This window comes from Pipistrellus kuhlii, unplaced genomic scaffold (assembly GCF_014108245.1).
Source record: "Pipistrellus kuhlii isolate mPipKuh1 unplaced genomic scaffold, mPipKuh1.p scaffold_m20_p_2, whole genome shotgun sequence".
Classification (NCBI taxonomy): Eukaryota; Metazoa; Chordata; class Mammalia; order Chiroptera; family Vespertilionidae; genus Pipistrellus; species Pipistrellus kuhlii.
Genome location: NW_023425515.1, coordinates 40,004,989 through 41,073,302, shown reverse-complemented (window position 1 = coordinate 41,073,302; position 1,068,314 = coordinate 40,004,989). Strand labels below are relative to the sequence as shown.

Below are 1,068,314 nucleotides of genomic sequence, written 5' to 3'. Positions count from 1 at the left end.
AGGTTGTTATTTTACTTCTTAAAAAAAAAAAAAAAATCTGACACCTCTCAAAAAAATCAAGTGCTCAGTTCCAGGCACAATGAGGTCATGAAGATATTTCACAGGAAATAAGGTTAAACTGATAAATTGGGTCAGGCCACCTAGAAAAGGTCCCAGTGAATAAATGGTTTGTTTACATGCCTCCACAATGTCTAGAATATAATCAGTTTATGCTTTCATTTCACAGTACTTAATTGAGCAACTACCTTGGCTATTCTCAGTTCTCAGAGTAGACAAGAAGAGAAAAATGAATTAGACACTGCTGCTGGCATCAGGAGTTCAGGAAGATGAAATTTGTAGAAAATTATGAATGCCAATTCTGGTTGGAGTGGTTAAGTTCATTGAGCATCACCCTTGTACCGGAAGGTCACCAGTTTGATTTCCAGTCAAGGCACCTACTTAGGTTGCAGGATCCATCACCAGTTGGGGCACATATGGAGGCAACCAATCAATGTATCACTTTCTCATCGATGTTTCTTTCTCCCTCTTCTTCCCTCTCTAACATCAATTTAAAAAAAAAAGGGGGGGGGAGCATGATGAGCACTAAAGATAGGATCAGAAAATGGTTGTGGGAATTTAGAGAATGAAGTAATCCAGAGAGGCCTTACAGTGAAAGAAAGAGGCAGCCTTAGATCTGGCCTGTTAAGAAGACCAGGCCATTTGACAAATGAAGATGTAAAATTACATATAAATGTTAACTGGGAAATGCACTGAGCCACTATTCCCTGTTATACCTCCTCCTTAATACAGACCCAAGCACGAAAAGGGAGTTTCACATAACTGGTATCTAGGTCACTCCACTTATGCACCACAAAACTACAGTGCAATTAGAAGTAATTGCGAGACAAATACTGTTCCCACTCAGCTCCAAGTGCCTTTATGATGGCTCAGGATGGGGGGGGGGGGGGAAAGGTGGGGGAGAGCTGAGAGATGCTGGATCCAAGCCTAGACTCTTAAGAGTGGGACCGATGGATGCATTGCTCTTTGAAGTGTGTTATTTTAAAGGGCAAGAGGCTCTGTGAAAAGACATCACATGTTCACGTAGCAGCTATCTCATTATCGCTGTATCTCCAGTGGCCGCTGAATGCTTCTTCCCACTCATGCTGTGCTCCTGTCATGCTGTACCCAGCAATAACTGGAGCAAAGAACAATGCATCCCAGAGAGGACCAGTGGTAGAATGAATGTCACACAAAAAACCTGGCCCTAGGACTTCGTATGCCACTCACTGGGATCTACAGCTAGTCTTTTCCAAACCTCAATTGCTTCTTCTGTGCAACGGGAATTATAATACAGAGTCCACCTACCTTCCTGGGCTACTGAGGGAGCAAATAAGATACTGGATGTGCTATGAGCTTTGTAAATGTTTTTTTTTTTTTGTTTGTTTGTTTTAATTTATTGATTTTTTACAGAGAGAAAGAGAGAGGGATAGAGAGTTAGAAACATCAGTGAGAGAGAATCATTGTTCAGCTGCCTCTTGCACATCCCCTACTGGGGATGTGCCCGCAACTAAGGTACATGCCCTTGACCGGAATCAAACCCGGGACCCTTCAGTCCGCAGGCCGATGCTCTATCCACTGAGCCAAACCGGTTTCGGCAGTAAATGTTAAGTATTAGCATGAATGTGCAACACTGTTCTGATGAGACCAATGCTAACACATGGGACTCACCTTCTGTTTATTATTTCCAATCATTTTGTAGCCTATGTATACATCTCCTGGTGAGTGATGTGCTCAACAGGTAAGGAACAAAAAATTGTGGAAAATTATTACATAGGAATCTCAAGATTATTTCTCTTGTCTTGTATCTTCTCTCTTTTCTTGTGACAGCCTTTGCAATATATTTCACTTTCTCTTCTATTTCAATCCTGCTGTCGCTAAGAGAGAATGGGGGTGGTACTTATTTGGATTAGAAAACTCTGTTTGAGACCTAGTTCTATCCTGACATTTTTCAGATAGGCACTGAGTAACACCCCAATGATCACAGAGCTGGCCCTCTCTCTGTCCTGAGCAGAACTGTATTCTTATCCATATGCCTAGGGCAGCAGATGGGGATGAGAAAGTGCCAGTAGGCACAGATCCTCACCAAGTCTGAACCAAAAGCATTTTCAACCCAGGTTGTCCCCCTAGAGCAGTGATTCTCAACGTTTTTAATGCTGAGACACTTTAATACAGTTCTTCATGTTGTGGTGACCCCCAACCATAAAATTATTTTCGTTGCTACTTCATAACTGAAACTTTGCTACTGTTAATGAATTGTAATATAAATATCTATATTTTCCGATGGTCTTAGGAGAACAGCTGCTCTATAGGTAGTGACCTACAGGTTGAGAACCACTAGCAGGGTCACCTACGACCATAGGAAAACACAGATATTTACATTATAATTCATTAACATTAGCAAAGTTACAGTTATGAAGTAGCAACAAAAATAATTTTATGGTTGGGGTCACCACAACATGAGGAACTGTATTAAAGGGTTATGGCATTAGAAAGGTTGAGAACCACTGCCCTAGAGGATCATGCAAAGAACTGGTAAGTAGACAATGCCTAATTAAGGGTAAATGGACACTGTCTATAACATCCCGACTCACCAGCTATTCCCCCTCCTCTGGAGTCTTTAAGTAAGAGGAACACAGTGATGATGAATAAATACTGACCACTGTTTGGAAGCAAATAGGAACCTATAGGCAATTATACTTATTGTGATTTGTTTTCTCCCTGATACATATCTGTCTACTCTCCTTAAATGTAGGTGCCATGTTTTAAACATTTTTTTTTTTTTAGGATCTAGCACAAAACAATGCTAATAGAGGTGCTCAAGAAATGTTGGATGGGTGGATGAATGAACACACACACAAATATATATGAACTATGCTGTCTCCCTTCACAGCTCCTCAGGCCTGGCCACTGGAGAGATGACAAGCAGGAGAAGAAGCAATTAGTTTCTCTGTGATTTTGACAGGGGACTAAATTCAGCCCAGAGCATCTTTCTTTTCTCTCTCTATTTACTCTGGACAATCTGTCCCTTATCAGATGAGCTCAAGGATGGTTGGAAATATGCGTATTTTATTTGAAAATATCTTCTTCGTGCAGTTTTGTTTTGCTGTAGAGACATTTGTCTGCTTTGCTGTATGTTGTATATCAGATTGGACTCCGACAAACTGCTTTGGCTTTCTAAACTGTTTTGTTTTCTCCATTCAATTATAATTTATCTCATTTCCATTCCTGCATTTTACTCTTATTCCCAAGTTCCAATTTAATCCACAATGACAGAGAACAATTTCATTGTCACTTAGCTTCACTGAGGGCTAGCAAAGGCATGGCAGTTAGAAGGCCTGATATTTAATCCTCATCTGACACTAAGAAACTGTGTGATGGTCTGCTGATCACCTTTTCCTACCCTGGTCTGCTTCTCCTTTGCAAAATAGAGTCTGCTTTTTACTACCACCAAATCTAAGTGCAATATCTTCAAACTGTTTGGGCACCAAGCTTCAATAACACATGCACCATTTTTCACATTCAGTGATTCTGAGAAGAATTTTCATCATTTCTGCCTTTGGTTAGAAGCAATGGTCTGGTATCCATTGGCCAAGGGAAGCCCCGCCTCACTCTCCATACCAGATTCCCTAATGCACCCCCACCAGGCTGGCTTTATGGGTGTGCAATGTGTGCAGTGACACAGGACCCTAGATACTGAAAGGCTCCGTGCTTTGTTTGGCTTTGTTGTTACTGTCTTGATAGTCTTAATAATTATTATTAAGCAACAAATGAAGGGCTGGCCCTTGGCAGAGCCTTGTCATGCAACACCCTTCCTTATAAAACCAAAGAAAGGGCAAGGTGAGAGAATACGAAATTTGACACAGCCCCACCCCTATCAGCCTCCCCCATCTTGGATCGATTAGAGGCCTGACTCACATCTAGGGTGTGGCTCATTCCTGCTAAGAACTGGGCGTGTCCTTGCTCTTAAGCTGAGGAGAAAATGTGGGTTGCCCTGGAGTGGATGTGGAAACCATGCAGTCACCACCCCACATCACAGAGCTGGACAGGTTCTTCAAGCAGACCTCAAGCAGATCACAGTGCATCTTCCTTAGTCAAGCCACTTCTCCAGATAGAGAATGGCCTAATCCAAGTTCCCAGTGAGCCAGTTTCCCATGCTCCTGTTGGCATGAATTCTCTTTCCCTTTTTATATATTTGGGATCCACAAAGGAAGGACCTACAAGTAGCATAGTCCCACATCCAGTGCCATAACCAGTGCCAAGACAAGCTTTTGAAACATTAAAACCTCAAGCAAATATGAAGAGTATTGGTTAGGATGAAAGGTATTACCCATCTGGTAGGTTTGGGGACTTACTTCTAAGCCCTCATTCACTAACTCTCAGGGTGTAGTTGGACAAGTAGACATCTGGGGAAGCTTTCCTCTTTGGCCTTTGGTTTCCTCGTTAACCAAGTGAAGTAGTTTGGATGTCCTTTCCAGAGCTGGCATTTTGTGCTTCTAGTACCAAACTGTTATTGTCTTCAGTCAGCGTCATGACTAAAACACTGATTTTTAGGGTAAAATTATATTTTAGAACCTAAGCTGTCATGACAAAATAATGAATGAAAGAAAATAATTCAACTAATTCTTAGTTCTAAATAGGAGGTGACCAAAGAGGAAGCTACTATGGAATTTTTCTCATGACAGGTAGATAAGATTATAACTCTGAGGAGCCAGAAACACAGCAGGGTGGGTATGTCCTAGGTATCCAAGAAGGGGCACTAGAACAATGCGTTTCTAAGGACTCAATTTAGCCTGAACCCCACCCTCAAGCACAGTCATTTGAAGTCATTTTGCTTTGTTGGGATGAGTGAAGCAGGGGATACTGGACTGAAGGGGAAGGTCATATTACTGAGGGTCTAAAAAAACTAAGCCATGAAGTTTATACTTCATTTTCAGCTTTATTTTATGCTGAGGACTGTGCTTGGTGATTCAGTTTTGACATCCCATGAATTCCTGTGTGCTGTAATCAGATTGCAGACAGACAGCCTCAGAATGTTGCCCAGAACACATGGAAAGGAGTAAGAGCATTATTTTTTTTTTTGTCTGTCTTGCTTCTTAACCCAGCCACACTTCTGCCTTTGCTATTGCAACATAAGGAATTTTGCATATCACTAGCACTCTGGGACCCTCTGAACCAAAGCCCTTCCTATAGTTTGGGCTTTGTGACTCCAGTTTTAGCCTGAGCTTTATGCCAGGGCATCCTTTGGTGCAGTGTCCAGAAAAGACAGCCTAAAGATAGTATTTGATGTGTGGGCACTTGCTGAGCCACCAGCCAGAGAACCTCTTGTTTAAAATTCATATTCTCAGGCCCCATTGTTTTTTTGTTTTTGTTTTTTAAATATAATTTTATTAAATTCAGAGAGAAAGAGAGAGGGGGAGAGAGAAAGCAACATCAATGATGGGAAAGAAATCATTAATCGGCTACCTCCTGCATGCCCCACCCTGGGGATGGAGCCCAAAACCTGGCACCAGGCCCCATTCTTTACTTACTAGGTTACAATCTCTGGGTGAAGTTCAGGAATTTCCAAGAAGTCCTTCCAGATGACTTTTATAAACATAAAAGTTTGAAAACTGGGGTGTCAAACTTTCTCAATCTACTGTCAATATGGAAGAGGCTGTATAAAACCCAGGGGCAGGAGCTTGTTGGATGAGTCAGCTAGGCCACAGGGAAGTAGTGGTAAAACCTGTATGTCTGGAACACTGAATGGCAGACTGAGTGGAGTGTGTGATAAAGTTAGAAGACATAATTTGCACATATATGACCCTTTTATTGCTACCTTGCTTCTGATTGTAGGATATGAGAGTTCCTAGGTTAACTCTGAGTTTTAATAGTTTCCGTCCCAAAAGCCAAGAACTGTATCCCTGTATTCCCACTGATTTACATATGCATAAGCAAGATACTCACTTAACAACAATGGTGGAGAGGGGGGAAATATGCACAGGGGCAAGGGCACACAAAAGAGAAAGCATTAAGGTTTTTATGAAGAGAGGGGGTTGGCAAAGACCATCCTCACTCCCAGGGAGATCCCATGTCATGTGAAAGACAAGCCCCACTCCCTAGAGCAGGAGTGGGAAACATTCGGCCTGAGGGCCACAAATAAGGACCTCAAATTCATTTCCTCTGGCCCTGCCAATGTATTAGGGGTGAATTAATTAAACGTTCAACCAAATATAGCAGGCTGATTTTTAAGTTGATAATTTTATATGGCCTGCAAATTATGTTATAAATATACAAATAGCCCTTGGCAGAGAAAAGGTTCCCCATCCCTGCCCTAGAGTTTTTGTAAAGCACATTTGGGACCCCAGGTGATATGGGAACTGCACAGGGAACCTGCCACACAACATGCCATATCCGTTTTCAGAGGGTGTCAACACCTTCCTTCCGACACCTGCTGTTGCGAAATATCACAACCTGATTTTTTCTCCAGCCTCCTGTCTTGAAGATGATGATTAAACATGCATGGAATGCTGTGATGCCAACATACTTTGTGAAATTTCAGATACCTTTTTTTTTTTTTTAAAGAGCTTTTTCTTTTCTTTCTGATTATCCCAATTTTAAAGAGAGGTAAAAAAGTGACAAATGCCAGTGACTCAAAAAGTAGAAACTGAACAAAAAGCTAGCATCCTGTTTACACAATTGTGCCTAAAGCCCAAAGTGGCCCACATGTTTAGAAGAGAAAAGCACAGAATTTAGAAAACGTTCTAAATGCTGTTATTTACATAGCAAAATAACTTTTCATTTTATAGCAATGTCCATTTGAATAGCAGTCTCTAACTCTGGTGAAATGCAAGTAAGTATATGTAGGTAGATAGGGTTTACTTATTTATTATGCTAGAAGAAATTCACTTTATTTGAAAAAAAAGTATTTTTAGAAATACTTAGAATCACAGACTATTAACTAAGAATTAATAGTCTCTTCTTACCCAGTTGTTTTCAGAATGAGCTTTAGGGAGCCCTGCGGCTCCCACAGAGATGCCTGAGGGGTTACCATGTGAGACAGGCTGAGTCCAAGAGAATATAGTGAACAGGCAGTTACCCCAATTCAACCAGAACAACTCTCCTGCTACCTGGGGACATATTAGAGGTTCCCATAATATTTCATTTGTAAGAAGTTGGTAAGGGGATGTCCCACTAGAACACACAGAAGTCTGTTTCCTTAATTTTACATTGTAGAGGGAAAAACAAACAAACAAACAAAACCACAAGACACAGGGAAGAGTAACTCTCCCAAAGTCATGTAATGCGTTTTATCTTGAATCCAGTATTTAGTTTTTCATTGACCTTGGTGCCTCATGGAACTCTCATAATTATATTAAAGAGTCTTGTTTATCTCCTAGAAATGTTATGGCTTGAGCCTAGAACTGGTAAATCATGAAAATAACCAGGACAACTGTCTATGAAATAATCATAAACTGAGGGTAAAATGCCAACCTTTGTGCTTCATGAACATGTCTGACATTCTCAAAGGTCTCCAGATTCACTGAAAAATGTCATTGTTGATCACAGCTTTGTCTTGAATCATTATACAGTTAAGTTGTGCTAACACATTCTAAAATTGTATTTAAAATACCAACTAAAGCAAGGTGTCATCAATCTGAATCAATGTTTCAGTGAGAAGTAGTCATTTGGAGGAAAAAGGATCCATAAGAAGGCTATGCTTGATAAATTTGTGTTTTTATACTTATTTTTTCCAAGTTATCTATGAAATCCTTACTTTGTGCCAGGAGGTGTTGTAAAGTGCCATACAAATATCAATTATTTAATACCCAAACAACCATGTGGGGAAGGTACTATATATTATTACCATTTTATAGGTAGGAAAACAGCACAAGGAGACTAAATAACTTGATGACTATCACAAAGCTATTTTGTGTAATAAATTTCAAAGACACTATCCTATTGATAGATCATATTCAACATAAAGGGTGTAGAATCACTATCAGGATTATTTCACCAAATTCCTCTAAAATTGCTGCAAGACCTCCAGGAAGGAAAACCAGTTAGAAACTGTGCCATTAATTTTATTATTAACAATCTGGTAACATTATGTAATGTTATCTAGTATTAGAGGCCAGGTGCACAAAATCCATGCACAGGTAGGGATTCTAGGCCTGTCCAGCGATCAGGACCAATCTGGACATTCCTTCCCCTGGCTGCTGGCTGCTGGCCAGGGCCAGGGCCTTTCTTTGTTCCGCACTGTCCCCTGGTAGTTAATGCATGTCATAGTGAGCAGTTGAACTCCTGGTCAGTCAAACTCCAGAGGGGACAATTTGCACATTAGCCTTTTATTATATTGGAATAGAGGCCGGGTACACAAAATTTGTGCACGGGGGATAGGAGGATGGCAGGGGTCCCTCAGCCTGGCCTGCACCCTCTCACAAGCCAGGACCCCTTGCTCCTAAATGTCCATATGCTCACTTCTAACCGCCTACTTGCTCACTCCTTATCGCCTGTCTGCTCACTACTAACTGCCAGCCTATTCACTCCTTACCACTTGGCTCACCACTCCTTAGCAGTGCCATGGAGTCAGTAGAGGCTCCTGCCACCACCGCTGTGCTTGCCAGCCATGAGCCCGACTTCTGGCTGAGTGGTGCTTCCACTGAGGGAGCACACTGACCACCAAGGGGCAGTTCCTGCACTGAGCATCTGCCCCCTGTTGGTCAGTGTGTGTCATTATGACCACTTGTTCTGTTGTTCCATCATAATGGTCACTTAGGCATATATACAGTCCTGGATCACAAAATATGTACATGGGTAGGATTAGAAGGCCTGGCTGGCAATCAGGGTCAATCTGTGGGGAGACCGGCAGGGCAATTGGGTGGCCTCCACTAGCAACCACCTTGTTTGGCCTGGGGCCTGAGGGCTGAGGGCAGCTTCTGCATTGAGTGTCTGCCCTCTGGTGTTCAGTGTGGTCATAGTGACTGGTCATTCCACTGATCATTCCACCATTTGTTTGATTTGCATATTAAGTTTTTATTATATAAGATTATTGCTTTGTACTCTGCCAACACTGTATTAACACTTTACATACATGACAATTCTATTAGAGAGAGACTGTCATTAGACACATTTTGTAGATGAGAGAGGAGATTCTGAGAAGTAACAGAATATGTTGAAAATCATGGTAATCTAAAGGGTGGAGTGTACCTCAGTTCTTTGGAGTGTTGTCCCATGCACCAAAAGTTTGCAGGTTCAATTTTTCTTAGAGCACATACCCAGGTTTCAAGTTTGATCCCTGTCAGAGCTCATACAGGAGGCAACTGACTGAGGTTTCTCTCTCACATAAATCTCTCTCTCTCTCTCCCTCTCCCTTTTTCCTTCAACTTCCTCTAAAATCAATAAAAACACATCCTTGGGTGAGGATTTTTTAAAAAGAATCTTGTGCAAAGGCTGGAGTTGGCAGTCAAAAAAACAAAAACAACAACAAAAAAAACACCCATGCATATTATTTAATTGACAGAAGTCTTTAATCACTCTTACAAATTTGTTTGTTTTGCCACAATGTTTTACCATTTTTAACAAGATGCTAAAAACTAATAATTGAGAGATTTCAATGAAAAATATAGAGTTTGTTTTTTTTCCTTCTTTACATGAAGCATGCACTTTTCAAGGTGCCAGAGTTCCCACCTCTCCCCATCATTTCACACTCAGCCACATCATGGGTTTATGTTACTAGGCTGGCTCCTTAAAGTACTTGAGATGTTGAGCAGGATATATTCCATTAGTATCTTGCAACAGCAAGTGATCCTGGCAGTAGGCTGAGAGTTTTTCAACTCTGAGAAATTCGTGGATACCTTTTACATGAAAAAATAGTTTAATGAACCTCTGAAATAGGTAAAAAATCTCTGAGATTTTGCAGAGACCTACTCAAGAATCATTAAGTTAAAATTTAATTGTTGTAACATATGAATATTTTTAACTACAATTTATCATTGCTTATACAAAAAATGTGATTTCAACTGGTAATTTTTATTGACATTGAAATAAAAACAAAATTAAAAACTTAAATAACATGATGCTTTCAAGGTTCATCCAGTTGTAGCATGTATCAGTACATCAATTCTTTTTATGGCCAAATAATATTCCATTATATGGCTCCATTACATGTTGTTTATTCATTCATCTGTGGTTGCCATGGGCTAGGGAAGGGAAGAGTGGAGAGTGACTGCTTACCAGTTACAGGGGTTTTTTTTTTGGAGGTGATGAAAAGGTTCTGGAACTATAGAGTGGTGATGATTGCTCAACATGTGAATGTATTATACTTAGTAGTTAAAATGGTATTTTTATGTTACATGTATTTACCACAATAAAAAAATACTTAATAGCACACAAACCTTCTAAGAAACTAGACTTCAGAGAAACAGTAATCAAAGGAAACTCATTTAGACTGTTAGACAGCTTTACAATACTCTGATCCCTTTACAAATGGAAACCAGCATCCCTGATATAAGCTTTGGAATCTTGCTATGATGTTTCCTTTAAAATAATCTCCCCCAAATTTCCTACATTTATCTAATGCTCAGAGAAGCCTACAATAGTATGTTTTCAAATTATTTTTGAGACTTTCCTACTTTTGTGTTCTTATATTTCTCTCGACTTAGAACTTGGAATGCTGCCCTCCTCTCCCATATCAGCCACCAAAGACCCAGCCCATGCCATCATCTGTTCATTGAAGAGCCAGATGTAAACATCAGTTAACTTGTAGTATATTCCTTGTCATATTACTAACCCTCATGCTCAAAAAAAGTTCACAAAGTTTCTTTATAGCAAATCAAACTGAGTATAAAATCATCCCATCATTAAAAACTCTGAACAATAATGCCTCACCCATATTCTTCATTATTCCCTTCACAGTTAAAGTAAATATCTACATTCCCTGACCTGTCTCATACTCTTCTACATCCATGACTTTTCTCAGGATGTTTCCTCTGCCTGGAGTCCCTCCCTTTCACATCCACCTTGAAAGTCTTCACATCCCGAGACTCTATTCCAAACTTACCTTCCCTATGGAGCTTCTTCCAATTGTTACCATCCTTCCACTGTTCAAGTGATACCTGTCTTGGTTTTGTCTCTTTACATCCTTTAGCCTCTTTTATAGTACATACAGTATTTGTCTGATAATATCAATCTTTCTAGACTGTGCCATTCCCTGACTAATCTGTTAAGTCTTTGAGAACAAGAATTGTCACATTAATCACTGCACATCTTATTGTTCCTGGCATTTAACTGGCACTCAATTAATATTTACCCATGGCAAAAAAATGGTATAAAATAAGTCTATAAAAGGTGACAAAATAGACAAAGCAGCTAGGTACAATCATTTCATTTAGACCTGGTGCCAGGCTTTTGGGTCTAGAGCATGGAATATTGTGTATATTCATGGCATCTGGAAAAAAAGAAGTATTTGGTGAGGGCAGTAGGCAGATGTGGATAAGAAAAACAACAGGAAGAATGTACTATTTATTAAGCTTTGGGGCAGGGCAAACATTCTGTTAGGCACTTAATATATTTGTGTCATTTGGCTCTCACAATATCCCTCCACTTAATGGCCAAAGCAATTGAGAAGAAACAAGAATGAATAACTTTGGCAAAGTTGCACAGGTAGACTGATTCTAAAGGCTATGCACACGGCTTCTATAACAAGAAAAGTGAGATATATTGGCAAACATATTGCTATGAGAGAATTGAGGGAGGTCAAAGCCATTTTCTCGATCCCTACCCCATGATGATTTACACTAAATCACTTCAGCAGTTATGTGTAAATAAAGGCCCAATGCATGAAATCCATGCAAGAGTAAGCCTTCCGTCCCCCTGAGGCTGGCACCGGCTTCCCTCTGGAACTTGGGACCTGGGCTTCCCTTATAGCCCCAGCTTTGTCAGAAGGTCTTTTGGAAGGACATCTGGTCTAGTTAGCATATTAAGATTTTATTATTATAGATGTTAAGCAATAATGATAAGAACTAAGCCCTGGTTGGATAGTTCAGAGGGCACATATAAGGATCAATTAAGTCAGGCGTCCTCAAACTTTTTAAAGTGGGGGCCAGATCACGGTCCCTCAGAGAGCTGGAGGGCCGGACTATATGAACTAATTCCTACTGTAACACCTCGGCTGCGCTCACTGCCCAAAAAATCTGGAGGGCCGGATCAGACTCCTCTGCGGGCCGCATGTGGCCCGCGGGCCGTAGTTTGAAGACCCCTGAATTAAGTGAATGCATAAATAAGTGGAAAAATAAAAATCTCTCTCTCTCTCTCTCTCTCTCTCTCTCTCTCTCTCTCTCTCTCTCTCTCTCTCTCTCTCTCCATCTCTCTCTCTTTCCCTCCCTACTACTCTCTTAACTAAATAACATTTTAAATTATATCTTTCTCTTTCAAAATAAATAAATAAAATAAATAAATAAATAAATAAATATTAGCTTTCTACATATACCAGTTATTATTAATTACTTTACACACATTGCCCCAAATTCTACCAATCATCTCATGAGGTGAGCATTACAAATCTCATGACAGGGAATGAAAATGAAGTTGAGTGATTGTCCAAGTTTATACCACAGTGCAAAGCCAAAATCCAACCTAAATATCTGTTGAGGTGCCCTTTCAATTATACCACACTGGCTCTTCTCCACAGATCCTAGCCATGAGTGGTATATTTAAATGAGTCTCAAAAATGCCTCACCTTGAAAGAAAGAACTGCCTTTGAAGAGCATGATAAGAATTTTCCATTTGGTTATCTAAAATTTCATTCCCCAGAGAATGTACTTGGTAACAGTTCTGGCAGGTGAAGAGTGCGTGGCAGCACCAGCATCCCAACATTTCTCCTGAGTATTACCTTTCACTAGAGTTCTATTATGACTTCTGTTGCCATCACTCAGCTATATATTTGTCTCCCAGGGCTGAGGAGTAAGGGAGAATAAGAGAGAAGTGCTTTGTTTCTTTTTTTCTCCATTTAAAGTTAACATAATGGTACTTTTTGTTTTCCTTAGCACAACTGAGACAGGCAGGCATATTCAAGATGAAATTTACCAAACACTGAGAAAAAAATCTAAAAGAAAATAACATGACCCCAAGAATTTTATTTAGAGAAGGGAATTCCTGAGCACCAAATTCTATCACATTTCTGCAGTCAGATGTTATCTTAAACAATTTACAATTACCTTGCAGGGGGTCATCTTGACTCCAATGTGGGATCATCTTTCCACCACAAAAAAGATATCACCCAGTCAGATCACCAGAGTCATCTTGCAGACTGCCTGGGTTCCTTCCTCTCAATTACACTTTACTTTCAGAAAATTCAACTCATAGGTCATTTGCCAAGAGTTGCTAACTAACATTCATAAGTCCCAGTGAGCTCTGCAGCCCATCTCAGCTCAGGTTCACAACTCTGCCCATTCAGTTGACCCCCCACAACCATCCATCCTTCATCCACCAAAAGGTATTCCTTTGGAGTTTGAACTTTAGTATTTTTTTTTTAAATATATTTTATTGATTTTGTACAGAGAGGAAGGGATAGAGATAGAGAGTTAGAAACATCGATGAGAGAGAGTCATCGATCAGTTGCCTCTTGCACACCCCCTACTGGGGATATGCCCGCAACCAAGGTACATGCCCTTGACTGGAATCGAACCCGGGTCCCTTCAGTCCCCAAGCCGACACTCTATCCATTGAGCTAAACCGGTCCCGGCAGGAGTTTGAACTTTAGTATTAATTATGACACTAAACGTAGAGAGGCAATCCCTGAGAAGGCCACATTCTATATTCTTCTAGGAGGACAGGAAACCTTTGCAGCTCATGAAAACAACAGTAAAACACTCTTTCAAATATCACCTGCCCTTAAGAGAACATGTGGGTATGAGTAGGCAGGACCAGAGTAAAATAGATGTCCTGTTTATCAATGCTCATCCCACACTGCACTCTGAAGATCAGGAACAACAGAACAACATACAAGAGAATTCAACCACACCAGCCACTGAATCATATCACTCTTGTTTGGGACTCACAGCTGACATCAGGTTGTTGGTGATAATGGCGAGAACACATACATCACAACATCAACATTACAAACACTGCTGCCTCACATTAGAGCAGTGTTCTCCAATTTATGAATGCTCCCCACCTCTCATTGCCATTGGGTCTCCAGTCAGTTTTGTTTTTTTTTAATATATTTTATTGATTTTACACAGAGAGGAAGAGAGAGGGATAGAGAGTTAGAAACATCGATGAGAGAGAAACATCGACTAGCTGCCTCTTGCACACCCTTATTGGGGATGTGCCCGCAACCAAGGTACGTGCCCTTGACCGGAATCGAACCCAGGATCTTTTTTTTTCAGTCTGCAGGACGTCGCTCTTTCCACTGAGCCAAACCGGTTTCGGTATCCAGTCAGTTTTAAGAAATAACCAGAACAGGAGCTATCACTCTGCCCTTCCCTCTTCCCAAACTACTCTTTAAGAATTTTCTATTACTTTCCCTCAGCTTACCTCTCTCCATTATCTTTACAAACCATGCTTTTATATCTTCCTGCACTTTTGTCTGTCCTGTTTTCTCTATCTGAAACACTACCTTCATCTCTTCCTTCACCTAGTAGAATATGCCAACTTCCTGAGACCCATTCTTTGGGAAACTTTTTGTAATTCCCAGAATTGAGTCTGCCCTTGCTCATCTCATTATAAAAAAAAATAATAATAAATAAATAAATAAATAAATAAATAAATAAATAAATAAATCTAGAAAGAAACTATCTTTTTTCAAGTGCATTTCTCAGATTAACTATCATTTTAAGTATTTCTTTTTTACAGAATATACTATGATTTAGCATTGAAATAAAAATTTGTGAGTACAGCATGACACAAACCCGGGGCAGCAGGGTGTGAATGAAATGTGAGAGGAGCACATTTTTGTCATTATAGGAATAACTGCCAGCTACTTAGAAGAAAATTCTGGAGGCAATAAACATTACTCTCTTAACAGCTTTCATAATGATTCTTTTAAAGAAGAAAATTGCCTTTGTCTAGGGCAAAAAGAAAAAAAATACCTTGATAAGCTCTTGGGATAGAAAATGTGCTTTTGAGGACAGCTTCAGAGAAGTGGGCAAACATCTCTGGTGAAAATGAGAGTAATTTTGTTTCATTCCTTAGAAGAGGGAGTGTGAAAAGAAGACAACTAAGCTGTGAAGGGAAATGAAAAAGACATCCAACCAGATGAAGACAAGCAGAATTAAATGCGGTGATATCAGTGAAACTAGATGTTGGTGGGAAAGCCAAAAATATGTTTTAAAAAGTGATGCCTGCTTTTCCCATTTAAAGGTCTTAAAAGATCTCAGAACCTCAATGTCTCCAACTGAACAAAGAGAGTGATAATGAAACTTAGTTCACAGGTCTGTTTGGAGGACTGGGTGATAAAAATGGGTGTAAAACCAGTTTGAAAACCATAGTGATGGTTAGTATTTATGTCCCATCTGAGATGGTGAGAAGGGTGCTCCAAAGTGGATGGTAGATGACCATGATGTTGATATTCAATGTATTTTTTTTTTATTATATTAAGTTTGGCCAGAGTCTTTGTTTTATAAATGTGACCCCTAAGAACCAGGAGTGATGTAACATTTATAGTCTTCCAGTAAATAGATAATATTATTTTAATCAATTTGCTTATTTATTCAACCCTTTATTAGTCTATATGCCATGCATTGCACAATACAAGGTACCAGTAACTCAGTCTTTGGTGCTATGAGACAGATCAGGTTTCCTACAGTCAGAAAGGAGAGAGAATGGAAACTTATAAGAACTCCTTTCACATAGACTCAGCAGGTTTCCACTTGTTTACCTGACCCAGGGAAGAAGATGGAGCATAGTCACAAAGCAGATTTATATGGTGCTTTATTTGTGTCTGTGTGTTTCCTTTTTTCACGGAAACTTCCTCCCAAAGGATAAAGAATGCCAATCAGACTCCCTAATAGACTAATCAGTTCCTTCTTTTCTTTTTCTGTTCTTCTTAGTATTTGCCAAAAGCGTCATTAGGCAAACCAGAACAGAAGGTGTCCGGAACCTGGACTGTGTGTCCGCCTCGCAGAGCTCTGAGCCAGAAGGAGGGTGCCCCTCACTGAGTGCCTGGCATTTGATGTTCACTCTGGAAAGGAAGCATGGCCATCTGCCTTGGACTCTAGCAAATGGAGTCTGCCCTCACCACTCCATCCTGTGGATGTGTGAATCATGAACCAATTGAAATAGAAACAAGCCGTCTGATGCAGCTTGAGCTATGACAGCTCTAGGGTCAGAATACTGCCCAGTGGAATGACAGGGAAGAAAAGATGAGAGAGATAGCACAGTGCCTACTCCTCAGAACCCAGAGCAGAAGGTGGGTGCTGACACCCTGGCTGGCTCAACACTCATTCCAGCTTCTTCAGTGAAAACCAGAGAAGCAGGCTCAAAGGAGCTCATGGCAAACATTGTTTCAAGCACCCTCAATTTACAGATGTGGAAACTGAGGCTCAAAACAAGAAAGTGACAGCAGGTGAGTAGCAAAGCCAGAGGCAGAATCAGGCATTCCATGTCCCTGTCTTACAGCTCTTTTCACTACACTAGTGATTCTTCCCTGGCTGAGGACAGGAGAGAAGTGCAGTGCCTTATGTGATGCTCAGCCATGCTCAGAGTAAGAAATTCATTCCCATAGCTCAGAATAAGGAATCCATTCTACAGCCAAAGAACCCCATCAGCAGACCATCAACAGGCCTCCAGATAATACAGTTTATGTCAAAACAACTTTTATTTCCTGAGTGTTTTCTCAGCTGTGCCTTAAAATAAAATCGATGTGTCTAATCTCATCCAGCTCAGTGCTGCCTGCTGCCGTCACAGAACAGTGAGGAAGTGCTGATAGAAAAGGCTTCAGAGAGTGTGAAACTCTGCTGGGGAAACAGGGGGAGGCGATGGCAGTGAAGAAAGCATGACCAGCTGGGCTGGGTGAATCTCCTGTGAACGTCATCCTGGCTCAGCTCCAAGGCATAGTAAGAGCGGAAAGGACATAGCCTGGTAGATGAGGACTCTGTGTCACCCGGAGCAGGTCCTCCCTGTTATCATGAAGCACACGCCTTTCTTCCAGTGGCTCCATCACACACTCTTCAAGTTGTCTCTGATGCTCTTTTTTCACACTTTGTATCCATTGATCAGAAAACACCAGTGGCCCTAACTCCCTAACAGAGCCTGTATTTGTTAATATTGCTGTAACAAATTACCACAGAAATGGTGGCTTAAAGCAACACATATTATTTGTCATATAGTTAGGGAGGTCATATGTCTATAGGCCACATTCCTTCTGGCCTGTATGTGTGCCTCGAGGAACAGTTCCAGCTTTTAGAAGCCAGCTACATTCCTAGACTCATGGTCCTTTCTTCTGTCATCAAGGCCTAGCTAGCATCTTCTCTTTCTTTGTCTTCCATTGGCACATCTTTGCCCCCTTTTTAAAGTCTACTGCCTTCCTCTTATAAGGACTAGAATAACCTCCCATCTCAACATCTTTGGTTCACATCCACACAGTCCAACTTGCCATAAGGTTCCAGAGATTGAACATGAACATTTGTTTGGGGGTCATTATTCAGTCTATCTCACAGTCAAAACATGACTATTTTTCCAGGACCTCCATAGCTATTGCTCTAATCTCAGCATCCACATACCTGTTCTACTGCAATAATCTCCTAGCCAGTATGCTCTGCAGTCCCTCTACCAACACCTCCCTCCCACAACATATGTGGTCTCTTCTAATATAACAGTCAGAGTGATTTATTAGAAATGTAAGGTATATCGCCAAAACCAGTTTGGCTCAGAGGATAGAGTGTCGGTCTGTGGACTGAAAGGTCCCAGGTTCAATTCTGGACAAGTGCATGTACATTGGTAGCAGGCACATCCCTGGTAGGAGGTGTGCAGGAGGCAGCTGGTTGATGATTCTCTCTCATCGATGTTTCTAGCTATCTATCCCTCTCCCTTCCTCTCTGTGAATAATCAATAAAATATATATTTTTAAAAGATTCTCAAGAAAGAAAGAAAGAAAAAAAGAAAGAAAGAAAGAAATAGAGAAAGAGAAAGAAAGAGAGAGAGAGAGAAAGAAAGAAAGAAAGAGAGAGAGAAAGAAGAAAGAAAGAAATGTAAAGTATATCATATCAATCCTCTGCTTAAAATGTCTTATGACCTCCAAGCCCTCATGATCTGGCCTCAGTTCCATCTGGCTCTTACCTCTTTTTGCTGCTCAGCCCCTTTCTCACTTGGTCCCTAAACACAATTTCCACCAAGTGAGTCTTGAATATGCTGAGTGCACTCATGCTTCACAGTTTTTGGACTTGCTAGTTCCTCTGCCTGAGACATTCTTTCCCAGATGCTCACATGCCCATTCTCCTATTTCTTTTAGGACTTTGATCAAATCTCAAATGTCTTAGAAAGACCAATTTGACTGCCCTAATTAAATTGAAACATATCTACAATACAATCACTTTACTACTCTCCTTTCCTAATTATTTTGATTTCTGATATGTATCTCCATTTGATATCCTACATGTTTTTCCATATTTGTTCTATTTCTCTCCTCTAGCGTAATCTAAGAATACCTGATACCTCTTTCATACAATAGCAGTGCAAAAATAGAAAGTAACAATCTTATTCCTTCTCAGGGTTTCTCCTCAGCAAATGAAACTTTCTCAGTGGAGTAGACATGATAGTCCCACCATCACACTTCCCTCTGTTAAGGAAACTGCCATGCACAGTCTTCATCAGGATCTGAGGTTTCCTCCAGCTTAACAGTAGCTATGTTTATAGGATAGACCAGTGGTTTCCAACGTTTTTTTTGGCCATGCCCCACCTAAGCATCCCTAAAATCCTGCTGTCCACCCTGTGACATATAATTCTTATTATACAAAAAGTGAACTCCTATTCATGTGAAGGAAGCCTAAAAAGCCATTAACTTGGTCTAAACAAGCTTCCAAAAAATCATGATATCCATGAAAGAGAAAAGTAAAAGAATGAAAAAAAAAAACCAGTTTAAGTACTGAGGAAGAAATCACTAAGAAATTGTTAAATAATAATAATAATAATAATAATATGAAGTGATAAAAAATAGCAAATAAAGTTTAAAAACATAATAGAGAACTGAAATGCATAAATATGCCACAATATATATTTATTTATATATTGTATATGAGGACACTAGAACCATAAGAAATGCAAAAAGTTCACTGTTAATAACTCATTCTCAAATCATCCTTCCCTGTTTAAAATCAGATTGCTCCCTTGTGGGGCATGTGCCCCACTTTGGGAATAATTGGGCTAAACCTTGCTTCTGGTCAAAGTTTACTGGACCGGGAAGTACCATGATGGAAGAGTTACCAAAATATAGGCTGATCAGAAACTATGGCATGACTTGAAGGAAAAATCTACCCAATCTGAGACTATGGTAATTAACCACAATAATCAGGATTTGTCTCTCAGATTTTATAATATGGAGTAAATGGTGCAGTGTAGCAGCATGATGAGAAAAATATCGTCTCCAGGAACAGAAACTGACAAGAGTAGCTGAGCTGCACTGAAGGTGAAGCACAGGCAGCTGTGCTCCTGCATTCTGGCTTCATAGGTTCCTAGAGCAGATCCAGGTAGATATATTGGATTTAGACTACCTTTCCATTCCAGGAGCTGTGAGGCCTGGTGGGTAAGGGTGTTTTGTTTTGTTTTGTGTGTGTGTGTGTGTGTGTGTGTGTGTATTTTATATTGAAAATCAATTGAAAAAGTAGTTATTAGCCAGCTCCTAAGCATAAATTATTTTTTTTCCTTCAAAAGTTTACAATTTAACAAAGAGAGATAATGACATGTCCAATATATGACATTTTGGAAACCAGTAGTTCCAAGTAAATGGGGTAAGAGAGCCTGAAACATCCATACAAATTGTGCAAAGACACTCTTGCCTCACTGTTCTTCCTCACAGTCAGTAGGCTAAGTTACATTTCCATTTTCTGTAATAAAACACACAATGGCCCAACCCATTCATTCTAACATGTGATAGTCACTCAGTTAAAGTTTATTGAACTTGGCACCATGAACATAAAAGGACACTGACTGGTGTGCCCTCAGGAAAAGAGCAATTAACCTAAGTAATGCAGACTAGAGAGTCCAAGAGTCATTGATGTTGAAGTAGCTGTTCAGCCAAGTGGTAAACACTGTGTATATAATCAAGTACTGGGGAAAGTCTTTGAATGAAAGTTAACTGTCTTTTGTGAAGGCCTCCAAGAGAAGGTGGGGGCCGAGTTGAAAGATATGCAGATGTTAGCTGCCCGATAGAAAGAAGGAAGCAGTTCTGGACACAAGCTTGAAGCAGAGAAGTGACTATAGGAAAGTGAGAGTTAACTGACCCTCTCATGCAGAGAGTGGGCAAGGCATGTGGAAAGACAAGAAGCATGAAAGGAAATAGAAATGCCATGGGTGGGTGGAATCTGAAAGTGTAAATCTAAAAAGGCAGGAAGATAATCCTGTTGGTGGAATAAACAGTTTTTGCCTCCAAGGGACCAGTTACTCCTGAACAGTTTGTCACCCCAAGGCTACAATCTTCATGGAACAGAAAGACCAGCATATCTTGATAATGTAGCCACTCATCAGAAGGCTCTTAAATACTTTCCCATAGTGCAGTTTTTGAAAGAAAGCAATAATTTTTATGTTATTAGTAAGAGTGAAAGTGTTCTTTCTTGTAACTCCATCATTGATCATCTGTGGATTGAGAATGGTGTACATGCTGAATGTGAGTTAACATACTGGGACACTGTGTATTAGAGACAGACAAGTGATGCTTCATAAACACTGCAGATATAAATGGTCTCTATCTACCTCTCTACACTACCGTGTTTCCCCGAAAATAAGACATCCTCTGAAAATAAGATCTAGTGCCTGGAAAGATAAGACATCCCCTGAAAATAAGACCTAGCGCAACTTTGGGAGAAAAAATTAATATAAGACACTGTCTTATTTTTGGGGAAACAGGTTAGTATTTGCTTTCAGCAATATAAATATGGGGCCCAGGGCCCAGGGGATATAGCTTGTGTGTTTAAGAAAGTTAATTTATCCATAAAATGAGGGTCACCAGAACTGTAAGGCACTCTAGCAAAAGGGATAAAAAAAGATACTAATTTGAATAGGCTGTATGATTCTAACTATATGACATTTTGGAAAAGGCAAAACTATGGAGACAATAAAAAGCTCAGTGGTTGCCAGGAAGAAGGGTATGGGAGAGGGTATGAATAGATAAAGTACAGAAGATTATTTAGGGTAGTGAAAATACTATGTATGATATAATGATAGATTCGTACCGTTATACATTTGTCCAAATACATAGACATGAGTTTGGACAAATGTAAAACAATACTAAAGGTGAACTTAACACCAAGTATGGACTTTGCATGACATTGTGTCAATACAGGTTCATTACTTGCAACAAATGTACCACTCTGGTGAAGGGATGCTGATTATGGGGGAAGCTATGCATGGGGGGTGGCAGGGAACATATGAGAAATGTTTGTACCTACCTCTTCATTTTGCTGTGAATCTAAAAATATTCTTAAAGTCTTAAAAAATAAAATAGAACATCATAAAAATGCTTCAAAATAAATAAATTAATTAAAAAATATGAAAAGACCTAGTACCTAATTTATGAACACCCATGTCATAGAAGGGACAGGCTGTGGTTGACTCTAAAACTAAGCAGGGATGGTCAAGTTAGGTAAGGAGTCCTTCACAGTGGTAGGTTCTACTGAGCCATCAATATTGCCCCAAAGCATCCCTAGGTACCAAGGATGGGAGAAGTGGGATGGGAAACAATTCTTCAAGCACAGGACCTCTAGTACTGCTTCAATCAGAATAGTATGGTTTCACCTACTTCATGTAATGGGTTTCTTTGCATAAGAGATTTCAAATAAGGAAAGGGTTCAGAATGCTGGAAAGCTTATGTGCAGCCACTTGTTGTCCGTATTCCTTTACCATCAAAATCTGACCCCATCTTTTTCTTGCCCATCTTGAATAGTGTTGTAGCCTTGGTCAGACATTTATAGCCCTTCACAGCCTGGCCTTCACCTCCTTCCAGCTTTTGTCTATAGCTTCTTCCCCACGTTTCTAATTTACCAACAAGACGAACAACTTATAACCTATTCTTGCCCTTGCTATTCCTTATACTCCTGCTCCGGACTGCTTGGTTAACTACAAGGGATACTTCAACTTTAAAAATCAAATTGCCATTTCTTTTACCAGTGAGTGTGTTTATTTGGAAATAAGAGAGGATTATATTTCAAGATGAGCAAGGAGTATGAAGAACAAAGGAGAGGGACTTATTTTTATTGGGTTTTAGGGGAAAATAAGGGAAGGATGTTTTGGAAAAAAGTTCATTGGAGAAGCACAGAGTTTAAGGCTGTGGCCATTTTTCATTGGCTTCAAATGGTGGTCAGTGTGTTGTTACTGGGGCAGGGAGAGGTCTAACTCCTTTTTCTTAAAAGCAGAAAATAGAATTCCCATGTGATTAATGCCCTCCCCTGTTAAAATAATTTTTATCTTCCTTCTTCCTGCTGATTATGCAGACTGCAACTAGTGGCCCTTGTGGGAGATGGTCCCACTGTAGGGCTTCCCATTCCATTTAAAATGAGGTTTCCTTTACTTATTTTCATGCGAGCTGCAAGGCCCCCAGAGAGAGGTTCTTCACTTTGGTAACACTTGGCAACATTTTCTTAAAATGATGGTTTTTGTTTTGTTTTGTTTTGTTTTGTTTTGTTTTAGTTTTAATTACTTGCTAACATGTCCATTTCTTCCATTAGACTGGGATCGCCTTAAGGGCAGAAGCCATGTTTTGTTCATTGCTACTTTGTTAACCTGGCAGAAAGCCTGGACCTTTCTAAGTGTCTAGTGAACTTCTTCATTCAAACTTCAGTGACCAGTAGTAACCAGCAGATGGCAGTATGTGGACATTTTTCTCTTACCAATCAGAAGGCAAGGGAAGTGTTTATAGCAAGTTGACTTTCAGGTCTGTCCTTGCAGACAGACAAACAAATCTATGTAGACACCAGGACATTGGACTGGGTAGTAGAATTCCACCACTGAAAGAGAACACCAGGAAGCCATTCCATTCCCTAGGTAATGCTCATTTTCTGGAAACATTCCTCATGGAAGCTGAGAAAGGATCATACTGTTCTATGTTCTAGGACAGAGGGACTCAGAGTTGCATTTGATCATCAGGCACAAGGTGACCATCTTTTCAGCACTTATGAAAAATGGACACCAACACCCACTGATTGCTGCCATCTGTTGAGGTTCCTTAACCTCCTGTCCGCCTCCATCTGTCAGAGCTAGGAAGCAAGAAAAGTCAGCCAATTATGCCTTTTAAGAAGAGCATATTTCCTGGGTTCCTTTCTTCTTTCCCTCTTGTGAGCTCTGGACTGGTTATGCCAGTAGACCTACAGGTGCACCAAGCATAGAGCCCCTCTCGGCTTTACCTGGGACCCTGTGCTCAGCTCTGGAGCTCCATAGGAGCAAATGGCTCCCAAATGGAAAACATCCCTGGTCCAAATGAAAAACAGAGAAACCTCTCCCAAAGGACCTCCTAGATAAAAAAAAAAAAAAAAAAAAAAAAAAAAAAAAAAAAAAGGGCCTGACCTATTTACTTCTTTCTATTTCTGTGTGTCTCTCTCCTCCCTGCAGTTTGGCAGGTAAGAGCCATCCCCCTTGCTACGTGGTATTCTCCTGTACTGCCTTCTCTGCCATCCACCATGCATTAGCTACTCTGAACTTGTCCTGTTCCCATAAAATTCTCCTTTCACTGCTAGAGAAGAACCTATAATGGGATAAGAGGGAAGAAGATGATGGAGAGTTCAACTTCTTTTAATCATACAGGGCTCTCAGTTCTAAGGGGAATCTACCCTGGAGATGACACTCACTGACTAACTGCCCATCTTGGGCAAAATGTCTCACTTAGTGGATAGCAGAGTGGTTTAGACATAGGCTCTGAAGACAGCACAACTTGGTCAAATCCTGGTTCTGTCACATCCTATCTATATGACCTTGGGTGAGTTACTTAGCCTTTCAAAATCTTAGCTTCCTTGTCCATAATACAGGGAATATATCTCTATTAATAAAAGCCTAGGCGGTCCTAACATGATGTCCTCTCTTCACCACAAGATGGACACCCTCATGTCATCACAAGATGGTTGCCACAAGATGGCTGGCAGAGGAGAGCAGTTTTAGGTGATCAGGTTGGCAGGGGAGGGCAGTTGGGGGCAATCAGACCAGCAGGGGAGGGAAGTTGGGAGGGACCAGGCCTGCAAGGAAGTGCAGTTGGGGGAGATCAGGCCTGCAGGGGAGGGCAGTTAGGGATGACCAAGCCTGCAGGGGAAGGCAGTTAGGGGAGACCAGTCCTACAGGGGAGGGTAGTTGAAGGTGACCAGGCATGCAGGGAAGGGCAGTTGTATGCAACCAGGCCAGCAATGGAGGGCAGTTGGGGGCAACCAGGCTGGCAGAGGAGAGCAGTGGAGGGAGGGGGCATCAGGCTGACAAGGGAAGTTGGAGACAAGATCAGGCTGGCAGGAGAGGGCAGTTGGGGACAATTGGGCCAGCATGGGAGGGCAGTTGGGGGCAACCAAGTAGCAGGGGAAAGCAGTGGGGGCCATCAGGCTGGCAGGGGAGGGAAGTTGGGGCAAGATCAGACCAGCAAGAGAGGGCAGTTGGGGGTGATCGGGCCAGCACGGGAGTGATTAGGGGGCAATCAGGTTGGTAGGCAGAAGCAGTTAAGGGCAATCAGGCAGGCAGTCAGAAGAGCAGTTAGGAGCCAGCAGTCCTGGATTGTGAGAAGGTGCAGGCTGGGCTGAGGGACTCCCTTCCCCCTTGTGCATGAATTTTGTGCACCAGGCCTCTCTCTAGTATATATATTGCTTGCTGTGGGAAAACTCCTTACCAGTCCCCCAGGTCTCTGACTGAAAGTGACAGCTATGAGAAATCTTTCTCAGTTCCTCAAAGGAGACTTAGGGGCTCCTTCTTACTGACTGTGATCTCATTGAAAGTGGGAACCACATACTTTTACTTTGGCTCTGACAATTGACTCAGTGCCCAAAACAAAACTGTCATTCAGTAATGGTGATGTGCTAATGAAGCCTTCTTCCATACACTCCTCGGCCACCAGAGGTGCCCAGGTGTCAGTCAGAAAACCAGCTGAGTGAACAGCAGGGACTTCATCCCTCAGGTCACACAGTTCAGTTATAAGACAGCTCAACTGCTGCAGAAGTTTTCTAATGTCCTCCAAAATATCTTTCTTTTTATCCCCCACCAATTTGGGCTGGCTTTCTCTTTAGAACAATGTAGAATAAATATATCTATATTCTCTTTAACATAGCAGTCCTTTGTATATACAAATGCATCAGGCAGTATAATACAAATACAAGATCTTCCTTTGTGTTGCTTCTTTTCAAACAAAAACATCTCATTAAGCCATCATTAACACATATTGTAAGTGCCTGACATGTGTTATAAACTTCGTAGAAGCTTCAAGTGTCATAAATTTAGTCCTGATACCTCCAGCATCACTCAGATACACATACCTTAAGTTTTGATTTGTCTTATTGTGTTCATTTTACTTCTGTGTTCTGGAAGCTCTAGATCATTTTAGATATAAATCCTTCATTATTGTTATTAATATTGTATTGATTTATTGGAAACCTATGCCAAGCATGGTACTAGCTCTTTTGTAAAAATTCTCATAGCAAACTAAAAGCAAAAGCAACCATACTGCTTCCTTTCAAAGGTGCTGAGACCCATGCTATCCTGCAGGCAGGCAGCAGAGACAAGAAGAAAGAGCAGGCCAGTGTTCCTGCAGGGCTGATTCACTACACAAGACCATCTCTTTGGGCCAGTCTGTGGTGTTTGCTCTTCATTTAATTTGTCATTATCCACAAATTTGGATGTTACTTCTTCTAGATAACCTTTCAAGTCATGAATAAAAAAAAATATTGACCAGAAAAAAAATATATTCACCAGAAAAAAAAGGCTTTGATCCTCTCCAGAGATCTCTTTTAGTGTACATGGATTTGTTGGCAGACCTTAAGAGGCATTTTTGTTACCCAACTGGGATGTGATTCTGATCACATATCACCATCTTGTGACAATCACATCACAGGAGGCCTTGTTAAGTTCATTGACGAACTTCCTCATCCTGTTGATGATTTACCAAATTAATGACAAGATAAGAAAAGACCAGTTTGTAGTAAACTTGCATTAACTTCTAGTGATCGGTACCTTTTCTTCCAAAGGCCCACAGATCAATTGTGTAATGATCCATTCCAAAATTTTAGCAGGAACCAAGATAAAACTCAGTATTTCCTGGCCTCTGAGTTTAGTACTGTGATAAGGTGCAAAGTCAATGTATATCCCTTTATTGAAAGGAGAAAACTTTAAGAAACTACCAAAATATGATCTGTTTCTATGGCTATTTGGAGATATCCCCACTCAGACCCCCAGTTACATTATAGTGCTCAGTCTGACAGAAGGACCTCCACTTCTTTGTTTTGGAGTGCGAAACACATCAGTGTTGTATGCACCTTTTCCTGTTCATTGTGTACATGTTACCTGGCAGAGTGTTTGGATAAATATCCCTAACCCCAAGTTTAAAGGTTAAAATCACTTTAGAATTGTATAAGCAAATGAGTACACATTAGATACGTGCATCTCAGAAGTCTACTTGCAGTTATCAGCTCCCACATTACAGACCTGTTAAATCCAAGAGGACATGGGTGATGCATGATTATCTATCATTGTATTCCCAGTGCCAGAAGCATATTAAGTGCTCAGGAAATATTTGTCATAGCGAAGAAGATATTTATGAAAATATGTATACATTTAAGGGAGGGAACTCAAAGTTTTAAATTCATATTAAGCCATGTATGATTGATATGACAAACCTTTGAAAAAGCAGGTCCAATCAGAAGACTGCAGGAAGAGTCCCAGAAGATTCCTAAATACGGCTAGAAAAACGAGAGAGAGGAAAAGGGGAAGAGAAATATTGAAGGGTCAAGGAGCTGAGCTGAAGGCAGTGTAACAGCCATGATGTTTGAGACAGAAGTCCAAGTTCAAGCCGCCAGCATTAGTTATTTGCCATTGAATAACTCTCATGCCTTAATGGAGCCATTTCCTAAGTGACATGACAGAGACAAGAAGTCATATCTCACAGAAGTGCTGTGAAGTAAAGAATGTGAGAACACGTTATCAAGTCAGTATCACCTTCACCCAGATCCGGGTCAGGGTCAACTTGAATAGAAGACCAGAATAGAAGAACAGTGCATGACAAGACTATATTTAGGATGTAGTAAGAGACTGTCTCCTAACTGTGGACTTTCCAGCAAAGTTAAAATATTTCTGACTTAGGAAAAACATTGACCTCTACTAGGTCGAGAAGAAAGTGTTTATGCAATATGGGTGCAGCTGAGAGACATACAAGTATTTATTAAGCTCCAGTTCCTCTAGTGAGCTAAAACTTGGCACATCCTAAACAGAATTCAGCATCTTTTGTAGAGAGCCAATCATTCCTGTTTTTGGTATTGACAGAGCAGTATCTCAAGCCACTCAGACCTGAAATCTGTGTTTTCATTGTCAACCCTTCTATCACTTCCAAGGCAGGGGAAGGAAGGGACTTCATGCACATACCTGTCACCCAGAGAAATCTTTAAAAGCTCAGAGTCCACTATTTTCATCTGTCAAATGGAGATAATACTTCGTTTCAGCATTTAGGAGATTCAATTCACTGATATAAAAGCTTTTTGAAAACTGTAAAACATTATGAAAAAATGGTTTTAATAACTGCAATATTATAGGACAAAACATAAGGACCACCTTTGTCTAGCCTGTAGAAAGAAAATTGTGAGAAAAAAATATTATATTTATAATACCAAAGATATTGGTTCAAAGAATTGCGACTACCATGTGTAAAATTGTTCTCTAGCAAATTGCTTGGATCTATGGAGTCTGATGCTGAAAGAATTAAGAAAATCATTACCACATTAAAGGTGCGAAAATTTTAAGAAATATATTAATGAGGTTGTGGGAAGTGAGCTGACAGTAAAGTCAGTTTGGAAGTGTTTGGGTTCCTTAATTAAATGGAGCTAATGAGTTTCTCCAATGAGCCTGAGTGCTGGGCTAAATAGTCTAACAAGCCTGGGATTTCTGTGATCTCAATATGGGATGGCCAACTGGCAGCTGCAAGGATCTGCGTCATGGTATGATTCATCCTTTACACCTTTAAGCAAAGCCTTTCTGTCGGAATGCAGAAGGGGATCACAAGCTCATGCAGGGTTGCAGTGAGAGCTTCCTGGGATCTTCAGAAGCTGCCGGTCTCCCATGTAAATAGACCATAGGAGGTACAGAGAATTGCGAAGAGAAAGTCACTACAGATCACAAGTCAGGGCTGGGAACAAAATGGCAAAGAGAAATGGGATTTAATTTAACCAACAATAATTGAAAATGGAGGTAGGAGTGGGATACAGAGACACAAAATTATGACCTTGCCCTCCTCTCAAAGCTTACGAACATGTTGAGGTAATAGATAAAATGTTTAAAAATTAAAAGACCATTTAAAGCTTCCACAGAAGTGGTGTATCCAGATATTATCAATCCCTTGACATAGTTTGCGAATCCATTTATGACATGGCCTAGGCCCCCTCTTCATTTCTGGCCATACCTTGAACTTCTCATCCACATACACAAGGAGCACAGGTAGAACTTCTCTCAGACCCCGTGTGTCCTGTTGGGCATCCACCCCTCTGACTATGCTATCCCTTCGTCCTGTAGTGTCCTTTTTTCCCTCTGGATGTGGCCAATCTCCCATTGTGATTTGTGAAGCACTTACTTCCTGGCCCCTTTCCCTCTTGTCACTCTGTTTGTTTTGCTTTTTGTTTTTTTTGTTTTTGGTTCTTCAAACTCTCTAAGCTTATTACCTCTTAGGGATCTTTGCACACTCACTTCTTTTCTCCATCTCACTCATTCTTATTTCTACTCATCTCTCAGGTCTCCACTTACTTACAACTTAGAGAAGCATACCTTGATAACTCCATCCACATTTAATCAGGGCCTTATCTAATTTCTTAATAAAATTCTGTTTTTTTTCTCTTCATGACTCTAACCATGGTTTTTAAGCAAGTAATAAACAAATAATAAATTCTGTGTATACTAGTCTAATATCCATGCCCACAAATACTCTAGAATTTAACTTTGATAAATTTCAAGGGTTGTCTCTTTTGTTCTTCACTTAAGATTCCAGCACATACTGGTGCTAAGTAAATATTTATTGAACAATTTTTTTCTTCAACGTGCTCAGACAATTTTGTGTAATATTTAAATATAAGTAAGACAATTACTTGTTTGCATATTTATTGTCTCTGGATTTTGAGCTACTCAAGACAGGGGGAGGTAGTTCCCAGGGCCTCCCACATTTGGAAGTACTGTAGATCTCACCACCCTGGATTTAATTGGCTATAATCTATCTGCCGGTATCTTTGTGGCAGGAACAGATTGTTTACTACTCCACCCTAAGTACAGGGCACTGCATCTGGCACACAAATAGATTTTAAGAGAATAAATGAATGAAATTTATTTTCCCATTTTTTCCTGATCCTCCAAAGTACTCTTTAAGTGCTGAAAGAATATTATGTCCCAGGACTCTGGTGTCCCATACATCTTCTCTGGCCACATTTTCTGCTTGCAGCACATCCAATAAAATCTGTGCAACTTCAGATTTACAAAGGGCATTACCTTATTTGGGGAAAATATATTTATTTTTTCTCTCTATGAAAATCATGCAGAGATTTATAGGCATAAAGGTCCTCCCTCCATTGAATTTGAAGTACTACATGATTTATTGAAAACTGTTATTTGTACCTTTCTCAAGGAGGATTGATGTATGTAATCCAGCATATTGTCTCTCTTCAGGAAGGATCGACTGGTAGCATGCTTCTCTGAATATTGTGCACCACGCAGCATGGGCATGCCCAAGCCACCCTGACATGGGATTCAAGGCTAGTAAAGGGACTCACTGCTATATAAACTGTGAAAGTTGAAGGAACAAGAGGTCCTGAGTGAGAATAGAGAGTGCTGACAGGGTGCACATAGCCTCTCCAAATATCTAAAGAGCCACCATCTAATTATACTTTCTCTGTGAGTCCCAGAAGAAAGGTTCAGGGTGGGATGAAATTTGTATTTAAGATTAGGAAAAACTGCTTAGCAGAGTTGTACAGGAGTGAATGGACTGTGCTAGAAGGAACTGACATCCTAGACACCAAAGGGCACAGAACCAGAGCAAGAGACAATGATGGATGATGTTGTGGGAATATTTAAGCATATGATAGGGGAATAGGAATGGTGTGGAAGAGATACTGAGTAATAATGATTGAGTCAGATTTTGTGTTTAGGCATTTAATCCCCCACAACACCCTAAATTGTGAGGGTACTTTTATTACCCTCCATTTCATTGATGAAGAAATGGAGGCAAACTAAGCTTCAGAATGTGCCCAAGGTTGCCAAGCCAAGATAGCATCAGGATTCAAGCCCAAGTTCATTTGATTCCAGGACCTGTGCTTTTAGCTGCAAAGACTACTAAAGTCCCATGCAAATCTAATATTCTGGCACTCTTTAAATATTGAGATATCAAGAAAAAGAAAACAATAAATCTATCTGAAATGTACCAAAGGAACTAGGTCCTTTGCTCTATCCTTTTCCTTTGTCCTCCAGTGTAATTTCTATGCTTTTAAGTGCAGAGCATCTAACAGGGTTTCAAGTTTATTGTGTGTCTCTGTGTATAGGTGAGCATAGATCTGACAGGGCTAGTTAATTTCAAGTAACCAAGTATGACTTTGGACAGCTCTTGTCAAGATCCAATAGAAGAGCCAATTCCAAAAATATGTTTCTTTAGTGGTTTTTTAGGGTTCTCCGCTCTGCACCGATTGACAATGTGGTAACAAGAGACATTCTGGAGACTGGATTTAATGCAACCATATGCTAGACAGAATGAGAACCCATATTGCAGCAGACCAGCCGGTACATTTCCATGTTAACAGAAGCTTGATTGCAAATTACATTTAGTCTCAACAGCTCAGTTCACTGCACACAGATGCCATGGGGAACTGTAAAGTTAGTGAGATGTGGGGGAGTACGACTAACATTTTTTTTTAATTCCTTCAACTGATAGAATGCCAAGGAGCATCAGCGCTGATGCTGAAAAGAAAATGCTGCTATATTTGTTTTGCCAGGAATGAAAAATAATCATGGCTGAGAGTTGTTAGTCAAATTATGAATATGAGCTCTGCTGGTAATTGTCTGATAATACAAACAGTGATATTAGGGCTGTCAGATGTTGCATGAGCTATTTGACAGCTAACATGTACATGCTCTCTGAACGAGGAGTTGGTTCACTGATTCCAAAAGTCAGGCAGACAGAAGGGAGGGTGTTTGAGGAGAATTTCTCCCAGGATCCTGGCCTCATGTCTAGGGTCTCATCTAGGTCAGCTTACCAGAGAGTGGTCAGCAGCTCTTCTATGCAGAAAAAGATCCCTAGAATTGTACAAAGAACCAATATGGGTTTGAGTTGCAAGTCTTTCTCTTACTTGCTATGCAACCCTGAGTTAGTCATATAATCTCTCTTAGCATAGGTTTCTACACTTCTAAAATAGGATAATAATTCTCAACCAGGTCCTCCTCCCAAAATCATTGTGATCACAGCTAAGAGCAGTACCACTGAGGACTCTACAAATATTGAAATTATCTACTTGATAGGGTTTTAAGAGCCCAGTTGAAATGTCCATTTACTCATGGATAGAGCAGACGTTTTCTGAACAGATAGAAGTATCTTTCATCTTCTTTTCCCTTTCTTCTCAAGAGTCTGGCAAGAGGCACCTCTCACCTAAAGCCCCCCATGATTCTTTTTCCCCCTCAGGTAGCTAGAAGGCTTTCATCCCAGCAGGTACACATAAATCTCTTATTCTTTCCATCCTCCTGTTCTCCAGACTCCAAACTAGAGTAGAGAATGTTCTGCTCAACAATACATGGTAACCCTTTACCCTCTATATCCCAGCATGCTTTGCAGTTAAATGTGGCTATGTGGCTAGATTCTGGCTAAATAAATGTTAGTAGGAGTGCAGTACACAATCCCTGGCCTTCCTTTAATCTATGTGTACATGATACATCCTCATTCTCTTTCTCCATCTACCAGCTGAGTACAAAGACTCAAGGACCCGTGGAAAGACAGAATGTAAGGAATGTGGGTCCCTGAATGACTATCTGAATCATTAACCCCTGCCAACCTTCATTGGGCTACGAAGTGAGTGAGAAATTGAAGTTTACTCTCTTAAGCCACTGAGGTTAATAGGTTGGTTGTAAAAGTAACTAGCCTTCCTTAAGAAACAATCACCTATTTTATCTCACTACCCAAAGTATGTTGTTACCAGAAACATGATCAGTATCTTATCAAATACTCCCTGAGACATCATGCATTTTCATTCCTCCTAGCCTTGGCATACATAGTAATTTTTCTCCCTGCCTCCCCACCTTTTTCAACTCCAACCACACTTTCCTACAGAGCAAACTCCTACCTCCAGGGTCCAACTCTGAAGCCTCCACCCATTATTTTCTCCTTTGGGCTTTCACAAAACATGTGCATGCCTCTTAATTTGATAATAATGGAATTATTGTTTACATACGTCTCACTCCTCTTGAGGCAAGATCACTGTATTATTTAACCCTTAATGAAAGTCTAAGAAAGTACTTTTCTCTTCTTTTGCCTCTCTTTTTGTCCACTGTTTGTGGGATTATGTGCCCTGGGCTATGAAGTGTGAGAAATATTTTCCAGCTTAAAGATGAAGGGAGACAAAAGCACATATAAATACCCATTGAAGTTTAGAAGATTTCTTATTATTGCTCAGGGAGATGGGGTAATCACATCTTTTTTTCTGCACATCTACCAACCAAGGCCTGCACTTGATACATACAGAGATGTATACAGAGAAGGGGAGGAAATGCAGGCATAATATGTTGTTAGGGTGGCAGATACCCCATGAAGGGAGGCATCTTTCCTCTCCCTGCTCACCCCATTCCTCCTGCCATCTCACTACAACCCCTACTGAGCATCCTTCAACAGGCAAGAGGCAAAGCTGTGGCCCATGCATTTCCGAGTCCAACTCAACCAGTCAATCAGGACTGCTGCTTGAAAGATACAAATGTAGAGTTAATTCTGTTCTCAGCAGGACTGTCATGCTCACATCACACATTACTTTGTATAATAATGTAAGGGCATCCTGCTGGGTCTAGCTTTTAGGAAACACAGTTTTCTAGCGGCAGCTGCTGTATTGTTGTTCTTGTTTTGACTTGGGATCTGTTACCCTCCCCCCAGGTCTAGGGTTTTCAGAAGCTGGTTTATTTGTTTACTTTTTCACTTTGACACTTTGAGCTTCTCTATTTGCCACTCTGGCATCCTCATTGATATTAACTATTCTTTTCAGTTAACTCCTAGAGAATATTTGTTCTGCAGTGAGCAGAACAGTGGCAAAAATAGAGACTTGGATTGTGAATGGAAAGACCACATGAGTCCTAGCTCTACCATCCCTCTGGGACAAATCATCTCACCTTAGTCTCTTTGTCTTAAAATAGGAAGAAATATATAAACTCCATCCCTCTAGACTATAAGCTCCACCAGTGCAGGGATCATATCCATTTTGTTCAATATTATATCCCTATACCTAACCTGTTGCCTGGTATGTTGTAGACCTTCAATAAAAATAGTTGACTGACTTATTGAAAGATTGTTGACTGACTAATTATTGTGGAAACCAAATAAGGTAATAGATATATAAACACTTTGTAAATCCTATAATATTATTATTGAACAGATGGGAAATATATGTCTCAAAACTGAAGAGTTACTTAGCTAAGTAAAGGTATTGGAAGATACTTTGGCAAATATGTTTCAAATATGCATATATCATTGGAATAGCTCAGGGTTGCAAAGCAAATGGGAAATAGGATAGAGAGGTAAATGCTGCCCTATCAGAGACAAGGACAGGAGAAGGCAGTGGTATTAGAGAGGCCTGGAATATTCCTAGGCAGAAGAGTTACATGTCAGAGAGGAATCTTTTGCTCACTTGTTATAACAAAACAGCTTTTATTGTCTGGCCAAGGTCATTGGAATCCAGAGTTGGATGTGAATTTTCCCAGGGAGTCATTATTTCCTCATGTGTTTTATATTTATTTATAATTCCATCAAGTCTGAAAAATTACTTAAGGCAGAACTTGTCAAAATAGACCATCCCAGCTGAAATTGTGGGTTGAATCTTTCATCTCACAGATGGTAGAATTAAAGAAATGATGTGTCTAAGGTAACGATGTATGTTAAAGGTGATATTCAGTCTTAGCCACATACCTAACAGAGCTTTATGAATCATAAATAATTTGAATCACTAAGAATACCCACCTATAGCAAGAAAGAAATATAAAACAGATGCACAGAGAGAGTAATGGCAAAAGTAGAACTACTTGAATTTCTTGTAGCTCTCCATCTCATGGTTCTAGTTCAGTTCAAGATCTAGCTATTTGCCCTTGGATTCTGATACCCCACATCCTCAAAATAAATTTATCTAAATTTAGCTAGCAGAGTTGGTTTCGCTTTATGGTAACCAAGAGTTATAAGCAATCCTATTATAAATTAGAAGCTCCTTGAGGGTTCATATGCTTCCACAGCACCCAGTTCAATTCTCTTCATAAAATGGGTACTCAGAAAATGTCAGATGTTGTTGATACTGAAGCTTCAGGAATCTTCCCTAATATTTGGTGTCCACAAGTGACTTTTCTTTTCCTGATATCCCTTCCCATAAGGATCTTGTACAGTAATTGCTAATATACTTGTCCTCTCTCTCTCTCTCTCTCTCTCTCTCTCTCTCTCTCTCTCTCTCTCTCTCTCTCTCTAAACTAATGCTTCTAGTATAACCCCCAGTGGTTCCCTTCTAGATCTAGGTAGTGGGGGAGGTGAAGAGGCTGGAGACCACTGTACTAAAACTGAAGTTTGTTTAGTGCATCATAACCATCAAGCATCAACCATAAATTACTCTATTAGTGTGAAAGAGAACAGAATCACCATTCTAGGATTGTAAGAGAAAGAAGAATTAGAATACAGTTCCTCTTTTAGAATGTGTTGGGAGATAGACACAAACACACACAAGTAGAATATAATTTAAATGTTATAATAGTGACAAGTACTCAGTTCTCTAAGAGCTTGGAGATTATGCTGTGAATTAGGATCAAAGAAAACTTCAGAGGGTAAGAGACATTTGAATTGGGTTGTGAAACAAGTGTGGGATTTCCCCAGATGGCAAGAGTCAGGAAGAAGAGTATTCTAAGCAGAGGAAATAACAAGTGCAGGGACAAAGAGGGGCGGACAGATGTGACAAATGATTAGGGACTATAATTCATCTGGAATGGCTAGACTAATATTTCCCAGAAAATGATCTTGGGGAAAAATGTTCATGGTCAAAAAGTGTGGGGAAATGCATCTTATATTTTCATTTAGAAATTTAAATGCATATATGCCTATCAAAGGCACTGAGGAATCAGCAGGCTACCTGGATAGTCCAGGGAAGTATGATAAAGGGCCTAAAGGGGAAAGTGAACATAGTACACAAAGGGTTGCATGTGAGAAAGTCAGAGGCAGCTTAATCAGGACTTATCAAATGCAGAAGAATGGGTTTTTAAAAGATCAGGTTTCAGCTTGTTGGACTGAATTGATGGCAACGCAATGTGAAAAAAAGAGAGAAGTATTTGGGAAAGATAACACAAGTTTTACTTTTGGGTACTGAATGTGAGATGACTATGGGGCAATTATGTGAAGATGTCAACAGATGACTGACAATCTAGGTTCAGGTTCCAGAAGTGATGTTGCAGTTCAAGTAGGTGGCAAACAACTATTATAAATGCATAACAATGATAAAACACTAGATAAATATTAGATAAGCTCCAACATCCTATTTGGAGCTTATGTAGTATACATAACTATCTCCATAATGCACATTAAGAAGTGTAGATGGTCCAGCCTATACCTGCTGACCAGTCGAAGTACTAACCTCCTGCAGCTAGCTGGTCCTGAAAGTAATGGCTGCAAATGGGAGCTTGACATCTGCCCATCCCAATGAAAGGAGGTTTTTAAAGAAATTTCTTTCACAAGTAAAACTCCAGTGATCCTGATATATGGTTCCCTTTCTTTGTCCTGGCCACATTGAGGAGAATAAAATAAAAATAGAATACTTAAGAACAATCATGGAAACTGAGCATGTTCCCTAAATGTACTTCACTGATCCTTCCTAGGTGTTGGTGCAGCCTGGGAGAGTTGTGCAGCCCAAGAGAGCACTTGGGTTGGGAGTCAGGTGGCTGAAGATCTAGTCCTGACTATGTCAGTAAATCACTGTATATCTTGATCTAGTCCTGACTATATCATTAAGTCACTGCAGATTCTTGTGAAGATTACTTTCCTCCTATGTGTTTCTATGCCTCTATTTATATATCTGTAAAATAGCCTATTTAATAAAGAAGTAATATGTAAATTGACCATCACTCCAACACACAAGATGGCTGCCCCCATATGGACACAAAATGGCCTGCAGGGGAGGGCAATTGGGAGGGACCAGGTCTTCAAGGGAGTGCAGTTGGGGGAGATCAGGAGGGGAGGGCAGTTGGGGTGACCAGACCTGCAGGGGAGGACAGTTAGAAGCAACCAGGACTGCAGGAGAGGGCAGTTGGTAGTGAGCAGGGTGGTAGGGGAATGGTAAGGGGTGATGAAGATGTCAGGCAGAAGCAGTTAAGGGTAATCAGGCAGCCAGGCAGGCAAGCTATTTGGGAGCCAGTAGTCCTGGATTGTGGATTGGGTCTAAACGGGCAGTCAGACATCCCTTGAGGGATCCTAGATTGGAGAGGGTGCAGGCTGGGCTGAGGAACACCCGCTCCCTGCCTGGGCCTCTAGTGTTTAAATAATGATGCCTGCACTGATTGTTCCTAGGGCTGTCAGGAGGATTCTATGAGATGAGCTTGTTTTATGAGAGCACCGAATCCTAACCACTAGACCACCAGGAAGATGAGCTTGTTTTATGAAAGATAATATTAATAATGGAAACTTCTTGTTCTAAATATACATCTTAAACTGTTGGAACCGCATGGGACCCTGGATAGTGAAAAATGTAACATGCTTATTTTGCAGATAGGAAACCAAGGCCCAGAGAGAGAAAGTAATTTCCCCAAGGTCAAACAGGCAGCAGAGAGGAACCAACATATAGACAGTGCTCTTCATTCCAAGCAGCACTTCATTCTAAAGACCACAAGCTAGGAGTAAGGCTGGAAAGAAATCATAGACTGGAAAGAAAATGTGGTTGAGTAGCCTACCTATTGAATTCAGAACCCCAAGTAGCAAATACAGCCTGAAGTGCAAATAAGCCAACTAAAACTATTTGCCCCAAATTTCTCTATAAAGTGGGCAATCTGCTTTTATTTGTGTCCAGCTGAGTTTGCAACAGCTGAATCTTTCTGACTCCTTAGCTCAATAACTTTAACAGACACAGGACCATTTTGTGATGGTGGGTGTGTTTTTATTGATATCCTCTTTGACTCAATTAGAAGTCCAGACATAATAACCACTCTTTTCTGTAGATCTTTTTCTCTCGAACTCCAAAAGGAACGTTCTAGGCGGGGGATAGTGGGTTATTTTTATTCACAACATTTCTAACACATAATGTGTGTGGGAGGGTTTCCCCCACCAAAGAAGTCTCTAACACTCTAACACTAACTCTGAGTCGTGTAGACTCTCCATAGGTTTAGAGCTGGTTTTCACAATACCATCCCTATTCAGAGGCCAGACCTGCCACCTTTACTTCTGACCAAATGGTTATAACTTTAGGAGGTTCCCACAACTCTCTCCTCAGGTTTATTAATTTTCTAAAACGACTCAGGAAAATACTTTACTTACTATTACTGGTTTATTTTGAAGAATACAAGGCTTAAACAGCCAGATGGAAGAGATTCAGAGGGCAACATACAAAGGAAGGAGCATGGAGTTTCCATGCCCTCTAAACACACTTCCTCTTTGTACCTCAATGTGTTCATCAGCCCAGAAGCTCACTAAATCCCAATGCTTAATGGTTATTATGGAAATTTCACTCCTTTGACATGGTTTATTAAATCATTAGCCATTGGCAATTGGTTTAAGTTCCATTCACTTTCTTCTCCCCCTCTCCAGAAGTTAGGAGATGGAGCTGAAAGTTCCAGCCATCTAATCATACCTTGACTTTTTGGTGACTTGCCCTCATCCTGAAGGTATCGAGGGGCACCCAGTTATCTCATTAGAAAAAAAAAGACATTCCTATTACCCAGGGAATTCCAAGGGATTTAAGAGCTCTGTTGGAAGATCAAAAGACACTCTTCTCACCTATCACTTAGAAAAGTGTACTCCGTGCCAACAGCCAGGGGTTATGATTAAATATTTATTTCTTAACAATAGTCTCCTAATTGATATTTCTGGATCTTGCTTCTCCCTCATCTTCTCTCCCCACAGCTGGCATTATCTTCCCATAGAGTAACTGTTTCTTCCCTTCCCATCTTCACTGAACAAATACTATAATCTTCATATTTGCATTCAAATCCCTTCCATGTTTTGTCCCAATCTCTCTTCTAAGCTTTATTTCTTCTACTTCCTTACTTGTTTACTACTTTGGTGTGTAGTAAACCTGGACTCAGTCCACCTCTGTTTTCTAAGCACCTTAGAGAGAAAAGAAAAGAGGGGGGGGGAAGAGAGAGAGAGAGAGAGAGAGAGAGAGAGAGAGAGAGAGAGAGAGAGAGAGAGAGAGAATTTGCTGCTCCACTTATTTACACATTCATTGTTGATTCTTATGTGTACCCTGACTGGGGACCAAACTCTCAGCCTGGGTATATCAGGATAATACTCTAACCAATTAAGCTATCTGGTGAGGGCCATTTTTTTTTTCTTTCATAATATTGTGATGTGCGTACTTGTCTTACTTCTTCATTAAATGGTTTTTAAGTCATTTCATCACTCTATCCCCCACAGTACTCAACCCAGTGCTCAGAAACCAGGTCTCAACCAGAAAAACAATTTACATTACTTGAGAAAAGATAAATGCAAATAATACACCAGAACTGAAGACCACTATAACAAACAAACAAACAAACAAACAAAACCAGCATTGGTTAAAGATAAAAACATTTCTAAGCAGCTTCAAATCAGAGTTGAATAGCTGACCTCCAGACAACACTTGGAAACATTTTACCAATTCCCCAACTTGTCTTTTCAGTTGCTTTGAAGTCTGTAAAATGGCCAATATCTACAATCAGAGCAACATTTCCTTTGCAGACAGGAAGACTGCTACTAAGTAGAGATGCAAGCTTGTTTTTGCGGTCTGGACTGCAATGGTGACTCATCCAGTAAAGCCAGAGACTGTCTATTTTGATCTTTCTATGTTCAGACTCTATTTACGGTTGTAATTTTCTTTCTCTCTCTCCGTTGCTGCCTCTAGTGACTTATCGGAATAGTGAGACACATTTGACAAACAGAACCTGTATAAGGAAAGGGAGAGAGTGTATGATTGTGCATGCTTTCAGCTAAAGCCCAGAAATGAATGCTTGTGTTTACAGCTCTGATAATAGGGTTCCAGTAATGACTTGGCCTTTTTCTCCTTGATCGAATATTCCCCTGGGCCTGCCAGTCTGGGCTCCTGTTATTTAATGAGGACTTTGGAGCACAACCTCAAGATGTCTGCAAAAATGACCTTTTCGTTGGGCTTTTTCCAAATGCAAAGAAACGTAGAGCCCAAGTTAGACAAGGTGCTTCTGGAACTCAGCTTTGGAATTTACTCCCTCCTCTAGGAGCTCAGAAGCCTGGAATCACATACTGTCAGAGCTGGTGAGAATCAAAGAGGTGATCTGGCTACACGTTTTCATTCTGCAGCTGGAGAAACCCAGAGCCAGAGGAGAAAGCAAGTCGCCATAAATCATACAGCAGGCACATCACAACAAATACATGCTTAGAACCTAGGTTTCTAAGTTGTAGTCCATATTCTGGATGGTTTTAGACAAAATTTAACAGTAATAATTGACTAAAAGGCTGCTTAAATAAAGAAAAAGCTTCTCTTAGTGGCCTGCATCAGACCATGGCTCATTACCTGTTTAATCTACTAAAAAACAAACAAAATATCTTTTAAAAACCTATCAGGAAAATGAAAATCAAAACCACACTGAGATTCTACCTCACACTCATTAGGATGACAACTATAATAAAACAAACAAGGTGAAAAACTAGCAGCACAAACAAAGGAATTAGCCTCTGATTATAAGCTCAGTATCTCACTGTTCACTTTAAAAGCCAATGTAGGATAAGAGTCAGTGGTAAAAGGTTTTAGTTTGGACAACCTGAAGTCCCAGGTCTGCCTCATCCACTGTATATCTGCATTTTAGCTTCACCTGCAAAATGGGGGATAAGTTTACAACTGTGAGCATTCTCCTAAAGTTTAAATGATAAAATATGGTCAGAAAGTTCTTGATAATATAAAGCTCTGATCTACTTGTGAGAATTATTATGTTGTTAGACTCTTATCTACGGGGTCTCCTTTTCTCAAAGATAACAATTTCATATTCTCATGTTAATAAAGGCCCTGTAATTCTAAGAGATTTTAAAGATTTTTTTTTTTTTTGGTGCCTTGACTGGTGTGGCTCAATGGATAGAGCGAGTGTCGGCCTGCGGACTGAAGGGTCCCAGTTTCGATTCTGGTCCAGGGCATGTACCTTGCTTGCAGACACATCCCCAGTAAGGGGTATGCAGGAGGCAGCTGATTGATGGTTCTATCTCATTGATGTTTCTTATTCTCTATCCCTCTCCTTTCTGCTCTATAAAAAATCAATAAAATATTTTTAAAAAATTAAAAAAGGGTTTTTTTTTTGTTATAAATTTTTCACATGATCATTATAGACTACTTGGAAATCCAGAAACATATTTTTAAAAATAACCATTAATCTAATTTCCCAAGTATAATCACACACACACACACACACACACACACACACACATATCTAAGATCTGATAATAATTTTGCCTTTTTTGAGAGCCTTTTTACCAGGTCATTAAATATTTTATATATGCATGTGTGTGTTAATGTGTATCATTATATATCTATACACTACTCCAACATCAGAATTCACATAATTATTAAATGACATAATAATTTCTTAACATTTAGGGGGTTATTAGTGATTTCCTTAATATAAGTTTAAAGATCACATGCAGCTCAAGTTGGAATTTCTCTGAATCTTCCTATAAATAGAGTGATCACATATTTTCTGGTTCAAAATGGCATATTTTTTAGAGTAGAAATTCATACTTTTGATTATTAGGTTGTGACAAAAAGCATAAATCTTAACTGTCCTGGGCAAAATGGGACATATGACCATGCTACTTACACTAATAAAAATACTTCAGGAATATTGCTGACCAGAGTCTAAATAGCATAAGGTGAAATCACACTAGAATCAGAGCACTTGGATCCAAGATGAAGAGTCAGCATTGTTAGCAAAAATGGATTAATTGAAATGAACCTCATTTTGCTCATCTCTAAAATGCAGCCTATAGCCTCTTCTCAAATTTTCCTGCATTTGAGTAAGAATGTAAATGAAATCTCTAATGTTAGGAAAATAGTTTTTAGTGGTATTACTATAATGGAGCTAAATTCTCTTCACAGCAGCCTTCCTCATGGAGGTGTCCTACACAATCCACATGCTACCTGAATTTGCAAATGATTCCTCCATAGGATAGACCCTAGGAAACCACTGACTCACACAAGGAAAATCTACATTTGCCCCTCTTTGATCTCTTTACACTCCACACAAAGAAACAATTGGTATTCTCCTTAAAGCTGTCTTTTAGCTTTACTGACTATGGTACTACTTAAAATAATAGACTACAGTTTAAAAATATTTTAAATTTATATATATATATATTTATATTTATATTGATTTAAGAGAGGAAGGGAGAAGGAGAGAGAGATAGTAACATCAATCATCAGAGAGAATTATTGATCGGCTGCCTCCTGCATGCCCACTCTGGGGAGTAAGCCTGCAACCTGGGCAAGTACTCTGACTGGGAATTGAACCATAACCTCCTAATTCATAGGTAGATGCTCAACCACTGAGCCATGCTGGTGGAGCTGAAAATCTTTTGACCATGCCAGACCTTTATCCTCTCATAATATTTGGTCACTGAGATTATATCCATATAGTCTATTTCAGTCACCTGTTAAGAAAGAAAGCAACAAGAATAGAAGTTTAACTTTTCCAGGTACTATGTGTAAGTTGATTCCCAATTTCCTCATGAGAAGCAATTCTTGAATTCTCTGATGCCTCATAATCTCTTCCAGGCAGGAAAGAAATAATGAATCCTGAATGTAGTCAAATTGTTATCTTCTAATTGAGTTCTTCTCTGTATGAATTAGGAGAAAGAGGCTATAATGCTTATAGCCTTGTGGAAGGAGACATCAGGATCTCATATATACATGATCATAAGGTGAGGGATATTCTACACTATAGAGAACTGACCTTGCAGTAAGAACTTGAAAACTGCATTATGATTCATTTGTACTTGCCATAATCATCAATGTAATCATTTATCATTTCAATAGTTAGTTGAGAAGTTTCATTATCTCTTTTATACAGAGGAACTAAAGCATCAATCTTTGATTTATCAATCTCCTTGGAATTTTTTTTTTTTGCATTTTTTCACAATGCCCCACATCATGCTTTGTATTGAAATATGTGTTTGATCAGTACTTGGGAAATGAACAAACTATCCCCACCCCTTTCCTCTGCATAAACATACATTCACGGTATCTCAAACTCTTAACTTTTTTTCACTTATGTTTAGGAAAAAGGATGATAAACTTTGAATTACAAATGGTTTTCAAATGGGAATGAAGCTACAATTCTTTACTACAGAAGAATTCCAATTAATAAATGTGGAAGAAAAGAGAAAATATAAAATAAGTAGAACACCACATGGCAGTAAGCAAGATTCACCAATAGATGCCAAAATGAGTAGGTGAAATTTTAAGTAGAAACTGAATATTTGTATAGTCTCAGAATATCTTCTCTCACAATATTAGTAATCACAAAGGGCAAAGTAGTACATTTACAGTGGAGAAGCCTAGCAGATGCCATCTTTACTAAGTGATCAAGATTAATTTCACCAATAGTGAGTATCAACATAATCTGATATGCTCTGAGAAGAACCCATTGTCTCTTTGGTAGCCTTCCCAATGACTTCAATATAATTTTTAAAAAATCAGACAAACTTAGACTAAAGAAAATTCTACAAAATAACTCATCAGTATTCTTCAAAAGTGTTAGGATCATGAAAGACAAGGAAAAACTGTGAGGAACTGTTCCAGATGGTGAAATTTTAGGAGACTAAGAAGACATGACAACTGACAGTAATGTGGGAATAAGAATTGAATCCTGAGAGAGAAAAGGACACCAGTGGGAAAATTGGAGAAATCTTTCTTAATAAAGTCTGTACTTTAATGGCTAGTTCTATGACAAGGTTAACATCTGAGGTTTGATATTGTTCTATATTTACACTGGTATAAGATGCTAATGTTAGAGGGAGATGGATGAAGAGTTTATAGGAATGCTCTGCATGATTTTTGTAATTTTTTGTAAGCCTAAAATTAACTCAAAATAAGAAGTTTGAAAAAATAACTGAGCTTCAGTGCTTAACACTTACCTATGGCATGTCTATAAGTAAGTCACCCAACCTCTCTGAACATCAACTTTTATCATCTTTATAGTTAGAGGAACAGTACTTAATATTTTGTTAATGTGGGGTCAAAATAAGATGTGAAACCTTAGGCACTTTTAAAACTATAATCTCTTTCTTTAAACAATCATCTTTATTACTACTTAACTTCCTGCTCCACACCCACATAGGATAATCGGATAAAATACAGGATGCTCAGTTAAATTTGAATTTCTGATAAACAGTAAATTTTAGGATAAGTATATCCCATATAACATTTGTGACATACTTATATTAAAACTCATATTTTTGTTTATCTGAAATTCAAATTTGACTAAGCATTCTGTATTTTTATTAATTAATTCTGGCAATCCTACCTCCTCCTAACTTCCAATACTCTGTTCCTTTATTTGACGCTCCTTTCTTCCCATTTCAGTCTCTCTCTCTATAAGTTGATGCTCTCAGCTCTGAGAACCCTCTGTCACCAGGATTCTATCTAAACACAATGGCTGTCCATGCTTCAGAAAAGACACATAAGGTTAGTCAAGAACAGCACTCCTACTCTGCGAAAGTGTATTCATGGGGAATGTGTACTCAGAAAAATTTCCTCTTTCTGACTTTCAATTGTGGAAAACTTATTTTTTAATTGTTAGGTCATTTTTATTACCCACTTCTAATAACAGCTCAGTAATGTAAGTCTAACGCAGATTTTTAAGACACAAGGAAAATTCAGAACCATCAACAGCCCATAAGATAGACCAAAGAGAATGAAAGAGAAAAATAGTATTTGAGTACACCACTTCCACATACATCAGCTAGCTATACAGGGAAAGTATGCCTGTTTTCACTTTCCTGAGAAAATGAGGCTTAGGGTAAATGAAGAACTTACACTCTCTCTACCTCATAAAGAAATGATCATCTCCTTACTATAGTCACTCATTGCATCTACTGGTTTTTTCTTTTCCATGCATCTGGTCATCAAGGTTGTAATCAAAGGCCAATCTTTTGGTTTCCACACCTGATTCTCCAAAACAGGTATAGTTTGTTTTCTCTGACTCTCCACATTACTTTGAAAAGAACTATGATCTTTACCCATGGATAAAGCCATGTGTCCACATTTTATCTCAGTTTTCAGCTTTGAGGGCAAAGATAGTATCATATTTATGTCAAGATTTCCTACAGCACCTCCAAAGCAAAGGTGACACTTTCTACATTGGGAGTGGAGAGGCCCAAATCTTGGTTTTAATTAATCACTAACTTGGCACCTTGATAACAGTACATATTTTAACATTAATAAATAGCTTATGTTTATTTACATACATAATTGCTTCAATTATTTCTAAGAGTCTCCCAATTCTAACATTCTGCCCTCCAAGACCCACTATCTGAGGGAGAAGGCATCTGTATAATGGTCTTGAGCTACTGATACCTTCCTGGCTTCTGAAAGCAATTTACCATGAATATCACACTTTCTCTTTTGGTTGACATATCCTTGTTTCCTTCTCCCCATGTGGGAGGTGTATCAGAAATATTAAAAGCAAAGACTTTCTGTAGAGGATGTCTCAGACTCCAAGGACTCCACTGAGCCAGAATTATCAGGATTTCTATGAATCAACAGCTTATAATCTTGGGGAATTTTACCCCCCAGGTAACATTCAGGAAGAATGTTTTCTGCTTCAAAGGGAAGATGCAGTTTTATTCTAACCAAGAGCAGTCACAAGTAGTGATGTGGCTTTACAGGATATTCCTGCTAGATTTAGGAAAAGTTAACACACTTCATCTTTCTGGGCCCCCAGTTACCAATTGTTTCCCAGTGGAAACTATGTGATTAATAGCTGCTTTTCTTTCCTCACAGGTTGGTAGAAAGCAAATAAGATATATCCAGCAGCCACTTATCAAGTGCATACCACATGTATCATTTAATCCTTCTAACAGCCCTATAATTTTGATATTATAATTCACCTTTGAACAATGCAGAAACCTATGCTCAGCAAGTTTAAGCAACTTGTATAAGGTCACAGAGCTAGAAAATAATCAGAATGGGATTCAGACACATATTGCTGCCCCCAAACCCATGTTTCTAACTGCATAGTTTCAACTTCTCATGTGAAAATATTTTAAAGTCAGAAAGTATCCTGCACATAAAGAAATTACTCCTTGCCTGGGCAGTGTGGCTCAGTGGTTGTCAACCTATTAACCAGGAAGTCTTGGTTTGATTCCTGGTCAAGTTCGATTCCTATCGTGAGCTTGATTCGTAGTAGGGAATATGCAGGAAGCAGCCATTCAATGATTCTCTCTCATCACTGATGCTTCTTTCTTCCCCTCTTCCTTTCTCTCTGAAATCAATAATAAATAAATAAATAAATAAATTGCCCCTTAATCCTCAAAACATATCAGAAGGTGATACAGCAAGTATTTTTATTCCCACCATATAAATAAACATACATCAGACCTATTATTGCCCAGATAGTAAATGGCAAAACTAAAATTCAAGTACATTTTCTGCTTCCATGACCAGATCCCCTCAACTTAAAAAAGAAGCATAACCTTCCAGCTCTGTCTGTGCATAGAATGTTTGTTTATTTTTAACACTAGAAGAAGGTCATGGCACCTTACAAGAGTATAACTCTACCCTCCATGTATCTTCTGAGTTAAATTGACTTATTTTATCTGGAACAAGTAGTTTTCTTCGTGTCAGCAGCTCATAGTCCAAAATGGACTTTTCTCTGTCTCATACATCATCCCCCAAATGAAAATTGCCAGGAAAGTCCTGCTCCTAGAATTTTTATTGTCTATAATGATGCTGTGAACTAAGGAAAAGCATCAAGCTCTGTTCCAAGCATCAGCAGTGCTCATCCTGCTGGCGGTGACAAATCCACCCTGCACTTTGTCAGGACAGTTAATGTGACATGAGATGAAAAAGATGAAATGCCATCAGAGTGATGCTCTTGCAGGAACACTTTGCTGATCATTAAAGACATTTTCAAAATAAAACAATATAAACAGAACAACAGAAACTCGATTTTTTTTTTTAAAGCAGGCAATGGAATCTCTCCCTGAGAGAAGTAAGTCAGCCATGAAGAATTCTTTCAAGGAGGACAGTCTTCTCTGAGATCTGAGGTTGTCAAACTGGCAGAATCCCAGTGTGGGGCTGGAATGTGTTGCTTCATTCATGGCTTGTGATTAAGAAGCCATATGAATAGGGGGACGGAAGAAGGACTGCGTGGGAGAGAAAATATTGACATGAAAGCTGTGGCTTTTTATATCTTTGCCAGTCTCCCACCTCTGTGGGCCTCAAAAAGCAGGCTGAGGTAGGGTGGGAGTGGGGGCAGGAATTAATCAACTATAAACAAACAATCCTGGAAAAAGATCATATGGTCTGACAGGCCCAGGACTCAAGGAGTAATAAGCACCTTCATTTATGTGGCACTTTATAGTTCACAGAACAATATCAATGAGACCATTTCTTTTGATCCTCAAAACAGTAAGGGGAGATCAGCCAGGATTAGTATCCTTGAGCAAACTGAAGCCAAGGAAGGAAAGAAACTTGTCCAAGATTGCATAGTATATAGTAGAACAAGAATTCAAACTGCTGCTTCTGACTAGAATACAGTTTCCCTTCATTATGCCACATTAATATGATAAAATGTTGAAACAATAGCATCTATTGTTTAAATATAAGCAGACTTCTTTTTTTCCTAACTGTATACGTTTATTAATGGATATACCCAACTGATTCAAATGTAAGACATTTCTACCAACCCAGAAAGTTCCTCTATATTCCTTCATAGCCAATCCACTCCCACCACATAACTGACTTTTTTTAAACCATACATTAGTTTTTCATGTTATAGAATTTAATTTAAAGGAAATCATGAAATATGTACTCCTTTGTGAACAGATCAGCATAATTTCTGTGATATTTGTTAGTTAAGAATACTTCTTCGGCCCAAACCGGTTTGGCTCAATGGATAGAGCATCGTCCTGTGGACTCAAGGGTCCCAGGTTCAATTCCGGTCAAAGGCATGTACTTTGGTTGCGGGCACATCCCCAGTGGAGGGGAGGGGGGATGCAGGAGGCAGCTGATTGATGTTCCTCTCTCATCGATGTTTCTAACTTTCTATCACTTTCCCTTCCTCTCTGTAAAAAATCAATAAAATATATTTTTTTAAAAAGACTTCTTTGTGTGGTTGTATATAAATTAACTAAGTGAAAAAAATCTACCTTTACCATCCAAGATTGGAAAACACAAATTTAAGCACACTAGTGTGGGCAGGTACCTAAAATGTCACTTACTAAACCTAGTTAAAGCGAATCCTTTAGAATCTCATTGTATAATCTATCATTGTTTAGATAAAAAAAAATTTAACTTTCAGGTTAACAAACTAAATATTATGACTTATTTCACATGCATATTTGATACAAAGATAGGTGTGGTCTCTGTCCTCACTTACCCCTTCAACAAATATTAACTTGCTCTGTGCCATTTGCTCACCTTCCCAAATTGAATGTGAAAATACTTCAATTCAGTAGGTTGGTCTCATGAAGAAAGAAATAAGGATGGCTGTTTTCAGCACTACCATGAAATGCAAATGTTTAAGATAAATATTTTCCTTATATGTAAAATGGGGAGAGCACTGCCTCTTGCTACTAGGATTATTTATTGGAACATTAAAGGAGTTCATAAAGATCATTATATGGTTCATTTGTATTTTTTATTAAAACCCTTTGTTTAAAAAACAAACAAAAACAAAACAAAACAAAACAAAAAAAACCTCATACAGAACTAGAGGCCCAGTGCATGAAGAGGGGGTGTCCCTTAGCTGGCCTGCCCCCTCTCACAGTCCAGGAGCCCTCAGGAGAGGGATAAACCACGTGAGCAGGGAATGCAACATCCCCATCACACCTCTGCTGCTGCCACTGCTGGCAACGCAAGCCTCGGGTGGCCCTGGGTGGCTGGGAAGTCACCATCCAAGGCTTGCCTGTACCTCAGGCCAACCCTAGGCAACTGGGTAGCTGACATCTGAGGCTTGCTTGTGCCAGCCCTGGGTGGCTGGGAGACTGAGGAGACTGGGGGATTCTGGAGGCAGGCATGCAGAGTGGTCAGACCCGCTTGAGGGCAGGCCTGGCCATGCCACGCATACCTGCTACCCTGGCAGGGTTGAGGGTACTGAGTGCCAGCATCTTGTGGCTGTGGTGCTGCCATCTTTGTGAATGTATGTCAGTCAATTAGCATATTCCCTCTTTATTAGATAGGATATGCATATATAAAACAAGAAAATAAAGAAGTCTCCACTTGAGAGGAGAAGGTAATAGGGTTGCACAAGGGTAATCCTAGTCTCCAGTCTTCCTCAGTTAGAGAGCCACTACTCTATTCACTTACCAGAAAGAGCTCTCACCCCACCCCCTCTGAGCACATGCCTCTTTCCTAAGCTGCCATGATTTATTGACATAGCAGCTTCCTTGTGAAGGGGTTTAGAACAGGCCTCCCCAAAACGTGTCACTTTGGCATGTGGATCATTTTTATCTAAAGGCTATGGAAACCCACAGGCTCAAGAGATACTTTTACTTCTCCCATAAAGAATCCCAACTGGGGCCTTGCTCATATTAAAAGTTATCACCAGAAATAACTTTTTATGACCTATATATAGGGCAGGGCAAACTAATAATTACAAAACATCTGCTTGTGGTATCGCCCTTGTGGTTGCTTTCCTCCCCTCTGAAGTCCCAAGGCATCTTACCTCACTCCTTGGTTCAGGATGCCATATACACCGCATTTTATCTTTTTCTCTATGAGTCTCTCATGAATGTGGGTTTCCCATATGTTATTAAATTTGTTTTCTTGCTAATCTGTCTCACCAATATTTAATTATTAGCTTGGTATGTATAGCTCAGTTGTGTTGACACATGCACCAGGAGGTCCCTGGTCCAATTCCTGGTCAGGGCACATGCCGGAGTTGCGGGCTTAATCCCAGGAGATGTTGTACAGGAGGCAGCTAATAAATGATTGTCTCTCATCATTGAAGTTCCTATCTCTCTCTCCCTCTTCCTACTCCTCTCTCTGAAATTAATAAAAACATATTTTAAAAATAAAGATTTAACTATTAGACCAACCAAAATAACCTAAAATGGTAGGAGAAAATTTCTTCTTTGTCACACCTAACAGACCCCCATACTGAACTAAGCTCTCCTTGAGGACAAGCACCAGGTTTTATTTTGTGTCTCTACTCCAGAGCCTTCCCAACACTGTTTCCAACACATAGAAACTCATTAATTAATGTGTTCTGAATAAATGCATAAATTAGTGGATGAGCATATGAACAATAAAGATCTTTAAGAATGTAATAGTCTTAAAAAATCTGATCATAACAATTAAGATAATACTTGGTTGCACCACTCGAATGCATTTCAAAAACAAATCATATGGTAACATCTCTATGTTGTAAATGGAGGAGAGTCCAGCCTTATGGGCCTGCCAAAGCCAGAAAGTCAGGGTCTGAGTGAGAAGGACCCAGGAGTATAGTTCCAAGGCACATTTCCAGTCCTAAAGAAAGCTGGTGCTGTCAAGTTATCAGCCAAATCCTTCTGATTATCAGAAGTCAAGAAATCATGCAGCAAACCATTTCTCTACTGACTTGGGCCAAGGAGAGGCTTGAAGAGTGCCAGGAAGTACAATGAATGTTTTACCTTACAAATGCTGTGGAGTCAACATGTTCCTTTTAGTATTAATTGCTTCGTTCAAAAGAAGCCATTTAGCGTCTGAGCCTGGTCTTTTTCCTTGATGAGCAATTTCAGGCTGCCTACCAAAGCTTTTGTTTGTTGGGAGAAGAGAGGAAGAAAATGCATTTTGTTAAGGCATTTTAATTTTCATATTTAATGAAACAGATTGGGCAGCAGGTTTCTTTGATTTTATTTTTCTGTTCCCTGAATACCTTCTTGCATATTACATATTCTGCCGGAGCTTCCTGTAAGAACTTTTCTACATTTCACAAGTTATGGCTGTCAAATGTTACCCACTGAATCAAATATATCTCTTGCACCAATATTTGATTATTATTATTGTAACAGACCAATCATAAATCTCGAAGCTGGAGAGAAAGGGAACATGTTCTGATGTTTCCCCATATTCTCTTAAGCACATAAAATTATATAACTCTCTGAAGCCTTCTTTTTATTGCTACATCTGAAATGTTTTGCATTCTTTATAGGAGAAATTCTTTAAAGCAGTTACTTCTCCTAGTAAAAGAGAATTACAATCAATTTAGAATTTTATTTGTTTTAATTAATTAACAAAAGTGTAAAGATAAACAGCACTAGATTGGAGGCAGAAGGCAAGCTTGCTCATTTCAATTATTGTTTATTATATCTTGTTTACTCTCTCTTTTGTTCCTGATAGAGGATAGTAGATTCTTGTCTGTTTTGTTCATATTTTTTTTAAAAAATGAGGACAGTGCTTAGCTCACAACAGACTCAATCGATATTTGTGGAATAAATGAATAAGATAATTCAAGGATTTGACTTTTTTTTTCCCCCTGGGCCTCAATTTCCTTGTTTATTAAAAAACCAAAAGGGTTGCTAGTGTCTGTGTTTCCTCCCTCACATAGTTCTTGTAAGTTCAGATGAGATTAATGATGGCTTTGTAAAATTGTTGAGTTATGCACATAATTAAAGGAGTAGCATCACTAGAAATAGCAGCAGGTCTGCACCTAATCAGCTGTGTGACCTTGGCCACAACATTTCTATTCTCTATTATTTTGATTCCTTACCTAAAAATGCAAAGGATTGGACTTGGAGATTCCTTTCCAACTCAAACCAAAATCTTTAAACTAGTCAACAAAAACTGATTTAGTGCCCATTGTGGGCTAAAGGCTCTTCTAGGAAAAAGCACACCAAGGAATAATCAGAGACTTTAAAGAAAAAAAAACAAAAAACAGTAACTTTTCTGAAATACTCTTTCTGGTTATTTTTTTAAGTGTATTAACTGGATATCATTAGGGAAAAGCATGGGAAGATGTGAAAACCAGATTTCACAAGAAAAATCATTTGGGGATATAAAAAAATTGAGTTAGCTGCTGGTATGTATTTTGTGGAGATCATTCTGACCTTCCAAACTGCTTGTGCAACAAACTTGGACTTGACATTCAGTGTTGGCTTTTACAATCAACCTAATGAGAAATATCTCTATAAAGAGTGAGTGCATGCTGCACAAAAGGGTTCAGAAAAATGCAGATCTGACTGGGGAGGGGAAGCCAAGAAAAGAAGCCGCATAAATATGCTATTGTAATATAAACAAGCTACTTCCTTTGAGTGTGTGGACAACTCAAGGCAATTCCAAACACAAAAAAGAATAAGCATCTTCAGAATTCTCAGAGGAATTTATTGACTAAAGGAGTGAGAAAATTTCCTCCAGAATTCAGCTGATCCAATCAAGGAACCAACCCATCAACAAATACAGGGTGGAGCAAAAGTAGGTTTTGCATTCTTTACAGGAGAAATTCTTTAAAGCAGTTACTTCTCCTAGTAAAACAGAATTGGCAAATCAATCTAAATTTTTATTTGTTCATATATAAAATAAAACAATAATTACTAAATACTAATATAGGAATAAACTTTGTGTTTTGCATACTCACACCTATATACCTACTTTTTCTCATCCTGTATATTAGGAAATGGTATATAGATACTAGATATTACAGGGAATTAAACTTATATGACAATAAGATTTATCCTCAAGTATATTTATAAAATTACCCATGATACAAGGTTAAATCTTTATCACATTACATGTCCAACATTAATTTCATACTTTTAATCCTGAAGCCTATTTTTCTCCATTGGCTTCTCTAAATTTCATCTTAATTCACCAGTTTATGTACACAAACCAAAGAACACAAAAGCTTTTCTTAATTTCTGCTTTTTCACTTTCTATGACAAATAAGTTATAAAGACCTACTCTCATAAACAACTCCAACACAATAAAAAGGTGGCATGAAAAGGCCTTCAGGAGGAGGAGTGCATTTGTGATAATAAATCAGGCTATACCTCAATAACAAATAACCCCTGAACCATCAGCAGCTTAACATAACAAACATTTGCTTTTTGTTCATATTATAGTCTGATTGTAAGTTGGCTTTACTCAGTAGTTCTGCTAAATCATAATTCAATGATTCAAGTTGCTTCTGCTTTTTAACTACAAAAAATATATTGTCTTCCAGATCCAGTATAATATTATCTTCTAGATTCATCATAAAAAGAGAAATGGAAACAGAATATATGAGATATTTTTAAAGGCCAACCTTAAAAGCGGTTTATATCTCTTCTGCACACATCCCATTGGCCAAAACTCAGTCACAAGAAACTCAGTTCTAACCTAACCTGAAAGAGGAGAGATATACTCTTCTCGTGCATCCAGGAAGAGAAAATTGTATGGTGAACTTAGAGCATTATCTATGACACTAGAACAGATACCTAAATTAGATTATCTACCATATTTAAAGACACTTTTTGGCCCTAAGATCCATAAACTCTCAGAGTTCTCCGCTTAACTGACAAAAATAATTTATAATTAAAATTTTCCTATAATTCATGTGGTTTCATCCTCTAAGAACACTAAAATGCATAGATCTGTCTCTTAATTGTCACCTAACTTATTCTGAGAGAAAATACTTTTGCTCATAAAATACTATAAATCTAATAATTTGCCTTTAGCATTTGTACAAGTAGTCTCCTTTCCCATTACAGAATAAAATGCTTTACTATTTTCTAAGTTTTTCCATTCTCTCCATAGTCTCTTGAAACTACAGAGATCTCAACAAGACCTGGGTTGAGTGACAGGCACAACCATTCCTCCCTTCACACAGCCAAATCTTAATCTGCTTTACCTAATGAATTCTACTAACTCCATCCTCGCTGAAAAGTTCACAGGCCCTAAGTGGGTGGCTGCTGATCTTGGTGTACTCTGTTACTTTTGCTGAGTGGTTTCAGACCCAGCACTGGTAATGAGTTTGAATCTGTATTAACTTGGAAAATACTGTTTGCCTTTACTGGATGATTCCCTGAGAACCTGCCTCATGAAACTCATGTACCACTTAAGTATTTTTAGTAGTTGATATTAACAGGCAGCTAGCAGGTGGTGACAGTCACAAGGTACCACTTGTAGAAGCTGGCCTTGGTTTGTAGCTAGCCCTTCCCAGGAGTATGTAGGCCCCGCACAGACAGATATCAATCATGGATGATTTTGTATCTTAACAGTTAGTGTATGTTTGGTGATAAACAGTGTCTGACATTGACCTAGATCAGAGTTCCTCTAAAAAGTCCTCAGAACCAACACACCCAGTGGCTGGCCTCAGACCATAACGGAGTACCACCTAATTAGCTTCTCAAGTACACACCAAAACAGAGGTTTCAGCAAGAACCAGACCCTGCTGAGGCAAATTTAGTTTCCTGGGGTCAGCCCACACATAGCAGCTTGTATAACAAAGTCATGGTCAATTCTCACAGCTAGCCAACCTGAGGGTCAACCACCCCCATAGACATGCCAACAGCAATTAAGGCTCATCTACAATGGGAGAGCACATAGAATCAACACGAGTGATATTCTGGGAGCACTCAGCTAAGGGGATCAGGGAAGCTGCACCACTGGTCCCAACAGGACACCTGCTATATAAGGCCACACTACTAAGACTGAGACACATAGCAGATCTATCTAACATAGAGAAATAAACATAGAGAGGCACCCAAAATGGGGAGATCAAAAAACATGCTCCAAATGAAAGAATATGAGAAATCTCCTGGGGGGAAAAACAAACAAACAAACAAACAAACAAACCTAAATGAAATGGAGGAAAGCAGCATACCAGAGTTCAAAACAATGGTTATAAGAATTATCAAGGAATTTAGTGAAAACTTCAACAAAGAGATAGATAGCAAGCATAAAAAAATGACATAGAAACCATATAAAAGAATCAGTCAGATATGAAATACACAATAACTAAAATAAAGAATATACTAGAAGCAACCCAAATGCCCATCAATAAATGAGTTAATAAAAATGTAGTGGTGTATATATATAGTGAAATATTACTAGGCCATAAAAAATAATGAAATTTTATTATTTGCAATAGTATGGGTAGAGTTAGAGGGATTATATTAAGTAAAATAAGTCAGTCAAGGACAAATATCAATGATTTCACTTATATGTGGGATCTAAACAAACAACAACAAAATAAACAAATAAAACAGTAACAAACTCTTAGAGGTAGAGAACAAGCTGATGGTTGCCATATGGAAGGGGGTTTGGGGACATGAGTGAAAAAAGTGAAGGGATAAAGAAGTACAAATTGCAAAATAGTCATGGGAGTGTAAAATATAGCAAAGGAAATATAGTCAATACTTTAATAACTATATATGGTGCCAGGTGGATACTTCAAATGATGGGAAGGGGCCTAAAAATCACTATGCAAATTATATGTTGTCTAACTACTATGCTGTATACTAATATACTGTATACTGTATACAGAAACTAATATAAAATAATATTGGATGTCAACTGTAAGTAAAAAATTAATAAAAATCTAAAATAATAAAATTGGACAAAGGCATTATAGTTATTATTATTATATACTCATATTCCATAATCATAATATCTGTAATGTTTTGGACCTTTTTCATAGCACTGAATAAATGTGACTGTTTCATAGCATTTTTTGTCTATGGCTCTAACTAAACAGTGAACTCTTGAAGACATGGATTGGTCTGTCTCAATATATTTATCAATACTTAGTTCACTGCAGTATGTATAGTAGCACTCCTGGATATGTATTGTAGATATTGTACCATATAAATGTATTTTAATTAGGTGTAGATACAACATACAGCATATTTATAATTGAACATACAACAGAATTTTATATCTTCAAATCTGCCTTTTTTTTTGTTCATATTGGTTCAAATTTTATCTTTAGATATGCTCTGGTCTATTTCCCATTTCATATTCTTGTTTAGGAATATTAATAACAAATAGTCTACTGAGCATAAAATCAATATACCACTTTGGGCAAATCCTTACTCTCTATGTCTTCTTTTCCTCTTTTGGAAATAGAGCATAACAAATCTTGTCTTAGCTAAGTCATAAGGTAGTATGTAATACAAATTGGATATTGTTTAATATCACACTTATATTGTGTGAAAGACTTTGAACTATTTCATGATCTTCATTGCATGCCACCTAAAGCCAGACTAGCTATTCACCTTGGGGGAAAAGACCAGCAGACTCTTGGGTTAATATAACTTCATTCAAAAGGTAGTTTTCCCCAAATGATTAACCTGTTCCAAACCAAACATGCTATTTTTTTTCTAAATTAGTCATATAAATATATATGACTAATTTATATCACACACACACACACACACACACACACATATATATATATATATATATATATATATATATATATATATATATAATGAGTTTAAACATCAAAGTAAAGATTTCAATAAAAAATGCAATATTAAAATGTTTGAGAGTTGAATAATAACTTAATCCCATTATTAAATTCTCAAAGAGAAGTTGAGTTCAAAATGTAATGCTATTTTCCATTGTCAGTTCTATGACAAGAAACAAAATCTTTCTTATTTATTTTTATCTTTCATTTCAACCAGGAGGTTACTTGGCTAAGAACTCTGACAGCTTGGGTTCCTGAATCACCCCACCATGAGCTCTCAACTAATAGAATAAGGATAATTCCTTAAACATTTTACTGATTAAACTAATCCAATCAAGTGGTTTTTTATTTTTTTATTTTTAATGTCCTACTACAGTGTTTCCCCGAAAATAAGACATCCTCCAAAAATAAGACCTAGCGCATGGAAAGATAAGACATCCCCTGAAAATAAGACCTAGCGCAACTTTGAGAGAAAAAATTAATATAAGACACTGTCTTATTTTGGGGGAAACAGGGTAGTTAAAAATATCAGGAAATTAGTAGATACAAATGTTATCACAATGATTATTCCACACTTTTAAAATATAAAAATAAAAATATAATATAAAAACACAAGCATGACTGAACAACCATTGATTTTTATAAAGATGTGGCCAGCTCAGTAACTATCATCTTGTATTTGCTTATTCCTCTTTTTACTCTTTATCCTCTTTTCCATGTCTCTCTGCCTGAAATTATATCTCCCAATCAAATATTTGTATTAAACTTTACCTTAAGTAAAGGAAACAAGACTGTTTGAACTGGAGAAAGAGATTTTCTTAAAGGAAAGTTTGAGATCTTTGGGGACAGATTAACTGATATGAAAAAAAGAAAAAGATACAGCCAAGTCTAACTCTTTCTGAAAGGAATATTTTAGTGGTTTAAAAATTATTTTTATTTTAAATTATGTTAAATTATGTATAGCATAAAATTTACCATTTTTAAGTGCACAGCTCAGTAGTGTTAAGTACATTCATGTTGTTGTGCAACCAATCTTCAGAACCCTTTTCATCTTGTAAAACTGAAAATCTAAACTCATTAAATGACTCTCCATTACTTGCCTCCCCCCCAGCCTCTGGCAGCTACCATGTATTTTCTGTCCTCTATGAATTTGACTATACTAGAGAGCTTATATAAATGGAGTTATACAGTATTTTTCTTTTTAAAGATATTTTTATTGATTTCAGAGAGGAAGGGAGAGAAAGAGAGAGACAGAAACATTAGTGATAGCGGGAATCATTGATTGGCTACCTCCTGCATGCCCCCTACTGGGGATCAAGTCTACAACCTGAACATGTGTCCTTGGTGGGAATCAAACCCAGAACCCTTCAGTACACAGCCTGACACTCTATCCACTGAGGCAAACCAGCTAGAGCCATTTGTCTCTTTGTAACTGGCTTATTACATAACTAGAGACCCAGAGCACAAATTTGTGTAGGGGCAGGGTCCCTTGGCCTAATCGCCAATCAGAGCTAATTGGGACCATCTTACCCAGTCCTGATTAGGGCTGATCCAGGCTGGCTGACCACTGCGAGGAGGGGAGAGGGGGGACTGCAGGAGGTTGGCCAGCCACAAGAGGTTGGCTGTGGGAACAACTTCTATGTTGAGCATCTGCCATCTGGTGGTTAGTGTGCATCATAGTAACTGGTCAACTGTTTGATAGGCTGGTTATAATGGTCGCTTAGGCATATATATATATATATATATATATATATATATATCCTATATAATAAAGAGGTAATATGCAAATTTACTATCACTCCAACATACAAGATGGCCACTCCCATGTGGTCAAAGATGGCCACCCCATGTGGAACAAGATGGCCACCACGGGATGGCCAGCAGGTAAGGGCAGTTGGGAGGGAACAGGCCTGTTAGGGAGGGCAATTGAGGGAGACCCAGGCCTGCAGGGGAGGGCAGTTAGGGGTGACCAGAATGGCAGGGGAGGGCAGTTGGGTGCAATCGGGACAGCAGGGAAGCAGTTATATGTCAATCAGGCTGGCAGAGGAGTGGCAAGGCCAGGGGGTGATCAGATTGGCAGGCAGAAGCAGGGGCAATCAGGCAGGCAGGCAGGCAAGCAGTTGGGAGCCAGCAGTCCCAGATTGGAGATGGTGCAGGCTGGGTTGAGGGATACCCACCCCCTGGTGGAGCCTAAACCAGCAGTCAGACATCCCTCTCACAATTCGGGACTGCTGGCTCCCAAATGCATACTTGACTGCCTGCCTGATTGCCCCTAAACACTTCTGCTTTCCAGCCTGATCACTCCCTAACTATTCCCCTGCCAGCCTGATGGATACCTCACTACTCCCCTACTGGCCTGATTGCCCTCCCACTGCCCTCCCCTGCTGGCCCAATAGCCCCCAACTGCCTTCCCCTGCAGGCCTGGTCACCCCTATCTCCCATCCCCTGCTGGCCATCTTGTTACCACATGAAGGCAGCCATCTTTGACCACATGGGGACAGCCATATTGTGAGAGGGCATGACAGTCAATTTGCCTATACCTCTATTATATAGGATATCCCCAAGGTCCATGTATGTTTTGTCATGTGCCAGCTGAATGATAATCATTGAATGTATATTCCACATGTTGTTTATTCACTTACCTGTCTATGGACACTTAAGCTGCTTCCACCGTTTGGCTGTTGTGAATAATGGTTTTATGAACATGAGTATAAAATATCTATTTGAGACCTTACTTTTAATTCTTTGGGTATATACCCAGGAGTAAAATTGCTGGATCATGTGTTAATTCTATTTTTAGTTTTTTGAGGAACTTTCATATCAATTTTTGTACTGGTGGCCCTCATTTAAGTTCCCACCACTGTGCACAAGCATCCCAATTTCTTCATATTCTTGCCTAAACTTGTTATTTTATGTTTTATTCCTGGTTGTTTTTATTATAGTATTCATTCTAATGAGTGAGAGACAGAATCTCTGTGTGATTTTGATTTGCATTTTTATGACAGGGATTTTTAAAGGAGAGTATTTTGTTGTTAGAAGTATAAATAGGTAATGAGCCCAAGGAAGTCTCAGAAAGAGATAGTGGATGATAAGAACTTGAACTCTGTTGTTCTCTCTGTGACCTTAGAACTGATCATTCAAAGAACAGAATTTAGGCAAGTTTATGCCTGAATATAATTTAGAAACTATGTCTCATCCACTATAACTTTGTGGAACTTAGTTTTCATTTCTGTCATTTTTTAAAGCCATCCTGGCAGACTACATACAGCAGGGAACCAATGCTCAACCACTAACACATCAGAGGCTTGTATAATGAAGCACAACCACATTGGACATGTGTATGCCTTCTTTGATCCAAGGCGAGCTGTTGAGATCCATCCTAATACAAACCCAGCTTTATGGATAAAACATAACTCACTGCCAAGCACCTAGATCAAATACCTACACCTTTTGTCCATCTTGTATAAGATTCAATTTATTGTAAAAGTTGGCTTCCAAATATCAATACTTGTGACTAATTCTCAAGGTTCCCAGCCCACATATCAATGTGTGAAGTTTGCAGTTCAGGCAATAAATAGCACTTCTCTCTTCTCCAAAGATCTGGTCCATTTGTTTTCCCCTTCAGAATCACCAAAGCTTGCCTTAGAGCTGGCACCATAGGAATTGCGTTCGCTAGTCATCTCTCAAAGTACAGGACACTAAAATTATCTTGACAGAAGTGCCCTCGTATTATAAGAGGTTTTGGCACTTTAACTGCCAGGTAAGTGAACATTTTAAACAGACAAATATCTGAATTTTCTTATTGTAAAAAACTAGGAACAAAAGGGAACTTCTACAAGCTGATGAAGCGTACCCACAAAAGAGCTAAGCTAACATCATACTTAATGGTAAAACACTGAATGTTTTCCTCTAAGATTGAGAGCAAAATGTCAATGTTCGTTCTCATAATTTCATTCAACATTGTACTGAAAGCACAATTCAAGGCAACAGTGAAAGAAAAAATAAGTCAAACAAGATGGAAATGAAGAAATAAAAGAGTTTATTAACAGGTAACATAATTATCTAAGGAAACAATCTAAAAAATGAGCCAATATATGAGTTTAGCAAGAGAACAAGATATATGTTCAATCATATTTCTGTATACTAGCAATGAATAGAGATTTAAATATTTAAAGTACTATCTATAATCACAGTGAAAATTATGAAATATTTATGTATATAAAATTTTCAAATTAACTGTAAGACCTTTATAATGAAAACTACACAATACTAATTAAAAAATCAAAGGAGGCTTAAATAAATAGAGATATATATTATGTTCGTGCATCAGATGACTCAACATTGTTAAAATGTCAATTTTTCCTAAACTGACCTGCAAATTTATTGCAATTCCAGTCAAAATCCCATTAGGACTTTTTTTGAATTGACAAGCTCATTCTAAAATTTACAGAGAAAGGTTATAAAACAAAAACAAGCAAAAAAAAAAGCTGAAATATTAAAAGAGAAAAAAAAAACCTGGAGGATTTATACTTCCTAATTTCTAGGCTTACTGTAAAGCTAAGAGTTTGGCATTAGAGAAAGTATATATATACAGAACAATGGAACATAATAGAAAATCCTAAAACAGTTATATATGTGTTCAACTGAATTTCAATAAAGGTAAAAAAGTTCATTCACCAGAGAAAGGGAAATCTTTTTAACAATTATTATTGGAAAGTTATATATCTACTGCAAAAACAACAGAAAAGAATCTGCATTCCTTGTATCCCAAGCAAAACTTAACTCTAAATGGATCATAGACATAACTGTAAAAATTATAAAACTTAAAAAAAAGGGGGGATTGTAACTATGGAACAGGAAGAGTTCTGAGATATTACATAAAAGCAAAAGACATAAAAGACAATTTGATCTATTGGGCTTTATCAAATGTAAGAACTTTTGGTCTTTAAGCCACCCAGTAAGAAAATAATTTAAGGCACAGACTAGGAAAAGGTGTTTTCAAGTAATATATTTGATTATGAACTTGTAGCCAGAATATATAAAGAATTCTCAAAATTCAACAACTGAATGAAAAATTAAAAGTGAGAAAAGTATTTAAACAGATAATTTATCAAAAATACAAAATGGCAAGTAAGCCATGTAAATTAAAACCATGATGTAATATTATTGCATACCTATTAGAATAACAAATAAAATAAAAAGTGACTATTTAAAGCAAAGCAAATAGAACTCAAATAGTGCTGATAAATGAGTATATCATTACAACCACTTTAGAAATGGATTTAGCAGTATCTTATAAAGTTAAACATAATGCAGCAATCCTACTACTAAGTGTTTACCCAAGTAAAATGAAAACCTATGTTCACACAGAAATTTGTATGTTACTTTTATATGAGCTTTATTTCCAATCACCCCACTGGAACAACCATGGTACATACCTACAGTCAAATATTACTCAGTAATAAAAAGGAACAAATTTCTGAACTACTGATGCAACAATTTGGATGAACATAAATGCATTATTCTAAGTGAAAGAAGCTAGACTCAAAAGGCTTCAGTAGCTTATGATTCCATTTATGTGGTACTCTTGCAAAGTCAAAACTAAAGAAATATAAAACAGATCAATAGTTGCCAGGGAAGAGGAATTAAGCACAAGAAGCACTGGGGAATTTGTAGGAGAGAGTTGTTCTATATTGTTACAGGCAAAATGTTTGTCCAGATTCACAGAACTGTGTATTAAAAGAATGTGTTTTATTATATGTAAATGTTTCCTTAGTAATTTTGTAAGTGAGGAAAATAGTTCTTGGCTGTATAGCAATTATGCCCCTTATATCACACACTTAGATGTACTGTAAACATTTATTTTCTATAATGCAGTTTAATATTTCTATCCTAAATTTCTATTCTGCTGGATTGGTGGACGAACATCCCGAGTTCTTTCTAAGACTCATCCCCTATCCCTGTTCCTCCAAAGCTATGCTGTAGGTAGGACTCCATATGCAGCAGCAAGGTGGGAACATATTTGCAATGATTCATAGTCATAGCTCCACACAAGTTGCTGTCCATTCTCCCATGTTGCATGGCCCAAGATATCTGGTAACTCCCATGGTTTCCTTGTCACTCTTGGGGAAAGGGAATTTTCCTACAAGGCTGCTACATATCAATTTCACATTGTATTCCATGCATGAGGCATCCATTTCCTCTGTGTGATCTAGTTACTGCTACATCAGCATTGCAGGAAAGCAGGGATTAGGATGCTTCTCTCTGGATTACAGAGCTCTCTGAGTCACATTCACTCTCTTTCTCTCTAACTCTCTCTCTCTCCTGCCCCCAATCCTCACCTTCACTCACACACAGTTCCCAGAGGAATACAATACTCTTTTCTGCTTGCTTCTGGCCAAACACACTTTCTCTATACCTTTAAATATCAACCTTTTACCTCCTCCACAAAAATTCTCAAAATTCCCCTGAGGGCTCAGGCTTTTCCATGACAAATGTCAGAGAGACAAGTAGGCTATTTCTGAACTCAGCCCTTCACTGCCTCCCCTGAGGTAATCAAATACAGAGCTCTGTTGAGAAAATGGAGCTGGTATATTGAATTAAGAATATGCAGATTATGATTTGCCACCCACTTGGGTGGGGTCTGCAGGTAGTTTCCTCAGCATTCTGGCTCCCACTTTGGGAAAGGGAAAGCTATAGGGTCATTTCTATTAAAGTTACAGTTTCAATACACAAACGAAGTAGAGTCACAAGATTTATTACTTATTGATCCCAGAAGCAAGATAGGAGGGAGGGGGTACTATGGAGGGCCATCCTCCATCCCCTGTTACAAGTAAGCAGGAAAGAGAGAGCAGGAAAATGATTGACTTACAACGTGATTGGGGTGAAGGTCACTAACTTTCTAGGGGCTTAACTCTAAATTGAGGCAAAGATAAATGGAATAGAGTAAAAACTGTCAAAGGGGATCGGAGTTGGGGAATTGGTTGAAAGAAGGTGAAGGGATTAAGCAAAAAACATGTGTATGTATGTATATATCTATATATCTATACACACATACATGCACACACACACACACACACACACACACACACACACACACACATATATATATATATATATATATATATATATATATATATATATATATATATATATAATAAAAGCATAATATGCTAATAGATTTGACATCCTTTCAGACAAAGCCAGGGCTGTGAGGGAAGCCCAGGTCCCAGGTGCCAGAGGGAAACCAGTGCTGTCATTCGGGGGGGAATGAAGGCCTACTCTTGCACAAATTTCACACATCAGGCCTCTAGTATATATACACATAGACATAGACAACAGTGTGGTAATTGCCAGTGGGAAAGGGGGTGGAGGTTAGGTGGAAGAGGGCAAAGAGGGAAATGGAGACAGACAGAAAGAGACTTTGCTTGGGGCAATGAGTGTACAATGCAGTATACAGATGATATTTTATTCAGTTGTACACTTGAAACTTCTATGATTTTGCAAACCAGTGTCATTTCAATAATAAATAAATAAGTAAATAAATAAATAAACAAATAGTAAAAGTCATCTAAATGTCAAGACTCTAGGTGTGGATAGGTTTATCATCCTGTAAAATGACATATAAACATAGTTGTTTTTCTCATCATAAGAATTAACTACACTATGGGGGTGCATCGAGAGGGAGGGCAGATGGAAACACTGGGAGAAATAAATAAAAACATAATGATATCTTAAAATGTTAGTCCACCTCTCTGGGACTCAAACTTTTAAAGGTACTATTTTTAAGGCAGTATAGATATATATATATATATATATATATATATATATATATATATATATAATAAGAAGAACAATGAAAATACCTGAGCAAACTATGACATTCTCAAGGTACCATAAATGTTGGGTTTATAGTATTTGCTTGTTAACATAATGGTATGGAATTATGTTATTCTACAGAATGCAGAAACAGAAGGACTTTTGAATATAAGGAATAATGTTGTGAATCAACCAGTGAAAAAGAAAGTGCATAAAATTATACTAAGAAGAGTAGTGAGTCTATCAGCATTTCGGACAGCTATTCTAAAACAAAAAGAAAGAGATTCTAAGAAATAAAATTTATAAAAACTGTGCTGCCAAATGTTAAGTAAAAAGTCATCAGTAAAAAAGAATAATTGATTTACATATTACATATTCTCCTTTTTTTTAATCCTCCCCACTGACAATCATATACTTTCGAGGTGGACATCTGGAAACCTAAGCCTACTTAAAACATTCTCTTTCTAGCAAGCAGCTGGCCAGTAATCTTCATATTCTGAAAGCTGCTGTCAACTTGCCCCTTTCTCCAGACTCAAATTAAGTCAGCCTGCCTTGCTAGCAGACAATCTAAACAATTGCACACTAGCTCCGATTGCTGAGAATACTCTCCAGAGATTCAGTTTTCAGGGAAACTACTGTTTAGACTTAAATGAAGCCCCATATTTCACAAGCCAGCATCCTGCTGGTGACTTAGAGAATCACATTTAGATGAATGGGCAACAACCAGGTTTACCTCTGGGTGAATACAATGGAAGTGAGATGGTGACATCCCATCACATGAAGTATTCACGCAGGGGATAGATGACTTTGGAGAGCATATCGCAGAGGAGATTGATTCCAGGGTAGTTGCTATAAATGGCCTATAAAATCTCCTGCTACCATAAAAACTTACGATTCTATGAAATTTCCCCTTTTTCAAGGAAGTTAGAAGAGCATACTACATTATGAAAAAGTTGTCTTCCTCAATTAATCAAATTAGCTTATTCCTTAGAAAAATTAAAATAAAATTTTTCATATTCAGAAATTATATAGCTTGAGTTGTAAATCAGAGATGGTCAACATATTAGAGAATATTTTTAAATTATATTGTCTATTTAGTAAAATCTTTGTAGTAAAATGCTCAATTTTTTCTTTAAAGTATGTTGTGTTATATGACCATACTGGTATTTTTGTGACTTTCTGAATGTGGGAAAATGAACAATGACCTTACTAATTTGAAGTACCAAGGGCAGTATGAGTAAGCAGAGGAAAGAAAAGACTAATGCATGGAATTTCTATAAAAAAGGAAGTTGATTTGCTTCCAAGTCTACATGTTATTGCAAAGGTAGTGACTAAATAAAATTAACAGAAATAAAGCAATATTTATAATAGACATATTAGAAAGCAAAAGGAGGCCAAAAATATAGTGTAGAAGATGATTTGACTTTGGGTGGTGGGCATACATTGCAATATACAGATCATGTATCATAGAAATGTACACTTGAAACCTATATGATCCTATTAACCAATGTCACCCCAATAAATCTGATTAAATGATAAAGTACACTTGAGGAAATTTGTAATTTTTTAAAATATATTTTAATTGATTTCAAAAAGAGGAAGGGAGAGGGAGAGATAAATAAAACATCAATGATGAGAGAGAGTCATCTATTGGCTGCCTCCTGCATACCCCTACTGGAGATTGAGCTTGCAACCCAGGCATGCAATCTCACCAGGAATCAAACCTGTGACCTCTTGATGCATGGATCAATGCCCAACCACTGAGCAACACCAGTTGGGCTGAAAAATTCTTAGATGTCTGTTGTAGGGATCAAAGTTTAGAGACATAAAAGGTATATCATACAAAGTTCATTGAGGACCACACTGAGATTGAATCATAAATTTATAGTGGCACCAATACATGTGGTGGCATAATTTTCCCCAATTGACTCAGTGGTCTAAGTGCAGGAGTGGAGAAAATAGAGACTGAAGTTTATTCAGAATGTGGAATGACCTGGGAGGGACTTATGATGCTAACAGAATGGCCATCTAGACTGAACAGGAAAACAGAGGACTGTTAGGTAAGGGAAGGAAGACAGACAACACAAGCTATCTCAAAAACATAAGACAACACATGAAGGTAATGAAAGATGAGATAATAGAGGGTTATGATCAGAAAATGAAATGCTGAAATTTGTGAAAGTCAAGGGATTGGATAGTGGTGCTTTGGATATTGATCACACAGAATTTAGGGATTTAGGAAAGGAGAGAGAACTGCAAGTCATGTGCCTAAGGGTTCAGCAAATGTGTAGAGTAGGGGTGTTGAACTCAATCAGAGAAGGGGCCAAAATCTAAAATCCAGCCTAAATCGCGGGCCGAATGGTTTACTGAACAGTCATAAACTGTCATTGTGATGGAAACGCAGCAGAGTGCAGTGATGACAGCTCGGTGCGGGCCACATTGCAAGGCCTGGCGGGACGGATTTGGCCCGCGGGCCTTGTGTTTGACACATGTGGTGTAGAGAGACTAAGAGGGTAATGGTTGGTAAGGGTCTTGTGGGAGCAGAATGTGGAGGATTAAATGGTGTAGTCAGATAGCATGCTTCTTTAAGAGAAACAAGAAATTGGAGGGATAATAATGAGTTGCAAGCAACATTGTATAGATATGGAAAAAATAACATTCCTCTAACTTCAGGGTAAGACAAGAAAAAGATGTTGATATAGATATTCCTCAAAATTTAAAAATAGGTCTGGCTGATGTGGCTCAGTGGTTAAGAATGAACCAGGAGGTCATGGTTTGATTTCTGGTCAGGGCATATGGCTGGTTGCAGGTTTGAACCCTCAAGGTGGTGTGCAAAAGGCAGCTGATCAATGATTCTTTCTCATCACTGACATTTCTAATTCTCTCTCTCCCTCTCCCTTCCTCTCTGAAATCAATGAAAATATATTTTTAAAAATATTTAAAATTAGAGGTCCTATATGCTCCAACAATTTTACTTCTGAAATATAACTAAGGAAATTAAAACATAATTCAAAAATATTTTTGAACCCCATGTTCAGAACAGCATTATTTACCATAGCCAAGACATTAAAACAACTTAAGTGTCTATTAGTGACTGAATAGATAAAAATGTTATGGTATATACAATGAAATGTTATTTAGTCCTCAAAAACAAGGAAATCCTACCATTCATGAAAACATAAATGGGCCTTGAAAGCTTTATGCTAAGTGAAACAAGTCAGAGAAAGACATACTGTATAATCTTACTTATCTCTGGAATATAATAATAATAATAATAATAATAATAATAATAACTACCAAACCCAGACAAAAAACAAAAAAAAGATCAGATTTTTGGTTATTAGAGATGCATGGGTTGGAGGAAGGATAATTGGAAGAAGATGGTCAAAAGGTACAAACTTCCAGTTATAAGATAAATAAGTATAAGGAATATAATATACAATAGAGCAACTATAGCTAACACTGCTATATGACATATAGGAAAGCTAAGTGAGTAGATTCCAAGATATCTTCATAAGGAGGATATTTTTATTCTTTTCTTTTTACTTTATCTATATGGTTGATGGATCTTAACTAAACCTGTTGTGGCAATCATTTCATAATATAAGTAAATCAAACCATCATGCTACACACCCTAAACTTATACAGTGCTGTATTTTGAATACTTCTTAATAAAACTTTAAAAAAGAAAGAAAAGTAAATAAATAAAAATAGTTTAGATGCTTAAAAAAAAAAAAAAAAAGCTAAAAGATATTCTGGAAATCCATGTAAAGGAACCTTTGGAAAAGTGATATCCCCTGGAGAAACCAGGTTTCAGTTAGGGCAGAAGAAAGGGAAAGAACTCTAAAAAGACTGAAAATGGGAGAAACTTTGTGGTCATGGACAAGAAAGCTCAAAGGGGGTACCACAAAGGGTTGGAAGGAGTGGCACTCAGAAGAGAAAAGGGGAAAATTCAAAGCGGGACAGGGATGTGCTTAGAGGAGCAGTAATGACCCAAAGGCATGGTTGCCAAGAAAAGAAGAGTTGAGAGGGGAAGCCTGGCAGAGTTCACTTCCTTCAAATGTCCAAAAGAAACTTTGTAATAAAGTTGTTTTGATGCTAGAAATCCATGGCATTTGCTCAGAATTCCAAATAGTATGTTGGTCAAAATACGGTACCACCAAAATCATCTTTTTTTTCTGGGTATATAGGGCCGAATTTTCTTTTACCAAAAACATGGCTCTTGGTGAAATTACAGTGAACCCACTGACAAATAAGAGGGCACAGAGCTCTCTTGGTGGCACCAACTGCTGCTTGAACTTGTCAGGCAAGCTGTCCCAGCTCACACACTCGGCCAATGACAGAGCTATATTCAGAGTCTTATCTGATGGAATCCAGGTCTATGCTGTCTGTACCACTTGGCTCTATCTAAGCAGACTATCAGTAACTCTTCTGGCTATTTCTCAGGGTCATTATAGGGAAATAAAATTTGAGTTAATATTTGCAAAAGCAAGAAACTTTTCTCGTGGAGATACACCATACAAATATTAGTACCATACCAAGCAATTTATTGCATGACAGCTAGAGATATCTACTAGAAATAAAATATGAAGTCAATAGTGGGGTGCAGAGGTGGAGCCAAGACCCTGGAGGAGAGATTTGGCAAGGGTTCTTGGAGGAGGTGAAATTGGAGCTGGCCTTCCAATTATCATTCATCTTCCCCCATAACACCCCTCCTCTTGATGCTCAGACATATCCTTCCCACTGCTCTTTCAGCTAAGCCTGGGTAATTCGGCCTTCAGTAGAGAATAGAGGGGAAACCGGCAAGGCCTCATGAAGCTAAGTTAAGCCGGGTGTGGGATAAGGGAACATAGCCTATTTACCTCACAGGCCATCATCTCCCCTTGGCAAAAACACTCCTCACTGCTCAAGCTCAGCTCTTGGGGCCTGACCTCTTTTTTAAGCCTGTGGTCAGCCTGCTTATCAGGCCTGACCTCCACCAGCTGGATCTTGTTTTTCACTTGGCTTCTTTCTTCTCAGCTGTTTCCATTTTAGGCCTCTGTTCCTGACTCTTGAAAGCAAAAGCAGCCAAGCCCCTTCTATCTGCCCAGACCAAGGCAAAGGGGTTGTTTTAGACTACCATGGATCTACGTGGGACAAAAGATAGGTGTCCATCTTTGGTCTTCTAGGAGAGGCTTCATTTGGGTACAGCTGAGCCTCCTCTAGGAGTTTGGGGATCAGAAGAACATGACTATATAACCCAACTTATAAGAATAAGGTGAAGTGATATTTCAGCAGAAAGGAAAGAGCAAAGACCTTATTTTCCCAGCGAGTGGCTGAAGGGGCAAAATGTAGCAGAACCCTGAGCATCCATTAGCTACATTTTTTTTTTTTGAACTGCTGAACTACTGAGGGAACATCAAGTCAAGTCACAAATATTATAGAGCTTTTATCCAACTATGAGGCCCAGCATGTACCAGGCCAGATACATAACCATCCTGCCATGTAAACAACAAAAACACAAAAACCTTTCCTCACATTTCTGTGCTACAGATTTTGGTGTTTGCCTCCACCTCCAGGAGCAAGTGGCTTCCTGAAAGACTAAAGGGAATAAAATAAAGCAAGACTGATTCTCCTTATTGTCCACTCTCCTGCCACTGCCTTGCCTCCTCCCTGCCCCTTTCCATTCTCAACCCCTCCTCTTCCCCGGGGGGCCATTGTGGAGCCAAAATCCACTTTGTCAGTATGCAACAGCAGCCCTGCCTTCTCTTGCTCCACACCCCATTTGACCCTGGAGAGTCTCCAGAGCATATTTCATCTGGCATAAGCACTAGATGTCACCGTGACCCAAAACTTCCTGCATTCTCAGGCCTGGTAGCGCCTGCCAAAGCCAGCCATGGCAGGGGAAGGAACGCCGCTTGGGGGGAGCTGACCAAGTGTGGCGTCCGCCGCCCTGTCTGCCAGGAGACAGCAGCACTGGTTTTCCACTGCTGGCCATTCATCGGACTTGGCCTGCTTTGCTCCTTCTCTGGGACCAAGTCAACAAGCTGAGAGCAGAGGAGCTGAGGTTCTGGCACACACAGGAAGCCCTTTCTCTTTGCATGCACACCATGCCACTCTGCTCAGGGGTCCCAGGGACTGATTTCTCACCTGGGTACTGCAGTGGGTCAGGGTTCAAGAGGGCTCTCAAGGATTGCTGCTCCTTTTATTTTTTTCCTAAATAGGGGGGTAAAAACTAATCATTATAGAGGTCATAACTTCATGTTGAATTTGCTCAGTCAAAGACAATGAGAGTGAACCTCTGATGCCAGAAAATGATTTTAGTATCAGCTTACAGGGTTCCTTCCATGCAAGAATCATAAAGTTTTAGGGTTAGAAAAGATCGTAAACCACCCAAGTCAGTGGTTCTTCCTTCAGTGTGGTAAGGAGACATTTGAGTAACTGACAAAAACAACCCACTCCCTGACCTAAAAACAAAATTTAAACCCAGGGGCACACAAGATTTTGCTCAAAATTTTGTAAGTGCAGGGACTCCTGGAGCCCATCTGTGGATATTCTTGTCTGCTTCCAGTGTCATTCCTTCCCCATCAGCCCTCTCATTTTGAAGAAGGGAAGAGACCCAGAGAGGATGTTGACCTTTGCAGAGATCAAGGCTAGATGTGGTTCCGCTGAAGCCACATCTCCTGATTCAGAGCCTTTCTAACAGAATGCATCATCCACTCTCATCCCAGGAGCCCCTCTCCTCTTTGTCTTATTTCTTTTCTCTCTCTCTCTCTCTCTCTCTCTCTCTCTCTCTCTCTCTCTCTCTCTCTCTCTCTCTTCTCTCTCTCTCTGTCTCTCTTTCATTTTTCCCTTACTTATTTCTCTCCCTAGTTCTCTCTTTAATTCTCATATTCTTTTGTTTTGAAAGAATGCTTGTCCTCACCCCGCTCTTGTTTCTTCTCTCTTTATTCTCTGTGCCTCAGGCACCCAATCAATCTGTCAGCTTTCTGATACTTTCCATAGGTACCTGGCTTTTTTTAAATTAAAAGTTAATTTTAAAAAAAATGATATTGCAGTAAGTAGTGAAATCAAGAAAAATATCTTGGTCTCTCTCACCTAATCTTCAGTATAGAAATAGTAAAACATAACTTTCTATCCTTATTGAAGATGAATACATAAAGTTAAAGAAGTACAGAAACCAACCCTGTAGATCAGTGATTCTCAAAGTATCCAAGGACCCCTGGGGATCTCTAAGACCCTTTGAGAGGGTCCACAAGATAAAGATTGTTTTTGCCATAATGCTAAGATGTTATTTGCCCTTTTCACTACATTAACATTTAGACTGATGGTGCTAAAACTACTGTGGGTAATAAAATTCTGGGTCACTCCTGACATATCAAGCCATTGAAACCAAATTGGACTGACAGTCATTGTAATCTTTATTGCCATGAACAAAGTTTTAATAAAAATTAACTTCAGTTAAGAATACCCTTTAAAAAGCTGGTAATACTTTTTTTTTTTTTTTTTTTTTTTTTTACTTTATTAAGTTTAAACACTGAGTACACATTTTTTCTATTCCATGAAAATGTGCATAAAGTGTTTTGGCTATATACTTAAATATAATTGTTGTCTCAAAGAAAAGTAGTTATGCAACTGAGTTGTAAGCTAAACTAGCTACTTTTTTTAGTTTTACTGGAAGAAGTGCTTACACTACTGTTACTTTAATATGTGTGTTTGGCAGATGCCTTCTTAATGATGAACAAAGTGAGGCTGTCAATTCATGGGCACAGTTGATACCTTTTGCCTGTCATAAATTCAAGCTTTCGATAAAAAATTAGAATGTTGGAAAATGTCCACCATCATAAGCTTAACAGCTTCTCAATACATAACTCTTTCCTGATTGGATTCATGTTGATATTGACAGATGTGATTATTTGAATTTAAAATGAAATGTGATAGCATTTGAAATATTCGTATAAGTCAATGGACCAATATGTTCCAAATGGCCAATGCATGGTGTAACAAAACCATACATGGGAAAAATATCCACTTAAAGTGCAAGATACACTCATGAATTTTAATATAACTGAGTACAAAATGTTTATTAATATGGTTTCGAATTTCACAATGCAACTAAACTTTAATAAACTATCACGTATTGAGTTTTAATGTAGTAGCAAAGAAAAATGTCTACAATTACCGTATTTTTCGGACCATAAGACGCACTTTTTTTCCCCCAGAAGGGGGGGGGGGAGTCCCTGCGTCTTATGGTCCAAATATAGCCTACACATATACTTTTAAAAAAAAGTTTTTTTACTTGCCCGGCTCTGTGTGGTCTCTGTGTGCTTGCCCAGCTCTAAAATGGTTCTAAATGCTGCTGTTTACAGGGTTGATTATATGTGTTTATGACTGTGATGTTGGGTTTTAATGCACATAAAATATTTTAGGACACTATTTGTTTCAGAATCTTTTTTTCTTCATTTCCCTTCTCTAAAAACTGGTGCGTCTTATGGTCCGGAGCGTCTTATGGTCCGAAAAATACGGTATCTGAAAACACTATTGAAATATTTCACCATTTTCCATCTATATATCTGTATAAGGCAGAATTTTCTTTGTCTACTTTAACTAAACAACATATTACAGATTGAATAAAATAGAAGACAAATGCTAGGTACAATGGGAGCTCCAGGTCTTGCAGACCTCCAGGGCACTTAGTAGGAAGAAAGTCTTGCAGGTCAATAGTGGCACATTTGAAGGAATACCACTAAAGAGAAGAAATGAAGTGTTCTACTTCAGTTAAAGGGCAGAGGGGTTAGAAAAGTCTTTGCAGAGGAGATAACAATTGAGAAGTTTGAATAAAATCTGAGAATTCAGGAAATAAAACCAAAAAGGAAGCAGAAAAGATGGATAGGGATTGGTTGTCTGCCAAGAAAGGAAGAAACACAGGGATGGAGAGCAGAGGGTGTATTGAGTGGAAAGCAAGCATTTCATTAGGCATCACTGAGATATGATATGAAAAGCTTCATGGAAAAAGCTTCTTATACCATTGATACTCAATAAATGCTTGCCAGATGAATCTATGTGTGAAAACAATAATAAATCATGGTTGGGCTTAGCTGTATCTTATCACCACCTTTACACAGTATATGTGAGACAATTTTGTGGATAAAGCTGATAGTGGCTTCACATCAAGTACCAATAAGAGGCAGAGTGGGGCCCTGCCCACACACCCCTCTATTGGCTTCAAGGTCTCCTTCACCAGACAATTCCTTTTAAAGTCATGCTTCTGCCCCAACTTGGGAAGAACGTTGAATAAAAAAGGATATGACAGACACCAGCCTTGAGATTCACCATTGAAAGCATTTCTTCTGAACACACACTCCCTAAGATCAAAGGAGATACAGAAATGAAAACAATGCAGTCTTTTTTGTCACAATCTCTGACAAGATGTTCAGAGGAAAGAGACCCACCTGACCATGACTGAGAGAGTATAGTGCTGACCTAAGTACAGAGCACAAAGAGGATCTCCATCAAAAGGACTACAAGGCTTTCAAGAGGGGGATGGAGAAGATGGAAGTGATTCAAGAGATTTTTAAACATGAAGACTGATTAGATATAGAACACTCATTTGTGAATTCAGAGACTTCTCAAGGGCTGTAAATATATCTTCTTTGTCTCTGGATCCCCAACACCCAGCACAGTGCCTGTCACATTAAAGACATTACATAAATATCTGATGAGCTACTCTGAATGCAAGGATGAGGAGGAAATATGCTGCTAAGATCCATTTTTTTCCCCACCTTTATTGAGATACTAGAGGCTTGGTGCACGAAATTCATGCATGGGTGAGAGGTGTCCCTCAGCCCAGCCTTCACCCTCTCCAATCTCAGACATCCCTCTCACAATCCAGGACTGCTGGCTCTCAACTGCTTGCCTGCCTGCCTTCCTTATTGCCCCTAATCACTCCTGCCTGCTAGCCTGATCATCCCCTAACCCACATGTGTCAAACACAAGGCCCGCGGGCCAAATCCGCCCCGCCAGGCCTTGCAATGTGGCCCACACAGCGCTGTCATCACTGCACTCCGCTGCGTTTCCATCACAATGACAGTTTATGACTGTTCAGTAAACCATTCGGCCCGCGATTTAGGCTGGATTTTAGATTTTGGCCCCTTCTCTGATTGAATTCGACACCTCTACGGTCTAACCACTTCCCTGCTGGCCTGATTGATCCCTAACTGCTCCCCTGCCAGCCTGTTTGCCCCTAACTGCCCTCCTTTCCAAGCCTGCTCCCTCCCAACTGTCCTACCCTGCTGGCTATTTTGTGGTGGCCATCTTGTGTCCACATGGGGGCAGCCATCTTTGACCACCTGGGGGCAGTCATCTTGTGTGTTGGAGTGATGGTCTATTTGCATATTGCTCTTTTATTAGATAGCATAGAAGCCTGGTGCCTGGTTTGCCCAAGGGTGTCCAAGATCAGGGTGGAGGTTCCCTTGGGGCATGGGGCAGCCTGGGTGAGTGGCCTGTGGTGGTTTGCAGACTGGCCATACCCCAGGTGACCTAAGTGGAGGAGGTCCTGGTATCTGGGATTTATTTATCTTCTATAATTGAAACTTTGTAGCCTTGAGTGGAGGCCTGGGCCACCCAGGGTGTGCAGAAAGCTTGGCTTCCTCTATTGCCAGGGAAACCCAAGCCTCCTGCTTGCTCTCTGGTCACAACCATCTTGTTTGGGGTTAATTTGCATACTCACTCCTGATTGGCTGGTGGGTGTGGCTTGTGGATGTAGCAGAGTGATGGTTAATTTGCCTATTACTCTTTTATTGGATAGGATAATATAAGTTTAAGGTGCACAATGTAACGTTCACAATGGTGCATGCTGCAGAATGATTAGCACAATAAGACCACTTGACTCCATTCCCTCACATAATTACCTTTTTTTGTATGTGGTGACAACATTTAAGATCCATTCTCATAAAACGTCCATATATGTGCACTGGAGGGACCCCATCAGTGCACTGGGCCTCTAGTATGCATATAAGATCTTTGGGTAATCTCTTGCTGCCCTCCCCCTACCCCCCTTCCCTCTGAGATTCATCAGTCTGTTCCATGTTTCCATGCCTGTGGTTTTCACTTCTGGGTTGAGTGTCTGCCCCCTGGTGGTCAGTGAATATCATAGTTACTGGACAGTCGGATGGTCACTTAGGCTTTTATATATATAGATTAGAGTATTATTAACTATACACTCCATGCAGTACTAATTTTCTCATAGCTCAAATTTGTACCCTTTAACCAACATCTCTCTACTTCCCTACCTCTGAGAAACCACAATCATATTCTCTATTACTTTGAGTTAGACTTTTTAGAAGTCACATACAATGAAGAATATAGATAATTTTTCTTTCTCTGTATTACTTTATTGAGCACAATGCCCTCAATGTCCATCCATGCTGTTGCAAATGGCAGGATTTTTTTTTAAATATTGTTATTGATTTTTTAGAGAGAGAGAGAACATTGATGTGGGAAGGAAACATTGATTGGCTGCATCCTGTATTCTCTCTTCCAAGGATCAAGCTTTCAACTTGGGTATGTTGCCTGACCAGGAATTGAACTGTTTTCCACAGTGGCTGCTCCAATTTGCACATCCATTAACATTGCACAAGGGTTCCCTTTTCTCCATAGGCTTATTGATACTAGTTTCTTATCCTAAACTCTCAGTGAAGAGCTATCCTCTGGTAGCCACTGCACTCCCACAGGGAGGATGCTGCTCAGCCAGAAGCCAGGATCATAGCTGGCCAGTGCATTGATGGTGGCTGGAGCCTCTCCTGCCTTAGCAGCAGCACTAAGGATTTCCAACTGATATCCTGTGGGGAGCATGCCTAAGCCATCAGTTGGATGTCCCTAGAGGGCTCCCAGACTGCAAGAGGGTGCAGGCTGGGCTGAGGGACTTCTCCCCCAACCCCTAAGTGCATGAATTTTGTGCACCGGGTCTCTAGTCTTTTGATAGTAGCCATGGTAACAGGTGGGAGGTGACATCTCATTGTGGTTTTGTTTTGCATTTCCCTCATGGTTAGTGATGTTGAACATCTTTTCATGTACCTGATTGCCATTTTCAAGACCCACTGTTGAATAAGCCACACATTATATATGCTGTGGTCTATAACTCCCCACTCTCCCTTTTCCCACCGTTAGAAATCTTAACAGTCACTGGCACCCAAAGCTGCCACCTGCAGATAGCCTCCTCTGGACTGCTAATCAAAAGGTAAAAGGTGTTCTGCTTCATGGCAGACAGTGCCTATAGCTACCCAAAACAAATGAGACAGTAGCCACTGCAGATTAAATCTATGTTTCACCTTCATGCAGCCTCTCTCATTTCTCTCTCTTAACAATAAGGGACATAAAAATCACATCAGTATCCCAGTCGTGAGCCAGAATCTCTGAAAGAAAGACTATAATCAATACACATGACAAAGACTGATATGATGTCCTGGATCTAAGGGAACATTTGCAAAACTAATGCCAATCATTTCCCAAGGTTGGGGCACTACACTTCTCCAGGATGGATAGGCCCACTCCTGCCTCAACCAGAGCAAAGTGCAAGGTTTCAGTGATGGATGACAACAAGGAGATTATCAACCCTATAACAGGGTGTTATGTAGTCTCTTACCACCCCTATCAGTACTGAATGCAGAGATACATTCCCACCCATCATTTCTAAAAATGCCCACATTTAAAGCACTTCCCCTTTTTGGAATTGGCTGGCAAGGCAAGTGACACCATGAGAAAATTAATTATGCCTGGATAAACATTGGTATCATAACTTACAGAGCTATGTTTATCAGAATAAATGACACAAGCTTAAGATACAAGAGGGAGACTCTGAGGAGGAAGAGGAATTTTTGCTGAATAAATAGCAAGTCAAACTCCAAACTTTACTTGAAACAGTCCAGTAAACTCAAGACTTCCTAAGCACCATTTAAAGCACATGTGTCAAACACAAGGCCCGCGGGCCAAATCCGTCCTGCCAGGCCTTACAATGTGGCCTGCACCGCGCTGCCATCACTGCACTCCGCTGCGTTTCCATCACAATGACAGTTTATGACTGTTCAGTAAACCATTCGGCCCGCGATTTAGGCTGGATTTTAGATTTTGGCCCCTTCTCTGATTGAGTTCGACACCCCTAATTTAAAGGGTAATACCAGGGCACTTTGAATATGTCATTTTGTTTTTAGGCAAAGCTTTACAACTGGGGGATTTAGAAAGGTTGTAGAGTGAGGAGGAAAAGGAAAGGGCAGTTATAGAGTGTTTAAGAAATTATAAGGAAGGAGAAATTAGCCCTAACTGGTTTGGCTTAGGAGATAAAGCATCAGCCTGTGGATTAAAAGGTCCCAGGTTTGATTCCAGTCAAGGGCATGTACTTTGGTTGTGGGCACATCCCAGTAGGAGGTGTGGAGAAGGCAGCTGATAGATGTTTCTCTCTCATCAAGGTTTCTAACTCTCTATCCCTCTCCCTTCCTCTCTGTAAAAAAAAAAAAAAAAAAAAAAAAAAAAAAAAAAAAAAAAAAAAAATCAATAAAATATATTTAAAAAGAAAAAAGAAAATGGTAATTATAATGGGAAACATCTATTCATCTTGTGAGATACAGGTGGAGGTTGCCTATCCTGGATTTTCACTTACTCAAATGGTGTGAGGTTCCCGTCCACTTATCTCATATGATAACATATATATAGCCCTGTTGCAGCACATGAAATGTTCATTCTATTTCCCAATCTGCCTCCCTACAGAGCTCTGATGGCTCCTAAATCCGGGAACTTGATGGAATTATTTTTCTGTCCCAGAATTAGAACCTAGGACAAAGTACTGTAGATGATATAAGCTCAGTTTTTTTCAGAAGCTATAATTTGTGTGAGACTCAAGTGACAAACTGCAACATGAACAATTGATTAGGGGATAAAAAAGATGTCATATTTACACAATGGAATACAATGCAAATGTAGAAAAGAAGGATCTCTTATTCTTTGAGACAGCATGGAGGGACCTGGAAAGTATTATGCTAAGCAAAATAAGACAATCAGAGAAATAATACATGTCACATAATCTCACTTATATTTGGAATATAATGAACAAAATAAACTGTTAAACAAAATAGATCTAGAGACCTGGAAGTGTGGAACAGACTGACAAATCTTAGAGGGAATGGACTAGGGAGAGCAGGGAAAGATTTACAAAAGAACTTACATGCATATAGGCATGACCCACAAACTCAGACAATAAATAGTCCCAGTAGTCCTGGAGGTGGGGCGAGGGGGAGGTTGGAATGGGGTATATGCAATACTTTCAACAATCAATATATATAAAAGCCTAAGTGACCATTATGACCAGTTGACCGAACAACTGGTCAAAAGGTTGCTATGATGAGCACTGACCACCAGGGGGCAGACACTCATTGCAGCAGCTTCCCCCTGGTGATCAGTATGCTCCCACAGCCAACCTTCCGAGGTCCCTCCCCCCAGCCAACTGGCTGCAATTGCAGGCCTGGCCAAGGACCCCACTCTGCACGAATTCATGCACTGGGCCTCTAATAAAGAAGATAAAAGGCAAGGTAGACCTGAACAAAGCTAATGTCCCAAGGGCTGTTCTGACCTTGTCCTTTCTGTTAAGCTGCTTTCTTTACAAAGAATAATACAGTCTGATTTTAATTAAAGATAATTAGAGTGGCTCCTGGAAGCACACTAAATATAAAACTCTAAAAAATAACAGATAAGTATAGAAAATTGGGAATGTTGTTTTTGCTTTTCAAAACCTTTAAAAAGAGGGGAAATTATGTGAATAGTATCAGCTTCAAATGTCCAAGATACCAACCTATGGAAAAGTAGTTGTTTGTCCCCCCAAAATTGATGGCTTTATCTATTTTTCCATTGTCCATCCACTTTCTGAAAATTATGAAAAAAACCTTTGAGATGAAGATTACATTAAGTTGCATATTCAAATCAGTCAGGGTTCAAGATTTAAATAGCTTCCTCTTTGGTGTCTAAGTAAATATTGCCAATAAAATTCTTGTAAACAAAACAGAAAACAATCCTTATAAGCCCACAAAATAATAGACCATTTTGTTCAGCTCATAGAAACAATACGTAAAACACAGAACAAAATATCTCTTCAATAAACTTGTGAAAGTCTGCCTTTTTGTGAGCCAAAATTAATATTCTGCCTGTTCTCCTCAGTGATGTCTGTAAGGTCTCAACAGCCAGGTTTCTCTCTCCTCTCTGAATGTTGAAGGCTACTCAATTAATCTTCTTGTTTGCAGAAATTTGAAAGCATTAAAGAAGGGGCAAAACTAACACCAAAAAAATGCAGCTAAATTTTCCACTGTTGTGAAAGTTTAACCTTCACTCATATTCTCCATCCCTTTTTTCCTGTTTCTTCTTTATGCACACTCCCACCCTCCCAACTTCTCTTTTTTATTTACTATTTGTTCTCTTCCTTTCTTCCTCTCTTATTATTCTTACTTGCTCCCTTCTCATTACACAGGGTTTTGCTTTAGGGTTTTATCTAATTTTCCTGGAATATTTGGGCTATTTCATCCAGATAAATGTCTGTATCTTCTGCATCCTTCCATATACTCAAAGAAGTGAAGAAAGAAAAGAAGATATGATTGAAAGAAATTGTGATCCTCAACCTAAGTTAGATGTCACTAAAAACACAGAGAAAAAGAATTTATGTGGTTTAGATTTTCAAAGTTTGACACATTTTATCCATTAAATGAGTTAATAAGCACCATACTTAGAAAAGTGCCATTCATGCCCTAAGCACTCAAAATGTTATTTCATGCAATAGCCAGTTTTTCTTAGTGGCTGGCATCAACCCACAGATTGAAGGGTTGCAGGTTTGATTCCAGTCAAGGGCATGTACCTCGGTTGTAGGCTTGTTCCTAGATAGTCCCCAGTCAGGGCATGTTTCAGGGCAATCATTAGATGTGTCTTTCTCACATCTATGTTTCTCTCTGTGTGTCTCTCCCCCTCCCTTCCACTCTCTAAAATTCAATGAAAAAAAAAGTTATTTCTATCATCAAGATAATTATTAGCTATGTTAGTCAACTTTCCTACTCCCTTCCTTATCCTCCCCACCTTGACCCACTAGTGTTAAAGGGTTGGTAGCAGTGGTTTTCCCCAGAGACTAAAAGCAGTGAAGATCAACTCCGAAGTCAGGGGGACTAGATGTAGAACCTCCACAGCAGCTATTCAAGTACTGTGCACTCTGAGTGTCATGCCTACTCCTCTCCCACAGTCACAACAGCAGTTAAGCAACAGGTAACTGACAACCAAAAATTTCAAAATATGGGAGAGTGGGGGGAGGAAAAAATGGAAAGGGACAAAAAAGAAAAAAATATTTGAGAAAACCAATCCCGAAAGAGACAAGACACAAGAAATATAAATATTAGCAATCAAGAAGCAGAGTGAATGGAAGCTACAGCGGCAGACATTTAAGATTACTGATTAGTATCTTCATAAGGTTGAAAAAGGCCATCATCTCCATGGAGAAGTGGCAGCCAGAGCTTTGCTTTTCAAAGTGAGGTCCATGCCACCAGAAATGCAAAATTGCAGGCCTCACTTCAGAATCTTGTATTTTTATAAGATCTATAGGTCATTTGTGTGCCCACAATGTGAGTGGAACACTGTGCTATAGGACTTGGCACTTGAAATTTGAATATTAAAAAGAGAATTGGTCTATAGAAAAGCAGTAATAGAGTTGTAATAAGTTGTAATACAATTTAAAATTCATCAAAAGCCCTGGTTGAGATGGTCACTTTTGGTACTGTATCTGAGCTCTCACTGGCAAAACTGGACTTTAGGAGAAAATGAAGGAAAACATAACTTTATTAGAATCCTATATGTATTATATAAACTACCACTGAAATAAGAGAGCAAATAAGTACTTAGGAAAAGTTACTAGTCTCATGTCTGAGTTGGGATAGAATGGGGGATGGGGGGTAGAGGTATCTGAAAGAATTGCATGAAGCACAAAGGTAACAAATCAAAGAATAAATAATATATAAGATGCAAGAAATAGTGGTGATTAAATCAAGTAGAAAACCTAGAGTAGGTTTAAATAACTCTTGATGCATAATATTAAAATATTTATGACCTAATATTTATAATTAAAATCCCATCTAATCTCCAAGTGTCAGGTAACAGATGGGAGGGAAAGAAGGGGAGAGAGAAAAACTACTCATGTTCTTGTGTCATCTAGGAGAGAATAAAGGTATTGAATAACTCTAGATAATAATAGCAAACTATGTATAAATGTATACATTGGTATGTCATAAAAATTGCATGCTACATGATTCCATTTATGTGTAACTCTAGAAAAATAAATCTAATCTACATTGACAGAAAGCATATCAATGGCAACCTGGAGCTAGAGAGGGGTAGGGAGTGCAAAGAGGGAGATAATACTTTATACGAAGTGCCCAGGCATTTTGGGGGTGATAAACATGTTTTATATCTCAATTGTGGTGATGATTAAATGAGTATATAAATTTTAAATGTATATTTTATTTATGAATGGACATGGCTTGTTATTAGAATACCTAATCGATAATAGAATAATAGTGGGCACCACTTTCTGAGCACCTATTCTATGCCCAGTGCATTGTACATTGTTCTTTAATGACCCGGACTGGAGGTGTTACTGTCTTCATTATAACTTGTTCAAAGTCTCATCATCAGTGAATGATAAAAGTAGATTTTGAAACTGGATCTGCCAAACATCACAAGTAACAACATTATTATATTTGCATGTCTAGATTTATCCATCGAAACTTGACACAGACACTTGGAAAATATTTATTTAATTAACTGACAATAGAATCATAAATTTAGGAGATGAATAATGTTAGACCCAGATGGATGTTTCAGATTAAAACATTTCATAGACTTCAAAATATAGGTCATAGGGAATATGACTTGTCTGAGGCAACACAGTAAGTCTACAGCAAAGCTGATCTGAAAATCTAAGTCTCCTGCCTTCCATTCCAGCTGCTCCTGAAGAGCCTTGGACTACCAGTCACCAAGCCCAGGAACTAGTAGACCAGCTAGAGTGGCCATGAAACATATACCCTGGTCTTCTCCCTCCTTCTCTGGGTTCTGCTAGGTTTGCTGCTTACAAATCGCCAAACAGAAGCTTCCATGCTATTGCTACCACGGTTGTCAGAACCTGGTGTCCAAGGCAGATATGTTCAATTTTCCAGGCCTTTGTCTCCATGGTTGTGCTGGCATCTAAGCAGCCCCAGTTAGAAGTGCCACCTCCCCAGCTCAGTGCCACCCTTAGTCACTGGCCTCCAGTGGCTCTGCTTATGCCAAGAATCTCACAAAATATTTTTTAAACAGATCTGTCAGCCTCCGCCTGTCCCCCACCCCACCGCAACCCACACTAATTATAGGCACTAAAACCCAGTCAATGGAAAAATATAAGAAATGAGCCATCTTCTGTCTGTTTCTCTTCTTTCTTTGTCCTAGGCTCTGTGCCCACCCAAACTTCATCACTCTTCCCCCATGTATGCATATGACTGAACATAAATGCAGGTAAACATCTGCTCCATGTGTGTGTGCATGCGTGCGTGTGCATGTGTATGTGTGTGTGTGTGTGTGTGTGTGTGTGTGTGTGTGTGTAAATACAGCAGGGATATTGTAAGCAGTCAAAAATTCTGCTGTGCTTAGAATAATTTGCTGCCATTTTTAAGTGTCGGTCACATTTAATGGCTGCTACAACTGCATTTATAAAAGTTCTAACCACTGGAATTCATCTCTCTTAGTTCAAAAATAGTCAAGGTAAATTGTCACGCTTGAAACAAAATCAGTCCAACCTAATCGCTGAGTGGCAGGGTGCCTGAGAGTACCTGTCTCTGTGCTCAAGTATAAAATGTCACGGTCTGAACTGGGCTTGGAGTCAGTTGTAGGAACTTCATTAACAGAGGTGTGTGAAGATAAAGTCCAGAAGACTGCATATAGCCTTGAGGAGTTAAGCAACATAATTCAGGAGTGGATAACAGTCTGGACTTCTGTCAAGAAGCTTAATATGCTTCTAGGTTTTGGTCTCCCTGTATGAAGAACATTAAAGAAAAAAAAAAACTGTACCTGCTTCATGCTCCATACGTTTATGTTATCTTGGTTAATTGTCCCCAAATCCATGTAAGGCCCAGATTAATTAATGATCTGTCCAAAATCATGCAGCCAGGGATGGCAAAGTCAGGCAAGGACCTTTAGTCTTCTCATTGTATACATTATGCCTCTCCTGTGCACATACTTTCTTGGTCCACCGATTGATCCAACCATTTTTCCATATATGAGAAGACACGCTCTCTCATATTTCCACCTTGTGTATCCTCCTCTTGTCATTCATCATTGACATGCTCCTCTCCAGAGAGATAGATACATGGTCTGCTATTGCCACAGAGTTGAGGCCAGGTGTTTAGCCTATTATCAGATGGCGCCCAACTTTTTGTAAATGAGTTTAACACCCTCCTAAATCTCTTTTGAATTCAAAATAATGATGAGTTGAACCTAGATGACTTCCAGGCAAATTCCAAACTCCACAACAGATAAATAATAATAATAAAAAAAAGTTCTACACTATGAAATTACAGACAAGAGAACCTAAAACATGTTAATACCATTCATATTCTAGGACAGGGCATAAATTGTGACAAACTGTTTTCATGAGGAAAGAAGTAATAGAAGCTAGTTATATTGAGTAAGTGTATATGTGTATTAATTTATTTTTAATGGAAAGAAATAACATCATTCTGTTTTAAGAAAACTTTAAAATAGAGAGTAATCTTTGTTACTATATGATAGGGTGAACCTAGGGAGAGGTTTTCTTATTCTGCATTTTCATTAATGTTTCCATATCATTAAACAATTTAGATTATATTTATTTCTTCTATTCTTTCATTAAAATGCAAATTTTGGATTGCCCATTATGCAAGTGGACTCTGCCAACGGAGCCATATTTCCTGACCCTGTAAGGCATTGACTCCCCAACACCCCTGACTTGTCTTTTCTCTTTTCTTTTTATATTTCTACCTGCCTTTCCAACTTTTGTACTCTGTTCTCTTCACAGACTCCTCTTCCTCCTTTTTTCTCTTACCTCTTCAGTGGCATTTGCCAAGGCTAGGTCTTTGCCCTCACAATCCTTGTCTTGTGGGTTCTTCTTCCTCATCCATTCTCATGGCTGGGTGATTACCTCTAAAACTACCTCCCCATCTCTGTTCTTTCAACCATGTTTCAGATATATGACTTTATTGTTCTCCCAGATTTGTCTTTTCATATCTTGCCTTTATCTCAAAGACAACTCATTTAAAGAGGAACTAAATGTCTCTTACCAGCACATCTCAATAATAATTATTATTCCAGTTATCCAGGCTGAAAAGTTGGCATCATTTTTAATTTGTTGTTCATCTTCCCCTCCTATAATTTTAAAATTTTGCTGAATACTTAATCTGTTTATTCTTCTCTATACCTGCTGCTGTGACATTGGCAAGATTTCCTGGTACACAAGTGAATTATTGCAATGGCTTCCTTTGTTGCTTCCCTGTCCCTACTTTCTTCTCACTCCAATCCACCCTGCATGCTCCTGCCAAAAAGTCTTCCTTCAACATCATTTTTATCAAATATCTTTATTGATTCTCTTTTTGCTTAACAATTCGGAAGCTCTTTTTGCTTAACAATTTCAAAGCACATAATATTTTAACCCTATTTGACTAGTTTAATCCCGGGACTACTCAACATGTACTTCCTGATCTACCCAGACTGGCTTCCCTACACTGCCATGAATATGCTTGATCCCTCTTTGTTTTTGCTCATATGGGTCTTGTTTTTGCCCCTTCAAGTTTTAAATTCAACTTATCTTTCAAGACCTGGCCCATGGTCATCTTTCTTTAGGAATGTCTGCTTGCAAATTGCAAGTTTGCTTTCAGTTCCCTCCCCTCTCTTCCTTTGCTCTCTATATATCACTATAATGGAATAAGGCTCCCAGGCCTTCTAGATTTTAGGTAGATTTGACTCACATGGCGTATTGAAAATTATTCAAGGGAAAGAAGAAAAGCCAGCATATTTTTTTAAAATGCTTTCTGTGGAATCTCTAACAATGGCTATGTCTCCCCTATAACTCCAGCTCCATGAATATTTCCAACTTTTGAGCTCTGGAAACAGTACCCCTTTCTTTCTTTTTTAAAATATATTTTATTGATTTTTTACAGAGAGGAAGGAAGAGGGATAGTTAGAAACATTGATGAGAGGGAAACATCAATCAACTGCCTCCTGCACAACCGCCACTGGGGATGTGCCTGCAACCAAGACCTGAATCGAACCTGGGACCTATCAGTCTGCAGGCCGACGCTCTATCCACTGAGCCAAACCAGTTTTGGCAGTACCCCCTTTTTTGGTCTTTCCAGTCTAGGGGTGGTTTTCATTTAATGGATTGCCCTAAACTCTCTCTCTCTCTCTCTCTCTCTCTCTCTCTCTCTCTCTCTCTCTCTCTCTCTCTCTCTCTCTCTCTCTCTCTCTTTTGTCAGCTCTTTATCACATGCATGACCAATTTCTCACATTAAAATTATCTATTTAGGTATCTAGCATTGTTGCTGTTTCCCTGTCTAGATTTAAAGAGGGTTGAAGTAGATGACTTTAGATATCCTTTCTAGCTCTGCCAGGCTTTGTTCATTACCACATAATGTAACCCTTTATTGCATACAGTCTAGAATCAAGCAATATTTTTTCTCATTTATCATTCATTCAACAGATATCAATTTTGCTATACAATGTACATTCAACCACATCAGGTCTTGAAGTCTGGAAAAAGGCAGAAGACGGTGTCAGATACAAAGAATTTATAATCTTGATAGTAGGAAAAGTTATCCACAAACAACTCAGCATCAGGATAAGATAGTACTTGGTTAAGGGTAAGTGAATGCCACAGAAAATGCCACTATTCTGTATTTAAACTTTTTGGTTTAGAGATTAGGTCCTAAATATGTTCTTAAAGCACTGAGTTCATGTACTACAGGTCCACAAATATTTGGATTATTTTTACAAAAACCAGAAAGTGTATGTGATAATACTGGGGCATAAAGAGTAAAGAATGTTACTTAACAATTCTGATGCTCTCTACCTGGTTATCAAAGCACAGCATATTATGATCTAACCCTATTTGACTAGTTTAATCCCAGGACTATTCAACATGCACTTCCTAATCTACCCAGTCTGGCCTCCCTACACTGTCATGAATATGTCCTGAAGCTCACTACATCGAATTTGAGCCACTGTACTTTTGGTTAACTTCAGGTACAAAGCCAACAGTGCCATTTCTCAGTTCTTCAACTAAAAGTCCAACATCTAGTAAGAGATACTTTGCTTTTCTATGCAGATTGATAACTATATAACCCAATATTGAGTGCTTGAAAAGTGTGAGGTATGAAAGTTTCCTAGCAATGGATAAGCATGACTAGATTCAAAGCCTGGAAAATAGCAGTTTCTCTATAGTCACTTTTTAATTGAGGTATAATTAACACACACACAAAGATGCACAAATCTTAAATGTTCCATTCAATAAGTTTTTATAATTTTATGCACCTGTATCATTCTCCCAAACAAAAATATTGAATGTTTTCATCGCCCAGGGAAGTTTTTGTATTCCTTGTTAGTAAATGCTTTTCAAGAAGGAAATGAGTTTTTGACTTCTATCACCAGAGATTAGTTTTGTTGGTTCTTAAAATTTGAATAACTCAAATTATATAGCATGTATTTTTATATTTAGATTTTTTAGTTAATATAATATTTTAATGTTTATTTATGTTGCTGTATATAACAATAGTTTATATTTTATTGCTAAGTGGTATTCTATTGAGGTAATTACCACATATATTTATTATCCTGTGGTAGACATTTGCACTTTTCCCAGACTATAGTTTTTATTAATGACTGCTGGAAACATTGTTGTTTAAGTCTTCTGTGCACTTATGTTCTCAGATGTCTTGAGCAAATACTTAGAAGTGGAACTGCTCAGTCATGAGTTGCACGCAGGTTTAATTTTATAAGAAATTGCACACACATCTTCATAGCCATATATCATTTATGCTTTCATCAGCAATGTCAATTGCTCCACATTATCACTGACATTTAGTGTCAGTCTTCTTGCTTTCTGCCATTTATAGTGTATTTATTGCATTTATTGTGGTTTTACTTTTCAATAAACACCATCTCATGTCCTTACTAGCTATATATATATATATATATATATATATATATATATATATATATATATAAATTTTGTGAAGTGTTTGCCTATTTGTCTGCATAGACTAATTTAACTTATTTTCAAATCTGATTCAATGTCATAATATTTGACTATTAATTTTATTAATTTTATAATTCATGTAGTCAACAATCATTTTCAGAATAATTAGTGGTAGATTTGCCAGGAGACCCATTAGTGTCTTCTTGAAAACTATTGGGCATATTTTGCTTAGTTTCATGACTTTATCACTCCCAGGAATAACGTCTGCACTTAAAAAAGGGAAAGGAGAGTCCATTTAGCCCAGGGCTTAATAGCAAATTTCTATATGGAATCATTAAACCACTTAGTAACCAGCTGTTCGTGGTTGTGAACCCATTCTGTTTTTATTTTTTTATTTTTTTATTTTTAATATATTTTATTGTTTTGTTTTGTTTTTTACAGAGAGGAAGAGAGAGGGCTAAAGAGTTAGAAACATCGATGAGAGAATCATCGATCAGCTGCCTCTTGCACACACCCCTACTGGGGATGTGCCCGCAACCAAGGTACATGCCCTTGACTGGAATGGAACCTGGGACCTTTCAGTCCACAGACTGACGTGCTATCCACTGAGCCAAACCGGTTTTGGCTGAACCCATTCTGCTTTACTATGAAGTGGGGTTTTTGTTGTTGTTGCTGTTATTGTTTATGGTAAAGAACAATCTCCATAACAAAATAATACTTAATAATACTTAAATACATAATAATATCTTAAAATATAAATGATATTCAATCAGCAACCTATAGTTTGTTGAGAATGAGTCATACAAAATATGCACTGAAAGACTATTACAGCTGAGCAGGAACCTAAAGTTCATTTCAACTAAGTCACTTAATGTTCTGGAAGAGAAAACTGAGGCCCAGAGACTTAACTAATTTTTCAGTTAAGAAAAGAACCCAGGTAAGTTTAATTGCATCCCTTCCACCAAGTCATGATGCCCTAAGAGAGGAAAAATGCTCTCATTCATTTACAGTCTAAATTAGAAAAGAAAGTCCAAAATCAATAGAAGTTTAGAAAAATACTAAATGGAAAAGTAAAAGCTAACAGAAAGGTTACTTGGAGTCACTGAAAAAATATGGAATTTGAAGCCAGGAAAACTGAATTTGAGTCCCAGCACTTTCACTCATTAACCATGTGGCTTTAGACAAGTCATTTCAACTGACTGTTTTAATATACTCAACTGAAAATTGTGGTTGAAGATAATAATTACGTTGTTATATTCAGAAACAGAGTATAAGTGTAAACAGGGAAGGGGGTTTGAGAGAGAGCATTTGTTGTCCTCCAGAACTAGCAGCTAGAAGTGACAGTTATAGGGAGATAGTTTAAAATGCCTCCAAAATTACAAAACTACTGACTAGGTGGAAGAAAGAGAATCCCTCTGACTCAAAATCAGCCCAAATTATAAAATCATAGAACTTAGAAAGACAAATGATAAAATCATCAGAATACTAATTTATGTCTTTTGAAATTAATTTTAAGAGACAGTATGACAAAGACTTTCAAATAAGAATGTTAGCATAGTCATAGATAAATGACAAAATAACATAATTAAAATGATCCAAAGATATGAAAAAAGCATAAATAATGCAAGAATAAGTAGATATGACAATAGGATCAATAAATGAACATGGTTGAAGATAGAACAGCACATATAGAAATAAGAAAGAACAAATAAGAGACATGGAAAATAAATTGAAACATTTCAATGTAATTAATAGGAGTTACAGAAGAGGAGAATGAAGCCGAAACCAGTTTGGCTCAGTGGTAGAGCATCGGTCTGTGGACTGAAAGGTCCCAGGTTCGATTCCAGTCATGGGCATGTACATTGGTTGTGGGCACATCTCCGATAGGGGTGTGCAAGAGGCAGCTGGTTGATGTTTCTCTATCATCGACGTTTCTAGCTCTCTATCTCTCTCCCTTTCTCTCTGTAAAAAATCAATAAAATATTAAAAAAAAAAAAGAGGAGAATGGAAGAAAATCAAGTAAAAGACCAGAGAAGTTTCCTGACTTAAAAAAATAAGTCCTTAGAATGAAAACAAAAACACCTCAAATACCAACATGAATTAATAAAGACAAATCTATATCATAGAACATCTTAATGAATCTATAGAACTTCTAGAACTAAGAGAAAGGCCAAATTCTACAAATAACAATGATACTAATGGTAGGGTTTCTCATCAATGTGAATAGATTTCAAAACTAACAGGGTAATATATTAAAAGAGCTAATGAAAACTAACTGTTAATTCACAATTTTAATCCCTGTTATTTATTATTCAAAAATGAGGATAAACTTTATGAAGTAAAATAAAATCTAAATAAAATGTGTTAAGTATAAAAAGGAAAATACAAAAGAGAATAATGGTAGCATATATCCTATCTTTAGTGTACATAACAACATACATATTAATTTTGTGTACATTTTGCATGAAACTGAAGGAAAAATAACATACTGTTGTACTTAGTTTTACTAAAAGAAACATTGAACGGATAAACCAGAAATTAATGAAATAGCTTACCTGCATGGGGTATTAAAGATTAGGGGAGAATATGATACTTCTATGAGGATATTATTATGTAATATTTTAAGATATATGATCATGATAATTATATTAAACTAGAGGCCCAGTGCACAGATTCATGCACAGGTGGGGTCTAGCTGGCCCAGCCCCAATCAGGGCAGATTGGGGCTGGGCCTGTTCAAGGAAGAAATGGGGGGAGGTTGGCAGCTGGCAAGCTGGGGAAGAGGCCACAGGTGATTTGATGGCTGGCCCCACCCCCAATTGGGTTGGGAGAGCTGATTGGGGTGGGGCTGGCCATGGGGAGGGGCTGTGAGCAGATCAGGATAGTGGGGTCCCATTGGGGGTATTTTTCTGGGAGGAGCAGCCACAGGAGATTGGCAGGCCAGCCCCATCCCCTATTGAGGTTGGGTGGCCATAGGAAGCAGGGCTGGGCAGGAGGAGGGGCTGTGGGCCAATCAAGGTGGTGAGAACCTATTGGGGGCATGGCTGGCTGGAGGGAGGGGCTGCAGGAGGTTGGCTGTGCAGCCCCACCCCCTATTGGGGTGGGGGAGTGTAATCAGCAGCAGGCCAGCTAGGGGAAGGGCTTTCGACTTATTGTACTAAGGCAGGCTGATCAGGGGCAATGCTGGTTGGAGGGGGGCAGGTAAAGGAGGGGACGTTTGACCAGCAGGTCCAGCTCTTGATCAGGATAGGGGATTTTGATCAGGAGCAGGCTGGCAGCCTCACCCCCTGATCAGGTCTGTTCCCTGGCCACAGTGGGCATCAGAGAGACTTGTTGATAGGTCATTATGGCCATTACAGTAGCTGCTTATATATTTAAAACAACCATTAACCATTAACAATGGGAAAAAGAACAGTAAAATTAAATATAAATAGACACAAATGAGCATAAGTGTATATCCTATATAATAAAGAGCTAATATGCAAATGGTCATCACACCCTCTAGCCATTACACCATAATGACTCAGACACTCAATACTGGGGAAAGAGGAGTGGGGACCAGCTAGGCACAAATGAGCCCACAAGAAAGGAATGGAGACCAGCCAGGCTGCGGCCCAGGAGAGGGACAAAGTGCCCACCCAGTGGTCCCGGGTGCCAGTGGCTGCACCTGCACCTGCAGCCTGGGAAAGGGACAAGCTTCCTGCCCTGCAGTCCCAGTAACCAGCAGCTGGGGTTGTGGCCTGGGAGTAGGACAAGTTGCCCCCACTCCACAGTCCCAGGCATATGTGGCTGTGGCCTGGGTGAAGCCGCCTGCCCATGATCTCCTATGGCTGCAGCCAGCCTGGGTGAAGCCAGCCCGAGTCCTGGATAACTGCAACCAGCTGGAGGAGGGACTCCTGGGTCCCAGGCAAGGCAGAGGCAGTTAGGAATGATCAGGCCAGCAGGGGAGCAGTTAGGGGCAATCAGGCAGACAAGCAGAAGTGGTTAGGGGCAATCAGGCAGGCAAAGGGGTTAGGGACAATCAAGTGGGTAGGCATTCAAGCCAGCAGTTCCTGATTGTGAGAGGCAGCCAGAAATCCCCTGAGGGGTCCAGGATTGGAGAAGGTGCAGGCAAGACTGAGGAATCTGCCCCGCCCCCCCTCTCCCCCCCATGCACGAATTCCATGCACTGGGCCTCCAGTCAAATAAATAACATAACCCCACTAAATGGGGGGAGAAAAGGAACTATTGTATTAAAGTAAATTTTAATACTGTTCTTTGTCTATGTAACTTTCATCTAAAGACCAAAAGAAAAAAAAAAAGAAAAAAGAACCATAGAAAATCTTTAATTATGTTGAAATTGTTTGTTTGCAGAGTGTTATGAGTATAACAATATTAAAATAATTTTTGTGGGTTACAGGATTGAACTAAAGAATAAACATGTTAATACTGTTGGGAGCTAGCATTGTTACTTGAGAGAAGGAAATACAAATGTGGAATGGGGGAAGAGGTGGACAAAGAGCTCTGTGGGGTGGAGAGGAATTGAAACAACCAGTTTTAATTCATGTTTTCATGTGGATATCAATTTCCTAAATCTATGCATTTCCTAAATCTACTTTAGCTTCATTCTTCATTTATTATATAGGATATACACTGAGTAGCCTAACCAGATTATTATGTGTTAAGATAATGAAATTAAAAGATCTTAAAATAATGACACTCCCAGAGAAATGAACATACCTAGTACTCAGGTCTTGGTTTTTAAATGCCATTACCATTAAAGAAGCGAGTGCTCCTTGGGAAAATGGTTAATTCAAGAACTGGCTAGGAAGGTTCTTAAGATAAGTATGAAACATCTTGTGCCAGAAAGTTAAAAAGTCTCTTAAAAATATGGAATCATATACCCATACACACAGAATCTTGTTTGAAAAGGAACTTTAGAATCTAGGGTAATTTCAATGTCTAACTTAATAAGGACCATGGTGGATTATAACCAGTTAAATACAATAAAAATCCATTTGTCTGTATTAATAATAAATAGATAGAAAATCTGTAGAGGGAGGAAAGAGAAGAAATGTTTCTTTATGGATGAAGATTAACTAATAAATATAAACAGGGATGATGAAATTACAAAATAATGTTTAACAACCATTATACTAAAAATAAATTTAGGCAAAACAAACAAACAAAACAAAGCAAGCAAACAAACAAAAAAAGCCCAATGGATATTAGAAAGTAGTTTTTAGGAAAAAAACAAGATATTTACAAAGTCTAGAGGTATATAACTACAAATTACTTACTATAAATTTTAAAAGAAAAAAACTGAACACTTTAACCAAATGATCAAAATTAACATTACCAATGAAGAGCAAACACAGAGCATGTGCCTCTATATGCAGGCCCCAAGGAAGACACGTTATTTATGGAGTAAACAATCAAAAAATAAAATCTGCATTTTATCCCGAGGAAACATCAGACAAATTTACATTGAGTGGCAATCTTTCACATAGCAGGTCTGTATTTTTCTAAATTATCAGTGAAATAAAAAGCCAAAAACAGCTTAATATCTGTTTCTGATTAAAGGAAAATAAAGAGACAAGGCTTTTGAACGGGGGGAAGGGGGGAATAGCAGTGATTACATTATAGGGCAATTGGTAATTTTGGAATATAATCTGCTGATAAAAGTATTGTATCAATATTACATTTCCTCAAGACATTGATGAAAGAATGAGAATCCTCGAGTGGCAAGCCCATTTGTTATGCCTCTTCCTCCATATATTTCAGAATCCAAGTTAAATTACAACATTAAATATGTGTTTTTCCCTCTTTATCACTATCTTGTCCTCCTGGTGACTGTGCCCAGTATGGCCCACATTTCATATTCCCTAATCACTACCCTTCAGCTAATTGAGGCGTAGCTTCATTCTTCATTCATATTTAAGGGAGGAGAGAAATGATACTAGGCTCTAAAAATGCTCTGCAACCTGCCTGAACCCAGCTCCAGGGAGACCCCTTCATGGACATGCAAGTCCTAATTGTATGTATGGAAATCAAAGCTGTATTGAATTGAGCACACAACCTAATTAGCAGATTTTGAACTTTAGAAACCTTCATTATGTTATAATCCCACATCATCTTCCGATGCTCAAAGAAAATAGCTCTCTCTTCATTAATTTATCGCAATAACTTCATCAACTCTCCTTTTGAATAAGCTGAGGCTAATGATATGCCCAAAGGTGTGATGCAGAGGATGACTCTTAATAGTTTTTCTTCTAGGGAGATTACTCTGCACACACACATATATGCCACTGTGAATGACTCTTTTTGTACCTATGTGATTGCCTCTTTCAGTAGTGTGGGTGCTTGTGTGAGTGTGTGTGTGTGTGTGTGTGTGTGTGTGTGTGTATAAATGCACACTGGTGTTTGTAGGTGTAGGTTCATGGCTCTATGGAGGTAAATGGACATCCCTCTATTGATAATGCCTCTGCATTGCTATGCTTCTATGTGTGCAAGTATATAACCTACACACTGTTGAATATAAGGTAGATGAACAATATACACTGAGTGGCCAGATTATTATGATCTCTGAATACATAATAATCTGGCCACTCAGTATATATATTAGAGGCCTGGTGCATGAATTTGTGCATGGATGGGGTCTGGCCAGCCTGGCCAGTGGGAGGGGACATGGGCAATTGGCCAGCCTGCCTGCTGGTTGAACACCTGGTCAAGGGAACAATTTGCATATTAGCCTTTTATTATATAAGATATGCAATGAGTGGCCAGATTATTATGCGTTCAGAGATCATAGTAATCTGGCTACTCAGTGTATATATTAAGGACCTCTTAATTACAAGTGACATGAAAATTATCTGTAAGTTGTTAAGCAAAAATTAAATTTATTAATTCATTTAATTGAATTGTCCAGAGTTAGATTTAAATTCTTATTTGAAAAAATTCTCAACATTACTAGCTATAAGGGAAATGCAAATTAAAAACACAAGATACCACATCACACCCATTAGAATGGCTATTATCAATAACACAAGAAATAATGAGAGTTGGAGAGAAGGTGTAGAAAAAAGGACCCTTATGCACTGTTGGTGGAATGTATTATAAATTGATATAGCTATTATGAAAAATGGTATGAGGTTCCTCAAAAATTTAAGAATATTGCTACCAGCAATCCTTTTTCTGATTATTGACCTGAAAATTTGAAAACACTTATTCATAAAAACATGTTGATTGTAGCATTATATACAATAGCAAGACATGGAAAACCTTAACTGTCCTTTGACATATTTATATTAATAAAAGGATAATATGCAAATTGGTTGGGATGCCCTCACACTAACAACAGAACAGTAGGCTGTGTGGGGCTGGCAGGTGGGTTACTAAAGAATGACCAAATGACTGAGCAGCAGGCTGCATGGGGTAACCAGGCTGGTGGGGGGGGGGGGCAGTAAGGGGAAACCAGGCTGGCAGAGGGGGGCAGTTGGGGGCTACCAGGCCAGTGGAAGGAGAAAGTTAGGGGCAACCCGGCTGGCTGTGGGGGGGTGGGGAGAGGAGGGCAGTTAGGGGTGATCAGGCCAGCAGGCAGGTGAACAGTTAGGAGCCATTGGTCCCAGATTGTGAAAGGGATGTCTGACTTTTGGTTTAGGCCTGATCCCCAGAATTGAGACTAAACCAGCAGTTATACATCCCCTCAAGGGGTCCCGAATTGGTGAGGGTGCAGGCTGGGCTGAGCGGACACCCCTCCATGCACTAATTTTGTGCACCAGGCCTCTAGTACTATATAATAAAAGGCTAATATGCAAATAGATTGAACAGCAGAACAACTGAACAATTGAACAGCCAGTTGCTATGACTTGCGCTGACCACTGGAGGATGTACATGGAACACGGTGAGTGTCAGCTATGGCAGGATTGTAGAGCAGATGACTGGGGGTGCCAGACCAAGGCAGGGTGTTAGTCGCTATCATCAGGGCGAGCCTCTGTTGGTTAGTGAAAATTCTTTGCTCCTGAGTGCCACAGTCCTGCCTGGCATTTGTACCTGCTACTGGTGCTGCTCTTACCCACTGCCAGTGTCTGGCACTGGTCCCAATCAAGTAGTTGCGAGTGGTGGCTACCGATCTGGGTCGCCTCTGAGGGCTTCTCTACCTCTTCCTGCTAAGGGGCAATCAGGACTGGCAGCAACCTCTCATACCTGCTGCCAGCAATGGCCCCACTCGCATATGCAGTCAGTGCTGGAGACACTGCTCACACCTGCTGCTGGTGCTGGCCCTAATCACTCCACACCATCAGGGCCTTGGAGTGGCTGCTGCAGGAACCAGGCTGCAGGCAGACAGGTGACCAGAGGCGGTGGTGGGAGGGGCCAGGTGGGGTCATGAAGGATGGGCTGAGACCCACCCCTGTGCCCACAGCAGCCTTGTGGCCCACAGTTCCTTTCAAGATGCACCAATTTGTGCCCTGGATCTCTAGTATACAATAAAAATAAAGAAGATGTGGTATGTATACACCATGGAATACTACTCACCCATAACAAAAGATAAAATACTGCCATTTGCTGACCTGGATGAATCTTGAGAGCATTAGGCTAAGTGAAAAATTTCATACAGAAAATTATAAGAACTGCATTATGTCACTCATATATAAGATATAAAATAAAAAGCAGAAAACAAACAAATTCATAGGTACAGATAATAGAATGGAGTTTACCAGAGATATTAAGTATGGGAGTGAAGAGAGTAAAGGGAGTCAAATATATGGTGACAGGAGACTAGACTTCAGGTGGTGAGCACACAGTAGAATATACAGATGTCATAAAATTGTACATCTGAAATTTGTATAATGTTATTAACCAATGTTATCTCCCAAGAATTTCATTTATAAAAAAAGTTGAACTAAAAAGAAAATTTCCATTTGGGAAAGGGAAGTGGGAAGAGGGGAATCACACCTGATAGTAACTGCTCTTCAGCACATATCAACCCTGCTGAGCAGGAATGCCCAGGATGCAATGTCCTGGGATACCTGCTTTGGTCAGCAGATCTGGGTGCCTCCACTGAAGTCTCTCAAAGGCACTCTCCTTTTTTGAGTTTGAGTCTCTTTGCTTCCAAGCAATTCCAGAAGCAAATAATAAATCCAGAAATCTTATCAAGTAACCATATGAGTTTGAACCCAGACGCTAGTCTGAGAATTTGTTTCCTAGCAACAGGCTTCTGTTCACCCACTTCACACTCAGCTTTGTGGTCTGAAGCAAAGGCCAATTTGAAACAATGGCCACCCAGAGAATCAAACCTCCAAGCCCTAATTCAATCTCCTGCTATGTTTCTCGGGTCACTGCCTTTATTCTCATTTAACTGAAGACAGGGGAAATCTGCCTTTTTAGCACTGTAAGAGCGGAATAACTGGGTATTCAAATATCTTAAATTTCAGGCTAAAGCAAGAAAAAATTTTCTTAGCAAAACTATATTGTCATTCTCCTTTTCTCTCTCTCTTTAAACTACATGTTTTTATAATTTAAATTTTTTTTAGATGATTGTTGAATCACATTCAATTCTAAGAATAATACTGAGCTATCACTGAGGCACTTTTCCCATTTATCTCAGTGGTAACATTTTGCAAAATTATAGTATAATATCACAATCAGGATATTGACATGGTATAATCGATCAGTCTTATTCAGATTCTCCCAGTTTTACTTGTGATTATTTGTGGTGTGTGTGTGTGTGTGTGTGTGAAGGCTCTTGCTAGTGCAATTCCAGAAGCTGTGCCTCTAGCTGAGATCCTCTAGTCTCTTCCTTTTCTAAAGGAAAAATAAGATGAAATGTGAGATGAGACACTTAGTATATAGTGGAGTTAATCCATGTGAAGTATTTAGAACTATGCCTAACACATAAAAAGTGTTTGGTAAACCTTAATTATTCTTATTGCCATAGTTGAGAGTTCTTTATGTGCTGGACACCTGGGACTATCTTATACAATCCCACAACAATCATATGAATTAGATAATATCGGTATTCACATTTTAGGTATTAAGAAACTGAGACTCCAAAAGATTAAATAACCTGACCAAGATCACAAAGCTAGTAAGTAATAAAGCCAAAACTGGTATCTGTATGCCCTGGGACACCCTCATGACCCTTGGAATTTCAGTGTGACTCAGAGGAACAAAACTAGATACTGTCACAGAAGGAGCATTGTCTAAATGAGACTTCCTCAGTCTGGGCTTGCTCCAACTTGCTTGTGAACTGATCTCTGAGCATATGGACCTTTCTCAATGCCTCTGAGTGTGCCTTCTAGTTAACATATTTTGAGGTCCATTTCACCAATTCAGCCTCAGCAGCAAAAGCATAAATCATCCCTAGCCTCAGGGATAAAGGCTGAGTGTGTGTTTTAAATACAGCTGTTGTAAGTTAGCCACATCCTGGGTAAATCACCTTTACAGACAACCTACTGCTTTCCCAAGAAAGCATCAGCTTAAAGAAGCTAGCATTAAGGATTGTTTTCTTAAAACAGTTTTTTGATGCATGCCTCTTTGTTGGGGCTCCTTACCTGTGGACATTGTATTAATCCTACCAGTGCTGTGACTCTTCCAAATCCATGCATCTAATGGGATGCTTTATGGCCCCTCAAGGGAATACATACACATTTATAAATATACAAAATAAAAGATAATTCAGTTAGGTTGGGTGTTTGGTGCCATGTAGTAATAACCATCTAAAATTTTTCACTTTCTACCTCATTATTACACATCCATCAAGGACTACATTGTGGAGGTTTTCTGTCCCAGGATTACAGTCCTTCGTCACACAGAAGGGATTTATTTTTAAGTGGTCAGAGAAGGCCTCAACAGGAGCAAAACACCAGGTGGTAGAAAGATCCCAAGGTACTAGGTTCAAACCTAGACCCCAGAAAATATTTAAATCAATGTCATCTCTGGGCCATTATTCTTCTTGTAAGGGCTACATAGGTGGGGTGATCTTAGATAATCTCTAAGGCTCCTTTCTGGCCAAAAGTCCACGGGTACAGAACTCACTATCCAGGTAATGAGTAGCCCAAACTAAATTGGTTTCAATTAACTCACAATGCAAAGGAATACTTTGAAGGTTGAGAAGAAATTCCTGACATATATATATATATATTCTTTTGTTAATATACATATAGCAATATGAACTGTGCCTCAGAAATAAGAATAACCCCCCCCCCTTACCTTCTATCAGCGGATCATTTTGTGTGTGTGTGTGTTATTTCATTTTTTTCAATGAAAGATTTGCTCATAGTCATTAAGATGTTTTCCCTTGAATAACAAAGAAGAGTGTTTGAAGAAGTCTCAGAAGATGATGAGATTGTAGTAAAAAGGCCACAAAATGTGTTTATATATATATATATATATATATATATATATATATATATATATATATATATGAATCATGGGACCCTCTTGCACGTGCCATTGTATTATCATGTCTGATGACTTTCCCTCTTTTTATTACCTTCAGTCTAGACAAAATAAAACTGCTGGAGGTTTACAAAATGATTTCCAATCCAAAAATCTTTTTCATGTTCTAGCCCAGAGGGGATGTTTTTCACTTTAATAAATTAGACCTGGAGAGATATGGTACCAGTGCAAAAACAAGTAAGCACCTCATGGCTGGTGCATACATCATATGCTGGCAACACAAACAGTAATAAGCCCAGGGCCTCAAATACCACTGTGGATGGAACAGTTTTTGATTCACTCACTGATTCCCAAGAAATATTTTCTTACGTAGCCCGTACTATGTTCCCAGCAACTACCCAATCTTAATGGGCCTTAGAGAGCTTAGAGAAAGGATGATAGATGTGATGTCAAACTGCTAATTTAGCAATGCTTCAAGGAGGAAGCAAGAGTGATTAATTCTTACACATCAGAAATTATCCCCCTGGGGAGAAAGAAAATTCATGATGCCAGTGGAAGAGAAAAGAATGAGTGGGGGTTAAACATATCAATGCTTGGGATTACACATCTTTGATATTCACATGGCACTGACGCTTTCCAAAGATTCTGCCATCACTTTGATTAGTAGCCCAAGACTACTAATATATATAATGGTTACTACTTGCTTTAGTGTAACCCTGAAGGAGTACATATGAACAAGAATAAAAATTAAATATCCCACTTTGGTCTGGCACTATGTATTCAAGCTGTTTATCTGTTAACACTGGTAGAGTGTTTCAACCATTCCAATTAGCATTCTGTGATCCCCTACCATGTTCAAAACACACACACTAGGTTGTGTCATGGCAATCCAATATGATTCATGACCACAAGTTGCTTATAAACCATCAGGGGACTTAGCATATCCTATATAAAAAGGAAGGAATATGCTAATTGACTGCCTTGCCCTCAAAGATGGTGGCACCCACAGCTAATAAGGAAGGAATATGTTAATTGACTGTCATGCCCTCAAAAATGGTGGTGGTGCCCACAGTCACTAGATGATGGTGCCCAGTCCCCTCAGCCCCTTTGGGTAGCGGCATGTGGCAAGGCCAGGCCTGTCCCCAGATGAGCCCCACCACTCTGCGTGCCTGCCTTCAGAATCCCCCCAGTCTCCTTAGCCTCCAAGCCCCCCAGGACTGGCCCAAGGTACAGGCAAGCCTCAAATGGTGGCTGCCCACCACCCAGGGCTGGCCTGAGGCACAGATAACTAGAGCCAGCCAAGGGTTGCACTACTGGCAGTGGCAGCAGCAGAGATGTGATGGGGCGTCACCTTCCCCTGATTGCTGGGTTGCCTCCTGCCCCTGAGGGCTCTGGGACTGTGAGAGGGGACAGGCCACGCTGAGGGACCCCCCCTCCAGTACATAAATTTTTATGCACCAGGCCTCTAGTACATATAAATACTTATGATTCAAAGAAAAATGACATAATCACAGAGGGCTCAAATGAGAGAACAATTACTATAGGAAAGAGGCTTGAAGCTGTATTTATTCATATGCTCAACATTTACTGAAGCCTATTTATTGGGCCCAACTTTTTACTGAGGAATTGCACCCAATAAGGATAAAAGAGAAAACATAGCAAGAATCCGTCTGATGGCCAAAACCAGTTTGGCTTGGATAGAACGTTGGTCTGCAGACTGATGTGTCCCAGGTTCAATTCCCATCAAGGGTATATACATTGGCTTCAGGCACATCCCTGGTGGGGGGTGTGCAGGAGGCAGCTGGTCGATGTTTCTCTCTCATCCACTTTCCTGCTCCCTTGTAGTTGTTCTGGGAATACTTCATTAAAACTGGCTTACACATGAATTCTTGCCTCAGGTTTGCTTTAAGGACCCCAACCCATGTAGGAAGCATAAGTCTTTATAAAGAAGAAGATGGAATGCAAGATGACATTTAAACTAAGGCAATCGACTGTGGCAGTGATGCCTGTAGACTGGGAGTAAGGAGTTGTTATTCTGGAGCTATATGGTAATCTTGGAAAAGTATCTCCTATTTCTGGCTTAAGTGTCCATACACAAAACTTTTAACTTAGTTCAAAGGAACTATATAACTATTTTCCAAATATAAATTCATTTTTATTTATTTTTCAGAGAGAGAGAGAGAAAAAAAAATTGATCATTTGCCCTCTATCACTACACATCCTGACCAGGGATGGAACCCACAACCTAGGTATGTGCCCTGACCATGAGTCAAACCTGCAAACTTTTGGTGTATGGGAGGTTGCTCCAAACAACTGAGCTACCCTACCAGAGTAAGTGTGATTTCATTTTAAATGACAGTTTTAGTAGATCTTAATATATATATTAAGTAAATACACACACACACACACACACACACACACTCACACTTCTTGGTAAATCTCTTTACTTTTCTATTAATTTTTATAGCATCTTTCTCCATCTAATTGGCTTTAAGAGAAAGAACCATAACAGTATTTTCAGAAAAATAAATAAATAAACCTGCTTAAATTCCAAGATCTTCCTCTACCTCAAACAAGGGTCTTATTGGTTCTAATATTTTTCCTCTTTCCTTCTGGGTTCAATAAAGATTCATGCTTTTTCTTGATGATAGTCTAAGGTGGTAATGAGAGAGGCCATTGAAATACTTGGCTAATAGTTATAAAACAAAAAATTACCTTCTCTGTGTTGCTTCCACTACAGGAAACATATAATGGAAACTATCTTTAATCTTAAAACTTTTTGGAAAGGAAACTGATAAATCTTATGGAGAAGCCTTAACAACCCTGTTGTGATGTTTCTGTTAACGCAGTCTTTCAATTTTTCCTGGTTGGTCAGATGAGTCATTCCCTTTTCACTCTATTTCTCTGCTGGGTTTTTGACATAAAGAATTCCCTGCAAAACTATCCCCTACAACTCAAGCCAGGAAAATTTTCCTAGATTCTTCCCAGGGAAATAGCTAGCTCTGCCTCACATACTCAATCATTTTATGTGTAACAGCCCTAAACAGCAGACCTGACTGTGAGACTTACTGAATGATGCTGTTCTCTGAGTCTACACAGACTGTGCATAACTCAATACCTAAGAAGGACAGAGGTCTACCCACAGTCTCTGTCTACCAACCAGTGGACCTGAAATAAAATGTTGTTCTTATTGACATAGAAATTCAGTTGCACAAGATGAAGCATGGAACCTCAACCAAGACTCAACTGGGCTTTTGCCTTGATTTTCTCATTCCTGGTCCCCACACCCTGCCTCTTTGCAAGGATCTGGAAGTCTGCTGAGCTCTTGCCAGTTTCATTTCTAGGAGCTGTCCCCCTAGCTGCCCCTGCACTCTAGATCCTGCCCCTCCCTCTGATTTTGGGCAGCACCCAGCTGCTCTGGATTTTCCCTTATTATTCTCCACCCTCTTTTTTAGCCTTTCCTTTCTGGCTTTAGGCCCTGCCTGAGATTGGTGTAAATATTATACCCTTGAATGTAAACCACAAAAAGTTTCCTCAGCCTCCAGCCCATTCAGTCCCAGGCTTCTTCCCTCCATTTCAGTCCAAGAATAAAATGTTGTTCTTATTGACATAGAAATTCAGTTGTGATCCAAGAATACCTGGAAATCCAATGTTGTTTCAGTTGTACTACAGACAATTTTTTTTATTGTGTAGATATACAATCTAGTATGAATGATAATGATAATGATTAAAAAGGCAACAATTCAATTGATACTATGTGCTAGCTTCTATTACATGCACTATACAGATATATTCCCATTTTTCTGATTAAGAACTGAGGTTTAAAGAGGTCAATTATCCTGTTTCAATATCACTAGTAACAATTGGCAGAGTCAAAATTGAATCCAAACATCTAACTGCAATATCTGTCCTCTGTCTCACTTAGACCATCCTATAGAATAAAAGCCTAATATTGTTAAGTGTTCAGTCTGGTGTCTGATCAACCAATCAAAGCACAATATGTTAATGATATGCTAAAACCGCTCAACCGCTTGCTATCATGTGCACTGACAATCAGGGCTCAGACTCTCTGACTGGTAGGTTAGCTTGCTGCTGGGGTCTGGCCAATCAGGACTGAGCAAGTCAGGCCGGATACCCCCTGGAGCCCTCCTGCAGTTCCTCCCCAGCTGGCCAACTTCCATGTCCCTCCCCAGCCCTGACTTTGCACTGGTGGGATCCCTTGGCCTGGCCCTCTCACAACACAGGACCCTCTCACAGTACAGGACCCCTCAGGGGATGTTGGAGAGCCAGTTTTAGCCTGATCCCACAGGTTAGGCTGAGGGACTCCACTGGTGAATTCATGCACCAGTGCTCTAGTAAAATATATAAATCCTGATCTTATTATTTAGAATAATTTTTTGAGGCTTATAGTTCTTCTTTTACCCTACTAATGGATAACAAATTATATATACAAGTTATTCACCATGCAGATAAAATAAAAAATTGGACCAAGATATAGATAAATCTATTGTAATTCTTGCAGTAGAGTGCTATGCAGATGGAAATTAGATTGTGTTAATCCTGATAATAAAATAGTATTTGTTTGGAAAGTTCTTAAGTGTTCTTATAACTGAAATACTCATGTTTGACACACAGGGTGGTTAGTGTACTGCTTTAAAAACATATAAGAACATTGATTGAAAATAGACCTTAGCCAATACAGGACATAGTTAAATAATTCTCTAAAGGCTCATTTTTGTTTACGTTAGATAAATTAGATCTTCCAGGGTAGAAGAATAAGAGGTGTTTTTTTTTGTTTGTTTGTTTTTGTGTGTGTGTGTGTGTGTGTGTGTGTGTGTGGTTTTTTTTGGTCATTTCCCAGGAATGTTAATGAGTACTCTGATCACCTGAAAGAGTTCATTTTTTTTTTTTCCACCCAGGATGAGCATTACACTTTCAAAGAGCAAATCACATTTTGACATAAAATATAATATCATGGCCCTTTCACAGTGTACATTTATTATAAATTGATTCAAATCTAATCCTTTGTTCTGATCATATCATTCTCCTTCTCAAACACATCAGTGGTTCTTTATATTCTACTGAATTCCAAAGAGTTTGTCACTCTAGTTTCTTGCCAGAGGACCACCAACTAACATTTCCAAACCTTTTCTCCACTTCATGTATCCTAGACCATGGCTCTTTTCTACACACTACAGTTCTTTCCTGTCTTTGAAAGGTATTCTTAACCTGGGTATTCTATCACTATTCTTTACCATCCTTACATATGAAAACCATACCTGTCCTTCAAGGCTCAACTCAATTCCTTCTTTCTCATAATGTCCCACCTAATCTCTTCAGCTATGAAGTCCCTATGATAGTTGACTTATCCTCTCTCTTAGTGCACAGGTCACAGGCTATTTTGTATTATTAATTTATGTAGGTCTCCTCTCTTTCCTTATTGTTAATTCAGACAATAACAATATTGTCTGAAGTCATCAAGACTCATTTTCTTATCAAACATTTCCTAATATCTGCTTCATGCTTAAAATTGATAGGAGACATAAATACTAGTAAAAGAATAATATTGGACTATTAGATGGAAAAACAAAACATGAAAAAAAAATTATCTCTTATACAAGTACCCACATATCACAAAGGGCCAAATACTATAGATGGAACTTGCCATTCGTGGACCTCATGATTTTGAGAACACCGGCTTTCTCCTCCAGTAATAAAAGTCACTTCTCTTAATGACATCCCTGTGGAAACTTTTGGCTCCATTCAGTAGCCATCTTTGGATCACAACCCAACTAATAGTTTTAAAGGGTGATTCAACCACTAGCCCCAAGCTGAAATGCCAATGTCACTGTGCCCTTCTCCAATTCAAAAGGGTGGGCATCACAGAATTCCAGTGCCATTCCAGTCTGAAATTGAGGTGGTGAATGGCATGTTCTCAATATACACAAGCCAGTCCCTGGAGGCAGTTGTCACCCAAAAAAATTTCAACACGCTAAGCAAAGGATTGACTTTGGTGATGGTCTGCTTCTTAGTAAGTCAACAAATTGTTCTTTCACATGGGGTGAAAATATGAAAAATAAAGACAACACTTAATGTCACAGAAGGTCAAGTTCCATAAAGGGCCTGTGTGGTATGTAGTGCAACTTGTCATTTTGGCAGATGGAAATATTGAGGCTCAGAAAAAAAAATTACTCTCACCAGCTCACAAATAAAGCCAATAAAAAGTGTAGGGGTGGAGATTAAATAGACTGATACCCTTAATTCCCAGTCTCACAGTGTTTGTAGTACTCTCATTTTTGCCTTCTTTTATTTATACCCTCTTCATAATTTTCCTTAAAAAAAAAGAATGTGTTTTTCATAACAACTCAGGCACCACTAGGCCTTCTGTTCATCAGTGTTGTATGCTACAGATTTACTTTATGTCTTGGTTTGGATTTAATCTGTATATACTTTCCTCTGTTTTCTGAATAGGACCCATTCACGTGTGAATTTAGAAGCCAGGTGAATGTAGAAGGGCCTTATAGTTAGTAGATGCCATGGTATTCTCCTTGGCTTTACAAAATATTTTAAAGAATAACCAATTGATAAACAGTATGGTCAGTGTCACTAGTCATAACTGCTACCCAGAAGCAGGTCTACTCTGGCTTGCTTATGTAGGTCATAGGGCTAAGACCAGGTTCTAGTGCCTGTCCTGTTAATGAGCCACCATTCAACTCGTGCAAGTAACTCTCATCAGTCTAGAATCAGTTTTTTCTTCCGTAAAATGTTTCCCTAGAAGATTATATAATGTGAGATGATGTTTTATCTAAATCATTTTCTATTTTATTGTCTTCAAACTTGTCTTCAAACAAGACTCCATTTATTTTCATCAGGATCAAGTCAGCTGGTGTGTCCTGAGCATTTGAGATACAGTGTAAAGCTGTCAGAAAACCTGGACCTGAGGGCCAATTCTAGCTCTGCTAGCCTAGTGATTGGCATAATTTCTTCAGTACTCTACTTGCTCACCTGCAGAAATAAGATAACATCTTCATCCTTGCTCTTCAGTCAAAGCCCATTTGTCCCGACCCTCGGGACAACAACGGGGGCACGCAGGAACCACCTAAGAGAATGAAACAAACAAGGAACGAGAAAGAATGAAGGCAAGACAAGGTTCTGATCAAGCCTCAGTTTTATTCTCTGAAATGGCTGTATTTATACAGCAGAGACAAAGGGGGGCAGGGCCGCCCATGCAGAGGGGTCCCTGGCAGTGTCCATGGGGGAGGATCAGGAAGGGGAAGTTGCAGGAAGACAGGAGATGCTAAGCCCCAGGTTAATCTTATCTTCTGGCCAAGCCCTCAGGGCACCTCATAACTTCTGCTAGAAGGAACTAAATTCTATTTCCTTAAGACTGAGTTGCTTGCCTCAACTCTGCTAGCTCCCAACACCCATTTAAAAAAAAAAATCTACTAGACGAGAGTTGATGGGAAAATATTGAGATATAACAGCAATCTACAAATTATAAAACACATTATAGATGGAAAATATTACCAATACTTCTTACTCACCACTGACTTAAAACTCCTTACGTGTCTAGCAGACTTGGATGACACAAAGGGAAATAAAGCACATGCTAAAGCAGTAGAAAAATTAATGCAACTTAAAAGCAGAAAATCAGGAAAGAATTTCATTCTTGATTTTTAAAATATACAAAAGTTGCCCTCATGAGGAAAAACTTATCTTTCTTTGACTTTCTGAATACTTATTTTATGATTTAAGATTTTTTTCCAATTTCTAAAATAAAATATTTCTGTTATAATATTTCAATATTTAGGACCTCTCAATATCTAGCAAGTAACTCAATTCGCTTCAATATTTGTTTTGAAGTACCCCCTGGTTCAGAAACAGGCCTTCAAGTTAGTATTAACTGCCCAGAAGGAACTCAAATTTGGGGGCAAGAAAGTTGATTTTCCAAATTATTAGGCTTGAGACTTATCTCTGGTTTTAATTTGACTTTAAGCATCCTAAAGATATACCTACCTGCAGCAAAATTGTCAAAATGTCTCAGTGTGTGAATCTGAGGACTCTGTGCAGGACAAGTTCTAAATCAGTTGGTCCTTCTCCCTTTGATAGCAAATTGGAATAAGCACAGGCAGTTCAAGAGAAATTACACACTCTTCTGCCACTAAAGGGCCCCTCTCCTGGTAATAGTCTCTAAGGAATAGTTGCCAAAGCCCAGGCAGAGCTGCCAGAAACAGCATCTGAGCTGGAAAGGAGAGATGATATTGAGAACCACCAGTGTTTTTCTCTTGTATTTCACCAATTTCATAGGGACATATGCCCAAATCCTGGGAAAAGAAAACCTGCCATTAAGACCTGAATCAGGTGTTTTCACCCATTGTCTCTTTAAGACACACCACTGTGGGACCAATGTAATAGATGATGGAGAAATAACTTTTGCCAAATTCATAGACATCCATAGCTGTAGCACCAGTGGTACCAATTGTAGCAGGTGGGTATGGCAGTGCTCTCAGTGGTGGACTGAATGGCACTGTTTCCATTGGCAGGTGCCAAGAGCCTTGGGCACAACAGGAAGCAAAGCAGTGGCCATGGCCTGAGGTGGGATTAAGAGAGCAAGAGAAGACAGAACACTTGGTATAACTCTCTTGGCACCATCCACTGGGCACACCAGCATCAGGGACAGTGATGAAACTACTAGGGAAACAGACACTTCAACAATCATGATCAAGGAGGCTTGTTTGTGTATCAATAGTTGTGCCTCTGGAAAAACCTGAAAATAATTGAAGGATGGTTATGCAGAACTAGAGGTCCAATAGTTTACTTTTACTTTTTTTTAATTTCTTAGGAAAGAGAAAAGTCTATTTAATTTTCATTAAAATTAATTTATGTTCATTAAAAGCTATTTCATTCATCCAATGAGGACATCTTGGAAAAAAACACTATTTATAAGAAACATGACCTCTCACTTTTGAGCTTCATGGAGGGAGGTGAGATCCAAGAATTATTAATATATAACCTGACCCCAGAGTAGCAGGAGGCAGCTTTCCAGTCATAGCCTCTCTCTGGAAGAGATTTCACAGCTCCCTTAAGGATGTGATGATGTGTTTTAAAGCAATGTATCTATGGCCTGGTTTCAATAGATTCTTGAACTTAGCTTATAAGGAACGGATGCTTTTGTAGAGAAAATTCCATAGTAGGCTAAAGTTACACTAGTCAACTTTTGGAAACTACTTCAGCTCTAATTTTTTGTGATTCTTTAAAACCTCAAGAAAACTTGGAATGCGAGAGATATCTGAGAAAATATTTCTGAGATGATACCTGGACCAGGATAAGTTTTACCTATTTTGCTGGATTTCTAGAAATAATAGGAAAACAACTAAACATTCTCTATTAATAACGTGGTGTTCAAAACTAGAATTATGCTAAAATTGCTAAAACTTTGTGACTCTTGATACATATTATTCACTTATAGAATTGCTTTTCTTTCACTGTGTGAAGGGAAAGAGCAAAAGTTTCAATTTATAACTCTTTGATTACTTATGATGTTGGGCATCTAGTCATGAGCATGTAGGTAATTTTAGTTTCCCCTTTTGATAATTGTCTATTCATATTCTTTTCCAAATTATCTCTTTTTCTTGTGGATTTGCTTAATTATTTTAGATATTGTCAGTTTTAAATGTTGTAACTATTTTTTTCTGGTCTGTCTACCAAATATTACCTTAATCTACACTGACCTTCATTAAATAGAAAATTTTAATTTTTATGTGTTCAGATTCAACCATTTTTTTTCATATAATTTGAAATTTGGGATACAGTTCAAGAAGTCATTTCCCACTCCAAAGTCACCCAAGTGTTTTTCCAATATTTTATTACTGGCTTATAGTTTATCTGCACATTTAAGTGTTTAATGCAGTAGAAATTTAATCAATTTTCTATATTTGTATTTATCCCTACTTATTAAGCTACATTTGACAGTTCTATATGCTTAAAAAATCCATCGATGTCAATATATTTTATACTAGAGGCCCAGTGCACAAAATTCATGCACCAGGGGCAGGTCAGTGTCCTTCAGCCTAGCCTGCACCCTCTCCAATCTGGGATTCCCCATGGGATCGGGCCTAAATGGGCAGTCGGACATCCCTTTCACAATCCAGGATTGCTGGCTCCCAACTGCTTGCCTGCCTGCCTTCCTGATTGCCCCTAACCACTTCTGCCTGCCAGCCTGATCACCTCCTAACCACTCCCCTGCTAACCTGATTGATGCCTAACTGCTCCCCTGCCAGCCTGTTTGCCCCTAACTGCCCTCTCCTACAGGCCTGGTCACCCTAACTGCCCTCACCTGCAGGCTTGGTCCACCTCAACTGCTCTCCCCTGCAGGTCTAGGTTCTCCCCAACTGCCTTTCCCTGCAGGCCCAATCACCCCAAACTTCCCTCCTCTGCCATCCAGGTTACCCCTAACTGCCCTTCCCTGCAGGCTTGATCGCCCACAACTTCCCTCCTTTGCAGGCCTAATCCCTACCAACTGCCCTCCCCTGTTGGACATGTTGTGGTAGCCATCTTGTGACCACACCCACACAGCAGAAGCCACCGTATGTTGGAGTGATGGTCAATTTGCATATTACTCTTTCATAGATAGGATAAATACATCATATAATTTATAATCTAAAATGGTAGAGATTTGAGAGTGACAGGAGACATTATTTGAAATTTTGGTAAGCAAACAGTTATAAAGTAAAACTTTCTCATTTAAATTTGAATAGTCACCTCAGATTTATATTATACTCCATATGGGGTTATTTAATCTGTCCCATTGCACTATTTGTCTGTTCATGTTAGAGGCCTCATTGTTTTCTTTTGTGGTTATATCATAATACAGGGTAGTGTAAATATTCCCTTTTGCACTTCTTTTCCAAAATTGGCAGTTTTGGGCCTAATATTTCGGGTTTCTTTGAAGAAGTTTTGATTGAAATTCCATGCATTGTTTATTTAATTTGGTAATATTTGACATTTTTTAGGTGCTAAATGGTCCCATCCATGAACTCAGTTTATCTCTACATCTACATACATAAAAGTCTAAGCAATCGAATGACCAAACGACCAGTTGATCAGTTGCTATGACATGCACTGTCTACCAGGAGGCAGATGCTCAATGCAGGAATTGTTCCCCTGGTGGTCAGTACACTCCCACAGTCAACTTCCTGTGGCCAGCCAACCTCCTGTGGTCTCTCCCCCAGACTGGCCAGCCCCAGTTGGCCTTTATTGCTTGTCAGGCTGAGGGACCTCACCCATGAACAAATTCATGCATTGGGCCTCTAATTTATTCATATTTCCTTGTATGGCTTTTATATATATATATATATATATATTTGTTTTTTCCAAAATCATATCTTATTAAGTTAATATGTCTATATATTAGTTTTATATTGTGAATGATAAATATGTTTATCTTGTTACTTATGAGAATAATACTGTTGTCTGGTATAAGATCATATTTCATCCTAAACAAAGGTTTTGTACCAAATAGAGTAGAAGATATGTTAGTTTTCTTAAGTAATTATGCTGTCTGAAACTCATTTCCCTTCTAATATTTGTAATTCCTCACATATTTTGTTTTATTATATTGTTATATTTTCTAGCACTAGGTTAACCAGTAGTAATAATGACATTCTTATATAAAGTATATTAAAGTTTCTCCTTTAAATAAATATTTGCAGGGAATTTTCCCTATGTAGCCTTTTACCCATTAATGAGGTTCTCCTCTATGCCTGTTTTTGTGAAAATTATACTATTATAATAATTGGAATTAAATTTTATAATTATTTTTATCCCTATTGAATTAGGCATGTGATTTGTTTCCTTAGTAAATGAATGTACTATGTTACATTGGTAGATTTTCTAATGTGGAAAACTTCTTGTATTACTGAAATGAACCATATAAGATCATGATTCATTGTTCTTTCAAAAATGTTTTACTTTGTGTTCTAGTGGTTATTTTAGAATTTCATATCTAAGCTTATAAATAAAAAAGTCCAATACTTTCATTTATAGATAAACTTTTTATATGGTCTAGCATCAGTGTCATACTAACCTCAGAAAATGATTTGTATATTTCAGTCTTTTTTATTTGTCATTGTCTATGTAACTAAGAAGATTATTTGTTTTGTAAAAGTTTCCCTATGTTTTTGTAAAAATCACTTACAGACCATTTGGACCTGGGATTTTGGCACAGTGTAAGAGGAAGGTTTGGGCTTAGGACTTTCTTCATCATAAAATTGAGATAATGTTATGCTGTTGGTGTTCTTCCAGCTTTGTCAGTGAAAAGCTTCTTTAATCTTTATTCTTAGAATTATATTTAAAACAAAATATTTCCTCTATATGCTGTTCAAATATTTCATGCCTCTGTTTCTTTTTATCTGTTTGAATTAACCATTTTGCAGGATTCTCAGATTCCTGATATTAATTTATCTTTATTCTGCCATGGTTATGTCCATTGTCACTTTGTACATTTTGAACATATACTGATATATTGGAAGCAAATACATTTGTAATTGCTATGCATTCTTGATCTGTTGTTCATGTTACCGCTATATTATCTTTATCTTGGTTTCCTAATGTTTTATTGTCATTCCTAATTTGTTCAACTTTGAAATGCTATTCTGACTTAATATCAGATCATAGCTATCTGGTATATTTCTTATGCTTTATTTTTAATTATCCTGTATACTATTGTTTAAATGTAGCTTATACACATAGGTAAGATATGGCTGACTTTTGTTTATAATATAGCCTGAAAGTGTCTGTCTTAAGTTGGTGATTATAATCCAATTGTATATGGTTTAATGACTACTTTGTTAAAAGTTGCTTCTACTAAATTATTTTGTGTGTTTTATTTATAAAAATCTTATCGATTTTCCCCCCTCCAAATATATCTTCTTATTGGATAGATTCAATTTTCTTCTGGTTGCTTGGAAATTACGCAATCTATTTTTATATCCTGGTGTTATTCTTAAATTAGCAAGATACATGCCTATATTTGCCTATATTTAACATACCAGCTAATCAATACATATACTTTTTTTTCTCAACTAGACAAGTGCTCATGTATCTTTTGCCTCCCCCTACAATTTCCAAAGCTTTGTTGGTATTGTTGATGATTGACAGCATAAATGATTCTATACATTTTTTCTTTTAGTAAGAGGGAAAATAACTTTCCTAAGTTACTAGCTTAGTCTTCTCCAATATCTATTCTCTCTCTTTTCAGTAGAGATGGAGCCCCTGGGTTTTAGGTTGGCACACAAATAAAGACTCCACTTTCCAGTCTCTTTTGCAGCACAGCCACATGATAAAATTCTAGCCAAATATGTGGACAATAATGTGTGCAATTTCTGAAACATTTATTCAAGAGTAGGGAGATGACCTTTCTTCTCCTCTTCCTTCATCCAGCTGCTTGAAACATATTGTAGTTGCCAGACATTTTTGACCATCAATGAAAGCAGCACTCTTAAAAGGGAAGATTAACAAGATATAAACAGCCAAGATTCTTGGCAACTTCTTAGATCAAAGCCTTTCCACCAGGCCTGGATCACTTGTTATAACTCATCCCTTATATATTAGTTTTCTATTGCTCCTATAACTAATTACTACAATCACTTAAATAAATATGTTATACAGTTTTAGAGGCCAGAAGTCCTAAAACTTTGGGCCTATATCCCTTCTGGTTACTATAGGAAATAATTTTTTTCCTTGCCTTTTCCAGTATCTAGAAGTTACCTGAATTCCTTGCATTATGGGCCCTTCAACACATCACTCTATTTTCTTCTTCCATTATTACACCTTTTTTTCTTACTCTGACCACCCCCCCCCCCCGCCTTCTCCTTCTTGTAAAAGAAATTGTTATTACATTGGGCTCACCCAGATAATTCAGAGTAATCTCTTTATCTTAAAAAATCTAAATCACACCTGCAAAGTCCCTTTTGCCATATAAGGCACCATATTCATCAATTCTAGATATTAGGATCTGTGGAGAGGCCATTATTCTACAACACCTTCTTTCACTAACTGTTCTTTGGGTCAGCTTTATATATAGCCAAACCTAAATTATCACATTCCTTTTTTTCAAAAAAAACCCCCAAAAAACAAACTCTTAGTTTCTTCTTATTGCTTATTTTATTATTTATTCTCATTACTTCTTTTCTTATTGAGCCACTTCTTCTAAAAGTGCTTGCAAAAAGGCCTTTGTTTGGAAAACTGTTTTCAATGTCATACACAATCTCTGTCTCCCCACTTCAAGAGTTGCCTTGAATTCCCTCTCTTGGTTCCAACCACCTTTCCACAGAGCCAATCATTAATTATATTATTAAAGAACCCTGTCTTGTACAGATATATATATATATATATATATATATATATATATATATGCCTAAACAAATGAACAACCGAATGACTGGTCAACCAGTCATTATGACATGCACTGACCACCAGGGGACAGATGTTCAATGCACAGGATTGAGCTTCTTCCTGTCTGAATCAGGCCTGCAGGGATTGGGCTGAAACTGGCTATCCAACATCCCCCCAGGGGTCCCAGATTGCTAGAGGGTGCAGGCCAGGTGGAGAGGGACCTCACCAGTGCATGAATCCATGCACTGGGCCTTTAGTATATGGGCCTAAAACACAGTATCCCCTTAGTGAAAGTATGCTGAATGAACCACTGAATTTGTCTTTATATGTTAGCCACAATAAGAAAGGGAGAAGCCAAAAATTTTAGAGATATGGCAAAAAAAATACTAGAGAAAATATCCATCTGCCACTCAACCTTGCATATCTTGATTTCTAGAATTATCCACATCAACGTAAAATAGGCTTTATATTGTATATATACATATACATATATATGTGTGTATATATATATATGGTATTAATCATCCATATATCAGATATATCTATACCATATATCCTGTAAGGTAGGTAAACATTGTCTTGTCCACTTTTCACCTTTACAATTTTTCAGGTCCCTTTTCATTGTTTACTGAATATTTTTTCCAATTAATGGTAATGTGTTGGCTGACCTTAATGACAAGATAATAGTAGCCAATTCATAGGATTACTGAGTGTATTCAATGAGTTACTAACATAAAATACTAAATTAGTTTTTGGCAAATAGCTCTATACATGCTAGTTATTAATCAAAACATATGGTATTTGCAAAACCTTTAATCAATATGAAATAAATGACTTAAATTTTCTTTTCCATAAACTTTATTGTGAAGTTTGTAGGAACAACAGCAAAATGAAATCTATCTCATCCTAAGAGAGATGGTCACAAGTGGTTATCTGCCATTAATACTTCTTCCTGCTTCTAGGAGTCCCATTAAACTTCCTTGGGTAAACTAGGGTAGGGTGGATTGGGGGGACAGGACTAGAGTAATAAGTCTAGCTGCTCTCTATATTTCTTCTTTCCCTTCAGAGAGATTGCTTGCATTTAATTTTTAGTATGTTTATTTTGGAATAATGTTTAGAAGAATGGGCAACTGAATTTGGATTTAACTCAAAATCACATTATCCAATCCAGGCTTATTAGGTAAAATGGCAAGCTGAATCCAATATATTTTGATTCCTAAGTCCAATGACTATTCAAAACTTATATTAGAAAGAGATATTCTTGACACTTCAAAGATAGTATTGCCAGATAAAATCCACAATGACCCTGTTAAATTTTATTTTAACCGTGTGTTTGTTTTGTTTTTATCTTTTGCTAAATCTAATAACTTTACTCAAAAACTCCACTTATCATCCCTCCCAATTTCCTCATTTTATGATGGGAAACTGTGAAATTGACAATGAAATGAATTCTCCTACATTTAGCGAATGGAACCAAAGTGTTAAACTCAGATCTTATTATATCTTTTCTTAAGTCAAACACAAAGAATGTTAGAGTAGTCTGGTAAAATAATAATAATAATAATAATAATAATAATAATAACAATAATAAATAAATAAATAAGAAAAAAATCTCTGGTTTCTATTCTCCCTGACCCAGTTACATAAAAAAATATAGTTCTTAAATTTGGAATCCAGCTTCCAAATCATTTCTGAAGCTCTATGTGACATTCATTACATTTTTTTTTGTTCTGAACATCACTAACCCATTTATTAAGATTGTGTGTGCTTGGTCTGGAAAAGCTTATTGAATTGATTTTGTCTGTTGGACAACAAGTGACAGCAAAGAGGCAGGCAGGCATTAATTATGTTAAAGCACTATTCATCTTTATTGATATTAGTTCACATGGAATGTTTTGTAACTGACATTTTATACTGTTTATTGAATGCTCTTTTTGTCAGAGGTAGTAACATCATAAAACATTGCACCTCTAAATGGACATCATTTAGACATTCCTATATTCAGCTGTGAAAATCACATCTCACACACATACTAGTAAATTGATTCCTTATTCATTGCCATTAAATGAATTTAAATTTCAAAAAAAGGTATTAATTTTTCTCTCTCCCTTAGCATAGGATAGTGGACATTTTCATATTAACAATTTCATGTTAAAGTAAGGCTCAATTCTCATTGAACCTCTTCCAAAATGGTTCAATTTACCTAAAATAAATTCTCATATCCAACCCACTAGCTGACTTTGTTTTTGTTGTTTTTCATTGAAAACACTTGTTCAATTTCATCTTCATAGGTAATAGACCATGATTAGGGATAGGGAGAAAGTTAAATTTATTTCACTTGCCCCTCTATTTCAAGGAACTTGGTATTCATTAAAATGTTTATCATAATCTTTTCTCTAGGCAAGTTATTTATGCAGGCGTCTGCCTTGTCTGCATGATTGGAAGCTCCCTGAAAGTAGAGGCTATGTTGAACCCCAGCACATAACACATACAGTAATGATAAATTACTACCTTCTTTAGCATTTCATTGAGACAAATGATCATACTACCATTTATGAAGCCTACCACACTTCAGGCAATGTGCTCATTTCTTATTCCCAATATATTACAACAGTACTGAGTAGTAAGAAATATTGTTAACATACCTCAAGTACAGGTAAAAACATGACATTTACAGGGAGGGGTAATTAAAGACATCTAGAAAATGGTAGAGGAGGAGTTTACATCTAAATACCCTTGAATAGGAAGTTTCTTGTTTTCCTAGCCATTAGCTATAATGAGTGAAGACCTCAGATGTGACAAACCATGATCATGATCCTCTTTATCTTCAGTTTAGTAACAAGGAACAAATAAACAACACATGCTGTTCCAAGCACAGCAGAACGTGACCCTGTGGCACTGGAGAACTGATCATTACATCACACCATTAATCATCTTCCAAGCTTGATTATCTGAGCTTTCATTGTTTTCCCCATAGTGAGCTATATGAGGAATACCTAAGGATCTACCCCAAGTGCCATTGTTATGTGGCAAATAGGGCATTGGAATAGGGGTCAGGGAGCTGGAAGCCTAGTCCTGACACATGAATTTCTGGAGTTGGGCCTCACTTTTCCCATATGTAAAGTCATGAATTTGAACTATATGATCAAACTTGCCTTCTAACTGTATCTTCCTATAATCTACTAGAATATGAATTTCTGAGAAACCCCAGCACCCAGCACACAGTAAGTTGTCAATAATAAATATTTGATGAAATAATGAATAAATAAATGAACAACAATAAAAAATGGTTCCTACCTCAAATCTCAGTAATCTTAAATAAGGTGTCCCTTCACTTTAAGGCATGAGAAAGGAAACAAGCTCATTGTTCATAATACTGGCACTTTAAGCCTTCCATCACACTTCCATCTGGCCCTAACTTTTCACTTTCCCAATTTGGAACAACTTTCCCATTCATTGGAGTCACTTCCTTCCTTATGTTTACAAAAACAGTTGATTTTGGGGATTTTACATACATGTAAAGTATCATCCACCAGCAGCATGAAACATTGCATTAGATGTAAAATATGTGAATCTATACATCTTTGAAAACCTAGTCAAGAATGTTAACAGACTATATTTTTAATGACAATAATGTCACCTCTGTGGGCAGATTGGCTTGCACCTTGCATGTGTTAATATTCCAAGGCAGAGTTTATAGTGTTTTAGTTCATTAAGTCTGGTTGTTCAAGTGAATAAAGAAAAATTAGATTTTTTAGTATATTTCTGATTTCTTATTTACATACCTTACTTAGTCCAAATGTAAACTCTTAGAACAGCTGCATCCCTTCATGTAAGTGATTTATGGTTGCTTATAGGCATTCTGAATCTTGATGGGGTATATTTTAAGTTTCTTTTGGCAGAGTCAGGGGACACAGAGTGGAGTAGCTAAGTGGAAATCTAATTTTAAAAAAATAGGCCTGAGATATAAATGTAGTGGGAACCACGGAAGTCATTAAGTGGAAAAATATTTTAAGATTGGTCAAAAAAAATCAGAAAGTGTTGATTTGGGATTTTTGTGTAGTGCTTTCCCATCTTGACTACATTAAGCAAACAGTTACACAGCACTGTATTTCAGTTAGTTTTCTAAGCACATATATGTGTGTGTGTATGTATGTGTGTGTGTGTGTATGTGTGTGTAGACTCATCTGAAACTCTAACACCTTCATCAATCCCATATTACTCACAAATACACAAAAGTCCAAAGAGAAGTAAAATTATTTGACTAAAAACATTAAGTTATAAAAGGGCATAAATCAGGTTTGAAATATGTAACCTGGCTCTGGAGCCAATGTTCTTAACAATACCATACCAAGCTGCCTCTGGAGTATCCGTCTTTGATCCCAGTGGCCTTCTAACTGGCCTCCTTATCTCCTATCTTATATCCCCACATTTCAACTCATCCTTCATCAGTATGATCCCTCTATAGTAAAGCTTTTACCATATCATCCCCACCTCAAAACTCTTCAGTGGCTCACAGCTACCCTTCCAAATCTAATGATCCACCCTCAACCTGCTCTTGCCATACTCCACAACTTTGACCCAGTCTCCTTTATGAACTATTTTCAAATTTCTCCCACCACAATCCTACGTTCCAGCTAAACTTGAACCCTGCTTGCTATTCTCAAAACAAGGTTTTGACTTTTCTCTTTTCCACAGGACATGGAAAATTCTGCCCAAAACCAAGGCTAATCTTAACCTCATCTGCCTTCCAACATGAAAAAATCTCATGCTCTCTCTATCTCCCGAAAATTTATATGTTGAAACCCTAGCCCTCAATGCGACTATATTTGGCTATAGGGTCTTTAAGGGGATAATTAAAGTTAAATGAGATCATAAGAGTGGCTTAATATAACTGGTATCCCTATGAGAGAAGAAAGGTACCAGGAAGCACAGAGGAAAATACATGTGAGGATAACGATGTGAAAATTAATAACAAAAATCTTATTTACAATGGAATCAGGAGGCTAGAGGAGAGAACTCTCACACAGGTGTCACACTACTGACCCCAATAGGAATAGATGAAACTTGCACCTCCAACAGGAAGTAATGCTACATTACTATGACAGGAGAAAAGATTTCTACTAGCTCAGAAACTGCTCAGCTAATGACACTTCTATAATTTAATCAATAAAAAGTCACTATACTTCAAACTTTGTTTCCTTCAACAGACTCTTCATTTACACCAGTTCCTCCTAAACCCATAAAAAAGTTTTCTTTTTTGTTTTTGTTTTTTGTTTTTTTTGCCTTGCCTGTGTTTTGCCATTAGATTAATGTCTCAAATTGCAATTCTCTGTTGTTCACAAATAAACCCATTTTGCTGAAGAAATAACTACTTGGTTATTTGTTTAAAGTCAATAGTTAGAAAGCAGCCATTTAGCCAGGAAGAGAGGTCTCACTAGAAACCAACCCTGCTGGCACCTTGATCTTGGACTTCCAGCTTCCTCAACTTAGAAAAACAAATCTCTGTTGTTTAAACCACGTACTCTATGGTATTTTATTATGGCAACCCAAAGGAACTAATATGCTTTCCCTTATTCCTTAGGATAGGGATTCCCAATCTTGTATTTAATAACTGTTTCTAAAGTTATTAAATAACCTTACAAATTTTGATAATGTACTAGTAAGGGATTAAAAAATTGAAAGAAAAAAATCCTCTAAAAATAAATCACTTTTAGCCTGGCTGGTCTTGCTCAGTGGTTTGGCACAGACCTGTGAAACAGAAGGTTATGGCTTGATTCTCTGTCAGGGCACATGTCTGGGTTGTGGGCTTAATATCCAGTAGGGGCATAGAGGAGGAAGCTGATCAACGATTCTCTCATATCATTGATGTTTCTCTCTCTCCCTCTCCTCCTCTCCTTTCTTCTCTGAAGTCAATATATATATACACACACATGGGTCTAATAATAATTAATGTCGTTTTTTAACATTCGTTTAAAATCTTGCTTGGCGTTGACTTGTATTGACATAACCTTCAAACACGTGGTATCTACAGAACGTGTGAAGTGCAATTAACAAGTTTTGCTTGAAAAAGTTTGAGTTTGGTTTGGTTTTTGTTGCAAAACTAGGGCTAAGAAGATGGCGGATGAAGAGCATATTCGGCACTGCATGCTTTACGAGTTCCAATTAGGAAGAAAAGCAAGTGAGGCTGCAAAAAACATCTGTAGTGCTCTTGGTCAAGATGCAGTTAGCGCCAGAAAATGCCAGCGCTGGTTTGAGAAATTTCGCGAGGGAAATTTTTCGTTAGATGACAAGAGTGGCCGAGGCCGTGTGTCCAATTTTGATCAAGAAGCTCTTCAAGCTCTTTTGGTGCAAAATCCTCAAATTACCCAACAAGAGCTTGCGACAACTTTAAATTGTTCACAAAAAACAATTTCCAATCAATTGCGTGCACTTGGCAAAGTCCAAAAGTTTGGAAAATGGGTTCCTCATGAGTTGACCAACAACCATAATCAAAGAGTCACAATTTGCAGTTCGCTCCTCTCTCGTCAAAACCGTTTGCCGTTTTTAGAGCAAATTGTTACCGGAGATGAAAAATGGGTGCTGTATGTTAATTTGAAAAGGCGGTCTCAATGGTTGGACAAAAATGAGGCTCCGCAGCCCACGCCAAAACCTGACTTGCATGCGAAAAAAGTGATGTTGTGTGTTTGGTGGAATTTTAAAGGAATTCTTCATTATGAACTTTTACCATCTAACCAAACCATTACAAGTGCAGTGTATAGTGCCCAATTGGAAAGGTTAGCCCAAGCTTTAAGAGAAAAAGAACCCGCGCTGATTAATAGGAAGGGCGTAATTCTTCACCAGGATAACGCACGACCACATACTGCAAGAATCACTGCTGAAAAACTGCGCCAGTTGGAATGGGAAGTTCTCCCTCAACCTGCATATTCTCCTGATAGTGCCCCTTCCGATTACCATTTGTTTCGTTCTTTGCAAAACTTTCTTCTTGGAAAAAAATTTAATAATGAAGAATGCCTCAAAAATGCATTGACCGAATTTTTTGCATCAAAATCACAAGAATTTTACAACAGAGGGATTAAAATGCTTCCTGAGCGTTGGGCACAAGTAGTAGAAAACAACGGCAACTATATTGTTGATTAAATTTTGTTGTATTGTTTAAATAAATTCGATTTAAAAAAGTATTAGAAAATGACATTAATTACTAGACCTAATATATATATATATATATATATATATATATATATATATATATATATTATATTATATTATATATATTATATATTATATATATTATATATTATATATATATATATATATTAAAATCACTTTTAATGACAAAACACTCACTTCTGAGGAAGAACAATGTCTCAATGTTTTAAAATTTATCCATAGCTATTGAACTTTTCTGGGTCATTGAACAGCTCTGTGTTATATTTTTATTGTTGACATGTTGATTGATCTGATAGTGCTTTCTTAAATATTTGAAAGGCAGTGATCTTGAATATTCTAGAGAATATTTTAGAAAGCAAGCACAGGCTTGATTATGTTATATCTCTTTCCTGTCAGTAAGTTACTCATTGTTCTCCCCTTATTTCAGGAGAGATGTGAATCATCAGAGTGTGTGCACTCAGTTGTATCACAATTTAGTTAACATAATCTTCACATTTCATCAGCACCCCTGAGAAGACACAACAGCAAGGCAATTGAGAATTATTGGATTTGGGTATTGACTATAAAATTTATTTCTGTTGGCAAGGATTTTGCATTAATAAATGAATAGAAATAGGGAATAGGAAATGTTAAGAGGAAAGATTACAGAATGACTTTAGTTTCATTTCGGGTTTTATTTTGTGTGTGTGTGTGTGTGTGTGTGTGTGTGTGTGTGTTTTATTTTCCCTGCATCTATGATTTATTTTTTTCTGATTATCAGGTATTCCTTTTAGAATTAGGAGAGAAAAATAAAGAAAGTCTCACTAAATAAAAATCCCCTAGCTATCTAGTCTCATGGTTCTCTCCTTATGTCAGTAGAGCTGCCTCCTCCAATTAACAGTATTCTTGCCTTTTTCTTTGGTCTAGCATCCACCCTCTTTTTTTAATCCTCACTGGAAGACTGCTAAGAGAGGAGGTTAGAGAGGAATAGAGAGGGAAAAAATCATTGATGAGTTGCCTTCCCTATATGCTCCAACTGAGAACTGAACCCACAACACAGGTGCATAGGATGACACTCAACCAACTGATCCATTCAACCTCTTGATCATTAATTACAGTCACTAAGCCAATGTATATTCCTTGGGTCAATCAAATAAATTAACCAAATTAATGGGAGGTAATGAGTTAATAGAAGTAAGGGCTTCATAACTGCAATTAATATATTTTAATATTGATCATGCTTTCAGAAAATACCCCTAAAACTTGAATTATCTAACCCTGGCACTAGTCAGTGGGTCATAAAAGTGTGGGTGGAGCTAGACCAGCTCTCCAACCACTAACTAGAATACTACCACTGATTCAGAAACCCTACTCTGTGCTGGAGTGGATAATTCACCTGCTGGTGTCAAATGGACATCCATAGTACCATGCCCAATTGCCAAGACCTGGTTTGTTCTCACAGCTCTCAACCACCTTTCCGAACTCACTCGCTCTCAATTTGGAAGAGTACAGAGACTTTAGGAAAAAAAAGAATATAAATATTGAGATGCCCATACCTTACTCAGCTGAGAGTGAATACAGAGTAATGTTTAAGAACCAGTTCAAACGCACGGGTTTTATTTCATTTTATTTTACTTAGCCTAAGTTAAATTCCAAATGGACTTGCTCCATGACCATTTCCTTTTCCATACCCATTTGACACTTTCCAGAATCCATAAACTCTGCAATCCATTGTGCCTGGAGCAAGAACAATCTCTGAAAGCAAAGGGCAAATCCAAAATAAGAATGTCATTACTTTAGGGCCTCCCAGGCATTCTCCCAGCCTCAAGAAGAGAGTAAAACTTTCTGTTTTAGAAGGAAGAAAGCATAGAATACCGATTAATTTCTCATTGAGACATTCCACTATTTATTTAAAATAGTGCCAGAGCTTGGGTTGGAACTACATTTTAGAAACCCAGGCCAAGGTTATTTCCACTATATTAATGATTCTCAATCTTGACTACACATTGCAATCACCTATAAAGCTTCAATAATTACCAATGTCTAATCACACCCCAAGAGATTCTGATTTGATTGGTCTGGAGCATGGCCTGAGCATTGAGAGTTTTTAAAGGTCTCCAGGTGATTCTAACATGCAGCTGAGCTTGCAAACAACTGACCACAATATGCTGACTCTCCTGGGGCAAAAGAGTCAATCACTTGGGTCCCAGGGACAGTGAACAAAGAAGTAGATGGCACCACATTGTTCAACCCTCCCTCCCCTCTCTCCCTACTCACACAATACAAATATAATTAGCATAATGAGTTATTTACTTAACCAATTGCTGTTGTCTTCTTTTAGAGAAGGATTCCTTAAACATTTTTAAAGGGCCAGTCTATATGTATGCATTAATGTAGAAACAAGTTAACTGTGCCATTGTAACAAGAAAGAAGCCACAGAAAATACGCAAATAAAGGACATGGCTGTACTCCAATGAAACTTTATTTATAAAAACAGTTACTATGGCCCTGGCTGTTTTGGCTCAGTGGATAGAGCGCCATCCTGTGGACTGAAGGGTCCCAGGTTCAAATTCAGTCAAGGGCATGTATCTTGGTTGTGGGCACATCCTGAGTGTGAGCTGTGCAGGAGGCAATTGATTGATGTTTCTCTCTCATTGATGTTTCTAACCCTCTATCCCTCTCCCTTCCACTCTGTAAAAAATCAGTAATATATATTAGGTACTCTGGCCCACAGGCTTTAGTTTGTTGATCCAATGTATATTTGCTAAAGCATATAAAACAATTGCTACAGTTTTTGAATTGGGATTGCAATGATTCTGAAATTTTTAGAATTCCATTACAGTTATTGAAATATATTTTCCTGCCAGAAGGAAAGACTTGCTGTAGACTATTTCACCTCTGCCTATTCCTGCTCTTGAATAGAGCCACTTTTTTCAGACCAGAGGCCATAGCAAATCCTAAAGAGCCATTATCCACATATATTTACTACCTCCCTGATATCCCTCCAACACCTCCAGCTCCTTCTCTGTACCTGTATTGCATCACTTGTCATTTTTCACACTATTATTTGATACGTTCTATTTTCCATTCTAGATCATACGCAACTGGAAGATACTTCCTATAAGTAATACTACTACCAATTATTATGGCTATTATTTGCATATGTATGGTACTTTACAACTTTCAGTTTCTGCCATATCTACTAGTCACTTTGATTAGAAAACTAGAGCAAAAATGATTATCACCAACATATTAAGATGAGAAAAATGTCTCAAGAGGCAGAGTTTAAAATTCATTCTAGATCCTGCGATTGCAAGAAAGTGTATTTAGGGAGAGCAGGGAAACTGTATGGATTCAGAGAAAGAGCTGTATTCAAATTCACTTGGGATTGGCCATGAAGAAGACAGAAGCTAACATACTTGCATACATTATGGATGCCAAAGCCAGTGAGTACTATATCCAACAGGCTGTGAAGAAGCTCTATGGCATTGGCATGGCCAAAGTCACCCCTCCATGATCAGGCCTGATGGAGAGAAAAAGCATATGCTTGAGTGGTTCCTGACTGTGATGCTTTGAATATTTGCAACAAAATTTGGGTCACTGACTCTAACTAGCTAATATAAATATTTTAACATATAACAAAAGTAATTTAATTGGCAGCTTTGTAATCTTGAACAAATCATTCAACCTCTTAAAATTTTTGTTTCTTCAACTGTAAAAATATGAACACCAGTTAATACATACCTTTCAGGATTATTTTGCGAATTATAGACAATATGATTAACGATACCTTAATAAATGCTCAATAATGGCAGCTACCATTAATAGTATAATTATATTACGGTTGTTGCTGATTATGTAGGGTTCTTTCCATTTTGGGTATGCTTCCATTCACTATTACATTCTTTATTGTATTTGGTACAGTGCCTTTAATTTAATAGCTATTAAATTAATGCTAGATGAACTTATTAATTAGTTAGTTTACTAATGACTTTACTAGGTATACCTTTAGGTATAGGCCTATATTTAAAAGTTTCTTCCAGCATAAGCCTTTTAAAAGTAATGAAAATACCCTCAAAGACAGAGGAAGCTTAGATAACTCCCTTTTAAAAAGACAATGCATAAAGGGAATTTCCTTCCCATTTTGAAGTGAATCTCTCCTTAGCTAAGTGTACATGCCCAGTAACACTTTTGTTAACTACTTAAAATAAGGGAACATCATTCCCAACTGACTTTCTATTCCTTATGGAATCATTAATGCTTAAAAGTCAACAAAAGCAAACTGTCAGCAGGATTTTCTGGATTAGTAAATGCTTAAATTTGGAATGATAAATTTCTTTAGATTTAGAATTTTTCTTGGAAGACACTTCAAAACAGCCCCAGAGAGCTCTGGAGAGGGTCAAAAGTTCAGCCTTAGAACTTGATGTAGAGATACCTCATTCCAGCTTCCCAGTCACCTCTCATTTACACCACTAGAAAATCAATGAATCAATATTTAAGACATACTAGCACCCACTATTATGTATCAGATACTTTTCCTAAACACTGAGTTGATGAAGAAATGTAGTCTATGTGTTCAAGCAGTTTATGATCTGCTGAGTAAGAACAGATGTACAATTCTGAAACAGACTCTAAGGTATGCTATGGGGTATTGGCTTCAAATTCTAGAAGGAAAGAGGGAGAGAGGGAGGAAGGGAAGGAGGGAGGGAAGGAGAAAAGGAAGGAGGGAGGAGGGATGGAGGGAGGAAAGAAGGGAGGAGGAGAAAGAGAGTATTATGGTCAATATAAGTGAAGAGAGGTTATTCTAAGGGCAAATTTCAAGCTTTAGACTTGCAGTGGTGTATATATTAGTACTGAATACTGACATTTGGGCAAGTCATTCATAGAGATAATGGTTAGAAAAAGATGAAATAGCTTTACCAACTGGCTCAAAGGGAGATCTGAAAAGCAAGTTCATGAAGAGTTCTGCTCCATGTAGTCATTGAGGGTCCACTCTAACTTGTTACTCTTCATCTTCTAAGTCCTTGGGATTCTTACCATTCAGCTAGAGGATGAATTCTATGAGAGATAGAATCACTCGAGGAAGATTTCTTATGGGCCAAGTTTAGAAGAGGACATATCACTCTGTTCTTATTTCATTGGTCATAACTCAATCATGTGGTCACTCTGGACCACAATGATGATGAGAAAAATGTATTTGAGCGCCCAGGAAGAGGAGAATAAATCAATATTAAAAAGCACTAGGAGCTTCCACCACAAGGCACCATGCTGGCCATCACACTTCTGGTTCACTCTTTTTTTTCAACACATTGATTATACTTAGTTCCTCCTCAAAAGATACAACATGAAGTTCCATCTAGCCACTGAACCAACTCAAAGTCCAGGATGTCTGAATTCATCATTTCTGTCTAATCTGGATATATCTCCTTGTGATCAAGTGACCTTTGAGTCCCATGAAACCTATAATGGTGAAATAAGAAAGTATTACCCAAACAGATATATTCATTCAGGAAAAAAAAAAGAATGACAACATAGAAGTGATTAATCCATATGCATTTTAAAATCCCTCTGGGAAAGCATTTTGAAGGCCTCCTAACTTTGAGGTGTGAAAAATTAGTTGATTACATGTTGATGCTTTTCTTAGGAGGAGTTTTTCTATGCCTTTTTCATCCACTATCTTCTGGCAACATCTAAAGTTTGTGCTTTTTATTTAGCAGTCCAAATTTCACAGCCAATTTCCTGCTGAACTAATATGAGGAATAAAGAAAAGAACAGCATATCTAATCCTGCAACACAGCTTTTTTTAACATTACAATGCAAACTTTGGTAGGTTTATGATCTATTTGCTTCTTGTCAATTTCTCATACAAATATGCATAAAGTCTTTCCCAGATAGAGGAGAGCATGAATATGATTAATGAGCATTACTAGTTTATGCTATAACTATCTATTGTGTAAATATGAGGAGAAATAAGAATATGTATATTTACTTGCTTCTCATTTTAAAAATAAACAGTAAAATGATAAACACAGTGGGCAAGGTAAACCAGCATGAATGGGAGCCATATTTTTAGTTTATCTGTGAACAATGTTTGGATTATTAAACAACATAACTAACTATATTATTATCATTATCAAATATCTATAATAACAAAAGTGTAACATGCTAATTAGACCAGACATCCTTTTGGACATCCTTCCAGACAGCCATCCAAGTAAAGTCAGGGATGTGATGAAAGCCCAGGTCCCAGATGCTGAAGGGAAGCCCAGGTCCCAGGTGCCAGCGGAAAGTCAGTGCAGGCAGGGGAAGGAAGGCCTACTTTTGCACAAATTTCATGCATTGGGCCTCTAGTGTATGTTTAATGATATTACCACTTCCAAAAAATAGAAACTTTTAAAATTAACATAAAGAAAATGTAGTGCTCTGTCTTCCTTCAGCTCTTCAGCAGCATTAGTTCTCTCTGTGGACTTCACTAATAATGTTTATTTTATTTATTTATTTATTTATTTATTTATGTGTTTGTTTATTTATTTAATAAATATTTATTGTTCAGATTATTTCAATTGTTCCTCTTTTCCCCCCTTATAGCTCCCCTCTACCCGGTTCCCATACCACCCTCTGCCCTTACCTCCCAACATTGTCCTTATCCATAGGTGTACGATTTTTGTCCAGTCTCTTCCTGCACCCTCTGCACCCTTTTTCCCCCAAGAATTGTCAGTCTACTCCTTTTCTATGCCCCTGATTCTATTATATTCACCAGTTAATTCTGTACATCAGATTTTTATTCACTTGATTTTTAGATTCACTTGTTGATAGATACGTAATTGTTATTCATAATTTTTATCTTTACTTTTTTCTTCTTCCTCTTCCTCTTCCTAAAGAATACCTTTCAGTATTTCATATAATATTGGTTTGGTGGTGATGAACTTTAGCTTTTTCTTATCTGTGAAGCTCTTTATCTGCTCTTTAATTCTGAATGATAGCTTTGTTGGGTAGAGTTATCTTGGTTATAGGTTCTTGCTATTCATCACTTTGAATATTTCTTGCCATTCCTGTTTGGCCTGCATAGTGTCTGTTGAGAAATCAGCTGACAATCATATGGGTGCTTCCTTATAGGTAACAAAATGTTTTTCTCTTGCTGCTTTTATCATTCTCTGTTTCTCTTTTGCTCTTGGCATTTTAATTATGAGGTGGTATGGTCCTCTTTGGATTCCTTTTGTTTGGGGTTCTGTGTGCTTCCTAGACTTGTCAGTCTATTTCTTTCACCAGTTAGGGGAAGTTTTCAGTCATTATTTCTTCAAATATGTTTTCAGTATCTTGACCTCTCTTTCTTCTTCTGGAACCCCCATAATTCAGATGTTGGTACGCTTGAGGTTGTCCCAGAAGCTCCTTACACTATCTTCAAATTTTTGGATTTTTTTTTTTTTCTTTTTGCTTTTCTGGGGAGGAGTGTATTTTGCTTCTTTGTATTTCAAATCTTTGACTTGATTCTTGCAGTCCTCTAGTCTGCCGTTAGGTCCATGTATAATATTTTTTATTTCAGTCAGTGTATGTTTAATTTCTAGTTGAACGTTTTTAATATCCTAGAGCACATGTGTCAAACACAAGGCCCGCGGGCCAAATCCGTCCCGCCAGGCCTTGCAATGTGGCCCGCACCGCGCTGTCATCACTGCACTCCGCTGCGTTTCCATCACAATGACAGTTTATGACTGTTCAGTAAACCATTCGGCCCGCGATTTAGGCTGGATTTTAGATTTTGGCCCCTTCTCTGATTGAGTTCGACACCCCTATCCTAGAGGGTCTCACTAAATATATCAGCCTTTTCTAGACAATTCTTGAAAAGCCTTATAACCATGGTTTTGAATTCTATATCCAGTCATTTGTTTTCCTCCATTTCTTTCATTTGTGATCTGCCACTTTGTCTCTACATTTTTGCTGCTTCCTTGAGTTGGTAGAGTAGCTTTGTGTGCTAAGTTTCCTATAGGGCCCAGTGGCTTAGCCTCACCAATTACCTGAGGTGGACACTCTTGATGCACCCGTTTGTGGACTGTGTGCACAGCCTTGTTGTAGTTAAGTCTTGATTTTTGTTGGTATTACTGGGAGGAATTGACCTTCAGGCCAATTAGCTATGAGGATCAGCTGTGTCTATGCTGGGAGAACTGCTTTGCTGGAGACACCCTTATGAGACAAGACTTGCAAAATTGCAAAAGCCTCTGTGCTCAGCTTCAATGGGGTGGAGTCTCAGGGCAGAGCAGATTCCCCTCAGCCCTGCCCTATGAGGCCCCTGGTTCTCAGTGTCCCTTGGGAATCGCTGCAAGAACCTCTAAAAGTGTTTTGCCTGCTATCAGACAGTCCAGTTTCTCCCTGAATGAGTCTGGGTTCTCAGAGTCTTGTCGGGAACTAGAATTCAGTACAGTTGGGAGCTTCTGTCTCCATCCCACTTGAGAAAGTCAGCCATGCATTGAGCAGTTAGTCCTCTCTGCGTGTGTGTGCCTCCAGACCTCTGCTTTCTGCAGCTCCCCTGAGTTTCAGTGTACTTTTCTCTTTTCCTGACAGTCCAGATTGCCCCTGAATGAGTCTGAGTTCCCAGATTCTCATCTAAAACTGGAGTTCAGCACAGTCAGGAGCTTCAGTCTCCCTCCCGCTTGAGAAATTCAGCCACGCATTCAGCCACCAGTCCTCTCCGTGCACGTACCTGCATACCTCAGTCTTTTGAAACTGAGTCTCAATATGTTTTTCTTTTTCCTTCTACTTGTAGAATTTCCATTCAGCCAGTTTTCCTGTGGTTCTGGATGGTGTCAGTTTTGTCTTTTAGTTGTAGTTTTGAAATTGTTGTGTGAGGTAGCATTTTAGGTGTTTACTTATGCCGCCATCTTGGTTTCTCAATATGTTTATTTTCACCAAATTTTTCTTGGACAAAGTTGTGAGCAGATCAAAACAAGAGAAAAAGCCACACAATAAGATTTACTTTGCAATCCTTGGCCTAAAAAAATATAATTTTTTCTTACTTCCCTAAGGAGAGATGATAAGAACTAGGAAGATAGTCATGTTTGTTACAAGCCATTGAATTGGTTCCAGCTCCTGGAGATTCTATGAATGAGTGATGTCCATAAAGTCCTGTCTTCAATTGCCCTGTTCAGATACTGTAAATTCAAACCAATGTTTTGTTTTTGTTTTTTCTTAATGGAGTCCATCTATTTCATATTTAGTCTTCCTCTTCTCCTGCTGTCTTCTACTTTTCCCATAATTATTGTCTTTTTCAAAGATCCCTACTTTTGCATAATGTACACTAGTAAGGATAGCATCAGTTTTGTCATTTTTGCTTCTATCAATTTTTCAGGCCTAATTTTCTCTAGGGCCTACTTTTTGTTCATGTGGTAATACAGAGTATCTGTAGGATTTTCTCTAACAGGACAATCCAAATGAATTAATTTTTTCCCATCATCCTTCTTCACTGTCTACTGTTCACAGTAGACATAGTAATTGGGAATAGAGAGTGTGGATGATTTTAGCCTTGGTATTAAATGTCACATTGTTCTTCTTGGTGATCTCTAATTTTTCAAGTGCTACCCTTCTGAGTTTCAGCATTCTCTTGATGTCTTGGCTGCAATATCATTTTGAATTGATGACTGAACTAAGGTAAGCAAAATCTTTAACAATTTTTGCCGAAAAACAATTACTGTTTCACTAATAGAGAGATATGGACAGGAAGCCAAGAAGGTTGTCAACAACATTAATTGTTCTAACCATTCACCTTGTAGTTGAGACATTGTTACCTGAAGCAGCCTTACATAAGTTACATAAATTACCTCTGTTTGTCTTATGTAAATTTCTGTTATTTCCTGCCTAAGTGCTATGGGTGTTTTCCCTATAGCCACAATAAAAGGGATAGCAGGGCCAGAGCAGTGACTAGTTCTCCCACTAGAGTTGGACTACTCCATATCGCCAAATTAAATTTATTCTAGTCTCTTTTCATTTGTGTGCAGCCCTTCTCCAGAGCCTGAACCCTGAACCAGAACCCATAACCACGTGGGATATGAAAGGGGATCCCACAGATTTCAATGTCTTCATTGTCTATGTAAAATCTATGTATCTTTTCTGTAATCATGGTTTTATAGGTACCCCTAAAAGAAGATTAGAGCAAGGACAACTCTTGGAATAAATAAATAAAAATATTGAACCAGGAATTCTCAGGCTTACAAAAAGGGAAAAAGGATCTTTAAAAAGAGTCACATTTGGATAAGTATAAGTAATAAGCACGAATTTCCCAGAACAGCCTGAAAGATAGGATTGAGAAGGAGCTAGAGATGATTAAAGTGAGAGGGGGAGAAGGGGAAGAGAGAGAGAGAGATAGATAGAGAGAGAGAGAGAGAGAGAGAGAGAGAGAGAGAGAGAGAGAGAGAGAGAGAGAGAGAGAGAGACGCAACAAACCCTCTAAAGATTAAAGTAAATCTCTAGTTCATACTCGGCTACCAAAAATTAAGCAGGAGACAAATTGATTTTAAAAGTCAGACAGTATATAAAGCACAGATCTATAGCTTCATTTTATATTGACCAGCCATAATAGACCTCAGTAAATCTTGAAAGACACTATTCAAAATAAGGAAGAATGGTACCTCCTCTAGGTCTGTATGATACTTAAGAGTAGACCTAACATTCAAATATGGGATGGACTGCTCTGCTATTTTGAGGAAGGAATAGTGTAGAGGAATGGAGGGTATACTGGTTTAAGGAGCTGTCTGAGTCCTTGGGCCAGATGGTCTCTAAGTCCATTCCAACTCTTAAGTTCTGAGACTCAATGCCTTGTGGGTGCCTATGACACTCATTCTCATCCTCTTCTTCTCTGTACCACTGTTTGAACAATATGCATGGGACATGTGTGGAGTAAATATAAGTGGCACACAAACATAAGCATTGTCTCTGAAACCACAGGCTAAGGTTAAAACGGCATGTGGAAAAATGTCTTTGTTTTGACTTTAAAACATCTAATGTAATAAGTTGCAGGGTGAAAATTATAGAACTTCATTTGGAAGATTAAAAAGCCATTAAAATATGTCAATAATAGTTAAAATTTGTTGAATTCTAGCATATATATGCTAGGTGAGGTTAAGTGTTTTGTTGCATGTATTGAGTCATTTAGACCTCTTGGAGGAGGCGTTTTGAGCCGTTACTTAAAAAGCAAACAAGACATCAACATGTCAATATAGAGGGCAGGTAGAATGTAATCATTGAGTTTGAGTCTTGGGTGAAGACTGTTGATTCAGAGCAAGGTCTGAATAATGTCCTCAAATCCTCTAATTACTAGAGAATTCTAGTTTAATACTTATCAGATGAAGGCTGTTGTCTTAGACACAAATGCTGTAGATTCCAAAACCTCCTTAAGATAATCATTTATCAACATACACCTTCAAGGACAATAATCAAATATGTTTTAAGTTACAGAGTTTGGAGAAATATTTAGAATACTTGATATTGAGTATTCTGTCCTATATCTGGAGCTGTTAAATCTTCAGGAATACACTTAAATATTTTTTATGGAGGTTGAGCATGAAAATAAATAGACTGAATCATTTAAATTAGCAAGATTCTTCACAGTTCAAGAGCTCAGATCTAAGAATCACAAATACTCCAATTCACAAAGTCCTAAGAAAGTTTGAAATCTAAGACCAAAGGAGAATGATCAATACAGTAGCTAGAAGCAAGGGGATCCTGATTTCAAAGTCCAAGTTTCACTACAAGTGTTGATAACGCTTGGATACAATATCTGATTCTCACAATCAGCAAGGCTCTTAGGATGGACTTGGAAAGACATAGCCTTCCTTCCCTTCAAAGAAGGTCTTCTTGCCCAGTTTCTGTAATTCCTGTTATAGGTACCTGCTAGCTGTCAACCCTTCAGGAATCGCCTTGCCCAAAGTGACTTCCTTCCTAGTGTGGCATACATCTAAGAACTGGTGGAGGTTGGGCTATAAAGGCCTGGCCATTGCAAAGTGCAAAAACTCTAATCAACCAATTTAGATCAGATCTCTTTCTGGTGGTAGTTGAAGAAGCCAGCAGGCAACTTGTTCACCTATAACAGGACCATTTTTCTCTGTCCTCATTCATGTATTTGATCCTTCCTTCCCACAGTCATGGTCCCCAAAACACTAATATCTCTATCAGCATTTGCTTTGCAGAGAATTCAACCTCTCACAGATTGTTAGTCACTGAGCTAGAGGTTACTATCTTTAATAAAACAAAGAGGTAATGGAGTGACCTTGAAAAATTAGTTTACCTCTTTTGGCTTCAGTTCTCCACTTATAAAATGAGGGTACTGCATTAAAGATATCTTTTATAATATATGCAATCTACCCAGTGGCAGGCAGAACAGGAAAGCCCTACCTACACATTGTAAATCCAGAAACTAAAAAGTTCATTCTGATTAAAATATTACATTTGCAATTCATCTCTCTGGTGCCTACAGTGTTTTTGCTTCATGATTTAGACTTCAGATCTGCCAATAGCTGAAATACAAGGAAGTACACATGAACTTTAAACATGTATCAGTTATTTTCACAAGAATGGGTTCTGGAAAAAGCAGGTAACAAGAAGTAAGTACAAAACAGATCACTGGCACCTACAGACAAGAAAATGGTTTAAAATGTGGAAAACAAATTTCCCTGAAACAAGTATATTCATCAAAGGACCTAAGCACATAAGGCAGGTTACTGCATGTTTAATTCTCTATCTAAACCCATCTTTTTCTTCATAACCAGAACACAGTAGTCTGATGAGCATTATGCAGCAAGTACTAGAATTCAGATGATCTACTTTTGAATCAAAGCTACATTAGCTATTTATGCCACTCAAGACAACTTGGGCTTTCTGAAGTACATTTATCTTATGTAAAATGAATATATTAGCAATTACTCTGCCTTCCTTTTAAGGGCACTGGAAAGATAAAGGAATGTGTAGATTTAAAAACAACTTGATAAATAAAATAGCAATACATACAACTAATATATTTTTTGTCATTTATATATTTCCAATCTTCACAGTCAGAAAGGGTTCCTGATCATTGAGCTCATCTTATCTGCAACAATTTTCAATAAAATAAAAGTCTAATTTCCTTAAAAGAGAGAGAAGACTCTGGGAAGATAGTGCAACAGGAAGCACCAGGAATCTTTTCTCCCAGCTTAGATAATTATTGCATTGGCAGAATCTGTTTGATGTAACTATTTTGGAACTCTGAAATCTGAAAACTTGAAACTTAGAAAATAAAGTCAGTTAATTTAGGTCAATTTCAATTCTTAGCACAATAGCAGCCGCTCACCCCTTACCTTCAGCCTTCTAGTAGGCAGGTATGACCATGTTCCTAGAGAAGCTTTTACATAACTTAATTGAGGGTGGGCAAAATGGACTCTGTCCTTCAAAGATCTGGAATCTATGCTCTGATCACTTATTACTTATTCTGTCATAGTTTTGTAGGGATAGAGGTGGATAACCATAACTAAAGCATCCCTTCGCATTGTTGCATGCCCCTCAATGCTAGTTGAAGTTATTCTCAGAGGATTTAAAGGGCCAGTGTCTTTTTTCCATTACCTTTATTTTTCTTTTTTTTGCCTTTTGTGGGGGGACTGTGGGCCAACATTAAAGAGTAGGACAGTCAAAAACAACTGAATATATTAGAGAAAATTTTTCAAATGACTATATATGTCCAAGAAAAGACACAGAATCATAAAAACTGAGAATACCTTAAATGTATACCTCATGCTGATCCTTGCAATAGAAACAACTTAAAACAATAAAAAACCAAAACAACAATATAATAAATAAAAATAATAGCAAAATAAAGCAAACCCAGGAGGGAGAATATAATATGATTTTCGTAGTTACCACATTATTAGATTTGAATGTCTAGTTTACAAAAATATTATAAGAAACAGTTAAGTATATCATATGAAGAAGAAGAAGAAGAAGAAGAAGAAGAAGAAGAAGAAGAAGAAGAAGAAGAAGAAGAAGAAGAAGAAAGAAGAAGAAAGAAGGAGGAGGAGAAGAGGATTTCAACAGCCTACCCTGTCTACCTCTCGCCCAAGCCCAGCACGATAGCACTGGTACCATGCAGAGGGAAATGGCAGAAGAATAGACAAACGTGTTCTGAGCCTTGTCCCAGAGCAGAAAGAAAGAACAGCTGAGGGTCGCACGGAGGGTGTTTGTTGGCAAGTTAAGGGATAGCTAAACTCCAGGAGAAGGTGAGGGACTGCTGGACAGGGTTCCATTGACCAGGCAGCCCTCACTGCTCTTGGTCCTCTCCCAGAGCTACAGGCTCAGACATGGAGACCACACCAACTTGAAGGAAAAAGTGGATCTTATTGGAAGCCTGAAAATCTACAATACAACTGCGCAAGCCCCAGAACACTGGTCTCCAATTGGTGCAAATATGTAGATTCAGAGGAGCTCTACACTCCACCACTGAAAGGTCAGATTTTGCCTGGGATTAGGTGAGGTCTCTGATCCTGGTGGGGAGAGAGAAATGTGTGCTTTGTGGGAGCTGGAGGACCAAGGAAGTCAGTGCCTAGAAAAATCCATGGCTGTTGGGGATGACATGATCCATGAATGTGGAAGAGGGTCCTCAGAGCTGCTAACAGAAGGGATTGCTAAAAAGCAACCCATTTTGATCTGATGCGAAAGGACAGTGTAAAAATATCAAAAGTGTGCCAGCTTCTTCGACCAAAGGTGGAAAAGGGGACTGCGCAGACTTGCGTGCAGACCCGTTTTTCACTTACTTGGGCTTTTTTTCTCTTCAAATCCTTGCTTCAGATCACTAAGCCCAATACATAAGATCACCCAGTTGGAGACACCCTGGGAGACGGCAGGGGAGAGTTGTTTTTCTGGAACCTGGGGACCAGAGCAGGGAGTGACCATTGGAGAGCCAGCTCTGAGGCAGCCCAAAGCCACAAACCAGTATTGAGTGCCACAGGGAAAGAAGGATTTAAACACAGGCTAGAGAAGCCAAATAGATCCAGAAGTCAATCCAGAAACACTGCCAACCTGATCAATGCCTAACTGCTTCCATGCCAGCCTGATTGCCCTTCACTGCCCTCCCCTGAAGGCCTGGTCACCCCCAACTGGCCTCTCCTGCAGGCCTGATTGGCCCCAACTGCCTTCTCCTGTCAGCCTACTTTGACAGCCATCTTTTGTCCACATGAGGGTGGCCATCTTTGACCACATGGGGCAGCTATATTGTGTGTTAGAGTGATGGTCAATTTACATATTACATATCGATATTTATTACATGGGATATGTTTTTATTGATTTCAGAGAATAAGGGGGAGAAAAATATAGATAGAAACATCAATGATGAGAGAGAATCATTGATCAGCTACCTCCTGCATGCCTCACACTGGGGATGGAGCCTGCAACAGGGAATGTGCCCTGACCAGCAATCCAACCTTCATGGGTCAGCATTCAACCATTAACCACACTGGCTGGGCAATATTGAAGTTTTTTTTAACTTCAGAAGAGAAGAAAAAATATTTCAAACACAGACTTTAAAGTTTCTATCCTTGTGCACTTCCCGGAACAGACTAATAACAAGAGTAATATAACAGACATTCTGGGTTCAAGTGTAATTCATACCAGTCAGAACAACTGTCCAGTGTAGCTTTTTCTACATTATCCCTGCCAAGTTGTTACTTGGCTTCTGCTTCAATATATCCACTAACAGGGAGCTCACTCTTCTTCCAGATAGTCCATTCTACTCCTGGATAGCCAAATCATTCCTTATAATAAGGTTAAGGTCAGCCCACTTTAACTTTATTCCTTCTTTCCCACTCTCTAAAGTCCTACAGGACATATTCAATCCTTCTTCATGAGAAAGCAGCAAGTTATTTGAACACTGTTATCAAGCCCCCCATTCACAAATCTCCCCATTACAAATTCTTCCCCAGGCCCTCTAACCATTTCTAAATAATATGTTTTCATATTTCCAGTGACATTTGGACACTTCCCTTTGGATGAACTTCCTCTGGTCAATGTCCCTTTTAAAATGTGACACCAGAACAGAACATATGATTGCCAGATGGAGTGGGAAAAATACTAAAACCAAATTTCTGAATTTTACATTACAGAAAGAAGTATCTTGTAAAATATTTCTCTTTGAGGTCCTTTTGGAGATATTATGACAAAAGATAAAATAATTATTTTTATAAAAACTTATGACAAACTATGCCTTCAATCTCCCAGACCTTTATCAAACACATTGGCTGCCTCTGATAATAAAAAAAAAAAAAGTGCCAAAGTCTAGGCATGAAATAAGAAAGAATGAGGTCTTGGTGAGCCATCCTCTCTTTCAGGAATCAAAGAAGTATTATAAACTAAGACTCTTAACAATCCTGAATATCAAATAACTCCAGGATGAGATCTTTTTCCAATACCCTGCCCTAACGACAAGGAGAGCATATTCCATTTTGCCGGATTCAAACAGCCAGGCTCAATCTCTGATCTGCAGTATTCTTTTACTTCATATCTGTCTACTCATTACTCTTCTTTATACTCATTTAGAATACACTAATGGAAGTAGCCTGCCACGTGGCTTTCCTTTTTGCCACTTTTTTCTCAGGAAATGTGATTAAAGAACTTGGAGTGCGCTGTTTTATGCACAAATATTCAGACAGTCTCTTAGCAATAAATGGCTGTCGCTTCTATTATCTGTCTGACTTTGAGTTCTATTATCTGTTGTGAATTGGTACAGAGCTCTATGAAACAGTTTTTAGGCAGCCTCATTACTCCCTTCTACACCTTCTGCTCCATCTGAGAGTGCTGTTGCTGTGATTGCTGGATAATGTTTGCCATTAGACAAGGCACATAAAAGAATCAAGCTATGACTAATTCACTGGATGGCTGTGTGCCCTGTGTCATGCTCATTAACACCTCTCAACTCCGCTATTAAAGAGAATCACAGAGCAGACCTCAGCAGGCTCACATTTATACTATGGGATGCTTTATTTTCCGCTCTGAGCCACATTCGGATCACCAACTTGTCCTGACCAACCTTACCTTCTATCCGAGGCCCAGTCCACTCTGTCAGACCTAACTAGGTTTTTTAGATTTTCCGGATTTGGGGTTTATATCTTCTGAAGAATTATTTGTTTGGCTTTCAGTAAAAAAGTCATCCAAAATGCTCCTAGTGAAAGTCCAGAGAGAAAACAGAAATAACACCTTAAAATATTAAAGTATACCCAGACCTTTTGTAACCATTATTTCACCTAAGATTTATAACAACCCTGTGTGGTAGGCTGAATACATAGTACTTTAGCATTAGTTTGAACACTAGATTTCCAACTCAGAAGAGATATACAAAAGACAAATAGGTTTTCTAAAATGCTTGGCAAAAGCAGAGAAAGGGAAAGAGGGAGAGAAGAAGAGAGGGAGAGGGGGAGAGAATATTTTTCCTTGATGCTGATTCACAGTGTTCTGATAGAAGACATGGTGGCATCAGAATAACCATTATTACTCATTAACTCTAACTAAATAGTCATAAATTCATATGAGCACCATTACTATTGTTCATAATTATCTAGTTATTTTTTATGTCTGAGCACATGGGATATAGTACTAATCCAACTCTCTCTCTCTCTCTCTCTCCATATATATATATATATATAATATATATATAATATACCATTCAAGGAGTTTTGTAAGGATTGAAACAAAAAGTAATCAGATGGTGCAAGGTCAGGACTATATGGTGGATGTGGCAAAACATCCCAACCAAGCTCCATTAATTTTTGCCGAGTGACCAAAGATGTGTGTGGCCTTGCATTGTCATGATGGAATACAACACCTTTTCGATTTGTCAATTCGGGCCGCTTTTCTTCAACTGCATTGTTTAATTTCGTTAGTTGTTCAATGTAGACATCAGAATTGATCGTTCGGTTGGGTGGTAAGAGTTCAAAGTAGACAATTCCTTTGTAATCCCACCAAACTGATAACAAAACCTTCTTTTGATGAATATCAGCTTTTGATGTTGTTTGAGTTGGTTCACCTGGCCTGCTCCACGATCTTTTCCACTTGATATTGTTGTAAACAACCCATTTTTCATCGCCAGTTATCAGTCGTTTTAAAAATGGATCATTTTCATTACGTTTCTTTAGCAAATTGCAGCTGCTAATGCGTTGTGTTAACTGTGATTCTTTCAGTTCGTGAGGAACCCATGTATCGAGTTTTTGAACATAGCCAAGTTGTTTTAAGTGATTTTCAATGCATGTATGTGATACATGAAGCTTCTCTGCAATCTCACGTGTTGTACTGTGACAGTCTGAATTGATTATTGCTTTGATTAGGGAGTCATCAACTTCAACTGGACAACCAGAGCGTTTTTCATCTTTGAGTGAAAAATCACCAAAACAAAATTTGGCAAACCAATTTTGACACTGCCGTTCTTTTAAGGCTTCGTCACCATAAACAGCACATAACTTTTTATGAGCTTGCAATGCGTTTTTCCCTTGTGGAAATAAAAAAGCAAAATATGACGAAAATGTTCCTTTTGATTTTCCATTTTTTAACGAACGCCAAACGAAAACTACAAAACAGATCAAAAAACTTTTTTCACTGATTAACAGCTGAATAGCCAACTACCAAATAACAAAATGTGTTTTACATTTGTACTACGTCTGCAAACCTAAAAATTCAACTGAAGCCATATGTGTGTGAAACCCACAATTACTTAGCTGCCGACCCAATATATATATATATATTTTTTTTTTTTTTAACAGAGAGGAAGAGATAGGAACAGAGAGTTGGAAACATGGATGAGAAAGAATCATCCATCAGCTGCCTCTTGCACACCCCCTATTTAGAATGTGCCTGCAACCAAGGTACATGCCCTTAACCGGAATCAAACCTGGGACCTTTCAGTCTTCAGGCCTACACTCTGTCCACTGAGCCAAACCGATTTTGGCAACTAATCCAACTCTTGAAGTTAGTAATGGCCATATGATTTTATTTGATCATGTAATGTGAATGGAAGTGCCATGTCGATTCCACGTGGAAGCATTTAATTGCAGATGCATGTATCTATAGCTTGGTTTTTCTCTTGCCACGGGAGTTGTAGAAACATGTATCTGTATGGATATACCTTAAGATCTAAGTGGTCTAAGATGCTAAATTGCTACATGGAGTTCAGTTGCCACGGATAAGTGCCTGGACTTTGAGTAGAATTTCAGTGAATATTAAATACAATTTTGTAAAGCTAAATTACTAACATTTTATAGTTGTTTGTTACCATAGCATAACCCAGTTTATACCAACTGAGATAGTCTTTATATGTTCTAGATGTATCATAAAATGAAGATTTTATTGGAAATGAAATACAGATACAGAATGGTTGAATGAGAAGAGTAACTGAACTTAGAGTCAAAAGTTCAAATCCAATCTGAGACATGAACTATGCCAGGTACCATGTGATGGTTTCCAAGGCTTTTCACTGCCCAATGGCAATAATCTGGTGATGACAAGTGAGGTTTTAAATCTATTTCATGCTCTGTACACCACCAAGTTATGCATCCTGGTTGAGAGCTGTGCCCAGCAACAGGGTAACTTTCTGTAATTCACACAAGATTCCTTTATGTGAGAGCTAATTCCCTGAACTCGAATTTCACTTACTTTTTTGGATGACCTATAAAACATTACTTTTCTAAAGCTTCCATTTTTATCTTTAAAATAGAAATATTTTTTTTTTTACCACTTTGCTTGTTTGGAGATTTAAATTGAATAAGGTTTATAAAAGTGCATATGCAATACCTACAACATAGATAAATTGTACTTAAACTCTTAAACCTAAAACATCAACTTTGATCATTGAAAGACTACATCAGTGATTGTACAGGTAATATTTGTGAGGAGAAAAAATGGCCACTTTTCAAAATAACTGGGTTGGGAAGTTTTACAAATATGAATCATATTGATAATATTGCATTTGTTTTAATGTTATGATAATATATGTTTTGAAGTAACAGAAATCTGGTATGAATTAGTTGAGAGAGAGAGAGAGAGAGAGAGAGAAGAAGAAGAGAAAGAGAGAAGATATTGCTTCACATAAACAAAACAATATTTGAGTAAGCAAACCATGAGAAAAGGAGCAATGAAGAAAGTTTTTGGAATAATTAGAATTAGGAATTTAAACCACACCCCTCTCTTTTTCCATGACTTTTTATTTTTTGTTCTTCTCTCTATGTATCATTCCCCTTTTATCTAACAACAATCTTTTTCCACATAATAGGAAGCATAGTTGCCAAGAGTTCTTAAATTTTCCACCAAAAGACAAAGAATAACTCTATTTCTCAATTACATTTCAAGAAATACTAAAAATAATTTTGATTAACTAATCTGGTCAGTGATCTACCTTTAGAACAATAAACTGTTTACAGGGAACAAAGCACTCTGATTGGTTCAACTTGAATAATATGCCAATAAACTCTGGCCAAAGATGGAATCAGGGTCGTGGGAAATCATGGTAGGTAAAACTATAACCAATAGGTTGGAATGGGTGAACAGTTTCCAAAAAGAAATGAATAACAATAATATATGTATCTTTATTAGATAGTTAACTAGGGTGAATAAATTAAAAAAGTGATAACAAAAACAAATTCATCAATCTTTTGGAAAAGGAAGATAAATTATCTCTATTATGGGTCCAATGGCAGGATTTAGCAATGTATTTCTAACTATTTGAGTAATTTTCCAGAAAGCCAAATGGCCTGGGCTAGATGGATGTTTTCCTATTCACTATTTCTTCTCTTAAGCACAGTTTACTCACCAGGGAGACTTATATAAACCAGAACCATTCAATTACATTTCCCAGAGTCCCCTTTGTTATAGGGATCTAGGTTATAGAGTTTGCCAATAAGAAAAACTCATGAGATTTTGAAAGACAGAAGTGATTTGAGAGGTCAAAGTAGCCACATGGGTGGCCAAGAACCAAACCACATAGTTAACCAAAGAAATTAATTGGGAACTTTCCTGAAGACTAAAGAATTAGAATTATTCCTGGTGAAATTTTTATAACTACTCACCTTAGGGTTTTAGGCTGTCCTTCAGAGATTGTGATTGAACCCTTCCTGGTCTTTCCTTCCCCAGGTTTAGTAGATTCTAAGTTCTCTACTAAAATGTTATGCTATGTTCTACATATTTTATTGATATATAAAAATATTATTTTTGCATTACTTAGAATTACTCTATTCTGCTATACTAACAAAGACTGGTACAAATAGAGATCTAGTTAGATACAAGTAAAGAAAATCTAAGCTGGTTGACTAGAAAGTACTTATAAAAAATTTGGTAAAAAAAATAACAAGAGAAGAAGAAAATAAGGAGATTTATTGTCCAATAAAATAATAGAACAAATATTAATGTCCAACATAAGAGGATACATTTTTCTATAAAATGTTTTGAGTTTATTTATTTTTCTTGTGCTATGAGAATCTAAGTGATACAGTTGGTAACTATAAGATTAAATAATATTTAATGACAATTTCCTAATTTTGACAATTGTACCATGATTATTAAATTATTTTTTATAGGACATATACACCGAAGTTGTTAGGTTTGAGACTTATTCTCAATGGTTCAAATAAATTAGAGGAGAAGAAAGGAAGAAAGAAAGAAAAAAGAAAGAAAGGAAGGAAGGAAGGAAGGAAGGAAGGAAGGAAGGAAGGAAGGAAGGAAGGAAACTTGGAAGTTCGCCTTTAATCCAATAGAAATTGGGAGCTTACCCCATTTTGTGCCAATGGAGGCCAAGTTTCTACTCCTACATGGCAGTAATAGGACCCTTCCCTCCCCTTGGCACAGTAAAGTCAGAAAAAGCTAGTTAATAGAGATTTGAATAAGATTTTGTTTCTTATAACATAGTACCCAATATATTCAGGTTTCAATTAAAAGAGCACTTGTGCTACGTACCTACAAGATCTCAAACTGGATGAAAGGAAATATCAATAGATGCTAACACTGAGATAACAGTGATGTTGGAATTATCTGACAAGTAATATAAAGCAGCCATCATAAAATGTTTTAATAAACAATTAAGAACATAGTTGAGGCAATTTAAATTTAAATTTCAAAAAAAGAAATGGAAGTTCTTAGCAAAAAAATAAAAAGTATTAAAAAATAAATTGAGATTTTATAACTTAAAAATGCAATACCAATAATAATAATACACCTCAATGGATGTTTTTAACATTGAAATGTGGGGCGGGGGGAGGGAGGGAAAGGAGAACATTTAAAGTACTTTAAGAACAATAGAAATTATCCAATCTAAACAATAGAAAAATATATATCTATATTGGGGGGCAAGGGGAACGAGCAAATTCTGACGGGCCTGTGGGAACATAACAAAATATCTAAAGTTTGTATTATTGTGTATTATAGAGGATAAAAAAGGGGGCTGGGGCTGAAAAAAGTCCTTGAGTAAATAATGACTGAAAACTTCCCAAATTTCACAAACACAAACAAAAAAACAACACATAAACCTACAGATTCAAGAAAATGAGAAAATCTCAAAGTGGAAACACCCAAAGAAATTTACACCAAAACATATTGTAGTCACAGTGCTGAAGACTGAAGACAAAGAAAACATATATTGAAAGAAGCAAAAGAGAAATAAAATGATACCTATATGAAAAACTCCATTCAAATTACAATGAATTTCTCATCAGAAATAAGAGGCTAGAACAAAGTGGCACAACATTTTTAAATACTTAAATAAATGTCAACACAAAATTCAATGTCCACTGAAAATATTCTTCAGGAGTCAGAGGGAAATCAAGCTATTCTCAGAAACAGGAAAACTAAAAGAATTTGTCATCAGAAAACCCAATAACTTGCTAAAAAAGTTCTCTAAACATTAAAAAGATATGACTTTTGAATATCAGAAACAAAAAAGTACATGGTAAGCAAAAATATGGATACATAAAAATAGACGTTTCTTCTCCTTTGAATTTTCGAAATTATTTTTGACAATTAAAACAAAAATTATAAAACTGATGTAAATCTAAATGTATGCAGAATAATATTATTGAATGTCATTTTTTAATTGAGGAAAGTTTAAGAAATAGAAAGGGAAGCAAGATTTGTATACTTAAGTAAACTGGTAAAATACCAGAAAATAGTGAAAAGTGATGTATATCTAACATAAAACCTAAAGTAACCACTAAAACAGCTATACAAAGAGATAATGTTCAAAAGCCTGTAGAAAGTAAAAATGGAATTCTAATAAATATTAATGTGGCCCAAAAGATGGCAGGAAAAAGAAACCAGAAACAAAAAACAATAGAATAAACAGGAAACAAGAATAAAATGATAAACTTGATAGTCAGATATCAATAATTATAGTACATATAAATTATTTAAATGCATGAATTAGAAGACAGAGATTGACAGAAGAATAAAGTGGTAGAAATCACTCTCCCTTATGTTAAGGCTTAGTATATACCAATAGTAATCATATAGTTTGGTATTGGAGGAGGAAAATATACAGATTAATTGAATAGGATAGAAAATTTAGAAATCAATTTACAAAAATATATCTGACTGCTTTAGTAAAGGATCAAAAACAATTCAATTGAAGAAAGACACCCTTTTCGACAAATGGTGCTGGAGTAACTGAATATCCATAAGCATAAACAAACAAACAAACTTCAACCTAATCCTCATATTTTAAACAAAAAATAACTGCACTGTTTCATTGACTTAAATGTGAAATGCAAAACTTTAAAACTTTTATTAAAACAATAGGAAAATGTATTTGGCATCTTGGGTTAGGCAAGAAATCTAATTGACACTAAAAGCATGACCCAAGAAAGGATAAAAAATAATAAAGTGAAATCCATCAAAATTACAAACCTGTGCTGCAGGAAAAAAACAAACAAACAAACAAACAAAAAACACCTCTATTAAGGGGATGATAGAACAAGCTACAGATTGGAAGAGAATATTTTCAAACCATATAAACAGTAAAGGAATATGTAGTGAATATATAGAAGTTAATATATATAGAAACTCTCACAGCTCAACTGTAAAAATAAGCAAGCAAAACAAATACATAAAAATGCCACTTGTCAGTTGCCATTAGACATATGCATATATATAGACCTAAGCGAGTGTCCAACCATTTGATTGTTTGACCAGTAGCTATGATGCAAACTGACTATTAAGGGACAGACACTCAATGCACAGGCATGGAAACATGGAATAGAGTAATGAATCTCAGAGGGAAGGGGGGAGAGGAGGGGACAAAGAGAATAACCAAAGGTCTTATATGCATACTAGAGACATGGTGCACAGATTTGTGCACCAGTGGGGCTCCTTGGCTTGGTCTGCAGGGATCAGGCTGAAAACAGCAGTCCAACATCCCCCAAGGGATCCCAGATTGTGAGAGGGCTCAGGCCAGGCTGAGGGATCCCACAGGTGCACAAATGTGTGAACTAAACCTATATAATAAAATTGGACTATGAAAATTGTCCCCTCAACTAAAAGTTGTCTGGGAGTTCAACCAGGGGGTGGGGCCAACCAGGTAAAGGGAGGGAGGCCCCAGCAGTGTCAGGCAGCCAGGGGAAAGAACTGGAAGGCTGGGATGGTGGTGGTGGCAGAAGGCAACTGGGGGAAGGGAGGGAGGCCCCAGCTGGCAGCTGCTAGAAACCCTACCAGTTAATACTATATGCTGTGTCACTACACACCTATCAGAATAGCTAAAATAAAAATAGCTACAATACTAAGGGCTGATGAGGCTACAGAGAAACTGAATCACTCACACAAGGTTGGTGGAACTGTGCAATGCTCTAGCCATTCAGGAAACCATTTTGGTTATTTCTTTAAAAACTAAACATGCACTTTTCATAAGAACCAGCAATTGTACTTCTGGGCATTTATTATAAAGAAAAGAAGACCGTATTCATTTGAAAACGTATAGACAAATGATTATGACACTGTATTAGCTTGTCAGTATTGTCAAAAAAAAAAAAAAAAAGGCACCACAAACTGGGTGGTTTAAACAACAAAACTTTATTGTCTCACTAGGGGCCCAGTGCATGAAATTCATACACAGGGATAGGGGGGGTCCTCTCAGCCCAACCTGCACCTCTCCAATCCAGGACCCCTCTGGGAATGTCCTACTGCTGGTTTAGACTTGATCCCCAGGGCCTAAACCAACAGTTGGATATCCCTCTCACAATCCTGGACCACTGGCCCCTAATTGCTCACTTGCCTGCCTGCTTGGTTGCCCCTAATGGGTCTCCTCTGCTGGCCTGATCACCCCTTACTGCCTCTGTGTGCCAGCCTGATTGGTCCTAACTTCCCCCACTGCTGACCTGGTTGCGCCTAACTGATCCCCACTGCCAACCGGTTTGCTTCCAACTGCCGCTTCCCTGCCAGCCTGGTCATTCCTAACTGCATCCCTTCCACTAGCCGGGTCACCCCTAACTGTCTCTCCTGCCAACCTGGTCCCTACCAACTGCCTCTCTCTGCCAACCTAGTCTACCTTAATTCCCCCCTCCTGCTGGGCTGGTCACCCCTCACGCTCTCCCCGCTGCCTGGTTGCCCCACACAGCCTGCTGTTCAGTTGTTTGGTCGTCCCTCACTAACCCACCTGCCAGCCTGGTAGTAAGCAGCCATCTTGTGAGGGTGTGAGGGTTAATTTGCATATTACCTCTTTATTATATAGGATAGGTTTAGAGCCTTTTAGTCTAAGATCAAAGTATCAGCAGAGTTGTTTGCTTCTGAAGGCAGTGAGAGAGACTCAGTTCTATGCTTCTTGCCTAACTTTCTGGTGGTTTGCTGGCAATTTTTGGTGTTCCTTGACTTGTTGAAGCATCATCCTAATCTCTGACTTCATTTTCACATGGTATTCTCCCTATATGCATATCTGTCCCCACATTTACACTGTGTCTAAGCACATCAGTCATATTGGATCAGGGGCCATCCTAATGATCTCATGTTAACTTGATTACCTCTGTAAAGACTCACTCTACTATCTTATAAAAGATAAAAGCTTAATATGCTAAGTGTCCAGTCATCTGATCATCTATTCAACCAATCAAAGAGTAATATGCTAATGATATGCTAAGGTTGCTCAACTGCTCGCTATGACATGTACTGACCACCAGGGGGCAGACACTCAGACCCATAGGTTAGCTTGCTGCTGGAGTCCAGCTGATTGGGACTGAGCGAGATGGGCCGGACTTGCCCTGGAGCCCTCCCAAAGTCCCTCCCCAGATAGCCAACCTCCCACATCACTCCCCATCCCTCATTGTGCACCAGTGGGGTCCCTCAGCCTGACCTGCACCCTCTCTCAATCCAGGACTCCTCAAGGGATGTTGAAGAGCCAATTTTATTCCGATCTCACAGGCCAGGCCGAGGGACCCCACTGGTGAACGAATTCATGCACCGGGCCTCTAGTATAACATATTTTGTATGTCGCAAGTGAAGAGTTCAACATATGACCTAGCTGTGTATGGTTCAGTGGTTGAGCATCCACCCATGAAGCAAGAGGTCACTAGTTTGATTTTCAGTCAGGGCACAGCCCTGGGTTGCGGGCTTGATCCTCAGTAAAAGGCATCCAGGAGGCAGCCAATTGATGTTTCTCTCTCATCATTGATGTTTCTATCTCTTTCTCCCTCTTCCTACCTCTCTCTATAAAAATCAATAAAAAATATATTTAAAAAAAAGAGTTCAACAGATGAATTCTGGTGGGAGTGGCATAATTCAATTCAGAGAATATTGAACACAATAGAATTCAGAATATCCATAACCATATGACTATTGAATTGGATTGTTGAATTAAATTGTGTTTGCCTTTAATTGTAATATCCGATAATAGGAAACAACCTGTGTATTTTAATAGGTAAATATTTAATCAAATATTTATTCAGCAATAAATAAAAACCCTACTGATATGCAAAAGAAGCTGGATGAATCCCTGAGAAATTATGCTAGCATTAAGGAGGGATGGGCCATGAGAGAAGAGGTATAGCTAAAAGGCAAACAAGAGGGATCCTCATGATGATGGAATGTTCTGTATCTTGACTATTAAAGTCAACATCCCTTATTGTGATATTGCACTATCATTTTGGAAGCTGTTACCAAAAATAGAAACTATGTAAAGGATACACAGGATCTCTCTGCATTATTCTTACAACTGCATGCCACTTTAAAATTATCTCAAGCTTTAAGAAGAAATACAATGTTTTAAAAGCACATACTAGTTTTCCCAAATTATAATAATCATGTATGACAAAAAAAAAAAAAAAAAAAAAAAAAAACATTTTAAAACTACTCATAATCTAACATTGGGTTGGATTGTTATTTCCAAAAAGATAATGATGTTATAGTACATATGAAACCAGATAACATCTGGCATCACCTTACACCTTAAAGTATAGATAAGATTGAATCAAACACATCCTTATTCTCATCTCCCTTTCAGTTTTCTATTTAAAAAATAGGAAGACATAAGGTAATGTATAAGAAATATAGTCAATAATATTGTAATAAATATGTATGATGTCAGATAGGTACTAGGTTTATTGGGATTGCTTCATCCTATATAATAAAAGCCTAATATGGAAATTGACCAAATAGCAAAACAACTGGTCGCTATGACGCACACTGACCACCAAGGGGCAGACACTCAAACACAGGAGCTTCCCCCAGTCAGCAAACCCCAGGTCAGCCAAGGTGGGTGGGTGCCAGAAGGGGGCCCCCCAATCACCCCACAGGAGGAGGTGATTGGAGGTAGCAGGGTGTGGGGCCAGCCACTGAGTGAGTGGCGGCAGGCCAGCCAAGGCAGGTGGCAGCAGGGGACCCACAAATAGGCCCTGATTGCTGGCCAGGCCTAGGGGACCTACCCATGCACAGCTTTCATGTACTGGGCCTCTAGTAAGTTATATAAATGTCAAATCACTATACTGTGCATCCAAAACTAATATAATATTGTATGTCAACTATAATAGAAAAATGTAAAAATATATATACATATATTTTAAAAAATTGAAACAATCTCCCCAAATTTCTGTTCTTGCCTGGAGGTAAGAGTAGGAAGAGATTACAGGTACCTATATTTCTAAAATCCTGCTTTGGTTGAATTAGTTCCACTTGAGGATCATCTGCCAAGTCTACTCATGATATATCCAATGTCCTTTCTTAGCCCCTTCTCTTAAACTCTATTCTCTTGAGATAAGTGTATTCTTAGTGTATCTTGCAGATTATCAAGGGAAGGTGGTCTCAGAGAAAACTACATCATACTAACAAAAATATATTTAAAGTGAACAGAGGACTCCTTTGTTCTAGGAAGCCTTTGATTCACTAGATAACCACTGTCCACTTTTATCTGAAGGTATTTAGCCTTGTGCTATCTTCTAAGATCACATCTTTTTCCTCTTATCCCCTTTCCCTTCCCTCTATACTGCTAAATTCCTATTTGATTTATTCAAGAAGTTTAGCATTCTCTTGTGTTAACTTGGCTCCTGGCAGCCCATGACCTCTGAGTACCACTTTCCTACTAAGCAGTTTGTCACAAATTTTTCTAAATCAAGATATCCTTTTTCTTAGAGATTTGTTAAACAAGTCAATTTATTTTACTTTTTACCACATACATGCTAAATAATATGATCCCAATAGATATAGACTGGCCCTGTATTGAGGAACATACCTAGAGAGAGGTAATCAATTAGTCTTGATAAGTTTCTCTGAATCATTTCTAATATTGGTTTATTCAAAACTGATTACACTTAGAGAAATGAAGGCATCTCAATAATCCTTGCATTAAAGATAATAAATTTCATGAACAGCAGTGTGATAATTGCAGGAGAAGGAGGGTGGAGGGAGAAGAGAGTATAGGGGAGATAAACAGTGATGAAAAAAATAAAATAAAGAACCATAGATAGAATAGAACATTAAAAAATAATAACACTAATAAGAATCCCTGATACTTTCTTCCATCTTTCTCATTAAACAAACTCCAATGTTGCCTGACCAATCAATAATAATCTAAACCCCAAATGACTAATTAAGATGGCTATTATGAATTGTGTCCTCCCAGAACTCATATAATAAAGTGTTAAGCCCTATTATCTCAAAATGTGAGAATACTTGGAGATATGATATTTAAAAAGTTAATCAAGTTAAAATGAGGTCATTAGGGTAAGCCTTAATCCATTATGGCCAGTGTCCTTATAAGATGCAGACAGGCATAGAGTAATGACCTAGTGAAGACATAGGTAGCAGACAGTCATCTACTAATGAATATGAGAGGCCTCAGAGAAAAACAACCCTGCTAACACCTTGATCTTGGACTTCTAGCCTCCAGAATCATAAGAAATTTCTGCTGTTGAAGTAATCTAGTCTGTGGTCTTTTGTAATGGCAGCCTTGGGAAACTAGCATAATGGGTCTAAGTCAACCAAGAAATGCTTTTACTTAGTATTTGGCACAATTATTTTTTTTAAATTATATATAATGGGAACCCTTTTTGATCTTTCAAAAATGTCTCTTATATTGTGCTTTAGATATTATGCTATGAAGAGGTAATGCATGAAACTGTAACAGTCATCTTGAAAGCATGAAAGAAAGAAAAATTCAGGGACATTGATCTTGACCTTTGACGTTGTTCAGTTGTTGATCCAACTTGAGAACTGCAAATCTCTGGACATTTTGTTTTGTAAGTTTTATCAATAAATCTGAATTGTTTTATTTTTTTTTAAGACAAATACTTGCTCATTTACAGCCAAAAGCATTAAAACTTACACTTACAAGCATTGTGTTAAATCTTTTTATATGAAGTCAGTTTGATTCTTTGTCTGAAATCTGGAAGACTCACTCTCAGAGGTAATATTGATATAGCAATCACAAGAATGAATTGCATCACATCAGGAAGTGAAGGGAAATGGATAAAGGAATGCTAGGAAAATACAATTAAAATATACCTAACATCACTTGAAATGTCTCCCTCTTATTCAAAGAACATTTACTGAGCATGACTGCTTTTACTGTGCTCTGTGCCATTTCCAATGAGAGATACTGGCTTGTTTATATTTCTTCCTGACTACCATTCAAAATTGTTTATTGTGGCCCTAGTCGGTTTGACTCAGTCTTTGGGTTCAATTCAGGTCAAGGGTTCATACCTCAGTTGCAGGATCTTACCTCAGGGCATTTGCAGGAGGCAACGAATAAAGGTGTCTCTCTCACTCTGCCTTTCCCCCTCCCCTCCATTTTCTCCAAAAATCAATTGGAAAAATTATCCTCAGGTGAGGATTAACAGCAATAAAAAATTGTTTATTGTGAGTATGGAGATTAAATGTTTTCCTAAGACCCATTTGGCCAACAGAATCAAATCAGTGAGGTATAACCTGGCCTGTTGCCTTTGGATCCAATAAAAAAAAAACAAAACAGCAAGATACTGTCCTTTCCACTCTCTGCCCCATGCCATGATAGAGAATCCACCTACAATATAATAGGAACGCCATTGGTCATACAGACAATACCCAAATAAACATCAAATGGCATAGACAGTTGTTAACCACAAGGGTTTGTGCAGCTGCAAGTCTCTGTTCCAGAAAGCAGCATGCTGGCACAGGGTGTAGTCCAGAGGGCAGTACAGTTTGTAAAGCCTGCTGGCGCCACTGAGACATGATCAACTGCCACTCTCCCTTAAACCTTGCTGCTCCAGAGGTGGGAGAGCAGCTAGCACAATTGGTGGCAAGTTCGGTCATCTTTCTGAACCGAGCAATTCATAACTGGAGTGAGGAGGGAAAGGTGTTTTTTTTAAGCCTAGGGGTTTTTGTTTTTGTGTGTATGTGTATGATGACAGCCAAGGACTCATTATTTTCCTGCCAGGTGCCAATAACTGAAGAGACACTTTTGAGGGCGCCAAAGCTACCATCTCAGTATTGTTGTTGCCCCACTGCAGGGTGGGTAGGGGCTGGCAGTGAGACAGGCTGTGTTTTAATTGGCCTCCTCCTGAAAGAGAAGGAGCCAAACATTTGCGGGATGCTTACTAGAGCCAGTTTCAGAGTAATAAAAGTGCATCTTTGATACATAGAGAGTTTATGTTCTTCATAAAAATGCTAATTGCGATCTTTGCAGAAAGGAGTGGCAAGAATGCTTTTCCCTTAAGCTTTTTAATATGAATACGGTTGTACTATGTGAATGACCTTGTAGTTATTAAAGAGGGGCAAAGCTTAAGTCCTCTCTGCAGCCTTTCAAAACCCACTTTAAGGTTCTACCACTACAGATCTGAGAGCATTCAAGCTCTTTTCATGGAAAATTGGAAAGCAAGCTATTTATTTTTTTTATATAAAAAAATCTCTTAATACAAATACACAGGGGGAGCTTGGAATAATTTTTTCCTTCAGTGAGTATGTTTTTCCAAGGTCAATTTGGAGGTTCTTCCTATTTGGCTGAGAAAAACTGGAGCCCTGGTAAGGCATTTACAGCCCTCGCTGTTGCGAGGAAACCTTCCCCACCTGCAGATGCTACAAGAAGTTGCTGCTGTTTTCCTAGGGTCCCACTGTTTGCTTCTCTCCATACAGAGAGGGAAGACAGGGTGATGAGTGAGATTTTTATTTGTCCTGTGGAATGACTCATTCAGCAAGAGTTTCTGACCCAGAATTCTTGTCTTGCTTTGCTCTATTCATTCCCCTTATACCAAATGCCCAACCCCTTTTATTTGTTGGTTCTTGGCAGGTTTTCATTCAACATCTCCTATTGTCTGCTTCCTCGAATCTCAAATAATAATAATAACAATAATAATAAGAAGAAGAATAATAATAATACTATTTTTAAAGTTAAATTTCCCTCATACTGCACTCAATTGACTCTGGGAACTAATTTAAAGGGCAGGAGTTTTGAAACATGATCAACAAAAGCTTAAAAATAATCAGTTCTGGGTTACATTAAATAGCATCCTTCCAGACTGAGCCAAGCCTTAAGAGAGAAAACAGCTTCTTCAACCTCTCCCACCATGAAGGAGACTCTGTTTCAAATACTTTTTATTGAATATTTCTCAAAATGACGCCTTTCTTTCCAATAGGGAGAGTGTGCAGTCTTTCTCAGAACCCAGTTCCATCTTTGGTCCAACTGCAGGCAGGTGTTACTTAGTAGCCATGGCTGCTGTGGTGCTTACAATGTCTCCACAGCAGATGCTGTGTATTCTCAGAAAGGCACAGCACTTTTAAAAAGAAGTGGGGTGAGAGAGGTGCTAAAATCATAGTGGACCAACTGAAAAAAACATCATACCATCTAACCAACTTTCATTGCAGCCCTACAAATCCAGAAAAACAAATATTGATGTTTGTGTTCATAAATTCTGATTTCAAATATCTCTATCATTTCTTCTAATTTATTATAACACATAGAAGATATCATTCTTTAAACCTTTTCTTTCTACATCTGCAAATTAGACAAAGAGAAAGAAGAGAGAGAAGTAATATTATTTCATGAAGATGCTGCTGCCCAGCTTTATAATGCATTGCTCTTTTATTCTAGGTCACAAAATAGTCATATGGAAACTCTCTTCTTTGCATGTTTTAAATCTGGCACAACCCAATCCAATAATGACCAAGAATCCCAGTCTAATAGTAGCTTCTGTGGACTTTAGATTACAGGAGACAGGCTCTACCCCAGGCTACAGTGACCAAGATTGACCAAGCCAAAGATCATGTGTTAGTGAAATCAAAGGTTTAAACTCAAGGAAGACTTGCTACAAACACCAAGTTTAATTCAAGGCTAGTGTCACAGCATTAAGAGTCCACAACCAGATTAATCAGCATTAAATGCTATGATGTTCTCCTAAAAGTTTAAAGAGTGGACCTAATGAGTGGGATGAGGTGATAAGGGAGAAGCTGGTGGGCACGTTATACTTCCAAAGGCGTGGATAGGTCTTCCTAGAAGTATTAATGATAGTATCTTTTTAATTAACCAAGTGTAGGATGGCTGGGTGTAGTGAGCTAAGGAGAGGGTACCACAAGAAGAAGGAAACACAGTAATAAGAATATGCTGACAATAAAATGCAAGGTGTGCAGAAGAAGCACAAGAAAATATGAATGGTGAATGCCTTGAAATGAATAGGTAATAGCAAAGAGCATTGATGACATTTGAGAAGGCAAGTAGCACAGTCAGATAAATGAATATGGCAATGATCTTCATAGATCATTGAGGACTGAGAGATTTGAGACTTCCTCTATTTTTCTCCTAAAGTCATACTAAACATGTCATTTAATAATTAGGCTTTTAATATGTACCTTCTCTTACAAGAGAAGGCACAGATAATATTTTGTCTTATTCACTTCTGTATCCCAGAATCAGCTAGATGTCTGACATAAAAAATATCCAATCACCTGGCCAGCATAACTCAGTGATTGAGCATTGACCTATGAACCAAGAGGTCACAGTTCAGTTTCCAGTCAGTGTACATGCCTGGGTCATGGGCTCAATTCCCAGTGTGAGGTGTGAAGGAAGCCTCAGATCAATAATTCTCTCTCATCATTGATGTTTCTATCTCTCTCCCTCTTCCTTCCTCTCTGAAATCAATAAAAACATTTTTAATTTCTTTATTGATTACAGTATCACATAATTGTACTCATCCCCTCTATTCCCATCCCAAAACCCTGCCCACATATTCCCCCACAATAAAATGATTTTTTAAAGTGTGCTGAATGAATGATCCTATGAATAAATGAATATATAAAGGGTAAGGAAACCTGAAGTATTATCCACTAAGATAGAAACAGAGATAGACCCATGCAAGACTTTATGAGATGTTAAAATCAACAGCCCTTGGTAACATTATATTTGAGTCAAGAAAAAGGGAAGAGACAAAGGTGACATATTTAGGAAGCAAGTGTCTGAGAGAATGAAGGGTGGGGGTGGAAGGCCACATTCACTGGGGCCAGAGTGGAACCAAATCCAAATGGAGATGAGGTTGGCTTTGGTCCTGCTGAGTTAGGGTAGTGATAGCTATCTTGCTGAAATGTCTAGAAAAGCAGAAAATACAGCACTGGAGCTCAGAACAAAAGTCAAAGCTAAAGAGAGGTTTGATCTTACCTGTTGAGAGGCATCATTAAAGCTGTGGGCAAGAATGAACTTGTCCAGGAGTGAGGGCAGAGAAGAGAAAGGAAATAAAGGATGGTGACAAGATGAGCTCATGTGTAAAGTTTGGGAGTCAGGTCTTGATTTCTTGATCCAGGTGTCTGATCTCTTACCAACCATGGCGACCCAGAAAACACTACAGATACCTGTCCTGCCTAGGGAAATGATATACATGTTGCATTGCAGCCATTAACTACAATCACCAGTTCTTGCCTCAATCATTAACATCTTCAGAGCAGCTCAGAGATTGCCACTGGAGGCTTTACATTACTAACTTATTTTTCCCTCTGATGCTATTTAGTTTCTGATGATGTTATTAAAATAAAAGGATTTTTTTTTTTTTTAATGAGCTGGGAGGGAATCCACTTAACCAAATTATTCCTAAAAGAAATAAAACACATCAAGACTTTTTGCTTTGTGCCAGTGCAGGAATATAGGATCCTGCATTGCAAGAACCTTCTTATGTAAATATTTACAAGGTGAGTAAAAAAGGAAAGTGGTTTGGGAAAGACCAGATGGAATACTACAAGAACAAACTTGAATACTGTCAAAATGGACTCCACCAAACTACAGGCATCCTCTCAGAAATACTGTTGCCTGGGGTGAGGAATTAAGAACAGAGTTAAAGAAAAAAGCAGCTTCTGGCTGCATGTCCCTAGACCCCCATTTCAGCTCATCTCTGAAAATGGAGATTTTGTTTTTCTTAAAATATTCAAAAACTAATTATAATAACCCCCTTAGTAATATTTATGAATTGACTCATTGTCTATCATTCCTTTATAATCACTTGTACCCTTTCCTCAAGGCCTTCAAAAAAATGCTATTTGGGATTTTAGGAGTCTGTAAGCAGGAGCAGAGCCTATTCCTGGGTCGCTGGCCCCTTTGCATTCACTTCTGAGGTTGCAGGATATGTTCATGCTGCTACTCATGGATCTATGATGCTTTTTTGGTTTCCATTTTTCCATCTGCCTCAGGTAGCTTGATTACAAGGAAAGAATCATTAGAAGATATCAATTATATGATGTTTTTGTAACTGCTCTCCTGCCCTTCCCTCATCTCTCTCTGGGCTCCTCTATGCAATCCCCTTCCAGCTCATAGCACATTTAAAGCAAACTTGGCTCACAACACATTTTGAAAATAAACCACAAAATAACATGATTGCAAAAATGTTAGCTGCAGAGTAATAAATAAGGAAATAAATAAGTGCATAACCACAGAGGCTTGTCTGGCTCCTCGACCCTCTGACCATGGGGCCCTCTGATGTCTATCCATACTAGTAGATGGCAAGGAAAATGGGAAGACACCTCATCCTTGCTAAAGGTTCTCACAGGTGAAAGTTACACAGAAATAGATTTTTTAAAAGTCTCATTGTAAGATAGACAATTTGATGTCTGAGTTATCCAACAATAAAAACACTTCCACAAGGCGAGAGAGGTGGGCTACCTGCCCAGGTGCCATTTCAGAGTACATAATAAGGGTCAGGCTCTGTGCTTAGATGCTTTCTTGTGATACCTCTTTAGACCTTAGAATTGAAAATGACTAGTCCCAATATGCAGATGAGGAAACTGACACCCATCAAGGAGCAAGTATTGCTTAGACTAAAAGATTTCAAAGATGCCATGAAATCTTCTTAATGACTGAAGTGCCATGGAGAGGTGGGTAGGGGATGTAGATAACACCTGTGTGATTTTTTCCCCCCCAATTACTCTCAAGCCTGGCTCCTGAGATGTCTCCATTTTCAAAGATTTGAGGATTAAAACACCAAAGTCTAAGCTCCAGGTTTGCCAAGTTGCTTACTAATTGCTACTTTGAAATCCTGATAGCCCAGAACTCCTCTTTATCAGAAAACCTCTGTGGCCAACAGATTCTGCCACTTACTTTGCAATCAAACATGAAAAGGGAGGCTGAAAGATGGGCCTAGATCTGAATAATAGAGTCCAAAAAGTTTAATTCAGGGCCCAGAATCCAGTATTCAACAATATTTTGTGCCCAGGACAGAGTTCAGATATTAAGAATAGAAACAAGATACACAAATGGTTAATAGTTGTAGAAACAGCAGCATGTTGGGCACTCAAGCCAGGGTCCCTGAATCACACAATCTTTGAGGCCCCTAGTCATAGGAATAGTACCCCTCCCCACTGTTTTGCTGTGCACATGAGCTGCAGAGCCAGTGAACACAACCTTTTTCAGGGAGGAGCAAAAAGACCAAAACAAAACAAAAACAAAAAACAATAAAAACACAGCCTCAAGTCAAAGTTAACATGAAAATGAGGAAGACAAATGAGCACGCAGATGACAACTAGGAGTAGGGCAGTTAAAAGTTTAGTGGATGGACTGAGAATGAAACCACTGGTCAGTTTATCATTCTCACATTCATTAATGTCTTTACAGCTCCATAAATAGGAGTTATCATTTCCATTTTTCCAAGTAAATTCAAAGGAAAGTGCTGTTTCAAAAATCTCCAGCTCTTTGGTGGGAAGCCCATCCCAGTGCCCATGTCTCTGGACTCTTCCTCAGGAACCCCCCTCCCCACTCTCAACCTGACCTATTACTGCCATACTGGAAATGCAATGGAAGAGGGACCCACAGCAGCTGGGTGGGAACTGCTGAAAGATACAGTCAGGGAAGAAAAAACAAACAAACAAACAAACAAACAAAACCAGCCTTAGGAATGAGGCACAAAGATGATAAGAAGGAGACTGGAAAAGGGGTGTAGAACATAAAGTGACCCACAGTGGTTTTGGATTTATTAAAACTCAAACCAAATTGTACCTCCTTTAAGATGAAGCATTCCAAATGCTGAAGGTTTATCGTTTAAATATAATTTTTGTAACTCAATCAGGATGGAACTCTTTCTAAAATCAATTATGCATTTATCTATATTCTAAAAGCATAAGCAATATAATCTAGCCTTGGAGGGGGGAGCAATAGGCTGCCACTGACTTCACTGAACTCTAATGTAGGATAACATTCTAGAGGACACTCCAAATTTAAAGAACTGCTTGACTTCCACGCTCAAACAGCTGTGATTTTTTTCTTTTTTTTACTCTCAGGGACCTGTCTTGTTTTTCTGTCTTCTCTCTTTTTGCTAAGCCATTAGCTTGTACTTCCCTCCATTTTCAGTAGCCTGCCTTTTTCACTTCCCTCCATTTTCAGTAGCCCCTTTCCACTTCTGATTTGCTGGTTTTGGTCTCATATTTGTAGGTAACCAAATTAATTAGCAGTCTGTATAAACTAAAATTGACCATCAAACTATGTAATATTGGGCATTAAGTTTGAACCCTTCTTGTGGCTGTACCCACAGACATTACTTATATTCTAGGTTGACTTGTGTTTTTCAGTGAGTGGCCTTCAAGACCTAACTCAAGTAAAACCTCCTTCCGAAAACAGCCCATGAATCCCCCAGCACAAATTACTTCTGTTCTGAACTCCAAAACTACCAGATGTGCCTTGGCAGGGTAGATTGGGAATAGGCACCACTGCCTTCCTGGTGTTTGTTGTCAGTGGGGTGTTTCCTGTATTATAATAAAAGATTAAAGGCAGATTTGCATTTTATTTGTTTCAGTATCTTCCCCCAACAAGGTCTTTGTCCATAATTAAGACTTAAAGGTTGTCTAGAGGCGATTTTTATCTTTGTAGAAGAGGCAAATGGGGGGAGGAGATAGGAGAAAATGTTGAGTGGGGAAAGAAGAAAGAGAAGGTAGTAGGGAAGGGGAGGAGGAGAGTTGGTATAATTTTAGTCTCTTAGCGCCCAGCATTTCCTGAGTCTCTTGTTAGTTTCTGTCCAGTGACTGCCGACAAATAAAGCCAACTGCCACCAGAGCTGACTGAGGAACACAGGCACCCAAATGAGCCCCCAATCATGTGCACCAGAAAGTACACCAAAGGTCAGGAGGCCCTGCTGCCTGGAAGCTTGAGGGAGGAGGAAGCAGCCCAGCTGGCAGGAGACAATACACTGCTGTGGCTGTGGGCTCTGCCCTTTCCTGCCTCTCAGCAGCCTGGCTCCATAGCTGAGCTTGTCCTGGATTGAACTCCTCAGAGGCCCTCCTTCTCTCAGACAGGTATTCAAATGAGTAAATGTTTTATTTTAAGAAATTTTGTTCAAAAAAAAACTGGTCTCAGAACTTTCTCTGTTCCTCTTGCTCTCACACTCACCAATGCCAGTAAAAGAAAAATAGGCAAGTTTGAAATCAACAAAATCATAGCAATTACACATTGGTTAGACTCCCAATATAGGCCCTGTGAATAACCCTGCTTTGGAACGTTTCACTCCCTGTCTTCCTTCAGATTTGTGGTTGAGTGAATTAATACTATACCTCATGCAACACGGATTCTGATTTATCATAGCATTGTCACAAGATATGCAGCCTGGTACAGCCACATAGAGTGCCCTTTTAAGATCTTGTAGCTTTGGTTGAAAAGCCTGCCACACTGACAGTGCATCTCTGTCATGTTGGTCTTTACAGCACCTTTCTCAACAGCACTTCACTTTTCTTTTAGAAAGCCACCCTTCCTACCCTCCATCTGCGTGGTTTATGAAGAACTTACCTTACTCTTCTAGGTTCACTTGTAGAGCAAATCCAGGCTTGGACAATTAGTGTATCTCACCTGGCTGAGTTAGAGATAGGCACATGCCCATGTCAGTTTATTGAGTCAATTGTAGAATTTCTGCCAAAATTACATGAAAATAGAGAAAAGCAAAAGACTAGCTATGGAGAAGGGGAAAAAAGGGGGGAAAAAGCACTTTTGGGAGAAACCAAAACACTTATACTGCTGCCTCACAAAACAGTTTCAAAACTGCAACTGGAAGACAGAGTGGACATCATTCAGAACCATTGGAAAGCTGGCTGAGTGAAAATTCTACAACTAGAAGGAAAGACAAAAAGATACTGAGACTCAGAGGAGCTGTGGAAGTATGGAGAACCGTGCACGCGGAAAGGGCAGATGGCTAAATAAGCGGCTTACTCGCAGCATGTGGAGAGGGTGGGCAGCAAATGCACAGCTAGCTTTCTCATTCAGGAGGGAAACAAAACCTCCCAACTTCACTGAAATCCAGCTCCAGTTGACACCTTGGGTACCAGACTCATTCGGGGACAAACTGAACTGTCAGGCAGGAGGTGAAACTCAAGAACAGCCTTCTCTCAGAGGTACGTGCAACCATTGCCATGGGAAACTGAGACACGGGGATCTTTTAGGGTGGGGCTGACGAAAACCCAAGGCTGTCTGCTCTACCCTGTGACTCTGCTCCATCCAAGCTGAGCACAGAAGCTTTCCCAGTGGAGACACTGCTGATCCTTACAGGCAATTGGCCTGGAGGTCAACAACCCCCAGTGATACCAACAACACTCAAGACTTAACTACAGCTGTAACTGGTTTGGCTCAGTGGATAGAGCATCAGCCTGTGGACTGAAAGGTCCCAGGTTCGATTCTGGTCAAGGGCATGTACCTTGGTTGCAGGCACATCCCCAGTAGGGGGTTACAGGAGGCAGCTAACCAATGTTTCTCTCTCGTCAATGTTTCTAACTTTCTATTCCTCTCCCCTTCTCTCTGTAAAAAAATCAAGAAAATATATTTGAAAAAAAAAAAAAGACAAATACAACAAGACTGCACACATGGCCCAGAAAGGGGTGCACAAAGAGTGCCCACCTCAGGTAACTGGGGAGGCTGAGACACTGGGTCCTACTAGGCACCTAGCACACAAAGCCACTCTATCAACTCAGGGAAGTAGCAGCTAAAGTGCAGAGACAAAGAGGCAGGCCACAATTGTAGGAAATAGAGAAAAGCAAAAGACAGGCTATAGAGTTCAAAACCCCAGTTATAAGGTTTTTCAAGAATTTCTTAGAAAAGGCTAATAAATTTAACAAGACCCTTGAGGACATGAAAAAGGATCAACTAGAAATTAAGCATACACTGTCTGAAATAAAAAATATTATACAGAGATCTATAAGCAGACTAGAGGATCACAATAATCAAGTCAAAGATTTGAAATACAAAGAAGCAAAATACACTCCTCCAGAAAAGCAAAAAGAAAAAAAAATCCAAAAATTTGAAGATAGTGTAAGGAGCCTCTGGGACAACCTCAAGTGTACCAATATCAGAATTATGGGGGTGCCAGAAGAAGAGAGCAAGATACTGAAAACGTATTTGAAGAAATAATGACTGGGGAAAAAATAGACTTACAAGTCCAGGAAGCACACAGAACCCCAAACAAAAGGAATACAAAGAGGACAAACCAAGACACATCATAATAAAAATGCCAAGAGCAAAAGACAAAAAGAGAATATTAAAAGCAGCAAGAGAAAAACAGTTAATTACCTACAAGGGAGCACCCATACATTGTCAGCTGATTTCTCAATGGGAATGGTAAGAAATATTCAAAGTGATTAATAGCAAGATACTATAACCAAGATTACTCTACCCAGAAAAGATATTATTCAGAATTGAAGGTCAGATAAAGAGCTTCACAGATAAGAAAAATCTAAAGGAGTTCATCACCACCAAACCAGAATTATATGAAATGCTGAAAGGTATTTTTTAAGATGAGGAAGAAGAAGAAAAAGATAAAAATAATAATTATGAACAACAAATACGTATCTATCAACAAGTGACTCTAAAAACCAAGGACATAAAAAATCTGATGAACAGTATTAACTGGTGAATATAATAGATTTCACAGGCATAGAGAGGGAGCAGACTGACAATTCTCAGGGGAAAAGGGGAGTTGGGGGTTGGGGAAAAGGAGAGACTGAACAAAAATCGTATACTTATGGATGAAGACGGGGTGGGGGGTAAGGGTAGAGGGTGGGGTAGAAACCTGGTGGATGGGAGCTATGTGGGAGGAAAAGAGGAACAATTGTAATAATCTGAACAATAAAGATTTATTAAATTAAAATAATAAAATATTCCCTGCTAGTATTAGTGGAGAGAAATGGTGCACCTACACATAAAGGAAATGAATGCAACATGATTATAGTTATCAGTCATTAGCGAACATTGTAGTTCATTATTAATAATTATGTTTAACAGGATATTGTAAAAATTAAATTAAAAAATATGATTAAAATGTTTCTTACATACCATTAAAAAACTTTTTAAAATTTAAACACATTATTTTTTTTTTAAAGCACTTTTTGTTAACCTTTTTAAACTGATATAAACATACAGCTGCTAAAAAAAACACCAAGAAAAAGAAATCCTGATAGAAAAGCTAACACAAAGGTATGGGAATTGGGGGTGTGTGAGTGGGGATTGGTAAGGTATGTACACATATAATACCTTATTAAAAAAATGAGGGGGGAAAAAGCTAACACAGAGAAAAGCACAGCTGATAGAAAAGAAATATATTTCTGATTTTCTTACTTGATACTTATAATTATTCAGCTATGCACCCCAAATGAGACTTTTTGAAACCTACTTTGAATTGAGGTTCTGTTAGTTTCAACCAAAACAATCTGGTTAATACAAGTGCAGAATAATGTAATATAAAATTCCTACCTTATAATGCTTAGTAGTTTATAAGTACCATCATATGTGTTATCTCATGTGAATACCATAAAATTTTCAAACATTGGCCATTATCATGCTCCCTATGTAAGACATGAGAAAATAGTGGCTCATTTGTGGAGGCATTAGAGTGAGGCAAAAATCTTGGTCTCCTGCTCTAAATCCAGTGGTACCTATCCTTGTTGCAAGGAGTTTACAGTTGAGTACAGGAGACAAGCTGAGGCCATGTGTAAAGCAAAACAACACAAAACCAGTCAGTCCATGCAAGAGTGAAATACACCTAATGAGGCAGCATTTGCTTGTCAGTTACCCTGATGGTCCTTAGAGCTGATGACTTGTGTGTTGAGAGGAGACAGAGTGCTAAGGCTTGGCTGCCATTAAGAGAATGTATGCAGGAAAACAGATTGTACTGTTTGTTGTTAAATTTCCCTAGAGAATTTTAAGGCATCTTGGGATATCAGAAACAGAAAGGCCTTTAAAAATCTTCTAGTCCAGCCTAAACCAGTTTGGCTCAGTGAATAGAGTGTCGGTCTGCAGACTGAAAGGTCCCAGGTTCGATTCCGGTCAAGGGCATGTACATTGGTTGCGGGCACATCCCCAGTAGGGGGTGTGCAGGAGGCAGCTGATTGATGTCCCTCTCTCATTGATGTTTCTAGCTCTCTATCACTCTCCCTTCTTCTCTGTAAAAAATTAATAAAATATATATTTTTTAAAAATCTTCTAGTCCAATGCCATCTTCTAACAGAGAGAGAAAAATTGTGAGAAAGAAAATTCTTATTTGCCATTCATTGACTTTTAAGTTTCAGGCTCTACTTCAAGCATGTCAAACTCTCAGCTCATGGGCTCATGCAGCCCACAATGAGTATTTTTACGGCCCAGCCAATATAAAGGTATATAAGAAATGTTTTAATTAAAAATGTGTAATCTAACTTTTACAATATCCTGTTATACATTATTATTATTAATAATGAACTACAATGTTTGCTAATGACTTATTACTTATAACCGTGTTGCATTTATTTCCCTTACATGCCTTATAAACAGGCACACATTTCTCTTCTCTCCACTAATACCAGCAGTGGAATATTTCAGCAGCCGATCGCCACTTCATTAGTATTGAACTAACTTGTTTGGTGTGTACAACAGGAAATATTTTGCTTTCAGAGAATTAAAAAAATAGATTTATTTGCATTACACTTATAATTTGTGCAGTTATTCAGTGTCTGGTAAGTTAATGTTCAAGGAAAATATTAATTTTTATTAAAAATTTATATTATTTTATGTTAACAATTACTCATTTTTTTCAGCCCTTTATATTCAGCATGTCTCTATCAAAATAAACCTATGTTTCTATGAAAATTGAAGCATTTTTGTGTGTGTGTTTTTTGTGGCTCATGTAAACTTAAACCTTGTTTTTTGGCCCATGTTAGCCTTTGAGTTTGACATGCTTGCTCTACTTTATCTCCATTATTGCCAATATTACCATAAACTGCAAGATAAAATATTATTTAGACATTATAGAGTTAGAATACAAAACTTCAAGGTCCCTCCCCCCCCACACACACCTTTGGTTTCTTTGTACAAATTGTGCTCTTATCTCAAATGTCCCTCCTTTTCTTATCCAAGTGTGAAGTACCTACTTCTAAGATATCCCAGAACATTCCTTTCATAGAGATATTTCTATCCTTCCCCATTACTGTATTTTTCCTCCATTCAAGCCACAATCAGTCCTATAATAGCAAAAATAAGTTCATTAGATTTAGAGGTCTTTGTTCCCACATTCTAGCTCCCCTCAATCAGACTGTGGGCTTCTTGAGATTAGATGCTATGCTTCATTTGTCTTTGTATACCCAGTGCTCATTATAAGTGCTTATACCAAGGCTGATGAGAGGAGATAAAGAAGAGAAAATAGAGGACACAGGCTTAGATATTAGGGAAATGTCTAAAGTTATGAGGCTGTGAAAGAACTGCAGAAGGCCAGAATGGAGGTGTAGAAGAACCAGAGTGATATTGGGTCTCAAGAAACACAGAAGAAAAGATTTCCAAAAGGATGCAATGCTGAAGAGAGATAGAAGAGAATGGGATTGGAGAAAAGGTCAGGCCCTGGGTAACCATGCTGGTTTTGCAACCTGCTGGTAATTCCTTGGAGAAAATTATTGGGCATTTCAAATTTATCGAGAGAGAAATGCTTTATTCTGCCAGCAATCTGGAGGATCTATGAGGTTGAGCAATGGTGTAATTACCCTTTTATGTCTGGCTTGCCTAAATGACCTAGGTTGAAAGACCTTCAGGGCATAAGGTTTCATCTTCTGAGCAAGGATGGATTGTATCATCTTTTTTCTTGTAGAAGAAAAAAACCAGCACAGTGATGCCAAAGGAAATTAGGATTTAAAACCAAAATACAAGCAGAACTAATAATGAGTTTTGCTGTGTTTAATTAAACTCATAGGTAAGAGATTCTTAATGGGTTACTATAAGAAATCTAGTAGTCTAGGAACTACTCTCCTAATTTGGGTTGTTATGGTCAGGGAGACAAACCAGGCTCTTGCCCAGCATGGTCTCCAAGGCCACTACCAGAGACACAGTCCTGGGGCAAATGAGCCTTGGGTCAATTCCCAGGAGGAGGAAAGAACAAGGAGCCAGAAAAGATGTAATTTTAGTGCTTCTACTTACATATGTGTGCCAGGTAGGCAAGACATTTGCCCTCTCTGAACCTCCATGAACCTAACTGTAAAGTGGATAGTACACTAACAACTTCCACACTGGGTTGATGAAGGAATCCAATAAGATATTGACCTTGAAAATTACTTATAAACTTTAAAGTGCTGTATCAATACTACAAATTTATAGCAGTAGAAATAAAAGATAGAAATAGCTCTAAGGTTTGAAAACATATCCCACATAACTCAATTATTTTCTATTTTTTCCCTAAAATTTAAGTATCTGCTGATAGGAACTTTCTTTGGTATTCTTTTATTAACCCATTCATTGTTTAGCATATAACTGTTATATGATAAACATTGATTTAGGCGCTGAAGATATAAAGAAGAGAACAACAGCAAATGTATGTATGTGTGTGTGTGTGTGTATATATATATATATATATATATATATATATAGAGAGAGAGAGAGAGAGAGAGAGAGAGAGAGAGAGAGAGAGAGAGAGAGAGAGGGAGAGAGAGAGAGAGAGACACTGAACATCAGAACAACCAAACAACCAAACAACAGCTGATCACTATGACTTGCGATGAGCATCAGGGGACGAGTGCAGAACATGGCAGGTGGCGGGATAATGGAGTAGGTGAGCAGGGGCGCCAGACCAAGGCCAGTGGTTGATTGCTGTCATCAGGGCAAGCCTCTGGTGATTACTGAAAATTCTTTGCTCTAGTGCACCGTGGTCCCACAGGGTGCTAGCACCTGCTGCCGACACTGGCCACACTCACACCCACTGCCAGTGCTGGAGCCGTTGTTCACATCTGCTGCCAGCACCATCAACAGATGAGAGTGGCAGCTTCCAGTCCTGAACGCCCCTCAGGGCTTTTCCACCTCCCCCTGCTCCTGAGGAGCGATCAGGGCAGCAATGGCAGTTTGCACCTGCTGCCAGAGCCACAGCTTGCAATGGCCCTGCTCGCTCGCACCTACTGCTGACACTGGCCCCAAACACTCCATGCTGTATTTCTTGAGCATTTTCTGTGTTCCAGGTTTTATAGTAAGCACTTGATATGTACAGTAGCAATCCCCGCTCCCTTATCAATGGGAAGTATTCCAAGACTCCCAATGGATGCTGGAGCTGTGGATAATACTGAACCCTAGATATACTGTTTTGTCCTATGCATACAATTTTTCACTGAAAGGAAGCACTTTATGGCTTTTCTTTGGCTTATTCAAATTTTCATTATCATTACTCTTGTGTTTTGGGGTCATTGTCAAGTAAAACAAGAATTATCTGAACACAAGCACTGTGATAACTCTAATCACTAAGAGGGCTATGAAATGTCTAACATGTGGGTAATATGTAGCATTGGAGCCCTGTATAAGGGAGATTCATGTCCCTAATGGGATGAAGCAAGATTTCATCACACTCTTCAGAATAACACAAATTTAAAACTTAGGAAATATTTATTTCTAAAATTTTCCAATTTATATTTTTGAACAGCAATTGATCCCAGATAACTGAAACTGCAAAAAACAAAACCATAGATAAATGGGGACAACTACCATATTTTTCGGACCATAAGACGCACCGGACCATAAGATGCACCAGTTTTTAGAGAAGGGAAATGAAGAAAAAAAGATTCTGAAACAAATAGTGTCCTAAAATATTTTATGTGCATTAAAACCCAACATCACAGTCATAAACACATGTAATCAACCCTGTAAAGTAAACAGCAGCATTTAGAACCATTTTAGAGTCGGGCAAGCACAAAGAGACCACACAGAGCCGGGCAAGTAAAAAAACTTTTTTTTTAAAGTATATGTGTAAGCTATATTTGTACCATAAGACGCAGGGACTTTTCCCCCCCACTTCTGGGGGTAAAAAAGTGCGTCTTATGGTTCGAAAAATACGGTATATTGATTTGTTTTATCTTTTTAATGTCACTATGAAGTATGCATATTTATTTACTTCATGGTACAGAAGAGAAAACTAAGACTTAAAGAAGTTCAGTAATTTGCCTTAAGTCACACCACTAATGGCAAAGCCAGGGTTAAAATTAGGACTGGCCCAGATTGCCTATCCTTAAATGCTGCACATTTACCATTGTGCCTGACAGTCACAATGTGGGGGAACCTTACTCTCACAGAACTTACAGACTCACCAAAGATGCAGACAGGTCAACAGGAAACTACAGTAACTGCAGCCATGGGGAAGAACGTTGGAAGAACAACCCATCTCAGAGAATGGTAATATGTGAGTCCGTTCACCAGTGCCTGGGAGCCAGGTCTGATGCACAAGTTAGTACCTAGCTTTAACCATATGCTTTGAGTACTGAATATTTTTTCTCTGAAATACTTATAACCTTTTAGATCTACTCATTATACTACCCCTCACATTTTTGTAGATTTTATGACCTGTTTACAAGGTATTTTAAATTTATGATCTCATTTGATCCTTCCAACAGTAATGTGAGATGGGAGGGCATGGGACAATTATCCCATTTTCCATATGAGGAAACTGAGGTCCTGAGAGAGAAGGCTCCTGAGCTCAAGCCATTCAATTAGAGAGTGGCTGACCCAGGGACTTTAAAACAGATTACCAGTCTCAGGTCTAGGCCTCACTGACATCCAACTTCAAGAAAATATCATCCAGCATTTTGGTCTAGAAGCTTTGATTAACTGAATTTCTTGTCTGGCCAAACCTGCAAATCTTTAATAATAAAAGCATGATATGCTAATTAGGCCAGATGTCTTTCCAGACAACCTTCAGGATGAAGCCAGAGCTGCGAGAGAAGCCCAGGTCCTGGGTGCCAGAGGGAAGCTGATCTTGACAGCCAGTGGAAGGAAAGCCTACTCTTGCACAAATTTCATGCATTGGGCCTCTAGTGTGTTATAAGAGATCTCAGAGTAGGGTGTTGAAGTCATACTTTCCACAAACACATAATTTTTTTAAGTAAAGCTACATTGTGATAATCGACTATCTTTTGTCACTTCTAAACACTTTCAGGTTCTGAGTTCAGAGAATTTTTTACCCTTGGGATTACTTAGCTATTGACTTTGATCATCCCTCATCCTGTCTAATGTTATCATCTAATGTAATCATTTTGGTCATTTAAAACATTGCTGATACAGTACAGGTTACATAGGAAGGCATGGCACATGCAAAGCATATTGATATCAGAAATGAATGATACTTACGTCTCAGAGCAAGGCAAGCCCACCACACAGAGTCTTCCATTTGGCCAGAACTGAAGAATATCATTAGGGTAGAAAATTGATTTAAAAAACATCATGAAAAAAGAAAAAAGAATCTTCAGAAACTCTGGACACATTTCCTAACTGCTGAGTATAGTCCATATAGTTTTAAATACCAGAATGAATTTTTTAAAATAATTTCTATGGTTGTTATGCTTTTAATGGAGGTACAAAAATACATCAATACAAAAGATTGTTTTCCGTATTTATTATCATAGTGATCAGTGCAAATTTAGGAATACACATTGTGTTAAACCTCAAACACTACGAAGTTTCCTGCAACCTAAATAATGGAAAGGCTGCTTAAGTTTTACCCACCACCTTTATTAAAATTTTAAATGGTGTCTGGGGTAGGGGAACTAAAAGTAATAGGAGACTTTTTTTCAGCTGTGGCTCAAGAATGCCAATGAAGCTGTACGGCAAATGACATTGTCAGACTATAAAATTTTCCCCAGAGGCTTTTCTAGTTGACAACATCACAAACTTTAAAAGTATTTCCAATATTATATACCAATGTGTATCGAGTGGCTTAAGAGTTTTAAGGCCTGGAAAGCAGCTATATCTGAGAATTTAAAAACATTATAAATTCCATTTTTCTCCTACAGAGAAACTTTATAAAGTGTAGACGTGACTTTAAGGATATTGAGAAAAATCTGTTTTCATAAAGCTTCAATAAACACCCCAAGGCACAAATGTTCAAAACGGTCCGTTCACTAAAATGTCACTGCATTATAATTTTAGAGGTAAAGCTACACTGTGCTTGTAGTAAAAGGACATTAAATGTATCCCTAGTTAAAAGCACCAGGTGCCAAGCTCAACAAAATAAGTTTTATTTCTCTCTCTCTCTCTCTCACTCTCTCTCTCTCTCTCTCTCTCTCTCTCTCTCTCTCTCTCTCCTTCTTTCCTTCACCAAAAAGCACTCAGACATGCAGCCAGGAGAAACTCCACAATACAGTTATGCTTATGGTAATTGACACTTGGTATGGGACATAAATTGTTACTATTGACTCATGTGTGTCTCAGTGATTGTGAAGAATAAGAAGGTTATGAATGACTGGGTTCTATAAGGAGGTTTGGAAACTATCAATTTAATTTAAGGCTTATTCCCTTCTAAATTTTATCCAGTGTGGTTCATATAACCAAGCATCTTTGAGTTTGATCTTGGTTGCCCCTGAATATATCATACAGTTTCTGGGAATAACCAAACTAAACTATAGATTTCTTTTTTTGGAGGTCTACGCTGAAATATATTGTGATCTTATTTATCAAGATTAATATTTGGATATGTGATCTCAAAAGTATGCATATTTTTATTAGTGACAACAGAGAAGAAACCTGATGTTAACTTATTAAAAAATGGCATATGATGATCACCAGGAGGAGGCGGTATGGAAGGGAAGGACCAGCCAGTCTGTAATTTGAATGCTTATCTTGAGGACTAAAGGGTATCAGGACAAGCCACTGGACCTCCTAACTGTGTAAAGGAGAGCTTCTGAAACCCTGACCCTAATCCCCAAAATTATCCTTTGAAAAACATAGGAAATTTAACACTTTAAGATCATTCCTTTCCATCTAACTCCTGAGTGGTCTATGTTCCTCCCTGTTCCTAAGTCAATGCACATGCTATTCCATCTCCTTGGAATGCTCCTCTCAGACTTTTTCCTGCCTGGAAAACTCTAATATTCTGATACCTGGTAAGCTCACATGTTATCTTCTCTGAGAAATCTTCTCTGACTAACAGTACAGTTAGTTTCTTTTTCTGTGCTCCCTCATCACTGGGCACATGCTACATTGCAATATTTTACAGGTTTCTCTCCTTCACTACATTAGAATAGAAATCATATATTATATGTTCTCAGTGTCTCACAAAATGACTGCTACATAGCAGGCACTTAAATGTTTGATGAAAAGAAAAAAAAAGGAAGAGCAAGATGAAGGGAGGAAGGAAGGAAGAGAGAGATGGGGGAAGAAAGAAAAGAAGGGAGGAAGAAAGGGTAGAAGGAGGGAAGGGAAGAAGGGAGGAAAGGGGATGTAGGAGTAAGGGAAAGAAAAAAGAATGCAGGAAGAAATGGAAGAAGGAATGAAAAGAGCTTCGGTTTCCCAACTAATACTACTGTGAAATAGGGATAATCTCATGCCCTCTACACAGAAATGGAGAATCTATATTTGTTTCACAGTCTCTCAATTAAGATGCTCATTTGAATCTAATAAGACATTCATTGACTTTTGGTTTTCTATTGATTCTGAAGAGGCTCCTGAGAAGATTTAATAAGTGTAGAAAAGATAAATAAGTGTATAGGTAATAAACTAGATTACATAAGCAAAACATTACTTAATTACATTCCTATTAATATACTGACTCTGTAATGAATTTCTGAGGTATTTAATTATCAATTTGACAAGATAATCTAGAGGTAGTTAATGATTATACCAGTAAATTGTGTGTTTTTTTAAATCACTGACAATTATTAAGTTTCATAACAGACATCAAATTAACTTGCTAAACTGTCTGGTTAAGTAGACAGCAGTTAATTATGAGGTACTTACACATGCCTCAAATTTTAATATGCAAGTCGTTTTAATTGTGCAATGTCAAAAGTGTTGTGTAAGTGAACAGTTTACCCACAGGGAACACGCACAGTCCCTGTAATGTGGCCACTGGACAAGCAGGAGCGTGAACTATAACATGTAGCCTGGCTTGTTTCACTTTTTATTGTGGAACAGAAAAGATAGAACTCCCCAAAAGAGACAAATAATTGTCATATGTAGTCTGGACTGTGGGGCTATTTGAGTACTCTCTCAGAGGGAAGTATGAAAAAGCAGCCAGATTACAAAGATTTAGGATGATGATGGTAATAATGCCTGCCACCTATGAGCATCACCTATGGCTCAGACGCAGTGCAGGTACTCCATACAAGATTTTTATTTTCATGTTCAAAACATAGAATATCCCATCAATATGCAAGTTTTCCTTGTAATGTTTAGTAGGAAAGAAAGAATAAGAAAAAATACCCACCAGGTCACTGTGACTGTAGCCTAAAATGGCAGCCCAAGACTGCTGGCCACATGGTCTGGATCAGGACAGATGTGGTAGTCACAGTGTTGAAGACACAAACCCAGTCAAAGACCATTTGCTTTTCAAGGACCTACTAGTAGTATATGTGTTTTTCATTTTTTCTTTTATTATATTATTTTCAAACTTTTATTGAACTTATTGGGGCAACATTGATTCATAAAATTATATAGGTTTCAGGTGCACAATTCTATAACACAGCATCTGTATACTGTATTATATGTTCACCACCCCAGATCAAGTCTCTTTCCATTACAATTTCTCCCCCTTTTGCCCTCTTCTATCTCCCCCTGGCCCTTTCCCTCTGATTATCACTATACTGTTGCCCATGTCTATGAGATGTTGTCCCTTTGCTTAATCTCTTCACCTTTTCACCTACCCCCCCCCACCAGCCCTCCTCCACTCTGTTTTGCAACTCTCCCTCAACTATCCAAACTCTGTGGTTCCCAAACACCCGTATCAAAACTCAAGTTTCTTGGGTCCAGCTCCTCTCTGTTAGCTCTCATGCTGCTTTGTGCAGTGAGCACTGGCACAAATTAAACATTGAAGAGGATATTTCTTGAGTTTCATTGAATTAAATGGAATAAGATTGAATGGGATATCAGGGCATAGAATAGCATGGGATGGGTGTGATGGGTGAGATTCTATTGGATTCCATCCCATCAGATTGGACTATATTGAAATGAAGCTTAGATGGAAGGAAAACAGACTCCAGAACCTTATGTTACTTTACTCTTAGACCAAGGCACTTTAAATGATGATGAAGTAGCATGAGAGCCATGCAAAGTCCTATGTTCAAATCTCAGCACGGTCACTTAGAGATTATATGATGTAAGTAAATTCCTTAACCTCCTGTGCCTCCCTAAGTAAAGCTAAATATCGGTAGAAACTACTTTAGAGGACATTCAATTAATTAATTTGTGTAAAGTCCTTGGAATAATGCATGGAACATACAACTCATTATTTTTTTTAATTACCACTTTGAATTGCATTCTATTTTATGTAGAACTTTCACATATGGTAATTCAACACATGCACAGGAAGGCTTATTCCTATTAACCCCCATCTGGACAATAAGAAAACTGGAACTCCTAATAGCAAGTGTAGATCAAGAAGTCAAACAGGACGTAAGTGGTCAGAGAACATGAGCTCAGTTCTGCCTCATTTAAAAATATTTTCAGTTCAGGTGGTACCATCTTCTTAATGTAACCCTACAGTTTCTACAATATATGTAGTCCTAACAACAGTGTATGCTATTGGTCACCTGATAGGCAAAAATTATGAGATGTCATTGTAATGTTGGAATAGCCTTTATATTGACCAGATTAAAGCAAAGAAAATTATTCCAGCCTGGATTAAAGTGACCTGTCTGTGTTTGGTGTGATACAAATAGCCCCAGTGAGAAAGTCAGGAAATCTGAATTCTGGCCCTAGCTCAACCACTGACTTTTGTGATATTAACAGCTAACATTTGTTGAGAGCTCAATAATCTGTGCCGTGCCCTGAATTTATATCATTTAAACCACACAACAAGCCCTGGACATTGATGCTTTTATAAATTCATTTTGCAGAAGAAGCTGCTGAGGTATAGGGTTCATAGTAACTTGTTCCGGTCAAGCCACTGGTAAGTGCCATAATAATTGTTATTTGTAGAATGAGGAGATCAGACCCAAACAACCACAAAGGCACTTTTCAATCCATTTCACCTATAACTGAGTAAGCTCTTGCCTAATCTTCACTTCTCTTGGGGGTAATTCTGTGGTTCTGGGAAACTTTACATAAAACCTCATACATCTCAAGGCCTCCCAGGGGTACCGTTTAGAAAATTGGTGAGTCGTTGCATAATGTGAGATTTTCTAATCATTGAGAGAATAAGACATGAGAAATTGGCAAAAGATGAAAACATCACACCTTCCCAACCCACTAATTTCATATATACATTTATTACTTTTCTAATCATGAGGTTCATTTCATTTTGCATTTTTCTTCACTTAATATACTATCATAAATATTTTTCCAATAAGTATTGCTGATATTGTTCATAATTTGCCTTTCATGGTTACATAATCAACCAGCCATAACTACCAAATGATATTGGGTGAAAACATCAAATGAACTGATTACTCTGTTACTAAATACTAAAGTAGTTTTTCTATCTTTACCATTACATATAATACTGCAAGAACATTTTTCCCAGTTCATTTTTTATCAGTCATATTGTTTCTATAACATGAACTTCCAAGAAAAAGCTAAAGCAAAGAATGTTTCCATGTTTGTGGCTTATATACTCTGAGAAGGGAAAGTATAATATTAATAAACCACATATGACTCTGCAGAGTTAAAATCTTAAAACATTGAGCAGTGAACCTGGATCCAGATTTTGAATGAATGGGACTAGTTTGCTAAGGTGAAGAAACATTAATTTAACAGAGATTATGGATGCTGAATTCTTGGCACCTGAATCCAATGCAAAGCTTACTTACCATCAAAGAGAAAAGAGTCTATGAGAAGCTCTTGAAAAAAAAACAAAACAGACTTACAACAATAAAAATAGATATTACAGGAATTTTTAAAAGCTCAAACCCTCAAGAAATTAGCACTCAGGAGACACAAATAAGCAGTTTTCTTGGACCTCACTGTGATATTTTAATCTTCTTCATAAGGAATCACCAATGTCAGCTAATCAGAAAAGTTGGTTCAGGTTGGGTATCATATGAATGCATATTATTAACTTACCATTCATTTCCCAGTCGGCAGGCCAAGTCTTTTTTTTAAGCACACATTTTTCAATTCCAGAGTTTCTTCTTGTTTTTCTTGACAAAACCACTCCCATAATGTCTCCCCCATTATTTACAGTTTTGGTTGTTTTTGTTTTATCTGTCTGTTTTTGTTTTGATTATCTTAATGGAGGAAACTTTAAAAAATTGCAGAATTCTTCTGGATTTTTTTTTTTTTTTTGCCACTTGTATGGATACCTCACCCACAAACTAATTTTAGAACAACTTATCACTTTGAGCCTTTCTAAAGCAATTAACTTAGTTTTCATTGGAACAACTGTCTTTATTTCCACACTTATACTTCAACTATTTGCATAATATTTAAATTATATAATCATATCAGTAATACAAGTGACATAAATATGTTTTGGGGGGAAACCAATTAACCCATGGTAAACATACAGCTTGATTAGTGAGAGAAGATGAGCAACAAGACACTTGAGACCAGCCTACCACCCATGAGTTTTTAGTATGCTAAGACTATCTGTCAAAATGGAGGGCTTCTGTCAGCTAAACAGAAGTTGCAGATACTGAATACTTTTCAACACAAAATAGGAGAGAAGAACTGGGCTCCTGTCCTCTGAGTGCAGAAGCAATGCATATCCACAGTCTCTATGTCAACAAGGGGCTAACACATTAAGTTTGACTCAGGAATGAGAGCTATATCAGAGCTCATGTCCTTTACTTTCTTGGAAATCTCATTCCACTGTTTATTTTAAATCAATGATTTTACAAATTTTGATGTGGTCCTAGATTCTTCGGATGAAATTGAAAGATGTTTTTCTCCAAGACAATGTGCAGATGCATTAACAATTGCATGCCTCTTCAGCAAGCTCATCAATCTTGTGGAGCCTGATCTTTCAGGGTTCCATTGATACCAGATCCAGGATCCCTATTCTAAAAAGGAGTGCTGTTGTAATGAAAACAGTTCCATCATTTCTTATGAATTCTGAGCCAAGATACAATGTGTGCTTGAAAGTCTTATACATTTGAGCTACACAATCCCTTAGAGATCATACCATTTCCCCCCATTTTATTTATTTTTTAAATTTTTATTTTATTGTTTAAAGTATTACAAATAGTAGTACATATGTCTTTTTCCCCCATGCCCTTATCCGCTCCCACCCCCTACCCCTGCCCAGTGTCTTGCATTCATTGGCTAGGCTTATAGGCATGCATATAAGTCATTCAATTGATCTCTTACCCCCCCTCCAACTCCTCCTCAGCCTTCCCACTGCAGTTTGACAGTCTGTTAGATGCCTCTTTGCCTCTGTATCTATTTTTGTTAATCAGTTTATAATAAGAGACCAGTAGTTTGTCTGAGGTCTTCTATCCATGACATAGTGCTCAAAAACAAACAAATTATGTTTTTATGCTCTATTAGCTTAAAAAATAACTTCTTTTTAATGGATAGTGAAAAGTATCACAGCTATATTTGAAGGCCAAATATCTGAACAGGCTCCAACTTCCAGATACACTAGATGTGAGAGACTCAGGAAGATGTAGGGATTGGATCTTGAACCTAGAGCACCAGCTAAAGGTCTTGGGTTCTACTTCAAGCCTTACCTCATAGTCACTGATTTAGGGGCATTACTTCTATTCATTTGGTCTAAGGTCTCTTGTTTGTGAAATTAGATAATTTGACTAGGAAATTCATAAGGTTCATTTCCATTTCCAGAAACAAAGTCTGATTGTCTTCATTTTCTTCACTTTTTTCCCTTAAGCGCAATCCTGAGATGGTGACCACTAGGGGTCAGACTTGCAAGAAGAAACCAAAGTCTTGATCTTTTTATTTTAACTAGAAGGAAACGAGATCTTCTAGCCTAGAAAGTGGTACCATGTATAAACAACTTAAACATGTGAAACTATTATATTTTTAAAGGTTTCTAAGAAATATAGCTCTCATAAGATTCTCTTCTAAGAAAGCCCTCCTTACATTTAACATAGACCTCTCAAATAAAATTTTAACCTATCTCTTATTGTGGTATCTCAGTGAACACTGGTAATCAGTGGCTATATCCTCTGAGTGAGATAGGCCTTCTTCTGAGAAAGCATCAGTTCATATCTCAGTGTTCATATCTGTAAAATGGGGGTCAAGAATTAGATTTACTTTTTCAATAACTAGCATTTTAGTACCTGACACTGTCCACAGGAAATGCAGACATGGGCCAGCCTTCAAGGGGCTCTAATGATCTCTAAAACCTCTGGTGTCAGCTCTAAAATTCAATTATTTAGTGAGATTACATGCCATTTTCTTAAGTAGGGTCTCATTTTTTTCAGTTTTCAAAATAAGAGAAACACAGTAAACATCCCTTAAAACCTCTCATATATCTATGGCTGCAGAAATCCATGGCTCTGTGTTTTTTAGCTATTCTAACTCTATTAGTTTTCTTTCAGAATTCTTTCAACCATCTTAATTATATTTTATACTTTTCCCCCTTAAATCTTGCCCATATTTTAAACCTCTAATGGATCTTTCCTCTAAGTATTACTCTCATCCAGAGATTGCCATCACCACTCATTATTTATGCTTTTTTTTTTTTTTTAATTCAGTAATGCAGACCATACTTGGACAGAGGGGAAGCCAAGAGACATGCTTGTTGGCTCAAGCAGCACAAGACCCTAGCCCTCTTATTGTCTAACAAGGAGCTTAGTTTAATTGTTATTTTGTTTTATTTTAAAAAATATTTTTATGTTTTCAATATTTTAACAGTTCTATATATGTATATAATTTTAAACAATATATTAGTGTATAATCAAGAATAAAATTCCTCATTTCCTCCTCTTGCCCTGATTGCATGTTTTAAAGGTAAAGAGTATACATATTGTGGTGGTTATCCTATCAGATTTTTTTCTCCTTATACACACACACACACACACACACACACACACACATACACAGACACACACACAAGCTTTTTTGTTTTTACCAATTCAGTATTTTCTAGGTGGTTGTGTACCAATCTCTAAAGATAGCTTTCTAGTGGGAATGAGCAAATTCTCAGTAATATAGTTACAAGAATAAGTATTGAAAACATTATGTGATTAAAAGAAGACTCACTAGTACAAGACAACTGCATACTATATTATTCCATTTATATGAAGTTCTTGAACAGGCCAAACTAATCTATGGTGAAAATAAATATAAGCACTGATTTCCTCTAATTGACTGGGAAGAGAATGGAGAGAACTTTACAGGATGATAATACACATTATTTATCCTAATAAGGGTTTGGGATACATAGATATATATTTGTCAAAACTTGGTAAGTATATAATTAATACTGTATTTCATTGCATATAAATGTATATTAAAATAAAAAACAGTAAACAACTATTGAACTCTAATGATATTCACGCTGAAGAATTTAAGAGGAAATATACTGATATCTACAAATTACCTTGAAATACATAAAAAACATGGATTGCTAGAAAATGGATAAATAAGTGATAATACAAGTTCAGTAGATGTTAATGGTAGAATCTCAAAAGTGGGTAAATGAGTGTTATAAAATTATCTTTGAAATTTTCACAATAAAATAGAAAAAAAGAGTGCTTTGAAAATGTTTAAACACAACACATAGAATAGATTATTATTGAAAATAACAATAAGTCCTTGCATTTTTGGGCCCTTAAGAAACAGTATGAGGTCAAGAGTCCTAATGCTCTCCCCTATATCTTTGCAACTTAGTAGCTACATCATTTGGATAGATTCTAGAAGAAGACTCTAAAGAAAGAATAATAGATGGGAACACAAGTCAGTAAGCAGATGATGTTTTGTTGAGTTATACACTTTATACCTGTATGTTTTTGTGAAGCAATGTAAACCCAATAAACTCAATAAAGTAAATAAATTAATTAAAATATTCTACATATAAGTGAGATCACATAGTAAAAAAAGAATAATAATAGCTACAATTTATTGGACACTCTTGCATACTATTAACATCAAATATATTATGGCACTAAATCCTTTCTCTTTGAAAAATAATATCAGAATCCCTATATTTAGGAAAAGCAAGCATAAGAAGGTTCAGGGTTAAGCAACTAATTCAAAAATCATGGCCAGTGAGTAGATGTGCCAAGATTAAAACTAGGTCTTATATAACCGAAGCCCATGTTCTGCTCACTAGAAAACATAGTCACTCACATTGTGCTTTTCCTGGCCTTTGCCTACTAGTAAGAGCCCGGGACCTTGCATCAAGGAATGCAGGAGATGAGAGAAGAGGAGTCCCCAAAGTTATTTTGGAGCAACCAGTAGAGCAGGTGCCTTACTCATCTTCACCACCATGGTGGGGGCTGGGGTGAGCACCAGAAACCCTTGGCATCTCTCAGTGTAGGCTTCAACATGAAGTGGCAAACAGCAGGCTTTATGACGGGGGTAAAGACAGTAAACTCTAAGCCAGCAGTTAAAATCAAATGTGTCCTGATGTGTTGGATCAAAACATGGGAACCTCATGGGCTCCACCCTGTCCCCCTCCCATCCTAACAGCTGCAAATGTTTATTTCTCTAACATCTGGCCAGTCCATGTGTAAACAGAACGAAGGGTCAACATGCGGAAAGGATCTGAATGCCCCATTTCTCAGCCTCTTAAGGATTTAGTGAAATGGGACAGAGCCTGGATTAAGAAACTCTTCTTAATTTTATTTGAGACTTCGGGGACATTTTCCAAAGATAATTTTTTACCTTTGAGTTCTTTTTCCTGTCATCATAGAAAGATAGTGCTGGGGAGTGGTGAGAGCTCTAGATGGAGAATAGATAACCCAGATTCCAATTATGCTCCTCTAATAACTGCCCATGAACTTTTGGAAAATTTTTTTCTTTCTCACTTTATCATTTGGGTTATATGAGGGTATAGTTCTCTCTAAAGTTTCATCCATTTTAATCTTCAAAATTTTGGCATAATTTAGTGGTACTATATTATTTCTCTGTTTATTCAATAAATATAATAAATTAAGTTTTACCTTGTTTTTCATCCTAAAGAACCTGTTATGACTAACCTCAGTGTTAAAAATAGGATTCAATCTATCAATTACTGCTACTCTTTAAAAAGCTAATTATTTAACCAGGGTCTGTTTTCTTCACAATATAAGCAAATTTAGCATTTGCTGAGCCTAATTTTTACTGTGAAATATATGACTTTGAATTCAAACATATTTAAATTTTTAAGAGATTTTCATATCTTTAAAATGAAATCAAAGTAAAAGTCTTATTTAAGATAAACATGTTATTACCCTTGGTAAATGAAATGCAAATAAAATAATGCATTATGAATTTAAAAATATACCTTGAATGCTAAGGGGAAAAAATTTGACATATTTAGTAGGCACTGGATAGCTATTTGAAAGTTTTTAACCTAAGAAATAATCAATCTGAGATGAAAAATTGAGTTATTTAAAGAAATTGCTCTCCATAACCCAGCCATTAGGCCTCAAGAAGATGATAAAATTCATAATTTTGTTCCCATTTCACCCTGTTCCCCTATTTAAATCCTTTGTGTTTTCATCTCAAGGTGATCTAAATTGAGTTAACAGAGTGAATTATTTCCCAAAATATTAATCAGCAAAATGAAACAAAGAAATAAATTGAAATGAAGGGAATGATAAATGGAGAGGAAACAGAACCTCATAAAATGGGTCCATTTTATTTTGTGCTTGTTGTTAAGTAGGGGTAGCTTAGCATTTTCCTGCATGGGAACTCATTTCTCAAGGAAACACAATATCTCTTTCCATCCTTTCAGAGTTCCCCTTGGCTCCACTTCCAAGATATTTGAGACTGCCGGGTCATGCTCCAACCCAGCAGAGGGCGTGCTTGGAGCAGAATTGGAGATTGTGGTGGGAACCTGGGAAGACACTCAACCTTCTGCACTGGATGGCTGGCTTGGTGTTTGTTATCTGAGCCTTCTGTGCTGACCTAAAAGACAGATCATTGATCCTTCTTGTCTTGCTCTATAGAATTCCACTCATAGTCCAGTTAAACTCTGATGAAGACTCTGTTTTCCAGCTCTAACTTTCTTCCCACTTTCAATAAATAAATAAAAATGATTAATTGATTTATAGGATACGGGTTTCAGAAATGTGACATCTAAGCAATTGCACAAAGAAAGATACTGAAAACTGAGAAATCAGAAAAGGTTAATCATATTAGGGGTGTGTGTGTGTGTGTGTGTGTGTGTGTGTGTCAGAAATAGTCAAATCAGCTTGAGCAAGATCTCTTGTCTACCTCTCCCAACCTCACCATTTACAAGGAAATTCATACATATTTTAAAAAGGGGTGGCAGATATTATGGACAGAACCCAAATAACAACATGAAATGAACTAGGAATTGGTTGCAGAAGGTTTTGCACACAAGAGGTTTTGCACCCAAGAACGATGTAATCAAAACTTAGCAACTGGATCACCTAGAAAAAGATTTACCCATTGCAACTCACACAGTGAGCTGTAGCCAATAACAAAAATGAGCACCAAGAAACAGTGCAGGTATGGCCTCTAGCCTTGACTCTGAGACTTGGCTTTGTATCTTGGGCCAATTCCCATGGGCAAGTCTCTTTAAGCCTCGGTTTCCTTTTCTATCAAGTGAGGAAGTTGATCTACACAATCGTGAGGGAGAGCACATTAGATTCTGAGCTGGTTTATGGCCTCCAAAGTGCATTGGTGGAATTTGATCGGCTAACTCTTGTAGACTCTGACTTTTAGGCAAATAGAACACAAGCACTAAAAGAAACTTCAGAGTTCAGCAGCTCTCCCTTATCATTTAGTAAATGCTGAGACACCAATCTGAGGCCACATGGCAACTGGTAGAATAACCTTGGATTATAGTATTCTTACAGGCTAATCATAACTTCCACTAAATAACCTCCTCAATTGGCAAGTCCATAACTCTATCAGGACTATTTAAATTTTCTCCTTCCGATTATAATTGGGTCCTTGTGCTGCTTAGAGATAATCACAACCCTTCAAATCTTTTCAGACAACACAACTCAAGCATAGGAACACAAAGTCAATGGTTTGAGTGAAAGCCACTTTTAACCATGGTGTTCTACAATTTGGATCTTTTACTTCAATTAAAATTAGGAGAACTTCAGTCAGTTCACTATTCATAAGTGGACTTATTTCTCCACTTCATACACTAATTTGGCCCAACTTAACCCTTATTTGCTTATTTACTTAGTTATGTAAACCTACTTGAAAAAACTATTTGAGGAAGCTTACAATAAAATACATAGGTATCTTTAAATCCAACTATAAAACAGGAGCATACATAATTGCATTAATTATCCCTGAAACTAAGGGAACTATTGCAACCACCAGAATCACTATATATATATATATATATATATATATATATATATATATATATATAATTTTTAATGATATTTTCTTTTGGCTATATGAGTTCATTAAGGGATTTCCTATGTGATTTTTTACATGAGAGCCATTAAATAACTTACCAGATAATATCTTGATAGCAACTTCATAATAAAGAACCTATTATATGTCAATCTTATAGCAGACCTTGGTAAATGTTTCTATGGCAGAGTTCTGAAGCCCCAAGCCACATGGTTCTGGCTGGTAGAAGGCTTCCTGGAAACCTAATATAGGATAGTGTGAGTTCTGAAGCATCTTGAGGAACAGCTGGTTAGCATGAACCTCATTGCAGTCTCCTCAAATATCACTGTCTCAGCTGGGCTAAGAAGTAGAGAGGAGATAAGTCTAGACACAGGTGGCTGAGCAGGCCCTAATTGGCAGATATATTGTTTGGGGATCTTAAGAAAGATCTTTGGGCTCTGGATACTCAGGGAGTCCTTCAGACACGTCTGAGATCCTGAGTGTAGTCAAGCATCCTCCCTGAAAGACAAGGCTGCATGTCTAACAGAGCAGTTACCTCATTCCTACTTCTTCCCCTTACACACACACACACACACACACACACACACACACACACTCAGCTGTTTCCTCATTCTCTTTACTATGCAATCAGAGCATGTTAAAGCTATTCAAGACCATTTACCCACTTATTTTAAGATGGAAACTGAGACTCAGATAAAAGGGCGCCACCGTTTACTTAAGGCCAAACTGAAATGTGACGGACACCAGCTCCAGAGTCTGCCTCTCCCTCTCATAGATGTGTCTCACTGAAACACACGGCAGATCCTGTGTGCCCATGCTCAGTCATCTCCATTTATGTCCTATAACCCTCATGAGAGAATAAAATGCCCCAGCCCATCATGGAAGCCCTCCATAGATTGACCCGGTTTGCTCTCTATTTCTGTCTCCCTATTCCCTTCCTGATGACTTATAAGACTCTTGCTCCCTCTTAGACAGACCAGACTCCTCCCACCTGTCTTGAGACTGATTCTCCTGTCCATTTCCAGTTTCTGAAAGGCTGTTCTCAGGGAGTTGAAGTGTCCCAGCAACTAAAGCAACAACATAAAATGGCCTCAGATACCATCCTTGTGTGCCTCTATGGAGAAACAAAAACACACAGTACATTTTTACTTTTAATGATATTATTTTGTGTAATTAGCAAGGCCTCTTAAAGCTTCAGCCCCCTCCTGTGTGGTAGGGATGGCAAATACACCTATTTTATAGGGGAGATGAAGAAAGTGAGACCCAATGCCGAGAAAGGGCATATGATTCATCCTCCAGAAAGCAAAGCAGTGAGTCAGAAGGAGAAAGAAGACCCAGGCTTCCTGACGCTATGCTCCGTTCACAAGGCCAGGCATCCTGCCTGCTGTTATTTCCAAATGCTTGATTATCTTTAAAAATAAGTCAACAAACACTCACCCCAATTGGCTTACTTTTCATTACTATGATGCAAAAGGGCAAGGGACTTGTCTTTCCTAACCTCTGAGCTGTACCTAGAATATTAACATAGTTTATAACAAACTAGCTCTCAGCTTTCCAAGTTGTGACCTCCTTTGAGGCAACTGTACAAAGGAAGGTAATTCTGAAGAGTTAGACTGTCAAAGAAATTAGGCAGAGCCAAAACCCCAGCTGAAGTTGGATATGAGGGCTTCATCCCACAGACCAGGTGACCTTCTCTGGTGTCTGATACTATTTCCAACAGCCAGCTGCTGTTCTGCTGGGTAGGGGTTGGAAGGATGGAAAGAGCTGAGGTCAGCAACTTCTTGCTGGGTCAGAGCATTTTGCAATCCTGGAAAGGCCTGACAAAAAGAAAGTGATCTTGAGTCCTTCTGCTGTTCTTCCCCAGGGAAGTGGAAGAGGAACAAAGGGTGGCATGCCTTCAGGCTGGTGAAAAGGGGAGGGACCAAAGCCCCAGGGAACTGGGGAAGGAACAGCTCTGCTGTGTTCTTCAAAGCAGGTCATCAGATTTGCCAAGTCTCTACTAATTGTGCTAGGTCCTTAAATAGAGACCCTTAGTAAGGTGACCATTGAAGTTATCATTTAAACCAGAATAGTTCAGGGTGAAAGAGGGAGCTATTAATGGTGACAACCAAGACAACAGAGATAAACTGGGCAGGCAAGCCAGACTATACAGTTGCCTTAGCTTTCAGGGTTGAGACCATTAGCAAAGGGTCCCCCTATCCACAGAGAACCCACTACTCCATAGGATATAACAAATATAAAGTTGCCATAAACCAAGGCTGGCTGGTCATTGTGAAACATTATAAAAACAGTCCCAAGGAAGAGTTGGAGGTGAAAGAGATGTCATCTAGAAAGGAGAGTTGGCATTTGAGCTGAGTTTTGAGGATTTTCAATGATTTCAATATGTGGCAATGAGATATTTTTAAATCCAGGTGACTTTATTTAGAGCCTCAGTCCAGGCCCAGTGTCAGGAGAGCATGGGGCTTCTGGGAGGTGGGGGAGGGGAGGGGGGAGGCATGGTTTGATGAGGAGGCAGAACAAGTTTGATGTGGCTTCAGTGGAACATGTAGTGAGACCAGGCAGGGATGAGGCAGGAGGGGTGCTGATGCCCCAGTTGGACTTGGTTCTGATTCTGAACACTGCCAGGAATGAACTGTCCTTTCACATGTGGGGTTTCACAGATCAGCTCTCCCTGTCTTGGACTTTAGTTGAGACTCCCCAGATGTCTAGACTCACGTTGCATAGGTTGCTGCTGGTCTCACCAGGCTGACTCGCTTCCCTCCCACAAGTAAATGAGTCTCATTATTTGAGGAACTAAGTACAGGACCTCTTCTAGTTTTAGTACCAAGCACTTTCTCTATCCAGCCACTGGAGGCGGGGGAAGTGTCTGTTTATCAATCCAGCAGAGCTAGACTGCTTAAGGAAGGTGAATATTAGGGGTTATCCCCTTGTGAATATTCAAACCTCAAAAGCTTACTGGTAAGACAACCACTTGTATTCTTATTTTCCAGGAGTACATACAGGTCCAAAGAAAGTTTGGACCTGGGAGCTTTTGGAGGGGTGAAGGTCCAGGTAGGGAGAATATTTCTGACACTGAGCAGAGCTTTGTTGTTTGTAAGAGAATTTGACCTGTGGGCCTCACCCTTTATTGTTACAGTAGGTCGAGAAGGTGTTATTATTGAGGACGTACAAGGGAATTAAAGAGCAGACAAATGGGTGACTTATCCAAGGTCACACACAGCAAGTGACAGAGCTCAAGTCTCCTAGAGCCAGGACATGTCCTGATGTACCAACCACATAGCCTGGTTCCAGAAAGAAGGAAACCAGAGAGAGAAAGAGGGGGAGAAGGAGGAAGAGGTGCCAGAGCCGCGAGGAGGGCAGGAAGAAAGGGGAGAATTGGAGGAGAGGGATGGCAAAACCTTTTACTGCAGTGTGGGGTCTAGGATGGGCATAGAACCTTCTCCTTTAATGTTTTCTTCCCCAGTCCCTGTTTTTCTCCAGTACCCAGAAAATGGGCCCTAGGCTGTGCAGGATGGAAGGGCTGCCTGGTCATGACCTTCCAGAGGTGCTGGAGTGGCCCTGGGTGGGGGAAGGAGGGGAGGATTGCTGGGCTTTCAAAAGCCTCTTGTACTTTGGGACACAGCACAGGGGTGGAGGGCCCAGGCCAGGAGAAGGGGCCAGGCCTGCCTTTGGTGCCTAGAAATCAAAGCCTTGGGCTTTTTCTTCCCTTCACACTGAGGCACTTTTATTGACGAGATGAAGGGAGGCAGAGCCGGCCTATAGTCCTCGCTTTGCTTTTGGAGGTTAATGACCCAGTTAGCAGCTCTTGGCTGCATTTCCGACATTTTGCAGACATCAAGCCCCGAGTCTCTGCCAAGTACATTCTGTTCCCTGGAGCTCATCCAATGCATCTCAGATTACTATGTAATGCGACAAAGAGGGAGAGGTGGCTGGGAGGGGCCGCGGGGAGAGGGCGGGGCGAGAGGGCAGGCCAGGAGAGGGCTGTCGGGATGCTGGAGCTGTGGGGCGGGATCAGGAATCTGCCACTCTAAATATAGCTACTCCCTGAAACGTTTCCACCAAGGTGCTTATTTACACTTCTGCAGTGGTTCCAAAGTGAGGGTGCAGAGGGTCCCGGTGTCCAGGTATTATTACTTGCAGGAATCCTAAGGTTGAGAGTCAAGCCCCTGACCCAGGGCGGTGTCCCAGTGACTCCGGGCAAGGAGGGTGGGGCAGGGGAATGACAAGGGGGAGGAGTTGGGGAACTAGGCCCCGCCCAAGGCCCTTTCCTTGCAGAGCCAGCGGCTGCTGCAGCCTACAAGCTAATTATAGCTGTGAATGGAAAGCCGGAAAGCCGCAGCTTTTGAATGATTGTGTTGCTCTCGCTGCCTTTGGAGGCTGAGGAGCAGGTGCTGCCCTGCTAGAAGCAAAGTGATTCATTTAAAAGCCCTCTGTCAGGCACGTACACTCACCGACATAACAGGAATCCTCTAGCTCACGCCTACCACTGCCAGTTGGATTCTATAACTGGTTTAAGATGCATGGGCCTGGCCAGGACAGAGACTGGGGGTGGTTTGGGGGAAGGGGGATGTCCTATCTTTTTCACACCATCCTTAGAAAACTCCCTCTGAATGAGAACTCCTTTGCAAAATGTTGAGAAGTAAGCATCATCTTGCTTTACAAATGGAGAAACTGAGGCTGGGAGAAAAGCTGAGATGTGCTTGGCTTCACATACTGAAGCTGAGAGAGCCTGGTCTCCTGGCAGCCTCTCTGTTTGCCTTGCCACTTTGGAGCCTGAAGCAAGTTTCACTTCAGTGACATTTATTTGCGGCATGGATCCTTTGCATGGAAGCAAAGGCCCTCCTCTCCTGGTTCAACTCCTCCCCCATCCTACCCTGTACCCGTTCCCCAATCCCACACAGAAAACTTGCTAATGCCCAGCTGATTCTCATTGGTAGGTTCACCAGCTCCAGGCCTGGAAAATGGGTAATGTGAAAACTGTGCCATTTTCCTGTAAGTTATGTGTGAGTCAATCTAGTGTGCCTTGTGAGCTTAATCCTGTTGTGAGGGGGCGGGACCTAGATGTCTCTTCTTCCTCAGCATCTCACACGCACCAAGCATTCATAGTTAGCCAAGTGCTCTCATGAATATCATGACTAACCCAGGCCATACAAGCACAGTGAAAAGTCCTATACCCATTTTAACAATTTCCTGTGGAAATGGGGTACCAGAGGGGGAAGTGACTTGCTCACAGTCATCTGATGGTGAGTGGCCAAGTTGAGAGCCAAATCCAGAACTCCCACCCCATTCTGGTCTGTGTCTTGTACTCGTGTACTCGACCTGCAAAGAGGGGAGAGGGTGGTGGTGGGGGTGTAAGAATCCACCTAGTCCTGGAGAGGGGTTGCTCTAAGTGACCATGGACTCCTCTCTCCATAGGCCTTGGGCCACTGCTCTCACCCTCCCCCCCACACACATACCCCAATCCTAGTCCACTAGTCCACAGTGTGAAACTGCAAATGAACAACCACTGTCTTCTCCAAGGACAGAGTCGCCAGTCATGGCTCCTGAGTGCAAATAACTTGGCCAGATGATCAACTCCTGTCTTCTCCAAATTCCCTCACCTTTGGTGACCACTCAGGACTTAACTTTCCCATCCCCTCAAGATCTCTGCCAGGGCAGAAGGGTAAAGAAGCAGCATCAAGTACCTTGTTGGGGGAAAAAAAAAAAAAAAAAAAAAAAAAGGGAGAAGAGGGAATAGATGTGGAGGATGATTTAATTGTGTGTTGTTTATTTTTTTTTTATTTCTATTGTGTGTGTGTGTGTGTTTATTTGCCTCTTGGAAGCAAGAAATGTATCTTAGTGTTTCTAAGTCCTCACCCTACCCAACATATAGAGAGTCCAGAATAGCAGAAACACAAAAATGTTAAAGAACCATAAAACATTTACATGGCTGAGGAAGTGGGTTTATGCCTAGGCTGGCCATTATCACATCTCTCTGAAGACACAGATAAATGGTTCAAAACATGGGCTTTGCAAGTATAAGGCCAGGCTTTGCCCTAATCAGTTATACAATATTGGCAAGTTGCTTAATCTCACTAGATTTCAGTTTTCCCATCTGTAAAATGGGCATAAATATTCCCTATAGTAGCAGCACTGAGCAATGCTGGCAGTCTGAGTCAGGAAAGGAGGGAAATGCTCATGTGTGAATGTGTGTCTCTATAGTCACGACCTAGTTTGGAAGCCAAATTCAGCTATGGGACTTGCATAAGTTGTTTAACCCCTATATGCCATAATTTCCTCATGTATTAGATAAGGATAACATGCATGACTAATTTATAGAGTTGTGTGAATTAAATGAGCTAGATATAAAGGGTTAGATATGATGCCTGGAACAGAGTAAGTACAAATGACCATTGTTTTTAATTGGAAGTGGATGAAAATGTAGCTATAATAACAAATTCTTAGCATAATACCTAGCAGAGAGTCACAACTCAATAAATAACTGTTACTACTTCTTCATCTGTAAAGTGGGATTATAATAGTTTCTTTCATACAGGGTTGTTATTAGGATTGATTTAGACGATGTATGTGAGTACTCTCTGAAAAAATATATAGGACTATTCACATGTTTTGTTATTAACTTTAACATTGGGAATTTGATTCAACTAATGTGTTAATTGTGCATGGTTCTATTTGAAATACAATGACACATAATACCCATGCTTTCAAGGTGAGGATAAGTAGATAAGGCCTGGGATGGATGTACAAATAACTATATAACACCAGGCAGAGGGTGAAGAGCACTCGGAAGAGCACAGTAAATCAAATGCCATGAGACATCAGGAGAGAGCAAACAGATTCCCTGAGGTAGGAAAAGGAGTTCAGGAATGGCTGCAGCCAGGATAAAGGAACTTGAACAGAGCCTGAATAAAGGAGCAAGATTTGGACATGTGGAGATTGAAGTGAGAGAAAGGCATTCCTGGGAAAGGGAGGTAAGCTAGGATGCCAGGTAGCAGCATCCTAGGGAGGCAGGGCAAGCCCAGGTGGGCCCTGTGATCCTCACTGATGACTTAGAGGTCAAATGAGCTCGGGATAATGTTGAGATGAAGATTCAGGGTTGAACTGAAGAATCTCATATAGCAGAAGTGGAGACAGAGTGAAGAAATGTTTCTCCAGGGCCAGAGCTGAAATGGCAGAGACTGGGGTGGTTTCATAATTCCTTCACAGCACCTCTCAGATTTCATAATTGTGTATTTACTTTTGTGTTTCATTCTTTACATTGACATGTATGACCATGACAGATGGGAATGAGAGTCTTTTCTTCCTTATTTATCCCTTGGGCCTGCCACAGTGATGGGAACATAGAGTAGGAACTTGATAAAAAATTTGCTAAGCCGATTAGTGATTCCTTCATCCCAAGGCCAAAAGGACTAGCAAAGTGGTCAAAATTGGTCAAAGAAATCTCCAAGATTTTTCCTATCTTTGATTTCAGAAAATAGGTGGATTCAAGGTGGTGGAAAATAGTTTAAATTTTACTAAACAGGAGTGCAGAACTTATTTTTATGATTCCTCAAATATATCTATTTTTAGAAAAATACAATCAGAAAGAATAAAGAACTGGAAGGGGAAAAGAAGAAACTTGGAGCAGAAATAAAATTCCTTTCTAAATCTCCATCTCTTATTTAGTTACTTTAATTAGCCATCTTTTATTTTTAGTCCACTTTTTCTAATGAAGAAGGAGAAGGGGAAAGAAGAAGAGAAGGAAGAGGAGGAGGAGGAAGAGAAAGAGGAGGAAGAGGAGGAAGAGCAGGAAGAAGGCAACTTGGTGCTATTTCTTAATCAGAGACACATACTGTCAGGGCTAGAACAAACATAATCTAGAAGTTATCTATCAACCCCTTGATGCTATAAATGAGAAAAACAAAGAAAAAGAGAAGGGAAATGAATTACCCAAAGGTTGCCCTGCTCATTTATGGTGGAGAACAGTACCCAAGATTTCTAGTTTCAAATTTTCAAACTCCATGACACCTTCTTTAATGGAGTAACATTTATATGATAACATATCACATTCATATTTCCTTGAACAGAGGGTAGCTTTAAGGGAAGCAGACCTGGGTTTAAGTCTCAGGCCAGTTCTACACTAAGCTGTGTAACTTTAAGCAGGAAGCTGGATCTTTTACAGTAACAATAGCCATCATTGCTGAGCAACTATTTGGTGCCATGGAGTTGAGACTGTTTGAGAACATTTGTAATCAGTGTTTCAGTGGAAACACAAGCTCATCTTATCACACAAATAGATTTCTGGACACTAAATTCTACATTTTTTTCTGAGTCCTTATTGTGATCAGTACTACGCCAAATCCTGGGAACACAAAGTCGAGATCTCTATGAGAGACGTGGGGTACCTAACTCAGCACTGTAGATCTGGTACCTATCGTAATATATCTGCTTCTGGTACCGACATACTAGGCACACTAAATACTTGTTGGACCAATGAATGATTGAGTAAAATAAGTAAAATATGTTTTACCCAAACAGAACCCCTTGTCTGATGGATGACACAAAATGCAGTTCTTCCTAATTCAGAGCAGGTGTCCATGCATGTGATCACCGAGGTGCCAAGAGCTCTGTGAGCACTGAGGAGACAGAGCAGTAATTTCTGACCTTAGAAATTGGCAAGGTTCTTTCCTCCCCACCACAAGGCCTTCACATACATATTTCTCATTACTCCTCTCTATTTATCTTGGGAGCAGTCACTTCTAGAGGAGCCTTTCCTAACTCTGTACACAGAAGTTAATACCCCTCTTCCCTGAGTCATTCCACCTCATGGCATCTGTTCTTTTTCTTCCAAGCACAAAGCATACTTATTATTACTATTTATTTATGTATTCATTGGTGTAAAAGTCTATTCCTGCAATAGACTAAAAGCAACGGTGTGTGTCTTATTCATGGCCATCTCCCAATATCTAGCACAGCCTGAGTCCCAGGGGTGCAGATAAATACTTTAAAAATATTCCTGAAATACATTAATAACTTTTTATAAAGGAAATAGAATTTGTGTAGAATCTTGAAAAAGATTCTGACAGATAGAGAGAGGGGAGAGAGAGAGAGAGAGAGAGAGAGAGAGAGAGAGAGAGAGAGAGAGAGAGAGAGAGAGAAAGATGAGAATCCAGGAGGCTGGGGCAACATAGCCAGAAGCAAGGAAGAAGAAAAGTGCAGACAGGAGTGGTTGAAGTGGTTGCTAGGAGCAGACAAGTCTTCCCCACAAACAATATGCCAAGGAATAGTAGTGGGAACCATCAGTAGCTTTTTGAGGAAGAAAAACAAAATGAGCAAAGCTGGAACTTAGAGAAGTGGCTCAAGAAGCTCTATGAAGAACTGATTGGTGGAAAGAGAAACTGGAGAGAAAGCGATAATTAGGAGGCTTCTAAAGTGATCCATGGAAAAAAAGTGTTGGGGCTCTGACCAAGGCAGTTCTAGTAGAAATAAAAAAAAAAAAAAGCAGAGACATGGCTACACATTGATTGAAGAATTATATGTGAGGCAAAGGGAGGAGAAAAACTCAGCAAATTTCTCAAGTTTCTATCTGGGAATGTGGGTGAAGGGACTAAAGCTGTGAACAGAGATTGCAAATACAGCAGAAGGAGGAGTTTGAGGATGAGGAGATTTGATAGGAACATCTGGTGTTTGAGGTGTTGAAGGGCCAAGAACAGGGAGATCAGTATTAAGGTATCATCACCACCTGCTCAGGGTAAGTGGGTTGGTGAGCATTAAAGGAGTACTCCCTGTGACACTTATCCTTCATTTTCCCTGCAGAGGAGCTCAGTCTGAGCCTCAGACAATAGCCCCAGAAGAGCAGCTTCCAGAACCCTCCAAGACACAAGAGCACCATTTCTGCCCCCTTTGCTGGATATTATGTAGCAGAGGCACACCTGCTTGTCATTACATTGTTGACACCAATGCAGGCATTGCTTTTGGATATGGGAATATTGCCTTTCTCCCTTAAAGACCTACTTGACTATCTCTCCTTCAGCTGTGCACTTCAGACAAGTATATGCAGCCTTCCCACTTCTCTCCCATCGTACACTCCTCCAAGTAGCCACAGCTAAAATCCCCAAGCCATGAAGAAACTATGTCTTCATCAAGGAAATGATGAATTCAGGAGGGGCGGGGAGGAGGAATTCCCACACAGAGCTGGAAAAAAAATTTTTTTCAATAGTAGAAACATAAGCTTTGACTGACAGAAAGATTATGCTCCCAAGAGTTTCCAAACTTAAATAATAAAGAAATGCAGTCAAGTGCCAGACTGGTGTGAAAAAAATTTCCCCAGGTGAGGGGTACCACATGGTTAGCTGGTCATGACAATAGACAGCATTATTTATCACCAGTCATGCAAGGTCAGGCCTGGGGAGGGGTGAAGATATGATTTGCTCTCAAGGATTTTTTCCTTGAAAGAGAAAAAGACAAAGGCAGGATGAGAACTCAACCAGCTGCTTCCTTTAGGAAACCTGCTGAGGCAGAACAGCCCCTCACAGATCTGCCAAGAATGGAGCTTTTAAATTGCTACTGACAAGGACACAGGGTCAGAAGTTCTTAGAATTGCTTCCTACTTGAGTCAAAGAAGCACTGGGGGAGGAGGGAAGACTGCTGTAGGAGTGAGTGACTTTGAACACTGGCTTGCTTTGAACCCTGGCTTACACTTTGACCTTTTGAGAACTGACTGAGTCTGGAGGAAAAGGGGGCTACTGCCTATGGACTGACAAACAACATGAGTCATTTGTCCTTTTTGTTGTTGTTAATCCTCACCTGAAGATATTCTTTTTCCATTGATTTTTTAACAGAGCATGGAAGGGAGGGGGCGAGAGAAATATCAATGTGTGAGAGACACATCAATTGGTTGCCTCCTGCATACACCTGGGGAGCTAGCCTGCAACCAAAGTATGAGGTATGTGCCCTTGACCAGAATCAAAACTGGGTCCATGGGCCGATGCTCTAACTGCTGAGCAAACTGGCTAAGGCAAGACATTTGTCCTTTATATGCCCCCAAAATATTTAGAGTGGACCTTTCCATGAGAGCAAGAATATCACTGGATCGCAGCACCCTCCTCCGCCTCTTTAAAGGATGTCCATCATTTTTGTCTCAATTTCAAAACTCTCTCACCTTTGATGTTGATATTATTTTCTTTTCCATGGGAGGCAGCAAACTTGATGGGAAGCAGCCCGAGTTCAAAACCCCCTCTGCCACTTTCAGGCCTCTTGCTTTCCCTGGGCCTCAGCTTCATGGAGTATCACAGCACGGAGCGACCCTTGCCTGAGTTTTCTCAGGTTATTATGAAGAAAAGATATGTGTATGGGGAAGGGCTTTGTCTTCTAAGCTGTCGACACATCGGAAGTTGTAATCAGGCACTGACTAAACCTGTCAGGTGGATTTTCTTCCCCCTTAATTGCTGCTCCATTTTCCCTGAGGGTCACCTGCCTCCTCAGGCTACTTTCTCTTTGGTTCTCTCCACAGTGAAACTGACATGTCTGGAGCACAAGGGTACTCAGCTCCTCTAGTCTGTGAGAGCTGTTTGCAATGTTTACATTAGAGAGAAGTACACAGGAAAAGAATGCCAACGTATCCCATTAATATTCCGTAACAATGCGTAGCCAACCTGATCAGAGAAAACTGGATCAACCAACCCTGTCTAGAACATTCTCAGAATGAGGGAGTTCATTCTGATGGATGGGAACTTGGGGCCAGTTTGTCCTGGATTCCAGACTCATTGGGCCACTTCCTGGCTGAGTCACGTAACTTTTCACAGTGTCTTTATTGATATTGATATAATGCAGCTAATTATAACAGTCTATGAAAAGAGCTACCAATATTAAATTAAATGAGGTAATAACTACGAAAGTGTCTGTCACATAGTAAGTATCCAAACATACGGTTTTCTTCCTCATAGGCATAGGGAAAATAAGATATAATAACAGCAATAGTAGTAGCTAATGTTTATATTACATTTATGATGAAGAAGGCAGTGTTCCAGTTGGTATGGCTGAGTGTCACCCCAGAAATCAAGAAGTCACCTATTTGATTCTTCGTCAGACACATGCCCTAGTTGCAGACTTGTTCCCCAGAAGGGGGCGTGTAGAAGGAAGCCAATCAATTATGTTTCTCTTTCTCATTGATGTTTCTCTCTCTCTACCTCTCCCTTAGCCTCTCTTTCTAAAAACCCACACAATAAAAACATGTTTTTAAAGGCATTGTCTAGGAGCTTCACTTATATTGACTCAGTTATTCTTCTCGATAACTATTTTCAGCATCAGGTCACAGGTGGGTCAGCTGATGCTCAGTGAGATTAACTACTGACCAAAGGTCACATAGGTCACAGGGGCAGAGTCAGCATTTAAAATGGGCAGCTGGACACTGATAGCATGGCACTTGCCATCTGTGCTACAGTGCTTTCTGTGACTATGCATATCAACCTAAACGATTTTATCTTCAGCTTAATTCTAAGATTTGATACTTAGGGTTTTTTCCCCCTCTTATTAATATGGATTGGCTTTCTAGAAAATACATATTTCAATTCGTTTTTTAATATTGCAAATGTGCTTTCTTGTCATTTAAAATGATTCAGCTTCTGACAGCTGGTTAATTGAATGTTATTTTTTCCCCTGCATGAACTACCTTGGCAAAGTTCACACACACCATATAGTTATTTATGGTTTGAAGAAGAACATCATATGTGTAATCTGAAGAGTGCTTATGAAAGTTAGAATTCACAGTGATTGATTTGATTTCACTGATTAGGTAATTGGGGAAAAGAACACGTAATTGGGTATTTACAGAAGAAGGTCAGGAGCAGTTTCTGGGAGGCGCCAGTCAGGTCCATTCCAGAAACCTTAGCTCAGCCTTTGCCTCCCCTAAAACCACCCCACTGATGAGCAGGAAGGAAATCACTATATCTCATTTACTTACAGCTGATTCACCTTTGTCAGGAAAGCTGCACTCTGATATGATCTACTCTAATACCTCCAAAGGTGCTTTTGCCTCCAGACAAAAACCAAACCTCCGGCTGGCTTCAAGGGTACTCCACCCAGCCGAGACTGGTTTGGCTCAGTGGATAGAGCATCGGCCTTCGGACTGAAAGGTCCCGGGTTCAATTCCAGTCAGGGGCATGTACCTTGGTTGTGGGCACATCCCCAATGGGGTGTATGCAGGGGGCAGCTGATCGATGCCTCTCTCTCATCAATGTTTCTAACTCTCTATCCCTCTATCTTCTTCATTGTAAAAAAATCAATAATATATATATATATATATATATATATATATATATATATATATATATATATTTTTTTTTTTTTTTAAAGGGTACTCCACTCTTGCCAGGCTCCAGACCACTTCTCCAGCACTCCTCTTCCACCACACTTCAGACCCTACTCTTCCCCAATCACTGTTTGAGCCCTTCCTCCCCAGGATCTTTGCACAGGCAGGTCCTCCCCCTTTTATTCTGCCAATACTCTTTGTTTTCAAGATGATTTCAACCACACTTTCCCCACATGTATGCCCCGGATACCCCCAATTCAGAATTAATCTTTTCTTATTTGAGTTTCCCGCTGAATATAATTATATTTCTACTTAACATGAATCTCTTAACCCTTGTATTAAATTGTATATGTATGTCTGCTCCTACCACCAGATAAGCCCTTAATGTGTTTTAATATCCATGGTTCTCTGACAGCATTTCAGAGGCTTACTCTCAATGTTTTTGTCCAAGTCCCCTGCTTTCAAAAAATAATGATGTCCTAACTCTTTAAAACTGCCCCTCCCTGTGACCTACACCCTGCATACACATACATATGCAAAACAAATGCCTTATTCTTTAAAATCTTCTTGCAAAGTGAAATCAGTAATATAACTGTACTCAAAGGAGAGGTTGTTCTAAGTGAGCTAAATCCTCATAGTATGTAATAAAGAGTTAATATGCAAATTGACCATAACTGCAACACATAAGATGGCCGCCTCCATGTGGACACAAGATGGCTTACAAGGGAGGGCAGTTGTGGGCGATCTGGCCATCAGGGAAGGGCAGTTGGGGGCAACAAGGCCTGAGAGAAGGACAGTTGGGGGGGGGGGTGGAACCCAGGCCTGCAGGGGAGGTCAGTTAGGGGCAACCAGGCCGGCAAGGGGAGAAGTTAGGGGTGAATGGGCCAGCAGGGGAGGGCAGTTGGGGGTGACCACGCCTGTAGGGGAAGACAGTTAGGGATCACCAGGCCAGCAGGGGAGGACAGTTGGGGTGACCAGACCTGCAGGGGAGGGAAGTTAATGGTGACCAGGCTGGCATGGGAGTGGTTAGGGGCAACCATGCAGGCAGGTAGATGAGCAGTTGGGAGCCAGCAGTCCTGGATTATGAAAGGGATGTCCTAGATTGGAGAGGGTATACGGTGGGCTGAGAGATAGCCTCTCTCCCTGTGCACAAATTTTATGCACTGGGCCTCTAGTCTATTCTAATAAGACATTAAATCCTAGTACAAGCTCCCTTGTTGCTTAGTTTGACACATACACAAGGTACCCAATGCATATTTATTGTTGAATATGGAGGATAAAACAGAAAAAAAAATAATGTTAATAAGCATATTATTTAGAATTGTGGCAGTAATCCCAATGAAAACTAGACTAAGGGTGATTAGAAGCCATTGCTATGAGTAAAATGACTTGTGTTGAGAAAAACGTGAATCAGGACCCTGTTGCCTTTATTATATACCTTCTATATTTAAATTTTGGGAGAGGTCAGCCTAATCCAAACTGATGCCTTTTTTGGCCTTTTAACATGCAAACTGCCTGCCACCCCCATCTGAAGACTGAAAACCCCCCACTGGGGAGCACAGAGGCCTCAGGTCTGCACCTGTTTGAACCATGTGGCTTTGCTACTTTAATAAATAGTCAAACATTACGTATAGTTTACAAATCAGGCATTTTAGATTATTTGTGACTTGTGTCTTTAAGTTGCATAAACAAAGGCCTCTAGCAAAAATCCTGTCTTTCATTATCCTTCATCCAGCCCAGAACAATGAAGCCAAATGGAAGAAATAAACAAATGCCAGCAGGGGACCACAAAGCCCTTTCTCTGTGTGCCACAGTTCCTTTCAGCTTGGTTTGCTCAACCATCTCTCCATCTATGCTCTCATGAACCTGTATCCCAGCAACCCTCCATCTCCTGCTGTCCATGTTGAGTCTCAGAGCAGCACAGCTGCGGTGGAGGGCAGGGGAAGAGTCCCACCTGCTGGTCTAACAGAAATTCTGATTAGCCCAACTCTGGAACTGAGTGAGGATGGCATCCCATACTGGAAATGACACAACTGAAGCCAAAGATCAAAATAAATGGTTAAGCCTGAAATGGAAGAACAGAGACAAAGGAAAATGTGTGCTCTGGGCAGGCATCTACTGCCAAATGGCTCTGGGTCCCTGAACAAGTCATTTCTCTGAACCATGGGAGATGAGGATACCATCCTGCCTCATTGGGTGGCTGTGAAGGTTAGAGGAGTTTTAAAAATCTGGGTTTTAAAAATCTACAGGGCCATTTTGAAAGATTTTTGTTATACATCAGGCTGGAAGATAGAGGAGAAATTGTTTTTCTCCCTGGTATGGAACTTTGAGTCACAAAGCAACTAACTCAGCAGCTTTGGGACAGATATCAGGAGGAATTCTGGGGCAGCAGTTTTGAGGCAGACATAGGGAGGAATTCTGGCCTGTTGCCTCCTGTCCCAGTTGTTACAGCCCAGCACATTGCTCTAGAGTAGAGTGTATCATATATTAATAGATGCAATCTTTAAAGCAAGCTCAGAGGGGCCCACGTGCTGCTCTCCAGTCCCTCAGGCAGGACCCGGGGGAGTCCTGCTGACTGTCTGAAGCCTGTGCTTTCTCCCCCAGGCTTAACCTTTCAGAACCAGATGCAGAAAATAGGCATTGAGGGCCTTTGTTTCTGGGAAAGATTCCGACATTTAGCTGAATTCCAACAACCCTGTGAGGCAAATGTTATCATCACCCCATTTTCCAAGATGAGGACTGAAGTTGAGAAAGTTCAGGTGAGTTCCTCAAGCCTACAGAGATCCCAGAGCCAGATCTCTGCCTGCGTGCCTGGCCTCTGTGGTGATAAGATGTGCGGCTAGGACACAAGCCTATCTGGTGGTGGAACCCAAGCCTCAGGCTATATTAGGCCAAAGGTAGGTAGACAACACCATCATCCCTCCTCCCTTCCCTGTGAATCATGTCCTCTTTAATGAGGTTCTAGAAGAGGCTTCCAGGAGGGGTGTCTCAAACCCTTTAACAACAGTGATGCCAGCCAGGAGGGAGACTGACAGGCTATGCCTTCTCAGGTCTATTCCTGGCTTCTCTGCTCCAGGGGCCCCTTGCAGGGGACTGTTACACCCACAACAAGTCCATAGGGGTCCTCCTATGGCAGGGGACCCTTTGCAGGTGGCACACCTATCTCAATCTTATACAGGCTGAGTAAGCATTTCCAGCAAGCCAAGGCCACATCTGAAAGCATCCTGATTCCCTAGAGGTATCTGGGGACCACTATTTCAGGTTCCAGAGGGGTTGGCTCTCGGTCTCTGGTCCAGGCAGGACTCAGGAGAGATGATTGTCATCCTGGAGGTGGGGTAATCATTATCTTCCCTAAGGCCAGATCTCGGGAGGCTCTGCAATCTCGGTCTCAGAGTGTATTCCATCTAGCTCAGCCCTTGATGATATAGGCTCCCTTTCATTCCTTGAGGATATCAGCTCTACTGCATCCTTAAGGCAAAAATTCCACTGATTCTTTGGATCTGGAAATAGTTCTGGAGCCATGGCTGGATGAACACAGTCCTCCACTGGTGCTGGCTTGGGAGCTCCCAGAGGCCTACCAAGAAGTTCTTATATCCCCCATAAGCTTTGGTTATACTGTTATGGTTATACTCAGGGCAGCATAGTTGCCTCCAGTTTCCATTCTGGACTACTAGAAAGAACATGGGACTCAGGAGGAGTCCCAGCTGAGAGTCTCATCCTGCCTCTGACCATGACCCAGGGCTTCCTGGTCTGGGTTTGGGGAGTCAATCTCTGTTGTTGTAGGAGCCTTATGCACATAGGCAGGCCTGATTTTGGTCCTGGGTTGCAGAAAAGCATAAGACCTGGGCCCATTGCCTGCTTAGGACTACTATAGGGAAAGATGGGCAGATGCTACTGCTTAGGATCCTCTGACCTCCACCTCCTCAGGGAAGAAGCAGGTTGGCTTCTCCAGTGCCTGGCAGTAGGCTGGTAGGGATGTAATCCTATTATCTGCATTCTGAAAGGGTAGTTGAATGAAGCTGGGGCAGATAGGGGTCTTGGCTGGGCCTCTATATAAATCCAGGAAAGGGATCTCTAGGGCTGGAAATGTGCAGGATCTCCCCCTCAGCAAAGTGAAGGCTGCAGGGTTGGGCATAGTCCCAAAAATTTAAGTTACCACAGAACCTGAGGGATCTTGGTGGTTCAGAATGTATGTACCTTCTAGCTCCCTGTGGAAGGGGAAGGATTTGGTATTGTCTGGAACATGACAGGGCTTGGTTGGAGGGCTGCAGGAGCCTCTTTCTTCCCTGAAGCCTCTGGAAATAATCCCCCAGGTCTCTTGCTCTGGGCTCTCTTGGCACAGATGGGTTCCTTCTGGCACAAACCTAGGAGCTCACAGGTGGAAGGACTAGGTGTGAGAATGTGGTTTAGAATGGATGTCCTGGCTGACTGAGAGGGCATGAACATTCAAGTTCAGTCAATCTCTTCCTCCTCCACATCCCAACCCTAAAGGCTATGAAAACTTAGATTTGTGGACACAAGCAACTCATCAGGAGAATATAAGCCTAGTCAAAGGGAGAAGACTGCCAGGCCCTATGCTAGGTTGGAAAGATCTTAGGAGACTCCTGAGTGACAAGCAGAGCATGGGAGCATGGTTGGGGATGAGCTGTGATCAGAGATTCAGGTAGTTTTGGGGGTTGGGGTACCTAGAACAAGTATACATTCCCATCTCAGGGCTAGGCCAAGTCCTGTTAGGATGGGGAGCAGAAAAAGAAAGGATGTTAGCAAGAAGATGGGATTCCATTCCAAGAGCTTCTAAAGGCAGAGCCTCAGGCAGAGAAGAAACAGGTTTGAATCCAGGATCTAAGAGTCTGCAGAGGAATGTCAACACCAGGACCTAGGGGGACCAGGACCCAAGGGGACAAGCCACCAGGCTGACCTGGTCCCATTTCCCAGAGCTACTGTCTTAGGACTTTTTAATTTCTAACTTATTTTTTTTCTTACCAGCGATATCTGGGGTCTGCCTGAGACTTTGCCAGGCCTGTGTGGAATCTGGTACCGGTTATTGGAAGGAGCCTAGAAAGCGATGAGGAACACTATAGAGCCCAACTCCATTGCTAAATCCCTGTTTGACTTAAAACTAATTCCATCACCTCATTGGGTTATGGGATCCAAGGTGAGAAATGAGGGTGCAGGATTACTGCAGGAACTTTCTAAGGAGATGAGAACTGATTGAGGGAAGCTCAGGAAGGGAGACAGTAATCTGCTACTCCAATTGCCTAGAGCAGTTCCATTCTTAAATTTAACATGATGGGGTTCCATATAAGATTTAGGTGAAGGCACAGCAAATAAAGGAGTGAAAATGACAGGGGGGAATAAAGATTAGAAAAGGAAAGAAGACAAGTCAGAGTGCAGGGGTACAATGATCTCCAAGCTGCCTCAGTCCTGTTGTTCTCCAACTCACCTGGTGCTCCCTGCCCACATTTTCAAGAACCACTTCCATTCCTGTCTGCATTCTTCTGATGGAAGAATTCATACATACACCCAGAAAAAAGCCCCTCATTAGATATCACTGCTCAACTCTGAAGAGTGCTATCTCATAAACAGAAGTGGTGGGGGTGGGGGTGTTGATCTGGGCTGGGAGGGAGGAGACCTGAGGCTGAGCTGTTAATCAGGATCTAAGGTTTAGACTCCCTACTGTGTTGCTTCAGATACCCTTCTTCAAGCCAGAAGCCTGCACATTTACACCCAGGCTGCCCCTGGAAGCTGGGCCCACTCTCAGCAGTTGTTTTGATTTTTCAGGAAAAACTATTCAATGCCAAACTTTCTCTTCTCAAGGACAACACAGGCAGGGATTTCTGATGTGCTTGATAGATGAATGCTCTGGGAGGTCTTTGTCATTTCTGGCCATTGAGATCCACAGATAGCATAAGCACCTGACTCGGTATGTAAGGTTCATACTTGCTCTTTCTTTTTTTTTCTAAATACCTCCCACTCTTACCAAATATCTGGACTCTCTGATATTTTGTAAATTGTTTTACACTACCATTTCCCATTCTCACTGTGATGTTGTACACCTCTCAATATCCAGCTCCAGGAATTCCATAGGGGTTTGGAGATGTGGCAAACCCAGACTGAACTGAGGATTTCCTTCATGTGCACACACACCATGCCCTGAGAGCTCTCTGCTGCTCTCCTGCATAAGTGGATCATTACTTGAAACTATCTGAGAGTGCAGGATAGTGGACTGAACACCAGTCTGGGGGTCAAGAGAGGAATTCCCTGGAGCCAACACCAAGTAACCTTTCCTTTGTGTGAGCAAGTGATTCACATCCTCTTTCCAGGCCTGTTTTCTCCTCTGTGAAATAAGGGGGATCTTTCACTCACTCAACCTACATTTATCATGTGCCTGCTCTCTGGTGAAGAGGTTTTCTTAGACCAAGATCACAGCTCAAGTAATGGCGTGCAGGAAAGCCATATCAGAAAAAATTATCTGGAGATCACTAGGGTCTCAGTTGTCTATGCCAGTTTTGTCTCTGTGAAGGAAATGGATTAGAGACATTTTCATCCCTCTGAAAGCTAAAAGTGCAGTTAAGGAGAGCCCTGTGTTAAAGGACAGTCAACAAATGCTCTGATAGCAATTACCTACTTACGAGGTCACAAAAGACATGTCCCTAGAGTATGTCTCAGAAGAGGTGGGCCCTAAGTTGAATTTTAAAGGCTGAGCCCAAGACAAAGAAGGGAAAGAAGACAGAGGGAAGACTATGGAAAGGATAGAGTTTGGTGGGTTAGAGAATTTCAAGTAATTCTTGACGATGAATCATTGTGGAGAAAAGGGAAGCGTAAGAATTATTAGGTAAATCACATTCCCAGGAGCCTGTATATGTCAGGCTATGGGATTTAATTTTTGTTTTGTTTTGTTTTGTTTTGTTTTGTTATTAGCACCCCCACCCCCCACTCAAGTTCAATAGGAAAGCACTGAAATTCAGAGAAATAAACTAATTACATTTGTGTTTTAGCAATCTCACTCAGCTGGATGGGTGGAGAGGAAAAGAAATTAATGTAAGGAAGATCATTCAAGAAGCAAAGCCAGTCCTGCCAGCATGGCTCAGTGGTTGAGTGTTGACCTATGAACCAGGAGGTCACGGTTTGATTCCTGGCCAGAGCCCATGCTGGGATGCAGGTTACAGGCTCAATTCCCAGTAGGGGGCATGCAAGAAGCAGGCAATCAATGATTCTCTCTCATCATTGATGTTTCTATCTCTCTCTCTCCCAACCCCTTATTCTTTGAAATCAATAAAAACATGTATATATTTTTTAAAGTAGCAAAGCCAGGGGTGATGGTGATGGTGACCCAAGCAGGATCAGGTGCCATGGGAATGAAGAAGAGGGAAGTGAAGTCAAAGTATTATAAGGGCCCCAGCTAGATGAGCATTTTCATTTCTGACTTTCTAGGACTCTATAGCTAAAGAAATCACCCTGCATGCATTTCACCTCCCATTTTACCCACCCTCCTCCCACTTCCCACACACTCCAAAGTCTGGCTGGCCCCTCCCACTCAAGGCTGGGATAATAGGTGTGGCAGCAGGCCCAGGCATTCCCACCATCCTCACCAGCATGTTCTGCTGCCTGAGCAGTTGGCCGCCACCACGAGTGTTAATTGGAGAGACATCTGAAGTGACCAGACTGGTTAAGCTGCCTCCATGATAGACACACTCCATCTGCTCTAACAAGTCTCATCTCACTGCACTAGGCCATCCTAATTTGCTGTGCCCCAAGACTTGTTAGAAGTAAGACTCAAAGAAGTTAAGATTCACAGGCTTTTGAATTGAATACTACCTCAGAGAATATTGAGTCCTCGCTCTTTGGTTGGATGAGGAGGAAAATAAGGCCTATTTTTGCCCAGGGTTACACTCCAATCACATAGCCAGGTCTCCTGATCTCTCCCCTGCCCTCTATAGGTGGGTAAAGTATGAAGCAGGGAACGGAACTTCCAAAATCATCAGCTGAGAACACAGTTCCCTGCAGAGATTTGCTCAAACCATCCACTAACCTGTAAGTAACTTAGCAATTTTAGGATGGAATTTTGTGCAATCAGTTCCTTAGAAATTTTTAATTTAACTGATTTTGTTTTTTGTTTGTTTGTTTGTTTGTTTGTTTTTTAGCTGTAGGAGACTTTAGAAATCTAGCCCATTGGTTTTCTCTCTAGTATTTGCTCATTTGTTTTTGTTTTAATATCTAAGCTTTTCTCAGATGATGAAATGGAGTCTCAGAAAGGGGAGATCTTCGGCAAGATGACATAGTAAATAAGTGACAAGTATGATTAGAACCATGCTTGGAACCCCAAGCACATATTTCACATCTATTATTTTATTTGATCTTCACAACAACCCTCACTGCCACCCACACCCTGTACCCTTGGTTAAGGACAGAGAGGAGGGTTCCACAATTAATACAAATCTGTCTTATTTCAAGGCCTAGATTCTTCCAGAACAGATTCTTTACATATTACCTGGATGTTGTATGGCATTTTCTAATTCCCATTTACGTATATAGTCCCATGTTCACTGTAAAGAATGTTGTGCCTATTTTGCAGAAGATGAATGAGAGATGAATTGCCTCAGTAGTAGGAGGGCCAAGACCCAGCTGTTTCAGTGTTTCAACACCCATCCAGGGACCCCCAGTTCCCTTGTAGTTCCCACTTGTCTGGAAAGTAGCCATACTAGTCAGTTGCCTTTGTGGACTGAATGCCAGTGGTAAATAATAGAGAGCCCCTGTTGCTAAGCTGCAGGATTACAAATAACACTGCAACTTCCTGAATTGTAATTCATCAACAAGGGAGATGAAAATCATTAAAGAGACTAATCTGGGACTTGTAATTAACTCAGAGCAAAAGCTTGCTGAGAAACCAGCAGCAATCGGAGGACCCAGTGAAGAATAGAGGGAAAGCTCCCTTCTGAAAGTCAAACACCTTGCAGCCTCATTTGGTGAGGCTGCCCCACATGATGAGAAGCTGTATACTTCTGGACCAGACATACCAAAAGGACAAAGGGGAATCTCTGTCCTTGGTCCAAAGGTGTTGATGTCAGCAAGGTCTGAAGTGCAGGTAAGATTGGATGCCAGGGACCAACCAAGAAAATGATCCTGGAAGACCTTTGTAGTCTGTGGGCCCAGAGCACATCCTCCATCTGAGTGCGAGAGAGAGGGCAGGCCTGTGAGAGGCTCAGAATTGGGTCAAACCCTATCCAACCAGCACTTTCATAATAGGTAAAATTTGGCTAGAGTGATCCTGAGAGGGAGAGAAAATCAGGAGAAAATGCAGCGATAACAGGTATATGGCTTTTTATGAAACGGGGTTTTCAAATGCATTATAATTCATCATATTTTTGATCATATAATGATTGAGTCACTTGGTAAAGACAGCTGCCTGATTCTTGGAAGCAGCTAACAATTCTCCCATGATAATAATAATGATAAAAACAAGAAAAATAACTGCACTAATTATTAGTATAAATATACTAAATATCTACTGTTACTTTAAAGACAGCTAATAGACATAAACAGGTTTTAGTCTGCTATTTTTCTTCACTGTTCATATCCCATTTGCTTTTCACAAAACCCGTAGGAGGCAGGAATAGCAAGCACACCAATTTTACAGAAGAGGAAACCAAGGCCCAAGATTTGGAGTGGGGCTGTCCAAATTACAGGGTAAACTAGAGGCAGAGCAGCCAGGATTTTTTGGTGGAAGAGTTGGGGAGGAAAGTTTATAATTTGCACCTGCAAAATCCCGTGAAGCAGGTCCTGGTTTCTCTTGGGAAGAGATGCATGTTGTTCATCCTTCTGGGCAAGGTGACATTGAAAGGCTGTGGTATTGAATGGAGAGTTAAGACTCCCAAGGATCCCGCTAAGATGTGGAATGTGACAAGAGGGATATGCTAAAAGGAGAGATTCTGATCCTGGGGCCCAGAAGAGTGGACAACATTCACTGATGCCTGGGCCTCACTTATGATACAGAAGCCATAGAACTGATGGAACGAATTAATAAGCAGTAGCATGTACACACATCTCTAGCATTGCTCTTTTTAAAAAAATCTTTATTTTAGAGAGGTAACCAGAGGGAGAGAGAGATAGAAACAACAATGATGAGAACCATTGATTGCATGCCTCCCTAGATCAACTCCCTACCCCTGGCATGTGTCTTGAACCAGAATCAAACTCAAACCTCCTGGTTCATAGGTTGACACACAACCACTGAGCCATATTGTCCAGGCTAGCATTGCTCTTAAAGGTCACATGAATATCTCGCCCTGTCCATCTCGTCCCTGTGCCAATGTGAGCTCTCCTCCTCTTCCAGGACTTTATCTTTCTCTTCTCTGAGTAATTGCTGCTAATTTCTTTACTGGCATGTAGTCCAATACATGCTGAATTCATGAACACATAAAATAATAAACAAATATATGAAGAGCCAGTGATTTTGTGATGGGGATACATTGAGTGCAATTTCTACCTGAAATAACTGGCTCCTTCCTACTAAGAACTTGGCCTGTGGCTCCTTCCCCTATTAGACCACTAGCATTTATTCCCCTGGAAAGTTCAGCAAGAACAAAAACAATGTGGAGTCTGAATGACAAAGGCTTAAATAGCAGCACAAGTCCCAAGGCCACACTGAGAGGGGCTTCATACTAAATACCACACATATTCACCACCATATTAGGCCTGGCAACATTACCAAACCCAAGAAACCAACCACCTAAAATGATTCCCAGGTACCAGTTCCAGCCCACCTAAGCTTATATGTATAGCAATTTTAATCTAGTTCTAGGACTTTGCCCAAAAGACCATTTGATTTAAAACCAAAAGAGGACATTTGATTTAAATTAAAAGACATGCTATCCACTGACCTGTGCAAAGCCCTGTGTTATGTACCCAGGTGATAAGCCAATCTGATTAATTCTTACTTTCAAGGAGTTTATGATGGTATGAAAAAAAAGATAGTAGCAGGCAAAAATCATTAAATTCTAAATAGAGTTTACAAGTTACTCTTTTAGCTTTAACAAAGCTAGTGGCTTAAAATGAAACAAACTTATTATCATACAGCCCCCAGAGGACAGAAGTTTAAAATGGATTTACAGAATTCCTTCTCAAAGTCTAGAGGAGAATCTCTTTTCTTACCTTTTCCAGACTTTGGAAGTCATCTTGGCACCCAGTCTTTCTCTTCAAAGACAGCTGTATCTTCTCTCCTCTCCAACCTCCAGCCTCCCTTTCATAAGGACCCTGTGATTACACTGGGCCCACCTGGATAACCTGGAAAATGTTCTCATTTCAAGATCCTTAAATGGATTGCATCTGCAAAGTTTCTTTTGCCATGTAAGATAACATGGTCACAAGTTCTGGGGATTACAGCATGAGCATTGTTGGGGCTACTATTTTGTTGACTACATGAAAGATCAATTAGATGCTTCAGGTGCACAAAGAAAGCCATGGTGAATTTCAAGAGGATTAGGATGGATGTTTCAAGGAAGCAGCATTTGGGTTGATTTAGGAGAATAGGTAGGATTTTATAGGACAAGCAGACAGAGAAAAAGGTGACAAATAATCTGGTGAGAGTGGAATATAAGATATATGTGGGAGGGACACTAAGAATATTGTCTAGGCCAAATTGAGTTATACTGTGGATGCCACCTGAAACCATGTGTATTCCTTATACAAAGAGACTTCAAACATTTTTGAGAGATGTTTTGTCCTGAAAGATCATTCTAGCAATAGCATGAGGGATGTACAAGAGAGGCAGGAGGCTAAAGGCAAGGCTACCAATTTGAGGTTGTTGCAGTAACCAAACCAATGGATGATTAACATAACCATTAGTCACAGGGCTGGAAAAGGGGAAGATTCAGAGACACTGAACAAGTATATTTGTCAGAATTTGGTAATGAATTATATATAGAAGGTGAGAAACCTGGAAGGGAAAGAACAAAAAATGCAGTAACTTAAATTGATATCTTTGTAACCATTGTTAGTTAGGTGAACCATTAGCAAAAATGTATATGGGAAAAGAGGAAGGTGTGGGGAAGGAAGATGATAAGTTCAGTTTAGGATAGGCTATTGAATCTAAAGTGCCTGTGAGCTTCCAGGTGGAGGTGCCAGCAGGTAGGCAGATCTTCAGAAGGGGACCTTAACTGAGAGATCATCTGGCTGCCACCCATTTGTCATAGTTCACATACGTTTTTAAAATGAGTCACTGGAAATTGTCATCACATGGCAGTAATTTCAGTTCTTAAAATTGCAGAAAGCATGACAAGGAGACCCACCACTAGCCTCAGGCTAGTGATTTCCAGACATGACATTTCAACGTGACACAATGAAGGAGTTCATGGGTGCTGTCTTTAGAGAGAAACAAGAGTAGTGCCCCTGTGTTCCTATGATCAAAGGCAGCCTATGTGGGGGTCAGGCCTGTGAGCAAAGAAGAGAAGTATGGGTAAGAAGACAGAGCTTTCTAAGAAGTAGGCTTACTCCCCTCCATATACATGTACATATGCTAACCAAACTCTCCCTCCACTTCTCTGCTTCTATAACTTATTACCACTTCTGATAGTTAGATTGCTCTTTTTTCCTTTCCATCAAGGCTCAACTCAAATGCCACCTCCTCTGGGAAGCTTTTTGTGCTTCATATTAAAGGAATTACTGCTCTCCTCCTATCATTGATTGTATTTCTTTTATGATTCCCTGCTTACATTATCTATTTCTTTGTATTATAATCTGTGTATTTAAGACTTTTCCTCACCTACTTTCTTGAAAGTGCAGATTCTGCCTGATCTATTTCTGTGAGTATGCTAGCACCTTACATAATGCCTTGCACTCTGTCAGTGCTCCATGAATGCAGGATGAATGGATAAAAATGGTCATTTGTGCACTTATGCTATTCCCTCTTCTCTCTCCTACTCTTTAATCAATAGACCTTGTGTTACCCTCTTGTGGGCAATGGCCAGTTCTTTCTAGACTTCCAAACATTCCCTTTCATTTGACTGGAACTCTGTCAATAATTGTTGGCCTCAGTTGTCTGATGACATGTGACTTATAGCAGAGAGACTTAGAAATAATGAGGCCTGGGATATGATTGTATTGAATCATTATACCATGAAAGCTGAAGGATGATTTAACCTTGGCCTATGCTTGAGGGAAGTAAAAACATTGGACCTGGAATAGAAGAGGATCTAGGCCAGAAGCATGTAGATTTTGGTTAAATAGGCAGACATACGGACTCAAGATTCAGAAGCAAAACCAGCAGGAGTCAGTGAGTATAGCAAAGGAAATCTCAAGTCCTGGGTGCTTGGCTAGGATTGATTTCTGATTAGCTCTGTGACCTTGAGCAAAATTTCTATGACTTACTTCTTCACATCATTCAAATTTCTACCTGTGTCATTTTTCTCGTAGAGGCCTCACTGACAATTCAAGCTATAAAAGCAAACTCCTCCACTGCTACACACACAAACACATTACTTTATTTTTGATTTGTTATAACACCAATAGAGTACATGAAATTATTCATATAATTTGTCCCCTGGTGTTCAGTGTGGGTCATAGCTACCAGTCAGATCTTAGCATATTAGCTATATATATATGCGCACATATCCTACCTAATAAAAGAGAAATATGCAAATTGATGGCACCTTCACTATGCCCACAAGCCTCGTCTACCAGCCAATCAGAGTGAGTATGCAAATTATCCAAACCAAGATGGTGGTTAATTTGCATATCTAGGCCAGACTGAAGATTGAAGAGGAAAGAAGCCAAGCACTTCAGGGGGAAGCAAGTGGGGCAGGAGAGAAGGGAGAAAACAGGTGGGGCACCGACCGCAGTAGGAAGCCTATTGCAGGAATCTTCCTGCAAGGGGCAGCTTCTCCTACTAGGATATAAGCAGGTTGAAGGTTGGAATTCTGCCTGTCTGGTTTATATTAGTAGCCATATTTAGTGTCTATATTATAGGAACTTAATATCTGTTGAGCGTTTGGCTATCAAATAAAGGTTTGAGAGTAAAAATAGATAATTTCTAATAAAGTTCTGTTTCTCCTAACTATTATCTTATTTTACAAGTAAAAAACTCAAACTCAGAAAGGTATTGTGACTTGCCCAGGGTAATGGAGCTTAGCTGTGGCAGAAATTTTAGGTCACTTGATCCCTACTTTCCCATGAGAGAACTCACTACATCTTAATTAACCTGTAAAATAAATTTCTATACTGTATGAAAACCAGTTGTTTGTAAGACAAATTCTGTGGTCTGCAGTTGCTGACTCTCCCATGTTGACCATACACAGGTGGGCTCACTGAGCAAATTAATTCTTCTATTTGCCAATGCAATATCAGTTTAATTATGCCAAAACACTGGGTTGTGAGTCCCAGGGAGCAAGAGACTGCGGCTATGAAAGGTAGAATGGTACCTAGATACTAGTAATCACCTACTTTTACCTTTTGACAAAGAAATGGAGAAACTGAGGCCAAAGACAGAAAGTGACTTCCCATTTCTCTTACATTTGGATCTTTAACTCATTGTACCTTGACTACTCAGTGTCTCATGAAGACACAGAGGCAATAAAAACTGTATTTTCTGCTTTAGCAAAGGGTGAGCCTGGTCTGCATTTTCCCCAACCTGGTGGGGAAAGTCTGAATTGAAGAGGCAACAAGAAACAAGAGCTATTTCTCTCAAAAAGTTGAGGAGTACAAATCCAGAAACCCCCTCCTCCCCCCGCAACAGTCTCAGATTTAGACAACCTCCAGGAACACAAGGTACAGGGTTTGATTTTCCCTAAACTCACTGAAAAAGACGAGCTCTAGTCCACCATTTTCCCCTCAGTAAAGTGTAAGAATTAAAAGTGATTTCATTTGTGATAGACAAATGCACAGTCAAACAATATTGTGTTGTCTTTATTTCTAAAGAAATGGATCACTTTATCAATAAACAAGGCAAAAAGGATATTTTCTTATTTTTGGTGTTAAACAGTATTTTCTCAGTGCTTTAAGTACTGTATTGACAATCAGCATTTTCTAGTTTATCAAGTTTTCATAATAATTATATAACTTCACCTTGCTCTAAAATCTCTGTGAAGGAGGCAAACCAGGTATTCATTCATTCACCAGGACATTACCAGGTAATTATGAAAACTTTACTCTGTGCCAGAAACTGTGCTAGATGCAGAGAACACGTGTGCAAAATGTGACAGAAGGGGAAACTGAGGTGATTTTGACAAAGAATACAAAACTATTCAGTGGGGGAACTGGAACTCACACCCAGCTCTTCCATGTAATTTGGGGTTCTTTTCTTGTCTACACAACCTCACTGCCCATTTCTGCACAAAGAAATCCAAAGTGATGTTCATCCCTTTCTTGTCACTCTCTCTATCTTCTTCTCTTCTCCTGATTTACATATCACTAAATGATGAAATTATACAGTACATAATTCCACAGCAACTCTACTGCTTTAAAAAAAATGGGAATGGAGTAATTAGGCAGAAAGTATTCTCAATTAGGCAGTGGATTCTGTTTCTAAAGCAGTAAATGGGGAAGAGATATTTTTTAACTGTCTCTTGAATATATTGCCACAAAATGATTGCCGCCTCAGAGAGCAGCAGAATGGTTCTGAACTGGGATTTTCTGAAATGGCTTCCAAACAGTATTTTGTATCCGTTTCCTGCCTAGTTGTAGGTTTTCAGATTTCAGAGGTAACCTGATGCTTTAGGACCTCTGGCACCAAGATAGGTAGTCAAGGCTACTACTTAATTCTCAGTGTCTTCTCTTGTTTTCTTTGTTTGTTTTAAGGTGGGAAATGTGAAAAGGAACATCCAGAGGTCTTGCCAGGATGCTTAAAACTGGACAACATTAGAAAATGATGGAAAGTACTGGGTTTTCCAGGGCTGATTCTGAATTCCTGACAAGTCACGTTCAGGTAGGGTTGGCCGGGTGGGGGGAAGGATCTGTAGAATTCCACTTCACTGGCCTTTAGAGAGCAAATGAACATGGGTAATTCCAGCTACATACAATAATAGTGAGGATGGTGGGAGGTAATGTGAGGGGCTACCAACAGTATAAGCAAGCTACATGGAAAGTTTATTCCCTTCCCTAGGAAGAAATGTTAACTATGTTCAAATCAAGGAAGGGTTGCCATTGGGAGAATGGGGAAAATTGTTGAATTGACTTATTTCCTGTGGCATCAGAAGATGTAACTGGAATCAGTGGGTAGAAATCAAGCCAATTAGAGCTCAACATAAAAAAACAACTTTTTACAGAGTTGTTCAACCATAAAGCTCATAAGAGGATGATTTTCTCATTACTAGAGATAATCAAGAAATGGCTCAACAATTATTTAGAAGAGGATTACAGTTGCTGGTAAAAGTTGAACAATTTGACCTCTTAGGTCTTTTTCAAAGCTGAATCTCATCATTCCAACTGTGGTCAATTTTATTTTGTAGCAGGAGTCAAAGACCAACACCTAGTTCATTTGCTAAGGGTTCGTCTCTGCCCCAAGGAGAATGAGCCCAGATATACTAACTTTTACAATCTTGGCCTTCCTTCTTTAGCTTTACTACGATGCAGTGGGTTAACACAAAGAACACCTCATTCTGTCCCTGGGCCAAAATTTCCAGGAGATGGTTAAAAGAAACCATAAGTCAAATTTAGAACAAAGGGAAAGGAGTGGACCTTGTGGCCTCCTGTGTCTTTTCATGCAAAATAAAACCTGAAGGGCCCCATACAACTATCCAAGTAGAATACTGGCTTTACTGATATTTTAGTTACTTGGTTGTTTCTTGGAAGACAAGTCATTCCTCAGGTGTGGACACCAATTTGGAGGCCAGTACTCATTGTTACAAACACCACTCTTCTGGGTTAGATTGTGTTTTTGCCACAGCGCCCAGTAAAATCTCCCAAGTGTCTTTAATGGATAACCTTCACAAAGCTAAATAGATTGGGTGCCAGACTTTGAGTGAAATAGAAAATGTAACCAACCCTCTGAAGCTGACACATCTTAATATTTGCATGAAAAGCAGAACTTTTCCTTTGAGTTTCTTGGCAAGGTTCAGTCAGACTTAAGCACATGATAGGAGAACCACTGACAAGAACAATCCTTCACATGGGCTGTTATTCCAAAACTATGTTAATTAAAAATGTATGAATACCCCCACTTTATGGTTAGTTACAGGTCTTCCCAGGAAGGGATTATAAAATCCACCTATGTAAGAACCAAGAAAATCTATGGCAGGGGTGGGGAATGTCCAGATCTCGGGTCACATAAGGCCCACAAAGTCATTTGGTCTTGCCCTGCCAAGGCATAAGGGGAGAGTCAATTGTTAGACCAAATATAGCAGGATAATTTTTAAGTTGATAATTTCATATGGCCCATGAATAATGTTATAAATACCCAAATGGCCCTTGGCAGAAAAATGCTTCCCCACCCCTGATCTATGGTTTTAGTTCAAGTGGTTTAGAAAAATTAGCAATGTGACTTTTATGGTGAAGTCTTACGTAAAGCCCACCCTATGTAAAAAGAGGTAGATGTAGAGTGACTCCAGTGCCCGTAGTTAGGAGGCCAGATATTTGTAGTGAAGGAAGCTGAGTTAGGAAGTGACTCATTTGAAATCATACAATGACAGAATCAAAACTGTGACTTTTGCCTCCTTTGCTGGGGATGCATGAAGGAACTGGTAAAAATGAAAACAAAGAGGGAAAGCCCAGTCCTTAGACTCTGTGGAAGCACCTGGCTCTCCAAGTGTGTGAGAACGTATAACAGACTTCAAAATCATGGGCCCAGCATTTAAACATCTGCGTAGGAAGGACTGCAGAATGGAGCCTCAATCACCAGATTTTAAATGTTAACTTGTCTATAATGAGGAGAAGATCTTGACAACCAGGGAAGAGCACCTCCCACAGGAAAGGAAGCAGCAACACCCCTAATACCGGGCAATCAACACATGTTCTTTAAGCACCTTCTCTAACAGCAGTAATGATACCTTATGTTTGCATTGATCTGTAGTTTTCAAAGGACTTTCACAGTCACTGTTTGGTTTGATCTTCACAGCAATCCTGTAAATTAGTGGGGGCTGGTGTCATTATCCTTCTTTTACAAGAGAAGAAACTGAAGCTTGGAGAGGCTAAGTGATGGGACTGGCAAAGTTAACAAACAGCAGCTCTTAAGTGATAGCTCAGCTCTTAAACTCCCTGTGTAGTTCTCTTTCTACACCACAGTTTCCTGCTGTTTTGGGTAGTATTCTGGAAACTGAAGGGAAGATATTAAAATTTGTTCTAAACATGAGCAGGGAATATTTCTGATGTGCTGGGAAGGTTTACACCTTCCTTCATTCCTTCAAACCAAAGGCTGATATTTTTTAAAGAGTATTCATACCCCCAAACACATGGCTATCATGAAAGTCATTTCTCCCCTCTTTTTCCCAAATTCTGTTAAGGGGAGAATAGTGGAAAGATGTCTGGCAAGAGCACTTGACAGCAGGGATTCTGTGAGGCTCATCAATTTTTAGAGTTAATGAGCTTCAGTCACATTCTTCCAAAAGGGAATAGAAGAAGACATATCTGATCTTCCTAAGAGATCAACCAAAAGAGACATGATTCTTGGTCTGATTGGAGGATATACACTATGCATTCCAGAAACAATTAGGGAACACATAGATGAAAATATATATGCAAAAATATCTGTGAAAAAAATATATATGAAAATTTCACATGCCGACAAAGCAAATAATTCTCAAGTGGAAGTAATAGTTTTGAACAAAATAACTCATTCACAGTATTTATGTGTCAGTATTACAAATTTTTGTAATGTTATATATCGTTTATGACTAAGTATTAAATTCTAGGTACTATACGGAAGGTTTTGAAGGTTTTAATAATAATAACAAATCCCATACTTTCCTTATACCACACTAGTCAGGCATGTCAGGGAGAGAAATGGCTGGAATGCAGATGTCAGAGGAGCACAAGTCAACTCCAGAAAGATCTGAAATAACGAGGGAAATGCCAAAACAGGAAATTGGATGCAATATTGAAAGCAGATGGATAAGTAGGACCACACATTAGGCAAGATCATCAAATGATGTGCATTTGAGAGGAAATCATCAAACCAAGCCAGGAGGAAAGAGAGTGTACACAAGCATCAAAGATCTGCAGTACAGGTAGACACATGGAGGAAGTTGAACCAACAGAGCCAATGAAGCAGAAGGGGCAGCTCAGACCTCTGCTGGGCCCGACAACCCTGTAAGGCACTTTGCTGGCTAGGATTTGATGTGTGATTCCAATTTGACAATGGTCCAATTTGGAGGGCAGCTCTGAGTAGTTTGATCAAGGTCATACCAAAAAAAATTTAGGGCAATGCAAAGGGCCCCGAAATCTACAGATTGTCCCTGTTGTCTGAGGACTCCCAACTCTGCAGAAGATAAGGCACAGAGAGCTCATTCTGATCTAGGATGTGGGGAAGAAGTCTAAACCAACCATTTGGTGTGTTGTAGCATTCCCAGCTCTGGTTTAACACAAGCTATGTGTTTCCACTCACAAACTGGCACTGAGAGCTCATTTACATTTAAATAAGAGGCTTGTTAATGGCAGCAGGAGGACGCTGTCAATGCCAAGCCTGGCTCAGGATTCCTGCCAAGAAGTTTCTAAGAGCATCGCTCTAGGAAACTCCCCCAGAAGAGAAGCAAGCATTCCTTCTCATTAAGACAATTCCACCACAGTGACATTTGCCTCTGAGTGGCAAGCCTTTGGCTGGGCTGGAAGCAAGTTGTGAAGTCTTAGAAAGTTATCTGTTGCCAACACAGTTGTTTAGTTTGATTTGGCTCCACACACTCAGAGACCATCTGGCACATGTGGGGTGACCTGGTCAGGAGGACAGCAAGCTCATTCCTGACCTCTGGGCCCTTCAGTCATTTGGGGAGGACTGGGTGTTACTAAGAAGCACAATTAGAAGACCATCTTACAATATAAAGAAAGGAAGGGCTTATTCTATTGCCAGACAACTCTTAATATTAGAAGGTTCTTTCTGGCATTAACAGGAAATATATTTGTTGATTGCAAGGATGGTGTACTCAAATGCCTACAGATACTAAGCAGGGAACTTAGAGGAATGGGGCAGGCAGTTTATAAACTTCCTAAAGCTGTTGGGATTCTGGTAAACTAGAATTATACCTGTTTAGTTTAATAAGGAATGCACTAAGCTAGAACTTATCTTGGGTTTTATAAACATGGAACTAGTCCCATGTAGCTTCAAGACTAATGGGAAAGTTAAACAATTAGGCAAGAATTACAACACAGTTAATAGGTATGATCACAGGAAATAAAAAGTGCTGTTAGAGCTCCTGTGGATGATAGGCATACATAGCTCATAACTTAAAGGTCACAAAGAGGTTGATGTTTAAATTCAAACAAAAGGTAGAGAAGTTATCCAGGCAAATGTGGGTGGGAGACAGGGAAAAAGAGGTGCAAAGACCCTGGGACAAGAGAGAGAGAAAAAAAAAGTACACTTGAGAAGTTGAAACTTTAAAATTAAAAATAGGAAAAGTTTGGAAAGGTGAGTAGAGACTAGATTGTGAAGGACTTTCCAAATCACTGAAACAGTTTGGATTTTAACTTAAGAGCAAGAGGAATTAATGGATCAGGTTTGATGCTGACTATGTCTTATAAAAGTTAAATCCCTCCAGTTCTGATAAAGGAAGCAGCATGGTAGATAAAGAAGAGCTTGGGGCTTGGAGTCAGAAAGCTGTGGGTTCTAATTTTAGCTTTGCTACTCTCTTAACATGGACACATCTCATTTATCTCTTATGTAAAATGGGAAGAACATAAAACAGTATTGCTGAAATAATGGAGAAATGGTAACTATCATATTCTGTTGGTAGTATGATAAAATTGCAAATTATCATTCAAACCTTGTCAGGGCTGTTTGACAATATGAAGCCTTAAGAATGTGCATTCTCTTGAACCCAGCAATTCCATTTCTAGTATTTAGCCTAATGAAAAAAATAAATATTGTTTGCAAATGTTTAACTACAATGGTATTCTCTGTAGCATTGTTTGTAAGAGAGAAAAAAAAACCACAATTAAACATCTAATTTAAGTCTCTGCTGACTGGATATTTCTTAAGTCGTTCATCTTACTCAGGTCATTCTGACCTGTAATATTTAAACAAGGCTGTCTCAGGTTCTCATCTCACGTGCAGGCAAAACCCTGTAGCCCCAATCCCAATAACTCTGGTGGTTCTTGTTTGTCCTAAATGCCTCTACCTTCCAAATTGGCTTAATTGTCCATCTCAACTCTGTATTTGCACCTACATCTGCAGTCCCTTTTTTACAATGGACTACTCTACATAACACAATCCATTACTCCCCCAGTGATGTGGTCACAAAGTGAGTATGGTCAAATTTTACTAAGGATTTGAGAGTCAAGGGTTGATATTCAATGGACAACTACTTTTCCCAACCCCCATCCCCATTCTAGGCCTCCTCCCACCTACTGTCCTCTTTGTGTTCCAGGATCCCTCATTCTTGGCCTCTTTGCCAACTACCTCTAAGCCATTTCTCTTCCTTATAGTTTTCAAATTCATCTGGCTATCTACTCCTCAATTCTATGCTATCCTAACCAGAGACTCAGGAATACAATCTTCTTGGTATCTTACCATGAACAGAACAGAAGAGTATTAACTTAAGATTTCTCTCCTTGCCAAAACCGGTTTGGCTCAGCGGTAGAGCATTGGTCTGTGGACTGAAAGGTCCCGGATTCAATTCCGGTCAAAGGCATGTACATTGGTTGCGGGCACATTCCCGGTGGGGAGTGTGCAAGAGGCAGCTGGTCGATGTTTCTCTCTCATTGACATTTCTAGTGCTCTATCCCTCTCCCTTCCTCTCTGTAAAAAAATCAATAAAATATATATTTAAAAAAAAGATTTTTTTCCTTTTCTTGCTCCCACAATTATCTCTTAAGTGGAAGTTTGCAGCATGAGCATTTATTTGCCCATGTATATGCATCATTCCAATCTCTTTCCATTTTAGAAACCTAAAGAGCCACATAATTTTGTTTTAATATTATTTCTACACTTGGAAATAATCTCTGTGTCACAAAAATGGGGATGGAATAAACCATGGTATAGCCACACAGTGGAGCACAATTGAGAGGTTAACTTGATGTAGAATAGCTATCAACATGGAAAAATGCTCAGGATCTATGGAGGACATAGTAAAAAATGAAAATACACACCATTATATATACTGACAACTCTATTTTAAAATATGATTTTACTTGTATGTATTCAGGAATAAAGACTGGAAAATGTCTTCACTGGTTGTCTCTAGAGCAGTGGTTCTCACTGGAGTGATTTTGACCCTAGGGGGCATTTAACAGTGTCTGGTCACACTTTTTGTTGCTCCAAATGTGGGGAGAATGTGCTAATGGTATCTGGTAAGTAGAGGCCAGGGATGATATTAAACATCCTACAATGTGTAGGACAGTCCTCACACAAAGGTTTCTCCAGCTCAAAATGTCATAATGCTGAGGTTGGGAAATTCTTCTCTACATGATGGTCTTTGGATAGTAAAACTTTTCTTTTGCTTGTTCATATTTTCCACTTTTTTTTACAATGAGCATGCAGTTCATGTGTAGTTATTTTAAAAACACATTAAGTGAAGATTTATAAAATTGTTCTAAAGTAAATGCCTATATATTTGCTCTAAGATAACTCAGGTGAAAACAGCACAGTGCCTGAGATTTCCTTACCACCAACCTGCCTTCCTCGCCTTTCTCTAACCCCACTCATTTAAATTGGGATGAGGAGCAGGAGGCCTAATACCCCAGAAAAAGTAGATAACTCTCTCCTTATATGGCTGTGCTTCTAATCATCTCTACATGAACACAACCAAGCTCTTGGCCAGTATCATCTCATAGTCGTTCCAGTGAACTTGCTGTTTAACTTTGTCATGAATGTGGTCTCCTAAGGCATCTCGATAGAAGCAGAAGTGGAGCAGGGTCTGGCTAGAAGAGACAGGATGTATTATGCACACCCTGAGCTCCAGGCTGCTGATCTTACATTCATGGAGTCATTTCTTGAGGATGCTATTGCCTTGGAGAACCTTTGGCAGGGAATGTTCCTGTGGTAATCAAAGAGTATTCTCTTGGAAGTTTAATCACTTGAAGAAGTGGTTTATTGCCCCCACAGACTCCTGTGCTGTGAACATCAGACCTAATTAGTAACTGAAATAGTGATGATTTAGCACAGCCTCCGCATTTGATGGCTGTGGTTTCTGGGTTACCAATCACAGTTGAAAAGGAAAAGGCAAACATTTCTGCTATGTAATGAATCCTTCTTCCCAATTCCCAGGGACCTGAAAGGCCTTGCGGGGGCTGGCTTTTCCTTTGACCCTAAAACTGGTGGAAATTCAAAGGTTATAGAAATGACTCACACCCTGAGAAATGTAAATTGTGTAGTTGTAAGAGGCTTTGGTCAATATATGTAGAGGCACTATGCCTTGTCGTGAATGCATCTAGCTTTCTGCAATGAAAGAGACAGAATCTCAGGGAAGAGGAGATTTATTGTTTCTCTGGGGATAGCAGGGTTTCTGTGAATGTAGCGTGGGATAGTAACACCTCTGCCACCTGATTGGTTAGATGAGAGGAGAAGCTGAGGCTGCTGTTTAGAACCAAGCATAAAGATGGAAACTATTTGGGACCACAACTGGGAAGAGTTGTGTGAAGCAAGGGCTGACATTTACCCAGGTTTTGGAAAGAGAAAAACAAATAAACAAACAAACAACAAAAAACACTAAGAGATATTGGGACTGAAAGGCCTGAATTAGACAACTTTAGCTCTCCATCATCTATTACTGATGTGGGAGAAGGGGCTCTTTGATTTTCCAAAAGAACATTTGATGGGAGTCCTTTCTTTGTGTCCTCTCGTTGAAGACATTCCCAGAGCTTTGGTTCTGCTCGTTTCTCCATTTGCTTTCTGAGAGAAGTCATTACCAATCTGTCTCTAGAGATCTTGTCCACATGGAACAGGCTCTGAGTCTCTTTCCATCTCTGCAAACACCACTTGTTTCCCAGACAGCAGAACTAAAAGGCATAGTCTGCAGGGAGGCAGAAGAAATGGCTGGCAACCCAAAGGTGTGAGGACTTGTTTTGGAGAAAACAGAGTTCCTTAAGAAAGAGAGTGTTTACTGTAGCCTGAATGGCTTGGAGGAAATGTCATGGTGACTTAACAAATCTGAGGATGGGCAGGGAAATTGCTGTCTCTTCACTAGACAAGAGGCCCTTCCTGACACCAACTAGGATATTCTTTGTTAGTTTCATGAATGAGCCAGGACAACAGAAATAAAAGAACAAAATCCAAGAACAAAAAGCCTTGATAAACTTAAGGGAAGTCTTGTCCCTGTTTCATTTTTGTTTCCTCTCTCAAGTACAATAGTTATGATGTTCAGGAAGTCATTCTGTCCAGACAGCGAAGTGTAACAACAGCTTGGAACTTTTCCATTCTACTAAGTTAAAAAAAAAAAAAAAAGTCCCAGAGGAAGTAATATATATTAGTCAGTACTTAGTCACACTTGAAAACAATGGGATAGTTTAGGTTGGCTTGACATCACACATCTGCATCTAGTTATGACCAAGATGAAGCCCTTTCAGTTGGCAAATTTTGTCTTGTGTTTGAAGGGAGTTGAGGCCTCTTTCACCCCTGTATTACAGTAAAGAATACAAAATACAAAACGGCTCTTCACAGCTCCTTGAAGGGAAAAGGTATTGCATACAAACTTAGAAAGAGTTGAGAAGGGGAAAAAGTGGAGTGGAAAATATCTCTGCGGGTAAAAATGAACAAGTCTATACTGGTCAGTCTTCCTTTGCTGGAGGAGTGTAATTGCCTTCCTCCTCCTTGGCAGCCACACCTCTCAGCCTCCGTTTCCTTTAGGGATAACTCTAGAAAGAGATTAAGTTTTAACCCTTACCATCCTACACTAAAGCCCTCATTCACTCATTTCATCCTCCAATTATTGCACAGTTATTCAAGATCTGTCATATACTGTCTCAATGCATACAGAGGTGAAGAACACATAATTTTCAACCTTCAGAGTTTAATTCAGATGTAAGTTTGACTACAAGGAAACTACATTTTAGTTTAATATAGTATCTTAGTATATATCTACTCAAAGTTTTATGGGGTTACATATAAAAGTGAAAAGAACATTCTGGAAGTCAAGAGAAGAAAATTTCCCTGAGGAGGTTACATGAGGCTGAGCATTGGACTCTGAGCAGTGTCAAAGGTAAACAAAGCCAGACATTAAAATGGATAAACTTTTTATTCTGTAACTAATGAGAGAAGGGAAAGATCTGAGCTCTGTTTCTATTTGTGCAGGGGTAATTGGGTCTTTAAAAGAGAGAATGAAGTAACAGGAAGAGTGAGTGGACAGGGGCTCAACTAGTGTCAGGGAAGTGAAAAATTACAAAGAGCAAATAAAAGGTTGGTCAATGAATGTGATTATTCCAACTGTGTCTGGTAGCTGTTAGGATTCTGTTCTCCCAAAGAGACTTGGCCACAGATACCTTGTCATTCCTGATGATGACATTTCAAAGGAATGGCTTTCAGGTCCTTGAGAAGACTTTCCTAGCCTGTAGGAGAGACATACATATACTAACATAGCTCAAAGGGACAGAGGTTGGTTTTACAATTCTAAGACCTTAGTAAATGCTCAAAGGAAGGGAGTCAGGGCCTATCATCAGGTTTTGGCCAGAACAAAAATTTTTTTGACAACCTTGAGCTTTCTTAGACAATAACTCAAAGAGGGCCTGGGTCTCAGGGATGTGATTTTAGACCACTAGTAGCCATGAGTAGGCATGGTTAGGTCTCTTCTTAATGCAGGGGTTTGGGTGGAATTAACAGCCAGAATTCTTTTATAGGGCTCATCCAGTGCCAGATGGGAAGGGAAAGGGGCAATCTAAATAAAAGGAAGTGAGGACAAAGGCAGGAGAAGTGAGAAGTCATGGTCTGTTTGGCAATGCTGCATAGTTTAATGGCAGGATGTTGGGTGAGGAGTGGGAATAGATAATTCTGGAAAGATAATGCAGAGACCTCATTTCACCATGGCCAACTCCTGCCATGTTTTGTGCTTTGCCGGCTCCCTCAGACACCTGCAATGTTCTGCGGGCATCCCCTGGTGGTCATGCCAAGGAATTTGAATTCAATACTAGGGGAGATGGAGAAATAGTAATAATTAGGATCAGGGGAGCAGTGTCTTTTGATTTGTGCCTTGGAAATATGTAGCCACGGTGGTGGATAGTATAGAGGTGATGGTGAAATGGCAAGTTCAGAAAAATTAAGACATGGAGATAATTCAGATTCTATAAAATACTTCTCTAAAGAAATGGAAGACTGATCAATGGAAGGATAGACAAAGTGTGAAAGAGATGGATTAATGAAAAGAAAGGAACAGAATGTGAGCACTAGATGAAGAATGAGAGGGAAGAATTTGGGACGAAATTGAGGTATGGGCCCTGGGTGACCCAAAGGACCTTGTTGACATGGTTATCTAGTGTTTGTATCTTCTTCCTTATACACTGAGTGGCCAGATTATTATGATCTCTGAACACATAATAATCTGTCCACTCTGTGCATGAATTCGTGCATGGGCTGGGTCTGGACAGCTTGACCAGGGGGAGGGGACATGAGCAGTTGGCTAGCCAACCTGCTGGCCAATTTGCATATTAGCATATTTCTAACTCCTGGTTGGGGGGCAATTTGCATATTAGCCTTTTATTATATAGGATATACACTGAGTGGCCAGATTATTATGTGTTCAGAGATCGTAATAATCTAGCCACTTAGTGTCTACCTGGATCATTCCATTGATAAGAGATTTGGGAGGGAAGTGGCTCTCTGATCTGAATTTAGGAATCTTGATTATGGTTGGTGTTTAATGCTATTTGGTCAATTTACATATTAGCCTTTTGTTATATAGGATTGAGATATTATGATTATAAGGCTTTCCTATGTTGTTCTGTGAGCATGGTTAATTACATTAGTAGACTTTCTAATGTTCAGCTGCTCTCATATTTCTGGGATGAGCCCAACCTACTTGGGAATGAACTACATAGTTGCCATTTTCTTTGCTTGTTCCCACTGCTGCATCATGGACATTCCTTCTTGGTTTACTTTCATTCTTCCTGAAATATATCTTCTAGAATTTCCTTTAGTTAGCATCTATGGACATCAAGAACTCAACAGTTTTTGTTCATTTTGAAATGTCTTGATATGGCATAGAAATGGAAATTATAGATGGAAATCTTATAGTGGAATTCCCACTCTCTTTTATATTGTTGAAATCATTGCTATGGTAGCACTGGACTGAGATTGAGAGCCTAGGATTGAAGATCCAGTTTTCTCATTAAACCATTTTTGGCCTTGGACAAATCCCTTCCTATCTCCAAGACTTAGTACCCCCTGCCCCCCACCATACACACACAAAATTAGCTAAATGCTGTCTAAGAGCCTTTCGAGCTCTGACATTTATGAATGGCAACAAATGAATGAGTAGTTAGAATACAGAGAACAGAGAGGGCCAAAGAACATAAAATGAGTGATTTCAGAAAAATGGGAAAAGGGAAGGCAAGGTTATATGTCATATGGCTTTTTTTTTGTATACAACTTTCTGGTTGATGCCCTGATTGCCCCTCAGGAGCAGGAGGAGATGGAGAAGCAAGCCCTCAGGGCGATTGGGGCTGGCAGCCATCTATTGCACCTGCTGATGGTGCCAAGCTGAGTGCTGGCTGTGGATGCAAACAGGGCTGGAGCCAGCAGTGGTTGTGAGCAGTGACTCTAGCACTGGCAGAGAGTGCAATTGGAGATGTGAGTACCAGACAGGACCTTGGTATGTGGGAGCAAGAAATTTTCAGTAGCCACCAGAGGCTCACCCTGATAACAGTGACCGGTGCTCCATTTAGGTCTGGTGGCCCTGCTCACCTGTTCCACCATTTCACCATGGCCAACTCCTGCCATGTTTTGTGCTTTGCTGGCTCCTTCAGACACCTGCAATGTTCTGCGGGCATCCGCTGGTGGTCAGTGTGAGTCATAGCAACCAGTTGTTCCTCCATTTGGTCTATATGCATATTAGCCTCTTATTTTATAGGATGTGAGGGTAAAATTATTCCAGATCACAAGACTACTAAAAATAATATGAAACAATGATAGTATTTAAAATGCTAAGTTTCTCTCCTATGTGTCTGATTTTCCCCCCCAGCCATTATTTGTATTTATATCCATCACCTTTACTAGACTACAGGGAAGCAGGAACTGTATGTCTGATATATCTTTCCCCTAAGGTGCATAGCACTGAGCAGATTCTCAATGTTTGAAAAGTACACATACTACAGTTGGAATAAAAGTGAAAAAGTGAGCCAGTTGTTGGTAACAAGAGTGAACACCCCTAACCCCCCATCCCTAGTGAACAATTTATTTAGCTCCAGCTTTTAAAAAGAAACATGCTTTACTTTCAAGGTTAAGACACAAAGTAGTCAAGTCATGTCAGAACACATCTAATCTTAAGATTTTCTGTGCTAACAGTAGAGGAGAGCAAGTGGCTTCATACTACTGTCGGTTTCATATTTGCTTTGAGAGATATTGTTTCTCAGAGGACCATATGGAAAGCAAATGATACAAAGTAAGTAAAAGTAATAAGAAGTTTATTGAATTTCTAAATATAATAAAGTAGTTGCAGTTCTCTTACAGAAAAAAAGAAAAATTTTCATAATTATTATTATAGAGAATTCGAAAATATAATTGATAGAAAAAATTGATGGAAGGTAAATAGAAACATATTTTAATATAGTTTGATTACATAAATATAACAGGAAATACCCAAATCATTTGCTTATAACAGGTTTTTTTTTCCTCTTATTTTCATAAGGAGCCAAATAGGTTATTTAGCTCCTTATGCTTCTCTACTACATCATGAATGTTCATGGTTCATGATGTAGTAGAGAAATACAATTTGCTAAGGAGAAATAACAAATCAAAACCTACATTTCAGGAATACCAGGTCTTGGTCAGTATTATACAAGTGAAAAGGGCATATTCCCTCTACATTTTGTGTATGGTTTTCCCTAAGTCAGGAAATGTTGGTGATCACAGAGGAGAGGTAAGTGTACTTGGTTAGTGGGGAGTTATTGCTCTTAGTAGACACTCTTAGCAAGAGAAAACCTGGCTTCTCTCTGTCTCCATCTCCAGATCCCCAGCCCATTTTTTCCTAGATCTATCCAGTTGTAAACACTAATTAAAATTTACATAAAATTCTCTTTCATAGTCATGACCATCAAACTGAAACCTGGAGGAAAGCTATGCTTCTCCGAGTGCATCTTGTTTCCAGGGTTGAAAACCTCTATATCCCATTGTCCAGATATTTTTGAACTCTTGTCTGGCATTATAATATGATTTTCTATAAATTAGAAAATGACTAGTGTTCAAATTGGATAAGGTAAAATAAAAAGAACATTAACCGAAGGGCAGGCACTGTTGGTGAAGAATATCACTCTTTCTCCAAGAAGCCACTGGTTTCATAAAATGATGACAATTAGAGTAGGGTGAAATCCTGAAATAGTAATCTCTTTCACTCTCATGCCTAGTTTCCATAGCAGGGCTACTTGGAAAGTAGAATGGTGGCTATAATAGTATGGAAAGCATCTTCCATAGCTTGGCCCCCATACTTGTATTTGGTGAAACCTGTGGGGTAGGGGACAATTTTGTGTTTAAGATGTCAAGAGCTTCCATGGAGAAAGAATAACTGGAGGTGTCTCACTTTCCCAAAGCAGAGGCCTATTCAATTGAACCTGGAGCCAACTGACTTAGAAGAGAGCGACTTGGCAAGCGTAATTTGCCAGCTGGTTGAGTCAGACAACACATTGAGAAAGATCTTTTATGGAAGCATGTCCTCCCTTAACCCTTTTCCAAACATGGTGGAAACTATCTACCTTGTCCTATTTACCTGGACCCTCTCTTATTGTTACGGCTGTGCTGCTACTCCATCTAGAAGATCTGCAGTTATGTCCGAGGCAGAACTTGGAAAACAAAAGCCATTAAATAACATGTGCTACTCTTTTTAGGAGTCATAGTAAAGATGCTCCAAGGATTTGGCAAGGACATCTGGCCCCCTGAGCCTCCAACCCGCACAGCCAAGACTTTTTCTTTAGTTTTTACTGATGTTAGCCTGAGAGATAAAAAGAGAAGAAATGTGCTGACATCCTAAACCCACCAATGCTTAGTTTATAAAACATACATATGACACATGCCCTAATACAGGCTCTGGCTCTATTCTCTTCAACAATTTTTCCCCCCTGACTAAATGTTCCAATTGCATAAAGCATATATTCCCTTGAAGCTGAGTACAAGAAACCTCAGCAATAAGCCAGCATCCAAGAGGATATAAATATAAAGTGGCTGTATCAGCAAGGAATGCTCAGGGGATGTGTTTGCAGCCCATTTCACGGTGCTACTCAAGAGGGGATATTGGAAATGAGTGACTTTCTTTCATTCCGTAAGGTTTCTTTATCTCAGCACCTACTTTTGCGGATGGTATGTTTTTGAGGCTGCACAGTAGGACTCTGGGTACCGTATGTATTCATACATATGGAGGAATAATGTTTATATTTCTCAGAATAGGCACTTTTTGAAGGCAGTAAAATCTAAAAGTAAAGTTAATAGAGCCTATATTTAGGGCTCATCTTCTCACTTTGCTGATGTGTGTGCTGAACAGAAGATCACAGATTTGAGTCAGTCTCGCAGAGGCCGGAGTCGGCAAATGGCTATATTCAGAGTTAGGGAAGTCTTGCCAACTCCACTGTAGCTGTGAAAAGGCAGACTTGGAGAAGGTGCAATCGTTTTTCTCAAAGGTGACAGCACAGAAGGAGAAAAGCCTGTGACAAAGCCATGAAAGAAAATGTGTGTGCGGCTCAGGGAAAATGTCCTTGGATCTGCATCTTCATGTCACGATGTCACGTCTGCTTCATGGCACAGCATTGCCACTTAGAAAGTTTTTCCCTCCCTTATTTGGATGCGTCTCATAATTTTACAGAGAGAGAGAGAGAGAGAGAGAGAGAGAGAGAGAGAGAGAGAGAGAGAGAGAGAGAGAACCCAAATCTATGAAACTAATGAAAAGGTGAAGTTGCAAAAGCAAAACCAAACAAAAAGTCGAAGTAAACAATTGCATTGAAGTAATGGTAAAAGCTCCGTGCTATAGTCAGCTGTGAACGTTTTGTATCTAAGTTTAAACTTTCACTTCAGGCACATCAAATCACATGATAATCTTATTTATGCTAAAGAATCAGACAATCTAGCATCATCTTTAATTCTTTTTGCTTTTTTATCTGTTTCCTGAAAAATAATGTGATCATAATTTTAGATTTTCAGGGGAAAATATTCTGACTTTGTTTAATAAGGAAATAATTTTTGGATAATTTGCTCATCAGCTTTCCCAGAAGAATAAATGGGTAGAATAAGAAAGTAGTTTAAAAATTATTTTGCAATTACTTCATTATAAACTATTGGTGACAAGATGTAGTTTCAAAATATCTCTCATCAAGGATATACATCACTTGAATTAGAGGCTGGCACTGTCTATACCAGTTTCAATTTGCTACCTTGTGAGGAAGGTGGAAGGCATTTTAACTCTTTTTTTATTTCTTTCAATTTCCCACATATGTTGATATACATGATATTTATTTAAAAACTAATCAAAGGATATACATAATTAGTAAAATGTAGATACTGCCCACATATCAATTCACCTTTTTCTACTAGAGTTAAAATTTGAGTTCATTCCTATTGTTGGTATTTAAATTGTAAAAATCCCTTTTCCTCTCAAAGTTTATGTACAAATGAGTGAAGTACATTGGCAAATTCATCCTAACCTGTCTAGGCTATTCTTCTAATTCTGGTTTATTATTATTACTAAGTGATCATCAACTGTCACCCAGAGAGTAAAAGAAATAGGAGGAAACTGGATTTCTGCTCCCCTCATCTTTATACATAAGTCCCCAAGGGGGGAAAAAGAAAGGAGAAAGGTATCTAAGAAAAACTAGATCTCCTTGTTTCACATTTTCTGAACTAGTTCAGCAACAGAGTTAAATAATTTGGTGGGGAAAGACATTTAGGCTTAATATTTACTCTCTCTTGACAGGGGAGATGGAGTCAGGAAAGCAACTATTAATTCTATGCCTCAGTGCAAAGCAAAGCAGACACTGTACAAAGTAGCAAAGCAGTAATGACCCAGGAATAGTTCCTTACCCTTTCCCAACAGATAAAAATATAAAAAGCGAATCAAGCAAGAAATACCTTAGTTTTCACCCCCATCTCAAATTGCTTTGCAATATTTTAAGAGACAATTGGATCCATACAAAATTTAAATAAATTTTCCTTTTTCTTATTCGCAGCCACACACACACACACACACACACACACACACACACACACAAAGTGGGTCAGGTCTGGGAAGTATTAATTTTCTGGCCTAAAAACCCAAGTGTTTGAAAATAAGATTTCTATTTTGAAGGATCAGCTTTCTTGGAAGATGTTTGTGTGTGCATGAGTGTATTTGTATGTGTGTGTGCGTGTGTGTTTATGCACGAGCAAGGGTGTATGTTTTAAAGAGAACACAATTGTATTTTCATTAAATACAGGGGACTATAATGAGTAGAATGGAGGAAGAACATTTTTATTAGTAATTTTCTTTACACTATAGAAAGATAAATCAGAGGCTATGTCTCCTTTTATATTTTTAAAAGGGCTTCTTTTTCATATTCACTGCCTCACTGTCCTGGTATGTCCTCTGAAAAGACGTCACAGGTTCTACCCAAGAGAGTCTCTTCTGCAAAGTTCTAGATAATTCTGCAAAATTCTCAAAATGCTTTTTCTATTAATCCAGCCCTGGGTGGGGGTGCTCTGTCTATCTATAAGTATTATTTTTCAACCCATTAGGCACCTTCCCAAAATCTAAATGTTGCCATCTCAGCCCATCTCTGCTGGCCACGCTGGCCTCAATTGTAGTTCCCAGGTGTGAAGAGTAGAAAGAGATAAGAGGTCATTTGTTATTTAACTTGGCTTCATTAATACCTAGGAATAAGCAGACAGATAATGATGCCTACGTGAACGATTGCAGACTCAAGGGAGGGAAAATGTCTGGAAAACTTATTAGATAAGATCATTTTAAAGGTTTCCTGTAGTAGATTCAACTCAGATGAAAAAGAGTATCTTTCTATTAGTGTCACAGATTTTAACCGAAAGCCAAACAACTCTAAGAGAGAAATGGGATAAAATAAAAACCCAAGAGCAGACATCAAAAGGCACAGCTTCCTAAGGGATGCAGATCAAGAGGAAGGATGGCCAGTTGTTGAACTGCCATGTAGGGCAGACTCTAGAATAACACAGAGGCTTCTCAGTGAGTATCCTGGAAACACAGTACCAAAACTCTACGGCAGCATGCACAAGTCACAAAATGACAAAAGTCCTTGAAGTCCGGTCTATGCACGGCTAAGGCCACATCTCAGGATCACAATCAGTCCATTGGATTTGTTCACAGACGTTTGAAGGTCATGGGTTGCTTGTTTGGTTTGGAAATGCTCAATTCCTTAATAAATGTGAACTGAGAGAGAATGATACGCATTGTTTACCTACAGCAGTTTTTCCCTCTGTGGGGCATACATCATAACCCACAGGGGAAACACTTGTCTTAAGGGTCAAGTCACCTGTGCACTTTCCTGAATTCTCAACTATAGGAACTCAGCTGATGTTCTGAACCTCACAGTCCCCGAGAGCTTTTCAGTTAATGTAAAGTAAACTAACTATCTCCGGGGAAATTTGTGCAGTGTGCTTCCCTGTCACAGTTGTTTGTTCTTCACAGTGGCCTTTGTTCACTGTCAGCATCACATTGCTGATCAGGCAGAATACTTAGTCATTTCCCACAAGATGACACAATATGCACTCAGGCACTAAGTGGTCTCTTACAGTGCACACATAGATTTGCCACCTGGGAGCTAAATGGTGTATGTGAACTTTCTTGGATGCCCTAGGACTGGGAGTACTTCAGTCTGTGAGAAGCATACCTTGTGCCCTAGCACTTTGTGCCTTGAGAGGGGCCACTGAAGAAAACACCAGACTTGCAAGCCCAGAGTTTGTCCCCAAATTTGCCACTTACCAGCTGCATCGCTCTTGGCAAGTCACTGAACAATTCTGAGCCTCAGCTTTCTCTTCTAGGATATGGCTATTAATAACCTTCCTCCCAGGGCTGTTTTATGTGCGAAAGAAGTTTGTAAGCTCTCTTAGGAATTATTATTTTAAACCTCAGAAAGCCACCCCCAGGTCCTGCCCAGGAGACTGATGACAGGTTCTGCCGACAGGGCACTCTAATTCAAAACTGGGCTGGAAGGAGCTGCAAGCCTTGTCCTCCCATCGGCCAAGAAATGTTATTGAAACTAAATAGAAACCCAGGGCAATAATAAAGAATTTATACCTCTCTACATAAAACCATAACAGAATAATCATTCTTTTGCACAGGACTGGTTGGAAAAAATGAGGTTTTCCAGAACCACTGTTTTTTGTTTTTGTCTGGAACACTGGAACACAGAATGGAAGTGAATCTCAAAACAAATCAGCATATGTTGAACCTATAAAGTATCCAGGAGTTTTTTGCATATTCAGTATGGAAACACCTTATTTTTGAGAAGACAGGAAAAAAAAGAAAGGGTTGAAGAGACTTAGTATTTCCCATGTACCTTGGTTCTTGTTTTCAGAATGGCTTTGGTTTTGTCAACTTCAAAACTAATACAATATATGAAGTTTGTATGCATGGGAGCTCTATCTTATCTAGCATTCTTTCTCTTGGATTTGAGACCGTGGAGGAAATGTCTACACTAAGAATCAGTTTTATTTCAGTGATTCAAATTCCATTTACTTTCAACCCTGAAGAAAGTATTTCACCTAGCTTGAAGCAAACTGATTGCTATGTTTCACTGGGTATGTTAAAAGAAAATAGGAAATATTGTATATTTTGGTCCAATTGTTCAAAGGAAAAGCAGAAAGGTAATTGGCCTTGACATCATGTCAATAAATGAGGGGAAATTGTAAGTGATTGATATCTGACCTACAGGCAAAGATTTAGATACTAGACTTGTTTTGCATAGCCCCAGAGCTATATTTTTTTCAACATAAGGGAGAACTTTTGTAGAAAACAGTGGCTCTAAAGGTAGAATGGACTGCAGTGGGGAATACTATGGTCTAAGAAGATGTTGGATATGACATATATGGTGGGGGGGGGGAGAGAAAGAGGAAATTTAAATTTAAAGAGTCATAATCCCAAGGGTCATGCTGGTCTTAAGGGTTTAGGAACAACACTGGCATTTGGGGTCACCTATATAGCCCTCTGCCCTGGTGTAATCCAAGATGGCATAGTGATGCCAGTCTCATTTTTGGTAGATCATTCTATTCCTTGGGTTGAGAATTGAATTAGAAGCTATGTTTTGTGCCAAGCTGATTGAAAGCATTTGTGGATGCTAAATAAGGCCTCCATTCAAGATATTAGATAATGCCTATTAGGTAAAATGAAGTTGTCTCTTGCCCCCAGGTGGATGGGAGCCTTGGAAAAGTTAACAAAGACATACAGTAAGGGAATCTAATGCAAGTATCTTACAGTTTTACAGAGGAATTAGTTTCCACCTCTCTAGTGTACCTTTTCACTTGTATAATATGAATTTTTATTTATAACAAAGAATGGAAATAGATATATTTATTATTATGGTTAGAGAATGCTGTACATTAAACAATCAGAAACAAAGAGAAAAGATTTTAGTAATTTCTTGTAACTTCCAGGGTTGTGTGTATCACTGAGTCTAGTAAAAAATGCATTTTCTACACAGCCTTCCCCAAAATAAGCTACTTGCATGTTGGATAATTACAATCACGTCACACATTTTTTTGGCACAAGAGCCAGGAAAGTATAATAGAGAAAGGAATAAGTGTCCTTCCTTTCTCTGTTGAAGGGAAATATGCTATTTTATATTTAGTATTCTGTGTTTGTAACTAAAAAGAAAACAAGAAAGAATCAATTATAGTATAGTTGTTAGGCAAGACATTACAGAAAGTAGATGATAAGATATAAACAAGAGAACCACAGAAAAACTCCTACTTACTGTGCTCACTAGGTAAGTACATTGGAAAGGGATAAAACATTGTGTAAATACAGAAACTCTACCTGCAGAGATGCTCAGCATGTAGTGCAACTTGCCAAAGAATATATCAGCATATGCATCACCAGCTCTCAGAAAGAGGCGAGCCATGCCCTCCTTTCAGAGGGGATGAGAGGTCATGCAGTATAACAATTCTGGTGTAGTGATTGCCATGCCATGGGATCTATTGGATAGCAGTAGCTCTCATTTTACTCTCTTCTGACAGGGAAAAACATATATTAGTAACCATTGTGATTTTTAAAAATCTCATTAACTTGGAAATATACCTTTAGGGAGGTATGTTACCTTCTTAAACAACTGTGATTGCTGATCCCTAAAAAAAAAAGTTATAAAAATCTTCAGAATTACACTATATAAGAACTGTGCTGCCATAGTTTTAATTGTACACTACCTCTGCTCTCAAATCACTCCTCCTCCTGAATCTTACTCTTGGAAATAGGTTAAACAAAACCAAAACCAAAACAACAACAAAATTTTTTTTCTAGCAACACATATTCACTGGGACTTCTCATTATTTCTTGGCAATTTCATTTATATATTGAATTAAGTATTATGTTTTACTTTCCTCATAGGTGACCCTCCCCAAAAGGAAAGTCATTGCCAACCTTGTGAAAACATGTAGAAAATTATGTGAGGATAGAAACAAAAACTGGAAACATAGTCCTAGAATTTTAAGCTTTTTCCCCACACACAAACAAAAGGATAAAAGGGCATACTTTTATCAGAATTAGCTAGTGTTCAAAGAATCTCAGACCTAAATTTTAACAAAATACTTCAATATGAGACCCAGACTTGTTCTCAGGTTGCTTTTATAAATAGACAAAGGCCAGTAATATGAGTCATAAGAACAACCCTGGTGCTGACTTACCCTAAGTAAAATACTATGATTCAACTATTAAAATTAAATATCATTGTCACGGGCAAAATGCTGATATGTGTAAAATTTCCTCAAGGATAATAGTTTTTTCTTGTCTTAAGAAAAATCATCAAGTTTTAGTGGAATAAAGTAACATGCCACCACTATAAATATCATTGCTATGTTGGTCAACAATGCTTTGGATTAAAACAAAAGAATCTTAACCTAGTCATAGAAAGTACTTTGCATTTACCTGATAAAAGAAGGTCAGTCATAAATAAATTTACAAAGAATGCTAATCCGAGTCCTTGATGAAAGCTCATTAAAATAAAAACCAAAGACTATTATCTCATTTTACAAATAAACACAATCTGGAAAATATGCCCTTTTAAAGAAAGAGTTTATGGATGCCACATATATTTTGTGGTAGCCTTCTTCTCTTATTATGTTCATAATATCATAGGATTATAATGCATTGATTTATTTATGAACATCTAGGCAGGGTAGAGAGGAAAGAAGGTAAGAGAAGAAGAAAAAAGGAGAAAAAAAGAAGGAACAATTATCACTACGTTGCACAGTTTTAATCAGATCATCTTTTAAAGGTTTGAAATTATTTGCTATCCAAGCAACAGCCTCATGAGAACATTTTCATTATAGTTATCTGTGAAGTAAATAACCTGAAATGTTCATAGTTGCACTGTAATGACTCAAAACAGGGATTCTCAACTTGTGCTGTTCAGTATTAAATTTAAAACACGCAAACAAGCAAAAAATTATGACAACTTAAAAAAGCAGATATGCTGAATGGCTGTTAAAGGTCCAAGGTGAAGTCTTGTCTTCATTATCTGACTAAAACCAGAGTAAGACCAAACATAATCACTAACAACATCCAATACATCACCTTGTGGCCATTAAGAATGTTTCCCCAATTTAGGAATCAATCCATAAGGTACTTCCAAGACATAAAAGAGAAAAGAAATACTATTAACATGGTTTAAGATGAAGACTTCAGACCTCTCTGGATTTTGTTGGACATTTTTGATGAAGATACCTATGAGATTTAGGGATTAATATTTATGTTATGGATGCTTCAGTGGAGCATTCCTAGTGCTGTAAACATTCTTTAAAATTAAGGCACACATAGATGCTGTTCTCTGATTGTCTCCCACAAAAGTGCACCAAAAGAGCAATCTCAGGAAAGGAACTCGAGGAACATTTCACAGAGGTATATCTTTTTCAGTCTACTGGTTTTCTACAGATGGCTAAAGCAGGGTAGGGAACATGCTGTCATATTTCATAACACACATGTACTGTAGCTCGAGGCAACAGATGGACAATCGCTTGTTTAAACTACAAATGTGAAGTACTAAGGTAGTATAGCAATATTTCTAGAAATGTATATGGAAAAAAAGCCTTTCTAAGCCAAGAGGACTGGCGAGAGGCTGTGAGGTTACACCAGTGTTTCCCTGATCTCCCTAGCAGCTGCCAGCATTTCCCCAACACCCTTCAGAACTTGATAACAGAGGGATTAGAGGGCCGCAGACACAGATTTGACAAGAGAAGCCCAAACCATATCAAATAGAAATAACACTGTTATCCCTGGCTGGTTCACATTAACAGGATTTTTACTAATGAGGAAAACTGTTGGAAAGTTGTTTTCAGAGTCCTTGCTATGTTCTAGAAAACCCTCTACGACAGCCCCATGGTAGAAGTGCTCTCTTTCTTCCTTTGGACCAAGATAAAAATATTTGTTTAAATATAGTTAGAGTTCTATATACTTTAAGCATCTCTGAAGGCTCTTTCATAGTGAGAACATAGTTACAAGGGTTGATAACTCCACTGCATTAATCAGCATATCCACAATACAGTAATTTTGATCAGGGAAGTTGCTCCAACAGAAACAATTTGTGAATGAGAAGAAGAAAAAGAACCCACATCTTTGAGCTGCAGAGATTTCCAGCATCTCAAAGCCTTGTTTCCTTATACTGGAACAATGACTTATTTTTACATTTTAAAGGCAATTTTGTTTCCACATAGGACTTCCACATTGAGTCAGCAGGAGCTGGGAATCTAGGCAATGAAGAAATCTGGTTTTGAAAGGATCTGCACAGCCCATGACAAGAGTGGGTTTTTTTTTTTTTTTTTTTTTTCCCATCTCCCATGTCTGTCATGTTACACAGAATTACCAAATATTTGTGTTCTTGACAATTTTTTAAAACCAGTATATTTTTTTTTTACCAACTTTCTCTTATCGACTCCATGATCTTTTCTATTATTTTGAATTGAAATGTCAACAATTAAGACAATATATCAAAAGACAATAAAACTGTCATCATTAAGGTAATATTATCTTTAAATCTCTGTGATAGGCATCATTTCATGTAACTAAAACAGTAAGGAGTGATTTGGCATTGTTTAAACCAAAAGATTAATAAGAAAGTTAAAAAAGCAATATAAATCATATATTTAAGAAATCCTGGAATAAATATTGTAGGATCCTTTCCTTATTATACCTTGTGAAGAAAAAAGAAATCTAAATCTAAATATTTCTGCTTAAGTATGTGTGCACATTCATTATTATATAAAAGTATAATAAGTCTATATTAAAAAAGATTTACTTTTTAAAAATCTTTGGTAAAGATACTCTGAGGTTACGTGATAAAAAACGCACTATAAAGATTGTAAGCAAGCAGTATCCTGGCACAGCCACAGTGATGGATCTGTGACAGTTATTTTCTTATAACTTTTTTTTCTTTGTTACTTGTAAACATTCAGTTACATAAGGACTTCAATGTAACAAACAAGTAGAATGTTATTGCAATTCATAGTATAAATATTTCATAAATTCTTCCTTTTTTTGGCAAAATGTATAATAATATGACTGCTATTCAAGAGATAAAATCCATTTCTTAATAAACTGGGCTCTTTGCGTTGGGCCTAAAGACAGTTTTACCCAAGCATATCATAGAAAACAAAGTTACTGAAGCAATTCAAACAGATTATATTATCACCCGATTATCTAACAGCAGCATGGTCTGGGCTTTCATTTGGAAGACAGAAATTCAGAGATACAATCTCTATTGTCTCCATGCTGCTCAAAGTGAATCCCATTGTAGTTCACATCATGAGAAGTTTAAGATCAAAGATAAGAGCAGTAAGGTAAGGAGAGGGCAGTGGTCAAAAACAACTTTAAAAAGCTACAATGTTGGAGGTTCTAAAACAAAACTGTTTGGTGACCAAAGCAAATGAGCCACAAATCAACTTAGATGAGCTACAGACAGTAACCACACGCTTAAGAATTCCTTATTGGGGACACACACACACACACACACACACACACACACACACACACGGACATTTTTATGGTTGTTCTTACAAAAGTAAAATATATTTAATTGGAATTCCTGAGGCATGGGTTGTGATTTAAAACATGCAGAAATATGTGTGTGTGTGTGTGTTTCATTTCTTTTCTACGTGTTAAAAAAAAATCAGACTGAAAAACTGGCTCTATCACTTTAAAATCATGAAAAATCTATTTGTGGAATCAGGGAAGGGTACACAGGGGAATGTAACTATATTTGGTATATTTGATTTCTTAAACTAGGTGTTACATATACAGGGACTCATTATATTATTATTTATACTTTTGTGTATATTTAAAATATTTCATAATTTAAAAGTATATACTTGTGGAAGATTTGAAGAAAGGTTTAAGAAATCTCAATCCAAAATACGTAATCAGTTAAAAGAGAGCAACTTGCCGTGATTAAGATCGGTGTCTCCATAAATGAAACAAGTTAGAACCTAATGAAGTATGGTTCCACAGTCGGCAAGCAAGCATTTCCCTGCCTGGCAGAGTTTGAATAACGATTCCAGGAAGAGACTTTGCATATTTTTAGCTCAGAAAGGCAACTATGTTTTTTGGTGATTGTCTCTGAAAATGTGGTGAAATGTCACATCAATGATATGAAAATGTCTCCTATGATATGTAATTTCAGTTGCAGAAGGATTAAAAGAATAATGAAACTGTGGTTTCACTCTTCAAGTGTTCCTGTTTTTTTTTTTTTGTTTGTTTGTTTTAAAGCAAACTAGACAAAACTACACAATTTTATTTTGTGTGCCCTGATTAGCAAAAAGAGCAGGGGAGGGAGGGGGGATTACAGCTATTTAAAGCTATCTTTCACTAAAGAAAAAAAGAAATAATTTTGGTAGTCATGTTTGAATATTAGAAAAAAAAATCAAAATTTCTGATATGAAAAGTAGGACAGTACAGAAAATAGTATATTCTAGAGACAAAAGCGGTTGTCTATAAAGTGTCTAAGCAGCATGAAAAAGGAGAATCTTCAGATGATATTGTGGGATAATAATTGGCTTTCCAAACTTAACCCTAAATGTGGTTTTTCCCCCCAGCACATTCCACATGTAATTTCTTTAGAAAAACATTGAAGTTTGGACCTCTTTCACTAATACCTGTTATCGATTATTATGAGCCCTGACAACTGGTAGCTATAGATTTTGATTTGAATTGTTACAAATTTGGGCTTGTTTTAACTTATCTAATTTACAACTTAAATTCTTTATACCCTAACATACAAGTTGTGCATTTCCCTCCTCCCCTGCCAAGGGACATGACCCGTTTAGAGTAACAGAAAGATGTGCTTTTTGATACACAAAGAGAACAACTATCCTTTATGATCAGAGGCAATGTGGACATGATAGCATGGAGAGACTTCAAGCCTAAAAGCACCTGTGAGTGGGCAGACTCACCCAGGAAAATCTGTGTGACAGCAAATACCACACTAAAAAAAGCCATTCAACCAGAAGAAAAGTGAGACAAACAGAGGGATTAAAGGGTACAGGAATGCGGAAGTGAATGGGATGGAGCATAATCTGTGCAAAAATGTGGAAGTCCTTGGGAACAAAAGCCCATCAAGATCCTACATAACTAAATGTGAAATGTGTAGTTGGTAAGAAATTTTTTAAAAAATCATATAATCTATGTGTTTCTACAGAAAGTTTCCTACTACATGAAGAACAGAAACCATCCTATAGCTTGAATGCCTTTCTTCTATTTTCCTATTGCTTTTCTTAGTATTCTTCTTATTATTTCTTTCAGTGTTTCATTCTTCTCAGTACCACCAACTAACCAGCTGAACAGGACACTGAACTTAAAGGTCGGTGCTAGCCTTGGCGGTCAGCACTCTGATGCGGGCAGAGTTGCAGGTCTTGCAGAGGATGTGTCCATCCAAAGGGTAGCAGCCTTGGTTATCTCCTTCAGACAGGAGACCACCGCAATCCTAGGGAAATAAATACAGATGGAATGATGCATGTGAACATGAAAACGACATGTGTGAAGATCAGTTCTTTAGCTTTCTATTCAAGGACTCTTTTCTTTCCACTTCACATACCACCAGGCCCGTCCAATTTATCCCCAGTGTATACCACATATGTCTTAAATAAAATTTAAGAATTAGATATTAAATATATATATAGTAAAATAACTGTCCTAAGGTCAGTTATTTTCTATTAGTTTAATAGAAAATACAGGTTCAGGAAGAGAAGGGTCCAAACTTATGGGATCTCAAATGCTAGCTTTGTTCCCTAACCCAAATGACAATAGCAAGAACAAGAGAAAATAAAACAGATCCCTAACCACTTATTCATTGTTTCCCTTTATCAACAGTGAGAGATAAGGAAATGTTTTAAAATAATTTTCTGAACATGCTGTCCTTTGGAGACCTGGATTCTAGGGGAAAGCTTTGTTCCTCTTTGCGTATAAATGACTACATGTCCCTTGGGCAGGAAGCCTTCCTTGTCACTTCCAGCCTGGATCACAGCTGCTATGAATATATATTTCCATGGCAGTCACCTGACCTGTGTTGTGAAGTGCTCAGTCAGTGACTAACTTAATGAGTCTCCATGACTTTGAACATGAAGTTCCAAACCCTCTTAAAGGAATAAATCCTTTTCCTCCCCCAATGGGGGACAATGGTGTGTCTGCTTCACAGGAATATCAGAGCCCAAGTGAAAAATCCAGTATAGTAACAAAACAGCAATAACTTTTCCTACCCGCTTAGCACTTTGTGATTGACAGTGTCCTTGAATATGCAACTTTGCATTTTATTCACACAGCCATGTTTGGGAAAGGTAAGAATGAGTCTTTCTAATAGGTTTGGAAATAGAGAAGGAGAGAGGTAAAGTGACTTATCCAACATCACTAGCATTAAGATCTAAAACCCAAGTCCTTTGAAGATATGCATTTCTCAGATTGAATAATTGCCATGTTTATGAAAACCTGGCTCTACTGGGCCTTTCAATGCCTGTCTTACAAGATTTGAGGGTGCAGACCACAGACCTCACACCGGTAGCAGTGAACATGGAAATCACGATCCAGAGCCACAATTCGGACAGTCTCCTCCTGGCCAGGGGCTGGCATAATAGGCTCCTTGCACACAGAACATCGGGGGGCAAATTTCCTGAAAACAAAGAGATAATCCTGGTTAGGTACTGAGCATAGACAATGACAAAGAGGTAAAACACAAAGATTAAAATAAAAGAATAAGGGAGAGAGATCAACCAATGGACTTGTGTGCATGCATATAAGCCTAATCAGTTGTCACAGACAAGAGGGGGATAAGGGCATGCGTGGGAAGGGGTTTGAAATGGGAATGGGGGGGGGGAATGAGAAGAAATAAAAATAAATAAATTTAAAATAAAAGAACAAAAGATATAAATTGAGAGGACATCTGATCTATAATACCATTCTGTGACCTTAAGCAAGTCATTTTCCTTCTCTGGGTCTGCTTCCTCAACTCTAAAATAAAGGAATTAGATTCACTGACTGTTAAGGTCCTTGTAGATCATAAATTATGATATTGAGTGATGTGGGGGAGTGAAAGTGTGAATTGCTTTTGCATGAGAGCACCTGGGAGCTACTGGTCATGTGGTATGTGGCTTGGAATTCACCTGTGATTCCAGAAACACACCCTAGGCTTAGGCAAGATCACCTGAGGGGAAAACATAAGTCCTGAAGGTCCCTACTTGTCTCTGCTATTTGCTTGCATGTGTTCTCCAGACCTGAATGAACTGTTTGGGGCTTGATAACTTTGCCTCCTTCCCAGTTATCAGAGCTTCTTTCTTTGAAATGTGTCTTGAATCCTAATTAAACTTCAAATGACTATTTTTCAAAATAGCAGAGGTTAGTGAATTTAAATACCTTTTATACCAAACTATGGCCAAGTCTTCATTTCTTACATTTTGCTTATGTTAAACTTTTGTTTGAAAAACAAGAAAATTATTGAGAGGAATCAGTCCTCTATTCTTAGCCTCTAGGTTGTTCTGAGATGGTAATCTTCAGATGTCCAGTGATCTGCACAATGAAACAATTTCTTTTCAAAGTCACTTAGATAGTCAACTAGAAGTTATGATGTATGGCCAGGCATTGGTGCACAATGACCTGTTGTGTGTCCAGGTATTAATGCAGGACTGAAAAGTTCAAAAGTTTAAGTTTCTAGAATCAGCTAAAAAAAAGAATAGAATTGCCCTAGCTGGTTTGGCCCAGTGGATAGAGCTTCAGCCTGTGGATTGAAAGGTCCTGGGTTTGATTCTCATCAAGGGCACATCTTGGGTTTCTGGCTTGGTCTCCAGTATTTGTGTGTGTGTTTGTGTGTCTCAGGGTGGGAGTAAGGATGGGGGGAGGGGTCATGCAGAAGGTGGGTGGTCAGTGATTCTCTCTTATCATTGAAGTTTCTATCTCTCTCCCTCTCCCTTTCTCTCTGAAATCAATAAAATTAAATAAAAAACAACAAGAAAGTTAAATATTTGTTGTTTTTTTCTATAAAGGATTCTAGCACTTCTGAAGGGTAATTGTACATGAACACAGATGCACTTATACCTACATACACATATACATACAATTTTGAGGTTAACTGTTGGTGAGGAATTTTATATTTCTTAACTTCTTAATATTCCTTACTATGAATAATAGCCCTAAGATTTTTTTCTCATAACAGATTAATAAAAGGCAAATATTGGCCATATATTTATCTGTATCTGGCATTTAGGGGTGGCATTTGTGAAGGCATGAAATGAGACATGCTTTGAAATAGGCATGGATAAGAAGTGAAAAGATAAAATAAGAAAAACACTGTGCAACTTCATTTACTTGTGGTAATGGTTTTAACATTGATGATGTTAAAATTTATTTGTAGTGACACTTAAAAAGAAATGATGATAGTAATCTATACTTTGCAGAGCATTTTATGGTTGTCAAAGCATATTTAGGTATATTATACTTTATATGTACATACTAATTTTCCTGGCAGCACCCATAAGGCAATCGGTATGGCTGCAATCTAAAGACATATAAATTAAGCTGTAGATAAATTTATTGCTATGAAAGAATAAATAAAAGGACTATGGTACAACCGCAGCAGTAATCTGAGTTGTTTAATTTGTATTTTATACAAGAAGTTTATACTCAGTGGTAAAAAAGAAAAAATTGCTTTGGACTATCTGGTTGTTTTCGAATTTGGGTCACCAGAAGTAAAATGAATCAACTGCAAAATTTCATTTCCCCAAACCCATGTGACTGTAAATTCTATAAGACCAGAAATATGTCTTGCCCATCACTATATCCAGGAGTTTTACCCAATTTACCCTAGTGGGGTTACTTACTCCTCTAGGATATTTCATTGCATATACTTATTATAGTAGGAATCATTTGCATCTCTTTGGAGACCACTGAATTGTGACCTTCCATAAGACAGGTTGTCTGAGTCCCCAAGAGGGGTGCAGAGGGCAGAAATTCAGTCTATATCCAATGAAATAAAGCAGCTGCATTATTTCTCCATAAAAAATATGTTATATGGGCCTTTATGTTCAATCTCAAGGTCCTTCCTTTTTGGAAAAGCATAAACTATATTCTTGCTGAGTAATGATTTCTTCCTACCAATTGGCCTCATTTCCCATGAAGAGAAGTAAAGTCAAGAGTCAGGAAGTGGTTTCTGTAGGCCCCACAGTGTTCGTTGGTCAGTGTTTTAAGAACTGTCCTAAATCCCAGGTGGTCTATTTCAAGGTTCAGCTCACCGAGCAGACAATAATAATAAAAAATATAAATTTTATAGCACTTTTGATGGTTAAAATAGCTACCATTTATTGAGTGCTTATTATGTGCCAAGCCCTGTTAAGCACTTGACTTTGTTTTCTACTGACAGCAATGTTATAAGGAGCTACTTTTATCATTTTGACGTTACAGCCTCGGGAGCCAAGGCCCAGGGAGGGATGGTCTTAATCGTCTTGTGTCCTGGTACATTTCTGGCAATCCACAAACGGGTGCTGACGAAACAAACAAATGTGCTAAGTGTAATATGCACGATAAGAAAGCACAGATTGTGGAATAAAGGCTCAATATAATGAAGGGTCAGTTAAAGAAGCCTACTTTTCTGGGCTCACTGTGCTGGCATTGAAAATACAGGGATAAACTAGGGCTGAAGAAAACAGATTGTGAGGGAGCCCTATCTATTTCTGCACTTGTTCTATTAATTTATATATGCATATCATATAATAGTGAAACAATCATTTACGGTGGGTATTGTAAAAGTTTATGGATGTATATGTGCATGCCTGTCTATTTTTTTTTAATCACTAATCAGACTATGTTGAGTGTTATCTATAGCTAGAACAGGATGCAAAGTGAAACATGGAGATGGGGAGGGATTGAGATCAGAGAAAGCTTCTTAGGGAAATGGCAATTAAGTTGTGCCATGAAAGATGGCCATTTAGGTGAAATGAGAAAGTGTGTGTGTGTTAGGGTTGAGGTCTCCCTGGAATTGCATTTGTGCAGTTCTCTAAAATGACATATGGGAAAGAGTTTCTACCTAATAGGCTGGAGGACTTGAGCCAAACCTGACTGCAGGTGGTTATGTAGGGGATGTCCCCATTAACAAGGCCTAGAAAATAGTATTTCACAAGCTTGATACTCAAAGTGCAATCCAAGACCACCTGGATGCTTGTCAGAAATGCAGACCCTTAGGGCCCACCCCCAACCTACTCAATTAGAGCCTGCAGCTAATAAGGTCCCCAAATACCTGGATGTTTGGAAACACTGGTTTATAAGAGAAATCCTTTCTCATGGGCTTCCTCTATCTCAAGGTAACCCCCTCTCCACTCCACTTTAGTTACAGCCACACAAGTATTCTTTGAATGTAGAGAAGCCTTTCCTAACTCCATACCCTCATTTATTGCCTGGGTTGACCAAGAACAAGCCCCAAAAAATTATTTGCAGAAGTCTACACTCCCCTAAAACTACCTTCTACTTAACCTTGCCACCTTCCCCCCTCCCTGCCCCTCCAGGTTTGATTTTTTTTTGTATGATTTTATTGATTTTAAACAGAGAGGAAGGGAGGATATATAATATATATATATATGAGAGAGAGAAACATGGATCAGCTTCCTCCTGCACGCCCCTACTGGAGGTTGAGCCCACAACCCAGATATGTGTGTTCCCTTTAGGAATGGAACCAGTGACCTCTTGGTGCCTAAGTCAACACTCAGATACTGAGCCACACAGGCTGGATGGGATTGGAGTTGTTAGCTGTCTTTTGTTCTAGTATTTTCAAGGCTCCGAAACAGAGTTCTGTAAAATGTTCTCATATTTTTCTTTGAGAAATAGGCAAAAGATAAAAAAAAAAAAGAGCCCCCTCCCCACCAATCCTTGCTAATCATACAGACAACAGATTTTTTTTTTTTTAAATGTATTTTAACATACCACTGAATTAGTGGTGGTGGTGGGGAGACAGTTGGGGGTTTGAGATTTTTTTTTCACTTTAGTTGCTCAAGTCTGCTTTTCTGGGGCATGCAGACTCACACACTTATGTCACCAGTTGCAAGTCTCTAATTATGCTCCCCACTTCCCGAAATGAACGATAAATGCATAGATACAGACTTCCATTTGTCAGAATTGATTTCCTGTTTTAATCAAGGGTGTAATATATCATTCTTTTTTGAAATGTGTGTGCTCTGACTATATCTAACACTCTTTCTTGGATTAGGGTAAGTCTAAGAAGGGAGAGAAGTAGTGACAGAAACATACTCCCCATTGGTATATTTTCAGTTCCCTTAAATAGATGCAGGTGGTTTTTTGTTTTTTTTTTCACGTGTAATTACAAGCTAAAAATATCAATAATGTGAAGTACAATTTATGCTGTAACTGCCCTTTCAAAGTGAGGCTTTCCTTGTCTAATTCAGGTGGAGAATCTCTGCTTCTGTTTTTTTTTTTCTTTAAATTTACTCAGCCTCATGTCTTTTGGTGAAGTTTTTACTTTCTTTGCTACTTGGAAAGTGGTCAGGAAATTCACTTTTTTTAAACTATGAGTCTCAGTCTCCCGACTCCTTGTGGCAAGTACCTCCTGGTTGTTGACGATCAACAGAGCGGTGAAAATGAACCCACAAGACTGCACATCTAGAGGCCCTAGAATGAATACCCACACTGGTGAGCCATACATGCCTCATCTCTTTCAGAGCCTCAGACTGTCTGGAAAGCCACTGCCCCACAAACACAGTTCAGAAGGCCTCTGTGTCTACTGTTTGCAAATCACATCTAAGCTTTCTTATGGTTCCTAAAAAGATGTTAACAAATGTGACCAGCCAATGACCCAACTAACAAAGTGGTGAACTAAAAATAAGCAAAACACAAAACCATCGAACTTTCATGAAAATCCAATCTATCAAACTTTCCAGAGGGATCTGCAATGAAAGAATTGCTGAAGCAGGGATGTATTTTTCCAGCCTGTGACTTTGAGGCTCTACTTTCTAATCCTCCTCAAAAGACTACACAATACTGCATTCATAAGAAAATATCCTGGGAAAAGAAGGCCTGGGTAGGAGAAGAGGGGAGGGGAGGGTATGGATGTGTTGATAGTAGCATTGAGCTGCCTCTGAGTATGTGAGAGGCTTTCATTAGTAAGGACTGAACTATTCTCGGTGTCTTTGTCCCATAACTTCCTATCTGTTGAGTGGCAGGATGGTGAGAGAATCCCTGGCTCAGAGAGAATCCTGGGCCATTACAGCTGGAGACCTTTAAAATAGGGTCTGGTCTAATGAGTAAACTGAAGAGCTCAGAGAAATTGAGCAATTTGTTCAAAGTCACACATATTTGTAACACATGTTGTTTAGGTTTAGGCCAGGAGGGCTAGTCCAGGATCCTGCCCCTCTCCAATACAAATCCTCTGTAGCTGAGTGACTTTCTCACAATTACAGCCACACAAAGCATCAGGAAGCTGTGAAGCAGTGAACAGGCTACCAAGACCACGTGGGCCACCTGATACAAATCTCTGCATTGCATGAGGAGGATCAGTAAATTCTTTTGAAGGCCCTATCAAATCCTGAGATCCTATAGCTCCAAGAGAACACTGTGTGGCCTACATGTCAGGCAGTGAGAACAGACCCTGGAGGCAGGAGGGGAGATTGCTTACTTGTGAAAGTCCTCAATGCAGTGGATGAGGCCACCAGCATCCACAGTGAACGGGATCCCATCCAGGCTACGGTGGCACATCACACAGGTGAAGCAGTGAGGATGGTAGGCCTTCCCGGTAGCTCGGAGAATCCGCTCCATGATGGGCTTGGAGCACACACTGCACTGCTCCAGGGTATTCTGGAGAGAGAAAGAACAATGCTGATGATGAGGTGGCCCTTCAACAGTGACTTACAGTACAATGGGCACTGTCATAGGACACACTGGCATGGGTGCTCACCACAGTCAGTATTTTATAATCTTTATTCTAGAGAAAAGGAAACACAGTCAGATGGATCACGTGGTTTGTCTCAGGTCATCCAGGTAAGACTTGGCAAATGTCAAATTTAAAACACATCTTCTGACTCCTCCCCTTGTTCTTTCCCACTACGGCCTGGTTGATGGCAGACTTTTAGGTAAAGACCATAGAGGACATATATCTGGCTTTCTTTCAACAGTGCAATTTTGCCATTACAGTGCAAAGACAGCCATAGACATACATAAACAAATGGGCATCATTGTGTTTTAATAAAACTTTATATACAAAAGCAGGTGGTGCTCTGGATTTTGGCCTGTGCTATAATTTGTTTATCCCTGAACTATGCAACTTAGGTTCTCCACTGGAAGAGTGCTTCACTATTACTTCCAACACTTGCTTCATCATCAAAGACCTCGTGGAGCCATCAAGGACCCTAACATTTTCCAGTGTGGTCTGTCTGGTAACAGACACACAGAGCATGCAGGCTGCTGACCTCAGGCATAGCTCAGCACAACCAACAAGGCCAGTGATCATGAGTACTTGACTCAAACATCAACTCCAGTGTAATGTTATAAGCTCTCAATGGAAAAATTGAACCTAGAGGGGTTCCAGTTTTGAGAGATCAATTAAGAAAGTCAATTTATCTATAATAGCCGCAGAGATATACTGAGTTTTAAAAATAAATATCCCCGCCTAAAGAGGACACCGTTTATAGAGTCAGGACTATGAAAGACTGATAAAATTACCTGTAAACTTTTCATTTTTCCCTAGAAATTCATGTGCTCTTTCCTAACAACCATGCTTCACATGTAATATGCTATATTCCAATTGAGATGTCTAGACTGAGTCACTGAATTTATAACCTAGAATAAATCAGGGATGGGTATCTGATGAGAGATGTGCAGAACTGGAAGGGGTATGGAAATTAAGGAGTAACTACCCTCATACCAGGAGAGCCTTTAAATGGCCATTAGGCAAGAAGTATCTGTGGGTAGATAACAAATATATTAACATCTCAACTCAGCAATGGTCTCCGATGGGCTTCCTTGTTTGCATGCTGCTTCTTTTGTAATACTTCCCTGTCCCCAAAGTGACTGCCAGTTTCCTTTCCAAACCACAGATGTGAACAACTAATTTTCTTGTTAGCAAAAACTTATATGGCCTAGCAATGTAAATAGAGCTAGTTCCATATCTGACATTCAACATTCCTTTCTATAACAACTTCCTTAATGTCTGGGACTGCTCACACACACACTCACACCTATGAGAAACTTCCATACTCTCGCGCATTGGCTAATTAATTGCAACTTGCCATATTGACCTTTCTAAGTATGGGTCAGAAAGCAACTTCACAGCGAAGCTTTCCTTGATATCTTTATTTGGAATAAACTGATTCCTTCTATCCGCTTCCTGAGACTGTAGTGCTCACAAGGTTCACTTGTGTTAAAATTATTTGTGCATCTGTCTATTTCCTCAAGGGCTGGGACTATGTCTGAGGAATGTATTTCTCTGTCCCATATTACACCTAGTATACTACCTAAAACAAAATAAGCTCAGGGTGAATGTGTGCTAAAAGAATGAAGGAAGGCATTTTGTTTACCTCCCACTTGCAGCACACTACTGGCCTGACTCCCCTGACTCAGGAATCTCTCCTAAGATGAATTAGTAAATCCATCGCTGTCCTCTCTTCAAAGCTTGGTTGCTGTGGGTACTGAAATTGTTCAGTGTACCTCTGGTCACATTCTAAACTCATGGAAACTATTAACCTAGATTTTAAAGTGGTAAAATTAAAATAGCAGAGAAACATAAGAGGAAAGTCTGGAGACAATGATGGTCTGGACAATGAAGGCCTTGCTACTCTTCTATCCTGGTGATCTGAGCTAATGTGGCTAGAAATCGTCTTCCTGAGACTTGTATTTTGTTCCTCTTGTGGGTTTTAAATTTTAACATTTTTTTAAGGGCAGCCTCTAATGTAGTTGAACAAACCAGAAAATGCTTGGCCAGAAAATGTTATCGTTTGCTTTGAGGCTTGGCTGCAAGTTTCAGTCAATTTACTTAAAGCCACCATGACCTATAGAAGCATTATTTAAAAGACAGATAATCTGGACATTTCTTTTACAAAGGCAAAACTGTGTAAAATATGCCTAAAGTGAGATTATTATGAAATGTCCACATATGAGAAATTAAAGGTTCTAAGAATGCAGCTGTTAGCCTGGACTAGAAAATGGCATCAGAGGACAAATTAACCTTGTCTAGGCAGTTCCCTTTATTGTACTCATCTCCTTTCAGTCTTCAATTGGTCTACTAGGACCCTTAGACATATATTCTTCTAGAGCAGTGTTTTCCAAAGTGTGGTACGCGTACCCCCAGGGGTACAGGAAGAGTTTGGTGGGGGTATGCTTTGCACCAGAGTTTGGTGGGGATATGCACTGCACTGTGCTTAGCTGCGCCCAATTGTACGTTCTCATGAGTATGAGGGGTACTCAGAGTTACGAAAATTATAGAAGGGGTACACATATGTCAAAAGTTTGGGAAACACTGTCTTAGAGAAAGGACAAAGACTCTTACAATGTCAGAGAGGACGGCACTGAACATTCCTGTAGTCCAGGCCTCTGATTTCAGAGGTGAGAAAACAGACCTTGAGCCCTGATGTAATTGGACCTGGGCAATGGAGTTCAATAGGGGCAGACATCAGACTGGCATTGTTCAGAGGAGGTATGATGAATTCATTATGTAGTCCTAGAGAGGGAAAATTGCCAGATAAAAACTATGAGTTATCCTTCTGGCTTTGTCAACATGCAGCATACAACTTTGGGTAAATAATTTCTTCTCTCTAGACCTCAGTTTTCTTGTCTGTAAAACAATGATTAATTTTAACTCTGTAATTTTATTACTATGTGATACATCAGTGTTAACAACAATAGGAAAAGGCCAATGTTTCCAATATAAGCTATATACTAGAAACACCAGGATAACCCCTTGTTTGATAATATAAACAGAGGGTTCGTGTATTAGAATTCTACACTATGTAACATCTACTATGCCTGGAATTTTACTTGGAATTCCAGAAATTGCTGTTGGTTGAATTTCAAGCACCATAGATGATCTTTGTGTCTTCACAAAGTAGGTTAAAATGAAAAGGTTAATAAATGATTTTTAAGAAAGTAAAACAAAAGAAGGTTTTTAAGCAAAAGAGTGGAAGAATATGTAGGGTAGGGGTGTTGTGATTGATCAGTGGGTAGGTAGGTGAGAAGAGCCTACACCGGCTTAAGAACCTTCAAATGCAGAAATGTGTTTTATGAGCTGGCTCTGGATCAGCCTCTGCTGCTCTCCCCACAGCCTCCATCTTCCTGCAGTCATGAGCTTTCTGAGACAATTTTCATAAGCTATGTTCTACAAGCTCAGACTGATTCATATCCTTTCTTTTTTGTCTAGGGAATACCTAGTCATTCTTCAAAGTTAAACTCAAGTGTTACCTCTTCTGCACAACCTTTTCTAATTTTCCCTCTGCTATATTCCAAGAAAATGAGTCACTTCCTCCAGTCCCATAAGATTGTATAATGTTTCTCTTATGCCACTGAATATAAAGTACTTGATTTAATAGTATGACCAAACTGAGCCCACACCTCTCCCCTGTCCCTGCAATGGAGCCATATGCATAGGTTGAGTTTCCTAGGAAACATTCTGAAACAGAGATTTGCACATGGGAAGTTACTGAAGAGTGTCTTTGAGATAGTCTTTGAGATCAACACCTGTGAAGGAGTGCAGAAAGTTCCTGAGTAGAGGAGTTGAACTAAGATGCAGTTACAACAAAGGATTCTGATGGTTCCATGGAATAGTCTGGAGCTGGAATGGCCCTGCAGAATTGTTCTTTCTTGAAACTAGGAAATAGAGAACTTGTACCACTGCACCTTGAGTGAAGATGAAGTTCCATTGAGGGTAATTACCAGAGAAGGACTCAGCTATGAAACATCAACTGCCAATAATCCCAGCATCTGGAGGAATGAGAGCCTCAGCCTTGAGAGGGATCTGGGCAGTGTATTACAGCATCCCCAGCAGCAACATCCTCACCCACACCTGCATAGTCCATAGCATACAGTAGACAACTGGTAACCAGCTATGACATAAATACCTTATAGTTTACTCTGAAGAAAGAGTCTAAAGTTTATTCTTTTTAAAATAAAATCTTGGCATTATTTGAAGATTTTTAAGGATTTTTATAAATTGTTTTGGGCAGCTACTCCAATGAAAATATAGTTTAAAAGGAAAAGATGTTATAGAGTAGCAGAAAAAAGCCAAAGAAGAAATTAGCTGTTAAAATGCACGGCTTTAAACTCTTCTGAGATGATGGCAATACGACTGTGATTAAAAACAAAAAAAGTTAAGTAAAAATAAAATCACACAAAAAATCTTATACACATAACTTCCCAAAGCAACTGTTTTTAGAGATACAATCTGGTTGTATCTTTTCTATCCTTGGATATTGTATAAATAACTTTTCCAATTCACAGTCAGAAGCTGGAAGAATCATCTGAATATAAATGAAGCATATAGGTAGCATAAGCATTAGCTTCTAGTAGATTATAAGAAAATAACATTTTTATAATTTATATATTGCATAGGTATACATGTGTTCAATGTTAAGTATTTTATTTAAAGAGACATAAGTATTTGAAGATTCAGCAAACTCTAAAGTGTTGCCATTTAGAAATGTTAAATTTTTCATTTCATAAAATTAAAATGTAACCTTATATTCAATCTTTATTTTATTTTTTTAAAAGACAAGAAAGCAGTTTTGAAACAGGAAAGACTCTTGGAAAGGTAAGGGTGACATCTCACATTCTAGATACAGTTTTGGTTTTATTGGGATAAGAATAATAATAATAATAAAAAATGCAGAGTTAAAGAATACCAAACCTTTAAAAGTCTTTAGCAATTATTCTAGGCCAGGAATTTTCAGCTTCACTTACTTGCCTATCTTTCCTATAACCCTTTGTTCAGGGAAATAATTTATGAAAGAGACACATACAAAAGAGCCCCAAATCATTTCTGGATGAAGAGTGTGAAAGGATGGAGCTTGTAGGGGATCCATATTGTAAAGTTTATCAACCACAACTCTAGTCTAATCATCAGATTCAAGAGATGAAGAGACAGATAGGGAAAAGAGTTAGTGACAGATTTGGGGTTAGAATATAGGTCCCCAATTCTCCATACAATGGTAAACCTCTCTCCCATATCAGGCTACCCAGAATTCATATTTCAGTAGACGCAGTCCACATTGCAAATATAAGGCATTCAGATTGACTACTTGCAAGTTACATGCTTACAAATCAAGGGAGGAAACATGTTCATATCTCAAGACAGTTTGTCTACTGTTCATTTCATTAGTTCTCACAGGAGAAGACAGAAAACTCATTGTTGGATCCCCAGCATCTATAGCAGAGCCCTTGCATAAATTTGATGACCCACACACATGGGTTTGATAATTAAGCAATAAACTTTGGATAAGTGCTTTACATAAAGTAGAATTATTATATTTAACCATGAAAAAGTAATTCTCTAATCCAGATTTTGCCTGTCAATTGTCAGGCTAAGAAACTGTGACTCTAGTGAGTTTTACATTTGAGGGCCAGAAAAAGCCTCATTTACTTATTCCATTGTGCCTAACAAATGCCATAATTTTCCACATGAATCATGATGTAAAAAGGGTTGGGAACCACAGCTCCAGTGTAGGTGTTCCCAACAGAACAGTAGTGTGGTACAATGAAAAGAGAACAAGGCTCTGATTCAGCAAACCTCCACTGAATTGCCAGTGCCATTATTTAATCTCAAATAATTATATCACCTAACTTAATTTTGGAATATAAATGCATTCTTCTTTCTGGTCATCAAAAAGCCTACCTGACGATGGCAGTACTTTGGGGTTTTCTTTGCAAATAAAATATCATTTTACTTTGATAGTTCTCCCGTTGAGCTATGGTACAAAACCTCCTGACACCTCTGCTTCTCAGTTGAGTCATATATTTCTTATTAAAAGTTTCCTTGCCCTTTCTGCCCTGGCAGGTGGTTCAGTTGGTTGGTGTATCATCCTGTACACCAAAAGCTGGGAGTGCATTTCCTGGTCAGGTTGCCTATTAGGGTGAATACAGGAGACAACCAATAGATGTTTCTCTCTCACATCCATGCCTCTCTCCCTCTCTTTTTTTCCCTCCTCTGTTTTTCCAAAGATGAATACAAAAATATATCTTCAGGTGAGGATAAAAATTAAAAAAAAGTTGTCTTGTTCTCTCCAAGTGTCCTTCACCTACCTGTAAATGTTAATTTATACTTATATCTGTATTTGTGTTTCAAAACAGATTGAAAATAATAACAGTAATCCTGTGTCATCCACCCCTATGACTATCATGTTCTAATTGAAATAAAAATTCCTACTTCAATAGGTGAAAATTTTAATTTTTTAAGATAGAAACATTTTGAGTCAATTTATTAGGTGGCATTAAACCTGAAAATGTATATTCTTTGGATGCCATGACCCACACAAGAAAGGACAGTTTATGAAACATGTAACAAAATTCAGTTAAAAAACAAACAAACACGAAAACCTTCAACTTTCTTGTTGTATTTTGTTGTTGTTCATTTCCACTAATGTTTTTGAGCCCATCTCTTTTCATCCAATGCCTATATTGCCTCAGCTTTTGATTAAATCCCCTTTAGAGAAACTTTTCACAGGCTTTCTACTGAGCAGAATGTCCTGCCCACTATATTTAGCATTGCAGAAAGCTAAGGAGTGGAACAAAGTGTTCAACATCCTGGCAGGTACCAAGGAAGAAAGGACAAAGTGCCATCCCTGCCCTCCGAGGTTCGGAGTGTAGTGGGAGAAGTAGACACTGCTATAAATAGCTGATCAGAGGCAAAGGGCACAACAAATTGCTGTTAGAGAGGCATGAGTAATGCATGATGGGAACACAGAGGAAAGAGTAATTACTTATGAATGGTAAGGAGCAGGCAATGTGGTAGCATATGATTCTGGGAACCTATTCTAAGTGGGATTTGAATTTGCTCTTGAAAAAAAAATGCATCACAATAGTCTTTAAAATTAATGTTGGGTTAGGAGAAGAGTCTTCATTACCTAAGTCCCAGAAATGCCTACATTGAAACAAAATTAGTTTCACAGGAATAATATTTTATGGAAATTAGTATATTTTGCAGCATTGGTGAAGGGGCACTCAACATTGCCAGAGATAAACATCTCTGTCAAACTAACACAAACAAAAACACATGTATGACTATTAAGATGGAATTTATGGGGAAAAATTCTTATAGGATTTTGAACTAAATAAAATGAAATTAAAAAAACACACAAATGATCAGGACAATTAGGTAATTTTATTTAATTTTGTAATGAGCTGAAAATCACTATTCACAAAATAAATAACACCCTGTTGTTTATTCTGAAGAACCTTAGTTGCAATTATGAGCCCAGCTTTAGTAAATTTTTAAAAATTATATTAAGTTAAAGAACATTTAGTTTGTCTATATCTCAAGGCTCAGAGAGATGCTCTTTTACCTTAAAATGCATATTACCTTTAAAATGTTAAAAAAAAAATTCTTCTATAACACCTCTCTTTAATATCTCCTAACCCAGAAAATACAATGGGCAATGAGGGGCTGGGACTTGATGAGTGGGTCAAACCATGCCAGGAACAAAATTGCAAGATCACACCACTCCATTGACACTATTGGTATTATGAGAGAAAAAAATAAAATAAAAATAAAATCCTTTCATATTAAGCCAAGTCAGATAATAGATTTGGCTTTACAACATCTCAAGGTAAATTTGTTGAGACTTGTTAGGTCAAGAACATCTATCATATTATGATAAAAGAATTAGTGATAGATTCAAGAGATCTGGATGTAAAAATCAGGAATTTTCTTGACTTATCTGGCCTTGACTTTCCTCATCTATTTAAACAAGATTAAAAATGTCTAAATGCAACATCATGAGGACTAAATAAAAGCACATATGAAAACAAATATTCTGTGTCTGGCTGTATAGCAAATGTTAGTTTTGGGTAATTCTTCTTACAGATTCAAAGGGGGCTATGGTATATATTTAAGTTGTCATTTTACTTATTGAATTGAAATACCATATTTAAGCACCACTTTTCTAATTTTTCTATTTTTATTCACTATATATCATTCTATATTTTATACCTCTACTTTTTTCTTAAACATTCTTACTGATTTTTAAAGAGAAAGGAAGGGGAAGAGGGACAAAAAGACATTAATATGAGAGGGTAACATTGATCAGCTTTCTCCTGCATGCCCCATACCAGGTATTGAGCCTGCAACCTAGGCATGTGCCCTGTCATGGATTTATCAAACCATCAACCTTTCCATTCATGGAATGAAGTCCAACCAACTGAGCCACACCAGGTAGGGCTACATCTCTACTTTTTTAAAAAATAAATGAGTTAAGGAACCCTCTCATGATACTCCGTGACAACTGGATAATGTCATAACAACATGAGTTAATGAATTCCTAGTAGTTTTGTGGAAACACTGTTCTTAATTCTATGTAAACATTATTATACCTCAAACCTATAGATTTTTTAGTTCTTCATAAAAGTAATTTACATGATGCTACACTCGCAAATTAAAAATTGACAGCTTGCTCTGGTAGAGTCTTTAAAGTTTACCAACAAGAACTCATTTAATCTCCACAATAATACCATATTATAGTAGGTAGAGAGATAGAATTCTTATCCACTGAATGGTAGAATTCTTATATGTCACATGATTATAAACATGGTCAGGATTGAAACCTATGTCTTCTAAGTCCAAAGACAACTTGCTCTTGGACTTAGAAGACAAAGGTACATTCTTCTTCATACTGTCCTCCAATTGATAGATTTTTTTCTATATCTTTCTATAAAGTTCCATATAATGGCAATTCCACTACATGCAATTATTGACCTTTAGCAAACTTCTATGACATAACTTTTCACAAATGCATAGTTTGCTTGAGCTTGAAAAGATTATTAAAATCATCTTGTCTGAATCTTTAACCTTATACACTGGGACACTTTATTCAGAGAAATTGATTGCCTAATGTTATGAACTAGTCTAAGAACTGAGTTCAGGACTCAGGTGCTCTGGTTTCTACAATATATAGTGCTCATTTCCAAACCCCATAGGTCCTTTCTGGACCAAAACATCTCTTTGCTATTTTAGCTGTGTTAGTAATAAGAATATGACAACTGATGTTGATTAGTTATTAACATAAATATTTATATCATGAAAAATCATTAGGCTGAGTATTTTTCATTACTTGCGTTTTTGCTACTGTCAAAACAAGACTGTCACAAACTGATAAATATGGAGGCCCTCTGGCCAATAATTCAGAGGAGCTAATGCTATTTTCAGCTTTATTACATGATATCTTAGGTCCAAATTCCATAATTCCTGCCACTAGCAACTTGTAAGTAGAGGTTTTTAATAGACATTCAGACCACTGTACTGAGGTCACTTTCCAGAATAGCTGAAATTTCGCAGCATCTTGAGCAAAATTTCATAATCTGAGTATCAATTTTTTCATCTACAGAATGCGACATTAATTTTTCAGCCCTTTCTACATCCAAGAATTAGGAAGATTAAATAAGATAAATATAAAATTCACTCTTTAAGAAGGTAAAAAAATTAAAGGTATTGGTATAAAGTCAGTTTCTCTGGGTAAAATTGCTGTTTCATATGAGGACTGACCTTAATTCTTGGTTTTTGAGTCTCTGACTCAACAAATGAGCCTACTTTCCTATATTGTTATTGGAAACAGACAATATGAGATGCCCATTTAGACACCCACAAGACTATGCACAGTGAGTTTGAGAAAATTTGTGTTGCTGTTTTTATTTTCCTTTCCTTTTTGTTGTTTTGTTTTCAACAAATTTTTTTGGTTATATTTTTCTTTGGTTTACATATTTGGAACACCTAATAAGAGATGAAGTAGTCACATTCATTCATTTAGGGTGAGTACAGAGAAGTCTCATGGAACATATACTTTGTTTCAGAAATACTTGGCAGGGTCTATTTTCTTGACTTAACTATAATCAAGACCCAACTAAGCATCATCTTAACAATGCTTAATCATGATATCTTCAGTTAGAGTATACAGGAAACTTCAGTGGGTTAAACGGCTTACCTTAGGGTCACACTGCTAACCTCAGCATAGTTTTAAACTGCTAACCTCTCATAGTGACAAGGAGAAACAACCATTGAAGACAAGCCACTGGCAATGATGCCTCAGTGAAGCCTTTGCTTCTCTGGGCCTAAATTCCTTTGCCTATACAATGAGAGACTTAAGTTAGTAGACTTCTTAGTCCCTCAAAGCTCTGTGATTGATTTAAGAACAGAACAGAACAGAAGTTTCAATAGGGTGAGGCTCTTTATCTTATTCACTGTTTCACTGCTAGAGTTCACTCATTAATGCCTGGAACATAGAAGAGCTTAATAAAGATTTTATTAAGTAAATAAATGAATAGGAATGAATGGTCAAAAGAGTCATCCAATAACACCTACTCCCATATACATAATCTAAATTTCATCATCATCTTCAGATGGCTTGATACCACCCAATTTAATTGGTCCCTTCTCCTGAGCCAGATTCTATCTCATTACCCTGTTATTGACTTCAAGGTCCTTATCACTATCTGATATCACCTCATGCACTCATTTGTTGACATGTTTATTGCTTATCTCTTCACCAGTCTGTTTGAGACACTACTGCATTCACAGCCTCTGAAGCAGTGTTTAACCCAAAACCTGCACTTAACAAGTATTTGTTGAATGAAAAATGCAAATGACTTCCCACTGCCCAACAGAATTCCCTTCCAATTCTTGGGTTCTTTGATTCTATCTCGGCAAGAGTACATTTGTCCAAAAAAAAAACCCCCAAAATGTAGTGCTACATTTTTTATTATCATTATTATCCTTACCTGAGGACATGCTTATAGATTTTATAGATGGGAGGGAAAGAGAAGCAGTGATATGAGAGAGGAAAAACATCATACCTGCCCCTACCTGGGATCAAACTCCCAAACCTAGGTAAGTGACCTGACCAGGAATTAAACCTGCAGCTTTTCATTGTATTGGATGACACTCCAGCTGAGTTACACCAGCCAGGGCAGTGTTACAAATTTTGCAAAGGATATAAATCATCTGAAGTTAATCATACAACATAGGTAGGCCAATGTTCTTCATCCAGAGGCAAAACCTAAACCTAGGGTTTAAGCAGTAATTATTTAGCTACGTGTACACATAGCAATGACTGACTGCCTGTGCATTTCAGATGACAATTAAATCCATTGTGAGTCATCCATTAGAATCAAGATCTGCAAGCAGAGACTAGAAATGTTCCCAATACTATTTTGCTCACATGTTGGTTTTCTTCAGAGTTGCCTGAAACTCAAGCTCTGGCAAGATGTTTATTTCTACCTGGCTTTAGGAATTGCAATTATTTCCTACATTATAGCAAGCCACGAGTGGTTTTGAGCCAAACAAGTAGGGTCATAGAAGGTCTTTCCTTGTATTTCTGGTGATTACAGAAAAGGTTGTATGAACCAAACTTGAACCTCTCTCAGAAGAAAGGGATAACTTTAAGCTTTTAACTCCTGGGAGTGGCAAAGAGAATAGCCAGAGGGTCATGAGTTAACTTCAATTCTATACAGATCAGATGAACAGATTTGGCAATGACTTGGCTTCAGTTGAAAACAAGCCCTTGCAATTATACTTCTGCCAGATGCAGACAAAAGACAGCACCAAAGCTTAGAAGTGCCATAAAGACATGCCAGCATCATGCTACCACTGTGTAGTTTTTTTCTTTGGAGCACAACACAGTTGATGTGCACAAACATTGATTCCGGAACCCATTCATGAGACCATAACCTTCTGCAGCACACAAAGGAAAGTAGGAGAAGGGATTTGCTCCCCTTAGACCATATTTTGACTGTGAAATATTTTCTGACACTAGAAATAAAATAATTCCATGTTTTGGTTCTTTTCACCACCCTAGCATGCCCAAAGTGGTTTACATTAAGTAAGTTTGAAAGGCATAGACAAGTACAGGGTTTTCCATCCTGTAGCTGCTTAAAGACAAAAGGGACAGAAAATCCAGATGTTTTTTCTTTGCTGCTGCTAAAGGGTGGTAGGAATAACTCTTTCAACTGTCTTTGGAATGCAAATTTTCTGTCACAGTTTAGCAGTCTTTTTTGGATTTCAGCACAGTGAACTAACACTTTCCTGGATTCCAAGACTTCCAGAGAACCAGATGGATGAGAGGATTTAGGAAAAAAAGAACCCACACTACTTGAAAAAGGTATGAATTTCTCACTCTGTATCCAGCCAAAAGCTCTGAAAAGCAGAATAGTGAAATCACTTGTATTTGTTCAAATGCATGCCATCCTAGCGTTGTTTGTGGTGGGTAAAAAACGAAAAGAAAAAAAAAAAACCTAAAGTGATTTGATGGTTTAGAGTCTGCATTCAGTTTAAGCTAGGAAGCAAACTTTTCACAGGGATGATATATTTACTATCAAAGGCAGGGAAGACTGTATATGGAAAGATTACTCAAGAGGAGCATTCTGTCTATATGCCAGTGTGCTAAAGCCAGGGACTTCTCATTGCCCTGGTTTTCCTACTTCCTTCAGTGAGAGAGAAATTAACACTGTCTCCTTTCATCACTATTCCAGTCCTCTGTCACTCCATCTGAACCTAAGTCTAATGAATACTATTGTTCTGTGATTCAAGTCCAGTTATTTCCCCTCTCTGTGCCTCAGTTTCTTATTTATATAGCAAAGAGGTGGGATTAGGTGATACTTATGGTCCATTTCAAGGCATGTATTCTTTAAGAATGAATGAGACATGTCATAAGGAAAAGATTCTGAATTGAAAGTAGGATCTTAAAGAGATATCTTCACTCCCATGTTCATTGCAGCACTAATCACAATAGCTACAATAAGGAAACAACCCAAATGATCACTGGTAGGCAAATGAATAAGGAAAATGTGTATACCTACAATAGAATATAAACTAGTCTTAAAAAATACAGAAATCCTGCCATTCATAACAACATGGATGAAATGGGAAGATATATGCTAAGTGAAAGAAGTCAGTCAGAGAAAGACAGATATTCATGATTCCACTTACACAAGGTGTCTAAAATGGTCGCATTCATATAAGCAGAGACTGTAATAGTGGTTTCCAGGAGCACAGGGGAGAGGGAACTGGAGACTTGCTATTAGTGGGTGTCAAGTTTCAGCTATGCCAGATGGATAAGTTCTAGAGCTCTACTCTAGAGCAGTTGTAGTTAACAATATGGTATTGTGCATTTGACATTTTTTAAGAGGGCAGATCTCATGTGTTCTTACCACAAACAAACGAACAAACAAAAAAACACCCAAAACACAAAAACAAATAATCAAACAGACAATCTGTGAGTTTTCAGACATTTGGATTATTTTGCGTGTGGTGATGGTATTGTGTGTGATTGCCCAGTTCCAGACTCACATTAATTGGACACATTAAATATATGCAGTTTTTGCATAGCAATTATACCTCAACAAAACTGTTAAAGTAAAAAAATAATAATAATAATGATCCAGCTCTAACATAAAAAAAAAAGAAAACAAAAACCTTCTCCTTCCATCAATGTGGCACACTAATCTGCTCTTCGAAATCCGTTAGTGCTACGCCAATATCAAGGGATGCTACCCCAGAGACAAATTCCTCCACACAGAATGCCAGTATAAATAGCTCTCAAGCAATTGCCTATCACTGCATATTTCAGTGATATTCCACGTGGTGCAGCACCACCTTGAAACTCATGAGACATGGCTCCAGGCTTTGATAGTATCCACAAGTCTCAACCCAGTGCATGTTCTACCTATACCATCTCACAGTGGGAATATGCATAAGAATTAGGTAATATTATAAATCTCAAATTATTAGTTATAATAATGTCCATGGAACCTCATGGGATAATGACATTTTATGATTTGTTTATTTACAAACTCTCCACATCAGGGCCAGGACTAATGTGAGGCAATTGAGGACCTGAGAGAGCAAAATTTAAGGAGGTGCCTACTTTCAGAGTACTATAAGGGCCTGAGATTAGCCCTCTGCATGGTTCCCAGAAGCCTCACTTTCCTTATCTTAGTTCTGGGCCCTGTTTCTTGTTTTGTATTAACTTCCCTCCCACGCTAAGAAATTCTACCTATTGGCTATAACTCATTTAAAACCTGCATTTTAATATGACCCATTTATTTCACATTGACTAACATAAGAACTATTTCTGCAGTTTCCACTGTACATTGTCACTCATGGTTATAAGCTCACAGTAGGCATGCCATGAGTCCCCATTTCTTTACTTGTTTTCTTAGGTTCAAGAACAGATATTTGCCTTATAACTTTTTAGATTTCAAGATAAAGTATATGAGACAGACAATGTAAAAACACATATGACTGTCCAGGTCATATGATAAGCTTTCATCTTTTAGCAGAGCACTTTCTAACCAACTACTGGTCTACAAGTATATTTTCAACTGTCTTATCAATATTTTCCAAAGCCTTGAATGACAAAAGGATGTGGACATCTTTCCAAAACCTACTCTTCTTCCTCTATTTCTGATTGTATGAGAATCTGACTCACTTATTATGTAAAATAAAACCTCCAGAGTCTTCTTTGACTTCCCTCTCTCTCTCATTTTTTACACATCTAAGCAATCAGCAAGTCCAATTCTTGCTTTTTTCTCCATTCCCTGCTTGCAGCTTAGTTCAGGATTTCATTATTTCTGGCAGTAGAATACTCCAGAGAAAGACACTTTTAATTTCTAGCTGATTATTGTCAGTCAGAAATTGTGAACTCCACTTTTTAGCAGAAACTGAAAATCTAGAATTTATTTGAATTCTCTGAAATTTTAAAAGTTTACAGACAATTTGATTTTTAAAAAATCATTTGAATATAAGACAAAACACATCTGCAAGTAACTGGTCTGAGAGCAGCCAGTGTGCAACTTCTTCCTACTTTAGCTTAGCTACTATGCTACCCTCTCAGAGCATATTTCTAAAGCACAGCCAGCATCATATCTCTTCTTTGCCAGGAAGCCATAAAAAGCAACCCTTCCCTCCATGCCTATACTTCTTGGCAGCATGGTAAGAAGTTCTATAACTTTAATTCTGCTGAACACTCAACCATTCTTCTTATGTGCACTATACTCCAGCCAAATCAGATTGATTTCAGTTTCCTGAATATAGCCTACACTTCTCCTGCTTGGCACCTTTCTTCATATTACTCTTCTCACTTTCTCTCTAACCGGGCCACTCAGACTCCAGTCATATATGCCCTCTGACCCCTTCCTGAGCTAGTCCCTCTCAGGCAGAATTGATTGCTACCTTTTCTTCATTCATAAAACATTTGTAGGAAAACTCTTATGCCATTTTTACATGGTGTTCTGGTTTGTGTACATGTTTGTCACCCTATTTGAGCACCTTGAGATGGGCCCAAGTCTCACCCAACTTTTGCTTCCCCTTGCACAGTGTCTGGTACAGAATGGGAGGTGTGCAGTCAGCATTCCTTAACTGAGTGACAAAATAAAAGCACAAGTGAAGTAAGGCCTTTAAGTGGAATCTGTTGAGGTTGACAGTGCAAGTCCTCATTGAGTATGGCTGAAACTAGAATTCATAGAGTAAACTAGAATTCATGGGTGTAGAAGACAAAGGGGATGGCCTAGAAGTTTCAGCAACAGTTATAACCATTTTCCATATCTGAGGAAAGCAATCATATAATCATGTAGCATCTATCTCAGATGAGCCCTCCATTCATTGCAGATCATCTTCATCTTATGAGTGAATCAACTTACTCAAGAATCAGAGTCAGTCTTTGGTCCAAACAACAGATATAAGAACTCTCCATTCCCATGTCAATGTTCTGAGTTGCAGAGCCTGCCCCTCCATGGACAGTGCTCTCCTTGTCAAGGTACATGGACATCCACAATAGGAATATTATGGAGAAAGTTGGCTATGAGATCTGGTTAGATATGCTTCTCACTCATGTTTGACCAAGAACAAATCACTGACACTCCAAACACTTATCTGAAGAGAGAACCAGTCCAAAATTCTAGATAAATAATGTCTCTTGCAAGTAAAAAGGGACTTTATGATGTGGACTGTTTTCATAGCTCACTAATTCTCCTTCAAACCCATTGATCTCACCATCTTTCTTGCACTTTCTAGTTATGGGGGATGATTTCCAGATTCTAGGGCTGGCTGAGACTCAACTGCAGAATTGGGAGACAAATTCCCTACACAAAGGTCTTATCTCTGCAATGCAGCACAGAGGGAAGTCACTTGATAAACATTCTGATTATGTTCCTCTGGGTCCTTAAAACAGCATGCACCAGGCCTTTCAAATATGATTTCCTGGTCCTATGCACAATTTGGTAAGATATGAGGCAATAGTGAAAGGTCTCAGGAGCTGTGAGTGTAAAAATGAAGTTTTACACTTCATTTTAGAAATACCAAAATTATAGTTGGAAACTTTAGGCCTTACTTTTGATATTATAAGATACCTAATGAAAATGACATCTCCAAAGTAACTGCATTACCACCTTCATTGAATTCATACCGTATGCATCATGAATTTTAAATGTGTTATCTAAGATCCTTGAAACAACCTTGAAAAATACATATTACTCCAATTTTAAAGGAAGAACAGTAATACAGGTCAAATGATTTTCTAAAGTTGTTGAATTAGAACAAGGTTAAAAATCGAAACTAGCCTTTCTGATTCTCTAACTCCATGCTCTTTCCTATTTCATGAGGCAAAGAATATACCCCAGGAGATGGATAATAAAAATAATAGATGCTTTGCAAATTCATTTTTGTTTAGAAATGGGATTTTCCACTATATATAGTCAAATGTATCAGGCTCTAAATTCCCCTGGTATCAAAAAATAATTCTATCATTGACCTTAAATAAGCTGGAAAAATATGCTCCTTTACTGATTGACTCCCTCCAGTTAATTTGAAACTAGGGACAGATACTATTTCTAAAAGTGAAGCAAAGTCTGCCTTTTAAAATAAAAAATTCATAGAAAGCATTACCCATAGTGAGAGGGATCATATTTCTTCTAAGAATTGTGAAGAGAAGGAAAGGAGGTTTTAATAAGTTGAGTGCTAAAGTAAAATAGACATTGTCAAATGAATAACATTAGCCCTGGACTAGATGAACTATACATAGGCCAACACTTTGACTATCTGGTGCTTAAACTCAGACCATACAAGTACTATGACAAATCAGGAGGAAAGACATCACACCAATAATTTAAAAGAGACAATAATTTGGACATGGGAAGGACACAGGACAAATTCATAATGTAGTTTTGAAGTGAGATAAAAATTATGATACTCATAATTAGCTTTGCAAATTATTAATATTCCAAGAATTTGACAAATAGATGAATATTTAAGACTCAATACTTTTAAGGAAATCTTTTTTACAGCAAGCTCATTGGGCAACATTTCTTCTCCATGCTCCAAGTCTACAAAAGGAAAGAGTGGAGTTTGGTCAAGGATAACAACCAGATATATTTTCTTGAATAATATGATGCCTTGGATACATAGAGATGTAAAAGAGTGAAATTCCAGGATTGATAGAGAAGGATGAGGTGGCCAGAGGCCAGGGGAGGTATTTTCAAAAGAACCTAGGATGTCTGCAATAAAAGACCTGAGGCATTATCTAGTCCAAGCAGACCATTTTATTGATAGAGAAATGGAGGCCTAGTGATGAAGTGGGCTATTATACTGCAGAGTGAGGGCAGAGCTGCTCTTAGAACACAGGACTCGCTCTCAGGCTAGTGTTCCTCCTATACCCATTTAACATTCATGGAAATGACAGGAATAACTGGAAATTACAATAAGTAAATGTATGTATATAATACTTTGGGTTGGTGTCAGGAATCCTTAGTGACAAATATCTTGGGACGGAACAGAGATGGATTCAATACTTATATTTCCATATTTTCTACTGATCTAAATTTCTGTTCAAATTAAAAAAAGAGGAGGAGAATGGATAAACTATCTGGGGGTATATTCATGTGATGGTATACTGCTGGGTAAAACAAAAACAAAAACAAAAAAACAGACTGCTGATCCAAAAGCATGGATGAATAGATAAATCTCAGAAACCTCCATATTGAATTAAAGAAGCTACAGTAGATATAAAAATAACTATGGTATGATTCAATTTTATCTGAATCAAAAGAATAGACAGAAAGAATTTATGTTGACAGAAGTCAGAAATGAGTTACCTCTAGGGGTAACAAGTGGGAATTGGTTGAAAAAATTCATGAGGGGACTTTCTGGAATTATATATATATTTGCAAAATCTTATCCTCAATGGGTGTATATCATTTAAGTTGTAAAGTTGGGTTTGATACTCAGGCTATCTGATTCAATCCTACAGCTTTCTGGAACAACTCCCTCTCTCTTTGCTATTTATTCAAATAAATAACCCTTTTAGATGTGTTAGCCCACTCTCAACAATAATTGCTACATTTATTGCTAGTCCTAGAAGTTATGTGTAAAATGTCTGTTGGAGCCTAGAACCATTCAATTTAAGAAGAGTCATAAAAATAGTGATAATACATTTTTATTGAAAAAATACTTTGTCTCTACACACAGTATCTTGATAAGAATTGTGCAAACTCCCAGTTCATTTGCTAACTATAAAGAATGCAAATTTGTCGGGTTCCTTATATGTAAATGAGAAGGATTTAGAAAACCTGAGCAGCTCTGAGAGTTTAGGATTCTATGCCACATGAACACAAAGTTAGACAAACAAGCTGACCATAAAACCCAGGAATTGAGTCCCAATGCCATTTCATGGGAAGGTACTGGAAAAAAAAAATAACTCTGTAACTGAAACTATTTCAATCTCTATCTTTTAGACTCTACTGAAAGTAAAGCAAATAATTTATTAAGTATTAAAAAGCAATAAGCAATATGTACTAATAAAATGTCTTATAAAAACCTAGGTGGTGCATGTAATAGAATCAAGCAGCTCATGGAATCAAGCTGAAAAACTCACTCATGCGTTCATTTGTGCATTGAGCTTCTATAATGTGCAAAGCATAATTATAAGCCTTGCAAGGATAGGGTGAGGAATTAGATCATAGATGCCACCCTTGTTAGGTTGCTTACACAGAAATAAGAATGAACTCCATATTGTAGGACTGGAGAGTTGAAAAATCTGAAAAGTCATGAAACACCAAATGCTTATTGTATAAGGCTAGGGCAAATATGACAATCCTAAGACCAGCATCAATTGCTGCTATAGAAATATGAACACACAGGAATGTTTTGTGTTTACCCTCCTCCAAGCCTGTAGACCAAAGAGAATAATCTTTTATGTTATGCTTAAAGGGACAACATCAAAGAGTTGAAAGCTCAAGATGTGGGAAAGCCAAAACTTACACGAAGAGAAATCAAAATAGTAGTTCAGCAGTAGTAACTTTTGATTCAGTTTTTCTTTATTCTCCCCCTTCTTTAAAACAAAAAATTAAGATAACCATGTCCTACAGTTTTTAAAAACCTAACATGACCCTACAGTTGTGGACAGAAGTAATATATAAGATTTAACTGAATAAAAGGCATATTGCCTGAAAGCATTTGTTCTAAATCCTGGCAGACAGATGTTTACACCATATGTAACAAAACCCTTGTTTCCTTATCAAGGTTGCAAAGACATACGCAGGATAAGAAGCACACATGAGACAACCATAATGGTTTTCCTACAACGTAAACTACTGTCCCTTGATTAAAGAACTGTCAACTACACTAACAACAAAATTTTTGATAAAGAAACAAAAGAAATTGACCCTGCCCTAGCTGGTTTGCTCAGCAGATAGAGCATTGGCTTGCATACTAAAGAGTCCTGAGTTTGATTCTGGTCAAAGGCACATCTCCAGGTTGTGGGATTGATCCCCATTAGGGGGCATGCAGGAGGCAGGCAATCAATGATTCTCTCTCATCAATGATGTTTCTCCCTCTCTCTTCCTGTCCTTTCCTCTCTGAAATAAATAAAAATGTTTTTTTTTTTAAATAAATGGATCCTACTTTCAATAAAATAAAAAACAATACAATACTTAGAAAAAATTAACTAAGGAGCTGAAAATCTGTATATAAAAAAATGCAAGATTATCATGTAAAATATCAAAGAAAACTCAAATAAATGAAAAAGTGTTCATATTCATGTATAAGAAGAAATCATATTGTTAAAACGTTGAAACTTCCAAAAGTTAACCAAAGCCATCTATAGATTCAATGGAATCCTTTTCAATATTTCAATGGCATATTTTACAGAAGTAGGAAAAAACACTCCTATAATTTATATGGAATCATTAAAGAACCTGATTAGCCAAAGATTTCCTGAGAAATAAGAACAAAGTATGTGACATCATACTTCCTCATTTCAAGCTATGCTATAAAGTTATATCCACAAGAATATTAAGGTTATGAAATAAAGATCAGAAAATAGACCAATGAAACAGCATCAGGGGCCCATAAATAAACCTAAACAAATACAATCAACTAAAGTTTGAGAAGGGAGCTAAGACTACACAATAGAGAAAAGACAGTTTCTTCAATAAAAGGTGCTGGGATAATTGGATATTTAAATGCTAAAGAATGAATTTAGACCCTATCTTACACTACACAAAAATTAACTCAAAATGGATTAAATATTAAATGTAAGACCTGAAACCATGGAACTCCTAAAAGAAAATATAGGAAAAAAACTCATTGACATTGGTCTTGGTAATGATTTCTTAGATATGATGCCTAAAGCACAAGCAACAAAATAAAAATTAACAAGAGGGGCCAAGAATGATATACCTTAATATAGGGTTGAGGGATGAGAAGAAATAAACTGAAAACTTATATACTTATGGCAAAGCCCATGGACACAGGCAATAGGGTAGTGAAGATATGGGGGAAGGGTAGGGGTGGCAAAAATTGTAATACTATCAACAATAAAAAGTTTATTTAAAAAAGAAAACAAGTGGACTATAACCAACTTAAACATTTGTGCACAGCTAAAGAAACCATTAAGATAACCTATGAAATAGGAAAAAAAAATATTTGCAAACCATATATCTGATAAGGAGTTAATATTATCCTATATAATAAAGAGGTAATATGCAAATTGACCCTCATGCACTCACAAGATTGCTGCCTATGATCAGGCCTGCAGGGGGGTTAGTGAGGGATGACCAAACAACTGAACAAGCAGGCTGTGTGGGGCAACCAGGCTGTCAGGGGTGTGCAGGTGGGGGCGACCAGGCTAGTGAGGCAGACAGTTGGTGACAACCAGGTAGCAGAGCAATTACGAGCCAGTGGACCCTAATTGTGGGAGGGATTGTGGGAGGGATTGTCAGACATTCCCTTAGGGGTCCTGGATTAGAGAGGGTGCAGGCTGGGCTGAGGGGAACTCCTCCCCCACCCCGTGCACAAATTTTATGCACTGGGTCTCTAGTAAAATATAAAAAATTCACACCTCTCAATAGCAAAACAACAAATTACCCAATTTAAAAAATGGGCAAAGGACCTGAGCAGACATTTTTTTCAAAGAAAATATACAAAAGGCCAACAGATACATAAAAAGATGCTTAATATCACTAGTTATTTGAAATATGCAAACTAAAACCACAATGAGCTACCAATGCACACCTGTTAGAATGGCTATCATAAGAAGAATAAGAGTTAACAAATGCTGGCATGGATGTGGACCTAAAGGAAACCTTTATCTCCACATCCATGTAATACCTTAATCAATAAAGAAAAAAGAAAGAAATGTTTAGCACTGATTCTGTTTTATGGAATAAGCAGAACTTTGACTATTGCACTTATTAGCTGGCCATCCCTGCTACAAGACACCAGGCAATATTCAGCTTTCACCCAGAACACAAAATACAGCATAACCACCAAGGAACTCAGAGACACTGACCCAACAATTCTTTGTTCAATATATAAGACCCTGTATATTATTTTTTATTCAAAGCCAAAATGTATTAAACATAATATGTTTCAAATGGTAATATCCAAACACAATGCTTCTCAGTAGTATGAGGCATGACTAAACATATTTTGGTTATCTTTTTTAAAATAAACAACCTGAGTTTAAAAATACATAATAAAATAAATAAATAAATAAATAAAATCAGTATGGAGGTTCCTAAAAAGATAAAAAATAGAACTACCATATGATCCAGCTATCCCATTTCTGAGTATACCCAAAGATATGGAAATAAAATGTCAAAGAGATACCATGTCCACTGATGCATTATTCACAACAGCCAAGACATGGAAACAACCTAAATGTCCATTGATGGTCCTATTGTATCTACACTAATAAAAGAGTAGGATGCAAATTGATTATACCTTCAGGATGCCCACCAGCCAATAAGGAGTAGGCAAATTAACCCAACAAAGATGGCAGATTAATTTGCATATGCAAGTGCCAAGTAGCTGGGGGTGGTGGTGGCGCGTGCCAATGCAAGCATTTTGGCAGACTGGAAAGGCAGAAAGGCAGCTCTGGGACAGAGCAAAAAAGCAGTGCCAGTAGCCAGGGGAAAGAAGGTCCATTCTTGCATGAACCTTTGTGCATCAGGCCTCTAGTATATACAATAAAATATTATTCAGCCATACAAAATTAGAAAATTCTACCATTTGTGACAACATGGATGGAGCCAAAAGGCATTATGGTAAATGAAATGAAATCATACAAAGACAAATTCTGTATGATCTCACTTACATGAGGACTCTAAAACAAAACACAAACCAGAATAGATCAGATTTGTGATTAGCAGAGGTGATGGGTTAGAAGGAGGGAGAATTAGAGGAAGGTGGTCCAAAGTACAAACTTTCAGTAATATGATAAGTACTAGGGATGTAACCTATAACGTGATAACTATAGCTAACACTGCTCTATGATATATAGAAAAGGTGTTAAAAGAGTAAATCCTAAGAATTTGCATCAATACATTTTTTTCCTTTCTTCTTTTTACTGTATTTTATGAGATGATGGATGTTGGCTGAGTCTATCATGGTATCATTTCACAATATATGTAAATCCAATCATCATGCTGCATGTATTAAATGTATATAGTGATATATGAGGATTATTTCTCAATAAACTAAACAACAACAACAACAAACAAACCTATTACCTTATTACATACACCTGGCCCTTTAGATAACATAGCCATAGCCACCTACTCACATGGTACCTCCACTGAAACCTTGTGGGTTAAGCTGTACTTTACAGCCATGAATGCCCTTTCTTGCTGTCACTACTGATGGCTGCTACAGTTATGGCTCACTTGCCTTTAGATTATTCTCTAGCAGTGTCAGGACATCTTGAATAATTACTTGATCTAACACTAGATTAAGTGTACCTCCTTGTGAGCTAAAGGAGGCAACTGATTGACATATGTGTCTGTCATGACATGAGAGTGGGTAACAAGGAAAACACACTAAGCCTTGTAGGAGTTAGTTCTTCCACAAACTCTTCCCAGGACTCTCAGCAACACAATGCCCCTCTCAGGGCTGAGTGGCCTTGTCTGGGAAACTGGCAGGCTGAAATGAATTATGTTCATCTCTATAAACTGCAATACTCATTCATCTATGAACTAGTGAGTCATAATCTATCTGGAATTTGGGAGCTGCCCACCCGGATTTTCACTGATTATTGAAATCCTCTCACTCCGTAACCCCAGTTATATGGCAAGATCTAAAATTGCATTATCTGGTCCATGGGAAAAATGTCACCTAGTAATATTCACTCATTTATGAAATAAACAGTCATGGAACATCAGCTTCTGCAAGGCCTAGTGCTGGGTGGGGGATATAATGAACAAAAGGAGTAGTTCCCTGTACTGCAAGAGTTCACCACCTAGTGGGGGAAACTGAGGAATGAAACTGATAAATTAACATTTCAATGGTACGTTTTATGGCTGACTAGTGACAATTTCTCCAGGATCAACAATGAGAAAACAGGTAACTTTTCTCATAAAGAAGGCTGGTAGCATGACTTTGGAGCCACTGAGATGATAGGCCAGAGGAACTCCAAAGAATCAGGCTCAGATATTCACAGTAGCATTGCCATTAGCCCTGGACCTCAGGCCCAGACTAGAACTCAAAAACTAACAAAAAACAAAAGCAAAGGCAGAGTCCCCAACCTCCCAAACAAACAAACAAACAAACAAAAACTGAAATCATGGGCAAATCTACAGCTGATGGAAAATGAAGATACAAAATACCATGCCGCCGACAGCATGATTTGTAGGTTCCTGCTATTTGATACACCACATGTATCATCACGCTGACAAGAGAACAGGGTGTGTACACCCATAAAAATTCAGACCACAGGTAAGAAACATTTTTGTGGGACCAAACTAAAGGACATTTGGCTGACAGAACAATTTTTAATCTGTTTTTAAAAGGAGAAGGTTGTGGAGGATTTTGGTTGGTTTGAATAATATCTTGGTTTTGTTCTTAATGTGGGCAAAAACAAATATACAATAAAATAATGATACTTTTAATAGTAATCTGAGCAGTGCAACAGAAACATAGATATGAAATATATCCTAAAAATACATGTATGAGCCTATTTTTCTCTTCCAAATGAGGAAAATTGCAATATGTAAATTGTCCATATCAAAGGAATTATAATAAGAGTGCTTGCTGGGGTATCATCCAATGGACAGATTAAACATCCTCATAATTTCTTGGCCTCTGGAGGATTTCAACTTATTTCTTTGTGGTTGGTGGTTGGAGAGAGATCTCTAACAAAAATAAATGAATTGGGGCCTGGATTTGTAAGTGAACATTTTGCTTAGTGAAATCTTTCATCAGATAAACTGTGAAGGTTCCAGCAGCCCTTACAGAACACAGAGACATGTTCAAACCAGTTTTGCCTGCAGACAGAGGACGCTTATTTCTCTCCCCACATTCTCTTGAACCTCCTTGCATGCAGACGCATAAAAATAGCCAAGCTGTACACTATGCTTGTAGGATCCAGGCCCCCACCTTCAGAAAGGAATTCAAGTTTCAACGCTGTCTTGCTGACACAGGTTTGCTTTGGAGCCTAATTACCACCTTGAGTTTTGATGACAAGGTAACTGGCTCCAGGGGTTTCTTGTTCTTCCCAAACAAAACAAAAACAAATTCCTGAAGCAAGACCTGAAACGTAGGAGAACAAGTGATGCAATTCCAAGCAGAGCAGTCTCCTCCTTATCTCCACATCACCAGCTTCCCTGGAGAGCCTGTCTCCATGAGTGTGGACCAGCTTTGACAATATTTACCAACAAGTGGCAGTTATTTTAATAATCAACCTTTGTAATCATTTGCTGATTTACAGCCAACAACGCTTTCATAGATGAGGCCTCATTTGCTGGGCACAACTCTGTGAAAAAAGTATGCCGCCAGGGCTTATTAACTTATGTTTACACTGCTGCATAGTAGTAAAACTGGAATAAGAGATAGTGTGGTACCTGTCACATATGTTCCTCTCAGTTCCGCTCTGTTTAAAAAAAAAAAAAAAAAAAAAAAAAAAAAATATATATATATATATATATATATATATATATATATATATATATATATATATATTTGTTGATTTCAGAGAAGGTTGAGGGGGAGATAGAAACATCAATGATGAAAGTCATTGATTAGCTGCCTTCTGCACACCCCATACTAGAGATCAATTCCACAATCAGGGTATGTGTCCTGATGGGTAATTGAACTTTGACCCCCAGGTTCATAGGTTGATGCTCATCCATTGAGCCATGCCAGCTGGGCTAGTCTCTCTTTTTATGAAGGAGAAACATGCCACTTGGGACAGTTTAAAGCCAACAGAGACAGGACTCTTCACCATCCTACTTGGCAATCATGGTACATCCTAGGCTTCTTCTGCAGGGTGTATTACTCTCAGGAGAGTGGAACTTGACAACATGCACACCTGTTGAACACTAAAATGGGCTGCCCTGTGAAATGGTAGCTCCTGTCACTGAAGATGTTTTAGAAGAAACTTGATCATCACCACCTTAAAAACTGTTAAATATATTCCTTTAAAGGCTGAGGTTTTTCTAAATACGATCTTTTTAGAAAATAGTAAACAATATTGTATTAGCTTTTAGTTGCTGCCTAACAATCACAGTGGCTTAAAACAACGTATTTATTAGCTTATAATTTCAGAGGGTACACACATGTCTTTGATGGGTCTTCTGCTCAGAGTCTCACAGGCTGCCATCTGGGTACTAGCTGAGAGACATTCTTATCTGGAGGCTGGACTGGGGAAGAAGCTGTTTCCAAACATATTCAGGTTCTTGGAAGAATGTGTTTCCTTTCAGCTGTATGACCCATGACCCTGATTGTTTGTTGGCTGTTACCTGGAGGCCACCCTTAGATCCTGGAAGTAGCCCACAGTTCCCAGAGGCCTTATTTCATGGGCTTATCCAACAACATCTCATAGTTCTTCAAACCTATAAGAAGAGTTTTTCACTCCAGTCTGCTAAAATGAACTCAGGCATAATACACTATAATTATGAAAGTTACTTCTCAATGCCTTTGACATCTTCTATTGATTAGAAGCAAGTTACAACACCCTCTCTCCCCTCCTGCTCAAAAAAAGGGAATTACACAAATAAACACCAGGAGGTGTCACCCTAGAGCTTGTCCCCCACAAGAACCTATATAGAAATCCAAGATTCTTTGTAATGTGTCTTCCAAATAAATATCACACATTTCCATCCACTGCAACCTCATCAAAATCCAAGAGACACATATTTAACACCATGTTCATGAGACTGGCCTTTGCTGTTTGGAGGGGTGGCAGTAGTAATGCATATCCAGAATGCATCTCAGCCACACTCTGACATCAGCCTGTGAGACTGAGCAAAAAAGCCTGGCAGAGCCATGAACGGAAATTCTGAACCACACGACAGTAAATGTCTGTTATTTTAAGCTACTGTTTGTTAGTATGGCCTGCAAGAAGAATGCTTCATGAATAATTAATAGGGTCATACAGCTTGATACACTATCATGATACAAGGAGGTGCTGTTTTACTACATATAGGGAGAGAACTGAGGGTCAAAAGACTTGAGTTCTTGTTTAGTTCTCCCATGGATTTGCTGTGTGATCATGGGCAAGCCACATCTAAATGTAATGAATCTAAAATTAAGTTGAGGAAAACCAGTTAAGTGCTGATAGATCTGTCTAACCTGAGTTCTTGCCTGGTCTATGTAGTGAATATCTAATACTGTACAGGAGAAGGTTGGGTGGGAGGCAGGGCCTCAAGGTTCTCTGCTTGCCCTCTGGGCTCCCTGCTTAGAAAGCATATCCTTGCCAGATGGTACAAAGAAGGCATGTGCCTGGCTAAAGACCAAAAATATCATTTTAAATCCAGGCAGGTGCAACTGGGCTGAAGGCTGGCTGCTCAATCCTAAAAGAATCAGGAATATTTAACAGCTGTTGGGACTAGTACCAGGGAGCGACCCTCTCCTCTGATGTGTGGCCTGAATGCCTTGAGCTCTAATCCTTAACTTTGCTTTCCAGATAGATGTCTAGATTACCTTATCCAGAGTACTACATAACCCTTTTAGTTTTTACCCTGTTGTTGGTTTCAAAGCTATAGGGATGTTGTCATGTCTCTGAGGATATATTGCCCATCTCTCCCCTCACCATCCTTGTCAACTTTGATGCTCTGGACCGAAATCCATTAAAATATGGAGCTTTGCTGGGCACCATCTTCTAGTAGTCCCTTGCATATTATGGGGAGCAGAACAGAATGATGATAGAGAAATTTAAGCACCCACACACATATTCTTTTCACATCCAGGCCACAGATACTTGCTACAAATACTACCCAATTTAATTTTACATAAATTTATTAAGCACCTATCATAAAAATGTAAAACACTATGGAATTTCATAATCTCTATACAACATTTAAAAAATTATTATTATTTTTAATCTTCACCCAAGGATATTTTTTCCATTGATTTTTAGAGAGAGTGAAAAAGAGAGGGAAAGACAGAGAGAAATATTGATGTGAGAGAAACACATCGATTGGTTGCCTCCTGCAAAAGCCCTGACCAGGGCCTGGGTTGGGGAGGAGCCTGCAACCCAAGTAATGCCTTTGATGATCATAATTAGACCTGGGACCCTTCGGTCTGCAAGCTGATGCTCTATCCACTGAGCCAAATTGGCTAGGGCTCTTTCCAATTTAATATTTCCAACTCCCAAAGCATAGTTCATTTGTGACTCAACAGTCAGTTCAACAACATTCAGAATAACCATGGGATTTGAATAGGTGCCTAAACTCTGCAAGAAGCCCACAATGTTGAGCCTCTTACTATAACAAGACAGATCAACATGTCACTTAATATCACTACATTTTATAGGGTGATATAAAGAGACCTCTGGGGTTTGCTCACTGCAGGGAAAGAAACAGCCCACTTCACTGTTTGTCAAGTGTATATTCCTAGGGAGGGATCTGTTTTAAAATAACATTTAGACTCTGGGGGTTGTGCATACTCTAAAAAGACTTTTATGATCTTTACCACAGTGTGGATGCTTAGATATGCCTGAAAATCCTAAAGAGCTTTTGCTTTTCTGGAGTGTGTGGAAATCACAGAAAATGTTGATTTCTTTCCTTCACTTATATCAGTCATATTTTTACAGAGTTTATTCCAACCTTTGATATGTACATATGACAATTTATAGTTTCCAAAATTTCTTAACATGTTCTTTAATATTCAAAATATTTGAGCTAGGGCAGGCAAGGGTTACTTTAATCTTGTAGAAGTAAAAAACGAGGATGTAAGGCATTTTCCAGGGTCATAAGGTGAGGAAATAGTAAAACTGGCATAAGACTGCAGGTCATCAAAGGGTCAAGCATGAACATTTTCAATTCAGTATTGTTGCTTCAGATAACAGGAATTCAGGTGTTGAGTCTGCCATTTTTAGCCACATATACTTGGAGTTTCACTTCACCTCTCCGAGCTTCTGTTTCCTTATTAGAAAATAATATCTGAAGTGTGTACCTCACACAGTAGTTCTAAAGACTAAATGAGAAAAAAAATAAATGTGGGTTTTCTGTTAGAAAGTATTAAACATTTGTAGAAGTGCATTATTAATAAAAGTTTAGGGCATATAGACAAGTTTTGGGAAGAGAGTGTATGACTTCCACTGGACAGAAAAGTTTAAGATTGTGTGAAGGTGGAATGGAGCTACTGGAAATGGCTGGATCTATAGTAAAATTAGGTGAGGGAAGAGAGGGGTACATGCATCAGTAAGACAAAGATCATGAGTTTGGAATTCTGTCAGAGGTGGGGAGGAGTGGTGATTAGTAGGTAGAAAGAGGAGGTGGGCAGAATGAAACTCTTGTTTAGATGTGATACAAGAAAGATGAAAATCAGAGAAGAGTTCTAAAAATGGGCTTCAACAAAAGATTATTGGGCTTCAAAAAGGGGTATTCCCCTTTTTGGAGAATATAGAGATCAACAAAATATGGTCCTTGCCTTCAAAAATTCAAAGTCTATCAAAAGAAAGAAAAAAAAATACAGGTATTTTGAGGGGACAAAAGAAATATTACAAGTTAAATACTATTACTATACATATAACATATACATGCATATACACAATATTTATTATATATGTGTCATAATATATAATACAATATAAAGCATTGTATAAATAATAATACAAACAAGTGTTTATAGAGAACCAGACCCTATAATAAGTACTTTACATACATTAGCTCAATTAATTCCTATAACCACCCAAGAAGACATAAATTTCCCTTGTGATTCTTTTTTTGTTTTTAATATTTTTTTTTTTATTGATTTTACAGAGGAAGGGAGGGAAAGAGAGAGGTAGAAACATCAATGATAAAAGATAATCATTCATTGGCTGCCTCCTGCTCTCCTCTTACTTGGGATTGAGCCTGCAACCTGGACATGTGCGCTGACTGGGAATCAAACTCTGATCTCCTGGCTCATAGGTAGATGTTCAACCACTTAGCCACACTGGCTTGGCTCCCTTGTGATTCCTGATGCCCAGATGACAGTGAGGCCCAGAGAGGTCTATTAACTTGCCCAAACAACATGACTAGGAAGGATGAATTTAGGAATCCAAATCCATCTCAAGCTGTCTGACTGCACTGAGACCTACAGCTTCCCCACCACTAACCCCCATTCCATTTTTCCTCCCAGCTTATTTCTCTCCCAGCATTTACTACCTTCCAATATTGTATATAACTTACCGGTTCTTTTTATTGTCTCCCCATTCAAATGGAAGCTCCAAAAGGGCAGGGATTTGCCTGTTTTGCTTACTGTTGTATCCTCAACAACCAGAATGGTACCTGGGACATAGTATGTGGTCAGTAATATTTGTTGAATATACATGAATAAATGTTAAGTTGTCACATTATTCTATTCTGCATCTCATAGCTAGGGGGAAGTGGAGCCATATGGAAACATTTGAAAAAAAGAATAAGATGCACCATAGAAAGGTAGACAGAAAAAAGATAAGAGGGTAGAAAGAGTTTTGTAGATACAGAAAGACTGAAAAACAGGTGGTGGGGAAGCAGTTGGGAGAAACAGGGGTTGTTTGCAGGTCAGTGAGAAGGATGATGAAAGAGATTTACAGTTCACATTCCAGAAGGCACTCAACTCAGAGCACACTCAAAGAGCTGAATTGACTCACGTAATGCTCTGTTACATAGTTGGAGAAAGGAATCTTTCCCCCACCCTACCATTTGGCTTCTGCCCTCATTTCTGGCTAAAGTGTAGGACCAGAAATCTTTTTTTTCTTTTTCTTTTTTTCTTCTCTCTCAGTTATGGGAATGTCAGCCAACTAAACTCCCATTTCCTGTCATGCTGTCAATGACCAGACAGCCTGAACTTCAGTCATTAAGTCTTCTACCATGTTCAAAATCAAGTAAGACTTATTTCCTTGCTCAGGTTTCTGATTCAGCTGTAGAGCAACCACATTTATGATAGAAGTAGTTATGTTTCCCTCTTTTTTTGTACTATTTATATCAGAAAAAAAAATGTCAGGGAAGTAGTGGGTTTATGTCACTATTATTTTAGTTTTATTTGAAAAAAAAAAACTTGCTGAGGTGAATGCTATTTATGAGTTACAAGTCCTAGCTCTTATTCTCTTGCTATGTAATCTGGACCAGTCACATATAAATCTTAGTTTCCTATTTGAAAATGAATTCGGTTTGAGATATGAGGTAGTGGCTAGATTATTTGAAATTTCCTGTCAACTCTAATATTCTATCCTGTTAAAATTTATCAAATCTCAGTCAGTGGAACTACTTGCATGGACATCTATATGTATTTTTTTCTTTTTATTCATTCAGGAAGTATTTTGTAAACAGCTACAGTATATGAGGAAATAAGCCTGCCCTAAACCTAATTAGGGAGGGAGCAGAAGAATATAAGATAGAACCTGACCATCATCTTGAAATTTCATATCTAGTAGTAGAGATAAAGCATATTCAACTAAATAACACAGACAAAACTTGACTAAAGATATCATAAGAAAGAAGCAAAGAGATGACAATAGGAGTTCAGAGGAGAGAACTATCACTTTCAGCTAGGACAATTAGGGCAATGCCTTTTCAGGGGAAGAGGTATTTCATTTGGGTGTTAAAGGATAGGATATATGGGGCCAGTTGTGGAGATAACGGTGGAGGTGGAGGTGGTGGTGGTTGTGGAGATGGTGGTGTTATAGTTGGAGATGGAGATGGCAGAGGTGGTGGTGACAAAGCTGGAGGTGGTGGTGTTAGAAGTGTTAGAGTTGGAGATGGAGGTGGTGGTGGTAGAGGTAGAGGTGGTGATAGTGGTGATGGGAAAACCTATTGCTAACTGAAGAGATTATAAAGAAGTTAGGGTAAATAGAGTTAGAAGTCATATCATGGAGAACCCAGAACACCAGGTCAAGATACCTAGATAACACATAACAGATATTATTCACATTCCACAGTAAGCCACATTCCTATTTATTTGCCATCTTTGGCCTATTAAAATGTTTATCCTCAGACACACTGATTAATAGGGAAGAACTTTCCGTATGAGACCTTGAAATAATTACTGATGGCAGTAATTGGGACAAGAATGTCTCCAATAAGTAAATCTATAGGAACCAGAGAATAGCCTGTAAGCCCCTCCTACCCAAACCAAACAAATTGAATGTATTCACAAATAGAAGAAAAAAAATTCAGTGTATAAGAAAGCTGTTCCCTCTCAGGGCAGCCTGTCCACTCGAGAATCTGCAAGTGCTGGCAAGTGTACTTGTACTCTCCAGTTAATTTTCTGGCAGCTTCTTTTGAATCCAAATAAGTGACAGGCTATAGAGTACGAGCTGTACTACATCTAGAGTGGCACATAAAGACCAGGGTAGGGTAGAGTAGGATGAGGGCAGAAGCTCTGGGGTGGAGAAAGAAAAGAAAGGCTAGGTATGATTATGTCGCCAGGTATCCTTGGTAACCACAAAACATCTTGTACATTCTGCTTGAAAGCTCAGTGGCACATGGAGGAAAAAATGTGCCCTATTTCTCTCAACATCAACAGCATGGGAACAGGACACCTCTGTGACTCCGTCAAGGTGAGAACAGAGATTTCCAAGGCCCTTAAATCTCAAGCATCTGGCAAAAAGAAACACAAAAAGCTGGAGTGCCTATGTGTGTGTGTGTGGGGGAGGTTATGGGGGGAGAGATGGTAGGGGAATGGGGAGTAGTTTTGGAGTATAAAAGTGAAGAAAATTCTCAGAGTGCAAATGTTCAGAGGGACATATTGTAGGATCCCAGAGCATTAGACTTCACTGGTTCTGAACGCAGCATCCAATCAACCTAGTGGGTGGATGTCCTGCAGGGGAAGGGCTCAACACAAGTGGCTTACACCCTCCAGCGACAGGACATGAAGACAGCTGTTATCATCTGTTTGGCAGACAAGTCAGTTCTGGGGGAGATGGATTTTTCATGTCCACCAATGAGCATATTAGTGTTGTAAGAATTATGTCTCAGTCACAGCTAAGACTATAAATAGCCAGGAATATTCCTGAGATGTAAGTATACATGCATACATGTAAGTGAATATATGTATATGAACATACATATAAAATGCACACACACAATCTCATTTAATCCTTGTACTAGTTCTATTGTAGGAACTATTACTATCCTTGTTTTAAATAAGAAAACTGAAACATAGAGAAGTAACTTTGTCAAGACCATCTAAACGAATACGTGGGAGTTTGAATATAGTCAGTTTCAGTGTCCATGCTGGGAGGAAAAAATTGAAACTGCCATCTGTAAACAACAACAAAAAAGTAGTTTCACATCCTCATGAGCTCCAGTGTGAGTATGCACACCAACACACACAAATACTAAAAAAAAAAAAAAAAAAAAAAAAAAAAAAACACCAAAAATCAGTCACTGGCTTATCTCAATCTCTGGTGGGTTCTCTGTTCTGTTCCACTGGTTTATATGTCTGTTTTTATGCCAGTACCAGACAGTTCTGAGAACAGTGGCTTTGTAAGATAGCTTGATGTCTGGTATTATGATCTCTCCAACATTGTTCTTTCTCAAGATTGCTGCTGCTATTTGGGGTCTTTTTTTATTCCAGATGAATTTTTAGAGAATTTGTTCTAGGTCTTTGAAGTATGCCATTGATATTTTAATGGAGATTGTGTTGAATTTATAGATTGCTTTGGGCAGTATGGACATTTTAATGATGTTGATTTTATCAATCCATGAATATGGCATATTCTTCCATATGTTCATCTCTTCCTCTATCTCTTTTTTAGCGTCCTGAAATTTTCTAAGTGTAGATCCTTTGTCTCCTTGGTTAAGTTTATTCCAAGGTATCTTAATTATTTTGTTGCAATGGTAAATGGGATTGCTTTTTTATTGCTCTTTTTATTCCTATCAGTTCATTATTGGTGTATAGAAAAGCCATAGACTTCTGGGTGTTAATTTTGTATCCTGCTACATTGCTAAATTCATTTATTAAGTCTAATAGTTTTTTGATGGAGTCTTTAGGGTTCAAGCCAGTATGCTCAATTCATATTTGACAAAGGAGGCGAGAGTATACAATGGAGACAATACAAACTCTTTAATAAATGGTGTTAGGAAAACTGGACAGATAGTTGCCAAAAAAAAAAAAAAAGAAACTAGAACACCAACTTACACCATACACAAAAATAAACTCAAAATGGATAAATAACTTGAATTTAAAATGGGAAACCATAAAAATCTTAGAAGAAGCCATAGGCAACAAAATAGCAGACATTTGTCGTAGCAATATCTTTACTGACACAGCTCTTAGGGCAATGGAAACTAAAGAGAAAATAAACGTGGCACTATATCAAAATAAAAAGCTTCTGCACAGCAAAAGAAACCATCAACAAAACAATAAGAAAGCCCACTGCATGGGAGAACATATTTGCCAATGTTATCTCCGATAAGGGTTTAATCTCCAACATTTACAAGAAACTCATATAACTTAACAAAAGGAAGAAAAACAATCTAATAAAAAAAATGGACAAAACACCTAAATAGATACTTTTTGAAAGAGGACATTCAGGAAGCCAAGAGATATATGAAAACATGCTCAAAGTCATTAATCATCCGAGAGATGAAAATCAAAACAACACTGAGGTACCATCTCACACCTGTCAGAATGGATATCATCAACAAATCAACAAATGACAATGTGCTGAAGAGGATGTGGAGAAAAAGGAACCCTCTTTTACTGATAGTGGGAATGCAGACTGGTGAGCCATGTGGAAAACAGTATGGTATTTCCTCAAAAAGTTAAAAATGGAATTGTCATTTGACCTAGTAATACCACTTCTAGGAATATATCCCAAGAAAACAGAAACACCAATCAGAAAGGGTATATGCACCCCTATGTTCATAGCAGCACAATTTACAATAAGATTTGGGAACAGCTTAAATGCCCATAAGCAGATGAATAGATTAGAAAACTGTGGTACATCTACGCAATGGAATAAATCCTATGCTGCTGTAAAAATGAAAGATTTTTTTTTACCATTTGCAACAGCACGGATAGATCTGGAGAACATATATATTATGCTAAGTGAAATAAGCCAGTCAGTGAAATACCACATGATCTCAGTCATTTATGGATAATAAAGAACATTACAAACTGTTGAACAAAAATAGACAGAGGCAAAGAAGTATCTAACAGATTTTCAAACTACAGTGGGAAGGTAAGGGTTGGGGAGATAAAAGATCAACCAAAGGACTTGAATCACAAACAACAGACTCAAAACACTGGGGGCAGGGGGACTAGGGCACAAGTGCTGGAGGTTAGGGGAGGCCAGAGGGAGGTCAGTGGGGGGAGGTCAGGGAGAGAGAGAGAGAGAGAGAGAGAGAGAGAGAGAGAGAGAGAGAGAGAGAGAGAGACTGGTACTATTATTTATAATACCTTAAACAATAAATTAAAAATTAAAAAAAAACTGGCAAAAAAACCCCACACAAAACCCACCAGGCACCACTGAACCTTTAAGAAATGAACCTCAGACTCAAAAGGGAGCATAGATAGATGGTCACCCTCTATGACTTTATCATAATGTAAAGGAATCATCAATAATATTAATAATCAGTCTAACTTTGGTATATGGTTTTATAATTCCTGAAGAACTTTCACAGTCAGACATGTACATAGAATGTGGTGGAGTACCAAACCATGAACAGAAGAAACAAATACTTTCTGCTTATTATGTAGCTCCTTCTGGTCACTTAAGATGACTTTCCGCCAATCCATAATAGCAGCATAGATCTCAGATGTCCCCCTCATTCCCAGAGCTTTCCCACCCCTTTCAGGCTTTCAAACACAGCATGGCATCATTACCTTGGCCTTTGACAGCTACATTCATGAAGGAGACTGAGAAGTTTCATTTTGGAACTCATATGAAGCCACAAGCATGTGCCAAAGACAACACTGGACACATGGTGCTTAAGAATTATTCTGATGGAATTCAGAATGAGCATGTTTGCTGATGCCACTTCTGTGGTGATGAAGCTGACATGCCATTCAGCACAAAGTAACCATTCCCTGGTGAATGATCTCCTTTTGGTTCAAGGAGAGACAGAGTTGTTTGAGGACTGTATTATTCCCAGCATCTCACACAGCAACTTAAAGAGATACCATCCACATTCAAGCAGCCATCCCCAGAATTCTGGAAGGGACTCATTCCAGAGCAGTGGGCTCTGACGACTCTCTGGGGTGATGATGTGGTCCTTCTGTGCTGTCCAATATGGTAGACACTCGTTGTGTGACCACTGAGCAATTGAAATGTGACTAGAGGGACTGAGAAGTTGAATTTTTAATTTTAAAAATGAAATCTTAAATTTTCTTTAAATTAATTAAAATGAGCTGCATGTGGCTAGAGGCTACCGTATTGGACAGTGCAGTCCTGGATTACCCAGACCAGCATATTCATCTTATTCTGACCGTGAGTCATTGTATATCCCTAAATGAGTCAATGCATTTTTCAGAGGACAACATTGAGGATACAGGGGATAAATCGCTTGCTCAAAATCACACAGTCATTCCACAGCACAACCAGGATTGCAATATAAACCCCCTGAGTACTCTGATTCTTCTCCAACTTACATAGTTCTGAGATGAGGTTATGATACACATAAATAGATATTGTAAGTCAAATTATAACCATTAACCTCCTATTTTCTCCCTAAAATTAATGACTCTGGTAGTGTTGTATCTGGTAGATACTTAATATCTAATGGTTTTAAGGATTAGCAACAGCAACAACAAAAACACTGTCACCGAGATTGGGTAGATATACATAGAATATGAGTTTATGACTAACAAATAACAGAACTGGCGACTTGAAGACATAATTTGAGGACTCTACATTAAAAATTATTAACAGCATAATTTTGGACTAATAAAAAACCCATTAGAACCTTTGCCAGCTAGCTACACTAATCCCCCATCATATCCTCTGTTATTCTCTGATTTTGTTTAATTTCATTTATTCCTTGCCTTTCTATACTAAAACAGTTATAGATTTTCATCAAATCCAACAGTATTATGGAGTCATGGGAATGCAAAAGAGCCTCATCAAAACAAACTATTTTAATTTGTTTTACTTAACGTTTTATTAACATTTACAACATAGAAATTGTGTTTGTTTTTTTCCTACTCCCAGCCCCCACCCAAATCTGTACCCAATAAAAAATGTTTCCAAACCAGGATGCCAAGTTTCCATTCAAATCCCAATTTATTTTATATCCCTGGTGAACCCTCCTTAAAACAGAGATGTGCCCTGAAGCTTGGATGTTCTTACTGTTGAAACAGAGATGAAGCACCCTGTGGCCATCAGACCCCTCCAAGCCTGGAGGTCCCAGGGGTGGTGGTGGTGGTGGTGATGGGGGGCATTGTTTCTGCAAGGCCAGTGATGCTCTCTCTCTGGCTACTAGGGAAAGTTGCCATGGTCCTGAACACATTTATTCTCACCCATCTCTTCTAGAAAGACTTAAAAATTGCACATCTCTTTGCCACATTATCTTATTATCCTGGCTTGCTCCTCTCTGCCTTACAGATTGGTCAAGGTTCTTAACAGGACTCTGGGAAGGGAGTAACTAAATCATAAAATGTTCAAGACAGACCTTTACAGAAAAAGACATGCAACCTAACCCGTGCCCAGGACTTTGTGCAGGATTGCTTCCCTCCTAAAAAAGTTATCCTAGGACAAGTTTACAGCTTTCTGCATATATATGTATGTGGAAGGGGATTTACTTTGGAGGGATTTCATATTGACATAAGAAAGAATTTCCTGTACATATGGTTCCCAATTTTAGACACAATACATTCCTGGAAATTGTATCATAAAGCATATCACCAGAAGGGAAAGCTGTGTTTGTGTGTGCTTCTTTCATTCAACAAACATCTACTGAATGCCCACTATGTCCCAGGCACAAGGATGACCTCTGCTCCATTCACATGGCATAAAAAACATTGATGCATAAAAATAGAGAACAGAAGTAAGTGTTCAAACTGGGTATTAGAACTTTAAAAGTACCCAGGTAATTCTAAAATATGTTTATTTCAGCCATATTATTTATTTTAAATATACATATTCAAAAATTTTATTATAACTATATCAGATTCATTAGGATTGTTGCACCTAAAATCTGATAACAACAATGACAAAGAAAAACATCAAAGACTACAGAGACGAATGAAGGAGAAAACTATACCAGAAACCTAAAAAGAAAGTTACCTAAAGTTACTATAACACAGCATTCAATTTACCCTTGAACTTCCTGGCAGCCAGTACAAAGGACGCTTAACATGAAATAAGAATGATTAATTTCTGTTAAAGAAGCCTACAACTAAGTTCTAAGAGGAGATTCTCTTGTACATATATTTTTAAAAAATGACATTGACATAGTGAAAAACATCTTTAATACCAGTTTCACACAAAAATACAAAGGCACCATTTCTTATACCTACTTCTCACAAGGGCCAACAGTAAGAAAATAAAAGCAGCCAAAACCGGTTTGGCTCAATAGATAGGGCGTTGGTCTGCAGACTGAAAGGTCCCAGGTTCGATTCCAGTCAAGGGCATGTACATGGGTTGCAGGCACATACCTGGTAGGGGGTGTGCAGGAGGCAGCTGGTCGATGTATCTCTCTCATCCATGTTTCTAGCTCTCTATACCTCTCCCTTCTTCTCTGTGAAATCAATAACATATATTTTAAAAAAGAAAATAAAAGCAAAAATTTAAAGTATTAGATTTTAATTTTATATAAACATTCAAGGGCAAACTGGATTTCACTATAGGTAACATTGTATTTATTTACAACACAAAATTATTCAAGAACATGGAAAACTAAAATGTGTATCTTTTTTTCATTGAACTTCATATCTCAGTTTAACACTTTCTGATATATAAATTGACCAGATTTAGCAAATTTCAGTTGGGATATGACGTGGTGTGGGATGCAATGGGGAGAAGCAAACACAAAGAATGTAATAATTCATATCAGAAAATATAAAAGTAGGTTTTTGGGGAAGACTCTTCAATGTGAACTTTTGAGAACTGCTTTCAAATTTTTCCACTAATCAGACACACAGAATCACAGAAACATGAATAAAAAGACACATACACACACACACACACACACACACACACACACACACACACACACTTTGCTATTTTTAGTGATAACTTCCAAAGTATATTTCTAAGCATTTGTGTCAAAATAACTTGATAGTTCCAACTTTGAGTCTGTTCTGGTACAGCTGAACACACTCACGTGCACACACAAGTTTGCAGATCAGGAAAAACACACCAAGGGAGGCTGCTAAAGAAGTTCTAAGGAGGAAACATTTTGACCTTTAACACAGAAGCAATGATTTATTAGCCAACAGTACTTAATGTGATGATTTTAGAAATGTGCTTACCACACTTCCTTGGGAGAATCTGCTAAAAACAAAACTGACACTATTACACAACAGTGAAATAGCTCTCTCATCTTGTGGAGGATGCATGAGTAGTTGAAGTCACAGACACTATGTAACCTTTTGAAAACTCTAGTCTGCTTCAAGTTAGGGCAAAGCTTTCTTTTCAGACAACATGGCATATAAATAATATATTTTACAATTTAATGTTTTTAAGCATTTGAATGGATGGTTGGCAGAATTAGTTGCTTAAAATACAGGTTTGTTCATGCTACTCCTGTGCTTACACACCTTCCTGTTGACCACCCGAGGTGAATTCAACATCCAGGGCCTCTCGTGAACCAGAACTGAAAGATTTTCTACCCTTATTCCTTCTTTTGTCCATTCACATTCCTGTTCTACTGGCCGAATGATCAGCACACTTTTGTTGATTTATTCCACCTCTAATTCTTGGCTTGGGCTCTTCAATCTTTTTCCTCCTCCTCCACTCAACATTATTGGTCCCAGATCCTACTCAGTCTTTAAGACCCAGCTCCTACCTCCTTCATAAAGTTTTCCCTGATCAACTAGTTAGGATATATTCCTTTCTCACCCAACTTTATTATATATATATATATATATATATATATCTCCCTAATAGACAAATAGACAGAATGGCAGAACCAACAACCAAACAAACAGTCGCTATGACATGTGCTGACCACCAGGGGCTTACACGGAGCTTGGCAGCCATCAGCCATGGTGGGATGGTGGTGGAGCAGGTGAACAGGGGTGCCAGACCAAGGCAGAACTCCGGTCATTGTCATTAGGGCAAGTCTCTGGTGGTTCCTGAAAATTCTTTGCTCCCATGTGCCATGGTCCCATAAGGTGCTGGCACCCACTGCCGACACCAATCCCGCTTGTACCCACAGCCAGGGCTGGAGGTGCTGCTCACAACAGCTGCCAGTGCTGGGCACTGGTTCTGATCATTTAGCGCCCTCAGTGGGTGCAAGCAGCAGCTGCCAACACAAATTGTCCCTGAGGGCTTCTCTACTGCCCCCTGCTCCTGAGGGGAGATTGAGACAGCAGTTGGTGCTTGCACCCTCTGCTGGTGCTGGCCCCAATCCCTCCTTGCTGTTAGCAAGTGCAGGCAAGGCCAATACTGTCAGTGTGTGGGAGCAGTGGTGGTGGGAGCATTGCTGCAGGCAGACAGGGGACCAGGGGCTGCAATGGGGAGGGACTAGGTCAGGGCTCCTGTGTGCACTGCAGCCTTGTGGCCCCTAGTTCCTTTCAAGGTGCACAAATTTGTTCACTGTGCCCCTAGTCTATTATAAAACCCTTCAAATTTAGCTTTTATATTTTCTACTTAAGTTTTTTTTTTTATTATTATATTTTACTGATTTTCTACAGAGGGGAAGGGAGAGAGATAGAGAGTCAGAAACATCGATGAGAGAGAAACATTGATCAGCTGCCTCCTTCACACCCCACACTGGGGATGAGTCCGCAATCCAGGTATATGCCCTTGACCGAAATCGAACATGGAACCATTCAGTCCACAGGCCGATGCTCTATCCACTGAGCCAAACTGGTCAGGGCTACTTAAGTTTTTTCATTTTTCTTACAAATGCCCAGAAGGCAGAGCCTTGTTGTGTGGGTCTCTGTAGCCCCCACAATGAGGCATACAATAGGTATTAGGACACATGTTTTTAAAAATCTATTTGAGTTTTTATGACTAGGTCAAGCAAATAGAGTCATATAGAAATAACAGAGGTGGCAAAAAAATTTATAAAGTACTGGTAGACACATACACAGATAACATATGTATTGCAACTCTACAGATGTGGGAAAACAAAAACTTAAATTATCATCAACTGAATTCTCTCATCAATTATCAGACAATTATCCTCAGGAAAAGTTATATTTTCCTCTTTCTATACCCCAGTCTGGGTTGAAAAGAGATGTTGACCATAAAAGCTGGGAAGGAAGCTGGCAGGTGTTATGTGTTTACATGGAGTCAGATGATTCACATTTATAATCCAACTAATGGCCCAGTGCACAAAATTTGTGCACATTAAAACGGAATTAATTAGGGGAAATATTTTAATATTGCTATTTGCCTTTTCTCTATAATAGAAGTGACAGATATGAAAGCAAATTAGTATAATAAAATGTATATGAAAATCTCCCTCCTGTCAGAGTCTGGCACACGCCTAGAGTAAATTCCCCATCCACCACCTGCATGTGCTTCAAAAATGCAAGAGACCTAGAACCGCCCATCCCCATCCCCGTTGGGTGAGACCCAGAGCCAGCTGACTCCATCCATGTCAAGCCCCTCTGGGGGTGGGGGGTGCAGTCTCAGGTCCCCCATCAAACCCTGCCAGGAGAGGGGCGTGACCTGAGGTCTCTCAACCCTGGCCAACTACCATGCAGCCTCAGGTCCTTGCTGTTCAGTCATGATGTTACGGCATCCCATATAATTTGCATATGCCTCTATTATATAGATAGATAGTAATACTACAAGGGGAAGACTTTTATTTGAAGAAACTGAGCTTCAGAAAGGTCAGAAAGTTTCCAAGGCTGCATTGCTAGAAAACAGCATATATCATGGTCTGCAGACCACGAAGTCTATATTCTTTCCACCACACCAAACTGCCCCTCACATGTACATAGGTAAGAACTTAGCGGGAGATTAAAAAGAGAGATGTCTCATACAACCCCATTTTTTTTTTCCCAGGGCTTTGGAGGAATATCGGGTCTAGTAATAATTACTGTCGTTTTAAAACATTCGTTTAAAATCTTGCTTGGCGTTGACTTGTATTGACATAACCTTCAAACACGTGGTATCTACAGAACGTGTGAAGTGCAATGAACAAGTTTTGCTTGAAAAAGTTTGTGTTTGGTTTGGTTTTTGTTGCAAAACTAAGGCTAAGAAGATGGCGGATGAAGAGCATATTCGGCACTGCATGCTTTACGAGTTCCAATTAGGAAGAAAAGCAAGTGAGGCTGCAAAAAACATCTGTAGTGCTCTTGGTCAAGATGCAGTTAGCGCCAGAAAATGCCAGTGTTGGTTTGAGAAATTTCGCGAGGGAAATTTTTCGTTAGATGACAAGAGTGGTCGAGGCCGTGTGTCCAATTTTGATCAAGAAGCTCTTCAAGCTCTTTTGGTGCAAAATCCTCAAATTACCCAACAAGAGCTTGCGACAACTTTAAATTGTTCACAAAAAACAATTTCCAATCAATTGCGTGCACTTGGCAAAGTCCAAAAGTTTGGAAAATGGGTTCCTCATGAGTTGACCGACAACAACCGACAATCAATCAAAGAGTCACAATTTGCAGTTTGCTCCTCTCTCGTCAAAACCGTTTGCCGTTTTTAGAGCAAATTGTTACCGGAGATGAAGAATGGGTGCTGTATGTTAATTTGAAAAGGCAGCCTCAATGGTTGGACAAAAATGAGGCTCCGCAGCCCATGCCAAAACCTGACTTGCATGTGAAAAAAGTGATGTTGTGTGTTTGGTGGAATTTTAAAGGAATTCTTCATTATGAACTTTTACCATCTAACCAAACCATTACAAGTGCAGTGTATAGTGCCCAATGGGAAAGGTTAGCCCAAGCTTTAAGAGAAAAAGAACCCGCGCTGATTAATCAGAAGGGCGTAATTCTTCACCAGGATAACGCACGGCCGCATACTGCAAGAATCACTGCTGAAAAACTGCGCCAGTTGGAATGGGAAGTTCTCCCTCAACCTGCATATTCTCCTGATATTGCCCCTTCCAATTACCATTTGTTTTGTTCTTTGCAAAACGTTCTTCTTGGAAAAAAATTTAATAATGAAGAATGCCTCAAAAATGCATTGACCGAATTTTTCGCATCAAAATCACAAGAATTTTACAACAGAGGGATTAAAATGCTTCCTGAGCATTGGGCACAAGTAGTAGGAAACAATGGCAACTATATTGTTGATTAAATTTTGTTGTATTGTTTAAATAAATTCGATTTAAAAAAGTATTAGAAAACGACATTAATTATTACTAGACCTAATACATGCCCAATGAACATAGAGCTACTTATTTAAAAACCCTGGTGATAGTTGGAGACAAAAGGAACGAAAGAGCTCAAAGACAAAACAGTAATAGAAACTATGAGAGCCCTCAGAAGAGTTTGAAAATTATCCTATTTAATAAAGGGGTAATATGCAAATTGACCATCACTCCAACACACAAGATAGCTGCCCCCATGCGGTCAAAGATGGCTGCCCCCATGTGGACACAAGATGGCTGCCACAAGATGGCCAGGAGGGGAGGGCACTTGTGGGTGATCAGGCCATCAGGAGAGGGCAGTCAGACATCCCTCAAGAGGTCTCAGATTGGAGAGGGTGCAGGCTGGGCTGAGGAACACATGTCCTCCTCCCCACTCTGTGCATGAATTTTGTGCACCGGGACTCTTATAGATTATAAAAAGGACCACACATACCGCTATCACCAATTAAATAGTTCTGTATGATTACACAGATTGTATGTCATTCTTTACAAAAAGCATGCATAAATGTGCCAGAAAAATGGAGAAAAAATTTAATTAGAAGTCATGAAATTTGGAATTCAGTACAGAAAACCACAGACTTGTGGTGGTATCCTAAGCAAGTAATTTCCTTGGCTCGGTGGTGGTTTTTGTTCATTTGTTCAATGACAGAATTGATTACATGATTTACAGTGCAGGCTTTAACTGTAACACTCTATAACCCTGGGAATACCAGCTGAGATACTTACAAGATCACACTTTTACATTGAATATTATTTGATGAGCATCTGTCTATGACCCGCACCAGTTTCCTTCAAATATTTATAGCTGATTGATTATCTCAAGTTAAGAATCAGAAGAAAGAACAAAAACATAAATGCTTAAAATAGATGTCTGAATTTGGTGATTCCCTCCTGCTTTCTTCTGAAGTAGGCCCAGGCATCTCACTGAACTGTAGCATCTGTTTCTTTCCTCCGGATTATGATTTGGAATTTCAGTTTGAAGGCAAACACAGGATCTGGTTTTCCATTTTTGTTCTATATACAAAGCGAAGTCACAACCATTTCAAATCCAAGGAGAACTCCTTTCCATCCCACAGCCCACAAGAATTCTAACAGGGCTGGGTTTTGTTTTGGGGCAGGGAGTGGCAGTAGCAGCAAAAGTGCTTGTAAAATCAAGTAGGTGTGATATGCTGCAGAACAGGGAAAAGCTGCCAGGAGCAGTTAGGAGGGGAAAACCTGGCATCTGACTTCAAACAGCTGCAGAAGCAGCATCCAGTTTGTTATACTCATTTGTGTATCCCTACACCACAGAGATTCGTGCTTTAGCAGCCCTTTTGAAATCTGAAAATGGTTTCCCATTCATTCAGAGCTGTGTACTGGTTCAAACTAGCTCTTGTTCGGAAAGGTCGTCTGGCAGGTCATTGCCCTTATGTAATGGAGTCTGCATGGAACCTTGATAAAGCTCTGCGAAAACAAGGTAAGTGCTGCTGGGAAGATCTGCAGAATTTCACCAGCATCTACTCCAATTCAACCACTCTAGTGGCCAGTGCCCACAGTACACAGTGTTCTTACAAACACTTACAAATAATGAAGCGATGACAGGGAATAGGCCTATTTGCCCTAAAAAGTTAATGTGGACTTCTGTATTAGTTTATTTCAAACTTATTTAAAAACAAGTCTATCTTTTCAATGAGCCAAATGTTCCCCCCTTGATTATTTAACAGTGCCTGTTTCTCTGTAAGAATAAAAAAGGCAAAGGAATACCAGGGCACTGCTTGTTTCCCACTGCTGAGTCTTGAGAGAGAAGAATAAAGAGCAAAAGTAGCTTTTTCTCTATCAAGTGAAGTGGTCAATATCAATGTTTTATAAGTAATTCAGATTGTTGCAATATTCTGCACCCTACTGAGTACTAAGCACTTTGCTAAGACGATTTTAAAGTATTTAAGGAACACAAGATTAGCTATTTCTTATAACTTGGTGTTGTCTTTCAAAGACATTCAAGTTCTATTCAATCCCCAGCAAGTAAATACAAAACATTAATTTGTTTGGCCCTAATTCCAAATGGCATAGGATTTCAGAGGTGGGGAGTAAGTAAGAGAGACGATCTCAGGAAAGGTTTCATTACTGTTGATTTTAATATATATGGAATGGCCTTAACCTGTTTTGATCAACGGTTAGAGCTTTGGCCCTCAGACTAAGGAGTGGGGTTTGATTCAGTTAAGGGCACATACCTCAGTTGCAGATTTCATCTCTTCCCTGGTCAGAGCGCAACCAATTGATGTGTCTCTCTCACATTGATGTCTCTCTCTCTGTCTCACCCCCATCCTTCTTAAAAATCAATGAAAAAAAATGTCCTCGGGTAAGGATTAGCAACAACAGCAAAACATTTAAAATATATGGAACAAAGTATAAGCTTTGCCTGATGTAGAAGGTGGAACTGTGAAAGCAAACCAGAAAAACTTTGCAGTGGAAGAGAAGGAGACATTTGGTTCCAGCTTAGATAAAAAGGAATAAAAGCAATGACTAAGAGGCACAAAAGTACCTATGAAGCATTTTATAATTTACTAATTATAGTTTCCGATTTCCTATCAATTATGTAATTTGAAGACAAGGTCAAAAGTGGCCATAAAATTTACTCAGTTGAAAAGAAAAAAAACGTTCAATAAACTAAAAAATCATATGCAAAGAATATATATGTATCAATATATATATTTTGTCTTATACAATTTACTTTTGGATTCTCAGACCCAAATGAAAATGACTCAGGTGATACAGTGATGTGAAGACCTTCACTGGTGATGTACGCCCCCGTGGCTGCAGGAGCTTGACTGCAGCCCACCACGAGACCGAGGCAAAGAAAGCAGCGAGTCTACCCTGAACAGTTGCTAAGGGAACAGCCAGCATTTTATGACATTATGGTTGGATTAGGGGGAAATAGACTGACCTGTAACAATGCCAGGAGAAGACCAGCTGCTTAGAAAATCACAATGATTATATCCAAAGTCTTCTTTCAAAATATGCACACAACAACAGAAAATTCAAACCAATACATATAACCATGAAAACAATTACTTTTTCAACAAATCTATTATGGAATCCTGGCCTAAACATAAAAGTCAATTATTCCTTCTTCTTCTTCTTCTTCTTCTTTTTTTTTTAATAAAGCAATTAGAATCCCCTGTTATTTTGTCTCATTTGAAGACATAATTGCAGGCCCAGACTTCCATTATGTTAACCAGTCATCAGTCAGAAAGGAAAGGAGTTTGTCAAAGTGTTTTTAAAAAAAATATATGTTATTGATTTTTTTTACAGAGGTGAAGAGAGAGGGACAGAGAGCCAGAAACATCGATGACAGAGAAACATCAATCAGCTGCCTCCTGCCCACCCCCTAACCAGGCATGTGCCCGCAACCAAGGTACCCTTGACCAAAATTGAATCTGGGACCCTTGAGTCTGCAGGCCCATGCTCTATCCACTGAGCCAAACTGGCCAGGGCATCAAAGTGTTTTAAGGGCAATCCTAAACCTGGCTCTCTAGTCTTCACAAAACACTCTTGGAAATAGATGTAAAGCCTAACCATGTCTGTATCACATCAGTGTGCTTATGGAAATGCCAGAAAAATTACTGAGGTGGCCTAGGACTGGTTTGACTACAAGGGGTAGGCTTGGGTTTGGAACTAAATCCAAATGATGTAATAAAGCTTTGTTATCCATATGATAGATATCAGAGTGAAGTGTTGGGAGTACTGAATTTTAGCTTATTGACTAAGTACTTCTTTAGTGACTGAATCTTCGTAGATGTTTAACACCTATTGGCTGAGGATAATAATTAATGTTTATTAAAGCTCTTATTATGTGAGTACCAAGTTGGCCACTTGGCATGTGGCATGTGTTTTCTCATTTAATTATTAGAATTACCTAAACGGAGGAGGATATATTATCATTGTCCCCATTTTACAGACATCAGCACTGGACCTTGGAGAGGAATAGATTGACTTGCTCAGTACTCCACAGCTCTTCTGAGCCCTGCCTCTAACCACTTTATGACATTGCCTCTGAGGATAAGAGACTAAAGCAATGTAAGGCCCAGGTGCCCATGATGGGTGATAGATGAATCACATGTTGTTCTTGACAAAGAGCTTAGAGAATAGTCTACGTTTAAGTGCATACATGTAGTTGCATGATAGCAAAGGAGGGATCGAGATACAACTCTGATCCAAGCCAGAAACACTGATATTATAAGACAGCAAAAGGAAGATAGGGAACAACAAATAGGAAATCTAATCCCACTTGATTTGGAGGAAACCATTTAATTTGAAGGGGAAATATGGAATCCAGATGAGGAGGCAGCTAAATAGAAGTTGAATGGCTAGAGATGAATAGAACTTTGCATTTAGAACTGAGTGATACAGACTGGACATGCCCTGGAGCCCTCCTGTGGTCCATTCCCAGCTGGCCAACCTCCTCCCTAGTCCTGTTCATGCACCGATGGGATCTCTCTGACTGGCCTATGCCCTCACGCAATCTGAGCTGAGGGACCTCCACCAGTGCATAAATTTCATGCACCGGGTCTCTAGTAATATATAAAAACAGTAAAATATAAATAGCTTCTGTGGTGAAAAGAATATAATATTATTGTAGAAATTATCTATGAATAAGGAAAAAAAAAAGTCACTCTGGGGTTAGACCCCTGAATTATTTAATAATTATACCTATAAAGAAAACACTAATCTACCCCATCAATGAACATTTTGGAAATTTTGCTTTAAAAAAAAAAAAAAAAAAAAAAAAAAAAAATATATATATATATATATATATATATATATATGTATGTATATATATATGTATATATATATATAATCTTCAAAAAATATCAATATGCACAAGAGAAAGAGAAAAATAAACACAAAAATGAAGAAACAAACTGTGCTTTTTTAGGCTCTCCTATTCATCTTTGCAAATTCCTTTAAAGTATGCATTTAGATCTTCTTATGTTCTGATTACATTTACCATTAAAAACATTGGGCATAATCCACCATTGCTACCATTCTGGAGTTGAAGGTTTATGCTAATTGCAAGAAATAAGCTTTCAGAATTCTCTGGTTGCATGGAGAGTGCTGTTTGACCATTGTCCGTACAAAAACCATTAAAAGGAATTGGGAAGCATTATGATGAAGACCTGGTAGCTGAAAACAACAGAGGAATAGGTGTAACCACTACTCTTCTTATTTTATTTCCTGTTGTATAGATCATCATCTATTTAAACTACTCTTGATTTTGAAAAATAAGCATATTTACAAAAATACTTATTTACAAACATGCCTACCCTTGACCTCAAATAGGCCAGGAGGAATGTAAGATAATAGGAATTATTTCCTTATTTCTACAGAGATCCACAAAGTATATACACAGGTTTTGTGGAGAATAAAAAGAGGAGTGAGACAGTTTTCAACTACTCAGAACTTTGAGATTAGCCAGGAGATTCCAGTGGTACATATCTCAGCAGAGTGTAATCTTGGGCAAGTCTCTACTCTCTCGGAACCTCAGGTTTCTCATCTGTAAATGAGAGTTTGGGACTCAGTTATTCCTACACTCTGCCCTTCCTTACTGAAGAGTACTAAGATTATTTCTTCCAGGTTAAAAGACCAAGATATCTTCAATAACTCATGTAAAACCAGCCTCTATATTTCTTTCCTGATGGAACGACTCTAAGCTATGAAATCTCAGATGACTGAAAAAATAAAATCATGTCGGATGTTGATGATATTAGATAGCATTCCTTGAGCACTTAAGAAATGCATGTTGGTACATTATTTATGTTGATATTATGGCACATTTTAGAGAAAGAAAGACTGAATTTTACAAGCTAGAATTAGATTATAATCCCAAATCTCCAGATTCCAATTATTTCTACTTAGCTAATATTGATACTACTTTACTTTAAAATGAAAGAAAATTACCTATTTCAGGCAAACAAAAATTAAGAAGGAATTCATTTCCAGCAGACCTACACTCGGAAGGTTACAGGAAGTTCTTGAGGCAGAAGAAATATGATACCAGACAGCAATCTGGATTTATACACACAAAAATGAAGCATTCTTGAGAGGCCTAAATAAATAACATTTTTTCTTATTTTTAATTTATCTAAAACTACTTAAGCAAAATATACTATGTGTTTATAACATGTCTACAAGTCAAAAAATGAGAAGCACAAAGGATAGCAAAGAGATTGAGAATATACAATGATAAGGTCCTGACACTATACATATAGTGATATAATATTATTTGAAGGTAGACTCTGATTAATTAAAAATGTATATTGAAAATCAAAGTGCAACACTAACATTAAAATTGAGAATATAAGTAATAAGATAACAATAAAATTGTGAAAATACACATTCTAGAGAAAGGCAATAAGAACAAATTGGAAAATTTTAAAAAGATAATGAATTTTAATCCAGCTACATCAGTAAGATACAGTTATAGTCAGGGGATTCAGTACTTGAGTAAGCAGATAGAAAACCAGTAGAGAAAATTGAATATTATTATATTGAAGGAAAGTTAACCTAAATAACATTTATAGAGCTCTCAACTCAACAACTGGATGCAAATACTTTTGAAATGCATGGAACATTCAACAAGATAGACCACATTCTGAGACATAAAACAGACCTTAACAAATTTAAGAGATCTGAAGTAATTCAATGTATGTTCATAGACAATAAGGAAATAAAACTAGGAGCCATTAATAGGAAGGCAAAGAAAAAGAATCCAAGTACCTGGAGATTAAACAATATACTTCTAAATAACCCATGGGTTCAAAAGAAACCACAAGGGAAATTACAAAATACTTGGAATGAAAATCAAAGAACAACATATCAAAGTATGTAGGATGCAACTAAAGCAGGGCTTATTAATTAAATGTTTATATTAGAAAAGACAAAAGAGCTAACATTAATGATTAAAGCTACAACTTTAATGAAACAGAGAAGAGCAAATAATATCCCACGCAAGACAGAGGAATAAAATAATAGAACAGAAATCAATGAAATTGAGAGCAAAAAAGCAATAGAAAAAAAACTATGGTATCAAAAGCTGATTCTCTTGAGAAAAAAAAACAACCCTGATAAACTGTATCCACAGTGATCAAGAAAAATTTAGATAAGACATAGATTATAAATATCACGAAAAGGAATAATATAGCAGTACCTTTCCAGGTAAGATGATAACAAGGGAATACTGTAAACTATCACTGTGCCTACAAATGCATCCACTTAAAATTAAATAGACCAATTGCTGAGAGATGTAAACTTTGAAAGTTCACTTAAAAATAAATTTGTAGATAAAACCTTTCTGACAAAAAAAAAAATGCCAGGTCCAGATGGCTTCACTAGCAAAGTCTGCCAAAAACTTAAAGAATAATACTAATTCTTGCAAATTTTTCCAGACTATAAGAGAGGAGGGAACACTTGTCAACACCTTTTATGATACTAGCAGTACCTTGATACAAAATCCAAACAAAGATATTATAAAAACAAAAGCCCAAAAAACACTCACCAAACTACAGTTGACCTTTGAATAATGCAGAGCTTAGGGGCACTGACCTTCTCCCCTTCCTGTGCAGTTGAAAATCTCCACATAACTTTTGATTTCTCCAAAACCTCACTCCTCCTTCAAAATCTATTGGGGATATTTCCAGAACTTTCTCCTACACCAAAATCCTCCAATGCTCAAGTCCTTGGATAGAGTAAGGTATGCATACAGTTGGCTTTCTATATCTGTGTGCTCCCAACCAGGGACTGAAAATACTGTTTTTTGTCCTCAGTTCAAACCCATGTTGTTTAAGGGTTAACTGCATATGCCAATGACCCTCATGAGCATAAGTGCAAAAATCCTCAACAAACTTCTAGCAAATTAAATCCAATAATACATATAATGATTAGAATGCAAGACTAACACAACATTAAACAATCAATGTCACTCAAAATATTAATAGCCTTTAGAAGAAAAAGATCATTGTCATATCAACTGATGCAGAATGTCATCTGACAAAATTCAATATCCTTTCATGATTAAAATTCTCAGAGCTAGGAGTAGAAGAAGACTTCCTCAACTTGATAAAAGCATCCAAAATAACCCCATATCTCACATTATACTTAACGGCAAAATACTCAATGCTTTCTCCTAAGACTGGGAACAAGGCAAGAATGTCCACTCTCACTACTCTACAACATATCACTGAAGGTCCTAATCAGTGCAACATGGAAAGAAACAAAAAAGGCATAGATCTGAAAGAAATAAATGAAAATGTCTCAATTCACAGAGAATATGACTTTTTCCATGAACCACCTTGTTGCAGTGAAAAAAACAAATGAGCAAACAAACAAACAAAAAATACTCCTGGTATTAATAAACTAGTTTAATAAGGTCATAGGATATAGACACAATATACAAAAAAACTCATTGGGTTGTTCTATGAATGGCATTTATAATCATTTCCCTTCTCTGTGACATTTCTTTCTATACAAAATGAGGTCCAACTAGACCATTTTGGTCCCTTGCTTAAAATAAAGTGGAAGCTTAATATTTCTTGTACTTGAGATTGAGAGAATAATTTCCATTTTTGTCACCAATTTTGTAAATTAGGCAAGAGTTAAACCTCACATAATATAAGTAATATGCTCCTTAAATGGGTCCTTAAAAGGGCCTACCAGGGTTCTAAAAGACCAGTGCTCTTTGCTATCAGATAGCATCTACTACCACTTCAGCTTGCTCCCTTCTTCAACGTTACTCTGGACCCTCTGGTGTTCTTCCAACTCTGAAGGCACATTCCTGACTTAGAGTCTTTAGCACATGACACACTGCCTCACAGTTTTCAATTCAGTGCTCAAAGGTCATCTTCTGGAAAAGTCTACCCCCCACCCAATTAAAATTCAACCTCTATGTGTACTGATCCCTTGGTTCCATGTACTGTTTAATTTTCTTTCTGTTGCACACATCACATCAAATATGTTACATTATTTACTCTTATGTTAAGTTTATTGTTTATTGTATGTCTTTTCCTGCAGAAGGTAAGTACCAGAAGGCAGAAATTTCTGCTGTTTTATTATCTGATGCATTCAAAGATCATGGGATGTCTTCTGAAAGAATTGAATAAATAATTGTGAAATGATTGTAGATATTTAATTTTTTTAAGGGAATAAAGGAGATTTTTGAGTATGCAAGTGGAATTATAATGTAAATACCCATCATTTTCCCATTAAAAAGGCCTTTATTTAATAAGTCTTTAGGTCCTTCTTAATACAACAAACACAGAAGCACTCAAAAGAATGCTCTTAGGATACTACCTTGGTATCTAGAATTATTACTCTATTCTTATTTCAGAGAGAATGAAAAAATGAAAGCCATAGCTAACAACTTCTTTTTTCAAATCTGAAAAAATATTGAAACTGGAAAAAATCAAGTCTGTTTTAGAGGAGAGCAGATATAAAATATCAATGCTGGTCTACATGACAAGAGAATGTGCTAAAAATAAAACATCTAATTACCTTAATGGCTTTTCAAACTAGCAATTCTACTTTTAACACCCTAATAAAGCCAACAGATACTTGCACTGTTCCTTACATTTTTATAAGGTACTATGCTATCCACAAATGGTAAGAACATTTATTATTCTACCAACTTTTCACTAGTCAGGATCACAATGCATGCAATAGTATTCTCATGGTATCTCATTGAGATAACATAGAACTGAGGATCAAAGATGTTAAGATCTGTTAAAGATTAACCATTTAAGAATGGCAAAGGGGAACCCTGACTGGGTTGCTCAGTTCCTTGGCACATTGTCAAAGGATTGCAAGTTTGATTCTAGGTCAGGGCACATACCTAGGATGGGGTTCTATCCCTGGTCTGAGAGCAGATGGGAGGCAATCCATTGATGTTTCTCTCTAATATCAATGTTTATCTCTCTCTCTCCCTTCCTCTATCTTTAAAAGAATTAAAACAAACAAACAAACAAACAAACAAAAAACACATACCCTTGGATGAGGATTAAAAAAAAAATAGAATGGCAAAGTGAGAAAAGTACACTGCACTAAGAGTCAATACACCAAGGATCTGGGTATAACTATAGTTGAGATTCACTATCCACTTACAGATTTGAAAGCTTGATTTTTAATTAACTACCCACAACTCTGAGCAGCAGATTCCTGCTTTGCCTTGAGTTAGCAAAGTCCTCAGGTGAATGCATCATCTATAAAGTAAATAACACAATCCTTTATATAATAAAGTTATAATATGCAAATTGACCCTCACACCCTTGCACAAGATGGCCTCCCCCATGTGGTTAAAAATGGCCACCACAAGATAGCCAGCACAGGAGGGCAGTTGGGGGGGAGCTGACCAGCAGGAGAGGGTAGGGGAGGGCAGTTTAAGGTTACCAGGCCTGCAGGAGAGGGTAGTTGGGGGTGACCAGGCTGGCAGGGGAGGGCAGTTGGGGGCAACTGGGCTTGTAGGAGAGGGAGGGCAATTGGAGGGAACCAGGCCTGCAGGGGAGGTCAATTAGAGGCAACGAGGCCTGCAGGAGAGGGTAGTTATAGGTGACCAGTCCTGTAGGAGAGGGCAGCTGGGGGCAACCAGGCTGGCAGGGGAGAACAATTAGGGGTGACCAGGCCAGCAGCGGAGGGCAGTTGGGGGCAATTGGCCTGTCAGAGGAGTAGTTAGGTGTTGATCAGGCTGCTAGAGAAGTGGTTAGGAGGTGATCAGGATGGCAGGCAGGTGAGCGGTTGGGAGCTAGCAGAGACCTATAGGAGGGGGCAGGGCAGCAAGCTATGAGGTGGGGCAGGGGGAGCTACTGGAGGTTGGCAGTGAGCTACTGGCTAGTTACTGGCCATTGATTCATGTTCAGAACTATTAGTTTATAATAATAAAAGCATAATATGCAAATTGACCAAATGGCCAAATATTGGAAAGACCATCTGGACACCTTCTGGATGACCTACCGGACAAAGCCACAACTGAGGGCCGAGGCAGCTCCAGGGACTGCAAAGGCCTACTCTTGTATGAATTTCCTATATCAGGCCTCTAGTGGTAAAGAAACCCTAAGCATTGTCTATAGACATATGCACATTTCTAGTTTCAAGTATATGTTCAAGCTATTATAAAGAATGAAATATATATTAATATTAACATATGGAATTTGTAACAATTACCTATCAGCATTTTAAATATATTAACAAAATAGTTGATAAGATATAGGTATTTGCACACTGACCAGGGGACAGACATTTGTAATAAAATAGTAATAATATTTAACTTCTCAAGGTTCTTTCTCTCATAGCAGGCTTTTTTGTTGTTGCTTTTTTTTCTTTTTGGTTTTTGTTTTTTAATCTGTCTTTATCCCCAGGAGCCTTATTTAATTAAGCTCAAACCCTGACATGAAATGCAGGTTAAGTCTGGGTACCTTGTTGAACCCTGTTTGTGTTTGGTGGAATAAGGAATGGGGGTGGGACTATGGAGAGTCCTGAAAATCAGGTACTTCTCCTGGATCAGGCCTTATCCAAGGAACCCACAGGGCTCTGCACTGCAGCTTCAAAATAACCAATGAGAAAATGTTACAACTCATATAAATTCTAATTTATTAATATGCAAAACATGAATAAACCCACCAATGAAATGCATGAAGGATGTAAATATGCAAGTGGCTACTAAGTATGTGAAATGATACTAAATTCACTAAAAATTATAAAAATGTAAAAGAAAACGAGATCTTATATTAAGACTAGAGGCCCAGTGTATGACATTCGTGCAATAGGAGGAGGGACCTTAGCCCGGCCTGCACACTCTTGTAGTCCAGGACCCCTCAGGGAATGTACTTAGCACTGCTGCAGAGGTGGGAGAGGCTCCTACCACTGTCACTGCAACTGCTTATGAGCCATGAGCCTGGCTTCTGGCTGAGGAGTGCTCCCCTGTGGGAGCACAATGACCAGACGTGGCAGCTTTGCATTGAGTGTCTGTCCCCTGGTCAGTGTGCATCATAGTGACCGGTGGTTCCAGTGTTTGGACAATTTGCATATTAGCCTTTTATTATATAGGATATTTTTACAGAGATTTAAAAGATAAACATATTCAAGGCTAGTGAGAATCAGATATTCTTTTTTTAAAAATATTATTTATTGATTTTGTACAGCAAGGAAGGGGGAGAGATAGAGAGTTAGAAACATCGATGAGAGAGAGTCATCGATCAGCTGCCTCTTGCACACCCCCTACTGGTGGGGGTGTGCCCACAACCAAGGTACATGCCCTTGACGAGAATCGAACTCAGGACCTTTCAGTCCCCAAGCTGACGCTCTATGCATTGAGCCAAACCAGCCTCGGCGAGAATCAGATATTCTTACATACCTTTGAGAAGAATGAACAGGTACCCCTTCTGAATGGCTATTTTAGTAGGTATCAAAATGATAAGATACCTTTACTTTTGACTCAGCACACTTATTCTAAAAGTCTATCTTACAGAAGCTCTTAAATGGCAAAAAAAAATTTGGAATAAAGTAAATACCCATTAGTAGAGAAATGAGTAAGCTATGGTTTATGGATATCATGACATCTTTATAAAAACAAAAGTAAACCCATATGTACTATCATTTTCAGGAATATACCAAGCATACCCTGTTACGGGAAAAAGTGAGATATAGAACAATAGGTATACTGTCTGTGTACCTACATATGTACATATAAGTGTTTGAATTGCATAAACATTCTAGATCCTGAAAGTAGAACACAGAACTATTATCAATGGCTTCCTCCAGGGAGACAAGTTGAGGGAAATTTCAGTTTTGTTTCTAGATATTTTTGTATAATTTGATTTTTTGCTAGCAAGTAAACTTTTATTAGTTAAAATAAGCACTCTGTATTGTATAGCATGCTGGCTTTCTACATATAGGTTGCTTGAATGAGGAAATTTAAGCCTAAGTTATACATAAGAGCAAAAGCATTTTCTGAACTCCACTTACATATCCATTTGCTGATAAACCCTATAAAATGAAGGTGGAATGCACACTCTATGGGAAGTTCAGCACTTATACATTCTTAAGACAGAAAACGTTAAATACTTCTAGCGATGAAAAGGATTTAGACAATACTAAAAAGGAATTTAGTGATGTTAATAAAGAACGTCCTTAAAACAGCAAGTAACTGTTAAAATAGTTAATAGAGTGAAGAGGATATGAAAATGGAAAGTAGTGAATATTGAAACTTATAAGTTTTCAGTGACCCCTCTTATCATATTTCACAACTGTTGAGAAAAGTATCTCTCAGAAAAAGTGGAACAGGATAAAGCTCATAAAAAGAGAGGTTTAAATTTTAAGTGTTTTTGTATCTGTTGCAAATATAATGGTTAAATGGGAATTTAAAAAGCAATAATTTTTTCTGATTAAATTTTTATCCAAAGATAAAATAAAATGTTCAAAATGAAGTAAAGACATTATTCACAGGAGGTGATGTGAGAGTTAAACATCTGACTGGCTGAGTGGGCCCTCTCATTTATTTATTTTTCTAAGCAAAAGGTGATGTAAAATTGGACTCTTCTCTCTGTGGCAGACTGAATGAAAACCTGTTAAAAGGCAGTTGACTAATTCTGGATTATTTTTATTATTGAGAAGACTTGGCTTACACTGAAGGAAAGAAAGCAAAACAACTACACACATGTGGTTGAACTGGCAATTAAGTAATTATTCATCACAAATAGTTAATCACCGTTTAAAGGAAGAGGGTGGAGCCCTAACTGCAGCTGTATTTTACCATAGATAGTGAGCAAGAAAATTCACCACCATTTAGTGTTCACAAAATCTAAGCATGTAGATTTTCACAAAGGGGAAAATCTCCATTGTCTTCAGCATCATTCTTTTATTTTTGTCACATATCTTCCCAGCTTGGGCTTCCCAAGTTATTACAAGTGTTGACCCATGCCAACAGATGACCATGTTAAGATCTCACTAAAGTGTTCATTGACACCAGGGACTCTATCTTCTCTTTCTCCCATTTCTCCTAGTAGTATTCCAAATCAATGCTGTCTTATATTTCAGAGGCACATAAAAAAATGGGAGCCTGTGCAGGGCAGGGAGACCGAGATAAATGCAGTGAAGCTCAGCACTTAAACATTCTGAAGACAGAAAATATTAAATGTAAACCTAAACTGGGAGAAAAGATGGAATTGATTTGGGATGTTTACCTTGCAGAGAAGGTAGCTTATTAAAGAAAAAACTGAGCTTTACTTTTGAATATCTGGGAGAGTAAACAGACTTTAATTTGTCCCTGGACATGGCTAGACTTATTAGTTGCATTATCTATTAAGTGATAATTCAACGTGGACAAAATATTCAGAAGCTGTGTCCAGAGCACAGGTCCTAGCATCTGACTGCCAGAGTTCAAGTTCTATGCCCCCAATATCTGTGCCACCTCAGAGATCTGTGCCACCTGGGACAAATGTCTCAGCTTCTCTGTTCCAGTTCTCTCTTCTACGAAATAGGGTGTATCCAAGTACCCTTCTCAAGGGATGAAATATACCATATATGTATTCATTAAATATTAAAATTATCATTATTATGTATGTATAACTTTTTTTTGTCTTTCAAATAAACATTATATATCAACCACAGGGGGCGGAGGGCGTGGGAGGTTGGCTGGTGGAGGGAGGGGGGCGGGCAGAAGATTGGCTGTGGAAGTGCACTGACCACCAGGGGTCAGTTCCTCATTTAAGTGTCTGCCCCCTGGTGGTCAGTGTGCATCACAGTAACTGGTTGACTGGTTGTTTGGTCATAATCATTGCTTAGGCTTTTTTATATTTGGATAACTAAGGCCCCAGACCAAAAGTTCTCCTAAAATTGTCCTCATTTATTCTGTACCCATGAGATTTTTTTCTATTCTGCTAGGGAAGAATATAGGCTATTAAGATAGGTTAAGAAATTTGTCCAATAAATAAATGTTTTAATCATAGAACTCAATTTGAACTTCATTCTTACTGACCTCAAAACACTTATACCCTGTAGAATGAGCTCTAGGAAACAAATACAAAGATACACTACAGGGCCTTCTCTTAAAAGCTGCCCTTTTAGACAACCTGAGACAGACACACATATTGAATAAATGCATCATATATGTAAATAAAGATATTCCACATTATAAAGTGGGTAGAAGAGGGAGTGATTACTTCAAAATGGTGAGACAAAGGGAAGCCTCAGAGATAAGGGGGCATTGAAGTTTAGACATAAAGATGTGGAGAAAGGCATTTCAATGCCTAGCACAGGGATGCAAAGCAGAGGGTCAGAAAGAGTGGGGCCTTTGTGGAAATACAAAGCAGGTCAGGGCAGCTGCCATGGAGAATGTGTGAAATCAGATGAGACTGGATAAATGGACTGAAGGCAAAGCTTTGATCTCTCCAACTCTTCCATATCTAAAAGAAGTCTAGAAGTTTCCATGATATTACTCTGTAGGAATGAATGTCAGTAGGCAGGCTGCATAGGATCAATTGTATTAACTGAAAAATGCCTTATTACAATTTTAATCATGGTGAATCTCAGCCCTCTTGCATGTGACATATTACTATGTACAAATTGTAATATGTGAGATATATCAGCCATGTATGAACAAATTGATGATGAGCACTTAAAAAGTTGACCATAGTTTTCTAATAAATTCATAACAAAGACAGGATTCATGTCCTGTCAGTTTCTCTCTTTTCTTGCTTTGTTAAGTCCTCAAAGCCCAGTGTGATGCTTTCAAGAAAATCAGCTGAAGACAATTCCCTCAAGAAGATTTTCTATTCAATGAGAAGAAAGTAAAATCAACCCATTTGCTGTGAGGGCAGAGTCTGTGGAGATGGGAGCCTTGATTTCCAATTTTAAAGGTAGTTCAAGTTTTAAAAAGGCAAAGAAAGATCTTCTCAGTGGGGAGTAAAAGGGATGAAGAATAAAAGACCTACCTTAGTCAGAGGAGATGTTTTAAGATCATGGAGAAGGGAGAGAACTACAACTGGATTTACATGGAAAGTATAGTGAACGAGAACTCAGAAGGCTGTAAACCAGACCCATTTCTGAAAATAACCACTGGAAAATTGCTGATAAGATGGAATTGGCTGGCAGAAAGAAGGCCTAGAAATGTGATTCCAAATACAACATGTCTTCCCACTAAATCATGTAGCAGAAAAGGCAGATACGGCTCACATTTGGAACAGGAGAAAACTCTCTCTCCAGCTTGTTCTCATCCCTAAGCCTCATTTCCTTCAAGTTGGTCTTCCTTTCAGCTCTAGAAAACAATGAGAGATGGAGAACTGTGGGATTCATAATGTGTGGCTTAAAACCACAACACTTAGGGAAAGGTTCCACCATTTGCTCACTCATGATGTTGCTTCTGTATCCTTCCTATTGCCAAAGACCTTTCAGGAAAAGCCTGTGATGGATGAGTGGTGTGGGAAGTAATGAAATAGCTGGGCTTTTCTTTACTTTTGTGAAAAAGGTCAAAATCCTTAGCATGGCCCAAGTCCTTCAGAGTCTATCTCTGTACACTTGACTCATGCTTCTCTGTCAAACTCTGAGCTCTAACCACAGGGGCCTTCTTTCAGTTCCTCTAATCAGCATGCTCCACTGTCTGCTACTTCTGAACTCCTACTCATTCCTACAGCTCAGTGAAGAAGCACTTCCTCAGGAATGCTTTCTCCACCCCTCTGTCTAGGTCAGGTTCCTTGTATTTCTTTTAAAACAATACTCTTTTCTTTACAAACATTCTGTTCATCAGCATTAATAGAACACAACCTCTCTGAGAGCAGAGTCCTTGTCTGACTTTGCTCACTTTCACTGATTAGCTAGTCACTGACATGTGGTAGGTTCCTGACAGAATATTTACTGAGTAACTGAATAAACATTTTCTTCTACAAAGATAATGTATATTCCCCAATTGTGGGCTTGGATGAGTTTGACATTAAATTGTCTAGTTGGGAAAAATTAAATCTTATCTGTTACTAATTATGTTAAAGCAGATCAAGACAGAAAACATAGAGAAATAAAATTTATAATATATAAAAATGTATCTTTTACATATTTTGTTAAGTAACCGTAAAAGTTTGATTTGCTAATGATAGAAAAGTACATTGACTCAAACTGAGCTGTGATGATGATAAAGAAGATGATTAAGGAATGGCAGACACTAGCTAGACACCCATAAAGCCACTTCCTCTTTTTTTGGAGTGTAGTTACATTTCCAAGCATTCTTTGAAATTCTAGCCAATAGAGTACAGAAGAAACACAATGCCACATTTCCAGTCTGGCCCACAAACCTTCCCCTCTAAGTCATGAGATCCTTGATGCCTTTTCCTCATCTGCCCAATGCAGAGAACCCAGCACAGGACTCCCAGGTTCTATGGAATGCACCTGATATATATCTAAATAGATTTTATCAGAAGAAATAAACAATTGTGTCAACACACTGAGATTTGGGGGTATACTGGTCCATGCCCTCAGGGAGTTCACAAAGGGGCTTTGGGCTCCTCCTATTTAATAAGTAAGGTGACTTGTTGGTGTCATTTCTTTGGAGGAGAAGACCAGTTCACAAGCCCTTGGTTTAGTTGTCCTCCAGCCCTGCATTTCTCACAGAGACTCTCACCAGCTTCCAACATAGGGTACGTACTCAGTGAGTGAAACACATGACAAGAAGAGATAATACTCTTTTCTTCAAGGAATGGATTCAGCTTGACTTTAATGATGTGTTGGACATATATCTTTATAGGCAATATTATATTAATTTCCTGTAGTATTCCTATATAAATTATTATGTTAACAGTTGATAGGTAGAGATGCGTTTCCCTATTTCTCAGATCAGCTACACATTAGAAACACTAAGAACTTTTTAAAAAAACTATTGTGCCCAGGTTTTCACTCCAGAGCAATAAAGTTAAAATCCTTAAGAGTAAGGCTCAGCCCTGGCTACCCTTCACTAATTAGAAAGCCTGGGTCCCATATAAGCAGGCTTCAGGGCATCAGTGAAATTATTGCTTATAGCCCTCAGCAGGGTCCCAGTTTCCCTCTCAGTGCCATGGGAAAGGGAGATTTGACTCCCTTACCTTTATAGTCTTCCTTCTGGATTTCTAAGTAAAAACACACTTCTCTGTGCCTCTGACACTGTCTGCTGGCCCCTCTGAAGCTAACAGCCACCACAGCTGGGCTCCCTGTGATGTGGACTAGTGCCCACCAGAGGGACTAGAGGCATGCTCACTTGCAGTCCCGAGCCCTGACTTTTCCCCTGTAGGGAAGCTTCAAGAAGCTGCTACCCCTACTCTTCATAAAATCTTCCTTTATGCCAAAAGAGTGAGGCATTTTAAACTAAATGTAATCCCACCAGTATCGCATGCTGTCCATACAGCCAATACTCGAATGCAGTAGCCTCATGTATCCCAAAGTCCTTATTCGTAGGTTGGCGTGACTTAGCAGAGAAACTCAGTTTGATTTTACTTTAGTTCTGATTTCAACACAGGCTACGGGTGTGGGAAAGGAGGGACAAGTTAATCTGATCTGTTCTCCCTGACCCTTTGCTATTTTTCCTTGGCCTTAAAGTAGGTTTGTTCACTCCTAGAAGGAATCTAAAGACTTTCAGATGGTTTCCACTGCCCAGTCCTGCACCAAAGAAGGTGGTCCTGCCAGAGCAACAGAACCTTTTCTGAAGAAGAGAGAAGGGGCAATGCTGAAATTCTGCTGGTGCAAACATGAATTCTGGTCTCAACATTCTGAAGAAGAGGTTTTCCAACACCCTAAGCAGAACATCAGGATTCACGGCCCTGATTTTTCCCAGAAGAAGAACAGGAGATGCCCTGCATAGTCTGGAGCAGTAAGCCTGTCCAGGAGGGAGGAAGAAGCTTTACTATGTCGTGCTGTTCCCAAAAGCCATAAATGCTGACTGATACATGAGGAACCCACCTGATTGGAGATGAAACTAGGAAAACAATCCCCAAAGCGTGAACCATTCCAGGTCATGTATCCTTTTCCTGGGAAACAAAATCTTCGAGGATGTTAAATTGATAACTTTCATTCTGTCCTAAAATCTTCAGGAATAGGATATACATGATGAGGCTGCACACCACATTTGGTTCAGGGAACAGCACCAGGGAAGGCAGTGGAAAGAGAGGCTGGTAGAGAGGCAAAAGAAAGGTGCTGGGACTCATCAGACCTGGGGTCTGTCATATCTTGAGCACATTCATTCAGTACACACTAATTCAGCATAAACTGTGTGTGAGGCACCAGGTGGTAGCAGGGGACATATTAGTGTCCTCAATATAAGGGAGGGCAAAAAGTCTCCCTCTCCTCAAAAAGTGGGATACAGACATTAAACCATAGTGGCAAAAGGATTGGGTGTTAGGAAGGGAGATCCACAGAGTGCTGTGAGCAGCACAATTCAGCAGGACAATGTGGAAAGGTCAAGGAGGCTCCACGGAGCACCTGAAGGATGCTCTGTGAGACCCGGGATCTGAAAAATGGGAAGGTGTTGGCCTGGGAGAGAGTGCTCTAGGCAGAGACAGATTATGCAAAAAGGTCTGTGGCTAAACTGGAAAACTGAAAGTAGCCCAATATGATTACAGCCCAGAGTGAAGTGACCAGCTATAAAGATCCCAAAGGCCTGTCTTATCTCAGCCACTTAGTCACAGGAGCTCATGCATTCAGCACATCTATCATTGGCTCCATGCCAATGACAAAAGGTCACATAGACAGGGCATATTAAAATATGTTAAGAAGCTTTGCTTTCATATACAGAATAACTAGGGGACAGGATGCATTGGGAAGAGGAACCCATTGAAGGGTTTTAAATAGGGAAGCAACATGTGCTTTACATTTCAGAAAGATGATTCATTTTTTATTTAATTCTTTGCTAAAAGGAGAATATATTTGGTATATAAAATTAAGAAGATATTTTGGCAAGTGCCTAACTCCAGGTGGTAAAGGGACCTGAAAGAGCAATGAGTGGACAGGTGAGCAATCATTCATTTCTCCCAGAAGCAGGACCCTGATCTGCAAAATGAGTCTATTGTTGAGAGGTGGTGGGTGGCCTCCCAGGGTCCAGTCCATCTGAGGCCTACATTCCATGACTGTGGACAGATTGCAAGGTGCAGCAAAGGCCAAAGATTAGTTACCTGATTTCTATTAAGTTTCAGGGATAACAGTGGAAATGGTGATTTGCTGAGTGGGATTATTCTTTCCGTGTGTGTGGTATGTGTGTGTGTGTGTGTGTGTGTGTGTATGTGTGTTTGTTTTAAGTTATCTAAATCTAAAGCTTCAGAAGCATTTTTCTTTTTTTTCAAATTTTCCGATTTGAGTCAATTAAAATGTGCAAATCAATGAACGCTACTATAGTTCACTAGAATAACTGTCTAAACTAGATGCTAACTTTTCAAAAATCAATTGGCAAAGAAGAATATAAAATGAAAAGTAGAACTCTTTTCCAGAGATAATTTTCTATGCTATATATATGTGTGTGTGTAGTATGCATATACACATACATTTTGAAAATGGGTGTTTATGTGTGTGAATGAATGAGTATATATGTTTATCTTTAAACTCAAGTGAGATTCCTTATGCACTGTTCTGAGCCTTGTTTTTTTTCCTTAAACTAGTTTTTCTTCAGTAGCTTTTATAACACAGACATATTTACCATATTTTTCAAGTAGCCTCCATGTTAATGGATAAATTTGCTATCTTAGTTATTTTGTAATTTTATTCAACTAGCCTCTTCACACTGTCACAAAAATGCCAAAAATGTTAAAGAATGTGTATTCTTGAACAGGCATTGCTGTGCCTTTGTGCAAATTATCAAACAAAACATTACTGTTTAGTATTAAACTATAGTGGCAAAATATGTGAAAAATTAAACTTTTGAAAGATAGTACTAAATTTTGTTTCCAAAGGTTGTATCAATTTATACTCCAATCAAAAGCACATGGGAATACTACATTTTTCCACACTTTTGTCAAGACCAAATGTCACAGCCAATCTGAGAAGGGAAAACTGATATATTAAACTTCATTTCTGTAGATAAAAGAAGGTTCATCTTTTCACAGGTTTATTGGCTATTTCCATTACCTCTTCTATGAATTGCCTGTTAATGTCCTAATTCTTTTTTTGTCTAATGATTGACATTTTTACAGATACGTTTCATGAGATCTTTATATGTAATGAAAATTATTGTTTCCACCATTTATTAATTTTGTTTACATGAACATGTTACTGAGCCTCAGTTTCCAAATGTTTCAGAAAGATGAGGTGCTGGCTGTGAAACCACACTGAGGACTGTAAAGCATCTTATAGACAAGTCTTACGTTTTACAAAGATTTCTTCCCTGGAGTGTTTCAAATTGCTTCTCACACAAAATCTGGCCACTTAGTGGGACAGAATAAGAGTTTACTGCCATACAGTAAAAACCTTGTAAAAGATCCTGGGTGGCTCTTTGTGATTTAAATAGACAGGCACAGTCCAGTAATCATCACCAGGCAGCCCTCCAGTCAATGGAGTCAAGGGGACCCTGCTCTCAGACTTTCCAGTTCAATGTACTTTCCACTAAGCCACACATTATAAAAATGGTCAAAAAACAAAACAAAAGGTTCACTGTGGATGAGGTAACATCTTAGGTTGAAATAACAACTGAGGTTAGAGGGACCACAGCGTGAGAGGATCAGCAAGGTCCTCCTGCCAGGATCCGGCCAGCAGAGGAGCCACCGCAAGCACTGAGAAGGGGCCCCAGAGACTAATGATGCCACACGTATAGTCAGCAGGTCTAGACCCTGATTCACTCCAGTCTATACATTGTAGGAGAGAGCTTGTGACAACAACTGAAAAGAATACTGACAAGATTCAGAGGAAATGGCTAAAGGGCTGGAAATAGGGGGCTGTGCAGGAGGGTAATGAAAACTGGGATCATTTACCCAGTACATGATCACTTACCTCAGAGCTGCTCCTTCAGTGCTCATGCATATGGCTTTATAGCCAGTGATCTCATCTTTGCTCAATTCAGTATCATCCATCAGTCAAGAAACATTTCTTGAGTACTTACTGTGGTATGCAATGAGGAACAAAATCCCATCCCTGCCCTTAGGGATAGTTTATAGCTAATGGGGTACATGAGAAATAAACAGGTAATTTAAATACAATTTTCTAAATGTTATAATGGTGGTGGTGGTGGTGGGGAACTAAGATGCTATCAGAAAACACAGGGGAAGGCAGATGCAAGAAGCACACTCACTCCTAAGGGAAAAAATGGTGTCTAAATTGAGGCGTGGAGGAGCAGAGTTCTTGGCTCAGACATAGAGACAGCATTCCCAGAAGGGAAAGTTTTTGCCCAGCCCCAGAGGTAAGGTGACAACCTCCCCATTTTGGAAGCAGGCGTGCATGTCTGTGTGTAATTGGGCACACTCAAGTGTGAGTGTGGGTAAAGTATTACATCAGAATTTGTTGAGTGAATGGATACAAAAAGAGGAAGAAAGAAGGGCAAGAATCCAAGACAACTCTTGAGCCTTTACTAAAATGAAAACCAGGTGGTGCCATTCACTGAGCAGAAACACAGAGAGGAGAAGCTTTGGCATGGAGAATTGTGTGCTATGTTTTGAAAGTGTGGAATTTGTGGGCCAGTGAGTCTGTGTATGAAGACTGCCTGACAGACACACAGTCTGGACCTCAGAGAAAGATCTCAGCAGCAGGTCTGGGCCGCAGAGTTTTCAGCACATGGCTGATATATGTATTCAAGGGAGCAGATAAAAATCACTCAGGAGAGTGTATGCAGAGTGAGATCAGAAGAAGGATGAGTGTAGGCCTCAGAAAAACATGGGATGTAAGGAATGAAGAGAAGAAAGGAAATCTGTGGAGTAATGAGTAGAGAGGCAGGAGGAAAGCCTAGGAGTATACAGTGTCACAGAAGTCAAATGAAGAGACTGTTTCAAGGAGACAGTGTCAACAGCTTTCATTGCTATAGAGGGCTCAAGAAAGAGAAGGGCTGAAAAACCCTCAATGTTGCCCTAACTGGTTTGGCTCAGTGGATAGAGCATTGGCCTGTGGATTGAAAAGTCCCAGGTTCAATTCAGGTCAAGGGCATGTACTTTGGTTGTGGGCACATTCCCGATAGGAAATATGCAGGAGGCAGCTGATTGATGTTTCTAACTCTCTATCCCTCTCTCTTCCTCTCTGTAAAAAATCAATAAAATATAAAAACAAACAAAGAAACAAACAAACAAACAAAAAACACACACACACACAAAATACCTCAGTGCATTTAGCATCAAAACAGCCAATGGTGATGTCAAGGAGTACAGTGTAGTAGAAAGGTGAGGACAGAAGACAAACTAAGTTGTAAGTAGGAGCTGAGAGAGCAATAAGAACAGAGCTTACGCGTGTGTGTGTGTGTGTGTGTGTGTGTGTGTGTGTGTGCGTGCACGTATAAGCATGGACATCCACACATATTTAGATCTTGGCAATTTACTAGATTCATATATTGATGGTCTACTACCATAGCCAAGATACAGAACACATCCCTACTGATGCCCTTTTATAACCACCTCAACTCCCACATGTTCTTAGCCCCCCACTTCTCCCCTTAAAACTAACCCCTGACAAACCTTCATCTGTCCTCTATTTCTATAATGCCATTTCAAGAATGTTATATAAATGGAATGATACAGTGTGTAACCTTTTGGGAATGGCTTTTACTACACAGCATAATTCTTGAGATTCATCCAAGTTGCTGTGTATATAAAAATGTATTCCTTTTTATTGTTGACTAGTAGTTCAGGGGAAGAACATACCACAATTTAGCTATTCACCTATTGATGGACACCTGGGTTGCTTCTAATTTGGGGCTATATAAAATATAGAAGCTATAATGAGTTTTCTGAGTCAATTTGTCTATAGTTCTCTTGGGTAAATGTCCAGGGGGGTCATTTGCTAGGTCACTTGTAGTTGCATATTTAGTGTCTAAAGAAACTCCCAAACTGTTTTCCAGTACAACTCTACCACTTTACATTCCTACCAACAAAGTTTGAGTGATCCAGTTTTTCCATATCCTTTCTAGCATTGACACTCAACATCATTAGCCATTAGGGAGATGGGAAATTAATAAAAGAAATATATGAAATAACATGATCTGTCTATCAGAATGGCTAAATTTTTTTAAAAAGTAACAATAATATCCTATTATCTATTTGAGATGATGGTTCTTAAAAGCTTGGGAGGAAATGAGAGTTATTGAAGAAAAGTAATCTAGAAAAAACAGTTTTTGGGTCATATAAGGGAACAAAATAATAAATGAAACAGACAATTTGATTAAATAGAAAATTTGAAGTCTGGAGATGCTAACAAATTTGGGAGGAGACGTTGACCATCCCCGGCTGAGACATCAACTTCTCAAATGAACACTGCTATTAACCAAGGGCTTTGGCAATATGGAAGTTATAGGTTACAGATATCCACAGACAGGGTAGTTGAGGTAAGACTGGTGCAACAGGGGGTCAGGCACTAGAACAGACAGAATGTGAGGTAAGAAAATGGAGGCAGTCTATGTAATAAACAACTTGCTAGCATCTAGCTGTGTGTACAAAACAACAGCTAGAGAGAGCTGTGCACTGGATGGAAGGAAAAGATAGGCAATGCTAGAACACACAGCATGCAGATGAAAAGAAGCCAATCAAGAGGGAGAGGCCAAAGATGCAGGAGGAAGAACAAGTGCCCTGTGGAGTGAGGGTCCTGAGACAGGGGAGATGGGATCAGCACATTTGTGTAAACAAACTGGAATTGGATATCTGATGGGCTTTTCTGTTACTACAATAGATAGCATGGGCACAAAGTTGATGGCAGATGATGAAGGAGTGTCTTCTAGTGGCTTCCCCTTTTCACTGTGAAAAATTGGGCAGTTATTCCTCAAGGAGAAGGAAGTGGGGATGGGGCTCAGTCTGAAATCGGGGTCAAGTGGAGAATGTAGGTAATAACTGAGAGCAGAGTATAAGAATGTTGGCCGTGAAGTGGGTTGAGGATGGTCACAGTTTATGATGAGGCCCATGTGTCTGGCTTTGAGTCAGAGGCTGAGTTCTAGGCAACATCTTGCAGCCTTCAGGTACACAGAAATTAACCAAGTAACAAGGGTAGTTCTGAATGTCATGAGACACTGAGTTTAGATTTTTGCATCTTGATATTTTATGATGTAAAGTTGTGATTATAGGTGAAGCTAAGCACCTATTAATTGCAAAAGGCATTGACTGGTATTGCGCTTATTTCCACCTAGTGCACATGAATACCTATGTGTGTGGTGATCAATACAAGCACATCAAAAAATTCAAGCATGAAATTTAGGTCCTTTTTTTTCTTCTTCTGTGCTCCACTTTCATGTTGAAAATACTAATACAGGTCCTTTTATCCACTCCCCAATCCTTTACAAGAGTCCTATTCATCACATCTCTGTTGAGTGGTCAATCTAATCTCTGTCCATTTCCTTCCACTGATAGGATGTTCTTGTTGTTGCACATGACATGCCCAATCTCTTTGAATATCTCCCAAGTGTCCACCTTCTCATTTTTTTAAAATATGTTTTTATTTATTTTAGAGAGAGAGAGGAAGGAAGGAAGAAGAGACTGAAACATTAATGAGAGAGAGAGAGCCACCCACCTGTTGCCTCCTGCATGCTCCCTACAAAGGACCAAGCCTACAACCTGTGCATGAGCCTTGACTGGTAATTGAACCTGTGATCTTTTGGTACATGGGATGATATTCAACCAACTGAGCCACACTGGCCAGGGCATGCCCACCTTCCTTTTAATGCAGTACACATTGCTGAGGGCTGAATATGTCCCATAAATGGCACTAGCCTCTGTCCCAAAACATTTTATTTGAATTCATAAAACACTTATAAATGTTGTTATAGCCAATTCATATAAATGAAGAAACTGAAAACCTAGTTTACCTCTCCCAGTGGGTTCTGCCCAACTAAATGAGTACACATAGGACCAGTGTAAGTGCCCTTTCATCAAAAGTTATTCAGTGTTGTCACAGAGGGCCTTCCAAGCATCCAGATTCTTTCTTTAAATACAACTTGAAAAGGCAATTGCTCAACTCCTTTGAAAATGTAACCCATTGCCTAAGAGCTGAAAGTGTCTCCTCCATTACTGGAATTAGATGCCCAGTGCTGGGATTACTGGAAAGGGATGTTATGATTAAGACACTTAAGTAAACTGCAAATTTTTAGGAGCATTCTGGAAAGGACAGTGGGCTGCCATTTGCTTGGACATGGATACAGAAAAAGAATGGTGTGATGAGAAAGTGGCAAGGGAGGGGGGAAATATTGAGGTGGATTGGGTTTGGAGCGAGGTCAGAGAGGCAGTGAGGATGAGGTATTTTCACTAGAAGGGAGAAATAAATAGAAGCCTTGGACTTATGTTGCAAGTCCAGAATGAACAGAAACTTGGGCTTTTGTAGGACTGTATCCAACTGGCTAGAGAAATTCACTGGAGTCTAGAAGGCCCAAGTCTGAGCTTTTTCCTTGACTCCATAGCTGATTCATTTGGGAACATCAACGTCTTCACTGAAGCCTCATTTCTACCATTTGTGCTTTTGGATTTGGATACAAAATGAGCCTCTTGCTGGGAACCCTTAAAGGGGTTCCATTTGTGGCCTCAGTCCTGGCTCTCACGGATTACCCATTCTCACACTTATTGCAGATTTATTTTGGATAAAGAGACTGCAAGGTTCCAAAGAAATGCTGAACAGCTCTTAGAGACCCAAAGGATTGCTTTCAAATTTACCAAAAGCCCTTGAATTTGAATAACACCTCTGACAAGGATATAAACATCAAAGCACTCTTTTGCCCCAAACCATTTTACAAATATATCCTATTCAGGCAGAAATCAAAGAAGTGACAGGAAGCTGAGCCAAGGAAGTTCTGGTCTAAATGACAGGTTAGAACCACGCCTTGCATTCAAATCCTCTGACCAGCTCAGTGTTCTGCAACTCCTTAAACCCTTGAGTCTTGCTTTCCTCATATTAAAAACCAAAGCAAAGGACTTGTTTTGCATGCATATAAGTATAATCAATGGGCACAGATACGAGGGAGGTGAGGGCATGAAGGGGGGTACAATAGGGGGGTAAGGACATATATGTAATACCTTAATCAATAAAGAAACACACACACACACACACACACAAATAACACACACACACACACACACACACACACACACACACACAAATAACAAAACCCTGAACATCAAACTCAAATTTTGGTTGGAAATGTTTTACAAGCTGGAAAGTATTAACTAGTTGTCATTATTTTTGTTCCTTAATTCAACAATTAATGGATATCACCTATAGCAAAACAGTGCTGAGGGCTAAAAGTGTAAAGAAATGAGTAAGTTATCCCCGGATGGCTATGAAACATATAGTATAATGTAAGTTAGAGAATGGTAAATTTCATAAATCTCATTTTATTGCTGCTTAAAATAGATCGAAGAGAATAAGCTCTGATATACAATCTTACTAGAATTGGGAAATGAGTTATAAATGTTTCCTTCAACTTTAAAACATGCAACAGAACTCATAATTTTGTTTTTCTATTTGTCTTTTTAATTTTTTAATTGATTTTTAGAGAGAAAGAGGAAGGGAGAGAAAGAGAGGGAGAAGCAAATTTCATTGTTCCACGTATTTATGCATTCATTGGTTGCCTCTGGTATTTGTCCTGACCAGAGATTAAACCCACAACCTTGGTGAATTGAGAAGATGCTCCAACCCACCCAGCTATCTGGCCAGGGCCTTGTTCATCTTTTAAATTAAGTTCTAAATTTCCTTTTAGGTCAATTTCTTCATTTAAGGAAATTGAAATTCTAAGCGGTGCACTAGAAGAATGATATTGATACAGTGGATAGATCGAGAAGAAAGTGGTCAAGATGGTAAGAGGCCTTGATATCAGCACAGACAACAAATGAGTGGAGGAATTAGAATTCAGTGAGGATGAAGGAAGATTCAGACAGATGAGAACTTTTTCTAAGTAACTAAAAGGCTTAGACGTGGAAGACGCATTAGCTATCTTTTCAGTGGGCCTGGATGAGTAGATATTGCAAAGAAACAACAGACTTCTGTCCAAAATAAGAAGCAACTTTATAACCTTTAGAGAATTCAACAAAGTAAAGAGCTGCCTTGAGAGCTAGTACATTTCCCATCACTGAAATTACCTTACTTAAAGAATACAATAGTGAATCCATTGCAAAACAATTTTACAACATTCCACTGCAAAAACACTCCTTTTGAAAAGTAAGTAAGCCCTCTTCTGTTTTTTTTCTTTACTTGGCTAGCCAGGTACAAAACGAAAAAAGACCTCCATATGCCAAGACCCACCCATGAAAGAGAACCAAAGGGCACACTTGATGAGTTTGAAGGGGCCTTTCATGTACCACTTGGTGAGTCTCTGCCACCATAAGATTTCTGTGCTCCTGCCCACATTTGATCCATAGTCCTCCCTTCCTGCTTTAATGCTGTCAGTTGTACTAAATGAAATAATGCATTACCCATAAACTCTGCTTTAAATCCACTTTTACTTATCAAGGGAATGTGTCTGTAACATACACTTTCTCTAACATCCTTATTTGTTGAGCACATTATCATCAGGTACTTTTTCAGAAGGGGAAGTAGCAAATTACTTCAAACTGCATGAATTTATATAAGTGCAATAACATTCCTCAGTTTCTAAAGGGTATCTTTCTATTTTTTTAAAAGTTGTTATTTGAATTCAAACTTTGGAAACATGCATAATAATCATAATGATCCCATTGAGCAGTTTAAATTCAAATTGTGGAGCATTTGAAATACCACGCTGGCAGCACTTTCCATAAATTACCCTCAAATTCAATATATCCCTACACACACACACACACACACACACACACACACACACACACACACCATGCCACCCTCAAAAATATTTTAAATTACAGTTTCCTTTTCTTGTTCCATTTAAATTGTTATTTGGTTGATAAATTAGTACCATAGTGACTACTTACAAATTTCCATATTATTTTTCAAGAACATAATTTTGTGGTAGGTATGAATTGTTATTTTGACCTCAGGGTAAATGAACTTTTGCTTTGTGGTAGGGTTCCTGGTTCTGGCTTTGGTGTGAACCTGTGTTTGTGGTTGTGTTTGAATGCACACATGGGTGTGTGTCTTGGTGTTTGGTAATTCAAGTCTGATACTCACTCACCTTGCAATTCACTCTGTATACTATCATTTTTAGGAAACACTGGGAGACTGAATCTAAAGGTCACTTGAACTAGAGGAACTGCTCAGCTAGAATCTTTGTAATGAGCTTCTACTGAAGCATAGTAACCTTGTATAAAAAAAAACAACAACAAAAAACAAAAAACAAAAAACCCTGCTGTTTGAAACTCTCTGCTATTGTTAGATAGTCCCTAATCCTGTAAACTCTGTTATTATAAATTTATCACTTTAATACAGTCTGCTATTCTATAAAATGACTTTGATTTTTTAGTTCAAACAATAGAAAAAGGTAAACTTAACTGTCTGACCTTGCAAGCTAACCATCTAATGTAATAGACTAAAATAGACTAATACTGATAATTCCAAGTACTAATTCATTATGTATTCAAGATTACAAACTAACTGTAACAATAACCTGCACAGAAGTCTCTGTGAACCCTGCAAACAAAGATGCTCAATAGATATAAATACAAGACACTTCCTCTATGTCAGGGCTCAGAGATTTGGAAAAAGACATCTCCCTCTGGGCCTTGCACAATAAACGACGCCTAATTAATTGGCTCATTAAGGTGTCTTATATCTCATTCGATGATTTACAATACAACACTACCTACAGCAGAATTGGACTAAATACATTTTTGGAATTTAGTGATTAAAAAAAGCTTTTTTAGACATATGAAATATTTCATTTTCTCTTTATTCCTAGCATCTTTAAAAATTAATATTTGTTCATAGAGCTTGCCAATAAGATTTCAAAAACTAAACATGCATGTCAATGTGCTGTGATTTATTTCGTTTGCAATAAATGGCCCAAATACAGCAATACAGAATTCAGGCATTGTGCAGCAGAACTCCCAGCTTGTGCAATTCACAAAATTAATCACAACTTTTCTCTGAGGAAAAATTTCCCCATAATTTTGAGCATATGGGTGTTCTTTGCAACTGAATTGCACAGAAATCTATCCCCTCCAGTGGAAAACAGTTGGAGTGTTTGATATCACTTACAGCATCAATGAAAGAGTAATGATTAGCTACTTGGAAATAATTAGAAACACTTTTACTGATTAAAGGCTGTTTTGATGTGTTAACAGTCCTTAATGAAAGTAACAATTCTGTGATTTAATAAGAGGATAGTCCATACAAGTACAACCTCTGAGACTGCAAAAGTAGGGCATTCATTGGTTAAAATAAAGTATCATTACTGTATTGAGAATGTGATTATTGAGAAGCTATCTCATAACATTGCTTATTTTCCTTAAAAATTATTTTTTAAAAGGCCAACTGAAATTTGTGGATTAAAGTCTATTATACTCAAGGAAGCGCAGAACTTTTCTCCAGTGTTCTAGAAGTCAGAGGGAAAAATCAGCATCATTATCAACAATTATTGACTGAATGCCCTGGAAGTGTGTGGCCTGTGCAAGGAGCTTCATGAGAGGCAGAGAGACATAAGACATGGGAAGACAATTAATGTCTACTTGAGGAGATAGGACTATGGCATGCTTTAGCTACAAAATGTGTCCCTCAATTATGTGTCTTCCCCAGCCTAACCCTCAAAACAGAATATTACCCAGTATGCACTTAACATTCTATGCATTGGTCTATTTTTGGTGAGTTCCTTTAAGGACTAGGGATTGTGCCTTTACCCACTTTGTACCCCCAATACCCACTACAATATATGATATATAGAGTTGCTCAGGAAAACCTCACTGGATGGATAAATGGCTGAAGACCACTTAGGTAGGCAACTGAGAAACATAGATAAGAAAACCAGACTCATAGAGAATGGATGTCAGATCCTTGTTTTAGTTTCTTAGCTCTGTGGGAGCTATCTTCTCTGAGCCTCAGTTTTCTCCTGTTTAATCCAGAATGACACCTGCCTTGTGAACATCAAATGAAAAAAGTATTTTGGGCACATGCATTTAAGTATAAGGTATTATTATGCTAAGCAATTGATACAGGTGGTAAATGCTAAAAGATATATAATTAACATAGTAGAAAAACAGGTAGATTATTAAGTGGCGTTGCCTAATAACCATCCAACAGTAACTTAGGGAATTGGAAGTTATGTTATTCTTTTCTGAAAAAGCCTAATTAATCATTCTCTTCCACTTGAAAGCAATAAATATTATATAACACACTGGTTGTTATATGATTTAGAAAATTCACATGACTCTCTTTTACATGGAAAAATTGCATCATACTGGGCTTCAATTTACTAATCTGCCAAAGAGGGGCCTGGGTTAGAGCATCAAAGTCCTTTATAGCGTCAATGGCATTAATTCTACTTGCAAAATAGATTTAATTTTCCTAGAGCTAAAGTACTGCTTCTTTCACACCTTTTTTTTTTCTTTCTTTTTTTTTTCAAAAAAGGAAGGACAGCGATCACTATGGCTTTTTTCTTTGGCTATTATTTCTTGTGGTCCCCAGACAAAGGAATGTGGCCTTTGTGATGAATACTATTAAGATGCCAGAGGAAGGTGATTAGTCCAAGATAATCTGCCATGAATGCAGAAAAACCTATGAATCCGTTTCCAAATTTTCTGCAGAATAATAAACACATATAAGAATGCCCCCCCCCCCTCCTACTAGTTGGTTTGACTCAGTGGATAGAGCATCAGTCTATAGACTGAAGGATCCCAGGTTTGATTCCATCAAGGGCACATGCCTGGGTTGCAGGCTCAATCCCCAGGAAAGGGCATGCAGGAGGAAGCCAATCAATGATTATCTTTCATCATTGATGTTTCTATCTGGCCCTTGCTCTCTGAAATCAATAAAAAATATATATATTTTAAAAATGCCCAATGAGCCAAAATCGGTTTGGCTCAGTGGATAGAGTGTTGGTCTGCGGACTGAAAGGTTGATTCTGATCAGGGGCATGTACATTGGTTGCGGGTATATCTCCATTGGGGGATGTGCAGGAGGCAGCTGGTCGATGTTTCTCTCTCATCGATGTTTCTAGCTCTCTATCCCTCTCTCTTCCTCTCTGTAAAAAATCAATAAAATATATTAAAAAAATATGCCCAATGAATACTTAGTTACTAACAAACTGACTTCTTTTCCTTTAAACCCAGAAATTGTAAAAGAATTCAGCATGAAAAAGAAATGTTTTGAAATTGGGACTGTTCTTTCTTCTTTTCACCTTAACAAATCCTACTCTACTTCCAAGGCCTGGCTAAATTGCTGCATTATGACCTGAAAGGACTTTCTGGATGCTGGATGCCCCCACCCCATCCCCAATCTTTCCTCTGTGCTCTCACCTCTGCCTGAGTATCTCTCCCTGATCGATTTTGCTTTGTATTACAGTTGTGTGCAATGTCTAGAGCTTCTTATTCATCTAAAGGCTATATGATAGCATGGATTGAGTCTCATGCTATCCTGTGTCTTGATTAGCACTGAACTCAGTCCTTTGTACACAGAAGGTGCTCATTTAATGGCTCTTACGATGAGCAAATAGTTTACTCTCCAGTGAAGAATATCCAAGAGATAAATATTTAAATGCTCATTTTCCCCAAGGTAATGGAGACAGAAATCACTCAGCTTCCTCAGAACTACCCTTGAGTGAATTCTGAGAGTGCATTTCACAAAACAACCTTCTTCCTTTTATTTCACTTTGAACTTAATGAATAGTAATGCTTAACCTACCACCTCTTAATGACATTGGCAAGTTGGTGAGGCTTATTGATCCGTGAATGAGGAGTTAAGCCCGACAGAGACTTTGACAGCAAGCACATTATGGGAGAACACATCGTTAGTCCAGCTTTGCCGGAATGACCTGTGGACACTGCCCAGCCAGACTTAGGCCAGTCTGACTTCCTGCCACTTGTGCCAATTTCCTAATAATATAATGGGAACACACAACAACCCTCTCAAGAACAAAGCCTTCTCTCTCTTCTGTGCTTAAAATTGTGGTAAAATCTAGTGGGTAAAAGTGTATACTTAAAGAAAATTGAAGCAGGAACACAGAATGTGTTAAACATGAATAAGGTCCTATCGAATGTCTAACAAAATTCTTTGAAGCCATAGGATGATTGATGTACCCCTGTTAAATATCTAAATATATAGCTTCTATACTTAAAAACAGGATATTCTAATTGCTACTTTATCAACCAATGCCAATAATGCATTCATAGACCTATAGCCAAAGGGTATAATTAAATGTAAAGACTAAATTGTGCCTGCCCCCAATTCATCCTTAGTCCCCAACTCCCAATGTAATAGCATTTGCAGATGGGGTCTTTTTGAGGCAATTAGGTATACATGAGTTTATGGGGGTGTGGTCCTGCTACCTCTCTCCCCATATCAGAAAGAGGACTCTCACCAGAAACCCACTGTGCTCCCACCTGCATTTTTGACAATCAGCCTCCAGAACTAGGAGAAAATTTTTTCATTGTTTCAGCTACTCAGTCTATGGTATTTTGTTATAGCAGCTTGAACTGACTATAAACTCATAAAAAAAAAATTACTACGTATCCCCAAAGGTAAGAGATACTGCTCTGAGCAGTTTTTAAATATATAAAGCAAGATCAGGAGGGTAAATATGATAAAGAACAACAGAAACAGTGAGCTTACTCCTTTGAGCTCACAGTCTATTTACAGGATGCTGAGAGAGTAATGGGTTAAAACAAGGTGAAAGATAAAACAATCTATAATAATAAAAGCATAATATGCTAATTAGACCAGATGTCCTTCCTGATGAAGCCAGGGCTGTGAAGGAAGCCCGGGTCCCAGAAGCCAGAGGGAAGCCCCACACCTAGAGATGGGGGAAGGAAGGCCTACTCTTGCATGAATTTTGTGCATTGGGCCTCTAGTGGTACTGATAAAAGTTCTGGGAATGTAGAGGAGAGCATGCTTATCTTCAGATAGAAGGGCATACCTAAGAAGTCTCAAAACAGTGGTAACCAAACTAGGACCCGAGTGCTCGCTTGCTGATTAAGAAAACGTCCTACTGATGACAGCCCATCTGTTAGCTTGAATTTATTTAAGAGAAAGGTAGAGGCTGATTTCAAGTGCAGGAGCTCAACATTCTGCTTTAAGTTCTAAATTCCTCATTTTCTAACACCCTTGATTTTCTAAGCCTTGATGTTGCTACTTTGTAAAAAGGGACAGGAGCAGTTCCCACTCCTCTTGAGACACTCGGAGAAAATAAAACTTCCCATATGACCCGCTAATATAGATCTCTTCTTCAGTGAAGACTTGGTGAATTCCTCCCTTTCTCCCAAATGTTCCTAGTCCTTCCCTCCCTCCATCCCATATCTGTATCCGACCTCCAAAGGTCCCTACACTATTAGCACTATTTTGAAAAAACAAAAAACAAAAAATCCACAATATATAATTTGTTGTGGTTTTTAATAAAATTTAGAGTCTTTACCAAAATTAGATTAAAATATAAATTTTTACTTTTTTATGAGTGAATTTTAGAACTTTTATTTTAACTGACATATCCCCATGGCTTTATTAATATAAATTGTCTGAAATATATTTTAGCATTATTAAAGAGCTCATAAAATAAAAATAACTTATGTGGAAGATATTTACTATCCTTTCCAAAATATATTTGATATGATTTTAAAATTCAATACATATGTATGTTTGTGATTTTTTTCAGATTGCTTAAAGAGTTCTCAGTGAATCCATCCACTGTGCCACCCCTATGCAGGTCTTTCCTCCTCTTTTGCCATCCTATATTCCCATACTATACCCATAGAAGACTGATTATTAAATAATAATTTGGTTAAAAAGTAAACAAATATTTTCAATTGATCTGCAATACACCACACCTGTCACTATGAAGTGTTCAAAAAGAGCATTCACCTCTCAGTAATGATAATGCCAACCTCAGCTGGCATCCCCAACTCTGCAGTGAACAAAAGACAGATCCAGGAAGTCAATGCTTTTCTCTAAACCTGACTGTGGAAGAGAATGCACACGCCCACTTCTAAGTCATCAGAACATCAGAGAACCTCCACTCAAACTCCCTGGCAAATTTCAACTGCAAGTCAGGTCTGTGTGTTTGACCTTGAGTGCTGCCACTGGCTTCACTTTCACATCTTGGTCTTCAATCTTTTATGTTTACTTTTCAGCAATAACTTCTCTTGGGCTCCCAGAGCAAAATTCTGTTTGCTTCTTATAGTACTCACACAAGTCCCAGATACAAGGTACATCTAAGGGCCAAGAGTCAAAGACCATCTTAGGAGACACTGGGATCAAGAGTGAAACAGGGTTTTCCTCCAATCTCCCTTGCCCCACTCCCCGTAAATATCGAAGCAGCAATAGGTTCATCTATTGAAAAAAGGAAGATGTGACATATCCACCCCCCCAACCCAATACAACACCTTCTAAGTGTTTCACACCAGTAAAAGAAAATGTCAAATATTCAAATACTATACAGGGTTAAATTCAATGAGAGGGAGAAACAAAAACCTTGCATGTTTAAACAAGGCCACATCTATTTGCTGAACTTCCAGGAAAACATTTTATGGTTGGTTGATACAGATGTTCAAAAGATGGAGTTGGGAAGAAGTACAAGGCAGATAGCAGCCTGGGGCACAGAGATGCCGGAAGGTATCAATGTCCAGGAGAAGAGAGTGTAGTTTGGCAAGTGCTGCAAAAATAATGCATAGGTGAGTATTTTGGGACTTCTTACATGAGCTGAGCTGGAAGAACAGACACATGGATCTCAAATCTGAGTGTGCACAGAAACTTTCTTCAAAGTCTTTTGAAAGATGCAAATTTCCTGGATCATTGTGCAGAGGTTCTGGGGAGTGGTCCAGAACTCTACTTCTCGGATGAGGACTTTGGAATGCTTCCAAAGCAGGTGACCTCCTCCATGTTTTGGGACAACTCAAGCTTCCAGAGTATCATGACTTGCCACTGCCCCGCAGACTCTGAGCTCTTAAACCAAGAACGTGCAGGTGCAGGTAACATTCCAGAGATGGAAATGCTGACTAATAACTGCCCTTTGGTGATTCAAGTTAGACAAAATTCTCCTCTGCAGATTTTGTATGTATGGCTCTGGGGCCTGGCACTGTGCAGCTACCTACTGCTCAAACCCACACACTGATTTTTGCCCATCCCTATCAGCCTCTCGGAAGCCTCATTTAGCCACAGAGGTAAGAAATACTACTCTCATTCTGTTTGTGGGGAAATTTAAGTTTAAAAAAAATGAGGTGAATGCAAAATAGTAGTTGGTCAAGCTGGCGACAATTTTAAATTCAGTATTCCTTCTTTAAAAATCATTCCCTGCCTCATACCAGGCTGCTTATACTGAATATCTTACCTAAGTCCTAGATAAAATATACTCTCTCTCTATCCGCCCTCTCCTCTTCCTAGCACGAGTCTTTGTTTTTGTAATTGGAAATAATGTAAAACCTATGCTTTTCTCTTCTGATGGTACAGAGCATTCATAACACCCTACTAACACAGATTCCATGCTATAGCTTTGAAATTATCATTCCTTTTATTCTTTAAGAGATATAAGATAAATATGAAAGAAAATGAGGAACATACTCCTTCCCTATTTTCTTTCTATCCTTTTATCTCTAAAGTAGGAAGTTTACTGAACCACTGCCAACAGTTCACTCAGCCTAATGAAGTGTATAAGTAATAGGATTAAATAATCTTAAATCATTATTACAGTGGCCTACTGCTGACATTCATCCAAACTCCAGCAAACACCGAGTGGTGAGTTCATGCTTGATTTAAAAATAAACAAACTAGGGCAGTGGGAAGGTTCTAGCATAAAGTTTCAGAGGCATTTAACCTGGAAATTTGAGACTCCCCATCTTGGTTGGGACTGAAGCAAACACTGGCCTATTTCTACACTCTCCAACCAAAATTGATGGAATCCAACATTTGCTAGGGATATTTTTCTGGAGCCTGGAGCCACATATGGTTAAACCTCTTCATGTCAGTCCCAAAGAATGCAGTTCTTTGAAGGCATCATCAAGGTTTATGGTTTCTATTCCTGCCTCTTCCATTAATAAACCATGTAACCTCAGGCTAATCAGTCAGCTTTCTTGGGCTTTAGTAAGTTTTCTCAGCTATAAATGCTGTTTTGAATTTCTAAGGTTCTCTTTAGATCTTTAAAAACATTTGAATTATGTGACAACAGAAATTAATGTAATATGGGATTGGAACTGGAGGAAAAGGTCATTATGTTTCATTTTCTTTCATTATGTTTTGTATGGTCTCATTCTTATGCTGTGCCTACTACTGACAGGTATGCATAGTCACTATCCTTACCTAAGGCCACCTTGGTGCCTGCAAGATGTGGTGAGCAGTAACTAAGATCACCAAAGGCCTAGTGGCTATTTGATGGAAATAGCTAAATAAAAAACATTAGCAAAGGACAGTGCAATAGCTATTCTTCCCCCACACAAATGCCTTGCTGTTGGATAATTATAGGGTGCTAATATGGATGCCTGTGGAAGGGAGAGGTGCTTTCCAAAGCATATTCATAAATAAATCATTTTGCTCATGCGTTAATTATCCCTGTAAAATTTTGTAGTAATCTTAGACCACTTACACTTTTAAAGGTTTACCTAGGTATTTTATATTTTTTTGTTAAATCTATATAAGTTTTATTTTCCTGTTGTATTTTCTAAGCCTATATTTAATTTTTTATTTTGTCAGCTTACTAGACTTTTGTAAATCTAATAATTTAGATTTTCTATAATTTCATATTATAGAATAATCATGTCATATATAAGTATTTACTTATACACCTTAATCTTGTAATACTGAGAGAGAATTTCTCTGAAAAGGGGTATGATACAATACCATTTATTTAGAATTAAGAAATATTACATGCAAAAAATACTATATATTTTTAGAGATAAGTAGAAAAATATTTAAAAAAATGCATAAATAGAATGTAAAATTAGCATAGTGGTTACCTCTGTACAGAAATTCTGAGAAGGTGATTAAGGATAGAAACCTACAGGATTTCATCTGAATTGCTATTGTTTTATTTCTTAAACTAGAGGCCCAGTGCACAAAAATCTGTGCATGGGGTGGACAGGTGTCCCTCAGCCCAGCCTGAACACTCTCCAATCTGGGATCACGGTTGGAATAAGACCTAAGCAGGCAAGTCGGACATCCCTCTCACAATCCAGGACTGCTGGCTCCCAATCACTTCCCTGCCTGCCTGCCTGATTGCCCCTAACTGCTTCTGCCTGCCAGCCTGATCATCCCCTAACCACCATCCTGCCAGCATGATCGATACCTAACTCCCCCTCTATCTGCCCAACTGCCCCTAGCCGCCCTTCCCTGTAGGCCCGATTGCCCCTTATTGCCCACCCCTACTGGCCTGGTCAACCCTAACTGCCTTTCCCTGCCCACCTGACCTCCCCTACCTGCCCTCACCTGCTGGCCCGGTCACCCCAAATTTCCCTCCCTTGCCAGCCTGGTCTCCTCTAACTGCCCTCTCCTGCTGACCTGGTACCCCTCAACTGCCTTTCCCTGCAGGCCTGGTTGTTCTTAACTGTCATCCCTGTTGACCTAGTCACCCCTAACTGCCCTCCTCTGTTGGCCTGATTACCCACAACTGCTTTCCCCTGCTGACCATCTTGTGGTGGACATCTTGTGTCCACATGGGGGCAGCCATCTTGTATCTTGGAGTGACAGTAAATTTGCATATTACATCTTTATTAGATAGGTTAATGGATTCATAAAGTGTAATAATATTTTGCCTTATACTTGTATCTGTACCAGAAATATTACATAATAAATTCAAATGTATACATAAAAAAAGTCTAAAAGGGGTGAGACTGGACCCCTCTATCCAGTCTCACCCCTCCTGCCACCTTCTAGTTAATTTCCTTTCAATGAGCACAAATCCATGCACCAGGCCCCTAGTCTATACATACATAAAAGGCTAATATGCAAGGTGTCCCTTTGGTGTACAACTGGGAAACTGAGAGTTCGGTGACTTGCTATGATGAGCACCGACAATCACGGGGTGGCATTGAAGGAAGGCCTGATCAGCACTGATCACTGGCCAGGCCTAGGGACCCTACCTGTGCACAAAATTTGTGTACCAGGCCTCCAGTATTACTATAACACCCATGATCCTGTGCATAACTCACAAGATTTAGGAAGAAGGCTGGCCATTAGTTTATTTAATCCTATTTCTTCTATTTTACTTAGAGATTTTTATGTTATTTTTTAATTTTATTTTGTGTGTGTTATTGTAATTTTTAAAAATAAGAATGCACTATAAATTTCATTAAATGCCCTAAAAACTATCTAGTATTTTTAAAATTTGATAAATCAATACAATAAATTATGTTACAAATTCTTAATATTGTCCTAACATTGCCATCATAGAATAACCTTGGATGTTTCATTATGTGAAATTCAATTTGTTAACTTTACTTAGGATTTCTGCATTGGTGAAAGGTTAGCATAGTTATCTTTTGAGGACAAGCTAGATTAGGTATTAATTGGGATTTATAAAATGTTTTGGGAAGCTTATCTTTTTTTCCTCCTAGGCTTTGAAAGTAGAAACAAAACTGGAATCAGTCCTCTAAAGATCTGAAATATCCTGTCAGTAAAATATTTTGGTTCTATCTCAGGTAGTATCTCTACATTTCATTCATGCTTTTGGTGTTATTAAAGTTTTTTTCTCCTGTATGTTAGATTTGTACAGAAAATAACCTCCTTTATATAAAATTTGAGGTGCAACAATTTCAAAATGTATGAGATACCTTTGCTAAGAACTTCTTTTTTTATTCCTAATTTTCTCTAATTTTTGTTTTTCTTTTATTTTCATGGGATGTTTATTTTATTGATTTTTCAAAAGAATAACTTCCTATACCTAATAATTCTAGTATTTTTTCATTTATTAATATGTGCCTTTACTTAACTAATTCCTTCCTCCTTTAAGTTGATTTTATTGTCCTTTTCTGTTTTTTTTTTCTTTTTAAATTAATATATTTGTACTATTGTTGCAACTAATGACACTAGATTTGCTCAAAGTTCCACTTTGACTGCATTCCTTTCTCACTGTCATGCAGAGTTATCATAATCACTACTTCTAAGAACTCTTCACTCAGGAATATGTTTACTTATTTACTCATCTATAGATGTGAGATTCTGCCAGCCAAAGTAAGAAATGTCTACCTTTCCTTTTCAGTCTGTGATATGATACACACACACACACACACACACACACACACACACACACACATATATATAATATTATATTTAAATCTTCTATAGATATTAGAAAAAAGATACAATCTCTTTGTTTATATACATTAAATAAATTATATTACTCAATTTCGATAATTTGTTTGTCACGAACACTGCAAGAAATGAGTTAAAGTTTTATAAAGAATATGGTTTTACCATCTTCATCTCATATTTATATATTTCAATGTAATGGTATTTAATAAAGAGAAGCACAGGACTATTCTGTAGGAACTGTGACCTCTTTAATAAAAATATTGTTCTTTGGTCTATATGGTAGTTTTGTCTTGATTTGTACTTTATCTAGTGTTAATGCTATACTTAGTAGGTAATAAATATTTTATTTTGGTCAGAATTTAATGTTACACCTTTTTCTACATATTTATTTTTAACTATTAAAAATAAAAACTATTAGTTTTGTTGGTTCATGATTAGTATCATTGTATTTGTTCTGGGTGTCCCCCACCAACACTTTATTTTAATTAATTAATTTGTCTGCTGGAATACTAAAGTCATGTTTTTTTCTTCAGAAAGATGATATTCATTATTTTTGAATGTCCATGAAATATTTAAAAGAAACCATTTTTATAAAAGACAACACTGTTATGAAACAAAAACAAGTTACTAATTAGTACAGATGATATGATTCCATTGTGTGTGTGTAAACACATATATAGAGATGTGTCATTATAGCTATAAACATATATCCATACTCACATACATTGAAATAGAAAATAAGTGTGTGTCAAAAAAATAAACTGTTATGTTATTGAGATGGGATAGTTTTGCATCTTTTCATATATTTTCAAATATTTTTTTCTCCTAGGCATACAATACTTAAGAGAGTTTTTTTTTTTTTTTGTATGTGTTTTTAATTTCCACTTGAAAGCAGCCTAAGTGTCCATCAGTAGATGAGTAGGTAAAAAGCTGCAATACATTTGCACATTGCAATACTACTCAGCTGTAAAAATGAAGGAATTAAATAAAAATGAAAGTTAAATATGTGAATAAAGAATAAATAAATAAATAAATAAATAAATAAGTTAAATATGTGAATAAAGAATAAAGAATAAATACCATATAAAAGAATATTCTGAGCTCAGTATTTCTCTAACAATAAGGCAAAAGCCACATCTATAAAATTCAGTTTGGTTTATCTGTACATATTTTTAACTTGACACTATAAAAAATGGTAATAAAGAAAAATTAATTAGGAAAGAGAAACCTAGTAATAACAAATTATATTTCCAATCACTGTTTGGATATGTGGGAAAAGCTGGATTTGAGAAGCAAAGGCCAGGGTCAAGTCTCAGATCTGTCCCTCATGTTCCATGGAACCAAGCAAGCTGACCATTTCCAAAGCTCTTACTACTGGAAATGAAGTTGGTTATAATTGTACCTATTTTCTAAAGTCCTTAGAGGGTGACATGAGACAAAAGGAAAGTACTTTGTAAAAGTTAAAGCACTACACAAATATTAGTTGTTGTTATAATTATTTTTAACAAAAATAAATAAATGAAGTTTTGTTTTTTTGTTTTTGCTTTAAAACCTGAGACCTTTAAGGGAAAGCCACATGTAAATGCTCAAGAAAAGACAGGGAATGATTTCTTTTCACCAGTTCAAGTTTAGCACTTTGCATTGTATAATACAGATATAATCGATGTGGTCATCAGCTAATAGGTTGAAAATGGAAGACTATAATCACAGGGGGCTGTCAGTATGTGCATGTTTTTAGGAAGTTGAATGTTAGTTTTAGGATTTTAATAACCCAGCAATAAAATTAGATCAGTTCCCAATCTTCATTTTGTCTTTTACTTTGAAACTATCAAAGCTGCTGCAAAATGGGACTAGACTCCCTTTTATCTCTTTCATAAAGTTCTAATAGGTATGATCATGTGCAATAATTTTTGCTCAGAAGCTTTGTAAACTGTAAGGAGCTATATAAATGGAAGATGAAACTATTCATAATTCTTAGCATGGTTAAATTTCTTAAAATGATAATTGATAAGTTTTCATCTTTCTTGAAGCATTTTCTCTCTGTTTATGGGAGAGTACTTGGAGAGTGATGATGTGATATCAAGAAGAAAATGCCTTTACATGTGTGTATGTGTGTATGTGTGGTATGAAAGGAGAGAGACAAAGACTCATTGGAGATGAGTGAGCAGAGGTCGGCAATCAAGAAAAGGGAAGAAGGGATGTTCATGTGGATTTTTCAGATTTAGTCCCAACTTTCAGTTCATTTCCCAACACCCAGATAAAGCCCTAGTCATAAATGCCTTTAAAACATTTTATTATAAAGAAATAAGCATAAAAAAAGAATAACTTTTCTTAAGAGGTAGAACACTGGCCTCTTAATGTAGGTGGAAAAGATAGAATATTTTAGTGATAGCCAATGAATGACATAAGGAAGCAAAAGGCCACTAAAGTGCTGAACATTAATGTGCCAAATTCAGGGACCTCAAAGTGTTTAGTCTCCTGTGGAGTTGGCCTACTTCGTGAGGTCTTTTAATCACTTGGATCTTTAATAAAAATGTCTACACAACTTCCACTTCTGAAGAGGTAGGAGCCGGGTCCGCTCCATTCTGAGGAAGTGCTCTGGGTGAGGGGAAGGAAGACCTTGGCTGCCATTTCATAAACAGGCTTCCTGAGAATCTCTGATGTGCTGTTTGTAGGCACAGACTCGGCTATGTGAAGGACACAGAAACTCTTTGTCAATCTACACTTATGGGTAAGCCTGTGTCCTTCAGGGCAGAAGGGCACACAAGTAGGAGGCTCTGCTGCTACTCTTCAGACTCATTACAACATAAAAATATTCTTAAGCAAAGCACAAAAATCTTTGTCCTTCTCATATAGGTCTTCATATTTCTTCTATGGCATCTATTTATTTTGGTATTTCCACAGAAACTGCAGCTATCAAATTACCCCAAAATTAGAGAATTTCTAAATTGCATCAGATTTGCAGAAGGAAAAAGCAATGACAATAATGTTATTAATCAAATCAAACCTTTAAATTAGTAAACAATTTCATGATGTACAAAATAAACTTGCTTATTCCTTCACTTTGAAGACAGGAAAAAAAGTAAGTATTTCCCTTTAATAAATGTAAAAACTGGTACTCAGAAATTAAGTAACACGCCAGGAGAGCAAGGACTAGAAGCAATATATTTTATCTTTATCATCTTGCTTTCCAAGGAAGCTTAGTGTTCTTAAATTTGATCCATAAGTATAATCAAAATTAATATTTTAAGAGATCTATTACCAAAGTAGAAAAGCATCTTTTTGGTTTTGTTAATAATTCTACAAATTAAAATTAAAATAATGCACTCATTAAATTGACTCTGAATAAATATAAATAAACTATAGGCCCAATGCATGAAATTCATGCATTGGGTGGAGGATTGTCCCTCAGCCCAGCCTGCACCCCTTCCAATCTGGGACCCTAAAGGATTTCATCTGGATTACTAATGGTTTATTTCTTAAACTAGAGGCCCAGTGCATGACACCTGTGCACGGAGTGGGCAGGTGTCCCTTAGCCCAGCTTGAACACTCTCCAATCTGGGATCCCTGGTGGAATCAGGCCTAAGCAGGCAGTTGGGCATCCCTCTCACAATCCAGGACTGCTGTCTCTCAATTGCTCACCTGATTACCTTCCTGATTGCCCCTAACTGCTTCTGCCTGCCAGCCTGATCACCCCCTAACCACTCCCCTAACAGAATGATTGATGCCTAACTGCTCCCCTGCCAGCCTGTTTGCACCTAACTGCCCTCGTCTGTTGGCCTGGTCACCCCTAACTGCCCTCCTCTGCAGGCCTGGTCCCCCCCAACTGCTCTCTCCTGCAGACCTCGATCCTTTCCAACTGCCCTTCCCTATAGGCCCTGTTGCTCCAAACTTTCCTCTTCTGCTGGCCTAGTCACCCCTAACTACCCTTCCCTGTAGGCTTGATCGCCCCCAACTGCCCTCCCTTGCAGACATGGTCCCTCCCAACTGCTTTCCCCTGCTGGCCATCTTGTGGATGCCATATTGTGTCCATAAGAGGGCAGTCATCTTTGACCACATAGTGGCAGCCATCTTGTGTGTTAGAGTGGTCAATTTGCATTTATTCTTTTATGAGATAGGATACAGGCCTGGTGCACTGGTGGGGGCTGGCTGGTTGGCCATGAAGCGTGTCCCGGATCAGGGTGGGGTTCCCTTTTGGTGTAGGGTGTCCCGGGTAAGGGGCCTGTGGTAGTTTGCAGCCAGCCATGTCCCCCGGTGGCTCAAGCAGAGGGCCTGGTATCTGGGATTTATTTATCTTGTATAATTGAAACCTTGTATCCTTGAGCAGAGGGCAAGGCAGGCCATGGCAGGAGAAAAGCTTGGCTTCCTTCATCACTGGGGCCAACTCAAGCCTCCTGTTCTCCAGCTCCTTGGCTGCTGAAATTTTTGTTGGGATTTATTTATCTTCTATAATTGAAACTTTGTAGTCTTGACGGAGGCCAGGGCAGGCCAGAGTGCATGTAAAGCTTGGCTTTCTCCATTGCCGGGGGCAACTCAAGCCTCCTGCTCTTTCCATGGTCACAGTCATTTTGGTTGGGTTAATTTGCATACTTGCTCATGATTGGCTGATGGGTGTGGTTTGTGGATGTAGCAGAAATATGGTCAATTTGGATATTATTCTTTTATTAGATAGAACACAAATTTTCTTTCTTTCTTTCTTTCTTTCTTTTTTTTTTTTTTACAAAGTTGTTTCATTTAAAAAAATATATTTTATTGACTTTTTACAGAGAGGGAGAGGGATAGAGAGTTAGAAACACTGATGAGAGAGAGTCATTGATCAGCTGCCTCTTGCACACCCCTTACTGGAGATGTGCCCACAACAAAGGTACATGCCCTTGAGTGGAATTGAACCTGGGACCTTTCAGTCCACAGGCTGATGCTCTATCCACTGAGCCAAACTAGTTTTGGCTAGGATACAAATTTTTAATAGTGGATAGGTTATAGTTTAAAATGCAATCTCATTACTATGATGGTTCTGTAAACTGAAAAATATTTCTAAAGAAATCTATCAAATGTTCTCCAAATTGCCATAAACTAAGTACTATAAATTAAGAAAGTTACTAAAAATAAAATAATATAAAATTTTATTTATAGGCATCCTATATAATAAAAGGTTAATATGAAAATTGACCCTAAGGGGGAATAACTGGTTCTATGACACACACTGACCACCAGGAGGCAGACACTCAACACAGGAGCTGCCCCCTGGTGGTCAGTGCACTCTCACAAGGGGAGCTCAGCTCAGCCACAAGCTGGGCTGATGGCTGAGAGCACAGTGGCAGTGGCTGGTACCTCTCCTGCCTCTGGGGCAGTGCTAAGAATATCTGACTGTGACTTAGGCCCGCTCTCCATAGGGAGCAGGACTAAGCCATCAGGTGAACATCTGCTGAGGGTTCCCGGGCTGCCAGCGAGATGTCTGACTGTTAGCTTAGGCCTGTTTCCCTGGAGAACACACCTAAGCTGGCAGGTGGACATCCCCTAGGGATCCCGGCTTGCGAGAGGCATAGGCTGGACTGAGGGAACCCTCCCCCCTCGCCCACTGGAGTGCACAAATTTTCATGCACCGAGCCTCTAATGCTATTAATAATACTAAGAAATTAGGAAAATTAGAAATATCATTCTAGTGGCAAATGGTTTTAAAATTTAGTGTGTAAGCATGTAAAACTATATAAAGAGCTAAAAGTAATGATTATTAGTCATGGGAAGCTATATAAATATTTATATGAAGTCAATCGACAGTAAATATAAAAAAAGCATGTATAAAATGATTAAAGAGAATTACAATACCATACAGAGTCAAGCTTATTTCATTATAGGTATGCATGTGCAAGGATTAAGGATTTAAGAGAATAAAGGAAAAGATGAATGATCAGTGAAACAAAGTTTCCCTCAAAATGATATAAATGTTCAACTTAAATATGATTTACAGTTGATGAATTTAGGCAAAAATTAGACTGGTCTCCTTCCTAGACTCCAGAGCATCAAACATGGGTGGTCTTAGGAGAGAAATGAATAAACTACTATCTTTAATATTCTGATTATATCAATTTAAAAAACAAAACAAAACAAAACACTGACTGAGGCTTGGTGCCTGGTTTTCCCTGCTTTGTACAGGACATCTTTCAGATATCAGTTTCCACCAATGGAATAAGAGGCAATTTGAATGCCATTGCAGGTGTGTGTTCTAAGGGCTTTGCTTCCAAGAGGGATATATACACACAGTTTTCCCATCCCCACATTTCTAATGTGGCAGCTTATTGGACTTATGAAAGTTCAGAAGAAATTAAAATGCTAACACATCCAATGTGGGGCTTAAGGCCTGGGCTGAACTCTGAAATCAATATTGAACAAGGGTCTCTGAATAAATCTTAACTGAACTCTGATAAGAATTCAATTACATTTTACTATCACCATGGATAAATCTCATTAAAGAAAAATCATGATTAAATTTTCTGAGGAGGGAGGAAAGTCAAAAGGATGGCAAGAATTTTCATTATTTGAATTCACACAGGTCTTGGAAGGATGTGACTGAGTACCTCCCAGACAGTGTTCCTTGCCATAAACATTGTATAGTATCAGGCAACCGAAGCTAAGAGCTACAGCCTGAAATATCACCTGGAATGGGGAGAGAAATCCGAGTCTACTCACTGCAGAAATCCATAATTTAGCCAGATTGGACTTTCTTTGGTTTTATTACATATTCAGGAGAGCAAGCAAAGCATTTAAAATGCTATGTCTGACAGGGTAAAACAATTTTCTAAAGCCTGCTGAATCTCCCTGCACATGGAAGGTCCTCATTTTCAGACTAAATAGGCCAGATATCCTGTCAAAATTTACCTCAGAATAGCATGTACTGTATTTCACTATCATTCCTTGAGCAAGCCAAGTGTACTTTACAAGGATTGCCTCATTTCATATCCACAAACCTTATTTTTCAAGAAAATCCCGAAAGCACCCACTATATAAATGAGGAAACTGAGGCTTAGGAAGATCAGATAACTCTCCCAAGGAGACAAGACATTAAATGATAGCACCAAATCCAGACACATTCTTTACATCATGGTACATTGTTTCCAATATTATTTATAAGATTCCTAGCTCATAAGGATAAAGAAAAACTAAATGAGGTTCATTAAAGTAGCAAGAATCAACAAGGCAGTCCAAAAAAAGATGGAGAAAAGACACCAGAGGTACAAAATCTCAGCAGCCTGTGCTTATTTAGTATAAGGACTAACAGCCATGCATAACTGCTTCTCTAGGCTCTGCTGACATCACCATCAGAGCTCCCTATGACTAGCATCTTATATAATAAAGACAGGATATGCTAATTGACCCTCACACCATCACAAAGATGGTGGCACCCACAGCCAATAAGGAGGGAATATACTAATTGCCACACCCTGAAAGATGGTGGCGTCCACAGCCACAAGATTGTGGAGGCATCCTGTCTCCTCAGCCACGTTGGGGCAGCATGCAGCAAGGCTGGGTGGGCCTAACCTTGCCATGCACCTGTCTCCAGATTCCCCCAGGCCCCTCAGATGCCCAGCCACTGAGGGCTGGCCCAAGGCACAGGCAAGCTTCAGATGGTGTCTGCTTAGCCTCTCAGGACTGCCCAAGACTCAGGTAACCAGGGCCAGCTAAGGCTTGCCCTGCTGGTTGTAGCAGCAGCAGAGGTGTGATGGAGCATCACTTTCCCCTGATCGCTGGGCCATCTCCCACCCCTGAGGGCTCCTGGACTGTGATAAGGGCCAGGCCAGGCTGAGGGATGGCCCCTCTAGTATTTTATAATGGTGGTCCTATGTGAAAGTCACTGCAAATGACAGTCTGCACAATCTAATGACAAAGGCGGGGGGGGAGGGTGTAATTTTCGCTTTTCAACACAGAATTCAAAGGGTGATATTTGAAATATTCCCATTCACTACAGAGGTAAGCTTTTGTTCACTGTCTTCCCCTGATATGCAATTGCTCCTTGCAGATCAACAGGACCTTACTGTGTTGGTCTTTATGTTCTGGACAAACTAAAATTGTGTGATGTCTGTAAAAACAAAACAAAAACACGGGACTAAGAGTGCCAAAACTGAATATAGCCCTGATTTGGACACTAACGACAGAAGATAAGAAGTCACTGTATTCCTGTCTGCTTCCCTGTGTTCTTACTTCTAAAGAGAGGAGTTAGACTAATGATCTTCCAAAATTTTTTTTTTCCAGTTCCAACATTGCATGGCACTATAATGATGCTATACGAGTGTTTAAGTTGTCTTTGGGGAGAAAAAATGAAATAAAATTAAGCCTAAGAAATGCAAAACAATATTAAATCTTATAAGATCTTTATCTCAAAAAAACTTTAGATCTGTGCTACAGATTCCAGGGCTGCAATGAGTTAGAGCTGTCAGGTTATGGGAAAGTGCCAAGGAGGCCAGGTACTTCTGCAATCAATTTAAAAATTGGGAATCTACAAAGGCATTTATAACTCCCAATGTCTTACACCAAAAGCTTCCTCTATGTTGACACTAGAGGCCCAGCAAGCAATATTGCAGGAGACCCAGACCCACCATGTCAGCAGGACCTGAGCCAGGCAGGAGAAGGGACCCAGACTGACACCTGCTATGCAGGGCAGGACATGGGACCCAGAGACAAGTCCCTGCCCACCCATGCATGCCCTGCCATGCACACAGCCCTGACCACCTATAGAAAGCGTCTGGGAAAGCACACTGGCATTTATTTAAATTGTCAGCTAATAAATCTATGGTGGTAGGCAAAGCCAGTGTTGAAAAAACATTTTGCCAAAAGGCAGAAGTGTTGTCAGCTTGACCTTATTTCTGCCCAGATGCCAGGGAATGGGTTTCATTATGTAAATCCAGGCAAGCACCAGGAGTGAATAGGACTCAGGCCCATCCTAAAATGCACATAATCTCCTTTGTTTTGACTTTTAGTAAAACTTCCTGTTTTTCTCACTGTATAAAATAAACATGCTGAATGGGATCTGGGTCACTGTTCCTGTTCCTGTCCATGTCAGCGTTCAGTGATCCTACCCGGCCCTAGCTTTTTACTTCTATCTCCGTGTCTGTCTCTTTCTTTCATTTTCTCAATCCCCAGCTGCCCCTACTCAGGAACTGGACTGCTCTCTAGCCACACTGGACGTGGAAAAGAAAGAAATATTTACAGCTACCCACGTGCACCTTGCATGCAGCACCCACGTTGCATGTAGCCTCCTGGTGACCAGTCTTTGGTTGTGATGGCATGACGGCATGATAATGTCGTGGCCAAGGGTTTTTATAATAGGGATACTTGGGCACTGAGGGCCAAACCATGGCTCTTTTGGAGATTTGCAAAAAGCACTCCTTTTTTTTTTTTTTTACCTATAAGTGTTCAGCAGACACATTAAAGTCATGCAGAAGGATAACAAAGACAATTGCTGTAGGTTAACAAAATATTCTGTTCATTCATTAAATTGCTGTATCATATGATTGCTTAATGTATACATGTGAATAAACTGGCCAAAAGCTAAGATAATGTGACTACGAGTGTATTTTAGTCACCCACTGATGTTATTAAAGTATATATTTGTCACGTTCATCAAAAAGACAACATCAGCAATTTTTAGCTCAGTCAGCATTACTCTTCATTTCCCTTTAAGGTGCAGTATAATAAAGAGTTTCTCAATGTACATCATTGAAAACCTCTGAGTATGATAGGTAAGAAATCTTCCTGGTAGAAAAGAGGTGATTCAAAGAAACCAGGAGTTTAAAAATGCATTGACAAGTCCAGAGGCCCTGTAACATTTCTCAACAAATACTGACAATTCAGGGTGACACCTAATATTGCCACTTGGGAAACTCTCTGATGCTATGATAGATAACAATTTAGCTAATACATACAAGCATGAAATCCACACGGTGATGATCTTCCTAGAAGACCACTAATTGAATGGCAGCCCCATCCCAACACACCTTTTTCACATGAACACATGGAAAAAATTAAGATATGCCAATTTACATGCACACATATTGTGAAGTCTGGGGTAGAGTCAAGATCTGATAGCAACATTCTATCTGGAGTGACTGGCACTTTGTCAAAGAAGATATCTTTGCAAAGTACCTGAGGACCAAATCTGCACTTACAATGTAGCAGGGCTCGCAGTAGGCTTTCTTCTCCATGGCGTAGAAGGGCTGTCCCCGGAGCTTGTTGTTGCAGATGATGCACGTGAAACAATCCACATGGAAGACCTGGTCCATGGCAGTGCATCCTGTCCCTTCTCCAATGACATTTTCCCCACAGCGAGCACAGCGGCCTGAAAGAAAGAAGGGATTGACCGTTAAGAATACACAGAGGAGCACTAACCGTTTTGGTTCAGTGGGCAGGGCATCCACCTGTGGACTGAAAGGTTCCAGGTTTGATTCTGGTCAAGGGCATGTACCTTGGTTGCAGGCACATCCCCAGTAAGAGTTGTGCATGAGGGATCTGATTGATGTATCTCTTTCACTGATGTTTCTAACTCTCTATCCCTCTCCCTTCCTCTGTGGGGGGAAAAAAAAAAAGTCACAGAGGAACACTTCAGTCCTGGGATAGAACCCAACACAGGGAAGACAGCAGCAACAGCAATGGGACCACTACTATCGCCATCACAATCATGAGCAAGATCACCAGGTTAGACATCACTATCCTCTTTAAGTTCAGCAGGATGGGGATTTTGCATCCTGCTATAAAATTGAGGAGTTGGCTGTCTCAGCCAACGAACTCAAGTCAAGGCCAGTGCCCTGACTCTACTCGTGGGAATCTAAGGACAATTGCTCTCGGTATGGTAGGGGTCGGTAGGATTCACTAGGAAAGACTTTCTCCTCAGGAAGTCTGCTTGTCTGATTAGACTGGGAGGGAATGGGGTCCAAAAGCAAACTTCAACTCCTTTCACAAAAGCCCTGGTTGTAAACCCTTTGCATCCAGCTCTTGGTAATAGGCAGGTCAAAAACCATTTCCTTTCATTTCCAGACAGCTCTGACTGACAGAAAGTTCTTTCTCAGATTGGGCTGGAATGCTCACTCTAACGGCTACTTAGCAGTTCCAATTCTGTCTTCAGGGGATTCATGAAAAAAAACAAAACCTCTCATCTCTTATACTTGACACTCTTTAAAATATTGCATTTAAGTGAGTGTTGCCTCCAAGTCTGTTCTTGGATTGAACATCCTTAAATCCTGCAATAGCTCCACACACTGTAGGGCTTGAGTCCCTCATGGCCCAGGATTCTGAAAACTTCCAGTATTCTTTAATGGATTCATGGGGCATCTGGACCACAGATGGACATCAGGTTTAGCTTTAAAAGATTCACATTAAGTCTTAAATAAAAGTACAACATCATTTCAGAGAAATATTTATGTCAGCGAGAGACATTGTACTGGTTGCAATCTGTCTCTGTATCTGGCTTCATCGTGGGAATCTTGTCAGAGGTCAGATCCACATCCCCGTTCTCATCTCATTCTTTATTTCTACTAAATAATTACAGGTCACTGGGATGTCTGCAAAGATCTGCAGGCATTTATAGGTAAGCTATAACAAACCTAGCACTTCATATGTGTCAGGAATTTTCTAGGTGCTTTTTATATGCTAAATCCTTTCATATTCACAACAACCTAGGTGATAGGAACTATGTGATATTCCCCTTTTACAGATGTGGAAACTGAGTCACAAAATGGTTAACTAACTACAAACTCAAGCAGTCTAGTTTTAGCATCTGTAGTCTTAACCACTATGTAATCTTGCTTCTGCCTGGTTCTATGCATCAGGATTGAACAGAGATCTGACATTGTGGAGAGATTTCTCACTGAATGAAGACTGCTTTCAGCACTTCATCACATTGGATTGACAACCATTTCACACCTAAAAATAGGAGGGCTAAATGTTTCAACTTGGGAGAAAAGAGGCAAATATATCTCTAATTTTCTCTAGTTGAATTTGGCCCTGTAAAAATTTCTTTCTATTCTGTTGCAGGATTTGAATGTCTTTATTATAGTATAATCCATTATTTTCCTCCTAAAAATTAAGAAATATCAAGTGTTGGAAAAATAGTTAAACCCTTGAAAACTAAGTCATCTCCACTGTGATTAATATATTATATAGTCAAGATATTATTGACATTTGTAAAAGTGTGGTTTTATTTATTTTCAAACTTCTGTTGAAGAGTTAACTTGTACTTGTTTTTTATTATAAAAATATATAACTTTAGAGAGGTACGTTTAACATTATGGATGTTCATTGACTTTAGTAACCAAAGCAGATTATTTCATATAGCACTATTTTGTTTTTTGTGTGTGTGTGATTATTCAGAACAAAACATTTAATTGGCTTAATTAATTAGAAAGTTCACTGAGCTATGTTTGGAAAAGATGCTAAAATTCTGAGAGCATCATGGTATTATCTGTCAACATTTCATTACAGAAAACATATTGAGGATAACAAGCAATACATAACATCTAATTTTTAAAGAGTCATCATCAGACTTAGAGCTTAAACTCTTCTTTTTCAACTGCTTGTGTGGAAAGATCATATTTATCCTAGCATATACAGATTCTTTTCCTGTATATATTGGAAACCTGTTCACTAAAATTTACATTTGTAATATTAATCTGAAGTCGTATTTATGGTATTATCTTTATTACTATTTTTTTCACCTTTAATGATTCATATTTAAATCACCGATCGCCTTTGGTTTATCTGAAGAAAAATGTAATACAATAGTAAATAATGAAAAATACAGTTTTAGCTGAAACCGGTTTGGCTCAGTGGTAGAGCATCAGTCTGTGGGCTGAAAGGTCCCAGGTTCTATTCCGGTCAGGGGCATATACTTTGGTTGTGGGCACATCCCTCATAGGGGGTGTGCAAGAGGCAGCTGGTCGATGTTTTTCTCTCTCATCGACATTTCTAGCTCTCTATCTCTCTCCCTTCCTCTCTAAAAAAATTAATAAAATATATTTTTAAAAAATCAATAAAATATATATTTTTAAAAATCAATAAAATATATTAAAAATAAAAGAAAAATACAGCTTTAACATCAGCAGAAAAAGTCCTACTAGTGACATGAAAATATTCTGAGCTGAATGGCACTGTTACTAAGGGTTGATTAAAAAACAATTCAAAAGAGGTTTTGTGGTACTTTTGATATTTTTATAATGTGATGATTACTAAGAGAACTTATATGCATATATGCATAGCCCATGCACAAATACGATAGTACAGTTGAGGCCAGGATTGGGGCAGGTGCTGGGTGGACTAAGGCAAAAGGTGGGAAAATCGGGGACATTTGTAATACCCTCAGCAATAAAACTAAAACTAAAAAAGAGTCAGTTGGCTTCCTGAGAAAATTATAATTTAAAAATTTCAAATTTTAAATTAGTTAAGTGCAGGTCAACAAAATTATTTTTAATTAATTCCCTTTCTAGACATCAAATTGGATTCCCTGATAATGCATCAGGGACTACTAGTGATCTCTGGTGGAAAAAATGGTTTCAATCAGATGTTATCAACTGTTGGTAATGCTGGTCTACAAGGCAGGTAGGAGTAATAATCTAGACCACAACCACCCAAAGGGTAATATCTGGAGTCCAAGAGTCTGGGCCTACAAGGCTGATAGACAGTCTGAGAACCTGGGGGAGATTTCCATCACTGATTAGATGGAAAGATGAGAGAAGAGTCCTGAAGGTAAGGCTGAAAAGATAAGCGTTGGAATTCTCATTCTCTTCAAGACATTCCCCGGCTATCTACTTTTTGTCCAGTACTATATTTGGCTTCCCTGTGACATACAACAGTGGATCAGACAATATCAGTATCTTTTACAGTCATTAGGGGACTATATAGATTCCACAATCACATGAGAAAAGTGTCACTATGGGAAAGTGCAATAAAATGTGGGAGGAAAATCGCATCTGAGAAGGCTCAGGAAAGTTTTATGGGGAAAGAAATATTTGAGCCCAACCATAAAGGATGGAATTCTGACAGGTGGGAATGGAAGAGAAAACAACAACACAAAACCTAGTTTTTTCAAATGCTTATTGAACCCAAAAACTCTGCAATGATTTGGTGCTGGCATAAGGTTTTGTCTTCTCATCTATGAAAGGAGATGGGCTGAATTCCTAAGGAACAATTTTTTTCCTTTATATTTTGGAGAATGTTCTTCCAGAGTGGGTCAGGTGAATATGCTGGCCCCAGACATGACCAGCTCTGCTGCCTCAGATATTTTTCCTATTCTTGGGAGAAATCAGGGACACTAGGCTCGAGGGCAGTCAGTCTGGCACCTTTAAAATCACAAGCACAGAAAAAGAACGAAGAACAAAAATTAAAAATAGCCCTGCACAGGACAGTAAAGGTGCCCGCATGTTCCCTTTTTATGAACAAAAACTTACAAACCATGGCTTTTAGGGATGCATTGAGAATGGAAATAAAGTTTCTCTAGCATAGTGCATTCTTTCCCCTACAGGGGCTCATGCTGCACATCACTGAAAGCATACTGCACTCTTAATGTCCTTCTTTTAGACAAACATCTCAGCACTTTCAAAGGAGGAAAACCAGGGGAATAGTACAGGTCTAGCAGGCATCAGAGCATCCAGGAATGTTAATTGATTAGGGGCCAATAGGAATCCCAGGGCCAAGTTCAAATGCAGGGCTGGTATCAGAAGCCTAGCACAGGAACATAGCAAATCCAAGGAATAGTTATACAGCCTGGGGAGAATTTTATCAATGAATTAAGACATCCGAGATCTTGTTTATATATTATTTTTTATTATATATGTTGCTTTATGTCAACTGTGGAGATAGTCATGAATTCCTCTCACCCATTACTCCTCCCTTTCCTCCCACCTATAGTAACCTCTGCAACCTCTCTGAAATGCTTCCTTCCCAACACAAGCCTGCTATGAAAATTGAGTTTCATTATCTCCCTTGGGCCATTGTAATGGCTTCCTGATTATTCTCTTATCTCTGATCTACTTCCTCTTATGAATGGAAAGGCTGTATAAAGTCTTAGTACTTGAGCTAAGTCTGGAAGTTTACAGTTTTTGAACAAGTTGTTTTTATGAATGGCATGGGTAGAGGGTGATTTTACAGATCAATCAACAAAAAAGCAAGGAAGGTGGAATAGTGGGATATGTTTCTCTTTTCATAATATGAATTTATTTCCTTTCCATTATGAAAGTAAAGTATTATTTAGAAATGTTATTTGGGTGATCAGTACACCAATAGGCCATAGACTGTCTTTTGCAAACAATTCTGGCTTTGGAGGTGGGACCAAAGATGTCTATAACCATTTGGAGAGTTAGTGCTATGGAGATCAGTAGTGGCAGACTCCCAAACTCATATATTAAATATAAAAAGTAAAATAATAACTTTATGCAGACATAAAGCCAAGTCATGTTTGTCCTCCTTGCTCCTTGATATAATAGAAATTTTGGGCACAAGCAAAATTAATATTCTAACTTTAAATATCATAAAGAAATAAAACTTTACATGACAATTCTATAACAAATCAGCTTTCTTATTAGATGCCTTCTAAAATATATTCTGAACAAAATCTTGCTCCAAAAGTTCAATCAATGAGGTTATATCAGGTTAGGGAAATGATGGTCACATATACCTAGAAACAAAGCCTGCCCCAATTTAGCATTACATATATACATGGCCACTGAGGTTAACATCATAAATCACAAACTCCATTAAAGCAGTTCACAAATTATCTTCCACCGAAGATACAAAAGTATAATAAAACAAGTTTGCATTCTTTATGTAACAGGTCCGTATGATATTCACTGACGGTTCTAGGCTGATGGCATTTTCTAATGGCCAAAGTTTTTATTTTACAGAACCCTGCAGCCTCAGTGCATACCTATAATAAGCAGTTTTCTTAAAGCTTGCTTAAGTCTAGAACAATGATCCTCAATCTTGCCTGAATGTTGGAATCATCTGAAAACTTTTAAAAGAAATATTGATATCTGATCCTTGGTCCAGAGATTCTGATTTAATTGGTCTGAGGTAGGAGACATAGGATGAAATTTTTAAAAGCTTCCAGGTGATTCTCATGTTCAGTCAACTCTTTCCAAGAGGTGCCTATTTCTGTGCTGCTTGTCAGGAAAACAGCTAATAAGTATCACCCAAACAGGTTTCATCTGCATGCAAAGCAGTTCAGAGGCAGACTGGAAAAATGAGTTGGCTGGAAAAAAAGCAAATTCTGTGGTATTGTAATATACATTACTTATCATCAACAAAAGTCATTTCCCTTTTTGTCTTAATTTGAAGAATTTTTAATGGCTTCCCTACACCCCAATTGATAACTATATAAACAGAATCTGCTAAATTTTCTCATTAACTATTGGCAGTGCTGAGCCAGAGAAAACAAGTTCATGGGTATTGATTAGAAGCACTACTATGGAACTGGCTTCTTTTGTGTCACAAATGAATTGATAATACTTCATAATACAGCACTGCTGTGTGGCCTTAGACAATACAGATTCTACAAGAATGTCAAATGATAGCCATGTAAGTAAGGTGTGGCATCACAAATTATTAGTATATCATGCATCAAATTTAGTCATTACTAGTTTCTTGGACTCTGTCTTTAAACAATGTAGCATTATTCAGCCTATTATGGTTAGTGATTTTGATTTCTGTGAATATTTGAATTCTTATCAGATTTCCAAAGCTGAAATAACATGGCTGGCAGGTACACATAAGGAACTATCTGGCATTGAAATTGGGATGCAAAAGAACTGTTGGCCCAGAAAGGAACTCACTACAGACTGATTTATTTGCCTCTCAGCATAGCCATTATGGCCTGTTGCAGTTTAGGTTCTTACAAGGGTATTTCTTGGATCACATGATCTCACACATCTAGAGGAAATAATGAACAACACAAACAGACCCAGAGAAAGAGAACCAGTGATCAGACTCAAACCTCAGAGGGAAAGTAAGGGAGGATGGGGGTAAGGGGAAGAGATCAACCAAAGGACTTGTGTGCATACATATGGGCCTAGCCAGTAGCCATGGACAATGGAGGGGGGCACATATCTAGGGAAGGGTTTGGGATGGGAATGGGGAATAAGGACAATTATGTGAGACCATAATCAATAAAAAAAAAGCTGGACTATAGGACATATCCAGTTCTGTCACTTTGCTTATATGAATATAACTATATTATACTACTGTATTATATTATTGGGCCATGCAGAAATGCTTGAAGACTCAATAGGCATGTGGATAGCAAGGTGATGGATGGGGAAGGTAACTGTTCCTCTCTCTCCCTTTTCTATATAGTTACACACACACACACACACACACACACACACACACACACACGCACTCATGCACACACTTGCAGGATGGCAAAGGAAAAGGAGCAATGACTGCTATGGCACCAGGACCAGTGATAGATGTGTGAATCATGGTAAATGAAAAGCAATCTATTGACTCTTGTTTCACTAACATAGGAGAGACAAATAAGAGAAACATTTTAAATACAAAATAAGAAATTAAGCTAAGGTAAGACAGAAACAAGATAAAACAAACCCCCAAAATGACAGAACGGTTCAGGAATGGGTAGACAAAGACCTGGGCCACAAGCCTGATGTTATGGGGTGTAGGCTGAGTGACCTATTGTTAAAAGGAAGTCATTATGAAATCTAACCATGAGGTGATTCATTTAGAGATATATATTTGCTTAGGTTGGACCTTCAGGTAAGGAGGTGAATAGGAGGGGGAGTCCCACATAGGGTTGCGACAGCAAGTATGCCTCACTAATTTAAATATACTGCACTGTGAAGAAGTATTGCAAATAGATGAAAGAAAACCACTGCGTTGTTTTCTGTACCAGGCACTGTCCTACACACTCTACATGCCTTCTTTCATTTAGCCCCATCAACCTTTATCTATTCTTATTTATAGATAAGAAACCTAAGGTTAACTGACTTGGCCAAGGTCTCAAAGGTAGAATAAGGTGAGGCTGAGATTAGAACCAGGTCAGACTTACAAAGCCCACCTTCTTAATCAATAGTTTTTTCCTATGAATAATTTTAGTATTCATTCATAACTCTGATGCTTTTAGCATTGTCTAGGAGCGGGGCCCATTCCCTCTCCCAAGGAAAGAATAGCCAGCACTGCATAAGTTCTTCATCATCTTAAGAGGAGGGTCCAGAGTGTACACATCTCTGGTCCTAAACATAAGGAGCTCTTCATTTTGAAGTTGTCCATCACCTGCTGTATTGGGAGGGAGAAAAGAGAAGGGCCTCTAGTAGGTACTTTGTAGCTGTTATCCTCATCGAACTTCATGGACAGGTAGTCAAGGCACTTGTTATCTCTCCTTTCTACAGAAGCTGAGCAAAGGTGACTGCTGTGCATAGTACTTGGCACAGAATAGAGACTCAGTGTGAATTCAGGAGTGCTCAATGAACATCAGGATTTGCTTAGAAGGGAAAATCATTATAGGCGAGGGTTCTTCAGAGAGGATCCTGAGCTCTCGAACCTCAAACTCTGGCTTCCCACCGGGAAAGTTTTTTTAAAAAAATTCTGACGCCCATGATCCACTTGTAAATATTCCAGTTTATTTGGGGTGTGACTCTGCAATAGCAATGTTGATGTGCAGTGGGTTGAGAACCATTGTTATGAAGGGAGCTGTTTGTTCATGTGTTCCACACATTGTAGTTTGTCCTGGGATATTCTTAGAAAGCAATGACAGCTAGGAGCAACAGCCCTGGCTGTATGAGCTACATTCTAGGAAACCACCATTTGTTGGAACCATGCACCCTTGTCCCAACCTTCACTAAACTAATTCACCCCCCCCCCACACACACACACATACAAACACACACAAACAAATGCACACATGGCAGGGCAATCATTCTCTGATGATTTCTATTCTCAGGAATAGCAGCACAAACAAACCCCAAAACCAGACAACAAGAACAAGAACAAAACAAAAAACAACACTGCTTTGCAGTTTGGGATAATGATAGCCTTTAAACAAAGTTCTATACAACATGGTGTAACGGCAATTAGACAGAACTGTAGGTGTGAACTCACTAGTTATGGGAACAAGTTTCCTAAATTTCCAAACCTGAGGTCCCTTGTTTTCAAATAACCAAAATAGACTCCTGGAAGGTCCAGGTGGTCTCAGTGAGTCATTTATCCAGCCATTCTGTCAACCTTTCCAACACACTGAATCTCTATTCTGTGTCCAATACTATGAATAGTAGTCACCTTTTCTCAGCTTCTGTAGAAAAGAGAGATGACAATAAGTGCCTTGAATACCGGTCCATGAAGTTCAATGAGGGTATCAGCTACAACATGCCTTCTAGAGGTCCTTCTACTCACTTCCTCCAACTACAGCAGGTGTTGGGCACTTCAAAATGAAGAGCTCCTTATGTCTAGAATCAGAGATATACCCTCTGTCCCTTCCTCTAAAGATGATGGTCAATGTGGGATAACAGAGATAGCTGCATCTGTAAGATAGTTATGTAAGATTTACTAAAACACTACGCATAGAATTTAATGCTAGGAATTCAGTTCCAAACCTGGACATTTTTGTGGCCCCAGAGAGATCATAATGATCGAGGTATTCTGCACGTACTATTTTCTAAGCATTGTTTTAAGTATTTGAATGTACTACTGTATAATCTTTCTAACAACCTTATCAAGAAGATCCTTATGATCTCTACTGTAGCTGAAGAAATGTCAGTCCAGAGAGATTAAGTAACTTGCCCAAGGCTACAGAGTTAAAAACTGCAGCTGGAATGGGGGCCCAGACAGTCTGGCTCTAGAGCCCTGCCCTCTAACCTGGCTTACTAGTTTCCAGCTCCAAAAATTCCTGAAAACTCTGGTCTGGCAGGAAGCTTGTGCAAACCTTATCATGTCCCTGACAGGAATATCAGTGTTTGTTTTGGCTAAAGCAAGATTTCTCTTCAAATTATTTTTTACACATGGACAATTTCATATTCCTGCATTTAATTTTAATCTCTTCTTTTATACTTAAAATTCGTTTCATGATTAATCTGCTGACAGGAAAAAATCAACATCTACAAATAATGTTACAACTGCTACTGCAATGATTATTTTTGACTTATGATTTGTAACTGGTGTGTAGTATCTCACATGGGGATTTGTGTTTCCCTCAAGCTCCACACAAAGCTGAAAATCTTGACATTTGCCTGGATACTTCTACTTTTTTTTTGGTGGAAAATCCTAAATGTATTCTTGCTATTTAAGAGCAAACCTAACATTGAGGTAACTCAAGAGGGTGTTTCTAAAGCCACTGTATTTCACTGCCTCACAACAGCCTCATGCTTCTCCTTAGGATGCTAACAGGCACTCCTTCTATTTTCATGTGCTTCAGAATAGTCAATGTACTTTTCTCACCTGACACTACCAAAAAATAACTGATATTACTTAAAATAGTGTGGTGAAGGACTGGGGCAGGAGAGGCAAGTGCCGACTAGAAGAGGTCAATGAAGGGGAAAGGGGGACATCTGTAATGCTTTCAACAATAAAGACAAATTTAAAAAAATAAATTTTTGATACATGAAGATGTAGAGCAAACTGCAAATTCATATAAAACATAATTTCCATGTCATTTAAATCTTACAAGAACTAAAAGCTAGATAAGACGATTATCCTCTTTTGACAAATGAGTTAACCTTAAGAATGACTTAAAGGGTAGGTAGCAGAGTTGGAATTCAAGGTCAGTTAACCAGGCCCCAGTCTAGTGGACTTTGAGCTAGACCACATAACCTGTGCGCCTGACACTGGACCCACAGATGGGTGATGTTCTCACCCATCAGAAGCTCATTAGCCTTATTTGGGTTTTGGTTTTCTATTTCAAACTGAAATGGCTGTTATACATTGTTAAGTGAACTTAAAAAGTCCCAGAATGTAAGAGCACATGGAAAACATAGACAGCATCCAATCCAATCTAGTCTACAGATACAAAAGCAACAACTCAGAGAGAGACAGTGCCTCGAGAGCCCATTGCAAGTCAAGAGCAAAGGTGAGGCCTGAATTCAAGACCACTGGTTCTCAGTAAGGTGCCTTTTCATCTGCAGAGGCGTGCCACCACAACTATTAGTTTCTTCCCACTAGTAGGCGCTGTTGCCTGAGCAGGAGGAATTTCTCCCACATAAGGTGAAATTTCATTGCCAATAGAAGTACTGTATTGTGTGGAACACTGTGGTTCACAAAAATGACTCCTACAGGATTCCAGAAGGTTAACTCCATCACCATCAGAACCAGGACAACCATCTTATTTCTGTCTAAAACACCTGGCATGTGCTGCATTTGAAATTCAAAGCAATGGGAGCAGAATGTGGGGTAGTGGTTTTGCAATGTACTTCAGGGAAAGAGCAGGCCAGTTTCTAGTCTCCATTCAGCCAAAGGTGGTCAGAATTTATTTGTTTTGTACATTAGAGTTACATTTAATAGTCACTTGATAGAAGGTTTATGACTTTATTTTGTTATTTTTAAAGAATAAAACCCCCATTGAATGGGATAAGTGGTAGATTTGTGGTTATAAGAACCAGGTTTTAGTTCTAGCTGTACTAGATGTAAGATCTTTGACTTTGGGAAAGCTACTCTATCCATCTAAACCAGTTCTAGGTATCTCAATAGTAATACCAGCCAGAGCTACTGGGAGGAATATAGAAATATATATATTCACGTTTCTTTAAGAAGCCACACACCTAAGCAGGGCCAATCCTTTATATATATGATATATAAATTATATATATATACTTTGCACATATATAATTAAAATGACAATAAAATGTAAGGAATTACATCAAGATGTATCACTGTAAATAACTTTTATTATGCATATTGATATCAATTACATGCACAGTAGAGGAGAAGGTACTTATGCATCTGGGTCTCCTATCCAGGGATTACATTCTAAGGAATACCTATGCAAAATCCACAAGATGAAATGCAGTACTGAATGTGAGTAGATAGATTTTGAGGACCTAAACTCCCTGGAAATACTGGCAGTGCCATTTATCTTCTCAGAGGAGTAGGCAGTTGAAAATCATCAATATTTGACAGATGATACTACCATAGACCTCATCAGCAAACCTAGGCACAGAGCCTTAGATAGCTGAGGCCACTCCCACCTCATGTGTCTGTAAAACCCTCCTCATTAAACTCTAGTCTGCATTGATTCCATTTCTGGCACTTGCATAGCAACACTGAGCTCTCTGAGTGCTAAAGTGATGTCTTGGGAACAGTTATTAATACACATATGTATGCACACAGTATGTGAAAATATGCAAGATTGAACGCATCTCCTGTATTACTTTTAGGCACTACTTTCCACTGGGAGTATGTTCCTGCAAAAATTTCTCTCTCTCTAAGACGCTTGCACAGTCATCTGCTATCACTTACCAGAATGTTTGGGATAAAAATGGTGTCAATTTTAAGGAAACACACTTCTCAATTTTCTTTGCTAACATCTGAATAAAACATGAGAAGCTTCCTATTTTTCCCTTCTCCCCTTTCATTCACAGAATACGTCTCTTCACAATCTTGCTTTGTGTGGAGAGGAAACCGTCACCCTTGTTTGCCACCTCCAAATTAGCAGCATTCTCTGGTTTTAAAGTCACCCTTGTTTGCCACCTCCAAATTAGCAGTATTCTCTGGGTTTAAAAGAAGAAAATTTAAATTTCACTCTAATAAGTTCCACTAGTTATTATCATTTCTGAGGTACAGCACAATGTCCTATAATATTATAAGAACACAATAAGAAATCATGTTTCTACCTTGTAGCAGCTGATAGTCCTGTGAAATCATAAGAGGGCAGCAGGAGGCAGGCACCAGAACTTTCTACATTCAGGGTTGGGCTGGGATTGAAGGTACACTTTCTGGACCATGTGAGAGTTTGGAAAAATGACATGTTTCCTTAAGAAACCATGCACCTAAGCTGGACCAATACTTTCTATCTCCTTCTTTCAAAATGAATACATTTAATCAAGTGTTTTCCTAAGCACCTTTCATTTTTCATTCTAAGATACATTTTATAAAATGAAAAAGGCAACTTGAAGTTTAGATTAAGTTTGCTTGAGGGTCAAGAGAATCTGCTCAATGGTGATCTTTGGAAAATCGTTCAAGATCCATTTAAAATATATATATATATATATATATATATATATATATATATATATTGATTTCAGAAAGGAAGGAAGAGAGAGAAACATCAATGATGAGAGACAATAACTGGTTGAGTGCCTCCAGTATGTCTCCTGCTGGGGATCAAGACCACAACTTGAATATGTGCCCTGACTGGGAATTGAATAATGACCTCCTGGTACACAGGTTGATGCTCAATCACTGAGCCACACGAGCTGAGCATGATCCATTTTTTTTTAAAAAAACACTATTAAAGTGAAGAAATATAAGCCACAAGAAAACCAAGCAATAGGCATATTCTACTTATGTCAGCAGAGTATTTCTGGGAGATTCCTCCTATACAAATGTAGTTTCCAGTTTTAGATTATCATATTCAGTAAACACATTTAATTTTTACAGTATGACTAATACCCAAGTGCCTAGTAGCTAGTGAGATAAGGTAAGGGCTCTTCCTTCCTAAAGCTTTGTAGGAGCTCCCAGGAACTGAAACTGCACAAAAACAGATAAGCTCACTAATGGGTTCTTGCATCAGCTCTTGCTACGTGCTTATTTGTAGTTCTGTCTTGAGCAAGAGATAGCACACAGGGGGGAATGCAAAGTTGAAGGTCTTTAACAAAAATTTGGACTGTAAACACAGCTTGGCATTATCGGCATTCTGTTAAGTTCAAAGATGAGATAGTTACAACAAATACAGCTTGCTTTATTTCTGAAACAAAACTGTGCACATATTTGTGGCCATACTACTAATTAACCTGTAGATTGTTCCTTTCATCTATCCAGTGTTTTTTTCCTCCCTGTTCCAACATGTTGGGGTTATTTTTTCCCATCTGGAACATAATCAAACTATCCTCTTCTAGGCACTAGAGAGGAGAATTGTACAAATGATAAAGGGACTGGAGAGACTGACTTGTACAAAAAGATTGAAAGAGCTACATGTGCACATACAATGAGGCTGAAGGATGAGTGAGGGAAATGTCCTAAAATATTTGAAAAGTGTAAATACCCAGGAATACTTTAGCTTGGTGCAGGAGCAATGGCGTATTTTCAAGGAAAGATTGCTATTAAAGAAAAAAATTTAAATGTTTAAGATGTTATTCATGAGATTTAAGAAAATTAGAGCAGAAGGGTAGCCAAAAAAGCAATGGAATAAGAGTCAGTAGACATGAATTCAGGGGTTGGTTTTACCAGAGACAGGTGTGTGGCCTTCGGAAGGTCATACAACCAACATGGGCCTCAGATCACTCTTCTAAATTAGAGTGTGAACCAGGATTAGGAATTTGTAAAGTGCCCCAACAAACTATAAGAATTCTGAGGATGCAGCTATATTGGATCTTTAACATGAGTGAAGGGGAGTGGTGATTGATGACAACCCCTTTATCAGTTTCCTTTCTATGTCATTCAGGATTTTTTTCCCCCCCAGAAAATGATTGATTTAAAAAAGTTAGCACAAGAAATTTACCAACTTTAAAAGTTTGAAAAAGGCATTGGATATTGCTTTTAGAGCCATTTCTGTTTCAACAGACGCACAACAAGGCAGAGGACTTACTAAAATTATGCTTTTACAGAATGTTTATTACATTCCTCCAAGGGGCAATGTAGCAGTAAGAGAGATATGGAATTCAAATTCAACTTTCAATACAGAATTGCCAAAAATTCATTAATTATTAAAGGAATCCTTCCTATAGTTCTCTGTAAGACAGAAAGCAATTAATCCCCTTTAACATTTACTGAGAACATCCAACAGCCAATTCTTAAGACTCATGATAAAGAATGTTGAAGAAAAATATTTAAATTAAACAAATATTGAGTGCTTACTGTGTGTGAGACACTGCCTGCCAAACTAGGAATCCTCAATTTAATTTTTAGTGACCCTCCCTCATGTGTCTTTGTGCACAACCAGCTAATACTGCTATGGGCACAGGCTGACTCCTGTTCCAACCTGCTACCAAAGTAAGCTGTATCGGATCCCAAACCCACTCAGGCCATTTGAACTTGTCATTGTAATTATTTAAATTTAAAAAGAGTAAAAACGTTTTTGATAAAATGCTTTGAAAAAGATCCATAAATACTCCTCACGTAGGAAAAAAAGGATACTTTGTTCAATTAGGTATAGATAAGCAAGTTTAAAATATTAGAAAAATAATTTAAAAAATTGCAAAGCGTTCACATAATTTTACAAGTGTCTAAGTTCTTACTCTAAAGAAACTCAAATTGGAAATTATAATAAATTATAATATTATGCATTGTGACTCAAGTCAGCTACAAAGTCAATAAACCACACTCAAATTTGCCTTGGCTATTTTTTTTAAATGATAAAATATACATTTTGATGTTTATAAAAATAAACTTTATTAAGGTATAATTTATGTATATAACTATACATAAATAAAACCACTTTACCTGTGAATTTTGATAAACTTTAAGAAATTCATACACCCTTGTAATTACTACCATGAGCAAGTTCTACAAGTTTCTTTACCACTCCCCTCAAAAAAAATCCCTTAAACTCCACAGAGTTATATTTTTCACCTAGCCTCAGAAAACCATTATTTCCTGTAGCTTTAGATTAAATCTGCCTTTTGTAAGACTTTATAAAATGTAATTATATAGTACATAGACTTTGGGTTGAGAAACAAGTCTGGCTCCTCTTACTCAGCACAATGTTTGTGAAGTTTTCCAATGTTGCTATCCTTGTCAGTAGTTCATTTCCTTATTACTGACGGGTAGTATTCCATTGTAAAAATAATTTGTCCTTTCACTTGTTGATGGATACTTGATTTGTTTCCAGCTTTGAGCTATTGCAAATAAAGCAGCTATGAACTTTTGGGTATAGGTCTTAGCGAGGAAAAATTTTTCATGTCTCTTGGGTCAATATATGAGAGGAAAAATGCTGAGTCATATGATAATTATAAGTTTAACTTTTTAAGACACTATCAATCTGTTTTCCAAAGTGGTTGTACCATTTGACATTCTTACCAGCACTGAATGACAATTCCCCTTGAACCTTCCTCTAATTAACAGTTAGCAATGTCACTCTTTTAAATCTTAGCTGTTCTAATCAATGTGCAGAGGTACCTCACGGAGTTTTAATTTGTATTTCTCTGAAGACTAACCGTTTAGAACATTTTTCATTTGCTTATTGGTACTTGTGTATTTTATTTAGCGAAATGCCTGTTGTATATTTTGTTTAGCTAAGTGTCTGTTAAAATACTTTGCCTATTTTTAATTGAATGGCTTATCTTCTTTTTGTGATCCAAAAGGTCTTTTTATATTCTGAACACAAGTCCATTGTCAGATTCATATATATTGCACTTATTTTCTCCCAGTATATATCATTTAATTTTTTAAATGGTATCTTTTAAAAAGCAGAAATTTAAAAATTTTATGATCCAATTTGTCTTTTTTGGAGGCTATTTTTTAAAAACCTTCTCCAGTAAACATTTGCTTCTTCCAGTGTCATAAATAGGTATATTTTTTATAGTTTAGCTTTTACATTTAGACCTATGATCCAAAACATGTACAAGGCCTTTAAAGTGATAAATGAAAAACATTGTTGACATAAAATTAAATGAACATCTAAAGGGAGAGAATATACCATGTTTAGGTATTTGAACACAATATCACTAAGTTGTCATTTTTCCCAATTTGATGTATTAAATGTTTTATTAGCATAAATTTCTAAACTGATTGTAATATTTATATGGAAATCCAAAACATTAAGTTGAAACACTTATACTACCTGATATCATGATTTGCTCTTTCTGATATCATGATTCCCCAAAGTTCATTCTGATGAGCTCATTGGGACCCAATGCATTAAAGACGATCCTATTATACTTTTTCCATAACATTTTGACATATAAAGTAAAAGTTTTAGTTAAATAAACATGTTCAGGAAAACACTGTACTTCCTTTACTTATTTCCCTTATTATGACATTAAAAACCAGTATTTTCCCCCTATGGTGCATACCAGAGAAACATACTAATGCCTTTTTATTTATTTTCTCCTCCAGAAGGGCATTTGTACATATCTTATTAAATAAATAGATGTTTTGCCTCAAAATTACTTATTTTCTAAAAACAGTAATTGTGCCTGGTCATGGAAACTAAGAAGAGGAATAAAGAGGATATGCAGAGACGTTTTATATTTTATCAAGAGATCAGAATTAGTGCCTGGTTTTTGATGTTAAACAAACAAGAAAACCCACACACACTTTTTTCCCGCCCCTGGTGGGGGAAGATGATAATCATTTTGCAACTCACAAGAATCAAATTTAAAAGTGTTTCATTATGATGAAGTCATCTCTCATGGATCACTACAGAAAGATATAAATTTTACAACCTGCTGAGTACATCAAATAAGTGTAACTGTACAATCACAATCTGAAAAGACTTCTAAATGAGTCTTGCCCTGTGAATTCAGGTTTCTTTTTAATTTCTTACCATTTATCGTGCCTTAAATATTTAAAGTTATGAGATCCTGAGGTATAAAACACTTATAAAGGCAAGTTCTTCACTAACAAGTGAAAGCAATTTTTCTAACTGTGGAATAAAATATTCATAATGGATTAATGTGAAAGAGTAGAGACACAATGAAACGTAATTTATCTTTATTAAAATTAATGTCAGGCCTTGGGCTTCAATAGGTTTCCTCTAATAGAAAATATGAATGTAGGTTCGCGCCCTTGATCAGAATTGAACCAGGACTCTTCAGTCTGCAGGCTGATGCTCTATCCACTGAGCCAAACCAGGGCAGTTCTGATCTCACCTTCACATAGTAAGGCCAAGCTTATTGAAGACACCTTTGCTAGTCCATCAATGCTCAAAGAGATCCAACCCCACTCCAGGCCAAACGGTGTCTATTCAGCTGCACTCAGGTTACACACCTTGGAGACTGCAGGAATAAAGAAGGATCTAACTCCCTTCTGTCTCTGCATATGCAAAGCCAATCTGTGAGACTGTGAGCTCCTTGAATATAGAAACTTGTCTTCCTTCGTTTGTGTCCCAAGCACTTGGCAGGTAATTTCAACAATCCATGAAAGAGAGAGATAAATCAATGCAGGAGAGAGACATCCTGAAAAGAGAGACCATGGGGAGACATAGAAACAGCCCACAAATGAAAGAAAAGCAGGCATCACCAGAAAAGGAAGTAAACGAGTTAGAGGCAAGAAACCTACCAGAGCAAGAATTCAGAGTAACGATCATAAGATGGCTAAAAAGAATGGAAGACAAATTTGACAATATGAGTAAGACCCAAGAGGAAATGAAGAAAAACCAAGAGGAAATGAAGATGACTCAAGAAGAAATGAAAAATGACATCGCTACTATGAACTCAATAGAAAGCATCAAGAGCAGACCAGAAGAAGCAGAGAATCGCATCAGTGAGCTAGAAGACAAGATGGAAAAAAATACCCAATTAGAGCAGCTTCTAGAAAAAAAAAAAATTAAAAAGCAGGAGGAGAGCCTACGGGAGCTTTGGGACAATGCAAAACAAAACAATATTCGAATAATAGGGGTTCTAGAAGGAAAGAAAACTGAGGTAGACATGAAAAACGTATTTCAAGAAATAATGACAGAAAACTTTCCCGAGATAGAGAAGAAAAAACCCCACAAAAATCCAAGATGCTCGCAGTCCCAAGCAAAATGGATCCCAGAAGACCAACGCCAAGACATATTATAATTAAATTGGCAAACACCAACGACAAAGTAAGAATCTTAAAAGCAGCCAGAGAGAGACAGAAAGTTACATATAAAGGAACCCTCAACAGACTAAAAACTGTTTTCTCAACAGAAACTTATCAGGCCAGAAGGGAATGGGATGAAATATACAAAGTCATGCAAAGGAAGGGTCTGAATCCAAGAATACTATACCCAGCAAGGCTATCAATCAAAATTGAAGGTGAAATCAGGAGCTTCACAGATAAAAAAAAACTAAAGGAATTTATCTCCACCAAATCAGCAATGCAAGAAATGCTAAAGGGTCTACTGTAAAAATAAAGAAATAGGAAGCAAAGAAGGAACACAGGGGTATAGAATAAAAATGGCGTCAAATGAGTATCTATCATTAATAACATTAAATGTAAATGGTTTAAATGCTCCAATCAAAAGACATAGGGTAACAGATTGGATAAGAAAACAAGACCCATACATCTGTTGTCTATAAGAAACCCACCTCAGAAAAAGAGATGCACACAGACTGATGGTGAAGGGATGGAAAAAGGTTTTCCAGGCAAATGGAAATGAAAAAAAAGCTGGGGTAGCAATACTTATATCTGACAAATTAGATCTCAGAGTGAAGGACATAATAAGAGATAATGAAGGCCACTTCATAATACTAAAGGGAACAATCCAACAAGAAGAAATAACCCTAGTAAATATATATGCACCCAATACAGGAGCAACCAAATACATTAAAAAACTGCTGGAGGACATTAAGAGAGAGATTAATAGCAATACAATCATAGTCGGAGATTTTAATACCCCACTGTCACCCTTCGACAAATCATCTAAACAAAAAATCAGCAAAGAAATATCAATCCTAAATGACTCACTAGACCAGATGGAATTAATTGACATCTTCAGAACACTGCACCCCAAAGCCACAGAATATACATTCTTCTCAAGTGCACATGGGACATTCTCAAAGATAGACCACATTTTGGGACATAGGCAAAGTCTCTTCAAATTCAAGAAGATAGAAATCATATCAAGTATCTTCTCAGACCATAATGGCATAAAACTGGAAATTAACTACAATAAAAATAATCCAAAGAAATCAAACACATGGAGACTAAACAGCATGCTATTAAACAAGGATTGGGTTACCAGAGAAATCAAGGAAGAAATTAAAAACATCCTGGAAACAAATGACAATGAAAACACAACAATCTAAAATCTATGGGACACAGCAAAAGCAGTTTTGAGAGGGAAGTTCATATCCTTACAAGCCTATTGCAAAAAACTAAAAAAAAGGGTAACAGATGATCTAACTCTACAACTCAAAGAGTTAGAAAAGGAGCAACAAGAAAAGCCCAGTGTAAGCAGAAGGAAGGAAATAACAAAAATCAGAGCACAGATAAACGACATAGAGACCAAAAAAAACAATACATAAGATCAACAAAACCAAGAGCTGGTTCTTTGAAAGGATAAAGAAGATAGATGAACCTCTAGCCAGGCTAACCAAGAAACAAAGAGAGAGAACCGAAATAAACAAAATCAGAAACGAAAGAGGTGAAATAACAACAGACCCTGCTGAAATACAAAGGATTGTTACAAAATACTACGAACAACTCTATTCCAACAAACTGAACAACCTGGAGGAAATAGATATATTCCTAGAGAAATACAACCTTCCAAAACTCAATCAGGAAGAATCTATAAATCTCAATAGAACAGTAACTTGGGAAGAAATTGAAACAGTCATCAAAAAGCTTCCAGCAAACAAAAGCCCTGGGCCAGATGGCTTCACAGGAGAGTTTTACCAAACATTCAAGGAAGAACTAAAACCTATCCTCCTAAGACTATTCCAAAAAATCCAAGAGGAAGGAACACTTCCAAACTCCTTCTATGAAGCCAGCATCATCCTAATACCAAAACCAGATAAAGACAACTCAATGAAAGACAATTACAGGCCAATATCCCTTATGAACATAGACGCCAAAATCCTCAACAAAATTCTAGCAAATCGGCTCCAGCAGAGCATCACAAAAATCATACACCACAACCAAGTAGGATTTATTTCAGGAATGCAAGGATGGTACAATATCCGCAAATCAATAAACGTGATACATCACATAAACAAATTGAAAGATAAAAATCATATAGTCATATCAATTGATGCAGAAAAAGCATTTGATAAAATCCAACACCCTTTCCTGATAAAAACTCTCAACAAGGTGGGAGTACAAGGATCATACTTCAACATAATAAAAGCTATATATGATAAACCCACAGCCAACATCATACTCAATGGGCAAAAACTAAAACCTTTCCCTCTAAGAACAGGAAGAAGACAGGGTTGCCCACTCTCACCACTCCTGTTTGACATAGTACTGGAAGTACTAGCCATTGCAATTAGACAAGAAGAGGATATAAAAGGCATCCAAATTGGAAAAGAAGAAGTAAAGTTATTCTTATTTGCAGATGACATGATATTGTACATAAAAAATCCAAAAGACTCCACTAAAAAACTAATTGACTTAATAAATGAATTTGGATATGTAGCAGGATGCAAAATTAATGCCAAGAAATCTATGGCATTTCTGTACACCAATAGTGAACTTGCAGAAACAGAGACTAAAAAGGCAATCCCATTTACCATCACACCAAAAAAATTAAGATACCTTGAAATAAACTTAACTAAGGAGGTAAAAGACCTATAAATGGAAAACTATAGGACACAGAAAAAAGAGATAGAGGAAGATGTAAACAGATGGAAGAACATACCATGTTCATGGATTGGTAGAATCAACATCATCAAAATGTCCATACTTCCCAAAGCAATTTATAGGTTCAATGCACTCCCAATTAAAATACCAACAGCATATGTCACTGACCTAGAAAAAACTCTTCAAAAGTTCATTTGGAACAACAAAAGACCCCGAATAGCCACAACAATCCTGAGAAAGAAGAGAAAAGTAGCAGGGATCTCAATACCAGATTTCAAACTGTATTACAAAGCCACTGTTCTCAAAACAGCCTGGTACTGGCACAAGAACAGACATATAGATCAATGGAATAGAATTGAGAACCCAGATATCAACCCAAATCACTATGCTCAGTTAATATTTGACAAAGGCAAGAACATACCATGGAGTCAAGACAGTCTCTTCAATAAATGGTGTTGAGAAAATTGGACAGATACATGCAAAAGAATGAAACTGGATCAGCAACTTACACCATACACAAAAATAAACTCAAAATGGATACAGGATTTAAACATAAGACGGGAAACTGTAAAGATACTAGAGGCATCCACAGGGAGCAAAATCTCAGACATATGCCAAAAGAACTTCTTCACTGATACTTCCCCTAGGGCAATGGAAGCTAAAGAGAAAATAAACAAATGGGATTACATCAAAATAAAAAGCTTTTTTACAGCAAAGGAAACCATCAACAAAACAACAAGAAAGCCCTCTGTATGGGAGAACATATTTGCAAATGTTATCACTGATAAAGGTTTAATCTCCAACTTCTACAGAGAGCTTACACAACTTAATAAAAGGAAGATAAATGACCCAATCAAAAAATGGGTCATGGATCTAAATAGAATCTTCTCAAAAGAAGACAGAAGGAAGCCAAGAGGCACATGAAAACATGCTCAAAGTCACTAATTATCCGAGAAATGCAAATCAAAACACCAATGCAGTACCATCTCACACCTGTCAGAATGGCCAACATCAACAAATCAACAAACGACAAGTGTTGGCGAGGTTGCGGAGAAAAAGGAACCCTTGTGCACTGCTGGTGGAAATGTAGACTGGTGCAACCATTGTGGAGAACAGTATGGAACTTCCTCGAAAAACTGAAAATGGAACTCGCATTTGACCCAGTAATCCCACTCCTAGGAATATATCCCAAGAAGCTAGAAACATCAATCAGAAATCATATATGCACCCCTATGTTCATAGCAGCACAATTTACAGTAGCTAGGATTTGGAAACAGCCTAGGTGCCCATCAGCAGATGATTGAATCCAAAAACTATGGTACATTTACACAATGGAATATTATGCAGGCATAAAAAAGAAAAAAAATTCTCATCGTTTGTAGCAACCTGGATGGAATTGGAGAACATCATGCTGAGTGAAACAAGCCAGTCAATGAAAGAGAGACACCACATGACCTCACTTATTTATGGATGATAAAGAACATTATAAACTGATGAACCAAAAGATAGATATAGAGACAGTAAAGCAACAAGCAGACTGTCAAATTACAGCGGGGAGGTTGGGGAGATCTTGGGGAGATAAAAGATCAACCGAAGGACTTGCATACATGCATATAAGTACAACCAATGGACACAAAACTCTGGAGAGGGAGGGTATGTATGTGGGGGGCATTGGTACATGTACAAAAATAATAATTTAATAATAAAAAATAAACAAATAAAAAGAAAATATGAATGTAGCAAAGCAGAAAACATTATTTTTTTCCTTGCATACCTAAAATGTAGCCGGGACCGGTTTGGCTCAGTGGATAGAGCGTTGGCCTGTGGACTGAAAGTTCCCAGGTTCGATTCTGGGCAAGGGCATGTACCTTGGTTGCGGGTACATCCCCAGTAGGGGGTGTGCAAGAGGCAGCTGATCGATAATTCCTTCTCATCGATGTTTCTAACTGTCTATCCCTCTCTCCTCCTCACTGTGAAAAATTAGTAAAATATATTTAAAAAAATATTACTCTTATAAAATAAATAAAATAAAATAAAATGTAAAACATAGTCTGAAATCCACAGGTGGATCCATTTACTCATTGTTATTATCACAAGCCAATTAAATGCAGAGCCCACTGGGCAACATGGTTCCTGTTGCAAAAGCAACATTTAGTGAACTATGGCAACAGAGTAATTGGCTTGATGAGGTCTCTGTTAATGTCTACATTAGTTCTCATATAGACAACCTGAGGAAAACTGCCTCCCAGTATGTTAGTATGTGGGATACATTTTGACCCTGGGTGGACATGGACATTATTGCTGATGCCTGTGGACATTCTGCCTGAGAAGCTAAAGGCATATTTTTAAATAACTCTTTAGTATCAACAAACTTAAGCCAATGATGGCTTCGTCTGCCCCATACCTAGAAGGCACTACAATATTTCTGAAGGCTACAAATTATTTCAAAACTCCATGATGGGGATTGGCAACAACAAACCAGATCCTAAATCAGCCAAAATCACTCTCGAGCCAATTAGTGACTGAGTCTAGGACTGCCTAAGACCAAAAACTTTGCTGAATTATTTGTTTCTCCCATCTCGCAGCTGAGACCAAGTGAGAAGAGGACAAATGGCAGCAGTAATTTTTCACTTCTCTTTCAGAAAAACAAAACAAAACTCGTGATCAGTGAGGAGAAATTCTGAAATTCATATGCAAGAAATTCAATCTGGGCTGCTTACCTGCCTACCAGGGTTGACAGACCCACGAGTATATTAGGAAGAACTCTTTTGCAAAACAATGACTCATAAAATTTTTGAACCCAAAGAGAAAATTTCAACAAGTCTTTCTGGGTTCTAGACTCCAGGTCCATGACCTTCAATCCAGGGGTCTACTCAAAATTTTCCTTACTTCTTGTTTTAAACATTTTGATTTTGCTAGTTATATCTTTTTCATTTTAAAAAATGTGATGATTATAAAAATAGTACATGTTCATTGTGGATAACTTAAAAATTAAGGAAAATTATGGAGAGTGCTGGCCAGTTTGGCTCAGTGGATAGAGTGTTGGCCTGTGAACTGAAGGGTCCCAGTTTTGACTCTGGTCAAGGGCACATGCCACCTTAGGCCAGATCACAATCCAGGATCACAGGCTCCTAACCCCTCATCTGCCTGCCTGCTTGACTGCCTCTAACCGCTCTGCCTGTCAGCCTGCTCATCCCCAACAATCCTTCTCACCCTCAATTGCCCTCCCCCCCCCAGCCTTCTCACCCTCAATTGCACACCCCCAGCCAGATCACCTCCAACTGCCCTCCCCCTCCTGGCCTGATCGCCCCTAACTGCCTCTGCCTGGGCCCCACCATCATGGATTTGTCCTGAAGGCCTCCCAGTCTAATTAGCATGTTACCCTTTTATTAGTATAGATTTATCTGTCTGTTTTTCTGTCTATCTACATTGCAAAACATTAAACATTTAAATTTCTTGCACAATATTGCCAAATAATTTTCCAGAAGAGTGGAGCCAATTTACATTTCCGACAGCTGCAAATAAGAGTACTTTCTTTTCCTAAATCTTTGTTAATTCCATAGATGAAAAATTTGACTTCAGTTGTTTTAATTTTCATTTCCTACTACTAAGAATAACATTTAATGATCCATTTGTACTTACTTATTTACAAATTATTTACATAATGTGTTTCTCCTTATGGGGATTTCAACAATTGCATAAAAATTTTTCATGCCATTTTGACAATATTTATTGAAATAACTTATCATATTTATTGAAAATATAATCTTCATTTCTTTCTTAATTTTATCTTTAATATTTACATATAAAATTTTTGTTGTCACATCTATTGATAATTTATTTTGTGATTTTTTTTTCCCTTATTGCTTTATAAGCATGAAGAAAATGCTTCCTCAATACTATATCAGATCAATATTTATATTTTACTCCAGGATTATTTGTAATTCGTTTTTAAAGATTAAATTATTTAATCCATCTGGATTGGGTATAGTGTGAATTAAGAAACTATCTTTTTTCCCCCTCGTAAAGCACTACTCTTTTGATAAGACAAATATTATTTTTAAATTAGCATACAATTTTAGGAGAGGTATGTGGCTGGTCCTGTCTACCTCTCTTAATCAGGGAGGCAATTTTTATTCTGCTCATCTGAACCCAAGCAGGGATACTCTAAATCACAATCACCTAATCCTGCTAGGATAGTTCAATGAATTGCATGTATACCTTTGCTATCTGGGCATTTGACACCTGTATAGATACACAATGATTTTTCAGCTGTTGGTTTGTAACTATATCCTTATATCTAACATATCATTCTGAAAATATTTTGGGCCATTTCTCTTTCTCTATGACTTTAAAATAGATTAGTGCATTACATACAATAGAAATTGGATCACAATATAGGTGATTTAACTTGGTTAACTCATTTAAGCCTTTTGTTTTGTACATATAATACATTTATTGTTATGTTTTGGACAACTCTATTGAGAGATCCATCAGGTCATTTAATTGCCTGAAACAAACATGGAATGATTTCTGAAGAACTAGATTAGAAAACTCAAGATCACTGGGTCAGGGAATGATGATCTAGCTTAACTAAAAGAATCAGACTCAACAGTATATTTAAGCTTTTAGGTATAAATCAGTTGAGCTATCTTTTAAAAAATAATTCTGCTGACAATCAAAGATTTCAACTACATATGCATATAATTTTCAAGGATGGAATCACTGAAATGCCAGATCCACATGTAGAGGATGGCATTCTTAAATTCAAGGCACAGGATGACACTGAGCGGCTCTAATTTCAAGAAGGGCTAAATACCTTCGGGCTCTTGACCATATGCTCCCCAAACCTATCAATGTTCCTCCTGGACTCCTTTCAAACTCAGCAAATGCATCTTTCCCACTGAAGTCACTGGGATGGATAATCTTCACAGGTCATCTAATCCGTGCACCTGCCTTTAGGCAGGGCTGCTCATAAAACCACCCCAGACAGATGCTTCTTTGCTGTTCTCAAAATTCTCCAGGGATGGAGGTTCCACAGACTGTCACAATAATACATTCCCATGTTGCCCAGTCACCCCTAGGACACTGAATCCTAAGCATTTAGTTAATAGCAGGTGGCAATGAGACAACTCCTTGTTTCTCCCTGAGGAACTGGAAGTTGGCCAAATTAGCCATAGGGCAATTGCCAAAGGGACCCCAAAGCTGCTTTGAGCTTTATAAATATCAAGTTAAGTGGGGGTATTTAATGTTCTCAGATGACAAAATAACAAATTCAGTAATGAGCAGGACAAGTTTTATAATGTTCAGTCAGAAATTTATATGTTAATAATGAAGTTCAATGCTTAATTTTGTTCTATTTAAAAAATAAAAAAATAAAAAAAATACAACTTGGAAATACATTTATAAAAAAAAAGCTCATATGGAAAAACAACTGAATTATAAAATATTTTTAGTACATTTTTTTCACTCTTAATTATTCTTTTTATTTTATTAAAGTTTTCAAGTACCATGATTATAAAATAAGGATCAACTACAGAGCCTGCTTTGTTTAGTGTTTTTCCTGTTCCAGTGTTGTACAAATGAATGTGTATAGCCAAAATAATTCCACTAAGTTTGCAGTGAGAATATAGACCACAATGAATCTGTGTAAGTATAGAATAACAAGAATCTATAAAATGCAATTTTGAAATGACTCCATTTGCAATGATGAAAGCCAGTGTTTGTATTATTTGAGCATTGTTATTGGCAGATGGACTAGTGTGCTGCAAACAGGACCCTCCCAGGTAGAGACCAAGATTAACCATTTGTTGAAATAGTAAGGATTGCAGGAGAACAGAGCAAATGTAAATAAACCTCAAGAGAAACCACATGGGTATTATATGGGACAATACCACAAGTTAATCCTCCCCTTCACATTTTAAAAGATATTTTAAAACCTATAGGATACAGATGAAGTCAGAGAAACATTTATAAATGTGCATGTTTTCATTATTAAAACATAAGAATAAATAAACATACACATTAAGCTACTATAAAAATGAACAATTAAATAACCTAAAATATAGAGGAAAATATAAATTAATAAAGCTCAACAATAATAGCAATGTTAGAAAACAATCAAATTACAAAAAAAACCCACATATAACTTCCCAATAAAACTCGTAGGAAAGTCTAGCTAAGGGAAAAACAGGAAGAGTAGACAAAATAAAGAGAGGTATATAAATGAAGGCAAATAAATTTTTAAATTATAAGTGAATAATATGCCAACATTATGGTAACACAGTTAAAAATCTTGATGAAAGGAATGATTTTCTAGCAAAATAAGAACTACCTAATGGATTCATACCAGCAGAAGATATATATATGATAGATAAATAGATAAATAGACAGAGATAACTAAATAAATAAACAAATAAATTTCAGTGACTCAATAATCACAAAGAAATTTTAAGGTTTGCTAAAGATTTATTAATAAAAAAATATGTGGATTTGGATTTTGTTGTTGTTTTTGTTAATCCAGAGGATATTTTTTCCAGATTTTTAGAGAAAGTAGAAGAGAGGGATGGAGGGAAGATAGAAAGATGGAAGAGAGGGAAGGAGGAAAAAAAAGGAGAGAGAAAAAGAGAGAGAGAGAGAGAGAGAGAGAGAGAGAGAGAGAGAGAGAGAGAGAGAGAGAGAGAGAGGGGGGGGGGGAGGTTGAGAGGTTGTCTTGAGAAGGACACATTACTTGATTGGTTGCCTCTGAATTTGCCCAGACCTGGTCCTGGGATAGACCTGCAACCAAGGAATTTACCCTTGACCAGAAATGGAACCTGTGACTCTTCAGTCCATGGATTGATACTCTAACCACTGAGTAAAACTGCCCAAGGCTTCACTTTAATTTTATGATAAAAAATATGAATCAGATATCTTATAAATGTTTACCTCTTCTTTTTTCAGTAGGATACTCTTCTATGATCTATATTGATTAGTCTAATGGTCATCATCAGCATTAATATTGCAAGCTGCAGTCTACAGTGGTTTCTAGAAGAGGAGACTTTTGAAATATAAATGCAAGTGTATCCTTAGGACTATTAGAGCACATTGCCTCCTAGCCAGATCTTAGAATAACTTTATTCATTTCTGAACTATTTCTCATCTGATTCTCACTGTTGGAAATTAATGTTTCCACATGGGAGCCTGCTTGTTTTCCAATTCTGAAAAATCTATGCTTTGATGAACACATCCTTCACCATAGTATCAGTCACAACATTACTTAATTCCCTTTAGTGTCTTCCATGGAGTTTTCTACCAAAACAAATACTGAAACTCCTGTATTAATTATTTTCAGAAAACAAACTTTCAGGAGATTGACTGAAATGGGATTAGAAATATAAAACCTTTCCTCTTGACCACTTCTCTTTACCCATATAATCTTTGACACATATAGTTCCCCTCATCTTTCTTCCTTCTCTATTCTTTATTCTGTAAATAAAAAGAAGGAAAGGTGAGGAGAGAGTGAGGGAGAATGGAAGGAAACAATGAAGGAAGGAAAGAAAGGAGGGAGGGAAGAAAGAAGGGAGGAGGGAAGGGGGGGAGGGAGGAAGGAGGGAAGGAAGGAAGAAAGGATGAGAAGGAAAGAAGGAAGAAAGGAAGAAAGGAGGGAAGGAAGGAGGAACCTAGATGCACCAAGGGAAGGACTGGACAAGGATGATCAATGTAGATGGACACCATGGATGGGTTTCTAATAACCTAAAAATTGAAATGTTCCATATAAAAAGGATTAACCTTATTTGGGAATCAGCAAATATGTCAGAATGACCTCTCCCACAGTGAATCTACCAGCACCATAAAAGTTTTAGGCAAATCTCAAGTTTTTCTTTTCTCCAATGTTATAATCAAAAGGAATAGTTGATTCTAACAATCAAGCTTATTGGGGGGTGGGGGGACACATCCATGCATGTCACAAGGACCAGACTGGCACTGTTATTTCTAGAGAAACTTTGGAAATTTACCAGGAGGTCATTGTGGTTGGCAGCAAAATGATTTCCAAAAGATGACCATGTCCTAATCCCTGGAACCTGTGAATATGTATGTGACAAAAGAGACTTTTCTGATATTTTTAAATTAAGATTGTTGAGATGGGGGTCATTACTTAAGATTACCCAGTTGGGTCCAATCTAATCAGATAGATGGTTAAAATTAGAGAACCTTTCCCAGCTGTGATCAGGGGGAGACTTTACTATGGAGAAATGGCCAGTGATGCTGTGTTGCAGTTTTGAAGATGAAAGAAGAGAGCAACAACATAAAAAATGGAGCAGTCTCTAGAAGATAGAAAAGGAAATAAAATGGATTATTTCTTGGAACATTCAGAAAATAATGCAGCCCTGCCAACACCTTGATTTTTTAGCCCATACACACCATATGCTGAATTTCTAACCTACAAAACTCAAAAATTAAAAATTTGTGTTCTGAGTAACTAAGTTTTTAATAACTTATTACAGGTGCAATGGGAAACTAATAGAGACATCATAAAATAATATTGACATAATAATTTATAGTTCATAAAATACTCTCATATCATATCAACCTAGTTTTAAAATGAAGAAGTGAGGAGAAGTCATAAGGTATTCTTATTTTTGTTCACCCGTGCCCTACATTCTTCTCCTTTTGAAAAATTATTTGAAGTAAGGTTATAGATGATAAGGCCAGTCATACTCCCTTACCAAATTCCCCAAATTTACTTTTCTCATTGCTCCTTGACTTATGAATACCAAGATACCTGTTACCTTGGGAAATTCACTCACTTCATAACTACCATACATTTTGCAAGTAAATGATGTAAAAAAAGAAATAAGCTTTCCTGGAATAATGGAAAGAACTAGATTTCAGCCTGGGTACTACAAGTTGGTAGCTGTGATTTACACTCTTATTTCTCCATGTACATCATTTTCTTCATGAAAAAAATGACAGAATTAACCTTGCAATCCTGAGAAAGAACAAAGTTGGGGGGACCAAAATACCAGGTATCAAGCTATATTACAAAGCCATTATTCTCAAAACTGCCTGGTATTGGCACAAAAAACAGACATATAGATCAATGAAACAGGAACAGAGAAACCAGAAATCAACCCAAACCATTCTGCTCAATTAATATTTGACAAAGAAGGTAAGAGCAGCCCTAACTGGTTTGGGTCAGTAGATAAAGCATCGGCTTGTAGACTCAAGGGTCCCAGGTTCAATTCCAGTCTAGGGCATGCACCTTGGTTGCAGGCATATCTCCGGTAAGGGTGTGTAAGAGGCAGCTGGTCGGTGTTTCTCTCTCTTCGATTCTTCTAGCTCTCTATCTATCTCCCTTCCTCTCTGTAAAAAATCAATAATATACATTTTAAAAAAAAAAGGTAAGAGCATACAATGGAATCAAGACAGTTTCTTCAATAAATCGTGCTGGGAAAATTGGTCAGATACATGCAAAAAAATATGAAACTAGACAACCAACTTACACCATACACAAAAATAAACTCAAAATGGATAAAGAACTTAAATATAAGACGGGAAACCATAAAAATCTTAGAAAAATCCATAGGCAGCAAAATATCAGGCATTTGCCCTAGCAATATTTTTACCGATACAGTTCCTAGGGCAATGGAAACTAAGGAAAAAATAAACAAATGTGACTACATCAAAATAAAAAGCTCTGCACAGCAAAAGAAACCATTAACAAAACAAAAAGAAAGCCCACTGCATGAGAGAACATATTTGCCAGTGTTATTTCTGAAAAGGATTTAATCTCCAACATTTACAGGGAACTCATACAATTTAACAAAAGGAAGGTAAACATCCCAATCAAAGAATGGGCAAAGGACCTAAATAGCCACTTTTTAAAAGAAGACATATAGAAAGCCAAAAGATATATGAAAACATGCTCAAAGTCACTAATCATCTGAGAGATGCAAATCAAAACTATAATGAGGTACCTTCTCACACCTGTCAGAATGGCTATCATCAACAAATCAACAAACAACAAGGGCTTCAGGGATGTGGGAAAAAAGGAAGGAACCCTTTGCACTGCTGGTGGGAATACAGACTGGTGCAGCCACTCTGAAAAACAGTATGGAGTTTCCTCAAAATATTAAAAATTAAATTTCCATTTGACCCAGTAATCCCACTTATAGGAATATATTTCAAGAACTCAGAAACACTAATTAGAAAGGATATATGCATAGCAGCATAATTTATAATAACTAAGATTTGGAAGTAGTCTAAGTTCCCATCAGCATATGAGTGGATTAGAAAACTACGGTACATCTACACAGTGGAATACTATACTACTGTAAAAAAGAAGAAAGTCTACCATTTGCAACAGCATGGTTGGAACTGGAGAATGTTATGCTAAGAAAAATAAACCAATTGGAGAAAGATTAATGTCACATGATCTCACTAATTTTTGGAATATAATGAACAACATAAACTGATAGATCCAGACATATAGAAGCACCAACCAGATCATCTAATCTCAGGGGGAAGGCAAGATGGGGGTATGTGTGTGTGTGTGGGGGGGTGCTAGATCAACAAAAGCACTTGTATGCATGCATATATGCATAATTATGGACACAATAGTAGGAGTGGTGGTAAGTACATGTTCAGGAGGGTGGGAAGGAACTAGGAGAGATTAATGGGGGGAAAAGGATTAACATGTAATACTTTAAACTAAATATATATATATATATATATATATATATATTTATATATATATATATATATTTAATGACAGAATTAGGAGATGACTTCAAGGTAATTTCCATTCTAAACACACATAAATTCTTAAGTAAGCATGAAGAGCTTGGAAAATTTTCTACCTGATGATGGGACCAGCATAAACTATACACACATACAATGATTTTCTGAAGATCTGTTTATTTCTTGAAAATAAAAAGTAATCTTTAAATCTATATATTTGCTTTTAAAATGTAATGGATTATTGAAATTAATGGATTATTCACAAAACTGTATTCAGTAGTAACGCTGATATGCAAAATTAAAATACACAAAAAGCACACCAAAAATGGAGTTGACTTAACTTGCATTTTTGCATACCTAAGCACTTCCTGTTTTGAACTCTGAGAAAAATGACAGCAATACTTTTTTCTCACACCATAAGCTCTTGAATCTGTTCTCATAAAATTTCCAGCTCCATTATCCCCTGTGAAGTCACTTCATAAATTTATCTAGGCTATTAGTAATGCTATATAGTAATAAAACAAAGTAGTTACCCCCTCTACTTTTTATGAACCATTAATGTGATGCTACTTCTGTTTAACAATAGTTACCCATGTCTCACTTTGTACAGAAAAAAAATATTTCTATGAAATATTACATCAGAATTTTCATCATTGAATCTGATATTCTCTGTCTGCCCATGGCCCACCACTTTTTCTTCAACTCAGTTTTGCTTCAGTCCCAGAGAACTTCTTTCAACATCTTATTGTTCCCAAATTCACTGTTCTTTTGTTTTGTTGTTGTTGTTTTTTGCTTCTATTCTTCTGCACATGTTATTTCTTCTATAGTTCAAAAAATTACCTTCTTCTCTAATGAAAAAATTCTGTCCCTTTTTAAAGATTTTATTCAGATCTCACCCCTTAATATGCCCAATTACCCCAGGCCCCCCGGACATTCTCTCTCATAGTCATATGTACAGAGCTACTTTATAGCATTTACACATGATAACATGATTATTATATGTATTTCCTTTCCTTGACCTCTAGTAGTCAAGAAGTTTCTTGGGGACAAAGACCTCAAACTTAATTATTTATAGCCCTTTTCCCACCAGAAAGGATTTATAGGAACTTTGATTCACCCCACCTAGGTTAGTGATGGACATAGAGCAGGCTCTCAATAAATATTTGCTCACCAACCAAAATCAAATAACCTCATAATGCACTGTGTCATTACTAGACATAATGACTCACTAAAGAAGAGAGATCACAGAAAACTGAGGAGAGTATTCACCTCCTGAGTTTCACTATTTCTGCTATTTGTTTAGTTATCAAAGAATCAGAAATTGGAAACAGACCAAAATGCTATGTAACCCACAAATCTACTATTATGAACATGTGTATTTCATATCGATGAGCTGCTACTTAACTAGAAACAAGTAAGTATATGTAGAGCAGCATAATGTAATGAACTAATTATCTCTTTACCAAGTGACTTGTTATGGGATCTCAGGCAAATCAATGACTTGCCACAGATTATCCCCTCCATACCCCCACTTCTAGTCCTCACAACTGAGTAGAACACAGTGCATTCCACAAAGGCAGTTTTGAGAAATAAGAAAATTGCCTAACACTGAAAATCAGAAGATGCAGGTTCTGCATGTAGATGTGCATAAATGAACTGCGATCTTGGGGAAAGTTATTGCCACTCTGTGGTTCTCAGTTTTCATAAAAATGATTACTAATTCTCAAACCTCCCTCCACCCCCATTTCTCCGGTTAACACCTGGAGAATATGGCACATTCCATCAGCTAAATTTTCTCAGAATGATAGCAATTTCTCAGTGGAGGTGGGACTGGGTTGTTTTAGAATCACAGTCTATGAGTAAACAAGGTAGGCACAACAAGGGTATGTAGGTATAGTGATAAAGCTCCATCAGGTGTTTCTTAAGCTTCTACATGAGAAAGAAAAATATCTCCATTGCCTCAAACCTATGATTTTATAAATCTACTAGAGGTCTGCTGCACAAAATTTGTGCACAGGTATGATCCCTAGGTCTAGCTAGAGATCAGGGCCTATCTGTGTGGTGACTGGCAGAGTCATTAGGGAACCCCCTGCTGGCACCCAGCATGGGCTGGCCTGGGGCCTGCAGGCTGAGGGCAGCTTCTGCATTGAGCGTATGCCCCCTAATGATCAGTGCATGTCATAGCGATTGGTTGTTCCATGGGTCATTCAGCTGTTCAGTCAATTTGCATATTAGGCATTTATTATATAGGATGATTCAGTATTAAGAATGGCACAGAAAGGACAATAGTGCAAAATGCAGACCATTTGCAGAATATAGTTACTAGTTGAGAACAGTATTCTCATTAAAAAAAAGATTATATATATATATATATATATATATATATACTTAGAAAACATGAACTTAGACTTAATTTAGGAGAATCTAGGCTTTGCATTTTATTATCTGTGTGACCATGCACAAGGTCCTGAACTGCCTCTGGACTGAATTTGCTCATCTGTAAAATCCAACTAGGAATGCCTTCCTGCAGTAGGGACAAGGTGTGATCAGCTGTGCAAAAACACTCAGCATGGTGCTGGGCAGTCAGTACTCAATACATGGCTGTCAACAGTTGTGAGGTTAAACTAGTAAAATGTATGTACATGAAGAAGACATGTCCCTGTCCTTATAGGCAAGGTTTCCACTTCTGGTTTAGAATCTCACATAACTCAGTTCAAGATTTGGCTACAAAAACCTCTATGAATGAAATGACTATCAATATTATTTTTATTTATTTATTATCAACATTATTTTAATGTGTTTTATATTTACTGAATAATACCAAAATATCTACCTGTAGTTAACATTCTCACATCTTAATAGAACATTCCAGAAGATCTTATCTTGTGGCCATCATCAGTGATGGTTTCAAGTTTATGTGCAAACAGAATAAAGCCCAGGTAACCGACATGGACATGCTTAAATGCTTTCAGTATTGTAATAATGTAGTGGACATTTTCTGAAAGTTAACTGTATATCAGGCACTATTGTAAGTAATTTACATGCATTACTATGAATTTATTTAAACTTCAAAAATACTATCATAAATACTACTATAAACATCTCTATTTTCAAATGACAAACCTGATACAGAGAGAGGTCAAACTTGCATTAGGTCACTGTAGCAAAGTAGAAATTCAAACCCAGGAAGTCAGGTCTCAGATCCCAAACTCTGGGCCTCTCTGGTATGTTAGATAATAACAATATCCCTGAAAGGGCTGTAAAAATACCTGAATTCTGGACCTACCTGGGTGACCTTAAATTAGTTACTCCTTTGCTGGGCTCATGGGTTCCCTGTCTATATAGAGGGATTTGAATTCAATCTAAGGTTCCAAGCATTAAGAATATAAAAATTATTATCCTGATTCAAATATTGACTATATTTCTTTACTATGACTCTTTAAACTCCAACCATTCTGTGATTTGAATGACAAGGATTAGCATCAGATGGAGTCTCTAACCACCATCCCCCTTTTTTAATATTCACTTTTTTTTTTTAGCTGTTTTTTGTTTTGGTTTGTTTTTCCTGACATGTGTTATGTTGGCAACACAATCCATTGTTGTATACATCTATATGTTTGTAAATGTTTATGTTTTTATTGCTGTGAATTTCTCTTGTTTAGAAGAAAAAAATAATTCATAAAACAAACACAAATGGAAAGGAAGCAAAATTAGGCAGGCCAAATTTCACCAACAATAGGGACCTCAAGGTTGCATTTGTCACCCTATTTACAGTGTTATTTCCATCCTCACCATTACTGCAGCACTCACTAGCTCTTCTCCTGCTTAATTTTCTCTGTAATATACCACCATCTGACATACTATATATAATTTGACTTATCTATATGTTTGTCTCTCCTTCTAGAATGGAAACCAAATGATAAAGACTTTTTGTCTCCTGCATTCAAGGCTACTGTGCCAATGTCTGTAACCATGACTGCATACAGTAGGTGCTCAATAAGCATCAATAAAGAGGACTAAATTGTTTCTTGATATGAAAGATCTCTGGGGACTGATTGCATGTCACTATTAACCTTCTTCTCTTTTCTCACCTAACTTAATACCATCATCTATCTATGACAAAAGCCCAAGAATGAGCATCAAATAATCCCTCTTATTCTTGCTTAAATGTACAACATGGTTATCTTGGGTTAGGCTCTAATAAGGTCCCCTTAAACTAATGCAATTAGATGTCCCAGCTGACTTACAGGCTCCCAAATCCTCTCCTGTTTAACACCTCTTCCTCCTGAACAGTACCCAGAGTGATTTTTAACTAATATCTATCAGATCATGCTATTTCCTTGTTTAAATCCTTCATGGATCTTCAGGGCCTTCAAAATGGACTCTAGACTCTTAATAGGAAACCAGAAGCCCTTTTGAATTAACCACTGATCATCATTTTAGTCTCATTTCCTCTCCTATATGCTATTTTCTAGTCATATTACACATTTTGTAATTCTTTCCTTGGTCTATTTATACACACTAAATTCTTTGTCTGAAATAACCTCAAATTCATGCTTTACCTGGAAAATGCCATTAACATTTAGCCCCAACTTCAGTTATATTTAAAAACTCATATTTCCCCAATTTGCCAATCATAGAAACCATGCTAACTTCTTCCCATAACACTTTTCACCTGTGGAATACATTTGTCATATTAAAATTGAGTTATTTGTAAACACTGCCTCTACTTTGTAGAGTAATGTTTAATGGCAATGCCTAGTCCTGTGGTTGGCCTTCAGTAATTATTGAATAAAAAAGTGAAGGAGCAAACAGATGCTGTATATATATTTTTTAAATCTAGAAATCCTTATCCTTCATGTAAAACATGTTTATAAATGAAATCAGATCCAAAATCCTTACCAACAAACACAAAATTTAGCATTTTCCTAGTCTTACATAAATAAATCTTGTGGCCTCTCTAGGATATCTCTTTACTTCGCAAGTGACTGCAATGCTGAGGCCATTCCTTCCACAGGTCTCTTCTTATACGATCTCCCCCAAAATTTCACCTTGGGCCTAATGTCTTAGAATGCTGCCATTACAGACAGAGTCGCAATAACAACTGGATGCACACACCTGATTTGTATTTCCTTAATCTGCCATAGAAGAACCAGAAGCAACAGTATGCCCACTTGCCTGTGATCAGAGATGTAGAGGATGAAAGGTTCCAGGAGAAAAAGGATGTGGAGTAGACTGTTCCCAGGATTACTTGAGAAGCACAAGAAGAGTTTTCTTTAAAAACAGGGTGTCACAACAGCTACCCGAAGACACCACACATCCAAAATTAGGAGTGGGAACTAAGTCAAAGAAGCAGTTAATCAGTGTCTGGCTTCCTGAACCACCTTAGTGAAATAAAATGCCAAAATTCACAGATACATTGACACTCCTGCTGATGGCCTAAAATAGCATCAACTTCCGACTTAGCGAGCCAATTGCTAGCTATTGTGTTTAACTCTAGGGTGATCTCATTTTCAAGAGAGTTCCCTTCTCCCTTTCTCATTTACACTTTGGCACTGAGACTGGACTTTGTTTTTTTTTTTTTTTAAGGCTCATTAGACAAAAAGATGCCACTTTGGATGGATTTATTAAAAGTAACCATTTTGGTGTGTAAAATGAGGTAGCACTGAATTGGGATGGAGAACTGGGAAAGGGGGGTTTCTGGAGATAGATATGCTAAAATCCCAAGAATCAGTTCCCATTCAAGAGGGAACAGAGGAATAGAGATGTGTCTATTAAATTTTGTTGTTAACAAAAAGAGTACTGCATTCAGCTCTTGCCTTATATCACCTGGAGTAAGTGGCTCAGTGGGGTATCATTGCTCTTGTTGGGGAGTCAAGAGAATGTTCCTGAAGATGTCTGGTATAATGAAAACAGAGTGCTGGTACACCTGGATTTCTACCTGCTGCCTGGTCAGTGATGGGACACTTCAATTAGGAGAAACCTAATCAGAATTAAATAATTACCCGAGAACAGCAGAGGAAGAATGACATAGGATTTGTCAGAAGAGTAATATGATGGGCACAGACTCTGTGGGTCCAATCTACTGCCAGACATAGTTAGCTGACCGTCTGCAAGCTATAATCACAGGCACAGTATATGCTGGGGTTAAGAGCCAGGTTTTTGGCTTATATTATACTTGAAATACTTACTAGACCCTGGGAAAAGTAACTGAGTTTGTTTTTCTTTGCTTAAATTCCTCATCTGTGAAAGAATAGTGCCTATTTCATAAGGTTATATTCAAGAAATATTAATAACATATAAAACTTGTATTATATGTGCTCCATATATGCAAATCTTATTTTATACAGAAACATTTGTGGAAATGTTTAGGATCAATTCAGACTAGAGAAACTCTATTGGAAGAAAAGTCCTCATGAAGTGGCATAGAGATCTAACATGTCTTCTAGCTCTGCCCTTCATTTTGCTCTTTGGGGAAGAGCTATATAAGAAAGATATTTCTTTTCAGTTATCTTGCAGTAAAATAGGGGGTATAGACATACAAACACATATTTATATGAATATCACAATGTGCATATAACCTATATACATATATGTGTATACATATATAGAGAAAAATAGAAATCAAACTTCTTATGAATAAAATGTAACAACAAGAACGAGAAAGAACTCTGACTTAATTGTAGACTGTGTTCTAGGGTAGATTATAGTTTCTTTGTTGGTATAAATTCTTTTTTTTTTTCTTGTTTTAAGTTATTCCTGTAAGTGAAGTAGATTATACAATACATCTGGGTCTTAAGCCCCAGTAGGACAACATCTTCACTTCATCTTTCAATAACCTGAATAAGTTAAATTTAAGGAAGCAGCAATTTCACCCTAGCCAGGGTTCTGTTGCTTTGCTGTCTCCTACTCCTTACTACCTGTCCAAAGGACACCAGAATTAGAAGTAGTCTCAACTTATTTAGATTCTGATTGTCGTCTATAGAGGCGACAGGTACATTTCTGTACGGTTTGAGTAATGATTGCATGATAGGTCTCAAACTCTCTATTGGAATATTTTAACCAAGGCAAATAAAATGAGATAATTTCAGCAGACTACAGACAAAAAGATAAAACAAACTAGTTTTCTACTACCTATAATTATCTGCCTAGTAGTAATGCAACCTTTGTTCTTCTGGAAAACACTTTATTCTGATGATGTAGACACTGACACAGTAAAGCTCTGTGGTAGATGGTTTTCTTTAATTTTTGTCTTTGCATTTCAGATGAGAAAGTGGGTTATGATTCATCTTGCACAGTCTGAGTCAACATTCATTTTTGTCCCTTTTCAATTAGTTCTCCTGCATTCCACATTAAAAAGCAAGAGTAGTTTGCTCAGCAAATGAGAACATTGTGGTATGTCTTTGTGTGTTGCTTTTTCACACACGATGATTGAGAAACATTTATTGCATTATCGAATGATATTCCAATAAGAAGAGAACATAATAAAAAAGTATTAATTCAAATAGAGGAAAGCACCAGAGCGATTAGTTATTACAGCCTAATCATAAATGGCATAAATCAGAGATGCTGCTCTAGGAATTGATACTAACATCTCTTAATTTAAAAAATATATATATTTTATTGATTTTTTATAGAGAGGAAGGGAGAGAGAGTTAGAAACATCGATGAGAGAGAGAGTCATCGATCAGCTGCCTCTTGCATGCCCACAGTGGAGATGTGCCCGCAACCAAGGTACATGCCCTTGATCAGAATCGAACCCGGGACCTTTTAGTCCGCAGGCTGACTCTCTATCCACTGAGCCAAACTGGTCTCAGCTCTTAATTTTTTTTTATCTATTAAGGTTTAAGATGTATTTTAACATATATTTATTTAAATTAATCCTCACAATAAGTATATAAAATAAATAGGGATGGTAATGATCTTTTAAAATAGGTGAAATGATAGAAACTCAGGAAGGTTAAAAGGTTATATATAATTACTAGAAGTACAAGTAATTCATTTCAGAAAACCTAACTTGAGAATTTTTGTTCTATCTCTTAGTCTTTTCTTGGATAAACTGATTTCTCTGGAAACACAAAATCTCCCATCTTAAAACTGGTAACCATAGCACATTGCAAATGTCAAATGTCACTGATGTAACACAAAGAAGATATAAGACTTACACTGGAATTTACTGACTCCAAGTTCAGTGTTTGTGTCACTATGCTATGTAACGAAAGAAAAGTTATTTATCTTTATGGTGGTGGTGTATTATCTCCACTAAAGGCCACTGTCACATTAATGTTTACCCATATTAATATCATTATATATGCCAAAGTACTGTTAGCAAGCTACATTATTACTGAACCAGATAAATCCTTAAACGGCACTAGGTTATCCCTTATATTCTTCTGCAATCCTATTTTATTTTATTATTAATACATATATATATATATATATATATATAATAAATATAAATATAAATATAAATATAAATATAAATATAAATATAAATATAAATATAAATATAAATATAAATATAAATATAAATATAAATATAAATATAAATATAAATCTATATCTATATCTATATCTATATCTATATCTATATCTATATCTATATCTATATCTATATGTATGTATTAGAGGCCGGTGCATGAATTCATGCACAGGGGATGCGGGGTCATCTCTCACAGCCCAGCCTCTGTAACCAGGCATGTGCCCTTCACCAGAATTGAACCTGGGGCCTTTCAGTTCCCAGGCCAATGCTCTATCCACTGACCCAAACTGGCTAAGGTCCATTTTATATTTATTAACTGATACTTAAAAAAGCTATTTTAAATGCAAATCTCAAGAAATGAGGAACTGTACTGAATAGAGTATAAAGTGGTCTAAGAAATATAATCCTTGAGTTTCTTTTTCAATTTTTCTGCGACACTCTGAAGCAAGTACAGTTATAATTCTGCATAAGGGAGCTGCTTTCCTATTCACCTACTTTTTAAAGAGGAAAATATATACATGCACTTGAGGTAAATAAATTAGGCCAAAGGGTCCCAGTAGATCATGAAGTCTAATTTCCTGAGATGAGAGATGAGGTCCAGGGAAAAGGGCTGGCCTAAGACATCACAGCAAGTCAGTGGGACAGGGGCAGAGTCTGCTCTCTGAATGCTCAATACCAGGCTCTTTCCACCACTGCAGTGCATCTCATTATAACATGACAATAGAAAATAGCTCACTGGGTAACCTTAAAACACATCACTTTGCTATGGTGTGCATCAATTTGTCTTCTTGTTGACTTATATCCAAATATCTCAATATTTTGCATATTAGAGGGTTCATGGATGAGTATTTTTTAATTTAAATATGGTATTTATTTTAATGTCTTTTAGGGGAAAAGCCACAAGTGCTTCAACCTATAAAATCAAAGTATGGATTATATTGATATGGATGAAGATAAAGTAAGTTAAAATTAATTTATTTAAACAGAAATGTTAGGTAAATGCTAGTATAGTTTACATGTTGGGTAAAACTATGAAGGTGCCTTCTAAAGACCGGAGAACAGGAAGTTCTCAAACTAGAAGATTTCTGACTTTGCCATGATCCTAAGGCTGGATAGGAGAAAAAGAAAGAGGCAGTGGAGGTTAATAAATGTTATCCATTACCTCTTGCCTACTGCACCAAGTTGGCCTCCTTCAACAAGTCATTCTTGCACAGTGTTTTTGTTCTTTCTTGCTGAATTTTAACAACTGATGCTCACTTCCGGATAGGAGTAGAGCTGTGTCCAGGACTAATATATTACAGTCTTGATAGAGAAGCAAATGAGGACAGAGATCAGAGCTGTGCAGTGCTGTAATGAATCTGGAGAACTTTAATGAAATGTGAATGACAACACAGTCACACTTAGGAAGAAGATCAGGATGAGGTCATTAACTGGGACCTGTTTCTGGGACTTCCCAGTTTATTGGCATTGCATCTTTTCAGCTTGTTTTTATTTAAGAGCACTATCTTCCATGAAAAATTTAACCATGGCCAACCTGTCTCTATTACCCAGCTATGGTGTCTTCACGTGAACTCCTCTAGAAATTTATGTCCCACAGGTCAGCTGGTAATAGTGGCAAAAGCCCCTGAACCTGGATGAAAAAGAAATCCTTTCCTTTGCCAGTAATGAAATCTACTTTTCATTAAAATCATTGGTGCTAGAGGATTTAACAAATGCTTTCTCTTCTAGGCCATGATGGTAACAATGATTGGTGTATAGTAGGCACTCAATAAATATTTGTAGATAAATGAACCCATTTAATTAAAAGAACAACAGATGCTTATTACCAAATAGGGTTCCACAGATGTTCAAACAATGGCTTTGCTGACACTTAATTAATTATGCCTTCTGACAATTCTAATGTCACTTCAAAGTCTGGAAGGAGATTATTATCTGAGTATTTTAGAGAAAGTTATGGGGAAAGTGCTGGTGGGGTAAAAAAGTGTGGTTTGGATGGAAAGGGAGTTAAGTTCAGTTACCAATATTTGTATCTTTAAGATCAGAAAATGCATAATTAGCACATGTAGGTGCAGGTATCAGTTCTCAGTATACAGACAAAGATAATCTATGAACTGTATGAACTAAGATTTGTTGCTTTTTTTTTTTTTTGGCTATATACAATGTGTATCCCACCAGCTCTTTCTCATTAAGAATGTCAAATTTGTTTTCACAGTTATTAAAGGAATTTTGATCATAAAGTAGGAATCTCTTCTCTACTTTTCTTTTCATCCTTTGATAAATAGAATGATGATCCCAATATAACATAATGAGAAGGTGTCTGCTATTTGTATTAAGAGAGGATACACATCAACCTGGTGGTGTTTCTTTCACATCTTTGGAGAAACCTAGTGATCTTTCAGAACTGGATGCTATGGAAAACACATTTAACAGTAGGAAAAGGATGTTTCTTTCAATGTGATTCCCTGCCTATTTGAACCAATTAAATTAGACCATATGAAAATTATAGTATTGGGAACTAATGACTACAAATCAACCATAACCGCAGACTGGAGCAGGGGCCAGAGGGGAGGAAATGGGGCTTAGAACTTTAAAATAAAATCTTAACTATGTAACCCATTTATTGACCAATTTTGATTCTTAATTTTCACAGAAAACACATTAAAAAAGAGATCAAGTCTGAAGGTGTCCATCTAATTTTGATTGAAGTTCAATGAGTATATAAAGCATGTTTTAATCTATATAGTTTCTTATACCTTTAAGTGATTAAAAAAGAAAAAGGAATGAGAAATAAAATCCCCTATGTTTAGAGTAGCCAATTTACTGAAGCTAAGTTTTGGAAATAGCCTAAATACCCATCAGCAAATTAATGAATTAAAAAAAAACTGTGGTATATCTAAGTACACAATGGAATACTATGCAGCTGTAAAAAAGAAGGAACTTCTGCCATTCACAATAGCATGGATGGACATAAAAAGCATTATGTTAAGCAAAATAAGCCTGCTGGAAAAAGATACATATCACATAATCTCACTCATTCTGTGGAATATAATTAACAACATAAATTGATAAACAAAAATAGATCCAGAGATAGAAAAGCATTGCATAGACCCTCAAACCTCAGAGGGAAGGCAGAGGAGGGTGAGGGATAGGGATAGAGATAAATCAAAGGCCTTGTATGCATGCATATAAACATAACTAGTGGACAGAGATGCAAGGAGGGGTGAAGGCATGTGCTGGGGGGGATGAGGGAAAAGGAGATGTAATACCTTAATCAATAAAAATTTTCAGAAAAAGGAATGATAAATTCTGAGTTATAATTCAAGATTCTGTCACTAACTAGTCTGTGAACCTAGAAACCTCACTCTCCCATTCTGAGGGGATTTTCCTAGACAGTCTCTCATACTTCCTCCAAACCAAATACTTCATGATTCTATAAAATGTTACATAAATATCTGTTAAATGAATGATGTATTTTTTCTTTGTAGTTTACTGTATTCCATGTTCTTACACAGAGAAGGAGGTATATCTGCTCACAACTTCACTTACATGTTCATTAATTAATTAAACAACAAATATCTCCTATAAACCAGGCATTGTTCTAGGACTGAAAACAAAACAGTGAACTACAGAAAGTTATTGCCTTCAATAGGATTTACATTCCAGTGGGGAAAACAGACAATAAATATTATAATCAAGCAATTTGACAAGGACAAGAAAAATATATTGGGGATCTCTTTTAGTTATTTTGTATTCTATATAATAAAATACTAAGTGACTGTTTGGTGGAACAACCAGAACAACCGGTCGCTATGATGCCACTGACCACCAGGTGTTTGACATTCAACACATGAGCTACCCTCTGGTCGTCATTGTACTTCCACAGGGGGAGCACTGCTCAGCCAGAAGCCAGGCTCATGGTTGGTGAGAGCAGTGGTGGTGGCAGGAGCCTCTCCCACTTCCACGGCAGTTCTAAGGAGTAGTGAGCAGGTTGGATATAAGGAGCAGCAAGCAGGTGGATTGTAAGGAGCAAGGGGTGTCCGACTGCCGGATTAGGCCCACTCTCCATGGAGAATGGGCCTAAACTGGCAGGTGGAATCCTCTGAGGGGTCCCAAACTGCAAGAGGGCACAGGCTGTACTAAGGGACCCCTTCCCCCAGCAGCGCACAAATTTCATGCACTGGGCCTCTAGTGTGAAAATAAAAGAATTTAGCAGAGTATATAAACATAATTCCTAAGAATCTACTGATTTCATTTACTATTTTTCTAGGCAAAGTGTTCTTTGTCCAAGTTTGAATAAGGTGTATCCAGGTCTGGGTTCACCAAAATAGCTGGCCTTCATCTAATTTCTCACCTTTATGACTTGCCCTGACATTTCTTCCTTCTAACAGAGGGTAACTATTCTTTATTAGAGTGAAAGTTTGGCCATACAGTTCAAAACACTCCCAGCTGTGTGACCTTGAACGAGTCACTTGGGCTTCAGTTTTTAGAAAAATGAGTCTGTTCTAGATAGTTTCTAAGATTAAATCTTTTTTATGGTGTATTATAAATCTAGGTTTCCAAATCAATGCTTACAAACACCCTGTATAGCCAAATTAATTAAAAATTAACATGTGCTAAAATGAAACATATTAAAATGCTTAGGATTATTCATTTAGTGCTAGAAACATATATTTCCCTGAGCAAACACTTTGCCAGAAATCACCACCACAAAAGGAATATATCTAATATGTCTCATTAAATAGAAAACATTCTATTCCCATGACCCACAGATATGTTAAACAAAGAGCTGGAGTGAGACAAAACAAAGAAATCCATCTTCCCCTAAATCAATACGGTCTTTTTTTCTAAACCACTCATTTTCTAATTTGGGGTTTTTAATTAATTAGGACATTTTTCTGCAGGGGGAAAATGCTTAAAAGCCTCTGATCCATCTATGTTAGAGGAAGCTGCTCACCTGGATTCATTTCCTAGTTTGTAATTGACAGGAGAACTCTGGAAACCATGTTTTTTGACACAAAGTAATAAAAATAATAACATATAAATGACCTAGTACCTCTCAGCTGAGACCCTCTAAGCATTTATCAAAACAATCACCTTGTCCCTTATACTGATGGAAGAGCTTCAGCACAGGCATGTCTACTGATCTTACAGTCCGTGACCAATCCAGCAAGGTGGTGCTAGGACAGGGCAGTGGGTGGAAAGTAACACAGATCTGGAGTCAGCAGGCCTGGGCCCCAGTGCAATTCTGCTGCTTAGAAGACCTATGCTGCCGAAACCAGTTTGGCTCAGTGTATCCAGCATTGGCCTGCGAACCGAACGGTTCTGGGTTCAGTTCTGATCAAGGGCATGTACTGTGGTTGCGGGCACATTCCCAGTAGGAGGTCTGCAGGTGGCAGCTGATCAATGTTCCTCTCTCATCAGTGTTTCTAACTATCCCTCTCCCTTCCTCTCTGTAAAAAATCAATAATATATATATGTATGTGTGTGTGTGTGTGTGTGTGTGTGTGTGTGTGTGTGTACATATATATATATATATATATATATATATATATATATATATATTTTTTTTTTTTTTTTTTTTTTTTTAAGAAGAAGACCTATGCTTTGTTAGGGTGGTGGTGGCCTTGGAGAGTGAAGAGTTTCTTAATCACTCAGACCATCTGTGTCTTCATACATCAAATGGAAATAAACACATATACTGTGTATTTTGTGGGGCTGCTGTCTAGGTCCAATGATATAAAGAATATAAAACTGCTTTATAAAGCATTATATAAATGCTAGTTATAGTCATGCAATAACAATCAAAATCTTGGAGTAGAACTGGAAATTAGATGCAAGAGGCTGATTCCCAGGCAAGTTTAGTCATTTAAGACATTGAATATTACAATTAGGCAATACTTCCAAAATTGAATTTCATAGTCCATAAGATGATTGCATACTGATCACCACTTCCCCAAAAAGGAGTTATTGAACTATGGCCTAGACTCTTCTAAGAATTTGCTTCTGCTGTTAAAGAAAAGTTAATTCCTTATACTGAATGGGAACTTCTCATGGTCCCCTCGCTTATCTTTGGTGTTAACTCTGGAAGAACAATCCATTCCTTTCTTAAAAGGCAGTTATTCAACAGCCATGGTGACAGGTTTTCTTTTCCCCATACCTTCAACTGTAGGTGCTTTTTACTTTTCTTAGCATCCCAGTCTAAGTTTTCTAGACATGTTTACTTATTGACTGGTCTTACTAAACAAAAAAGAAATGATTTGTCATCCCTGTTGTTTGGGGCACTCAACTTATTTTCCATGAACATTCACTGGACCTCCATTTCCTCACAATTGCAAAGATAAATAATACCAATATGGTGAGTTGGCTTCTCAGTAATCAAGGAACATGACTGTCTATGCCTTTCTTCTTTTAAGGCTTACCAATTCCAGTTCCCTGCCACCTCCTATCTTCCATTTTCTGTCCAATTGTCCTCTAAGGCAGTAAAACTTCACTTGCCTTAAACAAACTTATGAATATATGCAAATTTTCTCAACATGTTTCTCACTGACAATGCTCAGAGACAAACAAAAGCATTATTAGATAAATGTCACGTTCTGCGAAGACAATTTACCTAGTGCTCCCTGAATTCTTCAAATAGCTCACTAAATAATTGTAAGACTCATACACATCAGATTTCTTTTTTAAAAAGGAACAAGACAACAAATTGTAAACAATGCCAAGATAATTACAGCTTTCTGCTTAAAAATAAGTTGGTAGATATTTTAAGTTCATCCTCAGATATATTATACTATCCATTTCTGGAGTTACTGCATTTCAATAGTGCTGTCTTCAGTCTGAGTATCTGTACATCCAGAATGCCATTATTTTGGAGAGAATCATGCGATGATCACAGACATAGACATGTGGAATCTCTCACATACAGACAGGTGTTCCCTTTCAAAATGTAGGAAAGCACAAAATGTAGAGGCTCAATCAACATGGAAAACTCTTGGGCAAATGCAAAGAGATGTGTCAAGAACAACTATGTGATAAACTCAACCTTTCTTTACATTTCACCCTCAAAACTGTTGAAAAATATAAGCTACAATGCTGGCAAGTAGCCCTGTAAGCTCCCTAATTTTCTAGCAATGATACCTTTCTCCCCCATTCTTTTGATAGCTAATTTAAAAATTCTCTCTCCTATTCATGTTCTGAAATATACCCTAACTTACAATAATTTATAGTTCATCATCCCTTATTCTTCTCATGATTTATCCATGGAATTAAGAGTATCCTCTAGTATTAACATACTTTTCTAATTGTCCAGAGAAACAGGTTGTTCCATGATGCAAGCACTTGAACCAAGGCATGCAGTTTTACGCAAATTATTTGGACTGAAGACCTGCTGCCTGGATGTGAATTTACTCTTAGCTCTACCCTTCTATGTTTACTTTCTTCCCATTACAGAGTAGTGTTTTGAGGCCCATTCAAGGACCCCAGTGGCAATGGGAAACTGATATAGCCAAAACTTAAACCAAAATCAATGCAAAATGTTCAGAGCATAAGAGACTTATCTCCTCTTCAAAGACAGAGACTTACCCAACTGCTGTATTATGGTTAATTTTTACTTAATACTGTAATGCAAGTCAACATTTTTTATAAAGATGGAAGATAAATACTGTGGAAACATTAAAACTATTACATTTGGAAGGAGAAACCACTAAAAAATACATCCAGCTAATACTTAAAGGTTCTTGCTTGTAATATTCTATTAAAGACTGACTTGAGAAAATAAGATGAACTGTAGTTATCAGAAATTTGCTTTCTCCCAAGGTCAAGAGCAGGGTTACAGTTTGCTGACCTGGTTGCCTGGGAGCTATTAGGTGTGCTATCTTCCTAAAGTATACATCTGGGCATGGTAAAAGCCCATGCTTAGTGCCACATCAGTTAACTCAGGAGTCATAGAGAGTTAAACTCTGATTTCAGTGACATTGAAATCCAGGCTAGAAAACTTATAACTCTGGGCATAAATGGTCTCTCACTTAAAAAGCATGATTTCAGGAGGGAAAGAATGACATGAGGCAGGGATAAGCAACTATGGACCAGCTGCTGGAACAATATATGCCATTATGTAATGATCATAAATCAGAGAGAACTTGAGATTAAACAAAAAAGTCTTAATCCTGACACTAATTAGCTATGTGACCATGAAAACTCACAGAGTCACCCTGAATCTCTGTTACTTCATGTGAATAATGCATACATTGTCATCAGGTCAGTCAGTCAGACCGCAGTTGTGATTAAGCTTTGTAAACTTGTAGAGCTTTAGTAAATGTCATCTTTTGTCATCAACACCATAATAGCTATCACCTCACCATAATAGAAAAAGTTATGTGGCCTATAGAGGATTAAAAAAATATACAAGAAAGAGTAATTTTAAAGACTCTGGTCATTAAAATAATAAAGTTTAGAAGGTACAGGAATATGACCCTACCTATTCTACCATAATTCATAAATGAATTCTCTTAGAAAGGAGTCTAAGATAATTCATTTATGACAGGCTTCAACACATTTTGTGGGAAATAAAATGCCCCATGTAGCTGTGTAGTAACAGCATCTTTAGTTGTTCTAATGTGAAGTTTATTTTACTCTTTATCTATCTATCTATCTATCTATCTATCTATCTATCTATCTATCATCTATCATCTTGAGTGTTTAAAAATTGTTTCAGACATCATGCCATTTCACCCTAAAGCCTTGAACATCTTGCTCCTACAAATCATGATATTGTCTTATCTAATCACAATGTCATTACCATAGTCAAGACATTAACATGAATGTATTATCTCACATAAAATTAATGTTCAAATTTCTCTATCCTTGATCCAAATAATTAAATTTTAAAAAAATCTAGAACCCAATCAAAACTCATGTCTTGCAATTGAATGGTATGATACTTTAATTTCTTTTAACCTAGCATATTCTCTTCTAACACTGACTTTTTAAAAAGCATTTAGGAAAATTGGCTTTAAGAATGTTATAACATCTGGATTTGTATATTTCTTAATGATTGGGTTCAAGTTAAATACTTTAGCAAAACTATTACATAGGTATGTTGTATACTTTCTACTATATCATATCAATTCACCATTTGAATTAAGGTTTGTTCCAGACTTCTACATTGTAAAGGTATTTTTTTTTTTTTACATAAGCCATCTGGGAGGTAATTTTTCAATATCCCTCACTTACATTAAAATAGGGGGTGGGACTTCATTGAAACAAAGCAACATGAACACGGGGGAACCTACTCCAATCACCCTTTTACTTATATTTTGTTCCCCTTCTCTCCAAGATTTAGCCTGTAATCTAGTAGGAGATTTTTGATGATGAAACACTAAATTACTGCAAATCTACTTTAGTGTCAATGAAAATTTCACCATTAAATAGGCAAGATGGTAAAAAAGAAAGTAAGTGATGGGATTATGTGGGTCAATTCTTTTAGGGTGGTATTTGGCATTGTTATTTCTAACCCAGAATGGAATTAAGGTAAAATTCAGGTAGAGGGAAAGAGAGGACTCACCAATCTCTCTTGTGCCAGGCTCTTCTACAGACACACTGATATGTAGCCCTCCTTCTCTCATCTCCAGGCAGCCTTATGGACTTTGTCTACTCTCACATAGGCCAAGCAGACCCAACACAGTGCTGATAATCTGCACTGACATCTTTGCCTCTCTCTGCCCTTCTCAGGAACTCATGAACCCAGTGAGACCAGAGCTTATTTTTGCATCTAAATGTCCCTAACAGCCAACACATCTATAGGCATGCAAAATTTCTCAGGAACAATAAATGATAGTTCCATTAACTTATCCTTTGCTTTCTGCTCTTAAGAGATAGAGCTGGCATTCAAATCAAGACATTCTGGCTTTGGAAACCACACTCTTAACCACTATTGACAGAACAGTTCCCACAGCATTTGACCTCAATGTGCAGTTTTTTTTATTGTTGTTGTTGTTTTTTGTTTTTTTTTTTAATGTAAGATAAAATTACTAGCCTTTACTTAGGCATTCAAACTCCTCTCCACAGTATGAAAGTTTTGAAAAAAAAAAGTTTTCTTTTTTTTAAAAAAATAAACAGAACTACTTTATGACACAGCAATTCTAATTCTGGGTATATATCCAAGGAAATCCAAAATGCTAATTTGAAAGAACATACACTCCCTTACCAGGATGTTCATTGCACATTATTTACAATAGACAAGCTATGGAAACATCCCAAGTGCCCATCAATAGACAAGTAGACAAAGAAGACATAGTACATATATAAAATGCAATATTACTTGGCCATAAAAAGTATGAAAGCTTACCATTTATGGGAACATGGATAAACATAAATGGTATTATGCTAAGTAAAATAAGTCAGAAAGCACAAGACAAATACCATATAATTTTACTTAAATGTGGAATTTAAAGAAAAATAAACAAACAAAACAGAAATAGACTCATAGATACAGTGAAAAAACTGAGGGTTTCTAGATAGGAGGGAGGTTGTAGGATAGGTGAAAAAGTAAAGTGATTATAAAGTACAAATTGGTGGATACAAAATAGTCACAGGGATATAAAGTACAGCATAGGGAATATAGTCTATAATATTATAATAACTATGTAGGGTGGCAGGTGTTACAATTATAGGGGGATAATGTTGTAAATTATATAATTGTCTAACTACTATTATATACACCTAAAACTAATATAAAATAATATTGAATGTCAACTATAATTAAAAAATTAAATTATAAAAACAACAATAATAAAAGTCCTCTCAGTGTTGCTCTGAACCTATTTTTCCAATCTTATTTCCCAATATTTATTCCTTTCAACATAGGTCATTCTCTTCACTGGTTTGAAACCCTTCATGTAAAAAATTCCCATAATCAGAAATGACATTATTTCTATAATGTTACCTACTTGCAAATCTCTATTAGCATGATTTTAAAAACTTGATTCAAAGGCTTACTGCTCCATAAAATCTTTTCCATTCTTGCCTCAGGATGTCCTTTCTTTATTCTGAATTCTCAAAGAACCTTGAACTTTAATCCGTCTCTTTCTATCTTGAGTTATGATTAAACACCCTAACACTGTGCCCATCCCTTTTTAGGCTATATTAATAAGCACCTTTAAAGTAACACTCTTGTTTGCCTGTTTCCATATGTCTCTAACATCTAGAAGGGTAACTAGCATCTAATAGGTACTTAATGTATGTTTTCTACATAAAGCGAACTTTTCTTGAATAATCCTGGCCTCAAGTCAAATTTTTTTCATTCTATCATTTACAAGAGAATACCCTCTGTTATTTTCCATCTGTCCAAAGATGATCTCCTCCATAAAACCTTTCTAAATATCTATCCTAAATCTTTGGTCATAATCTGGGTTGTGGTGATGGAAACGGAAATGTATAATAGGTCCAAACTCACCAAATTGCATACATTAAACATGTACAGTTTCTTAATACACCTCAATAAAGTTGGGGGAAAATCTTTTAGAAATAACAAAATGTATAGACCTGGAGCTTGGATTCTAATCCAGTCACAAAATTGACTAGTTATTGATATGGGCAGATTACTTAATATTCTTGTGTCTCAATTTCCTAGTATGGAAATAATAATGGCATTTACTTTACAGGGTTATACTTTTTCAATATGGATTAAATGAGTTGAGACAAAATACATAAAATAGTACTGCCATATCATAAGCATTTGATAAAAGTTCATCATCATTCTACACTTTTATCATGATTTATAAAGATCATTTGGTAATGATTACTTACAAATTAGTGATATATGTTTTATTTTTTATAAAATCTTAAATTTAAATCAAGTATTAATTAATTTAAGGGGCATATCTTGTTTTCTTTAACTATGGGATAACTGATTATTGAGCATATTTTACATTACAAGAACATAGCTAAGTGCTTTCTTATAAATATTTCGTTCAATGTGATAACAGTATAAGCTAACTAATATTTCCATATTAAAGATAAAGCAAAATAAAAACAAACATTTAGAGAGATTAGTAAGTTTTAAAATTGTCTAAGCTAGTAAGTAATAGAACTAGGATAGTTCTTTTTTAAAAAAAATATATTTTATTGATTTCTAACAGAGAGGAAGAGAGAGGGATAGAGAGTTATAAACATCGATGAGAGAGAATCACAGATCAGCTGCCTCTTGCACACCCCCTACTTAGGATGTGCCCGCAACCAAGGTACATGCCCCTGACCGGAATAGAACCCGGGTTCAGTCTGCAGGCCAACACTCTATCCACTAAGCCAAACCGTTTTCGGCATAACTAGGATAGTTCTTGAAGGCAAATATAATAGTTAATTTATATGTTCCTCAAAGTTCTTAACATATGTTTATTAACACATTTTTCCTTATTGCTATGTAGGTTTTGCTATGATATTTGAAGCATATAGACTTGGTATTATTACTTTTCATTTTTAATATACTCTAATAAAGAGAACATACTTTTAACATGCTTTTTTTAAAAAAAAAGTTTCTTATTTTAATATAAATCCTTCTTTCACATCAATGAGAAAAACATAATATACTTACACACATATACATATATATGTGTGTGTATAATATGCAAATTAGGAGGGGATGCCATAATGGGTCATGACCAGACAGGAGGAGGCTGCACACACAGGTGAGGCCTGGAGCAGAGACAGAGACCACAGTGGCTCAGGCAGCCCTGGAGTGGACACAGGCATGGGGGCTAGAGGACTCTGCAAGTCAGGCATGGGTTCTGGACCTTCACAAGGTGCCTCCTCGCACAGTGGGGGGTGGTGTGTCTCCTCGTGCAATTTTAATCGCGTGCTGGGCCTCTAGTATAGACTTACTTATTTAATTTTTTTACTGTTTTCCATGCCTTTGTGTTAATATATATCAATTTATATTTAGCTTTTAGCTATGTTATATTTATGTGGGTTGATGCTGTTTCCATATGATCTTACTAGTGTTGAAAGAAATGCCAGAAAACTTTTTCTACTTAATTTATCAAAGTGGATAATGGGGCTCAGACAGATGAGGAACATGGCAATATTGTTTAGTCAGAGAGGGACAGAACCTAAATTCTAAGTTCTCACTAATGTGCCCTTTTAGCTAAGCTATGCTACCTTCTGCTTACAAATAAATGTCATGATTTTCACATCCTAACACAGGCCACCTACTATGTGGTTTTGAACCTGTGCTTTCTGATTACCTTTTAATACATGTTCTCCAATAAGACGCAAATGGGAAGACATGCAAATTGGAAAAACTTGAAGAAGTACAAGCCCTATATTATGCATAGTGCAATTTCCCACCTCTGTGCCTTCCCAATGCCCCCAAATGTCTTTTCTCCACATGTACTTAAAGCAGCACTACTGAGAATGAGGTCAACGGATAGGTGTCTGACTAAGGAATGTTTGTCACCCTATGATGAGACAAATACAGTAAGTATTTAGAAAAAGTTACAGCAATTTAATGGTGTAATTTATCCCTGTTGAATCTGATAATGGTAAAACTTGGGTCTTCCATTTTTTTTTTTAATTTCACTTTCTTAGTAACTAATTTTACTGATACTTTGTAAAAAATACTGATCTCCAACAGACTGGGCAGGAGTCGTTTATTGTAAAAAAACCTGAGAGGCAAGCTTTAGGGTCCAGGTTCAAGTGCCACCAATTTTTCCATAAAGCATTCCTGATGTTCCTGATGAACAGACCTTTTAAATTTTTATAATATTTGACCTAAGCAAGCCTCTCTCATGTCTCTTATAATGATAGCTATGTTAGTAATTATTTGTGCTTTTTTTCTCTCTTCTGAATAATTACAACCTCTTGGGTGAAAAATTATGTGTCCATAACACCTCATAATTGGCATATAATTCATAAGTTCACATTAAATATATGGACAGATGGATTATTTTTTCATAAGTATTCACAGGCTTAGACAGAGAAAAATTAAAGAGTACATCCGTTTCTAAACTTGGATAGGGAAAGGAGTAGGAGCACAGAGTTCAGACTATGCCCATTTACACATTTTATATATTAATATTTATACCTGAATATACACAAAAGCCCTATTTCTACATAATAAAAGCTAATAAATGATCAAAAATTAAGTTTTAAATCAAACGTATCTCAAGAAACTCTGAAGTACCCCTGAGATTTTAGTACAAGCCAAACAAATAATCACATGGTAGGTGTCTCCCACAAAGCAAATTCCAGAACTCAGTTTTGTGCGTATGGATACCAACTCCTTTACCACTGGAGCTGATAATACTTCTTCTTACTAATTAAGGAAAATAGGAAAGGACATTTACTTCAGAAGTCAGCTCTGGGACCCACTCACCAAAGTATTCATCGGCAGGTGGATTTTCCATGTCATACAGCATCTTCTTGGTCAGGTGCTCCAGTTCATCTTCAGGGCGGAATGAAGGTGGACCAGCGGGAGGCCCCTTTGATCCTGCTTGTCCACTCTGTAAAGGAGAAAACACAAAGTCTTTTAAGTGCAACCTAGACATCAACCAAGACAATTTAGTCATGTTCGCGTTATAAAGAAAAGAGTATTGGATATGGCTATTAGGAGACCTGGGTTTTAGATATGGTTTTGTCAGTCTTGTGTCTGATGTTGGACACAGCATTTAATTACACATGCATCATCTATCAGGCTTTAGAAATCCATGTGTACAACAGACTCTACTTCATTCAACCATTGCTAGGAGTCACTATGTACCGGTTATATGTTTATCAAAATGATAGAAACATAGAGCCTCCATCTTATGGAGCTTATAGTGAAATAAAATGAGAGATAAAGACACATCAAAAATGAAAGATAAAGCAACTGTAGAAGGCATTTGTACTATCAGGGTACAAATGTCACCTCTCATACAGCCTGAGAAGAATTCCAGAGAAGATGTGGTGAAAGAATAGGACACATTCAGCTAAAAGAAGTTCCTCAGATTTAGGTGGCATAAGGAGCTCCTTGCACTGTGTATTTCTGAAATATTTATAATGTTTGAGATAGAAAATAAAACACATTATTGAATATAGGTGTCCAGAAGGTGAAGGGCCTGTGTTCCAGTCAAGGAGTTTGAATAATGTTTTTCTTTCCAGCACTACAATCAACTAGGTATCTAATGGGTAAGGTAAATCAGTAGCATTGACACTGGGCTGGTGTTTTACTCAATGGGTGAGCCAGGATTCTAGCAATATAACAGAATCAAGAGCCAGGTGAAAGACACTTCCAGTGACCAACTAAGAGTCCAAAGTAAGTGGAGAAAGGAAGACCAGATGCCAGATGTAAAATTGTTGTGTGCTGTGTAAGTAAAAGGGAATGTATTATATTTTCCTTTGCTATATGATGACTTGGACCATTCCCAATACACACTCCAACATCTTGAATCGAAGTGTTAAAAACAGAAAGATGGTTAGGATGATGATGTCCGCTATGGCTACTGAACAGAGATGAGAGTGGGGATGTTTTTCCTTTCTTAAAATGGTTGACCAAGAGTTTTTCCTGACATGAATAATTTATAAAAATTAACTTAACAAAACTTGCATATTCATTCACCAGTTATCTTCATTGTACTGAAAGATACACTGATGTGAAAATCCAATAAGTTATAAATCCACATACTAATGTTTTATTCTTACTACCAACATTTATTGCAACAACTCTAAGATGGGTATTAATTATTTGTGTGATATCTAAGCTATGAAATGCCTTTTAAATATAGGTAAAATTGTTAATTGTTACCTATTTGGCCTTTTCTCTATAATTATCATCCATTTTTAGGTTTTAAAAAAGGTATAGAAAGTCAGACGTGCAGAAGGCTGAAAATGCCAATATATTTTTTTTATTTTTTTATGTTTGTCTCTATCCTTACACCTGGAGTTTTATTTCACTGTTGGAGAATTTGGATTGGAGATACAAGGCAGTAAAAAAAACTATGACACAGGGCAAGTGACAGAGACCAAAACTAGAGCTACCTGCCAGCATCCTGAGAATCATTACCTCAGCCAAAACCGGTTTGGCTCAGTGGTAGAGCCTTGGTCTGCGGACTGAAAGGTGCCAGGTTTGATTCCGGTCAGGGGCATGTACATTGGTTGCGGGCACATCCCCAGTAAGGGGTGTGCAAGAGGCAGCTGGTCGATGTTTTTCTCTCATCGATGTTTCTAGCTCTCTATCTCTCTCCCTTCCTCTCTGTAAAAAATCAATAAAATATACTTTTTTGAAAAAAGAATCATTACCTCAAACTACTCATTGTGAGATAAGAAAATTCACACCCAAAAATGTAGGGTAGGACCAATTGTAATAAAGCCAGGACAAGATCCCATCTTAGAATCACTCATTTATTGAATAGATAATAATGTTAAACCTAGGGCCTCCTCTACAATGCAAACAATGCCTGTCCAATACAATTGGTGTAAGAATTAAAGGAGCTAATATTAATGGTGCCAGCTATTCTAATCTAAATCAACAACTATTAAAGAAAACTTGATAATTCTTGCTTCCTGGTGTAGGGTGAACCCTCATGGCATAGACACATTTCATCATAGTTTGAGCCTAATATCTGCTTTCCTTTACCTTAAAGGCAGCAAGAATGCTGTTTGTCTCTGTAAATCTAAGCAACTCAGATTTTCCCCTTAGCAGTTGTATTTCAAGTACAGCTTCAATTTCAAGGTACTTACCTTGTCGGCATTTCAAAGATTTTAAGAAAAACATATTATTAATTTTATTTGTCAAAAACTCCTTCCTATTTACTAGTGATACTGTTTCTGAAATAACACATTTAGAACGACTTTTTTTGTTTGTGGGTTTCTTTTTTCTTTCTTTCTCTTTTTTTTTTTTTTTTTTTTTTTGAGATTCTAATTTCATATAATGCTGATCTTGGTTTGCTGGTATTTCTTACCAAGAATGAATGATCTCAAGAGATCACCTCTTTCAATGTTTCTGAAAGTTATTTGGCTATAGAGCTCTCACTGACCACCCTCACCCCCAGCACCACCCAATGCATAATACTTAATCTAAGGACTGCATATTGATAAAAGGGTTCAGGGTTCATCATTTCCAGTTGCTTCTCACACGAAAGAGGATGTAGCCCAGGACTTTCTTCAGGTTTCAAGCCCCATAAGTAATCATTTAGAGTTTTGCTCACTGGGATAAAAAGACACCCCCCTCCTTTTATTTTATTTCTCTCAGTAGTGCTTTAAGACTCAATATGTCCTAAAAAATTAATAATTGTCATTTCTAATAAGTAGTCCCTAGCATTGCATCTGAGTAATAGACCATGCTTAAAAATGTGTGTGGTAGGGGGCAGGAAGGAGATGAGTTGCATCATTTTATTTTTTCAAAAGTAGAAGGGTGAATAGTATCAGCAGTCTATTCATTGTGGCATAATAATAATTCTTCATATTGTGTGCACATTTTCAAGATGCCCACCTTCACACACATGGAATCTACAACAGCTCATGTGATCTGTGGTCCCATTTTATGGATGAAAGAATTGAGGCTCAGAGAAGATAAGTGAACAACCCTGTGGGAAGTTCCACCACTGAAAACCAGTGAGCCCTGACTGAAACCAGGTGTGCTGAGTTTGTGTGTTTCTGCTACTCTGCAATGCCAGTCAGCGTTCCCATTATCTTCCTCTCCAGGTTCTTCTAACTGTATTAATCTGTAATAACTTGGATTTTTACCTACTGACTCAGTTAAGCAAAGGTATTTTCAGAGTGGAAGTTTACTGCTAAATAGAAACCATAGAACTTCAACACAAATATCAACAAAGCCTCTAGCCTTTTCTAAGAAAAAGACAGTCTTATAAGTATCAATATTAATCACTATTATGTGTGTTCTTTGCAATGCCTAAAGGGGAAAAAGATTACATGATCTACGGATGAGAGTTATTGAGAAATAGATTTCAGAGGCCTCCTTTAAAATTCCTTTAACACCTTTTCTAAGAAATTACAAAGTGCTAAGTACTATCATTATAAAGTGAAATTATTCAGGATTCCTGCTTCTGACAACTCACAGTTTGAGAGAGAGAGAGAGAGAGAGAGAGAGAGAGAGAGAGAGAGAGAGAGAGAGAGAGAGAGAGAGAGACATTAAAAAGGAAAAGAGAAAAATAGGCAATTACAATAAAGTGCAAATACTGAACACAGGTATGAATTCAGTGTTCTGAGATGGGAGAAAACTGTCAAAGAGCAGAAGCCCTCTTAGTTTGATCTTGGAGGATAAATTGGACTTCACCAGATATTGGAAGGAAGGAAGGAAGAAAGGAAGGGAGGAAGGAAAGAAGGGAGGGAAGGAAGGAGAAAAGGAGGGAAGGAAGAAGGGAGGAAAGATATTAACAAATATCTCAAACATTAAGGCATTGCAGTGATACCTTAAAAATGCTACCAGACATCATGGGATCTGTGAGTGATTTAATGGCTAATGTGCTCACTGAAGTCTGTTGCCTCTTCTTTCTGTGCACACACAGCTAGACTACATTAGGGGCAGCTATACGAGGTGCAAGAAGGAAGGTGCTGACCCTTTGGAGAGGTGCCAGCCACTGACTAGAGTCGCCTGTCTCAAACTGTTGCTTACAGAAGGAGACAGGACAGAAATATGTTAAAAGATTAATGGCTGAAAGTGGTTGAAAGTGATGGGACAGTGGTTTACATCCTATTTATCTTTTTCTATGTCTTCCTTCTTCTACAATGAAGATCTGATAGGAAAATGTTCACAATCTGCAACTGGTTCTTCTCTGCCCTGGTTCTTCTCTTCCTTAGAGCCCAGATAATTATCATTCCAGGGAGGGCTTCATATGAATATTTCAGCTAATTCTGGATCTAGGTGAAAGTAACTTATGAGAATGTGCAAAAATGAGGACTGTGCTGTTCAGACAGAACCGGGCTCAGGCTGGCCAGTGCAGCTGGGGTGGTGGGAGGCTCTCCTGCCTCCATGGCAGTTGGACATCTTCCTAGGGGTCCTAGACTGTGAGAGGGCACAGGCCAGACTGAACTCTCCTCACCTGCCAGCACCCCCTCTCCCCCGAGCCACTCCAGTGCACCAGGCCTCTAGTATTTAAAACTTCATAGTATTCTTACATAGGACAAGTACAGAGACCCATTTATCTCTATAATCTTAGCTTTGCCTTCAAATTGTCCCATAATTCTGATCTATTCCCCAAGCCTTATTATCTTTATATACAAAATGATGTTTGCAAAGATTCCTTTGATTCTATTCTATCATACTTTTATATCCATAATATGCAGGAAACATATCATTGTAGGTTTTTATAGTGAAAGCACAGATACTAATATCAAGGCCATTTTATAATCTATAAAAAGTCACACTGATGCCTAACCAGTTTGGCTCAAACTGAAGGGTCCCAGGTTTGATTTCGGTCAAGGGCATGTACCTTGGTTGTGGGCACATCCCAGTAGGGGGTGTGAAGAAGGCAGCTGATCATTGTCTCATCCATGTTTCTAACTCTCTAACCCACTCCCTTTCTCTCTGTAAAAAAATCATTAAAATATACTTTGAAAATAAAAAGTCACGCTGAGTAAGTGGAAACCTCATTATTACAGAGATTTCCACTTACAAGAGGACTTGAATCACTTGTCAGCATCCTGCGAAACAATCTGGAACTTCATTCAGCATTCTGAATCTGAGTAAGCAGCTGGCAGGTCACAGGTTTCTGCAGCCTACTGAACTTTCACTACAGGCAGATCAAGAACATCCAAAAGTTAACTATCTTCTCCTACCACCATGGTCCTTGGGTGGAGAAAGAAGAATTCCACTGCCCCACCTAAAGAGCAAAGGGGGCATGGTAGATAGCCAGCACTAATGTGCAAACAGGGACACAGCACTGGGAGAATACTCACTGCCTTGAAGCTTTGTCATCAAGAATGTAACTATTTATATTAATAAAAGGGTATTATGTTAAAAATTAGACCAGATGTCCTTCCTGACAAAGCTGTGGGCTCTGAGGCCCTGAGAGAGCCACAGTGAGCTGAAAATCCTGCCTGTGTACATGTGCTGCACAGGAAACACCTTTTTTACCATTCATTGACTAAGCTTATGGTATGCTACTCACTTGGGTAATAAGAATCCAAGAAAATGATCTAGGGTATTTTCACCTCACTTCTGAAGGGAAAATTGGAAATCCTCTGCTGGCGGGGCTAAGAAATATCATATCCTGCCCTAGCCAGTTTGGCTCAGTGGATACAGCCTCAGCTTGCAGACCAGAGTCCCAGTTTGATTCTTGTCAAGTGCACAGATCTAGTTTATAAGATCCTCTCTGGCCAGGGCCCAAGTCAGGGCTCATGCAGTAGGCAACCAATTGATGTGTCCCTCTCACATTGATGGTTCTCTCTGTCTTTTCCTCTCTTCCAAGCTCTCTAAAAATAAATGAAAAAAATATCCTCAGAGGAGGATAAAAAAAAAGAAAGAAATGTCATATCCTATGAAAGTGACATCTTAAAAATGCTTAAAGAAAACTGTCATTTTTTTTTTATGGTGAAGAACCATGAAAACACCTTGGCAGCTGTGAGGGCCAGGAGCTGTGGTGGCTGGCAGTGGCAGCAGCAGTGGGGTAATGGGGGCAGTGCTTTTCCCTGATAATCCAGTTGCCTCCAGCAGAGGGAGGCCAGACTGCTCTCCCTGGGGGAGCGGGCCTAAGCCATCAATAGGACATCCCATTAGGACTTCCAGAATATGAGAGGGGGCAGGTGGGCTGAGGGAACCACCCCCCACCCCCAATGCACAAATTTTTGTGCACCAGTCCTCTAGTGCTATGTAATAAAAGGCTAATATGAAAATTGACAGAACAGCAGAACAACCAGTTGCTATGATGTCACTGACCACAAGGGGACAGATGCTCAATGCAGGAGCTTCCCCCTGGTGGTCAGTGTGTTCTCACAGGGGGGAGCACCACTCAGCCAGAAGCCAGGCTTGTGGCTGGCAGGTGCAGAAGCAGTGGCGGGAGCCTCTCCGGCCTTCACAGCAGTGCTAAGGATGTCCAACTGATGGCTTAGGCCCACTCCCCACAGGGAATGAGCCTAAGACATCAGTAGGACATCTCCTGAGGGTTCCTGTACTGTGAGAGAGTGCAGGCTGGGCTGAAGGACCACCCCAAGTGCACAAATTTCATGCACCAGGCCTCTATTTTAATATTTGTGGTAAGAATCCACCTTACAAAATGGCTCCCTGAAAGCTCTTGTGGAACTCTGATATTGACCTCTGGGTAGATTATTTTCACTGGCGAGTCCTTACCTGCTGTTGATTTCCTCATTACATAGTAACGTGAACTTATTGCAAATCTGAACCTCATCAGAAAAGTACAGCCCAGGAAGATAAAATACCTGGAAAAGGCAGCCAAGATATTCAGAAACATTACATGATAATGAATACTCTATCTCTCCGGGTCCCAAAGCCGCTCATTTTTCTTGTCTGTTTGTAATGATGTACAAGAGATTCCTCTCTTGGATGGAAATGACTTCAATTATGTGTGCTTGAAACATAGAAAAAAAGAAACATAGAAATTATCTTCTTTCAAAAGGTAGAATTAGCCCCATTTTGGAGCTGAAAACCTGCCAGGAAAAATATATCTCTGATATTTTCACTCCCCCCACCTCCTATTTAACTGTGTCAAGTGTGAAGTTTGCAATTTCCTGAGGCTTCTTCTACTTTGTCTAACTGAATTATCCTACCCTCTCCTCAAGGTCTCACTGTTTAATGGAAGGAGCACCTACTCTGACCAAGGGAAGAAAATTTGCTGGACATCTTTTCTGCTCCAGGAAAACAGAAGTGGGCCAGAGAGAAGGGAGGAACAAGGTAAACCACCTCTTAACAATTAGAAACTCAAGAGAACATTCCCCACTGCTTCATGGGAGTAGAACAGCATGCTCTTAATTTTTCAAATCATAAGTTCCATTTTCTTAGAGAATAAATAGTGCAAAATGAAGATAAAGAATTTTGGTTTTAAAAGTTTGATTCTAGCATTGAAATAGATAATAATGAGTCTTTGAATTTCAGAGGCTTGATTTTCTTATAACCTCTTTTTCATATTCCATTTCTCATGCTAGATCTTGATTCCTCTAAATCACCTCTGTAAGTCAAATTTGGAAGCATACCCCAAAAGTGATGATTCTGAGTTACAGCATGGTGAAATTTCTGGATGTTACTGCAGCCAAGGGAAAGTACTGGGTGTACAGTAAGGGGTCTATAGTATTTGCACACCAGGGTACTAAAATGATGTGGGCTGAGCTGAGGGAAAGTGGCCCCTCTCCACACCCACTTCTCTCAGTTTCCATGTGTCAATGTAACTAAAGAATGGTGGGCTTGGAGCATGCTTGTTTCTAGGCCTACAGTCCAGGGAACCAAAGTTCACATTTCACTGGTCCTTCTCTCTTTAGTCCCAGGCAGAACCACCTTAATAGAGAAAGCGAGTTGCCTCTGTGGGATGGTAAGATTTCTCCAAATTTGCTCTCTTTCCATCTTATATTGTCCATATAAGAGACTATAAGAAGCTTTTTTCACAATACTATAGCTAAAAATTACATGCATTCTTTCTTCCTCCATTAATTAGATTTTATGCATGTTAGGAATAAATGATTTGATATCACCAAGGCAAGGCAATTACAGGACATTTCCATTGGTAGGTTTTACCTCAATAAGATTCAAGAAATAAAAGTTTAATGAATGGGGGGAAAAATCAAACTGTTGTTCAAGGCTATGTTTCCAAACCAAGCCATATATATTTATATATATACACACCATGTTTGCCTCACTCTGTGTGTGTATATATATATATATATATATATATGTGTGTGTGTGTGTGTGTGTACACACACACACACACACACACATATATATATATATGTATATATATATATATATATATATACACACACACAGAGTGAGGCAAACATGGCTTCACAGTTATGAGTATGAGAAATAGAGTTTATGCTTATCTTATTATCTCTTATGGTATTATTTTCCATATGAACAACTGTAGACCTACTCTTGCCCCATACTGTATAGGCAAGAATGCCAATGTATGGTTCTGTGTAGGAATAAAAAGCAAATATTAGAAGGAAATATACCAAAAAGTAACAGCTCATATAGACAAAGATTATAAGTAATTTATATACTTTCTTTGTAATTTTTAAATTATCTAAATAAAATATAGTCATAAATGGATGATCTTTAAAATGTAATAAATATCTATATAATAAAAGCCTAAGCAGCCATTACAGTGGAACGGCCAGAATGACTGGTCACTATGATGTGCACTGAACACCAGGGGGCAGACACTCAATGCAGGAGCTGCTCCCTGCTGGTCAGTGCTCTCTCACAGGGGGAGCACCATTCACCCAGAAGCCAGGCTCATGGCTGGCAAGCACAGCTGACATGGCGGGAGCCTCTCTCACCTCCATATTAGCCACTAAAGAGCAGCAAGCTGGAGGACAGTAAGGAGGAGCGAGGGGTCCTGGACTGAGAGAGGACACAGGCCGGGCTGAGGGACCCCTCCAAACAGTGGTGCACTAGGCCTCTAGTCCATTATAAAACATGGGTTCTCAGCCTTTTCTTTGGCATTTTCAGGTATGAAGCCAAGAGAAAATGGAGAACATGAAGTGAGGACAATTAGATGAAAACACACACACACACACACACACACATACAGAGAGAGAGAGACAAACAAAAACAAATCAAAGGCACCTAGATTTTCAGATAGGCACAGAAACACTTTCCCAGTATATGAGCTGTTTCTATCTAGTGGGCTTGGCAGATGCCTGAACGTGACACCCCACAGTTAGATAACATGCAAATCTGTTTTCAGTTTTAATATGCAAATTTGATGCTTGGCGCATCACTTTCCATGGCTGAGGTAAATTTCTGTTTTTGAGTTTTTCGTGGGAAATGCACACCAGCAAACAAATGGTTAACTCCCCCTATTTCACTTGACATAAGGTAGTTTTCATTTGAGTCAGAAAGGTTCTTGCTCAGCTATCCAAGTCACTTTGGATGCAAAGAGAGGGCATACTCTTTATTCAATAGCAATGCCACCTGTAGCAACAAGTCATAACTTTCACAGGTACATTGTCCACATTGGATTTCTGGGATTTAGAGGGGAGGCAGGCAAAGTGTCTAAGTGAAAATAACAGAGAAAATGTTTTCTTGACCTGTAAAAATATAATCTAAGCAACAACATGATGAGAATATGAGCTTCTAGCCTGAGTTAGGAAAGAGGTAAATGTCCTTGCTTCCAAAATTCTAAAAGTGCAGAAAACTGTGTCTTAAGGTGAAATCTACATTAAATTGTCCATCAATACTAGTAGTTAGGCATGAAGCTAGTCCTCAAGATAAGTGAGATATATCCAGTTCAAGGAATATATAATCCAGTCAGGGAATCAAGTCACATGAGGGAGGAATGAGGAGCAAAGCAAAACCCTGACTATTCATCAGTATGATGATACTCAGTATGGATCAGACATTTAAGAGAATAGGATTTCAGGGTGACCTGCTTGGGTTTGGATCCCACCTCCACCACATACCAATTACTAGTATGGGACCCAGGGCAAGATGTTTCATTTTACTAAGAATTGGTTGCTTAATTTATAAAATGGAATCAATAGGATTTTACCCATGCGTTACAATGTGATGGTCACATAACCCATTTACTGCCATTACTGACTGACAAACTATCCTTAAAGATATATGTAACTATATGTTCAGTTGTATTAATATCATGTGAACATATCAATGAATGATAGGATACAGAGGAAAGAGAATACGTAATGAACTAAAGAATGCCAAACACAGGCCAAGAGGATAAGGGGCTAGAATTAGAACTTGAAGAAAAGAGAAAACTTTGACATTTCTATGCTCGCTTACAGACAAGAAGGAACCCTGGCATAACACTCCCACACAATAGATTTAATTCAATACTTTCTGCAGCATGAGAGCTTTTTTTTCTTTTTTTAAAAAATATATATTTTATTGATTTTTTACAGAGAGAAAGGGAGAGGGGTAGAGAGTTAGAAACATCAATAAGAGAGAAACATTGATCAGCTGCCTCCTGCATACCTCCGACTGGGGATGTGCCTGAAACCAAGGTACAAGCCCTTGACAGGAATGGAACCTGGGACCCTTCAGCAGGCCTAAACTCTATCCACTGAGCCAAACTGGTTTCGGGTATATATATATATATATATATATATATATATATATATATATATATATATATATAATGAATGGAAATAAATCAAGTTAGTGGTTTTGTTAAGTGACTATGTTAAGTGACTTAGCCAAAATCACACTCATAGTAAGTGGCAGAGCCAAGGAGTAAACATGAGTCTTTTGATCCAAGCTCAGTGTTTTTCCACTAATTTACAGCTGGCTTTATATACTCATTTAGAAATATGAAACTTACATGATACTATCATAAAGGTTAATCAAGACAGTCAACCTCACTGATTAAGGCATGATGCTAATTATACCAGAGGCTGGAGACCAATGTGGCCCCTTTTACTTTCAGGAACATTGATTGTGGAGGAATGGAGAAAGCGTGGGCTTCAGAAGCAGAAATACAGGTTCAAATACCAAGTGATAGCACCGATTTTGCATAACATTTCACAAGTTTTTGAAAAGTTACCAATAGTTTTTCCATCTGTAAATAGGGTTGGGAGGGTAAGCCAGGGAGAGGGAATGTCTCCATCTCAGGGCCATTGTGAGTAAAATCTAAAATGATAGGTGGAACATGCTAATATTTAAGAGGGGCTCATGCATAACTTGTGTCAAATGCTTATAGTCTGTCAAAACCAAGCTAGGAATGTCTTTCAAATGTGGCAGGAAGGTGGATGAGGGAATGTGAAGAACTCCGCCTCATTCCTTAGTGCTGTATAAGACGGGGAGAATGAGGGTGACTTGATACCAAATCTAAAGACAAGTGGCATTTACTAGTTCTTACTGATCATCAAACATGATTCAAATAGTAATTCTATTGAGAAAATACCCTTTTCCATAAACTCTAAAGGAGTAGAAACATATGCATTCATTTCATACATTTATTGATTTATGTGTATAGGCTAAAAATAAAGATATACTGAGTGCACAGAGGGACCAGACAATGTTCAAAATAGTTTACATTAATTAGCTCATTTAATTATCACAGTGGCTCCATCAGGTGGTTACTACTTTGATTTTACCAATGAGAAAACTGATAAAATTGGAAGTAACTAGACACCTGGGATTTGGATCCCATTGCCAACTTCAGAAAGTGCACGCTTAACCATCACACAAACAGCCTCAGACTCTTCATCTATTTACAATTTTTGTCAGAGGGATTTTATTATCTATTTACTTATAGATTATAATACTCAGGTGAATTTAATCATATATTATAAAGCCTTGAACTATAGAATGAACTTTTCTCAGAGGAAAGTACTGCTTTTTATGACATAGTATCTCCTCTGTGTAGAAAAAAATGGCAACTAAAGACACAGCCAGCTTTCTGGGTAATTCTGATGGAGGTGTACTGAGACAAGACTGTGTGCTATGGCCATGTTTGATGTCTTCAATTATGATTCAGGAAGAGAATAACTGCACTGGAGGGTTAATACTAAATATTAAAATACTAAAAGGAAATGATAAACAGCACTGTACTTCAAGGTGGGCAAAGGGGAAAATCATGTAAAATTCACTAATACTTTTTCATGTAAAAAGCTAAAAGATAATGCCATTTCTCAGTGGTCAAAGTAATCTTGTGTGTGTTTTGTTGTTGTTGATTTTCCTACTTGATTATGGTCTAACTATGAGTAAAATACTATGAAAGTATTCTATTTTACAAGAATTTGGGCCTCTCTAAAGTGTGCCAAGCAGTAGTCTATTAGGGAGTAACTTTAGATGCCCTATACTAACTGTGGACAGGAGACACTCTGGAGATCATTCAGTGGTAGATTAAACCCCTTTGTTAATGAAAAACATACACAAAAACATAGTCAAGGAGAGGAACTGCGTTGTCCAAGGTCACTTAGAAAGTGCATATAGAATCAAGTCAGGAAAGTAGGTCTAATTCTGAACTAGTTTAGCCTTTGTTCAACATAAAAGATCCTCTTAAAACAGTATGCATTCTTGATGCCCTATAAAGTATACCCATTCTTGGCAACACATTTTTGGAGCTCTAATCTACATTTATGCAGCATTCTGAGATCCCAAGATGGAAGTTGCTATAAAGTGAAAATCATTGCTGTTATTCTTGGTGAGCCCACACAGACTGACAACAGCTGGCACAGATGCGGTCCACAGAGGATTCTGCCAGGCTGGACTGGTGCCATCCCTGTGAAAATCTCCTTTTCCCTGACTGAGGGTATTTCTTCTCAGTTTATACAGACTCCATGAGCTTCTTGTTACAGGTGAGTTTAAGTCCTCATCAAGCTGGCCTCAACCTCTCCTCTCCCCTTTTGTCTTAACTATTATATCCTACTACTATACATTTTATAGAGAAATACCTCTTTTATATGGTGATACTTTACTTGATCCAGGGCATTATCCAATGTCTGGGGATTACAATAATAATACTATGGAGTCACTACTCTGTACAAGTATTATCTCCTTTGGCCTCTGGAATAATTCAATCACATATGTTCTTTTGTTATCCCACTTTCAAACACAGAGAGGCTATATAACTTGCTCAAAGTCTCAGAGCTGGAATAAAAAAGATTTGTATCCAACCACACTGTTTCTAGAAACTGTCTTCCAAATGTTAGTAATTAGAGATTATGATCTGCAAGGAAGGGGTCCAGAATGTTATTCTAATAAAAATTAAATTAGTTTAATATAATTGTGTTATGAACACCCAAAGGGTTATTATTATTACACCACTATGAACATTATCAAAAAGTTCGCATGCTTCACTGTTGCTATAATTCTAATCATCCTGGGTAATAGGTAGGGAGCAAGATATTGTTAGCTTTATTCTTTTTCTAATCAAGAAAGGTTATGCAGTGACCGACCCAAGTCATTCAGCAATGCCTCACCATTTTGATAATGCTTAATGTTATGAATTGAGCCTCCATCACCTCCTGAATATACAGAGAGTCTTTTGGAAGGCAAGTAAGTATATGTTACAGTATATAGAACACATTAAGGATCACATTGTTTCATTTATGAAATGCAACCTAGCATGCTTTCAATCAAAAGAAAAACTAAACAACTGAGAGGATAACAGGAAAAATAATGCATTTATTCAGAGTATACTTGCTGAGTACTTACTAAGTATGAGTGCTAAAGTAATAATTGAGACAAGATCCTGCCATCTAGGGATGTAGGAAATGTTAGATGTCTGGAAATATACAAAAGTACCATATTCAAAAGTATCCAAAGTAAAATCTTTTAACAATTGCCATAAGGACACAGAGAAAGAGAGGGCTCAAATTGGAGAGCTGAAGGGACACTCACAAGAAAAGTGACATTTTGATCAGGATTTGGATTAAGATGATATTTAGACATCCACAGATGTAGTAAAAATAACAAGCTAAGAGAAGTCCCCAAGAAGTACAAGGAGAATCAAGTTGATCAGTTCTCAGCTTTCATTTCAGATAAGAATACATGCAACTGACCTCCTGCTCTTATGTGTCCCTCTGTGTTTTTTTGTATGAAAATGCCACTGATGTTTTAGTGAAATTGAGGGAACTGTGCTGGTACAGTCAACCTGTATATGAGGATCCAGGAGAAGATGCCTGCATAGCAGCCTAGGACCCTGAAACAGCAGGTCAACTTGTCCAGAGTAAGTTAAACACTACTCACTAAAATGTATGATTTTTGCTTATCTTTAAAAATGACTGTTTTAATGAAAGGCTGAAGAAAATGAGCAACAAAGTGGCTGTGATGAATTCTGACCTCAATGTTTAGAAGAAGGCCAGAGTAGAAGAACATGAGTGCCCTAAGATTTTGCTGACACACAAGGAGTGAGGATCGTGATGGAAGCTGTTTTGGTTTGCTTGTTTGTTTTTGTAGGTTCCATAGAGTTATGTGGATTTATTCCATAAAATCATGGCTGTAAGTTTCCAGGAGACCTCTCTGCTCCTCAGGCATTTATGTTCCAGTGGATATGAAGGACTGACATACAAAGCTTGCACTATTATAAAAGTCAGAATGAAAAAAATAAAAAATCAATGTGTTTTACTATCTCTATATCTTAACTTACAATCTCAGATAGTAAATAGGAGTTAAGGATTTATTTTTCCAACTAAGAAATACACACACACACACACACACACACACACACACACACATATATATACATACACACACATACATACACACACATACTAATAAAAGTGTAATATGTAAATTAGCTTGGGAGACCTTCCGGGATGTTCTACCTGACAGAGCCATGGTGGCAGGGCCGAGGTAGAGGTGCTTAGGGGCTATCAGGCCAGTAAGGGAGGGCAGTTGGGGGTCATTAGGCTGGCCCAGGGGGTGGCAGTTGGGGGCCAGTAAGCCAGCAGGAAGGGTGCAGTTCGGGGTGAGCAGGCTGGTGGGGAGGGGCAGTTGGGGTTGAGCAGATTAGCAAGAAGGAGCAGTTGGGAAGGAGAAGGCTTGTGGGGGGAGGGGGTAGTTGGGGGTGAGCAGGCAGAGTTGTTAGGGGCAATCAGGCAGGAAGGCAGACAGGTGAGCAGTTAGGAGCCAGCATTCCAGTTTGGTCAGGCTGAGGGACAACATCCTCCTCTCACCTTGCATGAATTTCATGCACTGGGCAATATATATATCTTGGTTGTTTGAGTTCTAGATCCCTCTTTCATAAATTTTCTGGGTTCTATCTATTAAGTCATTTCACCTCTTGGAGCCTGGTACCCTTAAATAGATATATCTTCAGTCATCTAATATGCATGTTTCTTCTGATAAACAATGGGAGCAGGAAAAGTAAAAGTACTCAAGTAGTTTGTGAACAGCAATATGCATAAAGAGTACACACAAATCATTATCATCTTCATTATCATTCTCACCATTTCAAAGCTAGAATTTATTCAGTCAGGCACCTATTTTAAATGTTCCAAATGCAATTCATCCTATCAACTTCCTGTTAGATAGTTATGCTCATTGCCCTTATTCAATGATGAAGAAATCACAACAATTTTAGGTAAAGTACTCCAGGTATTGCAGCCAGGAGTCAAATGTGACTATATTTCATGGTCTTAACTGCTATACCATGTGCGGTATTATGTGTTGCATTGTGGCTATGGTGGTATGTGCTCTCATACCTGAAATTTAAAATTATATCTACTGAGGAGGCACAAGGTGGCAGGTACTGCACTAGTCACACCTTTGATTACAAAGATGAGGCTAATTAGAAATGCAAAATATCCCCTAGCAAAATAGCTTAAATTGATGGGTAAGTGTGACTGATATGATTTCCTCCCTTTAGAAAAGACATGGATAGAAATACCTATATTGAAGAGCGAAAGAAATGGTATTTGATGAAGATAAAATCAATGATAGGTAAACATAATTACCAACTAAAATGTGCAGGCATTGTACTGAATGGGTGTTTTACAAATTGCATGTAGTATCATTAAACCTCCTTTTGCAAATGAATAAACAGAGGCCCAGGGAAATAAAATGGGTCTCCTAAAGTCTTGCAGGTAGTACAAAAAGAGCCAAGACTAAAATCCATGTCTGTCTGGATCTAGTGTTTGTGTTCTTAACTGCCAAACTACCCCAGGAGAGGGAGAATGATGTGAAAGAAGAGAAAAATGCTTTGCATATTCTCTTATTCTACCTGGTTCTGACTACAGAGGTTTTGATGAGCATTTACAGAACTCATATACATTTCACACTGCTATTTATCATCCCTTAAAATGTGTTATTTTATTTTATTTTATTTTATTTTATTTTATTTTATTTTATTTTATTTTATTATTTTTTGTGCTCAAAGTGTTCATAGAAAATTTCCAAACTGAAGATTAAAAACACTTGGATTTTTTGTGTGTGACAATTATACCAATTAAAGCTAAAACTGGGATATAAATTAAACTTTTTCTTGAAGCAAGTAGAGAATGAAAATATTATTTTTCATTTCAAAGACTAGCATTATTGTGGCAAACTTAGAAGCTTATAGTTTTAGGTTTACCAAGTTCCAATTTCTAAAGAGAAAGACTAACCCACAGCAAACAGCAAGGAGGTTAGGTCAAGACTGGGATGCCATATACTATAACAAACACTAGATTCAGAAGCCAGAAGATTAGGGTTTAAGTCCCAATCTGCCACATACTAGTCACATGACCTAGCATATACTATATAATAAAGAGGTAATATGTAAATTAACCCTCATACTCTCACAAGATGGGTGCCTATGACCAGGCTGGCAGGGAGATTAGTGAGGGACAATCAAATGACTGAACAAGCAAGTTGCATGGGGTGACCAGGCCGGTGGGGGTAGGGGTGGGGTGCAGTAAGGGGTGACCAGGCCAGTGGGGGTGGAAGTTAGGGGCAATCGGACCAGTGGGGTTGGTGCATTTGGGGGCAACCAGACTGGCAGGGGGGGCAGTTGTGGGTGATTAGACTGTCAGGAAGGGTAGTGAGGGACAACTAGGCCAGAGGGGGGCAGGTGCAGGAAATGTTAGATGTCTGGAAATATAGATTAAATACCATATTCAAAACTATCCAAAATAAAATCTTTTAATAATTGCCATAAGAAAACAGAGAAAGAGATGGCTCAAATTGGGGAGCTGAAGGGACACTCACAAGAAAAGGTGACATTTTAATCAGGTGACATTTTAATTCCAATGAATGGGCCTAAACTGGCAGTCAGATATCACTCAAGGGGTTCTGGATTGGAGAGGGTGCAGGCTAGGCTGAGGGGACCCCTCCCCCATGCACTGGGCATCTAGTGTCATATGATCTCACTAGATCTCACTTGCCTATTCTGGACCAAATGTTCTCTGCCTCCACTTCATGAGGTAGGTTTGAAGATGACTGCCCTTGGGAATATATCTAAATCTTTAAGAGTTTGTCAAATGTAAATATCTTGGCCGGAAGACATGACCTATGATGAAATAGGTTTACCTATAATTAAATGAAGGGGAAGAGACACAGTGATTTCACAGGTCAGAGAAGCATATTCGTCTTAGAAATCCCATTCTAAATTTCCTCAGCTCACTCCCTGAGCCAAAACATGAGCTCATATCTCCTGATATACCATTATGTGCTATGCAGACAGAGTTCTAATATCTTTCTTGCTATTTCTCTCATGTAATAGCAAATCTCTTATAAACAGATGGCACCAGAAGCTCTATGACTTTGGTTAAGTCACTTTATTCTCTGGGTCTCCATTTCCCCAGTGATTGAATGAATATGGTGAAGGGTAAAAATTCCTACCAGAGAAACTTTATTAAGAAGGAGTGAGACAATAGGCTGTGAAAATGCTCTGAGAGCAATAAAAAGTCAAAGGCCACGGACAGCTGATACCTCCTCTTTAAGCCACTGTGAGGACTCAGGCACTTGCAAAACAATTGGTTACACAAGCATAGGCAAATCAACTTCTCCTGCCAAAAACATGTGTTGACCTTGGTAAAATAATAACATTTTGGCCCTAAAGGAAATTTTGTCATCTTCTTTCACTTTGATTCTGACCTTTGCAAGATGCTTGATTGGAATTAAGGAATTGAGCATCTAGAACCCAACACAGGCCCTGACCATGGTTCTCAGCCTACAGTAAGCAATTTAATCACTAGTGAGTAGAGAAGGATTCTGCTAACACCTCCTGACCCTGAGGCACCAGGGCACACATGCTCTCTCTAGCCTGTTGGGCAGCAAAAGAGAACTGAATGCCTACTACAAGCATGGCGCTGTGTTAATAGGAGGCAGGTGCTATGAGGCTTAATGAACAGATCACTTAACTGAGGTGAATATAGTGAAAATAATAAAGCTAGGATTGTAATCCAGGTTTAACTCTGAAATGTATAATTTTTGTCAGTTGAACAAAAGTGCCTGCCCTCCAGGAGCTCACAATCTAGTGGGGAAATCAGAAAGGCAACTCAATAGACTGTGAGCTCCTTGAGGGCAAGGACCATGTTTTATTTGTTCTTGTATCTTCAGAGTCAAGCATGGTGCCTACCATGCAGAAGATTCAAAATTAGTGTTGTGGAATGAATGAACCATAATATAGTGTTTTCCTCTTAAAATACTAATCTTATTATATTACTCTTCTGTGCTCACACAGCTCTGCTGGCTTGCCATTGCCAGTACCATGAGCATTGCTCAAAGGAGTCCTTTGTAGCCCTACCTTCAGAACCTCTATTATAATTCATCCCCTTCCACATCCCCTTTGTACTACCTCCATATTCACCAGCCACCGTGGCATGATGTTCAACAAATGTCTATTGAATGAACGAACAGATATGGGAGGGGAGAGGTCTGCACATATATGAGTCATGAATTCAAGAATGCCTTGTAAACTCCAAGGTTAGATCCATTAGGAAGCTTCACAGAAGATAATTGATTTGGGCCATCTACATCTCAAAGACTAGATGACATTGCATCGGAAAAAAAATCAATCTTTTTTTTATTATTAATTAGACAAATGACATCAGAACAAAACGTTTTTCTTTAAATCAGAATATGAACTGTGCCAAATTCTATCTTCTCCTAAAGGATATGGGTGTAGGCCAAAAGCCCATCATATACATTATTGTTTTTCTCCTCCTAAGTATTTAGGGAAAATTAAGTCACACTTGGCATGCAATGGTTTTCAACAAGGTCATGGTTCTTCTGCAGTGGTGCTGGGACACATAAGGTAAGAACTATATTTTCAAGAGAAGACACTTCAGGCATCTTTGAAAATAAGACAACTGCTTAGCCAGAATAGCATGGGAAAATAAGGGCTTTGATCAAGAAATCAGAAAGTCAGTGAGTAAGTAGGAGAAGCTCCAAAGTCCACCCTTGAAGTCAGTACTAAGTGGACCATGGTGACTTCATTGAGGAGGCAAGGGTTCTGCCTTTGTCGTACTGTGCTGTGAGACACAGAGCATCACTCAGTTTGCTCATCTGTAAAATGAGGCAGCTGTAATTGAACTAGGTAATCACCTGCAACTTGGAAAGTGAAAATGAGAAAGTATGGAGAAAAGAGATAAGCTGTAACAAAGCATATAAACCTAAGGACTTATAAGAAAGCCCCCAAATTTCTTCACTATCTTGACAGCAAGCACAGCTAAGAAAATTTCTTCCCTTTCAGAGCCTGACATTGAGGCTCTCACATCAAAGCATATACTGTCTCTCACCTCAGCACATGGACACCAGCTCTGTTTATGCTGTTGCCCAAGCTAAAGTCTTAAATCCATGGCCTAGTATCTATGAAGATTAGAAGCACCTTTCACATCTATGATGTTGAGGTCTCCCCGCTTTTTCTTTTTGTGCTTCCTGCAAATATCACATTGAAATAAGAGATAGAACAGAAGCAAAGCTTCTGCTAGAGCAGCGATTTTTAACCTTTTTAATATCATGGCACGCATAAATTAATTACTAAAATTTTGTGGCACCCAAAAAATATTATTTTTTGCTGAACTGACAAAAACAAGAGGTACAATTTTGATTCCTTCACACAGGACCACTATTGTTGTGTTGGCTGTTGTCATTTTTTCCCCCTTAATTTTACAATCTACAGGAAAAGAGGTCTGTGACCTGACTAAATAGTCCTTGCAGCACACCAGTTGAAAGTCACTGAGCTAGCTGAACACTAGTTGAATGTTTTACATTGCTTTTTCTTATGGTTGCCTCCAGAACATTTCCATTTCCTTCCTTCACTTGCCTATTCTCAAAGTCATGGTTTCTCTATCCTTGCTGCCCATTAGGATCAAGGGGGACTTAAAAATTAACAATGCCCATCCTCCCTATCCCAACCCAAGAGCAACTAAATCAGTATCTCTGGGGCTGAAGTGCAGAGATTGGTATGGTTTAAAAGCGTCCCAGATATATCTGAACAAATGGGACAAGAACAAGTGATCGTTAAAACATTGTAAGTTATGCACTGATATCTTCTCTATCTTTTGTAACTGGCATTACCTGATAAATTGTCCATCTGAACTACATGCACAATGCCCATTAAGTGTCTCCCCAGACACAGCTATATGGGTCAGAGCTGCAAGTGAGAGCCACTCACCTTAGTTTAAAGCATCCTGGAACTTTCTATACCTTCTCTTTATCATCACTGCCTGTAGTACAAGCCTGTGGCTATATAAAATAAAATCATTCAGGGGAAAGTCATGTACTTTGACTGTGATTCATCCTCAAAGCTTCATGACATCAGTAATAATAATGGCTATATTTATTAGGTCCTTATGTGCAAGACACTGTGTTAAGTATTTTACATAGACTATTGTATTTAATAACCCAAAAATCCTTAGGAGGCAATTACAGTTAATATAAGCACTGTATAGGTGATCAAGCAGGCTCAGTGAGAAGAATGCCTGACACACTCTAGCCAGGGCTGCCTGACTCCAAAGCCTGTAAGAGACCCTGACCTAATCCCTATCTTCACAGAGATGGAGGAAGAATGAAGCTCTCCATATGTGAACATTTGACTCCAAGAATAAGGAGTCATCCTTTGATTCTGTTTATGTGCCTGATAATACCCCTAAGAAAGGCTTAAATAGAAGTCACACTCTGTGGGAAAAAGCAGTGTGGTGGTTAGTGGAGGCAAGATACTTTAAAAATCTTTAGAGGAAAGTCAGTTGGTAACTTAAGAAATGTTTAAAACATCAATGCAGGTGGTGATGAGCTTTTTTTGGGGGGGAGGGGGGTGTTGTTTAAAGGCTCAAGTAACATCTGAAAAAGTGAGCTGTGCAGCTACCAGGCAGGGGGTCTGTCTTGCTACTTACAAAGAAAGAAGAAGAGGAGCCATGGCTGTGTGAGTGATTGGAGCTGGTGTCAAGGAGTGCTAAGATGCTTTTCTGGACACTTGGACCTTCAGTGGGATTTTTCTTCCTGGGTATCTCTTTTCAGTGGAAACTTATCTTTACCTTAGAAGAGGCAAACCAGAAATCATTTTCTTTAAGAAGAGTAGAGAAGGTTGACCAAGGGAGTAAGAAAAGTGTACACAACTCAGAATTCCTTGGTTCTCATGGCACACAAGGTTGAACTGAAGCAAATGGGTTGAATTTGGAAGGTGTCCTTACCAACAAAGAGGTGAATACTCTAAGGGAAATGGTCCAGCTTGCTTAATGGGGTTCATGCATCTGAGGGGTTCTTGCTCAGGATAGTAAGTTTTACCAGCTAGTTTCTGGACTTTGAGCAAAGAGCTGCTGTGGATGCAGGCATGCTCTTCCTGCCATGCTAGTCTCAGACCTATAACTGCCCCATCAAGTCTAATGTATCTAAACATTAAATAAGGCACGTGGGCTCTTTGCTTGACTTTCAAAGTCCCTCAAATTCTGGCAGTAAGCTTTGTTTTTCAACTTACCTTCCATTTAGCTATACTTCCTCTTCCAGACCAGTCCACTTACTATTCTCTCAATATAACTACAGAGGCCATTTTCCACCTCAAGGCCACTGCCCATATTGTGGCCATTGTTATGAATGCCAAGAGTCAGATATCCCTGACAATCCTCTGAAGGGTCAGTGCAAATCCTAGTTCAGGTGCCTTGTTCCTTGATCCACTGAGCCCATAGCAATTTCTTCCTCCTCTTGCCTCTCAGAGCATGGCCTAGTGGTAAAGAGGACACACGCCAGAGCCCATTGCCTGGACCCACGTCTATTGACTATGTGACAGTGGGCAGATTACTTACCCTCTCTGTGCCTCAGTGCAAAGGGTGGTAATCATAGTACCCACATTTCCAAGGGCTCTTTTGAATATAATGTGAGTTAATAAAGTGCATGGAACAATGCTTGACATAATAAGTGCAATATTTGTAATTAAAAATAAATTACTTCTTCTGAGGCACTAATTATTGTCTAGCCAGTCCAACAGCTGATCAAGAAAAGGCAAACAGTAAATGTTCATTGAATTGTGTTGAACTATTGAATAAAAATATTGCATTTCTATGATTCTGAGAACTGAATACCAAAAAAAAGAGGCGTTGGATAAGTTTGAACCCCTTCATTAGTCTATACCAGGGGTGAGGAAGATCTGGCCCACAGGCTGATGTTCATTTGGTCTGGCCCTTCAAGGCATTAGGGGGTGAGTGAAATAAATGTTTGACCAAATGCAGCAGGATAATTTTTAAGTTGGTAATTTTGTATGGCCTGGGAACAATGTGATAAATATCCAAATGGTCCTTGGCAGAAAATAAGGTTCCCCACCTCTGTTCTATAGGATGTTCACAATAACACAGAGAATGAGTTAAAAGGAAATATTTTCCTCTCAGTGTTGTATAAATTTTGGCCTCATATAAACATGCCTTGGGGAATAAAATATGTATTTACAAAAAAATTTCTGGTTATGGCATCTTGAGAAGTAATTAAATGACAATAGATTCGGTCTGCTGAGGGTTTTATTTCCAACACCAGGTGTGTGGACAGCTGCTTCCCCAAACAGTCTATCCATGAGCCACAGGGAAGGACCTGGCTCACTCAACTTCTGGAATACAGAAATGTCTTAGGAATATGAAAGAACCCAGCAGGCATTAGATTCACTGATAGAACTCCACAAGTGAATTAACCATATGTATTTCATAATGGAAGAAAGTGTACCTCTTTCTCCTCTGCCAGCTCCCCCCCGCACCCCCCACCAAAAAAAAAAAAAAAAAAAAAAAAAAAAAGAAGCTCAGCAACCAAGATTCTGGAATGATTTTAGAAATTGTCTATGTTAGTGGTTCTAAATGCAGTTGTCCCTGGAGCTTGACATGTCCACATTAGTTTCAGGGGTTGATTTCAATTTTTAAGGAGCCTAAAATTATACAAGCTACTAGGCTGTTTCCTGTTAGATTATCATCTCAGTATGATGATGTTGGTTATGTCAGGCTACACAGTTTTGATTATTCAGTGTGTATGTGTGGAAAAAAGAATGCATATTTAGTTAATAAGTACAGGTTGTTTTGCAGAATCTTCACCACAAGAGGTCCAGAATCTAAAAATAAAATGCGGTCCTCTTGTTGATGAGAAGATTCAGGCTGAGATTCAAATGATGCAACCACTCAGATTTCCTGATTTGGAGTCTAGTGTTCCTGTAACTATGTCATAGCTTCTGACAGTAAATGTTCATTGAGTTGTGTGGAAGACTTTGCAGGGATGTGACTGTATCATTGTGTCTATATTTGTATTTTATGCGTAATGTCTTCGCATCTATAGAACATGATTTCTTTACTCTCCCAATTTCACTTACACCGGCTTTCTTATTATAGTAGATTCAACATATGGACAACCAGAAATACCCAAACAGAAACAAAAACCACCTACCCACCCTCACACACAACTGTAATTTCCTAACTGATTATTCACTTTCATAAACATTTTGTAATCAAGTTTCAAGGGGCTTTCCCTCATTTTGGACTTTCTGCATTCTTGTAAGATTAGGAAATAATCAAGGAATATATATATATATTAGAGGCCTAGTGCATGAAATTCATGCACAGGGCGTGGGGGGGATGGGTTCCTTCAGTCTGGCCTGCCCCCTCTCTAATCTGGGATCCCTCTCGCAATCCAGAACCACTGGCTCCTAAGTGCTCACCTGCCTGCCTTCCTGGAGGCCCTAATTGCTCTCCCCTCCTGGTCTAAACCCCCCAACTGCCTATCTGCTCTATCTTCCTCTCCATGACTTCAGACCCCAGCACAGAAGTGCTGAGAGCTCTTTGCCAAGGCCCCACCCTCACCATGAAGCCCCATCCCTCCTCCCCAGGCTGGGGAGCACTGCAGGTCTCCACATGCCTCTGCTGGGGGGAACTTCCACTTCAGGGCCTGGGCTTGTATGCATCTCTGCCATGGGGGCCGCAGCAGTCCATCCTGAAACCTCCCTTGAGAACAGGTGGCATGGTGAGCCTGCGCATGCCTCTGTTGGGAGTGGCCTCTGCCTCAGAGGCAGCATGACCTCAGCACTGGGCAGGCCTATGTGCACCTCCACTGGGGAGAGGGGGAGGTTCCTGCCCCTATTCCCACACACCAGCTCCTGGTGTGTACAACCTATTGACCAGTCGTAACTGAGACACCTTTAGGACCAATTAGCATATTACCTCTTTATATATTAAAAAGCTAGACAGGTGAGACCAATAGACAGAAAGTAGCAGCTTTCACAAACTGCTTCCCTAGGAAACCAGGCAAAAAGCAGGATTTTGACCAAATATAGAACTGGCCATCAAGATGTGGAAATAGAAACTTTACCTCGTGCACTGGTGGGAAACCCCAACAACCCATCTCTGCAAACCACATACAGGAGGTGAAATCAAAGTAGAGGCATATTTCATTAGGTGCATCCAGTAAGCTTAGAGGTCGTGCACTTTCACAGTGATGATTCCAGGAAGAGAATTACCCGTAGTTCTCCAGTGAGTCTCCTGAGTCATTGATGAGAAAGGGAAAGGGAGAGAAATGAATCTTGCCTCCACCAAGAAGCCCAATCAGTGAGCTACAGCCTGACTCATGGTCAAGTGCAGAATGAGACTTGTGAGTTTAGACAGAAATCCCTTTGACCTCATTAAGGTTTGTCTGAGTGAATATGAAAAGAGGCCTTGGAGTACTTATGGGCTACTCACTGCCACTGCCTCAGAATCAGTGATAACATGTGACTTAAAATCTCCTTTGTGCAGTTTTCACTGACTCATCCCTACCCAAGTGGACTTTAGATAAAAGCAAGTTCTTGTACTTTGATGTAGGGTCCTATATAACTGGACAACTCATTCTCCTTCAGAGTCACCCTGTTTTAACACAAAAGAAAACAAATAGGTGCCTGAGAATACAAAGGGACTGTTGCTACACCTCAATTTTGCTGCCAAATACAAAGTTGAGGTATAGCAACAGTTTCTTCCATACATTAAGGCCAAAAGGGGTGTTCTTGCCTGGCTGATATATATGTACCACATCTCGGGGCAAAGATAGAGAGAGACTGCATGTGGTGTCTGTCTGCTTTTTCTGTAAAAAGTGATATTTCATTTGAATTTCAAGGTCATTATTGGCATCCTTGGATATTCGGGACAATTTAATAATTTGCATGGGTGTTGACTCTGCTTGCCAATGTTAGCTACAATTGGGTGAATATAAACTTTTTGCATCCACAACCCAGCCTCGTTCTACTCCTGAAATGCTTGTTGTTCAGCTTCCCTCAAGAGCTTCGCACTCGCTGAAACCGGTTTGGCTCAGTGGATAGAGCCTTGGCCTGCGGACGAAAAGGTCCCAGGTTCGATTCCGGTCAAGGGCATGTACCTTGATTGCAAGCACATCCCCAGTAGGGGGTATGCAAGAGGCAGCTGATGGATGATTCTCTCTCATCATTGTTTCTAACTCTCTATTCCTCCCTCTTCCTCTCTGTAAAAAATCAATAAAACATTAAAAAAAAAAAAAAAAGCTTCACACTTGCCAAAGTCACCATAACAAACCCTGCTGTAGGTTTCTATGTCTTTGCCTGACCAAGCAGCAGCCCTGACAAGCACTGAGGATTGTTAGGGCAAGAAGAGCCTACAAAAACAATTAACAAGAGACTGGAAAAGTAAAAGTACAAGCTGAGAGATGCATATTGTGCGTGAATGTGCACTGACACATATAACAATAAAGGCAAGAGGGTTGACAAGAAAGGCATTCCTCTAGAAAATCATACAATCTGTCTTATCATTGAATTAAAAAGTCAATTTCTTATGTGCACATTACAGATTTAAATTTGGAAACAAATTTTCCTTGTGTGACAGTTCTAGCTTTGCTACTAATATAGCAAATTCCCAGAAGACAAAAAGGATATAAAAATAGAAAATCTGCATTCAAGAATTGGTTTGGCCAATAAGTAGAAATGTGACCTTGAGCAGGCTTCAAGGCCTCAGTTTTGCTACGTTCCCCAAGGATGTTATAGTGTGAATAATACATTTACTTCACAAGGTTATGGTGAAGGTCAAATGATGTAACCTTCATTCATTCATCTAACAAATACTTATTGAGCTTCCCCTCCTTGGCAGGCACTGTTCAAGGAGCCAAAGATATAGTTGATCATTACAATGTCTTTGCCTTCAAATTCATGTGCCTGTGAGAGTGTGTGTGGGAGGACAGGAAGAGAGAGGAAAGAAAATACACACACAATAAAAAGATGCACAGGCATATACACACAATATACTCATGCACACAATATTAGCATAGAGATTAATGCTATGGAAATAAACACATAAAAACTATAAATAATAAAGTGGCATAAAAGACAAAAGTATTATTGAACATTATTACATTAGGCCCTTAGAGATATTTCCTTCCTTTACTCCCCAACCCCTCCCTTCCCCCCTCCTATACCCCTCTTCAGCTTTAGGATACAATTAGGATATGCATTAGACTGCAGATCCACAAGGAAGCAGATAAATTAGAAGCAGATCCTGTCCTCAGGAAGCATACATATGGCATAAGTATAGGGCATTATATAAATGACTCCTGTCCCAGGTAAATCATACTAAAAGCCACAGAGAACCATAGAAATGCTTTCACAGAGAGATTATTATCACTTGGGAGCAAACAGGTTTAGGTTAGGAGGTGCCTCCCACAGTTGAGTGGAATATGCAGGGCTTAGAGGAGGGGGAGGGTTGTTCTATCAGAAAGGAAGGAGTTAGCAACAGGAGAGTACTCTAACATAGCCTGGTGACTCATGGTGGTTCCAGGTGTACAATGGAGAAATGAGCTTTGGAAGACAGAGCACAGGATCCATCAGCTCCCCAACAATGGAGAAGCTGACTACTTCATGTTTTCAGGTCCACTCACTCTGACAAAGAAAGTCCTCACTTCTGCTGGGAAACTCAGTTCTCCAGATGACACGATCTGGTTGGTCTTAACCAGAGCAAAATAAAATCTGTGTTTCATAATGATATTTTCCCTAATTTTAAAGTTTCTGGTAACTATATAGGGTAATAACGGCACGAGGAGCCTTTCAAAGATAATTTCTAAGTATAATGATAAGAAAAAGGCATCTTCCTAGATTGGGTCTCAGCTCATCTTACTTCCTAAAGATACGCTTTCAGGAAAGCCAAGTTTTTCTTACAAATTTAAGCAAGTGATTTTTTTTTTTCTTGGTGCTGTTCAAGTCTGAATGCATCACTGTTATTTCCTGTTCCTGATTTGGGGATAAGGCTGAGTAGTAAGAAAATGTTCTTCCATTACTGCAGGCATCTGTAATATGAAGTTAGAGAAGATCCTTTTTGGCTTCATTTCAAACACCCTTCTTATTATGAAGAGTGTGAACTGGAAATAAAGGTGTCTTCTTTCAATTGAAAGATTATGAGTGTTCTTGCTTAATAGTCCAAATAAATGGCTGGAAGGTGCCAAAAGTATGTGGCTTCAAATCAGCTTGTTCTTAGAGCCATTGGGAACTGAGACAATCTGAAATGATCCAATTTATAAACACCACTCTAATTGTTAGGATTTAAGAACAAAATATTAGTAACGAACCCAGCAACACATTAAAAAGATCATATGCCATGATCAAGTGGAGTTTATCCAGGGATGCAAGCTTGGTACAATATCCACAAATCAATAAATGTGACATATCACATAAAGAAAATGAAGGATAAAAAACACATGATCATATCAATTGATGCAAAAAAGTAGTTGATAAAATCCAGCACCCATTTATAATAAAAACTCTGCAACACAGTGGGAATAGAAGAAACAGAACATACCTTAATGTAATAAAGGCCATATATGAGAAACCCACAACCCCTACATCATACTCAATGAGCAAAAAGTATAAGCATTTCTCTCAAGATTGGGTTCAAGACAGAGATGTCTGCTTTTACCACTCTTATTCACTATAGCATTGGAAGTCCTATACACAAAATCAGACAAGAAGAATAAAGAAAAGTCACCCCAAACTGTCATTATTTGCAGATGATATGATATTGTACATAGAAAAGCCTAAAGACTCCACCAAAAGCTACTAGAACTGATAAATGAATTCAGAAAAGTAGCAGGATACAAAATAGATATACAAAAATCAGTTGCAGTTTTCTATACCAATAATGATCTATCAGAAAGGAAAATGAAAAAAAAAATCCATCCCATTTAAAATTGCTTTATAAAAATAAAATACCTAGGAATAAATTTAACTAAGAATTTAAAATACCTATTCTTGAAAATTTTTAAGATACTGAAGAAATAAATTTAAGAAGATACAAGTACATGGACATATATACCATGTTCATGGATAAGGAGACTTAACATCATTAAAATGTCTATACTATAAAATACAACCTATTGAGTCAGCACAACTCCTATCAAGATAATGATGGTGAATTTCACAAAACTAGAACAAATATTCCAGCAATGTATATGGAACTACAAAAGATCCCGAATAGCAATACTAGTAGTGATCTTGAAAAAGAAGAACAAAGGTTGATGAATCATTCTATCTGATATCAAACTATACTGCAAGGCAAAAGTAATCAAAACAGCATTGACTGGCATAAAAACAGACATATAGATCAACGTAATAGATTAGAGAGCACAGAAATAAACCCACATCTTTATGGTCAATTAATGTTTGTCTAAGGAGGAATAACATACACTGAGATATAGTCTATTAAATAAATGGTATTGGGGAATGAAACTAGAACACCTTCATATACCATATATATAAAAATAAACTCAAAATAAATTATAAACTTAAATGTCAGACTAGAAATCATAAAAATCTTAGAATAAAAATCATGGTCATTAAAATTTCAGACATTTCTCATAGCAATGTTTTTATAACAAGTTATAATAAAAATTTGAGCAAAAGATAAGAAAGCATATAGACATAATCCAAATTTCCAATTTCCCTGAGAGTTTGAAAGAGGAAGAAAAAAAATGTAGATGATGGAGAAGCAGTATCAGTTCTGTGTTTGTAAACTAATGATAAAAAAAAAAAAAGCTCCAAAATAACATAATTCTTTCCTCTGATGGATGCTCCTTTACTGGCAATGAGGTTTAAATGCTTATAGACACATATTCACCAACAATTCTAATGACCATTTTGCTGCTTCTTCCTCATACCAGAAGAGATTAGAACCACGAAATATTAGAAGGTGTTAAAAAAAATAAATACTCTGAGAGGCAGTGCAGTGACACCACAAATGGCAGCTGACAGCCTGAGGGGACAGCTAAGAAAAATTACTGAATTTCAGAGCAGCACAGTAATCTAAGAGCATGCTGATGCCCTTGAGTCATCAAGAGTTTTCAAATGCTAAGAATGACTTCTATGGAAGCAAAGAAATATGAAATACATTTTAATTAAGTTTTCATTCAAAGCCATTAAAATTGTTTATTATTATTATTATATTATGAATTTTGTCTCTGATATAGGAGAAAGCTTAATCATTATGAAAAAGTCAGGTTTACAGTACAAAGTGACCATACAGAACATCTATATTTATGTAGAAAAGAAAATTTACCAGTTCTCCAGAGAGGCCACACACACATACATGAGTATTCAAAGCATTGGCTAACTAAAGCAAGATAATGACAAAGACTAAAATGCTTTTTGCTTAGCTAGACTGGACATAGGAAGATCATGATTTTAAAAATAGGTGAGAGCACACAATTTTAAGAGTGTGCCATCTATCATACAAAATGAGGTAAAAGTAGATTTACAGTTGTGAGTACAAAAAATAGACTTTATTCTTTTATTTTTTAGAATTTATTCTTGTATTATTTATTAATTTTTATATTATTTTCCATATGAACAACTATAAACCTACTTCACCCAACCCTGTATTCTTGACATTAAAAAAAAAAAGAGTGAACTTTACCATAAATTTTCAAAATTTATACCCACACCTGTGTTATTATCTGTATTTTTTCCTAACGCCTTCTAAGGTGGGCCTTCCATTGGTGGCCATTTAATATCTGACTGGTCTGAGGTGTCTATGCAGTTGGCAGTTGGCCCATAATGACAAAGTTGCTGGGTGATGAGTTCTGACTCACTGATTTGCAACCCCATATATCCCCTCCTGCTAGCACTAATTCCTTTGTCAGGGGCTCCTCTGTCCAGAGATACCCAAAAGCTCATGTTGTTATTCTTTATTATGGGTTGCCAATTAAGTGTTCACCACTTTCCATGTTTTTTCACTCAACCTTCCAAAACAATTTATAAGGAAACGATTATTAACCCATATTCTTCACATGATGAAATAGTTCCTGGAAAGGTTAAGTTACCTACTTATATCAGCAGATTTATAATCTACTTGTTCTCATTCAGTCTGGCCTTCATTTTGTCCATCTTTTTCTTTCTTCCCACAAAACTCAGGATTTAGCCTTTTTTAATTATCTCTTTCTTTCTAAGAACACGTGCTAGGCCCTATTCACCTACATATCACTTACTCCATTTAACACAGTACAGTACATCAGACAATAGTGGTGCAAAGAATATGTTAGGTGAATATATGTATGTAAATAATGGTAAAATTAAAAAAAAATTGAAACCAGAAAGATTAGAATTTACATCTCTTCTCTGCCAATTATGAACTTTTCGTAACTGGGCAATTTCTCACAACCTTCAGGAGTTCTCTGCTCACTAGTGAGGCAGAACATTATGACATATCCTGACCCAAAAATAACTAATACTTTCCTTGTTAAGGTCCAATTGATTTCCCCACATTCTTTTGGGTGACCCTTTCAGAAATGTTTTAGGAATAGTTTCCCAAAATGCTTAACCTATTAAAAAAAAATAAAAATCAGAGCTATGTATAGCTATACCTTATGTAATGTCCTTCAAGGAAAAAAGAAATTTGTTTGTTAAACTAATACTTAAGCACCCTCAACTGCTTGTTCATTCATGAAGAACTGAGGGAAACCAACTGTGAGACAGTGCAGTCATAGAAACTGAGGCTCCAAAAAGAGGAGGACTGCTGATTATGGAACAGAGATTAGAAATATATGATAGGACTTATAAAGAAAGACTTAGAAAGTGCTATTTTGTGGAACTTTCTCAATAGCTCCTGAATTCCAGTACGTATATTGGATGAGTAAAGAATGTAGTTGAGGGCCAAAACCGGTTTGGCTCAATGGGTAGAGCGTCGGCTTAGGGACTGAAGGGTCCTGGGTTCGATTCTGGTCAAGAGCATGTACCTTGCTTGTGGGCATATCCCCAGTGGGGGGTGTGCAAGAGGCAGCTGGTTGATGACTCTCTCTCATCGATGTTTCTAACTCTCTATCTCTCTCCCTTCCTCTCTGTACAAAATCAATAAAATATATACATATATATATATATTTTTAAAAAGAATGTAGTTGAGGGATTGGCAATTTTCCACAGAATGTGCATGACCACATGAGGGCCACGTTTATGCCACTTCAGAGCTACAGCTTGTTTCAGACTATCAGGGTCCTTTGTCATTTCCAAATGGTTAAGCATCTGTCTTCCTGCAAACTATACCAGGGTCACCTAGGTCACAGAGACAGTTGTGAAAGAGACATTTCTAATACTTAATTATTTTAAGTTTCTCTGTGTGCTCTAATTTCCCATTGTATTACATAGACATATATTAACTACTTTAATATGGCCAGGTTGGGTATGTGTTCTACTTCTCTCACATTCTTTACACTGTAGATTGACCTTGTCCAATGGCTTCTTTATTTGAAGACTCCTCTTTATTATGTGTATATATATATATATATATATATATATATATATATATATATATATTTCATTAATTTTTTACAGAGAGGAAGAGAGAGGAATAGAAAGTTAGAAACATCAATCAACTGCCTCCTGCACACCTCTTACTGGGGATGTGCCTGCAATCAATGTAATACATGCTCTTGACCGGAATTGAACCTGGAACATTTTAGTCTGCAGGTCGACGCTCTATCCACTGAGTCAAACCAGTTAGTGTGAAAGACTCCTCTTAATATGATTTTAAACTTAATTTCACTAGTATGCAAATGAGAAAATCCTGGAAGATAATCTCCTCACCCCCATTTTTTAGCAAAGGAAGTTATAATGTATTATCTATGACATAGCTACAAGAAGATTTTTTAAAAAAAGCTTTCAAATAAACTCATCTTCACAATTATCCAACTGAATTCAACAAGTATTTATCAATAATTTTCAGTCTTATCCATCTGCCTTATAAAGTAGATTCAAGGGAAATGTCCACTAAAGAGATATCAGAAACTGAGTGGCAATTTATGTCCTCTATAAAGCCACAGATAAATCAACAATTTTGAAGAGGTGGCTACAAGCCACATTCACTTAGTAATTAATATGTAGAAAATAAGAGATGAAGAAAATGGTGGGTTCTAAAAATAACATGGGTGTATTAACTATCTCTTGCTGTATAGCAATGGAAACTTCATGGAGTAAAGGATATATATTTATTATGTCACAACTTATGTGGGGCATACGTACAGCCATGGTCTCACTGTATCTTCTGCCTGAGGCTGCAAGAAATAAATAAATCTGGGTTGTGGTCTCACTATTAGGCTCAACTGGGGAAGATTGTGCTTTTGAGTTTACATGGCTGTTGGCAACAGTCAGTTCCTGCAGGCTGCCCTGAACTCCTTGTTACATGGCCATCTTCCTGTGGCAGCTCCTAACATGCAGTTTCTTCAAAGTTATCATTGGGAGAGTCTTCACATAGGATGGGTTCACAATCAGATGTAATGTAATTATGTACAAATAACCATGTATATCCCATCATCTTTGCTTTGTTCTATTGGTTAGAAGCAAGCCACAGGCCCTGCCTCTACTAAAGGGGAGTTCCATAGACAAAGGCATAAACATAAGGAGGTGGGAATAGTTGGGGGTCACTTTAGAGTCTGTCTTCAATGACATTTTCTATCTTCTATGTAAACATTTTCTATATGGCCACATAGTCATATATGCAAGAGAAGGGCTTTCATTTTTTGATTGAGAATGAACTTTAGGTGTTGATATACATTTTATCCTGACATAATTTGTTTGAAACAGGATGCTATTTTTCCCTGTTGTCAAGCACATAGATAAAGAATGAAGAAAACCTTTTTGTTGTTGATGCTATTTAAACCTTTACAACAGAACTCCTACACAGAGTTAGAGAACTCAGGTTTTCTTTTTGTTTAGTTTGTTTTATTTTGTTTTTTGAGATGTCTTAATCTTCTTCTGAAGTTCAAGCTTATACCAAACTTTGAGGCTAATGGCCTGTTTTATACATACCTTAATACACATAAGAAGTGGGGACATACAGGGTAGGCAATTGAAAACAGTTGGGAATTAATACAACCTGCCCTTGGTCTGAAGTGCACTTGTTTCAATAAATTGATGTATCCTCTCTTACCTAGAGCATTCCACAAATAGACAAAAATACAAAGACTGGATTCCACTAGAATATGGCTGTTATTGCTACTTATTTTTTCTCCAACATGTTACTGTTTCTAATGTTTTCCTCTCTAAAATATTATATTTTTATCTAGTCTACCTCAACATAAAATTGGAATTAGAAACGAGAACATTTTTACTCCTCTTATTCTTTGTGTAATAAAAAGAGGGGTTTCAATCATAAAAATTTAAACCTGGCTTCCAGTTTAAGAGGGAAGAACACCACAGCAGAGATATTAAAGTAAAAGCAGGAAAACTAAAAATTAAGAATTCTGAATACGTGACTCCAGAGTATTTTCTGTAACAAGGTCAACCTTTAGTATTTTTTTAGAAGAAAGAGCACATCTCTCTTGTTGCATATTCAAGTAGTTAATAGGTAGGATGTCAAACAAAAAATGTATACACATTTTGAATAACTATTCATTCCAGTGGGTTAAATTTGAAAAGAAAAAAAAATCAAATAAACTATCAGAAAAAGTGTGTATATATTTTTGGGGACACCCTGTTCATGTAATGCATTGGGTTATTAGCATACACTAAGAACTATAAAATCATTAAATGTTAGAATTAAAATATAACTTTATAATCATTCAGTCCAATCCCTTCTCAGGAGGACATCTGGGGCCTGGGTAGTTATATGACTTGCTTAAGTATAGACAATAAATTGATGGTAGAGCTAGAACTAGAATTATGATATATTGGCTTTTCACCTTAGCATAATTTACCTCTATCACTTTTTAGTGTATTGTCCTTCACATACAAACATACATCCATGATCCAAGATATACAGACTTGATGTTATTTCTATAATTTGCTTGAGCATTCTCTTACTCCCCCCTTTCCAGCCCTCCCTTCCTTCTTTCCATACTCCTTCCTTCCTGTGTTTTTCTATCTCTACCTTTTGAACAGATAAGAAAGTAGATGAATAAACGTGAAAATTCAGGCTACCTGTTCATGTATTGCCATTCTTCAGGACTAGTTAACACCACCCACTCCATCTGTGAGGACTTTTCAGTGTACCTCAGCCCACACTGACTTGAGCATTGCCTTGCCTCTATTGATAAATTTAATGTATACCATAAGTCTGAATATTTGAGTCATTTAATTATTTCAATCCTCTCATCATTTTATCTATCATCTGGTAGGACTAGCCTTTGCTTTCCTGTTATGCAAATAAGAAAGCCTAATGTTAAGTAAGTAACAATTGCTGAAAACTATTTCTGGATTATTCCTATGACTTCATAATAATAATGAATTTAAGTAACTCAGGATCAGAATGGCACTAAAAGGTCATTTTGCCAGTGATTTATACAATTCTAATATTTCATTCACACACCTCTAGTTGCTAAGGCAGTGTGCATGCTCAGAGGTTGTAAACTTTGAAGTAATAAATATGTCATAACATCTGAAGGCTCTATGTCTTGCTCCTCTGCATGTGTTGCCAGGAGATGAAAAAAGCACAGACTTCAAACTCAGAGTTGCCTGGGCTCAAAGCTCAACTATGTCACTTATCCTCAGGCATGGTATTTAATAAATCTGGGCTTCAGATTCTATATTGTAGTGTGGAACGGTAATTTATCTTCAGCAGAGCTATTGTGAAAATTAAATGAGGAACTGTATAAAAAGAATTCCAGCACAATGTCTGTTGGCACTCACTATATATTAGTGTCCCTATCTTCCTGTCACTAGGAGCATGAGGTTAATTTACCTGAGCATGGGCACCACACTATCAACAAAAACAAGTGAAGTTTACAAGTGAAAAGTTTTCCTAAAGCATTTATTAAGTGCATTACTATATACCCAAGGAAGGTGGAGAACAGGGAGAAAAGGCAAGCAATTCCTGCTCTGAATACAAAGTGAGAAGAGAAAAGGGAAGACAATGAAGCATAAAATAAGGAAAAATTATACTAGGTATACATAGAAAATAAGTTAAGAAATGAGTTTAAGAATAGTTGGATGAAAGAGAATTAGGAACTTCAAAGTTGGGAGCTCCTTTGTCCAAAATTGAGAGTTTAAAAGTTTCTAACTACATTTTTTGAAAACTTCTATATCCCCAGTGTCCCAGAATATACTATATAAACATGCAAATATAACTTGTTCAAAATAGGGCAATTCAGTTCTTCCCTAGACTATTCATGAATGAGATGTATATAATCTAGGCAGTATATTTCACCAGTCATCTCCTGGAAGAATAAAACTTAAAAAGTTTTGAAGCAAGACACACATACACACACACACACACACACACACACACACACACAAAAGATTAACAAAAGCAAAAAATAAAAAAAATAATTTTCCTTAAGAGATTGGGTGTTGGTCCTGGCCATATTTCAATTTGCCTCTCTTCAATCAATCAATAAAACCCCTCCTCCAAATACAGCAGATTAAGGTTTCACTTCCTGTCCTCACTATGGATAAGGAGTAACTTGTTCCTTTTCCTCTTTGTCAAAAAGAGTAAAACAGAATCTAGAATGGTCAAGGTCAGTGGGTTAAGGTAATTCTTCAAAATGGCCTCACCCAAAATGTTTCAAAAGACTCAAAGATAAAATACGAGTTTAATTATCACTAATACTGTTGATACAAAGTTAAAATGGAAAGTATAGATAAAGTACTATGTCCATTAATTATAGAGGCTGTCTATTGTTAAATCATTTTATAATTATTTGAAATTTTATACTAATGTTGATGTAGGTGAACACAACTTTATCTTTCATTGACTCAGTTCTTTGTTTCTTTGTTCATTTGTTGTTGTTTTTCACATACAGAGCCCTTAGTCATTCAAGAGATTATGTAATTTCACCAAGCTCAGAGAGGCTCTTAGAATAATAATTATTATTTTTTAAAGAGAGCATTTTCTTTTAAAAAAATATTTTTATTGATTTCAGAGAGGAAGGGAGAGGGAGAGAAAGGCAGAAACATCAATGATAGGAGAGAATCATTGATTGGCTGCCTCCTTCATGCCCCACTGGGGATTGAGACTGCAACCTGGGCATGTGCTCTGATCAAGAATCTAACCTTGCATGAGCTCCTGGTTAAAAGGTCAGGCAAAAAAGAGCATTCTTTATTCTGAATTTGCCCAATTCAAAATGAATTTGTTGTGAATAACACTAAACTTTGTCTCACTTGAACCTCCCCAGGTTCTTTTATTTATATCTCCCTAAGTATACTCATCACTTGTAAAAATGTTATTTACATTTTATTTCCTTTTCTTAAACTGATAGAGCATGTTGCATAATAATGTCCCAAATAAGACTCCCCACCCCCCACCAAGGAAAGAAGAAAAGCAGTGTTCATTATACCAAATAAGACTTAAGGCAGATTAGAATTCTCAGTGATTGAGCACCAAATAGAAGCAGAACAAACAAACAAACAAACAAATAAAGTAATAAGCAAAAGTAAACAAAATAAAAATAAATAAAACAAAAATGTTTATTAGTTTTATCCTTGGATATACAACTTTAAAGTTTTAAATAATGAAATATACAGTGATTCATATCTGTGTTGACACATTTCCTCCACTTGCTTTTTTTTTTTACAGGGTCCAGACATTGAGAAGAGGAATCGTGCCATTTATTTACCAATAGCTCTGGAACAACCCTGCAATTTGTTGTCAAAACAGTAGATAGAAATAAATAGACTTTTTGTGTGGGTTAAGAACAAGTGATTCAAGAATAGTGTATATGCAAACCTTCAAAGGCCTGGGGTAGGTGGGAAGGCAGGGAAATAGCTGCCTGAAATTTCCTTTGTTAAGGAGTAAATTGCCTTAAACAAATAGAAACAAAATGGTAAATTTAAAATTATTCTTTCCCTCCCCACAGCACAGACATTAAATATGAGGAAGTAGCAAAGACAAATACCTTTCATACTTCTAACACTTTCTATTGCCATACAACAACAACAGAACTAATCTAAAGAGTTAAAAACAAAACAAGATCCTAGAAGACAATGTAACCAAACTCAACAGAATAAACCCTAGGAAAATAATGAGGATATGAATGCCCTTCCATTATTTCCCTTCATATGCTTTTACACTGGGTTTCTTTAAAAACAAACAAACAAACAAACAAACAAACAAACAAACAAAAAACACCTTTTATATCAATTTAAAAATTAAAAACAAAAAGCTCATTCTAAACAGCATTTGGATAGTGGACTGTCATTTCTTAGAACCAAAAAGGATTCTAATAAATCCGAGTTCTGCCTTCCAGGAATGCAAATAACTTCCTCATTTCTACTCCTCCCAGTTCTTGCTTAAATTCTTGTACAGTCAGTTCAGACTCATTCAGTCCCTTGATACCTAAAGTTTGAACAGGAAAGCAATCAAAATTCAAAAATGAAGATTAATGGAGTATTTTTAAGCAATTCTGTTTTGCACAGAATATATTCTCGTTCTCTGCAGCAAGAGATCACTGAAGAATACTTTTTTGTTTGTTTGTTTTTCTTTAATTTGTGGGACATAATTAGATGTCCCACAAATGCAGTAAATGGTGCAAAAGAGCACAATGTTCAGAGCTGTGATTTATGGTGAAATAATTAGTTAATATTGTATGTGAGTGCTACTTCCAATACTACAGCCATCTGGACCTGAGGCACTTTATACTTCCATCCAATGTGGGGAACTATCACAATTATTTGTCTAAAATAAACTCATTGCTTTCAGGAGAGAATGGGTCAACCCCTCTTACACTAGAGCCATTTCAATATATATAAAAAAAAAGGTGTTGTTGTTCTTTAAATAATATATGCAACGGCCTCTTGATTGCTTCTCAGTGTCATTGCCTTTATTTATCCTCCCCAAATGTATACAAACACGTGTGCACACACAAACATCAGGGAAAAAAAAATCATGTTTGCTATGGAGCAGATCATCAATCAACTCTTCAAAAAAAAAAAAAAAAAAGGTGACACAAGAGTATTGAAGTTAAATCTCTAATTCATGAAATATTTATTGCACCTGTACATGGTAAAAACATTGTGCTATGTGGGGAATAAAAAAGACAGAAGTGACTCAGTGAAGTCAGAAGTGTAAACGTAAAGTGACAAGACAAGTATATAAGCTTTAGCACAGGGCATTTGGATGCCATGGCTGTCTTTTAGTGGCTGGGTTTTACGAATATGCAATGATTACTGATGTAAATAATACTAGATGTAAAATAGTAGGAGACTTAACATCCTTAAAATTCTACAGAAGCTCAAAATAAGATTGAACATAGTTAATATGATGTTTTTTATTCCTCTCTGTCCCTCCCACCTCACACCCAATTCACTAGCAAATCCTGTCCACACTCATTTTGAAATATACTCATTACCTAAGCACCTTAGTTAATACCACCTTAGTCAAGGACACAATTCAGCTCATGCTCAATCAATCTATTGTAATAGATTCATAATTGTTCTCCTGCTTCTGGCCTGTACACCTACAGTCTATTCTCCACAGATCAGTGCGGGTTATCCTTTCAATTTCACACTAATTTGGAAAAGAAAAACAAAAGCAAACCTATGTTCACTGCAGCATTACCTATAGTAGCCAAGATATAGAAGCAACATAGGAGTCCACAAATAGACAATGGATAAAGAATATGTGTTATACAGGGTAGGGTGAAAGAAGGTTTACAGTTGTTCATATGAAAACATATAATAATAATAATACAAGGATAATCTCTATTTCACCTACTCAAAACTGTAAACCTCTTTTGCCCCACCCTGATACACACACATGAATATTACTCATCAATAAAAGAGAATGAAATCTTGCTATTTACAATATGGATGGATCTATGGACCTAGAGGGTCTATGCTAAGTGAAATAAGTCAAAACAAGAAAGACAAATACCATATGATTTCACATATATGTACAATATAAAAACAAAACAAACAAATAAAACAAAATAGGCTCATAGAAACAGTGATAAAATGATAGTTGCCAGGAGAGATGGTTAAAAATGATAGTTGCCAGGAGAGATGGTTAAATGATAGTGATAAAATGATAGTTGCCAGGAGAGATGGTTAAAAATATGAAGGAGGATATAATCAATAATGTGATCAGTCTGCACTGATCACAGGTGATTACTAGGCTTAGGAAGGTAATCACATTGCATGGTATATAAATGTTGAATCACTATATTATACACTTGAAACTAATATAACATTGTATATCAACTATGTTTAAATATAACAAAATAAAAATAATATTGTTCTGCTGTAAAAAAGAAAATTAGGTTAGCTCATGTCACGTCTCAGCTCAAAACCTTGCTATGTCCTCTCAACTAATTCAACATAAAATGTGACTACTCTGCATGACTTATAAGATCCTGCAGCTTCTGGCTCTTGGTTGTTTCTCCTATCTCATCACTGGCCACTCCCCTCCATCACAACACTCCAGGCACCTGGGCTTTCTTAGGCCTCATATTTCAAGTATGCTTGTGCCTCATAGCCTTATATTTCTGTTCTCTCTGCCTGACATGCTTTTCCCCTTCACACATCCTACAGCTCATTCAAGTCTTAATGTAAATGAAACATAGTCTAACCCACTACACTCCTACTCTATCATCTTACTCTCTATTTTCCTTTTTATTATTATAACTAGAGGCCTGGTGCATGGAATTCTTGCATTGGGGGGCAGGGAGCTCCCTCGGCCTGCTCTGTACCCTCTCCAATCTGGGACTTCTCCAGGGATGTCCAACTGCTGGTTTAGGCCCCAACCCTTCAATCTGGAATGTTGCCTCCTAATTGCTCACCTGTCTGCTTGCCTAATTGTTCCTAATCCCTTTGCCTGCCTGCCTGATCACCCATAACTGCCTCTGCCTGCCTGCCTAATTGCCCCTAGACACCTCTGCCTCAGCCCCCACCAGTATGGCTTTATCTGGAAGGACATCCGGAATATGTCTGGTCTAATTAGCATATTACCCTTTTATTAATATAAATCATTGAACCCAGTATGCTTATTATTACTTTTTAACTTTTATTGTCCTTCTCTACTTTTTATTTCTCTTGTCAAGCTTTCAATTTCTAATGTCAGCTACATAACTGTAATCCAAAGTAGATTTTAATCAATGCTATAGAAGAGGCAGATGGTATATTTTAGGCTGGGTGGTACTTGAACTGAGACTTAAACACTGGAAGGATGTACACAAGGTAGAGAGAGAAATCCAGAAAGCACTAAATTGCATAGACAAATTTCTGCAATAGAGATAACGTATGTGCGAAAATAAAATTGGGCTATTAGGTTAGAAACTTGTAATAGCTGAAAAGTAGTATTGAGAGCCAAGGCCAAAAAGGCAACAAAAGACAATTATGGAAAGCTTTGGATAGCAATGGGAATAGCATTAGTCATAAAACTGACTAAAATAAAAAGCCTGTGGCCATGGGACCTTGCAGTTAAGAATCCTTTTTCTTGCCCTAGCTGGTTTGACTCATTGGATAGAGCATCAGACTGTGGACTGAAGGGTCCCAGGTTTGATTCCTGTCAAGGGCACATGCCTGGGATGCAGGCTCGGACTATAAGGAATCAATGATTCCCTCTCATTATTGATGTTTCTACCTCTCTCTTCCTCTCCTATCCTTTCTGAGATCAATAAAAAAAAAATATTTTTTTAAAAAGAATCCCTTTTCCTCACTTTACCTCCTCAACCACCTCTTCTAGCTATCCAGGTTGGAAGCAAAAGAGGCTGCATGCAAAAATAACTATAATCTTCAAGTAGGCCTGTGGTCAAAACTTTAGCAACAACCACATGTGCTGAATCCAATAACAAAAATATAAAGGGGAAGAGGAAGGAATGTGTGTGCCAACAGGGAGGTAAGTTCAGTTCAACAGGGGATCCCTGTCTCAAAAAATGCCCTTATCTGGAAATGGTTCAAACCCCACTGGCTAGACTGAAGTAGCCTTGGGTAACAGTGCACACAAATACAAAACTAAAAGTAGAAAAACTAGTGGCTTGAATGATGAGAAACCTTGGTTCTCATCCTAGGTTTTTATTATGTTAACTAGAGGCCTGGTGCACAAATTCTTGCACTGGTGGGGTCTCTCTGCCTGGCCTGTGAGTATTGGTTCAAAACCAACTCTCCAATATCCCTTGAGGGGCCCCAGGTTGCAAGAGGGCAGAGGCAAAGCCGAGGGATCCCATCAGTGTACAACAAGAGTCTGGGAGGGACCATGGGAAGACTCCAGAGTGAGTCTTCTCGAGTCCCAATTGGCTAAACCCCAGAAGGAAACTAACCTATCAGTCAGAGTATCTGCCCCCTGGTGTTTAGCACATGTCATAGTGATGGGTCAAAAGGTTGAATGGTCTGTTGGGCACTTAGCATATTAGACTTTTATTATATAGGATGTTAAACATCTATGCTACCATTGACAAATCCCTCCCTCATCCAGACTCTTGCTTTTCTAATCTGTACACAAAGCACTCTGGCTAAAAGATTTAGGATATGTCTTTCAGCTTCAATAATCTGAGGTCCCATGCTGCATGCTCTGAGGAGGTATGATTCTCTAACACCTCAGGGTGACATGGAATTTGAAATAGCCTCTTCTATATCATAATCCCATTGTTTCTGCCCAGTATCAAAAAGCTCCCTACTAACTTTGTCAGTTTTCCCAAAATTACACCTTCAGGCACTCCTCTAGGTCTGTATTCCTAATGCAGGGTGTTACAAATAGTGATCTTTCATTAAATATTCTTGGTAAGAAATGACAAAGGAAATGTCATAATTTTTGACAGAGGTTCTATTAATCAAAAAGAATTTCCACAGAAATCTTAGAACTATTAATGATAAATATCAAAAACGTCACATGTTGCTGCTCCTATTATATTTTACATTTTTGGATATGTCCTAGGAAATTGTCACAGAAAGAGAACGTAATCGTCCCATGGAAAAACAGCCAATCACCAAAACATCTTGCACTCGTGTGCCAGATTGAGATTGTGGGCCAAAGGCTTGATGCACAGATTCATGCATCAGAGAGACAAGTACAGCCCTAGGATGTAACTTCCAGTCTCGCCTCTTCTGTTCTGATGCCTAGTAAGGAGGCTGATTACATCGTGGTAATTCTGGAAATGAGAGTTGTTCTGCAGTGAAAATTACTTGTTTGTAAGTGATTACGTATACTGCACAATCTAAGTCATCTAACAACTCCTTAATATCCGAAAAGTTACACAGTTCACAGAGAAAGCGCACCACTGCGGGCAGCACAGAGCATAGCCATAGTGTCTGCTATAAACACCTCCCTCCACCCACTCTGCATAGCACATGGTAGGTGCAAACTAAATGACTTCCCATTGTACATTGTTCATGTCACAGGCATAATATTATAAGAGTTTCCATCTTCAGAGTAAAAAAAAAAAGAGGAAATGGGAAAAACGGATTTAACACATCATCTTTGAGAACAAATGAGGTTACAAATCTACATTTGGAAGAACAGAATCTAGTCCATATGTACCAGATACCACTTTTTCCCCCCAAACTCAAACTCCGGATTCCAAAATGTATACTCCTTCTCTATACGGAGGCGACAGCTTGTCAGAGAAATGTGGCACCCAGCAGCAGGGCTCGCACAGCAGATGGGTAGTATTTTTATACTGGCTTTTAAGTGATAATGTGAGTTTACATAGGGTCATCCTAAATATTGTTCAAGTGCACAGAATGACTCCAGTCACTGTCTAACCTTGAGTGGGCTGTTTTGCTTTCAGATCTTTTCTAAATTTGCTACTGTCAAGGTTTCATTGAGAGAAGTCTATTTTTTCTTTTAAATAGAAGCTGCACAAATCTCTCCGAAACTCATTTCAGATTTGTCTATATGTTTTAAACTGACTTTAACAACAGGGTAAGAAAACAGCTAAGAAAACCTCCCTGGTTAATGCAGTGGACTAACTCAGTCTCTGTCAAAAGGTCATAAAGGATGTATGTTCCAGGAGAAAAACAATATATATAGCACTGGATGGTGGTTGGGAGCCTTAAATTTTAATTTCAGCTATCCTACTCATTGGCTCCATAGCATCTCTGAGCCTCAGTTTCCATATTTGAACTCTGTGCTTGCCAGTAACTATAGTGTTGTTAGGGTGAGAGGTGTTAAAGCAAATAAAGCCCCTACCAAGACTTTCAAGATTCAAGTTCTTACCTTGAGCTTAATTCTCTTCATAATAAAATGGAGGGTATAGTCTGGCTGAGCCTCAATTTTAATTCCAGAAGATTTTATGGATTTTAAAAGAATCTATGTAATCATTTTTATTTTGATTATTTGCAAATAATGCACAGCAATACGTTATAAATTTAAATACTTTATTGTTTAAAGCACATGTGTCAAACACAAGGCCCGCGGGCCAAATCCGTTCCACCAGGCCTTGCAATGTGGCCCGCACCGCGCTGTCATCACTGCACTCAGCTGCGTTTCCATCACAATGACAGTTTATGACTGTTCAGTAAACCATTCGGCCCGCGATTTAGGCTGGATTTTAGATTTTGGCCCCTTCTCTGATTGAGTTCGACACCCCTAATTTAAAGTATTACATAAGTCTCCTTTTTCTTCAATTGACCTCTCCCCGGCCACCCCCAACCCCCAGCATATGTGCTCACGCTGTCTCCATCTGTGTCTATTAGCTATGCTCATAAAAAGTTTCTGCACAGCAAAAGAAAATATCAACAAACCAAGAAAGCCCACTGCATGGGAAAACATATTTGCCAATGTTATATATCCAATAAGGGTTTAATCTCCAAAATTTACAGGGAGCTCATACAACTCAACAAAAGGAAGATAAACAATCCAATCATTAAATGGGCAAAGGACCTAAATAGACACTTTTAGAAAGAAGACAAATGGAAGGCCAAGAGCCATATGAAAACATGCTCAAAGTCACTAATCATCCAAGAGATGCAAATCAAAATGGCAATGAGGTACCATCTCACACCTGTCAGAATGGCTATCATCAACAAATCAACAAAACAATCAATAAATCAACAAATCAAGTTCTGGCCAGAATGTAGCGAAAAAGGAACCCTCTTGCACTGATGGTGGGAATGCACACTGGTGCAACCACTGTGGAAAACAGTATGGTGTTTCCTCCAAAAATTAAAAATGGAACTTCTATTTGACCCAGTAATCCCATTTCTAGGAATATATCCCAAGAAAGCATAAACACCAATCAGAAAGGATATAAACACCCTTATTAGCATAGCAACACAATTTACAATAGCTAAGGTTTGGAAATAGCCTAAGGGCCCATCAGCAGATGAGTGGATTAGACAACTGTAGTACATCTACACAATGGAATACTATACTGCAGTTAAAAAGAAAGAATCTTTACCATTTGTAACAAACATTAATGGAACTGGAAAGCATTATGCTAAGCAAAATTAACCAGTCCAAGAACAATAAATATCACATGATCTCACACATTTGTGGAATATAATGAACAACAAAAACTGATGAATATAAATAGAACCAGAATCATAAAAGCATTGAACAACTATCCAACCTATGAGGGAAGGTGGGGAGAGAGGGGGTAAGAGATCAACCAAAGGACTTGTATGTATGCATATGAGCACATCAATTTAATAAAATATTAAGGCCAGAGCCTGCTTGGCTCAGTGGTTGAGCATTGACCTATGAGCATGGAGGTCACAGTTCAATTCCTGGCCAGGGCACATGCCCTGATTGTAGGCTAGATCCCCATTGTGGGGAGTGCAGGAGGCAGCTGTTCTATGATTCTCTCTCATCATTTATGATTCTCTCTCTTCCTCCCTGAAACCAATAAAAATATATTACACACACAGACACAAACACACACACACACACACACACACACACACACACACAATCTTAAGAATACCCTAACTTTAATCAATGTTTTTTTCTGTGTAGACATACCTGAAGGATATAATATGCAATCACTAGCAACTGTGGCTTCCTTTAAAGCAAGACTTTTCTACTGGGGATAGATAAGGTGGAAGGGAGTAGAGCAGAAGTTTTAGTATTTTATCAATGCATTAGGTATTATTTTCTTTGAAAAACTGGGTCCCCAATATAATAGTCAGAATGTAAGCCTCAGGACGCAGGTATTTTTTTATATTAAACTAAATTTTATTGCTAACAGTATTATAAATGTCCCCCAATTCCCCTTTCTTCCCCCTTCCTCCCAGCACCTACCCCTCCCCAGGCGTTCACCACACTATTGTCTGTGTCCATTGGATATGCATGTATGCATATGAGTTATTTCATTAGTCTCTTCCTGTCCCATCTCTTTTCCTTTTGAGATATGACAATCAGTCTGATCCATGCCTAGGAGACAGGTATATTTTATTATTGTGCCCAATACCTTATCTCCAGTGCCTAGAAGATTGACTAGTACATAGTAGCCATTCAACATATTTACGGAATGACCATTGAGTAAATGACAGGCACATTCAAGCATATCCCATTCATTCTTCCCTTAAAAAATCATTGTTCTAAAGAGGTCTGTGAGGTCTGGCTCTCCCCCCTCCCACACACACACTATATATATCATTGTGTTCAGAATGAAGCTTCTTACCTAAGTTTACATATGCAGAAAGTGCCTAAAGGAGAACACCACTTTGACTCACAGTGCCCTATTCTCTCTATTAAGCCATATAGCCTTCAGAGGCATTAGAGGCTGAAAGACATGGGGATCAACTAATTTGACCATGAACAAAGATGTGAATCCTCTGACCTTTCAAGGTCCACACCTGTGAGGGTTGGTGACTTAATGCTTCATAGAATCCTTGGATCAAAGGAGATTGAATCCCACATGAGTAAGTGGGAAAATGAGAATATGTTCTCAGGTCTCTTGGGTACAAATAGAAATATAAAATTTTTGTTTTATATGTTTCAAAACAATGCAGAAATATTGATGATTAGCAACATCATGATTCTTAGTTTGTAAGTTTCTTGAGTCAGGGCACTTATTCACTTCAAAACTTATATTTTTAAAAAACTGTATTGATGAACAAAATAATATGTTAGCTATGTTAAGAGAGGAAATTACAATTTTCTAATAGAACAGTAACTACTCAAACTGTAATTGTTGGAACTATGATGAAATAAAATAATTTGCCACCACCTTCTTTCATTTGTCCTAAAATCTTACCCTTCGGTCACCTGGAAATTTTACATTTTCTAGAAGCTAATGATAATCAGCAGAGTAAAAGGGCTGTGTATGATTTACAGCAATTCAAGACATTCAATTCGATTTAAATTAGATTTATACAGGTAGGTCACATGAGCCACATAAGTTTGATTTTTAGAGGGGTGAGAGGAAAGATAAAAACAGCACAGGATGCTCAGGCATCCCTGAATCACCATCGGTGTTAGTGGACCAAAAACCTAGACAATGGTTCTGAAGGGATATGGGAGTGAGAGGATATACTCCTTCAAGGAGATTAATGCACTGGGTATTTTTCATTGTCACAATGGTTGTGTACATGGTGCAGTGCTAATGACATTTAATGGGTAGAGACCAGGGATGCCAATGCCCTGCCAATACACTCACTGGACATTGCCCCAAACTGAGCAACCTCATTCTCTTGCCCTCATTGTGAAAAGAACGAGTTATAAAACACCAGACTATACTCTGACTTATCCTCCAGTTTTCCATAATTTTATCCCTGGTCATCTTTCTACATGTGAACTTTACTAGGCAAAGGGATGCCCAGGTAGCTGTAAAACTGTAGTTCTGGGTGTGACTGTGAAATGAGCATTTGGATCTTAAGCTGAGTATAAAAGATCTGCCCTCACCAATGTGGCTGGGCATAATCCAACTCCACCGAGAGCTTGAATAGGGCAAACAGGTGGAGGAAAAGTGAATATGCTCTCCTTTTCAGCTGTGATATTCATCTTCTCTTGCCCTGTGGCATCAGTGCTCCTGATTCTAGGGCCTCTGAATTTTCTACCAGCTGGCTCTCCAGCTTGCAGACAGCAGACTGTAGTGAGAAGGCTAAAAGGTCAATTCCAATGTAACCTTGATATTTGAAAGGGTAGGGGAGGGCGCTAGCATCTCAATCTGTGCCAGCAAGCCCAGTGTACATTCTTGGTAATCTATAATAAGGTCATTACCCCTTTCTCTGCAAACTGGTCTTGCAAGACCTGTTACTCATATTTCACAGAGGCCATAAAAAATGACATAGCCCCTGGAGGGGGTTTATCAGTGCTGGTGCCAGGCCAGGCCCTTAGGTATGGTCTCAAGACCCCAACACCTGGGTTTTTTTGTAAAGCCTGACAAAGGTCCAGACATAAAATCCATATTTGGGGGACAAAGACAGCAAAAGGGGATAAAAGAGGGATTTCCACCATATTGGTTTGCTCCCAAATTTGAGAGGCAACCTCCTCTGAGTCTGCTAGCATAATAAAGCTGTGTAGCTCCATTTCTCTAAGCATTGCTTGGTTTTCCTCTGGTCTTCTATAACAGTAGAACGTTTCACAATCTCTCAGATCCCATAATCACTTGAATCAATTCCTCTAATCATCCCTCCTTTTGTCCTTCCTTCCTTCTTTTCTTTTCTTTTTCCTTCCTTTTCTTTTCTTCTTCCTTCCTTCCTTCCTTCCTTCCTTCCTTCCTTCCTTCCTTCCTTCCTTCCTTCCTTCCTTCCTTCCTTCCTTCCTGTTATTGTTTCCATTTCCTGGAATAACCTTACTAACACATTGTTTACTAGAAAAATCAATCTTTCATTAAAAAATAATTAAAACATAACATAAAACAGAAGATATACATATTTCTATTGTTTTAAATAACTAGAGGGCTGAGGGCTGAACCAATGGGCCAATGAATCTCTCTTTTCTCTCATATACAGAAATTCTTCCCCCCCCAAAAAAAGTTGTTTTGATCAGTGCACTGAGTGTGTGAAAGTGTTAGAATACATAGAACTTGAACTTCACAGTTGTTTGAATAAAGGCAGAAGTCTTGTGATAGTCAAAAGGATAGGTCAACTTGAAACACCTTATGTGATTTTGTTTGTTCATTCGTTCAAACATGGTTATGTGACCCCTTCCAGGTTTTAAGCAGACAGCAACATACTGAAACGAATCAGTAAAAACTCCCTCTCACAGAGTTTTACATCTAAGAAAGGCACAAAAACATACAACTTCAATATGAAGCAGAAGATTAAAACTTCTATTTAAGGAGAATGATTAAAGACAATAGGAATTAAGAGAAGGGACATTCACTTTTAGTTCAAGGATACAAAAAGGCTCACAGGCAAGATGCCACCTGAAAACTATTTTTCCCCCTGCTTTACCCTCACTGACATTCTGAGTATGGCATGTGGCAATAGGGGGCTTGTAATGGACTTAGTGTGATACTAGGTAATAATAATGGTAAAAATTCTAGTGACAATTCATTTCATACAGTACCTTACATAATCTTTTGCCTCAAATGCAGTCTTCAAAAAAAATCATCATGCAGACACAAATAATAATTTTTTTGCTTTTTGCCACTTATGATAGCTGTTCTTACTATACCAGAAAAGTGTCATAACCTAAAGTTCTGAATATATACGTAATATTTAGCATGTGAACATCTGCCACATATAACAGTACCCTACTTGCTACAGTTTTAAAAAGATATGTGCTTGAAATTAAACATGAAAATATAGAAAGAGAAGCAAAATAAACTTGTTTGAAAGAGTGTATTTTTAATTTATTGGTTGTAAAAAATTTCAGAAGGCAAAATAATATAACCTCCCATAGAAACATTTTATTTACCCAATAAGACTAAAATCTTTACTGAGGATCATCTTGTAGATGAGGCTCCCCCATGACTTTTTGAATTTGTCTATTGCATTTAAAGGAAATGTAGGCCTTACATTGGGAGATGCCAAGGGCCTTTAATCATCCAGCACTGAGAAGCAGGCAGAAGAATTTGATATCCACACACACAGCTTTGGTTTCAGATAAAGGTGCCTTCCAGTGATTTTCACCCTCCCACACCCTAATCCCTCTCCAAAACACACACCTTCTCTGTTGTGTAGTTTTTCTCCCCTCTTGCTTCTCTGTTCTTTTTGGTTTTTCAGGGAGGGGATTTGGACTATCTTTTGTTATATTTGATGATAACTTGTTAGTTAGCTGCATTGGTTCAGTTCAGAAGTTCTTAAATTCAGATAACACACCATTCTTGCAAGCTGACTGATGTTTATTAACATAATATGTGAACCGGCTATTTCAGCAGGGAGTGTGAGCTTCCCCCACCCCCCATCACTCAAGATACCTAGAATAATACAGTGTGCCAAAATTTAACAAGGATTTTTATAACAGTATTTACATATTTAAAGAATTCTTGAAAGTCACATGCCTTTGAGAAATTCAGGAATGTTATTCATGGGGCAAAAATAAATCAGATATAGGTAACATGCTGATTCATACATCCCTAAATAGCTTTGTTTTTTGTGCCTGCATTGTGAGAAATGGAGAAGGAAAGAAGGGGGCAGGGAGAGGTAAGAAGAAGCCCTTTATATGATTAAGCATTGGGTTTTTAGCAGTTTTATTTACAGCTACATTAATATTAACCTTTACATTTAAATAGTGGGTAAAATTTCCAAAGTCTTCCTCCCACCTTACTTGTTATCCCATTAAGCTGGGGTTTTCTACTATGCTTTCTGAAGAATTAAAACAAACATGAATAAAACAAATCTTCATTGATCTATCACTCAGTCACTTATGCACTCTCATCAGAAGGAAAGGCTACCAAGTACAACTGATAAAATAACTGAAACTCACAGAAATGCATAGTTCTACCATCTACAGGGCTCCCCCATATCTTCATATCTTTTGTGCCAATGTAGCCCATTAAGACAAAGATGGTGATGAGAAGCCCAGTGGTGCTATAACACTTCAGAATAAAAAAAAGCTAGCAAGTTTAAATCAAGAAACACTGCTTTTAAATGCGTACTATCTGCTGGTCACTTTAGATGTTATGAGATAAATATCTTCCTCTTATGGAGCTAATACTCCCTAAGGAAGAAACAAACAAATGCCATGTCTGCATAGTTGAGAAAAATTATTTAAATATTGCTACTATTTCAGATAAGTAGAGGACTGAGCCACTGATTCTTCCTTCTTTACCTCTTCCTCTCCCCATCAGCAAGTGTGTACAAGGGCATTGCAACAATAGTCAAAAGTTTTACTTAAGTGTTAGTAAAAAGATTAACCACACACTAAGCATCAAAATATTCTTCCACATCCCAAGCCTGTATTCTATTACTTGAAAGAAAAATAAATGAATATAGCCTTCTCCAAGGAAAAAAGCAGTTGCTCCAAAGTTGATCTTTTTCTCTTTGCAAGATCCACTATGGATGAGGTAAGATAAAGTGCAGTAAATATGGTTGGTCAAAACCATATCCGTGTCAAAAAAATAAGAAGGCAAGCCATAAATACAAATAAAATATTTGCAAAATAAATAGCTAATAAAAGACCATTATCCAAAATATACAAAGAACTCATAAAACTCAACAATAAGAAAATGAACAACTTAGTTAAAAAATGGGGAAAAGACCTGAAGTGATAAATACCTAACACAAAACGACATACAGATGACGAATATGAATATGAAAATATGCTAAACATCTAATCTTATTAAGGAAATACAAATTAAAATAACAAGGAGATACACTACCTGTCTATCAGAATGACCAAAATCCAAAACACTGACAACACCAAATGCTAGCAATTATGTGGAGTAACAGAAACTCTCATTCACTGCTGTGAAATGCTAAATGGAACAGCCATTATAAGAAAACACTTTGACAGTTTCTAACAAAAATAAACATACTCCTATCATAAGATCCAACAGTCACACTCCTTGGTATTTACCCAAATGAGTTGAAACCATGTCTACACAAAAACCTGCACATGGGTGTTTATAGCAGATTTTATTCATATTTGCCAAAACTTGGAAGCAACCAAAATGTCCTTCAGTAGGTTTTCTGTTTGCATATGCAGAAAGAGAATGCCATGCTGTTGCATTCATTGTGGGGAAATATAATCTGGGTAGTGGTGACAACCCTGTGATTGTTGGTCTTAGAAGCATTTTCACACATACTGAGGACAGAGGCAAAAGTAAGAAGGTTGGGACTATATATATTTAAAAAAAAATGAATTGTGCCATTCCACACTTCAGTTTATTCTCACATCTTTATGCCTTAAAAGTCCAGAATAAACTCATTTCTGTTATATGTAAAGTAAAAACACTTTCATAAGAGATCAAGAATAATGAGAAATGGATTAAGAATGATAAGGATTTGAGGCCTGAAAAGGTTCAATAGATTACAAAATTCTTTCTAGTTCTCAAATTGTGGTGTGTGTGTGTGTGTGTGTGTGTGTGTGTGTGTGTGTAGGATCCAATTAATAAGCAGAAGCAATAATAAACTAATATACTAATAAACAATAAACTAATCAAATATCTGTCTTTGCAATGGGTTCATGCAAGAACCCGATCTTGAGAACCCTTGCCAAGCTGTGAGAGGTTAGCACGGATCTGAAGCAATCCTCAGGCAGGGAGAAGCAAGACCGGCTCTACTTCTAGACTCTACTGGGGCTTATTTGAAGCTTCCAACATACCCGTCAGCCTGCCAGACTCTTACTAAGTGTAAATTGATCTTAGCAAAACAACAGAGGGAACACTTGTTGAATTAATTAATAAATCAAAACGACAAAAGAATATATTAAAGGCCACCCCAGAGTCCTTCCTTCAAAGTTGTGAGAGGCATGGAAAAATAAATATAACAGCTCACTTGATGTCACACAAAAATGACTCTAGGGTAAGGAGTCCTACCCCTATCTTACAGATGCACAACCAAGGCACTGAGAGAAGATGCAACATGTGAAGACTGCCTTGCTAGAAAGCTGTCAAATCCTGGTCTCTGGGCTTCATTAATGACATTTTGTCCTCAATCATATTACAAAATCACCTCTATACAACAGTCAATAAGGCAGAGAACTATCAATATAAAAAAAATAACCAGTTTAATACTGAAGGAAAATTATGCCTGATAACTAGTGGAGTATTTTATACCATAAAAAAAATCTATCAAGCCGAAACCGGTTTGGCTCAATGGATAGAGCGTAGGCTTGGGGACTGAAGGGACCCAGGTTCAATTCAGGTCAAGGGCATGTACCTTGGTTGCGGGCACATCTCCAGTAGGGGGTGTGCAAGAGGCAGCTGATTGACGACTCATCGATGTTTCTAGCTTTCTATCTCTCACCCTTCCTCTCTGTACAAAATCAATAAAATATATTTTTTTTAAAAAATCTATCAAGATCCCCAATTTTTTTAATACTTAATCTAGACTATATTTGCTAACTAAGTTGAGATGAGGATAGGATGTTGTTAGTTACCAGTATGTGGTTACTAAGCACCTTGTATTTCCTTGATGTCTAAGTCATTCTCTCATTATGTCTCTAAATCCACTCTTGAAACTTTCAAGCCTATATGCTATGTGTAAATGGGGCCATAAAGAATCCTCATCGCCGAAACCTGTTTGGCTCAGTGGTAGAGCATCAGTCTGTGGACTGAAAGGTCCCAAGTTCAATTCCGGTCAAGGGCATGTACATTGGTTGTGGGCACATCCCTGGTAGGGGGTGTGCAAGAGGCAGCTGGTAGATGTTTCTCTCTCATTGACATTTCTAGCTCTCTATCTCTCTCCCTTCCTCTCTGTAAAAAATCAATAAAATATATTTTTTTAAAAAAAGAATCCTCATAAACTCTTGGCTCAAAGGCAATCATCACCAACCTAAAACACCAATTGAGCAGGCCACCAGTGAAAACAGCAGCCAAGAAAGAGCCCGATGGGCACTTTCCTGATTTTGGAGAAAGAAGGGCTAATGCCCCCCCCTCCCCCCCAAATTAGGAGGCTCTAAAAAGCCAATACACATGAGAATGGCATATCTATACCTTTGTGTTGTTCATCCAGAGGTAATGTCTAAAATTCATTGTTCCACACAGAGAAAACATGCCTTAAAATCCCCCAAAAAACATGGATAAGTGCAAATGCCAGGGACAATAACTAAGAGTGGCTTTTTGAAGTAGGACTGGGAGAGTGAAGAGGGTTGAGGCAGAAAATGAATACAGTTTGTTTTATACCTATTAGTCCTATTAGACTTGTTAAGCTAAGAGTATGAGTTACTTAAAACACACACACACACACACACACACACACACACACACACACACACATACAACTTGAGAAATATGGAGCATTTATTCACATGTTTGAAGAACAAGAACATTGGTTGCTCATTGATCATCATTGTCACTGTGCTGATTAATAAAGAAATATATCAGATAACCCCAAAGAAGTCAATTTAGCAGGGATATTAAGACTACACTCACATAAACTGCACCATTTTTGTATGCCACTGTTCACTGCTCATCCATAGAGCTATAAAAGGGGTTCAATAATGTGCTGGGGCTATGCAGAATAAAAAGTTATTTCCATCTGGAGGAATCTGAGAAGGTGCCACAGAGTTGGTATCTTTGAGTTTAGCTAATCTAGATTTTTTTTTTTTTTTTTTTTTGTGGGGAGGGGGAAGTATTCTTCACAGAGAGTCAACTAGATTAAAAGTAGAAGAATGAATGACAAGGCTTGTATGTATAGGGTCCAGCTCTTTAGTCTGAGTAAACTGTAGGGACTGTGATGGAATATTGGGAGAAGAGACTGGAGATGTAATATTTTAATAATAAAAATTTTAAAAAGTCTATGAATATCACTTATACAGATTTGATTCCCTAGTGATGGGAAGCTGTTCAAAGTGAAATTGATGATAGCAAAGCGATTAAAGCAAAGTTAAAAAGCATATAAAACATATGAAAACTAGCAGTAAAGCTAAATTTATACTAACCTGATATCAACTATATAAAATACTGAGAAAGGCCAGGTATAGCAAATAACGTAAGAGCAGTAAATTCTAAATTTAAAGTTGTAATAATAGTCACACAATCTTTTGCTTTTTTATAGTGTTTCTTACCCACGTCCAAATAAAATAACTATTTTGAGCATCTTGTACTGTCACTTTTGAAGTACACATTCCTTGAGAGCTTTGAGAAACTAATATATCACTATAGTGAAAAGAAGAATGTGCACGCTAAAGGGGAAATGGAAGAAAATAAATGAATTCAGATATGATATCCTGGAACAAATTAAACCCCTCAAACAATTAGACAATTAACAAACAAACAAAAAAAACACTAAAAACTTGCAAAATATCCCATGGACTCTATTTAGAAAGCCCTGTGAGAAAGTAAGGATCTGGTATCTTCAAAGGATGTAACAGAATCTCTTTTTAAAGAGCTATTGAATGGATGGTTAGCTTAGAAGCAGGATCATATAGTAGAAAAAGCAAGTGATATAATATTGGGAGAACTAGGTTTGAATTCTTGCTTCATATATTACTGGTTCTGTGATCTTGAGCAAGTCTCCTCGCTAATCCCATTTCCTCACCTGTTTCTCAGGGCTCTTGTGAACCAACCCCTCATGATATACTTCCAGTGAATGTGCAATGTCAGTGCTGGTCATTATTCACTACTGTCTCCTTTAGTAAAGAGCTTTTTCATGGAAACTTAATTCCAAATGGTGAAATGAGCTTCATCTGCTTAATACCACAATGCTAGCCAATGATAAAGCACTCCAGATTTAACCACCAACAATAGTTCACCTGTCCGTAGGACAGGCTCTGATATTATTTGCTAGAATTTGGCAAAAACAGAAGCTTAGCCAGGAGTCTTTGGCAGGTGAGCAAAAAGGTTGCCACTATTTTCCCCAACATTTGGTTTTTAAATGTAATTGTTTGTTTGCTTTTTTTGAGTCTACACAATCTGTCCTATGATTTGGGATTTTAAACAGTTTGCTATTGCTTCATGGCTTTGAAGGCCAGCTTTAAGAAATGGAACCAACGAGCTGTCACAGACTGTGAACATTGAAGCAGCCAATATTTGCAGACATTGTGAGAGGAAGGAGCGCTCAGATTTGTCTTCAGGACCCTCATCTGGAGGCCTGGCATTGCCTGGGTACTCTTTGGCATAGGATGTCTTCTTATTAGTAAAATCAAAGTGTTTTCTAAATGTGACATGTTCTCTGCTTGCTATTTGGACAAGAAAATATCAACATCATGGGTTGTTTTCCAAAGTCACAGTTTAAAGCTGCATAGAGTAAGTATTGTCTGAGAAGTTCAGTGCAGTGTCAGCATCATCTAATTTAAATAAACTTGCAGATGGATTAATTCTCTCTAATCTCTAGTAGATATTTTTTCTCTAAACTTTGAGAAGAACTCGTTTGAAATAGCAGAATTTTAGAATCTTCAGGATGAAAATAAGCTCCTTGGTGATCTATTTGACTACAAGCTCTATTTCATTTGATGACTGAATCCCTGTGAAATCTTCTAGACTTTCCAGGGATGGTAATCTCACTACTTTCAAAAGCAATGGAGTTTTCTTTCAGACAGCCATATTTTTGTTTTCCTGTCATTGAGAATATTTATGTTTCTTCTATGCACCTTTGACCCATCAACTATTATAATGCAATGGTTATTAAGCAATCTCCCTAATTCTGTCTACAATTTTGTCTTATTCCATATTAATACCCACCTTAAACTTTATCTATCCCTTAAAGCACAGAAAGACTCTTTCACCCTTTTCTTGAGCTTCATAGCACTTACTACCAAGTTCTGGGCTTTTTTGTAGGTGCTACTGGGAACTGAACCATTTCTTCTGAGCACCTTATTATCTTATAGTTAAGGGAGGAAAAGGCTATATTTTAGACCCACATTAATATTAGGTGACTAGAGTGTGTAGATATGTCAATTAATACTACAGAAATAGTACAGCAAACCCTTTACTGCAAAAGAAGACAGGAGCCCAAGGAAAGTTCATTTTGCATCTTCTATTTATAGTTGACTTCCCAGTGGTATACCTACCTTTACCCAATTGATAACTTGTACCATTTTATTTTATACATTTATATGTTTTTCCATAAAATTACCTGGCTTCCCCCACCCCACCCCAGGGCACTTTTCTCCTTCTATAGGATGCTGGCCCAACTCCATGAAACTCTTGGGTGGAAACTTACATTATTCTATTTTATGCATGTGACTAGGAATGTTTCCTCCTTGCTGGTGTAACCAAGTGGAAATACTCTTCCTAATTTTTGACTGATTATAAGTATGGCAAGTTGAGGAGGTGACCCTGTACTTCCAAATATGGAATCTCCTGTCCTCAACAACTTACCCAGGAAAAACTGGCAAAGCTATTAGAGACCATGCAGGCACTCAGCAGGACTGAGAAATATTGATGCACTACACCACTTTGCTGAGTGCAGTGCTTAAACATACAGTTATTTTCAGAAAATTGTGGAAAATTGCTCCATTTACTATAGTCATCGATTTGTGGAAATGTGGAGTTTGTGTGTGTATACATTCACAATTAAGAAATATTTGACTGCCCGTATTTTTTAGGGTTTTATGGATTTTTCACCCTAAAGTATGTAGGAATCTTGAAGTGAAATGTGGCTACATTAATGAAAAGTATCATTTTTTAAGGCATACTAACAATCAAAGACAGGTATAATCTCAAGAATGTCATACCTCCCTAAGTTTCTTCATATCATTTCCTCTGTCAGGAATGCCACTTGCCTAATGCTCCCTGCTGTACATACTGAGGTCACTAATCGCCCAACCTCTGTTGAAAAGACTCAGTCAAGGCCACTTTGTTTCTGAACATCCCCTCAAATACCTAAGAAGTTTATTTTTCATGGCACTTAATACACTGCGCTTTCCATACCCATTTGTATGTTAGTGCAAATCAGTTGGACTTATTTTTGCATAAATCACAATACTTTTACTTGTTTCATGTGTATGAGAGATTCATCAGGACACCTTTCACGAATTATTTCCAAAGTATAAAATAGATGTCACGGACATTTTACAAAGCAAACAATAGAATACCTTCCTGGAGTCTGCACTCTCAAATGACAGGAGATGCTTAAATGGTCATCTCTCACCCCTTCTACCACCAAGCAGTGATTGCAATCATGGCAAATCACTAACTGAGTTCAGTTTACAAGCCTGAAGACAGATATGACAGGACAAACAATTAAAGATGTGTGAGTGTTACATCTAGACTTACAAGCAGATACCATCGAACTACTGACTCTCATTTCTTATTTACTAAATGAAGACATAGATAAGGTCAAAATGCAAATAAACAAAAGCCAACAAGGAAAATAAAAGTACTTCATAATTAAGTGACTGAGGATTGTACACATGATCCTGATTGGTGGCATTGGGGCAGGTGTATTATAAATGCCATGAATGCAAATTCAAAAGTACAGTGCATTTAGCAAAAATATTTTTGCAGACTTCCAATTATCTTTCACCATCAGGCTCCTTCTTCAAGTTGGACCATCTCTTATAGGTGAGTGATTTCCAGCCAACAGTTTTTTTTGTAACTCATCTGTTTAGAATGCAGAAATTCATTCTCTCATAAAAAAAAAGTTATAATTGTATATTAGCTTCTAAGGCTTAATCCAAAAATTCTATTAAACCTATGATTATGTTAAACATATTTTCTGAACCCAAAATGGAGACATGGTCTGAAAGTTCAAGTACAAAAGAAAAATAATGATGATAATAATAATAATTAAAACCTGCCCAGCCAGGAACTGTTCTAAGAACTTAACATGTGTTCATTTAATTCTGAAAACATCCACATAAGGAGATTTCAAGCCTAGAGATTTTAGGAAAGGTACTCAAGGTCCAGGGCTATTAAGTTAAATAGCAGGACTGGAATACTGGCAGTCTCATCTCATAGCCCGTGCTCTATGCTCTATTACTTCAGGCCAAGTAAAATGTACTGAGAACTCCAACTTAATTTTTCAAGACAATTCTTGTTGGGGTAAGAATTGGCAGAAGAATATGTCAATTAACCATGGAGGAACAAATGGGGAAAGAGACACTTCCAAAATATATTTCCAACAGTGTTAGTGATTTTCATGATCCAAGACAGATAGCTAAGAAGAAAGTAGAGGTTTGGGATAGGAGATGAAGAGCTTGGATATTTGGAGTTAGGAATCTGGAGGGGAGACTGGCATCTGCAATTGTACTTGGTAAGGGGAATGAGCATAAGGAATGATGTCTATGTAACTAGCATTGTGAATAATGTGAGTTGGTGAATGGTAGGATTCTTCTCACACATATTCTCCTCACTCTGTCAAAAACTGAAGAAGGAAATGGTGTGATGAGTGAGCATACTTGGTATAGAGGGTCTAACAGATGGTATCTGCAACAAGAAAGGGGAGGGACAGAAGGTAGAGAAATTTCCAAGGTAAGTTGAGAGTAAATAAAGGAGTCTTATGACAATATAATGAGGGCACCCATATGTATAAAAGATGGAAGCATTTGGAATCCAGATCACTATTATTTCAACAAGCCGCATATGCAATGTCCCGTGTGCAAAGCATTTCTTGGCAATGTCTGAAGTAAAGCAGGTTACTCTAGTGCAGGCAAAGTGAAGGGCCCTTTTCTCCTGTATTTCATACCAATTACAAGTTCCAGGGAATATTTGTAGACTTAAGCCAGGGACATTTGACTCAGAAAGACAATCCTGTGGCTTTGGAGTAAAATAAAGAAAAGGTCAGATCATATTTTTTGTTGTTGTTATTTATAAGCAAAGGAACATTGAACAACAAACTTAACTGTCCTTGGTTCTTCATAAAATGTAGAACATTATTGCCGAAACCGGTTTGGCTCAGTGGATAGAGCGTTGGCCTGCAAACTGAGGGGTCCCGGGTTCGATTCCGGTCATGGGCATGTACATTGGTTGTGAGCACATCTCCAATGGTGGGTGTGCAGGAGGCAGCTGGTCGATGTTTCTCTCTTATCAATGTTTCTAGCTTTCTATGCCTCTCCCTTCCTCTCTGTAAAAAATCAATAAAATATATATTTTTTAAAATGTAGAAGATTATTATAAGAAACCTCCATTGTAAAAACCAATAAGATTATAGATGAGATAATGTTTCATAAACTTTGTTGCAGTTATTAACATACCAAATTATTTCAAGGTAAGGTTGAAGTTTCTAGAAATAAAACATTTGTGTCTCCCCTTACTCATCTATCCAGGCTTATCCTTTCAGACAAAGGTAAAATTTCAACAACCCTGTGATTTCTCTCCCAGAATTCCAAGAAAACAGGCAACTCCTACACCTTGCCTCCTCTCTGCATCTGAACTATTGATATATTTGCTGTATAGCATCTATCACCGTGAGAAGTGTTTGCTGGTTTGCATGATCGTCTTCACTAACAGACTGTGCACTCAGAATGTGTTGTATTTGCCTGAATACACAGTATTTGGCAGAAATCCTTGAAATATACAATATTCTTAGGACAAGATGGATGAAGAAGAGGGGATATTATATTCTATAGATCTTATCCATCATCTTTTAGTCTAGATTTTTTTTTAATCTCTCTTTTCAATTCTCAGTTTTATTGACAGAGTTTCAGAACAAAATGTAGTGTAACTGAAAAAGATAATTAGGGATACAAAATCTTTCCCCTCCCCCTCTTTCAGAGATTCATAAGTTTTTTAGATTAGAAAACCTCTTTTTATAAAAAAAAAAAAAAAAAAAAAAAGCAAATGTTGCATATTGTAGGGTTTATGGGCCATTTCATCTCAGTTGTGGCTATTCAACTTTGTAGTGTATAGAGAAATCTACTAAAGACAACATATAAACAAATGGGCATGATGAATTCTGATAATCTGTATTTACAAATATAGGTAAAGTACTGGGTGTAGCTTTAGTTTGCTGACATCTGTCCTTGATACATAACTCTAATCTCCTATTTCCAATAGTCCCAAGTCACATAGGGGATTTGAGAAGCAATGTATCAAATGCCCTATTGCTCTGAAGACCAATTCTAAGTTGCAACCAAGTCATTAACACTTGTCTCTCACCTTCTCACAATATCTGATGTATGTTCATTGAAATGCAACCACAGGGACAGAAGATAATAGAAAAGACAGACAATGGAGCTAATGTATACATCCCTGGGCTCTGTTGGACAAAAGCAGAGGTCTAATCACAATGAGAAGCATCAGGGTTAGAAATAATGTCTGTCAGAAGATCATATGCCCCTACTCTATGCTACTACAGTGTCTGACATAGAATAATGCATAGTAAGCACTCATGGAAAAGATGATGAGAAAACATGATGCTCAGTCAGAGGCATCATTCTCAGTAAGGACTGCCTGTTTATGATTATAATGAAATCACCTTCAAGAAGCTCTCCATGCCTTTTTCTTTAACTCTTTTATAGGTCCATAACATTTTCTCAGCTGTTTTTGTCTCTATTGCTAAATCATATATTACTGCCTAACTAAACTGTGAGTCTTCTTCAAGATATAACATAACATCTGTCATATAGAAGGCATGAGATTTGGTAGAATGGATTGATGGATGAATGAATGGAGGCAAGGTACCAATCATACTCTATTGCCAAGTGAGGAATCTTATCTGATATAAAACATGCCATTAGGTGGGAACGTGATTCATGGATAGATAGGTAAGATAAAGATATTAAGTGGCAATAGAGATATAGATATGGGACAAGATGGAAGTCAAATTAATAATTATTTCTTACTAGAGGCCCAGTGTATGAATTTGTGCATGGGTGAGGTCCCTCTGGATGGCCTGCAGTTCAATGCTGTTTTAGTTCCTACCTGCTGCTCCTGCTCATCCTGACCCCACTGTACCTGCCTCAGGCTTGTAGCCAATCAGTCCCAATTGGTAGAGGCTTTGCTGCCACAACAGCTCTTGCCAGCCATGAGCCTGCATCTGGCGCCCTCCCAAAGGGAGTGGCCTGTGGGTTTGGACTAAAACTGGCTCTCTGACATCCCCCAAGGGGTCCTGGATTTCAAGAGTCCAGGCTGAGGGAACCCATTGGTGCATGATTGGGCCTGGGAAGGGCCACTGGAAGGCTCTCGGGTAGGGGTGTCGAACTCAATCAGAGAAGGGGCCAAAATCTAAAATCCAGCCTAAATCGCGGGCAGAATGGTTTACTGAACAGTCATAAACTGTCATTGTGATGGAAACGCAGCGGAGTACAGTGATGACAGGGCGGTGCGGGCCACATTGCAAGGCCTGGCGGGACGGATTTGGCCCTTGGGCCTTGTGTTTGACACATGTGCTCTAGGGCATGTCCAGCCCATCTTGCTCAGTCCAAGTGGCCAGACCCCAGCAGCAAGCTAACCTACCAGTTGGAGATCTGCCCCCTGGTGGTCATTGGACATCATAGCGTGTGGTTGAGCAGCCTTAGCATGTCATTACCAAATTATGCTTTGATTGGTTGTTTGGTTGTTCTGCTATTTGGTCTATTTGCATCTTACTCTTTTATTATGTAGGATGGCCAAGGCAAATTCCCTCAGGAAAAATTCATCAAAGACTCCTATGTGGTTCCTTCATAACCTGGTTCATTACATTTGGTTTACAACTTTGGAAATAGCTGTTTACATATCTGCCTCCATTCCTCATCTTTGAGTCCCTTGAGGATAGGAATCAGGTGATTAATCTCTATCTTGCTCTGTATCAAACCCCACTCATTGGAAGGATATATAGAGTGAAAGCCTCCATACTATTTGAGGACTAAAGGATTTTGCATGTCTGACAGAGGAATGCAGGGGTTTTACTATAATCTCAGTGCTACTCTTTATTTAAGTCACAATCTCACTTGTGGATAGCACTTTCAATAGGGAGCTAGATTTCACTGCCTATGTTATCTCTCCCATATCTCTCCCAGAATTCCAGGAAGACAGGCAACTTCTACTTCATGCCGACTTTCTGATATTAATTTTAACTGCTGCATCTATCATTGAGAAAAGTGTTTGCTGAATTGCATGACTGTCATCACTAACAGACTGGAGTTCTGAGTTCTCTTATGGTCAAGGCGAGTCTCCTTTGGGGAGGCTAAGATGAAGGCTGGATTGGTTGCAATTGCTGACACTAGAGAAGCATTAAATCAAAGTGCCTCAATTGTCATCCAAAACCTGGAGGGCACTCTGGCAAATAAACATATTTCCCTCTTACAAGGACACTTTTTATTTTATTTTATTTTTTGCATGAGTAGTTACATTGTAACAATAACCAGAGTTAAGCACCGTCTTTTACCTGAAAATGGTACTGTCAGAGAGAACAAGATGCAACTCAAAGCTTAAAGTTATTTAAACTTTAGGGTTTTGAGCAATGTAAAACTAATCAGCATTTTTTGTTTTTGTTTTTTGTTTGCTTGCTTGCTTTTTTGCATTTGAAATTTCCTGTTTTGAATTTACTTAAACTTTCTAATACCTTCAGTACAAATAAAACATTCCTGCTATTAAGCTGAAGATGACCATGATGATAGCAGTCTGACAACATAACAGGATGATAAAGCCATCTTATAGTAAACATTTCATATGTCAGAATTAGAATCAAGCAAATACTCTTTTCTCATACTGAAGCATTCTGCAAGAGGGAAGACCTTGTTAGAGAGAAAGAAAACAAAATGTTTTACATGTCCATCTTAGCTTTGTTATAAGAGCTAAGCAACCCACACAACCTAGCAACACATTGGACCAAACCTACCAACAATGAAGCAGAAAGGAGAGAAAATAAACCTCAGTGCCAGACCAACCTCAAGCGGAAATTTTCTTGTGCTTGTGCACTGGAACCAATAGACTCTGGAGAAATTCGCCAACCTCAAGAATACTGGAAGCAAATATCCAAATGAGGATACCATGTAGAAAACTATTTTAAGAATGTGAGTGTATAGAGAACAGCAGAGGAAATTAAGCAAGGAGAGACCAGCAGAACAGAGAATAAGGCTTTTCTTGCAATGCACAAAAGCTGGTGTCTTGATGAAAACTGAGTGAAACCCACCAATCTTCCTTGATGAGCATTCACTATCTGAAAATAAAGACACCAGAGACCAGCCATGAGTAGTAACCAGGATTTAATTTCTCACCCTAATTTTGCATCACTTAAACCCCTGTGAGCTCAATGAATTCCCAAGAGCCTGCGTTCATTTTCTATAGTCTGGAAATAAGGCGCAGTTTGTCAGTAGCTTATGCTAGAGGTGGAAAGAACTCACCATCCTTTGTGGGGCCTGCAAAGCCCACAAATATGACACCGATAGCTCATTTTCTCCAAATTATCCTTAGGTAAAGTCTAATCTGAAATCAACTATATCAAGTGCTTAGTTCAACTACCACTGTAATGCAGAGTGACAACTTATTAATGGAACATGAGGGACATCCAATAAAAAATGTTCCTACTTATATAATACTCAATAGTCCATACAAGGCTTTCTCATTGAGTCTCACATTTGAACCTCACAGAGGAAGAGTGAAAGAGACAGGTCAAATATAATCAGTCCCAAAGTCCAAATCAAAACATCGAGGCCCTGTGAAACCAAATGCCTTAATGAAGTCCTGTCTTCTGACCACGGGCCCTGTGTGCTGGCCACCAAACCACGCAGCTTCCTCCACTGATGCTGGCTGGTCTTTAATTAAGAAAAAGTCACACATTTTGAAAAGGGAAAAATATGCTAGGGTAGCCAAGGCAGAGCAGAGAGATCATGTCAGGACAGCAGTGATACATTGGGGAAATGACCGGCAGTGACCCTCGGATTGAAAGAATGTGTTTGAGGTGAGCTCGGGTGCTCTTGTAGCCTCTATTAAACGCTTGTGGACAAGGTGGAGGTGGTGTTTGTTCTTGAGCCCCATAATCCACCAGTACTCATGTGAACACAGGCTCTGTCTCACACCCACATGCCTTTCATTGTCTCTTAAAGATGGCCAAGAGGAAATAGACAGGATGGCCAAGAAAGGTTTCTCTTAACCTTGGAAAGGCCTCAGTACTAGCTGTGTTTTAAGGTGTAAACACACTAAATTAAACAAAACTAAGAGAGGGCAAGAGAAAAGGAGTAAGTGAATCAAGTCTTCTCTTCTGTTTACAGTCCCGCCTGGCAAATATTTGGTTTACTAATGAAAGATCCATTCATGAAGCCCTATCTCCCAATCACTTTTAATCATGCTCTGCCCCTTATTTACATCAGGCCAGGTCTCCTATTACAAGAAGCAGGGTGCTAGCATCCCAAGAAAGACAGTGTCCTGCACAGTACAGGGCCTGAGCCATCATGGCGGGGTTGGGGAGGTAGACATATACTCTGCTTCTCTCCAGGTGGTTACATAGGAAAGTCCAGAGTAGAAGTGAAGAGTTCAAAACAGCAGTCCCAATAGCATAAGAGGGGGCATGAGCAAACAAAAGGAAGTAAGTACATAGTACAGGAGCCTTCATTAGGGACCATGCAATAAGACAGACACTGTTTGTTATCTTGCTTAATAAAAGCCAACATGCTGCTTGGCACATTTTATTCACAGTGAAGCTCAGAGAGAGGAAGACACTGGCTAGACAGAAATACCCAAGGAATGAAAATGAGATTTGCACTCAGGTCACAGTGATTCCAAAGCCTATATTTGGTCCTTTTATAGTTTCCTGGTGATTACCTGGGTTTATGCATCTAACCCCCAGCATAATAGGATGTAAAGAGAATGTGTGTTTTGTTCCCAGTTCAGAAACTTTTTGGACCTCTTCTGCCAAGTGGGGCCATCAGATGAGATGATTTCTAAGGATTGTTTTATATCTGAAAATGCTCCAATTCTGTGGAACTCTAGGGGCTTTCTGCACCTAAATATAGCAAGATAACAGTGGTTTTGAGGTAGTGCACCACAACATATCAGCTTAACCTGAGTAACCTACCCTATTGGATCCCCTGCCTTTATGAGCAAACTTACATCTATGGGCTTTTTGCCTCATTTATAAAACAAAAACAATAACTCTGCTTTATTGAGTTCAATACTCATTTCCCTAATTGTTAAAACATTTCCCCCTGAAAATCTTGTTTATATTCACATTCAATCTTTAGATAGATATATAGATGGTAGATAGATAGATAGATAGATAATTTAAAATAAATTTCAGAAACCAGCCAGCATGGCTCAGTGGTTGAGCATTGATCTATGAAGCAGAAGGTCATGGTTCAAATACCAGTCAGGGCACATGTTTGCGTTGCATGCTCAGTTCCCAATGTGGGGTGTGCAGGAAGCAACTGATCAATGATTCTCTCTTATCATTGATGTTTCAATCTCTTTCCCTCTCCCTTCCTCTCTAAAATCAATAAAAAATGTATTTGAAGAAATAAAAATAAAATAAATTTCAGGGATTTCCTTTTCTTTCTTATTCTTTGTTGTTGTTCAAGGGATAATATTTGCCATTCCGGGCAAAGTGTACCATATAATCCTCTCAAGAAAAAAAAAAAAGTATACAGCAAATTTCTTTTTAGTGCAGTAACAAATCTTTATAAATTAAATAGGAAATATTTTTTCCTATGAGCGAAGTAAGAAGGGCTCAGCAGGTTTCTCTAAATCTACCCTCGGTTACAAAGGACCACATGGGAAAACTGATGCTAGAGAGAAGGGCTTCAGGTTCCTACACAGTAGAACCTATTATTGGATACCTGACATCTAATAAAAAGTGAGAGAGTACTCCATTGGTGAGCCCACACTGCAAAGATAATATCTGATTTGAGCCATACATTTCTTAAGAGAGTGAAGGCAATAACCTAAATACAACTAGTCCTCAAAATCATATTAATGAGGAATTGTTTAAGGACTAGTGGTGGCCAACAGAGTATTGAAGGTATCTGTCAGTGTTGACTTCAATATACCAGCAAAAAGTTATGTGGGCAGAGATGTCTGTTCCTTTCCTTCTCTGTATGACACACCAAGCGAACCATGTAAAACAGATCTTTAAAACAAGAATATGGTTCAAAAGAGCTGGTTATCCATTTGTTGAATGAATTAATTGAAGTTATAATCACTGTTATGACATTTATCACCCATATATGTGACATTTTCCCCCAATTGTTAATCCCTTGAGTTAAAGATACCATAAGGCCAGAGAGCAAGCCTCACACATGAAACCAACATATCCTGAGTCCTTAACATTAAAGGTTAATCTCCTGAATGGAAACCTCACCAAACACAGCATGAGGACATTTATTCCATTTCTTACTCTGGCACTGTGTGTGGCTGCAAGAAAGTTGTTGACTACTAAACGCTAACCAAACATCCCATTTTTAGAAGAATTTTTAGCTCCATCTTTATAGTGTCTGGACTTGTAACTACCCATTTCTTGAACATTAAGCCGAGCCACACAAGAAAATTACTACAGTGATAGTATTTCCAGGGCACACTGAGTCATTGTCCAAGGTCTAAAATTAGAAATAAATAATTAGTGAAGATTTGTTGGCACAATGAGAAGGAGGGTACTCCACTGTTGGTGTTTTGTAGCAAGCTACAGGATTTAAGGTTGGGAAAATGCCCTATTTTCCCCAAAACCAGGCTGTTAACTTAAAATATATATATATATATATATATATATATATATATATATATATATATATATATATATATATTTACATATACACGCTTCTGGCTTAGGAATAAGAAAGTAAGAGTAGATCACAGTATCACCAATAAAGATCAAGCTTAACTGCTGTAAAAGCAAGGATGCAGTTTTCTTCTGATGGTAATAGGCCTCCTTGGAAGAATGAATAATCAGAGTCACTCCACCCAGCAACCAGTCAGGAGAGAGGCCAAGGATCAAAGACCTGTAGTTTCAAATTCCAGACCACACAGAAAGAAAGGGGTTTCTATCAGAAAAGGCCAAGTGTTACAGCTATTGTGGGAGGTTGCCTGGCCCATTGGAATTAAGAGAAGCTTGTGTCTGTACTTCATGTCCATCTGAAACCTTTCTTTGTTGCAAACTTTATTAGAAAGAAATAAAGAAAGAAAGAAAGAAAGAAAGAAAGAAAGAAAGAAAGAAAGAAAGAAAGAAAGAAGAAGGAAGGAAGGAAGGAAGGAAGGAAGGAAGGAAGGAAGGAAGGAAGGAAGGAAGGAAGGAAGGAAGAAGAAGAAGAAGAAGAAGAAGAAGAAGAAGAAGAAGAAGAAGAAAAATAAAACAACCCCAATTGATTATAAAGTAATGTACCTGTCTTCATTGTGGCCAACACTGTTTTGACCAAGCTTAAGATTCTTTAAAGAGCATTCTTTAATAAATGTGTCTCTACAATTTTGATCTTTTTATAGGTGAAAAGAATAAAAGAAATGAACAAAACTCAAAATACTATTTACTCTCCCAGCAGAGCAACATGGTGTGAAAACAAATAATAGTTACACTTCTGGGTTCTGAACCTTCACAGTGTTGCTGTAGAAAATAATTTTAATGGTGAACCAGAGTCTTGCAAAACACATACAAAGCCATAATAAAATGAGGTACTTATCCTGCAGCTCCGATTAGACCACTTCCTTTCAATAGTTACAACTAATGACTTGTTTTTCCTAACAGGTATTAGGGGCCCTGTTACTTTGCTAAACACAAAATGTACCTCATTTTATTTTCCTAGCCATGCTTGTCTATTTCGCTGATGACTATAATTCAACATTTATGAAATCACATGAAAATAACCTGGAATCCTCTCTATAAACCCCCTTTCAAATTGTATAATATCATTTCAAGTACAATAGATTAATGTACACTTCAATGTACATTCTATGCATTCTCGAACCACTTCTAAGTCACAGTCTCTCTCTCTCCCATGTGCACACTTTCTCTCTCTCTCCCTCTGTCTGACTAGAAAACACACTGTACTTTGGAGATAATTGACTGGAATATGATGATGTTTATTAAAAAACAGGTCACACAGACTGCAATTTGAGAGTCTTCCTATCTCCTCTTACTTATTGTCATCCAAGGGAAATGCATAACACTGTTTCCTGCATATCAGAAATGCGTAGTCTTAATTACTTCTTTAGATTTAACCTACTAAAAAAATCCACTGCAAATGTACCCTCTCCTCCCTTTAGAATGGCAACATTTAAAAAACTGCAGATTACTCATTTAGAACAAACTGGGATGAGAAAATGTGTGCATTCATATTATCTTAACAGCATGTTCTCCTATTGCAAAAAGAGCCTTTATGATATTAGACTTTGTTTTCTCAGGAATAACACAAATGGACAGTAATTACTGAGTGGAAAGATATGGTTGAAAAAAAGTAATCTCTGGCTATCAATAATCTTTGCCATTATAGACATGAAGCCTGGCCTCTGACAGGAGGGTAGAACTTTTTCTCCAGACTGTTGCCAGTTACTGTCATTCTGGCTGGTTCCAGTAAAAAAATGGAGTTGTCCAAAAGAGATACATGGTAAGGCAATGAGAATTCATTGACCAGAAGTGTGCCTGTGTAAATCTCTTATGCTGTAAAAGAGATGCCATATTGAATGGTTGGATTTTCACCTTTTAAATTAAATTATGTGGGATGTCTTTAGTATCTAGTTTTGAATCAATAATACCATTCAACATTCATTTAAAAGATCTGGGCCAGATACCGAAACACTGGGTGAAGCATGAGGCTAATAAATGTTTGCTGTATACTGGCTAGGTTCTCTGAAATGTGCTAGACAATGAGCTATAAACCTGAAGTTTGGCTAAAAGAAGTTAATGCCTGACTATTAATTTATTATTTGACATATGACAGTTAATATTTCTTTCCAATGTATCATACATATAGTAAATCTTGATTAATATTATGCATGTAGATTTTATAGCTTCTTTAGAGCCTTTTATTCTATTACTATTGTCCTGGTTCACGAAATTCATGCATGGGGGGTGTCCCTCAGCCAGGCCTGCACCCTCTCCAATCTGGGACCCCTCGGGAGATGTCCAACTGCTGGTTTAGGCCTGATCCCTGTGGGACACTTCCAATCTGGGATTGCTGGCTCCTATCCACTCACCTGCCTGCCTGCCTGATTGCCCTAACCACAGTGCCTGTTGGCCTACTCGCCCCCAACTGCACCCCCACTGGCCTGCTAAACCCCAATTGCCCCCTGCCAGCCTACTCACCCCACAAATGCCCCTCCCACCAGGCTGACCATCCCCAATGTCCTCCCCCACCCCACTAGCCTGATCACCCACCAACTGTTCTCTCATCCTGGCCTGATTACACACAATTGCCATCCCCTCTTGGCCCCCAACTGTCTCTACTTTGGTCCCACCACCATGGCTTTGTCCAGAAAGTCTGGAAGGTCTTCTGGAAGGTCTCCCAGTCTTATTAGCATATTACCCTTTTATAGTAAATAATAAGTAGAGACATAGTGAGTAGGTGGGCGCCAGCTGGTTTGCCCTAAAGAGTGTCCCAGATAAGGATGGGGATTCCCTTGGGGGGCAGGGCAGCCTGGGTGAGGGGTCTGTGGTGGTTTTCAGGCTGGCCATGCCCCCATTGGCATGGGGATCCCCACTGGGGATGGTTCTGGCCTAAGTGAGGGTTTGGGGCAGTTTTCAGGCCAGCCAGGCCCCCATGGGGTGCGCATCCCACTGGGGGGACATGACCAGCCTAGGTGAGGGGCTAGAGGCTATTTTCAAGCTGCCCACACCCTCTTCAGGATGGAGGGAGGTCCCCACTTACCTGGCCAGCCTGAATAAGGGGCTGATGGGTGTTTGCAGGTTGGCCACACCCCCCAGCAGGGACCCTCACCCTATGGGGGCATGGCCAGTCTGGGTAAGGGGCTGAGGGCCATTTGCAGGCCCCACCCTCAGTGGCCAGCTTGGAAAACTCAAGCCTCTTGCACACTACGGCCTGCTTCTTGGCAGCGGCCCACGGGCCCTACCTTAGGTGGCCGGCCCAAGCGAGTGTGAAGCTTGGTTTTCTCAGTCGCCCTGTTGACCCAAACCTCCTGCCTACTCCCATTGGGTCTGCTGCCATTTTTGTCCCACTAATTTGCACATTCCCTCCTGATTGGCTGTGGACATCATGGAGTGATGGTCAATTACCATATTTCTCACTGATTGGTATAGATTTTTTTTAAAATATATATATTTTTATTATTGAGAGAGGAGAGAGAGATAGAAACATCAAAGATAGAAAAACAGTGATCAACTGCCTCCTGCACATCCTTTTACTGAGGATTGAGTCTGAAGCCCAGGCATATGCCCTGACTGGGAATTGAGCCGTGGCTTCCTTGAGACAGGGCTCAACCAACTGAGCCACATCAGCCAGATCTAGGGTCTTTAAAAAAAAAATAAAGTAGTCCAATCTCCTGTTTTATAAAACTGAGGGGGAAAAAATAGATAACTGACTTGTCTAAAATCACTTATGGATTATAAACTGGAGTGAGAACCCAGCACTCTCAGACTGGCCTGGTTCTCTATTCTGTGTCCCCTACCACTTCATTTTTTCAACAGCATGGTCACTAAAATCCCTTCAACACTGAACTCAAATCAGGTATTAAAACTCACTTAACAAACATCCACTGAGCATTCATGGGGACATTTAAGATAATTTAAGTTATATAACAAATATTCATTATTTCAACTCAAATACACATCATTCTTCCATACTTCAGGGCATCTCTTCATTCCCCATTGCTTTACATCACAAGAAGACAGATTTCTAGATCCGAGCATGTCAGAAACAATACATAGGATGTTGATTTATTGAGGCAGTCCCCCAACTCACATGGAATGGAACTCCCTAGAGATTTAACCAGTGTTGTCTGCATTTCCTCTTAAGCAAATGTTCAGCTCCCACATGGTTCAGAGCACCCTCTCTGAGCATGCCATACTAATCTTACAGTGCCTGTTCAACCATATTTCTGGGGTGACTAGAACTAAGTGTATTAGTAACCTCTTGAGAACAAGCTGTTTTGGGAGATTTATGCTTATAAACTCAAATGAAATAGTTTTAGAAATACACTCAAACTCTGAGTTTGTCTTGATGCAATTGCAGACTTCCTGAACAGCCCCCTCTCCCTTTCATGCCCCAAGAAGCATGATCACGAAAAAGAACCTGTCTAATAACCTAGGATGTATGATCAGAGGCTTCTGAGAGGGCAGATAAGTCGGAAATCTATTTTTTTCTCTTACAGATGTCTATGGAATTAATATTGGGCACAAAACATATATTTTAAGCATAAAAGTTCAACATGGCAAACAGTTCCCTATGTGTACATGTCAGCAATGATATCTCAGTTCTGGATGGTGGGCAAATGGTGGTAATGCAAGTCCAACCCTCTCTGGTTTGGTCCTGGAAAATTGGGTCTCAAAAGAACTAGTGGCCCAGAAAGAAGCTCACTACAGACTGATTCATATGCTTTTCAGCATAACGATTATTGTTTGTATCATTGATTCTTATATTTCTAGTAGGACATGATCTCACTCATCTAGGGGAAATAGTGAACAACATAGACTGATGAACAAGAACAGACCCAGAGATAATGAGCCATGGGTCAGAATGTTGGACCTCAAAGGGAGGGTGGAGATAAAATGGAGAGATCAATCAGAGGACTTATGTGCATACATATGAGCCTCACCAGAGGTCCACAATAGGGGCGTGGGGGCATGAGTGGGGGGAGGGGTTTGGAATGGGGGGCTGAGGACAAATATGTGATACCTTAATCAATAAAGAAATTACTTTAAAAAAAATGTTCAACATGGTATCCATGAAGTTTGTAACAAGGAACAGAATTATTTTAGTCCTGTGCTGTAAATTCTGTGCTATGTTCTAGATTAGGGAGAAAAGGTGGTCAAGGAGAAGCAGAAATGAATGGTGTGCAGGATACATTTTACTAGTCTTTATACTATGCATATAAGAACTTTTACAAATCCCCTCAGCCTTAGTTTCTTCACCTATTTCTTCCCTCCTGATATCTTTGTGAGTATGGGGTTATTTTCCATCTTGGAATATGCAATACCTAGCAAAGGGTTTGGCATGTGGTATGTGCCTAAGCAATATTTGTGGAACAAATTAAATTAATAGGGCTTGAACTATATGTCATATAAACCTCTCTCCATTCTAAGGTTTAGTGTAGCCAAATAAACATCAGGATGGCCACTTGAATGTCTGAGATAAGGAATGAACGGACAAATTCTTTGGTTCCAGTATCTGAGGCACTAAGTGCTTCCTAGTATTTTCTTTTTATTAAGGCTTATGTAACTACACTTAACATGGAACATTTTCATTTGGCCTTTTGTAGATCCCCCTAATATAAACCATGTGCAAACAGCTACACTGACTGAAGCAGGTAGTGCAATCAATTCAGGTCTCATCCAGCTATGCTGTCAATCTGAGAGTTCTATGGCAGACAGAACAAGCCATGTCTAGTACAAAACAAAAATTGAAATCCGAAAGTTAAAAGCCTCTAAATTAATTCTCATTACCAAAAGCAAAAGAGTAAAAAGGAAGAGCAGTCTATTATAGTATATAACATATTGATGAGGCATTAAAGGGAGACCTGTGATAGTTTGAAGAATTGCTATATGAATGATATATATTTATATTTTTTCAATTACAGCACTGACATTTTCTTCTAAATATTGTTACTGTATTATCTGACAGTTGTCAGAAAAGTGATTGATCCCTTCATTGCCAGGTTTCCCTTACCCCACCTGATTTTATTTTAATATACTCATGCCATTTGATAAAATTATGGGGAGCAAAATTATGTAAGATCTAAATGTGATGGAGACAAGTGTATTTATTCACTATAAGTGGAAGATTTAGTGTTGCTGTTTTTGTTTTGTTTTTAATCTAGTCTTTCCTATATATTTTTTATTATTCCAAAAAACTCAGTATACAGATAGTCATTCCCACCATACAGGGATATTAATGGTATTAAACCTTAAAAAACCAGGTATGTCAGCAACTGATTCATCATTACCTTTAGTCCTCAAATTACAGTAAGAACATTATGGAATCCACAGGAAAACCAGTATGTACTGAACATGTGCACTATGCAAATAATTGTATTCAACAGTTAAGGGAAGGCATTGGCTTCTGTTTAGATTAGCTGGTGCCTGTGTCCTACAAATCATGAAGACATTCTGTATTTTACTACACAATTCTTTGCCCTCATACATTTCACAAAGCTGGAAATCAGTGACAAAAATGCCTCTTTCACAAAGATTAATCTTACCAACATATATATATGATAGTATCATGAAAAGATTGAACATTCAAATATCCCTACAGGTTCTGTCATCAGGTCACACTGAGAGGTTCTGGGCCAACCACTTGCCTCAGATTGCATATGAAAGAGGCACTTTGCTAGACTTTTCTCCCTCCCAGACAAGGAAAATTCAGGAGTGTGGTTACACCCAGACTGTCCTTGAGAGGAGAAAAAAGAGTCACTGGAATAAACAAAATAAAAAAAGCAAATAGGAGATAGAAAAAACAAAGACAACTAAAGTAAGTACTAAATTTTTTAGAAAGTTCAGGACTACAGAGAGAGAGCGAGCAGAGGAGTAAGTCATAAGTGGAGCATCAACCTTGCCATCAAATATCATTGAAATATTAAAGACCATTTGTCTGGTGGTTCACATATTGAAACATGATATCCTAGTGAAAAGGTTGTCTGAAGTCTATTTCTGGTGAAGTGGATGAAACTACTAGCTTAAATCCATCAGATGTTGTCACTGAACTACTTATGGAATCCCAGAACAAAGATGTGATCAGATGATTGGAATCTTAAGCTGAAAAGAGGCATCAAACTCTAAAGGATATTTCTCAAAAGCAATGATGTGGCCACCGAATCAGGGATTTCCTTGAGTTCATTTGTCTTGACTATGAAACCAAATAAAACTTTAAATGTTATAGGTGCAAAAAATGTCATTTTAAAGAAGATAGCCTTATGCAACATCAGATCTCTGGAATGTCTTCCCTTTTCCTAGTATCACCAATCGCAATCCTACCTTTGGTTAGGACAGATCAAATGCCACTTCCTCATAAACCTTTCCCAATAACTTAGTTGAATGTGACCCCTGAATCATCTGGATAGCTAGTAGACTGTATCTTTAACAACTTTGGCTATCCCAAACTTAACATCCTTGCTATATATTGTAGACTCTGTATGTGTCTAATCCCTCCAAATGTAGACACTAAAATATGGTGTGCACCAAATAAATGTGTGGGAAAGAGAGAGGAAAGGAAGGGCAGAGAAAAAAAGTGGGGAATACCTTTTCCCTAACAAGTAACCAGAGTAGCAGAATAACTCAAATATAGATTGACAATGAAGCTTCAGGGCTCTCCACTTGCTATACCCCTTCTTAGGTCCTGGATGGGGCCCAGGCATGTATTCACTGCTCTCTCTTGCCACTCTGACTGCTCTGTCACATAATCCTGAAGCAGTATGGGAATGTTCATAGGGATTTGGGGTTTGGTTAGGGGAAGTTCAGTCAAAGATACATTTAGTTGAGTACAGAGATATACTACATTTAAAAGGTTTGTGATCACTATGGCATATGCATAAGCCATTAGCAGTTGTCATTGTGTGGGGATGATTTTCTAGAAATGCCCCTGGACCCACCACCCTCCTAGCTCTGGGAATCAGAGGGATGGAGCCAGAAGTCCTATGACCTGAATATGTCCCACAACACAAAGAATATGGATTTTGCTGGTGGAGGAGATAGCAGGTGTGAAGTGTATGAAGTCAGAGCTAAGTTATTTGAACAGTCTACTAATTACAAAATGTATAGGAGTATACACACAAAAGATGTTTTCTCTTAGCAGGAATTATGCACTAGTGCTAAACTATGTACTAGAAGGAATTAAAAATGCACTGTTGACTTGTTTTTCTTTGTTTAAATATATTTTATTATTTTTAATATATTTTAGTGTATTATGAGATTTCAGAGAGGAGGAGAGAGGAGAAGGTGAGAGAGATAGAAAACATCAACGATGAAAGAGACCCATTGATCAGCTACCACCTACACACCCCCTCTAAGGGATTGAGACCAAAACCCAGGCATGTGTCCTTGACAGGAATTCAGGAATTGAACCTAGGACTCTTCAGTTTACAGACCTATGCCCTATCTACTAAGTCAAACTGGCGAGGGCTTGATTTTATTTTTAAAGCAAATTTCACAAAATAGAATTTACCAATAGCTCACATATTTTTGTAATAGCTTACAAATAAATGTGAATAATTTTCCTAAATTTGATAACCATCTTAAGTTTCACAGTTAACAATAAAATATTGTGAAGATCAAATACATTTTTTTAAACCTTCAATAATAGTACATTTAAAATGTGTTTTGGCACCCAAACCGGTTTGGCTCAGTGGATAGAGTATTGGCCTGGGGACTGAAAGTTCCCAGGTTTGATTCTGGTCAAGTGCATGTACCTTGGTTGAGGGCACATACCCAGTAGGGGGTGTGAAAGAGGCAGCTGATTGATGATTCTCTCTCATCGATGTTTCTAACTCTCTATTCCTCTCTTCCTCTCTTTAAAAAATCAATAAAATATATTTTTAAAAATAAAAATAAATAAAATGTGTTTTGTCCCTGGTCAGGTACACCCTAAGTTAAGGCATCATGCCAATATGCTAAGGTTGTAGGGTTCAATCTCCAGTCAGAGCACATACAAGAATCAACCAATGAATGAATAAATTAGTGGAACAACAAATTGATGTTTCTCTCCCTCAGTCAATTTTAAAAAGTAAAATAAAATGAGCTGCATTTGCTTTTCTCATTTGGAATATTAATTTTCCTAGTTGTTATAGGATGAATTATGTTATCTTCCATGATTTGTATTTTGAAGCACTAATTTTCATGATCTCAGAAGGTGACTATATGTAAATATAGGTCCTTAAAGAGACAATTAAGTTAAAATGGGTTCATTAGGTTGGGCATAAGTTAATGACTGATGTTCCTATAAGATAAGGAGAGAAAGATCAGGACACAGCACACACACACACTGGGTAAAATCACTGTGGAGAACAGTATGGATTTTCCTCAAAAAAGTAAAATTGGAACTCCCATTTGACCCAGTGATCCCACTTTTAGGAATACATCCCAAGAAAGTAGAAACACCAATCAGAAAGGATATATGCACCCATATGTTCATAGTGGCACAATTCACCATAGCTAAGATTTGGAAACAGTCTAAGTGCCCATCAGCAGATGAGTAGATTAAAAAACTGTGTACATCTACACAATGAAATACTATGATGTGGTAAAAAAAAAAAAAAAAAAAAAAAAAAAAAAGGAATTCTTACCATTTGCAACAGCATGGATGGAACTGGAGAGCATTATGGCAAGTGAAATAAGCCAGTCAGAGAAAGATAAATATCACATGATCTCACTCATTTATGGAATATAATGAACTACATAAACTGATGAACAAAAACAGATCCAGAGGCAGAGAAGCATCCATCAGAACTTCAACCTCAGAAGGAAGGTAGGGGAGGGTGGGGGTAATGGAGAGAGATCAATCAAAGGACTTATATGTATGCATGCATATAAGCCTAACTAATGGACACAAATAATGGGGGGTGAGGGCATGACTGGGGGTTGGGGGGCAATGGGAAGATAAGGACACATATATAATACCTTTATCAATAAAGAATAAAAAAAGAAAATGTATTGCATTAAAATGTTCACTGTTCTTTTATAAAGGGCAATGATGGTGGGGATAAGGAGGAGAGATCAACCAAAAGACTTATATGCATGCATATAAGCCTAATCAATGGACACAGACAAAAGGGGGATGGGGGCATGAATGGGGGGTAGGGAATAATGGAGGAATAAGGACACATATGTAATACCTTAATCAGTAAGGAAATTAAAAAAACACACTATCAATATAGACAATGAATCATCCACAACCTACTAAATTCAGAAAATTATATTAAAGTACTACTTCTGCTGGGAAACTTTGGACAGTCATTCTCTAGGTCTTCATTTCCTGTGAGTGGACAAAACTGTTCCTTAGAAAACCAATGGTAACACATTTACTATTACATCTCTGACCACCTAAATTTTATGAATGCCCCATCACTGAACAAATTTATTGAGGTAATTATTAGGTTCCAGAAGACTTTTGAGAAATTGTGTTTTAATTTCTAGGCCTTGTTTTTTACTTTACAAAAGGTTACCACTCAAAATAGAAAAACAAACATCTGTTTTTAATAGGGAAAGTTAACATTGATTGTGGATAAAAACATTGAAAAAAGATTATATAAAATGGAAACTAATAACTTCTTCACCTGATAATCTCTTAGTAAAAAAGGGGTGTCTTTTTAATTATGTTCCATGCAGTTATTAAAAAAAGAAGAAGAAAGGAAGAAAGATAGACAGAAAGAAAGAAAGCAGCACCAGCACACATGTAATTGACTCCCTATTAATAGCCTGGTACTAGGACTAATAGAACTACCACAGAAGGCTGAACAGTCCTGAGCTTTTCACGTGATGAAGTTCACACTTCCATGGCTCTCCAAATAGGGATTTCCAAATAAACTTGGCTTATGCTCACTCATTAGGAATGCAACTCAATGTTCTACTCAAAGGTTTCAAGAATGACAGTTTTAGGCATTTATTAATTTATATAATCTTCTCACAGTACAGGCTCATTTGGAATCAATGGCAAATTTAATTAGAAATGGAACATTCATTTTGCTTGACTGTAAACTTTGGATATAAATGGGCTGGATTTTACAATATCTTTTTTATATATTATATATTTTATTGATTTTTTACAGAGAGGAAGGGGAGGGATAGAGAGTTAGAAACATTGATAAGAGAGAAGCATCAATCAGCTGCCTCCTGCACACTCCCTACTGGGGATGTGCCTGCAACCAAGGTACATGCCTTTGACAAGAATTGAACCTGAGACCTTCAGTCCACAGGCTGATGCTCTATCCACTGAGCCAAACCAGTTTTGGCAATTTTACAGCATCGTTTAACATTATATTTTCCCTTCCCCTTTTCTGACCAGATCTTCATAGACATTGCAAATTATACATACAATTATACAAAACAATATTACTCCGGGCATTTAGCAGCAGTTCACATTTTGGGTGAAATTCTATCACTCTTAGGGGGGAAAAAAATCATTGTTGGTTTTGCTACAAGTCCTTCCTTCTCACTGGGAGTCATTGGGCTGATGCAGTACTTTGGCTCTGAGGTCTTTAGCTTGCCCTGCATCTCTCACAGCTCAGTAGTACTTTCCTCTCAGAGGTTCGGGTGATGAGTTAAACTCTATTTCTTTGACATTCTGCTCCATTCCACAGCCCACTGGCCACAATCAGCACCCTGACAATTGTTTCATTAGTGCCTGGCAGGACAGAGTGATAGATTAAAAAAAAATGTAATCCATACAGCTTTAAAATACTTAATAGTCTCATCTATTATTTGGATTTTTTAGTCCCCCTCCTTTAGTTTGGTCTTACTGGATCACAATTGAATGTGCAAATATTTATTTATTTTGAGGAGTTCTGGGGAGGTATTCCATGAAGAGCTCCATGACCAAAATTAGAGATGAGAAACTAGGAATATAAATTCTTAGCTGGAAGCCCAGATACTTAAAAAAAAGTAAGATAAAACCAGAAATCCAGGCTGGGGTTTGAAGTTATTCAGCAAGTGGCTAGGAACTTCTAAAAAAAATTTAAAATGGCAATTAATGTCCAAGGCAGAGCTGTGCTATAGAAATATTAATCTGGTAACTTTTGTAGAATGAGTAGAGATCAGAAGTGGATATATCCATTAAGAAGACATTTCAACAGTGCAGGTGAGAAATGAGAACTGAACTAGGACAGCCACAGGGGGATTTAGATAAGAAAATAGATTTGAGATATTGTGAAATTAGAAAGAACCTTGGGACAAATTGTACATGGATGATGAAGAGGAAGCATAACCCCGAGGCCTCAAGCCTGGGTGCCTGACAGGGATTTAATGGGTGCTTCCCCTCCAACTGTTGATCTCATGGCATTGCACGGCAATACCAGAGACCATTTAAATGTCTGCTTGTGACGTGGGCCGTGGTGAGTGATGCCCGGATCCATGGTTTTCCAGGGGGGAAGCATGAGGACAACTTTCAGAAGACCTGGTTTAGAGTTGTGGCTCTTCCATAAACTAGAAATATGATCTTAGTTCAGTGACTCTCATCACTGAGCTTTTGAACCCTCATCAGCACAAGATAGACAGAAACGTCTGTGTTCAATGCACATGGATTTTGTGAGGTTCACAAAGCACTATGGAAACCAAGAAGATCTGCATGAAAGTAATTATTAATATTACTGTCACCAGCTTCCTCAAGCATTATCATCTGCACACTAGTATAGGTACTGTTAATTACCTTGAGACATATATCCATATCCATCCTTCTCCTTGTCCTTATATCTCTTCCTTTTTTCTTTCTCTAATCCCAAAACTGAGAGATTTAGCACATAAATTAAGATAAAGATAGTTCTCTTCAAAATACCACCAATTCTTTTGCAATATATTATATCCCATATAATAAAAGCCTAATATACTAAATGACTGACCATTCAACCAGTCACTATGACAGCATTGACCACCAGGGGGTAGACACTCTGACCTCTAGATTAGCTTGCTACAGGGGTCTGGCCAACTGAGATTGGGTGAGACAGGCCTCCCCTTGGTCCCTCCCCTGCCCTGATCATGAACTGGTGGGGTCCCTCAGCCTGGCCTGCACCTTCTCACAATCTGGGACCCCTCAGGAGATGTTGGAAAGCTGGTTTCAGCCAGATTCCACAGACCAGGCCAAGGTATCTCACTGTTGCACAAATCCATGCACCAGGCCTCTGGTGTAAGTTTCACATACACACACACAGTTAAACACTTTAATATTCCTTGAATATCTGAAATGTTACTATATCAACATTCTCAAAAAGATTTTCTTAATCTTAACAAATTACAGGTTTAGGGATTCTTCAACACAGATCCTGGGCATTTCATTACCTGGACATTCATCTCTGACCTATGAAAATCCCCTGTTTCAACAAGTAAATGAAGAGCAGTGATCTGTTTTAAGCCTGAAAGAGCTAACAACAACTTTGTTAGGTTTACTGAAAGGTAGTTTGTTGTTCTCCAAGGTTTCACCTTCCTGAAAGATTTTTCAAGGACATATTAATAATAGATAATTTCAGAAGTTAACCTATTCCCCACATTAGATGGACCTCTAGACCTTTCTGGGGTTTACAGCATCAGTGCTTTTCACACAGTATGGGGCAGATTGCTGTCTTTTTACCTGACCATTGGCTGCCACAGATGAGGTTTAAGACAAAAAAGTGGGTGCTAGAGCTGCCCTGCCACTTTGGATCTAAGAGTGATGACTGGCCTTGGTTCCTGGCTCTGGGACTTTCATCTAACTCACCTTCTGAATATTAGAGAAAACACCCATCCCAGGAATGTGAAGATAATACATAGGACAAGAATCCCATGGACCACACAACAATACGCAGATATTAGCTTTTATACTAGTAAAAGAGCAAAGAGAAAAGTTTCCTCTATTTCTTTAAGAGGATTGTCAGTAAGAACGGAACATTTCTGCCTTATAAAGCCTTGCTTATAACAATATTTTTCAAGGAACTCAGCTCAGATGTGCAGGAAACACATTATGGTCAACTGTGGTATGCAAATTCACTGCTCTTCACACAGGAATACAAATCTAATCATGATCCCTCAAGTCTCGCAGTTTATGATTATGTCTCCTTTTCTTCACTTGTCTTTTTTTTTTTTTTCCTCTTCTTCTTGCCTTTTCCCTTACCCTCCTTTTCCTCTTCTTTTAAATTGTTCTAAGATGTAGGAAAATTAAAGCAGCTCATCTCAAGTACAGTGATTTATTTCTTTCATTTAAAAAAAAAAAAAAAAAACCTTAATGAGTTAAAGGCCAAGTTCCTCAGAATTGTCTCAACATAACAAAAGATCATTGTTGTAAGGTATGAAGGTAAGTTTTCCATCAGAAAGAAAAAATAAAAAAAAAAAAAAAAAAAAAAAAAAAAGCCAGTGAAAAGTGAACAGTCCTCACCTAGCAATTATTCAGTCTTTGGAAATTTCCAAGCCCTCTCCATCATTAATTCATTAATTAGAGAAGATGATGTTCCACATTACCTAAGATAGAAGTGTGACATAAAGAGATCTAGAGGCTTTCCTCAAGCTGAAAGAGGAATGTCACAGGAGGAACTGGGGTTAGACGTGGGTGCTCATTTTTCCAGCCAGTAGTCACAAAACTAAGCTAAGCAGAGTCAATACTGGGACAATAAGGTCTTCTGTGCACAGGTGCCATTGAATACGAGCAGTGTTCTGCTCAAAGACTAACTGTGAAAGAGCCCATCCCCTCTGTCACTAGTGCCCCCACAACACAGAATATATTTGTAGCCTCATCAGCCTCCTTCTTCTATCTCCAAACATAGACAGATGGCTAAATATCAACCTCTAACCACTCTCCTTAATAATCACAGAGAAAAGTACATGATTTGATTTCACATTTTTAAAATGCACAATGTAATGTTCAAACACATGACACTGTTGAAAAACAAATATTTAAACAAAAAAATTAAATGACATGGGATTCACTGATATCCAGAAACCATAATAGATTATTCTGAATAACTATAAAAAGAAAGAAAATAAGTTTGCATGCTTTTTGGTGAGTGGTTAATGAAAGTTCATTCCATCACCCTAAGTAGATTGACCAAGTCCAAATGCTAGTGATGTGGTTGGACCCAGCATCTTAGATCCAGGCCATGCACTGGGTGTTGATTCTTTTGCATCACTGGATTGGTTCCAATGCTGAATGAAGAAGGGCTTTCCATAATGCCCAGTGACATGATGGGAAAACAGGAAACTCAAAGACTAGCTTACCACTTCTCACAAGATTATTCCCTCCAGCTAGACATATGTTTTTTTTTTGTCTCAAGTCTGCTTTCCCCAGGTGAGGGTGATAGGATCCTAAAACAACTTTGGGCCTATCACTTTCAATTAAGACCATCACTCAGTCATCTGAAGTCAGGTTGCTTTGGATGGAGACAAAACTGCATTTATGCTACTTTGTGCTTAAAGTTTAGTGTCAATGATCCCAACTAAACATTTACTCTCCCATAGGGGAATTTATTGCAGTTGCACTAATGTGAGATAAAGTTGAATAATGCAATTGTTTTCTGGCCTGCTTGCTCTGGGGACCAGGAAGGACTAATGTCAATACACTGTAACACTAACAAAGGGCAAGGCTATCTAGGTTGGCTATTTTGGACAAACTTTATTTAAAAACCAAGCATACAAACAAACTTACTAACATGAATTTTCATACAGGGATTTTAGGAGGGAAAATGTTTTCCAAGAGCAATGTTTCCAAAACACTTAAAATTTAAACTAGAAAACTTTAAGTTGGAAAATGATCATGGCTGGACCACTTTCATGTAGAGTATTCATATAAAGGATGCACTTTTGGAGAAGGGTTCTTTTCTTCTAAGGAGCCTAGAATTTATTTTGGAGTACCATTAGAAGAGCACATACTTTCATTTGAAAATAGTGGTTTAATAACACACTCTTGGGAGAACAAGGACCTGACACTTCTGCTATAATGTTGAAATGTGAATGAATATATCTGTAAAGTGACAATGCAAAATGTGTTAAGGATTAAAAATATATAGATAGTCCTTCAACCTAAATTGCCCCCAAATTACCATTCAACTTTTAACTATTTCTGATTTCTCACAGCTGTTAATGAAAGGAAAAAAGCTGCTATTCCAACCAAATAGCTAAAAGCTAGCTTGATTTCTCCATCTCACTTCTTCCAAGTAATTCTTTCTCCTTGGTTCCTCTAGTAAAGGTAAAAGGACATACCATAATGCTGGTTCAGGTAATCTTGGAAAATCAAAATTGTATGTGAGTAGGTATATGTAACATCATACCTTACCTATTCAAAGGAATTTAATATGTTTACTTAAAAGACATACATGCTTGCAAGTAAATAAAACAATGGAAAAATAACTGTCATAAATATATTCTTTTAATTGCTTAATAGAGTTAAAGGCTAGAGAGTAAGATTCTTCTTGCAGGATCTGTAATGTGGATAGACAAGTGGTGATAAACAAGTGCCATTATACTGCAGCAACCTCTTCCCAAAAGAAATTAGACAAGGTATCTGCATTACCTTAGATCCCCTTGGCTCACCTGTCTCCTGGGCTGTTGACCACTTGTTGTGTCTTAGCTGCCACTTTGGTACCATCTTTGCTTGAGTTCTGACCAAGGTTTCATAAACCCAACCTGACAGCAGCTCACCTCATGTTTACCCTGTATACTCCTCACCTCCAGACCTGCTGATGCCCTGTCCCTTTAATACATGGGGTGCTATATATTTGTTTGGTGCCACTTAAATGATGTCTAAGTATGAGGAAGTTTCTGACTCACAGAGAAGCTTGGTTCAAGAGGAGACAAGAGCTAGTAGATAAATTATTTTCCCCTTTTGCCACCATAAAAAGATTACCCTGAGTTGATAGAGTTCATATGTTCTTTTGGAAGATGATTTTTCAGGATTGAAAAAGTAGATGCAATAGGTACTAAACAAGAGTCGTTTTGGTAACATAAACCCATATCCCCACTAGGATCTCCTTCTTTTTCTACTTCACTCATGCTTCTCCTACTTCACTCTTGGACCCAGCATCTTAGATCCAGGCCATGCACTGGGTGTTGATTCTTTTCCTGCACTACTGGATTGGTTCCAATGTTGAACCAATATAGAGATATATAGATAGTCCTTCAACCTAAGTTGCCCAAAAATTACCATTCAGCTTCTAACTATTGTAGTTTCAAATGAAATTAAAAGACCACATACATTTTTTTGCCTTAGACTCTGCTTTCTGGGAAGGCTGGCTAACATAGGCGGCCCTTTATTTATGTCAGTATGTCAATGAGTATCTTACCTTTGGCTGCAGTGGTGGTGCACAGGGGGCTGGAACAGGATCTGTGATATAGGTCTTCTTGGGACCAGCAACTGGATACATGCCAGTAGGGTGCTGGTTTCCTGTCCCAGAGGGAGTGTATCCTTGTTCCCGTTTCCAGGTATTGGGGTGACCTTGTTGACCATAGGCAGGATCAGAGTCATTTTTGCCCCCATACACAGGCCCTGCTGGGCTATAGGCTTCATAATAGTGCCCTTGGTTAGGGCCATACCCATATCCAGACTCAGGTTGAAGGCCTGGGGGTGGGTTATATGTATAATCCATGCCTCCCCGTGTTGGAGGAGGTGGACCTTGACCAGAAACAGGAACTGATTGAAGGTTATAGCCCTGCTGCCCTGATCCTGGGCCGTAAAATTGTCCTGGTGAAGGGGCAGCCATATAATGAGAGCTGGGTTGGGCTGATTTCACCTGCACGTTGAAGGTAGGCCTTGAAGGGGTGGATGCTGTAGTGTATGAGGCTGGAACTGGCTGTGGCTGGGGTTTTAGTGTCCCTATTGGAGCCACAGGGATGGGCCCACCCTGAGGTGCAGGCTGCGGTTTCAATGTAGACTTTTTGGTTGCTGTTAGAGGAGGTTGGTTTGGTATGACCATTCTTTTATGTCCAGTGACAGGGGTGGAGACTGGAGGAGAGGCTGTTGTACTGGCAGAGCCCTGAAAAGGGAGAGAAAGAAAAAAAGAAAAACAACAACAGACATTATTGCCAACGGAAAATTTAAAGAAATATATATTAAAAACTTCCAATTATTATTTTTGTATTAACTGCACAAAATACAAATACAGCATGGCTCTTAACTTCTAAGAGTTTAGAGACTAACATAAAATCGGCTGCATTTTTGTGAACTACCAATGGAAAATCCGTAAAAGAAGTCAAGGAAACAATTTCATTTACAATAACATCAAGATAAAAATACTTAGGAATAAACTTAAACAAAGAAGTAAAAGATGCAATTTTATATTAAAAAGTACAAAATGTTGCTTAAATAAATTAAAGAAGACACAGATAAATAGAAAGCCACCTGAGATCATGAGTTGAAAAACTTCAATATAGTTAAAATGCTAATACTTCCTAGAGTGGTCTACAGATTTATTGCTATAAATACTTTTCAAAATCCCAAGGGTGCCTATTTTGCAAAAAATAAAAAAAAGTCCATCCTAAAATTCATATGCAATCACAAGAACTCTTGACAAATGAAAACAAAATTGAAGATTTCAAACTGTCCAATATCAAAACTTATTATAAAATTTTAATAATCAAAATAGTGTGGTAGTAGCATAAAGACAGATATATAAACCAATGAAATAGAATAGAGAATCCAGAAATAAACGTTTGAATGCATGTTAAATTTATTTTTTACAAAAGTGCCAAGACCATAAAATGGGAAGAAAATAGTCCCTTTAATAAATATTGTGGGAACAATTGGCTATACACATGCAAAAGGATGAAACTGGATCCTTACTTTATACCATATACAAAAGTTAATCTAAAATTTTAGCACTAAACATAACAGTGCAAACCATCATATTCTTAAAAGAAAATATAGAGGGGTAGCTTCATTACATTAGATTTGACAATGTTTTTGTTTTTATTAAATATGTTAATATTTAACAAAAAACACTAACAACAAAAGAAAATATATTGAACACTGTGATCTTCATCAAATTACCCCAAAACTTAGTCACCATAGTGCTAAAGGAAGGCAGTAGAGAAAGAAAGCTGGAGGACTGGGCAATGGAAACCTAAATAAAAACATACATACATACATACATACATACATACATACATAAATAAATAAATAAATAAATGCTAAGAGGGTGTTGAGAACAACAAACATTCTGGCACAACCAAGGAGATGCTAAATTTTAGATCAAAGAGTAATTTACCATAGAAAACTGAAATGCAGCCTTGCCCTCTTATATCTTCCCAATGTCTGTTGAATTCATTCCTTCAACTCATAAATAATTACTATACTACTGAATATTACTCAGACATAAAAAAGACTGAAAACTTAACATTTGCAACAACATAGATGGACCTAGAGGGTATCATGCTAAGTGAAAGAAGTCAGTCAGAAAAAGACTAATATCATATGATTCCAATTATAGTGGGAATCTAAAGTACAAAATAAATAAATAAGCAGGACAGAAATAGACAAATAGATACAGAGAACAAATTGATAGATGGCCGATGGGAAGGGGTTTGGGTTACCAGGTATAAAAGGTAAAGGGATTAAGAAGTAGAGTACAGACTTGTAGTTATAAAATAGTCATGGGGATGTAAAGTACAGCATATAGAATCCTATCTAATAAAGAGAGAGAATATGCTAATTGACTGCCATGCCCACAAAGATGGTGGTGCCCACAGCCACAAGATGGTGGTGCTCAGTACCCTCAGCCCCACCAGCTTGGCTGCCTCTACTGCTGCCCCCCCCCCCAGTCCCTTCAGCCTTCAGCCACCCAGGGGTGGCCCAAGGTGCAGACAAGGCACCAATGGTGGCTGCCCAGTTGTCCAGGGCTGGCCCAAGGCACAGGTAACCAGGACCAGCCTAGGCTTGCACTGCCAGCAGTGGCAGCAACAGAGGTATGAAGGGGGGATCACCTTCCCCTGTCCCAAGGACTCCCAGACTGTGAGAGGGGGCAGGCTGGGCTGAAAGACCCCCCTCCAGTGCATGAATTTTTATGCACAAGGCCTTTAGTATAATTAATAACATTGGATCAATTATATATGGTGCCAGGTGGGTAACAATACTTATGGGGTGAGACACTTTGTTAAGTTATGTGAATGTTAAACCATGATGCTGTATACTTAAAAAAAAAAAAAAATATATATATATATATATATATATATATATATATATATATATATATATATATTATTGATTATTTTACAGAGAGGAAAGAAGAGGGATAGAGAGTCAGAAACAACGATGAGAGAGAAACATGGAGCAGCTGCCTCCTGCACACTCCTCACTGGGGATGTGCCTGCAACCAAGGTATGCCCCTCACTGGAACTGAACCTGGGACCCTTTATTCCGCAGGCCAATGCTCTATTTACTGAGCCAAACTGATTAGGGTAGATGCTGTATACTTGAAACTAATATAATATTCAATGTCAACTATAATTGAAAAAATAAAATATAACCTTATGTTGTTATCACAAAATTAAAAACAAAAGGAAATACTGAATGTCCTAATGACACAAAAATGAACTTCCCTTCCTTCTGAACCATGGAAGGCTAAAATTATGATGGGAGAAAAGTCAAGGTTAGTGAAAGCTTGGAGATCTAAACATTTGCCCTCAGGTATTATTCTACTAGGAATCTGCAACTATGCAAATGATGCAATGTTTTAATTTTGCTCTGAGATACTAAGATTAGATTTGTTGATATAACAAATAAGTGTACACACTCTAATCTTGTTGTTTATTAATTTACATGCAAATTCTAGTATGTAGAGGAAGAGAAGATGCAAAGCTTAATATTACTCTATTGTTATTTACTCACATCAGACTGCAAGAGATAATAGACACATGGAAAAGATGCTGCTAACTGCTTCCTAATCATATACACTTCCCTTCTTTATTACTCAAGAATTTCAATTTTTTTCAGGGCAGTGATATACGCACTTAAATATATAGCCCAATACTGTTTTGTCCATAGATAGAAGCTGTCATGTGACATAGTCTGGCCAATGAGATGTGCCCTAAACATTTTTGAGAAAACTAGGACTCTCCTGACATAAGCATCATTTCTTCCTACTTTTCTCTTTCCCCCTTCTTGCCTGGAATGTGGATACCATGCTGTAAATGGTGCAACTATCTTGCTCCCACCATCATATATATAAAAGCCTATTGACTCAGATATTTAGTGTTTGGGGAAGAGCTTTTCTAAGATTTAGGTTGATTCAGAGATAAAGATTAAAACATTCCCAAGGCCATTGGTTTACATTTCACTTCTAGTGATTGTCAACTAGAGAAAAACTAACTACTGGCCAGGGAAACCTTAGAAATGAATCAGTACTTTTTATTTTTATTTTTATTATTATTTTTTTTTAATCACAGTGACTAGGGCATGCTATTATCATTAGATGATTGGAGGACAAAACACATCATTGTCAAACCTCAAAAAACAATAGTGCCCCTGTTAACATTGATAGACTCTTGGGACACATATCATCTGGCAAGTTAACTGTGAGGTTCCCAATTGCCCAGAAGGGTCACTGTCCTCTCTAGAAATTACCCTCTACACCACATGTGTCAAACACAAGGCCCGCGGGCCAAATCCGTCCCGCCAGGCCTTGCAATGTGGCCCGCACCGCGCTGTCATCACTGCACTCCGCTGCGTTTCCATCACAGTGACAGTTTATGACTGTTCAGTAAACCATTCGGCCCACGATTTAGGCTGGATTTTTTATTTTGGCCCCTTCTCTGATTGAGTTCAACACCCCTACTCTACACAGTGGTCCTCAACCTTTCTAATGCCACAACCTTTTAATACAGTTCCTCATGTTGTGGTGACCCCCAACCATAAAATTATTTTTGTTGCTACTTCATAACTGTTATTTTGCTACTGTTAATGAGTCATAATGTAAATATCTATGTTTTCCAATGGTTTTAGGTTCTACAGCAGTGGTTCTCAACCAGTGGGTTATACAGATATTTACATTATGATTAATTAACAGTAGCAAAATTACAGGTATGAAATAACAATGAAAATAATTTTATGGTTGGGAGTCACCATAACATGAGGAACTGTATTAAAGGGCTGTGGCATTAGAAAGGTTGAGAATCACTGCTCTACAACAATCTCTCTTTCCTGGTCCAAATAACTGCTCTCTGCCCTGGTCCCCTTGAGCCTAGAGAAGATGACCACTCTGACTCTGCTAAGCCCAGATCATCAGGTTGTCCCTGTTACTTCTCTGTGCTTCTATTTATAGGCTGCCTTTATAAATTAACTCCCTGAGAGAAGCTAGCTTCAATGTGACATTATTTTTTTATGGAATCCTGACTGTTACAGATATCATTCCCACATATTTGTCACAATTGCTGTTTCCTAGGGATTTTGCAAATCTAGATTTAGTTCTGTTAAGTTGCAGGAGGCAGTTGAATAGAGTTATATGCTTCCCCTTTTTCAATATTAATCTTTGAAGGGGAATACTTGCAATTCACATTTGTAATTTAAGCAACCTGGATATTATTATCTAGGTAGAGAGAACTTTACCTTCTCCATAAAGGTGGTTGCAATAGTGCACAATGGAAAGAATTGCAGTTTTCTCATTAAAAAATATTTAAATGTATATCCAGAGGAAACTCTAAAATCAATATTCAGTTAAGAGGGTCAGGATTTTCTAGTCAACCTTGTTAGTTTTTAAAAAATGTCAGCATAAAAGACTTGAATGAAATGGAAGAAATCAAGTTTTTCTTTGATGACTCAAGATCAGCAGAATTTCTGAGTTCCTGTTTGGAACACTTAAAAAACCCAACTATAAATGGAGATGGTGACTGAGCAACAGGACTAGTGACGGGCACTCTCTGCTGCAGCTGTAAGAAGTCAGCCCCCAAAACAGATGCCCCAGAAGTGACAGATTTTGAAAATGAAAATCAATCACCTTCATAAAATCAATAACAACAAAGATATGATTTGTGTAGAACTGAAACTTTAGAAGCAACTTTTTCACAAATATATTTTTCTCTCTTGGTGAACACATATACACTGGGTTACACTGGAACCCGTGTGTGTGTGTGTGTGTGTGTGTGTGTGTGTGTGTGTGTGTGTGTACATGCACATACACACACTATTCAAACATTCCTAAGATCTTTTTTTAATATATATTATTAATATATATATTTTATTGATTTTTTACAGAGAGGAAAGGAGAGAGCTAGAAACGTGGATGAGAGAGAAACATGGACCAGCTGCCTCTTGCACACTCCCTAACAGGGGATGTGCCCACAACCAATATACATGCCCTTGATAGGAATCGAACCTGGGATCCTTCAGTCCGCAGACCGACGCTCTATCACTGAGCCAAACCAGCTTCGGCACATTCCTAAGATCTTTGAAGGAAGGCATCAGGGCACAATTTCAGGAGCCTGTGCTTTCTTCTAGGAAATATCCCATCAGAAAAATTTTCTTCTGGGCATAAAAAGGTTTCTCACAACTTTATTATGAATTCTGCTGTGCATGGAATGTTTTTGAGTATTTTCTATATCATAACTATGTGTGTGAAAATAGCACATTTAGCTATATATTTTTTTGCTTCTCAATTTTTTTCTTTACCTCAATGGAGGTATAAGGGTTAAAAAAGAGGAATAATTTTAAAGCATACTTATTTATGTTTTGCATGGTTAAAGAAAGTGATGGCAACATTTTCTGGGCCCACATAGTCAATTAAATGCATAGTGAGTTTTTTCTACTTATTGGATTAGTTGGAGCTTCCAAGTATGTATTTTTGGCATTTCACTTCTTTTTTGTTTTTGCAGGAATCTTTAAAGTCTTTATCATGATTTAACATTTTCATTTTTAAAATCAAGTTCATTTAAATATTAAACTCATATAAATACATGTCTGTGTGTATGTTTGTTTTAAAAAAACAAAACAAAACTTTGAATCTATGTAGCAGTAGTTTAATGTGGTTATTTTCCCATTAATTAGTTTTAAATATTTTCAACATGTAAAGGTCTGTGAAGTTAGAAGAGTATCCTAGGATCAATAGTGTGCGTCTCCCTGACCCTCAGTAGTTTATGGTGTGGTGGAAGGGCTCATATGTAATCAATAATTGTTGAACCTGCCTTCATTACAAGGCAGAATTGTTGTAGCCATAAGACAAGACAGACAAGGGGCTATGTGAGCACCTCTTATGCTTACTTCTTAGAGCATGTCCTCAACTTCTTTTAAGCCCAAGTCAGGATAACATCTTACATTCATCCATCTCCCTTACCCCTGCCCACCCATCAGCTGATCTCACCTATACAAACACACACACACACACACACACACACACACACATACACACATACCTAATGTAATCTAATACAATCTAACTTAAACTAATCTATTTGTAATCCCTGATTATTTCTCACATTATTCCAGTTTTGCTTCTTTCCACCAAATATGGTCTCCATTACAATTATCTGTTCTAAGCTATTTATTACCATGATCCAAACTTACTTCTCTCTTATCTCTCCTCCTCAATAATGCCACAATGATCTAACATGACATCTGATTGTGGCTGGCTGATGATCCAAATTTGGCAATGACTCTGCCTTGTGTTGGACTCTTTGTTTTTTTATTTTCCATATACTTTATAAAGATTTTACATGAAGCCCTTGCCTCACTCTCTGGCCAAATCCACTTTTTCACAGCATGTGCTCCAGCAATATTAACCTCACATGGAGAGTGGAATAGATGATTCATGTATGTCTGTACTCATATCTGTCAGCAGAAACCTCTTTCTATAGCCTTGGATCCATTCTATACAACCCCTCCATGGTACCCCATGCTGCTCAAACACAGCCATCTTCTGACAGTTGCCTGCATATTCTCCAAGTCTCAGATCGAATAGTCCTTCCTTTGTCATGTCTTTCTTGACTCCCATGGAAGGATGTTGAAGTTATTTTTATGGTTCTTCACTTATACTACCAATAGACTTTTTCCATACCTCCAGTAAAATAATTAAGTAGTGTTTTAATAATTGACTTGCATGTTTTACAACTTGGGAAGGTGTCAAAAGGTAAGTGATTAAAAAAACAAATTATCATGGTCTTAAACAGAGATATTTATGATTTGTAATAGAAAATCCAGGTATTGATTGTCAAATACTATGATGTTTGTTCAACAGTGACAGCAGGATTCAGGCTCTTTCTGCTAAAAGTACTTTTCTAAACTTTCTATGAAATTGTTACTGATGACAATCGGCAACATTCTGCCCAATTGACACTGAATATTATACTCTTTATCTGACACGGGGCCTATTCTCTTCTCTCTCTCTTCAGTATCACCAAGAACATGCCCACAACTGAAAAATTCTCCTTTAAAAGGACTTTCTTGAATTTCTATCTCCAAAATCATCTGTATTCTAAATGTTAAGCCCAAATATTCAATTATTTTTTGTGAGTACCTGGATGTCTCATATGCTCTTCAGGCTTAAGATGTTAAAAAACTATTTATCTTATTCCTTGGGTCTACTTTTCATAATTTTTTGTTTTGTTTTGTTTTGTTTTTCCCTATTTTTTTTTCCTCATCCAGGTATTGCTCAAATACCAACATTAGGAGTTATTCTTGATACTCTCCTTCACATCCCATTCAAGAACTAAATCCTGTCGACCCTATTCCCTATATAGAAAATATTATAACTCTCATATATGCCCACATTTCACTATTCCCACTTCTGCAACCTTATTCCAAGATACTACCACCTCTTACCAGGAATGCTCCAACATTATCCAAATTGGTGTCTCAGTAGTTACTCTTGTTCCCCTCAGTGAATCCTTTATTCCTTAGATAGAGTGATTTATTTAAAATGAAAATATGATTCTATTACTTTCCTGCTTACAAGTCTTTAAATGCTTAGTGTATGATTTAGACTCTATCTCTCCTATCTCTGCATGAGAGTTACATGACTTATCACTCACTGACGCTGACTTTCTTTCATATCCAGTGTGCTGGGCCCCTCCCATATCAGGACTTTATCCAGATGCTTCCCTACCTCTCTCTGATTTCTATGTCTAGCTAATTTTTAACAATACTTTAGGTCTCAACCTGAGTATCAGATTCCTAAGTGAACTATTGTTGAATCCTCTGGCATAGTGAAAATTCTTTAGAACTCCCCTTCTGCACACATCACAGTTGTATATTTCTGTTTTCATAGGGTTAGAGACTGTCCTTTTATTCTGTGTCCCCAGTGGCTTTTTTTGTTTTGTTTTAATATAACTTAGAACATAGTGGAGATGTTTAACAAATATTTGAATGCATTAATTAATGAATAATAGTCTCCAAAAAATGCATTTGTCTTTTCAGATTATAAAATACAAAATATGAGCTGCTTCATTTCTCCTATTACTTGGTAATCAAGAAACTCTGTGATACATTTAATGCATGCTTAATTACTATAATCTTATTAGTCTCTACCTCTAAATAGTTTAATGACTTTACTCTATGAATGGATTAAAAATCTACTGCTTAATAATTTAATCCAAATTATTTATTCAATAAAATATTGAAATTCTGCTGTGTTCTAGGTAGTAAAGACAAAGGGAATAAGAATCTTGCACTGGAGGATTCTTAGTTGATTTAAGGATTTTTACGAATTTGGTTTATTGAAAAGAAAATTTTCTAAGCTAACAGAAGGAGAAAGTATACAAAAACTAAAGCCCTATACAGAAACAGCAACATAAAACCCAGAGCCCCTTCATTACATTTTAATTTCAGCTAAATAATGATGTGGAAAAATACTTAAGATGTTAAACATAAATGTCAAATACTAAATGTGAAATGAAAAATACAGAATGTGAAAGCAATCCTATATGCAATACAATTGAAGCTACATACAATATGATATTTCCATATGGAAAAGGAATAAACAAAATATGGAAAAGAAATGGTGATTTATTAGCAAATAGGATTATGAGTATTTCATCTTCAATTTTACTTTTAGGACCATTGTTTAAAATTATTTGAACAAAATCTGATGTCCATTTTTCACTTGCAGTTAACTGCTTTGCTATGTATCCTTCTGGCAGGAAACACAAGCTAAAATACCTCTTAGTAATGAAAAAAAATATGTTTAGCCAAACATTTAAAAAGTATTTACTTTTTGTAAACATTTTGTGTTTATACTTTATCTTTACACGCATCCTTGAGACAGGAACTGAAATTATCTCTATTTTTCAGATGAAGATACTGAATCATAGAGAAATTAAGTCACAACCCAAGGTTAAGTACAAGCAATTGGCAAATCCAGGATTCAAATCTAGATAGCCGGGCTCCATTGCTTGAGTTTTAAAAAACATTCTCTCTGGGGTAAAAAAGAGTGAAATAGACCACATATAAAAACATAAAAATAATGAGGTCTTCTCTTTTTATTTATGATTTTCCTATTTTTAGGAGATATACAATCAGTATATAGTTACAGAAAAACATTTCTCTCCAGGAAAAAAATAAAATAAAAAGGAGTAAATGGGATAATAGATCTTCTGGTTGCCACCTAGGAAACTGCAGAGTGACAGCGATTCTGTAGAAACGAAGACTTCATGCATCTGAAATATCAACCCAGTGTTCCTCTTCTGACTTTTGTTGCAAACACCAGGAAGCTAAACAAAGGGTATTTGGCAGGCCAAATGTAGTTTGTGAGGTGTTCTTTGCAACTTGCATTCTAGGATAAGGACACCATAAAACAGAAATATCACCTAGGAGGATGATCAATGAAATTGAATGGTCACGCACTAGAATGCAGGAGAGAGAAAAAATCAAGTTCGCCAGTTTAGAGTGAAGCAACATTAAAAAAAGTCACATTGCTTCTCTAGATAGACTAGTCATCAGAAGCACAAAGAAGATTTAAAAGTACTGTTATTTTATTCCTGCTCTTCTGATGAAGAGTCTATCTTGTTTTTTTTGTTGTTGTTGTTGGTTTTTTTTTTCTTTCAAATTCAAGTCTTTCTATAACCTAGATAAAAGATGAGCTTGCTGGATGACACACAGGGTTGAGAGAAAACCACCCACATGCTTCTTGTTCTTCTGATGCTTTCCTTTGTAAAAGATATAATGGAATTCAAAATCCAGTGATTTCAAGAGTAAATCCTGAATATCTGCAATGAGTTTTAATGGCCAATAAGAGCTCATTCTCATCTCTAATGATTCATACCAGGCAGGTACCTAATAATCACTGGATAAATGAATGGATAGATTTGGTTTCTCAGTTTCTTTAATAAGAAAAAAATACAAACACAGCTTACCTATTTAGTTGTAATGACATGCATTTCTCATTTGACACTTGTTTTTTGCTTAATAAAAGATTACTTCTCCATTTTCTCTAAGCACTTAACTGAAAAAATAACTTAATGTTGCCTTCTTGAGTCCCCTCATTAATTATCTTCCATAATTCAATGTTTATTACTAATAGATCCATTTCTCACTGATTTTGGCCACTCACACTATCTACTTGATAGATGTCTCCAGGAGCTAGAAAACAACCTAACAGATTAAGAGCATAATATATCAATATACTACTACTACTACACATTTAGAGGAGTACTTCTCAAATCTGGGCATCCTACAGAATAACTTATACTTAGGGCTTTATTAATACAAATTAGCTTTCATTTAGGGCATGTAGATACAAGTTATCTTAGATCCATTCACTCAGAGAGTGAAATCTAGAAATTAAAAAAGGAAGGAACAAATGATTCTTTGTTAAAATCAGATGTTTTTTAGGTGCTAGTGTTAAAGAAGAATAAAGAATCCTACCTGGACACTATGGCTATGAGTAATGGGAGAGGGTCACCCCCATTGTCTTCAAAGGACAATGCTTATGCAATTTAGATTTAGGAACCAAGGTAATGCATTCATGTTTCTATAAACTCCGTATGGACAATCTGTCTGTGGGTTAATTTAATTATTTATACATAAACATGAAAATATATATGTTTACTACTAGAAATTTAGCCTAAATAAATTACCACAGATGGCATAAATATTTAGTTTTTAAAACTGTTCATGTTAATTTCATTTTTATCTTTTTATTTTAAAAAAATATATTTTATTGATTTTTTACAGAGAGAAAGAGAGAGAGATAGAGATAGAAACATCGATGAGAGAGAAACATCAATCAGCTGCCTCTTGCACACCCCTACTGGGGATGTACCAGCAACCAAGGTACATGCTCTTGACAGGAACAGAACCTGGGATCCTTCAGTCCCCAGGCCAATGCTCAATCCACTGAGCAAAACCGATTTCGGCTAATTTCATTTTTAAATGAAAGACTATAAAAATTTAAATAATTACATAGAAATTATTTAAATAAATTATGGTACATTCATAGAATGGAATACTATGCAACAATTAAAAAACGTATTATTAGCATGCTTTAAAACTTCCAACAAGCTTTAAAACTACCAACAACCATACAATTCCACTTCCAGGTATATATGAAAAGAACCCAAAGCAGAAACAAACAAGTGTCTGTACACTCAAGCTCATAGCAGCATTTTTCAAAATAGCCAAAAGATAGAAGCAACACAAATATCTCCTGACAGAGGAATGAATAAACAAAATGCTTACTTAGCTTAAAACAAGAAATTTTGACACATGGTAAAACATGAATTAACTTTGAAACATTATGTTCACATGTAACAAGCCAGTTACAGAACAGACACCGGATATTTCCAATTATATAAGGTGCCTGATAATGGCCAAATCCATGAGGACAGGAGAACTTAGGTACCAGAAGGTTGAGAGAAGGTAGAAATGCAAAGTAATTATTTAATGGCTATCCATTTCCATTTTTGAAAGAAAAAAAAAAGGCTTTGAAGATAAATGGTGGTGACTGTTGCACATGGATGTGAATGTACTTAATGCCACTGATCTGTATTCCAAAAATTAGTTAAGATGGTGAATTGTGTTAGAATGTTTTACCAGAAGGAAGAAGGAAGGAAGAAGGAAGGGAGGAAGAGAGGGAGGGAGGGAGGGAAGAAGAAATTTTAAAAATCAAGAATTTTATATATTTTAAAATTATTTTAAGAAATACTGTTTATATCTGTTAATATATGCATCTATCTCTCATATGCACATACATAAATATATAGCTAGAAAGATTTATTCTCAAACTCATAACAGGTTATTTTAAGGAGGTGGTTTTTGAATGTTCTGTGTTCTTTCTCTGTTTTCCAAAGTTTCTATCTCAACCATATATTACTTTTTGAATCAGAGTAAGACACACACACACACACACACACACACACACACATATATATATATATATATTTAAAATAACATATGGACTATATATATTTAAAAATAGCACATGCTAAAAATATCACATTGTATTATCCCTGCTTGTATATGTGTGTACATAGACAAAACATTGAAAATATACTGAAACATTAAAAACAAATTTAAAATATTTTAAGAGATTAAAAATGGCATTAGCTGAGGTAAACAGAATTTTTGTTTTCATCTTCATATTTTTTATATTTTCTACATTAAAATGTTACCTCCTAAATGGTAGCAAATAAATGGTAAATGGCTAACATTATCTCAAAAATTTACTTTTAAAATTAAAATCACAGGATTTTAATTTGTGCCATTAAGTTTCAAACACTGCTGCCAACACAGGGAACTGTAGTATACACTAATTTTCCACCCTTGATGGACATCTAAACCACACACACACACATTCTTACAAGTCACACATAGAATTCTTGGGAGAGAGGTGCAAAAACAAATATCTAGCATCTGTGCATTGGATCAACACTCGCTCATTTCACAGTGTAGTGCTCTGCAAACATACTACATGCACCACCACCAGTTTAGGGCTATTGTTAATAGCTTCTGAGGCAGAAACAGCAAAAACTATATGGTCTGGTTGGCACTGCAGAGCAGTTTTAGTCTTAGAAGCTTTACCATTTAATTAGTTTTGACAACACTTTTGAGCAGGTACATGATACTTTTGAGCAGGTACAAGCAATTCTGAGGACTACTGAACACACCATGCCAGTATTCCAAGATAAACCCTCCACCTTGAAATAAATCAAGTCAATTGAGAGCACCAAAATGCTACCTTGAAAGTCCTTATTCCTTGATCCCTAACTATGGAACACAGAAACAATGATCTAAGCGTGGCCCTGCACTCACATGTCCATAAAATTAGCTTTTTATTTTAACTAGCAAACTTGGAAAACCAGTATTTTAAGGAGTATTGCTACCCCCCAGACCCTAAAATATTCTAAATGAGATGGCATGTCATCAGTTGTGAACATGAGAGATTTTCAAGGTTCTTATTTATACAAATGGACATACAGCACAGTACACTTAGTTCCTAGCATGCATGTGGCTAGCACTGAGTAAAATACCATTACGATGAGGCTTAATTCAATCTGAGTGTGTTCTATAATCTAGGCCTGCAATGATAAAAGAACCAATTTCAAAAGCAAGTGACCTCATTTACTGAGTCATCTTCTCAAGGTCCTAGCCACTTTTCTCCAATCAGGCCAGGGAGATAGAAAAAAGCACTGAGCTAAACCAAGTAGCCAGAAATAATACAACAGAAATCTTGATTATATTGTGATAGTGCATGTGTACTTTTACATGGCTGGTGGCACTGGAGGTGGAAATAGTAATTCTGGTGGCTAAACTGGCAATGAATAACCATTAAAATGTCCATAACTGCCCTAAATGGTTTGGCTCAGTGGATAGAGAGTCAGCCTGCGGACTGAAAGGTCCCATTTTCGATTTTGGTGTCAAGGGCATGTACCTTGGTTGTGGGCCCATCCCCAGTATGGGGTATGCAAGAGGCAACTAATCAATGCTTCTCTCTCATTGATATTTCTGTCTAGCCAATCTCTTCCTCTCTGTAAAATAAATAAATAAACACAATTAAATATATTTTTAAAATACCCATAACTTATTAATTATTATTATTTTTAATTAGATGGTGGCTGAGGAAATCATGGGTCTTTTGATCTGATGAAAGGTTACACAGCTGGTGTAAATGAATTCAAGGACAGATGCATTCAAAATAAGTAAATAATGAAAGGTAAAATAGAAGCGTATAGGTATCTTAACAAAAATTTTGTAAACTAGTAATATTTTAAGGAGATATTTCAAAGACTTAATATAATGTGACTGAATATTATAAATGGGCCAAGACCATTTTTTTTCTCCTTAATATTATAGAGACTTTTGATTCTACATCCTAATTACCTTCAATCTTTTCAGTTTTTCCTATCAATGCATTAGTATCTTAGTGCAGTCTACTATCCCTGGTGCCTTAGTTTACCGCATTTCATATACACATATGCCATGTACATATTATTCCTCTGAAGGTGCCACTACTTAGCTTTCTAGTCTCTTCTCCTAATTCCCTCCCCTCCGCCTTGATGCCCCAGTCATTCTGTGCATACCCTTCTGGAATACTTTCCAACCTGATTCCACCTCTCAACTACTCAACAGTACTCATCCTTCAGGTTTCAAATGAATGACACTCCCAGGAAGCCAGGCCTGATTCTCTATGCCTAGATGAAATGTCCATCACTGGTATCCCTTGAACAGATTGTACTTATCTTAGACAATCCATGTCCATTGTTTTGCAATTCATCCTTTAATGTTCTTCTCCCCTCTAGTTTCATATGAATTCTTTCTTATTCAACATGGTACCCTTAGTGTCTAGCAAACAGGTACTCCATAAATATTTGTTCAATGAATAAAACTTATTTTGATAATGCATTATTGACGAATTCTATGAGACATTGAGTAAAACAATAACTGCTATAGTGGGCTAAATTATAACTTCCCCAAACTCTTCTCCTTCACAGTTTTGTAAAGCCAAAGTCTATTCATCTGAGAACTACTTAAGTCAGAAGGTTTTATAATTCAATTTAATTTAATAATATATTCTGAGTTAATTTATGTATTTTAGGTTTCTTAGCTATAGGTAATAGGAAATGTGGTGAGTGTGTTTCAGTAGTTTTGGTTGTAATAAACTACTATCATAGAACCAACTATTCTAATATGTCACTGCTATTCATAGACTATTAATATAAAGATGGAATCATTCATCTCAGGAAAATCCTGAATCATGAAAGGGTTTATAATTTCTGAACTAGTGAAAATGTGCGTATCTTTGAGACACATCCTATAAAGACTGAACTGAGCAGACAGTCTTTTTAGGATGGCATAAAGGAATTATTAAAAAAAGATGAACTAAATATGATTTATTTGTGAATAATTAAAATATACAATAGTCTTATGGAATCATAGAGGATAATATATTAATGGAATATGAAGACCAAATTTCTACCTCCTTTTCAAGGAACCCAGGGCAAGAAAAGATTCACCCCAAGGACTAAGGCCTTGTTAAGGTCAAAATTATAAACCAGTTTTCCAGACTCTTAGAACAGTGTTTCTGCCATTACAGGTTTGGGAATAAGCCTACACAAAGGCAACAGATCTGGGTGTTTTTTTTGTTTGTTTGTTTTTTATAAAAGTGAACCTCAGTATATGAAAAACCAGGCAGCACTGCATGGAAATCACCAACAAGGAAAAATGGGGACACATTTGGTTGCTGTGTTTTCATACAGGAGTTTCCAAAATAGTAGTGGAATTCAGTAAGGAAAGCCACAGTGTGAGCAAGTGGCTATATTTGCTTCAGTGGAAACAAACCAACCTTCGTTCACATATTTCCAAAAGAATTTGGGTGACCGAAAGCAAAAAAGAAATAGCTGGTATGTTACAATCTTTAGAGAATTCCATAAGCAAAATTTGCTAAGACTTATCAAATATTTCAAATAAAATATTAAAAGAACACCATAAATCATTAAATGTTTGCTAGCTGTTTTTTTCTCGTTTTTTCTTTTGTGTATGTGTGGTGTGTCTTTTTGTTTTGTTTTGTTTTGTTTTGTTTTTGTTTTGTTTTTTGTTTGTTTTGTTTTTTCAGAAAGCATGCGCATTTTTACCTGAGCAGACTATTACTAAGATTTAAATGTGCATCATTCACAGTATATGTGGTATGGGAACAAAGTTTTTCTTCTCCTAGTATATTTGTTCTCAGAAATGGAGGTTGTTTGTCCACTTATTGTAGATGGACAAAGGGGCTGAATCACAGAAGGGCATAATTTCTAAGGAGAGTGCACTTAGGCCACAGAGTAGGAGGAAGGGTAGAAAATGTTTTCATAAAAAGTGACTATTAAGGACAAATAAGAGCTGTATTCACCAAACCTGTACATATCATTTTATCCTTGTAAAACAAGCTATGAAAGCACATAATGACTAACTGCGGCAAAATTACTCACATTCTAACTTTGCATAATCACTAAAATGGTTCTGTTTTTTAACCCTCCCCCTTCAAGAATTCTACGCTCTAAATTTTTTTTTTTCAAGCACAGCACAAATGGTTACAGCTAACGAGTGTACCAGGCACATCTGCTATTCCAGAAAGAATTCAATCTCCTGTGCCAAATCCACGTCTATCGGAAGAAATAAAAATAAATTGTGAGCAGGTTCAGCAAATGCCCAGATAAATCCTTCAGTGACCACATGGGGTACATTCACTTCTGCTAGTTGGTGTGGCCAGAGAATGGTGAGGTGATGAAGTTGATTTGGAAGCAAAGGTTTCTCTCACGCCTGTCTTTGTCAATTAATCACAGAGTACATGGCAGCGGTAGCTCCCTTCTTACTCTCTCTGGGAAATATTCAGATAATAGGATTGAGCTAATAACCTCAGAGGTGAAGGAAAATTTGCAAAGTGTTTTGCAACATTTGAGTAGTCTGCTTAAAAGCAACAGCAAATACAACAATATTCCGAATAAGAATTATCTCCCAAACTATTCCTTGCTATTCTGTCCATTTATGATTTTGAAAGCTTTGTTGATGTGGTCCATTTAATATTTTATAGAATGTAGTACAGTAAATGTGCTAGAATTTAAAAGTAGTAAAAATGTGTTTTCTCTTTTCTAGATAGGCACTGTCAGCTGGAAATTTCAAGATAGCTTGTGGGAGAGACCACTATTATTTTGACCATGACACAGGGTGACCAAGCTCCATGGATGGGAGAGCAAGAAAATAGTTGGTAGGGAAAGAGCAGGGTATCATCAACCCTACTTAAGTCCTTCAACAACTGAGAGGTACAAATGGCTGAAAGAGTTCAATCATTTGGGACTCATTCCTCCAGTGGAACTTCCTTCTAATGGTAAAATGAAGAGTTATTCTATCCTTTGTTCTTTCTTTTATAATTGCAAAATATAATAGATTCAAGATAAATATTCTTTGGGACACAATTTAAAGTTGGGACAACAAAGTTTAAAAGTTTTGGGTCAAAACAGATTCACGTATGCTGTTCTCTGGGTCTTAATTTATTGTTTGTAAGATTAGGGGATTCAATTGGGAGAACTCAAAGATTCCTGGTAATTTGTGTCTAAAGAACACCTTTTTAAAAAAATATATTTTTATTTATTTCAGAGAAGAAGGGAGAGGGAGAGAGCTAGAAATATCAATGAAGAAAGACAATCATAATTGGCTGCCTCCTGCATGCCCCTAACTGAGGATTGAGCCCACAACCAGGACATGTGTCCTTGACTGGAACTGAACTCAGGACCCTTCAGTCCACAGACCAACACTCTATCCACTAAGCCAAACTGACTAAGGCTTAAGGAATATCTTTGATCTCAAAAAATTTCTGACACTTGACATCATTTGGAATGGCATATAAAGTGACCTTTCTCATTCTGATACTACTTTGATAAATATCAAAATCTATCTTATGCTATCATGTTACATGAACATAGCAGGATATAAACTTGTACATATATCATGATTAGAGTCCAGTATCATACAAATTTTTGAGTGGTTACTTTTAGGAATATAGGTATTTTGTTCTTTATTTCTTTCTTCATTTCTTTTTGAAAAATGAGCATTTAGATTTATATTTAAAATAGTTTTATTTACAGATAAAAACATTATCTCCAAATATCATTTTTTTTTCAGAGAACAAACTGCATTTTTTCCAAAACCATCTATGATATTAGTTGCCTCTAAATATATGACTTTAGAATTTCTTTTTGAAAAATGGTGTCATTCATAGAGTTACCAACCATTAACTGACCACCTTTTAAATACCAGGAACTTTGCCAGCTGCTGGGTAAAAAGTTACCATTCCTGGTCTCAATGAATTCCACTATAGTTGAGGGAAAAAGGCAGAAAACCAGTGGAAACTTCTCAGATTCCCAGAAGTCTGGCAAATTCTACTTGGAATACAATGCTCTACTGCAACCCATTCATTTTTTTTAGATGTTGAGCTGAGTTCTAGCCAGCCAAAAAAATACTGGCTGCGGAGGCCAAGAACCAAGGTCCTTCACTATACTCTGTAACTACTGGATAAAGTTAGGCAAGTTCCTGTCATTTCTGTTACCTCCTTCCCCTTCAGAGAGGGTAAATGTTTCTCCATATCTAACATGGGTAGCAGAATTCAAACTTCTCCTAGCCTGTTTTTCCCCTAAAATTTTGTGTAGCTCAAACAAATGCCATGACCTAGGTAATGCTTATGTACTCTCAAGTTTTGAGAACTGTCCTTCTAGAGCAGAACCACATTCTAATAGTCATCTATTTCTTCTTTCATAACACTTGAACATAGTAGAATAAAGATTAAGCCACAGTAGGCGATCAAAACATCAATGAAGAATAAATGCATGAATGAATGAATATATTCAAATATGAAGGTGTCCCCATTTTTAAAAAATTCTTGTGCGTGTGTGTGTGTGTGCAAAAGAACCCTTGTGTTTCTTGCAAATGTGATAGGCAGTATTAACTATTGTTGGTGAGAAAAGGGGAGGATCACAGGGAAAAAAGTGAAAAAAAACACAAATGATCCTAGATATAGTATTAATTTTATTGCTAGATTTCTTCACTCAAAACCCAGGGATACTACCCATTGAGTACAAGCAACAAAACTATTCAAGAAGCTATTTTGCTATTATAAAAAGATAATTCAACTTTGATTGTATCTATTCCTGTGCCACTCATAAATTTTTTAAAATGATGTTTGAACAAAATGGTATAATTAACTGTTTCTTAGAGTGATGAATGAAAGTTCTAGGTGAGCCCTAATGTAAGATACTTTTCTTCAAATAACAATACTCATTATAGAAAATATGGAATATATTAACAAAATTGGAAAAAATTATAAAAACTCACAATTAAAAATCTTAATGATAATAATTGTTAAATTTTGGTTAATTCCTAGTGTTTTGTTTTTTCCTATGCATTTACATATGAGTGTTTGTGCTTTTGTGTATGATTTGTATGGGTATTGATATTTAATATAAATCCCTTTATGTGCAGTTTTTAAAATCTTATTTTCTTTTAACATAGCATAGATTACACATTATAAAAATTATTTTAAAAAGCTGATTACAGTGTGATAACCAAGTAGTCAATCTGCATTAACAGATATGAATAATCAAACACAATAAACTACTATTTATCATACATATTTAATTGCAAAGCAAGGCTGAAAAATATTAAGATTTCCCCACTATACTTTCTTCACAAAGCAGTTTGTTACTGATAACAAAGATCTGAGGAGGTGCAATGGTATATCAAAATATCAGGCATGCACTTCTAAGCAAAATGTCAACTCACCACCTACTCACTTCTCATGAATATCAGATGATCTTTCACTCATAATCATGCAATTCAGATCCAAGCCAAATGCCTCAATGTTAAATGCTCTGATATCAAATTCCAAAAGCCTTGTTGTCTCACAACATTAGATATTATAGACAGAGCATCTAAGAGCATTCATTTATCATTATGTTATCACCATTATTAATATTAAGTATTATTATCGCATTCATTCTCTATAACAGCTAAATTGTTAGGAAGCCAAATGCAAAATCAAACAAGGAAGACTGTGTAGAGGAAATACTATTGAGGGAGAAATATGTTCTTAAAATATATAAATGGGCTAGATAAGATGCTAAGACATCAAGGCAAGAAATGATGAAGCCCTAACAAGGGACAAAGTTTGAAGGACAAAGGTCCCTAGAGCATTAACTAGAGAGTTTATACCTGTACCAACCTTCATCTAGAACCTTTTGACTTTGCATAATGATCTTTCCAAATATGCACATGTATGGAACAAATGGCTGATTTGAAGGCTATAAGACAATATGCTAGAAACAACCATTGTTAAGACAGATACTAAAAGGGGTGTCAAAACAAAAATAAATTTAGTCAGGATTAGGCTATTTTAAAGCTGAAGGGATCAAACCAACTAATTAAAATTAAGTGACATTATTCACATTTAGTGAACCATGATTCCTTTAAAGAAGAGAATGATTTGTTTATTTTGGAGTATCCAAGTAGTACAATAATCATGCATATGACTTATTAGAGAGCTAAACAATTTTTTGAGGAAGCACAACAGAAGTCAAAATTCAAAGATTTAAGTTTGCCTCTGATTCAGAAAGCTATCATATGGCTGTGGAGATTTCTATGTGAAACTTCAGGGGGAAGGAGGAAATTACAATAACAAAACCCCCAAATTATACTGTACTTATTTCATATACCTATTAGACTTTGTCTAAACACTTTAAAATTAGAATTTGGGATTAGAAAAGAGCCACCAATTTAGCATTGTTAAATAAAGCCTTAAACTTCCAGTGGTGCCAAATCTCAAAAATTGAAAGACTTAGAAGTTGTGGCCCACTTAAACAGAACTCAGTTATAGCAACATGGAGTCTAAGTTTCTACATGCATCTTAGGTTAAAGCTGCCACATTCATCACCACACCCTAGTATTCTCCAATCAGAGGCTAGGAGTCAACCATCTCTCTCCTTGCTGGCACTGAGTCCTTTCTTCTAATGAAGGGTAATATCAAATACTTCTTTTATAATAGCTTGCCTGTTAAAAACAAACAAAATATGGAAGAAAATGTAAATTATACCTAGGTGCCCTCAATGTAAAAAAGAAGCATTTATGAAAAGAGAGGAATATATATATACATACCATGATAAGACAAACCATGCTTTTGTTGTGCTTCCATCACTTACCTATACAGGCGATATAGAATTACTGCCCTGAATAAATACGTTGTCATTCTGAACTAAAGGACCAGAGAGGCTATCTAAGTCTCTATGTAGAGTGCTCTGCAGAGCAACAGAAGGGCCAACAATGATGTAAAAAGAAACACTGAGAACAGAAAACAAAATCAGTAAAAATGCTGCGAACACTAGCAAGGGCTTTGTATTTTCAAACAGAGCTATACAAGATAAACATTTCATATATTCAATTCAAAATTTACTGATTTTTAATAAAGTCTACAGTCTTTAAAAAGTGCAATAATAAAACATCTGCCAATAGAATTTGTGAAACTGTCATGGTTTATGATTTTATGATTTGTTTTTCAAATATGATCAAATAAATAGCTTCAATGTATAAAAACTATTTTGAGCCTCACACATTTTTAGCTGTAAAACAATAATGCAAAATAACTTATCATGGAATATAGAGTGTTAAACTATTTCAGAGTATAGTATTTTTAAAGATGTAACAGCATTAGAGTTTTCAGAATATAACTGCTGGTTTATAACCCACATGAGTATGACATACAAGAAATCATACAGGTACTGAAAATTTCTTGCACCGTTTTTATAAATATAGTATATATGCAGAAACACTGTACATGCATGTAAATATTCTATTTATCTGATTATTCATTGATAAAGAACACCATTCTTATGATAGGACTAATAGATCTGCTTTCATTTTCCTTTACATAACGACTTTGTCATTCTTTTACAAAACTATAGAGAGCTGGAATAAGGGAAGGAAACCCAAGAGGAACTCACAGATTGCTTAAATGCACTGAATGTACTTATTTTTGTTCCTCCTAATTTTCTGTCCTTTGCTAATGCCTAAAAGTGAAAAGGATTGTCGGAAAAATAAAATAACCCATCATGGACAATCAAAAGTGTCTAAAATAAGACACATTAAGAACCACCCCCCCCAAAAAAAAAAATTAAATAAAAAGCAGGTCACAAGGAACTGGGGTCTTTGGAGTAGAGAGACATTCATCACATCAGTTCCCTGGACTCCAGGGGCTCACATATCAGTAAAACAGACACAATCACACTAGCCAATACCTACAAGGCAACAGTTGGGTATACTGAGCAACACGGCAAGTGTATTCAGGTTTATATGGAACATTCCCAGATCGGCAGGCAGAGAGGTACCCAGGGAGGTTCTCTGAGCTGTTCTGTGGGGTGGATAGACTGGAACACAAAGGTGGCCTCCTATGTTGTGAGCACATGCCTGTCTGCATTACAGGAGAAAAGTAGGGGAATTCTGCTGCAAGCACAGGATGTGAGAAGAGGCACTGACAAAGGGTAGGGAGGACAATCAAGTTTGGGAGGCATTTAATAATAGCTGAGGGCATATTATAATATTAGGTAGTCCTTATCCAAGAGCATTACATACAATGGAGGAAGGGGCTGTCATTGTTCCCAGTTTACAGATGAGACAACTGAGGTTAGTTTACACTTAGTGAGTTTAAGTAACTAGTCCAAAGTCAGAGAATAATCTAATCTTGGTATCTAGTCTAGACTTTGTGCTTCTGAAGTTGTTTGTTACATTTCTACACTAAAAGCAAGTATAGAAAACAAGGCTGCAAAATTAGATTAGGACAGATTGTGAAGGGTAACATCTGCCTTTAAGTTCAGTTGACAACTAGCCTGATAAAATTACAGGACAGACATTAGGGTAAAGGAAGGGCAGGAGAGGGATTATATATATATTGCTAAGAGAACAATTACTCTCTGCAGAGAAAGAAAGACTGTTTCATTAAGAGTAAGGACGCACACATCTCTGATGCAAATTACTTCTCCTTAGCTGAGGTTGACATTTCAGTCTTGAAAAAGGCAGCTTAGAGAATGCTGTTTTATTAAAGCCCTTATTATCATGGCTATATTCACAATTCTGTATCCACATATGATGGCAGTTTAGAAGATAGTATTTTTTAAATATCAGTTTTTCCCAATGTGTGATACTATTTAAAATACTTTCCTGGTAGGACATCCAAGGGAATTTAATTATCATGTTAACATACTGAGACAATTAAAACAACATCACTGATGGCCACGGAACCAGAAGCATGACCTCCCCTTCATAAGGAGCCATAACAGTCCAATGTATAGTATGTTTGAGATGAACAGTTTTTGTGTTGCTTCGGTTTTTTAGAAGGAATGAAAGGATGTGGGAACACAAAGCAAATAGGTGAATTATCCCTAAACCAGTTAAATAGCAAACCATTGAAAAAGGGGGAGGGGATCTATTTTATTGTAAAGGAAACAAAATACACTAGATCCTACAAGATCCCTTGCTAATTTATAGTTCTAAGTACACTGCATCAGATAATTCTGGCCATCAATCTCTTAATCGAAATTCAAGTTTAACAGGAACTAAACACTAATAATCATCTCAGGAAAGGCTGTTTCAAACACATTGCCTTTTTATTAGCCTATTATACCAAAATCACTGTAATTTCATAATAAAGTTATGAAAACAGGCCACATTATTAATTGTATTGCAAATATAATATTTAATTAAAGATACATTATGTTGATAGAATTTAACATCTGGTTCTTGGGCTTTGCAAACTGTACAGAGTAACAACATGGAAATAATCACAATAAATACCCTCTTGTGTTCCAGTGCTCAGTAGAGTCAACTTTCTTTAGAACATTTAAGGCACATTAAAATTTGTGAAAAATGTCTAGGATGAGGGGAGAAACAATGACTGTCACATGTGACATTAGCCAGCCTTCTGTGGGCCTATTTCTCTTAGTAGACATAAATAGCTTTTCTATAAACATGTGTTGGTGAAATGGCTGCTGCTCTGTGGACCCTCACACACAATCAACTATTTCTAATTTTTAAAACACACTCTGCAATGACTTCTCAGTTTCATACTAAGTTGTGATGCGTTTTTTAACATAGATGTCCCGAATTTTTCCAGATCCCTTTCTCATGTCACTTAAACATAGTCAATGGTGAACTAATGAGACTTATTTAGCAGTAATTCATAATTTATTGCAGTTGCACTACTACCTGCAGAGCTTTTCTTCTCCCACTAAACCACAATCATATACCATTACCTTTGCTTCATGACTGCTTTCTGGTCTAATTGGTATTTAGTTAAAAAAAAAATCTGCCCTAACTGGTGTGGCTCAGTGGATAGAGCGTTGGCCTTCAGACTAATGGGTTCCAGGTTCGATTCCAGTCAAGGGCATGTACCTTGGTTGTAGACACATCACCAGTAGGGGGTGTGCAGGAGGCTACTGAACAATGTTTCTCTTTCATCGATGTTTCTAACTCTCTATTCCTTTTCTTTCCTCTCTATAAAAATCAATAAAATATACTTTAAAAGAATTTTCCATAGTATCTATAGATACTTCTAAAAATGTCAAATCAAAGCCTCCGAACTTCAAATTAACACAACTAACCTCAACAACAACAGTAAAACAACAATAGCAAAAGAGGGCTCTTTATTCTGTTTTATGGCATCCTATGTTTCTATAACAAACCTGCACACAGCCATTTCTGTAGGCAGCAATGACCTTGTTTTCTACTTAGAAGTGGAATGTAAAGGATTTCTACACCTCATCCTGCCCCAAGGAGGCACCTCTAGAACTATAATCCTTAATTTTAAGATGCAGTAGGTGACAGCATCTTGAAGATAGATAAAGAAACTCTACAAGTACAGTGTTTGCTAGTAATGCTGCACTTTATGTAGATTTATATATGCTCATGAGCTTGTGTGTATGTGTGTGTGCATGCAAATATTTCACACACATTTAATGAAGAGATGAAAACAATCGTGGTGATTCAGATATAAAACAAGTACATTCATGTGTCTTTATTTTTGCTCCTATGACATGCTTATATAAATATACAGTAATAGCGGGTTTTTAATTATAGGGTTCTGGTATTTTCAACTTCAGAATTTTAAAACCTGGATTTGTAGCTTGGGGACAAAAGTGGTGTGTATATCTAAACTTGAAGACTAAGAGAAGAATGCTAATTCCCCTAGGCCAGTGGTAGGCAAACATATTAGTCAACAGAACCAAATATCAACAGTACAATGATTGAATCTTCTTTTGAGAGCCGAAAACTGACTTCTGCGCATGGGCCACAAAGTTTCAATTGCACTGTACATGCGTTCCTACATTCAGTATTTTGTGGAAGAAACACACTCAAGGGATCAAAAAGCCGCATGTGGCTCGCAAGCCACGGTTTTCCGACCAATGCCCTAGGCTGTTCTGTTCAGAGAGAAGAGGACATCTTTTGTTTTCTTTCTCCTTCCTTAGCTCCACTGTCCTCCCATGCATCCATTCAGTTGCCAAGGGAATGGGTCAAGCTCAGAAGTCAGTCCTCAAAAATAAGGAGGATGAAGAAAAAGACCAAAGCAGTCACATAGCCTGAGACACCATAACATAAAACCATGAAATTTAGAAATAGAACAATGGAAACAGAAAAGGGTCAACCAGAGACATGGAAGTATCCATCAGACTGTCAAACCTCAGAGGTAAGGTCAGGGAGGGTGGGGAAAAGGGGGAGAGATCAACCAAAGGACTTATATGCATGCATATAAGCCTAACCAGTTGTCCAGAGGTTGCAGACAACTGGGAGGTGGGGACATAAGTGGGGAGGGATTTGGGATGGGAGTGGGTGGATGAGGACAAATATGCGATACTTTAATTAATAAAGAAATTTAAAAAGCAAACAAACTCTTGAACTTGTGATAGAAAGACACTAGCATTTGAAAGGCAAGTTTAATAAACTTCTAATATGTTAATCTACCTATTCAAGGACTCCAAATAATCAAATGAGTTACTGGTTCTCTGGGAAATTATAAAAAAGATAAGTCATGCCATGAGATTTATTTATTCATTTGTTCCTTTAGGTTGCCAGCTGAAATGCATGATCCCCAGAGAAAAGTTCAATGACATATTTATTTTCTGGAACTCAGTGGGAACTCTTTACATCTCAAAGCCATTTTTAGAAATACATAAATAAATAAATAAAAAATTTCTAAGCTTTTAAGGCAATGATGTTCCATTATAAAGTTTTTAAAAATGTTATAGAAAGGTTACACTATTGGATTCTTTCAAGAGTGAGGAATTTATATCACAGAAGTAACTAGACCATCTTTGTAAGTTTTAATGTTTAAAAAAAACAAGAAGTTAGTTGAAGAGATCTGGTGTTGAGAAATAAGGTGATATGGAGAGTATTAAAAAGTAAGATCCAAAGATAGAAATATGAAAGGGGGGAAAAGTGAGGAAGCATGATGTAGAAATGAATAATTTAGATCTAAAACATGAGAAATGTACCTTGCTAATAAATACATAATTTAAATTAAAAATATCCTATGATTATTTTAAATTATGACCAAATTCATACACAAATAGACCGAAAGTAAAAAATAAAACACACACAAAAAAACACACATAAACCTGTTTTTTCAAGTCTAAACTAAAAATAGAAGCTTTATTTTTAAACAAACAAACAAACAAAAAATCCCTCATTTAAGTCTTACTCTTATCAGAGAACCTTCTTTGTCAGTTTTTAACAGCAGATTAATCACTTTCACAACCTACTAAAAAAGTTTTCTGGAAAGCATAACAGCCTGCAAGTGTAAATGACAGTTTTACTTTTTCTACAGCTCAGCTGCCTACAAATTCTCTCTCATCCATGACTCAGCAGGAGGGAAAAGGAGCTAATGTTTCCTCCTAAAATTTGTGAACTTTTTTCAGTATGCAGAACTGCTGCTAAAAAAAAAAAAAAAAAGAAAGAAAGAAAAAATTCCCCCAAAGCTCCTCAGAAAAGTAAAACAGCTCTCCATAAATGTTTGTCAGTTATAGACTTAGAAACTTCCAAGTAATGCTAGAAATAGTTCTGTTGTTTGACCACACATCTGTGGCTTAATGTTATAATCAATTGGGAATTTAGTGTATAGACATTTCTACATTATAATTATAAGGATTATGAATAAAAGAAGATAAAGATGTTGCTTTGCTGAAACCAAGATTTCAAAAGGAAAACTAGAAAACATAGAACCTTGTGGTCAAGAGAAGGGACTTGTCCTGGGGCTTTCCCTCCTAGTAAAATACCACTTAATTTGATTGTGTAAACTGTTCTCTAGAAACAGTCATGTTCCTAGGGAGCCATTACTGAGGCAGGAGAATTATAGGCTATGATACATCTTCTTCTATGGAAGGAAATATGTGACCACTTTGAAATGCATGTGAACTAGAGTTTTATTTAAAAACATTCATTAAATATTTTCTGAATGCCTGGTTTTTGCTAGACAATGTGCTAGGCAATGGGCAGCAGGGAGCTTAACAAGATGGTCAAAGTCAATATAGTAAGTGTCCTCATGAAACTCACAATGCAGGGTGGTGAGTGGGTGATCAAATGAAGAAGAAGACTGTAAGGAAGTGAGCATCCACAGGACAGGGAGGAAAGTGTGGAGACTAGGAAGTTCTAGAAGAAGATATGGGAGCACATAGCAAGGGCACCTAAACTAAATAAGGGCAGATGAGGTTGCTAAACATTTCTCAAGGGAATAGCATCTAGGTTGAGACATGGCAATACAGACATGGACACTGTACATGGCAGAGAGATTAGTATGACTGTCAGGCGGCATTCCATGTCTTAGAAGATCTGAGGTCCAGTGTGGCTAAAGCAAGCAGTAGCAAGAGAAACAAAAAATGCACAAAATATCTAAGAGGAAAGTGCTATTATTATCCTTCCTTTATTTATGGGAATAACCAACAAAAAACAAACCAAAACAAAACAAATGGCTAACCTGTCCAAGATCACAAACTATATAAGTGATATTCAAACACATTTCTGTTTGATGTCCAAGCACATTTTCTTAACCCCTTTGTTATACTACTGGGCTGAAGAGATAAGGTGTTAGACAAGATAGTAGTACAGTGAGATTTGAATTTTAGGATCAGTTGAGTATATAAATGAAGCAGCTGGGACATGGGGAGTGGCTGAAAGGAAATCAGTAAGGAAGGTAGTGTAATGCAAAACCAATGTGATATATGTGAGATGCTGGTGATCTGAAATTGTTTACACACAGTAGAGATGGGGAGAAGTAGAAAGGTTTGTGAAATGTTTAGGAGGGGAAATTGACAATAAGGGAAAGAAATGAATGAGAAAGAATACCCAGCTTAGAAATACCCTGGTTTAAAAACTGCTTAGATGGTGACACCATTCAATTTAATAACATAGGAGTAGAAGAAATTCCAGGGAGAAGTTCATGAATTTATTTTGGACATGTTGAGGCTAAACTTTCTGTAATATATACAAATGCGTCTAGCCAATAAACAGAAATATCTGGATCTGAAGTAAAAGAAAGCTGGGCAAAACAGATTTATATAACAACATTACAAGTAGTTCACACCACATAAGTAAGAATCTCCACACTAAGCATGAGAAGTAGAAGAACAGACTGTAGGAATGAGGTCCTCATCACCACCATCAAAGCAAACCAACATTGAAGGAGAGGAGGAAGAGGAGCTAAGGAGATCACATAAAGGGGGATTATGCAGAAAGGTAGGAAGAAAACCAAGAGATCACGGTATGTAAAAACCCAGAAATGTTAGCAAGTTGTCTGAGCATGCCACAGGCAGAATCAGGACAGAAAGATTAAAGTGAAGCTCTAGACAAGTCTACTGAAAGAAAGTCAGCAGTGGGAAAAGTGATCTGAAGTACTGAACCACAGGATCTTAGTGGATAAAAAAAGAGATACAGATAGGGATTGATGGAAAAAGAGAAATAAAGGTAGTGGAAGGCAAAGATACTGAGGAAGAATGAGAGCTGCAAGAATACAAGATTATATTCAGAAGGAGTTTTTGCTTTATTTTGCTGTTTAATTTTATGATTAATTAACCAAGCAATGATAAGATCTAGAGTACATCCCTGGGAGTGGTGGCTGCAGCTAAGATAAGAATCTCATAAGCTAACAGGTCCAGGAACTGAGAAACCAGGGAGTTGAGCTCTGAAATCTCCCAATTAATACTGAAAGCCTGGACTCAGGGGAGAGACAGTGAGCCACTGCCAATTGCTCAAGAAGTGACAGCAGAACCAAGAGATTAGGGGATGGTAGCAATGTGAAAGGAAGTTTTTTAATCAAATGCTTTCCATCTTGAATATGGGTGTATTACTAAATTGCAACTCAATTTAAGAATGCAAAAGAAACCATCACCTCTGCTCTTTGTAATTTAGAACTAACACACAAATGAACTTATCTGATAAACAATAGGTCTATCCCCAAGCAGTATGCCAGCCTCCTTAGTATATGCCTGAGGTAGAAAACTAGTTTGTCCACATTTACTATACCCTACAGCTATTATCATGTCCAGCCACCAACCCCCAAAATGATGTTGGCATTCTCAGGATTCTTCTTGTACCTTCTCTGCTTTTCCTGTTTCTTACCTCCAAGGGCCCATGACTCCATAAACATTGATAGTCTGTAGAAAATGGATAGCCTTTTGTGATGGTCAGTTTTCTAAGCTACAGTCCCGTTATTCATACTCTAACCTAGTTATGACTGTGAAGGTACTTTGTGGATCTGATTAACATACACAATCAATTTATTTTAAGCAAGGGAGATTACTCTAGATTAGGGGTGTCGAACTCAATCAGAGAAGGGGCCAAAATCTAAAATCCAGCCTAAATCGCGGGCCAAATGGTTTACTGAACAATCATAAACTGTCATTGTGATGGAAACGCAGCAGAGTGCAGTGATGACAGCGCAGTGTGGGCCACATTGCAAGGCCTGGCGGGACAGATTTGGCCCGCGGGCCTTGTGTTTGACACATGTGCTCTAGATCATCTTGGTAGGATTGATGGAAGCTAACCAGCCTTGACATCAGAGTTCAGGGTTCGTTAAAGGAGAATAAATTTTACCTTAGACAGTAGTGTCAGTTCCTGTAGCAAAGATCCAGCCTGCTCTTCATGATAGCCTACCCTATGGATGTTGGGTTACCTAGCAAGGCCATAGAATCACATAAGCTAACTCCATATAATAAATAAATCTTTTAGTATTAATCTTCTATTGGTTCTGATAAAATACTGACTGATAATATACCTTTGGTAGACAGTATCAGTCACACTGGCTGATCTTTGACTTTTGGTAGAAAATAAACCATTCATAAGGACTGTCAATATTGCTACAAGTCTATACATAGACCATGCTTGTTGCATTATACTTTCCTCTATAAACACAACTGTAATGGTGCTCAAGAATACTAGGCATATATCCTCCAGGACCTTTCAAAAGGATGGGGACTTCATGGGTTCCTTGGAAGGTTTCAGCAGAATCAAAAAAGGGGAAGAGCCATTATACTCTATAGAAAGCCACCAAAAGTACTGTAATAATCCATGTAGGAAATAAAGTAATTAGCATCATGAAGAGGAAAACCAGAAGTGATACATCCATCTTTTGTAGGTTATATCTGCCTATAATTATAATTCAATGATAAATGTTTTGGGTCATATTTTTAAAAATTGGGAACGGAGGAATCTGTTGAGAAAAATAATTTCAGCAGTATTACTCTTATGGGGAAATATAGCAAAATGGTATTACTTTGTGGTAAAATAGCTCTTAGTACATGTCAATTGCATTGGATATTGTATTATAGTTTACATAAACCATAGTCTGAGCCTGGACTCTTAACTGAACAGTGTCTTTAAAAGTATCTTTAAATTCAGAATTGTTAATCAAATGGGATCTTAACTAACTAGATTTACTATCTATATTTTTTCCACTTAGAAAACTTTAATTGCTTTTGTAGACTTTTTAGTTTAGTATAGTTTAGTTTTAAACACAGAGACGTGCACATGCATGGCCTTTCATTGTCGGAATAATGGGAAGCACAGAATGTCAGGGATGAAGTATCTTGGTCTGTCATCCTTATTTTGTACATGAAAACTGAAGTTCCAAGGAAGGTAGGCAACTTTTCCAATATCACAGAGATCAGTTGGAACCAGGTCTAGAATGCAGGTTTCTCAGCTTTTTGCTAGTGCTCTTTCCACTACACACAGCTAGGCAAGAAAGCTTTAAAACACATGCACATATACACTTCCACATCCCTTGCTTTCTCTACCCTGAGCAAAACCCAGGGGATGCTTTTGGCAGGATTTAGAGATTGCTTTGGCAACTCTCACCATATTCCTAGAATTCATTTGCATATGCTGGTCAGCAGAGCCTGCTTCATTCCCTTTTTGGTATTACTCAGTAAAGGTTAAGTGTATGTGAATTATGATAAGTTTATTTTTATTCTCTCACCACCCCCAGTTTTAGGGTAAGTGATCATTGACTATAAGGCGGAGGAAATACATTTCACTGAATGATTTTCTAAAATCAAAACTCCATCAGGGCTGGAACTGAGATACATGCAGGGGTAATCCTTTATAACATTAATATCAGTTTACACTGTGACTTTCAAAGATAATCAGAATGGGGAAAAGGTCTCCACCTTTTTTTCCTGAAAATGCTTCCCTGGCTGAGTCTTGCATCCCCCAGGATGGAATGTGCTATGTGCAACAGCAGGGCAGGCAGCTGGTGATCGCATTGTGACTCAGTGCACCATGGGAGAGAAGGCCAGATGAGGAACCAACTCAGAATCATAGAACACAAGTCTCAACTAGCAAGTACTAAATGTGGTCTCTTAGATGGACAGATCAAATTGAAAAAAGAAAAAAGTGAGCGGATAGACTGCTAAAGTCAGTCTCCTGGGAGGCCATGAGCAATAATATTTCCCCATAAAAAAATCCAGAAAGACACACAAACACTTGCCCTCTTCACACTGAATTAAATTATTATTGTAAGAGCTAAAATCAATAAGCATAACATGGACTGATGAGAAAAACTTTATACAAACAAAGAGATATAAGAAGAGTAAGAGATCAGCCCAGGAAGAGAGAATATAATTCATACCCATTTCAGACATCTGGAGAGACAAAATAAAGTCTATAAGCTTTAGCTATTAGGAACCCCACTCCTGGATGCTGCAAAGCTAACCAACAAAGATCTAGCAAACAACTTAAAAAGAAATAAAAAGAAATCATGTGGCTGCTGGGAACCATAAATTTCATTCAGATTGGAAGTGGATTACTGTAACCATCAGATTTGCATTTAAGTATTCTGTTTTTTCTCTCTTCAGGGTGGTTGGGAAGGAGGGTCCCTTTTTTCATTAAGTACTGAATTCAGTGTCAACAATCATAGGTATACTTCAGTTTTGAGATAGGTTCAAGTATCATACTGATACTTGGGTGCAAGGACAAGCCAGCTCCTTTTAATAAACTCAGGCTATTTTTCTTTGGTTTCTGTGTTAAAGATGAAGTTTTTTCAGTTTATATTCTGAAAGATGCTGGGCAGTGATGGGGAGGGGAGTGATCAGGAGAAGTAGGAGAAAAATATGAAAGAAGGGGGAAAATTTAAGTTTTAAAATTGTCCCTTGTAGATGTTTATTGCTAAAAAGCATTTTATCTGTCAAAATATTATGTATATGCATAAATACACATATATTTATATAAATTTATAAACTATACACATAATATATATATATACATTTATAAATTTATTAATATAAATTATGATATGCATGTAAAACAAAATCAAAATAGGTTCATTAGAGAAACTTTAAAAATAGATAGAAAAATGTAAGAAAGAAGTCTTATCTCCCAAAACCCCAGGAGTAATTCATCCTCACTGAACAGCCCTGGAGCAAGCTATATTTTCTATCTTTACCTTTTTCTCCTCTATAAAATGGAGCCAAAGTTAGAGCTAAATAAAAGTAGCAGATATAATAATAATGCTCCTGGCACAGTGTGTGCTATATGGAAGGAGCTAACAACATTCTTATAGTCCTTCCAGTTACTATCTAAGGGAGTGAGCTGACAACCAACCAGACTCCAGAATGTCATTTCCTTTGGACCAAGTTCTAACTACATTCATTCCATTCTCTTTAAATACTGTGTCTGTAAAGGAAACTCACCAAGTGGTTTGAAGCAAAGCAAATACTTGGTCTATCTGAAGTCTGTAAAGGGCCAAAGAATAGCAAGGCCCCATGGCTTTCCCTGAACCATGCCTGACTATAAACTAGTGGCCTGGAGTAGAATAAGACCCACTCAAACAGACGACCATGAGCCTCAGCCATCCAGCTCAGAGCCCTAAATGAAAAGACCGTTAGGGGGTGAGGATGCCTAACCCAGTATCCCAGTCAGTTTCCTTCCATGCACTCTGTACATCTCCAGCCATTGCTGAATTCCCCCAAACCCAATCAGTCACCGAAAGATGCATTTTTATTTGTTTGATGGGATACCAGGGAATGATCCCAAATGGTTCTAAGAGGCAAGAACAAAGGGTAAGGACTCATTTCTCATCACCCTTCCATCAAGAAGTCCACTCCATCAGCAAGGCTAATTTAATAAAACTGGAGTGATGTTGCCGAAACTGGTTTGGCTCAGTGGATAGAGCATCTGCCCTCGGACTGAAAGGTCCCATGTTCGATTCCAGTCAAGGGCATGTACCTTGGTGGCAGGCACATCCCCAGTAGGGGGTGTGCAAGAGGCAGCTGATCTATGTTTTTCTCTCATTGATGTTTCTAACTCTCTATCCCTCTCTCTTCCTCTTTGTAAAAAATCAATAAAATATATTTTAAAAAAACAAACAAACTGGAGTGATGCTGCTATAATAGGACTGTCATTCTAGCTAATGAGTTTCCAGGGTAACTATGTTTGCAGGGATAAAATACACCTAGTAACTCAAAGATTAAAGATTTGGGAAAAGTCAGTACCCAAGTACTGGTCAAGAATCCAGGGTGAACAGAGCTATACCAAAAGCAAGTTAGTTACAGTGGACTGGACTCAAAGTCCCTTCCCTGCCACAGACTAGGTACACGATTTCAGAAATACCATTTAACTTCTCTAGAATTTGTTTCTTTATCTGTCAGATGAGAATAACCATGGTATCTTGTCTCAGGGTTGTCACAAAAATAAAACAGGGGATTTAAAAGTCATTTTTACATCTTAAAACCTGACTACATATTTAGGGGGGAAACAGTGCTTTGATAGTTGTCCCTATTCAAAGGTCTTGAAAACTAGAAAAATAACTGCTGTTTTATTTTTAATTTACCACGTTGGAGGAAAGCACCCCAAAAGCTTCTGGAAGGATCCAAAAATGGCTAACACGCCACAGTGTCTCAGGGCTGTGCTCCTGTTATTCCTGCCCCCATGTCCTGAGTTCTGGGAATATGCTGCCCTGTCAGAGGCAATTCTGCAAGTCTCAGCTGAGAAGAAACAGTCTTCAGGCCACAAATTAAGGATCGGGAAATCGTCCTTGCTTAGGGTGTAACAGCTAACTGGAATGTTTCATAGCCATAAATACAGCAGGCCCATTTAGCTGGTTTCCCCTCGGGGAAAAGACTCTGCTGCTGCAAAAGTAACAGTTATGAAGAAAAGGGGGAATTTTCCTTTTGAATAAAAAAAGGGCCAGAAAAGAAAAATAAGTACTTTGAAAGATGCTTTAATGTATGAATTTCAGGAGGAGGGGGTGCCTCTTGTCATGTCTATTACTGTTAGAACTGGTGTCTAAAGGTGGATACCAAGAATTACCTTCTGCTATAAAACCCATGTGCTGCCCCTACCCCCATGGGAAATTGAGCTAGCAAAGGAGAGAGAGAACTATATGAATATATGCCTGTGCTCACACTTGCAAAACAACTTCGAGGCAACAAACAGCAAAGCAGCGAGAAAGACAAAGTTTGAGAATAAGAACAGGCACACACACACACACACACACAAAAAAAAGTTTCTGTGGTCCTAAGATTAAATGCTGAGGCAGGAAGAGATACTATTCTTGAATCAAGTGAGAAAAGATGGTGAAGTGCGATATTAAAATGCAGCACACTGGAATAAGTTTGCCTCTATAAAAACTGCTATGTTCTGTATGTGATTTAAATTAATGCCTATATTTGTTGGAGATAAAATTAAAATGAAGACAAACGGTGCCAACCTATAACGTGTTTGCTGGAGCGATAAATAAGGCGGTGAAAGGTACTTTACATTTCAGTCACATCTATCTGAACTAGGAGCTCACAGCATTTCAGGAACACTTGTTAATTACATACCACAGTAGCTTTGTAAGGCACCCAGACTGCTAGGATACTTGTCTGTTAAAAAAAAAAGACAAGGAGGCCCTGACTGGTTTGGCTCAGTAGATAGAGCATCGGCCTGCAGACTCAAGGGTCCCAGGTTTGATTCCGGTTAGGGGCATGTACCTTGCTTGTGGCCACATACCCAGTAGTGTGGGAGGCAGCTGATTGATTTTTCTCTCTCATGGATGTTTCTAACTCTTTATCCCTTCCCTTCCTTTCTATAAAAATCAATAAAATATATTTTTTAAAAAGAGACAGGAGGTTCGATGAAGGCCGGTGCTGATATGGGCACAAGGTGATGGAAGTGGCATGCTTTCCTCTTCTCTGCCCAGTGCCCAAGCTCAGAACATACAGCTCTCTTGTTTCTGTACAAAAACATACCTCAAATGTCTCAATCTTTGTTTATTAAAACTACCTCAGTGGCTGGTAAGATTGCTTTTAGTTAGTTTTGATATACATTAACAACTCTCCTTTTCCCTTTACCTTGTAAGAATGTTCCATGAATTATTAAATATTGTCACATCATTTATCTTCTGCTTGAAAATTTATATGAAGTATTGATTAGTGATGCTCTCTCTTCAAATTGATCTCTTTGTGTCTGTTCCCACCCTCCCCAGCACAAGGCCAGCACTGATTAGGCAATTTCTGTTTTGTGAGTCCTATTCTCTGAACCCCACAAACCCAAGGAACAGTCTGTTCAAAGCTGTGCCAAATAGGCAATCAAGTTAACTCACATAGGTGGAATCAAAAGACTGGGTGTGCATGGATAATTATGTATTGATCACTGATAACTGAGTTCACTTCTTTTAGATATGTTTGAAATTTTCCAAAACAAAGAGTTCAAGTAAGTCAAAAGGGGGGCATTCATGGAAATGTGGGCAGCACAGCTCCTAGGACAATGCTCCACCCCAGAGATGCCAGGAATGTGCTGGCCATGGAGAAACCCTGGCTTCTGAGAAGGAGACTGAAATAAAAATACAGGGGTCACCTTTTCTGCAGGTCATTTTAGGTAAATCAAGGTGAAATTTTATGGAGTCTTAGGAATCACCCAGTCCATTCCCTTTTCCCCAAGAACATAAGAATACACAACAACAATATACCTTCTTTTTACATTTTAAAAAATGCATTCAATTCCATTAGAGTTTAATGTACATATAATTGTAATAGATGTAAAAAAACAAAACAAAAAAAATCTCTGCTCTGCCTCCTGCACGCCTCTTAGTCAGGCTCTTAGTCTACCACTCTGTGCCTTGATTTCCCACTGAATGAACTTGGGCAAGTCATGCTGATAAAGCTGCAAGTCAACTACTCTAGGCTTCTGGTAAACCCAAGGTATTCTTTCAAAGCACTCTTCTCTGATTCAATGCACCTTTGACAATGCACCTACCCCCATTAACCTCAACCCAAATGCTAATTAGAATTGCTAGCATTTACTGAGTGTTTTAGGCAATTTCCCATAAGAAAAGATGCCACTAATTATAAAATGCATAATCAGTTATTATACCACTAGGGACATAAAATTCTGTAATTTAAATTATAGTGTTTTGTTATCTCTTAGAATTTTTGTTGTATTCATATTCAAATAAATGTCGTTAAATTATTTAGACATACTTTTATTAACCATATGTCATCCCATTTCACATACATAAAAATGATAAGGAAATAAATTAAAGCATTGCTAAAGCTTCTTCACATTCAGAATTCAACTTTTAAACTAGTTTTCAACTGAAAATCATGGGAGTTCTATTTTTCCCCTAATACTATCCTCAGGGCCATCAAGAGTTGCTCTAGTCTCCACGGTTTTCTTCTAAGCAATTTATGATTAGAAGAAAATGTCATAATTGCCATCATAGTAACAGTAATTAGCAATGTTCGGGATGTGAAATATGGCTTTCAGAGTTGACAAAAAGAAGTATGTGAAACAGTGTTTTACACACCAGTGCACAGTACTAATTTATTCCACATAACAACTGTATGAGGATATGTATTGTATTTTTATAACCATTTTGAAATCAGACCTGGAGATATTATGCTGTTTGCTGAAGGTCACCCCGCTAATAAATGAAGGACCCAGGGTTTTACATTGAAGGTAGTTGGTATCTTTAGAGTAACTGCTCTCAGCAACAATGGGGTACAGCTTCTCATACTAGCAATTAGATCATTTTTTTTTATAGTGGAGGCACAAGAATTACAAAGTATTTAAAAAATGCTCAAACACTTTAGTCTTTTACAATTTATAAATCTGGCTATTTATTTTGTTAAAAGCAAACCAAAAGGAAATAGACTTACTGACTACTTCTTTTTTTTTTTTTAATCCTTACCTAAGGACACATGTTTTTTTAAAATTAATTTTACAGAAGGAGGGGGAGAGAAATATAAGGAAGGAAGGTGAGAGGGAGCAGAGGGAGAAAGAGACATTGATTAGCTGTCTCCTATACCCACCCTGACTGGGGATCAAATCCCCAACCTAGTATATGCCTTGACCAGGAATACAAACAGAAAACTTTTGGTAATCAGGGATAACACTCCAGCCAACTGACTCATCTGGTCAGAACTCTGTTTTGATATAAGTGAAAAATTTAGTATATTATGCCTCCATCTTGAAATAATTATTGGAAAAATCTTTACATGGGCCTATATCTAATGAAAATACTATGATATATGTGCAGTGAACAAAGAAATATAACATCTATCAATATATATCTACACGTACATACATGTGATAGATCTTACAAGACATTTTTATCACTTTTAGTTTTATAACTGTCTATGTCTCCAAATGGACATTAACTCTAGAAAGGTAAAGAATCACCATTATTAACTATTTGAAGACCAAATGTGTGCTTGATCTTAATTTCATGGAGCTTGAAATTAGACTTGATCTATGCCCAGAGTGGAAATCCATACTGAACTGGTATAACAATTGCTTTCCCCCCCACACCCTTTTTTTCCCCTCTTTTTTTAAGGACAGGTAGCACAACTGAACAATTACTTAGGAGGTACAATGCAAAGCTTAAGTGCAACTCTTTTATACTTACCAAATGAAGACTATAATTTGCTATAATTCTCTCACCTGATTACATACAGTAGCTATTTCATTCTACAAGTAATATCTTATACTTTTTTTTAGAAGTTGCTTAAATTGCATAGGAGGAGAATAGTAGACTCAGTTTCTTTGAAAAGTAATACAGTGGGAGTCACTGTATAATTTTCTCTACCGAGCTCTCACCCTCTATACAATGTTGTCTGCCGTACCTATTGCTTTTCTGTCAAGAGATTCAGTTAGTCCAACTAACCAGCACACAGAAAATGAGGCAGGAGGATTTTATTTTTAACTTGGGACAGAAAATAAGAGAAAGAAATACTAAGGTTGATCAAATTTGGAGCATTTGCAAGTTTTATTTTCAGCCATTTTAGATAGATGTGCTATCAAATAGGTCCAGTAATTCAGACATTACCATTACTTGTGTGACAGTATCCTGTATGGTACTTTCTGTTTGAGACAAATTGTCATTTAAGATACTCCACAGCTGGGCTATTTTATGCTTGGCAATTACTTGTCTATTCTGGATAGAAAATGTTATTTCATTTAAAATGTATATAGATTTTATTTTCAAAATGCCAGGCATTCTAAATGCTTCATATATATTAGACTTTTATAAACAATTCAATGGCCTCCAACAGAAAAAAAAAAATTAACACAAGTCTTCAACACATACATCAGGATTTTTAGAATTCCATTGTCCAAACTTGTTTAATAATATTTCTGTTTATGTGCCTGCTTCTCCAAAACACTGATGGAAAACTCAAGGGTGGGGCCTGGGGCAGGCTTACTCATGTGCATATGACCAATGACTGACATAGAGCTTGGCACTTTTACCCACTTTGCCTCAAATTATGAATAGAGAGCATTAATTGCATGCAGATGTTAGAAATTGGAAGTTCAAATTAATCTTTAAAGACTGATTGTCACTAAAATATATTCAAGGTTACTTAGAATTAGAGAGGAGACTGGAGCAACTATAAATGGGTATAAGCTTTCTTTTTTGGAGTGCAAAAAATGTTCTAAAATAAGACTGGGATAATGGTTGTAAAATCAATGAATCATTATGTTGTAACAAAGACAAAACTAAAGATTGCCCCAAATATCTCTCTTCACTCACCCAGTTACTAACTAGGATTTTTTTTTTTAAATTGTGTTGTCTTTAAATTCATATATTTAGGGTTAGGAGCTAGACTGTCTTGGACTCAAATGCCTGCTCTGCCTAGCTCTAAGTTATGCTTCTCTGAACCACAATCTCTCATCTGCAAAATTGGAGTGTGTGTGTGTGAGGTGGGGGGTGGGGGAGTAATAGGCAACCTTGCTGGGCTGCTGTGAGGATCAAGTGGATTAATAAATAAAAATGACAGTGTATTCAATAAATGTTAGTTTTCTTTCCATATATTTTACTAAATGACTTAATATTTGCTGTAAAGGTTATTGCTGTAAAGGTTATTAACAAGTAGAATTGTATATAAAAATATTGATAAGTATTTAGATAAGTACTATCCTAAACAATATAGGTGACATATCCCTAAATTTGATTCACCCCCCAGGGCTCCTCCAATTGTAATCCAGAGTTATGTTTTCTAAAACTTTCAGTGCTCTAGTCTTCTCCCAAACTGTTGCCCCTAACATCCTTGGCTGTATACGGGAAGAAGAGCACAATGTATAAATTCATTACATTGTATAGGATCTATTTATAAGCTGCCCTTCCAACCCTCACCTATGTATTTTTTTTAATATATGTTTATTTAAGGGAGAAAGAGACAGAAACATCAATAATGAGAGGGAATTATTGATCAGCTGCCTCTTGCACACCCCACACTGGGGATCAAGCCTACAAGCCGGACATGTGCCCTGACCTGAAATCAAACTGTGGCCTCCTGGTTCATAGGCCGATGTTCGACCATTGAGCCATGCAGGCCAGGCTCACCTATGTATTCTTTTGGTTATATTCCTTCTCTGTTTCACTTAGCTCATCTGACAAGTACTTCAAATGCATTACCCAGTTCAAAACACCATCTTTTCCACCATAAAATTTATTTATTTTATGTTAACATTTTATGTTTATGTTATTATTTTTATTGTTTAAAGTTTTATATATTTATCTATTTATAAAGATAAATATATAAAGTTTTATATATTTATCTAATTTTTACCAGATTAACCAACCCGCCCTCCCCCACTTCACCACCACTCTCACTCCCCAGGGTAAGCCCCCATTGCCCCAGCATCTGTGAACATTGGTTATGCTAATATGTATACAAGTTCAATCAACTTAGCAAATTCCCAACAGGTTTCAAAGACCTCTGAATAGAGATGGCCACTTCTCACCTCTCCAAAGACTAAATATGCTTTGTAGTCCTGATGTGTTCCTACAATACTACTGTTGACCCTGAATCTTAAAGCACATTGTGTAAGAGGCTAGATTTTATAAATATGTGGTCAATCTCTATAACCCCAGCAACTAGAAAGTTCCTGATATGTTCATAAAATAGTTATTAAATAAACACATTAATGATTCATTTAAAAATAATTTGAGCCAATAAATTATGTGGTAAGTGAATTATACCTCAAAAAAAGATCTGAGTTACCAATTTATGCTTTTCACTGTAGTTTGACCTCTCAGTTGTTGGACAGAGGTCTTACATTTTTGCATCCTATTTTGGATCCCAGTACATATAAGATGCTCAGGTATGTTATCTGAGATTTAATAAAAATGGGATCCTATGCCAGATTCTAAGCTATTGATCCACTTTCTACAAGTGACAAATTTGTATGATGCTCCTCAGTAGGTAAATTGATAGTGATATCACAAATCACACAGCTGGAAAATGCATTTGTTTCAACATCCACATTTTATTAATAAGGAATAAGGCTCAGTAAAAGAAGTGAATAATCGAAGCTCATGTAGACGCCAAAAGAATGCTTATTCCCAAATCAATATAATTAATGTTGTCTGATTTAAAAGATTAATGTCATGACTAAAATCAGACTTAGTGTTATGAGTATGGACCATACAAGAACCAAATACTGGTGCTAAAAGCTATATTTGGAAATAAGCACATCATCAAGTTTCTTTTTTTTCCCAATATGATCAGATTAAACATGTGTTGATAATCATGAAAAGAGGAATATATAAACCCTTAGCTTGAGCTGAGTCATTATTTGATGGACTATTTCAAACCAGAATTAAAATTTCTAAACAGCTGATATCAAGTGAGGCAATACCAAAGAACCGCAGAGGTGGAAAAAAATCACTACAATTTTTTATGGGACAATTCCAGACTGAAAAGTTACCACTTAAGGATTCATAATATTAGAAATTTCCACTTGGAAGATTCTATGCTTTTAGAAACCCTACAAAATTGACCCCCCAAAAGAGGTATGTGACTTAACCAGATTATCACTAGCACTGTACTACATTAGAAAAATAAATAGGGAAAATGATTTTGTATCCTTGTTCATCAGCATGTTCATCTAGAGAAAAGGATAAAATTGCTCACATTTGCTGAAACCGGTTTGGCTCAGTGGATAGAGCATCGGCCTGGGGACTGGAAAGTCCCAAATTTTATTCTGGTCAGGGGCATGTACCTTGGTTGCTGGCACATCCCCAGTAGGGGATGTGCAAGAGGCAGCTGATCGATGTCTCTCTCTCTCTCATCAATGTTTCTAACTCTCTATCCTTCTCTCTTCCTCTCTGTAAAAAATCAATAAAATATATCTATTTTAAAAAATTGCTCACATTTCTCTCCAGAATGCAAAAACTTCTCTAACGCACACACACACACACACACACACACAAACACACACACACACACAAAAACAAACAAACAAACAAACAAACAAAAAAACCACAAGCGTATAAGGTATGTTAAAGAATACAGAAATTCTTTGCTCCTGAGAGACAAAATTCAGCATCTGTTATCTGAAAACTTAATCTACAGCTATTTTCCTCCCTCTCCTAAAACCATAGGCATCTATTCACCTGGCCCACCCTGGCTCATTCCAGTGCCTTAAAAAAAAAAAAAAAAATCTAAGTCATTCTTGGTGTCAGGCATTTGCATTCTTCTGCAAGTACAAATTATCAACCTGACACTGAGGTGGCACTTCAAAAGTCAACTCCTCAGAGAAGTATTGCCTGACTTCTCAGCAAACATCATTCCAGATACTCCCACCTACACTTCTTGTCTTGTTTAACTACCTAGGTTTGTTTACTGGTATATTTTTTATATCTTTACATTCCCCTAATCTCTCTTTAGCATGTGAGAGCAGACAAAGGAAGAATCTCATCTGCCTTAATTATTATCCCTCATCCCCAGTACCTAGGGTTCATATAACATTTACAATAGTTAAGACTTGGAAGCAATGCAAGTGCCCATCAGCAAATGAGCGAATAAAAATGCCATGATGGCCGAAACCGGTTTGGCTACATGGGTAGAGCATAGGTTTGTGGACTGAAAGGTCCCAGGTTCGATTCCAGTCAAGGGCATGTACATTGGTTGCTGGCATATCCCAGGTAGAGGGTGTGCAGGAGGCAGTTAGTCGATGTTTCTCTCTCATTGATGATTCTAGCTCTGTCCCTCTTCCTTCCTCTCTGTGGAAAATCAATAAAATATATATTTTAAAAAAATGCCTTGGTGCATTTACAAAATGGAAAACTACTCAGCTGTAAAAAAGAAGAAAATCTTACCCCTTGCCATAGCATGGATGGACCTGGAAAGCATTAACCTCAGTGAAATAAGCCAGTCAAGAGAAAGACAAGGACCATATGATTTTACTTACATGAGGAATTGAATGTACAAAATAGAGATAGACCAATAAATAGAGCAGGCTGTAGCTGTCAGAAGTGGGGGGCTTAGAAGAGGGAGTGAAGGGATTGGGCAAAAAGAAAAATAAATTAAAAAAAAAACCTGTGGATATGGACAACAGTGTAGTAATTGAGTGATTGCTGGAGAGGAGGAGTGTGGAAAGTTATAGGGAAGATAGTATTGATGGGGAAACATTTGACTAGGGATGATGAACACACAATACAGTTTACAGATGATGTGTTATAGAATTGTATACCTGAAACCTACATAATATTGTTAACAAATGTCACTCCAATTAATTCAATAAAATTTTAAATAAATAAACATATAAATGAATAAGAGTTAGGTTTGCTTATTTAAATGATACAGTTGAACCAGTAGGTTTCCCCATTGAAATGTATGGTGTTCTGAGTTGTGAAAATTCAAATGGAAAATAAAAGTAGAAAGCAATTTTAAATACTGAATTTCAAGTTTTCTTAACTTGTATCTTTATTGCATTTACATATGCAGTTTTTACCCTACCAATTTGCACTCATTTAGTTTTGCCTTTATTTCTTCTTAATCCTCTCATTTGTCAGTTTTCTGTTATACATAAAGATACTGGAAGCTATTCTGGGGTGATAGTCTATTTGTGTTTAGATGTACTTTCAGCCATTCTCCTCTCTTTACTTTCCTTGCTATGAGCTTAGTAGGCAGCAAATAAAAGTTCCTGACTATTTAAAAGCACAAAATAAATCTGATTTGGCATCATATCCCACAGCATGATATAAAAACACACACACAGAAAACAAGCATATAGAATTGTTAGCATCTTGAAAATAATTAGCGGCAATCTTGGTGTAATTTACATAAAGAAAGAATGTGGCTTTTTTAATTAAGCAGAAATATTCAAAGGTGTGGTGCATAGGCTCTGGTCAGGAGTGGAAGAGCAGGCTTCCATAAACAACACATATAACACTTTCAGAGATGTGACTGTAATAATAGCTAGAATTGTTCACTGAATAGCATGCTTAGATTGATCGTAGTTGAGATTAAAACAAATTTTTAAAAATCTGAATTATTTCTAAAACCGGTTTGGCTCAGTGGATAGAGTATTGGTCTGTGGACTGAAATGTCCCAGGTTCAATTTTGGTCAAGGGCACATCCCCCGTGGGGGGTGGGGGGTGTAGAAAGCAGCTGGTTGATGTTTCTCTCTCATCCATGTTTCTAGCTTTTTATCCCTCTCCCTTCCTCTCTGTAAAAAAAAATCAATTATATATATATATATATATATATATATATATATATTTTAAATCTGAATTATTTGTTGAGTTTATAAGAAACTATAATGAAACTAAGATATGAAATATGGCACAGAATAAAATAAGTACAGTCATCATCAATGCTAATTTTTGAAAGAATATTCCTTTTTGCATTAATACCTTGTAGTATAGAAAATTTATTTGTAGAGTACCACTTCCACATATGCAAGTCAAGATGCAATACTCAAAATCAGCTGTGATAGCTAGGCTGAGGATTCAGTCTTTGGTCTGGGCACATATGGGAGGTACGCAAATGACTGATATCCTCTCCTTCTTTCTCTCAAATCAATTCCCTCTGTCTCTAAAATCAATAAGCATATCCTCCTCTGAGGATTAAAAACCTCAGCTGTGAAAATCGAACACACTTATTAGAAGAAGCAATCAAGGTATAAGTCCTTTTATATTATCATATAAGAGAAAATTAAAATGAAATACAATTGTATAGTTTTCTAATTGTTCCTCATCAAAGCTTGGCTAGTTGAGAAATTATTGAGAATATAAAATTAAATCTTATTCATCCATTTTATATAAAAAGTTCAACTAACTACACTAAAACTTCCTTCCTCACATACGAGTTGAGTTCTAGTATGTCCCAAAATCCCTATGGGCAGAAGTTTCAAAGTTTTGAGTAAATAAATTTCTATAAACTTTCCAATAATACACGTTTATAAAAAATACTTTAATGCATAGTAAAAGTCCCTTTGAGTCAACAATATCGAATTATTTTAACATTAAATATATTTAATTTTATCTAATACATTTTTAAAGTTTTTCCCCACATTCTATAAGATAGAATATGCACATGAAACTATATTTATGAATAAATAAAAATTCTATTCAGGATATTTTTTTAGGACTACTAGAAATATTAGTTTTAAAAAGATAGAAATAGTCATCTAGTGTGGTTCAGTGGCTGAGAGTCAACCTATGAACCAGGAGGTTGTGGTTCGATCTCCAGTCAGGTTGCAGGCTCAATGCCAAGTAGGGGCCATGCAGGAGGCATCCAATCAATGATTCTCTCCCCCTGTCCCTTCCTCTCTGAAATTATGAAATAGAATAAACTCTTTTAAAAGTTATCAAAGGGCAAAGTAATATCTCACAATTGCCTTTTAATGAGCTCACTGCTGTATTAATTCTGCTTATCAGAAATGTGTAGTGTTTGAATGTGTTGTTGCTAATTTGTCCTTTTAAAAGACTATTGATACTTTGAAGGACTGTTTACTCGGATAAGCATTTATTTGCCCTACACTCATAGGTGTGTTTGTGTATGTAAGGACATGCTCTGTCAGGAACTCAGCATTAGACAGGACATGATGGAGTAAATAATGTAGAAGTGTCAAGGGAGCCAGTGTCTCCTGCAAAGATTTTATTCTATTAGCCTTTACTAAACTTCTATGGCTGCTGGTTTTATTATCTGTAAAAAAAAAAAAAAAAAAAGTTGTTCTTGTATACATTGAAGAGCCATTACTATCAACATTCTTGAAACATAAACTATTAGTAATGACAAGAAGTCCCATTATTAATCATGCTCTTATGGGAAGATTTTCATTTTAGGTGCTAACTAAATTTCACCAAGACTACCCATCAAAACCTAAGTGTTCCTTTTAATGTCTGGATCAGATGAAATGATTATTCTACAAACTCATTTTGAAAATCTGTCAAATAAGTACATGTTCTTGCAAATATGTGAACTAGGCTATGAAGCAATACTACTATTTGAGACAAGCCCACAGGAGATTTTGTAAAAATTTGACATTAGGAACAGTCATGTGGTCCACACTGCCTTTTAGCTAACATAAAAATGGTGAGAGAATTGCCCAACTGAGTTATAGATCAGCAGTTTTTGAAACCACAGTGAAAACTAAGTACTAGTAAAATATGGACCTAGAGTCCAAGGCAGAGGTAGTGGGAAAAGAAGAGAAGAACTCTAAATCACAGAATTTGTTAACTTTCAAGTACAGGGGAAGGAATCCCATGTCAGAAGCCCAGATCACTCTGAATTTATAACTTCTACCCCAGTTATTTTTCATGTCTACACCATCCAGCTACATTCCAGACCTCTCCTCCACATATCATCACATCACCTCCAGAACATGTTCCCTTATTAATCATGTCCCCTTTAGCAATGTGGAATCTCTTTGTCTTATAAGGCATCGGATTCCTCTATCCTTATCTATGCCCTGAAACCCTGTTTGGATATAGCAGCTTGAGACTAGACTCCCCTCTGATCAATACCTTGACATGAAGAGGGAAAGTTCATTCTCTACTCTGAGTTTTCCATGCAGAATAATCTTCCAGGGAGAAACATTTCTGGCATGTCTATGCCTCATTCATTCTTCTCCTGAGGCGGATCAGTGATTTTATATTGGGGACTTTAAGGCAAGAAGCAGGCAGAGGGATCAGTCCCTTTCAGAGTTTCACTGATAACCTACTACCTGTAAGCTCACACTTTTCTCAGCTTTTTCAGGCTCTAATTGTTGGTGGGCAACTCTATATGGGGAAAAGCCTGTAGATGGACAGTGTGGATCACTATCAGGAGAGAAATCTGTCTCTTCAAGGGTAAAACAGTATCATTTTCCCTTGACCTCAGGCTAATACCAGTCATCTAAGGAGATTAGCCATAAGGCTGACATTTTGGTGTCCATCTGTCTGACACCTCTATTTATCAATGGCTTCTGATGTGAGTAGAGAAGAAAGGTACTATTGGTATTTATTATGTCTTTTAAGGTCACAATTAATACTCAGTTAGCCTTGTCCCCTGTTTTTGTTTTGTTTTGTTTTTGTGTGTGTGTGTGTGTGTGTGTGTGTGTGTGTGTTTTTTTGTGTGTGTGTGTGTGTGTGTGTTTTACCAAGCCGTTAGCTACATTTTGACGAACAGTCAATTATATTGTCTTTTTCTTATTTATGTTGGTAGCTATGGGTTTATAAAGATTCTTGAGAAAGCCAAGAAACAGTGCAAACTAGATCATAAGATTTTAAGTGGGCCTCAGTGCCACACCATGAACTTTTCATGGATCTGTTTATGTTTATGCCATATCCCAAGTAGCCCATCTAAATGCCCTTAGCTTCACACACTTACATGCCTCCTTCTCCACTAATTACTTTCCTTCCTACCTTTGAGAAGAGTGACACCATACAGCATAAAGTTTCTTCTTTAGATACTCTCTTCTGATCAACCTATTTCTGTTTGCATATGTGCTCTTCCATCCCTGAAGGGACAAAGACAATCTGTGTACTAAGCAAATCTTCCTCATCATGTTCTTGATTCCGGTCCCTGCTATCTTCTCCAGAACCTTATTCCCTCAGTCATTCTCATCTCACATTCATCATATCATCCATGGCTCCCACTTTGCAAGCGCCTTCACTGCAGCATTGTAACACAGATCTCACTTCTACTTGAGGTTGTGGAATAGTGGGCATTTAACTGTAATCCTCTTCTTCTCTTAAGCCATTCTTCCCCCTTTTATATAGCAAATTTTCTGAAAAGATAGTAAAAACTGAAGCTTGGAGATGCAATCTAAACTCAAAGAAATTTCCTGGTTAGTAATGTCAGGACAAGAAACCAAGTCCCCTGAATGTTTCCTGAGCATGTGGACTTGAAAACTGCATCTTCAGAACCTTTCTTTTGGCTGAATTCAAAACTCACTGAGCCCTAGCCCAGTGGCTCAGTTGGTTGAGCATTGTCCCATACATCAAAAGGTTCCAGGTTTGATTCTTAGTCAGGACATGTACCCAGGTTTCAGTCCTGATCCATGCCAAGAGGGTCCGGAAGGCAGCCTATTGATGCTTGTCTCTCTCCCTCCTTTTCTCTAAAATAAATTAAGCTTTTTTTGTTTTGTTTTGTTTTTTAAACTCACTATGATGCGTGATAAAATAGTTTCACACGGTTGTTTGTTTTTAATAAATATATTACTACAGTTTTGTACCAGGTGATTCTGAATTCTGGCCACAACTAATTGGATCAACAATTGAACCAAAAATCAGATCCATAATATGTGTTGGAGGAAGAATTCCTTCCCAATTTGTAATGGAGCGGAACCAGCAAAAATAATGAATTCTATTCCTTTGAGCATTACAGTGCAAGGTATAGAATCAAATGAAAAAGCAAGAAATATACAGAGTAATATATAGAAGCCCTGAAATAGGGTGGGGCATTTTGTAGTGAAAACCATGGTGTCCAGAAGAGGAATTAATAAAATCACTGGCAGGAGAAGAAATAGGAACCAGAAGAAAAAAGAAAATAAATAAATAACTGAGACAAATGTAGTCCTAGGAATGAAGACCCACTGTACAAGGAAACACTGGTTGTTTACTTCTGAGGGGTGACAAAATCAGAAACTGTTGTCCTCAATATTATTATAACTTTCCATGAGCCTAGATTTCTGGCCAATGACATGGCTTTTTGAACTTCTTTCCTCCTCTTTGTATCCTTCTCACTGTGTAAAGTCAGCTAAGGTTAACATTAAGCCCATCTTGGCTTTCTACAACCTGAAAGGGCCTACTAACAACAGACATGAGAAACAATGTCTTTATCCTAAAATAAATTAGACAAATAGAATTCTAACCCATGCTAGTATATCATGGTTTAAAAAAATAACTTAAGTCTTTCAATGGATAAAAAAAGAAAATAGTAAGATGGGGACGTATTTTATTTTGTGTCTCTCTGTTTACAACAAATTATCCACGATTTGGGAAATAGCTGTGAGAATGTTTTTCTGTATCCTAAATGCCATACAAGCCATCCAGATGAGCTCTATTCTCTTTCATCCTATATTTTTTAAATTTTAGTCCTTAGTAATTACTTTTATATAAATATAGAGCAGCTGGCAAATGTGGAAAGAGGCAGGATAGCCTGGGAGATAGAATTGACCCTCTGAGCCTTCACATCATATATTCAATACAGAAAGTTTAATGATATTTTCTTAAAAGACTGACTGTGTGAAAATAGATGTTTCTTAACAAAGAATAAGCTAAAGGTATTTTTAGTGCATTGTATCATTTGCATTTTTAATTATGACAGGTATTTTTATTGGATTAAGTAACTTTTTCTAGCCAAAGAGTGTGGTTATTTTAAGTAAACAAAACTGTCACAAGAATGCCCTACTCTTCTTCCCAGTGAGTGCCTCTATCCAAACCACGGGCTGTGGAAAAAAACTCCCAACATTTACTCTACTGGCCACAGTGTCTGTTTAGAAAAGTGTCTGGATCAGTCTGAATAACATATCCCAAAGCAACTAAGAAGTTCAGGTCAATAACATGAGCTAATACATGCAAATTCTAACATTTGGAATGGTGGCTAAAACAGTCTTTGACAAACCTCAGAATAAAGAAGCAATTCTAATTCTGGATATTTAATTCTGGATTCAGAAAAACACAAAGATACCTGTACAAGGAAGCTCATCCTATATAATAAAAGCCTTAATATGCAGATCAAACTGGATAAGGATCAGCGGAATGATGGGTTGCTATGATGCACACTAACCACCAGAGGACAGATGTTCAATGTAGGAGCTGCCCCAGCCTGCAGGACCCAGGCCAGCCAAGGCAGGTGCCACCAAGGCCCCCCAATTGCCCGACCAGTGGCCCCACAAATTGGCCCTGATCACAAGCCAGGCCTAGAGACCCTACCTGTGCACAAATTCCATGCACCGGGCCTCTAGTTTAATATAATAAAGAAATGCTGGAGCTTAACATTAATACCCATAATTGTAAAAGAGATTCCATGATGGTGCACTCATACTATGGAACACTGGACAAGTGTTAAAAACACTATGACTAATAATCAATACTACTGTAAGAACTATGTATGGGTTCTACTGGGTACTAGACTTTGTAAGTCCTATAAATGTTTAATCACTATGTTGTATACCTAAAATCAATATAATACTGTATGTGAACTACAATTGGAAATATTTTTTTAAATTAAAAAACATAATGGCAAATCCCTATCTACTGAAATAAAAAAATAGTGATAAAAGGGGACATTTGTCATATTTTCAACAATAAAAATATTTTTTAAGAGGAAAGAGCAAGTAGGGGATGACAGATAATATTTTACCGTGTATATGTAAAATAAATGTTACTTGTATAACCAGCCATAACCATATATATAAGCTCCATTCATTGGTAAAAGATTGGAACAATGCACAACAAACAGGCAATAGTAATACCTTCATGAAAAAATATGGAGTTGGAATGGGGAGGGGGAATAGAGTGGGTAGTGAGGATGAGTTTTTAAGTTCTATTTTACATACTTCTGATCCTGGGATATGTTGTGATGAGATTTTTAAAAATTTTAATGTTTTTATTGATTTTAAAGAGAAGGGAAGGGAGAGAGAGAGAGAGATAGAATCATCAACAGAAGATAATCAACATAGATTAGCTAACTCCTGGACACACCTCACTGGGGATTGAGCCCAAAACGTAAGCATATGCCTTGACCAGGAATCAAACCAGTGACTTCTTGGTGCATGGGTTGACACTCAACTACTGAGCCACCCCTGCAGGGTGAGAATTTATTCACATATTCCACACGTATATATGTTTTAATAAAGTTAAGAAATAGGATGTCTTCAATATACTGCACACATATTTGACTTCTGAGGCCAGCATAGAATAGTGAAGGAACCACAGGATTCAAAATCCACAGGACCAAGCATGAGGCCCAGCACTACAATTTTAAAAGGAGAATTGGGGTCAACTCATTCAACATTATATGTAATGCTGGGAAAATAGTTTCTGGCTGGGTACACTCACATATTTGATGTGAGGGTGGAATAAGATATGAACATGAACTCACTCTACAAATGAACTACTACTGTTATGATTGTTTGAATTATTTGCCCTCTCAGATTTTCCTGTAGAGAAATGAATGTTTGTGATAATTTGTTTCTAAACTCCTCAATTGTTTTTTCCTCACTGCCTCCCTTCACTAAGGCCTGAAATTTAAACAAACATGAAATGAGGCCGTAGGATTTTATTTTATCTGTCACATGCTGCTGTCACTAAACACACTTGAGATGAGTGGGTTTAGTTCAAACAAAACTGCTTCTTTCCCAAACTCAACAAACACGGAGTGGGGAGGAAAGGAAGCCTGCACTTGAATCGTGCTCAGAGCACCACACGTTCCATTTCAAGAAGCAGCCCCATCTGGCAGCTGACACAGTAATAAGTTCTTTTAATTGTCAGGTCAGGCAGAGTACAGATCCAGGCTGTCGATTCTTCATTGCAGTTTCATTACTGCTCACTCATTTTTTTAAAAAAGTTATGTTCCTTATCATTCAATACTAGGGGCCCAGTGCGCAAATTCATGCACCTTGAAAGGAACACTGAGCCAGGAGGCTGCAGTGGGCACAGGGGTGGGTCTTGGCCCATCCTCCATGCCCCTGTCCAGCCCCTCACCCTGCAACCCCCTATTTCCTGTGTGCTGGCAGCCCCACTCCCACAGCTTCCACTCCCACATGCTGACTATGCCAGCCCTGCTAACCAGCCCTACTCACACCTGCTGACTGCATGGAATGATTGGGGCCGACTCCAGGTACAGGCAGCGGGTGCAAGCTTTGGGAGGGACCATGGCTTGTGGGAGCAAAGAATTTCCAGTAATCAATTGAGACTTGCACCAATAACAGCGACTTGTGCCCCCTGCCTTGATCTAGCATCCCCAGTCACCTGCTCCACCATCCTACTATGGCTGATGTTCTGTGCTCTGCCACCTGCTGCTGATCCCCACCATGTTCAGTGTGCACCCCCTGGGAGTCAGCACATGTCATGGTGACTGGTTGTTTGGTTGATCCACAGTTCAATCTGTTTGCATATTAGCCTTTTATTATATAGTACTAGAGGCCCAGTGCACAAATTTTGTGCATGGGTGTGTGTGTGTGTGTTCCTAAACCCAATCTGGGACCCCTTGGCGGATATCCAACTGCCAATTTAGGCCCATTCCCTAAACTGCCAGTCAGACTTCCCTCTCACAATCCTGTACTGCTGGCTCCTAATCGCTATTCTGCCTGCCTGATTGCCCCTAATTGTTTCTGCCTGCCAGCCTGATCACCCCCTAACTGCTCCCCTGCCGACATGATTGATGCCTAAATGCTCGCCTGATGGCCTGATTACCCCCAACTGCCCTCCCCAGCTGGCTTGATCAGGCACAACTGCCCTCCCCTGCCATCCATCTTACGGTGGTCATCTTGTGATAACGTGAGGGTGGCCATCTTGTGGTGGCCATTTTGTGATGACTTCATGTGTGACACTACCTAGGCTTTTATTATACAGGATAAGAAAACCTATCTTCTTTCCTGACTAAGAATCTGAGCAGGAAACAAGTTAGTGCAACCAGCATTTATTAATGAGCACACCACTATGATAAAAATGTGCTTGCTGTTGGAAATTCAGGAAAGAATGTATAATAAATCCTGTCTTGCAGGAAGTTACAGCCAACAGAGGAGGTAACACTTACAAGCCAAAATAACAGTAGTATTGATCAAAGGTGCTGGCACACTTGATTTTCTTCCATCTTTTTAAAAATATTTTTATTTTTTATTTTAGAGAGAGGTAGGGAGAGAGAAGGGAGAGGGAGGGAAGGAGGGGGAGATTTACAGAGAAAAAGAAAGGGAGAGAAAGAGAGAGATAGAGATAGAGATAGAGAGAGAGAGAGAGAGAGAGAGAGAGAGAGAGAAAGACATGGGTTTGTGGTTTCACTTATTTATGAACTTTCCTATTGCTTTATAGATGCTTCTTCTAAAATGCACATATCAACTTAATCTTGACAGATTATTGGGTTGCTAAAGTAAAAACAGCAATAGGTAGAAGATCCTGAAAAGGGGCTGTGTGTGTGCACGCGTGCATGTGTGTGTGTGTGTGTGTGTGTGTAGATCATCCAAACTGAGGTCAAACTAACATCCCTTGCAATTATCTATAACAGCTTACCTCCCTGCACCATAGATTCTCAGTGACGCCCTGATTTCATCAAAACCTGCAGTATCAAGTTGCCACATCTTGACTCATGCAGTTTCTACTTTAGAAGGTCTTCCTCCTACAAATATCAATTATATGTTAAATATATATTTTAATTAATAGATGTGGAATAAGTAAAGCCTCCTAATTTTTTTATGCAAGAAGCATTTCCTTGCAAAATAAAAATAAGTAAATAAAAAGGAAATAAATGATAGTATTTCATTAAATGAGAAAGGAGAACAACATGCTGGAGATGTTACCAAGCATTAAAGTTGAAAAGAACATTAGAAAAAAAAGTGATGTGTTTTGTCAGTCAAATAATTAGTGGACAATGAGGGTCAGGAATCTGTTCTTCTGCCTTTTTAGCCCAGTGCTCTTCCTACACCATGCTCTTCACTTACATTTTTTACTAATGGCAGGGCATGTACTGACAAGCTCAATGGATTAGTAAGTATGAGATGGCATTCCATTAGAGAGAGAAAAGAAAAATCAGGGTGCTTATTAAATCAAGTTTGCCTACTTTGAAACGACTGCCTCTCAGGACAATAACCAAGATAATGTACATTCAAGCACCAAGTGGACCTCCCTTCCTGAGCACAACAAAGAAATGTGTGTGACTAAGCTCTGCAGAACCCAACTGAACAGTGAATTTAAACACGGGAGTGAAATGTTCTTTGAGATTAACAAGGAATACAAGGTTATGAATATATTAGTAAAGGAAGGAACTGCTGTAGGCCTATAAACTTAAGAACATATCTACTTAAAAGTTTCATTTCCTTTTTATTTAAGGAAAGGCAGGTTTGTTTGTTTGTTTATTTGTTTATTTATTTATGGGCTAATGAGCACACGCATCCTAACTTGGGTTGGGAGTCCCATTCATACTGTAACAAAGTCCAGGGCATTGGTGTGGGAGGAGCAGGATGCTCCTTCAGTCTGGCCCTATATGATTCCTAAGCAAATAAATCATTTTACTTATCAGCCTGCTTCCTCATGTCTAAAATGTGGATAAGACTACCCATCTTCAGAAATTATTGTGATAGATCCATAACAAATAAGTAAAGATACTCTGTGAATGCTAAAATATCAGATGGAAATGTTGAATTATCATCACCAAGAAGGAAGATCAGTCCTTGGAGGGACTCTAGATCAGCCAGGCTGAGGAATGCTACTTATGACTATTTCAGGGGTAACAGTGGGAACATATAAACTCTGAATCCCAGGAAAGGGAAGAAAACATAGAAGAAGATGACCCTCAATCCTTCAGTATCCAGTAAACACAAGCATAAATGAAGGATCTCAGACAATTTATGCAGCTCTGGAGAGACCTGAGGACTGGCATTTATATTTGTAGAAGGAATTTCCTTGGGTCAAAGATCAGGTTAATCTGAGAGTTAGGACCAAAATTCAGGTCTGCTGAATCCTACATGACATTATGTAGGAGACCATGAAACAAGGGAAGCCTGAGAAACTCATAAGAAAACCTGGTTTGTGGTTTGAAGCCCTATTAAATGGGATGGGAACTTGAAAGATGACTGTAGGCCCTTTTTCCTCTTTATTAGGGCAATGTATGACTCCTTGAGAACAGCATAATGCAAAGGAAAACTGGGTGGAGCAAAAGAGACTAGAGCCATTTATAGGAGAGAAAGGTGTCAGTTTCTGGGTTAGATTCTCTCTCATAATTCTAGCCATGTCATAAAGAAAATAAAAATTATCCTCTCTTCTTGATGAGGGAATTAGGATCCTGAGTAGTTAAATATCCTTCCAGCACTCATAGAGCTGTTTAGTATTAAACTGAAAGTCTAGGTTGCAAACACCAGCATTGAGCCCAGGAATTCTCTCTGCTTTGCCAGGTGAGTGGCATGTCCACCCCATCACAGCCCAGCAGGTGGAATGGGTGAGCTGCTGGAAGGAGGAGGTCAAGAAAGTTGGCATTCAAAAGAGAAAGGGGTTTGGGAGCAGTGTTACATTTATATTTTTCTGAAGTGAGTTTCTGTGAGGTGTTTTTATTTTCTCTAATGAGAGATGAAGGGATTCTGGGTACCTTTTGCAAAATACCTTTTTCAAAGTAAAACTATTTCTCTTTATAGCACTAGCGTGGTAGGAGAATAACAAAATATGCACAAATAGAAATGGAGCAGGCTTGGGTGAGGAGTCTGAACAACTTGGACAATGGACAAATCTATTAATGAATTTGAGTGAAATAGTTGAGACTGTGAACAGAGAAATATAAGAATGGAAACAACACATTCTCCTTTGTTTTCCTTACTACACTGAGTACTCCACGCTCCAGCTCCAGGCTTCCTATAACTGGAGCTCTTATTAGGCCATCACCTCTAACACATAAAAATTGAATTGTATTACTCCCTTCTCATAATGTTCTAAGTCGTTCTCGCTTGGTGCATATTTCACATATCATTTTACACTCTAATGAGACCCTGAATAGGTTACACCACATATACATCGGATAGAATATTTAGGACTCAATTTTCACCATCATTGAACAGCTCTATGCAATTCATATATTCAAACTGTGGGAATAATCAGGTACTTGTGATCATGATGGTGAGCCAATTAAGAGCTGAAGGTTTGACCATATGTCATTGGAAAAAAATTATTCTACAACCCCAACCAGGAATTTCAGGCTAGTGTGCTATGGCTAGAAAAGATACCAATAATTAACTTCTTCAGCTGCCGCCTGTTACATCTGGGGAGACAAAAGCCTGGAGTGGGTCAGGGACATATCGAATGAAGGTCACATAGCTAAAAACAGAGAACATTCTAGAACAGATATTTGGTTCCCTAATCTCAATAATACCATCTTTCTCCCATTTGAGACAATACGCTGAGATCTTTGTTTTCTCAATAACTCCTCTTTCCCCCGTGAATTCAGAATAGAACAAAGGTGCTGCTGCTCAGAGAAAAGCAATCATGTACACATGTCTCTCTATAGACAGAAAGTTAATCAAACACAATCAGTGTAACCCATTGTCCTTTAAATTGTTACATTCATTTTTGACCTTCAGGAAACCTGTAGTTTTACTTAGCTTTTATTTAGAACAGCAAGTGGGAGGTAAAAATGGCAAAATAACTATGATCTGGCAGTCATGTAACTCTATTCACTGAATTGTTTTCAAGAATGTTGAGGGTTTGATTTTCCCCTCATCTTTTGTCATTTGTTCTGCAAACATCCACTGAGTACCTAACCCATACCAAGTACTAATGTGTTCAATACAATGTAAAACCCAGAATGGAAGCACACAAACATGCTTCACAAGTTTCCAGTCTAGTCAGAGAGCAGAATGCATACAGCTGACCGTAACTGTGATATAGTTCAGAATATGACACATTCCAGAAGAAATGTGTGCATCAAGTTCAATGGGGAGGGAGGCAAGTCCAAGGTAAAGGGTGAAGAATGAGAGTGGCAGGTCAATAGTGATTAGTGGAACTACAGATAAAAAACACTAATGGAGAAAAGACCAGCAGTTGGAGAAAATTGCAGCCTATATGAGAAGTGAGCAACAAGAAAGAGTATGCACTAAATAAGTGATAGCACTGTGAAGTAGGAAGGTAAGGTATGGTGTTTTTAATATATAATAGTTTACCCAAAATTGATTTTGACTTTAGGGAAACATTTTTGTTTCTGTGGAAGCACAAAAACAAACAAACAAAAACACACACACAAAAAAAATAAACAAATAAAAAACAAAACAAACACACACACACACAAAACACAACAAACAAACAAAAAAACAAAAAACAAAAACAAAAACAAAACTGAGAGACAAAAAAGGGACTTAATGGCCAGGACTGGAGATAATATTTTTGTCTGTGTAGCAGTAGACAAGCATATGTGCAAACACAGTTGCTGATCTCTGCTCAAGAATATTGATGATATCTATTCCACATTGATAGGTGGTATCTTATACAAGTCAGTTCATTTTCTGCAAGTGCTTGATTTATGGCATAAAGTGCTGAAACTGGCCCCTTTCAACTCCCATGCTCTCTGCTCATTATCCTATCTAATAAAAGAATAATATGCAGATTGACCATCACTCCAACACACAAGATGGCTGCCCCCATGTGGACACAAGATAGCGACGACAAGATGGCAAGCAGGGGAGGGCAGTTGGGAGGGACCAGGCCTGCAAACCAGGAAAATTGTGGGCAATCAAGCAAGTAGGGGAGGGCAGTTGGGAGGCACCAGACCTGCAAGGGAGGGCAGTTGAGAGGGACCAAGCCTGCAAGGGAGGGCAGTTGGGGTTGATCAACCCTGCAGGGGAGGGCAGTTAGGGGTGACCAGGCTGGCAGAGGAGGGAAGTTGGGGGGAATCAGGCTGGCAGGAGAGCAATTAGACATCAATCAGGCTGATCATAGGGGGTGAGCAGGCTGGCAGGCAGAAGTGGTTAGGGGCAATCAGGAAGGCAGGCAGGCAAGCAGTTGAAAGCCAGCAGTCCTGGATTGTGAAAGGGATGACATCCCTCAAGGGGCCCCAGATGGAGAGGGTGCAGGGTGGGCTTATGGACACATACCCCCCTCGTGCACAAATTTTGTGCACCGGCCTCTAGTGTTGTTATAATACTAGAAAAGGGAATACCAGAAAATTCATTCATAAGCACATTCCATGAAATTTCCAATATCTAAAAATTATGGCATTAGAAACAATAGAATTTGACTTCTACAACCTGAATGAGTTTGAGTAAAATAGGTGAGCCTGTGAACAGAGTCTTGGTTCAATTCCCAGTGAGGACACATGGTTTCTTCAGGTACCTCTTGACACTTATTCTGACTTGGGAAAATATGATCACTAATGTCCTGTGGTCGTGGCATAGGCTTCACAGTCTGATCATATGATTTCAAATGTTCCCCATCTCACTCAGAGTAAAAGCCAAAAGCCTTATAACATCCCACAAGGCCCTTTGTAGTTATCAAGATCTCTGCTTTCTCCCAGACATCTTCTATCACTCCCCTTAAGATTACTCAGCTCACCCAGTGGCTGAGCATGAACCCATGAATCAGGAGGTCATGGTTTAATTCCCAGTCACGGTACATGAACAGGTTGCATGCTGGAACCCCAGTAGGGGTTGTGTAGGATAGGCAGCCAATGAGTGATTCTCTCTCATCATTGATGTTTCTATCTCTCCCTCTCCCTTCCTCTCTCTGAAATCAATTAAAAAATAATATATATATATATATATATATATATATATATATATATATATAATTTTTTAAAGAAAAAGCCCTCAACTGCCTGAGATTTCTCCTCAAACATCATCTCCTTTCTAGATCTGCCTTATGTGTAGTAGCCACTAGTATGCCACACCATCCAAAGTACTCTCTCTCTCCTCTTTATCATGCTTAGTTTTTCTACAGTACTTAACTCTATCAGATATAAAAGTTTACTTGTTTATCTGGTTATTATGCTTCTCCACAGAAGATTGTGAACTGTTTGAGGAAATATAGTTTTGTTTTATTCATAGATATATCCTCACCCTCTACAGGAGAACTTGCCACCTAACAAGTGTTCAATAAATATTTGTCATAAAATGAATAAATGGCTCCTCTGCTTACTCTTATTGGAGCTCTAGAAATAAGACTCAACTTGAAGGACCTGATAGCGTAAAGTAATGCAGCAGCGTAAGCACTTCTAAAAGCGGTCTGTTGATTTAGAATCAAAGTAAAATATTATATATCACCATAGATTTGGATTGTGAGTCATAGGCTATTAAACTTGGGAGGCAGCTGTGCTGGACTAGAAACACAGAAACTGAGATCCAGTAGATGATGGCTCAGTCCTTGCAGTGCCACTGACCTACTACATGACCTCACCTACTAAATGACCTCAGACAAGCAGCTTCATTCTATGGGTTCTCTTATTCATAAATAAAGAAAAGTCACCTCAAATTTTGAATGCCCTATGCTTTGACGTGAATATAACTACCACCCATTCAAATTACACTCTTTCTGAGTTTGCATAGAGCACATCATTTCACTGTAGTCAACTCTACTTGTGAGATAAGAAAGAAGTCACATTTGAGATTGTGTGCCTTTTCTGAAAAATTATCTCACATCCTTAATATACAAAGTGTGAGATAGAAGATTCTTCTTCCCATAGCACCACAGTGGATATTAGATATTATCAACTACAACACAGAAGGAACAAGTATTTAGGATGCTAAACTCTTCCAGAAAATAAATAAATAAAATTCACACTTGCAAATCAACTTTTCCTTGGAATGTTCTCAGCTCCCATTCTTGATATGCAATCTCACAGACAGATGTGTATGATAATACGTTTTCTTATAAGTAATACAAATGACCTTTAAAAATACACCCCCCTTTTTATTCCCCAACCTGCTATCCCTTGAAGAGCAAATCCCACTTGCTGTTGTGCATTAACATTGCTGTGGTCAGATATAATGTGGGCACCTTGATTCTATCTGTGTTAAGAAATCTTCATGCAGTGATTCACTCTGTAGAATCCCAGGCACTGAGCCACTGAACACTTCTCTGACACCATCTCCTTTGAGGCTGACTCCACTGTAGTGATGTTATAAGACAACATGCTGTGTAGCTGCTCTCCCCTGTAATACAGCAGTGTAATTGGAACTGACTGAAAAATAAATCTCAATTTCCCTGTTCTATCTGGAGAATCTTTCAATTTACTGTGAGAGGCTCCTTCTATTCACCAGGTCCTACTCTGGGGAGGGCAAAGAGGAATTAATGGGAATAAAAGGGGACTTATGTAATACTTTCAAAAATAAAGATTTTTTAATAAAATAAATAAATGGTTGTTTTCGTTTTTGTTTTTGTAAAGAATCATTATTGAATAAGCACACAGGTTAGCTTCCCACTCTTACATTAAAGGGACAGGGAAACAATGTTGATGCTTCCATTAGATTTCCTAGATCCGTTCCTTAGGGATTCAGAGAAAACCAGGAGTTGCTCCTGGGATGAATATACATGAAGAAGCCACCCACCTCCTCACTCCACTAAGTCAGCTTCAAGAAGCATGGATTCAATGTGTTGTTGTTCCAAGAAACAGACATCTCTTTGTCTTCCTAAGTGTCCCTTTCTGTTACCAAGTTCCAGTTTCCAAAATCAGAGGCAACTGTGCCCAATGAATGTCTTCCTGAACTTTTACCCAAAAGGCCATAGACCCTAAATGGCATTCCCTCAGGCTCCAGGGAAACCAAGCAGAGGAAGAGGACAGAGAAGAATATGGTAAAAAGGAATGCAGATATTAATGATATGTACATGGGATGATAATGTGTTCCAAGTATATTGAGTCAAAAATTAGATTTAAAAAACAGACAATTTTCCCATAAAAATAAATGTGAAGGAATGTTGGGCAGAGAGTTAATTATTTTAATAGCCGAACCTCATGATAGATTAAATATATCTGTGCTAAAAAGAATGCTATAATTCCTTAGTGCCAGAGGATAACTTCAGAAGTGTTTTTGTGGTTGTTGTTGTTGTTGTTTTGTTTGTTTTTAGCATAAAACACATTTCATGATGTGGCTACTTTGTCTCTCCTCACTTATATTCTTGCTTTCTATGCAAAACAATGTGAAATTAATTATATTTCCTTAAACAAACTGTGGCCAGTGGATTAATGGACTCCCAGAGATTTCCACACTCTTAACTGCTAGAAGCTGTGAATATGTTAATATACTTAGCAAAAGTAACTTTGCAGTAGTGAGTAAAGTTAATTCCTGAAGTGGAGAGATTATCCTGGATTATGTAGGTAGCCCTAACCCAATCATAGGACTTCTTTAAAGTAGAGAACAAAGAATCCTTTTCAGCTCTGATGAGAGGAGGCAGGACCTTGGCAGTTCGCTTCTCTGGTGGGGAAGGGCTGGATTCTGGGCTGATATCCACTGTCTTTGCACCCACCCACTATGTAGGGCCTCTCCTTTCCTTGCCAACTCATGGTGCTCTGTGGAGGCCTGTGGTGTGGCTTGTGGGTATGGCAAAGATAGGGTCAATTTGCATATCATTCCTTTATTAGATAGAGTGTTTTAAATGAGTGAGCACTAGAATTTCTTCATAATGATAACTCTCCAACTCAGTAGGTCAGCCCCCCCTATCCATTAAATAGAATACTTTTAAGATACCTTCCATAGGAGCTTGAAGGAATGTTTTGGTATACTGGGGTTGATCCTCCTTTTGGTAAAAGCTATGTGTTTTCCTCAGGGAATCACAACCTCATGGAATGTTTTTAATAGTACCTGCGGGAAGTTGAAGCCCAAATCCTTAATTGATGAACTGAATGTATCACAAGGGCAATGGCTTGCCTAATAGAAATCACACAGCAAGTTAAGGGTAAAATAAGAATATGAGCTCTCTCTACTGTACCAAATTGCTTTCATCATATTCTGATTATTTTATCTAGTCCATTATCCTCTCATGGACTATGCTTTAATCTACAGGAACACATTGTAGAACCAGTGGGGAATAGTGTGGCTAATACAAAATGACAGTGGCTCACTTCCCACACTAGTCCTACCCTGGGCAGCAAAATGATCATTAGATCTTTTCTGAGAGCTCCAAGGTAGGACAGGAATAATTAACACAGAGTAATAGGCTGCTTTTCACACGAAAAATGAAAATGCCTCAGAGTGACATCTGGAGTGAACTGGATGATGCTTATCAAGGCTCTAGAGCCCAACATCATTTTCCCAAGCAGATCTGTGTCACTATAGCCATGTTATATATCAATCTTCCAAGTAAGTGTTCATTTGACTAGAGTTCCCAGCTAAGACGTCCACTGATATACTAGAAATGCCAGTATGTTGGGAATTATAGACAGAAGACATAAATTTAAACATGGAATTACCTTTTTGTATGTGTGAATAAAAATTAAGGCAAGTCATTTCATATTCTTGCTCCACAATTTTGTCACATATCAGATGCTTGACAAGTAATTCATATATGCTAATACAAGAAAGAGACAATGTGCTTTGTGTACAGTGAAACATTTCCAAATCATTAGTGTTAGCACATGATGCTGTTACAGACAGGCCCAGAAGCTTTCAAAAGAATGCTGGAGGATTGCCCTTGCTAGTTTGGCTCAGTGGCTAGAGCATCAGCCTGTGGATTGAATGGTCTCGGGTTTGATTCCGGACAAGTTCACATGCCCAGTTGCAGACTTGATCCCCAGTAGTGGGTGTGCAAGAGAGCTAATCAATGATTCTTCCTCATCATTGATGTTTCTCTCTCTCTCTCTCTCTCTCTCTCTCTCTCTCTCTCTCTCTCTCTCTCTCTCTCTCTCTCTCTGCCTCTCTCTCCCTTCCTCTATGAAATTAATAAAAATATTTCTTTAAAAACAGGATGCTGGAAGAAAGAAGGTTGGCCCTTATATTCCTAGTGACATGATTGATGTGATTTTACTCTTATAAGACAAAAGACTTTCTAGCTTCCAACTAGACAATTTTCAGACTAGCATTGTGGTATTTGCACTGAGGGTAGATTGATACAGGGACCAGAGAGAAATGTAATAGAGTGTATGTTAGTTATTTGTTGCCTGATATGCTTGGTACTGAGTCATGACTGTGTATAAGGCAGACAGAAACACAGAAGCAGGGAATGAATGTGCAGAAACTTATTTACTTACCTTCCTTTCCAGGCTTGTTACACAACATTTTCCCTACATACTCTGAAGTTCAAATAGCCCTTTAATATATCTACTTAAATACCAGTACTGAAAAGCCTTCTCTGACTGCTACAGAAGGGGAGTGAAGTGTATTCCTCTATGAATCCATAGCACCTTGTTCAGACATTCATCACTGCATTCATCATATATTCTTGTCATCTGTTTACACATCTGTTTCCTACATAAGAAGTTCTTTGTGTGATGTGGAAAGGTAGAAGAAACTTCACTCCCTTTGATTTTAATCTATAGTATTTGCATTTATCAAGGTCCAAACAATTGCTGGTTGAATAAATAATATGATTCAATGAATGAATAAATTGGGGGGGGAAAGGACATAATTAACTGTGATTTTATTATTTCACTATAGCAGATTTTTCATTAAGAATGGATTGGAGGCGATGGGAGGCATCATGTTTAACCAGAGGGAAGTATCTAAACATGGAATGATCAGGTCTCTGTTCATTGAAATGATGAGCTGACATGTTGGAGAGGTCCACTAGATGGAAAGCTGAGGGCAGAATGCTGCCAACAGCTAGCTGGAGACTAAGGCACTCAGTCCAACAATCCAGGAGAAACTGAACCTTGCCAATAATAAACACCTGGGCTTAGAAGTAGGGCATCCCCCAATAAATCCTTGAGATGAGATGGAAGACTCTGGACCAATGAACCCTTTTCACAGACTTGTGAGAGACTGTGGAGCAGATGGTCCAGCTGAGCTCTGCCTAGATTTCTGGCCCACAAAAAGTGACAAAGTGTGTGTATTTTTAACATGCTTTAAGCTACTAGGTTTTTAAGCAATTTGTTGAACAACAATAATTAATTAATACTTCTTACTATGCATTAATAAAGGAGAGCCTCTGAATATTACAAAAGGAAGAAATTCACTATGAACAGGAGAGCCTTGTATCTTTCCACACTACCTGAAATTTCTACCCCAGAGGATCAGAAACAGGCATTGTATTCTTACATTTCCATTCATACCAATAGAAACACAAACCCAACAAAATCCAGAGAGGCCCTGATAGAAACCTGGAGAAAAGGTGTGGAGAAACTTTCCAGAATCAATATGAAATGCAAATAACAAACAGACGTGAAAGAGGGGGGGAAATCTCTCCAAAATACACCCGGGCCAATGTAGATTATCTGCACATAGTTTCTCCAGATGGTAAGGGACTCTATTTAATTGTTGCCCTACAAGTTTAATATCAACAACATTGAGAATAAGAACCAGCATCATTTACAATGGGGATCTGAGGCTTAGCTAGAGGAACTGGCTGACTTTAGATAGCCTGTTAATTGCAGAACAGGAAGGAAAACCCTTTCTCTTGGATCAACCCAGATCTTTCCAAAACAAATGCAATAATAATAATAATAATAATAATAATTAATAAATAAAACTATTTTCAGCAAAATAGAAAATAACTTATTTCATTCTTAATAAATGTGAGTTGTAGGGTATCTTACAAGTGAACACAAAAGAACACTTAAAATTAGCACATAAAAAAACGTACCTATGTGTGATCACGTCTAAGAGAAATCAATGCAAGAAGGAAATGAAAGGATTCTATGCAACAAGTGACAAGTTTATAGTGTACTACTAGCTCCTGAAAATAGTTAGAAAAGTCAATATTTAGCTTAGATGAGCAAAGGAAGGATGTAGTTATCAAAAAATATTTTATGTTTAATGTGATATTGCATCTGATAAATGGGATGAGTTTGAAAACTACTTAAATAGTGTTTCAACATTTACAAAATGATTTAATGCAGAGTACATCATTTACTTTTCTCAAAATCACATATGCCAAGCAGAGGATGTAATCAAATCATGGATTAAGAAAATGAGGTTTGTAGAAATAAAACAATTAAATTTAAGCTCCAAACATGGTAGAGATGAAATAGGAATTCTAGTTTTCAACATTTAAATGCTTATTCCAAGAACTGCAGATGCAAATCACATTCTATTGAACAAAAAGCTTCCAGATCCTGTCAATTTTCTATGTAACCAGGGAAAGACACTTCTCTAAGTTAGGATTTCCTTCTCCAGAAAATGAAGTCATTAGTCAAGTCTTTGTGGTGCTGGCTCAAGCCTTGTGAGTATACAGCTCTAAAGATAGGAGAAAGGACAAAGAGGGGGTAGCTTACAAAACATTTGATTAACAACTTTTTAAAAATATATATATTTTATGGATTTTTTTACAAAGAGAAAGGGAGAAGGATAGAGCAGAAACATCATTCAGAGAGAAGCATCGATCAGCTGCCTCCTGCACCCCCCCCCCCACTGGGGCTGTACCTGTAATCAAGGTACATGCCCTTGACAGGAATCGAACCTGGGACCCGTCAGTCCCCAGGTTGATGCTCTATCCAGTAGCCTAAACCAGCTAGGGCTGACAAGCAATTTGAAAAGATTCCTAAAGTATGATCCCAAAATCAGCAAATCTAGGAACCTTTTTAGAAATATGAATTCTTGAGCCCCACTGCAAACCTACTGAATCAGAAACTCAAGGAGTGGAGCCCATCATTCTCTGCTTAATAAGCTGTCCAGGGCATTATGAACATACAATTGAACCAACTATAACAGAATCACAATCTATGAGTCTTGATTTCTGTTTTTAAAACCAACCTAATTCAGCTATCAGAGTAATTACTTTGAAAACCAAAGAAATAGGTGTTGACAATTCATGTGTGCGTCAAGACTGGTTACCACTCTAGCTTTGGTTTTAGAGTCCATGCATTAGAAGCCATTGCCATATCAAAAGGACTAGACAAAGATTCAGGAAGAGCTATATCCACACACTTTAAAGTAATATAAGAATGATAGCCTGTTTATAAGAACTGGATAATCTGTTTCAGAGATTGTAGAGATATCACAGACGAAATTTATATGTCAATCTTATAACACAAAAACAGTAACACAATCTACACTAATAAAAGAGCAACATGTGCCAAAACCGATTTGGCTCACTGGATAGAGCGTCATCAGCCTGTGGACTCAAAGGTCCCAGGTTCGATTCCTGTCAAGGGCATATACATTGGTTGTAGGCACATCCCTGGTGGGGGGTGTGCAGGAGGCAGCTGATTGATGTTTCTCTCATTGATGTTTCTAACTCTCTATCCCTCTCTCTTCCTCTCAGTAAAAAAATCAATAAAATATATTTAAAAAAAAAAAGAACATCATGCTAGTTGATTGTATCTTTATGACACCCACCAGCCAATCAGGAGTTAGTATGCAGATTAACCCAACAAAGATGGTTGGTTAATTTGCATACATAGGCTCAGAGCAGCCAGGGTGGGACACTTCTGTAATTACTATGGCGACAACACAGGCATACCACATATGTGTGTCAATAATGGTTATCATTCTAGCTTTAGTTTTAGAGTCCATGCATTAGAAGCAAAAAGTCAGATATTTTGTACATGTGTTAAACTAAAGAAATGTTACTAGGATAATCATAAAGAAGAGAAAATGTATTTACAGTATTTATTTTTTTAAATGTGTGTAACAGTTTAGATCTTGTTATTCAAGGTTATTTTTTCATTTATTTAGGTCTTTATATCTTTTATAAACTCAACAGAGATTTCATGTTCAACTAATAGTTGAAGAATAAAATAAATAAATAAACAAATAAATAAACAAACTAACTAACTAACCAATGAATGAGATAATCCAAACACCTCTTGGAAAAATAGACACAATGATCTTATTCTTGAATCCAATGCCCTTCTCAGAAAGCCACCCTAAACCAGTTTTGAAGATACATTGCAGACATTTAATCACATTTTCAGCTGTAATTCTATTTTTCTTTCTCTTTTAACCATGTGATATGATGGATAATTGTAGAAGGATGATGGCCTGATTAACATATTCCCATTCATACCCTGCTTTCTCCAGGAAACTTGTTGTAACTCAGCTACAAACAGACCACTCTGATTCACCCTCTTATTTCTCCCCTTGCTGGCTAGGTCTGATTTACAAGTGGACTTCCCATAAACAAAGTTAAATATCAGAAGTTTTAGCCATAATTGCCGAAGCTGGTTTGGCTCAGTGGAAGAGCGTAGGCCTGGAGACTGAAGTGTCCCAGGTTCGATTCCAGTTAAGGGCATGTACATTGGTTGCACACACATCCCCAGTGGGGGGTGTGCAGGAGGTGGCTGGTCGATGTTTCTCTCTCATCGACGTTTCTAACTCTCTATCCCTCTCTCTTCCTCTCTGTAAAAAAAATCAATAAAATATATTTTTTAAAAAATATATATTTTAGCCATAATAGGCTGACTGGTGAGAAAATGACCCCTAAACTTAGCATTACATAGAATATTAAACCATACAGAATGCTTATTATAAAAAGTATTTCCTGTATTTGACTGTCTTGGTAATAATCAATACACTATGTTGACCATTTTGGAAATAAAACTTTACTTTGTGTAGGTGAGGTAGCCAAGAAAGTGCAGGAAATTACATATTGCTAAGAAAGTTAGCATCTCTAGCAGTACCTATGAAGCATCATTTTTTCAGTATTATCATGTAAATAGTACAATATCAAGATGTAATTAGAAAAAAAATTCAAGTAAGGATTTGTGCATTTGACTACTTGTACTTCAAGCTTTCTGAAATACCCCATTTCTTAAAAGGAACAAATGCATATTCTATCTCTTTAGTCACCATAAGCTTATATTTTAATTCTATCACTTAATATGTTACATTTTTGGAGCCATTTCTTACCATCAATATAAACAAAGAATGCAGTTAAAATTAAATTCTCTCTTTAAAGAAAAAATCTTATGTTAACATAGTTCAAGGATGTTCAAAGGCACATATGCATAGAAAATGTACTTCCATTTTAAAAAACACAAGTTAGATTTAGGTAATTAGCTTTGAAATGGCTCATAATTGGCATATAATTATGAAATATGAAATACAAAGTCAGGAAGATCAGAAACAATGTGGTAAAGGAAGGTAGACATGAATCATAAAAACTCAGAGTCAGTTGATAATTCTGCAGACTTTTTTTTCTTTCTGAAAAAAGGAAGTAGCAAGACACCCATGTAAAACATAGATGGTGTCAAAAACAAGCCAAAGGAAAATTATTTGGGCAAAAAATAAAAAAGGATCACAAGTCAAATTTATAGAAAAGATTCCTTTATTAACTTTTGATAGAGAATATCTTTGTATATATTCAGAAAACAACTCCGAGACCATATGGATTCCTACAACAGAGAGAAATTGACAGGACTACTCCAACCATGAAGACAGAAGAGAAACAGTCCAGAGATGGAAGATGCTAATGACTCCTTGCCATACTAGCAGTCAGCAGCTGTGCATAGCTGAAGGTTTCCCAGGACAAAACCAGAGAGGGTCAGACCTACATTAACATCATTTGTCCAACATCCATAACTGAAATATAATTGTTGACATGTACAAATAAGGAACTGTTTGACATTGAAATTGGGACTCAGAAGAACTGTTGGCACAGAAAGAAACTCACTACAGACTGATTCATTTGCCTCTCAGCATAACCATTATTGCTTGTCTAATTTTCAGTTCTTATAAATTTATTTCTAGTATCACATGATCTCACTCATCTAGGGGAAATAATGAACAATATAGATTGATGAACAAGAACAGACCCGGAGACAAGGAAGCATAGATCAGACTGCTGGACCTCAGTGGGAAGATGGGGAGGTGGGTATAGGAGGAAAGATCAACCAAAAGACTTGTATGCATGCATGAGCCTAACCAGTGGTCACAAATAACAGGGGGTTGGGGGCATCTGTTGGGAGGGTTTTGGGATGGGGATGGGTGGATGAAGACAAATATGTGATACCTTAATCAATAAAGAAATTTAAAAAAATAAAAAAGAAGCATATTATCAGTTCCTTAGTCAGGTAACAGTCTCTTATAATTGAATCCAACACTTTATTACAATAATCTTTATTTTAGGAAACACTGAGTAACATAATGGCCTTTCAGCATACTGTACAGAACATAAAAAATAACTTGGTGTTTACTTTTATATTACCCCAATAATATGAGAATGGGTGTAGCATTGAATTATAACCCAAAATAACATCTCAACCAAATGTACTGCTTTCAAGTGATGTAAGGCAATGCAGACATAAAGATGGAAATTTTAGCTGAATCAGCAGCTACCAATTAGTTTTCCTTACAAAATTCATCTGTCTCAACTACACTTATTTTTTATTGGTACAAATACATATTAATTATGAAAAATCAGAAATCAGGTATCATTTGTCATTCATTAACTCAGTGCCTATCCAGACTGAATTCCCTAGCACAGTGATCAACAAACCGAGGCTTGCAAGCCACATACAGCTCTTTGGCCCTTTGAGTGTGGGTCTTCCACAAAAATACCAAGGCCTGGGTGAGTCTATTTTGAAGAAATGGTGTTAGAAGAAGTTTAAGTTTAAAAAATGTGGCTCTCAAAAGAACTTTTAATTGTTGTGCTGTTGATATTTGGCTCTGTTGACTAATGAATTTGCCGACCACTGCTCTAGCAGACTCTAAAGTGTGGATACTGGGTTTGCATGACATCATTTACCTGTTTATTCAGCAAATGTAAAATTGCATGTCTCTTGTATGTCAGGAAAGGAAAGATAATCTTGCCTTCAGAACTTGAGTCTTGTGTTTATCACAATTCTTACTTTGTTGTTAAAGCTTAAGGTATTACATACTTATAATCTCTCTAGAAGGTATAGTCTGTGACATGAATTAGAATTTTTACTGTACATTTGAATCATTTATGAATCAGAACAACAAAACACTATCCAATTCCCTTCTGTCCTGAACCTCAATAGGATAGCATGGATAGCATAGGTATACATTGGAGTTAAAGCCCAGGGACCAAAGAGAAACAAATTCTAACATTTACATGGGGCCCTGTCTGTACCTACAACTAAAAATAGCACCTGCTGGCCCCACAGCAAGACGTGCCCAAATTGTACCTTCGTTTCAACAAAATTCCAGTTTACAGTTTTATAAGGAATATAAAGGGTTAAGATTATGAAACATAAACTTTAAGGATTCATATTTATAACTGATATATTCACTGAAAGGAGTGTATATGGCTTTCCTGGTCATTTTGACACTGTGAAAAGTACCATAGCAGTCATATGTTAGTGTGATATTTGGTGCGGAGGACAAACTAGTTACTCACCATGACAAATGGTAATATGTGGACTGGTTATTAACCACCTCCAACCTTCTGTCTAGAGAGACCTTTGTAATCATCATTATATGTTAATTTGGCTATAAAGCATATCAAAGAAATGGGCATCAAAATAGATAAAACAGTGAATATCTTATCTGAGGTATGGCTTTTTCCTTTAAAACACAATATTCCTATGCATTTGCCACGGTAAAGTCTAATCATCCTATGCAAAAAAAAATAAAATAAAAAATTATAATATATAGCTATATTTGTATTCTGAAGTTTATTTGCTTCTTAAATTAAAAAGAGAGGGGCACCATAGGGTTTTCAGACCAAGGCTGCTACCAAAATAAATATTTCAACAGTGGGAGAGAAAGAAAAGAGAGAAATAGGGAAACCAGTCCTGATAAGAAAGCTCTCTAATTTTGCAAATGTGATGTGTGCTTCTGTATGGACATAGAGCTAATTATTTCCACTAAGATGCTGCTATGAAATGAAGAAGCTCAGCAGGCAGTTTTGTGCATTACTTTTTAAACTAATGTCTGAATCAAGTGATTCAGTGCAAGGTAACAGTCATCTCTGAGCCAGCATCTTGCAAACAAATCACAGCTGAAGACTACCACATGGACCATGGCCAGAGTACCACAGAAGATTCCCCCATCCCTCTCCAAGCTTTATCACAGCTGGCTTCTCTGTGATAGTCAGCAGTAGCTGCCTGCTCAGCTTCCTTCCATGTTACTGCTAGGATCTCTTACTGACGCCACAAACACAGAGCTCACTCTTAGACTAGAGCATGTAAGATGGACATTTTTTTGTACCAAACTTTTGTAAAGGTCCAATTCAAGGTAGATTTCCACTCTGAAAATGTTACATTCAAAACAAATGTTTAAAGTTATGACACCACATATGACAAACATCATCTTCTAAAAATGGAAGGGTATAAATGTTATTGCAATGCAATTATATATATTCTAAGAATTAATTGCCCTTCATCAAACTCATGGCATGCAACTCTGAGTCAGCTAATAACTCCTCCACCCCCATCTCATTGTTATTTAACTACTGAAGTTTTTTTGCAGGTCCAGGCTAATTCAGAATCACCCATATCTTCTAAACAGGAGTACTGAAAGAATTAGACCTTTGCAAATTTTATTTTACTTTATTCAGTTGCTATCTTAGATATGAGGTTTTTACAATGTTTTAACTTTTACCATGGCTATAGAAGAAAGCTATTAGTAAGCAGAACTCATAGACACATTGGCAAATCCATTTTTCCCAAACAAATCACAATATGCTGCTACATTTTTCCCAGGAGGATACAGGAAGAGGAAGATGACACTATCCACACCTATTATCTTTTTCAACAACCTAAGACCCAGTTCGTATCTTATTTAGCAAGAAACCAAATAAACCCAGCAAGGCCCAAATCTGCAGGGAGACTCACAAGCATTTCATCACATTGCCCGCAAAAAGGGAGGGGCTTTCACCTCCCAGTTTCCTGTTGTTTGGGTTGCACTGAATAATATGAAATATTAAAAAATATATATTAATTAATCTCCCATGAAGTTGCACATGACTTTTGCAAGCTAGGACAGGGAGCACAGAGAGTAGAAGAGCCATGGCACAACAGGACTCCACCCTGATTATGCTGCTTACAAGCCCTCAGGCCATGTGAATTCCTAATAAAAAGCCTTCCATACAGCATACACATAACTTAAATAATTTCTCTGGTTGCTTCATAGGCTATTGCTCTGTGAAAGGAACTTAGTGTGGGAGCCCTGAGATTGCAGCTAAAGACATGTACATGTGACCATTTATGAACACCGTTCTGGAACAGACTGAAAAGTGACAAAACTTATTAAGTGTTTTAAGTGAGGAAGAGAAATACAGCATTTAGAAGGTAGCCAGCATTCAGAAGAGATGAGCCTCAGGCCTTCAAAGACCTGAAGCTTTAAAGCAAGCTTCAGACTCAGCCTAATAATCCCCCTCTCCCCTCCAAAAAAAATGGGAAAGATTAAGTGAGCTAATGCTTTAGAGCCAACATCTTATTTCTTATAACTCTAAGACAATATAGTATTTCTGCAAAGAGGAATGATTGTAGTGACCATGCCCATTTTAGAAATAAAGGAAAGGAAGCTCAGATTGGTACAGCTTGTAGTTCACACAAATGCAGCTCTTTATAGAGAGGTAATTCCACAGAAGTGAGAAGACAGCACTCTTCTTACTGGCAGACTTGGAATCTAGGCCAGTGGACTATGTCCAACCTGATCCTTATCCCTGAATCTCTATAAATGTTTTCATACTAGTCTAAATGAGGATAGTGAAATTGCATGTGACCAATTCAAAAGCAGCTTGGTTAAAAACTTACTAAATTCCCAGTAACCCTGAAATAGTAATATAAAATATCTGCAAGTTCATCCATGTTACCTAGGCACCAGCTCTGACCCTACCAAACTCACTGCAGGGAAGAAAAGAAAGCTCTGTACTAGGTATCAAAAGTCCAGAACTCTAGCCTTGGCTCTGCCAAGAGAAGAAAAAACAAAAATAAAAGAGAAGATTTATCCACCATCTTCTATGAAATCAAAAGAATTTCTATCTGACCCCCGTGTAACTCAGAAAATCTAAGCTGAACTTCTATTAACAGATGATGCCATTGGATGGGGTTGAGATATACACTGACTCAAAGACACTATACTGTCATAAATTTTCTGTATACCTTTGAGTTATGTTTTTGATTTATCTATTTTTTATTTTACTTTACTCTTTCATTATGATTCTAAGGCATAGAGACTGTATCACAAAAGAGATACATTTTGTAATAAACTAATTAAAATACTAAAAAGACCCCTTTTAACCTTTGGTTGCTATTATCATCCACAGAGAAGTATTAAGTCTTGTTTCAAGCAAAAAGCGAAATAAGCAGTACTCTTGCTCCTTGCTGATTAATGAATTCTTTCTCTGAGCAAAATATTTTCTTTCTTAAACATTTGGCTGCATGACCTCAAAGGTCCAACTAAGCTCCCACACTCTATGATTATATTCAGTCTGCAACTCATGCCACAAACACCTCCAAACGTCTTACATCTGTTCTTCTAAAACTACTTCCTAATATACACATTTTAAAACGAGTAGATCTTTTTAGTTTCAAACACTAAGCTAGTTTAATTGCATAGCTCTATTTAGTGATGCAGGTGTATATTTTTACATTTCATTTAAAATTTGCTAAAGTCTTTACCCCACAAACCCATTGTAGCCAGAAATACTATCACCCCTAAATTCCTCTTCTTGCTATGGGAGTCCTTGGGCATTAAGAATGCTACCTAGGCACTAAATGCTCATGATTAAATCTGCCTATCCCCTTTGCATTACACATACCCGATACAGCATTTAAACTAACATGTCCTTCAAACAAGACATTCACTTTCAGCATGCCTTGATTTCCTCATTACTGTTATTCTCGCACCTTGAAACCCATGCTTTTCCCATGACATATGCTTTTGTACCCATAACTCAAAGGCTCTCTGCAATCTTCCCAGACACTTCCCTAGAACAATACACAGTATAACGTTAATATTACTTTTTTTTTATTTTCCAACACTTTCAACATCCAGTGAGTCACATGACAGCTTAAAGTAGCACACTGAAGCCCTTCTTTGCTGGCTTTTAAATTGTTGATGTGTTTGTTTCCTCTGTAAAGTAAGAATTACTCTAGAGCAGGGACATGTTGATACTAACTTTTTTGCTTCTAAAACCTGATTCGTAAAGGATCTCAATAAATGTTAAGTGAATGAATAAAACTGTGAAAGTAAGCCACATTTCTCAAGTAAAGATATGAATAAATAAGTGAACAGAATGAAAGCTGGGAAATCTCAGAGTAGAAAATGCTCCTTTGGAAAAAGGACAAAAAGGCTCCATAAAATCTATCTTCAAGTATTGTGGGAAGCTACTGCTTTCCCAATACTGACATCAGAGTGCACCAAGGAACGCGGAAGGCTAATGGTCCTTGGACTTAGCAGGGCTGTGTTGAGAGAATGGTGACTCAAAGCAATTTATTGACCTGATAGCCTCAAAGTAAATGTTTACTAGACCTTACTGATCTTTACTGGCCTCTGAGATGGTCTGTCTGCTACCTGTTTGCCATGCTTTACTGAGGGTAAGATGTGTATCTAAAAGTGAATAAAAAGCAGAGTGGCCAGGAGTCAGTGCCTCTCCAAGAGAGGGGTTTCCATCTGGCCACCCATGCCTTCTAAGTGTATATCTCTTATATAGCTTTTCATTTGTGCAAGGCCCCTTCTTCAGATCCTGAATCCTAGCCATAAATTGTTTTGGCAAAGTGTTCAGACATTTCTCAAAGTTGTTATTTGAATAGAGTTCCTTTGGACTTCTACTGGTATAAACATTCCACATACAGTAAAATTTTTCACTAGATCAAGTAGTCAAACTTAATAAGGAAGTTCAGAAGTGGGTTCAGGAACACACACAACACATGCTTGAATAATGAGAAATTATAGATCTGGTAGTCTACTTTTAGTATCCAGGTGATTCAATGGGTTTTATAATTTGCTTTGGATCAAAAATAAAAACATCAAAGTTGGGCATTAACATTCTACAGTTCTAGGACTTTTCAAGTACCTTTTAATTACAACACAACAGACATCATCTTCTTTTAGCACATATTTTTAATATCTTAGGTGTGTGATTATCATTCTCACAGCATATAATTATGTTAACTAATAAATACTAACATATCTAATTCAGTTCCACCAGAGTGAAGATAAATCAGGAGAATGAGTTGTAACTCCCAATTAACTCTTGCTTTCCTAAAGTAGAATAATAAAAAAAATCTTAGAAAGGATCAGTCTTGAATTGAATAGACTCATCAAAAGTAGATTTAAGTACTCCACTTAATTCTATTTAAGGATTATCATTATTAATTTTTCTAAACCTTCTGAATTTTTTTTTATAAGAAAGCCTCTAAGGACATTGTTACTCATATGATTGTTTCACAGATTTTTGTCATTGATAAAAATGTTTTTAAAATACTGACATCCCAGATCTGGTTCTAGAACTTAAAACCAAACACAGATGTAAATTTATGGTCCAACTGTGCTCATATTGTAGTCCTATGTCCCACGACAGGTCACTTATGTTAGGTTCTTCCACTCCAGATCAGCATATCATTAATATCAGAGTTTCAGTCTTACTCAAGTGAGAATATATGCTTTATAATCAGTGCAGCACTGTCCAAATATCAGTGATTATTAGTTTGAGTGCACAGTAAGATTGTGCAAACAAAAATGGAGCTTGTGAATAACCCATTAAAATACAGTGGTTTATGGGAGAAATATGTTGACACAGACTTAAGGAATTAAGGCTATATTAAGTAGAAGCTCCCGAATATATATTAAGAATTGAGGGTGGAAAAAAAGATAAAGCAAAAACCCTATTTTAAAAAGGAGAGGATCATGGACAGATGACTACAGTGGAAAACTCAGTAGTCTTGCGGTTCTGAGAAACTAAGTTTGTGGCATGTGTCTAAGTAGAATAGAGAAAATGCTTAACAACAAACACTGTTCCATCAAAGGCTTGCTGGAGAATTTACAAGCAGTCGACCAATCCATCAATCGCTATGACAAGCACTGACCACCAGGGGGGTAGATACTCAACAAAGGAGCTTCCCCCTGGTGGTCTGTGCACTCACTACCACTTAGGGAGCACCACTCAGCTGACCTAGGGGCACCAGACACTGGGCTCATGGCTGGTGAGTAAAGCTGCTATGGTATGAGCCTCCGCAGTCTCTGTGGCAGCACTACAAGCAGCAGTGGCAGCAGCGGAGGCAGCAGGTGCAGGGGGGGCAGGATCAGCAGGAGCAGCTCAAAATTGGCAATCTGACACCCACCAAGGGGTCCCAGATTGCAAGAGGGTGCAGGGCAGGCTGCACCCACCAGTGCACAAATTCATGCACCAGGCCTCTAGTTATCTACAAAAGACAAGGCAAAATCTTAATCTGCCATTCATATTTGTCCCCAGGCTGTCAGTAGGAAACCTTACAATCCTGTAGGCACTTCAAGCCTTTAGTGGCCTTATCCTCAGCCACTGAAACCTGGACCTTTCTCCTGAATGGCTCAGGCTGTTCTCCATTATTGCTAATCCATCCACCCATCAATCCAAATATACAAGCCTTGTCATAGATCCTCTCAGATTCTGCCACCTTCAAAAGTATTTAACACACTCTTCTTTATGTTTCAACAATACCTGCTATAGTTTACTATTATGGACCCCTCGGCAATGATTATGGGGACCTATTTATTTCTTATTCAACCATCCACTTTTCTTCTCTTAACAGTTTCCCCAAAAGACCACAGTGCATGCTACATACCTGCAGCTCAGTATGTTTATAGAAATAAAATGTATTTCTACTATCAACAGGTGTGGTGGGGCCAAGAGTAATGAGAGCAAAGGAAAAGCTAAGCTCTTCTCTAATATGTTTTGCTGACAGTCCCATTATATGTCTAGGAAAGGTAATGGGGATATATCTAAAGAGAAAAGAACTGCCACATTACATGCAGTTCAGTGTTGAAATGACTGACAGCTGAGAAACAGGCATGGCTTTTAATTCATGAAAGGAACCATTTTGAACACAGGAGCTGCTGTTCAAGAACTGGAGTAAACTCAGCATGCCATATACACTGTCACTTAGTTAAGAAAGCATCTCACAAGTCAAACATTGCAGTGACAATTGTGGCAGTCCAGTGTGTGCATCTAGAGTTCCTCTGGCTGTCTTCTGACGACATGGAGGCCTGGCATAGATTTTCCTTTACCATCTCAAGACCTGAGCTGACAGTGAATGACCACTAGCAATGAAAGTTCAGTTTCTGAATGCAGATAGTAAACGACAATGTAGCCAGTTTCAAAAACACACACACAAAAAAAAACTAACAAATAAGTAAATTGATAACAAAGAGCACCATCTACCTTTTAAAAATAGAGATTAATAGCTATCACCAAATTCTGGTGAACTTGAGGAGAAACTGGTATATTCCAACTGCCAACACAAGCTATTAACAACTTTTGGAAAGAAAAAATAAAGGAAATGGTCAGACTTCTCGATGTAGAAATACAACTATTAGGAATCTAAGACAGGGAAATAGCTCCAAAGAAAATACTCATGAACATGTCCTTCATAGCATTACATACAACAACAAAAAAATGGAAGCTACCTTACAGGTCTATCATAAGGAATTTCTTTACAGAAGACGTAGCCCTCACTTTAACATAGCCGTGTTAAATTCTATTTGTGAAGAATGTAACAACATGTACAAAATATCCACATACTCAAAGTCAGAAAATGAGGAGAATGGAGTAAGATGAGTTTTAATTTTCAGAAGTGTTTTTTTTTTTGTTTTTTTTTTTGTATAATGTTGTTGTATTTTAAAGACAATACTAATACAATTAATTTTTAAAGATCTGTCTGTTAGAAAATATACATTGATATAAAATAAAAAGACAACTTAGACCATTGACTATAAGAAGATTTAAAAAAAGGGGGGGGCATGGACAGAAGTTTATACTTTCAGATCAACATAGATTATTTGCAGCTCGCCATGTGGAGACATTCCTGGACAACTCTTACCTGTGGGGGCCGAGGTTTGTAGGGGGAGCTGCACTCAAGGTCAGCCAAGATACTAGTCAATGAGTCGATCTCAGCATCCAGGCTGGAACGTCTCTCCTCAATCGTCTTGCCTCCAGGATTTCCCTGCCAGAGGCAACACAGATATGTTCAAAAAGGAAATTTCCAGTTTCCATTGATATCTGAGTGAATTCAAAATTCCCTAGTTATACTGTGTCTTTGTACAAAATGTTCTGAATCTACCCCTTCTTCCCCAACCCTAATAACATTTCAATGATAGCGTGAAATAGAATGGCCCTTTTTTGACAAATAAGAAAACTGGTAGGTGTAAGGTTATATTTCTAAGGTCACACTTACGTTTTGATGAGTATAAAAGTAAAAATAAGTAAATGTCTCTATCCTGTACTCAAGAAGCATATCCAACTGGGAAGATACTGCAAGTTCTTTGTGTTTAGAAACCACTGCTTAGAATAATGACATTTTACAATAGTTGGAACAGGAAGGGCAAGGGTGGGAGACTTACAGTCCAGGAAGAGGAATCACCAGGGGACCCATGTCTGTGTGACAGACAGAGATTGCAAGTCCCAATCAATGAGTAAAAAATGAACTAGCATGAGACTGCTCAGGATTCTGGCCTAGGGGCTGCAGAGAAAGCATGTGGCAGTGGCCACTGATCTGAAGCTGGAGCTTTGTAGATTTCATATGTCAATGCCCTGTGTTAACAGGAGTACCAACTTCTACCTGCACTCAGAATCAATAAGAGGTGAGTAGAAGACAATAAAATTACCACAAGGGCAGCCCCAGGCATAGTGAGAAGGTTCTGCAGGGTGGTTTGCTTAGAGCTTAAGGGGAAAATATAGAAAGTGAGATGGCCTTAGAATTTGAAAATATGAAGTGAGGTGGCAAATTTTCAAGGTAATTATGAGCATGGATTTTCAGGGAGTATACTTAAGACTCCATCAAAAAACTAAAATGCATCAGCAGCAAGACCTAATAAAAATAAAATAATGGACAGTTACTATAAACTAATCAACCCTGTCAAACCTGTTGAAGGCAGTTAATTATCAGGTTAGTGCCTGAAAATGTATAGAAAAAGCATTAACCAATAAATCAGAATATCCTCAGCAAAACAAAATATAGGAAACCCTGACAAGCTAGCATTAAACATTATAGTCCTCTAAGTAAGTTTATCTTTCTAATAAATATGCTGCATTAGGAAATGATAAAATAATAGAATTGTTTAGTAACACTACTAGTTTCTTTCCTCCTGGTAGCTTGCTCACCAAACTATCTTTTTGAATGCTAAAACTTATTTAAGTTTCTGTATCAGACAGCCTTTAGGGGATCTGATACATTAGTCTCTTGTGAATTAAGGCAGCATGAGTTAATCCATGTGGATTTAATCTTACCCAGGCATACTGACAACACCAAAGTCTATAAACTTGTGGCCATAGCCCAGACCCCTTGAAACAAAATCTGATGATTGCTGCCTCAGATTTTGCCTGGGGCAGAAGGCATCCCTCTCTCAGAGCATTCTTTAATTATAGCTATGTTTTACCACATTATTGAAAACAAGCTTCTCTACATTACTCCTTCTGGATGTATTTGCATGACTTCTCTATGGCAATCTTATCCCTAACCTGTTTTATTTTTCTCATAGTATCTATCATGATCTAATATCACCTTTTGTGTACATTTGTCTATCATCAGTTTCCCCCAGGAGAATGTAAGATTCATGGCAGAAAGGACTTCACCTGTTTTGCTCCTTGATGATTCCTCAGAATCTTGCTGAGGCCCTAATCCATGGAAATGTTGAATAAAGATGTTTAAGTAAATAAATAAATAGGTAATGACAGATGCTGGCATAGGTCCAGTCAGTAATCCTTTTCATATCAATATTTTTTTGGGTAAAAACAGCTAAAGGTCTAATAACAGCAGTAGATGCTCTAATATAGAGAGTTTATATTATATTAATAGAAAAAGAACCAAAAGGCTCAGTGTACATGTGTGTGCATATCTGTGTGTATGTCTGTGTATTTCACACTATATGGCTCAGATATAAAGGTTGCCCTTAAGAAAAATTGGATATTTTCCTCAGCTCTCTTCCACAGTCAAAAAAACAAAAAAACAAAAAAAGTAAATAAATAAATGTAATGCCAGGTCGACTAAGTTTTCTCAGAGCCTACATTCTGGGTTTGATCTAACACTATAAGACCAGAGGGTCATTTTGAAAGTGCTAATCCCTCTATCAGAAGCAATCTCATAGTTTTCCCACTGAGTATAATTAACTATAAAATACTGTGGTATTAAGAAGAAAACCTTTTACACAGTCTTGTGAATATTCTGATACTGAGTCCTGGTATGAAAAAAAAAGTGTGGGCGGGGGGGGGGTGGGGGAGAGAGGATATTGTTAAGGAAGGCAACTGAGAAATGTGTGAACCTGTTCTCTTACATGTAGATAAAAAACATGATAAGTACAAAATTGATAAGTGTATTTTCATATACTTATAGATAGCACAATATACAGTAAGGGCAGTGGATTGCAGCCTTCTTAAATTCTTTCCTGAGCCATAGTTTCTTCATCTATAAAACAAGTAGAGTATCACCTGACATACCTAAGATAGAAGGACATTAAAATATTCAGATATTAATTGGATGAGAAAATACTTTGTAAATTATAAAGTACTATAATTATAATTTTCATAAATAGCATTAATTATAGCAACCAGTAACTATAAATTAATATAAGTAATAATGCTATTGTTAATTACTCTTCTTCTTAAGGGAAGCATCATTCATTAGGTGTTCCCTGGGGGTATCAGTAAAGAGACAGCATTTAATAAGGTCTACAACATCTGCACTGTAGCAGAAAGTACACCAACTGCCCATGCCCCAAGTCACTGGGTTATCTAACCACAAAGACTCAAAAATCACAGAATTACCCTGAGCAATACAATGAAAACAAGTAATTATAGTGTGCAACTAGCCTGTGCACGCAATTGGTATTCAGCCTCTTTAGTCTACCATCCCTCTGAGTTGGAACTACTCCCATTTTTAGTTGCTCATATTAGGTTGATGCAATTAAGAGGTCCAGCCTAATGCTGTGGGATGTTTGTACCTCTTGTTGACTTACTTGACCTTCTGAGAAGAGCTTTGCTCCTACATTTATTTCAATTCCCATTTTGGATAAGAAAAGTCTCTATTTTATTTCTCAGTTCAAATAACAGATGTTCACCCAAGTCCCACCTACAACCCTTTTCTGGAATGCTCATCTAATCTCACAGCACCATTGGACTCAGGGACTATATCATAGCTATTCCCAATACTTTATATTAGATACCAGAGTCCACAGTCTTATAACCAGATGACAAAATCCTACACACACATATCAATGTATCTTCTTCTTAACTCCTCATCACTATGCTTTACCATTTACCTAAAGGCTAAATGGCCTACTAGAGGACAAATAACAAGAAGAAAGATCCTGCTAAATCTTTGCATAATGCTTTTTCTAGACACCAAATAAACTATTATAAAGTGGTTATTGTAACAACAATTCTTATATTTTTCGACCATAACTAGAGAGATTCCACCATCTTGATCCAGGTTCTGCCAAAAATCAAAGCCTGATGTAAAGACATGCATGCAGGTCCCAGAAAAATGACTGAAGGACTGGAAGAATTAAATAGGGGAAGAGGGAAAGCCAATTCAAAGATGCTGTATTGAGCTGGTCAACCACATATATAAGTAGGTATCTATTCTCCTCAAAGTCCTTGAAGAGTCCTGTGAAATGTTCCTCAGATCTTCCCACTAAGGCAGTGATTCTCAAAATTTCTAATGCCACAGCCCTCTAATACAGTTCCTCATGTTGTGGTGACCCCCAACAATAAAGTTATTTTTGTTGCTATTTCATAACTGTAATTTTGTAACTATTATGAATCATAATATAAATATCTGTGTTTTCCAATGGTCTTAAGCGACAGCATTAGGCTAGATGTTCTCAACCTTGGGTCATGACATTGGAAAGGTTGAGAACCTCTACACTAAGGGGTGAAAGAATAGATTATCCCTGGACTCCAGTTCTCCATGGACATGTGCTGCCTATGGGATTATAAATTTCCTCATACTTTTCCTGAGAATTGGAGTCATGGCAGAGACGTCCCAGGGCAGAAAGAGAGAAAGGTATTGCAGCTGAGGCAAGGTGCCACCAGGTCATACCAACACAGAACTGGTAGAACAAATGGTGAGTTACAAAAACTGTCCTTGTATTTTACAGCCAGAAACCCCACATGGACAAGGTGTTCAAAATATATTTTTTAGAATATAAATATTTTCATTCATCCAATAAATATGTATATGACTAAAGCTCACCAAACCACAATTGGGGCTTCTTATAACTTGAAAGTTATAAGTGCTGTAAGAGCCACTAGTAGAATTATAGGATAATGACATCCCTGTTTATAATTTCATAGGGACAGATTTTAAACCAGAGTGCAGAACCAAAATGTATAGCCAGTGAAGCCATTTCCAAGAGTTAAACTTTAGATGGGTCATGTTTTAGCCCACGTATTGCTAACCCACTAATTACAGGTGACAGTCAAGAAGCAGTCATTTATCTATGTTTTATAACCAAATACCTTGTTTAAAAATAAATTTAACTCACAGAAAAGTTGTACAAGTAGTAAAATGAACTCTACCCAGAAATCCTTTATCCATATTCATCAAAGGCCAAAATTTTGTTCTCTCTCTCTCTCTTTCTCTCTCTTTATCTCTGCCCTCTCCATTCCTCCCATTCTTTCTTTTTCTTAAATTCTTTCTTAAATAACAATCAGAAGATAGATAGGTATCACCACTCAGAGAAGTTTATTGATTTATTCATTTGTAAGGCTATGGGCAAATTCTACAGCTTACATATAAAAGATTTATTGACTATGGTAAGCTTAAAAACTTATAAATAGCCAAAACCAGTTTGGCTCAGTGGATAGAGCGTTGGTCTGAGGACTGAAAGGTCCCAGGTTCGATTCCGGTCAAGGGCATGTACCTGGTTGAGGGCACATCCCCATTAGGGGGTGTGCAAAAGGCAGCTGGTCGATGTTTCTCTCTAATCGACGTTTCTAGCTCTCTATCTCTATCATGTATTTTTGTTCTCTTTTCATGTTTGCCTTTCATGAAACTGACCTAAAATATATTTATTTAGGCCAAGTGTCTTATAAAAAGTTCAATGATCTGGCTTTGCCTGATGATCAGATTCAGACTGAACAAGTATGGCAGGGATATCACAAAGCAGGATGATGTTTCCTTGCCACTTCACTCTATCATGAAGCTCATGAAACCAGTTTAGCCCAGTTATGTGATGGAAAATATGATGGCATGATTAATGAAGAGTTCAATGCATTTATGCATTGTGAATGTATCCTCTTCCCTTTTACCTCAATAGATTGTCTGTGAGACTCTACCAATATTCTGCTTATTAAGAACCTTTCACCCAACCTTTTTTGCATCCATAGATAATCATTGCCTGAATTAATTATTGTATTTGTGGTTGAAAATTGTGAGAGTATTCAATATTAATTAATAGAAATATATGGATCCTGCTTAGCATAATGTTTTTTGTTTGTTTATGTTTTGTTAAGAATTCATTTCCATTTTAAGGATAGGGAGTAGAAATAACTGCAAAGTCTTCTGCTATGAAAAGGTTTAATCTCCAACATTTACAAGGAACTTATACAACTTAATAAAATGAAGGTAAATGATCAAATAAAAAAGTGGTCAATGGACCTATATAGAATCTTTTAGAAAGAAGACAAAAGGAAGGCCAAAAAACATATGAAAAGATGCTCAAAGTCACTACTTATCCTAGAGATGCAAATCAAAATGACAATGTGGTCCATCTCACACCTATCAGAATGGCAATCATCAACAAATCAACAATTGACAAGTGCTGACAAGGATGCAGAGAAAAAGGAACCCTCATGCACTGCTGGTGGGAATGCAGACTGGTGCAGCCACTGTGGAGAACAATATGGAGTTTCCTCAAAAAACTAAAAATGGAACTCCCATTTGATTCCGTAATCCCACTTCTAGGAATATATCCCAAGAAACTAGAAACACCAATTAGAAAGGATATATACACCCCTATGTTCAAAGCAGCACAATTCACCATAGCTAAGACTTGGAAACAGCCTAAATGCCCATCAGCAAATGGCTGGATTAGAAAACGATGGTACATCTACACAATGGAATACTATGCTGCTATAAAAAAGAAGGGATTTCTACCATTTGCAGCAGCATGGATGGATGTGGAGAGCATTATGTTAAGTGAAATAAGCCAGGCAATGAAAGAAAAATACCACATGATCTCACTCATTTATTGGAAATAAAGACGATTATAACCTGAGGAACAAAAAGATAGACACAGAGGCAGTAAAGCACCGAACAGACTGTCAAATTACAGTGGGACTGCAGGGGAGTGTTGGGGACGGGGGGAAGAGATCAAGCAAAGACTTGTATGCATGCATATAAGCATAACCAATGGACACAAGACACTGGGGAGGGGGAGGGGAATGAAGACATGTGACAGGGTAGGGGAGGCTGTGGGAAGGTCTATGGGGGAAAAAAGGAGATAGGTACTACTCTATGTAATACTTTAAACAATAAAATAAAATTAAAAAAAAGAAAATATTAAAAGAGAGAGAGAGAGAGAGAGAGAGAGAGAGAGAGAGAGAGAGAAAATGTGCCTCAAAAAGTCATCTCTGAACCAAACACTGTAGCATTATAAATAGAATGTGAATTCCAAGTGGCATAATAGCTCAACAAATGGGAGTATGATATTGAATACACAGAAAATAAGGTAACAACAGAGAGTTTTTCATGGTTCTAGTATAATTAAAAAAAGAAAGAAACAAGAACATGAAGATAAAACCTAAACACTTGGCTTAGAACTTAATATATGCCTCAGTACTTTTCCTTCACATTCTCTATCATTCATCCTTTTCAGACTCATATATTGTCCCCAAGTTTGGCCAACCCACATCTCTTTAAAGGAAATGGTCCTACCCCATTCCTTGTTGCCAAAAACAAATAAACAAACAAAAACAAAATAAAGCATGTTTTGGATCATGTGATCCTACTTCAATACACTGTGACCCACAGATAGATAAAGGCTGGACATTTGAGGTATGTTTGCCTATGATAAAAAGATACACTAGGCTAAGTGTATCAACTGTTACTTCTATAAAATGAGGTATATGAAGCTGCCAAGTGTCCTTTTATATATTAAGTCTTCATATTGTATGAGTTTATAATTATATTTAACAACTTGCCTGCAACAAACCCAAACTCACTAGAGTTACAAAGAGTCAGAGTTTAAGCTAACTCAGTATAAATAAGTACACATAAACAGCCCCACTGTTCATTGTTATATTCATGCTATAAGCCCGGTGCACAAAATTTGTGCATCCCTCCCCTGTCAGCCTGGCCACCCCTAATTGCCCTGCCCTGCCCTTCTGGTTTAAACTCTCACAAATGCCCTTTCCTGCCAGCCATCTTGTGGCAGTCATCTTGTGACCATGCGGGGGTGGCCATCTTTGACTACATTGGGAGTGCCATCTTATTTGAGTGTGTGATGGTCAGTTTGCATATTACCTCTTGATTATATAGGATAGGAAAGCAAAAACAGAAAAAACCTTTCACTTTTTATTGTTTGTTTACCTATTATTTGAAGTATTTCTACTAAATCTAATATTTGTCAAAAAAATAAACACCTATATTGATAATGTACTATTAAGTTGCCTTATACAATAAAAAGGTCAATTTGCATAAAAAGGGCTATAAAATATCATGGAACAAATATATATATATATATATATCAAGAAGAACCTTAAGATTAAACATAATAAGATTAGTAATCTGAAAATAAAAGACATTTAAAAAAATATATTTTATTGATTTTTAGAGAGAGGAAGGAAAAGAGATAGAGAGCCAGAAACATCAATGAGAGAGAAACATCGATCAGCTGCCTCCTGCACACCCTCCACTGGGGATGTCTACAGGCTGATGTTCTATCCACTGAGCCAAACAGGTTTTGGCTAAAATAGACATTTTTATCTAACAGAACTTTCTGGTTAAAAGAATATCAAACATGAAACCCCAATATTAAAAAAAAAATTAAAATAGCCATTCTTATTCAAGTACAAGCCAGCAAAAGCCTAGGATTCCACCATCTCATTGCCTTCAATAATGTTCCCTGAACAGTTCTATAAAAGATCACTTGAAAATCACTTTCTAATATTATGTGAAGCCTAAATAAATTTTTATTAATGTGGATGGTGATTTTTTTCATTTAAAGCCACTTACCGGAACCAAATTAGTATTTTTATTCAGTTTGAGTGATACTTTGGTACTTAGAAATACAGAAGATATAGAACATATACTAACAATATAATATTTGAAATACCCATTTAAAATATAATCACTGATATTGACTTTATAGAGGAGTTTACATTCAGTTATATTGTTTTGTGCTTCACAAGCTAATTAATGGAAATAGAAAAAGATAGGTAAGAGTAGCAACATCCTAGCAAGCAGGCAAAAGGGGAAAAGACAGGAAAAAAAAAAAAAGAGGTTCTATCTCAAAGTCTAAGAAAAGATGAGATTGGAAAAACTACCTAAAATGGCAGGCATCATATATTCTAACAATAAAAGATGCATCACCTTCCCAATAATCATGAAAAACTGTTCAGCAGAAACCGGTTTGGCTCAGTAGACAGAGCATTGGCCTGCGGACTGAAAGGTCCCAGGTTCGATTCTGGTCTAGGGCATGTACCCTGGTTGCAGGCACATCCCCAGTGGGGGGTGTGCAAGAGGCAGGTGATCAATGTTTCTCTCTCATCAATGTTTCTAACTCTCTATCCCTCTCCCTTCCTCTCTGTAAAAACTCAATAAAATATATTTTAAAAAAAACAAAACAAAAACTGTTCATCATTTTCTCTTGCTCAAAATTTCTGTTCCAAGACAGTTCTGGGAAATATCCTATGAGCCAGTTACTCAATCCACTGTCCACAGCCTGGGACCCATTACCTCTGGGAACACGGAAAGAGAAAATCATAGCCTTCTCTGCACTGCCATTATCAATAGAACAGGGCCTAAGTTTAGAGAAGCACTTTCTTAAATACATGTCATTGGATTATCTCAGCAATCCTAGATATCAGTAGGTATTATTATTTCTATTTTACAAAAGAGAATAGCAAGGGTGAAAGAAAAAAAGACTTTTCCAAGTCATTCAGGATTAGATTTGGGGCTCAAACATTTTGCTGTAACATTCTAGCTCTTGCAATTTCCATGACACCTGATGTGCAAAAAGGGAAAGACCTCTCTGTCAAGCATCAAATGAGATCTTACAAGCCAATCAAGTTATGTGAATCAGGGCACGGATGTAACTATAGATGAAAGTCAAACTTCAATCCTCTCTTTTGCCTTATCTCTCCCTATTCAACAGTTTTCATTAACTGTCTCACAAATGTTATCAAATATTTAGGATGCTTTGATATGAAGGATAGGAATTAGTAAAAAGAAAGGATAAAGAACAAAGGGAGAGAGAGGGGGAAATCAGTGGTTTTGTGCCCTGTAAGTGTTTATAATTGCATTACAGAGGTTAGTTTCTCCACAAATAACCATATTAAAGGACTTACTATTATACAAGCAGGTAAGTGCTAAGGTGTATGAGAGATAAGATGTTATGGTTAATGAGAGAGAGAGAGAGAGAGAGAGAGAGAGAGAGAGAGAGAGAGAGAGAGAGAGAGAGAGAGAAATGGGGAGTTAAGTAGAAAAATCAGAGAAAACTTCATAGATACAGTGAAACTCTAGAAAAATCTTGGATGGAGAAAAATCTATTTAAGCTATTTATTACTTGAGTATAAAGATATAGGAGAAACTATGCAATGGGCATTAACACTTGGTAAAATTTTTGTTTATTTAGGTAAAAATAAAGGAAGATCAGGCTCAAAGAGTCAGCTATGCTGGATTACGCAGGTGTACACAACCTAGGCCTAGAAGTAGCCTGGCTGGTATCCAGGGTACATATATCTAAGGGATAAACACAGTTCCCATGACGAAGGAGAGAGTGGGCAGGAGTAATTGTATCTTAGGACTTAGTGTTGAATGTAGGAACAAACACATGGTATGAATCACATATATTTTAAGCAGTGCACAGATCATTTACATTAAGAACACTCCTAGCAGGGACTCCTATTTTTATGAAAAAAGTTTGTCATTGATAAAATGTGAGTACAGGACCATATCAGAAAATAATTGATCTCACCTTAATCAGGAATAGCAGTAAATGTGAATCTACAAGATAAACATTTCTGCCTTCTATTTTGGGAATATAATTTAACAGTCTGCCTTGAAAAGACTATTCTTTTCATACATAAAGGCTGAAAAAAACATTTAAAGGAGGAAAGAAATGATGCTGTCACAAGCCTACCTAATGCCTCAACTTAAAAAGCCTTTCTCTACTCCAGAATTCTATTCATGCCTCATTTTGGGATTTCCTTAGAAATGTTTCCTTTTCCATGGAACATTCAACGTCAGGTGATAAATCAAATGACTACTATTTACTTAGCCATAGTTTAATACCTAGTCTGCATTAAAGAACCAAGACAAATAACCAAGCAAGAATGAAAACCTGACATGGTCTTTCTAGCTTTCCTTCCCCCATATCCCCTATTCCAAGGTGAACTTTGTTCTTTATAATGAATTTCACTGAAACCAGTTCTAGAGGCTCTGTCCCCATCTGTGGTTCAAACTTAAAGTAGGATCTGGTCCCTACCTGGATTTAAATTAAAGGGATTTAAAACAGTGAGATGTTTGGCCATGTCATAGCCTCTCTCTAGGTTTTATTGGCCTCCCATGATAGAGGGGAATGAAAATCTAAACTCCACAGGGGCATTGTGGAAACCAGGTGGCATAAGGTCTTAAAAGCCCCATATCTAGCAGAATGCTAAGTGTATAATAGGTCTTTTATAAATGTTGGTTAGCAGAGTGTTCTGTAAATGAGAGGTGCATTGGATTTCATACAAGGTGAGTTCTAGGACACCCCACAGATATTAAACAAAAAGTCTTGATTTTAGACTGATGCTATATTTGGGTGGCTCAAGACAGTTTCTAAGGGAAGCTGAGCCTCCTCTGAGGACAGAAGACTCTGATACCCATTCAAAGGGAAAATTATTTTCTTTATTAAATCATCACCTGAGGATATGTTTATTGATTTTAGCGGGAGAGAAACATCGATTAATTGCCTCCTGTATATGCTTAGATCAGTGATGAAACCCTCGATGGAGACGTGTCCTGACTTGGACTCAAATCTGCAACTTTTTGGTATATCGGACAATGCTCCAATCAAATAAGCCACCTGGCCAGGGTTTAAAGGAAAAATTCTTAGCCCTCCTCCCTGGTATACTAAATCTGAAACTTTGGAAGCAGGGCCTAATAACTTGCATTTAACAAGTCCTCCCTAATAACTTGCATTTAACAAGTCCTCCGTCTCTCTCCCAATTGTTTTATAGACTCAACTTGAAATTTGCTGGCCTAGAATTTGGTTGCCTGGTGTTAATGCAAGTGCTAACAATAACTGGAACAATTTAATTAAAATCCTACAACTCCAAAAGCAAGAAGGATAATTCTTTACTAATGTATTCTAACCCAGTTCCCGGAGACAGAGAAAATACTTTTCTCCTATTCGAAAGTTCTGTGTTCTCACCCACAGTGCCAACAGAACAAACACAATCTACTTCACTTCTCCTTTGTAGAAATGGCAATGTTTACCACCTCGAAGGGGTGCTGAGAATTTCCATTATTGGTGTTTATAAATTCTTCTGAGTGTTCTGGAAAATCAACTATAAGTCAGCATTATTCATAGCACCCTGTTGGAGCTTAATACATATTCAATTAAAAACAATGACAATAATACAGCAATATCCACAAAGTAGCATTAATTATAGCAATGTATCATACTCACCCTGTGCCACAATTTTATCTAGGCAGAACTGTTTATGTCTGAAGACTGTATAGTCCCTCTCAGAAATAAGGTGCAATCTTTGCTCAGTGGTATCAACATTTTCTCTGGGGAAAATTTGCATCGCCTTGGCTCAGAGTTCTGATTTTTTAGAGAATATTCTTAGTTGGCACACACCAGGACTGAAAGCAAATACCTCTTCCCTGAAGAAAGTCAGGATCCTAAATAGCATCCTGGACTCCTTCATTTCCCATAGTCCCCTTTCACATGGCCATGGCCATCCCCATGGGTTGTGGTTCTTTAATGATAACTAATATAGTGTCAGATTAAGAAAATCCCAAAACTGTCATTGAAATTACTAAAGAGCAGTAATGCATGCACTTTAATTAGGGTTTGGGAGGTGGCTGTAAAACACTCAGAGAAACTTTCCCCATATACAGACAGCAGAGAGAGACACTCAGACAGAAGGAACGTCTTAAGCAAAGAGCTGTAATGCTGTGTGTTTCTCTATTTATGTAGTAGTTCAGGTTCAGCTTCCTCCAGGAGGTAATAATATGATAGCTAGCCAAGCCATCCACGGACCAAAGAATGTCATCGTTCCTACCCCTGCCTTCTCTGTCCTGACTCTCTTAGCCACCAGAGCACATCTTGCTGGACTGCATTTTGCTGACTCTGCATGAGCCTTTGACATGCTTAGTTGAGGTTGAGGAATCTGTGCCTAGTGGGTTTGAGGTTTCAACAAGAGAAAAAGAAGGAACTTGTGTGATTTCACTGAGTAACTATTTTCACTACAAAAAAATTTCCCATATTTATTTTTCCCCTTTTTGAAATGGCACTGAGGAAACACATGCCATACTGCTATGAAAAGAGTTGTACTTTTCAAACAGTAGCAAAGACTAAATATAGAAAAGTGTGATATGTTCACGATGTATATAACTTTCTTTCCCATTTCCTTTCCCCACCACCCTGAGCCAGTGCACATAAGTGGTACATGTTGCCCTTTCCACATTACAACACTATCAAAAGAGTGTTAAACTCATATATACTATATACTATACAGATTTTCCAGAGAATTCCTATTGCCAAGACCAAAAAATAAAAAAATAAATAAATCCACAAATAACAACATACTAGTATTACCCCTCAATTAGTTAAAGACTGTAAGTGATAAAGGAATATGACCTGTGATCCAGCCTTCAGAGATTTCTAAAAGGGGAATTAAGAAGAGGATAATAAAAGAGTGCAGACAGACCTATGAGCCCTAAAATGCCCAGTTGGGGTTGGGCCAGCTCTCCCACTAATTGTGTCACCTTGGGTAATTCACTTAAGAAATTTGCCATCCTCCCCCATTTTATCCTCACAAGAAAGATGGGCTAAATTAGGCCCATTTCAGATAGGAAGCACTATGATTTGTGATGTTAAATGATTTCCACGGGTCTCCCCATGTCATATTATGATTTTGGCTTTATGATATATAGTTTGGAGGCATTATTAATGCACATGCCATAATTACATCAGGCCAACAAAAGACATCTATTAAGTGACAGGAAAATGAAGCATCATTAACTGATTTATCCACTAACTAACTCATAGAAGCCTTTACCATGAGGCAGATACTACGAAATACTCCATACTCTTTTATCTTAACCAATCCTCAGCTAACTTCCTAAACTATTCCTATTCATTGCATGTGAAGAAAAGTAGTGCAACTGGTAAGCAATGGAGCAGGCTTGCTGGCATTAAATCATAGGCTCGTGACAATGCACCACACTAACCAGTTAATAGAGTCGGGATGCAGAGAAGAGAGAGTTGGGGTGAGATGGTAGTATCAGAGGCTCTGGGGAAGAAAGTGGATCTCAGTTAGGCTTCTAAAAATGAGAAGGATTTCTGATCCTTTGAGAAATGAGGATACTCCAGAAAAGACACAAGGAAAATTAACTTGGCATGGGAAGCTAAGAGTGAGAACATCAGCCCTACAGGAAACTGCAAAGAGCACAATGAGAGAGAGGGTATGTGTTAAAGGGAGCCAAAGTCATGACCTACTCTGAAAATCATCCAAGAGGGGAAACTCATTAAAAGCCATAGGAAGAAAATAACATTTTTTGAAGACCAGTTGCTTAAAAACATGCAACTGGATTTTGAAAAACAAAAAGCAGATCAAAGCAATGAGACTATTGCAATATGGAGAAGAAAGTAGCTAGGATAACAAATGGGAAAATAAAGATACTAAAGAAAACCTGAGAGCCATTCTTAAAATAAAAAAAAATGTCAGATCTTGGCAACAGATACATTGAAATAGCAAGACAATGACCACAGTGCTTAGAGTCTAAAAGACTAGACAATACAGTGGTACCTCTAACAAAATGGAAGCCTTAGGGAAATGTGATGAGTAAAATTTGGAACATATTAAATGTGAAGAAACAGAAGGTTTTCCCTGCGGAAAAATCCTATAGAAATGCAAAATAAGTTGTCAAAGGAAACATGGTGCCTAGAGTTATATGAGTTCAAGGTTTTAATAAAGAGATCAAAGTAGCCTCTGTTAGAGTTGTGGCTTCTATAAGAAGAAGACAGAAAATAAGAATACTGAGTGGACACCTAAATTTAGGGTCAGAAAAAGAAAAAAAGAAAGAACGGGAATCTGGTAAAGAAGAGAGAAAAGAAACGATCACAGATATAGCACAGGGACAAAGTAAGTTTTATTAAGTGAAAATTGAAGGAGTAAGTAAGGAGGCTCAAAATATCAAGAGTGTTACCTCTGAAAGACACAGAAGAGCATGGCTGAAAAAATAACAGTCATTAGAGAATCAGAGGAAGCGGTAAACAGGTGCAAGTGCCAATTCAGGAGAGTTGAAATGAGTTAAGTTCATGTTAGGAGTGTGGTTTAAATCCCAGTATATAGAGATAAATGTGGTGGGGCAGGGGGTTTTCTTGTTTCATGAATCTGTAACTCCATGGAAATTTTTCTCTATAGTTGACATAGCCCACAACTGGCTCTTATCCCCATTCAGTCAGAAGAAAATTTCAACAAGCTAAAAAAAAGAAAACAAATATCTTACAAAATGGCTTGACATAAGATAATAATAAAAATGATGATGTCTCCTGAATGTGCACAGTGGTTTGCCATATTATTTTTTTTCAATTGTTTAATCACTTCTTCATGGAATACCTAAGTCTGAGCCTACCAGGTACTCTATGAATTTCTGAGACAGGTTTTTAGAATTCAAGACCTTGATTCAGAAGTGTACATACTGTAGTAAGCCATGGCTGTATCAGTAAATCTCTATTCACTGGAGAGTTGGTTATTCTCTTTCCAATACACACAATGCCAGCAAATATAATATTTAGTAGCCATGCAATTATTCATTGCTCTACATATGGAGGAGGGATAATTTTAATAAACGGAATTAAAGCTCAGGAATGTTGAAATACTATTACAAAAATTATTTTTAAGGTAAATCCTTTACTTACTAAGTTAGAAAGTGTTATCAAATGGGCTTTCACTTGATCATTAAACATACAAAAAACATATTAGAAAATAATTGGGTTATCATACTCATTCTATGAGTGAAAAAAAGTGAGATTTGGTTCTTATGGAAGATCTGCACCAGATCACATATCATCTTCATGTGTTATGCATAGTTCAGAGCAGAAGGTAAGTTGTAGGACAGGCAGAGACTACTTTAACCAATAAAGGAAATGGGATGAATGATGGGGAAATAAGGGAATTTCTGAGCTCCTGCTATGTTTCTTTCTTTCTTATTTCTTTGAGGTGTGAAAATAAACCCTTTACTTAAAAAATAAATAAATAAACAGTAAAATTACACTTTTTATAATATGAATCCTCTTGACCCTGTGTTACCTAGTCTCTTTACAAAAACAAACAAACAAACCAAAAACAAAGAAAAAAACAAAGAAAAAAAAAACTGCCATAAAACCATAAAACACATTTTTTAGCAGGTACCAGCAATTTTACTTTTTTTTTCTGCAATAATAAAAACTGACATCTTTTTAAAAGTTTATTGACAAAGTAAATATAAAAACAAACAAAAATTATACAAAGAACTTGAGGTTAAAGATTGTAATGAACTTTCTTATATTTTAAAGCCAAAGCACATCCTTCTAATCTATAAAGATACAGATAATCAACAAAAAACACACAGGAAAATATTGCAATAAGGAAATCTAACACAGAATCCATCAAGAGAGACCAAAAAGTAAAAGTACATGGAAACTTCTTTGCTTGAAAGCTCACTTGCTTGGAATGTTAACCAAAAGTTTGTGGGTTCAAATACTAGTTAGGACACATACAAAGGGTTTGATTCCTGGTTGGTATGTGTGTCTGAGGCAAAGGATGGATTTTTCTCTCTTACATGTCTCTCTCTCTCTCTCTCTCTGTTTCTAAAAATCAATAAAAACATGTCCTTGGCTGAGAATTAAAAACAACAACAATAAAATACTTGGAGAAGAAAGTGACAGGTTGTATTTTGTGTCCTTCATTGAAACAGAATATAAAGGCAGCATAACAATAAAGCCATGGTGACTGAAGAGAAAGAAATGAACTAGCATGACTCAGAAAAAATAGGGTTTCATCCTTGTTTGAGATGCTTAATAATATGGAAACAAAGAATATTACTTAACCTCTCTGAGTCTTATTACCTTCACTAGGACAAGAGGGAAATTTATCACTACCCTTCTCTATTCATAAGTTATTTAAAAACTCAAAGTAGATAAAGTAAATGAAAGTCTTTTACTTTTTAAAATCAATTTTGGAATTTATGGAATTTATGTGATACATGAACAAATATTGTTTTATCTATTAGGGAGATATATATATATATATATATATATATATATATATATATATATATAATGTTGATTTTGTACAGAGAGGAAGGGAGAGAGATAGAGAGTTAAAAACATCGATGAGAGAGAGTCATAGATCAGCTGCCTCTTGCACACCCCCTACTGGGGATATGCCCGCAACCAAGGTACATGCCCTTGACCTGAATCGAACCTGGGTCCCTTCAGTCCCCAAGCTGACGCTCTATCCATTGAGCCAAACCGGTCTTGGCAAATACTTGACTTTTGAATGGATCAAGCAAAATCAGCGATGTCTAGAAAATCTGTCTAAAAAATTGAAGTTCAAAAATAAAAATATGAGTTAAATCCTTAGGTTTTTGGTCGTGGCATGTTCTATTCCACATGTGTCAAACACAAGGCCCGCGGGCCAAATCCGTCCCGCCAGGCCTTGCAATGTGGCCCGCACCGCGCTGTCATCACTGCACTCCGCTGCGTTTCCATCACAATGACAGTTTATGACTGTTCAGTAAACCATTCGGCCCGCGATTTAGGCTGGATTTTAGATTTTGGCCCCTTCTCTGATTGAGTTCGACACCCCTATTCTACTCCCTCTTTTACCCTTCTTTTAGATCAAGTTGTTTTTGTGCCCTCATTGAGTGGATTACGTAAATTACAAAGGAACTCCAAGATCCAGGAGCCCAACAGGGTGTTCCAAAGCCATGGCATGATGTGCGAGGGGACTGGCAAAGACTATGTGGGAGGTCAGTGGAAGATGAGCTCCTTTCCACTGAAGAATTACAAAGAAATCTATCAATGGCCCTGGCCACTAGCCATGAACACATATTGTTGATGACTTTGGCTGCTTTGAGAGAACTTAAAGTCATCTGCCTTTTCTCATTTGTAAGGGAATTGATACTAAGCCAAGAGACTTAAAAGTTCCCAAAATGCATTTTGTTTTTGTTTGGTCCATTTAAAAATAAATCACTGCTTCCCTGACATTTGTTGTGAAAGCTAAACAAGTTGCCTTGACTCTTTGATTCTTAACTTTTTTTTATTTGTTAATACATTTGTACTTTTCTTATATGTGAAGATAAAATATAATACAAAGGATTTTATAAGTTATGAATTAATATAAAGTTATAAAGAGGTAATATTTTATTGCCATGACATTGTATTTTAAAGCTATAAGAGCTCTAAAAGATTATTTAATTCTATCATTCATTTTGCATAGTAGATTTGTGAGAGTATTTCTTTTTTAATATATTTTTTATTGTTTAAAGTATTACATAGAGTAGTACATATATCTCCATTTTTCCCCTTGACCCCCCAGCCTCCCCTACCCCCTGTTGCATGACCTCACTCCACACCCCTTGTGTCCATTTGTTGTGCTATGTGCATGCATACGAGTCCTTTGGTTGATCTCTTTCCCCCTTTCCCCAACACTCCCCTGCTTTCCAACTGTAATTTGACAGTCTGTTGAGTGCTCTACATGAGAGTATTTCTTTAGCAAAAATATTTAACATCCCCAAGCACATAGGAGCAAGCAATGGGATAACTAGTGAGCTTTGGGAAAGGCATGGTGCAAATCAAACGGCAGTAATAACTGTGCCAGAGCTCAGCACGGAGACCAGCTAGCACAACAGCAATAGCATCAACAGTAAACATTTACGAAGCCTTAGAATATGTTAGGGACACTGTTCTCTATGTGCATTATCTCTTTGAAATCAGAAGAGCTAGGTACAGTAATTATGCCCATTTTACAAAGAAGCAAACTAGGGCATGGAAATTTTAATAATATGGCCACAATCATGTAGCTAATGAGGGTGGAACCAGGTATGAACTCAGGCAGTCTAGATCCAGTGTTTATAGTGCTAGCGATCATAATTGGCTGTCTCTGAAACTTGGCTTGGCTTACATAATGCAACCATGGAGGACTTTTCTATCGTGGAGCCCTCAAGGGCAGCAGAGTGAGCTTGAGATAAATAGCAAAGGGTAGATACACCTGAGCTGACTGCAAGCTGCTACAACAGAAACAGTGAGGGGTTGGGGAGTCTCTTTGGGAAAGATGTGTGGAATATAACATGAAAGCCAGCCAAAACAGTAATGAAATCACTTAATGACTTCATCCTTCCTAATAATGACTTTGCTATATTTCCTGACACTCCTGGTAACAGAATCACTAGAGGTAGGGATAGGGATATAGGGAGATTCAACCACAGAGGGCTAGCTATAGCCTGTTGCTGCTCTTACTTGACATATGTGCATGACATGACAAATGTAGGCTTTGCTGCCTGCTTGTGAATCCTCACAACTAGTAAATAGTGGTGAGGGCTGGAGTGAATCTTTCTGGACTTCTCTTGGTATGTGTATCCAAAGGAAACCCCTTGACTGGCGTGACTCCCCTAATTACACACAGGGTGAAGACTGCATGCAGATGCCCTGAAGCCGCCTTGTATTTAAAGGGCTTTATAATATTGAACCAGATAAAAGATAAAGTGTGGAGTGCAAGCTAACTAGGCCTACTGGAAGAGCAGATCTAGAGTCATTGTCAACCACATTTTCTCCAAAAACTCAGGTAGATGTTGATTTATAAGTCAAGAGTAGGCTATTGCCACAAAAATGCAAACTAAAGAAAAACATTCAATAGGATTCTTTCATAAGATAGAACTATTGAAAAAGAATAGCAAGATGAGAGAGAAAAAATCCAAAATAGAAGCCCTACAAGGAAGAAAAGAGAAAATAGAAGATTAAATTGCTTTTTCCAAATAACACAAGAAAATGCTTCTTAGCTAAATAAAAATCCGACTCCTCAGCTCAAACAAATTCATGGAATGCTGAATAGAAATACTGGTTTGAAGGTAAAGGAACCTGGATCTAGCTACATTGTAGTCAAATTGCTGAATCCCATAAATAAAGCCTATAGGTCAAACAAGAAAAAGTTATTAAATTAGAGAAATAAACTGAACTAATAAGCAAAACAGAGATAGACTCAGAGAGCAGTCAAACAGCTCTGGTGAGGAGAGGAGGGTAAGGCTGGGGAGGGATTGAGCAAAACAGAAAAAGAGAGAGAAAAAAAATCAAGGACATGGACAACAGTGTGGTGATTGCTGGGGGAAAGGAGAGAATGGAGGTGGAAGAGGGTATGGGGATAGAGGTAATGGGGAAAATAAAAAAAAATAAAAATTTTTAAGTATAATTCAAAAAAAAAGAATCAGACTGTCATCTGATTTCACATGTGGAACAATAAATACTAAATAACAGTATAGACATACTTGAATATTGATATAAAGGAACTTTGACCCTAAAATTTTAATTGCAGTCAAACTTATACTTAAATCTGAAGGCAAAAATAAGTTGTCAGATACACAAGATGTCAGGGAATATATCACCCACATGATACAAACATTACTAGATAAAGGGCTGGGGCGGGGGGGATTGAAGAATGAATATGATGAATTAAAAAAAAATAAGAAAATATAATAAACAAGTAAAAATTACAATTCAGTAATAATGCAATGACAGTGTTTAGTGTGAGGAATGATTCTTTAAAAAGAAGTATCATAACGTTTAAAATATTACAACACATTCATCAAATTGTTTTATTTTATTTTTTACTTTTTTAAAATATATGTTTTGTTGATTTCAGAGAGGAAAGTAGGAGAAAGAGAGAGAAACATGATGAGAGATACGTTGATATGTTGCCTCCTGTACACCCTACACTGGGGATCGAGCCCACAGAAGGGGCATATGTCCTGACCTAGAATTGAACCAGAACTCCTGACCCATAGGCTGATTCTCAACCACTGAGCCACACTGGCCAGGCTCAACAAGTTGATTTCAATACCCTTTTCAATGCCACCGGAGGAAGAATGTTCAAGTTCTAAATAGAATACATATTGGAGGTGGGATATATATTCATATCATAATTTTTCCTTGATAGAGAAAACGTGTTTCAAAGCATTTAGTCTATGTCATTTGATTTATTTACATTACTAGAAAAACAAACAAACATGAACTATATTTTAAACATGGAAAAAATATGTCAGCTTTGAAGAAATCACTAAAATTTTTGCTGGGAGAGACAAAATTGAATAAAACCTTCCACTGACTTGGGAGACCCTGCTGCAGTTTCACTTAACTTTGGGCAAAGAAAATTTTCTGAAATATATAAGTATTATTAATCACCCCTATTAATAAATGGGGGTAATTCAAAATCTAAAGCAAAGTTAACCTTATTGGTTCTCCCTATATTAGCAGAACTGACCACAACGGGTTTTACCATGAGACTGATTGCCCAGAGATCAATCAATTTTCCCCATAGACAGAGAGCATGCCTCCCATATTATCTCATGTTGTCAACTTCAATGGTAATTGAGTTGATAAAGTAGAGTGTTTGTGTGTGCTACTTCACTATCAATTCCTTCCCCCCCCCCCAAAAAAAAAAGGGTTTATCTCTTTAAATAAAGATTTAAAAAATAAGGAAGAGAAACTATGGTTTTCCATTAAAAAGATTCCAGTTGCTAAATAAAACACTGGAATAATCCCTGTCAGCTTTAAGCCTGCTACTTTCAAAGAAGTTTTTATATGTCTAGACACCAAAAATACCCCTTTCTTCTCCACTGAATACCCAATCAGACGATGATTCAGAGTGAAAGACAAACAGGAAAACTTTGACATTTGCTTCTAGAAAGTCACATTGACCAGAACCAGCTACATGCCTAAGAACCCACCAACCCTGCTAAACATACTCTGACCTACATATGTGAACCATAAAAGGAGGAGATAATGGCAAATTAAGCTGCTGCTGCTACTGCTGTTGCCAGCATCACAAACAACCCCACAAAGTAACTAGGGCTCACTAACCCAAAGCCCAAAGGAACAAGGCAAAGGGCCAGGGAGAAACAAGCATCTCCTTTGATAGTTTATGTATCAAGAAATCCTTATATTCTCCCTGCACAGAAAGGACAATCATTTTAGAGAGGAGGTAAGCTTTCACTGAGCATTTTGGTTTTTCTCTGGCAATAGTTCACACGACCTCTGTTCTTAGCCTTTGGAGCCTGGATATGCTTCTGTTTTACCCAGCCTCCTCCTTCCTCACCCATTACCAGGTGCAGAAGGGATGATCTCTTTAATAGGATATGTCGACACCATTAAGCAAGTCTTGTTGGCTCTTTCTGTGTCTTCATGGCAGTGGGCCTGAGTTCTCTAAGCCTAAAAGTAAAATTCTGTCATTCAATACCTGTGACCAAAATAATACTAGACTAAGGGTCATGTCACACTACACAGATTTCAATGTCAGTTCTTCTAGAATTTAAATAGATTTTTAAGTTATCAGTGATAAATGAAACATTAAATGTCTAAGAGGATAAATGATGACAACCCACCCTACCCATATATAAGTTTTGAAATTGTTTCACAAGAATAGAAATGAGTGAAGAGAGTAGCCAAAGAACATATATGCATAACCCATGGATACAGAAAAAATAGTGGTGAAGGGGAGGGGAGGGGAGGTAGAGCCTGGATAGAGGTGAGCAAAAGTGGGGAAAATGGGGGACATCTAGAATAGTATCAACAATAAAAACAATAGTAAAAAAAAATAAAGAAAGAATAGAAATGACTGGGCTTACAACTTTTTGGAGATGGATTTTAAGTGATTCCATAAGTGATTTCAGAATTTTCTCTCTCTCTTCTCCTTTTAACTAACTTTGGGCTTTTCCCCAAGTTCAGTACACAGTTCACAACAGTTCATATTACACTGTTCTCACTCTCACCTCAGGAAAGTTACCTCTTTCTTTACTGATCACCTGCTTAGGGACAGACATTAGCTAATTCTCTCCTGGCTGGAAGTACATTCAAATATACATTCTTTTCTAAGAGGTTAGGAAGAAAATCTGTGTGAGGAAATCATAAAGGGATAAATTTCTATTCAATAAGAGGGAAAAAAAATCACTATTTGGAGTAACCTGCTCTGAATGGACAAAATAGTCTGTTTTATCAGGTGGAGGGACTAGAATTATAGTAGCACACATGGCCACCCTGCCTGAATGAATAGAATAAGGGACATAAATACTGAAGATGTAAAACGACTGGATATTAGGCAAGTAAAAGCAAGCCACAGGACTGAGTCACAATGTGAGAGGCAAAGTTAAATGTTGTCAATTGGAGGTCATGAAAAAATAGTGAAGTAGAAATGTAAAAAGAGGAAGTTAAATATGGGACACCTGAACCTAAAGCCATCAGGTATCAACAGATATGTCCCCAAGGAGCTCAAGGAAGTGAACCAGACAATCAGAGCTGTCTGCATGGGGTTTCCCACAAGTCAACACATTTTGTCTTATGGTGTGTTAAAAGAACCTCTTGGCAACCAACACAGGCCTGGGGATGTCATCCTTATACTTAAAAGAGTAACAAAGATCTGAAAAATATGGTCAATTATTCCAGAATAAAGGACAAATTCCACAGCTAGAGATGCAGACTTTTCACACTTACTTTGTTTCCCTCCTTTGTATTGTTACTCTTATTACCTCATTACTGAAAATTCCAATCACCCATTTGAAATTAAGGTCTTTTCTAGCCATCAAAGTTCAGTTCAATTGAAATTATTTCCAAAAATCTTTCCTGCATATCTCCAGAGTTAATTTATGTCCCTAACCCTCAACCACAATATAAGTCTTAGATTGTGCTTTTGATCAAAGCATGATGACTAAGGCATAATTTACCATGAAACACCTTAATTTAGAAGAAACATATTCGAACTTGATTCAGAGGTGGTAGCTGATCCATCTCATCCTTCAAGCATAACCTTACCTATAACAGTCGCCCATAAGCATTTTACAAAATTGAAGAAAAAAATTAGGAGATTCTAACAACAGAAAGGGATTTGAGTTAAGGCCTCTAATTCCCTTGCAAACCTGAAACTTTATGACACATTGCCTCCCCACTGCCCCCTGCCAACTTTGAAACTATTCTAAACAATGCAATTTACCTACCAATTGTTGCTGAAATGGAAATTACCTACTGTGGCATCAGCTCAGAACAAAACTAACAGGTCCACAGTTGAAACTCTAGATCCTTAATGTCAAGTTCTAAGGTTATAATCTCTAATATATATCACTGAGTTAGAGAAGGTATTCGATTTATAGCAAGTAAATGAAGAACAGTGAATGAATGAAGTGACTGCTAAATGCCCAATCCAAACCTTACAGACACAGAGGTCAAATTGACTCTGATAGAAACAACCAGAAAATGTCTCATTTGTTTTCTAAGACTCTCATCTTTTTCCATAAAAATGAGAACTGTCAACACAATAATTCTTGATGCTAACTATTTGCCCTTTTCAAAGAAAAAGAAAGTCTACAGCAAATAGCATGCATTCAGTGAGTCAAGCAGAACTCCATCAGCACCTGGTCCTTCCAAACAGCAAGCAGGAAACCCCTTCATCTGAACCTCAGAGCCAGACAGAGGACTAAAGCAAAAATATGCACCCAGTGAGAAGAACAACAAATCCAGGAGTCACAATTTCTCGGATTCATTAAGAGTTCAGTCAGAAACTACATCATATACACCTTCTTTTTCTCAGTTTTTCCATTTGTACAGAGAGGAAGTCAGTTAGCAAGGACCAGTATTGCAAAAGGTCTTAGCTAGATGGAGGTTGCAGGGATGAACTAAATTATATCTTAGGTTCCTTCCAGCTCTGAAAATCTTTTCATTCTTATTGTCACACTTAGAGGACATTCTTTTGGCTCCAACCTGAAAATTCAGCTGGAAACATAAACAGAATTCTACAGAAAAACACACATCTACCAGCTACAATTTGGACTTGGCAACAGGAGGTTTCACCATACTGTTAGAGAAAAAAATATAAAATTGTCTCTGAGGGCTATATGACTTTAGGGTACAACATAGCTTCTATCTAAAGGGGGATAAAGATAGAGCCAAGTCACTATCCTGTCTTATCACTAAACCACAGGGAAGGGCACACCCATTTCCTTTATAACACATCTGTAGTCTTTCATATATTCAAGAATTTGCAGGCCTCTGCCTACCAGATTTGTCTTTTGCCATTTGGCAAATTCAATTTTATTTTTTATCCTTCTTCCTTTTGTTTTGCAGAGAACATAAGCCAACATGGCAACAGGCTTTTTGTTTATTTCCTTCCTTTTTAAAAACAAAGTTGTGATTTCAGAACAGATATCAGGGCAAGGTCCCTACAGAACAAGACTTTTTATAATTTCAGGACTTTTCAAATTTTTCTTAATGGAGCACTTTAACAAGGCTCTATTGCTACTATTATTCTAGCTGTTGTTATTTTTATATAGTAATAATTATAGTTTCAGAATAACTGTAAAGCCACTAGAGTTTAGAAATTCAAATACATCTGTAATTCATATAATTATTAGATGTTGATCTGTCTGCTTTATTGTTAATTATGAAGATTTTGGGACTCAGTGTGACCGGCTCAAAATAGCTGCTCAACTATTATTCAAACACAAGTCTTCTTTCACAAAATCAAACAAACTTTTTAGAAATAAAGATTGTAAATGAAAAAAACAAAAAAACAAAACAAAAAAACACAAAATAGTTTCTGTAATGACGAATCAACAGAGAAGATTGAGTAAGTGAAGCTTTTGAGTAAATTAAATTTGCCAAGAACTAACGTCCACAAAGTAAAACACAAAATAGTTTCTGTAATGACGAATCAACAGAGAAGATTGAGTAAGTGAAGCTTTTGAGTAAATTAAATTTGCCAAGAACTAACGTCCACAAAGTAAAAGCAAAAGTATACAAAAGGCTTTAAAGCTTTTATTTTCATTTTAATAAATGACTACAAAAAATAAAAAGGAAAATTGATCATTTTGTTTCCATTTGCAAGGGATCTCTCAGATGCATAAACTAAATATAAACTTTGTCAGACTCCTGTCCATTACTAGTATCTGATCTATTTTTACCAGCTTAACATAAGATAAGGTATAGGAGTTTGTAATGTTTATATGAAAAAAATTCTTGTTTGTTTTATTGATTTTTAAAAGAGAGATGAAGGGAGAGGGAGAGAAGATAGAAATATCAATGACAGAGAAACATTAATTGACAGTCTCCTGCACACCCAATACAGGGATTGAGTTACAGCCCAGTATGGAAACAGAAACCTCTTGGTGCATGGGATAAAGTTCAATCCACTGTGCCATGATAGCTGGGAAGAAAAAAAAAAAAAAAGAAAAAGAAGAAGAAAAAAAAAAGAAGAAGAAAAAAAAAAAGAAGAAGAAGAAGAAAAAAAGAAGAGTCTTTTGGGATCTAGCCTAGGAACTTAACTACAACTGATAAATAATTAAAAAAGAGGCATCTTCTATTTCCTAAGATCTAGTATATGAAAATATACCCAAAAAAAGAAAGAAAGAAAGAAAGAAAGAAAGAAAGAAAGAAAGAAAGAAAGAAAGAAAGCTATAATCAGTTTAGCTCAGTAGATAGAGCACCAGTTTCTGGACTGAGGGATCCCAGGTTTGATTCCAGTCAAGGGCATGTACATTGGTTGTGGGTACATCCCAGGTGGAGGGTGTGCAGGAGGCAGTTGTTTGATGATTCTCTCTCATCGATGTTTCTAACTCTCTATCCCTTTCCCTTAATCTCTGTTAAAAAAAAAAAAAAAAAAAAAAAAAAAAAAAAAAAAAAAAAAAAAACATAAATATATATTTAAAAAAAAAAAAAAGGAAAAAAAGAAAGAAAGAAAGAAAAAACCCACTGGCTCATTCTTGCCTCTCCTACTCAAAGTCCTTCTTTCCATATCACTTTACCATGTCCACCCCGATAGTTGTATCCTATACCCTTTCCTCAACCCATAGAACTGATCCAATTCTAATGTACTTTGTATTGCATGTATTTTATTACTTTTATCTAGTTTTACTAACATAAAGTGTCTTGAGAGCAGAACTGTGTCCTTTTTGCTATAGAACTCCTAGTGGTATTAGGGTGCTCACACAGAAAATTTATTGAATGAATGAATCATTTCTTCCTGTATCTCCCCAAACCCAAAAATGTAGGACAAAGAAAGATAGATAATGGACCAAACAATTTAAGGGTTATTTTCTAATGCTTTTCCTCTTTAAAACTTATTGTGAGAAAATCTAAACATTTAAAGGTAGACCAAGTAGTAGAATAAACCTCCAGCACCCAATAATTATCAACTCATAATTAAACTTTTTTTTTTACCTGTATTCTCACAAAATACCTACTCTTATTCTTTTGTAACAAATATCAAATACCATTTCACTTCTCCTCAAATATTTCCAATGTTTCTCTAAAAGGTAAGAACTGTTGTGTGTTTTTCTCCACCTTATCTGGAGTAACCACATCACCCCTAAAAACTAACAATAATTATTTGATTGTGTTATTTATGTTTCCTCCCTGACATGAATAGAAAGCATTTGGCTGCCTAAGCGGTGGCAAGTGGTCATCAATGAGCCTGCATGATCACAGGTTGAGAACTACTTCTAATGTTGCACCCTATTCTAACCAAATACAATCACCAGTCTCTGGAGCACAACAGTTGTATATAATCAATACATTGTGCAATGTGCATCATGGACCTCACTCAGAAGAGAAAATCCTACAAACATTTGCTGCTGCTTTTGCTAGAAAGATACCACTGACCATTAGGAACTAGTGACTAACCAGAGCTTTAAAATATCAGCCTTAGTCACATAGAACGCAATGTTTGTGAATAAAGAAAAACAGGCAATAAAAATATGTGGGATTTTTTTTCTGTAGGTGATTTTCTGGTGTGTGTCACCAGGATAATAAGAACATGTGAACTTCTCAAATGACATTCCTAAAGCATGGCTTTCAGTTTTGAAACAAATGAGTAGGTAAAAGGATTTCTAAGGCTTGGGAGTTTAAGCTCTTAGAAGCCTTAGTTGGGTGTTTTGCATTAAAATGCCTTAGCTTTTTGTGTCATAAAGCTCTCTGTGGGCTCTGGATAAATGTATACCTACCATAAAAACAATCACTGAATTCATGAGCTTCCTATCATGGCTTATAAACATGACTTCAACGACAGATCTTACCTGTGCCCTGAAAGAACCTTCATCAAGGGGTGGTGGAGGAGGGAAGTTTCCAGAGACAGATGGAAGAGTACCAGGGTCATCTAGAGGTGGGGGTGGGGGTGGAAGAAAATCACCTACAGAAAAAAAACACAAACAAGAAGTTACTATAGGTGCAATCTTATAAGCACTCTTCAAAACACACATTAGCTGTCATTTTGCTTCTTGTAATTGGCATTGACTCATGATATTTTGCCTTGCATAATTATTCCCTATCCTGCTTCTTCTCACTTTGGTTAGTAGCCTTAACTTTCTGAAGATGTAGGACCAGATTTATACTTCTAAGTGACATAAAAAATACACTATAGGAGTCAGGGACATTTAGCCAGAACAAGGAAGGTTGTTGGGATGGTGGATTATTGCAGTATGTAAGACTTGATCCATCAGGAGAGAACTTGGGGAAAAGAGATAGGGCACAGACCCTCACCCCGCCAGATTTGCCTGGACCTGAAACCTCAACCCTTCTGAAGGAGGTCTCCTGACCCATGGCTGCTTTGCTTCCCATGCCCAACTCAAATTGGGACGCAGGTAACAGACAGAGAATTGGAAATAGCAGTTGCCCTCTCACTGCAACAAAGCTTGAGTTGTTTTGTACCCATGGTGTGGGGAAGTGGATTTTTTATATCTAAATCCAGCTTAGCACCAGGATTGCTCAGGGCCTACTTAAGAAAGCAAATAATACTTTCCATTAATATTTACAGATAAAATAAGATTGTTGTTAGAGTATTAAATTTGACAGTAAAATAGTAGTCAAGTTTTCAGGCTAATTTAAATTGGCTAATTGAAATAAGCAAATATTCTAGAATAATTAATTGTACTGGACAAAAACTGTTCCTAAAGTGATAACTAAAATTTTTATTGGTAGTTCATCTCATGGTAAAATTGTGTAACATGTAATGAACCTAAAGCAGTCATATTTTAGTGAAAAAAATTAAAATTTAAAAGCTATCAAAACCACATTTAAAATTTTCCAAAAGCCTCCTAATATTTAAATCAAAAAAGGGGGGTGTTATATATATATATATATATATCACGTAAGGAAAAATATCCTTTCAATAAATTACATCTAGAAAATTTTTACATTAGAAAATTAACTTTCATTTATAATGCTAACTACAAGACAATCATGTAAAACATACATGGTGTCAAAACAAGCCAAAGGAAAATTGTTTGGGCAAAACATTAAAAAGGATGCAAAGTCAAATTTATAGAAAAAATTCCTTTATTAATTTTTGGTCGACAGTATGTTTGTATATTTTCAGAAAACAACTCTGAGATCTGTGGATTCCTGCAACAGAGTGGAATTGACAGGACTGCTCAAGCCATGAATGAAGATAGAAGAGAAATAGGCCAGAGATGGAAGACGCTGATGACGCCTTGCCATATTAGCAGTCAGTAGCTATGTTTTGCTGTAGGTTGGCCACAGATATGAAGAAGCTAAAGGAGTTTATCATCACCAAACCAGAACTATATGAAATGCTGTAAGTATTTTTTAAGAAGAGGAAGAAGAAGAAGGAGGAGGAGGAGGAGGGAGGAGGAGGAGGAGGAGGAGGTAAAAATTATGAACAACAAATATGTATCTATCAAAAAGTGAATCCTACAACCAAGGAATAAAAAAATCTGAAGAACAGTATTAACTGGTGAATATAATATTGGGGCCGGCAACTACGTACTTGCGGATTTTTTAAAGAAAATCAAAGACAATTTTTTCATGGAACTAAATAACTTTATTCTGTAATGTGTTGCCCATTTTGATCAATGACCTTTTGCCATCTTTCAGGCAGCATCATAATCCCACGTTCAAAAAACTTCTGGTTTTTATTAGCAAAAAACTGAATCAGGTACGATTTGACATCATCATCATTATTGAAATTTTTACCATTCAAGGAGTTTTGTAAAGATCGAAACAAAAAGTAATCAGATGGTGCAAGGTCAGGACTATATGGTGGATGTGGCAAAACATCCCAACCAAGCTCCATTAATTTTTGCCGAGTGACCAAAGATGTGTGTGGCCTTGCATTGTCATGATGGAATACAACACCTTTTCGATTTGTCAATTCGGGCCGCTTTTCTTCAACTGCATTGTTTAATTTCGTTAGTTGTTCAATGTAGACATCAGAATTGATTGTTCGGTTGGGTGGTAAGAGTTCAAAGTGACAATTCCTTTGTAATCCCACCAAACTGATAACAAAACCTTCTTTTGATGAATATCAGCTTTTGATGTTGTTTGAGTTGGTTCACCTGGCCTGCTCCACGATCTTTTCCGCTTGATATTGTTGTAAACAACCCATTTTTCATCGCCAGTTATCAGTCGTTTTAAAAATGGATCATTTTCATTACGTTTCTTTAGCAAATTGCAGCTGCTAATGCGTTGCGTTAACTGTGATTCTTTCAGTTCGTGAGGAACCCATGTATCGAGTTTTTGAACATAGCCAAGTTGTTTTAAGTGATTTTCAATGCATGTATGTGATACATGAAGCTTCTCTGCAATCTCACGTGTTGTACTGTGACAGTCCGAATTGATTATTGCTTTGATTAGGGCATCATCAACTTCAACTGGACGGCCAGAGCGTTTTTCATCTTTGAGTGAAAAATCACCAGAACGAAATTTGGCAAACCAATTTTGACACTGCCGTTCTTTTAAGGCTTCGTCACCATAAACAGCACATAACTTTTTATGAGCTTGCGATGCGTTTTTCCCTTTGCGGAAATAAAAAAGCAAAATATGACGAAAATGTTCCTTTTGATTTTCCATTTTTCAACGAATGCTAAACGAAAACTACAAAACAGATCAAAAAACTTTTTTTACTGATTAACAGCTGAATAGCCAACTATCAAATAACAAAATGTGTTTTACATTTGTACTACGTCTGCAAACCTAAAAATTCAACTGAAGCCATATAGTTGAATTTTTAGGTTTGCAGATGTAGTACAAATGTAAAATGTAAATATATATGTGAAACCCGCAATTACCTAGTTGCCGACCCAATAAAATGAGGGGTATAGAAAGAGAGTGGACTGCAATTCTTGGGGGAATAGAGGAGTCGGGTGTGCAGGAAAAGACTGGACAAAAAGTGTACACCTATGGATGAGGACAATGAGGAGTGAGGGCAAGGGCAGAGAGTGGTGTAGGAGCCTGGTGGAGGAGAACTGTGTGGGGAAAAAAGAGGAACAATTGTAATAATCTGAACAATAAAGATTTATTAAATTTTTAAAAAGAATGTTAAAAGAGGGCAAAATCACTTCTGTACTATGCCTAAAGCAGTGCTGTGCTCCAAAGAACTGTTTCCAAGGATAACAAGAAAGCAGATATTATGACAACCTACTGATAATAACTAGGGCACTGAAAATTTTAAGTTGTTTAGAACTAGCATCAATATGTTATTTTATCTAAACCAATAGAAACACATTCCTTCGATTTATGTAACTGTTTCCTTTCCCTTTCTCATAAATACTATTGCCTTTGTCTCCTAATTGAAACATTTTTAGCTTCTGCCTGAAGTATGCTTTCTGAATAGCTATTCTTTGATCTCAAATAAATGCCTGTTGCAATAAATAAATAAATAAATAAATAAATAAATAAATATTTTAGATGTTATGGGAAAATTCTTTACTCTATTTATAGATAACTAGCTGTTCCTTACATTTAAGCAATTTAACACTTAGTCATGGGGCAGCAGTTGCTATCACTCAGTTGGTTGCTTTTGGATAGTACCAAAGCATTACAACTTAAATCTTCAGAAAAGGAAAGTCAAAATTGAACAGTGGAAGGATGGTAACTGGGACTGGTTGGTCTGATACACCTTTCAAATGGCTCACATGGGCTCCACTTACCCTGTAAATTACAGTCTAGGAGCTATAGTTTCTCACCATATTCATACTACCAAGCAGTCAAACACTATCTTTAGGATACTCTGCTTTTTGGACTCTTGCAATGCACAGCATGCTAAGATATTCATCCACTACCTTTAACACCTACAAAACTCTCTGATGGTTCTCAAATACTAAGGTTCATTGGGATCTCTGGAAGGTCTTATTTAAACATATAAGTCTGGCCCCACCCCCAGACTTTCTAATTCAGTAGGTCTGGGGTAGGACCCAATAATTTGCATTTCTAAGGACTTCCCAGGTGATGCTGATGTTAATGGTCATGGGATCACACTTTGAGAAACACTGCATTAGGCAAAGTAACACATTGTTATTTCTACCTTAAACCCCATAGGATTAGTAAAGTTCAAGGATATGTGTCATAAAGAAACATTTCCACTTCTCTTACCCTTCTGAGTGTACTCATTTCAAGATATACTTTGTCCATAGCCTTATTAGGATTATAAGTTTAATAAACTTTGCATAACACCAGCCAGTAGTTCTAAACATTGCCTACAAACTAAAGTTACCATGAAAGCTTTTCTATAGACACTGAAACCAAAACTCCATCTCACCCAATTCAATTAGGATCTTGGGGGTAGGGAAGGGGATGAGGGAGAAGACTCAGATGCCAGTATTCCTTTAAAACTCAGTTTATTGTAGTGTACAACCAGGATTGAGAAACTCTCTTTGCCTTCATTTGGCCAAACACTGTAACATCTATTAAATTGTCACCAACTCCTTTGAAAAGTCATAATAGTGTATGAGAGGAATGCAATTGAGTTCATAAGTGATCAGCAAAAGAGATCAAAGTTGATGGAGACATGATAACCAAATACTAGTTCACAGACTAATTTTCAGGTTCAAATGTCCTATCCAGACTTATGTCTCCTATATCCAACATTAAAGAAGATTTCTGAGCATTTTCTTCAACTTCAACAAATCCTATTATATCACAGGGAACTGTTAGCATTAAACAGGATCAGAACTGAATGATTCTTGGAGATCATAGTACAAAGGTAGAAACAGAACACACAAACCATATGAACACTCCAAATTTTCACAGAAAATTAGTCTATGTAATTTGTAAAAATCATAAATCCTGACTATATACTCTAGGAAAAATTAGGCAGATTTTTAAAAGCCCTCGTGATAACCCCATCTAATAATCTGTGTTATTTTGTTAAAAGGTTATAAATTTTGAGCAAATTGTTCAGTTATTCAAGTTTTTTGTTTGTTTGTTTTTAAACAATCAAAGAGCATCTGTCTTAGATGCTTAGGTAGTAACTCTACCAGAGAAAAGCAGCTAAACAGAATCAGCTGCAGTACCTTCCAACTAACAATGCTAAGCTATAAACCTTCAGGTTAGTGCACTAACCTGAAATAGAACTCCTGACCTTGGTTATCACAGTAACATGAACAAAACAAACAGGCCCGCCAAAAAGAACACAGTGTCAGGCAACCGGGGGATTGCAGTGATACAAAAAATCTCAGATAGAAACATTTGGTTTTAGAAGAAGTAGTATAGTCACAGACAGATGTCTACAAACCTGGCTTCCTCTTTACCCTTTCCTCATCACTAAAGCCTACCACATGCAAAATACATTTATTCATCAATTACCAGGTTAAATGGTTTATTCAAAGTTATACAGCTAGCAAAATACAGAGTTGAAAATGGATCCTTCCTCAGCCTTGGTGAAAAGCTAAAAAAGATCATGCTTAATTTCCTCCAGAACATCCCATATTATTCAGCTAAATGTTCAATTTATTATTTTTTTTGGGGGGGAGGTGCCAGAGGAAGCACCACTAGGCAGTTAAAAGGTAAGTTAAACAAATTAAGTATTATATCCCTGATTCCCAAATGCTACTGTATGTCACCTCACTTCAAAAATAGCCTATTATGCATACCATTAACTTGAAAAGGGAGTTAGGAAAAAGTCCTGATAACCCAACATATTTTTCCAAGCTACCCTCTCTAGTGCAGTGGTAAAATGTAAGTGGCCCTGAGAAGCAGAGGTGGCACGCTCATAGTGCTGAATTGTCACCCACTGCAGTTACCCTAGTAACATGGATTGGTATATATGAAAGGCACATGAGTACATAACTTTCTATCCCTTCATGAATAAGGGCCCCATTAGAGGAAGAAAGAGAATACAAGAATTTACCGGCAAAGAAGGTAGTAAGGTACTGGTTCTGTGTGATTGAAGCAGAAAAACAAGAGAGCAATATAGCTCAAATCATCAACTAAAGTCTAGATTCATTTACTATGGTAAAAAGGAAAAGAAAAGAAAAAAGGCATCATTCTCTTTCTTCTTCATTCAAACATCCATGAAAACCTATACACATTCACAGGAATTTAGACGCCAGCTCCTTTCTGCCTTATAATACAGCTCTCTCATAGCATCTCTAAAACTTAACTGCATTTATGGGCTTATGATCACTCTCTCCTGGTTAGAACTGAAGCTTCTAACAAGTAGGGCCTGAATGTTTGAATCACCAAGGGGATCTGCATGGCTGACATACTCTGATTCATCAGGTCTGAGTGGGGCCGAGTGTCTGCATTTCTAACATGCTCCCAATGAGGTGGATGTGGACCCATGCACTTCACAGGGAGCAGCAAGACTCTAGGACTCTCCTGGTTGGTTCTCTAACTTTCTTATGTGGATAATTTTTGGTTGTTTAAAGAAAATATAAATTTAAGGTAAATATAAGTGAAATCACTTGGAGATTTCTCAAATTAAGAATTTAAATTATGAGGGAAGAAGAGATTGGGTTGGAATACACACACAAAAGTGAAAAATTTAATTATGGTGAGCAAGTAGTAAACTTAAAGTAAAGCCAATTTTTCATTACCATCAATAGTGACTAAAAGAGAAGGGAAATATGTTAGAAAGAAATGAGTACAAAATTTCAAGGCCAAAAATTTAAATCCCAGTTCTTTCCTTAGGAAAAGGCAAAGCCACCATCTAAGGTTCAATTTCCTCACCTAATAAATGAGGATAATGATATTCACTTCATGGTGTCACTATGGATCAAAGCAGTTAAAACAGTGACTTTGAACCTTTTTAACCCCAAAACCATGACAATCTCCCTAAGGTGACTGGTTTATGTCACAGTTAAAGCACTTTCCTCATAGAATTATTTCAGGATGAAAAGTCCAAGAAAATTTTAAAGAAAAAACATTATTTTAATAATAACTTTCTTTTATAGATGGAGAAATTTTAATTGTGGTAAAGTGAAACAGTCAAACAGTAGAGAGCCATACCAAGAATCCCAAATCTTCTAGTTGAGGACACATTTACCATAGTCCATGGCAGATTCAGTGTGATAAACTGAGACCTCTCAGGAAAGAGGAAGAAACTTGTTCTACCCCTTACAACTTCAGAAGGCTATGAAGAAGACAAGAGGTTCTTACTAAGTAGAAGACTTGAAATAAATGATTAAGAGTACATGGTGCATCTTCAATAAAATCCAGGCTGAATGTATCATGGATTGGCCAGTGGTCTTAGCCTGAGGAGCAGCAGCAGTGAAATCCCACAAAGCTTCCTTTCCCCCACTACTGGAGCCTGCTCCCTGCCTCAAAAAACTCTTGAAGAAAAGGATGACTATATGGGACCAGTGATCTTCTATGATTTCTCCAGTATTCATCTTTTAGGCACAAATGCCTTCAAATTCTTCACACTGCAAAACTCTCATTACTATTTATATGAAATGATGCCAACCATTACTCACTCTCCTTCAACCTTGCCATTTCATGGAGTCTGGGGCTTAGCAAATGCACAAATGCTTTAAAAATAATCAGACACTCATTTAATTTCAAGGTGGTTGTTTTTTGGCATGTACATATTTTTTTCAAAGGAATACTGGAGCTGACAGGTACTTGCTCTAAAAATTTACTTCACCACCTGCTAGCTGAAATATTGCTTTCATGGATTTATATTGTATTAAAAGGTCACTGGCTGTTTAAGTCTTAAACTGTTTTAATCATTCTAAAAGTCTCTTAACAGTAAGAAAAAGAAGCTCAGAACAAACAGCAGCAGGGACTCTAATTAAAAGGACCAATTCATCTAATTTTATTTGGGGTTAATTATTCAGGATTCACTCTTTGATGTGTAAGGAATAGCAATTAGTAATTTTAGTGATTTAAGAATCAGTGGAGGTGTAATCAGTTAAAATGAGTGAGTGTTTACAACACAAGTTGGTGAATTAGTCTCTCTCAGCTGGAGAACAGGAACATTAGGCTCCAAGAGATCAAGGCTAAGAATTTCAGATCCTAGTAATAACAGTAATTTCAAAATAAAACACATGTCAGCAGCATTGAGCATTCTGTTTACTCTTAGCGATGGCAAGGCACAGGAGCTTCGTGAAATTACCTTTAATCAGATCTCCATCTTTGCCACTGTCTCCAATCACTTCCCTCTATTTGGCTCTTGCCACCATGGTAACCATAAATGCATCACATTAAAAGAAGCAAGTCTAAATGATCGCTGCGCTCCTTTATTTCATGTCTACATCTCTGATTGATAGTGGAACATCTCCACCTGCACCTCTATCTGGGTTTTTGCTCAAAACTGAATTTAAATACCCTAACCCACAGACCTGCTTACTAATCTTATATCCTCTGTTTTTCTGTTAACTACTTTATCATTTTCCCAATCACAAAAGGTTGGGAGAAAACCCCTTTCTCTGGTTTTGTCTCACCCATTGGCTTAGAGTAGAGCAAGCTATTATTATACTTTTGTGTAAGTATTAACTTACACAAAACTATTCAAATCCATTAACTGTCCCTCAGTCCATCTCTACTGCCACCAAAGTACTTAATGCCTAATATATATCTTATCTACACTTAGTAAACATCCTAAACCATTTCCATTCTTACTAACATAGCTCTTTCCAACTAATTTCATGCATTCCTGCCATATTGAAAACACCAAATAGCCACAACAATCTTGAAAAAGAGTGGTCATGTTGGAGAACTTTCCCTTTCCTGATTTCAAAACTCACCACAAATCAAAGCATTGTGGTGCTGGCATACAGGCAGATATATAGACAAATGAAATAGGATAGAGAGCCCATAAATGAAATCTCATCCCATGGTCAAGTGATTCTATGGCAACAGTGCTGGAGTTGTACAGAAAGATGGTTTGGAAATACGAGACCTTTGATAAAATCTCCTGCTCAGGAATTCCCAAAATGTACCAGGATCTCATGCTAGATAGGAAGAATACTGCAATAGGATGGGTCTCCTATGAGGAAGTGAAGAGCAACTCCACAAGCTCAGTTCACTTTCCTGGAATGCTCCGCTGCATAGATTCTTTGGGATTACTGCTGCAAACAGCAACATTGGAAGGTTTGCACTTCAGAGGACTTGCTTTTGCTAAGCCACCTACCCAGTAGACTGCTGATTAGCTCCCTTGACTCCAAGAATTTATTCCCTGACCTTTGCTTCCCTGACTCTAAGACTTTGCTCTGTAAGGACTTTACTCTCATTTCTTCATATTAGAACCCAAGCTATTCTTGGAGGCCCAGGTCACCTGCCAACTCTACACAGTGTTTCTTGGCTGCGCTTTGACAAAGGCATTTCCATACCTCTGACCCTTTGTAGCATTTTTAGAGTTCATTCACAGTGTATCTTGTTGAGAATACAAGAGCCATTTGCCTTACTGTACCCTGCGTTCCTAGAGGGCAGGTATATATGATTCATCACTCTAGCTTAACATCACCTTTTCAATGCCTCGTGAACTGAGAAGAAGAGTTAAGAAAATATTTTCCAAGTGGATATATGGATGAAGTATTGGCAACTGCAAGTTGAATCCCTGCCCAATAAATGATTCTTTGAAGGAAGAAACTGAAAAAAGGAGTATATACCAATTTCAAACTATGTGTATACATGTGTGTGTGTGTGTGTGTGGGTGTGTGGGTGTGGGTGTGTGTGTGTGTGTGAAAGAGGAGAGAGAGAGAGAGAGAAGGAAGAGAAAGAAAATGGAAGACTGAAAAAGAGAGATTCAATTGAATTGAATAAACATCCACATGGAAATAAAATCTACAAACAAAACACACTCTTGACTTGAATAGTGACTCAAGATGTATAAAAGAATTTGCACTCCAGTATTAAAATATATCACTTCCATACTTTGAAGATTTAACCTGACCAGATTATATCACCCATTTCTTGTAGGTTTTTTTTTTTCTTCCTCCCTCTTTCCTCCTTCACCTACTTTGAAGATAAAATACATCACTTCCAGTCACACTTGAACCATTTACTAGCTGTGTGAACTTGGGCAAATCATGAAACTTCTAAACCCAATTGTTTTTCTTTGTAAACAAGAGTAACACCACTTGTCTTTATATTGCCCAGGGTACATTTAAGAATAATTTTTAAAAACACAATGTCCTACATAAAGTATTTTCATTGTGAGATGATTCTCTATGAGACTTAACCATAAACCTTTCTTCACTTTTAGAAACTAAATACAAAATGTAATCACTCACTGAGCATATGCTATCGTCTTAATGTGGCTCTTCACATATGGTGGTTCCAAGGAGTTAGGGTAAAGACAAAGAGAGTAAAAAAACATGAGTATAATAAAACAATAGCAAATGAAGTACTAGCCAAATAAATAAATATTGTGCTCTCCCCAGAATGTTTAGAAATCTTGGAAAGAAACCACAGAAGGAGCCCTGAGGTGGCACTAACTTGGCACATCAAGTGATTCTGCAACTGATTAACCCGACATTTCCTTGGGGCTGGGAGTATTACTGGGTCATTTTTTCTTTAATGGACAAACTGTTCTTGAACATTTTGCAAGACATAAACAAGCTATTGTGAATGAATCCATCAAAGAGGACAGTTTTGTCCTCAAAATCCAGTGAAATTGCCAAGTCAAAACAACCACCACCACAAGTAGGCCATCAAACAAACAAGAACATCCCCAAAATCCCATTGTCCTTGATTAGCTCTCCATTTGCTTTCACAATGCTACTCTATAAATCCACACCCCCACATCTACAATGGGCAAATCCCACTACATAGCAACTTTCAAAGGCTTCCAAATTCTATTGGATGCTTATCTTCCATCAACTAATATTTTCTGAATTAGAAGAGAGAATTCAACAAGCAATCCCTTGAAAATCAAGTTCTGTCTCTAGGGAAGCACTCCAAGAAAAACCTCATTCTTTGTACTTCATTCACTCTGCTTTCTTTACTCCCTCAGATTAGGAAGTCATGTGATGGAAGACAGTCCAAACGCAAAGTTTGTGACATGTTCTGGGCAGAAGTTCAGGCACCTTGTTATTTTAGCAGACCTGATTTGGCTGCCCAAAGACATAATTTAGCTGAGTGAGGAACTTGTCCCCTCCCCCTGCTTCATTTGGCCAGCTGCCTGGGAAGGTCTTTCATTCCAAGGCAATGGATTTATTGCTCTCTTTATTTCTCCAACAGTAGTTCCAGTCCTCTGAATTTCAAGTTCAGTGAGCTCAGCCTTGGCATTCAAGGATCTCATGTCTCATCCTTAAGAGCATTTGTCCCAGGTCTATTTGCCAAGGACATGGTGGCAGTTCCTTTCCTGGTGTTAAGTCTGCAATATTATGCTTCTTTTAAAAAACAGATTCATCCTATCACTTGAGTTGCCACTCCAAGTCCTGCAGAAACCGTCATGGCTTTACTGGCACTAATGGTAAACTCACAAAATTATCAGATTAGAAGGGAATTAGAATGGAATAAGGAGATGTGCTAGACTTCAGGTCAGCAAACAATGGCCAAATTGTCAAATCCATCCCATTTCTTGTTTTTATAAACAAAGTTTTATTGGAACACAACTATAGTAATTAACATATTATAATACATGGTTGCTTTTGTGTTCAGTTGGCAGAATTGAGACTCTACGAGCAGCAAAACCTAAAATATTTTCTGTTGAGACTTAAAAAAGTTTGTCAAATCTGATCTAGTCTATGTATTCATTTTATATGTAGAAGAATGTTCAGATTTAGTCTGGTTAAACAAAGTTCCTATGTAATTTTCAAAGCACAATAACTAGGGCAGTGCTGGGGATATGGTACAAATACAAAATAAATACTGGTTATCTTCAGTGTCTAACAATACACTTTATATTATTTCAAAGTGGAATAGTGCTAAACTTATTTTTTTAAACAACATTGTTGCACTTGATAAATCCATTGTCTAGAGGAGAGAAATGTAAACAGTTAATTTCAGCATAGTATGTTGTACATTTGTTTTCTATTGTTGCTGCAACAAATTACTATACACAATTATTTAAAGCAACACAAATTTATTATCTTACAGTTCTATAAATAATAAGGCTGTCATGGGTATCAATGGGCTAAGATCAAGGTGTAGGCAGGATTGCATTCTTTGCAGGAGATCCTAAGGAGAATGCATTTTCTTGCTTTTTAAATTTCTAAAGTCTGCCACCTTTGGCTTATGGCCACCTTGTTCCATCTCCATATCCAGTTAAGTTATTGAGTTCCTTTTCACATCATTACCTCAGTCTTCTTCTTTCTCGACTATCCACTTCTAAGGACACTTGTGATAACATTAGGCCTACACAGATAATCCAGGATAATGTTCTTATCTTAATATGAACTAATTTAGCAACCTTAATTCCAACTGCAACCTTAATTCCCCTTTACTGTGAAACCTAACATATTCACAAATTCTGGAGATGAAGGAAAAGACATCTTGGAGGTGGGTGAGTCGTGAAGGGACTACTGTGCTCACCACATGTGCCATAGAGAAGGGAAGTGTGTACAGTGGTGTAAACCTCAAAGGACAATTCATCAGTACAGGAGCATGACTAGACAAGAGCAAGAGCTCTTTCACAGTACAAATTTTCTGGAGTTTCCCATAATTTTCTAAAAATCCCACCATATGCCAAAACCGGTTTGGCTCAGTGGACAGAGCATTGGTCTGTAGACTGAAAGGTCCTGGGTTTGATTCCGGTCACGGGCATGTACCTTGGTTGCGGGCACATCATCGGTGGGGGATATGCAAGAGGCAGCTGATCGATGATTCAATCTCATCGATGTTTCTAACTCTCTGTCCCCCTCTCTTCCTCTCTGTAAAAAATCAATAAAATATATTTTTAAAAAAATAAAATATTTTTGAAAAAATAAAAATCCCATCATATTTCAGCATATTTTATAAAATTTACTTTAGTTTAAATATAAAGAAAGACTAGCAACCTGCTCACAAAGAACACAGCCAAGGCCTAGAGAAAGTCACTTCATCTCTCTTAAGTTCATAAACAGGATGAAATGCATTAGTGTAGCATTTTTGTGATGGTCTATGTGCCAATGCTTTAAAAAGTGAGGAAGGGATATTAAAATCTATTTGAGAAAAATAAATGCTATGAGTTCACAAAAAAATTGGACCTTTAGGCAGCATATACCTGAGATGATAAAAACATTTAATTTCAAGTATAGTTAGCTCTTCAGACAAAAATAGACAAAATTGAATAAAACTATGAGCTTTCACAGCTTTTATAACAGAAAAAAAATTATGTTTATTTGGAAAAATATGAAATGCTTCACAGGAAAATTAATAAATAGAGAGAGAGTGCAATTGCACTTGTAAATCCTGAGTCACAACATTGAAAAGTGAATTGCCTGACTTGAGAATGTGTGCATGCCCAATAACTGGAATTGTGCATGTAGAGGCAAGAAGAACATTTGACGTGAATATCATAACAAAGATATAAGCTTTATTAATTCCAGAAACACAGAAAATGGATTGTAAGGGCCCTTTCAACACTGATATTTTATGATTCCTTGATTCAAAGTACAAGGGCCAATTACTGACAATAAGAGACTCAGATTTCTTTTTAATGGGTATACTCATTGGAGTCAGAACCCCCACCACATGCCATGAAAGGACAGTTATCCTAACAGCAAATAGGTGCTTCCCAAGGACATGATGTAAAAATAATTCTCTAAGCAAGATCAGGAAAAAAAGAAAAAAAGAAAAAAACAAACAAACAAAAAAAACTTGCAATGTGTATAATACCTCTGTCTGACCTTAACTCCCATGTCTCACTGCCCCATTAAAAATGAAGCTTTTTATGTCCAGAATGTCCCCCAAAGCTCTATTCTTTCCACTCTCAGGCCATAATTATTCAAAGAACAAAATGGATGCTCACCTACAGGTATGAAGGGGATCACCTAGGATGTCAATTCTTGCAAATCCTACCCTCTCCTATATCTGTAAACTTGCTTAATGGAAATAGCATATTCCCATTGACTTAATATCTATAAAAATCTAGTAGAAAGGTTTCAAAATATGTGAGAACTTCCCAACCTGGCCCTTGTTAACTGAGATGGAGGTGATGCAACAATATTTCTTAAATTAAGGTGTACACATTTCTACCCTTTACAATAAAAAACAAGTAAAATACCAAATTACCAAGACGGAAAATTCCCACCGTAAACAACTAGAGTTACCCAGGAGAGAAAAACAAGACATCCAGTCACAAGAGCTAAATGCCCTCCTGTTAAGAGAAAATATCCACACATTCCCACGCAGAACTCTTTCCTTGTGAATAGAGCTAAAGGTTCAGGAAATAGTTTTATAGAGACATTATATTACCTAGACAAAACTGAACCAGATTATGTTTGTTTATTAGATTGTGGCTTTAGACATATTGTTCATTACTAAGAGCTCTTGACATGAGCAGACACACACATTCTTTGGAATGAAGGCTTTTGTGAGAGTATTTTATGGTGTTTAGACTCTTGAAAAGACTTATAAAAGCTGTCACACCAGAAGATTAAACTCAATCTTTGGGGCCACCACATTAGGAGGGTCCAGTTCACTTCACACAGCCTTAACTAGGACATGTGAGCTTTCTTGGGCATAACAGCAAATGGTTCCAACTCATTCTTTGTGGAATTTCTCATGTTACCCCCACCCACAAAGCAAACATCAAATCCTGAGTGCCTATAGATGAAAATGAGAACAGAGAACTCTAAAAATGGAATTCAACTACAGCTCGTTTCAGTCAGGAGCATTTGTAAAATAATAAATGAATTTCCATTCTGATTCCATATTTTCCAAACTGAATTCTTGTTTGTTTTCATTTGTTTGTTTTCAGTGTAAGGATAAAAGGGAGAGATCAACCAAAGAACTTGTGTTCATACATATGAGCCTAACCAGTGGTCAAGGACAATAGTGGGGTGGGGGGCATGAGTGGGGAGGGGTGGGGGATGAGAATAGGAGGATAAGGACAAATATATGATACCTTAATCAATAAAGAATGTGTGTGTGTGTGCATGTGTGTGTGTGTGTGTGTGTGTGTGTTTTTTTTTTTTTTTTTTTTTTTTTTTTTTTTAAGGGTTTTTGAAGCCTTGATTTGAATCTGAACTTAAACCAGTGTGTGGAATTCAAAGTCTCATTTTAAGCTTTCTTAACATTTTTGGAACACTGAATAGCAATTCATTTCCAACCAGCAGATGTATAAACATGAGAAGGCCACATGTACCTAGAAACGGAAGGATTTCCAACACTTATTCATACACCTGCACCCTTTTTACTCTAATGTTTAAGGTGATGAGCTGAGGCATGCCTCTTTATCCCATTAGTTATAAAATATGTATAATAAGTATTTATATATCCTTGAAGTCAATTATTTCTCTATTTTGCTGTTTGAATATTGTCAATGAAATAATTTATAATCATGATATCACATTGTTTACTCAGTCATCATTATTTTTAAAGATTATTTGCATTAAAACTTACAGAAACTAATAAATTATAACTCAATACTTGTCCTTCCTTTTTCTTAAATCTTTAATTTGTAGAATCAAGTAGATCATGTTGTACAATGGAATTTTTTACAATTTTGGAAAAGTTCTATATTGTGTCAATATTCGCATGTGTAGCTATCGAATGACTGCTTTATTTAATTTTAATTAATTTAGATTCCAATTCAAATTTGTGACTATAGCATTAGACCTCAAGGATTTAGTCAAATTAAAAGAAAATAGTTTGTCCATTTCCTATCCCTGCCAAAAGAAATAACTACTATAAAAGAAATCCAACTTGCCTATCTGAATCAAGATTTCAATAACAACTAACTTAAACCATATTAAAGATTTTAGAGTAAGACCTAAAAACATGAGCATACAGGTGCACTTCCATTTACATAAATAGAGCAATACTTCGGGAAGAAGAATTATGCCTTACTGTCCCTCAAAACTCCAAATCTGATATGTGTCAAGCACACTTACTAATGGGCAATTGTGAATGGGAACAGTTTTCTTAGCATGTGCTAGTATAATGTAAAGTAAAAGGTAGTACAGTAAAAATCCCCAGGTGTGTGCTGGCTCTGCCATGGTCTTGCTGCAAACCTGGGAAAAATCAGTCCATAAGACAGTTCTCATGCTTCATAAGGATGTTATGATGACCAAGTTACAGAAAAAAATGTAAAAGTTTCTTATGAAAGCCTAGCATAGAATAGGCAATGAACAGAAACTGAATAAAGTTTCTTCTCCATTTCACCATAAAGTTAGATGAGCAAGTGGGTTGTACAGCTGCTAAAGTTTCTACTCATGTCCTATCCTACCTATGACTAGTTAGCACTCTACTCATGTCCTGTGGCACAGAGGAGGGAATTTAATAAAATTAAGTTGAGCAGAACAGGATTCTTGAGAGTACTTTTTCTTTTTAAAGATATGGTAAACAGTACTTATTCTTTTTAAAGATATGGTAAATAGTGGGATGGCTGGGGAATGTTGGGGGGGAGGGGGGAATCAACCAAAGGATTTGTATGATGTGAATACAAGCACAACCAATGGACACAAGACACTGGGGGGGACAGGATAGGATGAGGGCACACAACAGGGGATAGGGGAGGCTAGGGGAAGTTCAGTGGGGGGAAAAAAGGAGACATATGTACTACTCCATATAATACTTTAAACAATAATAAAATAAAATAAAATAAATGAAGATATGATAAAGGTGGCTAAAGAAAACTAAAATAAAATTAGCGGTGGTATGGTATTTATATGAGACAGAAATGAATAGAAAAAAAACATCCAAGTATATACACTAAATATATAGTAAGAGGTAGCAAAATTAATAAGTAAAGGTACAATTGAAACAAAAATGAAAATAAACACCCAATAATGTAATACATATATTCACTTATATAGAAAACTCACACAAATTGTCTAAATACACTAATACAACAACATGCAATTTTTTTAAAACCAAGTCAATAAAAAGGACACACATGTGATAGAATACACTGTTAGAAACCCTGACAGTGATTTTTCTGAAGACCCCTTACCATTGACTCTTGAAGCTGCATTAACAACTTCTTTCAACAATTCTTCATAAGATAAGGTGTCAAACACTCTCTCCCTAATATGGATGACAGAGAAAACTATATTACAGTGAAGTGCTCAGAATTAAATACTGCTCTCCCAGTTGAAGTCTGGCTGGAGGAGAGTAAACTTAGACATAAAGAAAACTCCATCCCATTAATGGGCACCCCTTCTTCTCTATTGTTAATTCACATCAAGTTTAATGAAGGGGAGCACTCCCAATCACTCAATTTCAGGCATCACTAAATGGCTCTATATCAGCTTAATCATACTCTGGTTTTTAACATTTTACCAATGTTCTTTTCAAAATAAAAGTTTAGAACTGAAACTTACATATATTGTCTTAAAAACTAAAAACATGTTTCTTGAAATTTTACCATGGTTAATAAGTTATAAAGTGAAGAATCTGGAATACTCTATTCCCCCACACTAGGAATAAAATCAATGCTGATTTGGAGGCAAATGATTAAGGAGAATGTTGTTCCAATGATAACTGGATGTGGAACAAGTCAAAATTTCTGCAATAAGCAAAGCCAAGTTTCCAAGTCCTACTCTCTCTAGGAGGAAATGTTTAATATAGAAACCAATCATTTGAAGTATTCAAAGGCTAAAGCAGAGAAAATTAGTAAGTATTTTCCTATCGTATGGATGATACTGAATTAATCATAGAGGGGTCCTTCTCAAGAGCAGATGGATGAGTTGTAAGGAGAGTGTTAAGCAGCTATGATACCTGCATTTCAACCCCAGCCAAGTCTACGAACTATGTACCTTTTGTTTATGAATTTTATGCAAATGCAAAAATAGAAAAGGCAGACATATCCAAGAAGTTGTTATTAGCATTAGTGAATAAAGAGATGTCTTCAAATTAATGAAGCAATTATTTATTTTCCAAGAATTTTTATCATAATGCAGATAAAACTAAAGCTGAAAAATTTCACAATTAATAATTTATTCAATATGCATAAGTGATTTCATCAAACTCTTGCTAAGAAATTGTCAATCATCTCTCCAACCATCTTTCCTTGGAGGTAAACATTCCAATTTCAAGTAAAAGCTTCATGAACATAAGAAAGTAAAAACTGTTGACAAAGGCAAAATATGGACATGTAACTGGGACATTCTTTTGATCTCAAAATGAAGGATAACAAATAAATAATCAACATATATTAACTAGAGGCCAGTGCATAAAATTCGTGCACTGGGTTGGAGTGGGGGGGTGTCCCTCAGCCCAGCCTGCACCCTCTCCAATCTGGGACCTCTCAATCTGATTGCCCCTAACCACTTCTGCCTGCCAGCCTGATCACCCCCGAACCACTCCGATGCCAGCCTAATTGATGTCTAACTGCTCTCCTGCCAGCCTGTTTGCACTCAACTTCCTTCCTTTGCTGGCCTGGTCACCCCTAACTGCCCTCCCCTGCAGGGTTGATTGTCTCCAACTGCCCTCCCTTATAGGCCTGGTGCCTCCTAACTGCCCTCCCCTACTGCCCATCTTGTGATGGCCATCTTATGTCCACTTGGAGGCAGGATCTTTGAGCACATGGGGGCAGCCATCTTGTGAGCTGGAGTGATGGTCAACCTGGATATTACTCTTTTATTAGATAGGATAGAGGCCTCATGCATGGGTGGAGGCCAGCTAGTTTGCCCTGAAGGGTGACCCAGATCAGATTGGGGGTTCCTTGGGGGCATGGGAAGGCCTGGGTGAGGGGCCTGTGGTGGTTTGCAGGCCAGCCATGCCCCCTGGTGAACCAAACGGAGGCCATAGTATCTGGGATTTATTTACCTTCTACAATTGAAAATTTGTAGCTTGTAGCTGAGCCAAGCCTCCTGCTTGCTCTGTGGCTGCAGCCATTTCTGTTTGGATTTGTTTACCATTTATAATTGAAACTTTGTAGCCTTGAGTGGAGGCTTAGGCCCACAAGGGCAAGCGGAAAGCTCCGCTTCCTCCATTGCCTGAGAAACCCAAACCTTCCTCCTGCTCTCTGTTGCTGTAGCCATCGTGGTTGGGTTTATTTGCATACTCGCTCTGATTGGTTGGTGGGTGTGGCTGCTGGTTGTGGCTTGTGGGTGTAGTTTAGTGGTGGTGAATTTGCATATTACTCTTCTGTTAGGTAGGATTAGAGGAAAATAAGCATTCATACAATACAATTCTATTGATAATAATCAAAACTAAGTATGGTGGGAAATATTATTAAACTCTATCCCTTGTGGCTAAAAATGGCCTATAATTCCCAAAATTTCATTTTCCATGGTTTTTATCTTAAAAAAGCAACTATCTTATGACAACTGTTTTAGAAAATAGAGCTAATGAAGCAGGTTTTAAGAAAATAAACACTAAACAGAAAACATAGGCATTTAAAAAGGGAATTGGGAACCAGTGTATACATTTTTCTCCCTTCTATTAATGTGCTATTCTGTGAAACCAAGCAATCAGTTGTACTAGTTAGGAAATTCTGGCCAGTTTGGTTAAGTACCCTATTTATTTGCCCTCTTTCTTTCTGAGTCCCATTCTTATTTTTCTTTCATTCCTGTGTCCCTGGTTCTGCTTCTCCTTCCAATCAAGAGCATAAGCTTTTGCATCAGGCTCTGTTTCCTCAGTCTAAGGCTAACAATTTACATTGTTACATACTTGGTTAACAAAAAACCATTTTCTTTTCTTAGGAGATGGGACAAATCACTGTAATAAAAGTGTCAGAGTGTGCTCCTAACTTGAGCTGATTTGTGGACCTTTACATATAGTAATTTGTAAAATAAGAGCACAACTTTACTATAAATAAAATACTAAATGATATTCTAGATAATTAAAGAATGTTACTTGTTTGGGCTCAATTTCCAAAGGATCACTGATATTAACAGTTTAGATACTCAGACCCATCTGAGCTGTCTACCAACCAAATATACTCCTTAGAGTTTAAACCTTGTAACAATAGCACTTTTACATCCTTATCCACAAACTAAGCCTACCTCTAAAATATAGAGACATAGGAAAAACAAAAGATTAGACTTTTAAATCACCTCTTCCATAAAACAGTAGCCACTCTCATGATCATGCAAAAACCACAGGATCAATATCTTTCAGCAGAAGCCCTCTAGCATGATCTTCATGGTTGAGAGAAGTCTTTTAGACACAACAACTAAGATTAAAATTTATAATAGCAATTAAAAGATATGATATCTGTGATTAGCTTCAAAATAATCTTAGATGAATGAAATGAAAAAGTGTAAATATGAAATAAGAAAGTCCATAGTCAAATTATTGCTGAAGCTAGATAATATATAAATGGTGGTTTATTATAGTATATTTGTTACTCTGTATATGTTCAAATTCTTCCATAATAATTTTTTTAATGAGAAGTATATTTTTTAAAGAGATAATAATAGCAACCTCCACTATCCTAAGGCTAAGAAAGATTATGTTCTCTTCATTTCTTAAATGAGGCACTGCCCTAATTTTATTTTATAAAATAAAAAAGTAGACAACTCTACAAAATCAAGATAAAGCCCATCTTCAAGCAAGTCTCAGCCAGTATGTTTAATGTTTCTTGTGGCTTGGACATGCCTTAAATCCCACCTGAATTATTTATACACATACACTTTTTAACCCATGCCTAAGTTCTTCAATTATCTCTTTAAAAAGTGAAAATGGTGCCTAATGGATGCAAAACTAATAGTACCACTTGGTTCAGGTTTATTGAAAACTGTTCACACTAGAAATCTAACTTGTGAATGCCTGAGGTAACTGCACAAGTACAATATTTGCATTTGCCTAAGGAAATGAACTAAAAATACAATATCTACTGCTCTGAATATCAGCTCATAACTGAATACTGATATGCTACACATCAATGACTGCATTATTAATTGTATAGCACCAATCAAGTGACCCCAAAGGACAAAGGGAATACTTCCAGATTTTAATTCTCAAATCATCCCTGAGTAGTGCCAAGTGTTGAAAGAAATGGCACTCAAACCATGTGATTCCAAACCTGGGAACAATTCACATGCTCAGATTCATCTTAGTGAAAAGCTAGGAAACTCTATCTAGGGGATTTCTAGGATTTTAACTCATTTTTCTCCCTTTAAAAAATAAGATGTAATTGAAATTAGATTGGCACTCAAATGTCCCAGGATTCTAGTATATGTACCCTGTGTTCTGGAAAATCTATATAACAAGATAGTCAGTTTAGAGGGGGACATGGTAGAGTAGGAAAAGATCTTAATGCCATGTCACCAAACTATGACCTACTGAAACATCTTTTCCCTCAGATATTCCATGAACAGTGTTGGTCAGATTCAATGCAGTCTTCAGCATCTCCAGAGGAGCCCTGCTCCATTGTTTAACAGGACCAAATTCTGGGAATATTCCATTACTCCAAACCTACCTCCCACATGCATTCTGAATATTCACAGAGACAATGGAGTGCCTCTTTTTAATGGTTGTCAAATGAGTCTCTTCAAAATGAGAAATTGTGTGTTGCTTGTAAATGTCGGCTTTGGATACCAAAATCTGCTGCCAGAGTTTCTAAAGAGTTAAAGCAAATAAAAGAACTGCCTGCTTTTCTGCAATGAGTAACTCCAACTCTGGCTAGTTACCTCTTACCTTTTCCTCAAAGGATTCGGTAGCTAAGTGACTGCTGCATCTTCCATATAGGCAATCTTAAAAGTAATTATATACTATTATAATGTCACTCCATACACTTTTCTTCCTTCAAATTAGCTTTTTTTTTTTTTTTTAATAAATCAACAGACATTTCATTTACGACATGCCAGCTCCATTTCTTCAGGTTACTTATTTGTTCAATTTCTTCTTAAACTCAGAAGCAAAGGTTGACTCTACCAAGATATTGCATCTTTGGAATATTTTCATGCCTATAAGCATATTGATGCACACCAATCTCCATCCTGACTACCATGTTCAAAACCCCATTTAGAATTAACCAACTCTTCAAGTCCAGCACCAAAGTTATTAATCAACATCAATAAGTCTTTGCTGATTTTTTCATTTTGTTTATGTTTTTGTTCCTTTCTCATAGAAGACACCTGTGTCTCCCTTATGATGTAACCACTTTCTATCTTATAATTTTATCTAAACCTACTTACCTGTAAGCTCCCTGCTCAAGAAAACTATGATTTCTTTATATGTCCCATAGAATCGTTTTTTAGATATTTTTGACCATGGTCCAGAATGAAAAATGCGTTTTAAAATGAGATCAAATATGGACATAAGTACATGAACACATATAGACACATATGCATGAATAAATAAAACAAATGTTTTCGTAAACAATACTGACTTCAACTGCATATGAAGAGTTTATGGTAAAACCAGCCCTCTCTGTAAAATGTTGGTCATATCACAACCCATTAATTTGATTTATGACCTACTCTGTAACCCACTTTGGCAACACTCTCAGAGTACATAGTATAGGATTTCTTACATAGTGTCACTAAATGCCAAATGAGCTAGCCTACAAAAAGAGATTTACTTTTTCACAACAATATTTGTCAACTGCAATTCTCTTTGCTCCCTTAATGAAAAGATTTCCTGTAAAATATTGGACAAAACTAGTAATCTCTTTATAGATTAAGCCCTGACATCTTGTTTTACCATCTCCAGAGAAGATCACATTCATTTTGACTCCCAAAATTAAGCAACATTGTTCTTCTCCAGTAAGTATATTATAATAAATATTTCACTTTAATCCTCATTTTCAAATCAAGTTCACCTATCTACAGTTTACAGCTACAGCTATGTCTTACATAGAGCAAGTGACTGAAAAAATTCTATTGACTTAAATCCCGTATGTGATATCAATTACTTCACCAATAAAGGAAATCAAGGATTTGAACACTCTTCCTCTGTGTTTTATTTATTTTAAACATTAATTGAGCCCTCTATCAGAAATGTATAAACTTAGTGTTCAGCTTCAGGAAAGTTCCATTCTCCTGGGTTTTGTGGATTCAATTGTACATGAGTCATTAAAGAATCTTTCCAGGAATAGAAGTCCAACAATATTGGGTCAATTACTGTTCTTTTCCCTCCTTATCAGTCTCTATCATGGTAACACTTTACTCATCCACAATGTTATTATTAACATTCACTTGAGACTTTATCAGGATCACAAGTAAAATTTAGTCTATATCAACTGCCCTGAAACCATTCAACGTGATGAATTAGACCTACTCTATCTATTAAACTGCCTTCCATTATTTCTGGCCCTAAAACTCTAATTCTATTATAGCTCAGGTCTTATGAAGACAAATATAAAAACAGGGTACCAATAATTTATGTCATCTCAGTTGTGTAAAGATTGTTTCTTCTCCAGATGCTCACAACTTAGAGTTGTTTTTCCAAAAACATACTGTGAAAACCTTCTTGAGTGTAAGATAAGCAGTTAGCTCACCTTTGTGGGCAATACCTAAAACTGGAGTTGTATTCAAATAATACAAATAAATATTTTATAGGAGAATTATGTATAGGTAAGAAGGTGTTAGTAATTAGTTTATCTCAAACTATAAATTTCAGATGTCCACAATTAAGAAGTCTTTGAAAAGATTAAACTCTTGAAACACAAATCAAAGAGATACTTTGGATCTCCACTGAGAAAAGTTACTGAAAATCATCATAGCCCATAATTCTCAAACATCATTAACTGAGAATGTCAGTGGCTTTAAGCTTCTATCTATATCACTGAATAGTATGAGCACTGAAGGATCTCCAATCTATTCTTCTGTATAGTACAGGCTCAGGAATTCTCCCCACCACCCAGGACCACATTATACAACCTGACACACCAAATGAGAGTAAATGGTAATAAACATGGTAGAAGCTGCACTGTTTTCACTTTTGCTTTGAATCTTATTTTCTCCCTGTGAAATCATGTGCTGAGATGAACTCAGTCATTCTCAAAGCTGATTTCACAGATTCATATGGGAAACTTTTATAAAGTATTGATGTACAGGCTCACAGTAGAATAATTAGAATCAATTGTCTGGAAGTTGATTCCTGATATGTGTATTTTATAAAATCTCTAATCCTGAGTCTGCCTTTATAGCCAGGGCTGATGGTCCAGGTGAACTTTGAGGTTTTTGTCCACACTTGATATGATTCTCAGCCCAAGATAATCAAGGAGTTAAACCACTCAGGCCACAACTCTCACGAACTCCCACACATCAGGAAACTTCTCTATTGCCAACGACTGGAAGAAGAGACACCATGTCCTCTTGTAATCGGCAAGTTTAGAAAACAGCTATGAAATAGCAGGCCAGCCATGCCATAGGCAACATAGCATTTCTAGAAATAAGAGCTCAAAACATGAAAAGTCAGAAGAACAATAAAAACTCTCCAATCCTACTCTAGACAACTCTTCCTCGTTGTTATTTTAAAAGACATAAAATTTAGGCTCAATGGATAGAGCGTTAGCCTGTGAACTGAGGGGTTCTGGGTTCGATTCTAGTCAAGAGCATGTACCTTGGTTGCAGGCACATCTCTAATAGGAGGTATGCAGGAGACAGCTGATGGATATTTCTCTCTCATTGATGTTTCTAACTATCTATCCCTCTCCCTTCTCTGTAAAAAATCAATAAAATATTTTTAAAAAATAAAAATAACAAGTAAAAAACAGGGGGGGGGAATGGAAACCAAAAAACTCACGAAAGTGTTAGGATGGCATTGTAAAAGCAGTCATTTTAGGAGTTAAAGACAGAGAAGTTAAATGCCATCCACAGTAACCAACAGGTTATAAACAAGCTTTTACAAAAAGCTGAAATGATTTATGATTCATTTCATAAGGTGTTGACCCTGACTGCCCACTGGCACAAAGCCTAGAGAGTAACAGAAAGAGACTTATTTAAGAAAAACTAAAAGTGAAATGCCACCTGCTACTTTCACTGGCTCATAAAAGACATGTGAAATCTGACTGGCAAAAGGAAGCCGAACCTGCAAGCTCTACTTCAAATCATGAGACAATTCCAGTGTGCTTACTAAAGAGAGCTGTTCTTAGTCATTTCAGTGGTACCCGGAAAGCCTTTTTAAGGTGAGTGTTATGGTCAGGACTCTCCTGAGATTATTAAGTACAAAACACTTGTGCAAGGTCACTACCTTAAAGCAGAGTTTGAGATAGTTATTCTTACTGAAAAATAAAAGCATTAGGTGCAAAAGTGGCAGACAACTCCCACTCCGCACCAGATGGAATGTGGAAGAAGCAAATAAAATAATTCACTATAAAAAGAGAAGACTGTAAGGATGATAGAACTGACAGCAAATAATCTACTCTGTAATACAAATGACTGAGGAATTCTTTATCCTCTTACCCTGAAGAATGTGTGCATGCATGTCTATGTATATGTACTACTTTAGGCATTATATATGTGTGTGTTTTTAAAATAATATTCTCCTCTGTTTTAATAAGTAAAATTCAGAAGGATGAGGACTTTGATCAGTGCTCATTCCCAGTCCCAGTCCTAAAACAGTGTCTGGCACAAGATGGGTTCCCAAACATTGCATGAATGTATAAATGAACAAATTACTGTCTTTGATTTTTTTTATCATAAATATATGCTTACATGTTTTTTTTCACAAAATCTTGAGGACAATGTAGTTCAGGTATAACATACATGTTTTCCTGGTTAATATGTAATGGGGGGAAAAAGACACAATGTCAACTGTAGGACTTAGATGATAGCTAAAGTTATGACTATTTTGTTTATAAATGTTTTAATATATATATACAGTCTTTTCATATATATTTTATTTGAATATATATATGAAGAATATATGGATATATATATATATATATATATGTATATATATATATAGAATACAGCTCAATCATATCAGTGTTGTTCTGTATGAAAATAAGTCACTCTTCTAGCTCAAAGTATTGAAAATGTTTAGTAGTTCTCTTCATAAGAAGTGAAAAGTATTCCAATTCCCAAAGATGAAATTTCCTGGTTAGAATATTTAATGAAGAGAGGAGTAAAAAACACAGATTCTGAACAGCTTTTAGGCAAATTTAAAGGTCTATCTGAAAATTATGCACAGTATCTTCAAGGTGATGAATCTCTACCAAAATGCATTCTTTATACACACACTGACAAAATTAAGGGCATACCATCCTTTGCTGAATGAGAGCTTATTAGAAGTGCTAGTGTGTGGGCCAGTGCCTTTTGTTCCCTGAAAAAATACCTTGTTAATGAATCATTTCAGGCTTGTAAAGTTAAAATTTAACTCAGTAAGATTGATAAATTAAGGTTCTTATGGCAACATGACTCTTTCCTGTCATGCACATGGTAGAGCTATAATAGGAACACGTTTCCATCTTAAAGACTGGGGAGGGCTGATACAAGGCTGTAACTCCGTATTGCCAATTACAGATGTCAGCAAAAGAAATTCTGAAGCTCTGTATGCTCCTGGAGCCAATTTAGCAGAGAAGGTGCATAAGAATCATGATACCATTTTCTCCTAAGCCAAGGGTAAAATAATAACAATCCTTCATATCTGTTTAGCAATTATAGTTTGCAACTGACTTTTGCACACAGTATGTCCTTTGAGGTAGTCGTGCTGGCCAATACTGTTTATCCCCATTTCACAAATGGAAAAACCGAGTTCAATAGGATAAGTGACCTCTCCATGTCACTTCCTGCAAGATAAAGATAGGTATCGAAACCAGGCCAGTGCTTTGTTTCTGTATAAAACACAGAACTAAAATGCAGCTGCATAGGAAAGGACTTGTCTTCTGCTTTCTCACTTTGTTTATATAATTTCCAATAACAAACAGGGATTTCTACTTTTACTAGAGGCCTGGTGCATGGATTCATTCTCTTGTGAGGTCCCTCAGCCTGGCCTGTGGGGATCAGGCTGAAACTGGCTCTCTGACATCCCCCAAAGGGGCCCAAATTGTGAAAAGGTGCAGGCTAGGCTGAGGGACCCCAGCAGTGCACAAATCCACGCACTTAGCCTCTAGTATGCATATAAGATCTTTGGTTAATCTCATCAGTTTGCTCAAAGTTTCCATGTCTATGCACTGAGTGTCTCCTCCCTGATGGCCAGTGCACATCATATATACCAATCAAAGGGTAGCTTAGGCATATATATATATATATATATATATATATATATATATATATATATATTACTAGACATGATATATATATAAATATATATGTATATATGTGTATATATATGTATATATCTACACATACACACACACACACACACACACACACACACACTCACACACACACACATATATATATATATGAGGCTGAGCACAAAATTCCTGAAAGTGTAGGCCAGTAGGCCTTCCTTATCCGGGCTAGGCTACCAGCATCAGCTTCCCTCCAGCACCCAGGAACTAGACATTCCTCCAGCCACCAGCAGCCACCTGGGACCCGGGCTTCCCTCAGGCTGCTACCAGGCACCTGAGACCTGGGCTTCCCTCGCAGCCCTGGCTTTGTCCAGAAGGATGTCTGGTCTAATTAGCATATTATGCTTTTATTATTATAGATTTTTAGGATACTAGCAAATGAATGAAATATTAATTGGAGCCCAGTTATAGAAATGACCTTTTCTCCTTATAGCAAATACTATGGGTTCCTTTGTGTGTATGTGAGTTGGTCATAAAAGCATGGAGAATGAAGTTCACGTAATGAAAATCAACTTCAATTTTGGAGAAGACAGATTACAAACATGCCTTCATTGTCTTGTCCATCTGCCTCTATCCTGTCTTTGAAACCAAAGAAATATGTGTAATACTTAGAATGCTTTTTGTTTTCTCCAAAATGGTTTATAAATAGACACGTAAACCATTTCTATATGTTCTTGAGCAAGGACATCCTGGGAGCCAATCAGAGATCCTCTGGGTTACCTGGAAACTTTACTGCTTTATAAAACCAATTCACATTCTCAGGACAAAAACAGTAAAAAAAAAAAAAAAAAAAAAGAGGAGGCAGGTTGGCAGAACAGTTTCCCTAAAAGGGAGATTATATAAAAATGCATACATAGAACTTGATTCTTAAGTATAGAAAATTCCCCACAGTGAAAGCATGAATTGAAACCATGGCCACATAATCTGAGCAAGAAAGGCAAAATAAATCTACTTTGGGAAGTACCTCCCATGGTCTCATGCAACAGATTACAGACAACATGGTGCTGCCAAGGCTGCCCATCCATCACACTAATATATGAACAATGTCAGGCACTGCAACAAACTATTCACTGTCTAAGCATCAGATTATGGTCAGAATGACAGAGAAGAGAAGAGTAAGGGAGAGTCACAGCATGGATAGTTCAGAGAGGGGGGTAAAGAAACACAATCATTAGTGGGAAAGGAGAAGAAACAAGAGACACATTTAATTTTGCACAGTCACTCTGAGCTCTGACATCAGTGCTCACAACTCCCACTGTCTTTCAATTATGACCCAGTGATTCATGCCCATTACCCACTCATCAAATATACTGTTATTTCCTAAGATCATTCCCATTCAAGAAAAAAATCTACTCTCCAAGATCCAGATGCAATACAGCACTAGGAAGCTTTGCCTAATACCCCTGATCAGAAATAATATCTATCTCTCTTCTGTTCCCAAAAAGCTTTGTCTAGTGGTCTGTTATAATTCATTTCACATATTTTAAGTACCTTCACATTAAATTATTAGGTTTTGATTATGGAAATCATGTCTTGTTTCTTGATAAATTCCAAAGCATCTAATTGGAATAGAGATTTTTAGTAATATTTCATTAAGTGGAATGTAAATATTAAAAGGCTTCTAGTAACATGGTGTTGCCAACCGCCCACCTGCATGGGTGCAGGAGTAACCTAGGCTGAGGTCATGGCAGTGCCCATGGTCCTGGAGGCCTGCCAGGGCGGCCAATCCCCAGCACAGTGAGTCTGGGAGGCCCAACCCAGTGCAGAGACGATGCAGTTCCTGGGGTGCCCATCCATGTTGTCCATCCTGTTGTCGGTGGAGAAGAGGAAGAAGCAATTACTCAAAGCCAGCAGGTAATTAGTGAAAAAATAAGTGGCATTGAAGGCATGAAACTAGATGAACACTTTCTTAACATGGAAAGGAAAGTAGATCTCACCAATAAAGCCGTTACAGAAATTCTTTTGAAAGCCACAGAAAACATTCAGCCCAATCCAGAGTACAGAGCAAAGCTAGGGATGCTGAGCAAGGTGTCAAAGATCCGCAATCAAGAGAAGGCCTTGGGGTGCCTGCAGCTGGAAGGCCTACTGGGCGATTTCATGAACTGGGCAAGAACTCCACTTTTGAAAAGTTCTGCTGAAAGTTATCTTATACTTTGGAAGGTTATGGTGAGAATGCTCCATCTCAGGATACTTGTGAACGCTGGTTTAAATGCTTTAAAAAGTGATAGTTTCAATGTTAAAGACAAAGAACATCCAAGTCAACCGAAAAAGTTTGAAGACCAACAATTACAAGCATTATTGGATGAAGTTGCATATCAAACTCAAAAACAGCATGTAGAAAGATTAAACATTGCTCAGCAAACAATTTCCTATCATTTACAAGCAATAGGGAAGATTTTAAAGGAAGGAAAATGGGTGCCACTGCCACATCAATTGAACAAAAAACAAATGGAAACCCTAAAAGTCATCAGAAAAATTTTGCTTCAATGGCATGAAAGAAAGCCTTTTTGCATCAAATTGTGACTGGTGATGAAAAATGGATTTATGTTGAGAATCCCAAACACACAAAATCAAAGGTTGATCCAGGTCAACCATCAATATCAACTGCAAGGCCAAATCGCTTCAGAAAAAAGACATTGCTCTGCATTTAGTGGGATCAGGAAGGTGTGGTGTATTAGGAGCTTCTAAAACCTAGTGAAACCATTAATACTGATCACTATTGACAACAAATTATCAATTTGAACCATGCTTTGATTGTGAAACAACCAGAATGTTCCAGAAGATACAGCTAAGTAATTTTGCTTCATGATAACACACTATCATACACTTCAAAACCAACTAAAGACACATTAAAAGATCTTGCCCAGGAAGTATTAATCCACCCACAGTATTCACCAGATATTGCTCCTTCAGATTACCACTTGTTCTGATCGATGGCACACACAAAACATATAAAGAAGTGGAAAAATTAGGTCTCTGAATGATTTGTCTCAAAACATAAAAAGTTCTATTGGGATGGTATTCACAAATTACCTTAAAGATGGAGAAAATGTGTAGCTAATGATGGAGATTACTTTGAATAACACATTTTGATGTCTCTCTTATATATATAAAAAAAGGCTCCTTCTAGCACTGACATTCTGGATTTAGATGCCTGTGTATCTCAGTCATTTTTTCACCCATTCATTAAGGAATCATTTACTAATTGCCTATTTCTGTCTACATATTGTGCATAAACCCATGAGATACCATTGTGCCTCATGGAGTTAATAGTTGAATATGTGAGAAAAGTAGTGATTAAATAAGCACACTCACATGCAATTAGAAACTGTAATAGTATTACAGTGGATTAAGGAGATCTGAGAAAATCCATTCAATTATCACACTTTGCCTTTCAGGGACCAGTTATCAGAACACAGAGCAACTGTGATAAAAAAATATGAAGGTCCCTGAAGAATGGCAAAAGAAGCTTTGTTGTAGTTTTATTAGGAACACTAGAGGCCTGGTGCATGAAAATTCATGTACTTGAGGGGGGTATCCCTCAGCCATTCCTAACCCCTCTCACAGTCTGGGAGCCCTCAGGGTCAGGAGGCAACCTGGTGATCAGGGGAAGGTGACACCTCATCACACCCTTGCTCCTGCCACTGCTGTAGCACAAGCCTCAGTTGGCCCTGGTTACTGAGCCTCAGGTGGCTCTGAGTGGATGGGCAACCAACATCTGAGACTTGACTGTGCCTCGGGCATTGGCTGGGCAGCTGCCATCCAAGGCTTGCTTATGCCTTGTGCTGGCCTGGGCCAGCTAGGGGGCTGAAAAGACTAGGGGACTCCTGAGGCAGGCCCGCAGAATGGCTGGGTACCTGGCACCACCATCTTGTGGCAGTGGGTACCACTATCTTTGAGGGTATGATGGTCAATTAGCATATTCTCTCCTTATTGGCTGTGGATACTGCCACCTTGGCAACAGTGAGAGGGTCAATTAGCATATTCCCTCTTTATTAGATAGGATAAGCAATATTTAAAAGAAGTGAATGTTCAACTTCAACCTATACACATGTTTCTAAATTATCTTCTGATATATTCTGATATAAATTATGGTGAAAGTTCTTATCCGTCTTGGGATTCAGTCCTTGCTTTAGAACAAATGGAGACCATAATCTCTGCTATAACAACTGGACAAAGTTGGTGTGTGAGAATTCAATGACAGTGGAGCATGAATACCTTTTGAAAGGTACATATTGTTATTACACAAAAATATATCAAATCAAAAGCCTAATATATAAAAATATATCCATATATTCATATATGTACATATGGAAGGAAGTCTATATGCAGTTGTGTTTTTTCATTATGTTACAATTTTTTCATCACAGCAATTTTTAGTCTTTCTATTGCCCTTCTTTGCACATTTTCTCTGCCAGCAAAAGATGGGATTGGGAGGTGAAAGCATGTAAATGATAAAGAAAAAACAAATGACCAAGGAGCTGATGATGATGACACTGGTTAACAGAACCTCTGATGAAATTGGTGTAAGCAATAAGGATAAGGGAAATTCAGAGATTTAAGACCATAAATTGACATCGAGCTGGAAATGGTAGCATCATAACTGTACTTAATGTTTAGTCAGCAATCTAGAATATGACATGTAAACAACTGAAATAGCACATTTACATCTAGTTTCCTGTAGAAATAAGGCTGATGTGGAATCCTAGATTGCATCTCTCTTCTCTATCAATCACAAAGAACTCTGAGAAAATATTAGAAGGAAATGCTACCACTTCGTGAACAGCAGTAAACTCATTTATTAATAATAACATTCAGTAAATTTTTACTAAGTACCAGACACTATTAAAAAAAAAAAACTTTCAATACAATACCTAACCTTCACGATAATCTAGGAAGTATGAATTATTATCCACTTTTTTACAGAAGAGAGCACTGAGTCTCAGAGAAGTTCACTAAATTTGCTAAGATTACACAGCTAGCATTGACTGAACATATTGAACAGGTATTATATATCCGTCAACATGTTAGGAGGTCAGAAGAGATAAGGAAAGGGTACATCAAAGGGAGACATCCCTGATACACTGGTTCTACCCAAGTAATTTGCAGAGAAGCAAAGACATAGACTATAATCTGAATATAGACTGAATAACTATCATCTAAATCGAAAATTTTAATTACCACAAAAAATGCACAGGTAAGTTCCATATCAGTGTGTATGTGTACATGGGCATGGAACATAAAAGATTAATTCTATGCACATAAAATAATTACTGAATTAAGATGAATAATTTTATTCTGCACAATGTTACACATGTCAGTTGAGTTTGATTCTCTTAGGTAAAGCCAAAGGGCTATGTATTCTCTGAGTTTCTTTCCCTTCAGGGTAGGTAATTCAATAATAAAGTAAATAGACTGGAAGCTTTCTAAGAGCAAGTATCCTGTCTGTATTGTACCTTTAGTACCTAAGTTGTGTCTAATACACAGAGGTGCTCAAGACATGTGGAATTAGACATTGAAGGAATGAATGTATACATTTAAAAGTGAGCAAACGAATGAATACAGAAACATAAAGCCAAGTGTACACTACTAAGAAGTATAAACCTCAATGAAGTTCATGAATCCCAGTTCTCTCACTGCTACAGCCCCATCCCCAGGAGAATCTGCAAAGATGTGTGCCAGTGCCCTTTTGCTAGACAGCAGGTGGGAGTTCTCGAAACAGAGAGCCCACACTGGTGACCTAATTGGTCACTGATTTCAAGAATATCAAGAAGCAAAACATGAACTTTTATTTTATTCACCATGGTGGCAGGAAGTACAGACAGAACCACGAAAACTGTATTATCTAGAACTTTCTTGAGAGCTATAAAATAACTCATTTGCAGAAGTTGTTGATTTGGTACATTGGGACTGTTTGGTGAGATTGAGGAAGCAAATGCTGGTTGACTTCCTGGAGTGAGTCACTGCTGTAACCCCCTTTGATAGTATTAATAGAATGAGGGAAAATTTCCAGGAAACATCAATTACCACAACTACCAAAATAGAAAAGGCAGCCAGTGATCTAATCATTAATCTTTAGGGGAGACTACTCCCTTTCTTTATCAGAAAAAAAGACAACAATAAATCAAACTAATGCATCTTAAAACTAGTTAACAGCATCCTTTCAAAATCCACAGAGCTATCTTTTAATCATTCACAAGATTGTGTTTTAGCAAAATCAGCATAGATATTTAGGTCTAATTACAGCTGAAACAAGGTTCTGAGGTCCATATTAGAACTCCAGGAAATAGACATGTGCATTAAGTGATTTATTCATCCATTCATTACTTCCTTCAAACCTTAAATTAATAGGTATGTATTGGGCATTTATACTATGTTCCAGATTCATATTCCCTAAGAATCAAAGAACTAAATAAAAAAGGCAATAACTATCGATACAAAAAATGGCTTGATCTCTGCTACTCTTGTGGCTAAATCTCTTCGCATTGTCTATTGGTTACACTGACATTGACATTAAGGGTCAAAGATGAGTTCTGTTCTATAGTCTCAGAAAGTTCTAGGAATCTTGGGGTTAATCAAATAGGACTAACAGCCTGAGGAACTTTAGTATTACTCTAATGGCAAGCAACATCTGCCTTCATAGCTTCATCACCTCTCAACCTGACAGCATAATGCAGTGGCTATATATTCAAGCTCTGGGACCAGATTGCCTGTGTGCAAAGCCTAATTATACAAATTATATGGCTCAGAGAAACTTATTTTTCTTCTCTCTGCCTCAGTTTCCTCATCCATCAAATGGAAACAAATAATAGCACTATTTCACAAATTCTGAGAATTAAATTCATATACAAAAAATTAATTAGGAGATTATACATATAATGTTTGAAATATTATCTGAAATATAAGTAATATTCAGAAAATATTACTGTTATTCTCACTATTATTATCACCACAGTTAGTCTGAGATCAGAGATTTTCATTATTCTTCAAAGGAAGAGAATCAGCTCCCCTCAGTTGCACAGCCATGACCCTGATCATGTATGCCAACTGATCTCCATCAGCTCACGCAGGTATAGTCCATCACCATGCTTTGCTGCCCTGACTGTAACAAAACTACATAATCCAGCCTCAAAGAATATTTAATATTCTAAATGGACCACTTCTCCCTTATCGCAGTTGACTTGCTTCCATTGCCTATTTAAATTCAAGAAATGTGACCTCCAAGTACTTCACTGCAGCTGTTGTAATTAATGAAGTCTGAAATTTAATTAAAAGGATATTTGGCAAGAACTAGTAATAAGCTGGTAATAAACATTCCAATTTCCTCAACAAGAAGTGATACCCGTGAAGAACTTCACTATGCTCTCTAACAGAAACACACTGGAAGTTGCTCATCTGGCCAGCAATATGGTAACAGTTAAATAAATTCAGGGACATCTACTCAATGAACTATAATGTCATTACTAAATATGATGGGGAAATCCTTATTCTATCACAATAAATTTTTAAAATACAAAATTAAGGTTATATATCAAATCTATAGGAGCATATTGCTGAAGACTAATTGTATATAGAAAATTGAGTTGGTGTGTTAGGGTGACAAGAGTGTGGGTATAGCCGAAACTGGCTCGGCTCAGTGGATAGAGTGTAGGCCTGCGGACTGAAAGGTCCCCGGTTCGATTCTGGGCAAGGGCATGTACCTTGGTTGCGGGGGTGTGCAAGAGGCAGCTGATCGATGTCTCTCTCTCGTCAATGTTTCTAACTCTCTATCCCTCTCCCTTCCTCTCTGTAAAAAAATCAATAAAAATATATTTTTTTAAAAAAGAGTGTGGGTATATTTTTTAAATGAATTTGTTTTCTTGTTCTTATAAAATAGATTGCGCACAATATTAAATGTATGGAAATTTTCATATTTACCTAAGTTCACACATACAGAAAGATCCAAGAACTGTATAATTGAAATATATTAGAAAATATTAAGTGTGTAGCAAATTTTCCTAAGAGCAAGAACTTTCTTTCTGAAGGACACACAAGCACTCCCCAGATGACAGCCAAGCATTACTTAGCATGTCATTCAAATGTAGGCACTTTGGGACAGCAGCTCTCATATGCCCCTACTTTGGCCTAACGCCTACAAAGAAGCAATGCGCAGAGGTCTCCTTCATCAGCAGCATCAAGTACTATTTTGGAAGGTTGCTCACATCACAGAGCATCATCTTAATTTCTAATCATTATCATGTGAGCAGCTATATAAACAGCTAAATGAGATGAGGTTGCTAATGACAAGATTACATCCATAACTCACTGTATGGGTCTGGGCTCCAGGCTTTCTGAAAGATTGGCAGGGTCCTTACCTTTCCTCTTCTTTGCTCACTCCTTATACAAATAGGAGACCTGTAGACTATGAACTTCATCCCATGCTCTCATCAAAGTCACATGGTTCTATTCCTGGGAACCACCCAACCCCAACACTGCCTGCTTATCACCCACCATCACACCCCCATCATTTACTCCTTAGTGTATCTATACCTATCCAACCTTCAGAACCAGGAATTGTTTACTATCCAGACCTAAAAATAAACATTATTTCTCAAAATTCCCACTGAACTTAAAGTCTGGATTATTTTCTAATTGGTTTATTATTTTTTAACATAAAAATAAAAACACTTTTGAGCCAGATCTTAATTTTCCCCCAATTATATTAGGTCCTAGGTTAATGTGTGCTTAAAAGAACATTAATAATGCATAGAAGATATCAATAATCCACAGGAGTTATTTATGAAATACCTGCACTGTACATTACTATGGTCAGAATAGGGAAGTGTTAAATCTGTGAGATACTATGTTAAACACATGAGACAGAGAATCAAAGGTCTGCTTCTATGTACTAAGCTCTAAAACACTATTAACTCCATGCCTTTCAGCCTCAGTTTCTTCATCTAAAATTAAACTTATTCTAACAGATCCTCTGAATGGTACATGAGCAGTGGACTCCCATGATCCACCTGATCTCCCTTGGGTCAGGGGTCAGGAGCCCTATTTAGGTCTTGGCAGCTAGCTAGACTTTAAAAGAGAGTAACACTGGGTGACATCAGTGTCACTCACCTTTAAAGATACTTCAGCTTAGTCATTTTCAAAAATGGGACAGTAACCCTGCCATTTACCTATCAAAAAAGAGTTCTGAGGGTCCAATGAAATAGCTGTGAATGTGTACTATGAACATAAAACAGCATGTAATATTAAGGAATTATATTTACTTTTATCATTGCTAACATTAGGATTGAGACAGAGGAAGTACTGAGAATATAATCTGTGGGATGGGATCATTGCTCTAGCAGAGGCCTATGGAGTGAAAGCAAGTCAGTAAATGAACTTCAAGAGAGTACTACACCTTTCTGTTTCATAATGCCAATAGGAAGGCTTTAGAGAATTTGATGGATGAGGAAGATGTGGGAGAGCCTGGAGTCTCCTCAAGGCAAGGCCCAAACTGGAAGTAAAATTACAAACACAAAGCTCTCAAAATCACTCTTGTTTTTGCATTAATTTTACTTAACTGACTTAATAACCAAATCAGTTTTATTCAAAAAAAATCACTGATAACATTCTTTCCAGTATTCCCAATAATTCAAGATATTTCTGCAGTTTACAAACTACTAAAAGGTCAAACTAAATTAGTCCTGTTTAAAAAAAAAAAAAATTTACCCAAGCACTTTTTATTATGAAAATATCACAGCTATTCATTTGTATTTCCTTATTTACTTTTTCTGACTTGGAATAATACCTTGTATTTATATAAGTATGTGTCTCCTAGCAGCAGGGAGTACTATACAGGTATTATTTCATCAAACTTCACCTTATCACTAGGCAGTGGGAACTAGATTATTATTAAAGTGTCATGTTAGTTGGGCAGGAAAAGAAAACTGTATATCTTGACATTTACAGCTGTAAGGGACCCCAGAAATCACCTTTAGTAGACCTTCATAAAATATTAAAAAAAAAACTTCAGGAAGGAAAAAAGTCAATCATATGAATTCAGTGAGATCAGAAAGTCCAACTCACAAGAGGCAATTAAGACTCCATTCTTCCATTACTGAGAATGTTTACTCTACCCTGGATGTCCAGACATCATTGACCTCTCCATGTCTGAATCCCTTGCTGCCCTCTTCCTAATGCAGAGCCTTAAAGAAAATAGGGAAGTTCTTTTTCTAGAACTAAATCTTATAAGTATAGGGACTAGACTGGGTGATTTCTGGGGTCCCTTACAGCTATAAATGTCAAGATATACAGTCAGAAAGAAGTTATGACATTATACAATTTAATCCCATAACTAAGCCAGGGGTTCCAAGTGAGAAAAGGATATGTCCAAGTAGAAGCAAGTCTCCTGAGTCTAGTCCAGTGCTCCTTGGCCACTCTTGGGCACCTTTTTAAACTGCTGACAGGCCAAGAGGAATTGCTTCATGTTTATTTCTAAATGTCAAGTCAAGATCTTAGAATGTATCTACTTGATAGAGGACAAAAAAATACTTCACTTAAGTAGCCATTATTCTGAGAAGCATGATGCTGGCCAAGGGCTTTTCACCATGACTAATCTTGTCACATGGAATTGTTTTAATAAAACGGAATGTAAATACTGACCCTAGACTAGTGTTTTCCAAACTATGGTAGGAAACTCATTTATGGGTAATAAAAATCAATATACTGTATCTCCAAAATCAATTTCTAAAACTGAGGTAAAACAGAAAACATCATTGTTCATCATGTAAAGTAAGATAATAAACTCCTAAGTAAAATTTTCTTCCCTGTGTGTGTGTGTGTGTGTGTGTGTGCATGGAATTTATCAAAGAAAAATTTATTCCTTACTGAAATTTGTGTCAAAAAATTTGAAAGCCACTACTTGGGACCAAAGTCTGTAGTGATAAATATTATACCCATTTTATTGAGTTTTAAAATCATAATTAGATGTTGTATCTTATCAAATGCTTTTTTCAGCATCTATTGATAAAATCACACGATTTTTATCCTTTGTTTTGTTAATATGCTGTGTTACATTGATCAGTTCTGAGTGTGTTGATCTACCCTTGTGCCCCTGGAATGAACTTCATTTAATTGTGATGTGTAATTTTTTAATACTACTATATTATTATATTTGATTTTCAAGTATTTTGTTTAAGATTTTTGTATCTGAATTCATCACAGATATTGATCTGTAGTTTTCTTCTTTAGTGTTATCCTTGCCAAGATTTGGTATCAGGGCTATGTTAGCCTCATAAAATATCTCAATATATTAGTAAGTATTATCTATTCTTCTAATGTTTGGAAGAGTTTGAAGAGGATAGGTACCAAATCTTTTTTGAATGTTTGGTAGCATTCACTAGTGAAGCCATTTGTTCCTGGACTATCATTCTGGGATGTTTGGGATGGTTGTTTCAATTTCTTTGTAGTGATAAATATTAATAGCTTAATGTTAAACAGTTAACAGGCAGGGTGGGTAAAAGCAAGTTTATGATTCTAATAATACCAGCTCTAGATTTCAAATTCCTGTTCCCTGGGAGAGCAATCCAATCTGGAATTCAGTGGAAAGTACTGGGCACAGTGAAGTGACACCACCTCCCTCCCCCCACATCCTATCATATTTTGGGCTACCTGTTCATCCTGTTGTAGAAAACAGGGATTATTTGGTTCCTGGCTCTCGCCTCCTCTCTCTTCCCTCCCCTCCCCTCCCCTCCCCCTCCCCTCCCTTCTCTCTTCTTCTTTTTTCTCCTCCTCCTCCTCCTCCTCCTCCTCCTCCTCCTCCTCCTCCTCCTCCTCCTCCTCCTCCTCTTCTTCTTCTTCTCCTCCTCCTCCTCCTCCTCCTCCTCCTCCTCCTCCTCTCCTTCTTCTTCTTCTTCTTCTTCTTCTTCTTCTTCTTCTTCTTCTTCTTCTTCTTCTTCTTCTTCTTCTTCTTCTTCTTCTCCCTCTCCCTCTCCCTCTCCCTCTCCCTCTCCCTCTCTCTCTCTCTCTCTCCCTCTCTCTCTCTCTCTCTTCTCCCCCCACCAATGGAAAAACAAATCAGTCTATAGAAACTATAAAAAGGCAAAAAATAAAAAAACACTGAAGTCCCTGAACACTTTCAGTCCACTTTCAGAATATTTTTTATTTCTACTTCCCTGGCTTGATGGCTGGGTTTGAGTAATTTTCTCTTTCGCCTGGGGTTGGTTGCTAAGAGACACTCTATTACTTCTCTTTCTCTTCTGACCCTATTACAGTGATCAGCAAAGATGGACAGTGTGCAGACAACATCCTGATATGGCTTATACAAAATCATTGGGCCTCATTACAAAACAATGGACTTTCTTAACTCTCTCAAAAACAGTTAGACCAAGATTTCCAAATTTCTTTTTTTTTTTTCTTTACAAATGCCTAAGTATTTCCCATATTCTTTTTAATGGTGGTCATTATAGCAGCCAAGATTCACATTAAAATACAGATCAAGGTTCCATGCCACCTCTTTACTAGTAGTTGTAATATTGCTGTTTGTTAGTTTGTTTTTTATATCACAGGTAAATACAAAAAAAAAAAGAAAGAAAAATATTCTGAGTACATCTCTAGCTTGTATAAGGACAAGGATACAAGAAAACCTTTACATAGCTCCTTAGCCAGAGTCCTCCAGCCCTCCCTCCTTTTTCTGAAGAAAAACACAGCCAAAGTAAGGTTCACAGCTTGATTATTTCTAATTCTACACAAATCTTGGCTGAACACCTTAAATGCTCTAGATGCTCAATAGATGTTTGCTGAATAAATAAATAAAAATGAATGTTCAAATTAAGCTTTTCTCCCATCCCTTTAGGCTCCAACCCACCCTCCAACACACACACACATACACACACACACACACACACACACACACACACACATACACACACATTTCAGTAAAAGGAAAAATACATAGTAGCAATTCCTTTTTAAAGGTTTGATGCTCTCAAAACAAACTATAAATTTAAAGATGAATAAATGGAAGAAAGTAACAAAAATTCTGGCCACTATATCATCCCTTATACTACCTGGAAGATTCAAATAGTTAGCCTGCCATTCACACCTGTATTTATTTTACTCTCCTCCTCACTACAAAGTTAAGTTGGGAGAATTTTCATTGTGGCACTCTTCTTACCAGTAGGCCAAGTGCATTTAAAATCTACTGCAAGTAACCAAGACACCGTGACCCCACATACTTCCCCTAATTGAAATCTAAATGTCTAAATGTTTATCATTAGAATGTAATTCTTTCAGCTTAAGACTCTGGTTTCTATTAAAAATAGAAGTCCTTCTGGCAAGGTTCCATTTTGGCATACTCTCAAAGATGTAGATCTCTCTCTTAGATAGATGGCTAGATAGACAGATGTGAATAGGTAGATATAGACATATACCTATATCTCAGTATGAGCACATTCAACAAATATTTCTTGTATGGATTTGGGGAATTAGCATACAAAATATCATTAAATTTGGAATAAGGGACAGCTGGATTCAAATCAAACATTCATTATTTATTAACCATGAAATATCACACAACTTATCTATTATCTTCCTGAGTCTTGATTTCATTATTTGAATACTGAAAATATTAGTGCCAAAATTCAAATAAAAGACGATATACCTGGTATATAGTAGAAACATAAAATGTTAGGTTCCTTATGAACTGTATATAGTTAAGAGCATGAACTTACAGTTTGTTCTGGTGTAGGGAGCATTTTGCCTAAAATGAAAGATTTGAAAGACATAGAGGTGGCAGAGAAATATACTAAAGGCATATAGAATGGAGAGTCTCGGGCCCATTTCACAGCCTAACTAAATCCATGATATTCTTGGGGGACAATGTTCCTCCATGTCTTTCAGAAGTAACCAATTTTATGCAATCTCCGTGGCTGAATCACACTTTCCTACAATTTTCGAGTAAGAAGGAAGTGAAGAGATAATATTGTTCAATAGCAATATTTTACAATAGGGGAAACCAACCCAGGGTGATTTGGTGTTGTATATGAACCATGAGTGTGCAGGAGAGAAGAGTTCATTCCACTGGACCATGTCCCTCATTTAGCTCATGCCATGTACAGGCTTTGCTTTTTTGAATGGTTGCCTTCTCCTTTTCAGTGTAGCTAAGGTAAAATGTCCTTTTGTTCTTCCCTTTAAGTTAATACCCACACACACTTCTGAAACTGGATTCAGAACAAAAAGTCAAACTTTGTCATAGATCCTAGCTATTAATTAGGAATCATATTTTTATATTGTGTTGGGGAAGAAATAACAGGTGCTAGTAGGGTTGGATTTATTTCTAAAAACAGGGTGTTTGAGAAGCACTTCAAGCATGATGCTCAGATTCTAACTACAAGCCTCTTGCCCAGAGACTCTCTGTGGCTATAGCTTTTTCCTTCCTCTATTTCCGGAAACTCATTGGTCTACTACCAGTAAGTGTCCTGGAAGCTGTTCCAGAGAAGGAAAATTCCTTGGTAGTCTCCAAAACGGGCACAGGTCCTAAGATGTCTCCTTCATCAACCTTGTACTGACACTCTTCTCTAGGATAAGAAGCAATGTTCCCAATGACAAGTTTGCTTTAGAATTGACAATATTTTCATATAGGTTGATTTTTATCTGGGATATTATCCAATACAGAGGAAATGGCATGAAATAGACTGCTTAGGAATGCCACCAATTCACCACTAGCAAAATATGATGCCTCAAGGGAACTATGGCTATAGTTCTTTGACAAATGAAAACTTTAAAATCCAAGAAACTCAAAAGAAAAAAAGAGAAAGAAAAACAAATAACATTTACATAATAAAAACAAAAAATATATAAATTGGGAAAGGGGGAAAGTCAGAAGGCTCAAAATTATCAGTGATAGTATAAAAGAAGTCTTTTTAATTTTATTGAACTTATCTACTGGGCTATGAATTATGCCAAAGTCTTTTCTGATTGCCACAGAAAGATTTTTAGAAGTTCCAGGATATAATCTTGCAGTGCTTCCTCTCCAGATGTCTATGAGTGTCAAATAATCTACCTTTATTACTCTATGTATTCTTTACATTTTAAATAAAATCAAGGAATAATAACTCACAAAGGTAAGTATAATTGTGAAATGACTGCTGCCACTTCATCGCCTTAATTGTATATATTGCACTTTATGAGTTGTGTTCACTTTTCCAGTTAATCCATGCTCTAGGCAATCTACAAACAGGTAGTGGTGGCAGGTAAGTGCAACGCCCAAATCACAAATCACCAGTATAGTCAGAGGGAAAATAGCACATTATCCTTACTTTATATTAAATTAAGTTAAAATTAAATACCTATAAAACAACTTAGACTTATGAACAATGTAAGCCAGGAAAAGCTATTGCAAAAAATAATCACATAAGTGATTCTGATTTTTTTAATGATGTAAGGTTTGCATTCACAACTATGCATTCTGAACTCTAGTGTTTCTCATTTGTTTCCTCAAATTTTAGACTTGCTTGGATTCCAAGAACTCCAATATAGTTTTGCAAATATAAATTTGATTTAGCTACTTAATCTAATCACAGAAGAACTCTAAAATTCATTTGTTGATCTTATAACCCTCAAAACTGTGTTCTATTCCACTTTTAGTGAAGGGGGAAAGGTATTTTCAAAACAACATACACTATTTTTTCAAGTCAGCCATTGTCATACTATCTAGAACAGTCCTATAAGTGAATGCGATTAACCGTGCTGACATTGGAAAGGCAGTGCTTGGTACTTATACCTTTGTTCAGAAAAAGAAATTATCTTAGAGAAATGTGCCATTCTCTATGTGCACTCAATAATGCCCTTAGGTTCACCTCTAGGCCCTGAAAAAATGATGCATTCCAGGATAGACTGAATAAAATAATTAAGAACCCTGCAATGGAACAGTTCAGCTTGAAGGAGGGATGGCAACCCAGGGTGAAGAGCTTCTTGGGAGGCATAAAGGACTCACTCAGGGAGAGGACTTGTTCTTTGCAATCTGCAAGGGCAGAACCAGGACCAAAGTTAGATTTGGGGAACAGCAGGTGTTGCCTAAGAATGGGGAAATTACCTTTTAATCAAAAAGGAACATGAGTAACCCCATAAATAAAACATGCCCCCATCTCAATCATATACTTAAGTGAAAGCACACTTAAGATTGTCTAAAAGTGCATACCTGCACCAAGGGGATGGCTACTAAGTCCTATGTCCCACCAGCAAACTCGAGGGTTGTTATTTTGATTCTGTTGCTGTTGTTTAGATATAGAAGCCTCATACCTTTTATTAAATTGTGCCTATATATTTTAAGCTTGATTTATTCTGCCAAAGGGACCTTCTCCCATTATGTTTTGCTAAGTATTGTTACATGTAAAACTATCAGTTTTTGACTATTAAATTTAAACTAAGCCACTTTAATAGACTTCATAATTACTATTTTTCCAATAAATATTTATTGAATGTTTCCTCTGTGCTTCAATCATATTAGACAATGTGAATTTAATGGTGACCAGCACAGGGTTGCTACTCAATTATCTAGTTGACAAGGTAACTCTGATGTTGCCTGTTTTTATCTGTCTGCTTGCTTTTTACTGCTCCTTTCTCAAAGTTTATAACTCAAAAGTGGTGAAGGAAGAACTTCCATTCAATGAGGACTGGGTCCCAATTATGTAAATCCTAATATATAAAAACCCTGGATCTTAACGACCAGTAGTGACTGGGGCTCAACCAACTGGAAGTCAGTCTTGCAGTCAGTGCTGGGTGGCTGAAGCAACTCAGTGCTGACTGCTCTTGCTGCAGATACTGTGTCCAGCACTGATTGCTGAGGGGGCTGGGAAGCAGGGCCAGAGAGAAGCCTGTAGAGAGAAGCAGGGACTTATCCATTGCCTCTGTGGTAGCTTTTGATAAGCACTTGCCTCTCTCTTGCTCTCCCAGTCTGATCAGTAGCCACACCTCCAACAGGGCTGCTGATCAGCCCTGCCTTTCTGATCAGGACCCGTTGATAGGCCCAGAGACGCTGACTGGCATAGAAACTGACCAATCAGAACCAAATCTGGGCCAACTGTGAGGATCCAATGGCTACCTAGGAGGTGGAGCTTTTGATGCTGACTGCTATAGAAACCAACTAATCAGAACCAAATTGGCCAGCAGAGGAGGACAGTTGGTGGCAACCAGGACAGCAAGGGGAGGACAGTTAGGGATGAGATCAGGCCATTATGGGAGAGCCATTGGAGGTGAGATCAAGCCAGCAGGGTAGGGCAGTTGGGGGCAAGATCAGGCAGGCAGCCAGAGGCATTTTGGGGTGCACAGGTAGGCAGGCAGATGTGTTAGGAACAATCAGGGCAGCCAGGCATGCAGGTGAGCACTTAGGAGCCAGTGGTCCCAGATTGCAAAAGGGATGTCCTGTTGGTGAGGGTGCAGGCTGGGCTGAGGGAATTCCCCACTCCATGAATAAATTTTGTGCACAAGGACACTAGTATGATCACATAATTACAATGTTTGTGCTGCATTCTATTTCCTCTTTTTCCTTTTTGGATGCCAGAAGGCATCTAAACTAAACTCCAAGGCTAGAGATTATAAATTTATAAGACTAAGAGACATGCTTATATTTTAAGATGTCAAATCACAATACATACAAACTTTCCCCCCCAAAAAAATCAAAGTTACCCAAAAATAGAAAAGCCAGTTTCAGTTTCCTGCAATAGAAATAGTAAAGAAAAGCTTGACACAACCTTGTAAGCGCTGGTATGAACTCAGGTATCAGGTGAGAGATTGGGCTATCTCAGTAGTTATAAAACATGAGAAGTCTTTTTAAAAAAAATGGTGCCCATATTAGAACTAGAGACTCAGTGCACGAATTTTTGCATGGATGGGGTGTGGCCAGCCTGCCCCAATGGGGGCTCACTGGGCCTGGCTGGTGGTGGGGAGGCAGCAGAAGGAGTGCATTGGTGCCCAGATCAGGCTGGCTGGCTGCTACAGTGTGTGTCAGTCGTACTAGTCTGACACAGTCGTACTAGCTATTCTATCATTCTGGTCACTGTGCTTTTATATAAATAGATATCTTAGAGTAAGGCCCAAATTTTTGGATTTTATTTTAAGCTCCCTGGGAATTATGGTTATATTCTAGTTGATTTTAAGATGTAAGTAAAAGGAAAATGTGATAAAGGACATTGGTATAATATTTTCCACTTATCAGGACATCAAGATATAAGCAAATAAGATAGAACACTGGTTCTACTAAGTGAGCCCAAGTTCTAAGATATGCTCATGAGGAAGAAAGGCCAGGATTTTCAATAATGCCCTGGATGCAGACAGACAAAAGTGTGGGGGGCAGAGGGTCTCACATTTTGAAATCAATAAAATCTGTTATTCTACCTGGGTCTACTCTATTGTTTAAGATCTGCATTTTAGGTTTTAGATACTCATATCATTTTTTTAACCAGAAACTATTCACAATCTCACCTCTTCCAAAACTGCCTTGAAGTTATGAGATGCTTGCAAAATTCACTGGGACTTGGGGAAAATTGATAGGAGAGAGCACTTAGTGAAATATTACATCTAGACAAAAGATATGAACACACTTCTATCTTTCTTAAGGAGTGAATTAAAAGCATAAAAGGAAAAAGAAAAAAGAAAAAAGAGGAGGTGAAATAAGTTCATAGAATGTCTATAATTTCCAAGTACCATAACATGCTAACATTAGGAAACAGAATATATTTAGTACACCAGGTTGTTCTTTAAAATCACCATGATAATAAATCTTGTGGGGGTTTTTTGTTGTTGTTGCTATTTTTTCCCTTTCTACTATACCTTTTACATTCCTTTCCAATTTCTGATGATTATTGACCAAGACTTTACAACCAATGGGCAGTATTTGCAGGCTGGCAGAACCTGGGAAAGCAAAGGTCCACAGGTACCAATCAATGGCCTAGAGGAAGAGAAAGGTAAATGGGGAATAGAAAGGTAAATGCATTGGTCAAGGCAAGAGTGAAAGCTGGCATTGGTCCCAAGAGAAAAATGCAGAAGTTCTGCCTCTCAGCCCTTATTGCAAACCACCAGCCATTCTCACTTCCCCTGCCATCTGAGTTGACTTTTGCCAGTGAAGGAAGAAATAGTTTCACAAACAATTAACACAATAAAAAAACAAGGGTGGAGTACTAAGGGATCATAAGGAGGGTGGACTGCTTGTTGACTACAAGACCATGGTCAGGCTTTAAGAAGAAATTGATGTGTTCCTTCAACAAGTTAAAAGATTAGTTTCCAATAAAATCAAATAGGTAATTATTAATGGTATTAATATAGTTGAACCTTTTTTTCAGGTGTACCAAAAGCTTCAGAGGATAGAGAGAGACAAGCATTCTGTGAAGAGTTCACTTTCACAACATTAAAGCAACCTATAAGCCTGGACAGAAAAACAAAAGGGAATTTTTCTACAACCACTAATTGCCATATTAGTATTATTATCATTATATAACACAGAAGCATATGGGGAGCATTAAATGGTGTACTTTCTAAAGAGACTCTGGCCAATTGGGTTAGGCAATGGCCTCCTTGAATCAAAACCTATTGCTCCTTAAGGCTTGCCTTATTAAACACAGCGGCATGCTCCAGTTGAAGAAGGGATTCTTCTTTTTTGAAGGGAGATGGAATAGAGTAATTGCCAGATGTTTGCAATTTTAGCTATAAAAAGATGGCTGCTTTCCATTCCTGAGTATGTTGAACTTTTTTTTCCTTTCTACCCAAGCTATTGTGGTTCACTAAAATAGGCCACTGCACTGATGAATCATCATTCAAAACTGCAATAATGGATGCAGAACAAATATGACATTTTAAATTCACATATAAGATAAATAAGTAAAATATATATCAGGGATTGTTATATGCTAAGCAACAGAAAGTATGGTGCAGTATAAAGAACTCTAGAATCTCCTCTTAAGTACTTTCTCCCTGTAGACCCATCCAAGCCTTATCATCACTAAGACTCCATCTGTTCAACTATCAAGTGGGGTGAGATCCGGCATAGCCCCCCTATTAAAGTAAAGAATCTGTACTGTATCCATCTCATCTTGGATATGCACTGACGAAGGTTGATAGTATATTTCACTCTGCTCTAGAGAAGATGCACAAATATATATATGAAGGTGTATCAAAATCATATATAATGATACAAAACACTATACACAATATACTTTATGTATGCATTATATTTTCTTATATTATTATTAGAACCCCAGCTACATCACTACGAATTACCCAGTTATCTCTTCAGACATTGCCTCCTAAATTTATTGACAAGAAAATAGAAAACTGGTTTTTATTTATGCAGTATTACTATAACTGGCTTGGGATATTGGTGACCTCTTATGCAGGGATGCTATCTTTCTCAATGAGTAAATTAAGCATCTATTTGAGGGTTTGATGACATGTGGGCCCTTTCCCTATAAAAGACATATACATGGACCAAGTTTAAACACGATTTCAGGAGACTGGCTAAATCCCAAGTATGAAGCCCTGAGATGAACGGGACCCCAGATGGAATTCCTAACTTAATTATTTTCCTGTGGAGGTATAATTAATAACAACTCTAAAATTTATCTTCCATATTTGATACTTTGGAAAATAAAATATTTTAAATTAATAAAAAACACTAGTTTCCTTTTATAATAGGAAAAATTACATAAAGTTCACTAATATTATCTGTAATAGTTAAGTAATAAAAATACTCCTTCTTATAGAGAAACTATAAACATGAATGTTTTATTTTTTCCTCATTGACATAGTTTAAGTGAAGTGTCCTTTTGAGAAAGGCATGATTATACAAAGTCTAAAAAAGGATATACCAACACATCATAATTCTAGCAGGGACAAATGTAAGATAGCTCAACCCTAAAGTATCAATCAGTAAAATGCTACCATAAAACAAAAACAAAACAAAAAATATATATAAAATTAAGGTTCTTTTCAAAACTGGTCAGCATGAGTCATATTTGAACAACTAAGATTTAAAACCTATGGATGAAAAAACTATGGATTTTGATTCTCTGAGCTATTGTCCACTCTTTAGTGTTAATAATAGCAACAGAATGATGATGACTTCCAGTGGTTTAGACATTATTTTATGTCAGATACTGTGCCAATTTATTCACTCAACTTTAAAAACACCTCTGAAGTACATGTATCTCTATTTTAGCATAAGAACAAGTTGAGAGAGCTTAAGTAGCTACTTGACCACGTTAGTCCAAAATCCTAGAGAATAAGAGTCAAAATCCAAACTTGAGCCTGGATCTATTTTATTGCTATCAATAGATAGAGTCTACATGCTTAACCACTGACTCTCCAGAATCTTCTCTCTTTTATCTTATCAACCTTTTTCTGGCCCCATATAAACTCTGTTCTGAATCCTCTGGTAAGTTAAAAATAGAGTAGCTTCACAAACAATTTATACTTTTATATTGTTAGTTAACTGGTCATTTTCACATGTCAACATTCTAAATGAAATATAAACTATTTAAAGACTAGCATGTATTTTTACTCTTGTTTTATTTATTATACAGCTCTGTTCAATAAAAAGGGCATTGGCATGCATCTGAATTGGTCCTAGAAGAGGAAGTAAAGTCAGAGTGAGATATGGAAAAATAATATCCATCTACCAGAGACTACAATGAGTGGGCACTTATGGCATTTCAAGGTCACCTCAAATGATATTATTTCTAGATAGACTTTATATAACTCAGAGATTTCTTCCCAATTATATAATTTTTATGACAGAAATTTAATAAAACTAAGTTACTATTATAAAAAATAATAGATCAATAACCAAATTATTGGCAAATTTAAGTGTCATTTTGCCCAACTGACATGGCTCAGTGGCTGAGCATCAACCTATGAACCAGGAGGTCAAGGTTCAATTCCTGGTCAGGGCACATACCTGGGTTGTGGGCTCAAAACCCAGTGTGGGATGTGTAGGCAGCAGCCGATAAATGATGATCTCTCATCATTGATGTCTCTATCTCTCTTGCTCCCTCTCTCTTCCTCTATGAAATCAATAAAAATATTTTTTGAAGTTAAATGTCATTTTAATTTCATCTTAATGTCAATAAATCAACTTTAAGGAAAATGGGATAATTCACCTGAATTAAGGCTATTTCAAATGGTTATTCCAAAAGCTTTCCGAAACAATGTCTTCTTGGTAATGACTTCTAGAGGTTACTCTGGCTGTCGTATATGTTAGTCTACCATCGCATACACACCATATAAAGGTGATTCTAAGTAATTTTCACATATCACTTGGAGAAAATCAATTTTTAAATATTTTTGAATGGTAATGATTGGGAAAAATAGTATTGAGAATTATTATTTTAATAAAAAATAATAATAGCATTAACATGACATGCAGTGTAGTTCTGAGGAAAGCTCCAGATATGAAGTTAGGAGGACAAGTTGTAAATCCAAGCTTTTCCCTATGTTGGTTGTTTCACTCTGCATTATATTCTCTTCAGACTGAGGGTGAGGATATGGATCTTTTATAGTATTGCTAGATATTTAGGTTAACAGTAAAGCAGAGTGGACTTCAGATGAAATAAATGAATAAATCCATTAAAAAGTTAATCATAACCTTAAAATAATGTTCTGCCAGAAATCTTTTTTAGTAATAATAATATCAATAACTAATATTTGGGAATTATTGCATATTACCAACATTTCACTTAAGGAAAAACATTACAATTTGTTCAAATATGATTTCTATGTTTATAAGTCTCACTGCAGGTCACCTGAATGTCATATTTTTTTATTTGTCTCTAGGAACTATAATAATGTAGGAACCGTAATGTTACAGGATATTGTGGCGGTTAAGTTAGATATTATGTGGGAAAGTGATTTGAAATCCATTCTCACACACACATCTTTGTTTCATAATAAAGTCCTTCTTTCATTGCTTCCTGTTTCTCAGGATCACCCCAAACTGGAGAGAAGTTAAGAGAGCAAAACAGAACCAACAAACAAAAATTTCCAGTTGGCTCACATCTCACATTCTTAAGGGGGTGTGTTTGATTAGGTAAGAAGGCTGTTTTGACCTAGTTTTCAGAGAATTGCTTTTTTGGACTTTTGTTTTTGTCTTAGCATCTGTATATACAGAAATATTTTGTTTTCAAGCATGAGAGATGCTTGGGGGGAAAAGGCATCTCCTCCTGGCCAGGACCACCACCAGGAAGGCGCTGCTTGCCCCTGGTGGAATAATATTGGTATGCACTTGCTTCTTGATGCTTCCTCCCTGTAGCTACCCAACTTCCTGAAGCTGGTCTAGAGCGATCTTTCAGAGCACACTGGATGTTTGAGTCCACTCCTGGTGAAGTTACTCAGCTCATATTGCAAAGCTGCTCCCAGGAGTCCAGTTGCCTAAGGACATCAACAAATGGCTGCCAAAATGACAAGGGTCAGAACAGGCACCTTACCCTACTTTTGCACATGCTGTTTCCTTTGCTTTGTGTGTCATGGTATCTAATGCCATTTCCTGCCTGGCTAACACTAATTCATTCTCCAAACTCAGTTCGGATGTCTCCTCCTCTGTGCAGCTTTTCCCAATTCCCCCCACATCACTTACTTCATTTTATTTTACTTTTATATTTTAAAATATATTTTATTGATTTTTTTTTTACAGAGAGAAAAAGAGAGGGATAGAGAATTAGAAACATCGATGAGAGAGAATCATCAATATGCTGCCTCTTGCACACTCCTATTGGGATGTGCCCACAACCAAGGTACATGCCCTTGACCGGAATAAAACCTGGGACCTTTCAGTTACAGGCCGATGCTCTATCCATTGAGCCAAACCGGTTTTGGCTTCATTTTATCTTAGGGCACCTAATTTACAAAATGGGCCTTTATAGGGGATGATGGTTATTATATTTCTGCTTTGACTAGCAGGCTGTCATTTCTGTTTGAAAAACAGCAACATACAGAACAATGTAAAGAGTGGATAATAAAAGAGAAGGCTGGAATGTCAAAGTGGTAGGAGGCTGGAAGTGTCACGTCTCAGGGACCTGTGCACGTGCTATGCTCAGCTGTCCAGTTTCTGACTACAGAAAATTTAAGGAAGGAAGATAAAAATATAATACCATGATTTTTTTTCTTTTGCATCTCCTAAGGTCAACCATTGTTCCAGGGTATGATTTCTTAATATGGTATATTTGCCCAAAGGCTCAGGTGTCAGATTTATTTCTATAAAATCCATAATGAATACATTTATAGATGATTTACATAGGCCTGCCATGACCCAAAATCAGCTGAGATTTCAGGCATTTCTACCTGAAGTTACACAATAGCAAGTGCTCTAAAATGCAGAGGCATTCTAGAAGAATCTTTAAAAAGCACACACATTCACTTCTGCTTTTGGATCCCAATTAAAATTCCTTGGGACAACATGCACAGAAAACTGGTGTTTATGATGAAAGCACAGAGGAAACATATAGCTACATGAAGGATGATTTTAGCCCCTGAATATCTACATTGTTTATAAGATTAAAGATGAATAAGACTTTCAAAGCATAGTTAATAACTAAGCAGAGTGTGTACACATAGGACTTGGAGAAGAAGGTTCTAGGGCATTGAAACACTGGATGCTAGAGTTATTGAAATAATCAAATGGTTCCTGAGCTTTTGTTAAGCATCAATCAGAATGATATGGGGACTTTTGTTTTAGTGCAGGATCCTAGGGCCATGTCCTGATTCTGATTTTGCACAACAAAGAGGAATCCTAGAAATTGTTGCTGTTGTTTTTCTTTTTTAAACGAGTGTTTCCCTAAGTTTTCTGATGACTGGCCAGCTTTGAAAACCATCAATATAAACCATACATTAATAGTGATCTTCAGAACATTACAAACTGATGAACAAAAATAGACACTGAGACAAAGAAGCATCGAACATACTGTCAAACTACAGCAGGAAGGCTAGGGAGGGTTGGAGCAGGAAGGTAAGAGATCAACCAAAGGACTTGTATACATGAATATAAGCATAACCAATGGGCATAAGACACTGGAGGGTGAAGGATATGTGTGTGTGTGGGGGGGGGGGGGAGGCAAGTAGGGGAGGCCAGGGAAAGATTGATGGGGGGGCTGGGAAAAGGAGACACAGGTACTACTATTTGGAATAGTTTCGACAATAATAGTGATCTTCAAAGTATAGTGTAGGCAATTTGGTATACATGCAAAATGGCACTTTGGGACTGAGAAGAAATCATTAGGAAATCTATATGACGTGATGATCTTATTATTATTCAACTTTTTATTTTAAACTAAAAACACAGTGAATTGTAAAAATAGTACAAAGACTCCCCCATGTACTGCTTACTCTACTTCTCCCAATAGCAATGTCTGATAAAGATATAACACAATATCAAACAGAAAACTGACATGCTGTATTACTGATAAATAGTCCTTATTTGGTTTTCATTTTAACCTGCATTCACTTGAGTGTGTTTATAGTTCTTTGCAATTTTATTTCATGTATAGATTAATGTAGCCATCAATACAACCAAGATAGAGAACTGTTCCAACACCACAAAAAGGCTCCCTGTGGCTTTTTCTTGGTTTGAACACCCACTCCTCCCTATTCCTCTCCATCCTCCATTCCTGTCCTCTAGCAACCACTAATCTGTTCTCCCTCTCTAGTTTGTCATTTCAAGAATGTTTTATAAATTGAATCATGCAGTATCTGTAACCTTTGGATTGACTTATTATTTTTATTAAGCATAATATCCATGAAGTCAACCCAGTTGTTGCATGTAATAATAATTCATTCCTTTTTATTGATAAATAGCAATATTTCATTATATGGATATACCAGAATTTGTTTAAACATTTACTCATTGAAGGCCATTTGTTTTTGTGTTTTTTTCTAATATTTTGCCATTATGAAAAAGTTATGAACACTCATATACAGGTTCATGTGTGAACATAATATTTCATATATCAGGATTAAATTCAGAAAAGCTTAATCATATGCTTAGTAAATGTTTACTTTAGTAAAAAACTACCAAAGAGTTTTCTAGAATTGTTATCCCATTTTATACATTCCTGCCACAATGTATGCATAATCCTGTTTCTCCATATCCTCTTGAAGAGTGTTTTATGATTTATTTTTATTTTTCCTGTTCTAATAGGTGTGTGGATATAACTTATTATGGTTCTCCATTCATTTTTATTGTCAAAAAATTAAGCTTGATCAAATTTAAAACAGGCAATAATAGTATTGCACATTATCCATATACTAGAGGCCCAGTGCACAAATTCATGCATGAGGGGAGGGTATCCCTCAGCCCAGTGTGCACCCTCTGCAATCTGGGATCCCTCATGAATGTCTAACTGCCCTCTCACAATCCAAGACTGCTTGCTCCCAACTGCTCACCTACCTGCCTTCCTGATTGCCCCTAACTGCTTCTGCCTGCCAGCCTAATCATCCCCTAACCACTCCCCTGCCAGCCTGATTGATACCTAACTGCTCCCCTGCCAGCCTGTTTGCCCCTAACTGCCCTCCCCTGCAGGCCTGGACCCCCAAAACTGCTCTCCACTGCAGGCTTGGGTCCCCTCCTATTGCCCTTCCCTGCAAGCCCAGTCATCCCCAACTTCCCTCCTCTGGCAGTCTGTTCACCCCTAACTGCCCTCTCCTGCAGGCTTGATTGCCCCCAACTGCGTTCCCTTGCAGGCCTGGCCCCTCCCAACTGCCCTCCCCTTCTGACCATCTGGTGGTGACCATCTTGTATCCACATGGGAGCAGGATCTTTGACCACATGGGGGAAGCCATCTTGTGTATTGGACTGATGGTCAATCTGCATATCATACTTTTATTGGCCCTCTTGAGGCTCTGAAAGTTAAAACTCATGTGCTGCACATCACTGTGATAGGTGAGTCTCAAGATGCTTACCCTGAATGAAAAACAGGGAAGCTAGTCAAGTTCAAGTCTCAATAGAGTTCCTAACGTTTCAATGACTTTGTGACTGTATTCATGACAATCCATGCATAATTAAAACAAACATATGAGAAACTTCAATTGTTCTTCTGTGATTGCTGCCAATGTAACAGAATGTCAAGATACATAAAGAGGACATCCCCCATTTGTTCCTCCAAAATTATAGTCCAGATTCCCTTTCATGGCAGGCAACAGAGGCTGGGATTCCAAACACTAGATAGTACACCACTGGTCTAAATATTTAGGTATCACTGTTCAGAGTTCACAGTTCTCATACATTTTCAACTACCAATTACTCGTTTAAAAAAAAAAAAGTTTTACTAACTATAAGTAGAGAAGCATTACTAAAACCTGTATGGCTCAGTGGATAGAGCATCAGCCTGTGGACTGAAAGGTCCCAGGTTCAATTCCAGTCAAGAACATGTACCTTGGTTGTGGGCACATCTCCAGTAGTGGGTGTGCAAGAGACAGCTGATTGATGATTCTCTCTCATCGATGTTTCTAGCTCTACCCCTCTCTTCCTCTCTGTTAAAAAAATCAATAATATATATATATATATATATATATATATATATATATATATATTATATATTTTTTAAAAAATATATATATTTTTTTTATTATTTTTTTTTAAGTAGAGAAGCAGCACTAAATTGGCGTACATGCTCAACATTAAAAATGGTAGGAAAAATCCATTCCAAATTATGTTTTTAATTACATTTCCAGAGGTGGCCATCAATTTCCCTCATGTTTTAGCTAATCTGTTGAGAAAACACATACCCTGTATAACCAGATTACATGATTTTGCATCACTAATGGCTAGTTCCCCACCAAGTATCAATGAATCAGGATTCATAAATTCCGAGAAACCAAGCCCCAATCTTGCTTCATCATTTTAAGAGAGAGGAGATACAGTGGAATGAACACATTTAGGAAGCTGGGGTCTAGACCTAGTTGAGTCCCAAACTCTTAGGTGATTTTAGGAAGCAATTATCTTCCCTTTCCTACTGAGTTTCCATGTCAAGCAAGTGAAAGAACTGGATTAGATAGCCCTCAAACTCTTTCCTAGGTCTTCTGCTCAAAAATTTTTGTGCTGAAGGCATAGAAAATGGTCCTGACATAAATGCGGAAAGGAAATAACCTTGGCTGTCACCTCCATCATGGGAAACCCAGTTGTTTACAGCAGTATTTTGTTCTAGTTACTATGCCTACTCCAAATCAGCGGTGACTAGCAACTTCCATTTCAAGGAATGGATTAATAACCTTAGGGTAGCAAAAATGCAAATGCACCCAGAGATCTAAATAGTAAAAATCTCATTCATTGCCCTAGCCAATTTCTCAATGGTTAGAGCAATCAGGCCAAGGACTAAAGGCAAGGTTTCCATACTGAACAAGGGCATGTATCTTGGTTGCAGGCTTATTAATCCCTGGCCCCTGGGGTCAGGGCACATGAGTGAGGCAACCAATTGATGTGTCTCTCATATAGATCTTTCTCTTGTCTCCCATCTCCTCCTCACACACCCCCCCCCCCACTGTCTTCCATTTAAAAAAAAAATCAGTGGAAAATGTATCCTCAGGTAAGGATTAACAACAAAAAATAATAATACAATAAGATCTCCTTCATTTAATAGTTATCATTCCTCTAATCTTACATTACTTTACAGGTCTTGATGAAGAAATGGATGCAGAAATTGAAAACAGGTCCCTTATTTACATTATATAGTTATGTGGAAGATAATATTTGTAGGAATAGCAGCCAGAAAGAACAACCATTTTGCAATTAATTTGAGGGGGGGGAAAGGATCTTGGAATTATAACATAATGGAATGAAAATGAAGAAAGCAATCTAGCCCAATCTCCTTTGATGGTACCCTTTAAAATCATCAAGAGTCCTAGATATGAAGAGCAGAACCTAGTTCTATTATTTTACCAGCTATGTGGTTACTGAATAGGTTATTTCACTTCTGGAAGGTTACCACTCAGTAAATGGCAGTAATATCTGTTCCAACTAATTCAGAGAGCTGGAGTAAGAATTTTCTTTTGAGAATTAAATGATATCACTATGTAAGCACAGTATGAACTATAAAGAATTGTACAAATACAAAAGTATTATACTGAAAGAGTCAAATTGAGTCTGTACTCTGTGGATTTAATTTTTCAAAAATGTTGCATTTAAAATGTTTTTAAAATTTTAGAGATTGGAAAAAGTCAACTCTAGGCCACAAGACAACTCCAACTTTACAAACTTGCCAACTTTGCAAATCATTCTTTATGGTAATCTATTGTAATAAAGGATTAAAAAAATGACAGATAAGTTACAAAATCTTCAAGAAAATGATGTATAAGTAAAGTAAGAAATATCACTTTGTTTGGTAAGAAAGATCTATGCCCTGTTCTGCCATCAAAGGTTAAGGTTTTGTTTTAGGGGTGTTTTTGTTTTGTTTTGTTTGTTTGTTTGTTTGCAAATTTGAGGTAGAGATGGCAGAGATTCCTATTACAGAATAAATAACACTACTGACTAGTACCTTTAAGACCAAAAGAAAAATCACATCATCCTGTTGCCCTCATTAGTCTATAATAGAAGGTGAAACAAAACCATGCATACATAGCCAAACCATACCACAAAAATGACAAGGACACTTAACATGGAAAAATCTTTATGTAGACAAACTTCATATATATATACTCATAAGCACATAGTTCAGGACATAAAAAGGCATTTGGAAATGCAGGGGCATTCCAAACAGGGAAGGAGACACAAGCTGTTAAAATATATATATATCAATGAAAAGTATGTGAATAATGGTAGTAAAATAAAAGAATCCTAAGGCCTAAAAAGCTACTAACTGGGGGAGAAAAATCACACTCCAACTCTTAAGTGTGCCAAAGCCTTTTAGAGTAATATTATATACAGAATATTTTATTAAAAAATTATAACATATGGTATATAAATATTGTGTATAAGTTGATGTGGAAAAATGTGGGTACTTTTCCACTTTCACAATTAAAAAATGAGAATTAAAAAATGAGAAGGCAAACTCCAGAGATGATAGATATAATAACTAAGATGAGAAATGTAATCGGTAACTTCAGGGTAGCAGGAAGCAACTCTTGGACTCAAAAGCTCCAGGAATGAGTAAAGGAGTCTAAAAGTAACTCTAACACTGAGGTTGAGCTGCAGAACCATAAACCTTAGTAAGTATTTGAGAATCTAGAACGTGTGCCTGGATAGACAGGTTTATGTTTCTGTGGCTTAACTATCATCTCAAACATAATTGAGTACCTAATATGTGTCAGGCACATTGCTTGGTGCTGTTGGGAGTAAGCCCCGAGTCCGCTAAAGCAGATAGCTTCATACCCAAGTAAGTCAATCAGAAGACACATGATAAGAATGGCAGGAGATGCATACAGAGGTTGTGGCATGGTGAAAAAGGGACCTACTACAATAGAATGTAATCCAAGGTCCAGGGTAATGCTGGGCTCAGAGAGTACCTGAGGTCTAGTGCCAACTCAGCCCTGAGCAAGCTGTGCATCTCAGAGCAAATCATGTATACCCTGCACTACTGCTCTCACATTTACACCAGAAAAAGTGGCCCATGTGACTTCTATTAGTCCTATCCTTTCATATTCTCTATTGTATTCTTGGTGGTCAATCTCTGAATGAAGCTATAAATAAAAAGACTTTAGGAGACAGAAATTCGGGAGAATATAAGTTAACAGCAAAAGATAGCAAGAGCTGAGGCACAAGACCATGGCACAATCCATTCACCCTATAAATATTAACTGTTACCTACTGTCTGGGGATTTCACTAATGGCCCAAATATTCTAAATGGACAGAAATGAAAAAGTAAATAGATATAAACTTTCAAATGTATAAAAATTTAAGCAAAAATAGTATAAAATATAAAAATCTTTTGAGTAACGAAGAATGCACTAACATTTAAATTAAATATAAAGTAAAGCAACTCTTATACTTCTAACAAATATTATGTCATCATGTACCACAGACGAAGAGATAAAGCTGAATTTTAAAAAGTCTGAATATCCATAAACCTTTCCCCATATCTGTCTTTAAAATGTATGTATGCAAGGGAAATGTGTGGGGGTTTTTTTCCTTCACGTATTCAAAAAAAGGTTATATTAAAAAGAGAGAGAGAGAGATTGGCAGAATTGCAAGAAAGAATCAAACCTTCAGAAATTAAATGAGACTGAGCTGCTTCACATAAGGATCCCATATTCCAAACTGTTTATTGTAGAAAAAAAATCACTGAGTGCTGCCTTCATCCATCCAGCCATCCGCCATCCATCCAAATATATACATACATAAGAACATACAGACATACATTTGACCATACACAATCGTTCCTTCTAAAAACACAGTAGCATAATAAGAGCCAAGAGGAACATAAGGACGAGTGAGAAACCATGTCTTGTTGCTTAAATGAAGAAACAAAGCTTGCATTCTCACAAGGAAGCAGGAAAGAATCTCTGTCATATGGGGCCTCAGTGCCATATTTGGCATGAATAGGATAAGCAATGTAGCATGCTGGGTAAGGAAAATGGTCTCCTTTCAAAACCTTAGTAGCCACAAAACCATACAGAATAATGTCTCTCCTCTCTAAGCTTATATTTCTTTAAGTGAAAAGACACTTACTACATAGGGTTATAGGAGAAGGCAATGGAATGACAATGAAAAAGCACAGTGCCTCACAGACTATATGTTCAATGTCTGACAGAGTAAGATCAGGAGAAATAACCAAAGTAGACATTTGATGGTCAGAGTAAGACATAAGTGGAACCCAGGGAAGGAAGTGATGATTACTTCTGATCTTGGCCAGGCCTAGACATTTTTGGAGAAGGTGACTCAAGTAAGATTTTGATAAGTGATAAAAGGTGTGGAATGGCATCTAAGAAAAAGTAAAGAGCTGAGCAAAGAGAGGCAGAGTATTAGAGATTACACCAGTGTCCCTAGAGACAAGAGAGACAGTACGTGAATTTCACACAGTGCAGTAAAGAAGGTGGGGCAGCACAAGGCAGGGAGAGTCACCCAAGAGCTAACTCACCACAGTTCATAGCATTCAGAGTGAAGGAGTCCAAGGGAGACCATTATATGCAGTTCTCCTCCGACACCTGCATGTCATTTATTGACCAATACTTAATATAGGACCTGCCCCTATATTGCTTATGCATCGAATGTCATACCCATACCCACTAAGACTTCTTCACACATTTGTCTCCTACTCAATAAGGGAATCTGTTTATATTCCTTTCATATTAGAGGGACGTCCATATTAGCTCTTCCCAAAAGTTAGAGACAAATAGCAATCCCCTTGGGGGAACATTAAGAAAAAAATGTGAAAGCCAACATATGGCTTTTCTTGTCCTTGGGAGGAGGGATTCTCTTCCAGATCCCATTCCTGAGTTCTGCAATCACTGAAGAACAATGAGGCAAAGAAAAACATTTCCAGGGAGTCCTGGTTAACTAACTGCAAAGCCGCAACCTCCTGCAAGGCTAATGTAACTTCAGGCACTTGGGGTAGGGAATAGCAGAGTGCCAAGGGCATCATTTATTGTTTTTCCACAGAAGCTCTCTGATGGTCTCGACATTGCACTTTCTGGAAAAAAAGATGCCGAAAGACCCAAAGCCTCAGCTCGCATGTGCATGCAGGTGCCTGACCTCCTCACCATCTACCAAAGCACCCAGCTCCCTTACACAGCTAGTCATCTGGGCCAGGGTTCTGACTTCAGTCCTAAAATACTAACAAAACTAAAAGACTTTTTCTTTGCCTCATTGTTGACTAGGGGCAGGGAGAGGACTAAAATGATAAAAGAGAGGCTGAACTCTATCACAGAGTATAAAGGATTTCACGCAAAGATGCTATATGAAAAACACTAATATAGTCTAAGAAAGAAGTAAAACATCGTCAAGAGAAAATGGTATTAAAAAAATCAGAATGAGGGGAGGGAAGAAAAATAGAGAAAAGGGGGCTGAATCTTCTTTCACTGCCACTTTTATCTCAGCAACCAGAAGTCTAATGTTCTTCTGTTTATTAGTTATAACACACTAGTGGCCCAGTCCATGAAATTTGTGCACATGTCCCTCAGCTCAGCCTGCACCCTTTCCAATCTGGGACCCTTTCCAATCTGCTGGCAGTCAGACATCCCTCTCACAATCTGAGACCGCTGGCTTCTAACCACTAAACTGCCTGCCTGCCTGATTGCCCCTAACCACTCTGCCTGCTGGCCTGATCACCTCAAACTGACCCCATTTCCAGTCTGATCATCCCTAACTGGCCCCCCATTGGCTTGATCACTCCCAATTACCCCCCCTGCTGGCCTGATTTCCCCCAACTGCCCCCACCTGTTGGGCTGCTCACCCCCAACTGCCACCCCCTGCCGGTTTGCCACCCCTAACTGCCTGCCCTGCCAACCTGCTCTCCACCCTCCCCAAGTAGCCTGCTGAGCCCCAATTGTCCCCCTGCTGACCTGATCACCCCCAAATGCCCTCCTTTCCTGGCTTGATCACTCCTAACCCCCTGTGCTTTAGCCCTGCCACCATGGCTTTATCCAGAATGATGTCCAGAAGATATTCCGGGAAGTCTCCTGGTAAAATTAGCATATTACCCTTTTATTAGTATAGATTGTTTCATGAGTTTGGATGAATTACTGACACTGATTAGCTAAATGTGGCATAACTTCATCCAGACAATATGGCATTATTTGTGCTTCCAATGGGGTTTAGCAGGTTGAATGTGCACATACATTTATGCCTAGGATGCTAAGCTCATGTATCAATAGATCTCCAAACTCCATTTGATGCAAACTGAATGTATTGTTATTAAAGCCCCTAACACAAGTTCACTCACATTGCTCAGTGTGCTTCTACAAATACAGATCTCAGAGAGCTCTCTAGATAACTTTATCCTACAGCAGCTTAGAGGAGGAAAACAATAGCCACAGGAGGCAAACCAATTCTAGGTGTCTTATTAGGTTCATTTCATGTGGGTTTCCCTTTAGAGTACAGCAGTTTGAGACACTTGTCCAATAGCAGGGGAAAAGTCCACTGGGGGGTAGACACATTTCTGTAGGACAATGGGAGGGAGTGGAGGATAATGCAACAATTACAAATGAAGAAAGCAGGGTCCTAGTTTTGGCTCTAGCCCTAACTCATTGTGTAGCCATAGCCATATATGGGGTCTTACTCTCTTTCACCCTAAAAGAAAAGTTGGCTTAGATGGTTCCTAGGTGTTCTTAGATGTCAACCAACTATAAGAAACAAATCTTTGAGCTACCTTTATCCAACTCATTGTGTTGTCAATCACTTTTACTATATTGTTAGCCCTCTCACTTTGGCTACCCAATTCTGAAATACCTACACTTACCTTCACCTCCAGGTTGCTTGTATGGGTTGTACTTGGGCTTTGGAGCAACTACTGGTGCAAACTTTTTGGGTGGTTGTTGTGTAGACACTGAAATGCTGGGGGTCCCAAAGGAAGGTGTAGTCTCCATCCGTGCAGTCACATGGCCTAGGGGCTCACCAGTACTTTTGGGTGGCAGCCAAGATGGGTGAGACATTGTTGGAATCTGAAATTTAAAAAAAAAAAAAAGCAATTCTTTTTATGGAAGTATGAAAATGAGGCAACATACATTAATTCATTGTTATTTCATTTTAATCTATACTCAATAAAATCTTGAGAAAGCTCTCTGAGAAGAAGAGAGAGAGAGAGAGAAAGAGAGAAAGAGAGAGAGGAGATGAAAGAAGGGAAGAAGAGAAGAAAAAGTATCTCTCTTCTAAAAGGTACCTATGTTAGTACCCAACACTCCTCAGGCAACAGATATAAATAAGAAATAATTGCTAACTTGCAGGAGTATCTATGGTAAGAGAATCTTATACCAATAAGGTTGAAGAAAGCTTCATTTTTAATAATGATCTATTCAAATAATTATCACACCAATTAAATGGTGATATATACCTAAATGCGGTGATAAGTTATCTAAGTGAGGATTTAAAAAAAAGTGTTGCTGCAAAAAAATAAAAATAAGATCACTCCTTGCTAGCAACAGAAGACCTCATTGACTCAGTGACCTTCAGACAGAGCCCAAGTGCTGACTAGAGGGTGGGCCTGAACAATGTTAGCAGAGTAACATGTACACAGACCTTACATTTAGTGGGGATAAAGGAGGCATAAAAAAAATAAAAGTAGCTGGTAAAAGAGCTAAAATGTGGAATGAAACCAGAGCACAGTTAGCTTTGCCTGAAAGCTTGAGGAGCTTAAACTTGTTGAGGCATTAAGGAACCTTCGAAAGTTTATTCTTAAAACAGGGCATTAAAAAGTGCTTGGCAACATACTTTAAAAGGGTCCCTCTGGCAGGTGCAATTCTGTCCCCCAACAAGGGGCACTTGGAACTTGGAGGATGAGAACACCGCTTGCCACTATGCGTAGGATTGTTATTAGCGCTTAGTGGCCAGGGGCCAGAGTATTCAATACCTGTAAAGCACTGGTCAGCTCCACATGACAAAGAAATGCCCTATGAACTATGCTAAATTGATACCACACTGGACCTTTAAGAAAAACTTAACTAGGAGGGGGACAAACCAGCCTAGACCAGGTCTGTTCTAATCAGATTAAAATTCACCAAGTGAGGAAAGAAGAAGGATGCCTCCTATGTCAGAGTGAGCCAATCACTCCTGCAGGCAGCCTCCAGGCTGGGGCTGAGCTCAGCTCAGTGACTGCTATTGGGGAAAGCTCTCCAAGCCTGATTGCAAGAGCTCTCCAGCCCAGGGAGGCCCGGAAGGCACCCTCACCTGCCCCCATCCCAAATCCACCCAGTAATTTATTAATTGAGCTGAATTAATTGAGAGGACTACATGATTACATCCAGATGTCTGTAAAGACAACGAGCAATAGAAATGCAGGAAAAAATAAATGCCCCAGCACATGACATGGAAATAGGGAGATAGGGTAAATGGGAAAGAAAAGGTACAGTGTTGCCTGAGTGTTAGCATCAGGTCACAAAGAATAAGTGACAAGATCTTGAGCAGCCACAACGGCTCCATCAGGTGCCTGAGGTACTTCCACTCCCTCAAAATTAAGATAAAAACCTTGTCCTCCTCAACTCCTCCTCTGAGCTTTTATGGCAATAAAAAAGATAATAATATTAAAGTGCTTTATATATTGTAAAGTGCTATTCAGAGGGAGGAGAGCAAACTGTTGGAGGTATAATTTTCTCAATAAGAGACTACAACATTGACCTGGCTGGGTGGATCAGTTGATTGGAGCATGGATTCATACACCTTGTCCATGGCTGTGGGTTTGATTCCTGGTCAGGGCACATAGCTGGGTTGAGGGTTTGATTCCTCATAGGGACACATTTAAGAGGCAACTGATTGATGTTTTAAACATTCATCAATATTTCTCTCTCTCTCTCTCTCTCTCTCTCTCTCTCTCTCTCTCTCTCTCTCCCTCCCTCCCTCCCTCTCTCTCACTCTTTCTTCCTTTCTCTAAAATTAATTTTAAAAAAAAAACATATCCTCAGGTGAGGATTTTAAAAAAAAATAACATTAATATCAATTGAGAAAGACTTTTAATTGACAATCAAGAAGTAGGTATGTTACTGAAGCCAGACACTGGCTTTTCAGTTTAGTTACAGGGCCTTTCTTTTCCTCTTACCCCCTGTATCCTGTGCACATGCTGTGCACATATACATTTAATAAAAGGTGAGTCTCTGGAAATGCAGGGAGCATTATTTGCAAATCCCTAAGCCTAGTACCATCATCACAAGGCCTAGTATAAAACCAAAACCGATGGAGAAAAACTCCCTAGAATAGCTGGCTTACTTATGTTTCTTAAACCTAGATGCATATTTAGAATCATTTGATATTAAAAGAAAAGAAAGAGAGAAAAAAGACCAAAGCCACACACGTCTCTCAGGGTTGAGAAACACTAATTTTGGTTTTTATTTACTTTAATTTAAAAAATATATATATTTTATTGATTTTTTACAGAGAGGAAGGGAAAGAGAGAGAGAGCTAGAAACATCGATGAGAGAGAGAAACATCGATCAGCTGCCTCTTGCACACCCCCTGCCGGGATGTGCCCACAACCAAGGTACATGCCCTTGACCGGAATTGAACCCGGGACCTTTCAGTCAGCAGGCCTATGCTCTATCACTGAGCCAAACCGGTTTTGGCTATTTACTTTAATTTTTACATTGATTCTCAGTCTTCTACTAAAAATGGATAAGAGAGTCTGTTCTGCTTTCAACATGACTCAAGTGAGTAAAAGTGGGGAACAAGTAAAGTTATATAAAGGTTTGGGAATTTTAATGCACAGTGCAGTTTTGTAGTATAACTTTTATTTGTACATTTTTCAGTGGGTTAATGTCATCCTAGTCACTTCTCTATAATTCTAAAGTTATTCTAAAATGGAAAGTTTTAAATAATGGGTTAATATAGGATGCAATGATATTAAAAGCAAAGAAGCACATTTCCAGAGCAATCCCACATTGTCAGCTGACTGTGGAATACTTCTGGGAGAGTATGAACAATGTAAATTTAAGCATCTATATGGAAATCACTGACTCCACCATCTTTTCTGCCTTCCAAAGCACCATCTAATTCTCTCACCATGGAGGCTCCGCTTCCTCAGAATCTGGCCAACTCTGGCTAAGTCTCTGTTGCAGATGATCTTCACAGCATCTTCTATCATTCTTCAGAATGTCAATAGTGGCCCAGTGACACCATTTCCAGGATTTATAATGAACGTTCATAACTCTGAACTTTGCTCATGTTGTGCTCACTGCTACAATGTCATTTTACTGCCTTTACTTTCTACTGATCATTTTTTAAATATATTTTATTGATTTTTTTACAGAGAGGAAGGGAGAAAGATAATTAGAAATATCGAGGAGAGAGAAACATCCATCAGCTACCTCCTGCACATCCCCTACTAGGGATGTGCCCACAACCAAGGCACATGCCCCTGACCGGAATTGAACCTGAAACCCTTCAGTCTGCAAGCTATCGCTCTAGCCACTGAGCAAACCATTTTTGGCTGATCTTTTTAAATCTTGACCCAACTCAAATGTCTCTGATGCTATAAAAATTGATCCCCAAAATGAGTAGCTTAATTCTAGGATCTTCTAGTATTTGTTTCATACTTATAACAGTCCACAGGAGCTATTTTTTCACCTGGTGATCTGTTTTAATAAGCTACAAGTTCCTGAGTGGTCTCACTATTCCAGGGCTGCCTAGTTAGGAAGCTCTTAGAAAATATGCTATGCATGAATGGCTAAGTGAATGAATACTTATCTCCTTGGTTACTCATCCCTTTCTATAATCTATTACCTTCTTAACATCCACTAGTATATCATCTCTTTTTACCTTCCTTAATTTAGCAATATACCAAATAATATTGCTCAATTTCCAGAAATTGAACCAGCTTTGCACTGCTAGAAAAAATCCTACTCACTCTCAGTTGCAGTGTTTTGATGTGTCAATGAATTAAAAGGATATCTTTTACTTATTTTTGTACATATAATCGTAAGTAAGATTGTTCTGTAGTGTCTTCCTCTACTTGCTTTACTTATTATTCTAAGTTTAGATATGAGGGTTTTTCATCCTTTTCTACTCTTTATATTAGTTTAATGATGAGAATGAAATTATGTGATCTTTAAAGGTTTATCAGATTTCACTGAAAAGTCATCTAGATATAACAATTTCTTAAATAATAGATCTTAGTCATATTTCCAATAAGTTCTATAATTGTATAGGTGTTATGCTTCTTTTGAGGTCATTTCTCAGCACTTATATTCTGCTGGAAATTCTACTGAATATTTGGGTTTTATCTCTGTTCCCTTTCAACTAAGCTAACTCTCTAATAAAAATGATGTCTATCTTTGATGCATTATTTAGATCCTGAGCATCACTTCTTGTTAGTCCTTAAAGACATAATCCCTGTTCTCCATCCTCCAGTTCAAGTTACACACCCTTTTACTTCACTCCCATGGCACCTGGAATACTACATTGTTGCCACACTCATCACACATCACTCTGCCTCTCTGTTCCTCTGCATCTCAAAATAAATTATTGAATCCTTGAGAGGAGAAGTAATTATCATTCTCTAATCCCAGGGCCTAATACATGATAGGTACTCAAAAACAAATGTCTGTTAATTTAATAAATGAATATATTTATGTGTCTGGCCCTTTAGCTTGAGATAAGTCAAATTTTCATCCCATATTTAAGTGAATCAGATTTCATCCTGTTCTCAAGAAGCTTAAAGCCTACCTCAGGGAGATATATTTATATACGTAGCAAGAGAAAGACAAAAATCATAAAGCATACAAAAAAATCAAGGTATGTCGCAGGAGCCAGCACATGGTTGACAGGGGTAGCCCTTAACAAAGACTTTAAAAGCTGGATGGTTCTAAAAGGTAAATGGAGCAATGGGGATAACGCCTGGAAATACAGTGAACTCAAGGAAGAAACAAGGCATTTTTGTGAGGCAAGAAGAAGCCCACTTGTACTAAAATGAGGGACTCATGGAGAATACTTAGGGAAAAGGTTTGGAAGATAAAATGAGCTTGTGCATGAAAAGTCTTATATAGAGAAATGAGAAGCTAGAACTTTTATCTTTGAACAGGAATGTAATAAGAGTAAAAACTGTAGGTAAGGAACATCAATCCATGTAAGATGGATCCAAGGAAGGCAACAAATAGGATAGAGTCTTTATTACCCCAGTTCTAGTCTCAGTTCTGCCAGAATGACCTTCAATAAAAAACAATACTGATTTGCAAAATGAATGTCAATAAAGGCCCAATCAGCTCTAATATTATATAGTGTGGGGTTTTTTTCCCTCTGAAATCTTCTTTATAGCCCTTCATTTTGGCAACTGGGTTTGAGAGCCTCACAAGTTTGGTGAAGGAATAAACTAGAACATATCAGTTGGGATTTCTTAGCTTCTCAAAGAGACACCCAATGTAAATACAAAGAAGCTGTGGTGAGAACTGGTTTTGCTGGACCAAAACTTACCCTACCCTTACTTCCTCCAGTTCTAGATCAGTTTCACTCAAAGTTTATAATCATTATGAAAGCAAGAAGTGAAAAGGAAGATCTCCACAGAAGCTCTGAAAATACACAAACATTAAAAGAGAGAGAGAAGGCAGTTTGCTCAGCAAGATGCCTGTTATTTAAGGAAGCCAGGGAGCTGGGACACCCAAGCACTAGTCTTTCAGGAACTGTAGTTAAATGCAAATACATTAAGAAGAACTAAAGAAGTTTCCATTATTACCCTCTCTATTGCTCTTCTGTCTCTTCCTCGTTCAGCAAGTACAAGAACACCACAGACTGACAATAAATAACAAATGTTTACTAAGGACTTACTATAGGCTTAGTGATTTACTAATGGCCACATAATCCTTATAGCCATTATATTATATCATTATTCACATTTATCAGATCTGGAAACTAAAGCTTTAAGAATTAATGTGCTCAAATATCAAAACTAAAGCTTGGACATGGATGTTCAACCTTAAATCCATAGTCTTTTACCATGGTACCACTCTTCTATTTGTTGAAAAACACCACAATCCAAAGGAAGCCATTTGTTAGAAACAGATTTTGTTCTTATATCTATTCCCAGCTCCTGAATCTAACTGCCATAATGTCTTCTCTATTCTATTCCATCAAACTTAAACCATCATTAGCCACAGGATCACAAACTGATGAAGTTAACAGTCTAACAATAAATAAATAAATAAATAAATAAATAAATAAATAAATAAAAAGGCACAACAAAACACAAAAGACTACAAAAGGCCAAATGGTAACCAAGGCTCTTCCTCTACAGATGGGAAAATGTCGGGCCACTGGTAAAGTGACATTAAATACTAACAAGCTACTAAACCTCCCTAGAGATACCAAGTTACTGTCATTGTTAGCCACATAAATAGAACTAACTAGTATTGGCACAAGTTTTCCTTCTTTCCTAAAATCAATATTGTCCTCTTCTTTAAACATTTACTTAGTTCATCAAAATTTTAAAACAACCAACCATTACATGGTGTCATCTAACACCAAGTGCTATAAGCTTGAAATAGCAGTTTTCAAAACTATCCATTTACTATTCTTATCTGGGGAATACACACACACACACACACACACACACACACACACACACATATTCCCCTCAAAGGGCTGATAATAACTGAATTTAAGCATTTACAATAATATTTAAATCATGCTGTGTTAGTCCCTAAATTTCCATTGGCAATTAAACCAAGACCTGACTCTTAGTCAGTGTTTCTTGAATCAATGAATGATACTAAAGAAAAGCATAGGTATTTTATCACTATTAATGATAGAAGAAATGAGGGGCTGAGTTATTAAACATCAGAATTAGTTGATGGCAGACTAAAGTTTAGAATTCATGTCCCTTAGCAAAAGTTTCATTTAAATAAGCAATTAAGATTTAAATAACACTTTCCTATAACTTTGATTTTTTTCACTATCTTTACACTTTATAGCAAACTATTACCTGCCTAGATTTCCAAAACTGTACTCTAATCAATCTATTAATATGATACAACATATAATTTAATTTTGAAAAATCTGAAAAAAATAAAAAATATATAATAATTTTTTTAAAAAAATATATGATACAGTGTGTTTTTCCTATGTAGTCTATAGCAATCCATCCTTTGCTACCTCTTGGTATTCAGCTAAAGGATGCCTGATCTTCTAAATTCAGACTCAGCTTAGAGTCTTAGATATACCATGAGGTCAGATTTCAACCTTTGTTCTCAGTGGCCATAGTGTCCTTCTCTGAAAAGAACACTGAAAATGAAGTGGTGAGTTTAGATGAGTACAATGGCATCTCTACTCACACACTCTTATGATTCTATTAAAGAGCCTGACTATAACACAAGCGCCCACAAACCAAAAGTTATCTATGGAGGTTCCAAATCCTCTCTACTTTTCTTACCTCATCAGTGAGGAAGCACGGGTTTTTGTTTCTCTTTTTCTTTCTCTGTTTTTTTGTCACCAGTTTCCCTGACTTTTCAATCTGCCCCATGGTGGGACAGAATTTTAGATTGATCCCAGAGATTACCAAGGTATCAATCAAGATTTATTATGCACGAGGAAATAAGTACTTTAGGCAAATATTTTCCAAAAGATGCAGGTAAGTCCCTACCAGTGTAATTATGAAGCAAATATGCCCTGGCAAGTGATGGAAGCGTGGGAAGATACCGTTAAAGAATAAGGCAGGCTGAAAATTACACACAATTGTTAGTTGAACAGCAAATGTAATCACTCCTGCCTGATGCACCAGGTCAGATGAGAGCCAGAAAGGCACACCAGAAACTGCCATGGCTGAAAATGTCAATGTATTCATTCGATTTCTCTTTCCAGGCAGCTTTGGCCCAGCACTGGCTAAGTGCCCCACTCTGCATGGACAGCTGGCATTACTCAGAAGGGGTGACTAGAGAACAACTCTGCAGAAATGCCAAACCTTTATATAGACTATCTGAGAGACAGTTGGAAATACTGGAAAAAGCCCGGGACTTAGATGCAATAGACTTTGGTGCAATTTCTAGCTCAGTCACCAGTAGGCTCTATGATTTTATTCCCTAGACCCCCTTGAATCTCAGTATCTCTGTATACTAAACATTAGATGCCTGCTACCATTTCTTCCAACTCCCATGCTCCAGGATTCCTCCTACAAGTCTGCAAGTTGAGTGAGCTGAGGTTTCTTACAAAAATACCTGAACTTCTAGGAGTCCCGCTGACCATGGAGTATAGAGTATAGGATAAGAATCTGCCTTGCACAAAATAAATATGAATGCAAGTTAAAGCTAAAGGCACAATCCTCAATAGTGGTAATACTGTTGATTGAGAACTACATTTGAAGATCCCAGGCAAACTAAGAAGCACCAAGGCAGAGAGACATCAGAGCTAAACCATTGCCTCTGATAAAGAAGAAAAGCAAAATTAGAGCCATAGCTCCACACTGCACTGTCACCTCAGGTTCAGAATGTAAGATAAAAAGGAAACAATCAAAAATTAATTAATTAATTAATTAAAAATTAAAAAAGAAAAGAAAAGGAAACAATCAGTTCTGACAGGAAAACAATACCAGAAAGTCCAGACCCTCAGGAAAAGGTAAAGGAGAGAATGGAACTAAACCCATGACTAACCAATTGGTTGGTGTGGCCACAGCTCCCATCAGCCATGGGAGAAAAGAGACTTGATGCCAACAGCCAGGACAGGATATTCAATGCCAAGAGGTCATAGGGTCCCAGTTGAGAGAAAAATCTTAGGAATTAATTTATTCCTTCTAATTTGAATATTCAAAAATCAAAAATATTCAAATTAGAAGGAATATCTTTAGAGAAGCTGAAGTGGTTTATCAAAGAAGCTAGGTGCATATCAGAGGCAGGATTCAAACACAGTTATTCTTCCAAAATATGTTAGCAGTAAAAAAAAATTTCACTAAAAAAGCTAGTAAGTGTATTGATTGTTGGACAACAACTAAAAAGAGTAGGTAAAAGTCACTGAAATGAACAAGGAGTAAAGAGTTTCTCTCCCAAAAGAGTCAGCAACCATGTCATTAAAAATCAACACAGAAACCATGTGACCCCAATCTTGCACTCTGGGTCACATGTAACAGCAATGGTTCTACCTGACTGAGTGACCAAGAAAATGTTTATCCTCTCTAGACTCCATTTCTCCAGCTCTAAAATTATAAACATTAAGAAGATGATCTTTAACATCCCTCTTGCAATAACATCTATGCTCCACAGTGGTATGGCTAGTCTGCAGGATGTGCTATGCTTTAAAAAAAAAAAGTATTTTGAATAAGTTTTCTTTTATATCTCTGATTCTAACAACAGATAATTTTTCTGTAGAAAGCCAAGAGAAAGAGGCAAATGATACCTTGAGCTCTTTGAGCTCAGAACATCTACTTATTAAAGTGGAAATCTGGATTTATAAAGACAAGGTTCCAAATCATAAGGATTTTAAACTCCTGATTTATATATTACCCATCTAATAGGATAAAAATGTGACAGTGGGGAAAATTGCCAACATAATCTCTTATGAAGTCTGGTAATCTCTTTGGTGATATCTGGAATTTTCCCATTCCAAACCTACCGCGAAGTGGGTAAGTCCACAAGTTAATTGCTGCTTACTTGTCTGAATTCCCCTGACAGCTTGTTCAAACTTGTATTAAAACACACAAACACTGAATTTTAGTCATTAGTTTGCAAGTCTGTTGCACCCATTAGACAGGCCATAATATTTCATTAGCACATGAGGAATGTTTTAATGGATTTTAATTTTTAATAATTTTGTTTATATTTCCTTTATTGCAAATTCATATTGGTACTCCAGTAAAAGTAAACAAAACAACAGAAAACTAATTATATTTTAGATATAATTTGCAAAAGTAGAAATATTTAATTATGTCTTCAATGAATGACTCCACTTTTTTTTTTTATCCTCACACGAGGGTATTTTTCCATTGATTCTCTATTTATTTTTCTTTTTTTCCCTTTACTTTTAAAACCTTTATTTTTTAGAATATTATATATGTCCCTCTTATTCTCCCCATTGCCCCCCTCCACATTGTTCCCACCCCAAACCAGGCTTTCACCTCCCTACTGTCTGTGCCCATAGATAAGATCTTTGGTTAATCTCTTTTCATCCCCCAACCTGCTTCCCTCTGAGATACATCAGTCTGTTCCATGTGTCCATGCCTATGATTCTATTTTATTTACCAGTTTATTTTGTTCATTAAATTTCTTATTTGTTTATTTTGATTTTTAGATTCAACTGTTAATAGATATGTATTGCAATTTTATTGCTCATAATTTTTATCTTTTTTTCTTCTTCATTCTCTTCTTAAAGAATACCCTTCAATATTTCATGAAATACTGGTTATGGTTAAAGATAAAGAGAGAATCTTTAAAACAGCAAGAGAAAAATAGTTATATACAAGGGAGTGCCCGTAGGACTGTTAGCTGATTTCTCAATAGAAATTTTGCAGGCCAGAAGGGAGTAGCAAGAAATATTCAAAGTAATGAATAGGAAGAACCTACAACCAAGATTACTCTACACAGCAGAGATCTCATTCAAAATTGAGGGTCAGATAAAGATCTTCCATTAACTCTTAGATATATTGGAAGGGAAAGGGAGGGAGAAAGAAAATCATTGATGTGAAAGAGACACATCTATTGCCTCACACATGCTCCCTTACCTGGGTGGAAAAGGAGCCTGTCAAGGTATAAGCCCTTGACCATAATCAAACCAGGACCCTTCAGTCCATGGGATGATGCTCTATCCACTGAGTCAAACTGGCTAGAGCAAATGAGACCACTTTTGACAACTCTCAGGCCATATTTATATCTGACAATACTACATGTGACTCTGTGAAGCAATGTTTATTCAGGCTACATAAATTGCTAAGAGCAATCATAATGACAATAAATAGAGCTATTAGACTTCAACCTTTTGAACATCATGTTGCGTATAAGACTGTCACCTGTCAACTGTGCAGTTTGTACTCTTTTGCCACAATCACTGGTTATAAAGTTGTTTATAGCCAATGCATAGAGTTTGGACACTGCAATTTGAATAATGCTATTGAATTCATGTAATGATATTATTATAAATTAAAGTTTCCAAATTAATCTTTGTTTCTCTAATACTTAATTCCCACATTAAATTGTTGTTAAACCCAAAATTTTCTTCTTCCTAAGATTAAAGTATAATGACATAGTTAAATAAAAATGCCCAGATATTAGAAAAATAAAAAGGGAGAGAAGAGAAATTTTTAGTCTTTATGACCATGAGAATACTAGTTTAAAAAACAAAGATATTCCACTTCCTGCCTTATATGTTTTAAAATTAAAAAAAAAAATTGTTTTAACACCAATCCAAGAGCCTGAGAAATTTCTCAGTATCTGAAATGGTATTAAAAACAGACTAGCTTCACATCAAAATGTGTTATAAATTCACATTATGTAAGAGAAGCTAGTTTTGCAATTTCACATTTAATAGCAAAACAATTGAAATAATTTTTAACTGGTGATCCTTTTCTTGATTCATATTGGAAGTTGTTCCCTTTTATTTCAAGATTTTGAAACAGAGACAAAAACTATATGCAATGACCAATAGCAGCTGCGTGAAAGCAAGCCAGGCAGTTTCAGATCAGTTTCAGAATGACATCAGTGAATGTTATTTTCTTTTAAATTTATCTCGATGAGAGTTTGGGTGTTGTACCTTCTGCATTTTTACCAATTATTGACCACCATGCAAAAAAGACAACGCAATGTGTGAAGAATGTACTGAATTGGCTAATATCCTTGGGAAACAAAACATACTGTAGCCATTTTTAAGGTAGTAGCTAAGACATCACAGTCACCAATAGAGAAGTTTAATAGCCAAATCATTAATGAAGGCTTTTCTTCTAATGCGGAGCTTAAGTTGACATTTAACCACCATCTGTAAGTTTGCTTGTACATATCCAATGACCAGGAGCTCATAACTTCATAAGACAGCCCCTTCCATGGCAGAAAAGCTGTAGATGCTAAAATGTTATGTGTATCTGAAACCTGTATTCCTATGAGAAGCACCCTCTGTAATCATAATCCCTCATACAGAGCTGCCCTCCAGGTGTTTAAGATAATTTCCTATTCAGTTTATTTTCCATTGTTCCAAGTTTTAAACATCCATTTTTCCCTTCTCTTTAACTAGTCTTAGAGCTTTAAGACAATAAAATAAAATTTAAAATCTCAAACCAATCATTTTCAAACATTGCTTTAGTACAAAACTGTTTCTTCATGCCAAATCTTCCCCCAAACCCCAAGAATAAAATAGACGAATTGATAAAACCGTTCCTCAGACTTTATTTAAATTTTCATCCTGTGGCAGAATACTTTTCACTTGTAGGGGAAGTAGAAAATGCATTACTGTCATCCTAAGGGAATTGGTTCCAGGGTCCCCCCACTCAGATACCAAAATCCACAGATGCTCAAGTCCCTTATATTAAAAACGCATAGTATTTGCATATAACCTATGATCATACTCCTGTATACTTCAAATATTCTCTGGATTACTTATAATACATTATATAATGTAAATAATATGTAAATCCTTGTTATACGTATTGTCTAGGCCCTAGAATCATGAGCAAAAAGTCTTTACATTGTTCAACAACAGCACAATCTTTTTTTAAAATATCTTCCACCCACCATTGGTTGAAAGGGCTGATAGTACCCCCCCTGTCTTCCTATAATGGGTAAGCTATAAGCCAGTTGAACACCAGCTACTCTAAAATATCACAACAGTGATATTAAGTAAATAAGGAAAGAACAAAGATGGTGTCTTTTTTTATTTTCCTAGTGCCTACCTAAAGCAGGGTCTATCCTATCGTAAGTGCCTAGCAAGTGATTATTAAATAAGAGATAAGGTAGCTCAAGTATTTGGAATACAAAGAGGTAAACTCTGCTTCTGAATTATTTTTGTTCCTATTTCAAATATGTTCGCTACAGTTCCTTATAATTAAGGTGAGCATACATCTAATTTATGCCTGCTGTTTCGGTGTGATTATTAACAGTGCCTCTTCTCACTCTCATTAAGTGTCCCAGTTTGTATTATAATGTATATAGTCACTTTACTTTTAACACTGTGATAATGAGGTTTTGGTCACTGAATCCAAGAGAATCTTTGCTATGTTCGGACCCTCTTCCAAAGCCAAAGACCTCTGGCACATTGAATTAACACTGTATTCCCTAGTTAGTTTGGCTCATAGAATAGTGTTAGCCTGCAGACTGAAGGATTCTAGGTTTGATTCTAGTCAAAGGCACATGACTGGGTTGTGGGCATGATCTCCAGTAGGGGATGTGCAAGAGGTAGCCAATCAATGATTCTCAGTCATCATTGATGTTTCTATCTCTCCTTCCATCTCCCTTCCTCTTTTAAATCAATAAAGATATATATTTAAAAAAAACAAAAAAAACCTGCAGTTGCTCAAGGAGCAGCGTACTATACAGTGGGAAGTAGAGGCTTTGGAGGTGGCCCTGCTCCAGAAGTATATGCTGCCCATGGAGCAGGGATGAATGATTCCACAGGAGAAGAAGGATGCAAAACACAAAAGAAATTGAGCATAAGCTAGTAGAAATTACTCTACATACTCAGTCTCTTTCTTCTGAATCAGGGAGTATTGTCTTTTCTAGGAAAATCAGAAATCAGTTTACTTCAAGTATGTCTTTGCCACCTATCTACTCGTCTCCTACCTCCATCAGTCTCACCAGTGATTGTATCCTGTCTACTTGATTGCAAGTAGAAGGATGGCAGGTTTTGTCTGATTCTTCATTTGGATCAGCAACATAAGGAAGCGGACAACAAAACAGAAATAAAATGTATCCAGCTTTTTTTCACTATGGTACCAGAGTAAAGGTGAAAAGGATTTATTCATAATTACTTTTCATTTCCAAATAAGGGTTACCAAAGAGTTAAAGGAGATGAAGTCAAAATAACTCAATGCAAGCCCATAAGCTATATGCCTATTTAATTTATTTTATAAAACTATGTTATATTTATTTCCACTACAAATCCTAAATATTTATTCCGCAGTGGCTGGATGAGAGTAGGAGGAGTGCATACAAAATGGAAAGTTGACAGCCCTTGCCAAAGATGAAACTCTCAACAGCATTTATATCATAATATTGCATGCCTCCTTCTAGTACTTTCCAAGATGTTTGAAACCAAAACAGTTTAGAATACTCTCCCAACACAGTTTCTTCCCTTCTTATGGCATTTTTACTGATAAATAGAAATTCCCCTTAGGGATTCCCTAAAGTAAAGCCATTGCATTCCCTTCTGTTATGTAATTAATTGCTCTGACAAATAGAGATCTAATGGAACATAATTGTAAATCTGCCCTCAATTTAGTATCTACTACACACAGAGCCTTTTTGGAAGACAGGATATGGTGGATCAGCACTCAAAATTGCCATATTGCAGAAGCCTCCTGCTGGTAGCGTTTGATTGCAGAAGAGATTCTGCCAAAATAAATATGCTCACTTGAGATTTGGGAGACAAAAGTAAAATGGAGGCCATGTTCCCACTACTTGAGTTGTTTTCTGCTGGAAGAATGGCCATGGAGAATAGGGATTGTTTTGTATCCACATTCCCACATGCAGTATTCAGCCTTATGGTTGTCAAGAAATAGCTGCAGCACAGGGAGTAGCTAGTTCATGTCTCATGGTCCAGTTACTACTTTCATAATCGTGGCTTCTTCATCTCTGGTAAACAAGTACAGTGCTGTATTCAGCTGTGTCTTAGCCTCATGATTCCCTGCTATGCTGATTGTGGAAAAGGTAGTAACTCTGTGATTCTGGTATTCATTACTGAAAGCTCAGCCTTAAATCTGGTCTATATACTCCTTCCATTTTCTTTTTAATCACTTAACATTGTGTATTAAATCCTTTCTGCCCAAACTAAAATGATTTGTTCGCCAAAACAAAACCGTGTCAACATCCTTAAAATCTATTTTGACATGTCATCAACAAGATACAGGTTCAAATAATTTCTTGTGCAAACAAAACCTAAGTGCCTATGCGTCTGATCATCACTAGGGAGCAGAGCCATGCACAGAGACAATGCAGGGCCACCTTCTCAGAGGCCCAAGTCTGGTGGGAAGAGGCAGGCTATGACAGGGAAGTACTAAATGTGAGGGAGCAAGCCAAGAAGAAGCCTCATCATCTGATCTCAACATTCTAGCCTCAGCTCTGTCACAAACTGGGCACATTTTCTTAACAAGAAAGCTAGATGGCCATAACCGGTTTAGCTCAGTGGACAGAGTTTTGGTCCTCTGACTGAAGAGTCCCAAGTTTGATTCCAGTGAAGGGCACCTATCTCAGTTGCAGGCTCGATCCCTAACCCTGGTTGGGCATATGCAGGGGGCAACCATTCAATATGTCTCTTTTACATTAATGTTTCTCTCTGTCTCTCCCTGCCTCTCCCCTTCCCTTCCACTCTCTCTAAAAATCAATGGGATGATTCTCTCTCATCATTGAAGTATCTATCTCTCCCTCTCCCTTCCTCTCTGAAATCAATAAAAGAATATGTGTTTTGTTTTCGATTTTTGTTAAGAAGAAGAAGAGGAGGAAGAAGAAAAAGAAGAAAGAAGAAGAAAGAAGAAAGAAGAAAGAAGAAAGAAGAAAGAAGAAGAAGAAGAAGAAGAAGAAGAAGAAGAAGAAGAAGAAGAAGAAGAAAGAAGAAAGAAGAAAGAAGGAAGAAGAAGAAGAAGAAGAAGAAGAAGAAGAAGAAGAAGGAGGAGGAGGAGGAGGAGGAGGAGGAGGAGGAGGAGGAGGAGGAGGAGGAGGAAGGGAGGAGGAGGAGGAGGAGGAGGAGGAGGAGGAGGAGGAGGAGGAGAAGGCTTGCCAAAACCAGTTTGGCTCAGTGGATAGAGCGTTGGCCTGTAGACTGAAAGGTCCCGGGTTCAATTCCAGTCAAGGGCATGTACATTGGTTGCAGGCACATCCCCAGTAGGGGGTGTGCAGGAGGCAGCTGGTCGATGTTTCTCTCCCATAGATGTTTCTAGTTCTCTATCCCTCTCCCTACTTCTCTGTAAAAAATCAATATAATAATTTTTTTAAAATTTTTTAAATTAAAATTTAAAAAAAAGAAGGCTAGGTGGATAAAAGTCCCATCAAGCTCTAACATTCACAATATTATGAGTATTTGTACTCAGGAGGGAATTTACTTGGATTCAAGTCCTAACAAAACATCTTAAAGTTGCAGTTCCCTAAATAAGAAGGTCAGAATCCAAAGGTCATAAAATACACAAACCTCATATAGTTTAAAATAGGAACAAGAATCAGTGACCCCCAAATGTTATGCATTTTGGCAGACTACAGCTGGATTTTGGAGGGAAATCCAAAATCCTGGTTGCAGTGGTCATCATGAACACGAGAGAACAAACACAATTTCTCTGGGATCTCTGTCTTTGAAAATGTCTGCCTCACTTTCTGATGAAAAGGGGATTAGTTACATGTCTTCCCTGAAAGTACTTAGACCAAGGCCTTTCAGATCTCAACTGGGCCTTAATTTCCTCATTTGTAGAATGGAGACAATATCTGCTCTGTTTACCTCATAGGAGCTTATGAGGAGCTGGTGAAATACCGGACACAAGAGCCTTCTGTAAACAGCAGATGATCTAGATCTAGACTAAATATATATATATATATATTTTTAAAAGGAAGAGTATTAATAAAGGAATTTCAAAGGAAAGCTATGAAGGGTACTTCTCAAACCCCAGCAGCGAAAGGAAATATAAATATAGCAATGATTTTACAATTTCATAATCTGGGGGAAGAAATTGTGATCAGAATTGTAACAAACAATGATGTCCAAAAGAGAAGAGAAACCAGCATGGTTCTGTCATAACCATCTCAGTTCCTGTAGCCTACACAACAATGGAAAGACTGCAGGGTGGGGCCAGAGCAGGCTTGGTGACTGTGGCACACCAGGGACCTGCAGACACTAGACCAAAAAGAGGACATTTGCACCTCAGTAATTGTAATCATTTCATAGCATGAGTTCTCTAAGAATTTTTTGCATGACTTCACCACTTTCTCAGTAATATCTCCTGGAAAACAGAAATAAGGACCATAGCTCAGAAGTGAAACTCATTACTGATAAGTCTTTGAAGTAACGCACTTGGAGGGTATAAAAGCCAGCTAGCTCTAGGATTGCTAACCTGAATGTGCAAAAATGCAAGGTATTTCCAGCCGGCGTGGTTCAGTGGTTAAGTGTAGACCTATGAACCAGAAGGTTACAGTTTAATTCCTGGTGAGGGCATATGCCCAGGTTGTGAGCTTGATCCCCAGTGCAGGATGGACAGGAAGCAGCCGATCAATGATTTTCCCTCATCACTTTGGTTTCTGTCTCTCTCTCTCCCTCTCCCTCCCTCTCTGAAATCAATACAAATATATTAAAAATAACAATACAAAGGGGATCATGTTTAAATCTGGATTGCAGGACCCAAAGGATATAGACAGGTAGTCAGGCAACAACAAACTCTAACAGAGATGGAGGCAACCTAAGCAGTAGGTCATCACAGCCAAAACTACTCAACACTAAGGCAAATAAGTTCTCCACCCTCAGTCTACTGGCAAGAAGCCAGGCTAGAAAGCAGGTAATATGGAACCTGAAAATCCAGTCCCAGACCCCTGGGCACAAAGTCCCAGGAAGGGTTATAAGTCAGGAAGCAAAGTAGAACCCTCTTGGTCTGCAGTGGGTGGGAGTTATCACAGAGGTCTTCAGGGCCTTGAAATATTAGGTAACACAGAGAGGAAATAACTAGATGCATCAACCCTACCTGTAATTCACTTAAGAGAAGAAATCAGTGGAATACAAAGATAACGAAAAAACAAATAAAAATAAAAGTCACACACATGAACAACTACAATAAGCTGTCAGTAAAGTGCATATTAAAATAGCATTGAATACCGTATTTTTCGGACCATAAGACGCACTTTTTTCTCCCAGAAGTGGGGGGGGGAAAGTCCCTGCGTCTTATGGCCAAATATAGCCTACACATATACTTTTTAAAAAAAAGTTTTTTTACTTACCCGGCTCTGTGTGGTCTCTGTGTGCTTGCCCGGCTCTAAAATGGTTCTAAATGCTGCTGTTTACTTTACAGGGTTGATTACATGTGTTTATGACTGTGATGTTGGGTTTTAATGCACATAAAATATTTTAGGACACTATTTGTTTCAGAATCTTTTTTTCTTCATTTCCCTTCTCTAAAAACTGGTGCATCTTATGGTCCGGAGCATCTTATGGTCCGAAAAATACGGTACTACTTGTCACACAGATTGGCAAAAACACTTAAAGATTCTTCAAACTCACTTTTGGGTTAGATGTTCAGAGAACCTGACACTCACAATACTATGGTTTTTTTCCCCCTTCATAAACAGACATGCTCTCCATTTATTGATTAGATATCTGACTTGTCTATGGCTAGTTTGGTGCTACAGTAACAGAGTTGAATGGTTGTGACAGTGGCCATCTGGCTTTCAAAACCTAAAATATTCACTACCTGTTCTTTTACTAAAAAATGAAAAATTCTGCACCCTACAATTCTAAACTTAAAAAAAAAGTTATTACTTCTGATTGCTACAGACATAATAAATCTGTTCTTTTTCCTTAGGCCTTTTACTACATTGTTAGTTTTTATACTGGGACCTTTCATTCATATCAGGGTCTATTTTGATATATATTCATGACATAACTCTTTTTCATTAATGCCTACCAATTATCCCAAAGCCATTAATCCCGCCATTCAGAATGTTTCACTTTGGTCCCTATTCTGCATATTCAATTCCACAACCCAGTTGCTTTGTTTCTGGGTGGGTTGTGCTACTGCAATGGTCTCCATATAACCCATCACCAACAATTCACCATTTCAGTGAGGACTTCTTTATAATGTGCTTGAGCATCTGGCAAGCTGGTCCATGTTCCTCATTATTTTTGTTTTTCAAATTTCTCTTAGCTACTTTGCCTGTTTTTTATTCAAATTTTTTTGGATTTTTTTGTTGTTAATATTCAAGAACAATTGTCTTGAAATTACATACAATGTAGCAAAAATAATCACTTAAAAACTTTTATATTTTCATTTAGAAAGAAGATGTGTCTTTCAATTTATTCAAGGGATGCTTCACATGACTCAAAAAGTTCTAGAACCTTGTTATATAAGCCATGCATAATTCTCATTAAAAGATTAACTCATTGCTTTACTGTGAATAGATTCCCAAGGGTTGTAAAATGTTCATTTTCCAAGACCATATACATGTTTATCTTCACAAAAACCAAATAGATGCTAATACAAAAAAAAACATATCTAATGCTGGCACAATTGTAATATAATGACTCATACATTCATGCTGCAGAACTAAAGAAATATCCCTTTTAGAACACAAGTCATCAGCAGGTTTGGATAACCACAAAATGTTAACCTCCGACCACCAACATCACGTTCAAGACTTTTAATGCACTAAGTTGCATTTATACATAATAACATTAATCATAATAACAATGTATAAAAATAATAAAATAATTAAGATAAGTTATAATATATGAAATATTAAACAGATAATTGAATTGTAATCATTGAAGAATATGCAGCAATATAGAAAATGTTTAATGTATGATGCCAAGTTTTATATAGCACCATGGTAACTTATGCTAATAGATAAAAGTTTGGAAGGGAATACTACACAAAAAATGATACTTTGCCCCTGTATCAAGGAGGTAGAATTATTGGTGACATTTGTTTTCTACTAAATGAGCTTAACACAATGCTGCAACATATTTATGCAATTTTTTAAAAGCAGGGACCAAATCTTAGGTGCCTCGCAAGTTTATAATTTGCATTTTATTTATTTATTTTTATTTTTATTTTTTCTGTTAAATGGGGAGGAAATGAGGCTCAGGCACATGAACTGATTTTTCAAGGCCTATGTATTGAATCATGGGCAGCACTGGGACTAGAACCGAAGTCTCTAGACTTGAGCGGCAGTGTTTTTTCCTACAAGATATTCTGTATTGTCATTTTTCAGAGGGCTAATAAACTCTAGGATCATTGTAATATTTTTATATCCTATATAATAAAGAGGTAATATGCAAATTGGCCATTACTCCAACACACAAGATAGCTGCCCCTATGTGGTCAAAGATGGCCAACCCCATGTGGACACAAGATGGTTGGCAGGGGAGAGCAGTTGAAAGGAACCAGATCTGCAGGGGAGAGCAATTGGGGGACCAGGCCAGCAGGGGAGGGCAGTTAGGGGTGATCAGAACAGACAGGGAGGGTAGTTAGGGGTGACTGGACCAGCAGGGGAGGGCAGTTGAGGGTGACCAGGCCTGCAGGGGTGGATAGTTAGGGGTTACCAGGCTGGAGGGAAGGGCAGTTAGGGGCAATTGGGCTGGCAGGGGAGCAGTTAGATATCAACCAAACTGGCAGGGGAGTGGTTAGCGGGCAATCAGGCAGGCAGGCAGGTGAATGGTTGGGAGCCAGCGGTCCTGGATTGTAAGAGGGTAGTCCCAGATTAGAAAGGGTGCAGGCTGGGCTGAGGGACACACCCCCATGAATGAATTTCATGCACTGGGCCTCTAATATTATAAATAACTACATGAAAATAACAATGTTCAATTACTGCTCTAAGGGAGCAATGGCTTTAAAAATTCTATGAAAATATTTTGATGTGCTGGAACTAAACTTCTCATAAAATCATAAATCCATCTTCATATATAAAAGCCTAGTATGCAAATTGTCCACTTGAGAGTTTGATAGGGAGACAGCGAGTTTGTTTGCTCACTATGAAGTGTACTAATCACCAAGGGCAGCAAAGAATGAAGGAAGGCCCTGGCCAACAGCTGGCAGTCAGGGAAAGGAGGCCCTCCTTGGTAGCCAGAAGGCCCCAATGAGCCCTGATCCCTGGGAAAGCCTAGGGACCCTACCCCTGCATGAATTTCATGCACTGGGCCTCTAGTTTTCTCAAAATCATAGAGCAAATTTAGTGCGAAGTTAAGAATTAACTTAATATAAAGGTAAACTTTGTCATTGCACATTTATTTTAGAACCTATAAAGTCTCAACTTGCAGTATTATAATTCTAGGGGGAAAAAACTCCTTCAAAATTCAAAGCTAATGAGAACTATTTTCTTGACTTTTCTTACTAAACTGACAACAAATTTGGCAGAAGAGGTGTTTATATACCTATGTACACAATGGATAAACATAATTAGTTCCTGATATTCTATAATGCCTAAAGATAGATAACATTTGGAGCCCACATGTATTTCAATGGCTTTTGAATTTTGAGGGGTTCTAATTAGATCCCAGTGGAGGTAATATTTAGAAAGGAACAAGGTAAAAAAGAAATCATCTAATAAAAAAAAGTCAAGAATAAATGGTTAATAAGGAAGGCAGATGGTGTGTGTATACCTTGGTGACAGAAGACTATTTAACTCAATCACCTTAGCAGAAAGCTGGGATTTGGGGATTACGAAGATGATGAAAAAATGAGTATACCAACAACTTTCTGAAAGTCTCTACTCAAGCTTAATCTTTTCTTCTCAGAAATTCCTAATATACACTTTTTTAGCTTTAATGTTGACAGTGTCTTAGCCCAAATAGTGCTAGAACTTTCCTATGAAGATGTCTGTCTACCAGATGCAAAGCTCCTTGAGGATGTGAACTAGTCCTTAATCATCATTTTAAGACAAAGCAACTTACACAGTGCCTGCTGAAGAAAATATATTTTATTAAATAAAATGTGTATCTTTTTGTAGGAAACCATGCTGAGGAGGTAAAGCTAAAGTAGAGAAAATTGAGTAAAATACTTACCAAAAACATTAATTAAAATGGATTCTATCTGTCCATGCTGTCAAACTCATAACGATAAAACAAACATACTAAAATTTCTACTATACATGGCAATATATTTTCTATGTCTGGTATCATTCCTGATTATGTCTAGGAATAGGTGTAGCACAACAGGATGAAAAAAGAGTGCAATTTTAATCAGAAGAGAATGGATTTAAATTAAAAAATAGAATCCTCATAAAATTATAATGTATCAAAAGTCAGTAATTTTATCTTGAAGACTAATAGCAATAAGAATAATAATAACAATAATAAATAGCAAGGAGACACTACATACCAGTAAACATCATTGGAAATATGGGCATCTTTCATGAACAAGCATCCAAACTGACTTGAACAAAATATACATGAAGCCTCTCTGAGCTTTAGTGTTCTTTAAGTCAATTAAACCCTATGTACCTATAGGGTTTGAGTGTCAGTAAAAACACTAATGTCATATTTCTGGGAAAGAGTAACAGTATCAGGAGACTCTTTGATGGTGGGAGGACTGCAAATGTGCAAAGTAAGACACAACAGAGGGGATCAGGAAAGGCAAAGAATAAACTCTTTAAGAAGTTAACATCCCACTAACTTCCAGAAAAAACTCGTAAAAAAAAACAAAAACCTAAAACAATACCAGGAACAACAACCCATCCCCCAAAACAAAGCCAAGAAAGAGAAAAAATAAGACCCAAATAAAATAATGTATATGAACATCTAATATACATAACATTCATTGTTTTAAGTACTAAGGAAGCTACAAAAAAAAGTATATAAATTCAGAGGATCATCCAGTTTACTTGGAGAATGAAAACAAACAAACAAACAAACATCACAATTACTCTATGTAAATGTGGAAAAAGGTAGATTTCTTTAAAGAGTCCTTTTAAAAAGCCCTCACATCCAATATCATACTCAAAAAGTAAACACTAACTCTGAGACAGTCAAGGTAGACAATATTATTAATTTCATTTTGTGGGCTTGGAATTTTATGTAGAGAGAAAAATCAATCAATCAATCAATCAATCACACAAATAGCCAATAACCATGCCCATACTCAAACAAGTCTACTAATTTATAAATAAGTTTAAGGTCCATACATTTTGCCACCACTCTCCCAGCTTTAGAAAATATCCATGTGACATGGATGAACACATAATTAAATGACAAAAGGAGACTTACAGTTCAGACTAGTGGATGCTGCCTAAGTTAGGATCAACTAGGAAGGGTTATCTGGGCAAATGAAACTTGAGGGCACTGATACTCTAGAAGAAAGGAAAAATAAGGGTTTTTCTCACTCTTCAAAAGTTCCTTGAGCCATCTCACCTACTGCTATGCTTTCATTATATTTTGACAGTTCCCAACTCTAGTCCTGACCTTTCTTCTAAAATCCAGCCTCAAACATCCAGGAATTCATTTGCAAAATTCTCAACTCTGAAAAGTTACCTAAAATAATTCCCATACTATTTCATACACACGTAAAAGTGGAGCTTCCTTTAGTTGCCTGTTCAAATGAAGGATATCAGAAATTGGATATTAGAAGCCTACTCTGTACTGAGGAAAGACAGTGGCTTCTAGTACTTTGCTTTCCCTCAACACTGTTTCATGTGTGACAGCTCAGCTGAGAACCTTCTAGCATAAAAGGTGTTGTCTGGCCACAGAGGAGTAAAATATTCACCAGGTCGCCTGATCATAAAACCATTTTAGGAACATTAAAAAAACAAACAAACAAACAAACAAAAAAACTCCATTACTAGTAATTACATCTTAGCTCTAAATGAGGTAAGCTGAAGCAAGAAACAAAACGGAGAGAAGAAATAACAGAGGAAGAGGGAAGAAGAAAAGGAGACAAGAAAAGAGGGAGGAAAGAGAAGCATCAGTGGTAAAAATCAATGGTCAAAAAAGAGCATTTTTCATTTAATAAAGTTTATTTTTTATCTCTTAATATATGACTTAAAAACATTTATATTATTTAATTTAATTTATTTCAGGTGGCATTGGTTAATAAAATTATATGGGTTTCAAGTGTATTTTAACTTTTAGAATTATGTGAAAGTCTCATGATTTGCTTTGGTTTTGTTTATGTTATTGTCACATGTTGACAGCCATGTCTTTAATCAGTATTATCTTGGGCACTTTTCACTACTCTTTGGGATCCCACTATATATTTATTATAGGAAGGTCCATTAATCCGAGTCTAGAAAAGGTAGAACAGAACAATACAAAGGTCATGATGTTAAGAATGCGAAACTGAAGAGCATGGGCTCTGGCATCAGGCTACAGGGTGTGAATCTAGGAAGTGTCACCAGCTAGCTATGTGACCTTGGGCAGATGACTTAATTGCCCTAGGACTGAGCTTCCAAATCTGTGAGGACCAGTTGTAAAGGTGTGTGTGTGTGTATATATATATATATATATATATATATATATATATATATATATATTGTTCATTATTATATAATTGAGTCTTCTACTTTGGAGGAACATAAACAACTTGAGAATCTTATGCATGTGGTAATAAGAGGGGGATATATTTCTACCCAAATATAGAAAATTGTGCAAACAATTTAAGAAAGTTCACAGACCACTATTTCTTAATTTAATTGTCCTTGAACCAGATGGTCATTAAAATCCCTCTTCTTGCAAAAGCCTGTGACACGAGCAGATTAGAAACAGGCAATGAGGGATTAATATAGGCTCTGTGGTAAATTACACTTGGGATACTTATGACTTCCATTTGATTGTCAAGAATCTGTCAAATGAATATAAGGAATGCATTCAAGGCCATGAGTTCAAAGGACATCTAAATATACTAAGATTCTGCTATGGATTAAATTATATCCCCCTAAAATTTGTACGTTGAAGCCTAACCTTCAATGTGAAGATATTTAGAGATGAGGTCTTTGGGAAGTAATGAGGTTTTGATGACTTCTGAGGGTAAGGCCCTGATGATGAAATTAGTGCTCATATAAGAAAAGGCACCAGAAGTTGACTCTGTCTCCCCTTGCCATAAGAGCACATAGTGAGGTGGTAGCCTTCTACAAGCCAAAAAGAGAGATCTCACCGGAACCTGACTCCACTGGCACCCTGATTTCAGACTTCCAGTCTCCAAAACTATGAAAAATAAATAAATTTCTGTTTTTTAAGCCACACGATATTATTATTTTGCTATGGCAACCCAACATGACTAAGAAACACTCTCTATGCAAAACAGCACATTAGAGGGTACTGCAAAGGAAACCAAATGAGCCAAAGTGGCCTATTTATTCAAGATGTAATAAAATATACATAGTGGGCACTACCTTGAAAAGGCTGCCCCATCTCAAGAGCTGAGAGAACAGCATTTCTAACTACAAACTATAAAAGTTTACTTTTCACATGTTCCTAATAGTTTAATAATTGTAACAGATAAAAAACATCACCTGTGCTTTTTCTACTTGTTCCACCTAACAAATACAAAAGGGAAGAAGCTGTGGAATATGAGAAAATAGTATTTGAAAGTTTGGTATTCTCATTTTCACATCTGGCTCTCTATTACCAATTTGGGTGACCTTACAGTTTTAATTATCAATTGTTTTTCAAATTATACACATTGAGTTATATTACTTTTCTTTCAAAAACATCTATATCCTTACAAAAAAAGTTAAAATTTTTCCTAATTCCATAATCTGCTACCAAATTATATTTCCAATTACTTTTCTCATAATTATTCCCAAATGTCCTACTCTGAAGCACCCTAAAAATACAGCCCATACTTTCTAAGGAAGGTTATTCTCTTACCTCACATTAATGCATCATTTTGGGGTAAAGTTCCTTGCATTCTCCAGCAATCAAAAACTTAATGATCATGCCACAGCATGTATTAAACTAGAAAATATTATGGTAAGTGAGTGTAACCAGTCACAAAGGAACACGAATTGTATGATTCCATTTATATAAAACTATTGGCCCAGTGCATGATAATTCGTGCACTAGGGGGTCCCTCAGCCAGGCCTGCATCCTCTCACAATCTGGGACATCCCTACACCTGACCTGAGATCAGGGCCTATCAGGACTTTAAAAGCATTAATTGTACAATATATGAATTAGATCTCAATAAAGCTATTATTTTTTAAAAAGAAGAAAAAGAGACCTTACCCATCCAACTAAGTTCTTCAACTGGGCTATGTAAATATATCCTCTGCTCTATCAGAGTTAAAATCCTTCAATTGAGCCCCATCAGAATGTTATTTGTACCTCTGGTTAACATTTCATTCTGGCTAGCAACATAATTATGTTTAGTTATTCCCTGTCTTCCTCCCACACGAAACTATGAGTGCTTTCAGAGAAAAACAAACCTGTGTCAGACATTTCCAAGCCTGGACTTCTATAACCATTTGGTTCATTTGTGTACAGTAGAAAAATCTGCCCAGTCTTGTCTTAATCTCCTTTGCCCTCCTGCCCTTGAGGAGGCAGTAAGTAGCAGCTCTACCTACATCCTTTTTCTCACCTCTGACAGTTCAGTAAAATAACCCATGAGAGGCACAACCACAAATATACAAATACACAAAGAACAAAAAGAATACATCTGCTACCATTTGTTACAACCAGACACTCCCCATTTCAGCAGAAAGCTCAAGGCATTCATATTAGGGTTTTTCTTCACCAGTTGTTTCTTTTTGTGTTCCATAACAACGACATGAAAAAAAAAATGTTTTTTCTTACTAATTAGATTCAATGACTTTAGATATACAATGAAATATAGTGAAATTATTTTACTACATTTAGGCAGTAAGGAAAAACAGAAGTTTTTTATTAAGTCAATTTACAATTACAAAAACAGGTCATCATACCATGAAAATGCACCATTTACAAAGAGGATGGCAAGAAAATAGACTGAAAGGCATTTTATCATCAAGCCTGTTTTTGAAAGTTCTTCTCTCTCAGCTTACACAACAGTTGAGCTGAGCACTGTGCCTTTTCTACCTATTATGAGAGGGCTCTGTGTCCAAGCCCACTCCCCTGTGCCCATCGTCACCTGGCTAACTCCACTTCTTTCAGAAAATATACCTTGCCCCACAAACGAGGCCAGAAAAAGGAAGAAAAGAAGTGGTTTATTATTACCACAATGCCTTGTATTTTTCCTTTGTGGCATCTCTCACAAACATAATTACATAATTATCTGTGAAATTATGGTTGGTGGTTATCACTCCTAGACCAGAAGCTCTGCATGTGATGAGAGAGTTTGTATCTGCCTGGTATCCACAGTTCTGGTTAAGGGCCAGATACCTAGCCATAGCAGGTACTCACAGTTGTTGATTCAGTTAATGAATTCCCCTCACCAAATTGCCTTATAGTATTAGGTTCTTGAAAGCAGGGAGTATGTTTAGTTCATTTTGGTACTTCTATTGTGTCTGGCTCACCTTCTAATAGGTTATATCAGACTAGAGGAACAGTGCACAAAACTCATGCACGGGGGGGTGGAAAGGTCCTCTTAGCCCAGCCTGCACCCTCTCCAATCTGGGACCCACCAGGGAATGCTCCACTGCTTATTTAGGCCCAATCCTAGGGCTTAAACCAACAGTCAGACATCCCTCTCAAAATCCAGGACCACTGGCTCCTAACTGCTCACCTGCCTGCCGGCCTAATTACCCCTAACTGTCTACCTTGCTGGCCTGGTTACCCCCAATTGCCCCCCTGCTGGCCTAGTCACCCACAACTGCCCCCCTATCAGCCTAGTTACCCTCACCTGCCCCCTCTGATGGCCTGGTCGCCCCTAACTGACCCCCACCAGCCTGGTTGCCATTTACTACCCCCCCTTACCAGCCAGGTAACCCCAAACTGCCCCCCCCCACTGGCCTGGTCACCTCTAACTGCCCCCCCACCCGTCTGGTTGCCTCTAACTGTCCCCCCACCCCCGCCCTGCATCAGCCTGGTAACCCTTTATTGCCCCCCATGCTGACCTGGTCACCCTCAACTGTCCTCCTTGCCAACCTGGTCACCCCCAACTGCCCTCCCTATGGGCCTGGTATTCCATGCAGCCTGCTACTCAGTTGTTTGGTAACCCCTCACTGAGCAACCTGCCAGCCTAGTCACCCCACGCAGCCTGTTGGGTCATCCGTTCGGTTGTGATGGTCACTTAGACATATATATATATGTGTGTGTGTGTGTGTGTGTGTGTGTGTGTGTGTGTATATATATATATATATATATATATATATATATATATATATCATACTTAAATAAATTAATAAATGGATTCAATAGTGGAATGATTATGGGGGTTAAAGAGGCTATTCTTGGTGCATTAATGGTAATAGCAGCACCCTGAGTGGATTAGGAGTCAAAACAACCCTCCAAGAAAGCTGGTCCCAATAAGAGGTCTTGGAACAGAACCACACAAAGAAGGAAGACAAGTCAGAGATGAAAGATGTCCATGGATTTATGTCAATTTCCTTGGGCTCCAAGAGTCAATTTTCACCCAATTTCAATGGGTGTGACTCTTTCCCAGTTGCAACCGGGTTACAAATCCCAAGTTGTATCCAAGCAGTTCCCAATAAAACCAGGCCTTTAGAAAAATAAATAATGGCAAAGCAAAAAACAAAGCCAAAACAGCCAGAAGACTTAGAACTCAGCAACCCTACGAAAGTCAGAGTGAACATGCCTTACAGAAAACAAAAGGGCTGCAACATGAAACTCGTCTCCCCTGCAAAGACTTGTCCAGAGTTGCACCATGGCAGCCTCTTCAGGGGGTTTTTGATGTGAAAAGGTCATTTTGCCAAACAGTTTTGGTAGATGCCAGCAGCAGACCTCCTAAGGTGATCAAAGAATCTAAAGTTTAGTCGGGAAACAAACTGAGCACATATAGGAGGACACTACCCTGTGCCAAACCCTGCTTAAGACACTGGAAATGCACATCCCAGTGCTGAAAACTTGCAACCAAGAAAACAGAAAATTTAACTGTGGAATTAAATGTTAAGACCACTAAAACATAAGCAGCATAATAATAATAATAATTGATGCTGGTTCGATAGGGAGTCTGACAATATGACACACCTGGGATCACTGAGGAGTTCTCCAAATCTATCTAACTGCCATCATTGTGGGGCACTAGGGCAGGGTTTAAACCCCAGCTCCTCCACCACTCTCTCGCTGTGCAGCCTTGGGGAACTTAAAGAAACTCTCTGTGTGTACTCATCTGTAAAATGAAGATCATGATAGCCCTCAGTTAAATGTGAGCTCTAACTAATAATCAGTGGCTAAGCCTATGAAGGTAAAACACACACACACAAAAAACAAAACAAAACAAAACACACACACACACACACACACACACACACACACACACACACACACATCCCTGCAAAAAATGCCAGAACAAAAGGCCCTTACATTCAAATGGAATCCAGTGCTTCTTTTACAAAGGGTAACACTCAGGCCCAGGAAAGGGACAGGACCAGAGAGTAAACCACCAGCTGATCCAGGAGAGCAGCCAGGCCTGGTGACTCACGCAAACCAAGGTTATTCACTAACACATGGAGCTGCTGTCAGAACTATGTAAGCTAATGGATGTCCTGTGCCTAAAAAGGTACTAGGCTCAAAGGCAGAAGTGTCTGTTTGCTATGGTTATTGATACTCATAATGCCTGACACATATTTAAAGAAAATTTTGTAGTTTCTAAAGCCTTTTTATACCAACCATGACAACACCACGATCCTGATTATGCAAGGCCCAATGAAGGGACTGGATCAAATAAGGCTTAGTCAGATCCCTTCATTTTCCCAGGATCCCACAATTAGTGAGCAGAAAAGTGCAGCCCAGAACCTATAGTTTCCATCACTAAGTCTGATGCATTTCCCTTCACAAAATACTACACCACAGATACAGCTAGAACCAGACTGCACATTCTGTAGCTTTTTTTTTAATTTCCCATCATGTATCCTTTGTTGGCCAGGATATGTTAATCTGGCATTACAATTCTCTCCCTATATATATTAAGCCGTTGTCATTTTTGCATTAGCATTTCTTTTTTTTTTTCTTTATTGATTAAGGTATTACATATGTGTCCTTATCCTCACATTGCCACCCCCATCCCCTACTCATGCCCTCACCCCCCTGGTGTCTGTGTCCATTGGTTAGTTTTATATGCATGCATACAAATCCTTTTGTTGATCTCTCTCACTTACTCTCACCCTCCCCTACCTTCCCTCTGAAGTTTGACAGAATGATCAATGCTTCTCTGTCTCTGGATCTGTTTTTGTTCATCAGTTTATGATTTTCATTATATTCCACAAATGAGTGAGATCATGTAATGTTTATCTTACTCTGACTGGCTTATTTCGCTTAGCATAATGCTCTCTAGTTCCATTCATGCTGTTGCAAATGGTAAGAATTCCTTCTTTTTTACCACAGCATAGTATTCCATTGTGTAGATGTACCGCAGTTTTTTAATCCACTCATCTGCTGATGGGCATTTACATTGTTTCCAAATCTTAGCTATGTTGAATTGCCCTGCTATGAAGATAAGGATGCATATATCCTTTCTGACTGTTGTTCCTAGTTTTTTGGGATATGCTCCTAGAAGTGGGATCACTGGGTCTAATGGGAGTTTCATTTTTAGGTGTTTTTTTTTGTGTTTTTTTTTTTAATAAACTCTATGCTCTTCTCCACAGTGGCTGCACCAATCTGCATTCCCACCAGCAGCACACAAGAGTTCCTTTTTCTCCACATCCTCCCAGCACTTGTCATTTGTTGATTTGTTTATGATAGCCATTCTGACAGGTGTAAGATGGTACCACATCTTGGATGATTAGTGAGTTTGAGCATGTTTTTATATATCTCTTAGCCTTCTGTATGTCCTCTTTTAAAAAGTATCTATTTTGGTCCATTGCCCATTTTTTGATTGGGTTGTTTATCTTCCTTTTGTTAAGTTGTATGAGTTCCCTGTAAATGTTGGAGATTAAACCCTTATCGTGTAGCATCTTTTAATGGGGAATTTGCCATTATCTGTAACCTATCGTACCCTTCTATCTAAAGGAAAAAACTCAGAGGCATAAGAATTTTATCTTGCTTTTGTTACAACAAAACCTGGCAGGAGAATTTTCTTCCTTGGATCTGAGCTGTCTTTCTTGTCTAGGAAGAGATCCTCCTCTCCCCAGGCTAAAGACACAAAAAACAGAGAAAAAGAAAGGCTGAGAATGGGAGGAAGGGGCGGGAAAGAGGAGAGAAATAACACAATGATGAATAATAAGCCACATCCCTCAAGCTCCTGGTGATAAGCCAGTTCTTCTGATATAGAAAACAACACCTTCTTGCTGTAGTGAACCTCTCAACCTGCCTGAAATAAGTTTCTCTCTTTTTAAAAATATATTTTATAGATTTCAGAGAGAAAGGAGAGAGAAAGGAGAGAGAGAGAGAGAGAGAGAGAGAGAGAGAGAGAGAGAGAGAGAGAGAGTCAGAGAGAAAGGGGAGAGAGAGAGAAAGAGAGAGAGAGAGAGAGAGAGAGAGAGAGAGAGAGAGAGAGAGAATATGAATGAGAAAGAATCATTCATCAACCTCCTTCTGCATGCCCCACACTGGTACTCGAGCCAGCAACCTAGGCATATGCCACCTATCCCTTAGTCTGGAATCAAACTATGACCTCCTGGTTCATAGATCAATGCTCAACACTGACCCACACCAGCTGGGCTGTGAATGAGTTTCTCAGTTGAATAGCATCAAAAGACTGGCCAGAGTTGGGCAAAGTCCTTCTGGAAAGAAGAGAGCTAAAGGCCTGAGGAGGGTGTCTTTACTTTGAGAGTAAAAGAGTTTGTAAGTATGGGTGTTTTTTTCCCTATTGTCTATGCATGTATCTATGTATTTATGTATGAGTATATACATAGATATAGTTATCTTATCTATGACCTAATCAAGAGAAGCAATCAACTCCTTTCTTTTTAACAGCATGTACAATTAAAAGAAAAGGAAAAAGTACTAAACTAGTAAGTGAGAGACTGGTTTTAGTCTGGTTTTGTCACTAGCAGAGAGACTTAGAAAGATTAATAAAGCGTTCCTTGCCTCTATTTTTCCATCTGTTGAGTATGGACGTGAACAAGATGGACAAGGACTCTTCCTGCTTAAAAGAAAGTAAGAAAAAAAAGGAAATATCCTAAATAAACAGAAAAAAATAATATGACGGTTAAGCCAACTACTTCACAAAATTTAAAGTGTTTGTTTCCTCTACAAGCCTTGGTTTTGAATGCAAGAACCAAGTCACAATTTAAAATCACCCATATTCAGGACATTGATGATGAAAAAGTCTGCCACCAAAAGCCAACCAAGTTTTGCTTAAAAACAAGTTATTTTCAGGAACAGCTCTCTGAGGTAAAGCCCTAATTCAGAAAATCGGGTGTGGCTGGTGTAACACTGTCTTCTTCCTGCAGTTATTAAACTTTAAAATTTGAGTGTGAGTGTGTGTGTGTGTGTGTTTCTCCCAACACCATTTCATTTCAAAAGTGTTTGATCCTCAAATAACCCTGCAGTTTTTCCTATGAAGAAGGGAGGGCAAATGAAGGTCTATAGTTTAGTAGTTTAGCCCAAATGGCTTTATATTTTACACAATATCATTATAAGATGACAGATGTGAACCTTAAAATTTTAAAGTCATGCTATCCAAAGAATGCTCCATATAACTCATGGGAAATCATCTATAAAACAGTTCCATCATAAAATAAATTTAACAGAAGAGAAAAAAAATGTTGTCGTTATTGGTTTACCTGTAGGACTTCTGAGAGTCAATCTGGCTAAAGATTCATGGAAAATCTTCAAAATGCTGTAATTGCAACTGATTCCCAAACTGACGTGACCATTTGTGAAGCTCATGTTCTGTGGAGCTTACTTTAGAAAATGGTCCCATGAAAATAGCAACAATTTATGACAAGGACATAGCTTTATCCATGATGGCATTTCTGCACCTGAAATATAAGTTTTACTATCCGCTTAAGAACTTGCATGTTTAACTCTATTGTTATATACACCAGATTTTATAATAGATACAATCATATCCAACTAAAAACTTTGACAGTCGAAGTAATTTCTATTTCTTGAGACTTTCTTATGATACAGGAGTCCCACCCCAGGTGGGCTGCCATGTCCTTATGCTACAGACATTGTGATATTAGGCAAAGCTAAGAGAAACATTTTACCCTTTATCATTTCCTCTCCTTTTATTTCTCCAATTCAGAATCAATTATATTTAAGGCAGAGAGACTATAAAAAGAGAATGGGCAGAGAACTGACAATGTAATTGATAATGGATGCTGCCCTATCCCAGGAAAAGACTGTTGTCGGTATACATCAATATTTATCCTGGGCCTCTGTTTTCTCACATTCAAAATGAGCTAGGTGGATTTCATGGTCACATATCACATGATTCTATGATTTTCAGAGGCAATCCAAAGATATGTTGAGGAAAGGTAGCAATTTAGAAGCCAATGTTCCTTGTGCCAAATGGCACCCCACAAATAGCACTCCTTGAGTAACTCTACTACTTGTAAGTTAATGTCTCTGGGTGTTGGTTAAGAATACACTCTGGTTACATTGCAGCCATGCCATGTAAGATTTGGCCAGCAACCTGCACATGATGGTACCTCATCAAGAGACTTGCTAAATGGGCAGGAAATGTAAAAACACCTTGACATGGCAGGGAGCTGAGGCAGGGCAGCCACAGTGTTGAAACACACTGGACAAACCAACACAGGGCTGCTGGTGGCATCTTGAGTTATAATGATCCTCTCCTACAATAAAGGTGTTTAAACATTCAGATCTATTGCCTAGAACACAATGCATTCCAGGAAGCACTCTCTTCCTAAATTCCACCAAGGTTCATTTTTTAGGACAGAGAACAAGAGTGATTTCAATACTGGGTTCTAAGAAAAAGAAGAGATAAGAAGAGAAGAGCATCACTTTGACAATAAGTCTTAAAAGGCAAAAGCACTTGTATCATCTGTTAAAGTGATCAGAGGGTAAAAATAAAGAGCACTCAATAGCCTTCATTATAAACCCTACATAAACATCTAATAGTTTCTGCCTTTGTCACCCCTTTTCTTCCTCTATCATACCCACACATAAAAACAACCCCCTCTACAAGACATTTATTAGAATGCATCAGGGGGCTGGCTCTTCTCTCCATTTTTTTTTATACACAGACCTGAAGACTCTGAAAGCCTTACTCACACACTCCCTGGCTTTCCAACTGATGTCCCACCTGCAATAACAGTGCTCCAAAGAGCCTGGATGGCAGCCAGAGGGCAGACGAGGGAAATGTGAAAAAATTAAGTGCAGTTCACACTCTTCACTTACCCTGGGAAGCCTCTTCCCCTTTTCTACCAGTCAAATTCTACCCTGCATTCAGGTTCCAGATCAAAGCCCTCCTCCTTCAGGAAGACTTCCTTCATTTTCTCCACACTTGCTCTAATCCAAACAAAAATAATGTCTTTCTTCTCTAATGATGACAAATCCCTTAACTACACCTCTGAGTATTTAGAAATACTATCTAAATAGCTTAACTTTTATGGAGATGTCTCGAGTATTAACTTTTACCAAACCCACTTTCCCACCCACCCCCAAAATAATCTCTTGTGGGCAGCAACTGGGTCTGGTTGATGTCTAAGGAAAGAATTCAGACAAGTATACAAATAATTATCATATAGGAGAGATTCTACTAAAGACAAGAAGACAGGAATAGACGGAGTCCAAGCTGGAAGTTAAGCAACTCCATGTCGAAAGTGTAACCAAGATCTTCACACACAGAACAATACCTTGTCTTAAAAAAAAAAAAAAAAAAAAAGGTGGCAGTTAACATTAACTGAGCATAAACTGAGAGTCAGTCAGAGCCTTAAGTATTTTCCAGGTATTAACTCTTAAAATCCCCAAAGTAACCTTTGAGGTAATACTGTTGTTACGTCCATTAGATAAGAGGATGAGACAAATTACAGAGGACTCATGTAATTTCCTGAAGCAAATAGAAGAGCTGTCTTCAAAATTCAGCCAAAAGACTCCAGCTCATGTACCTGCCCATCATGTTCTACTGCTTCTACAGAAGACTGCTAACATACTACAAAAACAAAGAGGGATTTGGTACTATCTAGAACCCACTCAAAGGAGGGTATTTGCGAAAGGACTCAAGACATGACATCATAAAAGTTAAGGAAAATGTAAAGATAGACACCACATTCTATAGGTCTGCACTTGCATTCAAGAAAAGGTGAAACTCTGAACTTTGAAAAGGTATGGAATATAATGAACAACATAAACTGATGAACAAAAACAGATCCAGAGACAGAAACATTGATCAAACTGTCAAACCTCAGAAGGAAGGTAGGGGAGAGTGGGGGGGAAGGAGGAGAAATCAACCAAAGGACTTATATGCATGCATATAAGCCTAACCAATGGACACAGACAACAGGGGAGTGAGGGACATGAGGGGGGGGGAGTAATGGGGGCTTAAGGACACATATGTAATACTTTAATCAATAAAGAAATAAAAAAGGAAGAATAAAGCTGTAACCTTTTCTAGTTTGCCTGACTTCCGCAACTTAGAACTTTTGCTTTACTGAGAGCAGTGAGGCTGAACTTCCAGTTGCACTGTTATTTAGTGAGTGACAGAAATGTGGTTGTTACCATGACTATTAACATTAGAAATGCTTCATGATGATATGACCTGCATTTTCCTTCCAGAAAAGGTTAAAGACCTTTCAGTAAAGAAATGGATGTGAAAAATAAAAATTAAATGGTCCAAGAGAACATCTTGTGGCCAATCTTAATGATACTTAACTCTCACTTGAGGAATTCTGTAGTACACAAACTCTTGAGTCTGTGAAAAACATATTTAATTTCATGCCCTGCTAATCACACAGCTGTTAAATTCCTCTTCCCATCAGTTGTGGAAAAAAAAGATAATAATTGTAATAATAATTTAAGAAACAGTTGGCCCTCAAACAAAATTTGAGCCTGAATGAATTTTCCCATTTGGAATTAATCATGGGGTGGATGGTGAAATTGCCTGGATTCCGTTGACGTAAACTTACATTACATTTATTTTAAGTGTCAAAATGTAAGGCTTTGAACATCAAAAGATTCTCACAGAATGTAAAGTCTACACTGCATTTTCAGACAAGCCTGGCACCTGATGTGTCATTCCAGCAGATTTTAACAACCTGCTTCCTTTCACTGTGACCTTATCTCCTCTCAGTCACAACAGGCATGTAAATATCCACTGAACTTGGCATTACAGGCTTGATGATCTAGAGCCTGGAGGATGAGAATATCAGTATCTTCATTTTGCAAACATGTTGCTCTAATCAGGGAAGTAAAAAAAGAAGCTAATGTTAATGCAGCGAGTCAAAACAAGCCAAGAGAATGGATGGAGGAGGATTTTAAATACTTGGGGACAAGAGGAAGGGGAGGGTGGTAGAGAAGGTGGGCCAGCTTTTCAGAAGAGAGAAGCTAATGACTAGGAAAGAAAATTTGAAATCAGGAGTGGAAAAAAGAAATATCCTGTAAAGGAGTGGTCAAATGTACTAAAGGAAATAAAATAAGCATAGTCAAATGAACCAGAATATCAGCAGGAGAGCTTCAAAGGAGAACTTCTCATAATAATTTGTATTGATACTTTTCCCATAACCCAAACTAGAAAACATGATAGGAAATATCTGGAGTACTAACATACTGTATATGCATGTGGTATGTTCCTATCCAAAGATCATTTGCTGAAATCCTGTCCATTCTTAAATGTGTGCTCAAACACCACCTACTTGAGGGAGCCCCTCCCCTATTTGGCCCCCAATGAAACCCTCCTCCAGTTCTCACAGCATGCTGTCTGTGCATCTCCTTGGTCTAGTTAATTTTTATTGAATTTATTAAGGTAACATTGGTTAATAAAATTATATAGGTTTCAAGGGTATAATTCAATAAAATAACATCTGTGTATTGGATGGTGTGCTCACTACCCAAAGTCAAGTCACCTTCCATCACCAATTTTCCCCTTTTATCTTCTTCTTCCTCCTCCTTACCCCTCTTTCCCTCTGGTAATCACCATACTGTTGTCTGTTTATGAGGTACAAAACAGCTAGTTATTTAGTATTTGTCTCTCCCATTAAATTATGAACCCCATAAAGAAGAAATTACATTTAACCATCTTTTTATTCCTCCGTGCTAGAGCTAGCTTTCCATAGTAGGCACTGAAGGGGTGGATATGTTATCTTACAAAAACCTAGAAGAGAACACTTCCTTCTGTAGGTATTCTTGTTACAGGAAACAGAATTTTAAGGATTTATAAATTTATCCACTAGCAAACACCCTACAAATCTCTGTAAATAACAAGCACTATTAATATTTCATTGCTCTTCTCAAGTTTATATCAGAAATTCAGAATATGAACACAATTTTCATAATCATTATCATAGTCTACCTGAAGAAACAGTACACTATAAATATAACATTGCTTTTCTGACCTGAGCACAAGCTTATGACTATTGGTGTGAAAATCATTTCCAGGAATCTAAAAGAGCTTTCCTGAAATCACAGCATTCTTTAGCCCCACCCTCCACTCGACATCTCATTGAAAACCAACAGCACTTCCTTTATGTCTCATCATTAATGATAAAGTGAATAAGTCAACTATATAAAAAATATACTAGGGCCAGGACCGGTTTGGCTCTGTGGATAGAGCGTCGGCCTGTGGACTGAAAAGTCCCGGGTTCAATTCCGGGCAAAGGCATGTACCTTGGTTGCGGGCACATCTCCAGCAAGAGGCAGCTGATCGATGATTCTCTCTCATCGATGTTTCTAACTCTCTATCCCTCTCTCTTCCTCTCTGTGAAAAATCAATAAAATATATTTTAAAAATATATATACTAGGAACATCATTGTATTTTTATAGTGCTTTATATATCTACTATCTCATTTGCTCTTCCATTAGCTTCTGCAATAAGAGAAAGTGAACTAATTATTTTAGGGATAAGGAAACAACTCCACAAGATGTGATTTGCCCCAAAACACACAGCTCATAAGGGGCTCTGGCAGGATGTATACTCAGGATTCAGGATTCTCCACATATTCATTTATACAAAGTTGTATCCCTTATCTAAAGTGTTTAACCAGGCACAAGAAGTACATAATAGAGCTGCATGAAGGAAAAGGCATCTGATGAAAGAAAAAAGAAAGAGAAAGAAAGAAAGAAAGAAAGAAAGAAAGAAAGAAAGAAAGAAAGAAAGAAAGAAAGAAAGAACAAACTTTGGGTGAAGATAGTTAAATTTCCTGAAAAACAAGGGTCCTGAAATATACTTTAAAGCTGTATTCATCAAAGTGAGACCACAAACTGACAGTTTCAGAATCATCTAAGAGTTTGTTAGAAGTACAAATTCTCCCACACTATGTTCTCAGACCTAGTGGACCATAATTTCTGAGAGTAAGGTACCTCAGATGATTTCAATGCATGTCAAGTTTAAAAAGTTTTGTTTTTAAGTTCAGGAAGGAACTGGCCAGAAAATAAGAAGGTAAATGGTATATTCCAGGAGGTGGGAAATGACATTAAAAATAGGAGGCTCAGGATCCAGGAAACTCAAAATATGTCAGCAAACAAGGTCTAGAACAATGGGCTAGAGAGGAAGTACCCTGTTAGTTAAAGGTCTAATTCTAAAGGTTACCATGAAGTCACATTGTAGAGCATGCTGAATGCAAGCAGAGCAGTGCAACATAAACACTTGGACTCCAGAGTCACTAAGACCCAAGCTTTGAATCTTCAAGAGAGAGAACATTTATATAATAAAAGTCTAATATGCAAATCAACCGAATGGCTGAACAACCAGTTGCTATGACGCACACTGACCACCAGGAGGGCAGACACTCAACGCAAGAGCTGCCCCCTGGTGGTCAGTGTTCTCCCACAGGGGGAGTGCAGCTCAAAGCTGGCGAGTGCACAGCAGTGTTGTGAGTCTCTCTGGCCTTTGCAGCAGCTTTAAGGATGTCCAACTGCCAAATATCAGTCAGACATACCCCCAGGACTCCCAAACTGCGAGAGGACACAGGCCAGGCTGAAGGAGATTCCTGGAGTGCACGAATCTCATGCACTGAGTCTCTATAAAGAACACAATAATCATGCAATTCCGGACTAGAGGTCCAATGGAACTCAGGAGAGAATCTCTTTTATCACTTGGAGTAACATGAGCTCACCAGACAAGTGGGAAGAGGAATGTGGCAGAGGTCCTAGACATAAAACAGGATCTAATCTGACCAGTGAAGATACCCTGGGAGTCAGCATCCTCATCTACAAAGGAAGAGATTAATAATCCTGGCCTAGCAGCCACTGTGGAAAAGTGTATGGAGTTTCCTCAAAAAATTAAAAATGCAACTCCCATTTGACCCAGGGATCCCACTTCTAAGAATATATCCCAAGAAACTAGGAATACCAATCAGAAAGGATATATGCACCCCTATGTTCATAGCAGCACAATTTACCATAGCTAAGATTTGGAAACAGCTTAAGTGCTCATCAGCAGATGAGCGGATTAAAAAAAAAAAAAAAATGTGGTACATCTATGGAATACTCTGGCTACTGTGAAAAAAAAAAAAATACTTTTACCATTCACAACAGCATGGATGGACATGGAAAGCATTATGCTAAATAAGCCAGTCGGAGAAAGATAAATATCACATGATCTCACACAGTTGTGGAATATAAAGAACAACATAAACTAATGAACAAAAATAGATCCAGAGACAGAGAAGCATCAAACAGACCATCAAATATCAGAGGGAAGGCAGGGGGGTAAGGGGGGGAGAAACAAGGGGAGTATTAAGTAATCAACCAAAGGACTTGTACTTTTATGCATGCATATAAGCATAACAGCATAACCAAGGGCTGTAGACACTAGGAGTGTGAAGGCATGTGCTAGGGACTGAAGGAGGGAAGTCAATGGGGAAAAAAGAAAACATATGTAATACTTCAAATGATAAATAAAGAATTAAAAAAACATACTGAGTACCCACATAGCTTAAAAAATATGCTAGCATTTGATTATGACTTAATATAATATGATTACACATTTTAAAAATGAAAGAAAATAAAAATCCTGACCTAGTCAGTTGTTAAGGGGATTTAGTGATGGCTTCTAATATAGTATCTAGCCTGGGGGTCAGACACTCAATATAATCCACTGGGTTTCTTTTCCATTCAGACCAAGGCAGGGTAAAAGAAGGAAATAGGCATTATGCCCGCTCAGGCGCTAGCTTGTAAGCTGCTGACTTAAACAATGTTTTACCACAAAATATTCACAGGGCAGCCTGCTAAAGGAGTTCCTGTGGTTGGTAACTCTCACATTTAGACACATTCCATTTCAAGACCTAAACCTCCTTCACTTCCTGCTTCTCACTCTTACTTTTTCAGAGGGGCTGCAGGTTCTCAAGTTTATCTTGGGCACAGCTTTCTTTCTAAATGACACATAGCAATTTCCACAGGCAAAAGCACTCTATCTTCTTCTTTCAGAACAGGGTTTTGGTTGCCCTAAGAATAGATCCAGTTCTACTCTTAGATGATCTGTTGGAAAGTGGAAACAAATCAATCCAACTGGTTGGCTGGAGGTCTAATAAAGTTTGTCTTCTAAGATATGTTAACTAGCGTTGCTCAAAAGAACACCAAGACTCAGAGTCAAATGAAAGCAAGCTGATGGCTTTCCCATGGAGCTTCCTAAAAGACATAGCATGCTAATATATAATACATTGTCAATACCTCAGAGGGTGTCAGAACATGCAGCACTTTCCAGGCTTCTATGGCCATTCTTTTCAGAGTGGTAGCTCCTTGGATTCATATTTAAGGGCCATACATGAAAAAATGAAGAGTTAAAGCATGATATAGGTAATCATCTATTACCCTAGAATCATTTCCTAGAAAGATGGTAAAGCTTTTTCATGTTCACATTCAATACCCTATTCACTATTGTCTCCCTTTTCTCTGCAAGCTCCTTTTCCTCACCACTTCTACACACACACTGTTTTGTAAAGAATCTGCTAAACTAATCAGCACACAATGAACTAATACTTTATTTTTCACCACCTTGCATATTAGTAAGTCTAGTCCATCATCAATCCATTTTAGCAACTCCTTTTATCCTAATCCCACTCATTGAAGGCCAAGTCAAATGTCACTTTTCCCACAGATTTCCTTGATCCCTTCCCCTCCATTCCAATTGAAAATGATCATTCATTTTACTTCTCTGAACTTTCTCAGAATCAAGTTTCTACTTCCTATTTTATAGTTAGTGTGTGTTGTCTTGCTTTCCCCAGTTGGTTCACCCTCTCACCTAATGCTTGCACACCTATCATCTTGTTTCAGCCTTGCAACATGCTGGGAGGCAGAGAAGGTAGGTATAATTATACTCATTGTCCAGAGACAATGTCACTTACTGGTTAAGAGAGCAGTTTGAAGACAAACTACCTGAGTCCAAGTCCTGGCTTTACCTTTTATGAATCAGGTAATCTCGAGCAAGTTATATAATGTCTCTGGTTCTCAATTTTCCATCTATGAAACAGTACCATCCTCAGAGGATAGTTGTGAGGATTAAGTGAGCTAATGATGCAAAATGCTCAGAATACTGTCTAATTCAATAAGCGTTTAGTAAAAGTCCCAGGAAGTTTAGAAGTGGCCATGTCAGAATGTTCAGATTTAGGTCTTATTTTTTCCCCCCTCAAGAATGTTAAATTTCCATATTTCTCATCTATTCAATAAATATTTTAGAGCTCATAAATCAGCCAGGTGTGATTCTACGTGACTGGGAAACAAACATGACTAGACAACTGGGAAACAAAAAAGACAAACAAAGCTCTGAACTTAGACATAAAATTCCAAGAGGTGAGTATCCATCCTCCTTCCCAAACTGGCTGAAACTATCTTAAGCAATAGCACTCATATACTTAACCAAAAGCAGATTAAAAAATCTGTCAAAACTTTCTATATCTCCCTACATCTGTACTCGTTCTTTAATTTTTTACAAAATATTTTAATTGATTTCAGAGAGGAAAAGAGAGAACGAGAGTTAAAAACATCAATGATGAGAGAGAATCATTGATCAGCTGCCTCCTGCATGCCCCACTTGGGGTTTCAGCCCACTACCCAGGCTTGTGCCCTGACCGGGATTCCAACCATGACTTCCTAGTTCATAGGTCAATGCTCAACCACTAAGTCACACTGGCCAGACTGTTCTTGTACTAAATAATGGTCTTTGCTGACCTGCAATCTATTAAATTGGAAAGTTGAGTAAGACTAAAAAGATGTAAAAATTAAAATCAGACATAGATGTGATTTAAGCTTGTGGTACTGCCTCAGCTCTGATTCTGCAGAGCCCTTTGCCACTAAAACAACTTCCATGGAGACCTTACAAAAGCACAGATAGAATCTGAAGCTGGATTAGCCAAGATCTGTTGCCATGGTTTCCCAGGGAAAACCTTTGGGAAATGAGCCACCAAGTCAGTGAATGCTGACTTTAGATCTTCCAGTAGAGTGGTTGTTGATAGGTAGGCAAGTTGGCTGTTTAAGCAGTGGAATCATTTATTTGAATGAAATAGTATATAAAACTAAATTATAAGTACCACACGCTAACCAATTGCACCACTGGAGCTCCTATAAAACTAAATTAAAAGGAATGCAAGAGTAGACTTACCCAGGTAAAAGTTCCCAGAGTTCTCAGGGTTTTCTCTACATGCCATCATCTAAGACTGTACAGTACATCCACCCAAAACCCTGGGGATCCTTGAAGTTTAAGTTTAAAATCACTGACCTAATCTAATTTCAACATTGACAATTCTTCAGAGTAAACTAAGTCCTAAAGATCAACAATGGTTCAGGAACACAGAGATAGTATCAGAGCCATATACATGATTCCTGTAAGAAACCATGGTGCTTTTTCCAAGCTATAAAACATTTATGTTCTATGATCCTGCCCTTCTAGTAGGATGAAGTTGGTAGAACAAATATGCTAAGCAAAATGTTTAATTGCATCCAAGGTTAAGGGAGTGGGCAATGGCAAATAAGGCCATATGAATTACACCTTGGGAAACCCCACTTGGAGAAATACAAACATTCACTCTATATGTGAATAGTTTCAAGTGATGGTTTTGTAGTCAAAATAACAAAACTACATAGGAGAATTGTTTTTAGTTGTCATACATAAATGTGTCAGGCACAAAATCAAACCACTCTAAAATGATGTGAAACCATTCAATTCTAAGTACAGAAAAATACAGCAGCATTTATGTAAGGTGTGGGAGACATGTAACCCAAATGTGTTTCTTGGGTTAGTAACTTGAACTAGAAATTCACTAAAAAAGTATGAGAAGCCTACAAGAAAGAGCATTGAGAAAAAAACATTGTGAGACACATTTGATATAATAGTCATATGATTAACAAACTGTCACATCAAACTTTCCTGCAACGTGGGAACACTTTGACACTTCATATTTTTAAAACTGACATTTAGATTCATTACTGTAAATAGCACGTTGGGTAAAATATTGTGACAAGGAACAGATCATATATATATATATATATATATATATATATACACACACACACACACACATATATATATGTACTCCTCTATATATTACATGTGAATATTTTCCCTGGCTCTGTAAGATTTTAGAATACAGGAAATTTTTTCTTACTGTGACAGTTTGGGCCAACATGTAAACAGGCTATTGCACTCCTAAACTACCCATTTCTCTTGTAAGTAAGCAGATGGACAATGTTTCCTCATTCTATAGAAAGCTTACAAAGCAGAGGGATCTCAAGAATGATAGAATGAATTCTAACAAGATTTGGAATACACCTGCAAACTCAAGCGAAAGATGTCATAAAACTTGTTTTAATTGACTGCACCTGAGTTCAATAATTCATTGTCACAAACAGACATAAAATATTTCTCTTGCCAAAGCCGGTTTGGCTCAGTGGACAGAGAATCAGCCTGCGGACTGAAGGATCCCAGGTTCGATTCCGGTCAAGGGCATGTACCTTGGTTGCAGGCACATTCCCAGTCAGAGGTGTGCAGGAGGCAGCTGATTAATGTTTCTAATTCTCTATCTCTCTCCCTCCCTCTCTGTAAAAAAAATAAAAAATAAAAATAAAAAACACAAAACATTTATTTTGTCTTCAGGGGGTTTCCAAACTACTCAGAGAAGCAGAGACACACATATGCAATTCTAAAGTAAGGCTGACTGCTTCAAACGGACAACAAAGGTGCAAAATGCTGCTATTTTTCCTTTTTCTCTTTTTTCTTTCCTTTAGTGTGTATGGGCATTGCTTATACTGAATAACGATTTCTAAATCATTGTTCAGAGCAAACTGATTCGATTGAACTAAACAAAATGTGGCCATTGAAGGGGACTGAAAAAAATTAGAAAGCTTGTAAGAATACTGATTCCCAATACAAACTTTCTTCTCAAAGAATATATAAAGATAGTGTTTGATCCCCATCTAATATCAAATAGTACAATTTCCCAACAAAATACTTCACCTACAGCTGTAAAACAAAAGATAAAATGTCCATCCTCCTAAATATCCAAGTTTCTACTTCAATTTTTTTAGGTAATTCTAAAATTATTATCACCGAAACCGATTTGGCTCAGTAGATAGAGAGGTCCCTGGTTCGATTCCGGTCAAGGGCATGTACATTGGTTGCGGGCACATTCCCAGGGGGAGGGGAGGGGTGCAGGAGGCAGCTGGTCGATATTTCTCTTTCATCTATGTTTTTAGCACTCTATCCCTCTCCCTTCCTCTCTGTAAAAAATCAATGAAATATATTTTAAAAAATAAATAAAAAATAAAATTATTATGTACTTTTAAAGTATAGACACTTTATAAACACACACACATACACACATAAGAGAAATAGATTTACAAGCATATTTGTTTTATGTGTTTTTTCTATGGGAATTATGTCATTATTATTCAACTCATTCTCTTTAAACACCTGGAAAGTTATATACTTTAAACACCCAGGACTCTGTAGTTTTGTGGATGAGAAGATAAATATATATCAAGATATTGTACTCACTACAAATAAGCTTTGCCTCTGTACTAAAATTTAAATTAGGTAATGATGTTCTTCCTCAGCATATAATTTTAAAAAAACAGGCTGTTCCATATTGTGTTTTTCCAGAAAGAATGCAGAAATGCTATCAATCAAATTCTTCCAAATCACATAAAAGTTAGAAAAGCATAATATATGTTATTTAACGAATATGACAAATATTGAGGAAAAACATCAATATCAACCAAAATATAGGCTTTAGCTACAGCACTAAAAATCATTGCATCCTTCTTTGTAATAAAAAAGTGGTTTCATTTTGTTCTTAGCTAGATGAGTCAATTCATTTAGGGCAGAAAGCTTTGCTCCTGATATGCTAAATGTATCCCAGATTTACTTAAAGTTGAAAGAGTGTTATACACTATTCTGAAGTCCATGTCAAACTAAATAGTATAGCAAATAAGCAAATTAAAGGATATAGCACTGTTTTCCCCCTGACTTACAGGGGTTGACGGGCGAGGGGGGGGGGGGGGGCGCGAGGATCAGCTATAGTGTTGTTCAAAACATTATAATAAGTCACTATGGGAAACTGAATCCTAATAATTAAATTTCTAAACTCTGAAGGGGTAGGTTATTACCTTAAAAGATTAGAGAGTCCTCAATAGAAGCTGAGCCACTGATATGGAACCACTCCTTCCATAAGTACTGGGAGGGACAGGGGTAATATCATAACATTTGAAGACAGAAGACTCAGATGCAAATAAATCTCCATCATCTATTGCTTGAAGTGAATTTGGGCAGCCCACATGACTTTAATTTTTCATTGTAAAATGAGGATAGTACTAGACAGCATACTGAGTTTTATGAAAATTAACTAAGATTATACAAAAAATCTGACAGAATCCAAATTGGTGAGAACACTGTTCCCCAAAATCAAAATTTGCCCTTTTTTTACTGTGAATTAATAAAAATTTTAAGAGATCACCTGAATTCAACTCAGTTCAGCTCAGTAAAAATTTACTCGATGCTCAACATATGTGAATTAAGTCTATGGCAGGTGCCATAATTGAAAGGTGTGAGAGGGTGTGTGAGGAGAAGTGAAGGAGGGAGCAAAAAAGGAAGGGAAGATGGTCACAATTTCTGACCCAGGACTCTGTAATCTTGTGGATAAGAAAGCATTTCGCATATGAACTACCAGAGAATACATAATACTGTAAAGTAAAATAATAATTATAATAATAATAACTAAAAAGTGGTGCTGACAATGGCTCTTTTGATAGTTTAATGCCAAGTCTTACTTAAGATCAAAAGGGAGCAATAAACATGACATTGTTTTCCCCTGCTCCTCTAAGCATTTATACTTCTCAGTGACCAATCTGGAATCTGACAGAAAAGACTCTTTGCAGATGGGTACTGCTGAGTGGCACCCGGGCATTTACCCTGGGCATCAATCCATAACATCCCCTCCTCTGCACTCCTCTCCCTCTCTTCACCTCCTATGATCATTCCTAGGGACAATAATAAGCCCAGGCCTGGTTCATCTCCATCCACAACCTTCCAGGTTGAAAAGGACTCTTAGGCAGAAGTAAATGTGACAAAGTCCTAACATTAAAGGGCTGGAAATCAGGAGATCTGCAATCCTGTCCCAGCCTTGTCCCCACTTCACTCTGTGACCTTGAGCAAGTCACTTCCACTCAATGAACTTCAGTAACTTCACCCAAGAAATGAGAGCAGAGGATATTTAAAAGTCCCTCTTGATCCTAGACATTCAATGCCTGTGCCCTCACCTACAGCTCCCAACAGTTTCCAAGTGACAACTAAGGGCTTGCCAGTCACACAGCTCCCACAGAGGCCTGACGTGACCACATCAATGGTTTCTATTGTGGGGAAGGTCAGGAATTCCTTCAGAAAACGCTGATCTAAACAGAGCCCAAGGAGTGTCATGGCAACACTGCTTGCAAGCTGCCAGAGGTAGGGAGGAAAGGCAGCCAATCTGCGTATGCAGCTGCCACATTTCAGAACAGCACTCAAACCCCATTAATATCATCTTGCTTAATACCGAGTCCCATAGATCATAAGCTATTTTTACTGTGTGTTTAACAGATTTGTGTATCGTCTTCCTACCAGCATTTTCACAGTCCGGGACAGAGGACTCTCTCCATCCCAGAGCCTTGCGAACCGAAGGCCACCCAGGGTTAACTCAGGAGAAGGAGGGTATAGGGAGAAGAAAGATGAATAGAAGGAAGAAAAATATTCTCAGTGGTGTTGGAGGTTAGGAGGAGGAGGGAGTAAGATGTAATAAGGGTGAGAACAAGCCAATACTACAAACACTCAAGTGTGAGGTCCTCAAGTCCCAGTTCTCCAAAGACTCAGTGCTGAATGTGTGGGGAGAGAGTGGGAAGCCTGAGCCCTCTCTTGTACTTGGGTCAATACATGCCCTGCCACCTCAGTTTGATCTGCTTGCTTTCCCTGGCCCTCACAATCTTAGAATTATCACATGGGCTGCTCTGCAGATCCTTATACACATGTTTTGGGAGGTAAGTGCATGTCCACTACTGTGTGCTCTTCCCAGAGTATAGGGAAGGGCTTGTGCTAAATGTCCTGAGTACAACTTGGCTTCCTCATGTAGGAATGGGAAGTCTACCTATGACAACTGACCAAGCCAATCTATGTGAAAGCACCCATCACATAGTAGATACCCAATAATCGTCTGCAGCTTTCCATATGTTTCATACAGCAGCAGAGCCAGGTGTAACACCCTCATCCTCAATGGTCTTTGTAGAAGGGAGCAACTCAGCAAGGCCTGCTAAGTGGTGAACAGGAGCTCAGGCCCCAAACATCCTTTTATTAATTGGTCAGATATGGGCACCAGTCTCAGACCTGCTGCTATCTGGGCAAGAAAAGTAGGGTAAGTCATTTCTTTCCTTGGAGGGGGACTCAACTAAACAGATAATTTTCGTGTTCCTTTCTAGCTCTGAAAGTCTATAAGCCTGCAAGTCTCCTATGCATCTTAAAAGCAAGCAACAAGCGGGGGGGAGGGAGGGGCGTAGGGGGAGAGAGAGACACTGAAGAACACAGTAATGTGCTTCTTTATTGAGCATAATGTCCAGGGCACTATGCCAGGAGCTAAGGAAAATTCAGAGAAGCAGAGAGTAGTCCTAAGATTCAGAAATCTAATATGTGTGTATGCAGGGGGCAGGTGGAGAATGAACATGAAAAGATGGCAATACAAAATAAGTTTAAGTATACTTCAGAGCCCAGGGGTAGAGAGAAGACTTCCCTGGGAAGAAGGACATGTGCTAGTCCTCCAGGCAGAAAAGCAAGGCCCACACAGGCAGAAATGGAGCAAGACGGTATTTCATCAGAGCCAGCCCTCTCCAGTGGAAGATCATCAGTAACTAAGACAATTAAATGTCCCCCTTGTTTTATGTCTTAGATCATTTTAAAATTATGTTTCATACATTAAAGGCTAATAATAATGACCATTACAGTAATAACAGTCACCCCAGCCACCCATCATCATAAAGCTATGTGGGGCAGTAGGGAGAGCACCGGGATAGGGAACAGGACATTGGGTTCTGGGCCCCGTGCCATTGACACCATCAGCTGCCAGGGTTCAGCCAAATGGCTTGCTGGCTGTGGAATAAGAGATCTTGTAGAATTCCAGTTGGAGCTTTTGAAGCTTCTTGAGAACCAAATTGTCCACAGTTCATGTTTTGCAGATAAAGAGATCAAGGATCATCAGAATATAAGTGATTTCTCTCAAATACATATTTCTGTCATCTATGCCCAGTTCTCTGGACAGAGCTGGCATTCGCCTGCTTCTGGGTCTCACCTCAAGCTTATTCTTACCTGGCAAAGATTACCATTCAAGTCCCTGTAATATGCCATCAAATCCATGTAATCATTTCTCTATTTTTTATATATTTTGTTGATTTTTTACAGAGAGGAAGGGAGAGGGATAGAGTTAGAAACATCGATGAGAGAGAAACATTGATCAGCTGCCTCCTGCACACTCCCTACTGGGTATGTGCCTGCAACTAAGGTATGTGCCCTTGACTGGAATGGAACCAGGGACCCTTGAATCTGCAGGCCAATGCTCTATCCACTGAACCAAACTGGTTAGGGCCATGTAATCATTTCTCAAAGCCAACTCCAGTCTCTGTTTTTGTAATATAGCCCTATGTATAGAGTCCCATCTCTCTCACATAGTATAATTACTGAGCTCACACATTACACTGAGTCTTGGCTGGCCTGAATCAAATTCATCTCTCACACCTGCCAGCTCCCTCCTTCAATTTCTTAGCAAGCCACCTTGCTTGGTAGGTGCTAAAGCGAATGCTTTATTAAGTCAGGTTGTTCTGAAACCTTAGTTTTCTGACACTCAGCCAAGTATATTCTCAAACATCATGCTGCCTCTGATCACCACAAGCCGAAGTGTGTGCAATCCCCAGAGCAGCCAAAATAGTTTCAACTACCTCCAAATCCATCAAGCTATTTATCAGACTGACAAAACGTGTAGCAAGAAAGAAGAGACGTAAAGGAAAGAAGACTAGGAGCAAAGGGCATGTGCTACAAATAGAATAACAGGAGCACTGTACTATCATTCCAGTTTTACAGGAAAGAAATGTCCAGTGCAGAAATTCAAAGGCTGGCCCAAGGTCCCCTACCAAGCCCCAGTAGGACAAGGAAATCCAGTTCTGCAATTAAAAGGACACTGATTTTCCACACTACAGTAAACTGGCAGATGGATAGTCTCAATATCTAGCCATCAGCTGGGCAGGCTCATTCGGTCCACTGCAGAGGGCAAAAGACATCTGCAAAGGAAGAGTATAGCAGCCATTTATAGCAAAAAAATTATATACTGAGGGACACTCAACCAGTAATGTTGGAGTGAAAGCAGTCAGTAAGATTTAGGAGGCAGACCTGTGTAACTCCAGAGGCAACCCAAAGCACACATCATATGGGAATTTTTTAAAAAACCTTTTAACCCCCGAGAACTCAGATGCCAGCACATGCAGTGATGGGCCCAGCCAGACAGCAAAGGCATATTATTGGCACCACTGTAATTTGTCCATTCACCAATATGCTTCCCCAAAAAAACCCATATGCTTTCTTTTAGCTTCCATATGCTTTTTTAGCAAAGAAACTAAAACATTTCATTAGTTTTCAGTAATTAATAATTACTTATTTCACAATAGTCACCCTCATTAAAAAATGAAAATAACTAATTAAGCTGCAGGATCCTGGCTTTCAACTCAAGCTTTTATATATATAATTTTTTTTTTAATTCTCCCCTTCTAGGAATTGAGTAATAGAGTAAAACAGCCAGTGTGGAAAAATTCACACTATGGGGAATGAAGAATTATACACACAGCCCAGCATTCCTCTCTACTGAGACATCACAGTTTAATGAAAAGAACATGAACTTGGAGCAGAAAGACTTGAGATCCAATCCCAGTTTGACCCCTGGTGAATAGTACTTCTAAGGAAACATAGGGCGTTGAAAAGATAAAGCCTGCTACATGCCTTCAACTAGCCTTCAAGTATCCCCAGGGAGCAACTTCACAGGATTTCTTCCCACTATCTCAAAGCATGGGTAAGGAATGCCCAGAATGCTGGCAGCATGCCTTCATTGTCAGCAAACCATGGCCAATAACCTTGAAATTGATCTGGGGCCTGCAACATTCCTTTTTAAACTCTAATGAGCATACAAACTACCTGGGGATCTTGTCAAAATGCAGACTGAGATTCAGGAGGTTGGGAGCTTGGCCTAAGATCTGCATTTCTAAGGAGCTCCCAGTGAGGTCCATATTCCTGGTCTTCAAACCAAATGTTGAGAAGCAAGGATCTGAAAAGTATCAAGATAGCTGAAACCAGTTTGGCTCAGTGGTAAAGCATCAGTCTGCAGACTGAAGGGTCCCAGGTTAGATTCCGGTCAGGGGCATGTACCTTGGTTGCGGCACATCCCAGGTAGGGGGTGTGCAGGAGGCAGCTGATCGATGTTTCTAGCTCTCTATCCCTCTCTGCCTTCCTCTTTGTAAAAAATCAATAAATATAATTTTTTTTAAATAAAATAAAATAAAAATAAAAAGTATCAAGATAAAGTTAGAAAATAGCATCTATAAAAACAGCACAGCAGTGCCTGTCTCACTAGGATGAGGATCATTAATTATGTTGCCAATAGCGCTTCTGATTATTGAATAGCACAAAAGCACTTCACTTATCATAACAACAGTCCTGTCAGTCAAGTATGATTTTCATTTTATAAGACAACAAAACTGAGACCCAAAGAAACCAAGTAATGCATTCAAGGTCATGCAGCTTCATATGCTGTTTTCCCAAATGAGGTATATATGCTTGTCTGGGTGAGTATAAGTCAAGAAAGATAAAAAATCAAAACAGTAGATGTAATAGTAGAGTGCTGGTATGAAATCTGGTTCTTGCTCTGCCTCCTTGTCCCCATCTGCAAGTTGAAGGTGTTGCCCTGATCATCTCTGAGGCCTCTTCCATCTCTGACACCAACTTGGCTCCCATGGCTCCCACATACACTCACAGTGGGTCATTAAGCACTGAGCATTAGCTTCACACATGTGGCAGTCATTACATCTTGGCTCGATCCAATTTCTAGCTGCTCACATCTGCATTTGTGCTGATTTATGCATGGTCAGAAGTCTATCTCTGTTAAAATCCCATGCTCAATATAACAGAGAGAAAACAACAAATGGATTTCCCAAGGAATTAAAATTTCAATTCAGCTGATAACTTCACAGTATGATCAGGGTACTTTGACTATTATCACAATTTGTCTCCTCCATCTCTCACTTACGAAAATAGAGGAATTAAAACCACTAACTAACCTGAGAGAAGTTTTTTAAAAAGAAAAAAGATGAGTTATTTATAACAGTTTATACAAGTATTCAACATTTCTGATTCTACATTAAGGTACCAGATAAGCATTTAATTAATTAACTATCATATAATTTATTTCTAAAGGTTATAGAATTGTTTCATTGTTCCTATTTTAATTCAGTATTAACTTTGCAGATATGCACATATTTGGGAGCAAATCTAGATTTAAACCCAGACTGTGCTATTTATTAGCTGCATGACTTTGGGCAAATTACTCAACCTCTCTGCTATCAGTTGCTGCATATGAAAAATAGGAAAAATAATTTTTTTACTTTATGAGATTTAATGAAATAATATATTAAAATGACTGACATTTAGAATATTGTGTGATATGAATAATTTTAATGAGTGAATGAATGAATGAAGCAAGCAGGATAGGAGTTTCAATAGTAAAACATCACTCATCAGTTTGACACAAGTAAAAGGCCAGAGTCATGCTCATAAATAAAGCTGAGACTCAGAGTAGGAAAATATGTGAATTATGGGAGAAATCCCACAACAACAGGAAATGTATGTTACACAAATGTCACCTCTGACTTCCCACTCTAAAATTATCTTTTACTTAACCTAGCACCTAATATGGCCTTCAAAAGGTCTACACAATTGAAAGTATAGACAACACTGTATAACTTTTTTATAGATCTATATATGAGCTTCCAAATATTTAATAATCCTCTCCTCTACTCCCAAGCACACACACACTCACACCTATATGCTTGTGCAGACACACACGTGTGCGCTCACACACAGACATGCATACATACACATACACACACGAAAAACGATATTAGGCAGCTCCTTTACAAAAAGGGTAAACTGTCAGCTGAGAAAGAAATGATGACTTTCAATTCAGAGAGAAGGGAGCTGAATTCCAGACCAGACTTGGGAGCAAACTTGCTATGCAACCTCCGGCAAATCAGAGATTCATAAAAACCAGGACTGGGGGAATCCTTGGTCTCAGCTAGCTATTCTACCCTCCTCCTTCTCCTATCTCATTCATGGAGAAAGTGACAAAGGAAGATCATCCCTTCATCAAAGTCATATCCAATAAATTATATGCATAATTTGAACCTGATACTCAGTAAAATGATTTCCATAGTCTGTATCTCAGTATTAGGAGAACCATGATTAGTGTTTATATCCAGAGGCTTCTACATTATATTCTAACTAATAGATAATTACTACTCTCTTCTCTGGACCTGAGAATGTCATGAAAACATGAGTTTGATTTTGGCAAAGTTCATTCCAGCTGCTTCTCAGTCCCAGCCCAGTTCCACATGAACAAGGAAGAGAGAAAGCCCAAAAAAGTGAGAGATGCTGTTATTAATCTTGTGTAGCATGGCAACTGGGAATTGCAGGCCTTGAGCTATATTTCACTGTGTTGGCTATTATTCTCCTGTCCCCTTGATTATTATTCCTTCATCTGTCTTCTCTTTATTGATGTTCCCAACTATGCACAGCAAACAGTCAGATAAGAGCTCATCTCAGCTTCCTATCATTCATTGGATCAGAAAATGGGTGTAGGAAAGAGACCAGATTATGAAGTAGAGAAACATGGAGAAAGATGATTTATTTTTCCCCTTCCAACCAGAAACTTGATGTTACTGGAGGTAGTGGATGAACAAAACATAAAACCCAATCAATTCAAATGCATAATTACATGCTCTTTTCATATGTAAAATATTCAAAAAATAAAGAGAAAAATAACTACTTTCAAAAAGGCTCTCTCATAGAGTCATAGAACTTTCCTATGACTTTGGAAAAGTGGCAGCAGGAGGGAGAAAGAAGGGGCTAGAAAATAACATTGCAGATAATAAGACATTCAATAGAAGCAATGCCTTGATCAACTTGTCCTACTCCATCTGTTGTGAGATGTTGAAGTGGGCCCTGGAGAGAAAAAGTGATTTACCTATGGAACATGGCCTGAGCTGGGATTAGAATTAGATTCTCATGACTTCCAGTTCACATACCATAACATAAAACATACTGCTTCACTCCCCAAAACAATGCTATCCTATCCAGGTAACTACAAAGGATAGTTTAATTTAAAACTACTGCCTCTATCCCCACCTCAGGAAACAATAACTGATTAATTTGATTTAAGGCAGACTAGAGTTGTTCCATCAAATTGTAATAAACAAGTCACTTTAGCAATATAAATAAGTCCATGAAAATTAATTGAGTATTATTCATCCTTGCTAATAAAACAGACTGTGGAAAACAGGAATAATCAACGGTGTTCAGGAGGCCAGAAGCCGGTTCTTCTTCAAGTACAAATCTTGCCTATTAAAGAACATTGGGTATCAGCTCAAAATAGTAAACAGGGTATACAGTTTCAGATTCCATAAAGTGCAGCTTTAAATAGACTTGGTTTGGAAATGGGACAGGGAACACACCACAGTCAGTGAATCAATGTTAAGAGCGTAGAAAAACAATGATTACACTCATTAAGTGGGTACCTGTTGACACATCTACTGTCAAATCTAATTATTTATTTAAACTGTTATTCTCTCTTCATTACTGCCACTGATACCAATTATTACCACAAGATTACTTTAAATTCTACAGCAGGTCCCCAAGATATTTCTTTCTCTATTTTCCAAAGGTTATTTGAGAAGTTTTTATCCTCCTCTTCCCACCAACACCTACCTCCAAAATACAGAAGGTAGACAGAAATGGATAGATGATGATGATGATAGATAGATGATATTATAGATAGATAGATAGATGATAGATAGATAGAAGATAGGAAATCACTCTTTCATATGAGGATTTTTCCAATCTTGATTAAACCCCTATTTGTAGTTTCATTATGGGTTTTAGTGTAAAGGAGGACGGCAGTTTAACATTTTTCAAAGCTTATTCTATTAATATTTAACAATTAGCATTTGGAGAAAAATTAATATAATGTTTGCAGTTTCTAAATTAGTAAGTTAGATATCTGCCTAAAAGAGCTATCAAAATATATGATTACATGTCTATAGTCATTCTTTTCTGACATATTTATCCATGAAAATACATGAGAAAGAGGAGTTTTCCATGGGTATTTTAGGGACCAAATGATGGGGAGGAGCCATTCTTGTATTTTTAGCCACTACCATTTCTTGTAACCCTCTCTTTGCAGTCATGAGAATAAAATCTAACACAAGTGGTTGCCACATCTGATCTAATTATAGAGGAATTCAGCCATCCATATACCACCCGCTTTATTTGCACATGACATGTTTCTTATTCAATTTTTATGGTGAATATTAGCTTTAAAAATCATATTAATGTAACACCATGATGTCCACTTAATTCTAAATCGCTAACTTCTAAAAATATGGAGTGATGCCAATAAACTTCAATTATTTTCAATGTCTATGTAACTAAAGCCCTGGTACAAGTTCAAGATCATGCAAGATCATGAAAATAATATAACAAAGAGATAAAATATTAACCAGAAACATTTACATTATTTTTATGTTTATATCAGATCTTCCACAAAGACTCTAGGATACTAGTCTTACAGTTAGGAATACCATATTAATTACTTCCCCCTTTTTGCCTAAGATTTCTAAATTATGTCATAGAACTCAGCAGAGTGAACCTGGAAGTGTAGATATCAGCTAGCTAAGAGGTGAAGAAAATTCACATTCTGAAAATTTTACAACTATCATGCTTTATCAATTTTTTTTTCTGGCATCCATTTTCTGCACAAATTTGAGAAGAATGTATTCTTCAGTGAAAGGCCGATCTCCTTCACACAGGTCATTTAAGAAAGTAGAGTGCAGATATTATGTGTCCTGGATTTCAAGACTCTAACTCATTTTATTATTCCTAAGAATTATTGTTGTAACCTTGGATTATATATTTTCGAGATGTTTTGGGGAGCAGCTAAGAAATGGTGATGAACCTAAATAGTAAAGTTTGGTCCCTTCAGAGCCAGGTCACACTACAGCATCATGGAATGAAAAACACACTCAAAAAAGGGGCCAGGAGCCTGGCTGGCATTGCTTAGTGGTTGAGCATTTACCTAAGAACCAGGAGGTCATAGTGGAATTCCTAGTCAGGGCACATGCCTGGTTTCAGTGTAGAGCGTGCAGGAGACAGCCAATCAATGATTCTCTCTCATCGTTGATGTTTCCATCTCCCTCTCCCTTCCTCTCTAAAATCAACAACAATAATTATTTATATATATATATATATATATATATATATATATATATATATATATATATATATACACACACACACACACACACACACACACACACACACACATACACACACCCAGGAAACTAGAGAGAAAGTCCTCCTGTCACATGGTATCAAGGCATACAAGATGAAAATAGATAAGAACATTTCAGTACATAGCATTTTATAAACACTTAAATACTCATTAAATCAGAATCAGCTGCATGGCCCAGAATTTTGAGCTTTTGGCATTAAACCTTAAGGTGTAAGAATGTAAAGAAAAATTTAAATGAAGGACAAATCACAAGAGGGCAGTTTATTCTTCAGTTTGAGTGATCATGAAAGACCTTTGTATTTCTTCCGTTGGGAGTGAAATCAACCTTAAACATTATTGCCCATGATGCCTATTAGTATTTCATAAGCATGAAGCCAATCCTCTCTTACCACAGATAATAGCTTGTAGGATGGTCAATGGATACAAGCTTCAGCCAACTTCAACAAAACGCTAGTCTGTAAATGAAAGATTAGGTAAAAATTACTCTCAGGTATTAAGCCATATTTATTTCTAAATAATCATAAACTCTTATATCTACATAGTGGTTTCTGTTTTGCAAAACATTTTCAAATTCATTATCACATTTCACCACACACTAACCTGATGAAGAAGCAGAAAGAGATTATTCTACTGACTTTATAGGTAAGGAAACACAAGTTCACAGAGGGATAGAGAAGATGAGAAGGGAACCAACATCTCTCTCACAATAAACTGCATAAATGGGTATTATTGTCCTCATTTTACAGATGTAGAAACTGAGTTTGGAAAAGGTAAATAACTTGCCAAAACTAAATATTAATAGTACAATATAAGGCAGTGTGTGATTTTGGACCCTCTGTTCTAATGGTCTTTTTCCTTTATACCTCGATTTCTCCTAATACATGAGGTTGGGAAAACACAAAGACTTAACAGTTCAGTGACTTGATCTAATAGGCTTGGTGGAAGGAGGGAATAATAAAATAAAAGGAAATATTTGACTGACATGAGGAAGTAGGACACACACCATGGGATTTAGAGCTAGTCAAACTTGTCTTCCTCTCACCAGTGGCCTTAGGCAAGTTACTATCTGAGTGTCAATTTCCTTATATGTATAATATTTGCATTATAGCCAAAGCTCACTTAAACATTATTTGGAAAATTTGTTCCATTATTTCATAACAATATATATGGACAGTGGTGGTAGTCACAACTATTATGTTTCTTTCGATGGGCCAGTTTTTATGATAAAACAATGATTTTATAAACATATGATGCTAGAGAATATCTTTGGACTGGGTACTCTGTGCCCCTAAAATACTGCAATATTTATCTATGTCAATTTCACATAACAACAACACAAAGAACTTCGGTTACAAAAAGGCGAAGTCTCAAAATAAAAAGTCAAGTAACTCCTCAGCTTCTAAATGCAAGTCCTTGTAAAGTCTATACTTATTCAGTGCCTTAGATTCAGAGATATGGTGCTTCTAACAAGACTGCAATGAAAGCATTTGCTTTAATATATTGGATAGATTTACTGAGAATTATTAGACCTCTAGGAAGTTTTTGTAATATATCCCATTTTCATATAAGACTCAAATCAGATTAAGAACAGAACATGGGCCTAACCAGTGTCTCTCATTGAGCATTGGCCTATGCACCAGGAGATCACTGGTTTGATTCCTGGTTAGGGCACATGCCCAGGTTGCAGGCTCCATCCCTGTCATGGGGCATGCAGGAGGCAGCTGATAGGTATTGATGTTTCTATCTCTCCCTCTCCTTTCCTCTCTCTCTAAAATTCAAAAAAGCATATTTTTAAAAAGAATAGAACATGATAGGTAAGATGCACTGCAAAAAATTCTTGTCATATGCCACCAAAATCAAAACATTAATCATGTGGAAAATACTGCATGACAGTTTTTGTTTTTCTTAAAGATTTTTTAATTTGGGGGAGAAAAGGGGGGAGGAGAAACATCAATGTGAAAGGGAGACATTGATCAACTGCCTCCTATAGGGGACAGAGACTAAAACCTGGCCATGTGCCCCAACCAGGAATCAAACTAGAAATCTTTCCCTGCATTGGATTATGCCCAACTAACTGAGCCTCATCTGCCAGGGCCTGCATGACTGTTTTATCTCAAATAATTGTCATTATGACCCCAATTTTACCAACAGGGAAACAAAATGTCAATGATTACATGGTTAATATGAAACAGATTAAAAATAAATAACCATGTGCCTTGACACCGAAACCAGCAAGATCCCTCCCACTCACAATGCAACCTTTCATTTGGGTGTGCTCTATTTGTAGGGAAAGGGAAAATGAGTCTCTACTCATTAAATTGTCCATAAAAGTCAACTGTCAAGTCACCAGAATACATTCAGTATTGAGCCCTGCTTCACTGGCAAGTGAAAGGAGAGAACACTTCACATCTGTGGTCTAACCAGAAGGTAACACATTACTGAGCTGATGCAGAAGGAGTGTTAGGTGCAGGGTTACCATGAACACTTTCTCAGCTCTCCCCAGTGAGGTTTCAAAGAAGTAACATCCTTGAGCAAGCTCTCAAAGCACAAGCCACAGAAACAACAGAAGTTGACACTGTGAAATTTTCATAAAAGTGACTTACTTCATGAGTAAGTCTCATCTTAGAAAAGCTGAAGCCTTCCAGATAAGAAGTCTTCACCAAGCCTTCATCATATGATTTTAGTGTCATCTGTCCTCAGGAACTCTTGATTGTTTCCTGATCCAATGGAGTTCTCCACGAGACCAGAAAAGAGATCTGGGACAATTGACAAATCCCATCCTGGCATATTATTAATGAAGCCAGTATCCTTTGCTGCCTCTGTGTATTTCATGACTGCTGAACCAGAACTTGGCATGTCTGCTTCTATCAAACCACGCATCCTCTCCTAACAAAAAATATTCTCATCTCCAAAACCAATATTAAGCAAAAAACAAACAAACAAAAAAAAACGGTACAATCAACATCTAACTTATAAAACTTCAACTTATTAATGAGAATTATGCAAAAGCATAACTCAATAAATCTAGTTGGGACTAATATCGAATAATTGATCATTTCTACTACATTTTGGGAAAAATAGGAGGAAATAACTAAAACCACAGGAGAAATGAGAGTGGAAAGAAAAATGATGGAGAATAAAAAAGAAAAGCAGAAAATATTAGTAGAACATGAGAAAAGAAAGCATAGAAAAACCTGTTTCAATAAGTTTTTCAGAAACCATCATACCTCTTGAATTGACCACTGTACTCTAGGTAGTTGTTAAGCAATATTACTTTAGGATGATGATTCTAACATTATGAACAAAAAATCCAACCATTTGGCACTAGATTTGCTGAGACCAATGTAAAAGTGCCTCTTAATACTTTCTATTTTATGAGTGCTATATTTTCAATTAAAAATACGAAAGGACCTTTAAAACTCCCACTAAAGCCAAAAATGGATAGCTCCTCAAAATAGTGTGGTCCCAGGTGTTCTTTCTGAAAAGGGGATACTATCTTGAAAACAATACTTGCATGAAAATTGAGGACCTGAGTTCTGCTCTTAGTCCTATAATTCCCAAATATTTTAATAAAAATTTGCATGAAACATATACTTTTCTGTTTCTCCTTTCACAGGTCTTGACCATGGTTATCACTAAACCACTGTGAAAAAGCCAGAAATTATTTTGTCTAGACTCTGTGCATTTTGGTAAGTTTTATGTGGTTGTAAAGATGATGGTGAAAGGATGACTTATATTAAGACTTGTTAATTCAACAATGTCATAATATTAAGCATGATTATTAGGGCATCTGTCCCCAAGAGCAACTGAAATGCTAGATTAGAACAAAGGTATTAGTGACAAACATAGAATGTCATCTATTGCCATCATCAAACCCTCTATGAAGAATATATTTAAATGCACACTCTCACCCGCCACCCTCAGATACTTATCATGAATACTACATATTCCATGGCTTATGAATGATTTGGTTGTCTCATTAAAGTAATGTTTGCCAGTATTTAATTGCTTCCCTCCTTAATTTTAATTTTCTCACCTGTCAGCATCTATCAGAGGCACTGAGATCTTCTGACATCCTTGCTGATTGTGTTAAATTAATCAGATTTTTTAAACATAAATTGCTTTGGTCTAAAGGTAATGCTCAACTTCTTCATGTGATATTAAGAAGGATTCTATCAAAAGAACTTATAATCTGGAAATTAAGTAAGAAGTTTGGGGAATCCTAAGCAAAAATGTCAGTAGTACTTTAAAAATTAAATAATTCAGCAATACTATTAAACATACAGCACTTGCTCCCAATCACTTTTGGGTAAACATATTCTACCCCTAAGATTACCTTAGGGGTAGAATATGGTCATTAGTAGGTACTCAACATGAAGCTATCTCAGAAAGCTTGGGGGAAAAGGTAAATAATAATTAATTAAGCTGCATTCACCTGGACTTAAGTATTTGACAATCAAAAGTTACATAATGTATTAACAACTGTGACTAGTTATACACATTATGTTCTCACACAGATTGATTTTACTCTCACCTCAAACTAGTAAGGTAAAATTGGTGTTATTGTTAGTAATAGTAGCAATATTCCCATTTGATAAGTGACAAAGCTGACAAAAAGAATGGTAAAAAGACTCTTCCCTAGATACCTGTTTTGGGGCTCTAAATAAATTCAGAAAACACAACATGATTACTTTGGAATAAAGAGAGAAAAATTATTTGCAAATCCTTCATACATAATTATTCAGTGCTAATTCTTGTGCTTAAAACACTCAGTAAACCTAAAAACACTAAACTGTTCTTTGGAATATGGATAAATGCATTCCTGCAGTAATTACATCACAAAAGTGAGTCTATAATATCATAACACCTGTTTTTCAGTTATTCTGTTGATTTAAAGTCACTAAATAAACAGAAAAATAAAAAGTGAAGCATGTATGCAACTGTGGGGGGGTTTGGGGGTGGCAAAAATAACAGATGGAACTTAAGAACTTAGAGGTCAGTTTTCACACAAAAATGACCTCATAATCAAATGTAAACAAGCTCAGTATAGGTCTTATTTTTCTAATGGACTCTCTAAGACCCTACATAACCTTTAAGCATCTCCCTTGCTGTGAAAGTTTTCATGATTCAAAAAGATTTGGTAAAGCAGTCTTTTAGAAAACTATCACAATGCTTTGTTCCATATCTAGATCACTAAAATTACCACACTGTGTTATCACTTTTATTTGTCTATATGTTGAAGAGAGAAACTTTGTCTAACTCAGTTTCTTAAATCCAAACCCAAAAATTTAGAATATGGTCATTAGTAGGTACTCAAGAAAAAGTCTATTAAATGAATGCATAAACAAATTTTTTTAAAAAGCATTCTATGTAATTTCTGCAGCATCTAGATCAATATGTTGGCAGTGGAGAAAATGTTCAACAACCATGGTATTTTTCTGGCTAGGAAAGAATTCAGAGCCAAGATTCAAACTATAAGATAAAGTTTATTTGAAAAGTCACAGAGGTAGGAGTTGTGAGTAGTAAAAGAAATGGGCTCAGGAAATGAGAGGTAAAAGCAGGACCTTTGGAGCTCGGGAGAAAGAGACAAGGAAAATGAGGGGAGGGAGAGCCACACTGGGACGTGTATCATGAGGATATATATCTTGAGGTCTCAGAGGAGGATCCCAAGAGAATATTCATCATTTTTCCAGTTGTGTCCTTTCAGAGTTTTGGTCTCTATTGATTGGTCAGCACAAGTACAGGGGGTTTATTAGTCAATACAGCTGGTCCTGCTCAGCTGTGGTGTCACTTGTCTGGTTTTACTGCTTCCCTGGGCCTAGAGCTGAAACACAACTGAGGTCTACAAGTATTTGAGGAGGGTCAAAACCTCAATGTTCTGGGGGCTTAATGATAAAAGACTATTCTCTGTCCTCAGCTCCCTTGTCCATTCCCCCTCTAAGGGATCTAACTGTCACGACTGGCAACATTTCAGGGGAAGAAAAGTCAGGGACGGGTCCAAACTGCATGACCAGAGATGTGAAAGGTCAGGGGGTCTAAATTACATGACCAGAATATGCCAGGGGAAGAAAGATTACCTTAGGGGTAATGTCTTTGGTTTCCTAGTTTTGTCCATTGCTAGACATCCAGGGATTTTTTTTGCCATAGTGACTTTCTGTATCTGGCCAATTGTCCTTGCTCTGCTCATGTCTGTCGAACTGCCTAATACAAACACATGTCATGCAAGAGGTACTTGGTAAATGTTGGTTGGGTTGGAATTAATTTAACATTTAATTTTCAAAAGTGCTACTCAACTAAATAATTTGAAAAGCTACTTAGTGAATGGTTCATTGAGGAGTTAAGTAATCTGTAATATCCAGTCATCCTTAACCCATTAAAGGGTGAAAAAAAAATGTTTTTCACAGAAATAATAAAGGCTGAACTCATGATTTAAAATGGAGACAGGAGTTAAGAAAATTTATTCAGAGGAAAAATATTACTTATAAAGAAAACCATGTTAATTTTGCATCTGAGAAATCAAGGCTTATAAAGACTAAGTAATCAGATCAAGTTCACACATCTTATAAGTTATTGTGCTATAATTTATATCACAGCTTTTAGACCCACAAACTCATACTATTCTCAGTAGCTAACAGAGAAAAAAAAAAAGTAGGCTTGAATAGTGATTTATAGTTGGATGGCATGATGGCAATCTAGAGTGTAATGTGGGAATAGGGAAGGCATAAAAAAGATTAGCATGCAAACCTTTTTTTAATTCCTGGGATGTAAATATTAAGAAAAATACTGAAGTTTGAAGATAATGGAGGAATTACGGCTATCTTCAAGTATCTAAGTATGTGTCATGGATAAAGGAGAAATAAGCCATATGTAAGCTAGACCATTAGGATTGAGACCATGGAAACTCTAGTTTCAGAGCAAGGTAGGGAAAACTTTACATCAGAAGCTGCCCAGCAGTAGGACAAATTGCCTCACAAAGAACTGGAAGTGTTCAAGTATAGGCTAAATGGCCATCTGACAGAGAAGGTATGTGTGACATCCTGGCAGCAGGAGGGAGTCTGCATTAAAAGATGGACTATCGCAATTGTGTGTTTCGGAGATTTAGTTGCCAAATCTTGAGAGATAAACAACAGCTCAGATCTCTAGGCAAAAACTTGAAGAATGCCATTTGAAGAAGTGACCTTGGATAAGCATCACCTTCATTCAGAACATCCATGGAGCACCTACAATGCACCAAGCTCAGGACAATCCCCATACTACAGAAGTTGAGACAAAGAGGCACAAAACACATTTTGAAGAAAGAGTTAAAACAGAACTGCTGCTAGGCAATTTGTGGGCATAATAAACAATGAGGAAAAACCATAACTAGAAGTCTAAGAAAGAAAAAAAGAAAAACTAAGTGGTTTGCAAGTAACTACAGGCAGAAAACATCAATTTTGTGGAAAGAAATAGAAGTTATCAAAGGCCTGAGTTTAGGGAAAAGCTAATGCACAGGGAAGACCAAAGGTCAAGTCAGAGCTCATTTTCGGGAAACCAAGACAGACATAGAGAAACAATCAGCAGAATGTTAGAAAATAGAGTTTAACTCAAAAAGTTCACAGATGAAAGAAAGCAATCAAATTGTGGATGAGAAAAAAAAAATGAATGTGATATTGCAAGAGAACATAAGAAAATAAGAAAACAATACATTTGATATTCTACAAGCCTACTCTCATGGTTTGTCAGATGTAGTCACTTCCACACACCATGGCCCCTCTCAAGATATTACTCCCCAAAACCCCCAAACCTTCTCAATAACAAGAGAGATGTATTAAAGAGAAAATGTAATATCTGGATCTATTTCTATTACTCTTCTCAGCATTCTTTATTATGATTCACAATCTGAACAAGTTTCATTGAAGAAAACAGATCATTTAAAATATTAATATAACCAAAAGCAATATTAAAAGCAATTTTTATTGGGCAGTCTCCCTCCCTCTCATGAGGAAGAAAAAAGGGAAAGGGAGAGAAGCTTTAATAGAGAATTGGGGTTAGGGTGTAGTTGTAGTTGGCCAGTAACTTGTAGTGATATGAAAGATTAACTATTCTCGGTGAAGAAGAAAGTGGCTCCTTCAACACAAACTTTCTGATTTTACACACACGCACACACACACACACAGCGGGAATTCTATTCCAAAAAATGAACAAGCAGTCAATTTCTCCTTCCATTTCTTAGTCTTGGCTAAGACAAAGCATTTTCTGTGTAAAAAGGCAACAATGGTTACTACTAAAAACAGAAAAGAGAGCAGTGATGCCATGGTAAGTACAGAGTAGGGAAAATATGAAAAGGCTTTAATATGCAAAAAATATGGAACTCTTCCCAAATAAGTTCATTTTCACACAAAAAGAATTCAAAAAAACATCCACCTTAAAACCCAAACAGGAAATCAAATGGAAAAATAAAAGAAAGAGAAATGCAATAACAAGTGGATTATTGTCCCTGCTCTCCCACTAAGGTAGGTGTCTTGGATAGGTCTCTTCTAGCTCTTCTCCCCCATGAAAGTAAACACTGATTAGGTCAGTAGTTCTCAATTTCCACAACCACGTGGGGCAGAATGAGGAGAGGTACTCTAAACTTTTCAAGGATCTGCAAATTCATGATACTACTAATGAATGATGAGCATGTTTCAATGTGTTGACATTTACACCAATGGTACAAAAGCAATAGTAGGGGAAAATGGTTGGAGTTTTAATATACTATATCAAGTCAGTGGCACTGAAATGCACTGATAGTCATTGCATTTTTCATCATCAGACACCCACAGAAAGGTGAGAGCACAAGCTAGATTCTCAAGACTGTCCTTCAGGCATTAAAATTTATTAGTTTTATTAAATCTCAGTTCTTGGGTACACATCTTTTAATATCCCATTTGATAAAATATAAAGTATGCATGAAGCACTCCTGCTGAATCCCAAACTGCAATGGTTATCTCTAAGAAATGCACTTGGATGATTGGTTGAATTAAGAGCTGAGCTATTGCCCTGGCCGGAGTGACTCAATAGTTAAAACATCGACCCATGCACTGACAGATACATAGGTTAGATTTACAGTCAAGGGCACATATCTGTGTTGCAGGTTTGATCCCAGGCCCAGGGTGGGGCATGTGCAGGAGGCAACCAAGCAATGTGTCTCTCTCACATCTCTCTCTCTCTCTCTCTCTCTCACTCTCGCTCTCGCTCTCCCTTTCCCTCTCACTCCTCTCTCTTGTTCCTCTCTCCTTTTCCCCTTCCTTTCACTCTCTCTAAAAGTCAATGGAAATAATATCCTACTGTGTTGAGTAACAACAACAATAAGAGCTTAGCTATCAGCTCTTTGTATGGAATACCATTTTTGTTTGAAAGAATGACTGATACAACATGGTCATTCAGACTTTGGTTTTGCTAGATATTTTATCAAAAATAAAGCAAGAGAGACTATTATTTCAATGGTTATTTTTGTTGCCAAATTTTAAAGTGAAAATTAAAAATTTGAAAATCTTACATCTACTATTATATACTTCACATCTACCTAAAACTTTAAATTCTTTCTTGATAGAATTAACCCTTTCTGGATTTTCTTCATAAACTTTAATCAAAACACATATCACAACAAATTGAAATCAGAAGTGAGAATCCAGTTGCCGCTTTTCTCAATAACTTTTTTTGGGTTATTTTGGAATATATACTATTTTTATTCAAAGAGTATGCTTTTTAAAATACCTTTTAAATTTCTATTTTAATTTCTAACATTATAAATAGCAATAGCTATAATTTACATAAATAAAATTCCATGTTTAAAAGTGTAAAGATCCTGAGATCGAAACACTGGACTAGATGGAGTTGTGAATCTCCCCTTACTGTCTAGTACTAATGTCCTTTGGTGGATCTAAACCATAGGAAAGTCACAGAGTGTCTCTACTTTCACATCCTGCTACCCATTTACCTTTATGTAGCTGCCTCTTCAGTGAGCATTTAGAAAAACTAAGATAACTCTATTATGTCACCATGGAGTAGGTCATTAGTCAACCCATATTGTGTGCCTTCTATGGGGTAGGCACTTATTCTTAGGGCACCTAGAGAAGAAGCCAGACTCTGCTACTACTCAAGGAATACTCTTATGAAAGATAGAAATTCTCTCTAACCCAGCTTCTTTAATATAAATTCAGAATAGCAGAAGGACATATTTATAAGATTATTGTGTAACTCCAGCAAAGTAATTCATTAAAGAGCTTACTATATACACAGAGTCTAGCTGGTAATAAAAGCTCAGTAAATCTTGTTCATTGTTATTAAAGCTAGAATGTATCTTACCATTGTTTGCAATATACATGAAATAAATAGATAATTTAACCATATGATCAAGGGCTAAAAATCCATCCCAGATGCCAAAGCACTAAGCTCTGTGTGTCTTACCTCAAGAGAAGAGAATTTGTCTTACCCAACCTCTGCACAAATTCCTAAACTTTCTGTAGTCAAATAAGTAAGAAGTTCATACTCAACATCATTCTCAACACTATGGTGACAGGAAAAGATCCACAGGGAAGTGAAAATTCAAACCAAGTTCTTGATTAGACAAGAGAGAAGACTTTTACTTTTCCTTTGTCTGGGAAAACAGTCCTATTCATTTTATCTCTGTAAACCACTTCATTTAAAACCCAGACAGAATGAGGTTGGAGAAAAATAAGGATGCTTGTTAGTCCAAAGGACAAAACAAAGGGCCTCATGTTAAGAATAGATTACAATCAGGGGAGAGATGGTCCTTGATAAATTCTTTGGATTAAGTATAATATAATATTGAAGGGTAGATGCATACATACTTACCTACAATTTCTTTATGAAAATATAAAGGAATTAATCTTTAAACTATTATAGTTATATTAATAGGCCTAATTTCATTTTTAAAGAAAAAAACATGATGCTACTTTATTTCATGTTAATTCATCAACTGTAAGTATAACTATTTTAAGTGCCAATGTCTTACTATCCGGAAAAGACTTTTACTGATGATTTAATAGAATGATGTAAGTTATACTTCCAGAATAATGTATAGAAATGATCATGCCCCGTTAACAGCACTCGGATCTTCAATCAGGAAATTCAATTTTAGCTACAAAACTATGTTTTGGCAAAAGTGCAATTGAACTCAGTGTACTTGTCACATTTCTAAATATACTCCAGTCACTATGACAACAAGGGAGACTGATGGATCGCTTAAAAGAGTACGGTATATTTAATTGTCAGCATTTTAAAGTGACTCAAAAAATAATGCTGTGTGATAGGTCTACTCACCATGGTTACTGCCAGCTAAGTCCATAATATTAAAAGTTCAAATACGCACATTGATGATGTGCGTAAGAGAACGTACAGTCAGAGGCCTTGTATTTTCAGACACATAAAAGCCTTTAGAAAGGACTTGTTCTTATTAAAGTGCCACTTAACCTCTTTGCCACACTTCCAGGATCTGTATCTGTGCCCAAGGTCACTAGAGCAGACCCTTTCTCACATTCCAATGTCTATTGCCCTCATAGAGGAAAGGTAAAGATGAACATTCTCCGGGAACATGTCTGGAATAGGGAACGAGAGAGATTGTTCTTTTCCTCCATATAGACTAGTTCTCAAATTATAACCTTCTAGGATCCATTCATTCCCTTAACAGCCATTTCCTGAGAAAGCACCTCTCCTAAATGGGCAATCTTCTACAAGCTAGGAATAGAGTGGCAATAACCAGACATGGTCCCCACCTTTAGAAAACTAACATCATAAGACAAGAGGAAGATAAAGAAACAAATAAATAATCCATTAAAGAGAAAAAAATAATCCAAATGAACAGATCCATTAGAGTTTACTATAATATGTACAGTGCCTAGCATAAACACTTAGCAAATCTTTATCATTATTATTACACCTAAGATATCTCTCAGTAAAAGTGTTTTCAATGGCCCTAGCTAATTTGGCTTAGCGGATAGAGCATCAGCCTGCGGACTGAAGGGTCCCAGGTTCAATTCCTATCAAGGGCACATGCCCAGGATGCTGGCTCAATCCCCAGTAGGGGGCATGCAGGAGACAGCTGATCAATGATTCTCTCTCATCACTGATGTTTCTATCCCTCTATTCCTCCCCTTTCCTCTCTAAATTAATAAAACTATATTTAAAATTTTTAAGAAGTGTTTTCAATGTACATAAAGAAAAAAAAATACATACTAACCATTCTCTCAGAGAACCATATTATGTGGAATATAAAAGAAGATAAAGGAAAAAATATGATGGAGAAGTGAGAGGTATGCTACTTTACCAAGAGATTAAGGAAGATATCTCTGAGATGACATATAAAATAAGCCTTGGATGATGACTGCAAGGTAGCCATATAGATAATCAAAGGAAGTCAGGTAGAAACAAACTGGGCTTAGATATAAAACAAAGAAAGGCCATTGTATCTGTTGCTTCTGAGTGAAGTAGTTAGAGGTGGGAGGAAAAGGAGAAGACATAGCCCATCTGACAGAGCCTTGCAGGCCACCAAAAGATATTTCAAATTTTCTATATGCCATGGAAACCATTCTGTGGTGGGGGGTTATGATCCAACTAACATCCTTAGACCTTTCCATTTAGTATGGAGAAGGGTCACAAGAAAAAAAAAAAAAAAAAAAGCATAAAAGTATACACACCATTTCAGATAGTCTATTGCCAAGTCAAGATACTGGATGGTGACTTGTATTGATTTACTGTACTCTTACTCCAGTGCTCTTCATGGCCCCTCACCCTTCAACTGCCTCTTGCAAAAGAGGTAATGAGAGCAATCAGAATCAGAAAATATTCTGGAGGAAGATATACACACTGGCCAAGCATAGACTGTAAGGAAGGGTGGTAACATCACACCTAGACACACAGCATGATGGGAAACATTTGCCATGATTCAGAAAGTCTGGGCAGGACTTGAGATGCTACATTCCTACAAGCTGTGAGTCTTAACGGTAATGTTGCTGCTCTGTGAACAATACCTTGAGAACTCTAGGGGAGTCTGGAGGCAAGAACACCAGTATAACAGGAAGTGATGAGAGTTTGGGGCAACAACAGGTGAAATAGAGAAAACAGGACAAATACAAATGATGGAGAAAAAATAAACTATTCGAGACTTGAAGACAATTAATCTATAAATAATAACTAAAAAAGAAGGAGTTGATTTTAGGCTTTCTTTAATGACATTATTCATTATGTAAATAGTTTCTATCTAGTGCAAAGCATTTTCACAAGTAATATTTCCTGTACCCACAAATTATCCCTATAAGACAGGGCAAAGTAAAAGTATTGTGGTTACAGAAAATAAAAACAATAATGTCAATCATTTATTAAGAACTTATTATATACCAGGCACATTACAACATATACTGTTAACAATTCTGACAACAATCCTATTCCTGTTTCACAGATGACAAAACTGATATTCAGCGACATTATGTAGCTCACCCAAAACATCCCTACTTCAACTAGATGCAAACCCAGAGATGAACCCAAAAGTCCATGATTCTCACCTCCATTCCACGTGAGAAGTTGAATATGTAGAATTAGATACCCACATGGGACCTTCATCCTCATGGCAGGGTTACCTTAGGTTCTAACTAAGCTTCAAGACTGCAAGTGTAAAAGCTTGATCCAGGGACTCTGGTAGCATTGGCATGAAGTCCCCAAGGCCATTTGGCCAGTCTGTAGCAGAACTGTGACTCATCCCCTACCCGCACAAAACAAAACAAAACAAAACAAAACAAAACAAAACAAAACAAAAAAACATGGTGAGTTTCTATGCTTATGCTCAGAATCATGTCCACTCCAGTGTTCTTCCATGGCCCCAAGCTTATCCTCTTAACTTTATTATGCTTTTACTTTACAACTTTTTTTCTGCCCAGAAAGCAACTGGCTTTCTACACAGGGATGCATTTAGAGTGAGGATGTGAGAAAGAGGCCCTCGTTTGTGAAGATGCATGGTGAACGGTAGTGGATATTGACAAGGCATCAGTAGATAAGAAAGATTAGCTTAGACATTTCCCCAGCCCAGGAAGTGGCTAAGAAAAAAGCCACAAGCTCTTCCTTCTAATCACCCACACTGTGCTTTCCCAGGATGATTCACAGGTATGGCTCCACGAACCTGACAAAAAGGACCATCATCAGAAAGATAAAAGGATGTTTTTATGCCTGCTCTCTCTCTCTCTCTCTTTTTTTTTTTATTTGTTCCTTCTTGAGTAATAACTATTAATTGTGCTATGTGGGCAATACAGAGATGAGTCTACCGGGAAGCCAGCACAAATCCATCAAGTGCTTTTAGTCCAAGCTTTTTAGAAGCAATTGCTTACCACATTTTCCCTACTCTTTTTTTCTCACAGCTAGAATTAAAGTGGATTTTACCACACAATACCCCATTGTCTTCCTCTTCCACTTCCAAAATGAAGACAGAAGATGGCTATTGGTCTATAACTAGCAAAATCACAAGATGTGTGAAAATATCACTCCATTCAGCGTTTATAAAGCCCAAGTATCAGTCTCTACATAGGTACTCAACTCATAATAACATATGACAACCTTGTGAGGTAGATATTGTTTAATTTGGGCAGATAAAGAAATTAATGCTCATGTTATTTCTCTAGAATCCATAGCTAGAAAATACGAGAACCAAGAAGTAAACAAAGATCTTCTGACTCCAAGGCCAACCCTTTTTCCATTTATTACAACTGCAAACTTCCAAGTGTTTCCATAATTTCTGCTATGTCCTGCAGAAATAATTAAAGCTTCAAATATGTCTTAGAAATAAGAATACATATAACAAAAAGGCCTCTTTCAATAGGCATTTTCTAAAAATAGCAAGTAATAAAGCCATATATTCTATAAGACTTGCTTCTAACCAATCCAATATGTTCTCGACTATAGCTAGAGTTAGGGATCAGTTATAGTCTATGCCATCCCTAACTTGGAATCATAAAGGCTCTTGAATTTCCAGCAAAGAGCTTTGACCAAATAGCATCATCCTACAAAGTCTGCTTCTTCACCCAGCCCTAGAGATTGTGCTGAAGTAGGAAGAATCAGGAGAGTTAGGAGTAATAAAAGATTGAGAACCTGTAAGTCATGTGTTCAAGTTTTACAATAGTTATTAAAGAGGAAAAACGGCTCCATCCCATATTTAAGGCTCTGGATCAATAGGAAACAGATAAAATAAAAGACCCAAATGGGAAGTTAATATAACTAAGCTTAAACTCATTCTTCATTATGAATTCAAACCCTCCCTAATAGAGACAGATCTTGGAAAGGATCAAACAAGAAGAACAATAAGAATAATCCAGTTTTCAGGTTCTTAAATATCACATATAAACAAGGTGAGAATTAAAATGTGCAAGCAGCATCCTTCTTGGTCTCTCCTCACCAAGAGGTGGTGAGATTAAGCATTTTGAAAATATTTTTTTATCATAAGCAGAACTGACAAGGACACCTGATGAGAATGGTAATTAAATCTAGAAGTAAATAAACACCTGGATCAATGTCCTTTAATTTGCTGGCTGACTTAAGAAAAAGAGATGCCTTATGAAGGTGGTTATTTCTCTCTCCCAACCATAAATATAGGGTAGCTTCATAGGCTTTCATTTTTTTAAAAGTTATTTTGTTTCTCAACAAATGCTAGTTAACCACTTTCTCTGTGTTACTTAGTATGTGGTTTTGAGGAATGGATGGTAGAAAGACAAAAGGACACAACCCCTATTTTCAAAGAGCTCAAGTCTGGTACCTATGGCCAAGCACAAATTGTTGTGATTTTTTTTTTAAGTCAGTAAGTTATGTTCTCAATTATGAAAATACCAAATGTCAGATTCCTCTCTAGTCCAAGCAATAATGTAAAATGAGCCAATTCTTCTGAATCAGACTATTTTTTTAACGAAAATTATTACTGTTGAAGCTTTTCTCCTTAATGCCAACAAAATTAGAACTCAGAGAAAAACACAAGGTTAATTTATTGTGCTCTATATTCTTCCCAGGTGCTAACCACTGTCCCATAGAAATATAAATGTGAGCCACATATGCAAGTTTAAATTTTCTAGTCACCACATTTAAACAGAATAGTAAAAAGAAGTGTACTTTGCAAATATATGCAAAGTAGTACCCTTTCAACATGGAGCACTAGCCACACTGCAGGTGCTCAATGGTCACACGTGGCTAGTGGCTACTATATTGGACAGCATATCTCCAGTGTTTCCTCAACCTTCGCCTCCCAGAAAGTGAACAGAGAAAAACATTTCTTGGAGGAAGGAGACAAGTTTTACAATAGTTAGCAAAATAAATGAAATTTCACATGTATTTCTGTCAACTCTATAGCTCAAGACCAAGATATAGCAGGACACTGTGATGGCAAATGCCAAAGAGGAAACATGGCTCCATCCCATATATAAAATATCAGGAAAACCAAATAGGATCAAGGATTACTATCAAGAAAATGGCAATTTAGATACTCTACACATTGGAATACTGATATCATCACATATAGACATTAGATTCTTCTCTCAACTTTCTAATGCCTGAATCAAGGTTAGTTTACCAACTCTAGTCATCAATACTTCCTCTTTCCAATCACACTGTGCATCTTCTGAGTATAATATAGGTAGGTAAAAATTTAGTAAATATGTAATGCATTAATACATGAAGCTAGCAAAAAAAAAAAGTAAAAACCTTTACCTTTTCATACTTTTTGGTATTAATCCATAGATATGGAAAATTCTGTGTCCTGTCAGATAATCCTATCTAATAAAAGGTTAATATGCAAACTGACCATACATAAATGGCTGCCACCACAGAGGGAGCAAAGGGCTTGGCTCCACTCTAGGCTACAAAGTTTCAATTGTAGAAGATAAATAAATCCTAGATACCAGGGCTACCTCTTGGGTTGCTGGGGGACATGGCAGGCCTGCAAACCACCAAAGGCCCTTCACCCAGGCCACCCCGTGCCCCAGGTGAACCCCCACCCTGATCCAGGACACCCTTTAGGGCAAACCACCTGGCCCTACCCATGCACCAGGCTTCTATCCTATCTAAATAAAAGAGTAATATGCAGATTGACCATCACTCCAACACATAAGATGGTTGCCCCCATATGGTCAAAGATCCTGCCCCCATGTGGACACAAGAATGCCACTATAAGAAGGCCAGCAGGGGAGGGCATTTGGGGGTGAGCAGGCCTGCAAGGGAGGGCAGTTGGGGGCAATTAAGCCTGCAGGGGAGGGCAGTTGAGGGTGACCAGGCCAGCAGAGTAGGGAAGTTGGGGTTGACAGGCCTGCAGGAAAGGGCAGTCAGGTGGGCCCAGGCCTGCAGGGTAGAACAATTAGGGGAGAAGGGGGAGGACCAGGCCTGTAGGGGAAAGCAGTTAGGGGCAATCAAGCTGGCAAGGGATCAGTTAGGCAGCAATCAGGTGGCAAGGGAGTGGTTAGGGAGTGATCAGGCTGGCAGGCAGAAGTGGTTAGGGGCAATCAGAAAGGAAGGCAGGCCAGCAGTTGGGAGCCAGCAGTCCTGGATTGTGAGAGGGTGTCCCAGATTGGAGAGGTTGCAGGTTGGGCTGAGGGACACCCCCCTCTCCCAGTGCATGAATTTTGTGCACTGGGCCTCTAGTCAAATAATAAAGACCTAACTTTCCCTCCATCATTCTCCCTCACTTCTTCTTCCAGGATAGGAGGCAATGATAGGCATGACATTCATTAAGCCATTAATCCTTCAAAGGGAAGGATTATCTCTTAAAACCATCTGGAAGGATGGTTGAAATCTATCTCTCACTCCTTCCTGCTTTCCCTAGTGTTCCATTTCTGTTGGAGATTTGGTTTCTAAGGTAAGTCCCAATTCTTGTGTTTTACACTTGGTAAAAATACACAGAACTAGCACTGTCACTCAACTCTTTTCTTTCAGGCAGACCCAGGGTTAGGACTTGAGGGAAGATCAGAACAAGCCTCAAAATGGGCTTCAGATTAAAAGATCCAAAGCTTTGGGAGCCACCTGCTTTGGGAATTATGGCCTTCCATTAGAACAGGGCCTGTGGTTTGAAGTCTAGTCTGTGATTGTCATAACTAATTTGCAAAGGTGTTAGAGTATCAACAGTCCCAGACAACAAGTTTTTAGACAAAAATTGAAATAAAAGTGATCAGCATTAATGTTGATATCCCAGTAATAGGTTGTGTCAATCCATGTACTTCCTGATATGATGTCATGAGAAGGGCTTCACCTCTATGGTCATCTTCCCAAAAGCCACAACCCCATTCCAATAATGAGAAAACATCCGATAAATTCAAATTCTGGGACATTAGATACATTTAAAAAAAGTACTTGCTTGATACACATAAAAAAGGTCATAAAACAAGGAAGGGCTGAGAAACAGTTACCCACAGAAGGAGATTAAGCAGACATGATGACTAAATGCAGAGTAGTATCCTGAATTGGACAATGAAACAGACAAAGGCATTAGTGGAAAAACTGAGGAAATCTTGAAAAAGTGTGTTTCAATCCATTTGTTGTACTGATGATAATTTCTTAGATTTGATAAATGTACTCTGGTTATATAAAGTATTAACATTTAAGAAAGCTGGGCAAAAGAATACAAAAATATTCTAATAGTTTTGTAATTCACAGGCGGGTAAAGATTACAGAGAATTGAACAACCTCAGACTGCCTATAGCCAAACCAAAACTCGATCAGGAAAAGAGCTGACAACATTGAACTACAAGAAAAGATACTAAAGTGACTTCCCTTTTTGTTGTTCTTATAATGAATTAAAAAGCATTTGAATGCATTTAATTACTTAAAAGTTTCACTGGAAGCTAGAAATTAGTTGAATTAAGCAGATTTTTGTTAACTAAAATAATAATAATAATAATAAAGGAACATAATGAGAAAGGCTAATTTTGCCAAAAAAAGAAATCACTAATTAAAAAATTTACATTTTTTATAATTATTGAAAATTTTTATTTTATAGTTTGACTCATAGTATAATAGAATCCTCTTCCCAAACTACATTTGAAGGTTTCAAAGATTAAACTGGCTCAGTTTTATTTAAAAAAAAAAAAAAAGTCTCCATCTATGCTAGGAAGAAAAGAAGTTTAGCCAACACATTCACAGGGTTTTCAGAGATTCAGTCTATCCAGACCTTTTAGTCCCATTCCAATTGCCTGTGAAACTATAGAAGCTAGCCTAGACAAAGAATCATGTTACTTTTTTTTTTCTTCAGATTTTTCTTTCAGAAACCAGTTTTCTTTCAACTCAGCTTACCTGATTCACCAAACTAAGAAAAGACTAAAAAAAATAAAATAAAATAAAATAAAATTCTGCCATCATCCATAGTTAGGTAGAGAGATGGAATGCATGGATGGATTAATGCATCAATGGATGGATGGATGATGGATGGATGGATGGATGGATGGATGGAGGGATGGATGGAGGGATGGATGGATGGATAGGTACCAGTTATAAAAGCTGAAATTGCCTGAGCCCAGTGTGCCAACCGAAGTCCTTTGCTAAAGGAAAATTACTTTTGGGAACATTTTACTCCTTCTCAAACACTCACCTCTGTAACCAAAATATCAATATATTCACTGAATATTTTTGTAATCATAGTTTTAGAAAACATATTTTCCCTTCAACAATAGTGAATGTTACAGAAATCAGACACTTTCTAAATGAAGAAACTGAATTCAAAAGAGAAACAGAATTATCCAACTTAGCTTTTCCCTCTCAGAACCCTTCTAAATAGTCCTTCAATCTTTAAATTTAAAAACAATTTTATTTTTGCCGGGACCGGTTTGGCTCAGTGGATAGAGCGTCGGCTTGGGGACTGAAGGGTCCCGGGTTCGATTCTGGTCAAGGGCATGTACCTTGGTTGCGGGCATACCCCTGGTAGGGGGTGTGCAAGAGGCAGCTGATCGATGACTCTCTCTCTCATCGATGTTTCTAACTCTCTATCTCTCTCCCTTCCTCTCTGTACAAAATCAATAAAATATATTAAAAAAAAAAAAAGAAAAAAAAAATAATTTTATTTTTTTAAGTAACTTGTTATTGATTTCAGAGAGAAAGGGGGAGGGAAAGTGAGACAGAAATATCAATGATGAGAGAGAATCATTGATCAGCTGCCTCCTGCACATCTCCTACTGGGGATTGAGTTCATAACCAAGGCATGTGCCCTGACTGGGAATCAAACTGTGACCTCCTGGTTCATAGGTTCAACCACTGAGCACACCAGCCAGGCAGCCTAAAACAATCTTTAAAAAGAAAAGACAAGTTCTGTGAACAAAGTGTCATGGAAATAGCAGAATGTGGAGACAAATAAGACAAGGCTCTTTCTGGTCCTTAAGAGCTTGCTTTGAAAAGGCCTCTTCCCTCCACGGAGAGTATTTGAAGGGAATCTGAGGGCTTTCTTGGAGATGGCTCTTCCCTGAAGATGTTGTTTTCCCTATTTGTGTCTGCCTGACATCCTACACTGCAGATATACACGGTCCAAAGCCAGCATCAGCATTTTTCTAATTGCCTCTTGTGGCCTCTCCATCACTACTCCACTGCCACACGCCCTGACTCGAACCTCATATTCGCTCGCCCATGTTTATTTCCATTTCTTGACTGAAACTTCCAGATCCTGAGATCCTCTCTTTTATCCCTGTATGCCGTCCCCTCATGGCAGCATTACTTTTCTGGTTCAAGGTAGAGCTCATAAATAATGGCATTTCAGGCATTATCTTGGCCATTTTTCTGCCCTAACACTCCCCATGTTCTCAGCTGTCATACCTACAGTGTTTGATTGTACTCCACTAAATGGAACTTTAAGAGACAAAGCTATCAACAATGCAAAAATAACTTCAATAATAACTCTCAATTTATAGTGGAGAGTTAATGAAGTGTTTCCTTCTTATTTCTTCATTTGAGCTCCGCCACTCTAGTAAATTGGGGAAAACAGAATTGGATATCTCTTTAACAGAAGAAGAAGCAGAGATGGGAGATAATGGCTATCAAGGGCTCAGAGGAAACTGTTAGCACTACCCAAATCTCTTCATTCCTGGCCTAGTCTTGCATTATCCCATTCACTCTAGGTTTTAGAATACTGTGCATGGGGAAAAAAATTATATACCAAAATGGCAAGGAAAAATATTTAACTTACACCAGAATTAGACCAGTATTGCTAATTAGCTTCGAAAGGGGAATTTAAAAAAAAAAAAAAATATATATATATATATATATATATATATATATATATATATATAAAACAGTTATCCAACTGATTCTGGTAGAGACGATAACAGAAATATCTTGCAAAGAATGTGGGTGTCCTGGAAGATTCATGTCATCATCATTATAATTTCTAATCATGCTGTGTGGGCAGGTGTCCATGTAGCAGAAACATCATTGGAACTCAGATTCAATTTCATCAGGAGACTAGAAACTAAGTCTGTAATTCTTAAACTTCAGAGCCTGAATCACAAACTTTCCCTTCAGTGAACAGCAAATATGTAGATTGTGCCTATGCCAAGAGGGCCTGTACAGGGGGGTCATCAAATAGCAGGTCCACCCAAAAGTGCTCATGGAAACAAGGTACAGGAGCCTTTCCTGGAGCCTGGAAATACCATCAGATGCAGACAGAATGCCGCAGTTGCAGTCCCACGTTATGCCTCTAATTTGCTGAGTAACTTTGAATGAATCATTTGCCTTCTTTGCATTTTTGTTTCCATTCCCATTTAAAAATTGAGTTTTTTTGTTTTTTTTTAAACTAAAACTATTGGTTTTTCAATGAGAATATGGGCGGAGATCAGGAGGGAAGGCAGCCAGCAGCAGGGTTTTGGGCTTCACCTGGCTCTGCGCCCTCCCCCCACCAGAGCAGGTCTGTTTTTATCATTTGACATTCTGGACTTGGCCCCTCTGCAAGATTTAGTTTGAACCAAGTGTCCAAGTCCACAAAGATTATGGACATGATCTCTGCTAACATTCTGATTCTACTCAAATATGTCTTCCCAGAGTAATCTTTACAAAAATCCTTTACCAAATGTACTTGATTTAGAGAAAATTGTGTTGGGAGAATAGTAATGTGAAGCACATCAATCTTTTCTTATGCCTCCACATTGGTCGCTACCTAGAGAGAGTGTGCAAGAATGGCAGAGATGAACCAAAGCACCAGGAGGAAATCCACCACAAATCCCATAATTATGTCACTGAGATTTATTTATTCATACAAAAATAGTGCTTAAGCACCTGCCATGTGATAAGCACTATGGGAGGCTTGCAATGAATAAACAAACAAGGCTCTTGTCCCCAGGAGGCTTGCATTATATCGGGTCCGGCATTTTCTAAAACTGCTCATACTCAAATAACTGAATTGAAATCATTACTTAATAAATATGTGGCAGACAGCTAGATCAAACCTTAAAGAAAAATTTATACTTTGTTTATATAAATAAAAAAGCAGAAATAAAAAATATGTGAATTAAGAGTCGAGTTCTGTAATCAGAAAAACAACAAAATAGACCTAGGCAAAACACAAGAAATGTAGTATTGTTGAAGATTTTTTAAAAGGGAATAAAGAATGACAAGCCAATAAATAAATAATAAGCCTTTTGCTTTTTTAAATAAATAATAAACCTTTTGCTAAACTAATCAAAAAAGTCAAAAAAGAATAGAAATAAAGCACAAACCTTTAAATAATGTGAAAATAATCAAAAACAGAGGAAATAAAAATTATTCAACTCCTTACAAATGAATTTGAAATAGACTTTCTTAAAAAGTAAGCATCCACAGAAGAGATATGAAGCAAATTAGCCCAATTACAAAGAAATAATATGTTGTTAAAGAGCAGATACCTCCACCCCCTCAAAAAAAGGCATCAAGGCAGTTTCATAGGGGAATTTGTTCACATTTTTTAAGGAATAAATCAAATAAATATTATTAAAACTATTCCTAACAAGAAAGCTCCCATATTATTTGCATGATTTAAGCAAAACACTAACACTAGAACCTGACAATGCATATACACACATACACAACTGTCAAATAATCTCATTTATGATCATTGAAAATAAAACTGTTAATAAATCACTGACCTCTAGATTCCAACAACATTAAACAAATAATGCACAAACTATGATCAAGTAGATATTGTTTCAGCAACAACAGAATGATTTCATGTTTGAAAAATATATTTATACTAGAGGCCTGGTGCATGAAATTCATACACTGTCAGGTGGGGGGAGCGGGCACAGATGTCCCTCAGCCCAGCCTGATTGATGCCTAACTGCTCCCCTGCTGACCCAATTGCCCCAACTCCCTTGCAGTCCTGGTCACCTCCAACTGCCCTACCTTGCAGTTCTGGTCCCCCCCGACTGCACTCCCTTGCCAGGCTGATCACCTCTAACTGTTCTCCCTGAAGGTGTGATAACCCACAACTTTCCTCCACTGCCAGCCATTTTGTAGTGACCATCTTGTGACCACATGGTGGTTGCCATCTTGTGCGAGGGCATGATGGTCAATTCACATATTACATCTTTATTATATAGGATATTTCACCAAATTTGTAGAACTAAAGAGAAAAACCTAAAATATTTTTTTAAAGAAAGAAAGTAGAAGACAATATATGATTATTTCCATAGTTTCCAGAAAGGTATTAGATAAACATTTCACAGCCACTCTCAAAAATAAGAAAACACTCTCAGAATAGGGATGGATAGGTTTTAAAAACAATGTATTTCTCAAACCAAAACCCAGAAGACTTCCCATTAAAGTCAATAAAAAGAGGGCACTCACTCTATTACTGCAGTTTAATATTTATTCTTCTAGAGGTAGAAAAAATATAATTTAAAAAAAGTTGCTGGAGTTATAAAAGCTGGAAAGAAAAAGGTAAATAACAGTTGCAGATGGAATTATTACTTAACTAGAGGCAAAAAAAAAGTCATCTTAAAATTACTCAAATAATGAGATAATTCACTAAAGTGGTTGGGTAGAAAAACAATAATCTGAAATCAATGAAACACACACACTCAATTAGTTACATGTAATGTCATGTGAATGGAACATAAGGTCCCAAAAGTGATGCAAGTTCCTAAGTATTAAATATTTAAGCAGTTAAGCATTAAGGATTTAATATATAATAAAGGTGTCTTTTAAATCAGTGTAGGATTTATTATTCAATAAATAGCGTTTGGATAGGATGATCTGGAAAATATCAAAATAGATCCCTAACTCACATTATTAGCCAAAATATCTATAATAATAAAAGCATAATATGCTAATTAGAACAGAAGTCCTACTGGACAACCTTCCAGATGAAGCCCCCGGCCCCCTGGGGCCTTCCAGTGACCAGAGGAATGCCTGGGTCCCAGGAGCCAGAGGGAAGCTGGTGCTGGCAGCTGTGGTAAGTAATGCCCACTCTTGCACGAATTTCATGTTGAGCCTCTAATAATACATCATTTCAATGGAACAGTGTTGAGAAAGAGAGGAGAACTAGATAAAGTAACTAGAAGGCAAACAGGAAAAAAAAAATGTTAATAATCACAAAGTAGAGAAGACATTTCTAAGTGTTACATAAAAACCCATAACCATAACACCAAAGGACTAAACTGACTATATAAATTATTTTATTTTAATATGCAAGTTCAAAAGACAAATACAAATAGGGGGTTATTGCATCTCCTATCATAGACTAAGGGTTAATTTTTAAAAAACTGCAATAAAACACTATGGAAAAATCCAGCAATCCAATAGAAAAAGAAAGCAAAGGGAAGTTCAAAGGAAGGAAATATAAATGAGTACAGCTTATTTAAAATGATGTTCAAATTCACTAACGACAACAGAAAGGAAAATTAAAATTATGATAGCAAGATTCTGAAACAGAAACAATCATCTAGATATATGAGAAAAGCGGGATGCAAAATAAGGTGTGCAGAATGCTACCCTTCATGTAAATATTCAACATACATTGGAGCATAAAGGAATATAGCACATACATGTGCTTTTCTATATCCAGTTTCTTTCCAGAAGGAAAACTGGTATAGCCTCTGTGTGAGAAAAGTAAAGAGATGAGATATTGATGAGAGAAAGATTTAGTTTTCATTACACATCTCTTCGAAATTTTTAAATTTTGTATTATATTTCATGTTGATTATTCAAATTAATATTTAATTTTCTTTAAAGAAAGGCTAGACAAAGCATCTGTGAGATTGTCAAATGCAGGGGAAGGGAGCCATGACTTTCCAACTCTTTAATTTATTATGGCTTATCAGATTGAGAATGGCCAAGAAACCTAGATTTGAAGCCTCATGTAGCTACCTATTAGCTTAACTTTGGGGAAGTTCTTTATTCTTGCAATGACTCGGTTTTCATAGCTGTGAAACAAAAAGCTAAAATTTACACTTCAACAGATTGTTGTAAAAATTCAATAACATACATATATAAAGCACCTTGTTCAAGGTCTAGCAAGGGATATACAGGCGTGGGCAAAAGTAGGTTTATAGCTGTTTGCATGAAAAATAATGATTAATAAAAAAAATAATACAAGAATAAACTCTGTTTCATGTACTCATAACTGTAAACCTACTTTTTCCCTCTATATTCAGTAAATATTAGCTCCCTCTAGTTATAATGAATCTTCCTAATAATTGTTGTTGTTGTTGTTATTATTATTATTATTATTATTGTGCTGTTTTGGTTAACCACATACATTCAACCCAACACTTACTCCAACAGCTCTGGCTTCTACTTCCTGTCACATGTCCACTACATCCTAAGCCCCCAATGCAGCAAGTCGAATAAGTAATTACCAATGCTAAACACCAGTCAGGAGAAGAACTGGAAAACATCTATTTCTACTACCACATTTCACTGAAAAATTAGCAGATGGCAGCTGTAGTTCAGTGGCTGCCCAAAGGATGGAAACTCAAGTCAGCTTCCTCCATTCCACAAAGTTCACCACATCTCATACGTTGGCAAAGAATGGGCCTCTTTCCCTCAACTTCACTGGCTGTACTTCCAGAGAGAACATCCCTCAATCAGGCATCCCTGACCTCACCTCACTGTGAATAAGAATAGTCCTGGTACACACAAATTCATTGCTTAGTGTTCTCGCACACAACCCATGACAAAAATCACCCTTCATGCAGTATGACAAAATGCCAGCTCTGTCAATCATCCAAAGGGGAAGGAGGGTGTTAATGAAGGCTATCCTGATAGAAATATGGACCCCTTTGTCTAGAACCTGAGACTTAAAAATGGGTGGCTAGAGACAAAGCAACCTTTTAGAGATTCAGACTTTGTTAGTGGTAATGATGAGGTAAGGTTTCTGTGTTTTGTTTATTTTTATTTTTATTTTTATTTTTATTTTTATTTTTATTTATTTATGTGTTCAGTCTTTGAGAAAGATTCTATTATGGTTGCTATCAATTCTCATTTAAAGAAATAAGGACAATGGTATTAATAATGAAACAAAAGTACTCCTGTTTTACTCTCTGTGGTCTGCAAGCAGTTTCACATTTCATTCAGATCAGAACTCCATGTCTTACTGATGTGAAAGTGTGTGGTTTTTGTGATAGCCAAGTTCTTCTAATATTCAACTTTCTGTTGTGTTTTACTTGCAATTTACAGTAAACGTATCCCAATCTTTCCCCTTTGTAAAAAATCAGCTCAGGCCACCTCCAACATGGCACTTTTCATGAATATCAGACAGGCAGAAGCCTATTTAGACCGAGTTCATTGTGTTAAACAGTCTGCCCAAACTATGAAACAGATTACCCACATTTTATCTTTGGACTCCACAGAATATAACTATTCTGGAGGAGCACAAGTCCTGCCTTTGTTTAATAACTCTTCCCCCCATGTCCTCTCAACCTTCATTTTTTACTATATTTGACCATAAAAATCAGGGATTGTCAGTCTATAACTGTCTTGAGAAAAAACATAATTTGTCATCAAGTCCCTTCATAGGTGCTTACTATTGGGTCTAGTAATAATTAATGTCGTTTTTAACATTAGTTTAAAATCTTGCTTGGCGTTGACTTGTATTGACATAACCTTCAAACACATGATATCTACAGAACGTGTGAAGTGCAATTAACAAGTTTTGCTTGAAAAAGTTTGTGTTTGGTTTGTTTTTTGTTGCAAAACTAAGGCTAAGAAGATGGCAGATGAAGAGCATATTCGGCACTGCATGCTTTACGAGTTCCAATTAGGAAGAAAAGCAAGTGAGGCTGCAAAAAACATCTGTAGTGCTCTTGGTCAAGATGCAGTTAGTGCCAGAAAACGCCAGCGTTGGTTTGAGAAATTTCACGAGGGAAATTTTTCGTTAGATGACAAGACTGGTCGAGGCCGTGTGTCCAATTTTGATCAAGAAGCTCTTCAAGCTCTTTTGGTGCAAAATCCTCAAATTACCCAACAAGAGCTTGCAACAACTTTAAATTGTTCACAAAAAAACAATTTCCAATCAATTGCGTGCACTTGGCAAAGTCCAAAAGTTTGGAAAATGGGTTCCTCATGAGTTGACCCACAACAACCATAATCAAAGAGTCACAATTTGCAGTTCGCTCCTCTCTCGTCAAAACCCTTTGCCGTTTTTAGAGCAAATTGTTACCGGAGATAAAAAATGGGTGCTGTATGTTAATTTGAAAAGGCGGCCTTAATGGTTGGACAAAAATGAGGCTCCGCAGCCCACGCCAAAACCTGACTTGCATGCGAAAAAAGTGATGTTGTGTGTTTGGTGGAATTTTAAAGGAATTCTTCATTATGAACTTTTACCATCTAACCAAACCATTACAAGTGCAGTATATAGTCCCAATTGGAAAGGTTAGCCCAAGCTTTAAGAGAAAAAGAACCCGCGCTGATTAATCGGAAGGGCGTAATTCTTCACCACGATGATAACGCATGACCGCATACTGCAAGAATCACTGCTGAAAAACTGCGCCAGTTGGAATGGGAAGTTCTCCCTCAACCTGCATATTCTCCTGATATTGCCCCTTCCGATTACCATTTGTTTTGTTCTTTGCAAAACGTTCTTCTTGGAAAAAAATTTAATAATGTAGAATGCCTCAAAAAGGCATTGACCGAAGTTTTTGCATCAAAATCACAAGAATTTTACAACAGAGGGATTAAAATGCTTCCTGAGCGTTGGGCACAAGTAGTAGAAAACAACGGCAACTATATTGTTGATTAAATTTTGTTGTATTGTTTAAATAAATTCGATTTAAAAAGTATTAGAAAATGACATTAATTATTACTAGACCTAATATTATATCAAACCTTGGAAATAGAGGATTACAAAATTATTCTCTCCAACTATGTATTAGAAGAAACTTAGGCTCAGAAAGGGCAAGTGAATTGCCCAGGAACACCAGCAATAAATGGCCAAAACAGGTCCTCAACACGAGTTTATCTTTCTAGAAGAAAGGTGTTTTCCATTGTCCTCTGCTTGGAGCTTATCTGGATCCTCTGCACATTGCAGGCTCTTAACTGTTTCATGATGATACACTATGACCCCCTTAGCAAGGCTCCCCATCAGCTCGTACTTAATGGGGTGTGTTTTTATTGTTTAATGCCTGGGCCTACCAGTGGCTGACCATTTTCACTATCACCAGGATCCATCAATTGTCAGATGTGTCACAAGTAATTTATTACCTGTCATTGTTATAGTCCAAAAATTTCACATAATTTGTTTTTTAGGGGCTAGCACTCCTTCAAGATTATCCCTATGACACTATCATTGACACTCCCATTTACTTTAAGTGGGAGAATAAGACACAGAATTATGGGTCTCCAGTCATTCCACTTAACCTCAGCCTGCCTTCCCTCGGTCACAGACCAGAGTGTGCTATTTTATAAACATTATCCATTGTAAGAGTCTTTGATAAATAAAGGCTGAGAAATAATGCTGTAGGTGGAAGGGGCAGCATCACTTACAGACGTTGGCTTTTCTAGAAAGAGAAGAGAATATCTGAATTCCCTGCAGGCTGGTTGAACCTCTACCATCAGTCCTGAATTGGTTCCATGGCCTTTGTTGGGGTAACAAAATGCAGAATGCCTTGCATATAATCCTGATCAGTCTCACTAAAAATGTATGCCCCAACAGGGATAACATGAGGGTATCACCTATTATTCAATACACTCACACACACACAAACACACCACACACACACACACACACACACACACACACACACACACACACCAGAGTCCAGAAAGGATCCAGTCTAGTACTGCAGATGACCAAAAATGTCCCACAGCCCATTCAGTATGTGTCAAGACAAAGTAGCCTAACATCTAAGAGATGAATAGCAATATTCCAAGTTTTAATGAAGTCAGCTTGACCATCACTGTTATCAGCTTATCTCATTGGCCGAATTATGCATTCATTATCTGTGTCCCTAACTGCACTGTAAGTTCCCTGTAGTGAAGGATCAATTATTCATTCAAACAGATATTTACTGAGTAAGTACATGTCAGACACTAATTTAGATGGTAGGAATACAGCAAGGAACTAAAAAGACTAAATTCTTACACTCATAGAGTATATAAACTGTAGTGAAGGCAGAAAATTCACAAACAGGCAACTGAACAGAGTTAAAGAAAAAATAAATAAAATAGGGTATAGGAGATAGAGAGAGGGATTGTTATCTTTCTTAAATCCACTTCTAACCATTGATTTGGAACTATTAAAAAATAAAAACATGCCTAGCACCCAAACCAGATATTCTAATTTGGTTAGCTTGGAGCTGTACTTGGGCAATGGTATTTTTAAGGGTATTCCAGTGATTCTAACATAGCATCAGGGTTGAGAACCACATATATGCTTGGTTTTGAAGGTAAACAACCCTGGTTTTGAAACCCACCTGTTACATATTTTCTGTGTGACCTCAGGAAACATATTTAATCTCTCTGTGCCTCAGTGACCTTATCTGTCAAATGGGGTAACAGCAGTAATGCATACCTCTTTGGATTATTAAGAATTAAATGATATATGTGAAATCTATAGCAGAGTGCAGAGCTCATGAAAAGGACTTAGGAAGTGATGGCCATCACCTACTGTTACTTTAACACTTTAAAATAATTATACACATGAGGTACAATCTGGAGAGCTACAGGTCAAATGGAGTTCTGTTTTCCATGTACAGTGTGGACTTTTTAAAAAATATGTATTTTTATTGATTTCAGAGAGTAATGGAGAGGGAGAGAGAAAGAGATAGAAATATCAATGATGGAAGAGAAGCATTGATTGGCTGCCTCCTGCATGCCCCACACAGGGGGTAGAGCCTGAAAACTGGGCTATTCCCTGACCAGGAATTGAACCTGTGACCTCCTGGTCCACAAGTTGTTCTCAACCACGAAACCACGCCAGCTGGGCTACAGTTTGGACTTCTTAATTGTTTTGTTGTTGCTTTGAGCCAAAGTGGATATTACTGAGATCATAAGTTGAATTTTTTTTCTTCCCTGAATATCTCTTATATCTCTTAAATATTTTAATGACCCATGATTTCCAAATTAAAGATTTCACATAAAAATCTGACAAAGAATTCCCATGTGTCAATAATTGATTAGCACCAGGCAAGCTGCCCCCTTTTTCAGTGAGAGCCCCCTCAAGCTTCTCAAGGTCTGCACCACGCCCTGCATCTCTCTCCCCAAAACAGTCACAGAGACTGTGGCTGAAGACCAGTCTCATTTTATCAGTTCAATTGCACTATCTTTCCCAGAGTAAAGAGGAAAACAAAATTTTTCTGGTACCTAAAATCCAAAAGTGGAAAAAGAAAAGCTAGATGAATGAACTTTGTATTAAAAAATAATAAAATATTAAAAAGCACTATAAGAATTTATTTGTGGAAGTCAAGGATATTTCTGTGTATTAATTTTGCAAACACATTGTGTCTATGTTCACATTTTCTTAAATATATATTTTATTGATTTTTTTACAGAGAGGAAGGGAGAGAGATAGAGAGTTAGAAACATCGATGAGAGAGAAACATTGATCAGCTGCCTCCTGCACACCCCCTACTGGGGATATGCCCGCAACCAAGGTACATGCCTTTGACTAGAATCCAATCTGGGACCCTTCAGTCCACAGGCTGATGCTCTAACCACTGAGCCAAACTGGTTAGGGCTGTTCACACTTTTACATGTCTCATATGGCCCTGTAAATGGATGACAATCGTGTCCTGGGCATTGAAATAGTACCTTAGCAAACATTAGCTCCTTTAATCCCACAACTCTGTGAGGTACTTTCCATTATCACCATTTTCAAGGATGAGGAAACCAAACCTTGAAAAGGATAAGCAATGGTCTTGGGTCACATGAATAATAAATGGCAAAGTTAGGTATGGAACCAAAGCTGTCTGACATCAGAGTAGAAATTTGTTCCATCACACTATGCTCCCTCCACCCAAAGACCAATTTAATTTAATTTAATTTAATTTAATTTAATTTAATTTAATTTAACTTAACTAAAGAAGAGAACAACAACTAGTTGGGAAAATTCTTGGAAAGAATACCATCAGTGTAGAACAGCATAGAATAAAGCCTCAAATAACACCATTTCCTTCAATGTCATTACCTTATAACCTTGATATGTTGTAGGAATTTAACTCTTGTTTATATCAGTTAGCCTATGGTAAAACTGGTTTCATTATATGTTCTTTTGCTTAAAACCACAGTACCTATCAATGACAAGTGGGAATTCAGTGTATATATCTCTCTCTGGTCAATGTATCTGCTGAGCATTACACAGATAATGAAGGCCTCATCCCAATAATTTCTGGCAGCTGTGTCTTTCAGACTTTATGAAATCTGCTCCTCTTTTCCTTTTGTCCCATGTAAAGATAGTTATACTCTTAAATCTATAGTAAAACAGATTACACAAAGAAGAAAACATTACTATGTACATGTGTGCATGTGTGTTGTAATGTGTTGACAAAGATGAAAACCAGTAACTGAAATGGAAGACCAAGACACATTCAGGCTCATCTCAAACATTGTCTCTTTGCTGAAAGATCCCTCTGTCATCTTGTCAGAATTAACCTGCCTCCAGAGTCTAATATAGGTTATTTGTATCTATCTTAGATTTCTCCATCACATTATGTTTATGTGTTATGTATCAACACCACAAACAAAGTTGAATTCCCTGCAAGAACTATCTTGCATTCATTCTTATATGCCCACCCCAATGATAAGCACAAAACAAGGTATAAAGTCAGAGGAAAAATAAGAGTAAAGAACTGTTGGCCCAGATAGAAACTCACTACAAATTGATTCATTTGCCTCTCAGCATAACCATTATTGCTTGTCTCTTTTTCGGTTCTTTTAAGTGCATTTCTAGTAGCACATGAACTCACTCTTTTAGGAAAAATTATGAACAACATAGACTGATGAACAAGAACAGACCTGGAGTCAAGGAAGCATAGATCAGACTGTCAGACCTCAGAGGGAAGGTGGAGGAGGGTGGGGATGAGGGGAAGAGATCAACCAATGGTCTTGTGTGCATACATATGAGCCTAATCAGTGGTCACGAACAACAGGGAGGTAGGAGCATGCATGTGGAGGAGTTTGGGATGTGAATGGGGGGGATGAGGACAAATATGTGACACCTTAATCAATAAAGAAATAAAAAAATAATGACAACACACCAAAAAAAAGAGTAAATTAAGTGAAAGTGAAGATAAGATTAACAATTTTCTAACCATGTTTCTTTAACCAAATGTATATTTAGTATTAGTACCTACAGAGCTAGGTTTTGTAGGGGTACAGAGATTAAAATTTTTTAAAGCTTTGATTCAAGATGTTTACCATCTACTGAAAGGAAAAAGATATAACATAAAACCATAACACAGGAGAAATAAAAATTGAGCCTCCTAAGAGAAATAAACAAAAAAAGTTCTGGTAATGAGAAAAAGATGTAAGGTATGCATCTTTATTGTAAGTGGTCAGTTAAAATACATCTACCCAAATACATATGCAATTTCTCTGATAATTTACTGACATTTCAAGTTGCTGACATTTAACTATCAAAAGAGCTGTTAAAAAAAGGTCTCAGTCATAAAGGGGAATGCAACTTTTTTTTTTATTTAAGGGAATGTAAGAGAAAGCATCTTTGTCTTTCAACAATTTGGGAAAAGCTTGACTTTTCTGACAATGTAACTATAAAGAAACCTGAGTCAAACCCATAAGAAAGCACAAAATGCTCAAGATATTTTAAGTCTGCAATTATTTGCTGAACACATGCTAACTGCCAGGAAATATGTTAAGCTCTCCAGGGAAACAGAGCTCAGTCTTTATTTGAGGTAACAGTGGAAAACTTGTCCAGAAGATATTAGGATATAATTTCATGATAAACAGCATAGAAAAGGTATAGACAAAGATTATGAGATTCAAGGAAAGAAATTATGTAAATTAGAAACTTTATTGATAAATGAGGCATGGCACTATGCAATGAAAACTGAAAACTAAATTGAGTACCTTGACATTTGCAATATATTCCTAGCTCTGCCAATAATTTGGTGACAGAACTTAAGCATGTCACTGCCTATAATTCAGATTTGTTTTCCTCATCCTTAAAAAAGAGACATATGGCCTAGACAGCATGGCTAAGTGGTTGAAGGTTCATCTATGAACCAGAAGGTCATGGTTTGATTCCAGGTCAGGACAAATGCCTGGGTTGCAGGTTTGATCACCAGTGTGGGGTGTACAGGAGGCAGTGAATCAATGATTCTCTCTCATGATTTTTCTATCTCTCTATCCCTCTCCCTTCCTCTCTGTAATTATATATATATATATATATATATATATATATATATATATATATATATATATGATTTTTTTTACATATGGCCTTCCCAGTGGTCAGTCTACAAGTCCACTACCTTCAGACTAGACTTGCAGCAAGAGATTGCAAGTTTTCTACTATGTCATTTTAATCCATTTGCCCTCTTAGATGTGTGTCAACCGAGAGAGCCAAAAGCAATAAATCTAGTAGCTACACACAATATGATATTTTCATCATAATTTACACAACTGACTAAATTACATGCCATTTCATTACAAAGGCTAAAGTACTCCTACAGGGGACATAGAAAGGCAGGCTGATGAGTAGGGTGGATTTCCACCAGGGCTCTGTATCCATTCTGTGTCATATAGAATATGGGGCATTTCTAGGACCAGCTGCCATAGTCAATACCAGTTCTTTTGGGTAAATACTTTATTTCTCATGTGAAATTACCCTCATATATCTTTCCAGTGTCATCTCCCAATACTACTTCCTTTCAAATCTTTATTTTATAAACTAGTATTATTAGCCAAACTATCTTTCCCAAATCAGAACCTCCAAGGAGGGTGCTGGGGATCTGTATTATTAACAACAAGTTTTTCCAATAATCAGACGAGTCAGGAAAATCTAACTGCAGAACAACTGAACTATGCATTATTCACAGGGAATGTCCTGCTTCTTGTCTCTCTTATGTGTGTCTTCCGACTGCATTATGTTTCTTCCATCTCTGGCTGGTGACATTCACTTACCTATCTCTCAGTATCCAGTTACAATGCCGACTGACTTCACAAACATATATTTCTTATCTCTTCTATAGGATTATGAGATCACAGAGAGCACAGAAGGAGTCTGATTTATTAGTTCATTCATTCAACAAATAGGTATGGAGTATTTACCCTATGCCAGGCAGTGCTGTAGGCATTGGTTACACAGCAATGAACAAAACTAAGTTCACCACTTTCATGAACATTAGCACAGGTGTTGGCAAACCGTGGCTCACAGATCAAATCTTGTTCTCTGCATGTTTCCATAAAAAAAATTATTGAAACATAGACACAATCAATTGTTTACATATTGTCTATGGCAGAGTTGAGTATTTTATATATTGTCTCACAGAATGATAGCTGTGACAGAGACCACAAAGGCAAAGTGTTTACCACTCATCCCTTTACAGAAGAGTTTGCTGACCCCTGTTCTTGTATACTCTCCCCACATAACACAGTACCTTGTAGACAACAGACAATTAATATATACTTAAAGTCTGACCAGTGTGGCATAATGGTTGAGCATCAATCTGTGAACCAGTTCAATTCCTGGCCAGGGCATTTGCCTGAATAGTGGGCTAAATCCCCACTGTGGGGACTGCAGGAGGAAGGAGACAGTCAATCCATGATTCTCTCTTTATTGATATTTCTACCTCTCTGTCCCTCTCCCTTTCTCTCTGAAATTAATAAAAATATATTTTTTGAAAAGAAAAATATATACATAAAGAATAAAATAAAATGGAAAGTAAGAATAGGATCACATAAGGCAGGTCCCACGGCAGAACCTCATTTACTCAGTCTCTATCTTTGGCATCTAATTATGCCAAAACTAATTTCCACCCAGGATTGCACACTATTAGCAATGTTACAGTTTACAATAATAAAAAGGAAGGTTGTGGCAAGCTTTTGAACCTATGGAAAAATTAAGAACTAAATAAATTGCTCTGTATTCAAAAGGAATACTATTTCAGGCTCATTTGTGATCCTAACAGCTGCCCTGGCAAAACATTACAATGGCTGACTTTCCTGGCTTTTAGAACTTACAAACATTTGGAGAGAGTTGTTATGTATTTCACTGGTTTGTTTACCTTCATAAGATGCATCTAGTGGAGGGGACCTTTACATCATTTGGATCAAGATGACTAATGAGACTCAGGTTAAGTCAAATACACACAGTTGCATAAAAGGAAAACTTCTTTTTGTCATATACCAAAGTCAAGCTCATACATTCAAACTAATATCCATAGCCTAAGAACTGTCATCTTTATCAAGGCCATGTGCAAACCCTCTCATCCTTGGAGAAAAGAACTGATAACTGTGTTCTTTGCAGAATCTTTTTCAGAATCTGAGTAACTATAAAATTTTAAGGGGAGAAGTGAGACACAGTTGGGCTTTTACATGCCCTATGCACAGTGTCAGTACGGTTTACTGCAAAGAGTAACCATTTTAGAGTCAAACAAGTCTTGATTCTATAAGAGCTATGCCACTCGTTAACCATGTAAACATGGGCAAGCCACTAAACTTCTTTGAGCCTCTGCCACTTATCTGCAGAAAGAGAATAATATAAGACACCTCACAGGGCCAACAGGATAATTATTAATAAATAAGATAGGTAAGTTCAAAGAATCAGAATTCATTCTCAGAATCAAAAGAAAAGTAGTTTACAGTAACAGTTTGTTTCATTCTTTCCATTTTATCCAAAAAACAAGTACAACACAGGTCCCCACACCTCAAAAATACCTTCATATGATATATCTGAACTCCTTGAAAATGTTGCAGTATATTTTTAAGTCAATAAATTTAGAAAGATTTCATTTTTACATCTTTGATTCTTCCTTAGCCCAAACTGAAGAAAATTATTTCCCTTCTCGATTTACTAATCAGAAGCTATATAATAGCTCTTGTTTCTTCTATCTCAAGGTGGCTGATTTCTAAGAAAACATTGGTTGAAACAACAGTCCCCAAAATGCATTATATTCACAACATCTTGCAGAGACATCACAGAATGGAAAGTCAGATTAGTTCTAAACATCCCTCATGGTTTCAAAGTGAAACAAAATGGTCAAGTTCCAGTAATTTTCACTTTCTAGTTCTTGTGCTCTTGGGCACTATGATTCTGTTTTTAAAATGCAATAAAGAAACCAATATGCTCCAATTAAAATAGTCTTCATTCACTAGAGGTAGATTGGATAGATGAATAGATGGATATGGATGACAGATGAAGATGTAGAGAGGTAAATGAGAAGGGTATTAAGAATGGCCAAGGGAGAGACAATTAGAAGGATGATTAGAGAGATGGTTGGAAGGATAGATGGAAATATGAACAAGTAGAGGGATGGAACTCAAGCAAATGTAGCTGACAAGATGCTTAAGCAGACAGGCAAAAATGCATAGAGAGGCAAAAACATAAATCCATGATGAAAAGATCAACCTCAGGACTGAAATACTAGCACAATTCCCTCTCCTAAATTACTTCTCCTTAAATCTCCATTTTTAAAAATGCCCAAAGGTCTCTCTTCATCATTATGTCAACACACCCAACTATGTGGTAACTACAGTATTATTTATGTCCCTAGCAATGGAAAAGACCCTTTGGGCAAAACAAATTTACCACATCCTCCTAATAAGAGAAAATTAAAAGCTTTCCAGAAGGCAGAAGGCAATGTATCTAATGCAGTACATTCATGAGACTACCCATACTATTTTGCAGTGTTTCTCTAATTAGTGTTATGTTAATTAAGAACACTTGGCCCAATGTATTTTTCACAGTCATAATTTTCTCTAAATTAACAATTCTATGGGCCTAACTTTACATTAGAACTGAGAACTTACCATAACTAAAAGTGCTACAATCTAGTCCAATACATATTAATTAAAAATGAAATAAAATGACAAGTTCCTCTACTACAAAAACAATGTCAAGTGCCCCTGTTTTGTATGAAAGCAAGATTCCTTCTTGGTAAACAGCACTTAATAATGAAAATGGTGATCAATCTCTCTCTCGAAAATGGTGATCAAATATAACACAATACATGCAAAAGCATCACATAATGCAACATTATGCAGTGATTAAAATGTATACTTTTAAATAATGTTTCACAACATGGAAAATAATTACAATATAATATGTAAAAAAATGTAAAAATTAAATTTGTATAAGGATCAGGCAGCCCCCTTTTAAAAAAAGATAAAATAGTTATATGTGTAAAATTGCAATAGTGGTTATCTCTGGATTGGTTATGGGTGTTTTAATTTGCCTCTTTGTATTCTTTTTTTTTATGTACACTCTCTAAAATATGTGTACATAACTTTTATAGCTGAAAAACAAAGTTTTATTTTAGGGAAAAGACTAGGGCTTGCTTAAGAAAATAAATATACAGGGTGTTTTGTTTTGTTTTTCCAAGGAGGGAATATTTGCATATGCAGTAACTATCTGAATCTCTTCAACAACTCAGAGAGATGGATTCTAGGATCCCCACCTACAGCCAAGCAGTCAAAATCCTATAGCAAAATAGGATAGAGAAGCCCTGACTCAAGTTCCCAGTGAGCTACTGCCTTCCCTACAATGTTGATTCATTCATCTCAAGAAAAGATTTTGTTTTCTTAAATTTGTGTGTGTTTTTCCCTAAAAATGTTCAAAAAACTATTTTGCTTTCCTTCCACTTCAAAGTAGCACATCACATTTAGAAATAAAGAAAAGAAAAAAGAAAAAGAAAAAAGAAAAAAAAAAAAAGCCTGCACATATAAACCTATCTGGGCCCCTTGACACCTCACCCACAGTGGGAGGGGAACACTCTGTTCAAGAATAACATTTCCTATGGTTGCTATTTTCATAAACCTATAAAGCCAATTATCCTACAGGACCAGTTGAACCTATTAAGGGAATGTTCAGGCACAACTTAAAAAAAGACACAGTCCGATCTATCTAATAGATAAGGAAATTGGAAACAAAGATTTGAAAGCTGCTTAAGAAGGCAGAATGCAGTGGGAGGTTTAGAGTCAGCATCAATGAAGCACCACAGCTCAAAGGCAGCTGGTCTTAGAATGAGTCACCAGTGCTGCCCTGTGCCTCCCTTCCCAGTCATCAGACAGGTTTTTCCATCAGACTTTACTGATGGCCAGCTCCCCAGTAAGGTGGTAAGATCAATTCCGCAGCTTTAAAGTAGGAAAGATATGACTGAAAAGTCTAACACTGATTCCACAGAGTACACTCAAAAAGGCCCAGGGAGAGTTGCAATGATGGTAGAAGGAACGTACCTCCATTTCACCTCCGCCAGTGAGCAAGCTGCTGCAGTTTGTATGTTCTAAATTTTTACAAAGAAGTGAACTGCCTGACAACATGTGGTTCATTACCAAAAGTATAAGGCACAGTCATTATGTAGGGAATACATACAGGAAAAGGGTGGACCTGCTTAGGGTCTGGGGGCAAGAAGAGAAACTGGGTCTTTGTGCAAAGGTTGGAACCTACTGAATAAGATAGAACCTGATAACAGACCTAAGCTAAGAACCCCTGAGCTAAGAACCCCTGCCCTTACTCCCACTCCTATGGAAATTTCTAGGACAGAACCTACAGCCCTAATTGTAGGAACAACAAAAGCAGAATAAACACTCATTATAGGAATGATCCCGAGGCATTAAAAAAAAAAAAAAAAAGCAGATGGTGAGGACACTGAACCTTTGTTCTCTCATAGCATCATCCAGCTTCCTCTCCAGCTCAGACCACACCCTTCTGAGACCTATTCACTGTATTTTCATGCCCTGGGTGTGTCTTTTTCATCCAGGAACCAATGGATTAAATGTCTTTTTTTAAAAGTCTTTATTCTAAGTACCACACACCATAAGTAAACTGATACCAGTAGATTTTTAAGCAGGGGTGTCCATCATAATTACCTACAAAGGCTTTCAAGATGCAAAAGCCCAGGCTCCCAACCAAAGATTTAAGGATGCAGACTGAAAATCTGAAGTCTGGCGCAACAATTGCTGTTTGGAGCCACGGGTAATCAAAAGAATCAAAGAAAAGAAAAGCAATGAGGTATCTGGGCTAGTGTTTCCAGGAAGATCAAGAGGGCAGTAAGTAACCTGTGTTCATGGTAGACAACAGGAACAGAGGACCGGAGAATGACCTGGGTAACAGTGAGGTGTCTCCAAGGCAACAAGAAAAGAGCAGTGCGATAAGTCAAAGATCTTCAGAAAAGACATACTACTTAGGGGCCCTTGAGTGTGGTAAACAGAGAAATTTTGGTTTTTACAGAGATGGGATTGCAAAGTGTATTCACTAGTTCATTCCCCCTACCCTGACTTCCCTAGCCAAGTTCACCCAGCTTTCTCCGATGCCTCCAACACAAGGATCTCTACATTCCCTGAGTCCTCACAGCTCATTCTCTCTCCCAACTTTTTGTTCCTTATCATTGTTATTACAGACATTTTAAAATACAAGACAAATATCTAGAAGAGTCTAAGTTCCTTTGTTGTCAAGGACTGAGCCCATTCATCCCCATACTCTTCTTCTCAGCCCTCCTTGATTGGCACAAGTTAACTAACTGGGAATGTCTATGCCCCAGGCAAGAAACTAGGAGCATTATATTCCTTATCTTGTTTAATCCTCCCTAGGAAGTAGGTACAGTTGTCACTCTCTAAGAGGACCAGGGTCTGCCTCCAGAAAGGTTCTCCATTACAAGATCTTGCTGTCACTGGTGTAACAAACAATTGGGATGCTTATGGACTTGACCCAAAGAGCAGATGAGAATGGGAAGTGAGACTCAGGAGAGCTAAGTTTAGTTCAAAACAGAGAGTTCCACCTTCACTGCCTTGACTTTCACCTACACTGCGCCTGGGTTTAAGAAGAAAAAGAATTCTCGCTTAAGAAAAAAGGAAGATGGAGAAAGTTAAAGTCTACATGGGCACTGCTCCATGAAAGGCCTAATTACTCAATGTGAACAAGTCTCCCCATTCCTAATCCTTGCTCTGAAAACAAGGACCTGGATAACTGTGGTTTTGTCACCAGATGAATAATAAGCCCCGAGGATTGCTAGAATTACAAGGCCCAGACCAGATCCACTCAAATAGTATAGCTGGAAGCTTTCTAGTAACTCTAACCGTGCATGGGGAATGAGCTGCTCAGAGAAGTGAGTCACTTACTGGAATTTGCACTGCCTGCATTACTCAGCTGATATTAATACACCCACTTGTTCATTAAAGTTTAATTGGAGTTCATGTGAATTGGTTTCACCGGATACTTAATCAAAGAGAAATGTTTGTGAAGGAACTGTTCACATAAAAAAGCTCAAAAGCACTACATCCCTTCAGCCTCTACACACTTCCACACAAGTTAGTCACAGAGGGTGGGACAATGATCATGAAGGAGAAGTAGGAAAGCTGTCAAAAAAAAAAAAAAAAAACACAAAAGAAAATTAAAAATCCTGTGTGTGGCACTAGCCTCAGTTTCCTAATTTATCAGCTATCGCCTAAAATCAGGACTCCAAGGCCAACTCCTAAATAGGAAATTGTTCTTTCTGGGGTTCACTTGCAAAGCAGCAGGCCTCCTATTGCTGTGGGCACTTGTCTTCCAGACGTATATCTTTATTTTTAAAATGGGTGGATAAAGAAATTAACCATCATTCAACATAATCACACATTCCTCTTGTATTGACAAGCAAACCAGGAACACAATTTCAAGCGCCTATTTACGCAATCAGGGCTGTCAGTACCCTGTTATTTCTTATTGAGTACCTCACTGATCAACATTTCTGGAAGTACAAAATTTAAAGCTCTTGAAAATACTGTACATGAAGTCTGGAGGAAATAGATGTCAAGTTTGGTAGCTCTGGTTGTGTTGTCAGGTTTTCTTTAGGCCTGGTCATCATTGTTAAGTGTTGTCAGGTTTTTCTTAGGCCTGGTCAACATTGTCAGGTTTTCCTTCTTGGCCAAAAACAAGCCAAAAGAATTATGTTATACACTCTTTGACCCCTCAGAACTGCATAGACTGAACTGCATCCTTTTTAACTAGCTTTATTGAGATAAAATCATACAACATACAATTCACCCATATAAAGTCTAAAATTTAGTTATAGTATTTTCACAGAGTTGGGCAAATATCGCCACAATCTAATGTAAGAACTTTCCATCATACCCAGAAGAAACCCATACCCTTCAGTCAGTTCCTATCCCCCACCCTGACCCTACCAGCAACCCCAAATCCACTTTCTGGACATATGGATGTGCCTACTGTGGACATTTCATATAAATGGAATCATATAAGATGTTGTCTGCTGTGACAGGCTTCTTTCACTTACATAATATGTTTAAGATTCATTCAAGTGGTAGCATATATCAGTACTTTATTTCTTTTTATTGCTGAATAATATTCTTGGTTGGGGGTGTCACATTTTGTTTATCCATTTGGCAACCTACCTTTTAAAAATAAATAGACCCCCACCCCACCTACCAAAAAATAGCAAAGCACTTTGCATTCAGCTCCACAGATAATTTGCTTATACCCTCAATGGTCCATTCATGACTATCCCATACAAGTGTGGAAGAAAGTGAGGCTATGATATGGAATTATAAAATGTGAGAGGAGGGAGCAGAGCCTGTGGTTGATGTTATTCTAAAGTTGCATCCATCGGGATGACTCATGCATGTCTTGTTTCACGGTATACGGAGTGCTCTCCCTGACATGATTAGCTGGACCGTAACTGCCTAAGGAATGAGCTGTGGTGTTTCATCTCTGACTTCCCAAGGTACTGAGCCTGCTGGGAATGCACTGAAGAAGCAACCTTCGCATCCATCTCTCTCTCTAAAGGAAAACCATCTCTTTCTGTTTCTTAAGATATGATCCAACTACTTAATTAAAAGCACCTACTATATACCAGGCACCTCATAGTGAACAATAAGATAAGATGCCTGCCCTACAGGAGTTCAAATGTAGCAGAAGACACCAAACCAACACACACAGGACACATCAATGCCAGAAGAAACAGAATTAAGCATGTGACAGAAACTCAGAGAAGAGACTCTTCAGCTATGTTAGTGATTTCATTTCTGACCTTGTTTGTAGGATGAATGTTAATCATTACATAAGAAACATAGATGGAACATGGACATAGCTATCTGTGTCCTAAAAGGTACAAGCTGATCTGTATCTGGGGCATAAATCAAGGCCAATTTCAGCACCCATGTTAATAATATTACCAGATGATGTAGATCGAAAAAGAAACCATCAATGATGGAAAGTCAAGGGGTCATCTGTCCAAACCAAAACACTTTCTGCCTCCTTCTAAAGCAGCCTGTTCAAGACACTGTCAGCAAGCTGGTGATTCACTCAAAAGGAGTCATCTAAGAAACCACGTGGTGTGAAGTAAAGAAATAGACTTCCAAAACACATGTGACCTAACCCACATGCCAGTACATGAAGCTAATAATTCATCAGTGGGCTTATTTGGCGCCCTGTGACTAAGGGACTCAAAGACCTTTGACGAAGAGAACTCAGTCCTTCCCACCTCCAGCAAGCACAGCCTTGACTCTCAGTCATAAGAAAGTCAAATGCATCTTCCATTCCTCTGTTCTATATTCTGAGGACACACCCAAGCTTCCAGATAAAGGCACCTTTCAATCAAAACTAGAGGTCCAAGTCATGCTTCTGGTTTGGGAGTGTAAGGATGTTTGACCGGCCTTGGATCCAACTCATGGAACAGATTCATTTTTCATGCAAGCCAATTGACACATTTAATGAGAACTTCTTTCACTTAAGATCTCTACCAGCATGAAACCCTCTGTAATATACTAGTACTCATCCAGCCTGCACATCAGTTCAAGTGTTCCTCTTCAGATTTCTACAGCAAGTTCATACATCCTGTTTCCTAATGACCTCATGCAAAAAAGGAATTTTGTGTTCACCTCTCTTATTCATTAAAGCAAGTTTCAGGAAATACATTGACATTTAGTATTGAAAAACACAATCTGGGTTAACAGAAAGCCCTAGACATTCATTGCTGATTATACTGGGGGGAGCGGAGGGGAAGGAACAAGTTAATGTCAATTATAGTTAACTTTTTTTTTAACCAGTGGAAAGTAAAGGTAAGTGTTTTTGAGATTTATTACAACTCTATGTAACCTGGGTAGTGCTTGGTAAGAATGAGCTCATTACCCTCAAATCAGGTGGCAAAGCAGAAAGCATTCTAGAGTTCAAGGTTCAGGTTTTGCAAGCATAACTGATTTAAGAAACTCACTCTATCTCTCTGAACCTCATAATCTCTAATCTCTAAAAGGGAAATTATAAGCTTTGCTTTGCCTACCTTATAGGGAGAGCATATGATGCACATAAAAAATGTCTAGTTAAGTGCTTTGAAAACCACAAAGCCCTATACACAATGTAAGGTATTATCATAATGTCTTTTCCTATACAGACATGTTCAAATGACATGAACAAAAACTTTACTTTTCTGTTTCTAATTTAAATAAGCTAAAGAAAACACCCCCAAAATCAACACTACCAATTCCAGGAAGCTACACACACACACACACTCACACACACACACACACACACACACATCTTGTAAAGATAACTGTTGTTTAGGTCAATAAGCCCAAGATCTGAAGAATCTTCTATCTTCCAGTTTATCCTCATCAGCACACCTTTAAAATAAATGTCTCTGAGTGAATTCTTTTTTGAAAGTGTGTGAAATATATGTTAGAGTATATCACCTTTTAAATAATGGTATGCCAAGTGCCCACACACCTCCTTCTGGTGCAGGGGAAACAGTCCCAGGCAGAGATGGCCCCAGTGTATCAAAGCCTTCTAGAGAGGAGGGGAATGGGAAACAGATCTGAGGATATGACCCAGGCACACGCAGACTAAATAGATAAAATGCGATGGCACAGAAAAAATTACAGCCTACAGGCCAACCTTGACCAGAAAACTCACCCTCAGTAGCCACCTGGCACCTCTGTATGAATAAGTTCATCAAGGATGTGGATGCCTTCCCCTCCCCAAGCACACCCCATCCTCTGCAGTTCACTCTCTTAGTAACCCCTACAGATGAGTAAGTGTCAAGGATGGAGAAGCCAGGAATATTTCCAAGGTCATCAGTAGCTGTGTAAATGCAACTTTCATGTCCTAGGCTAAACTGGTTCTCTGTCCTTGAATGAACAGGCCAGCGTCCTAAAACAGACCTGCACTGTTCACATTCTACCTGCTCCCCTTCCTCACTGTAGTTCACAGAGCAATAAGAGCTAAAACACTGCTGTTGGGCACTATTAAATGTGCTGTACACACACTGTTAACATAACTTATGTTTTCACTTATTTAACCCTTACAATGACCCTATGAGATAAGTAAATTTACATGGAGATGAGGAAATTGAGGCAGGAAGAGTGAAGTTTGCCCAAAGTCATAAACAATATGTGGTGAAGCAGATTTAAAGCCCAGTGATCTGATTTCCATGGCTGTTCCTAACCACTATCCAAAACTGCCTGTTCATGGGTTACTTCTGACACTGGCTGAACACCCACTGTGAACCAAGCACATTTGGAGAGTCACATACATTTTCTAATTTATTCTCACAACGAGAGAGATATTTTTTATCCATAATTCAAAGGAAGGCCCTGAGATTATGAAATAATATAACTGAGGTTTTTATAAACATAAGAAACATGAGAATTTGGGCCCCTGTCAAATTTTAAGTTTAATGCTCTTTATAAATATCCACCAGCTCTTTATCAAGAAATTACATAGTCCTCTAACTGGCCAGTGTTGCTCAGGTGATTGAACATCATCCCATGTACTGGGAGGTCACTGGTTACATTCCCAGTCAGGGCACATGCCAGGGTTGCAGGCTCAATCCTGAGTAAGGAGCTTGCAGGAGGCAGTCAATCGATGTTTTTACCTCTCTCTCTCTCTCCTTTCCTCTCTCAAAAATCAACAAAAACATACTGATCATACTCATCATTAGCATTGTCCACCTACCCATCTATCTATTAATTCATTTTTCTGTCAAGTGGTGCAGTAGAAAGAACAGGAGACAGGAAGACCAGAGCAATTCCTAGCTGTAAGACTTGAACAAGTTAACCTCTCTGTATGCTTGTTTCCTCAGCTAACCAATGAGAACAAGCATCATAGTACCTGCTACACTCTCATAGGATTCCTGTAAAAATTACATGAGATGAAACATGTGAAATACTGACAATAATTGGCACATAATAAGTGCTCAAAAAAATTAATTCCATGAATAAGTGAGAGAAACATTGAGATTAAATGGCATAATCTAAGAAAAATTACTTCTAGTGTTTCTGTCAGATCAAAGCTGCTCAAGAACAAACAACAAAAATGTGTTCGTTTATTGTCAATATCCTCTCTAATAGACTGAACATATCTTGAGTCAGAGTCCTGTTTGATCTAGTCTGTAAACCCCACAGCACCTTGCATATTAGAGAAGCTCCAAAGCTATGAGAATCTTTTTCTGAATTTACTAAAGGAAGAAAATCTAAGGTACTAAAGGAACTTCCCTGAAAGTTTTATACATTCTCATCCCAAAATGTATCTTTAGTTTGAAAATTATTACCCATAATTACACACTAAAAAGCTTCAATTTAATGTTCTTATTTATTTCTAATACATTTCTCAAGAAATAAAGAAATGCCCCAATTTCTTTCCACACTTTTAAATCTTATCTGTCTTATCTAAAGACTGCCACATTACTCATGAAATCATATATTTTGCACTAGGCCCTTCACAGATGGTAATCATGAGTGCTTTTCTGAATCAGGAGAGAGAGAGAGAGAAATTGTAAGTGCAAGAAATGGAAGACATTTGATATTAAGAAAAAAATTGTATTACAGAATTACTTCAATGAGGACATCAAAAGCAAAACAGCTGCAAGAGTTCATCATTAAATTTGAGGGGCAAAATGCATGTCTGTGTGTACAGTATGTGTGCGCGAATGTGCATGTGCACACCCATATATAAGAGCGATGTAGGATGAAAATCACAGGAAGGGAGAAAGTACCCACAGCAGGATTTGGGGGTGACTGTGGGAAGGCCTGAGGGCTGGAAGAGCAGATTTCACAGCTAGGCTCTGCCTTGTCCTGAAAAAAGTCATTTCAACTCAGTCTGCTGTTCTCAGAATGGAGCTCTCACTGGCCTGGTGTGAGACTTACACAAATACGTGTGAAAGTGTTTTTGGAAACCCCTGTACAAACATAAATGGGCATTACTACTGGTTCATTCCAATGCAGTGCAGATTGACTTTTGTCTGAGCAACATGCCTCACAAGTGAAATCTATTCTGATCATAGGCTGCTTTCGCAAAGGAAGAAGGGATGCGGACAATTTTGCAGAGAGGCAGTGATTTTTAATTTCTCTATCATTTCCAAAACTAAAAAAGCAAAATTCCCCCCTACCTTTTGTTTTTCAAAATAAAAATAAATTATAACCCTAACGTTCTAACAAAGACAGGATAGAAGTGTCCTTAAGTAAAAGCTTTTGATAACAAATTGCCTGCACTAACTGCTATTTTACTGCTGAATTTTTTATTGTTGCTTAAGCACAGCAATTATGCTAATAAGCCTTGGAGGATGGTACATCAAGTATTGAATCTGACAGGTAAAATACTCAATAAAATGCTAATCTCACCTGAAAATTGGAATCATATAACCTTATTAGAATTTATGGATATGGCATCTTAAACACGTGTGTGTTTTTTAAGATGAATATATATGAAAGCAATGTTGTTTTCCCATACACCCTGCCATTTCTAGGTTTCTATGTGCTTCAAATTCAAAGTGACAATTGCTCATTGCCCTAGCATTGTTTACCTGACACAGAAACAGGAGCTCATTGGTCACCTCTGCCACAGAAAGAATCAGACAATAAAGTGTTTTCCTTCTCTCATTCACCTCCCTCTCTGCCCAACCCTTCCAATCTCCCCAGAAAGAAAAGGTAAGAGCTGTCTGTCTGAGCAGAAAGGGAAGGCAGATTTGACAGCAACAAGAACCATTTGTCAAACCATCTGGTTTCTCTCTTCACCTGACAGCAGGGAAGATGGATGTGTCAGAAGGAACAGGGAACTGAAGACCCAAAGCACCGCTTTCTTGTCTCAATTTTTGCCCTTTCCTCGATGTGCATGTGCATGTGTACATGAGCGTGTATTAGCAATAGGACCAAAGAAGTCGGGGACTTACCCAAGGCCAAAGAGCTAGAGAACATCTTTAATTTGCTATCCTGCAAAGAACAGCAGCTTCCTAAGTAAGGACTTTCTAGAGCCCAATGATCAAGTCTCCTTGAGAAGCAAGCCTCTATTTGTTGCATTAAAAAACAGGGCCTAAGCCTCAAGGTCTGAAGAATCGAATGTGATAAACCAAGTCAGATATGTCAAGCAGGAACCTAAGATTCTGGAAAATGAGCTTCATTTACCTGGTCCCTCCTTCCTGTATATCCCCAATAGATCTCTGAAATGGTCCAGTATTCAATTCAAAGACACAAAATAAGAAAAGACTGGAGTGTTCACCCACTGTCCTCAGAAGTTTGACTGGTTTTCTTTTTCTCTTTTTTTTTCTTTCTTTTTCTTTCTTTTTTTTTTTTTTTTTTTTTTTTTTTTTTTCATCAATACATTTACCTTGCGAGGGAGCAAAAAAGAGATGTCAGCTGCCTGCTTTAAGTAGCAGGAACTAAGGATATCTGAATACTGCAATATCATTTACAAAATAAATCTCTCTTCTGATCTCCATACCAACCCCATGAAGTAGAAGAAAGAAAAAAAAAATCCTACTCTCTAGTCTACAAGTTGTAGTAAGCAGGTCAACTGAGGATCAAAGAGGCCTTTCTCTTCTGTCAAGAGGACACAGTTTCTGGGGTCCAGAGAGCAGTTTTGTCCTCTGACTCATCCCAGTCGCTGCCAAGCACCACAGGTCCTCTGGGTCACAGAGCTGTTGACTCATCCAAAACCCAAATACCCACGTAACTAGTCACTGCTGGACACAAGAGCACGTGAACAGGAATCTCAACACCTGCAGCAGCCTCCGCACCAGAAACTTTTCCAGCCCCCTCCAAAGCTTCAAAGAGCGACACCCAGACGTTTCTTTCCCCTCTCTCCCGGGGTAGGTCTCAGGCACAGACAAATCAGGCGTGCACTGAGTGGTGGAATTTGACAAAACTGGGCATGATCCCAGAACTCCAATTCACTCTGGAGCCTTGGACAGTCACTTTCCTCTACAAACCCCTGTTTCTTCCCCTGTCTCAGTTCAACTACTATTAAAGACCAAAGATGTCCTTTGGAGATTAGCAGAAGGGAAAAGAGAGAGAAAAGGGGCTCCCGAAATATAGAGCTCAACGGAACTTACAAAAAAGCTTCACGTCCCTTTCTTCCAGCTGATCCTCATAATCAGGCAAAGCTGAGCTGATTGGTATCCCCATTTTGCAGGTGAAGAAATTGAGGCCTATAATAAGTTCAGAAATTCTCCCAAAATAATAAGGGAGCTACAAGATCCTTATCCCATAGCTGGGGGGTTGGGGTGGGGTAAGGAATGTTGGTAATGGTGGTTAGCAAAGGTCAGGGTAGAACCAAGCAGTCAGTAGATTCCACAGTCATTTAACCAAGTATTCCAAAACCCCACCCCCTAAAAGCAGGTGCCAGAATTTCCATTATATAGAGATCGCACCACCCACAGGTGCTGACTGATTCACCACCTCCTTCTACTGCTTCACACACATAGAAAAGATCGAGACTGGACTCTGTTTTATTGTTATTGTGCTATGACCAACATTGTGATTTGCAAAACACTACCAAAAGAAGTTGACCAAATGAGAATAATGATCCCCCACTTGGTAAGAGAAAAAGTGGAGGCACAAAGGAGTAGATTCTCTTGCCTAATTCTCATAGGTTTCTAACTCTGAAGGCCCTCTTCGTTCCTCTTGACTGGGCCACCTCTGAATTACCCGTGCCACTGTTTCTACAGTAAACAACCAGGGCAGAAAGTCAGCTCTGAAGTGAGACATCTCCCAACAGAGTAATGATTCGAGTCATACTTCGAGGAATAATTTCTGGGAAAGCAGAGGAGATGATGCTATCAAACAGTGAAACTTAAAACTCCTACTCATTACCTGCCTGGGAGGGAGCAGGAAATGGGGCTAAGGCCCTTTCCCTACATGCTCCCCCTACCCAGTTCTGTCATTCACAGTCATTACTAAACTCAGTACTTCAAGCAAATGAAAGATGTTTTCTAGCTCTTTGGCCTTGGGTAAGTCCCCGGCTTCTTTAGTTCTATTACTTATGCACCCATGCACATGCACATACAAAGATACACATACATACACACCGAGGGTCATCCCTTCATTTACCTAGTGGGATGGTGACTATAGAAAGCCTCTATCTTCCCTCTCCTGCAAAGAACTGCAGATATAACCTAATTATTCATGTAGTGTCTCTAGCCTTTGCACCCAACACTTGAACCAGAACCCTCTACTCTGTTCTGGGCCTTCTAGTTCCCACCTCTCTTCTTTCCTCTTTTCAGGCCTCCCTGTTAGACCCCCTTCCCAATCCTCACCTGCCACTATCCTGGATTAAGGCAGTTTACCTCCTCCCAAGACAAGCTAACTCATCTCTCCATCCCTAACCCCAACCTTCCTCTCCCATTCCAGATTCATCTTTGGGTGAAACACTGCCAACTCGTCAAAAGCTCTTCATAGAAAAGCTGTAAAAGCCCCCTTCTCCATGCTGGCTTCACTTTTCCAAACATGCCATGAATGATATTGTGTCCAAAAAGCAACATCTCCCGAACTAGGTCTGTTCTACAGGTCTGGTTCCTAGAGAAAAGAGTTTTGTGTCCAGGATACAGGAATAAACTGTGGTCATAGAGTGGAGCTCCCATCAGCACCTCTAAGGCATGTCCCCCCAGAGCACTCCACCACTCCTGAGAGGCTGGGCAGTGGTGAGTGTGGATCCCTGGGCCAGATGCTGAGACACACCACTGTGCTGGGCCTATTACAAACATCCTCTCATCTTTTTTCTTTTTTTAAAATATATTTTATTGATGTTTCAGAGAGCTAGAAACATTAGTGAGAGAGAAACATCGACCAGCAGCCCCCTGTACCCCCCCACTGGGGGTGTGCCTGCAACCAAAGCACATATCCCCGACCAGAATCAAACCCGGATCCCTCAGTCCACGGGCCAACACTCTATCTACTGAGCCAAACAGGTTTTGGCCATCCTCTTATCTTTACAACTTACATGCAAGCTATTTTAATCCCAAATAAAATCCACTTAAACTGAGACTCAGGTGTAATAACTCAGCCTCACTGAAGTTATATAAATCATCCCTAACAGCTATGGGAACTGGGCTCCTAACCAAGGCTAAGCAACTTCGCTGGGATACACCAGTGCTGAAAAGTGTCAGGTGTACTATCACATGCTTTACCTAAATAATTTCAGCGAACATATACACAACCCTTCCTAGTAATTACTAGTTCCCCCATCTTATTGGCCTGGGAACTAATGCTTTATGTCCCCCAAATGTCTCTGGCAGATTTAGGACTGAAACCTGGGCTTGCTCTTTTTCTCTTTTCTCTGCATCAGGCATCCCCTTCCCAGTTTTTCTGGGCAGTAGTCCCTAAAAGCAACCTTTAGCTGCACATACAGAATCTGAGCTGCAATTCAGAAGAAGGTGTTTCACAAGCAGCAATTGACAAGATCCCAACATGATAGCGGAAAGTGGATTTACCGAGCACAACATGTGAGCACAGCCTGACCCTGGACTATTCCCAAAGGTCAGCGTCACAAAACGTGATCAAATTTCACTCAGTTTCACAAACGCAGCACCTTGGCACACCCATCTCCCTTGCAACAGGGAGGATTGCAATTTCTTCTTCAAGAAGGTTACTATCAAGAGTAAGAAATTCAGAGGTCATCGTGTAAACCACTTCATCCTCTTCAAAAGCTAAGCTCTTCAGATAGGAGGAGGATTGATGCTCTGAGACCTGAGAGCTGAGAAAGAGATGGTACATGCTGACCTACTCTCACCAGGAATGTCACCAGCATCTTAAACAGACACCACCTTTCCCTCTCTGCAGAGGCATAGGATTAAGGGGCCCAGTTGAAAAGATGACAGCTGCTCATAAAAGCTGTATGCTCCAAAACCAGTTCCCAGTGGCCTTTTAGCTCCTTCAGTTAACTGTAGTTAACCTCCCAACCCCTCAGACCTCCAGAGTAATTCAATTTAACTCACATTCACAAGGTGCCTATAAATACCAGGTCACTGAGCTAGGCTCCCAGCTCAGAGATGCCTGCCCTCTGAGGATCAGAGCTCAGAAATAGATACCACTCATTAAAATACAAGGTGGTCTATGAACAAGTTTCTAAAAAATGTCAACCTTGGAAGAGGGAATGTAGGAGGAAAGAAACTGATTTCAAATGGGGAAGCTGATGTGTCTGAGAGGTTGAAATCTGAGCTGTGTGTGGAAGGACATTGCCTGGAAAAGCTGGCCTGGAAAAATGGCTCTGCATGTGGGATGAAAAGTATGAGGAAGGGGTGGATAGGAGGAGTCAGGGAGCTAATGGGAAAGGAGCCTGGAGTTCAATCAGAAGGGAACTGGACAGGGTTTTCACTTATGACAATGATACTGGAAAACCAAGAAAACACATCACAAGGTCCTGAAAGAGGCTCTTAGGCTCACTGCTCTCAGAGCACCCCACCAAAATTAAAGGTGCCCCTCCATAAGCCCAAGGAATGTGCACTACACGTGTATGCAAGCCAACCTCCTATCACCCTGCATATAGGACAAGGACCCATAGAGAGAAGATATGTATCACTCAGGCCGCACCCAACATGGCCTCCTGAGGATGGACAATAGTATCACAATGTCCAGTGTTAAAGTTAAGGAAACAAAAACCAAGAAAGTATACTAGTTAATTCAGAGCTGGAACTCAGTGGCTGAAGCCTGCTTCTCCAAGGGCCTATAATATCATTGTAAATGCCCCATCACTGAGACCCTTTTTAAACCAAGGATAAGGGATTTAAAAAATAATAAATGAAGCTATAAGTATAGGGAGGTAGACCACAGGAGAGGGAGGGAGGAGAAGAAAGAGAAGGAAAGGGAAGGTAGGAGAGAAGAGGGGAGGGGAGAGGAGGAAAAGGAAAGGGAGGGAAGAGAGGGGAGGAGAAGGGAAGGGAGGAAAGGGAAAGGAAGGAAAGGGAGGGGTTAATAAAAGTAGAAAGGAAACAAAAAAGAAATGTCTTCCAAAGGCCACAGTGAGAAGGGAGAACAATAAAGGCACCACTCTTCCTGTGGATGTAAGGACAATCAAGTATATGTCAAACATGGCACTACAATTCTATTAATAAGTGATAGTTTCTATTGTTATAGCCCTGGTATTTTTATGAACAAAGAATATAAACTTGTACAAATAACTTTTGAATTTCTATTAACCTATGGTAAAACTAGATACATAAATTGTTAATGATTATTACCTTTTGAAAGAGAAAAGAATGGGGGAGCGGTAAGAGGCTTGGTAAGTTGCAAAAGAGGTTCCAAACTTTCCCCTTCCCTGAATCCTCATTCTTGCAATGACACTTTGAAGTTTCTCCCATCAAGAGGGATTCTTTTCTTCACCCCTTTTCTGGGGCCATAGATTTGCCCATTGCTTATCCCATAATCCACCTTACATGTCTCCATTTTATCTATAAACATTTAAATTTTACATGCTTTACTAAATTCAAATTTCTCCCTATTAAGAGTAATGACAGCAACTTTATTGAATGCTTAATACTTGGAAAGTGTTGTTTTAAGCAGTTCATATGCATTATTTTATTTAGTCTTAATGGCATCCTTTTTCAGTACTATAATTAACCCCATTTCATAGAAGAGGAAGCTGAGTCACAGAAATTAAGCAATTTGTCCGAGGTCATGGGCCTGCTAAGCAAGGAACCCTGGATTTAAACCAAGATCTTCTAACTCCAAAACCGGCACTATCTACACTGTGTCCTAATGTCACTCTAAGCCTCCATCTCGTTAACCCAGACAAAAAGGGAAATAGCCTAGTGACCCTTTTCTGGCTCGTGGTGAGCACAGCTTCCTTTCAAAGACTCATAAACCACCTATACGCCAGTCTGGAACTATACCAGGAATCACAACAAAATCAGCAGATTCTAGACTCCGGATACCTGTTTTTTTTTATAACTAATATCTATTTCCTCATCTCTCACTTCTGGCATTTCTGCTGATTTCCAGGTGTCCTCAAAATTACTGGCAGTAGTTACACAGTCACCCTCAGAAGTGTTCCTCTGTATCCTGAGCTGCAGGATGTATGGCCCACAAAGTCTGCAATCATTCTGTAGCATGAACTACTCTCTCATAACCTCCTCATCTGTGTGGGCATCAATTTTGTCTTTATGATGTTGACTCTACCCTTCCTAGTTTAAAGATCCTCCCACTCCCATGATAGAGATGACTGACAGAGGCAGAAAACAGACATTTCTCTCTCTCACCTGGGACATGACATCACCTTCCCCTAGTAACAGAAATACTAGGCATCCTGCAAATACCTCTTTGTTTGGAGCCCATTCTAGTCCCACCACTGTCCAGGAGGTAAATGACAGTGAAAGGGCATGATTGGCTGTCAATTGCATCATTGCTCTATAGGCCTGATTAAATTCTTAATTAATTGAATGCTACTTTCCTTCTATACCAAACTCCATAGGCAAATAAATAAACACAAAGAGGACAACACAAGGTGAAGGCAGTAATAAACAATAGCTCCTGGCTCGGGCAGGAAAAAGGAATCATTTGCTGGGGTGACCTGCCATTAAGACCGATTTGGTCACCAGGTGGGGACATACAGTTCTCTATATCAAATTAAAGGAATGATTCAAAGGGGGGCCAGTTTCAGCTGACAAGAGCAAAAAGAAAATCAATTTCAGGTTGCCAGGACAACTAGACTTTTCCTGCAAGAATAAATTTGATACAGCCTTAAAATCTGACAACTAAATGTTGCCTGGCATTACATCACATTTCTAAAACGTGTGTTGAACCAGTAAGATAATCAAGCCTGCTAAAGACTTTCTATAACACTCATAAGATACAGGATTGATGGGCCTAGCTCCAGCCTGACTCTCCTCTAGCATCTCCACTTACTTTCTTAGTTCTAAAAAGAACAAGGAGTATGTACTTTTAAAATGAATCTGAAGGCATATAATCATCAGTTGGTCCTTGGATCCCAGATAAAGGAAGATGAGTACCTTTTTTTAATACATATCCCATAATGATTTAGATCTACCCTATGTTCTCTGTTCTATAATTCATTAGTCATAGAATTATATATAACAAAATGCTCAAGGTCAATATAGCTGGTTGAAATACAGAGTTGGGACTGGAATCCAGGCCTTTTAATAATGGCTTCTATGCAGTTTCCTTAAATAGCTGTCACCATTCCACCCCTGTCTTGCAAACTCTGAGAACTGAAGTTAAGTCCACTTGATCTCCTAGTAATCCCCATGAGGCAATGGCCCCAAATGGCCCTATCCCAAGAGTTCATAGTCCTGGCCCCCTATCCAATAATATCTGATGAGATGAGCCCTCTCTATGCATTTATGTTCTCGGAAGGCTAAATATCAACTTACCTCCAGGGGCTATTAAAAAAAAAAAAGGTAATAAATCACTGGAAAGCACTTTGCAAATGTAAAGTAAAACAAAAATGCTAAGAATCAATAATATAAGTGCCCCAGGCTGAGGATCCCTGGAGAGTGTAATGATGTCAGTGGCTATGTAGTACCACCATCATCCTCCAGGAGAGATGATGGCCATGCTTCTCCCCAAGCATCACTCTCCTCTCTTAGACTGATCCTGAGGTCAAATAAGCCTCTAGACCTTACAACCTTCTGTATTGCAATGGACACCCAGAAATGCACTTGCTGTCAATTCACATGGTCACAGGGTCTTTGCTAAGTATGGAGAAACACTGACAGGTAATCTGAATCCAACAGACAAAAGAGCAAATATCAAGCTGTCCCTAGCTGATGATAAACCAAGTACCATGAAATATAATGAACCCATTAGAAGGTGCTTGTCAGCAAATTCAGTCTTGAAAGCCAACTTAGAATCTGGTCAAAGGTCAGAAGAGTTCTGGCTACAGGTGCCAATGGGAGAAATAGGTCAGGACAGGACACTCCTTCCAGCCACCTGCATGGTCCTCGGTTCTCATATGCAGACCAAGCAAGGTAAGCAGAGAAGAGCAGAAGAGGAAACCAGGGGTGAGGAGAGTAACTCAGAAATCAGAACTTCTGTCTGAGAGATTTGGCTTCTTACTCTGATATTGCCATTACAAATTGTAAGACATTGGGCTAGTTCATTAATTTTTTTTTTAAGCTTCAGTTTCCTTATCCATCTAATAGGGATAATATACAGAAGTACTGCCCAGGCTGGCTTTTAGAGTTAAATGAAATGAGGTACGGAAAGTAACTTACTCAGTGCCTGATATTTAGTATGATACTATGTGTGCAGTAAATGTGAATTAACATGGTAACCATGCATGATCTAAAGAGAGGTTGGGAGCTATCCAAACACATAGAAAGAAGTAAAGCCTGAAATTGAATGTCTAGATCACATGTGTCAAACACAAGGCCCGCGGGCCAAATCCGTCCCGCCAGGCCTTGCAATGTGGCCTGCACCGCGCTGTCATCACTGCACTCCGCTGTGTTTCCATCACAATGACAGTTTATGACTGTTCAGTAAACCATTCGCCCCGCGATTTAGGCTGGATTTTAGATTTTGGCCCCTTCTCTGATTGAGTTCGACACCCCTAGTCTAGATCATGAGAATGGGGAATAAAAGATCTATCACACAAGCTCTGCTTTATATCTACTAAGGGGCTATCACTGGTCCCATTCCTAAATATCTAGTTTACAGGTGGATGACAATAGCCCATGGATGGCCAGGCACCTGCAAACCTCAGGCTGGAGTGGAAATCTACAACACTCAGAACTCTTCTGACCTCTGACCAGATTATATAAAGTAGACCTCAAAAATCACTGATTTTACTGGCATTTGAACCACTAAAATCCAGGATTGAGTATTAAATGTGGCTCAAAGATCCTCGTCCCGAAGCAAGGAACTTGTTTTCATAGGAGGAAAATTCTCACCAAATTTGAATCAGACTGACCCACACCCAGAACAAAGGAAAGACAGGCCATTCCCTGGATGAAACCTCAAAGGGAAAAGCAGGAACTCTCTGTGAAAACAGAGGGTATCTGGGGAAATGCAGTGTATAAGCCAAATGATGTTTTACTCTGAAAATGATGGTTCAAAGCCAGGAAGGGCCCTGGCTGTTCCACTGTCTCCTTTGGAAAAAGGTGCCAGTTTCCACCTCTTGAGAATATCATGTGCCCTGACACTAAAATAGACATGACTACAGACTCCTTAAAAGAAATCATAGTTAAGGAGGAAGACAACAGCTAGAAAGAACTGCATTTAAAGCACCAAATGAAAGGACTGAATTAAAGTCTTGCCTAGAAGACTTATCAGTTTTATGGTGTTCGTTCAGTCCCTCTCCTAATGAAATTTGGAAGGGTTAATTCAGAAAGTAAACGTCCATAATGAGGACTGCACAGTGACTTGGAGATGAAAGTGCTAATTACAAAATGACAAAAGAAGTCAATATCAACCATTTCTCTCTTCCCCTGTAAGTTCTACCAGAATTTTCTAGAGCCTGCAAGGTTGGCATTTCTTTCTCTGTATTTGCCTAATCTTGAGAGACCATTATTATTTATGACGTATGAAGCACTTTCCATCTGTAAAGTGCTTTGGAATCGTTTTTATTAGTTACTCAGCATTCTTAAAGCTAAGCGCAGCTAAAGGCCTTGTGGAGGGCAGCAAACTCCATGATCTGCATATCCATCACACTCATAGAATCCACATATCTCCTCCCAATTACTGGACAAGTTGAGTCTGGGGCAGAGAGAGCACTAAAAATGAGAGATTCAGTTCAACTCAACACTCCTTATTGAGGCCATGTGGCACTGATCTAGGTGTTTAGAGTTGCAGCAAGAGGCAGCACAGAAATAAATTTGACACAGCTTTTGACCTCAAGGAATTTTTAGTCTGGGGCTACTTGAGAGACAATTATGATTACTTCCAACTTGAAGATTTTGTGGTTCTATGAAAGTATAAATAAGTTTCAAATATCATGTACAGGAACATGTTCTTACATAACTCAATATTTCAGCAATTATATAGATATAATTCTAGTCCTGAAAAATGGAATCAAAGGGGAAAAGTACAACATAGGCTTATTTCCCAAATTTTTAATTTCCAAAATCAAGACAAAAGAAATTTTAGGACAAATGAAAGTTAGTAATCTCTCTGGAGAGCAAATAACCAACCCAAGAAACCTACTCCAAGAACAAAATATAAATTTAACAGAATGTTTTAGTTTTCATAAAAGCACTTAGTGGGTGCATACATAAACATAGTTTGTATGTATCCTTAAATATTTAAGGTCACAGTCTTTGGAACAACTACCCTCTGCTATAAGATATCACAGAAATTAATCAAGTACAGTTGGGCTTATTACCTGGCAAGAGTATCAGACAAATGACTAAAAGATGAGGGAAGATGGGTACTCTACCCATATTTTCAAATTTTTTCCAACACTTGATTTATGGTTCACTTCTATTGATCAGCAGCTAGCTCAAAGTCTGGCACATATTACATGTTCAATAATTATAATTTCTTGGTTGACTTAAAGAAATAAAAGCACACATGTAAGGATGAACAGTCAGAAACTAGAAACCCTCAATTCTGTTCTCTGTCATGGTGCCCTAGTTGATAATTCAGCTGTGAAAGTCAACTGGTTGACACATCACCCCACAATCACCAGGACTGATTCACCAAATATTATGGCTCACATGATTCACTACAAATTAAATAACACCCACTGGGGGAGAGGGTGCTTGTGTGTGTGTATCCTGTTTCACTGGCTACTGAAGCTTCAAAAGGCAGGAAATAAATGGTGCCACCAGAAGAGCACCAGACAAATCTTTGCTGTGCCATCTTTGTATTGTACCATGTAATACTGGGCAACCTCTTCATGTGTGCTGAACATCACTTTGTTCTTTGATAAAATGGGGGTAATATTCCATGGCCTTCAAGGACCTGGTATGTGGATCTTATGTACTAATAGGTATGAAAGGGGTTAGTTCACTGCAAAGCTTTGTATAAACTTACATCACATATCATTCTCCCCAATGGATCAGTCATGGTCAATAAATTATTACTGTCTAGATATGGTCTTCTCATAATAGCACCAAACATTTGTAACCATTAAAGTGTATGCTTTTTACAAAAGCATAAGACACACTGTGTTCATTTTCCCTAAATCTCCATGTCTATTGGTAGAGGCTATCACAAAACCCCAGAATCCTGCTTCATTTCTTCTCACTTGCACTCCTGACCCAGTAACACTGCCACATCATCAGATGTGCAGCTTTCTCTTTTTTGCATGCACACCTACCTCCATGGTACCAAAGAGCTCTTGGAGAACTAAAAATCAAGATGGGTTCCACACGCTGGATGAAAGGCTTCTGCAGCCCCCATTCCCTAAAACTAGAACCAGTAGTTAAGACTAGAATACGAAGTTGAGTGCTGTTCTAAAAATTTGGTGCTAGCATTATGGTGTGCAGAACTCTGTACAAGTTAATGAGCTTAGAGTAACTGGAGATACCAACTCAGGGACACATGAGACATGAAGAGACAGTCTGGAAATATATTCAGTGTGTGGTTTAAGAGCTAGAAGAGACCTTTAAGGCCCACTACCACTCCACTGTCCAGATGGAGAAATGAAAATCCAGAGACTTAAAGCATCTGGACCAAGTCACAAAGAAAGCTCATGGCACAGCCTTTTAGCTCCTCCCCTTTCTGAAGCAGTCACTTTCTGCTTTATTACTACTTCCCTGCTTCCTTATCTTCCCAGAATGTGGAGGCCATGTGGTAGACAGCTACCTGCAAGGGGCATTGCAATGAGGCAAGGCACAGTCCAGAGACCTGTGTGGTTCTTCAGCCTTACAGGGAGGAAGGAAACTCCTCTGGGCACCTACAGAACCTCAGTGGCTTTCCCAGAGCAATATTTTCCATAGTTGCTCAGTATGCCAGCAGATACAGGCTGCTGAGAAACTAAAGCCATGCTTTTATAAATGAGAGGGGAGGGGTCTACTTTTGGGAGGAGCAGAAAAATTACCAGTTCTCCAATAAGACTCATGTTGTCTATCAACAATAGACTCCAGATCTCATGTGGACAAAAAAGAACACTAGGAAGTATGCCTGGTCTCATAAAGTAGAAATAACTGCAGTCCTCTCTTAACATCTGTAACCTTCTTAACATCTGTGACAGGCAAGTGACTCACCCAAATACTAACTGGAAAGTCAACACTTCAGTTTCACATCCCTGATTCTGTTTCCTAAGATGTGAGGAAGCTGTGAGACCTGCCTCCTGCTGATCCCACTTCTCCCACAGAGAAGGTAGAATTTTTAAGAGAAACAGACAATTAATCAGGTCATTACAAGGCTGCCTTTTCTAGGTGACACCTGTTCCTATAACTCTGCTGGGCATAGCCCCGTATTTTCTCAAAAAAGGGGGGGGGGGGGATAAGCGGAAGGGGAAGATCATGAAGATGCAATAAAAGTATTCATTTACACCCTGAGCAAGAAGTTACCTGCTAATTGAAGGCTAATAATGTGCCCCAAGCATAGTTAAGGAAATCACAAAGACAAATTCAAGGCCATGGTTTTTTGTTTTGTTTTTTTTTGTTTTTTGTTTTTTTTTTAAGTTCAAACCACAGAAAGAATGTGGAAGAATTAGAAACTACTTTCTGCGGGGAATTCCACAGGAACTGGAAAATCTCGAAGGCAAAATTAAAACCAAAGAAAACAGAAATAGTCAAGATCTTGACAATCATCATATCCAGCCCTTCCACTTTCACACTGAAAAACACAGTCCAAAAAGTTTCACAGCTGGATGATGGTCGAATTAGACAGAGAACCCACATATGCTGACTCCAAGAATAATTTCTTAGTCTTCATTCTATGCTAGCAGTGATTTGAGCATTGACTGCAGATTAAATCTACATGCAACTGAAAAGAAAAGAGAAAATAAACTGTTCCCTGTGGCAGATGCTGGGAACACTGGCTTCCTTCTCAAAACTTCACAGCTCATGTTCTGTGGAAGTTGGAAACCAATAAGAGTCCTGTTTTGTCAGTAACTAATGCACATTTCTTAGGAATGCTTTCTATGTCTGGTATTCTCTCTGAACTCCCTCTCCCTGTCTCTGTTTTGCCATATATGGAATTAAAATCCAATGTCTGGGTCAAGAACTCAGTCCTGGGGTATGAATGCAATCTGGTTTCTGAGCTGTTTGTCTTTACTGGAAATTCAATTAATCCATCTAGGAAACATTTACTAAAATGCAAAAGGCAGGGAGAATTGATTCACACCCTGAACTTGGCACAGAGAAAATGATTTTTCTTTCGCTCACCCAAAGGTATGCTAACCAGATTCTGTGGAGAAAGTGACAAGTTTAACAAATGTGGGAGGCTTTCTTTCTCAAGAATTTTATCTGTTCAAGCTCACACACTCACACAGATGTTGGGAGGTGAGGAGGAGGAGACTTGATCTAACATGAGTTACAAAATTGACACTGAAAAAGCAAGACACCGCCAGCTAGCCAATCAGAACAGATATCAGGCATTCATCTTTATTGCTTGACTTATTATTTCTTCATGTAGTGTCTGAATTTAAAACTGCATTGCAGAAGCAGAAAACCATTTTGAAAATAGGAATACTCTGTAATTGTCATTGCAATTTAAAACAAGAAATATATATATATATATATATATATATTTAACATATATATATATATATATATATATATATATATATATATATATATATCACCACACAACATGTTCAAAGGGAATTATAGAAAAACTAGAGGCCCAGTGCATGGATTTGTGCATGGGTGAGATCTCTCAGCCTGCCCTGCACCCCCTTGCAATCTGGAACCCCTCGGGTGGGGGAGGGATGTAGCAGTGACAAAGCAGCAGGCAGCTGGGGTGGAGCCCCCACCAGGACCAGGTGCAGCTCCACTGCTGCTCATCTCGGCCCCACTGCACTGTTGCCCCTGCCATTGCTCTGTAGCATCACCATGGAGGTGGGAAAGACTCCTGCCACCACCGTTGTGCTCGCCAACTATGAGCCTGGCTTCTGGCTGAGTGGTGTTCCCTCTGTGGGAGCACACTGATCACCAGGAAGAAGCTCCTGCATTGAGCATCTGCCCTCTGATGGTCAGTGCACATCATAGTGACCAGTTGACCGGTTGTTCCAATTGTTCTGGTTGTTTGGTCATAATGGTCGCTTAGGCTTATATGTATATAAATTTCAATAAACACATTCTCTAACATGTAAAACTTCAAAGGATAGGATACAAGAATGAAAGAGAGAAATCAAGACCCCAGTAATAGAAATTACTTGACCAATGGCAGACAGTTCAGTAGGATGGAGAACTCTTTGTTTCAATAAGGAGGACACAAATCTTAAGAGAATGTAGAATGAACTTCAGAAAGACATTGCGGCCTCCAAGAGTGAAGAAAGAAAACAGCCACCTGTTATCCCTCTACTGTTTGCTGCACTCACTGTAGTGTGTGGTCACCCACACACAAGCTTTGTTATTCCCAAGAGTAAATTTTTGTCTCCTTAGTGAGACAAAAGGGTGGACAGTATCTGGTACTGGAAAATCCTCTGGAAACAGACAATCCTAGTTAGACTTTAAGATCCAGCAAGTGTGTGAAATAGAACTTTGAGTTAGTTATCTATTCTCTCAATATCTCAAATAATTCATCTGTAAACTGAACATAATGTCTACCTTAGGGTAGTTGAAAAGATTAAATGGGGTTTTTACATAGTGTATACCTTGCAGTGTTTGACATATAAGTAAGTACTTAATAAACAGTACCTATTAATAGTGTGCTCACTCATAATTCCTGCTACAAGAAGAATGAATGATTTGGTGCAAAGGTATGAGTCAGGGAACTGAAAGGTCCAAATGCCAGAAATTCTTCTCAACCTGTGAACTGTGAGTCTACCTGTGATTTACATGTATAATCTCATTGCTGTCCTTTGCCCCAGAGTTGTCAGGAGGTTCAAATGAGATCTTATCTGGGAACAGCTCTTTAGAAACTGTCTTGCTATGTGAAAATGTAAGTATGATTATAAAGGTCAGAATCTTCTTTGGGGAAGAGCAGAGTGTCATATAAATGTAGATGCTGCATAAATATCAGTGGAAGAATAAGAGATGGCTCAGGCTTTACATTTATTACTTGCTTTATTTAAAAAGCAAACTCAGCATTTTAAAAAGGGGGAGGGGCTTAAAAATAACTTCAGTGCCATGTTACTCTTTTCATAAATATTCCTGAGACGGAAGCTATAGGCAAAGCCCCAACAATGGTGGCAAGAATTTGCTAAGACTTGGAACAGTGTAATGCATAATAATGAAGTGCTGGCCAAGGGGTGCCTAGACTCTGGGAGGACCTGGGGGCTGACATAGCCCCTAAGAAGGATCACCTGAGATGAGCCAGCTAAATGGCCTTCATCAAGAGCAATTTCAAAGCCACTGTGAGGAAACCAGCAGGGGTCATGTCTCTCCCTGGGGTCATCTCTCCCATCTCTAAGGGGCCACTTTGTTAACCTTGAGAAGTGCAGAGAGAGGCAGAAGTTTTAAAGAAGGCAGAAGCATGGCCATCAGGGCTGCCAGGGGTTTTTAAAGGCCTCCAGTACAGTGCTTTTCAAAGAGAATTCCACAGAAACACTTGATCCTGAATGGAGCCTAGTAAATGACAGTACCACCATATAACCACACTTTGATTATTTTATATATTGGTATTTCACATCACTTTTCATGAGGGATAAACTCCACAAAGGAAATAGATCTGAAAATACCAGGGCCCAAAAGGTCTCTGTCAAAAGTCATACAGCCTGCCAAAGCATGGAGCACATAGAGGTGTCTCAGAGAAAGACCTGCCCTGCCCCTCAAAGGGCTGGAAATCTCTAGAAGGATTTGAAAAGCAAGAAGTGAAGGATCATGGCTGCCAAAAGGAGCAGGTGTCTCAGGAGTGGAACTCCTTCACCTTCTCTCCAGGCTCACATCTGGGCCTTCACATCAGGTCCCTACCCTCAGGAAAAGTATCCTGCTTGGTGGGAAGACCTTATGGGAAAAAGCTGGAAAGAGGAAAGCACACTTTTATTCTTCTCCTGACCTTTGAGGTGGTGCATTGGCACCTCAGGTAAAAATCCCTGATGGGCAACAATGGACTTCAGCTCTCCATCCCTCCATCTTTCCAATGCCAAATAGGGATAAGGAGATCCGCACCAACCCTCAAGTATTCTGGTGAGTGCGCAGGGAGGACGCTTCAATCTGCTTAGTAACGGCACCAGAAAGTGCCAAATAAGTGAGTCAAGAAATATTTCTGGAAGAGCTATTCAATTGGAATGCTTGGAGAGCCACCCGCATTGCAATAACTCGATCTGTTCTCATCTTTTAGAGCACACATGAGCCCAGGATAAAACAGGACTTCACAGCTCCACAGGCAGCCAAATAAATAAATAAACACATAGAAATCTCTCAGTGGCTTACAGAAGTTATTAGTGAGAAAGTTATACGCTCAATAAGGACGCAATTTTATCTCTCTTTCTCTTCCCCCCTCCCCACCCGCCTCGCTCCCTCGCTCTCTTGCTCTCTCATTTCACATCTTTTCCCCAAACACTTTTGGTAGTGAGCAGTTTGTCATGTTTCCAAGGGAAGCAATACAGTCTCCTGCGTGGCCGATCCATCTAAAAAACATATCATCTGTCTGTGCGGCAGAAAGCCCAGTTGGAATAAGCAAGTTCTGTGCGTTCAGCTAGAAAACACTTCTTGTTCTCACTGTCAAAATAATTCTGTATTAAACTTCTGGGATGTGTGACTAATGTGCTTAGAACCTTTTGGAGCGACTGATTTATTTATTTTAGGGAGGGGAGTGCTGCTGCTACTGCTGCTGCTGCTGCTGCTGCTGCTGGGGGTGGGGGTGGTGACAAAGAAAGAAAAGGAAGAAGAGGAGGAGGAGGGATAGAGAAAGAGGAGGAGAAGGAGGAGGAGGAGAAGAAGAAGAAAAGAAGGGGGAAGAATGGGAAACAGCGAAGAACAGGCCAAGAGTCAGCTCAGAGACCTCACATCAGCCCCCAGGAGCCAGCGCTGCCACACTTCACTATCAGAAATCTGAGGAGGAACAAAGCCAGGCCTGAAGAGAAAAGACAAGACATATAAAGACAGGCAGGATGCATCTCCAAGAGTTAAGGTTGCCTCAGAGTTCCTAAAAAGACTAGGAAAATTAAAAGCAAAAGCAAAACAATACACACACACTCCCCAAGTCATCTTATCACAGCTCTATCTAAACCCATAGCAGCTCCCTATTTACAGACCAAAAGCTCCAAATATGATGGGGGTCATGTAACACATCGATTATATGGTACACATGCCTCCCTTCCATGCACCATCCTCATACAGCCTGCCGGTCCACATTCTGTACACATTCTCATGCCTCTGCCATTCCCTTTGTCTTGAAGATTCATCTTTCCTTTTCTTGCTGATTAAAATCCTATCTATCTTTCAAAGTCTAGAACACCACCTCCTCCACCTCCACCCTCACACCTGAGAAACCTTCCTCAGTGGCAGCAAACAGAACACCTTGCTCTCCAGGATGCTCATTGATGTCAAATGCCAGATACAGCCCACAATGAATATTTTTTTGCGGCCCAGACAATATAACAGTATATAGAAAACGTTTTAATAAAAATGCTGTAACTTAATTTTTATAATATCCTATTATACATAATTATTAATAATGAACCACACATTCACTATGACTTATTGCTATAATGATGCTGCAATCATTTCCCTTATGCACCTTATGTGCAGGCGCACCATTTCTCTCCACTAATACTAGCAGTGAATATTTTAGCAGCAGATTGCCATGTCATTAGTCTTGTACTGACTTGTTTGGTGTGAAAAACAGGAAATATTTTGCTTTTGGAGAATAAGAAAAATAGGTTTATTTGCATTATACTTATTAATTTGTGCAGTTATTCAGCGTCTGGTGAGTTAATGTTCAAGAAAAAAATATCAATTTTTATTAAAATGTTCTATTATTTTTAAATATATTTTATTGATCTTTTCACAGAGAGGGAGGGAGAGGGACACAGAGCCAGAAACATCGATGAGAAAGAGACATCAACCAGCTGCCTCCTTCACACCCCCCACCTGGGATGTGTCCGCAACCAATGTACATGCCCTTGACAGGAATCAAACCCGAGACCCTTCAGTACACAGACCAATGCTCAATCCACTGAGCCAAACCAGTTTGGGCAAAATGTTCTATTATTTCATGTTAATGATTATTTCAGCTCTTTGTATTCAGCATGTTTCTATTAAAATAACCTACTTTTCTATGAAAATTGAAGTTTTTGGTTTTTTGCAACTCACATATATTTAAACCTTATTTATTTGGCCTGTGCTAGCCTTTGAGTTTGACATGCTTGCTCTACATCCTACCTCTAGGCACATATATCTGCCTATTCCCTGACCTACCTTCTCTCCCTAGAAACCAGGTTTCTCATAGCATCTATAGTGTGTACACATATGCACACAAACACACACACACACACACACACACACACACACACAGCCCTCTGCAGCCCGAGGTTCCTTTTTTTCTCTCTGGCCATCTTCCATAGTAGTGTGAGGCCTACAAACACCAAGCAAGCTCTCAGTCAATGCACACCCATCATCGAACCTTTGTGCCTGTCACAGCAGTAAACTCCAGAAGGAAAATCCTCAGAAGGAAAAGATCAGGAATTTGTTTATGGTAAACAGTTGGAGCCAGCACTTACAAGCTTCCATCTCCCTTCTCAACCCTTTCAAATCCCCTCTTCTGCTTTTGTGTCAGAGAGTAGGTGAAGGCCAGGAGACCAGATGAGGTGGGGTGGCAGGAGGGGAAGCTTCCCAAGGAAAGCAGATGAGATGACCACATTGAAAATCTAAAACACATCATTTATAACCTGGCAAATAACTGTAGGTTGAAATCATCTGTTTACATTATATTTTGTATTATTTTTCATAAAATAACAAAAAAGCTTCTAGTTTGTAATACTTATATGAAGATAGAAAGGAAGGAGAAAGAGAGGGGAGGGGAAAAAAGGAGAGGAGAGGGGAGGAAGGCAGGAAGGCAGGAAGGCAGGAAGGCAGGAAGGCAGGAAGGCAAGAAGGAAGGAAGGAAGGAAGGAAGGAAGGAAGGAAGGAAGGAAGGAAGGAAGGAAGGGAAGGAAGGAAGGAAGGAAAGAATAAACAGAGGTGGTTAGAGGTGGAGGACAATGATGGGAGAGTGACCGGAACAATAACAGAAGAAAAAGTATGTGTTGCTGGTGAGCTTTGGCAGGCTCTTTGTCTAAATGTCTCTCCAGAGAGTTCTTTGGCAAAGGGAGCTTTAGAAAACAATTTCACTTTCCTTCTCCAAAACCCCACCTCATTTTAAATATGAGCTCCGACCTCTTTAAAGGGGAAAAGGGAAAGTGAGACCCAACTCACTTCACCTTTTAAACCGCTTAAGGAAAACCATTTCTTGGAGCAAATGCTTTATGGTCCAGAGAATAATCTACTCTCTCATCCCATGTCTCCCCTTACTTCTGCAGCTCTCCTCTCCCCACAGTCTTATTGCCTTTCTTCAATTTGAAAGCGGTCCTCTGCCCTCTGAACCCCCCTTTCTTTCCATTAAAAGTAATAAATACCCACAACAGCTAACTCTTTATTCATTCGATTATTCAGTTTAAATAAAGCTTAATAAGCACCTACTAACAAGCAACTATTCTCAAAGAGATGATATTCTAGTACAGAAGACCACACGAACCTGCCATAAACTGTGAAGCAAGGTCAGTAATGGGATGTCAGAAGAGAGGCATAGGTGGTGGATTCCCCTAGCCCGGGAAACCATGGAAGCCTCTCTAGATAATGCACTTGGCACACAGCAGACCCTCTATAAAATCTGTTAAAGGAATGAATGAATACATTAATGAATAAAGAAAGAAATAGATGAAGATGCATCTGAGCCCGGCCTTAAATGAATGAGTAAGTTTGGACGATCAGAAATGAGAGCATAAACATTTTAAAAGTGAAGGTCACAGCTATACAGAGGCAGGAAAATTAGGGACCATCTCAGAAATGACCAGAAGTACAGTGCAAAGGGAAATGCTCTCAGTGGAGGAGCTGGAAAGGTATCTATTCAAAAAAACAAATACAGCATTTCCTATGTAATGGGTTATGACCTAGTCATCAGTACACCTTTACAAATCCCAACTCATTGAATCCCCATAACAACCGTAATCCCATTTCACATGTGAGGAAACAAGCATAAAGAGATTCAACAACCTGCCCAGGGGGTGGAGTAGCCTGGTTGTAAAGTCTGGCTCTTAAATGCTACCTTATTACATCTCCATATTCTGTCAGTATCATAGAGGGCCTTAAATGCTAGACAAAGGAGTCTGTGCTCTGTTCTATGTGGGGGGGAAAGCCACAAAACTGGAGGTTTTGAGAGCTAAAATAATAGGGGCACAGTTAAGGAGAAGAAATGGCTTGCATTTGTGTATAAGACTTATCAGAGCTCATGAATGGATCAGAGACTAACAGAGAGTCAACATCAACCTTACCCCCGTCCCTTCCCAGCCAGTCACACAGGCACAAATCACTGTTTCATTGGTATGTGCATAGTCCAACAGGATGCACAGTAATTTTTTTCTGTACACTCAGGCCCAGAATTTGATTTTTATATTAGAATAGTCTGTTCTCAACTAGTGTCCAGGCCTAGGATTCTGTGGAGCCAGCCACTAAGGGACAGCATGCCTGCAGTCAGCCATGAATGGCCTCTCAGTCTAGCCAGAACGCTGGGAGAGGCGGCACTGCACACGTACCAAATAGTCACCAGAATAGCTCAGCTAAAGGACATGGGGAAAATGCACTCCTCAGAACTGACGTGTTTTCCTTCTCTCTCCAGACCACTGCTTCTGTGACCTAGTAAGGAGATATTACTGCAGAGTACAAAAAACACCGGACAAGAATTCAGGACACCTGGTCTGAGTGCTCATTCCCATTTTTTTTCCTATGGAAAAGTTCTAGGCCACAGTTTTTCTATCTGTAAAACAAGAGCTTGATGCTCAACTAGAGTGACTTTTTCCGTGTGTGTGTGTGTGTGTGTGTGTGTGTGTGTGTGCACAAGGGAGGCAAGTGCGTTCTGGTTGAGAGAGGATTTTTTTTTTTTTTATCTTGAATTGTTCTATTTATTTTTCTACTTTTTGTGGTGGGTCTTTTTTTGTTTGTTTTTTCTCCTTTTCTATTTTTAAATCTTGAATCTTTTAAAGATGTTACATAAAGTGAAGCTTAGAACTTGGTTGGGGAGGGTGAGGTCAGATAAAAATCCTGGGGTCACAGCACCAGGATTCCACAAATTAAAGGTTCTAGTAGTTACCCATAAAAGGGAAATTACAGATGATCTTCATACTTTCCTGTACATTCTAAATTTCTAGCATGAGCATATATTGTTTTGACCGGGAAAAAATGCTATTTTTATTGTTAATACAATAGTATTATTAATTAATTTTAATAGCACCCAGACACATGCTTGCGGGAAATATCCAGAGCATCAAGCAGCTTGATAGCAATGTGAGAAGCAGCCCTCTCATTACCGTAAATGAACAGAATGAAGACTGTCATCACCATCTCTGCACTTGGGAGCCCGCCCCGCAGCACAAGCCACAAGCAGTGCTCTTCCCAGCAGGCTGAGCCCAGAGCCCAGCAGCAGCGTCTTCTGCTCTAAATCCCGGCACCCAGCGCAGAGTCTGCCCCACTCCAACTGCCGTAGTTCCTAAATTTACAAACAACTGTGCTAAGAACTACACAGTAGTAAATGCAGATAATACCCAATTATAGCCAAAGAACTGATTTTTTCAATCATGAAGCCACACACACACACACACACACACTAAGTATACATACATATAAAGTATATGTACAAAGAAGATTGTAAGTATTACCACCAGTCTTTTAGAAAATTACACTTTATGAATCTGAGCAGTCTATATTTATTAGTATAAATTTTAAGCAGGTTGTTGAAAAAGGCATATAATAGAAAAGCCTGCAATTTTTTGTGGGATTGTAAATGCAGTCATTCATGTAACTAGTATGTGCGCCCATGCATCTATACACACACACGCGTGCACACGTGCACACACACACACACATACATTTATACATAGCTACAGTATACATAATACAGAGATGGATTTTATAAGGTGTTTTCTACAATAATTATCACTGAGGGCATTGGGAGAGATTTTTATAATTCTCTTTTTTAGTACTTTATTCCGTGTTCAAATTATCTTTAATGTTGGGGAAATTTTTTAAATAAATAAAAAGGACTTTAAAAAAAAAATAAAAGGCAAGCCAAAACCGGTTTGGCTTGGTGGATAGAGCATCAGCCTGCGAACTGAAAGGTCCCAGGTTCGGATCCAGTCAAGGGCATGTACCTTGGTTGCAAGCACGTGCCCAGTAGGGGGTGTGCAAGAGGCAGCTGATCAATGATTCTCTCATCAATGTTTCTGACTCTCTATCCCTCTCCCTTCCTCTTTGTAAAAAATCAATACAATATATTTTTAAAAATAAATAAATAAAAATAAAAGGCAAGATAAAACCTAAAAAGAAGAGACAGTAAAATAAAAACACATCCAACTGCCCAATGCATTTGCCCAAAAGTTTTTTAAACACAAATCTCACTGCCTGCCCCATCCATATCCAGTGTACACATGGCACACTATGGGAGGGAGTCCCTCTTTCTTTTCTGTCAATTAGCTCAAATCCATAACTCCATATTAAAAAGGACTGTGAGGACAGTGGCGCATAGATGTGAGGAACTGCTGCTGGCTCGGGGCACCTGCCTATAGTAGCAAGCACCCTGGGGTCTTTCCCCGCAGGTGGTCCCTCCATTGCCCTGGTCAGGCCTCCACCTGGACACCTCCCCGCCTGCAGCCCAGAACACCACTGCCATACACCAGAAACACTGTCTTCCTCAACACTGGCTCCACTGATTTCATCTGTAACGTAGCTTCTTCCCTCATACAGCTGTTGTTGAGGCATGGTTACTAAAAAGAGACTATCAGCACTTTGTAAACATAACACAGCCCATGCAGTCCTTCTTGCAGCTAAGGCAATGGTGACATACCTATTTTGGTTAGGCTTCAGAGACAATATTGATGATGATAATAACAACAACCATAATGAAAACAGCCCACCCACTGGACTTCTTGGCCTTGCCACCAGTTATTAAAAATACAAAGAAGCAAATTATTTTACCCAAGCACAAGACACCCTTACACTACCAACCCCTGTTAAAATAGGACAGGTTTTATTAGTGTTCGATAGCTGGAGGTACTAGAGCTTTTTATTTTTATTTTTATTTTTTTTTAGCTCTCTGAAATTTTCAGATTGTTCTATGTGAGAGTGCATTGCTTTTATTTTATACTTCAGAAGGAAAACAGGGAGAGTCACTTTAAAAGACATGGAAACAGCCACTAGGATAAAGAAGCCAGGCTCTCCTGCCACAAAGTTAGACAGGAGCCTTCCTCATGCAGGGGATCCTCTGCAAATAGGTCACCAATTTCTCTCCAAATGTTCACCAAAGCTACTAATACATCATGGTTAATGTTGGACAATGGCTGAATGGAACTAAAAGGAACACATTTATAAAAATAAAACAAATAAATAAATAAATAAAAACCTCATTGGGGAATGCCTCTAATTCTCCTGGCTCAGCAAGAAGACACCAAAATTAAGAAGCTGCCCCACTCTCCCGAAACCGACAGAAGGAGAACAATTATACACACTCATAAATAAGAACAGCATGAAGTGCAATGTAATAAGTTCTAAAAGTGTTCTGCTCAAAGCAGTGCAGAGTTCTAGGAAAGGAAAGGTTATTTCTAGCTGCTGGATGAGGGATGGCTTCAGGACAGAGGTAACTTTTCTGCAGGATGAGACCAGGAACAGAGGCAGGAAAAGGCTGGTCTGGTCCAGAGCACAGGTTCGCTGGCTGGAGTTGGAGGAGGGACAACAAAGAAAAGCCAGAATTCTGGAGTGAAAGGTTGGCATCAGAGGGTTTTGAGAAAGCCTACTGCCTGTTAGGGAGCCTGGGTGTACTTCCACTCGAGCAAGGTATGTCTTTGTATGCAAACTGCGTGCCGCCTTGAGTATTCCCATTTAGCCATTCTTTTACATGTAGTAGTAAACAAAAAGCAAAGAGGCTACAAACAAATATCCTAGCATAAATAAGCAACAATATGTTCCAGAGTAAAACCGCTAGAAGTGATTGTGAATAACTTGCCTCCCCACCCCAAACCAGAGAACACATCCCTTCTAGGCTGAAAATCGGATGGTGATGAGGAGGATAAATTACGAGGGAGGAGGCAAAAGCCATGCCTGTCTCATTTGGTGGTTCCCGGTGATCTAATCCACGGGGGCTCATTACCCTCCTCTGGGGCCAGTGAAGTCAACATCTGTGTGCATTCCTGTGACACCCTGTCCACAGCCTATGCTGCCTCCAAAAGCATAAATGCTCCTGGTGAGTAAATTCTAAATTCCAACTCCCAATGGAATGGCAATTTCAAAAGGCTGAGGGCTCAACGCAGTCAGAAAAAAAAAAAAAGAGAAAAGAAAAGAAAAAGAAAAGAAAAAAGTATACTATACCAACAAAAGAGTGAAGAGAGAGCTTTTCTGCCCCTGAAGTATTCCCTGGCTGGACATTAGAAATCCTGAAGTACTTTTTCTTTTTTTTTTTTAAAGCTGATTACCAGGGCCCTCCTCCAGCCCATTATAACGAGAATGTCTAGAGGGAGCACCCAGGCATAATTATTCACAAATTCCCAGGCTTGTTTTAACATGCACCCAGGATTGAGAGTCACTGCTGGAATATTGGATAAAATGCTCAAAGGAAAGTGAGATGCCAAATAAGTGAGGACTGACTTACTGTAGAACCCAAGCATCACACACAGATTCCTTTTCAAGGTCTCTTTCCCTCTGGAGGGAGAGTCTAGGGGAAGCTCTTCCTATGGGGGCATCAGGTTCTGCTGAACTTATCAGAAGATGCCATGGGTGGGTCATCAGCATCATGTGATCATGGGATCCTGCATCAAAACACAAGTCCAGGACACTTGGGAAGCAGAAGCTAGCACTGGCCCATGCAAGGTTCCATTTGCCAATGTAGTTGGACAGGTGAGAAGAGGAGAACATAGTCTCAATTCCCAAACTTCAATGCCATCGCAGAGTGGGGTGTATGTAGGGTACAGGCTCTGCCACTAGGCAAATGCTGCCTCTGCCAAATTCTAAGTGAAATTAAGCAAGTCCTTTAATCTTTCTGAACCTAAATTTCCTGGTTTGCAAAGTAGAAATTAGAATACATGCCTAGCATGTTGTTTTTCTTTTAAGATTAGGAATGACATGTGTATATAGTTTGGCAGGTGCTCCATAAATGGTGTGAATACATTGTTGTTGTTGTTGTTATTATTATTATTATTATTATCACTCGAGGCTTGTTGAACAAAGATTTGTGCAATAGGCCTTCCTTCCCCTGGCTGCTGGCACCTGTTTTCCTCTGGCACCAAGGACCCAGGCCTTCACTCTAGCCGCAGCAGAGAAGACAAGCCTCTTCAGTCTTCAGTCATCTTCAGTCTTCAATCGTCTTCAGTCTTTGTTTAGGCTAGAGCCTTCAGTCTTCACTCTTTGCCTGCATATGCAAATTAACCTGCCATCTTTGTTGGGTAAATTTGTATATTCACTCCTGACTGACTGGTGGGTGTTGTAGAGGTGCAGTCAATTTGAATCTTTCTCTTTTATTAGTGTAGATTATTATTATTATTATTATTATTATCTTTTAATTTAAATTATTTATTGTTTAAAGTATTACATATGTCTCCCTTTCCTCCCTTGACTTCTTCCCGCCCACTCCCATCCCTCAGCACATGCCCTTACCTCCCCACTGCCGCCCATCTGTGTCCATTGGTTATTATTATTATTGAGCAAATAAACCAAACTGAAAGTGTCTTCAAAATTGCATTCCATGACCAAACTACAAACTGAAGACAGAAATTAAAAATACCTGGAGTAGACAACCAATTTCTTATCTCATAAACTAAAAGGAAGTATTATTTATACTTCCAATGTTAACTAAACAAAGCTTGTTCAAACCAAGATGCCAATTTATCACGCTGTGCCTCTCAGGAAATACATACTGGCTCAGACTTCAACAGTTGCTAAGCCTCGCCCTTCCTCTTGCAGCCCTTACCACAGGTCAGAACAGCAAAGCTGTGCAGGAAAGAGAGGAAACCTAGGATTGCTAGGGCTATTTGGTGCATCAGGAGCACAGCCATCTTTAAGAAGACTGTTGATTTTATTTACACTTAAAATTCATTAGCAGTCAAAGTACAACTATAATAAATGCAGCCCTAAAATGAGTTTAGCAATAATTCTTCTCATGTGGAAATCAAACACCTTCTGCTATGCGTGCCGGAAATCACTCTAGAGTCAGGCCTGAAAGCCAGAGGTGGAGATGTGGTCAGTTGCTCAGGCTGCACAATCACCTATAACCTCAGAGAGTGAATGCCCTTCACTTTTCCAAGCCATACATTCCCTGTCTTCAATGACATGATACTCAATGGCATCTTTACAATCACTGAAGAATTAATGGATGGTGATCATAGAAACCATTTGTAAGCAAATTAGTGGTACAAAAACGTGAGGGATTTATTCCAGTCTGACCTTGACACATCTACATGTTGGCTCCTGGTTTAAAACAAAAAACAAAAACAAACAAACAAAAAATCAAACATAGAAATCCACCAATAGATAATGTGTACCCATCACCCATTTTGGTCAAATGCCAAATAGCTGAGTGTTCAAATTAATATTAAGCCAAAGCCAAGGCTAAAATCTCTTACTATCATCATCTGAACTTCCTTGACATAAGAATAAATATGAAATTTTTCTGTGTTGAAGAAAAATCAATGTTGCTGTCCATGATTTTGAAGGTTTCCTTAACTATGAAATGTTGAGGGGACAAAGTTGACATTTCCCTTTTATATTAAAAAAAATGAGAAAAATTCTTAAAATAGGCATTTTCTGAAAAGATTCATGGCCTTGAGTATACCAAATAACTGAAAAAGTTTTTAATGATTATTCTTGTTAATATTATAGAAGTACTACCAATCAATACTATAATAATTAGAATTATTGTTTAATCTAATCCTATCTAATAAAGAAGGAATTTATGAATTGGCCATCACACCCTCACAAGATGGCAACACCCACAGCCAAAAAAGAGGGAATATGCTAATTGACTGTCACACCCTCACATGAGGGTGGCACCCACAGCTTCAAGATGGCAGCATCCAATCCCTTCAGTCCTGCCTCATCTAGCTGGAGTCCCCCAATCACCTCAGCCCTGCAGGGGAAGGCAGCTGGGGATGGTCATGCTGGCAGGGGAGCACTTAGGCATCAATCAAGCCAGCAGGGGAACAGCTATGGGGTTATCAGGCTGGCAGGCAGGCAAGCAGTTAGTAGCCAGCAGTCCTGGATTAAGAGAGGAATGTCCTACTGCTGGTTTAGGCCCGATCCCTTTAGCGGTCGGACATCCCTTGAGGGGTCCCAGATTGGAGAGGGTGCATCAGGAGCTGGGCTGAGGGACTCCCCCTCCATGCACGAATTCTGTGCACCACACCTCTAGACTTATGATAATGCCTCTATTATAACTATGTCTTTATAAACACTTGTTAAGTAAAAAGAATATGATGTTCTTCCTAAAGTTACCTAGCTAATGTGCTCTATTAACTAAGATCAAACTAATCTAATACTAGTATTAATTATTAATGTATTCCCTAATTATTTAACTACTCAAAAGTTCATAATAATTGTTTTAACTATAACATAAATAGCTTCATAGTCACCATTAAATGTTGTTGCATTTTACTCTTATAATATATCCCTTTACATTTCAGCTGATTAATAGAATCTCAGGGTATAAAGCACTTTAAGAAGAGTCTTCACTATCCCAGCTGGTATAGCTCAGTGGTTGGAGCATCGACCTATGAACTAGGAGGTCATGGTTTGATTCCCGTTCAGGGCACATGCCTAGATTGCAGGCTCAATCCCCAGTGTGGGGCCTACAGGAGGCAGGAGGCTGCCAATCCATGAATCTCTCTCCTCATTGATGTTTCTATCTTTCTCTCCATCTCCCTTCCTCTCTGAAATCAATAAAAATATATCTTTCAAAAAATTTTAAAAGAATATTCTTCACTATAAGTTATATGTAAAAGAGTCATCTACATTTTAAAGTAAATACATGAAAATTCACTTAATTTTCCAGATATTAACAGAAAAATAATATATAAATTTATACAACAAATCTGAACTACACATTTGTTCATATTACTAATGGTTTCGTGTTGATATGACAGTAGCCTGTGTGATGTTAATATCATTGATCATTCACTCAATCACTTCCAGCACAATATCAGAGAAACCTGAAATCTTAAGAAAGTACGCATTTGTCTCTCTTATCCTTCGAAAGGCTGAGCAGAGATCTAAGCTGAAGAGCAGCTTTAGGGCAAACATTAAAGCAAAAAGCCCAAGTCAGTGAATCTTTTATAGGTAACTGAGGCACTTCTAGATCTTTAGTACCTTAGTGTGGGAGCACAACATGGGGCAAAAAACTAGAAATGTGAATACTTAGATATCAAAACCTTCCATGGATCAGACACCAATTAGTAAAAACTCACATCCTCCACTGGAGATAAGTACGTGCACAGTTAACCACTACGGTGTTCACAGAAGTCCACACTCAGGTGTGGGGGGGGGGTGGAGAGGAGGGGAAGGGGACGATGTTCAGGAAAGGCTTCACAGAAAAGGACATCCAAGCCCCAAACGATGGCTGCATGCCCAGAATCTATGAATGAGATAAGAGAGAGTGATGCTCTGAAATGATGTATCGGGCAGCACAGTGTGCAGGAAAAAAAAAACAAAAAAAAACACACAACTCTCGTGGCTTTCCAGACCCAGTTTTGAGTTGCAGTCCTGTAACTACTACAAATGTGACCTGGGAAGGTAACATAAATGCTCTTAGCCTCAGTTTCCTCACCTGTAAAATGAGGCAGCATCTATATGTTGAGTAGGTATTGGAAAGAGTGTAGGAGGTATCTCATGAAAGCACCCAGCATGTTCCCTGCTGTGGATATGGCATTCCACAACCTCGTGCTCCTTCCCTGGTATGAACCCACACATTCAGTAGATGCATGCAGCCAACCAGAGGAAAACCATGCCCTATGAAGTGGTTCACAGCCTCTTTGCTAAAGCAACCAAGAGACTGTCCACATCCCCATCAAAACAAAGAGTACTTCCCCAAGAAGCTAGAACAGGAGTAATATTTAAGTAAGCCACATAAACATTGTTTAACTTCAAGGTATGAGTGAATAGGCATATGGAGGTTTAATCAGAACTTATCCTGCATGACACAGAAAGGCAGATACTGAGAAAAACAAGGCCTCTGGGGGTCTGGATATTTAGGGATATTTTTCTGTGAGAGGTTTTGTGGGGAGGTTACACTGTAGGAAGGGCAGGGTCCTTAGTGATATTTGATCATTCAGCCACACAAGCCACAACTTTCATCTGAGGAAAGGTGTTGAAGGAATTCCACCCACTCCATCTGATGGGGATGAGTTTTTGGTGTCCAAAGAGGAAAATGCCTGTGGAGCAGAGCATAATCCTCTTTCAATCCAATAAACTCTTTGCCCTGATTCTTCCTTTACCATGCAATGCCTCTAACAACAATTCCATTTCCACAGCATTAGAAGCACAGCACAGACCCTGGCAAGCCTATTAATGCAAAGCTCTTGCGCCCAGCCATGTACAAAAGTGAAATTACGTTGATCCTGAGCTGCCTTGAGCAGTTCATAAATGTTAGCCAATTTCCTCCCCTCCCACCACTGAAATCCCAATTTGCTATTTTAAATAAGGGGATGGGGAGTTTCAGGCCCAAAAGATGAGAACCAGATGCAAACTATGCTGACCACACAGTAAGTAAGGCCTGTCTCATAACTGGCAGAAACTTCCAAATCACCATAGATAACACATACTGAACTATTAAAATTTCCTAAAAAGTCTTTCTGCCTTTATAAAGGACAGCTTCAACTGTTTTGGCTCTCACCTTCTTTTGTAGATTAGGAATGCATCACTGGTAGAGTTTAGCTTCTTAAAAACAAGAGGGCAGATCCAGTTCTAGTGTAATGTCTATCCACTTAAATTCATCATGCATGTACTGAGCAAAAATCATGTGCCCAGAGGGCCCTGAGCAAGACCCTAGAAGTACAAAGATGAACTAAGGTACATGATGAAGCACAATGATTTGCCTTGCAGGCACTAAGTAAAGGTTAACTATTGAGTACTGCCATATATAATTATACATATTAATTTCAATGTCAAAAGTGCACGATGTGTTTAACAATGGAGGACTTTTTTATAAAGCAAGACCCAGAACAGCAGTCTTTGGTGTACACACATACACACACACGATGGAACATTATTCACTATAATGTATTCTGGGGTAACAGAATTACAGGCAAAATCTTGCAAGCTTTTCTTCCTCTTACATTTTTTTGTGCTCTCCAAATTTTCTACAATAAAAATTAATTACTTGTACATTCAAAAAGAGCACCAATAAAATATTGAAAATAAACAAAAACACTAATAGCCTCAGATTTCTGAGCTTCCAAGGAGCTCCTTTACTAATCCTAGTTGACTTATCCTCACTGAGAAGTATATATGTGTAACTGTGTGTGTGTACACACACATATGCACAGCCACTTAAGGCCACGTGTATGGTTAATAATAAGTAACCTAAAATAGAGGATTCTGCCCTGGCCAATGTGGTGAAGTGGTTAGAGTATTTGCCCAAATTGTCGCAGGTTCAATTCCTGGTCAACGGCATATACCTGGGTTGCAGGTTTGATCCTACAATTGTGGCAAGTGTGGGAGGTAACCAATCAATGAGTCTCTCAAATCAATGCTTCCTCTCTCTCTCTCTCCCTCTCTCTCTCACTCTCTCTCTCAGAAATGCTTTTTAACCATACCAAAACCAAAGTCTAGAAATAATACAAGATTGTTACATTCATCAACATAAATATAAAAACTTTTGAATGCAATATTCTCAGAAACTTTAGAAAAAATAGCTATATTTTTACAAACATTTATTTAAAATTATATATAAACATAATATACAGAGAGAGGGAGAATACAAATGAGATAAAATGTTAATAGTAAATTAATCTGGATAAAAGCATATGCATATTATTTGGACTATTCTTATTCTTGAAACTATGTTTGAAATCATTTACAATAAAAAAAATTAAAGGGAAAAAAACACTAAGAAAGAGAAAGGAAAATAAAAATGTAGTAACTAAGAATTGGTTCCATTGTCTAATAGTATTTTAAAATAATAAATTAAGCTCAAGCTACTTCATTCCATATAATATTATGCATACATATATTCCAGAGCTTTCCAAAAACATATTGTATATTTTAATTTCTCAACATTAAAAAATATTCTATGAACAACACCTAAGATTCTCAAGGCCACAGTGGATCTGTAACCAAGGCTACAATTACAAAATTTGTAGGTCAATTTGAACCTCTGAAATTACAGTTCATCACAGTTGCAATCCGAGTACCATTCCCCTTCTAGAAGAGCAAGTTTAAAGTCAGAAGATGAACTATATCTAACAAGGTTATAGGTAGCATCAATTTTTAAAACTTTATCTTCAGTGACCTTTGAGGTTAAATATCACCAAGGGGATGGAGGTGGGGACCAGGTAATACTCTAGTCAGAATATGGTTTCAGTCACATGGGTTGCCTTCAACTAAACACCTGAATTCCCAGCAGAAGGAAAAATTAGAGAGCCAGTGAATTAGGCCTTGAAGTTTCCTTCCTGGAAAAGTTTGGGGAGGGAATATAAAAAAAGATATGAAGGTTAGACATTATGAGGTCAAGAACCATCAACCCAATGGAAATTGATGTTTAAACTTAAACAGGTAAAATGCTCAGCCTTGTGATTCCAAAGCAGACTCTGCTGACTAGAAAAAGGAAGAAAAAAAAAAAGGAAAAAAAATATATATATATAATTTAAAATTATACTGCAGTTGAATACTAGGTATTGTTCTCTTCCAAAAAGCATTAAAATATAAAGGTCAGTTAGCTTAAATGGTATTTTATTGCACATACTTTTAAAAAGCCTTGAACAATTAAAGCAATGAAATATATTCCCTGCTATCATTTTTAAACATTCTCAGAAGCATAAAAAGAAGGAAGGACTAGACATAAAAATATTAACTCTTTCTCTTCCTTACACAATGTTTATTTCATGGCCTCACAGAATCTAGGGGCCTTTTCAGTACAGTGCCCAGCGCATTCATGTCATTTAGGTGAAAATCTTGGTTGTCCAGCAGTTTTCACTCAGGTGTCCAGGAGATAAAAACTCAGAGGACAGCCCATAGAGTCAGATGCAAGCAAGATTCCATCAAAAATCTAGATTAGATCAGTGTCTCTCCCTGGAGCTTTAAAATAAAACTAAAGCTCTGGCCCCACCCAAAGACACTTTGATTCAGGTGATTTTAATTCTTGGCCATAGTGTCCTTAGACTGACACTGATAACATCATTTCATTTCTCTCCCTGATTCAGTTTTCACAACAACAAAAAAAAAATAACAAACCAATTTCAGCAGTCTATAAAAAATTAATAAATTTTAAAGCTCTTTACATATGTGAACATCAGTTTTTATCACCTTTCCTACATAATATGTAACACTATTCCTTAGCTTTACAAAGATATTTATTTATCTCTCACCAACTAGTTGATAAATACGTAGTTTAAGGCTCTAAAAATAGCCTCAACCTTTTTTTTTTCTCCCCATCAAGGTACCTGGCAAGTAGTACCTTGGTTGTGGGTGTAGCTGCTCATGAAATCATAAAACCCAGGGTAGGAAAAACTCTCCAAAGGTCATCTGGACACTCTGTATGCAAAAAAGAGGCCATTACCCCATTTCACAGATGGGTCAAGAGAGTTTGCTCAAGTGATCTGAGCATATTCACACTCAGGTCTCAGCACTCCACACTAACATGCCTCTCCAATTTCTGATGATCAGAGGCTTTCTTACTGAACCATCAAATATAGACTGAGTAAAGTTCATCTGGGTGACTTGAGATAGCAGAGTTCCCTCTCCTGGGCTTAGCCCACTGTTTCTAGCAAAGGAAAGTGAGATGCCATAACCTCTCGCCTGAGGTTGTAAAAAGTTCATGAAAAGTCTTAGCTGTCAGTAAATGTGTTAAGAACTCTGACCAAGATATTTAGTGCAAGAAGGAAAGAATTCCCTATAATAACATTTCAAAACCTGAGTTTGGGAAGCTAGAAGAAGCAGAGGATGTTAATCACAAACAAATTAGTGCAATGAATTGCAGGGGATCTGCTTCCTGGTGCGGGGTTGGGGGGATGGGGGGGGGGGGGGACTGAAAGTTACCAAGGCTTATGGTTATAGACATTGGTGGGTCATCATTCCCACTCAAAGGGCAAAAAAATAATGTAGATATCTGCCTTTCCCAAAGCCCTCAGGTACCATGGAGTTAATGTTAATAATTAAAAAAAAGAATTGTGGAATCATCTTGTTCTGTAATCTCACTTTGGAAATAATGAGATTACAAGGGGCAAAGAACTTACTACTCAAGATGACAAAATGATTAAGAAGCACGTAGATCACCCAAGGGACATTCTAATAGTAATCTTCTCTTCATATCACACTACTTTTAGGTATCAGGTAAAATTGAAAATTGAAAATTTATTTCAACAATTATAGTCAAGAAATAGTAATCTTTTTGTCTTCCTGCTATAGTAATTACTGGAGCTTTTATGGACAATGTAGAGTAGTAAGGGTAGCATGATATGTTTACCATTACATAATTTTTTAAAAAGTAAGCACACTCCAAAATAAAGTCATTTTGATCCACAAAATAAGTGGAGGTTGGAGAAGGAAATATGCTATGTTATTTGATTAGTAAATTTACTTTGCAGTATTCATTGTTCAGGTGGCATTATTACCAAGCTGACTAAAAGGCAGCAAGGAGGCCGAAGGCAGGGGAATGAAATTCAAGTCCACTGACATGTACTGAGCATTTTTTTTCTGTTGATGGCTCTGGGCCAGAACCATGTAGAACACAGTAATTATGAGAAAACACTAGCCCTGCCTACAAACTGTTTAAGATCAAATGAGGCAGAATTACACAAACAATTTATACTAATTCAAGCCTTGAATGATGAACTCAAAGAAAAGGAGGAAAAAAATGACACTAACAACAGACCAAGGATAAGAGACAAACAATCCCTAACACAGCCAAGGAAGGGGATCTGTATGTGACAGACAGGGAGGCATTCAGGAGGAGCAATTAACCACTCACCCCATCGTACTCCATCACAGACCTACAAGTGCTCTCTGACCTCTGTCAGCTGGGTTTTCCAAATACACCCAATGTGACCAACCTAAACGATTTATAACTCAATGTGCCTTTCCCGCTCCAGATCCATCTCCACTTCTCTTCAAAACAATTAAACAAACAGCAGTTGTTACACACTCAAAGCCTTGGGCTGGGCACTTGGTGAAAAGAAGACACTCAATAGACAGGTTCTCAGGGAACTCAGGACCTGGTGAAAAAATAGAAAATCATCCATCTGCCATGCATTCACTCAACTGACATTTATTGGACATATTCTATATAACAGTAACCAATGAACATGCTCAGGCTTCAAAAATAAGCAGGACACAGCTGAGTCCACAGTCCAGGGCAGAAGATAAATCTAATACCCAGAAGGCATTGTGCAGTGTGGTTAGGCCAAAGGAAAAGTATGTGCACCTGAAGCTTCAAAAGAAGGAGGTGGAGTATCATGAATGACATGCAAAGGTCACCTCTACAACTAATAATTATACTTCTTACCCGAAGGTAGAAGGATTTAGGTGCCTAACAAAATGCCTCCCTGTCTGTCACGTACTGAGTCCCTTGGTTGACTACGCACGTGCAGCACATCATGAGAGGGCCCCCTAGGAGTATTCTGGGCCTTGCAGGCAGAGTAGAATGTTTTCTTAATGCTTTGGTGACTCACAGACCAACCAGTGAATCACATCTGGAGAAACCTTAGAGAAGATCCCACATGGTGAGGAGCAGGAGGAAGTGGGACTGATACTCAGAACTCCAGAACCTTAGAGCTGCTTCTCCCCAAACCCACCCTGCATCCTACAGGGCTGTGGATGAACTGGCCACCCCAGCTCAGCCACAGGGCCATCACAAGCTACCAGTGGGATGAGAAACAATTTCAGCAGGAGTCCGAGAGAATGGTTAAGAGGTTCCCACCTCGGCAATGTGGACTTTTTGTTATTGCTGTCTTGAGGAGGCACGTTTGTTTGTAAACATAACACTCTTAAATGAAAAGCCATCACTAGACTGCCTAAGCTGCATATAAAAAGATATGGACCTGAGCGCACATTAGTGTCAGAATGAACATTTTGGTTAATTTTTCCCCCCGGGGGGCAGGAGGGGGAAGGGGGACAAATACACACACACAAAGGCCCAGAGAGACAGGTCGCTCTGCACAGTCACACCACAAGTTAGATGGTAGCACCTGAAGAAGAGTCAGGCACTAAAATGCTTCCAGCTTCCTGGCCTATGACTCATTCTCACAGCCCACATTTTCAGTCCACTCAAGAGTGACAGGCACTAGGAAGACAATGATCGTGCCAAAGGATACATTGTGCAGTGTAGGGACAGATCATCAGAAACTAAGAAATATAGGAAGAGAGAGGCAGAAACGATTTCACAACTCTTTTCTCAAAAGTTTCTCAAAGGTCCTACCCTGATCCTGCCTTCTGCAACACCACCCCAGGTCCCTTGATGTTTGCTTTCTATTTAAACTGCCCCAAGTTGCACCGTTTCTCTAACAGCATCCACCAGCAAAAGTGGGAAAGGACTGCCAATTTCTTATCCTTGAGATCTTCTTTATGAGTCATAGAAAACTGAAATAACTTGGGGGGCAGGGGCGACTTTAGAAAGAAACATAATTTTAAATCCCACTGATTTGTTCCTCTGTATGGTACAACTCCTGAAGACAGGAATAATTGTGTTTCTAGAGCTGACGCAAAAATGGGAGTTTGTGTTAGCTTGTGTCAGTTGTCACCATGGCATTTCTTGTTAAGATTTTTCTTCCTGTCATTTTTTTGTTGGTGGTGTTGTTGTTATATTAATTACAGCTTGATCAGTGTAGGGGCTATTTTGAATCCATGGGACTTTCCTAACCAGATTGTTTTGGCATTTTAAAGTCACTCACATTTGGAGCCTAAACAATATGGCAAGTATCTCTTTTTCTCTCTCTTTTATACTCAAATTCACAACAAAGGAACCATCTGTTCTCTCTCCGAAAACATCAGCCTTGTTTTCATTTTTCCGTTAATAATAATGCCTCAAACTTACAGCATGTCTCTCTCCAACTTGCTTATTAAAGCATTTTGTAGATATTACCTCATTCATAGTCAACATTACCCTGCATACATTGGGAGAAAAGTGAAGTGTTTGCCAATTTTCAATGAGATAAGTGACTACTGGATGTTTAACAAATTTCGTACAAATGAGTGCATAATGATGAAGGGCTTGGCATCATCTAGCCTGATTCGAGGTCTCACATAGAGATGTAAAAGGGGGACCCGGGAAGGAGAAGCCGCTCGTGTTCTGTCGGTGAAGTCAGGTCTCCACCCCTGCCTGTAAACCGTGAAGGGAAGAACCGCATCTTACACATTTCTGTAACTCCGGGACCTGATGTGTAAAAAGAGCTCATCGAAACATTTGTTGAATAAATGCAAATGCTTGTGATAGTTCCACAGGTGAAGTGGCAGACCTGGGGCCAGAGCTGAGTACTCCTGCCCTCTTATTTTATGTGATATTTTTTAAAATATATTTTTATTGACTTTAGCGAAAAGAAGTGAAAGGGAGAGATAAAAACATCAATGATGAGAAAGATCATTAACCGGCTGCCTCTTGAATGCCCTGCTACTGAAGATTGAGCCCCCAACCTGGGCATGTGCCTTGACTGGGAATCCAACCGTAACCTCCTGGTTCATAAGTGGATGCTCAACCACTGAGCCATGGCAGCCGGGCTCATGCGCTATTTTTAATAACACTGTATATTTAATAACACTGAAAGCAAGAAGAATAGAGACACCCTGAAAATGGGGCTGGGAGTGTCTCTAAGCAGACGGTTGTGGAACAAATCCAGCAGGAATCTCTTGGTATGGCCACTGGCCATGCTGAAATGTAACCCAGGTTGAGGCTGACTCTCTAAAAGCTCTCTTCATTCCTCATGTGCTCTGTGTATTTGGGGACTTGGTGAAGCAGGTCCTTAATATTACCTGGCTAGAAGACATGATGTATCTTAATACCGAAGGATGGCATGTCTCCGTAACACCCCAGAGCCCAATAAGAGTGTATCCGCTACTCTGCAATTTTCCCTCAACTGTAATTAGAGAGCACAGACAGTCTGGAGATCATGAAATCCACCAGCCGAGTTTTCCAATGAGCAGAGAGGTCACTGAAATAAAAACTTTTTTTCCATGTGCTAGCTGGAAATCAGCAACCCATTTGGCATGTTTTTCCTATTTTCAGAATACCCTATACCCCACTAATACTCCTTGAAGCTAAAGGAAAAATAAATCGTTGCTAGAAAAGCAAGTTAAGTGTGAGATTCTGTCATCTGAAATGCTTCTATAGTAGTAGTCCCAACTAAGTCAATAACTCCCTAAAGATTCTTCAAAAATAGGTTGTGTGCATAAGAAAGGAGGAGGTCTGACGAGAGAAGCATACTTTCTAAGTAAAAAAAAAAAAAGAAAGAAAGAAAGAAAGAAAGAAAGAAAGAAAGAAAGAAACCATAGACATATAGCCAAAGAGAACTCAAGTACATTATAATGCTTTCTCCCATAAAGTATATTAATTACATATATGAACAGGAAACAAACTAGTTATAAAATACAATAAATAAATAAATAAATAAATAAGCAACACAAGGTGGACATTCAGACCATTCTGATTATTTTGTTTTTTCAAAGGGGGAGGTGGGTGAGGATGCTGGAAAAGTAAAAAAAAAAAAACATGGGGAACAAGTCTGGAGACACATAAACCCCTAACACGCTCTCTGGGGACACAAAGGCTGCCACTGGTGTCTGAGATTGTCAGCACATGGTGGGAAGCACTTACATCAAGCCATGTGCATACTCAGGGCACACACATGCAGGGAGGCTCCCTGCACAGAGAGCGGACACACAGATTGAGTTCATGCAAGATCCACACTCCCTTCCTCATTCCCCTTTCCCTGTTCCCAGCAGCCTTCAGAATCAAGGCTGTCCAGGACCATAGTGGCCACTGCTCATAATGGTAACCTTCTCCCAATATGTTCCTGACCAAAGTTTGCCCTCTTCATATATATGGATTTTTCTGTTCTAAAGTTACCTCCAAAAATATTACCCTGGATTCTGCATGCCCCATCATCTAGCACTCTTAATGTTTCACTCTTAAAAGTGAAAGGGCCTTACATTTATGAACATATAAAAGATACACAAGGTGTTACTTAACTGGCCTTGGTTTCCAAACCTCACTTCTTCAGAGGATCATTTGTAACCTAGCCATTGAGGGCAGTCTGTTAACTAAGTGTTCACTTGATGTCTGGTTATGTGTCTGTCATATCTGCAAGGACACAGAAGCTTTGGCCATGATCCTCCTGACAAAACAGGTCTGAGAAAGGAGCTCCAAAGAAGGCAGACACTCCATCTCACCAGCAGACACTCTGTCTCCCCGGAGGAGCCCTATCAGCTAAGTAGGGCATACGATTTGATAGTGATGACTGGTACTTCTCCAAATAAAAGTTTCTTTCAAAGGATGTTGCTGGTCTAAAAATTCTAACTACTCAAAGTTGAGTGATTTGGGGCTAGGCTCTCAGTTTCTTCTTCTATGAAATAGAGCAGTCAGTTCAGTGAACATCAGTTTCTTCTTCTATGAAATAGAGCAGTCAGTTCAGTATGTTTTAGACTTTCTGATGGCTCAAAAATTCTGTGTCTATCAAATTCCTACTGCCAAGTGATCTGCCCCCTCCCGCTTAGTTTGTTCATGTCAACCTCTCTCTCTCTCTCTCTCTCTCTCTCTCTCTCTCTCTCTCTCTCTCTCTCTCTCTCTCTCTCTGTCTTACACACACACACACTCACCTTCTCCGGACCACCACCTTGGAAGGTTGGAAGGCAAGCTGCAAGCAATCCCTATCCACATTACCCATCACTTTTACTCTGCTTGAGATTTGACACCAAAAAAAATTTAAATTAGTTTATGAGATAAAAATGAGATACACATACACCACTTATACACAGACCTCACCTTGAGATTAGATCATCAATGCATTCCAGCAGCCTCTCCATCATCCAAGACACAGAGGCAGGCATCTGCCAGGATCCCAGCTGCTCAAGTCCAATGGCCACTCTTACTCCCTGAGACCTTGAACAAGTCATTTTATCTCTCTGGACCTCAGTTTCTCTAACCATAAAACAAAGTGTTTGAGATAAAATAAATGTCAAAGTATCTACCAATTACAAATTCCCACTCTAGAGCTTTGAAATGTCATTAGAAATCAAAGCAAAAAATTACCAAAGCCCTCTATCTCATATTGGTGTTTAACTACAGGGTCCCAGATAATGGAAATGACCTTTTGCATGATCTTTCACAACAAATAATAAAAGCACATTAATAGGGACAAATACTTCTAATTTGTATTTGTTTATTTGTTTATTTCCAGGCTAAAGAGGTTGCAGGCAGCACCTGCCAGTAGTTCTGGAGAGTCCATGATGCCCCCCCCCCCCATCTTTTTTTTTTTTTCACAATGGGCCAGAAGTTCAGAAACTATAAAGATGAAAGTAGGAAACCACACATTAGAAATATGAAGCCTGAAATATTGAGAAAATAATTTAGGGAAATAATATCACATCCCTCTTTAAAACCGTTAAGATATTAAGAAGGACTCACATAAAGTAAAAATTAGATTGAGCACAGAAAAGACTGATTTGCCTAGGATCCCTTTCAGCCGTGTCATCATGTTTCTATTTGTTGCCCTCAACTGACATGGTTGGCCATTTGTTTTGTTTTAAATAAAATGGGGAAGCAACAGATATATTAAATTCATCTGCAAAAAAAGCCCTCATATTTGCATGTGGAAAACAAATAACTGGGTGCCTGAATGGGTGATTAGGCGTGCAATTGCCCATCTGCACCCAGGGCTCCAGCCTCCCTGCAGGTGTGCTATCTCCATTATGGGAGGCAGAGGACACCTAGGAGGGAAACCAGTACCCTCCGAAACTGGACCTGCTCTGAGCTGACCCCCAACACTCTCCCAGCCTCCCATCCACTGCCTCTGCGTCTTAAAGCTAAAAACAAAGAATACCTTATGTCATCCTTTTGTCAAATTTCTGGGGATTCTTTAGTCACAAAGGCCTTTTTTTCCCCCCTAAGCATCTTCAATGTGTACTCAACAAATATTTACTGCTGCAACTATTTTTATGAACATGGGTAATCTCCTCTCTCATACCATTCACCATAGCCACTGCATTGCCACCACACTGGCCGCCTCACTTTCCTGGAATGTTCCCAGTATGCTTCAGCCTCAGGGCCTTTGCAATATCTTTCTCTCAGCCTAAAAAATCCTCCTTCCTCCTATCTCAGGTTCACTGCCTCATTTCATTCACGTTCTTGCTCAAGTGCACTGTTCTCAGTAAGACCTTCTCAGACCAATGAATTTAAATCTGTGTCCTCACTATTCTCTGTGGCTTTAACCTGCTTTGTTCTTCTGAAAATGGGTTACAATCTAAACATTATATATTTACTCATATATATGAAGGTTTGCTTGATTCTGTTCAAGATTCTATTCCTACAGTTGGTGCTCAATAAACAGTTGTTAATGAGTCATCATTATCATTTGTAAACCATTACACTAGGCACCCAGACAAGCTTAATTCTCTTAAGAAGCTTCTACAATCTAGTGGAAGAGGAAGACTAAAAGTTTGTTTATACAGCAGAGCACGGTGACATAAATGTTCTAGGATGCTTACACAAAGCACTCTGATGGTAGAGAAAAAGCAAGTCGTTGACTATAGTCATTGACTATAGGATTGAGGGCAGCCAACAGACAGAATTTTCTGGAAGTATCTTTATTAAAAGCAAAGAAATCAACCCTCAAAAATACATCCAGTACAAAGACATCCTCAGCTAGCCTCCTTTTCTTTATCAATAATGCTAAATGGTACAAAAGATTGCCCAAGATAAGTCAGCATTTATGTGTGCCAAGACCATGGAGAAAGGAAGTGTCACTTTCACCCATAAAGCCTTCATTTAAAAAGGGAAATTATGTAAATGCACACAGAATACCCCCTCTGAAAATTTCAGACTCTGCAGTCAGGGAGGAACTTAAAGGACAAGCAGTCTAACTTCTTATTCCCTCTATAAGAAAATGTCAGTATCAGCCTCTACCTGCAAAGACAGAGTCTGTGTCCCCTTCCATGACAGAGTCCTACTCTGCTCCTGCTTCCTCCATCCTCTTTCTCTCTTCTCCACTCTAACCACCTCCATTTTTTTTTTCATCACTCAAAGTGCTGTCTGCCATCCTAGACTACCACCCTCTTCCTTTCTCTCCTCTATCTGTCTGTCTCTTCCACTGTTGCAGGACTTTTCTTTTATTTTTTTTTTATTTTTTATTCCTCAGCTGTGTTCTGCTGAGAGCTAAGCATTTTGTCTGGGTTAGGGGAGGAGCACAAAGTATCCAAATTCATGTGTTAACTCCATGGGCCCTAACCTAACCCAATAACACCCTGGTAGAGTCAATAACTTTGTGACCTTGACTTTAAAATGCCATCCTTGACATAACTTAGAACAGTGCAAATACTATAACTCTTTGGAAGCAAAGAAGACAAAGAGGGGAAAGGCATCTCCTGACCCAACTCCACCTCAAAAACATACAAATTTTGGGGAGCCTTGTGCATCCAATAGACTGTTACCCCTTTAGTACTATTTCCCAGCTTTTCAACTTCCACAGCCTGGCTTCATGAATAAATGTGAAATTAGAATATACAGTTTTTAACCATCTCTATATCTGAGAATTGGATTCTAGCCACTACTTGCTATGTGACCTTGGGCAAGATATTTAAAGTCAGCAAATCAAAGCATCCAATAAAGTAAAGCAAAAAGAGATCTCTAAATATCTAATCCAAAAATAGCCAAGAGACCTCTTGCATGCCTCCACTTTCTCCTCCCTTCCCCACCCACAGCCATTATAAATATCGCTAAATGATCATGGATCTTTCTTACTCAGTTAGGATATAGCTTCAGAATCCTTCTCAACACAGCACCTCAAAGAGTCACTACTAAAATAATATATGGCCACATTAAATAAAATCCAAACCACTCATCCGTCAGATAAAATAATTTGAAACACAGATGGGCCATGATCTCCTCATATCTCAGAGTTAGGAGCAGAACCATAGTTACAAAGGCTCCTTCCCACTCCTAACCCCCAAGTCTACTAAGTTAAGACTCTTCTTCCAATGCTGATGTTCTGTGACTATTCCTTGGAGTGGGGAAAGGGAGCTTGTTATTGTATGAAATTGTAAAATAGACAGATAAAGGGTTTCTAAGAAGAGGTAGAAGCTTGAAAAAAGGTGTGGAGGTAAAAGGACATTGGAGCTGGCCTGAAGAAGTTTGCTATCTACAGGAACCAGGGCACTGTATCCATTTTTAGCAGAAGAAAATTCAGGTTCAGGAAAGCATTTCCAGTAGAAGGAGCAGCATGAGCAAAGGAATGGTGAGGACTGCCATGTGCTGAAAGAACCCCATAGACTGCTGAGCAGAGAGCAGTGGCCATCCCAGAGGCCACAGACAGAGGGAGGAGAAGGGGAATGAAGATGATGACAACATAAGATTAGAAGAATCAACCAAAGTCTTTGTGGTGTTTTAAATACTAATTTTTTTTAATTGATTTAAAGCCTCAAGAATAATAAATGGGAAAAGAAGGTAAGAGAGAAGTGGAGGAAAACTAAAAATTACATCTCCATTCTCAATGGAGAAAAAAAAATCCTTGCTATAAAATGTATTACAGGAACACTTTCATTATGTAAAAGCCTATTTTGTTTTCATGTCATTCTTAGATTACATCATAAAGTGACTACAGCCATCTTGTACCATATAATAAATAAATCACTAGCTTAATTCTAGAACAAGCCAGAGCCCTAGACTTAAGAGGAAAATATTAGATCATTTTTAATAACTGATATAATTCAAGCCAGTCACCATTGAAGCAGAGTGAGATGATGTCATCCTAAAGAAATCCAAAGAGAAGCCAAGGCAGGTCAGTCTTGGGCAGGTCCCAGAGAAGCTTCCACTTAGAAAAGAACAAAAGGCTGATGGAAGCTGAATGGGACTCATCCTATGGACTAGACCACTTTGTCATGAAAATCAACAATTATTTTTCAAGTAGAGATGCCCAAGAGGCCTTCCTCATAAGACATCATGTATAAATATTTTATTCCTAGTACTATTTTTTCAAATACCAGAAAACATAAGCATATTATATGTCTGTATTCATGACTTGGGAGCAAAACTGTACATGTTAAGGCTTTTAATCACTCAGGAAAACATGAAATCAGGGTGACATATGCAAATGCTGCAGGTCTAGTCCAAGCCAAGGGGACAGTGTAGAGACTTGGAGATAATGGTCTAACAGAGATAAAAACTGAAGGGATTTTTAGCAGGTACAAACTATGAAGGAGACCAAAAACTTAACATTTAATGGTCACCAACTGCATACAGGCAGGGATTACGTCGGAGATCCATTCCTATGCACATAACTCAACTTTCACTGTAAGTTGGAACCCACTTACATAAGCAACTACATCACTTACATGGAGCAGTAATGAAGTGAAACAGTAAAATAAACCAAAGAAGCTCTATCTGTGAAGTAAGATGAAAATGTAGAGGTATTGGAGTATAGCATTAACTGAAAACTTGTGTTTTTCCTTTGAAAAACCATGCCTATTTTGTACTCTCTACTATTATATATATATATATATATATATATATATATATATATATATATATATATATCAATGTTTCTATTAGGATTTTAAATGGAGTTTCATCCAAAAGTCTTCAAGTGCAATTGATTTGCAAAGATGTGCCAAGTTCATTCAGTGGCTCCATGGAACTCCTACACCCACCTTAGCACATGACGTAACCTAGGCAGCTCCTAAGCTGGCCCCATATAAATGCACCCCTGCTACTCACACCCTTGTGCACTAACTCCCCTTGAGTATGCGTGAGCTAGATTGACTGACTTGCTTCTAACAAATAGAATGAGGCAGAGAGAACAATGTGTCACTGCAGGATTAGATTACAAAAGGCTTTGGCTTGCATGCCTTGCTCACTCACTCTGAGAGAAGCCAGTTGCCATGTTGAGAGCTGTCCTATGGGGAAGCCCACAGGGCAAGAAACTGAAGGTGGCCTCCCAGCCAACTGTCAGTGACTGAGGCCCAAAGTCCAACAACCAGTGAATAACTGAATCCTGCCCAAAGCCCTATCAGTTTGGTATGATCACTCCACCTCCTTCGTCATTGAGCCTTCGAAGGAGACTGTAAGTCCAGGAGACACCCAGACTGCAACCTCCTCTAAGAGACACCTTGAGACACCCATCTAAGCTGCTCTGATTCGTAACACAGAAACTGTGAGATAATGTTTTTTTTGTTTTAAGGTGCTAAGTTTGGGGTAATTTGTTATGCATCAACAGATAAAGAAGACAGTAACCAAGTTTGAGATTATTTTAATGGCCCCTACCAACTCCATCACTTCTCATGAAGCCTGGGGAATAGAATATAAAAGATTCACTGTCAAAACTCTATAAAGGAATCTTTGTGCCCCAGAATGCAGATACACTTTCTAATTTAGAAACACTGATGCAACCATGCTCTGGCCACATGGAGATGACCATGGAAATGTCAGTGCAGTTCAAAGTCAACAGACACATCCAGTTACAGTCCATTGATCAGAATGAACTAGAGCCTAGACCACACTTGCAAGATGAGAGACTACTTCCTGCCCAGCTGTATTCTGCTACCCAATAAATCCATCCTTAGAATCTGCTCACCCTAGCGAGCCAAATTATAGCCACAGGCCCAACCTACTAACCCTCTGGACTTATGTCATAAGGCTCCATTGCTCACTGAGAAATTCTGAGAGCAGATTTGCTCCTCCTGGAAACCTTTCCCAGTAGTCTCAATTATTTCCACTCTCCCAACCTTTCACCGAAGCCCCATGAGATCTGAGCCTATAAATCACTTACCTTGATTTCCCAAGCACCTAATATGAGGCCTAAAACATATGTGGTGATTCCTGAATGTGTGTTATAAACAATAGTTCTTTAAGATATATTTCACTCTTGTGTATATGTCTTTCTCTCTAAATAGGCTATAAGCTTTTTGAGGTCAGCGACTGTGCCTATTTCACTGTAATATCCTGAGGTTCATTGATTTCCAGACAAACATGGAGATCAGAGCAGAGAACAAGCATACTTGCTGTGAACATGGATAGCTACTTGGCAGCTATCTACAAAGAAATTATGAGGTTCTCCATCCATTCAGCATTGGACTCTTCCTATTGCACAGTAACCTAATGAAAATTCCTCTGACCTCTACAGCCCTCCTCAAAGTACAAGTACCTGCACTGTGCTCAGGTCAGGAAAGAAGAATGTGAAATTAAAAGGCAGAAAGTAAGAAAGAGAGAGAAAGCTCTTCTTTTTACTTTCATGGACAGCAAACACCTCACACAAGACAACCTTGAGTTAGAGAAGAGCAAAGAGCCTCAGGAGCCTGAATGGATCCCTGCTCAGACCCAGCAAGTCCTTTTGCAATTTTTGAAGCAATAACATAGAAGCAGTGAAAGGTGACTAAGCATATGGTCACACATGCCCCAAAACCACCTGACCAAGTAATTGTAGGGAGCCAAGACATTCACTTCTGAAAGTCAAATGGAAGTGACCAGTGTTTTGTTTCCGGCAGAGACTGTTACCTGATTATTCTGAGAACCAAAGAGGAAATATTAAAACTAAAAGCCTGTGGCTACCATGAACAATTATACACTAGTATCAACAGAGGAAAATAATTTCCTTCCTGACTCCCACTGGGCCTGTCATGCCTGGAGCAGAAGGTGTGATTAGCTAATCAAAGAAAGCAAGAGCCAACTAGTTAGACTGTAGTTTCTAGGGTTTTTCTCAAGCATTGATGCTCCATCTCTGGTCTACCTCCTTCTACCTCCTACTGTCTAGAACAAAAATAAATATGGAAATTAATAATAATAATACACTATTTCATGTCAATGTCAACTACCTCACTGAGCAAGATTGCAGATCTAACTCCTTTTCAATACTGAGAACGAATCAGTGCCTATCCAACCTTGGTGATGATGGGGCTGCAAGGTTAGACAAAAGGACATACACTGAGCATGTCCTATGTACCAGGTAGGGTGCTGGGAATTACATGCTAGATTATCTTATTTTTCTGTATGTTCAAGATGAGTCTTTAAACTAAAAAATTGAACAAATGTAATAACTTGTCATGTATGAGCCACACTTTATAGTTTGCAAAACAGGTTAGCATCTATCAACCCATTTGATCTAAACAAACATGAGAGGTAGACAGGAAAACGAAGGCAGAGGAACCTTGTTCTTTTAGGGTTGTACATCTAATCATTGTAAGACCTTCTGGTACCCCATCCCATCATATTTCTTGCCTTTTTATGAACTCACAAACTTTTTTTAAGCAATACTGGTCCCAAAAGCCTCTTTCTGTCCAGTCATTTCTTTACCCTCATAAAATCATGCAGTCCAGCCTCATCTGTGCTAGAATTCCTAAAATATTCCAACAGAGAACAGGCCAGTGTCTTAGAGACTACCCATAGGGAAAGGAATACTCACTGCCTTTGGATTTCTTCTTTCTCTCCATGAAAATGCACTGTGTACCAATTATGTGCCAGACATCCCACAAGACTCTGGGGAAACTCATGAATAAGAGATGCTTGCCTCAAGTCTCCCCACAGCCTAGTGTAGCCACAGTATTGACTCTGCCTACCACCCCTCTTTTCTAGACATGATATTCTATTCTTCCTTCTAAACACAGAGGAATTCCAAAACACAAAAGAGAGCTTACTTTACCTGGTCATCAGTACCCTTTCTGAATGTGCAACAGGATTCGAACTCAGACCCTTTAACACATAGCATTCAACCTTTTGCCTAAGCAAAGTTAGCCTCCCCTACCAGAACGGATTATTGTGAAAATAAGATGAAATCACAGAAGAAGCACCATATAAAGCGATTAAAAAAAAAGGCACTCAATAATATTACTTTCTTTGATCACAAATGTCCATAAAACTAGTCATTGACATTTTCATTTTGGTCTTTCAATTTCAAGAACACTTTCGTCCATGCCAAAGGAGAAAGAAGGAAGCAATACAATTATCAGCCACCGGAAATCATAATTTCTCCAAATTTTATTCCAATCTCTCTTCATGCCAACTTCTAAGAGCTGAGTCCTGCCTTTTCTTTGCCACACATTTTATTAGCATTATTATATTCCATCCATTGCCAATAAAATTAACTTAAGAAAAAAAGAAAGAACATTTTGGTTCTTTTCTAGTTCTTAGTCCATGTTAATTATTAGTGTCATGCTTTCCTTAAATGGAAAACACTGATTTTTAAAACATGCACATTGATTATAAAAAAGAAAAGTCTTCTTTTCTGTATAGGACTCACCAATTGAGGAAGAAATCTCTTCCCTCCAATGAGTGCTCAGTTTAGGAAAAGCCTTCAACTGAGAATCAGGTGAGTGGATTCCGTCTTCAATTCTGTTACTGAGCTTCAGTGATTCCCACCTATGGAAAATTGGAGAAGAAGGTTGCCCATGAATCTCTAGGACCTTACCAACATTAGGAATTCTGGATTTATGAACCCATTGACCAGGAAATAGTGAGAAGGATGTCAGGCTTAAAATCCACAAATCTAGTAGCTCACCTCTATTCCTCCTAAGTTCCAGGCACTTGTATTTTACCTACTAATTTGTCTCAGAATAGTGGAAAAAGAGAATGCCAGTCCCCCACTGTTCATCCTCAGCTCTCTTAGGAAAATAGCTTCATGGTAATATCACAGATAAAAGAGACAGATCAATTAGTTAGATACATGTTAGGTAGGCAAGAAACAAGTTAACAGCAAAATCTGAACAACAACAAATTAAAAAAAAAAAAAAAACACACAAGAATATTAGTTTGGAGACACATTTCTAACTATAGGAGCTAATAAGCTCTCTGAACCTTGATTCCCCTGCCTGAAAAGTAAGAGCAAGTGAGTAGCAGAGAGCTAGACAATCTTGACACTTGCCAGGAAATCCTCATTACAGGTTTCAGTTAATTAAGAGCTATTACTATTTGCTAAGGATGATGCAATATATATTCCAACACACAGATGCTGAAGCAGCTGGCTGTTTTAAATGTGTCTTTTATATGATAGTAGAAAAACTACTAATCCTATTTTCATTGTCATAATTTTAAATATCATTAAATCAATCATATAATTGTTTCATATATATTTTCTCATTCGGTCTTCAGATCTATACTAATAAAATGCTAATTAGACCAGGAGACCTTCCAGACATTCTTCCAGACAAAACCCTGGTGGTGGAGCTGAGACAGAGGTGGTTAGGGGTGATCAGGCCAGGGGGGAGGGACAGTTGGGGGCAAGAAGGACAGCAGGTAGAGTGGTTAGGAGCGATCAAGCAGGCAGGCAGGTGAGCGGTTAGGAACCAGTGGTCCCAGATTATGAGAGGGATGTCCAGATTGAAGAGGGTACAGGCTGTGCTGAGGGGCACTCCCACCCCCTGTGCACAAATTTTGTGCACTTGGCCACTAGTATCCATATAAGATCAAAGTTGCGGAATCTTAATAAAATGACAGGAAGAGAAGCTGGGGCCAGAGCAAGGAGGTGGCCACTACCGGATCCCACCATGAGTGTCAGGCAGTCCAGGGCTCCAGTCCAGGGCTTGTTCCACTGGACCCAGTGATGGCCACTTTGACAGAGGGCAGGGAGACTCGTTGGGCAAAGAGACTTTCCATTGGTCACATAACATGCTTTGGAGCAAAATCCCAGAGTCCCGTACTCAGGTCTCTGAACTCCTGCTTCAAAGCTCTCAGAGTACAGCCCGACAGCAGAAAGAATTAAGTAAAAAAATAGCCTAAGCAAGATGAGCCCAACACAGTAATGAGTTTCCTGAGAACCAGTGGTTTTCAAGAACATTAGAATTCTCAAAACCATTTCACTGAAATGAGAGAAAGGCATAATTTCAAATTTGCTGAGGAATGAAGAATAGGAGGCCAGTACTGGACTTGTGCACAGCATGGTCATACAGAAAACAAAAGACAGCCTCCACCCACAAGACCTAGGAAACCTAAGCTTCTCCTTGCAAGAGGAGGTACAAATCAGAGCAGTTTCTACAACTGCCAGGAGGGGTGTTTTCTAAACTTCCATGAAAGGCAAGGCTCTCTAACCTTGGTCCTCAGGCAACCTCTCACATACTTGCCAGCTTCCCTCAATGCACAAATGAAAGTGGCCTCCCTTTTCCATAGTCAACTTCTCTTTTAATATTTTTTTTTATTTTTCATAAGGAGAACAAGCAGCTTTGCTGAAGAGCTGTGAAATGATTGAAGTTCCCATGCAAACAAACCATTAACAGAGTTCAAATGCAATTTAAATTACCAGTTGTTAAAGCGCTCCTCAATTTTGTGGTAAGTTTCCAAGGAGAATTACATGCTATATACTATTTAATTGGTTGTTTTCTATTTTTTAGCATCCATTTATCCCCTCACCACCCTTATATTTCAGAAGTGTCTATAAAAGCTTCCCTTTAAAAAATTATATATTGTTGAATAGATTAAATCTAAAGATTGAAAAGTATCAGAGAAACAGCTGCAGAATTATGCAGCTAAGCAAAATTGATAGTTTTGACACCATTAATCATGCATAAATTTTAAATCTTAGGTGTTATCTTGTAGTACCATCATTTTTTACAGATGAAGACACTGAGACCTCTAACAGGAAAAGGAAGGGTTGACTCAAAGTCCTCTCAACTCCGTGTCTCCTCTTCCCACCACCACATGGTTGAAGGAAATGATGGGAAATACTCAATGAATTTTTCACCCATAAAAGAAAATACAAAGGCCTCTTCAAACACTCCTGACCTCAAAAGCAGAGGTGGACAAAGGCAAGTATCTTCCCAAAAAGGAGAAAAAGGAAGTAATGGCTGATGAATGAGTGTATTCAAAAGATTTCAAAATGACCAGATTCTTTGAAGGAAAAGTCAAGACACTCCTCTAGCTTCATTAATCAAGTATGAGACATTGAGATAGCCAATGCCCACTGCTTTATCCAGCCTGGAATGAGGGCCTGCCCCTGGAGTGATAGGATAAAAGATCAACAAAATCAAGGCAGGCCTTGTCACATCTGTAGATAGAAAGTATTTCTGGAGATCATTGTAAGTACAGGATGAAGTTCAGAGCTTGATATTGGATTTGTGTCAGTTCTGCTCTCTCTAAACTCGAGCTTCCCTGTCTGCAAAACAGGGCTAATACCCATCAGGGAGATTGTAATCTTGTCCTGGGATTCCATATCCAGCATGCACAGCATGGAGCCGGCACAAAGTCTGGATTAGAACATTGACTGCTGTAGTTGCTATAATGTCTCAAAGCATATTATTCTGCCATTCTAACAATATGAACTATAACTGAATTTTACAAGCTACATATGTTCCCTAACTGTGTTAGATGCCATATATCCCTTGACTATAAATTCATTTCTTTTTCATTTAAGAAAATAAAATAAAACAAGTGCATGAAAACAACATCCAAGCATTTTTCTTCAAAAGAAGACTTTGGAGAACTATTTAAAAATGTCCTTCAAACCCAGTTTATGAACTGTACAGCAGAAAAATAAATGTCCAGAACCTCATGTAACTTGCCCGCCAACATTAAGAGAAAGATTTCCTAATTATCCATTGGGGGAACTAAGGTCAGGGACATCAGGCAAGGTTTCAGGACTAGGAAACATGAAAGGCAGGAATTGAACCCTCGTCTTTGAAGGGTAGAAAATGGTAAAGTCATGACTTGAACCCTGGTCTTCTAAAGCTCCATGACACAGGTTTTATTACTTTGCACTTACAACCTTACTAGGTGCAGCTATTCTACTAAATATACCTTAAAAATCTACCTAAAAAATAAAATAAAATAAGATAAAATAAAACTCTTCTGCTTTTTTTCACATTTCAAGGAGGAGCTTTGGGATAAAAAAGTAAAAGCTTAACTTTCAAACTAAAAAATTTTTAAAAAAATAAAAAAGTTAATTTTAGAAGCAGATAGATCCCTCCTGAATTCTACCTTCCTGTATGTTCTTAAATGAAATAAGCTCAGAACCCTGACTCTTAGCAGACATCTGTCCAGTATATGGGAAACAGGCCTGAGAAAGGTTACCAATGAACTAATATCAGGCCAATTCAAAGAAATAATTCAAATAACTGGGCTCACAATCAAACAAATCACCAATAACTATAGTATGAGCTTCTGAACACCACTCAGTGTCATGTGCCCAGCATTCAGAGGTGCACAAAGCAGATATCTGCTCGCACATCTTGTCCTTAGGAAGGCACAGTGCATGGACCTAGCAGGTGTAGTCAGTTAGGCATGCCTTGAGCTCTCGAAGAGCTCATAACCTCACTGGAGACCTGCTTGAATATGTACAATAGAAAGAAAAGTGTGCAAAGCACAAGTACACGCAATGTCTTTTGGAGGGTCTGGAAGAGCTCTGCAGATGCCTTCTAAACTGAGCCTGAACACCCAAGAGGATTTCCACGTATGAGGGGGAGGAAATAGGCCCAGGGAACACAATGTGCTAACTCCTTGAGGAGGATGAGTTCAGGGAGTTCTTGGGGAAAGTGACTAATCTGATGAGGCCAGTGGCAGTACACGTGGAGGGATGCAGTGGGACACGAGGATGGAAAGGAATGTTGCGGGCAGAACATGGAGGACCTGTGTGCCAGGCTAAAATATTTGGATCTTGAGACTCATGGGTATGGCATTTTAAGAAATGACTCAAGAGAAAGTTAAATGGTAGGACTATCTTTTTAAGAATGGAACCACGTTCCATGAACAGTGCTCAAGCCTAGAAATGGCGGAGTGTTTAAAGGAGCTTCCTCTGAAAAGCCCAACTCACAGAAGAGTAGGTGGCTCTCAGAGTTATCCCAAGTGTCCCAAACCCACAACTCCATGGACCCTTTCCTCTCATCTAAAAGTCTCCCCCATGGAAGACCCAGGAAAGAAACTAAGTATCATGTTCCAAGAAGGATTTCCACTCTATCTATAGAGACTTAGGGAAATGCCAGCACTGCCTAACTTGGAAAATGGGAAAAATAGGCTGAACACAGGCTCTAGCCTTTTTCCTGTCACTGAAGTGGCAGGAGCCAGAGGCCTAACCAGCAAGTACTGTGTGTGTCCAAAGCTCGATACCTCAAAGCTTCCAGCCAGTCCTAGCACTATGTGACTGGAACCTTTCACTAGGAATAAGCCTGCACTCATGTCACCAGTTAAGTTGCATGGAACCCCTTCCCTTAAAGGAGTTTTTGTAACAGATCCTATATGTTAAAGACACAGGCAAGATGTGATTCCCTTCCTGCCCTTCAGAAACTTCTAGTCTGGAAGGAGATAAAATATCAACAGAGTAGGAGATGGCAAGTGCCTTAGAGGAAGCACAGATAACAATATAATCCTCATCACAATTCTATGACTTGGTGTGATTATTTATACCCATTTGACAGATGAGCAAACTTAGGCTCAATCAGGTTAACTACCCTGATAGATCAATCAGGTTAACTACCTTGGGAAGCATCACAGTCAAAATGTGAATCCAGATTCTATTCTCATAAGCACTCTAGAGATTCTCTATTGCCTCAGAGCCCATTGTGCAGTGAGCTAGCAGAAGAGAGAACTGACAGATCACTTTCAGTGTAGGGCTTGTGGATGGTGGGGAGTATGGATGGTGAGGAGCAGATGATCAGGCATTACTTCAGTCAGAAAGTATGATCTGTGCAGAAGTCTACAGGAGCAGCTGGGAGTCTATCATTTAAGTAAGAGAGGTTCTCTCTAGCTAAAGGAACAGCATGTGCTAAAGCATGACAGTGAGAAAATGCAGGGCATTGTGAGGAAGGGCAGGGAATGTGGCTGACTTAGGGATGAGTGAGGGAGAGCATCAAGGAAGTTCATGATCTGGATATGATGGGCTCTGGGTTCCAGGGTCAGGAGTTTCTATTTAATGCAAAAAAAAAAAAAAAAAATAGTAGAAAACTGTTATAAATCACAAAATAAACAGAGTCAGAGATGTAAAGCTAAATATATTAGGAAAATAGTAAGTGTTTCAAAGCAGAACTGTGGTGTGGCTCCAGCTTTACTTGGGATTCTGGGCTCCTGAGCCAAGCTACACAGTAACTTTTCAGAACCTGGGCCAAAATCAAGAACAGTAGGCCTTCAGATCCTCCCAGGTCAAAGGACTAAGGGACACCATTCCCTGGCAATGACTTTGGGACTTAGGACTTCTATACCTATTTTGTAGAACCTAATCTTCTTGAGAAGAGTCCCTTCACTCACTAAAGGAATCCCATGCCCAGGCTGGAGCATAAGTACCCCTCATTGGTGAGCAGAGCATAGAGAACAAAATCAAAAGACCTGCACTTGATTCTTGGAATCTCCACAAATTAACTAGAAAAACCCTTTTAATAAAGGCAGAGTTTCCTCATTTGTAAAATGGAAATGATCAAACTTATAGAGCATAGTTTCCTCATTTGTAAAATGGAAATGATCAAACTTATAGAGCTAGTGAGGATTAACAATTTGCTCATGAGATCAAATATAAAAATTTGTGTTTCTACATGCAGGCTAACATGTTAAGAAAAGGTGCTAACCCTGAAAGCCACTGTGTTGATAGGGGTAAGAGAAAACTGGTCTCATCCTCCTGGTGAAGATCTAAATCTGGAGTTGTCGACAATTTTTCCCCCTGTTGAAAATTGAGCTGTATTCCCCAGGCAAGTCATTACATCTTTTGTGCCAAATTGTTTTCATCTTTTAAATGACCCAGTAATCCCACTTTGGGCAATATACAAAAGGGAATAATCCAAAAGGAAAAAAGAAGGCAATTTGTTCGTAGATGCTATTCATAGTGCTATTTCTAGCTCTTTATATATCCCTCTATTACAGCACTTATCTCACTGTGCCGTAATTATCCACTCCCCTTCCAAACGCCTCCAAATTATCTTTGAATCAATCCCCGGCACCTAGCACAATGACTGGCATACAGTAAGAACTCAATAAATGTTTGTTGACTAAATGAATGAAAGAAAATTTTTAAAGAAATTCAAATGAGCAAACACAAAACACTGTTTTTAAGAGATAAAATTAAGAATCTTTAAAGAAAAACTGGTATCTATAGATGGCAAACTATTTGAAGAGGAGTGTGTGAAGAAGCCTCAGGAGTGAATTTCAGATTATTTAATTTGTAATCTCTGAGCATCTCCAGGCTTAGGCTGAGTATAGTACAAGGTTAACAAGAGATACCCAGGGGCATGAGGTTACATGGTGGCCAGAACACAGGGCTCTATCTTGGATTCTCACTACCTTACGTTGACTGAATAGCCTAATTTCTCTGAGACCAGTTTATCCACTGAGCATTTACTGGAAAGCCCAGCACATTAAAAGGAATTATACAGAGCAGGCAAGGGCCAGTCAGCAAGTATAAATGCACATGTAAATGAAAGAGGAGGGCTGGGGGATGCCCTTGGATGGGGGTCCTCAAGCCAAAGTGGGGCTTTGAAGCCCTAGTTCTTCTGGGCTCCTACTAAGCCTTCCAGCCCATCTTACAGGTTGGTTGGTCCAAGACTCCTCACAGGGGAGTTCACTGGAGGCAGGAATCTCTACAAGAACAGAGGACACATCAAGGGAAAACACCAAGTTAAATATGGCCCATAAAGTCAACATCACTCTGAATATCTCATATTCTTGGTGGGAAAGAATGCTATGTACAAATACCCAGGGAGAGCAAAGGAAGCGGCCTGTTCTACAGGGCTTATTCTGGGGCATTCCAGCAGCTCTCAGCCAACAAGTCAGAGGCAGGAAGCCACTGCCCTCCATTCATTGGCCAGACGCTCAAGGTTAGAAACCAAAGCAGGGAGCACAGACTCCTTAGTCCAGATCAGCTTCAAGTCTGTGTGGCCCTCATTATATATGTTTTCCAGGCCATCAGGGTGTCCCAGAACCCTGACCATTGAGCTTGACACTTCTCAGAAGGATACTGCACTTGACATCTTGAAGACAGTCCCTGCAAACATGGCATGAACCCATCTCCTTCTCTCTGGCCCCACTTCTACCACCCTAATAAAAATAACTGGATGATTGATTGCAAGAGTCTCCTACTTCTACTCTTGCCCCCACCCTGAAATCTACTTCCCCCTACAGCAGCCCGAACGATGCTGGTAAAACATGATTAGATGCTTCCATCACACTTAGATACAGGTCCCAACCTCCGTTCTAGCTTACTAACACCTACCAGCCCCTCTCCTCTCTTATCTCAGCCTTTTTCTCCTGCAGCCCACTATCTTCTAGCTCACTGGGCTCCTTAGTTCCTCAAACACAAACCCATTCTCACTCCAAGATCCTTTCCTTGACTGAGCCCTTTGCCTACAATGCTGTTCCCCTGACTTTTACTGCACTGGTTCCTTGTCACTCAGATCTTAGCTTAAATAATCACCTCCCAGAACCCTTCCTCCACTCCTTCAGTCAAAGCACCCGGGTGAATCTTCCTAAGTGTTCCTTATCATTCTCTCCTATTTATGTTCATTTATTATCTGCCTCCTCCACATATCCATACTGTAATGCAAGCACACAAATCAGTGTTTCTAGTGTCTTTTTCTTCACTCTAAACTCAAGTGCTGGATCAGCGCCCAGAACAGTACAAGGCACACAAGTGGGATCCAATAGAGATTTAATAAAACTAGACAAATGCATGCCATGGATGAAAGAAATCTTACAGACCGCTGAAGGGCAAGTAGCCCAGGCCTGTGGCTAACACCCTGGGTAAGGAGAAAGGTATGTATCATGAATGCTTGCACTCTGTAGCTGTAGGCATGTGGATAAGTTTTTTCACTTCTCTAGACCTTACATTTCTCAAGCAAGACAGGGATGACAGCACCTGCCTTATGGGAGTGCTGGAAGAATTGAAAGAGATAAATCATGTAGAATGCCCAGCATAAAGGTTAGCACAGAAGAAATGTTCACTGTCATCTAGCCAACAATCCCACTTTCCAGGTAGGAAAACTGAGATTCAGAAAGGAAGGAGCAAGCATCACTGACGGAGTTAGACACTAAGTGAGCAGTAGAGCCAGGTCAGAAACTCACATCTTTTCTATCCACAAATCAGCTGTTCCTCTGACATAATTACAAAACTTGATATCATGTCACTGGCTTACATAATTTTACCTTGTTTCAGAAAGAACCTAAAGTACCTGAAAAAGATACACATAGTTCATATCTTTTTTTTTTTTTTAAGTGAAAATCTAGGGGATGGAAACATAAGATGAAAAAAGGGGACAAGAAATAGGAGCCATAAGTCTTATTCTATTTGTTACAAGCAGGTTTCAGATTTGGTCCTCAGATTCCGAGAAGCCAATACAAAACCAGAAAATACCTGGGGAGATTCCTTTAGAACACCTGGCTATTGAAATGTCACAGGAATGTGTGAAAAGGTGCCACTCTCCAGTTGAGAACCCATTATTTGCTTCCTCCTGACCACAAGCACTCTGAAGTCACACTGCTGGGTTCAAATCTCAGTCCCACTACTGAAGGCATGACCTTGGGCAATCTACTTAATTCCTCAAAGCCTTGGGTCTTCCTTTATAAATGGAGGTTAAAAACAAATACAGTACCTATGTAAGTGTATAAAAAAATGAGGTATATACATACAAGGGAATATTATATATCCTTAGAAAAGAAGGAAATTCTGACACATGCTACAATATGAACCTTAAGTAAATTATTCTGAGTGAAATAAGCCAGTTCATGAAAGGATCAGCACTTAATGATTCCACTTATATGAGATGCCTAGCATAGTCAAACTCAGAGAAAGAAAAGGTAGAAGGGTGATTACCAGGGGGTGGCAGGAGGAAAGAATGAGTAGTTTATGTTTCAATGGGTACCGAGTCTCAGGTTTTCAAGATGAAAAGTGCTCTAGAGATATTGGTTGCATAACATGTGACAGTACTTAACACCACTGAGCTGTACACTTAAAACAGTTAAGATGTAAATGCTACATTATGTGTATTTTACCAATATTAAAAATAAAATAAAAATTAAAGCATATACTCATAGGTAGCTGTAGTATTGACTACCAATATGATTTAGGTCAAGTGCTTAGCACCAAGCTTGGCACCAGGGAACAAGCAATTTATATCAATTCTTATTAAGAGGAATAGCATTCACATTGGTACTACCAGCTCTAACCTTGTAGTACCCTGTCCATCAGCACTACAGCAGGAAAATATCCCAAGCCTTCATGCTTTAAGGCAGCCTCTTTCCATGTGTAAGGTCACTAATCCCCACCCAGCCACAGGCTATTGAGGAAAAGACAGGTTGCATATAGGTACCTGAGGGATCTGCTCAAGTCCTGCCTCTCCAGGGCTTCAGAGTATCTTAGAAAACTGCTCTCCCTATTTTCAATGCTGACCAGAACAAACGTAGGTCTCACAACACTTCCCTTGCTCTATTAAAATCTGCCGCACAATGCCACTAGCATCAAAGTGCTTCACCAAAACACATCTCCATCATCTTCCCTGAATGGGAGCAAGCCCTCACCCCCACCCTAAGTTGATCGGGAACTGAACTGATCACAAAGAATTACTCATTATGGCACCTGGTGCACTGTATTGGGCCGATGCCCTCTTGATCTCTGTTGAATGCTGCCACTGCTACAAAGAAGGCTAAAAGTGTGTGTGTGTGTGTGTGTGTGTGTGTGTGTGTGTGTGTGTGTGTGTCTAAAATCTATTCAGAATCGGAGTACACTTTTGAATGTGAGGGAATAACACTCCAGAATTCTAGCAGCTTCAAGAATAGCGGTAGAGGCTTAGATGGAAAGCACTGCTCGACTTCTTTCAAGGTCAGTTCACAATTTCCACTGCCACTGATAAAACTGAAATAAAGGGCTCCACTATTTAGTTCTGCCTTTTGGACAAGCTATCATTCTCTTTCAGAAACAAAAAAGATATAGGCAGCAAAGCAGATCAGAAGGTAGCAGCTCACATTCAAACAGCATTCACATAATCAAAAGCAGAGAAAGATAAATAGAAACCCAAGAGGTCGGGGAGGGGAGTAAAATTGAAAAAAAAAAAAAAAAAATTCTGGTACCTAAGCCCATGTAACTGAAAGATATCTGAACTGGGAACATATGGTCTATTTTCATTAATTAGATCAGTAAACATGGGCAATTCTGGCATCTCTGCATCCCAATATCCTCATCTGCAAAATGGGCATGCTCTCAGCCTTTGCTTGGAGGAACAGCTTATGTGCAGTGGGAGGAAGAAAGAACAGAGTGAGAAGATCTGTGTTCTAACCCTAGCTAATTAGCCATGTACCTGCAAGGCAAAAGAGCTGTGCACTTTGAGCCTCTATGCCCAATATCATGCTGTAAAAATGAGACAAATCAACTAAATAATCTCTAAGTGTCCTTCCATCTCCGACAGTCCATCAAAAACATACAAATGTCCTGCAAATCAGATATTTTTCCAGACTGTAGATGCTGTGCAGATGCTACATAAGTCCAACCATAGCCCTGCTTTTCAAGCTAAAACTATCCCTGCCCAAGTATCCCCAATCATCCCTTCTGACTTGTTGCTTTAACTCTAGAAATCAGACAGACATCACTCCAAAATTACCTTTCTACCCAATTCAAGTTAGGCCTCAGGTGGGAGAAAAAAAATCTCTAAATTTTCTAAACACAAATAGAATTTTTTCTCAAGCAGAGCCTAGTTCTAAATCCCACTGTGAGGAGTACTCCCCTGGGAAAGCAGCTGTCCACACCCCAAATTAAAGCAACAGTGCTCCCAGTAAAATTCCCATCACCGGGCAAGTGAGCCAGTTGTCAGGGCTATAAACCTAGGGTCTGGGAGCAGAAATGCCATTCGCTCCGGCAATAATGATATACTCACAGGCAGCTGGCCCTCCGCTGGCTCTTACTCCCTCTCACACACCAGGAGTCCTGTTGCAAGGAGGTGATCCCAAGGCCAGAGGGGAACAGCACTGAGACATTCTCTTCTCAGCTTCCAGGACAAGGGGCAAAGGAATGGAGGGGAGGGATGGAAGAGGGGTGGGGGAGGGGAGAGACTTGGTTTCTGGAAACAAGAATTCAAGTCCTGCTTCTCCTAAACCCTGAGTCACCTCCTTCTCTTCCAATAGATCAGTGCGGTGGGTAAACATTTCCATATATGGGGAAGCAGGCTAGAGGATGTCAGAAAAATCACCCTTCTGTCCTCTGGCACTTGAAGAGCATACCCCACTTAAGACAGAATTCCTTACTCGGAGTAAATGATTAACTCCAAAAGAAGTGGAGTCTAAACTGTTCTGCATGCTCCCCCACCCAAACAAGGGAGGGACTAGTTTAAAAGTCTGTAAGCTCACTTTAGGGATGGGGTCATGGGAGAATACAACTACATTTATGAAGTCATTCTATTAATTCAGGGTAAGGGGAGGTATCTGGAGGGATTCACCTGAAGAGGTCACCAAGAATCCATCTACAGATATTTTAATGACAAGTAAGTCTAAAACAATCCCTACTCTCTTGGGCAGAGAATCCTCCTGGGAACTTATTTTTGTGTAAGTTCTTCATAGGATGGATAGCAGGTGGGAAGACCCAGAACAAAACCAGACTTTCAGGGTTCAGGGAGTGTGGGTCAGGAATAAGAGTGTGGAATGCCCCATTTAACTTGTAAGGTTAATTCTAATCTAATGTTCCTGAGTAATGTTCAATGACTAAATTGGACCAGTGAAGTCAGTCAGGAATGAATGTGATCTAAAATAACTCGAGACTAATTTAGAGGAGGAGAAAGGAAAGAAAAAAGAAATACTGGGGGAAACAGTGGGATGGGTAAAAAGGGGTCTGCTCAGCGAAAGGAATCCATATCTTGGCTTTCTAGTGATTCTATTTCTTAGCATGATTTTGTTCCACTATTGGCTCTAAAGGCTTGTGTAGGTCAGATGAGCCATTTTTTTCATAATTACCGCCCACTTCCTAGCTTTTGGGCCTGCACTGTGAAGCTACTTGTTCTCATCCCAGGATAACCTTCTAGCTATAAACAGCATTAGTCAGGGAGCAAGGGGACCCAAACCCTAAACCCAGATCAGTCACTTCTTAAAATCTGGGGAAAATCAGTTCTCCTCTTTTACCTTATATGGTCTCACCTACAAACTGGGTAGCTATGGCAAGATTGTCCAACTATGAGCTCTAAAGCAGCTTCTACTTGGTCTAGACAAATAGTCTTGACATATTTATGTTCATTACTTGTTTTTGCAAGCATGTCTCAAGTGCCTGAAAGATTGCAGACATTTCTTATTTGTTGCATGTTGAATAAATGGACACAAAAGTAAGTGACTGTTAAATGAGATAAGAAAACAGGATCAGAGAACCTTCCAACACATACCAGAACCAGAAATCAGCACAGAAGTCTCACTACTGCCGTACGCCCAGGAGGTCCCAGAGGCAGGCCTGAAGAGGATAATGAGATGGTCCTCATTTGTTATGCAGAAGACTAGACCAGCCATCAAACCTAGTGGTTCTATAGAAAGATTGTCATCCTGTGAGGATCTCAAAGTCCCCTCCAATATTGCCACAGGAACATTTTAACAGAAGAAACAGATATTCCATGAAAAATAGCTGCCCATGGATGGCCTGGGAATTCTAAAAATCAAGGACCAAGAAGAGAGCTACTGGGATAGGAATGAAAACCAGAATCTCTACCATCCATTTTGCAAATAGCAAATAGAGATCAGTTTCCAGATCCACAAAGGAGCCCTTCCTTCCTTAATGCATGTGTACCACTCTTCCTCTCGACCACTGACAGCCAGTGGGTCTTGGATCTCACAAGGAGAAGACCATAAAGGCCATTGAGCTGATGCTCCTCTCCCCAGTTAATGAATCGCTGTGGTCTCTAGTGAGGTGCGGACCATCTTTTACACAACACCTCCTGCAGCTGCTAATTCTGTCTTTCCAATAAAAAGTTCTTCCTTATATAGAAACAAAATGCGGCTCCCTATAAAGCTATCTAAGGCCTCATCCCTCACTAACTCTGGCTGTTTCCAGACCATATCTCACTACTAGCTCTTACTGCATCTGTTGCCAACTTGAAATCCAGCCATTTGGTGTTTTCCAGTAATTATTACCATTTTACATAAATACTGCTGGCCTTATGGATTCACAAGATGTACCCTACTAAATCCCAGTCATTGAAAAATGGGAGAAGTTAGGCCTTCCAGGCCAGTTCCTCACTACCTCTACCTCATCACCATGCCATATTCCTGTCCTCCATGAACAAAGTTCCCCACTCTTGCTCTCCAGTTCTGCCAGATCTAAAACTGTCTCCAAGATGCAAGACTGTTCCAAGGAACATGAAAAGAAAGAGCTCTGTAGAAAAAAGGGCATCTTCCCAACTCAAGTGCTCTCAGTGGCCTGCAGGGAGGACAGTAGGATCAATCTACCCATCGTGGACCTGGGAGTTTGCTTGTGACCCCTGACAACCCCAGCATCATTCTAAACCATGTTTTCTTCACAAAAGGGCGGGAGATTTTATTTTTTTTTCTGTCACAGTTCATGGCAGATTTAAGGTACAAGTAGCAACAATGCCTCACTTTGGAAGCTTTATGGGTTAATAACTGCTTTCCCAGATAGTCTCATTTAATCCCTCTAGCAGTTACCCCTGGAGGGAGTCTTCTACCTAATTTAGTTATAGGGAAACTGTCGCACAGAGGTGTTAAGTATATTCCCAAGGTCACAGCGAAAGTAAATTCCAAAAAGAACACTGGTTTAGGGATTAGACTGTTCAAGATTCCAGGTGCACTTCTGGTAGCTATACAATCTCTGTAAACAACAGTTCATCTTTCACTAACCTTAGTTTCTACGCCTGAAAATTGGAGATTAACACAGACCCTCTGTCTACCTCTCAGGGCAGTTATGAGGATCAAATGAGATAAAGTGAGTGAAAGCCCTCTGGAGAGCGGGAAGGCGGCACAAAGTATAAGGGATCATTGTGTGATTACTTGTAAATGACTGTGCATTCCATTACAAATTCAAAAGTAGTGAGGTCATTCTCAAGACAAAGAAACATTAAGGCTCTGGAATTACAGGGCAGTAATCTGATGTTCTGCAGGTTATGCCTATACACTACTCCCTCTTGCAGCTGAAGGTCAGCAGTAACTGTCAAGTTTCCAACTGCCAAGATATACAAATCTACAGGAATGCTCAAGACAAATGCTCCCTTTTTAGCTATAAGCAAATAAGTGCCAGGCCCAAAGGAAGTAATAGAGATGGACATTTGGGAGACCCCTGAGAGTCTCAGTTCCGGAAACATGACCTGCAGTGTTTTCCTTGGAGAAGTTGTTAGAAACACAGGCTACAGTCTCTCTGCAATATGCCCATGAGGAAATAAGCATGCAGTAAGGAGCTACCGACCAGAGAGCATTGAGGGAGCTCCCAAGCACGAATTCAAGGGAACAGGATATTTCAAGTTACAGATACAAAAGATAACTTTTAACCCATTAAAAACCTCCCCAGCCCAGTTGGTGTGGCTCAGTGGTTGAGCACCGACCTATGAACTGGGAGGTCGAGGTTCGATTCCCAGGCCAGGGCACATCACAGGTTTTGGGCTAGACCTCCAGGAGGGGGCAACTGATCAATGATTATTTCATCGTTAATATTTCTATCTCTTCCTTCCCCCTCTGAAATCAATAAAAATATTAAATTTTTTTTTTTTAAAACCTCCCAGCTTGCTGAAACCAGTTTGGCTCAGTAGATAGAGCAACAGCCTGTAGACTGAAGGGTCCCGGGCTCAATTCTGGTCAAGGGCATGTACCTGGGTTGCGGGCACATCCACAGTGGGAAGTGTGCAGGAGGCAGCTGATCGATGATTCTCTCTTATTGATGTTTCTAACTCTCTATCCCTCTCCTTTCCTCTCTGTAAAAAATCAATAAAATATATATTTTAAAAAAAAAAAAAAAAAAAAAAAAAACCTCCCAGCTACTCCTTAAAATTTGAGACAAAATCTAAAGGCAGGAAAGAGGCCCATTTACATACCAGAGGTCCTGTTGCAGGTCACCTGGGGGCCAGAGGGCACCCGAGAAGATCTGAGAGTTCAGGGACTGGTCTGGCTTCTCTCAGTCCTCTCCCAACACGCTAGTCATCAGGATTCTCTTCAATTTCTGCAAAGATCCAAGTCATCAATGTCATTATAGAGGGGCTGAATTTTCCCCAGAAAGCCATTCCTAAGGCAGTTGAACACACAGCTCAATAATGATTGTTTTCTTCTTTGCATTTTGTCATCTGTTTCCTATGCTGAACACTGGAAAAAAGCACTGACTTAAAATTAATTTGTGACACAGATGTGTGGACACCAATGGCAAAGGTGGACAGTCGGGTGCAAACAGAGATAACGCAGAAAGATCAACTGACGCCCATACCATAATTGTTGCGGGCCAAGGCGTTAGAGTCATTTTTGTTTTTGTTTTTTAACACTATTAGCGTATATTTTTAGAAGTAGAGTGGTGTGTTTTGTTTGTTTGTTTGTTTGTTTGTTTTTGAGACACAAAATTTTAATTACACCATTGATAAGTTTTTTAAAAAATAGTCTCTTTGGCTCTCACTGCCAGATACTAATAATAACATAATAACTAAAAATTAATGAGTGTTTATTCTGGGCTGAGCATTGTACTAAGCAGGTTGCATACATTATGCTATTTAATCCCATCAATGATCCAGTAAGCTGACCAGTCTCATTTCTACATTACAGATGAGAAAGGAAGACTTAAAGGAAAAGTAAACTGGCCAATTCCAGAGAGAGTACGTAGAAAGGCCAGAATTAACTAACTCACAGGGTAAACAACTCCTAACCTTTCCCATTGCCCAGCTATTCTCTCTATTTCATTTATTGGATATGAAATCATCCTCATGTAACTATCACCCATTATAATCATATATAACAAACATAACCATGTCCAAAAACATTTGACAAAAGTCCTTATTTGTTTCTGTCTGCTCACCAGATCCGTGACATCAGAAACCCTGCCTGTATTCCCAGCACTGTGTACACAATGAACATTCAATAATCACTGGTATTCAGTTAGACAATGTGTTTGAAGGTTGGGCCAGGAAACTAATCTCAGTGAGGTTTTCAAGGTCCAAAGGGGATACATAGCCAAGCTGAAAGATTCAGGTCAAGTATCGTGCACACGGAGTAACCTGAAACTTCTGATGGAAGCTTCTCAGAGGCTGCCTGACCCTTGAACCTGCAGTCAGGTGCTCCCAAGGCCTCAGAGTGAGGTGCACAGAAAGCACATCTCCTTGAAAAAGAGGAAAAGTTCCAGGACCTCTTCCAACTGTGACTTTTACCAAGCCACTTTCGTTGTAATAAAAAGATGAAGGCTAGAACAATACGTTTCAAACTTTCCCAAACAACAGAGCTTTCCTTTTCAATGATAAGCTTTGCAGAAGCTCAGTTTGTAAATAACAGCAGGACTGCTCAGCCTGAGCTCCAAAAGTCCCCTTCCCTGCTATTCTCTCATCATTTGTCATCCCCCCACCCATCACCCAGCCTGACCCCAAAGCCACTCCTGGAGTATCCCAGGCTTACAACTTGTCTCTAGGACCTCTGAAATCCATGGCCATTTGGGCTTCCAAGAATGTCAACCATCACAGTCAAGAGTGTATAGAGGTATATAAAGTGAGTTTGAGAAAACTGCTGATTCAGATAATTGTATTAGATGTGACATCCTACCTCCCAGCTTCCACATGGGTGATAGTTAAACAAGAATGATTTCATCTCCAATAAATGAAGGCTTGAAAACCTCCAGCCTTCTGAGGTCTTCATAACATCTTCTGGCTCTGATCCCTATACCCTCCAAGGTCTGAGACATACCTCTGTAATAAGCAGTTCTGCATTTTTATCAGTGAGATGGGCAATATGTAATATAACAGGGAAGAACGAATTCTCAAAGTAGAAAACTTGGATTATAGTCTATTTAGGAAATGTTCTCACAAGTAAGTTATTTAAAACCTCAGTTGTTTTGGGGTTTTGTTGTTGTTTTGTTTTGTTTTTTTTGGTTTTTGTTTTTTGGTTTTGTTTTTGTTTTTGTCTATAAATGGGAAATAATATTGCTATTAACCAAATGAGGTTTTTATGAGAATTATGTTATGGAATATGTGTATACACAAACTGCTTAGCAGAATGCTACAGTAAATACTGTGTTATAATTGCTTCATCTATTATATAAATGTATCTAAGTCCACAAATGGAAAAGAATGTAGCACTGTGTCCAGGCGGAAGGAGATGCTCAATAAGAGACAGAGGCCCATCTTGTTCCTTGCATGCTCTCATGGACATTTTCAACTTAAACAAACCTAGACAGCTATAAAGAGCCAGAAGGAGGGACATATTTTGTGCCCCAAATTACCTATAACTCCTCTTTAAAAATCTTACAACTGGATCTCTGAAATTCATGGCCATTTGGGCTTCCAAGAATGTCAACCACCACAGTCAAGGATGTAGAGAGGTATAGGAAGTGAGTTTGAGAAAAATGCTGATCCAGATAACTGTATTAGATGCAGCTTCCACATCAACCAGCTAAGCAGCCTGAGAAATTCCACCTGCTCTCTGAGTCTCGATTTATCTATTTGTGAAACAGGGGTAAGAACCCTACCTTCCACCTCCCCATGATGATAAGCAAAACCAAGGAGGTGATGGGTGTGAAAACTCTTGAAAACTTCCCAACTCTATATTATAAAATATTATCATTTTTATAACTTTAAGTAAAAAAAAAAAATCAACCATTACAAACACACAAACACACACACACACACACACACACACACACACACACACACTTAGGATCTGCCCAAAACTTAGGATGTGCCCAAAACTTGGGAATCACCCCCCCTCTTTCCTTCTCAGCCTCCAAAGCCCATCCCATCAGAAGGACGAGACCCTGACCCTAATGCCAAAACATCACCAAAACTCTACAGGCCAACAGAGGACACTGCTGTGTGATAGCATTACCATGCAGAACAGCAAGCAGCTCCCCCAGAATAACTGCAGTCATGGTCACAGCACATGAACCTTGTCAGCAAGTTACTGGTTTGATTGGCAATTTTAAATAAGCACATGAGGCAAGGGCATTAATGCAGATGGGACAGTATTCACCTGACACGCCTTGTGGCCTGTGGGCTCCACAAGGGAGGACAATAACAGAAACCCTCTTTTCAAGATCTCTCTTTATAGTGAAGGCAGCTAGGACTGCTGTCTGACCACAGCACCTTCGTTTGGATGTGGAGACATTATCTGCATAGCAGGCTGCTGAGCCCTCCCCTGGAATTCTCCTTATGTCTAAGTGTTGACTGTTGGTTATCATAAGATCACAAGATACCCACCTGGCAAAACTTGGGTACCAACTAGTCCACTTCCTGTAAACAACTTGCCTGGGGCATTCATTCATTCGGAAAGCACCCAAAGTCCACTGATGCACAGCGAGAAGATAAAGCTGGACCCTGCACCAATAACTTAAAGTGGCTTCCCAGTGGCAACACATAAGTCCACATGCTTAATGTAATATCTCAAATATTTTAATAACAAAGTCTATTCCGCTATAAGCTCCTTCCCACTGCCACTCAGCACACATCCGCTGCTTATTCAGACTGAAATCTTAGTCTCCCAGGTTCTCTTACTTGACCTACTTCCCCTCCCCATCCTGAGATCCCATATAGATATCCTTTACATCCTTCTAGGCCAGTGGCAGTTCTCAACAGGAACAAAATTACTCTTTGAAGAAAGATAGTTATTTCCGCAGTGTCTCATGTGCTATAGGATATCTAGCATCACTGGCTCTGACCACTGCATGACAGTGATGGTCTGGCCTCCAGCATTGAGACAAAAACAACAAAAAACACACTCTACCACATTTATAAATACCTGTCAAAGAGATGTTCCTTACTGCTCCAATGGTGAATCACCTGACCACTGTCACTCAGCATGAAACCTCCCTTGTGTCTCAGTTCAATCAGAATAATCTCCCTTTTCTGAATTTGCTTAGCCTGCTGTCTAGGACACCAATCATGACCTTCCTTGTACTATTCTTACGATGAACTTGACTTATTCCCTTCTCCAGTGAGAGCTCCCGGTGGAAGAACCCATGACTGACCTTTGTCCAAAGTGCCAAATCTAGACCAAGCCAGGCTTACAGTAAGCATTTAAAAAACATTTGTGACCAAATTATATAAAAAGAACAACTGTCCAAGACATGACTCCCCGTAGAAGATAAAACAGAACTAAAAAACTACAAGTCAACCACTGTTGTCAAAACTTTAAAAATAAAGGGGGAGGAGAATGAAGGAATAGGAGATATCTCTAGTATTATCAACAATAAAAAATACATTTTTTAAAAACATCAAAAACAGAATTTGAATAAATGGTCTTTTTAATATTTTCAAGATACTGAGAATATTAATGTTATATATTTTATGTAAATAAAAAAAATATTAAGTAGACTGTCATACCTAACTATGGCCCAGTGCATGGATTCATGCACATTGAAAGGAAAATAATTAGAAGAAATATTTTAATATCACTATTTGCCTTTTCTCTACAACAGAAGTGTCAACCAAATTCATGATCAACAATGACAGATCGAAACGCATGAATGCAATTAGCACCAGCGAGAGCTTTATATGTATGGCACATGCACAAGTCAACATTTATTTTTAAATTGCCAGTGCACATCATATGTACTGGCTGGTCATTTGGACGGTCAGGCAGACATACAGTCAGTCACTTAGCCTATTATACATATATATTATATTAAAGTATTATAATTAATGATGCATATTAAGTATTTTGGAGTAATAACATCTTTTTGCTAAAAGAGCATTTTTAAATGAATGTGTTGGAGGCAGACACATCCTCTCAACTGGCTCAATCAGAGCTCCTTTCCCCCTCTAAAGTTCCCTCTTTCATGAAAAAAGCAGACTGCTAAAATCTATATTTCCCACGCTCCTTCAAAACTAGTAAATCAGATTCTAGCAATTAGATGTATTCATGTGAGACTTAGAAGATGAATGCAGAGCTAAATCACCCTGCTGATATTCCTAGTGGCAACCAAATATGTAGAACCCTACGAGTAAAAATGCTGCTCTACTGGGCAATACAATGTCCCGCCACCAACTCCAAGGATGCTGAGAAAAAGTTTGAGAGGCCTCCACAGTGGCTTCCTAATGCTGTCATCTTTATCCCTGGTTGTGGCTTTGGAATAAATTCTTCAACTCAATAGTTTCAGATGTAGCTAGTGGCTCCCAGGGCTCCACCCCTCCCAACAATTTTGTTGGAATCTTTTCCCCTGTTTTAATCTATTTCCACTTAAATTGTGTTAGAAGCCTTTTCTGCACTTAATCCTGATAGATGTAAGAGCGTAAATAAAAGCCAGTAGATCAATTAACTGATCATCCATTCCTCCATTGATTACTCAAGTAAAGACCTACATCTGTCTATACCTAGGACCCTCCCATCCCTCTGTGAAGGGAAAGTATTTCACTTTACTGTAATGGGCCACACAAACCTAAGGGATATAAGTAGCATGTATCATAAAATAATCAGAATTACACAAACTAGCTTGTGGTCAATGTAACTTCTAAAGCATGTAATAGAAAACATGGGTATAGCACAAATACTGGCTCTTTCCTAAGAATTATTTGCTTGACCTCTTTCTTTTCCAGCTTTGCTCCTGAACACCTCAGCACCTCAAAAGCATGCCGGCTGCACACCTAGCCCATCTGTCTGCATAGCCCCACAGAGTCAGCCTCCAGAAATATCTGCTCCTGTCCTTATTTCCTTGTTTGTAAAACATTGTTAGCAATAGTACCTTCTTCATAGGTTTGTTTAAAGGATTAAATGAATCACCATGAATAAAGCAGCCACAGCAATGACTGGCATAGAGTGAGTGCTTGCTAAGTGTCACCTCGTGTAAACTAAAGAGCAATCTTAGGGCACAGGCAAATGCACTATTTTACAAATGAGGAAACTGAGACTTGGAGAATTTATATAACTTGCCCAAGGTCAGCTGCCTAGTAAGCAAGAGACACAGACAGGATCAAAATCCAGCTCCATTGCCTGCCTTCCACAAAATCCGAAGCTCTTTACTCTTCAGCATCCTGCCTGCTGATATGCACACCTAATGGAAAAATATATTAAACTGGGGGAGAAAAACAGCCCAGACAGAATGGGGCTGTACCTTGGGAGCTCTCTGGGCATCACCGGATGATAAGGCCAATGTCATAAGCCCTGCCCTTCAGCACAGTCAGCTCCTGTGGGTAAAATTAGCTCAGCTCTGCTCCAGTGCTGCCTGGAGCCCCAGGCAAAACTCACCCTGGGCACAGCATAACCTCACCTGACCCTCAGTCCCAGGAAGGGTCCCTCATGAACCTCATTAGGGCCTGAGATGACTCATTTTGTTCCTTTCTGTCTCTGACTGCTGAGGTCACCTCTTTGCTATCCAGAAAGGCAGCTTCGAAGGAGAAGTAAAATACAATCAACATTCTGAATTCCTTTCCTACAGGACCTTTCATCAGGAAGGATGGGGTGTCTGCTGCCATGCCAACTGAGTACGGGGGAAGTGGGCTCTGCTGCGTTAGATAATCCAGCTCAGGACCCACAGACAGGCACAGCCAGAGGGACTCCTGAGCTTTCTCTCCTTATTTTATTCTGGGGATGATGGTACTCTGTATCCTATAGAGCACAACACACTAGTGATGATCACCAGGCTCTTCTCTGCATCCTTACAACCCAATGCCACCAGACTTGAAAGGAGCTCAAATGCCATTTCTCTTAGAGCTACCTACCATCCTTACCTACCTAGAATTTCCACCCCAAATTCCAAAATTCATTATCTCTACCCCATATTATTTGTCATTTATTTGCCCAACAAATATCGTTTGCACACCCATTTTGACTTGAAGATACAGAAATGGGAGGGATGACTGTTGCCCTTAGGAAATGGAACCAACTTCAATAAATAGCTGAAAATGAGAGGAGGATATCAGGAGTCAGAGGTGTATTCTAAGCAGAGGTGATGTGAGAGAGAAAATAAAGGTATTAAGGCACCTGGGAGCTATCCTGATAAGATTGGGAAAAGAGCAATGTTTCAATAAGGGAAGAACATGTCATGTAAGCAACAGAAAAGATCTGTCTCAGAGATGAGTGAGATGAGGATGAAAAGAGACAGGAGCCGAAGAGTCTTCTGGTTTAGGCAAAGGAATGGATTTTACTATGAGTGAGAAAATTCTTGAAGAATTTTGAAAACAGAAACATGGCAAAAATGAATTTGCACTCTAGTGCTTGTAGAACTGGATAAAGCTCACCTATAAAGTAGAGATTAAAAAGTGCTGGGGCAACACATGAACCAGTCTACGAGATAGTATGATTGAGGCCTCAATAGCCTTTTTACAGATGGGACAAAAGAAATGTGTCCCATCAACATTTAAAATTTGAACTTAGCCTGTATGGCTCAGGGGTTGAGCATTGATCTATGAACCAGGAGGTCAAGGTTCAATTCTCGGTCAGAACACATTGATTGGCTGCCTCCTACATGCCCCACACTAGGGATGGAACCCACAACCTAGGCATGTGCCCTGACCAGGAATCAAACCATGACCTCCTGGTTCACAGATCAACCACTTTATCACACTGGCCAGGTCATCTCTGTTCTTCTAGCAAAAAGATAAATTATTGCTGCACTTAGCATTCCTCAACCACATATTTGACAAAGTAGGCATCATGACCAGTCTCCACCACATCATGCACATGAACAAGTCAACCCTCAGTACCTGATCACGCACAACAGAAGTCAGACTGTGCCTCCACTGGTCATGTCTTGAAGAAAAACCAGAATGCTCTAACATATGACAGCATGTCATATCTTAAATAGCAGCAGAAGGCAGGGCCAGTGTGTAGAACAAGTTGCTGCTGCTGTTTAACAAACACTCATAGGGCACTTGTTATATGCTCGGCAATTTTGTAAGCACTTTACAAATATTAATTCATTTAACTTTTCCAACAGTGCTTATGAAATAGGTACATTTATCATTAAACCCACTATACAGATGAGGAAACGGAGACACAAATAGACACAGAGCTAGACAGTGGCAGAGCCGGGAATTAAATCTAGGCAATCTGGCTCAAGGTTTGTGCTCTTAACTAGCATGCTACACTGCCTCTCACTTGATTTTGTTTGTCTTCCCTGTGTTTATTGTTGGGGAGGAGAACCAAAACACAAACATGCACATCCAATAATAAATACAAAGGGCACACAGACACACTCTGTCCTCAGCATGACTGACACAGTCTCTCCCTAAAATCAAGTTACACAAGAAGCCAAATCACAATGGGAACCATGGTATTGATTTACTCTGAGAAAGTCCTGTCACAGACCAGAAATACCCAGCATCCATGTGATCAGCACATTCTCTGTAACCACCAGAATGGTCTCATGAGACTGAAAGTCAAGTCAAAGGCTCAAGACAGACAGACTGAAGCAGCCACCTCCCCGCATATAGCCTTGCTGAAGGGACTGGAAAACACTGAATCTTCCTGAGTCCTGCCAACACGTGGAGCCAGGACTCTGGTCCCATTTTGCAGAAAAGAATACTGATGCCTCCTGTTTTTGTTACAAGCTGCACTTCTGTGCAAGGAAAGTACCGTGCTCCTTGTGGTTTTAACTAAATTCATGGGATAGAGAGAGAACCTAGTATAGATATGGAATGTTCAGGCTTTGCAGTAAGACAAACCCAAGATCAATCCTGTCCCTGCCATTGTGTGACACTGTGCAAGTCACAACCTGAGCTCTGATTTCTTCATCTGCAGGGTGAGGGGAAGAATACAACTTCCTACTTCATAGGGTTACTAAAGTTAGAGACAATACTAACAAACTGACTAACACTTGGCACATTGCAATTATCTATATATATAAAAGCCTAAGTGGCCGTTATGGCCGGTCAACCAAACAACTGGTCAACTGGTCGCTATGTTACATACTGACCACCAGGGAGCAGATGCTTAATGCAGGATCTTCCCCCTAATGGTCAGTGCACTCCCACAGCCAACCTTCTACAGCTGGCCAACCTTCTGCGGTCCCTCCCCAAAACTGTGCAAAACACTCCGATTTGCCCCGATTGCTGGCTAGGCTGAGGGATCTCATGCATGAGTTTGTGCACTGGGCCTCTACTTTAAAATAAAAGTAAAAGTTGCCTGCTTGCCCCACTTCGGATCTTTTCCCTTCCCCTGCGGAATGGGTAATGAAATGGATATGAAATCCCTTTCTCCCTTGCTCTTTCAATGGTACCATTGTACTCACAGTCCTCTGAGCACAAAAATCCCTTCACCCCAACCAAGTTAAATTCTGTGATATTTCACACATTAATGCTCTTAGCCAGGTTCTTCCTTTTTCCCTAGAAAAGTGCTTTACCAAACTCCTATTCATCTTACAAAACCCAACTCAAGCAGCACTGACCCCATGAAGTCTTTCCAACCATTCCTTCCTCTGTGCCTCATGTGCACATCAGTTATTACACTAAAAACACTAAAAGATAAATGAATAAACCACATGCAAGGTTCATTTATACCAGAACACAGATGTATGAAACAAGGATTGCTAAAATACTTAAATATGCCCTTTCCCATTGGTAAACAGCTTCTCTTCCAAGCCCCCAAGTGTCTTCACACCACCCCAATTTCCCAAGTTTTTCCATTAGGACCACCCTGAAGCTCCCCACAATCCAACAATGAAAAGGTTCTCCCTGGCAAAGCTGGTGCCCCTTCAAATGGTATTATACTCATTTAAATATCACCTCTGTCTATATGAATAATTGATATGTAAACTTTTTGGAACAGGACAGATATTCATTCCTGGGTAGGATGTTCTTTGAGGGCCAGAGCACACAGCTTCTCAGCATCCCAGTCTCTCCACCCAGGGCAAGCTCACAGCAAATGCTGAATTGATTCACAGTGTCTTCTATCCTCCCTTCTTAGCTATGACCTGGCACATGATAGGTTTTCAATAAGTATTTGCTAGCCAACTGCCCCACTGTGTGCAAATTTAAAGTCAAACCCAGTTTGACTCCCACTTCTCCCAGCTACTCAATCCATCTCTCTGACCCCACCAGCTGCCCCTCTAGTCCATCCTCACCCCTTTCCAATGACAGGATTTAGAGGTCAGCCCTTTGCTCCACACATTCAGTATTCTCTCAGTGATGACAAGTACAATCCAAATTCTTCAGAGATTGTTATGGAACTGGGGGTGGGGGAGAGGCAGGCATGCACAGGGAGGTCCTCATTGTGGTCTAGGAATATGGAAAGACGTTTCCTCAAAGCATATAAAATGCAGTAGTTAAGTATAAGAACTTATCCCTTTAAAAGTTAACCAAAGCTGTTAAAAATAAAAACCTTCTTGTATTTTTATAACCTACTAAGGCTTTAAAAACAGTTGCACAACCAAATGATTCACTCCCTTTTACCTCCCCATCCAGTGAAGTGGGAAGGACAGCGTTTACTTTCCTGGACATTAATGATGGGGAGGTGACTACTCCCAGTAGCACAGTTGGTTTCCATCATGGCCAGGGCTAAATTCTATCCTCGAGAATCGCAATCCAGAGTTCTCTGGTGTCCTCGAGTCAGCTCGCCTCATTTACACACTAGCATATGGAGTAGGATGTAAAACACACTGTGTAACCCTGCCACTTGCTAGTCCCCATGCTGCTGTGTTCTCTAGGGTAGCACTTTCCACTCTCTGAGAGTGTGGGTTTGTTTACTTTGTTCTCTGTCTTGCTCTGTAGACTGCAAACAATATGAGGTCCTGAGTTAACTTTTCTCCTTCACCCCCACTGCATCCCTAGCACCCAGAACACAGCATACATACTTGACTTTGAAAAGAAAGGGGGATTTGGACTCAGACCCAACATGGGTTCCCTGCACCCTCAGCGGTCAGCAGCCTAACCATGGACAAAATTATTAACCTTCTCTAATTAATTTATTCATTCTTAAAATCCAAATAATAACACCTATTTTTAATGTGTTTTGGAGATGTTTAAAAAATAATACTTGTTCACACAAAAATAAACAGCCAATAAATGCCTGCTTCTCTCTTTTTCTACCAGTCCTGTGTTTCCTTTAATAGCCACCCACCCCCCAATGTCTTCTTCTCCTATCAATCACCACTCTTTGCCTGTAGCACTTGGGACCACAAATATGCCCTTCTCCTCCTATGACTGTCAACCCTCCCTCAGACCCTTTCCAAGACAGATGTCTACAACTGGGACTCATGCAGAGCACCCACCTGAAGTCAACCACATTTTCATGTCTGCCAAGCTTTGCCCTACTTCCCAGCAAGAACAAAGTAGGTGACGCAGGTAGTGACTCAGCAAGGCCTTCCTTTTTTTTTTTTTTTTTTTTCCAGGTCATCTTAAGACATGGGACACAACCTAAAATCATGAACTCATAGAGTTCAGACCTGAACTGTTTACAAAGTCCAGTTCATCGCGCCAAACTTTCTGTTTCGATAGATATGGAATATGTGTTCTAGAGACTGGCAATGTCTTGGCCAAAAACAAACTCCCAAATATTCCCCAAAGATCAGAAACAGTAGCATGGTTCCAATTATATTATAAGAAAAGGCGCTGGCTTGCCCATCACTTACCCTCATCTCAGAAATGACTCCTTATGTGTCAGAGCTTAAATTATTTCTGATTCCATTTCCAGGCTAATATATTCTCCCCATTATTAAATATTCTGTATCATTTCATAATACAGAAAATTTCTGTAATTTTCAGTTCAATGAAGTACAATTTATACAGTAGAAATAAAAATTGCAAATGTTTTAAATTATAAGGGATGAAATAAGAAAAGAGCAATGGACTAGAAGAAGCAAGGAGTTATGGAGTCTAGATTTGGTTCTCCCACTAACTACTAACATGACCTTCAATGTATCCTTCTCCCTTCCAGGTCCCCTTTTTCACAGAGTAAAAAATGGGGCTGTTGGACCAGAGTCTCTCCAAGTTGCAATAAGCTGTGTTTATGTGTCTTGTCATTGCCTTCAATACAATATTATCACCCACTATCCAAAATAATTAGACTGTGACTCATAAAGCTCATAATTTTCCCATAGTGCAAATGGGTACATATTTTTTAGCATGTGGTCAGTGTTCATCAAGGAACTGCAATGCTTTTCAGAGACAAGGGTCCCATTTATTCAATCATGTAACACAGACTTTGTAAAGAGCATAGAGTAAATGTTGCCAGGCTGATGAAGTTTTATAGTAATGCAATGCTATGGGGGTGACAATAGGATAGTGTTTTCATTATAGCAAAATGTAGACTTCTCACTCTTATAGTTTGCTTCACAGTGGTCCTTTTATTCTAATAACCCTACCATACCTCAAATCCCTGCCTTATAAATTATGTGTAGAAGTAGTTATAGATCTTATAGAATATTCTTACTAGGAGTACCTCTTTGATAATTTTAGAATAATTCTGATTTTTCCAACAATCCCTCAGAGACAATTCCAGTGAATAAAAGAGGTGATGCAGTTGGAAATGGTCATATTGAAAATTATTGGCAAAAAAAAAAACATTACATAAAGTTTCAGGGTGATAAAGAGCACTGCAAGCATAAGTTATAGAGCCTCAGCTGACCCCAGTGGCTCACTTTACAAGAGGGATACTCAATGGATTTCTAGACAGTACCAGGTTTGCAGTAAAGCACACTATCACTTCTTAAAGCTGCCAAGAAAACTCAAGGTGTAGATTCTCCTATTTTCTACTGCTCCTTTCCAAAAAAAAAAAATTAATAAAAAATATCAGGCAATCCAAGCACACTCATTGGAATATGTCTTCAAAGAAGATAACACAGGTTTTCTCATTTTCTTTCCCTATTAATCACTCATAAAATAAACTCATGAAAAAGACATTGCTCAGTAAAATGTTCATAACAGTGTTATTTATAAGAGCAGATAGTCGACAATCCATATTCAAAATATGTAAGTGGCTGAATTTTAAAATAGTATCCCACACAATGGCATATGAGTGGCCATTAAAAATATGACAAATATCAAATAATCTGGAATTGTTTATGGATATTCAATGTAGAAAAAAGAGCAAATAAACTGCCTGGTAAGAATATGCATAAGGAAAGATTGGTGAACAGCATCTTAAGAATATGCTTTCTTTTGAATAATGATGATAGCCAACAGCTTAACAGCATGACTCAGGACTCCTCCATGAGAGAATGGAAATATCTGTGGAACTCTGATTAAAAAAATATATAGTGGTTTCAATAGAAGAAGACAATCAGAAACTCCAAGAAAAAAAAGAAAAAAAGAGAAGAAAAAAAAGACAGCATGAGAAAGCAAGAACCAAATTTAAAACCAGTCCAAAATAAAAGTTTGATGGAGCTTCAATAAGAAATATGCATTGCAAACAAGCAAGAGAACAATTAAAAAGATAGGTTATAGTAGAAAATACTTAATTTTATTGTTCCAACCAAAAAGAAAAAAAATACAACCTTAAACTCTAAAATACACACACAAACACACACATACCCACACACACACACTCAGAGAGAGAGAGAGAGAGAGAGAGAGAGAGAGAGAGAGAGAGAGAGCTGTTAATTTTTATATAACTAAAACAACAAAACCTATGATGATTTTGTACAATTAGAAGGGAATTAGAAAGATCTGTTACACTGTAATGCTAAGGGAAAGTTCAGTCCCCTGTAAGTGGCTTAAAGGTGGTGACCTCAGAAGCCTAGAAAGGAAATGAAACCACAGCACATGAGTTAGCCCAGAATTGAGCAATATTTACCTAGAAATCATCATGAAAATATTGATTGTTTTCAGCTTTTAAAATCAACCGACTGGGCAGAAGACTCAGTTATGGTTACAAAACATTATACAACTGCATGTATACATGCATCCATGATAAACACTGGAGATGCAAAAGGTAACTTAAAACATAACTGACAAACTGTAAAAGAAGAAGTGAGAGAAGAACCCCAACACCTTTCCCTTGCAAGAAGATGAGTGAAGAGATGCTGCCAAAATGACATAATGAAAAAATGGAGATTTATGAGCAATATGTTAACTTATAAAAGAAACTATCAGAGTACAGAGTAAATCAATCATGTAACTGTCAAAAATTGGAAAGGTGGATGGTACCAGTGCATTTGAAGACCTAGTCCTTGGCTATCCCAAAAGTCAACACACATATATAAAACGAATAACTCAAAAACTACAAATATAAGAGCATTATTAGAAATATAATAAAAACCACTCGAAGAATTAAAAACAAAAAGCAGTGACAAGTGTAGGACTGAGGTGGGGAGAGATGGGACAAGAAGTTCTTGGTGTGCTTTTTATAAATGCTTTTTGTATTTTTTATTTTATTTTTATTATGAGCATTCCTTTTAACATTCTTTAAAATTTAAAAGAAAATATTTCCAAGGAAATGGAACAGTTGCAAATAGCATGATGGAGAGGTCACATAAGTCAAATAGGAACAGGCTTTCTTGGGAAAACCATCACAAAATGTCACTCTCACGAAGGTCCCCTTTTAGGTTACCTTGCCCCTTTTTAAAAACTCCCCTCTTCTGCTTCTCTCCCCACCTAAGCTCTTTAACTCTCTCCTGGCATCTTCCTATAAAATCTTGAACATTCAATGCCCCTCAGGTTTCTTCACTGGCTTCCAAATAAAGAACAGTCCCTAATGAAAACTCGGAAATATAAAGAATCCCTGAGGAAACCCTAAAATCAACAGACAGCTCAGACTGCAGTCCTGTGGCCTAGAAGCGCACCCAGGCAGGAGGCTGGAGCTATAATTAGCTGCTTCTGGGCAGACAACAAGGACTCCTGTTCCCTGGAAAGGAGGTAATTAAAGGAGGCAGTTTTAGGCCTGAGGTGGTAAGTCTCAAGGAACTGTGGCTCCAGGCGATCCCAACCTGCACTCTGAATGAGGAAATAGGAACCCACAGGCCTGACAGTCCATTCCTGAACCATTTCTAATTCTCTCTGGTTTCTAAAGCCAAGGGAATGCCAGTCCTCGGCCTAATCACTTCTTTCTTGAGTCTCCTAGGACCCTTTACTGGACAGCCCCTATGTGCCAGGCATTGTGCTTGGTGCCATAAGGACAGAGGAGAATCAGATTGAACCCTGCCCTCATGGAGCTGATGGGCCAGAGGGGCGTATAGAGAACTCCCAGCTCCCTGCTCCCAGCTCCCAGCACAGGAAAGAAGTGACCTTTCCACATCAGGAAAGAAGGAAAGGAGGCAGCTGTCTGCTGGAAGTCCTGGGAGCACCTCCTGGAAGGTATGCAGAGCAGACCCTGAGCATAGAACTGATATGAACATGTGAAGGTGAGGTGGCTTTCTAGAAGGTAGAAATGACAAGAGCAAGGGCCCAAAGATAGTAAACTGGGGGCATGTGGAAGGAAAGGAGCATCACGCACTGTGGATGAACAAGGGCAGGTAAAGATCAGTTTTCATGACCTTCCTTTACAGGATGCCTCCCACGTGCCATCACAAACTCTTATTAGAGACTCTCTCCAATCCCTGCAACCACCCTACAGGGTGAGAATATGCCCCCTCCCCCCTGCCACCCCCATTTGACAGATGAAGAATCTGAAGCACAGCCCAGAGAAACAGCATTCCCAAGGTCACAGAGACATAAAGTAACGGCAACAACTCAAAGTCAGGCCTTTGGGCTCTAAAACCCATCTTTTTTTTTCCCTTTTTTCTTTTCTTTTCTTTTTTTAAAATATATCTTTGTATTGATTTCATAGAGGAAGGGAGAGGGAAAGATAGAAACATCACTGCTGAGAGAGAATCATTGTTAATCTGCCTCCCAAACGCCCCCACACTGGGGATCGAACCTGCAACCAGGCACGTGCCCTGAGTGGGAATTGAACCATAACCTCCTGGTTCATAGGCCCACTCTCAATCACTGAGACACACCAGCCGGGCTCAATCCTTCTTGGAGACACATCTGGCCCTTTACTTGGACACCATGGCATCTGAACCAAGATTAGTACTGGGACCCACTACTTCAATACAGCTGTGCACTGCATGCCTTGGCCCATGTTTGTAAGTTTGTGACACATTAGTAAGTGTTCACCTGATTACCAGCTACCCAGATACTCCCATGAGAATTTGCCATAAATTCTTCAAAACTTTCCAGCTCATGAATACTAGGGTACTTGTCAGGCATTCTCTCACCCATTCTTAGCAGCCTTATACTATCATAAGAGGTAACTTACACTGGGGATAAGCATTTGAAGGCAGACGAGAGAAGTCCTTCACTCATACATCAGGCAAATATTGTATTGAGCAATTAACTGGCATAGGCACTATGCTGGGTTAAGTGCCTGGAGATAGAACTAAATAACAACTGGAGGTTGCCCTCAAAATACCCAGCCTATGGCCAAGTATTATAATATTCCATATTATTCAAATGGACAGCAGTGTTTTTATCCACTTGTCTATCGATGGGCACTTGGGCTGCTTCCATAGCTTGGCTAGTATAAATAAATAACACTGCTATGAACATAGGGGAGGGCATATATTCTTTCAAATTTGTGTTTTGGGTTTCTTCAGGTCTATGCCCAGAAGTGGAACCCCTGGGTGATAAAACAAAATCTTACCATTTGTAACAGCATGGATGGACCTAGAGGATATTATGCTAAGTGAAAAAGGTAAATGAGAGGAAGGCAAGTACCATATGATTTCACTTATATGTGGAATCTAAAAAACAATATAAATGAATGAACAAAAAACTGAAACAGACTCATAGACACAGAGAACAGACTGATAGTTGCCAGAGGGCAGGGGGATTGGGGAACTGGGTGAGAAAGGTGAAGGGATTGAGAAGTACAGATTGATAGTTACAAATAGTTATGGTGACATAAAGTACAGCATAGGAATATAGTCAATAATATTATAATAACTATGTATAGTTTCATTTGGGTACTGAAAATATTAGGGGGGATACTTTGTAAAGTATATGATTGTCTAACCACTGTGCAGTATACCTGAAACTAATACAAAACACAAATGAATGTAAATTGTAATTGAAAAAATTGTTTAAATTAAAAAAAAATATTCAGCCTATTAAGAAGGCATGGGCCAGCAAATTATTAAACAATTTAGAACACTAAGACCATGCCACATAGCCCTCATCCCGTCTCCTCACCAACAGGCATGGGTATTTCCCATAAGCCAGCATTCCTGGGCTGCTGTGATAAAATACTGAAACTCTTCAATTTTCTCAGCACTGCAACCAGCTAGAAGCAGTGGGAGGAAGGTAAAGTACCTGATAGGTTAGTAATATGCAGTGGAATGTATTTCATGCTGAAGGAGGAGTAAAAGATAGAGATAAAAGGGAACTTTTTTCCTAAGAGCTTCAACTCACTCCTCTTCCTAAGCTTCCAATTACTAGAAGGTAACAGATGAAGCAACGGAGACCAAAGTACTGGGAATTTCCCAGCCCTTTCTGGCTTCACACACCAAGCTACTGAATCCAGTTCTGCCAGCTTTGTCAAGAACAAGGAGAGCAAAGAGATAGGCAGACTTCTACACTTCAAGCCCAGAGATAAACAAATCTTATCTGTGTGTGCCTTTATCTACAGTTTCCTCTTCCTGGTAGACCCCTTGCTCCACCTTCCAGCTCACTCCTGCTTCTCCTTAGGGTCAGCTCTGCTAGCTCCAGCCACAGTAGCCTCTCAGCAAATGCTTATGGAATTAGACAAGGCACCCCCGCTGCTTTCTCCATCACTATGGAAAAAAAAAAAATGGTGTAACAGCTCCCTATTAACTTTAAGAAGTCCAAGAGACTTACTCCAACTCCTTACCATCCACAGTCCTTCACACTAGGGCCTGACCTCCTTCTCAGTGCACTGCCCAGTGTGCTCAAGCTGAGGGAGCCAATCATCCTTCAAAGCTCAGTTTAAGTCCAACATTTGAAATGCACAATTCCCTGCTCATAGAACCCCTTCCCCCCCCTTTTTCTAAGCTCCCAAGGCACACTCCTGTCACTTTCCCCAGGCTATCTAGTCTTGGATAATTTACCTTTTCATGGGCATATGTTCTCTCACCTATTGGAGAAGGAGCTCCCTATGGGCAAGTTCTCATGCGTAGATCACCTCCAGAGCCTAACTGTAATGGCACACCAGAGTCGCTTGGAGACCATGGAAGTACAGTTCTCATGGCTGGAAGTAGGCCATTATATGGAAAACCAGTGCCTTGTCAGTGCCCAATACATACTTTTTCACCTAATGTGCTTTTTATTGTTTTGTGACCAGTTCCCCAGTTAGATTCACATCTTGGCCAGTCAGATCCCCATCTGACAGTCTCCCACCAAGATTTCTCTTTGAATACCTTTAACGACCAGAAATCTTCCAACACTTGATGCAATCTACCCAATTTTTAGATATCTCTTATCATATGTCCTTAAATATTAAGTTCACTCTATCTCCATGGGCTTTTTGTTTAAATTTCTACGAGTGGCAGGTGAGAGGGGGTGGTCACAGGGCCAGCTGGGGAAGTAGTGGAGCAGACAGCTGAGATCTGGACTTCAAAATCAAGCAGAACTGGGTTCACATACCAGCCTGCCATTGGAAAAAGGCATCAAACCTCCCTAGGGCTCTCCTGGCTCTGGAGGAGGAACAGAAATATAACTCAGGCAGAGTGTCCGGCACTTTGAGCACTCGATAAATGGCAGCTATCATGGTAATTAGTTCTATTCCTGTCCCCCATTCCAGCTTGCAAAGTAATCAGAGTGCTGATCACACCCCTGGCCTCTCCCTGATGCATCCTATCCATAGATGTTTTTGCAGATCCTCAGTCAACATCCTATTCTATTTGTTGCCGGTTGGCAAGACTGGAAGCAAGGGCTAACCAGGCTTCCCATCCAAAGCCCTGGCACTGAGGACACAGTGGAAAAACAGAGAAGTGCAGATTCTTTGGCCACTGCCTGTCAGGCTGCTGTCCAGCACTCTGCCAAGGTGACGGAGGACACCAGATGCCCAGGCAGCTGCCTCAATCACTGGGAGCTGTCGACGTGGCTCAAGCCTTTCCAATCACAGGCCCAAAAACAGACAACAGAAAGGAGGGCAAAGGTGGGGAGGGAAAGAAAGACATAGCGCGTGATGAGGTGCTGCTTTCTACAGCCAGGCTGCCAAATCACTCGCCCACTCTGTGATACATCTGCCTCAGAGTACCAAGGACAGGGGTGCAGCCTCTTCACCCAGTTCCACTTCTTACCCATCACTGCAGGTGGCAAGCAGTTCTGGGTGCTGAGAAGTCTGTCCTCCTGCAAAGGGACCCAGCACTGGCTGTGCATGATATTCTCTGTGACCTTGGGGGAAAGAGGGGGATTGAATGACCTCTTGGAGCCTCACTTTTTTTTTAAGCTCTTGTTTTTAATTTTTTATATATTTTTTATTGATTTTTTACAGAGAGGAAGAGAGGGGATAGAGAGTTAGAAACATCGATGAGAGAGAATCATCTATTAGCTGCCTCTTGCACACCCCCTACTGGGGATGTGCCAGCAACCATAGTACATGCCCTTGACCAGAATCAAACCCGGGACCTTTCAGTCCACAGGCCGACGCTCTATCCACTGAGCCAAACTGGTTTTGGCTAGCCTCACTTTCTTCATCTGTACCACAGGATACTGGCCTAGACTCCAGGATCTTTCACCAGAGATGTCTGACAGCAATTTTTTTCTAAGTACTTGTGATCAATCCTATCTCTCGGAGATTCTGAATCAGAACTGGAGGCAGTGGGGCTTGTATATATTTTTTAGATTATCTGGCTATTTCTGAAGGTTACAAATCATCAGCCTTAAGGACTCCTGTGCCCCTTCAGCTGAGGCCACTATGCCTTACCTTAGAGCCTGGCACATAACAGGTACTAAATAATGTTCGCAGAGATGAATAAGACTTGAAAACAATGCATATGTTCACAATAAAATGTGCTTTAAATTCTATACCAGAGGCATAGCCCATGGTCCATGAGCATCCCAGCAAGAAGCCATTTATAATACTTGGACAGCATAAAGCAGACAACGACAATGAGGAACAGTGAGGAGGTAGGTACCCTGTGGAGGAGAAAAATTACAAAATAGGATGTATGGCATGGTCCCACTTGGAGGCTATGACAGGTCAGCAAACTGCATATGTATGACCCACTAGCCAGGATGTTGATTATATCTATGAGTTTAAAAAGAAAAAGAATATGTAATAGAGACCATATGAGATCTGCAAAGCCCGAAATATTTGGCCTTTACCAAAAAAAAAAAAAAGAAATGTTTGCTGATACCTGGACTAGAAAGATAGAGAGATACACAGATACAATCATACACCAAATTTCTTTTTCGTTATTGCAAGTGGCTACAAGTGGTTTTTATTTTTTTCTCTGTGCTTTTCTGTATGTTCCTAATTTCCTTTAGTGACCATGAGTTCTTTATAAATTAAAGTTTCAAAAATGTTCTTTCCCTTTGAGCAAGCCATTTCATGTCCAAATAATCTATCTTAGAAATAATCAGAGATGCAAATAAATAATTTGGTAAAAGGTATTCATCGCAGTGCGATTTTCACTGATAAAAAATTAGAAACTGAAATGTCAGCTACCAAAGTAGATGATTAAAAAATTATGGTATATCCTTAAAATGGGATAATATACAGTCATCAAAAACTGCATGTATGGCCCTTGCTGGTGTGGCTCAATTGGTTGGAGTGTCATCTCATACACCAAAAGTGGCAGGTCCAATTCCCGGTTAGGGCACATACCTGGGTCGCATGTTCAATCCTTGGTCACAGAATGTGTGGGAGGCAATCAAAGAATGTTATCCTCTCACATTTCCTCCCACATTTCTCTCTCTCTCTCTCTCTCTCTCTCTCTCTCTCTCTCTCTCTCTTTTTCCCCTCTTTCTCTCACATGTGCTCTCCTTTTCCTTCCCTCCATCCCTTCCTTCTCTAAGATCAATTAAAAAAAAAAAAAGACTACATGTATGAAGAATTCTTAATGCCATAAGAAGATGCACATGCTCTCCTCTTTGATGAAATGGCAACACACACAAAAAAACCTATATATATATCAATACAATAAGTCAGTAAAATGCAAATGCACCAAAAAGTAATGAAAGAAACTACTCAAGAATATTAAAATTATAAACAGTGTTTGTATCTAAATATTAGATTTATGAGTGATTCTCATTTCCTTCTTTTTTTGGTTCTGTGTATTTGAAATATTTTATTATGTACATGTACTCCTCTTAGAATATCACACACACTGTAATAAAATTTGGCCATGTTTTTGCTTTCAATTCTTCCCGAGGGACTGAGAGGAAGTTCAAGAGGAGAGACAACTGTGCTGTATTTTGAGGGATGAAAAGGCTTTAGCCAGAGAAAAACAAAGGACCCTCAGGCCAACAGGAAATCACATGCTAAGACTCACAGGCATACAGTCTCTCTGACCAGTAAAACATACAGGGTAGCTGAAGCATAGAGTGTGACTGGCAGGAAGACAATCCTGAAACTAAGAGGAGGTCAGATGATTGCAGGGTGAGGGTGTACATGGGAAAGGATTTTACCCTTTCCCCTGGGAGATGGTGGGAAAGAAGGCAGGAGGAGAGATACTTCCCTTAAAGCAGAATCAGGGATCATGCTGAACAAAAGAACAGATAGGTTAATGTCTTCCACTCAGTTCCACACACAAAATGGTCTATTTTTCTCTAAACAGTATATTTGTGCCTAGAAATTTGATTAACTGGGAAATCAAGCCAACACATGCTTATTGTCCCAGGCATTGCTAGAGAGCCATTCTGACCTCATCTTAAAACTGGACCCAATAATCCCCTATGTTGCTTCACAGGTTACTGCTGATCATCAGGCACAAGTGCCAGGCAAAAGGGAACAAGGCCTGATGGACCCAAGACAGGATGAGGCTGAGTATAAAAGGAAGAAAGGGAAGAAAGCCTCACCCATAGGGGGCAGGGGAATGAGGTAAGACAGGATGGTGGCTTCTCCACAGGAGGTCATGATCTTGGAGGAGAGAAGAGGATGTAGAGAGGCTGTGCTGAAGTCCCCTTCATGCTAGATTCCTGGCAGAATGAGAATGTGCTTCCTGTAAATCAGAAGGAATGCTGCTGGCAGGAGGCACTCAGACCTGCTCAAGCGGACTTTAAATGGAAATATGAGAGCAAGCGAGAAACCTCTAAGTGCTGAACAATGCTTTGGGCAAACAAATATGTCCCAGATACAGGCACTACAGAAGGGCTGGGCTCTAGAATCACAGAAGAAACCAAGAGAGAGGGAGACCAGCCTGGACAGACCTCCAAGTCCCCAGTGGCCCCTGAATCAAAACAGAAAATAAGCTGCAGAGCTGAGGCCAGAACCTGGGAGGAGGAGATCGCAGTGCTACCATGGAGGAGTGCCTGTCAGGGGTTACGCATAAGCCAAAGAGGGAGGTTCCCTCTGATGGTAGAAGCAACCTGCAAGGATGCTGTCATGGAGGGTTCTGCACAGGCTTCAGTGGTGGCCAAGTCAAGAATATGGGAATCCACATGCATCTATGATTCACACGGATCATACTGTTTGATTTTCCAAGGTCCCAGAATCAATCAATCTCTCTCTCTCTCTCTCTCTCTCTCTCTCTCTCTCTCTCTCTCTCTCTCTTTCTCTATCTTTATAGATATAGATATAGATAGATATAGATATAGATATAGATATAGATATAGATATAGATATAGATATAGATATAGATATAGATATTATCGAGGTGTTTTGTTTTGTTTTTACGGAGAGGAAGAAAGAGGGATAGAGAATTAGAAACATCGATGAAAGAGAATCATAGATCAGCTGCCTCTTGCACACCCCCTACTGGGGATGTGCCAGCAACCAAGGTACATGCCCTTGACCAAAATCAAACCTGGGACCTTTCAGTCCTCAGGCTGACATTCTATCCACTGAGCCAAACCTGTTTCAGCTGAATCTCCCTTTCTTTAGACCATAACTAAAAACAATGAGAGAATTGAAGCTGTGTAGGGCCCACACCAAGGCTCTCAAAAATGTCTCTCTCTTTTTCTTTCTTGGTGGCCAAACATGTCTGTATGTTTAGAGAGCCACAGAGCTGCAGCCCTGCTGGAGGGACACTTCCTCTGCATATTGTGCATCCACACCTTTACAATAATACTTCACCCGCTGTCCAATTTGGTTTGCATGTCTATTTCCTGTACAGACCACAACCTCCTAGATACCGAACAGTACCTTATTCAACTTATTCTCCCAGCCCCTGAAATGATAAGCAATGAACATGGAGACAACAAATGTCCATGCTGCATAAGTCAGCTACAACTTTCTTTCTGCAAAAAGCAAACAGACTAACAAACTCTCAGTAACTGACCAACATTGTGGCCCACAGTTAAGGGACCCATACAAGTAGGTGATCACGAGGGGTTTAATTCTAGCCAAAAAAGAGTAATTTATTGCAGTGGGCAGAAGACAAGCACTGGGAGATTGACACTATAGTTTTTCATTATGATCTAAAGAAAGGGAGATTCTGGAACCTTGGAAAAGCAAACAGTAGCCAGCAACCAGAAAGGCACTGAGAGTATACCCTGGGCAACAGAAGAAAGAGACCAATAAAGGTATGTGTGTGGGGGTGGGGGAGGAAGGAACAAACAAACATGAGTAATAGGCCTACCTAGGGTACAGCATGAGCAGGGGAGCTAGGACTGCCAGAGAAGGGAGGAGGAGCTGAAGGGAGGGGGCTATGCTACTCGCTGGGGACAGACTTCCCAATATGCCTCTTTCTTCCTGTCTGTGAAATGAGCCGAATTCGTGTGTCTCTCCAACCACACACTGGCTAGGAAAGGAGAAGAGCACCTGGACACTCTGGGAGCTCCATCCAACAACCGAACACTTCTGCCCAAGTGAGACCACAGGAGCCTGGCTCTCCTCACACTGGTGAACTGAGGGTGCTGCTGTGTCCACACCATCAGAGATCCTGGGGTCACTTGTGCCAAAGAACATGGAAGGAAAAGACTGTGAGCTAAATTGACCCAGCTCAGCAACATTCTCATGGACTCTTATACCCTATGCACTTGTCACACAGTCCCATCCTCCCAGCATCCTTGACCTTCCTTGGTCAGCAGACATTACAGTCTTCCCCAGGGTGACTTCCCTGACTCCTGTGAGCAGCTCCATTATCCCTCATTCTTCTCCAGCTCTTGGATGCTTTCCTGTAATGTTAATGCCATGCACTTCTCTGATATTTCTTAACCAGGAAGTGCCTTCCCAGCAACCAGCAAGATGTGCTGGTACTTCAATCCTTAATAGATAACATCAGCATTCCCACTTTACAGATGAGAAAATGGAGGATTGTAGAAGATCTTATCTCCATCTTCCCCAGGACCATCCCAAAATGTAGCCAGGCCTCTTCTAGCTTCTGAACCAATCAAGAAATATACAGCATTCATATCTAGCCCTTACTAATCTAATTTATTTGCTGCTGAATAAACCCAGTAACCAAGTTGCCAAGGACAATCTTAGGTTTTCATCATATCACTGTCTTTCTGCACCCTCCTGTGCTGGTCCAGAATGTAGAACCATGAATGTGCCCCAAGACTTCAGTTCAAAGCAGATGTCATCACTCTGGCCAGACTCCTCAGCCATATGCCAATGCTAGCACCTACCTCACTTTAACCAGCCTTTCCTCCCAGGTCCGGAGGCTCTCCGGTGGTGGGGTCCCTGACATGGGAGTGAGGACTTCTCGTCTGCACTATAAGCATGACCCTCTGTGGGCTGGCTGACCCAGTCAACTATCACTGGTCTACCCCTAGGCCTGCTACTGCCACAACCTTGTTTACAGAAAGGATTCAGGATCTAGAAAAGGGGCTAATGCACAAATGGATACACTAGATAAGAAACATAAATTTAGAAGGCATGGGGGAACCAAGGAGAGACCTACTCTCTAGTGGAGTGGCTCCCAGAATGTCCAGGCCCATAGCTTTTTATTTACTAGAATACACATTTGCCCTTTAACAAAGCAAACAGTCATTTCAATGGTAAGGTTAGGTAAACAGTAAAGGATTATCAGGTTAGCCAGCAGCAGGTAATATTATGCTGATTCTCAGCGCTTGCTGAATATCAAAGCCCATCTCACATTTATATGTTAACTACTTTTTAGTCTTTGCTTCCAGCGTAAATAAGTTTGCCCCTTTTCCCAACTCCCATCCTTTCATTTATTAGTTATGTTCTTCTATTACTATACAAATTGATCTACTTCAAATTATACCTCAGAGTGGTCAGGTGACTTGCCCAAGACCATTCAACTAATAAGTGGCAGAGCTGAGACTTGAACCCAGCTTTTTTAATTCCAAGCCATGTGTTTGTTCACTAATTTCCAATTTCTTTCCATTGCAAACTCATGAAGCTACCAATGCATAAGAGTGTGGGGACCACATCCTATTCTCTTTAGTAATTATTACAACAAGAGCTAACAATCAGGAAGTAAGCACTGAGGACCAGATACATACTAAGCACTTTATCTTCAGTCTTAGGAGGTGTTACTGTCCTCATTTTCAGGAGAGAAAATGAAAAAGTAATTTACTCAAGGTCTGACTAACTAAAGCCCATGCTTGAAGACTATCACAGTGCTACAAAACCTCTAGTTCAAATGCAATTTCAAGTGCACAGCAGTGATCAATATTATGGGTTAACTTGCCGGGACCGGTTTAGCTCAATGGATAGAGCGTCGGCCTGTGGACTGAAAGGTCCCGGGTTCGATTCCGGTCAAGGGCATGTACCTTGGTTGCAGGCACATCCCCAGTGGGGGTTGTACAGGAGGCAGCTGGTCAGTGTTTCTCTCTCATCGACGTTTCTAACTCTCTATCCCTCTCAATTCCTCTCTGTGTAAAATCAATAAAATATTTAAAAAAAATATATTATGTGTTAACTGAATAAGAAAATGTAGTTGGAGACAAACAAATGCAAGGTGCTAGGAAATAAATTTGAGACCAGATAAGGTAAAGCTGATGAATGCTAGCTATCACTCTGCAATAGAACTAAAAGTAACATTATTCTTAGACAAACTCCAGTAACAAATTGCAAGTCAGAATTCCTGCTTTGAGTCCAGCTTTGCTCCTGACAGCTGTGTGACTCTGGGCAAGTCTTTCCCACTATCCTTGATCTCATTTCCCTATCTGTAACAAACAAGCAAACCAGCAGTTGCTCTAGATCAGTGGTTCTCATGAATATTGACACCATCCATGAGCTTGTCAGAAATTCAATTCATGATCAGAATCTCTGAGAAAGAGGCCAAGAAAACCTTCCAGGGAGATTCTGGTGCTACTTCAAGCTTGAGTACCACTAAATTAGATGATCTCTATGATCCTCCAAGCTCTGTCTCTCTGAGAACCTTAAGTTTCCTCAGTGTAGCATCATCAAACTCCTCTCAGCTTTGCTCCTCTGATATTGATCGAACATGAACTTCAGTCAGTTGGCTCTCTCATCTGGCCATGTCTGACACTTCCTCCTGTGATTAATATAGGAGGCCCCAAGGAACAAACAGTTTATTCTTTTTTCCATTTACCACCTCAGCGGTAAGCATTCTGTCACTATATTAAAAAATAAAATAAAGACATTAGCAAAGAAGTCATACCATGAGCACTGTGGCATCCTGGCACCAACTTTAAAAGAAAAAAAAAACAATAAAAGAGGGTTTATCCTGGAGGCAAGTCAGTAAGAAACTGCCATATAATCTAAGATGGTACCTTTCCAAACCCAGCTATCTCTTTAGTACAAACCAGCTGAAGGAAGAAGAGAGCATTTGCTTTGTACTCCAATGATATGTGTAAATGAAACAAACCATTTCATCCTTAGTCCTTGTATTGAAAGAAAAAAAAATGTTTCCAGATAAACCTTATAAGTATGAAAACTTATCCTAAAGAATACTATTTTCTCTGTGCAGACTATCAACAAATAGACTGTTCATTGCTGCAAACCTGAAGTATTGTAGTTCCTGAAAGTCTACTGTGAAAAATGAAGGAATTAATGATCAAATGAATGAATGGACACCTTCCCAGTACTGCTACAAGGATGTGTATAGATGAGCAAGTTAAAATCCTATTCTGAAGGAACAAAGTTTGAGGTTTGTGTGGGCAATGTCAAACCTGTCCACCCATCCATGAGTCCAAGCAACTGCCCATTTATTCAACAAGTGTTTGTTGTGCATCTACCAGATTCCATGGAGGAATGCATGTCTTAAAGAAGTTAAAAGCCCAAAATAAGAAAGACACATAGATAACTATAGCAGAAAGTGGAAAGTGCTCAGTGTCCTGCAAGCAGTATAGATAAAGGGTCATTGGAGATCATGGGAGAAAGTAATTATTTCCTGCTGAGGAGCAAAGAGTGGAAATCAAGGTCAGCTTCATGGAGGAGGTGCTGTGGACCCTGAAGATCAATTTGGATTCAAACAAGTGATGGTGGCAAAGAACAGCAATCAGAATGAGGAAATGTGACTAAGGCAGGAATGAGAAAAGACAATGAAAATGAGGTTCAAAAGGTTATCTGGTCCCATGAATGGCAAGATAAAAGCGATAATATGAGGAGACAGTAAATAAATCAGTGGTTGCCAGGGGTTGAGGTGAAGGAGGGAGGGCGAGTGACAGAGGATTTTTAGGACAGTGGAAATACTCTGTATGACATGATGATAAATATATGTCATTATACATTCATCCAAACCCATAGACTGTACAACACCGAAAGTGAACCCTAATGTAAACTATGGATTTTGGGTGATAATAATCAATTGTGACAAATATACCATTCTGGTAGGAAATGTTGATAATGGAGGAAGCTCTGCATGTTCAGGGGCAGAAAGTATATAAGAAATCTCTACACCTGTCTCTCAATATTGCTTTGAACCTGAAACTATTCTTTAAAAAAAAAAAGTCTTTAAAATTAACAAATACATTTTTAAAGAATATTTAGAGTTTACTTCTCTGGGGTTCTGCTACTGCCTTCACTGCCCTCAGCTTCTTCCTTCCAAACTGAGAGGGCTTCCTCCATCTCCTGGCACAACACCCCATACTGTGCACCTGCTTGCTGCATCTGGTTCCCCAGATGCCATGCCTTCTCAGATGCTTCTCCGTGTCTTCCTCCTGGTGTCAGTGCCTGCCACAGGCTTAACTGCCACATCTTTACTGTTTTCTGTAATTTATAAAATGCAAACTGCCCACAAGTTTGTATTTTTAATTCTTTAAGAAGTTTTTGGATCCAATCTGTGTGAAAATATGTATTGTATGATAAAAGCCCCCATGAGTAAACACAGGGTATCCTGCTTATTAGAAATGCAAACACTGGTTCCCTTCCTGAGCCTCACAGATTTATTAACAAATGATCCTTCTCAGTTTTGCATCAATTCCTCCCAGTCTTCTTAAAATAAGTTCTAAGGATAAGTTTCCCAATATTCAAGGCTTCTTTTTTCAAACCTTTACTGAGAATCTATGCTATGCTAAAATTAAGCACTTTGGCTCACTTCACTTCCCCCAAAACTGTGGTGCTCAGTGACTAATGGGTACTGTGAGATATCACTGACCAATGAACCCACTTTACAGATAAAGAAAACTGATAAAAAGAATAGCAGAAAAGCCTGAAGCCAAAACCAGCTCTTTCAGAGTTCCACTTCCACCATTCAGTTCTATATATAGAACTGAATGGTGGAAGTGCCCTGATCCTGTCCCTGCTAGGCATCCAGTCAACAACAGGGACAGGATCAGGGCACTTCCACCATTCAGTTCTATATATATTAGTGGCCCAGTGCACAGATTCATGTACAGTGAAAGGAAATTAGAAGAAATATTTTAATATCCCTATTTGCCCTTTCTCTATAAGACTCAGAGATTTAAAAAATTAATAAAATGTATATGAAAATAAACTGGTTAATAAACAATAACAACATGATATAACAACAAAAAATACATGACATAAAAACAACAAAAATCTACATTTTAAAAGGCCTGTGGCCCTGATGCCGTAATGGTGTGGATGGGTGGGGCTGTGAGAGGTTAGGCAGGGCCACACAATTTTGCTCATTGGGCTTCTAGTATGATATAAAAACAACATTCATAAAAACAATGACTGACAAATTGATTAAACTTATTCTAATATCCTCATATATACCACATAGTAGTAAAAACATTAATTTCCCTTGTAATGAAATATTTACAACTTTAACTTTAACATTACATACTCTTTAAAGCTAAGAGAAAGCAACATATAACTGACCATATCTGAAAATGGGTTCAGGTAGGAATTATTCCTATTCTGTCTAGAGTTTGTCCTTGTACTTTATTAATAGTCACCACAAATACTGGCATCACAGGAAACTGTCTTCAAATTAATTTAAATTGGAGGCCAGTGTCAGATTGGGACAAATCAATTCTTGGAATCAGAACAACCTCTCTTTCTGCAGATCTTGCTAATACTTCAGCTTTGAATATGTGAAATCTACTTCCATTACAAAGATCCCATTTACTATTAAAATTTCTCAGTAGCATGATGATTGCACCTACTTTTAATTTTAATTTATGGCATGGTATCCCTAAAGGAGTAATAGTATTAAAAAATTTGATAGGAAATTTTTCCTTTTCGGCATCATCCATTGAATCAATGGAATCATCAATGTGCAAGTCACTGTGTTTATTTTTAAATTGCTAGTGCAAGTCATATGTACTGGCCAGTTGGTAGGTCCGATGGTGGGAGAGATGTATGGTCAGTCACTTCGTGTATATATATATATATATATATATATATATATATATATATATATATATATTATTGATTTCAGAGAGGAAGGGAGAAGGAGAAAAAGATAGAAATATTAATGATGACAGAGAATCATTGATCAGCTACTTCCTTCGTGCCCCCTACTGGGGATTGAACCTGCAACCAAGCCTTTGCCTTACTGGGAATTGAGACATAATCTCTTGTTTCATAGGTCAACACTCAACCACTGAGCCACATTGGCTGAGCCCATTCTATTATTTTCTCTTTTTTTTTTCTTTTTTTACCTTCCAGCTTCACCCAGCATCGTCATTCGCCATTTGAGAGCCTCAGTCTCCTCCTCAGAAAACAAAGAGGCTGAATTGTGGTGATTTTTAAGCCCTGCTTTGCCAGATCCCCTTCCAAAAAAAGAAAAAGCAGAAGAATGCAAGAAAAGTGGATCCTGTCCTGTCCCACTTCATCCACAGCCACTTTAGCTTATTCATTCTACATTCTACATTGTATCAGGCTTCTCTATAAAGAATCCTTCCCCAGCTATTACAAAAATAAGAGTTTTAAAGCCATAGGAATATAATAACTAAATTTTATTCTCATTCAACAAATATTTACAGAGCACCTATTCTGTACCAGGTGCTGTGCTGGGGGATAAGGATATAATGAGAACAAGGCAGGCATGGCCCCTGTATTCGGGGAGCTCCTATTCTTGTGAGAGAGACAGACTGTAGTACTACAATGTGGTAAGTGCTAGTAAAATGGGGAGTATTACAGAGACACAATAGAGGAGGAACAAGCCAGTTTTGAGGTAGGGATCTGGGGTGGAGGGGAAGAGGCTGCCAAGTTTTAAGGCTGACTAGAAGCAATCAGTCAGAGGGACCAATGTGGAACCCTGGACTGGATCCTGGAAAAGGAAGAGGACGTTAATGGAAAAACTGATGAAATCCAAATAGAGTCTAGAGTTTAGATGACAGGAATGTACCAATGTCAGTTTCTTAGTTTTTACAAATGAACCATGGTAATATAAGATGTCAATAATGAGGGAAACTGGGTAAGAGGTGTACAAAAATTCTATGTACAATCTTTACAACTTTTCTATAATTCTAAATTTGTTCCAAAATTAAAAGTTTCTTCAAAAAGATGACCAAAAAAGCACACTATCTCCAGGATCTTTTCACAATGTTCTGACTCTGTGAGGATAGCACATAATAACAGCAGCTAATATTTAATAGGGCTTGTCATGTGCCAGGCTTGGTTCTAAGGGCTAGCTATATGACTGATCAAACAATCCTGATTGAATCCAGCTTATGTTGACTTAGCAAATGTTAACACTCAACATTTTTAGTTGAAAGGTCTCTAAGAGTACATAGCCTACATCTAACATTTCATAAATAGACCAGCTCAGACAGGGGAAAAACTTGGCTTTTCTCCCCATTCCTTGCCCGTGCTCTTTTCTGCACAGAGATGGATAACAAGGTGGATACTGAAAGAACAGACCCTGGAGTCACAATTCCTATGGTATGGTAGACCAGATGTACTGATTATCCTCCATTTCACCTAGTATGTTCCATACATTAATTACTACTAAAGAGGAGAAAATTAGTAACACTATTTTAAGTAAAATAAATGACTTTTCAGGAAGACTATAAAAGGGTATTCTGCCTTACATGAAAAGGTTGATACAGGTAGATGAGAATGATTTTTCAGAATATGTGAAGGCAGGGAAGGAGGGAGGAAAGGTGGAGAAAATGGTGTATTATGAAGTAAATGGAAAGTAGACCTGCTAGGATCAAGCTGTTCACCAAGGAGCCAAGACCCACTCCAAAAAGATATTGTGATTCACAAGGCAGAGGCCCTCCCCCAGGCAAATTAGAATGCCTTACAGAAGTGAGTGCATCACCAGATGGGCAGTCACTCAGTTGGAAAAGGGCCTAAAGCAGAGTTCTGCACCAAAAAACCTGCCACTTCTTACCTGTCCAGATTTAGGCTAAAAGGAAAATTGGTCTAAGTTGCATCCATGTGTTAGGGTATCTCAACCCAATCAGTCATGTCAGAATTTCACGGTTGTTTTATTCCCAGTGACTCCTTGGCAATCCTCCAGGCCTCTCTCATACAAACTCTCTCACATACAAATCTAGCTCTCTTCCACGAGGAAAGCCCGCTCTGATTCCACACACTCAACCCCAGGCAGAAATTTCTATGTCTGAAATCACTCATTTTATCTGCACACCTTTCATACCAATTAGAAATTCCAACGCTGAAATAGTCACTAAGGTGCATGCCTGAGTACCCCTCTGAGGCTGAGAAGCTGGTAGACAGGACCCATAGTTCACCCAAAGTACATGGGAACACTAAGCCCAATAAATGTCCTGGGAGGGGGAGGAGAAGTCTATGATCAAATGACTTTGGGAAATAAACCTCTTAGACGATCACAATGTGCATTAGTTTACTAAAGTCCAATGATAGAATTTGGATAAAGTCCAAAATCAGAAAAGTCCAATGGTAAAAATTCCCATTTAAGATTTGAAGATGGTAGCATAGGAAAACAGCTGTACTCACCGCCTCCCACAACCACATCAAAATTACAACTAAAATACAGAACAACCATCATCAGAACCACTGGAAAGCTGGGTGAATGGAACTCTTACAACAAGAAAAGTAAAAAAGAAAGCACACTGAGACTGGTAGGTGGTGCGGAGGTGCAAAATGGGCTAGTTGAGCACCCACGTGTGCTGCTTTTTTAATCGGGAGGAAGATCGTCTCTACAGAGGCTGCCCAGAGGAGCAAGGGGTCCCAGGCCCACACGAGACCCCCAGCCCAGGGTCCCAGAGCTGGGAAAAGAAGTCCCTACAGGCAATAAACTATAGGCTATAAAAACCAGTGTAGATTGGGGCTCAGTGACACAGAAGCTGCTGGAGACCCAGCTGTTCCTCTTAAAAGGCCAGCACCATGAACTGAACTTACAATTCCCTGCTTCCTCTGAGCTCCAGCACCAGAGCAAAGCTTTGGGGACACAGACACATACAGGAAGGAACTTGTTTGTCTGGCATAAGGGCAAGATCTCAGGGGCAGCTTTCTCCCAGGTGGAGTTGCTTGCAGGGATCATTGTTCCTATGCTGGGATCCCTTGGTCACAGGGCTGACTGGTAGCCATTTCTGTTTGCTCCACCCTGGTGATTCCCTAAGAACCTGCCTCATCCAATTTATAACCCCACCCAAGCTGTATGCAGCAGCTTTTGCAAACAAGCTCCAGCTGGGTCAGAGAGCCCAAAACCTATCAATAAAAGGCCAAGATCTGGCACCAGCACCATCCTACCTTGCTGCACAGCTGGGCCTCATCAGGGTACTTCCAAACCCAATACAAAGAGGAGAAATCTCTCTGTAGCTCTTGCTGGGTGGTCCCAGGCAGTGGCTGACTTTGTGCCTCCCTGGAGACCCAAGAGCCAGTGTATCCAATGGTCAATGTCAGACACTACCAGATTACAATTCTACACATCCATAAGTGACACTCAAGAGGCAGACTCAGTGAGCACCAAAGCCCTACTGAAGCAAGTCCTCACCATAGGAGTGTCTCCTGCACAGCAGCTCTCCTCACAGCCAATTGACCTGGAGGTCAATTCCTCCCAGTGACACCAACAGCAATCAACTCTCAACTACAACAAGCCTGTGCTCACAGCCCACAATAGGGTGCACCAAGAACTCTCAGCTCAGGTGACTGGGGAGGCTGAGCCACTGTGCCCTATAATACACCTACTACACTCTACCAATTTTCACTCTACCAACTCAAGGAGATATAGCAGCTCTATCCAATACATAAAAAACAAACACAGGGAGCAATCAAAATGTGAAGACAAAGAAACATGTTACAAATTTTAAAAATGGAAGAAAGCAAACTATTGCATATAGAGTTCAAAACCATGGTTGTAAGGTTACTCAAAAATCTTCTAGGAACCTCCAAAAAAAAAAAGGAAAAGAACCAGTCAGAAATTAAGCATACACTGACTGAAATAAAGAATAATATATAGGAATGCAATGGTAGAGTAGACAATTCTGAGAATCAAATCAATTATTTGAAATATGAAAAAGCAAAACACCCAACCAGAAGAACAAAAAAAAAAAGAGAGAGAATAAAAAAATAAGAAGATAGTATAAGAAGCCTCTGAGATAAGTTAAAGATATTGAAAACTTATTTGAAGAAATAATGACAGAAAACTTCCCCTACCTGGTGAAAGAAATTGACTTGCAAGTCCAGGAAACACAGAGAGTCCCAAACAAGAGGAACTCAATGGAGACAACAGGAAGGCACATCATAATTAAAATGCTGAGGGCTAAAGAATGTCCATAGGACTGTCAGCTGATTTCTCAATAGAAACTGTGCAGGCCAGAACAGAGTGGCAAGAAATATTTAAAGTGATGAATAACAAGAACCTACAACCAAGATCACTCTACCCAGCAAAGCTATCATTTAAAATTGAAGATCAGATAAAGGGCTTCACAGACAAGAAAAAGCTAAAGGAGTGCATCACCACCAAACCACCATTATATGAAATGCTGAAGGGTATTCTTTAAGAAGAAGAAGAAAAAGAAAAAAAGATAAAAAATATGAACAACAAAATGGCAACAAATATATACCTATCAACAATTGAATCTAAAAATCAAAATAAACAAATAAGAAATATAATGAACAGAATAAACTGGTGAATAAAATAGAATCAGAGGCATAGAAATGAAACAGACTGATGATAGTCAGAGGAAAGGGAAGAGATTAAACAAAGTTCTTATAGGAATATATGCATTATCTATAATGGACATAGACAGTAGGGTGACAAAGGCCTGGAGTGGGATGGGAACTGAGTGGAGGGGGGCAATGAGGAAATAAGAAGAACATCTGTAATAATCTCAACAATATTTTTTTAAAGCCCATTTAATTTTGTTTAACTTTAACTTTTCCAAACTTAATTGGCTATAGGACCTTTTTGCCATAGAACATTTCTAACATGTTGGAAAACACTATCTTAAAAATCACAGCATTTAAGGAACTGTAGTGCTCCTACTATTGCACCTTACCTAATATTTATATTTCTATACCTCTCATACTACCACACATCTCATACTTGTCTTCCATAAGAGCAAGGATCTTTATACAAATCATGATGATATCCGGGGCACTCAGCAAAATAACTTACAAACTTTAGGCCAATAAATGTATTAAATGAATGAATTAATTCAATTATTTCATATCTTCAGATGAGAGAATAATGAAAAATATGTCAACATGACCTCCTCTATATATTCCTAAGTGTTTAAAAGAATGTCTTACACACAAAAAATGTGCTCAATAATTCTTGAAGAATGGAATACAATGGAACAGGAATTTGTCAGCTATGCCTAAATCCAAAAGCTCCCATAACACTATGAACTCTTGCCGCTTCAATTCCTTCACCCAAGTTGAGTGTCAACCAGAAGAAAATGAAGGTGACAAATCAGAAGAGAAAAGCCAAGAGAAAACCAAAGACCCTTTGGGGTGGTGCTTGCAAACTGATGGCAATAAACAATTCCTGTCTGCATCATATTTAGATTTAATAAGATAGTTTGCTAAATGTTAATTAAATACTCTGTGGTTGTTACCAACTGTGGTGATTAACTTAATTTTAAATTAAATTAGCAATAAATGCTTAACTGAAGTTCTATTAAATTTTACCCTGCAAGTAAATAATATGAGGCTCCTAATTGAGTTTAAACTAGATAGTTATGACAAGTTAGTTAAATTTTTATTACCTGAGGATAACTACCATATTAAATCTAAATTGACTGTTTTATTGATAAAAGAAATGTGTCTTCTGTTCTTCCCATTTATCAAAAACATGTTCAAGAAGGTTCACATATGAATCAAATTTGTTTTGTTTTCTAGCCCTGTTTTTAAAATAAGTTTATTCATTTATAGTAGGAATGAATAAATGCAAGAGGCAAAGAGTTCAAGGAAGGAGTTCTCTATGAGACTAAAAAACAAGGTAATCTCCCTGGCTAGTTTAGGTCAGTGGATAGATTGACCTACAGACTAAAGGGTCCCAGGTTCCATTCTGATCAAGCGCACATGACTGGTTTGCAAGCTCAATCCCCAGTAGGAGGCATGCAGGAGTCACCGATCAATGATTATCTCTCATCATCATTGATGTTTCTATCTCTCTCCCCCTCTCCCTTCCTCTCTGAAATCATTTTTTTTAAAAAATGTTAAAAAAAAAAACAAAAAATAACAAACAGGTAGTCATATTTTCTAAATCAGGACTCTGCTTTCTCAATATAGATATGGGTTGGAGATGTTGTTTAGACATCACTGTTCAGAACTTTCCAGGATGTTTCCCATGGTTTAAAAGGCTATTAATACTAAACATCTTAAATCACAGTTACTGTTCAAATAAATGCTTGGTTCTGCTACAAAACAAGCTGTATGGCCCTAGGTAATTAATCTCACTCTTCCAGGTCTCAGCTACCACCCATGTTAAATAAGAAGGTTGAAATGGAGATCACTGACTTTATTCATTTTTTTTCTTTGTAGTATTCATGGCCCCTGAATAGTAGCTAGCACATATAATCAGTGCTCAATAAACACTGACCAAACAAATTAATTAATACATAAATAAAATTTAGTCAACTCAAAGCACAAAACATGTTTAGTCCTTTCATAACAAGCTTCTTCAGCCTGGACTATTTTTAAATACTGCCACTTGACCATTCACACAAAGGGAAACAAACTTAATTTCTTGAGAATTATTTTCAGTAATTAAAGAATGTAAATTAAAACTGTAATGGAATAGTATTTCTTACATATTAATTTAGCAAAGACAACTGCAAGTCATAAAGTTAAGTCCTGGTGAAGTCATAGAGAAAAAGTAGACTCACACATTGGTAATGACTACAAATTAGAAGTTTTTCTGGAGTATGTATGGCAACTGGTATGAAAAGTAATAGAAATATCTGATATCTATGAGCCTATAATTTTCCTTTGAAAGAACTTAAAACTTATTTATCCAGCCAATAAACATTGACTTAAGGTCTACTATTTATCATACTCTATGTCAAAATATAAGGACAAAGATGTGATTATATTATCATCTAATGGGTTGGCAAAGAGCAAAGAGGACAGAGATAACATTTTTTAGCAGTACCACCTGGAAGATACTATGATCTCTTTTTACACATGATGAATTGGAGATCTGGGAGGTTAAGTAACTATATGCAAATACAAGATTATTACATGTGTTTAATTATAAAGCACTAACAAGTGGCAGAGCCATGATTTGACCCTAAACCTGTCTGACCCGCCAAACCATGATGAATTTTCTACTACATTCCTGAAGAAATTAAGATACATATTCAGATAACCACATAATACAAAGGATAAAATGATTGACACTGTTTGGGAAAGTGGAAGTGCCAAAGAAATAACTGTCTTTAAGGAAATAATTAAGAAAGAAGAAAAAGGTATTTGTCCCCTCATGTTTATCACTGCATTTTTTAACATGTTGAAATCGTATTTAATTATTTTTTAAAAATAAAAACTATCCTAGAGTCCACATGAGTAATGTTTAAAGCAGGATTTATCAATTTCAAAAAGTATTTAATTATGTAAAAAATCAATGTAAAACCTGAGCAGCTTTTTCATAACAATATCAAGTAGAAGAAACATCGAACACATACAGAAAAGCAGAATGCACTTTTGGGGGTTGAGATCAGAGAGGGGTAGTCAAGTAAAAAAAAAAAAAAAAAAAAAAGAGTTTCTTTGTTTGCTTGTTCATTTGTTTTATGAAGTTAAGTAAATATATTCTAAAGAAGTTCTTTCCCATGGTGTTTAGATAAGAAACTGATTAATGTTTAGAGGAGTGTATTTAGGATTTCTCATTACTAAAGATATTCTTAAAACTAAAAATGTCATTAATTACTTCACTTACAGTATTCACACATATGTTTACTCAACATATGAAAGTAGCATTTATTAAATATGTAAGAACATATCAGAATCCACAGTGAATCTTAAGGATATGAATATGAACAAAAATGGGGGCCTGCCTTGCGGATCTTTCCTGGCTCATGAAAGGAGGAATATGAAATTGTGCTAATAGAAAACTCAAGTTGAAGTCCTGGGCAAGTTACTTAATCTTTCTCAGTCTCACATTCCTGATCAGTAAAACTTAGACAATATTAATCAGTACTCACTGGACTGTTGTGAGGATTTACCTGTATGTATAGGAAAATAGATAATCAACTGTAAAGCACTATAAAAATGGCAACTGCCAAGAAGTGCCATGACTAGATTGATGGATTTCACCTTAGCAGGTCCATGCAGGCTGGCCTAGGCTACATGATCTCCTTGGTAAGTAGCACCAAAATAGTGGCTCCACACAATTCCACATGAACTTTAGTTCATCATTCTTAGTACCCAATCATCCATTTTTAACACTCTCTGCCTTTTGTCCAATTTTGCTATGGACTTTGCATGTGTCATCTGCTCAGAGTCTGGGGTTACTCTTGTTTCAATGACAAGAATAGGTAACCTCTATTCTACCTCTGAAATGCCCCCACAACCATTTCCTCATCCCTATTTCAGTTTCGCTTTATCTCTTGGCTGAGCTACAGCACATCTCACCATCTTCCATATCCTCCCCTCAATCCATCCAGCATACTATAACCAGTTATTTTCCTAAAGCATAGATCCAATCACCCCACTTCCCTACTTGATGCTCCTTTCATAGTGCAGGCTCAACTCCTCAATGCAGCAATCAAGGCCTTTATCAGTCTAAGTCCCACCCTCATCTCCAGGCCTCTCCACTAGGCAGTCCCCATTGACTCCAACTTTCCAAAGCACCTTGCATTTTCGCTCTTCTGTGTCTCTGTCCATGGTATTTCCTACCTTTTCTTCTGGCCCACCAAATTCCCACTCATCCTTCAAGTCTCAATGACAATCTTTTCATTTGTAAAGTTTCCCCCAGATTCCTAGTCAGTAACTGTTCAATTAGAGCCAACAGATACTTGCACATATACCTCTTTTATTTTTATGAGTTTATTTGAGCCAAACTGTCATTGCCAAGATGCAAAATGTCAATGAATTGAGAAAATGCTCCAGAGAATGGCAGTTTTATGAATTTTATACATTAGAATCAGAAAAGGAGACATAAGGAGGAATTATTGGAAATTCATTGGTGGTAGATTAAGGAGGCAGGAAAAAGCAAAGCAGGGAAATCTCTGAGATTGAATAAAGATTAAAATGGAGAGCCCAGCCAGTATGGCTCAATGGTTGAGCATCAACCTATTGACCAGGAGGTCACAGTTCTATTCCTGGTCAGAACATATGCCCAGGTTGCAGGCTCGATCCCAACTGTGGGGCATACAGGAGGTAGCCAATCAATAATTGTCTCTTATTATTGATGTTTCTATTTGTCTCTCCTTCTCATTCTTCTCTAAAACCAATAAAAATATAAAAATAAAATAAATGGAGAGGCACATACTTCTTTTTCATTGGTGGGTATAGGATAGCACATACTTTTACAAACTGTATTGATTTAAAAGATCTCCTGAAGGTGGGGATCTCATGCCCCAAACCCAGACTACATTTCCACTCAGTCATTCACAAATACCTATGGCACCTGATGTTGTATAAATAAGCACAGGATTCTGTCAAATAGATGAACAAATGTATTTTTAGGGTTTTGTCCAGCTGCCATTACTGGAACCCTATGCTCTAAGTAAAGCTGATAGGCTGTGGCCAAGAAGAGAGATTTCCAGGTTGGAAATGAGCAGACTACTGGAAAGCTGACCTAACTTTCACCTTGTTCTAAGAAAAGGTGCTGCTTACCCTCCGGGTCACTGCAGTTTGCCTTTCCCATGAGTCAGGGTACACCCCACCCTCTGTGTGGCAACTCCCTACTGCAGTTCCTAAAAATGATTACTATTCATACCAAACAAGACAGAAGCTTCAGGTGCCTTTGTTTTGTTTTGTTTTAATTTTCTTCCTGGGAACTAAAAAAGCACTATATTCGGTGGAAATTCAACAGGAAGAGTAAGATTATTCTGTGACCTCTTGGCACAGAATTCAGTACCACATTGGGCTGTTACAGTTAAAGATCTTTATCAACATAGGCCACTGATGGAAAACAATAGATTCAAAAATCCAGCTAGCCAAAACCAGTTTGGCTCAGTGGTAGAGCGTCGGACTGCGGACTGAAAGGTCCCGGGTTCGATGCCAGTCAAGGGCATGTACGTTGGCTGCAGGCACATCCCCGGGCAGGGGATGTGCAGGAGGTGGCTGGTCGATGTTTCTCTCTCATCGACATTTCTGGCTCTCTATCTCTCTCCCTTCCTCTCTGTAAAAAATCAATAAAATATATTTTAAAATAAAAACAAAAATCCAGCTAAAGTAACACACATGGACAGAAACTCTATCTTATTTCCTAACTCTTAGTAGCCAGAGCAATTTTAGCTTCCCAGTGCATCTTGGACTAAACCTTCCTGTCCTTCAGGGTCCAACCCATGGCCCAGCACTTCCAACAAGCTTCTGCACATGTTCCAGTGGACTTATCCACTCCAGAAATCCATCATTTATACTACTCTCGTGGCACTTTCTTATATTTTAAACATCATTGACATGTTTTATCAAATCTAATAAACTCTAAGTGCCTACAATCTAGACATCCCTTTCAAACATACTCAAAATTTACCTTTATAAATGCAGTTCATTGAACAAACATTTCTTGAGCACCTAATGTCTCCTCTAACAAAAACAATATATGTGTGTTGAATCCTTACCTTAGGCCTGGCCTTCAGTATATTACTTACACTACCTTACTCAATACTCACCTACAAGTAAGGTGACCATATAATTTATCCTCCAAATCATAACAATTCAAAGGATAAAAGGGGACACTGTCAATACTACACCAGGACACAGACAGAAACCAGGAATGTCCTGGGAAAAGCAGAAAAAACACTCCCTCTACTTCTTAAGCAAGTAGTGTTGCTACCGCCATTTTTATGGATGAGGAAAGGAAGGCTAATATTGAGGAGAGGAATCCCCTAACATGCAAATGTGGTTTCCTAAAAATGCCAACAGACTCACAGTACATTTGCTCAGCCATGTTCTCCTAATAGGGAAGGCCCTCTATGTCCTAGACCCTCTCCAACATAGGGGGTGAGCTGCTGGTTGATGGCCTGAGTAACTAAGGAATACTGACAATGGCTATGGTAGACAGGTACCCAAAGCACAGTTCTTGAAGGTCAGTAAGAGTGCTTCTCTGTCCTGACCCTTTGCTTAGGTGCCCCATGAAAGCTTCCCACACAAGTTTCTGAAGAAGACTTAACACCATTCGTCAGAACCAGTTTTCCATTTGAACTACATGGAGTTTTGATGTGAGGCCATTACACAAGCAATTGCTATAGTAGAGCAAACCCTGCAGACTGAAAAACACAACACAAACAAAATCCAAGAGAGTGGGATGGTGCCAATGGGAGAAGGGACACACAGCTACTACTGGTGATGGACGATCTTTGCACAGCCAAGAATGCCTGTGCGCTCACACACCTCATATTCTAAACAATGGTGCCCTCATTAATGAGAGGTCTTACAAAGTATTAGTAAGTCAGTAAACAAAATTCTGCCAGTGACCACCCCAGAGAGCACAGCTAGGATATGAACTTGGACCTGGCTGGGTCTAGATCCCAGGATATCCCCCAGAAGAGTAAAGTGTCATCCCTGTGTGACAGGCACCATGCTGGGCATCAGGAATTACCACATTATGCACTACATTACCTTTTTAAAAGCACCGTGATGCGTATGTCTCTGGTTCTCACGAATACACTGCCATGTACCATATGACCTCTGTGTGAAGGGAACTGAAACTCAAGATTATTCTGGAATTTGCTTAAGAATTTGCTAGTGGGTAACTCAAACACAGGTCTTTGTTTTTCCTATGTCAAAAAAACCATTGGTGATGATACTGGTAGAGAAAACAGCATAAGCAAATGATAGCATGGTAAAAGACCAGACCCTTAGAATTCAGGAGTCTCAAAAATGATTCTCAGTTTTCGTCCAAAGTCACAGACACCGGCAGCTAATGGTACTAATTAGAACACAAAAACCAGGGCTGTCCAGGGGAAACCAGAAAAAACAGTCCCTCTATCAGGCGTCTTCAAACTTTTTAAAGTGGGGGCCAGATCACGGTCCCTCAGAGAGCTGGAGGGCCGGACTATATGAACTACTAATTCCTACTGTAACACCTCGGCTGCACTCACTGCCCAAAAAACCTGGCGGGCCGGATCAGACTCCTCTGCGGGCCGCATGTGGCCCGCGGGCCGTAGTTTGAAGACGCCTGTTTAAGCAAGTACTGTCCTGCGGACTGAAAGGTCCCAGGTTCAATTCCGGTCAAGGGGTCAAGGGCACGTACCTTGGTTGCTGGCGCATCCCCATTGGGGGGTGTGCAGGAGGCAGCTGGTCAATGTTTCTCTCTCTCTCTCTCTCCTCTCTCTCTCTCTCCCCCTCTCTCTCACTGTCTCTCACTGTCTCTCTCTCCTCTCTCCCTTCCTTTCTGTAAAAAAAAAATCAATAAAATATATTTTAAAAAATAAAACTGCCAACAATGTAAAATAACAATGGTTTCTTGCCTGTGTGCGGGGCTTGCTGGAGACTTTCACATCCAATTCTCATGCTCACTTACAGAAGAAATGAAGACCCAGAACAGGCACTTCTGAGACAGGAGTCTGATTTTTCCTTTTACCACTTAAGGCAAGGCACTCTGTGGGAAGGCTTCTTCTCCCCTGAATGCTTGCCCTCACTCAGAGCAAGACTGATCCTGCTGACACATCTCCTGGATTGCAGCTGGGAACTGGATAATGAAAAACGATTGTAAAATGTATTCGCCACATAAAAAGTGCTATGAAGGCTATGAAATACTAATGGGTTCTGTGATATGGGTTGTGATGGGCAGGTTTAAGAGGAAAGGAAAAAAATAGGAGGATCAGGTCCCATACTGGCAAGCAAAAAATACACAGAAATAAAAGGAGAAAAAGGAGAGTGCTGGGGGTGGGGCTGGGACTGTCACAACCAAGGAATGTGCTGGGGGTTATCAAGGAATCAGAAGCTTGGTTCTTGCAAACAAGCCACAGGCATAAATGGCAGTAAAAGAAACAAATTCCCAAACTGCACACAAACCTGAACTAAACCATCTTAATCACTTTGTTTTCCAAGTGCAAAAGCACAAGGTTCAAGCCTAGTAACAATGATCTCTTAGGTTTTATCCCCTTCCAAATTCTCCTAGGCAAAAGAAAGAATGTGTCAGGCGAGGCTCAGCAGAAACAGAATCAAAAACACCTTTGAAAGAGAGCTGGCCACAGCCCAATTCCAGCTCCACTGTCAGAGATGAGACAGAGCAAATCTGTCTCTTTCCCTGGGGCCTCAGTTTCCTCTTCACTGCAATAAGGAAGCAGGTCTCTCTGGCCACCACAACCCAGCCTGCACTTCTAAGGCAGGAACTGGCTGCCAGCTTGATGATTCTCCTACCGCTACAACCTTTGGTCACATAAAACAGTTTTCCCAGCCAAGGCTGATAAGCTTGCAAATAATTAGAAGGACAAGAGTAAGAGCTAAGCTGCCTAATATGATTCTAATAGCAAATAGCTTCCAGAATCTGATTTTTCCTCTCTGCTCTCCTGAGCTCATACAAGTACAGTATCTCCTGCCCTGGAACATTTCAGCGTCCTCCTAAGCAGGCCCCTGCCTGGGGTTTTAACTTGCTATCATTTGGTCACCAGAGCTTTCTAAAGCTCAGGGGCAGCAAGGCCCTCCTTTGCTGTAAGAGTAACAATAGCCCTCCTGCCCTTCTTAAACTCCTGACATCATCTTTAGCTGCCCTATCAGCCTTTATAATCTAATCCTCAGGGCCACCTTTCACAGTGATCTCCAAGCCCAGCCTTCTATTCTGCAAGCACCTTTAGGCCTCAGGATTATGCATGTATATCAAGGTGTCTATTCCTGGAATGCTCTTCCACCCCATTCACCTTATAAACTCCTACTCTCTCTTCAAAACCTTTCCAGGTGCTGGTCACTCCATTCTTAGTGCTCCCATTAGCCCTTTGTTCATCACTCTACTAAGGCCTTGCCATGTTCTATTTCAATCACTCTCTCTTGTGCTGGAATCAAAACCCTTGAAAACAGACCCTTGTCTTTGTAAGCCAGTTTTCAGCATTTCTGTTTAGCATATGGTGATCACTCAGTATACATGTGTGGAAATGAATACAAGAAGTTGAGCTAGCCAGGACTGGTTTGGCTCAGTGGATAGAGCGTTAGCCTGCAAACTGAAAGGTCCCGGGTTCGATTCCGGGCAAGGGCATGTACCTTGGTTGTGGGTGCATCCCCAGTAGTGGGTGTGCAGGAGGCAGCTGACTGATGATTCTCTCTCATCAATGTTTCTAATTTTCTATCCCTCTCTCTTCATCTCTGTGAAAAATCAATAAAATATAAAAAAGAAGGAAAGAAAGAAAGAAGAAAGAAAGAAAGAAAGAAAGAAAGAAAGATAGAAAGAAAAGAAAGAAAGAGAAAGAAAGAAAGAAAGAAAGAAAGAAAGAAAGAAAGAAAGAAAGAAAGAAAGAAGGAAAGAAAGAAAGAGAGAGAGAGAGAGAGAAAGAGAGAGAGAGAGAGAGAGAGAGAGAGAGAGAGAGAGAGAGAGAGAAATAAAGAGGGAAATAAAGAGGGAAGAAAAGAAAGAAGACCCATTTTTATGGGGGGGGGGAAAGAAGAAGAAGTTGAGCTAGATGAATGGTAGAAGGGGCAAGGAGTCTAGGAATGGGTTCATTGCACAAAGTGGGTTTGGGCTTTTAACTTAACGGATCATACTTTTACAACAAGCAGAGATAATGGACAGGCCAGAAACTACACAGACTAGGCTGGTGATAAAAGAATATGAAACTATGGCTTTCCAACATAGTTTGGATAAATAATATGATTATGGGCATTGGAAAACAGCATAGGCAAAGGCATGGATAAAAAAACAGAGGAATGTTCAAAGACAGCAGAACCACCTGTCTGTGTGAGAGAAAAGTGAAAGAGCAGTTTCAATTGAAATTTCTCTTAGGATAGCTAGCTTAAAGACTAAACACAGAACTCTTAACCTTGACCCTCACTGTGGAACTGCCCAATGCCATCTGTGGCAGGTACAGCATAAATGAATCTCAAAGGAGTCCTGTGCCCACAAGCCCAAACTTTAGGGTCAATAAAAATAGTTTCTTTCCCCAACATTGCCATTTATGTTTGCAGAGAACATAATCAATCTTTTTCTCCACCTAACAAATATTTCCAGAGTGCCTAACATGTGCCAGGCAGTCATCTGGGCACTGGGAACATGACCATTAACAAAAGTATCATTGGGATCCTCATGAAACTTATTTTATAGTGAAGTGAAGACAAAAACAAGCAAACATATAAGGTCAAGTGATGATTCATGCTTATACTGTTTCAGTTCAATTCATTTCACAAAAAATTACTGAACAAGTACAGTATCAAGTACAGTATCCAAGAGGAGGAGAGGAGAGGAGAGGAGAGGAGAGGATGGAGAGGAGAGGATGGAGAGGAGAGGATGGGGAGGAGAGGGGAGGAAGGAGAGGAGAGGGGAGGAGAGGAGGGGGAGGAGAGGAGGGAGAGGAGAGGATGGAGAGGAGAGGAGAGGATGGAGAGGAGAGGAGAGGAGAGGAGAGGAGAGGAGACGGAGAGGAGGAGGGGAAGAGAGGAGAGGAGAGGAGAGGAAGTAATATTGGGGGAGGAGTGCAGATAATTTGCTAGAGAGACTCTAACTTCTCCAGTTAGGTTTGGAGAGAGAAAATACCCAAAGGGTAGAGGGAACAGTAGCATCTTAAGAGAGGGAATGGTGGAGCACTTGTGTGGAATTGAGAAGACTGCTCACCCTTTATCATAAACCCTCAATTATGATCCCACCAGTACTCAATAAATGTATACTGGATTAAACTCCAAGGAAGAATACTGAAAATCAATGTTGATTAGAATTTTTCATTCTGTGGAGACATAAAAGAGTGGTGGCGAGGCTATAGATCAGGCAAAGGTCAGAAACTGGACCATGTCACTTAGTAGTGGTATAACCTTATTTAACCGGACTCATCATCTCATTTGCAAATGAAACTAAAATCATAAAACTAACTTTAATAAATCGGCATGAGAAGTATGTAAGCACATATCAGGCACTCAAAAATTTTTTCAAACTTATATTCTTATTACTATTATGGTTAAGAAAGAACAATAGGAAGATAAACATTTTCTAGCCTCAATTCTGTGGTTTAAATGCTTCCAAGCATAAATCCCATTGACACTCTGGCCACCCACTCACCCTATTTGTGGAAAGTCAGAAGAGATGAAGGCCTCAAGGATACAGCTGTGTCCTTTCTCATTTCTGTGGCCTGCATTAAGCACTGGCCATTTCCTTTACACCTCCAGCTGATCTAGAGAGGACCCACAACACACTTCCATTCCCTCTTCCCTTCCTCTCACCTTCAGGTTCTCTGTCTCACACATACCTTCAAGCCTCAGATTTTTCACCGGGATAGAAGTTTTCTCCATACAGCAAACTTTACCTTCCCTTCCTCACCTGGGTTTCTTCCAGCAAGGCACAGCCTTCCAAGCCAGTTCCAAGAAGAGTCCCCACCCATCAATGCACACACAAGAGCTAAGACTCCTAATTACTGCCCAAGGTCAAAGTCTCAGGTTCACCAACCAATTACTTAAATGTGTTACTATGCTTCCTGCATTACTAACCAAATACCTCTTCCCAAAGATGGTTTCAGAGGTCCTGCCCAGGCTTGTTCTCATGTGAATCTGTAGAGTGCCAATTAAAGGCCCCTATAGCCTACAAGGTAAAGTTAAATCTACTTAGAAAAAAAAATAAAAGTTCCCCCCTTTCCCCAATTCCCACAGCCCACTTTATGCTAGCCATTCAAAATACAGCCTCAGGAATAAATGTTCCCAATCAGCCTCACAGATTGAGCCTTACCTGTCTGTACTTCCTCCACTTTGGCAACTCTTCAGACACCACTCTCTCTGTGCTGGCTTCCCTTAAAGGGACCCTCCTCAGTGCAGAGCAGCCAAAACATACCCGAAAAATAGCATGTGCATGCGCATGTACACCTGTGGTCCTCAAGGAATCATGTCCTCATCTTTATACTCCCAGGGCCAGCCAGTTCCTGGCTTGCAGTAGGTAGGCTCCTGGATTTGTGTGCTTCCTGCACTGTTTATCTTCTTTATGTAAAAATAGATTCGTGTGTTCCATCTTCTGGTTCTACCATGTTACCTGGCACTTTCTATCCCTCTGTCCATTTTCCATTAAATGCAGCAAATTTCAGGGGTAAAGGGGCTTCCCAGTATATCCCAGTGAGTTACACTCTGCCCTTGGCCAAAAACCCATCATCATTCCAGCATTTTAAAGCATAGTTCTGAAATAAAATACGATCCGACTATTCTACAGTTCTCCCAATAACCCATGTGAGTTCCACAGCAGGGTAAAATTACACATTAACACCAAGAGTCCAAGTTCTGGATTGTCATTTTGAGCACATTTCTAATTAGCTGTGTGACCTTGGGAAAGAGTTACCATGGAGATGACAGTGTCACCAGGCCCAATTCTCGGGATTTTTGAGATGCAAATGGAATATCTGATGGAAAAATGTTTTATAAAGTGCCAAGTACTGTATTTTCATACAAGGTATGATAACTTTTATCAAATCTAAACCATTGACTCTAAGATGTACCATCATCAACTTGAAATGAAAAATTGCTCAACTATGACACATCTGTGATTATAAGACAGCCCAATTTCAGTGATATTAAAATTTTGGGGAAAAAATGTATCTTAGAACTGATGAAATACAACTTACTTGTCTTTAAAGTACAAGCACTTGCTATAAAATTTCATATTTGCCAAGGGCACATAATAGGTTCTCAGTAATATATGTCAAGTAAGTGAGTGAACACCCAATGATAATATTTATAGGCCAAATTATTGCCTCTCTCTAGAAATGGGCAGCAGAAGGCTTTCCAGTGCCAGTACCTCCCCTCTCAATCATGTCCCAGCCTGCCCAAAACCCTCAAATGATGACTTCAAGTCATATCCAAACTCCCAAGCCTGGCATTTTTAAGGCCCTTCATAAACAAGCCTCCTTTCCCACCAACCACGGCCTGGAACTGACTACCTGCCCCAGAGTGATGACCTTACCACCAGAATTTGTCACTCCAAGAGTCCTAATCAGTCCCAGCCATAGTAACCAGCTCAGCAGCTCCGTTTCTCCTCCCTCTACCATCAAAGCCAACTCTAGGCTGGCCAGCTACTCACAGGGAGCATGACCCTGTGGGACTGCCTAACCCAAAGGTCCCAGGTCTTCTCCCTACCATGCAAGCAGCTAACCCCCACTACTTCTCTTCCAGCTAGAGTGTACATTCCAGACTATAAAAGTCTGGGCATTGGAGTGGAGGGACAGCCCTACGAAGATTCAATGCAAGACACACTTCCTTTTGACAGTCCCCAGTGCTAGCAGGAACCATGGAAGGAGAAATGCTGGTCATGGAGTAGAGTGAACCCTATTAGAAATTTTGCCCCTCCCCCACTCCATCATCCACCATTATTCACCATAGCATCCACCTTCTCTGGCCCTTCATTTTTATTTCCCCATCTGTAAGAGAGAAGGAGGTTGAGGAATGAGAAGTGGAAAAGGGAGTTGGTAGCTTCCCTTCGCTCCACTTAAAGGCTTTCTTAAAATGCACAAGTTCTGAGAGAGGTGAGCCATTAACTCACTAACACCTTAGTAAGAACAAGGTTTACTGGAAGGCAAGCAATTTAGAAAAGGGAGAGGGGGTAGAAGGAGAAAGAGGATTGGAGATAAAGTTAAGTGAGTCTGGTATTAGGAAAGTAACTCAGAGATGACCCTGAATTTTTGCATTTTGTGTTGAGGGTTGAGAGGGAAGCCAGAGAGATAGCTTTCTGGTCTCCATAGCATCACAAAGTCCCAAAGACTTTGCTCTGTCAGAGTACCTGGGCACAAGTCCACTGATTTACCCAGCTCGTGTACTCTCCTTCCAACCCCATGCCCTCAACACAGTCACATTTACAGTTTCATCTCTACTCTCCACATTTTATTTAGTATTCTCTGATCTACAACCCACCCCCACCCCCAACACCCTACCAGTCCCAGCCCCACCCTCCACCCCACCCCCACTCCTGCGCAAATTGCCTGCTTCCTGGTCACTGGCTAGCTTCAGAAAACTCCCATCCTTCAAAAACCCCTGATCAAAGGGCCATCACTATCCGCTCTCCAAGGACCAGGAAATCAAACTCCTTTTCCGAGCCCATTAAATCCTTATCCAGCACTCAGCACTTTCAGGTTTGGCTCCTCGGTGGTCTGAGGGCTCTCATAGGGCAAGAACTGGGCCTTATCTGCCTCTCCGACCTAAAAACCCGCCAATGCCCCTGGCACACAGTGGGCGCTGGAGAAATGCTGGAGAACGGAAATTAGGAATTGGGATCCATTTATGTTCATTACAGTTTTGCCTTTAAGTGACTAACTTCTGGGGAGGCCCTCCTTCTCTCCGGACCTCAATTGCCCCAACTGTAAAATGGGGGCTTGGCTAACTGGATTTCCTAGGCCCCTTCCACGGTGACAACTGGGATTCCGCGAAAGCTCGAAGCAGCTGGGTGTGGCCCCGCCCCCTGGGCGCCCAGAAAGGCCCAGGCTGGGGTCACCCGGGGGAAGGGCTCCAACCCCGCCCAGACCGCGATCCGAGCTTCCCCGAAAACTCGGGGTCTCCCTTCCATGGCGTGTACCCCGCGATTGCACCGCGGCTGGCACTTCCGCACCGCGGGCCCCCAGGCCGGGGCAGGGCGCACGCTCCACACCCTGCGCCCGCGCCGCTGCCACCCCGGAGGCGCTCGCGCCCGGGGAGGCTGGGGGTTCCCGAGGCACCCGCGGGCGGAGGGTAGGGGGGGGGGTCGGGGGGAGGAAGGAGGATTTGCAACAATACCTCTGGGAGGAGGCAGCCGGGGCAGCGGCGGTGGCGGCAGCGGCTGGAGGCGGAGGCTAAGGCGTAGGAGGAGGCGCCCAGGCACTCCCCCTCCCATTGTCCCCAGCCCCTGACAGGCTCGGCCCCGCGCCCCGCGGCGGGTCCCGCGCCCCGGACCGCGCCGCCAGCCCTTACCTTGCAGCGCCCGGCCGTCCCCCTGCTCGCTAAAAGCTACTTATCCCGGGAAAGCTCGCTCGCGCGGGGCCCGGGAGCGAACCCACAGATAAAAAGTGAAACTTCGGCAGGGCTGGAGCGGCTGCTGGTTGGTGCCTTTCCCCCTCCTTCCTTCCCACCGTCCCCACCCCCCTCCCCTCGGTCTCCCGTGCGGTGCCCTAAGAGCTGGAAGCTGACGTCAGGGGCCTGAATTCCTGACTTTGCCTGCACGCATTTGTCCATGTAAGGTATGGGGAGGCGGGTGCCCGGGCGCCGCGCGCCGCAGCCTGCGGGGGGAGGGGCGCCCGCGGCGGGCAGGGGCTGTGCCAGAAGGTGGGCGCACCTCGGGCATTTTATTTCCTGGAAATGCGAGGAGGGGACCTAGGGGTGCAGGGAGCTCGCAGGCGGAGGAAGAGAAAGGAGTTGTGGGGGCTCTGCCTGCACTGCAGGAAGAGGAAGGAGGAAGCGGCCGAGTGGAGGGGCTGCCTGAGAAATGGGAGAACCTGCCTCTGCCCTTAAAGGCGCCAACTGAGGGTGCTGAGTCTGAGCAGCAGAGATTCTGTTTGGGGAAACCCCTTCCGAGATCTGGGTCCTGAGCCTCTCCCTGGATTCCCAATAGACTCCTTATGTGCTGGAGGTCGGAGCTGGCTAAGACCAACGTCCCATCCGCCCATTTCCCACATGAGAAAACTGAGGCACTCCGACGGAAGAGAAAGGACTTGTCCAGAGTCCTGCACGCCACCGACCCAGGCACCCAGGCGCGGGACCTGGGTGTTCAGACTCCCAATCCCAGTCCCCTCCGCCAGCTAGAGAGCCTTGATTCCCTCCTTTCCACAGAGCAGGGAACCAGGTTAGATGTCAGCGGGCCACGCAGACCACCCAGGGAAGAGAATTCCAACTTCCTGGAACGTCTGATTGACATCCCTGAAGGCAATGACGTTGCTTCGGGGCCACTTTCTCTGTCCTAGGCTCAAGTAAACGAACACCTGGAGTTGAACGTTTATTTTTCCGCCTGGTCCTGAAGCCCAGAAACTTTTTTTCTATGCTCATATCTCCAAAAAAGAAATCAGCGAACTGGGTGAACTGGTTTGAATAAAGGCAAGCCTGTTCTTGGAAAGTTAAGAGTTGAATGTTCCCCCTCTGACATTTGTAAATGTGAGCACACACATGAAAACCACCATTTACTATGCCAAAGGGTTATAATGTGCAGCAGCCATTGCCTGGAAGGTGGTCCAAGGCTGTGGACTTTGTTTCCTTGTATTTCTATCCTATTGATATCTAAAATAATAATCGCTCACTTCAGCACATCATGAAAGCAGTTTATCAGAGCTTCATGTTAGATAGGGCAAAGCATAGCCCCCCTTTTACATTTGAGGGGAAAAGGTAAAGCGGCTTGCCCAACACAAAAGCGCCTAAACTCACCTCCACTCATCCAAGTCCCCTGACTAATCCCAGGATGTTTCCACCCAAACAGGAAGCCTTGACCTCTAGCAGGACTTAATTTCCATTCGTGAATGTTTGAGAGTACACTGAATTGCCTATACATGAAACTTCCAAAACTTGCTTCTAATGGGATTTGGTGGAATTTTTTTTTTTTTTTTTTTTTTTTTTTTTTTTTTTTTTTACCAAGAATTAAAGAAGTAAATGTAGAAACTTACATTAGTGCGCTTAATGTTTATTTAAAGCTTTCCTTATGCAAACTCTTTGAATCCATGACTTCAAATCTTTCTTCCTCTCAAATTCTCATCTACACATACAAAAATATGAAAATAGTAGAGAGATAAGGTCAAGAGTATCTAGTCCATGTAATAATGAAATAGTTTTCTCTTTGCAACTATCATAGTTTGAAATAGGAAAAAAATCAACTTTTAAAGGGGATTTTGTTATGGGGCTCTAAAAAGATAACTTATTCCAACACAATTCTACCTTCAACATTTCAGCAAACCCATATTCTAAGGCTACTGTTTAGTATGAAAAACACCTGATACCACACAAAGTAAGAGTGGATTTACCCAAAGCTCATCGGATATAACAGGACTTGACCAGCATTTCTTTTTATTTCCCCCATTAACCCACTTATAAAGAATAATAAGGTTCTAATGAGGATTAATAAGATTTAATAAGGTATAATTAGAGCCATTCATTTCCTCCATCATACACATTATAAGAGTGCTGTGTTGGATCCAAAAATGCTACTAATTATGTTAAAACTGTTATATGGCTGTGTTGGGGAAGATCATTGCGTTTCTCCTCCTGAAATATTTATGAATTGCCCAGGTGGGCATGGTTTTAGCATAAGCATTACATAAAGTTAATCACAAAAAAATGATTTCAACTTATGAGGCACTCACCAGGAGTATAAGAGGGTAAAGTCATAAATTGGATGCTTGGCAAACTACATGCAGGGTTGTCATCAATACAAGCCCAAATCAAAAGGCTCATTGTCATTTGCTGATCTGGTTTCTTTTGTATTCTCACTTTTCTCAGCATCCCTATTAAAACCTGCTGTGTGCAGGGGCTTGGAAAAGAAGAAAAAGATGTGTAAACTTGCAGACTCAATGCTAGAGAAATGCAGATTTACAAATTGGAAGACTAAAAGAACAGAATTTCAGGTGTGGTAGAGGTTATGTGATCCGAGAATTACACAATGGTGGCCTTATGGCTTACAGAAGCATTCTGATTGGTACAGTGATGGCACACAAAACTTTGAGGAAGGCCTGGCTGTGGTCCCACCATTCCCTTGCATTCATTATAGTCCCTTACCCAAAGGCCCTTGTGTAGCTCAAGTCAATCTTTTATTTGTGCCTCTGATATGCCAGACAATATTCTAAAGATTTTTCATATGCTCTTCATTCAATCGTCACAAAGCCCTTCTGAGGTTGCCATTATGGTTTTCTCTATTTTGTCCACAAGGAAAGTAAAGCCCAGAGAGGTTAAGTAGCTTGCTCTTAACGACAGAGCTAGTAAATGGGTAAGCTGAGATTCCCCCTGAGCCCAGGCAGCCTGGTGCTTTGCTCACTCACTGCTGAGTGACCATCTGGTCTCAGTTGGAACACTCCGATGTGCAGAACTCATAATCTCCAACAGCTGACCAAGAGGAAAAAATATGAAGAGGCTACTGGAAAAATAATGACAAGGGGAGGCATGGAAGATAAACACCAGCATGATGTTGCCTCTCCATGCTTAACACTCATCAGGCCAAACTCCATAATGTGGTTTGCACAGCCCTTCAGATATTTCTGCCAGTCTTTTACATTCACTCACCCTCCAGCCAAATGAAGTTCTAGTGCACATGTGTCAAACACAAGGCCCACGGGCCAAATCCGTCCCGCCAGGCCTTGCAATGTGGCCCGCACCGCGCTGTCATCACTGCACTCCGCTGCGTTTCCATCACAATGACAGTTTATGACTGTTCAGTAAACCATTCGGCCCACGATTTAGGCTGGATTTTAGATTTTGGCCCCTTCTCTGATTGAGTTCGACACCCCTATTCTAGTGGTTTCAAACACATCTTACCTGTTCATGCTTCCCTGCCTTTATACTTTCTCCCAGGAGCCCTCTTCCTTCTCTCTCCACCAGGCAACCCTTACCTAGCCTCTTCAAATTCCCCTTAAATAATGCTTCCTTTGAGAGGCCTAGCACCTACCAACACTTCCAGTGGACAGATTACCCCTACAGAATGCTGCCATTACTCTGCTTACCTTAATCCATATGACTCTGACTAGTGTCATTGGTTACCTTGTCTTTCTCTGCTACTGGACTGAGAATTTAATTTATCTTAGTCCTTAACACAGAGCTTGCCTTGATAGTTGCAGGCATTCAATTGTTTCCCCTCCTCCTCTTCCTCCTCCTCCTCCTCCTCCTCCTCCTCCTCCTCCTCCTCTTCCTCCTCTTTCTCTTTTCTGCCTCCTCCATTTTAAAAAAAAATCTTTTTTTTAATATATTTTTTTGTTGATTTTGTACAGAGGGGAAGGGAGAGAGAGAGTTAGAAACATCGATGAGAGAGAGTCATCGACCAGCTGCCTCTTGCACACCCCCTACTGGGGATATGCCCGCAACCAAGGTACATGCCCTTGACCAGAATCGAACCCGGGACCCTTCAGTCCCCAAGCCGACGCTCTATTCATTGAGCCAAACTGGTCTTGGCTCCATTTTTTAAAAATCTTTATTGCTGAAAGTATTACATATGTCTTCTTCTATTTTTCCTCCTTTTCTCCCCCTTCCCCTCCTCCTCCTCCTCCTCCTCCTCCTCCTCCTCCTCCTCCTCCTCCTCCTCCTCCTCCATTTTTTAAATTCTTTATTGTTGCCAAAACCAGTTTGGCTCAGTGGACAGAGTGTTGGTCTGTGGCTGAAGGGTCCCAGGTTCAATTCAGGTCAAGGGCATGTACCTTGGTTGCAGGCACATCCCCAGTAGGGGGTGTGCAGGAGGTAGCTGGTAGATGTTTCTCTTTCATCAATGTTTCTAGCTCTCTATCCCTCTCCCTTTCTCTCTGTGAAAAATCAATAAAATATATTAAAAAATAATAAAATAAAATATAATATAATAAAATCTTTATTCTTGAAAGTATTATATATGTCTTCTTTTTCTCCTCCTTTCCTCCCCCTTCTTCTTCCCCCCTCATCTCCTCCTCCTTCTCTCCTTTCTCCTTCTTCTTTATTTTCCTCTCCTTCCTCCTTCCCCTCCTCTTCCTCCTCTTCCTACTCATCTTCTTCCTTCTCTTAATCCTCCTCCCTTCCTGTTAAAGGCTGAGGAACATGCAGAAAGTATAAGACCCAAACATTTAAATAAAATCACATAACCTCCTCAAGAGCTGAGTCCTAGATTTAATAAGACCAGTGGGAAGGAAAAAGAAGAGGCAGAGGGGACAAATATTTGGAATTAGAACCAGGATTACCATGGGGAAACAAAGGTAAGGAAGGTTTGTAGTCCTTTCCTTGCCTTAAAACTTCTATGTGAACTCATGGCATGTCTCTGTGTCTTTATCCATAGAATTACGTTCTTAGTTTTTATGTTTTTCAACACTTTCCCAGCTCTTTGATTTGCTGCTTCTTTCAAACTATTGACCAAATTCATCCTCCTAAAGGATACCATGCCATATTATACTCTGTTTTATGCCTTCTCACATTTAAAAATTTTATAAATTATCTAAGGATATAATTCTTCAGTACAAGTAAACACAAAATTAAAGCAATGGTTATTTTGCAGTTTTATATTAAATTCTTGAGGGGGGGGGGGAATCCAGGATTATTTTTTCCAGAAAGAACTAAGCACAGGTGAAAGTTTTAATATTTGCTATGCCCTTCCCTATGGTTGAGCTTATTTCTCTTCCCATGATTATTGTATTAGTTTGTGGTGCAAACATGACCTCTGGCCTAGTCAGATAAGCATCAGTCTTTTGTAAAGAGAGGAAAACTTGATATGATAAACAGTAATGATAGACTTTTATTAAATGCAACATTAAAAATAAAGCAGTTTGCAAAAGGTGTGTTTAGTCTCTGTTCTGCACAACCACTGGAAAAATATAATATCAATATAAAAAGAACACATTAGCAATCTTCCTAAATGAATATTTTTCTCCCTTTTTTGAATACTAAGTCTTTTCTTGAGGGGAAAATGGTATCACTAGCTATTTTCTTTATAAGAATCAAACCAATGTGGACAAATGATAGCTTGTATCTGCCTCTGGGTTTCTGCACAATTTTACCAAGTTTTCTAAACCTAGTTTTCAGCCAGTGACTATAGAGTCATCATTGTTTGCATTTTGACTCATCACAGAATCATGTTATCTGAATGTATTTTGGCCTTTCCCAACTCAGCCACTTATACAAGTCTGCTGACTTTTGACCACAGGTAACCCAAAGAAGAGCTGTGACTGTGCTTGGAAACCAATGAACTTTCCCAGGTCAGGCAGTTCAGTCTAACCAAGTCTTTGGTATCAGAAATGTTGATGGATGGAGCTTTAACCCCTCTTGGGTCGACTACCAATGAAAAGTTTCAGAGAGGTTCAAACACATGGGAAGACAATTTATACACCCTTTTTATTTTAACAAGTATCAATAATGTACCAAGTAATGGCATTAGGCCTAGGAATACAGAGTTGAGAAAAGTACACCAAGTACCTATCCTACATGCTAACACAAAGATAGCACAGTGGACCCTTAAATAACATAGGGGTTAGGAGTGCTGACCCTCACATAGAACACAATGTATAACTTTTGACTAAACCAAAAGTTAACACTAATAGCCTACTATTGACCAGAAGCATTACCAATAAAATAAACAGTAGATTAAAACATATTTTGTATGTCATATGTATTATATACTGTACTAGAGGCCCAGTGCATGAAATTCGTGTATGGTGAGCGGAGGGAGGTTCCCCTCAATCCAGCCTGCACCTTCTCCAATCAAGGACCCCTGGGGGATGTCCGACTGCTATTTAGGCCTGGTCCTGAGGATAAGGCCTAAACCAGCAGTCAGACATTCCTCTCACAATCCTGGACTGCTGGCTCCTAATAGCTCACCTGCCTGCCTGCCTGGTCATCCCTAACTGCCCCCTGGTGACCTGGACACCGCCAAGTGGCCCTCCCGCCCAACCCTGGTTGCATCTAACTTCCCCCCCTGCCAGCCTGGTCACCTCTAACTGCCTCCCTCTGCTGACCTGGTCGCCCCTCATGCACACCCCTTCCCCCCGGGGCGTGGTCACTCCACATAGCCTGCTGTTCAATCATTTGATAATTTCTTACTAACACCATGCCAGCCTGGTCATAGGCAGCCATCTTGTGAAGGTGGGAGTGTTAATTTGGGGTTATATATAGGGTTCTTACAAAAAGTAAGCTAGAGGGAAAACATTATTAAAAATTATAAGAAAGAGAAAAAGCTTTTATAATACTGTACTTATTTATTGAAAAAAAAATACATGTATAAGTGGACCTACATAGTTCAAAGCCATATTGTCCAAGGGTCAACTTTACATTGTTAAATAGAAACAACAGACTCAAAATGGAGTCACTTGAAGTAAACCTCACTGAGACTTAACACATAACTTAATTGGAGTTTTAGTCTCTCCCAGTGGTGGAATTTTATTTATTTTAAATATATGTTTTTATTTTTCAATTAGTAGACATATATTAGTTTCAGGTGTATACCCAGTGATTAGACTTTACAATAACTTAGCAAGTGATCACCCTGACAAACCTCACACCCATCTGACACTATACATAATTATTAGAGTATTATTAACTATATTCCCTATGCTATACTTTACATTCCCATGACTATTCTGTAGTAACCAATTTTTATCTCTTAAATCTGTCATTTTTTTTCATCCATACTCCTGAATCCCCTCTCATATGGCAACTGTCAAAATGTTCTGTCTATCTTTGAGTCTGTTTCTATTCCGATTATTAATTTATTTTGTTTATTTTAGATTCAATTATTGATAGATATATATTTATTGCCATTTTATTGTTTATATTTTATTTATTTTTTACCCCTCACCTGAGAATAACATTTTATTGACTTTGAGAAAAAGAGAGAGAGTGGCTGCCTCTTGGGATAGGAGATCAAACCTGCAACATAGGTATGTGTCTTGACAAGGAATCAAACCCACAACCTTTTGGGATACGGAACAATGCTCCAACCAATTGAGCCACACAGCCAGGGCTTATGGTTCATATTTTTGATCATTTGATTTTTTAGTTTTCTTTCTTCTTTTAAAGGAGACTATTTAACATTTCATACAATACTGGTTTGGTGATAATGAACTCCTTTAGCTTTTTCTTATCTGGGAGACTCTTTACCTGTCCTTCAAGTCTAAATGATAGCTTTGCTGGGTAGAGTAATTTTGGTTGTAAGTCTTTGCTTTTTATCACTTTGCATATTTCATGCCAATCCCTTTTGGCCTGGAAAGTTTCTGTTGAGAAATCAGTTCATAGTTTTATAAGAGCTCCCTTATAAGTAAATAAATACTTTTCTCTTGCTGCTTTTAAGATTTTTCTCCTGTCTTTAACCTTTTGCATTTTATTATGATGTATCTTGGTATGGTCCTCTTTAGGTTCATCTTGTTTGGCCTCTGTGTACTTCCTGGGCTTGTATGTCTATTTTCTTTACCAGGTTAGGGAATTTTTCTGTCATTATTTTTTCTTCTTTCTCTTCCCCTTCTGGCACCTCCATGATGTGAATGTTGGTACACTTGAAGTTTTCCCAAGGTTCCTTACATTATCCTAATTTTTTGGATCCTTTTTAAAAAAATATATATAAATTTATTTCAGAGGGAAAGGAAGAGGGACACACAGAGAGATACATCAATGATGAGAGAGAATCATTGATTGTCTCTTGCACATCCCACACTGGGAATGGAGCCCACAACCCAGGCATGTGACCTGACCAGGAATCAAATTGTGACCTGCTGATTCATAGGTCAATGCTCAATCACTGAGCTATGCTGGCCAGGCTTGGATTCTTTTTTTAGTTTTGCTGTTCTGACTGGGTGTTTTTTGTTTCCTTATATTCTAAAAGGCTTATTTGATTCTTAGCTTCATCTACTCTACTATTGATTCCCCCCCTGTAAATTTTTCTTCAATTCACTTAGTGTATTCTTCATTTCTGACTGGTCCCTTTCTTATACTGTTAGGGAAATCACTAAATTCACTGAGTATGTTTATAATCCTTACAACCAGTGTTTTGAACTGTGCATCTAGCAGATTGCTTGTTTCCAATTGTGTGTGTGTGTGTGTGTGTGTGTGTGTGTGTGTGTGTGTGTTTGTTTGTTTGCTTGTTTGTTTTTTGAGGGGGGATTTTGTTCTGTTCTTTTATTTGGGATGTGATTTTTTTTGTCTCCTTATTTTTTCAGATTCCCTGTGTTTGTTTTTACAATATGTATTAGGTAGAGTTGCTACATATCCCAGGCTTGGTAGAGTGGCCTTAATAAAGTAGGTGTTCTGTAGAGTCCAGTGGCATAGCTTCCCCAAATACCCAAGTGGGGCACTGGAGGTGTGCCCCCTATGTGGGCTGTATACACCATCCTGTTGTAGTTGAGCCTTGATTGCTATTAGCACATCAGTGGCAGAGATTTACTCCCAGGCCAAGCAGCTTGCAAGGACTAGCTATGATCAGCAACCAACAACAACCACAGTAGAGGAGCAGCTGTGCATAGGCCCACCCCACAGAATAGGTCTTACTTCATTGGGCCTCTGGTACCCACTGAGTACTCCCTTTGAATGTGTCACTTATGGAGGTAGTTTGGTGGTGATATTTTGACATGATTTGAAGCTGTCCACTAGGTTTGCTGGTTCTGGGGTCTCCCAAGAGGTGCAGCCCAAGGTCAGCTACTGCCTGTGTTTGGCCTGGGGCCACCCAATGTGAGCTACAAAATGATTTGCAGATGGCTACTACTTGTGCTTAGCTTGAAGGTGCCCAGGTGAGGACAACCTGTGTACCTAGACCAAATGTTGCTATTTCTGGGCCTGCCACCACTTAGCAAGACGTATGGGGCACACTGAGGCCAGATGCTGCTTGTTTGAGAGATTTTTGGAAAATCTGAAGCATGAGCCAAAACAGGCCATTTATTCATATGGAAAAGCCACTGAGAACAGCGAGGGTGGGCCTAAAAGTTGGATGGCCAGGGGTCTTAGAGAATCACCAGGGTGGGTAAATGGTGTGAGCCAGGTTGATGGAGTTTCAGTTATGGCACCTACCTGCCAGCTCTGTGCTGGGAGAACTCATCAAAGGAACCATGGCCTTTCCCAGCATTTCTGTCTGGGAGAAAGCTGCCCCCACCCCAACCCTCCCATCCCACCCCCACCCCCCAATCTCTCATCCCAAAGCCAGACAATTCAAATCCTCTTGATATGTCTCTGGTGCTTTTCAAGCTACTTCCTCAGCACTGGACCTCAGAAAGTGTGAGTCCGAGTAGGTCTGTGTGCAGGCCTTTTAAGAGGAATTGCCTGGGATTCTAGCAGCTCTCTGTCTCACTTTCCCTCAATCCTTGCTAGTTTTGTTAGCCAGAAGTTATAGGGAATTGGCTTCCTGGCACTGGAACTGTGGGCTTGATGGCCTGGTATGAAGCTGAAACCCCTTGCTCCTCAGTGGGGAGCTTGGTAGCCAGACATCCCTCCTAATTTTTAGCTGCCACATGTGGGTATGGCACCAGCCTGTTCCATGTCTTTGCCCCTCCTAACAGTATTGATGTTGCTTCTTCTTTCATTCCCTAGTTGTAGGACATCCATTCAGCTAGATTTCAGGTTCTGTAATTTAGTTGTAATTTGGATGTGGTTGTTGGATAAAATGAGTACTATGTCTCCTAAGCTACCTTCTTGACCCGAAGTTACCAAGAGTGGAATTTTAAACCACTCAGTCTGGAATTTTCTCAACATTAGTGAGGTAATCTTCCTGAAAAGACCTCCTGCCTTCCCCTAAAGGAAGGTGACCTTGTCTCAAATAACCTGCTTCTTTAACCTCCTTCTGCCAAAATAACCTTCCATGTTGTGTAAAACCTGTAGATCCCTTCTACTTGTTAGATGAGATGCTGCTTGATTTATGACTTATTTAATAAAGCCAATTCAAATTTCAAATTTACTTGCTTAAATTTTTGTTCTTTAACAATACCAAACTAACTCCAAGGGAAAGGATTTATAAGCTACAGCTTGGCTAAGGCCTCTCAAGAGACAACTTGGTGAACTAGATCAACTACTTCAGTTGCAAGCCTCCTTTGATGGTTATGGAGCAGCAACAACGAACTTGGAAATACACTGCAGGGCCAGATGAAGGAACACCAGCATGGAACACAGTTTTTGTTTTCACACAATAGCCGCAGGTGGTAAAGGATGATGTGCAAGGGATCAATGTCTGTCTTGGTCATGGTGGCCTTACTGGCTCCTTTAGGAAGCTGTGCAGAGTTGACTGCTGAGGAAAGTCTGTTAGGTCTTGGTAATTTAGGCATCTAGAGATAGGCTTTAGGATGTGCTTTGCTAATTAATAGCTATAATTCACAGACTCACCCACTCCTGAATTGTTATCCAGGCAAAAGAAGGCATCTTGACCAATAATAGGGATTTGATTAGATTTATGCAGGATAGGGCAAAAGTAGCCTTACAGTTGTGAATATCTGAAACAGTTTATTCTTGTATTATTACTTATTAATTATTAAATTATTTTCCATACAAACATCTGTAACACTACTTTTGCTCCACTCTATGTTTCCAAATACAGTTTTAGGTGAATGGAGAGATCCATAATATATATTTTGACAGCTTAATTGAAATATAATTTATATGGTACAAAACATTAATTTTAAGCATATATTTGATTTTTAATAAATTTATGGAATTGCATTGTCATCACTGCATTTTAATATTAGAAAAGTTCCATCATCCCAAAAGAAATCTTGTTCCCATTTACATGTAGTCATTCTCCATTCTTAGCTGCAGCTCCAGGCAACCACTAATCTACTTTTTGTTTCTAAATTTGCATATTCAGGGCATTTTATATAAATGGCATCCTACTTTGTGTGAACTTTTACATCTGGCTTCTTTCACTTCAGATAATGTTTTCAAGGTTCACCCATGTTGTAGTAAGCTATTTTTTATTGTCAAATAACATTTCATTATATGGATATACTGCTTTTTTGTTTACCCAGTCATCAATTATTGATTATTTGGATTATTTGAACTTTGGAGTTAAATAGTTTGTGGTAGTATATATTTTGAAATATTTCATGAAATTTTACCTATACTTCTAACATATCACCCTTTACTCACCCTGTTAGCTGAAGACATAGTGTGTTCCTGCATTTCCAGAAAAAGGATGGGGTAGATATCAAGTTGAATGTGACTAGGTTTCTCCTACTTTGCAGAATAAATTTAATATTAACTGGAAGTTCCCAATTATAAACAATTTTCAATTTTGTATTTATTGTTTTTATGTTGTGAACTAAAATCACTCTCCTTATAGCCTATTCAGCCTTTATTTGAGAACCCTTATATTCAAAATGACTCCAAATTTAACATGCCTCAGTTCTCCATTCTCTAAACCTTCCTGCTTCCACCACTTTCTGGTCCCAGCTCAGGGTCACTTTTGATTTCTCTCTCTCCCTAAATCCTCTCTTCACTCAGATGTCAATTCTGAGCAATATTGCCCTAAAAAGTAATTAAAGTGTAGTCCCATCAGTTTTCCCATTTTACATTCACAAGTTCAGCATGAGTTCAGAGAGAAGAGAGAGTTGACAATGTAAGTATCACCAATGTTCCTCTCCACCAGTACTCTGTGAGCAAAACACGGCAAATATAAACCTTCTGCCCATAATGGTTCTCCCAACCTCTTCCTGAATTCTATAGTGTGCTCTGTCACCCCTGATTCTGTCATTTAAAGATACCCCCTTTAAAAAAATATTCAGCATGGCCCCCAGTTAAAAGCTAGCTGCTTTTTTCTGGTGCTTAAGCAATAAACATCAATTAGTCCCAAGCTGGAGGAAAAATGGGCTGTGCTTGGCTCCAACATAAGTATTTTTCCAAGATAATTACTATTACTGTATATACTTTTATTTTAATCACTAACATTAACATTAGATGGGGCTCCATCGGTCACCAGGAAAATTCAAGTGCATTTTGAATGCACAATTCTACAAAAATAAAGTTGAATAAAAATGGATATACATAAAGAATTGTAAGTAGTTCATACTTGCATTCTTAAGATGATTTTTAAACCAAAGGAGCTGGTGCTTTCACCTTCCATTTGAAGCTTGCAGAGTTCCAGTTGGGCATCTGGTATTATCTCACCTGTCAGGTTGACTTATGGAGTGCTGCACAATCTTAACATCACACTTAAGATCTTGATCCCCTCTAGTTCCAGATCCTTATTGGATACAGCTATGTAACTTGAGAATTAGACACCTTCAGGGCACAGAGAAGGCTCTGGATAAATATTCAACTTCCTTTTAGCAGGCTAGTATTTTATAAGACTACCGTGTTTCCCCGAAAATAAAACATCCTCCGAAAATAAGATCTACAGGTTTCCTTCTGAGTGAAATATAAGGCATCCCCCCGAAAATAAGCCCCCCCCCCAGGCTCTGTCTCAGAATGAAAATTAATTTACGGTAAACTGGTCCCTAGGGCCGCCCCAACTGGCGTCTAGCAACCAGTGACTTTACATGGAGTCCTGACATCAATGCTGTGTGGAGGCGGAGCGGAGGGTCAGAGTGAGCAGTGAGCGTGGGGTGGGAGAGAGAAGGAGACTTTCAATGATGCGTGTAGAAGAACAGGAGGATTAGAATGGACTGGACATGGCCAAGGTGCTAAGTGCTGGTCTGTCTCTGGTGACACTACCTGATGCTCGGCGTCCTCATGATGACTGAAGGTTCTCAGTCAGTGGCAGACCCTGCTCCAGCCCAGATCCAGACCCCAGCAAGCCCATTGACAGTCCCCAGGCAGGCCCCAGGGGGTAAATGTCTGATAAAGGGGTAGGGAGGATGTCTGGTGAAGGTGTTCAGTGGTACAGGGGTGAGGGGAGGGGGATCACTTAAAATGACACAGGAGGATCAAAAGGGGTTACTAAAATTGTAATCCCCCCTCTGATTCTCCTGTGCCATTTTGATTTCCCCCTCTGATCTCCCCTGTGTCATTTTAAGTGATCCCCCTCCCCCCACCTTGATACCCCAATTCCTTTTTTTTACCCCTAGAAATGAGCACAAAAAGAAAAAGCTACTCCGTGGAGTACAAGAAAGGAATCATGGAAGACTCTACAATAGGGGTGTCGAACTCAATCAGAGAAGGGGCCAAAATCTAAAATCCAGCCTAAATCGCGGGCCAAATGGTTTACTGAACAGTCATAAACTGTCATTGTGATGGAAACGCAGCGGAGTGCAGTGATGACAGCGTGGTGCGGGCCACATTGCAAGGCCTGGCGGGACGGATTTGGCCTGCGGGCCTTGTGTTTGACACATATGCTCTACAACATTGTTTAGGTTGGAAGATACTCAAGTTATTAAGCGAGCACTTGCATTCAAGTCCTTTATTGATTATGCAGACTTCTCTAAATACAATCTTTCCAACATGATTGCTATGGATGAAACTGCAGTATTTATGGGCCAATCACCTCAAACAACAATTGAACAGTGGGGTGCCTCCTTAGTGTACATTCCCTCCACTGCTTATGAAAGTGCACATGTTTCCTGTATTTTGGCAATTCGTCTGGATGGCACTAAAATCCCACCTTTAATCATTTCTAAGGGCAAGAAGGAAAAGATTGAACATGTTTTGGGTGCTTTTATTCTTGAAACTGAAAAAGCCTGGGCCACACAAGCAGTTAAAAGGAAGTGGGTCAATTTAATGCTGCTGCTTGTTATGCAAGGGAGCCAAAGAGGTCTGCTAGTCTGGGATGCAGCCAGCACTCACTACGCTAAAGACATGAAGACATATCTTCACGAAAGAAAAATAGATCAGATAATGATTCCTGCAGGAATGACGGCCTATCTCCAGACTCTTGATATTGCAATAAATAAGCCATTCAAAGACAATTTGCACATGGAAATTAATGACTACATTGAAAATAGAATGGAGAGAAATCAGCGTGGAAACTTTGTGAAACCTAAACTGCAAGAAGTTGTGACTTGGGTGAAGAATTCATGGGAGAAAATCACTGATAGTTGCATTGCAAATGCACTGCGAGCAGGCTACCTTGACAAGAAGTACTCATTTAAAGTCAGTGTTATTGCTAAACATGACAGATTTGGTCCACTGATTCTGAAATAAATGGAGTCAAAAGAAATTCACCAGGAAATTCAGGAATTGGATTGTTATGATGATGTTCCAGAAGATGATGACATGATTGTCATTGAATAAATGAGTAAATTCTTGATACTGTAGGATTCACAGTTTGTCTGGTTTGTGTTGACAACTACCGTATTACCGTGCCATATACAGGTAATACATTTCTTTTATTTTCACTTATCAATAAATGTGTACCGTATTCTTCTTCATGGAAAAAATGACATCCCCTGAAAATAAGACCTAGCGCATCTTTGGGAGCAAAAATTAATATAAGACACTGTCTTATTTTCGGGGAAACAGGGTAGTTTCTCTGTGCTTACAACACATGGCATAACAGACAGGCAGGGAAACCCTTCAGGATATCCAGAGCAGAAATAAAAGCAATGTGAATGGCTATGGTGACTTTTGAACATTTCAAGTAAAATAGGACACATTTCTTTAGGTCTCCAATACCATGCACAGATGAAGCACTGAAGACGATGCTCAGGCTAGGAGTTAAAAGACTTGGGTCCTTATACCAACTCTGCTAATAAAGGTATGTTCTGGAAAAAAGAAATGGCGGAATATACAAATGGATGTCAAGCCTTGTCCTGGAGCAGAAAGAAAAAACAGCTGAAGGTCACACAGGGAGTATTTGTTGGTGAGTTATGGAACAGCTAAACTTTAGGAGAAGGTGGGAAACTGCTAGACAGGGTTCCCCTGACTGGACAGGCCCCACTGCAGTTGGGTTCTCTCTCAGAGCAACTAGTTAGGACGTTGAGACCGTGCCATTTTAAAGGGGAAAGTGGATCTTATCAGAAGCTTGAAAAGCTACAACTGCAGCAACCACCAAACAGTTGCGAGCCCTAGAACACCGATTCCCAATTAGTGCAAACACGCAGTTTCAGAGGAGGTCTACACTCCAACACGGAAAGGTCAGATTTCACCTGGGATAAGGTGAGGTCTCTGGTCCTGGCAGAAGAGAGAAATGTGTGCATTGTGGGAGCTGGAGTACCTGGGAAAGTCTGCATCTAAAAAAATCCAAAACTCAATCAAGAAGAATTTAAATAGCTCAATAGGCCAATAACTATAGAAGAACTTGAAGCAGCCATCAAAAATTTTCCAGCAAATAAAAGTGCGGGACCATTCAGCTTCACAGGGAGTTTTACCAAACATTCAAGGAAGAATTGAAACCTATCCTCCTCAGACTATTCCAAAAAATTCGAGAGGAAGGAACACTTTCAAGCTCCTTCTATGAAGCCAGCATCATCCTAATACCAAAACCAGATAAATACAACACAATGAAAGAGAATTATACGCCAATATCCCTCATGAACATAGATGCCAAAATCCTCAACAAAATTCTAGCAAATTGGATCCAGCAGTACATCAGAAAGATCATAGAGCATGACCAAGTAGGATTTATCCTGGGAATGCAAGGACGGTACAATATCCACAAATCAATAAATGTGATACATCACATAAACAAATTGAGAGGTAAAAATCACATAGTCATATCAATTGATGCAGAAAAAGCATTTGACAAATTTCAACATCCTTTCTTGATAAAAACTCTCAACAAGGTGGGACTAGAAGGATCATACCTCAACATAATAAAAGCTATATATGATAAACCCACAGCAAACATCATACTCAATGGGCAAAAAATAAAACCATTTTCCTTAAGAAAAGGAACAAAAAAGGGATGCTCACTCTTATGCTCACTCCTGTTCGACATAGTACTGGAAGTATTAGCCACTGCAATTAGACAAGAAGAAGCAATAAAAGGCATCCAAATTGGAAAAGAAGAAGTAAAGCTGTCCTTATTTGCAGATGACATGATATTGTACATAAAAAAAAAGACTCCATAAAAAACAACTAATAGACTTAATAAATTAATTTGGCAATGTAGCAGGGCACAAAGTTAACGCCAAGAAATCTATGGCCTTTCTAGACACCAATAGTGAACTTACAGAAAGAGAGACTAAAAAGCAATCCCATTTACATCACACCAAAAAAATTAAGATACCTAGGAATAAAATTAATAAAGGAGGTAAAAGACCTATAAGCAGAAAACTACAGGACAATTAAAAAAGAGATAGAGGAAGACATAAACAGATGGAAGAACATACTATGTTCATGGATTAGTAGAATCAACATCATTAAAATGTCCATACTACCTAAAGAAATTTATAGATTCAATGCACTCCCTATTTAAATATCAACAGCATATTTCACAGACCTAGAAAGAACTCTCCAAAAATTCATCTAGAAAAAAAAAAAAAAGACCCCGAATAGCCACAGCAATCCTGAGAAAGAAGAATAAAGTAGGAGGGAATCTCAGTACCAGATTTCAAGCTGTATTACAAAGCCACTGTTCTCAAGACAACTGGTACTGGCACAAGATCAGACAAATAGATCAATGGAATACAATCGAGAACCCAGATATCAACCCAAATCACTATGCTTAGCTAATATTTGACAGAGGATGCATGAACATACAATGGAGTCAAGACATTCTCTTCAATAAGTGATGTTGGAAAAATTGGACAGATACATGCAAAAAAAATAAAACAGATCTCCAACTTATACCATACACAAAAGAAAACTCAAAATGGATATAGGACTTAAACATAAGACAGGAAACCATAAAAATACTAGAGGAATCCACAGGCAGCAATATCTCAGACATATGCCAAAAGAACTTCTTCACTGATACTGCTCCTCAGGCAATGAAAGCTAAAGATAAAATAAACAAATGGGATTACATCAAAATAAAAAGCTTTTTAACAGCAAAAGAAACCATCAAGAAGACAAGAAAGCCCACTGTAAGGGAGAATATATTTGCAAATGTTATCACTGATAAAGGTTTAATCTCCAACATCTACAAGCAACTTATACAATTTAATAAAAGGAAGATAAATGATCCAATAAAAAAATGGGCAAGGGACCTAAATAGAATCTTCTCAAAAGAAGACAGAAGGAAGGCCAAGAGACACATGAAAACATGCTTAAAGTCACATTATCTGAGAGATGCAAATCAAAATGACAATGTGGTACCACCTCATATCTGTCAGAATGGCTATCATCAACAAATCAACAAATGACAAGTGCTAGACTGGATGTGGATAAATGCAAATGCACTGCTGGTGGGAATGCAAATTGGTGCAGCCACTGTGTAGAACAGTATGGAGTTTCCTCAAAAATATAAAAATGGAACTCCCATTTGACCCAGGAATCCCACTCCTAAGAATATACCCTAGGAAACTTGGAAACACCAATCAGAAAGGAAATATGCACCCCTATGTTCATAGCAGCACAATTTAAAATAACTAAGATTTGGAAATAGCCTAGGTGCCCGTCAGAAAACTATGGTACTGAATCAGAAAACTATGGTACATCTACACAATGGAATACTATGCTGTTATAAAAAAAAGAAGAAATTCTTACCATTTGCAGCAACCTTAAGGGAACTGGAGAACATTATGCTAAGTGAAATAAGCCAGTCAAGGAAAGAAAAATGCCACATGATGTCACTCATTTATGGATAATAAGGAACATTATAAACTTATTAACAAAAAGATAGATACAGAGATAGTAAAGCATCAAAAAGACTGTCAAATTACAGCAGGAAGGTTAGGGAGAGGTGGGGGAGATAAGAGATAAAGTAAAGGACTTGGATGCATGCATATAAGCATAACCAATGGATGCAAAATGCTGGGGGGTAAGGACATGTATGGGAGTGGGGTGGGGAGGAAATGGTAGGATATATATACATATGATACCTTAATAAAATAATGGGGGAAAAAATAAAGGTATGTTCCTGAGAAAGTCATTTCCTCTGTCAGGGCTCTAGTCAGGGCTCTATTCACCTACTGAATAGAAATTTATTGTCTCAGATTTCTCTGTATTTGTATGGTATAGATCCAATAAAATAATGAATGTAAAAGCACATTGCAAACTGTAAATACTATGGAACTATTGTTATTGGAGTTTATAATTCTAACACTGCTTTTCCTACTTCCTCTCAAGCTTTTCAACACCATTTTCAAAGTTAGCTTCCAGTGTTCTCTCATGCTCTATTTAGCCTTTAATTTGTCAATATTTTTAAAAATATATTTTTATTTATTTCAGAGAGAAAGGGAGAGATAAAATAATCATTTATTTTAAATGATTATTCATTACATTTTAATTTATATTTATATACTGTTTTATATTTTATATTTGATTGAAAATGTAAATGTCAATGATGAGAATCATTAATCAGCTGCCTCCTACACACCCCCAGTTGAGAATCAATCCTGCAGCACAGGCATGTGTCCTGACCTGGAATGGAGCCATGATCTTCTGGTTCATAGGATGATGCTCAACCACTGTGCCATACTAGCAGCGCTTAATTTATCAATATTGATAACAGTGGATGTATTCAACCACAAACAGACTCAAATTAATATATACTGAGCTTTGATTTCCCCAAATAGAGAGTGGATAAAAGGACTTTCCAGAATCAAACTCTTAAATGGAAGGTTATTCAACTGATGTCTAAATACTCTAAGTGGTTTTCTTTAAAGAAAAAAAAAAGATGATGATGGCTGAATCTCTAATTAAGTTCTTTAAGGCACATGATATTGACATTTTATTCCTACCTCTGATTTCAATTAAAGGATTATGCTTGATCACCATGGAAGAAGTAGGAAGAAAAAACAAATTTGATTTTGTTTCCTCCTATTTTATTTTATTTTTACATCTTTATTATTGAAAGTATTATATGTTCCCCTTTTCTCCCATGACCTCTTCTAGCACACCCCTACCTCCCGCCCCAAGCCTATTGTAAATGTTTTTTTGTTTTTTTTTAATTTATTGTTTTTTTACAGAGAGGAAGAGAGAGGGATAGAGAGTTAGAAACATCAATGAGAGAGAATCATTGATCAGCTGCCTCTTGCACATCTCTTACTGGAAATGTGCCCACAATCAATGTACATGCCCTTGACCAGAATTGAACCTGTGACCTTTCAATCCACAGGCCAACACTCTATCCACTGAGCCAAACCAGTTTCGGCAGTGTATGCATTTAGAAATCACTGAATCCCATTCTCCAATTTAATATGTAAAGAAACTGAGCCTCTGGGCAAGGTTTGTACCCTACAGAGTACTTAGTAGCTATTTCTTTCCCCATCAGACCTCTATTTCTGCTTTCTCAGAGCTATGAAATCCCAGTCCAATGAACAGACCTGCATAGAATGAAAGCCTGAAGACATCAAGGGTTAGGCTAGAAATGGAGGATGACATCCAGCTTTCTTGTGGGAATGGGGTGATGAGGACCCAGGTAGACAGAGAAGAATCAAGGGTGTACCATACCAGATGACCACTAATATGAAGAATGAATGGTATGCAGACAGTAAGGCCACTAGGGAGCTATTTAAAGTATATTCATTGTATAATATAGGATTTTTAGTTGTAAGAAGTGTATTATAATCTGACAATATAAACCAAAAACTACATTTATTAAACAGATGTTGATGAGCCTCTACAGTCTACTTTGAGACTAAATAATAGGTTCAAAATCTATACAATTGGCAATGATGCTATTTAATCTTTCCCACAGTGACTGCCAAAGCCACAACTGGCCTGTACCACTGGCTTTGCAGTATTAGCTGCTAGAGTTAGAACTGCCACCATGTTGCCTCTGGGGACTGGAATTGGACAGTCTGCTCTGCTTCCTTTTTAAAGAAACAATGTTTCGTTTAAAAATCAAAATAGTTATGTCTGTTACAAAATGTTGGAAGATCACATTACTACATAATAAAAATTATTTAAAAAAATTTTTTAAATCTTTATATTGTTTAAATTTTCTTGAATGAGCTGATAAACATAGATTTCTAAAGATAAATTTTAACAAAATATTTTCTATCATCATGAGGGTGCCTAAACAGCAAAGCAAATCATAATTTTTTTAATGTGAAATTATCCCCAAACCTTCCTTTCCAGCATTTTCTATCACTGTTGCCTTTCTATACCCTATGTTCTAATAAACTTACCTCATGCTTTTCTTTCTCAGTGCCTTTGCTCACTAAGAAATTCACCTCCCCCACTTACCAAAATGATCTGTGGGTGTAAGTTTATTTTTATTTATTTATTTTTTTTTTATTGATTTAAGAGAGGAAGGGAGAGGGAGAGAGAGATAGAAACATCACTGATGAGAGGATCATTGATTGGCTGCCTCCTGCATGCCCCCCACTGGGATTCAAGCCCACAACCTGGGCATGTGCCCTTTACAGAAATCAAACCTGGGACAACTACAGTCCACAGGCAGATGCTCTCTCCACTGAACCAAACCAGCTGGGGCTGTGGGCTTGACAAAATAGAACCAAGAAAATACTTAATTGTTTCCTTTTGGAAAACACCAAAAGAACATGTACTTTCTTTATTTAGAACAACTTATTATCTTACCTTGGGCAACTGCTTCCTGGGCTCCAGAGGAAGTTGGCTCTAAAATTAGAAGAAATGAGTTTGGATTAAGACCTCTCTAAGGTCCCTTTAAAATTTAGCCTTCTCTAATCCTAAAATGATTGGCTTTTAGGGACTTTAGTTGCTATGTTCAATCTGATGCCTTCTTGATTCTCACATCATCTATTCTCTGCTACTGTATTTTTTTTTTTCCAGAACAACCTAAACCAAAAGCTTTTTCCCTGATGGGTTGCTTTCTCAAGTGGAGACATGTTTTCCGCAAGCTGTTCCAACTGACCTTTCTCCTAGCTGCCAGTGCATTTCGGCCCCCATGACTCAGCAATCCCAGCCTCTGAAGAAGCCTCCATCATGACAATCAACAATAAAATTTCCTCACTCACTAGTTCTAAGTTAGGCAATATGTATCTACAGCTCCAACTAAATAACCACATTTTAATACATTCAGTGGAAATGTTATTGATAATCTATTATATACACTGTTATACCTGGTAAGCTGTGGGTTATACATAACAGATAATCTACCATAACCCAGACAACTAACATTTATTTCCAATTTTATGTTTATGGGTGGTTTCCACATATCTGTGTAATATAGAATTCCCCTAGAATGCATAACAGTGATTATTGAATTGACTTTCAAACGTGTTGTAGTTAAGAAGTATCAAGAGACCCTGCTTTGTTGTGGCCAACACCAAGCAGAGTCCAATAGCCTGCACGGCTGCATGGATAGAGAAGGGGGCATTCCATTTTGCTATTCAATCATAGGTGATGATCACTCAGTATTCATACAGCATCTCAATCACCCAAGTTCTAATGACATTTTTCTCTCTATTCAGTCTTTCTAGATCTCTACCTCCCCAGCCAGAAATATCTTCCCCCTTCTGAATACCCATAGGGTCTTTTCCTATATACTATTTATCACATTTTAAATTTTATTATATTTTTAAATTTATCACTATATTTTTTATTCCTCTTCATATTTTACATGCAACACTACTCTGTGATTATGAAAAGCTTCATAGTTCATATGTGAAGCCAGGGATATCTGTGTTAAGGGCAAAAACTGTACGCATAAATCACATGCCCCTTGAAACACAGTAGAGCAGAGTGGACAAGATCCCAGGTGCTGACATGTCAGGCTTCCCAGGTTCGCATTCCAGCTCTGCCACTTGCAAAGTAGGCCTTCCTTTGGCAAGTCACTTAACCACTGTGAACTTAATGTACAAATGGGGATAGAACAGTATCTTAAATAATCTTAGGCTTATTATGAGCTTAAATAAGTCAACATGTATAAGTACTAAGAGTGCCTAGTACTTGGTATGTGCTCTGTGTGTCAGCTGTTATTGTCTCCTATGACACTCTGTGCCCAGGAGCTGCTTTGTGACTGGATATATAAAACCATCCCAAAACAATCCTATTGCTGTGTAGCACAACCATGTGCATAATCAATAACATATTTCTCAGGGGGTTTGGGGAAATGAATCAATTTAGTCTAATAAATCAGAGCTCTTTGTGATCCTTCCAAATTATACATACTAGTACATACATTATTTCATTTTTATGTTTTTACAGCAATTAGTCACTTTCTTCTCTCTGTGACAAAGTTCATTCATGGACCATGTCATTGTTGTCAACAGGCAATAAGCACAGGGCATTTTAAAAGCTTCACAGGTCCAACCATGTTGTGGATTGAGAGTCCCCCAGCAGAGGAACATTTCACAGCTCATTTTCCAGTGACATGAGACAAACTATTGTAGAATCCTAACAGATGCCTCAGTGAGTGAGGTGAGTGAGGGCACTGGCCAGACTTGAGAAGCTGTGGGCAAGTTAGGCTTTATGGCAATAGACTCAGATTCATTTTTATTTTCTCTACAGTTTGTATATATTCTGGTTCCCAAACTGCATTTTCATAAACCATACCTTGTTTAAATATCAGGGACTAAAAAATACAAATATAATATATTTAAGAAAAACAACAACATTGGTTAGCGTGATTGCAAAGATGGCCACAATAACCTCACCTTTATGCACATACCTTTGCATTGTCACTTTGTTATTCTTCCATGGGAAGGTGGAATACACTTATCTATCATTTGAATCCAGGCTAGTCTTGTGATTTTGACCAATAGAAGAATACAACAGAAATAATATTTTGCAACTTTTGAACCAAAGCTTCAAGAAGACATGTAGCATCAGCTCTTAACCTCTCTTTCTGGGTTTACAACTCAACTGCACACAAAAAAAACCTGAGCTAGCCTGCAAGGGACTGGAGACCCGCAGCCTGACTAAAGCCAGCACTCATCAGCTCCAAGTGGACCTTTCAATTGACTGTAGCAGTCAAGTTCAGCAGAATGACCACCTAGCTGAGCCCAGCCCAAATTTTTAACCACGAGAATTGTGAGCTAATAAATGACTATTTTAGGCCTAAATATTGGACTGCTTTGTCACATAGCAAAGACTAACTGACACATTATAGCACATGTCACTGAAAGAAAAACTTGCACTTTAGGTCAGTGAAGATATTTGGACTTTTGGAAAGTCTCCTGGATCTTTTAAAAGAATTCTGAAATGAATGTAATCATTATAAGATGGTAGGCACAAGCTCACCATGGAGAAAAAAAAATAAGTAATGGGTGGTTCCAAGGGACAGAATTTTCACCACAGAACTTGTTTTTCTGGTGGGTATGAGTTAAGTACATATTGAATTTATAACGAATTGGCTGTTCAAAATGATTCAGAATAATCTTTATATTTAGAATCCAGTTTAAAGATTGTCAAATATTTTCAACTATAATATGTCTTATGGTTTGAAATAAAAAACTTACTATACATTCAGAAGTTTTCAAACTTGGCATCACCAAGGTAGAAATGACCTGGGAGCTGTCATCCAAACCTTCCCTTTTATCATTGTTAAATATTATTGACCCAATTGAGATTTGATTTGTAGAAAGAATTCAGTGGCTACAAATGAGTGTTATGACACTCACTAGCTCAAACATCTCACAGATGGAAACTAAAGGGAATAACCAGTCACAACCCCCCACCCAAACACACATGAACTCATATCTCCAGACTTCTTTACCACAGATTTTACAGCTCCAATGTAATCTCCATTTTTCACAGATGAGGGATGTGGTCTCAGAACTTGCTTGAGATCCTTGAGGCTAGGCAAGGCTCTAACACAACTTCACTGAATCTAACACATATTTCACCCTTGCCAATAATGTTTGGTAACTGGTAACTCTGTTGAGCTATAGCTTAACCACAGGAAAATTATACACTATATAGTATGTATAATTGCCCACCTGTTGTGGTCACCAGAAACCAAGATTTATAATTAATTTTTAGAGAGTGAACTAGCCTATATTTTAACATTTTTGTAGAAACCCTTTGCCCTAAATTACAATAGAAAAGCAATGGCTCTCTTCCTTCAGCAACCCACAGAAGAGGAACAAACTTGTCCTTGTGACCCCAGAGGTATAGAAGTATAATCAAAATTGGAAATAGCAGGAGGTAGGTTGTAGCTTGTAGTTTTAAAAAATGTTTTAAGAAAAACAAAACAAAATAACCTAATTGCTGTGACAAATTGACAGTTCTGGTCCCTAAGGTGTCTAGAATGGTGCCAATGGGACTCCAGGGTTAGTTAGGAGGCTGGATAATCTGACATCTAAGATTCCTATAAGGAAATTTATAAAATCTCTGGTCCTTGCTCTTCAGTAATGAGGATTACTGCTTTTATTGACCCTTTAAAAAATCTTGTTTCCAAGGTAAAGGCTTACAACATCTGTTTTTCTAAACATTGAGGAGCCCTTTATTCAGGACTCTTTTAGAACATAAAGGACATTTGTTCTGCCCAGTTGCCAGTGTCGCTCAGTGGTTGAGCATTGACCTATGAACCAAGAGGTCACAGTTCCATTCCTGGTCAGGGCACATGCATGGTTTGAGGGCTCAATCCCCAGTGCAGGAGGCAGCCAATGATCAGTGATTCTCTCTCCTATTGATATTGCTATTTCTCTCTTCCTCTCCTCTTCCTTCATCTCTGAAATGAGTAATATAAATATTTTTTGGGACAGCAATGTGCCCATCTGAAGGGATGGTGAATTTCAGGTGCCAGGCTAACAAAATGTTACATTTGTTCTGATTAACATTTGTTAGCCTGGCACCTGAAATTCACCAGTCCTTCAGATGGGCACATTGCTTTCCCAAAAAATGTTAATAGTAGGGTCTGCAGGGGTCTCGACTATCCCTGGCCAAATATCTTCTGTACTGGGGAGAGAGGCTTCTACAAGAGGAAAAGTGTCCTTGTGATTTTGTCTATTTTACTTCTCTCATACATGCCAACATAGGAAGAAGTGAGGTGGAGAGCACACAGAAAAGGAAGGAAACTTGTACTGATCCTTCAGGGAACACCAGGCACTGGGCTAGGGGCTTTGTAAAATTTATCTTCTTTAATCTTCCTGATAACCATAGAGACAGTGAGTTCTATTCTATTTTGCAGACAGGTAAACCAAAGGACTGAGATGTTAACTTGTACAAGCTCACATTGCTAAAAGGGATAAGCTGGCTCTAGAAGCCCAATTTTTACCCCAGCATCCCCATAGGAAGGTTTGGGTGAGAGTAGCTCAATGTCTTTACCGGAGTTCGAAAGAAGGATGCATTAGTAATCTTTAGCCACTTGTGTCATATACACAAATCCTCACCACTTCAGGAAGTCCCACAGAAGAGAATACTGTTCTAATTCAGTGGAAAGCCCACTGGGTTGACCAAAAGCCCTTCTCCACTCTGAGTCTGCCCACTTGTAAATGGGATTTGGACTACTTGCTTTCTTAGGTCCCATTTCTAACTCTGAAAAATTTCCCATGGACTCAAAGAAAGTATTACCTGTGTAATATGTGTTAAGGAAATTCTTTCAACAGCAGAGAATCCCTATCTCTGCAAGTTTTAATTTTAAACTTTTTTTTTTTCATGCACCTACTTGGTAAGAGTAGAAGGTGCTAGAGTGGGAACCTTTATTTATTCCCGGGGTGTTTTGGCATAAGCAGGAGCTGCAGTGAGAGCTTCCTCTACTCAGGAGCCTACTCAGGAACAGAGTCCTACTTAGCCTTTGCTGAGAAGGTAACAGCCTGCTAGGTAGAACCCGAGGTGACAGGGAGCATGGTGTGAGACAGCTGGGAAGAGCACAGCATTAAACGTCAAGAAATGCTTATCTAGCGTGGGCCCCAACTCAAAGTGTGATATTGGGCAGGACACCGTTCTTTCAGGCCTCCAGGCCTTCAGGTCTAAAAGGAGGTATAAGGGCTCAAAGATGGTTGAGGAACCTAATAGGATGGTCTGTGCATAATTGTGCAACTTAATTCACTGAGTTGAATTTGAAAATATGCCTTTTGTACCTTCTTTCAGCTTCATAGGTCATTGTGGGTTAGTCTAGTCCACATAGGAGTTAGCTGCCCTGTGGATTATCTGATTCAAGATTCAAACCCCAGGAATAGAATCAGATTTTGTTCTTTATAGAAAAAAAAGGCATTATTGAGATTGTGTGAAGAACCAACTGGAAAGCACCTAGAATTAAACAAGAATAGCTCTGAGGAGATTACCCATTCATCAAGGAGGGGCCCACTGCCCCTCACATACAATCCAGATTGATTTAGATTTAACTGAATCTTAAGAGGAACAGAGAAAGCTGCTACCCTCACCCCTTCTCTCAGCCCTTCCCTTTGGTTCTCAGCCCAAACACTGAGTTTTCTAGCCTGAGATCCTTTGGTGGGTCACCGCCAGCTGAGAGGCAGAGATGAAAAGGAACAGAGGTCTCTAGCACTTGGAAAGCATTTTCATTCAACCTGTTACGAGGTTGTAGTCCACTTTCCTGCAAAGCCTAAGAATCCTTCCAGAGTGTTCCTGACAAATGGTTGCTCCCTTTTTGATTCAACTTTTTCAGCAACTAGAAACACATTGCTTCAAATGTGGCAGCTGGTCCCATTCTCTGAGATAGCAGTGTCTCCATAACTGGGCAAAAGATGTCATTGTATCTCATTCACTTATATCAAGCTCCTTAAGGAAGAACTTAATTAAGAACTTCAGAAAGAATGAAAATTGTTGGCTGCAAGTAACATAAACAGATTGGTTATCTCATGTGAAAGGATACTATATTGTAGGGATATTGGGGAACCACAAACTGTGTGGGAGGCTAAAAGAATGAGCCTGGGCAATATGCAAGATGCACAGTCAAGATCACATGTCAGAACAGTTTAGTCCACGTGTTGGTGCTCTTGTCTGCCTGACCTACAAATGTTTCCTCCATTTGTTCCTCATTCACTAAAGATTCAATGTTTTGGGTAAAAGTAGGTGATTGGCTAACTTCAAGTCATGTGGTTTAGATTTAGGGAATTTACATCAGTCATTCTTCTAAAGAGGTTACCATAAAGCTGTTGCTATTGAACTCTCTGAGCACATATATGTTTATGCCTTACCATTTTATACCCTACTTGTGCCTTATGCTGATGAAGTGCCCACCACGTGCCTCCATAAAGATACATGGTTCTCCTCCAAAAGACTATTTTGGAAAGGTGAAGAAATGAATTCTGCTACCAAATACAGTTGTACCTTTGAGTTTATTAATGCCATATAGAACTTTACCTTTCTGTTACCTGCACTAAAACACACCAGTGTCATTTAATGAACTCTTAAATTGGCTCTTTGAAATAGTAATGCAATCAGACTCCTCATTTGATTCCTGCACAAAAATCGGCAGACAGGCTGAAAGGAAAAATGTGAATCGCAGTTTAAATAGATGCTTTTCAACTTCTCTGTAAGACAAACAGATGTATTAATTAACACATACTTTGGGGCATGTTTTTTACTTAAATGAAGGAAGGAGAACAGAATATCATCTCACCCAAAGCAATAAAAAAGATTTGAACTCTGACCCCAGAAACAAAATGTCATCTTGTTTTAAAAAATGCTTGATTCTTAGAACAATGAATCAGAGGCTTAGAGTGGGGCTCTGAGGGCCTTACTAGACCAGAGAAATGATCTCTGGATTTATGTAACAAGGGAGCTTTTGTCTAAGAGGCATAGAAGAAGTAAGCTACATCCTTGGTAATGTGGAAGAAAGCCTTGAAACACAGATATGTCTGAATAAATACTTAGTCATAGAGCTAAGACATTGTAAAAGGTCTTTAGAAACACAGGTGTGCTCTTATGTGGCCAGAACCTAAGTATAATAAGATTTAGACTGAGGGTAGAGGTGAAATTCTGGACATATATGATATTATGTTAACTGTCATAGAGATGCTAGAAATGACAGGGTCTCTGCCTTGTAGATAGATTTAAAAGGATTACATAGATACAGGCATGAATTTTATGTAGCACTAGAGTCCCGGTGGAGGGTCCCTCAGTCTGCACTGAGAATGAATCATTCTCGCTTGGGGAATGTCCCACTGATGATGGTTTAAGCCTGGAGGGAGCCGGCCTAAGCCATTAATTGGACACCCTTAGCACTGCCATGGAGGTGGGAAAGGCTCCTGCCAACGCTGCTGCACTCACCATGAGCCTGGCTTCTGGCTGAGCAGCACTCCCCTTATGGAAACACACTGACTACCAGGGGGCAGCCTCTGTGTTGAGTGTCTGCCTCCTAGTGATCAGTGTATGTCACAGCAACTGGTTGTTCTGCAGTTTGGTCAATTTGCATATTAGCTTTTTCTTATATAAGATGTTTTCTCATTATGATAAATCACTGTTTTTATTTTCTTTTTAAGTATTTGTGTTCCCTGTCAATGCAGGAGACATGTTATTTTTATATGTTTATTGATTTTTTTTGGAGAGGCAAGGAGAGGGAAAGAGAGAGAGAGAGAAATATCAATGTGAGAATGAAACATCGATCAGCAGCCTCCTGCATGTCCCCTACCTGGGATCAAGTGTGCAACTCAGGCATGTACCCTGAGCAGGAACCGAATAGGCGACCTTTTGATGCCAGGAATATACCCAACCAATTAAGCTACCCCACCCAAAGCTGGTGTGTTTATTTTCACTAAAAGATGAGAAGGACACTTTTCCTTAGAATGATGATCATGTGGCTCTTTCTACCTAAACATCTTTGGCATCCAGCCCCACCCATCTTGGGTAATTATTTGTAGGTAGATTTTATCTTATTGGGCTTTGAGCATGAGAAAAGAACTATGTCCCATTCCTTTCTTTTTCTTTTTCCCACATGCTTGCTTAGCACAAAGAGGATTCTCAGTGTGTGCATGCTGAATGAATGAATCATGAAACAGAATAAAGAAGGCACAGGGCTTTTTGTAGTCTTAAAAGAATTCTACCAGGTCACTCTAGATAAGCTGTGTGAACCTGGAAGGTAAATTCATGTCTCTGGGACTTTCCTATAAAATGAAGGGGAAAAGTGTTGGCTAGATTGGGGATGGTAAATAAGTGGCAACCTGCTAAGGACTGTAGTGGCTGAATTGAGCTCTGATTTAAGAAGCATTTGAAGGCCACATCTGGGCTTTGCCAAGAAGAGACCTGTAATCGATTAGATGTGCCTCAGGGGCACTGGAGTAGCAAGTGGTTGCAAGTGTTATCTCTCAGCCACAAAATATGTGCATCTAGGATCTTTTCACTCTTACTCAAAATTTTGTTATCTCAGCCACAAAATATGTGCATCTAAGATCTTTTCACACTTATAGTTTATTGGTGGATATACAACTGAAAGCTAGGTCTTTTATTGACAATTCGATGGGAAAATAAGATAGAGATGACCAGATTACACACTTCTTTCAAGGGTGGCAGGTTGTTGCAGGACATTTTGAATCTCTTATGCATCTGATAACCCATATGCTCTGCTAGGTTTATGTATTTGCTTTGTTTTAGAGAATAAGGAATAAATTAATTTGTAAAAGAACAACATTAACAGAATGTCAAAGGTAAGGAGGAATCATTCCCAGCCCTTCCATGTATCAATAAATATCTTCTTACCCTCCAGGAAGTTCCCTCAAAAAACTCATGTTTATCAAGAATGTAAGTAAAACTGAATAAGGAGGACTGTGGGATTGTCTAGATTTCCAAATGCAGACTGATGAATCCTGATGTGCCCCCTAACAACCATATCATATGACCGTTTTAGATATAACTTCCAAGGTTCTACCCTAGAAAAAAAAATGAGTCAAAATATTGATTCAGAAGGAATATTTATGCTAAAAAAAATTCCAGGATGATTCTGACAGGAAGTCAGGATTGGAAAGCACTGTATTTGATGGCTGAATCATAGTCTAAAAGTCTAAAAGGTGAACAAACAAGATAAAGTGTCAGAGACAAATGTAAATTCCTCAGCTTTACATAACAAGAACTGGGAGACTAAGCTGACTAACATGTGTAATAAATCTCTGGTATGTGTGTGAATATAAGCTCAGGATGAACTAACTCTGAGACATAGCTTCCCAAAAAGGTTACAGTGATATTAGGCTGAATGCACACCCATGGGAAATTCAGAGCAGGAGAGGAGATTACCGTTTCCTAGTTTGTACTCTCAGAAAACAACTGCACTATGTTCTTGATTTAATAGTAACAATTGTTACATTTAGTAGCAGTAATAATTTTTGATATAGCACTTCATCATTTACAGGCTTTCTGTGTCCATTTTAAATATATTTTTATTGATTTCAGAAAGAAAGGGAGAGAGAGATAAAAACATCAATGATGAGAGAGAATCAGTGATTGGATACCTTCTGCAAGCCCCACACTGGGGATCTAGCCTGCAACTAGGGCATGTGCCCTTACCAGGAATTGAACCGGGTATATAGGTCAGTGCTCAACTACTGAGCCATGACAGCCGGGCCTGTGTCCATTTTATTTACTCTAAATAAAAAGTTCAGTCTAGCTGTGTGGATGGAATATAGTTCATTGGTGGATATACAACTCAAACCTAGGTCTTTTATTGACCATTTCCATGTCATGATTGACAATTTGAAGAATTTACAGACCAGGAGACTAAGATAGATGAAAACCATTCTCATTAGAAGAAAGAGTCCCTTATCCCGGGAAAAGTTAAGGCCTTTCCTGTTGTCTCCAAAGTCTGGTGTGTTTCCATTGGGAAAGAGAGAACAGGCTTGCCATAGGAGGCATCAGAGGATAGACCTGGCCAGTGGTAGAAATCAGAGGGAGACAGACCTTAACCCAGACCCAATATATTTCCTTTATTCAGAGTTCTCTAAGATGCAATAGGCTGTCTTCAAGCAGAGGCTGGAAAACTCTTTATCAAGAATGTCCAAGTAAGAAGTTTGGACTTGGTGACTTCAGAGGTCCTAGAAGGGACCTGGGGTTGGTATGAAACCCAGGACCATCCAATATTTTTATGATCAAGATTATATGAACAGCTCATCTGGAGATAGAAATTGTGAGGGAGAATGGTTACCTCAGATGTGGAAGCTTCCACTCTGTGCCCAATTAGCTAAGAATCTCCCCCTTTTGCCTTTTGGCCAGTATTGGAGAACCCCATGTGTTAGGCTGAGCTGAAACACTGGGGACAGCCTGATTTCCCTTTTGCTTTAGGCAACCACAGCCTCTTAACTTTTACAGCTGTTTGATGACTCTGATTTAGTAATTGAACCACTAATCCCCAGAGCTAGAGGACATCTTGTAGGACCTGCTTACCTTGTAGATGAGAAAGCAGAAAGTGAAATATGTGACTCAAATCACAAATACCATTAAATATTAGGGTTGGAAGAGAATATTAGAAAACCTCTGGTCATGCACCTTTATTTTCATGAGACCTGAGAAGGGGAGTGATTGCCTATGATCACGAAGTCAGTTAAGACATGGTTATGGCAGTCCCTTATCTCTCAACATGGCGATCTTGTTGGTTACATATCCCACCTCCTGCTTTTCCCTGAGGATCTGTTCTTTCTTTCTATCCCACTAGAGACAATGCCTTCAACCATAAGATGGAGAGTGGCTAGAGCTGAGTTCACGAGGGCCAGCCTTGTCATGCACAGCACCATCTTCACACCAAGGTGGGCCTTGGGGAGGTGTGTAACATTAGCATGGCTACAGGCAGAGTTCTCTAAGCATGCAGAAAAGTAGTATAAGTTTTTTATAAGCTGTGACATCACTGAGGTCAAATAAAGAGACTACACATTTTGGGAGGTAATTCTATATACTAATCCTTCCCTGGTTTAGTTTTGTGTGTATTTGGGTATTGGAGACAGTTTTGTATGTATTTGGGTATTGGTATTATGGGTGGAACATAGAACTTGGAACAGAATAGAATTTATCCTTATAATAGCTGATAATTTTTAAATGAACTGAGTAGAGAAATAGTATTTGGCGCCCCCCACCTCCATCCCTCCTTTTCTTCTTTTCTTCCTTTTTTTTCTCCTTCATCTTTCAACTCTAGGCTGCAGTTGTTTATCAAGTGAGCAATGAGTGTCCTCACTCTAAGAGCTAGTGTGTATCTCTCTAATGTAAGGATGCTCTATTCTGCCTTTCAGCCTCTTCGCCCATCCAAGAACACAACTCTAGAGAATGCAACACAGACACTTTTGTTTTTTGTGAAAGTCTATACCTAAGGCCAGTACAAAATCCCTCTTGAGTATGACTAGCAAACTAATTTTTTTCTGAAGTTATTGTTGCTGCAAGTCTTAACATTTGTAGTAACAAATACCAGAGGTTACCAAACACCTGGCCTGTCTGTTTCAAAATTCTTCTTTGCAATTGTTCACTGCTCTGAGAAATTTTCCTTTCTCCACTGGAATTTTCCATTGAGTACTCCATCTAAAGGTGAATTTTTCTAGTGAGGAAATTCAAATATCCCATTTGCAGATTTTTTGGTTTCTTTTTAATTATGACTATGTTTACCATTTTTAGCTAGAAAAAAAATTCCAAACCAGAAGAGCCAACTCTCTTACATATAAGTGCCTTAGGAAGTGACTCTCTATGGTAAAAAAAAAAAAAAAAAAAAAAAAAAAAATCACACACACACAAAACAAACAAACAAACAAACAAAAAAACACACACACAGATTTCCCCAAATGTACTCAAGAAAGAAGTGCTTGTCACCTCCTAAGAGAATGGGATGAATGTGAAAAAGCAGGGGCCCCCTTGTGATGGAGGACCTGGGCTCATCTACTATTTCTCCTCTTTATAACCTAGACTGCCATTTACAAGCTGTGTAGCCTTGAGTAAGTGACTTAACCTCTCTGTAACTCACTTATGGATAAAACTTCTACAGAATGCATAAGTCTTGTGAGAAATAAATGAGTTGCTGGATCTAAAGCATAATTAGAGGGTTTCCCTGGTAACCGAAGAGTGAAGCAGAGGCCTGGAAATTGGAGTGAGGTGTGTATATGGGAGACAGGGTAAGGAGAAGAGAGGGCGTTTGATCTGGCCAGGCTATAAAGAGCGGGTAGGCAGGAGGAGGTCAGGCCTGGCCAGACCTGCTTGGGAACATCAAGCTTAACTGAGGCTGCATCAGAAAGCTGATGCATCTTCTCAAATAAAAAGTGGAATTCACAACTGGGAGTAAGGAGTGGGGTCAATTAAAATTTTATAAATTAAACCATATAACAAATTTCCAGAATTCAAAAAAGCATTGGCTTGGAAGATTGGAGATCTCAACTTTGTCTCAGAATGCTAGGAACTACTATTTAACTGCAGGGAGGTAACAATTTTTATATGGCTTAATTTCCCTGTTGCTCAATAAAAGGAAGAGAGGCCAGATTGCTAGAATATCTCTAGTTTCTTATTTGTGTGCATTCTTGTTAGTGCTTAATAAAAAGGGAAAAGAATTATGCTGAATTGTAATGAAAGAAAGGTAGATTGAAAGAGAAAGAAACAAAGAAAAAAAGGAAGGAAGGAAGGAAGGAAGGAAGGAAGGAAGGAAGGAAGGAAGGAAGGAAGGAAGGAAGGAAGGAAGGGAGAAAGCTTTAAGATTTGATAGAGTTAATGAACTCTGCACTATTTCTAGCAATTCCTTGCAAATGTTTCATAACAGTAGCAGCTTGCTTGCCCCTTATGAAATATTTGTAGAAAAAGAGGTACAGATTGTAAGCAGGAAGACATCTTGCTTAAATATGTTGAATATTTTTGAATGTCTGATAAGAAAAGGGAAATGGGGAAAATGGCATTTGATGTTAATTTATTCACTCAGTAAACATATGTCAAGTGCACACTATAACCATGTATCAGCCCACATGAATACTACTTGATTTAGGTCTTCAAGAAGTCACAATTTAGAATAGGAGACAGGCACATAGTGAAAACAATCCACTCTATAGACTTAGTGTAATAAGAGCTGAAGAAAGAATTTATCCTAACTGGGGAGATTAGGAAAGTCTTCATACCAGGTGACATTAAACCAGGCCTTAAAGAATGAGTAAGGTTGTGTTAGATTTTGAATGAGAAAAAGGGGACATTCCAGGCTGAGTTAATGACATGAATAAAGAATTGCAAATGGGAAAGTCTGGGTGTTTTTGTTGTTGATGCTTTTTAGGGCATGGAGCTAGTCCATGTTGCTGAAACACAGAAGCCTCAGAGATCTAAGAGAAAGGAATAGGAAGGTAGAATTTGTCTGTTTTGTTTTGTTTTCATTATAATTTACTTTCCTAAAGGTTCTTATTAGAGGATTTTATTCTACATTCATTTGAGGGACAAAGAACCATTAATAAGATGCTTAGGAAGATGATGTCAATGTTTAGTAACCCAGTTAATGTGTGATCTGCATGTTTGGAGTACAGAGGCACATGGAAATAGCTGATATTCTTAAGAAATAGATCTTGGTTTTTATTCTTTGGCTTGTTACTAATAGTAAGAAGTCTAGTGTGCTCAGAATAATAGATTGGGAGCTCAGTGATTGTGGTTTGAGCATTTGGGGAAGCCAATTAATTTCTCACTATATGGCGTCACCTAGAATAAGTTAAGGGTAATTTTTAAAAATAAAGATTCTGTGACCACATATTCAAGGCTTATCTGACCCTGTCATGAACCAACTCTGTGACCTTAGGCCCAATAAACTGATCTTTGTTTTCTTAGCTTCTTCCTCAGAAAACTGTGGGGGTGCTACAGTGCCTTGAGTCACTGTGGGAAGCCCACGGTAGAGGTGTGAGGAGCAAAGGTGCAGGAGTTATGTGCCAGGGTTTCAGGGAGATGCTTCAGATAACTCAGGTAGATCTTGGGCTTGCATAGACCTGCATGTAGGCCTGTTCTCCTTAATCTAAGAATAGTTATAGAACTGTCAGTGCATAACAGGGAAATTAAATAAGGTAATAAACATGTAATAAAAACTGTAATAAGACTATAAGAATGTGAGTATATGTGATTCTTTTAAAATTAGTTTACAAGCACACACATGTAGTATATTTAATCACAATACAAGTTTACTAGCCAAATAACATATATTTAGTATAAAATTCACTTATAGTGCAACAATCTAGGACAGGAGATCAGAAGGAGTAAAAACTTTTCTTAAATGATTTAAGATGCAAAAGCACATGCTCAGGTCTAGTTTAAGATCTAGGTTGGATAACATTTCAGAAACTGTCTCTTCCACATGAAGGCTGAGCACAGAGCAGGCCAGGCCTCTGAAAAGATCCACTCTCCTTTGGAGCAATTCTCAAGATTGAGAGGTTTTTTTCTTGTGTGGAGCCAATTTGTTACCGTGACTGTTGAAATCTCAGAAATTCAGAATGGAAGCACCCTTGGAGTTCACCTAAGTTTACCCCATAGAATGCAGAAACACCTTCCACAACCCAGCTCCTTGCCTAGATATTTCCTGGTCTCTACCAGATTAATTTCTCTTATTGATTTCTCAGCGCTCAAGAAGAAACCTATGTTATTAGTGAATAGGTCTAATTGTTAAAAAAGATGGGACTCTTTTCTTGGCTGTGATCCTGGTTCTCTGAGACCACTATTGATTCTGTGATCTGAGGCCCAATTAATCCATATTTGAAATCTTAACATTACAAAGCAAGTCTGATCTACCTTTGATTTGTTTCTCCTTCAGACACATAGAATGCCAGAATTATCTGTTTTGTTTTCCAGCTAATTATCACCAGTTATTTTAGACATTCTGCAGTTCACCATTTTCTCAAAATCCTTCTTCGTTTTGGGTCATACTCTTTTCTCAGTGACCTACATTTTGAGGGGTGTTGAATTTATCATTCACCTTTAACTTGAAGTATATATAAAATTCTCTATGGATAAGCATTGGCTAATTATGCTACTTAATATTTACATCAATGGTGGGGGTATCAGAAAGAGAGAATTATTAAAGATAAGAATTTAGGTGGGATACTGACATTTTATGAGCAGTTTTATGCTTCTATGAGAACAAAGCAGAAGACGTAGGTATCAGCAAGTAGATAATCTTGGGTCTTCCACTTAACCTTCCTATGCCTTGTTTTATTTAAACTCTTAAGATATGGATCATATCATCCTCAAGATAGGACTGTTTTGAAGGTCAGATAAGGTACTAGGTGACAGTGCCTGGCTTATGGAAACTGTTCCATAAACGTTAGATGATGTCAAGTAAGGTACAATTTAAATTCAGTCTGACCCTTAAGTTACAGAAGTTGACATGAATGTGCAGGATGAATGTGCTTTATTGAGGGAAAATGAATTCTCTGACAGAAGAAGAGCAAACAACTATTATATTAATACAAGATGGGGAAGCCTATTTATTTATGCTTTTAAATAAATATCAGAGTACTATACAAATATCAGAAAGCATTATGTAGAGAAAGCAAAAATTGAAAATCAGCATAAGTTAAATACTACTTAGTGATACATTATTATCAAAATTCCATCGGGCTTGTTTACAATTCTTTGTCTCAACTGTGTAACTTAAGCAAGACCGTATACCCAGAGCCTCAATCTTCTTGTGTGCAAAATCTAGATGTTTGGAAGAAGTTATCTCTAGTACCCCATCCAGCTCTAAAATTCTTAGACTCTAGCATTTTTAACTCAATGTAAAAACTCTTGGATTAAAAAAACAATAACAAAGAACCCCAAACCCACTGCATTTATATGCAATGAGAATTAGGAAATGCTACTGAAGAGCTATCTCAATATGGGTCACCAGGCATCAAAAAAGATATTACTGTAAGGGTGGGGTGTGGGGGTGTGGGATGTGAATAGTTTTTTGTTTTGTTTTTTTTTCCATTCCCATTGAAGACAAAAACAAGTGTACTTAAATTGCATAAGGGAGGTCTTTCCATCTACCTGGTGTGTAACCCAGAAATAGTTACCAAAGAGAGCTTGGGAAATCAGGTCCTTCGAAACAGCAGAGGAAAGGGTTTCAGCAAATGGCTCTGTGAAGGTCTTTCCAGCCCATGGACTCTCAGACACACCTATGTACTAGGTGGGCTGGCAGGCCCCTCTCAGCTCTGTATCCTGACCTGCTTCTGGTTTCCCTCATTTCCACACAATGTTACTAGGGAGTGTGACTCAGAGCCAAAGGGGTGTGCTAGGTTCCGAGTTGCTCAATGTTTTATTACTAGCAATTAGGTGACAATGTGTGGTGCTAATGTGCTTTACAATGAGTTTTTATTAGCCGCTTCTCTTAATTATTTTGAAGCACATTTGCTATTTCCCCATTTTTTTAAGATGGGAATGTTGACACCCAGAAAGATGAGAACAAATTCAGAGATGGCACTGAAATGCATAACCTCCCAGGCATGAGCCTTTAACTTGGTCTTATATCCATGTCACATAGTAAGTCCTAATAGTTCTCCATTTAACAAACATGAGAACTGAGACATGCGGGTATGAGTGGCAAGAAGTGGATAGTCACATACCAGAGGACTTTCCCGTGCATATCCCAGAGATAGAAAGGGGATACAGGCAGTCCAGCTGAATGCTGTGAACATTTAGTGTCATCAGAATCATTGTGATAGAGGTAAAGACGGTCTTTGGCCTGTGGCCAGGTTTATGAGCTGGATGCCTGGGACCATGGAACTGTGGGAATATGTTCAACACACCCTTCCTTGACAAACCCAGGATGGCTAAGGGAAAGATGTGATGCAGGAGTGGTATTCAGAGAACCTGGGCTTTAGTCCTAGCAATGCTGTTAAACTTGCTGTGGGAATTTGGGCAAGCCCCTTCCTTTCTCTGTGCTGAGACAAATCTGTCTATAGGTTTTGGGGAGCAGGAGTTGTGGTCAATTCTTAGGTGAACAACCTCTTTCTGCTCCCATGGCAGTGAGTGATGTGTGGATGCTTCTGTGGCCAGTTGCTGTTGCAAGGTGGGTTTCACAGCCTCTGGAGAATCATGAGTAACAACATCATTCAGGGTTGTCTGAGCACATCCGGCACCACCAGGCCTGGCAATGCCATGTACACAGTGGATGTTCAGTAAGTGTCTGTTCCAGGAATTCATTGGGCTCAACTATGGGCAACAGATACCTGAAAAACAATGATTTTGACAAGATGGAAGTTTATTGCTCTACCACTGTGGTACAGAATAATAGCCTCACAAAAGATGTGCATGTCCTAACTCAATCCTGGATCTATGAATATTTTAGGTTGCATGGAAAAGTTGAGGAGGCAAGTGGGATTAAGCTTGCTAATAAACTGACATTAAAATCTGGAGGTAATCCTATATGAGCTAGGTGGGCCCAATGTAATCTCAAGGATCCTTATAGGAGGAAGAGGGAATCTGAAAGAAGAATTGGAGTCATGGCAGCATGAGAAGGATTGGTGCAACGTTGATAGCTTTAAAGGTAGAAGAGGACTGTGATCCTAGGAATGTGGGCAGCCTTTAGAAACTGGAAAAGACAGGAACACATATTTTCCCTTAATCCTCCAAAAGGGGATCCACCCTGCTGATATTCTGATTTTAGACCAGTGAGATCCCTGTCAGAATTCTAATTTACAGGACTGTAAGACATAACAAACAAAAAAATGTGCTGCTTTAAGCCATTAAGTTTGTGATAATTTTTTAAAGCAGAAATTAGAAACTAAAAAAAATAACAAAAAAAAAAAAAAAAAAAAAAAAAAAAAAAAAACATCCAAGTTAGGCAGCCTGAGATAGGGATCAGAGACATAGATTGTTTTATTACTAGACATAGATTCCTTCTCTCTTGTTGCTCTACTGATTTGCCTTCATTTGCAATGTCACCACAAGGACTAAGATGGCTGTTGTGGAAACTCCAACCATTATATCTGCAGTCTGAGTAGGAGAAAGGATGAAAAGAGGGAAAGTGTTCCCCCTAAGCAGAGTTTCTGGAAATCACACATACATTTGCTGACTTTTCGCTGACTAGGACTTAGTCATATGGGCATACCAAACTGCAGGAGAGGCTGGGAAATTCAGCTGACTGATTTTGTGTCCAGTCAGAAACCAGGGTAATTATTAGATAGGAGACGCTGGATGCATAATAATGCCAGTCTCCTCTCTTCTCTCTCTCTGTCTCTCTCTCTCTCTCTGTCTCTCTCTCTTGGGTTTTTAAAATATAACTTAAAAATATATATTTTTAAATTGATTTCACAGAGAAAGGGAGAGGGGGAGATAGAAACATCAATGATGAGAGAGAATCATTGATTGGCTGCCTCCTGTACAACCCCTACTGGGGATTGCCTGCAATCCAGGCATGTGCCCTTACTGGGAATCAAACCTGGGACCCTTCAGTCTGCAGGCCTATGCTCTATCCACTGAGCCAAACCAGATAGGGCTAAAACAGATATTTTAAGGATCTGAAGTTCTATTCTCAAAACCTGACTTCGATGCACAAGTGAAAAAAGCAGGTGATGGCCAGTTTGTCATTTACCTGTCTCCAACCCTTTCTTCTTGTCCTAACACAAACTCTCAGCATTAGCTGCCTTTGAGAGCTTATTGCTCTCTACCTTGACTGCCCCTGTGCTTGTTCAGGCAGAGGTGCAGTATCTATATTGTCTAGATTTCCTCTGAAGCATAATGCTGAAGTAGATGAAGGAGGTATAATTATCCCCAACAAAGAATCATTCTGAATAAGAAGTCCAAGTGTGAGTGTGTGTGTGGGGGTGGGGGAGGGAGTTCAACACATTTTGGTAAAGCTCGTAAAGTGATTCTAATAAGAATGCCTTCTTACCCCCATCTTCTGCCCCTGTTCCCAATTAGGGGGTCGTCTTATACGCCAGAAAATACAGTGTGTGTGTGTGTGTGTGTGTGTGTGTGTGTGTGTGTGTGTGTGTGTCTGCTCCCAACAGTTACTTTCTTTCTTGTGTACAGTTATTTGTGTGCCTTTCTCTGCCATCCTAGACTAAAGTCTTAAAGTACTGAATTGTGTCAAACTACTCTCTGTACTTCTAGCCTCTGGCATCTTGGACATGTCTAGCATTCAAGAAGTGAAAGATGAATGAGATGCTAAGAAGGAGTGCATGCTGTAAATTACAAAACATCATTTTTTTCTTTTGCCCAAAGCCAAGGAATATTTAGAAAGTCTAACTTCTTGCCTCTGCGAGAGAGGGCGCTTTTGATAAGGAGAATGTATGTATACACACACACACACACACACACACACACACACCCCGTATTTTCCGATGTATAAGACGACTTTTGAAACAAAAAAAAGTCAACTGAAAATTGGGGGCAAAAGACCAAAATTGCACAAAAATTACCAGCAGATCTTGATGGCAAAGTAAGTCTTTTCTTTGAAGTGGGGAGTAGTCTTATACAGCGAATATAGGCCTAAACCTATGTTTTAACTGTAAAATTAGGGGATCGTCTTATATGCCGGAAAATACGGTGTGTGTGTGTGTGTGTGTGTGTGTGTGTGTGTTTGTATAAATATATATATATATATATATATATATATATATATATATATATATATATACAATATATAAAGTTTCAAAGCAAAGGTCAAATGTTTCATAAAGTGAGCAGATGGGCCTTGCAGGTAGGGTTCACAGACTGCTTGGGATGCTTTCAACTGCCTGCACTCAAATTGGTGCTAGGGGCTAATGTCTCGCTTGTCTTGCCTCATTAGAAGGGCTTTCTCTTTCTAAGATGTGTTTCCAGGAAAAGAAGAAAGATAAATGAAGGGGAGATAAAAAGACAGCTGCTAAGTCGTCAGTGGAGGGCCATAGGTCTAAAGATGAAGAATGTCTCTGAAGAACTGATGGATCCATCTGACCTTTTATCTCTCTTTATGGCTACTCCACACTCCCCTGTTAAGCTTCATTTCCTAGTAGGATTCTTCCAGAGAAAGGAGCTTGCCTTTCTTTTTCTTTCCCTAAGCTTGCAAAGGCTTTTCTGATCTCTTTAGCTAGATTAGCTGAGCAGGGCCATGACCTCTCTCTTTCCTGCTGCTCTGAGGAAGAACTGAAAGCAGAGAAGGTGACAGGCAGGTGAACCTACCTTACAGTGGGAGTGGGGAGTGCTTTGTCCAGATTAGCATCCCAGAGAGTTGCAAGCTCTCCTCCCTGATTCTGGCCTCACTCTGGTTCACAGAGGCAGCCTGAATCAAATGCTGTGGGCATGCAGGGAAGGGAGGGATAAATAGTATTGTAGTGGAGTTATCATTCCACACACTGAGAGGGCAGAGGAAGGGTGGCAACACTGTAAGTAACAATTAGTGGATAATCCCAAATCCACACACATAAACATTTTTGGAAGCCTTGCACAGAACTGGCTGGGACTCTGAAAGAAACTGCGTTGGGAAAAAACATTGTTACTGATTTCCCCCAAAGTGGATGAGTAAGAATTTACCCAGTTTTTTGGACAAAATATAATTGTGTGATTGTAATATTCTTTCTACTTCCTGCTGCTGAAAGAACACTTAATTTGAGGTTGTTTGGCTTTTGGTGCATTGGTTTTAAATTCAATTCTCTCCACCTCTCCACCCCTCCAGGGAATAACACAGATAAATGGCAGCTCAAAGTGAGCCAAAAGGAGCTGTGATGATCTGTTCCAGGAGCTCTAGCCACACCATGCATTGTTGGGCACCCTAGACCTTTCTCTTTCAAGTCATTGACATGTGGAGGGAATGTCTAGTTTTTAAAACTGTCGCTTAGACTCTGGCCAGTGCAAATGTGGAGGCAATGTCAAATTAACAACAAAACTATCCCCTCCTTATGGGGATATGATGAGGTGGCAACAGTAGGACTTTCCTAGAGAAATAACTCAACAGAGGCATTGGGCCAGGGAGATGTATATGCACCACACAGACACCGCTCCTCCAGCAAAGGTTGTTAGAGGCGTGCTCTAACAGAAACACAAGACTCTCAGAAGAACCTACAAGGAACCTTCTATCCTGTCTATGGACATACACCAAGCCTGGAGAGACTTCTCATTAGGAGATGAGGGATGAGAAAAAGCCCCAATATGGGCTCTTTAAAAAAAATCTATTAAGCAAAAGAAGGAAAACAATGCACTCATGATGCTGAAAGAAGACACACATTTGGAAATACTTATGGTGGCACGCAGGTCTGAAGTCATTCCTGATATGAAGCCTTCTTTTTATATATATATATTTTATTGATATCAGAGAGGAAGGGATAGGAAGATAGAAACATCAATGATGGTGATGGAGCCTGAACCTGGGCATGTGCCCTGATCAGGAATTGAACCATGACCTCCTGGTTCATAAGTCAATGCTTAACCACCAAGCCACACTGCTGGGCAGATATGCAACCTTCTTGCACATAGCTATGAAATCTGGAGTCAGCTCCTGCAGATATGCCAATAAAATCACATGAGTTGGAATGTAGCTGCTTTCACTGGATAAACACCTTGCTCTTGAAGCTGTAGGTGCCCTTAATCTTCAGTCTTCACTCTGCCATGCCTGGAGCAGACTCAATACTCATGGTCCAAGATGGTGGCCATAATTCCAACCATCATGTTAATGTTTCAGAAAACATAAAAATGGTTACTGAGCTGGTCATTACTAAGTGATACTGATTGCTCAATAAGTGGGACCATACTTCTAATCAGCCTTCGAAACTGTATCTAAAGGTTATCCATCCAAGGGGGGAGAAAAGAGAAGGAGTCCATCTCCTGGCTTATGTTGCCCATTGGTTAGAAGATTACTCCACAAAATGTTTAATCCCCTGCACTTCTAGCCTGTGCATGCATATTTTGGTGTACTTACCTTGTTCTGCACCAGTGTTAATAAGAAAGCTCTGGGACAAGAGATAGTCAGTGTTCAGCGTGAACAAGAGTCTGTCAGTTTGAACCTATGTAGTTCACCAGAATCTACATAAAACTGAAGCAAGAAACATGTGAGTCCAAGAGGCTCTGCCCTGGTATAAGGGGTGGACTGCATTATACATCTATTATGCAGCCCCTGCATATCTGTTTTTTCTCTTTATTATCTGCTTTCCATAGTACAATAGGAAATAATTTTTGTAAGAAATAGATATTCTCAGGTTTTGTTTTTTTTTTTTTTTTATGAGGGGGGAGATACATTTCAATCAGTCAGTTCTTCTTCTTGAAGCCATAATTGAGACTTGTTATATTTCTTTTTAACTAATCTTTCTGAATTTTTCTTTCGTTGGTCAGCACTTCAGCTGATCTGGTTTGTATGCCTGGTGGAGTGACCAGTTACATATCTCACTTTAACTTCACAATGTAATATCCAGCCACACTCATGCTACCACTGGCTTAGTTCAGATCTGCTTTTTCTGTCTTTTTAGCTATGGCAATGAGCTTTTAAATCTCCCAAGCTTTGTTCTCTTCAACTCTCCATTTCATACATACATCTATTATTAGGTGAACATTTTACAGAACTACGGCCTAGTCTATATGATCATACACACACACACACACACACACACACACACACACACACACAGCTCCCTATAATATCTGAACTTTTAAGCTGCACATTTAAGACCCTTGTTAATTATGATCTGACCCCTACCAGATTTCCTAACACTATCTCCTCTTTCAGCACTCCATCTAATCCTATCTTCTCTAATCCCAGGTAACTACTCTGATTCTATGTTTTCCTGCTATCATGCCCTTTCTCATGCTGTTCTTATCACACACACGTGCATATTCAAATTCTACTTATCTTCCAAAACCCAACACAATGAAGACATTTACTAAAGTGAGGGCTGAACGATAGAATCAGTTTAAAATTGGGGAGAAGACATCTAGGGCAAGAAGGGAGGTTGGTCAATAGCCAGTTTAGGCACCCCTTGCTGGGTATCTAGCTCTATCTAAAACCTTAATCATAGTGTTCTTCTTATGGATTTTTTTTAAACACACTCCTCTGCTTTTGATACATCATTCATTGCTTAGGTCAAAGTCTTCAAAAGGAGCCATAGATTTAATGCTACAATTACATATGCAGTATTTTAGACTAACAGGATAAAAATAATTTCTGTGAATTCTTTGATTTATAAGGAAATTACACGATTAGACTCTCATGCTTAATTGACTATATCACCTTTGTTCTTTTTTTTTTTTTTTTTACCAACTCAATAGGAAGATTTGAAAGGCTTTACATACATTTGAGATACTTTAGTAGAATTTTTCATGAAAGCGACAATTAGATTAGCTGGTATATTCCAGGCACTGTAACAGTGGTTAATAAGACACACACTTTGCCACTAATGGGCATAAATAGAAGTCAATAAAATAGACAAGTGAGTAGGGAGTTAAAAATAGGAGGAAAATGGTTCTATGGGACTATTTGGGGGGTCAGCAAGGGGATGGGAATGTATGACACCTGGAATTAGAAATAATGACAGGCAAGTTGTGTCAGTCTAAAAGTAGGCCTCTGTGTTAATCATTCCTTCCTTTCTTTCTTTAGTCATTATTCAGTCATTCACTTTTGTTTTTTTGTATTGCACATCTGTGGCAGGATACGAACTGTCACAGGTGATTCAACTTTCATTTCCAACCCTTTTATTCCGAATCACCTTCAAACAAGGGTGGCCATTTGACCCAGTTCTATCCAATAAGGTAAAAGAGTAAAATTGCTATTTTTATCCCATCACATGGATGCCAGCATTTTCCTTTCCTCGTTTTTTTCACTGGGTTACATATATGATGGTTGTATAATAGCTTCAGCAGCCAGAATGTAAGCGCGAGGAAAAAGCCCAGATGATTTCAACTTAACAGAACTATAGTGACTTTATCAAACCTCTAAATGACATGAGCAACAATTACTTCTGTATATTTTATGTGAGAAACAAACTTTCATTTTTTTAAGTCATTGTAGCTAAGTTTTCTGTTACTTGCAATTGAAAGCATTCTTAACAAAGTAGGAGTGTGCTTTGGGCTAGGCCTTCTGGTGATGAGATAAAGTCGTCTATTGCAAACAGTTTAAAAAGACGATAGCCCATCGCAAAGGAGCAGGTGATGTCATCTCTTCAGTTGCTCTCTCAGTGAATGAGGCAGAAAGATTTATAATTGGGAGACTGGGACAAGAGTTATAGGTGTCTGCACCCCCTGTCTTAGTGCTGCCGTATATTTCTTTAATGAAGTGTGAGACCAGAACTCCATAAATTCACATAGTAACAGCAGTGGGCAGCAACTCGTCAGAGGAGCTATTCATGGAGCCCAGCATCACTCTTTGCGTATTGGAGAAGTTCACAGCTGGTTAAAAATAGGCTTGGAGAGAAGTTGCTTTTAGACCACAGCTCATTTTGGATTTCTCTGGAGCCCCATTCTGGGCCACAGTGTATTTCCTTTTTCTTTTCGGTCGAGTAAAAGCACCCAGGTGGCTCAGAGACAATACATGAATGGTTGGTTATCTTTAGGTCTGTTGTGCACTGAAAGCAGAACTAGGGAGAAACAACAGGACCCCCTGGGTACATGAAGCGTTACAGCTTCAAGTGCCAACGCTGAATGAGCCTTTACTCTGGGCCAGGTTTTGGGCTTTAAATTCTCAGAACAACCCTATGAGAAAAATACTATTAATCACTTCGTTTCTCTGATGAGGAACAGGAGGTTTGGAGAAGATCAGTAATTTATTTCAGGTCTCACAGCTAGGAAGTAGCAGGTCAAGAACCCAAACTAGGTCTGTCTGATTTCATTCAGAGCCTGTGCTCTTAGTCTCCACTCATGTTTTGCATCACTTCATCTGATCCTCAGAGCAGCCTTGTGAAGAAAGCAGGGCATAGAGATAACCCATTTTCAGAAGAGAAAACTGAGGGCCAGTGAAATGATTTGCCCAGGGCAAGCAATCCAGGTATAATAAAACAATACTTGAACCACACTTTCTGACTCTGAGTTCTCTGCTCTTCCAGTACAAGGTGAGTGCTCAAGGCGCTTAGTTCTGAGAGAACATTCTGCATTTTTGTGGGTTTACTTTTGAGAATAAAAAGCAGGCCCTATAGCAAGAAACCAAATATTCTGATTTATTCAGTGTCTCTTATTGATAAGGTCCTCTGTTCTATGATATTTGGTACTGACATTTAAAATTCCAAATATAATATCGTTTTCACTGTTAATTTAACAGCCCTTCAAATAATGGGAGGAGAGTGAGCTGGGAGGGCCAGACTCTTATTTAATAGGGGACTGCTAATTTTAATGATAGAGCTAGCAAAATATCTCTTTGAACATTCAAATTATTCTGTGAGAAGGAAGCTGAGAATTAGCTGATAAGGGGGCAGAAATAGGTATTGTACATGAATATTTTTTTAAACACCTGAGTTTTGAAAAATAAAAGTGGTCTGCCCACATTTTCAAGCACAGCAGTAATCAAAAAAGAGCTCCATGGAGGTAGTAATAACTTGCATTTAAATGCGGCTTGTCTCTGAAGAGCTCCAAGCACTCTATAATCATTTCCTGATTATGTTTTTCAAAACGTCCTGGTTCAAAAAGTTACAAAGTTTATATTGAGGTATTTTAGCAGTCTGGCCTCAGTTTCCTCTGGAAATTTGACATGAAAAAGCAGGCTTATGTCTAAACTCAGTACCCAAATCTTTTCCACTCTCTCCATCCACCTCTTCCTTTTTCCCAGGCATCTATCCTTGTCTTTCTACTACCCTGCGTAGCCTTTTCTTCTTTTTTTCTAGATCTAACTGGTTGCTCTCACGACATAGAACCATACACTATTTTAATTAGAAGAGTTTCACTCCAGTGAGCTGGAGGCAGAGCAAATAGTTGCAGGTGAGGTTGAAGGAGGTTTCCCTTTAGTCAGAGTGGTTCCATTTTTATCCACTTTCATACATTGGAGATCTACACGAGACTTTTATCTTTAAAAGATGTTCTTGCTGTTTTGTTTTTAATTGAATCTGCCAGTCCAGTCTAACCTCTTCATTTTGCTGCTGGGAAAATGGATGTCCTAAGCAGGTGAGGAACTTGTGCAAGGTGCCACTCCAGCTGTTTGGAGGCCCATCTGTCCTTGAGCCCTGGTCTCCGGGTGCCAGTCTGGGGCACATGGCAGACCACCAAATTGCTTCACCCACAGCTGTCATTTTCACTGACATAGCCCCAGTCACATGGATTGACCCACAGCTGTGCACTCACACCTAGCGTAATTTGAATGCTCCTGATAGAACAAAATCTATTTCTTTCCTAGAGTTAAAGGGACTCATGGGAACATCAGACTGGACTGTGCAGGAAGAAACAGGTAGAATTAGTATGTGCCATTTTCACATAGTCCCAAAATGGTTCTCCACCTCAACTAGGTCATGAAGAAAAAAAGTGCAAGTACAAGCTCACATATATATTTATATAGCTACTGCCTTCCAGTGAGCGCAAAATGCACGCGCGCGTGCGCACACACACACACACACACATACACACACACACACACACACACACACACACACACTTTATTCCATATCAGTTCTCCTAAGTGAAAGAAAGGCAGTTATTACTAATCTCATTTTGTAGTAAGAAAATCAAGGCACAGAATACACTGATTTTGACCTGATTATGGCCTGAATTGGAGGTCTTGGCATAAGAATACTAAGCATTTTTTCTGTCCTATTGTGCTGAAGGAGCAGTGTGTGGGAAGTTGAAGTCTCAAGTTCTAGACCTGTGTTGGGCTGTGACCTTGGGCAAGTGCTTCACTCTCGGAGCCTCATATGGCAAATGGATAGAGAGGAGTGGGTGTTGGCTCTTTCCTCTCTATGACTTATTTCTTTATACTAAAAGTTATGTGTGGAAAGGTTATAAAAGGAGCAGGGATGAGTCTGGACCAGCTCACCTAAATAGGGTGTGACTGCCCCTGGCATCCCTGAGCCTAGGTATTCAGCCTTTGTGTGTAGTGGGCATTCTGTGGTGTAGTTTTGTTGGGGCCTGGTTCAGATCATATACCAAGGGTTGGGGCTGCTCCATAAAGGGAATCCAAATCTCAGATGCTGCTACTTAATTCTGGGGCTGACAATGAGAATGGCATGTGTTTTTGTGTGTTGGGAGGAGTTGGTTTGGAGAGGAGTGTTCAGTGGGTGATGTGTAATGGGATCAAACGCTAGGGCATGAAGTTCCCTGAGTGCTTCTGCTGATAGAGGCTTGCCACCCTGGCTTCAAGGAGTTGATCCAGGAGCAATATGTGGGACCCCACCCAGAAATACCCTTGGAGTTAGTAATTTTGAGCTACTCTTAGTTTATTTCCCTTTCACTATCCCCAGAATATGAGCTACCTTGACCTTACTCCAATGAACATATATAAGTAACCAATAAACACAAGAGAAGATGCTCAATATTATTAAATAGAAAAATGCAAACACAAAGTGATACCATTTCCCACTCACCATAATGGCTATAATTTAAAAAAATGAAGAATGCAAGTGTTGGCAAGGATGAGGAGAAATGGAACCCTCTTAAATAGCTGCTGGAAATGTAAAATGGTGCAGTGACCATGAAAATAGTTTGATGGTTTCTCAACAAGTTAAACATAGAATTCATATCATGCAGCAATTCCACTCTTACGTAAGAGAGTTGAATACAAGGACTCAGATACTTGTACAACAATGTTCATAGCTGCATTATTGACAAGAGTCAAAACATAGAAAAACCAAATGTCCATCAACAGATAAATGAATAAACAAATTGTACTATATACCTACAATAGAGTATTATTCAACCATTAAAAAGAACTACTGTAGCCGAAACTGGTTTGGCTCAGTGGATAGAGCATCAGTCAGTGGAGTGAAAGGTCCCAGGTTCGATTCCGGTCAAGGGCATGTACCTTGGTTGCAGGTACATCTCCAGTAGGGGATGTGCAAAAGGCAGCTGATAGATGATTCTCTCTTATCGACATTTCTAACTCTCTATCTCTCTCTCTTCTTCTCTGTAAAAAAATCAATAAAATATATTTAAAAAAAGAACTACTGTAGATTTAGAACCATGCATTAGATAAGATCAGATTACATTAGGATTAGAAATGAGGGATAGAGCCTTAGCTTATTTGGTTCAGTGGACAGAGTGTCAGCCTATGGACTCAGGGGTCCCAGGTTCCATCCAGGTTAAAGGTATATGCCTGGGTTGTGGGCTCAATCCCCAGTGGGGGGTGTGCAGGAGGCAGTCAATCAATGACTCTAATTGTTGCTATTTCTATCTCTCTTTCCCTCCCTTCTTCTCTGAAATCAATAACACACACACACACACACACACACACACACACACACACACACACACATGAAGAAGAGAGAGAGAACAACACCTGACCCTAACATTTGTATAGTTCAAAGGTTAGTGTATAAAATGAAGCTCTTGGCTTATAGCTTGCCTTTTCCTTTTCTTATTCCTGCTTGCTAATGTTTTGTAAGTGCCTGGCATGTACGCATGTGGCTCCAGCCTCATGACAAAGATCCATCCACACTGAATCAATCCCTATCCCAGCTCATGCCTGCACCCTGCACACAGCTGCCCCTTGGCCCAGGATTACCCATACTATCATCATGATTTGTCCTCCACAGTACAGACCTGGGGAAGCAAGGCCCTAGAGTTCTGGGTTCAGGGAGGGTGGCCTAGAAGCTGAAGATGTCTCTTAGTGGACATGTCTCCAAGACCCTTTGGAGGGGAGAACACCTAAGCCTAGGATCTCAAAAGTGTGAGGTCCCATTGGTCAGGGGCCTGGGTGCTCTATTCTAGAACAAGACAAAAAAGAACTATGATTTATCAAGCCAGGACACATAAGGCACTTCTTATTTATTATTTAACTAGAAGCTCGGTACACAAAATTTGTGCAAGGGAAGTTTGGTGTGTGTCCCTCAGCCCAGCCTGCACCCTCTTCAATCTGGGATCCCTCTCACAATCCAGGACTGCTGGCTTCCAACTGCTTGCCTGCTTGCCTGCCTACCTGATTGCCCCTAACTTCTTCTGCCTGCCAGCCTGATTACCCCCTAACCACTCCTCTGCCAGTCTGATTGATGCCTAACTGCTTTCCTGCTGGCATGATTGCCCCTAACTGCCCTCCTTTGCTGGCCTTATCCCCCTAACTGCCCTCCCTTCAGCCTAGTCACTCCTAACTGCACTCCCCTGATGGCCTGGTTGCCCCTAACTGCCCTCCCCTACTGACCTGATTGCCCACAACTACCCTCCCCGGCCAGCCATCTTGTGGTGGCCATCTTGTGTCCACATGGGGGTGGCCATCTTTGACCACATGGGGCAGCCATCTTTTGTGTTGGAGTGATGGTCAATTTACATATTACCTCTTTATATATAAGATTCTTATCACAATCTGAGAAAGTATTACTTGCCCCATTTTTCAGGAAAGTAAAGTGAGTTATTCAAGGCCACATAGCAAATAAGAGGCAGTGATTCCACCATATGTGTTCTTTTTAAGTACTATGTTTTTCAAAAGGTGTATTTAGCACAGGACAACTGAAGAAAGTACCAGAAAATTCTAAGAATGCTTTCTAGACAGAGGTGGTATTTTTTTTTGCCATCAGAAGTCAGGCCATACCAAATGCTAGTTAGGCTCTTATTTTCATATTTACTTTGAGTGTCTTTTTTTAAAAATCCTTATCTGAGGATATGTTTTTAATAATCTTTAAAATGAAGAACGGAGAGAGAAACATTGATGTGAAAGAGAAACAGTGATTGGTTGCCTCATATGCTCCTCCACCAGGAATCAAACCTGCAATCTTTTGGCCCATGGGATGATGCTCCAACTAAGACACCAGGCCAGGGCTCACTCGCATTATCTTTTGCAAGCTTCCTCTGCTTGCTGGCCCCTCTTCCCTCAGCAGTCCAGGTTGACAGTCTGACAGTGAGTTGCGGTGCAGCCACATCTGTCTGGGACCACACAGCCTTCTGTCTAAACACACTCAGCACAGCTGTGCAAAAGTCACCCTTGAGTTCTCTGGTAAACAATGCGGGTGGTAGCCATGGTATCTTTCCATCCCTCTCAGTCTCTTAGGAGATTATCCACTCACAGTCCAAAGCTGAGAAACCTCTGAGCAGCTCAGTGAGATGAACTAAACCAGAACTTCCCTTGTTCCTTATAAAAAGAGTTTCCCATTCTCTTAAGGCGCAGTGGCTTCCTTGTTTGGAAACGGGCCAGCTAGGTACTAACTTCATATGCTGAAGTACTTTAAAATGTCTTCTTTTTGCTGTTTAAATAATCAGTGCTGTTCAAGTTTGGAATAGGAGAATGGTTTACCTGGGAGGTAGTGAGTTCCCTGAAACTGGATTTTTAAACAGATGACAAAAGACTTTTCAATGGTGTGTGAAAGCTTTAAGAACTAAATAACCTCTTAAGTATTTTTTAGTCTTATAACTAAATTATATATATTCTTCATTACAAAAGAAGAGAAATTGTGTTAAGTACCCCAAAGAGGCACAAGTTGGGTCCTTATAAAGATATCATGTAGAAAGAGAGGTTGTTTCTGACTTGGGGAGTGGGAGGAGGCTTTATGGAAGGGGTGTCATCTGAATCTGGCCTGGGGGAAAAGCTAGAAGTTGATGAGAAAAATATCAGGACCAAAGGTGTGAGGTGTGGGGCAACAATGCATGAGGACCATTTGTATAGTTAAATGAAATTAGTTCATTCTTTTTGAAATGTGATGTAGAAAGTAGAAAGTATTGCTGATTTAGTGACTTGAAGTTAAATGAGAAGATGGAAGGTTTTACTTTATTCTGAAAAACAGAGGAAATTGTCAGTTTATTTGCTTGCTTGATTTTTAAGCAAAAGAGCAATATAATAGTCCTCAATGCTATTCATAGACAATTTCTGGGTCCACACCTTCTGGATACATTATAGGAGCACAGGTCCTGGCCACCTGTGGGTGGGGCCATGAGATCAGTTCTGCCTAATGAGCTACAAGCTTTTTCCACCTCCAGGCAAGCACTTAATTATCAATGTGAGACTATAGACTGTCCTCCCTTCTGTGATGCTTCTGATTATGGCTGGTTCATCAGCCTGGATCTCAGAATAAAGAAGATAATGATATAGAGCTGAATCCTCATGTGCCAAGGACGGACTTGTAGTTTTAAGTCCCAGGAATGTTGGCTTTCTCTGTTGCTATAGCATACTAGTAGCCTAACCTATCCTGGTTGATACAAGTAACAAGGTCAGGGCTATATTTTACGAGTATTAAGCTTGCTGTGGGGTGAAAGATAGATTGTCTTTAGGAATGATTAGAGGCAGGAAGAAGAGTTAGGGGAGAGTGCACTAGGCCAAACAAGAGATCATAAGCATGTGAGTGAGGCCATTGGGGAGTGGCCATGGAGATGGAGTGGAAGGCAACTTGAAAACAGAGTAGTCACAGGACCTGGCAAACAATGAGATTTATCTGCAGACAATTTTTTAAAATGTTTTACTAACCTGGGTCTTAGTACAGGTGCTGGAGCTTGCCCATGAAGCTCTTGATGTACAAAGCCCTAATGTTCTGCCATTTCTTTTTGAGCAAATGACACCAGGAAATTGATAGTTAAGTGGATGTTGTTCATAGTTCATCATCTGTCATCTTCACATGGCCAATAGCCACTGCCAGATACACCACCTTCTTCACTTGGAACTTGATTGTGGATTTCACCTCATTGATTTTGGCCACCATGTTCTCATTTTGGGTCAACAAGGAAGGGAGCTTGCCCACCTTATTCAGGCCTAGGCCCAGGATTCATGACATCTGATTGATCAGAGACTCTGAAGCCAAAAAGGCATCATACTTCTTGTCCAGTTTCTTATTCTTATTGAGGTTCTTCAGCCACTTGATATCCATGTGGGGGATGTCCACAGCCTTGGCCTCATCATAGTGTTGCTGGGCCCCCAGAACACACACAGATAACCTGGACTTAAGCTTGATGGTGCATTTGTCCTTGTGAAGGTCATAATTCTTCAGGCTGATCTGCAGCTCCACCAACTCCAAAAGCTTCCAGTCCTATGCAGGACCTCCTGCACCACCTTGTACAGGGTGTTATAGGAGACTTTTCTACTCATGATTCTTCACACTGCAAATTCCAGAAAAGACACCATAGACAGATTTTTTTTTATTACTTTCAGTGTCTCACTGGGGTACAACAAACAGAATTGCCTAACAATTAATTCTTTAGGACTAGAGGCTCCCACTTCTCCCAGCAGGTGCTGTAACCCATTTGAGCTTCTGATGGGACCTAGCATAGGTTTCCTCTCTCAGATGCTGGAGGGAGGGGGACTGCTTCTAAACCCAACTTCCTGTGGTTCTTAGGAGTCACAGGCACATTAGAGAGTTAGCTTTCTTAGGTAGTTCCATAAAGATCAAAATTCAGTGGCATATAAAAGCCAGACAGTCTGGCACCCATACAATCTGGAGACTTCCCTACCCCCAATGCATGCTCTCAAATGTGACCTTTAAAAGGAAACAGGCAGCTATGCCAGATCTAGCAGGGTATCCTCACCCATAACAAAGTATGAGATTGGTCCATATGCCTTCTGCTGCTGTCCTTTACTTTGTCAGTTTTCCTAATACACCCTGCTCTGTAATCCATAGCATGTCCTGAGCCCTGTTGCATGTTGACAACAAAGGAAATCATCATGCTTTGCCACCATCATACAGCTTCACTGTTCAGCTCCTCAGACTAGGGAGATGGGAGAACAGCCATGCAGAGGGCCTGGCTGATGTGCCCTGGGCCCCGAGTCAAATAGGAAGACTGTGAAACACCAGATCAGAGTGCAACACAGTGCCTCAAGTGCAAACATAGCAATCCTCTGAGATTCATATTCTTCTCCATGCTAGTAAAAAATTGTTTGATTGAGTTTAATAAATAACAATATTTTTGAAAAGTGGGTCAATATTGTTCATTTACTTCCATTTTCCACTCCATCACAGAACTCCTGGAGGGATTCTCTAAGGATCACAAAGATCTGTTAGCTGGTCTTTGGGGCTCAGAGCATGCTTATTGGGTAATGCTTGAAATGTTAAGCAAAGCCCCAGCCCATGTTTCTAAAATACCCGAGCCCTGTCATATAATTGAAGCATAATATATTATTGTTAAAAATAGTAAAACACACTCGAGTAATTTAAAATATGAGGTGGTATTTTTGTATGAGTTTAAGTTGACACATGGGTACTTAAAGAAAACATAAGATGAAGTTATTGATAAGGGACTTCTGCAGAATTTCTCAAAGTAATTTATGGCATTTTCAAGAACTTCAAGGTTCTTTATAATGCTAATTTCACTGCAAAATGTGAGTCTTCCTTTGCTTTTTTTGGGTTTTCATTAGCACTACACTTAGGGCTGTCAGTCTGAGAAAGTGGTTTAGGGCTCATGCCAGAGTTGCTGAAGGAGAAAGAAGGAAGAAGAGAGATTTTCCTGTGGCAAATGGGAGAGAGCTGGATAACAGAAAGGAGGAAAGGGACAGAGAGGCTGTATTTGCACAAGTAACAGAAATGGCTTGAGGTTTGTTACCTCAGTGGTAAGTGATGAAAGGGGAAGGTATGGTAAATGCAAGATCCCTTGAGGGGGAAAAAGCCTTGTGGGAAAGATGGCCCCATCTAGACATTTGAGATTCTACTAGAGGATGGGACAAACCAAAGCCTACATATGAGTGTGTGCCACAGCTGGCATGTATATGGCAGATGACACGTTGGAGTGTGTATCTTGGTAACCGCAGTAGCAGTAGCATGTAAGAGGTTAAAAATCAGGAGAGTTATGTTCTTGCCCTGACTTTTACATTATTCACTAAATGCACTATGGGTGCCCACTGTGAGGCAGGCCCTGTGATAGACGCTGGAGGATGGAGAGTGAAGCCAACACCTTGAGGAGTTTGGGTTTGAGGAGGAAGCCAGCTCCCTCCACTTACTATGTTCTGTGGTTGTGTCACTAACCTCTCTGGAGAGTGTGGCTTATGTCTCTAGGGAAGTGAACTCCCTAACACTGAACCCAGGATTGTGTTGACTTATTCATCCTTTCACCAGTGGTGCTGGACCTTTAGAGGCCTCTCCCATGTCCAAGACCTTGACTGTTAGGTTTACACTGGGCCAAAGAGCAGGCTTTGAAAGAGAGGAAGTTGACAGGTGCGCAGGTCATGGCCCCACTTCCAAAATAGCCCATTAGAGAAGTCATTTTGGTTCTCTCTGCCCAGGGAGTGGTGCAGAGAACCCATGGGTATCCCACCAAAGAAGTCATCAGAATGGAAAGTATGGAAAAGATATTCCCCTCCTAATAGACGTATGGTAGGGCCACTTATTGTAGCCCACCACTGTCTTATCAATTTTCTCTTGGATAATAGTCCTCTAAACTGGATATAAAATGAGACCATAACACTCAATGATGGATACACTTCGATCTCAACACATCCCAGTGGGAAAGAAATAATTAAATGCTGACCAAAAGATTGCTCCAGTACCTACCTGGTCTCAGATAGATACAAAGAATCTAAGTTAGTTGAAAATGTAATAGATTATCTGTTTGCACATCCAGTTCTAATTATTTTTGCATATAATAAAACTGAGCATCAAAGTTTCTCTAAGCTGAAATAGATGGAAGCTTTTTACATGATCAATAAAAGAAACTTAGCCACAAAATGTCCTTCAAGCTAATGGAGCATATAAATCTTAACTGATATTGTGTGTCGGTTATAATTTGCTTCTACTTATCCATCAGCATCTTCTCCAACTAAATATAAGTGTGTGTGAAGAACAGTTGCAGGTACAGGCAGGCAGTGGTCTCTAGAATTATTGAGAATCACTGACCTGTGCAATATCTGTTCAAAAGTTTTGATTTCTCCCATGAGGTGCTTTTCATATCTTATTTTAATCACTGAATGCAAATAAGCCTCAGTAAGTCCTTCCTCACCTGTGTTCTTTGCATGGTGTTGCAACTGTGTCTGTTTATTACAGATTATTAACAAATATACAGCCCAGTTTAGATTTATACAAATCAACTGTATTAGGGCAGTTATGCCCCCCAAAATATCTGAAGCTAAAACCAAGTCCATTTTAATGGTAGCTCTGTTAACTTTTGGCTTTCTATAATTATTACAATTGTAACAATGTGTAGTTCAATGGTAAGAACACCAACCTGCGAATGGAGTTTGTGCTCAGGCTCTACCTCTTATTAACTCCTGGATCTGGGCAGTCATTCCTCTGTCTAACCTTGAGGAAATTGGTATTAGCATCTTTTCCAGGCCTATCTTTCTGGCTTACTGAGGGGCGTAGAGGACAAAAGAGATGTGGTAGTTTCTTGATGAGATTATCCAAATTTGATAGGAGGAGTATAACTCTGCTTAGAAGAGACAGGGAGAACAAGGGGGCCACATCTGACCTGTCCTAGGTGATACACAGACCCTGAGAGCTCTTAGGAAAAATTACCTTGGCTGCTGTTTCAGTCACTCTCATCATTTGGTTACAGAATGATCATATATAATGCCAATCCTCCCTCCACTTATTAGGTGCCTCATACTTTTAATTTAATTTAAATCACTTTCAGCAGCATGTTTAGCTAACCCAGTCCTGGCTAGCAAACTTGCTGCTGTCTTCTTTCCTCTTGTTCATGTCTGAATGCCCAGGGTTCCACAGAGGACCAGCACATATGGGCACTGAGCAAATGCCACTGAGGGAATTACTGAGCAAATTATATTGTGTTTGGAGTGTAGTTGTGTGGGTCAGAAGCAAAAAGTGAGGGAGTTTACCTTGTTCCAAGATTTGGCCAGCTCACTTTCCTTCTTTTCTCATCAGGAACCTGTAGAGGCACATCTGATCTGCCTTACAGGCTTGTGAGCAGGTTGCTGCCTGGGAGGGAGGTCTCTGAAAATGACTGACAATAACCAGCCAAGAATAAAGCAGCTAACTTCCTGGAAGCATGCTGGGGATGATAATGACTATCAAAAGGGAGAATGGGGAGAGCCTCATTGGAACAGCATTCACTATTCTTTCAGGAGGACTAACCTGAACACTAATACTAGAATAAAAGAAAAAGGTGATTAACAGGGGTAATTGTCTATTGTGTTGAGAAGTTTCCTATTGCACATTTCTATAACAATGTTAATTATCTTTACAGATAACTAGAATATGAAGGTTATTAGAGGGGGAAACTGCTGATGTTTAATATGTAATTATTGATGGCATGCTAATGAGTTGATTGGTTCAAAGGTTTAATATGAAGAGCTCAGTATGGAATAACAGAAGGTAGGTTAGCTCAGTGGTCGGCAAACTCATTAGTCAACAGAGCCAATTATCAACAGTACAATGATTGAAATTTCTTTTTAGAGCCAAAACTTCTAAACTTCTTCAAAATAGACTCTCCCAGGCCGTGGTATTTTGTGGAAGAGCCACACTCAAGGGGCCAAAGAGACTTATGTGGCTCGTGAGCCACAGTTTGCCAACCACGGGGTTAGCCAATCCTTGAGTTACTGCCCTGCAATTAGCAGGTGGTCTGTGATTTTTTTTGTTTTAGTAGAGACAGCATTTGAGAAGCAGGCAGGGGTTTGCAGGTACAATGATCGTTCTTTTGAGGGAGTCTCTGAAAGGTGGAGGCAGCATTGTCAAAAAAGTAGCCTATGCCTACATCCTCACCCACCTGCAGGACTAATTTTGTCTTTGTTTTGGCTGCTAGTGGAGTCTTTTCAGCTGCAAGTCTCTCTTGCATAAAGTGTGATGTTTTATAAGTATGTAAAATACTTCTGTATATTTGGATTAGTTCTGTCCAGTTTACAAGAGTTAGAGAAATGTATGTTTGTTTGTTTGTTTTTATCTAAGGTTATGGGAATTGAATGGAATAGAGAAATTAAGAGCAAAACCTCTTTGTGACTGTGCAGCTGGGTCTCAAGCTGTAGAAATGTTTGCTGCTATTCTATAAACAACCATCATGACTTCTGGCCATCTATGGAGGTCCACCAAGTAACTCTGATTCCTATACCTCAGCTTGTCCTTGTTCCTAGTACTTCCTCTGCAGTGGCCACTGACCTCTTTACTCTACTTTTTTCTTGTGTCATGACTTCTCTTTCTGGTGCATCTGCTCATTCTTAGATCTCTGACAGTCTTCTGCACCAATTTATTGTCCCCACTTGTGTTTGTATTTCTGTGACCCACAGGATCTCTGTTGGCAGGAGTGGCTTCATGGGTGTGCAAACTGTGCAGTCCCACAGCACAATGCCCTGTGTGCAGAAGAGTCCAGCACTTGGTTTAGTTTTTTTCTCTGGAAATACTCTTAGCAGTATTACACCTTTTAAAAAAAGCATGCATTACATGATATTTGTTATCTGCTTGTTTGTTTGTCTTGTCTAATACACTGTTAGCTTCTGGGGAGCAAGAAGGAAATCTTGTTCATCTCTATATCCCTGTCACCTAGCACAATGTTTAGCATTTAGGTGCTCATTAAATATCTGTAGAATGAAAAAAAAAAAAAAAAAAAAAAGCTCACAGTTGGTTGGTAGCCCTGCAACTATAAACAAAGACTCCCATCTCTCCATCTTGGACTTATGTAACTGTACCAAAATATGCAAATGGGTTTTCAATTGACAGCTCTTATAGAGACTATTTTCTGTAATGGCATTTTGGAAGTGGGTTTCTAAACTAGCAAAATTACACCTGCTGCTCACTTATTTCTTCTGCATTTCCAGCTGGACAGACACTGCCCACAGGGTGATAAGGGCTCAAAAGCATTAGTTGTTTAGTATGGACCCTGCTGGGGCATAAGTTGCAATCAAAGAAAAAAACAAAAAACAAAGACAAATCCAGTTTGGGAAGGCTGGAAAGGAAAAGAAAGTTGCAGAATACAGAAAGTCACCATTATTCTCTTTCTCCAGGTTTCTTGGTTTTTGTCATAGTTCTGTTATTTAATAATTGTGTGACTTACAGCAGTTTACATAACCACAATGGAATTTATCAATAAAATAATAAAATTCAACAGTAAAATTTCTATTCGCCATCTCATGGTGTCTTAATAGGCACAAATTTGGAAGTTCTTATAAAAATGCTTTGTAAAATTTGTAAAGCTTGGTGCTCAAATAAAGTTCTGTTATTACCAGATATAATTATCACACACGTGACTTTCCATGGCACTTCTTCACTAAATTTTAGCCAGCTTGACTATCCCAACTGAACATTGGTTCCTAGAGTAAAAGTAAAGATTTTTGGCAATCACAAAAATCCAGAAGCGCCTTTATTTACATGAAAATGTGGATTGTAAGGAGGCCTTTTGTCTTTGAGGAGCACAAGTGTTAACAATTTTAGTTTTGCACCTTGTAGAAGTTGTCTGCTGCTTTGAGTTCCTCAACAGCTCCACCTCACATAAAATTAAAACAGACTTACTTATGATCTCATGCTATGTACCAGGCATAAGGGATAATGTAAGATCCTTATCTGAATTCTTAAGGGAAAAACCAGACACCAACATAAATAATTACAGATTAAGATAGAGCACAAAAGAAGTAACAACAATGGCCTTCTACAACTTTGAAGAGGAGGAATGACATCCCATTGGAAGGCTGAGGAATGATTCACAAGTCTATCTCCAAGTCCTATGGTTCTTGGGCACAGTCCCTTTATTAAGAGAAAAGTCCTCCATGTTCTTACAGAGCTTGTGGATAAGTATAGAGAATGCTTCTTCAGGACTCTTTCTTTCTCAGAGCCTGGGAATAGCCCTGTCAGATTGTCTCAATGGCACTCTCCCTGTGAGATCCAGAGCCATGTACAGCTGAAGTCTGAAATGCTTGGCCTTCTAGAATCTTGGTGGGGGAGCCCTAGGCAAGCCACTTAGATTCTAAGCTTTCTCACCTAGAAAATGGACATAATTGTATTTCAAAGGAATGTTGCAGCATTTAAATGTTATTTGCAAAATCCTGTGAGATCTACAGATGAAAGACCTTGGAGAAGAACCCAACCTAATTATTATACAGGAATTAATCCCTTCATCAGCCTTTGGGAGTTCTTTGTACCCTCATTGGGGGTCACTGGACTGTTTTTCCAGCAAAACATTCTTACAAGAAGAAACAAGTAATTCTTGATTTCCTGGTCACTTTCTGATACTTTCTCAATTCAACATCCTCTCTAGACCACCACTTTCTCTCTTCTCCCCTGTCCCCCAACTCCCACCCCGTATGGCAAAGGTCTTGTTCCTTTACCCCTTGTCAGTGGTTAGAATGCTGTGAGTGAGAGGAAGCAGGCTCATTAGTAGTAAATTTGTTAACTTCAAAGACTCAGTGTTTTCTGCTTTTTGAACTTCGGAAAAAGTGTCATGCCTAGTCTGAGATATCAATGTCAGCTATTTAGCCCCTAGGAAAACAAATCTCCCTTATCTGGAATCTGATACTCTTCATCTCTTCATTCTGAAAATGAGGTGAATGTTCTTGGCCTGTGATTTCATAGTGGGAAGAGTGGGACCCCATTGAAGTCTGAGGGTTTCCTTTGATTTTTGTCACTGATTTGTTCCTCTCAGCCTTTCCTTTCTTTAGATTCCTCAATTATAAATGAATATAATAATTCTGCTATTGATATTATCAAGTATTTATCCCAGGAAGTTAATGAGATCATGTAATTGAAAGCCCTTTGTAAACTGTAAAAGATGTGTAGAGACACAGAAGTGAGGTAGAGTATTACATGATCTGCAATACAGACATCAGTGGATAGAGCCAATGCTCATAGAAACAGATTTGGAATGAGAAGTAGTCATTAATATCAGCTCATGGCTCTAAGATTGTTGAAAGAATCTCCTATACAAACTCTCTGTCTCTTGATTATTTGGCCTCTGAATATCTCTAGTAATGGGGAGCTCACTACCTACTGATGCATTCTATTTCATATTTAGAAACTTCTCACTGTCAGAAAATCCTTTCTCTAGCTGAGATGACATCTGTCATTTTCAGAACTGGCTTGAATTCAGTTCCTGGCTTCTTTTAAGCCTTCTCTATGATGGCCCTTCAGAATTGTGAAATCTAGGATTATGTAGCTCCCAGGTCTTTTCATCAACAATTAAAACTCTCCATGACACTGTTTCTTGGTTTCTCACCATTTCAGAGGTAGGATTGGTGAATTGCCCAACAGATGTAGGGAACAGAGCCCTAGGACCAGCAGTAGAGCAACGTGGAATGGTTGGATATTTGTATTTTTAATTTTACAAGGAACAGCATGACTAGGACATTTTTATCACAGATAAATTTTATCACAGATAATACAGCTCTGTATTTCAGCACCCCAAACTCTCAGTGCCTTGAACACAGTCAGAGCTAATGAATAAATAGTGTGATTGAATACAGGCAGTGAAAGCTTTGTTGTCCATCATAGATATGAATATTTATCCCTCCAGAACATTGTGAGTCTTTTATGTCACTAAGAAGCGACAGGACAGTTTTTAATTTCTTTTTCAATCCTGAGTTATACTGAATCTCTCCAAAGTTCTGTCTTGGGTCTCACATGACGAAATAACATATGAGGACAAATTGGATAATAGTTTAGGCGTAGGGGTGTCGAACTCAATCAGAGAAGGGGCCAAAATCTAAAATCCAGCCTAAATCGTGGGCCGAATGGTTTACTGAACAGTCATAAACTGTCATTGTGATGGAAACGCAGCGGAGTGCAGTGATGACAGCATGGTGAGGGCCACATTGCAAGGCCTGGCGGGACGGATTTGGCCCACGGGCCTTGTGTTTGACACATGTGGTTTAGGGTGTCATCCTAAAATCTCTCCTACTGATATTTATAGCTTTTTCCCATACAATCTTATAGTGACAAAATTTTGGGGCTGGAACAGAAATGAGTTTCCAAAACATTAATGAAAAAGTGGGGATGAAGTCACAAATTCAAGTGGAAAAGACATCAGATATCAGCCGATCCAATGCAGCATCTGATGATTGATCTCCTTTACAGTATCAGATTCCACTTTGGTTACTATTTACTAAGCAGCTTCAATGTGCCAAGCACTGTGCTAAATGCCTTTACATATAATCTCTTACTTAACCCTCCCTTCTATGTGGTGAGAAAGGAGTTAAGATTTCCCGTGGGGGTGGCCACCTTGTGTCTTGGAGTTGACATCAACAACAGTGACCTGCAGTAAGTTTTCTCCTGGTCTTCCAAGGGAGACTATTTCATTCATTCATCAAGAAATATCTATGAAGCCATCAGCAGTGGTTCCACAAATCTGGATTCTTTTAAGCCTATGGAGTCATTATAAGAGAATCTCTGAATACATATGTGTGTTCAAGATTGTTTACAGACAGCAAAGTACAGACATATTTTATTCACATGTACTTGGATTTCTCAAGTGTATATGGGTGTTGCTGTGATTAATAAAATATAATTTAAAAAATCATGCTATTTTTGTCATATGTTTTATCAGTCATTAGAATTTTTTATGTGTTGAGCAATTTTAGATTTATAGGAAAGTTGAGTGGAAAGTACAGCAAGTTTCCATACATTCTTTGCCTTCTTCTCCCTAAGTTTCCCTATTATTAACTTCTTGCATCAGTGTGGCATATTTGTTATAGTTAATGAGCCAATAGGGATACATTGTTTCATCTAAAGCCCATAATTCACATTAGGGTTTACTCTTTGTGTTTTACATTTTATGGGTTTTGACAAATATATAATGACATTTATCCATCATTATAGTATCATATAGCATAGTTTTACTGCCCTAAATATCCCCTTTGCTCCACCAATTCATCCCTCTTTTCCTCTCCCTGATCCACTGACTTTTTTTTATTATTTCTACTAGAGGCCAGTGCATGAAATTCATGCCCTGAGAGGGGGGGGGGGGGTTCTCCCTCAGACTCTGTTCGATTGCCCCTAACTGCTTCTACCTGCCAGCCTGATCAATGCCTAACTGCTCCCCGGCCAGCCTGATTGTCCCTAACTGTCCTTCCCTGCAGGCCGGTTGCCCCCAACTGCTCTCCTCTGCTGTCCTGGTTACCCCTAATTTCCTTCCCCTGCAGGCCTGGTCTCCCCAACTGCCCTCCCTCCCCTGCAGGCCTGGTTCTCCCCAACCACCCACCTCTTGCTGGCCTGGTCTCTCCCAACTGCCCTCCTCTGCCAGCCTGGTCACTCACACCTTTCCTCCTTTGCTGGCCTAGTCACTCCTAACTTTCCACAACTGCCCCCTCCCTGCAGGCCATCTTGTGGTGGCCATCTTGTGTGCATATGGGGCAGCCATATTTGACCACATGGGGGTTGCCACCTTGTGTCTTGGAGTGACAGTCAATTTGCATATTACTTTTTTATTAGATAGGATAGTTTTAGCTATTCCAGAATGGCATAGAGTTGGAATCATGTAATATGTTGACTTTCAGATTGACTTCTTTCACTTAGCAATGAGCACTTAAGGTTCCTTTGTGATAACAAAAGTATTTCATTGTATGGATATACCATAGGTTGTTGATCTATTTTCCTATTGAAGGAGATTTGGTTGCTTCCAGGTTTTAGCAATTATGGAAAAGGTTGCTGTAAACATTCATATACAGATGTTTGTATAAATATGTTTTCAACTCATCTGAGAAAATGCCAAGAAGTGATTGCTTGATTGTGTAGTAAAAGGATATCTGTTTTTATCAGAAATTCTCAAACTCTCTTCCAAAGCAACTATACCTTTTTGAATTCCCACCACAATAGATTTTTGTGGTTCTCCTTCTCTATATCTCAATCAGCATTTGGCGCTCTCAGTGCTCTAGATTTTGGCCATTCTAATAGGGGTATTTTTTTTTTAATTTGAAATTTTCTACTGACATATGTTGTTAAACATCTTTTAATATGCTTATTTACCATATATGTAGCTTCTTTGGTGATAAAAATGTACAGTAATCAAGATAGTGTGGCACTGGCAAAAAAATAGACAAATAGTTGACTATGTTTGTATGAATCTATTTCTGGGCTCTCTCTTCTATTCCATTAGTCTAATGATCAATGATCTATTTGTACATCTTTTCATGTGCTTATTTACCATATATGTAGCTTCTTCTGAGTTATTTTTTCAGATCATTTGCCCATCTTTAAATAAAATTTTTTGTTAGTTTTAATTATTGAGTTTTGAGTCCTTTATTAGATATATGTTAAGTGAACATTTCATCCCAGTGTATGTCTTATCTTTTCATTCTCTTAACAGTGTCCTTCACAAAATAGAAGTTTTTAATTTTAATGAAGTCCCACTTATCAAATGTTTTTCTTTTATGGAATGTGCTTTCTATTGTTGTTTTTAGTCATCACAAAACCCAAAGTCTCCAAGATTTCCCCTTGTTATCTTCTAGTAGTTTGGAGTTATATTTAGGCCTATGAAACATTTTGAGTTAATTTTGTAAGGTATAAAATCTGTCTAGATTCACTTTTTTTTTTTTTTTTGCATGTGAATGTCCAGGTGTTGAAGACTATTTTTTTAAATTGAATTGACCTTGCTCCTTTGTCAAAGATCAGTTGACTATATTTGTGTGAGTCTATTTCTGGGCTCTGTCTTCTATTCCATTGGTCTATTTGACTATTCTTTTGCCAGAGTCACACTGACTTGATTACTGTAAGTTTATATATAGTATGTCTAGCAGCTGGGTAGTGTCAGTCTTCCAACTTTGTTCTTCTTTAATATTGTGTGATTGCTCTGGTTCTTTCATCTTACTGTATAAATTTCAGAATCACTTTGTTGATATCCACAAAGTAACTTATTGAAATGAGTAATCCCTTACTTGAGATTGCATTGACTTGATAGATCGAGTCGAGAAGAACTGATATCTTGACAATATTTTCCAATTCATGTACATAAAATATCTCTCCATTTATTTAGATCTTTAATTTCTTTCATCAGAGTTCTGTAGTTTTTCTCACATAGACCGCATATATACTTTGTGAAATTTATACTTAAATATTTCAGGGTTTTGGTTGCTAATATAAATGGTGTCATTAAATTTTAAAAGTTTAACTATTATTAACTGGAAGGTCTGTGATATTTTTCAGGTAAAAATGTGGTCTGCATAACCCAAAAGATGAAAAACTGCTTGTATACGTGATGTTGGACATGAAGTAACTAACACTAGGGCTCTGAGCTCCTGCTGTTAGAAGGGTGTCTAATGTTATTACTGTGGCAATGTCATGGTACACTGGAAAAAGAAATCTTATTTGTGGCTCAGACTTTAAGAATGAAATAACTTTTTTATCCAAACAAAGTTTAAAACTCTTATCCCTTGCAATAGACCCTATAGAGAGAAATGGACAATAAATAGCTTGTATAGAGGGTGCAGGTTAAAGGAATGGAAAGCTGTGGCATCAACCCAACTATATATCTTTTTAAACTAGCAGAGTAAACATAGGATAAAGGTAAAAATTCTTACCATAGCCTACAAGCCTATAATGGTCTGACCTCTGTCAACCTCAAACCCACATGATCCCTCCTCTACTTGACCACTCTGGCCTTACACATCCTTTTCTTTGCCACACTTCTTCATGGGGCCTTTGCATATGCTGTTTCTTCCCTCTTTAGCAAGGTTATGTATCAATCACTTCCTCGATCCTTCCAGACCAGGCATCTGAAAGTACTGCACTCTTCAGAGCACTTGCCACAGAGTGATATTACACTTATGTATGTGATTAGATGGTTATTACAAGACTATTGTTTTTCCATGAGGAAAGGCACTGTATCTGTTTTGCTCACCATTATGGTATCAGTGTTGTTGAATAAATGGATGAATGATGGGATAGCTATGATAGAAACATAATTATAAATTGCCTATGTTTCTCATTTGATAGTTGGGACCACTTACCTAGGGCTTTTCTAGGTAAGATGGCACATATAGATACTTGGTATGGGTGGTTTCCTACCCAAACACCATAATCACTATTCTGGTTCCTAGAGCAGTGGACAGAGTCAATAGCCTTCTTTACAGAGTGTTGGCTTAGTGAAGCTTTTAGTGGTTTGGGTAAAATTTTATTAGATTTTATAAAAATATTTATTTAGCTAACATTTATTAAATACTCACTTCTACCATTCACTGTGTTAAATGAGAGCCATGAGTGGCACTGTTCAGCCATGGTCTCCATTCTGGAAGACTGGTGTTACAGTGGAAGCAGGATGAACATCAATTCCATGTCACACTGAGTGTTTGGGGTGGAGTCATAATGGGGCTGTAAACTGTTGGCTTTAGGACCCAGTCAGTCTGCATGGTTGTTTTGGCTGTACATTCTTTCTAAAATTTTTGGATCCGAAGGCAGGACCTGTATGTTTTGACCTCTATGTCTCATACCTCGCTTGGAATTTCTTGTGTTTCCACTGCCTGTTTGGTCTTTAGATACATATTGTTTGTGACCCTAGGTTGAATTTACTCCTTCTCTGGAGTCAATGGTTGGCCAGAGAGAAGGTCTGCTTTTTCACATTCCTCTTTTGTACAAGGAACTGTGGGAGCCACACAGTTGGATCACACAGGCCTTGATAAGTACTCACAGTCCCAGGCAAGGAAGTGACATAAAATCCCAGAGTGTTTACAAAAGCAGCTGTGAGGAGACCAGTGACTGGAACACATACTTCTGATCTGTGTGTTGGGGTCCTGTGCATAGTATGGTGGAGTGTGGGAGAAGGTAAGGCAAAAGCAACTATGAACTCACTTATCTTGTCCTCAGTGAATTTAGGATTTGTTGCTGTGTGATCCTCAGCAAGTTACTTCCACTTCACATCTTTGAGTCTCAGTTACTATAACTATAAATGTAACATGATATTAGGTTGCAAAAGAATTGTTGTGAGGTTTAAGAAAGAATGCATATGAAACTGCTTAGCTTAATGCTTTATATAGAAGAGACAACCAATTATTGCTGCAACTGAATCCTGTTTCATAGGAACCTCTACACAGACTTATTGCAGAATATATTTTGGCAACTCTTGGGCCTACCTTTCATCAGAAGCCTCAGTGGGGGATCAGGCAATCTTCTTCCTTGCCCAGCCATCGGCTGCATAGAACATCCTGTGCTGGCCTCAGGCCTGACCATGTGATCTCTTCTTCTTCCTGGCTGTTCCCACTGGCAAGCCATGAATAGCGAGAGAGGCACCTTTCATGGTGTTGAGAGCTTTTCTCAAAGAGCCCAGAAGGGAAAATGTTCTGTGTTTTTGCAAAGCCTGACCCTTTTCTGCAGCCAATTCTGGTGGAGATAGAGAACCTGATTGTTTTATGTTCTTAAGGTCCTCTCCATTGGTGGCCATTTAAGCCCTTCTTTAACACCATGAATGAAATTCTTCAAAGAGTCAGTATCCAACAATCTCAGCTTCCAGTAATCACAGGAGCACAAAGAGTTTCAGGTTTATAGATTCAGAATGTCAGAGTAGGAATGTGTCCCAGGTCTATTTGTCTAACTCTCTCACTTTACAGCTATGGAAACTGAGGCTCTGAAAGACATAGCTAGTGAGAGACCTATCTCTTCTGCCTTACAGACTTGGGCTTTTCCCATGATACCATGCTGCCTTCCAGCTATAGAAAGGAGCACTAGGTTTGGGTGTGAGTGTGTGGGTCCACTAGTACCAATTACTACAAATGATCAAACAACAAAGGTAACAACAATAAAAAAGCGTATGTGTGTAGGAGGGAATTTTTAGATTGTGTAACTGAGACTTCGAGGAAAACATCTGGTTTGGCTATGTTCTTGTGATTTGGTTTTGCTTTCTCCATCTCACAGGTGCTCTCATTTTATAGTACCTCCCTTGTAAAACTCTCTTTTCCCTCCAGAAGTCTGTCAAAAGTTTTCAGGACTGAATCCTTTGAGGATCATGTACCATGAAAAAATATGAAAGTCCTCTGTCCTAGTTTTCTCTGTAAAAAACTCAAAGGTTCACTCTGATTGGGTTTCTTGTATCATACACCCTGCTGTAAACCAATCACTAGAGCTGGAGTCTGCAATGTGCTAATTACGTAGGCCTGAGCTATTGACCATCTGATAGCTGGGAGTGGGGCTTACTTAGACCTTCTGGGTTGAGAGTCGGGTGCTACTAAAAAAGGGAAGTAAGGATCATTAGCCCCTAAATGAAAAATCCTCTATGCCTCAGTGTTCTCATGGCTGACATTAAATTTAATTGTTTCTTAGGTTTATCAAATTTTCCATCTCCTCAAATTAGGGAGTGTTTTGCTCTCTAGCAAATAGTGCAGTTGTGACAGTAGAAATTAAAACAGAAAACTACAGAATTTCCCTGCGTGAAGATGAGGTCTAGGGTTTAGGTAACATAACATTCTACTGTTGATAAACTAACCCAGGTCTTGTTTATACTCATGCTTTCAAATAAAAAATAAGTCAAGAAAACAAATAAAAACTAAAACCAACCAACCAACAAACAAAAACTCAAAGTAATCTTTCATATTGCTGAGGAAGTCAGACTAAAGATATTTCAACATAAGGGGCTATTATAGCTATATGGGATTTTTTTAATGCTTGGGAATATGTCATCCACCTCACTGCCCATCAGGTTATTCATCTCCACCCCCCTTTTTTTTTTATTAAGATATTAAGATATGTCCTTCCTCCCTGCATTGTCCCCCATCATGCCTTCACCGCGCTGGTGTCTGTGTCCATTGGTTAGGCATATCTACATGCATACAAATCCTTTGGTTGATCTCTCCCCCTTACTCCCACCCTCCCCTACCTTCCTTCCAAGGTTTAATGGTCTGATTGATGAGTCTCTGTCTTTGGATCTGTTTTTCATTCATTAATTTATATTGTTCATTATATTTCACAAGTGAGTGAGATCATATGATATTTACCTTTCTCTGATTGGCTTATTTCGCTTAGCATAATGCTCTCCAGTTCTATCCATGATGTTGCAAATGATAAGAATTCCTTTTTTTTTATACTGCAGCATATCATTCCACAGTTTTTTAATCGACTCATCTGCTGAAGGTCACTTAGGCTGTTTTCAAATCTTAGCTATGGTAAATTGTGATGCTATGAACATATCCTTTCTGATTGGTGTTTCTAGTTTCTTGGGATATATTTATAAAAGTCAAGTAATATCTAATACTTGTACAGAGCTAAGCATTTGTGAAGAGCTTTTAAACATTTTATCACCATTACTATTATTATTTTTAATCTTCACCCGAGAGAGGAAAGGGGTGGGAGAGAGAGAGGGGGAGGGGAAGAGAGAATGAAAGAAAGAAAGAAAGAAAGAAAGAAAGAAAGAAAGAAAGAAAGAAAGAAAGAAAGGAAGATGAAGAAACATCAATCAGTTTTCTTTTGCAGGTGCTGTAACCTTTCGATGCACAGGATAACACTCAATGAACTGAACCACTCTGGCCAGGCATTATGAAACACTTTTATAACAACTATTTCATAAATGGGACAAAGGCAAAGTACTGCCTATCCTCATTTTACAGAAAGGAAAGTGAGGCTCAGAAAGGTTGAGCAACTTGTCGGAGGCCACTAAGATTGTCAGTGATAGGTGCCAAACCAGATCCTTTGACCCAGAGACCTTTAAACATTTATCATTCAATAATTTTAAAGGGAAATATATTTGAAATGCAAATTAACATCAACAATGAATATTATTTTTAGTATCAGATTGGGGGGGAATTAAAAGCACTGATGACATTACAGGTGTAAGAAAATAGGACCTTTCATAAACTATTGGTTGGTACACAAATCAGTACAATATCTTTAGGGTCAAATCTGGCACTTATCTTTTTGAATACACATAGAACATTGTGCATGTGAGCCTCTCTCTGTGTGTGTTGCATGTTTCTAAAGAGGCATTTCATTGAAACAAGAGATAAGGAAGGTGACTTCATAATACTAAAGGGAGAAATCCAACAAGAAGAAATAACTCTGGTAAATATATATGCAACCAATAAAGGAACACCCAAATATTACATAAAAAGATTGGAGGATATCAAAGGAGACATTGACAGCAATCCAATCATAGTAGGAAACTTTAATACCCCTCTATCACCATTGGACAAATCCTCAAAAGAAAAAATCAGCAAAGAAACATCAATCCTAAATGACTCACTATACCAGATGGAATTAATTGACATATTCAGAACATTTTACCCCAAAGTCACGGAATATACACTCTTCTCAAGTGCACATGGGTCATTTTCACAGATAGCCCATATGCTGGGACATAAGCAAAGTTTTTTCAAATTCAAAAAGATAGAAATAATATCAAGCATCTTCTCAGATCACAGTGGCATAAAACTGGAAATCAACTACAATAAAAACAATCAAAAAAAAATCTAACACATGGAGACTAAACAGCATGCTATTAAATAATGACTGGGTTACCAGAGATATCAAGGAAGAAATCAAAAAACAACAACATCATAACAACAAATGACAATGAAAACACAACAATCCAAAATCTATGGGACACAGCAAAAGCAATCTCTAGAGGAAAATTCATAGCCCTACCAGCCTACTGCAAAAATTACCTAACCTTACAACTCAAAAAATTAGAAAGAGAGCAACAAAAAAAGCCCAGTGTAAGCAGAAGGAAGGAAATAATAAAGATCAGAGGGGAGATAAATGACATAGAGAACAAAGAAACAATATAAAAGATCAACATTTAGAGACAGTGAAGCAACAGGCAGACTGTCAAATTACAGTGGGGAGGGGAGGAAGATCTGGGGGAGATAACAGATCAACCGAAGGACTTGTGTACATGCATATAAGTACAACCAATGGACATAAAACTCTGGGAAAGGAGAGTAGGTATGGGAGGGAGGGGGAACTTTAATACTAAATATATATTATATTGTTATAATATATATATATATATATATATATATATCAATAAAATATATATATATATATATTAAAAAAAAAAGATCAACAAAACCAAGAGCTGGTTCTTGAAAGGATAAACAAGATTGATGAACCTCTAGCCAGGCTCAGAAAGAAGCAAAGAGAGAAGACCCAAATAAACAAAATCAGAAATGAAAGAGGTGAAATAACAACAGACCATGCTGAAATACAAAGGATTGTTAAAAAAAAAAAAAATAGTATGAACAACTCTATTCCAACAAACTGGACAACCTGGAGGAAATGGATATATTGCTAGAAAAAATATAACCTTCCAAAACTCAATCAGGAAGAATCTGAACAACTCAATAGGCCAATAACTATGGAAAAAAATTGAAGTAGTCGTCAAAAAGCTTCTGCAAACAAAAGCCCGGGGCCAGATGGCTTCACAGGAGAGTTTTACCAAACATTCAAGGAAGAACTAAAACCTATCCTCCTTAGACTATTCCAAAAACTTCGAGAGGAAGGAACACTTCCAAACTCCTTCTATGAAGCCAGCATCACCCTAATACCTAAACCAGATAAAGACAACACAAAGAAAGAGAATTACAGGCCAATATCCCTCATGAACATAGATGCCAAAATCCTCAACAAAATTCTAGCAAATCTAATCCAGTAGTACATCAGAAAGATCATACACCATGACCAAGTAGGATTTATCCCAGAAATGCAAGGATGGTGCAATATCCACAAATAAATAAAAGTGATACATCACATAAACAAATTGAGAGATAAAAATCACATAATCATATCAATTGATGGCAGAAAACGGATTTGACAAAATCCAACACCCTTTCTTGATAAAAACTCTCAACAAAGTGGGAATAGAAGGATCATACCTCAACATAATAAAAGCTATATATGATAAACCCACAACAAATATCATACTCAATGGGCAAAAACTAAAACCCACAACAAATATCATACTCAATGGGCAAAAACTAAAACCATTTCCCCTAAGAACAGGAACATGGGTTTCTTACAAAAATATAATCATTTAAATTAAGAAATGTTTTATTGGTAGCTGAGTTTAGAGGAGAAAATTGCTATCTCCTTTCACAGTTTTGTAATCATAACAAATACTTATCAAAAACCTTCTTAGTACCAGGTAGTCTTCAACCCTTTGATACATTTGCAGATCTATAGAACTTTAATACTAAAAAGAACTTAGAGATCACTGATGTATACTTACAGAGGCAAACATTGGGGCCTAAAGTCCAGTTACTTTTCTAGTGTTTTTCCAGATGACCCTCAGGTTTTCCCTCTATAGAGAGCTTCCTTCTCTGCCTTATAAAGATTAAATCAACCAATGATTATGAAATTATTAGGGAGCTGTCAATCATAATAAAAATGTTAGAGAGTGATGTCATTGCTCTTGTTTCAATTTTTCTGAGCCTCTAAGTTAAAATGATTTTCCCAAAGACATGTGGCTGCAGGACAATTTTAGCTCAGTCTTTGTCATAGTCCTGGTGGTGCTTTGCAATAATGCTTATATCACTTGTCCACAAATGGTCCCTGTGCCTGTTTTTTCTAGTAGGTGTAGTGCTCTGTGAAGTCAAAGACAAAATCCCAGTCATCTTTCTTCCTAACATCTAATACCTTGCAGGAATGTGAGTTATGCATAATACTTTCTGGACTCAGCTTCTCTTTCTCTAAATCCGCGGTTAGCAAACTGCTGCTCACGAGCTACATGCAGCTCTTTGGCCCCTTGAATGTGACTTTTACACAAAGTACCATGGCTTGGGAGAATCTGTTTTGAAGAAGTGGCATTAGAAGAAGTTTAAGTTTAAAAAATTTGGATCTCAAAAGAAATTTCAATCGTTGTACTGTTGATATTTGGCTCTGTTGATTAATGAGTTTGCCAACCACTGCCCTAAATGAAGAGTGTGGAATAAATTGCTAATATTCTTTTCAGCTGGAGAGGTTTGTGACTTTACGATCTAAGTCTTCCTTTTCAACAACATTCCTTCTCTTTAACCAGATGGTCAACTCCCCTGACATCCTCCAAAGTCTGGGAATTTCAGCTGCATGAGATGCTGCAGGATCAGCCAGTCCTTCCATGTGCAGAAAGAGGTTCTGGAGGAACCTTAACTGTGGTATCCTGGGCTGATGCAGGCTTGGAAGTAATAGCACCTTGTGTTTACATAGCCTTTTGCTTCTGAGGAGCTCAAAGGGCTTCCCAGACATTATCTCACTGTTTCTAATTATCATACCCTGGCACACCTGGCACCAACAGATTAAGTGGTTTTTCTCACAACTATCTGGTGGCAGAGTCAGGACCAGGACTCAAGTATCCAGACCTCTGGCCTTCCAGCCTCCTCATTGCATCATGTAGCTTTCACCCTGCCTCCTGGGGTAAAGATGATTTACCGTCACTGTTGTAAGGGTTTGAGACACCTGCTAGGGAGTCCTGGGAAAAAAGACTCCTCTGTTCCAGGCTCATGAAGCAGATGACACATAAACTGATTATAGAGAAAAATTTGAGCATGGTGTGACTCATCCTCTGGAAGAATCTGTCAATCAATCAGAGATGTTTATCAATGCCTGAGTGAAATGTCTGAGGACACTTGCAGCCTGGTGCTGTGGCCTCATAGGCTCAGTAGTCATAGTGCTTTAGTCACAGAACATCAGAAACCTTAGCTAGAAATCCAATCCATATTTCAATTATCTCTTAAATCGTGAAATTATGGAGGTGGGGAAAAAGATGTGGCCTTATAGTCAGGAGATCAGGATTTCATTCAAGTATTATATATTCTTATTGTATACTAGTGGCCCAGTACATGAAATTCATGCACATTAAAAGGGGATTAATTACAGAAATATTTTAATATTTCTATTTGCCCTTTATCTATAATAGAAGTGTCAGAGATGAAAGAAAATCAGTAAAATATATATGAAAATCTTCCTCCTGTCAGATTCTGGGGTACCATGGTACACAGAGTCTCTGCCCACCCATGTGCACCTCAAAATTACATGAGACCCAGACCCACTCTATCCCCCCATTGGGCCAGTCCCATCCTTGTCAAGTCATGCCAGGCAGGGAACACAGCCTCAGGTCCCCTGTCAAGTCCTGCTGGCCTGAGGTGAGGGAAGCAGCTTGACGGACCCTGGTCCAGTACTGGGGTGAGGGGGGCACCTTTAGGTCAAGCCCTACCAGGGTGAGGGACATGGCCTGAGGTCCCCTGACAAGACCCATGGAGGCAAAGGTGAGGTGCAGCTTCAGGTCCCTGCTAATTGCTTGTTAAGGCTTGTTAGAAGAACTCAGCCTCTGCTGTGGGTGTAGTCATCTTGTGTTATGGAAATCCCCCACTTCCACTGTGGGTGCCAACATATTTGTGGTGGAGTGATGGTCACTTTGCATATTCCCTCTTTATTATATTGGATTATATATACCTTGTGCTACTGGGGAAATTACTAAATCTCTGTTTTACTTTCCCTATTCATGAAAATGGGTAACACCTGATTCATCAGTTTGTTAAAAAGAACAAGACAATCTAGCCAGTCATGATTTTCTAAAAATCTGGGATATTTGCTCATGTCAGGGAATATTCAAAGCCATAGTGATATCAACTGTAACAAAGATTTGGGGAAAAGTACTTTTATATTAAAACTACAGGCCCAGTGCACAAAATTCATGCACGGGGGAAGAGGGGTCCCCTAAGCCCAGCCTGTACCCTCTCCAATCTGGGACCCCTTAGGATTGGGCCTAAACTGGGATTAGATTGAGCCTAAACTGGCAGTTGGAGAACCCTCTCACAATCCGGGACTGCTGGCTCCTAACTGCTCACCTGCCTGCCTGCCTAATCACTCCTAACTGCCCCCCTGACTGCCTGATCCCCCCTAACCACCTCTGCCTGCCAGCCTGATTGCCCCTAACTGCCCTTCCACCAGCCTGGTCATCCCCAATTGCCCCCCTGCTAGCCTGTTCACTCCTAACTGCACTCCTGCTGGCATGGTTACACATTAGTGCCCACCCCCTTCTGGCCTGGTTGCCCCAAACTGCGCCCCCTGCTGGTTTGGTTGTCCCCCACTACCCCCTCTGCTAGCCTGGTCACCCCTCACTGCCCACTCCTCCCCGCCCCCCGCCTCTGCCAGCCTGGTCACTCCATGCAGCCTGCTGTTCAGCTTTTTCTGTGAGGGCATTGTGACTAATTTGCATATTGCCCTTTTATTAGTATAAATAAGTACAATGTATTATAAAAAAGCAAGGTAAAATGGAATAGATTTAAAAAATAAATTTCACCTTGTCCCAGAGGTAGAGGGGGCATTATTGGTCCTATACCCCCAAATACCACAGGGTAGATTTCACTTTCTCTGCCATTAGGTGCTGTTAGGAATACTCAGTGGAGAAGGTAGACATGTGTTGGTCAATTCCTTTAATTTTTCTGAGTTATAGTTTTACATCAATTTTGGTCATTTAGTGGTATTGGGTTAGGTATTTGTAGCAATAACTTCATAACTTATAAAAAATATTGTGTCCTCAGATTGAATCAAGTGTCAATATAATAGACAGCTTTGTGAAGAATGATTCTGTATTGCCTGAAAAATCACTGTTGAAGATGTAGTCCATGTGTTATATAGTGTCTCCTATATAAGGATTAAGGTGATAAAACTCTCCCTCAACTTCTCTGCCAAGTAGAGATTGTCTCCTCTGAAGAACAGGTATTTGTACATTGGATCACATAATAAAAGGAAAGTAACTCTCCACTCTTCTATTTTAGCATTGGCAGTCAGGAGACTGGGTGCTGTGTTATCCTCATATTTAGTAGAAATCATATCTGAGATTGCTGGCATGACTATCTCCTTTCTTTCATACAGTGGCAGGTCTGTATATTTAACCATCTGGTGTTTTTACTATACGCCTTCTCCAGTTTTTTGTTTTTGTTTTTTTAGAAAGAGCTAGGGTATCAATGATAAGGAAGCCAATTCTGAGATAGCTTTATTTCAAGCAAGTGGAAGAGGTGTTAAGATTCACATTTAAAACATAAAATCAAACTCCTCTGGAGGGGAGGCCTGAGGCAAGCTTGGGAAGGAGCCTGGGTTTGCCTGAAGGCTTTTGCAGTGACAGCTCCTTCTTAGGAAGAGCATCACCACTTGTGCCCACTCTTTTTCCCAAGTATTCTGGAGGTAGGGAGGAGTGGGATAAGGAGGCAGGACATAAATTCTACCTCTCACCTCTGGACCAAACTTCAGTCCTAGAGTGTGCACCCTGGGACTGTGAGGTGCTCTGGTACACAAGTTCTTGGGCTCCTTGGACTTCTTGGCTTGCGGGGAAAGCAGGGGTGGGGGGGGGGTGGGGAGGGTTGGCCCCCTAAGGCCTAGGACCAGAGCAGCAGTGATGGTTGTTTGTGTCAACTGATATCTGGCAACCCTCAGGCTTAGAAAGACTGCCCTTGCCATCAAAACTAACCTATTCTGTGTCTCCTTTATTCATGGGATCCTGGAGTATGAAAGATGGAAGTGATTATGAGAACCAATAGCCCAACTTCTAATTTTAAAGATGGAAATATGGAGAATTGGGGAGGCAATTAACTGGCTCAAGTTCTTTTAATTGTATCCTAAATATCTGTACTAAGTCTTCCAAGGATAGGAGTAGAGAAAGGAAGTGGAGAGATATTTACAATCCTAACACACTAAAAGCCAGGGGCTGTGACAACTCAAACAACAACAAGACAAAACAGCAGGCTGCATGGAGGATCAGGCTGGCAGGGGGAGGGAACAGTGAGGGATGATGAGGCGGGGGGAGGGGGGCAGTAAGGGGCAAACAGGCCAGTGTAGGGGCAGTTGGGGGCAACCAGGCCAGCAGGGGGAGGGTTACTTAGGACAATCATGCCAGAAGTGGGGACAGTGAGGTACGACCATGCTGGCACAGGGAGCAGTTAGGAGTGACAAGGCTGCTGCGGGGGAGCCACTAGGCTGGAATGGAGGGGGGGCAGTTAGGGTGATTAGGTTGGCAGACGGGAGTGGTGCAATTAGGGTGACCAGGCAGGCAGGCAGGTGAGCGGTTAGGAGCCAGCAGTCCAGGATTGTGAGAGGAATGTCTGTCTGGCCTAAACCAGCAGTCAGACATCCTCAAAGAGGTCCCAGATTGGAGAGGTTGCAGGCTGGCTGGGGGGACACTCCCCCCCTCCCATGCACAAATTTCATGCACCAGGTCTCTAATTTTACATAATGGTGATAGCATAGCCAGATCCACTGGGTTTAATACATCTGCAATTAAAAATCTTTAGAGGTTAGTGGCTAAACAAGGTGTGAGAAATGAAAGGTGAGAGGAGAAAAAATTTGTATCCAACCTCAATTGTTAGAAAAAGTATTTTTCTCCCTTGGACATATTGTCTTTACTCAAATGCGCTATTGCATAGCGGAGATAAAAAATTAATAGCTTTGTTTCCTGTGATCTCTTTATCAGTCAAAGTACAGGACTATGGCTCTTGGCTATTTTAATGGGAAAACGGAGGTTGTATTATCAGGTGATACGGCTGTGTGAGGCATTATTTCATTCTTTTATCTCCCTTGTTCAAAGTAAGGCGTTCTAGCCCTGATTAATGAACAGGGCTACCATGACCGTGATGTTCCCTGTGCCTGATGTCATTCCACCTCCCCCGCCCCCATAATTTCTTTTTAAAAAATATATTTTTATTTATTGCGAGAGGAAGGGAGAGGGAAAGAGATAGAAACATCAATAATGAGAAAGAACCATGGATCGGCTGCCTCCTAAATGCCTCCTTCTGGGGATCAAGCCTTCAACCCCCAGGCATGTGCCCTGCCTGGAATAAATCTGCAGGCCGATGCTCTAATCACTGACCCAAACCAGCTAGGGCCTCACTCCACCTTTTAAGATAATGTGGCAGGTGAGAGAGAGGCAGCTGATACTAAGCACAGATCCCAGGGACTACTATGATGGCTGGGGTCCTTGTCCTCCAGGTAGCTTGAGGAATTTGCAGACTCAATCACATGGCCCAAATAATGGCTTTGCATAATCTTTATTACTTCTTTAGGAGAATTTATTCAGCAAGCACTAACTGGTGATTTCTGATGTCCCCAATGTAATATTTGATAGGAAGGGAAAGATGAGTCATGCTGGTTCCTGCTGCCCCAGGGAAGCGCATGCTGACAGAAGGTTGCAAGTTTGATAACATGGGAGGAACACTTAGTCACATCCTCCTTCTCTGGGCTTCCAAAGTACATCCACCTATCTGTATCCGGGCTTCTGTCACATTGTGTGGTCATCTATTTGTCTGCATGTCTGTTTTTTCCTGTTAGAATGTGTGTTCCTCTGGGGCAGAGACCAAATCTTAGACATGGTCTCAGGTTCATCTTTAGTGCCCAGCTGAATCAATCATTGTGCACTAAACTAATGTGTGAGCAAATTGATTGATTGATTGATTCATTCATTCATTCTCCAAAGTCTATTGTTAATTTCTATTATTTAACACTGTCTGTAGTTAGGCCTGTTACTAATATCAGAGATTTTTAAAAAAGGAGTAGCTTTGCTATGAGTGTCAAGTATGGCTTATGAAACAGGACAAAGGAACTTCCTACCGCAGCTCTTTTGTCCCTCTTGCAAAGACCGTTTACTTCTCATCCTTCATGAGTTGTATCAGTGATTCATAACTGGTTGTAGACAAGAGATATCTCTTGGATATTGTAAAATGAATGTTGGCCACCAGTGGGACAGACTTGGGTTCTCTGCCTCAGTTCTGCCACTCTTAGAAAGGTAACTGGGGACAGGTTGTTTCCCATCTCTGAGTCTCAATTTATCTGAGAAATGGGGATAATATAACACTGTCTCATCTTCTTCATAATATTTTTTAAAGAGTCACGTGAAAATGGTTGTGATGGTATAATATCACCAAGAAAAGCAAAAAAATTATTTAAAAAAACAAAACAAAGCAGCTCTCTCTTCACCAACTATTCATGTGTTTTGGAAAAAGCTCTCCCTATTGCATACTCTACCAGGCGTCTTCAAACTACGGCCCGCGGGCCACATGCGGCCCGCAGAGGAGTCTGATCTGGCCCGCCAGGTTTTTTGGGTAGTGAGCGCAGCCGAGGTGTTACAGTAGGAATTAGTAGTTCATATAGTCCGGCCCTCCAGCTCTCTGAGGGACCGTGATCTGGCCCCCACTTTAAAAAGTTTGAGGACCCCTGCATGCCATCCTTTGAATTTATGAGAAGTATTTCTTCCATTTATTATGATCAGAGATTCTGGAGGAGTGATTTTGCAAGCAATGGTACCACATCCCAAAACTGCCATCATATGACAACATCCACATTCCATTAGGGGTTCACAGGTAGCTCAAGGAAGAGTGCATCCCCAGCAAGGGCTTTCTTCAGGGATTTTACAGTTACTCACTAAAAGTCCAATGAAACAACTATCATTGGCTAAAAAGCCAATGAAAATTCTCCAGGCTTGCATGACTCAGATCCAGGAGAGGCTCATTCTATGTTAAATCAAGGGATATGCTGAATGAAGCGAGGCAAGAGATAAAAACAACATCTATCAAAATGCAATTCCAGACTCCTCCTCTCATTCCTGTGGAGAGAGAATGAAATACTGATGATGTTTCCTTTAATCTGGTTGAAGTCCTAAATCCCTGGGTCCTGAGAATGACTCTGAAAAGATCTTGGACAAGTCCTTGATATGTTCAATTTTCCAGGCTCTTATCTTTCAAATGAGAAGGTTGATTAATACCTAAGGTCTCAGCTCACTTTGACATTTTATGATCCCCAACTGTTTTATGATTTTGAATACTCTGAAATTTTTTATAAGCATATAGCCCTTGTCTTATGATTCTTCCAATGTACCTCTGTGGATGGCCTGAGACCCTGTTTCCATATAAGGCCCCACATATCCATTAGCAGGGCCTGGGGGACCAACAGCAGCAGTTCTACTCCTCCAGGACCTGGCACCACATTATCACTGTCCCCTGTTGGGTTTAAGCTGACTATTGGACCAGGAGACAGAAATTAGGTTCTAGTCTAAAACAACTGTGACTCACTTAATCCTTTCAAGGCCTATCTCTGGGAACTTTCTTTTATGAGGCTTTATGTTATATGAAGTTTCTTTCAGAAGATTCTGTCCTTCCTCTGCCATCCTTTTTTTGTGATCCTATCAATCTGTGACAGTGGTGGGAGCCGAAAAAGCTATTTAGCTTCCAGTAGATCCCAGGAGAGTTTTGCACACGGTACATAGAAGCTAGTGAACATGTCATTTTTGCCTTTGTCTCAATTTATGTCAGTTCATTTTGGAACACTGGATATCTCTTGTTGACCAGAAGCTCTTTGCCTCATAAAAAATTCAAAGGGAAATTAATTTCTGGTGTATCTCGTTTAACAGTGCTGATTCACGTTAATCCTAATTTCTGTGAAATTCTTTTTTTAAAATATATCATTTCATACAAAGCATATCATTAATATTTCCACTTGGTATTGGTGGGCTAGTGTATGCTTTCAGCCAATAGGAACTGAATAAATTTGAATGTGCTCATTTAGCCAATAATAATTACTGACCTACACCACAGATGGCTCTTAGCCAACGGGCATGCCAACTGTGTTTTTGAGAAATTAAGGGTCTTTGGTAATCTGTGTTTTCCCTGCGGGGCCCTCTTTTTCTGCCATATATGTTGTGTCTGGAAAGCATCTTTACCACCTACACCTGAAAGAGTATGGGAATATATCAATAATTTCTGAAGGAAAATGAAGGAACAGTATTGAGTAATTCACTGAAATTTAAAATGCAAAACTTAAGAGGCCTTCAGAGAAAGAGTCCAGAGTCAAGATCTGGAAGCTATTAGGCCATGTGGAAGTCTTTTGACTTTAAGGAGGGCCTAGTGAGCACACCTGAGCCCAATGGGGAAGGACTCATAATAAATATAATTATAGGTAGGAGAAGCCAGGACCAGAATAAGTCATAGCATGCAGGCATTGAGATATCCAATGCCCTGGGGAACCAGAGGCTGGGATCAAGCTCTGTTGGGTCAACCTACAGCAGTTAGCTCTCAATTTTGAGGATTTGCAAATGTTAAAAAAAAATTCTAATTGCTTTATGTAATCATTAGAATATGTAAAGAAAAAAAGGGGGGGGCATTTCTGCTGCCTTACATCCCTTATCTTTTAAGGAACTCACTCTCTTTTTAGGTTTAGTTTATTCTGTGAAGTTCAATTTGATAATCTGGAGCATCATCCTGGGCATGTGATGGGTTCCAGGTCTGAGTCAGGAATAGGGTCTAGAGAACCAGGCACTTCCTAGACATTCCTGCCCAAGGACAGACAGTGGGTTGGGACTTGCAGTTGTGAAGAGGAGAGTAAGTCACAGAGAGTACGCTATGTGACTCTTGCAGGGAGGAACAGCAGGGAGTCCCTGACCCCCTCCAGGCTTCACACTGAGCTCTGAGAAAATAAGCTCCTGTATTTCAGTTAAATGCTGAAGCACATGGCTCTGAGGTAACCCTGAGCCCAAGGCAGGGATTCAGACCATACCAAGTGAAAAGATATTTATTGCTTGAATCGGGAAGAGATCTAAGAGATGATTCTTGTTAAATGTCCTCATTCCAGACACAGGGAAATTGAGGCTCAGAGAAAAGAAAATAATTTGCCTACAGCTGTCAGGGTTATGGAATGCTTGTTTCACCATCAGGACTGACCAGCAGTGCTAGTTAAAATGGTGACTTTTAGGTGCCATCCCAGACCTATGAGTTAGATGCTTGGAAATGGCCCCAGGAATCCTCATTTTATGAAGTTATCCAAATGATTCCTAAACTCTGCAAGTTTGAGAAGCACTGGTCTAAGGATCTAAAAACTGGTTTGTGATTGGCTGTGCAGAAAAGTTCCTGAGTCCAGACTCCAGGCTCTCTTTCTGACGCTGGAGGCCTATTAGAGATGATGACTATGGAGAAAGTCAGAACCAGGAGGGTGAATGGAGAGCTAGGAAGGGTGAGGTTTTGTTTCTAATTCCTTCTGCAATTTGAGAAGGCCCGGTGGTATATTTTCAGACTAGATGTTAAGACATTGAACAATGATTCTTGTGTATCTGTCAGGCATTATGATATCGAATATTTAAATGTATGTGCCTTAAATCCCCATTACTCTCTAAACTCCAGCTGACCAATTGACAGATAAAAAACCTCATACAAATTTCTCTCTCTGCTTTTAAAAGTTAATAGCATCTCTCCAGTCTCCAATTCTTTGCATGTAACAGATGAGCAGATTGGCATGGATTCTTCTATGGCTTTCACATCTCAAAAAACTTAAGTTGCTGAAAATCACAAGAGATGATCTCTCAATCTTAATTACATGAAATGAGAAGAATCAGTTATTTCTGCTTGTTTTAAAATGACATAGTCTTTACTTTGCATTAAAATGTCATCCACCTCTTGTTATAAATCTGTGTATTGTCTTATATTTCATTATGTGAAGACTTTTAGCATTTTAAGCCAGAATTCCTTTTGGATGTCCTAGGACCCCAATATAACTAAAGACTAGTTACTAAAATTTTGTTTTTTAATTATAAAAAGTCAATAAATAGTTTATGAAGTTACTAATAAAGACTAAACAAAGGAATAAAATGGGTATTCTCTAAAAACTCAGCTTGTACATAATATATGTTTCCATAGAACATTTGACTGAGCTTTAAGGCAGAGAGCTGATGCAGGCTCTGCTCTAAATATGCTGTGTGAATTTGAACAAAGCACCACTCTTCTCTGGACCTTAAAGTCCCTCTGCATAGAACAAGAGGGTCAGACAGGTGATTTTGGAAAACTTTTTCAGCTCTGAAAGTTTCAGGGTAAAGTAACAAGGCGTTATGAAATGTCCCATAGTGTGGGAGGGAACAAATATGTCATGATTTTGTTCCAGTATAATCTGTTTCACATTTAGTATAGTCCAACCTGTGATGGGTCCTCTGTGGAACACAGATGACTCACTTCCTGTCCTAAGTGGATCTTCTCTGAAGGGTGGAACAGATCCTTCCTTCAGATATTAGCCAGCCAAGGGGGTCAAATCTATAGGCCTTTAGCCAAATTCTGCATGTTCTTGATCTATGTCAAATTAAACCCTATATTTGAGCATACACAGACAGACAGACAGACAGACACACACACACACACACACACACACACCCACAGTTAAGAACACAGCAGTTTAGAAGGTAGATGTTCTTGAAAAGTGTGCTCATCAAGTTTCATAAACACAATCACATTTGACATTAAGTATAGTTGTTGGCAATTGAAATTAAGACTAGGGTGACAATTTTTATAAAGTGACAGATCTCTTTTGTGTAATTCTGAATGCTGGAGAAGCCTAGTATATTTCCACTTCTTCCAGAGAGTCACCCCAGACTACTGCTGACTATTAGTGCCTTCATTTATCTATCTCTCCACTAAATTATACTCTAAGAAATGGACCAATATAAGAAGGTATAAAAATATACTCTTAAAGCCACAGACTCCTAAAATGTAGAGATCAAAGGACTCTTTGAAATGTCATCTCCTCATCTCACCTTTGTCATTTGCTCATTCATTCATTCATTCAACAAATATTTATTTAATGTTTACTATTTGTTAAGCACTCTGCTAGTTTAAAGATATAGGGCAAAAACAAGGAATAAAAGATTTCTACCCACATGGAATTTATATTTTTGTGTGTGTGAGGAGTGGCAAGCCATAAATAAGTAAACAAAGTGTGACAATTGGCAGGTTGATGGAATGGGGAATTACTGGTTAGGTAGGGAGAGTAATTTTAGATAGGATAGGTAGAGAAGATTTCTGTAAGGAGGTAACATTTAAACAAGTATCTGAAGAATGAGAAGGAGCAAATCATGGCAAGTGTATAGGGCTGGAGACAAGAAATAACTGGTAGAAACTGATTGTGAGGAAGAGCTGAGAGAGTTAGAGACCAGGATTGGGGAGAAGATATAAAAAGGTCTGGACTAGAGTTATTGTAATAGGAAGCTGGAATTTGGATAAGTTAACAAGATAAATTCTGAAGGTGAATAAACAAGACTTGTTTCTTTATTTAAAAAGGGAGTTGGGCCAGTGTGGCTCAGTGGTTGAGCATCAACCTATGAACCAGGAGGTCACAATTCAATTCCTGGTCAGAGCACATAGCTAGGTTGTAGGCTTGATTCCCATGATTCTCTCTTATAATTGATGTTTCTCTCTCTCTCTCTCTCTCTCTCTCTCTCTCTCTCTCTCTCTCTCTCTCTCTCTCTCACACACACACACACACACACACACACACTTCCTCTCTGAAATAAATAAAAAAACATAATTAAAAAAGTGGGGTGAGAATAGGAAGGAATCAAGAGTCACTCCTTTTTTTACATGGTGAAAAGTTATTTACTGAGATAGGAAGATTCCAATATACTTTTGGAAGGAAATCCAAGAAACTTATTTTAGATGTAGTGAATTTGATATCTTTATTGGACATTCAAGCAGAGATTTCGAATAAGGTACTAATTCTTCTTGAATTAATTATTTCAAAAGTGTTAGCTTTATCTTCTGACCTAGACCAAAATGCCTCTGAAGGTAGGCATGGTTTATATTTCATATTTATTCTGTCTTATTCCAATGAAATCACTGTGAGAGAAAAGTAACAAAATCTTTATATTCCCACGTTCTAGAATTAGAAAGACCTGCTATGTTGAGTTTGCTTGTACTGGCTCACAAAACCCAATTGCTAAAATTTCAAAAATGTCATGAGCAGTTGTTAAACCTCCCTTGCGTTTATTTGTGGTGGGAGTATTTACAAAGGGAATTTGGCAAACTCTACAAATCAAGAATTCTTTCTGTAGAGTCTGGTTACCAAGACCCAGAGTCACCAACTCAAATGACCTATGGGAAAATGAAGATAACACTTATAAGTGATTTGTCTAGGTCTAGAAGCATTTCTTCTATGAAATATAAAAGCATGCTGGACCCTGTCTCGTCTAAAATGAATTGCTAATTAAATTAAAAATCTTAAAGTTCTCAATCTAAAATATATATATATATATATATATATATATATATCTGTATATATATACACACACACACATATATGTGTATATATATCTATATATAATATATATGAAAAGTTCTCAATCTAAAATATATATAAAATATATATGAATATATATATATATATATATATATATATATATATATTCAGATTATTACAAAACATTCATTTCCCTCCTCATCCTCTCTCATAAACATTTTTTAAATATGCATGATAAAAAAAAAGCCATGATGAACATTTCTCTTGAATTTTTACAGTCTGCTCAATATGAACTCCAGTGTTCACTTTTAATTATGGAGACATCTATTCGCTCTAAAATAGTTAAGCTCTAAGATGTCAGTTGTCATTTATAATTCCAGTCCAGTTTTGTTAGATCTTATGCTTTTTCAAGAGAAGCCAGGAATCTGAGTTTTAATGAGAAACTTCCCAGCAGTTGAAAATTGAGTTAAAGTTTTTAAGAAAGCACCATGAGCCAAACAAAACATTTTCACAAAATTTCACTGGGCCCAAGGGCCAGCAGTGTGCAACTCAATATGAAGTTCTTGTTCATGATCATTCATCTGGGGAGGGGAGAGAGAGAAGCCACATCACATTTATTTTTTATCAAGAAAACATTGTTTAAGTGACATATGTTGTACTCTAGCATGGTGAAGCAAATCCATCACAGGTGTATTTATTTCTCTGGCTTGGTTATGGATTCCTCTAGACAAGCACCAAGACTGCATTTTTTTATCCTCCAATAATGTAACAGTGAAAACACAAATAGGAGCTTGCTATGCAAGGAGCCATGGAAGACATTTTGCCCAGTATGCTGAAGAAACTGGTGCTCAAGGAGAAATCACTTGACCTTGTCCTCAGTAGTGAATTAGTGATGAGTTGGGACTAGAACCCAGATACATGGGTATCCTGTGTCTGAACCTTCAGCTCAGAATCACAAATTGTGCTATTGGTCCTCTGTATAAGGAATGAATCATTGCTACATATTTCTTTTCCTCCATCTTCAGGGCCATTTGGACTCAAACAGTGACATCAGTGCATATTATGGAATTGTTATTTTGTCTTGTAATTACAGTTCCTTAGAAAAATATATGCAATAATCTCAGCACAGGCAATAAATTAGGAAATAAATGATTAGGTTTTGAGAAATGTTTTCCAGAACTGCATTCAATTGTGAGGATTCAGCCAATTAGGCAACTTGGCTAATGCGTCTAATCTAACTCAACACCCCTAGTGTGTACTGGAGAGAGTGACCAGCCCTTTGCTTCTTTTGGCTGGCAGAAGTAGTCACTTGTGCTAATCAGCAATAGAGAAACAGGAAGAAGGCAAAGGGATAGGAAATATCCACCAGCAAGATGTGATGGCAAAACCTCTCCTTGGCAGTGACTCCATGAGACTAATGAACAGAAAATAATTTGATCAACCCTCCACTTAAAAACATCTACACCTACAATTTGTATACTCACAACTTGTTAGAACTGTAAGAATGTTTAGACATGATCTAATCCAACTCTTTTATTTAAATAGATAAAAAACAGAGTCCCAGATTGAGGAAATAAGTTGGTCAAGGTAGTGCTGCAAAGGAGTAGCTGAAATTGAACTTAACTCTAAGGTAAGTTCATTATAGATTTCCAAGTGCTCATCCTGTGTGGCAAGCTCCTTTTGGCTGTGTCTTCAGGGCTCTGGAAGACATTATGAATTATGGAAGCTTTGCTGATGAAAAAACTGAATTTAATTTAATCTACACTGGAAGTTCAAAGAAGAGAAATAAGAAGTGGCCATAGCAATGTCTTAGACTTAAATATTTTTCACTTTTACTTCCCTAAGCTAAAGAAAGGAAGTAATAGCTTGAGGCCTCTCAATGTTAGAAAATAAAGAACTAATCCATGAGCCTTTGAAAGGTGGTGAAGGGATATACTGTATGTTATATATGTTTGTGTTTAGTGAATATTGAAAGATTGCTGAAGGAGGAATTTGGGGATCTAAATTCTACTTGGATGTGGGTCTTAATGGGTAATTTTGGAAAACTCATTCTCTCTGGATGTTGGTTTCCTCATCTTATTTTTAAGTTGCTGGTCAAGTTTTTTTTTGTTTTTTGTTGTTGTTTTGTTTTGTTTTTTTTTGGGGGGGAGGTTGTGTCCAAATAAATTTCTATGCTTTGAATGTCATTGTTATGGATAGAAAAAAATTTTTTGGATGAGAGGTGGCTTGCCTAAAGCCAGTATTTGCAAAGTCTTTATTAATCTGGCCCAATGAAATAAGCAAAGGGCTTAGAGTCTAGGAGATGGCTTTGTTTCCCTTTGCTTCATAACTTTGGACAAATCTTTGACTTTTTCTAGGCCTTTCAAAAAGTCTCTAAAATGGGATTTTCACCTTTGCATACTTGTCTTATAGGGCTGTTACATGGAGATAAAGGATGTAGAAATGCTTTATGATATGCAGGCTCTTTTATATATAAGGGAAGGGCAAAAGTAGGTTTACATCTGCATTGTGGCATTCTTTTGAGTTAATAGAGTTTTTGTAATAATCATAAACTGCATGTCATTTCTCATACAAACAACTGCAAACCTACTTTTTCTCTTGGTGAATGAGAATAATGTAGAAACAACCTGTAGAACCAAACTTCAATGTGGCCAAGATGACCCTGAAGGAGCTGTAATTTCTTTTTCACAAGGACATTTTGTTTTCTTACTAATAGTGCAAGTTGAAACAGGGCTAAATAAAATGCCCATACTTTAATTTTGCCTGGGACAGTCCTATTTTCCATGATCATCCTGGTACAATTACTAATGATACATTTTATCACGTTCAAAAGTATTTCTTTTTGGCAATAAATTAAATTGTTATCCCTAAACTTAAATATCACTATATTCAACCTCTTCATTTTACATATTAGGAAACAGAAGCTCAGAGAAGAGAAATGACTTCCTAATTCATCCAGAGTTTTCCCAAAGTCTGGACTTAGAAAACACTTCTCTCTATCTGAAAAGAAAGAAGAAAGGGTAGGAGAATATGGGGTAAGAGAATGGCTCCCTTTATCCATTCTCAAGCTTCTTGAAGCAATTGCTTAGCAAGGCCAGCCCCATCTTTCCCTTGGTTTCCTGGAAAGTGATCAGCCATAGTGTGTCTGCCAGTGGCCATGGGGATGGAGCAAACATTACAGGACCCTGGAAACAAAATCCTTTTTTTTTTTTTTTTTTCATCTTCTGCATCCATAAGAAAAACCCCAATGGAAGAACCTCTGTCTATTAATGTTATCCCTTATTCAGACACATTTTATTATCACTCATATCACTTTCACATCCATCATCTCAATTGATCTAATTCTTACTGACTTTGGAAATAGCCTTGGCAGCACCTTATTCCCATTTTGTAGCTGAGAAAACCAAGATCTTTAAAGACCGTTGACTTGATTTTGTTTTCACAGTAAGTTGAGCCAGAGTTGGGAACAGAGTTTAATATCAGATCCCCTGGTCCAGGATTCCTTCTACTTATTATCCTAGCTTCCTATAGGGTCTGCCCTTAGGCATCTCTAGGAGAAAATTCATTATAATAAGGCCTTCTTGGTATTCAAGTAACTAAATCTTAGATGGAGCTCAAGGCAAACCCATTTTATATCCTCAATTTGACTCTGTGGCAAACAGTGTTAGAACATGGTTCATGATCAGCTGTGAACTTTGTTCTACAATCATTTCTGAGAAGATGAGTATGTAGATAGAGAACAGGGTATTTCATTCTGGAGTAAGATTTTTTTTTTTTTTAATTGGTGCTAGAATCATGGGGAATAGAGTTTCACAACAGTAACTAACTGTGCTGTGCTTGCAAATCAGTGACCCAATAATTTGCAAAAATCCCCATTTCAGAGAGATTTGTTCTGGTGAAAACTGAAATTCTTTATTTGGAACTTGACACATCCCAAAACCATAAGAAGTCAGCTTAACAAGATATGCTGCAATATCCATCATCTTTCTGCCCTAGGGAGGCATCTATGTGGGTGCGAATGCTTTGGTGGCAAGAGTCAGGGACTTAGCCATGATCATGATTCTGTGTGTGACTCATGTGATGTTAACAAGCCACTTTTTAATTTTTTGGTTATTAGACACTTCCTCCCAGTTCATTTAATAGGAAAAACATGGGCTTTAAATCAGGCAGACCAGGATTTACATACTATGTTCTCTATTGATTAGCTGTGTGATTTGAAGAAGTTAGTTGTTCTCACTGAGCCCCATTTTCCTCAGAAGGGGATAAAAATAGTCCTTCTTTAACTCATAGAAACAGAGACCAAAGGGATGGTCGCCAGGTGAGAGACAATGGAGAAGAGGTGAAAAAAGATGAAGGGGAATATAGTCAATAATGTTGTGATAAGTTTGCCTCATAAAAGATGGTCACTAGAATTAGCAGGATGATCCCATTGTAAGGTGTTAAAATGTCAAATCACTATATTGTACATCCAAAACTAACATAGCCCATATAGGATTGCATAGCAACTATCTATCAATATATTATAAAAGGCCAGTAGCCGTAACACTGTAACAACCAAGCAACTGGCAACCAGGAGGTGCATTAATGGGTCTCACAGCATGGCAGATCTGAGTCTCATGCAATTTTGTGCCCTGGGCCTCTAGTTCTTAAATAAATAAATAAATAAATAAATAAATAAATAAATAAATAACTTTTAAAGAAAAGAAAGCCACTTTTCATTTAGGAAGCCCAGTTTCTTCAACTGTCAGATGTTGAGATTGGATTAATCAGCATGCTTTTAACTTCTAAAGTTATTGGATTATTTTTTCTGAGAATGATGTGGAAACTGGAATGTATAAATGAGTCAAAGAGCTGGGGATAAAGACTAGGAGCCAATTCATTTAATATTCTTGTGTGACCATGTGACATGTGCATGGAAGGGGTCAGTGTGGAAATCTTATCTAATAAAAGAGTAATGTGCAAATTGACCATCGCTCCAACACACAAGATGGCCTCTCCATGTGGTCAAAGATGGTTGCCCCCATGTGGACACAAGATGGCTGCTACAAAATGGTCAGCAGGGGAGAACAGTTGGGGGCTATCAGGCCTGCAGGGGAGGGCATTTAGGGGTGACCAGGCCAGCAGGTGAGGGAAATTGGAGGTGACCAGGCCAGCAGGGAAGGGAAGTTAGGAGTGACCAGGCCTGCAGGGAAAGACAGTTAGGGGTGACTGGGACAGCAGAGGAGAGAAATGGGGGTGACCAGATCAGCAGGGAAGGGCAGCTAGGGGCATTTTTCTGGCAGGGGAGCAGTTAGGCATTAATCAGGGTTGCAGAGGAGTGGTTAGGGGGTGAACAGGCTGGCAGGCAGAAGTGGTTAAGGGCAATCAGGCAGATAGGCAAGCAGGTGGTTGGGAGCTATAATCCTGGATTATGAGAGAGGTCCCAGATTGGAGAGTGTACAGGCTAGGCTGAGGAATACCCTCCCCCCGTGCACGAATTTTGGCACTCGGCTGCTAGTAATTGATAATGTTCAAAGATGATTTTATCCCCACCACTGGTATCCTAAAGATCAGTAATATTTTTTTAAAGTTATAAACATGGATATTTATTTAGAGAATATAATAGAATTTTAAAAGCTAATAAAATCACAAACATCATAACATCTAAAAACGACTATATCTGTATTAATTAAGTGCTTTCCATACTTCTCTAGTTTTTATTTATTTTATTTATTTTTTTAACATATAAGGGATTTGGGGCATTGCTTATCTCAGAAGAGTTACATTTATTTATTTATTTCATTTTTATTTAATTTATTGGGGTGACATTGGTTAATATAATTATATAGGTTTCAGATATACAATTTTATAATAAATCATTTGTATATTGTATTGTGTGTTCACTACCCCAAGTAAAGTCTTCTTCCATCTCCATTTTCTGCCCTTTACCCCCTTCTAATTCCTCTCATCCCCTTTCCCTCTGATAATAACCATACTGTTGTTTATGTCTCTGAGTTTCTACTTTACACTTAAAGGAACTAGAAAAAACAATCAATAAAACCCAGAGTGAATAGAAGAAAGGAAATGAATAAAGATCAGAGTTGAAATAAACCAAATAGAGTCTAAAATCAATACAAAATATTAATGAAACTAAGAGCTGGTTCTTTGAAGAGATAAACAAGATTGACAAACCTTGGCAGAAAAACCAAGATGGTGGCATAAGTAAACACCTAAACTGCTGCCTCACACAACAATTTCAAAACTACAACTAAAAGACAAAATGTCTATCACACAGAACCACGGGAAAGCTGGCTGAGTGGAAGTTTTACAACTAGAAGGAAAGAGAAAAGAGCATTGAGACATGCACAAGCGCTGAAAAGTTGAGGTATGGAGACAACTGGATGCACTGCTTTTTTTTTCAACCCGAAGGGATACAAGCTCCTGATTGGAGAAAAAGGTAAAGGGATTAAGTAAAAAGAAAAGGGGGGAAGGGGAACAGCAATATCTTAGTGATAGATGTTAAGCAGCTGAGGGGTTGCAATGAGCTCAGAATTCAGGATACTGAACTTGGTAGATAGGAAAAGGTGTTATGATAACGTACAAAGGTGAAGGGCAGCATGATATAATTGTTGCCCTTTACAAGTACACAACACTTTATAGTTTACAAAATGTTTGCTGATCAGTTGCCTCTTTTGAGCTTGCCCAGTACTGTACATTCAGGCATTTCATGAAGCACTGATTCTGTGCTGGTTCCGTGGTAGAACTCAGGAATATAAAAAGTAAGAGAGACCATTTGATCCTCAAGGGGATCACTCTTCATCTGATAAAGGAAAAGGCTTGTACTCAAATCATTGCAATTGCAAAACAGAAAGGCTCTATCATGGGTGAAGGGAAGGGTTTGGGAAACCGACCATGGGGTAGCAAATAGAGGTAATGCTGTGAAGGGAGCCAGACATGGAAGGGCTTTGAATGCAATGCAAAGAATCTGAACCTCTTGTGATTAGATCTCTGTTGTCCAGGTGGGGAAACAGGCTCACAGAAGTTGGGAACTTTGCTGAAGCCTCATGCACAGGTAAAGCAATTGTAGGGTTGGTGAACCCTGTATCCTGCTGCTCTTTCTGCTACCCTGTGCTGCCTCCAGCAGGCATAAGCAGAGGCAGGCTCTCCCTGAGAGAGGCCTCTGGGCTGTTTATCCTGCTCAGTGGGGCTGGCTCTGGCAGGGATTGGAAGTGGGTGGGGTGGGGGCCCTGGAAGAGAGGAGGGGCCTGACAACAAGGGCTACATTCAAGGCCTGCACTGGAGCTGGGTGAGGAGAATGGAAAGCTACAGTCTGTCGGAGCGTCCAGCCTTGGCAAGGCCATTGGGGCCTTATAAGGAAATGTTGTTCTCTCTCAGCCAGTGGGGCTGGGACAGAGCTCTGTACCCACAGGACAGAGCTGCCCTTGTAGTGGTAGGCTGGGGTGCCACCGCCCCTCTGCTGTGAGCAGGAATCTCAATGGGCCACTTCTGCAGGCTCAGCATTCCCTCTCATCCTCAGTGTGTCTGCAACCCCCACCCCCTTGACGCCCTCATGCTCCACAATGGCTTGGGATGATTAGAGGAGAGGAAAAACACAAAACAAAACAAAGATTTGGCAAGATTCCAGGCCTTGCTGCTATCTGATGCCGAATTACCCAGAAAACAGGCACCGGTCAAATTCTCCCTTTTCTCTGAAGGGTGCATGAGTAAAGGGACCTCTTTTCCCTCCTTTCCTACCCTGTACCCTTGTCTTCTGGTGATCATAGAGCTCCCTGCCTGGGCCCTGTGTGCTGTAGGCAGGCAGCACCTGAGACAGTGGAGTGGAGGAAGCCTAGTGCTGGTGTCTGAGGGAGGGAAGAGGCCACTGGAGCATTCCCAGGAGAAGGATTACACTCTTAAGAGGCCTTACCTGTGCCAGGCAGGCCAGAGAATCTGAGAGACTCCAGAGCCACAGAGGAAAAACACAGCCTGCTCAGAAGGCAGCAGACAGCACTCCCTGTGAAAGGCCAGGCAGCATTAGTCAGCTCCTGGAAGGAGTGTCCTTCCACAGCTTGCCATGAGTATGATTTAAAGTACTGATCCCTGAGGGATCCCCCTGAACCTGAGATTGGGGGTAGGAGCAGAAAAATGCTTATTTTGTGGCCTTTTGCTTTGCCTATTAAAAGACTCCTACATGCATAAAACCCTGGAGCTACAAGAAAACAGGTCAGCCAGCTCAGTTCTGCACCTAAAGCAAGCTTGGCAGTTAGCAATCAGCCTGTGCTCTCCCAGTGACCACAAACTCCATCCCTCACTTCAGTCCCTCCAATACCCACAGGTGATCCCCTGCCTGTGAGTCATTGTGAACTATCCTGAGGGTACCATCCAGAGCAAAGCTCTGAGAAGTACAAATAAGCAAAATAAGGAAGAAAAAGTTGTGAACCCCAAGAAAAATCATAGATGAAATGCTCTAAGAGATGATATGATATGATATGATATGATATGATATAATATGATATGAGATGAGATGAGAAGTAGAAATTTCTCTTGACTAGGTGTGCAAAGCAATGAACAAGTAATAGTGTTCTTAAAAAAGATGACATTGGGGTGAAGAAAAGCCAAGAGTTCAAAAATGACATTTTGAGAGCTTGGAAAAAGAACAGTTTCTGGGGGAGGGACTGGCATGAGCAGGGGTGGAAAAGCAGCATGGGGTTTGCTTGGTCCCTACTCATGGTTAGATATGCACAGCTGGGAAGGAGGAAGATGGGACTGGATATGGGTTAGCACTGGATTTTGGAATAACTGAATGCCAGAGAGAAGAGGAGATTCAAGTAAAAGACAGCTAGAGCCACTGAAAGGTTTTGAGTGTCCGAGAGAGATGACCACTGCTGTATCTGGTAGCAGGTTCAGGAAGAAATAAAAGAAGAAGCATCCTTCCATTTCAGTGACATTAAGAAAGTGCTCCTTCCCTAAGCAGTTCTGGTGGGTTCTATTCCCCTCCCAGGGTCAGTAAGCCTAGCTCTCCAAATGGCCACCTTGATCCCATGATTTCAGTAACACAGGGTCTTGGAGATGCTTTTTGAACAACCAGTGACTGTCCCTTAGGAATTTGAACAACTAGCAACTGTCCCTTAGAAAATGATCAAGATTAAGTGCTTTACTTTGCACCTGGAGGCTTTTTGTACACAATTCATTCCGTTCAGAAGGTTATCAAAAAGTACCCAGGGTTGAAAAGCAAAGATTAGGAGTAATGCCATCTCATTTCAAGGAGCCTATCCTTTGTTAGGCATCAACAGTTCACACCTGCACTTGCCCTTTGCTGTTAATAGACTGGTGACCACCTCCTTGGTTTTTCCTCTATTGCTTCCTTCCCTTTTTTTCAAGGCTTGCCCCCATGGTGGTACTACCACGCCAGGGGCACGGGGCCTTTACAGAGTGCCTTGGCAGGAGCTTAGGAACACCTAAGGCGCTCTCTGGCATAGCAGGTATTCTGGTCCTGTTTCCCGTCACTCAGGCTAAACCTGGTCCACTGCCCAGCATGGCTATCTCTGCAGCAAGATCCTGAGGGACTTGAGCTTGATCTCACCTGGTTCCTGCCTTGTGGCCATGAGGGAGGAACCTGAGGAGCCTCCCACCAACTTTTCCTTCCTCTGCAGTGCAAATTCTAACCCTTCAAGCCACAAAGGTAAAATCCTGGGCATGGAGGTACGGTTGGCTCCCTTGCCCATCCAATAGTTAGTATTCATTTTGCATTGGGAGTAGATAAAAAAATGAATTTATTTATTTCCTCTACAGCATATGCGAGCATGTTTATTGTGAGACATTATATTCAGTCTAAAAAGTGAATTTCAGTTAGCAAACTCATGATGGCTGGGGACCTGTTCTATGAAGCAGAGTTGTCTTGGTGCCCCTTAATTTTTACCACCACCTAATTATCCATTAGTCCCAGTCTCCAATTCAGAGAAATATTATTAGCAAATCACTGCAGATTTACATTGTATTTAATTTTACATAACTATTCAGTCATTATTCACCCATTTATTTGCTTTGGTAATGAGTAGTTTAAAAAATAGAAAAGTGGAAAGGGAAATCAGTAAAAGTCTTTCTCTTCCTCTTTCCCCATTTATCCTGTTGACCTCCCTGAAGCAGCCTCTGTTGCCATTTTCTTGTGGATCCTTCTCGGTGATGTTTTTATGGAAATAATTACTAAGGGCTTTCCTCATCTAGTAGACATAGCTCATTCAGAAGAATGAAAATGTGTTTAGACAAAATTCTCCAGGTCAGTTGCTCTCTCAGATTCGCCTACTCAGGATGCTAAAACCTGATTCCAGAAGTCAGGTAGCACTCACCTGATCCAGGTGTCTATGGAGCAGTCCCTTATGTTCTTTAGCCTGGCACTTTATGCCAACATGCTGAGGACATCTGAACACCCTCTCCAGAATGAGATTTCAATGCCATCCTCTGCATGGCTGTGTAGATAATGAATTGTGCAGAGATTCTACTGTGAGCTCTAGTGCCAGATTAGGAAGGATCTGGGTATCTGGCATCCACGTGGGTAGGTCAAAGAGAAGAGTCCATGTGGCATTAGCATCCTTTTTTCTGGACTATCTTCCTTTGGTTCTTCATGGCCTTATCTGCACTGAAGTTTCCACTACTTGTTCTAGACCTCTAACAAGTGATCACAGAGAAATTATAGCTTGGACTTGCTCACCCTGGGACCTGGGCCCCACTGGCCCTGATGCTCACTGCTCCTACTGGAGCACTGTCTTGTACATGAAGTTGCTGTGGCTGCATTTTCTCAGGGAGGATCAGGATTCATCAGTCCTGGCAACTCTGGTCTCTGCATGCTGACTGCTGGGAAGGGTTTTAAAGTCTTTGGGTGAGAAGAATCTCTTCCTGATCAGAGTCCAAACTGAAAATGAATCCTCCATTTGCAATCACAGTGATACCTCCAGTGCAGTGTCATTAAATGTCTCCCAAACCACAGCAGTCTGGGACTTGTCATCCAATGTCATGTGAAGTTTCCTTACAGAAAGATCTACATGGTAAGGGAGGTAGGAACAAGTCAGCACAAACAAAACTATAAATATCTTTGTAGAGACAGATGCATGAAATCTAACTGGGTTAGGGAAACAGATGTAGATGAACAGCTGGATAAGACTACAGGTTTAAACCTATTGAAATACTAAGAAGGTGATATAAAAGATAATATTAAAGAAAAAGTTTCTCATGATTCTTTTATGTTTTGCAACATTTTAAAAAATATTTTGTAGGCCCTTCAATCTTCTTGTTCATATACAAAGCACATTTTAGCATAGCTGCAATCTTGTCACAAATGAAATTCACAGTTTTTGCTTAATATTGTAAGCACTTGCCATATTGCTCCAATCTTTATTTTATGGCTGTAGAAATGTCATTGTGGTGATTCACAAGACAATTGCAACCTATTGTTGCAATTTTATGTCTCCAGCTGCTTAGTGATATGGATAATTTTGAAAGAAACATCTCTGGATGTTTAGCTTTGTGATTCTGTTGATTTCCTTAGGATCAAATTTAAGAAGGGAGATGAGTTGGCCAAAGTGTGCAGAGCCCCTTATGAGGAGCAGCATTCCCTCTGGCACAAAACTATATGTGTCTAAGCCTAATGCTTTTCTTGTTAGCTTGGTGCTCCAAGTCAGTAAATAGCACGTCACCTGGCAACTGAGCAGAAGAGCCGAGGTTTACTAGGCCCTGAGGGAGATCTATTGCTCTACAAGTTTTCTACTGGCAGCATAATATTCATGGGTGCCTTTCTCAGGTCTTCCTCTGAGCAAAGGTTGTTCATTTGTGGCTGGCATATAAAGACCTCAGGACCAACAGTTGAAGAGAGCAGCAGTGATCCCAGTTCTTCTACCGCGGCTGCAAGGGTAAGGGTTATATGGGGTGTAGGGGTGTGAGTCACTGCATTCTTGCCGTGAGGACACTGTGACTCTCACCAGTGGCACAACCCTTGTGGCACATGTCTAGTTATGTGAAACCTAGATGTCAGCCGAGGCCCTTGGAGATCTGATTAAAGTTGACCCACGCCCCAATGCCAAGCCTTGTGAGAGCCTTGAATCCACAGCCCAGTTTCCATGAATGTGTGTCATCATGCCTTCCTGCCCTTTTGTCTCAGTGTGCTGCCTGGTTCTGCCCCACATCAATTCAAGGAGCAAAGATCCATTCCTTTCTCAGTCATCACAGAAATTCACCTGCATCCAGGCTTCTGTAAGTTTGGTAACTTTACTGAAGATGGAAGGTCTCAAGAAGGAATCTCACATAGATTGGGCAATCTTTGGTTTGTTTCACTTTAATATGGTTAATTTTATGTTATGTGGCTTTTGCTTCAATTTTTAAAAGAGAAAAGTCAATCCAACAAACAAACACCAGGTGTGGATTTACTCTCCCTCCTCTTGCTCTATCCATTCTTGGATGGTTTTGGGCCATGATGCTCCCTCACTGTACCCAGAATGAAAATGTGCAGACTCAGTTCTCAATTCTGTCCCGTACTAGCTGTGTGGCTCTATGTGGTTTATGCCTCTCTCTGGACCTCAACTTCCAAATCTGCAAGATGAGGCAATTGTTTCAGATTTTATCTGAAGTCCCTCCCAGGTTGGCCCTCAGTGATCATGAGGGTAGAAAGAGGATGAAATTAATGAGGAAAAGGAGGCATTCTCTGTTTCCTTTGAACCTTTCTCTTCTGGGCTAGTGGATGGTAGTAGCTTTTAATTTCCTCTGTCTCCAGGCATGAGGGAAACAGTAACCCAGAAAACAGCATTAGCTCTTGACCCAGCTGGCACCACTGGGCTCCCACCGTGCTTCACTGAGCAATGTGAGCCCCTTGGTAATTCTGTTAAGCAGCCAGGGCAGTGAGTCATTCAATACCACCCAAACACCTCCCTGCCGTGTCCTGGCCAGGAGTTGAGCCCAGCACTGAGACTTGACCTGCAGCAACATTCTAAACATAAACTGGAGCTATCAACTGGGTTGTGACTTGGAGACCCAACATGCCTAAATCAGTGTCCAGTCGCGCCCAACTTGCACTCATTCATTCACTTGTTACAACTTTACTGAACCGCTGTGACATCTCGGGCAGTGTGTTAAGCCTCAGGGAGATGTGGCTCTGTCTTCAAGGCACTCAACATCTCCTGGGAGAGATAGACTTGTAAACAGGAAGAAAATGGAGTGAAATAAAGGTGTGAAACAGGACAATGAGCCTTACTGAGGAGAGCAGCAGCATCTCTGCAATGAAGAATGTAGGGTTTGGCTGGAGGGTCAAGGAATGACTTTGCCAATGAAGTGGCACCTGAGCTAGGTTTTGAAAGATAATGGGGGCTCCATGTTCCAGTGGTGCTTCAAGAAAGTGTGACTTTTAAAATGGAATGCCTAATTGAGAAGAAGTATTTATTACTGTCACTATTTAGAATTGCCACAGCAAGGTGACAATAAAAGGAAAGCTACATTGTAGGTTTATCACTGATTTAAAAGTCCTACAAACTATGCATCCCCTTATTGTCTAGACCAGGTGTCGGCTACGGCTCCAGAGCCGCATGCAGCTCTTTTGAAGCTTTATCGCGGCTCCGACAACTTGCAAGCCTGTGTGAAAATGAAGGTAATGTCTTACAGCCCTGATGTGCTGACACTGTGCACTGAGGTTCAGGAGCAAAAATCCCATTAACCAGGTAAATTAAATATTTTAATTAGCTATTAACTTGCAAAAATATATTTTACATTGTTCAGTGAAAAAGTCCTTTTTTTCTTCAGATTGACAGCTAACTGCACGATCCGGTATATAGTATTAAGGTAAGAAACAATATATGCAGTGTTATATTTGTTTTAAATGTCGCAATGGTTTTGTGGCTCCCTGGTTTTTTTTGTTTTGTTTTGTTTTGTTTTTTCCTTCAGAAACGGGTCCAAGTGGCTCTTTATGTCTTAAAGGTTGCAGACCCCTGGTCTAGACTATACTAGATTAGCGTCTCCCCCCACTGCCAAGCACACAAGGTAGGAAATAATATTTGAAGCAGCAGGTGCAGCATGTGCCCAAAGCAGGAAAGTATGAGACTTCAGATGCATTAATGGAATGGCAAGCAATTTGGTATGATGGGACATGGGATATTTGGGGAAAGAGAGCTGGGGAAGAACAGAAGATAGAATCTCATTTCTTTTTTTGTTTTGTTTGTTTTTTAATTTAATAAATCTTTATTGTTCAGATTATTACAATTGTTCCTCTTTTCCCCTCCATAACTCCTCTCCACCTGGTTCCCATCCAACCCTCTGCCCCACACTGTCCTCATCCATAGATGTATCATTTTTGTCCAGTCTCTTCCCACACCCTCCACATCCCTTTCCCCTGATAATTATCAGTCTGCTCCCTTTCTATGCCTCTGATTCTATTGTATTCACCAGTTTATTCTGTTCATCAGATTTTTAATTCACTTGACTTTTAGATTCACTTGTTGATAGATATGTATTTGTTGTTCATAATTTTTATCTTTACTTTTTTCTTCTTCTCCCTCTTCTTAAAGAATTCCTTTCAGCATTTCATATAATACTGGTTTGGCGGTGATAAACTCCTTTACCTTTTTTCTTATATGCGAAGCTCTTTATCTGACCTTCAGTTCTGAATGATAGCTTTGCTGGGTAGAGTAATGTTGGTTGAAGGTTCTTGCTATTCATCACTTTAAATATTAGGTCTAGTAATAATTAATGTCCTTTTCTAATATTTTTTAATCGAATTTATTTAAACAATACAACAAAATTTAATCAACAATATAGTTGCCGTTGTTTTCTACTACTTGTGCCCAATGCTCAGGAAGCATTTTAATCCCTCTGTTGTAAAATTCTTGTGATTTTGATGCAAAAAATTCGGTCAATGCATTTTTGAGGCATTCTTCATTATTAAATTTTTTTCCAAGAAGAAAGTTTTGCAAAGAACGAAACAAATGGTAATCAGAAGGGGCAATATCAGGAAAATATGCAGGTTGAGGGAGAACTTCCCATTCCAACTGGCACAGTTTTTCAGCAGTGATTCTTGCAGTATGCGGTAGTGCGTTATCGTGGTGAAGAATTACGCCCTTCTGATTAATCAGCACGGGTTCTTTTTCTCTTAAAGCTTGGGCTAACCTTTCCAGTTGGGCACTATACACTGCACTTGTAATGATTTGGTTAGATGGTAAAAGTTCATAATGAAGAATTCCTTTAAAATTCCACCAAACACACAACATCACATTTTTCGCATGCAAGTCAGGTTTTGGCGTGGGCTGCGGAGCCTCATTTTTGTCCAACCATTGAGACCACCTTTTCAAATTAACATACAGCACCCATTCTTCATCTCCGGTAACAATTTGCTCTAAAAACGGCAAACAGTTTTGACGAGTGAGGAGCGAACTGCAAATTGTAACTCTTTGATTACGGTTGTTGTCGGTCAACTCATGAGGAACCCATTTTCCAAACTTTTGGACTTTGCCAAGTGCACGCAATTGATTGGAAATTGTTTTTTGTGAACAATTTAAAGTTGTCGCAAGCTCTTGTTGGGTAATTTGAGGATTTTGCACCAAAAGAGCTTGAAGAGCTTCTTGATCAAAATTGGACACACAGCCTCGACCACTCTTGTCATCTAACAAAAAATTTCCCTCGCGAAATTTCTCAAACCAACACTGGCATTTTCTGGCGCTAACTGCATCTTGACCAAGAGCACTACAGATGTTTTTTGCAGCCTCACTTGCTTTTCTTCCTAATTGGAACTCATAAAGCATGCAGTGCCGAATATTCTCTTCATCCGCCATCTTCTTAGCCCTAGTTTTGCAACAAAAACCAAACCAAACACAAACTTTTTCAAGCAAAACTTGTTAATTGCACTTCACACGTTCTGTAGATATCATGTGTTTGAAGGTTATGTCAATACAAGTCAACGCCAAGCAAGATTTTAAACGAATGTTTAAAAACCGACATTAATTATTACTAGACCCGATATTTCTTGCCACTCCCATCTGGCCTGCATAGTTTCTGTTGAGAAATCAGCTGATAATCATATGGGTGCTCCCTTGTAAGTAAGTAACTGTTTTTCTCTTGCTGCTTTTAATATTCTCTCTTTGTCTTTTGCTTTTGGTATTTTAATTATGATATGTCTTGGTGTGGTCCTCTTTGGGTTCCTTTTGTTTGGTGTTCTGTGTGCTTCTCAGACTTGTAAATCTATTTTTTTCACCAGGTGGGGGAAGTTTTTAGTCACTATTTCTTCAAATAGGTTTTTAGTATCTTGCTTTCTCTCTTCTTCTGCTCCGTCCCCCCCCTCCCCCCCATTATTCTGATGTTGGTATGCTTTAAGTTGTCCCAGTGGCTTCTTACACTATCTTCAACTTTTTGGATTCTTTTTTTGTTTTGCTCTTCCAGTTGAGGGTTTTTTTACTTCTTTGTATTCCAAATCTTTGACTTGATTTTTGCATTCCTCTAGTCTGCTGTTGGGTCTCTGTATAATATTTTTTTTTATTTCAGTTAGTGTATGTTTCATTTCTAATTGATCCTTTTTCATATCCTCGAGGGTCTTGCTAAATGTATTGGCCTTTTCTAATAAATTCTTGAAAAATCATATAACTGTGGTTTTGAACTCTATATACAGTCATTTGTTTTCCTCCATTTCTTTCGTTTGTGATCTGTTTCTTTGTCTCTGCATTTTGGCTGCTTCCCAGAGTTGGTAAGGTAGGTGTCCTATAGGGTACAGTGGCTCAGCCTCTCCAGTTACCTGAGGGGGACACTCTTGATGTACCCCTTTATGAACTGTGTTTACAGCCTTGTTGTAGTTAAGTCTTGATTGTTATTGGGAGGAATTGACCTCCAGGCCAGTTGGCTGTCAGGATCATCTGTGTCTATGCCAGGAGAACTTCTGTGCTGGAGACAGCCCTATGGGACAAGACTTGCAAAATTGCAAAAGCCTCTGTGCTCAGCTTGGATGGGTCAGAGTCTCATGGCTGAGCAGACAGTCCGAGCTTCTTGTCAGCCCTGCCCTATGAGGCTCCTGGGTCTCAGTGTCCCTTGGTAATTGCTGCAAGCACCTCTGAGAGAAAGCTGCCCTTGAGTTTTGCCTGCTGCCAGACAATCCATTTTCTCCCCCTTAATGAATCTCGATTCCCAGATGCTTGCCCAAGTTGGAATTTAGTGCAGTTGGGAGCTTCCAGTTCCCTCCAGCTAGAGAAAGCTAGTGGCACACTCAGCAGTTAGTCCTCTCTGCGTGCACTTGCACGTTTGCATCCAGACCTCTGCCTTTCCCAACTTCCCTGAGTTTCCACCTGACAGTCCAGATTCCCCCTGTATAAGACTGGGTCCCCAGAGGCTCACACTGACCTGGGGTTCAGTGCAGTCAGGTGCTTCCAACTCCCTTCTACTCTAGAAAGCCAGTGGCAAACTCAGCAGTCAGTTCTCTTTGTGTGCATTTGCACGTGCACGTGTGATTCCAGACCCCTGCCTTCTGCGGCTCCCCCAAGTTTCCATGTGCCTTTCTCTCTACCTGACAGTCCAGATTATCCCTGTATGAGCCTGGGTCCACTGGGTCTTGCTCAGAACTGGGGTTCAGTGTAGTTGAGAAAGCCAGAGAAAGCCAGCCAGAGAAAACCAGCCAGGCACTCAGCTGCATGTGTCTCTGTACCTTAGCTTTTTGCAGCTCCTTTGATTCTCCATGAGTTTTTCTCTTTCCTTCTAGTTGTAGAATTTCCACTCAGCCAGCTTTTCTGTGGTTCTGGATGATATTCTTTTTTGTCTTTTAGTTGTAGTTTTGAAATTGTTGTGCGAGGCAGCAATTTAGGTGTTTACCTATGTTGCCATCTTGGTTTCTCATAATCTCATTTCATGAGGGTCCACTTCTTTTATTTTTTCTCAATATGTTTTTATTGATTTTGGAGAGAGAGAAAGGGAAAGGGAAAGAGAGAGAAAAATATCGATCAGCTGCCTCCAGCATGCCCCCAGCCAGGGATCAAGCCTGCAATCTGGGCATGTGCCCTGACTGGGAATCAAACCAGTGACCCCTAGGTACATGGGACAATGTTCAATCCACTGAGCCACACAGGCTTGGAAGGGACCTATTTCTTTAGTACGAAGGTAGTGGGGAGCCAAATAGGGTGGTAAGCAGAAGAATGATGTAGTTAATTCTGTTGTTGATGGAGCACTTGTACAACTGATGAAGGATAAGATGGGGAGGAGTTTGGAGGAAGGATACTGGTTAGCAGGCCCTGTCATCTGGTAGAGAGAGGATAGGGATAATACTAAAGCTGAGTCATGAGAGTGAAAAGCAGAGGATGGCTTAGAGTCTGATTGGAGGAAGGGATGGGAAAAGGAAGGTTAAATGATGGCACTACTTCCTGTCTTCAGCAAATGTCAGCCTTGGAGGGATGTTTAGGGCCACCTACTCAACTGTCTTTGTGGTCCAGAGAAATTCACATGCTTGTGAGTTGGTGGCAGAGTCAGCACAGTATCCTGGTTTCTTAAATCCCCAGCCAGTTAGAGCTTTATCTCCTACCGTGGCCACCCTTTTTGGCCTCAACTCTACCCTCCAATGCACCTCTGCCAACTGGTCGTTGCACTAGGCAGAGGAGGCCTCCATTCCTGCCTTAGAACTATCTCCCCACCCCCAATAGAGTGACTTTGAGGAAGATCTTCTCTTTTTAGACTCTCTGTCTTCTCATTCCTAAATTAAAAGCCTGAAAATGTGGGGCTTCTCCTTTTTTTTTCTTCTCTTGCTTTTTGGATTTGACTTTTTATTTTGCTACAGTCCATTGCCACTTCCTCTTGCCTTACATTAGGCACACTTCACTCATTTAGACATATCTACCTGGAACAGAGGGCATTTGTGCATCTATACACCTGGCCTATATCTCCTCCAAAGCCTCTTTATCTTTTCTCCAGCAGTCAGGGCTTTTCTGTGATGGGAGAGACCCTCTTTCAGAAGTGCTGGGCCACTACCCCCTCTCTGTCTCAGAAAGGCTGCCATTTCTCTTCCCTTGCTTCCCCTTCATTCTCTGCCCTTAGTAGGGGTGTCGAACTCAATCAGAGAAAGGGCCAAAATCTAAAATCCAGCCTAAATCGCGGGCCGAATGGTTTACTGAACAGTCATAAACTGTCATTGTGATGGAAACGCAGCGGAGTGCAGTGATGACAGTGCGGTGCGGGCCACATTGCAAGGCCTGGCGGGACGGATTTGGCCCGCGGGCCTTGTGTTTGACACATGTGCCTTAGAGCAAACTCACTGAACACAGGTGTGTACTATGGATCTCTCATTGTATTTGTTGGACCCAGGTGCAGCTCTGTCCATGCTCTTTTAGGAGGAAACAGTTCTGGGCCTGTGATCTGTGTGCACAGAGTACTACGCATAGAAGAGCCCACCTTGCTTGCTCTCTGGTGCATGGCAGTCTCTTGGGTCTGATGCCTTAGGGAAAGCTCTCAAAGATACAAAGTGGTTCAGGTGATTTTCCCCATCACACCCTTTGCCTCCTCCTTCTGTTCTTTTCCCTCAAGTGGCAGGAGAAGAGAGAGACTCAGAACTGCAGAGGAGGGGAGAGGTCACCCATTCAGTCAATGTATAATCCCCCCTATCCTAGCCTTCATTTGAATACCTCATACACTTCATGTTCCACTGTGCAGGTCAGCTTGCCCTGTCCTAGATTAGAACTGTCTCCCAATAATGATGAAAACTACCTTCCTTATGACAGCGTGGATGGATCTAGAGGGTATTGTGCTAAGTGAAATAAGTCAGTCAGAGAAATACAAATACCATATGATTTTACTTATATGTGGAATCTAAAGAACAACATAAATGAACAAACTCAATAGAAACAGACTAATAGATGCTGAAAACTGACTGATGGTTGCCAGAAGGGAAGGGTTGGAGAGTTTGGGTGTGTGAAAAAGGATTAAGAAGTACACATTGGTAGTTATAAAATAGTCACAGGAATGTAAAGTACAGCAGAAAAAACAAAGTCATTAATGTTGTAATAACTATGTACAGTGCCAGATGGGTAATGGAAATATAGGGGAAAACACTTTGTAATGCATGTGCTTGTCTAATAATATTTTGAAATGAATACAAAATAATATTGAATGTAAACTATAACTGAAAAAAAAATTCCTTCTTACAATTCCTGATGATTGATCCCCTCAGAACATAACAAATCCCTCTCTTGAAAGATAATCTTCTTGAGTGTATAAGAAAAGTAATATTTTCTACTCGCATTCAACTTATTTCTCTTTTGCAGGTTATCACACCTCTACATCGTTTAGTTGCCATATTCTTAGGATGTGGTGCCTCAGATATGCAAATATATCAGGTGCGGGTTGATTAACTTTTGCAAAAAACAAGCCAGAAATGCCAGTGGCCTAATACAAAGGAAGTTAGTTTCTTCCTTACTTGACCAGTCCCATGTTCCTTTAACTTAGATCTCCACCATCTCCAGACAAGGGGGTAGGGAAACTCTCCCTCCTGCTGGCCAATGGAGGAGAAAGAGAAGAGAAAGCTCAGAGAACTGTGTCTGGAAGAGACATGTGCCTTCCACTCTCATTCCACTGGTGAGAACCAGTGATATGATCTTATCTCATACTAACCCAGGGAAAAACAGTCTCTAGCTGGGCTGTTGACCCTTGGAGACACTATGTGGGGGTGGGAAGGTGAATCCATTTGGAGGGCAGCAGGCCATCTCTGTTACACCAGAGTAGGGGTGTCGAACTCAATCAGAGAAGGGGCCAAAATCTAAAATCCAGCCTAAATCGCGGGCCGAATGGTTTACTGAACAGTCATAAACTGTCATTGTGATGGAAACGCAGCGGAGTGCAGTGATGACAGTGCGGTGCGGGCCACATTGCAAGGCCTGGCGGGACGGATTTGGCCCGCGGGCCTTGTGTTTGACACATGTGCATCAGAGTAACTCTTCTATCTCTCACTGCTGAGCTACCAGCATGTGGACATGGCAGAGGCTGAGACTGAAGACTCCTATTGCTTCTAATTGGTAAGCAGTGTTTCCCCAAACTTCAGGTCTGTAAACACCACTTTTGAGATTTTGGCTTTATCTGCATAACACCTATACTATAATTGGCTTAATATCCCTTTAAATTGACTCACTTTTTAATTTAGTTTCACCTGAGTAAATAACATTTAGGAAATTATGGTTTTACTGTCTAATTATTTTTTTTCTTAATATACTTAATATATATAAATCGATAATTATTCCAATAAAAATATTGGCTTATATAGCACCCCAAATATTTGCACACTCACGAGTGATATGCATTGCACAGTTTGGGAAATATCATGATGGAGCCTGTATCAAGCACTCCATCATCTGGCTCCTGCCTTTCTCTCTGAACTCATGTTTTGCCTCTTTCAAGTGCCATTTTATTTCTCAAAACTGCCAAGCACATTCCCACCCCAGGCACTTGCACTGGCTGCCAGAAACACTTCCCCCACATCTTGACACGTCTGGCTCTTCATAAACATTAACATCTGAGCTCAGATGGCTCCTCCACAGGGAACCACCTAGTCTAGCTTCTCCTAGACACCCCACTTCATTGCACCCTGCAAGTCACTCCTCACTTTAGCCCCTTCAAAGTACTTTGCAAGATCTGACACGGTCTGTTTGTTTGCTGATTTATCTACTGTTTCTCTGGCTCAGTAAAATGTAAACTCTGTAGAAGCAAGAATCTTATCTGTTCTCTTTACTCCACTTTCCCAGTACTTTGCACAGGGCCTGGCAAACATACAGTACATGCTCCATAATACTTGTTAAATAAATAAAATGTACAATTAGATCACTAGTCAAAAAAAAGATTAAAATAAAGTATCAGCTACTTGGTAATCCCTCATATACATCTGATCAACTGCTGGAGAAGGCAGATGGCAGGGAGGCATTGTGGGGCTTCTAACTCTATTTCTGTACTTCACAGGTAACACAGGCCACTTGACTTAGCCACCCAGCCACTGATAGAGAAGCTGGACAAGGGAGAACTGGAGGGCAAGACCAAATTCTAGAAGATACTTGCAGCAAGGAGGCAAGAGGTGAGGAGAAAACAGGCCAAGGAGCAACCATTCGTACTTGGGCCCACAGGCAGCCATGGTGGCTGAGAGCCCGCCCAAAGGGAGCACATGGTCCAGAGGCTGTCAGCCTTTATCAGATTTACTCTTGCTCTTCCTCACTGGGGGATCATGAGGGCTGGAGATGAGGGTGGAGTAAAAGTAAAGGATATTGAAAAATCTGAAGGTGTCCAATTTACACCTTGAAGTGGGAAATGAAAACTGGGAAGGGAAGTGAAGTCCTTTGTTTATGAAGAAGGTAAACATGGTTTTCCTCACAAAAGGAATCTCTCCATAAAAGAAACCCAATATGAGAGAAAAGAATAATGTTCTCAATCTCCTCTTCTCTCCAGAAAGAAATTTGTCAGGGTGCTCTGATGTACCTCCCTGACCTCCTCCAGAACTGAGGCACTCATTACTGCAACTCAGCACTGCTGGGATCATCACTGAGACTCTTCACAGAGATTGTCCTAAGCCAATGGTCAACAAATTCATTAGTCAGAGCCAAATATCAACAGCCCAATTATTGAAATTTCTTTTGAAAGCCAAATTTTTAAACTTAAACTTCTTCTAATGCCATTTCTTCAAAATAGACTAGCCCAGGCCATGGTATTTTTGGAAGAGCTACACTCAAGGGGACAAAGAGCCGCATGTGGCTCGCAAGCCACAGTTTGCCAACCAAGGTCCTAGGATAAAGCAATCTGCCTTACTCAAGGTAACAGCCCCACCCTAGGGATGGTTCACCTTCAATGTCTAGACTGTGTGGCACTCAATGGCCTCGCCCATTTTGTCCTCTATTGAGGATAATTCTGAAGGGCCACGCCTGCTTAAGACCAACCTTGTCTGCTATGCAGCCCTGCTTCATTCATTTTCCTAATGAACTCCCTGCCTACAAAGACCTATCTTGGAGTCTATTTTCCAGGGAACCCTAAGACAACATATGTAAGAGCTCAGTTGGCTGTATCCTCCACAATCAGTTGCCATATTGCCTAGGTGAGAACCAATTTCTCATCAAAGCCTTTTATTAGATTTGCTCCCAGTTCTTGAAGTTGAGACTAGCCATATTCAATTAAATGACATGCTGATGTACTTGAAAGAATTGTAGGTCCTCCATTAAATGGTTAAAATTAAAGAAAGGCAATAAAAATAGTTAAAGTAATATTTGTATAGTAGTTGACATTTTCCAAATCTGAAGCATTGGGCCCTGTTTAAGTGCTGCTCTATTTGCTCAGCTCCACCTGTTTCCCTGAGTCCTCAATATGCTCTAGGGAAGGCTCCTGACTCTCCTACCACTGCCAGGGCAATCTTCTTATCTCAAAATGCTTAATTTAATTACATTTGCAAGACTTTTCCCCCCAAAAGGAAACATTTATAAATTCCAGGCATTAGGATTTTATATATTTGGGTTGCTATTATTGAATCCACCACACTACTAGTATATAATAAGCTTCTTTGCCTGGAGACATTTGAGTGTCCTCAAACATGCTTAAGAACAGTTCTGAGTGTTCCTTTACATTAGACTATCTGTCATCAGCTGGTGCCCAGGAGGAGTAGTTTGGGTTGCAGAGATAACTAAAGCCAAGCTTTCTGTTTATCCAAGCAGTAAGCTAGAAGAGGCCCTAGGGTGGAATTTGCCTTGGCTGCCCACCCTGCCTCAGGTATGGGAGGTATCTTACATGTTGTCAGATGGGACATGATTTCCCCACTGGTGGGACCACAGAGGACACTGGACTGCATTGCCTGTGTTTGAATTTTCAGTTGCCATAAATCACCCTGATCCAATATTTATATTTTGCAGAACTATCTCATGGCAAGTTTTGGAGGAAAGAATTCTCCTAATCACAAATATTTGCAGTACTTAACCTTGTTGCACTTTGGCCAGGTTGCAAAACAGATCACATGTACCACTATGGTACCCTACAGAAATGCCTGCATGAACAGTTTACTGATTGTTGTCTTTTTGGGCCCTTATGAAGATTACGGAAGTGCTAAAGGGAAGACAGATCAAACTGTGACTAAGGGTCAGATGCCATGCAAAGATGTCTTAGCAAATACCAGCTTTCTTCTCCTGTTTATTCTCAGGCAGCTTCCTCTCTCCATTTTCTTCAAAGCTTCACCTAATTTTATTAATTACCTTTCTTCAACTTTCCAAGTGTTTGCTTCCAGCAGGCAATATCATTTCCAACTTCTAAAAGAATTGAGTTACCTCAATTTTTTTCTCTGTAGTCCTTCCCCACCCAACATCTGCAAGCTTCCCTTCAAACCCACCCTTTCTGCTTTCTCTCTGTCTTAGAGCCATTCAAAGTTAGGTCTTCCAGTGACATGAGGTTTATTCTTTTTTAATGTCCTGCAGGCCTTCTTTGCATCAGTTGGTCCCCCAACCCATTTAATAACAGTTTTATTAAGCTACAATTTACATATTTCAAAGCTTCCCCCTGTAAAGTATAAAAATTGTTAATATTCTGATAAATTTGTACATTAATCACCACTATCTAATTATAGAATGTTGTCATCATCACAAAAGAAACCTCACACTCTTTAGCAATCTATCCTCATTCCCATTCTCATTGTTTATGGAATAAAGCTCCACTTTATTCCATGGAGCTATATGTCTAGTTGATGTCAGTACACACTATCTTAATTACTGTAGCCTTATAGTAAGTTTTGAAATCAGGATATGTGAGTGCTTCAACTTTGTTCTTTTTCAAGATTGTTTTGGTTATTCTGAGTCTTTTGCATTTCCATATGGACATTGGGATGAACTGCTAAAATACATAGCTGAAATATTGATAGGGTTTGCCCTGAATCTCTGGGTCAGTTTGGGAAGTATTATCTTAAAATTCAGTCCTTTGATCCATGAACATGGGGTGTTTTCCATTTATTTATATCTAATTTCTTTTAACAATGTTTTGAGGTTTTTAATAAGAAAACAAGTCTTGTACTTTTTGGTTGAATTTATGGCTAAGTATTTCATCCTTTTAATATCATTGTAAATGCAATTGTATTGTTAATTTCATTTTTAGATTTTTAATTACCAGTGTGTAAAATACACAATTGACTTTTGTGTATTGATTTTTTACCTTTCAATCTTGCTGTAGTTACTAGTTATAATAGTATTTTTGTAGATTACTTAGGGTTTTTTTATATACAAGACCATATCATCTTTGACTAGAGGTAATATTACATCTTCCTTTTCAGTCTGAATGTGTGTGTTTTTCTTGCCTAATCAATCTGCTTAAAACCTCTAATGTGACAACACAGAATACAAGTTGCTACTGGGTGTTTTTTTTTTTTTTTTTTTTTTTTTTTTTTTTTTTTTTTTTTTTTTTTATCTATTCCTCATGTTAGGAAGGAAGCTTTCCATCTTTGACCATTAAGTATAATGCTGGCTGTGGGTTTCCATAGATGTCCTTTACCAGGTTAAGGAAGTTTCCTTTTATTCCTAATTTGTTGGTATGTTTTGTGTTTTGTTTTGTTTTTAAATCATGATAGTTGTTAGATTCTTTCAAATGCTTTTTGGGTATATTAAAAGATCATTTGCTTTTTTTTTTCTTTAGTATATTAATATGGTGCATTGATTTTCATTTTGGACCAAACTTTCATACCTAGGATAAATCCCATTTGTTCATGGTATATAATCTTTATTATATGTTGTTAGAGTTCCTCTTTCTTTTATAGCTTTCATATTTTTCTCTATTGAGTTCTTTTATTTATCTCATAAACATGCTCAAATTTATTTTATAATAGCAGAGAACCAAACAAACTTACCTCATGTGTCCTATGCCCCATCTCTCTTCTAACATTCAAGCTTTGGAAAAGGTTGTTCTCTTTTTAGCTCATTAACAGTAACTTTATCAAATGAAATTGCTTTCATTAATATCATGAAGGAATTTTCTTTTATGTGTAATGTTTTCAGTGTTTTAAGAAATCTATGCCTAAACTTATGTTATGAAAGTATTTCCCTTCCAAAAGTTTTATAGCTTTGTATTTTATAATTATACTAGAAGCCTGGTACATGAATTCATGCATGGGTTGAGTGCCTTGGGCTGACCGGCAATCAGGGCAATAGGACCTGTCACACCCAGTCACCCATCGGGGTTACTGGGGCTGTCCATCTGGGAGGAGGGACCACGGGAGGTTGGTTGCTGTGGGAGGTTTGCTGTGGGAGCTCACTGACAACCAGAGTGCAGCTTCTGCATTGAGCATCTGCCCCATGGTGGTCAGTGCATGTCATTGCAACCAGTCGACTGGTCATTCAGTCACTTAGGCTTTTATATATAGAGATTTGTGGTTCATTTTAAATATATTGTTTTTTTATAAAGTTTGTGATTTAGGTTGAAGTTGTCCATATATTTGTATATAGATGTTCAATGGTTACAACATAATTTTTTGAAAAATCAATTGGTCAGAGATGTGTGAGTCTATTCATAGACTCTGTTCCAATGTTCTATGTTTTTACCCTTTTGGAAGTATCATACTGAATACTTTACAGTGGGTCTGGAAATCAGGAAGGGTAAATCCTTCACTTTATTCTTTTTTTATAAATTTGTTTTGTTTGTTCTAATTTCTTTGCCTTTCCATGTAAATGTTGGAATCAGTTTCTTTCTATCTACAAAAACCATGGGATTTTGACTGGAATTTAATTATTCCTATATATAAGTTCCTAAGGAGTGACACCATAACTGTATTGAGTCTTCCAATACAGGAACATGGTATATATTTTTGTTTGCACTAAAAGAGTAATAAAATTTTTATGGTTGGATTATGATGTTTTCTTTTTGTTTATTTGCTTCGTTTAAAAGTGCCACACTTTTAAAATGTTATCTTTTACCTAAAATGGGAAGACCTTTCAGTAGGCATTAGACAGAACAGATCAGGAGAAGAGTAAAACTGAAGATTAGAGATGCTCATCATGGTGAGCTGGGGGCAGAGTTCCAGTAGATAGACATAGATCTGGTGAGTATGGTGAGAAGTGTCTATTGTTCAGGATCAGGGAGTTACCAGGGAGAGGTGGAGGTTCCAGCAGAAAGTCAGCCAGTGGTGAGCATGACCACATGCCTCAGGATGTAATCATCATAAGAGGTCAGGAAACAGGGTCCTGGTTACTGGGATTCATGAAGGGGGGAAATCAGTCTCTAGTGGCAGTGGAGGTAGTTATAGTTAGGGACCTGGGATGGGTAGCAAGTGCTCCAGATACTATAATTGAAGTGTACACAGGAATCTGTGAAAGAAAATCAAAGTGTGATCCAAGTGTAGTCTCCGTATCACTGTGAGAGGTTTGGCCAAGCGTGTTAATTCTGAGTCTTTTGAGAATCTGGACTAAGGTCTTTAAAATATTAATTGGCAAAGTCCAAATTGGTCTTAGTAATGGTACAGTATTGAGCCTAAAGGTGAAATTCAAGTGGCTTCAGTTGTGAGAAGAAGAGGAATGTTAGGGTAGGAAACCAGGTGAAGCATTGCTTATTCACCCAACATTCACGACATGAAAGGCATTCTTACTGTTAGTGCCACAGTCCACAGTAATGCTGTCTACATCTGGAATGAGCAGATAGTATGCCTACACACGCTTGAACATACCCAGCCATTTACACATGCATGTGCTCATGTACACATGCACGGGTGGTTGCACAGGAGGAATGGCGAGCACTGGCCAACTGCCAGCCAGGAAACCCACGGTAATACTGAGCCTTGGGCACTGGTAGCCCCATGGATCAGTTCACAAGGCAGCCGCTAAACATCAAAGAGTGTGGGGATTGTTCCAGAACTGGGGCAAAGGGTAGCTGTAACCCTGAGGTCTTGTGACACCAGAGAATAAATTGGTGCATTTCCTTGGGATTGAAAGAAACTCTAGGTGGCATTTGAACAACTGAGCCTAAGAACACAATGAATTGGCCAATGAGGGTAAGGGAAATAATAATTTTTTAAAAATAGGTAATGCTTGATTCACATAGCAATATAAGTAGAAATTTATGTTTTTTCAAAAGGACTGAGGATCAGTACCTTTTTAGCATATAAAAGCAAAGAGACAGCCAATTTCTTGAATTTGAACTTGCTTATTATAATCCCTTATCATAAACCATCGCTCTCTGTGTATTGATTTCTAGCCAACGATTAACCAGATGTGAACTTAGAGCCTTGATAATCTTCAGGGAACTCATTCAACACAGGGAAGCCTGCTAATTTATGAACAAAGCAGTTATTTACAGACCCCTTCAGCCTCAGGTGAGTACTTTTCCATCCAGGTGTCACAAGAAGTCACAAAACAGAGCTCTGATGGGCCCCGAATGTGAGCTCGTGAGCTTGTGCTGACCATCTGGAAGGGTGAGAAGGTCTAGACCTGATGGGAGGTGATTCAATGCCAAAACTGTGAGAACAGCCACCTGCTTTGGAAGGTTGAAATCCAATGCCTATGTCCCCACTTAATAGGATTACTAATAATATTGCCATTTGCTGATGTATACATAATACCTAAAAAATTTTTATATCCATTATTATGACAACTTTTTCTATATGATTATATTTTTATAAAGTTAAACTATACACTAAACTATATGGTCTAGAGATGCATGCTTATGTGGTAAAACTATATAGGAAATAAATGAAATTATAACAATAATTTCAGGAGAGTGGTGACTGGGGAGGAGGGAGAAGGTGTAATTGGGAAGGGGAATATACAGATCTTCTGGGATTCTGCTATGTTCTATTTCTTCACTTGGGTGGAGTTGACACAGAAATTCACTTTGCAATAATTTAAGCTGTATATTTACAACTTAAGCACTTTGTGCATGACTATATATTTTATTCTATACACACCAAATGAACAACAAAAAAAGAAAAGAAAATCAGTTCCTTCTTTTATGTTATTCCAACCATGATTGATTGTTAGTTATGGAAATTCTAGGTGAAAGATGGCTAACACTATGCAATAAATAATTGTGACTTCCTTGGAGGTATTTTAAATAAATTGACCTTTCATACCCTTTATTTAAAAAAATCTATCTATCTATCTATCTATCTATCTATCTATCTATCTATCTATCTATAGTCCCAGTCTGAGAGTTCCTTCGAAGGGATAAGGGACTTTCTCAAGGTCACCAGCTACAGTCACAGTTAGAAGTTGATCTCAGGTGTTCTGGATCCACACTTAATGCTCTTGAGTGATGATACTAATATTCCATTCCCAACTTTAGAAATTCCACAAATGTCTTTACTTCAAATGCAATCATGGAACTCTCCATTGATAATCAAAATTGCTTTAAAATACAAATATTTGATGCTGAACTAGTTAGAAATGTCAAAGAAAATGTCACTTAGCTTTGTTGAGTCAAGCCAGTGGGAAAGATGTGCCTGATTTCCTAGTAACAAAAGCATCTTGAAAAATGAAAATATTTTACATGTAAGATTCAATTTCATTATAATATTTTGTTCACCTAATATATAATGCTTGTTGTTCAACATTTAGAAACATTTAGGAGAGATGAGGAAGGAAATAAAAACTAACCACAATCTCAGCTTTCACAGATGTTTAATTTGTTATGTCTTTAATCTAGATATGTTTTTTTATATGTGTTTGCAAGATTAGTGTCTTAAAAATACTGATTTGTCTTGATGTGAAACTTGCTTAAGAAAAAAACCTTTACAATATATTGTGAATATTTTTTAATATTCAAAATTTCTCTGTAACATATTGTTAAGGCCTATGTAATATACCATGGTATAAATAAATGTATCATGTTTTAAAAAATGTATATTTTTGTTGGCTATTTGTTTTTTCCCTAATATGGCTATTATACTAGTAAATAATCAGAATAAGCACTTTTAAAAAAATATATATTTTATTGATTTTTTACAGAGAGGAAGGGAGAAAGATAGAGAGCTAGAAACATCAATGAGAGAGAATCATCGATCAGCTGCCTCTTGCAACCCCCCCACCGGGGATGTGCCCGCAACCAAGGTACATGCCCTACACTGGAATCGAACCCAGGATCTTTCAGTCTACAGACCGATGCTCTACCACTGAGCCAAACTGGTTTCGGCACAATAAGCACTTTTTTGTGGGTAAATAAATCTTTATACATACCCAGTTTTATTTCCTTAGAATAAATTCCCAGAAGTGAAGTTATTGGGGCTGGGTCAAAGGGTATGCACATTTTAAAGGCTTTTGTTATATTTTTCAAATTGCCTTTCAGATAGATTTTCTCAATTTATACTCCCACAGGAGAATATAAAAGAGTTTCCTCAAGCCATGCTAATGCTAGATATTCTAATTTGAAGTGTAATAAAAAAAAAAGATTTTGTTTACTAGTAATTTTCCATTTTTATTTATTTTTTTAGCCCTTGTATTGATTTGATTCCTTTAGTCCTTCAAATAAAATTGTATGTTATTGCTCTTACAGGAATCCTGATGATCAAACATGAATTACAGGACTGAGATACCTCACCTGCATGTACACATTTAAAAACTTCAACTTAAGCATGAAGGGAATCAATCATTTAGGAAAAGGGGAACTGAATCACTTATTTACCTAACTAATGCTCCATTAGGTATTCTAAACACATTCACATATTGTTAAATACCTAATGATTATTTGTAGAAATGAGAAGTCAAAATAAGCCCAGTGTATCAATTTACCAAATTCAACAAACTCCTTGGCAATGTGCTTGCAAGACCCTATGGGGGATAGAAATAATGAATAGGTTAGACAGCCCATTAGTTTATGAAAAGAGTTGTCAATGCAATCATAACCTATTTGCCTGAATTTCACTGGCATTTTTTCTGAGTTTATGATAGAAAGCTGTTTTCCACATTCCTACATAGGCATGCATCTGAACAATGGACATGTTAAATCCTAATAAAACAAATATTGCTATGATGCAAATCTTTTTCTAACTGAAAGAATGTTGGGCCCCAGGTGGAATTCCATTTATTTGAAATATTTTTTTTTTCATATGATAAAATCCAAACACAGCAAAATAATCAGAACAATGTACTGGCCTACATTCTATCAGGATTTGACATTAGTGATAGCTTGATTAACAAGGCTTTTGAAAAGAAATCTCCTTTGATTAAAACATCAGCTGGAGGAGAGCAGTATCCTTTGTTATTTCAGAACTCTCGAGGGTAGAACTAAGGTCAATGGGGGAAATAACAGAGAATCTGATTATAAATATAATAAGAAATAGATTTCTTACCATCAGAGTTGCACCAAGAATGGTTACTTTTTGAAGCAGAAAATGCCTTTTTTTCTTTTAAGATCCACCCTTCCCACTGGAGAAGTAGATAAGAATGTAGAAGAGGTGTTTTCTTTATTGTGAGGCCCAGGGTCTGGGTTGTTAGAGGGCATCCCAAAGACATAGTTGGGGTGGGTTGCTCTACCAGTGGCTGTTTACTAGGCAACAAAAAACATGAGAAATTCCAAGTTAATATTTTTCAAGTGGCTTATTATTATTTTGCATAATTGCAAATTGCATAGGTGAGGGCCAACATCAGTTGAGTTAGGACAAAGTGTCAGATTAGATGATTTACCCAAATCTCAAAAGCATATATTTCTGTCTCACAGAAGCTTCATTAAGAGCCAGATGGTTCTCCAAGGCAGCTCCCTTTCAATCTGGACTTAAAGATTCAACCATTTGAAGTTGTACCTCTTCAGTCTCAATATATGACTTCTAGGGTCCCAATGGCAAGGAAAGAGAAAGCATCAACAACTTGCATATGTTCTTCTAGGCCTCTACCTATGTCACTTTTGGGCATTGTCTATCGGTCAGAACTAGTCACATGGTCCATTTTAGCTGCAAAGGAGAGTGGGAAATACAATATTCCAGTATCCTTAGGAAAAGAAGTGAAATGTGTCTGGGGAACTTCAGCATTACCTTTTGCCAAGGTGTTCATTGATTTTCTTTACTATTATATCCTGCCTTGAAAATATGTGAACTTTGTTCCATCATGGAACAAACTATACATGACTTTTGCCTTGCCACATAAACAACTGATTTCATGTAGTTTTAGTTTTGATTTCATGTAGTTTCTTCAGTTACAAAAAAAGGTTTGTCTTGTCTGAGAACTTGGGAGTATGTATTCTCCATATCCTCTCTTTCTCCTTTTTTAAAAAAAATATATTTTTAATTTTTATTAATTTCAGAGAGGAAGGAAGAGGGGAGAGAGACAAAAACATCAATGATGAGAGAGAATCATTGATCGGCTGCCTCCTGCATGCCCCCTTCTGGGGATTGAGCCCACAACCCGGGCATGTGTCCTTGACCAGAATTTAACCTTGGACACTTCAATCCGTAGGTTGATGCTCTATTCACTGAGCCAAACTCGCTAAGGCCCCATACCTTCTCTCTTGATGCTGTATTCATTTGGAGTAGGATTATTAAATATGGTTTCAGAGCCTCTAGTATAGTTCTAACATTTTTTTTTTTTTTTTTTTTTTTTTTTTTTTTTTTTTTTTTTTTTTTTTTTACTTTAGGCTCTAGATTCCTTAGTGGTGGGCCTCCTAGAGAGAAGTATAGTAATTTGCTAGGGTTGTGGTAACAAAGTATCACAAACTGGGTATCTTAAACAGCAGAAATGTATTGTCTCACAGTTCTGGAGGCTAGAAGTCCAAGACTAAAGTGCTTCTTGTAAGTGCTAAGGGGAAGAATCGGTTGCATACCTCTCTCCTAGATTCTGGTGATTTGTTAGTGGTATTTGATGTTCCTTGGCTCGAAGATGCATTTCCCTGATCTCTGCCTTCATCCTCAAATGGACTTCTGTTTGCTTGTGTGTGTTTCTCAGTGTCCAAACTTCTCCTTTCCTAAAAGGACACCAGTCATATTTTGTTAAGGGCCACTCTGATTTTAACTTGATAACCTCTGAAGAGACCCTATGAAGTCACATTTTGAGGCAAGATACCTGAGTTCAGAACCACATTTTTTTTTTTTTTGTCTTCATGTTTTAATCTGTAAGAAGGGGTGGGGTTGGCTGGTGAACTTTAAAGTTCTAGCCTGTGCTCTGAGCCTCTGTTATACATCTGGCAACGCTGTAAGATATAAAAGCATCATGATGGAAGAACTCATGAGTAGAAGGACCTATGGCCTTTCTGGGTCCCTGATCTCCTACCACAACACGAATTAAATGCAGGGAAAAGAGGCCTCACATTGTGGTTCCTGTGCTGTGGCTCTCATCCTAGCAGGCTGACTTGAATGCAGGCTTCCTCTCTATCTCCCTCACACACATATACATGTATGCATTCAGCTTGATTTTTAGCTAGGGGAGGGAGATACTTTTAATAGCAGAGTATTTTTTTTAATCTCCTCTTCTTGTTTTCCTGGAAAAAGATGAAATCATTCATTTATTTTGGACCAATTACAAGCACTAGAAAGCACAGGAGGAACAGAAAGCTTGGTCACAAATAAATATACACTGGGGGTTGGGGGAATGGAGAAAACTGTTATTGATTGGCCTTGTAAAATCTACTGCTGAATCAATAGCAATTTCTGGAAATGCCAGACATTTATTTTGTGTGGCTTGAGCAGCAGAGATAATAATGAGCGTACTTACAAAGTGGATCTCTTGACACTATTTCCTTGAGCTCCTTATAACAACATATATACATACTGGGTTTGATAGCCATATAAACCATAATTAGTTGCCCACCACCAACCTCTCCTCTGTGTCAGACATGACATTGGAACACATTTCTATTAAAGAAAAATGACCCATCCATGTGAAAAGATGGAAGAGATATCCTCATCAGCTATGTAAAGGTAGGCCTGGGTCTGTTCTGATGTTCAGGGAAGAAAATCAGATGCTGAAACTGCTGGAACCTCCCTGGCCATTCTGAATTTCTAGATCTGTTTTCTTACCCATACTTCACACAGCCTCTCTCAGAGTTCTGTTCATTATTTCTTTCTAACAATGGGCAGCTTAACATAAGTGGATGTTCCCTCACCTCCACCCTTCATTCTCAGTTAGTTCCTTCTCCTTATTCCCTGTGCAAGAGCATTTGATAACCTTGCTAGGGCTGTTAGGCCTGAAAAAAGAAATCAGGAGTGTTTCAGGAATAGGGAAATTGCTCAGTTAGTGTGCTTCAGTATAGTAAAAATAGCCACTATTTATTGAGTACTTATTAAGTGCTGTGTACTTGACTCATGACCTTATTTATTTTTCACAAAAGCCTGTAAGTTCTTAATATTCTTTTAAAAAATTGAGGGATAGAAAATGAGGTTCATTAAGGTTAGATAAGTTACCCAAAATCAAGACTGAGCTAGATTTGGACTCAGAGTTATTTTATATTCTATATTCTATATTCTATATTCTATATTCTATATTCTATATTCTATATTCTATATTCTATATTCTATATTCTATATTCTATATTCTATATTCTATATTCTATATTCTATATTCTATATTCTATATTCTATATTCTATATTCTATATTCTTTTATTTCTACATTCTACATTCTATATCCTATATCCTATATTCAATATCCTATATTCTATATCCTATATCCTATATTCTATATTCTATATTCTATATTCTATATTCTATATTCTATATTCTTTCTCTTTTGTTTTTGCCAGCTTGGTTTGTAATCAGGATTGTGAGAGGTGAAGTAATAATATGCAGAGGGCCTTGTATTCTTGCTGAAGGCATGTCAACAGTATTCTTTTTTGAAAATACATATTTTATTGATTTTTTTTTACAGAGAAGAAAGTAGAGAAATAAAGTTAGAAATATCAATGAGAGAGAAACATCTATCAACTGCCTCCTGCACACCCCCTACTGGAGATGTGCTCACAACCAAGGTACATACATGTTGACCAGAATCGAACCTGGGACCCTTCAGTCCGCAGTCAACACTCTATCTGCTGAGCCAAACCAGTGAGGGATCAACAATAGGCAATAGACAATGTATGAAAGTTTCTTTGAAAATAGAGATAATGCAATCAGAGATATATTTAAAAATGTTTTTATTGATTTTTAGAGAGAAAGAATGAGAGAGGGATAGAGAGATAGAGACACCAATGATGAGAGAGAATCACTGATCAGCTTCCTCCTGCACTTATCCCTATTGGGGACTGAGCCTGCAACTGATGCATGTACACTGACTGGGAATCGAACTATGACCCCCTGGTTCCTGGGTAAAGGTTCAACTGCTGAGCCATACCAGCAGGACCAGAGTTACATTTTAGGGAGGTCATTTTAGTGCTTGAATTTAGGATGGATTGTTGCAGGGAAACATACAGGCTAGGAAGCCATATAAAAGGATACAGTAGCACACATGGTAGGAAGCAAGAGGCTCAAACTAGGAGAGGAACAATAGAATCACCAAGAGGTGGCTCTTGATTGTCACAGGAGTGGAAAATGTATCTCCATCTTCCCACTTTGTTTTATCTCCAACTCCGTCTCCCTTCCTAGACACTTCACCTTCTCTTATTTTGAAATAGTGGGAGAATTCCCTGGAGAATATTTATTCCCATACTAGCCTCAAAGTCAATCTCAATGATGTTGTTGGATATAAATGCATGCTGAGCTGGGAATAGATAGAGATCACTTTTCCATCCCGTTTCCTTAATACATCTCTATTTAGTATGGTGCTGCTAAGGAGAATTACTACTAGTTTAGATGATGGGAGCAGGTGTTCTTTCTGTAAATTTTTAAATTTACAGAGCCCTGTCTGTGTTCCATCTTTTCATAATGAACTTGTCGTTTTGTGAGACAGTCTTATGGCTCTGAAAGCCACAGTATGTTTTTCCCTTGAGATCTGACTTGGTGCTGAAACTGACTCTTTCTCTCCAAATACTCAGCTATCTTCAGAGGCTAAGTCAATCCCCATTTCAAGATCAGGTCCTGGAAAATATCTTCCTAACTACCTGAAGATAGAAAGATCAAGGGACATCTTAGATATAATATTATGTGAGGAGCCCTGAGAGTTATTTTCAGATGTTCTTTGTGCAAATATTGTGTCATACCCTGTGCCAGGGCCTAGGAAGGTAGCAAAAAAAAAAAAAAATCATACATTTTTTTTTTGGTATGCTCACAGTCCAGTTGGGCCATAATTTCAAGTTCACAAATAACCTCTATATAAGGTAATATCCATCCATACCACAGAACTGCCATAGTCAGTGTAGGTCAGGTGAGTTCAAAAGGAAATGGAAAATACAGATTTTGAGTGGCCCTTGAATAAGAAATAAAATATTTTTGAAACTTTGGGGTATTTGGAAGAGTGAAAATAGCAATATGAGGCAGTGAGAAAGCATAGTGTGCAAAGAATCCCAGAGAGGAATCCAATCCCTGAGATCCCAGTCACTGGGAATCACTGAGCCTGTTAAAGGGAGAAGAAAGAGATTGAAGAGGTGGGATAGAGTTAAAAAAAGACTTTACACACCAGACCAATGCAACAATTCTACACGAAATAATTTGACACTCTGAATGAAATGGAGCAATTCCTAAAAAAACTATCACTACTTATATATAATTTGAATGTCCCTATAATTACTAAGAAAAATGCATTCATAGTTTTTAAAAATTTTAGAAAAGAAATCTCCAGACCCAGATGGTTTCACTGAAGAAAGCTTTCAAACATTTAAGAAAGAATTAACACCATTTTTAATCATCTTCTAGAAGACAGAAGAGAGAACAATACTCAATTCATTTTATGAAGATAGTATTACCCTGGTTAAAAAAAAAAATAAACCAGTGGTTGTCAACAGAGCCAAATATCAACAGTACAACGATTAAAATTTATTTTGAGAGCCAACTTCTTTAAACTTAAACTTCTTCTAACACCACTTCTTCAAAATAGGCTTGCCCAGGCTGTGGTATTTTCTGGAAGAGCCACACTCAAGGGGTCAAAGAGCTGCACGTGACTTGCGAGCTACAGTTTGCCAACCTCTGAACTAGACAAAGTATGAATAGAGAATATAAACTAGACTAACATCCCTCATGAATATGGAAGAAAAATCTTAAAAAAAGAATAGAATGGAATTAAATAGAACAAAATATAAAATAGAACTTAGCAATTATGAAAAGAATTATGCACTCTGACAAAGTAGGGTTTATTTCAGAGATGCAAGGCTAGTTCAATATTAAAAATCAATTAATGTTAATCCACTATATTCAATGCTAAAGAAGAAAAACCACATAGTCATATCAGTCAATGCAGAAAAACTGCTTAACAATTCAACACTTATTTATGATAAAAACTCTCAAAAATCTAGGATTACAGGAAAATTTCCTTGTAATTTTGATTAAGACCATCTACAAAACTTGATTAAGACCATCTACAAAACTAAATTGATGTATCATAATTCCTCTAAAAAATCACAGTAGATTTTTGGTAGGCATCAACAAGATTATTCTAAAATATATATGGAAAGGCAAAGAAACGTCAATAGCTAAAACAACTTTGAAAAAGAAGAATATAGTAGAAGAAACTTTTCTACCTGATTTCAAGACATACAGCTACAAAAGTAAGACTGTGTGGTATTTGCAAAGAGATATACTCACAAAGCAATAAAACAGAATAAACAGCCCAGAAATAGATGCACGAAAAATATTCCCATCTGTTTTTGACAAGGTGCAAAAGCCCTAGGGGGGATGGAAATATTCTCTATCTTGACTGTATTAATATCAATATATTTATTATGTATTGTACTATCATTTTACAAGATGTTAACACTGGATAAAGAGTACACAGGCTCTCTCTGTGTTATTTCTTACAACTATATATGAATCTACAAATACCTAAAAATAAGAACTTTAATAAAAAGTAGTTCAGAGGAGACTCAAACTAGGATGGCGATAGTGATGGTAGGGGTGTTTTCCAGGAAAGGTGGCAGAGAAACACATGAATGAGAGAAACAATGTAAAAAGCTTATTCCCAAACCTCGATCATGATATGTCTAGTTTGACTGGGTTGTTAATCTGTCACTGAGTGACAGAGCATCTCTTGTTTGCTCACTTACTTGATAAAAAGAATGGTGAGGGACTTCTCCACCTAGTGTCCATTGTTGATTTGGAGTATGTCCTGCTCTCATCTATTTCAGTGACTTTTGGAGGCAAATCAAAGAGACAGTCATTGAAGGCTTTGAAGGGCCGAACTCTCATTGGTTCCTCTATCAATGCTTAGAGAAATCACACAAGAAATTTTCTGAAACTCTAAAGCAGCAGGGGAAGTGGTAGTGGAAGCAGAATGGGCATGAATTGAATAATATAAGCATGCTTGTTAAGCCCTTAGCATTAAAAAAAAAAAAAAAAAAAAAAAAAAAAAAAACAAAAAGTGAAGGAACATTGACTTCCAGAATGAACGTGAGATTATTCTGTTCACTCTCCTTCATACCATGTCTATGTCCATGCACATACTCTACTCTCTGAGTCAGGGTCAAAACATGGGTATTATTGACCCCTGAATTAGGGAAGGAGTTTTTGCAGGGTTGAGCTGATAACTTGATGTTCAGTCCCTGGGAAGGCTTGGAGGACAAAGGTTCTGGAGGGTTTTGTCCTGCTTTCAGCATAAGCAAATGGAGGCCTGATAAATCCTACTGGCCCAGCTCACAGGAGCCTGACTGAAGTCTGGGACCCAGACCCAAGCTGGTGATGGTGAGTGGCTCCTCTGCCTGATTTTACTGATCCATGGCTCCCTCAGGAAGCAGGATGGCGTTGGCCTGAGGGTTTGGATCCTGGATCTGGATTCCTGATGGGGAATGAGGGTGTTACTAATCTTAACCCCATTTACATGCTTTTGTTGTTTCGTTTTATTTTGAATTTTACCCTTTGTCTTGATTTATTTTAGTTTTGTCTTTGATTGGTTTTTGGTTTGGTTTTGAGTAAATGAGAGCAGATTCTCTAAGTCAATTCCAAGTGTTTAAAATGGTCTATATGCTCAAACCTTAACCCTAACACCCATATCTTCCCCCTTTATCCCTCTAGCCCAGCCACACCTGGCTCCTTACTGTTCCTTGCACAAAGCAGGAAAGTACTACCTCAGAGCTTGGGCATTTACTGTTCCTCTCCCCATGCCATATATCCATATGGCTTTTTTGCTCACTTCCTCAGGTCTTGACTTAAACATCACACTTTCAGAGAGATTGTCACTGAACATCCTATTTAAAATTATATCACCCTCCCCTCAACATTTCTTACAACCTTCTCTGTTTTCTTTATTCTTCAAGGCATTTGTAGCCATGTAACTCTCTAACATATATTGTATTTTACTGTCTGAGTTCCTCAATGAGAATATAGGCTTTCTGAAGGTAGAGCTCTTTGTCTGTTTTGTTTACTAATAAATGTATCTAGAACAGAGCCTGGAATACAGTAGGCAGTTAATAAATATTTAATAAATGAATGAATGGAATGAGGGAGTGAATAAAATTCTTCCTGGTGCTATGTCGGACATATGTATGTGTGTGTATATGTACATAATTTTGATATATTAAATATACTATTATGTAATAGTTATCAAATATAGCAATATTTATGTATCTACTTATTTATTTATTTATTAAAACCTATGACTTTGGCCGAAACCGGTTTGGCTCAATGGATAGAACGTCGGCTTGGGGACTGAAGGGACCCGGGTTCGATTCCGGTCAAGGGCATGTACCTTGGTTGCGGGCATATCTCAGGTGGGGGGTGTGTAAGAGGCAGCAGATCGATGACTCTCTCTCATCAATGTTTCTAACTCTCTATCTCTCTCCCTTCCTCTGTACAAAATCAATGAAATATATATTAAAAAACAAACAAACAACAACAAAAAAAAACACCTATGACTTTGCAAAGAACCTCGAACTGGAGTTTGAAGAGTTGGGGTCACTTCTGGCTTCTTAAAAACCAATCTAATGGGAAAAGCATTTCATCTCCTTGCCTTGGTATCAACATTTGTGAAATAGGTGTAATATTTCCTGTGTACCTCATAGGATTATCACAAGAATCTAATAAGCTATTGGGCAGTGATGTGTAAAAATAAAAAGCAACTCACACATACACTCAAACCTCTGCAAGGTTATAACACTGGCATATTAATGTTTAATTATCATGTAATGAAAGAATTCAGAAAGTGATCTTATTTCTCTGAATGGTGATAGAAACGCATAATATGACCTGAGTATTCTGTAGGACTTGGGAAGCCAAGATACTATGAGGCTCTCTGAGAAACTTATCTTTTGAAACCTGAGTGTTATTTGGGAGCTTATCAGGAGTGTTTCATGAGGGAAAAAGAGAGCAGAGCCCAGCGTGTCATGGAATATTCCTCCCTTTCTTCCATTCCCTCAAGCCCTGTGCTGTTGCATTTCTTACTGTGTATTATTGACAGAGGAAATGCTGATTCATGGGTCTGGGTTACAGGAAACCTTGTTTCCTGGTGAAGAAACAAGCCGGGTGCTGCTGCCAGCAGATTCTTCTGCCAGTTTCTGCCACATGCCCTTCTCCCGGGCCTGCACCCAGACCGCCTGAGAAGGGGTAGAGCCAATGTGGGCTTAACCAGTGAGGTCACCTTCTCTTGGAACTGAATTAAGCAGAGGCTCCACACTGTGCCTCTCAAGGCCCTTTGGCTGTGACCCCACGATACCTTTCCAGCTCATTTCCCACCACTCCTTTCTTGCACCCTGTGTTGTGGCCACACATGACCACACCCAGTTCTTTGTGAACACCTTGTGTTTTCCAATCTCCATGCCTTGGCTCATGACGTGCCCTGCCTGGAATGGCCCCTGACCCAGTGTCGGCTCATTGAAATCCTACCCATGCTTCAATTTTGCTCAGCTGCTACCTGCTCTGGATAGCCTGAATTCCTTCCATTTATTTTCATTGTTTTTAGTAGGGGTGCTTTCAAACATGCACAAAAGAAGACAAGAGCTGTATGATAAACTGATATGTACCCACCTCCCAGCTTCAACAATTACTTGAGTTCTCCTAAATAACACTTTAATGCCTCCTTTTTTGAGCTCTCCAATAGCTGTTATGCTTTTGCTTAACCCATATTTACTGAATTGAATGGGATGAAGGTGAATTAGTGGATTTAGAATGCTCTGTTTATTCACCTCCTACAATGAGGAAACTGAGCCCCAGAAAAGTGAATTGATTGCTAAATGTCAAAAGACAGGTTGTGGCAAGCTGAGACCAGATACTTCTGAAGAGCCTCATAGTCTAATAAGGAGGCATGGATAACACACTCATAACAAGTACATACTACTGGGTTTTGAGTACTATTGAGTTCAGGTTAAGTGATTAGTAAGTGTGTGTTGAATGAAAAAATTGATCTTCTCTCCAATTGATTAATAAAGATGACATCTTAGGCTTGGCACTGAGCAGCCTTTTGGCCCTCTCCACTTTATAATCTGATGTCAACATGCTAAGGACATTGGAAGTACCTGATTATTTATATATATATGCCACCTAATCCTATATAATAAAAGTCTAATATGCAAATTGACCAAATGACCAAACAGCAGAACGACTGTCTGGATGGCCTTCCAAATAACCACCCTATGACATACACTGGTGCCAGACAAGCCAAGTCGAGTATGATGTGATTGGCTGGGAGTCCCTGCCATTGCCCCACGATCACCCAATAGAGGGAGGCCCAGGCCACTCTCTGTGGGGCAATTAATGGGGGGGGGGGGGCTCCATGATCGATTGCCCCACAGAGGGAGATCCAGGCCACCAGCCAGTGATGCTGTGGTGGGTATGCAGGGCCAACCAGTTATCACCCTTTAGAGTAGAGGTGTCGAACTCAATCAGAGAAGGGGCCAAAATCTAAAATCCAGCCTAAATTGCGGGCTGAATGGTTTACTGAACAGTCATAAACTGTCATTGTGATGGAAACGCAGTGGAGTGCAGTGATGACAGCGCGGTGCGGGCCACATTGCAAGGCCTGGCGGGACGGATTTGGCCCGTGGGCCTTGTGTTTGACACATGTGCTTTAGAGGAAGGCCCAGGTCTGCCAAGCAACCACACTTCATGCCTATTGCCCACAGAGGGAGGGAACCAATGGCAGGGGAGGGGCAGCACTACACAGATGGCAAGCAGTGGGTGGGAACAGGGCCAGCTGCCAGCATCCAGGGGAATAAAAACCATGGCTGATCACCCACTAGGCCTAGGAACCTTACTCGAGGGGTCCTGGATTGCTAGAGGGTACAGGCCAGGCTGAGGGACAATTACCCCCCCCCCTAATTGCACAAAATTCTTGCACTGAGCCTCTAGTTAATTATAAAGGCCAGTAAGAGTTAGTGAGAAGTTAAACTGATAAATATTTTATAGTGAATTTTGTGCTATTTTTAAATGGAAGAGAGAATAGGTATTCTGTATGTGAAGATCCTAACTGCTTCTGAGTTACCTTGAACTAGAAGGCAAAAAAGAAAAATTGAGGGAGTCTTAAATTGGGTGATTTGGAGTACTTATGCATTAGATAATTTGAGCAGAAGGCATGAAGACAAAATGTGGAATGATAAAGCAAAAAATAAAAGCCTGTAGGAGAATAATGACAAAATTTCAGGTTGATCCAGAACTGTCTCAAATCTAAATTTTTGAAAGTACAGCAGGAGGTTAGCTAGTTGTCTAGTTCAAGGTGCCTGGATTTACTATGTTAAATAAAGGGAGAGATTTGGTCATCAGCTAAGAAGCTATTGCCAGAGAGGTGGAGAATAGAAAATGTGTGTGGGTTTTCCTCATAAAATGGAGTGTAAACATAATATCCTTTTCTTGAAAAAAATGTTTTGAATCATATTTTTTTCTAAGGGTCACCTATGATCAGTGCCTGACCACTGTATTTCTTTGGTTTGGTGATGTGGGTGGAGGGGAGAGAGATGCAGGGGTTCTAATCAGGTGACTACTAGGCACTTTGTCTGCACTGTCTCATTGGCCCATTAAAATGCTGGCAGTCACACCAACACTGAGGTCACAAGGAGGTTCTGAGGTTCACTAAAGTGCAGGGCAGAATGCAATTTGTAAGCTATGAAGTTTCTCATTAAAATCCTGACATCTGCCATTGCTAGAAGCACAGTCGTAGTAGTTGATGATAGGAGATGTTGCCCTGAAGGCAAGAGGGGATACTGAAAAGGAAACAGAGAAGGGTTTTTAGAATGATGGGCTCACATTTCACATTTAGTGTGGGCCAAAGACCTTGGTAAGGATAATGTATCGGAGAATTCTGGAACTTCAGCCCCTTTGCTGCATTTGCCACTCTTCATGTCCCTGTGAAGACTATCACTAAAGGTGTCAAAGTGAAAACCTGTGGCCTGTCTGACTGTTTTAGAGGTGGGAAGTCAAGGGGGTGAGTATATTAGAGGAAGTGGTATAGTGAGCTATGTTTTACATTCTGTACATAGTCGGGAACTGTGAAAAGGGGGAAATACGTAGACTTAATGGATCCTGTGGGGAGAAAAGAGAATTTAAGGTTTACCAGGCAGACGAATGGGTTATTCCCATCTGGGCTATGGGAGTCCTTTCAAATACAGGCAAGAATAAAGTACTTATTAAAAAAAAAAAAAAAAAGAATAAAGTACTGCTAAAAGGGGATCCATGAGCCGGGACCGGTTTGGCTCAGTGGATAGAGCGTCGGCCTGCGGACTGAAAGGTCCCCGGTTCGATTCCCGGCAAGGGTATGTTCCTTGGTTGCAGGCACATCCCCAGTAGGGGGTGTGCAAGAGGCAGCTGATCGATGATTCTCTCTCATCGATGTTTCTAACTCTCTATCTCTCTCTTCCTCTCTGTGAAAAATCAATAAAATATTTAAAATAAAATAAAATAAAAAAATAAAAGGGGATCCATGATATGCACCATGATAGTTAGAATTCCCTCATAGTAGGTGGTGATCTGCCTTCTAAAATCCATGGGAACACATTTCTTCATGAGGAAAAATATCTGTCTTCCACCCTACCACACACAGGTTCACCCGTTTATTTACTTGATTTCCCCTCCCTTCCCCCCCCCCCCCCCCCCCCGCCCAGGGGATGTAAAGCTAAGTGTGGCCCTATGCCAACATTACACACTTTAAATGTGGTCCTTGGCACAGCAAATCTGAATCGAGGGACTGGCCATTTGTTCAGGCCTCTGAGGTAGACAAATTGGAACAGACTTCAAGCCTTCAAAATGCTTACCCCTCAGCAACCTTGTATGGTGTAGGATCTTCACAGAAAATAAGGAAAGGCAGGGTTTCCCTTTTCTCCTATAAAGGAGTCGTCGTCTTCCATACCCTCTTTGCTACTGGATTACACTATTTCCAAGCCAGAGCAGGAGTGGTGTGAAGGGCAGAGTCATATAGATCTTCAGATTTCCATCAGAGAGCTCAGGTGAAGGCCTAGACCCTGGAGCCTACCCCATCAGGAGAGCCCAACAGGCAGAAAAGGGTTTGACTGGGCTGAGCAGCCTCGTTAGTGATAGGGTGAATCCTTAGGTTAATGTATATCCATTAGACATTTTTTTTTTTCTGGTGTCATATTTCCTTTCCTGATCTGAGAGTTACTCTGTAGACTTTGGTGCGAATTTAGCTGCATTTTCACTGAAATGTAAGACAAGTCTGTGTACATGAAAACATTCTGAGGTCTTCTTTTTAAAGAGTTTCACTTGAGTGTTTGGGTCAGATGATCAGGCACAGAGAGGGTTTAGAAAGAATGAAAGGTTTGCACTGATGTGTCTGTAAATGTTTAACAAGCAACTTTCCAAAGGAAAAAGCCCTATGATAGTGTTTTCTGATTTCTATAGTGTAAATGTCGGGCTGCGGTTGATTTCAAACTACAGACATGAGGGTCTCTGAGTGTGGAGGTGGGAAGATATTCCAAGGACCAGCTTGTATGAGATGGTAGGAGCTGGTCCAGCACTTTCCCAGCCAGCAGTCAGAACAGACACAGCAGGGCTTCCCCAGAGGAGAAGAAGGAATTGGAACTCAGAGACCAGATGAGGCCAATAGGCGGGAATCAGTGTGGGCAGTGACAGCAACGTATGAAGACAGGCAGGAGGTGACAGGCCAGGGGCAGTCAGCACAAAGCCAGCCATAATAAATGGTTACCCAAAGAAAAAGAGCTACTGTTCACTGAGCAATAGTATGTGTCAAACTCTAGATTGTCACTCACTCTCACAGCATCTCTGTCAAGGGTCTTTTTATCTGTCTTTTACAGACAAGGCAATTGGAGCAACAGAGAGAGAAAATGTTGGCCATGTAAGAAGTGGTGGATTGAGAATTCAAATCTCAGGTCTGTCTATGCCATCCAGTGGGAGGGAGGCTGGGAGCAAGCCCAACAGGTTATGGGGCTGCTGATGGCTAACTCTGATTTCTGAGAGGGCTGACAGCTTTGTAGGAATAAGGGGAACATTAGATTATGAAACCAGAAATTCAGTACCAGGGACAAGATGTGTCACTGGACTTAGTGTGCAAGGTCAGAAAGGGTCAGAAAGGGATAGATTTGATAGTGAAATACAGCAAAAGCCTTCAGCCCTGGAGTGGAGCTGAACATTAAATTGGGTATTCTCTGCATGTTAGCCAATGAGGGTATCAAGAACCAAGTTCTTACCTGGGCTTCTGAGGAAGGACCCTGTGGAGGGTGACTCTGGACATCTGTTTTATATCAATATGCCATCTACAGTACTTCAAAATTGTAACACAGTCTGTGGAAGCTAATTTGCTTCAACCATCTTATGAGATATATTCTATTATTATTCTCATTTTAAGTAATGGAGAGGATAGGTCACCCTTCTATTAAGTGTCAGAAGCAAGATTTGAACCTCAGACACTCTTGAAATCTGAAACTTCTATTATTAGAGCAAACTATATAAATTGGTCTTTTTTTAGGCCTTTTAGGTTGAATATTGGTAATTCCACATCATGTTATTTTTACCCTCTAGTAGTGAGAATATCCTAGAAGTAAACAGATCTTGCTGCTCCAGTGAGTAGACCCAGTGATCGATCTCAACTGCATTGTGGTGTCCTATTTGTCATATGTGATGCCAACAGTGATTTTTTTTTTCAGGAACAAAAAAGAGGGTAAACGTGAGATATTCACACCTACAGGAGTTACCTGGTTTCCCTTCAGGTAATGAACACTGGAGCAGGATCTAGGAAGGTATCGCCCACACTGGTGACAGGCATATAGGGAACCAGCATGGTTCTGGCACAGGGTGTAGAATCAGTGATGAACAAAGATCTGATGTTTGTGTGAGATTTCACACTGAGATTACAAAATAATCTGGTTCTCTCCTGGTGCGTATACCAATTCAACCTCTTGGCACAGGGTTAACATTTTGGATCAGAGTAAATCTTGGTAGAGCAAATGGTGCTGAGATGGAAGAGTTAGGCTTTGCCCCAATTGTTCCTCCAATGGCTGAGCCAGATGACTTCAGGAAAATCACTTACACTCCCGGGACCTCTGCTCAGCGGGAAGGCTTATTCTTCCCAGCTTTCTATCTAGATAGTCGGAAGGATTTTAGCAGCTCAGAGAAAGCAAGTCATTGTGAGCTGAGGTTAGGAAGAAAACAAACAAGCAAAAAAACAACCCCACATTTTTAAGGTAGGAAACCAAAGGTTTAATCTTGTAGGAAAAAGAGGAAGGCAGCATGGCAACTAGTTTGGATGTCTGGAAAGATTCACTATCAGTGAGATAGTGGGTGGGTCAAAGGGTAGAGCGACAAAGCACTCCTGACACTCTGCCCAAATCTGGCACAGTGCTTGAGTTTCTGCCAAAGCCGCATCCCAGGGCCTCTGCTCTCTGACTCAGGGCCGGCACCTGCTGCTCAGGGTGATTACTGCCAGTGGCCACCACCACAGCTGTGGGCTTCCTGCCCCTGACTGCCCCAGGCCTCTCTCAGCCTCATTCCTCCTGGCCTTCTCTCTTATCCTCTTACTGGAACAACTGTGAATAATCCCCTCTCCCCTTATTTCCCCCTTCCCCAACACACCCACCTGCCCCTCCTGATTCTGCCAGCAGCTGGTCAGTGCACAATGCCAAATCAAACAGATGTGGGTGGTATTGGCCAGCACATGTGAGCAGGCTCTTTGACAGCCCCCACCAACCCTCAACTAGTTGAAGGCTGGGCGGGCTCTATATAGACAAGTGGTCAGATGCCATTGCCGCTGACTCTGTGTTTCCTCCTTGTCCTCCAGACATTCTTTTTCTTTCTCTCTGTTCAGCACCTCTTTCCTTTCTTTGTTGCTTGTTTTTTGTTTGTTTGTTTGTTTTTTGTGTGTTGTTTTGTGTGTGTGTGTGTGTGTGTGTGTGTGTGTAATGTTTTGTTTTAATTCTTCCTTATTAATCAAGCTCCCTTTAAGGATAACATTGAAAAAAGAAGACAAAACTTGGCCTTTTAAAACAGGTTTTAAAGTTCAAGTTCTCCAGATTCATAAAAGACATCACAACAGGTCAGAAATTAACCAGTAAAAGAATAACAGCTGGTCCCCTTCACCGCAGCCCAAGCCCAGGATCTTAAAGATATCACTTCCTTCCTTCCTTTCTTAGTCAGTGGCATGCAAAATTAAAGGTAATTCTCAGAAGTAGGTGCCCTTGCAAGCCTCTTTGATTTTTTTCTTTTCAATTGGCTGTCTACTCCCTCCTGCCTACCTAAATGGGGATGACTTGAGAACAACAGCAATTAAGTTCTAAAATCACACTAAAAATAAAGTCAGCAGGTCTAGTATCATGACACGGAGTGTTGATTTTTTTTTTTTAAATTTTTAAATATATTTTTTATTGATTTCAAAGAGGAAGGGAGAGGGAGAGATAGAAACATCAGTGATCAGAATCATTGATCTGCTGCCTCCTGCATGCACCCTACTGGGGACTGAGCCCACAACTGGGGCATATGCCCTTGACTGGAACTGAGCCCAGGAAACCTTCAATGCACAAGCTGATGCTGGGAGATTTCTCCATGTTTTAATCTACATTTTTTCTTATAAGCATAAGAAGAGAATCAGCTTGCATTCTACATAGCTTCTAGCAAAAAACAAACAAAACAGTAACAACACAAATATCAAAAAAAAAAAAAAAAAATCCCAACAGAAAGAAAAAAAAAAAAAAACCCACAACAAAATAAATCAACCAAAGGACTTGTATGCATATAAGCATAATCAATGGATGCAAGACACTGGGAGGGGAGTGAGGGCATGTGGGGGTTGTGTATGGGGGGAGGGGATTGGGAAGGCTTGAGGAAGGTCAAGGGGGGAAAAAAGGAAATATATGTACTAGTATTTGTAATATTTTAAATGATAATATATATATTCACTAAAATAAATAAATACATCAATAAATAAAGTTGTACACACGAAAAAGAGACAAATAAAACAAAATAAAATTAATAATTCATATAGATTATTTTTTTCAAAATAATGGTCTTAAATGTTGATAATGGTTAGTATCTACCCGAATGTTTCAAAATTTCCCAGACATGCATGCCTTTCACATTTGTCAATTGAATAGAAAATGCAAGCTTACTGAATCAGCCCTTGGATAGGTTTCTGTATATAGCTTAGGAGGATGTAGACATTTAAGAAATATTAAATTATAATAATGTGTTTCTCATTTTGCCCAGACTTCCAGTAAACTCTGAGATTAAACTAATGCTTAACCCAACAATTATATTAGTCCTTGCTAGTTCTTTTGCTTAAGTGTAAATTTCTGGTTCTCTTTTTATACCTCAGTGTTTACATTCTTTAATGTGATAAATAGTCCAAAATTATTTTGGGGAAAAAGGATAGTATACTAAGTAAAGGGAACCCATAAAAATGACTTATAATGATGATGATTCATGCCACTTCACTTTTTACCTTTAATTAGTTATTTATGTACTTGGTGTAAGGGCCTCATTAGACTGCAAATTCCCTGAGGGTAGAGCCAGGCCTTCTATGTCCCAGTGTCTCCCAGGGGGTGGGTGTTTAGTAAGATTCTGTTGGATAAATACAGCCTCAGGGTTAATTTTAGAGGCAATAGAATGATGTTTCCTTCCCCCCTTTTCCATTCCTTTTCTTGTAGGCCTTTCTCAAAGTGGAATCTATTGACGTAATCTTTGCACTCAGACAGCTCTGAGCTAATATACAGGGCTGCTTCTATGGTGCTGGATGAGAAATTATTTTCTCCTTTGAAGTCCATCATAAATATATTTTTCTTTCTCTACAGTGTTCTCTCTCTGTTCCTGCATAATGAACCCAGTAATGTTCTCCTATATAAATAATAACCACTTATATTTACATAACCATGGGTAACATTTGCACATACCTTCCCAAAAGGATTTGAGATGGACATCTTAGAGGATTTTTAAATTTTACAAGCACTCTCAGATGCAGTTGTAACTGTTATCAGGTAATATTTATTGTGTATTTATTAGGTGCGAGACTCTAGAGGCAAAGGTTTTTTGTACACTATCTCATTTAGACTTTACAGTAATCCTAGGGCAAAGCTACTGATAGCTCTTTCAATCCAAGGAAGCTGTGAGGCTCTTGAATTTGCCCAAGGAGGCACAGGCAGGAGGGAGCAGGACTGGGATTTGAACCTTGAGCTCTAGCTATCAAACCCAGACTCCTACTCCTCTAAATACAGATAATCCCTTTGGGTCATGATTTCAGCCTAGTGAGACAGGCAATGTGGGGTAATGAACCCTGCTGCACAGATGAGAGGAAAGAGAAAGCACAATACTGATTGAATCCCGGGGAGGTTCTGGGTAGTATGCTTTACTCAAAGTGACTTGTTTTGTCCTTCCAGTCATCCTACTCTATTCTACAGTATCTGTATCACAGATGAGGGGACAGGAGATGTGAGTGTTCAGTCAACTTGCATGGCCGCTGGAACAAGAAGGCAGGATTTCACCCTAGGTCTGTTCGGCTCTAAAGTCCTTCTTTTTTCCACTGTACACGTGGAGAAACCAGCTCAAGTTCACATGGTGGCTTAAAGAAAAACAACACTGAGTTCATATTCCAACTAGAGTTTGTTCAACTGCCCTTTTTAGGTTCTGATGTCCTTCTGGGATCAAAAAGTGCAGTGTCTATCTGGCTCTTAGGGGTGGGGGATATAGCATCTTATTATGACTTGACAAGGCAAATGCAATTGGATTTCCATCTCATTAAGAGCAGACAGAGAATAGCTTTGGAAACCAAACTAGTTTGAAACAAGGGTTCCTGAAGCTAACGAAAAAATTAGCTGGAGTATAAATATTTCTCTCTTTTCTGCATCCAGTGTGGCTAGAGAGTGGTCCTGTTCCTGAGTAGGGCTGCTGGGGATTAAGAAAATGAAAGAAAGAGACAGACACAGAGATAGAAGGAAAAAGCTGGGTCCAGGTGGGACAGCTGTCCTCTAATGGAGAGACAGTGACCCAGAGCCAATATAGCTTATTTATTTTATATTGCAAAAACAGGAAGTTTATTAAAGTTCAAGACAAAGCAGATTATGTGCATTTTTTTGTAAGAGTCACTTCTGGGTGGGTCCAGATAATCATGTTTGTTCCTGGTGATTGGCTAGTGCCTGAGCTGAAGGTCAGGCTGACAACACTCCTGCCTCTGGCAAGATGTGTTTATAGGACGTGGCTCTGCCAACACCACTGGATTCAGCTGATGATAAATGAAGAAATGCTCATGTGCCTTCCCAGGCGCTCTCTCCACTGGGGCTATGCTTTTTCATTCCTTAAGAATGTTCAACCTCATTAAATAGAAAAAAATCAAGTGGAATTTTCTGATTTTTGTCAGGTTCTGCACTGGGCAGGGACTCTGAGGGCATGAGACATATATCTACGGCTTCCAGTCCACACTGTGCTATAAATAATATCACTGTGGTGATAAAGACCTAACCTTCTCAGGTGCTGATTACCTTGGCAGGATAGTAACTTGGTAAAGTAGACATACAAGAACATCATGTTCTCTGCTTCAGGATGCCAGACCCCTGCACAGCCACCTCCTACTGCCGCAAGATGTATAGATGGAGTAGGCAAATGGTTGGTTTTTGTAAAGTCCTCCCTTGGGCTCTTTCACAGATACCTGACATGAGCTGGGCATAGGGGTCCAGCCAGAGGAAATTTCACACTTTCCCTATGGCCTGTGGATGAAACAGAAGAGTCTGAAACATTGTTATAGTGCTCAGACTTAGAGTGCACAGTAGCTTACAGTGAGTCCGGGGCCACCTGCTCAAACTACAAAAACGCCTGGGACTGTGGAGACAAAAGAGTGGGCTGGCAAAGGCTTCAACTGGAAATCTTCAAGTTTTGATTTAAATCCTTCCATGTACTGGGCCTCCTGGTTGCCAGGCACTGCCCTAATAGCTTTGCATAAATAATTTCTAATCTTTCCAGCCACCTTCCAAGTTTGTTACTCCCCTCATTCTAGAACTGAAGAAGCAGAGGCTACAGCTCTGATCTTCCTCTTCATGGTGCTTGGTTCTGACTTAGTTCATTGAGCACAGACAAAGGAACCCTATATTTGCAAAGCACAGAACTAGAAGGGATGTTAGAGGTCATGGTTTACCATCTGAGGATAATGATAAAAAAATAAATCCAAATCCAGGAACATAAATTAATTTGCTCAAACACACACAGCAGAGTGGATGCCTCTCCACCAGGTCTCTGGAATTGCAGTGCAGACCCCTCCTTCCTTCTCCATTCAGCAGCAGGGGAACACAGAGATGAAATCACTGTCTGGGATGAATTGAACAGACATCAAGGCCTGCTTCAGCTCTGAACCTAAGCAATGATCACTGTAGACATGGCAGTTTTCAAAGGGCTTTTCACTTGATTGCCTCAACATCTCTTAAAAATGAGGGAAAGAGAAGCTATGCAGTTCTGGGAGAAAAAGTAACTTGCTAATAATGAGAATAGACATCTATGTCCAAAATGGTTTAAGCCCTTCAGAAGAAATGTGCAGTGGGAAGTAAACTGCTTTGCTATTTTCTTCTTTTCATTGTCCTGTGATCCTATGTGTCTCACACACACAGTTAAATCTTCCCTTTAACACCATGACGGTTTTGTTTCTCTTGCTTCTTGATTTTCTCAAAATTCCTTGGAGTTCCAGTAGAAAGCTCCTCTAAAAAAGTCCCTGTCTTATCTCACAAAGTCTCTAGAGAGTGTTTAGTCTATGTTTACTGCCATAAACACCACTCTCTTTGAGCCACACACAGGATTGCCCAGACTCTAGCATCTTGGAACTGAGAAGACGTTCTAAGTGCTGGGGTCTGGTGTTGCACCAGTTACAAGATAGTTAAGAAGCAGTAGGGCTGAAAGAAATCATAGAAGCTATTTAAACCTCCTGTTTTCTGGATAAAATAATACCTATTCTTCATGTAACCAATAACCTTTAGAAATTCTCATACAGTAAACCTGATGGTAGAGTCATGGGGCCATCTGCCAGGGCACAGAATAAGTAATTTAGATGTTTGGTTCTACCTTTTACTTTGAATGTTCTGTCTGAGCCAGTTTTGTTTATCTGTTAAGTGAATAAAATAATAGATTAACCCATTTTTTTTAAATTGAATGAAATACAAAATTTATACAGATTCAAGGGATATCTCCAAGCCGGTCTTAGTCATTCTCCTTACATGTCAGCCATTGAATGGCTTGCTGGGCCCTGAATATGTCATGATATTGCCCACTTAAAATTATATTAACTTTTTCAATTTGCCATCAGTGCTTTACATTCTTATTTAAAAAAAGGTTGAAAACTTTAAAGTTAAACCTTTACATATAGTTTCCCACTTACACTCAAAACCCAACTGTAAGGTAAATGGGAAAGGGATCTTTATTCCCATTTTGCAGGTATGGGGACTTAGGCAATTGCAGGTGAACTTACCAGCCCATGGTGACATTAGTGTCTTAGACACAGGGAACAGTGGGTCTCCTGAATTCCAGTCCAGAATTCCTTCCTCTATACTGTATAGGGTAAGTGCCTAACTCTCTCCCAGATTTGGAATATATATTTGGCCATTAATGCTATCTCTCAAGATGAAAACAAAACAAAAACAATAATAGCTGGTTGTTGCCACACCAAGGTAAGGACCACATACCTCAAGGGAACCCCTCTTTCTCTGCCTTAATTCATTCTGTTCCTTCCTCTGGGAATGCCCTTTCCTCTCTTCTCCCAATAACCAACTCCTCCTAATTTTGTTTAAGACCAATTCAATCATACATACTCTACACACATTCCCTAATTAATTTCCTTTTTTTATATCTCCGTGGTGCCTTTCAGACCTTTGCTACAGCACATTAGTGAGCACTATGCCATAGTCAAGTGTTTCTCATGAAATCACAGAGGAAAGAGAACTCGGTGACCAACTAGAGGGAAAGCTTGTTGAAATCCAGAATTAGGTCTTTTGTTTTATATATTTATCACTTAACACAGTGCCTGGAATATAGCTGATATTTGAATATAAGTTGTGTAGGGCTGAAAATTAGGCTAGTCCTAAAAAGAAACAAGGTTACAGGAAAAGAATAATGTAGTAAAAATGAAAACCTGGATTCCAGCCTTCAGATTTCCAAGTGGAATATGGATAACTTGCCCCAGTTCTGTGTATCTAATCATAAATGCTTCTGAGGGTGAGGGATACTTGGAACCCCCTTTGAGATGGCTCTACAAGCAGTTCCTAGTTTGAGTGAGCATGACCTCCTGTAATTAATGCCTTGAGAGCTGAATGCTGGTGTCCCACCTACTGTTGTTTTTGCCCAGAGCTTTCATTCTAAGTGTCAAAAAACACACACAACTTTAGATGGAAAAAATGAATTGACCAGGGGTTGGAAATCCATGAGTTCCAGAATAACTATCAGTTTGTAATGATTTATCTTATTTCATTGTTAATTTTGCAATTAAGCAAGAGTACTTTATATGCCTGAATGACCCATAGATTGTATCTTAATCAAATTAATGTGTCTGTAACATAAAATGGATTCAGTGTGCATCTATTAGAATGACAAATGATGCAAAGCCCAAGTTTTCTGTCTTCTTTCTCTCTCCTCTCCCCACAAAACCCTTCAACACAAAAGGTCAACTGCCTGAAAGCCAGTTGTTTTGATAACTGCCATGAGATTCTATTGGTTAGAAATGTGAGAAGGCTGGCTACCTCCCCTCAACCCACTTCAAACCAACTGTATGTGTGTGTGACAGTGTGTGTGTGCAGGTTTGGATGAAAAAAAAAATGTGGTTTATTCTTCTTGTTGTGCACTTCCTGCCACTGACATTTGTTGCTGCTGCTGTGTAATGAGGTTGAGGCTGAGTAGGAGAATGGGATGCAGATGACCTATATATTTATTCCTCAATTATGACTACCTTTCTCAACCACTATTCTCAGAAAACCTGGAAAGTGGAAGAAGGTGGTCAGGGAAACTAGCTAGACTTTGCATTTCTCTGAAGCAAACCACTAGGACCATAGGGCATCTTAGTGGATAAGAAAGCATTTAAAAGTATGATTCTGCTTAATAAAAGGACATGCAGTTTTAGATTTCAAATGAGAAATAATGGTTTTTTTAAAAAGTCTTTGTTGTTTGAGTCAAAGATTAGGATTTAAATTTTTTCTAGACTCTATTAATAAACTTCTATAGGGACTTCAGCAAAAGTTTTCAAACTTATTCAATTTATTTTTCACAGTGAGTGGGGTAATTTTTTTAGAAGTTATTCAAAACACATGTCTTTCCTGTTTAAAACCCTTCAATGACTTCTTATTGCACTTAGCACTTAGAATAAAGTTCAAAATTCTTGCCATGGTTTAGAGGACCCTACATAATAATGCCCTCTGCCTGGGCCTCTGGCCTTCTCTTTTACCCTGCCCTCCTTTCTTTCCAGCCTCTGGGCTTTTACACAGGTTGTTCCTGTTGCCTTCTTTCGCCTCTACTTCTTTCCTGGCAGACAGCATAATATCACCTCTTTTAGACAGGACTTTCCCAACCCACTGATATGAATTATGCCACTTCTGCTATGTTTTTTCATACTTCCCTATGATTTGCCTCTCACTGTCATATCACAAGTTGTAATTTTATATTTTCCTGTACATAATTTTCATTTAATATCCGTTTACTTATTAGCCTGTAAGCTTTACATCTGCTTTGTCACTATACCTAGTTCTTGGCATATAGTGGGGCCTAATTAATAATTGTTGAAAGAGTGGATAACCTATTAACTTTCTTAATACTTAAAATTCTTTAACCACAAAATGGCAGTAGTCATCTATATTTATTTTTATAATTGTTTTACACTGAACTTTCAAATGTGAGGATACTGGTTGGACATGGAAGAAATGTGAAACCGAGGGTTTTAATTTTTGTTTTTTCTTTTGGCTCATGTAGTAGGGATTAGATATAGCCCTGATTTTTCAACCTATACCACACAAGAGTAGCCAAACCATTAACAAGCCATGTAAATCAAGGCAACAAGTTAGGTCAGCAGTTCACTTCTCACCGCTTGCCCTTCCTTTTGTTGTTGTTATTTTGTTTTATTATTATTATTATTACCACTCATACTTTCTATAGGAGTTTATTGTTTTCTAAATAACCTCAAATACCTTTAAAAGACATGTTCATAAGCTGTTGGAGAAGACACTAAGTGCAAAATGCTACTGTTCCTCCAATCTTTTCTCAGAAAGCTCTAGGTCCAGCCCCTTTGCTTTCCACTTGGCCTCCCTTCCCTTCAGCCTTCCTGGTCCTGAGATGCCAGATCTTGGAGTGTCTCCAGTGTGTCCCCACAGAACACATGGTTCTGATTTCTTTCTAGCCCCCAAATTTCCTCCAAGGGTGGAAAAAGAACTTGAGAGAAGGTAAGAATAAAAGCAATCAAAGGGAACTACATATCATCAGGAAATCCATGAATAGTTCTGAACTTCAATTTATCTATAAAATGTGGTTTTAAAATATCAATCTTTCAGGGCATTTAAAACTAAACTAAATTACATATGTAACAGCATTTTTATAATGTCTGATATTCTATGTTCAATAAATGTCAACTGATCAGTAATCTATCACTTTCACTTTGTCCTGTTCTTTTTTGGCCACTCCAAAAACCATGGCATTCCTACAGCCCAGGATGGTAAGACAGTATTATTATAGTTGGTTCACCTGGTTGTTAAGAGAGTAAGAAAGTGGGTTGAGTGTAGAAAATTAATTAGTTAGGAACATTGACCTCACATTGAATTTTCCAACACAGCTCTATTTGTGTTAGATTTCAGCTTCTAGAATTCAACTATGTGGAATTCAACCTGCCCCATTCATTCATAACTACCAATTCAGTGAACAAAGCCAAGTAAATGGGCAACTTGGAAAGATGCTTATAGAAAATCAAGGATCTACCTTGGCCAATATGATGCCCATCTGGAAAACACAACTAGGTTGGCAATATTTACGATAGAAGGGGTTTCCAGCTGTTTCTCTCTCATTCTGTGTGCCTTCTAATAGAGCTGGTTTTTGCCTCTGCTGCCTTTTATTTCCTATATGTGCTCTGTATAACTCTGCTAAGGTTCTCAGGCTGTGAGAGAGCTTCCAGATTTCTCTCAGACTCCTCTTCTGGGATTTCACTCCTTAAAAAGTGCAAACTTATAATCAAAGAGTTGACCAATTTGAGTTGGAAGTTCATGTGCCAGCTCTTCCATTTACAGTAGTGTGCCCACTATCAATCACTTTTCCTGTCTGTGCCAGGTAAATGGAGGAAAATGGCATCTACCTCACAGAGTTAATAGGAGAAATTGTGTAAGACACTGAAGAGTGCCTGGTGTTTGGTCAACAATGAAAGCTAGTTGGCTCCCTATCTTGCCCTGGCTCCCCATACCACCAAGTCCTATGTTGTTCAAGAAGCCATCAGGGACTATGAAGAAGATAAAGGGGGGAACTTCAGGTAGAAATGATCTCAGGGACTTTAAGAGGAAGGTAAGGAGCTCTATCAGCTTGATTTTGTACATGAAGGCATTTTATCTTTAGAATGTGAACCAAAGTTTGATTGTGCAGGATTGGGGCCCAGAAATAAAATTAAAGCTCTAGTCAACTTTCCTAGTCTGGATTTATGGTGCTTTTCCAAAATATACCTGAAATCACACACACACACACACACACATTGACTTTTGCTAATAGTGGTATTTTAAGCAAAGGAATGGGAGCATTAATGTTAAAAGAGACTCATGTCATGTTCATATTAGAGCAAATAAGAGAAATGCCCAGTCTATTGCTGTTGACTTCCAACAGAGTTGACAGACCATTAAATAAGTAATTTCAATAAATTAAGCAAGAGCTCTCAAAGGGGTAGCACATGGTGCCCTGAGACTATATAGTAGGTGCTCTTAGCCTAGTTTTGGTGGTGGGGCGTGAGGTGGGGGAGGTATGGTCAGGGAAGCCTTCCTGGTAGAGTGGCACTTAAATTGAGATCTAAAAATTGAGTAGATGAAATCCACATACACAGAGTCAGTAGAGTGCCAGGTAGAGAAATCAGCATATGCAAAGGCCCCAGGGGAAGAAGCATTAGCAAGGTAGAGGACTGAAGGAAGTTTGTATGGGATGGAGGAGAGGGTAGGGGGTGGGGATTAGTGAGAGAAGAAGGCAGGGTCCCACTCATGAACATTCTGGGAAGTCAAGAAAATGTGCTTTGCTCAAAGAGTGATCTTAACAGCAATGCTGGCAGCTAGGTGAGGAATTTGTAGACATGTGTCAAGCAAGAGCTGAAGATGGCCTGGACTCAGGCAGTGATGATGGGAAAAAAAGAGATGAGGAAGAGCCAACAGATGGAATTGACAATGGGTTGGATATGTGGAGCTTGAGGAGAGAAGTGGTATCAAAGATGATATCCAGGAATTCAGCTCTGGGTGAGGTTCAATGAGAAGGTAACTCAGAGCAAGTGGCAGGTGTTGGCAAAGAAGGGTTGAGTTTCATGTGTGAGCTCAGTTGGGGGCTTTAGTTTGTAGACAAGAGCTAAGATGGAGATCAAGATTTGGGGTTATCTGCATATAGATCTTTGTTTCTCAAATTATATTCTTGGTATCATCTGCATTAGACACACCTGCAGCTCCAGATGAACAGAGATTACTGGAGAAGCTGGGATAACTACTAGAGAGTTAAACACAGAGGTAAGCGAAAGTAAACTTAGAGTTGTGAGTGCATAAAACAACTTATTCTTGTATTATTATTTATTTATTAATTATTGTATTATTTTCCATAAAAATAACTGTACACCTACTTTTGTTCACACTGTATTTTGCCAGTGAAATGAAAACAGAGAATAAAGATTTGACCATTCTTTTCAAATAGGTGGCACTTAAAGTAATGGTCACTGTATATTCCTGGTATTAGGGTGATGGCAAAACTGCTGGAAAGATGGAAGGGTTTCTTTATTTTTTTCCTTTTCTCTCCTCTTCTTGTTGCCACCAGCTTACACTAATTTTGTTTTGTTTTGTTTTGTTTTGTTTTGTTTTGTTTTGTTTTGTTTTGGGAAATGGTACAAATGAGGCCCAGTCCCACTTTTTTCTTTCTTTTTTTTTTTCTTTTTTAGTTTAATTCAGAACAGAAAACAAAACAAAAGCAACTTTCATAAAAAGAACAGATGTCATCTGCTTTGGTCTTATTTTATTTTATTAAAAAAAATTCTCCTGCAGATGAAGCTCATTTAAACATAATGGCGAGGCAACAAAAGAGCTCGCACAGAGGCGCTTCACATTGGCCTGGACTCAGGAGAGGGAGGCCAAACAAGGAGCTGTCCTGTCCCTTTGGCTCCCCCCTGGAGGGCCCCAGCAGCTGCATTTCAAATGCAAGTGGGAGATGAGGGTGGAGGACTGGGGAGGGGAGTGGAAATGCCCAGGAAGCTGATGTGCAGGTGTTGAGGATTCCAGACATCGCTGCCACCACAGGCACTGAAAATACAGTGCTCAGAGACCGAATGGGCTTGAGAGCGCTTGCGCAGAGGGCTCAAGTGGCCCCGCAGCTGCACCGGACAATCCTTTTCACAGCCATCAATAGGCCCTGTATTGAAAATATGAGAGCCAGAAAATGGCGCATTCAGGGAAAGGAAACGCTTTGGAAATGGAACAAACACCAGGCTAAAGGGGCTTCCCCGTGGCTGTGCTCATTATTTAAATTCACCTACATGCATAACACAGATACTCAATACATAACCCTAGCATTTTGAAGCTGGAAGGAATCCATGAATTGTCAAGTTTATCCCCCTTTCATTCTGTAGATGAGAAAATGTGTGCAGGGGGCTCCATGATTTGCCCTAGGTCCCACAGCAGGCGAGTGCGACAATTAGAACACAGAACAGAGGCAATGACATCTATTGAGCCTTCTCTGTGCTAGAGATTTCAATATTTTTGTGGGCAAAGTTTCATGTAATTTTCACCTCAGACCTAGGAGAGTTTTTATTACTTCCATTTTTAATATGGAGAAATTAAAACTTTAGTGAATTCAAAACTTGTCCAGGTAAAAAAAAACTTCAGTCATAGTCAGAATTTGAATCTATGTATGCATGTCTTATTCTAAAACTCATGCTTTCTTTCTTTCTTTTTTTTAATTACACTTTATTCTTGACTCCTGGGCAAGCATTTTTCCCCTTAAACATGCAGACACACATACATTCATATGTCTGTACATATGCAAATATTGTTTCTATTCCCATATACTTTGTAAAATGCATGAATATGTGTGTATATATATATATTACAACTTCAAACATGAAACATTTGACTTCAGACATATGAATATTAAGTTACAATGTTATTAAACTTAACTATGCAATAGTTTTGCTTAAGGTTGATGACAATCTCTTGCACTATGTCTGGCCCATAGTATGCACTCAATAAATATATGGATTTAAATTGTCCCTTTATATTTGAAAATATATTCTGTCTTTCTTCCTTAGAATCTAGTGTCTACCAATCATCCCAACTATAAATCCTACATGTTTACCATGTGTCTGTGTTTACAAGGCACATTAACCTGCATTATTAGTTCACTGGAAGCCAGGTGCATGAAATTCATGCACAGGGGATGAGGGGTGTCCCTCAGCCCAGCCTGCACCCTCTCCAATCTGGGACTACTGGCTCCCAACCACTTCCCTGCCTGCCTGCCTGCCTGATCACCCCCTAACCACTCCCCTGCCAGCCTGATTGATGCCTAACTGCTCCCCTGCTGGCCTGATTGCCCTAACTGCCCTCCCTCCCCCATGCCGGCCTGGTCACTCCTAACTGCCCTCCACTGCCAGTCTGGTCGCCTCCACTGCCCTCCCCTGCTGACCTGGTCAACCCTAACTGTCCTCCCTTGCCAGCTTGATTACCTCTAACTGCCCTCCGCTGCTGGCCCAATTCCCCCCAACTGCCCTTTCCTGCTGGCCTGGTCACCCCTAACTGTCCTCCCTTGCCAGCCTGTTCTCCCCTAACTGCCTTCCCTTGCCAGCCTGGTCCCCCCCCCCCCCAACTGCCCTCCCCTGTAGGCCTGGTCCCCCACTAACTGTCCTCCCCTATAGACCTGGGTCCTCCCCAACTGCCCTCCCCTGCAGGCCTAGTCACCCCTAACTATCTTCCCCTGCAGGCCTGATTTTCCCCAACTGCCCTCCCTTGCATGCAGACCTGATTGTCCCCAACTGCCCTCCTTGCAGGCCTGGTCCCTCCCAACTGCCCTTTCCTGCTGACCTAATCAACCACAACTGCCCTCCCCTGTTGGCGATCTTATGGCAGCCATCTTGTGACCACATGAGGGCAGCCATCTTGTGACCACATGAGGGCAGCCATTTTTGACCATATGGGGGCCGCCATCTTGTGTGTTAGAGTGATGGCAAATTTGCATATTATCTCTTTATTAGATAGAATTACATCTTGGTCATCCCTATGTAAGAAAGGTAAGCAGGTGCACTAGTCCCATTTAGCAGATGAACAAATGAGGCTCGGGGAGATCAAATAAATGTACCATAGAGAACTGGAAGATAGATTCAGGTCTGCTCATGCCAGTATACTGGCAGCAGCTGTTCAGTGAGGGGCAGGATGATGATGCAGGTCAGAGGAGCACCTACCTCCCCTGCTCAAAGATGCTGGGGTCCACTGCATAATTCTGCAGATTTGCAGACAGATGACTCAACACTCTGTGGGTGTGTGAGTGTGTGGGTGGTACTGGGAGGTATAGAGATCATGAAGACAGTGACGTGGGGGAGGTGAGATTGTGTGGGTGGCTTCCTTTGCACAGATGTGTCACCCTCTGTGCCTGCGAGAGGACTGTGACAATGCCTATGAGAGTGCTCACAAATAAGTACCAATGTGGGTGGGCAATATCCATGACTGTGCTAAGACATGGCAAGAGTCCTGGCCTGCCATGGAATGGGTCCTGAGTTTCTGGACCCTTTTGTAGAACACTGTCTTTGAGCAGCTATAAATAGTTAATCAGAACTATTGAAATCAGCCATTTTGCAGGGTAGGTGAACCCACCATCCAACTCCTTCCTTGGGAGAAATAATTCAATAATATCTCCTACTAATGAAGTGTGAACTGTATATTGGAAAAAAAATTATATATATATATATATATATATATATATATATATATATATATATATTATCTGAGGCTTGTAAGGTATCTGGATCAGATACTTATTTATGGATGAAAACACTGCTGATCAGGGGACAAAAGTGGTTATTGATTACTTCATTTTTATCTTTGACATTTCATTTATTCAAAAAATATTTGTTAAGTAGGTATTCTATTGAAGGACTTTGTCTTCAAAAGTCTCCCAGTCCAGTAAAGAGAGACATCTACAATCAAGAAGTCACAATGCCAATGGGTGCTTAAGAAGAGGGACCATGTTTTGAGAAAACTCAGAGAAGGAGCCACCAACTAATTTCTGGGTGTTTGAGAAGGCCGCACATTAGAGATGATAATTGAACTGAATCTGGGAAAATAAACACTTTTTCCAAAGGCAGAGAAGTGCTTACCTGTGCAATGTTCACAGACACAGAGGTGGAAAGAGTGAGGGCTGGAGGGAATCTAGGGTGTATGTCTCTGTGCATATGAGTTTGTGGGGCAGGATTAGCAGGTGAAAACAGAGGTGAGCAAGCCCTGGATCATGAAGGGGTCTGGACTATTTCCTGAAGAAACTGGGAAAACATTGAAAGATGTTAAGCAGGGTGATAAAAAGATTTAGAAATTAGGTTTGAACATATCATTCTGCAGACAGTCTGAAAAATGGACTGGAGACAAGGAGACCAGTTAGAAGATGCCCAAAATTCATAGTAAATGATAATGAGACCTGGCCAGTTAGCTACAGAGAGAAAGGAGAGAAGGAACTCAGTGTGAGAAATTCGGGAACTGGAATTGACATAGATAATGGAGTGATGGGGACTCCAGGTGAATCAGGGGCCCAGATGTGTCAGGTCCTAGGTTGAGTAATTGGGTAGATGGTAGTACAGTCCATCAAAACAACTGAAGGAGGCAGGTAGGGAGGGCATTACATGTTCAGTTTTGAATTGGTTGCGGAACACTTTTTAAAACAAGTTCATCCAAGGTGATATTTAAATATATTTCAGTAGTTGGGATGAAAGTCTTCAGAAAGCAAAAGGATGACCAACAATTACTTTGAAAAGTCACCCTCACCTGGCAGGCTGGCAAAGTGGAGGATATCCTCAGAAAGCCCTCAGGCCCCTGCTGATCTGTACCATGTCAGGGCCAGGAACCTACCAGCATTAAACCCATTTATCTTGGCGCCATTCTTCATCAGTTATAGTGTTCACTCATTTCCACTTTAGCCCCCATGCCCTTCCCACCACCACCTCTTCACCTTAGTCATTGGAGCTGAGTCATCTTTGAGCCTATTTTTGTCACCTCCCCTTCATCAAAATGGAAAGGTTTTTGGCAAAAGGCACTGGGCATAGGTATTGCCATCTCATGGCTAAATGGAAACAAGGGAAGGGTCTAAGACTTTGGATTCCAATCCATTTACCATTGTTTGCTTTCCAGGATGTGAAGGAGTGAGGTGAGCCAGTCACTGTGAATCTTGGAAGGAAAAGAGAAAAGTAACTGAAATGAATGCAGCATCTCTAAAATGCTAGATGTGTTGATATTCACTCCCCATCAGAATGGCCTTAGAGCAATGGCATTATTGTCAGATGGTGAACATAGCAGATACGTATGAGTTATTTCAAAGCTCACACTATTTCCACTACATTGCTTGCATCCCTACATAATTTCTGGGGGAGGATGGCATTTAGTCAACTCATGGTTGAGTAACCTGCTATATGCAAAACACTGTGCCAGAAGTAGTTAATAAAGTCATCCTGCTCTGGAGAGGCTCAACATCTTATATTGGAAACCCTTGATCTTTTGATTCATCCACTCAATATTATCTGAGCACCACCTGTGAGCTGAGCCCACCCAGGGACTATGGAGACAGATGACCAAGGGTCTAAGTCCTGGCATGTGGTAACACTGTCCATAAGGGATAATGCAGAGGAAGAAAATATTTCATGTTCTGTAAAGAGTTCAAGAGAAGTTTCTCAGATTTACTTTTTTAAAAAAATATATTTTATTGATTTATTACAGAGAGGAAGAAAGAGAGATAGAGAGTTAGAAACATTGATTAGAGAGAGTCATTGATCAGCTGTCTCTTGCACACCCCTACTGGGGATGTGCCTGCAACCAAGGTACATGCCTTTGACCGGAACCGAACCTGGGACCCTTCAGTCTACAGGCCAACGCTCTATCCACTTAGCCAAACCGGTTTCGGCCTCAGATTTACTTTTAAACTTCATTGAAGGTTGAGGCTGTCATAGACAAAAATCTGAGGAAGGGAAGCCAGGGCTGTAGGATCTGTAAGGACAAGGCATTGAAAAAGCACAGGAAATGTCAAGAGAGAATAACAGAAGTTGGCAGATGGGTGGGCAGTTGTTGAGAGGTAGAAACAAACTTTTAAAGACCGACTAACAAGATATTTGAGTCTGTATTCTTCTGCTGACCCATCAGCTCATTATTGCATTTATTCGCTTTATTACTTCCTTTGTACCAGATACTGGGCTCAGGGTTTGGGGGTACAATGGATAATATAAAGCAGGGACAGTCTCTGTCATCAAGGAGGATAGAGACTCATATCAGATGGTCACAATTCAATGGTTGTTTGTAAATGTATTAAGAAGAAATTGGTGTGAGAGACCATGGAATAAGAAGACATGTTCTGGGCGGGGGTGGGGGTGGAGGGTGAGGGCGGTAAGGAAGGGCCTTTTTGAAGACATAGTACTTAAGCTGAATCTGAAAAAATGAATAGGAGTAATTGGACAGTGTGTGCATGTGTATGTGTATGAGTGTGTATGTGTTGAGTGAGTGGTAGAGATGGGAGCAAGAAATACTGTCCAATAAGGATGGCATTAACAAAGAGGAGACAGATGATATAGCAGTCATTTGAGCAAAATGAAGATGCAGGCTGGTCTGTAAAGCTGGTGGCACCTCATTGGGGTTACTGTAGTCACGCCCATGTGGGCATCCTGAGAAACAGCAGCTGAGTATTGGATCTTCAGTATTTCTACTCCTGGTTTTGCTCTGTAGTAACAGGATATTCATGTCTCAGTGTCTTCATCTGTAGAGTGAAATAGAACACACCTATGTACCTTTCAGAATACTACTACTAATAAGAAATGACAAAATACAAGTTGTTTATAGACATTCATTCAAGGATGAACACTTTGGAGTTGATGCAAAAAGTCAGAAAAGAGCTTCAAAGTGTTAATTAAATGCACACATGCACACACAGCCCGAGTTTTACTCCCATCAGCCTCTAGTAGACAATCATGGTTTTCACTTACATATCTACTTACCTCTAAATGAAGAGGAGGACTTTGCAGAGATGCATGGCACTGATACCACCACTGTGCCTCTTGGGATGCACCTAAAAATGGAAAGCTGCTTTCATTTTCCTTAATGTCTAGCACTTTTTTTCTGGGCTGCAAAGGGACTTTAGTTGGGAGCTAGAGCACTTGAGACACAAGAATTTGTGTCTGAGCTGGGAGTAGAAGCCATTTTTCCATAGCACCAAACTGCCACATTCTAAGAGCTGAACCCTGGCAGAATTTTCCAGTTTGTTGTATAAGAGCCTGAGGATGCTTAGACTCTGCAACCTTCAGAGATAAATTAGACAATGTGTATGTTATTCAATAAGTTACCATTCCTAAGAGCTTGAAGGGCAGTGACATTCCTCAGAATGCCAGTGGGCATTGGCCTCCAGCCTCTGTTCTTCCACATACTGGCTGTGTGATCTTGAACACAGTCACTTCCCCAAGCTGAGGTCCTGTTTTTCTCATCTCTAAAACAAGGTGGTAGGTCCAGGAGTTCTGAGTTTTTTTGTGGTGGCAGGAGGACTTGAATTCAATATAGAAAGACACTAGGTAGTATTTAAACTGGTTTTATATCACTGATTATATATGTTTGTTGTTTGGAAGGCCCTCTCTCTTTCATGATGCTGTCTGATTCCCTAAATCCAAGCTGCAAATAAGTTTTACCCAAAATACCTTTAATACCCTTATGTATAGATGGCTTCTACATAATATTTAGATTTTCTGTTGATGGGGGCCCAGTGAGTCTGTAGTGATGCCAAATTAAGTTTGATTTATAATGCAGGCAGTGTAGTGATAGATCAGAGTAAGCCAAGGGAAAGGTGATGGATGGCATGATTAGGAATAGGTGGGATAGGGATAGGCACATTGGTTTGATCCAAACAACCAGAATTAAAGCTTTCTGCCGAGACCAGTTTGGCTCAATGGATAGAGCGTCGGCTTGGGGACTGAGGGACCCGGGTTCGATTACGGTCAAGGGCATGTACCTTGGCTGTGGGCATATCCCCAGTAGGGGGTGTGCAAGAGGCAGCTGATCGATGACTCTCTCTCATCGATATTTCTGGCTCTCTATCTCTCTCCCTTCCTCTCTGTACAAAATCAATAAAATATATTAAAAAAAAAAAAAAAAAAAAAAAAAAAAAAAAAAAAGCTTTCTCTTTGCTCCCCTTCCTGGATCCTAACTGAGAATGAACTTCTCTGAAAGTTAACAGTTTGCTTGTTAAACTTGATAACTTCAAAAACATATTTAGAATTATATATGTGCCTACACATACCTAAATTCATAACCTATTATTTGATTCCTATACATCTCCTGATTTTGGTACATTTTTGATTCCTGGGGAAAGTGCACACCAGAAAAAGAAAGTGGCAGAAGCTGTAATATTATAAGAAAACACATTATTTTGAAGCTTTTTTTAATCTTCCCTATACCAAGGATTTGTAGAAAATAAGAAAGTAGGCTTTGTTCAAATTCATATATATATATATATATATATATATATATATATATATATATATAATTTTAAAAATATATATTTTATTGATTTTTTTACAGAAAGGAAGGGAGAGAGATAGTTAGAAACATCACATGAGAGAGAAACACTGATCAGCTGCCTCCTGCACACCCCCCACTGGGGATGTGCCCTCAGTCAAGGTACATGCCCTTGACCAGAATCAAACTTGAGACCTTTCAGTCTGCAGGCTGACACTCTAGCCACTGAGCCAAACTGGTTTCTGCCAAACTCATATTTGTCTTTGGATGGTCATGATAATCCTGTGAAGTGCATAAGCTTGGGAGGCTTGGAAGTTCACCCAGCTAGTGTGTTTCAACACAAGAACTCAACTGATGCCTTAAAAAAAGTAATGTATAATTGCATAGCCCTCTTATTATGCGCATATTAATCTGATTGTAGATGAGAATACAGACTCCATAGCTAATCTCAAAGTATCCGTTGATTTGTAATTTGATTTGGCTCTACGGAGGACTTGGACATGTTCCCATCACATGGTGGTGCTTCTTTTTGCTCCATTATGAGGGTCACCACTCTGGTGAGACAGTTTTAGTCACGGCTTGCATGTCTGTCATTCTTTGCCCCTTTGAAAACCCATTTCATGGTCCAGTAGAGCAGAGTTGCAACCAATAGCACTTTGACTTGGTGCCCACACTCGTGCCCTTTTCAGGTTGGGTTGGGGCAGTAATGCTTAACAGTCTGGTAGCTAAATTAGAAACACAAAAACACAACAGTCAGGTTTGGCCCAATACACTAACCATTCCCTGGACTCATGCTATGAGTGGAAAAGGTGCAAGGGGATAGATGGGTTTGCTATTCTTCCATGGAATTCCTACCTTGTTCTTCTGCAGCCAGACAGAGCAAGAAAACCCATTTAGCATGGACCAAAATATTTAATAACCTATGATTAAAAACTTGTGATTTGTAGACCACCTTTCAAAGCTCAATGCTGACAGGCTGGAAATATACTATAATAATCAATTCTAAAATTATCCCAAAGACAAACCTTTCCCCCCAAGGTTTGGCTTGGCTAATGTCTAGAGTGTGTTCTATTTCAGTTTTTCTTCCAAACATCAATGAAGTTATGCGTCTGGCTCTAACCTCCAGAGCTCAGTGTCCTCAGAAATGGAGTATCCTAACTTGCATCTATTCCCTTTTCAGGTTAGCCCTTGCATGAGTGCTGCACTGTGACAAGGCAGTGGACTTTCAGAGTTCAGTACCCGCAGATATTCCAACCAGAGCAGCATCGTTTGTGGTTCACCTCAGGACAATACAAATTGAGCTATGCATTTACTGTAATTTTAATCAGATGACTCTAAAATTGGAAGAACACCAGTGGCATTCTGTCTTTGGAGTCTTCTCCATTAAGCAACTGAATAAGGGCCAGGGACCTTTGCTTGTCCCAAATGCAGGTCCTGATAGAGATTTAGGGATCTGGATTCTATGTTCCATTCCGTAAAAAGGTCAAGTTCTTTCTTCTCGGCAAGATTCTAAATTAGTCTGGAATGGGCAATCATTTCTTCTCTGTTCTCAGTAAATTCTGACCAACTGCTCTTCTACCAGTGAAGAACAAATGAAAAGAACAAAGTAGAAGTTCATGTATGTGTGTGTGGAAGGTGTCTGTTAATATGCTTGACAACAGTTACTTAATATTTTAGGTAAACATATCCAATTCTAGATCATAATCCTATGTGGTATTGGTTGTCTAAAATAGCAAGAACAATAATCAGAATTTTCTAATCTCTCTGGATATTTCAATTAGAGACAGGAAACAAACAAGCAAACATTAAATACAGATGTATTGAGAAACCAGTTTGTGGTAGGAACTTTGCAAAGTATTGTGTGGCTTTCGGAAATGTAGAAATGAATCAGACCTAGACCTTGACCTTGAAGGACTCATAATTTAGAGAGGAAAATAAATCAGGCTCTTAAAAATCATAATATAAGCTAGAAAGTGCAGGGCATTATGGCATTGGGATTTTGAGGAAGGAAAGATCATTCTTTAGTGGTAAGATCTGGCCTTGCTTCTTGGAGGAGGTGAATTTTGAGCCAAATATCAAAGAATGGGAGAGATTTGGTTCAGAGAAAAACCAGGGGGAAGAGATCATTGCAGGAACAAAGGTGGGAGGGGAAGTGTCAGGATGAGTGTTGTCTTCAGGAGTCTAGCAAAAGGACTCTACTACCAGGGTCAAGAATCTGGGTCATATTCTTTGCATCAATGTTTTTCAAACTTTATGTGCAGATTTCTGGTGATCTTATTTTAATACAGTTTCTGATGCAATAATTTTGATGTGAGGGCCTGAAATTCTGCATTTCTAATAAACTCCTAGGTGCTTCTGATGCTTCTGATGCTGCTGGTCTGTGGACCACTCTGAGCAACAGGGACTCAATGAGAATTTTATTTTATTTTTTGTTAATCCTCACTCATATATATTTTCCATTGATATTTAGAGAGAGTGGGAGAGAGAAGGAGGAGAAATAGGTGGAGGAGGAGGAGAAGATAAATATAGATGTGAGAGATACACATGGATTGGTTGACTCCTGGACACACCCTGAGCAGGGCCAGGGATCGAGCCTGCAACCTAGGTATATGTCCTTGCCTGGAATTTAACTTGGGGCCCTTCAGTCTGCAGACCAACACTCTATCCACTAAGTCAAGCTAGATAGAGCTCACTAAGGATTTTAAACAGTAGGGAGAGAGTTCCAGCTATAACCAGCAGTATGTGTTCCTTTGATATTCACACACACACACTCACACATGACTGGTACAGCAAGTGGAATTCATGTAAGCTCTGCTTTATATCTTTCTTTCCTCAGCTGTACTGACTCACATAAAAAATCTAGTTTCTGGGAAATAGTGGATAAGGGACAAAAAGATGGTGAAGACCTGGGATTCTAGAAATCAGATACAACACAAACCACAATATAAATACTGTTTTGGTTTTAGAAATGGTTTCTCCTCTTAAATCGTTTATTGAAGCTCAGCTGATGAGAGCTTTTGTATTTGAAAGTGATTTCATTACTGTGCCACTGACTTGGTCATTAATGTAATTTTATATGATAGTACTTTATTGTACTATGGAGGAAAAACCAGAATTAGAATTAGAAGATTCGACTGTAAGACCTTCAACCTTCCTAGGTCTCACAGAACTTCCTCATCTAGAACAAAAGAGAATAGCCCTTTCACTGGCTAACTCTCAGTTCTTCATAACAATCCAATGAGCTAATGGTTATGAAAGTGTTTATAGACTGAGAAGGGCCATGTCGGTGAAATAAGTATCTTGCAGGTAAAGTGCCTTGCAGGTGTAATGATCAACTCTTATTACTGCCGATAATAGTCTTTTTTCTGCTCCTGGATATTGCTGGTGGAATGACTAAGCAACTATGGGGAGGAGCCTGTTTCAGCTTCAGGAGCAAGGCCCCAGATAATGTGGGGTGAGAGATCCTCCTGTGTATGTTACTTCCCCTCAGCAGCATGCACCTGGGTCTGGTGGGTCAGACGCACCCTTGCATTTGGTTGTGCAGCTTCCTATAATCTCTGGGGAGGTATGATAGCAGCAACATTGTCATGCAAAGCACCCTTTGCTAGTGACCTGTAGGGCCAGACTTAGGTGCCTGTGAGCTGTTTCCTAAGTTATGTCTGCATTCTCTGTTTCCCTATCCTCAGAGTGGGTAATAATTAATAGCAGGTAGGGATAGCTGTTAGGTAAGGAAATAGTCCAGAGCATTAGGGCATCAAAGTCTAATAGGAAACAAGCAGGATCCCAAAACAGTCTATTGGCAAGAGAGAGAGAAAGGCAAACAGGTGTCAGTCAGGGTGTGAGGGAGACAAGATAACTCCTGAGAACCAAATCGGCAGTTAGTAACCTGGACCACAAACACACTTTTAGGAATCTCCTGTATTCCACACTTGGTAGTATTGGGTGTTCTTAAAACAAGCATTAGAAATAGCCAGGTGCACATGAGGAAACTGAGATATTTGGTGGTAAGGGGCTTGGCCTGGTCACTCAGAGTGAATAGAAGACCCTAGGGTGAATGCTAGGTCTCCTAATTCCCTCTCTAGGTCATGGGAGAAGGGCCATTCTTTGTGCCTTTCTTGGCCTCAGTTTCTTACTCTGGAAGATGAGGAGCCTGGAAGGGCTGACCTCTCCCTTCTATACTCACCCAGATCATATATGTGATGAGTCACAGGGACCCAGGTTTCCATCTGGGCCAAGGGTGTCCCCAAATCCTGGCCGCATTCCTGGGAATCTGCAATGATGCTCTATCCCCCTCCCAGATCCAATTTCACAAGAGGAAATCAATAGATTCTTCATGCTTTGGGACCACAGGATAATGCCTGGGCCTATTTTTTCAATCTGGTGGCTCTGGTGAGGGAAGTTGTATGAGTCATTATTGGCCAGAAATGTAAATTTGGCCTGAAGCTTTCCTTGCAGTAAAATTTAGGTCATTAATAATAGTGAATGTCTGTACAGCACATTACAGTTACAAAGCACTTTACATACTTCATTTGTTTATCACAACTATTCAGAGATGTGTTATTGTTATGCCTATTTTACAGATGAGGAAAATAGACTGTGGAGGTATGCTCACTTGCCCACAGTGATAGAAAGTATGAGTGGCAGACCTGGGACTTCAGTCTAATCCATGCTCTATGCACTACTTTTCTTTGTATCAACTTATTGCCTATTCAACTTCTGGAAGGAAACAAAAGCAAGAAAGTCCAATGTGCTCAGAGTCATTTATAGGAACTTCCTGTTCTGAAGCAGGTATCATTACAGCATTAGTGGGGATATGACAATCTTGGTGATGGGTCCTGGAACAGATTTATGGGCTAACCACCACCGTCTACCACCTTGCCTCTTATACCTTCTTTTCCCCAAGCTGCTGATTCCCAAACCACACAATTGTAGTAGTAAATGAGATTTTTTTTCTATTTTGTAAATTGTGAAACATAATCCAAATGTGTAAAAAAGGATGATGAGGGCTATGACAAAAACCATTATGTTAAACTTCCTTGCTGTTAGCCAAATATTTTCAATCCTATCCACTTCTGAACTCATGGTAAAAGTATGCTTCTAGTTGCCCTTGAGCAGGATAGACCAAATGACTAGTCTGGACAATTAGTTGAGAGAGGATGTGACTTGTGCTACTTCTAAGATGAACTGTGTAACTTCTCTTTTCCTTTGGTACAGCCAACAGCACAGAGGTGGTGGCTGCTCTCTCAGCCTTGGTCCCTGAGTGACAACAAGAAGCAAAGCCCCTCTATTGACCCACTACTTATGACTAAAAAAATAAACCTTTGTTGTTTGAAGTCACTGAGATTCATGGTGTTTGTTACTGCAGCAAAACCTAACCTATTCTGACCTTTACATTCATATTCCCACCACATGACTTTTAAGGTTGACATTTCCTTATACTTGCTTCACTTTTTAAAGAAACACACTTTACCAAAAACAACTGAGACCCTTTGTAGCGCCCCTCTTTCCTTTTTCTCCAGAATGACTACCACCCCAAAGATGGCATGCCTCTGTCCTGTTCATATTTAGTTATAAGTATGTGTCCAAAATAATACATAGTGTTGTTTCATGTTTCTAAAATTGGCACAAGTGATATAATATTGATTCATTCTGCAAATTGTTTTTCTCATCAATATTATTGTTTTTGATGTTATGATATTGTTACATTAACTTCTATGTCATGTACTTTTTAAATGAAGGTATCACAATTTATTAAACATTTTTCTACCATTGGGATTTTACATTTCTTTTCCCTTTTATAAACAATGATGCACTGAATATCTTTGTATAAAGCTGTTTGTGCACAAGTTTTGCTCAGTTGTATACCTGTGAATGGGAGTGCTGTGATACAAGGTCTGGGTATCTTCAAATTTAGTATATAGCCAAAACCAGTTTGGCTCAGTGGATAGAGCATCAGCCTTCAGACTGGAAGGTCTCAGGTTCAATTCCAGTCAAGGGCATGTACCTTGGTTGCAGGCACATCCCCAGTAGGAGGTGTGCAAAAGGCAGCTGATTTATGTTTCTCTCTCATCGATGTTTCTAACTCTCTACCCCTCTCTTTTCCTCTCTGTAAAAAAAAAAAAAAAAAAAAAAAAAAAAAAAAAAAAAAAAAAAAAAAAATCAATAAAATACATTTAAAAAACATTTAGTTTATATTGCCAAATTTATCTTCAAAAAGGTTGCACCCATCTGCAGTCCTATCATTAATGTGTTTGTGATTTGCTATTCCTCTATATCTTCACATAAACATTTCATATTGCCAGACTTTACACATGTTGGCCAATCTGACAGGTTTGAAATGGAATCTCTTAGTGTTAAAATTTGCATCTCTTTGATTATCAGTGAAGTTGAGCAGCTTTCCATATGACAAGGGTCATTTCCTTTCCTCTGATTGTCATACTCATATAATCTGCCAATGTCTTTCTATTGCTTTTTCTTCTTAAGGAGGTGTAGGATCCCCTCTCCATGTATTCTGGGCATTAATCATTTTCCAGTTACATAACTTGTACTGCTTCTGTGACTTGATTTTAACTTTGTTCATTGCTCTGTTCTCATTCACTTACAAGCCATTGGCTGCTGGCTTTTGCACATACTTGATTTTCATATCTCAGCAAACTACATGGTGAAAAAGGCTTGGGGGTATATTTTGAAAAGCCAACGTGAGTGAATGTTCCCTCTCTATCTACAATGGGCTAAGGATTGTGTTCTTATCTGAGACTCTGTGAAGCACCTATTTTGCTTACTCAAGGATCTCATTTGCTAATATAATTATGTGGTGAAAGCAACAGAATCAGGAAAGTGGAAAAAACCTTAGTCACTAAGGGTTGTTTGGGCTGCTCTGTGTTGAACATCAGGGTGACTGGTTCCCTTCTGCCACATGGATTCTGGTGTGAAGTGCCTGGCTGTTTTGACATTTGTAGACACAACATATGTGGGAGGACATCTGAGAGCAATTTTGTAGTCTTCTCTCCTTACACACACCTCATAGAGTCTTCACAGGGTGTGATGATGGGAAGGCAGGGACATATTCACTGGAAGGTAGGAAAAAACAGTACCTTGAAAATGCTTTTAATTTTCCATTGGGGAGAGTCACATTAAAGCTTTGTTTACTCTCAGTGCCTCAGCTAACCCCAAGAGAAAACCCTTAGCTCAGGACAGGAAGCTAAGAGCACCCAAAAGGATGGCTGCACGGCTTAGGACTATTTGTGTCTACATCTTACATTTCCCTCCATGGTATCCCCCAGAGAGCCTGGTTGTGCTGATGCTCTCAGGGAGCATACAGCTACCATTACTACCTAGGAAATCAACAGGTCTGATGAAAACTGAGCTCTGGGATTAATTATGCTGATAAAATTACAAAGGAAAGGGGTGAATCAGAAGTGCCATGGCTTAGGAACTATTTTCTAAAGAAACACTTGATGTTCTCAAGTGGAACTGTGTGCCCCCAAGGGAGGTGGCCCTGGATGTCTGATTGACCAACCAAAGCTGGTCCTGAGGAGCCAGGACACACCTTTGGTTCCAGTCGACTCCTTTGAATGGCACATTCTTTTCTCACTCACAATCCTCTTCCCTTCAAAGAGAATTCATTAAGTCCCACAATGTATGGGCACTGGGACAGGTGTTGTACTGGCCCATTAGGTGGACACAGGCCACTGCCCAGGGAACGTGCCAAATGAGGTGGAGGATGGCAGCTGAGACCTGTTAACATCTCTCATGATTATTCTGAAGCACTTTTTTATTTTTGGTGTTGGACTGATTTGTTGTTTCTTTTTTCTTTTCTTTCTTTCTTTTTTATTAAGGTATTATATGTGTGCATATCTCTAAAGCACTTTCTATAAACCCTTCAGCAATTTCAGACCATTTGTGTGTGGTTACAGCACATCCTCTTGCTTTAGTTCACTCTGTTCCCTTTGCCTGGAATGTTTTTCTACTTTGTCTGCTCAGTACACTAAAATTCAAGCCCAGACAGAACCGACCATTCTGAATTCCATGAGTCCTCATAGCACTTTGTATCATTGTTAATACTGAACATACCACTATACCAGAACCATATGTTTATGTGTTTATCTCCCCTAAGGGACTCTTGGCTTATTCACCTTTGTGTCCCCAGTAAGAATTTAGCAGATGCTCAGAAAATGTGTGCCAGAGTAATGCAGCAAGGGACACAATTCATGCTTTTATCTGATTCTACCTTGTGGCATGACTAGAAACAATCACAACTCTTTGAGTTTTTTAGTTTCCTTTTCTATAAAATAGGAGATGGGAGGATACATGAGTAAAGTGGTCTCTAAGAATTTTTCTGTCTGGCTCTAGTGTCCATGATTTTAAACTATGTTCTCCCAGTAAAAAGCTAAGAGTTCCACATAACTTTTTAAAAGACCAGGGTGATGTTTTTATTTACATGTATTAAAGGGCCTAGTATTTCTTTCCTACCTCTAGCCTGTCACTTTTTAAATATGTTTTTATTGATTTTAGAGAGAGAGGAAGGGAGAGGGAAAGAGAGATAAAAACATCAATGATGAGAAAGAATTATTGACTGGGCACCTCCTGCACACCTGCTACTGGAGATTGAGTCCACAACCTGGGCATGTGCCCTGACCCGTAATCGAACCACAACCTCCTGGTTCATGGGTCAATGCTCAACCACTGAATCACACCTGCTAAGTTATTCTGTCACCTTAAAAAAAGAGTGTATTACTTAGCATTTTGAAAATTCTCTTACTAAAGTTTCAAGAGGTTTATGGAATTTCTTTTTTATAAGAAGTGTGTAAATTTTATCTTCTCTAGGGAATAAAATTGTTGAGCTTATTGATTCTTTGAAAAGAACTGCTGACTGTATTTTCTGATGCCTTTGGCCAGTCTGGAAGTGTATGGAAGAGGGCCATTGTGTAGCTGTGTTACCCATCATCTCTCTTCTCACTGACATGAGGTGTCCCACCCATACTGTGCCCAGTGGTACCTGCCCCATGAGTCCCATGCTTTTCCTCTGTTACATCTCTGCCCCTGGAGTTACAGATTTGGGATTTCCTTCCTGGGTATAATTGAGTTTCCCTCATATTCTGAGAACACATTTATAAGATGTTAATAATGCATACTGTGATCTTCATAACCAGCCTGCAAGGTGAGGAACAACATATTTGACTAAGACTCAGAGAGGTGAAGTGATTTGTGCAAGGCCACATGGCTAAGATCTTCAGAGCCTAGAGAGACCTATTGTTCTCTACTGTTCTAAATTTTATTGATGCCTTTGAAAATGGTTCAGGTTGCTGCTTTATAGACTGTCTGATCTGAAGCCTATTATCTGGTGAAACCAGAGGCAGATGAATTCTATAAGGAAAGATGGGGTTCTAACCCTCTACTAATTTTGTGGGACCAAGTGGCTGCATTCATTAGTAAAGAGGGAGTCAGATTAGTTAGAACTGTCTATATGGTGGTTTCTATCATTAGCATCTCATGATGCCAGTAAGTGAGTTGTTGAAGCCTGAATAAGGCCTCCCTCTGAAAGCTTGAGGAGTCTAAGTGTGTGTGTGTGTGTGTGTGTGTGTGTGTGTGTGCGCGCGCACGTGTGTGTGAAATGGAAGGGGTTAAAGGGCATCCCAGAGCACAGGGTCAGAGTGCCTTCCCTTTAATTCTCCAAATTCAGCTCAGAGGAAGCACAGCTTATTAGTGCACCTCTCTGAGGCTCAGCTTCTGTATCTATGGAGATGATAACTCCTTCCCAACTACCTCACAGGGCACTTGTGAGGGTCACATAGTATGATGGCCGTGACAGTGGTATGGAAATGAAAAGTGCCGGTGAAAATCATGCAGCATCATTTTTACTCTTGTTATTACCTTTCCTTAGCTATGAGTGGTCTCAGTGGAAAGAAGGAAGCCCAGCACCTTATTTTCCTAAGCATGGCTCTCAGAAACATCATGCAAGAGAATACTAATCTGCAAAAGTGTGGACAACCATGGTTTCTGCTCTACCTATATGTCAGAATACTGATCAGGATTAAATAATGATACAAGGACTTTAAAAATTATAATAATGTTATCATTATGACATATTATTTTCCCTCAGAGGTTAAAGGCACCCCTAAATAAGCTGAAAGAAATTTACTCAAACTTTGTGTGAGGCTATTTATGTTGGGGCCCTGCCTCATCTTGGGAGTGAAGAGTTCCCCTTGGCTGCAAAGTAGAAAAGGGGCTGGGTTGCAATTGATCCCTCATACATTTCAGATGCTTACTTTGAGTAAGTGACTCTAGCTTCCTATAACCACCTGTAAACCTCTGGCCCCATTGGCTCCAACTGGGCCCTACAGATCAGTTCCCATTCTAAAGAGAGATTGCTGTTGTTGTTTTCTCTTTTTTACCTGGAGAAAAATAGTTACTATCATAAATTGCAAAGAAAAACCCTAGTTCAGGAACTGAGAATTATTTAAGTGGATAGGGCTCAAACCTTAAACTAATAATGTCAAGTGAAAACATATACTTTTTGTTTCCAAAGAAAAGTAGAGACAGTTTATAAAGTGGAACATACACTGAGAATATTAAATTTAAACCAATGATTAGAGTAAAAAAATGACACAAAACCAATATACTAGTTAAAAGGCTTAGTAAAGTTATTGTAATGGAGCACTAAATATAATTCTGAGCTTCCTGGCAAGCAGGGCAAAAAAAGTTAAATATGATGACTTACATTATTTTCTTTTTCTGATTGAAGGGAGTGTCCTTACGCTTCAATTTTTTTCTGGTACTAAAATTTTAAAAGGAATTTAATACTGAGTAGCCTCAAAGGTAATGTATATGTCTTTAGCAAGAATTTTATATGAAACACAGGAAATTTCTTTTATTACCATCTTGTTCTCCTTTTTGAACTCCAGGCTCATATTAATAACTGACTAAATTTCTTCACCTAGATATTTTAGACTCACTTCAAACTGAACATATTCCAAACTGAACTTGTTAATTTCTTTCTGAAGTTACTTCATCCCCCTGTGTTCTCAGTTACAGCCTCACATATACCAGCTTCCAGGAAAACAAAAAACAAACAAACAAACAAAAAACACCTCAGGTTGTTCCAGTGATTTCCCCCCTAGTTCCAAACCACAATCAATCAATCAATTCTGAAGACTCTGTCTCCTTGATTTTGTTTAAATCCCTCTTGTACTCTCCACCTTCATTACCACTATCTTCCGTCAAGTTCTCACTATCCCCTACCTGGGCTATTGCATTGACTTCTTAACTTGCCTTCATGTTATTTCAACCTGTTCTCCACACTGCCTCTCTGATCTCTAAAAAATTGCAAATCCAATCTTTCTGAAAACCTCCCAAAGGCTACCCATCTCCTTCATGGTGAAATCTAAACTCCTGACTTAGCAAAGTGAGATGTTTCATCTGCTTGTTTTGCAGCCTTGTCTGCTAACATACCTCTTACAGACTCTCTCACACAAGCACACATCATTGTACCTGCCTCTACACTTTTCACAGATTATTCTTTCGGCATCAAAATCTCTTCTCCTTTGTAAACTTGGTGTCCTTTATTCTGGGAAGTCTTTCTTTTTTCTCATCTTTTAACACCCACCACAGTTGAGTTCTTCCTTCCTGTATTCTTTGGCTCCTAGGTATGTCTCAGTTATACTTATTACAGGTACTGTAACTATTTTCTTAGTTTCTATCTCCTCCAAGAATATTAACTCCTTAGAGACAGAAACAGAATCTCACTCATTCTAGGTATTCAACTCTACACATGTGCCAGACACCATTGGAGTCTGTTAAATATTTGCTGACCAAATGAGGAGATGAAAAGAGAGAACACTGTTTACATGGCCCAGTGAGGTCGAGGGTAAGATGTGCTGACTCATGGTAAAGGGATTGACAAAACATTCCCTTTAAGATACATGGAGGTGTGGAGTGGGTAGAGAGTGCTTTAGATAAACCTCTCTGAAATCATCATTCTGATAGCAGACAGCAAATGGCTTTGCTCTTTATGAAGACTTCAGCGGCTGACTTTCTGTTTGCTGGCCAGGCAAATCTGTATACCTTGACCATCTGTGTGTGGGCAGATGGGTAGAGGCAATCGTATTACATTAAAAAAAGGAAGAAGCCCAGCCCAGGAAGTGTATTATAAGGTTATTTCCCTGCACACCCAGGGATTCCCTCAATGAGTATTGTTTTTATCAAAGACCTGGTATAACATCAATAAAGAATCCTTTTGGGGTTAATGGGGGAAAAGGGGACATATATAATACTTTTAACAATAAAGATTAAAAAAGAAAAAGAAAAAAAGAATACCTTCCTTGTTCCACTCTACCAAGTTTCCCATCATATGAAGATTTTGTCAAGTGTATATGAATTAACTGGGTACTAATTTAAAAGGCAGATTTCCCAAGTCACCCCTGTCAGGTGGCCTCAGCATTGGCTGGGGATATTTTTCAGACAGGCCCCATTGTCTAGTTCTGTAGTGCTACTGTTACAGCTTTAGATTGACAGAGCTCAGGCTCAGTTTTGTTTTTATCCTCTATGGGCTATTTGATGTGAAGGTTTGTGGGCACAAGCAATTTCCAATGTCACCAGGCCCTGGAGGCCACTCTCTTCATGTCACACAGGCTCTGCATGAAGGCAGCTCTACTTGCATTCCAGCAAGAGGATGGGAGCTCCTGTGTATGCTAGGCCCATGCTGCATAGATTGATAATTTTTATGAATAATAGTATCTAGTAATCAATTTTGGAGGTAAATATTAACCAATCAAAGCCAAATAAAACTGCTATTCTCAAAAATCTTGCACTTACATTCCTTCCTTTGATCTTATAATAGCCCTGTAAGGCACACAAACATGATGTTCCCATTTTATAGATGTAGAAATGGAGACTCAGAGAAGGCAGGTGACTTCTGTAAGTTCACATAGATGGGTTGCTGATAGTTGAGCCCAGGTTTTCTGACTCTATTTTCATGCTGTGTTCCATCCCACCTTGCTTGCTCATCTCTGGTGTCATCAAATGTGGAAACTGAGAGAGGAACATCATGAGGATGATTACAAGGGCTTAACTGTGTCCAGGAAGATATTTGCTGTTATGATTTGTTATAAAAATGCTAAACACAAGTTTAAGTAAGAGTTCCCATTTCTGAATCATTGGAGTACAGACACTGTGGCTGTATGTGAAATCTCCAATTCAATGTATCATGGAGGTTTCTTAGGTCTTTTATACCAACATGAGCCTTAACAGCATTTCTGAGGAGTGCTGGAGATTTACTCATACTCACTAGTAAGAGCCAGTTGTGGGCATCTTTTCCTCGCTTTTTGGTTTACTGATGTCACATCGGTAGCTTAAAATCAGCAAATGCTACAGTTCAGGGCTCTTTTGTCCCAGAGAACCAGTGCACTACTGCTTACAGCTAACAGTGACTGGCACAAACTAAGAGTTCAGCAGTTCTCCTCTGTCATCTGCATGGAACCATCTTCAGTGTTGATTTGGCCTCTAACCACAAGTCATACCCCATTCATGGGGCCATGCCATTCCTTAAATAAGACATTCTTTTCATTAGAGCTTGCAAAATCAAATGGATGGGTTTCTACTAATAGCCTCTGATATTTGTATAGTTTGCAAAGTATTTTCACATCCCTCATCACTTTGAGCTATGTGTGGTCTGTGGGACAGATCTCTTCCCCTCTTTATAAAAGATCTGAGAAGTGATATGACCATTTGTAGGGTCACAAGTCTAGCAAGTGGCAGACAGGAGCTTGAACAGGGTCTTCTACATCCTTGTTCTGTGTTCCTTCCCCTTGTAGCAGGCCCCCTCCTTCATTTAGGACACTTGAAATACCTGCATCTAAGGTTACTGTCTGGTCATAGATAAGGGATACCTAGCATTTATTTTAGCCCCTGACCGAAAAGGTCAGACATATTAACTTAGGCATATCTACAAACAACTGTTAGCCCCCACCTTACTGATTCCCTGCATTGAAAGGAGTCTACTTTTACTCCCTCACTGTCCTTGGTTGTCTCTTTGATTCCTTTAAAAACTTTTAGGGGATTTTGTCTTAGAATCCTGCTGTATGTCCTGCCCTGAGCAAGAATTTGGAGCCTCCTGAGTGACCCACATTAATGTCCAGTTTCCCCTCTTGCACAACTCCTAGCTTCTCTATAGCCTGGCAATGGGATTATTGATTGTAAGCATTTCACAACACATTTTCAAAACATGTCAAAGGTCAAGAACTAGTGACTCATGGGCAGTCACATTTCTTTCTGCCTTAGCCCCTCAGTTATATTAGTGAAGTTGGTTACTGGAAGTCATTGAAGAAAGGGAGGTAAAAGTTAACTCTGTCCAGACCTAGCTGGCAGGATTGTTCAATGGCTTAAAAACATAATTGTTGATCTTCTATTTAGTGATTGATCTGCTGAATGACTTTATTTTTATTTTTTATTTTTTAAATTATAATAAATCTTTATTGTTCAGATTATTACAATTGTTTTTCCCTTTTCCCCCCATAGCTCCCTTCTACCCAGTTTCCACCCCATTCTCTGCCCTTACCTTCCCCCACCCCCACTGTCCTCATCCATAGGTGTATAATTTTTGTTTAGTCTCTTCCTGTACCCCCACATAGACACCCCTTTTTCCCTGAGAATTATCAATCCACTCCCATTCTATTCCCCTGATTCTATTATATTCACCAGTTTATTCTGTTCCTCAGATTTTTAATTTACTTGACTTTTAGAATCACTTGTTGATAGATAAGTATTTGTTGTTCATAATTTTTATCTTTACTTTTTTCTTCTTTTCCCTCTTTTTAAAGAATACCTTTCAGCATTTATATAATACTGGTTTGGTGGTGATGTACTCCTTTAGCTTTTTCTGATCTGTGAAGCTCTCTCTGTCCTTTAATTCTGAATGATAACTTTGCTGGATAGAGTAATCTTGGTTATAGGTTCTTGTTATTCACCACTTTGAATATTTCTTGCCACTTCCATCTGGCCTGCATAGTTTCTGTTGAGAAATCAGCTGATAATCGTATGGGTGCTCCCTTGTAGGTAACTAACTTTTTCTCTTGCTGCTTATAAGATTCTCTCTTTGTCTTTTGCCCTTGGCTTTTTAATTATGATGTGTCTTGGTGTGGTCCTCTTTGGATTCCTTTTGTTTGAGTGTGCACTTCCTGGATTTGTAAGTCTATTTCTTTCACCAGACATTTTGTCTTTTAGTTGTAGTTTTGAAATTGTTGTGCAATGTGGCAATTTAGTTGTTTATCTTTGCCACCATCTTGGTTTCTCCATGACTTTTGTTTTTAATACTTAGTCTCTTGAAAAATATAAGATGCTAATAAAAGAATTTCAGTGTTGATTTTGCCACCAACTTGTCCCAGAGTCTCAGAGTCCCTAAGAGATACTAAAGTGGGGGAAAAAAAAAAAAAAAAAGGTTTAGGTGATATCTGGGGAAAACTTTGCTGCTCTGAAAGCCTGTGACTCTATGTCAGTCCTTTAGACAACAAAGACATTACTGACATCAAGTATTGTTAGGTAATTATTGTATTTTTATCTCTGCTTGAAGACAGCAAAAGTGCCCTGAAGGTCAGTGTGGGAGAATGCCTCGGAGCACAGTAGCAGAGAGAGTTCCAGACCAGGAGGTAAGAGTTTTGGGTAAATTTGCAACTTTGCTACCATGCTTTGAATTCACTAACAAATTTCTAGGGCCTGTTAGAGTCTCAGTTTCCTCACCTGTAATATGTAGATAGTATGCTTCTACATGGGCTAGCTGAAAGTTTGGGGGGGAAAAGATTATTAAAGTAATATATATTTTTTCCTGAAATATTTTTTTTCACCCCTCCAAATAATCTAAATTATATTATTAAAGTTTCCTAGAGCCTTTAATAGAAAAATCATGGGACTGGAAATTTCTTAATAGTACTTTTATAGGTTTTTATACTTTACCCTAAAGGTGGTTTCATTGTAGTACAATATAATCACAGAAATAAAAAGAAATAAAAAGTGTGATGATGCCAAAACCGGTTTGGCTCAGTGGTAGAGCGGTCTGTGGACTGAAAGGTCCCAGGTTTGATTCCGGTCAAGGGCATGTACATTGGTTGTGGGCACATCCCCAGTAGGGGGTGTGCAAGAGGCAGCTGGTCGATGTTTCTCTCTCATCAACGTTTCTAGCTCTCTATCCCTCTCCCTTCTTCTCTGTAAAAAATCAATAAAATATATTAAAAAATAAATAAATAAAAATAAAAAAATAAAAAGTGTGATGACATTAAAGTGATTAGTCTGCACCTCTTTATTCACCAGCACAGCCCCCTCCACACATCTGTATTGCATATTCACCCTCCTCAAGCTGGTGTGGGCAGCACTGCTCCCCTTGCTCCTAACTAGAGAAGGAGCCGTGAAAAAGGAAATAAACTCAGGTTTGTAGAGCACACCTGGGTGAAGAAAGGCAAGCACATGTTTTGACTTGACAAAATTGCTTTTGTCCCCTCCCCACTTTGTCCTCTCATCAGTACATGTCAGAACGTAGAGACTTTGGCAGTCACTGCTCTCATCTCTTCACTGTACAAAAGAACAACCAAAGTCTGAGAGCTGAGAAGTGACTTATCCAGAGTCCCACAGGAAGCTTAGGGCAGAATTAGAAATCAAGCATTGGTCTCTTGACTTCTCCTGTCTTCTCTATCCATTGCACCAGATGTGGAGAGAACCCAGAGATCCTTGTTGAATATCTTGGGCTTCTGGTTTTCAAGGACAGTTTTATGACTAACAGCAATGATGCCTCAAAGGCTATAGTAGCTAGTTTGACTGAACTCATGAAATAAACATTTATCACAGAGCACATGTCATCAAACACCTGCAAGATCTGAGCATTGACACCAAAGCTGCTTTCCTTGTCAAAGAAAAGAGTGGGGAGAGGGGGGGAGAGAACTTGGCTAAACAAAGCTGGCAGACTTTTTACTAGAAAATTCAGAGGTAATTTCTGGAGGAACAGGAACACATTTCTAAAGGATTTAATTAACAAAAAATATGATTGGATGAGCTTGGTAGTTAAAGAAATGAGGACATCGAGTATTGCCTGGTGAATAAGGCCTCCTCCAGACAGGTCCCTTCTATCTGCTTTGGTCACAGAGTCTTGAAAGCCTCAAGATGGGCAGGCTCAGCGGTTGCTCAGAGCAATGCCCCAAGTTGCTGGTTTCCAGGTAGGCTCCCATATAAACATATCAAAGCACTTGTGGTTAACACTGGAATCTCTTCTCATTAGTAGAACACTACCAAAGTCAAAGAGACATGGGCCATTTATTTTTCAGTCTGAGTCTATTCATTCTAAGTGGATTCTTTGACCTATTTTGTAGGTTAATGTACATCAACAGAATGGTACAGTTTCCAAAAACACTGTCACTTCTTTTTGGCTACCCATTATTTTTAAACTATGAGATCTGTTCATTTATTTACTCATTTAATAGTTGTTATTAGGAGATCATTGGACTAGAAAACCTATTGCTCTTGCAGGTGTAACAAGCTTTCTGAACCTCAATTTCATCACTTGTAAGATACTATTTATTTTCTGCTTTGCCAACCTCACCTGCTTTTTGTGAGCATCAAATGAATAAAATGTGGTTTAAACTCTAAAACCTGCCAAGTTTGTGAAATATTGTTGCTACTATCTTGTGCCTAACAGTGTGCTAAGCACAGGTGGGTTACAAAAAAATGGGAGAGTTGGTCCTACACTATGGGAACTTACAGCCCTGTGTTAGGAAACCAAGACACACCCCAATGAAACAGATATGTAGCACCTCAAGGCTGTATCTACTACTTATATGATGGGTAAAGACTGAGAACTCTAGTAGTGCAGAGAAAGGGAAGATCATTAATAGGCAGGAGGAAGTAAGGGTTGAGTTGGTAATGAAGTAGAGATTATAGATTAAGTCTTTTTGGGTGTGGTGTAGCTGAGTCAACTATTGGATGGTTTTCTTGATAGATAATCTACTTGTCAAGCTGGGGTTATGGATTTAAGAATTTGAGGAGAATTATAATAAAGAAAAATAGCAGTTTTTAGGCCAATGATAGGTTCTGATAAAATGATTTGGAAGGACTCATGTATAGGATGGACTGTGGGAAGATACAGTATAGGAAGGAAAAGGACTGCTGCAGAAGAGTCCAAACTTGGGGTGATGTGGTCCTGGACCAGACCAATGGGAATAATAAGGAGAAAAATGCATGCAAATGAAAGATAGTTCTGTTTGTAGGTGATGAACAAGTCTTATTAGCCCTTGATCACTATTGCTGTCTAGATTTTGAAATTTAAGTTAAATTGAGCAATGAAACACAAAAATAGGGGTAATCTTTCTATGTACATTGAAGCACTTGAAAAACCCAAATTGGTCTCCCAATGTCTATTTTTTCAATCAAAAAGGAATTGAAGTTGCTGGCTGACCCATAAAATGAGGGATTTTCAGAGTAGGACAAAACCATAAAGGTTACCTGGCATACAAGTTGCCAATTTCAGAATTTCTGCTCCATTATGCCCACCAAGTGCTCATCCATCCTCTTTAACCTCTCTAGTGATGGGAGCTCACTACCACTGGTGAAAGCTATCCCTTGGCTATATATCTTGATAGTGTCACCATTTTTATTTTCTCTTTTTGTAAATTTTAAAAGTTAAACTCATCTCACATCTTCTTTCTTCAGCCATTTAATTAAAGATTCAGGTCTTTCTTCCTGAGTTTTCCTTAACACCCTCATTTATAAATCCCCTTTTACACTGAGTAAGTAAAGTGCAAAGAAAGGCTCATCACTTCTATTTTTATTTATCACTTGACCAAAAGACAAGAGAGTTCAATTCTAAACCTTACAGAAAAATAAATAAATAAAGGGAACACACACACACACACACACACACACACACACACACAACTTTTGGGATCCTTATACTTTGTCTTTATTTCAACCAGGGATTATTATTATTATTTATTTTATTTTTTTTGCCCTTGGACAAAAGTCAGGTCCCATTAATCTGTGAAATAGGAGTTTTTATCTCTTTCTTTTTTTAACTGATCTGCTGGATATCTTTCCAGGGATTTGGTGTCTGGAAGCAAATTCAGTGAGTGGGAAAGGTTGACTAGATTCAGAACAGTCCTGCCAAGTAGACAAGAAGAGTAGGAGAAGTCAACAATAGAGGGAGCAAAAATAAGGCTTATAAGGATGTACTGTATATTTGGAGCAGGGAAAGTTTCTGTCTAAATTTTAAGCATTTCATTTTATCAGTCAGTAGCAGTTGATATTTTAAAAATAAAAACAAAAAAGATCCTATCTAATAAAATATAATATGCAAATTGACCGTCACTCAAAAGCACAAGATGGCCACCCCCATGTGGTCAAAGATGGCTGCCCCCATGTGGACACAAGATGGCCACCACAAGATGGCCTGTAGGAAGGGCAGTTGTGGGCAGTTAGGGGTAATCAGGCCAGCAGGGGAGGGCAATTGGGGGAGACAAGGCCAGCAAGGGAGGCAAGTTGCAGGGGGACCCAGGCCTGCAGGTGAGGGCAATTAGAGTGACCAAGCCTGCAGGGGAAGATAGTTAGGAGCAACCAGACTGGCAAGGATGGCATTTAGGGGTGACCAGGCCTGGCAGGGGAGGGCAATTATTGGTAATCAGGCTGGCTGGGGAGCAGTTAGGCATCAATCAGGTTGGCAGGGGAGTGGTTAGGAGGTGATCAGGCTGGCAGCCAGAAGCTGTGGCAATCAGGCAGAGGTAGGCAAGCAGCTGGGAGCCAGCAGTACTGGATTGTGAGAGGGATATATGACTGCCCATTTGGGTCTGCCTAAACAGGCAGTTGGACATCCCTCAAGGGGTCCCAGATTGGAGATGGTGCAGGCTGGGTTGAGGGACCACCCCCCCCCATGCACGAATTTCATGCACCAGGACTCTAGTTAATAATAATAATAATAGACAACCAGGAATCCTGAAACTTCTTAATTGATTCAGAAGGAAGGATATTTTTATACACACTATTATAGTAGGGTGGTCTTTTACTACTGCCTAAGCAAGTTACATTAGTATAACCATGTCTGTTCCAGGCTGTGTTGCAGAAAAATTTTAGCACTTTAAACGTTTATGGTAGAAAGGATAATCTTTAACAGAACATAGAAAATGCTTCATCAGATCAAAACAAACAAGCAAACAAATAGAAGCAGGTCAGTTTTCCCTTTTTGGCATTGTGCAGGACCATATGCTACAAGAGAAGAGAATTTAAAAATAGCCTGTCACACAGCTCACAGTGTATCCCTGGGACATGGTGGGGGTGGGAAGGATTGCCTCACACTTAATAATAGTGACACTTCACATTTATACCAACCTCTTCTCAAAGAGTATTTTTTTAGTTATTTTGCCTTTCTTTAAAAAAAAATCAAATCTTCCTGATGTCTCTGTTAGTTGAGCAGGAGGTGATACAATTCTTCCCACTTTATAGAGATGACTGGGGTATTAAAAGTTAAAGTCACTAACTCAGGATTACAGAGTGACTAAGGGATCTGTCCTGTGCTGTTCAAAACACAGTGGGATGCCAAGTGCAGCAATATCCTGGGCTGTGAGAGCCACGAGTTCATAGGATGTTGCACAAAAAAGAAAAAGTTGTTCCTCATCACTTCCGTTTTAAAATGCACTTGCCTCTTTCATTTTAAGCATATCATAGGTTTCTAATTTTAAGGCCAATTTGTTAAAAGCCACAGTGATGTATATTCACAGACCAACTTCCATAGTCACAACAACAAGGTAATTTTTCACATCTCCCTAACTCCTTACACCTGAGATGGTTTTACAATTTGCTGTCTCACCAGATCTAGGTAACAAGCTGTCATCTATGTAGGGCCAGAGTTATGATGCAGGGAACAAAACCTGAGGGTGTGAGGGAACTTTCTCACCTGTTTGGAAAAACAGACACTGATCAAAGCCTATCTGTTCTCTCTATAGGTCTGGACTGTTTTCCTGCTGTCTCCTAGGTCTAAGCAATGTGGTGTGACTTGATGCAGAGTTTCTGTTACTAGGAAAAATGTCTCCTCTGTGCTGGGGGTGGGGGAGAGGACACTCTTCCTCCCAACAGCTTCTAATTAGTTGCATAACCTGCAGGGTGAATTCTATATGTGGCAAAAATTAAGAGAAGTCAGTAATAAGTTCCTTTTTTAGGGGAAGAAAAAAAAAACCTTGGCATGCTGATGGTCCAGGTGGACAATTTGAAGATGTGTGGGGTTCTCTGAGGCATTGCTGGCTAGCCTCAACTCCTGTTCTGACCTGAACTCCCTCTGCTCTGTACCATACCCACTCTTCTTCCAACACCCTGAATTCCTGTGCTTTCCTATTCATTGAGCAAAACCCTATCCTGGTGAAATGAATGACCCTCTCTTACCTCAATTTGTTGCACTTGAGCAGCAGAATGCTGTTAACATTGCAGATCATGCTGACCATTCACTTTAAATTTATGACCACAACCCTCAAATGGACACTACTAGAGAGCCCTTCAACACTTCTAGAAAACTTGATTTTTCAATCTCTGGATCTTTCACTCCTTTACCTTTCTCCTTTAGATTCCCTCACACTTCATCCTCTTATATCCCCCAGGATGATGACCCTCCTTCCTTACAATCAAAGGAAAATAATTCCATCTTTCCCAAACTGGCTCCTTTACTCCCTTGCATCTGTGCCCCATCTGCTGCCTCCCTCCTGTCACAGTGGTTGCAGTTTCATAGTTTCTAGGACTGACCTTTACAATTGTCCTCCCGAGTCTCTCCTTTCACTTACTTCTCTTTTGTAGCATCATTTTCTCTTGTTCTGTTACATGCATCCTATCAGCATTTAAGTATGCCTTTAAAACAACCAGTAAAATACAACTCTCTCTTAATCCTACACATCCCTTCAACTACCACCCCATTATTTCATGCCTTCATAAAAATCTGCAAAAGTAAGATCTACATTTCTGTCCTCTGCTTTTTCAGTCCCATCAACTCTGCTTCCTCAGCTCTGCTTCATGTTCCATAGTATTCCTATCCGTCTATATGCAGATAACTCCACATCGCTACCTCCATCTGACCTCTCCCTTGAGCTCCAGAGTTGATAATTCTAATTATGTTTGAAATATCTAATGGGCATTTCACTCAAGCCATGACCCAAAACAAACAATTGATTTATCCCTATTCCTCCTCCCTAAGTCTTTCCTGTCATGATAAGTGGTACTAAGCCTTCTAGTTATTTGTTCATAGCAAATAACTAAGTCATTCTGTGTGTGTGTGTGTGTGTGTGTGTGTGTGTGTGTGTGTTTTCATTTCCCTCAAACCACACGTTTGAACATATGTCAATTTAGAATATTTTTCATCATCTCCACTGCTGAACATCTTATTCCAACTATCATCATGTTCTTGTCCAGACTTTTGCCACCATAGTCAGCTTTTCACGCAGTAGCCAGAATGATGCTTCTAAAATCATAAATTATAATTTCATTTCTTGGCTGAATAATCTTGCCATGAACTATAAAACTCTGCAGGGCCTGGTCCCTGCCTACCTGTCCAACATCATCTCCCTCAACTTTCAGCATTTTCCACAGAGTTCACTGGTCTTTTTCTCCCTCAAACTTGCAAATGCTTCCAAATCAGAGGACCTTTGCACTTGCTTTTCTGTTTGGAGGTACTTTTAGATTTCTAATAGTGTTTCATCTTGTCATTCAGGCCTCAGAACAAATGTCTTTTCCTTGGAACAAATACACCTGGTCAATGTTGCTAAGGTATTTTTTTCCAACATCAAAAAAATATTTCATCTTCACTCACCTCCATAGACAAGTGTTTTTCCTTAGTTTGATTTTGGTGAATTATATTTTCAACTTTTATAGTGAGTCAGTATAAAAATGGACATTGAAATGTGTGGCTACACTGTCCCTTGTGTTTATGAGGACATTATTTGCCATTTCATTCAATAACACTTTCTATAAAGCCCCAAATGAGAAATTCTTTTAGGTCTAAGTGCTAGAAAAGCTTTGCTTCCACTGAGGAACTGATGACACAATTGACTTTGTTTTGTTTTGTTTTTCTTCATTCTCTCTCTCTTTCTCTCTCTCTTTCTTGATCAGAGTCAAAATTTTGGCTGATGTATTGAAAATTTGTGGGACTATAATTACCTGTCTACTAGACAGCTTATCTAATAGAACTTTCTACAGTCATGGGAATATTCTGTACCTGCAATGTCTTATAAGTAGCCACTAGCTACATGTGGTTACTGAACACTTGAAATGTGGCTAGTGAATCTGAAGAACTAATTTTTAAATTATATTTAATTATAATTAACTTACATTTAAGCCTAGTGGCTACCACACTGGCCAAATGTATAACCACTGGCTCTATTCCCTCGCCTTCTAAATCCAAGGAAATTGGCCCTAGGCTGCCTACTTGGAATCTGAGGCAAACCTTTCTGAAGTTACCTCCTTCATGACCATGCCTGAGACAGGGTAACTGGTAAACCAATTGAAAATATATAAGAATAGTTCTATCTTCAGTACATCATCAGGAAAGGATGGCCTACACTAAATATTGATGATTTGGGTGTTACTATTTTTTTAAAATACAGAATGATGTGTTATTTCTTGTATTATATAAAAGCACAGGACTGAAGCGAGAGGACTTGAGTTCTTAGTCTCAGTTCAGTTACTAAGTAGCTGTATGATTTTGTTCAAGTCAAAAGCTCCTCTTCTCTCAAATGAGAGGATTGGACCAAATGACCTTTAATTTCTTGCCTCACACTAGCCATAATAATGATAGCAAATGTTTACTGAGTCCTTAGAATGTGCTGAGGTACAATAGTATATTTGGTTCTATGGAGGTTGAGGATATTGCTTCCAATTTTAAAACAGAAGAAACCGAGCTTTCATGTTTCCCAAGGATCCAGAGTTGACAAATGTTGGACTCTCTGTCTGAATCTCTTTGTTCTGGTGTCAGGGCCTACCTTTTTACCTGTTCTGCCCTCTCTAGATTTTTTTTATATATATATACAGGTCAGAAAACCACTGTTTTTCTGCTTAAACAAGAAGTTCTTTTAATTGTTTCAACCAAAACTTCCCAGTGGGCTCAAATATTGTCTCCCGAGTCTTGGAGTGCCAGGAAGGGCCCAATACAGACAGAATTAATAGGTCAGTTGCCACCAGGCAAGAGCAACCTTGTTTATTTGTCCAATATTCCATACAAATAGTATCACTTTCTAAGTATGCCGTGATATGAAAGTTGCTGGGGAGCATGTGGGCTTAGCTATATGACATGACTCACTAGCAGGGTTTATCTTGGACTTTTTACAAGTTACACCACACGCATTCAAAAGATTCTATCCTGAGGGGATGTTTTATAGCATAAGTCTCAATTCTCATTCCCTAAGAGTGGGTTATCTCAGTCATCCTTAGATTTCCAAAATGTCCATCTCAGCAATTGGCCCTAAGCTAACCATCAATAAATAAGATATAGATATAGATATAGATATAGATATAGATATAGATATAGATATATATACCAATGTCCTTATGTTGGTTAGAATCTTAGAAAGTTAGAGCCAGAAAGAGCTTTGGAAATTTTAAGAACAACCCAATGAGTGTAAAGAATCTTATCAAGGTCAGTATCAAAGCTGGAAGTAAAACTCTGGTCTCTCTCTTGTCCAGGGCCTCCCTCTCCTCTTCTTTCTCCTTGCACCCTTCCCCCCAACATGTCCTCCATGCCCCACCCAACTGATAGTCAGACTACTTCTTTGGAAGATGAGGCATAGAAAACATAACTGAAATTTCATCTCGCCTCTGCAGATGTCAAAAGCAATGGAGCCCCAGTGGCACCTCCTCTGGCTCCATCAAAGGCCACAGACCCATCAGAACCATTCAGCTTAGCCTGAACCACCCAGAGAGCCACATGCCTGAAGGCTGTAGCAGTGCTTAGGAAAGTGAGAGGAAGTGGAAACGTGTGAGCAGAGGGCTCAAAGCAACGGGCTCACCACCGGAAAAAAAAATAAAAATAAACATGCTCAGAAATAGTGTAACTGATATGCAAAGAAGATCAAAACAAGGGTTTTAAAATATCTTGTCTGTTTTAGAGGAGGTGGGGGTGATAAATGAAGCAAGTTACAAAAGTATGTTGGGAAGGTGGGGGTTAGAGGGGTGGTTCTCTGCAGCCTGCCAGGCATGGGAGCTTGAGACCCAAGGGCATTTCAGATGAAAATGTGGAAGCTAGAAATTTTTATGGGTAGTTCAGAGACAGATATAGATTCAGGAGCAAGAACCCCAGAGTCTCTAAGCTCCAAAATCCTCTATGCCTCTTCCTCTTGCTATTCCCTGACATTCTGCCCCATTTGGACATTTGTCCCAGGGCAGGGCATTACAGATCAGACAAGCCAGCAGTGGAGGCACTTGAGAATCCACCCAACCTGGCTACACTTGAAGACTCAAGTAGGAGTTTGGAATCAATGTTCCAGGGTTAAGTGCAGGAACTTAGCAAACTCATGGAAGACAAATTCCCCAGTCTTGCAAAGTGCAATTACCTTTCCTTTCAGTGTGTTTTGAACAACTTCAGAAATGCTCTCTCTTTAAAAGAACAGTTTTATTTTGAAACTTGTTCCTGAAATGGGAAACCAAAAGGCTAGTGATGACAGTGCTGACTGTTTTTAGCCTCCTCCTGCCAATTTAACCATCCCTAATAATAGCTCAAAGATCATGGGACATTCCCAGCATCAGAGGACCATCAGTAAACAGCATATGTACAAAAGGGAGTATTCATTTTTCTATGGATCTAGAGAAGAGGAAGAATGGGGGTGGAAAGGAGTGGGAGACCTGGGATTTGGAAATTAACCATCCCCCATTTGGTCCAGCATTTATACTTACTACAAAGCACATTTAAATTTATTATCCAGTGAGATAGACTAGGCAGGAGCAATTATTCACATTTGCCAGTTGAGAAAATGGAGGCTCTAGTATAAGATGGTACAAGGACACCTCCACTAGTGACCCAAAGTGTTGGCACTCTACTCCCAGTGCTGCGTGTTCACTATAGAGTCCGAGGAGCCAAATATGGGTATCAGGCCCCTTTGCTATGAACTGGAGTCATCCCTCTCAACCTTGTCCTCCTCCTTCCCACTCTCCTCTTCCTTTAAATGAAGGAGGGCACATTTAATAGTTTAATGGTAACATGGACATTTTCACTTTTGATCCAACATGTTTTGATGGTTTCTTGATTAGTAATTATAAGGCAAATCTTACACCACACTCCTCTTGAACCTGACATGATAGAGAAATACCACCCTCAAAGGGAGGGTGGGGATAAAAGGGAGAGATCAACCAAAGGAATTATGTACACACATATGAACATAACCAGTGGTCAAGGACAACAAGGGGGTGGGGGCAGGAGTGGGAAAGTGGGGGACTGGAGTGGGGGGTTGAGGACAAATATGTGATACCTTAATCAATAAAGAAATTAATTTTAAAAAAAGAGAAAAGAAAAAGAAAAACACCAATAGATGCATATGATGACCATTTCCTGACATGTAAAGCCCAGCCCTGGAATGATATGGGAGACTGCAGGTAGTCTACCTGCAATTCCTGCTGATGCAGGTTTGCTCTCTAGGCTCAGAATGTAGTATTTTTGACAGGCTGTGGAATTTCACAGGGGAGAGTGCACTGTGGGCTGAAGGTGTCCAGGGGATAAAGCTGTGTCTTGAAGGGTAAATAAGGATTAGAAGTGGGGAGGTCTAGGGAAGCAACAGTATGAAGGCCTAAAAGTTTAAAAAGTGCATGGGAAATTGTAGGAAATTCACATAAACCCATCAGGCTGAAGCCATGGAAATAATTTGGGGGAGACACTTTGGAGTCACACTGGGAGTTCCTTCAAAGACCAGCTGAATCACTGGAATTTTACTCTGCAGGCATTTAGGAGTTTCCAAAGCTTTGTGAATGCAAATAGTCTCAAAAGAAGGATGTTCTAGAAAGCTCCGTTTAGCTGGGTATGCAAGATAGATTATGGAGAGCTGGGAGAAGGAAGATCATAAGAAGCACTTGACTTGGAGTGCTTTCTAACTATACAAACTTGATCAGATCAGTCCCAGATAGATGCATAAACATATATAATTATCTCCTCTTTAATGTGAACACCTGCTCTATCTATCCTTCAGGGAGGTCTTGGACATCACATGCAGTGAAGTTAAAATGCTTTTGTAAACTATAAAACTGTAGAACAAACATGAGAGATAATAACCCAGGTTGGTGGGATACCATGGAAGCATGAGTTGTTTGGTGGCCCTGGGGATGGGTGGTATGGGGGGAGGTTGAATGAATAAGAAGCCTCCATTTGGGGGCATCTTCTCTCTGGGAAGATATTTTGTTTTGTTTTTTTGTTTTTGTTTTTTAAAAATATATTTTATTGATTTTGTACAGAGAGGAAGGGAGAAGATACAGAGTTAGAAACATCGATGAGAGAGAGTCATCGATCAGCTGCCTTTTGCACACCCCCCACTGGGGATGTGCCTGCAACCAAGGTACATGCTCTTGACCAGAATCGAACCTGGGACCTTTCAGTCCACAGACTGACGCTCTACCACTGAGCCAAACTGGCTTCGGCATGAGAAGATATTTTGTTTCTTCCCTGGTACCTGCTGTGTCACCTGATACAGACGAAAACATGTTGAGATGAGAGTAAGGAGTCAAAAAAATCCCGGGGTCTCTAGTAAGTTTCTCAAGGGAAAGAAACACACACACACACACACACACACACACACACACACACACAAAGCTAGCTTTTCAATCTCAAACTAGAATTAAAAATAAGCATTTGAGATACTGTTTTGGAGAGTAGCTGAGTTATTGTAAAGGACAAAGAAGAGTCAGTTTGCACAAGGTGATAGCTCAATGGCAAGATCTTGCCAGTGGAAGTGTCTGAGAAGGTGCAAGCAGAAGTCAGCTCTGCAATTCTCAGGGGCTACTCATTGGAAGGCAGGCCTTGGTATCTTGGATAGGAAGAGTTAATACAAATGAGTAGGGTGAAAATTGTTGATACTGATACTAGATTAGGAGGGTTGAGAGAGAACCATCTGGGCTTGCAGCCAACCCTGAGCTTCTACTAGAAGCATTTCATAACCTCCTCCTTTTTTCATGTGTTATGTCCTTGGATTAAATAGCCAGTGGGGGCATTTTGGGGCCATGGACAGTGTACTGGACTTAGAGCCAGGCTTGGCTCTAACACTGCCCAGTCATGTGACCCTTCCTCTGGGGCCGGGTTAGATAAGACTGCATGATTCCTGGGGCTCCCTGCAGATCTAGACTTCTGAGAAGTAGGGGACAGGCCAGGCTATCTTTTTAGGTTGGAATACAAAGAGGACAGCTACTGTGAGTGAACTGACCTACAGCCTAGAGTGTCTGTGTCCTGTGACCAAGCTTAAGATCAGGCCATGACAGCAACATGGGAATTTCAAAAGAGTTCAGCTTGGGGTAGAGGCAAACTGTGATTGCCAATCAAGGCTTGTAGCTCAGATAAACCAGAAAGCTGGGACCCCTCTGAGTTCATCTTTATCAAGCTGTGGAGTTTCATGTAACTTGGAGGAGAATACCCCTAATCAATTCCATATACAGTGACAGCATCTTCTTTTTGAGCCCGTGAGATCATAAGCCACAGATTATTCCACTCCCACTCCCATTTTTCTTCCCCAGGTCTCAGGAAACAGGATCTATTTCTTTTCATTCTCCAATTTCCCAAGTAGATTCTCAGTGATAGCTGATAAATGCATCTCTCTCTCTCTCTCTCTCTCTCTCTCTCTCTCTCTCTCTCTCTCTCTCTCTCTCTCTCTCTCTCTCTCTCTCTCTCTCCCTATGTTTTTTCTAGTGACTAATAATAGCTTTGGGAAGTAGGGTGTTGGGGTATGAAGGCAAAGTTCATAGAGCTGACCAGTTGTGCTGCCCAAACTGTGCTGTGTGTCTGTGTAGGCAGAGTTCATAGGGAGCAGCTCTGTCTCATCTCTGAAGGGGGACCCATTATTCCTGAGTAGCTCAGTGTTACCACCTACATTCTCTGGCCTTCCCTAGAGGGTCCACAGGAACATCCAAATGAAAGAAACTTTTAGTGAGCACCTACTAAATGCCAGGATCAATTTTTAAATGAGACAAAAAGATCCAGAGATGGTCTGTCATAGCCTCTGTTTCCAATGAGGAAAACAGGATAAGTGGGAAAACCACTACAATAACATGGAGAATATGGGAGTGCCCACAAGTACAGGGAGACTTCAAAAAGTGAAGAAAGGGAGCTGTGTGGAAGAGATAATTTGAGATAGAACAATCACCAACATTATCATAATTTTTATGGTTATCGTAGCTAACTTTCATTGAGCCCCTTGTGTAGTATCTTGGCTTCTCTTTAGGAAAGTCCTTCCCTTTTAGATAACATCATTTAGTAGATAAAAAACATGAGGTTCAGAGAGGTTAAGTAACTTTCTCAAGGCCACCCTAGTAAATGAGTAGAGCCCATGATATCCATGGTGGTATGGATGTGAAGACAACTTGAAGTGGAAGAGCTGAGCTCAATTTTAATGGAGTAGGGGAGCAGAGTGCAATAAGACCAGTGTGACCTAAGGGTTAGTGAGGAGTTTGACTTTGTTCTAGAGCCTGAAGGGAGACTAGTAGTGCTGGAGCAGGGCAATGGAATAATGAAAAAGTGGCTTTTGGAGTGTTCCTTTAGCAGAGTGCACATGGTCTGCATGGACTAAAGGCAAGGGGATGGGGCTGAGAGACTGGAGTAGAAAATGATAGTGATGAGCCGAAACCGGTTTGGCTCAGTGGTAGAGCATCAGTCTGCGGACTGAAAGGTCCCGGGTTCAATTCAGGTCAGGGGCATGTAGGTTGGTTGCGGGCACATCCCCGGTGGGGGGTGTGCAAGAGGCAGCTGGTCGATGTTTCTCTTTCATCGACGTTTCTAGCTCTCTATTTCTCTCCCTTCCTCTCTGTAAAAAATCAATAAAATATATTAAAAAAGAAAAGAAAAAAAAGAAAATGATAGTGATGAGGGCTTGAATTATCATACCAGGGGGAAAGAGAAAAGCAACCTTAGTCTGATTACCTGTCCCCCCCACCTGAACTTAGCATCAAAAGTATAGCAATCAGAGAATGAGAGGTAGAAAGACAGCCTGTACTCTGATTCCATGGTTGTCTGGGAAGTTTTCCTGTTGCCCAAGTCTTATATCTGGCACCAGTAAGGGCTGGCATCCTCCTCATCTTTAGCAAGCAGTGTATCCTTTTAATTAGAACTCTTTGTACATGTCCATTTCATACCCTTTCTCCATCACTCTTATCTCCAAAGCAGAACCAAATGAATTAGAGTTATTTTAATGGAATCAGGGTCTGAAGGAAAATACCTGGGTGGAACCAAAGAGAGATTCTCTGAGTCTTTAGGCACCTTCAATAGATCCAATAGGAGGTGGATCAGAGAGAGATAGAGAGGGAGAGGAAGAGATAGAGGCGTGCCCAGCAATGCCTCAGTGTAGTAATATCTGACAGAAGCCTGAGGACACTGCCAGTGGACACACTCTCTATTTCTAAGTTCCCAAGAAACCTCCTGCAATGGCTTCAGCTGAGGCCAAGGCATAAATGAGAGGTTTCTGCTTCAGGTAAGTTTAACTGCTGTGATCAAGCTCTTGATACTTCCAAACAGCTGCTTTGATATCTCATAGAGCAACACAGGGTGGCATTTTCAGATCTAACTTTCCCAGCAAGGAATGCCAACACCATGATAGTGGAATAAAGGGCCCCTAGAAACCATTTAATGCAGCCTGTGAATGCCCAGAATAGGCATGTAACTAATTGAGACTCACACAGTCTCCTCTCTTCTTGGTTCATTTACTTTAAAATATTGCTTGTTGCCTGGCCATGACCTATAAACCAGGAGGTCATGGTTGGATTCCCAGTCAGGGAACATGCCCAGGTTGCAGACTCGATCCCCAGTGAAGGGCATGCAGGAGGCAGATAATCAATGAGATCAATGATTCTCTCTCATTATTGATATTTCTATCTCTCTCTCCCTCTCCCTTACTTTCTGAAATAAATAAAAATATATTTAAAAGTAAAATAAATAAATTAAATTAAATAGTGCGTGTTATGTGCCAGGTACTGTTATAAGCACCTTGTAAGTTATTAACTTATTCAGTGCTCAGAACAATCATTATAAGGTATCTTTTTTTTTTTTTTTTTTTAGCTGAGTACTAACAATTTTATTTCTTTTTTCTTTTCTTTTTTTTTTGATTGTGGAAGAGTATTTATTTATTTATTTATTTTAATTACTTTATTAAGGTATCACACATTTGTACTCATTCCCCCCCCCCCATTCCCATCCCAAAATCTTCCCCATGCATGTTCTCACTCCCTTATTGTCCGTGACCACTGGTTAGGCTCATATGCATGCACACAAGTCTTTTGGTCGATCTCTCTCCCTTATCCTCACCCTCCCCTCCCTTCCCTCTGAGGTCTGACAGTCTGATCGATGCTCTTCTTGTTCATCAGTCTATGTTGTTCATCATTTTCCCTAGATGAGTGAGCTCATGTGATACTAGAAATATACTTATAAGAACTGAAAATGAGACAAGCAATAATGGTTATGCTGAGAGGCAAATGAATCAGTCTATAGTGAGTTTCTTTCTGGGCCAACAGTTCTTTTGAGTCCCAATTTCTATGTCAAACCATTCGTTATGTGTACATGTCAGCCATGATATTTCAGTTCTGGATGGTGGACAAATGATGGTAATGCAGGTCTAACACTCTCTGGTTTGGGTTTATAAGGTATCTTTACTCCATTTACTGATAAGAAAACTGAGGCACAGTGACTTGAAGTAAGTTAACCAAGGCTTAGGGTGATTGGTAGAAACAGGATTGAGCCCAGGCAGTTTGGCTACAGGGTCCAAACTCTGAACCCTAACACTCTGTTAGTCTGTATTCTAAAAAAAAAAAAAAGGAAAAGAGAGCAAATCATTTCTAAAGTTAACACCAAGATCTAACACTTTGTGATTCAGTGGAATCAGTAAGTGGGTAGGGATTAAGCTGTGAGTAATCAGTGGGCTGTTAAATATGCTCTGGTGTGACACAAATACCCTGTGCCTGTTAATTTCACTGAGCCTGGTATTGGTGTGCCACCACCCTAACTGTGAATTGGTGGGTGTGCTGACCCACTGTGGAGCCCTAGATCTTCACATCAGGAAACCACATATTCTGCACCTATTTGTAAACCTTTAGCCAATGGGATTGTAAAAGCAAAGCTAAATCCAAGCAAAGAAGTAAGATGAGGAAGTAACTATCAATATTTGGGCTGCAAGGGTACAGTGATTCAGCAAAACAAGAATGGGAAAAAATACTTGATCTTAAGTGCTGGCTGTGGAGGTAGGCCAGAAGCTTCAGTTTCCTTAGCAAGGATGTGAAGAAGATGATTGGTTGTTGGCAATGAGTTTACTTGAGTGGACGAAATATAACCTTTCTAGTAGTGGCCCAAAGGAGAAAGCCTCTGAATGGTAATACAATCTCAAATTTCCTAGTTTGTTTAAACATTCAAATGGGATATAGCTAAATTCACATTGTGGATTTCCCAGTGGGAAGGTAGCAGTAACATAGAAAGAACATTGGCCTAATACTGACACATCTAAGTTCCCACCCTGGATTGGCTCCCAACTAGGTGAGAAGCAGTACATGAGTCACATCCCACCCTGGCCTTAGTTTATCTATAATAACAGTAACTATTGTTGAGCACTTGGTATGCTGGGAACAGTTCTCAGAGTTTGACATGTATAACCTTATCTTATTCTTATAATAGACTCATGAGGGAGGCACTATGATTATTGCTGTGAACCTGAGGAAGAAAAGGAGGCTCAGAGAGGTGAAAGAAACTTACCCAAGGTCATACACTAAGTGTAGAGCTGGGATTGCTCCCACATTGCCTAACTACCTTCAATGTTCTGAAACACAATTGTACTCTCTGTGTCTTTATAGAGAGAGTTGGGCTCTCTGGATGTACTGCGCACAATCTTATTTAGGATATTTGTGGTGAAGATGGTCCTGCCAAAAACAGTAAAATGGTTTTGCTCAGCACTGGGCTCAGGATTGAGCCAGTGTATGCTAACACATTTATTTTCAGTGAAGTAGCTTCCATCCACCTCCTCTGGAAAGTCAGCTCCATATTTCTAGTGATAAGCACTATGCCTTACATGTAGTCAGTGCTCAATGAATTTGTTGAACAAATGTATGGAAAAGCAATTGAAATTGGCAGAGCAGAGGAGCAGCTGAAGTGAATGGGAAATACAAGAGAAGCAAGAACATTGCCGAAGCCGGTTTGGCACAGTGGAAGAGCGTTGGCCTGGGGACTGAAGGGACCTGGGTTCGATTCTGGTCAAGGGCATGTACATTGGTTGCGGGCACATCCCCAGTGGGGGGGGGTGCAGGAGGCAGCTGGTCAATGTTTCTCTCTCATCGATGTTTCTAACTCTCTATCCCTCTCAATTCCTCTCTGTGTAAAATCAATAAAATATATTTAAAAAGAGAGAGAGAGAGAGAGAGAGAGAGAGAAGCAAGAACAGAATTAGCTCAGTGGAGTGTGAGCTGCTCCAGGAGGGCTGAAAGCTAGAGATCTTTAGCTTTTAAGTTTTGAGATTTTTGCTTTCAGATCCAAAGCTGCAATGTGGCATGTGATCCCCTTATAATAAACTCTCCATTGAGGAGTCCACATATAGAAATGTCTGCTGAAGTCTACCTCGTAGGGTTTGGCTGCTAAAGAAGGGCCTGGAGAGTGGAGGGTCCAATTCCACCAACTCTCAGGAAGGCTTCCGTCCTGTATCCAATTCATTTCCAACCTTTTATATCCTAACTCAAGCTTTCCTTCCTTCTTAGGGAGCATATCAAGCTCTGGTCTTTCCTGCCACCACCTATCACAACTTACCTGTCCTCTACTAAGTGACATTTATCTTATTAACATAAACATAAAAATAACTTTCAAAGTAAGAAGTAAATAAGAATTTATTTGAGATCAATAAGTATAGCTACCTGTTAATCATTAATTCAGACAGAAGCTCAAATAATGTCCCAACTTAGAGACAAATACAATGGGTATTCATGCACAGGGCAGTGGTGGGGGTTATCCCTCAGACTGGCCTGCACCCTCTCCAGTCTGGGACTCCTCAGGGGATGTCTGACTGCCAGTTTAAACCAGCAGTCAGACAACCCTATCACAATCTGGGGCCGCTGGTCCCTAAACACTCACCTGTCTGCTTGCCTGATTGCTCCTAACCACTTCTGCCTGCCAGCCTGATAGCCCCCTAACTGTGCCCCTTGATAGATGCCTAACTGCTCTCTTGCCCACCCAATCGCCCACAACTGCCATCCCCTGCTACAACCTGCCTCCTCTGCCAGGACCTGCCTCCTCTGTGCTGTGCGGAGCCACAAGACTCCCAGGCCTCACTGCACAGAGCAGCCACCACCAGGCCCTACCTCTGCTGTGCGCCTGGCCATCTTCTGGTGGCCATCTTTGTGGCAGCCATCTTTGTGGTGCCATCTTTGTGGTGGCCATCTGTGGCAGTCATCTTTGTGGTGGCCATCTGTGGCAGTCATCTTGTGATGACATCGCAAGCAAGGGCACAAGGACCACCTAGGTTTTTATTAGTATAGATAATCACAATAGCCACTGATTCAATGGACAACACACTTCCTTGTCTTCCATCTCTTTGGACTTTCATGTGCAAAAGTAGGTAGGGGCTCCATGGAACTGCGAGAGAAGACCTGTGTGGCCCCAGCTCTGCCACTAACTGGGTTTTCTCAGTTTCTTCTGTTTACCTGAGAGAAGGTTGATGAGATGAGAATAGAACCTCTTTGACTTAAAACTTTCTCAATTCTAGGTATTAGGAGCTGTATTTTACAGAGAGCAAATGAACTTTATTTGGTCTGGCCTGTCTGGAATCCACGGCCTTCTTACATAGCATCCTTATGTGGCATTCTTATGTGGCTCCCCAGTGTAAAAGTGCCACCCATCTTAGGGCAGGCAGTACAGGGGTTATTATTATACTTATTTCACAAACAATGATATAGAGTAAGCATGTCAAACTTGTGGCCCATGGGCCACATGCAGCCCACAATGAATATTTTTGTGTCCCATCCAATATAATGGTATGTAAGAAATGTTTTAATAATAATTTCATAACTAAATTTTTACAACATCCTGTTACATAATTATTAATAACAAACTACAACATTCATTGACTGATTACTATAATTGTGTTGAATTCATTTCCCTTACTCGCCTATGCGCAGGCACACCATTCCTCTCACTAATACTAGCAGTGAATATTGTAGCAGCCGATTGTGTCATCATTAGTCTTGCACTGACTTGTTTGGTATGCACAACAGGAAATATTTCACTTTCAGAGAACAAGAAAAATAGTTTTATTTGCATTATACTTATTAATTTGTGCAGTTATTCAGTGTCTGGTAAGTTAATGTTCAAGAAAAATATTAATTTTTATTAAAATGTTTTACTATTTTATATTAATGATTATTCATTTATTTCAGCCCTTTTTATTCATCATGTCTCTATTGAAATAAACCTATGTTTCTATGAAAATTGAAGCTTTTGTTTTTTGCAGCCCACATAAATTTAAACCTTGTTTATTTGGCCCTTGTTAGCCTTTGGGTTTGACATCATTGACATAGAGACTCAAAGAGATTAAATGAATTGTCCAGGGTCACACAAAGCAAGATGGAGGAACTGGGATTTAAACCCAGATCCTAGGATGGCCAATCTTGCCTTTGGAGTTAGCAGGTTTTTCCTGAGACCTGGGACCAAATTGGCTCCTAGAGAGCTACAGCTGGGCTCTGGGCTGACTCCATTCTTGAAAGGACAGGGCTACCACTTACCTTTCAAATTCTAGCTCCTGGGACTCAATGCCATGCCCTCCTCCACCAACTTCTTCACTATTGTAGCTATGAGTAGCTATGTGCTGGGTGTTCTCTGTTTTACCCTTTAAGTCCACTTTTCCTCCTTCTTTTCTCTCCAGAAAATTTACCTTAATGGACACCAGTATGTTCCCTGCCCTCTGGCTTCTGGTTGGATTCAACCTGGCACTGATAGGTAATTGGAGGGTGGGAGAATGGAAAAGTGAGTATATTTCTTCCTTGAGTACCCTCTCCACTGGCTGTAGGTTAACCCTCTTCTAGCTTATAGTTACCAGGTTCTGGAATCTGCCTCTCCCTTTGCTCTTTCAGGCCCAGGACTGATAATAGTTCTCAGCTATTGTTAGCCTTAGGGTACATCACCATCTCTTTTATTTTAAAATATGTTTTTATTGATTTGAGGGACAGAGAGATAGTAACAGCAATGATGAGAAAGAAAGAGACTCCTGCATGCTCCCTACTGGGGATCAAGCCCACAACCTGGACATGTGCTCTGACTGGGAATAAAAATCCTGGTTCATGAGTCAATGCTCAACCAACTGAGCCACACTGGCTGGGAATCACAATCTCTTGGTTTTGCTTAATCTACCCATGCTTTTGTAAATTATCCTTTAATTAATCTCTCTTTGGTCATTCTTTTTTGAGCATATCCTCTGCTTTCTCCTATTAACCATGACCGGTCTGTGCTGTCTCATTCTTCCTCATCTCTAATCTTCTACTTTTTAAAAGCACCTGTATTCCCAGGGCTTTTATAATGAAGATCTACAAATACCTTGAAATGCTTAGCTAAAACAATAAAACCTAGCCTGAGGAAGAAGCGAAAGGTTGGGGTTGCATGGGAGTATGGCAAAAGACATGAAGTTTGAACCTAGAGATAGAAGACCCAAGTTTTACACTTACTAGCTCTGTTGTCTTACCAAGCCATCTGGCACTTCCATTAAATGGAAATAAGAATATTTTTTTACCTTACCTTTCTCATGAACCTTTTTGGAAGATCAAATGAGGCAATGTCAGTGGAAGTACTCTATAAATGATGAAGCATTTTCTGAGCATTAGATGTTAACTGTTGTTTTTATCATGCAGGGCAATTGGACAAAATCCTCAAAAGGCCATGTGCTACATTTTCCAGTGCACTCAGATTCCCCTGTCACTTTTATGCCTCTTGGATTAGAAGACCTGGCATTTGTGGAATCCAAGATTAACATCCAGGATGGCTTGGCCAAGCATGGGACACATGAGCATAGCTAAAAATACCTTTAACCTCAATGAGAGCATCTCAATCCTGAAGGGGGTGGGTCTGAGGGACAGGGAGCCTGTGTGAGGAAAATTACTTCCATCCTTCATTATCTGCCGTTAGGAGAGGGCAGGGAGAAGATGGCTGTCACAAGACCATCCTTTACAAGAACCAGTAGGAGCACAGTTTCTCTCTTCTCTCTCTCTCTCTCTCTCTCTCTCTCTCTCTCTCTCTCTCTCTCTCTCTCTCTCTCTCTCTTTCGGTGGCAGATGGGAGTGGGGAGGATTTTCTATTGTACTTTTCTGTTGGAGTAAAGGCTATTCCTTAAACCTCTTCTTTATGGCCAAGTCTCTTAGGAATTTTCCCAGACTGCCCTGTGGAGATAATAGACAGCTACAGCCAGAGAGAGGTGAGAAGGAGGTAATTTTAGATCTTGGTGTGGAGTTGATTGCAGAAGTTGACCTCAATTCAGAAGAGGATACTCTAATTCAGGAGCCTTGGTTCAATACCTCCAGATAGGGATTGGTGAGGCTCATAGTTTCTCTATCCTAAGAGTCATGATTTTCAAACATAATCTTATAGCTCTAGACCCTTGCTACTTAGTGTGGTCCATGGATTATCAGCATGGATTCAATATCAACCAGAAGATTGTTATACATAGAGAATTTCAGGTCCCACACAGACCTCTAATAAATCAGAATCTGCATCTTAATCAGATTCACTATGCACATCAAAGTTTTATTAGTACTGCTCTATAATCCCTCAAAAGTACCTGAGAGGTCCACTAAAGATACTCTCCATAAGGCATAACATTTGGGAAAAAGTTTCATTTCCATTGAAAGATCAGCCCATTAAAAATCAAACAGAAAAAGATTGAAATCAAATTGGTCTTTCCCTTCCTTTGTTAGAAAAGAAGTTTTGCTGATGTTAGGACCCTGCTCCCTGTCTCTCTTTCTGGGCCAGACCCCACATTGTTCTTTTCTATCATCTCTGCTATGATGCCCAGCATGAACCTGGAACGGGGAAGATCTATAAAAGAGGGGCTGTGTCAGGAGACTAGTGGAACATCAGGCTGGTTCCCCAGACCTCTTAGAGGGTCTAGACTTGACAAGGCTGTTTGGTGAGGCACTGATGACAAAAAAGAAGCTTGTCATGACCTGGGAATTTAAGACTCAGTATGGTTCTTTGAAAAGGGAGGGCAGAATAGTGTGGAAGTTCCTTCTCTGTAGGTGGGATTATGCAGGGAGCTTGGTGTTTGTTGAATGAAGAACAGCCTAGCAGGAGCTGAGAAGAGATAAGTCCGCTTCCAGCTGGGCTCTGGGCACAGTCCCATGGCAGCAGGTTTTCAGGATTTCTAGAGGGAGTTCTTGGCAGCCTGGCCCACAGCAATATCTTTTCAGTCTCAGTTTGTTACAACTATAAATATCCATGATTTGCATTCTCTTCACATCCTACCTTGAAGGAGCTCAACACAGTCTGCTATTGATTCCCTCTGCTCCCCACACAAGACCCATATAGGCAATGTCCGTGGCTTCCATTTTACAGAAGGGGAAACTAAGGCTCTAAGAAGCCATATGAAGGCACCATCTACATCTGGGCTGATTTGGCACTGGCACTCTGGGAAGAAATAAGTGCCTTACTACAGCCTCAGAATCCTTTGAACATCAGCCCCAGACTTTCTGGCCTGAATTCCAGTCTCTTCTCATTCTGCATTCTATCCTCAGCTTAGACCCTGCTTGCCTCTCCTGAATGCACTGGCCCTCTAGTTATGCAGAAATGTTTCCTGTTCCACTCTTCCACCTCAACACTTCCAGACACACATCTGTGGCTCTCTCTGGTAACATGACTGTCCTCCTTTTATGGGAAATATCTGACAATGTGTATTCCACTACTGCATGCCTTCAACCAGCCTTCAAAATCCTGATGGCAGGGGTGTGTTTCAGCTGTTGGTGCTAGCACAATGCCCTCCTCAGAAAATGCTTGTGTAATAACTAATGAACCAAAAGACAGAAACATACACACTAGTGGATGAAGCAGAGAGAGATTAGATTAGATTCTCCTGAGTGAAAGGAACACATCATTGGACAGTTCTGACTCTTTGCAGGGGCCCATGCAGAAAACATTTGGAACAGAAACTGCTCCTCCCTAATGAAAAACCTCCGTGGGGTTTAGAGAGGTGTTAGACACGAGCCTGGCATGAGCCTGTGACTCAACATAGTTGAGTCATCTGAATCTCATGTTTTTATTTGTTTGTTTGTTTTTTTAATCTGAAAATGAGGATACTGAGATTATTTACAACTAGGGTTGTTATAAAGATCAAATAAGGTAAGGCACATGTGAAATGTGGAGCATTGGTACCTCAAAGCCATTGATACTTGTCAACTACTGACTAGTAGGAAAAAATCTTCCCTTCTCCTATCCTGGAGTCCTCTTATGCCTTTGGAAGAAGAAAGAAGTGTGATAGGCAATCCCCAATTTGGAACTGAGTCTTCCTTTTCAGGACATGAATGCTCTGGATCTTAGAAAATGCTTATCTAGGATTCTAAACACAATGTTTCAAATAAGTGAAATATGAGCCAGCCCACATTAAGTTCTTCCTTAGTTCCAATTATCTAACTCTTCACCAACAATTCAAGAAGTAAATAAGTCCAGCCTCTGGGCTCATGTCTCCATTCTGGCTTCAGTTTGGAGAGCCAGGAATATAGAGCAGAAAAAGAACTGGCCTGGGATTGTCAGGATCTGGGTTTGTCCTCTGAACTCACCTTGTGACCATGGACCATCTATTCCTTCTTTTTGTGTCTCAATTTCCTCATCTGTCGAATAAGGAGACTGAATTGGAAGCTTAATATCACCAATCACCTTAGATCTATTGTGGAAAACAGAGACCTCCCACAGGATAAGTTTATTAGGCATCCACATTTCTTTCTTTTCTTCATATCTACCTATCCTAATGGGGCCTGAGTTAAATGAGAATAAGCTTATGAAATTGTGTTTTACATATTTAAAGTAGGTACATACTCATCTTATTCTAGCTTTACAACCAGCTCAATGGAGGCAGATAAGGTGGATATCATAATCCTTATTTTATAGACTTCAAAACTGAGGCTCAGAGAGAGAAAGAAGGCTGAGACCACTTTGCTCAGTAGAGGCAAAGTCAACCGGACCTTCACAATCTCATTTCTAATTTTCTTTGCCAGTGACTCCTAGGACTGTTGGTGGTTATACTGCTGGACTGGTTAGATCCCCAGATCCCTTCCTGCTAGCTCACCATCTCCCCAGCCTATGTTTTCTTAGTCTTTGCTTGACTTTCCAGTAAGCAATGGACATAGTGGAACTGAGTCAAGTGTGCATACACACGATGAAGACAAATGAGGGCTCCGTTCTATCACTCTGCCACTTCCTCCCTCATCCTGTGCTAATGTCCTTGTCCAAGTTTCACCTATCGACTGAACTGTATTATAAGGGCACATGAGATTTAGAGCTATTGTTCTCTGAGTACACAGATGAAGATTGCTGGGGACAAAGACAGCACAAGGGAGTAACGGAGGCCATGTGTGACAGTGAGACTTTTGAACTGCACGGTTGAGTTGCTCTGATGGGTTGATGACAAGTAATTGGGCAGAAAGTCACTCACCTGGAAGATAAAAAGATAAGCTTCCAGGTGGGGGTGGGGAATGTAGTATGATGTCTGCAATGAAAATGGTTATATGAATTATTTAGGAAAATTAGTCTATGAGATTTGAAGGAATTTAGGCAACTCTGCTGAACTATTTCTCATACGCATTCCTTCATCCCATTTTCACCGCTACCACCCTCTCACTTCTCACCCAGAAGGTTGCAAATGCCTCTCAACTGGTCACCTGCTTCAGTCCCCTCCTGCTATGGTCCATCCCCACATGGATGTCAACCTACCTACTGAGCCATATTCCTCAGTGCTTCATCTGAGCATGCAGCCCTGCAGCCCAGTGAAATATTCACTCTTTCTAGTCCTGTACTTTTCCACCTCTGGGCATTGCTGTAGTTTTTTTCCTTCTGTCCAATAGTCCCTGTGAGTGCAAATCCAGTTTTATTCTTTCAGGCCCACTGCAATGTCACCTCCCTCTGACATCTTTCCTGGTCCTGCCTCTACTCTCTCTGGTGGGGATTGAGCTCTCACACCTCTGATTATATTTAAATCCTGGTGATTCTATTTCTTCTTTAAGGCTTTTATGGCCATCTCCCTGGTATTATAATGATTTCTGTGCTTGTCTTATCTCTCTTACTAGACTGGGGTCACCTTACAGTCAGGAAAGCAATTGCTTTCAAGTTTGTGTCCCTTAGTGTTTTGGTTGCTATTTAGTTATTTGATCAATTATAAAAACATAAGTGAATGAGTACTTGTTGGGATAGGAGACAAAAGAGCTCTCACACTTGAGCTTCAAATAACCTTAATTGTAAAACCAAAATTAAATTGACAATGCCATTTTGAGGCATGTTTAAATGGAAATGCAAATATATAGTACATTCAAAGGAAGGTGGGTCAAAAAGAAAAGAGCTTGGCACAGGAATGCAACCAAGAAGGTAGGTATGAGGGAAAAGATAGTGTTTGTCTTATGTTGGTAATAGGAACAGTCAACAGAAGCTGGAAAAAGCATCTTAGGGTGGGACCAGATGAATCATAGGGCCTCCATTTAACCCTTAAATGGCCCCAAATGTTTTCCCCATAGTAGAAACCATAGGAAAGAGTGCCTGACATAATTGTGGGCATCAAGAAGTATTGAATTCATCCACATTTAATATTTACCTTGAGTCAGGCCAGTAAAGAATATCAGCATGGTCAAGATTCAGTCATTGCTCCCAAAGAATTTGATCCATTTGGAAAAAGATGATATGGTTCCAAAGTGTTCTGTCAAAAGTCTGTGTAAAAATGCATAAAACATAGCCCATGGAATGTGGAAGAGGCAACAAGTGAAGGAGGGAGGGGCAGAGACAAAAATGAGGGAAGACATATGGAGAACATGTCTAAGAAACAGAAGATTTAAGAATGGGCCTGATTTCTACCAGTCTCCAGGGGTTGTCTGTGAGGAGGCATCACTGTGTAAGATAAAGTTGTTCAAGGAAGGCAAACCTGCCTGGGTCAGGTCACAGAGGAGACTGTAGTTCTCAGTTAGGCAGCAAAGCTGGCATATTTTTTCTCCAAGATCAAAGGGTATTGACTGACCAGCATTAAAATAGTTAAACGACTTAAAAAGGACATAGTGTTTTATGTGTGTCTCTCTATGTATATGTATATGTGTGGTGAATACAAAGGCTAAACAGAATCATAAAACAGAAAACCTTACTGAAAAATAAAAGCAATTTATCCTTATCCAAATCTAGTCATAGCTGTGTATAAGAAATGTGGGATTGACTCCCTAAGCCAGAAAGGTTTGGAAAGAAGGCTGTATATTAACTGCTCTTGGCTTAGAAAAGTGAAAGGCTGAAAAGAATGTGAAGAAGGAGAACCTTTTCACTTTTTTATTCATATCCTCATCTGCATAGGTAAATAGGAGTGGTCAACAGTGCAGGACGAGGCAGCTGTGGCTGCACAGCTGCATGGAGAGGCTCCGAGAGGCAGTGGTGGGGAGTCCCCGGACCAGTCTGGGCTCCACAGCCCTCTCTGTTTGGGGCTTGGTGGAAGAAAAGAGGGAATAATGTAAGGAGATTATCAGAGAGGAAAAGAGCCTTGGTGCCATTTTGACTAACTCCTCTATTTCACACATGGGATAACTGAAGTAAAGAGGGCCAATGTGTTGATCCACAGTCCCCTAGTCCGTGACTGTTGGGACCTTGACTACAACTCACATCTCCTGACTTGAGGGCTAGTGCCTGCTGCCTCTGGTTTCTTTGCAAGAATGGAACAGACAAGAAAAATGTCTAGGGCTAAAGAACCCGTGGCTCACCCACTACACACTGGCACTCGCTTCCCACCAAGCTGTTCTCTGCAAGTCAGCTGCCTTTATTCCACTCATGGTTTAAGCCCTCATTCTCCCAGGACCATAAGAAGTGCAGGGGGGATATCTCTTCCATAAGAAAGACATTCACAATGCCCACAGAATTTGCAAGCTGTTTTTGTTTGTTTTTAAGTTTAGTGGAGTCCTTTTAAATGTCTTTAATGGTGTTTCGTGGGCAGAAAATTTAGTCACCAATTATATATGAAGATTTTGAGTGGCAGATGAGCAATAAGTTTATATTTGTTTAACAAATTTTAACTTATGTTTCAAAGAGATTAAACCCAATTTTATTTTAGATTTTCAAGGTAATTAAGCTGAGAGTCAGCTGTTCTCTGCTGAGAAGAGCACCAACCTTGACAGCAGAAAACCTGGCCACAAACAACTTTGTTATTTCTTCACCTTTCTTTGGGGGTAGAGTAGTTAGTGACCAATAATCATGGTCAATGAAATTTCCACCCAGTTGTTCTGGTCCATCTTAAGGGACTAATAAATTGACTTTGCAAAGATGGTGTATTGAAGGGAGTTTCCAAAGTGAATATAGATTTCAGAACCACCACTGGTTAACCAAATCTAAGCCAGAAAATCAAGGACAGAAGGAAGAATAAACAGTATTTTGTTCTACCTCTTTATCTTGCAGTAAAGGTAAATATGATTTATTATTCACCATAGCCAAGACATGAAAAGCATCCTAAGTGAGCATCAATGAATGCATGGGTAAAATGATGTAAATGTATATGCACATTCACACAAACACACTGGTTTATTTTTTCAATCATAATAAAGAAGAAATCATTTCATTTGTGATGACATGGATGGATCTTGAGAGAATTAGACTAAGTGAAGTAAGTCAGACGGAGAAAGACAAAACTGTATAATCTCACGTAGATATAGAATTTTATAAAGCCAAACTCATAAAAGCAGACTAGAATGTGGTTACCGGGGATCAGAGTGTGGGTAAGAGAGGAGAGATTGGTCAAAGAGTACAAGTTTCTAGTTATAAGATGAACAAGTTCTGAGTATATAATGTACAGCATAGTGATTATAGTTAATAATACTATATTATATACTTGAAAATTGCTAAAAGCATAGATCTTAAATGTTCTCATCACAAAAAAGAAATGGTAATTATGTGACATTATACAGATATTAGTTTATGCTATGGTGGTAATAATTTTGGAGTGTATAAGTGTATAAAATAAAACAAAAAGAAGTGTATGTGGAGTGGAGGGTGAATTTAGTGTGGAACAAACTATAAATTGCTTTCTGGATATGAAAACAAAGATGTCCAAAGGTAATTGGAAAATTATTATGAAGTTTAAGCTGAAGCAATGTGTAAAAATAAACAAACTCAGAAACTGTGGTCCAGAAATGTGAGGTTCCTTCCCTCTAATATCCATTTATTGATTAGTGTCAGATACAAAGGATTTCATATAAAAATTCATAGAACCTAGGTCTCCTGATTTCCAGTCCAATACTTATTTTGTTAGCCTTCTTAAAGATGGAAATACTACATTTTACTCTTCTTTTAGAATTTGGAAAGTCTACCTAAGCAATTTCTGTCTATGATTCTGTTCATGACATTGACATTAGTAAACAGGAATGATAGGATTTAAATATTTGATGGCATATAAAAAGGAAGTCTTCAGATTTGTTGTGTGGAATCTCAAAGACAGATATAGAGCCAAAATTGATGTACTAAATGGAAATAAGTTTTCTTTAAACCTAATAAAAAAAACCCTCTAACATGTAGAGGTGTCAGCAATTGGAATGATCTGTCTTGGGAAAGTGAGTTTTTTGCCAATGGAGGTGATCAAGTAGATGCCATGAGGGAGTAGTTTTGGCCAGGTGACCTTTAAGGCCCCACATATTCTTAATAAACCCACTTGGAATTTGTGAGTATTTATGGCATTTAAATAATCAATTTTTAAACCTGTTTTGCATTTTTACTCTCAGGCAGTTACTATGGCTAGGGCTTATTAAGTTTACTATCTACTCTGTAAAGTACTACCTCCTTTCATTTGCAACCTTCTGGGTAAGGGGAGGTTGGGATAGTTTTGTTTTTCTGAGACTTGCTGATTAAGCACATAGTTCCATTCTAACAAACATTGTCATATCCCCTTTCAGCTTTCTCTCTTTTGATTGAGGAAATCTAATTTTGATAAATCTATCTTTATACCAACAAGCTCCATCATATTGGTGATTTGAATAGTTCTCTGTCACTTCCCATGTCCCTAGCACCTCTGATTTCTTCTTGAAGGTCCATGAATAGAACTGCCACAGTTCTCCCAAAGCCTGCTTTCATTTGAATATGAGATAATGCTTTTTATCTGATGACACCGTGTTCCAATGAGTGTCTAACCTTAAGCAGCTACTGGAGTTCAGATTTGTCAGAGCTAATTTCAGTTTTTTCCCTGCCACTTATTAGCTGTGTTACCTTGGACAAGTCACTCATTTTTCCTTGTAAAATGAGGAAAACATTACTCTAAAAACTCATTAAGAGACTCAAAGAAGAGAAGTTCCATGCAAGTGGCCTGCACGGTACCTGTTATAGAGTCTATGCTCAATGCCTCTTTATGGAAGTGAAACTAAATAAACTTAAATGCATGGCCTGAGTTGTGATATATTAGACTCTATCTCTCTATATAAAAGCCTAAGTGACCTTTACAACTGAATGACCAAAATGACCAGAATGACCAGTTGACCAGTTGCTATGATGCACACTGACCACCAGGAGGCAGATGCTTGATGCAGGAGCTGTTCCCTGGTGGTCAATGTGCTCCCATAGTCAACCTCCCACAGCCAGCCAACCTCTTGAAACCCCTCACCTCCCAACCCCCCCTGCTAGTCTCTTCCCTGGCCAGTCAGCCAACCTCCTGTGGTCTCCCCGCACCCCAGCCCAGCAAGCCCTTATCAGCCCAGCCACAATTGGGACTGGGCAAGACTGCCCCAAATTCATGCATTGGGCCTCTAGTTGTTTATACATAGAGATGATGTATATTTTATCCAAGAGTATTGCTTTATATTTGCCCAAATGGAAACTCAGTGGTTACATGTCTCCACTCATTTTCCTGACATTTAAAGTCAAGGGACTCCAGCTTGAATCCTTTCTCTGTGATTTATTGATTTTATGATTTTGGTTCTTAATATCTTGAATTCCATTTTCTCAGTGATGACATTAAATAATAGAAATACTGATCTAGAAACACAAGCTTTGAACCCAAGTAGACTCAAGATTCATATCCTAGCCCCATCAAATTGCAGCTTTGTAACCCTGAGCCAGTTGTTTAACCTTGCTCAGTTACCTAGTATACAGAAAAAAAGGTAACACCCACATTAAACATAATTATCATAATTTGTGAAACATCTATGCACAGCATCTAATACAACTCCTATTCTACAGCATCTAATACAGCTCTTGGTCACACACAGCAGGTTCTCAATAATTAGTTGTGTTCCTCCCTATGACAGGGAGTTGTCCAGATTCATTGTAACTTCTGAAGAGGTGTGAAGATAGAAGTTGTTGTTTTTTGTGCTATATTTGTATCCATAAGCAATGTTGAGTTATGGAAAGAGCATTGGGATTAGAGTTCAACTAGGATTCAAGTGATATAAATGCTGGAAAGACATTCTGCTCCCAAAAGCATAGATACCTCATCTCAAACAAGAATGATAAACCTGTCTCTGCTTACTCCCCAGGCACACCTTGAGCATCTGATGAAATACTAATGGTGATCATTTTAAAGTGAAGCACCATGATGAGTAGAAATGTTCAGTGACATTTGAAAAATAGATGTTTCACTATTTTCTATTTCTTCTATTCTTTTATTAAAATTCTGGGTGCTTTCTGATTTCTGGAGATCTCTGTTAACATTCTCTTTTTGAGGGAGTTGGAACAATATTACCATATTATTTCCATTATCCTTGTGAAAGATGACATAGTGCCATGCCAACCAATTCTGTTCCAAGCTGTTCTTTGATGTAAAACTCCAGTCACAGGTATCTTGAATCAAAGAAGATTTGAAAGAATCATGTTTCAATAGACTCCTATTTAGACCTTTGCCCTAGCCTGTTAGAGAACATTGACTTGTTAAAATCCTTCTGTTTCCACCCCCCTCAATAGGTTATGTTTGTTACATATCCATGATCCCACTCCTTATTATGACTTCCAAACATGGCCATGAAGACAGAAGAGACACAATTCAGAGATGGAAGATGCTGACGATGCCTCAGCATACCAGCAGACGGCAGTGAGATTTAGTAGCTTATATTTCCCAGGTAGCCCTTCACATGGGTGGAAAGCCCATTGACTGTGACATTCCCTCTGGTGCAATGGTCATTTATAAAGGCAGGATGTTCCATCTGAACAAGAGCATCACAGTTCTCCACATGACTTACTCCAGGATTCTGGGGTAAATGCCATCTGGTTCAGGTGATTTATTTAAGTGTTTCCATTCCATTTAGTTGAGGAAGGGGTGGGAGTATATTGCATGGAACCCTGACTTGAGCAGCAGGAGATATAATCCTTTGCCCCAAATATGCTACTATTGATAATTGGCTGGATAAACATGAGCAAGTCATTTGTTTATATGGCTCATCATTCCCATCAGAGTCTTACAGGGGTTGAATGAGATGATCTCTAATTTCTCCACTAGGTTTGTCATTTTGTGATTCTAAAATATGCTGTCATTCATAGTTATTCCTGGCAAGGTTCTTGAGGGGCAAAGCTGAAGTAGCTGAAATATCTGATAATACATCTCTCTTGTCTTGCCAACACTCCAAAGTTTCCCCAAATAAACACTAGGTGAATTGGATATTCTTAATGAAGCACACTAGGTTCTGTGGAACTCAGAAACTAGAATGGCAACTTAGGTCAGACAAGAGCCTAAAGGAGATAGTGGAAAATCATTTGTATTGATTTTCTATTAGTCAAGTGAATTGCAAAAATACCCATAAATGCAATTTAGAGAAAAAATAAAAAGAGGAAAGGGATTGCCCTGCTTATTCCATAGTGCTGGCATTGAAACGATATCTTCATTAGGACCTTGTGCAGAAGAAAGGAACTTCAATTAGGCAGTATACTAAGTTCCAGCCTGATGACAATCTCTGGCTTTGAGACCTTGAGCAGGTATAGCTTTCTTTGAGTCTTTATTTCCTCCACCTGATAATGAGCATCTTGGGCTAAGGTGCTTCTCAAAGTGTAACATGCATGTTAATTATCTAGTGATCCTGCTAAAATGTAGATCATGATAAAATGTAAGTCTGGATTTTGTGAGCCCTCAGATTTTGCAGTTCTACCAAGTTTCTCAAAGCTGTTGTTGCTGCTATTGATCCTTTACTCATTGAGAAGCAGGGGAGCAGATACTTTTAAAGGTCCTTTTAGGCTGTAAACACTTCATGATTCAAATAGTCCCCAATACTAAGGTTGGAAACAGAACAGGAAGAATTGTCTAGATGATACACCATCTATATTAAAATTCCCTTTTGTTTTAGATAGTTTTAAGAATGGAATTCCTAAGTCTAGGCTTTCGCAAGAAGATGGGAACTGATGGGGCTATTTGCTCTGAAGCCTGAGACAGTCTGAACAGGTATTGATGCTTGAAAGGAATGGAGCAGTGTGAGGCAGAAAGTTTACTTGAGGCAGGTAGCAAAGTCAGGGAATAACCATCCACAGAAACCATAGGTGATTGACTTGGAGATGGTTATAGAAATGTAATAAAAGAGTTTAATGCTAATTCCTTAACAACGCATGATTGTCTCTGTGTTTTATAGATATAATCTTCTGTACCTCACAGCATTCCTACAGAGTTGCAGAGGGACAGTGGAGCTCTCCCCAATCAGCAAAAGCAATTAGGTGATAAGAAAGAAGGGTGCTAGGCTGAGAACATGGAAAGAGGGGCACCTCTGGGATCCAGTAGGGAGCCTTGGCTCTGCCATCCCATTGAGGAGCCTGGAGCCTAGTTGCAAGTCTGCATACACGTGGGTATAACTTGCTGAGGTTCTCCACATATCACCTCTTTGGAGCTGCCAGTGGGTAGGGGAGTGGGGGAAGGAAAGTGCCTCAGCAGAATCTGTTTCACTTCCTGCCTAGAACAGAGTCATTATATAAATATCAACCTCAGCAGCTGCTACTCTCACCCCTCTTCTCACTATTACTCCTGAGCCCCAGCTCATGGGCAGGGCGCCTGCAGCCTCTCACTTTCCCCTGGTCAAAGAGCCTTTGCACCAGGCCTGCCAGGTGGGTGCCTGGGGCAGAAATGAATCACAACCTCTCTCTGGCCCTCCAGCCAGCCATGTCCAGTGGTCCTCGCCTCATTGAGCAGGGGAGGTTGTCTTGACCAGTGGGCCACGTTAATCAAATTAAACCTCATTTACAGACACGTCAGGCAGCTGGCCCATCTATAGAGGCCACAGAATACACTGTCACCCTTCATGCTAAGGGACATGGGGCATGTTAATGCATATATATTTTCTTCTGTGAAATGAACTAAAATCATCAATAGTTTCAAAAGTGTTTCAAGTCAGGAAAGCAGTGTGGTATGGTGTAAAGAATAGTCTCAAATAAAAGATCAAAAATGGGTTCAGGTCTCCACTCCACTATACATGGATAAAAATTTCAGACAGGTACATAGAATCTCAATGGCCCTCAATTTTTAAAATGATGACCTGTGCCCTGCTTCTGTTTCAGGGTTGTTAGAAGGAACATGCAAGATGGGTGATGCGTGTGATATGTTTTATGTGAGATGTGTAAGGTGTGTGAAAAACACATATAATAGTGTGTGCTCATGTGCATTTATGTCTGTGTGTATTACACAGGTTAGCAAATTAAAAGCTTTTTATCCCAAACTATTTTAATTGCTCAACTCTTAACAATGTTATAGCCATAGACATCTTAGAGACAGGAAATCTCAGATAGGCAAAGCCTGATGAAATGGCTTTGTTGGGTCTTCAAAACAGTCAATGGAAAGCAGTGCTTGGAATCTCAACATCAAATGTCATAAAAGTATGCTTATTCTTGATCTACTTGACCTACTTCTGACCTGATTAGAATGAAATTTCACTAAAATATTAACTACTGGTAATCTCCAGATGGTGATTTTTTGGGTGGCTTAAATTTCTCTGTGTTTTAAAAATTATTTTTATTTTTGAATCATCCATGTTTGATATAATAAGCATTAGAGAAATTGCCCCCTTAAACAACACAATGGTTCATTTTCCTCTTCCCTTACACACACCTCAGAGGTGTCAAATGAAGGGAAATCAAAGGTGAGAGAGCTGAAGCAGGTTGCCATGTATCTAAACAGATTGAGAGTCTAGAGTTACTTTTTTTAAAAAATCCATTTCCCAACAGTGATTCATTGGTTCCCATGTTTGTCAGTCTTTCATTCATTCATCCAGCCCATCATCATTCATTCACTTGGTTATCAAAAAGTGATCTGATTAGTTGTACAGCATAGAGGAAAGCATAATCTAGCTGCCGGAACACTGAGGTTCAAGATCTGTTACCAACCCCATAGCACTGAGTAGGATAGGAGTTTCTGTGAAGTTAAACACTATGTCAGCAGTGCAACAAATACAGGTAAATCATATAGAACCTGTCTTCTGGAGAAATTTCACTCAACAGTCTGCTGGCTTAATGCTGAGTCTAGCATGGAAAGAATCTCTGATAACCAGAACCCAGGAAGTCTGGATTCTAGGGTAATCTGAGCTGCTGGCATGCTGTGACTTTGAGCCTCTCAATTTCACCCTCTGACCCTTGTTTTTTTATATCTATACAATTAGTAATTATTAAGCTTGATTATCTCCAAGCCACACTCCTTTTGGGGCATTCTGTAAAATGATTGAAATCAGAAAAAATTCAAAACATGTTAAGATATCCATCATGAATCAGTATGCATCATGTACTGGCTTCTGTTTGTATGGCAAGAGCATGAGAACATTTGGACAGGTGATTGGCATCCCATAGAGCAGGTCCTGGGTCTGTCCATGTGGGTCTTATGCTGGATCTCTGCTTCCATCACTTCAGGAGAGAGACAGAGTGTGAACTCTTCTATGAGATGACTGGGAACCTAGTCATGATGAGCATTGACTATCTGCAACACCCTTTGTCATATTTGTGAGTTATTTCTCAAAACTTAATAGGAAATGAATCTGAATGGAGGAGGGAAAAAGTATGACCAGTGAAAAGTCCCAGTTTGGTAATCTGGAACCAGGGTCTAGAACCAGCTCAGATAGTGACTGACTGTGCTATTCATTTATGCATTCATTCATTTACCCAGGAAGCATTTATAGAGCACCTACTATGTTTGTTAGGCATTGGACTAGACATTTGAGAAAGTAAGATGAGAGGACATAGGTTACTAGATTTTATTCCAAAAGCATGTGGCTTGTCCTTATTTCTCCAGCACCCAACCATAACCCTACATGAGGAATATATAAATGAGTGGGATCTTTGGACAAGTAATTTCCTTTCCTGAACTCATTGTTCTCATTTGTAAAATGGTTTTGGAGGCTTGGACTTAATGATCTTCAAGATCCCTTCTAAGTTGGGTGTGCTGTTCTGTTCTTACATGACCAGGTGTCCTGTAGTGTGAAAACTTTGCATATAGTGATGGAGCAAAGGTTACAGAACAATCTGCAGCAGAGGTGAAATGAAACCACAAAGCCTCAGAGGAGTATAAGAGGCCAGCACTGCAAATCGCTTTCACCCAAGATGGCCGTGAGATGAAACCTTGTCCAAAAATACTAATAGGTATGCTTAGGCACTGCAGGAACAGCAGCCAGGCTCTGGAGTTCTGTGAACTCTCCCTCCGGAGCAGGAATGACACTTATCTGGCAGCATGCTGGATAGTGTCACAGCCAACCAGGAGTCCAGACTGGGAGCCACATGTTGTAGCTGAACACACTCTAGACACAGATCTAGAATCTATGAGTTTCTGTCACAGTCTCCCCTTCCCCTGCTTTTACCTGTGTCACCAAAAGTGTCTGGAGATGGCAATACCTACTTCCCATATTACTGCAGTGATTCAATGTGAAAATACATATGAAAGGTATTCAGAAACTCTGAAGTGCTTTAGACATGGAAAATAGAGATAATATTTGTGGAGGAGGGAGAAACAAAAGGGCACCTTAAAGAATGAATAGGTACCACCTAAGTGCCAGGCACTGAAATAAGCACTTTATAAAAACCAACTCATTTAAATCTCATGACATGAGGGAGGGGCTATTATTTTTCCCAGTCTACAGATGAGGTAACTGAGTCCCTGGGAGTTTAAGTAACTTGATCAGAACCACCTCACTAATAAGTGACAAAACTAGGATTCACACCAAAGGAGGTGGGCTGCAGAATTGGTGCTTTAACCAGTATAACATTATGCCTCCCTGTAAGAAAATAAGTTTCCTAATCCAAGCTAACTTTAGCCAATAAACATAGCCTGAGAGCCAGACAGGATTCTGAGCACATAATAATGGAGACACATGGCTCAAGCAAATGACGGAATACTCCAAGGAATAAGAAAATAGATACCACAGATATGGCTGGAAGGGAATAAAGACAAATATGGATATGGAAAAGGTGAGGAGGGTTCCATAGGCCCTGCAATGAACAGTCCAGACAACTAGGTAGTGGATAAAGTGTAAGTTAAGGTTAGACTGAAAGACGAGGGGTCAGAGCCTGGTGATAAAGGATCTTGAGCTCCTGGCAAAAGTGATGGTGGTTTAGCCTGCAGTTGATAGAGAACTATGAAGGGCTTAGAGCAGGTGAGTACTGCACCAAAAGTGGAATTTTAAAAGAATTAAACTAATGAAAAAGAAGAAAAGCCATTCACCTTGGATTATCTTTATTACTACCATAATCTGTGGCCTGGTAAAA

The 1,068,314-nt window shown here is 38.7% G+C and overlaps 1 protein-coding gene, 3 long non-coding RNA genes and 1 pseudogene across 10 annotated transcripts; 3 read left to right on the top strand and 2 right to left on the bottom strand.

The window, feature by feature from the left end:
* Nucleotides 1-224,687: 224,687 nt before the first annotated feature.
* Nucleotides 224,688-864,042, bottom strand: LOC118723992 (LIM domain containing preferred translocation partner in lipoma). 7 transcript variants are annotated; one of them, XM_045583798.1, is made up of 13 exons: nt 863,896-864,042; nt 813,891-814,015; nt 798,233-798,351; nt 702,984-703,049; nt 646,361-646,562; nt 584,637-584,749; nt 556,770-556,892; nt 478,241-478,930; nt 393,374-393,500; nt 338,402-338,571; nt 243,919-244,097; nt 237,801-237,921; nt 224,688-236,742 (listed from the first exon to the last, which is right to left on the bottom strand). In XM_045583798.1, the coding sequence occupies exons 5-13, from the start codon at nt 646,551-646,553 to the stop codon at nt 236,614-236,616; spliced, it is 1,845 nt and encodes a 614-aa protein (XP_045439754.1). In that variant the 5' UTR covers nt 646,554-646,562; nt 702,984-703,049; nt 798,233-798,351; nt 813,891-814,015; nt 863,896-864,042; the 3' UTR covers nt 224,688-236,613. The 7 variants fall into 7 exon arrangements, with proteins under 7 accessions (XP_045439754.1, XP_045439756.1, XP_045439757.1 ...); XM_045583800.1 differs by lacking the exon at nt 863,896-864,042 and adding an exon at nt 863,722-863,825; XM_045583801.1 differs by lacking the exon at nt 863,896-864,042 and adding an exon at nt 860,303-861,148.
* LOC123652623 lies at nt 864,036-865,030 on the top strand. The gene is made up of 2 exons (XR_006742067.1): nt 864,036-864,156; nt 864,533-865,030. It is a non-coding gene; the product is annotated as an uncharacterized LOC123652623 (long non-coding RNA).
* Nucleotides 865,031-916,766: 51,736 nt separating this feature from the next.
* Nucleotides 916,767-917,374, bottom strand: LOC118723557 (annotated as a pseudogene).
* Nucleotides 917,375-977,213: 59,839 nt separating this feature from the next.
* LOC123652621 lies at nt 977,214-1,010,900 on the top strand. Its single transcript, XR_006742066.1, has 5 exons — nt 977,214-977,325; nt 995,051-995,113; nt 1,005,657-1,005,884; nt 1,006,999-1,007,071; nt 1,010,677-1,010,900. It is a non-coding gene; the product is annotated as an uncharacterized LOC123652621 (long non-coding RNA).
* A 19,951-nt stretch (nt 1,010,901-1,030,851) lies between these two features.
* Nucleotides 1,030,852-1,040,326, top strand: LOC123652769. The gene is made up of 2 exons (XR_006742264.1): nt 1,030,852-1,030,929; nt 1,040,105-1,040,326. It is a non-coding gene; the product is annotated as an uncharacterized LOC123652769 (long non-coding RNA).
* Nucleotides 1,040,327-1,068,314: the final 27,988 nt, after the last annotated feature.

Excerpts from the sequence above, each read along its gene's own strand:
- LOC118723992 (XM_045583798.1), bottom strand. The coding sequence starts at position 646,553 with ATGTCTCACCCATCTTGGCTGCCACCCAAAAGTACTGGTGAGCCCCTA. Across the intron at positions 584,750-646,360 it reads CAAGCAACCTGGAGGTGAAG|GTGATTTTCTTCCACCCCCA; the intron begins GTAAGTGTAGGT and ends TTTTTTCTGTAG. Across the intron at positions 237,922-243,918 it reads TGCATTGAGGACTTTCACAA|GAAATTTGCCCCCCGATGTT; the intron begins GTAAGCAATCTC and ends CTTTGTTTTCAG.